Raw genomic sequence first — 1,111,475 nt, 5'->3', positions numbered from 1 at the left:
GCAGGCTGGCGCGGGAGGCGTGCTGGGGACGACCTTTCAATCACCGCTCCGTTTCCGCCTCGGGTTCGTACTGTGAACACACGCTCTTCGTTGGCGACGTTTGCCGAGCTAGGCGGCTGCGGTTCGGACAGGCGCATTGCGGTCCGGTTGGTGTCCCTGGCAGAGACCCAGTGGCGGCCTCTTGCACGAATCCTTGCCTCTGTAGAGGCATTTGGGCCTCCCGACTTCGCTGGTTAACGCACTCCTTCCGGGAGTGCAGAGCGCGCTCTCTAATGCCGGCCCAATTTTAGTAAAAGACCAGTGGGCCTGCGCGTTCTGTCCGAAATAGCTAAAGGACCATCTTCTGTACGTCAGCTTTCGTGACTTGATCTTTCAGCTGAGTATTTCGTCGCTGCCTCAGACGTACAAGCACAACCATCGGAGATGAGCTATCCGAGCCATTGTATACCATCCAAGTGTTTCATCTGCCTCATATTAGGAGTTTTCCAGATAATATTTGCCAGCTAGGGGTCCACACGTAAAAATCTGAGTTTGAGGTGGTGGGTGATTTAGCTGGCAGGCCTTTTAAAAAAGAGGAAAAATTAACCTTGGTCAGAGATTTTGTTTAAAGACAACAACAGACCTTTAGAAAGGGCATCCTACTTCCAAAACATCAAATCCGGTTTGGCATTTCTTTACCGTTCTTTCCCACTTTCACCAAATGCTACTGAGTCTTCTAGGTCAGGCTCAGGTACGGATAATAGCAGTTAATAAAACAGATGAAGCGTGATTTGCCCTCACAATACGTATCCAAAGTGCCCGTCGCTGCTCTGGTCTGCCTTCGTGTATGCTTTTGTATAATATACACAACATTTTTCTGACTAGTAATCCCATGTCTCTTCCTTCATTTTACCCAAGTCTGCCATCATTAGGCCCTCCCTCACCAAACCTGCCTGACCATTTGAATAAGGGTGTCTGTTTTGAATAACTCTCACACGATATTTAATATATAAAACACACACATGCAGACACCAAGCAGATCATTTTGTGTGTGTGTGAACCTCAAGGCTTGAAACCTCAGACATCTGGTGGCAATCCTGTCTGTTAGCCTGTATCTGACCAGACTGATGTCCTGGTTTGTCTTTTTATGTGTGTCAGTCCTTACGTTTATCTGTTTCCGACTGGCCTATACCATTTGGAGTAAGACAGCTTGTGTATAAATCATGTATACTGCCATTTACTAGCTGTCGTAGGCAATTCATTTTAATCCCTCTGAGCCTCAGTTTCTTTGTGGGCAAAACGATGATCATCAGAACATTACCTTATAGGGCCCTTGTGTGTGTGTGTTTTTTTTTTAAGATTGATTCATTTATTTGAAAGAGTGATAGAATCAGAGGGAGTGACAGAGAGAGAAAGAAATCTTCCATCTGCTGGTTCACTCCCCAAATAGCCACAGTGGCTGGAACTGCACCAAGCCAGAGCCAGGAACCCTGACCACCCCCTGAATCCCCGCACGTGGGTGGCAGGGGCCCAAGTATTTGGGCCACCCTCCACTGGCTTCCTAGGCACACTGGCAGGGAGCTGAATTGGAAGTAGAGAATCTCTAAGTTGGACTCAAACCGGTTCTTCCCTTTAAGAGGCCAGCATCTCAGGTAGTGGCTTAACCTACTGTGGCACAGTGCTAATCACATTAGGGGTATCATAGAAGTAAAATAAAATATTCTATATGAGTGTACTTAGAGTATTGCCTCCAGGAGTAGGGAAGTTCTCTTTTCTGCCAAGGGCCATCTGGATATTTATAAAATCATTTGCAGGCCATACAAAATTATCAACTGAAAAATTAGCCTGCTATAGATTTACTGAATTTCAAGTCTGGCCTGTGGCTGCCTTGGCTGGGGCAGATCAAAGGATTTTCAAGGGCAGGACATTCCCCACTGGTCTACAGCATAATAATAGTATTTACAACTAGTATTTCTTGCATGCTTACAAAGGTCCAGGAAAGGATAAAAATTAGCTATCTTTATGAAATATTTTATTAATCCCTGTTCCCCAAAATGTTTTACACAGCCAGTTTAGATTTATACAGAACACGTTTTATAGTGCTACTTACATATTTAAAACACACAGTGGCTCATTATTGCAGGATAAAGTCCAAATGTTTTGGCTGTCAGTGATCACCTTCATCTGTCTCTAACCTCTTCTTTCTGACCTGTCACTGTCCTCTTCTAGGGAGAAGCTCCCACTAAAGCTTTATGTCCTTAACAATTCCCACTCCTTGTCTCTGTGTATAATGATGCTAGTAACAGTAATGTAGACACCCTTGGACTTATAATGGGGCTACATCCCCATAAGTTGAAAGTATAATTGAGTCAGAAACGCACTTGATGCACCTAACTTTCAGAACATCACAGTTTGGCAATGCTGTGTGCTGTAGAGTTTGCTTGTCTCCCCTCATGCTTACCTGGCTGACTGGGAGCTGAGCTCAGCCTGGGCACAAACCAATAGCCTCAGAAAAGATCAAAATTCAAAGGGCAAGTTTCTGCTGAATGCATATATTGCTTTTGCAGTATCATAAAGTTGAAAAATCAGGAGCCAGTGTTGTGGTGCAGTGGGCTAAACCACCACCTATGTTGCCAAACATCTCATATTAAAGCAGTGGTTTTAGTCCCGGCTGTTCCGCTTCCAATCCAGCTCTCTGCCAATGCACTTGGGAAAGCAGCAGAGGATGGCCCAAGTATTTGGACCCCCGACACCATGTAGGAGACCCAGATGGAGTTTGGATGGAGTTCTAGGCTTCTGGCTTGGTCCCCACCCACCTGCAGCCATTGCAGCCATTTAGGAAGTGAACCAGTGAATGGAAGATCTTTCCCTCTTTGTCATTCTGCCTTTCAAATAAATAAATCTTTAAAAACTTAGAAAATTATGTTATAAGTTGAACCATGGTGAGTCAGGGATCTTCTGTAATAATAATTACAATAATATCTATTTATTTATGGGTCAGGTGTTGTATTAACTCTTTTCATTCTCAGAATAGTCCTGTAGGATAGAAATTATGAGGCACAAAAAAACTGAGTACAAGTTGCTAAAGGTCATCCATAAAGTGAAAGCAGAACAGAACCCACACCTTGTCTCTTCAGAAACCATACTCCAAATCGCTACACTGAAGTGCTTCTCCCCATCTGGAATGGATTTCCCTGTTTTTTTTCCCTGTTTCCTTACCATGGTCTTGAACCAGTCATAGCATTTTATGTTTGCCTCCAATTAGAGCATACATTCCTTCAGAGAATAGCCATCCTTAAACTATTTCTACTCCAAGTACAAAGTCAGTGCCATATTTTTAATGGGCACTTATTGTTCCTTGATTTTCTACTCTTGACCTGATAGGAATTTGATTTGTGGATCATTGAAAATAACTTGTTACTTGACAGTGGAGAAATGCTTTTCTTTAATGATAGGTTTATGCTAAATTACTTTTATGTCTGAAAGGAAGTAAGTTTAGCTAAAGGTAACTTGAGAGTTTGCTTTCTACAATAGAAAGTTGAGATAAGAGATTTTAGAGAGGGGAAAAAAATGGAGTCCTTCAGTCTGTTGGGAAACTCTAACATTAACCAGTAGTTTAGTTTAGTTCACAAACACACTGTGCACCTACACCATTGGATGCAAAGATGAGCAAGACACATTCCTGAACCTTGAGAAACAATCACGTGGTTCAGATTGTAAATTTCACATAAAAGTGCTGAATTTTAGGCAGAATCTAGGAAAAAGCTCTCCTTTAGTATAGAATGAAAATAGCTTTATATATATATATATTTGCAAAATGAAGAGTAGATGCTTGAATATGGTAGAACTGAGGTATTAAAAGATAAATGTCAATAAAGGGATGAGCAATGGAAACATTGTATAACTGATTTATTGAGTCATATGAGCTGTTGGAGGTGCCAGCATGAAATGTTACCTTTTTTTTTTTTTCAAACACATTCTGTGACATACTTTCCATGACCTTTAATGACATCCTGAGCAGATCTCATAGCTTCCCAGACCTTTTGAGGTATCGGAAGCCCAATCTAATTCCTATGGTTTGAAGGTCCCCTCCAAATCTCCTGTTGAAATTTAATTACCTTTAAGATAGAATGTGAGGTGTGACCTTGAAAAGGGGACTAGCTCACAAAGGTATTCACGCCATTGTCACAGAAGTGGGTTCCAGACGAAAAGGATGAGTTAGACCTGATTTTCTCTGTATGTCATATATTTTCTCACCTGCTCTTCTACAATGTCTTGAAGCAGCTCAGCGATTCTTAACAGAGACCAGCATCATGCTTTTGAACCACGAGACTCCAGAACCATGAGCTGAATAAGCTTCTGTTGTTTACCTAGGCTGTGGTATTCTATTATAGCAACACAAGATAGAATAAGGCAATAATTTATTCCAATGTCTGTTCAAACACTACCTTCTACCTCTAGATCTCTTTAGGGATAGGGAGATAGCATAAAAGAAGAGGAAAGCTTCCTTTGTTTTGTTATTGTACTATTATTCTCGCTCTACTGTTCCTGCCCTCTGTTTGGCAGATACCCAAACATTGACTCTCTTGTGAGGGATAAGGTGGTGAGTTCTTTGAGATAGGTCTCAGAGGCCTCAGCACATCTGATGGCTCCATAACCCTCCCAGTGAATTCAAGCCCCACTAACTTCAAAAGGATTTGTCCATGTCTCCCACTCAAAGCCCATGCATCTCCACCACACTTGATGGAGAAAGTAGTCACTGCATGGCCTCTCCCCCATCCCCAATGCTGCCACTTCCCTCCATTTCTCTTCCCTTCTCAAACGTGCAGAAATCAGTGGGTAACCCCCCGAAGAATGAATGATCTAAAGTTGTTATGCAAGTTTGAAAGGTCTCTTTGGTTTTTCAATCACTGCTTTCAAACCTGCTCTGTCAAATCTTTTTTTTCACCCTTAATGGTATCTAAGGCAGCCTCCAAAGCTCTCCAGATCCTTCCTTCCTACAAAGGTTCTCATCTCTTCCAAGTGCTTGCTTTGTTCTTGAGGTGGGTTGGGGAGGAAAGCCCCAGCACTCCCTGCTACATCTCTCTTAGAAACCTCTCTCTCCATAGTACTCATCTTAAATAGACTGGAGGGCATTTGGGAAGATGTGGGAAGATGGTAAGAAAGTCACTTCTAGAAGCAGGATCTGCCTCTCCTTGGATGGGTCTCTTTAAAAATATTGGCTTACTTTGTACCTCACATTTTCAACTTTGGGGCTTCTAAGACATGTGGGAAATATCTCACACACATGTATGGAGGGAATGTGGAGAAAGAGATGTCCAAGAATATGGAAGGATAAGAAAGGTTCAGGTTTAGAGTGATAATGACGCTTCTCTAGGGAAATAGGAGGTCTGCAGTGATATAGCAGAGAATGACATTTTCTTGTCCATTTTGTGGTGGTTTTTGTCAGCCTACATAGCCCAGAGTAGTTGGAGAGGGATGTTATTGAGTGCAAGTTACTTAGCAGAATTACTTCTGTCTTTGCTCTATTGGATCTCAACAAGTAAATGCTGAATGATATGCTTCATTATACCTAATGTAATCCTTTAATCCTTGTGTATACATGTACATTGTATGTTGATAGGTAACACCTCTGATTATCTTAAGAGGAAAATAAAAGTGAACCCATTTAGTAATAGATTATTTGACTTCTAAATAACTTCCTCATTTGCTTGTCTGCCTCATTAGGCATTTGATTGTTCATTAGTACCCCTACTGGAGAGTAGGTGTATAAAACAGAAGTAAACAGAATTAAAACCCTTTAAATTTTCACCAAAGCAGTTCTAATATGGCAGGAAATGAAAATGTCAAAGCTTGTAGGGGGAAAAAGACACTCAAGGGCTTTATTTGTGTTTCTTTCTCCCCTATTATTACAAGGAAGTGTCTACTGCAACATTTCCCAAGCTGTGAACCACAGAACACAAGTCCATAACATGGTTATAGAAACAGATACCCTTGGGTCTTGGACTGTGTGTGTGTGTGTGTGTGTGAAGGGGTGGGTAGGTAGGCGGGGGTGTTTAAAAGAAAGTTTAGACCAGCATTGTGGTGCAGCAGGTTAAACTGCTTCTTGGATGCGAGAATTCCATAGTGGAGTGCTAGTTGGAATCCTGACTATTTGACCTCAAATCCAGCTATCTGCTAATCCTGGAAAGCACCCAAAGATGCCCAAGTACATGGGCCCCTTCCACCCATGTGGGGGACCTGGAGGGTGTTCTGGGATCCTAGCTTTGGCTGGAGTCATTTGGGGAGTGAACTGATGGATAGATCTCTCTCTCTCTCTCTCTCTCCCTGTCCCCCTATCACTCTGCCTTTCAAATAAATAAATGGGGTGGGGGAGAGGGAGAGAGAGAGAGAGGAAGGTTAAACAAATTTTCTAACTGTAGCTTGTCTCAGAATCTTAAAATGCTGAATGTATTATGATCTCAGAGAGGAATATGTAGTTTTTTGCTACATGACACAGAGAAGAATAGAATTTAAAGTTGTAACTACTAAAATCTCAAAGAATGACAGTACCATGAAATAATTTGGAGACCATTATTCTATTAGTAATTTTTTCTGAATCAATACTGAATGGATGATAAAAAGGAGGAAAGTCTTGGTAGGAGAGAAGTTTGATATGCATTTAACAATTAGCCTCTTGCCAAGAAAGTGTGGACTGTACCCAGTTTGTACATTTGTTATAAATTCAGTTAAAGGAAATAAAGAAACTGGAGCTATATTTAGTCAACCAGTTATTGATATTTGAAGCATAATGAAGTCTGTTGAATGTCAAAGCTGATCTGTTAGGAAGGAAGGAAAAGGGCAGTTGTGATTTGTGTTTCAGGGTAGACAGCTTCACACTCAGAATAAACAGAAACAAAGTGCTTCCTGTTGGGGCTCATTCGTCAATACTGAATTCAACTTAGATACAAAAGGAAGTGAATGTTATATAAGGCTAATATCAACCAGATTTATTTCTAGTTGATGGGAAAGAGCCCAACAGTTAGGGTTTTTCCTATGATCTACTGTGAGCTAAACAACTGCAAGAAGCTCTTGGTTAATTTTTAGTGGTACTGTAAATCAAACTTAATTGTTATTCTGTGAAGGGATAATTCTTTTAGAGTTAGAATACATTTGCAGCACATTAGAGAAAATTACAAAGATTATTTATGTCAAAAAGGTGCTTCCTTTGGTATGTTTACCATTTAATTCTTGACTTTTATAATAACAATAACCATTATTTAGCATTTAAGAAATCATAGCATTTTTGATATATATTGATAAGAGCACTGTCCAGGATTTTCAGGCAACTAAAAATATCACCTTATAAATGGAAAGCTGGTTATCAGTTTTGGCAGAAGGATGAGGAAATGCTAAAATTCAGCAAGTGCTGCAGTTTGCTTTATTTATAGATGCTGTGCTGAGGAGGCCATATCCTGTCATCTGAAAAGGTATTCTGCTTACTACCAGCTGCAAGTTTTGATTTTGAATAAAGGTGTTCAGGAGTAATTTAAGAGAAATCATGAGCCCACAAGATCAGGATTTTAAAAAAAAATGAGGCTGGAGAAAAATAATAATTTAATCAAAATAGATGTAATGAAATGGTGCTTAGATTCTTTCAGCAATTGAGGTTTTATGCAATGCTACTTGTTACTACTTATACTAATAGGTGAAGTGTTAAAATATTACATTCTGGGAGCTGGCATTGTGGTACAGGAGTTAAACACCTGTAATGCTTGCATTCTATATAAGAGGACTGGTTCCAGTCCCAGCTGCTCATAGAGTTATACTACACTTAAATGAGACAAACAGAAAACAGCAGGCATGAGAGGAGTACCTTAAACATATCTCCTTTATTTTTTTTTTTTATTTGGCAGGTAGAGTTATAGACAGTGAGAGAGAGAGAGACAGAGAGAAAGGTCTTCCTTCCATTGGTTCACTCCCCAAATGGCTGCTACAGCTGGCTCTGCACTGATCCGGAGCCAGGGGCCAGGCGCCTCCTCCTGGTCTCCCATGTGGGTGCAAGGGCCCAAGCACTTGGGCCATCTTCCACAGCCCTCCAGGGCCACAGCAGAGAGCTGGACTGGAATAGGAGCAACCAGAACTAGAACTGGTGCCCATATGGGATGCCGGCACCGCAGGCAGAGGATTAACCAAGTGAGCCATGGCGCCGGCCCCAAACATATCTCCTTTATTATTTTTTTATTTTTTTTGAAGGCAGAGTGGACAGTGAGAGAGAGAGAGAGACAGAGAGAAAGGTCTTCCTTTGCCATTGGTTCATCCTCCAATGGCCGCTGCAGCCAGTGTTCTGCGGCTGGCGTGCTGCGCTGATCCCAAGCCCGGAGCCAGGTACTTCTCCTGGTCTCCCATGTGGGTGCAGGGCCAAAGCACTTGGACCATCTTCCACTGTACTCCCGGGCCACAGCAGAGAGCTGGACAGGAAGAGGAGTGACTGGGACAGAATCCAGTGCCCCGACCGGGACTAGAATCCGGTGTGCCGGCGCCACAGGCAGAGGATTAGCCTATTGAGCCGTGGCGCCGGCCATATCTCCTTTATTATTAAAAACCAAAATTATTTTCCTCAAATAATAAACCCTCTTCCCTTCTACCACCTTTCTTTTCATACAAATATTTTGATATCTTAGGCTTGGAAATCTTGATAAAAATATTTGAATTTTTATTAATTTATTTTTTAAGGAATACAAATTTCATATGTACAACCTTAGGAATATAGTTATTCTTCCCACCATACCCACCCTCCCACCCACACTCCTCCTCCCTTTCCCCTTCCCAGTCCCATTCTCCATTAAGATTCTTTTTCAATTAACTTTGTACACAGAGGACCAACTCTAAACTAAGTAAAGATTTCAACAATTTGCACACACACACATTGTTTGAAAACAAGATTTACAGTTAACTCACAGAGGTCCTGCATGGGGAGATAGTGCACAGTGACTCCTGTTGCTGATATAACAATTAACACTCTCATGTATTATGTCAGTGACCACCCAAGGCTCTTGACATGAGCTGCCTAGGCTTTGGAAGCCTTTTGAATCCACAGACTCCATCACTATTTAGACAAAGCCATAAGCAAAGTGGAAGTTCTCTCCTCCCTTTAGAGAAAAGTATATCCTCCTTTGATGGCCACTTCTTTACGCTGGAGTCTCACTCACAGAGATCCTTCATGTAGAACACTTTTTGCCACAGTGTCTTGACTTTGCATGCCTGAGATGCTTCACAAGCTTTTCAGCCAGACCAGGAAGACTTAAGGGCTGATTCTGAGGTCAGAGTGTTACTTAAAGCAATTGTCATTCTATGAGTCTGCTGTGTGGACTGCTTCCCATGTTGGAACATTTTCTCCTTTTAAATTCTATCTATTATTATTACCAGACCCTTGATCTTATTTATATGATCCCTTTAACCCTTAATTCTATCTATATATTCAGTTTAATACTTAATATGATCACTTTAACAATTAAGATGGTATTTTTACAACCCAGCTTAATGAGATTTGAGGTGCCATGAAAATTTTTAAACCGTGCTCTTTGAAGTAAGTCCATAGGAATGTATGCAGAACTATACAGCTTTACAGTTACAAACTTCCTCTTCCCTCTCTTATTCTCATTCTTATTATTTACTGATATCTGTCCTCAATTAACTTTATACAATATGATTAACTCTATGTTAGTAAAGAGCTAAACAAATAATATGAAGAAAAAAAAACCAAAAAAAAGATAAAGAGAAAGAAACTGTTCCTTGACAGTTAAGACACTGCAGCTCAAGTCATCCCTTCTCAAAGTGTCAATTTCACTTCTACAGATTTCATTTTAGGTGCTCTATTTGATCTCATAGATTAGGGAGAAGATATGGTATTTGACCCTTTGGGACTGACTTATTTCACTAAGTATGATGTTTTCCAGATTCACCTATTTTGTTGCAAATGATTGGATTTCTTTTTTTTTTTTACCACTGTGTAGTATTCCATAGTGTACATATCCCATGATTTCTTTATGCAGTCTTTGGTTGACGGGCATTTAGGTTGATTCCATGTCTTAACTATTGTGAACTGAGTTGCAATAAACATGGGGGTACAGATAACTCTTCTATTTACTGATTTAATTTCCCTTGGGTAAATTCCAGGAGTGGGATTGGCTGGGTCAATGGTAGGTCTATATTCAGATTTCTGAGGTATTTTCATATTGTCTTCCATAGTGGTTTTACCAGCATTTGTTGTTTGTTGTTTTCTGTATGAAAGCCATTCTAACTGGGGTGAGGTGAAACCTCATTGTGGTTTTGATTTGCATTTCCATGACAGCTAGTGATCCTGAACATTTTTTCATGTGTCTGTTGGCCATTTGGATTTCCTCTTTTGAATAAGGTTTGTTTAAGTCCTTGGCCCACCTCTTAACTGGGTTGTTTGTTTTGTTGTTCTGGAGTTTCTTGATCTTTTTTATATTCTGTTTATTAATCCTTTATCAGTTACATAGTTTGCAAATAATTTCTCCCATTCTGTCAGTTGCCTCTTCATCTTGCTGACTGTTTCTTTTGCAGTACAGAAATGAAATTTTTAAGATTTTATTTATTTATTTGAGAGGTAGAGCTATAGTCAGAGAGTGGGAGAGACAGAGAGAAAGGTCTTCCATTCACTGGTTCACTCCCTAAATGACTGCAGTGGCCAGAGCTGGGCTGATCTGAAGCCAGGAGCCAGGAACTTCCTCTTTATCTCCCACAGGGGATTTGGGGCCCAAGGATTTGGACCATCTACTGCTGCCTTCCCAGGCCATAGCAGATAGCTGGATTGGAAGTAGAGCATCCGGGACACAAATTGGCACCCATATGGGATGACTGTGTCACAGGCAGGGGCTTAACCCAGTACAGCACAGCGTCAGCCCCTTAACTTTATATTTCCTTCATTATCTTCATTCACTTCAACATTAATTCTTGATTAAAATATAAATATTTCGTCTCTAATAAATTCCCAGTTCAACTGGTCTCTTCAGGCCATTTTAATTCATTCCTCATATACTAATTCAGTAACCTTTAGCCACAATAGATACTAGCTAGTGACTTAGGTAAGTTGATTAACCTCTCAAAGCCTCAATTTTCTCCACCACAAATTGTGGATAATAATATTTATTTCACAGAGTTAATGTGAGGATTAAACAGTGCAATGCAGAGATAGGCGTTTAGCCAGCAGCCAAGATGCCTACATCCCATATCAGGGTACCTGAACTCAATCCTTGAGTGGTTCTTGACTCTAGCTTTCTGCTAGTGCTGACCTTGGGAGGCCAAGGTGATAGATTAAGTAATTGGGTTCCTGCCACCCACATGGGAGATCTGGATTGAGTTTCTGGTTTCTGGCTTTGGCCCCAGCCCAGGTCTGGCCAATATAGGCAACTAGCAGTGTAGTGAGCCAACAGATGGGAGGTCTCTGTGTCTGTATGTTTCTCTTCCTCTTTCCCTGTCTCTGCCTCTCAAATAAAAACTTTCTGAAAAATACAATGCACTGCAAATCTTTTTTAAAAATTTGTTTATTTATTTGTTTGAAAGGCAGAGCAACAGAGAGAGGGAGACACAGAAAAAGTGAGCTCTTCCATACACTGGTTCACTCCCCAAATGGCTTCAAAATCCTTTTCTGAACCAGGCTGAAGCTAAGAGCCAGGAACTCCATCCTGGTTTCCCACATGTGTGGCAGGGGTCCAAGTACTTGGGCCATCATCTGCTGCCTTCCCAGGTACATTAGTAGGAAGCTGGATCAAAAGAGTAATTAAGACTCAAACCCTGCTGTTCCATAATGTTGACTTTATAAAGGTTGGTATAAGAGTAATTACCTGATGGATGAGAGGTAACCTTTACAATTTCTTAATTCTCTAGGTGATGTCTACAACTTAAAATCATTTTGTTTTTTTTCAGTTGCCATATCTGATAGAATCATATCTTAGAGTCTCCAGGATACTCTAAGTATTGCCATATATGCTCTGGACCTTAGTTTTTGTTCACTTACTACCCTGTCTTCTACTTTCATAGTATATTCCAAATGAAAGTGATACTGGTTGAATTTGAAATCACCTAAATACCTTGGTAATATGTTGATGATGGGGGCTGATGCCGTGGTGCACTAGGTTAATCCTCCACCTGTGGTGCCAGCATCCCAAATGGGTGCTGGTTCTAGTCCTGGTTGCTCCTCTTCCAGTCCAACTCTCTGCTGTGGCCTGGGAAAACAGTGGAGGATGGCCTAGGTGCTTGGGGCCCTGCACCCATGTGGGAAACCAGGAAGAAGCACCCGGCTCCTGGCTTCAGATTGGCGCAGCTCCATCCGTTGCGGCCATTTGGGGAGTGAACCAAGGGAAGGAAGACCTTTCTCTCTGTCTCTCTCGCTGTCTGTAATTCTACCTGTCAAATAAATAAATAAAAATCTAAAAAAAAAGTTGATGATCAGTTTGCACCCCAGACCAATTAAATTTCAGTGTTGAGAACCACATTTGTGTTTATTTGTTTGGTTTTGATTTTGTTCTTATTTTCCCCCATTTTGTTTGGGATCTAATTGTAGAATTTTGTTTCAACTTTTTTTTTTTTTTTTTTGACAGGCAGAGTGGATAGAGAGAGAGACAGAGAGAAAGGTCTTCCTTCCATTGGTTTACCCCCAAAATGGTTTCTACGGCCGGCGCGCTGTGCCGATCCAAAGCCAGGAGCCAGGTGCTTCCTCCTGGTCTCCCATGCCGGTGCAGGGCCCAAGGACTTGGGCCATCTTCCCCTGCCTTCCTGGGCCACAGCAGAGAGCTGGACTGGAAGAGAAGCAACCGGGACAGAATCTGGAGCCCCAACCAGGAACCCGGGGCCAGCCTGTTTCAACTTTTGATTATCTTTTTAAATCTTGATTTTTGCCATGAGACATACTAGCTACTGAGTTGCTGCAAATTTCAGCATCATGGCAAAAATATCCTTAACCAAATTACTTGTTTAAAAAGGTAGCTAAAGAGACAGTGGCATACTCCTGACAAATTCTCCGTAACTTCACATTAATTCATTAATCAGAACTTTGGAGAATATCATTAATCAGATACTCTGATTACAAATCCACATAATTGCACTTCATGATACTTCTTACTTTGCAATATCATCCCTTCTAAAGCTTGTACAAAGGAAGAGAACCTGTCAAAGCATCGAACCAAGATATACCCTATAGCCCTATCTGAAAATGTGAAGTTTATCTGGATAATTTTTAGCAAACCTTTTCTGCTTCCTTCTGATTACAATTTTCTTTTCTCTATGCTTAAAGACTCAGTGCATCATCCTTGAGTTTTACTGTGAATCAGACCAAACTCACAATCCCAGAGTTTGGAGTATGCTTTTTTTTTTTTTTTTTTTGGTACTTTATTTTTCCAACCTTGGACTTTAAGGAACTCTTCATTCTCTCCAAATTCTCAAAGATTATCAGTAGCCACTCTATAATCATCATGAGCTTTTTGATAGATTGAGATGCTTATATCCTTTTGATATCTTGAGATATTGTTCATTCAGCCCTTAAGATAAAGTAGAGTGGGTGATTTTTTTTTAAATTTTATTCTCTTGGTCTCCCATGTGTTCTCAAAAGTATTTGTTTTTCTCTTCTTAAATGATGATAAATATTCCCAGAAAAGATGGAAATTTACTGAAGAAGTTAGCTGAATTGAAGAGAGTTGACTAATTCTTCTTTATTTCTTGTATTTGGTAGCATTATTATTGCCATTCACCCCAAGTAGCAACCTTATCCACTGTTCTTGCTCCCTTAACTCACAAATGAATCTCATTTTTCTTGCTTTAATAGTTATTACAAGCTTCAGAATCTTCCGAGCTTCTAGCCTCACAGACAATATTTCCATATATTCCTTGCTATTTCTCCAAGTTATTTCTCATTAATGTTGTTGTTATTGATAGCTTTCCCTTCATATTCCTTTTCAAAATTTTTCATGACTTATAAATATAAACTTGTTGGAGAATTCTTCATGCAGTCACATTAGCATTGTTATGCATCTCCCCTTTTCTTCGTCATCACTACAGATGAGAGGTTGGCAAACCTTTTTTGCAAATTGAGATACTCAACATTCTGGGCCTGCTGGACTATGTAGTCTCTGTTGCAACTACTGAACTTGCCACTGTATCACAAAAGCAGCCATATAAAACACATAAACATGGGCAGGCATTTGGCTTAGTGATTCAGATGCCTGAATCCCATTTCATTGTACTTTTGTTCAATTCCTGGCTCCAGCTCCTGATTCCAGCTGCCTGCTAATGCAGACCCTAGGAAGCAACAGTGATGGCTCAGGTAATTAGATCCCGCCATCCACATGGGAAATTTGGATTGAATTTTGGGCTCCTATCTCTGGCCTAACCCAGTTATTGCAAGCATTTCGGGAAAGGAAAAAAGTGGATGAGGATTCTCTCTCTCTCTTTCTATCCCCACTTCTCAGATAAATAAACCTTTTTCTAAAAAAAAAAAAGAAAATACATAAACAAAAGAGTGTATATATGAAATTATATTTATGGACACCTATTTTTGAATTTCATATAAATTTCACATTACAAAATGTTATTCTTCTTTTGATTAAAAAATATGTGTAAATGTAAAAACACTTGTTAGTCAATGGGCCTTATCAAAACAAGAGACTAGACCTGGTGTTGTGGCATAGTGGGTACAGCCACCACTTGCAATGTTGGTCCCATATGGGCACCAGTTGGAGACCTGGATGCTCCACTCCCATCCAGCTCCCTGCTAATGCACCTGGGAAAGCAACAGAGGATGGCCCAAGTTCCTGAGCCCATGCACCCACATGGGAGACCCAGAAGAAGCGCCTGGCTCCTGGCTTCAGATGGGTTCAACTCCAGCCATTGCAGCCATTTGAGGAGTAAACCAGAAGATGGAAGATCTCTCTCTCTCTGTAACTCTACCTTAGAAAGAAAGAAAGAAAGAAAGAAAGAAAGAAAGAAAGAGGAAGGAAGGAAGGAAGGAAGGAAGGAAGGAAGGAAGGAAGGAAGGCAGGCCTTTGAAAGTCTCTGGAGATTAAAAACACAAAACAAAACAGGAGACTGGATGGAATTCCTCTATGGGCTATAGTTTGCAAACCCTTCTGGAAATGGGTCAAAATGTACAATACACACCACAATCAACAAAGAAAATTATTTTTTACTTTCTTGGAAAAATTGGAATTGGATACTACTATTTGGCTTCAAAGAGTTACCTTACCCTTTCAGCTTCCAAAGGATGGGCATTTAGGACAAGTTCTCAAGAGGTGCCCTGGAAAGCTTTCAGAAACGTCTTCCCATGCTATTCTCAGAAGGGCCACTTTCTTTCTTAATTTTTTTAAAATAGTATTTGAATTTGTATTGTACTCTTTTAAAATATTTTTTATAAATAGTTACTCATTTAATTGAAAAGCAGAGTTACGAGGGGATAGAGTGTTGGGAGAGATCTGAAGCCAGGAGCATGGAATGCCAGGTCTCCCATGTGGGTGCAGCATCCAAGATTTGGGCCATCTTGTGCTCCTTTTCCGGGTACATTAGCAGGTAGCTGGATTGGAAGTGGAGCAGCTGGGACTTAAACCGTCACCCATATGGGATGCTGGCATTGCAGGCAGTGGCTTAAACCACTGTGCCACAATAGTAGCAGGAAGGGTCACTTTCTGGACAAGGTGGCCTCCCTAGGCTAGACTCATCTTCCATGATGTGTCTTTCTCCTATCCCAGGAGGAATTTCCAGTCTTCCCAGGCATCTGATAGTATTTTACGGTCCTTTCCTCCAACATTCCCAAGGATCTGGACAAAAGGTTCTTCATCATTTCTTCTGACAGGTTAGATTGAGGTCTAATGGGATTTCTGATGGCCTATTCTGATATCCTAGAGTTCTTGAGATAGGCAGGCAGATACTACCACGCAGCAGTGAATTAGTATATATTTGTAGAATTGCATCTGTATATTTAATGTGCATCATTAACCATCTTCTGTGAGCTGGAAAAAAGTGAGAGAAAATCAAAATTTTAGTTACATATTATAAAATGAGCACATTTCAAATAATGTATTTATTTTTTCAATAGAATTTTCCCACCTAATATTCTCTTGCTTTCTTTCTCATATTTTACTTTAGGACAGCATGTTATTATAGTCCACTGGTTTTCTTCCTCTATTGATTTCTATATCATTTCCCCTTTAAAAAAAAGTAATACATTTAGAGGAAAAGATGGAGACGAACATTCACCTAACAGTTCAGACCCTGGAAATTTAAAGCAAATAATCAAGAAATTTTATACATTAGATCCACTTGTATCCAATAAAAGTTGAAACTTTTTAAAGACTTATTTATTTATTTGAAAGGCAGATATATATATGTGTGTGTGTGTGTGTGTGTGCGTTTATATATATATATATAGAGAGAGAGATAGAGAGAGAGAGAGAGAGAGAGAGAGAGAGAGAGAGAGAATCTTCCATCTACTGGTCTAGTTCCCAAATGGCTGCAATGGCCAGGGCTAAGCCAGGCTGAAACCAGGAGCTAGGAGCTTCATCTAGGCCTCACATGTGGGTGCAGTAGCCCAAACACTTGGGCTAGCTTCTGCAGCTTCTCCAGGCACATTAGCAGGGAGCTGGATTGGAAGTGGGGCAGCAAGGACATGAACTGGTGCCCAGACAACATACTGGTGTCACAGCGATTTAACATTCCGTGCCACAACTCCATTCACAAAATTTAAACTTTTTACTGGTTTTATTTCCATTTTAAGTGTAATACTTCATGATATGGCAAATAACTTAGATACCAGTGATATTCTTGCTCTGCTACAATCTGTCTAGAAATCTTGTTCCTAAATAAATGTAATTTTTTCAAATGTTTCTTGATCTTGTTTCTAAAAATTAAATACATCAGGATAGTAGTCACTTACGGAATTGTGGATTCCGATGTAAGGCCAAGCCAGCCTGTGCCTGTCGAGTCTAGACCAGTAACACAATAAGTGTGTGTGTGGCTGAAGGGGCGGTAAGGTCTGCATTCCAGGGATTATTCAAGACGATCTGTGAGGTTGAGCAAAGAAATATAAGAACTTTCATTTGTGTTTCTTCTTGAAATTATATTTTTCATACTCAGATTTTTATCAGTATAATTAAATACAAAGGTACTTTGTAAAGTTCATGGAAAATGGAATTGAAAGTTCATTTTGGTGTCAAAAAATCAAAATAAATGTATATGAAGGATTTTCAAGATACTTATGAAAAATTTCTATTATGAGAAAACTATAAATAGATTTCAAAATCTTTACCATATATTTCCATTTTTTCAGCAATACTTTGGAGTATTGTCATATGTGTACAATTTATAAATCATCAGGATAATCTCATTTATTTTTTAAAAGATTCATTTATTTTGAAAGGCAGAGAGAGAGAGAGAGGAAAAGATCTTCCATCTGCTGTTTCACTCCCCCAATGCCCACAATAGCCAAGGTTGAGCCAGGTGCCAGGAACTCTGCATTAGTTCACTCTTTCTAATTTTAACTAAAATACCTGAGTAGAGCCTCTTTGGGAAATAAAAATATTATTTCAGCTTACAGTTGCGGGTTACAGAAATGGGTGGCTCTACACTTCAGTGTCTAATGGAGGCTGGTCACTGTGGGTATGGAGGCATGATCACATGGTAGGACAGGAAGGAGAGAGGGAGAAGGAGAGAGAGAGGGAAAGAATACCTAGTCTGAAATTGAATTCAAACAATCAACCCTCTTGTGAGGCATGTCCCCAGTGAGCCATACCCATTGGTCCCACCTCCTTGATGTCATTTTAAGATAAAGTCTCCACCCCAAATCAATCATTAATGTTAAGACATGGAGTTTTAAAATCTTGCATGAGTTTTGGGGAGAGAAGTCCTAGTCAACATACAACAAATTCCACTAGGGTCTCCCACATGGATAGCAGGAACCCAAGTACTTGGGCCATCATCTGGCAGGAAGTGGGACTGGAAGCATAGAGTAGCTGGGATTCAAACCAGCACTCCAATGTAGGATGTAGGTATCCCAAATAACAATTCAACCTTCTGTGGTACAACACCTATCCCATCTCAATCATATTTAACTCTTAGGGGTATGTAAGCAATTAAAAATATGTGAAAGCACTGATCTATAGTGAAGCAGTTCAACTTCTGCCTTTCCAGAGTGCTGGTGTCAGGTCCAAGACTGCCTAGGATTTCTCATTCTGTGGGTACCATCCTTCCCACAGGATGCTGCACTCCTGTGCAAAAGAGCCAGTTTCCTTAGAGGTTTGCATGCTAGGGTCAATTATAAAATAGAGATAATCCAAATCCATGTGTTATTTAGCATTGCCAGAGACTACATGGACTTTTGAGCCCAATTAGGACTTTTATACTTGCTTCACCATCATAGATATTAAAAGAAGAAGAAGGAGAGAGAGAGGGAGAGCGAGGGGAAAGGGATGAGGAAGGACAAAGAAGAAAAGTATTCTATATCCCTTAGCCCTAGTTCCTATAGGTATCATTGTACTTTCTTGTTTTATGAGCTTGAAATTGAGGATTGTAAATAGTTAACAATAACTCCATAATAAAACTAAATATCCCACTGTCTTGTATGAAAATTGTGGCTGTCACAGAAAATATAACCGATAGTGGTGGCAATGCTGATTATGACTATTGTTCCTCCAAAATAAAAGGAAAAAAGGGATTTAATCTCAAATGTCGACACTTTACTCATGCAGAGCCCCAGAACCTTCCTATCCTGTCCCCTGCTCCCCCAACCCCACTAAATGAAACAAAATAGATCTTAAGAAGGAACCCTGTCAATTAGAAAGACAGTTTGCTTGATTTTTACTTCTTCTGGGTGAATTCTCATTAATCTTTTAAAAATATTTTTTAGGCAATCATTGATTTAAAAATGATTTTGGGTGCTCTAGTATACTTCATTATACTAAAGATGAGTAAGTCTCTCTTTTCTTCCTGATAAAGGCTCTTGTGTGGACCCAGGATTGCCGTTCTTTTTTCACCAACTTTCAATTTGTAGAAGTATAGCAGTAGGAGATTAAGCAGTGTGTATTGACCTATAAAAAGGAACCTGGCATTTGGGGATGATTTTCACAAACTACTTAAATTGACATCATGTTCTTGTCATCTATCCCTTTTTCTGAAAATAGGGCAGTGGCAGAACTTTTTGGTAAAATTCAGGACTCTTAACCACTGAGGGAAAAGGGCAAATTGGTTTTGCTTTAAGCAGTGCTTTGACAAACCAGTGTCTTAAAAAGTAAATTTCAGGAAAATAATTTTTTTTGTCTGATGAAATATTTAATACTCTTTCTGATCTTGTTTTCTAACGTTTCTTTGGAAATTTAGCACTGAGGACTCTGAAACTATTTTTAAAATATTTTTGTCACAGAAAGGATATGGGTTTTTTAATATAAAAAGTAGACAAAGATCCTATAGACACGTGTGTTTGGAAAGCATTGATGTAAAGGAAACCTTCCGCCGGGCCGCGTTTGCTGGGGTGCCAGCAGCTCTCTGGCCCTGCCTGGACCAGGCCGCGCCTCCCAGAGCTCTCCCATTAACGCCAAAGTCTGGTCTGGTGTGGTTTTGGTTGGGCAGGGGTCTGTCGCGCTGCGGGGGGGCGTAGCAATCCGGAAGGTGTCTTCCCGCGTCCTGGGGTGGGGGGATCAGCAATCCCAGCCCTAAGTCCCACACAGGTGCTTCCGTTTAGAATCTGAAAGCTTGGGCCCGGCGGTGGGAATGGAACCCAGCACCTCTGCGAGTGGAGCTTCCTCCATGCACAGAGCTACAAGCTTAGGATGGAAGCGGAGAGTGGCTTGTATAGGTTCCTGGCTACTTTTCCCTTCCCCCTGCTGACTCAGCTCACTCACCCCCCCGCCCCCCATGCCACACACCTGGATCAAACATTTCCTTCCTCCCCCTTTGCTTCAGCCCTGCCGGCCCATTGGGGCCTTTGGGGGTGGGGCCGGCAGATGGGAGGCGTCTTAATAAAGTTTTAAAAGTAGTAAAAAAAAAAAAAAGCTTCCTGGTTTCCAACCGGTTCTACCTACAGATGCTCTCAACTTTGTTTTCCATACACAGCCCAGTGCCTTAGTCCACCTAATCTCCTTGATGGAAGGAATTATCAGTCACCCTCAGTAAGAAAGACAAAATTCCGTTTAGGTCTGTTCTCAGCACTGTGACACTTGTTTCTAGTCTCTGCAGAAACATCTGTAGTTTGAGAGGTAAAATCTAATGTTGCAATTTCAGTACTGGCTGTGGTGCTGTTTGAGAGTTAGTTGACACTAATCTTCCCTAAAATGGTTTCTTGAAGAAGAAGTCAAATCTCAGCATGAACAAATCACCTAAAAGTATTTTTCTTCCAAGAGTGGGCACTAGTATGACAATAAGAGAATATAAGTATGAAAATATGAGGTACTCTATAAGGATTTTGAGCACTAAAATAAAACACAGTATTGTAGGTATTTTTTAATTTTCAAAAAGCTTTTAATTTTATCAGACATATTTGAAAGGCAGAGAGAGAGAGATTGATTCTCCCATGTACTGTTCCACTCCCCACATGCCTCTCCAAGAGGTAGTGCTGGGCCAGGCCAAAGTTAAGAGCCAGGAATACAATACAGGTTTCTCATATGGGTGACAGTAATTAAGCTGTTTATGTATCACCTGCTGCCTCCAAGGGTGTGCGTGTATAGGAAGCTGGAATGGAGAGCTGAGCCAGGACCCTGATCCAGAAACTCATGATGCAAGTGTCCTGCAGACAAACTGCTGTGCCAAACACCCACCCTCAATATGGTGTGTATTTTGTGGGGCCTACAAATACGCTAGCTTTCTGACAAGTCCATAATTACACATAGGAATTTCATGATTTTTAGGTATAAATCTCATTTTGTCTTTAATTTACTTGAACTCTCTTCCTTTCTTTCTTCCTTTCTTTCTTCCTTTCTTTCTTCCTTTCTTTCTTCCTTCCTTTCTTCCTTCCTTCCTTCCTTCCTTCCTTCCTTCCTTCCTTCCTTCCTTCCTTCCTTCCTTCCTTCCTTCCTTCCTTCCTTCCTTCCTTCCTTCCTTTCTTTCTTTCTTTCTTTCTTTCTTTCTTTCTTTCTTTCTCTTTCTTTTTACAGGCAGAGTGGACGTGAGAGAGAGAGAGACAGAGAAAAAGGTCTTCCTTTTCCATTGGTTCACCCGCCAATGGCTGCTACGGCCGGCACGCTGTGGCCGGCGCACCACACTGATCCGAAGCCTGGAGCCAGGTGTTTCTCCTGGTCTCCCATGCGGGTGCAGGGCCCAAGGACTTGGGCCATCCTCCACTGCACTCCCGGGCCACAGCAGAGAGCTGGACTGGAAGAGGAGCAACCGGGACAGAATCCGGCGTCCTGACCAGGACTAGAACCTGGGGTGCCGGCACCTCAGGCGGAGGATTATCCTATTGAGCAGCGGAGGCGGCCTTGAAATTTCTTACTTGTGTTTTTGATAGCCCAGGGCATCTTATCAGATGGAAGTAAAATGCTGTTGGGCTGGCGTTGTGGCACAGCAAGTTAACCCAGCACCTGCAATGCCAGCATCCCATATGGGTGCTGGTTTGAGTCCTAGCTGCTCCACTTCAAATCCAGCTCTCTGCTAATGAGCCTGGGAAAGCAGTGGACGATGGCCCAAGTACTTGTGCCCCTGCATGCATGTGGGAGACAAGGAAGAATAAAATACTATCAAATGGCCATCTTCAGCAGTGTGGCAGTATTAAAGCTTAGGAGTGGAATAGAAATTCACAAATCAGTAAATAGGTTCCAGAGATTAGTCTTATTTTATTTAAAGATAACAATGTCTAATTCATAGGTTTGTTAGAAAGACAAAACAGAAACATATTTGTACAGGACCTCACCCAGCACATGGTCCATGAGTAAGTTCTCTATTAAAGGGAGCTATTAGCTGTGAGGCTGTGCTGAACCACCCACTTTTCCCCAACAGTGAGAGAAACATTGTGAGGAGTTAGTGTTACTATTTGTATTTTGAACAGAGTAGTTAATCTCCCTTCCAAATGTGTATACTTGCTTATTGGTAGGAATACTCAGTTCCAGAAGTGGAGCAAGCCATTCTTCAGAAGCTAAAAATCTTTTATTACTGTCATTCCCACAAAACCTCTGAGGAAAAGAAGTCATGCTGACCAAGGGTAATTGATTATGTCATAAAATCAGTCACAAAATTCAGCTTTCACTGCTTTTCAATCTATGTCTGCCTCTGTGCAGATTTAGCAAGGCCATTGCTTGCTCTGTCTTGACTTGTAGTGAAATTGTGAAGATGCCTAGCCTATTTATGTTATCAAACATAATGTCTTTATTCCAATCAAATTTTCATTCATAACATATGCCAATGCATTTACACTTGTAGTAAAATAATCAATCTACCAAACTTTTATTATAATCTGTCAAGGAAGATTTACCTCTGGATACGCCTGGGTCTCTGTATATTTGTTTTGTTAGTATCAAAGGATTTTTTCATATAACTCAAATAATTCAATATCTGAATAAGGTCATTATGCTCAAAAGAGAAACAGTTGAGGTGTCTTTATAATCTCTTTCATATGTGAAATGAGATGAACTTCTGTCCTACTAAGGATAAAGGTAAACTGAAAACAAGAGGAGTTTCAGGAAATAAGAAGCAATGTTTAGAAGACAGAATGAAGTCTCTGCTGTGATGCAAAGCTTTTTTTAAAAAGATTTATTTATTTATTTGAAAGTCAGAGTTACACACAGAGAGAAGAAGCAGAGAGAGAGAGAGAGAGAGAGAGAGAGAGAGAGAGTCTTCTATCCGCTGGTTCTCTCCAATTGGCCGCAACTGCCGGAGCTGTGCTGATCTGAAGCCAGGAGCCAGGAGCTTCTTCTGGGTCTCCCATATGGGTGCAGCGGCCCAAGGACTTTGGCCATCTTCTACTGCCTTCCCAGGCCATAGCAGAGAGCTGGTTTTGAAGTAGAGCAGCCAGGACTTGAACTGGCGCCCATATAGTATGCTGGCACTGCAGGCGGCTGCATTACTCCCTATGCTACAGCACCAGCCCCGCAAAGCTTTTTAGTTGACATTTAGGACTGAAGGTCAGTAGCATGAGTGGTTCTAGAGTCTTTGGAGATAGGTAGGATCAGTTAGAGATGTAGTCTTCATTGTGCCTTGGCACCAGTGATGGACTGTGCTGTGCTTCATTTTGTTGCTTTTGGACCAGATTAAAAGGACAGTGCAAAATAGATGCTCCTTGATTTAGCTTAATAACTCACATAATTTGCTAGCACTGGACAGCTGGCCATCTATTTGCTTCTGGGCCACTATCAAGTTAACGATTCGTATGAATTAGGTCAGGTGCAATGCCATCTTAGTTACCCCAATATTTTTTTTTCAAACTGAATTATCTGAAAAGTAAACTGCAGACCTTACTATGAATCTTATAGAGTATAAAAAAACCTAAATAATGCTGTTCCAGACGTTTATACACTGACCTAAATCATGCTGTTCCAGACGTTTATACACTGACCCATGTTAAGGAAAACATTTTGGGGAAGGTGCTTACTGTCTGTTAGGGTGCTGGCATCACATGGGTTGGGATTTTGGCTACCCTGTGCTTCTCATCCAGCTTCCTGCTAATGCATCTGGGAAGCAGCAGTTGATGGCTAAAGTACTTGGGTTATATCCATCCACATGGGAGATCCAGATGGAGTTCCTGGCTCCTGGCTTCAGCATGGCCCAGTCCTGGCTGCTTGAGGCGTTTGGGGAATGAACCAGTGGATAGAAGATTCTCTCTCTCTCTCTCTCTCTCTCTCTTTCTTACTCTGCTTTTCAAATAAATAAATCTTTTTTAAAAAGGTAAACTATTTTATAACATAACCCAGCTCATGCAATTTTATAGATACATGAGCAGTCTTCAAAAAAGTTATGGGAAATGTGTATTATGAAGAAGCTATACATGGATTTAAAAATCCTTTTCTCCAAAATAAATTAATCTTTTGATTTATTTATTTATTTATTTTTTGACAGGCAGAGTGGACAGTGAGAGAGAGAGACAGAGAGAAAGGTCTTCCTTTGCCATTGGTTCACCCTCCAATGGCCGCCGCAGCCGGGGACCGCGCTGATCCGATGGCAGGAGCCAGGTGCTTCTCCTGGTCTCCCATGGGGTGCAGGGCCCAAGCACTTGGGCCATCCTCCACTACACTCCCTGGCCACAGCAGAGAGCTGGCCTGGAAGAGGGACAACCGGGACAGAATCCGGTGCCCCGACCGGGACTAGAACACAGTGTGCCGGCGCCGCAAGGCGGAGGATTAGCCTAGTGAGCCGCGGCGCCGGCCTGATTTCATTTTTAAAGATTTCTTTTATTTATTTGAAAGAGTTACAGAGAGGAAAAGGGAGATCTGTATATCTAATCTATCCATCAAGAGAGATCTTCCATCTGGTAGTTCACTCCCCCACTGGCTGCAGTGGCCCAGGTGGGCCAGACTGAAGCCAGGAGCCAGGAGCTTCCTCCAGGTATCCCATATGGGTGCAGGGGCCCAAGCACTTGGGCCATTTTCCACTGCTTTCCCAAGCACATTAGCAGGGAACCAGGATTGAAAGTGGAGCAGCCAGGACTCAAACCGGTGTCCATATAGGAAGCTAGTACTGGGAACAGAAGCTTAACCCATTATACCACAATGCCATCCCCTAATATCATTCTTACATGAACCATTTGAAATAGCCTTGTATGAGACAAAATGGAAATATGCATAAGCATATGTAAGATGTTCCAAAGCTCCTGTACATCAGTAAGTCCTCTACTGGAGAGGGAAGGGCAAAATGGTGAGGAAAATGAGCAGTATTAATTGTGTTTCAAATACAAATGACATTAAAACTATTCAATGTTTTAGAAGTCCATGAAAAAGTGGAATAAAAGATGATGCACATTTTCCAATAGTTTTATAAAAATTATTTATTTGAAAGGCAGAATAATCATAAATCTTCCATTTGTTGGTTTACTTCCTAAATGCCCACGACATCTGTGTCTAGACCAAGCTGAACCGGTAGCCTGTAACTCAGTCCACATTTCTCACATGAGTGGCAGGGGTCCAACTACTTGAGCAATCACCTGCTCCCTTCTAGGGTACACAATAGCAAGAAGCTGGAATCAGGAGTAGAGCTGGGGCTAGAACTCAGGCACTACAATATAGGATTTGGGTTTCCCAATCAGCATATTAACAACTGTGCAAAATGCTTGCCCCATTATACACACACACACACACGCCTGTATACATTCACACACCTAATGTGAAACAAACATTTAAGGAAACAGTGCTTACTCTTACTATGGGCCAGACATTCTGATGTTTTCTAATTTCATTTTTCCAAATGCTGGAGATCCACTAATGGGTGTGTTGTCTGTGGTTTGAAAATCCCACTCTGGAGAGCCCCTAGAACTTGTTCCTCTTGCTGAGAAGCTACAGAGTCTGTCTCTGTGCACAGGTCCATCCCTTCTGTTTAGCTTGCTTTTGTGCAACTTTTGTCTGTCAGAAGCCAGTACAAAACAGATTTTTGTTACTTCCACCATGACAAACATGCTCAGAGAATTAGATCTGAAATCCATTTAACTGTCTTCAAATAATCTTTACATCAATACTTGACTACATTCTGATGAAGTAGTTGAACATAATGTGAGAGACAGAAAAGACTGGGGAGGAGGGATTCACAGTACAATTGCTGCTCAGTAGCCATGGGAGCCTGGTTCTAGGAGCCCCAACATGAGACATCAAAATCTAATTTCTTTATATGAAATGGCATAATATTTACATAAACCTATGTGATCCTTTTGCATACTTTAAATCATCTGTCTGTTATTCATAATACCTAATATAATATACAATATATGTGAGTAGTTGTTTTACTGTATGGTTGAGGGTATAATGAGCAAAAACAAAAGTCTGTTCTGAACATATTCACTACAGATGCAGTATTTTTTATATATTTGTTTTCATCTACTGAGAATGAGAGAAAGAAAGAGAGAGAATCTTTCATCTGCCTGCAAAAAGCCAGGGCTGGGCCAGGCTGAAGGCAGGAGCCAGGAAATCTATTTTGTTCTCTTTCATGGGTGGCAAGGACTCAACCACTTGAGCCATCACCTGCTACCTCACAGGATCACATTAGCAGGAGGCTGGATTGGAAGTAGAGTGGCTGGGCTCAAAGTAGGCTCTGCAATGTGGGAAGCTGGAGTCCCAGGCAGTGTCTTAATCTGATAAATCACAGCACCCATCTGACAGATGGCAATATTCCTGAACTGTGATTGGTTGAATCCACGACACAAAATTCCCTGATAATGGAGGGCTGACTGTACTTAAAAATGTAATATTATCTCTGCTCCTTTCAGAATAAGAAATTCAAGATTATGCTTAGGGCAAAAGGACAATGCCTCTTACTTATTGGTTGCTTGTTTGATGTCAGATTAACACAGCAGTAAAAGGTGCATAATTTCTATTTTGTTCTACTATAGGCAAGCTCTGCAGTCAAGGCTTATTTTTAAAAGTTTCTTGGTTGGATTTTAATCTTGCAATTGATTTGCAGTCCATGGTTAGAAATAAGTTTTTTTAATTACTATTTAGCTGTGTGTGCAGTTGGAAAGCAGAATTGAGGAAGAGCTTCTGTCTGCCACAGCAGAAATGTGGAGAGACAGATGTGGCATGCCTGATGAAGCTTGGACTGAGAAAACCTGGGTTTGCAGGTTCCGTTCATTGTAAATTACACTTCCTTGGTGGACGGGGTGTGGGGGAACTTTTAATGTCTCTGAGCCCCGTTTATTTTTTTTTTCATTGAGCCCCAGTTTAATATCAAACATATTGAGTACCTATTGAATGCCAGTCACATGCCCAGTATTGGAAGACAAAGATAACTAAAATATAGTCCATACCTCTGGAATGCAAATACTAATACTATAATGTACTGCTCTTGTAGTATTATTAGCAGAATTAAAAAAGAAGAAACAAGGAATATCCAGAATGCTGTTTCAGCCATGTTAGGGTTATTTCACCATGTTAGCATTATTAATTTTGGTATTATAAGCTATTTGATTGTGAAATATAACACAGCTTTAGAACAGTGTGAAAACACGTATGTTCAGCTAAGTGAATTACTAAAAAGTAAATGTGTATGTAACTCATTCAGATATAGACAATAGATAATTACCATAAATATTATTAAAGAAAAATCTGAGATGAGTTAAATTTATCTACACTAAATGTGGCTTGTAGTTAATTTGTTTCTACTGCTTTATAACATTCAATTGAATGAATATACAATATTTTCTAAAAATCTACTGTACTGTTTTGATTTCTTTCCACTATCGGGTTATTTCACAAAAGAATATCATGAAAAATTCTTGTGCATATCTTCTGGTATCTCTAAGTTTGCATTTTTGTAGAGTAGATACTTAGGAGAAAAATAATCAGGGAGTACGATATGGGTATCTTCATTCCTGCTAACCATTTGATACCAATTTACACTCTAATCAGCAGTGAAAAAGAGTTTCTTTTCTACCACTTTTTAAAACTGACAAATAAAAATCATAGTTATTTGTGGGGAGCAACTCGGACTAGACTAAGTTACTGGAATTAGGACTTATTCTATGCATCTGCTCTCCCACAATATGGCTCTGAGAAGGGAGAAACAGCTTCTACACAGCTGCCTCCAGTTCAACCAATAAACTGTAGGACCTACTCCTGATTGGAGGAGAGCAGCGTACTCGGCGTGTGGGTAGCAGAGTTGGGATTGGTGGAAGAGGACTATAAAGGAGGAGAGAGACAACACGCACCAGGAACACCGGCCGGTGGTGTGCCGCTCCCCCGCGGAAGTGGGGAAAGTGGCTAGGGGGAACCGCCCTTCCACGGAGGTGGAAGGGTCGGTAGCCAACCTGGGAAGAACCAGCAGCAAACCCGGGGAGGGCCGAGCAGACAAAAGAACAGCGCAGGGTCCTGTGTCGTTCCTCCACGAAGACAGGGAGCGACATAATGGTGCCGTGACTCGGATATGAAGCCTAGGCAGGGTTTAGTGTCGTTCCTCCACGAAGAGGGGGAGCGACATAATGGTGCCGTGACTCGGATATGAAGCCTAGGCAGGGTTTAGTGTCGTTCCTCCATGAAGAGGGGGAGCGACAGTTATTGTTTACATATATTTTGAAATATCTGTACACAGTATATACTGACTATATCAAGCTGACTAACACATGTACTGTCTCATAGATTATATACCTCATTTATCATTTTTTATTGTGAGAATATGAAAAATTTGCTTTCCAAACAGTTTTCAAGAAGCAATACATTTTTACTAATTATAATCACCATGTTGTACAATAGATCTCTTGAACTTTTCTAGCCTTTCACCAGCATTTCCCCAACGCATTCCCTCAACCCCTGGTAACCACCCCATACTTCTGAGTTCAACTTTTTTAGATTCAACATACAAGTGAGATCATATGGTATTTGCTTCCCTCCTCTGATTCACTCACAAAATAGCTGCGATGGCTAGGGCTGGTCCAGACTGATGCCAGGATCCAGGAACTTCCTCCTGGTGTCCTATATGGGTAGATGCTCAAGGACTTGGGCCATCTTCCACTGCCTTCCCAGGTCATTAGCAGGGAACTGAATTGGAAAGGGGGCAGTAAGGACAAGAAACCATGCCCATACAGGACACCAGCATTGCAGGGGGCGGCTTTACCTGCTACACCACAGTGCCGGTCCTTAGATGTTTTTATAAACTGTATCTAGTTGTCATTTTCTGAAAATCTTCACTTTGTTGTTGATTTACATAGCTTGTTTACATGTAATGCAATTACAGATTCATTAGTTAAAACAAGTTGTCAGTTGCCTCTCTGCACTGCATTGCCTTGCTTGTGATATTGGAACATTTCTTCCTCAAAGGCTGGAATGTTGCTGAGCTTCATCAGTAGAAGACACTGAGAATCGAAGAAGGAGGATGCAAGGTGCAAAGCATGGAGCATTCGCCCATGGACAGCTTTCCCTGGCACTTACAGGTAGACATCCTCGTGAGTTTTGTCCTTGGGGCATTCCAGCAAACTTCTTTGCCATACTGTGGACCAGGACCGCCACCTCTCCAGTAATGTCTGGATTTAAGCCCTAGGGAAAAAAGGGAGCTTGCAGATTTGTTCAAGTTTGAATGATTGATTTCGGTCCTAGAAGTAGAGGATACTCCTTTCATCTACTCCTCCTATGTTCCTTATAGTTTTCTTTACCTCTTAGTAAGTATTCCCCTATAATATATTTAATATTCTGTCTATTATACCATCCCTGTTCAAAATACTGAGTGGTCTGTTTCCCCTGATTGGATACAGGAGTTACTCTTCTATTTCACTGTTGCTTTGTATTTGTTTTTCTTATTACATGAATTTTTTTTTATTATCCCACTTCCCCATTTTATTAGTTTGGTAACTATATACACTCTCACACTGGTGATCCAATTTATTACAACATGCATCTTTGACTTCTACAACTTGATACTTTTGCCCTTTTCCTGAATAATACAAGGACTTAAGAACAATTTGATTTCATTTAATCTCCAGTTTTTCTTGTGATTCTTACCCTATTATGCATTTTAATTCTATATAATTTTGGATCATCACCAGACTTCATTCTTATCATTTTATAAACTCAATATTCATTTATATTCATCTAGACATTTTGCCTCACATTGCTCTTATTTCTTTCTGCACTATTGAGCTTCCGGGTTTTTTGAAACTTTGGCCTGAAAAATATCCTTTGTGTTTTCCATCAGCATTGTTCACTTAACTCTCATTTGTACTAAAGTGACTTGATTTTACCTACATTGTTGTATATATTTTTCTGGTGGAGAATTTTATATAATCAGCCTTTCATACTTCTGATGTATTATTTCATTGTCTTCTGACTGTCATTATTTCTGCTAAGAAACAAGCTGTCAATAAAATTGTATGTCTTTTGAAAATAATCTATATTTTGTTTTCTCTTTCAGTGATTTAATATTTTTCCTTTTTGTCTTTGGTTCTGTGCAGTTTACTATGTGTCAGGTATGAATTTTTTAATTGTCATTTTCCTTTGGGTTCATTGAACTTTGTAAAAATTTGACTTGATGCCTTTTATAAGGTCTGCAAAAATTCTCAGCTAATTTCTCTGTAGATATTGCTCTTGTTTTATTTCCTATCTTCATTTTTGCTAAGAATCCAGTTATATGTGCATTATATATCTTCTCACTGTGTTTCTTGTCTATATTTTCCATTTATGCATCTATGCCTCATTCTAAGGATTTTTTTTCTGATTAATTCTTCAGTTTACTATTTCTCTCCTAAGATTCATCTGCAACTAATTGAACTTCTCCAATGGATCTTTAATTTTCTTTTAAAGATTTTATTTTATTTATTTGAGAGATAGTTATAGACAGTGAGAGGGAGAGACAGAGAGAAAGGTCTTCTGTCCATTGGTACGCTCCCCAAATGGCCGCCACGGCCAGAGCTGCACCGATCCGAAGCCAGAAGCAAGAGCTCCTTCCAGTCTTCCACAGGGGTGCAGGGGCCCACGGACTTGGGCCATCTTCTACTGCTTTCCCAGGCCATAGCAGAGAGCTGGATTGGAAGAAGAGCAGCTGAGACTAGAACTGGCACCCATATGGGATGCTGACGCTGCAGGCGGAGGATTAACCTACTGCGCCACCGCACCGGCCCCTGGATCCTTAATTTTAATCATTAATTTTTTAAATTTTCTATTAGCATTTTTTAGTTCTCTGCCAAGTTTCAGTGTTATCTTGTATATATTAAGCACAACTATGACGCCTCTATTGGATAACTCTATTAACTTTTTCCTCTGTGGATATGTTGTCTGTTGTTTGTCTTGCTTTTATTTTTGTTGTCTTGCCTCTTTGTGGGTTTGGTTATTTTTGATTGTTTGCAGAATGTTTTACATGAAAAGTTGTAAAAATAGGAGGTTTAGAAAAATATTATCTTCCTGGGTAATTGAGTAAGTTTGCTTCTGTGGGCAGTTAAATACATTATCAAGATGGGATCGTTCTAGGCCAGTTTCGGAAGTGTGGGTCATTTAAACATGACCTTTAGTCCTAGAAAGGACAAATCTACTGCCAGTTTACTGGTAGTTTACTCCTAGGAAGTAGCCCTGTGAGGCTGAATCTGAAGTTCAGACCCTGGACTTAAATATATCTTCGTCTAATTCCATGAAGTTGTCAAAATGGTACTGATTGTCTTAGCATCTTTGCCAGAATTGGCAGGAACATTTATAGGTTAACCAGCACCAAATGTGAGATTTAGCACACTGGATTTCTGTCTTGTGAATATATAGTGTTCCAAAAATTGTTGCTCTTTTGCAAGATCTCTGATGCTTTAAAATAGACAGCTTTTGAAATATTTTATCTATCATTCCCATATCTTCTCACTGTGAAGATTGTATTGGATCACATTATTACAACTCTCTTTATTCTTCATTCCTTTCTACATCTATTTCATATAGGATTAATTTTCTTTTTATTGAAGAATTTTATTTTATGTTTAGCTTGGTTTAGATAAACTCTCCCAGTCCTTTTCTTTTATATGTGTTATTAGTTTGCCAGTGAAAGTGTTAGGGTGAGACAAGCATGGTGTCCAGTGTGTGCCATAAAAGGACACTCTCCCTCAGGCTAGTGCATCTCAGAGTGAGACTCCTTTTAAATTTTGTCCCCAAATGTCTTGCTTGCCTTGCCTAAGTTATGGCCCTGAATCTTATTTTCATTTTTCAAAGTTATTTTCACTGGATATAGAATTGTAATTTAGAAGCTTTGTTCTTTCTGTTCACTAAAGAGGTATCATTTTATTGTCATATGGTTTTTCTTGTTGCTGCTGAGAAGAGAACTGTCTATATAGTTGTCACTTTAGCAGTCTTTCTCTCTGGATAAGGTAAGATTTTTCTCTTTGTCATCCCTCTATTTATAGCTTCATTATGATATAGCTAGATGTGGATTTCTTTTCATTTATATCGTCTGTTATTGGTTGGGTGTGTTACATCTATAAAGCTCTGTTTTTCATTGATTTTGAAAATTATTGCTACAATCTGTATCCTGCATGTGTCTTGTCTTTATTTTGTATCCCCATGTTTAATTCTTGATGTTTTTCTGTTGTTTCAGTTCACAAATTCTATTTTTTGTTGTATCCAGTCTACTTTCTAATTCTTTCACTGAGTTCATAAGTTTTATTATATTTTTAAATTCTGTAATTTTCATTTTTTACCCTAAATCTTCCATATAACTTCTTATAGTTTCAGGCTTTCTGCTGAAATTTTCCAACATGGTTTGTATATCTTTGAAAATGGTAGGTAAACTTGTTTTTTTGGCTTTGTCTTATAATTCTAGTATGTGGAGTCTTTTTGGTTTCCTTTCTGCACCAATCTTTTATATTGACTTGTCTTTTTCTGTGGCTTATTATCCTTAATGGTGGGCTAGTTATTTGATTTCTAAGTTTGTTTATAGTAGGATTCTTCAAGACCAGGATAATGCTATCTTCCTTCAGAGTTTTTCTTTCTTTTCTGACAGGTGACTGACAGCATTAGCATTCAGTAATACCCTTCATCTTTTTTTAAGCCTCAAGACGCTGAGCAACACGTAGATAATCTAACATGAGGCTTTTTATTTCATGTGAGGGCTGTTTTATTTCCACTTCATTCCCACACAAAGAGGAAGCCCAAAATAAGAAGAGGGCAGTAACTGTATCTGCACCCCTGTTGGGCCCTGGGTTCTGATTTTTGTTCTCATAGATTTGTAAGGCTGTCAAAAGCACTGCCCAGGATTTAATCCACCTATTTCACATTGACAGTACTTACAGTGCAAAACCAGCATCAAATCCCAGGACTATAGTTCTGAATTCCTTCTACTCTGAGAAGTTGGTCCAGTAGTTCATCACTATCTGCTTACCTCTTTAATGCCTTTAAGACGACATTTTCAAAAATGTCCTGTGGCTCATATTAGCTAAGTCCAGTAATTACCTTTCCTGTAATTAGTGAAAGTGGGATCACACTGGTTAGTTTGTGTTCAAAGGATCTAAATAACACTTACTTTGTTTCAGTCACTAGTATAAGTGCGTTAGAAATACTAATTCTTTGAAGTGTGGTGACAGCCCTAAAAGACCGTTATTATTATCACTCAAATTGACAAATATTTTTTTTTTTTTTTTTTTTTTTTTTTTTTTTTTTGACAGGCAGAGTGGACAGTGAGAGAGAGAGACAGAGAGAGAAAGGTCTTCCTTTGCCGCTGGTTCACCCTCCAATGGCCGCCGCTGCAGCCGGCGCACCGCGCTGATCCTGGCAGGAGCCAGGAGCCAGGTGCTTTTCCTGGTCTCCCATGGGGTGCAGGGCCCAAGCACCTGGGCCATCCTCCACTGCACTCCCTGGCCATAGCAGAGAGCTGGCCTGGAAGAGGGGCAACCGGGACAGAATCCGGCGCCCCAACCGGGACTAGAACCCGGTGTGCCGGCGCCGCAAGGTGGAGGATTAGCCTATTGAGCCACGGCGCCGGCTCTCAAATTGACAAATAAAAAACAAAAAACAAAACTTTAAGGTCTCACAGCAAAGTATTTGCAACCCCAGGATACTAACCAAGGCAATCTGGATCCAGAGCCACCCTACTCTTAACCACTGTGCTTAGTTTCCTCTCCAGATATTCATTATCTTGTGATGTTTAACTGGGTGTCAGTTTGATTGGATTAAGCAACAACTAGAAACCAGGAAAAGCATTGTTTTGGATATGTCTTTGAGGCTGTTTCCAGAGGAGGTGAGCATATGAGTCAGAATGGATTGGGCGGGGAAGACTTGTCGCCAGTAGGGGTGGGTACCATCCAATCAGCTGGAAGCCCCAAGGGGAATAAATAAAGCAGGTGAATTGCTCTCTCCCTTCAACGGCTGGGGGATCCAAAGTCTCCTGCCTTGGAACTCTGGGCTTGCTGGCCATTAGACTGCAAGAATTCCACCAGTAACCCTTTCCCTGAGTACCTGGGCTTTCAGCCTGGAGTTAGCGTCATCAATTTCCTCATTTATGAGGCCTTCAGACGTAGCCTAAGCCACACTTACAGCACCTCAGTAGCCCCAACCTGCAGATTACCTGGCATGGAGCTTCTCAGCCACCATAATCACATGAGTCAATATCCTAATAAAATCCGATTCATGTATCTATACATATATGCGATTGGTTCTGTCTCTTTAGAGATCCCTAATACAATTGGCATAAATCTCTTTTTATAAAAAAGATTTTATTTCACTCAGTATGATGTTTTTTAGATTCCTCCATTTTGTTGCAAATGACCAGATTTCTTTTTTTTTTTTTTTTTTTTTTTTTTTTTTTTTTTTTTACTAAGAGGGATAATGTATTAAGTTGTTCATTAACAGTCAGGGCTATGCTGATCAAGTCACCGTTTCCCATAGTGTCCATTCCACTTCAACAGGTTTCCTTTTTGGTGTTCAGTCAGTTGTCACCGATCAGGGAGAACATATGGTATTTGTCCTTTGGGATTGGCTTATTTCACTCAGCATGATGTGTTCCAGATTCCTCCATTTTGTTGCAAATGACTGGATTTCATTGTTTCTTACTGCAGTATAGTATTCTAAAGAGTACATATCCCATAATTTCTTTATCCAGTCTACCGTTGATGGGCATTTAGGTTGGTTCCAGGTCTTAGCTATTGTGAATTGAGCTGCAATAAACATTAGGGTGCAGACCGCTTTTTTGTTTGCCAATTTAAATTCCTTTGGGTAAATTCCAAGGAGCGGGATGGCTGGGTCGAATGGTAGGGTTATCTTCAGGTTTCTGAGGAATCTCCAGACTGACTTCCATAGTGACTTGACCAGTTTGCATTCCCACCAACAGTGGGTTAGTGTCCCTTTTTCCCCACATCCTCGCCAGCATCTGTTGTTGGTAGATTTCTGCATGTGAGCCATTCTAACCGGGGTGAGGTGAAACCTCATTGTGGTTTTGATTTGCATTTCCCTGATTGCTAATGACCTTGAACATTTTTTCATGTGCCTGTTGGCCATTTGGATTTCCTCTTTTGAAAAATGTCTATTGAGGTCCTTGGCCCATCTCTTAAGCGGGTTGTTTGTTTTGTTGTTGTTGAGTTTCTTGATCTCTTTGTAGATTCTGGTTATTAACCCTTTGTCTGTTGCATAGTTTGCAAATATTTTTTCCCATTCTGTCGGTTGTCTCTTCACTCTCCTGACTGTTTCTTTTGCAGTACAGAAACTTCTCAATTTGATGCAATCCCAATAGTTAATTTTGGCTTTGACTGCCTGTGCCTCCCGGGTCTTTTCCAGAAATTCTTTGCCTGTGCCAATATCTTGAAGGGTCTCTCCAATGTTCTCTAATAACTTGATGGTGTCGGGTCGTAGATTTAGGTCTTTAATCCATGTTGAGTGGATTTTTGTGTAAGGTGTAAGGTAGGGGTCTTGCTTCATGATTCTGCACGTGGAAATCCAATTTTCCCAGCACCATTTATTGAATAGACTGTCCTTACTCCAGGAATTAGTTTTAGATCCTTGATCAAATATGAGTTGGCTGTAGATGTTTGGGTTGATTTCTGGTGTTTCAATTCTGTTCCATTGGTCTATCCATCTGTTTCTGTACCAGTACCATGCTGTTTTGATTACAACTGCCCTGTAGCATGTCCTGAAATCTGGTATTGTGATGCCTCAGGCTTTGTTTTTGTTGTACAAGATTGCTTTAGCCATTCGAGGTTTCTTGTGCCTCCATATAAATTTCAGCACCATTTTTTCCAGATCTGAGAAGAAGGTCTTCGGTATCTTGATTGGTATTGCATTGAATCTATAAATTGCTTTTGGGAGAATGGACATTTTGATGATATTGATTCTTCCAATCCATGAGCATGGAAGATTTTTCCATTTCTTGGTATCCTCTTCTATTTCTTTCTTTAAGGTTTTGTAATTTTCATAATAGAGATCTTTAAAATGTCCTTGGTTGAGTTTATTCCAAGGTATTTGATTGTTTTTGTAGCTATTGTGAATGGGATTGATCTTAGAAGTTCTTCCTCAGCCATGGCATTGTCTGTGTATACAAAGGCTATTGATTTTTGTGCATTGATTTTATACCCTGCTACTTTGCCAAACTCTTCTATGAGTTCCAATAGTCTCTTAGTAGAGTTCTTTGGGTCCCCTAAATAAAGAATCATGTCATCTGCAAAGAGGGATAGTTTGAGTTCTTCCTTCCCAATTTTTATCCCTTTAATTTCTTTTTCTTGCCTAATAGCTCTGGCTAGAACCTCCAGAACTATATTGAATAGCAGTGGTGAGAGTGGGCATCCCTGTTTGGTACCAGATCTCAGTGGAAATGCTTCCAACTTTTCCCCATTCAATAGGATGTTGGCTGTGGGTTTTTCATAGATTGCTTTGATTGTATTGAGGAATTTTCCTTCCAAACCCAGTTTGCTTAGAGTTTTCATCATGAACGGGTGTTGTATTTTATCAATGCTTTCTCGGTGTCTATTGAGATAATCATATGGTTTTTCTTCTGCAGTCTGTTAATGTTGTGTATCACATTGATTGTCTTGTGCACATTAAACCATCCCTACATACCAGGGATAAATCGCGCTTGGTCTGGGTGGATGATCTTTCTGATGTGTTGTTGCATTCTATTGGCAAGAATTTTATTGAGGATTTTTGCATCTATGTTCATCAGGGATATTGGTCTGTAATTCTCTTTCAGTGCTGCATCTTTTTCTGGCTTAGGAATTAAGGTGATGCTGGCTTCATAGAAAGAATTTGGGAGGATTCCCTCTTCTTCGATTGTTCTGAATAGTTTGAGAAGAATAGGAGTTAGTTCTTCTTTAAATGTCTGGTAGAATTCAGCAGTGAATCCATCTGGTCCTGGGCTTTTCTTTGTTGGGAGGGCCTTTATTACTGTTTCAATTTCTGTCTCAGTTATGGGTCTGTTTAGGTTTTCTATGTCTTCCTGGTTCAATTTAGGTGGGTTGCATGTGTCCAGGAATCTATCCATTTCTGATAGGTTTCCCTGTTTGCTGGCATACAAGTCCTTGTAGTAATTTCTGATGATTCTTTTTATTTCTGTGGTGTCTGTTGTTACGTTTCCTTTTTCATCTCTGATTTTATTGATTTGGTTCTTTTCTCTTCTTTTTTTAGTTAGTTGGGCCAATGGGGTGTCAATTTTGTTTATTTTTTCAAAAAACCAGCTCCTCATTTGGCTGATTTTTTGTAATGTTTTTCTTGATTCAATCCTGTTGATTTCTTCTCTGATTTTAATTATTTCTCTTCTCCTACTAGATTTGGGTCTGGTTTGCTGTAGGTTTTCTAGATAATTGAGGTGAATTGAAAGCTCATCTATTTGGTGCCTTTCCAATTTCTTGATGTAGGCACCTATTGATATAAACTTTCCTCTTAACACTGCTTTTGCTGTGTCCCATAAGTTTTGGTATGTTGTGCTGTTATCCTCATTTACTTCCAGAAAGTTTTTGATTTCTCTTTTAATTTCTTCTATGACCCATTGTTCATTCAGGAGCATGTTGTTCAATCTCCATGTGTTTGCGTATGCTCTAGGGATTCCTGAGTTGCTAATTTCCAACTTCATTCCTTTATGGTCTGAGAAGCTGCATGGTATGATTCTAATTCTTTTGAATTTGCTGAGACTTGCTTTATGGCCTAGTATGTGGTCAATCCTAGAGAAGGTTCCATGTACTGCTGAGAAGAATGTAAAATCTTTAGCTGTAGGATTGAAAGTTCTGTATATATCTGTTAGATCCATTTGGGCTATAGTGTCGTTTAAATCTACTGTATCCTTGTTGATCTTCTGTTCTATTGATCTGTCTATTTCTGAGAGTGGAGTATTGAAGTCCCCCAGTACTATTGTATTGGGGTATAAGTCTCCCTTTAAGTCCGTTAACAAATCTTTTAGATAAACTGGTGCCCTGTAGTTAGGTGCATATACATTGATAATTGTTATATCTTCTTGTTGTATTGATCCCTTAATCATTATATAGTGCCCGTCTTTGTGTCTCTTAACAGTTTTTGTGGTAAAGTTTATGTTGTCCGATATTAAGATGGCTACGCCCGCTCTTTTTTCATTTCTGTTGGCATGGTATATCTTTTTCCAGCCTTTCACTTTCAGTCTGTATGGATCTTTGTTGGAAAGATGTGTTTCTTGTAAGCAGCAAATACATGGGTTTTGTTCCTTAACCCAATCAGCCAATCGGTGTCTTTTAACTGGACAGTTCAGGCCATTAATGTTCAATGTAACTAATGAAAAGTGGTAACTTTGCCCTGCCATTTACCAAAGATAAGTTCTAATATATGCTTTGAATTCCCTGTGATCTTTTGCTGTGAGGTTTCCTTCCTTTATCTTCTTTCATATTGATGACCGTGTTTCTGTGTTTCTGTGTGTAACACATCTTTAAGCATCTGTTGCAGGGCTGGACGAGCATCTGTTGCAGGGCTGAACGAGTGGCAACAAATTCTTTCAATTTCTGTTTGCTATGAAAAGTCTTTATTTCACCTTCATTCACAAATGATAGCTTTGCAGGATATAATATTCTGGGCTGGCAGTTTTTCTCTCTTAGTACCTGGGCTATAACTCGCCATTCCCTCCTAGCTTGTAGAGTTTCTGATGAGAAGTCAGCTGTGAGTCTGATTGGAGATCCTCTGAGAGTAATCTGACGTTTCTCTCTTGCACATTTTAGGATCTTTTTTTATGTTTCACTGTGGAGAGTTTAATTACAACGTGTCGTGGTGAGGATCTCTTTTGGTCGTGTTTATTAGGGGTTCTGTGAGCTTCCTGTACTAGGATTTCTCTGTCCTTCTCCAAACCTGGGAAATTTTCTGCTAATATCTCACTAAAAAGGCCTTCTAATCCTTTCTCCCTCTCCATGCCTTCAGGAACTCCTAGAACCCGAATGTTGGGTTTTTTAATAGTATCCTGAAGATTCCTGACAATATGTTTTAGATTTCTAATTTCCTCTTCTTTTCTTTGGTCTGACTGTATATTTTCCTGTTCTCTGTCTTCTAAGTCCGATATTCTCTCTTCTGCTTCACCCATTCTGTTTGTAAGGCTCTCTATTGTGTTTTTCATTTGATCTATTGAATTCTTCACTTCAGTCACTATCACAGTTTCCTGTTGTACTAGTTGTTTCGTTTCATTTTGATTCCTCCTTAATATTTCATTTTCATGAGAGAGATTTTCTATCTTGTCCATTAAGGATTTATGTAGTTCAAGAATTTGTTTTTGAGAACTTCTTAATGTTCTTATCAATTTTTTGAGATCTGCTTCTTGCATTTCTTCTATGTCATCATCTTCATAATCTTGAATTGGGGTGTCTTTTTCATTTGAGGGCGTCATGGTGACTTCCTTGTTTTTATTATCTCGGTTTTTGCGTTTGTTATTTGGCATATTGGAGATATTTGGTTTCTTCACTGTGGTTCTTTTTCTTGTTATACTATGACTCTAGATTAAGTGGACTATCTGTTTTTGATGGAGCCTTAGGGCTTGAGATGGGTGTGGCCTGAGAGCTCTGTTTGGTGTGCCAAAGGTGACACTCCCAGGTTAGGCGTGGTAAATTCTCTCTCTCTCTCTCTCTCTCTCTCTCTTTGATTCAAAAGGGAAGTAATTCCGCACAGCTGAACGAAGTTGGAGGTAGTTAGCAGGCAAATGATATACCCACAGGAGCCAGAGATCGGAAGCTCTTTCCCAAGGACCACACAGGGAATCTGTTCGGCCCTCAGAGTGGGCTCAAATTCTCCTTCAGTCTCCCACTGGGTTGCCAAAGTTACGGAATTGTAGCGTCTCTGGAGAGTACTCACGTGAATTCCGTGAGTTCTCTCCCCCACCGTCTCTTTTTCACAGTCTCAGTTCAGTAGCACCACAAATTTACTAGGTCCTAATCTCCTGTTAATTTGCCCCGCCCAGAGTCAGGTTTTGCTGCTAGGCTCAGGGCCGGTGCAGACCTGAGGTCGCTCTGCTTATGACGTATGTCCAAGATGGTGCTTGCTCTTTGTCTTGCTCGCCCTTGAGAGGTGAGCGGAGAGAGAGAAACCCGTGTCCGTACCAGTCACCTTTTTTTTTTCTCTCTCTCTCTCTTCCAGTTAGCCTGGTGAACTTCCCCCCCCCCAAGGGTCGTTCCCTCTAGTCTCCTCTCTCCGCTTGCCTGCCGGTGTCTCGGGCTATTGAGATTCGGCTCACCTCGCGTTCCAGCGCTGGTGTGTTGAGTCTGCCGCTGGTGTCCCGAACTGTGGGCTCGCACGCTCTCCACGCAGGTCCGCTGTGAATCACGCGTTCTGGAAGAGTTTCTTCTACTGTTTCCTCCCCTACTCTTCCTTGAACCTGCAGTATCTCCACTTTTATTAAACTATCTCTCCCCGGACTATCAGTGTGCTTCCTTCCTATTCCGCCATCTTGCCTCCCCCAGATTTCTTTTTTTTTTTTTAATCACTGTATAGTATTCTAGTCTTCGGTTGACAGGCAATTAGGTTGATTCCATGTCTTAGCTATTGTAAATTGAGCCGCAGTAAACACAGAGGTGCAGAGAGTTCTTTTATTTGATGATTTAATTTCCCCTGGATAAATTCCGAGGACTGGGATGGCTGGGTCGTATGGTAGGCCGATATTCAGATTTCTGAGGTATCTCTAAACTGTCTTCCATAGTGGCTTTACCAGTTTGCATTCCCACGAACAGTGGATTAGGGTACCTTTCCCCCACATCCTTGCCAGCATCTGTTGTTTATTGATTTCTGTATGAAAGTCATTCTAATCGGGATGAGGTGAAACGTCATTGTGGTTTTGATTTGCATTTCCCTGATTGCTAGTGATCTTGAACATTTTTCCATGTGTCCGTTGGCCATTTGGATTTCCTCTTTTGAAAAATGTCTATTGAAGTCCTTGGTCCATTTCTTAACTGGGTTGTTTGTTTTGTTGTTGTGGAGTTTCTTGATCTCTTTGTAGATTCTGGTTATTAATCCTTTATCAGTTGCATAGTTTGCAAATAATTTCTCCCATTCTGTCGATTGCCTCTTCACTTTCCTGACTATTTCTTTTGCAGTACAAAAACTTCTCAATTTGATGTAATCCCAGTTGTTAATTTTGGCTTTGACTGACTGTACCTCCAGGGTCTTTTCCAAGAAGTGTTTGCCGGTGCCAATATCTTGCAGGGTTTCTCTGATGTTATTTAATAATTTTATGGTGTCGGGTCATATATTTAGATGTTTAATTCATGTTGAGTGGGTTTTTGTGGGGGTCTTGCTTCATGCTTCTGCACGTGGAAATCCAGTTTTCCAAGCACCATTTGTTGAAGAGACTGTCCTTGCTCCAGGAATTGGTTTTAGATCCTTGAACAAATATAAGTTGGTTGTAGATATTTGGATTGATTTCTGGTGTTTCTATTCTCTTTTTTTTTTTTATTTGACAGGTAGAGTTATAGAGAGTGAGCGAGAGAGACAGAAAGGTCTTCCTTCCGTTGGTTCACTCCCCAAATGGCCACAACAGCTGGCGCTGCGTGATCCAAGGCCAGGAGCCAGGTGCTTCTTCCTGGTCTTCCATGCAGGTGCAGGGGCCCAAGCACTTTAGCCATCCTCCACTGCCCTCCTGGGCCACAGCAGAGAGCTAGACTTGAAGAGGAACAACCGGGACTAAAACCCAGCACCCATATGGGGTGCCGGTGCTGCAGGCGGAGGATTAACCAAGTGAGCCATGGCACCGGCTCTGGTGTTTCTATTCTATTCCATTGGCCTATCCATCTGTTTTTGTACCAGTACCAGGCTGTTTGGATTATAACTGCCCTGTCATATGTCTTGAAATCTGGTATTATGATGCCTCTGGCTTTATTTTTGTTGTATAAGGTTGCTTTAGCTATTTGAGGTCTCCTGTGTTTCCATATGAATTTCAGCATCATTTTTTTCCAGATCTGAGAAGAATGTCTGTTGTATTTTAATTGGTATCGCATTGGATCTGTAAATTGCTTTTGGAAGAATGGACATTTTGATGATATTGATTCTTCCAATCCATGAACATGGAAAATATTTACTTTTTTTGTATATTCTTCTACTTCTTTCTTTAATGTTTTATAATTCTCATTGTAGAGATCTTTGACATATTTCGTTAATTTATTCGAAGGTGTTTGATTGTTTTTGTAGCTATTGTGAATGGGATTTATCTTAGATGTTTTTCTCAGCCATGGCACTGTCTGTGTATACAAAGGCTGTTGATTTTTGTGTATTGATTTTATATCCTGCTACTTTACCACACTCTTTCATGAGGTCTGATAGTCTCTTAGTGGAGTTCTTTTGATCCCCTATATAAAGAATTATGTCATCTGCAAAGAGTGATAGTTTGACTTCTTCTTTCCAAGTTTGTATCTCTTTAATTTCTTTTTGTTGCCTAATGGCTCTAGCTAAAACTTCCAGTACTATATTGAATAGCAATGGTAAGAGTGGGCACCCTGTCTGGTACCGGATCTCCGTGGGAATGCTTCCAACTTTTACCCATTCAATAGGATGCTGGCTGAGTTTGTCATAAATTGCCTTGATCGTATTGAGGAATGTTCTTTCTATACCCAATTTGCTTAGAGTTTTCATCATGAAAGGGTGTTGTGTTTATCAAATGCTTTCTCTGCATCTATTGAGATAATCGTATGGTTTTTGGTCAGCAGTTTGTTAATGTGGTGGATCGCATTGATTGATTTGTGAATATTGACCATCTATACATGAGTGAAATAATAAGTGAAAGAGACAAATATCATATGTTCACCCTGTTGGGACAACTAACTGAGCACCTAAAAGGAAACCTGTGGAAGTGAAATTGTCACTACGAGAGGCAGTGACTTGATCAGCCCTTGTCCTGACTATTGAGAAACACCTCATTATTTTATTCTCTTACTATTTTCTTTTTCTATTTAATACCATTGGTTGAACTCTTTACTTAACACAGAATTATTCTTAGGTGTTTAAATCCAGTTGAAAATTAATACCTGTTAAGAATAAGAGTGGGAATAAGAGAGGGTGGGGATGTACAGTTTGGTACACATTCCCATGGTCTTACCCCTAAGGGTAAAGCTAAAAACTTGCTATGGGACTCCAAACCCCATTAAGTTGGAAGGTACTAATGCCATCTTACTAGTTAAAATGATCATTTTAAGTGCATAACTGGTCATAAAGATAAGAAGTGTCAAAGGGATCACACAAATAAGACCAAGTGTCTGCTAATAACAATAGACAGAATTAAAAAGAAAAGTATGATCCAACATGGGAAGCAGACCACACAGCAGACTCATAGAATGACAAATCCCCTAAACAGCACTCTGGCCTTAGAACCAGCCTTTAAGGCATTTGGATCTCGTTAAACAGCCTGTGAGAAAATTTCAGGCATGGAAAGCCAAGATAAACTGTTGCAAAAAATGGCCTACATGAAAGATCTGTGTGAATGAGAGCCATGTGACAAAAGGGGCCATCAAAGAAGAAGGTACTTTTCTCTGAAGGGAGGAGAGAACTTCCACTTTGATTATGGCCTTGTCTAAATAATGACAGAGTTTGTGAACTCAGGAGGCTTCCATAGCCTTGATAGCCCATAACAGGAGCTTCAGGTGATCACTGATGTTATAAATAAGAGTGTCAGTTGTTAAAGCAACAACAGGAGTCATTGTGTACTTGCTCCCTATGCAGGACCTCTGTCCTTAATGAGTTGTACTATGAGAATTAACAGTAAAACTTTTCTTCAAGCAGTACATTATACTTGATGTGTCTGTGTGGGTGCAAACTTTCGAAATCTTTACTTAGTATAGAGTTGATCTTCTATATAAAGATAATTAAAAGTGAATCTTAATGAAGAATGGGATGGGAGAGAGAGTAGGAAGTGGGAAGGGAGTGGGGTTGGAGGGTGGGTATGGCGGGAAGAACCACTACATTCCAAAAGCTGTAGCTATGAAATTTATATTTATTAAATAAAAGCTTTCTAAAAAGATTTATTTATCTATTTGAAAGATAGAGTGTTAGAGAGGGAGAGACAATGAGAGAAAGAGAGCAATATTTTCCATCCCAAATGGTTGCAACAACTAGGTCTGGGGCAACCTGAAGCCAGGAGCTAGGAACTCCATCCTGGTCTTCTACACAGGTGGCAGGGCCCCAGGTATTTGAACCATCTGCTGCTGCTTTCCCCAACACACTACAGAAAATCTGGGTCAGAACTAGAGTAGCTGGGACTCAACTGACACTCTTATATGGGATGTCAGCATGCAAGCAGGAATTTAACCCACTGCATCAAAATGTTGGCCCTGGATAAGCCTTATTCCTCCAGAGCTACTTGAAAATGTAGTCTATTTCTCAAAAGAATATAAAGTCTTTTCAGTACAGATGCTCCTGACACAACCTCAGCCCTGAGTATTCCATCCCATACAGCAAGGCTACTATGTTTACTGGTACCAAAAGCAGTGTGGGAGATTTCAGTTAATAGAAAAGGGAACTATGAAGACAACCTTATCTAATTTGTAATTTTAATTGGACCCTATTTTAAGCATAGGAATATAGAAATTTAAGAAAGACTTTGAATGTCATAGCTAATAAACCCAGGAAAGTTCAATGCCTTTTTTGTTTGTCAGCACTACAACTTTGTTTTCTTTAGACTTATTTATTATGAGTAGGGGACTTTCAGTTTCAATAAAAGGTCACTTGAGTACAGTAGCATTTTTAGAAATCAAGATAGTTTATTGGGGAGAATTATTTGTATGAAAAATGGAGGAATTGGAACTAGTAGGAATGTAAGTTCATTGTTTACAGTGAGAAGCTAAATATAACCACATCTTGGCAGGACATACTTCCTATACATTGTCAGTTCATAGAACTAATTTCAATTGATAATGCTCTTTAATGTGTAGACACAGTAAGAATTTTCACTTGGGATCAGAATTTTCCTTTCTATTTCTTAAGTGTTGAGAAACAAAATTTAAGCCCTCCTTATAGTAGCTTATATTAGTTTTCTTATAATGAAAAATTTATTCTCAAACACCTAGTTAACTGTTGCTTATCACCTGTTTTTTGCACTTACTGTCCATAGATCACTGAAAACAGAGTAGGAGCAATTAATATTCATTGTTTTCTATAAGGTTCACCCAATACAGGTTTTGTACTACTATCTCTGCACTCTGTCATATTCTGACCACTGCCCTCTCTATGCTCTCTAGTGCTAAGCTTTTTAAACTGTTATAGTTTATCTAGATGTGTCACTGTCTCTACTACTAGGACATAAGATCCTTAAGACTAGAATTTATGTGGCAGATATTTGGCCTAACAGTTCTTGGGATGCATGCATCCCATATCAGAGCACCTGTGTTCAGATCTCAGCTCCATTTCTGATTCCAGCTCTATGAAATGCACAAACCCTGTGAGGAAGCAGGTAATAGCTCAAGTAATTGGAGACCTGCCACCCATGTTAGAGATCCAAATGGAGCTCCTGGCTCTGGCTTCAGCATGGCCCTGTCTGTTGTGCACATTTGGGAAGGGAATTAGTGGACAGAAGATTTCTGTCTGTCCTGTTTCTTTCTGTCTCTCTGCCTTTCAAATAAACAACTTTGTAAACCTTATTTTAAAAAAAGAGAATAGAGTATGTGTTTATTATCTCTACTCCACAGTAGTTGTACTAGTAAATGGCATGACTGAATTTTGAACAGATTTCTTTCCTCTCTTCTGTATTCATTAAGATACAAGAATGCAGCATGCCAAGAGATGCTGTTGTTATTTTGGTGCTCAGAGTAGAATCCTCTGTTGAATTTGAGTTTCGTAGCCTAAAAGAGGAAGAGTCTCAAATGGTACAAGCTATGTGCCAAGCACTCTGCATATATTCACAGAGAGTTTATGCTTTCAAGATAGATATTGCTATCATCATATTACAGAAAGATGCTTGAGGCCCAGGAAACCTAAGTATAGCCTCTTAGCTCACACAGCTTCTTGGTGGCAAACAAGGAATCCAGACCCATTAGGTCAGGTTTTTCAGTCTATACTCTTGAACATTAATGTTCTGAATGGAAAAAACACTTTTAAAATGTAAAGTGATGATGTGAATGGAAGGGGAGAGGGAGCAGGAGAGGGGAGGGTTGCAGGCGGGAGGGAAGTTATGGGGGGGGGGGGGAAGCCATTGTAATCCATAAGCTGTACTTTGGAAATTTATATTCATTAAATAAAACTTAAAAAAAAAGAAAAAAATAAAGCAATTAAAATGACAAATATCCATATATCAACCATTTCACATAAGAAATAAAACATTGACAGGTACTGGTCACATTCTCCTTCCTCCTCCCAAATGTAACCATTCTCCTTCATTTGGTGGATATAATTCCTGTGCATGATTATAGGTTTTTGGTGTGTGCAAGACAGCTTCAAAAAGTTCATGGAAAAAGTGGAATTGAAAGATAAATTTAGGGGCCAGAATTGTGGTGCAGTAGGTTAAGCTCCTATGTTTCTCTGTGAATTTCAGCATCATTAATTTACCTATATTTGAGAAGAATATTCTTGGTATTTTCATTAGTATCTCATTGAATCTGTAAATTTGCTTTCGATAGTGTGGATATTTTGATGATATTGATTCTTCTAATCCATGAACATGAAAGCTTTTTCCATATTTTTGTATCTTATTCTATTTATTTCTTTAATGTTTTGTAATTCTTATCATAGATATCTTTGACATCCTTGGTTAAATTTATTCCAACATATTTATTTTTTTGTGTAGCTATTGTGCATGGGACTGATCTTAAAAGTTTTTTTCAGCCATGGCATTGTCTGTTTATACAAAGGCTATTGATTTTTGTGTGATGATTGGATATTCTGCCACTTTACCAAACTCTTCTATGAGTTCCAATAGTCTTTTAGTGGAGTCTTCTGGATCTCCTATATCTAGAACTATATCATCTGTAAACAGGGATAGCCTGACTTCCTCCTTCCCAATTTGTATCCTTTTGATTTCTTTTTCTTGCCTAATGACTCTGGCTAAACCTTCCAGGACTATATTGAATAGCAATGGTGAGAGAGGGGAGGAGCCAAGTTGGCGGAATAGGGAGGGAGCTTACTGATAGTAAGAGAAGACAGATTAATAAAAGTGAAGATAGAAGCCGGCGCCGTGGCTCACTAGGCTAATCCTCCGCCTTGCGGTGCCGGCACACCGGGTTCTAGTTCTGGTCGGGGCGCCAGATTCTGTCCTGGTTGCCCCTCTTCCAGGCCAGCTCTCTGCTATGGCCTGGGAGGGAAGTGGAGGATGCCCCAAGTGCTTGGGCCCTGCTCCCCATGGGAGACCAGGAGAAGCACCTGGCTCCTGCCATCGGATCAGTGCGGTGCGCCGGCCGCAGCGCACTGGCTGCGGTGGCCATTGGAGGGTGAACCAACGGCAATGGAAGACCTTTCTTTCTGTCTCTCTCTCTCACTGTCCACTCTGCCTGTCAAAAAATAAAAAATAAAGTGAAGATAGTGTAGTCTCAGGGAAGAATTGGGGAAAAAACAGCAGAAGAAACTCTTCCATAATTAGAGGGACTTGGTGGACCTACATGGAGGGCACGGGCACCCACTGCTCGGGAACCCAGCTGCTGAGAGGCTCTGCACCTGTGCTGGAGGGAGAGGTGAGATGAAAAGCTGCAGTAGCCTGAGACACTGGTGGAAAAGCGGCAGAAAGAGCCTAGAGGGAACGAGGCTTGAGTCCCCAAGGGGGAAAGTACACCAACCTAACTAGAGGAGAGAAAAAAGTGAAAAGGGAAACTATGTATATGATTCTCTCTCTCCACACACCTTACAAAGGCAAGCTAGACAATAGAGCAGTCGCCATTTTTGACATATGTAACAGCTGCTCCAGCTTGGGGCTGCACCCGCCCTCAACCAAGCAGAAAAACCTGACTCTGGTGGGAAGTAATAACAGAAGACTAAGACCTAGTGAATGTGTGGAGCTTATGAACTGGGACTGTGAAAACAACAACAACAACAACAACAACTGAGGGTGTGTGGGAGAACTCACAGTATAGCTGAGACGTGAGTAGTCTCGGTGAGAGACAACACAAGCTTGGGCGGCCTTGGCTACCTGGTGAGAGACATTGCAGGGAATCTGAGCTTACACAGAGGACTGCACAAATCCTTTGTGTGATCCTTGGGACAAAGCAGACGAATATTATACCCACTGGGGATAGTGCTCAGGCACTGATCACCTTTGAGGTTAAGAGCTCTGCTGAGCGGAATTACTTCCCTTCTGAATAAAAAGAGAGAGAGAGAGAGAGAAAGATTTACCATGCCAAACCTGGGTGTGTCACCTTTGGCACACCCTTAACCCCAAAGAACTGAATAGAGCTCTCTGGCCATACTCACCACAAGCCTCTAGATATTCACCAAAAGCAGACAGTCCACTTAATCTAGAATCATAGTATAATGAGAAAAGCCACCACAGCAAGAGAAAAAAAAGAAACCAAAGAATATTTCCACAATGCCAAGCAACAAACGCAAAAATGTAAAGTGATTAAAATAACAAATATCCATATATCAACCATTTCACATAAGAAATAAAACATTGACAGGTACTGGTCACATTCTCTTTCCTCCTCCCAAATGTAACCATTCAACAACCATGCAAAAACCAAAAAAGCAAGAACAAGGAAGACATCATGATGCTCCCAAATGAACATGACACTCCAATACAAGATTATGAAGATAATGAATAGAAGAAATGCAAGATACAGGATCTAGAAGTTATCAAAAACAAATGTATAATCTACAGAAATTCAAACAGGACAGGACAGAAAATATCTCTCATGAAAACGAAATCTAAAGGAGGAATCAAAATTAAATGAGAAATTTAGTAGAACATGAAATTGAGATATTGAAGAGAAATCAAAATGAAATGAAAAACTCAACAGAACAGAAAAAAAAACACATTAGAGAGCCTTAAAAACAAAATCAGTGAGGCAGAGAGATAATAACAGACATAGAAGACAAGAGAACAGGAAAGTATACAGTCAAACCAAAGAAAAGAAGAAGAAATTAGAAATCTAAAAAATATTGTTGGGAATCTACAGGATACTATTAAAAAACCCAACATTCAGGTTCTAGGAGTTCCTGAAGGCATGGAGACAGAGAAAGTATTGGAAGGCCCTTTTAGTGAGGTACTAGCAGAAAACTTTCTGGGTTTGGAGAAGGACAGAGACATCCCAGTACAGGAAGCTCATAGATCCCCCAATAAACATGACCAAAGGAGATCCTCACCATGACACGCTGTAATCAAACTCACCACAGTGAAACATAAAGAAAAGATCCTAAAATGTGCAAGAGAGAAACGTCAGTTACCCTCAGAGGATCTCCAATTAGACTCACAGTATACTTTTCATCAGAAACGCTACAGGCTAGGAGGGAATGGCGAGATATAGCCCAGGTACTAAGATAGAAAAACTGCCATCCCAGAATATTATATCCTGCAAAGCTCTCATTTGTGAATGATGGTGAAATAAAGACCTTTCACAACAAACAGAAATTGAAAGAATTTGTTGGCACCCATCCAGCCCTGCAAAAGATGCTAAGAGATGTGTTACACACAGAAACACAGAAACACGGCCATCAAAATGAAAGAAGGTAAAGGAAGAAAATCTCTAGGTAAAAGATCACAGGAAATTCCAAGCATATATTAGAAATATCTTTGGAAAAATGGCAGGGCAAAGTCACTACTTATCAATAGTCACATTGAATGTAAATGGCCTCAACTCTCCAATTAAAAGACACAGGCTGGCTGAATGGATTAAAAAGCAAAACCCATGAATTTGCTGCTTACAAGAAACACATTCCTCCAACAAAGATGCATGCAGACTGAAAGTGAAAAGTTGGAAGAAGATATTCCATGCCAACAGAAACCAAAAAAAGCTGGTGTAGCCATCTTTATATCAAACAAAATAAACTTTAACACAATAACTGTTAGGAGAGACAAAGAGAGGCACTATATAATGATTAAGGGATCAATTCAACAGGAAAATGTAACTATTATCAATGTATATGTACCTAATTATAGGGCACAAGTTTATTTAAAAGATATGTTAAGGGACTTAAAGGGAGACTTAGACACCAATACAATAGTATTGGGGGACTTCAATACTCTGTTTAAGCAACAGACATATCAACAAGACAGAAGATCAACAAGGAAACAGCAAGTTTAATCGACACTATGGAACAAATGGATATAACAAATATCTACAGAACTTTTCATCTTACACTTGAAGAATTTACATTCTTCTCAGCAGTACATGGAACCTTCTATAGGATTGACCACATACTAGGCCATAAAGGAAGTCTCAGCAAATTCAAAAGAATCAAAATCATACGATGCAGCTTGTCAGACCATAAAGGAATGAAGCTGGAAATTAGCAACTCAGGAATCCCTAGAGCATATGCAAACACATGGAGACTGAACAACATGCTCCTGAATGAACAATGGGTCATAGAAGAAATCAAAAGAGAAATCAAAAACTTTCTGGAGGTAAATGAGGATAACAACACAACATATTAAAACATATGGGATACAGCAAAAGCAGTGTTAAGAGGAAAGTTTATATCAATAGGTGCCTACATGAAGAAATTGGAAAGGCACCAAACAAATGAGCTATCAATGCATCTCAAGGATCTAGAAAAACTGCAGCAAACCAGACCCAAAACTAGTAGGGAAGAGAAATAATTAAAATTAGAGAAGAAATCAACAGGATTGAATAAAAAAAGACAAAAGATAATAAAAATGAAGAGCTGGTTATTTGAAAAAATAAACAATATTGACACATCATTGGCCCAACTAACCAAGAAAGGGGAGGAAGGCCAAATCAATAAAATTAGAGATGAATAAAGAATTGCAATAACAGACACCACAGAAATAAAGAGTCATTAAAAATTACCAGAGTTGCATGCCAGCAAACAGGGAAATCTATCAGAAATGGATGATTCCTGGACACATGCAACCCACCTAAATTGAACCAGAAAGACATAGAAAACCTAAACAGACCCATAACTGAGACAGAAATTGAAACAGTAATAAAGGCCCTCCCAACAAAGAAAAGCCCAGGACCAGATGGATTCACTGCTGAATTCTACCAGACATTTAAAGAAGAACTAACTCCAATTCTTCTCAAACTATTCAGAACAATCGAAGAAGAGGGAATCCTCCCAAATTCTTTCTATGAAGCCAGCATCACCTTAATTCCTAAGCCAGAAAAAGATGCAGCATTGAAAGAGAATTACAGATCAATGTCCCTGATGAACATAGATGCAAAAATCCTCAATAAAATTCTTGCCAATAGAATGCAACAACACATCAGAATGATCATCCACCCAGACCAAGTGGGGTTTATCCCTGGTATGTAGGGATGGTTCAGCATTCACAAATCAATCAATGTGATGCACCACATTAACAAACTGCAGAAGAAAAACAATATGATTATATCAATAGATGCCGAGAAAGCATTCGATAAAATACAATACCATTTCATGATGAAAACTCTAAGCAAATTGGGTATAGAAAGAACATTCCTCAATACAATCAAAGCAATGTATAAAAAAACCACGGCCAGCATCCTATTGAATGGGGAAAAGTTGGAAGCATTTCCACTGAGATCTGGTACCAGACAGGGATGCCCACTCTCACCATTGCTATTCGATATAGTACTGGAAGTTTTAGCCAGAGCCATTAGGCAAGAAAAAAATTAAAGGGATACAAATTGGGAAGGAAGAAGTCAAACTATCCCTCTTTGCAGATGATATGATTCTTTATTTAGGGGATCCAAAGAACTCTAGTAAGAGACTATTGGAACTCATAGAAGAGTTTGGCAAAGTAGCAGGATATAAAATCAATGCACAAAAAGCAATAGCTTTTGTATACACAGGCAATGCCATGGCTGAGAAAGAACTTCTAAGATCAACCTCATTCACAATAGCTACAAAAACAATCAAATACTTTGGAATAATCCTAACCAAGGACGTTAAAGATCTCTATGATGAGAATTACAAAATCTTAAAGAAAGAAATAGAAGAGGATACCAAAAAATGGAAAAATCTTCCATGCTCATGGATTGGAAGAATCAATATCATCAAAATGTCCATTCTCCCAAAAGCAATTTACAGATTCAATGCAATACCAATCAAGGTACCGAAGACATTCTTCTCAGATCTGGAAAAAATGATGCTGAAATACATATGGAGGCACAGGAGACCTTGAATAGCTAAAGCAATATTGTACAACAAAAACAAAGCTGGAGGCATTACAAATTCCAGATATCAGGACATATGACAGGGCAGTTATAATTAAAGCAGCATAGTACTTGTACAGAAACAGGTGGGTAGACTAAGGGAACAGAATAGAAACACCAGAAATCAATCCAAATATCTACAGCCAACTTATATTTGATCAAGAATCTAAACCAATCCCTGGAGTAAGGACAGTCTCTTCAACAAATGGTGCTGGGAAAACTGGATTTCCACATGCAGAAGCATGAAGTAAGACCCCATCTTACACCTTACACAAAAATACACTTAACATGGATTAAAGATCTAAATATATGACCAACAATATAAACTTATTAGTGAACATTGGAGAAACCCTGCAAGATATAGGCACCGGCAAAGACTTCTAGGAAAAGACCCGGGAGGCACAGGAAGTCAAAGCCAAAATTAATAACTGGGATTACATCAAATCGAGAAGTTACTGAACTGCAAAAGAAACAGGAAAGTGAAGAGGCAAACAACAGATTGGGAAAAATATTTGCAAACTATGCAACTGATAAAGGGTTGATAACCAGAATCTACAAAGAAATCAAGAAACTCCACAACAACAAAACAAACAACCCACTTAAGAGATGGACCAAGGACCTCAATAGACATTTTTCAAAAGAGGAAATCCAAATGGCCAACGGACACATGGAAAAATGTTCAAGATCACTAGCAATCAGGGAAATGCAAATCAAAACCACAATGAGGTTTCACTTCACCCCAGTTAGAATGGCTTACATACAGAAATCAACTAATAACAGATGCTGGTGAGGATGTGAGGATAAAGGGACATTAATCCACTGTTGGTGGGAATGCAAACTGGTAAAGCCACTATGGATGTTAGTCTGGAGATTCCTCAGAAACCTGAATATAACCCTACCATACAACCCAGCCATCCCGCTCCTTGGAATTTACCCAAAGGAATTTAAATTGGCAAAAAAAATTTGTCTGCACCTCATTGTTTATTGCTGCTCAATTCACAATAGCTAAAACATGGAATCAACCTAAATGCCCATCAACAGAAGACTCAATAAAGAAATTATGGGATATGTACTCTATTGAACACTATACAGCAGTGAAAAAAAAAAGAAATCTGGTCATTTGCAACAAAATGGAAGAATCTGGAGCACATCATGCTGAGTGAAATAAGCCAGTCTCAAAGGGACAAATATCATGTTCTCCTGATTGGTGACAACTAACTGAGCACCAAAAAGGAAACCTGTAGAAGTGGAACTGACAGTATGAGAAACAATGTCTTGATCAGCCCCTGTCCTGACTGTTGAGGAATAACTCACTATTTTATTTCTTTTAGTATTTTTTTGTTCTACTTAATACCGTTGGTATTCTTAGTTGTTTAAATTTAACTGAAAAGTGATCCTTGTCAAATATAAGAGTGGGAATAAGAAAGGGCAGAGATGTAGAGTTAGGCATATTCTCACTCAGACTTACCTCCAATGGTAGAGCTAGAAATGTGCCAGGAGATTCCAATTCAATCCCATCAAGATGGCATTTACCAATGCCATTTGTATGTTAGAGTGATCAGTTTAAATTCATGATTGATCAAAAAGATAGTATTAAGTGTCAAAGGGATTACATAAATAAGACCAGTGTCTGTAAATAATAATTGATAGAATTAAAAAGGATAGAATGATCCTTCATGGGAAGCAGGATATGCAGCAGACTAATAGAATGGCAAATGCCCTAAACAGCACTCTGGCCTCAGAATCAGCCCTTAAGGCTTCAGATCTGGCTAAAAAGCCCATGAGAGTTTTTCAGGCATGGAAAGCCAAGTCATTGTGACAAAAAATGACCTAAATGAAAGATCTCTGTGAGTGAGATTCTAGCACAAAGAACGGGCCATCAAAGAAGGAGGTTCCTTTCTTTGAAGGGAGGAGAGAACTTCCACTTTGATTATGGCCTTGTCTAAACAAGATCGGTGTTGGTGAACTCAAGAGGCTTCCATAGCCTTGGCAGCTCATGACAAGAGCCTCAGGTGATTACTATGTCATAAATAAGAGTGTCAATTGTTAAATTAACAACGGGAGTCACAGTGCATCTGCTCCCCATGTAAGACCTCTGTACTTAATGTGCTGGACTATGTGAATTAAAGGTGAAACTACTACCCAAACAGTACTCTATACTTTGTGTATCTTTGTGGGTGCAGTCTGTTGAAATCTTTACTTAGTATATACTAAGTTGATCTTTGGTATGTAAAGATAATTGAAAATGAATCTTGACGAAGAATGGGATGGGAGAGGGAGTGGGAGATGGGATGGTTGCGGGTGGGAGGGAGGTTATGGGGGGAAAAGCCACTATAATTCAAAAGTTGTACTTTGGAAATTTATATTTATTAAGCAAAATTAAAAAAAAAGCAATGGTGAGAGTGTGCATCCTTGTCTGGTTCTGGATCTCAGTGGGAATGCTTCTAACTTTTCCCTGTTCAGTATGACACTGGCCATGGGTTTGCACAGTTGGTACAATATTCGTCCACACTACCACAAGAACCACACAAAGGATCGGCGTAGTCATCGGTGCAGGCATGGTCCTATAGCAATGATCCTCACGAGGGAATTCAAACCAGGTCTCCCAGATCGGTTGTGGGAACCCAAGTACTTGACTCAGCATTGCTGCCTCTAAGGGTCTACATTAGCAGGAAGCTGGAATCAGGAGCTGGATCTAGGAATTGAATCCAAGCACCTCATTGTGTGATGTGGGCATCGTAATTGACATCTTAACCATTAGGCCAAATACCTGCCTTGTGTCTGCATTTTTATTCCTTTTCTCATTCTTATTTTCCTTGTTTTCAATATTATTCTTTTCTTTTTTGTTTATTAATACTATGTGATTATCTTCTTAAACTTTTTTTGCTAAATTTTATTTATTTATTTATTTATTTGAGAGGTAGAGTTACACACAGTGAGAGGGAGAAACAGAGAGGAAGGTATTCCATCCGCTGGTTCACTCCCCAAATGGCTGCCACAGCCGGAGCTGCACCAATCCGAAGCCAAGAGCCAGGAGGCTCCTCCAGGTCTTCCACGCGAGTGCAGGGGCCCAAGCACCTGGGCAATCTTCCACTGCTTTCCCAGGCCATAGCAGAGAGCTGGATGGGAAGAAGAGCAGCCAGGACTAGACCTGGCGCTCATATGGGATGCTGGTGCCACACCTACTGCACCACAGTGCCAGCTCCTCTTCTTAAGCTTTTTTAAAAACAAGATCTAGAATAATTTTTTTTAATTTTCATTGATTTTATTATCACTGTCATTTTTTGTCTGTTTCATAGTTTTCTGTCTGTCAGAAAATAAGCAGTGTTTCCTGATTCAGGTTTTACCAGTGTTGTAGAATACTTCCTCCTTCCCCCGTCTTATGTCAGGTGCTTAGCTAATATGTTCACATGGCTCAAAAACCCAAAAGTATGAAATGGTTTGCAGTGGAAACCCCATCTTGTCTCCATGTGTTTAGCTGCCATCTGTGAGTGCTGTTCATAGTTCATAGTTTCATTCCAAAGTTTCTCAGTGTATGCACTAATAACATTTTTATTTTCACACATATTTATGATAGTTTGTATATAAGTTCTCATCCATACTTTTCTTTGCCACTTAGTGTATTTTACAGACTTGCCATCAGTGCATTTAAAAATTTTTAAAATATATCATTTGTGCTTTATTCAATTGTTCCCCCTTTGATAGCTTTTTGGGTTGTTTCTGAGCTTTCATTGATATAAATGATCCTTGTAACAGACATCACTAGGATATTTTCAACCTCATCAGTGTATTTTGCACTATTTCCCCACTAGCTGTGGCTTTGATGACCAGCCCAGCATGGCTAAGGTGCACTCTGTCCAGAGGCTGTCTTGGCCCTAGTCCCTTGTTGTTATTGAGGCATGAGATGGCCTAGGATATACTTAGCAACTGTGCATTCGAATCAAAATTTCTTGAAAGTGAGTCTTAGGGAATCACAGAGAATGAATCTTAGAAAAAAGTGAGATGAGATCAAGCAGAAATTGATCTACCACTCTTTCTGCCCTTCATCCCAAAGAATATCCTTAAACAGTAGTTCACAGGCTCCGTGGATCCAACAGATCAAGTCATGAATAGTGCTTGGTATCAGATGGCAGACTGCTCAGTAATGTACCTTGCATCAGTTCTCTTTATTTCTTGCTTCTTTCCCCCTCTTCCTTCATTCCTACCTAGCTGGACTTGCTTTCTGGGTTAAGTAGTAATATAAACTCACTTGCTTCAGGCTCTGCACTCTGCAAAACTCAGGTCAATGCAGCTGGAATTGAAGATAACCTTAAATACGGGCATCTCAGGATAAGCTTTTGAAGTAGTATTTCTCTCCAGTCTGATGCTGATAGAGACCCTGTTGCTCATAGTAATTGAGGGTAAAAATAACTCCTGCTTGCAGAAGCATCAAAATGATTAAGCATTTCATCTGAGGTTAGTTGGGACGAGGTGCAGGGGTAAACTGAGGCACTTATTTACATGTGCTGTGGCTATCACACCTCTCACACCTCAGAGGATTTGGGGATGATTGTAAGCATAAAGATTATGGAGGAGATTGGATTCTGTTAATGGCATTGGGAAACCTAAATAAGGTCCTGTGGAGTCCATTGGTACTGTGATGGTCTGAGGGGCATCAACCTGAGTTTTCAGCTGTTGTTTCTCCATTACAACGCTGCTTTTCTGTACACTGCTTTGTAAGGCTTTACAAACAACAGTTGTGTTTTTGGCAGCTGGTTCATTGTTAGGCTTTTCCAAAAGGGAACACTAGAGGGAGACTGAAAGCCTGGAGGAGGAGAAATAACCAATTCCTTCCTGTTTTGTGTTCTGTGTCTGTCAACACCAGCCCTTCGGAGATACCAGCTTCAGCATCCCTGCTCAGAGGCCCACACCCCTGCTCTGAGATTTGAATAAGTCCAACATCTTCCCTTTTACTGTCCAATCCTTGGGCTTGTAGCCTCTTTCTATGCTATTATTTATGTATTCTATAAACGTTTTTCTTTTTGTTTCTTTTACTATCTGCTTAACAATTTCTTCATAATACATTGTCTCTGTTACCCAACTAGATTGATATGGTTGTCTTTTCCAGAGGTGATAGATGGAAGGTGTTATCTGGCACATGTGGAGGTGGTTCTCACAGTTTCCTTGATTGTTTGTTAGAACTTGGATTTAATGGTGGCCCACATTTATTGAGATAGAGATGTGAATTGTCCCTGCATGATACAGAGGAAGAAATTTAAAGATTTCAGAATGGAGATGTTGAAGTGAATTTAATCATAAGTGACCTGTACATTAACCCTGCAGGCCCGTCCTCACTATATCATTTTGGATGCCTCAGAGAACATTTTCTTCACTAGGACATTAAGCAATACATTAGTGAGGGAAGCACCCATATCTTAGAAAAGCCCCAAGGCTGTTATCCACTGTAGGCCAGGCAGGATGGTGCAAGATGCTTCTACGCAATGGGTTCCCTGGTCTCAGTGGTGGAAGTTGGGATCTTGTCATGGCAGAACCAGGTGGCAAGAGAACAATAAGGATACATTTCCAGTAATGGGCACCAGAGGTTAGGAGATAATCAGAATGCTTGGCCAACAGCTTCAGAAATGAAATATGAAATAAACATCCTACCAGAAGGTTACCTCATCCCTATAACATGATAAAAAAAATCCAGGTCTCAGGGCCAGGACTGTGGTACAGTAGTTCAAGCCATGAGTGCTGGCTGCTTCACTTCTGAACCAAATCCCTGCTAATATGTCCAGGAAAGCAGTGGTGGATGGCTCCTTGGGCCCGTGCACCCATGAGGGAGACCTGGATGGAATTCAAGGCTCCTGGCTTCAGCCTGGCCCAGTCTCAGCTGTTGTGACCATTTGTGGAGTGAACCAGTTAATGGAACATCTCTCTTCTCTCTCTCTCCTTCTTTCTCTGTAACTCTTCCTTTCAAATAAAATAAATCTTCAAAAAACCTCCAAGTCTCATGAAAAGAAAGCTGATTTGAATAACCATAATGAAGGGTCCAAGTCTCTCATCTAATTAAAAAAAAAAACTAAAATAGATGATATACTCAAGTCCCTTAAAAAAGTATTTTTCAACTTGACCTTAAGAATATACTATAAACCTTTTTCAGAGATAATGTACTGTCATTTACCATCATAACTATGCACAAAGGGAAAGGAAATAGTCCTTGACTGATACAACTTTTTTTTTTTTTTTTTTTTTTTTTTTTTTTTTTTGACAGGCAGAGTGGACAGTGAGAGAGAGAGAGACAGAGAGAGAAAGGTCTTCCTTTTGCCGTTGGTTCACCCTCCAATGGCCGCCGCTGCAGCCGGCGCACCGTGCTGATCCTGGCAGGAGCCAGGAGCCAGGTGCTTTTCCTGGTCTCCCATGGGGTGCAGGGCCCAAGCACCTGGGCCATCCTCCACTGCACTCCCTGGCCATAGCAGAGAGCTGGCCTGGAAGAGGGGCAACCGGGACAGAATCCGGCGCCCCAACCGGGACTAGAACCCGGTGTGCCGGCGCCGCAAGGTGGAGGATTAGCCTATTGAGCCACGGCGCCGGCTTGACTGATACAACTTTTATAGTAGCATCTAAGAAAATACCCAACTCCTGTAGTTACAAGGCAGATTGTGCTGAAAGCCAGGTTCTGGATCTGATTTTAAGGATGGCAATGTTAAAAGGAGGCTTACTATGTATACTTGATGGATATCCTACAGAAAAGGTAAGACCTTAATAGAAAAAGGACGGGGACATGAGATCTGGAAATGAAGCACACAGGTAAAAGAGACTGAGAGTTTGTAGTGCATGAATTATTCTAGAATCCCTGGTTAGCAAAAGTAGACCCTTTCATGTGCTAAGGAAAGGGGCCTTCCTGCACCTGGACACTAGGCAATGATTTCAACTGTAGCAAGTGTCTCATAAGATGGAATTTATTATTAGCAACTTCTCTTCTCACTTCATTACTCCAGGCTGAAAACCAGGGTTACATATCAGCACAAAATGATTTAAAAAAATACTCTGCTGGGCCAGCACTGCATCTCACTAGGCTAATCCTCCACCTGTGGTGCCGGCACACCGGGTTCTAGTCCCAGTTGGAGCGCTGGATTCTGTCCCGGTTGTTCCTCTTCCAGTCCAGCTATCTGCTGTGGCCCGGGAGTGCAGTGGAAGATGGCCCAAGTGCTTGGGCCCTGCACCCACATGGGAGACCAGGAGAAGCACCTGGCTCCTGGCTTCAGATCAGCGAGGTTCGCTGGTCTCAGCGCACTGCCGGAGTGGCCACTAGGGGGTGAACCAACGGAAAAGGAAGACCTTTCTCTCTGTCTCTCTCTCTCACTGTCCCCCTGTCAAAAAATAAAAAAAAGTACTCTGCTTCTCCGGGGAGTTAAATTATGTGGATTGTATGTACAGGCATGAAGCAGAAGAACATGAAAGGAACTAGATCCTATGAGTTTTGGACTAGGGAAGGGCTGTGAAATACAAGGCTAGGTATGGGAGAATCTATGGCTATGGGAGCACTCATATATAACTGAAGTTCTGACAAAGAGACATGGAACATTCTTCATAGTCTTCAGGGGTGGATTTTGGTTATAGTAATATCTTACAACAGATAAAGCAATGATGCCAGAATCTTCTTTGCATGAGATTGGAAAAGGATTTGGAACTCCAAAGAATATGGGAGTGTTAAAATGAATTTACTATGTAACACTTGAGGATCCATCACCTACCAGTTCATGAGAAGTCCCCAAGGATTCTACCTTTTTAAAGATAAGAAATGAATCTGTGAAAGAGTATCCAGTGTTTTTAAGGAAGTTTGTTCTTGCTGTTCTATGTAGACTAGAGCTGATGGTGTAAGATGCTGCCATGGAGCTGTGATCTTTGGAATTCATGAGGATGGAGGAATTAAGAAATGGCAGAAGCCAGGTGGCAGCACCTAATCATCAGAGGGAAGTAGATCTTATTACAATAATGAATAAGGTCAGCATATGTCATAGTTTTCCCAGGACAGTTTTTTGCCTGTCATCTCGGCATAATCATTAAAAGTGCCAGCTTTCACTCTCAAAAGTGTCCTGTTTTGACAAGAAATCTTTGGTCATCCTCATAAAGGACAGAAAGAGTGGATGACAATAAGGTTGCCTTGATTCGTCGGGATCTTAGTGATCATTGTTAGATCATGCTGTTTCTATGGTCAGAATAGGACAGTGGACTAAGGTGTTACCTGATTTGTATAACAAGGACAATAACAATGCTTTTTCCTAATGCGATATTAAGAGTAGTGCAATGATGTCAGCCATTATACTTTTCACATTTAAGTTAGTTCCCATACCCAGAGCCAAATGATTAGAACAGAGGCTGAATGTCCTTGAGGAAGTACCCAGAAATGTTATCACAAGTGAGTATTTCTCCATTCCTTTCTCAAAGAAACTCACGATTTTTTTTCCAGATAACTGTACACTAGCACCAGAGAAAGAAAAGTATTGGCTTTTTGGGGGGCAAGGCTAAAAGAAACTTTATGTATACTTGTTGATAAGTAGAGTCATGGCCCACATCCATCTCATAGAGAAACCAGTCAATGGGTCCAGAGATCCATGTTGTGGTCATTTTCCTGGTTCTGACTATATAATTGGAATAAATATTCTTGGTACCAAAAATGCTTTTACATTTGACCATGGATTTGTAAATTAATAAAATGCAAACACATACCAAATGAAAATCCTTGAAACTGCTCCCCATCCTTAATCTATGCAGTAAATAAATTAATACCATCTAAGAGGAATGGTAGTCTCCACCATATAAAGTTTAATTTTCACTCCTGCAAACATACACATATCCTCCACATGTATGAATAATGGGGGGATGGTATTGGGATGCCATAAATATCAGTAGATGTTATCCCCATTTGCAGTCATCATCTCAAATATGGCAGTTTTACTGGAGCAGATCAGCACAACCACTAGTATTCAGTGTTCAGCTACTAATTTGGTAAATATTTTGGTAAACTGATTTGGTAATTTGCTCAATGTCAATCAGTAGAAAGGGTTAAAAATCATTTGCTTTTCTGAGGTAAAGGCCAACTTATTGTCTTGACCTAGAGCTATGTTAACTTTCTCTGTCATAACATTCCATGAAATATCACTGGCCCGCTAGATGGATGATATCTTGCTAATTGGATCTTGTTAAGTACCACAGATGATGCCGTACAACCAAAACATGAGAGTTAAGTGCAGGGAAATTCAGGGGCTTGCCACTTTATTTTCTAATAAATGGGCCAGGCTACACTGGGACATCTGTTTATAAGGTGAAGAATGTATTGCTGCACCTCACATCTGCCACAAGAAAAGAGGCACTGTGCATGGAGGCCTCTTTGGATTTCAGAGGAAGTACATTCAGTAATACACAATACTTCTTTGACTCAAGTATTAGTTGACTCAGAAGTTTTCCATTTCCTAAGAGACCTAGAGCAAGAGAGGGATCTAAAATGGGTACAGGCTAAGACAGCAGCTTCTCTATTACACAGACCATATATATGATCCTGTCATTGGCTGTTTTCATTAATGCCTTTCATATCTTTTGAAAGATTTACCTTTCGTATTTCACATTTTTGTTATTTTTAAATCGTGTTTGGATTTGAATTTCTGGTTTGTGCATTGTTGTCATACATAAATTCTTATGCAATTTATTTTTGCAAGCTTGCAAAACTCATTTAGTTGGTTAGCATCAAATATTGGAACCAGATATTATATATTTTTGTATTCCTATAAATATCCTTCAGATTTTTTTCCTGGGATTCAGTTAACTTTCTTGGAACAAGTTGATCTTTTAAAATTTGTTTTGCAAATCTAAAGTAGTATTTAACTATATTATTCTCAATCACTGAGGCAAGACCTTCTGAATTTGTTGCCCATCTCCCTGTGAATTCTTTTTTTCCCCTAGTCTGGTGGGAACAGATCTGCTGCTAACTCTTTTCATGTGCCAGGCACTATTCTCTAGTGTTTTATTTGATTTTACCCTGTTTTTGGACAATTTGTTCTCATTGATGTACTGAAAAGTACTCTGTTGAATACTTGAAGGGAGATCTGCAGATGTCCTGAGTTTACTCTCTGTGTAGCTCTCATCCCTGATAATTTAGTCGACAAATTCTCAGCTTCAACTCCTCAACTAAGGGAGTTCAGCAAGATTTGCCTTGGTTCCCTTCCTGGTGTTATACCCTACAAACTCTATTAGGGGTGGAATTTAGGGGCAGTCCTGGAGTTCATCTCATTTGTGTTCCATCTCTCAAAGGTTGACACAATTTATTGCTTAATGGCTTTGAAAATCATTGTTTCATGTTTTGTCTGTTGTTTTATCATTATTGCTTTGGGTGGAATAGTAAGCCTATTTCTTCTTAGTCCATCTTGGGTGGAAATGGAAGTATCAGAAATAAATTCTAAGAGTACATTAATATGGTTTATTTAAAATATATGGTTTGGTGCTTAAAGACTTTTGTATTCTCTAAAATGCTGGTATCTGCTACTCATCTTTGCCAACATCGTAAACTCTTCCTTTTCATAAGCAGAGTGATGATTAAAGACACACCTGGCTAGAAGACACAGTTCCCATTCTTCCTTGACTAAGTTGTAAGCATCCATGTGTTGACCTTGTGGGATTCTCTTTGGCATCTTTCCTCCACCCTGCTGCCTGGAATGCAAATTGCATGACTAGAGCTCTTATAAGCCATCTTATTTGCCATCTTAGCCCATAAAGAAAATTTATATTTCTTTGAATGACTGATAAGAAAACTAAGTGGTCTGGTTGCCGATGATTCTGATGAGATGCCGTTGTAGCTTAAGTCTAAGATTCTTTTTGCGTGAGAGATCAACTCTTTTTTTAATTCTTCTGTCACTTGGAAGTTTTCTTTATATTCTGAATTATTCTATTTTGCTTATCTAATATGCTAAATTGTCAGAAACCTAAACCAATACCTAGGGACAAAACTTGCCATGAAGAAAATTTGAGATGGGGAAATTTGCTTGTGGTGATTAAGGTCTCATCTTTTAATATTTTCCCCCCACTTTAATTACATTTCAGATGCACAGGGCCTTCATCTCCCCCCAACCAAATGATCAAAAATCGCTGTCAGGAAAGAACCCAAAACCCATTAATGAGGGTTATTTTCACATGAACAAGGATCCATTCTTTATCTAAAGAAATTAAATTCTAATAGTGATTTTCAATACATAGGAAGACATTACTGTTAGTATTATTATTATTACTAGGAATTTTTTTAGATCTCTCTTATTCTATTTGTTTAAAATATCCTTCACCGAAGTGGGAAAGATGGATTTAGCTAATTAAATAGATTTCTTTATGTATACTTAAATAGATAGGCAATATGCAAATACTATGCAAATATACAGTTCATCATCTGCTTCCATCTTGAATTCAGAACCAGAGAATAACATCTGGGAAAGATGTTATATTTGTATTTTTCTTTTAAGCTTGTCTCTAAAACTGTACTATATAATTTTAGTATATATGATGACCATCAAGTTTCCTGTTTTTAACTCTCTCTGTACAGATGGTCCCTGACTTACAATTTTTTAACTTTACAAGGGTGCAAAATTGTTATGAATCTGGTAGAATTTCAAATTTTAATGCTGATCTTTCCCAGGATAGTGACATGGAGTACAATAATCTCATGATGGAAGTGAAGCTCCCAGTCTAGCTTGTGATCAGAGGGAAAACAATCAATTCTCTACAATGGACTCTGTTGCTAAGTTATGATGTTCAGCAGGTGAGATATAGTAAATACATTTTTGGCTCAGGATATTTTCAACTTACAATGGGGTAGCTAGCTATAACTGGTATTCATAGTGAATGTCAAGGTGTATCTGTAGTCTGCGATACTGATTTGTCTTGGAAAGTTGATATGCTTCAGTGAATAGATCAGTTGATGACATGTACATGTCCTGTTGATCTATTTGCAGGTAACCAGTCACAGGTAGAGACATGACAAGTATGCCTTTCATTTGCAAGCTTCTAAATTCTTTTATGTATCCAATTTCTCAATGTCACCTCTACATTTCATTTTAAATATAGTTATCTCAGCTTCTGAGGGGAAAAAAGATTCATGGAGTGTGTATTATTTTGATCAGTTTTCTTCTTTTCTATTATTTGTAGCTCTAGCAGCAATTGCTTACTATATGCTAGAGAAAAAGTACAGGGATGATAAAATAATCCTTTTCCCCTCCTTAGGGGACTCATTTAAGACTATAATTTTGTAGAGTTGGCAGAAACTCCATGAGAATTTCTTAGCCCTGGGGACATGTGTAATTCTTGGACCTAGTAAACAATCTCATTCATAACTCATATGTATACAACTTAATAGGACTGCCAAGGAGTGCTTGCCTGGTTATGAATTTATGCACACAAATGACAGATGCACAACACAATTTCTTAAATTAGGAAAATGCACTGAGGATTTTGTATTCTTAGTTACTTGGCAAGTGGAGAAAAGCATCTGAAATGGGAATACCAAATAACGTAATAATGTAGATTGCAGAGTAGTCAATGAAATACTGCTAATCAATGTACGCTATCATTCATTCATCTATAAAACATACATTTGTCAAAGTTTTCAAGACCTTTGGACTTGCTCTTCTTTCTGCCTAGAATACTCTTCCTCCATTTTATTTACTACACATTGTCAGCTTGTAGCCTACCTAGTTAGAATGACCTTCCCTGATCATCCAATCTAAAGTAGCCTCCACCAGTTACTCTATCTCTCCACTACTTTATTTCCATTATAAGTTCATCATAATCTGTTATGATTTTGTTTATTTATATTTTTACTTATTTGAGATCTGCCTTTGCAAAAATCACTGAGCTTTATCTGATCATGGAATTTTTAAAAAAATCTTGTTTTTCTCTATAATCTAGAGTCTAGCACAGAGTCTAGTACCTGGGAGAGACTTAGACAACATAGGCAGGTTGTATTTCTGAAACACTGTCTGAGTTCCTACTATATGGTAGGCATCACCCAGCTAAGTACTTTTAATTTACTCAGAATCTGACTCAAAGTCAGATAGACTTATACATAGTAAACATCAATGATATAATAATAGTCAATACTAGCAATATATAATATATGAGATATGTACAGGATCCTTTAAGAGCACGTAGAGAAATCACCTATCTCAGGGTTCCTCAACTTCCACCCTGCTAATATTTTGGGCCAGGTAATTCTTTTTATTTATTTATTTATTTTTTGACAGGCAGAGTGGACAGTGAGAGAGAGAGACAGAGAGAAAGGTCTTCCTTTTGCCGTTGGTTCACCCTCCAATGGCCACCACGGCAGGCGTGCTGCGCTGATCCAAAGCCAGGGGCCAGGTGCTTCTCCCGGTTTCCCATGGGGTGCAGGGCCCAAGGACTTGGGCCATCCTCCACTACACTCCCTGGCCACAGCAGAGAGCTGGCCTGGAAGAGGGGCAACCGGGACAGAATCCGGCACCCCGACCGGGACTAGAACCCGGTGTGCTGCTGCCGCAAGGCGGAGGATTAGCCTAGTGAGCTGCGGCGCCAGCCCAAGGTAATTCTTTGTGACAGGAGATTGTCCTGGGCATTGTGAGGTGTACAGAAGAATCCATGGCTTCTGCAAACTAGATGGCATAGGACTCACTCTACCCATAGTTGTGACACTTATAAATGTTTCTAGACATTGCCAAATGTCCCCTGGGAACAATATTGCCCTGGGTTGATAACTGACTCAACTCAGTCTGCACAGTAAGGGCTTGGAGAAAATTTAAATTTATCATCCCAATTGTCAGCTTATAATAGAAAATTTTAAAGGTATAAAAGCAAAGAAAAATTCGTAATCGTACCTGATTACCTCTTGCCATTATTTTAGCATATTGACTTATTTCTTTTGACTTCCTTAGCTCTATATTTTTCCTTTTCCATAGATGAAATCACATTCTAGATACTCACTGTTGTGTAACAATGTTGGTCTAATATCAAACTCCTATAATTTGAAAAATATGTCTCTTTCCACCTTCCAAACACAAACAAATAAAAATAAAAAAGGAACAGGTGTTTCATGTGATACCACACAGTGAAATAGAAATTCAGAGGGCAAAGGACCAGTCCTGCTCTTTTGTACAATGTACCATCTTGGGAGCTGACTAGGCTCATATGAGGGCAGTACCACCAAGGATCTAATTAGGTTGCATTAAGCCTCACTTTTTAAAGGGTCCACCACCTCAATACCAATATGTCACACTAGAGATCAAGCTTCCACCACATGAAACTTTGGGGTTCAAATTATATCCAAAACAACACTTCCAAATAGCCTGCCAATTGTCCATAAATTGCTTTGCTGAATCATCTTTTCCTTTCCCACTAATTTGTTATCTATTTTATAATGCATTTATACACATACTGATAATTGTTCTTACACACTAGTAACAGTAATATAATGAGGTTTTATAGTTTATTTTTAAAAGATTTATTTATTTAAAAGGCAGATTTTTGGCAGAGGGGGATCCATCTTCCATCTGCTGGTTCACTCCCCAAATAGTGACAATGGCCAGGGCTGGTTCAGATAGAAGTTAAGAGCCAGGAGCATCATGCAGGTCTCCCACATGGGTTAAGGAGCCCAAGTGCTTGTCTCATCTTCTGCTGCTTTCCCAGGTGTGCTATCAGGGAGCTGGATCAGAAGAGGAGCAGCTGAGCCACAAACTGGCACCTATGTGGGATGCTGGCAAAACAGGCAGCAGCTTTACCTGCTACAGCACAACTCTATCCCCTCTAGTATATATCTTATACCTAGATTTTTTAAAAAACTTTTATTTACTGAATATAAATTTCCAAAGTACAGCTTATGGATTACAATGGCTCCCCCCATAACTTCCCTCCCACCTGCAACCCTCCCCTTTCCCACTCCCTCTCCCCTTCCATTGACATCAAGATTCATTTTCAATTCTCTTTATATACAGAAGATCAGTTTAGCATATATTAAGTAAAGATTTCAACAGTTTGCACCCACATAGAAACACAAAGTGAAAAATACTGTTTAAGTACTAGTTATAGCATTAAATCACAATGTACAGCACATTAAGGACAGAGATCCTACATGAGGAGTAAGTGCACAGTGACTCCTGTTGTTGACTTAACAAATTGACACTCTTGTTTATGGCGTCAGTGATCACCCTAGGCTCTTGTCATGAGTTGCCAAGGCTATGGAAGCCTTTTGAGTTCACCGACTCTGATCATATTTAGACAAGGTCGTAGTCAAAGTGGAAGTTCTCTCCTCCCTTCAGAGAAAGGTACCTCCTTCTTTGATGACCTGTTCTCTCCACTGGGATCTCACTCACAGAGATCTTTCATTTAGGTCATTTTTTTCCCCAGAGTGTCTTGGCTTTCCATGCCTGAAATACTCTCATGGGCTTTTCAGCCAGACCCACATGCCTTAAGGGCTAATTCTGAGGCCAGAGTGCTGTTTAGGACATCTGCCATCCTATGAGTCTGCTGTGTGTCTCACTTCCCATGATGGATCGTTCTCTCCCTTTTTGATTCTATCAGTTAGTATTAGCAGACACTAGACTTGTTTGTGTGATCCCTTTGACTCTTAGACCTATCAGTGTGATCAATTGTGAACTGAAATTGATCATTTGGACTAGTGAGATGGCATTGGTACATGCCACCTTGATGGGATTGAATTGGAATCCCCTGGTATGTTTCTAACTCTACCGTTCTAACTCTACCGTCAGCTTGAGCATGTCCCGAATTGTACATCTCTTCCCTCTCTTATTCCCACTCTTATATTTAACAGCGATCACTTTTCCGTTAAGTTTCAACACTTAAGAATAACTGTGTATTGATTACAGTATTCAACCAAAAGTATTAAGAAGAACAAACAAACAAAAAATACTAAGAGGGATAATGTATTAAGCTGTTCATCAAGAGTCAGGGCAAGGGCTGATCAAGTCACCGTTTCTCATAGTGTTCATTTCACTTTAACAGGTTTCCTTTTTGGTGCTCGGTTAGTTGTCACCGATCAGGGAGAACATATGATATTTGTCCCTTTGGGACTGGCTTATTTCACTCAGCATAATGTTTTCCAAGTTCCTAACAGGGATCACTTTTCAGTTAAAATTTAAACACCAAAGAATAATTGTGTGTTACTTACAGAGTTCAACCAATAGTACTAAAACAAAAAAAATACTAAAATAGATAAAGTATTACATTGTACATCAACAGTCAGGACAAGAGCTGATCAAGTCACCGTTTCTCATAGTGTCCATTTCACTTCAACAGGTTTCCCCTTTGGTGCTCAGTTAGTTGTCGCCAATCAGGGAGAACATATGATATCTGTCCCTTTGGGACTGGCTTAATTCACAAAGCATGATGTTTTCCAGATTCCTCCATCTTGTTGCAAATGACTGGGTTTCATTTTTTTTTGACTGCTGTATAGTATTCTATAGAGTACATGTCCCATAATTTCTTTATCCAGTCCACTGTTGATGGGCATTTGGGTTGGTTCCAGGTCTTAGCTATTGTGAATTGAGCTGCAATAAACATTAATGTGCAGACAGCTTGTTTGTTTGCCAATTTCAGTTCTTTGGGTAAATTCCAAGGAGTGGTATGGCTGGGTTGTATGGTGGGGTTATATTCAGGTTTCTGAGGAATCTCCAGACTGACTTCCACAGTGGCTTAACCAGTTTGTATTCCCACCAACAGTGGGTTAGTGTCCCCTTTTCCCCACATCCTCTCCAGCATCTGTTGTTGGTAGATTTCTGAATGTCAGCCATTCTAACTGGGGTGAGGTGGAACCTCATTGTGGTTTTGATTTGCATTTTCCTGATTGCTAGTGATCTTGAACATTTTTTCAAGTGTCTGTTGGCCATTTGGATTTCCTCTTTTGAAAAATGTCTATTGAGGTCCTTGGTCCATCTCTTAAGTGGGTTGTTTGTTTTGATGTTGTGGAGTTTCTTGATTTCTTTGTAGATTCTGGTTATCAACCCTTCACTGTTGCGTAGTTTCCAAATATTTTTTCCCATTCTGTCAGTTGCTTCTTCACTTTCCTGGCTGGTTCTTTTGCAGTACAGAAACTTCTCAATTTGTTGCAATCCCAAATGTTAATTTTGGCTTTGACTGCCTGTGCTTCTGGGGTGTTTTCCAAGAAGTCTTTGCCAGTACCTATATCTTGCAGAGTTTCTCCAATGCTCTCTAATAATTTGATGGTGTCAGGTCATCGATTTAAGTCTTTAATCCATGTTGAGTGAGTTTTTGTGTAAGCTGAAAGGTAGGGGTCTTGCTTCATGATTCTGCACGTGGAAATCCAGTTTTCCCAGCACCATTTGTTGAATAGACTGTCCTTACTCCAGGGATTGGTTTTGGATCCTTGATCAAATATAAGTTGGCTGTGGATGTTTGGATTGATTTCTGGTGTTTCTATTCTGTTCCATTGGTCTATCCATCTGTTTCTGTACCAGTATCATGCTGTTTTGATTACAACTGCCCTGTAGTATGTCCTGAAATCTGGAATTTGTAATGCCTCCAGCTTTGTTTTTGTTGTACAAGATTGCTTTAGCTATTCAAGGTCTCCACGTGTCTCCATATGAATCTCAGCATCATTTTTTCCAGATCTGAGAAGAATGTCTTTGGTTTTTGATTGGTATTGCATTGAATCTATAAATTGCTTTTGGGAGAATGGACATTTTGATGATGTTGATTCTTCCAATCCATGAGCATGGAAGATTTTTCCATTTTTTGGTATCCTCTTCTATTTCTTTCTTTAAGGTTTTGTAATTCTCATCATAGAGATCTTTAAAACGTCCTTGGTTAAGTTTATTCCAAGATATTTGATTGTTTTTGTAGCTATTGTGAATGAGGTTGATCTTAGAAGTTCTTCCTCAGCCATGGCATTGCCTGTGTATACAAAGGCTGTTGATTTTTGTGCATTGATTTTATATCCTGCTACTTTGACAAACTCTTCTATGAGTTCCAATAGTGTCTTAGTAGAGTTCTTTGGGTCCCCTAAATAAAGAATCATATCATCTGCAAAGAGGGATAGTTTGACTTCTTCCTTCCCAATTTGTATCCCTTTAATTTCTTTTTCTTGCCTAATAGCTCTGGCTAGAACTTCGAGAACTATATTGAATAGCAGTGGTGAGAGTGGACATCCCTGTTTGGTACCAGATCTCAGTGGAAATGCTTCCAACTTTTCCCCATTCAATAGGATGTTGGCTGTGGGTTTTTCATAGATTGCTTTGATTGTATTGAGGAATGTTCCTTCCATACCCAGTTTGCTTAGAGTTTTCATCATGAAATGGTGTTGTATTTTATCAAATGCTTTCTCGGCATTTATTGAGATAATCATGTGGTTTTTCTTCTGCAGTCTGTTAATGTGGTGCATCACATTGATGATTTGTGAATGTTGAACCATCCCTACATACCAGGGATAAATCCCAGTTGGTCTGGGTGGATGATCTTTCTGATGTGTTGTTACATTCTATTGGCCAGAATTTTATCGAGGAATTTTGCATCTATGTTCATCAGGGATATTGGTCTGTAATTTTCTTTCAATGCTGCATCTTTTTCTGGCTTAGGAAATAAGGTGATGCTGGCTTCATAGAAAGAATTTGGGAGGATTCCCTCTTTTCGATTGTTCTGAATAGCTTGAGAAAAATTGGAGTTAGTTCTCTTTTTTTTTTTTTTTTTGACAGGCAGAGTGGACAGTGAGAGAGAAAGATAGACAGAGAGAAAGGTCTCCTTTTGCCGTTTGTTCACCCTCCAATGGCCACCGTGGCCGGCGCGCTGCGGCCGGCGCATCGCACTGATCTGAAGCCAGGACCCAGGTGCTTCTCCTGGTCTTCCATGTGGGTTCAGAGCCCAAGGACTTGGGCCATCCTCCACTGCACTCCCGGGCCATAGCAGAGAGCTGGTCTGGAAGAGGGGCAACTTGGACAGAATCCGGCACCCCGACCGGGACTAGAACCCGGTGTGCCGGCGCTGCAGGCGGAGGATTAGCCTAGTGAGCCACGGCGCCGGCCTGAGTTAGTTCTTCAAATGTCTGGTAGAATTCAGCAGTTAATCCATCTGGTCCTGGGCTTTTCTTTGTTGGGAGGGCCTTTATTACTGTTTCAATTTCTGTCTCAGTTATGGATCGGTTTAGGTTTTCTATGTCTTTCTGGTTCAATTTAGGTAGGTTGCATGTGTCCAGGAATCTATCCATTTCTGATAGATTTCCCTGTTTGCTGGCATACAAGTCCTTGTAGTAATTTCTGATGATTCTTTTTATTTCTGTGGTGTCTGTTGTTACGTTTCCTTTTTCATCTCTGATTTTATTGATTTGGTTCTTTTCTCTTCTTTTTTTAGTTAGTTGGGCCAATGGGGTGTCAATTTTGTTTATTTTTTCAAAAAAGCAGCTCCTCGTTTGGCTGATTTTTTGTAATGTTTTTTTGGATTCAATCCTGTTGATTTCTTCTCTGATTTTAATTATTTCTCTTCTCCTACTAGATTTGGGTCTGGTTTGCCGCAGATTTTCTAGATCCTTGAGATGAACTGAAAGCTCATCTATTTGATGCCTTTCCAATTTCTTGATGCAGGCACCTATTGATATAAACTTTCCTCTTAACACTGCTTTTGCTGTATCTCATAAGTTTTGGTATGTTGTGCTGTTATCCTCATTTATTCCAGAAAATTTTTGATTTCTCTTTTAATTTCTACTATGATCCAGTGTTCATTCAGAAGCATGTTGTTCAATCTCCATGTGTTTGCATATGCTCTAGAGATTCCTGAGTTGTTAATTTCCAACTTCATTCCTTTATGGTCTGAGAAGCTGCATGGTATGGTTCTAATTCTTTTGATTTTGCTGAGACCTGTTTATGGCCTAGTATGTGGTCAATCCTAGAGTAGGTTCCATGAACTGCTGAGAAGAATGTAAATGCTTTATGTGTAGGATGAAAAGTTCTGTAGATATCTGTTAGATCCACTTGGGCTATAGTGTCATTTAAATCTATTGTCTCCTTGTTGATCTTCTGCCCTGTTGATCTATTTCTGAGAGTGGAGTATTGAAGTCCCCCAGTACTATTGTATTGGGGTATAAGTCTCCCTTTAAGTCCCTTAACATATCTTTTAAATAAACTGGTGCCCTGTAATTAGGTGCATATACATTGATAATTGTTATATATTCCTGTTGCATTGATCCCTTAATTATTATATAGTGCCCCTCTCTAACAGTTTTTGTGGTAAAGTTTATGTTGTCCGATATTAAGATGGCTACGCCCACTCTTTTTTCATTTCTGTTGGCATGGTATATCTTTTTCCAGCCTTTCACTTTCAGTCTGTATGCATCTTTGTGGAAAGATGTGTTTCTTGTAAGCAGCAAATACATGGGTTTTGTTCCTTAACCCAGTCAGCTAATCGGTGTCTTTTAACTAGACAGTTCAGGCCATTAATGTTCAATGTGACTATTGATAAGTAGTAACTTTGCCCTGCCATTTGCCAAAGATATTTTCTAATATATGCTTTGAATTCCCTGTGATCTTTTGCTGTGAGGTTTCCTTCTTTTACCTTCTTTCATTTTGATGGCTGTGTTTCTGTTTCTGTGTGTAACACATCTTTAAGCATCTTTTGCAGGGCTGGATGGGTGCTGACAAATTCTTTCAATTTCTGTTTGCTGTGAAAGGTCTTTATTTCACCTTCATTCACAAATGAGAGCTTTGCAAGATATAATATTCTGGGCTGGCAGTTTTTCTATCTTAGTACCTGGGCTATATCTCACCATTCCCTCTTAGCCTGTAGGGTTTCTGATGAGAAGTCTTCTGTGAGTCTGATTGGAGATCCTCTGAGAGTAACTGACGTTTCTCTCTTGCACATTTTAGGATCTTTTCTTTATGTTTCACTGCGGTGAGTTTGATTACAGCGTGTAATGGTGAGGATTTCTTTTGGTCATGTTTATTGGGGGATCTATGAGCTTCGTGTACTAGGATGTCTCTGTCCTTCTCCAAACCCGTGAAATTTTCTGCTAGTATCTCACTAAAAAGGCCTTCTAATCCTTTCTCCCTCTCCATGCCTTCAGGAATTCCTAGAACCAGAATGTTGGGTTTTTTAATAGTATCCTGTAGATTCCTGACAATATTTTTTAGATTTCTAATTTCTTCTTCTTTTCTTTGGTTTGACTGTATCCTTTCCTGTTCTCTGTCTTCTAAGTCCGATATTCTCTCTTCTGCTTCACCCATTCTGTTTTTAAGGCTCTCTAATGTGTTTGTCATTTGACCTATTGAATTCTTCAATTCATTATGATTTCTCATCACTATCACAGTTTCATGTTCTACTAGTTGTTTCATTTCATTTTGATTCCTCCTTAATATTTCATTTTCGTGAGAGAGATTTTTTATCTTGTCCATTAAGGATTTCTGTAGTTCAAGAATTTGTTTTTGAGAACTTCTTAATGTTCTTATCAATTTTTTGAGATCTGCTTCTTGCATTTCTTCTATCTCATCATCTTCATAATCTTGAATTGGGGTGTACTTTTCATTTGGGGGCGTCATAGTGTATTCCTTGTTCTTGTTACCTCGGTTTCTGCATTTTTTGTTTGGCATATTGGAGATATTCTTTGGTTTCTTCGCTGTGGTGTTTTTTCTCGTTATACTATGACTCTAGATTAAGTGGACTGTCTGCTTTTGATGGATCCTTAGATCCTGTGATGGGTGTGGCCAGAGAGCTATGTTTGGTTCTTCAGGGTTAAGGGTGTGCCAAAGGTGACTTACCCAGATTGTTCTCTCTCTCTGTCTCTCTCTCTCTCTCTCTTTTTTTTTTTTGACTCAGTTAGGAAGTAATTCCACACAGCTGAGTGGAATTGAGGGTAGTTGATGTATGAAATCTGGCCCCTGTGGGTATTCGTCTGCTTACCCCTGGGACCACAGAAAGAGTTTATGCAGCCTTCAGTGTGTTCTCAGATTTCACCCATCTCTCACTGGGTTGCCAAGGTTACCGAGTTGTGTACTAGGTGTGTTCTCTCGGCCCCCCTCAGATTTTCACAGTCTCAGTTCGTTAGCGCCACACTTTCACTAGGTCTTAACCTCCTGTTATTTCTCCCCACCAGAGTCAGGTTTTTCTGCTTGGCTAATGGTGGGCGCCTGTTTACATACGTAAAATGGCGCCTGCTCTTTGTCTTGCTCGGCTTTGTAAGGTGAGTGGAGAGAGAGGCTAATGTCCGTGCTGGTTCCCCTTATTTATTCGTGTTTTTCTCTCCTCCAGTAAGCCTGGTGAACTTTCCCCAGTGGGGCTTCAGGCCTCGTTCCCTGTAGGCTCTTTCTGCCTTTCCCTGCCAATGTCTCAGGTTACCGAGGTTTTTGTCTCACCTCCCCTTCCAGCGCTGGCGTGCAGACTCTGCGGCTTGGCTTCCACGCGGTGGGTGACCTTGCTCTTCCTGTAGGTCCTCCATGTCACATCCACTAGATCCGGAAGAGTTTCCTCTGCAATTTTTTCCTGAGCCTTTTCCTGAGGCTACAGTAACTCCACTTTTATTAAACTATCTTTTCCCGGACTATCGGTGTGTGCCCTCACTATTCCGCCATCTTGGCTCCACCCCTTATACCTAGATTTTTCAAAAAATCAACTTGGTCTGACGTAATTTGTATAAAGACACCCATTTATAAAGTATACATAAAAAGATTTTGATGAAGGTATATTAACAAAAGCAAGACAAACATTTCTTTTTTGTTGTTAATTAGGTTATTTTTTTTAAACTTTTATTTAATGCATATAAATTTCCAAAGTACGACTTATGGATTACAATGGCTTCCCCCACATACCGTCCCTCCCACCCACAACCCTCCCCTTTCCCACTCCCTCTCCCCTTCCATTCACATCAAGATTCATTTTCGATTATCTTAATATACAGAAGATCAGCTTAGTATACATTAAGTATGGATTTCAACAGTTTGCTCCCACACAGAAACATAAAGTGAAAAATAATAGATGATTTTTTTAAATGATGATGAAATCAGAGCAGACCTATTGTCATGTTTAATCCCAGTGAGAGTCAAGTTGGGAACTGATAATTTCTTTTTTCTTTTCTTTTCTTTTTTTTTTTTTTTTTTTTTTTACAGAGGATCAGTTTAGTATGCATTAAGTAAGGATTTCAACAGTTTGCACCCCCATAGAAACACAAAGTGAAATATATTGTTTGAGTACTCGTTATAGCATTAAATCTCAATGTACAGCACATTAAGGATAGAGATCCTACATGAGGAGTAAGTGCACAGTGACTCGTGTTGTTGACTTTACCAATTGACACTCCTGTCTATGGCATCAGTAATCTCCCTATGCTCCAGTCATGAGTTTCCAAGGCTATGGAAGCCCTCTGAGTTCTCCGACTCTTATCTTGTTTAGACAAGGTCATAGTCAAAGTGGAGGTTCTCTCCTCCCTTCAGAGAAAGGTACCTCCTTCTTTGATGACCTGTTCTTTCCACTGGGATCTCACTCGCAGAGATCTTTTGCCAGAGTGTCTTGGCTTTCCATGCATGAAATACTCTCATGAGCTTTTCAGCCAGCTCTGAATGCCTTTAGGGCTGATTCTGAGGCCAGAGTGCTATTTAGGACATCTGCCATTCTATGAGTCTGCTGAGTATCTCACTTCCCATGTTGGATCACTCTCCCCTTTATTTACTCCATCAGTTAGCGTTAGCAGGTACTAGACTTGTCTATGTGCTCCCTTTGACTCCCAGTCCCTTCACCATGACCAACTGTGAACTGAAACTGATCACCTGGACTAGTGAGATGGCATTGGTACATGCCACCTCGATGGGATTGAATTGGAATCCCCTGGTATGCTTCCAACTCCACCACTTGGGGCAAGTCAGCCTGAGCATGTCCAAATTATACATCTCTTCCCTCTCCCATTCCCACCACCATGTTCAACAGGGATCACATTTCAGTTAATTTTCAACACTTAAGAATAACTGTGAATCAATTACAGATCTAAACCAGTCATATTAAGTAGAACAGATAAAAAAACTACTAAGAGGGATAATGTATTTAGTTGTTCATTAACAGTCAGGGCTATGCTGATCAAGCCACCATTTCCCATAGTGTCCACCTCACTCCAACAGGTTTCCCTCTTGGTGTTCAGTCAGTCGTCACCGATCAGGGAGAACATATGGTATTTGTCCCTTTGGGACTGGCTTATTTCACTCAGCATGATGTGTTCCAGATTCCTCCATTTTGTTGCAAATGACTGGATTTCGTTGTTTCTTACTGTGGTATAGTATTCTAAAGAGTACATATCCCATAATTTCTTTATTCAGTCTACCGTTGATGGGCATTTAGGTTGGTTCCAGGTCTTAGCTATTGTGAATTGAGCTGCAATAAACATTAGGGTGCAGACCTCTTTTTTGTTTGCCAATTTAAATTCCTTTGGGTAAATTCCAAGGAGTGGGATGGCTGGGTCGAATGGTAGGGTTATCTTCAGGTTTCTGAGGAATCTCCAGACTGACTTCCATAGTGACTTGACCAGTTTGCATTCCCACCAACAGTGGGTTAGTGTCCCTTTTTCCCCACATCCTCGCCAGCATCTGTTGTTGGTAGATTTCTGCATGTGAGCCATTCTAACCGGGGTGAGGTGAAACCTCATTGTGGTTTTGATTTGCATTTCCCTGATTGCTAATGACCTTGAACATTTTTTCATGTGCCTGTTGGCCATTTGGATTTCCTCTTTTGAAAAATGTCTATTGAGGTCCTTGGCCCATCTCTTAAGTGGGTTGTTGGTTTTGTTTTTGTGGAGTTTCTTGATCTCTTTGTAGATTCTGGTTATTAACCCTTTGTCTGTTGCATAGTTTGCAAATATTTTTTCCCATTCTGTCGGTTGTCTCTTCACTCTCCTGACTGTTTCTTTTGCAGTACAGAAACTTCTCAATTTGATGCAATCCCAATAGTTGATTTTGGCTTTGACTGCCTGTGCCTCCCGGGTCTTTTCCAGAAATTCTTTGCCTGTGCCAATATCTTGAAGGGTTTCTCCAATGTTCTCTAGTAACTTGATGGTGTCAGGTCATAGATTTAGGTCTTTAATCCATGTTGAGTGGATTTTTGTGTAAGGTGTAAGGTAGGGGTCTTGCTTCATGATTCTGCACGTGGAAATCCAATTTTCCCAGCACCATTTATTGAATAGACTGTCCTTGCTCCAGGAATTAGTTTAGATCTAATTAGTTTATTTTTAAAGAATACAAATTTCATAAGTACAACTTGAGGAATATAGTTATTCTTCCCACCATACCCACTCTCCCACCCACACTCCCCTTCCTTCTCCTCTTCCCTCTCTCTTTCCCAGTTCCATTCTCTATTTTTTTTTGACAGGCAGAGTGGACAGTGAGAGTTAAAGACAGAGAGAAAGGTCTTCCTTCCATTGGTTCCTCCCCACAGTGGCCGCTACGGCCAGCGTGCTGCACTGATCTGAAGCCAGGAGCCAGGTGCTTCTCCTGGTCTCCCATGTGGGTGCAGGGCCCAAGCACTTGGGCCATCCTCCACTGCCTTCCCGGGCCACAGCAGAGAGCTGGACTGGAAGAGGAGCAACCAGGACAGAATCCAGTTCCCCAGCAGGGACTAGAACCCTGAATGCCAGTGCCGCAGGAAGAGGATTAACCAAGTGAACCACAGTGACAGCCCCATTCTCTATTAAGATTCATTTTCAATTAACTTTGTACACAGAAGACCAACTCTATTCTAAGTAAATATTTCAACAATTTGCACACACACACACAAGACAGTTTGAGAACAAGTTTTACAGTTAACTTTCATAATACAACTCACTGAGAGGTCCTGCATGAGGAGTTAGTGCACAATACTCCTGTTGTTAATTTAACAATTAACACTCTCATGTATTATGTCAGTGACTACCCTAGGCTCTTGACATGAGCTGCCTAGGCTATGGAAGCCTTTTGAATCAACAAACTCCATCAGTATTTAGACAAGACCATAAGCAAAGTAGAAGTTCTCTCCTCCCTTTAGAGAAAATTACATCCTTCTTTGATGTCTACTTTTTTCTGCTGGGGTCTCACTCACAGAGATCTTACATGTAGAAATTTTTTTTGCCACCGTGTCTTGGCTTTCCATGCCTGAAATGCTCTCACACGCTTTTCAACCAGACCAGGAAGCCTTAAGGGCTGATTTTGAGGTCAGTATGTTACTTAAAGCAATTGTCAAGACAAATATTTTTACCATCCTTAAAAACTCTTGTACCTCTCTCAGATGATCCCCAGCCTGCACCCCTAATTTTGGGCAGTTAATTGATCTGCTTTCTATCATTATAAATTGGATTTACCATTTATAGAATTTCCTATAGATGGAATAATACATTAGTTATATTTTGTGCCTATTTGCCCAAGAGATTCTTCTATGTTATTGTGATAACAGTAATTAATTCCTTTCAGTTGTTATGAAATACTGTATTATTTTAATGTACAGTACATTGTGTGAATACATGGTAAATATTTACCCATGTACTCATCAGTTGATGAGCATTTGTGCTTTTTCCAGTATGGAACAATTGTTAATGAATACCATGAGCTTCATGGACATCTTTTGTGAACATATAACTACATATTCATTTATCTTGGGAAAATATCTAATAGTGAAATCACTGAGTCAAATGGTTAAGTGTATGTTTAATTTTATAAGAAACTACAAAATGTTTTTCCAAATCATTTTATTACTTTCCATCTCTGCCACAAATATATGAGAATTCTAATAAAGAAGTCGGGACTGCAGAGAGATTAACTGACAGCTAGTAAGCAGGAGTGCCATCACTTGAAATCAGAGATTCTGAACTCATTCCAGAGCTGGTGTATACCCCTGTCTTTCTTAGTAACTGAGTCGTAGAAGTTAGAGCAGAATATAGTTTTGCATTCTGTCTCTGCCCTGGTTCACTTCATATCCCTCACCTTTAAAAGGAAATTGTTTATATTATATAAAAGGGAATTAATATTTATGTCACAGGGTTATTAGGAGAAAGCATGTGATAAATCATAGATGCTAATTTTTTTACTCTATTTAACTCTTTTTTTTTAAAAAAAGATTTTATGTATTTGAAAGGCAGAGTTACAGAGAGGCAAAGGCAGAAGAGAGAGAGAGACAGACAGACAGAGACAGAGAGATAGAGAGACAGAGAGAGAGAGAGAGGTCTTCCATCTGCTAGTTCACCCACCCGATGTTCACAACTCTTGGAGCTGGGCTGATCTGAAGCCAGAAGCTGGGAGCTTCCTCTGGGTCTCCCATGTGGGTGCAGGGGCCCAAGGACTTAGACCATCTTCCACTGCTTTCTCAGACCATGGCAGAGAGCTGGATTGGAAGTGGAGCAGCTGGGACATGAAATAGTACCCATTTGGGATTCCAGAACTGCATGCAGTGGCATTACCCACTACACCACAGTGCTGGCCTCTCTATTTAACTCTTAATGTTGTTTTTCTCTGGCAGATGAAGAAACCCAAATAGTTTTTATTTACATCTTTGCAATTCTTACTTCCACAGCTTTTTTTTCTGGCTTCACTTTTTGGCTTCATCTTCTTGCCCCCAGGAATGTTACTCAACACCAATTTAGCAGGAAGCACACACAGTAGAAAGTAGTACTATGAGAAGAGCATAATCAGTTTTGTTATGGCCATCAGAGTTGCAAGGAGGTGAGGTGTTTTGTGCAATAAAAGACATTTTCAAGGCATTTTTATTATTTTAGTAAATAATATGCTTCCCAAATCAAAACACCTGGGTTCAAGTCCTGGTTCCCCTGTCATTTCCAGCTTTCTGCAGATGTACCCTCTAGAGACCCAGCAGGTGATGACACAAATACTTGGTTCACTGACATCCTTGTAGAAGACGCAGATTAAGCTCCTGGTTCTTGGCTTCAGCTTGCCCTAGCCATGGCTGTTGCACTCATTTGAAAAGTAAAACAATATATGGAATGTATCTTACAGCTCTCTCTCTTTGTGTCTATAGTTTTCAAATGAAATGAGGATGTACATAAATAAAAATGTTGAAAATATACTTTACAAGAGTATTTTTGGTATTATTAGGTATAATTAGTGAAAGAGAGGCCAACCGTCCAGTGATTAAAACAATGGATTCAGGGCTAGCGCTGAGGCGTAGTGGGTAAAGCTGCTGCCTGCAGTGCTGGCATCCCATATGGGTGCCAGTTTGAGTCCCAGCTGCTCCTCTTCTGATCCAGCTCTCTGCTATGGCCTGTGAAAGCAGAAGATGGCCCAAGTCCTTGGGTCCCTGCACCCACGTGGGAGACCAGGAAGAAGCTCTTGGCTCCTGGCTTTGGATCGGCACAGCTCCAGCCATTGCGGCCAACTGGGGAGTGAACCAGCGAATGGAAAACCTCTCTCTCTCTCTCTCTCTCTCTGCCTCTCCTTCTCTCTCTCTGTAACTCTGCCTTTCAAATAAATAAATAAATAAATCTTTAAAAAGATAAAAAAAAAACCACAATGGATTCTAGAGGCAGAACATCTGTGTTCAGTCCTTATCTTGTTCCACTTGCCAGCTATGGAAAGTTGGACAAGCTGTTGAATCTTCCTCTATTTTAGTTTCCTCATCTGTAAATAATAACATTACTAGCTCTTAACCTTTTAGATGTTTTAAAAAAGATTTTATTTATTTATTTGAGATATATAGAGTTATAGACAGAGAAAGGAGAGACAGAAAGAAAGATCTTCCATCAGCTTGTTCACTCCTCAAGTAGCCACCAGGGCCAGAGTTGGGCTGATCAGAAGCCAGGAGCCAGTAGCTTCTTTTGGATCTCCCACACAGGTATAGGGGCCCAAGCACTTGGGCCATCTTCCATTTCTTTCCCAGGCCATTAGCAGAGAGCTGGATCAGAAGAGGAGCAGCCAGGACATGAACTGGGACACATAGGGGTTTCTGGTGCTGCTGGCAGAGGCTAAGCCTACTATGCCACAGCACTGGCCACCAACCTTTTGAATTTTTATGAGGATTGACTGTGATATATATAACTGCGCAGTAAGAGTTAACATTTGCAACTAATGTCTAACTTTTAAAAGTTATCCCCTTGCTTAACAGCACCATAACATTTCTAACTACAGAAGCAATATTCCTATCTTTGCTAATTAAGTATCCCCTGCTTGTTTTTCTCAAGCATATCTTAGTTTTGCCTGAGTTAATTCTACAATTTTGTACAGAATTTTATAACCACCAGGCTGTGAACCAACCAAGAAATTCTCCTACATTTTAGAAGATATATATGGGGCTTGATGTTGTTTACAGGAGTCTTTGTATTGTCAAATAAGGTATTGCCACTGGGGTTGAAAAGATTTAGGTCTGCAATGTAAAGAAAGAACGTAGGATGATTTCTTAAAGTTCCAAACAACGAATTTTAGATAGCTTGTCTTTTCCTTAAAACCTGTCCACTGGAGAAGGCATTTGGCCTAGAAGTTAAGATGTCCACATCTCACATCAGAATACTTGTGTTCAGTACCAAGCTCTGGCTTCTGTCTCAAGCATCGAAATAAAGGAGAACCTAGAATGTTGCTAAGGTAGCCGGGATGGCTCAAGAAATTGGACTCCTGCCACTGATTGAGTTTCTGGCTTTCAGCTTTGGCCTCACCCAGCCCCAGCCATTGCAGGCATTTGTGGAGTGAACCAGAGAATGGAATCTCTATCTCTGTTTCTTTCTCTTTGTGCCTGACCCTCAAATAAATAAATAAAATAAAATAAAACAGGAAAAACTAATCCACTGACCAGTATAGTAGCATTAGTTCATGCATACTCTACATTCCTACCTTCAAAAGGATTATAATGTTAATCTTCATTAAATAATTGTCTTTTCTTTTCCATCTCCCTCTTTGTACTTCAGTTTAAAACCTACATGTTTGTTGGTCTAAGTATGATCTGAGTTTTCTCAGTGGTTTGACTATGTCAGTACAGGATAAAAAGGCAAACATCTTTCAGTTCTCTGATAGCATGTCAAATTATTTTTAGAAAACAAATTGAAAATTGGTACAAGGAAAGAAAGAAGAGCGATGTTAGTCTTTTGAAGGCTCAAAAATTCTTGGTAACAGGAAAGCAGAAAGCTGATTTGACTGCATTAGCATCCACCTGAATGTTCTTGATAAATAATTCACAACTAATTTGCCTGTTTGAAAGATTAAAAATGTATTTGAAGGGCCATTTACACTCAGTCTGCTTGGTGTTGATCTAAGCAGTAAAGACAATAATGAAAAATCTCTCAAGAGATTACACTCTGTGGGAGGAATTTTGAAAGCCGGCATGAGGCCAGCTTTTGTCCAGTAACTATAAAAGGGTTTCCAAAATGATGGTGTGTTATGACTGTTCCCAGCTTCCTTCTTGATGTGTTTGGTAAAAAACTGTTCTCTGTACTTTCAACCAAAAGATGTGTACATCTGCCTCTCAAAGATTAAATGTCTGTTGACAAGAAACAGGCAATGGGGAAGCATATTTGATGTGAAAAGACATGTTTTCTTTTCATGGGGAACTAGGGGAATGGCATTAAATTTACATTCTCCTGCTTTGTGTTAAGCTATAGGGTAAGTTTTGCCCTTCAATGCAAATCACAGGAGACAGGGATGCTTTGATTAACAGAGGAGGGCAGAAGATTAAGGAAAATAACTAGTCTACTGGCCTAGTCATCTGCCTAGAGCCATAATAGGCATGAAACAATATTTGATCCAAAATCATGTAGCGACTCTGAACAAGCACTAAGTTCTATTTTCTGTTCTAGTTCACTTTCTATTCTAGTTCATTATATATTCTAGTTCACTATCTATTCCAGAAGATAACACTCATATTCCTCAAGGGAAATTTCAAACATTTTCAATTTCCAACTAAAATTCGTATGTTTTCTGTACCCAGAAAGACAAATAACACAGAAATTAATTAAGAAGACATTTCAATCACAATTCCTCTCATTTCAGGTATGCCTTTAAATTATTCAAATATATAAACACTTTAATTTGTGTTGAGTTGTTTCTTTTTCCTAATTTCTAATTATATATCACCTTGTTATTTTTCTATTTATTATTTATGGGGGAAAGATAAATATTGGTAAAAACTGTCATGAATGTTTTATTTATATTTTTAATAAGAATTGGGAAATAATTTTAATTACATTTAAATATTAATAAAGAAATTTAATTTTTCAGGAAAAACCTCATTAAAAGTGACTCTAATGTCCTCTCACTGGGGAAATAGAAGTGACAGAATAAATATCAGAAAGTGTCTACACATAAAAACAGAGCTGATTTTGGGCAGCAGTACTATTTATTTCCTTACATTTCAGAACTATGCAGGCAAGGAGACCATTGCTAAAATTTATTTATAAAATGCTTATTTAACTCAATGGGACAATAGAATATCAGGAAAGAAGACTGAATAGAATGTGATCATTCTGTGAAGGGTTTCTCATGTAATATATTTTCTGTTTAATTTCATTAAAAATATCAGTGTTTTGTTATGAAGTGAGTTTATATGTTTTAATTATCATCATTAAGCAATGAGTATAATGTGGTGGGCATTTGATGCAGTAGTTAAGATGTTGTTTGGGATGCCCATATCCTATGTGGAAGTACCTGGGTTCAAGTTCCAGCTGTGCTTACTATTCTAACTTTCTGCTAATGTGCACTGTGGGAGGCACCAGGTAATGGCAAGTAATTGGGTCCCTGCCACCCATGTTGGAGATCCAGATTAAATTCCAGGCTCCTGACTTGGGCCTAACTGAAACTGAGTGTTGCATGCATTTGGGGAGTGAACTAGAGGATGAGAGGCCTCTCTCTCTTTCTCCCTCTGTCTCTCATATACACTTTTCCCCAGCTCACATATAATTATGTAATTTTTACCTAGAATTTTAGAAACACAGTATTACTTTTTTCCCCACATCCTCTCCAGCATCTATTGTTGGTAGATTTCTGCATGTGAGCCATTCTAACCCGGGTGAGGTGAAACCTCATTGTGGTTTTGATTTGCATTTCCCTGATTGCTAGTGATCCTGAACATTTTTTCATGTGTCTGTTGGCCATTTGGATTGCGTCTTTTGAAAAATGTCTATTGAGGTCCTTGGCCCATCTCTTAAGTGGGTTGTTTGTTTTGATGTTGTGGAGTTTCTTGATTTCTTTGTAGATTCTGGTTATCAACCCTTCATCTGTTGTGTAGTTTCCAAATATTTTTTCCCAAACTGTCGGTTGCCTCTTTACTCTCCTGACTGTTTCTTTTGCATTACAGAAACTTCTCAATTTGATGCAATCCCAATAGTTAATTTGGCTTTGACTGCCTCTACCTCCAGGGTCTTTTCTAGGAAGTCTTTGCCTGTACCTATATCTTGCAGGGTTTCTCCAATGTTCTCTAATAACTTGATGGTGTCAGGTCATTGATTTAAGTCTTTAATCCATGTTGAGTGAATTTTTGTGTAAGCTGAAAGGTAGGGGTCTTGCTTCATGATTCTGCACATGAAAATCCAATTTTCCCAGCACCATTTATTGAATAGACTGTCCTTACTCCAGGGATTTGTTTTAGATTTTGATCAAATATAAGTTGGCTGTAGATGTTTGGATTGATTTCTGGTGTTTCTATTCTGTTTCATTGGTCTATCCATCTGTTTCTGCACCAGTATCATGCTGTTTTGATAACAACTGCCCTGTAGTGTGTCCTGAAATCTGGTATAGTGATGCCTCCAGCTTTGTTTTTGTTGTACAAGATTGCTTTAGCTATTCGAGGTCTCCATGTGTCTCCATATGAATTTCAGCATCATTTTTTCCAGATCTGAGAAGAATGTCTTTGGTATTTTGATTGGTATCACATTGAATCTGTAAATTGCTTTTGGGAGAATGGACATTTTGATGATATTGATTCTTCCAATCCATGAGCATGGAAGATTTTTCCATTTTTTGGTATCCTCTTCTATTTCTTTCTTTAAGGTTTTGTAATTCTCATCGTAGAAATCTTTAAAATGTCCTTGGTTAAGTTTATTGCGGGTATTTGATTGTTTTTGTAGCTATTGTGAATGGGATTGATCTTAGAAGTTCTTCCTCAGCCATGGCATTGCCTGTGTATACAAAGGCTGTTGATTTTTGTGCATTGATTTTATATCCTGCTACTTTGCCAAACTCTTCTATGAGTTCCAATAGTCTCTTAGTAGAGTTCTTTGGATCCCCTAAATAAAGAATCATATCATCTGCAAAGAGGGATAGTTTGACTTATTCCTTCCCAATTTGTATCACTTTAATTTCTTTTTCTTGCCTAATAGCTCTGGCTAGAATTTCCAGAACTATATTGAATAGCAGTGGTGAGAGTGGGCATCCCTGTCTGGTACCAGATCTCAGCGGAAATGCTTCCAACTTTTCCCCCATTCAATAGGATGTTGGCCGTGGGTTTTTCATAAATTACTTTGATTGTATTGAGGAATGTTCCTTCCATACCCAGTTTGCTTAGAGTTTTCATCATGAAAGGGTGTTGTATTTTATCAAATGCTTTCTCTGCATTTATTGAGATAATCATGTGATTTTTCTTCTGCAGTCTGTTAATGTGGTGTATCACATTGATTGTTTTGTGAACACTAACCCACTGTTGGTGGGAATGCAAACTGGTTAAGCCACTATGGAAGTCAGTCTGGAGATTCCTCAGAAACCTGAAGATAACCCTACCATACAACCCAGCCATACCACTCCTTGGAATTTACCCAAAGGAAATGAAATTGGCAAACAAAAAAGCTGTTTGCACCTTAATGTTTATTACAGCTCAATTCACAATAGCTAAGACGTGGAACCAACCAAAATGTCCATCAACAGTAGACTGGATAAAGAAATTATGGGATATGTACTCTATAGAATACTATATAGCAGTCAAAAACAATGAAACCCGGTCATTTGCAACAAGATGGAGGAATCTGGAAAACATTATGTTGAGTGAATTAAGCCAGTCCCAAAGGGACAAATGTGATTTGTTCTCCCTGATCAGCGACAACTAACTGAGCACCAAAGGGGAAACCCGTTGAAGTGAAATGGACACTATGAGAAACAGTGACTTGATCAGCTCTTGTCCTGACTGTTGATGTACAATTTAATACTTTATCCATTTTAGTATTTTTTGTTTTGTTTTGTTCTAGTACTATTGGTTGAACTCTGTAAGTAACACACAATTATTCTTAGGTGTTTATTTTAACTGAAAATAATCCCTGTTAAATATAAGAGTGGGAATAAGAGAGGGAGGAGATGTACAATTTGGGACATGCTCAATTGGACTTGCCCCAAATGGTGGAATTAGAAACATGCCAGGGTGGCATGTACCAATGCCATCTCACTAGTCCAAATGATCACAATTGATCACACTGATAGGTCTAAGAGTCAAAGGGATCACACAAACAAGACTAGTGTCTGCTAATACTAACTGATAGAATCAAAAAGGGAGAGAACGATCCATCATGGGAAGTGAGATACACAGCAGACTCATAGGATGGCAGATGTCCTAAATAGCACTCTGGCCTCAAAATCAGCCATTAAGGTATTCGGATATGGCTGAAGAGCCCATGAGAGTATTTTAGGCATGGAAAGCCAAGACACTCTGGAAAAAAAAAAAAAAAAAGAAGACCTAAATGAAAGATCTCTGTGAGTGAGATCCCAGTGGAAAGAACAGGTCATCAAAGAAGGAGGTACATTTCTCTGAAGGGAGGAGAGAACTTCCACTTTGACCATGACCCTCTCTGAATAAGATCAAAGTCGGCGAACTCAAAAGGCTTCCATAGCCTTGGCAACTCATGGCTAGAGCCCAGGGAGATTACTGACGCCATAATCAAGAGTGTCAAATTGTTAAGTCAACAACAGGAGTCACTGTGTACTTACTTCTCATGTGGGATCTGTCCTTAATATGTTGTCCAATGTGAAGTAATGCTATAACTAGTACTGAAACAGTATTTTACAATTTGTGTTTCTGTGTGGGTGCAAACTGATGAAATCTTTACTTAATATATACTAAATCGATCTTCTGTATATAAAGAAAATTGAAAATGAATCTTGATGTGAATGGAATGGGAGAGGGAGTGGGAGATGGGAGGGGTGCGAGTGGGAGGGAAATAATGGGGGGGCGAAGCCATTGTAATCCATAAGCTGTACTTTGGAAATTTATATTTACTAAATAAAAAAATTAAAATTAAAAAAAAGAACCACAGTGTTACCAAACATAAAAAGTCTATTTTGCTTAATTTATAGACAGCACTCATTTCATTTCCCAGTATGTTTTCCCGATTCTTTGCTCACTTTTGATTCATTACCACTTCCTTCTAATTCTCTTTGCCTTTCAAATAAATGTAAAAAAAGAAATAAAATGTTTTTGAAAAATTAAGTGTTACTATTATGAAAATACTATTTAAAAATTGAATACCTAAGATCTTACAAAATAAATTAAGTAATCACCTTTGAGAATGCAATATAGCTGACAATATATATTCTAGAAAATTTTTTTTTGTATTTGTGATTTGTTATTTTGGCTAGTATCGAGTATTTTTTCTTTTGCCCTTTTAATTATGTTCACTAAGTTTTTCCATTTTTATGATTTTAATATTGCTATAGCAAGTTGTTTATGTTTGTATTTATCAGTATATATATTCTCAGACCTTTTTATTCACTTTATTCATTTCTAGGTACTTTTGGGAATAGAATATAGATGAAATTGTTCTTATCAACTGTGAGAATACCTTTTAGAAAAATATCTTTTTTTTTTTTTTTGACAGCAGAGTGAACAGTGAGAGAGAGAGACAGAGAGAAAGGTCTTCCTTTGCCATTGGTTCACCCTCCAACGGCCACCGTGGCTGGTGCGCTCTGGCTGGTGCACCGCACTGATCCGAAGGCAGGAGCCAGGTGCTTCTCCTAGTCTCCCATGGGGTGCAGGGCCCAAGCTCTTGGGCCTTTCTGCACTGCACTCCCAGGCCACAGCAGAGAGCTGGCCTGGAAGAGGGGCAACTGGGACAGAATCTGGTGCCCCGACCGGGACTAGAACCTGGTGTGCTGGCACCACAAGGCGGAGGATTAGCCTATTGAGCCGCGGCGCTGGCTAGAAAAATATCTTGATACTTCACTTTTTTATGATAACTGGTATGTTTGTTATTTTGTCTCTCACATTATTTTGTTTTTAATCCACCATACTTTTTCTCTACTTATTTTTCTTATTTTGTTTTCCTGTGTTTTAACTAATCAAGACTTTTGTTCCTCCTCTCTCCTAAATTCATTCAATATAAATTATATGTTCAATTCTATATTTTTACTGTTGACTCTTAAAATATTAACACTCAAACATAAATTTACATTTTTAAACAAAGTTCATAATTTGTCTTCCTTTCCATTTTAAAAAGATAATAATTGGGGTCGGTGTTGTGGTGAACCGAATTAAGCCGCCACCTGGGACACTGGCATCCCATAAGGGCACCAGTTCGTGTCCCAGCTGTTCCACTTCTGATTCAGCTCCCTGCTAATGGCCTGGGAAAAGCAAAGGAAGATGGCCCAAGCACGTGGGCCCCTGTCATCCACAAAGGAAACCAGAACGAACCTCCTGGCTCCTGCCTTTGGTCTGGCCCAGTGCTGGCCATTGCGGCCTTATGGATGAAAGATCTCTCTCTCTCTCTGTTGATCTTTTCTCTCTGTAACTCTTTCAAAATAAATAAATCTTTAAAATAAAAAACAAGATATTCTTAAAACATTTTTAATTTTCTTCAAACTTTTCCCCAGCTCACATATAATTTTTGCCTAGAATTTTAGAAACACAATGTTACTAAACATAAAAAGACTATTTTGCTTTAATTTATAGACAGAACTCATTTCATTTCCCAGTATGTCTTCATGATTCTTTGCTCACTTTTGATTCATCACCGCTTCTTTCTAATCCTATATATGTATGTAATTATTTAGCTGAAAGATAGACTTTCAAAGTTATTTTAAGATTATTTTTAATTTTAGATGTGTATCTATGCCTAAAAATATCTCCACAAATTATAATTTTCCTGGCTGTAGAATTATAGTATAGCTATGTTTGCTTCAGAACTTTACAGATTTCAATCTACTTCTTTAAGCACAAATTGAGATTTCTCATTATCTTGTATTCTACAATCTTACCGCAACGTGTCTAGACATGAACATATCATGTATATGTGTATTGACCCCATCTGACACATAGTGGAAATTAATAGTTTGAGGACACCTGCATGTCTTTGGTTCTGAGAAATTCCAGGCATCAACTCTTTGTCTCTCTCTGTCTCTCTCTGTTATTAGTTACCACAGATAAGGGAAAACATATGGTATTTGTCTTTTTGGGGCTAGTTTATTTCACTAAGTATAATGGCTTCTAGTTATGTCCATTTTGTTGCAAATGACAGGATTTCATCTTTTTTACCATTGTGCAATATTCCATGGTGCTCCATAATTTCTTCATCCAGTCTTCAGTTGATGGATATCTTGGATGATTCTATATCTTAGCTACTGTGAATTGAACTTCAATAAACATGGGGGTACAGATAACTTTCATATGCTGATTTCTTTTCACTTGGGTAAAATTCCCAGTGGTGGGATCACTGGATCATATGGTAGGTCTATATTCAGATTTCTATTGTGTCTCCATACTGTCTTCTACAGTGGCTGCACCAGTTTAAATTCCCATCAATAGTGGATTAGGGTACCTTTTCCCTCACATCCTCACCAGCGTTTGTTGTTTGTTGATTTCTGTATGAAAGCCATTCTAACTGGGGTGAGGTGAAAACTCATTGTGGTTTTGATTTGCATTTCCCTGATGGCTGGTGATTCTGAGCATTTTTTTCCTGTATCTGTTGGCCATTTGAATTTCCTCTTTTATTTCCTCTTTTGAAAAATCAAACATCAACTTTTGTACTGTTATTTTGCATCTATTTTCTTTGTTCCTGATTTCGGTGCACCCATTAGAATTTGATTACATCATAATAGTCCCACAGCTTCAGCTAATTTTAGATATATATTAGTTTCTCTATGATTTTGCTTTGATTTTCTGATTTTTTAGAATGATATCTTGGTTTTGGAGCAAAGTATTTCCCTATTTTAAAAAAGATTTATTTATTTACTTTGAAAGTCAGAGTTATACAGAGAGAAGGACAGAGAGAGAGAGAGAGAGAGAGAGAGTCTTCCATCCGCTGATTCACTCCCCAGTTGGCTGCCATGGCTGGAAATGCACTGATCCGAAGCCTGGAGCTAGGAGGTTCCTCCAGGTCTTCCCTTGTGGGTGCAGGGGCCCAAGGGCTTAGGCCATCTTATACTACTTTCCCAGGCCACAGCAGAGAGCTGGATCAAAAGTGGAGCAGCCAGGTCTTGTACTGGCACCCATATGGGATGCCTGCACTGCTGGTGGCGGCTTTACCCATATGCCATGGCGCCGGTCCCTCCCTACTTGTTTTTGATTGTATCATACCCTTTTTAATTTATAAAATATATTTGTGCAGAATATGGGAGTTTCAACATTGACTCAGGTCACTATTTAATCTAGAAGCTACTAGAACTTATTAAAAATAGGATGGAGAAAGAAAAAGAAATAATTACAAGAAATAGAGTGTGCTACATTTCAGCAAACACTTACAATCCCAATCCATATTCTATCTGTTACCTTTGAGTTACATGAAAGTAATTTTATAGACTTTAGTTGTCTACTTGTCATTGATGAAACAGAGATCTTCCTTCTGATCCTCCTTGAGCAAGATATTCTACGTGACTCAACCCCCTGTTCCTGTGCAGTTCATTTTCCTACTTTGATATGTTCAGGAAAAAAATAGCATGATCTCATAGCATTGGCCTATGTATCCAATGTGGCTTTGGAGAAGAGAAAAACTAAGTAAGAGCTGGCTTTTTATGTGACAGAAAGTGTGAAGTGGGAAGAGTGCATACATGAGTTTTGGATGATATTTCCAGCCATGGACAGGAGAAAAAAATTTTGAATTATTGTTGTGCTTTTGAATCCTTCCAGGTAGACTGGTAATAGCAATCATTGTTACCATGACAACCTACAAATGATGTTAGAGTCCTCTAAATCATGAGGCACTTATATTGTCAATAACAAAGCTTGAAGGAAGTGACTTCTAGTTGTTTAGTTACTTTAAAAAATTTTAACTTTCGTCTAAGATTGTCCCATGGGCATTGTGCTCCTCCACAGTTTTTCATTCGTATTTGCCACCATTTACTGGGACAACTTTAAATAACAGATTAACTCCAGTATAGAAATACAACGTATTCAGACAGAACGAAGTTAGGTGACTCACCTAAATCCCAAGAGAGAGTCAGAATGAACCCCAGAATGAGGCTGGTAGCACTTAGACTTTTCCCATTCTCCCCTCCACCAAGATGTAGTTCTGAACCTAAGACTAATGTAGCATTCTTTATAATTATCCCAGAAGACAGCAAACTCAAATCCCTAAAATAGGACTCTTGGCCAAAGAAAATATGTGATTTGTTAATTGATCCTCTGTTCAGATAGTTTTTTCAAAAGATAACTAAATTAAACTAAAATCTCAGGTAGCATTGAGTGAGGTACATATTTACAATCCTAGTAACATATTCCAGGAAGATAATTCTTATTAGGATGCAGGAAGTTGTAGAATCAAATATAAAACCCATGGTTTATAGCATGCATATGGCCTAGTGGTTAAGATGCCAGTTAGGATGCCTCCTATGGTGCTGGAGTACATGGGTTTGATTCCTGGTTACAACTCTGATTCTAGCCTCCTGCCAATGCAGACCTTAGGAGGTAGTAGTGACAGATCAAGTGCTGGATCCCTGCCAGCCACAAAGGAGACTTGGATTGGGTTCCTGTTCCTCAGCTTTGGCCAGGCTCAGTCCTATCTGTTGTAGGCATTTGGGAGAGTAACCAGTGGATAGAAGAGAAATCTCTATTTCTCTCAAAGTTCATAAACACAAAAACCTAAGATCTTATTCCAGTTTGTTTGTTTAAGATTAATTAATTTATTTGAAAGGCAGAGTTACAGAGAGAGGTAGAGAAAAAGAGAGAGGTCTTCCATCTGCTGGTGCACTCCCCAAATAGCTGCAAAGGCCAGAGCTGCACTGATCTGAAGCTAGGAGCCAGGAGCTTCTTATGGGTCTCCCACATGGGGTGCAGGGACCCAAGGACTTGGGCCATCTTCTACTGCTTTTCCAGGCCATGGCAGAGAGCTGATCAGCAGTGGAGCATCCAGGACTTGAACCATTGCCCATATGGGATGCCAGCACTGCAGACAGTGTCTTTACCCACTACATCATGGGCTCCGACCCCTTTATTCCAGTTTAACATCTATCTAAATGAGCATTTAAAGTTCGGAGATTGAAATGACTTATCCGAGGTCTCACAGTTTGTGAACAGTACCAAGAATAGAAAACCTGTCCTTCCAACTCCTGGAGCAGTGCTCCTTCTATTGTATTATACTGAATATGATAATTTCTTCCCTTGGTGCAACCAACAGAGCTCCATAGATTGTAATGTAGGTGGGAGTGAGTAATTTGCCGTGGTAGTCATCCTCCTCTTATTATTGTCACATATGGAACAGAAAGTCTTTTCTTGTGCTAAAAGTAGCATAGTAAAAATGAACTTTCAGTGAACAACATTTGACACGTGTCTGGTTTCTTTGTGGCAAGTAATTTCACTATCTTAAAATTCAGACCATAAGGAAAAGAGAAAATCAAATACTGGAGTGACTTTGAATATTATTTCTGAAGAGGTGAAACCAAAATCCAGGAGCACAGCCAAAATTATTACCTTTAAATGACCTTGAGTATTAGAAGAGCCATCAAACCCATTTGGGATATGCTTCTCTGGCAACAGAATCTCAGGAGTGCAGCATTTGAAGTCTGTGGCCTGCCTCAGCTCCTAATGATGTTCTCCTACAGCTAATATTTCGCTTCTTGAAGACTACCCACAAGTAAAACACAGGCAGCCCAACAAAGCCATTCATCATTTTTGCTGCTTTTGCTTTTTCCATTGCTGGCTTGCAGTAAACATTTTAAAGAAACAGATTTAGCTTTTGCACTTCACTCTGATCACCTGATGAGTCATGGCACATTGAGAAAGGAAAGATGTCAAGAATGTTTAATCAGTGGTGATTTAAACAAGGGACATATTTAAGGGAATTAACAACATCAGCATGCTCATTGCTCAAGGGTGATTTTCCTTGCTGGTAGGACTAAATGAAAATCAGAACCCAAAGCAGTAGAAGTCTTTCAGGTCCAATTCATGCTGCCAAAGTGAAAAGGCTGCCAGGATGCAAGGCTGAGTCACTCCCTACACCAGTTACAGCTGTGTTTTTCATATTTATGATGAATTTCTTGATTCCAATGTTAAAGAAAAAAAAACCACTCATCTTCTGAGCGTTATTCTTATCTCCTACCCTCCACCCCTACCCTTTCTCTCATCCCCTCTTCATTCTTAGGAACTGATTGCCAAGCAGTTAAAGCATTTGGTGTCACATCAATTTGGCCTGTCCTAATTTAGCCTGATGTAAACGTCCTGAGGTAAAATATTCTGAAGGAGGACTGAATCAATGACTGGTGATTCTTCTTAGGGAAGTCATCAAAGACAAGTGGGCCAGAAAAAGTGCTTAAAACTATTAAGACAAAATGCATTTGGGAACAACTATAAAGTTAAAGTGTAGGTTTTAAAAAAATCAATGGTGAAAGCACAGGTTGTGCAAGAACTGATTTAACTACCCTTCATGGAAGAAAAGCTGTGGGATTTTATTGACTAAATGTTTGGTACAAGCCACAGGGATAGTGTTGCAAACTTAGGCTGCATTATTAGAAGCATAAAGTCCATGACTAGGATGCTAAAGATTTAATTCTTCTTTGTGGTAATCATATGATATCTGGATCACTGTATTTAATTCTGAGAGCCACATTTTTGGGTAATTAATATTTTCCTGCTGGTGTTCTTGGTTATTTCTATTCACATTTAATTATAATATGCACCTATATTTCAACACATCTACCAAGAACTAGTAGTACTAAATATGCATGATGTGGGGCTGGCACTGTGGCGTAGCAGATAAAGCCTCTTCCTGCAGTGCCAGCATCCTATATGGACGCCAGTTCTAGTCCCAGCTGCTCCACTTCCGATCCAGCTCTCTGCTATGGCCTGGGAAAGCAGTAGAAGATGGCCCAAGTCCTTGGGCCCCTGCACCTACATGGCAGCCCAGAAGAAGCTCCTAGCTCCTGGCTTCAGATCTGTGCAGCTCCAGCCACTGTGGCCAATTGGAGAGTGAACCAGTGGATGGAAGACCTCTCTTTCTCTCTCTCTCTCTATCTCTCTCTCTCTCCTCTCTCTCTCCCTGTCTCTTTGCGTCTCCTTTTCTCTCTGTGTAACTCTGACTTTCAAATAAATAAATAAATCTTAGAAAATAAATAAATAAATATGCATGAGGAAAATGTCAAACAGAATGTGAAGAGGAATGTAATGATAGAAAAGTGGGCCTATGAAAATCCAATTGCAAATCATAGATGGACCGTTTCTTCAAAAGTAAATGTCTCTTTCAAGAATATTAAGAAAAATTACAATGGAAATGAAGTTCATCTTTCATGTTTTGAGTAGTCCTTCAGATATGCCTTCAAATGTCATGGATGCAAAATAAACAATACTCATTCATCTGTTAGGATGGAAACCAATGGGATGATCAAAGGGATATATCATAGGTAAAGCTCTCTTTCAGTATGTGTAGGGAAATCTGTATGTGTGTGTCAATTTTTTGAAGTAACTTGTTATGTTCTAATATTTGTCAAAGCCATTACACTTGTTCTATAAATAGACACTGAACTTGGGGCAGGAATTTGGCCTTGCAGTTAAGATATTGGTTAAGATGACTTGCATTCCATACTATAGTACCTAAGTTTGCTTCCCAACTCTGGCTCCCAATTCCAGTTTCCTGCCATTTCAGACCCTGGGAGACAGCACTGAGGGTTCAAGTAGCTGGGTCCCTGGAGTCATACAGGATACTTGCATTGAGATCCTAGCTCCTGGCTTTAGGCTGTCCAGCCCCAGCTATTGTGGGCACTTGGGGGAGTGAGCCAGTTAATGGGAGTTCTTCTCTCTCTGTCTCTTTCTCTCTCCTCTTTTTCTCTCTCTGTCTCTTAAATTATTATTTTTAAAGATTTATTTTATTTATTTGAAAGATAGAGTTACAGAGAGAGGTAGAGACAGAGAGAGAAGTCTTCCATCTGCTGGTTGACTCCCCAAATGGCTATAATGGCCAGAGCTGCGCCAATCCAAAGCCAGGATCCAGGATCTTCTTCTGGGTCTCCCACCTGGGTGTAGAGGCCCAAGGACTTGGGCCATCTTCTACTGCTTTCCCAGGCCATAGGATTGGAAATGGAGCAGCCAGGACTAGAACCAGAACCCATAGGGGATGCTGGAGCTTCAGGCCAGGGCTTTAACCCACTGTGCCACAGCACCGGCCCCTCTTAAATTATTTTTTAAAAAGATACTTGATGCCTTATCTCTAGACCTAAATGGTTTGGCTTGCAGGGGTTAAACCACCATCTTTTAAGCAGAATTAGGAAGACAAAGAAGCTTGTTCCCCAATCCTTTAGTTCAACATATTGAAGATTTCCTTCCTAAAGCTAAGGTAGTGTGGGAGCCTGCACTATAACATAGTGGATTGGCTGGGCTACTGTCTGCCACATTGACATCTCATATGGGCCCCAGTTAGAGTCCTGGCTGCTCTACTTCCAATCCAGCTCTTTGCTAATGTGCCCAGGAAAATACTTAAAGTACTTCAGCCTGACCCAGCCTAGCTGTTGCGGGCATCTAGGGGAGTGAACTAGTGGATGGAAGATATTTCTCTCTGTGTCTCTCTCCCTAATTCTACTTTTAAAACAAATTAATAAATCTTTTAAAAGTAATAATTAAATGAGTTAATGTGTGTTAGTTGCCCAATCCATGGTACACACTCATAAATGTTTGCCAAATAAAAATAGAGAGTATCTATTTCTAGAAACAATGGTCTAAATATACACAGTTTATATCTTTCTATAGTTACAATAGAGCAGAGTTAACATGGCTAGGTCACAATTAAATTTAATTTATCGTGCCATTTCCATTAAAATTGAACTTAGAAAAGGAGAGATTGTTGCTCCCCGTCTTTGCGGAGGAACGACACAGGACCCTGCGTTGTTCTTTTGTCTGCTCGGCCCTCCCCGGGTTTGCTGCTGGTTCTTCCCGGGTTGGCTACCGTCCCTTCCACCTCCGTGGAAGGGCGGTTCCCCCTGCCACTTTCCCCACTTCCGCGGGGGAGCGGCACACCGCCGGCCGGCTCTCTCGGGGGCTGCACAGGTGTTCCTTCAGATAGATGTTCCTGGTGCATGGTGTCTCTCTCCTCCTTTATAGTCCTCTTCCACCAATCCCAACTCTGCTACCCACACGCCGAGTACGCTGCTCTCCTCCAATCAGGAGCAGGTCCTACAGTTTATTGGTTGAACTGGAGGCAGCTGTGCAGAAGCTGTTTCCTCCTCTCCCAGCGCCATATTGTGGGAGAGCAGATGCATAGAATAAGTCTTAATTCCAGTAACTTAGTCTAGTCCGAGTTGCTCCCCACAGAGATGATGTAGCTCATACCATGTTAATATTGAATGATACTCTGTGTAACTTAATTCAGGGTGGGGAAGTAAAATTTCTTTAAGCAGAAGAATGGGGTGGGGGATTCACTGAGATCAAAGAGGCAGAAGAGAATGTGACATATGGAGAATTTCTAATTGTGCAGAATGGGGGTGATGCAAAGGTAAGTGCCAAGCAAGGAGGCTGGACAGGAAGTGGGACAGACATCAAGTTTAATGGCCTTGCTGAGGAAAATGGTCTTCTATATTGAGGGTTATGAAGGCAATGCATGTGTAAAGCAGGTGAGTTATATAATTCAGAGTTTCAATTTAGGAACACCATGTTCACTTGAACATCATAGGAAGAAAATAAGAATAGAAACCCTTCCTGTAAATGTGGCAGAAGTTGACTGAGTTAGTAACAATAGTGACATATAGCAATGGGGAGAAGCAAGACAGAGAATTTGGTGGGACAGCCCATAGAAGTGGGAGACTAATCTGATTTTTGGACGAGGAGGAGACAGTGTTAAGGATAAAATCCCAGCATCTGTCTTGGACAGTGAGAGAGATGAAGTTGGCTCCAAGGAGTGGAGAATGAAGAGAAGGAGGGCGAATTTGGGATGGGGAGACAAAGATGATTTGTTTTGTTTTGGATGTGCTATATTTGAGGTGCTCCTGGGCTTTGTACATGGAGCTGTCTTGTAGACATTTGAAAATATGGACCTGGGGGCCAGCGTGCCCCAGCAGATTAAGCTGCTGCCTGTAGTTCCAGCATCCCATATGATTACCAGTTTGAATCCCACCTATTCCACTTTCAGTCCAGCTCCCTGGTAATGCACCTGGGAAAGCAGCAGAAGATAGCCCAAATGCTCGGGCCCCTGCATCCCAAGTGGAAGAGCTGGATAAGGCTCTTGGCTCCTGGCTTTGGCCTGACCCCAGCCCCTGCCATTGGGACCACTTTGGGGAATGAACCAGCAATTGGAAGATGTCTTTCTCTCTCTGTATCTCCCTCTCTATGTGATTCTGTATTTCAAATAAATAATAAACCTATTTTTTAAAAAAATAAAATATGCACGCTGAGATCAGAAAAGAGAATGGGCATATGGCAGTTCTCAATATACCTAGGTGTCAGTGAACAGAAAATGAACAGAATGAACAGAAAAGAAGGAAGGGGCACATCCCTAGGGAGCATCAATTCCTAAGGAGTTGTCAGAAAAGGAGCCCATGAAGGAATCTGAGCAGGGGCAGCTAGAGACAGAATTACAGAAACTGAGGACAACGTCCCAAGAAGAAGAACATGGGGAGCAAACACAGACACGTCTGAGAGAACAAAATAAGTGCTAAGAGGGAGAGACGGGGAAGGAGGGAGAGAGAGAGAGGAAGAGAGGGAATATCATTATGTTCTTAGAATAGCATCTACGAACTATATTGAACCTGTTAAAGACTAACTAAATAAGTAAATAAAAATAAAAACATAAGACCTAAAAGAGGTACATTGTATTTAGAGACAACTACAGTACAGCATTGGCCTAACCCTTGGGTTTCCTACTATTTATATGAGATTGTCAGAGAACTGAGTATAACAAATACATGGGAAGACTTAATAGTAGCACACAAATATGGAAATTATGCTGTAAACACATATACACTTAAGAATTACAGTGGTCTCAGTATAATTACAGAGAGACTTAAAAATACAATTTAAACAAGGTTTTATAAGAGGGGAGCAATGTGGCTTAGTAGAAACTCTTATGGGAGAAATGGAAAATCAAGTATGTTTTTATAAAGTTTTGTGGAATTGTTCTGAATTTGCTTCTCATATTTCATGTATTTGAGGTAAATTTTAAAACTGTGGCTATTTTATAGTAACAATGTGTCATATTTGTGACAATTTGAAATCATTGACATATATATGCAGAAGTTTTCTCTCTCTGGTTTCTGTCAATTTCATTTGTATCTTCTTTTCAGGCTTAAGGTCTTTATTATTTTTCATAGGAAGGTACTAAATTGAGGGTCTTAGTCCCACTACACCCTTCTGGGGGGTAAACTTTGTTATTGTCATTTTATGAGTGAAGAAGTTGAAGCTTAACAAGGCTAAGTAACTTTCCTAAGGTCATAATAAAGCTTAACTGTTTCTAACAGAGGTTACTGTGCTGCCTGATCCCTTTATCATTCTTTATATTTTGAAAAATTGTCACTAAAAATGAAGTTATGATTTCCACTCTTTCTTCCTAAAAGTTTGCTGATATTATTTCTTTATTCAAATATTGCCCTATATGTCTGTGTTGAAAATATTGCATGTAATATATCTCTGGAAAAAAATAATTCCCGAGTTCTTTGTTTGATGACATTGTAAGTAATTAGGATAATTATTATTGTTACCAGCACTATCATCATTGATACTATCACCCTAGAAAATTTACTCATGCACAAAGAAAACATAAAATAAAAAAGGATGACTTCACAAGGAAAAGTAGGGGCAGTCATTCAGTCTAACAGAAGAGATGCCTACATCCTATTTCAGAGCACCTGGGTTGAACTCCAAGCTCCACCTCTGGACTCCAGCTTCCTTCTAATGCAGAACCTGGGAGGAAGTATTGATGACTCAAGTAATTGGGTTTCTTATACTCATTTGGGAGATCTGAATTGAGTTCCTGGCGCCTGACTTCAAACCCCAGTCAGGGACCATTGTGGGCATTTGGAACCAAGAGAAGTGAGTTCTCTATCTTTGCCTATCTGTCTCTGTTTCTTTGTTTCTCCACTTCTCACATTAATAAAATAGAAAATGTACAGTCTACGTGCTGTAATATGTGTGCTTCATGAATGCATGCTTAGTCCTCAAATATCACTCCTACCCTCAGGTTTATTTACTGATGTTAAAAGTTCTATTAGCAGGAAGTGTAGGCTTTAATTTTGCAGGGGGTAAGACTTAAAAAGAACATATACATTTTAAAATGTGGGAGCTTTATGAGTAAAATTTAGAAACAAACCCCGAGGCATAAGGTACTGTTCTGGTTAGATCTGGATGAAAGAGAATAGAGACAAGAAGTCACTTCATGAATGAAGTGTTGGTAGTTACAGGATGCTACAAAAGAGAGTTGGGAATGAGACTGAGGTGACCACAATTTTAACTAAACACTTTTGCTTAAAGGCCTTCCTTAGAAGGGTTAATATGTCTATAATCTCTTCACCAAAACTGTCTAAATGGTGGAGATAGCGTTTCTCTTTAATTCTGAATTAATAGGTAACTGCTTTCTTTAGCAGCTTCTCTGTGGCATGTGCCTCTAGATTTGCAGTTCCTTGCTGGTTGACATGTGCTTCAGCATGTTTATCTTCATTTATAGTTTTAAATTATAAATGCTTGAAGCCAGGATCTAACTACCTTGCTTACCATAGCAGAAAATGACTGGTACATGTCTGCTAAGCAAATAACAAATATCTCCTGATGCAATGTAAAAACTGGAAGCATTTGTCTCTTGACTACCTCTCAAAGAGGTTTCAAAGGTTGGGAATGCAATGCACCATTTTAAGCTCTCTCAAATAAGGGTACTGTTTAAATAAACCCAAAGAGCAAAGAAACAAGCCTAAGAGCAAATAGGCTGTGGATGAGCTCAGATGATTGAGACAATTGGTCTGGGGATCTAAATTCCTTCTAAGTGGGAGATATTTTGTGGTTGTTGTTTTAATTTCTACAACTGACAACTTATGGATTTTGCTTATTTAGATTTTTTTCTATTGATAGAATATTTGATGCCCACACTTTGTATATTCCCTCATGAATAATGAAGGTTTTTATTTATCATTTGGCAATTCTTTTTTCTACTTATTACTTAAAAAATTTCATTTGAAATGTCCCTGAATGAAAATCACATGCATATTGTGAGAGGATTTTTAATTATCAATATCAAAACAGTGTTCTTATATTTTCAAAGTCTAAAGACACCTTGATAGAAAATTTATGGATTTGTGATAAAGTACTGGAGCTATATCCGTTTGTTTTGGTCAAATAAACTCAGTCACTGGGTTCATCAGCCATTAAGAAGGAAGAGATTTATCTGAGAGAGTAGTAAAGCCAGGTGCTCTTCTGTTACGGATTTTTTTAAATTATAAATTTGTCCAAGCAGAACTTTTTGCAATAATATCAAATAGAGCTTCCAAGGGAAATTTGCATGGAATAAAATGAAGACCATATAGTCACCCTGTTTCAAAGCTAACTGGCAATATTTCACTGCCATTTTCATTCCTCCACCATTTCACTTCATCTCCCATTTTTCCTCATTCATGTTTTCTCTACAACTCTGTCTGAATATCAGAATTGGAAGGTCAGTCCTTTTTCTTTTACTTTTATTTAATGAATATAAATTTCCAAAGTACGGCTTATGGATTACAATGGCTTCCCCCCCATAACATCCCTCCCACCCGCAACCCTCCCCTTTCCCACTCCCTCTCCCCTTCCACTCACATGAGGATTCATTTTCAATTCTCTTTATATACAGAAGATCAGTTTAGCATACATTAAGTAAAGATTTCAACAGTTTGCTCCCACACAGAAACATAAAGTGAAAAATAATAGATGATTTTTTAAATGATGATGAAATCAGATCAGACCTATTGTCATGTTTAATCCCAGTGAGAGTCAAGTTGGGAATTGATAATTTCTTTCTTTCTTTTTTTTTTTTTTTACAGAAGATCAGTTTAGTATGCATTAAGTAAAGATTTCAACAGTTTGCACCCCCATAGAAACACAAAGTGAAATATACTGTTTGAGTACTCAATATAGCATTAAATCTCAATGTACAGCACATTAAGGACAGAGATCCTACATGAGGAGTAAGTGCACAGTGACTCCTGTTGTTGACTTCACAAATTGACACTCCTGTTTATGGCATCAGTAATCTCCCTATGCTCCAGTCATGAGTTTCCAAGGCTATGGAAGCCTTTTGAGTTCTCCGACTCTTATCTTGTTTAGACAAGGTCATAGTCAAAGTGGAGGTTCTCTCTCCTCCCTTCAGAGAAAGGTACCTCCTTCTTTGAAGACGGAAGGTCAGTCCTTTGATGGAGAAAGGAATTAGCAGGCATCTTAAGGTCACTTAAGTGGGGGTGTGAGAAGAAGTCTTCAAAACTCCAAATATTTCAACTCAATCCAGTATTGTTTGGTACATTTTACAGGAGGACCTGTAACAGTTTTTAAATGGTTATGTCACTGTTAACATGGCCTGCTTCAAGCTAGCCAGATATGGAATGAAGTTGGGAAAAGTTTTACTTACACATTCAGATTAAATATAGCATCTTATTATTTTCTGTTATGAGCAATATTTTAAAATCACAAATCATGTTGTTAAATGTCATGAACCCAGATTATAATTTAGCCTGAAAAAAAAACACACCTAAGTTAAGAAAAGAAGCTGAGATCATACACTTTAGTATAATGCCAATGAACATCATGGAATTTAAAGGCTTCTACACTCAGCATAATCTTTGGCACAGAGTTGAGGATTGAATTGAAATGATAAATCTGAAGCCCAGACATGGGAATAACTGACATGCACAAATATAATTAGTTAAGACTGACACGTATTTTTTAAAATCAAGAATCAGAAAATATAAGAAGTGAGAAAAGATAAAATGGTCATTTTGACCATCTGAAGAATAACATTCATTTTGAAGAAAACATTCTATTTAAACAACTGCAAAATAGATTCATGAATTGAACAGCTGTGCATCACTTCTAAAAGATTCCATGGAGAATTTATTAGTATAAATCACATCTAAAAGCTTTGAGTTTAATTACACAAAATTATTAAAGAGGGGAAACTTGAGTTTTTTTTCTCTTCCTTTCAGTGATAGAGAAAAATAAATTCTTTACTGGAAACCTTCAGTGTCTTCCACATTGAGCTGGTCTTAGGCAGTGCTCCAGCACCAGCCTCTACATTTGAGGAATGGAAATACATGATGGTAAAATACAATAAGGTACGGGGGTGGCCAATAATCTCCATCTTCACTGCAGCCCACAGTTAACACAACATTACCCCATGATGCTGGAGCCTTGATCAGGTCAGAATTCATACTTCCCACAATGGATATAAAAGTTGGATGGAATCTACTCTCTGTTATCCTCCCCATAATGAACAGATAAAAATATTAAAACTATGATATTCTAACTACCTGCTCAGTTAGAAGTAAAGCCTGTGAATGAGTTGACACAATACTTGTAAAAGTTGTCAAGATGAGTCAGCTGTAGATTAGGATCCTCAGAGCTGTCCGGGGTGCTGACCACATTCAGCACCAGCTGTGGTCCTCTGTCCCTTCCAAGTGTTTCTCTTTTAAACACCTATCAAGAAGCCGGTGTTGTGGCACAGCAGGTTAAACTGCTGCTCAGGATGCTTGAGACTCACATGAAAGAGAAGAATGGAGTCCTGGATGCCTGCCTTAGCTGTAGGCCAGTCTTGGTCGTTAACAGCCATTTGGGGAGTGAACCACTAGGTGCAACATTTCTGTCTCTCTTGAATCATTCTGTGTTTCAAGTAAATACGTCTTTTTAAAAAAACAAACACTAATCAGGGGGTAGATGTTTGGCATATTGGTTAAGATGCCACTTGGGAAACCCATATTCTATATCAGAGTGCCTGGTTTGAGGCTCAGTTTTGGTCCTGATTCCAGCTTCCTGCTAATGTAACTCTGGGAGGCAGCAGTTGATGGCTCTAGAACTTGGTCCCTACCACGCATCCATGTGGAAAACTTGGGTTGAGTTATTCTCTTTTTGGTTGGACTGGTGTAGCCCTGCTATTACATACATGGAGGAGGTTATTAACCAGTGGGTAGGAGTTCTCTGTCTATCTCTTTCTCTGCCTTTTGATTAATAAAATGGATAAGTACAAATTCAAAACAAAATGCTAATAGTCATCTTGACCTTGACATTGTTTAAAAAATGCTGAATCTTATCTATCACTTCAGAACACTTCAATACCTTCCTACACAATCTGACCCTAAAAAATCTTTGTAGATTTTGCCTTAACTTTCCTCCAGTCTTGAACATCCAGGACAAGGAGCCTGAAACACTTTGGTTTAAGAGCAAGCATTTATGGAAAGATTTAAGATCATTCTTTATTTTCTAAGGATAAAGTAATTTATTGTATTTTAAAGATTTCTTAAATGGGACATCTGGGTTATAAAAACATCTGTAATTTGATACCCTCATGCCCCAGTAACTACCAGCATAATCAGTTATTAAAAGATGAGGCAAGACAACACAATCTTGGAAACATGATCAATAAAAGACAGTCAACATAGGCATGGTCAATACTTATCACATAATATTCTACTCTACAGCAAATACATACTGTTTAAAGGGAACACTAGTTGTATAATAACATAACATAGTCTGGTTATCAGGAGGTATTACTACAATGTTTTCTGTTTAAAGCAAAGTACAGGAGAAACCCAAGAAAATAAGAAAATTCCCTAAAATTCTTTGTCAAGAAAAAATACCCAACAATTGGATGCAATTTAGTATCCATCACAAACCTGACTGTAAGTCTTTCTCTGGAAGTAATAAATGCTAATAAATCTTCATATTCATATATAAAAATGGTGGTTTATAGTTGGACTTTTTTTTTTACTCTGGAGATTGATTTTTATTGAAAATAATTTAAATCCACATGGCGAATTTTCCAAAAGTTTTTTTTTAAATCCTGTAAATTTATTCTTAAATAATGCAACTTCTGACCTGCTTAGTATTCAAAACCGAAAACTGAAATTCTGCCTCCCTCTTTGCAGTCTATTGATTTGAGAACTACAGCTGCTGAAATTAAACTTTATTGTTAGCATAGAGCTTTCAGCTGAGGAAGCAATTTCAAATTGGTTTCTTTTCTAGCCCAGCTTAATATTAAATAAATATGTGCCTATAAGTGTCTCTAGCAGATTATTACCTAAAGTGGTACATGCAACTTTGCAGGTGCAGTTCTGAAGAATTAAAATCTACTTTGGTGATGAATCTTCCTACCCAGTGCATAAACATCAGTTTTGAAACTGAATGCACAGTTATTCCCAGAGTTACAAGAGTGTCTTTGAATTAGAACACTTTATGTTTAACAAACTTCTTAGTGCTCTAAGTTATGCTCATTCAGCAATGAAATGGCCACAGTCTGTCTTTGAGGAGAACCCTGTTTAAAGAGAAGACAGAAATAGGAATTTTAACATGGATGTAAATAATAATAGAGATTTGCACAGTGTATGATGGGAAAGGATTCTTACTTATGTGTGTAGGGGGGAGGATCACGATTCTAGGGAATGGAGAAGGCACCCCAGGGGAAATCAAATAGAGACTGATGAGATGGACGTCTTTGCTTTATTTTTTAAAACAGAAAGTTCAATTTCCTTGTTCAAGAAATAGCTCCTATTCTCTAAAAATAATAAAATAATGTTCTCCCTGCTGGCATAAACACTAACTGAAATAGCGGAAATAATAACCCATCATTTTATAGACATTCTGAAAGACAAGGGAGAAATGACGAATAGACAAAAAATATGAAGAGCCACACATTTTGAATAACAGATCAGTAAAGATGTTGCCTATTTGACTCAATAGTCAGTGAGATTTTGGAAACTGGAGGAAAGAATACCAATGCCTTTTCATGAATGCAATATCCTTTGGAAAACACTAAGCCTTTCAAAGTTATCCCTTGCAATGGGATGAGGAAAACATGCAGAAATTTTTGTTAGAAATCAATAAAACTCGTCTTAGTTTGATATTATATCAATGTAAACTTACACCTGAATTCTATCAGACATCCCTTCCTAATAGAAGAAAAATCATGTCTTCTACTTGAAGCAAACATAAATTTCTACCCAAAAAATACTATGTCAATTTACCTGCTGTTATACAATTTTGTAATAAAGAGGTGAGGCTGAGGATTTTGAGTGAAAATATTTATAAAAGCCACTTTTATCCATTGGCAATGAAGCACAAGGAAAGCCAGTAGGAATTATATCCTGCATTTATATAATACAAACATGACTGACAGTTTGTTGCTTTACCATGTGATTTGAAAAAAGGGAAAAGTAATCTGAATAATTGAGTTCAAAAGGCTTGGAATGGCTGAGGTTCTGTGGAACCAAGTATAACAGTCAGTAATACAGAATAAGAAAGAAAAACCATGATGCTATCTATCCACAGGCCACATGGATAAAGCTGTAAATGGTGACAAAATCCAGGTGTCGCTCCCCCTCTTCGTGGAGGAACGACACAGGACCCTGCGCTGTTCTTTCGTCTGCTCGGCCCTCCCCGGGTTTGCTGCTGGTTCTTCCCGGGTTGGCTACTATCCCTTCCACCTCCGTGGAAGGGCAGTTCCCCCTGGCCACATTCCCCACTTCCGCAGGGGAGCGGCACACCGCCGGCCGGTTCTCTCGGGGGCTGCACGGGTTCCCTTAGATGTTCCCCATAGATGTTCCTGGTGCATGCCGTCTCTCTCCTCCTTTATAGTCCTCCTCCGCCAATCCTAACTCGGCTGCCCACACGCCGAGTACGCTGCTCTCCTCCAATCAGGATCAAGTCCTACAGTTTATTAGTTGAACTGGAGGCAGCTGTGCGGAAGCTGTTTACTTCTCTCCCAGCGCCATATTGTGGGAGAGCAGATGCATACAATAAGTCTTAATTCCAATAACTCAGTCTAGTCCGGATTGCTCCCCACATCCAGGGGCAATTTTATCTTCTAAAAGGAAATTTGTGGGTCATGCCCTGCATATATATTCATATTTAGGTACAATGTTATCATCACTACTACCACTACCACAATGAACACTCTGTGCCAGATGTTACTCTAAATTACACATATTTATTATTTTTCTGCAGCAACCCCACAGATAGAATGTATTTTCATATTTCATTGCATCTAAGATACCACTAGGAGACATGCCATTACTTTATATACTACCAAGGAGATAAAAGCATTAACTATGATTTGTTTTCCATTGTAAGCACACTATCTAAAGTTCTTTTAAGAGAGAGAGTGAGGAAGGTAGGGAGGAAGGAGGGAGGGAAGAAGAAAGAGAGAGAGAGAGAGAGGGAGAAAAAGAAAGAGAGAGGAAGGAGTTTTCCAAACACCTACATTGGCCAAGACTGGACTGGGCCAAAGTGGGGAACTTGATACAGTTTTCTCATGTGAGTGGCAGGAACCCAGTCACTTCAGTTGTCACTCCTGCCTCCCAGGGTCTGCACTGCCAGGAAGATGGAGTCAGGAGCCAGAATCAGGAATCAAATTCAGGCACTCTGATGTGGGATGCGGGCATCTTAACCAGCATCTTAACTGGAGGCTAAATTACTTCCCGCCCCAAGCAACATTCAGATTTCAGAGTTAAAATGTGAAATAATGTGCACTTGGGACTCAATTAAATTCAGCAAAATTGCCCTTATTTTACAGAGGAGCAAGGGATAGCCCAGAGGGGTTTGGTACCTTACCCAATATTTAGACAAGGAGAGAACATAGAAGAGCCAGAATATGAATCATGTCCAACAAGCACCTGCAAATCAGGTGGCCTCTCCAGCACCACACTCTACCTTTATTTCCTGAAACAACCAATGCTCATCTCTGTCTTGGCTTCCTCACCTTTTGAAAAAAAGATCTTTAGTATTGAACTAGGTTATTTCTTTTTTTTTATTTAATGAATATAAATTTCCAAAGTACGATTTATGGATTACAATGGCTTCCCCCACATACCGTCCCTCCCACCCACTACCCTCCCCTTTCCCACTCCCTCTCCCCTTCCATTCACATCAAGATTCATTTTCGATTATCTTAATATACAGAATATCAGCTTAGTATACATTAAGTAAGGATTTCAACAGTTTGCTCCCACACAGAAACATAAAGTGAAAAATAATAGATGATTTTTTTAAATGATGATGAAATCAGATGAACTAGGTTATTTCTAAGATCCCTTTTAGTTTTAACATTCTCAGAATATGTATCTTCATAAACAGGCAGTGCTTTGGAATGTAATGAGAAAAAAATAACAATGCACAGCATAATTTTATGACCATGGAAATGACAATGGACTCTGAGAAATAAATCAGACTTGGGTGCAGCATAGCATAGTGAAAGCAGTAATGCCTTTTGAGTTGGAAAAAATCTAATTTTTAGTGTCAACAATGGTTCACTGTTAACTGTGATACTGAGTAAGATATTTAACCTCTTTGGAGTAAATTTTCTTTTTCTAAAAAAAGAATATACATACTTCAAAGGGCTGTTGTGTAGGTGAATCATAATAGTTAAAGGAAACCTATGACATGGAATAGTTTTTCCACAAAGACTAGCTGCCCATACTCCTCCCAAATTAGTAAAAAACAAAAATAGGTCCAAGTTCTGGCATTGAATATCTCTTCTTAGAGATGTCATTTGACAATGTCACTAGAAAGTTGAAAAAGATAGAGGAAATTTTGTAGTGTACTACTAAGAGATAGACATTTTACAATGTAGCAGAAAATGCCATGATAATCACTGTTTTCTGCTTTCAGTCCATGTACTTTGAATGGATTTATCAGACGACCTGACTATATAGAAGAGCATGAGACTCAGGCTTAGAAAGTCAATTATACTATCATGTCTGTCGAGATTCAATCTAGGAAGCATATGATCTTTTCCTCTGGACTGGAACTTTGAAACTTGAAGGTGCTGATATCCATCTTGCTAGTATAAGAAATAATGCAATGTGGGAGCAGAGTTGAGAGATGGAGCAAGACAGTGTCCTCATGACAGCATTTTAGTCCATACTAAAGCTATGAGTGACCCCTGTGAGACCAGTCCTTTATTTTGTTGTGCGTGAGTTACTTAGTTCCTTTCTCATTTAAGTCTAGATTAGGTTATCTGTTAAGTGAAATTTCCTAATATTCTAAGTAATTCCAGATAAGATAAGATAAGATAATTGTTTACTTGAAGGAATTTGACTATTGGGAAGAGAAATGACTGCTAATTCCATCACCTGATCCTGATTTTCTTCCTTTGAAAGAATCAAGACAACCACTGCCATTTTGCAAGCTGCTTTGCTCACAGGATTCAATGTCGGGAAGGCAGGCACAATAGAAAAGAGTCATAGAATCGCCTCCTCTTTCTCAACATGTGGACAACCCACACCTACACTTCTCCTAGAGACATCACTTGTTTGGTCTCTTAGACACTATAATTTAATAATCAAAAGTCACATTCTAGAGCTTGCTTTGAGGTTTTTTTTTTTCCTCTCAATCTTTTAGTAGAACTGGTAAATGGACTGGTGTCAGTTCCATTTTCTCTCTTCTTTGTAAATGTGCTGACATAAGTGACAAATGCAAATGAAACATAGGCTGCAGAAGAAGGAAAACAAGCCATGGGGCCGGAGCCAATTAATGTCAGATCAGGGAAAAAGTCCCACGATGGGGAGAATCAGTTGTACAGAACACAGTATGCATAGACTTGGAGTTAGTCCCTTAAAGTCAGTCCTTTTAAATCGTCACTACAGGAAAATACCTGAAGCAATTAACTTTATAAAGGAAAGGAGTTTATTTTGGCTCATGGTTCTTGGGGTTCAGTTAAGGAATGGGTGATTCTCATTGTTTTGCATCTCATGATAGTGTTCTTGCTGGCAGACTCCCAGGGCATTGCAAACTGCCACATGGCAAGAAACAGTGTGTATGTATGTATGTCTATGTGATTTCTTATAAAACCTACCTGGATTTAATCATGGGCATCCACTTGATTGAATCCAATACAATATGATCACTTCTCAAAGACGGTACTTCCAAATACCATAACTGGATTGTTCCCACCCTCTAGGTGCCATAAAGATTAGATTTTGGGTCTAAACCCCTGAGTTTGAGAGGGAAAAAATATCTTCAAACCATAGCACAGGACGTTCATTCAGTACTGCTGTAAATTCTATTTACATTTTGCATAAAATCCACGTTATTTAGCCTGGCATGTAAGGCTCTCTACCATGTGACACCAAAACAGTTTTCGAACTGCCTCCTCCCTGCTTTCATGTATTAACCAACTATTTTAGCTAGACCTAGCCACTCCCACATCTTGAGCACATTCAATGTTCTCCCATTGCTGTGGCTTTCATCTGGCCATTTCTTCTCCTAAAGAAGGTATTCATTTGCTTTCAATATTTCCAAGCCCCACAGGAAGCAAATCTTGTCCCTCTTGTCTTAATTCTTTCCCTGACCTCTTTAGCGAAAAGAAACTTTTTCCTTCTTCTTAATACTTAGAACATTCATCACTTCTTCCTAATTCTATCTAAAATTACATCCTGCATTGAACTACTGGCTGTCATTTCATGGATATGCATTTCATTTCCCAACTAGGTTATTTGTTCCTTGAGGTCAAGCATGATTTTACCCCATGTTTCATAATAAATGCAGTAGTACCTGGTACAGTGGTTTGTACAGAGTGTTCAAAAAATAATTTGTTTGTAGATTGAAGATTGAGGCTAAGTACATTGCTGCTATGGGCATGCTTTTGCTCACAATTTCTCTTGAGAACAGACTTAGTGACTGGATGTCAGATCTGAAAAAGGCAGAAATGTGGATGTTTCAGAGGAAAGACAAATGGCTAAAAATGAAATGAGAGGAGATGAAGGAAGAGACTAAGATAGAGATGAAATGAAGCACTTATGATAACAGACAGGAAGTCTGTATAGAAGCTGGAGTACCAAAACTTCCCTAAACTGCACCTACAGACACTTCCACATCAGAAAGATAGACATGGGGAAAATTCTTTAGTCCGATTTCCCTGTTATCTTAATGTGCTGAAACATCTCCTTGTAGCCAAGAGGTGAAAGAGTAGAATAATATCGCAAATGTAAAAGAGAAAGTGTAAGACCAATATTGGACACATTGAGCCTAAACTTTCAGGCATAAGAACTCGTAGAGTGATGGGAAGAGCTGAGCTAACATAGCTGTGTGACTGGTGGTAGTTTATTTAGCTTTTTTGGAGGTTCCCTTCCTTCAGCTGTAGAAAGACAGAAAAATTACTCTTACAGAGACTGTTGACAGTCCAGGCCATGTACATTCTTCCCTCCTTAAAAGCAGACTCTAGGAGGCAGAATATGCTCAACTAAAACAACATTTCCCATTCTTCCTTACAGAGGAAATTGATATCGCAGTTTAGTAGTCCTCAATCTGGGCTTTTTGGAAATACCATTAAAGGGAACCAACTCAGCCAAGTGGTATGCTTTTCTGTCTTGCAGCTTCTTTCTTCTTCTTCCTACCTCAAACATATCTTGAGGTATAGTGGTCTTTCCACAGACATGAAGTATCATGAGACTAGAAGCCATTCACTAAGTCTGATAAACACAGAGTTGAGGGCCGCTGATGTGGCATAGAAGGTAAAGCCGCTGCCTGCAGTGCCGGCACATCTCAAGTGGGTGCCAGTTTGAGGTCCGGCTGTTCCACTTCCAGTCCAGCTCTCTGCCATGACTTGGGAAAGCAGTGTAACATGGCCCAAGTCTTTGGGCCCCTGCACCTGCAAGGGAGACCCTGAAGAAGTTCCTGGCTCCTGGCTTCAGACTGGCCCAACTCTGGCCATTGGGGCCATTTGGAGAGTGAACCAGCAGATGGAATACTTCTATCTTTTTCTCTGCCTCTCCTCTCTCTGTGTAACTCTTTCATATAAATAAATAAATCTTAAACAACAACAATAACAAAAAGAACATGGAGCCAGCCAGAGACAGAATGGAAAAATACTAGGCTGTTCAAGGACCATTTCAAGTCCTTGGTCTCCGTCACTGACCAAAGAATTGATTCAATCTAATCAAGAAAGCACTTCAGTTGAAAGCCAGTTTCTTTTCTACTTGTAGGAGGCAAAGGCTGGGCTACCCATTCTGAAAGAAGCCTACATGTATATGTTTAAAATTTTCTCTTAGAACATCCAGGAGAGTATAATGATTATTTCTGCTGACCAACTCTTTAGAGGACATATTTTTATCTTCAGTTAGAGACTAAGTAAACATTTGATTTGATTTTTCCATTTTGCATTTCCTTTACAGCCTTGAAACAAAAATTACTTTCATTAAAGTATGAGTTGAAAGTCACAACAAAATGTGATGGTAGTGTTTGGAATTTTAGTCCACAAAAATAAATATGAAGGGACATTCAAAAGAAAATAAATTAATTTCCACATTTGAAAATCAAATGAAATTTCCAGTAAGCTAAAATGTATCTGGTGTAGGTTGAGCTTTTCTTTTTTTCCTTTCTTTGAGTTTTAAGCTTTTTATTCAGTGAGAGGAATACACAGGAGAGTGAGGGCTTTATTTAGGGGAGAAAGAAGTCTAAAAGCTAAATTGGGTCCATATCAGACAGAGAGCAGGCCAGGAGTGAGCCACGTGGAGTAAGCATGCAGGCAGGAAAGCAGAGAGTGGGCAGCTCCAAGGCCACGTGCCCACAGGGCAACAAAAGGGAGGGGTCTCCATGTTCCAGACCTTTTATTTACTCCCAAAGGGGAGTGGTTACATACATTGGCAGGTGGGTGTACAGGTGGCGTAAGGTAGGGACTGAGATCACACAGGGGCAAGATCTTCCAGCTCACAAATCTAATCGATTTTACCCTATCTACCTGCCTACATAATTCCTGCCTCAAAGAGATTCTAGGTCTTAATCTTAAGGGTTGCTGAGGGGTGTAGAATCATCATATCTTCTATAGCTGCTTCCTAGATTGAGCTTTTCTAATCCAAAAATCTGAAATTCAGATTGATCCAAATTCTGAAATTTGTTGATTGCCATCACTTCATAGCATTTAGGTTTTAGATATATTTTTTTCAGATTAGATATACTCAACTAGTAAAGTTAATGCAAATACTCTAAAATCTGAAATACTCAGAAATCTGAAATACTTGTAGTCCCAAATATTTTGGATAAGAGATACTCATCCTGTGATAATTTGATGAATATTTTAAGAGTAAATTGCAGTTGCTTATTAATGAAGGTAGAATAATTTGAGAAATATATTTATTACCACTATTATACAATAATATGGTACTATATATTGTATTGTTATATTATTACATATAGTATTATATTATGTTACATATTATTACAGTACAGTGAATATAACACAGTGCTCATTACAAAAAGCTAGAAAATATGGATGAGGAAAAAGAAAAAACTGGAATAATAATTTAAAATCACCAGAAGAGTAAGTACTGGCATCTGAGGGTGTGACCATTAAAAACATGAATGTTGTTAGCAAGATGATGACTTAGAGTTAGAACCTTCCTGTTATCCCACAGCTAAGGCTAAAGCTAGTTGAGGATGAAAGGCTAATTACTTTATACTTAAACCTCCAGTCTCAGAGTCCAGCTTGCTGCTTCAGCCTGCTGGGAAGCACCAGTGTGATATGAAACACTGAATCCACTCTCTTCCTGCCCACAGCACGCCTAAGATGAAGAGGGAAGGCAGGAGGATGCTTCCCATTATTGGGAATATAAAGTTTTGCTACTTCTTCCTCTCCCATTCAGAGAAGATTACTTTCTCTTCCCTAAGGACCAAAGAGGGTACTCCAAAAATCACCTCTAAATATTAAAGATGTAAATGTCAGATAGGTATCAGTATCTTATTTTCCAACTGGATGCTGGCTCAAGAGCAGACCCCTATATATATGTTCATCCTCTTAGCACTTCTGTATACCTATGGGAGAAAGTATGTTTCCTCATTTTGTATGTCCCTTGACAATTGTGGATGCATTTGATCTGGAGAGCTGTGCAACTAGGAGCCATTTTTGGAAGGATCAACAATGTGTGATTGTAGAATTCCTAGGAAAAATAGGGTTCCAGTTGCAATCCCATCCCCATATTCTAGATACCCTATAGAGCTGAAAAGACCCTGGTAATTCTCCTTACTCCTCATAAATCTGCAGAAGTATTAAGACAGAAGCACCCTGAAGCTTCCCAGATCGGCATTTTAAGGATCAGGTAATGAAGTACTCAAATTCTAGAAGGTATTGGTGGGTGACACCAACAGGAGACATTCCTGCTCTCTGGAGGAGCCTCTTAAACAACCTTGAATACTCAGGTTAAGCTAATAATTACCCCAGCTAAGCTACATCCATAGCCTGTCAGATATCTCATTAGCAGAGATCTCTAGAATCACATGCAACCAGACTCAGCCAGAGCTAAGATGAAGTTTTGCTAATATTAAGATGAGGAGGCTTTGCCCTCTCCTGCCTCTGTAAAACCAACATTGGAGGAGCCACTGCCTAAGAGAGCAAGGGAAAGGAGTTGTCTTACAACCTGTGTCTTAGACCATACTGCTGTATTCTTCGCCCCCATCAATCAGAAGAGGAGAGGTCCAGGTTTTAATCAGCATTAAGGACTACATCTTAAATAACCATAATAGGTCTCACTTTCTCTGTCTGTGCTCTCTCGCTTGCTCTCTCTCTCTTTCTCTCTGTCTGTGTGTGTGTGTGTATTCTGATAAACCGTAGGACTATGTTATTCATAACAACTCTTCTGTTGAATAAAACTAAGAATGTTAGATAAAATATTTATCAACAACCTCAAGATGATGTAAAAGCTGAAAAGAAATACATAATTCTAAGGTTAAAATGTCAGTACTCTGAATGCTAAGCCAAGGACAATGTTTCGTTCTGTCTAGAAAACATTTGCTTAAGCAGAAAAAACAAGCTTCAGTTATTGTCCAAATGGCACTGGGAAGCAGGTGTGGCATCCAGGACTTTTCTATCCTACTGTAATACTGGATTCCCAAAGAGTGACACATATAGTGTAAAGATAAATTAGAAAATGTTATCAGGGGACTAGTGCTGTAGCGTAGTGGGCTAAGCTTCCACCTGTGGTGCCAGCATCCCATATGGGTGCTCGTTCTAGTCCTGGCTGCTCCTCTTCTGCTCTAGCTCTCTGCTATGGCCTGGGAAAGCAGTAGAAAATGGCCCAAGTACTTGTGCCCCTGCAACCATGTGGGAGACCAGGAAGAAGCTACTGATTCCTGGCTTCAGATCGGCCCAGCTCTGGCCTCTGTGGCCATTTGCAGAGTGAACCAGCAGATGGAAGATCTTTCTCTTTGACTCTCCTTCTCTGTATCTGTAACTCTATCTCTCAAATAAGTAAATAAATCTTAAAAAAGAAAATATTAATCAGATTATTTGATATCTAGATTATATAAAGAGATAAAAGACAAAATTGAAAATAAAAACCATCCCTGCATACTGAGGTTAAAGCCCACTTGATCTGGGTGAATGATTTTTCTGATGTGTTGTTGGACTCAATTGGCTAGTATTTTGTTGAAGATTTTTTCATCTATGTTCAACATGGATGTTGGTCTGTAGTTCTCTTTGTTGTATTTTTTCAGATTTAGGAATTAAGGTTTTCTTGGCTTCAAAGAATGAGTTTTGGAGGATTAAGAAGAATTTTAGTTAGTTCTTTAAATGTCTGATAGAATTCAGCAGTGAAGCCATCAGTCCTGGGCTTTTTTTTGTTGGGAGGGTCTTTATTACTAATTTGAGTTCTGTCTTGGTTATTGGTCTATTTAGCTTTTCTATGCCTTCATGGTTCATGGTAGGTAGACCATATGTGCCCAGGAATCTATCTATTTCTCCTAGGTTTCCCCATCTGTTAGTATACAGTTATTTGTTATAATATCTGATGATTCTTTTCATTTAGTGGTGTCTGTTGTTACATTTCCTTTTGATTCTCTGATTTTGTTAATTTGGGTCTTATCCCTCCTTTTTTTGGTTATTCAAGCCAAGGTGTTTCAATTTTGTTTAATTTTTAATAAACCAGCTCTTCATTACACTGATCTTTTTTATTGTTTTTTTTTTTTTTTGCTTCAATTTTGTTTATTTCTTCTTTAAGTTTCATTATGTCTTTTTTCCTACTAGTTTTAGGTTTGGTTTGCTTTTGTTTTTCTAGATTGTGGAGATGTATTGATAGCTCATTTATTTCATGCCTTTACAATTTCTTTTTTTTTTTTTTTTTTTGGACAGGCAGAGTGGACAGTGAGAGAGAGACAGAGAGAGAAAGGTCTTCCTTTGCCGTTGGTTCACCCTCCAATGGCCGCCGCTGCAGCCGGCGCACCGCGCTGATCCGATGGCAGGAGCCAGGATCCAGGTGCTTTTCCTGGTCTCCCATGGGGTGCAGGGCCCAAGCACCTGGGCCATCCTCCACTGCACTCCCTGGCCATAGCAGAGAGCTGGCCTGGAAGAGGGGCAACCGGGACAGAATCCGGCGCCCCGACCGGGACTAGAACCCGGTGTGCCGGCGCCGCAAGGTGGAGGATTAGCCTAGTGAGCCACGGCGCCGGCCTACAATTTCTTGATGTAGGCTTCAATTGCTATAAACTTTCCTTTTAACATTGCTTTTGCTGTATCTCGTAAGTGTTGATATGCTTTATTGTTTTTTTCATTCATTTCCAGAAATTTTTTGATTTCACTTTTGATTTCTTCTATGACATACTTTTCATTCAGGAGCATGTTTTTCAGTCTCCATGTGTTTACATATGTTCTGGAGATTCTTGAGTTGTTGATTTCCAGGTTCATCTCATTGTGGTCCAAGAAGATGCATGGTATGATTTTGAGTTTTTGAATTTGTTGAGACTTGCTTTATGGCTTAGCATATGGTCTATCCTAGGGAAAGTTCCATGGTGAGAAGTACCTGTATTCTGAATTGAATCTGTAGGACTAAAAGTTCTGTAGACATCCGTTAGGTCCATTTGGTCTATCGTGTTGATTAACTTTCTTGTTTCCTTGCTGAATTTCTATCTGGTTGATCTGTCTGCTGCTGAAAGTGGAGTATTGATGTCCCCTATTACTATTTATTGGAGTCTATGTCTCCCTGTAGATCCATTGACGTCTCTTTTAAATAGCCAGGTGCCCTTAATTAGGTGCATATATGCTTATAATAGTCATATCTTCTTGTTGACTTGTCCACTAATCATTAGATAGTGCCCTTCTTTGTCTCTTTAAACAGTTTTTGTGTTAAAGTCTGATACTAGGGTGGCTACACCAACTCGTTTTTGTTTCTGTTAGCATGGAATATCTTTTTCCATCCTTTCACTTTCATTCTGTGTATTTTTGTTGATGTTGGTGAAATGTGTTTCTTGTAGGCAGCAATTAGATGAGTTTTGTTTTTTAATCTATTCCACCACTCTGTTTCTTTTAACTGGAGAGTTGAGGCCATTTACACTCAAGGTGACTATTGGTAAGTAATAAATTGGCCCTGCCATTTTTTCATAAATATTCCTATTGTTTTCTTTGGATTGCCTTCGTACTTTTACTTGGAGATTCTCTGCCTCCAGCTTCTTTTATTGTGATGATTATATTTCTGTGTTTCTGTATGCAGCACATCCCTAAGCAACTTTTATAAGGCTGGAGGAGTGCTGACCAATTCTTTCAATTTCTGATTGTTATGGAAGGTCTTTCTTTCTTTTTCTTTTTTGACAGGCAGAGTTAGACAGTGAGAGAGACAGAGAGAAAGATATTCCTTCTATTGATTCACCCCCCAAATGGCAGCTATGGCTGGCACGCTGTGCCAATCTGAAGCCAGGAACCAGGTGCTTCTCCTGGTCTCCCATGCGGGTGCCAGGCCCAAGCACTTGGGCCATCCTCTGCTGGGAAGGTCTTTATTTCACATTCATCATAAATGAGAGATTTTCAGAGTACAGTATTCTGAGTTGACAGTTTTTTTTTTTTCTCTTAAGACTTCGGGAATATATCTCACCATTCTCTCCTAGCCTGTGGGGTTTCTGATGCAAAGTCAGTTGTGGGTCTACTTGTAGTTTTTCTGAAAGTAATCTGATGTTTCTCTTGTGCACATTTTAGAATCTTTATGTTTTACTGTGGAGAGTTTGACTACAATGTGTCATGGTGAAGATTTTTTCTGGTCATGTCTGAGTTCTATGTGCTTCCTGTACTTGGATGTCCCTCTATTTCTCCAAATTAGGGAAATTTTCTGTATTATTTCTCTAAAAAGGCCTTCTAATCCATTCTCTCTTTCCTCACCTTCAGGAACTCCTAATGCTTGTATGTTATGTCATTTGATAGTTTCCCATAAATCTCTGGCATTGTTTTTTAGTTTTCTGTGGGGAGCAATTCAGACTAGACTGTTACTCGAATTAAGACTTATTTTATGCATCTGCTCTCCCACAATATGGCACTGGGAGAGGAGGAAACAGCTTCTACACAGCTGCCTCCAGTTCAACCAATAAACAGCAGGACCTGCTCCTGATTGGAGGAGAGCAGTGTACTCGGTGTGTGGGTAGCAGAGTTGGGATTGGTGGAAGAGGACTATAAAGGAGGAGAGAGACAACATGCACCAGGAACATCTAAGAGGAACACCTGTGCAGCCCCCAAGAGAGCCAGCCGGCGGTGTGCCGCTCCCCTGCGGAAGTGGGGAAAGTGGCAGGGGGAACCGCCCTTCCACGGAGGTGGAAGGGTCGGTAGCCAACCCGGGAAGAACCAGCAGCAAACCGGGGAAGGGCCGAGCAGATAAAAGAACAGTGCAGGGTTCAGTGTCGCTCCTCCACGAAGAGGGGGAGCAACATATTGGTGCCGTGACTCGGATATGAAGCCTAGGCAGGGTTTAGTGTCGTTCCTCCATGAAGAGGGGGAGCAACAGTTTTCTAATTTCTTCTTTTTTCCATCTGACTGTAAAATTTCCAGATATCTATCTTCTAATTAGGATATTCTTTCTTCTGCCTCACCAAGTCTATTATTAAGGTTTTCCATCTCAATATTGTTATTTTGAATTCTTAATTTCTAATATTTCATTTTGATTTCTCTTTAATATATGATTTCATGGGAAAAAATTGCATTCATGTCATCTATGGATTTCTTTAGTTCATGGACTTGCTTCTGGTTACTTCTAAGTAATCCTTCGATCAATCTTTTTGAATTACATTTCTGGCATTTCATCAATCTCTTCATCTTCACATTCCATTGTTGAGGTGTTGTGTTCTTTTGGGTGCATTATGTTGTCTTCCTTATCCTTGTTTCTTGAATTGCCGCATTTATTATTAGGCATCTGTATTGATACTTGTTGGTTCTTTTTCCCCCCTGTGTTGGCTTTTATCTTTGAACTATGCCTCTGTGGCTTGGTGGAGTCCTGAATGTTTTCTAAAAATGATTGGCACTAATCAACTATTATAAATGTTCAGTAATACCCATGTGGGGTAAATAAAAAGAAATCTGTATCTAAATGTACCAAAGTAAAATTGCAGAAAACCAATCAATGTAAACCTCAACATGGACAAATTGGCAAAGTGAAATTACCTTCATATAGAATCAGTTATAGTTACAGAGTTCTCAGGAATAAAAGCTGAATCTAAAAGATGGAAGAACAACTCGTGGAATATGCTGAGAGAAAATAATTGTCAGCAAATTTCTATACCCAGCAAAATAGTCTTTAAAGAGTTAAGGAAAGAGGCCTTCCTCTCTTGGAGCCCTCCGTCCTGGCCACTGCAACAGAAGGTTTCTGACTTAAAATAAATGTTGCTTTTCTCTCTCTCTCTCTCTCTCTCTCTCTCTCAAAAAAAAAAAAAAGTGAAGTAAAGGGGATGGCGCTATGGTGTATTAGGTTAACCCATAGCCTGTAGTGTCTGCATCTCATATGGTCACTCTTTCAAGTTTGGTTGCTCCCTTTTGGTGCCAGTTCCCTGCAAATGGACTAGGAAAGCAGCGGAAGATGGCCCAAGTGCTTGGACCCCTGCACCCTCATGAGAGATCCAGAAGTAGCTCCTGGCTCCTGGCTCCTAGCTTCGGTCTGGCCATTTAGGGAATGAAGCAACAGATGGAAGATTTCTCTCTCTCTCTCTCTCTCTCTCTCTCTCTCTCTCTCTCTTTCTCTCTAACTCTGCCTTTCAAATAAATAAATAAATCTAAAGGACAGAGGTATCCTGGAAAAATTCAATTATGTGTTGTTTATTGGGAATATAGCTAAAACATAAACATACAGAAAGGTTCAAAATAAAATGATTTTAAAATGACATGTCATTATATACTCCACATCTTATCTCTTCCCAAAGTGCTAGTGCAACAAGATAATATCACACAGAACAGATTCCAAGACAAAAAGATTAATAGAGATTGATATAATAATATAACAAAACACAGCTATTTCAAAATTTTCATGAAATATATAACACTGTTTCAAAACTCATGAATCAAAAATTGATACACATAAAGAAAAAAATGGGTAAATTCATGATCATGATCAGATCTTTCCAGTACTCTTCCTTCAGTTTTTCATTCAACAAATTGGCAAAAAAGAGTTTGGCATGGAAATAAATAATTTCAACAATACAATTGACACACTTGACTTAATGGATATACATAGAACACAGCATAAGCATCTGCTTAATATATGTTCTTTTAGAGACATGAAAAGTTCATGAAATTGGTTATTGTCCCATCAAATTTTAAAAGATTGAAATCATACAGTGATCTGTCTATATTGCAATTCAGCTAAAAATGAAAATCAGTGAGAGAATCAGAAAATCTCCATATGTTTGGAAATTTAGAAAATATGTTCAAAAAGAACTATATTGACAAAAGAATCAATCATAATGGAAATTAGAAAATATCTTAACTAAGTGACAATAGAAATACAATATAGCAAATATTGTGGAATATAGCCAAACAACAGAAAATTTTTACTCTTACATACAAATATTAGTATGATAGTAGCTAAGTACCAGTTCAAAAGTAGAATAAAATCGAGGCCAGTGGATTAAGCCAACACTTGCAGTGCCAGCATCCCATATGAGTACAGGTTTGAGTCTTGGTTGCTCCACCTGCAATTCAGCTCCCTGCTAATGCACCTCAGAAAAGAGTGGAAGATGACTCCACTACTTGGGCCCCTGTTACCAATGTGGGTGACATGAGTGGAATTCAGGCTCCTGGCTTTGGCCTGGCCCAGATTTGGCTGTTGGGGTCATTTGAGGAGGGGATCAGCAAATGAAGATCTGTCTCTCTCTTACTCTATAACTCTGCCTTCCAGATAAATAAATAAATCTTTTTTGAAAACAGTAAAATAAAACCAAAACCAAACCCAAAGAAAGCATAAAGTAGGACTATAAAAATAGAATGAAAATCAGAAATGTATGAGAATATAAATAAATATACAATAAAGAATAATAAAGTCAATTATTTTCTTCAAATAATAATTAAATCATAAAGCCATGTTGAAAGTGTTCATAAAATTAACATAGATGTTACCATTAATCAAGATCAGGAGTGCTTCAGACAGCTAAAAGATAATAAATTAGAATTAATTAGCAATTTTAAATGCAAAATTGATAAATTACAAGATAAAAATAGAACTCACCAAAACATATTAAAGAATACATAGAAATCCTTAATAAATATATGACTACCAAATAAATTGGATGTATACACAAAATCTTACACATACAGAAAGAACTCTTCAAGTACCCAAGAATAAACACAACTAAAAGATGTGCAATTTCTTTAAAGAGAAAATTTAAAAATTTGGTGAGGGATAATAAAGAATATCTAAATAAAATGATAACTATATCAAGCTAATAGACCAAAATAATTTGTTAAGAATTTCAATCTTCCCTTAATTGATTTATATACCTTAAATATAATTCTAATGAAAACCCCAACAGGTATTTATGTGTCTGAAAGTATTTCATAAAGTTCATGGGGGTCAAGCCACTGCTTGTGTAGTTGCTGGCATCCATGCCTTAGAATGCAAACTGCTCCCCTTCTGATCCAGCCTCCTGCTAATATGCCTGTGAAGGCAGCAGAAATGGTTCAATTATTTGGGTCCCTGCCACCAGTGTACAAGACCAGAATAATATTCATGGCTCCTGGTTTGGGTCTAGCCCAGATCCAGCTGTTGTGGCCATTTGGGGAGCAAACCAGTAGATGGGAGATATTCATTCCTTCCTCCTCCCCTCCCCCATCCCCTCCCTCATCTCCTCCTTTCCCTCCCCTTCACTCTCCTCCTCCTCCTCCTCACCTCCTCCACCTCTCTCTCTCTCTCTCTCTCTATCACACACTCTCTCTCTCTGTCTTTTACTCTGTACCTCTGGATCTGTTTTTCAGATCAATGAGCTTTTTAAAAAATTCATGGAATTAAAAGATAACTATTTTGGTGCAAAAAAATTAAAATCTATTTGAATCCATGTGTTTGTGGGAAAATTTATGAGCTGACATCAAATTGATATGAAAGTAGAAAGGGCTAAAACTGTCATGCAATCCTGAAGAAGAAAAACAAAGTATGACTTGCTCTGTCAGATAGCAAGACAGCATACAAGGATGAGAAAGACAGCTGGACCAGTGGAACAAAATAGGGTCCAAAAATTACTGCAAGTATATCCAGAGACACAAACTTGATTTATGGCAATTCATACTGCAAATAGGAGGGGACTTGTGGAACAGTCAATGAATGATGCTGCAACAACTGATTATCCATGGAGAACATAAAATTAAACTTCTATTTCAAATCATACACAAAATTAGACTTGTAATTGAAAAAATGATAGCACTTTAAAGAAATAGCATAGGTGATGTGCTTGTGTCTTTGGAAGAAGGAATGACTTATTTAACTATACACAAATAGTTAACAGTAATCAAAAGAAAAATAAATGCAACTATACTAAATTAAGGACTTCTATTACCAAGACACCACAAAATAAAAAGATGAGTGCAGGATAGGAAAATATAATTACAACACATGTAACAGAAAAATTTAAGTACATGTTAATAATCATACAAACAGTTCAAAAATGTTAATAAGATTTCTATGGTGTGCAATTTTACTAGCATAGGCTATAGAAGTATATTGGAGTAGATACAGAGGCAATAAAGTGAATAAGTAGAAATAACATATATATATATAGCATGTTAAGCAGTGATTGGTGTCTAGGAGAAACATAACAGAGGCATACTCTACTTGTTATCAGTAACTGTTCCTTTACCTTGTCATTCATTCCCTGGTGTGTGTTCTGAGAAAGTTGGACAACCCCTAAAACTTACATAGGTTTTCTCTTCCCTCCTCCATTCACTCCCTTGTGAACACACACACACACACACATTTTACTTTTCTACTTGTGGCTGTACAAAACTTTTACAACAAAGACAAAGCTTTTATTTTTAAAAGGCAAAGATGTCTTGAAGAGGCAACACTGTATTGAATCTGCATTTAATTTTGATTTCCTCATCTTCGGCTTCTTCCTGAGAATGTATGGAGAAAGATAAATAAGAACTGATTTCTGGTATTGCTGGCAGCATTGGAGGGTGATGAATGAGAGTCTGTAAAAAGTAAATGCTCATGCACTTATCTTACCATTTCTATATACTCAGCAATGTTTGTCTCGTCACTGAAAGTGTATGGTGTGCTCGCTGGGGCTGGGATTGAGTTAGATCTGAAGTAGCGCACACAAATTTACTCTGAGATTGTCTGAAATGAGAGCTTAAAAGGCACTGTGAGGGAGAAATAGGGATATTTGGAGGGTATCTTGGTCCATTTGGGCCGTTAGAGTAAAATACTATCATAGGCTGAATGGTTTATAAGCAATAGAAATTTGTTTCTCACGGTTTGGGAGGCTAGACACCCAAGGTGAAGATGCCAGCAGGTTTGGTGTCTGCTGATGGCCTGCTTCATAGACTGGCATCCTTTTGCTGTGTCCTCACGTGGGGCAAGGTTTAAGGAACATTTCTGGAGCCTCCTTTCCAAGGACACTAATCCCATTCATGAGAGCTCAGGACCCATGACCTAAGCACCCCCAGAGGCCCCACCTCCTAATAGTATTGCTGTGGGATGTTTACAGATGGTTTTGGAGAGAGGGTCAGAAGCATTCGTGTCTACAGAAAGCTTTTCTGCAGCCCAATCATATGTCACAGTAAGGAGCACCTCAGACTTGCCTTCAGCCATTAGCTCATGTCCAAGATCCTCCAGGAGGACTGATTTCAGAGAAAGCCATAATCTTGCTAAGGAAGTAGACATAATTTAGAGCGGGCTTAGCTGAGTCTGGTGATTGAGAAGTCTCTACCGTGAGACTGGAAATAACTTCTCCATTTTCAGCCCTTTGATTTAATCGTTTCAATGAAATACTATTTTTATAAATAAAACAGATTTTGGCATAGGCGATTCCCTCCAATTTCCTAGCTATCTAGAACATTAAACTTTGATATAAACGTTGGGGGAAGGCATATAAGATGAGCACAAATACCATGAAGTCTGAAAGGAGGGACCACATTATTGAGGCAAGAAAATGCTCAGTAGAGAAAATTTGGGTGTTTGAAGTTGAATTTGGCTTAGTAAGTATTTCTGGGTCCTGGCAAGGTTCTATTTTTTTTTAGCTTAATCTCTCTTTCCCTCCCACAATACAATGGTACTTCAAAAAAATTTCATGGAAAAATGGAATTAAAAGATATATTTAATTTGGTGTGAGAATTTTTGTAAGCTGTGCTTTATAAACGTTCTTTAAAAAGTTCATGGAAGGGTGGACATTGTATTGCAAATGTTTAAGCTGCTGCTTACAAATTCCACATCCCATGTTGGAGTTCCTGATTCAAGTCCTGGCTACTCTAGGCTTCCAAACCAGCTTCCTTTTTATTGTGTCTGGGAGACAGCAAATGATGCCACCCACGTGAAGCACCCAGATGGAATTCCTGGATCCTGGCTTTGGTCTGACCCAGTCCTGGCTATTGTGGACATTTGGGGAGTAAACCAGAGAATAGAAGCTCTCTGTCATTCTTTTTATGTCTCCTTTTTTTTTCTCCCCATCTACTACCTTTCACATAAAAATAAGTAAACCTTTTTTAAAAGTTCATGAGAAACATTATTATAAAAAAACTATATATAAATTTAAAAATTTTATGAGCTTTTTAAGTGTTCTCCAAGTAACTTCAGCTCATGACTTCAAAATGCAGGCAAATAGTGAGGTTGGCACTATGGAAAGTTGAAATATTTGGGAGCATACTGTGTTTCCTCCCTTTTCTCACAACTGCTCCGTCACTCTCCTTCATGTATGGCAGGAATGAGATTACTAAAGTAGATGCTGATACCAACTGGCTAAAAATCCTTGGCTTGGATAATTCCTCATTATAACCTCATTCTTTCCCTGAAACAAGAAAATGTGAGATGGTCAGTAATAATCCTGATTCCCAATTAGTTCTGAAAATCTGAAAGCTTTGAAAGTCTGTACCTTTCCCTCTTCCATTAATATAAATACTCCAAAGTTATTGAAAGCTCAGCACAGGATGTCTACATCTCCTCCTTGGTACCACTGTGCTGATTTGATTTATTTTCTTCTGTCTGTGAAATTATCATCCTGCTAGATAATCGAATTATTCTGTATTAACATCAGGCCTTCTCAAAACGAATTCACCAAAAGGGAGTGGACATTCAAACAGTAAAAAAAAAATTGCACATTTTTCCTTAGCAACTTTTCCGATAGAATGTTAAACTTATGATTGGGAGCACAGGCTCATCTTGATAGCTTTTATTAAATCTTCCTTTTCAATCTCTTCCCATCCCTTCATCTTAGGCATAAAAAATAAACTCAATTTTTGGAATGGATGAGCCAACATTATTACAATCTTTCTCTACATGATTGTTTCAAATCTTTGATCTCTGCAATCCTTTCATTTGGGATTTTTATATAAAACTGTCATTGACCTTGGAAGTGCCGGCCGTCCTTTTGAAATATGAGGCTGCTAATGATGACATACAGCATTGATAATAACAAATGGTAGTTCATATTTCAGCTGAGTTGGGTTTTTATGCTCTGCTTTTAGACTCAAAGTATTCAGTATGGATAGAATATATTAAAATGTAATCCGACTGATCTCTTTCTCTCCCTCTCTCTTTTTGTCTTTTCTTTTATTTACTTATATATTTTCTTGCTACAAAGTAGGATATCTGGAAAGGAAACCTACATTGCTTCTACCCATGAGTTAGGCCAATTCTATCAATGTGGTTGGAGACTCTTTTAAAGTGAAGATTTGATGTTCTTATTTAGAGAGATGAGACTTTTTACCCATGATGGGGACAGTCTTACCAGGACTTTCTTTGTGTCATAAACTGTAGTATAAACACACAAAAACCTGAACTCTCTTACAATTTAGGATGAAAATTAAAGGAAAAAAGTCCCTGGGAGTCACAAATTAAGTAATTAACAAAATAAAGGAAACTTGGCCTTATTAATCCTTATTTTGGCTCTAAAACAGAGTGATTCTTTCTGCATTTTTTATTTCTTTAATATAATGATCTTCAATTCCTTCCTTTTAAGATATCCTTCTGCTTTTAAGCTGGATAATATTCCTATGCACTGTGCCACATAAAGATGTACAAGACTTACATGGTAATCAAAATAATTTTTAGCAAAATAAAGAAAAAACATCACAAAGAAATGACTATTTCAGAAGAAATAGAATGATTCTCTACAATATTTTGAAATACTGATACTTGTTTAATCTTTATCTTTTTAAGCAGATCTTTATATTTGCCTTCGTCTTGGTTATTAAGAGATGTCCAGGATGAGGGAAAATGAGACAATGAGGTCAAAAAGTACTAAAGTCTCAGTTTGACAGGAAGAATAATCTTCTATTTTTAAAATTGTTTTCAAAGCATGGTAAATTTATTTAATAATAGTACATTATACATTTCAAAATTGTTAAGACAATATGTTTATTTTTCCTTTCTCTTAAATTTTACTTAAGTTATACAAGTTTTGTATATTTCATGTATCCAGATTTAGGAATATATTAATACTTCCCTCCATCCTGCCAATGCTCCAAACATTCTTCCTCTTCCCTCTTCTATTCTGACTCTAAATTTTTACAGAGATCTACTTTCAGTTTACTTAATGATTGTAAGGTTAACCCTACACTAAGTAAAAGAGTTCAGTAAGTAGTATGAAGGAAGAAAAAATACTGTACCTCAACAGTCGAGACTGTTCTACAGACACTTCTATAGATTATCTATTAGATACTTTGTTAGTTACCACAGATCAGGGAGAACATATGGTATTTGTTGCAAATACAGGATTTAATTTTTTTCCACTGTGTTTATTCCATAGTGTATATAGTCTATAATTTCTTTATCCAATCTTCAGTTGATGGACATTTTGGTTGATTCCATATCTTATCTATTATGAATTCATCTGCAATACACAATATGGGGGTACAGATCACTCTTTCATATGCTGATTTCATTTGGGTAAATTCCGAGGAATGGGATGGCTGGGTCATGTGGTAGGTCTATATTCAGATTTCTGATGTATCTCCATACTGTCTTCTACAGTGGCTGCCCAGTTTAAATTCCCATCAACAGTGGATTAAGGTACCTTTTTCCCCACATCCTTGCCAGCATTTGTTGTTTGTTGATTTCTGTATGAAATCAATTCTAACCAGGAATAGCTGAAACCTTATTGTGGTTTTGATTTGCATTTCCCTGATGGCTAGTGATCCTGAACATTTTTTCATGTGTCTGTTGGCCATTTGGATTTCCTCTTTTGAAAAATGCCTGTTTGGCCTTCAAAGAAGGAGGTACCTTTCTCTGAAGGGAGGAGAGAACCTCCACTTTGACTATGACCTTGTCTAAACAAGATAAGAGTCGGAGAACTCAAGGGGCTTCCATAGCCTTGGAAACTCATGACTGGTGCATAGGGAGATTACTGATGCCATAAACAGGAGTGTCAATTTGTGAAGTCAACAACAGGAGTCACTGTGCACTTACTCCTCATGTAGGATCTCTGTCCTTAATGTGCTGTATATTGAGGCTTAGTGCTATAACGAGTACTCAAACAATATATTTCACTTTGTGTTTCTATGGGGGTGCAAACTGTTGAAATCTACTTAATGTATACTAAATTGATCTTCTGTTAAAAAAAAAAAAAAGAAGAAATTATCAATTCCCAACTTGACTCTCGCTGGGATTAAACATGACAATAGGTCTGATCTGATTTCATCATCATTTAAAAAATCATCTATTATTTTTCACTTTATGTTTCTGTGTGGGAGCAAACTGTTGAAATCTTTACTTAATGTATGCTAAACTGATCTTCTGTATATAAAGATAATCGAAAATGAATCTTGATGTGAATGGAAGGGGAGAGGGAGTGGGAAAGGGGAGGGTTGTGGGTGGGAGGGATGTTATGGGGGGGAAGCCATTGTAATCCATAAGCAGTACTTTGGAAATTTATATTCATTAAATAAAAGTTAAAAAAAAAAGAATCTCCAAAAAAGAAAGAAAGAAAGAAAGAAAAATGCCTGTTTAAGTTCTTGGCTCATTTCTTTTCTTTCTTTTTTTTTTTTTTTTTTTGACAGGTAGAGTGGACAGTGAGAGAGACAGACAGAAAGGTCTTCCTTTGCCATTGGTTCACCCCCCAATGGCCACTGCAGCCGGTGCAGCGCACTGATCTGAAGCCAGGAGCCAGGTGCTTCTCCTGGTCCTCCATGTGGGTGCAGGGCCCAAGGACTTGGGCCATCCTCCACTGCACTCCTGGGCTTCAGCAGAGAGCTGGACTGGAAGAGGAGCAACCGGGACAAAATCCAGTGCCCTGACAGGGTCTAGAACCCTGTGTGCTGGCACCGCAGGTGGAGGATTAGCCTATTGAGCTGCAGCATCGGCCTTGGCTCATTTCTTAACTGGGTTGTTTGTTTGTTCCTGTTGAGTCTCTTGCACTCTTTATAGATTCTGGATGTTAACCCTTTGTCAGTTTCTCACTTTGCAAATATTTTCTCCAATTCTGTAGGTTGCCTCTTCACTTTGGTGAGTGTTTCTTTTGCAGTGCGGAAGCTTCTCAGCTTGATTTAATCCCATTTGTCAATTTGGTTTTGATTGCCTTGCCTCTGGGGCCTTTTCCAAGAAGTATTTTCCTATACCAATGTCTTGCAGGGTTTTCCCAATGTTCCCTAGTAGTTTGATGGTATTGAGTTGTAGATGTAGGTCTTTGATCCATTTTGAATGGATTTTTGTGTAAGGTGTAAGCCAGGGGTCTAGTCATGTCATACTTCTGCATGTGGAGATCCATTTTCCCCAGCACCATTTGTTGAAAAGACTGTCCTTGCTCTAGGGATTGAAATTAGCTCTTTTTGTCAAAAATAAGTTGGTTGTAGACACATTGATTTCTGGGGTTCCTACTCTATTCCATTGGTCTGCTCATCTGTTTTTGTGTCTGTACCAGACTATTTTGATTATAACAGCCCTGTAGCATGTCTTGAAATCTGGTATTGTGATGTCTCTTGCTTTGTTTTTGTTGTATAATATGCCTTCAGATTCAGAGTCTCTTGTGTTTCCCTATGAATTTTAACATTGTTTTTTCTAGACATGAGCAGAATGCCGTCGGTATTTTCATTGGGATTGTACTGAATATGTGAATCGCTTTCAGCAGTATGAGCATTTTGATGATATTGATCTCTATAATCCATGAACATGGAAGATTTTTCCATTTTTTATTTTCTTCTATTTCTTTCTTTAATGTTTTGTAATTTTCATTGTAGACACCTTTGACATCTTTGGTTAAATTTATTCCAAGTTATTTAATTGTTTTTGTGGCCATTGTGAATGGGATGGATCTTAAAAGTTCTTTCTCAGCCATCACATTGTCTGTATATACAAAGTCTATTGATTTTTGTGTGTTAATTTTATATTCTGCTACTTACCAAACTCTTCTATGACTTCTTTTTTTTTTTGTTTTTTGTTTTTTGACAGGCAGAGTGGACAGTGAGGGAGAGAGACAGAGAGAAAGGTCTTCCTTTGCCATTGGTTCACCCTCCAATGGCCACCGCGCTGATCCGATGGCAGGAGCCAGGAGCCAGGTGCTTTTCCTGGTCTCCCATGGGGTGCTAGGCCCAAGCACTTGGGCCATCCTCCACTGCACTCCCTGGCCACAGCAGAGAGCTGGCCTGGAAGAGGGGCAACCGGGACAGAATCCGGCGCCCCGACTGGGACTAGAACCCGGTGTGCCGGCGCCGCAAGGCGGAGGATTAGCCTAGTGAGCCGCGGCGCCGGCTTCTTCTATGACTTCTAATAGTCTCTTAGTAGAGTGTTTGGACCCTTTATATATAGAATCATGCCATTTGCAAATAGGGCTAGTTTGACTTCCTCCTTTCCAATTTGTATCCATTTGATTTCTTTTTCTTGCCTAATGGCTCAGGCTAAAACTTAAATAAGTTTCAAATACTCTCATCACAGTAAATTTTAATGTGACTTATCTATTCCACATTGTATTCATAAATCATAACATACTTTGTACCATATAAAAATAATTATAAATGATCAATTTATAATAATTTTTAAAATTTTAAGAGCCATTGATAATGCCCTGTAAAGAGATTTTTATGGCATGAATATAAAGAAATTACAAATATATAAATGTTCTTTCTGTAACTTTCTAAAAGAGAGCTTTGAAAATTGAAAGGGGAGTCACTAAGAAGAAGAGGACATGATGTTTAAACCCAAACCATTGTGTTGGAGAGGTGAGCACTCCCACAACTCCCTCTAAGGACAGACTTGCTGCCCCAGCATATGGGAATGCTGCAAGGGCCTGCCTTACCTATGGTCACAACCTCTGTAAGATGGCCCACATCCATTGTCTTGGTCCTTTTTGGCTCCATGCACTACCATTACTACGGTTCATTTAATTCCAGAGTTCCCTCTGGAGCCCACTAAGTCTGTGGTCCAGTTGCATCACAGCTCAACTTCACTTTATGTTCAAATCCCATATCCTTGCCACACATGTGGATCCTAAGGGGGCTCAATTAAACTAAACATTCTACACACTAGCTCAGTTTTAAAACTCAAAATGCAACAAAGATAAAATAGTGAAGTTGGTGATCCCGGCCTTGGAAATGAATGTATCTTGGTAAGATAAAGAAATGAAGTCATGAGGTATATATATGTGGGGCTTGGGGATGGGATGTTGTGGTCTTGGAAAACTTGATGGTTAATATTATGCATAAACTTCAGTGGGCCATGGAATATCTATAAATTTAGTAAAACACTCTCGGTGTTTCTCTGAGTATGTTTTTGGATAAAATTCACATTTAAATCTGCAGACTGAGTAAAGCAGATTGCACTCACTAGTGAGTAGGCCTCGTGGAGTCAATTGAAGACCTGACTAAGACAAAAAGATCAATCATCTTCCAAGTAAAAGAGAATTTCTGCCATCCGTCTTTAAACTAAGACATTGGTTTCTGCTGATTCAGATTTGAGTTGAAACATTGGTCCTTTCTGGTCCCAAACCTGCTGGCCTATGGATAAGAACTAGATCACTGGCTCTCCTGACTGTACTTTCCTACTCAGCTTGGAGAGCTACCTGAGACTTGAGACTTGCCATATTCCATAATAACATGCTCCAATTTTTTATAATGCCATGTGTCATGAGCATACACACAGAGGCAAGCCCTATTGGTTCTATTTCTCTGGAGAACCCCAACTAATACAGGTTGGAAGTGGAGGAAGATCTCAAAGAACCATGAAGAAGGTGAGATTACAGAGACTCCAAACTTGACAACCAGATGGATAAGAGACGTCAATGTGCATAGATGCTTAAGCATCTGAGGGTAGCAGTGGGAAGTAGAATGAAGGAGAAACATCCCTTTAAACCACTCATTTTGTCTTTGGATGATCCTTTCTTTGCTTACTAGCTATGTTTTCCATTGTAGTCATGAGAGATTCCTTCACTGACACCTCCTATGCAGCATCTCTGTGTTCACTCGCAAGTACCTCCTTTCTAGTAGCTTAAGTCTTCAGTAAGTTCTCCACATTCAGGAAAGGTCTCCCCATAGAAGTATGAGAGTGACTTGTCATTGGGGAAATCCACCTCTTGTTATGATTCTCTGTCTTTGTCTTCCTTAAAAATAAGTCACCTGCTTGCTATAGGATCAATGACTTACTAGCTCCAAAGGCTAACACTCATGTTTTCCTCAGAAGCATTTCTACTCAGGGAAACAAAATCCACATGGATTTGGCCTGAAATAGAAAAGTAATGTTTCTTATACTCAGGGGAAACAGAAATAAAAATGTGTTTTTCCTCCTCATGTCTTAGTATGCCTAGAACCTCAAGTTAGAATACCCAAATGTTAACAAGACAATGTCTTAGAAATGGCTCAAGTAATAGAAGTGCTTTCCAGAGTTCCTAAAGAATGTTCCATTAAGTCCTGCAGTTTGTACTGTAGATATATTAGGCTACATTACACTGTGTTCCTTTTAGAAGAAAATTGCTTCTGAAAGAAAGAAGAGGAAGTGAAGGAAACATTTAGAGGAAAATCCATTCATTTCAACAAACATATGAAACAGATGGAGAAAAACTCTGTAAAGAGAATTCTCATTGCAGAGATTTTATTTAGACTTTTTGTTGATAAGAATCCAAAATCCAAGCTCAATTATTCTTGCTGTGGACTGAAAATAAATGATCAATTCATGTCTTAATGGTCTCATTGTTTTTGTTGGGATGATGATGATGACAATGATGGCTAATTTTTTATGATAATTAATTTTTATATTTCAGACATTATTGAAACCTAGTATCAAACATGACATGGTCTTCCTTCCATGTGTTTATACAGTAAGAGTGGAGTGGAATTTCTTTTTCAGCACTTACCCTAGAACAGTAGATAAATGAACCATCTAATATTCTATTACATTAAGTCTACCTTAAAGTTCACTAACTCCTCTGGTTCCTAGAGTGGAAACCATTTATTTGGTTGTCATTGGGAGTGAAGGGTTATCTCTACAATACTTATTTACGAGGGCACTTGCTATAGAATAAAAATGTAATGATTGCTCACTAAAGTCTAGTTGTCAGTTTATTAAGTATAACTACATTCTACTAAGAGCCTGCTAGTGATTTTGATTCAATTCAACAAGTAATTGCTTTTACCTGTGGTGTAGAGATGCTGTGAGCCAAAGAATACATGAAAGACACAATCCTTTGTTGAGAAACTTACAGTCTATTTTAGAGGACAAGACATAAACGTATGACTGGGCAGTGAGTGATCCAAGACCAGGAATCATTAAACATCACAGTGCTCTAGGGGAGAGAGAAACCAGCAAGGTCTGGAAGCAGGAGGAGAGAGTACAGTGATGAAAATTAAGCAGCACCAAGGATGAGTGAACAGAGAAAAGGCAGCTGGATAAGACAGCAGATGAAATCACTCACAATGAACCATGTGCAATTAGAGCACCAAATTAGTCCTTCCTTCAAGGAGAAAAAAGATCCTTTTCTGGGAATTTTAACACTTCATGGCATGATCATTAAGAATAATTGACTCATCAATTACAGATAATCCAAAACGAGAAGAAATATGGGAGGTCTTAAACAAGTTCATGGGAAATGGAAGTCAGAATTTCTTGCAACAGAATAAATTCATCTTTAATTCCGTTTTCCTCTAGCTGCTTGAAGTACACTCATATTGCATGGTTTATCCCCCAAATTTAAGGGAATAATATAAAACCACATTGATCTTTTGTTTTTAAATAACCCACCAATATTTCAATGAGGGAAAATGTTCAAGTAAAAAAAATTTAAAGATGGATTTATTTATTTGAAAGGCAGTATTACAGACAGATGGGGAGGGAAAGAGGGAGGGAGGGAGGGAGGGAGAGAGTTAAAGAGAAAGGGAGAGAATGGCTCTCCAAATGGCCACAATACCTAGGACTGGGTCAGGCTGAAGCCAGGAGCCGGGAGATCCATCTAGGTTCTCCCACATGAGTTCAAGGGCCTAAACACTTGGACTGTTCTCTGCTGCTTTCCCAGGTATATTAGCAGAGAGTCGAATCAGAAGTGGAGCAGCTGGGACTCAAATAGTCGTTAATATGGGATACTGGCATCACAGACAATGGCTTAACCTGCTGTATCACAACACTGGTCCCTCAAATAAAATTTTTGAAAGCTGGTTTTGGTTTCTGCTATTGTTTAATAAATAGTTGAAGAGATCTAGGATACAGGCTGTTAGTTGTTCCCTGCTTTGGGTTTCTATAGCATTTGACACTTAAATATTTTTTCATATACATGGCATTGTAAAGTAGAATTTTTTACATTTGCTTTTCAATCTGACATCCATTTAACCAGGTTTCTAAAATGGATGATGCTCTCCATTCCTTCTGTAAAACATGCTGACTGATGCTCATGGCACTTATTGCTTAAGGTCTCCTCAGTATGCCATCATGCTACTCACCAGGTGAGCTGCTTACTTAGCAGGAGTTGGTCAGACTAGTTCCCAAACTACTTTAATGCAATTGTTTTATATATATATCACATATAATACATATATGATATATCTATAATACACATAGAATATATGGTTAAATAAATCACTTTTTTTTTTTTTAAATTTGAGAGACAGAGAGAGTAAGAGTGAAAGAGAGAGAGCTCCTATAAGCTTTTTCACACCCCAGATATTCACAGCGGAGAAGCCAGGAGTGAGTTATACAATCCAGGTCTCCCACTTAGAAGGAAGAAAACAACTTCTTGAACCATCACTGCTGCCTACTAGGGTGAGCATTGGCAGGAGGTTGAAATCCGGAGCCAGAGCAAGGCACTGAATCCAGGTATCCTAATATGAGATGTGGGCATCCTAACCAGCTTCTTAAGAGCTAGGTCAAATGCTTTGCTTCCACCCCCACCCTTGCACACACAATTACATATTTTAAATATTATATAAATTAATAATATATAAATGAAAAGAGCCTTTGATAAGAAAAAAATGAATGATTTTGAGACTTCTAATAAAGCCAAACCATTAAAAGTCCTTTTGAAATAGGTATAAACAATATAACTATTAAAAACTTAGCAGAGAAATTAGACAGGATTCTGCACTCAGGTTGAGGATAAGTGCCTCAGATTCTTGTGCCACTTTTTTTCTCTTTGTTTGCATGTATTCTTTTTTAGTTTATGATTTTTTTCTTTTTATAATTTTTATTAATATAAAGAGAACAGATTTGACGAATTTCAAATTGTATCCTGCAACACTTTAATAAATTTGATTTATACCGCAAATGATGGACTCATACTTTTGTGATTTCACCTCAAAGTATGGGAGAATTAAGACTCATTTATTTATTTGCATTAAATGAAAGAAATAATTATGGTATGTTTGTTTCATACTTTAAAATTCCCTGTTTTTTTTTTGTCTATTTTATTTCTATTAACTGAGTAACCAATGCCAATTACAAATAAGGAATCTAGTGTAATTATCTATACAAGCTTCTATGTTGCTGAGGCAACCACCTGAGGTTGTAAGGCAATGCTGGTCCTCCAAAAATCTGGGAAGATTAAATTTGGGTGTTTTTTAAAATTTTTTTAACTTTACATTTTTTATTTTTTTTAAATTTAATTTTTAAGGAATATAAATTTCATAAGTACAATTTATTCTGCCTACCATATCAGCCCTCCCACTCTTCCTACTCCTCCCTCTCCCCTTGCCAGTCCCATTCTCCAACAAGATTCATTTTCAATTAACTTTGAACACAGAAGATCATCTCTATACTAAGTAAAGATTTCAACAATTTGCACACACACACACACACACACAAACTGTTTGAGAACCGGTTTTACAGTTAACTATCAATACAACTCATTGAGGATAGAGGTCCTGCATGAGGAGTTAGTGCCTACTGACTCTTGTTGTTAACTTAAATTAACACTCTTGTGCATGATGTCAGTGACCACCCAAGGCTCTGGACATGAGCTGCCTAGGCTATGGAAACCTTTTGAATCCACAAATTCCATCAGTATTTGGACAAGGCCATAAGCAAAGTGGAAGTTCTCTCCTCCCTTTAGAGAAAAATACATCCTGCTTTGATGGCCACTTCTTTCTACTGGAGTCTCACTAATAGAGATTCTTCATGTAGAATATGTTTTAGCCACAGTGTCTTGGCTTTCCATGCCTGGAATGCTCTCATGGGTTTTTCAGCCAGACCAGGAAGCTTTAAGAACTGATTCTGAGGTCAGAGTGTTACTTAAAGCAATTGTCATTCTATGAGTCTGCTGTGTGGACTGCTTCCCATGTTAGACATTCTCTCCTTTTTAATTCTATCTATTATTATTACCAGGCACTCGATCCCATTTATATGATCTCTTTAATACTTAATCTTATCTATATGTTCACTTTAACACTTAGTATGATCACTTTAACAATTAATATGGCATTTTTACCACCAAGTTTAATGGGATTTGGAGTCCCATGACAAGATTTTAAACTGCACCCTTAGACATAAGTCCGTAGGATTGTATGCAAAACTATACAGCTTAACAGTTACAAAGGTCCTCCTCCATCTCTTATTCCCACTCTTCCCACTCTTAGTTTTTACTGAAATCAATCCTCAATTGACTTTATACACTATTATTAACTCTATGTTAAGTAAAGAGTTTAACAAATAGTATGAATAAAAGAAGACAAAAAAGAACCCTCTTCCTCGACAGTCAAGACAAGGACAGCTCAAGTCATCTCGAAATGTCAATTTCATTTCTACAGATTTCGTTTTAAGTGCTCTATTGGTTCTCACATATTAGGGAGAACATATGGTATTTGTCCCTTTGGGACTGGCTTATTTCACTAAGTATGATGTTTTCCAGATTCATCCATTTTGTTGCAAATGACCAGATTTCATTTTTTTTTACTGCTTTGTAGTATTCCATAGTGTGCATATCCCATAATTTCTTTATCCAGTTTTCAGTTATTGGGCATTTAGGTTGATTCCATCTTGTAGCTATTGTGAATTGAGCTATAATAAACAAAGAGGTGCAGATAGCTCTTTTGTTTTCTGATTTCATTTCCGTTGAGTAAATTCCCAAGAGTGGGATGGCTGGGTCATGTGGTCAGTCTATATTTAGATTTCTGAGGTATCTTCAAACTGTCTTCCAGTGGCTTTTCCAGTTTGCTTTCCCACCAGCAGTGGATTAGGGTACCTTTTTACCCACATCCTCAAGGCATTTGTTGTTTGTTGATTTCTGTTTGCTAACTGGGGTGAAGTGAAACCTCATTGTGGTTTTGATTTGCATTTCCCTGACAGGTAGTGCTCCTGAACATTTTTCATGTGTCTCTTGGCCATTTGGGCTTCCTCTTTTGAAAAATGTTTGTTTAATTCACTGGCACATGTCCTAACTGGGTTGTTTGTTTTATTGTAGTGGAATTTCTTGATATATTTAATTTCAGTTATTAATCTTTTATCAGTTGCATGGTTTGCAAATAATTTCTCCCATTCTGTCAGTTGCCTCTTCACTTTCCTGACTGTTTCTTTTACCATACAGAAACTTCTCAATTTGAAGTAATCCCACTTGTTAATTTTGGCTTTGACTGCCTGTGCCTCTGGGATCTTTTCCGAGAACTCTTTGCCTGAGTTTCCCCCATGTTCTCTGATAATTTGATGTTGTCAGGTAATAGATTTAGATCTTTAATCCATGTTGAGTGGATTTTTGTGTAAGGTGTAAGGTAGGGGCCTTGCTTCATACTTTTGCACGTGGAAATCCAGTTTTCCCAGCACCACTTGTTGAAGAGACTGCCCATGCTCTAGGGATTGGTTTTAGATCCTTGATCAAATATAAGTTGGCTGTAGATGTTTGGGTTGATTTCTGGTGTTTCTATTCTGTTCCATTGGTCTATCCATCTGTTTCTGTACCAGGACCATGTTGTTTTGATTACAGCTGCCCTGTAGTATGTCCTGAAATCTGGTATTATGATGCCTCCAACTCTGTTTTTGTTGTACAAGATGGCTTTAGCTATTAAAGATCTCTTCTGTCTCCATATGAATTTTGGCATCATTTTTTCCAGATCTGAGAAGAATGTCTTTGGTATTTTGATTGATATTGCATTGAATCTGTAAATTGCCTTTGGAAGAAAGGACATTTTGATGATATTGATTCTTCCAATCCATGAACATGAAAGATTTTTCCATTTTTTGTATCTTCTCAGATTTCTTTCTTCAATATTTTGCAAATAGATTGGTTTTATTTTTTAATCCATTTAGCCCATCTGTGTCTTTTAACTGGAGAGTTGAGGCAATTTACATTCGAGTTGACTGTTGGTAAATAACAACTTTGCCCTGCTGTTTTTCCAAAAATATTCTTATTTTTTACTTTGAATTTCCTTGAACTTTTACTGAGAGATTTTCTTCCTTTACCTTTTTTCATAGTGATAAAAATGTTTCTGTGTTTCTGTCTGCCACACGTACTTAAGCATTTTTTTAGGGCTAGATGAGTGGTGACCAATTCTCTCAAATTCTGTTTGTTATGAGAGGTCTTTATTTCACCTTTATTCATAAATGAGAGCTTTGCAGGGTATAATATTCTGAGCTGATAGTTTTTTTCTCCTAAGACTTGGACTGTATCTCACCATTCTCTGCTAGCCTGTAAGGGTTTCTGATGGGAAGTCTGCTGTGAGTCTATTTGGAGATCCTCTGAATGTAATATGGCATTTCTTTCGTGCACATTTTAGAGTCTTCTCTTTATGCCCTCCCCCCCTCCCACTCCGTGGTAAGTTTAATTACAACGTATCACGGTGAAGATCTTTTCTGGTCATGTCTATTAAGAGTTCTATGTGCTTCCTATACTTGGATTTCTTTTTCTTTCCCCAAATTAGGGAAGTTTTCTGTTATTATTTCACTAAAAAGGCCTTCTAATCCTTTCTCTCTTTCAATGCCTTCAGGAACTCCTAGAACCTGTATTTTGGGTCTTTTTATAGTATCTTAAAGATTCCCAACAGTGTTTTTTAGTTTTCTAATTTTCTCTTCTTGTCTTTGGTTTGACTGTATACTTTCCTTTGCTCTGTGTTCTAAGTCCAATATTCTTTCTTCTGCTTCTCCAATTCTGTTGTTAAGGCTCTCCACTGCAATTTTTATCTGTTCTCTTGAATTCTTCATTTCATTTTGATTTCTCTTTAATATCTCAATTTTGTGGGAGAAATTTTCTTTCATGTTATGTACAGATTGCAGTAGCTTGTGCATTTGCTTCTGATTACTTCTGTGTAATCTTATGGTCAAGTTTTTGAATTCCATTTCTTGCATTTATTTTGTCTCATCATCTTCACAATCTACTACTGAAGTGTTGTGTTCTTTTGGGGTGTCATGTTGTCTTCCTTATTCTTGTTTCTTGAATTGGTGTGTTTTTTATTTGGCATTTGTGGAGATACTCGTTGGTTTCTTTGTTTTTGTTTTTTTTTCTCTATGGTGGCTTTTATCTTTGTGCTATGACTCTGTCGATAAGTGGAATATCTGCTTTCTATGAATGTCTAGAGGCTTTTAGTGGGTGTCATCAGGGAGCTCTGCTCAGTTCTCCAGGGTTAAGGGTGTGCCTAAGGTGACACACCCAGGTTTGGTGTGGTAAATCTCTCTTTTTCTTTCTTTTTTTTTTTTTATCAGAAGAGACATTTATTCTGCTCAGCTGGGCTCCTCTCCTCAAAGGAGACCAGGGTAAGTGCTATCCCCAGTGGGTGTAATATTTGTCTGCTCTGTCCCAAGGACCACACAAAGGATCTGTGCAGTCCTCAGTGCAAGTTCAGATTCCCCAGCAATGTCTCTCACCAGGTAACCAGGAAACCCTGAGCATGTGGAGTCTCCTACTGTGATTCCTCAAAGTTCCTGCCACACCGTGAGTCCTCCCACACACCTTCAGTTTTTCAGTTTCCTGGTACAGAAATCTCACACAGTCACAAGCTAATAGCCCCCTGTTAGTTCTCCCCACCAGAGTCAGGAGTCTCTACTCGGCTGGTTGTAGGGCATGGACATGAGCTGGTGCAGCTGTTACGCATGTCCAAAATGGCGCCTACTATATTGGCTTTTTACAGGATGCCATTGTAAAGTAATTGGGGAGGGAGAAATACGTCTGTCCCGTCCTTTTGTTTTTTCATCTTCTAGTTTGGCAAGTACACTATCCCCACTATGGGGCTCTAAGCTGGGTACCTCCTAGGCCCTTCTTGCAGCTTTTTTTGCCAGTGGCCTGGGCTGCTGCTGTCTGGTCTCACCTCATTTTCCAATGCTTGGCTGCTGGAGTCCTGAGTTGTGGGTGGCCATGCCCTTGATGTAGGTCCACCGTGTGCCTCCAATATGTGTAGCGTTACCTCTGCCATTTTCTCCATAACTCTTCGTTGAAACTACACTTTCTCTACTTTTTTATACTATCTTCTCCTGGACTATAGTGGTAAGCTCTCTCCCAACTCTGCCATCTTGCTTTACATCTAGCTGTTTTATTTTAAATATTTATTTTATTTATTTGAAAGAGTTAGAGAGAGAGGCAGAGACAGATAGAGGTCCTTCATCCGCCAGCTCACCCCCAAGTTGGCCGCAACAGCCAGAGCTGCGACAGTTCAAAGCCAGGAGCCAGGAGCTTCTTCCGGTCTCCCACATGGGCTAAGGGGCCCAAGGACGTGAGTCATCTTTTACTGTTTTCTCAGGCCATAGCAGAGAGCTGGATCAGAAGAGGAGCAGCCAGGACTAGTACCAGCACCCACATGGGATGCCGGCGCTTCAGGCCAGGGCTTTAACCAGCTGTGCCACAGTGCGGGCCCACATCTAGGTGTTTTTTTTTTAAATGTAATTCTATTTGATGTCACTCAAAACTCACTCCATTGTCCTTATTTTGCACAGTTAGTCTCAAACCTTCATTTGAAGTCTGTGCCAACTCAAAGGCTGGAATTTTTGAGCTCCGGGAAGTGATGATTGTGTCATGCAGTGCTTAGGAATTGAGTGATTCATATTTTTGTTTTAAAGAGAAAGCCCTGCTGACAGTGATCCACCTCCTTGCATTTTGTCTTACATCATTTTATTATAATGTAAAATGAATGTTCACGTGCCTTATTTAAATGTGAAAGAAATATGCATTAACAACTCTCATATAATAAAAAGCAAATTCACAAATTAAAAACTAACAAAATTTCAAAATCACTAAAGTTCAAATTAATAGATGTTATTTAATGTAATACATGGCATTGTTTTACTGGAACTACATTGTTGATAACAGGGCTTAATACCAAGGATGCAGCTTCAAATCAGACTCTTCATATGAGTATAACCAGTTTTTATAGTTTGACTTCAACAATACTAATGTTAGATAAAATATATGTTCTCCTAAGTATGATTTTATTTCCTAACTTAGGTTAAACAGGCTTTGTATAAAATAGAAACTCTTTCAGTGAATAATTTTCTTAGAATAATTTTTGGGAAATGCCAACTCTATGAATTGTTAAAATTTAAAATCGTCAAATTAAAAAAATCAGTATATGGGTATTTAATCCAATCATCATGGTAATGAATACTTCAGAGTGTATTTATTTATTTATTTATTTTGACAGGCAGAGTGGACAGTGAGAGAGAGAGACAGAGAGAAAGGTTTTCCTTTGCCGTTGGTTCACCCTCCAATGACCGCCGCGGCCGGCACACTGCGGCCGGTGCACCACGCTGATCCGAAGCCAGAACCCAGGTGTTTCTCCTGGTCTCCCATGGGGTGCAGGGCCCAAGCACTTGGGCCATCCTCCACTGCCCTCCCAGGCCACAGCAGAGCGCTGGACTGGAAGAGGGGCAACCCGGAAAGAATCCGGCGCCCTGACCGGAACTAGAACCCTGTGTGCTGGTGCTGCAGGAGGAGGATTAGCCTACTGAGCTGCGGTGCCGGCCCAGAGTGTATTTATTGTTAATGGCTTATAGCTATTTAGCGTCTGAGCAATAAACCTACTCAAAAATACCATGATTCAAGATCCTACATTTAGGTAGGTTTCTTCATTGATTTTAATTAATTATTTATTTATATGAAAGGAATAGAGATATGAGGTAGACAGAGAAAGAGAGAAACAGACAGAGAAAGGAAGCTCTCATCTGCTGGTCCATTTCCTAAATGCCTGCAACAGGCTGGACTAGGCCGCATCAAAGACAGGAGCTGGGGATTGAATTGAGGTTTCCCATGTCGGTGGCAGGAATCCACTGCTTGATCCAGCACCTGTTACTTCCTAGAGTCTGCAATAGCAGGAAGCTGGAATCAGAAGCTGAACTGGGACTTGAACCCAGGCACTGTGATTTGGGAGCAGGTGCTCTGAGCAACATTTTAACCACTTGTCCAATCACCTACCCTGAACATTTACTCTTAAATCTTAAGTTTTTCTAATGCTGGACACCAAATTGCTAATTATTTTAATATGATACTGTACATTGAAACAAGTTTTGAAGTATTAGCCAAAGTGCTATTTTTTCAGAAGGCTAATTTTTTTTTAATCTACAAGATGGGCATCATGGCAGAGATGACCCACTGTCCACCAAAATCCTTACTCCCTTTTGTATAACATGGGCTTCTGAAAAGTGACATAGTGATTGCCTGATTGTGGAATGCATATCCTAGTTCCACTTTGTATCTAGGTGAGGCCGTGTGATAATGGAATGTGAGTGGGAGTCTGTGTGAAGCTTGTGGACCAGGACTTAAAGAGGAATTTTACCTTCCCCATTTTTTTTTCCTTCTGTTAGCTGGGTTCAGGTGACAATGATTTGAAACTGGAAGAAGTGTTAACAAACTTTTTCTTTTCTTAAAGATTTATTTATTTATTTGAAAGAGTTACACAGAGAGTAGAAGCAGAGATAGAGATAGAGATAGAGATAGAGATAGAGATAGAGATAGAGAGAGAGAGAGAGAGAGAGTCTTCTATCCACTGGTTTACTCTCCAGATGGCCTCAACGGCTGGAGTTGTGCCAATCTGAAGCCAGGAGCTAGGTGCTTCTTCCCGGTCTCCCATGCAGGTACAGGTACCCAAGCACATGGGCCATTTTCCACTGCTTTCCCAGGCCACAGCAGAGAGCTGGATGGGAAACGGAGCAGCCTGGTCTCTAACCAGCGCCCATATGGGATGCTGGCGCCGCAGGCGAAGGATTAACCTACTGTGCCATGGCGCTGGTCCCAGCAAACTTTTTCTTTAAGGGCCAAATAGTAAATGGCTTAAGTTTGCAGGTCATAATATCTCTATGGCAACTATTCAGGACTAACATTGTAATGCAAAAGCAGCCACAGACAAAACATGTATGAATAAGCACAGCTGTGTTCCAATAAGATTTTGTTTACAAAAAACTGGCAGAAGGCCAGATTTGGGTTATTTTGTCACCCATACAAGAGTCCTGGATAGAGTTCCTAGTTACTGGCTTTAGCCTGGCCTAACCCCAGATATTTCAGCCATTTGGAAAGTAAACCAGCAGATGGAAGATTGAGATATCTTTTCCTCTCTCCCTCTTCCTACCCTACTTCTTTCTCTCCCCTCCACTTTCTCTTTTTCTCTGTGACTCTGCCTTTGAAATGAATAAATAGGGGCTGGTGCTGTGGCACAGTGTGTTAACACCCTGGCCTGAAGCTCCGGCATCCCATATGGGCGCCGGTTTGAGTCCTGGCTTTTCCACTTCCCATCCAGCTCTCTGCTATGGCCTGAGAAAGCAGTAGAAGATGGCCCAAGTCCTTGGGCCCCTGCACACGTGTGGGAGACCCGGAAGAAGCTCCTGGCTCCTGCCTTCGGTTCGGCACAGTTCCGGCCATTGCGGCCAATTGTGGAGTGAACCAAAGAATAGAAGACCTTTCTCTCTCTCTCTCTCTCTCTCTCTCTGTAACTCTGACTTTCAAATAAATAAATAAATCTTTAAAAAAAGAAATGAATAAATAAGTAATTGTTGAAAATTTGGGAAATTGGACTGTGGTGCTACCAAAACAAACAAAAAAAAACCTAAAATATATGGTACTGGCTTAGCGAGCAGATAATGGGCACTGGGGAAACAAACACGTAATGTTAGATTAATAAAACTTTGATGACAAAACCTTTTGTGAAACCATCACCTGCAATAGCTTGAAAGGGATAGCTTGAGTCTGCAGCTGTTGATGTGGGGCTGAAGGAGAGAGGAGAATTGGAAAAAGCTAGAATCTTATTATGTGTTTGCAATGCTGGGCTGCTGCATTCAGGAAGATATTGCAAGAAAGTGATGAGCTCAGGCAAAGAGTATCTGATTAGAGAACAAGAAGTAAAAGGGACTGGAAAGAGTCCAGACATGTGGGGCTTTTCAGTGTGAATGCATCTGGATCCTAAACAACAGGAAATATTGAAACAAGACTTGAGTGACAAAGATCCAATAAGGTTCCTCGGTCAAATGAAATGACTCAGACTACAGCAAAGATACAATTGTGTATCCTGTTCTCTCACCCAAGCCTTTGGCTTTGGAGGATCTCATTAAACTGAGAAATAAATGCCAAAATAAAGGAAGCAAGAAACAAAGTGGACTTGAAGCTGGTATAAGAAAGTGGTTACACATGGAACTGACCAGAGCAAATAGATTGAGACCTGCTAAATTCCTGGGCATCCTATATTGCCAAAGGTAGTTTGTATTATTACTGAATCCCTGTAAAAAGACTGCACAACTCTGTTCATTGCCTTCAGACTTGCACTACCTCCTTGAGAGAGACATGTGCTTCCCTCATCCAGTGGAACGTGAGAAGAAGGAATGAATATCATCTTGTGCTATCGAATGCATTAGGAGCCGTTGTATGACTCTACTAATCCTAAGTAGGAGTTATTTCAGTCTGGGCTCCAGAATAAAGAAGTCACATAGAACAAGCTGCTTTCAGGCTATGTATTGTGGACAAATAATGTGAGCAAGAGACAAACCTTTATTGTTGTAAGCCACTGCGATTTGGATGCAAAACTTATCAATGGCTGAATAATACATAAAGAAATGATACTGCTGACCCAAAATCTGTGACCATTTAAGCTTTTAAAAAATGCCAGCCCCCAGTTGAATGAACAGAATGACTATGGAAATTAGACAACTCCCAATGATGGCATCCTCCCCAACATTTATTTCAGATGTGGCCAAGGAGGACAACAGACAGAAACTCTGAGAGAGCTAAAGATGAGCAAAGAAGAGCAGAACCAAGGCCCAATAAAGCAATTCACCCATTTCCAAGATATGGGTTTCTTTTTTGTTAAGATTTTATTTTAGAGACAAAGAGAGGGAGAGATAGAGAGAAACTAGTTCACTCTTCAAATGGCCATGATGGCTGGAGGTGGGCTTGTCCAAAGCCAGGAGCCAGGAATTTCTGGGTCTCCTACATGGGTGCAGGGGCCCAGGCATTTGGGTCATCTTCTACTGCTTTCCAAGGCTATAGCAGAGAGCTGTTTCAGAAGAGGAGCTGCTGGGACACAAACTGGCACCCATATGGAATGCCGGCATCACAGGCAGAGGCATAGGCTAATGAGCTATAGCACTAGCCCCCAAAATATTGGTTCTTTACAATGGCTCCCTACTAAGATTTACTGCTATGGTCCTGTGACTGCTGTACATTTCCCACTCTTTTTTTCTGAACAGCAATCAGGATTTATTATTGATGATGAAGGAGTGCAGAATAGTGGAAGCCATCATGAGAGGAGGGCTTGCCACTTGTCTAAGGGATCACAACTGGGGAGAGGCGCTTCTCAGACACCCTGTCTTCAAATTCACCTGCACTGAACGTGGTGATACCCACTTTTTTGAGATGTGGGTCTTCTGGAGGCCAGAGCACTTGAACTTGGCCCTGTATAGGGCCTCAACCACATGTTCCTTGCTCTGCAGCTTGGTGCAGATGGACATGATGACTGAAACAATGTGAACCCTGGCCACTGTGCCTTGGGGCTTTCCAAAAGCACCCCACATACCTGTCTGCAGCCTGTCAGCTCCATTACAGAACAAAATCTTGTTGATTCAGATGACATGGAAGGAGTGGAGCTGTATTTGAATATGAAATCCATCTTTGTCACAGCTTTTTACCATGTAATTGCACAAATACAGGCAGCCTTCAGGGCTTCAGAAGACAGCTGCTAATATTCATCTGACACCATGTGCTCACCCAGTGGAAACTCACCCACTTTTACCTTATTCTGGCCCAGATCAAAGATATGGATCTTGGCTTCAGGGACACCTCAGCAGAAGTGACTTACACTGGATAGGTCACTGAAAGAAGACAGCTCCCTCTCTTTCTTTATCCAAAATAGAGCTAATTTCATATACCTGGTCTTTGCTACACAATTCCATAGTTTAGTTTTCAGTTTATTGGTTTCCAGACCAAAATAAGACCTTATAAATATGGTGAAGAGGTGAAGATCATGCATTTTGAGCTAGTTGCAGAAAGAGGATTGTTCTGACCCTTAATTTCTTTAGGGAGGAATGTGCCATATGTGTGCAAAGAAGGGTGAACATAGAAACCTAGGCTGAGGGACAGACTATTAAGACAGCGGAACACAAAAAAATTTGTGCTACCCCTTCCTGGACATAGAGATGTTTCCTTGAAGAGATATTTCCCTGTCTCCCCTCTATATAAAGGTGTGGTAGTTCTCAACAAAGAGATTTTCATGAAATAGTTCTTGTATCAAGGTGACTAATTCTCACCAAAGGAATGTTTGTGAAAATCACATTTGTCATTTCTGGGTCAAAGCTTCTAAGAAATGGATGTGTCTTCTTTTTCTTCCTATTAACTGGAAGCAGATAAAAACTGTAAGCACTTAGAGGATGATGGGATCAAAGGATAGGAAGAGCTGCCTGCTGATCAAGAACCCTGCCTTGTATTGATTTATGAGTACTAAATAAACTTCCATTGTATTTAAGCCATTTTTATCATTAAGTCTATTTTTTTACGATAACAAGATTATACTTATTCTAAGCTTCTATATCATTGAAAGGATTACAAGAGATCAAGGACTAAGTACAGTTCAAGAATGTATTAATTGTTCAATAAATACACATTCATTCTATTTCTCGATGTAATAATTAAATTCCGTCTGCTTTTCTGCTACCTTACTCTGCATGCTTTTATTCCTAATAAATGAGTCAGAATATCTGTCCCAATCTGAGTTCTTTACAGAGATACTTCTGCTTACATAAGAATGCACTAAAACCTTATAAAAACTAGCTTTGGTTGTTTGTTTTTGACTTTGGAATTCATCCAGAACTTATCTCGGTGCATTCATGCCCATTCACAATTCTTTATTGTCATCTTACCTCACTTTGCAGTCTCCACTGGATGCTCCATGGATCTGCTCCTCATTTTTATTTTAAATTTTTGTCTTTCATGCTGCACATGCATTACATCTCTTAGACACAGTGCCAATATTAGCCCACCAGTACCGTGTGCCTCCATTCCAACCCTGTCAGACACTGCAGGTCTGCTCCCCATGTCCAGTTTAATTCCTTGGGGAAAGGAGATTTGTAGATTTCAAAGGATTTAAAACTGACTCTCTCCTAACTTCAGGTTTGAAAATGATATATTCAGGGACATTATGCCGCTTCGTGAATCATGCCTTTTCCAGAGAACGCAAATGCATACTTGACCCAGTGCCACTACTGCACAAATGAATAACCACTCTCTGTTGAGCTGTATATTGGAAAGCCTGTCAAGATTTCAAGAAACTAATGGAGTCTTTTATTCATTCCCTTATTCATTATTCTCAGCCTATCCACTTGAAAATATTAGACACTTGAGAGTAGAGACTTTGGCTTGCTTGTTCTTTGTGTCTAGAAAAAAGCCTAGCACATAAATATTTGTTAAACAAGTCACTGAAGAGCCGTGTATCCCCTATCTTCTCTATCATGAAATTCTGCTACCAGTACTGCTTAGACCTTCTTTAAGTCTCCATGTTCTTCCTCCTTCTCATTAACTAAATGTTATGCAAGTTTGTAAAACAAAGAGGCAGGAGAACTTCTCCTGAATAGAAGATGAAGTGGGTAGCCAAACTCTCCTTTTTTAATGCTTGGCTTCCAGGAAAGCAACCATATTCACTTTCATCACTCAAATCCAAGGCCTTCAAGAATTCAGTTGTGGTAGCGTTCCATAAGGCCCTCTATCAACTCCCAAAGGTACCCTGGGGCTTGCTTAGGATTACTAAAGTCTAGCATAAGTGTCATTCAAGATGACTAACTACTATTATTAATCCCTGTTAGAGATCAGTTTTGTGAAACTTTGGGCTTGAAAAGGTATGACTTTTAGAGAATCTAGAACTTGGGTGACAAAGAGTAGTAAATGAAAATGGTTTCACAGAAATGTCTCAATCCATTGAATGATATGGTTCAGCTGGTCCAACATCCCTTTTGTCTTCCTGTAAATCATAAATGGAATATTCCATGACTTTCTAGATGAGAAGATTTCTCTATGTATATAATATCCAGTCAACCCTTGATTCTTAGGAAATTTACCATGGTGTCACCTCCCAGTCAAATCTGAAAAGCATGGCTTAAATTAGAGTTTGGTGGTGGTTATAGCTGGGTCATCATATTTTTATCCAAGTAAGATGATCCAAAGATGTCAAAGAAAATGACTAAGATTTTCGTGTGGGAGTACCCAACAAAGTCAAGAACTTCAAGTTATCTGCAAATTGTTCTGGTTATGGGAGATTTCTGAAGTCTTATGATCATTTACCTCTCATTTCTCTAGACCAATTGTTCTCAATGTATATTCCCCAGAACAGCATCATTATTAATGGACTTGTTAGAAATTCACATTATTAGGTAATACCATAGACCCTGGTGGTAAGACTCAGTAATTTGTGTTTAATAAACCTTCTAGCTATTTCTGTTACAAGCTCAAGTTAGAGAACCACTGACCTAATGTGGTTCTCTGAGATCTTTACATGGGGAAAAGATTTTTATTGCCATTTCATAGTCATTGATAAATTTTGTTCAACTTATCTACAAACTCTACCTACTCAGACTCAGCCTAGTTCTTCATTAAACCTGACAAGCCCTTGAACATCACTGAAGGAAAGCATATTCTTTCAGAAGCAAATCCAAGTTTGGATAGTCTTCAATCTTTATGACTTGTCTGGAAGATCCCAGCCTAGACCAACTACTCTGTGTGGCAATATTATAAAGACATTCCCTTGTCATAAGGCTTTTAGATGAGCTCAAACTATACAAGTGAGCATTAGCTGAACAGAAGCCCATCAGTTTCTTAGACTTGTTCTTGTGTTACCCATTCTAATCAACAACTCAATTAATTATATTCTCTAGCTTCTGTTTGATTTTATATTGTCTTACGAGAATAATCTATTCTGCCTAGACAAATATTTCCTTCAGTTCTTGAAATTTCTCTTCAGACACTCACTATGCACCTGAATCACATTTTCAGACCCACAATGATACTGTGCGAATGATGAGCTTGGCCAACCCTTTAGATAGTATTCCCATCAGGGAAGGTGTTCAACAGATGAAAAGTTTATATAGTTTATCCTTTTTTAAAAAATCTAACTGTGTTGGACAACTCTGGAACAGTTCAACTTTGCTTGGACTCCATCTGTGAACATCATGCCAGGTAGTCCTCCAAGGTAGGCTTCCACGTGACCAGCATGGAAATATTGGACTTTCCTTTCATTTCTGGACCATTTTTCCTTACTGATTCTACTAAATCATGTGTGTTGGGTGGAGGGGGGGAGGTGAAGAGAGAGTCTTTGTCTCTCTCAAATAAATGAAATAAAAAATATTAGAACAAATTTCCATGTACCTATCATCAAGTTTAAATAGCAGTATAATCAAATAGATTACAATTCCTGTATAACCTCCCCTTTAACCTCTTCTCTCCATCCCCCAGAGGTAGTTACTGCAGGTAAATATCATCATGAACAGAAGTATAATCACTGCTCATCATCCAATATATTTTATTCCACTAAGACCAGTTTTAATTATCCTTGATGTTGCCTATACAATCTCAAGCTGGCAACCATCAATCTTGTTTTATGAACCTTTCAGAATAGAGTTAGTGTAATGGCTCTTAATCTTTGTTTTCCTGCTTTTCACCATCATTTCTACTAATGATTTGTTTAATCTTTAACTTTAATTCTACTATTTTCCATTAATACAATTAAATCTAAAGCTGATAACAGCAGACAGGGAGAAAGGGCTTTCTCTGTATCTGATATAATCCTGTCATATAATTTGAAGACATGCTTAAAACTTGCTATGCAAATATCTCTCCATCAATCTGGGTAGGTACTAAATAGGATCACTTCATGCTTTCTTTTCTGAAAGTTTGAGTCATGAGAGCTCTAATAACTTCAGATACCAGAGGTGATATTCCTTTGGTAGTCTGAGCCTCTCTTGAGAATATGAAATACTCCTCTATGTCACTATGTTTCTAGAAGTCTATTACTAGGTTATTCTCAAAACTGGATCTAGAAGATACCTATGTGAGCTTTCCTGAAGAGACTTAAATGATTGCATACATAATATTGTCTGTTCCTAAGCTACTAGGAATTTATGACATTTTTCCTCTATTAGGGACTGTTGATTCTATTGAAGTCTGAAATTACTCAAAGGACTTGATTAAATAGAATATCCAGGAGGGTGATAAGTGTCTTAAGACCTGTCTTTAAGAGTAGAGCTTCAAGGATATTCTGAATATATATTGTAGGAGAAAATACTCTCAATTTTCTTCTTCAAAAAAGAGAAACATCAATGTAATGACGCTTGGTAACTGCTACAATTGAAATAAACTAATTCTAAAAGTATTTTTTTCATTTATTAAAAAAATGGCTTTACTCTCAGATACCTATTGGATCCTATCTTCATCATCCAAAAGGCAAGAGGCAAATCATTTTTGGGAAATTATACAAAGAGAAAGTAGATAAGTATAGATTATACCACTGAGAAAGATTATGTCTGAACTTTTAACATTAAATATCCTGGAAGTTGTATAAATCTCTGTAGTCATAAGAATGGAATGTTAATCAAGTTAATTACACAACTACAATATTCATAATAAAATCATATCCTTTATTTGTCCAAAAGAGAAGCCTATGAAACAGAATAAAATGCTCCTAAAAATGGATTACATTAGCAAGAATGTGAAGCTCAAATATTGTAGTTGAATAATCATGATTTTTCCTTTCTGGGAAAACTATTATAATGTGGGAAAATAGTTAACTGTCATATACACATAATCAAAAATCAACAAATAATGTTAATGTTTTAACATTTTTGCTCCAGTTTTATACGTTTAATAAAGGAACTAAAATATCTCAAATAAAAGTAAAATTCTCTTTGTCTTTCTCCCCAGTCCAAGTCTCCTCTTTTTATTTCCAAAGGCAACTCATAGATCATGAATGTGATGTGTATCCCTTTTGTTTTTGCTCACTCCATTCATGTGCTCTTTTCATTTTGTTTTCAACATACATAACTGTTCTCATATGGGATGTAACATCTCTGATGCTTTTTGTTTGCTGCCATGTTATGGAGGTTACCCTATTGATTGGTATAGATCTATGTCACTCACTTTAATTGCTGTATAGTATTTTATTTCATAACATAATTTTCTTACTCACTGATAGAAAGTTAGTTGTTTCTAATAGGCTATTTTAAACACTGCAGGTTTACAAGATGGTGGAATAGTAAGGGAACTTACTGCTGTAGTCTAGCGGGGAGGATAGTTAGAAACAAGTGGAAGAGTACAATCTCAGGGAAGAGTTAGGGAAAAACTGCAGAGGAAACCACGCAAATTACAGGACACCTAGAGGGTATGGATGCACACAACTCAGGACCCCAGCAGCTGAGAGCCTCAGCACCAGCTGTGCAGAATGAAGTGAGACCAGACAGCAGCAGCCCAAGAACCATTGATAATGCTGCAGGAAGAGCTTGGCATGAGTCAAGCTTGGAGCCGTGTGGGGACAGTGTACCTGCCAACCTAGAGGGAAACGAGGGGACATGTTTCTCTCTTCCTGACCACCTGGCACTGGTGTCCTGTAACTAGCCAAGAGAGGGTGGGTGACATAAAAGAGTTGCACCAGCTCATGTCCACACACCAAGCAACCAGCCAAGAGGAGACATGAGAGTCTGGCTGGCAGAATTGACAGGGGGATGGGTGCTCATGACTATGGGAACTTTGTGTGCTGGGACTATGGAAACAATGTGGCTGCATGGGAAGGCACAAGGTGTGGCTGGGTCTCTGGGCAGTCCTTGTGGATGGCTCCACATGCTCCTTGATTCCCTGGTGAGGTCATTGCTGTGCGATCCATGCTCACACCTTGGACTGTGTGGATCCTTTATGTGGTCCTTATGACAGCATGGATGAATATTATACCCACTGGGGCTAGCACTCAGGCATTGGTCTCCTTAGAATAGAGGGAGTGACCATGAGAGTATGACAACAGAGCTGAACAAACCCCTCTCTGATTAAAAAGAGAGAGGGATTTAACACGACCAACTTGAGTGTCACCTTGGACACTCCTCACCTTTGAACACTGAATAGAGCTCCCTGACCACACCCCGTACATGCCTCTGGCTATTCGCTGAAAGAGCAGACACTAAGCTAAGCCACAAAGGCATAGTCTAAAGATAAAAGCCACCACAGGGGGAAAAAAACAACTAGTATCTCCACAGATGCCTAAAAATAAATGCAGTAATTAAAAAAACAAGAATAAGGAAGACAACATGACACTTCCAAGAGAACAAAACAACACTTCAGTGCTAGAATCTGAAAATGAAAAGACTGAAGAAATGCAAGAAATGGAATTCAAAAACTTGATTGTAGGATTACTTAGAAGTAATCAGAAGCAAATCTATCACTAAGGAAATCCATGCATAACATGAATGAAAATTTATCATATGAAAGTGAAATTTTAAAGAGCAGTCCAAATGAAGTATTGGAAAATAAGAATTCAATAGATCAAATAAAAATGTGGTAGAAAGCATTAACAACAGTCTCAGTGAGGCAGAAGAAAGATATCTGAGTTAGAAGACAAAACTCTGCAAATTTTACACTCAGACCAAAAAAAAAGTAGAAAAAATTAGAATATGAAAAAGTGAAGTTGGAGATTTATGATACGCTATAGAATGACCCAACATATGGGTCTTAGGAGTTCCTGAAGGTATGGAAAAGAGAATGGATTAGAAGGCTTTCTTAGTGAAATAATTACAGAAAACGACCCTCATTTGGAGAAAGAAAGGGACATTCAAGTCCTAATAGACATGATCAGAAAAGATCTTCACCATGACACATTGCAGTCAAAGTCTCCACAGTAAAACATAAAGAAAAGATTCTAAAATGTGCATTAGAGAAGTGCGAAGTTACTTTCACAGGATCTCCAATTAAACTCACAACTCACTTCTCTTCAGACACCCTATAGACTAGGAGAGAATGCTAAGATACATTCCAAGTCTTAAGAGAAAAAACTGTCAACCCAGAATACTGTACCCTGAAAGCTCTCATTTATGAATGAAGGTGAAATAAAGACCTACAAAACAAACAGAAATTGAAAGAATTTGTCACAAATCATCCAGCCTTACATAAAATGATCATACACACAGCACAGAAACATGGTCATCACTATGAAAGAAAGTGAGGGCATAAAATCTCCCAGTAAAAGTACAAAGGAAATCCAAAGTAAACAATAGGAATATTTATGCAAAGATAGGAGGGCAAAGTCATTACTTATCAATAGTCTCCTTGAATGTAAGTGGCCTCAATGCTCCAGTTAAAAGATACAGACTATGGTGGGTGCCACGGCTTACTAGGTTAATCCTCCGCCTGCGGTGCCAGCACCCTGGGTTCTAGTCCCAGTTGGGGCGCTGGATCTGTCCCGGTTGCTCTTCCAGTCCAGCTCTGGCCCGGGAAGGCAGTGGAGGATATGGGGGGCCCTGCACCCGCATGGAAGACAAGGAGGAAGCACCTGGCTCCCGGTTCCTGGCTTCGGATTGCCACGGTGCGCCAGTCGCAAAGTGCCAGCCGTAGTGGCCATTTGGGGGTGAACCAATGGAAGGAAGACCTTTCTCTCTGTCTCTCTCTCTGTCTCTCACTGTCTAACTCTGCCTGTCCAAAAAAAAAAAAAAAAAGATACAGACTGGATGAATGAATTATAAAACAGAGCCCATCTATTTGCTGCCTATGAGAAACACATCTCACCACCAAAGATAAACACAGACTGAAAGTCAAAGGATGGAAAAAGATAATCCATGCTAAAAGAAACCAAAAGAATGCTGGTATATGGTATAGTGCTCCTAATATCAGATGAAATAGACTAATAAACACAAAAACTTTTAAAAGAGACAAAGATGGGCACTATGCAGTGATTAAGGGATCAATTCAACAGGAAGATGTGACTATTATAAATGTATATACACCAAATTATAGGTCACCTGGATATTTAAGACATGTTAATTGATCTAAAGGGAGACATCAGCTCCAATACAATGGTAATGAGGGACTTCAACACCCCACTTTCAGTAGTGGACAGATCAACCAGACAGAAAATCAGCAGGGAAACAACAGAGTTAAACAATACTATAGACCAAATGGATCTAATGGATATCTACAGAAATTTTCAACCTATAGTTGCAGAATACATGTTCTTGTCACTAGTACATGGCACTTTCTCTAGGATAGACCACATATGTCTGGGCCATAAAGAAAGTCTCAACAAATTCAAAAAAATCAAAATCATACCATACATCTACTCGGATCATAGTAGAATGAAGCTGGAAATCAACAACTCAAGAATCTCTAGAACATATGCAAACACCTAGAGAGTGAACAACATGCTCCTGAATGAAAAGTGGGTCATAGAGGAAATCAAAAGAGAAATGAAAAAATTTCTGGAAATCAATGAAGATGACAATAAAACATATTAAAACTTATGTGATATAGCAAAAGTGGTGTTAAGAGGAAAGTTTATAGCACTTGGCACTTACATGAAGAAATTGGAAAGGCACCAAATAAATGAGCTATCAATGCATCTCAGGGACCTAGGAAAACACCAGCAAACCAAGCCCAAAAGTAGCAGGAAAAAATAAATAATTAAAATCACAGAAGAAATAAACAAAAATTCAAACAAAAAAAATAAAAGATCAGTGAAACAAAGAACTGGTTTTTAAAAAAAAAAAAAAAAAAAAACCAAAATTGACACACCATTGGCCAAACTAACCCCTCCTCAAAAGAGGGAGAGGACCCAAATCAATAAAATTAGGGATGAAAAAGAAAGTGTAGTAATAGACACCACAGAAACAAAAAGAATCATCAGAAATTACTATAAAGAACTGTATGCCAACAAATAGGGAAACCTAGAAGAAATGGATACATTCATGAATACATACAGCCTACTTAAATTGAGCCATGAAGACATAGAAAACCTAAACAAACCAATAACCAAGGTAGAAATCGCATCAGTAATAAAGGCCCTCCCAGGGACTGGCACTGTAGCACAGCGGGTTAACGCCCTGCCCTGAAGCACTGGCATCCCATATGGAAGCCAGTTTAAGACCTGGCTGCTCCACTTCTGATCCAGCTCTCTGCTGTGGCCTGGGAGAGCAGTGGAAGGGCCCCTGCACCTGTGTGGCAGACCTGGAGGAAGCTCCTGGTCCCTGGCTTCAGATTGGTGCAGCTCTGGCCATTGTGGCCAGTTGAGGAGTGAGCCAACAGATAGAGTACCTCTCTCTCTGCCTCTCCTGTCTCTGAGTAACTCTGACTTTCAAATAAATAAATAAATCTTATGAAAAAAGGCCCTCCCAGCAAATAAAATCTCAGAACCAGATGGCTTCACTGTGGAATTCTACCAGACATTTAAAGAAGAACTAACTGAAATTCTCTTCAAGCTATTCAAAACAATTGAAAGGCAGGAAATCCTCCCAAATTCTTTATATGAAGCCAGCATTACCTTAATTTCTAAACCTGGAAAAGACGCAACTGAGAAAGAGAACTACAGATCAGTTTCCCTAAGGAACATAGATGCAAAAATCCTCAACAAAATACCAGCCAATCAAATCCAACAACACATTAGAAAAATCATTCACCTAGACCAAGTGGGATTTATCCCAGGTATGCAGGGATGGTTCAACATTCACATGTCAGTATGATACATCACATTAACAAATTGAAGGAAAAAAAAAACCCTTATTATCTCAATAGATGCAGAGAAGGCATTTGATAAAATATAATACCCTTTCATGATGAAAGCTTTAAGAAAATTGGGTATAGAAGAAATATTCCTTAACACAATCAAGGCAAGTTATGACAAACCCATGGCCAGTGTCCAATTGAATGGCAACAATTTGAAGCATTCCCACTGATATCTGGAACCAAACCTGGATGCCCACTGTCACCATTGCTATTCAATATGGTTCTGGAAGTTTTAGCCAGAGTCATTAGGCAAGAAAAAGAAATCAAAGGGATATGAATTGGAAATGAGAAAGTCAAACAATCCCTATTTGCAGATGACATTATTCTATATATAGGGGATCCAAAACACTCCACTAAGAGAGTATTGGAACTCGTAGTAGATTTTGGTAAAGTGGCAGGATATAAAATTAAGACACAAAAATCAATGGCCTCTATATTTACAGACAATCTCACAGCTGAGAAAGAACTTCTAAGATCAATCCCATTCACAATAGCTACAAAAAAAATCAAATACTGTCGAAAAAATTTAACAAGGATGTCAAAGATCTCTATGAAGAGAATTATAAAACATTAAATAATAAAATAGGAGAAGACACAAAAATATGGAAAAATCTTTCATATCCATGGATTGGAAGAATCAATATCATCAAAATGTCCATACTACCAAAAGCAATTTACAGATTCAATGCAATACCAATAAAAATACCAAGGACATTTTCACAGACATTGAAAAAAATAATGCTGAAATTCATATGGAAACAGAGGAGACCCCATATAGCTAGTAATCTTATACAACAAAATCAAAGCCAGAGATATCACAATACTAGATATCAAGACATACTACAGGGTAGTTATAATCAAAACAGCTTGATAACTGGTACAAAAACAGGTGGGTAGGCCAATGGAACAGAATAGAAATGCCAGGATTCAACCAGGCATCTACAACCAACTTATCTTTAACAAAGGAACTAAAATCAATCCCTGGAGCAAGGACAGTCTCTTCAACAAATGGTTCTGGAAAAACTGGATCTCCATTTGTAGAAATATGAAGCAAGAACCCCACCTTACACCACAAATCCACACAAAAAGGATTAGAAACCCAAATGTTTGACTCAATACCATCAAATTATTAATGAACATTGGGGAAAACTTGCAAGACATTGGCATAGGTAAAGAGTTCTTGAGAAAGACCCCAGAGACAGAGGCAACCAAAGCCAAAATTGACATATGGCATTAAATCAAACTGAGAAGCTTCTGCACTGCAAACGAAACACTCAGCAAAGTGAAGAGGCAACAAACATAATGGGAGAAAATATTTGCAAACTATGCAACTGATAAAGGATTAATAACTGGAATATATAAAGAGCTCAAGAAACTCAACAATAAGAAAACAAACAACCCAGTTAAGAAATGGGCAAAGAACTTGGACAACAGAGGAAATCCAAATGGCCAACAGACACATGAAGATGTGCTCAGGATCACTAGCCAACAGGGAAATGCAAATCAATACCACAATGAGGTTTTAACTCATCCTAGTTAAAATGGCTTTCATACAGAAATCAACAAATACAAATGCTGGCAAGGACGTGGGGAAAAGGGTACCTAATCCACTGTTGGTGGGAATGTAAACTGTTATTTCCACTGTGGAAGACATTATGGAGACACATCATAAATCTCAAAATAGACCTACCATATGATCTAGCCATCCCACTCTTGGCAATTTATCCAAAGGAAAAGAAATAAGCATATGAAATAGTGTTCTATACCTCCATATTGTGAATTGCAGCTCAAATCACAGTAGATAAGATATGGAATCAACCCAAATGTCCATCAACTGAAGACTGGTTAAAGAAATTATGGTATTTGCACACTATGGAATTCTATGCAGCAGGAAAAAAAAAGGAAATCCTGTCATTTGCAACAAAAATGGATGATACTGGAAAACATCATACTTAGTGAAATAAGCCAGTCCCCACAGGACAAATGCCATATGTTCTCCCTGATCTGCAATAACTAATAGAGCACCTAAAAGGTAATCTATAGAAGTGAAATTAACACTTCAATATGTAATGACTTTGAGCAGCCCTTGTCTTGACTATTGAGGAACATTTTTCTTCTTCATATTATTTGTTGAATTCTTTACTTAGTATAGAGTTAATTGTATGTGTATCAAGTTTAAAAATAGATCTTATTAACAAATAAGAATGGGAATAGGAGAGAGGGGAGGAAGAGAGGAAGGAGATTGGGTGGGTGGGTGGGTGTGCTAGGAGAATCACTATGTCCCTAAGTTGTATTTATGAAATGCATGAAGTTTTTATTCCTTAAATAATGGTTTCTGGGAGGAAAAAAAATACTGCAGCAGTTGATATTTTTGAGATATCTTCCCTTGCACATGTGCTGGAATATCTTAATACAAAATTAGTCTGCTATAGATTTTCTGAATTTTAAGGCCTACTTGCAGATAACTTTGCTTGGCCAGGCCAAATAATTTTGTGGGCCATATACCCACAATGAGTCAGATCTTTATCACTCCTCCTGGAGCATGAGATGTTGTCAGCATGCCAAACACTTTTCTTTTTTTGGCCACACAGAACCCAAAGTATCCTTCCTTGGTTTGGAAAACTTTCACAAGCTCACATCTGCCACTCTAGACCTCAAATAGACTCTGATCTCTCCTTTCCTAGGCTTTACCAGACAGACTCACCCCAGTTAGATCACAAATGAAAAACCAATAACATAATTGGAAACAGGTACCCCTTGGAATCCACTCTTACTGGTAGTATGTGAACCCGATTTTCAGAAGCCTCAGAGATAAGAGGCTCTAGAAGCAACATTCTGTTGTTGGTGCTGGTGTTATTGACATGAACAGAAGTTTGTATTCAGAATCTCTAGTGGTTGTGGAGAGTCAGTGGTGCTGAGTAATGGGATTTGGGGTGTTTCTCTGGTCATATTATAGACTGTTTTAATAGTTAGTTGAATATTCTAAAAACTGTGAGCTCTGGAAACAGGATGCTTCCTCTTCCTCCTCTATAAAATGTGGGAAATAACTGTATCTTTCCTATAGTATTTTCTGAGAGTTAAATGAAAAAATAGGCATTTTTGGACTGTGCCTGGAATATAGTTACCAATCAATAAATGTTAGCTATTATAATCTACTATGTTCTTTTTCTATTTAAACTGTTGGCTTCTGTAGGTTGCAGTTATGGAATCTTTTCTGATCCATTCAAATACTTTTATTTTTCATAATTTGTTAGATGAGAAACAATATCTTACTATTTTATTGCATTTCCATTGATCCTAGTGAATCTGTCTCTTTTTTCATATGTTTATGGATAATTTGAATTTCATGTTCTGTGAATTGCTTGTTAGTATCTTTGCCTATTTTGTATTGGGTTCTCTTTTCCTCATTGGATTGTATGCTCTCTTTATATGTATTTGGATACTAAACTTTTTTGTGGCCGATGCTGCGGCTCACATGGCTAACCCTCTGCCTGCGGTGTTGGCACCCTGAGATCTAGTCCCGGTTGGGGCACCGGATTCTGTCCCAGTTGCTCTTCTTCCAGTCCAGCTCTCTGCTGTGGCCCGGGAAGGCAGTGGAGGATGACTCAAGTGCTTGGGCCCTGCACCCACATGGAAGACCAGGAGGAAGCACCTGGTTCCTGGCTCCTGGCTTCGGATCCGTGCAGTGCACCGGCTGTAGCAGCTACCTGGGGGTGAACCAATGGAAAGGAAGACCTTTCTCTCTCTCTCTCTCTCTCTCACTGTCTAACTCTGCCTGCCAAAAAATAAAAAAAAAACCTTTTTGTGCTTTATGTGCTACAAATATCTTCTCCCAGTCTGTCACCTGCATTTAACTTACAAGTTCTTTTATCATGCTGTAGTCTTAAATTTTGATGTGATCTAATTTATTAGGCTGTTTCTTTATCAGTTAGGCTTTTTGTGCCTCACTGAAATTCTTTCTTATCCTGAGGTCATAAATATATTATCCTATATTTCCCCTAAGAGATTTAAAGTATGCTCTTTCACATTTCAGTGTTTATTCTGTATTGGACTATGATTTTTAAAAATAAATTGTGAAAAGAGTTATAGCAACAGGATATCTCCATTATTTTGCAGATACTAGCTTACCAACAATGAGTACAGTAGCGCTGTCTGTAAGAAATTACAGAGCCATTTTACTAAGGCACTTGAAGCAAAGGGGCAGACTTAAGGAGAGACTGATAATACAAACTGATGAGTCTAGTTTTATAGGGTCTGACCAAAGTACTTCATAGATGCAATATCTTGCTTGCTTTGCTTAAATTTTTTTCAATCACAAACACATCCCACACATTTTGCATGTCTCTATGTAACTAAAGGTCTGCAATTCAGAAGATGTCATTTTTGTCATGCTAAGATTGGATTTCATTTTACCTAAGACAATTCTAGGCTGAAAGGGATAAAAATGGTTGAAGGAGCAACACAGAAAAAATCTATGAAAACTCAAAGCTGCCAGCAGCCTTGCACCAGCTCTGCTCCTGGGCAGTGTGATGATGTTCTCCAGCCAATGCATCAGTGCTCTCGGCTGAGACTTGAAATGGATTGTGTCATTTTAAATTAATCATTTCCTACTTCTTTCCATATCTGTTTTGGCCCAGAATAGAAGTCTGGCTTTGCAGATTCTTTCTACCCCTCAAATAAAAAGACTATTTTCATTTGCTCCCACATTTCTCCACCGGGAGTCCATATAAAATTGGATTTTGTGCATATAGCATATAAATATTCATTTGCTTAAAACTACATTAGTTTTGCTTGCTAGGGGTTTTGAAACTAGTGGATGTACTGTAGTGTCACTGAAAAAGCTTAGCTGAGGCACTTGGATCCCTCTACAGTTTTGTTGGTGCCAGTCTGCCCTGGGCTTGAAGTCCTACGAGTAGATAGTTGAGATTTATATTTATGTGTTAAAACTTGCGTTTTCAAACTCCATGGTCCATAACAAACAGCTGGAGAGCTTGTGAAAGTTCAGATTCTGAGACTCATTTTAAGAGATTCTGATTCTGTAAGTCTGGAATGAAATTCAAGCATGTGTATTTTTACATGAATCCCTTGAAAAAAATAGTTCATGAAGTTTCCTTTGAGAAAATGTAGGTTATGGTGTTTTGTCTCTAGGAAACTTCTTTTGCATTCTAAACATCTGAGACTAAGAAAAAAATTGTACATTAATATGGACCAATCATCAGTTTTTCTAGTCATCTAAAATCCCTGAAGGAGAGGAGTCTGGATAAAAAAGTATCTTTTGCAAAAATGAAAAGTAAAAGTGGAGATATATTTAGACCACAAAGCAAGCAATAGGTGAATTTTAGGTATGCAAATTATATTTTTAAAAACTTTTTGGTGTTTGCAAGAAAAAAATCTAGTGTATATAGCAAAATATAAAATTAGTGAACTTACAAAGACACATCAATAGAAAATATCCAAAATAAAATTCAAAGAAATTTTGTTTAAAAAGAGGATGGAGGAGAATACAACAAGTATGTGGGAGTAAGTTAGGCCTCACATGCGTGTACTTAGAGTCCTACAAAGAGCGCAGAGAGGGACTATGGCATAATAATAGTCTGAGAAATAACTGCTGGGCAATTTCTTTTTTTCTTTTTTATTTTTTTGGTTTTTTTTTTTTTTTTTTTTTTTTTTTTGACAGGCAGAGTGGACAGTGAGAGAGAGAGACAGAGAGAAAGGTTTTCCTTTTGCCGTTGGTTCACCCTCCAATGGCTGCCGTGGCCGGCGTGCTGCGGCCGGCGCATCACGCTGATCGGAAGCCAGGACCCAGGTGCTTCTCCTGGTCTCCCAGGCGGGTGCAGGGCCCAAGCACTTGAGCCATCCTCCACTGCATTCCCTGGCCATAGCAGAGAGCTGGCCTGGAAGAGAGGCAACTGGGACAGAATCTGGCGCCCCGACCAGGACTAGAACCCTGTGTGCTGGCTCTGCAGGACGAGGATTAGCCTATTGAGCCGCAGCGCCTGCCAGCTAGGCAATTTCTAAAGACAATAAAAAAGCCTAATAATTCATAGATTTGGAAATCCCAGTGAATCTGTAGCAATATAAGTACAAAGACAACTACATCATGCCATATCATAATCAAACTGATAAAGATTACAAAACTCAAAAATATTGAAATGTTCACATGTTCATTTGTCCTTTGTCTAAATTTGCACACTGGTTTTACAAGCAGTGGAAAGGAGGAATAAAATGTGGCAAGATGCAGAACCAAGCTTAGGCATTCTTCTCATGACTGATGATAGGTCTGGATCCATGATGTTTAAGTACAGGTTAGTGGAATTAGAGGCAAATGGTAGAGCAGTCTCAAAGCCAAGTTAACATCTGTCCACATGTCTTTTGGCATAGCCCAGCCTCAAGAACATTGTGAACGTGAGCTCACACTGAGTACACTTTGTTAACAATGGAATTTATACTCAGCAAGGGACTTCAATCACAGGGGCTTCTAGTAATGGGATGAGAGGCCACAGGGTTGGGGGGAAGCATTAGTTCCTCAAGGATGTTACCTGACACACACACTAATAATGTCACTTTATTGGACATGGAAGGCAAAGTATTTCAGAAGCACACACACATCAGGATTTGAATTCTAGCTCTATCACTGACTGGTCATGTTGACTACACTTTGGTTTCCTCATCAAGCAAATTAAGATAATGATATCTGCTATATAGATAGTAATATATTGAAAAATCCGTGAGAAGATTAGAGGATATGTATATATAAACATATAAATAGGTACAGAAAATTGATGAAAATATATATTATCCTGGCAAAGGGGTAGCTTGTAACATTAGTTCACTTTCAACTAGAGAATAGTAGTATTCAAATTCCTAGCCCCTGTTTTCTGTGGCTATACCATGATTGCAGAGCTTTAAGTACACTATGTCAGCATTAATAAACATCACCGTTTTTTTGGTTTTTCATTTTTTATTTACATATTTATTTTTTGACAGGCAGAGTTGGACAGTGAGAGAGAGAGAAACAGAGAGAAAGGTGTTCCTTCCATTGGTTCACCCCCCAAATGGCCGCTACAACTGGTGCTGCGCTGATCCGAAGCCAGGAGCCAGGTGCTTCCTCCTGGTCTCCTATTTTTTATTTCATATCAAACTTTCTTTGAAAAATGTATTTTATGTTTTGATAGAAACAATGGAGAACTGGGAAGAAAAGGAATATTTTCATTTATATATTTTAATTCAGTATGGCACATTTTAGAAACTTCTGTTTATTATGACAGGATTGTTTAATTTTTTGAAAACTTTTATTTAATAAATATAAATTTCAAAAGTACAACTTTTGGATTATAGCAATTTCCCCCCCAACCACCTTCACTCCTGCAAACCATCCCATCTCCTACTTACTCTCCCATCCCATTCTTCATTAAGATTTATTTTTAATCATCTCTATATACAGAAGATCAACTTAGTATATACTAACTAAAGATTTCAACAGATTGTACCCACACAGCTACACAAAGTATAAAGTAATGTTTGAATACTAATTTTACCATTAATTCGCATAATACAATACATTAAGGACAGAGATCCTACATGGGGAGTAAGTGCACAGTGACTCCTGTTGTTGACTTTACAAATTGACACTCTTGTTTATGACATCAGTAATCACCCGAGGCTCTTGTCATGAACTGCCATAGCTATGGAAGCCTTCTGAGTTTACAAACTCTGATCTTATTTAGACAAGGCCACAAAAAAGTGGAACTTCTCTCCTCCCTTCAGAGAAAGGTACCTCCTTCTTTGATGGCCCCTTCTTTGCACTGGGATCTCACTCACAGGGATCTTTCATTTAGGTCATTTTTTTTTTTTGTCACAGTGACTTGGCTTTCCATGCCTGAGAAAGTCTCATGGGCTTTTTAGCCAGATCTGAATGCCTTAAGGGCTGATTCTGAGGCCAGAATGCTGTTTAGGGCATCTGCTATTCTATGAGTCTGCTATATATCCCGTTTCCCATGTTGGATTGTTCTCTCCTTTTAATTCTATCAATTATTATTAGCATACACTGGTCTTATTCATGTGATCCCTTTGACACTTAATCCTATCTTTATGATCAACTATGAACTTAAACTGATCACTTTAACTAGTAAGATGGCATTGGTACATGCCAACTTAATGGGATTTGGAATCCTATGGCACATTTCCAGCTCTACCATTAGTTTGTGGGAATGTGTGCTGAACTGTACATCCCTCCCTCTCTTATTCCCACTATAATTTTTAACAGGGATGAATTTTCAATTAAATTTAAACACATAAGAATAATTCTTTGTTAATTAAAGAGTTCAACAAATGATATTAAGTAGAACAAGGAAATACTAAAAAGAATAAAATAGTAAGCTGTTCCTCGACAGGACAAGGGCTGATCAAGTCATTGCTTCTCATAGTGTCAGTTCCACTTCTACAGGTTTCCTTTTTGGTGCTCAGTTAGTTGTCACAGATCAAGGAGAATATAGTAATGTTTTCCCTTTGGTACTGGCTTATTTCACTCAGCATGATGTTTTCCAGATTTCTCCATTTTGTTGCAAATGACCAGATTTCATTTTTTTTTACCACTGTGTAGTATTCTATAGAGTACATATCCCATAATTTCCTTACCCAGTCTTCTGTTGATGGGCATTTAGGTTGACTCCATGTCTTAGCTATTGTGAATTGAGCTGCAATAAACATTAAGGTGCAGACAGCTTTTTTGTTTGCCAATTTAATTTCCTTTGGGTAAATACCGAGGCATGGGATGGCTGGGTCATGTGGTAAGGCTATATTCAGGTTTCTGAGAGATCTCCAAACTGTCTTCCATAGTGGCTTTACCAGTTTGCATTCCCACCAACAGTGGATTAGTGTGCCTTTTTCCCCACATCCTTGTCAGCATCTGTTTTTAGTTGATTTCTGTATGTAAGTTATTCTAACCGGGGTGAGGTATCATCATTATTTTCAAAAAGGGATTTATAGCTGGTTATTTGGTATTCATCCCTTTTCTGAGATAAAACTTTTCTCCAGTTAATTAAAAATTGTTAGTTCTATTATTATGCTCTTGCTTAAGAATGTTATGTAGAAGGATATTTTAATTTGGGACATATCCAACAAACCAAAATAAGTGCGTCTTTAAAAATTATTTCTAATGACTTTTTTTAAAAAACAAAAAGAACATAAAATGATAAAAACATATAACTTAGAATGGATTGACTTCTTGAGTTTTAACACATATAATAGAACTTGCTCATCACTCATTACCCTTTCAATCTGTTATATAATAAAGAGTTGCCTAAGACTTTTACTTATAAAATCAAATTTAAGTTCTAATAATATTCCTGATTCAGCAGAAATTCAGAAAGTGCTTGTGATAGTTGATCTTTATTCATTATAAATAATTTTAGGTTTTTGTTTCAGAGTTCTGGATATTTTAGCATATATTTTCTACTTCTTGCAAGAAAATTCAAATTTGATTGAATATCTCTTTAGTCTTATAAAGATGACTCAAAGGTAGCTCAAGGTCATAGGAACTATCCCTGTGACATTTTTTGTGTTAGATGCAATCACTCTCCTCTGGATGTTTTACTATATTTGGGAATTTATTTCCCTCAATGTCAATTTTCTTCTATATATTTCTTTTAACAAAGCTATCAAAAGATTAAAATCATTAGAGACAAAAAATAAATATCTAAGATGAGCTTTTATGCTTCTTGGACTTAGGAAAGTATTCAGTACCTAAGACCACTCAACAATTATTTTTTTAAACCTTGGCATAATTTTGATCAAGTACTATAACTCTGCTCTGTATTATTGCAGTTAGTTGTATTATTTATCTATAATATGTTCTCTGTAGCAAACAAGAAATTTGAAATGAGGGTTTTACCTAGTTGGATGACTTTTAAAGTTCTTAATATTGAAGGAATAATGATCACCTTTTTTTCTTTGTCATCTGCATGGAAGATTCAATTGTAATATATGATTCAGCAAACATATTATCTGTGATAATATTTAATAGTGATGTATTACCTTCCTCTTGGGGAAGGTTCTAGCCACTCCATAAAGTTAAGAGAAGTGATAAACAAATATCAAAGGTCACAACACTCACTTCTGAAACACTGTCACCCCAGGGTGAATTGCAACTGCTTAACAGTGCAGTGATATTTCATGCTGTTTTAGAGGAAGGAAGCAAGAAAGAAGATGCCAAGTAACATTTCCAGGTAACTGAATAAGAATTTCTTGTATTTTACTAATATCTCAGATATTTGGCTATGGCTCAGGTCTTTGTGCTTCATATCCAATTGAAACGGCAAGGATGGGGACTGGTGTTGTGCGTAATGGGTTATACCACTACCTGCCACACTGGCATCCTATATGGGTGCTGATTGGAGTCCTGGCAGCTCCACTTCCAAACCAGCTCCCTGCTAATGCACCTGGAAGGGCAGTAGAAAATGGCCCAAGTCTTTGGGCTCCCGCACCCACATTGGAGATTTAGGTGAAGCTCCTGGCTCCTGGCTTTGGCCTAGCCCAACTCTGGCCATGATGGCCATTTGGGAAGTGAACCAGCAGCTGGAAGATTTCTTTCTCTCTCTCTCTCTCTCTCTCTCTACTTAACTTCATCTCTCTCTGTAACTCTGCCTTTCACATAAGTAAAATAAATCTTTAAAAGATAAATGGCGTGGATTCCTGAGCTGGCAGAATATCAAACCTATAGATAAATAGGCTTTATCTAGTATGTAAAGCTGAAATCTATACTTTGAGCCCATATCCAGACGGACAAAGCAAGAGAGAATTTAATTCCCAAGATGGAGAGAAAAGATAATTTGCCGAGGAAACCAAATATCCTAGGTAAACATTTTCTTATTCTGTTAGGTTTGAGGAGAAAACAGTGCTCCAACATAAGCTGAAGTTACAGTGAAATACCCCAATATACTTGCTGTGGCAGGCAGAAATCCATAATGACTCCTACCTCGTGGTGTTTATTCTCTTGTATAACCTCCTCTCTTTGACTGCAGTCATGACTTGTGATATGCTTCTAACTGATAGAACACGGCAGAGATGATGGGGTGTCACTCCCATTTTACATTATGTTATATAAGACTCATGCTAACACACAGGAGCTGGCATTTCTTATGAGCTTGATGAAGTACATTTGGGAGAAGCCTATTCATCAAGGATGTGCAGGTGATATCTAGGAACGGTGGGCAGCTTATAGGACCTGCTCCCAGACTCCAGGCAGTAGCCAGTGAAAAGCTAGGGCTCTCTGTCGTACAGCAGGAAGGCAATGATTTCCGCCAACAATCTGAACAATCTTGGAAGCAGATGTTGGCCCAGTCAAACCCCTGCATAAGAAAAAAGCCCAGCCAACATCTTTGTTGCAACCTTGGAAGACTTTGAGGAGAGGAGTCAGTTAAATTGAACTTTTATAACATAGAAACTGGTGTATAATATATTTATGTCGTTTTTATACCTCTAGGTTCCTGGTAACTTGTCATGCCACTGTAGAAATCTAACATGCCCAAAAAACTGACCAAAATTATACGCAGACAATACTAAATGTTGCTCAAGAATGTGAAACAATTGAAATTTTCATATACTGCTAGAGAGAGTAGAAATAGCTTCTGCTACTTTGGAAAGCCATTTGGACAATTTGGCAGAGTCTTCCAAAATTTGTATCTATAGCTTTATATCTAGTGTCACAGCAACTTTACTCTTAGATATGTAACTAAAAAAAAAGATGCATACTTTTAGCGAAGACAGTCCAAGAATACCCTCTGTTGTGCTACTTGAGATAATCTTCAAGTGGAAACAACCTAAATATCCATTACCAGTAAAATGGAGAATAAGTTGTGATTTGTTCATAAATACAATGATTTTATACAGTGATGAGATAAATGAACCACAAGTGCACACAATATGGAGCTTATAAGCATAACATGGACAGAAAGAAGCCCATGAGAGTATTTCAGGCATGGAAAGCCAAGACACTCTGGCAAAAGATCTCTGTGAGTGAGATCCCAGTGGAAAGAACAGATCTTCAAAGAAGGAGGTACCTTTCTCTGAAGGGAGGAGAGAACCTCCACTTTGACTATGACCTTGTCTAAACAAGATAAGAGTCGGAGATATCAGAGGGCTTCCATAGCCTTGGAAACTCATGACTGGAGCATAGGGAGATTACTGATGCCATAGACAGGAGTGTCAATTGGTAAAGTCAACAACAGGAGTCACTGTGCACTTACTCCTCATGTAGGATCTCTGTCCTTAATGTGCTATGCATTGAGATTTAATGCTATAACGAGTACTCAAACAATATATTTCACTTTGTGTTTCTATGTGGGTGCAAACTGTTGAAATCTTTACTTAATGCATACTAAACTGATCTTCTGTAAAAAAAAAAAAAAAAAGAAATTATCAGTTCCCAACTTGACTCTCACTGGGATTAAACATGACAATAGGTCTGCTCTGATTTCATCATCATTTAAAAAAAATCATCTATTATTTTTTACTTTATGTTTCTGTGTGGGAGCAAACTGTTGAAATCATTACTTAATATATACTAAGCTGATCTTCTGTATATTAAGATAATCGAAAATGAATCTTGATGTGAATGGAAGGGGAGAGGGAGTGGGAAAGGGGAGGGTTGTGGGTGGGAGGGACGGTATGGGGGGGAAGCCATTGTAATCCATAAGTCGTACTTTGGAAATTCATATTCATTAAATAAAAGGTAAAAAAAAAACCATGGACAGAAAGAAACTGATGAATACAAAGGTCATAAATAAGCAGAGAGCGCTGGCTCAAGTCCCAGCTACTCCACTTCCAATGCAGTTCCTTGCTACTGCCTGGGAAAGCAGTAGAAGATGGCCCAAGTCTTTGGGCCCCTGAACCTGCTTGGGAGACGTGGAAGAAGCTCCTGGCTCCTAGCTTCAGATTGGTGCAGCTCTGGCTGTTGCAGCCAACGAGGGAGTGAACCAGTGGATGGAAGACCTTTCTCTCTGTCTCTGTCTCTGTCTCTCTCTCTCTCTCTCTATATATATATAGATAGATAGATAGATATAGATATATATCTGCCTCTCCTCTCTATATATAATTCTGACTTTCAAATAAATAAATAAATCTTTTAAAAATCAGCAATACAAATCTATCCTTTTGGAAGTCAGGATGATGGTTATTTTTCTTCCATTTTCCCCATTTAGCTGTTTGTTATCAGGAAACTCATGGTTCTCCTTTCCTTTTCTTTTTCCATCAAGTAATTACTTGATTGTTTTCAGTTAACATAAGCATTTCATGGCACAGAATACTAAATCAGAAATTAAAAATCCAGGGAAGGTAATAAAACCTTTACTGAGTCACAAAACCTTGACAAATCAAATACTCTTTAACACAATAATCATATTTTTGTTGGAGTCATATGTTACTTAGTGTTAATGTTTATTCCAAAATATCATTTATATACCAAAGCAAAAAACTGTGATCTTTAGTGAAGCAAGTTATTTTATACAAATTAATTGTTTAAATAAAGACAGAGTTACTGAGTTACAGAGAGAGAGGGAAAGAGAGAGAAAGAATGATCTTTCAAACACTGGTTCCTTCTCCAAATGGCCTCAATGGCCAGTGCTATGCCAGGCTGAAGCCAGGAGTCTAAAGCTTCTTCTAATTCTCCCACATGGGTTCAGGGGCCCAAGCACTTGGGCTATCATCTGCTGCTGTCCCAGGTGTATTAGCAGGGAGCTGGTTCAGAAATGGATTAGTCAGGTGTTGAACCTGAGTCCATATGGGATGCTTGCATCACAGGCGGTGGCTAAACCCACTGTGCCACAATGCCAGCCCCTAATTTTTGTAAGTTATGCCATTTCTCACTTTAAAATGAGTTCCCTTGTGCAAGCTGTTAAAGTTTACAGCAGTAGGACAATTTTGTGGATGTAAGAAGTGGCTCCCATCCTGGGGTTTGGCCAAGCCAGGTAGAACTCTTATGTGGGAAATGCTTTAAGTACCAATTTCCAAGCACAATCTAAAAATTTATTTTTTGCATTAATACTGGAACCCTCAAAATAAGACAGTCATTTCAGATAACACTAATTTCAGATAATCTATTCATCTTTTTATTTTGATCAAAAGGTCACATGATCTTACTCCAGTTTATTTTAAAAATCCACATAAAATATGGTTGCATTTTAAAAATAACAAATACATCACCAGCGGGGAGATCTGGGAAACCTGATGCTGTATTCCTCTTCCAACTGAATAGTCTTGCCTCCATCAGTGTCCTATGCTGTCTGGTCTTCGACTTCAGCATTTAGTTGATTTATTGTCCACTCCATTGATTCTCAGCCTTCATTAGCATTTGAAGATATCATAATTGCCATCAGTCCTTCAAAGTAACTGCTGAGGCTGACTCCTTTCACAATGATATGGCTTCTTGAATTAAGATAGTTTTTTCTGGCCGGCGCCGCAGCTCACTAGGCTAATCCTCCGCCTTCCGGCGCCGGCACACCAGGTTCTAGTCCCGGTCGGGGCGCTGGATTCTGTCCCGGTTGTCCCTCTTGCAAGCCAACTCTCTGCTGTGGCCAGGGAGTGCAGTGGAGGATGGCCCAAGTCGTTGGGCTCTGCACCCCATGGGAGACCAGGATAAGTACCTGGCTCCTGCCATCGGATCAGCGCGGTGTGCCATCCGCAGTGCGCCAGCCGTGGCAGCCATTGGAGGGTGAACCAATGGCAAAGGAAGACCTTTCTCTCTGTCTCTCTCTCTCACTGTCCACTCTGCCTGTCAAAAAAAAAAAAAGATAGTTTTTGCTGTGGCCAGCATTGTGGCACAGTGACACCCTACTGTGATGCCACCATCCCTTATCAGAGTCCTGGCTGCTGTGCTTCCCATCCAGCTCCCTGATAGTACCCTTGGGAAACAGCAGAAGATGGCCCAAGGACTTGGGACCCTGCCACTCAAATGGCGTACCTGTTTCCTGGTCCAGACTTAGCCATCACAGCTGTCTAGGGAGTAAAACATTGGATGGAAGATCTTGTTCTTTCCGTCCTCTAGGTCCTAAGTATGTGCTTTTTACATAAGTCTTTCATCTATTGGAACTGTATTTGTAAATAAAATATTAGGAAATTTAAATTAGTTTTTCAATGATTTATAGTTATTTATTATCCTTAATTATTTTGACACTCAATTTCCCCAGAATTAGCCAATGAAAATCTCTTTAAGCTGTCTGTCCTTTTGGTAAGACCCATACTTTTTTGAGCACTTCTTTGCTTTCCAGACTCAAATTTAATTCTCCCTGTCCCAATGCTGAACTCAGCCTTTTCTTTAAGGTATCTTGCTTCCTTTTAGTGGAAAATGGTATTGGTCACTAGAAGATGGTATATATGTATATGAATGTACTATGGTTTGAATGTTTATGTCCATTCAACATTCACATTGAAATTTTATCCCCAATGCAATACTATTAAAAGCAGACTTTTAGGAGGTGACTAGGTCATGAGGGCTCTTTCTGATGGATGGGCTCTTATGAAAGGGCTTGAAGGGGGCTGGCATTGTGGCATAGCGGGTAAGCCCTCTGCTTGCATCATCAGCATCCCATTTTGGTGCCTGTTTGAGTCCAATCTATCTGCCTCCTAATGGCCTGGGAAAAGTGGTGGAAAATGGCCCAAGTGCTTGGGCCCCTGCACCAACGTGGGAGACCTGGAAGAAGCTCTGGGAACCTAGCTTCAGTCTGGGCCAGCCCCAGCCATTGCAGCCATTTAGGCAGTGAACCAGCAGATGGGAGAGCTCTCTGTGTCTCTCCTTCGCCCTCTCTCTATGTAATTCTGCCTTTCAAATAAACAAATGAATAGATCTTCTTCAAAAGAAAAAAACTTGATGGAGTCTGTCCTTTCACTCTTCCACCATGTGATGGCACAGTGCTCATCTCTTCTTCCATGTAAGGACGCAGGGAGAAGGAGCCATCTTGGAGGTGGACAACAAACCCTTTCCAAATGTGCTAATGCTTTATTGTTGGATTTTCCAGCCTCCAGAGATGTCAGAACTAAATGGCTGTTTGCCACTATTATCCTAGTCTAAAGTATTTTTGTTAGAGCAGGCCGAATAGACTAAGACCCTGTCTATGTATATGAATGACACCTGAGGCGAGAGCGCAATTAAACAAAAAATAGGACATCTGCTCAGTATTATTGCGTCATTGGCTAACTAGGGTGTTTGAATCCTTAACCTTATCCCAGCCAGGTCCTCCCACCACAAGGAAATGCATTCATGGAGCACTTTTTAGTCTATGAGGAACTTTCACAGCATTATCCTTGTTGATAGAGCTAGAACATTATCGTTATCATCAATTTATAGATGAGGAAACTAAAACTTTTAGAAGTTCAGTGAGTATTTTAGGGTCCTACTGCTAATTAAAGACCTGAAATCTCAAGTCTGGTGTTGTTCATGTTGTTCCTCACTTGGCATTTGTGCCAGTGTATTGGTCCCTGAGCATGGCCAGACACGTCTCTCAGTTTAGATAATGCAGAGGGAAGTCAGGAGTTCCCTCCACATCTGTGTGAATACTCATTTGCAGTTCACCCCACACCCACACGTGCGATATGTGAGAATTGAGCTATCTGATCACTTTGTTTATTGAATAATACAGCTTCTCCTCCTTTATTACTGTTCAAAATAATGTGGTAAATAACACTTTGAAATCCATCAACTTGAAGACAACTCTAGAACTAATGAGAATATGGCATTAGTATATATGCACATTGTGCATCTTTAATAATCATATCACAAGGATTCCATGTCTAATCATTCATGAACATTAAATAAAGCCTGGCCAAAATGCAGGTTATGAAAACATTACATTTAGAACACAATCTGTGATCTGGAAGCAATGATTTTTAGAGTATAGTGTTATTATGGAAAATATATATACATATATATGTCTATCTTACCTAATATCATTCTCTATACTCAAGTCATGTTGAATAAAATCATTCCTATATCTATATTTAGCTGTGGTTTTATAACACTGACATACATATGAAAGATAGAATTTTATGTGACAGTTGTGAAAAACCATGGTTTCTAACATTTGCATCACATTTCACTTAGGAGAAGATCTTCCATGAGCACAGAAAATTGATTTGATTTATCTAAATTATGGGGCAACCACAAAACCCCTCAGAGCTCCTTTTACAGAGTGGCTTTGTTATAAGAGGAGTATGGCTCTCCTTTAAGGAAAAAACTGTATCTTTTATAATCTAAATAACTGTGTCCCATGCGTGTTTCCTGGTTTGTAACATTATGGTTATTCTTCCTTCCTCTAGTCTAGAGGCAATGTTTTGCCACTCCTTGATTCTGTACCTGCGACAAACAATGCTAATAAATTTTTCCTGATTTTCTCCTACCATTGATGATCCTTTCCATCATGGTTGGTTCATATGCAGTCTCTTAGATTATGGGGGGGATATAGTTCAACAGAAAAAGTATAGTATTAGGAGTCTGGACACTTAGGTAATGCCTCACCTTTACGTGGAAATGTCTGTGTAATTTGAGCTAGTTACTTTATTTCTCTAGGCTTCAGTTATACTCCATCATCATCAGTAGTAAGAGTATCATCATCATGATCATCGTGATAATATGGTCCTTCAAGTTCCTCAAGTGCTGAAATTCTGGCTTCTATTTCAGGTGAAAAGTCATGTTCTCATTTTTTTTTAATTAATTTTTTTTTTTTTGACAGGCAGAGTGGACAGAAAGAGAGAGAGAGAGAGAGAGAGAGAGAGAGAGAGAAAGGTCTTCCTTTGCCGTTGGTTCACCCTCCAATAGCTGCCGCGGCCAGCATGCTGCGGCCGGCGCACCACGCTGATCCGATGGCAGGAACCAAGTACTTCTCCTGGTCTCCCATGGGGTGCAGGGCCCAAGCACTTGGGCCATCCTCCACTGCACTCCCTGGCCACAGCAGAGAGCTGGCTTGGAAGAGGGACAACCGGGACAGAATCAGGCGCCCCGACCGGGACTAGAACCCGGTGTGCCGGCGCCGGAAGGCGGAGGATTAGCCTAGTGAGCCGTGGCACCGGCTCATGTTCTCATTTAATAGTAATAATTTAATAAGAAGAATTCCTCCGCTCTACCTGATTCTTGTATGTGCCTATATGCACACAATTATGGGCCTCAAATAAAGGCAGATATTATGATTTTCACTAAGAGGGCCAGGAAGTCCAAGTGGGAGCTCAGTTCATTTGCTCATCAAATATTTATTGAGATCTTCCCACAAGCCAGTTATATTTCTAAGCACTGCAGATCCAGCAGCGAACAGGACTATTGAAACACTCTGTTCTTGTGAGGCTTCCATTTTAGAGTGTGAGGTGGCATAAACAATAAACATGTAAAAATGAAAAAATACAATTTCAAACAATGATAAATGCTATAAAAAGTAAGACAGAACATTGGGATGGTGAGTGGCCAGGTATTTGGGGATGAACTATCAAGTTAGAATTCTCTGAGAAGGTGACAGCTAAAGTGAAACCTCTGGCCAGCCACACAAAGGTCCTATGACAGAAGTTTCACAAAAAGGTTCAGCAGAGGTAACAAAAGATTTGCTGAGATTGCTTTGTTTGCTGGAAGAAGAAAACCAAGGCAGTGTCACTGAAGTGTAGTGAGTGGTGGGAGAATTCTTGCAAATGAGGTCCGAGACGTAAGCTGGGCAGATGAAGAGTTCATCTCAATGGGACACTTTTTCCACAGGAGGCAGGAATAGCTCTTGCAGGTCAGGGTTTTGCTCCTTTGCAGACAGTCAAGTGCATCATTAATGTGGAATCAAGTGATAGCAACCATAAGATCAGCTAAGAAATCATTGAGGTAAGATTCTTTTCCCAGAAACTGTAAGTCTAGTTGGAGATCCATGTTTCAGCCCAAGACATGCACTGTGACTTTGCTCTGAAAAGACCAATTACGTTCAGCAAAGGAAAAGAGAGAGAGAGAGAGAGAGATGGCTGCTGCTACTGCTGATAGATGATGATGATGATGATGATGATAGGTGGACAAAGTTGGGAGACAGAGAGAAAAAGAGGGGGGAGGAGAGAGAGAACACTACATGATAGTTGATAAAAAATTAAATTGTTCAGCCCACTTGGAAGGCTGTGGAAAGCACTTTACCTCTCTTGACATCTGTTTTGACAATCATAAAATGAAGACTTAGACAAGGTAATCTTTTTAGTCTCTCGCCCACTCTAAAGTGGAACTGTATATAACCTAACAAATTTCTAAGATTTTTTTTTTTTGCTATTTAGGTTATCTCTGCCATATTAGACTTGAACAAAACTGAGTAACAGTTTTTCTTTTCTTAAAAAAAGACTTGTTTATTAGAAAGTCAGAGCTACAGAGAGAGAAGAGACAGAAAGAGAGATTGTCCATCTGTTGTTTCACTCCCAATATGGCCACAACAGTCAGGGCTGAGCCAGTCTGAAACCAGAAGCCTGGAGCTTCATCCAGGTCTCCTACATGGATTCAGAGGCCCAAACACTTGGACCATCTTCCACCGCTTTTCCCAGGCAATTATCAGGGAGCTAGATTGGAAGTGGAGCAGCTGGGACACAAACAGGCACCCATATGGCATGCCAGCGTCGCAGGTAATGGCTTTACCTGCTATACCACAACACCTGCCCTGAATAAGAGTTTTTCTAAAGTAAGACACAGTTTACACTATCCCCAGTCCTTTACCTAAGCAACTGACATTATTCAGATGACTCATTTCCATTAGCACATACACTCTCTTTAAATTTCATGGTGTGATCTTGACATTCATATTTTTGAACAGGTTAAATTAAATACTGGATCCTATAGAATTCCACTGGACACCAACACTCCTGATTATGCAAGGCTGAGGAAACTTTTTTCTGCCAAGGGCCACTGGGGTATGTATAACTTAATAATTTATTTATACTTGTAATATATTTCAATTATAAGTAGCTATATTTATATTTATAATTTGAAGGTCATACTAAATTATCAACTTGAAATTAACCTGCTATTGATTTATTGAATTTCAAGTCCCACCTGTGATTGCCTTAGGCAGACCAAATGATTTTTTTTATTTAATAAATGTGAATTTACAAAGTGCAACTTTTGTATTGTTGTGGCTTTCCCCCGAACCTCCCTCCCTCCCACGGCCCTCCCTTCTCCCACTCCCCCTCCCATCCCACCCTTCATCGAGTTTCATTTTCAATTACCTTCATATACAGAAGATCAACTTAGTATACACTAAGCAACGATTTCAACAGGCTGCACTCACACAACCGCACAAGGTATAGGGTATTGTTCGACTAGTATTGTTGTCTTTAAGCTTCATAGTAAAGCACGTTAAGGACAGAGATCTTACATGGGAAGCCTGTACCCAGTGACTCCCGTTGTTGATTTAACAACTGGCACTCTTATTTATGACGTCACCCGAGGCTCTTGCTGTGAGCTGTCTAGGCTATGGAAGCCCCTTGAGTTCACTGACTCTGAACTTGTTTAGTCAAGGCCATATCACAGTGGAGGTTCCTTCCTCCCTTCAGAGAAAGGCGCCTCCCTCCTTGATCGCCTGTTCCTTCTGCTGGGATCTTGTTCACCAGGATCTTTCATTTAGGTTGTTTTTGCCACCGTGTCATGGCTTTTCATGCCTGAGACTCTCATGGGCCTTTTAGACCAAATGATTTTTGTGGGTCTTATATAGCCTGCAGACTAGATGTTCCCCACCCTTGAATCAACTGGGAATCCACAAATCTCATTTATTACTAGTACATCAAGAATCATGCAGCCTCAACTATCCTCCCCCTCCTCTTCACTTTTGAAGTCCAAAGACAGCATTCACCAGTTTCCAGACATCCAGGAGCTCCCATTCTGTAAAATTCCCTGTATATCAACCATCTAACCCGTAGTCCTAGTACTTTGACAATTCTGAGTTCCTGAGGGTCAAGCCCACCTGAAAGTAAGCTCTCTGAAAATTCTTAATCTAGGTAGGATTTCAACTGTTTTCTACCGATTCCTAATCTACTTATATGACCTTGTCATCTGTCTTCATCATAGAGAATATTAAGGAAAATCAATAGATTCTTATTTTCTCTGTAAGTTAGGTCTAATAAGAATATTGTTTATGATTTTTATGAGCTTCAACTGTTTCTGGCCACTTACCTTTCTCATAATACAATTTAGTCCATGTTATTCTTCAGTGTGTCTTCAATATGTGTTTTTCCTTTCATAGTTTGTTTGCCTTGTAATGCCATTTTTGAGGCAAATGATATTGAAAAGATAATTCACAAAAGGAGAAATACAAATATGGAAAATATGGGAATACATGGATCACCTTACTGATAGTCAAAATAACACAAAATTAAGGCAATGAAAAGATATAGCTGCCTATCAAATTGGAGAAGTTCAAAAGCTTGTTTAGGTGAAGGTGAAGGGACGTAAATACTTTCCTATTCTGCTTGTGGGAAAATAAAACTTATATAACCTTGCTATGAGACAACATTTGAGTTACCTCTTTAATTTGACTCTTACCATTTAAATAATTTATCCCAAGAAAATAATCAGTGGAGTGCACATAGTTATGCCTAGAAAGATATTTGTCATAGGACTATTAATAATTCAAAACAATCTAAACCTTAAGCATCAGGGATTATAAATTAGGTAAAATGAATTACGATACATTCATTCTATAGAATATGACAAATTTGCTAAGTTTATTTACTTACTTATTTGTAAGACAGAGCAAGAGAGTGACAGAGACAGAGACAGACGGGCAGACAGATGTTTCCCATCTTCTGATTGACTCCCCAAATGCCTACAATAGCTGGAGTTAGGCCAAGCTGAATCCAGGATGCAAAAACACAATCCAGGTCTCCCACATGGACCCAAGTACTTGAGTCATCACCTACTACCTCCAAGTGTGCATGCACATTCACAGGAAACTGGAACTAAGAGCAGAGCCTGAACTGAAACCCAAGAATTCTAATATGGGATGTATCGCAGGTGGTATCTTAATCACTACACCAAAAGTTACTCCACCTATTAAGTTAGAAGGTAATTATAGACAAATATTTAATAATGGAAAGAAATACAGATTTCAAACTTAGGCTTATATTAATATCCAGTTTTTACATATATCTCTCACACACGCATATATATACATAAATAATTTAATCATGTACAATTGTGACCCATGCATACATTTGTGTAGGGACACACAGACACACAAGGGTATTTTGAAGGTCACACAAAATGTCCATTGTCTTTTAATTGTAATTCTTGAAAAAGTTCATGGAAAATTTGTATTATGTAAGATTGTGCACATATTTCAAAATCCCATTGTGCCAAAGTAAGCTTATCATTTAATTCCATTTCTTTTTCTACACTATCCTTTTGAAGTACCTTCATATCAGCCACGGCCTCTATTCTAGATGATTTTGTTAGTCTACCTAACAATCATTTTCCTTTTTCTTATTATATAGTCCTAACTTAGTTTTCTCTTCCTTTCCCACTTACTTGTGTAGTAAATTCTAAGTTAAACCAATCATAGTAAAACCCTATTCTTTCAGTTCTGGACAGTGTTCGTGGGCATGCATAAGGGTTGCATCTAGGAAAGAATCCCAACTCGTATAGAATCCTGATGAAAGGACGGACTGTCACTGTGTGTTTTACCTTATAAGAATTTTTTCCCTGAGTTTCCAATGTTCTTCACTCTTTTGTGTAAATCCACATTTCTGTCTAGATTTTTTCTCCTGAAGTTGTTTCTTTAGTATTTCTTTTACTGTGGGTCTGCTAGAGATGAATTCTAGCTTTTATGAATCTGAAAATTCTTTATCTCAAATTCACTATTAAAACTATTGCTGAATATAGAATACTGTGTTGAAATTCTACTTTAAAGACTTTTATACACTGTCATCTCACATACACTGTCTCCAACAAGTAATCTTCTATCATCCATATCCTTCTTCCACCATATATATTATGCCTTTTTCCTAGGGTTGCTTTTAAGATTTTCTTTTTAACATTTGTTTTTTGCAAATTAATAATGATGTCTGGGAGTGTTTATTTTCATTCCTTTGTGGTTGAGATTTACATATCTTCTTGGATCTGAAAGTTCATAATTTTCATGAAATTTGGAAAATTTTCTAGCATTATTTTTTTTTCAAATGTTTTTCTTGTTCCTCTATCTTTGTCTTCTCATTTGGAGACCCTAATGACACATATATTAGCCTTCTTGAAGTTGTCATGCTGTTTGCTGATGCTATGTTCATTTAAATTTTTCCTCTCTTTGAGTTTCATTTTAAATAATTCCTTTCGATTTATGTTCTAAAATTCATTAAACTTTTCTTCTACAATGTCTGATTTACAGTTAATCCCATCCAGTGTATTTCTCGTCTCAGAAAATGTAGTTTTCGTTGTTAGAAATTTAACTTGGGTCCTTCTTGAACTTTCCATATTCTACTTTTGGATGCATAGACTATAATTGTAATAACTCTTTTAATGGCATTGTTTCCTAATTTTAATACCTGCATCACTTCTGGGTCAGTTTATTAATTTTACCTTTCATCATAGATCATGTTTCCCTGCTTTTTCATGCCTGGCAATGAATGACTCAGTCCTGCATACTGTGAATTTTATCTTGTTGGGAGCTGCATATGTTGTTGTTGCACTTATAAATATTTCTCAAAACATGTCCTGGCATTCAACTAAGTTATTTGGACAGAATTTGGTCCTTTAGGTCTTATGTTTAAGATTTGTTACATGGCACCAGAACAAGTCTATGGCTAATTATTCCTCACTATGAAAGCAAACCCTCCTGAATACTTTACAAATGCCCTGTGAATTGTAAAGTTTTCCATTCTGGTTATTGGGAACAGGTCCTGTTCCCAATCCTGTGTTATTGGACATTGCTACCTCTATTATTTTTTTTTGTAAATGATTCTTTCCTCAGATTCATGTGGCTTTCTCACACATGTGTGCTGATCAGAACAATTAATGATAGAGGAGGACTGTCTGCAGACTTCCAGAGTTCAATATTTGTGCAAATGTCTCTTCTCTGTAGTCAGTCATATGAACTCCAGTCACCTTAATTTTCTCAGATCCTCACATCTGTCTCATCAACTCAGACTTGACCTAGATTCTCCTTCCCTGTACTGCAACCTGGAAATTATCCCAAGGAAGTAATCTGGGGAAAATCCTTAGGCTTCTCTCATTTTTAAAACTGCCTCTCATGGAATCCTGTCCTTAATTGCCTGATGTCCAATTTCTTTCTTTGTTGTTGTTGTTCTTTAATTTGACAGTTATAAGGAGAGAGGGAGAGACACAGACAGAGAAAGAGATCTTCCATTGGCTGGTTCACTCCCCAGATGGGTACAACTACCATGGCTGGGCCAGAGAGAAGCCAGGGGACAGGAACTTCATCCAGGTCTCCCATAGAGGTAGCAGAGCTCAACATTTGGGCCATATTCTGCTGCTTTTCCCAGGCCATTAGCAGGGAGCTGGATAAGAAGTGGAGCAGCTGGGACACAAACCGGTGTCTGTATGGGATGCTGGCTTTGCAGATAATGCTTTACCTGCTGTGCCACAACACTGGCCTCTGATGTTCAGTTTCTTAAAACATGTCCATCTGTCAGCTTGTTTCAGATGAGAGAATAGTCTTCTTTCTTTAACTTTCTAGTTTTTTCACTTTTTAAAAATGTTCTTTTAAATTTCAGCTCATTAGAGAAACTTCTCATCAGAGAAAGCCATATTGATCTTTTTAGGGGCCTCCCATTTGTCTTCATCATTTACAGTGAAATACTTCTATAGATGCTCATTCTAACATTGAATCTAACTGCAGTATAATACTCAGAAACTACCTTCCATTTAGATTTATCAATATTTTACCACACATTTACATACCTCTGAGTTTCCGTTTGCTTGACCACCTAACTTTGTGGTTAAGCAAGGCTGTATGACTAGCATAATGAGCAGGCTATGAGTATAAGTTACATGTGTTACTTTTGAGTGGAAGATTTTAAAGGAAGGTATGAGTGCTTCATTCAATCTCTTCCCTGTTACAGAGAAGATTGACATAATGAGTTGAGACAGCAACATCGACACATTGTGAGTATTTCATTAACCTGAACCCTGAAGTATAGCTCTCTATTAACATGTCCTTCAGTATGCAATACAACAAAGAATAAATACTTCTTGTGTAAAATTACTGAGAGCTTGAAGTTAATGTGTTCACTTAGTAAACCCTGTCTGATTAAGTTCTGAAATAATATACATCTTTTCTACAAAAATATTTTATTAGTAAGTTGTAGTAATAGAATTTCAAATAGTTTTCAACCACTTGGAAATGGCAATAATTTGTTAAAGCCACTCAAAAATAATTTTAGAGCAGAGAAACAATGTTATTACAAGGTATATCGAAAATAGTTACAATAAGACTACTCTTATAAAAATATATGAGATATTGCAAAATTTGTATGCAAAGAGTTGTTAATAGGTGATTGTATTCAAAAATAGAAAATACACAATAATAAAACAGCTTAGTCCAAGTATGATTTAATATTAGGAAATATACTAATATAAAGCATGCATACCGAAATGTTGAATAAGAAAAATAGTCTTCACAGAGGCTAAAACAAAATGTTGTGATCTATTTTAAAAAGCTGAAAAATTAGTAAGTGGGGACTAGAAGGTGCTTCTTTAAAATGATAATGAAAATTATCTCAAATCAACTACTAATATCATCTTTAATAGCTTTCTCATTTTAAAGTAATGAAAATATAGCAACTTCCTCCGTCAGCATAACTATTTACCTTTTTTTCTGCTAATTTCAGCCATTATAGGACAATAAACAGCAAGAAAGTAGGGGCAAGCATTTGGCCTAACGGTCAGGACACTGGTTGGGACACCACACTGGAGTACCTGGGTTTGAGTCCCAGCTCTGGACCATGATGTAAGCTTCCTGCCAATGCACATCCTGGGAGGTAGCAGATGATGACTAAGTAGTTGAGTCCCTAACCACCCACATGTGAGACCTGGATTAAGTTCCTGGCTCCTGGCTCCAGGTTTCAGCCTGACCTAGCTCCAGCTTCTGTGAGCATTTAAGGAATAAATCATTTTTGGATGGGATCTCTCACGCACACGCTTGCTCCTCTTAAATAAATAAATTTTTAAAGCAAACCATCATTACTTGGAAAATCTGTTGTCTAGAAATCTTAAATAGAATCAACTGAAAAGATTTTAGAAGCAATTAAAAAGTTCAGTAATGTGCCTATAAATAAATAAAGATGAGGTTTTTATATTCCAGACAGGAACACCTTAGAACAAACAAAGGCAAATTGTCAGATAGCTCAAAAATGTGCCTCTGGATAAAATTTTTGGGGACACTTGCAGAGACAGAAACAATAGCATGAGATGTTAATTTAATACTGCCCATCATATTCTGAAAACACACATAGAGGCACAGTTTGGGGAATTGTCAGACACCACAAGAGTTCTCCTGGCCATAGAGATATGGAGCTTACAAACTGTGTAATTGGAAAAGCACTAATCCCTTTCTCAACAAGCATGATCAAGATTATGATAAGAATTTAACCTTCATTACTATGCTACCACTCCAGTATTCACGATTTGAGGAACATTAGCCCTTTTTTTGATATTATTTGGGATTGTGGAAGATTCTATTTTGCCAAAAATGACCACAGAAATATGTATATTCCATATGTTCTTTTACAAGCCTGACACACCATATCAAGTGTACAGTCTATTTAGCCTCTCTTTGAACCAGAACCTCCATAATTCCAATAAAATACAGAAGTGATCCAAGTGGTTTTCAAGGATAGTTCATAAACAGGACACAGCTTCTACCTAACTCTTCTTGGGAAGCTTACATTGTGAAAACCAGCTGTGAGGAAGGCTAAATTAGCCTCCATGCAAAGACCACATATAGAAGTCAATATGGAGAGAACTAAGCACCGTTCCCTACCCAGTAAATGACCAGCATCAACTACCAAACATATGAATTAATGAGACTTCAGTTGATTCCAATCTTTAGCATTTGAGTTCAAGATATCAAGGAGGAGCAATAAGCTGTGTCCTACCCAATTTATTTTCTTTTTTTTTTCAGAAAGCTTTTATTTAATGAACACGAATTTCATGGGCACAGCTTTAGGAATATAGTGGTTCTTCCACTTAAACCCACACTTAAACCCACCCTCCCACCCCCACACCCATCCCACATCCTACTTCCTCTCCCAACTCATTCTTCATTAAGATTCATTTTTAATTATTTTTATATTCAGAAGATCAACTCTATACTAAGTAAAGATTTCAACAGTTTGCACCCACTCAGACACACCAAGTATAAAATACTGTTTGAAGAAAAGTTTCACATTTAATTCTCATACTAAAACTCACTAAAGACAGAGGTCCTACATGGGGAGTAAGTGCACAGTGACTCCTGTGGTTGATTTAACAATTGACACTCTTATTTATGTCAGTGATCTTGACATGAGCTCCAAAAGCTATAGAAGCCTTTTTAATCCACAAACTCCGTCATTAATTAGACAGAGCCATAAGCAAAGTGGAAGTTCTCTCCTTTCAGAGAACAGTACATCCTTCTTTGATGGGCCCTTTTTCCACTGGGATCTCACTAACAGAGATCCTTCATGTAGATCATTTTTGCCACAGTGGCTTGGCTTTCCATGCCTGAAATGCTCTGATGGGCTTTTAAGCCAGATCCGAATGATTTAAGGGCTGATTCTGAGGTCAGAGTGCTGTTTAGGGCATTTGTCATTCTATAAGTCTGCTGTGTGGTCTGCTTCCCATGTTGGATCATTCTCTCCTTTTTAATTCTATCTATTGTTATTACCAGACAGTTGGTCTTATTTATGTGATCTATTTGACACTTAATCCTATCTATATGATAAGTTACACACTTAATATGATCACTTTAATATGTAACATGGAATTAGTACCACCAAGCTTAATGAGATTTGGTGTCCAATGGCAAGTTTTTAGCTTTACCCTTAGAAGCAAATCCATGGGAATGTGTGCCAAACTGTACATTTCCTCCCTCTTTTATTCCCACTCTTATTTTTTACTGGGATCTATTTTCAGTTGGATTTAAACACCTAAGAATAATTCTGTGTTAGGTAAATGGTTCAAACAATGGTATTAAGTATAAAAAGAAAATAGTAAAAAAAAATAATAAACTGTTCCTTGACAGTCAAGACAAGGTCTGTTCAAGTATTTGCTTCTCATAATGTCAATTTCACTTCTAGGTTTCCTTTTAGGTGCTCTGTTAGTTGTCACAGATCATGGAGAACATGTGATATTTGTCCCTTTGGGACTGGCTTATTTCACTCAGAATGATGTTTTCCAGATTTCTCCATTTTGCTGCAAATGACCAGATTTCGTTTGTTTTACCACTGTGTAGTATTCCATAGCACATATCCCTAACTTTATCCAGTCTTACACTGACAGGCATTTAGGTTTATTGCATTTATTAGATATTGAGAATTGAGCTACAATAAACATGGAGGTGTAGATAGTGCTTTTATTTGCTGTTTTAATTTCCCTTGAATAAAGTATGAGGAGTGAGATGTCTGGGTTGTATGGTAGGACTATATTTAGATTTCTGAGGTATCTCCAAACTGTCTTCCATAGTGGCTTTACCAGTTTGCATTCGCATCAACAGTGGATTAGGGTACCTTTACCCCACATCCTGGCCAGCAATTGTTGTTTGTTGATTTCTGTCTGATATCCATTCTAACCAAGGTGAGGTGAAACTTCACTGTGGGTTTGATGTGCATTTCCCTGACGTTAGTGATACTGAACATTTTTTCATGTGTCTGTTGGCCATTTGGATTTCCTCTTTGAATGGGGAAAAGTTGGAAGCATTTCCACTGAGACAGACAGGGATGCCCACTCTCACCACTGCTATTCAATGTAGTTCTGGAAGTTCTAGCCAGAGCTATTAGGCAAGAAAAAGAAATTAAAGGGATACAAATTGGGAAGGAAGAACTCAAACTATCCCTCTTGGCAGATGATATGATTCTTTATTTAGGGGACCCAAAGAACTCTACTAAGAGACTATTGGAACTCATAGAAGAGTTTGGCAAAGTAGCAGGGTATAAAATCAGTGCACAAAAATCAACAGCCTGATCTTCTGTTAAAAAAAAAAAAGAAATTATATCAATTCCCAACTTGACTCTCACTGGGATTAAACATGACAATAGGTCTGATCTGATTTCATCATCATTTAAAAAATCATCTATTATTTTTCACTTTATGTTTCTGTGTGGGAGCAAACTGTTGAAATCTTTACTTAATGTATGCTAAACTGATCTTCTGTATATAAAGAGAATCGAAAATGAATCCTCATGTGAATGGAAGGGGAGAGGGAGTGGGAAAGGGGAGGGTTGTGGGTGGGAGGGACATTATGGGGGGGAAGCCATTGTAATCCATAAGCCATACTTTGGAAATTTATATTCATTAAATAAAAGTTAAAAAAAAGAAAAAAATCAACAGCCTTTGTATACACAGACAATGCCATGGCTGAGGAAGAACTTCTAAGATCAATCCCATTCACAATAGCTATAAAAACAATCAAATACCTTGGAATAAACTTAACCAAGGACGTTTTAAAGATCTCTACTATGAGAATTACAAAACCTTAAAGAAAGAAATAGAAGAGGATACCAAGAAATGGAAAAATCTTCCATGCTCATGGATTGGAAGAATCAATATCATCAAAATGTCCATTCTCCCAAAAGCAATTTATAGATTCAATGCAATACCAATCAAGATACCGAAGACCTTCTTCTCAGATCTGGAAAAAATGGTGCTGAAATTTATATGGAGACACAAGAGACCTCGAATAGCTAAAGCAATCTTGTACAACAAAAGCGAAGCTGGAGGCATCACAATACCAGATTTCAGGACATACTACAGGGCAGCTGTAATCAAAACAACATGGTCCTGGTACAGAAACAGATGGATAGACCAATGGAACAGAATTGAAACACCAGAAATCAATCCAAACATCTACAGCCAACTCATATTTGATCAAGGGTCCAAAACCAATCCCTGGAGTAAGGACAGTCTATTCAATAAATGGTGCTGGGAAAATTGGATTTCCACGTGCAGAATCATGAAGCAAGACCCCTACCTTTCACCTTACACAAAAATCCACTCAACATGGATTAAAGACTTAAATCTACAACCTGACACCATCAAATTATTAGAGAGCATTGGAAAAACCCTGCAAAATATAGGTACCGGCAATGACCTCTTTGAAAACACCCTAGAAGCACAGGCAGTCAAAGCCAAAATTAACATTTGGGATTGCATCAAATTGAGAAGTTTCTGTACTGCAAAAAAAACAGTCAGGAGAGTGAAGAGACAACCGACAGAATGGGAAAATATATTTGCAAACTATGCAACTGATAAAGGGTTGATAACCAGAATCTACAAAGAAATCAAGAAACTCCACAAGATCAAAACAAACAACCAACTTAAGAGATGGGCCAAGGACCTCAATAGACATTTTTCAAAAGACGAAATCCAAATGGCCAACAGACACATGAAAAAATGTTCAAGATCACTAGCAATCAGGAAAATGCAAATCAAAACCACAATGAGGTTCCACCTCACCCCAGTTAGAATGGCTCACATTCAGAAATCTACCAACAATAGATGCTGGAGAGGATGTGGGGAAAAAGGGACACTAACCCACTGTTGGTGGGAATGCAAACTGGTTAAGCCACTATGGAAGTCAGTCTGGAGATTCCTCAGAAACCTGAATATAACCCTACCATTCAACCCAGCCATCCCACTCCTTGGAATTTACCCATAGGAAATTAAATTGGCAAACAAAAAAGCAGTCTGCACATTAATGTTTATTGCAGCTCAATTCACAATGGCTAAGACCTGGAACCAACCCAAATGTCCATCAACAGTAGACTGGATAAAGAAATTATGGGACATGTACTCTATAGAATACTATACAGCAGTCAAAAACAACGAAACCCAGTCATTTGCAACAAGATGGAGGAATTTGGAAAACATCATGCTGAGTGAAATAAGCCAGTCCCAAAGGGACAGATATCATATGTTCTCCCTGATTGGCGACAATTAACTGAGCACCAAAGGGGAAACTTGTTGAAGTGAAATGGACACTATGAGAAACAGTGACTTGATCAGCTCTTGTCCTGACGGTTGATGTACAATGTAATACTTTATCCATTTTAGTATTTTTTTTTGTTCTAGTACCATTGGTTGAACTCTGTAATTAACACACAATTATTCTTAGATGTTTAAATTTTAACTGAAAAGTGATCCCTGTTAGGAATTTGGAAAACATTATGTTGAGTGAAAAAGCCAATCCCAAAGGGACAAATACCACTTGTTCTCCTTGATAGGTGACAACTAACTGAGCACCAAAAAGGAAACCTGTTAAAGTGAAATGAACACTATGAGAAACAGTGACTTGATCAGCCCTCACCCTGACTGTTGATGAGCAGCTTAATATGTTATCCCTCTTAGTATATTTTTGGTTGTTCTACTTAATACTTCTGGTTGAATACTGTAATCAATACACAATTCTTAAGTGCTGAAACTTAACTGAAAAGTGATCGCTGTTAAATATAAGAGTGGGAATAAGAGAGGAAGAGATTTGCAATTCGGGACATGCTCAAGCTGACTTACCTCAAACGGTAGAGTTAGAAACATACCAGGGGATTCGACTTCAATCCCATCGAGGTGGCATGTACCAATGCCATCTCACTAGTCCCAGTGATCAATTTCTGTTCACAATTTTTTTTGTTTTTTTTTCCATTTTAATGCTTTGTTTTTATTAATTGATTTAGCTGCTAAGTAATCATTTACAGAAGAGAAAACCGTAGCACAGAAGGAGTAGGCTCAGGTCACTCAGATAGTGCTAGAACTGATATCATAAACATGCGGTGTAGTCTACAATGTTTCTTCAGCTGCTACTCTAACTGCAAACATTGTTTTTCTTTTTTTTATCTTTTATTTAATGAATATAAATTTCCAAAGTACGACTTATGCATTACAATGGCTTCCCCCCCATACCGTCCCTCCCACCCACAACCCTCCCCTTTCCCACTCCCTCTCCCCTTCCATTCACATCAAGATTCATTTTCGATTATCTTCATATACAGAAGATCAGCTTAGTATACATTAAGTAAAGATTGGTTGTAGATGTTTGGATTGATTTCTGGTGTTTCTATTCTGTTCCATTAGTCTATCCACCTGTTTCTGTACAAGTACTATGCTGCTTTAATTATAACCGCCCTGTTATATGTCCTGAAATCTGGAATTGTAATGTCTCCAGCTTTGTTTTTGTTGTACAAGATTGCTTTAGCTATTCAAGTTCTCCTGTGTCTCCACATGAATTTCAGCATCATTTTTTCTAGACTTGAGAAGAATGTCTTTGGTATTTTCATTGGCATTGCATTGAATCTGTAAATTGTTTTTGGAAGAATGGCCATTTTGATGATATTAATTTTTCCAATCCATGAACATGGAAGATTTTTCCATTTTTTGTATCTTATTCTATTTCTTTTTTAAAAAAAGTTTTGTAAATCTCATCATAGAATCTTTGATATCTTTGGTTAAGTTTATTCCAAGATATTTGATACATTCTGTAGCTATTGAATGGGATCGATCTCAGAAGTTCTTTTTCAGCTGTGGCATTGTCTGTGCATTCTAAGGCTGTTTGTTTTTGTGTATTGACTTTATATCCTGCTACTTTACCAAACCCTTTTATGAGTTCCAAAAGTCTCTTAGTGGAGTTCTTTGGATCCCCAATATATAGAATCATGTCATCTGCAAATAGGGATAGATTGGCTTCCTCCTTCCCAATTTGTATCTCTTTGATTTCTTTTTCTTGCCTAATGGCTCTAGCTAATAATTTCAGTACTATATTGAATAGCACTGGTTAAGAGTGGGCATCCCTGGGGCCGGCACCATGGCTCACTTGGTTAATCCTCTGCCTGCGGCGCCAGCATCCCATAAGGGCGCCGGGTTCCAGTCCTGGTTGCTCCTCTTCCAATCCAGCTCTCTGCTGTGGCACAGGAAGGCAGTGGAGGATGGCCCAAGTGCTTGGGCCCCTGCACCCGCATGGGAAACCAGGAGGAAGCACCTGGCTCCTGGTTTCAGATCAGCATAGCTCTGGCCGTAGTGGCCACTTGGGGGGTGAACCAATGGAAGGAAGACCTTTCTCTATCCCTCTCTCTGTCTACCTGTCAAATAAAAAAAAAGAGTGGGCATTCCTGTCTGTTACTGGATCTCAATGGGAATGCTTCCAACTTTCCCCATTTAATATGATGGTGGCCATGGGTTTCTCATAAATTGCCTTGATTGTGTTGAGGAATGTTCCTTCTACACCCAATTTGCTTAAAGTTTTCATCATGAAAGGGTGTTGTATTTTAGCAAATGCTTTCTCTGCATCTATTGAGATAATCATATGGTTTTTCTTCTGCAGTTTGCTATTGCAATGTATCACATTGATTTATTTGCAATTGTTGAACCATCCATGCATACCGGGGATAAATCCCTCTTGGTCTGGGTGGATGATCTTTCTGATGTGCTGTTGGACTCAATTGGCTGGAATTTTGTTGAGAATTTTTGCGTTTATGTTCATCTGAGTAATTGGTCTGTAATTATCTTTCTCTGTTGCATTTCTTTCAGGTTTAGGAATTAAGGTGATGCAGGCTTCATAGAAAGAATTTGGAAGTATTCCCTGTCTTTTAATTGTTTTGAATAGTTTGAGAAGAATTGGAGTTAGTTCTTCTTTAAATGTCTGGTAGAATTGAGTAGTGAAGCTGTCTGGTCTTGAGCTTTTCTTTGTTGGGAGGGCCTTTATTACTGATTCAATTTCTGTCTTGGTTATGTGTCTGTTCATGTTTTCTATGCCTTTATGACTTAATTTAGGTAGGTTTTACGTGTCTAGGAATCTATCCATTTCTGCTAGATTTCCCAGTTTGTTAGCATTCACTCTTTGTATTAACTTCTGATGGCTCTTTTTATTTCTGTGGTGTCTGTCTTTACATTTCCTTATTCATCTCTTTTTTTTTATTGATTTGGGTCTTTTTTCTCCTTTTTTGGTTAGTTGGGCCAATGGTGTGTCATGTTTGTTTATTTTTTTTTTCAAAAAATCAGTTCTTCATTCTGCTGATCTTTTTTTATTGTTTTTTTGGATTCAATTTTGTTGATTTCTTCTCTAATTTTAATTATTTCTCTCTCCTACTAGTTTTTGGTTTGGTTTCCTGCCTGTAGTTTTTCTAGTTCCTTGAGATGCATTGATAGCTCACTTATTTGGTGCCTTTCCAATTTCTTGATGTAGGCACCTATTGCTATGAACTTTTTTCTTAACACTGCTTTTGCTGTATCCCATAAGTTTTGATATGTTGTGTTGCCATCTTCATTTGTGATTTCTCTTTTGGTTTCTTCTGTGACCCACTATTCATTCAGGAGCATGTTGTTCGATCTCCATGTGTTTGCATATGCTCTAGAGATTCCTGAGTTGCTGATATTAAGCTGCATTCCTGTGTGGTCTGAGAAGATGCATGGTATGATTTTGATTTTTTGAATTTGCTGAGACTTGCTTTATGGCCTAGTATGTGGTCAGTCATAGAAAAAGTCCCATGCACTGCTGAGAAGAATGTGTATTCTGCAACTGTAGGATGAAAAGTTCTGTAGATATCTATTAGGTCCATTTGGCCTATAGTGTCAATTAAATCTGCTGTTTCTCCTTGTTGATTTTCTGTCTGTTTGATCCCTCCGTTGCTGAAAGTAGAGTATTGAAGTCCCCCAATACTATCGTTATTTTTTTAAAAGATTTATTTATTTATTTGAAAGGCAGAGTTACAGAGAGGCAGAGGCAGAGAGAATGAGATAAAGAGAAAGAGAGATCAGATGAGATCGGGCGCGTTCAGGGTGGTATGGCGAATACTATACCGCAGTAAGAAACAACGAAATCCAGTCATTTGCAACAAAATGGAGGAATCTGGAACACATCATGCTGAGTGAAATAAGCCAGTCCCAAAGGGACAAATACCATATGTTCTCCCTGATTGGTGACAACTGACTGAACACCAAAAAGGAAACCTCCTGAAGTGAAATGGACACTATGGGAAACGGTGACTTGATCAGCATAGCCCTGACTGTTAATGAACAACTAAATACATTATCCCTCTTAGTAGTTTTTTTGTTTGTTCTACTTAATATGACTGGTTTAATTCTGTAATTAATACACAGTTATTCTTAAGTGTTAAAAATTAACTGAAATGTGATCCCTGTTAAACATAAGAGTGGGAATAAGAGAGGGAAGAGATGTATAATTTGGGACATGCTCAAGCTGACTTGCCCCAAATGGTAGAGTTAAAAACATACCAGGGGATTCCAATTCAATCCCATCAAGGAGGCATGTGCCAATGCCATCTCACTAGTCCAAGTGATCAATTTCAGTTCACAATTGATCATAATGAAAGAACTAAGAGTCAAAGGGAGCACATAAACAAGTCTAGTACCTGCTAACACTAACCGATAGAATAAATAAAGGGGAGAGTGATCCAACATGGGAAGTGAGATACTCAGCAGACTCATAGAATGGCAGATGTCCTAAATAGCACTCTGGCCTCAGAATCAGCCCTAAAGGCATTCGGATCTGGCTGAAAAGCCCATGAGAGTATTTCAGGCATGGAAAGCCAAGACACTCTGGCAAAAGATCTCTGCGAGTGAGATCCCAGTGGAAAGAACAGGTCTTCAAAGAAGGGAGGAGAGAACCTCCACTTTGACTATGACCTTGTCTAAACAAGATAAGAATCGGAGAACTCAGAGGGCTTCCATAGCCTTGGAAACTCATGACTGGAGCATAGGGAGATTACTGATGCCATAGACAGGAGTGTCAATTGGTAAAGTCAACAACAGGAGTCACTGTGCACTTACTCCTCATGTAGGATCTCTGTCCTTAATGTGCTGTGTATTGAGATCTAATGCTATAATGAGTACTCAAACAATATATTTCACTTTGTGTTTCTATGGGGGTGCAAACTGTTGAAATCTTTACTTAATGTATACTAAACTTATCCTCTGTAAAAAAAAAAAAAAAAGAAAAAAAAAGAAATTATCAACTCCCAACTTGACTCTCACTGGGATTAAACACGACAATAGGTCTGATCTGATTTCATCATCATTAAAAAAAAATCATCTATTATTTTTCACTTTATGTTTCTGTGTGAGAGCAAACTGTTGAAATCCTTACTTAATGTATACTAAGCTTATCTTCTGTATATTAAGATAATCGAAAATGAATCTTGATGTGAATGGAAGGGGAGAGGGAGTGGGAAAGGGGAGGGTTGTGGGTGGGAGGGACGGTATGTGGGGGAAGCCATTGTAATGCATAAATCGTACTTTGGAAATTTATATTCATTAAATAAAAGTTAAAAAAAAAAAACTGCTGTGGGAAACGCAGGACCAAAAGAGAGAAAAAAAAAAAAGAGAGAAAGAGAGAGAGAGAAAAAACTTCCATCCACTATTTCACTCCCTAGATGATCATAATGGCTAGATCTGTGCCACTCCAAAGCCAGGAGTCCGGAACTTCTTCTGGGTCTCCCACATGAGTGCAGGGGCCCAAGCACTTGTTCCATCTTCTACCACTTTCCCAGGCCATAACAAAGAGCTGGATCAGAAGTGGAGCAGCCAGGACTCAAACCAGCACCCACATGGGATGCCAGTAGTGCAGGCGGTGGCTTTACCCGCTACACCACAGTCCCCCCTCCCCGATACTATTCTATTGGAGTCTAAGTCTCCCTTTAAATCCCTTAATACCTCTTTTAAAAAGCCAGATGCCCTGTAATTTGGTGCACCTACCTTTATGATAGTTACATCTTCCTGTTGAATTGATCCCTTAATCATTATATAGTGCCCTTCTTTGTCTCTTTTAACAGTTTTTATGTTAAAGTATATTTTGTCTGGTGTTAAGATGGCTACACCAGCTCTTTTTTGGTTTCTGTTGGCATGGAATACCTTCGTCCATTCTTCTCTTTCAGTTTGCATGCATCACTGTTGGTGGAATGTGTTTCTTGCAGATAGCAAATAGATGGGTTTTGGTTTTTAGTCTATTCAGCTGGTCTGTGTCTTTAAACTGGGGAATTGAAGCCATATGTATTCAGGGTGACTAATGATAAGTAATGACTTTGCCCTGCTCTTTTTCCAAAAATATTCCTGTTTTTACTTAGAATTTCCTTAAACTTTTACTGAGAGATTTTCTTTCTTTACCTTCTTTCATAGTGATGACTATGTTTCTGTGTTTCTGTGTGCTCACATTCTTATGCTGATATGTAGGCTCTCTGCTGCTGGTGTCCAGAGCTATGGACACCCACACCTTCCACGTAGGACCACCATGTCCCTCTAATTTTGGTAGAGTTTTCTCTGCTGTTTTCTCCCTAACTTTCTGATCTACACTCTCTGCACTTTTTAAAAAAGATTTATTTATTTATTTGCAAGTCAGAGTTACACAGAAAGTCAGAGTTACACAGAGAGCTGGATTGGAAGTGGAGCAGCTGGGACTAAAACCGGCGCCCATATGGGATGCCTGTGCCACAGGCAGAGAATTAACCTGTGCCACGGCGCCGGCCCCCTATGTATACCTTTTCAGCTAGCAATTTCACTCTATATTTTTGAGTAGTCAATATATGCATCTATTTATAAAAATATATGGCCAACTTTGTCACACAGTTATTTGTAATAACCTGAAAATGTGAACATCTTAGAAGTACATCAGTAGTGGATTGATTTTATTTATAATAAATTATTGCAGTAATAGAAATGCTATAACATAGAGGTTAAGAGCACAGACTAGTTTTAAATTATCTGAATTCACATCTGAATCTCCTAATTCTTACTTTCAGAGTCCTAAGCAAGTTATTTTCCCTGAATCTCAAAATAAATGGGAATGCTTAACATTAAATGAGACAATCTAATATCACTCCTTATATAGGTTCTAGCACACAATGCCAATGCAAAGTAGCTATCATTACTTTTTAAAATAGAATATCATTTAAACAGTAGACCACAAAACAAAATGAGATATTTATGATGTGTTATGAATCGAAGAAAGAAACTACATTGTAAAATTTTATGTAAAATATAGTATAAATTATATAACAAGAGAAGCACAATTTTTTTTTTGACAGGCAGAGTTAGACAGTGAGAGAGAGAGACAGAGAAAAAGATCTTCCTTCTGTTGGTTCACCCCTGAAATGGCTGCTATGGCCTGCACGCTGCAGCCAGTGTGCGGCGCCGATCCAAAGCCAAGAGCCAGGCGCTTCCTCCTTATCTCCCATGCAGGTTCAGGGCCCAAGCACTTAGACCATCCTCCACTGCCTTCCTGGGCCACAGCAGAGAGCTGGACTGGAAGAGGAGCTACTGGGACAGAATCCGGTGCCCCAACCGGGACTAGAACCTGGGGTGCCGGCACTGCAGGCCAAGGATTAGCATAGTGAGCTGTGGCGCCAGCCCAAGAAGCACAATTCTTGTACAAAAAGACAGGAAGATGTATATCAAAAGGCTAACATTGTTATCTCTAGATTACTACTTTCTTTCTTGTAATTTTCCATATTCCTCTGAAAGGAACATTTACATTGTAATAAAAATAATTGCCACATATAAAAATGTAATCATGGCTGGTTATGTCCTGCTTTCCCCTTCATTGGCTATTTCAGAATAGTTTTATTGTTCCCAAGTTGTATCACTTCTGTTTTTAAACAAGTTCTTTCTTGTAGGCTTTGACTGAGTCCATAGCAGTATTTTTCTTTCGATACTTTCCTTGCCTTTTGGCAGACAAATCACCAGAAAAACTTGGCAAGAATGAATTTTCCTGGTGATAGCTAATTTAATGACAATATACCTTTTTTTTGACAGGCATTAGACAGTGAGAGAGAGAGAGAGACAGAGAGAAAGTTCCTCCTATCCGTTGGTTCACCCCTCAAATGGCTGCTGTGGCCAGCACGCTGAGGCCGGTGCGCTGCACTGATCCGAAGCCAGGAGCCAGGTGCTTCCTCCTGGTCTCCCATGTGGGTGCAGGGCCCAAGCACTTGGGCCATCTCCCACTGCCTTCCCAGGCCACAGCAGAGAGCTGGACTGTAAGAGGAGCAACCAGGACAGAATCTGGCGCTCTAAGCGGGACTAGAACCTGGGGTGTTGGCGCCACAGGCAGAAGATTAGCCAAGTGAGCCGTGGCGCCGGCTGACAATATAACATTTAAAGTGATGTTTTAATTGTTTTTCTTGGACCCTTGTTAGGATTAAGGGTACACACATGGTACACTTTGTTTCTTTGCCAATATTTAGAACAAACTTTTTTCCTTTGGTAGAAATTAAAAGTCAACATAACATTTACTGATATGTTTGAATATTAACTATTCTAAGTTTCCTAAGCACTAAATATTTAATAATATCAATAATGACAATATTAGTGATAAAATGGCAATATTTTAAAAGCTAAGCACATAATTGATCAACAAGTATTTGCCCAATAAAATTGAACTAAAAGAGGTATCAGATACTCTGTAAAAAATTCTTATATTGAATTTAATCTATTATTAAATTTTAGACATGTTGTGTATTTCCTTATTATTGTAAAGAAGGCATCCATCTAGTCGTTGCCTATAAGAGTTAGGGACAATATTTTACCTGTCATCAAGCTAGTATGTGACTCATTAGGAAAATTCATTTTATAAGGTTGCTGGAATAGGTTGGATTTAAGGAGGAAATATCATGAGCAAGGAGAGTATTATCTCTTGGTCTAATATGCTGATGGCCCATGTAAAGGCAGTTACAGTGTGACTAAAAAGAGATGGCTCTAAGATATTTTATAAGGAAAAAGATTATTGTGACATTAGAAGAGAGGCTTATGGAGAAAAATGAGTAAAACTTCTAGTTCTTAAAAATTCTTAATGCATACTAAACTGATCCTCTGTAAAAAAAAAAAAAAAAAGAAATTATCAACTCCCAACTTGACTTTCACTGGGATTAAACATGACAATAGGTCTGATCTGAATTCATCATCATTAAAAAAAATCATCTATTATTTTTCACTTTATGTTTCTGTGTGGGAGCAAACTGTTGAAATCCTTACTTAATGTATACTAAGCTGATCTTCTGTATATTAAGATAATCGAAAATGAATCTTGATGTGAATGGAAGGGGAGAGGGAGTGGGAAAGGGGAGGGTTGTGGGTGGGAGGGACGGTATGGGGGGGAAGCCATTGTAATCCACAAATCATACTTTGGAAATTTATATTCATTAAATAAAAGTTAAAAAAAATATGAGTCACATGAAAAAACTGTTGGATGGGAATTTAGAACTTAGGACCTAGTCTCAGCTTCATTAATTACAAAGTGTATGACCTCATGAAAACTAGAAATCCCTCTAAGATTCAATTTCCTCAGCTATAATTTTAAAACAAAGGCATGACATGAATACAATAAAGTTCCTAAGTGGTGGCAGGAGTAGAAGCATGTCTGTAGCTTTGTCTTGCTCCCTTAGATCCTACAGTTTCCAAAGTATTAAGCACAATTATCTGTGATTGAATCTATGCAAGATACTCTCCTATACTAGCAGCTGTTAAAATAACCAGTATTTTTGCCTATGTGTATTCCATTTCACTTCTTCATGATTCTTTTAAGCCAATTTCCTCCCCAACTTACAGGTCATCAAAGGCTTCCCATTGCCCACTCACTCATTTATTTAACAAATATGTATTGAGCACTTACCCATGTGTCAGAGTTCTTGCAGGGTGATTAGGAAGAAGGGGAACAAGATTGCCACAGTTCCTGGCCCAAAAAGAATTTAATGAAGTCACACAATTTAAGAAACAGAAACAATCAAGTATTATATGTGTTTGATAAAATATAGCATGTGAGGACTTAATCGGTACATATAACCTATTTTAGGATGATTGGAGAAAAATTACAGAGGAAATAAGCTCTAAAGTTTTTCTCTTTTTTTAAACCCTCCATATTCTTATGCAAACTATATATTCTTTTTGTTTGCTACTCTTCCTCATATTCATTACTCTTCAACCAAAATGCATTCAGTTCTGTGCTGAGTACACTCTATTTTGTTATGAAATTGTTATCTTCTTCCAAATCAGAAAGTTGCATATCCTGGAACCTCCAACCCCTTCATATTGATGAGCTATAGATATTTTCAAAAATATTTGAGGCATTGGATGCTTTTAATTCTGGTGTATCAACATACATTTCTAGGTTGATATATGTCCTTTAAACCATTTTTGACATCTGTTATTCAGTCACCACTGCACAACAGTCTACAGCCTATGAAGTAACAGGAAATTTGTTATTCTAAGACACATTCATTTCTCCAAGGAAATTCATTAATGGCCTTATTAGCAATTCTGGGGATATTTCATATCCATTAAGATAGAAAAGTATGTTTGAGCTTTGAAACATGTTCTTTTTATAGAAAACTTTTATTTAATACATATAAATTTCAAAAGTACAACTTCTGGATTATGGTGGTTTCTACCCCCATAACTCCCCTCCCACCTCCAAACCATCCCATCTCCTACTCACTCTCCCACCCCATTCTTCATTAAGATTCATTTTCAATTATCTTTATATACAGAATATCAACGTAGTACATACTAAGTAAAAATTTCAATAGTTTGCGGCCACACAGACACAAAAAGTATAAAGTACTGTTTTAAGACTAGTTTTACCATTAATTCTCATAGTACAACACATTAAGGACAAAGGTCCTACATGGGGAGTAAGTGCACAGTGACTCCTGTTGTTGATTTAACAATTGACACTCTTATTTATGATGTCAGTAATCACCCGAGGCTCTTGTCGTGAGCTGCCAAGGCTATGGAAGCTTCTTGAGTTCACAAACGCCTACCTTATTTAGACAAGGCCATAATCAAAGTGGAAGTTCTCTCCTCCTCCCTTCAGAGAAAGGTACCTCCTTCTTTTATGGCCCCTTCTTTCCACCAGGATCTCACTCACAGAAATCTTTCATTTAGGTCATTTTTTGACGCAGTGACTTGGCTTTCCATGCCTGAGAAACTCTCATGGGCTTTTTAGCCAGATCTGAATGCCTTAAGGGCTGATTCTGAGGCCAGAGTGCTGTTTAGGGTATTTGTCATTCTATGAGTCTGCTGTGTATCCTGCTTACCATGTTGGATCATTCATTGCTTTTTAATGCTATCAATTATTATTAGCAGACACTGGTCATATTCATGTAATCCCTTTGACACTTAATCCTATCTTTAAAATCAGTTATGAATTTAAACTTATCACTTTAACTAGAATTACAGCATTGGCACCTGCAAACTTAGTGGGATAAGGAGTCCCATGGCAAGTTTTAGCTTTACCCTTAGGGGTAAGTCCAAGGGAGCTTGCGCCAAACTCTACATCTCCTCCCTCTCTTATTCCCACTCTTATTTTTAACAGGGATCAATTTTCAGTTGGATTTAAGCACCTAAGAATAATTCTGTGTTAAGTAAAGAGTTCAAACAATGGTATTATGTATAAAAAATACTAAAAAGAATAAAAGAGTAAGGTGTTCCTCAACAGTCAGGACAAGGGCTGATCAAGTCATTTCTTTTCATAGTGTCAAGTTAACTACTAGAGGGCTCTTTTTAGGGGCTCTGTTAGCTGTCACAAATCAAGAACATATGATATTTGTCCCTTTGGGACTGGCTTATTTCACTCAGCATGATGTTTTCCAAATTCCCCATTTTGTTGCAAATGACCAGATTTCATTTTTCTTTTTACCGCTGTGTAGTATTTTGTAGAGTACATATCCCATAATTTCTTTATCCAGTCTTCTGTTGATGGGCATTTAGGTTGATTCCATGTCTTAGCTATTGTGAACTGAGCTGCAACAAATATTGAGGTATAGATAGCTCTATTTTTTGCCAATTTAATATCCATTGGGTAAATTCTGAGGAGTAGGATGGCTGGGTCGTGTGGTATGTCTATATTCAGATTTCTGAGGTATCTCCAAACTGTCCTCCATAGTAGCTTTACCAGTTTGCATTCCCACCAATAGTGGATTAGTGTGCCTTTTTACCCAAATCTTAGCCATAATCTGTTGTTAGTTGATTTCTCCATGTAAGCCATTCTAACCTGGGTGAGGTGAAACATCATTATGGTTTTGATTTGCATTTGCCTGATGGGTAGTGATCCTAAACATTTTTTCATGCATCTGTTGGCCGTTTTGATTTCCTCTTTTATAAAATGTCTGTGAAGTCCTTGGCCCATCTCTTAATAGGGTTGTTTGTTTCTTTTGTTGTGGAGTTTCTTCATCTCTTTGTAGATTCTGATTATTAATCCTTTATCAGTTGCATAATTTGCAAATATTTTCTCCCATTCAGTTGGTTGCCTCTTCACTTTCTTGACTGTTTCTTTTTCCAAAAAGAAGCTTCTCAATTTGAAGTAAACTATTTGTTAATTTTGGCTTTGGCTGCCTGTGCCTCTGGGGTCTTTTCCAAGAACTCTTTGCATGTGCCAATGTCTTGCAGGATTTCTCTGATGTTTGATGGTGTCAGGTCATAGATTTAGATCTTTAATCCATGTTGAGTGGATTTGTGTAAGGTGTAAGGTGTGGGTCTTGCTTCATACTTCTGCATGTGGAAATACAGTTTTCCCAGCACTATTATTTGAATAGACTGTCTTGCTCCATTAATTGGTTTTAGTTCCTTGATCAAATATAAGTTGTTTGTAGATGTTTGGATTGATTTCTGGTGTTTCTATTCTGTTCCATTAGTCTATCCATCTGTTTTTATACCAGTACCATGCCGTTTTGTTTATAAATGCCCTGTAGTATGTCTTGAAATCTGGTATTATGATGCCTCCAGCCCTGTTTTTGTTGTACAAGATTGATTTAGCTCTTCAAGGTCTCCTGTGCCTCCATATGAATTTTTGCATCACTTTTTCTAGACATAGAAGAATGTCTGGTATTTTGATTGGTATTGCATTGAATCTGCAAATTGCTTTTAGAAGAATGGAGACTTTGATGATATTGATTTTTCCAATGCATGAACACGGAAGATTTTTCCACTTTTTGATATCCTCTTCTATTTCCTTCTTTAAATTTTTGTAATTCTCATCGTAGAGATCTTTGATATCCTTGGTTAAGTTTATTCCAAGGTATTTTATACTTTTTTGTAGCTATTGGGAATGGGATTGGTCTTAGAAGTTCTTTCTCAGCCGTGGCATTGTCTGTATATAAGAGGCTATTGATTTTTATGTATTGATTTGATTTGATTTTTTAAAACATTTATTGATTTATTTGAAAGTCAGAGTTACACAGAGAGAGGAGAGGCAGAGAGAGAGATAGAGAGAGGTCTTCCATCGCTGGTTCACTCCCCAATTGGCTGCAACAGCCTGAGCTGCACAGATCCGAAGCCAGAAGCTAGGGGCCTCCTCTGGGTCTCCCACGTGGGTGCAGGGGCCCAAGGACTTAGACCCTTTTCTACTACTTTCCCAGGCCATAGCAGAGAGCTGGATTTGAAGAGGAGCAGCTGGGTCTCGAATTGGCACCCATATGGAATACCTGCGCTTCATGCCAGGGCGTTAACCCACTACACCACAGCGCCAGCCCCAATTGGTATTGATTTTATATCCTGCTACTTTGCCAAACTCTTCTATGAGTTCCAATAGTCTCTTAGTGGAGTTCTTTGGATCCCCTAAATAGTCATATTGTCTGCAAAGAGGGATTGTTTGACTTCTTCCCTCCCAATTTGTATCCTTTCATTTTTTTCTTGCCTAATGGCTCTGGCTAAAACTTCCAGTACTATATTGAATAGCAATGGTGAGAGTGGGCATCCCTGTCTGGTACCAGATCCCAGTGGAAATGATTCCAACTTTTCCTCATTCAATAGGATGCTGTCCGTGGGTTTCTCATAAATTGCCTTTATTATGTTGAGGAATGTTTCTTCTATACCAAATTTGCTTAGAGTTTTCATAATGAAAGTGTTGTATTTTATCAAATGTTTTCTCTGTGTCTATTGTGATAATCATATGGGTTTTTTTCTTCTGCAGTTTACTAATGTGGTGTATCACATTGATTGATTTGCAAATGTTGAACCATCCCTGCATACCAGGGATAAATCCCACTTGGTCTGGGTAGATGATCTTTCTGATGTGTTGTTGCATTCTATTGGCCAGAATTTTATTGAGGATTTTTGTGTCTGTGTTCATCAGGGAAATTGGTCTGTAATTCTCTTTCTCTGCTGCATCTTTTTCTGATTTAGGAATTAAGGTGATGCTGGCTTCATGAAAGGAATTTGGGAGGATTCCCCTGTCTTTCAATTGTTTTGAATAGTTTGAAAAGAATTGGAATTAGTTCTTCTTTAAATGTCTGGTAGAATTCAGCCGTGAATCCATCTGGTCTTGGGTTTTTCTTTGTTGGGAGGGCCTTTATTACTGATTCAATTTATGACTTGGTTATGGGTCTGTTTAGGTTTTCTATGTCTTCATGGTTCAATGTAGTTTGTTGTATCTGTCCAGGAATCTATCCATTTCTGCTAGATTTCCCAGTTTGTTGGCATACAACTCTTTTTGGTAATTTTTGATGACTCTTTTTATTTCTGTGGTGTCTGTTACTACATTTCCTTATTCATCTCTAATTTTATTGATTTGGCCTTCCTTTCCTTTTTTTGGTTAGTTGGCCCAATGATGTGTCAATATTGTTTATTTTTTCAAATAAACAGCTCTTTGTTTTGATGATCTTTTTTAATTTTTTTGTTCTATGGAATTCTTCATCTCATTTTGATTTCTTTCCAATATCTCAATTTTGTGTTCTATTGAATCCTTCATTTCTTTTTCATTCCTCCTTAAGATTTCAATTTCATGAGAGAGATTTTCTTTCATATTCTGCATGGATTTCAGTTGTTCATGTTTGCTTTTGATTACTTCTATGTAGTCTTATCATCAATTTTTTGAGTTCCATTTCTTGTATTTCTTCTATCTCATCATTTTCATAATCTTATATTGAAGTGTCGTGTTCTTTTGTGGGCTTCATGTTGCCCTCCTTATTCTTATTTCTTGGATTGTTGCATTTGTTGCTTGCATTTGTAGAGATACTCGGTTTCTTCTTCTGCCCCCCCACCCCCGCTGTGGCAGCTTTTATCATTGTACTATGACTCTGTAGATAAGTGGACTGTCTACTTTCAGTGAATCTCTAGAGGCTTGTGGAGGGTGTGGCCCGAGAGAGCTCTGTTTAGTTCTCCAGGGTTAGGGGCATGCCTAAGGTAACACACCCTTGTTTGGCGTTGTAAATCCTCTCCCTCTATTTTAATCATAAGGGAAGTAATTCTGCTCAGCTGAGCTCTTCTTCTCGCTGGAAACCAGTGCCTGAGTGCTAGCTCCAGTGGGTATGATATTTGTCTGCTCTATCTCAAGGAGCGCACAAAAGATCTGTGCAGTCTTCAGTATAAGTTCAGATTCCCCAACAATGTCTTTCACCGGGTAACCAGGACCACCTGAGCTTGTGGCGTCTCCCACCAAGACTGCTCAAAGTCTCAGCCACACTGTGAGTTCTCCTATACACCCTCATTTATTTATTTTTTTTATTTTCACAGTCCCAGTTCAGAAGCCTCACACAGTCACAAGCTCCTAGTTCCCTGTTATTTCTCCCCACACAGAGGCAGGATCTCCACTCAGCTGATTGCTGGGCGCAGACACAAGCTGGCGCAGCTGTTACATATGTCCAAAATGGCGAGTGCTTTATCAGCTTGTATGCCTTTGTAAGGTGATTGGAGAGAGAGAGAAACGTGTCCGTACCATCCTTTGTTTGTCTCCTTTAGTTCAGCTGGTGCACTTTCCCCCACGGGGCATCAAGTTTCATTCCCTCTAGGCTCTTCTTGCCACTTTTTCACCAGTGTCTCAAGCTACCGTGGTCTCATATCACCTCACTTTCCAGCAGTGGTGTGTAGGCTCTTGTCTATTGGAGTCCTGAGCTGTGGGTGCCCATGCCCTCCACATAGGTCCACCATGTCTCTCTAATTTCGGTAGAGTTTCCACTGCCATTTTTACCCTAACTCTTCCCTGAGACTACACTATCTCCACTTTTTTTAAACTATCTTCTCCTGGACTGGATCCGTAAGATCCCTCCCTACTCCACCATCTTGGAACCGCCTGAAACATATTCTAGTAATAGAATCTGAGTCCTTTGGTGTAATGTCAGGAAAGGGTGCATAAAATAGATTAAGTCCAACTGTGCCCATTATGAATTTGTGCTATGCACCATTAATGATGGGTGAGAAATTTAATCAACTGTTTTCAGCACTTCCTCAAGCCATCTCCTTCAGCCAGTCAGGTAACTGATATCAAGTATTTCCATCACTCTGTGGCAGACAAATGTTTGAAATTCTTCCAAAGGTACAATCCTTTCATAAGAATTTGAGGTACAAATAACATCTGAGGAAATTAATTAGGACAGTGATTGAACTCTTAGCTTGGATTCTGCTATGCCAGCTTCTTGCTGCATGAACTTTCTCAAGTCACCTGCCTATATACAGCTGCCTTCCCAATATGAACTAGAAATTGACAGCTGGAGAAAGGTATATGCCTAAGAGTGCCTATGAAATTTCTGAAATGCCTTGATTAGATTATGTAATTAAAGTTCATTACTACTGATATTAATCAGCCTCTTCTCTTGATACATTATTCATGTCAATTAATTAATATAGTAGTCAAGAGGTTTGTCTTTCATAATGAGCACAGTGCCTCTTTCAACGTTATTTGTTTTTTCTTATTTGCATTTATCCCCTTAATAATAATTAACCATGCATACTTTACTCATGGACAAAACAACACGTTATTCATCACCAGTCACTAAATGGATTCCTTTATTTTTAAGAAAAAAGCCACCCCCCAGAAAAAAAATCTACTCTTTTCCATGCAGTAATACCTTGGCTATTGATAATTATTCTTGACTTCTTTGCCCATAAAAAGCTGACAATCCAAAGCCAACAACATTTGGTTATCGTTTCCTTGTCTTATGCAACAGTTCATTCATCTGAAAACATTACGATAGGCATCAGTGATAGACTGAACATTCTCTTCAGTACAAGACTAGACATTGACATAGCCTGAGGCAGTTTCAAAACTTGACTTGGAATGTACATCAAACTGTAGCACCATTACTTTGTTGGCTAGAAGTTATAGAAATATTTAACCAACCTAAGGCAGGAATCATATGGAAGGTAAAAGCTACTTTTAATGCCGTTCTCCTCTCTTTTATTTTTAAGGTATCTTTGTATTATATTGTCCTCAGTTCCCATTTTCTTCCCAGATCTATCCCTGCTTGCCATTTTTGCTTCCATTACAAAGGTTCTTCTATTCCAACATTACCTAGTGAAGCTCATGTGGTTCAAACTTCTGTGCAGTGCATCAATTCTGCCTCAAAAAGACATAATTTTCCAGTCTTTGATTGAAATAAGTAATTCATGACCTCATTGTAAAAGACCTACTTGATTACAAGAAGTGTTTCCATTAAATCCAAATCTGCCATTAATTGCACTCCCAGAATTTTGTTCATTTGTTTATTATGGAGGAGGACAACTAGTAAGAACCTTCAGTGGTTTCTGAAAGAGGGTTTGAGTTGAGCTCCCCCAGGTGAACCAAAAAGAAAGAAAGGGGGAGGGGGAGGGAGGGAAGGGTAAGGAAAAAGCATAGAAAGCTTAGAGGCTAGTAGTTGGGGTTAAGTAGCTTACTCCTCTGCTGTGGTCCAAATATTTGTGTCCTCCAGAATTTGTATGTTGAAGGGAGTGGGGCCTTTGGGAAGCAATGAGATCTGGAAGACAGAGTCCCCATGGTGAGATTAGATCTCTTATGAAAGAGGCCCACAGGAGCTTGCTTGCCCCTTCTGATATGTGAGAATTTAGTGAGAAGAACCATCTCTGAACTAGGAAATGGGCCCTCATTAGATACCAGAGCTACTAACACCTTGATCTTGCACTTCCAACTTCCAGAACCATGAGAAATGATTTCTAAGGTCTATAAGCTACCCAGTCTATGAAATTTTGTTATAACTGCCTGAAATTATTAGATGCCCTGATTCTCCTTCTGTTTTGTCTTGGGGAATCTCATACTTTCCAACCACCTCCTTCTTCAGGGCCTTGGGCTACCAGGTATTAAATCTTTTTCTTTTTTTTTTAAAGATTTATTTACTTGAAAGAAAGAGATGACAGAGAGAGAAGGAAAGAGAGAGAGATCTTCCAATTACTGGTTCTCTACCCAAATGCCCACAACAGCCAAGACTGGGCCAGGATGAAATCAGGAGCCTGAAACTCAATCCAGAACTTTCATGTGGGTGGCAGAGATCAAAGATCATCACCTGCTCCCTTCCAGGGTGCTTATTGACAGAAAGCTGGAATTGGAAGCAGAGCTGGACTCAAAACTGGGCACTTCTATATGGAAGGCAGGCATCCCAGGTGGTATTCTAAACACTGAGCCACATACTCAAACCAGTTCCTATTTCTTTTTTAATTATTTAACTTATATTTTAAGGAATATAAATTTCATATGTACAACCTTAGGAATATATTTATTCTTCCCACCATATCTGCCCTCCCACCCCTCCTCCTCTGGCTCTCTTTCCCAGTTCCATTCTCCATTAAGATTCATTTTCAATTAACTTTGTACACAGAAGACCATCTCTATACTAAGTAAAGATTTCAACAATTTGGCCGGTGCCACAGCTCACTAGGCTAATCCTCCGCCTGCGGCACCAGCACCCCAGGTTCTAATCCCGGTTGGGGCACCGGATTCTGTCCCGGTTGCTCCTCTTCCAGTCCAGCTCTCTGCTGTGGCCCCGGAGTGCAGTGGAGGATGGCCCAGGTGTTTGGGCCCTGCACTCGCATGGGCGACCAGGAGGAAGCACCTAGCTCCTGGCTTCAGATCAGTGTAGCGTCACTTGGGGGGTGAACTGATGGAAAAAGGAAGACCTTTCTCTCTGTCTCTCTCTCTCTCACTGTCTAACTCTGCCTGTCCAAAAAAAAAAAAAAAAAAAAGATTTCAACAATTTGCACAAACACGAACACACACACACACACACACACACAGTTTGAGAACAAATATCACAGTTAACTCTCATAATACAACTCATTGAAGACAGAAGTCCTACCTGCGGAGTTAGTGAACAGTGACTCCTGTTAATTAACAACTAACACTTTTATGTATGACGTCAGTAACCACTCAAGGCTCTTCCTAGCTGCCTAGGCTATGGAAGCCTTCTGAATCCACAAAATCCATCAGTATTTAGATAAGGCCATAAGAAAAGTGGAAGTTCTCTCCTCTCTAGAGAAAAGTGCATCCTTCTTTGATGACCACTTCATTCCCTTGGGATCTCACTCATAGAGATCCTTCATGTAGAAAATGTTTTTACCACAGTGTCATGGCTTTCCATGCCTGAAATGCTCTCACAGGCTTTTCAGCCAGGCCAGGAAGCCTTAAGGGCTGATTCTGAGGTCAGAATGTTACTTAAAGCAATTGTCATTCTATGAGTCAGCAGTGTGGACTGCTTCCCATGTTAGAACATTCTCTCTTTTTTAATTCTATCTACTATATTTACTGAACACCTGGTTCTATTTATATCATCATTTTAACAATCCTATATATACGGGTTCAATTTAACATTTAATGTGATCACTTTAACACTTAACATGACATTTTTATCACCAAGAATAATGGGATTTGGGTTCTCATGACAGTTTTTAAACCGTATCCTTAGAAGTTAGTCCTTAGGAATGCATCCAGAACTATACAGCTTTACAGTTAAAAACTTCCTCCTCCCTCTATTATTCCCACTCTTCTTTCTTACTGAATTCATCCTCAATTGATTTTTATACATATGTGATTAACTCTATGTTAAATCAAGAGTTCAACAAATAGTATGAAGAGAAAAAACAAACAAAAAAAACCTGTTCCAAAATAGTCAAGACAAGTGCCACTAAAGTCATCCTTTCTTGAAGTTTCAATTTCACTTCTGCAGATTTCGTTTTAGGTGCTCTATTTGTTCTTGCAGATCAAGAAGAATATATGGTTTGTCCCTTTGGGACTGGCTTATTTCACTAAGTATGATGTTTTCCAGATTCATCCACTTTGTTACAAATGACCAGATTTCATTTTTTCACCACTGTGTAGTATTCTATACTGTACGTATCCCATAATTTCTTTATCCAGTCTTCACTTGACAGGCATTTAGGTTGGTTCCATGTCTTAGCTATTGTGAATTGAGCTACAATAAACATGAGGTTGTGGATAACTCTTTATTTGCTGATTTCATCTCCCTTGGGTAAATTCCCAGGGGGCGGATGGCTGGGTCATATGGTAGGTCTATATTCAAATTTCTGAAGTATCTCCATACTGTCATCCATAATGCCTTTACCAGTTTAGAATCCCACCAAAGGTGGATTAGGGTACCTTTTCCAACATTTTCACCAGCATTTGTTGTTTGTTGATTTCTGTATGAAAGCCATTCTATCTTGGGTGAGGTGAAACCTCAATGTGGGTTTGATGTGCATTTCCCTGACAGTTAGTGATCCTGAACATTTTTGATGTGTCTGTTGGCCATTTGGATTTCCTCTTTTGAAAAATGTCTAAGTCCTTTGCCCATTTATTAATTAACTGGGTTGTTTCTTTTGTTGCTGTGGAGTTTCTTGATTTCTTTGTAGATTCTGATTATTAATTCTTCATCAGTTGCAAAGTTTGCAAATAATTTCTCCCATTTTATTGGTTACCTCTTTACAGTCCTGTGTTTCTTTTGCAGCACAGAAACTTCTCAATTTGATGTAATCCCATTTGTTAATTTTGGCTTTGATTGCTTGTGCCTCTGGGGTCTTGTCCAAGAACTCTTTTCCTATGCCAATGTCTTGCAGGGTTTTCCCAATGTTCTCTAATAATTTGATGGTGTCATGTTGTAGATGTAGATCTTTAATCCATATTGAGTGGAATTTTTTGTAAAGTGTAAGGTAGGGGTCTTGCTTCATACTTCTGCATGTGGAGATCCAGTTTTCACGGCACCATTTGTTGAAGAGTATGTCCTTGCTCCAGGGATTGGTTTTAAGTCCTTGATCAAATATAAGTTGGTTGTAGATGTTTGGATTGATTTCTGGTGTTTCTATGCTGTTCCATTGGTGTACCCATCTGTTTCTGTACCAGTACCATGCTGTTTTGATTATAAATGCCCTGTAGTATGTCATGAAATCTGGTATTGTGATTCCTCTAGCTCTGTTTTTGTTGTACAAGATTGCTTTAGCTATTCAAGGTCTCCTGTGCCTCCAATGAATTTCAGCATCATTTTTTAGAGATGTGAGATGAATATCTTTGGTATTTTGATTGGTATTGCATTGAATCTGTAAATTGCTTTTAGAAGAATGGACATTTTGATGATATTGATTCTTCCAATCCATGAGCATGGAAGATTGTCCATTTTTTGGTATCTTTTATTTCTTCTTTTAATATTTTACAATTCTCATCATAGAGACCTTTGACATCTTGGTTAAATTTATTCCAAGGTAGTTGATTTTTTTTGTGGATCTTTCGTTTTGTTTTTCTTGGATTCAATTTTGTTGATCTCTAATTTTAATTATTTTTTTCCTACTAGTTTTGGTTTTCATTTGTTATTGTTTTTTTAGATCCTTGAGATGAATTGAGAGCTTATTTATTTGATACTTTTTCAATTTCTTGATGTAGGCACCAATTGCTATAAACTTTTCTTTTAACACTGCTTTGGCCGTATCCCATAGGTTTTGATATGTTGTATTGTCAATTCATTTGTTTTGAGAAATTTACTGATTTCTCTTTTGATTTCTTCTATGACCCACTGTTCATTCAGAAACAGGCTGTTCAGTCTTCATGTGTTTGCATATGTTCTAGAGTTTCCTGAGTTGTTGATTTCTAGCTTCATTCCATTGCAGTCCAAGAAGATGCATGGCATAATTTTGATATTTTTTGAATTTACTGAGACTTGCTTTATGGCTTAGCATGTCGTCATTTCTAGAGAAAGTTCCATGCACTGCTGAGAAAAATGTGTATTCTGCAACTGTAGGATGGAAAGTTCTGTAGGTTTATTTGGTCTATAGTGTCAATTAACTCTGCTGTCTCCTTGCTGATTTTTTTGTCTGGTTCATCTGTTCCTTGCTGAAAATGGGGTATTGAAGTCCCCTATTACTGTTGTATTGGAGCCTATGTCTCCATTTTGATCCCTTAACATTTCTTTAAATAACCAGATGCCCTGTAATTTGGTGCATATATGTTAATAATATTTACATATTCCTGTTGGACTGATCTCTTATTACCCAGTGACCATCTTTGTCTCTTTTTACAGTTTTTGTGTTAAATTCTATTTTGTCTGATATTAGGATGGCTACACCAGCTCTTTTTTGGTTTCTGTTGTCATGGAACATCTTTTGCTATCCTTTCACTTTCAGTCTGCATGCATTTTTGTAGGTGGGATGTGTTTCTTGTAGGCAGCAAATAGATTGGTTTGTTTTTAAATAAATTCAGCCAATCTATGTCTTTTAACTGGAGAGTTGAGGCCATTTACATTCAAGGTGACTATTGGTAAGTAATGAATTTGCTCTGCCATTTCCCCAATATATTTCTATTTTTAACTATTATTTTCCTTTGAACTTTTACTGAGAAATTTTCTTTCTTTACCTTCTTTCTTAGTGATGACTATGTTTCTGTGTTTCTGTGTGTATCACATCCTTAAGCATCTTCTGTACAGCCAGATGGGTGGTGACTAAGTCTTTAAATTTCTGCTTGTTATGTAGGTCTTTCTTTCACCTTCATTCATAGATGAGAGCTTTGCAGGGTATAGAATGCTGGTTGGCAGTTTTTTCTCTTAAAACTTGGAATATATGTTGTCATTCTCTCCTAGCCTGTAGGGTTGCTAATGAGAAGTCCACTGTGAGTCTAATTGGAGATCCTCTGAAAGTAATCTGGTGTTCTCTTGTGAACATTTTAGAATCTTAGTGGTGAGTTTGATTACAATGTGTCTTGGTGAATATCTTTTCTGATCATATCTCTTAGGAGTTCTGTGTGCTTCCTGTGTTTGGATATCCCTTTCTTTCCCCAAATTAGGGAATTTTTCTGTTATTATTTCACTAAAAAGGCCTTCTAATCCTTTCCATCTTTCCGTGCCTTCAGGAACTCCTAGAACTCGTATATTGGGTTGTTTGATAGTATCCTGTAGATTCCCAACAGTGTTTTTTGGTTTTCTAATTTCCTCTCCTTCTCTTTGATTTGAATGTTCTAACACTTGGCTGATTGCTTGGTGTGGACACAAGCTGGCACAGATGTTAGGTATGTTCAAAATGGTGCTTGCTCTATCAACTTGTTATGGGACACCATTGCAAAGTGATCAGGGAGGGAGAAACATGTCACTTTTTTTCCCTCTAGTTTGGTAGGTACACTATCCCTCACAGGGCTCCAAGCTGGGTTCCCTCTAAGCTCTTCCTGCAGCTTTATCACCAGTGGCGTGGGCTGCTGCAGTCTGGTCTCACCTCACTCTCCCATGCTGGTGTGGATGCTCTCAGCTGCTGGAGTCCTAAGTTGTGGGCGCCCACACCCTCCGTGTACGTCCACTGTGTCCCTCTAATTTGTGTCGAGTTTCCTCTGCCATTTTCTCCCTAACTCTTCCCTGAGACTGCACTCTCTCCACTTTTTTTAGGCTATCCTCTCCTAGACCAGAGCAGTAAGCTCCCTCCCTACTCTGCCATCTTGGAATGTCTTTTTTTTTCTTTATTTATTTTTTTAAGATTTACTGTTTCTTAAAGTCTGATCATCCTCTTGTTTTCTGAAATCACCACATCTTTTGTGATTTCCCTCTTTATTTTTGTCTCCTCTTTTGCTAACTCTTCGTTTGCTTGTATTTTATATGAAGCTTCTTCTCACACTCATTAATGACTCTTTTCTCCATCAACATGTGCTTCTCGAGTTTTCTAAATCATCCCTCAACATAAGTTCGTATATGTATAATTTCCAAATACCCATGTTTTCTCCACTAGCTTCTTGCTAGTCAAAATAATTGCCACAGTCAGCATTTTAGAAATAAAATCTTCCCCCATTATAACCTCTTCAACCTGTTTATCCATTTTTGGATTAATAAGATATCTGTGAGGATACTTTCAATGTAACAGAAAGGCCAGACTTGATTGGTTTGAACAGTAAGGAAAATATATAATGATATATAAGGTGTAAATAAGAATTCTAGAGATAGGAAGTCCTCTGGTTAGTTAGAGCGCAAATTACCTCAAATAAAACTCAGCTTCTTTCTATTTTTACTTTCAGCCTATTTGTTTATCCCCAAGCTATCATTCCTGGGATGGTTGTTGTGCCTCCAAGTATCACAGCCAGATACATAAAGTCCATTGGAAGAAGATGGGGGATATTTCTCATTTCATTTTCTTTTTTTAAGATTTATTTTATTTATTTAAAAGGCAGAGTTACAGAGAGAGCAATGGAGAGACAGAGAGAGATGTCTTCCATATGTTGTTTACCTCTCCAAATGACCACAAGGGTTGGGGCTGGACCAGGCTGAAGCCAGGAGCCAGGAACTTACTCTGGGTCTTCTACATGAGTTCAGGGACCCAAGCACTTGGGCTGACCTCTGCTACTTTCCTAGGTGCATTAGCAGGGAGTTTGTTTGGAAGTGGAGCAGATCAGACTCTAATCAGGGAGTTAAGCCCGGAGTCAAGAACTTGATCCGATCACTTGAGCCATCACTGCTGCCTATCAGGGTACACATAAGCAGGAATGCCTAAGCTGGGGGCCTGAGGAGGGAATTGAACCCAAGTACTCTCAGATATGGGACATGGACATCATAACAGGTATCTTGACTTCTAGGCCAAATGCCCCAAATCCTTTCTCTTATCTTAATTCCCAGAGCTTCTGCCTTAAATCAGATCTTAGGATATCTGGACTCTTGTGACAGCTTCCAACCAGTCCTCTCCATCTCCACATACTTCTTATTTCAGTTTATTTCTTACACTACCTTCATGTTCTTTCTTAGAGACAACTCAGATTTCCTGGAATAACTACAATGGTACTCTACTGATTTATAGAATAAAGAGTTGATTACTCCAATGAAAACTTTCAATGCTCTAACCTCAACCAACCTCTCTCCTACTCCCTGAACGTCAATCACACCAAGCCAAATAATTTTAGAGCCATCCATGTAACACTGATTAGTTTGGAGATTTTTTTATGATAAATTACAGGATGTTGTTAATATATCATTTTCCTCCTGATCCAAAGGATGTCAAATGTTTCCATATGATGAAATTTCAATGTGCTTTTCTAAATTGTACCTAATGAGTGGTGTATTCTATGTTGGTCTATCATTTATTTTCATGATGTGGCAAACAGTTTGGACCTATGATGACTAACTAAAGGTATGCACATTTTATTCTTGAATTGATCAAAAAAGAACAAAGGAAGCATAACTTTTTTGGTCTTAAAAAATGTAGATTTTAAGATGTCAGGACACTTTTAAGGAAGTAATAAAAAAAAGCAGCAACCATGAGATCATCAGGGTTTATGAAAATCCCTAACATTTGAGAAATATTATAAATATAACTACAAACCAGGAGGACTAACCATTCATTACTTAAGCAAACTTAAGATGCTTAAGTTGGACACACATCTCAACTGGAGCAACAGGAGATAACTAAAGAGAGATAGAGGAGCCAGTGTTGTGGTGTAGCAGGTAAGGTCTACACCTGAGATCCCAGCATCCCATATGGGCACCAGTTCAAGACCCAGCTGCTCCACTCCATTTCTAGCTCCCTGCTAATGCTCCTGAGAAAGCAGTGGAAGATGGCCAAGCAGTGGAAGCTTGGGCCCCTGCACCCAAGAGACCTAGAAGAAACCCTGGGCTACTGGTTTCAGCCTGGCCCAGTCCTGGTCGTTGCGGCCATTTAGGGAGTGAACAGGCAGATGGAATATCAATCTCTCTCTCTCTTTCTGTCTCTCTCTGTCTCCGCTCCTCTCTCTGTAACTCTACCCTTCAAATAAATACTTTAAAAAATCTTTAAAAAAAAAAAAAAGAAATAGAGCATGATACTGGAAATATATTTTTCCACGTTTGTGCTAAAACAACCATATATACTGATTTAGTTGTGCATTCATTTCTAGGAATACACTCCATCTTCATGTACTTACAGGCAAAACCAGATTCATTACGAAGCTAATAAGCTTGGAGGTAAGGATCCTTATGGGTATAAGTCCTTTGTAATAATGGCTATAGGGCCGGTGCCTCGGCTCAACAGGCTAATCCTCCACCTAGTGGCGCCAGCACCCTGGGTTCTAGTCCCGGCCGGGGCGCCGGATTCTGTCCCGGTTGCCCCTCCTCCAGGCCAGCTCTCTGCTGTGGCCAGGGAGTGCAGTGGAGGATGGCCCAAGTCCTTGGGCCCTGCACCCCATGGGAGACCAGGATAAGTACCTGGCTCCTGCCATCGGATCAGCGCGGTGTGCCAGCTGCAGCGCACCGGCCGCGGCATCCATTGGAGGGTGAACCAACGGTAAAGGAAGACCTTTCTCTCTCTCTCTCTCACTGTCCACTCTGCCTGTCAAAAAATAAAAAATAAAAAAGGCTTATTTTATTTATTTGAGAGTTACAAGAGTTACAGAGAGAAGTAGAGGCAGAGAGGTCTTCCATCCACTGACTGGTTCACTCTCCAGATGGCCACAATGGCCGGAGCTGTGCCGATCCAAAGCCAGGATCTAGGAGTTTCCTCCGGATCTCTCACATGAGTGTAGGGGCCCGAGGACCTGGGCCATCTTCTATTGCTGTCTCAGGCCACAGTGGAGAGCTGGATCAGAAGTGGAGCAGCCAGGACTAGAACTGGCACCTATATGGGATGCCAGCACTTCAGGCCAGGGCTTTAACCCACTTCGCCACAGCGCTGGCCCCATTGGGAGGTATTTTGAAACTGCTTATTCTTTGTCAAACTGCCTGTTAGTTTTAGCATTCACTTAATGGATTGAATTATATCTGTAATGGTTACCTAAAAGGTGATTTTAATGTCTTAATTCCTTCTTTGTCTATCAATCTTCCATTATGAGTATTTTTCTTCACATTTATTTATATATGTATTCATTTATGTAAGTGTGAATTCATGATTGTTACATAATTCAAATAATAATTACCTGCTATTCTATAATTTCTTTTGTTTTCTTTTTTTTTTTTTTTTTTTTTTTTTTTTTTTTTTTTTGACAGGTAGAGTTATAGACAGTGAGAGAGAGAAAGGTCTTCCTTCTGTTGGTTCATTCCCCTAATGGCCACTATGGCTGGTGCTGTGCCAATCTGAAGTCAGGAGCCTGGTGCTTCGTATCGGTCTCCCACGAGGGTACAGGGACCCAAGCACTTGGGCCATCCTCTGCTGCTCTCCCGGGCCACATTGAGAGCTGGACTTGGAAGAGGAGCGACTGGGACTAGTACCTGGCGCGCCAACCAGAACTAGAATCCAGGGTGCCGGTGCCACAGGCAGAGGATTAGCCAAGTGAGCCATGGTGGCGGCTATAATTTATTTTCATCTCAAATTGTCTCAGATTTGGCTAATGGGAGCTCCTTTAGGCCATTTTCTCTGAATTTTGGTACATTCCATCATTCCTTGATGTGATCTGGCTTTCTGAAGGCAATATATTGCATGTTACATTTACCTTTACTTTGCTAAAGGAAAAGCATTCATGTGTGATTTCCTTTAACAACATGAACAAAAGCAGTCATCTTGTAATCTGCCACTAAGCAACTTTTGTAATCAAAGGGTGTGACAACACAGCTATAGAAGAGGTGAGAGCAGAGATCTAAGAGTTTTAAGTTTGCAGAATGCTTGCCATGTGTGGCTCATTCCTTAATCTTGCTGGAGAAAAGCTGGTCCTATAGTTCCTGAGGTTATTGATTATTGTGATATTTTGTAAAACTTATGTGTTTTCTAGTTTACCTCCCAGGTGGAGCATTTAAACAAACATACCAACTTGGATTTTTTTTTGAAGGGAAGATCTGGAGGCAACAACTTGATTTGTCCATTTGCAAAGCTATTCAAGATTCACAACATAGATACAAAGAAGATGCAAAAAGGTTATTCAAAAGTTAATAAAGCTCAAAAATCATGTTTTTTTAATTTGGCGGTTATTTATGAATATTTCAATAGAACAAGTTGGAAGTTAAAGTTCCTGATTTGGATGTATATAAAAGATGCCTCTTTTTATCATAGTTATATCTTTTTATTAGAGAAATATAAAATTAATGAAATATGAAACATGAAAAAGATGAGTGATAAAATCTACAGAAATTGTTTTGACACTGAAAAGTAATTGATGTAGAAGAGATACATTTTGAACCAAATTAATAAAAAGTATTGTAGATATAGTTTGATAATCTAATAAGAGGAGTGAAGCTTGTGGTTATAGTGAAAAATATTACATTTCTTGCTGATTTGACACAAAGTGACTGACATCAAGGAAGATAAAATTAAACTCATGATATGCCACCATAATGAAAACATTAATGACAATAGGCTAATGATGTCATTAATTCAGAGAGAGCTGAAAGTTAGCCACTGACAGAAAAAGGCTTAAATGCCCTGAAATCTCACAGCTCATGCATAAAAGTCACTCGATAGATGTTCTCTAATTCTGGTATTAACATTTCTATAAACTTCCATGGCATTACTCACAAAGCATGGTGAAATTGTAATAATAAAAATCTAATTTTGTCAACCTAATTGTTGCCATATGAAGAGGCTACCCAGGAACATAATCTTCAAGGTGAGGGTATGGCCTGTTGTCTAAGATGTCGGTTAGACGTCCACATACCACATGGAACTACCTGAGCTCAAGTCCCAGCTCCACCTCATGATTCCAGCTTCTTGCTAATACAGACCCTGGGAAGCAGCTGACTGCTCAGTAGTTAGGGTCCTGCCACCCATGTGGGAGACCTGGGTCAAGTTCCTGTCTTCCAGCTTTGGTTCTGGCCTAGCCCCAGCCATTGTGGACATTTAAAGAGTGCACCAGCAGTTGGGAGCATTCTCAATCTCTGTCTCCCTCTCCTCCATCCACAGCCTCTCAAATTAAATATCTACACACACACACACACACACACACACAAACACACATACACACACATTATATATATATATATATCCTCCAAAATGTTGGGAAAAGTACCAAAGAATTTTGTTTTGTAGTTAATTCATTCAATATTATTACATTTCCCTGGAAGTGTCTATTATATCCCCTCTATCCTTCAATGACTGTGAGCTCCATGAAGCAGGACAGTGTCACATTGTCTCTACCTTCTAGTCTTATGTCTGTTACCCTAAGATTTAATAAATACTGGTGAAGGAATAAATTTGTGACTGAGTTCTAAAATTACACAACAAGATGAAATTTTAGGACTCACAGTCAATAATCAGAGATTGTTTGTGGCTTCTTTTTTATGTTGTTTCCTAGATTTCTGGGTCTGCCCTAAGCTCCTTTGGGTCTGTAATCCAACTCTGATGTCAGGTCTTCTGTAGGTGGAAAGGTGCTGTGCTTTCTAAAGCTGTTGCTCAGGTATCTTCTACAAACAAGAAATGTACAGAAGTGGAGAGTGGAGTGAAAGTGGAGCCCACAATATTTAGTTGAGTTGGTCTTTTCATTGTGTTGTGGACAGAGAGACAGGAGTTTCTAAAAAGAATCATTTTTTCATTTCCTGTTCTAAGCAGTAATCTATTGACTTCCTTTCTGTTACATACAATGAACCTCTTTTTCTGCTTACTTTTCCCTTTCTCTATGATCTATTTCATTTCCTCCCTAATGTGTGTAGCACATTCACTCTTCCTCTGTTTCGGCTCTCTTGCACTGCTTACTATATTGCACACAAACCTATAGAAGCTACTTGTCATTCTTGCTGCTGCTGATTTTCTTGTTTGTTCCCCTCCTAGGTTCATGTCAAAGCAGACTTGTACAAAGCCATACCTGTCTTTTCTTAAGTCTTTGATGCATATTGTGTCCTAGACTAGATGTGTCATCATGCTCAGATCCCGCCTTCCGTCACCTTTGCCATGCATTGCAAAATTTACTGGAGCCTCCCTCAGCCTTAACAATGTTTTCCAATGTTGTTTATTGAACTAAGGCAACCCTTTATCACTGAGTAGTTTCACTATTGCCTTGTGCTTGTCCTCAATGTTCATTCATTCATTCTCTTAATCAGTGAACAGTAACTTTACATGTATTAGTGACTATTAAATATTGGACGTACACAAATTCATAAGACTACTTTCTCACCACAATTCTTTCAGCAATTATATAAATTCATTTGTGTATTTATTCAGTTATTTGAGCCAAAGAAAGAGAGACACACAGACAGAGACAGAGAGTGCTCATCTATTGGTTCACTTCCCCAAATACCTACAATGGCTGGGACTGGACAAGGCCAAATCATGGAGCAGGGAAACTAGTTTGAATCTCTGATATGGGTGCCATCACCTGTTGTTTCCCAGGAAACCATTAGCAGGAAGCTGGAATTGGGAACCAGAGTCGGAACTTGAACCTAGTTACCCTGATATGGGAAGCAAATGTCCCAACCAGCATTGTAACCACCAATCTTAGTGTCTACCCGTAATAAGAGAGTTACGGAGAACAGAGTGTCTTCAGAGTCAGAACTCGTGGGTTTATCTTCTGATTCTGCCACCAGCTACCTGTGAAATGTTTACCTTGTCCAGTCATAGGTTCTGTCATATGTGAGATGGGAAAACTACTATCAACACTCCAGTGTTGCTCCTTGGATTAAATGATGCAATTGCCAAAGCATCATTAAATGGCAGATAAGGGAACAGAAGCTTAGGTCAAGCAAATATCCCAGGGTTTTCTCTGTTTTAATTAAAAATACACATTTATCCTTCAAGGAAATAAAAAGATTGGGGCTACTGAGCAGCACAAAAACAGAAGTGGTTCTAATGCTGACCTCGTACCAAGAGATGCCAGTACAACACAGAGCAGCTACACCTCCCTGCTCCTTCCTAAACATGCTCAGCATCAGGTCCCAGGCGCAGCACCGTGGCCAGTACAAGACAGTGACCCTGGCTGGAAGAACCGTTAAGGGGAAAATAGCCGCAAGAGCAACCTCAATCTTAGAGCAGCAGGAACGTTAACAGCACTCAAGCGGGCACAATTCTGAAGATAAAGTAGCATTCTTCAGTACCCTGACTCCATGCTGTGAACATGACCTTGACATCAGCACTTGGCTGCTGGAGGTGGAGCCAATGATCTAGTCCTTGATCCAGAAGGAAACAAAAGGTTCTGAGGTTGAGGCATAGAAGGGTAGTTTTCTTCCAGAATGATTCTTCTGGGCAAGTCAGGAGCTATTCAGTTCCTTGTGTTCTTATATTTCCTGTAACCACACACCACTGTCTTTGCCTCATTTTGTGGTTAGGGAGACACCTGTTGCCAAGTGTAGACCTGCAAACCTAATGCATTGAGTACTTTCCAAATGTCAGATGCCTTGCAAGATGTGTGTGTGTGTGTGTGTGTGTGTGTTCTATCTTCATAATTCCTTAAGGCAAGTGCTATTACTGCTGTTTTGCTGATTAGAAATCCAAGTTCAGAAAAATAAGTACCTTCTCCATGACCATACAACAGAAAACTTGAACTTGGATCTGGGTGTCTGACTCATACAGCCAGGCTGCTTCCTGCTCCTACTTTGTAGGTACTCAGAATTCTGAATGAGTCTGGGGCCTGCTTGCCTCTTCATGGTCCCCCTGAGATTCCAATCTGGGCACTTAACATTTTCATGGCTATTACTTACTCTGTCATCTCCTGAGGATGGCAGTGGCATGTGGATTGAACCCTGGGGACTCGTTGGAAGTGCTGTTCTGTGACCTGGCCCCCACTTGAGATAACACCTGCTTTCATTGTGTGTGTGCATGCCAATGTGTGGCTGACACACACAAACCTCTGACTTGCTGCCTGAACTGATATATTGCATGGGGTGGCTGGGATTTCTCTGTCACAGATAGAAACAGAAAAATATTTCTCTCCAAAGTTTTATCACCTCACTTCTTCCAAGAAATCCTCCTCAATAAATCCACTAGGTTGTTCATTGCAACATAATGGCTATGTATGATGCTTTATCTTAATTTGTATTTATTGTTGTATTCTGCTTTATTCTTTAAACGTATGCTACCTCCCTAAGTGGATTAAACAGTTATAAAGTAGAAGTCATTTTTTCATGTCATTGGTATCCACTCTGAATCCTGAAGGAGCTCATTAAGTGCTGCCACTTTTGAAACTATGTGTATGGTTGGGGAAGGCAGTGTGGGGAAGACAAAATGGTGAGAGGAGCTGAGGTTTCTGAATAAAAGGCAATAGTGCACAAAACCTGTGTTTCTTTAGGCCACAGCAACAGCTTAAACAGTGGGGAGACTAGGGAGGCAGCAGGATTAGAAGATTTCTTTTTTATTGAAACACACACAGGAGAGGGGGGAGAGGGAGAGGCAGAGAAGCAGAGAGAGAGAGAGAGAGAGAGAGAGGGAGGGAGAGAGAGACCTTCATCTACTGGTTCACTCCCCAAATGACTGCAAGGTCCAGGGCTGGGTCAGGTTGAAGCTGGGGCCAGTGACTTCATCTAGGCCTCCCACATGGATGGCAAGGTTCCAACTACTAGTCATTGCCACTAGTTCCCAGGGTCTGCATTAGCAGGAAACTGGATTCAGGAACTTTAGCCAGGTCTTGAAATCAGGCCCCCCAATATAGGATGGGGAATACCTTGTGTCTTAACCACTCAGCCAAATGGTTGCCCCAAGGGATTTTTTAAAAAGGAGTGTGTGTGTGTGTGTGTGTCTGTGTGTGTGTGTGAGATCTGGTTTCTCCAAAGAAATCATGGAGAGCCCTCTCATGAGAAAAATCCTCAGAAAGTGTGTTGCAACATAGACTCCAAGATTCTCACCTCCTGGGTGACATGGGGTCTTTGCCCTTGCTTCCCCAGAGAACTTGCTCCGGTGTCAGATTGTCATGATGATAATCTAACAGTCATGTTCCTTTCCCCCTCACTAATCCCCAGGGCATCCCAGGTAGCCACACTACATGGCAGTGCTTTCAGGATGAACAGTAGCATTCACCCCACCTCGCACTTGGGTTTTGTTCTGTTACAGGACTAGGAGCCACACTGCCACACTTGTGTCTATCAATGCGGGTGACCAGATGCATATTGGTCACTCCTCCTCCCCAGCTCTGGCACAAGTCTCTGGATGTGACCAAGGGCCAAATGTAAATCTGAGCAATGTAAGCCTTGTCAACCTCAGAATTGCCCCTCAACTCTCACAGTGACCCACCGTCCCTGGAGTAAGCTCGCACATCTCAACCTGCTTTCTTTGGTTGAATTGCCTCCCATAAGTCTTAATGGTTCTTCTTGCAAAACACTGTCCAGCTGGTTCCACATGGTTTTGCAATATCCTGATTTGGAAGCAGAGGCTTCCAAACCCTTGGGCCTGCTCAAAAGCCCTGCTGCAACTGGGCTTCCTTCAGTTCTGTTGCACAGTGGCTTCTAGTGAATGTTCGTGTGCACCCACTCCTGCTGCTTGCTTGGAAGTCGCTCCTCATTTTTTTTTTTTTTTTGACAGGCAGAGTGGACAGTGAGAGAGAGAGAGAGAGACAGAGAGACGCTCCTCATTTTCTTAACCCATGTCAGAGTCACACCTGGGTTTGGGATTTCTTTAGGTTATAGTCACAGGATTCCTGTTTAGAAAGCCATTTCATTTCTCGATTTTTAATTTAAAAATTATTTTAAATAAAAATTAAGTTATATAGGCAACTAAGTTTCCACACTAAATCCACTGGATCAATTTAACTACTTTAGCCCAAATACATGTGAGATTGGTTATTAGCAAAGGGTGTCTCATTTTTGCAAAACTTGATGAAAACCTGGAAATTTGGCAGTTAGAACCAAGCAGAACATTTTAACTCTTTAGGGTTTTTTTTTTTTTGGTGGGGGGAGGATTGAGTCTATATTGCCTGTTTCTAAACCCTGCATACCTCTCTCAGCTCAACTTATGGGGGATAGGGGTTGGTGGTATTCTCATTGAGGCCAAAATGAAAATTTGGAGGACACAATTATCTTTGATAATTTTTTAAAATCTCCACTTTAGGAACTCCATTGGGAGGAAAACTAGATTTCAAATACTTCTTCTATAATTTTTATGTCTCTCTCAACCAAAAAAAAGTATTTAGAATTGTGTTTCATTGATTACAGCTTATTTGTTTGTTTTTTAGTTGGGGCATTGAGAGAAATTTGCTTCAATTTTTGAAATACTAAAATTAGGTTGCTGGAATCTTGAATGCATAATCTCAGCTGCTATAATGTGGCTAATCTTGGTTAAGCTTGTAATGTGTTGCTTAGACAAAGACAACTTAATCTTCTTATTTTTTATCCCGAAGGAGAAGATTATGCATGTGTCATCAGAACAATCCTGACTAATCAAACCAGGGGTCTTCCAGCTTCCTGATTTTTTGAATTTCCCCTACACTCTCACTGACTCTAGCAGCTCTCTTAATTTGGATTTTGTCTCTTAATTTTAGACCTTGAAATAGTGTGTAGAAGTGAATTGTATTATTTTTGTTGTTTTTTTAATAATTCATTTGAAATTTTTTTATTGAACTAAATGAAATGGACCAAGAGAAAAATATCCAGGTGTGTATTTGTCTCAGTAGCTTAGAAGACATAAACCGGGGCTGGTACTGTGGTGCAGTGGGTTAACACCCTGGCCTGAAGCGCCAGCATCCCATATAAGCACCAGTTCAGGACCTGGTTGCTCCACTTCCGATTTGGGTATCTGCTATGGCCTCAGAAAGCAGCAAGAAGATGGCCCAAGTCCTTGGGCCCCTGCACCCACGTGGGAGACCCAGAGGAAGCTCCAGGCTCCTGGCTTCAGATTGGCACAGCTCCGGCTGTTGCAGACAATTGGGGAGTGAACCATTGGATGGAAGACCTCTCTCTCTCTCTCTCTCTCTCTCTCTCTCTGCTTCTCCTCTCTCTGTGTAATTCTGTCTTTCAAATAAATAAATCTTTTAAAAAAAGAAGACATAAACCCATTGAACAGTAGAGCAGGGCAGTTGTCCCATGGCCCTAAATGTTGGTGGCTTTGTAAGGCAGTAAAAAAAAAAAAAAAACCAGGAAAGTGAATATCAGAGGGTCACTCAGAGGGGCAGACAAAGTGAGATGCAGGCACACTGACAGCAGTTGATGAAACCCAAGAACTAGGACTTCTAGGTAGAGGATCATTTTTTAAGTAATTACTTTAAATAATTTATGCAAATTCAACTATGCCTGCTTGGGAAAGAAATGGAGCGATGCTAAAATAGTATTTGGCTGCCATCGCCCATAACGATCATCCTCTCTGGAGTGAGACAAGAGACATGAATCTGCTGTGACCCCAGTCTAACTCAGTTTTCTTGGAAGCATCTTGCCATATTCAAATATTCAGGGGCAAGTGTTTGATATAAGAGGGTATAAGACACCACTTGGGGCACCTGCATCCCATATCAAGGGTGCTTGATTTGAGAGCTGGATCCACTTCTGATTTATTTTCCTATTAATTCTGGAAGGCAGCAGGTGATGGTTCAAATAGTTGGGTCTCTGCCTACCCTATGAGAGATTCAGATTGGGTCCTGGGCTCCTGGATTTGGCCTGTCCCAGCCCCAGCTCTTACAGGCATTCAGGCATTTGGGGGGCATGAAACAATAGGTGGAAGATGTCTGTTTCGCTTTCAAGTAAAATAAATTATTTTAAATAAAATAAACTATTTTCATCATGGACAAAGAAATAAACATTTAATGTGGCCCTCTACAACTCAAATGAAGTATTTTATCTTATGTTCAAGTGAAGAAACAAATCTATTCCAATAAAAAAGCTGGCAGTGTGGAGTGTTATTGAGATGGTCAGTTGGTCTACAACAGCTGTGTTCCAGAGGAACTTTGAAGGATAATTTTGAACATTTCCATTTTGTTTGAAACAGATTTCATTATACCAACCCTGAAAAATTTTCTACCCATGTACCTTGTGACTTCTTATTCCATACTTGTTCCCTTCATCTCTAAGGGAAAGAAATCTAGGCTCTCTCGTCTGTTCTATACACACTTGCTATAAAATATAGAACTAAATTGGAAGGAGGTGGGTGAGGATACAGCTGAGTCTTGATCCTACCCTCAGACTCAAGGCCCTTGTTTACAATAAACATGCGCTATAAACTTCCTGGTCCTTCTCAATGTCATCTAGCTGAAACCTACTTCCAAATTCTCTAGTCTGAGACTCTATGGCCACCTTCACCCTGGCCTGCTATTTAACATGGTAATGTCGCCTGAAACTTTCCCAATGCCTCTTAGCTCTCTCTCCTTTTTTTTTTCTTTTTTTTCTCGTGACACTGTCACCTTTTCACTTTTTTCTTTGTTTCATTCTCATACATCCAACATTTTTATCATGGTTATTGTTAGGTTTACAGTTTGCTGTCTGTTTCCCCTCCTATAAGGTAAACTCCACAAAGCAGGGATCTTTATTAGTCTGTCCAGTGGTGTGTCTCCATCACTAGAACCATGCCTGGCCCAGAAAGGTGTTTTATACATATTTGCTGAATGAATATGTGAGACTTATGCATCTGAATTCCGTGGACAAAACTCATTTTTGAGTTAGTTCTGGGTTGAAACAGGTCAAATATCTGTGCTAAATTTTGTCTTTTTTTTTTTTTTTTTTTTTTTTTTTTGACAGGCAGAGTTATACAGTGAGAGAGACAGAGAGAAAGGTCTTCCTTCCGTTTGTTCACCCCCCAAATGGCCGCTGCGGCTGGCGCGCTGCACCAATCCGAAGCCAGGAGCCAGGTGCTTCTCCTGGTCTCCCATGGGGTGCAGGGCCCAAGCACTTGGGCCATCCTCCACTGCCTTCCCGGGCCACAGCAGAGAGCTGGCCTGGAAGAGGAGCAACCAGGACAGAACCAGCGCCTCAACCAGGACTAGAACCCGGAGTGCTGGCGCCGCGCGGAGGATTAGCCTAGTGAGCCGTGGCGCCGGCCTAAATTTTGTCTTTATCATCATTACAAACAGGCCATGTTGGGGCAGTCATTTGATAACCTAAGTTTCGACTTGAAATGCCTACAATCTTATGTCAGACAGCCTGGGTTTTAGTCCTGGTTCTGCTCCTGATTCCAGCTCCCTCACAATGTTTGGGAAGCAGCAAGTGATGGTTCAAGTAGCTGGTTCCCTGCTGCCCATTTGGCTCTTAGCTTTGGCCTAGCCCCACCCAAGCTGTTGTGGGCTTTAGGGAATAATCCAGCAGATGGGGAATCTTTCACTATTTCTCTTTCTCTCTCTCTCTGTCTCTCTTTCATACAAATAAATTTTTAAAAAATACAAAACAGACCAGGAGTTATTTGTAAGATTTCCACAAGTTGCTCATCAATTAATAGACTGCATGAAGAGAAGCACAAGGTCCAAAACAATTGACCATTTGACAATAGATCAAAACTCATTACTGCAAATAGATTTGAAGCAGAAAATTATATGATGGAAATGTCTAAATCTAGCGAGTGGCCCATTTATTTTAAATTGGTTCTTATTCACAAAATCCTATTACAGCAAAGTGATTTAAAGAAATTCTTCATTTTTTTACTAATGTGACTTAACCTGAGTATTAAGAAGATTTCAATTAAATAGTTTGATGAGGAATCTGCATTTTCTAAACCACAAGAGTCATTTAAAATAAATGATACTTTCTTTAACTCTGCTATTATCAAACTCTCAATAATGCCTGTCTTTTCCTAAAGTGTTTTTAGTAGTGAGGTAGACAAAGCTTGAATTTTTTGCCCCTTAATTAAATTTTTAAAAATTTATTTATTGAAAAGATGGAGACAGAGAGAGCAAGGGCATTTTCATATTGTCATATGCTGGTTCACTTCACAAATGTCAACAGTAACCAGGACTGGGCTAGACCAAAGCCAGGACACAGGATCTCAATCCATGGGTGTCAGGGACCTAATTACTTGAGCCATCACTACTGCCTCCCAGTATATGCATTTGTAGAAAGCTGGAATAGGGAGCTGGAGATGGGGGTTGGAACTTAGGCACTCCGATATGAAATGTGGCATCCTAACTGATGCCTTAACTGCAAAGCCAAATGTTCACCCCATGCCTCCATAACTTTTACATGTAGGTGCCCTCAAAGGACAAAAATATAAAAATTTAGAGTTATTTGAAACACCAACCCACATTTTCCTAAGTTTTTAATCTAAGTTTTAAACCCAAAGTTTTCCTACATTTTAAACCACTGCCTATTCAATTCAGTTATAACCACGGTGTATCTGATGGGCTTGAACACCAGCAAAAAAAAAAAAAGAAGCACCATTTCAGCACCATAGCACCATAGGTTGTATTTTCAATCTTTTTATTAAAAATATAGCTTGCCCAAAATCTCTTTTTCTCATGTTCAGCCATTGTAAGTCATTAAGTTTATTAGAGTCACAAAGATATGGAAAGTATGTTTTCTGTGACGAAAAACGGGCAGCCTACTTAACAGTTTCAGTACTCAGACCTAAGATTAGAACCCTGAGTCCATCCCTCCCCAGCTGAGCCTGACCTTAGGCACACTCTGTAAATCTCCTGAGACTGCCTCTCTTCAACCACACATGGAGCCTCTGACACCCACTTGTCAGTACCACTGTGCTTAAATTCCCAGTATTGTGTATAACATGAAGAGGCAGCAGATCCTATGTGTTATGATAAACATGCTTTAAGGCATATTGCACCATAAATCATAGCCATGATCATAATCATTAATTTTTCTGGCTTGATTATTTATTCAGAAGTTTCATAGAGATACAAAATCATGAATCTCTTTTAATTGTGTTTTCCATTGCTTCTGTTGGAAACATTATGTGGGTCAGTGTTATCCTAAAAAAAAAAACAGGTAAAATAATGACTGATTTGTAGGGCCTTTTCGCTTGACATCCTGGAAGTAATCTTCACATTTTAGGAGGCCCAAAATCACTATTGGTCTTTATTAAAGAAAGGAAAGTGTGTATCCTTCCAAACTGTTAAGAGTTGAATTATGCCCCTTAGAAAGCTTTGAAGTCCTGATTCCCAGCACCTGTGAATGTGATCTTATTTGGCAATAAGATCTTTGCAGTTGATCAAGTTCAGATGAGATTATCAGGATGGGCCCTAAACCAGTATGGCCATGACCTTATAAATGGGGAAATTTGGACACACACACACACACACAGAGTGGCATGTGTAGATGAAGGCCTAGATTGGGGTGATGATGCTTATGCTTGCCAAGGAATGCCGAAGGTTGCTGGAAAATAACTAGAAGCTGGGAGAGAAACACATGACAACTTCTCCCTCACAGCCTTCAGAAAGCAACAAGCCTACTAACACCTTGACCTCGGATTTCCAGCCTCCAGAACCATGAGGCTCTACATTTCTGTTATTTAAGCCACCAAGTTTGCACTTTGTTAGAGCAGACATAGCAAACTGGTACACTCACCCACCACCCAGTGGATACTTAGGGAGGAGGGAAGGCTTGTAGGAAGCACCTAGCATTGCTGCTCCATCTTTGCTCAAAGAGGGGGCTCTGAGCTTGGACTGTGCATTGCAGCTGGCAATATATAAATATACTAGTACCTTGTAGTTGGGCCCCAGAAGGATAAAAGTAAGTGGAAGATCAAGAAGCTTGTGGAAATGTTGTCATGAAGAAGATGGTGGCGCAGAGGTTTTACATTTTTTCCCCACCTCAACCCTTGCAGCAAAGTTGTGTTAACCTCAGGGATGGGATTTTCTTTTCTTTTTTTTTTTTTTCCACTTCTGAAAGGAAGCAAGCTTTAAGCGTTGGCCCTGCCCACCAGCTGTGTTATTTGAGATGTATAGGTGGCAGCTGAGCAATTGCTACAGAATTGGCCCATTCTGGCCAGCCTTAGCTGGCAAAGCACCAGGGTAGCTGGAAGGAGATTCCTCACTTCCCACTTCCCCACTCTAGAGTGTACCTCATTCAGATCCTTCTGTGGCTAATGGGGCCAGCAGGGCCATCAGCTGTTGTTGCTTATCCTTGAATCAGCAAAAGCAGCGCTGGAATAATACTCACTTGGGGTCTCTGGATCATATGGTTACCAGTAGCCATCATGTATTGATTGCCTAGTATATACTAAGCATTTTTAAAATATTAACTTATTTAGTTATTTGATAGGTAGGGAGAGAAATTGATTATACATTGGCTAGTTAACTCTCCCAAATGCCCACAATAACTAGGGTTGGGCCGGGCCAAAGTGAGAAGCCAGGAATTCCATTCAGATCCCCCATGTGGTTGGCAGGAACCCAAGCACTTGGGCCTTCCTCTGCTGCTTCTCAGGTGCACTAGCTGTGAAGAGGATCAGAAGTGAAGCAGCCAAGACACAAACCAGCACCCATATGAGATGTTGGCATTGCTGGCAGTGGCTTTACCTGCCATACCACAATGTAAGGGACTGGCATTTTTTGGCATGTGTTAAACTGCTGCTTGCAACTCTGGCATTCTGTATCGGAGGCAGCTTGGAGTTTCTCTGATCCAGCATCCCAACCCTGGCGATTGGGATCATTTGGGTAGTAACTAGCAGATGGAAGATCTCTCTTTTTCTCTCTCTTGGAAGATAACTCTCCCCCCCATCTCCTTTTCAAATAAATCTTAAAAATTAACAATTTTACTGTTTAAAAATAACCAAGATTACACAAACTATTATCTTGAACACTCTTCTTTTGTCCAGCTTTGATTTAGATGTGATGGCTGGAGATAAAACAGTCACCTTGAACCCAGGAAATAAAGACCAAAGGATTCAAAAAGACATCACGAGATGGGACAGTTTCAGAGATATTACCAGCAACTGACACCTCTGAACTTCTCATCTAGATTAGGAAAGCTAATTTCTATTTGTTAAAGCCAATATTTTTCAAGCTTTCTGTCACTTGTAAGTGAATACACTTCAAAATGATGTTTGTGTCCTTCTGGGAAGACAAACATAGCCAATTTATTTCACAATAATTATTTAATTGGGATTGTGACAAGTGCTATCAACAATTAAAAGACACTAGGACCATGTGTAACAGCTAAGTCAAATTCCCAAGTTCACGCTGTCTAGAAACAGACTTGGGTACTATCCAACTTCTCCCACTTACCAGTTGTAAAACTTTGAGGGCAAGTTATCACTGTAATCTGTGGAATAAGGACTATTGTATTATCTCTCATAGGAGTTATCACAAAGATTAAATGATAAAATGCTTGTAAAATGGTTTTCAAGTTCCTGGTACATAGAAAGCACTCAACAAGTCATCATTATTGTGTTATTATAGTATGTATCACATGTGTTACATATGTGTATTAGTCTATGATGGTGGTAGGTAGAATTGTAAAATGATCCCCAAAATTCCCACCTCTTCAGGTATAAGCCATACATATTCTTCTTTCCAGAGTGTCAGCAGAACTTGTGAATATAATAATATATCTCTCTGAAATTATATTACCTAATATGGCAGAAGGGAGTTTACCCATGGTGACTTTGGGTGAACCTTTTAAACACAGAGCATTTTCTCCAGATATTAATAGAGAAATTAGCCAGAGATGTACTTATGCTGGCTTTTAAGAAGAAATAGCACCCATATTAGACCAACCTCTGAGGGCCACATGGCAAGGGATTGAAAATAGCGGCAAGGAACTGAGAGTGGTCACTGCCCTATAGCTAGCAGGAAAACAGGGACCTTGCCACAGTCTACAGCAGCAAGGAAGTCCCTTTGCCAACAACATATGAGCATGGAAGACCCTGAATCTTAGAAGAGATTGCAGGCCTGGCTGACAATTTGATTTCTGCCTGGAGAGACCCTCAGCAGACAACTCATCAGAGTCTGACCTACAGAACAGATACATGTCTTGTTTTATGGGACTGTGCATGGTTACTTGTTACATAGCTACAGAAAACAAATACAATTATATATAGATATTATTACATGGAACGATATATAATTATTTATTGCATTATGATAAAGTCTCAAACGGACCCAAAATTACAGAGGATGAGAATAGTCTTGTGTATAAAGAGTATATCTCCCTCCCCCACTGTGGTCCTGAAGTGAGAAGAGTGGGTTCAGGGGTGACTGGAATTTTTATGGGCATTAGAGTGCTCATGTTTCTTCTATTTTGTTATCAGGTAACACCATGAAGGAGCTCTGCCCTCATCTGTGTAGTCAAAGATGGGTCCTGGGTACAATGGGAAATGAGAGAGAGGTCCAAGAGTATCAGTTTCATTTTTAGCAAATGATTCAGGAGTAACACTCATCTTTTCCTTCACATGCTACTTCTGGGAATTGAGTCCCATGACCATATCTAGTTCAAAGGAGTTAGGGGAATACAATTGTAGGGCGGGATGTAGCATATGTCCAGAAAAGGAGAGTAGATTTTTTGTTGCTTCCCCCATGAAGGTTGTGTAGTAATAGGAATCACTATGATATACGTCCAGATTACCCTTAAACTTTTCTCTCCCAGTAAGCACTTTATTTTGATTACTTCAGAGTGGGACAAATCTAATTACAGAGGAAACACCTCACAATTTTGTAATGCTGAGTCACTCATTCATGAGGCAATGTTGACCTCTGCCTAGAATGGAGGTAATATTAATGACTATGATGCCCAATGCTAATTGTTGCAATTCACAATCAGATGTGCTTCCTTAGTGCCTTTTTTTTTTTTTTTTTGACAGGCAGAGTGGACAGTGAGAGAGAGAGACAGAGAAAGGTCTTCCTTTACCGTTGGTTTACCCTCCAATGGCTGCCACGGCCGGCACACCAGGCTGATCCGAAGCCAGGAGCCAGGTGCTTCTCCTGGTCTCCCATGCAAGTGCAGGGCCCAAGGACTTGGGCCATCCTCCACTGCCTTCCCGGGCTACAGCAGAGAGCTGGACTGGAAGAGAGGCAACCGGGACAGAATCCGGTGCCCCAAGCAGGACTAGAACCTGGTGTGTCGGCGCCACAGGCGGAGGATTAGCCTATTGAGCCATGGTGCCGGCCTCCTTAGTTCTTTGCAAACAGGTACAAATATGTACCAGTTGAGAGATTTTATCCACTTACACATCTTCACCTGTGACATGATACTGGGTGGGTTGGGGATCATCAAAAGGCAGAATACAGAGCAGCCTCTCCACACAGCCTGCCATTGACCTACCCTCATATTTCTCTTTAGAGGATTATAGGAGAAGGCATTGTGCAGGATATGGGCCATCTTTTTTATTAGAAAAGATTTATTTATTTGAAAGAGTGGCACGCACACAGGGTGGGGGGGGGGCAGAGGGAGAGAGAGAGAGAGAGTCTTCCATCTACCAGTTCACTCCACAAATGGCTGCAACAGTCCAAATTGGTCCAAGCAGAAGCCAAGAGACTGGAACTCCATACAGGTCTTCCACGTGGGGAGCAGGAGCCCAAGCACTTGGGCCATCTGCTGGTTTCTCAGGCTCATTAGCAGGGAGCTAGAACAGTAGTGAAGCATCCAGCTCTCTGATATAGGATGCTGGTGTCTAAGCAGCAGCTTAGATCACTGTTCCACAACACTGGCCCCAGAATATGGGCCATTTTTGCTGGTATTTACTCAAGGATAGAAGAGGGATATGCACTGATGGACACTGCCTTTCCTGTGCACAAAGGCCATGAGGACAGCTTCATATTTTCTTAGAGGATTAGGTTGATCAAAATGTCCCTTTGCTCAGTCTCCCCAAAAGATTACAGGAGGACAAACATTTTACAGGAATACATATAACAGAGTGAATTTCATTTTGTTGAGTGAATAATTATTTAATAAGTATTTGCTTTTAAATTTTTATTTATTCATTTAAGAAGTAGAGAGATAGATGGACAGCCTCCATCCACTGTTTCATTCCCCAGATGTTCACCATGGCTGGGGTTTAGCAAGGCTGAAGCCAGGAGCCAGGAACTCAATCCAGATTACCCATAGAGTGGTTTACTTGAGCTATCACCTGCTACCTCCTATGGTTTGCATTAGCAGGAAACTGGAATCAGGACCTGGAGCTGGGAATCAAACCTAGTTACTCTGATGTGATAATGGCTATCCTAACTGGAGTCTTTAATTGCTAAGCCTAACCCACCCCTCAACAAATGTTTATTAATTCCTATGATAGTATATACATACAAAATCACTCATTTTAAGAGAAAGGCAATTTTTTTCATAAATTTTCAGAATTTCTACCACAGGTTCTTATTCATTATTGGTTTCCTTTCCTCTGACAGTAGAGCTCAGCTTCAGAATTTTCAAAATATTGTATATTTTGCTAACTCTGTATGTCATTCCGTACAGAAAACTTATTTCTAATTTTTTGTCAAAAATCTAATCTGATAATATAACCAGGCATTGGGGAAAATCAGACTTTCAGTAGGATTTCTAGTGAGTAGTAAAAGTCCTTGGATTCTGAAATTTTTGTGTGTGTATGTGTGTGTTTTTAAGGCAGAGTTACAGAGAAAGAGAGGGAGATACAGAGAGAGATCTTCCACCTGCTGGTTCACTTCCCAAATTTCCACAATGGCCAGAGCTGGGTGATTTGAAACCAGGAGCCAGGAGCTTCATCCAGGTGTCCCCCACATGGGTGCAGGGGCCCATGGACTTGGGCCATCTTCTGCTGATTTCCCAGGTACATTATCAGGGAGCTGCATGTGATATGGAGCAGCTGGGACTTTAACCAGCACCCATATGGGATGCCATCACTGCAGGTGACAGCTTAACCTACTATGCCACAGCACTAGATTCTGACATTTTTCAAAGGAACTCAAAGCATATTCCAGATTATAATTTTCTTCTCTTATTCTGTTCTATGCCTCATAGCAAGCAGCAATGTTTAGTTTTCTTTCCCTTCTATTTCTCAAGTAGCAGAATCTATCCATTTCAAGTTGACCCACACCAATTAATGGTCAATTCACCATATACTTCAATCCTGCAGAGGCAGAAAACTAGTCTTATAATCCTTTATAACATGAACCTTTGGAATGACTCAAACAATGACTAACCTGATAGCCAGAAAACTTAAGAGGGGTGGACTGCATATATTCCTATGGACTTACTTCTAAGGGTACAGCTAAAAACTTGCCATGGGACTGCAAATCCTATTAAGCTGGGTGATAATAATGCCATCTTCAGTGTTAAAGTTATCATTTTTTTTTATTTAACAGGCAGAGTTAGACAGTGAGAGAGAGAGAGAGACAGAGAGAAAGGTCTTCCCTCCGTTGGTTCACCCCCCAAATGGCCGCTTAGGCTGGTGCGCTTCGCTGCGCTGATCCAAAGCCAGGAGCCAGGTGCTTCCTCCTGGTCTCCGACGCAGGTGCAGTGGCCCAAGTGCTTGGGCCATCCTCCACTGCCTTCCCAGGCCACAGCAGAGAACTGGACTGGAAGAGGAACAACTGTGACCAGAACCTGGCGCCCATATGGGATGCCGGCACCATGAGACAAGGAGTAACCAAGTGAGCCACGGCGCCGGCCCCAGTGTTAAAGTTATCATATGAAGTGTTAAATTGATCATATAGATAGAATTAAGTGTTAAATGGATCATATAAATGAGATCAAGTGTCTGATGATAATAATAGATAGAATTAAAAAGGGAAGAATGTTCCAACATGGCAAGCAATCCACACAGCAAATTCATAGAATGACAATCACTCTAAATAGCACTCTGACCTCAGAAAAATCAACCCTTAAGGCATTCTTGTCTGGCTGAAAAGCCCATCAGAGCATTTTAGGCATGGAACGCCAAGATACCATGGCAAAAGAAAATGCGCTACATGAAGGATCTCTGTGAGTGAGACCCCAGTGAAAAAAAGGAGCCATCACAGAAGGATGTCCTTTTCTCTGAAAGGAGGAGAGAACTTCCACCTTGCTTATGTCCCTGTCTAAATATTGACAGAGTTTGTGGACTCAAAAGGCTTCCATAGTCTTGGCAGCTCATGTCAAGAGTCTCGGGTGATCACTGATGTCATACATAAGAATATTAATTGTTAAATTAACAACAGGAGTCACTGTGCACTTACTCCCCATGCAGGACCTCTGTTTTTAATGAGTTATACTATGAGAATAAACTGTAAAGCTTGTTCTCAAGCAGTTTTTTATATTTTGAGCGTGTGTGTGTGTGTGTGTGCAAATTGTTGAATTCTTTGCTTGATGTAGAGTTGGTCTTCTGTGTATAAAGTTAATTGAAAATGAATCTTTTTTTCAACTTTCATTTAATACATATAAATTTCCAAAGTACAACTTTTGGATTATAGTGGCTCTTCCCTCCATAACCTCTCTCCCACCCACAACCATCCCATCTCCTACTCCCTGTCCCATCCCATTCTTCATCAAGATTCATTTTCAATTATCTTTATATACAGAAGATCAATTTAGTATATACTAAGTAAAAATTTCAACAGTTTGTGGAGAATGGGACTTGGAATGGGAGAGGCAGGAGGAGGTGGGGTGAGAGTGGGGGTAAAGGGTGGGTAGGGTGGGAAGAATAACTATATTCCTAAAGTTGTACTTACAAAATTTGTACTCATTATATAAAAGATTTCTTTGGGGAAAAAAGAGGAGTGGAGCCTAAGGCAGGAAAAGGGAATAAGTAAGAAGTATGACTCTCTGATTCCTGTCTCCTTCCTAGTATATAAATTCCAAGGGTTAGAGACATATCTGTTATTAAGATAGTAGGTAAGGATTCAGGCTAAGAGCATTGCTGCCTGCAAAGTTAGGTACCTACCTAACCAGACACATACAAAGAGCAAACTTTCTAAAATACAAGTTACAGATACCTACCAGTACTTAGTTGCTCTTTCCCAACACAGTTTGGATTTCATCCAAACCACTGATGAGCTATGGAGATAAGCCTACTTGAGAATTAAACAAACTAGCAATGACTTGCATTTGTGTGGCCATCTGTAGTCTTCACAGCCTTTTCATATATTTTATCTGAAATGTTCACACAATAGTTCATAGGAATAATATTAATAGGAGTTCTTTTATTGAGCATTTACTGTATGTTGGTTGCCTCATGTACTCATTCACTGACTCTTCATAACAATCCTCAGAGTTTAATTCAGGTTGATTTTACAGGTGAGGCTTAGAGAGGTCGAAATGCACAAGTTTACACAGTGTTGAGTGAGAAAGCCAACACTAGGCACCTAGCTTGTCTGGTTCCAGAGTCCAGAAGTTAAGCCATTGTATTATATTGGTTAATTGGCTTTTAGAGAATTTAAATGACCAGGAACCAGTAGTGCTGGAGCTAAGAAATATTTGTTTCTTTCTTATTTCAGCATCCTGCTGTTGGCGGTACTCAAAGGTTTTGTACTCTGAATGACCTTCCTTGCCTGGGTCCAATGTGGCTATGGTTTTCTCTACTGTAGTCAATCAGGAATCAGTGTTTGTCCAAGATCAAGCTCAGTATTTGAAATCTTTAATTTTCTGCAAGTTGACATTTTATAGTTTCATAGTTCTCAAGCCTCCTGTGGATTTTAAAAGAGTGATTTCAGATATCCACTCCTCACAGCTCAAAGAACAATTCATTTCAATCTTGGGACATTGCCCAGAATTCAGGAAAGCTAGCATGATCCCTCCAGTGTGCGTTTTCATTGCATTTATTGTCTGAAGCTCTATCTACAAGCACCAACTCCTGTGTAAGAGGCAGGAAGAAGTTTGGTATTCCAGATGACACTCTGCATGGTATTCTGTGTTGGGAAAACAAACATCCCAGGTCTATGATGTGCTTCTCTATTTAACTTAATGTTTTGGAGGCCATGTAAGCAGTGGAAAATGTATTTAACATGATTGTCACCATGTAAAGCGCAGCAGTACAAACCCATCCCATTTAATCACAATAAAAGGATTCAGTAGATCTAAAATAATTATTTGCATCAGAGGGCAGCTTTAAAATATTAATCTTAGCCAGCGCTGTGGCTCACTAGGCTAATCCTCCGCCTTGCGGTACCGGCACACCGGGTTCTAGTCCCGGTCGGGGCGCCGGATTCTGTCCCGGTTGCCCCTCTTCCAGGCCAGCTCTCTGCTGTAGCCCGGGAGTGCAGTGGAGGATGGCCCAAGTGCTTGGGCCCTGCACCCCATGGGAGACCAGGAGAAGCACCTGGCTCCTGCCATCGGATCAGTGCGGTGCGCCGGCCGTGGTGGCCATTGGAGGGTGAACCAACGGCAAAGGAAGACCTTTCTCTCCGTCTCTCTCTCTCACTGTCCACTCTGCCTGTCAAAAATAAAAATAAAAAAAAAGATTAATCTTAGGGAAGGGTCTATAAGGTCTTTTGGTAACCTAAGTGTAAAGTGAAAACAAGAAATACAGGAGAAATATCTTTAGTAATTTAGCTTGAACTTAATAAAATTACAGAATTGTCTTGCAGACTTACTCTTAAAGGGGTGATTAAAGACTACTTTGAAAATAATATTATTGGGGCTACTGGGTTGAGAATTTATTTTTCCTAATTTCCAAAATTTTGTATTTTTAGTACTGGTGATTTTTTTAAAGAATCAATTGAAATATACAGTTGTCAACAGTTAATCTAGTAAGATGTTCACAATTAAATAAATAGTGGATATCTATGTTATTAAACATTAGTGTGGCCACTTTAAAAAAATAAGCATAAAACTCTTGAGTCAAAGTTAATAACAAGTGTAGAGATTATTCTAGTGAAAAGGAAGGCTTTTTATGGTGGCAAAGTGGGACACATTATTTGCAAGTATAATTTTCTTTAGCTATTTCAAAAAGTTATTAGCAAATGCTCTGTCCATCTCTAATATACTTGATATAGGAAGGAATGGAAAGAAGAAAGAAGTAATGCTTAGTGAGCCAAGTCTACATACTCAAGAATAATATTAGTGAATATAAAGATTTTTATGAAAGATAACCAAAAAATTCTGAATCTCTTGTCTTCCTCCATCATCATCTGCCACAATCTCCACATACTCATACAACAACCTGCATAAAGCAGGGCTGTCCTTCAACCTGGACTTCTCACTTTTGGACTATGCAACATATGAGGAACCTAAACTCTTCACCCATTTCATGATTCTCAAATCCTCTGTATTTTTTTTTAATTCTGTTGAAAACATGTTGGACTTACCTGATACAATGCTCCAGCTCATTGATTTAGAATCATTTTCTTACTCAGCCCAAAGGAATCAACATTTTGGATATGTACCATCCAATATTTCTGGCACTCAGTCTGTTGGTAGTATTGGAAACCACTGAAAAGAAAAACAAATAAGTCCTTTAGAGGAGATGGCATCAGCAGAAAACTTTCAGCTCCCTTACTTCAGTAACAATGGGTTGGGATTATGACTGGGAAGAGGCTGGGTAGGGTATTATAATATTTTTGACTCATGAAGTTTTCATGAAAGCAGCTCTTCACTGATCAAGTTTGGACAGGTTCAGGACCTGATTTTCTTGGTGTGGGGGTGTCACATGCTATTTGAACCTGCTAGGATTCGACTATACTACAGTCTATCTTGTTTCCATTTTCCCAGGACCCCAAATGACCATGGGCAGCATGGGAGGGACAGTTCCTGCTTATTTTAATACTATAAATCTACAGTTGCTTGTAAATTTTGTTTTCACAATAAGACTTGAAGGTAGGAAATATACTCTGTTCATTTTATAGATGATAAAAAACATCCCAAAACTTTCCAGAATCAAGCAAACTAGGAAGACACAAAACCAGGATTTAATCTAAGCCAGCTTGTTTTGGAGTCCAAGGCTTTCCCATTGACTCTTCCCTCTTCCTTCTGTGTCATGCTGAGAAGAGATTAAGCATCTCTTTTGCTGCAGCCTGGGCAAGGGTTTAACATTTAAGGCAGAGTTGGGGGAGATGCCAAGGTGAGAACACCAAGTGGGTAGAACAAAGGTGTTTGCCTAAGGACTCACCCCAATTCTGTCACTGATTGGTGTGTGCTACAGAGATCATGTGATTGCAGGTGACATTAGACTCCCAGGAGACCACATAATCATTTTTTTTTCACCGTAAGTCTACTGAATCACCACCTCCCTCTTAAGTGTATACTCCCAACACCTGTTGACTCCAGTTCTATCTCTTCTGCATACCAGTCTGATTGTAAGTGGGCACTGACCCCTTCCTGCATTGTCAGGTTTGAGAAGTCTTTCCTGTAACAGTGTACCCCAATCTACTGAGTTTTCATCCTTTGATAGTGTTAGACTTTCCAAGAGTGTTCTAGGACTGTGGTTCTCAGTTTGCTTTAACCCTGCTTCTTCTGCTGCAGCTTTGCTCCCTTCTCCCCAATGCAACAAGAAACCACCTGCGTGTGACAAGGCTATGTCTCCTCATGTAATTTGCAAAGGTAACCATGGGTCTCTTGCTGGCCTGCACTAGTAATTAAAAGAGACTGAACTCACCTGAGGTGTGCACAGATCATCTCCAGCCTGAGGCACCACATTTCTACAGTGGTGAGGACAATGCAAGGATTCTTCAAAACCAGTGAATTAATCTGCCACTCTCCTAGAAAACGTGTTTCTTCCCACCGTCTGGTCACCTACTGTCTACACCTTAACAGGCATTATCATATTTTCTGAAGGTCTTGGGGTTGGGGAGAAGAGAATGTGAGGTAAGAGTATTGCTATGATTCTATAAAGATACCCCATGTGATAAACTATAATTTTCAGTCAGCTCCTCTTTTCACATTGGGGTTCCCTTTGTATTTGTGAAGTAAAAAATTATCAGTTACAGAATCCTTTATTATGAGAATGTGAAATATATGTAAAACTGTGCACTATAGTATTACAAACTACCATGAAGTACTACAACTTCAGTAATTGTTTATTCATGGACAAAGTTTCATCTATATTCCATCCATATCTCCGAAGTTCTAGAGACAAATCCCAGCATTATGTCACCTTATCCATGAACATCTCATTATGTATGTTTTTAAGACAACTGTTCTTTCTTAAAAAAATAAAAACCACAAAAACTTATGGATTGGGCATTGTAGTATAGTGGGTTAAACCACTGCTTGTGACTCCTGCATTCCATACTGGAGCACCAGTTTGAGTCCTGGCTACTGTGCTTCCAGTCCAGCTGCTCATGTACTGGAGAAGACAGCAGATGATGGTGGACATACTTGCCCCTGCAACTCATTTGGGAGACCAAGATGGAGTTCCTGGTTCCTGGCCTGCCTGTGGCAGCCATTTAAGGATTAAATTCATGGAAGAAAGATTTCTTTCTTGCTTGCTCTCTCTCTTTCTCTCTCTATCACTCAACCTTCAAATAAATAAGCCTTTTGGGGAGGGTTGCGGGTGGGAGGGACGTTATGTGGGGGAAGCCATTGTAATCCATAAGCTGTACTTTGGAAATTTATATTCATTAAATAAAAGTTAAAAAAATTAAAAAAAATTAAAACCCCCGCAATCTTTATTATACCTAAAATTAATAATTTAATGTTATCAAATATTACCAAATTCTTAACCTTCAGATTTTTCCACTTATTTCATAGGCTAGCATTTGTTAATAATCAGGAGCCAAAATGCATACAGTACACACTGATATGTCTGTAAAATCTCTTGTTATATACGTATTTTTTCCTTCTTTGCTTTTCTTTCCACTTGTTGAGTAAAGCAAGTAACCTGCCCCATTGAACTTCACACATTCTAGATTTTTATGTTGCCTTCCTGTGATATCCTCCACCGCTTGTGTGTCCTATGAAGTTAGTAGTCCAATCTAGAGACTTTGATAAAACTCCTTTTCCATTCTTATAAGAATATATCATAGTGTTACAGACTTTCTTTTGCATCATATCAGGAGACATAGAACATGTGGTTGTTTCTTTTTGCTTATTATTAAATTTGATCACCGGGTTCTTGTATTGTCCACTTGATCCATTTTTTACAAACTAAATTTTTCAATCTAATAGTTTAAAAGTCACCGATGATTATTATCAGAATTTTTACTTCATTACAAATTGCAAAATGGTGATACTTAAATTAAATTATCCTTCATTTTGAGCTACAATTCAAAAAAAAACTTCTCCTCATCAACTGTTTTGTTACTGGTATAAGGTTCCTAGAGCCAAGTAAGACAAATGCTTGTCCCCTCCCTCTGTTACCCCCCCCTTTTTTTTTTCTCTGTTTCCAATAGTGGCTAAGGAGTATTTTTAAGTGTCATTATGAACTCATGAGTTTTTAAAACATATTTAATATGTTTCATCACACTGAATGTTAAACTGTAGATACAGAGAGACAAATATTAGGATACTTAATTAGTTCATGGGAAATTGAACTAAAGATAAAGCACATTTTCCATGGAATGTCTGAAGTACGCTAGTAAGACAATGGAAAGACAGAGTCTGTGTGCTAACCAAAGTTAAGAAATTCTATGAAAGGACAGTTGGCAGAAATTTGATCAAGCTACAGAAATTTGACCAAAAATATTCTGAAAACATTGAAGCAGAGCAGAAAAGCCTGTCTAAAGCTATCCTAGAATAAAGGGTACCCATTCAAGGACAGTGAAATCTGAGTGATGACAAACTGAAGCAAAGGCAGTACTACTGATGCTGCTTTGGGTAACTGCAGTAAGAGCATTTAAAATATGGAACTAAAGAGGTAGATCTGAGAGTCAGAGATGAAAGCCTGAATAAATGTAGTATCAGAGATGTGAGTTTAGCTTAGCAGTTAAGTTACCCATGACACATATTGGAGTACTTGACTCTGATTCCTGGCTCTGGCTCCTGACTCCAGGTTTCTGGTGATGCAGAATATGTGAGGTATCAGTTATGTCTCCAGCAATTGGGTTCCAGTCACCCATGTGGGAGATCTGAACTACATTCCTCGCTCCTAGCTTCTTTGCCCCATCCCATCCCCAGTTATTGTGGGCATTGAGGGAGTGAACGTGAGGATGGGAGTGTTTCTCTCTCTCTCTCTCTCTCTCTCTCTCTCTCTCTCTCCTTCAAGTACATGAGTAAAAACAAATCTGGAATCAAAGGAAGGAATATGAGCTAGCAAACTCACAGCATTGAGGGCAGCTTATGCATTAAAATGCAACAACCCAATTTAACTCAAAACAAATGTGCACCTATACATTGACACTCTACACATACCATGTGTGTTAAGATGTGCCCACGGCCGGCGTTGCAGCTCAATAGGCTAATCCTCCACCTGAGGCGCCAGTACCCCAGGTTCTACTCCCGGTTGGGGTGCCGGATTCTGTCCCGGTTGCTCCTCTTCCAGTCCAGCTCTCTGCTGTGGCCCAGGAGTGCAGTGGATGATGGCCCAAGTGCTTGGGCCCTGCACCCGCATGGGAGACTGGGGGAGGCACCTGGCTCCTGGCTTCGGATCGGCACAGCGCGCCGGCCATGGCGGCCATTGGAGGGTGAACCAATGGCAAAGGAAGACCTTTCTCTCTCTCTCTCTCTCACTGTCCACTCTGCCTGTCAAAAAAAAAAAAAAAAAAAGCGCTCGCTTTTGTTGCTATGCAGTCCTGTTGGGCATCTATGTTATTTGTTTTCCCTGATCTGTGGTAACTAATAGAGTACCAAAAATGTCATATATAGGAGTGAAGTTGACATTTTGAGATTTGATTATTGTTTACAGCCTTTGTCTCTACTGTTGAGGAACAGTGCTTTTTTTTTCTTACTATTTGTTGAACTCTTTAGTTACTGTAGGGTTAGTCTTATGAGTATGAAGTAAATTGAAAGTAGATCATAGTAAAAATTATGAGAGGGAATAGAAGAAGAATGCGGAAGGGTGGGAACATGGGCAGAAGGGAGGGTAGGGTGAGAAGTATCACTATGTCCTAAATCTGTATACATGAAATACATGAAATTTGTAAACCTTAAATATAATTTGAAAATAAATAAATCAATAAAAGGAATATTAAAAGAAGGGAGAGCAATACAGAGTAAAGAGATAAGGGCAAGTCCTTGGGCTCAAGAATATAATTTGGAGGAGGACTCTTTCAGTACTTTTTTTTTCTCTCAGGCAGCAACTCAAAGACACTAGGAAACTTCCTTGGAGAAATCCTAGGCTCTACACTATCTCTACAGAAAGGCAAACCACTCATATAAATACTTTTATACTCTATTAGGTTAATATAACCCTGTATATTCCTCAGCAGTGATTATAAAAAATTTACAATTAATTTTAAAGGACTGTATAACAAAATCACCAGAAATTATAAAGTGGAAAAGGATCTTAAATGTCATATGGTTGTAGTTCAGAATGAGAATATTAAGACTAAAGTCTCATTCCATGAAAGAAAAGTTGACATTTAGATGAACAAATTCAATAGAAGGTCAAGTTCTTTTGCCTTCTGGGCATAGAAAAAATAATAGCTTTATGATAGGGTTTTGGTTATAAAAAGTAATGATAAAAACAAACAACTCACAACCATTATAAATTTCTCTTACAAGAGACATTCTCATATTTGATGAAATGGAAGATTGCTTTACAGTAGCATTGGTAGTTAGAAGCCAACCTAAAAATATTAACATGGAGGGACTGGTGCTGTGGCATAGTGGGTAAAGCCTCTGCCTACAGTCCTGGCATCCCATATGGGTGCTGGTTCAAGTCCCAGCTGCTCCACTTCCCATCCAGCTCTCTGCTATGGCCTGAGAAAGCAGAAGAGGTTGGCCCAAGTCCTAGGGCCCCTGAACCCATGTGGGAGACCTGGGAGAAACTCCTGGCTCCTTGCTTCAGATCAGCCTAACTTTGGATGCTGTGACCATCTGGAGAGTGACCCAGCAGAAGGAAAACCTCTCTCTCTCTCTCTCTCCCTCTCCCCCCCCCCCTTCTGTCTCTTTCTTTCTGTCTGCCTCTTCTCTGTAACTGCCTTTCCAATAAAAAAAAATCTTTTAAAAAAATTAACACAGAGGGGCCGGCGCCATGGCTCACTTGGTTAATCCTCCGCCTGCAGCACCCGCATCCCATATGGGCACCAGATTCTAGTCCTGGTTGCTCCTCTTCCAGTCCAGCTCTCTGCTGTGGCCTGGGGAAGGAAGTGGAGGATGGCCCAAGTACTTGGGCCCCTGCACCCGCATGGGAGACCAGGAGAAAGCACCTGGCTCCTGGCTTCAGATCAGCATAGCTCCAGCTGTAGAGGCCATTTGGGGGCTGAACCAACATAAGGAAGACTTTTCTCTCTGTCTCTCTCTCTCACTGTCTAACTCTATCTGTCAAGTAAAAAAAATTAACACAGAGACCAGGATTTAAGATAAATATGGAAAAAAAGATAAATATGGAAGTATTTTTAAACTGAAATAAAAGCTCAAACATGTGGATTTGGGTAAGATTATATTTCCCTGATAATTTTTTCTTTTCATTAAGTATAATTATATTCATCCTTAAATGAAAGGGGGATATTTTTTAAAAGCTTATTATTTTTTGTCTTCTTTTTCCCCTCTTCCTTTTATCAGAAATACATTAAGACTTGTGAAACAAATAAAAGACTACCAGACATAGTATATTTCTACTTAAAATATTGTGAATATGTGTGACATGCAGTATGACAGAATGGTCTTAGCTTTAATTTCAGCCTGTCATTTCTACTTTTTAGCTAGGAAAGGAAGCACCTTTTCCAAAATTGCTTTCCAAAAAGTCAGATTTTATGCTTAAAAATATAAGTTTACTTTTGAAAGTACTTTCATTTTCCTAACAAAGTACATTCTCCCAAAGATTCTGGAGCATTTTAGGAAAAGTTCACATATGATATTGGTGCTTGCTCCTCATCAAGATATCTAATCTATTGTTCTTTAAGGAAAGTCTATAAAGAAATCAATAAAAAATACACAAATTTGAAAAATTAGCATTTAAGTATATCCCATGATATCCAAAAGAATGTATTTGGAACAACTATTTTGGTGAGTATCTCCTAGAGCAATATTACCTCTTCAGACGTGTGTGTGTGTGTGTGTGTGTGTATGTGTGCTCCTCCTCAGGTGACACCAAAATAACCATTGAATGATTAATTATTGGAGTATTATTTTGAGAAAACAAATTTAAGAGTTCATAGTTAATTTAAGAGTTCATAGTTAGTCTCAATTATAAAATTTAAGTTAAGACTCCTTTCTCCCCTACAATAGTTTTGTTTTGTTTTGTTTTGTTTTGTTTTGTTTTTGATAGGCAGAGTGGACAGTGAGAGAGAGAGACAGAGAGAAAGGTCTTCCTTTGCCGTTGGTTCACCTTCCAATGGCCGCTGCGGCCAGCGCACCGCACTGATCCGATGGCAGGAGCCAGGTACTTATCCTGGTCTCCCATGGGGTGCAGGGCCCAAGTACTTGGGCCATCCTCCACTGCACTCCCGGGCCACAGCAGAGAGCTGGCCTGGAAGAGGGGCAACTGGGACAGAATCTGGCGCCCCGACTGGGACTAGAACCCGGTGTGCAGGCATCGCAAGGCGGAGGATTAGCCTACTGAGCTGTGGTGCCGGCCCTCTCCTACAATAGTTTTAAAATATAATTATAATATCCTAGGCAGATACTTATGGGCGTGAATGGACCACATGCTGGGTCCTTGAATTGAGTGTCAGAAGACTAAGCCATAAATACTAAATGTTCTATCCATAAAGGAATCATAGTTAAATTTTGAATGCCTCATTGTCCTTATTTTAACAAAAATAATAATATGCCTTTAACAGATTAATGGGAGTGGTGTGTCTCAATGGATGGTAATTTTGAGCTTATTTTCAGGACTAAGTAATATGATTAATTTACATATTAAATATTTTATTTCATTGTTTATTTTATGTTTTGAAAGGTACATATACATGGAAGTTGGTGGGGTTTGTGGGGAGAATCTCAGCTGCCCAAATGTCTGGAGTGCTAGGCCTGGGTGAGATCAAATTCACAAGCCAGAAAATCAATTCAGTTCTTCCACTTGGGTGGCAGGAATCCAAATACTCGAGCCATCACTCACCACCTTCAAGGGCATACGTTACCAGGAAGCTAGAATGTGGACTGAAACCCAGACTCAACCAACACGGGCTATAGACGTCCCAGTGGTTTCTTAATTATTACACCAAACATCCACCATTATATACAAAATATTTTAAGTAAAGTAGGACATATTTATAGAAGGTATGATCACAAATTATGTGAATTCCACCAGCCAGGTCTGCAAACATGTCTTGTTGTTGTGGTCACAGTTCTTCAGAAGACCCGAGTTACTCTGTAACCACCACCCTGCTCCATACACTGTCCTAACCAAGGGAGCTTGCATTCATTATACATTGTTTACTCTTGGGAAAGCTTGTTACATTCTTGGTCAATGTAGAAAGGATGTGGAAAAATTGACTGACCAGATTTATATAAGAATTATTGGTTATTTCAAATTGCCCTTTAGTTTTGTGAAGTGAAACAAAATAGGTAGAAAGGAATAGAGTAGGGTAGTGTGTGTGTGTGTGTGTGTGTGTGTGTGTGTGTGTCCTTACCTGAAAGTTTACTTTAAACCAGAGATAAGGTTAACCATTCTAAAGAGAATAGCTCTGTGTTTTTCCATGGGTCAGTGATAGGGTCATTTTTGACCTCTTGTAGCACAGCTACAATAATAAAAAATTCAAGTTAGACTTGCTGTTCATTCCTAAGTAAAACTGACTTTCAGATTATTATCAGAACAAAAGCTCAGTAAACAAGTTTTTGAACCATGAAGCAAGTAACTCCAGGGTGATACTTCCTAGAGTCAGGTAATTCTGGCTTTCATTTTGAAAAAGGAAAATGTCCCTGTAGAAGCAAACCTGTGTCAACATCTCCATTCTGTTGCCTTCTTCCCGTGTGATTTCCTAGGCAGTTCCTAGATGGCTGTAGAACCTGGAAGACCCTTCTCCCAATGTTGTTTGGTAATGTAGGCACAGTCACTTCTAAACAGATACTGAGTGTCATCATTGCAGCAATGAATGTATGATTGGAGAGAAAAGTAGAAAAGAGAAGTTGAGGGAATATGTTTATGTTGCCCATCTTACAGGGTGGTCTATAGGCTTTGGTCCAGTTGTACATTTGAACCACATGCTTGTGGGTGTCTGTCCAGCAATGTCCAGCAATGAAGATTTACTTGATACACAAAGTATGGAAGTAAGTTCATCCCTTTAAGTCTGGATTCAGTGCACCATGGGAGCAGCTCTTCAGGTGATCCATAGCAGAGGTCCTTCTCAGCTGGTACAATGAAGAAGCAAAATCAGGACATGCAAACTTGAATGGGCAGCTACTTTACTGCAATGTCTGACTTAATTCCATAGGTTACTATATTTTGTCAGCACAGATACTTTTTTTAAAGCATTGGAAGACCAATGACTATGTTACATGATTGTTTTTCTAAGTGATTCCATAATAATCTAAAACTGATGCAATTTTTAAAAAAGAATCTATTTATTTGAAAGGCAGAATTATAGAAAGAGATAAAGATACAGAGACAGAGAGATCTTGCATCTGCTGGTTCACTCCACAAATGGCTGCAATGACCAGGGCTGAGCCAATTTAATGCCAGGAGCAAGAAGCTTCTTCTGGGTCACTCATGTAGGTGGCAGGAACCCAAATACTTGGGCAATCTTCTGCTGTTTTCCCAGGAGCATTAGCCGGGAGCTGGATTAGAAGTGGAGCAGCCAGGACACAATCTGGCATCCATATGGGAAGCTGGTATCACAGGTGGTAGCTTAAAAGCTATGCCACAACCCCAGCCTCACAACCCAACTTCTAGATACATAAATACAGCAGTGTTTTATTTCTAATACTGCTTGTGTTTACTAACACTGGATATCCCTAAGGTAGTCTTGCCTCCATGACTATGAGGTATAGTACTTAAGGGAAAAGACTGGAATTTATAGTTCTCTCATATCCATAAAACACAGATGCCAGGACTTGTCTATCTTGTAGACATATAGTTCCTTGATATATTAGTCAGGTTTGTGTCACAGCAGTGAAATTTCCAAAGGAGCTAACTTTATAAAGAGAAAAGATTTGCTGAGCTCACAGCTTTGGATGTTCAAGGTCATGGCAACTCCATTCGCTCAGTTCTGGCAAAAGTTCTCCAGGCTGTAAGTCACATCCTAATGGAGGTTCCTGTGTATGGGAGAGCTTGCATTTCCAAACAGGAAGTCAGACAGAGAGAGAGGCTGGGGTCTAACAGTCCCCACCAAGAATAGGCTCCAAAAGACCCAAGGACTTCCCAGTACTCTCCACCTCCTAAAGATTTCACCATCTGCCAGTAGTGTCAACCTGGGGACCAAGCCTTTGACCATGGACTATTTTTTTTCTTGGACAGGCAGAGCTAGACAGTGACAAAGAGAGACAGAAAGAAAGGTCTTCCTTACGTTGGTTCACCCCCCAAATGGCCACTACGGCCGGAGCTGTGCCAATCCGAAGCCAGGAGCCAGGCGCTTCCTCCTGGTCTCCCATGCAGGTGCAGTGCCCAAGGACTTGGGCCATCCTCCACTGCCTTCCTGGGCCACAGCAGAGAGCTGGACTGGAAGAGGAGCAACTGAGACAGAATCCAGCACCCAACTGCGACTAGAACCCAGGGTGCCGGTGCCACAGGTGGAGGATTAGCCTAGTGAGCCACTGTGCCGGCCGACCATGGACTTTTAAGAGACATTCAAAACAACATCCAAGCAATAACACTTGATGACAATTTACTTATTTAAAAATTTGAATGATATTTGTTGCTATAGTTATAGTACCATAAAATCATTGTCATAAAGGTAAATTGTACTAGAATTTGTAATTGTAAAAATCCAATAACTGCTCATGATGGAATATTTATTAAGTTCCATGAAATGAATTCTATTATCCCCATTTTACAGACAAGAAAACTGAGGTTTAACAAAGTTACATGAGTTTGCACAGATAGTAAGTGATGGAACTGGAAGTCCAATATAGTTATGTCTGGTTCCATGCTGTTAATCACTACCCTATTCTTTCTTTCCTGTTTACAGAATTAATGTGAGAATTCCACACATGTTTCTATTCCCTGACTTTAAGTCTTGCCAATTTAATATAAAAGGGTTGGGGAGGAAGTAAGTGTTGTGGCAAAGGATTTAGTATGGAGAAGCAAGATGACTATTGGTTGTCCTTGATCTCTCAAACTTATCTGCTCACCCATGGGGGCTATGGTGTTTTCTGTCTGTGCTACTTTCTGAACTTTCAAGGAAAATAAAACCTTCTCGTTAGAGATGTCAACATATACCAAGAAAGATCATGTTGCTGATTTTCAGCATGATACAAGTCCCAGTAAATACCAATAACTTTTATCAGATTATGAAGTCAGGTGGTCTACTGATATTCTTCTCAGAATCAAATCTAACCCCCACAGTTTCAAATATAGCTGCAGGGGAAAAAATAGAAATGCAATGCTGTGACTGTCAATATCTTGTCCTTTTGGGTGCAGACTTTGGCAATTGTATTTAAAGATCTGGTAGGCAATAGGAAGTTCAGAAAAGTTGTGAGTGGTGGGGTTAGTCTCTAAAGGTGCCCTTCAGTATTGGATGTTTTCTCTTGCCAGGCAAATAGTTCTTACTAGCTGCCTGTTTCAGACCTTCCTGTCCTTTCATTTTAAGTCTACCTTCTGAAGAACAGCTCTATGTCTGGGTCCCACCATCTCCCTAGCCTCTTGACAACTTTTATAGCTGGACTGGTTACAAGTTGGTTAAAATGCAACAAATCAATCTTGATTATGTCATGACTCATGCTAAAGAGTTAAAGTGTTATATACTCCAAGTATGTTTTAATGCAGACTTCATGGACACCATGGCTTGTCTCAAAGGCTCTTTCCAAAAAGGAGAAGTGTAATCTCTTCAACACAGTGAAGAATGGCACCATGTGATTGAACAGCTTGGAGAATTAAATTTAGGTGCAGAAAAAAATTATTGCTCAGAAAAGAGTGCTTGTTTGGTGCTTATTTCAAATGGTTGGGATCATTGAACAGATTAGGTGGAAGAAACCAGAGTAAGACTTAAATTTCATGACTCCAATATATACTTGGGTTGTTTTCCCCCTTTAAAGTATATGAGCTATTGTGAATATTTTGGAAAAAGTCTCCCCTGTTTTTTTTTGGTGTCTCAATAAATCCAGAGCTGTAATATAATCATGAACAAGAAATTCTTATTCTTGGTTTAGTAGCTATAGTTTAATAAATTATATTCTTACAAGCAATCATTAGTGCAGTAAATATTGCTAGTCATCCATTTTCACTAAAAGTAGTCCTCTGAACAAGTTGTTAGAACATGTTCAGAGATGCCTATCATGGGAAAATATAATAGGATAAACTGACTGTGGGGAAGGAAGGCAGAGACCTGTTACTCACATGTTGGCAGCATAAAGACAAAGTAAAGGGCTGCACTCCAGGCTGGCAAGACCATAAAATGGACTGGCACCTTGCCTTGGTTTGGGTGGGTATTTATTTCTCCTCAAATTCCTGAGTTTTCTACAGACTTTGATAATAAAACTGAAAAATCAAAGAAAGAAGTTTACAATTCTAAAGGAGATTTGAAGAGTTTCTCTATTTGTGCTGTCTTCCTTAAGGATTACTAGGTTCCCAGGAAAGAAAACAATAGTTAACCTAATTGTATAAAATACATATGGACCTATAGACTAGTGAATGTGAACATGCCATGTATAAAATGCTAACTTAATGAGCACTCTCTTGTTCTATTATGCAACAGCTTGGTGATCGCAAGGATATATTATGCAGAATATATTCTTACTAGACAGCCATCCTGATTTTCAGTGATAACCAAGATAATCAATTTGCCAACTGTAGGGCCATTTTGTTTACCTAGTGCTTCTGAGATAAGGCTTATGCTAACAAATGTTTTATCACCAACACACTCTCACTGTTCTCCTATGCCTCCACAGGCTACTTTGGATAGGACTGTGTAGGAGGATGATTAATTGGAAGTGACTTTAGCTACCCAAAGAAGGGAAGGGTCAATCTGAGGTAAAGGAGTTTAGAAGCAGCCATGAATATTCAAAGAAGAAAATATAACTATCTCTTTGGAATAGCGGTAGTAGAAGTGGATAAAGCAGAAGTGGCTATTCTGAAAATCAATCCATTCAGTGTTTGCAAAACTTGAATAATAGCAAATCATCCCAGGATTATGATGGGAGCAATCAGAAGAGGACACAGACAGAGAAGACTTATTTAGAAGACTAGACAAATTACATGATGATGTTTTCTGTTACCAGTCCTTGCTATTTTTTTTTTCTGTTTTATCCTTGCTTTATCTAGCAGAATAGGTTTCTAAACCTTGCTGTTGGCATCAGCCAGTGCCCACCTCATTGCCCCTTATTTGCATGAAACAAGTTGATTTTCTCCATAATGCGTGCAAGCCCTATATGGAACATTTGAAATTGCTTCCATTGCCCCTAATGTTAACCCAATACAAGTTATCTGTTAAAGGTTGATACAAAACATACAAACCTATCTAAATATTCCTGGTATTTTGTGTTATGTCCTTAACATTTTTTTAAAAATTCCCGGAAAGCTATTGATTCTAAAATGCAGCAGTTCATCTCTCAGAACTCATTATTCGGTCCTCACAATGTGCCGCACAATGAAATGACTGACTAACGACTTTGAATACAAGTAAATATAGAAGCTCTATGTAAATATACCCGTCGAATCAGGAGAGAGCATGGAAAAGCTCTGAAGAATGGTTTACGCTTTCTTTCATCTGAAGTGCTATTTTCTCTGTACATCAGATAACATATTGATTCTGGTGTACTTCAATTCTCAATTTTCCATAAACCATAAAACCTTAATGACTTCTCCAAAGCTCAAATGAGAAACAATCAATTAATTTTCCAAGTAGTTCAACTCTGTCAAAATTAAAGTACTATTTTAATGAATTTTTCAGATATTTAGGCTCTACATGGCAGCAGCTTACTGTTAAAAATGCTTCTTTTTCCACTGCAAGAAAAGTTTAAATATATACCAATTAAACTGAGAGTTCAAGCATTGTAACCTTTGTTACAGAAACAAAAATGCAAGTCTCTTTTCATGGCATTTTTCTAGGGCTTAACCTAATGCTGATTCCACAGCAGCTCCGAACAAAGCAGTTGAAGCAACATCCATAATATAATAGTGAGATGCATATACTACTACCCTTGTGACACCCTTTCTTCATGTTGTCATTTAAGGAATTAAAAAAAAGGTTGTCTTACTTCTCTTGCTTTTCTCTCTTACTTAAAAATCCACTGCCACTACCATCTCTTTAAGATTTTTAAATGCCACAGTAAAAATTCCCAGAGGGGAAAAGAGGGTAGGTCACTAACATGCCTTCATTTGCACAATAGTGGCTAATAGTCCATTAGTATTAGCGTGCTTTGACTTACCAGGTTAGTTAACTGTCACTTAGAATGCAGAGATTGCAATTGGCTCTGGGAAGTTGGGGGATGGTGGAGAAGTGGCGGGAAGGTCTGTATCTTGAAATGACAATGGGAAGAGAGCAAATAGTGATGAAAGAGAAAGTGTTGAGAAGGATTTGAGTTCAGATTGAAGGCAACCTCAAAGCTAAATTTATTTCAAGTCCCTTTGAATATGACTAAGGAGAAAAGAAATGGAGTATTAATTGGGGTTGTGAAATGAGCTAAAAATAGAACTAAATTATAGGCAGACAGGTCACTCTAGGCTGCCTGTCATTAGTGGAACATGGACTGAACTTTGCTGGAGCAGAAATTCAGAGAAGCTACTTGCTTGATGAAATCCACTCTGGGGCATGAGAGAATGCTTTCTGATTTGAGAAGATCCCTCCCTGGCACTTCATGCAGGGCCTGCTCAGGCTGTTTTGTTCTGTTTTTCTTTTTGATTTTCTGCTTTGTTTTTTTTTTTTTTCCTCTTGGGTCAGAATGTAAAGTTGACTTAATGACTTAATGAATTTAGGGAAGTTGGCTTGAAGCTTCTTCAGTTTGTTTATAATTTTCTATTTTCAAAAGATTGGCTCTGTTACAGATGCTTCAGGAGAAGGGGATGTTTTCTTTCACACACAACCATTAAACACCGTAATTTGCCATTTGGCCTTTGTTCTGTTAGATTTTGGCTGTAGATGACAATATTTCCTGGTGTTCATCTATGAGTCAGTTCAAAAAGTTCATGGAAAATACAATTTATAAATAAGTTTATTTTCATGCCTCCCAAATTTGATATCATGACTGAATTTTTCATAAATATTCCTTTTCTGTTAACTTTTTGAATACCCTTTTATGCATGGATTTCACATTTTTTGTCATCAAAATAAATATATTTTTATTCCATTTTCACAAACTTTGAAGTCCCTTTGCAGTCTACTATTTCTTTTCTCTTGCTCTTTTATTTAAAGATTAATTTATTTTATTTGAAAGGCAGAGTTATAGAGAGCCAGAAACAGAGAGAGAGAGAGAAGTCTTCCATCTGCTAGTTCACTCACAAAATGGCCACAACACCCAGAGCTGTGCCAATCTTAAGCCAGGAGCCAGGAGCTTTTTCCAGGTGTCCCACACAGGTAAACAGGCTCAATGACTTGGGACACCTTCTACTGCTTTCCCAGGCCATAGCAGAAAGCTGGATTAGAAATGGAGCTGCTGGGACTCGAATCAACACCCATATGAGATGTCGGCACTGCAGGCGGCGGCTTTACCTACTAAGCCACAGCGCTGGTCCTTAGTCTACTATTTCTTACAATTTTGAGTTCATTTTTTAGTCTACTTGTTAATTAATAGTCATCTCCACAGGACAGGTCTTTTTTAATTTTCCATAGCTTGGAATGTAAAGTGCAGTGCTAGGGGACCTTCTAGATCAAGCCCTAGGACTTCTTTGCTTTACAGGAAGTAGACTGATGCTTTAACTTGGAAGCTGGCCTGCCTCCTGGTCTCTTCTCTGGCTCTTATCATTCTGAACCCAACACAGTTATTTCTTCCCCCACCTTCATTTCCAGCCACATCTAAACCTCAGGCGACTGCGTGGGTGGGCAAATGGAAGAGGCTGATTATCATTCAGGACATAAATAAAAGTCAGGAGGCAACCCAGTCACCATGTGTAAGAAAGAAAATCACATCATAAATCTTGTAAGTTATTTTCCATATACATAACCAGTAGCAAATATCACTTGTAGTGCTTAAGTAATGTAAATACAAAGTAGGAGCAACTCTACCCATGGATCTTAATGAAACATCATATATAATAAGTATGGAATAAAAAGGCTCATTGAACAGACTTTTAAAAATCAGAGAGAATATAAACAAATGCACATACATGCATAATGCATAATACATGTGTGTCAGGTACTTTGCGTTCATTGCTGAGACCAAGTTTGCAGGCTGTAAAAATAAATAAGGTTACATGTGTCTTTGGGACATTTAAAAATATTTTGGTACATGAGACAAAAACTGATCTGAAGTTGGTGTTCCTGGGGATTTCAGTAGATTGGTTTGTCTTGGCCTCACAGATAGTATGGAGATGAATATTCCTTAGTGGTAAGTTAAAAGGAGAAAAGTTCTGTCTTCACAAAGTCCTTTGTTCTTACTCTTTGCTTAGACTGTCTGCAATTATGATATCATCTATTTGTTTCATTCCAGATGCTCACACACTGCTACTTTAGGCAAGTGAATGTTACTGTGTATTTCTTACGCAAGAGAATGGGATAGTTCTAGAAAACCACATCATTTTACAAATGGCTAGGTTGACAGAAACAAGAATGAAATTTCAACTTTTCTACTTCAAATTTTAGACTATTCACTGTAAAATTGCTCATAGATACAAAAATCCCAGAGTAGCTTGAAGAGATTCTCATCTTCATTTGTTTCCAGCATAGTTTTTTTTTTTTTTTTTAAGATTTATTTATTTATTTGAAAGTCAGAGTTACACAGAGAGAGAAGAGGCAGAGGGGAGAGGTCTTCCATCCAATGGTTCACTCCCCAGCTGGCTGCAAAGGTTGGAGCTGCACCGATCCAAAGCCAGGAGCCAGGAGCTTCTTCCAGTTCTCCCATGCAGGTGTAGGGGCCCAAGGACTTGGGCCATCTGCTACCGCTTTCCCAGGCCATAGCAGAGAGCTGGATCGGAAGTGGAGCAGCCAGGACTAGAACCAGTTCCAGCACTGTTTTTAAAAACAATATTTATTAAAAATTTTTTCCTGTTAAAATTTAGTAACAAGGAATTTAGAAAACTCGAATAGCTCCAGTGACTGGATCTTTGTCATCCACAGAGAACTGAATGAGTTCTTTGCTCCCAGCTTTGGCATCCCAGCATGGCCCTTGCAAGCGTTTGGGGAATGAACCAGCAAATGGGAGTTCTCTCTCTCACTCTCTCTCTCTCCACCCCATCTCCCTCCTTTCTTCTCTCCCTCTGAAATAAATTAATGACTCTTTTAATGACAGAGACCAAATAATAGGATAATAAAATTTAAAAGGAATATATATATATATACACACATAAACTCTATTTCACAAAGAAGCTCCATCAAATTGAAGATAATTTTATAAGTGATATCGGCCATTCAGTTCATCCCTTAAGAACTAATGCTCCCAGGAATTTAATCATGTCAATACAGTCTTTTTTACATTATCAACAGAAGGAAAATTGGTGCACTTTAAATTTTTTTTAAGTAGGAAACAAAAAGCAATCAAAAAGGAGCCAAATCAGGACTGTAAAGTGGATGCGTAATGATGTTGCATTGAAACTTTTGCAAAACTGTCCTTATTTCGTAAAGTGGAAGGAGCAGGAGCACTGTCATGAAGGACTCCATGGTGAAGCATTCCTAGGCCTTTTTCTCCTGAAGCCCCGATCAGCTTTCTCAAAGCACTCTCCTAATAAGTGGATGTTATTGTTCTTTGGTCTTCCAGAAAGCCAACAGGAAAAATGCCTTGAACATCCCCAAAAGTGGTTGCTATAACCTTTGCTCTTAATTGATCTGCTTTTGCTTCAACTGGACCTCTTCTACCCCTTGGTAGCCTTTGCTTTGATTCTGAGTCATCTTCAGGACCATACTATTAAAGCCACATTTCATCTCCTGTTACAGTTCTTTGAAGAAATGCTTCAAGATCTTGATCTCACTTGCTAAAAGTTTCCATTGAAAGTTCTGCCCCCTAAGGCCGGCACCATGGCTCAATAGGCTAATCCTCTGCCTAGCAGCGCCGGCACACCGGGTTCTAGTCCCGGTCGGGGCGCCGGATTCTGTCCCAGTTGCCCCTCTTCCAGGCCAGCTCTCTGCTATGGCCAGGGAGTGTAGTGGAGGATGGCCCAAATGCTTGGGCCCTGCACCCGCATGGAATACCACGGGAAGCACCTGGCTCCTGGCTTTGGATCAGCGTGATGCGCCGGCCGCGGCGGCCATTGGAGGCGGCCCGGGAGTGCAGTGGAGGATGGCCCAAATGCTTGGGCCCTGCACCCGCAAGGAATACCATGGGAAGCACCTGGCTCCTGGCTTTGGATCAGCGTGATGCGCCGGCCGCGGCGGCCATTGGAGGGTGAACCAACGGCAAAAGGAAGACCTTGCTCTCTGTCTCTCTCTCTTACTGTCCATTCTGCCTGTCAAAGATAAAAAAAATAAAATAAAATAAAAATAAAAAAGAAAGTTCTGTCCTCGTCCACACTGATTTGGGTTCAATAGTTTTGGAACCTGTTAAGCAGGAAGTTCACTCCACTTTATTTTTTTATTCAGAATCATAACGGCTCCAACTGAGATGTCTATGGTGCAGCTGTTGTTTCTGCTGATTGTTAGTTCTCTTCAATTAGGCCAAGAACAAGATTACTTTTTTCCTTGGAAATTGATGTGCATGGTCTTCCACCATGGGCTTCATCTTTAACATCATCTCGTCCTTTCTTAAAATCAGTTCTCCATCATAATTGCTGATTTCTTTGGAGCATTTTCCACGCAAACTTTTTGTAAAGCACCAATGATTTCACTATTCTTCCACCCAAGCTTCACCATCAATTTGATATTTGTTCTTCAATGTTATCAGAGTTCATGCTGCTTTGACAGGGTCCTTTTAAACAGACATCTTATCCTTCATAGTGTTTCAACTCACTTCCTGTTCATACATGTTATAACAAATCAGTATGAATTTATTTTGGTGTGAAAATGTATATTCCTACGTAATATTTTAGAACATGCATTTTCCAGTAACATTTTGAAGACCCCTGGTATGGCCATGCACTGCATAATTACATTCTGGTCAATGGCAAACTGATATATAATGGTAAGTCTCGGAAGATTATAATGAAGCTGGAAATGTTCTGTTGCCTAGTGATGCCATAGCCTCATAGTACTGAAACACAGCGCATTATCCACATGCACTATACACATTCGTAGTGGCTTCAGTGTAAACAAACTCGCATTGCCCGTTACATGAAAGCACAGCACACTTAACTGCAGTGCATAACACTTGACAAGACAGTAACTGAGTATATTATTGGTTTATATATTTATTATACTATACTTTTATTATTATTTTAGAGTAGATTCCTTCTACTTATAGAAATGCTTACAGTAAAAGAATATGTCATGTTACACAGGCAGCAGCCTCATATATCTTGTATTAACCAAGTCCCTTGACTGCATCGTTTTCTTTTGTGCTTGATTTAATCTCATGTTGTTTTGTTCATCATGGCACTAGAAGCAATATATAATTATATATACATATCGTATATTCTGTGTCTGTGTAAGTACAATCTATGATATTCACACAATGCCCAAATCAACTAACAATGCATTCCTCAAGACAGATCCCTGTTAAGCAGCTCATTTCTCTATTTTCTAAAGAAAATTTATAAAATATAAAAATGCACAAAAGAGAAGGCAATAACTCACAGATATTGTTAATATCCAGAGAGAAGATATTTGTATATATCTTCTCCCCTCAGAGGTTTGACTCATAGTATAAGTCCATAATGTTTTCCATTAATCTAGGAGGGCATCTCTATCAGCACTCATTATTATTTTATGTACTATGAGAAATAAGCAAGGGAAGGAAGGAAGAAGGAAGAACGGAAAGGACAGAAGTCAGGAAGAAGGAAAGAAAAAAGGAAGGAAGGAAAAAATTTTGCCTGTATTATGATACAATGTTTAACCACAAAGAATTGTTATTTTATAGTTGTTGAAAAAAATCCTTTAGACATAGGCTTTATTAAATATCTTCAGCTTACATGAGGAAAACATAGGTGAAATTAATTGGCTAGGAATTACTAAAACTTTCTCATATTCAAGCTTCAATTCTTGTGTTTAATTCTATGATTCAGACTTTTTGATGTTTGTGGTCTTCACACAATATATGCTGTTTCAGCTAGGGTATGGATAACACAGCATATGGATAACACAGCATTTCTTTCTTTTTTTTTTTATTTTTGGACAGGCAGAGTTAGACAGTGAGAGAGAGAGAGACAGAGAGAAAGAGAGAGAAAGGTCTTCCTTTCTTTGTTTCACCCCAAATGGTTGCCATGCCCAGCACACTGCGCCAATCCGAAGCCAGGAGCCAGGTGCTTCCTCCTGGTCTCCCATGTGGGTGCAGGGCCCCAGCACCTGGGCCATCCTCCATTGCCTTCCTGGGCCACAGCAGAGAGCTGGACTGGAAGAGGAGCAGCCGGGACAGAATCCGGCACCCCGACCAGGACTAGAACCCGGGGTGCCGGCGCCGCAGGTGGAGGATTAGCTTAGTGAGCCACAGCGCCAGCCACAGCATTTCTTACATTCTGTTATTGTCTTGCCTTCAACCTGTTGTCTTCTATTTCCAAGTCTTAATACACATTATATGCAATAAAACTACAAGAAGTATTTTGATTTTAGGTATGTAAGAATATTAAAAATATGCTTAGAACCTATGAAATATAGTATAGGTAGCCCTCTTTCTTGGTAGATACTCTATCATGAGAATTTACTACTGTCTTTTAAAATTGTGATGTTTAAAGGCTTAACACTGATCAATATAAATTATATAAAAAAAATCCCCTGCTATTGGACATTTAGAACCTTTCTAATTTTGTGCCATCACGAATAAAGCTATCATTAACATCTTTGAGTATAAATCTTTGGCCAAAGCTTTGATCATTTCCTTAGGAGAGAGATCCAAAAACAGTATAACTAGGTAAAATTATTTATAGTTTGTAGCTTATTTATATTGCCAGATTGCCTTTGAAACTGATTGTATCAATCTGTACACTAACAATTGGAAGATGTATGTATATAGTTTTCTAACCAATAATTTTCACTACTCACTGACAATACATAAAAGTTAAATCTTGCCTCTTGACCAGCCTACACTTTCCTTTCATTTCTGTCTTTATTTTTACTTACCATCTTCCAATATGATAAATAATTCCTTTTCCTGTTTGGCATTTACTCCTTAACTGATCCTTTCAATTTTCACCAAGGAATATTTTAGTCATTGCTTAGCCAGTCTATACTAGATGCAGCCAGCTACTTTCATTTTCTTTCTGAAGTCAGTTTCCTTAATCACTTCATTGCTCTAATTTTTTTAGATTCTCATGAGACTAAACCTGAATTCATTAATAGTAGGTTTTGGTCATGACAGTAGGAAACATCTATTCAATTTTCCTGATGAAATGCTTATTTATGTCTATCCTCTACTCAATTAATAAGTTTTGCTCATGTTAATAATAATAAAGTCATTTCTGTCTCTTCTGACCTAAAAGGTTTCTTTTAAAATATTGTCAAGAGGCCAGTGTTGTGGCATACAGGATAAAGCTGCTGCCTACTATGCCAGCATCCCTATGGATTCGAGTTCTAGCTGCTTCACTTCCAATCCAGCTTCCTGCTAGAATGCCTGGGAAAGCAGTGGAAGATGGCCAAGTGGGAGACCCAGAAGAAGCTCCTGGCTCCTGGCTTCAGCCTGGCCCAGCCCTGGGTGTTGAAGCTATTTGGTAGAGTAAATCAGCAGATGGAAGACCTCTCTCTCATTCTCTCTCTGTGTCTCTCTCTCTCTCTGTAACTGCCTTTCAAATAAATAAATCTTTTTTAAAAGAAATATGGTCAGACCTTCTCTCTAGAATAATTACAACCTTCCCTTGTACAAGATAATATAGATCTTAACAGAATCTTGAAAAGCCCAGCAATCCAAAGAGCACTCTGAGCACCATGCAAGAAGATTCATCAGAGTCCTAAAGAACCTGCTGAAGAATCTGAGAATCATGTTGAAGCTGAACCCATATGCAAAGACCACATGGCAGAACACCATTCATGTCCAGGCCAGGAATCACGAAGCCCAGGGGGAGGAAGCAGCCGAGGCACCAGCAGCCAAATCAGACTACAAGGAGGCTACAGGCAAGAAGCCTGAGGTGGTGAAGAAGGGAAAGGAGCCTAGAGCTGTGGGTGTCAAGAATCAGAAGCCAGTGGTGGGGAAAAAAGGCTGCCACTTCCAAGAGCCAGACGCTGACAAGAAGCCAGAGGAGACCTGCCCCGGAAGAAAAGAAACCTGCTGCATAAACTCTCAGATTTGTTTATTCCAGAAAGATCAAATCCTTTTGGACAACTTAATTTGAATATCAGAGGGACAAAAAAATAATATTGTCAGCCTTTGTTGAAGTAAGTGAGCCTTCCATCTTCAATACATTAATGGGCCAATTCTTCCTAATCACCAAGGATTTATTTAGGTAATGAAACTGATTTTAAACTATTTTTCATATGCGGCCTTTTACCAAACATCCATTGGGTATGTACTAACCATAGGTCCAATGCCGGATGACTGTGACAATGCCAAGTAGTGTAAGGCACATCTTTGACCCTATGATAGTAATAATATGGAACATTTATTTGATTCTCTTTATATCTAAGACTCAGGTCTAAATGCTTGCAAGCACTCCTTGAATTCACACCCCGCCTCCAACAACATGAGATTTGTCCTACTATTACAGATAAGGATACAAAGGCAGGATAAAGCCCATTGTCATTCCAGTGGAGAACCTAGGATTTGAATTTCAATCATGTGGTTCCAGAATTGTCTTGTTTAACACATATGTCACTACAGAATATAGAGTGTGATAGGATAGATCACATTACATATAAGCAACAATAAAATGCTGTCAACAAGGAGATATGGTAGTTCAGGAAGGTGAGCAAACAAGAAAAATCAAGATCCATGGAAGAAGTAGAATAAAGTTGATGGGTATAAATGCAAGACTTTGTGTATAAATGAAAGTGTTTGGTTCAATGTAGGGTGGAAAGATAATAAGCTTTAGGGCCCAACACCCTTGGATTCAAACTATGGTTCTAATGCATGTTGTAAGGTAACTTCTTTTAGTCTTAAGCATTCAATCTATTTTTGTTCTGATAAGCAAAGTTAGACAAATATGGGAGCAAAGCTATTTAGGAAATGGAGGTAATATATGATGGGGAGGACTCAAAGGGATATTGCTGGTGGTTCAAGGAAGGGAAGATGGGTGTGCTTATGTGAGGAGCAACTGTGGCAAAAGACACAGTGGGATAGGCATGAGAAAATCTGACTTAGAGGCAGCAGAAAGGTAATTTGGAATTTTACTTGAAGAGAAACAACCATGACAATATTGATAGTGGTGCACTTTGGAGTCAAGAGAGAATGAAGGAATGACCTTGGAGGAGTCTGTTGAGATTGTCCAGGTGAAAGCTAATCAGGGCCTGAGTCAGGGCAGTGCCCTGGAAGAGAAAGGAAGAGTTTCCAGGATTATTTCAAGGGTAGATTTGAAAGAATTTGGTAACCAACTGGGGATTTGGAACTGAGTCAAAATGATTCTCAGATTTTCACCCCAGGGGACTGAACTGATGATTTCATCTTTGAGAGAGGAATTGCAGTTAGTTTAGGTGTGAATCAGACTTGAAAACTAGGGTGTCAGCAGTAAAGATGACTTTGTGAAAAGTTCAAATACAAAAGGAAAGTGGAAGCAGAGAGTTTGAGTATCAGTAATTTTAAAGCTCAATTAGGAAGTAAAGCCCTTTTGGATTAGTCCTTTCTCAGTTTTAGCAAAACCAAAACTTAACTCTATATTGTAGTCTTCTTCTCACATTCATCAGAGACTTTTTACTCTCTTTTTGGATTAAGTGTCCTTTTCAGAACTTGATGAACTCTATGGATTTTGCTTTATCACCACAAATATGTGTGTGTTGGGGGATCATAAACACACTCACAAAATTTTGCCTACAATTTTAGGGAGTTCTTGTATATTTAGAAGCCCATGAATCCCAAGAGCTTACTCTGCATAATTTCTTTTCAAGATGATGTATTTTTTCAAATCTTTAATTAACTATACATCAGGTACTGTGCTAAATACCTTAACTATATTAGATTCTTTAATCCCCACCAAAACATAGTGATTTAGGTATTATATTTTATCTTTTTAATTTAAAAAAGGTGATTTTTTTGAAAGGCAGAGAGAGACAGAGAGACAGAGATCATCCATCCACTGGTTGACACCCTAAATGCCTGCAACAGCTGGGGCTAGGCCAGGCCAAAGCCAGAAGCCCAGAATTCAATCCAGGTGGGAACTCAATGACCTGAGTCACCACTTGCTGTTTCCAAGAGTGTACAAGAGTCAGGCCTTGAACCTAGGCACTCCAGTGTGGGACGTGGGTGTTCCAAGTATCATTTTAAATGCTTCACCGAACACCTGCCCCACATCACAGTTTAAATAGGGGGGACAGAGTCCTTCAGAGAAACAGACCAATAGGATGGATATACGTGGAAAGAGATTGCTTCTAAGGAACTGCTCCTGTGATTAAGGAGGCTGACAAGCTTCACGCTCTGCAGGCGAGACTGGAGAGCTGAAAATGCATTTCTGATCAGAGTCCAGAAGCTTGAGAGTAGGAAGCCAGTGGTGCAGTTCCAGTTTAGAGGCAACAGGCTAAAGGGCCAGGAAGAACTGATGTTTCAATTCATGTCTGGGTGCAGGAAGAAGTGTATGGCCCACTTCAAAGGCAGTCAGGCAGGAGGATTCTCACATTCTTGAAAGACAGTCAGTCTTTTTGTTCTACTCAGTTCTTCATAGGATGGGACTAGGCCCATTCGTATTGGAAAGGGCATTTCGCTTTACTCATTCTACTGCTTTAAATGATAATTTCTTCCAAAAGTTCTCTCACAGATACACCCAGGATAATGTTTGACCAAATGTGTGGGTGCCTGGTGGCCCATTCAAGCAGACACGTGAAATTAACCATTGCAGCCTCTCTGGCTCCAACTGCTGTGCCTTGTACTGTCATTTAAAACCACATGCTAGGGATGGACATTTGGTCTAGCACATAGTCTCACAGCTCATGTTGGAGTGCCTAGGTTTGATACCTGCCTCAGGCTCTTGACTCCACTTTTTTGTTGAGCAGGTCCTGAGAGGATGTTTTTAGGCCCTCAACTCATTGGGTCCCTGGCACCCGTGTGGGAGAGCTGCATTTTGTTCCTGACTCCTGGTGTTAGTCCTGGCCAAGTCCCAGTCATGGTAGGCATTTGGGGAATGAATTAGTGGAAGAAAACTCTTTCTCTCACTCTCTTTCTCCTCCCTCTTCTATCTCTCTGCCTCTAAAATAAATAAAAATATAGAAAACCACAATATTCTAATATTTTAGGTGAGTTCTCTGTTTCCTTTCACACATGTCCCACTTCAGTTATTCCTGTTAGAGCTTCTCCTTCCACATCACCCCTTTCCCCAGTTATGGTTTCCTAACTGAAAAATTTGAAGTAAAAACAACTTGAATTTATTCTGTTTGTTTTCTGCTCTCTTAGCTTTTTTTTCCCCAAAGAAGATAAACTATCCAAGGAAGCTGTTTCTTCTTTCATTTTAGTTGCTCAAAGAAGATTTTTGCAGGTAAAAGTCAGTTAACAGCATCTGAAGGAATCCATGGGTTCCCACTAGGAGTGCATATCAGGTGTTAAAAGAATTTTCAAATTCACTGTATGGCATAGAAAAGAAGCACTAGTTTTTGGTAGTGCTATTGAAACTTTCAGGTTCCTGCTTAGTATGCAGTGTGTATGTTCATAAAAAGTCAATGCACGATTAAAAAAATATATTGTGGATGTTTTTAGGCCCTGGATCAAATCCAAAATAACAGCTGGGATTTTACATCTCCTGTGGGACTCCAGGGACTCATGCAATTCAGTCCCAAGAAGACATAACATTCTGTTAGAGTGAAGGCCCTGAGAGCGGGAGATTGAGGCTTAGTTGTCAGAGTACAAAGAAAATGAAAGGAAAGCTGCTCTTGCTCTCAACCACACACATTTCCAATGCTTTAATGGACTGAGAATATCCATGCAAGCTTGAAAAAAAGATCAAACAATAAAATTAAAGCTTTTAGTTTCCAGGAAATTTTCCTTCCTACCAGGCAAGGGAGGCACTAACAGGAAGAGAACATGTCTTCTTTCTCCTTTATTTTGAAAATTGCGCATTGAAAAGGAGATCAAGTGAAGCCACATTGAGAGCTCTTCTCGAGCCTGTGTGGTCAACTATTCATACTAGTTAAGGTAAACAAAATTAAATTAAAAATCGAATTCTGTACACCCTGGCTATAAAGTCAGTGAAACTACACAAATAACTAAGAAGAATTTATGTTCAAATAAGAGCTCAAATTCTTAATCTAAGTGAGATGATGTCCACCAACAGTGGTTTCAGTTGGAGTTGCAATCTTTAAAGGACATTGATTTTCAAATTTAGTAATGGAGAAAAGGAATACATTTTATATTCTACTGGCTGGTAGACATCTTCCTCATTAAAGTCCATAAACATTTTCCTTGGAATAGACTCTTATATATAATACTTTGAATATGATGACTACATACAATGGAATTGAATATACCATATTCAATTTTTAATATTTATTTGAAAGACAGAGTTACAGGTAGGCAGAGGCAGAGAGAGAGAGAGAAAGAGAGAGAGAGAGAGAGAGGTCTTCCATCCACTGGTTCACTCCCCAAATGTCTGGGGCTTGGCTGATCTGAAGCCAGGAGCCAGGAGCCTTCTCCAGGTCTCCCACACAGGTGCAGGGGTCCAAGGACTTGCGCCATCTTCTACTGCTTTCCCAGGCCATAGTAGAAAGCTGGATGGGAAGTGGAGCAGCCAGGACTTGAACTGGTCCCATATAGGGTGCTGGCACTGCAGGTGGCGGCTTTACCTGCTACGCCACAGCACCGGCCCCTCAGACTCACTTTTTTAAAATATTATTTATTTGAAAGACAGTGTTACAGAAAGAGGAGAGATGAAGAGGGAGAGGGAGACGGTGAGAAGAGAGGAGGAGAGGGTAGGGAGAGAGAAAGAGGGAGAGAGAAAGGGAGGTTGATGTTTGTCATGTACTGGTTCCCTCCCCATATACTGGCAAGAGCCAAATCTGGGTCAGGCCAAAGCAGGAGCCAGGTACTCCATCCTGGTCTCCCACATGGGTGACAGGGGTCCAAGCACTTAGTTCATCTTCCATGGTCTTCCCAGGCACAATAGCAGGGAGTTGGATCAAAAGCATAGCAGTCGGGGACTCAAACAGGCATTCGGGTATGAGGCGCTGGCATTTTAAGTGGTGGCTTAATCTGCTGCACCACGACAGGTCTCCAGACTCAGTTCTAAATGATTTAGTTTTTTTTTTTTTTTTTGATTTGACAATATCAAGTGATCTCAATAGTGTCATGAAAAGTCTTCATTAAGGGCTGACTTCCTTGCAGTAACATGATAGTGCTGTCCAAGAGAGGTTAGTGCTTCCTGCCCCTGGCTCTGGGGGTGTGAAGGGGTGAGCCATATATTTCCTCAACACAGCTCAGGGCCTAGTTGATGACTTAGCTTTATATACAAAGATGATAAGAGGTATTGGATTTGCTGAACGCATGTTTACACACTAAGTAAGTTGAGATGAGGAAGATATGAATTCATCCTTAAGCATTTCTTTACCAGTCTGTTATGTAATCCAAAGAATAACAACACACAGGAGAACGTATTAATTTGATCTTTCACTACTAAGCTATGATTTTCTTCTCATATCCTCTGCTTTGGCACTGAGCCTAACACATGGTAGGAATTTTGTCTACCCAAGTTAAAATCCTATTAACAGGTGTGAGCTAGAACTCCATATCCACTGTGATGTCACTCATCTTGGCAGGACAACTGTGCCATAGATTGCAACTTAACTATAGGAGTAAGTTCAATCCATACCAGGCATTTGTTGCATAAGAAGTATTCTTGAATAACTAAACATCACATATAAAATGTTATCTAAGATGCTGGTTTTTTTTTAGTGAACAAAATATGGGTATTTATTATGTCACATTATTTCACAATTTCTGTGGACAATGCAATGAGTGTGAAAAAGGAAGGGAGAGAGAAAGAGACAGAGGCCGAGAGAGAGAAATACCAGGTACAACAATATTGGAAATGTGTACTAAGCAAAATTTTGAAAAAAAGTTGTGTAAGACCTGTACATTTTTTATTTTATTTTTTAATTTTATTTAATAAATATAAATTTCCAAAGTACAGTTTATGGATTACAATGGCTCCCCCCCATAACTTCCCTCCCACCCACAACCCTCCCATCTCTGGCTTCCTCTCCCATTCCATTCACATCAAGATTCATTTTCAATTATCTTTATATACAGAAGATCAATTTGGTATATATTAAGTAAAGATTTCAACCGTTTGCACCCACACAGAAACACAAAGTGTAAAGTACTGCTTGAGAACTAGTTATAGCATTAATTTACATTGTACAACACATTAAGGACAGAGTTCCTACATGAGGAGTAAGTGCACAGTGACTCTTGTTGTTGACATAACAAATTGACACTCTTGTTTATGGCGTCAGTGATCACCCTAGGCTCTTGTCATGAGTTGCCAAGACTATGGAAGCCTTTTGAGTTCACCGACTCTCTGATCTTATTTAGACAACGTCATAGTCAAAGTGGAAGTTCTCTTTCTCTCCACCCTTCAGAGAAAGGTACCTCCTTCTTTGATGGATCTAACTCGCAGAGATCTTTCATTTGGGTGGTTTTTTTTGTTTGTTTGTTTTTTTGTTTTTTTTTTGTGTGTTTTTTTGCCAGTGTCTTGGCTTTCCATGCCCAGAATACTCTCAAGGGCTTTTCAGCCAGATCCGAATGCCTTAAGGGCTAATTCTGAGGCTAGAGTGCTGTTAAGGACACTGAGATGCTGTTAACATGTTGAGATCATTTCTACGTTGTCAGAACCTAGGTCTTTGGCTGCATACAGATGCCAGCTCTCCTGGTTCGAGCTGCACTGGCTTCTCCTTTTGGGGAATCAATGACAAATGCCTTTCTCCATGTACAGTAGTTAGGATTAGACCTTGAAACAAGCTTAGAACAGGACAAAAGTATCAAAGAAGTCCTATTTATTTTAGGGTTGAGGGAGGCACATGGAGGGGTGACCGGCGCAACACTCACATCAATTTTATGGATTTTACTTCTTCAGGAAGTCTAGAAAGAAGGTTTGAGCGACTCAGATGGGATTGCCCTGATACCCCCTGGGATGGTTTGACTGCGCCATTCATGGGGCCCTTCAGTTTCTCCGCAACCTCGAAGTTTCTGGACCTGTGCCTCTCCTCGGCTTGGAGACAGCCACCGACTGTGACAGCTGCAAAGTTCTTAATGACAGACAGCTGCCCTGACAAGGGGCAGCAGCAGGAGCAAACATCTCTGCCTGATAAGGCGCTTATGCAGTGGCAGAGGAAGAAAGATTCTATCTTTCAGTTATTACATTTCTCTGGCAGTATTATTGTCTCTGGGAGAAGAGTGAGAGAAGCCTTGGCATGAACCGATGTCCTCACTTTGGGAGAGCCAACTGCAGTGTCTTCAGAGGCCAAGACAAACGACAGGACACAGAGAGTCCTAGCAGTGCAGTGGCTGGTTCCCCACAACCACAATCCAGTAGTTACAGCCTCAGGGGACCCAAACTCAGGGGCGAACACAGAAGCTGTGCAGCCAGCCCAGAGCTTGGAAGTGGGTGGATGCCATTCCCCTGCAGGGCAGGCAGTTGCCAAGTGTCATCCGCAAGGCTGCCAGCGGCCCTCCTGGCGGCACGGAAAGCGCCAGCAAGAGCCCCTACGACCGGGCAGAATCTTCCAGGCTCTACTGCAAAGCAGTCTCCCTCCTCCCCCCCCCCCCCACCGGTTTTCTATGATCCCACTACAAGGGGAAGAAACTAATCGTAAAACCTGATCATAAAATCCCTCTTATACTTGAAGACAGCGATTAAATATTCACTCAGCCAAGGTCTCCTTGCATCATTTAAAACAAAAGAGCTTCTCCGCTCGTGCCTTCCCCGCCCGACTAGCAAACGTGTCCCTGGGACCCGCCAGCGCTGACCATCGCCAAAGTTGCCATTGCCCTCCATCGAGGGCGAAGTTAGCGAATCAGTGGCTGCGACTCGCAACTTGGGGGAGGGGGCGACAGCCAGGGCGGGGGGCGCGCGGCGAGGAGGAGGGACTAGACGGAAGGACACTGCCCCCTACTCTGTCGAGGTCGTCGCCTAAGCCGGGGAGCCGCCAGCTGGGGCTTGGGGATAGAGTAGTGGCTGTAGAGGATCGCCGTGGGCTCCACACCGCTGCCAGGCGCCTGGCTTGGTACCTGGCCCGGCGGGCGCGCCTCGCAGGCCAGCGGCCCGGGGCGCGGAGGGTGTGAGCGCGCGCGCCCCTCCGTGCCCGCTCAGCCTCGCGCGCGTCTCCGGGGAGGCTCCCGCGAGCGGCGCCTGGGGAGCCGGCAGCCTCAGTCCTGCCGCCGGCGCGGCTTTGTGAGGCTGCAGCAGCAGCGGCGGCGGCGGCGGCGGCTCCGAGTCCCACCTGCTGGCGGAGGAGACGAGGAAGGGGGAGGGGGAAGCGGAGGTAGAGGAGGAGGAGGGGTAAAAGGCGGCGGCGCCAGCCTACTCCTGCCGCCGGCGCCCACCTCACGGGGGCTCCGCAGTGCCCCGCTCTCGGCCTGCACCGGCCCCCCGCCCCCCGGCCCGGCCTCCGCAGCTGCAGCCCCTCAGCCCTGCCCAGCGCGGCCCGGCCCGGCTCGGCCGCCACCGCCACCCGGAGCCTCGGCGAGTTTGAGTCGAGCGCGGGGCGCGCGGCGCCGCCTCGATGCGCCCGGGAACCGCCTCGGCGCCCCAGCCCCGCTGAACAGCCCCTGGCGCGAGGCGGGCGAGGAGGTGCGGCGAGCCCCGGAGAGAGGGAACGAGCGAGCGAGCGAGCCCGAGCGCCGGAGCCGACACCATGCCCGGCTGGAAGAAGAATATCCCCATCTGCCTGCAGGCGGAAGAGCAGGAGCGAGGTGAGTGGGGCGCCGCGTGGGGCGAGGCAGGGCCGGGGGTCCGCGCCGGGGCCGCCCCCGCTGCCTCCCGGTGTCCGACTCCCGCCCGACCTGGCCGGCGGCCGCGGGGGAGGGGCGCCGCGCCCTCGGGGCCCGCTCGGGAGTCCAGGTGGCGTCGCGCGAACTCGGAGAGGCTCTTCTGGGGGGAGGACCGAGGGGCCGAGGCGCGGTGCCATAGCGGGGAACTTTGCGCCAGGCGGGGACGGAGGGCGAACTCCGGCTTCTCCCGGGCCCGGCCGCACGTGGAGTCCGAACGGCCCTGCGTGCGGTGGGCGCCGGGGGTGCGGGTGTGGCGTGTGTGTTTGTGTGTTGGGGGCTGGGGGGAGACCCCGCGGTGCTTTAAGTGACTTTACAAACTTTCCTGCTCCTCCCGCGGCCGCCTTCGCGGTGTCCCCGCCCCTGGCTGGGCTGCCAGGGTGTTGCCAAGCCCAAAGTTGCTGGAGGTCCCCTAAAGGGTTTGGGGGTGCGAGAAAGGGGCGCTGCCGCGATTTTCTGGAGGAGAAAGCTGTCCCAGGGCCCAGGGTCTGGGGCATGGAGCGACTGCCTGGGCGATGAGTTATGCCCCAGCGCAGTCCCAGCTGTCGGGTTGATACCGCAGGACTGCGGGATTTTCTTAATTACTGTCTGTTTTCTTTGTGAAAGGCGGCTCTCCGTGCCAGGTGCCTTGCAGACCTTTTGTGTTTCAGCCTCACACGTGTGCTGGGCACGTTGCTCTTAACTGATTCGCGGAGAGGAAAGTTGAAGGCCGTTTGCACCTGCTAGGCTCGATTCTGCGGAGGTCATTGCATGGCGTTTGGGTTGCGCAGAGGTTGGCCAGGAGTTCATCTCCGTAACCTGGATATGCTGTGCAGAGTGCACCAGAATTTCCTATACAGGCCTCGTGGGGCTGGAGGGGTGTGCACACTGGCTCTGCCAGCACCCAGAGGGACTCTGACCGGTGAGGTTCACCAGGGTTTAATCTCCTGCTCCTTCGACCAAGGCCTGTGCTGTCTTCGAGGAAAAGGCTCTAGCGCTGGATGGGTTTCAGATTCAGGGTCTGCCTGGGTTGTGGCAAACCGTCTCTGCTTGGAGGTTAAGTGGTGCTGCATGGGTGGGAAAGCAGGAAGTCAGGCTGGAGTGTGGCGAAGGCAGAGTTGTCTGCTGAGCTTGATGAGCCGTATGCACGGTGGTTTGGTTATTGGGCATGCCAAAAGTTTCAGGCTTTTCAAATGCGCACTATGGAAAAACCAATGTGCAACTTTCAGTTTTTCTCTAGGTGGCACAACCTGTCTTTGGTTTATATCCTGTTAACGACTCAGGGAATTTATCCCTTTAAAGCCACTTCCTTATTAGATTTGTGCATTTGTTTCTCCAGCACGCTTTTTGGCCGGCGACCTCACATTTACCCACTCGGAAGGCATCCCTGCTTCAGAAATGCTTCTGCTTTCCCCTTTAGAAAGTCATATCTTAAAAGTTGCAAATACGGGTACTGGTCATTTATAACCAAGTAAAGCATTAAATTAAAGCGTTCTGCCAAACATGGAGTGTTCTATCAACTAAATGTCACAATGCACTTTGATTAAAAAATCACAGTGCTGTCATCAAATTTCATTGGAATGTTAAAGTGGGTAGATTTTGGAGTGTAACAAAATGCACTTGTATGTCTTTTGCAGATATGGTAACTTTGAAAGATGATCACCTAATTTGTTTGATGGAAATAGGACTGAAATTCCTCCAGAACATTAAACATTGGAATCCGAAACTGGGTATTTTGCAGTTGTTCACCCAATAGGGGAAGCAGGGAAGGCCTGTTACTTAGTATCTTTTTTCATTCTAAAGGCTCTTAGCTTGTTACTTATATAATGAGATACTTTTCTAAATAATGAGTGCATTTTGTTTGTGGCATTTTTGTGTCGAAATTTCTTTTAAAATCTGTGCAATAGCAGTGTTGGTGGTGGTGCTGCTGTGTGTGTGTGTGTATGTGTGTGTGTGAACTGAGATGCCTCCATGACTTAAAAGTGTGGATCAGAGGATACTGCTTAGATTTGGCTTATCCTTTTGGGAGAATTTTATTGCAAAAGGATGAACAGTGTTTCCTTTTTTGCATTTGGAAGTCATCTCACATCTAGTTTTTTGTTTTGTTTTGCTTTTGCTGTGGAACTTAAATTTAAGTGATTCATATAGTGTTGAATTAGGTTCTTTTAAAATATAAGCAGATTATATTGTAGGTTGGTCAGGAAAATAATGAACATGGAACAAATACATTTTTAATTTTGTCTAGGAATAACATTGAGCAAAAGGTCAATTTCTAGTATCTTACCATTAAATTCTAGGGTTGTTTGTGCTCAGTAACTGTTGCTTCCTCCACATACATCCCACTCCCAATTTACGTTTAAGCATTCTAAAGCCTATTATGGAGACTACTCTAGCATAACGTTTTTCATGTGTATGTTACTTAAATCTGTTTCTGAAATATAATGCAAATTAATACATTAAGGACCACAAATTTGAAAAAGTATTCTTTAATAAAATTATTAATCTCAAAGATTGATTGAGGGGAACAATCTTACTTGGTGTTGTCACATACAAAAAAATTTGGCTAATCTGTGTAACTTCATGTGATACCAACACAGCATTCAAAACTTGGGGTCATCTTGAAGGCTTTTGTCAAGATGATATTGAGAGAGCTATTGCTATTGTATACAATGGTGAGTAGAGAAACTATAACATGGTTTGTTGTAGCAGATGTAGTGAGTTACAGAATGACGTGAAGAATTACCCATGTAAGATGTCATACTGCTAAAATTCAGGGCACATTTCTCTGTCCTCCTGATTTTCTGCTGGAGCTGCTAAATCCAATTCATTTAGACACCATGTAATAACTTTTGGGTAAATGTTTTAGAAGAGGCTTGATTTCAAAGACTATTATGTTTCATGTTCCTTCCCATCAAATTAAATTCAGTAACTTATTGGTTTTATATCTGCTTATTAACTGTGTGTAATAAGAATATAGTTATTGAGGAAAATCTCAGTGTAAAAGAATAGATGCCTCTGTAATTAACAATGCTTTTCTTTTGGCTTGTAAGCTTTCCTTCTGATTTGTGTAACTTTGGCTAGTAAATGTTCATTTGTGCTTTAATGTGTGGCTGCAATGTGAAATCATACTGCTAAGGAAGACTATATATCCCTTCTGTTTCTGCAAGCGCACTTCCTGATGTTATTAGTTTCTGAGGAAAATATTAAATGGTATTTTTCTCATTTCATTCTGTTTTATATTTAAACTTAATATGAGTGTTGTCTAATTCAATAGATATGATAAATGCATTTCACATTACAACATATATATTCACCAGGGGAAGATTGTGCATGCTTATAGATCTCCACATCCCTACCTTTTTGTTCTCATAGGTTTTGAAGATCAACCAATGAACTTGAGAATTTCCCTTTGAACTTTGTTTGCAGAAATTGTCAGTTTTTGCTTATGTTTTGGCACATGAGGCTATATGGGTATCCTCAGATTTAAAGAACTAACTGGGGCCAGCACTGTGGCATGGTGGGTAAAGCTACCGCTCGCAGTGCCAACATACCATATGGGTACCGGTTCAAGTCCTGGCTGCTGAACTTTCAATCCAGCTCTCTGCTAGGGCCTGAAAAAGCAGTAGAGGATGGTCCAAGTTCTATGGCCCCTGTGCCCACATGGGAGACCCTGAAGAAGCTTCTGACTCCTGGTTTCAGGACGGCCCAGCTCCAGCTGTTGCAGCCATTTGGGAAGTGAACCAGTAGATGGAAGACCTCTCTCTCTTCCTCTGCCTCTGTGTCTCTGTAACTCTGCATTTCAAATAAATAAATTTTTTAAAAAATTGTTTCTATAAAATAGCTAGGAGAAAGCAGAGGGAGGTTAAAGTGTGTGCTTCTGTTACACCCTTGGTCTGTCAGTTTCCACATCACAAGACTGTACTCTACAGCCTGCTTAACAAAAAGTTCAACTTGGAATTTGAGTTTTGAGCAGTGTACATTGTGGGGGGGGCAGAAGAAATACAATGCAGCTAGGGTCTTCTCTGGATCAGGCACTGTGTTAGGCATTTCACAGGTATTATTTGGTATAATCCTTACAGCATACCTGAAAGGTGGTGTCTTTACCAGAAGAAGAAAGAGTCTGAACTAATAAATTTGCCTGAAGTAACAAAGCTAAGACATAGGGCAGCAGTTTCTAAGGAGATAACACAGAAAAAAAGCTGAGTTAACTTTTGAAATGAAGTTCATAGCATTTTACTAACATTATAGCATCTTATAAGTTTTTGGCAGGATTTTAATCAATTTAATCAACTGCTATAAAATTTTTGATTAGGAATCAGAAGAGTTTTTTTTTTTTAGTTACATATACTGGGAAAACATTTCTAAGGTCTATTTTGAGATTTTGACACACTGACTTGTGTAGTTCTGTTAACTCTCTTACAATAAGGATTGAAACTTCAACATATTTTAGTAGAATTACTTAACTAAGGCAACCCATTTAAGTGAATAACTTTCCACCAAACAGATTATTGCATAGTTTTTCTTCTTTCCATAGAGTATTTGCTATAAAGGCTAGAATTAACAAGAACTGGTTGTTTGCCTCACTGTGGTGAACTTGGAGGCTACTGTTTGTTAATAGCCACTGTGCATTTGCTCCATTGCTATCCTTTTATTTAATTAAAGTCATATATCTGAACCTTCAGTCTGGCTACCTGACAGATGGCCTACTAGCCAAAGAAAGGCACCTCAGATAATGCTTCCTTCTGCAGCAACCAGATTGGTTTCTTTTCTTTTTTAAATTTTTATTTATTGAGAGAGGTAGACAAAGAGAGTGGTAGAAAACTAGAGAGGTAGAAGTAGGCATGGGGGGGGGGGTTAGTTTCCTGACTATAAGTACAAAAAAAATCTATTGATACAAATTTCCTTATTCAAGAAGCCTACTGCTTTAGACAGGTCAGTGGCCATTGGTAGTGGTGTTGCCAGTTTTATTGGAATGTCAATGTTATCTAAATATATTTGACAATTAAAATGTACTGGTTTAATTTCTTACCCTCTTTCATTTCAACAGTCATTGAACTTTAAGCACCAAATCAAGTGATGAATAGAATGTGAAGATATGGTTTGTAGCCTAGATAGAGCCCATAGCTCCTGTGCAGTGATTGATAACCACATCTTTGAAGTTGGACTGCATTGGGTTTAAATTTGCTTCAGCACTTAGTAGCTCTGTGGCTTTTTAACCTTTCAACACCCCTGAGTCTTTTATTGAAGAGGAGGACAAACAACATCTGTCTCTTGTGAGGATTAAATGAAATGAATGAATGTGAAAAATTTGGGATAGAATCATGTGGTTAAGGGCTCAGTGATGGCAACTGTCATTATTTTTATGATATCTTGATCTGTAAACTTAATACCATGGGGTATCCTGATGATGAAATGATAACATTTTTATTCTTTTAAAAACCTCATGAATAGCTTTTAAAGTCCTGTGTTTTAGGAAAAGCTACACTGGAACACAGAACTTTATGAGGCCAAGGTCTTTGATACATGGTCTTTGATACATGCTAGTCTGACTCGCTCCTGAAGGGGAAGAGATTCCTGTGTGGGGAGAAAGGCAGCCCAGGCCATACTTCATACCCTTAGCAAATGTTCACTGAGCACGGGCAGCCAGCATGGTTGTTCAGGATGAGAAAATCTTGGTTCCTGCTTTCAAGGAGAGTATTAAGTACAGCTGTGAAGTCATGCCTGTACCAGCATCTCCAGTACCACCTCTCTCCTCCTGTACAGATGGGTGTCAGGGGAGCAGAGAGGAGGGCTTGAGTGTGCTGGGAGTGAGTGCAGAGAACAAAGTGCCCAAGGACAGCTGTCAGAGTACGTAACACAGAGAAAGTGTTAGACGACTTGGAGGGGAGAAGGTTAGGAGGTGGGGAGGAGCCGTGAGAAAAAGCTATTTCAGGCAGACAGCATGGTATGTTCCAAAGCATTTTGCAGTGAGGTACTCCAAGAACCACAACTGGTTTCTTAAGGAGCTGAAGTATAGAATATGAGCATGCATATGGAGGATAGAACACAAATATGTTTGAGATGGGAGAACTTGGTGGAAAAACATGAGACTGGGAGAGGGCCAGATCTGGAACTTCATGCTAGTGTAGAGTTCAAAGAGTATCCATCAGGCAATGAGGCACTAATTGAAGAACTTCCAACAGAGGACTGACAGGAGCAGCTTTCAGAAGGATGTTTAGTTTACTTTTTTTTTTTTTAAACTTTATGTATGTATTTGAAAGTCAAGTTACAGAGGGAAAAAGACAGATTTTTTTTTTTTTTCCCATTCACTGGATCACTCCCCAGGTGGCTAAAACCAGGAGCCAGGAGCTTCATCCATGTCTCCCACGTGAGTAGCAGGTGCCCAAACACAGGCCAGCTTCTGTTGCTTTCCCCAGGCCATTACTAGGGAGATGGATTGGAAGTGGAGCAGCCAGGACACAAATTGGTGCCTGTATGGGATGTCAGCATCCCAGATGGCTTTACCCAATAAACCATAGCCCCAGACCCCAGAAAGATTTATAAAAGGAGTAATTTGGAGGGGGCAAGAATCTGGTGAGCTGCTACTACCCTCTGTTTCAGGCTGTATAGAGATACTGAAGAGGAGGGCTGGTGACCAGGTAAAAGCAGGAATTATGGAAGGGGCAGGTCTTTGGTTCATGTACTGATTGGCATTAGAGTTGTATTTTAAGACACAGTATTATGATACAGAATTTAGTATCCTTTCCTCCAATTATTGTCTTTCTTGACCTCCCTACCAGCAAATCTACAAAAGGGAAAAAGGACACATAATCTAGGACACATAATCTAGTAGAATAATGTAAAAATAAAGGACTACCAGAGCAACTAGCTACCAGTCTGGGTCATGATGATAGCTTATTGTGCACTAGCTTTTTTCTTTTAATTATATAAAATTTTTATACTACTTAATGAAACCATAATTATCCTTTCCTCTTATCTCTTAAAACTAAGTTTGAATTTTATGTTATTTTTAAACTGAACGAGAAAAAATGGTAAAATGGTAATTATTTTTATAGAAATGTCTTCCTTAAGAGAATTAGACAGTTTTATTTTCCAAAACAACTGAATACTATGTGAATACAGTGTTTTGTTTTTTTTTTTTTAAGATTTATTTATTTGAAAGGCAGAGTTACTGAGAGGCAGAGCGAGAGCGAGAATATCTTCCATCTGCTGGGTCACTTCCCAAATGGCTGCAACACTGGAGCTGAGCCAGTCTGAAGCCAGGAGTCTGGAGCTTCTTCCAGGTCTCCCACTTGGGTGTAGGGGCCCAAGGATTCAGGCCATCTTCCACTGCTTTCCCAGGCACATTTGCAGGGAGGGAGCTGGATTGGAAGTGCAGCAGCTGGGACTCAACCTGGCACCCATATGTGATGTCGGTACTGCAGGTTGTGGCTTTTCTCACTACACCACAGTGCTGGCCCCTGTGAATGCAGTTTGTTTATTGATTTATTTTTGGATAGGCAGAGTTAGACAGTGGGAGAGACAGAGACAAAGGTCTTCCTTATGTTGGTTCACCCCCCCCACCCCATGGCTGCTACGGCCGGCGCTGCGCCGATCCGAAGCCAGGAGCCAGGTGCCTCCTCCTGGTCTCCCATGCGGTGCAGGCACCCAAGCACTTGGGCCATCCTCCACTGCCTTTCCGGGCCACAACAGAGAGCAGGACTGGAAGAGGAGCAGCTGGAACTAGAACCCTGCGCCCATATGGGATGCCAGCGCTGCAGGTGGAGGATTAGCCAAGTGAGCCGCAGCGCCGGCCCCCTGAACGCAGTTTTAATACATAAACTGGACTCAATAAGCCATTTTCCTGGCTCTGTGGCCTAGGCATAGACTTTGCCTGGTAACTTTGCCTTTCTCCTCTGTAGAATAAGGATGGCCCCTTGGTGAAATCTATGATTGTTACATTGTTATATTACAAAGGTGGGAAGTTGGTGAAAGACTGAAGGTTATATAGTTTATTTATCCATTACTGGGCCATCTCATTATTTGCATAACTTCTGTTACATAAAGTACAATTTTCCTTAAAAATCTTAATTTTTACTTTTCCAAATATATTCCGAGGTTTCCCCTGCAGACTTTACCTGTAACGTGTATAACAAAGTCATAAAGCAACTCCTTTGTAACAAAGTGACTCAAGTGATGCAACTAAGTTACAATGAGTACAGTTTTGCACAGCTACCCAAGGCAGGCTCATTCCTAGCTACAGCTGGGAATGTCTAATTCAAATGCTGAGTGGCTTCCTATTAATTTTCTAAACCACCCCCCCCCCTTTTCTTTTAAGAAAACTTATTTTCTCCAGTCCAGGCTTCTGACCTAAACCCAATATCCAAACGACCACTATTTCTCAAATTGAAATCATGTTTGGAGCTTTTGTAAGGAAGAAAAAAAATCTTGTCGGTCTCCCCTGCCAACTTTGTTTATTTTTTATTACACTGCTTAAATATGTACTAATGTAAAAGTAGATGCAAACTCTTGGTGCTTCTAGCTCTCTCACAACCACGTAGCCAAAACAGATTTTACAAATGAAACACCAACAACACTACCCTGATAATCAATAAAATTAAAATTAACTGCATTAATTTTACGTGACTTGATATTATTTGCCTGAAACTGAATTCTCTTTTATGTATGCATGTAAATACAATCTTTGCTGTTTTGGAAGGCAGTAGTGCTACTTTCTAGTTAGTTCTATTGGAAGGCAATAGTGCTACCTTCTTATGGCAAATTGGCTTTAACAGCCTAATGTCACTTTGGTCTTTCTTGGGCCTTCATCATTTATACTTGAAGTCTTCCATTCTCATTGGCCTGTTTAGCATTGTGATCCTAAATCCCAAACAGTTTTGGTATTGAAATTGGTGGCAGTATCAGGCTGCATACGGATCTACATTTGTGCTTCTTAGACTGTTAGTGGTGAAAGGCTGTTTTTCCCATCTGTCAAGGCTGATATGTGGTCCAATGGCACAGTGCACTATGTGAAACTCAGCCTGAGTTTGACCACACCTGTTCATGTCAGTGTCTATCCAATGAGATGAGACTACGAATTACAGACTTGGATATTATCAGATTGCTACAGGAATTTGTAAACATCTGCCCTCATTTTCAGTAGTTATCTAACCAGGGGGAGGTAATAAATGATTTCCTGACTGGCACAATCCATAGACCACACTTAGAATAGTGCTATTTAGAATCTGTATACATAGCTGGGATTGAGAAGAGCTCAGAAAGAAGTGTATGTGTGTAAACATTTACACACTTTTAAAAAACATATTTATTTGACAAGCAGTGTTAGACAGATCTTCCATCCGCTGGTTCATGCCTCAAGTGGTCGCAACTGCCAGGACTGGGCCAGTCCAAAATTAGGAGCCCAGAGCTTCTACTGGGTCTCCAACATGGGTGCAGGGGTCCAAGAACTTGGGTCATTCTATGTTGCTTTCCCATGTGCATTGGCAGAGAGTTGGATGGACATGGAGCAGCTGGGACCTGAACTGGCACCCACATGGGATGCCAGCACCACAGGAAGTGGTTTTACCCACTATGCCACAGTGCCAGCCCCATACATACCACTTTTTAAAAAGATTGATTTCTTTATTTGAAAGAGTAACAGAGAAGCAGAGAAAGATCTGGTTCACTCCCCATTGGCTGCAAGGATTGGGCCAGGCTAAACCCAGGAGCCAGGAACTCCATTCAGATCTCCCGCATGGGTGGCAGGGGCCCAAGCACTCTGGCCATCTTCCACTGCCTTCCGAGACACATTAGCAGGGATCTGGATTGGAAGTGGAGCAGCTGGGACTCCATCTGACACTCTGATATGGAATGCCAGGCTTGCAAGCAAGCAGTGGATTAGCTTGCTGCACCATAATACCAACTCTTGCACACTGCCTTTAAGATGCACAAAAGAGACAGCTTATTTTCTGTCATTGATTTTTACCTTGTCTTTAAGCTTCCATTCGTACTGAAAATGGGAAACATCTGATCTTCTCAGTTGAGAGCACCTTAGTTTCTGGTTTAAAAGCTCTTGGGTCATTTCTCTAATTTCTAAAGGGTGTTTCTTTCCTTGTTCCCAAGATGGTGTTCAAGTGAAGGAGCAAGCTTGGTTTCCTCATGGTACTGGATGAAGGTGTTTTGTTCCTTGTGTGATCCTCCTTGTGAGCACTGCTCTGTACATGGCTTGCTTGGTGACTGGGCATCATGCTTGTGACCCACTGAAATTAGAGTGTTCCCATTTGGTCTTTTCAGTGTCATCCTGGCAGCTGATTTGGACTTCCTGGTCCTGCCCATTGTGTCTGGTTGTGAGATCCGTAAGGTCAGTGGCCTTATGCTCAGGCTTCTTCTGAGTACCAGTCCTATCAACATTTCTGTATCCCTCCTGGGAGCCAGAGGATGCTTACCTGTTTTCCCTGAATTTGTGATAGTTTGTAGGTTCTTGGGTGGTGTGTCGAGCTCTCCCTGTCTTAGGTACCTTTTACAGATGTTGCCACCCTGTTGGTCCAATGCCACGTTGACTGCTAGATGTGTTAACCAAGAGACCTTCATGCTTATTGAGGAGAGTCGTTGGCTGCAGTGTTCTCTAATGCCCTCAAAGCATTGCTAGTGCAAAGCATTACAGGAGCTAGTGTTTCCTTTTGTACTTGCCAAGGAGTTTTGAATCCTTGCATGGTGTCAGACAGTTGGGGACAATCTTTTACTCCCATTCCACCTTTCTTTTTCCCTATTGTCTCAGACACCTGAAGTGTTTTAATTGACCCAGAAACTAAAAATTGGAAGGGACAGAGATTAGAAGTGTAAATGAATAATAAGAAGGAAGAGTCTTATTCCAGCGTAGGGTGAGTGCCTCCTCCTAAGGTCTGAATATCAGGGGAGAAGGAAAGAATAGCCATAGGACTCAGAGATGACATCACTTGAAGCTGGTAAGTAATTTGACCCATGCTCTCTGTTGGTCTAACTTGTATACAAACCTTTCTCAGTAAATATTTTACTAGAAATTCACCCTTTATATTCCATCAGCAAATGTGTAAACATGAGAACTGATGTATTTCTTCTCATAGTTGGTAATGTAATGTGCATTTGCTGTTAGATTTTGATATATTTTAAAGTCCTCTTTGAATTTTGAATAAAGATGTAAACAGTTCACTATTTATACTTGTGTGAATGGATGTTAGGATTAATAAATCTTTCCTTGTGAAGTGTTAATTTTTTATTTTCACAGCTGTTGAATAAAGCAGACAACATGAAAATCTTAGACACAGGTTGGCAGAATAAATTACTAGAATTTATGTTTTCTTTAAAGTACAGCTCATCATTTGAGAAAAAGATAATGAATGTAGTTTTTACCTGTTAGTACATTGAAGAAACAACAACATAGTACAAAATAATATAGGTAAACATTCAGGTAATGATGTGGTGGGTATTTATTTTCCTTGATATAGTCTAGTATTTATATTGCACAAATTCCATGGAAAAAAACATTGACAGGAATGTACTAATACCTTTATAAAATCACCCTTAGATAGTCGCAAGCATTTCTACATTGCCATTTTCAGAAGTGTCAAGATTGTTGACTAAAAGAGAATGGCACTTAAAATTAGGTTTTTCAGATGAATTCAAGGATTGCTTTTTAAATGTATAATTTTCCAGTATGTGCAGAGAACATTTCATTAAATGAAAACCTTGAGTAAGGCAATATAAATTTAGTTTCTTTGTTACTACTTGTCCCCCTCCCCTCATAATTTTAGTTATGAAAACTTGCCAGACTAGAACAGACACCTGTAGTGCTATGTCTGCAGAGAAAGCCACTTAACTGGCTTTGTTAGCTTGAATGCTGATAGCTAGGTGAGACTCTTACATCCAAAGGGTAGTCCTAGTTTTTTTAATCAATCATATAAAATTGTTGTGTATACTTTTGGCTGCATATTCAATGGCTGTGTTTGCTTAAACCCCTTCCCTCCCAGATCCCAATGATCATACAGGCTGCTGTAACAAAATACTGTAGACTGGGTGCTGTAAACAATAGAAACTCATTTTATTACAGTTCTGGAAGCCAGAAGGCCATTATCAAGATGCCAGCATGATTGGTTACTGGTAAAAGTTTCCCCCACTGGTTGGCAGATGGCTGCCTTCTCATTTACATGGTTACATGGTTCATCTGCATGCATGTGCACATGAACATGTGTACACACACAGCAAGAGTGAGAGCAAGATCGAGAAAGAAACTGAGCATGCTCTGTCTCTTATAGGCATGCTAATCCTATTGGATCAGGGACCCACCTTCATAGCTTCATTTAGTCTTAATTACTTCCATAGAGACCCCCAATCTCCAGATATAGTCACACTGGGGATTAGGGCTCACATATGAATTTTGGTGGGAACAGAAATATTAAGTCCATGACAGGAACAGAAAATCATTGAATGGTTTAAATGTGTTTTTTATTAATTTCATCTTTCAGATTCCAAAAACTACTTATTTTGAACAGAAGTTGGTGTTCTGGTTTTAAAACAATTTTTGACAGATTTCCCATTGAATATCTATATTCCCTCTATTTGAATCTGGGCAAGCTTGTGGCTGGCTTAGCCAATAGAGTATAATGGAACTGATGTGTGAATTCTGAGACTATGATACAAAAACCAATCTGGTTTTCCCTTTTTAGCTGGAACGCTGGTGTCTGAGCCACCAGGAAGCTAAGTTCTTCCAACTACCCTGAGGCCACTATCCTGTGAAGAAGTCAGTTCACATAGAATGAATTTGTATTGGTGTTCTGATGGGTAACCCTGGTCTTCTGGTCTTCCTTATATAGGCACCAGGCTTGTAATAAATGAGGTTTCAGATATTTTAGCCTCCAGTTATTGTCATCCTAGATTTTGGGTCTTCACAGATGATGTAGCAGACATCATGGACTAAAGACAAGCTATTCTCACTGTGTCTGAATTTATAACCTGTGGAATCCATGAACATGAAAAAATGGTCCTTAGAAATAGTTTAATTTATTTTACAGCAATAGAAACTGTAACATATCTATGGCCCCTGTATTATCTTTCTGTTACTATGATTAAATACATAAGATAAGCCATTAAGTAGATTGATTTTTGGCTCATGGTTTTGGAGGATTCACAGTTGAAGATTGGGCAGATTCCATTTGTTTGGTCCTCTGGGGAGCAATGCTGGCATGTGTGTGGAGGAAGGATGAGTATGGCAAACAGGAGGCAGAGGAGAGACATGGAGCATGTTCATCCATTTCTATGTTGTCTGTTCTTATGAAGCCAACTTGATTTGTTCTTGAGAGCTCCATCCCAAAAACCTAATCCAATCTAATCAATTCCCAAAGGGTCCACCTTCAAACACATAATTGCATTGTATCTCCACCCTTCATTCATTAGTATGAACCTTATTTCTTTAATCATCAACATAAGACTTTGGGGACAAATAGCAGAGACCTTTGGCATATGCCCAAAGTAATATTTAAACCATGGCAGCTCCTTATTCGATCCTTTTATATTTCTCTCTCAGTCCATGCTATTTGATTGGGTAGTTTATACACTAGAGAAATACCTATTTTAAACAGTTCTGGAGGATAGGAAGTCCAAGATCAAGACAACCACAGACTTGATGTCTAGTGAGGGCTGCTTTTTGCTTCGACAATGGCACCTTGTTGCTGTGTCCTCACATGGTCAAAGAGCAGAGGGGCAAAGTGCACTTGGGTGCCCATTCAATTTCTTTTAATGAGCATCAATCCATTCATGAAGGCAGAACTCTTGAAATTTAATAACTTACCCAAAGGTTCCACTTCTTAAGACTATCATGTTGGGTATTATGTTCCAACATCAGAATTTTGGAGGGACATACACATTCAAACCATAATAGCCCCCTTCTGGAGCACTCTCTGGGATTCATTGTCCATTATCAGCAAAACCCTTTATATCCTAAGCCTCTTCCATTAAGTCCACCCTCACTTCTTGCTCTAAGTGAAACTTGATTCTCACTAGGACCTGTGCTTCAAGTTCTTGGCTCCTCAGTTTGGTGTTGCCCAAATTCTTTTTCAATTGTTTTACCTGCTATTGTACCTAGGGGACTTAACTTCGATGACCACAGCCCAGACAAGGAATTCTCAAAGTGTGGGAAGTCTTGTAAATCATTGCAGAAGATCTGTGAAGTCAGAACTACTTCCATAATACCAAGACATTACTTACCTTTTGAACGTTCCTTACCTTCCTTCTGCCGTGAGTACACACTCTCGATTTGCAGAGGATGCGTAAGGTGTTCTGACGTCTTCATTCTGGCAGCAAAAGGAAGGTGGACTTGCTGCTAGTCTATCTGTCCTTATCTCTGTCTCTTCGCTCCGTATCCAGGAGCTCTGGCATAGAAACTCCCAAGTTGCTTCTGTCTCCTTTGTTCTTATTCTTCTCTTTGCCTGAATGACTTACTATCTTACCTTCTTCAGGTGTCTGCATAAACGTCACTTCCTTATTAGTGAGATCTTTAACTACCTTATTTGAAATTGCAACTTTTGTAACACTACTCTCATTCCCAGATTTATGTGTTTCTTTTTTAAAAGAATAATATTATTTACTTGAGAGAGAGTGAGGGAGCTTCCATCTGCTGTTTCACTCCCCCACATGCCCAGAATAGCTCTGGCTGGAATAGGCCAAAGTGAGGAGCTAGGAACTCCATCCAAGTCTCCAACATGTGTGGCAGGAACCCAAATACTTGGGTCGTCTGTTGCCTCCCATGTGCATTAGCAGGAAGCTGGATCTGAAGCATGGAGTAGATGAAACTGGAGCCAGGCACTCTAACGTGGGTGTAGATATTGCAGCAGGTGTCCCAACTGGCAGATTAACCCCTGCTATACCACAACACCCACCCTAAGCTTTGTTTTCATAGTACCATATGACATACTATTTATTTTACTCTTATGTTTGTATATTGCATATGCCTACTGTTTATTTTTAATGGAAGTTCAGGATTTTTATCTGTTTTGGTACTGCTATATTCCCAACACATGAAGAATTACTTGGCTTGTGATAGGTGCTCAGTAATTATCTCTTCAGTAAATTAAGGCTCTTGGGCAATGTCACTAAGAGTGAGATGATTTGCAGGTGAAGGAATGGTTCTAGTAATATTTAGGCTTTCTATTGCTTTCAAGGATTATGTTTGAGTAAACTCTTTGATTTTAGAGAGTGCAGAACCAGGAAAATGTTGGCACCGTATCATTCTTTGTCTCCCCTTTAGTCCTGGAGAAGAATTGGGAACATAAATGAACTTTACCCTAAAAAAGCAGATGGAGAATGGGCAGCAGGGACTTTCCCTTCCACCTCTGACTGTCTATAGACTGGTCATTCAAAGCTGCTTTTAATCTTTGTTTTTTAAAAAGTGTTTATTTACTGTATTTATTTGAAAGACAGAGATACAGAGCAAGAGAGCAAGAGCACTTGTGAGCACTTCCTTGTGCGGGTTCATTTTCCAAATGGCTGCAACAGCTGAGGCTAGGCCAGGCTGAGACTAGGAACTGGGAACTCAACCCAGGTCTTCCACATAGGTGGCATGGACCCAAGTATTGGAACCATCCTGCTGCCTCCCAGGGTGCACGTTAGCAAGAAGCTGGAATCAAGATACAGCCAGGACTTAAACCAGTTGCTCTAATGTGGGATGCAGGCATCCCAAGTGGTTCTTAACTACTAGGTCAAATGCCTGCTTTGAAAACTGCTTTTTCCCTCTCTCTCTCTCTGCCTTTCCTCTCTCTGTGTAACTCTTTGAAATAAAATAAATCTTTTTTTTTTTTATTTGACAGGTAGAGATATATATATATAGAGAGAGAGGTCTTCCTTCTGTTGGTTCACTCCCCAAATGGCCACTACAGCCAGCGCTGTGCTGATCCGAAGCCAGGAGCCAGGAGCTTCTTCCTGGTCTCCCATGCAGGTGCAGGGGCCCAAGCACTTGGGCCATCCTCCACTGCCCTCCCGGGCCACAGCAGAGAGATGGACTGGAAGAGGAGCAACCAGGACTAGAACCTGGCACCCATATGGGATGCCAGCATCGCAGGCAGAGGATTAACCAAGTGAGCCATGGCGCTGGCCCTCAAATAAATAAAATAAATCTATAAAAAAAAAAAATAGGGGCTGGCACTGTGGCGCAGAGGGTTAACGCCCTTGCCTGAAGTGCCAGCATCCCATATGGGCGCTGGGTCGAGGCCCGGCTGCTTCATTCCAATCCAGCTCTCTGCTAGGCCTGGGAAAGCAGTAGAAGATGGTCCAAGTCCTTGGGCCCCTGCACCCATGTGGGAGACCTGGAAGAAGCTCCTGGCTTTGGTTCGGCACAGCTGTGGCTGTTATGGCCAATTGGGAAGTGATCCATCAGATGGAAGACCTCTCTCTCTCTGCCTTTCTCTCTGCCTCTTTTCTTTCTGTGTAACTCTGACTTTCAAATAAATAAATCTTTTAAAAAAACTGCTTTTTTCATTGTCTAAAGCTACAAATACTTTCTGCTAAAATATAACTATGTTGATGGTACAGTTGATGACTTAAAACAGAAAAATGATAAAGGGTTTTTCACAGTGAAAACCTTCTTGAAATTTATTTTGAAATATGATTGCTATGTTAGCAACTGGGTCATAGTCTTATGTATGTCTTCATTGACTACTTTGGGGCAAGGCAGGATGTAGATGTTTAATATTTGTTAAGTAACATAATAAATGAGATAAAATGAGTTGGCATTAAAAAAAAGTAATGGCACTATAGAAGCAGATCTCTCTTTTCCTATAGGAAAAACTATAAAAGGCAAGGATAGAGTATAATACCACCTGGTACTACCAGGATATATCACTCAATTATATTTGCAATTCGTTTAGCTGAAAAACTTACTTTTGTTTTAATTTTGCATTGTGATTAAAAGTTTATGCCTTTAAAAAAGTTTTAAAAGTTTTTTAAAAAGTTTATGCTTTTTAAAATAAAACTGAACAGTTTATATATTTCTTTATTTACACCGTTTTTTTCTTTATTCTTGATTCCTAGGAAAGAGCTTAAGAGGCAGTATCTTTCTAACAGTTCCTTCCAGCCTCCAGTTTGGCTTTAACAGTGTGTAATGCCACAAAAGTGAAGATTAGTATGTTTTCTAAGCCAATTATTGTACTCTAATTGAATAAAATAAAGGCCTTTTAAGTGGATAATTTATTGTGCTATTTGTTTGAAGTATCAAACACAGGAAATATTTCCTCAATTTGCTTATTAGTGAAACCAAACAATAGCAAAGTTACATGGTAAACCTATCAGACAATGTTTATATACCTACTTTTAGGAGGGAATTTAGAATATCATACAGCATTGCCACTTTATCATAAAGTTGTGTTTCATACGTACACACACTTTACCCACCTCATGTTTTCTTCCTGTACAGTTGATTGAATGATGGATAATCTCAAATTTCAGCATGACCATGAATCATACTTAGAGCAACTGGCTTAATGCTCTTGTGTTTTCCTCTCCAAGCACATCTTTAACAAATCTTTTTTTTCTAGGGTCCTAGTACATGCAGACTCATTTGTGTGTGTACCAGTGCTTTTTTACCCTCCATTTCTTCTTGATGCCCCATCTTATTTCCTTCTAAATTCCCAAGGTATGTCCTCACCCCCTAGTCCCTAACATTAGACTATCAGAGTAACAATTCTACTCCACTGCTGTTTTTGTTTGTTTGTTTGTTTGTTTGTTTTTGGGGGTGGGGGGCAGGATTGACGTTTGGCACAAGTGTCAAGCAGTCAGGTGATACTCGCTGATTGATCTAAGTCCCTACTCCTCCAGCAAACTGTTTAACCCAAGGTAGACCCCTCAGGGATTCTTCATTATGTAACCAGTCAGTTAGATTTAGAATATATGCAGTGGATGGGTAATGAATATTCACTGATCAAAATTATACTTTGTTATAGGAAAGCAATCTAGAAAGCTTGATACTACTGTAGGATATGGATTTGGGCTTTTAGAATCAGAATTGTATTTAAATGCTAACTCCTTCACTCAGGGGATCTATGACCTTGGACATACTCTTAGATCTCTTGATTTATGCCTCTGTAAAAAGGCTTTAATACCACCTACTCTTCATGGCCCTAAGGAAGATTTTAAGATGACTGTATCTATAAAATACCTGTCAATGGTGAGCCCTCAGCAACGGTAGCTAAATATAGAGCAGTGGAATTTAGACAAGGCTGTACTAATTACAAAATGAAACATCAGATACAGGCTAGATGTTCATGTTATTGTTGGTGATGCTGCTACCTGAGGCTGGAGGGTGTTTGGAATAAGGGGGGAGGGCTCTTGTAAATTTCTCGTAAAAATAAATATCTGAAGCATGGTAAATACCTGTTACAAATATTTGAAAAAATAATTATGAACATAACCCAGAAATGCAGGCTAATTCATGTTGGTCTTACAGGCCCCGTCTGAGTATAGAATTCTGCATTTCTGGGTGGAAGGATTGATTTTAAAGCCATATGCCACCCTTTGTTTTGTTGCTGATACATGGTTCAGCCTGACATCAGGCTCTGGAATCACAATTTTTCAGTTTTCTTCCTGCCAGTGACTTCTTTGAAGATAGCTTTGTTCAATGTGAAGCTTGCAGTATGTCACACCAAGACATAACAATACCAACTAAATTATTATCTTTGAGTGTAGAGGACCTGCAAAGATGCAATGATTGGATCTTGTCCCAACACTGTATGTACTGGCCTACAGCTAGGAGCAAAACAAGGCAACAACAACAGGAAGTCCTGCAGCCTTGATCTGAGGTTGTGGCAAACCCAAGCTGGGATCTGAGGGGATTCGTTTTGACAGCTTGGACCCCCTCTGCCACTGGAACCTTGCATCATTTACAGCCATTAGGTGCTGCCTTGCTTCCAGATCCACTGCGGCTAAGTCTCCCTCTCTGACCTCACTGTGCTCACTGTGTAGCCCATTTCAGCTGTCTGTCAGTGTACAGGATATATGGAACCCCTGCCTGGGAGAACGGATGAAATTGATTTGTTATTGAGGTCAGCACTGATGGTCCCATCCACTTGGTACTTAGTTCCAATCAGAAGAATTAAGGAATTGCTGCCAGGGTACCAGCCTGTTTGAATGCCACAATTCTCTGAAATATGTCGGGAACATGCTGGGGTTTGGCTCAGCTCTCGATGGCTTGGATTGACGTTGCTGCCCTGCTCCTCTATTCCATTTTTGGGCTCTTCTTGCATCCCTGCCTTGTATTCCTGGCTCCTGGTGCATGATATTCTGGGAATTTGACATTTACATCTGGCCCATGCCACTATACAGCCCAAGTCCTACCATATCCTGGAATGGCTCTGCCTGGTCTGCTTCTCCTCTAGACATTGGTCTTTTCCTATGCTCTGAGTGAATACTTTATCCAGTGTATGTTCAGATCACAGAATACTGATTTTAGCTTATTACTGGGATCCAGCATTCCACTAGATCCTTCCTATCTGTCAGAACATCCCAGAAAAACTGATCTTAGCTTCCTTCATGTCTCTTGTGAAAACTGGAACCTCACCTTTCTCTGAAGGGAGGAGAGAAAGAGAACTTCCACTTTGACTATGACCTTGTCTAAATAAGATCAGAGTTGGCGAACTCAAAAGGTTTTCATAGTCTTGGCAACTCATGACAAGAGCCTAGGGTGATTACTGACGCCATAAACAAGAGTGTCAATTTGTTATGTCAACAACAGGAGTCACTGTGCACTTAACTCCTCATGTAGGAACTCTGTCCTTAATGTGTTGTACATTGTGAATTAATGCTATAACTAGTACTCAAGCAGTACTTTACACTTTGTGTTTCTATGTGGGTGCAAACTTTTAAAATATTTACTTAATATATGCTAAATTGATCTTCTGTATATAAAGAGAATTGAAAATGAATCTTGATGTGAATGGAATGGGAGCGGGAGCCAGAGATGGGAGGGTTGCGGGTGGGAGGGAAGTTATGGGGGGGAAGCCATTGTAATCCATAAGCTGTACTTTGGAAATTTATATTCATTAAATAAAAGTTTAAAAGAAAACTGGTACCTCATAGTGTTTATACAACAGTTCACTATGCCTTTGTTGTGTGGGTGAGTTGAGGAGAAGGGGCAAAACATCATGCAATGTTTGCCAAATTTATTTGATCACAGGCCTGCTTTGCAGTTGGAGTACCTTTTATAGAGCAATGAAACTCCTAACAGACTCAGAAATGCTGCCAAATGAAGTGACAGCAATATTTGGAGCTTGAAAAATATCTTAAGAGCAGGTGTTATCCTCTCAACAACAGAATATCAGCACTATAGAATGTTTGATTTTGAACTTTCTTGATGTTCTCTCTATGGTCTTGTAGTGTCACTTTAATTAAATCTTTCTTCTCGACTGTGATGTTTAGTTTACTGAGTTTGTCCTTCCCTGATAGCTCTTTTTCCTCTGAGAGCAAATTCAGCATTTTTTGAGAACCTACTACATGTTGTTTGCCATGCTACTTGCTGGAAATACAAATAACTGCCCTTGACATATGAATTATAGTGTAAAATGAGCTTTTTTTTTAAAAGGCGGCCCTACACTAAGCCAACTTTTTCTTCATTTCAGACCAAACATTTCTTTTTAAAAAACATTTATATATGTATTGGTTTATTTGAAAGAAAGGAGAGACACAGAGAAAGATCTTCCATCCACTGGTTACTCCCCAAATGGCTGGAGCCAGGCCAGGCCAAATCCAGGATCCTGGAACTTCATCTGGGTCTCCCCTAGGGCTGCCGGGGTCCATCTGCTGCTGCTTCCCCAGGTGCGTTCACAGGGAACTGGATTGGAAGTGGAGCATTGGCACTCCAGCCAGCACCCACCTGTGCTGCTTTACCTCCTGCACCTCGATATCGGCCCCCTCAAACTTCTTTAGCAGGAATTACTTTCCTTTCATTCCAAATAATAAAGTATCCCTTTAGGGTAGAGAAGAAATTTCTGAGAAGGTTACAAAAAATAGAAAATGGAGCAAGTTGCATGAAAATTTCATATTTCCATTTATGAATTCATACCATAAATAAGATTAAATGGCAGATAGGAAGCTAGGAAGAGCATCTGCAACATAAAGGAGATTTAATATCATTGATAAAATGAGCACATAGTAGTTCTAATGAATTGTTGAATGAATGAATGAAATTTGAAGCAATAAGAAAAGGGGAACCCCAGTGGTAAAAAGCAGAGATAAAAAGCTGTGGACATCTAGGGGCCAGTGTTGTGGCATAGCAGGTTAAACCTCCGCCTGGGGCCCTAGCATCCCATATGGGTACTGGTTTGTGTCCCAACTGCCCTACTTCTGATCCAGCTCCCTGCTAATGCACCTGGGAAGACAGACCAAGTGTTTGAGCTCCTGCCACTAACATGGGAGACCTGGATGAAGTTCCTGCCTCCTGACTTCTGCCTGGCTTAGCACCTGCCGTTGGACCATTTGGGGATTGAACCATTGGATATTAGATCGATCTCTCTTTCCCCCTCTCTCTGTAACTCTGCCATTCATATAAATAAATGAATGAATAAATCTTTAAAAAATCTCAGGTGGCAACTTAACCCGCTATGCTAAAACATTGGTCCCAATTTAAATAAGAAAAAGATGTGAACATTCAACTTAAGGCAAGTCACAATGAAAGAAATACAAAATAAAATAACCTTTAATGTACCATTCATTAATTTGGCAAATGCTTATTAAGTACCTATTATCACTATACTCTTAATTACTTGATAAATTATAATTTATCTGAAATAGGTATCGGTATACTCATTTTACCAAAGAAGTTAAAGACTTAAAGAAGCTAAAGTCTTTTTTTTTTATTTTTTATTTTTTTTTATTTTATTTTTATTTTTTTATTTTTTGACAGGCAGAGTGGACAGTGAGAGAGAGAGAGAGAGAGAGAGAAAGGTCTTCCTTTTGCCGTTGGTTCACCCTCCAATGGCCGCCGCAGCCGGCGCGCTGTGGCCGGCGCACCGCGCTGATCCGATGGCAGGAGCCAGGAGCCAGGTGCTTTTCCTGGTCTCCCATGGGGTGCAGGGCCCAAGCACCTGGGCCATCCTCCACTGCACTCCCTGGCCACAGCAGAGAGCTGGCCTGGAAGAGGGGCAACCAGGACAGAATCCGGCTCCCCAACCGGGACTAGAACCCGGTGTGCCTGCGCCGCTAGGCAGAGGATTAGCCTAGTGAGCTGCGGCGCCGGCCATGAAGCTAAAGTCTTATAATTCAGGTGCTAGAGGCAAGATTTGAAGTCATACGTGTCTGTTGCCACAGTCCCTGATCTTCCTTCTGATGATACAAAGAGTGTTTGATGTTATGTCAAATTGCTTATGAAATAAGATAAATAATGCAAAACTGTGTATACATATGAGTCCCTATATGTTCGTTAAAAAATGGTGGGTACATGGAGAAAAACTTGAAGACATGTTCTGAAGTGTGCCTGGAATGTGTTTAGCCTAGTGGTGAAGATACTGGTGTCTGATGTTGGAGCACCTGGGTTTGATTCCTGGCTCCAGCTCCTGACTCCAGCTTCTTGCTAATGCAGCCCCTGGGAGGCTGTGGTTACAGCTCAGTAGTTTGGTTCCCGCTCCCCATATGAGAAACCTAAGTTCTAAGCCCCCAACTTTGAGTTCCAAGCTTTCAGCTTTGGCCCCCAGCCCAGCCTAGAACACTAGGGTCATCTGGGGAGTGGACCAATGACTGGGAGCTCACTCTTTCTTTATCACTTTGTCACTCTCAAATATAAATTTTAAACTGTGAGTGGTACTTACCTGTGACTTTGAGAATTTGGTTGACTTGTATTTTGTTTGCTTATGCATGTATTCTGATTTTTCTAATGTAGGTGTGCAGTGATATAAACAATGCTTTAAAAATCTTATCAGTCTTAGCAAATTTCTGTATGTGTGAACAATATTTTGAAATTCATAGGAAAGAGTTATCAGGAACAACTTTTTCAAAACTGAAGAGGAAGCACACCCAAGGAATAGAACAATGTATGCTGTGGGTGTGAAGGAATACAGAATGAATGAGCACCTCAAAGACCACAAAGTATACCTAACTCACTCATATTTGGAGAGAGAATTCATATTAGTAATTAAAGAAGTACAAATAAAACATCATGAGATGACTATTTTTCACATATGTAATTAGCAAAGGTTTTTTAAAGACTGTCCCGTGGTTTTCAAAAGGTGTGCTACAGCAGCTACTCCAGAAAGACAATTTGATGATAGGTATCAGAAATCTGAAAATCACTTATGAGTCTCAACCCAGTAATTAAGCTCATGAAATTTGATCCCAAGTAAGTAAATAGAAAGCTTTATTCAGAAAATAATAGTCTTGTCATAACTGAAAAATTGAAAGCAACCTAAATGAGTAGCACTGTGTCCATGGAGCAATAAATGATAGAACAAATCACTTATTAATTATTCAACAGACTTTTATTGAGTACCTATACTGTGCAGGCATTGCTCTGGGTGCAGGTGGGTGCAGATAGTGAACAAAATAATTTACAGTAGCATGGGAAATGGTTAACTTTTCAAATGTTGGATGTAAAAAGAGGAATATTTGTGTATATAGTGACCTGAACTGTGTGGAAACTAAATGAAAAAATCCTAAAAGGAAGTACATAAAATATATATTGTGAACTTGCAGTTGGATTGTGGATGAATTTTAAAAAAATTTTGCTATGTCCCAAATTTTCTGTACTAAAAACTTATTGCTCTTTTAAGTTAAAAAGAAGAAACCATAAAACTTAATTGCCATTATTTATTATATGTTTGCAATATTCTTTAAATCAGAAAATAGGAGCTTATGTCTGAGCAATGATGAGAGTTTAATGGATCTAATTATAACTACCAGAATTTGTGATTTTATTGAGCTGCTAAAACATCTTTGGTTTTACTGGTATGTTGAAAGCCTTTAAGATGCTGCTTTCATTAAAGCATTTGTGCAGTAAGTGGTAATTGTATATTGAACAGATAAAAACTTACATCCTACAGATCAAGGAGTCCAACACAATGTCAGTTTGATTAGGTAAATGCAAATTTAACAACCTAGTAATTCTTTAGACTTCCTGTTTTACATGCCATAAAGAGTACAATAATATAATTAAAATTCTGTAAATGGTTATTTAGGATAATGGTATTTTTTTGTCTTTTGCTCTTTTAAAGTAAGATGAGGGAATTTAAATTTCCACACAAGCATTATTTCCTAGAGTGAAGGATCCCACTACTGTGATTCTAAGTAAACTTTAATTATATTCCTTACTTATGTGTAAATTTATTTTGTGTAATTGGGCTGTGTTTTGAAAGGTTTCAGATAGATTCCCTCAAGTTTAGGAATCGTTTTTATATGTTTTATTTGGAAAATTGGTTTGCATTTTAAATTATCTTAAAGATTTCAGTAACAGTTTGAAATGTTGAACATCATTCAAAAAATTCTGTTTAAACTGTATCTGAGGTGATTATGCTCTATGTAAATGTACTGTAAGATTTAAGAACCAAAGCTCACAGTTACGAAAAGCCCAGCTAGGGAATGGAAGCAATGCCAAGCATCGGTAGACCAGAGTCCCTGTCAATGAGGAGCCGTCACAGTTATGGGGGAGTGCATCCTGGAGATCCTGGGTTTTCCCCAGGTCCTGAGGCACACAGGGGAAAGCAAAGACCCCTCTGCCTCCAAAAGCTGCTGCTGTTTGCACCAGGTGGTGCACGTTTCTGCCCCCTGGAGAAGGGCCGCAGTGAGGAGCTGTTGGCCCTGACTTTGAGGCTGAGATCTATTGAAAAGTGCAGTCACATGAAGAGGATTTCTTTTGTTTCCAATTTTATCAGAAAATAAACTGGCAGCTGCCCTCCATCTCTTCTCTGAGATGCTTTCCTGTTAATAGTGCTAAGTAAAGGCAGACTCATACCTGAGGTGTGCTGCTTTTATTATTTATTTTAGAGATTTATTTATTTAAAAGGCAGAGTTACAGAGAGGCAGAGAGAGAGAGGTCTTCCATCCGATGGATCACTCCCCAGATGGCCACAGTGACTGGATCTGTGCCGATCTGAAGCCAGGAGGAAGGAGCTTCTTCCAGGTCACCCATGTGGGAGCAGGGGCCCAAGGACTTGAGCCATTTTCTGCTACCCCAGGCCATAGCAAAGAGAGCTGGATTGGAAGTGGAGCAGCTGGGACTTGAACTGGTGCCCACTACACCACAGCGCCGGCCCCAGCTTTTATTTATTTAATATTTATTTATTTGAAAGGCAGAGTTAGGGGGAGAGAGACACAAACACACACACACACACACACACACACACACACACACACACAGATCTTCTCTCTACTGATTCATATCCCAAATGACTACAATAGCCAGTGTTGGCCCAGGCTGAATCCAGGAGCCGGAAACTCCACCTGGGTCTCTCAGATGAGTGGCAGGGGACCAAGTACTTGGGTCATCTTCTGCTTTCTCATTCACATTAGCTGGGAGATGGAGTTGAAGCAGAGTAGCCAGGACATCAGTGCTTTGATATGGATGCTGGTATTGTAGGTGGAGGCTTAACATGCTTTGCTACAACACTGCCCTTAGGGTGTGCATGTGACATCATTCGTATCCCAGAACTAGCAAGTATTTGTTGTCTGTGTTGCAGGTTACTTCTCCTAAGGAGTCTACTTCAGGCCCAGCCAGTGCGACTTGCTCCTCTCATGGTAGCAGGCCTGATTGCTGTCATGTGTGTGGTTGATGTGTGGACAAAGCTGGTGCTGTCACAGCATTTGACTGGTATTGGCGATAATGGACAAAGCATTGAGGCAATGGGAGATATCCATGGCCAGCCCAGTCACCACACAGAGTGGCCTAGATTGCCTTAAGGCCACTGCAAGCATCTTTGGGCTCAGGCTTTTTCTTGTGACTTCAACAGTGAGCTGAAACTTGACACTGTTTCCTTAGAGTGCTGAGAATTCTGGTGCCTCTCCTGAGCTTCCTCGGGTGTTTAGTCTCAGCATATTGCCTCCCCAGGCTCAGACAGGATGCAGATAACTTGCTTACCCTTCAGGAAGCTGTAACCTTTAACAGACGGGGCATTGGGTTGGAATAACGACACACAGCACAGCAGAAGGGAATTGTTTTCAGGTAATAGAGCATTTCCTGTTGTTAGCTTATTTTGGTGCTAAGCAATATGGTGATCAGGATTTTCTTGCTTCCTGAAAACTCAATGAAAGTTGAGGTAGAATCCCCCCCTCCCTCTCCCACTCCCCTTTCTTCTCCTACACCCTCTCCCTTCTCCCACTCCCCTCTTCTTCTCTTCATACCCCTACCTCTAACTCTTTCCCCTGACGCAGTATCAATATTAGTTTACTTGTCAACTAATCATTTTTATTTTTCTATTTGAAAATCAGAGACAAAGATGGACACACATACACACACAGGCAAGGGAGATTGCTTCCATTTGCTGGTTTGCTTTCCAAATGCCTACAACAGTCAAGAATGGCCCAGGCTGAAGCCAGGAGCTGGAAACTCAATCCAGGTCTCCCATGTGAGTGGCAGAGACCCAAGAACTTAAGCTATCACCTGCTGCCTCCCAGGGTGTGCATTAGCAGGAAGCTGAAATCAGAAATGGAACTGGGACTGGAACTCAGTCACTCTGGTATGTGGGCATCCAAGTAGTGTCTTAACTGCTGTATTAAATGCCTTTCCCTGCCAATTAATTAATTTAAAAAAAATATTTATTTATTTGAAAGGCAGAGTTAGAGTTAGAGGCAGGCAGGGAGGGAGGGAGAATCTTGTATCTGCTGCTTCACTCCCCACATGGCTGCAATGGCCAGAGCTGGATATGGCTAAAGTCAGGAACCTGGAGCGCCAGCTGGGTGTCTCACGTAGGTGCAGGGGCCCAAGCACTTGGGCCATCTTTTGCTGCTTCTCCAGGCACATCAGTATTGAGCTGGATCCAAAATGGAGTCCCCAAGACAAGAACCTCCACCCATACAGGATGCTGGCATCCAGACGGCAGCTTAACCCACTATGCCACAATCCCTCACCCTTGCTAATTAATCTGAAGGAAAAAAAATAATTACCTGCTCTACTCAGTGTAAGGACATCTTGATTATTGTTTCTAAACAACGTGGTTTTGAATTGCATTTGCACAGGGCTGTGTTGCATGTTCTCTAGCAAAGGTAGGGTTGAGAGTACTGACTCTGGAGATGACCTGTTTCTGTTCAACTCTTGGCCCTGCCACTTATTACGTTTGTGATCATAGGAAGGTGTTTTGATGCCTCTGTGCCCTAGTTTGTGAATATTTAAAATGCAGACAACTATTATACCATCCTCACTGGGTTATTGTGAGGTTTAGATGTACTAATATGCATACAAGTCTTAGTGCATAAAGACCTCTATAAGCATTAAGGTGCTGGCCAACTCAGTCTCTCCTCTTGAATTAGTAAGTTGCAAAACATTGAAAAATATGTTCCAAGGGTATGGATTGTTTGTATAGTTCTTTGTTTTTCCTTGAAGAGGACCGTATGACACAACTCCAGATTAAAATCTGTTAAAATTCTGAAACAGAAACATTATGGTAGTCACCAGGGGAGAATTAGAAGTAGCTGGTATGTACTTGAGCACAGCCCAGTGAGATCTAGAGCAATTGTAAAATATAATACACCCTGGGAATCAATAGGAATTTTATAGTAATTAATAGTATGACAACAGTTATACTTAATTTTCAGAGGCTTTTTGTTTCAAAGATTTTCAAGGGAAATATATAGCCACTTAGCAAAATCTGTAAGAAAAAATTTAATCAGTTTTATTATCTATAGAAGGTGAAAATGAGCAAGAAAATGGTTGAATAGTTTCCCTAGGGAATAATAGCAAATCAATAAATGGCAAATTCAAGGAGCTTAACTTCTGCTTTGCTTCTTTAGTATCTACAAATCCTAGCTCTCAAGATAGGAGCAATTTGCATGTGAAATTTAGGTGAAAAATTCTTTGGATTAAATCCCTTAAGCAAATGTAGCACAGTCTCCTTCTGCAAAGATATTTAATAGAAGAAATGCCCATACCACCCACATCTCCCACCACATCCTCCCCACTCCCCCATCCATTCCCCCCCAAGGAATGGACTAATGGAAATAGCTCTTGGGAGAAACTGAAAGCACCATTAGCTTTTCTCTAAGCATTAGTGTGTTTTTCTAGTTCCTTTATAGTTGAATATTCAGAATTAATAGGCAAATCTCTTAAGATTAGAACTCATCACTCTATTATAAAAGGTTCTTTCAGGGTCAGCCTTACCCGTGGGTGGAGTGGGTCCAAAATAAGTTATTTCAATTCAGCAGCTGAGAAATGCCTTTGAATTTCTTCCAAATAGCTTCTTTATCTGTTCAGTGATTGAAATTCCATGCTAGAAATTCTCTTTTTTAAAAAAGAGAACTTCAGGTTTCAAATCGTTTGTATAAATGCAAATATCCTAGGTATAACTGAGTTAATAACATTCAGTAACATGCCAGTAATGGGCACTGATATCTTAGGTATAAATGCATAATAAACATATTCGGTAGCATCAGTAAATGCAGTAACTTATGTGTTCATGGATTTGTAAGCTTTTGTGGGTAATGGGGGTTTGCTTGGCTTTAAGTAGTACTGATAAGTACATGAATTGTGGTTGTTGGGAGAATAAGAAGGTGACTTTCCAAGTGTGAGAATGGGGATATAAAAGAGAAACTAGGTGGCTGGAACCAAATGTCACTTCATTCTTGATTTGGACTATACTTACACCTTTCTTTTATTTCTGCAGAGAGGCAAATAGATAGAATTCCCATCTCCTGGTTCACTCCCCTAACGCCTGCAATGGCTGGAACTGGGTGACACTGAAGCCAGGAGCTGGGAATTCAATCCAGGTCTCCCCTATGAGTAGTCCATCTAATTATTGAGCCACCACTGTTGCCTTACAGGGTGTGCATTAGCAGGAAGCTGGAGTCAAGGGCTGAACCCAGCAGTCAAACCCAGGCAACTCTAGGTGGGATGTGGGTGTCTTAAAGAATACCCTAACTATTAGACCAAATGCCTGCCCCTAAACTATCTTTCTTGATCTTTGAGTAAGTGGGGAAAAATATTTGACTTGATGCTTCAAGACTTTGAGTGGTATCTTTCGAAAGGAGTCTGTCTTCCTTTTGATATAGAGCTTAGACACTTCAGAACTGAACAATTATGGTTTTAGTGAAACAGAAGATTTTCAGGTTCTTCCCAAGTCCTCATAGCAGACATTAGGACTTTGTCCAGAGGTTTGCTATTCCCTCTATCAGCGGGTTCAGAATTCTCTGTAAATGAAAGTGAATACTTAATTCGTGGCTCTTAGAGGATGAAAACCGAAGGTAGAAGTGCAGGCTCTATCCATTTCAACTATGGCAACAGAACTGCGAGGGCTCCCCAGAGAACCTGGCTCTCAGCTGCTGTCACTCGCACCTGCAGAGCCAGCCTTGGCTTCTGTCACTGAGCAGAACACACCTGCCAGCCCTTATCTGCCTGCACTAGCCAGGCCATTTAAAGCCCGGACAGCAGGCAGATGGCACTACCCTGGGATCCTTTGTCATTCCAAATTGTGCTGTCATGTAGACAAGTCCATTTGTCCCATGGAAGGCTCTTCTCTGCCTCCTTCCTTGCAACTTGCAAGGAACTGTCCACACTGTTCCTTGGATACTGGCCTTTCTGTCTCATTGGCACTTACAGTCCAACCCTGTGCTTCACTGCTCCCCAGCTCCCATTGTACCCTCATGACTCATAGTTGTTATGCACTTGCCTGACCATCAGGATGGTCCCGTCAGCCTTTGCTGCTTACTGGGTGCTGTCCTCACCACTAAATTGTCCTCAGGCCTGGCCCCCTGACCACTTGCAACCTGCCCCTCTCAGAGAATTGTTTCTGATGACTAAAGTATTTAAGGCCCAACACCAGATAAAAGACTAAAAATTTGGGACACATAAGCTACAGGACATGGACAAATAAAGAAATAAAATGGTTAGAGAAATAAAGATATTTATATCCTGTGAGTTGAAATAGAATGAAATTACAGGGTTTTGGAATCTTCTTTGACCCTCTGCTAAAGAAAAAATATGAAGAGATTGTGGAAAATTCCATATGTTAGAAACATGAAGCTGTTTTTATTGCTTTATATAGAAAAAGTGTTTTTGTTTTATTACGGCTTCATGAGCAAAACCCAGTATTATAAGTATATGCCCACTAAATCAGTAGGCTATAGATGAGCAATCATGTGGTTAACATTACTGCAGGTTGCAGGTATTGTCTGTGTCCTCAAGGAGCTTCTAGTTGGTCTTCTGTATATAAAGTTAATTGAAAACGAATCTTAAAGAAGAATGGGTTGGGAGAGGGAGTAGGAGGTGGGATGGGAGTTGGGGTGGGAGGGCAGGTACGGAGGGAAGAACCACTATATTCCTAACGCTGTACTTAAGAAATTTGTATTCATTAAATCAAAGAGTTCTTAAAAAATAACATAACACATTATAGTCTAATGTAAATACAATGTTAAAAGATACAAAACAGGGCCGGTGCTGTGGCATAGCAGGTAAAGCTGCCGCCTGCAGTGCCGGCATCCCATTTGGGTGCCAGTTCGAGTCCTGGCTGCTCCACTTCCAATCCAGCTCTCTGCTATGGCCTGAGAAAGCAGTAGAAGATGGCCCAAGTCCTTGGGCCCCTGTACCCATGTGGGAGACCCAGAAGAAGCTCCTGGATCCTTGCTTCTGATCGGCACAGCTCCGGCCGTTGCGGTCAATTGGGGAGTAAACCAGCGGATGGAAGACCTCTCTCTGCTTCTCCTTCTCTGTGTGTAACTCTTTTATATCTTTTTTAAAAAATATGTATTTAAATGAAGCAGTTTGCTAACTGCAGCAGGTTTCCAGCGTTGGCCTTTCTTCCTTTAAAAAAAAAAAAAAAAAGACTGAAAAAGTTGTCAAATTTACTTACAATACCTAGGAATGGGTCCAGAATTAAATTTTGATAAGACATATCTATCAGCTGAACTCCTTTGGGGCAGTTACATAGGTGATCATTTTGCGGAGGGTCACACATTTCTTTCTTCTGGAGCTCAGCTAATAACCAGAGAGTATGTGAAAAAGGCCCACACATGCCATGAAATTCATGGATTGCAACCCAGCCTGTGTACTCTTGCCAGAAACACTGGCTTACAAGGGCAGAGCTGTGTGAGAGGCTGTCAGAGGGGAATGAGGAACGTTGTGGTAATAAGCACGTAACCTGAGAGTAGTTTGAAATGGTAGCTGGTTGACTGCACTCGGAGAACAAAAGAAGCTGATCAGCAAACACAAGCCTAAAATATGCCACAACCAGCACCCATTCACACAAATTAAAACAGCTATTCATACCAAAGATCCTTTGACTCAAATAGTAAAACTTCTTATAGTGAGCTGCTGGGAGAACAGATCTAGTGAAGAAGGCCTAGAATTATGCAGTATATTCTAGAAGGTTCTCTTGGAAAATCAGTACGATGTTTCAGTGCTTAAAGATTAAGGCTTCATTTATTGTCAAAGCAATCTCTCCTATAAACCTTTTTGGTTCCTTGGGTTCTGGTTAGGTGTCTTTAGAAAGCAATGGTTGTTATCATGGGACCCTTTGAAGTTCTCGCATTGATACAGAACCAGTGTTGCAGTGCTCTTGTTGGAAATGGAGGTTTTGACCTTTATTGACTTTTGACTGGCACTCACATTGGCTGTGGTTTAAACAGTTAGAGAGCCCAGCTGCGCAGAATTCATTTTCAAGGTTAGAGCTAAAATTTCTACTGACAGTATGACTAAATTGACTACTTTTCATCCTGCCTGAAATAAATTTGTTTTCTTTATGTATTTTTAATAGAGCAGTCACTATTTAGACGTGTGTGTGTGCACGCAAGCGTGCGCATGTGCCCATTTCTGATAGTATGTGGCATGTAAAAAGACTCAAGGCCTGTTTCCTTTTAGCTAAACATACTTCTTCAATGTCTGTAAACAGGTGTGGTGATTTCATTTGATTGGTGTATTTACCACTTTTGTGTTTTGGGGAACTTTCCAAAAAGTCAAAAATATAACCATTCCACCTGACCCCAACTCTTACTCTTGCTTTTCACTAAGGTTATTTAAAGATGTAAGTTTTCAGGACCTATGCTTTTTATTTTAAAATTGTTTGGGGAGCAGTTCTTAAATGTGTATATATGTGTGTATGCTTGCATTTCCTATTGCATGTTTATAGGGATCTGGGTTCAGTCCTATTTCTGGTGTATATTAAATCCTTGCCTGGTGCTTCAGGGTATATGTGTAGTACTGATCTGCAGTGAGTATGGAGTCATGCCACATTTAAGTATTAATTGACTGTATTTTAAAAAGTCAGTACTGAATCATCTGAGTTAAATGTGTATTCGTAGGAACTGAACTAATTCCGAAGGGAAAAATGCCCTTTTTATTTGTATTAAAGTTGGGCAGGTGTCTGAGTGATATAATTTCTGGGATATCCTCCTCCAAACTCTCTTCCACAGTTGTGTTTTGAGGTTGCATTTGGAATGTTTTGGCTGAGAAAACACATTGTACTCATAAATGTTTAGACTAATGTGTATGTGATCGCTGTTCGGAACAGGCTCTGTGGAACACTAACTCAAATGCTGGTTAGTAGACGTTTTATGATAAAGCTCTACTAGTATAACTTTCAAAACTATTGTGGGAGTTCTGAGATGATTTTATGTTAGTATGCATTGTGAAATGCTAAGGAATGGGTATGTTCTCTTAATAAAGTTCTTTATTCCGAGCTATGGATACCAATAGGAATTAAGTTTAAAAGAGTGAGTTTATTACAAAGATTCAGAACTAGCTCATGGAACTTGAAAGTAGCAAGGGAGCCAGGTCCATTACCATAAGATTGGCCTGGAAAACTTTCATATCATTGCCCATGTTCTTATTTCTGCTTCTGACAGTGTGTCTGCTCATTCTCTTTCCTTTCTCCATTGTCAGCCTTTTTACCGACTCTTTGGAAGTCCTTCTGCCCTGCATAGCAAAATTGGAAATGTTAAAAGTCATTAGTCCTTAATGAACTAGGTTCCATGTTGAGTAGTCAGACAATAGTCACAGACATAACATGGCCAGTATGGGTTGTACTGATGAGTTTGTGTTTGTCAGCAACTCTAAATCCTTAAGTTGATAACTAGCTTTTGATAATTTTATCATGTATTAGTCATCTTTTCATCTCTGTCATTAAAATATCTGAGAGAAGCAACTTACAAAGGCAGAAAGTTTATTTCGGCTCAGGGTTTTGGAGATTTAGTCCAAGGTTAGGCAACACTGTTGGTCTGGCCTCTGATGGGGGTGGTAGATGATGGACTGTCTGTGAGGAAGGATCACATGGTGAACCAGGAAGCAGAGGTCTCTTTTTGTAAAGCCATTGTGATTTGTTGTTGAGGCTCTACCCTATCAACCTAGTCCAATGCAATTGCTTCTCAAAGGTCCTACATTCAGACACCATATTTGCATCATGTTTACCTCTTAATCTATCAACCTATGACTTTGGGGTTCATATATCTACATGAGTTGGGGAGTCAAGTTATTGGTCAAACTACAATATATTTAGGATAGTACAAAGCTTAAAGAAAAAATTTAAAGTATTTTTATAAAAGATTTATTCATTTGAAAGGCAGGATAACAAAAAGACTGTGTGTGTGTGAGAGAGAGAGAGAGAGAGAGAGAGAAGGAGGGAGGTGGGGGGGAGGGAGGGAGGGAGGGAGAGAGGTAGGGGGGGAGGGAGGGAAAGATCTTCCATCTGCTGGTTCACTCTAAATGACTGCAATAGCCAAGAATGGGCTAGACCAAAGCCAGGAGCCCAGAACTTCATCCTGGTCTTTTATGTGGGTGACATAAGTACTTGGGCAATTTTCTGCTGCCTTCCAGGTGTATTAGCAAAGAGCTGGATCTGAAACAGAACAGCCAGAACTCCAACCAGCAATTATATAGGATGCAGGTGTTGGAAGTGGTGGCCTAACCCACCATGCCACAACCCCATCTCCTTAAAGAAGTTTTGAGACTACTAAATCCCCCTCTATTAAAAGGTTAAGAAAAGTATGTGTTAAGTTGTAATACTTAATGATTTAGCCCAATATTTAGCAATCTAGATCAAGTATGCTTCAGTCTAGATTAATATTCCACTGATAAAATCTTTTTAAAAAAGTTATTTTGGATATTTTAGTTTATTTATTTGAAAGAGTTAGAGGTAGAGACAGAACCATCCGCTGGTTCACTCCCCAGATGGCAAAAGGCTGGAGCTGAGCCAATCTGAAGTCAGGAGCCAGGAGCTTCCTCCAGGTCTCCCACATGGGTGCAGGGGCCCAAGAACTTGGGCCATTTTCTGCTGCTTTCCCAGGCTCTAGTAGAGAGCTGGATCAGAAGTGGAGTAGCTGGGACTCGAACTGGTACTCATGTGGGATGCCAAGGCTTTAACCTGCTGCGCCACAGCGCCAGCCTACAAAATAACTTTCATAATCTGAACATTTAGCTTGAGAATAAAAGATTGAATAACTTGCCTGTTTATAACCCAGGATAAATACAATTGTGGTTTTAATCTTTTAGGACATAGATTTCATCTTTTATATGTAAAGAAATAATAAGTGTCTAATGCAACTCTTTGGGCTGGAGATACAGGTATTTTCTTTATGCCTGCTTTTGTTCACTATGATGAACATCATAGCTCTTCTTTGTCAAAATGCTATAAAGTTCCATTTATTCAGAATCCAGGGGCTTAAGTAATCATATTCTTTTTCTATAGCAATCTACATAGAGAATAAGTGTTCAAAATAATGCCTCCAGGCACTGTGGGAATTGCTGTGGAATCTCCAAAGAAAGATTACATTATGTTGGTATAACATCCGTGTTATACTGTTTTATTCTTATTCATATTCAACATTGGTACATAATTGAAGTATGTGCTCACATTCCCCAAACCTTACTGGTTTACACGCTTGTCAAAGATTCTACAGGAATTTCATGCCTCCAGAAATAAATACAGTGTCAACGTAGGGTGTTTACACCTTCAGATTCATGTTTCTCTGACTTGGAAGATGTATAGGAGCAGGAGATGTGGGGAGACAATTTGGAAACCTTATCAGGAAGTCAAATCTTTGGGACTTAAAAGTAGAAGACGGGATTGGCAGGTTTAGTAACTGGGACCTTCCAAAGGAGGAGAGAATGTTAGACACCAAGAGTTTATGAAAGATTGAATTATGATGCCACAAGTGGGAGTGCTATGAAGGTACTGAAGGGTTGACATCTTTATTCTCTATTCTGATTTTGCTCATCTAGCAGTATATAAGGTAAGCAGAACAGAATACTAATGCAGTTTCACAGTAGATACTGTCATAGAAGTAAAAAGAAAAATAAAGTGTACAATTGGCTAAGTTTTTCTGTCGAGTACAGACTAACTCTTTATAAAACTTTGGAAACATCTCTTAGCTATCCTAAGCCTACACTTCCATTGGCAAAGTGATAATATTGAGTTAATGTCATTCATCTGTTAAGTGATTTTTTAATGAAAATTTTAATTGTAGAGAATTCATATTTATATTAACTCTTAAGTGTATATTGTAATTATTTCTGTCCATCTATTCATTCAGCAGATACTGTTTGAAACCCTGTCACATGGGTGAACTGGGCACTGGTCTAGTGTTAAGGACATAGCAGTGTCTTGTGTACTCTTAGAGCTTACATTCTATTGGAAAAAGAGGCACAACACACCCCAGTTTAAAAATATGTGTGTATGTATATATAATTTGTCAGTATAAGTGCGATGCAACAAATACAGACTAGAGTGTGATAGTGGAAGAGGAGCTGTTTTAGATGGGGTGGTTAGGGAAGTTAGCTTCCAATTTCTAAGTGGAATCCAATTTATTCACTCTTGTTTTTATGATATTTTTGATGTTCCCTTGGCAGCTTCACATCGTTGCTAACCTCTTCACTCTGTGGAATCGCTTTTTCTAGCAAATACACCATGAGCACTTATTTAAATGCCTAATCATTGGCAGAAATGCAGCTGTGTTCATCATTGTCAATTCTGATTTATATGATGTTCCCATCCAAACATACCTCAGGGTACATTTGCACATCTAATTACAGCATTAAAACTAATAATAGCCTGATAAAGTACTACTCAGACAAATGTCTAAGCAAACAGCTGGCTGTTTCATTGTGTCCTGAAGGACAGGCAGATTCAGACTTGTTCCCTAACTCGAGGGCTTGAATTCCAAGCTGCAAACTTTCCTGCATGAGGATCCTGCAGAGAGGAAGGGAGGCAGGAAATGTCCCAGTCAAAGGGATGTCCACAGATAAAAGGGCCTTCTGGACACCTGCAAGGGAGAGAGGGTGCTCTTTGTCACAGACTGTGATTACATTAAAAGTGGACCAAACACCACAGAATACTGGTGCAAGGTGTTATTAAGATGTCAATCTTTTTACAGAACTCAGAAACTTATGTCTAAAATTTGTGAGGAAACAAGGCTGAGGAATAACTTAATGATGTTTTTTACATATTTGAAGGTGTCATATTGTTATGTGGAAAACAATGACCAACTGTATTTGCTGGAGTGCTTCTCTTGTGCTTCTATTGAAAGAGAGGAAATTGAGTAAAATTGGTTCCATCTCACTGGCACAGCAAGGGTTCCTATTTTCCAAATCAAGACAGAAATAATATTTAGGAAATAGACCCCAGTCCTCTTCCCATGATAAGTTCATTGCAGTCAGCATCTGCCCTAGATAGTAGGGAATTCTTCCTCCAGGAGTGATGCTCTGGCAGGTTCCGTTGGTCAGATGGATTGAAGCTAATACTAAGCTCTGCTGGGTTCTTGAAACATTGACTACAAAAAGTACACCTATAGGAAAACTTCTGAGTTATAAGACTTGTCCCTTATTGGAGCATATTGTTGAGAGAAGCCTCACGATGTTTTCTGTAAGTCCTTTAGTTTAACAATTTAATTCTCACCAGCCTTGATAGAGTAGGCATAATACTCCTAAGGGGTAAATAGATTGAAATAAATTTCTAAGTTGCTGCTTCTAGTTCTATTATGTGCTACCACCTTCAGATCAGACTTAGCCAGTGGGATAGAGTACTTATAGCCCTTTCTCAATTTTCCTATACTCCCTGACCCTGTCCCATCTCCTACTTTCCTGTCCCAAGTCTCCTATCACTTATGTCTTTTGAAATATTCTGTCTTTTCTGAATGTTGCTATGTTTTATTATATCTATAAATAATGAACAGATAAGAAAAAAATTTCCTTATTCTTCTCAAGTGACTTTTCTACCTAGGGAAAACTGTTTAGATCTTAGTTGTCTGACACAGTAGCTGTGGGGAGCAACCCGGACTAGACTAAGTTACTGGAATTAAGACTTATTCTACGCTGCTCTCCCACAATATGGCGCTGAGAAGGGAGAAACAGCTTCTACACAGCTGCCTCCAGTTCAACCAATAAACTGTAGGACCTGCTCCTGATTGGAGGAGAGCAGCGTACTCGGCGTGTGGGTAGCAGAGTTGGGATTGGTGGAAGAGGACTATAAAGGAGGAGAGAGACAACATGCACCGGGGAACATCTATCTGAAGGAACACCTGTGCAGCCCCCGAGAGAGCCGGCCGGCGGTGTGCCGCTCCCCCGCGGAAGTGGGGAAAGTGGCAGGGGGAACCGCCCTTCCACGGAGGTGGAAGGGTCGGTAGCCAACCCGGGAAGAACCAGCAGCAAACCCGGGGAGGGCCGAGCAGATGAAAGAACAGCGCAGGGTCCTGTGTCGTTCCTCCACGAGGAGGGGGAGCGACATAATGGTGCCGTGACTCGGATATGAAGCCGAGGCAGGGTTTAGTGTCGTTCCTCCGCGAAGAGGGGGAGCGACAGTAGCTACTAGTCATATGTGTTGTTAAGAAATTGAAATGCAACTGGTGTGTGAGCAGACGTGATGTATTGAGAAAGTAATACTGGATTTCAAAGACTAATAAGGAAAGAATGTAAAATATTTAATCATTTTAAAATATTGATTGCTTATTGAAATGATAATATTTGATATGCTGGGTTAAATATATTATTAAAATTAATGTATCTATTTTATCTTTTTAATATAGCTCTTGGATTACTCAATACTGTCCATGTTGCTTGCATTTGTGGTTTTCATTGTGTTTCTATGTGGCAGTTCTAGTTACAGTCAGTGGTTCCCAATCAGAAGCAATCCCCCAACTCCTGTCTCCATTCCCCACTCCCCACATTTGGCAATGTCTAGGGACATTTCTGGTTGTCATGCCTGAGCGTGCTGCTGCATCTAGTAGGGAGTGGCCAGAGGGGCTGTTAAATGTCATACAGTCCATGGGATAGCACCTCCCCCATCAACAAGGAAATATCTGCTCCAAAATGTCAGTATTGCTGAGACTGAGAAGTCCTGGTATAGATTGTTCAGCAAGCAGAAGTAGGGCAAAAGATTGGAAAGTAAAACTGATTTCAGGTTAGCTTGATATGAAATATCAGAATGAATGTATCTTTAGCAGCATTAAGAAAGAGTAAGGAAGAGTAAAGAAATTGGAGACAGGGCAGAAGTAGAGAAGCAATAGTTTTTTTAGTTCAAATATTTATTGAGTGACTATAATTCCCTTTGGGACAAAATAAGAGAATACATGTATACATATGTATACAGACATTGAATTCTGATTGTGTGCAAAGCTTCTACAGGGGAAATGAAAATAAATAAAATATGATTCCTGACTTCAAAAAGCCTGCAAACTAGTTGAGGACAGCATGAGAAGTCAACTGTCTTGTAAGGCAGCATGTGATATCAGAATAGACATGTGGGAAAGACAACAACAATGAAAAATCCATGGATTTTAAAGGAAAATACAGTATCTTTGGTGAAGGAAATTAGGGATGTCTTCATGGAAAAGGTCTTATTTGAAGCATATCCTTAAAATTGAGTGTGCTCACAACCATGGAGACAGTAGAATGGTACATTAAATGGGGAAAAGAGACTGGCCAAAGGCAAGAAGGAAGAACAGTTAGGTTATGTCTGGGAATGTTTAATAGTCAAGTTGACTAGAGGTAGAATCCCAGGGGGAAGCAGTTTGAAATAAGACTAAAAAATGAAGCCAAATAAAACAAAGCAAGTAACAAATTGGTAAGGTGAAAAAATGGAGAGATAAGAGAGACAAAGTATGTTAGACTGGCCACAGATTGGAGGAAGAATTAAAAGATGATCTTGAGGTTTTCAGCTTCAGTGTTTGGGGACATGAATAGGGAGAAATAGATCAGGAGGATGGATTGGTTTGATGACAGATTCAGGGTGGCCTTGCTGAGTTTGAGATGATAATAATAAGTTATCCAGGTGGTAGAGAGGATGAGGAAGCCACTGGGAATCTGATCTGGTGGCTGAGAGCGATAAAGATGAGAGATTTTGCAGGGTGTGTGTTTAGCTTAGTGGTTAAGCTTCTGGTTAATAAACCTGCATCTCACATCACCTGTACCTGGGTTTGGTACTTGTCTCTGACTACTGACTCCAGCTTCCTGTTAATACAGATCCTGGGAGACAATGGTGATGGCTCCAGTAGTTGGATTTCAGCAAACCAAGTGGGAGAACTGGATTGCATTCCCAGCTCCTGGCATTGGCCTGGCCCAGACTCTGCCATTGTGGACATTTGGCAAATCAACTGCTGTATGGGTGCTGTATCTCTCCTTCTCAAATAAAAATTTTGGAGTCATCTCAAGTGTGATGATCACTGAACTGTTAAGAATATCTTGATGTGAATGGAAGGGGAGAGGGAGTAGGAAAGGGGAGGGTTGCGGGTGGGAGGGACGTTATGGGGGGGAAGCCATTGTAATCCATATTCTGTACTTTGGAAATTTATATTCATTAAATAAAAGTTTAAAAAACAAAGAATATATAATACTTGAGTAAAATGGTGTTCAGTAAGCAGGCCAGGGAACCTCCTTAGATGTGTCTGTCTTTGGGTAATAAAAGAAGAAAGCAAAGTTGGTGAAGGAATTAAAAGATGTGGTAGAAGACAGAAGAATGGGATTTTGTGTAATTTAGTGTCACAGAAGGTAAGAGAAGTTTCCACAGGAAATGATCTATTGTGTTAAATGGTACAAACAGTGGAGAGAATGCAGCTGGGAGAATGTTTGCTTGGTCCTTGAGCTTCACCATTGGAAGGCTGTTGTTGGCCTTTAGATTCCGTGTTGGAAGGCAGATGGCAGGGAATGAGGGAGTGGACACACTGCTTCCTGTGCAGACTGCTCCAGAGCCTGTATCAAAAGACCCCATACTAGTTTGGTGATGTTCTTTGTCCTGAGTCATTCATCCCTTCAGTAGATGGTCATGGAACATGAAAGCACTCATCCTGTTCTGCCCACCATGATGTGGTTAGGTGTGTACCACGAAAACTCAGGTGATAGTCTCTGTCATCTCTGCTCTGGGCTCAGAACACGGAACTAACAAAGCCATTGCTTGAAAAAATGGAGGACATTTTTGGTAATTGGCCTCCTAGCCTAGAACTTGCTGCTGTCCTGTTTTTTCTCCTTCAGGCCTCTGACAGTCTGAGCTGATAGCCTGAACCAGGGCTGGGGTTCTCTGCTCATCTTTATGCAGCATGGCTTAAGGAGAATGTTTCTGGAAGAACAAATAGAGTAGAAATGGTGGTGGTGGAGAGCTCAGTAAGTAAGCTATCTCCAGCATGAATCATTTTTTCATTGTTAGCAGCAAAGTAATTTAAATTTTTAATTTTAGGTGCTGTTTTCAGAAGGTTTAGTGAAGCCAGATACTTAACTGTTTCCTTTTAATATTTACTCTTGAGGGGATATGGGAACTAGCTGAGCAGAATTTGCAAATGAAAAAGAGAAAGTAGTACTGTTAGAGTACAGTTCCAAACTGAAAACTTTTTGCCATGGGAATTTAAAAGAATATGCAGAATGGCTATTTTTCATCTTTACTACACGTACCTCACGGCTCCAGTGTGGTACCACAAAGAGATGGTGCTTCTGCCTTTCGGCAGGATGGGGATGTAGGTGGGAACTTCAGAAAGTCTGTTGAAATTATGTCTTACAAAGAAATTATGCATGGATTTTGATGTTTTTACACCAAAATAAACATCTTTTAATTGTGTTTTCCATGAAGTTTGAAGTACCCTCATTTTTCCATTTTACCTTGGTATTTACATCCCTATGAATGTTATTGAGGATCTTTTATTTCCCTACAGCAATTATATTTTGAGGTGTTGGAAAGTTTATAGTGAAATTCTAGGTAAGACTTCCAGCTTCTCTATATAATTTTTATAGAAAACAACTAGATAAAAGCAATCAAGCCATTTACATTTAAATGCTGGAAAATACAGAAGTTCAAAAATACCCATACATAGCAACACTGTCAGATATTGCCAGTGGTATAAATAGTTCAGGGCCCAGTCAGCATGACTGACACACCTTAGTTACTGCTTGTTTTTGAGGAACTTTTATTATAAAAATAACTGGAAAAGTCAAAGCAATGCTGTGTAGTTGCCAGAATCTTAGTCTGGTAACCCAAATATATCAGTGTTACTTTTGGATCTGCCAAAGTCTCATTATTTGGCCTTGATTAAATTTTGTGTAAATCTATTTATACTTAAGCCCAAGATTCTATGTTTATAAAATGAGGATTCCAATGTATCTCATTATTAACTTCATTTTTATTACATCTTTAGTGCTAACATTGATGTGGCAATAAATAAAAGTACAGAAATTTAAGACAATTCACAACCAATATTCTCCACAAATGCTTATTAATTGAGAGAGGGGAGAAATGTTACATCCACTGATTTACTTCTCAAATATGTGCAACAGTTAGGGCTGGTTCAGGTTGAATCCACGAGCTGAGAACTCAATCTGGCTCTCTCACAAGGGTGGCAGAAATTCAAGTACTTGATCTGCTGCCTATAGTGGGAAGTGGAACCAAAATGAATGCTGGGACTCGAATCCAGGCTGTTCAGTGTGGGAATTGGGCATCCTGAGCAGCATCTTAACTGCCATACTGAATACTTGTCCCAACTAATTTAAAAATTGATTTGTAGAGTTCTGATACAGTGAAATATAAAAAGCACATTTATTAGTACTGTAATAAATACCACAGGGGTTATTCTGAATGTTTTTGCTGTCTGCTTTTGGGATATGTTACTTCCTAAATCATTGACATTGGGGCCGGTGTTGTAGCATAGTATTGTAGCATAGTAGCATAGTGGCAGGCTAAAAACTGCCACCTGCAATGCAAGCATGTCATGTAGGTGCCGGTTCATGTCCAAGCTGCTCCACTTCCAATCCAGCTCCCTGCTAATGGTCTTGGAAAAGCAGCAGAAGATGGACTGAGTAAGCTTGGCCCCTGCTACAAATATAGGAGACATAGAAGTTCCTGGCTTCAACTTGACCCAGTCCTGTCTGTCGTGGTCATCTGGGAAGTGATCCAGGAGATGGAAGCTCTCCCTCTCCCTCTTTTTCTCTTTCTCTCTGTAACTCTGACTTTCAAATAAATAAATCTTCAAAAAACCCCAAATCATTTACATTAATGTTAGGAAAAAAATTGAGGATGATTGTACAGTATTTCATTTTATTAGCAGAAGATAGTGAAAAGATGGAAACTATTACATAAAACTTCTTAAAATTATTCATAAGTGTCTTATCAGCCACATTAGCTGTATTCTGACTTGTAGTAGGTAAAAGGTGGGTGGGTGTTTCATTTTACAGCAGTCTTCTCACAGTTTCCACTTATATGAATGCTGAAAATTGCTAATATAATTACAAGTCTCTATTCAATGCTAAATATGCTCCTGGAGAAATGACTAACAATATACTTGAAAGAAGTTCTATTCAAATCCAGTTCTTTAATGTTAATGTTCAGTTTCAAGAAGGCGATTTTTGAAATCTCTGGGCTTGGTGGTTGGTGTGAGCATAGACCCCATGTCTCCCCAAATTCCTAGTGGAATGGATGAGGTTGGCACAAGCAAGAGAAACAAGTGGCGGATATGATTCCTGTAACAGCAAGTGAGGGGAGTCTTTGTGTGAAGTTTCTCAGTCAATTCAGATTGAAGGACACCAAGAGTGCTGTCCCCTCATAGATGTTAATGAATTTGGCAAATCACCAGATCACCCGAGAGATGCAGCTTTTGAAGGTGAGAGTGGAGTGAATGGTCACTGGTTCACATGGAGCCTATGCCCCTTGAGATAAACATCGACTCCACAGGTGTTTTCCCTATCTCCATCTTGCCCTCTTCTAGTTCCTTCTCTCTACCAGACTTCACTGATCTTTTCAAGAGTCAGATTTGGATGTCTGCTTCAATGTGTCCAGGGGTTTAGACTGCTTTACAGCCTCAAATGAGCCAGCCATAATGTACCCCATCTGTCCCCCCAGACTTGTGACACACCAAGCCTACTGTGCTGCAGCCGTGGTAACTGCATGCACTGGCCATGGGTGCTTGCCCAAGCCATGAACTGGTTATATAGCCTGAGTATTCTTGCCCCTCTTTCCTCATTAATTCCTGAGTGCCATTATTTAGTGATCATCTGAGAACAATGTTGTCATGACAGTGTGCTTCTAATTCTGTGATTGTTTTCATGATTTGTGTGTGTGTGTGTTTATCTTATTAGATTAAGAGCTTTTTGTGGGTAGGAGTGGTATCTGGTTTGCATACCACTGTAGCCTTAGCCTTTAGCACAACACTTGGTGCTAAACATGTATGTAACAGATGGCTGTATGGATGTGATGGATGGGTTGGTGGATGGCAGCACTTGGATCTCCACAGCTACACAGGGTACCCTCAATGTTCTTCCAACACAGACAGCAACCAGTCAGGTGCAATGATAGGGAAGCTCTGCAGGCTGTAGTTGGTGTGTCTGCCATGCTTGAAAGAGGTTTTGGAATATGAGGCATTTCCCAGGCAAGATGATACACAGTGGAGGTCAAAAGATGCTCATGCTGGTTCCTTTCCTGTCCCTGTAGGTGGAGAATGTTCTTCCTGAAAAAACATCATCTTCCCCAATATGCCCCATTCATTTCCTTTCAATTCAGACAAGGATGTGTTTTTTATTTATTTTTTTTTTATTTTTGAGAGGCAGAGTGAACAGTGAGAGAGAGAGAGACAGAGAGGAAGGTCCTCCTTTTGCCGTTGGTTCACCCTCCAATGGCCGCTGCGGCCAGCACACCGCGCTGATCCGAAGCCAGGAGCCAGGTGCTTCTCCTGGTCTCCCATGGGGTGCAGGGCCCAAGCACTTGGGCCATCCTCCATTGCACTTCCTGGCCACAGCAGAGAGCTGGCCTGGAAGAGGAGCAACCGGGACAGAATCTGGCGCCCTGACCGGGACTAGAACCCGGTGTGCCGGTGCCGCAAGGCGGAGGATTAGCCTGTTGAGCTGCGGCGCCGGCCGAAGGATGTGTTTCTAAGAAAGGTTTGGGTGGCAATCTTCAATACATTCTGCCAGAAAGCAGCTCATCTCATAAAAGGAAATTATTTTGTCAGAAAGTAGGGTTCTCGTCTGGATTCTATAAAGGGATGATATTCAAAAGAGAGCACAGTTTTCCTAAGTTTTCAGAGGAGTTGTTCCCCCCATAATAGATTGACCATAAGGTATGAGATGATCTTAGAAAATATGTTGTTTTGCTTTCAATAGACACTTGAGGGGGTGTTGCATATGTGAAACCACAGCCTGCTAAGCAGGCCATCAGGAGAAGGATGAAGAGAAAGGATTACACAGAATTGAGAAACTGAAAAGATTAAGCTGCCGTAGAAACACAGAGGGTCCTTGACTCATGATGGTTCGATTTATAATTTTCAACCTTCCAGTGTAAAAATGTGATTTGCATTCAGTAGAAACCATACTTCAATGTTTGACCATTTTAAAATTTATGAGAGGTAGAGGCATACTCATATACATACATATATGTATACAAAGAGAATGCTCCCGTCTACCTGCTCATTCCCCATATTCCAAATGCCCTCGGCATCCTGAGCTAGACTGGGGCCAGGGCATGTTACCAGGAGGGGAAACTACTGACACACTACAGTGTACTGTGTTGCTCAGCTATGACGTCTATAAATTAGGCATATTAAATGCATTAAAATTAGGTATTTATTTGAAAGGCAGGAAGGGTGAGAGAGTGAGTGGGAGAGAGTTGACTTCCCTAAATGCCTGCAATAACCAGGACTGGGGCAGTGTGAAGCTGTGAGCCCAGAACTCAATCTGGGTTTCCCACTTGGGTGTCAGGGACCCAACTACCTGAGCAATTACCTGCCTCCTAGCAAGAAGCTAGAATCAGTAGAACAGCTGGATACTCCCGCCCAGTCATGTCCCTCCTGTATACTTTTCAGTATGTTGTAAAATAGCAACTTAAAAAAGCAGTGTTTTTAAACCAAGAGCATAGTTGACAGAGAATATCCAAGGTTTCCAATAAGTAATAACCAAATAATTCAGTGAAAGTTAAATGGCATTAGAAGCACTGTTCAGGGAGGTAAGCAAGTGTTGAGTACACAGGCCAGAAGTAAACCTAATTGGGAAAATAGAGCAGAGAGATTCAGGCTGCTGAAGAAGCACTGTGACTGTCCTTTCACTCTTCCAGTTGAGGAAAAAACAAAGGAAAAAGAACAGCATGGGCTATTTAACAGTATTTTGAGAATTCAGATTAAAGTGCTGAGAAATCACTGTTATGCATAATAATTAACAATTGTTTCATAATTTAGGTTGTGATTTTAATAATTCATTTATTTATTTTCAGTAGAGTGTGCACAATTGCCTAGATCCGATGTTCCTTCATGGATCCACAATTGGGGTCAACCTGGTTGACTACCCTTCCCATTGGATCCCAAGATACCACCTGGTGGCAGGGGTAGAAATTGCAAGTTAAACCCTGGGAAGAAATAAGCCTGTGATGGTCCATCTTTGAAATTCAAGTCCATGAGGAGAGGTTAAAGGTGGTGAACATCCAGAAGCACTAAGACTGACTTAATGATGCACATTTGTTTATTTTATATCTTATTTTTATGGAAATAAAATGCAAAAGTGTAAGCTTTCCTAGAAAATAGCACAATTATAAATTCAAATGGATGTGGAATTTAAATTCTTCATTTTTTTACATTTTTAATACAGGATTTATGTTTTATGAATTGCATGTATTTCATGTAGGCTGCGAGTGTTTTAATTGCTTTCTTAATTTTAACCTATTTTCATTTTGAGAGGTAGACACACAGAGATACAGAAAGAGATCTTCATCTGATAGCTCGTTCCCCAGCTGTCCAGCCTGTCCATTGTTTTGCTGTTTCTTCCAGTCTCCGTCTCCATGGCTGTAGGTCTGTCCATCTTCCAGTGTTCTCCCCGTGTTCTCCCCAACATAGTCCCAGCCAGAGCTCCACTAAAGCAGTTTGTTCTTCATATACACACATGAATCTGCAGTCCTTTGGGTCATCATGGATGTAATCCTTTTTCTATTTTTCGTGCTTCATAAGAATTATTGAAAATAAGGAGAAGATGATGATTGTTGGGAGTAAAGCACTAACTTGCAAATATTTTTTAAAGTCTAAAGAGCCACAACTGTGGAAAGTCTCAAAAAGCTTTCTGCTTGCTTCAAAGACCTGGGATTTGAGAAACAGCTGTGAAACTGAATCCTGGCTGGCAGGTGTTGGTGTTGGTGGTGGGAGGCCAGGCAGGAGAGCTTGATAGAAGGGAGGAAGGAAGGGAAAAATGAAAGCAAAGCAAAGCAAAGAAAAAGGAGAGATGAGCTGAAGGGGAAACTGGCCCTGGGTCCCCAGGGTGACATGCTGGCCCCTGGTTTAGAGCTCACACTCTAGCCCCTCATCTGCCAGAGCCTCAGGCACTGGAATCCGCAGTCAGCTGGGTGAGGCTGGCAGGCAGGCAGGAGGGAGTAGGGGTGAGAGTGAAGGTTCCAGGATCCACTGCTTGATCTCCAGAATCGGCGTAATTCCAGTCAATCCCAGCAGAAAGTTTTTTTTTTTTTTTTTAATTTGGATAGAAATTGACAAACTGATTCTAACATTCGTGTGGAAATGCAAAGGACTTAATAATATAAGTAACTAACACTGATTCCAGCATTTATTATAGCTTCACCATAATCAAGGCATAGCAACATAAAGAAGTATATCAACAATATAGAAAAGTATATCAACAAGTGAGACGTATCAGTATGGAGAAGTATATCAACAACAACAAAAAAGAATCCAGAAATGAACCCACACATCTGTAGATAAATTCTTATTGCCAAAAGAACACAAAAGCAGTTTGGTAGAAAGGAGAAAATCTTAACATATGTTGCTGATAGCAAATATGTGCTTCACTCCATAGCTCACATCATTTTAAATAGCTGAAAGTGTGAAATCTAAATGTAAAACCGAAAACTGTAATACAGTGGGACATTGTCTGAGATTTTGGATAGGCAAACATTTCTTAGGCCACCAAAAGCATAATCCCAAAACACACAAATTGATAAACTGGACCTCCTCAACATTAAAAAAATTATGTGCATTAAAATGTGTTTTTTCAAAAGACATGGTTAATGAATGAAAAGACAAAGCACAGATTGGGAAGAGAAATTCATGAAGCAAAAATCTGTCTTACCTGCAGACCATGTGAAGAACTTCCAGTGCTCACTCGTAAGCTAACAACTCCATCTTGTAAAACAGGGAAAGGATTTGAACAGATACTTAAGATATGTCAACAGCAATTGAACCTATAAAAATATTGTTAACATAGTCATTTGGGAAATGAAGATTAAACCCAAGGTGAGATCACTGGATACACCTTTTAGAATTGTCAGAATTATGAAAAAATTACATCCCAAGTGTTAAGACAGGAATGGAGGAGCTGGAATTCTTATACACCCTTGATGGGAATGTTAAGCAGTATAATTACTTTGGAAAATATTTTGCAGTTTCTTAAAACTTCACCTAACAGATAAGCAAGCCCATCCATTTATGCAACAGAAGCAAAAGCATGTAAATATATAAAATCTTGCCCATGACTACTCACATCAGCTTTGTTTGTAATAGTCAAAGCTACAAACAACCCAAATGTGTAACAGATGAGTGGATTAAATAAATGTGTAAAAGAAGTAAATAACATTAAAAAAAGTAGAAACTGTATGATCTCAGTTGTGTAAAAGAAGAAATACAAGCCTATCTCTATGTACCTGGGGATAAGAAGGAAGGTTGGAAAATGGGATATTAGGAGAGGAAAGGATTAACAAAAGCTGTTTAGGAAAATTTTGGGAGTGATGAAGCACATATTTTACATAAAGATTCCAGTTTTATCTTGGCTGTGATCATTTCTTAGGTGTATGTGGTTTGTAAGATAAAATGTTATTTTTTGAAAGATTTACTTATTTGAAAGGGAGAAAAAGAGAGATGAGAGAGAGGGAGAGAGAGATTTATTCATCTTCCATTGGCTGGTTCACCTCCCAAATACCCTCCAGGGTTAGGCCAGGCCAAAACCAGGAGCCTGGAACTTCAACAGGGTCTCCATGTGGGTGACAGGAACCCGAGTACTTGGGTCACCATTGGTTGCCTCCCAAGTAGATTAACAGGAAGATGGATAAGAAGCACAGGGTAGCCAGGACTCAAACTAAATACTTTGATATGGGGTGAGGGAGTCCTGAGTGGTGGCTTAACCCACTTTACCACAATACTGGCCCCGAAGTTTATCATTTTAAATAGGTCAGTTTATTCTATATCAGTAATACCTTATAAAATTGAGAAGGGAAAAATGTTTAACCTTTGAATGTCATCTTACTCTTACTGGTTTAAATGTGCTTAAGTATCTGCCCTTAGATGAATACTTTCTGACAGTTTAAGTTAACAACTTAATGTTAGTGATATTTAAATGTTTTCAGACATTAAATGTTATATGCAGGCTTAAAATGATACAGACTTTTAAGGACCAAAATTTCATGAGAGATTCATGCAATAAAGCAAGAATGAAGATTTATTAAATTGAAACTTTCTCTGTACATTATAGAAAATAAATTATACATTATAGAATAATTATACATTACAGATTACAAAATAATAGTGTAGTAGTGCTGAAAATGTTTTCTATAAGTATTCATTTCTCAAGTATATCTTAAATGTCTACTTTTCACTTAATGTATAAAGTTCAAAAAACAAAATAAGAACTGACTCCTGTAGGAGTTAAACATCTTGATTGCAAAGATGAGATCTGTGTATTTAATCAAGTAAAAATTGTAAGAGCCTTTGAGATCCACAGTATGACATTTGTTTCCTAGAATATTCAACTTCTAGGTATTAATTCAGGGATTCATTTTCTTCTGCAGAAAATAATGACATTTTCTCTTATTTCAGGTCTTTACACTTCTCTCTCACACGTGTGTGTACACATACATGTATTTCAGCATGAACCACCTATGTATTTTAGTAATTACATGTAAGTATTATGGGAGAATCTCATTTTACTTTTATTCTCCTTTTGAACCTATTTACCTGAGACCTGATTTGAAAATTGTCAATGCTGTTTCCGGCCTAGTCACCCTCACTTGAAATGACAGTGGCGATGTGCAGCATCAGTAGCTTTTTTTTCCCAGACGTCACCTCTCTTACGTGTGAAGAGTTCGTTAGATACTCCATGTGAAGCTCAGATGCTGAAGGGGTTTTGTGGAGAAGCACGTACCTTTCCTACTGCTCTCACTTCTAGTGGCTTTAGCTTTGTCTGGTGTGTGTCTGTAACTTCCCTCCCTCTCTCCGTGCCTTCACTCCTGTTTTCATCTTTCACTGTAAGGCGGTGTAATCAGGGTGCTGTCTGTCTGTGGCTCCCAGCCAAGCTGGTTGTGAAGGAAGCGTCTGTATTTACTTCTCATCTTCACTCTGGCTTCCTGGGCTAACTGACAGCAATTGCTTGCATGCGCAGCTGCCAGCAGATTCCTGGACTGCCTGCCTGCCTTCCCTGAAGGTGTGGATGGTATGTGTCCAGCTGTGGGCAGGACTGTGGAGGAAGAAGTATGCCTGCTGTGCCTGAACCTCATTTTCGAAATCATGTCTACATCTTCAACTGGGTCCTTTTTTTTTTTCTCCTTTTCAGGCTCATAGATTTTGTGCTCTGTTCTCCTTATTAAAACTAGCTTTGAGAAAAAACCCTTATCAGCTCTGCTGAATGTGAATTTAACTCCCCCTTGAGGTATTTGCATTTTAAATTTTATCTCTGAGTGTGATGTGAAAAGCTTTTCTCTCCTTAGAGATGGATTTTAGGCTTTGGGAAATAGGTAGAGAGGAGGTCGTTTGGGGGAAGGGAATATGTCTGAAATCATCCTGGGGGTCAGGGATTTTTCTGTCAATTTTTAGTCACATATCCCTTTCTTCTGAATCTCAGTATATAAAATTCGTTTTAAAAAGTGGGGCTGAAGGGGGTGGCATTTAGCCTCATGGTTAAGTGCCCACATCCTCATCCATCCGTGTACCTAGGTTCAATGCCTGAATCTAGCTCTTGACAACAGCTTCCTGCTAGTGCAGATCCTGTGAGGCAGTGTGATGGCTCAAGTAGTTGGGTCCATTCATTCACCCTCCTGCTGTCCTGACTTAGGGCTCTAGGTGTGCCTTCTGTAGTTTCCTGGACCACAGTTTCAAAACTGAGTGTGTACTTCTGGTTTATGCCTGGTATCTCCAAGGGGGAGATATCCGAGAGCTTAACTTAGCTTGAATAACTAGAGAGCTGAGGTCGCAAGAGAGAAAGTTAAAAAAAAAATCCAGGAAAAACTAGGATCCTCCAAAGACAGATGAAATGCAGCTTTACCTTGGCTTATCCATTGCAGAACCTGAGAGAAATGCGGGGCTGCCGTAGAGATAGGTGAACAAAATTCATCTAAAATTGTGAATGAATTACTAATTGCAGAATGTGGGAATAGAGGTCCCATTGAAGTCGCAGAGGCCACAGACAGAAGGGAAGTTTGCATGCTTCGGAGGCTTTCCTCCATAGGGTCACAAGGAAGTCTGCAGGCAAGGGAGGCCTTAGGACATCTCTATTGGTGGCATAGCCCTTGAGGAGGGGAGAAAACTATCTTGGGCCCAAAATTCTGGGAGTCTTCCTCTGCTAGATAGGGACAGAATCCCTGAGAAAGCCCACCCCTGAGATAAGGGACCAGGGCTTTCCTAAGGCTGAGGCTGAACAGCTGAGGGGACGCAGAGCAAACCACACCCCAGCCAAGATGCAATCCTTGTTTTCTATACACTCAGTGTTTCAGCTGCCTATTGCAGTGTGACACACCCCCTCAGAATTCAGTAGTCCAACATGGAGCAATGTGTTCTGTCTCAGAGTTCTGCAGCCTAGACAGTCTGGGCAGTTCAGCTTCAGATGTTGTCTTCTGGTGTTGAAGACATGATGACCTCTTCTTGCTTATAACTGGCAACTCGGTAGTGATGACTGGGACAGCTGAGGCTGGTTTGGGGATGCTTCCTTTCCTGCCTTTGTCTTTGTCTTTCTTGGTGGCTCTTTTCAAGAGCAAAAGCAGATACTTCCTAGGATGACACCACCATGTTACTTCCAGCACATTCTGTTGGCCAAGGCAAATTATAGGCCAGCCCAGCTTCAAGGGAAAAAAAGTCTGTCTTGATGAGTAGAGCAACATGCATGTATCGGGAAGGAAAAAGTCATTGTCAGCCAACTTTGTAGATTATCTGCCATAGTTACTTTGTCTTGCTTTTTTCCTTGCCTCCATTTCCCCTCTCTCTATTATTGGTCTCTTCCTAAGTCTCCACTGGTTAAATGGACCCCATCTCTCAAAGCCAACCCTAACCCAACATCTTCATGAAAAGACTGATTATGTAATGTATCATGCAGTGTGGGACACTTGAGAGTGAAAGAAGCCACTAAAAGGACAACAGGCAAATAAGTTGGGATTATTTGGGCAAACTAGGACATGGAATACTTATGCATGTTTCTCTCTCTTTCCATTGATTAGTCTTTCTCTTCTACTGAGTTCGTTCATATTTCTGATGAGGCACATTTTGTTCTTCCTGGTATTTGGGGTGTAACAACCTACCTAAAGCTCTCTTCAATTGCAGATTCCTAGAAAGCATTTGTACTGTCTTACTTCTTTTCCAGAGCATTTGACACAGCACTTTGTACCTAGTAAGCACTCAATTGTGAAATGAAGAAGAGAGTAGAGGGGCAGATGTTTTGTTGCAACAGGTTAAGCTACATCCTAGGATGCTCGCATCCTACATCAGAGTGCCTGGGATGGAGTCCTGCTTCTATTGTATGGCCAGCTTCCTGCTAATGTATGCTGGAAGGCACAAGATTATAAGTCAAGTACTTGAGTCCCTTCTGTTTGTGTGGGAGACTCAGATGGAGTTTTGTGCTCCTGCCTTCAGGCTGGTCCAGCCCCAGTATTCTGGGCATTTGAAGAGTGAACCAGTGGATGCTTTCTCCTTCCCTCCCTCTCTCACATTTGAAATTAATTAATCTTTTTTTTTGTTTTAGTATATGTACTGCCAAAGTGAGCACAATTAATCTTTTTTTGAGAAAATAATCTAACTTATGTAGATCTTTTCATCTCAAAAATGGGGGAACTTATACCTGTGCTACATATTTTATAGGAATATTGAGGAGGCCAAAGGAGGTGATGTATGGAAAAGTACTTTGAAATATTGTTTGTCAAAGTGCCTCTAACAGATGCAAGGCAATACTATTGTTTCATTTTATTTTATTTTTTTTATTTTTTTGACAGGCAGAGTGGACAGTGAGAGAGAGAGACAGAGAGAAAGGTCTTCCTTTGCCATTGGTTCACCCTCCAATGGCCGCCGCGGCCGGCGCGCTGCGGCCAGCGCACCGCGCTGATCCGATAGCAGGAGCCAGGTACTTATCCTGGTCTCCCATGGGGTGCACGGCCCAAGTACTTGGGCCATCCTCCACTGCACTCCCTGGCCACAGCAGAGAGCTGGCCTGGGAGAGGGGCAACCAGGACAGAATCCGGTGCCCCGACCGGGACTAGAATGCGGTGTGCGGGTGCCACAAGGCAGAGGATTAGCCTAGTGAGCTGCGGCACTGGCCAGTTGTTTCAATTTATATCTAAAAAGTGCACCAGTTGAGTAGCAAGGAAACTGTTTCATCCATTATTAAGTTATTTTCTGTGGATGTTCAGATGTTAATTCCCTTTTTCTGAAATTCTTAACTTTGGTTAAGATAAGATAGAGGGGACAGTAGGTTAAGAGTAACCAGATGCAAATCTCTGCCCAGCTATTTCCACTTTTTGTTGAGCATGTGAGAAAGTCACTTAGCTTCTTTGTTACCATGTCTGTAAAATGAGATAATAACTTCTGTTATGAGGCTCAAATTAAATGCCTGTGAAAAATCTTTCTGAAATAAGTATAAAGGGCCATAGCATTAGTGTTTTCAGAGTGCTCCTTTGTTCTATGGCTTCCTGGCTAATATTTGCTTACCTACCTACCTGCCTACAATCTGCTATCTGTCTGTCTCTATGTGGATGTTTGTGAATTTGGAGTTATTTTTGATAATGGGAGCTTTGGAGTATCTCAATGCTTTAATCTCCCAAGTGTTTTAAATCCTTTTTATCTTCCTTAGAGAAAGGAATCATTTTAACCTAATTTCTCACTTTTTTCAAGACAAGTTGTAAAGTGTTTCCCCTTCTCTCTCAAAGGATAGTATAATGTACAACTTAAGCAAATATGACAAAGTGCTGTAGTACAAATGGCATGAAGGATCTGAGATCTACCTATAACCCAGAGCTACATGGTGCCAGATTTAAATAGAATGCTGTAATGTCCTTAACTTGTTTCCCCAGCCACCTGAGAGGGCCACAGAGACAGAAGACAACAGCAATGGTGCTGGTTTGGGTGGTGGAGGGAGACCAACATTGACCACAGTTGGGAAGGTCATTTCCACCTCTGGCTCTAATCTAATGCAATGTAACTGTTGCTTCTCTTTGGAAGGTAATATTCTTCTGGGGACCCCAGTAGCATTTTCCAAGTTCACACGAATTCACACACCCCTCCTCCTGTTGAAACGGAAAAGGGAGAGTGCTTCCTTGTCTCCCCGACCTGGCTGAAGCCGTAAGCTGGCCTGCTTGCATGCAGCAGCCAGCCTAGGACTGTTTGTTTTCCCCCTAATATGGCTTTTGGTATTTGATGCCCTGGTGAAGCCATGCAGTCTCCCTCCCTCCTCTCTTTCAATTTCAGATGCCCAATGTGGGATTGCTGTCAAGTCTTTTTAGAGTGTGTCTTGCATTATAGGAACTCACCAGGCCTGGGCTGTGGTGAACATGCCAGTCTGTCTGCTGTAGGCAGGATTGATTGTAGGGCACCTCTGAAGCTTTTTGTTTTATTCCACTCAGAGTCAAGAGAGCTCCTCTTGGGGACAGTGAAATATGCCCTGGCACATTTCTCCTGAGCACATGTTTATATTTCAGCATGAGAGAGCCCCTTAGCTTGCTGAGAATTTATATAGCACAGGTTGCAATTTCTCAAGTCCCTTGTAAAGTCATTATGGTTGATATGACCTCTGGGAGAAAGCACATCTTAAAGTGCTGCGGAATACCAGCCTACACATTTCTTGATCAGCGTAGCACCTCACTTAGATGTAATTACTGGTGTGTTTGTGTCTGTCCCTACCTTTTGTTCTCTCCAGCATGATAGGATGCATACCCTTCAAAAAGTGCCTGTGAAGGTGCTGTTTTACCTAGGTATTTCAAATTCATTTCGTTACTCATGACTCTAGTCAGTAGGAGAGATGAAATTGTTTATTTATTAAAATTATTTCTCACTTCACAATTTTAACTATCCAGGAAAGAAATCTTTCTAGACTATATTAAACTCTTTTCAGCTTCTTAAACCAAAGATATTATATGTCATTCGATATTTTTTAATGACAGAGTCATTAATTACTGACTACAGCTTTTCCTCAGTTGGTGTTAGCAGAATAATTATCTACTGAGTATTACGGGGTATCTTTTAGAAAAAATGATTCTCTGTGATCAAGTAAATTGGGTAAATATGAGGTAAAAAAATCAAGCAATTTTTTTAAGATTACTCTGAGTCTTTATCATGTGTTTTATTTTTATTTTTAAAATTTTTTAGAAGAATTTATTTATTTGACAGGCAGAGTTACAGACAGCGAGAGACAGAGAAAAAGGTCTTCCTTCTGTTGATTCACTCCCCAAGTGGCTGCAACAGCTGGCGCTACGCCGATCCGAAGCCAGGAGCCAGGTGTCTCTTCCTGGTCTCCCACGCGGGTACAGGGCCCAAGCACTTGGGGCATTCTCCACAGCCCTCCCGGGCCACAGCAGAGAGCTGGACTGGAAGAGGAGCAACCGGGTCTAGAACCTGGTGCCCATATGGGATGCCGGCACTGCAGGCGGAAGATTAACCAAGTGAGCCATGGCGCAGGCCCCATGTCATGTGTATTTTAAATCTCTGAGGGAAGTTTTAGAATGAAAGTCTTCTCAAATATAATGGACCAGAGAACCCCCCTTATATTACATTTGTTCTGGTTCCTAAGAAAATCTTGAGAACTTCTTTGGGGAGATGCTGCTTTGGTGTAGTAGCCTCCAGGGCTCTCTCTCACACCCACATGACCCCTCCAGGCTGTTGCTTGAATTTTGTCTCCTTTCAAAATGTCTTCTGTTTATTCTTGTTTGTTTGTTTACACTATGGTTGTTCTGGCTGCTTCTGTCTACTTGAAACCTTCCCCTTACCCCACACTGATTATGTTAAGGGCACTCACTTAATTGACGATTCATACCCGAATACTTCTAGAAGGGAAAGGAAATTTTGTCAATTATTCCATTGTGACTCTCCAGGTCAAACCAGGATTTTTGTGGATAACATGAAATCTAGCATAAACGAATGTAAACAGTAGAAGTGTTTTATTGACTCATGTAACTGAAAAGCTCAGCAGCTGAGGTGGCTTCTGGTGTGGCTTGATCAGGGATCTGGCTTCATTTACCTGGATCCATATGTAGGGTTCATTCCTTGGGCTAGTCTGTGTCATCATCCAAAATGATTGTGCCATTTTCAGGTTACATTTTGCCACCCAGCTTGCATAGTTTGTCATCAGAAAAGACAGCACTGGGGGCTGACACTGTGGTGTCACTGGTAGCGCTGCCATCTGTGACACTGGAATCACATGGGTGCCGGTTTGCCCCAGCTGCTCCTCTTCCAATTCATCTCCCTACTAATGGCCTGGGAAAGCAGTGGAGGATGGCCCAAGAGGTTGGGCCCCTGCCACTCATGTGGGAGACCTGGCTGAAGTTCCTGGCTCCTTGCTTCGTCCTGGCCCAGCACTGGCTGTTGGGGTCATCTGTGGAGTGAACTAGTGGATGGAAGGTCTACTCCCATGCATCCCCCATAATCCTGACCTTAAAAAAATACTTTTTTTTTTTTTTTAAGAGAACATCTTTTCCCCCAGAATTGTTTGGAGTAATCCTGAGCTTTGAGCTGATTGGAAAGACTTCTGAGCCAATCCCAACACCTGAATGATTCCAAGTGCTTGCTGGCTTGGAGGTGTTGCAACAGTTACTGTGGAAGGGAGGTAGAATTGTTATGATACTACCATAGTTGTCAGCAAATATCCCTGTGGTGGGGGGATTCAATCTCACTCAGAGAATGACTTTTACACATTGGAGGCTGAGTAGAATGGGTGTGCTTACCATATTGTCTAATAGATCTTATTTTTTCCTTGACTCTGTAGGAAATTTGGCGATCAGATATCCAAGTTTATTGGAATTCCCTGTAAAGTAATAACAGGTGCTGGAAAGGTCCTTCCATAATGAATGTGCATGAACTCTGGATTTGTCACATCTAGGCAATTCTGAGATTTTTTTTCTTGCTTTCCTAAGTTTTGGTTGTGTTGGAGGCAGTTGAAACCAGATAACTGAACAGTAGATAGATGAAATCTTTAAAAAAAATTTGGCCAAAGAATTACAGAAAAAATATTAAGAAGCATAGTACCTTATCAGATTGTTTTTGACCATTTTATTATGCAAGTAATATAAATTCATCATTAAAAATGGAAAAGATAGATAAGTAATTTAGAGGTAACAGAGTACATGTATAATCTTACAGCTCTGACTTTAAAGCTAGATGACTTTTTAATTGTTTTCTGAAGTAGTAATTGCCTGTTTTCATACAAGTATTTGTGTATGGAATTGGAACACCTACCATCTTTGAAAATCAGAAAAAGCAATATTTATGCTGCACCTGATATTTTCTTTCCCTAAAAATACTAAACAAAGTATGTGATTTAGCAATTTATACTATTATTTGATTAATACTTCAACTGCCTATTTTCCATCTTTGAAATACAGATCAGAAAATAGGTTTTATCACAAAGGTGAAAATGCTTCTTTTAGACATAAATTCTTTTCTGTTTACAAAGCTATTATATTTATTCAGCATATCTCCTAAGAAAATTGTTTTAAAAATGATTATCTCAAGACACAGATTCCTTCAGCATCCCACCAGAGCCCTACAATGAATTTGATAGAAATTGCTTTTTATGAGGGGATTATCTTTCAGCCCTAAATATATAGGTATCAGAAAGGAAGAACTTTCCATTTACCCTCTGAGGCTTTGATAATTGAGTTTATGAATTAAAATGACAATTGATGATTAGTGGGAGAAAAGATTTGCAAATGTTTTATGTGCATGGAACCATCCTATGAAAGAAAAGTGAATGGTAAAAAACCTGGTGAGATCTTGAAACTCAAATACGCTCTTCTCAGTAGAGAGGCAGAGTGATGTAGGCCACTAAGGGCAGAGTAAGTGACTCCTGGGAAAGGTGGTTTGTCATCAGAAAAATGATGGCTGTGACAAAGTCCATGTATGCATGGCATGGACATCAGTGTCCATTCCTGAGATGTAGAATCATCTCCTGACTGACAGGTTCTCAGAGAAGAAATTCATGACAGTGTTTTTGGGGGATCTATCTCTAGGAAGATAAGGAAAGTTGATAGAAAACTGCACCCTGCCTTGGCTGTTCTACAAGCGTCTTCAGTTTGAAATACAAAGTGACATATTTTGGGGTGGTATTTCCTGAACTCCTTTATAAGGACATGTTAGGAATTGTGTGTCTGTAACTTTGAGATTCTAGGGGTAATTCAAAAATGACTTGTGTGGCTGAGCCAGACTGGACTTTGTGATAAGAACCCACCCACAGTCCTATTTGGTTTCCTGTCTAGATTCTCTCCTTTCACCATAACATATCTGATGTTTTATCTTCATCTGCAAAATGAGAATAATGCCATTTAAGCATAAAGGATTCTTTCAAGAATTAAAAATCATAACATACAAGTCTCTTGACACAAGGTAGGGACTTTGTAAATATGCCATTACTCTAAATGGGAAGGTGCCAGGGGATGACTTAGAACCATAAAGTTGGAAGGCACCTTGGAGGTCTTCTGTTCCAACATGTTATCAGTGCAAAAATTTATTATGGATCATTCCTGATAGATGGGTTTGCATGATCTCAGTAAATAACCCAGGAGCCCTGCTGCCTCAGAAAGCAAAGCCTGTGCTTATTTGTGGTTTAATTCTAAATAGCAACATTTTGGCTTATAGTTTATTCTGCTTTCCTATGTATCATTTTGGCTCTTTGATATAGTAATCCTGCAGGTAAGAACTTTAGAACTCTTTGCCTTATATTGACCCCAAATCTACTGTCTTATAACTTGTACTTATAGGCCTGTAGAACTGCATAGGATAGTTTTAATTATGACAGGCTTTCAAACTATACCCATTCAACAACTATGTATTGTCTAGCTAATATATGCCAGGCACTATCTAGGCAATAGAGATACAGCATTGAGAGTAAAATGATCTTGTCCCTGCCTCTTTGGAACTCATAGTCTGACATTGTCCCTGGCTCTTTGGAACTCATAGTCTAACATGGAGGTCTGCAAATGACAGCTTTTACTTTAAATATAGCCCACTGACTGTCAATAAAGTTTTATTGGAATGCAGCTATGCTCATTTTTTTTTTTTTTTGACAGGCAGAGTGGACAGTGAGAGAGAGAGACAGAGAGAAAGGTCTTCCTTTACTGTTGGTTCACCCTCCAATGGCTGCTGCGGCCAGTGCGCTGCGCTGATCCGAAGGCAGGAGCCAGGTGCTTCTCCTGGTCTCCCATGGGGTGCAGGGTCCAAGAACTGGGGACATCCTCCACTGCACTCCCTGGCCACAGCAGAGAGCTGGCCTGGAAGAGGAGCAACCAGGACAGAATCTGGCGCCCCAACCGGGACTAGAACCTGGTGTGCTGGCACCGCAGGTGGGAGGATTAGCCTATTGAGCCATGGTGCCGGCCTATGCTCATTCTTTTGTGCCACAACAGCAAAGTTAAGTAATTGCAACACAGACTGTATGGCCTATGAAGCCTATTTACTGTCTGGCCTTTTCCAGAAAATTTTGCTGCTCCTTGGTCAGGTGAATAAATTAAATATTAAATTCTCAAATATATCTATAGATATGAAGGTCATTTCAATTTTCTGTAGTGCAGAAAACTATGAAAGAATTAGTGAGATTGGTGATTATAAATTTATTGTGAACTTATCTCTGGTTTTGTGACCTTTTTTTTATGCTACAGGAGAGCACATTTATTTGACTTCATGGATTGAGGAACAAATGGATAGGTTAGGCAGAAAGTGAGATGGGAGGATGAGTGATGAGACGATTTGTGGTGTCCATCAAAGGGAGTTCTTGTAATGACGGACTATGAGATCTAAGTTGGGTGAGGAGGCTAATGAATACAGGAAAGGACTTAGATGAGGAAAGTGAAATCAGTGGACTGAAGGTGCCTGTGTGACATACACAAACACAAAAATGCACCAGTGTACACCTACATATACACATACACACAGTGTACCATAGACTGTGGTGGTTTGTGAGCTAGCAAGCTGGACGATCAGTAGACTGGGCAGAGAGCAAGATGTTTGGATTTAAATCTTGATTATGTTGAATACAGTGCTCCAAGGTGATGGTGACTTGAAATCAGGATGTGAAGAAACAGAGATACCAGTTTTAGGTCACAGGATGATAGGACTCATGGTAAGACAGGAATGTTAATTGATAGAACAAAGAAAAAATGGGAGAGTTGATATGTCCCTAGAGGAACAGTGGTCTTGACTTGACCTTGGAAGTGCAGCCTCCTAATACTGGCCCTAGAGTAGACAAGGACTGAGAGCCTGGAGAGCTGCAGCAGACTTGAGTGCTCTTCTGATAACTGAGTTCTAGTTAAGGTGAGGAGGTGAACAGAAGGAAGTGAAGATGACTGTTCAGAGAAGAGGTGGAGGATAGGGGGAGTTCCAGAGGCCACAGTTGTGGAGCATGAGGGTAGGGTAAGTGGTGTTGGTGGAGCAGAGAGCATCTTTTAAGTAGTTGGTGAGATGATAGCAATTAGTAAGTACTGTTAGTGGTCTCCAGTGAACCATACCTGGCTGTATCATGTCCTTGTGTACTCTCCTTCCCTTAAATTTGGTATGAGTCTGTTGCTTGGCACTGCCATGTTTTATTTATTTATTTATTTTTGACAGGCAGAGTGGACAGTGAGAGACAGAGAGAAAGCTCTTCCTTTACTGTTGGTTCACCCTCCAATGGCTGCTATGGCCAGCGCGCTGTGGCCAGCACACCGTGCTGATCCAAAGCCAGGAGCCAGGTGCTTCTCCTGGTCTCCCATGGGGTTCAGGGCCCAAGGACTTGGGCCATCCTCCACTGCACTCCCTGGCCACAGCAGAGAGCTGGCCTGGAAGAGGGGCAACCAGGACAGAATCCGGCACCCCAACTGGGACTAGAACCCGGTGTACCAGTGCCGTAGGTGGAGGCTTAGCCTATTAAGCCATGGCGCTGGCCTGCCATGTTTTATTAAAGCAATCTAAGGCTAACCTTCCACTCTCTTGCAATGCCTTAGGTGAAGATGTCTGGTTATGCTCCTGGAGAGATTATATGGATGCTGTAGAAATTCTACCTAGAGAAGGAAAACCTCTAAGCTCTGAGTGGGAGGAGGGGATTATTTTTAAACTCTTAAGTTTTGAAGTGGTTTATTAGCAGCAATAGATAGCTGCAGAAAGAGTTTTAGTAGAAAGGCCTGCATCTAGGAAGTAGCCCAGGAGGCATAGGATATAAGACATCCTATTGGATTTAAACTTCATGTTTTGGCTGGTGCCACAGCTCACTAGGCTAATCTTCTGCCTGTGGTGCTGGCACCGCAGGTTCTAGTCCTGGTTGGGGCGCCAGATTCTGTCCCGGTTGCTCCTCTTCCAGGCTAGCTCTCTGCTGTGGCCTGGAAAGGCAGTGGAGGATGGCCCAAGTACTTGGGCCCTGCACCCACATGGGAGACCAGGAGGAAGCGCCTGGCTCCTGGCTTTGGATCAGCACAGCGTGCCGACTGTAGTGGCCATTTGGGAGGTGAACCAACGGAAGGAAGATCTTTTCTCTCTGTCTCTGTCTCTCTCTCACTGTCTAACTCTGTCCAAAAATAAAAAAATAAAAAAATCATGTTTTCCTAGAGAGTGAGCACTAGGACATGACATGATTCAACTGTGGCCTGAACCAAAGGTTTAGGAATTTTGGTTTGGGACCCTACATTGTTGGTTTCTGCACTCAGCTCTTAGGTCAGCTATGAGGCGGTGAACTCGCCACCCCTGGCCTGTTCTTCTGAAGTGGTTTCCTCTTGCTGAGCATCTTGATTTCCTTCAGTCCTTTTTCACTTCTGGTTTGGAAACTCCTTATCGTTCTTGTCACCTTCCCCAGGTGCATTCCAGGTTGTCAGTGGCCTCATTAAATATGCACCCAGAACTGAGCTCGTCACTTCCTAGTATGGTGGTAGCTAGGGCATAATACAAAAGGACTGATAGTTTTGTTGCTTTAGGCATTATTCTAAATGTAATTTCAGATTGCTTTAGCTTTTGTGGGGAGCCACACTGCTCTTGACTCATATTTAGCTTGAAGGCAACTAAAATGTCTATGTATATTATTCTCTCTTTAAAAAATGCAAGTTACTATCATGTCAAGTCATAACTTGTGCAGTCAATGTTTTGAACCCAGAATGGAGATCTGTGTTTTGGCTCATTTGTTGAATTTGTCGTTGCTATTTTGAATTGTGTTTTCTTTTTCTTTTATATTATCTGTCTCCTCTGAGCTTTGTATTATCCACAGGTTTGATAAATATGCATTCTTTTGCCTTTATCCGAATCCCTGATAAAAACTATGGAGAAGGAGGTTTCAGAGACAGTACTGTGGCATACTCGGGGAAACCCTGTCTGGGTTGACAGCAAGTCATTACAAAATGCACCCTTGATTTTGGACTGCTTATTAGTAATTTTCAATATTAATACACCTGTGGGCTCTTGCCACTTATTCAGAGAAGAATTCTGAATACTGGCTCAAATAGGCCAGACAACATGGTTAAGTTTTTAAGCTGTTTATTCAGTGAGAGGAATGTGCAGGAGAGTGAGGGCTTCATTTAGGGGAGAAAGGGGAGAAAGGGGAGTCTTGAAGCAGAGAGCAGGCCTGGAGCAAGCCCTGTGGGGCAAGCATGCAGGCAGGAGTGGGCATCCCAAAGGTGTGGGGCAACAAAGGAGTTCCTGGCCTTTTATCCACTTCCAAAGGGGAGTGGTTATGTAGCCTGATGGGCAGGTGGGCATACAGGTGGGGTCAGGTAGGGGCATGAGATCACACAGGGGGTATGGTCTTCCAGCTCATAAACCTAATCGATTTTATCCTATCTGCCTGCCTGCCTGCGTCACTCTAAGACTGTGATTCAGTGTCCTAGAAATATGTCATTGTGTTGGTTACATCCCACTCCTTAGTGAAAGCTGGGTGAGGAAATGTCATTTGAAAGTCAAAAGAAAAAAAACCCTGGATATCCTGAAAACTGGTGAAATGCTATTCCATATGATGGACTCTGATGTTTTCCTTAGCTAGAATATCTTCAATGTGACCTAAAGTGTAGTTTAAACTATTTTCAAAGAGGATAGCATTCATTTTCCCAAGTCTTGTATCTGTCCTTTTAATAGTAATTCTTATTACAGCCTTTATTGAGTCCTATAATCTGTCTGGGACAAGGGTAAGCCTGTTTTGATGTTCAGCAGTAAGGAAGGACTTTGCCACCATGATCAGTCTATGTATATCAGTCTTTGAATCCACAAACAGGAGTCAGTTTAGGGTCAACTATAACTGAGCATGGATCATAGATGATAATGGTTTGTTAATGTAGAATACCGTTCTGAGAATGATAATGGGCAAGAGTGTGCTCTTTGGAAACAAATTCCATTCCTAAATAATATAAGACAGAGCTGTCTTCAAGCTGTTTTGCCTTTTAACAGAACCAAATAACACAATACAGCTTTTAGATGAGTTCATGCATGCCCTCCTGTCAAAGTTAATTGAAAGATAAGCATCTTCCTACATATTGTTGGCAAAGCAGGTGAGACCAGTGGCTAATTAACATCAGAAAGAAACCTAAATAATCTGTGCTGTCAAAGTCTTTGGCAGTTACATATACAAAATCAAATAAATTAGATTATTTTTTGCTTGATTCTCAAGGAAAAAAAAACTTGTAGCTAGTTCAGTCTGGGAGTACAAATGATGCAGGGTTCTATTTGTTTTGTTTTGTTTTTTAATAAAACCATGATTAAAGTAGCCAGCTGGTCTTTTTTCTGCTCTTAAAATATTTCAGACCACAGCCTGGGCTCATAACCACTGTGCCCAGTTACTATTTTATCAGCTTTAATTTAAGTGTTTTGATTGTATATTACGTTGAATTCCTTTTTGAGAGTAAGCAGAATGTAAATAATGATGTATTAAGTGATCCTCTGTTAAAGTGAATTCCTAGTCTTATTGCTAGAAGTCCTTAAATCTTTGGTATGCTGCATGGTGAATGGACTTGAGATTTGCTTATCCAAATTCCACATTTGTTCCCCAACTGATTTGATTTTTCTCCAGATTTTTTGTTTCTATTTAATTTTCTGTATATAAAGCTGTACTTTGAGCATTAATAGGGCAGTACCCCTTTTCCTCTATTGCTTATCACACATATGAAGAGGTAGTGAAAAGTTGTCATTGTTTAGACTAGCAGTCACTTTTCAATGAACATGGTGGGATTTTATGATATTTTGTATTCTGTTATTTGTCGAAAAGCTTAAATACATGCATATTACCCTATGTCATAGAAGCCTTTATTGTGATTGATTCCTTCTGAAGCAGTATGCCATGCAGATGTTTTATTCATGACTTGTTATTTCTGCAAAAATTCTGAGTTCCTATTTCATTTTCCTCAGCTGAATATGCCATGATTTGTTTTTTTGTTAAATTTATCCTTAAATAGGCAATATTATTTCTGAGATGCTGATGCGCATTGCAGGCCTTGAACACAGCTGTTTGTAAAATTTAATGACTGTTGACTGTGATTAAACCCCCATGAGTTGGTAGTACAGACATCAAAGGCGTTGGCTGACAAAGAAAATTCTATCTTTGACTTACATGGCAAGACTGCTGTCATGCCATGACTGTAATCTCCCTGTGGTGGCATGGATATGGGTTGGAAAGCATTGGAAATAGATGACATATGAGTAGTGATGGTGGCAAGAATAGAGATGTGTAGTAAATTCATCTGTCTAATACATTTTTAAACATTTTACAGTTGTTAAAACAATTGCTTTTGGAAGTCTAGACAACCAGGTAATATTTGCGTATTTGTCCATTATTTTGTCTTTTATTTGCTTTTTTTTTTGTGAGGATGGGGGGATATCTCTATAATGCTTTCTGCTCAGATAAGAAATGCAATGGGTTATTATAAATAATGGAAGAGAAAATAGGTTGCATTTAATATTCACAGATATTTGGTATCATTTTTATGAATAAATGCTGAGTAAATTTCCCTTTCTCCCCCAATATGAGTTTTGCTGCATTGGATTTTGACACATATTGTATTGAACATTAGTAGAGCACCTTTCTAGACCGTATGTGTGTGAGAGAGACACAGAGAAACAGGAAAGAAATCATAATTATCTATTTAGAAACTTAAGGCATATTTGCCCTGTTCCTCTACCCCATCACCATTGTGCTTCCTATGAGGGTTTTGTTTTACATTCTAGATGTTCAGAAGGAACTGAAGATGAGCAAAGATTTGTTTAACTTGACCCTAGCTCTGAAATCACCAGAATTAGAGGGGATATTGTATGCACATTTTCAAAGATATTTCAAAAAATTTGTGGAAAATAGAATTACAAGATAAGTTTATTTTGGCTCAAGAAAATTTAAAAACATGCATTTGATGAATTTTCTAAATTTTATGGAAAATGCATATTATAAAATCCTATGCATGAATTTAAAATTTTTTGCACCAAAATAAACTCCTTATATCTATGAACTTTTTGAAGTCCTGTCATACTTTCTCCACAAACCAAGGCAATGGAGTGTCTTTAAGTTTCACATGATAAATGAAAAGGCAACACACAGACACAAACTCTTCTGTTGATTATCTTGGCTTTGGGTCAAATTATTTCTTCCATTCTCCTATTGGGTGTTTCTCCCTTCACTTCCTGGGTTTGCCCCAGCCAGCAGCCTCTTAGAGGCACCAGAACAGCCATCAGGCAGAGGCTGCCACTGTGGCTTTGTCCGATGTTGATGCCCAGGAGGTTCTCTGACTGGGTCAGGCAGACACGGGAAAGTGACTTTTGCCTTGCCTTTGGTCCTTGTATTTTTTTCTGGCTTGATTTTTGGATGCCTCCTTCTAGTCCTTTACCCATATATATTTATCCTTTCTGGGTCAGATCACTAGAAAAATGGATACTATTTTTTTCCCATTAAAGTGTGTGTTAAAAGTGATGCTGCTGCTTCATCTTCAGCTCTGAAAAGCTGAGGACCTAGCATGTGGATATCATGCATAGACATCAAGGAAGGGAGGTGTAAGGTTGCCATCCCTCAACAGGAGGAATTGGTGCTGAGATTCCACTTCTGTGTGTGGTCAGAGGGAGTCGTCTTCAATGTGGTGTGAGTCAGGTGAGCTCTCAATGTTGGTGTTGATGTCAGGTGAGCTCTCAATGTTGGTGTTGATGTCAGGTGAGCTCTCAAGTTTTCCCGACCGCATTTGAGTGAGATCTAGCATTTATGAACTGTGTGACCATGGGCAAGAAACAACATTCTTCTGTGTGGCAGATTCCTTAGCCAGGTTTAGTGATGGTACCACCTTCCAGGAAGCTGGTGAAGAGTCTTCATGTGTGTGTGAGGTCCCAAGACAGTGCCTGGCACACAGCAAACATTCTGTGACAGGTACTGTCACACAGCAGTGTGGTAGAGGGTGTTCTTCGACTGCTTGTGTTGGAATCCTGGCCCTGTTAGACCTGGGATCTTGCATGCGTGTGTGTGTGTGCGCATGCACATTTATAATTTTTTCATAAGTTCAATTTTATTTTTCATTTCAACTACAACTTTGTTTAGAAATGGTTAAATTATAAATTCATTCCTAGGCTTTAAAAAAATTATTATTTTTGTTTGACAGGCAGAAAGGGGGGTGGATCTTTCAACTACAGGTTCACTCTCCAAATGCCAGCAAAAGCTGGAGCTGGGCCAGGGCAAAGCCAGGAACTGGGTGCTCCATCTGAGTTGCCCACATGGCTGGCAAGACTGGACTACTTGGTCATCCTCTGCCTTCCCAGCATGCACGTTAGCAAGAAACTAGATGAGAAGCAGAGCTGGGCCACAAATGAAGGCGCTCTGATAGGGCTGCTGGCATCCCAAGTGGAGGCTTAGCTGCTGCACCAAATGTCTGTCCCTGGACCTGGGCCCTCAACTTCCTTTCTGCTTACTGTAAAATTTGCATGCAATTAGTATCTTGTTGTTTTTCTGAAGATTTGAAGAAATCATCCAAGCTGAGTTCTCAGCACAGTGTCTGGCTGGTAGCAAGCACTCCATGAACATCAGGTAGTACTATCATTGCAGTGAATCTGTGGCAGTTTCCTTACTGCCTATATTTCAGAGCTTTTCAAAAAAATTTTTAGAAAAGATTTTCATTTTCATGTTTTTGAAAGGAAGAGTTATAGAGAGAGGAAGATAGAGAAGTCTTCCATCCACTGGTTCACTCCCCAAATGGTTGCAAAGGATAGGGATGGGCCTGACTGAAGCCAGGAGCCAGGAACTTCATCTGGGTTTCCTAAGTGGGTGGCTGGGGCCCAAGCACTCAGCCATCTTCTGCTGCTTTCCCAGGTGCATTAGCAGGGAAGGACTGGAAGTGGAGCAGTGCCCTTATGAGATGCTGAAGTCACAGGTGGTGAGGGAACCTGCTGCGCCACAGTGGTGGCCCTTATAGCTTTTTTTAGTCATATTTTTTTGAGTTGTCAACATAATATCTATGATGTTTGGAAGATATTAGTAGAGTATTCCCTCCCTAGGCTCCCAATTTAGATAGATTTGCAAGAAGAAATAGAAAAATAGTTTGTAAAATATTTGTTTCCCAAGCAGAGGAGAAGTTATGTGAAGATTAGAATGATGCAACAAAAAGCCCAGAAATGCTAGGGTAGCTACTAAGAGCTGGCAGAGGCAAGAAAGGTCTCTCCCACAGGGCACCTGGAGAGATTGGTCCTAGCTTGGTTTTAGTCATCCAGCCTTCAAAATCAAGAAAATGAATTTCTGTTGTTTAAAGCCATAGTAATTTGTTACAGAAGTTTCAGGAAACTTAGGAATACCTTCTGTTTCTCTTTATCTCTCTCCCTCTCTCTTGCTACTTTTCTCTTAAAAATAGATGGGGAATGGGGGTGCTATCGTGGCACAGTGGGTTAAGCAGACACTTGAGATTAATCTAATTCTAATCTTCACTTTGGGATTCCCAGCATCCGGTATGGGCACTGGTTCTTGTCCTGGCTGCTCCACTTCCGCTCTGGGAATGCAATGGAGGATGGTCCTGCCACCCATGTGGGATACCTAGATGGAGTGCCAAGCTCCTTGCCTCTGCCTGGCCCAGCCCCAGCTGTTGTGGTCATTTGCAGAGTGGACCAGTGGATAGAAGATCTCTGTCTCCTTCTCTCTCTGTAACTCTGCCTTTCAAATAAATATATAAATCTTAAAAAATAGATGGGAGAACGAGGAAAAATGTTAGCAATGATTATTTTTGTGATGTTATTATAGAATTAGTATGGATTTTTGTGATGTCATTATAGAATTAGTATAAATTTACATAACCTAGAATAATTAGAATAATATAAATAAAATGTACCAAGCCAAGTACAGCATATTTATCTCTTCTTTAGCAGTAGTTAGATATATAGAATGTAAAACTGTTCAGAAAATTGGTGTCTTGGGGTTGGGACATAAAGGTTAGAAGAGGAAGAAAGAGGAACTGACATTGTGGGGTAGCAGGTAAAGCTACTGCCTGTGATGCTGGCATCTCATACGGGCTCTGGTTTGTGATTAGCTGCTCTGCTTCTGATCCCCTGCTAATGCACCTTGGAAGAGCAGCAGGAGATGGTCCAAGAGTGTGGTTCCCTGCAACCCCCATGGAAGACCCAGATGAAGCTCCTGACTCCTGGCTTCGGCCTGGCCCAGCACTGGCTGTTGTGGGCATTTGGGGAGTGAACCAGTAGATGGAAGCATTCTCTATCTCCCTCGCTCTCTCTTGCTCGCTCGCTCTCACTCTGCCTTTCAAACAAAAACTAAACCTTTAAAAAAAAAAAAGGAAGGAAGATAGTAAAATGATACATAAGTTACTGGAAAGGGTGTTTATAGCCAGAATTTTACTCTTCAAGTTTATTTAGGAGTTCAGCACTTAAGGGGAACAAAGGCGGGTGCTGCCCTTCCAGAACACCAATGCCTCTTGCTCACAGTGCGAAGTGTACAGAAGGACCCAACACCTGCTCTGACCCAGCCAGGAAGAGCAGAAAGCAGACAGGAAATCCAAGGTGCAGAGGAGAGGTGGGAGTGATGACTGACCCACATTCCCAAACATTCTTCTTTATGACAAAAAACCCACTGTTGCTCTGACTTTACCCTGGTGAGGACAAAAGACTTGTTTAGAGAAATCTCTGAAGTTAAATATTAAAAAGCAAAGGTGAAGAGAGAAGGGAAGAAGGAAGAAAACCACGGTAATGGTGTAGTTCTGCAAAATGTCTGTTCTTTTAAGAAATGGCTCCATGACTCTGTAAGAGTCTCTGAGACAAAATAGTCATGCTTTGTTCTGAATCATGAGCCCAATTAATTATTTGTAGCTGAAAATAATTATTTTTGTTTAAACAGTTAAGAGAACTTTAATCCATTTTGCTGTGAGAGTTGCCTTTTGGAAAAGGCCAGGACATCTCCTATTTAGCACCTTGGACGACAGAACGTTTGTGGGAAGTTGTAGAATAAATGTGAGAGAATGACCCAGCCTTCTGTGTTCCATCCGGTTCTGTTACTGATGTACAGCGTTTACCACTCATTCCATGAATATGATCTCTGCAATGTCTCATTTACATTCTCAAATATTTAGGTCAGTGAATTTCAACATGAATATTTGCTGATTTTAATGCGTTGCTTCAGGTTGTCTTCAATTTTTGACAGATTGTGCAATTCACAAAACATTGTGTTTTGAGTAGGGAAAGGAGTTGTGCTACCATTCTTTTTGAATAAGGAGAATTGGTTGCATCCATCATTGCCCTAATCATAGTGAAAGTATCACATTTGTTCCAATTGAATTTGAATGTAATGTTATTCATTTAATATGCAGTACTTCCAGAACTGGAAACCTCACATTTTTCTCTTGATTTATAACTTGGTACAGATTTTCTTTGGGACAGTCCTTCTCTTATGTGTAAAATTCTGTATGTTGTACTTGATTTAGCTTTGTTTTATGTCGTCTTCTATCCAGGTGGGATAGAATATCATGGCTGGTAGGGATAATGGGCAGGTGAGACCTGCTCGGTGTGATGTGCCTGATCGTCTGGTGAAACTTCAGCATGTGGAAAGGAGAAAGCAGGCTGGTTGGTTGGTGTGACGCATGGAAGGGAAGGGTTGTTTGAGGTGATCGCCCCCTGCAAGGCTGCTGCACATGCAGTGGGGTGTGGGTGGGATGGGAGACGGTGGGATCTGGGGAGCCTTCAGAGAACACCTGCATGCTCCCTCTTGGCCGCAGCTGCTCTTTGGCCGTGGTTCCCAGTTAGTATGCAGGGGTGCAGGTTCAGAGTTGCTGGGTCTTACTGTAAAATCCTGATTAGTGTTTGGGTAATTAATTGGAGAAGTTTACAAAGATCACAAAGAATTATACTGCGTGGGCCAATTTATGCACGTCTGGGCCTGTCATCCTGTGACCTGAGGACTACACAGATTGCAGGGACCAATCAGTGTTCTCCAACCTTAGGGTCTTGCACAAAAGGCTTACACCTCACATCATCGCCTCCTTCTCAGAGGCTGCGCATGTATCTTGATGCTTTCTCCTCTCACTTCTGGAGCCTGTGGAAGAGCATGAAGATTGCTCACAAGCTCTCGATTTATGGGGGGAAACACTGGTGGTGGAGACTTGATTCTTTAAAGGCAAAGAACTGAGCTGAGCAAATTCTGAAGAGACTTCGCAGTGACTCAGGTACTGAGTTGCCATCTGCTGATTCCCAGGTGCATTAGCAGGGCACTGGATTGGAAGTGCAGTGTCTGGATCTCAAACCCACATTCTGACATGGGATGTTGATGCCCTGTGCAGTGGCTTAACCAGTCTTGCTGCCATGCTGGCCCCTAAACATATCTTTTAATCTCATTTTTCATGGCCTTTCTAAGTCCCCTCTTATTTTTGCCTTCTCAAGCTTCTCCTTCATTCTTATTTCCTTTTCTGTTGCATAAAGTCTGTTTTATATTGCTTCTGTTACAAATTCAATTTCTTCTGCCATACTTTCACTTTCCCGTTCACTTCTCTTATTCTGCCTGTTTGTATTTAATAGAGAAAATATGTCCTTGAACCTTAGTGGGAGCAGCAAATATGTCTGCTCCATGTACCTATGATACATGTGGCACCTTGTGAAAGTACTCAAGGATTTTGTGTTAAACTGCTAGTGAAACCTCTTTTGTGCTACAGACTTTTCAGGGCTTTCATTCTTTAAAATTCTCGAGTACACACAGGACTCACTAGGCCATGGTTGAAATTTAAGGATTGCCACTTTCTCTGTCAGACGGCCTGGTCAAGGATTGCCAAGTGCATCTTCCTAGGCTCCAACAGGAAGCAGTCTGGCTAACTGTTTACACACTCTGGGATGTGACAAGTTAGGGCTGCTCTCACCTTCTGCTGTCAACCAAGCAGCCTCAGTCAGTTCCTTCTGGAAGGGAAGAAGGCTTTATCAGGGTAGCGGTGAAGTGTGGAGTGGTGGGAACTGCTTTCAGGAGAATTTCACTCAGCACAGAAAACCTGAAACAATGTAGAGATGGTTCCTGGTGAAGCCCTAATCTCATGGTGCTGATTCTTCCAGGGTGGATCAATCACTTTTGCTTTCTGCTTCCCCTATGGTTTCAGGGAGGGGAATCCAGGAATTTGGTTATTGGTGAAGATTTATTTATTTATTTGAAACACAGAATTAGAGAAAGAGGGAAACACACACACACACACACACACACACGCACATCTTCCATTTGCTGGTTCACTCCTTAAGTGGCCATAATGAGCAAAGCTGGGTAAAACTGGAGCCAGGAGCCTAAAACTCCATCTGGGTCTCCCATGTGGGTGGCAAGGACCCAAGCACTTAGGCCATCATCCACTAATTTCCCAGGAGCATCAGCAGGAAGTTGGATTGGAATTGGAGTAGCTGATGCTCACATTGGATGCTGACATGGCAGGTGGCGGGTTAACCTGCTGCACCACAATGCATCAAACGAACTATATGGATAGTAGTATAGAAGGGGTGATCTTGAGACTTGGAATTCAAGACCTATGTACCAAACCTTTTGTTTATTTATTTATTTTTTTAACCATGAAAGAGTTCCAGATAGGAGCCAGGACTTGAACCAGGAACTCCAATATGGGATGTGGCCATCTCAAGTTATGTGTTTAAGTGATGTTTCAGATGCCTGCTGTACATGGTTTTTATAGTATTTCTTTATAATCTTTTTTATTTCTGTAAGGTTTGTGTAGTAATGTTTCATCATTCAGACATGATTTTAATTATTTGAGTCTTTTCTTCCCCCCTCCCTTCCTGGGTCAATCTTACAAAAGTTTATAAATTTTGTTAATCTTATTGAAGGTAATTTTTTATTCTATTGAATTTTTAAAATTTATTTTTACCAATGTTTGTGTTAATCTTTATTTTCTTCCCATATTTCCCATAGGTTAGTGTCCTTTTCTTTTTCTAATGTCTTAAAGTGGAAGATCAGGTTATTGATGAGATATTTCTTCTTTTTGACATAGAGTGTTCTAGTTATAAGTTTTCCTGTAGGCACTGCTTTTGCTGTATTCTTTAAATTTTGCTATGTTGCATTTTCATTTTCATTCCTTTCAAAGTGTTTTCTAATTTCCCTTGTGATTTATCCTTTAATTCAATTGTTATTTGGAAATGTGTTTTTTAAAATTCCCAGCTATTTGGGAAATCTCCAAATTTCTTTATGTCACTGATTTCTAGTTTCATTCTATTGTGGTCAGAAAGCACACTGTGCATAATTCCAATTGTTTAGATATATTTTTAGGCTTTTTTGAGGCCTACCACATGGTGTAAGCTGGAGAATATTCCCTGTGCACTTTAGAATGTGTGTTGTTGGGTGGAGTGTTTGGTAGATGTGAGTTAGCAATCATTAATTTATACACAAATCTTATCTTACACATTTGCTCTTAGATTTGTCAAGCTAGTTAATTAAGCTATTTAATTGTTGCATTTGTCAAGCTATTTAATTGTTGGTATTTCATTGTTTGAGTCAGTTGCCTATTTGATTGTACTTTTTCTCTGAGTTGACATGTATCCAAAGAGATTAAAATCAAACTTATATTAAAAAGTAAAACTATTTTACTTAAGAGGCAGGGGGTCGGGGGAGAGAAAGAGTGAGGGGGAGAGAGAACCAGTATCCCACCCATTGGTTTACTTTCCAAATGCCTAAAACAACCGGGCCTGAACTGGGCCAGACCAGGAGCCAGGCCAATCCAGGCATGTGGGAAATCACTGAGCCCTCACCTGCTGCTTCCAAGTGTGGGCATTAACAGGAAGCTGGAATCGGGAGTGGAGCCAGGAACTCTGATTTTGGATGCAGGTGTCCCAAGCAGCGTCTTAACTGCTACCCTAACCACTACACTCACATCCAAAGGCGGCGGCTTCTTCTTCTTCTTCTTTTTTTTTTTTTTTAAAGAATCTTTAAATTATTGTTCTTGGGTGCAGTTATTAAGCTTCCATTGTGGGTTGTGAATATCAAGTATAGTCCACTTATTCATATTCTGTACTGAATTACATGGAAATCAATAGAATTACTGCTTCTCTAAGAGTTGTGCAGTACAAGGAAAATAAATTCATAGTTTTACAAGAGACTCACAGACTTTGGTGAATGTGAATCATGCTTTGAATTTCTGCAGTTTTCCCCAGATATCTCTATTAGCAGACTACTGCCCTTCATGCAGATGGAATTCAAGATTCAAGTGAATACAAAAATCTATGTGTTTTGAGGAAAAATACCCACATTATTCTTGGAAATTTGAAGATGGGTAGAGGTATGTTAGCACTACCATGAAATTTCTATTTAAGTCAGTTTTGCGTGGAGTTTTCAATGCATCCTGTTCTGTGAAAGCATTTTCTCTTTCACAAAATGCTGAAATTGAGGCCAGTAGGTCCCCGTATTAATCTGGAATCTAAATTGAGATGGTCTGTGGCTAAATACACTCTGGGAAATTTAAGAATTGTTCAGTTTGACAAATACCAGTGTTCTCATTGATGCAGATTCTAATGATTAAAATATACCTATAGTCATTAAGTTTATTTTGGGGTGGATTCAGTTATTTTGGGATTGCTTTAAGTCACCAGTAAATAAGTAACTGACTATTAGTTTTTACTTTTTTGAAAGAGAGGGAGAGAGGGAGGGAGAAGAAGGTATTCCACTGCTGGTTCACTCCCCAGGGTTGTGCTAGGCCAAAGTCAGGAGCCTGGAGCTTCTTCCAAGTCTTCCACATGTTCAGGGGCCCAAGCACTTGGGCCATCTTCTGCTGCTTTCTCAGGCACATTAGGGAGCTGGATTGGAAATGGAGCAACTGGATTTTGAAAAGGCCTCCATGGTTGGCACCGCGGCTCACTTGGCTAATCCTCTGCCTGCGGCACTGACACCTGGGTTCTAGTCCCGGTTGGGGCACTGGATTCTGTCCCGGTTGCTCCTCTTGCAGTCCAGCTCTCTGCTGTGGCCCAGGAGTGCAGTGGAGGATGGCCCAAGTGCTTGGGCGCCTGCAACGCATGGGAGACCAGGAGAAAGCACCTGGCTCCTGGCTTCGGGTCGGTGCAGTGTGCTAGCCGTAGTGGCCATTTGGGGGTGAACCAACGGAAGGAAGACCTTTCTCTTTCTCTCTGTCTCTCTCTCTGTCCTTCTCTCTGTGTCTCTCTCTAACTCTGCCTATCAAAAAAAAAAAAAAAAAAAAAAGAAAGAAAGAAAGAAAGAAAGAAAAAAGAAAGAAAAGGCATCCATATGGGATGCCAGCATTGCAGGTGTCAGCTTAACCTGTTATGATACAACACTAGCCCCTTAACTGACTCTTTCAATATTGTTTTTTTTTTTTTTTTTTTTTATTTGACAGGTAGAGTTATAGACAGTGAGAGAGAGACAGGAAGGTCTTCCCTCTGTTGGTTCATTCCCCAAATGGCTGCTATGGCCGGCGCTGTGCCGATCCGAAGCCAGGAGCCAGGTGCCTCTTCCTGGTCTCCCATGCAGGTGCAGGGGTCCAAACACCTGGGCCATCCTCCACTGACCTCCCGGGCCACAACTGAGAACTGGAGTGGAAGAGGAGCAACCGGGACTAGAACCTGGTGTCCATATGGGATGCCGGTGCCGCAGGCAGAGGATTAACCAAGTGAGCCACGGTGCCGGCCCTCAGTATTGTTATTAACAAATCATTTGTTTTTTCCAACATGAATTCATGCATATGTTGTCAATTATTGAAAAATTGGTTGTTCCCAAGCTATCTTAATTTTTTCTTCTCTGCAATAATGTTTATTTGGAGAAAGCAAGAGTAAGATATTTTGATTAATAATATCATATTTTACTCTAACCCTTGACATTATTGTGCATAGCTAACTGATTTACCCTCACTCCACCATATAGAAGAAATATTTCTCTTCTTGCATGCCTCCTGTGACATACAGTATTCTCTCAAATTTTCAAATGAAGTCACCTCTGCAGTCATTACTAATTGAGTTTTCTATTGTAGATCCTTTTCAGAATCCACATAATTTAAGTTAAAGTTGATTATTTTTAGGATAGTTTCTTTTAAGCAATCCTGCTTCCTAGGTTGTTATGTGTTGTCTTTAGTGATTAGATACAGTGGTTTTAAATTCCAACTTACCACATTACTATGTGGTGTTGGGCGAACTATGCATTTCTTTCTGTGCCGTAATGAGCTCTGTGTAGAGGGGATAATGCTGACTTCTGCAGGTGGAGGTGAGCAGTTTAATCAGCCCCGTGGTGACAAAGTGCCTCCTGAGTACCGGGTACATGGAATGCTCAAGCTTGTTAGCGTCCTTTTCCTTCCTTTCTCTCCTTTCAAGTGGCAGATAAGCTCTGTACTATTAGTAAGTTTATTTTAATTACCTCTGTATCTTTCAGTCCTAGCTGGAACCTAGTCAATATTCAATATATTTTTACAGGCCGGCGCTGCGACTCACTAGGCTAATCCTCCCCCTGCGGCGCTGGCACCTTGGGTTCTAGTCCTGGTTGGGGCACCAGATTCTGTCCTGGTTGCTCCTCTTCCAGTCCAGCTCTCTGCTGTGGCCCGGGAGTGCAGTGGAGGATGGCCCAAGTCCTTGGGTCCTGCACCCACATGGGAGACCAGGAGGAAGCACCTGGCTCCTGGCTTCGGATCAGCACAGTGTGCCAGCCGAAGTGGCCATTGTGGGGTGAACCAATGGAAAAGGAAGACCTTTCTCTGTCTCTCTCACTGTCTAACTCTGCCTGTCAAAAATAAAAATATTTTTACAAATTTTCTCAAAAAAATCCCACCTTTTCAGAATTTGAGGCAGTATTTCCTTCATTTTTTATGGGAGATTCCTTTAAATTTTTTAAAATTATTTTTTAAATAAATAAATGAGAGTAATGAGAGAGAAGGGGGTTGGGGAGGAAAGAGAGAGACAGAGAGAGAGAGATATCCCATCCACTGGTTCACGCTCTAAATACCTACAACAGCCAAGGCTGGGCCAAAGCTGGGAGATGAAGCTGGGAGCCAGGAAGTCACTCTGGGTCTCCCATATGGGTGGCAAGGGCCCAGCTACTTGAGCCATTACTTGCTGCCTCCCGGGATGGATGTGCATTAGCAGGAAGCTGGAATAAGGAGCACAGTGGGGACTCAAACCCACGCCCTCTGCTGTGGGAGGTGAGCATTCCGCGCTGCAGCTTAACCATGGGGCTAAACTCCAGCCCCTGGAGCCATGCCTTTTCATGAAGTCTACTTAATCCGTTGCTTGTCAGGAATAGACATAATATAGGAGTCTTAGAACTAGTATTCATGCTTTCATTTACCTTAATTCTGTGAAATCTTATCAAACAAGGTTTAGCCGCATGTTTGCAGTTTTATTGTTTTCCTTGGAATTTGTAATCTCTTTTAAACCATTTATAATTTTCTTCTCTGTCTCCCAGGTTGTAGCTGATTGTATTTATTTGTCCAGTTGTAACTTAAATTCCATTAAAGGTGTTGGTGTTTGCAGCCATATCATGTTGGAGCCAGGGATTCCCCTTCCTGATTCCTAGTAACAAGCTAACATCTACAGTTATTTTCTTCCTTGTATAGTACCACTGTTTTCTGTTGTTCTGAAGCAAATCTGAAGCAACTTTAGAGACATTGCATCTTAATCTGCCTGTGTGTCCAAGAGTGAGCTGAAGGTTTTCCTGTAATGCTGGTTAACAGCCTAGGTAGGTATCTGTCTGAGAAACTGAAGATAATTTTGCCATCAGACCATCTGTATAAAGAAACAAACAGATCTTGCTCTAAATAGGTCTTACTCTAAACTGACAAGGCAAACAAACCAGCCGCCCCTGTAAGTGCTTGGGAAAGATTTCTACAGCCATTGTTGTCTCTCAAGGACAGGCTGGTCTTCACTGAGACAGCTACTAAATTCGATACTTTTCAATGAGGCAAAACAAACAACATCAAAAAAACAAAAACAAACCTCTCATTACATTCATTCAGTAAAAACTTCCTGTGCCTGGCTGGGAATGGCTACTCAGTGAAAAGAGTTTCCAGTGAATCTGATTGTTTTTTTAAAAATAAACTTTGTTTGATCAGCATTATTTAATTTGAGAGGTTAGAGTCAGAACTTTCACCCACTGGTTCATTTCTCAAGTGCTGGCAATGTCAGGTTGAAGCTGGGAGCTCAATTCTGGACTCCCACGTTGGGGGCAAGAGTCCAGCTACTTGAGTGATCACCACTGCCTCCCAGCGTCTGCGACTGCAGGAGGCTGGAATGGAGAACACAGCCAGGACTTGAACCCAGGTACTCCAGTGTGGCGTGCCGGCACTCTAACCACTCTGCCAAACTCCCAACCTTGCATTTGCTTTTTTAAAAAATTTATTGTTTTTGTGTGGAATTGCACCAAGTTTACACACACACAGAAATTTATAAATATGAGAATGTTGATTGGAAATTGGTTATGACTCTCGGAAAAGGCTGCTTCAGCACTAGGATTCCGTGATTCACAATATAATCTGTCAACTCCTATCTCTTTTGTAAACTATTCTGTGGGACTAATAATACCTTTCTTAGGGAGCTGTTGTGGTGGTGGAATTTTGTGCTAGTCCATAGTAAATTCTAAGCAAGGTGTGGTTAAGATGATGTTTATTTGTAGACTTATTTATTTATTTGAAAGAGTTAGAGATCTTCCATTCACTAGTTTACTCCCCAAATGTCTGCAACATTTGGGCTGGTCCAGACCAAAACCAGGAAGAAGGAGTTTCATGTGGGTCCCCAGCATGGGTGGCAGGGTTCCAAGTACATGGGCCCTGCTGCTTTCCCCAGGCCGTTAGTGGGGAGCCCGATTAAAATTGGAGAGGCCAGGACATGAACTGGAGTTCATGCAGGATGCTGGTGTTTCAGGTGGTGGTTTTACCTGCTATACCACAATGCTTCCCAAGATGACATTTAATTTCTGTAATTATTTAAAGATGAAAGTTACCACCACTTTGCTCGCCTATCATTCTAGTTTCTGGAGTTAAGCATGTTAACAAATCTCAAAAAACTAAACACCTTTCTATATGAAGCAGCCAAATCAATCCTTGTTTATTGAGAGTTAATAAATACTTACTACTTATCTAGGTTATTCAAGAGACAGTTAAATGAAGAAAACATAGAATCCATCAGAATTTGAAATGAGACCCTAACATCTCCAGTTTGTAGATCACAACTGAAGTAGATATAATTAAAAAATGTAAGTCTGCAACTCAGGTAGTGTAATATTATGCTTATGGTGAGTGCCTAGTAAATATTTGCTTATTTATTGATCAAAGAAATAAGTGGCACTATTAGTTTACAAGAAAGAATTAACTAGCACCATTATTTTACACCATCAAGAAAGATTATAGTTTGGAGGCCATTCTTAATTACTTATTGATTCGAAGAATTTGTGACTAGAAGAGGCTGTTAAATTTATCTGTTTTCGACTTCTAGTTTTATAAATGAGAAAACACAAGGCCTGGGGGTTAGAGGTAGATCCTTAGTGACTGAGGCAGGTTGGAAAATCAAGTTAGATTTACTAAGGGCGTAAAAGAAGGGAAAATGTCCATTCCATGACCTTTTTAGATTTGAACACATGGAGTGGTATCGACTGGGCATTCCTGAAAGCAATCATGGTTGTGACACTGAAGAGAAAGGGGGTCTGAGAGGTGTTCTTTTCTTAAAAAAATACCTTAATATTACGTTTAAATATTTCTCCTGTAAAGCAAATTACTTATGCCCTTGAAGGAAAAAATTCAGAACTTAATAAAAATAGATGACTTAACACCTTTTGCTTTCTCTGATCTACCTTGGTATTGGTTGTTCGAAGGTAATCTGAAACTCACTTCATTATTTAAAAAAAATAATACTTTAACTAAAGGAAAACCTTGCTCATTAGTTTTCACTCAGTAAGGATAGAGGATGAGGAGGTACTACTTTTTGGTGATTACTCTGACTCTGTTAAAGATCACCTAACAAACAAGTTATTAAAATGGCCAGGCTCGGGGCTAGCGATGTGATATAGTGGGTAAAGCCTGCAGTGCTGGCATCCAATAGGGGTACTGGTTCATGTCCCAGCTGTCCCTGTCACCCACGTGGGAGACCCAGAGGAAGCTCTTGGCTACTGGCTTTGGCCTGGCCCAGCCATGGCTATTGTGGTTATCTTGGGGAGTGAATCAGCAGATGGAAGATATGTCTGTCTGTCTCTGTCTCCCTCTCTCTATCCCTCCCTCTCTCTCTGTGTAACTCTGACTTTCAGATAAATAAATAAATCTTTAAAAACTTGTTTAAAGAAAGAAAATGGCTGAGCGCCAGTAAATGTTCCTTTCAAGAAGATTGGGGGTGTGTGTCTGTGAGGAGTATTTGCAGTTTCACTGCAAAGAACACCTATTGTGTTAATGTGGCAGATTTTCTCAAAGGCAGAAGTGTATGTTCTGTCACATTTTAACCTTGGAGACACAACTCTACCTTGTAGTTTACCCGAGCATCCTACTCTGGTTGACACTTGTGCAGGGAAGAGAATGAATAGGTTGATAGGAAGACAAAACTCTCAAGGACAGGTTTGCTGTCAGCAGAGTAAAAGACTGAATGTCATTGTATTTTACCTCAAGGATTTTGCCCTCTATTCATATTACTCATTCATTCAACAAATACTGGTGAGTTAGCTACTACCTTTCATGCTCTCTTCTAGGTGTTAGAGTTACCACAGTAAACAAGCCAACAGTAACACTTGTCCTCACAGAACCTTCATACTTGTAGGAAGAGATAAATTCATATTTCCCCCCTCCCTTAAATGCTCCTTTGGTGTCCTACTCTTTAGGTTCTTATTTGTTATTCTTTCTTAAAATATTCCAGGAGTTCAACTTTATTCCAATTTATTTGACCTCTTCTGACCCCTGTTAAATTTTACTGTAATTCAGAGCTCGCAATATCATTGTTGAACCTTTTATTTGCCCAAGAGACCCTATATGGTAAAGCTTTTGTATAGTGCCTCTTTGTACTTACATGGTAATTCTGAGCTTCCTGGAATTTTCATTAGAAATACCAGATGTCTCCAGATCATTTTCCAATAAGATTTTTGCCAACACAAATGTATTACTTGCCTGGATTGTGGATGTATATTCAGAGGTAGTATAGCGATCAAGATTTGCATTTGAGTGAAGTAATCTCTAAGATTTATATCAGTTAGAGAAAGGACATTTCGGACTAGAAAACAGTGTATCTCAAGGGTGAAAGAGATGAGGAAGAGAAAAAGCAAGCAGCACTTCAAGAAATTTGACCCAAATTTTAGATGCTGAAAGTACTGAGTACTTATAATCAGAATGAAATAAGTTAACTGTTTTGTAGCATTGACCAGAGGCACATGAGTTACTCTGATGGAGCTGTTTTCTAATGTCCTTAGTGACGAATCTATAAATACCATGCCATCTTGATAAAGTAAATGAATATTTCGATTTACATTGCTTTTTTAAGGCTGGGTGAAATGTCTCAGAGGTAGTAGGTATTACTGAAATGCTATTTTATCTTTGAAAGCCTGAGTGGCAGTGCTCATGTTTCCACTTTAACATAATAGAGAAATTTAATATTTAATGATATTTCCCTAACTATTCCCACTAGAAGGGCGATTTAACCTCAAATTTACTCCCCAGGAAGTTGAAATTGGATCAAATACAATTACATTGTAAATCAAGATGCTTGGAGTTCTATGATAGAAGGAAATTATATAAATAGCTCATGGAGTAGTTAATTATAGTAGTGTATTGTTGATAACCCTTATTTACTTCCTTTATTTATTATGTTGGTCCATTTTACTTAGGTTTTGAAAACCTCTAATTGCCTTGCTGTGATATCATACCTTCCAAAGATAGCTGCCCAAATATACTCATACCACAAACTCTTCTGCTAATAGGACATTCTTCCTATTGATTATTGAGTTCTATGTCTCCTCTCTTTGAACCATGAGCTGACTATGTGACTGCCTTGGCTTATAGTTGGAAGTGCTACTATGTGACTTCAGAGGCTTAGTGATATAAAAATGTCATGTACCTCCATCTTATTCTTCTGGGATGCTTTCTCCCAGAATCCAGCCAGCATGCTATGAAGAAATGTGCAGGTATATTGGCTGATGGCCCAAAAACTAGCATAAACTCAAAGAATGAGTTTTTAGATGAATCTAGCCTTCTGGCATTAAGTTACCTTTCTCCCCACAACAGTTAACAAAATATGGAGCAGAGAGGAGCCTTTCCCAGATTTTAGATTCATGAGCAAAATCAAATGATTATTCTAGGGGCTGGCGCTGTGGCACAGTGGGTTAACACCCTGGCCTGAAGCGCCAGCTTCCCATATGGATGCCGATTTGAGACCTGGCTGCTCTGCTTCCGATCCAGCTCTCTGCTGTGGCCTGGGAAGGCAGTGGAGGATGGCCCAAATTCTTGGGCTCCTGCACCCACGTGGGAGACCTTAGAGGAAGTTTCTGGCTCCTGGCTCTGGATCAGCACAGCTCTGGCCATTGCAGCCAACTGGGGAGTGAACCATCGGATGGAAGATCCCCCCCACCACCACCTCTCCTCTCTCTGTGTAGCTCTGACTTGCAAATAAATGAATAAATCTTAAAAAAAAAAAAAAAAGATTATTGTAGTTTTAAGGCGCAACATTTGGCATAGTTTCTTGTAGTTAACCAGGATACATGGCTGGTATTTTCAGATATAAATAAGTCTTATTAGTAAAATTTCTTTAAGAGGGGATGTTTATTTGGCCCACTTTTAGGGAAGAGTACCTTTACCCTAACAGCTAGATCAAGTCCATCAGTTCTAGTCAACAGCATGTGTTTTTAGAGAAGTTGAGAGTGGAACTGTCTGCTCAGTTCTATGACCTCCTAGCTAATGGGCAAGTTACTTAGTTCCTGTGACTATTAAATGGGAATAACACAGATAAACTTAACTCCCAGAGTTGTTGAGGGGGTCAGGGGATTTAGCACATGTAAAGCTCTTAGAACAATACCTGGCACACAGAAAGCACTCAATAAAAGTTAGATATTGTTAGCATCATTGTAACTGAGATAAAGATGAAGACAGTCCATGGGTTTGTTGAGTGCAATTGAACCCACAATTGATTATGATTATGTTACAGTTTTCTACACATTTTTCCCAATGATACATTGTATCATAGAGAGGCCATTGCTGTTATTCCAGGGTTCTCCTCAGTAAGATGCTGTGATGAGACTCTTTAACCAAAGGGGATGTGGAGATCCTTGTGGTTTGGCTAGATCCACCTCCTTGTGCATTTCCTGATGCTGACATACCTGCATTTTGTCATAGGTGCATTATAACTGTCTTCCTCTTTGCTTGCATTCCTCAAATGCAGTATTTAAGTATAGACTAGAGGCTTGGTCTTTCTATTGGATTTCTAAGAATAACTTTGCTTCTCTTGAGTTTGTTCTGCAGATTGCTGGTTGTGGTCACACAGTGTTTTCTCTAACCTGAACATCCTTGTCTATATCTTCTATGTGTTGTAAAGATAGGAGAATTTTAAATCTTTCTGTGGAAAGAGGTACTTCCTGTCTGGAGTCTGATTTGAAAACAGATAGATCATTGTGCAGCACAGACCCCATGATGCTTCCTGGGCACCGCCATTCAGGTGACTCTCACAGCAGCAGTCATGGGGAACACTGTCTCAACATATCATTCACAGAACCCTGTAGGTCACATGGATGACACTGGCTGATGAGGTGTAGGCATTGAACTTAACTTGCTGCTCATGGAGCTTATTTTCAATTTTTTGTGTGAATTCTTTGAAAACAGACAACTCCTATCAAGTCCATATAAACCATAGGAAAACTATTTAAAGTATTATATTGGCTTTACTGTTAAGTTACAGTGAATGAAAAAGCTTTCTTACAATGAAATTATTAAAAGTAACCTACAGTTGATTTAGTTTTAAGAAACTTATTAGTAAGCTTTTAAAAAAGAATTGTATCTAGTTAAAAGTATGGAACTATGTCCATTGCCAGTAATATAACACCTGATGTCATTAAATGTTAATATTTTGGGTTCACAAAAATAATTTATTTTATATTGCATTTTGTATAAAACAAAGTGCTTCAATACACTTGATTAGTTAGGAAAGAAGGATGTTATTAACTTCCTATTTTATGGAGAAAGCTGGAAAGAGAATAAATTGGTTAGAATTTGCATCTGGCTATAAAGGATTCAACCATTTCTTTTTCTTTTGTAAGAAAATATCAAGCAAAAGGCAATGCAGTGTTGGAATGGCAGCTGCATGGTGCCAGAAAGGACCTGGGTTCATGTAAGTTTTATGCTCATGGTTACAAAATAACCACTGCAACTTCAAGCATCTCATTTACATTCCAGAAAGCAAGAAGAAGGGGAAAGTGCTAAGCATTCCTGAGAGCCAATCTTGTCCTGTTTGTTTTTTTTTTTAAATCAAGAAACAGTAGCTTTTCTAGTAGTTGTATTCATTATACTTCTGCTTCTATCTTGTAAATTGTATGACCCCTACTAACTTCAAAGGAATTGTGTTGGCTTTTGTTGCATAACAAATTACTATATCTGATCCCCTTAAACTTCAAGCGTTGATTATCTCAAGTTCCTGTGGGTCAGGAATCCAGTCACAGCCTCGCTGGGTGCCTTAGTCTCAAGGTCTTCACAAGGCTGCAATCGAAGCGTCAGTTGGGTCTATTTTCATCTGAACACCTGACTGAGGCAGAATACTTAAAAAAAAAAAAGATTTATTTTATATTTGAAAGAGTTACAGCTAGACAAGGAGAGACATGCACTTACCACATGGCTGCAGTAGACATGGCTGAGCCAGGCTGAAGCCAGGAGTTTCATCCTGGTCTCCCATGTGAGTAGCAGGAGGCCAAGAAGTTGAGCCAGCTTCTGCTGCTTTTTTCTGGCCATTATCAGGGATCTGTGTTAGAAGTGGAGTAGCTGGGGGCCGGCGCCGCGGCTCACTAGGCTAATCCTCCGCCTAGCGGCACCGGCACACCGGGTTCTAGTCCTGGTCGGGGTGCCGGATTCTGTCCCGGTTGCTCCTCTTCCAGGCCAGCTCTCTGCTGTGGCCAGGGAGTGCAGTGGAGGATGGCCCAAGTGCTTGGGCCCTGCACCCCGTGGGAGACCAGGAGAAACACCTGGCTCTTGCCATCGGATCAGCGCTGTGCGCCGGCCGCAGCGGCCATTGGAAGGTGAACCAACGGCAAAAAGGAAGACCTTTCTCTCGGTCTTTCTCTCTCACTGTCCACTCTGCCTGTCAAAAAAAAAAAAAAAAATTAAAAAAAAAAAGTGGAGTAGCTGGGATCTGAACTGGTACCCTTTTGGGATGCCTGCCTCACAGCAGCTTTAACCACTGTGCCATACCACCAGCCCTGGGAAAATCCATTTCTGTGCCCACTTGTGTGGTTGTTGGTAGGATTCAATTCCTAATGAGTTGTTGTTACTTCTTGGTTCAGTTCCTTGATGCCTGTTGACCAAGTTTCTCTCTTCTTGCTATGAGGACCTTTCTACTCTTTGTAGGACAGAACATAACCTCAGAAAGCAAAAGTATAAAAGAGCAGAACAAAATGGGAGCCACAATATCTTTAAAACCTATATTTGGAAGTGATATCAGATAGAATAGGGCAAAAGTACTGGATTTGTATTTCACTAGGTGCAGTGTATAACCAATGGAAGGAGATCACATGAGGACCTAAATATCAGGAAATGGGGGTCAGTGGGAGCCATCATGCAGGCTACCTGCCACAGGAATCCAGGAAGGTGCAGCATCTTAATTTGTGAGTTACCATCACACAAATTCAAGAAAAGGAGAATGGATATTGGGTGTATAGTTTGCTATTCCTAACTCGGAGAATGGATAAAATGTAAAGAGTTTGGAGACAGAATTGGACTTGAGTCATAGATCTGCCACCTGCTAAATGAATTTAGCTATTGACCTCAACAGAGTCACAAGGTCATTGCCAATTATGAATTAAATGGGATAGTACAACAATAACATGTGCTTTCTAAGTTCTCAAAGAATGGTGGCTCTTCTATTTTAGAGTGGAGCTGGAACTAGAATTGTTTTCCCAAAGGGAACAGGAGTGATTTTCTTCAATATAACACGTATAGCCCAGACATAATGAATTTTAAGATTAAGAGTATGGAAGCCTAACATCTAAACAGTTTACTTTTTTATTTGGAAATTACCATCTTTTTCGAGTGGCCATCTCACCATTTAGGCAAATGTTAAGGAATTGTACAGCAAAGCAGAGTCCTTCTGCAACTATTAAAAAATAGACACTGGTTTCCAAGATGGCTGAACAGGGAAAAGACATGCTGATTTTGACCAGGGGAAGATAACACTAGAAAAGCAGAGGAAGTACATTCCCAGGGGAGGGCTGGAGAGGAATTTGCTGTGGAAATTCTACAGAAAGAAGAGAGCTGTCATGCATCAGTGTGGACAGTACAAACACGCAGCAATGAGCGGGAATACCACCTGTGACTCTGCAGCTGGGGGCTGGATGAAATGCCATCTTCTGAGAGTGAGGGAGGGCAGACTGTGGCAGCCCATGTCTCTGGTGATGTTGCCTAAGGGAGAACCTTAAAGACTGCAGTGAGTTTGAGTCCGTCCTGGAGGCCTAGCTGGGGGCAGGGTACCCACCTGACTTCTTTTTCTCCATCCTCCAAAAACAGCAGGGAGAAAGCACCATCTTAATGGCAGCAGAGGCCGGGGCAGCACTTGTGCACGTGTGGCCCAGGGATCTTCCCGGAGGGAAAATCTACATTCCCCTCTGACTTTGAGTCTAGCTGGAGGATTATCAGGGGCTGGGCACCCACTTAGGACTGTGAGGTGTTTCCATCCCCCCATCCTTCCACAGGCCCTGGGGCTCAAACTGTCACGGTGGAGCACCCACAGGCGACTGGCTCTGGGAATGCCCTGCTGGCTCTGTGGGTGGGGCAGGTGCGTGGGTTTGTACCCTGTGATTGTGGGAGCCCTATGCTAGGACTGGGAATTTGGGGACTGCAGGATAGCACATCGAGTGTAGCTAGGTCTCTGAGCAATCACCGTGTCTGGCCTCAGAGGCTGAGAGACGCCTGATATCTTGGGGTGCAGAGAGTCCTGTACTCACACTGAGGCCTACCTGCATCCTTTGTGTGGTTCATGCCCCTGCCTGGCTGGGGTTGTAGCCACTGTGGGCTAACCCTGGGCATTGATCACCTTGGAAGAAAGGAGGTGAGACTGTGATCATGCCTGGAGACATGCACACCCTCTCTCCTTCTTAGAGGAGATCTACTGTGCCCAATGTGGGTGTCACCCTGGACTCTGACCACACCCACTGAGCACCGACTGGAGCTCTATGATTCCACCCAGTACACTCTGAATTTCTGCTGAAGGAGCAGACACTCAACTAAGCCCCAGAGGCGTAGTTCAAAGATAAAAGCCATCAGAGGAGAAAACCAACAAGTGTTTCCACAAATGCTTAAAAATAAATGCAGAAATACAAGAAATATGAATGAGGAAGACAATGACTTTCCCCCAAAAAGCACAACCACACTTCATTATTAGAATGTGGAGATGAAGAGATTGATGAAATGCCTGAAAATGAATTCAAAAGAATGATCAAAAGATTACTCACACACAGAGAAACAAATGCATGAGATAAAGAAATCTATACAAGATATGGAGGAAAAGTTTTGCCAAGAGATAGAGATATTGAAGATAAATCAAACTGAGATATTAGAAATGAAGAAAATACAGTGGAGAGCCTCAAAAACAGATCTGGTGAGGCAGAAGAAAGCATATCTGAGCTGGAAGAAAATCCTTGGGAATATCTCAGAGAAAAAAAGATTAGAAAAACTGAAAATAGTGTTCAAGATTTATGGGATACTATCAAATGACCAAACATACATGTTTGAAGAATTACTGAAGGTGTGAAAAGAGAGAATGGATTAAAAAGCCTATTCAGTGAAATAATATCAGAAAACTTCCCTAATTTGGAGAAAGAGACATCCAAGTACAATACACATGTAGAATGCTTAATAGACATTATCAGAAATATCTTCATCATGACATGTTATAGTCAAACTTTCAGCAATAAAACATAAAAATGTTTCTAAAATATGCATGAGAAAAATGCCAGTTACCTTCATAGGATCACCAATTAGACTAACAGCTAATTTGTCATCAGAAACCCTAAAGACCAGGAGAGAATGGAGGACATAGTCCAAGACCTAAAAGAAACTGTCAACACAGAATACTGTTCCTGAAAAGCTCTCATTTATGAATGAAGGTGAAATAAAGACCTTCCATGACAATCAGAAATTGAAAGAATTGGTCACCACTTGCCCAGCCTTATAAATGATTCTTAAGGATGTGCTACATACAGAAACAGAATGATAGTTATCATTATGAAAGAATGTGAAGGTGCAAAATCTATTAGTAAGATAATAAAGGAAATCCAAAGCAAATAATAGAAATATGTATGGGAAAGTGGTAGGACCAAGTTGTTGTTTATCAATAATAACCTTGAATGTAAATAGCCTAAATTTTTCAATTAAGACACAGGCTGGCTGAATGGATTAAAAAAACAAGACTCATCTATTGGCTGATGAAACACTTCCCTGGCAAAGATTTTCTTTTCTTATTTTTAAAGATTTATTTATTTTATTTGAAAGGCAGAGTTAGAGAGAGGCAGAGGCTGAGAGAAGTCTTCATCCACTGGTTCACTTCTCAAATGGCTGCAATGGCCAGATCTGAGCCGATCCGAATTCAGGAGCCAGGAGCTTCTATGGGTCTCCCAAGAGGGTGCAAGTGCCTAAGGAATTGGGCCATCTTCTACTGCTTTCCCAGGTCATAGCAGAGAGTAGGATGGGAAGTAGAGCAGCTGAGACTTGAACCTTCACCCATTTGAGATGCCGGCACTGCAGATGTCAGCTTTACCCACTACCCCACAGTGTTGGCCCCCAGCAAAGATTTTCACAGACTCAAAGTGAAAGGATGGTAAGAGATAGTCCATGATAATGGAAAGCAAAAACAAGCAGGTGTGACCATCCCAATATCAGACAAAATAGAATTTAACACAAAAACTGTTAAGAGACAAGGGCACTAAGTAATGATTAAAGGATCAATTCATCAGGAAGATGTGACTATGATGAACGTGTATGCACCCAATGCCAGGGCACCTGGCTATTTAAAATTAATGTGCCTAAAGGGAGACTTAGAGTTCAGTGTAGTAATAATGGAGGACTTTAACACCCCACTCTCATCACTGGACAAATCAACTAAACAGAAAATCAAAGAAACGACAAAACTAATTCAAAACACAGAACAAATGGACCTAATTAATATCTACAGAACATTTATCCCCCAGTTGAAGAACACACATTCTTTTCAAAAGACCATGGAGGGTTGGTGCCATGGCTCACTTGGCTAATCCTCTGCCTGCGACACCGGCACTCCAGGTGCTAGTCCCGGTTGGGGCGCTGGGTACTAGTCCTGATTGCTCCTCTTCCAGTCCAGCTTTCTGCTGTGGCCCAGGAGGGCAGCAGAGGATGGCCCAAGTGCTTGGGATCCTGCACCCGCATGGGAGACCAGGAGGAAGCACCTGGCTCCTGGCTTCAGATCGGTGCAGCACAGGCTGTGGCAGCCATTAGGGGAGTGAACCAATGGAAGGAATACCTTTCTCTCTCTCTCTCTCTCTCTCTCTCTCTCACTCACTCACTCACTCACTGTCTATAACTCTGTCTTTCTCACTAACTCAGCCTGGCCAAAAAAAAAAAAAAAAAAGGAACTTTCTCTAGGATAGACCATTTTCTAGGCATAAAACAAATCTCAGCAAATGCAAAAAAAAAAAAAAATTGAAATCATACCATGTATCTTTTCTGACCACAGCAGAATGAAACTGGGAATTAAGAATTAAGAAATGCTAAAATTTGTGCAAGCCCATGGAGATTGAACAGCATGCTCCTCAGTGAACAGTGGGTCTTAGAAGAAATCAAAAGAGAAATAAAAAAATTCCTGGAAATGAATGAAGATGACAACACAATATATCAAAACATAGGATACAGCAAAAGCAGTGTTAGGAGGGAAATTTATAGCAATTAATGCCTACATCAAGAAATCAAAAAGGCACCTAATAAATGATCTCTTACTGCATCTTAAGTCCTTGAAAAACAAATCAAACCCAACATTAGTAGGAGGAAAGAAGTAAGTAACACTGAGAAGAAATAAAACTGAAACAAGATACAAAAGATCACTGAAAGGAAGAGCTGATTTTTTAAAAAATAAACAAAATTAACACACTATTGGCCCAACTAACCGAGAAAAAAAAAAAAGAGGGAGAAGACCTAAATACCATGTTTTCTCTGAAATGTGGCAGTTAATATAGAAAACCAAGAGTGTATAGGAATGAAATGGTCATTCGGGGATATTATTGTTGTTCTTAGCCCTTTTTTATATTCCTGTGGTCTTCCTACTTCTTAATTGTTCAATATTATGAGTGGCAAATAAAGCCTGCGAATATAGAGCAGTTTAAATTATGTCTTTGCAAAAACTGATTGGAGGCGGGCTGAGGTAGTAGGAGAATGTGGGAAGTGTAGTTATCTTCTTGGAACTGGACCTATGACTGTACCTATGGAATACATTAGATCTGTTATCTTTATATCAATAAAAAGTTAAGAATGTAGATGCCAATCAAAGTGCTTGCTTTCTTTGTCTTTGAAAAACTATAGTTTTTGTTTCTTTTAAATGGAAGCTGAATCTTTTTTTTTTTTTAAACATATCTTTGGGTTAGATGAAAGTATGTTAAGAACCTGTTGCAAAGCTACATTTTTTTTCTTTTCTGTTATTCAATCTTAGATGGAAGTTAATTTTTTTAATAGATGAGAACTGATTCTTTTTGGGAAATTCCTTTATGTTGCCCAAAGGGGCTAGCATCCCCCTGAACATTTTTGGGAACAAGGGTTTTCTTTTATTTTTAACCTTTGGAATTGTAGTAAGGATCTCTGCAAATTTAATCTTTTATGGACCCCAAATATATGAAATGGATGTGAAGAAGCTCATTTTCTTACTAATAGTTTCCTTTGTAAGTTCGAATATGTAAAATTTGCAATAAAAATGGGAAACAAAAAAAATTCCTTTGTGTCACTTTGAGTGTATTGAATAATTTTCCTCTAGAATTTACTATATTACAGTAGAATCACTTGCTTAATAATGTCATTATATATTCATTAAGTTATTCAATGAATATATCTTGGGCACTTTCTACAAGGCACCAGTGAACTTACTATGGGCGAGACAGACATAAAATATAGTTTTGACATCATTGAATTTATAATGCAAAAGGAAAAGTAACTACATGAACTTACATCATTGTAACAGAAGGTAGTTCCTGATAAACATCACAAGAAAGAGTAGATGTTAAGGAGACTTATACAAAGGGTTTGCTTGCAGCTTATGATCACAGGGAACATCACGGTAGAGCGTGGCCAACTCCTGATCAGAGATTATGCACATTAAGCATTTAAAAGGAAGACTTGCTGACACTGTCACCTTGTCTGCTTAAGTGCTTGGTTGACATAAATAGGAGCTTTGTTCCTATAATTCAGTTGGAATAGAAGGCCTTTTAAGTCAAAATACTTAACCTCTCTGCCCTAGGAAAAGTAAGAAACTGCACATTTGCAGAAAGGCCTCAGCCCTGCTCTGTGTGGGTCCTTTATATTGCCTACTGGTAATTTGGCCAATGACCAAAATGGTGTCGTGGAGAACAAATCAGGAAGAACGTAGACGATGAAAGGCTCTGAGTGGAAGCAGTACCATGGATAAGCTGCATAGTCAAAACTTCATCCAGTGTGAATTTATAAGAGACACTTAGGCATGCTAGTGAAGAGCCTGGTTCTGGAGTTAGCATGCCTAGGGCTGTCAAACTGATCCGCTTTCTAATTATGTGAGTGCAGGCAAGTTAGTTTCTTCTTGTCTCAGTTTCCTTATAATAATAAGGAAATAATATTAATAAGGGAAATAATATTTCACAAGCTTATAAAAACTAAACGAAATAATATATATGAATTCTTACCTGGTACATGGTAAGCATTTGTTGGCTCTTACTCTTGTTGGAAGTGTGATGCCATTCACTGACATTCAGATAGAAGTACAGGTGTGGGCATTTGACCTAGCAATTAAGACACTACTGGGGACCTGTGCAGGTCATGTCCAAGTACCTGAGCTTGAGGCTTGGCTCAATTCCCTATTCTATCTGCCCCCTGAAGCATACCCTGGGAGACAGCAGATTGTGATTCAAGTACTTGGCTCTCTGCCACCCATTTAGGAGACCTGGTTTGAGTTCTTGGCTCCTAGTTGGACCAGCATGAGTCTGTTGCAGGCATTTAGGGGAGGGAGCTCTTAATGTCTGTCTGTCTGCCTGTCATATAAAAAAATAAATTCTCAAAGGCAGATCGATGAGCTATTTAGCATTTCATTTCATCTCACAGATAGCTGAGAACTGAACAGTTGCAGTGAATGGTACTAGATTGTGACTTTCGATTTCACAATCTGTAGTCTTATAAAAGAAGGGGTCCTATCGAGGCCTTATGGGTATTCCACTTAATATAGTCACCTTAGTGTTACAGTATCTGTTCCCTAGGGCTACAAACTAAGCAGCTCAGCATAACAGAAGTATGGGGCCAGCACCATGGTGTAACAGGTCAAGTCGCAGATGCAGTGCTGGCATCCCGTATGCAGGCCAGTTTGAGTCCTGGCTGTTTCATTTCTGATCCAGCTCCCTGCTAATGTGCCAGGGAAAGCAGCAGCAGATGGCCCAACTGCCTTTGCCCCTGTACCCATGTGGGAGACCTGGAAAAAGCTCCTGGCTCCTAGCTTCAGCCTGGCCCAGCCCTGACTGTTGCTGCCATTTCGGGAGTGAACCAGCAGATGGAAGATCAATTTCTTTTTCTGTCCCCCGCCACCGGCCTCTGTAATTACGACTTATAATAACTTAATAAATCTTTTAAAAAGTAACAGAAGTGTAGTCTTTTTAGTTGTAGGAGTTAGAATTCTGAAGTCAAGTAACAGCAGGACTATCCTCCCTTGCTTCTTCGTAGCTTCTGGTGTTGGCTGTCCATCCTTGGTATTCCTTGGCTTACAGCTGCATCACTCCATGCTCTGCCTCTTTGTTAACATGGTGTTTTCATTATAAGATTTATATATTTAATTGTTTGGAAGGCAGAATGAAAGGGAGAAAAGAGTTAGAGAGAGAGAGATAGCTTCCATCCACTGGTTCACACCAAAAAATGGACATAGCATCCAAGTATGTGCCGGACTGAAGCAAGGAGCCAGTAATTCCATCGTGTCTCCCACACAGGAGGCAGGGGCCCAGTACTTGCTTCATGTTTCCCTGCCTTCCCAGGCAGATTAATAGTAAGGTGTGTTAGAAGCAAAGCAGCTGGCAAACACTTAAGCCAGCACTTTAATATTGGATGCTGGCATTGCAAGTGGCAGCTTAACCTACTGTACCACAACACCAGCACTTTTATCTTTTAAGGACACCAGTCATATTGGGTCAATAATGAATGACTCGTCCTAATGACCTCATCCTGATCATATCTGCAAATGCTATTTCCAAATAAGGTCACAAGTACAAGTATGTACTTGGGAGGACACAGTTCAACTCATAACACAGTTCTCAAAACTGAGGTTTGGAACTGTAACTGGAGTTGGGAAATGTTTTAAAGTTTATGAAGACAGCAACTGTAGAACTCTAACAAACTTTGTAGTGTGGCTGTATGAGCTGTTGGCTTATAAATTAGGTTCCCAAATCACTTTCTCTCCTGGGTCCATTCCTTGAGTTTGTTTGCATTTTGCAAATATCTGTGAATTCATATCAAAGCAAGAGTAATTCCAGAATTATCTACTTGTTGATAGGTGGCTCTTTCCTGTTTCATTTTGTTTTCTTTTTCATTTAAAGAAAGGTTTTATGGCTTGGAAATATTATATGAATGCTTCAGTAGAGTCATGGGGATCAAAATATTTCAGATTTATTGCTATACAGGAAGAGTAATGTATTTTTCTGTTTAATTCCTTGGGAAGAGTCACACATGGCATCCCAGCAGGTTTAGTAAATCATATGTCCTGGGGGAGGAACCCAGATGGTATGAAGCTACTGACCTAGCACAGAGGGTTGAGGCTGCTGAAGGCATGAAGCTTGGCCTCCTTCTGTGGGCTTGAGCCGGGGCTGTGTCACGGTCTACCACTTTGCCATTTGTCTCTGTGGATCCTGAAAGCTGCAGATAAAATTTTCAAAGGCTTAGCTGCCTGTAATTTAAGAATGAACTTGGTTAGGAGTCAGATCAAGTAAAAGAAAATGAAAATGTCATTGCACAAGAGAAAAATGAAGAGCCTGGTGGAAATGGAATATTTTTAAAATAGAGCTTTTTGTTTTCCTTTAGATATTTTTGTTTACTTCTCATCTAGTTTTTGAAGCCAATGTTTCTCATTTTTTATCTGATCTAGGAACGTTTAATGTTTGGGGGAAAAAAGTAGAAAACAGCTAGCCTGAAACTGATGAAAGAAAGCAATGTTGCAGTGTGATGCTGGGGCACTATCACCTATGCCATAGCGTTTCCTTCTTGGAAAAATGTAAGTTTGGGGAAAACTGGAACTGTTGACAAAATAATCCAAGACAGGCTGATGGGGGAGAGAGAATTACATGGTTAAAAAGAGGAATCAAAGTCATGTTCTTTAGATTTGATGAGCATTTCAAATTACTTATAACATTTCTGTAGAAAAGATTTATTTATTTGAAAGTCAGAGTTAGAAGAGAGGCAGAGAGAGGTCTTCCATCCACTGGTTTACTCCCCAGATGGTCTCAATGGCCCAAGCTGTGTCAATCTGAAGCCAGGATTCAGGATCTTCTTCCAGGTCTCCCACTAGGGTGCAGGGGCCCAAGGACTTGTGCCATCTTCTGTTTTCCCAGACCACAGCAGAGCGCTGGATTGGAAGTGGAGCAGCTGGATCTCGAACCGGCGACCATATGGGATGCTGGCACTTCAGGCAAGGGTGTTAACCCACTGTGCCACAGTGCCAGCCCCTGGTGCAAATAATTTTAAGGGGCAAGCATTGTGGTGATGCCTGCATCCCATTTCAGAGTGCTGGAAAGTCCCAGTTACTACCATTTCTAATCCAGCCTCCTTCTAATGCATCCTTGGAAACAATGGATGATGGCTCATGTACTTGGGCTTCTGGCTTCTGCCTGGCCCAGCACTGCCTGTTGCAGGCATTTTGAGAATTAACCAGTAGATGGAAGATAGCTGTCTTTTTCTCTGCCTTGCCCTCTTTCTGTGTGCATGTTTCTGTCTCTCTCTTATCTGTGTGTTTCTGTCTCTGTCACTGCCTTTCAAATAGATGAAAAACATTAAATTTTAAAAATAAAAATTGATCCATTCACATTTTTATTCATAATAAATATTTTCCATGAAGTTTTTGAAGACTGTGGTAAGCATGGATTTCAAATTGCTTTTACACAAAAATAAACATATTTTTCCATGTTTTCTTTGAAGTATCCTCCTAGAGGTTTATTATTATTATTGTAATAAGAAGAATTATCTTCTTGCATTGTGAATATGGATTGCATCCTATCAAATAAATCATAAAATCCTGTAGGAATCAACAGTGGATTTTAGTTTTCTAATTTCTTCTTGTTTTTGGGTTGTCTGTATAATTTCCTGTGGTTCATCTTCTAAGTCAGATATTCTTTCTTCTGCTTCAGCAATTCTGTGGTTAAGGCTTTCCGCCACATTTTTTATTTGTTTTGTTGAATTCTTCATTTCCAAGATTTGATTCTGATCTCTTTAAGATCTTAATTCCTGGGAAATTGCTTCATGTCATGTAAGGATTCATTAGTTCGTGCATCTGCTTCTGATTGCGTCTAAGTAATCCTTGATCAATTTTTCAGTTCCATTTCTGGTATTTCTACAATCTCTCCATCTTCATGTTCTGCTATTGCAGTATTGTGACCTTTTGGGGGTGTCATGTTGTCTTAGTTACTCTTGTTTCTTAACTTATTACATGTTATAACAATGAGAAAATAGCCAGATACAAAAAAGTTTATATTGTATGATTCTCATTCATGTTAAGTTCAGTAAGTGAAACTAATCTGTGGTGTTAAAAGTCATGATTGTAGTGTACTTTGTGGGGAGGTAACAACTGGCAGAGGACTCAGTGGAGGTTTCCCAGCCTCTGGAGTGTTCTATTCCATATCTTGGGGCTGATTGCTTGAGTGTGTTCATTTTGTGAAAATGCATTGGGCTTTGTACTAAGTCATATAGTTTTTTCTTACCCTTATTTTACATTTTAAAAAGTAAAAATGATATATAATGGGTATTCAGGACTTTCTTTAAGAAATGTAAATTTTGTAAGCTTACTGATACATCTTTGTGAAAATTTGACCTGATGTTAGTCATGGCATATTTGGAAATGTTTATATGTTTGCCTCCCTCCCCGCCCCATGGTTGCACCAGTATTCCCTAGGAGCTGTCCATTGATGTTCCTTGTAATTAACAACTTGCTTCTGTTTCTGAAATTGTATTTTCAATCATGTATCAGTGTGTTCAAAGGTCTCTATAGGGGCCAGAATTAGTTCTAATTTGTACTCAGTTAAGAATGTAGTATTTGTCAAGTTTCTTATTACTTTGTCAGTCCATAAACTTGAATGTGTGTGTGTGTGTGTGTGTGTATTTGAGTGTATGGGTTTCATGAATCTAAAGATTAGGCAGATGTAGAAGTCTAGGAGAATATGGAATTGGTGTGGAGTTGGAAAAGAGTGAGGTTGAGTGGAAATAGCGGGATTAAAAAATACAGACTTTAGATGTTCTTTCAAAAGCAAGATGGTAGAATATTCGTTTGGCCAGATCGGTCATACTTGTATTGAATAAACATAGCTTTTCAGAGTGTATTGAAAGTGATGGTCGTGGTGATAGTATAAGGAATTTAATTTTGCTTTAATGACCACTAATTTAAAATACTTTGGTCCTATGCTAAATAGAGTATATAAGCTGTAAAATAGAATATAGTATGTCAGATTTTCTGCCCAATAACCATTTAACTCTATTGGAGAAACAAGGCATATTAGACACAAAATAAATGAAACTGTGTGCAGTGTTAGTGGTATAAATACACAGCAACAATAACATTTGATGCTTATTATGCATGCATTTGTGTGCCAGTCGGGTGAAAAGAACCAGTTTTCTAACAGGAAAATGACAAAAGTGTAGACTGTACCGCCTACCATTAAAGGTGTATAAATGGCCAACATACATATGAAAATCTTTGACATCACTAGCAAAGAATCAAAAATTAAAATTTCACCTGTCAAATTGTCCAAAATGAGAAAAAAATGCCAATGTTGATGAAATCTTAAACTGTGAATACCAATTGGAATTGACTTTCCAATGGGCTATTAAAGCATCTAATAAAATTTAAAATGTATATATTCTATGACCAGACTTAGATAATAGCATTTGGAGAGTTGAAGCCTTATGCCATTGTGGGTTTTTTTTTTTTATTGAAAAATGACTCCTCAGTTAAGAATACAAAATTACATGTGAAAGTAAATAGTTTGAGGGAGAAAAAATCGCAATGAATTTTAAAGAAATGGTAGATACTACAAAATTTGCAAAATCCATCTGTAAGTCACAACGTTGTGTTGGGTTGGCTCTAGGGCATGGTTCTTAATAGCTGTGCTCTGTCTGCCTTAGAATGCATTATTCATATCTGTCTGTTGACTACCACAGACTAAAACATATTTGCAACTTCTTGCCACCGCCTGGCCCAGACCTCCATGTTTCTCTTGGATCAACAGAACAGACTCCTAAGTAGCCTCTGTATTTTATCCTTGAATGAAAAGTATGTATTATGTCTATTAACATATCTACTAATGAACTTCCTGACATTCCTATGTAATATCTTATTTCTTCTTTCAGTTACTCTTTGATTGCCTTCTTGTGACAGTGATCTTGCACTGTTTTCTACAAAAAGGATAGGTAATTAAGTTCTGTAGAATGGTAGATGGAAATATGTTTACTGTCAACAGTTAAGATGCCTAAAACTTGAAAATTTGCACATATACATATTTGTGTTTGTAGTACTACTATGGGGTTGTTGCATTTCTTTTTTCTTTCTTTTTCTTTCTTTCTTTTTTTTTTTATTTTAAAGACTTACTTTTTTGAAGGTAGAGTTACTGCTGCTTTACTCTCTAAATGGCCAGGGCTGGGCCAGGCCAAAGCCAGGAGCCAGGAACTTCTCCCAGGTCTCCTACATGTGTGCAGGGTCCCAGAGACTTGAGCCATCTTCTGCTTCCCCAGACGTATTAGCATGGAGCTGGTTTGGAGGTGGAGCAGCTGGGCCTCAGGGATGCCAGCACTGCAGGCCATGGCTTAACTCGCTGCGCCACAATGCCAGCTTGGGTTTCTTGAATTTCTAATTGAATGTATTGCATTATTTATGCTCCTGACAGGAGAGAGCTTCAGTTTAGCTAGGCGTTGATAAGAGCTGGATCCTTGTGATTTTAGACACTTGATATTTGTAAGAATTTTCTACAGTGTCGCTCTTGGCTGTATATATTTCAATTTCTATTTCTCCTACACCACCCAAATATTTCTGGTGAAGTCTTGGTAAGAGACATTCTCATTGTCGTGGGACATCTGGCCCTTCAAGGTGAATTGGAATGATGGGCTGTAAGAATGTTCTAGATGTTTCTAGTTGGGAATAGCTATCCCTAGAAATGACCTCAAAACATATACATGTAACCCACTAAACCAAGACAACTTAGTTTTCCTTACCCGATTTCCAAAATGTCCATGACTGCTCCACTGTCACTTGGTAAAGTGAAGCTTGATGAAAAGGAAATTGGAGTGGATGGCAACAGGAGCCTTAACAGATGCAGTTAAAATATCTTATTTTAACAAATTTTACAGAAACATATGGCCATTAAGTACATCCTGAGGACCCTTATTATGTCTTGGAAGTGGCTCTTGAAAATGAGGGACACTGAAGATTAAGCTTTATAAGACAATATATATGCCTATGGCTACCCAGCTATTGCACTTCCAAGAACTTATCCTAAGGAATATGTGCAGTAAAAGTCAATAATAGCAACCCTTTGAGTGCTTACTGCAGGCCAGACATCCTTCTAAGGCTTCATTTTGTCTTTTTATAATGAGCACTTTGATTTTTGTAATAAAAATTATTTCCTATTTAAAAAGACACCAGAGAATAACATAAGAATTGAAATGAAAAGTATAATTTATACATTATCAAAATTATGTTTTTTTAAAATATTTATTTATTTGAAAGAGTTACACAGAGAGAGGAGAGGCAGAGAAAGAGAGGTCTTCCATCTGATGGTTCACTCCCCAAATGGCCACAGCGGCCGAAGCTGTGCCAATCTGAAGCCAGGAGCTTCTTCCGGGCCTCCCACATGGGTGCAGGGGCCCAAGGACTTGGGCCTGCTTTTCCAGGGCATAGCAGAGAGCTGGATCGGAAGTGGAGCAGCCGGGTCTTGAACCGGCGCCCATATGGGTTGCTGGCACTTCAGGCCAGGGTGTTAACCCACTGTGCCACAGCGCTGGCCCCCCAAATTATGGTTTTTTACCATCACTTTTATATGCATCTGTGCTCATTAATTATGTGCCAACTACTTATGGAATGCTAGACAATGTCTACCTGGATCAAATTCCTGCCTTTATGAAACTTATTTTTTTTTCTTTTAAAGATTTACTTATTTGAAAGGCAGAATTAGAGAAATCAAGAGACAGAGGGATCTTTCATTTGTTGATTCACTCCTCAAATAGCTGTAATGATTGGGATTGTGCCAGGCTGAAGCCGGGAGCCAGGAGCTTCTTTTGGGTCTCCTATGTGGGAGCAGGGGTTCTGCTACTTTCTCTGGTGCATTAGCAGGGAGCTGGATTGGAAATGGAGTAGCTGGTACTTGAACCAGTGCCCATATGAGATGCTGGCATTGCAGACAGTGACTTTTCCTGCTACACCACAATCCTGGCCCTGAATCTTACATTGTACTTGTGGGAAATTTTAGATAAATAAGTCAATGAATAACATATACTTGCTTAGGTGAATATCTAGTATGTTAGTTATTAGTACTAAAGAGAAAAGCCAATATGGCAAGTAATGAGGTAGGAAATGTGTGTTTTGGGTGAAGAGATTTAAATTCTATTTTTATTTTTACTTTATTTTGCTATTTCTAAAATTCATTTGAGATGGAGAGAGAGTGAGCGAGCAAGCGCTGGACTGTGGCTGAAGCTTAAAGCCAGGATCCAGAAACTTAGTCCAAGTCTCCCATGCGGGTGGCAGGAGCATAATCACTTGCGCCATCACTGCTGCCTCCCGTTATTTGCATTAGCAGGAAGTTGGAGTCAGGAACCTGAGCTTTGAAGCAAGCCTGGGTACTCTGATGTGGGATATGAGTGCCCTAACTTCTTGGCTAAACTCCACCCTGGGGTTGAGATTTCAGATGGGTCACTGCATAGGGATGGTGTGGCATTCATTGGAAGGAATTGGGGCGTTTTGTGGGTCATGATAGAGATTTGCCTTTTCCTTTGAGTGATATGGGAAGCATTTGGGCTATGTTAAGGAGTAATATGATCGAACTTAGGTTTCCTTGGCTCATGGCAGAATGGGAAGATGAGTTGATAGGTATTACAGTGAACTGCTGGGGGTGATGGGTATGTGGACTGAGAAGCAATGTGGAAGATGATGTAAAGGGAACAGATTCCTTGTTTGATTTTAATAGCTTGCAGACATCTAAAGCAGTCACAGCATTGTTCTTGAGAGTGAGCCTTGGTCAGATTCCAGGTTTTGTCAGTCTTATGGGAATGGTGACCTTGAGGGCCTACTTTTTTAAAGTGAGAGAGATCTTCCATTTGCTTATTCACTCCTCGCATGTCCACAACAGTCAGGGCTGGATCATGCAGAAGTCAGGAGCCTGGAACTCCATCTTGGTCTCTCATGTGAGTGTCAGGGACACAAGTACTTACACCACCATCTGCTGCCTTCCAGGAGTATTAGCTGGAAGCTGGATGGGAAGCAGAAGCAAAAACTCTATGCCAGACACTCCACTATGGGATATGGGTATCTCAGGTGGCAACTTGACCCACTGCATCACAACACCTGCCCCTTACAAGGAATTTGGTTCAGTCTTCTGGTGACTTTTCTTTAGAATTGAAAAGACAAAAATAAATGTCCTAAAGTTTGTGCAAAAAGACCTAATTGTTAGGAGATTCAAATCTTTTTTGCTGTGTCTTCTAGTCAGCTGTTCTTAAAACAGTAACTTTACAGATTTCAGGTAATAAGCATCAAGCAGAGTATTCTTTTTCTGTTAGTTTGTTTAGAATTTCTATATGGTAGCCATTGTGATGGTTTAGTATTACACACACACACACACACATGCATGCTTGGGATGCCTGCATCCCGTATTGAAATGCTTGGTTTTCAGTCCCAGCTCCACTCTTGAGTTCAGCCTCCTGTAGATGTGTACATTGGGAGGTAACAGGTGATGAGTCCCTGCCTCTCTCTCATGGGAGAGCCAAATTGAGTTCTGGGTTCCTGGCTTTGGTCTGGTCTAGCTCTGGCTGTTGTAGGCATTTGAGGAATGAATCAATGGGTAAAAGATCTCTATTTTCAAACAAATAAAAATAATACAATTAATGATACATATATATAGCATTACATATTGTATATCTCAGATCTGAAATTATATATAGATAGATCTCTGGTAGATACACCATACACACACACACCCCTCAGAGAAATGAACAGAAAAGGAAAAATAAAGAATTGTTTCAAACTCTGGAATTTGGAAAGAGTCTAAGAATTGAATATCCAGTGTACCAAAATGTCCTCTTCCATACTTTTAATTTCTGGATTATACTAGGGTAATAATAAAGAGAAGCCACTGATATCTGGTTCACTTTTACTTGAGGCATACCCTTGGAAAAGGCAATAACTACCTGCAGAATGATTCCAGTGTTATGTTACCCTTGCTCTCTTATTGAATGGCATCAGAATGAATTTCCATTTAAGGTAACACAATTATCTTTCCTGGAGTTCTTTAAAAATAGGACAAACAGTTGCAGATCTGTGATGTTTTGATTTAGGCCAATAGAGGTCAAATTACTTGACAGATCATAGGCCCTTTGATTTGGCAGGATGAATTCATTCAGAGTTCAAAAATCTTCTCAAAATACACTGTTTGGAGGCAGCAGGATCTGAACCAAGGGAATTACAGATGGCTTCATGAGACCAAGAGAAGGATTTTGAAGTGAAGTTTCCTTTCTCTGTAAGTTCTCATCTCGGAGAAGAACAAAATTTTTTTTAAAGGAATGAATAAACTACCCACAGCCCCTGAATAACCTATGGAGAGGTTTTATGTGTGTGTGTGATAAGGAAATGCTTTATATTTTTAAAAAATACTTTTCAACCATGTTCTATTAAAAACCAATTTTACATGACACACAGAAAATTAATAAAAGTTAAATGTTACCATGTTTTTCCAAAGAATATGAGAGAGTGATAGCTGTGTTACAGAAGGAAACTAAAGCAACTTTTGTGTGAAAATACATAGGTAGTATTGAAGTAGAAAGGAGACAGTGTGCCGGGGTCCTGCGGTCAGCTTTCATCTCAGCCTCTCATTTGTTATGTGATGTTTCAGAGCTAACTTTAATAAAACCATGGTGTCCCATTTTCTTTTATCTTCTTTCACCAAACCCTCTTTTGGAGGTCAGGAACTTCTTTGAGAATCTAAAGATGGCTAGGTAAGCTCTCCTCTCAAAAATGTGCCTATACACGCAACAGCTTTGCATAAAAGTAGAGTTGCATGTGGATCTCAGCTGTTAGAGTCAATTAGATTGTGTCAGTAAAAACACTGAAGCTATAGAATGTATTCCGTGAACAATGGATACAGCATCTCAGCGTGATTAACTAGACCAAGAAAAGGTTGGAGGACAGCCCAATGAAGGACTGTCACACATATTTGACAAACTGTTTATTCTCAGTTATCGTAGAGCTAGGTTGTCTGAATCTGTCACCACTGGACATGGGTGGATATATAAATGAAAATGTAAGAAAATTAAAGATTTTGTGCTACAATCACAGTAGACATTTCAAGTAGATCTGCAGCTCCATTGGCTAGTCAGTGGCTATTGACTTGGGCAGCACAAACATGAAGTTTTCATTATTGTAGAAATTTCTGTCGGACAGAGCTGCACTAAAGTTTGAAACTTTAGGAGGAGTGAATTATGGGAAGGAAGGTTTCAGCTCATTGTGAGCAAAAGTATTTCTATCAGCTCTAACAACCTGGGGCTTATTCTGTTGATCTGACTGCCTCAAAGAACAGTGAGCTTTCTGTCACTGAAAGGGCTCATGCAGAGATGGATGCCTCCCTGTTTGTAATGATGTAGAAGAGATTCCCACAAAGAACCTCAGGGTGTTTAAGTGGGAAGAGGACTCAGCAGCTCAACATTTCTCTTATAAAGGATGAAGACATTCATTCAGAGCCAAGTGATTTTGCCCAAGGATCTACCACTGTTTAGGGACAAAGGTGAGGTGCCATGAATCCTGATTGAGTATATTTTCCATTCCGCCTACTGACTAATGTTTTAACAACCAGGTCCTTGAGGTTCCCATTGAAAAACACATTTCCAATTCTGGCATTAGCCGACTTTTACATTAGTGTTTCCTACAATTCTTCAATAACTGCACTGCAGCCAAGCTGAATTGACTGTATTGGAAGACATTAATTTCACTCTTGCCTCTAAGTCTTTGCCATTGCTGTACTCTTTATCAAAGTGACACTTCCTTACAAACTTAATTCTACTTGTTTCCTAACTCCTGCTCAGCCCCAGAATACTCAAACCTACACTATTCCTTCTTTTTGTTAAAACACTTTAGCACAATGTACAAGCATATATTCACTATCTTTATTACATTTTGTCTTGCCACGCTGACTGGCTTCTTAAAGGTTGAATTACTATTTTTGGATATGTATTATTTTTCTGTCTACCTCATCAAAATACAAGTTCAATGAGGGCAGGGACCTTAGCTGTCTTCTGTTTCACCATATCCTTACTCTCTAGCGCATGCCTTAACACCATAATAGGTGCTTAATAAACACCAATTGAATGAATGAATGAAGTTTTGTCTTCCAAAGTATTTGGAACTATGTTAAGCTTTTCATGAGCTCTGAATAAATATTTTTCTAGGCAAACACTTGTTTCTCTAAAAATGAATACTAAAAATATGAGTATATAAAAATAGCTTAAGGGCCTGAACATATAAAGAGTGATGGAATTCATCACTCCCATATTTACCATAAGAAAAAATTAGACAAACTGAAAAATCAGTGAAGTTTCTTAAGCTTGTCAGCAATCACAGGGCAAATCACTACCCCCAAATCTGAGAAACAGGTAAATTCATGCAGTCACAGTTCTGATTTGCTTATCTGTGGCAAAAACAACTGGGACCCCAAACTAGAGAAATGCCTTTAGTAATTTTGGAGCATTGCTGGAGGTTGGGTGTTGCTTAGGTGAATAGTGAGAAAGTCCAGGCCCAGCATGTACATACCTGTGTGTGGGTGTGGGTGTGGGTGGTTATAGGGGGATCAGATGTCTCATGGTTTCAGGGATTTTACCTCCAGGAACCTACAATGTTTTCATAGTGAAAAGCCAAGAAAGATCATGGCTCTGGCAAAGAAGAGTGAAAAATAACCATTGTGTAATACTCACAGGATATTGTCTGTAATAAAACCCTATTCTTCATGGAAATAGGATGTAATAGAATTTTAACCCACCTTGGGAAGTGAGCATTTCTGACTCAAGCCCTCTCTAGATTTGCTTGGTCATGGGGAGGAAAGAGGCTAGGAAACATTTGTCAAGGTCAGAGTACAGTAACGCAGGACCACCAAAAGGCAGATTTACTCATAAGTTATGGAAAGCTTCTCTTCCCCAGTTCTTACTATCATCGCAACAGGGTTCCTATGTTATAACAGTGGAATACAGTTAATGGAACTGCAAGATGCAGGCACTTACAGGAGAGTGGTCTTAGGAAAGGCCAAGGACGATAGTGGAGACAAAAAAGGGACACCCTTTTGGGGAAGCTTCAGACAACTACATTTTCAGTAAAGATTAAATGCCCGATTCCTAGCCAGGTTAACATAAAATCTCATACTAACATCCTGGTTACCTTAGTTCCCATTATCCAATACATTATGTCTGGCTTTCAACACAAAATCACAAGGCATGCTAAAAGTCAAGGAAAAACACAGTCCAAAGATGTAACACATCAGAATCAGACTCAAGTATGACGGAGATTTGGAATTATCAGAAATAGAATTTAAAATAACTATGATTCATATGTTAAGTGCTCTAACAGAAAAATAGACAGCAGGCAAGAACAGATGGATATTTAAAGCAGAGAGATAAAATCTAAGAATCAAAAGGGAATGCTAGAAATAATAAACACAGTAACAGAAATGAAAAATGCCAGAAGACTGGTCATGGCTGAGGACAGCCACAGGGAGCTTCTAGGTAAGTGGGTATAAACTTCACAAACCCAAATGCAAAGATAAAGGGTAGTGTGAAAACGGAAAAGAGTAGAACACTCGATCTCTGGAAGAATTTCAAAAGACCAAAAATATACTTGGAATTAGAAGATCAGAAGGAGGAAACAGACAAAGAATGGAACAAAAGATGTATTTGAAGTAACAGTTCCTGATACCTTTCCAAAATTAATGACAGATAACTTAACCTTTAGTCCAGGAAGCTCAGGGAAAAGCAAGGAAGTTTTCCCAAAAATCTATAACGTGTGTATGTAATAGTCAAACTGCATGCTGAATAGAAAATTGATGTTGGCAGGGGGGTGTGTAGTTTTGTCTTTAGAGGGACAGAAACAAGAATTACTGTGGAGTTTTCATCAGAAACTATGTAGATTAAGTGAAATATTTAAACTGTTGAAAGCAAAAAATTTCCACACACTTTAAATCCTATATCCAAGTAAATGACCTTTCAAAAGTGAAGTCAAGTAAAATTGAGAAAATTCATTGCCAGTAGATTTGCTCTTCATAAAAGGAAAATTATATAATTCAGAAACTGATATCTACATGAAGGAAAGGGAGAATCAGAGGAGTAAATGAAGATAAAGTAAAATCTTTTGTTTTCCTCATTAATTGATCTAAAACTGAATTAATACTTATGACAATATATTAAGCGATAGCTCATAGATAAGTGAAATCAGTAAGAACAATATCAAATGGGAGGGTGGAATCAGCAGTACTCTGCTATGAAGTGCCAACACTGTGCATGAAGTGATGTGTTATTTGAAGCTGAACTTGGATTAATTTAAAATGCATATTGCAAACTCTAGTAGACCACTAAAATAATTAAAAGTATAACTGATATGCATAGAGGATAAAATATTATATAAAATGCTCAATTAAAGCAAAAGAATACAGAATAAGAGGGGAGAAAAAGAAATAATGAACACAAAGCAGTTACAAACATGATAGATATTACTCCAGCTATATAAATCATTTTAATTGTGATTGGTTTAAATACACAGCAATTAACCAATTAACACAGATTATTGGTTGATTTATAAAAAACAACTCTATTGTCTATATGGAAAGTGGGTTTCCTGTAAAGTCTCAGGTTAAGAGAAAAGGAATAGAGAAAGATATATGCTATGTTAACATCAATGAAAAGAAAGCTAGAATCACTACCTTAATTTAAAACAAAGTAGATTTCCATAGAAGGAAAGTTAGCAGGGATAAAGAGGGACATTTGAGAACGATACAGGAGACGTAGTAGTCCTAAGCATGTGTACACCTAAAAACAAAGCATCAGAATACACGAGAAAAGGCTGGTGACCTGCAAAGGGATATAAATAAATTCACTATATAGCTATAGGCTTTAACACCGCTTTTTTTTAGTAACTGGTCAAACTATCAGAAAATCAGTAAAGGTATGCTTGACCTAAATAGCCCTTTCTATCAGCTTGATCTAACTGACGTTTATATAACACTCTATCCAACAAAGTAGAATCCATGATCTTGAAGTTGTACAAAAAGTCACCAAGATAGACCATGTTTTTGGCCATTAAACACACCTTAAATTTACAAAAGCAGATATTTAAAAAAAGTATGTCAGGCTACCATGAAATTAAACTTGAGATCAACAACAGAAAGATATTTTGGAAATTCCAAAATAATTGGAGATGAAACACATTCTTTTAAATTACATGTAAGTTGAATGAGTCACAAGATAAATTTTAAAAGAAGCTCTCTTTCTCCATCTCTCTGTCACTCTGCCTTTCAAATAAATAAATCTTAAAAATGTGTCAATATTGGTCCAATGGTGAATGTACCTTTATGACATTAATAAAAGGAGAAACTCTCTGGGGCTATAGGAAGTCGCTGTACTGTCTTTGGGATTTTTCTGTGTATCTAAAACTTTTCTAGAAATACATTTTTTAAAAAATCAATGAAAGTATCTTACACATATGTTCATTTGGAGAACTCTTACCCAGGGCCATTTGTTCCAGTTTCAAGAATTTCTGCTGAATAAAACTGTTGTTATTTATGCTATTCCATTTATTTCTTGAGCACAGCAATTCTTTTATTTTCCCTCTTGGACATATGCAAAGACAAAAATATCATTTAGTTGTTAAAATCTCATATTTCTCAGTGCCATGTTATCCATTGTTGTTTTTTTTTTTTTTTTTTTTTTTTTTTTTTTTTTTGACAGGCAGAGTGGACAGTGAGAGAGAGAGACAGAGAGAGAAAGGTCTTCCTTTGCCGTTGGTTCACCCTCCAATGGCCGCCGCTGCAGCCGGCGCACCGCGCTGATCCTGGCAGGAGCCAGGAGCCAGGTGCTTTTCCTGGTCTCCCATGGGGTGCAGGGCCCAAGCACCTGGGCCATCCTCCACTGCACTCCCTGGCCATAGCAGAGAGCTGGCCTGGAAGAGGGGCAACCGGGACAGAATCCGGCGCCCCAACCGGGACTAGAACCCGGTGTGCCGGCGCCGCAAGGTGGAGGATTAGCCTATTGAGCCACGGCGCCGGCTGTCCATTGTTATTTTACAATTTGGTATCTAAAGACAAAATATGTAGAATCACAAATGAAAAATAAAGACTGTCTCATTTACTCCCCATTTTATCATCATGCTATGAAATGCCAGTGTGGAGAAGGCATCACTTTGAAAGCAGGTTACTTGTCAGAAACTGCAAAACCACATTTTGCAATGGTGTCATCCAAACTCTGGGGAGCTCCGCTATTCAGAAGTCTCCCTGGTTCATTCATGCATTAAGAGGACGAGCTTGCCACTTCCTCATCCTGACAGAAGAGCATGTTGCCATGACAGCTGTTAGGAGATGTGGAGATGCTGTTAAGGGCATTCGTAATGAAAAGAGAAAATAGCTGGCTTCTTAAATCCCATGATAACACATGGCATAACATGCACGGATTCTCAGACTGCACCTTGGAAATCTGTTAGCCTCAGTTTAGACACACACACACACATGAAGTCTTCAGGAAGTTCATGGAAATGTGCATTATGAAAAAAATGTACATGTATGTCAATATTTTTACAACGAAAATACACTTATTTTTCAATTCTATTTTCCGGTGAAGTTTTTAAAGTAATCTCTTACCTGCATGGCAGCTTCATTTTTCAGTGACTTAAAGCAGCATGCAGAAAAAGTTCATCCTCAAATAAAACCACTAGTAGAGTCTTCCTCTTCTGTCTGCAGTTCTTAATATTTTTTAGATGTGATTATTATAAACAAAGTGAAAGGTTTACCAAAAAGACTGTTTTGTGAAAAGGTGATGGTTCCTCAAAACAAAACAAAAAAATGAATCAGAGAACTTAAAAGGGCTCATCTCTTTTGTTCTCCAGAAAAAACATATTATTTTTATTTAAAGATGTTGAAAGAATATTTACTGATTATTAAAGGATATGATATTTTACATTTGCTTAAAAATAATATGGGAGTAGGGACATAGTTAGGCCCATAGGCAAAACAAGATTGGCAGTGAGTTGATGTAGAAAGTGAGTATTGCTCTGATCTGTGCCCTCTGGAAGTTCTTGTGTTGAACTCTGACCCTTGGTACCTCAGAATGTGACTGTACTTGGAGGGAGGGCCTTTGAGCAGCTGATTAAGTTAAAATGAGGTCATTAGGGTGGTCCCCCAAATTGAGTCTGACTGGTGTCCTTATAAGGAGAAGAAATGTGGGCAGACAAGGAACCACTGGGGTGCACATGTGCAGATGTGGGGCCCCTTGAAGACAGCAAGAAATTCCTCATTTCAAAGTCAAGAGGGAACTTAGAATGAACCGAACCTGCAAGTACCTTTGTGGTGTTTTATTGCAGCAGCCCTAGCAAACTGAAACACAGAACTGGCTGATCATCAAAGCACATGTTTTCTGTTCTCTGGGCACTTATAGTTTAAAAAGAAGTATAGATAAGTGATTAAGCAACCACAGTAAAGTGTGGTAAACGCTCCACAAGGAAGTTTAAGTTGTTTTGTGAGCCCAGTGATGGGTAACAAAACCAGATCTGCAGCGCGGTGCACCGGCTGCAGCACACCAGCCGTGGCGGCCATTGGAGGGTGAACCAACGGCAAAAGGAAGACCTTTCTCTGTGTCTGTCTCTCTCACTATCCACTCTGCCTGTCCAAAAAAAAAAAAAAAATCTGAGGAGATTGGGGGAGGCTTTGCTGAAGGTGGCTAAGTGGTAGCCTGGTGAGAAGGCAGTGGGAAGAGATTTTAAGTGCAAGGGACAGAATGGGTAAGACTTGAATATGGGATAATGGCATGTTTAGGAAATTAAAAATAATTCAGTAGAGGTGATGCCTAGGTTGAGTTTGAATGAGACAGTGGTAATATTCACATCACAGTGGTAAAATCTCTAATATACAAACACACACATATATATGTGTGTGTGTGTGTGCGTACATTTTGTTTAAGTTCAATCTGTAGTTTTTATTACCTAGAGTACTGCCTGGCACATTAGAAGGTGTTCAAAACCAACAAAAAATGGCTGAATAAATTACATGATTTGTTCTTTAAAAATATACCTTTGGAAGTACTGCAGCTAATGTTTGGAATGTGCAAGCAAGGATAACAGGAGGTAGTTGCAGTAGTCTGGATAAAAATATGACTGGATGTAGGATTTAAGGGAGAAGTATCACTCACAGGTTCCTCACACTTAAAGAAATATGGGGCATTTCCTGAGATAAGACCTATGAGAAGAAAAATAGATGTGGGTCTTAGGTTGGGGATGCTGAGTTTAGTTTTGATTACTCTTACCTTTAGGAAGCACAGTGACATCCAAATCAAGGTAGCCTAGGCCATGGTGAGTAGAGGATGGACTGGCTGGACTAGATTTGGAGTTAGGAATCTAACTTAGAGGTAAAACTCAAGCCACAGAAGTGGGTGTGGTTGTTCAAGAAGAAATTATAGATACAGACAATAAGTTCTAGGCACACTGACAGTGAAATGTAAACAGAAAATCAAAGTGCCCTTCTCAGAAGTTCTCAGAATTCTTGATTGTTATATTTGTCATCACAGTATAAAACTTTAAGAAGAATGTATGGTTCAAATCAATGAAGCCCTGATCTTGGTAGTTTGTACCTTCTTTTTTTTCACTGGTAAAATAGCTTTAATTGCAATACCTACATCTATTATAGGTTTATTTTGAGGTCTCAATGAAAGCCATGTGAAACCTGCTATATGTAATATGCATGGAATAATTGTTAAAAATTGAAACTTTAATTTTTAAGTTTAATTATAAACTTATTAAGTCTCTGGTTTGGCACATGAGTGCCTGTGTCTTCCAAAATCAACCACAGCGGTTTTCTTTAGATGTGGGTTGTTAGTGTGATGGAACACTCCTTAAACCATATTTTTAAATAATTATTAAAATACATGTGAGAAATTAATCTTAAATTATTAATATACCTACTAATTACTGACGACAAGTTGTAAACCAAAGGCTATATAACTTAAACTAACATTAATAAAATGCAAACTCCAGGGTGAAATTAAGTGTGCTATTGACTAATCCCATTGTTTCATCAGGATTTCCAGAATTTTCTCCCTTTTGTTTTCAGATGACCCTTTATGCTAGTACCTTGAATATCTAAAAGTCCTGGACCTCTACACATTTACTGGCTCATTAAAGTGTGTGTTCGCAGTTTTCATCTGATATCTCCTTTAGTCAACATCTTCATGGCACAGCTTCCTAGGGTGTCCAGTTTTCAACATTTCCTGCCTGTTTTCCATAAAGAGTCTGCTTTCACATTCCAGTATCCTCCTTTGGTCTAAATGGCACTGTTGGGCTGTTAAGAAGAGCATGTTGCAAAGACCTCATGCTTGAATTCCTTGTAAAGCACTCCCCTATGACTATCTTTTTCCTAATCAGAAAAGTCTTCTCCACTTGACCCACTTTTGCTGTGTTAATTCCAGTCCCCTTTGAAGTCTGGTGTGGAGGTTTCTTTGCATAAAATTGTTTACGATAATATATTAATCCTGTTAGTAGGTTTCTGTGCATTTCAAAAATTTGCCTATCCTGAAGATTTCCTTTTATTATTAAAGGAAATACGCTGTCATCTTTCTAAATTTTAAAGCTGTTTGTTAGCTTGGGCTATGTTTGCATCACCACAACCAACCACAGCCATGACAAAAATAGATATTTTAATATCCCAAAGGGAGGAAGAAAAGTTTAACTGCAAGTATAAAGATATTCGTGGAGGATGTTAAAAAGCTCAAGAAAGATGGAATTAAAAGATAAGTTTATTTTGGTGCAAAACCATTTTAAAATCTATCTATTTTTTTTTTTTTTTGCAGTATACATTTTTCATGAACTTCGTGAAGATATATATGTGTACACACATATACACACACACTGTAAGGGTAACCCCAAGGGTAGGCTCTCAGGCAGGACTGGCCTATTTACAGGTGACCTTTCTAATTCAAAACATCATTCTTCACAGTGCCAGGCTGTTTTCCAAAGTTTACATGGTAATCCTGCATAAAAATTCACCCTTTTGAAACACATTAGGGTAACTGAACATCATTCAGCCATTAAGTAATTAGTTTTTGAATACCAGGGCAGTAATGGTAGTTTCTTAGCATTCATTGGTGAGCAGAGTGTACATAGATAGGGCTTTGTGTTTAGTGGGGGACATAGATACTAAACAAATATCATGTTTTCATAAATACTTGAGTAACAGATAAACTTTAAAAACAGTGAGGTCAAGGATATTTCTGAGAAGAGGAAAGTAGTTAATTTTTAAAAACTCTACCAGAGCCTCTGAACTCTTGGTCTTTTACAACTTGGACTGTCTTCAGTTTCAAAAGATGTTATAGGTTCAGTAGGTTTTTGTATTTTTCCTTAAACTTAACTACTTCTCCTAACATTGTCTCTGAAGAAAGATGCACAGAAAATTCCAGTGATAATCTATGTGATTATTTTGGATGCTTCATATTTGTAAGTAGGGCTTTCTGTTTTAATTTACAAAGATTTTGTTAAAAATTTTTAAGCTAACATTTTAAATTTACATTATAGTCAAAGGCTGACTGCTCCATTACATGAAGAGTTCAACAGATCAAAAGAACGTAGTTCAGAAGGATTATAGGCAAGGGCCACAACCAGTAATCATTCATCTACAGTAAATGTTAAAGTAGTCACAGATCACTAAACTATAGTTGTATATCATTCTTAATTTGACAGATTTAAAACAAAGTTTGACAACACACTGTATTTTCAGGAAAACTGATACAGGCATTTCTTTTTAGTTTTTCTTTTTTCATTTAAAAAACAGCTCTCACATGTAAGGGAGGACATGCAATGTTTGTCTTTCTGCATCTGATTGAAATAAGATAGGTTTTTTTAATTTTCTCACAGAGTCACCCGTCCTTTTTGCTACCCAAATTTCCTGCGTCCTAAATTCCTCCTCCTCCTCCATTAGTCAGCTTAACTCTGAGAAGCATGAGGAACTCCGGAAAGCTCATGGAAAAATGGAATTCAAACATTAGTGTATTGTGGTGCAAAAAAACCCACTTTTATATTCATGTATAATTTTTTCATAATATGCACTTTTGGCAAGCTTCTTGAAAACCTATTATGTGTGGATTTCAAAATGTTTTGTGCCAAAATAAACTTTTCATTACATTTTTATATGAAATTTTGAAGTATCCTAGTAGATAAATTTAGGAAGGTGACGAGGATGGGGATTAATAAGAAGTGATGCAATGTTCCCGCTCTGTTTCTATAAACAAATGCCTATTTTGTAGCCTGTTAAAAATAACAGGTTCAAAAGCATTTTTAGGGGAATTGATAAGAAGTATTTCCCATATGAATTAGATTTTGAGCCATCCATACATTCATTCCTTTGTTGTGTTATAGCAGCACTAAGGCACTGGTTTTTGTTGTTTTGTTTTATACACTGTTGTCTTTTTTTTTTGAAATCTGTCTTCCTGGGTGTTGGTGACACCAAAAGGTACATCTGGTGTTCCTGCTGGTTCCCTGGTTGCTCCTCCTCTAGCTCTGTTCCTGACTCAGATGGAGTTCCTCAAAGCCCTCATTTCATCACATCTATTTGCTTTTTCAACATTGGCTCTACTGGCATTTTGGTCTGCATCATCTTTGTGTTGGTGCCTGTCCTATGCATTTGGTATGTTAGGTGGCATCCCTGGCCTCTCTCTGCCAGATGCTCCTAGTTGTGACAAGTAAAATCATCTGACATTGTCAGTAGCTTCTGAGAGGTCAGTGGACCCTGTTCTTCCAGTTAACAACCTACGCTTTGTGCTGTTTCCCTGAGCAACCCCATCCACATGCTTATGTTCAGTTCTGTCTTGCCTGTTGATCCTGCTCATTACATGGCCTCAAGTCAGACGTTGTTTCTGAGCTCCAAGGACGTGTGTTCTTGGATACTTTGAAAAGATTGCAAAGCCACAAATCTAAAGCTGACCTTCCTAGCGCAAGGCTGCTCGTGGTAAAGCACTGCCATTCACCCATCTCCCTTATGCCTGGTTTCTGGTCAGTTGCTATCTGTTGTTGATTTTGCATTTCAATTCCACTCCAGATCTCTTCCATCCCCTCCATAAGTTCAGCCCTCACCACCACAGATCACATGGTCATTATGTATTTCTGGACCACTGATGAGTCTCCAACCTGAACTTCAGGAACTTTTGCTTCCCACAAATCCATTCCCCACATCACTCAGGATCTTCTAAGACAGTACATTTGGACTAGTCATGAACTTATGCCTCCATCTGCTTTTAGGATAAGCACCTTGTGTGATCTGCCTACCTGCTTGCCTTCCATTTCTTGAACCATTTTCTCACCAATGGTTTTTTCTTTAATAGTACAATTACTCTTATATACAATTTTTTAAAAAGTATGCTAATAGAAAAGGGTGCTCTATGCATGACTAGAGTGTTTCCAACCAGTTCCTTCTCAACCTCACCCTAGCTGTTGTTTCCTATGAGCAGTGATAGGTAGATATGTTTCTCCTCTCATTTGCAATTTCCCTAATGCTACTATAATGAAGATGGTATCACCAGTTTCATTTCCTGGTATGTGCTTGTTTCTTATGTTGAGGAAATTAAACATGACAACATGAATATTTAGGCACATTCCTTTTTAAAAATGAGAAAAGTATATTGTTAAAAACATGAAATAGCATGAGAAATAAAGTGGAGATTGAATTATGCACACATTTGAGATTATTTTTTAAAATGATATTTCCTATTTATCAATTTTTGGTGATCAACTTTCTGCTTTTTTTCTTTTAGAATATATCAAGATGTTTGAAGTTTTCTGGCAACAAAGTGTACAATATCGTAAAGATTCAAAGGGAGATAATTTGTGGCTACTGAGCAAGAAATGTGTATGAGTCATAAATTAAACCTGACAAACCTGTCATAAAATATAAGTTTTAATAGAAGCATAATCTGTGCTTTCATGACTATGTCAGAATCAATAATACATCATCAGCTTTTTCTTACACTGGCTCACATAATGCAAAAATGTGAAAGTAAACACATTTTTAGTCCATGAGCAAAATTGTAAAATATGAAGTGTGACTTAGGGGAAAAATCTATAAATTAACGTAAATTTTTGAATTTGAAATATGGAAAGCTATTGTTTAAAAAGAAATAGGCCATCAACCAAATTAGAAAACAAATGGTGAGGTGGAGAAAGATGGTTAAATATGTATAATAGGCTAAGAGCTAACTTATTACCTAAGTACCTTACACAGCAATTTTCAGAAAGTTTACCAATAGAAAAATGAACAAAGAAAAAGTGTTAAGGATGACATTAAAATGGCAAAGAAATATTTAAAGATTGTTCAACTTACCTAGGAATCAATTACAACAACAAAGAAACTTGTATCCTTGGGAAATTATTAAAAAAAAAAACAGAACTGAAGCTGGGGATTTTGTGGGGTCATGGGCACCCATTCTTTGCAGGTGGGACTCTGCAAACCCCTTCAGAACAAGCATCAAAGCGTTAGACACAGTATTTCTCAGTCTAGGAATTTAACCCTAGAAAATCTTTAGTTGTGAGTATGATTTTGATATCAGGAAGTTATATTAGTTCTATTTATAATGTCCAAACATATGGAAACTATCACAAATATCCACCAATAGTTGATATAGCAGTTTATCCACATAGTGGTATATTATGCAATTCTAAAAATTATAATTTAAAATAATTATACATAGAGAAAATATATGTGATGAATTGTTTGGTCAAAACCCAGATCTTAGTTCCTAAGATTGTTTTCTTATGAAAGAACTCAGGCGAGAAATAGCTGATTGTATGACAGGTAGGGAAATACATGACTGGTGGGAGCACCTTGTCGTCCCAGAAAGTAGAGAAGTATTAAATAAAAACAAAAACCACAACCACGCCTATGACCATGGGGTATTTCATTCAAAGGGACGTACAAGCCAACTGGAGAGCTCTCAGTGGCCATGGCTGGGACAGTTTGAGCAACAGAATATATTAATATTGGATTATAATCCAAAATATAAAGTAAATATTCATGAGTATATATGAATATAAATAGATGAATGCAACAATAAATGAGAGACAACAGGCACATTTGTCATGCAGAAAGGGTCTAGATACTTTTATATAGATACTCTACTCTCAAACAGCTGGGGTGTAACTCTCCACTCCTTACATGTGGTCTACATAGTGGCTTCCTTCCAAAGCATGCAGAGTGGAAGATGGAGCCACTTAACAGTGGAGATACCTAGCAAACACAACTACAGCCATGTGATCAAGCTCACTGTCAACAGTGATCAGTCATATTGATGGTGTGTATCCTTGATAGGATGTGATGAAAATGGCACTTTGCCTGTGTGGTTTTCCTCCTTGAAACCCATAAGCCCAATGGAATCATGAGAAAAATGTTATACAAATCCCAATTGAGGGACATTTTACTAAATGCCTGGTTGGTAATCCTTGAAATGGTCCGGATCAATAAAAGCAAAAGGAGTCTAAGAAACTGTCATAGCCATGAGCAGCCTATAGAGATGTGGTAGCTAAATATATAATGTGTCAAAGTGGATGGAATATTGGGTCAGAAAAAGAATTTCAGGTTAAAACTAAGGAACTATAGTTAATAATTTAAGAATATCAATAATTTTTCATTATAGTTGCCTACAGTCTGAGATCAAGGAGCAGTCAGGTTGGTTCCTATTGAGGGCCACGAGGGAAAGATGTGTCCCAGGCCTTGCTTCGTGCTTATTGATGGTTGTCGTCCTCTTGTGTCTTTGCTTTGTGCCCCCTTGGTACATCTCGGTCTCTTGATTTCCTCTCCTTAGAGGGACAGAGTATTGGATTAGGGACTACCTTAATGACCTCATTTTAGTAAATGCTTCCTTAAAGACTCTCAAATATGGTTACAGTCTGAGCCACTAAGGGTTAAAACTTAAGCATATGAATTTTGAGAGTGACACAATTCAGCCCTTAACACCAGATTTCTCAGTGGCAGAGAAAGAGCTGACAAATAAGCAACAGAATGAGGCCAGAAAGAACTGCAGTTATAGAGTCAGAGATACCAGTCTATAGTATTTTAATATATACACATGCAATAAAAGATATTATTCTTGCCTGTGTAGTACTTTATTTTATTAGCAATTAATCCTTTCTTCTTAAAAATGCATGTCTGTGAGTTTACTTGCATAATATATACCATAATATACAATTTGTTTGTAAGGTTTAATTGGATAATAAATGGAAACATTTGGATAAAGTACTGCTATTTGAAAGAGGACACTTAAAATTTAGACCAGAACATAGGGACCTGGAGACAGAAAGGTCTTGTGGACATTACCTTGGTCCTTTAACCTGGTGGTTCTCAAAGAGTGCTCCATGGGCAGAGGCGGTAGCTGGGACTTCGTTCAGCAGCAGCAACTGCATGGCCTGAGAACTTGGAGAGACAAATTCTCAGGCTTCACCCCAGTTTTTGCAAAACGATAAAGCTTGGTGATCAAACTTGGCAAGCTGTTCTTAAAAACCTTGCAATGATTCTGCTGTCCCAAATCACAGAGTCCTTAACTGTTAAAATGTAAACAATAATAACTCCAGCCTCTGATGGTTTTATGTAGCAATGTGGATAATGCAAGCCAATTTAGCAGTTACTTGGCATAAATGGTTCCAATGAAGAGCAGATGTCACCACTTCTACCATTGAATATCTTCATGGACAATTTCTTTACTTCCTTTGGGGCTTTGTTTGAATAGCACTTTATCAACAGTACCTTTCTCAGCTGCCCTCTTTGAATTGAAACAATCTACCCCACCCTGTACAATAACACGTATCTCCAGATAAATTGTATAATTTTCTTATGTGCAAAATAAATCACTATCTGATTATTTTGGATTTTTTAAGATTAAAAAGCACTCTTTGTTGCTGGCTAAATGGTTTCTTTGGAGGTGTGACATAATTTCTATACTTTGGAAATATACGATAACATTTTCCCTGATTTGGGTTACAGCTGTGCTCTACCACCTTTGGAATTTAAGTGTCTATGTGTGGCATAGTCAAGCGGAGTATTTATAAAAGTCTCCACGCAACTCTAATCAGCCCCCGCTAGATTGTAACTTCCCAAGGTCAGGGCACCTTTGTATTCCCTGGTATAGAGCTAGTGCCAGAGTCAGTGCCTGACACACAGTAGGTTCTTAACAAATGTGTCTATAATGGGTGGTTGATACTATTTTGTGATGAAAGTGAGTTGCAATCTGTACAAGGACTTTAGGGGTTTGCATATTTAACTTGACTTGGAAGAAGTCTCCATAGTTGGTGCTTTTGGTACTGACTTATGGTCTCCACACCCCCAGATAACCAGTCCATTTGACCACCCCAGATATTCACCCTTCTCCAAGAGGTCTGGTCTTAAGAGACTGAATTTTGGGAGAAATTTCATTACTATCGGGCTGTGTAGCTTAAGAGTTTGAAACTCAATTCTCTGTATCAGTAAGTTAGAATGAGTTTGTTTCCCCAAATATTGCTGAAAGCTGCATCATTTTTTATTGGTGAGAGTGTCAGTTAAGAGCTACAAAGTTGTTCCTGGCAGAAGGAACAAAGTTTAGATGTTAGAAGGAAAGAATTAGAAGGGAGGAGATGAGACAGAGGGGATTTAGATGGACCAGGCAGATGAACAGATAGTGGTAAATGCAGTGGCAGAGGTGAGACAGGCAAAGTCTATACTAGGAAACCCCGGAAGACAAATGTGAACTTTGTTCAGGGCAATCAGCAGAGAATTCTCAAAGAGGTGTTGTGACAGCTGCAAGCAAGATGGATTTGGACAATATTTCTAAACAGTGTCGGAGGTCTGGAAGAACTCTTGTCACCTGCTGAGCTAGAGACGAGACTTTAAGTCAGAAGTTTTCTTATAGGAGTGGAGAAAAACCAGATCTTCATTATCTAGGTTGTAGATTGTGTGTGTGTGTTAGATTCTGTGTCTCATTTTGGTCTGCCAGTTAGTGGCTCATACAGGGTTACCAAATGTCATTCAGTTTTGCTTTTATCCTTGCCTCTCTGTTTCTTTTTCTAATCCTTCACAGTTCTGCCTTCTTAGTCTGCCATCCCCGGTGAAAATGGGAGTCTTCATATAAAATCCCAGATACCCGTGAGCATCAGAGCAGGGACAAAACCCTATGCCTGCTGTGGTGATAGCGTTTCTAAAATCCTGCCTTCTGTATTATTTTGCTGAGCAGAATTTAAATTTTCTCCAACTCTCAGGATAACCAGTGTGAGTATTTGTGATTCATGCTAAAACAAACAAACAACAAAACAACACATCACTTTCAGCTTTGGCCACCTTGTCTTAAAATAGGGATAGTGACAAAACCACCCCAGTCAGTGAGTCACCACCAGAATGAATGAGGTAATCCCCTTGGAGCACACCCTCTGGGCTTGGGGCAGTAGTCAGCCCTGAATGACTACACCTGCTAGTGTCACCATTCCCATCCCCATCCTCTGGCCCTCCCTAGATGGTTAGATGGCTCTAACATGAAAGGCCTTGTGGTCCTTTTCATCTGTGTAGTCTTGGCGTGATTGTAGTTTTCTTCTCACATGGAGTCTGTTTTGTTCACACGTCAGGATTCCCCAAATGGTAGATGCTCCACAACTGCTGAGAAATGAGTCACTGAAGATATGATTGTTTTGGATTTTTGTAAGATTAACAGGCATTCTCCACTTGCTGCTGGCTGAATGGTTTCTTTGGAGATATGACACAGTTTCTTATATTTTGGAAATGTACTCTACTGTAACATTTCTCTTTGTGATTTGGGTTACCGTTATGCTGTACCACCTTTGGAATTTAAATATCTGTGTGTGGCATAGTCAGAGTAAAAGTCCTCATGCAACTCCAATCATAAACTTGAATAACTTGCAAGTGTGCACAATAAAAAGGAGCTAAAAACAGCATGTTTACTCATCAGAATCATGTTCCTTTCAGTATTCTAGGGCCTGGATCATGCATGCAATTTATGAAATCATTCATCCAGCAGCAAATAGAGAATGTTTTTAATAAGATGTCAAATCATATTGTAGTCAGGAAAGATGTTGAATATATTGAGTCGTAAAAATCTGAACTCTGTTGAGATGAATGATTATGCTTGGTATTAAAAAGAAAAAATGTTTATCTGCTATTCATATTTTTGTTTTCAATCCTTATTTTACCATAGATAAGAGTATGATGATACACGTAGTTGTGGGAGAAATGAACAAATTCCAGTGGGTAGTGTTTATACTTTTGTTTTAAAAAGAGATTGTTGTTTAGTTACTGAGCCTCAGTTTTATTTTTTTAAAGCTTTTATTTACTGAATGCATTTTTCATATGTACAACTTTAGGAATTTAGTGGTTCTTCCCCCCCATACCCACCTCGACTCTCATCCCACCTCCTATCCCTCTCCCATCCCATTCTTCATTGTGGTTCATTTTTAGTTTATATAGAGGACCAGCTCTGTGCTAAGTAGAGATTTCAACAGTTTGCACCCAAACATACACACAACATATACAGTTTGAGAACAAGTTTTATAGTTAATTCTCATAGTACAGCTCGTTAAGGACAGAGGTCCTACATGGGCAGTAAGTGCACAATGACTTCTGTTCATTTAACAATTAACACTCTTATTTATGATCTCAGTGATCATCTGAGGCTCTTGCCATGAGCTGCCAAGGCTATGAAAACCTTTTGTGACCACAGACTCCATCAGTATTTGGACAAGGCCATAGTCAAAGTGAAAATTCTCTCCTCCTCTCAGAGAAAAGTATATCCTTATTTGATCCCCCTTCTTTCCACGGGGATCTCACAGAGATCCTTCATGTAGGATATTTTTTGCCACAGAGTCTTGGCTTTCCATACTTGAAATGCTCTCACAGGCCTTTCAACCAGACCAGGAAGCCTTAAGGATTGATTCTGAGGTCAGAGTGCTACTTAACAGTGAATGTCATTCTAGGAGTCTGCTGTGTGGACCTCTTCCCAGATTGGATATTCTCTCCTTTTTAATTCTATTATTATTACCAGGCACTTTATGTTATTTATATGATCTCTTTACACTTAATCCTATCTATGTGTTTACTTTAACACTTAATATGATCACTTTAATAATTAAATGACATTTTTACCATCATTTTTTTTTTCTTTTTTTTTTTAATTTATTTAATGAGCATAAATTTCCAAAGTACAGCTTCTGGACCACAATAGCCTCCTCCCTCCCCGTGTCTTCCCTCCCATCCACAACGCTCCCCTCTCCCACTCCCTCTCCCCTTCCCCTTCACATCAGAATTAATTTTCAATTATCTTTATATACAGAAGATCAATTTAGCGTATGTTAAGTAAAGATTACCACATTTTGCTCCCACACAGAAACATAAAGTGTAAAATACTATTTGAGTGCTAGTTATAGCATTAATTAAACACCTAAGAGTAATTGTGTATTAATTACAGAGCTCAACCAATAGTTTTAAGTAGAATATAAAATGCATCTTTTGCATTGTTGTGGCTTCCCCCCGACCTCCCTCCCTCCCGTGGCCCTCCCCTCACCCACTTCCTCTCCCCTCCCCCCCCTTCATCACGCTTCATTTTCGGTTACCTTCATATACCAAAGATCAATTTAGTATATACTAAGCAGGGATTTCAACAGGTTGCACTCACACAACCGAACCAGGTATAGGGTATTGTTCGACTAGTAGTGTTGTATTTGAGTTTCATAGATAAACATATTAAGGACAGAGATCCTGCGAGGGGAGCATGAACCCAGTGACTCCCGTTGTTGATTTAACAATTGGCACTCTTATTTATGACGTCAGCAATCACCCGAGACTCTTGCTATGAGCTGTCTAGGCTATGGAAGCCCCTTGAGTTCACCAACTCTGAATTTGTTTAGTCAAGGCCATATCACAGTGGAGGTTCCTTCCTCCCTTCAGAGAAAGGCACCTCTCTCCTTGATGGCCTGATCCTTCTGCTGGAGTGTTGTTCACCAGGATCCTTCATTTAGATTGTTTTTTGCCACCATGTCATGGCTTTCCATGCCTGAGAGACTCTCATGGACCTTTTAGTCAGATCCGAATGTCCCAAGGGTTGATTCTGAGACAGGAGTGATGTTTTGGGCATTTGCCATTCTATGAGTCTGCTGTGTGACCTGCTTCCCCCGCAGGATCATTCTCGACCCTTTTGATTCTCTCTTTCATTATTTGCTTACACTGGTCTTATTTGTGTAATCTCTTCGACACTTACCCTGTCTTTTGGATCAGTTGTGTATTTATATTTGTCTCTTTACCCAGTGTGCTGGCATTGGTACCTGCCTCCTTGCATTTTTACCATCAGTTTTAATGGGATTGGAGTTCCATGACAAACTGTACCCTTAGAAGTAAGTCCATAGGACTGTGTGCAGAACTATACAGCTTTACAGTTATAAACTACCTCCTCCCTCTTTTATTCCCCTCTTATTTTTTACTGGGATCTATTTTCAATTGACTTTATATGCATATGATTAACTCTATGTTAAGTAAAGAGTACAACATGTAGTATGAAGATTAAAGAAAGAAAAGGAAATAAAAACAAAACTGTTCCTTGACAGAAGAGGGTTATTCAAGTCATTGTGTCTAAAAGTGTCAATTTTACTTCTACAGCTTTCTTTTAAGGAGTGCTAATAATTCTCACAGATCAGGGAGAACATATGGTATTTGTCCCTTTGGGACTGGGTTATTTCACTAAGTATGATGTTTTCCAGATCCATTGTGTTGCAAATGACCAGATTTCCTTTTTTTTACTGCTGTGTAGTATTCCATAGTGTACATATCCCATAATTTCATTATTCAGCCTTTAGTTGATGGGCATTTAGGTCGATTCCATGTCTTAACTATTATGAATTGAGCTGCAATGAACGTGCAGGTGCAGATAGCTCTTTTGCTTACTGATTTCATTTCATTTGGGTAAATTCCCAGGAGTAGGATGACTGGGTCATATGGTAGGTCTATATACCTCAGTTTTAAGGCATTTGTAAATAATACGACATGTGATTTTTCATTTATAATTTGGAGTATTGAACCTCTTGACATTTATCCCAGAGGAACATAGTCATTACTTTACTAATATCTTTCTTGTTCAGTAGGACCTCTGACACACCAATGTCCAAGATCTATTTCAGCCCTCCTCTTGCTTAATCTCTCAGCACATTCCATCTGAAAGCTTCTTGAAACTGTCCCTCCCCTTGGCTTAGGCCAAGAGTTTTTCTTCACGCTGTCTACTCTGCTTAGCCATTCGTCCCTCAGTTCTTCAAGGCATAGTCAGACCCAGTGCCTCTTCCTTATCTTTTCCCTCCCTTGATCTTTACCCTCTTTCTCCCTCCCCTCCCCTTTCTTTTTCTCCATTCTTACTTTGTACTCTTCTTTCCCTCAACAGTTCCTTCTGTGCCCCGATCATTGGTTTCCTGCACTATGCTGTTAGTTCCAAAACTAGAACCTCCAGCTCAGATCTCTGAACACCAGACTGGCCTATCCCACTATTTATCTATAGAATAGTTCCTTTGCTTAATTTAAAACTTTTTCCACATCCATTGGAACTATAACTAGAGACCTAGGAGACATTCTGACAGTACCTTTTTACTTGTGTTTTCAAGCCTACTCAGTCACCTGTTTATTTTGTTCCCTAATGGCTATTGACTGTGTTAGCTTTACCACTAGTGCACCTAGCTAGACACTCTAGGCTAAGCCAGCAAAATATTTCAAATAAACTGAAACAGGGCCTGAAGTTGCTGAGATAGAGTAGAATAATCTGTACCTTTCCCCACATCCATTTGTTTTCCTCACTTAACCATTAACTGCATTTGAGCCTGGGTAACCTTTATTAAAACAGAAATTTGATTATGCACTGCCTGCCTTGAAAAAATATATATAAAATCAGGTGTGGGCATTTGGGACAGGAGTTAAGATGCTGCTTTGGACTCCCGCATCTCATCTGGGAGCATCCAAGTTCAAGTCCCAGCTCTGCTTCTGATTCCAGCTTCCTGCTACTGCCTGCACTGGAAAGCAGCAGGTGGATGGCTGAACTACTTCGATCAACTACCACCTATGTGGGAGAACTAGATTGAGTTCTGGGCCCTTGGCTTCAGCCTGACCCAGCTCTGCCTGTTGCAGCCATTTAGAAAGTAAGTGAATAGAAGATAATCTTATAAGTCAAAATCTTTGACAGGGTCACAAATTTCTGTGTGGTCTCATCTTCCAACCTCATGGAACAAGATGTTTCCTTCTTTGGTCTCCGTTAGAGTTGCATTGTCATTCTTGCAGTTCCTGGAAATGTGTGCCACTGCCTGCTAATACAGGAACCCTGGATCTTTGATTTCTCCTTTAAAATGTTCCCCTAACACTCATTCCATACTACACAGTTAAACTGCTTCTTATTCTTAAGAGCTCAGTTGAAATATCAACTTATCAAGTAAGTTTATACCATTAAATATTGTTAATATCAGTAAAATATCTTATAAGATATTATATGTGAGCATACTTCAGAAAGTTCATGGAGGGGTGGGTATTTGGCCCTGTGATTAAATCAGTTGCATCCCATATCAGAGTTTCTGGGTTCAATATCTAGCTCCAGCTCCAGTCTCCAGCTTTCTGCTAATGCAGACCCTAGAAGGCAGCAGTGATGGCTCAAGTAATTGTGTTCCTGCCACCTACATGGGAAACTTAGATTAAGTTCTCAGATCCCGGGTTTGGCTCACTCAGCCTGGCCATTGCAGGCATTTGGGGAGTAAATCAGTGGGTGGAGCCTATGTTCTCTCCCTCTCCTCACCCCCCCCCCCATCTTTCTCTGTATCTCTCTCTTCTTGATCCATTCCATTCTTTTTTTAATTTTTTTTTTATTTGACAGGTAGGTTCTAGACAGAGAGAAAGGTCTTCCTTCTGTTGGTTCACTCCCCAAATGGCCACCATGGCTAGAGCTGTGCCGATCCGAAGCCAGGAGCCAGGTGCTTCTTCCTGGTCTCCCATGCAGGTACAAGGGCCCAAGCACTTGGGCCATCCTCCACTGCTTTTCCAGGCCACACCAGAGAGCTGGACTGGAAGAGGAGCTACTGGGACTAGAACCCAGTACCCATATGGGATGCCGGCACCGCAGGCGTAGGATTAACCTAGTGAGTCACTGTGCCAGCCCCTCCATTCCATTCTTAAACAAGGAATAAAAATTGGCTTTGGAAAAGATGTTCACGGAAAATGAAGTTAAAAGATAAGTTTATGCATAATTTTTTCACTAAAGAGTCCTTGGAAATACATATTACAAAGAAATTCTACATAGATCTCAAAAAAAAAAAAAAATGGTACCATAGTAGCTTATCTTTTAATTCCATTTTCTACAATCACTTTTGAAATATCTTCATACAGTGGGCTCTTCATACCCTTGAGTTCCACATTATGTATTCAAACACCTATCAAAAATGTTCAGGAAAAAAGTTGTGTATTTACTGAACACATACAGACTTATTTTCCTGTCATTGTTCCCTAAACAACATAGAATAATGAAATATATAGGAATTTATGTCTAGGTGATGTGCAAATGCCACACCATTTTACAGAAGGACTTTAGCATCCCTGGACTCTGGTACCCTCAGGTTCTGGAACCAGTCCTCTGCCAATCCCAGGGGACAACTGTATACTATATTATCAGTATCATTGGAAATTCCTCATCGTTTTTATAGTAGTTTGTAGAATTTAATGCTGCTATCAGCATACCTTGTTTATAAGCTTATTTGATTGATTTTGCTGGACTATCAGCTCCTTGACAGCAGGGATCATGACTTGTGTGTGTGTGTGTGTGTGTGTGTGTGTGTGTGTTGTTCACCATTTTTCTCCTAAAGGCTAACATGGTGACTGTATAAAGTAGGTCTAAAAAAATGTTGGTTTGCTTCTCTTTATGGAAAACTCCAAAGAATTTTACTCTGGCAACCAGGTGCAACTAGGTTAATGTGCATGTTTTAACAGTTTCTTTTTATAATCAATAAATTATAGGGGTACCCATAATTATATCTCCATATCTGTACTTACAGACCCAAAACTCCTTATACAAACCAATTTAAGCAAAATTGAAGCAATAGCATCGTGATTAGCTTAAAGTACTTTAATTATATTACATGAAAGATAATGCTGAAGTGGAGGGAAGGGTCTTTTCATTAGTTTCCTCCCTCTGTGAGGTTCACTGTGTTTTACTTTATGCTTAGAGCTGCAACTATGTTATTTTTTTACATTGTATAATTTCCCTTGGTGTAGGTTTATTTTTTTTTTTAGAAAACTTTAATAAATATAAATTTTGAAAGTACAACTTTTGGATTGTAGCGGTTCCACACCCCTCCCCCCCATAACCACTCTCCCACCTGCAAACCATCCCATCTCCTGCTGCAACTATTTTATTTGAAAGGTATAGAGACAGCTCTTATCTGTTAGTTCACTACCCAAATGCCCAAACAGCAGGAACCGGGCTCAGCCAGCCCAGCCAAGGCTACCTTGAATAACTCAATCCAGGTTTTTCCATCTAGGTGGCAAGGACACAAGTATGAGCCATTGTTTGCTGCCTCCCAGGGTACTGACTGAAATTGAAATTGGCAGGAAGCTGGAATTGGGAGTGGAGCCAGGACTGGAAGCCAGGCACTCTGCTATGGGATATAGGCATCCCAAGTGGCATCATACCACTATGCCAAACATATGTTCTTGCAACATGTTTTAATACAACAGATCCCCTAACACAGGCTTAAAATGGGTGTGAAAGTGGACATAAAAGGAAATCCTGCAATTTCAACATTCTATGATAGGAAATTAGGAATGTGTACTGGTGGAAATTGAAGAAAGGATAGAACTCTGAGCCCTTTTCCTTTCTCTCCTTTGATTTGTCTACGCATCCTTTGAAAGCCAGCACAAAGCCCCCTTCTTCATCTCCCCAAAGTTATTCCTTCTTTTCCTGATGTTCCTAGTATATCTTACTTTTCTTGTTTCTGCAGCCTGTTGTATAGTAGTTCATTTAATCACATACCTGACTCTCAGCCAGTCCATGAGCTTCTTCAGGGCAGACACCGTCACTTACTCATCTTGGGTACTCTTTTATACAGCACTGTCCTTAAGACACATTATCTGACCAATAAAATCTGATGACTGAATAACGAATTTCCATGGCAAGGCTTCTGAAACATGGTCACGTCCCAGCTCATTTAGTTTAGTGAAGTGGAAAAGAATGAACAGCAGAAAGAGCAAATAAATGCCCAAGAAAACTCAGTGTTGGAGAAACCAACTAAAACCACTGAAGTATGTCCATGCTCTCCCAGAAGGGTAAATAATGGCAGTTTGAGGTATCAAAATATCTCTACTATATTAGAAAATTTTATTTTCTAAATCATTCCTTTTAATGGAAACCATACTTTAGTTGTGACCTTGGGAGTGAACACATCACCTAATTTTTAGTTTTAAGCTTTCTCTGCTACAGTGTGAGCACCTTGGGTATGATCTGACATGGTCTCTGAGCAGGTGAATCTTCTTTATAAAGGGGTCTAGTAAACAGCTAGTCCTCTATCCTCAGAGATGGCTCTGAGAATAACTAAATATGTGACAGAGGAGACTGGAAAAGGATAGTGCAGGTGCACCTCCTCCTTCTACACTGAAACACGAAGATGGTTCTTTAATTTCACCTGCAAATGTTTACCGATCCTGTCACTGTGTGTGTGATTTTGTGTTGTTATTGATTAGGTTAGTAAATTTAAGGAATCCTGCCTGTCTCAGGAGCCAGAATGTGCTGAACAGTGGCTAACATTTTCGTTGCAGTTCTCATTCACAATGACTTGTCAGTGGTGTTCCGGGAGCTACCACCAAATCAGAACATCAATCTTTTCTATGCCAGAAGTCACCCATCTGCCACCTGCTCAGAAGAGTACGAAAATCATTGTCACACCTAAAACCTAAGTATATGAAGCTGTGCATACCATATCAACTGTTTTCATCTCCTCCAAATTTCTCTTTACATATTCTATCCCTCCAGCATTCAGGAGTAATCAGCAGCAAACACAGTGATTAAAGGAAAACCATGGGGCTGGAAAATGAGCATCATCTCCTAAACAGTTTCAATTTATAATGTAGGGCCTGAGCATATCCTTATGGCTATATGATGGTAGGGGTCTGGAAGGGATGATTAATATGCAGACCACAGGAGCTCTCACTGAGTAGATCTTACAGGAAATGGAAGTAGAATCTATGGAAACAGGATGATTCATCACCATGTGTGGGCTGTAAGGGGACAGGTGAAAGTATTTACCACCTACGTGTTCGGCAGAAAGCTCCAGCCATTATGTTACTGAAAGCACTGAGATGCTCTTTCTGCCCTTCTTCAGGTAGAGCATGTGGGAACTTCCATTCAGTGTTGGTTCTTAAAGGGACAGTATTGGCAACCCCTGGAATGTGTTTGAAGTACATCTTTCCAAACCTGCAACAAGAGTCTTGGAGATAGGGCCCCAAAATCTGATTTACCCCACTCTTCCAGTGATTCTGAGACTGAAGTTTGAGATCAACTGTATTAAAGTATATAAGGAACAGTGCGTTCCTGGTGCCCCTTTTTGGAATTAATGGCAATGCATGTAGGCTAATTCTTGCTTAGAATTGATGTCCATCATTTACACAATATATTTGTAATGGAAAAGTGGCAGTATTTTGAACCACAACTACTATCTGAGAATTGATCATTTTTAAGTGAAGTCTGTAATCTCAGATTCTTGAGGTTTGCAAATCTGAACCTGGAATTATTATTATTATTATTATTATTTTTGGCAGGCAGAGTGGACAATGAGAGTGAGTGACAGAAAGGTCTTCCTTTACCGTTGGTTCACCCTCCAATGGCCGCCATGGCCGGCGCACTGTGGCGGTACACCACGCTGATCCGAAGCCAGGAGCCAGGTGCTTTTCCTGGTCTCCCATGGGGTGCAGGGCCCAGGTACTTGGGCCATCCTCCACCGCACTCCCGGGCCATAGCAGAGAGCTGGCCTGGAAGAAGGGCAACTGGGACAGAACCAGTGCCCCAACTGGGACTAGAACCCGGGGTGCCGGCACCACAGGTGGAGGATTAGCCTAATAGGAATGCCTATTCCTTATTTAAGATCTGTGTAATTTGACTTTTAAACTTTAGGTCAGGAAAGGGTATGAAAAGCTCAGTAGTGGCCCTTTCTGTGACTTCCTAGGTCCTTACCTTTTCCTTTCAGAGCCTGTGTGTCACTTTCCTTTCCTCTTCCACCCACCTCTTCCCGTCCGTCTGCTCATCAGGCCATCAGACTATCTCATACCTCTTAGTTCTCTGCCTTCTTGTTCTCCAAATTGAGCCCCTTCCTTTTCCTTCCAGTGAATTCATAGATTGGCACTCTGTTCAGCAAAGTGCCTGTCAAAAATGCAAAGTGCTCTAACTAAAATGAATCAGTATTCCACTTTATCAACTTGAATTTCAAACTACCTGTCACATTTACTTAAAAGGATACATAGCCTTTCTACACTGGAAGGATAGACTTGTTATAGTAGCCTCAGGGACAGACAGTCGGTCATGCTGTACCTCTGTAAAGGAGGAAACCAACTCATCTACAATTCACAGAATCAGAGCATATGAGAGCCAGAGTGAGGAGGGTCTGTGAGATGTGAGAGTCCCTTCAGCTAGCAGATAAGAAGCTGCAAGGGTAAATGAGCTGCCCCAGCTAAACTGAGAGCTGTTCCACAAGGCAACAGCCTCTCAAGGTCCTTTCAGTCAAGAGCATAGAGAACAGCATCAGATCCCCTCCCCACAGAAGTTTTACTTTGAAGAAACCAGGGCAATGTGAGAGTACTTCAGAAAGTTCAAGGGGAGGTGGGTGTTTGGTGTAGCAGTTAAGCCTCTGCTTGAAACACCTGCATAATAGAGGATCTGGGTTCAGGTGCTGGCTGCACTCCTCCTTCCTGCTAATGCACACCTTGTAAGGCAGCAGATGATGGCTGAGGAATTTGGGTCCCTGACTCTCATATGGGAGACCAGCATTGAATTCCTTGATCCTGGCTTCAGCCTGACCCAATCTTAACTGTTGCAGGCATTTGGGGAGGAAACCAGTGGATGGAAGATTCTTCCTCTGTTTCTCTGCCTTTCAAACAAATAAAATAAATATAAAATATTTTAAAAGTTCAGGGAAAATGTAATTAAAGATAAGTTTATCTGGGGCAAACAAAATGCAAATCTATGCATGGTTTTATAATATGCATTTTCCATAAACATTTTGAAAGCTCATCAGTGTATGGATTTCAGTTTTTTTTTTTTTTTTTTTTTTTTGCCACAAGATAAACGTGTCTTTCAATTCTATCTTCCCAGGTATTTTTGTATTTTTAATTTATTTCCATTTTATATTTGAAAGGCAAGGAGACAGAGAGATACAGACACAGAAGAGAACTTCCATTCACTGATTCACTCCCCAGATACTCCAAACGGCTGGAATTGTGTTATCCAAAACCAGCTACCCAGAATTCAATCTGGGTCTCCCACATAGGAGGTAGGAATACAACCACTTGAGCCATCACCTGCTGCTTCCCAGGGAGTGCATTAACAGAAAGCTGGATCAGAAGGCAGGATTTCCCCAGCCTCCCCATCTCTGGCCCTTTGTGCTGGGTACCCCCACCCCACCTGTGAAGGATCTTACTAACTGTAATCTGTTCTGTTTGTTCTCCAGGATAACACTTAAGTATCTTTCAGCTAATTCATTACCCAAAGAAATCTAAGATTGATTCATTTTCAATATGCCAATGAGGATAATGGATAGATTCTCACCATGTTAACAAAACAAAATTATCAACAAAGAAATCCCCCAGATTTTCACATTTGTGCCTATCTCTGTTTGGGCGGAGGTTGCTGTACCAGAATACCATACATAGATTGAGTGACTTAAACAACCAGCATTTATTTCTCATAGTTCTGGAGGCTAGGAAGTACAAGATCAAGGTATTGGTAGATCCAGTAGCATCCGTCTCCTAGTTTGCAGATGGTATCTTCTGGTCATATGCTTTCATGATGGAAAGCAGAGAGAGAAGAAGCAACATCTCTCCTGTCTCGTCTTGTAAAGGCACAATCCTATTGATGAGAGCTCCAGCCTCAAGACCTAACCACCTCCCCAAAGCCTCACCTTCTATTTCTGTTCCACTTGGGGTTACTCTTGTAACATGAATTTTAGGGGTACACAAACATCCAGCTTATTACACTACCTCTATTCGTATGTTCACCAAGCACCATCAAATTTCAGTGTCATGGCACATACTGCTTATCCTGATCCGCCCTTCTACCAACTACAGAAACTGCAAGAAATGCAACCTGTCAGCCATGATTAGTAACAGAAGCTTTGAAGTTTCTTAAACTCCCTTACTTTATTGTTCAGTTCAGGTGTCAGATCAATGATAGGTGCCCATTTGCTAACCATGGCAATTAGTATACAATGGAGAGGTTGAGGGTCAAAGAAAGTGGGAAGGGCAAACATAGCAATGTTAAACCTGGCAGTCATTGACATATTAGTATGAACTTGTGAGTGAAGAAAACCTCACATTAGTTAGCCAGATAGCAATAAAGAAAAAACATAGAAGAATGGGAAAAGAAACTGTTTTGGAATTCATCCCTGATCCCCAGTAGCTGCCACAGGAGCCAGAAGACCTTGCACAAGTTCCTCACATACTGCAGGACTGCTTATCTCCTTATCAGAGAGTACTGATCACAATAGCATCTACAAAGGTCACTGTGAAGATTTAGTGAATTCATGCTGTAGAACACCCCTAGCTGTGCCAGTAGGTGCTCACAATGAGTTAGTGGGTGTTACTCATTTTCAGGGTAGAAACTCTTACAGATTCTTCTAGATTATCTGCCAAGTGACTCTAGGACAGTAAACATAGTTGGTGTTCAGTAAGGGTTTGTTGTATGATTGGATAAATTCTTTGAATGTAAAAAACTGAGGAGGTTTGATAGCTGTATTGATGCTTTTGGGTATAGGCTCTTAATAATCTCCAAGGAATAGTGCTATAGTGCTAGATGTTTTCAGAAGGATGAATAATTCAGAAAGAACATGGTTATGCTGCTCGTTGCCACTTAATCTTTTAAATTATCAGTATGTGTGTGATTCAGTTTTGAATACATCAGGGTTGGTGTGAAATGAAAATCAAAAGATGGGAAGTGGTAATGGGAAAAAAGAAATGAACAGGAATTTTCTGGGATGGTACCTTGCTGACACCCTTATCAGTGGTTCATAGTAAAATCACATGGGGTTAAGGAGTGTATAGATTTGGAGTAGAGAAAGCTCTAGGGGACCAGTTCTTTTGTGGCAGGTGATTAGATGACTGCTGTGGCTCTCGAAATGGGAAGATAAAAATAACTACAGAGAATATTTAGACTCATTGTGAAAGAAGACATTTCTGAAATGGGAATGGTGACCTTAGAAAAGGGGTGAGTTACTGGAACTGTTAGAGACAAAATAACCCCACGTTATAGTTGTTTTTCATGGGATTCTGATGTGTCAAGGAGTCTGAAACTGTGTATCCTCCATGGGGTGTTTCAGCACTGACATAGTAAAGGTAGGGAAATGAATCCACAGATTTGGGATTACATGCTCAGGCACCAGGAGAATGTGACCCAGGGCAGCGCACTCACTTCGGGGGGGTAGGGGGGGTGGGGGTGGGTCCTAAACTATCAGTTGGCATAAAAATACCTACCTGTCCTTAGTAGATTTTTTTAAAATCCACATTAATTAGTGTACGGTCTTCTTGCAGCATTTTGTTATAGCAGACTTTGTTATACTGCTTTCTTCTCATTTCCTACACTTTAACTGTGCTATTCCTGGGAAGTTACGCTTTATTTTCATAAAATGTATAGTCTCAATTGCAACTTTTGTCGAATAAAAAATATTACATTTATATTCATCACATTTCTTTCCATAGATTAAAATACACCCTGTAGGAGTTTTATAAGATACTATTCTTCTATTGATTTTTGTTTTTTAAAATAGTTATCTGTTTGAGAGGCAGAGAAACAGGAAAAGAAAGTGAGTTCCAATCTGCTGATTCACTCCCCAAATGTTCACTTATATTGAACTGTAGTTTTAAAATATATATTTTGAAAAGAATATATATATACATATATATATATTTGAGAAACATAAGGAGAAAGAAACAGAGACAGAAAGCTCCCATCGACTGGTTCACTCCCCAAATGCCCACAATAGCCAGTGCTCTCTCAGCACAAAGCCAGGAGCTAAGAATTTGGGAAACAGGGATCTCCATGAAGCTGGAGTCAGACTGGAGCCAAGACTGAAACCCAGGCACTCTGATATGGGCTGTGGGCATTGTAACCATTTGGGGGGTGGGGGCAGGCAGAGTGAACAGAGAGAGACAGAGAGAAAGGTCTTCCTTTTCCGTTGGTTCACCCCCCCACCCCCCCATTGGCTGCTGTGGTGGCCGGCGCACCGCGCTGATCCGAAGCCAGGAGCCAGGTGGCTCTCCTGGTCTCCCATGCGGGTGCAGGGCCCAAGCACTTGGGCCATCCTCCACTGCACTCCCGGGCCACAGCAGAGAGCTGGACTGGAAGAGGAGCAACCAGGACAGAATCCGGCACCCCGACCAGGACTAGAACCCAGGGTGCCAGCGCCACAGGCAGAGGATTAGCCTATGGAGCTGTGGCGCTGGCCACCCTGATGGTTTTCTTGCATTATGAGACTGTTCAGTTAGCTTGGGTTAATTTTGTTAGGAAATCCTTAAATAATTGATTTTTAATTAAATGAGAATTTTCTTCTGAAAACCAGATTCTTCCATTTTAATACACAGTGTATCACTGGCTGCCTTTGCTGTTGCACTGGCACCTTTAGGAGAATGGCACCAAGAACTGTGTACTGTGCTGCTTGATGCAGTTTTGTTCTTCTGGGGAGAAGTGACTGTGACAGAGTTGGGAGGAACAGAGTTCAAGCAATAACACTTACTGAACACACTTTCCATGTGCCAGAATTATCACTTATTTTTTGCAGTACTGGGGATATGTAGTATATTATCTCCATTATCTTGATGGTAAAATTGACACTGTAAGATTTCTATTAAGATGAAACAGAGCACAGATGGAATAAGCATTGGGAGAAGTGAGATTTGGATTTAGGTTTTTCTGATTCTAATGTCTCCCTCTGGCATGGGCCTGATCTAACCAAGGTGGGCCCAGAGATGAGCAGTCCTTGCTTCAAACACACACACGCCGATTGCTGTCAGTGTCGTCCTCCCCTTTCCTAGAGTGTCTTTTAAGAAATGATGAGACGGACCTGTAAAGTATATACTTTTTTTTCCTACTAATGAGGTTTTACTGTTTTACCTTTTAGAAAATAATTATTCCAAACATACCATGATGTATTTTTTTAAAAGATTGATTTATTTGAAAGACGGAGTTAGGCACAGGCAAAGAGAGAGAGAAAGTCTTCCATCCACTGGTTCACTCCCCACATGGCCCCAATGGCTGGAGCTGGGCCAATCTGAAGCCAGGAGCTTCTTCTGGGTCTTCTATGTGGGTGCAGGGGCCCAAGGACTTGAGCTGTCTTCTGCTGCTTTCCCAGGCTATATCAGAGAGCTGGATTGGAAGTGCAGCAGCTGGGGCACGAACCAATGTCCATATTGGATGTTGGCACTGCAGGCGCCAGCTTTACCTGATACGCCACAGTACTGACCCCACCATCATGTATTTTTGAAAGGAATTGGGAAAATGAGAGAAATATCAATCTCTTGTGACCATCAGGAATCTTAAGATGGCAAATGCAGGTAGTATTATACACAACTTTGCTTTTCTGTGAAAGTGTCTAAAATATTATCACAGAATATTAACTGGTACTTTTAAAGTTTTTGAGTATGTATGTGAACTCAGTTATTTTCTTTGATACCTACACAGTTCTTAAGGCTGAATGACAAATATATTTTTTTTCCAGAGAAAAGCTTTAATGCTTTTAAATCAAAGAAGGTGTGGGCTTTTTGGTAGCTAGAATTGAAATCGTGCTAAATGCACAGTTTCTACAAGTCATGCCCCAGTTGGAATGATAAAGTGTTATGTCTCACTCTTAGCTCTGACCTTAGGGTCAGACTTGTAGTCAGTTATGGTATTTATCAGGATATGTGCTGGAATTTTCTATTTTTATGTTCTTATCTCTCCTACCAGTCTGAGTAATTCGAGGGTGAGAATTTACTCATTGTTAGATACTTTGAGCTAAAATATATGAAGTCTCTAGTAAATATTTGTTGATTATGTTATAATTGGATGGCTTTCTAAAAAATATTTGAGAGAGATCCCATCTGCTGGTTCACTCCCCAAATGCCCACAATGACTGGGCCTGGGCTGAATCCAGGAGCCAAAAAGTCAGTCCAGGTATCTCAAGTGAGTAGTGGGAGCCCAATTACTTGTGGCATTTCTGCTACCTCCCAGGGTGTGTGGGAAGCTACAGTCAGGACCTGGCGGTGTGTGTCGAACCCAGGTCCTCCAATATTGGATGCAGGCATTTTAACTGATGTTTTAACCACTGTGTTAAATGCCTGGCTCTGGTTAATGTACTCATTCACCTCATCTCCCAAAATGAAGTTATCTTAATTCAAGGAACTGCCCTCAGATTTGGAACCAGGAAAGCGTGGAAACATTTCAGTGTCTGTGTCTCTCTGTCTGTCTCTCCTGAGATTTAACTAGTAATCTGCCTCTGATACCTAGGCTATACAATTTTCCTAAGCAGTTGTTTATATCCTCCTGATATTGAAACTGCTTTCTTTTGGATACTGTTTCTTGAACAGAGGCCTTGGCTTCTGTCATTTTCCCAGGCTCGAGTGTGCTGGTATCAGATATGCAGAATTATTTATGCACCCTTTAAACATGTCTAAAGCAATGCTACTAACAGAAATATAATGCTAGCCCTCATTTCTTATTTAATGTTTTTTCTTAGCCACTTCAAAAAATAACAGGTGAAATTTATTTTAATTATATGTATTGAGCCTAACATAACCTCAAATTACTATTTTAATATGTAATTAATATAAAATCATTAGGAAAATATGTCACATTTGTCTTAAGTCTTTGGAATGCATTGTATATTGTAACACAACTCAGACCAGCCACATTTCAAGTACTCAATTGCTCCTTGTGTCTAATGGCTACTGTATCAGATGTGTGGTTGAAGCCCTTGATCCTGTGCGATTTCTCAATATCTCAAAGCATTTCTTTTTGTACATGTTTCTTAACCTTTGCTGTGACCAATAAGATTAATTTTTCACTTTGCTGAATTATTGTAGTATCATTTGCTATATAATCTTCTCCCTATCCCTTTGTCTGCTATCATATTTGAAAACCCTAATCTATGGTATTAGTATCTCTCTGTGTCTTATCACATCTCCACTTCGCCCATCACCACCATCTCTATTCTTTGATCCTTAATATCTCTTAAGCTTCATGGTTTGTTTCTCTGACTGCAAGTCCTAGCATTCTACTAATATCTATCCTTACATTCTTTCTCCAAGTAGTGGACAGACAGCACAGATTCCTACCTCATGAAGCCTACCTCCTAGTGGTGAAATAGATGAGAAATAAACCAATGCCATATGGAGTATGTCAGTTAATTATGAATGTCATGGAGTAGAATACAGCAGAGAAGGGATGGCCAACTGGTGAGGATGGAGATTTGAAATTATAACATGGCCAATGAGCTTCAAAAAAGGAAATGACATCTTTTGCAAAACCTTGGAGGAAGTCAGGCAGTGAGCCACATGGATACCTATGGGAACAGCAACTGCAAGGGCTTCACACCTATTGTGTTAATAGATTTGCTAGTAAGAGAAGCTATTGTTAATAGGAGAAGCTTATACATGAAGATCATACAGAGGGGAAAAACCAATCATTGATTTCTCCTTGAAACTAAGGATTAATGGGAAATGACAAAAACCACTGAGCTCATCCTCATTTAACTATGAGAAAATTGACAATCAGAATAGTTGTATGGCTTTCTCAAGATCACAACTATAGCCTATCAGGTTTGACCCTCGACCCAGGTTCCTTGACCTGCTGTTTTTAAAATTATTACTCATGTTGAATAAACATAATTGTTTGCTTACCATGGAAGTATAATTGTGAAAATAGTAATGATGCTGACCATCCCCTGAAGTTAGCATAAAGATCCACAGGTTAAGTGAATTGTCCCCAAAAAACACCCTCACTTGATCCTTATGTTTGGGGGTTTCTCAACAATCTGCATTTCTGATGCACTCACTACAAATTCAGGAGTTTCCACAACCACTTCAGGTTTAATGATTCACTACAATAACCCACAGAACTCAGGAAAGCATTATCTTTATAGTGGACATGTTTTATTAGAAGGATGCAAATCAGAACCTACAAAATGAAAACACATACAGAGTCAGAGCTGGAAGGATCTTAAACAGAACTTTCATGTGTTCTCCCTTTGAAATCAGGACACATTGCCCTCTGGGTATATTAATGTGTTCACCTGCCTACAAGGGAGCTCACCTTGGCTGCAGTATAGACAGTGTTTGTTGGGGTTTTTAATTACATAGCATGATGATTGAATCTTTGGCCACATAATTGAACTCAGTCTTTAGTCCTCCCTTCCCTAGAAGTTGGGCAGGTATCATCTGGCTCAAAGCCTCTCTGTTGGCATATTTGGTCTTTCAGACTTGGCCAGTTTCCATCCTGAGACTATCTGGGGTTCTGCGGGAGTCATTTCATTAGTACAAACTTGGTTGTGATCTGAGGCCCTACCATGAATAACAGACAATCCCATCACTTGGAAATTTCAAGGGTTTAGAAGTTCTAATCCAGGATCCTAGGACAAAGACCAGACACATTCCTTAAGCAACAGAGAAATTCAAAAACTGTCTGGCTTATGAACTCTGTTACAAGGTTGCTGGCCCAGAGATAGGAAAGTAGCAATTAATTGAGGCAAAGAAGTCCTGATTATGAAGAAAGTCTCCATAGTCAAAACTAAAGTTAATCTTTTCTTGAGGGGCAGCTATTAAGGGTTCAAAAGAACCCTAAGTGAAAACAGGTTTAACTCATCTTTTTCACCCAAGACTCTTCTGGAGGACATGGCTTTATAGACAGATTTAAATTGCTCAGGGTTGGGGTCACCATTGTGGCATAATAGGTAAAGCTGCCACCTGCGAAACCAGCATCCCATATCTGTGCCTATTAGAGTCCCTGCTGATCCACTTCTGATCCAGCTCCCTGCTAAAGGCCTGGGAAAGCGGCAAAGGATGGCCCAAGTGCTTGGGCCCCACACCCATGTGGGAGACCTGGAAGAAGCTCCTAGCTCCTGGCTTGGCTTGGTTAGCCCCTGCCATTGTGGCCATCTGGGGAGTGAACCAGTGGTTGGAAGACATCTCCCTCTCTTTCTCTTTCTCTCTTTTCTCTCCCCTTCTCTCCATGACTCTGACTTCAAATAAATAAATAAATCTTTAAAAAAAATTTGCTCAGGATAAAGTTGATGTCATCCACTCCTTGGCTTGAGGGCTTTGGCAATTCCCCTTTCATTACCTCATAGGTGAAGGGAGATCTTTGCTAATGAAGTTCTTTCTGGAGTCTCCTGGGCAGAGGGTAAATCTCATAATAGATATTTGTTCAGTTGCTTACTGTGTCTCCTCCATCATCTCCCATGATCCCTGTAGGATTTTTCAAGTTTAAACAAGTACTTACTTGTGTTTGATAGCTAGTTAAAATGCTAAATGAATAGACAGAATATGCTTTTAAAGAAAAGCATTGGACAGAGTTAAGAAATATTCCTTAGTTTAGAGAATTTAATAATCTCAAGTTATTTTCACTTCTAAAAATGTACTGCTGTATATATAGTTTAAATTGAATCACATGTTTATTCAGCCAACATACTTTTGAATATATAGGATTAGACAAATATGATCAGGAAGAATTTCATCTCCTTCCTCTGATCTGAAACCACATAATTACAATGCAGTGTGGCAAGTTGTTTCTTATGTGTTGTGGAAGCACAGAGGAAGAGAACCTAGACTGCCCTGAGGGAGTTGAGATACTGGAGTCAGGCAAGTTTCTTGGCAGGATTAATGCCTGAACTAAGTTTTAAAGGAAGAGTAGACATCTGCCTGAGAAAGACGAACCTGACAAGAGACGATTCCAGGCAGTGGGCAAAACATACGTCAAGCCTACAGGTGAGGTGTGCTGCGCTGTGCTAGACAAAAATAAAAGCAATTCTGTAGAATATGAAGTGAGATGTAAAGCTGGTCTGAAAAAATTGGAAGTGATGACATCCTATGCCATGTTATTAGACCCTGGAGGTCTTTCAAAAGAGGAAATCAAAATCTTTACTTAATGCATACTAAACTGATCCTCTGGGAAAAAAAAAAAGAAAGAAAAGAAACTATCAACTCCCAACTTGACTCTCACTGGGATTAAACATGACAATAGGTCTGATCTGATTTCATCATCATTAAAAAAAAATCATCCATTATTTTTCACTTTATGTTTCTGTGTGGGAGCAAACTGTTGAAATCCTTACTTAATGTATACTAAGCTGATCTTCTGTATATTAAGATAATCGAAAATGAATCTTGATGTGAATGGAAGGGGAGAGGGAGTGGGAAAGGGGAGGGTTGTGGGTGGGAGGGACGGTATGGGGGGGAAGCCATAGTAATCCATTATTCGTACTTTGGAAACTTATATTCATTAAATAAAAGTTAAAAAAAAAAAAAGAGGAAATCAAGGGCGAGAGTGTGCCATTCGAAGCAAGGTACTGTCATCCAAGAACATGAATTGGGAGAAGACATTTTTGTACTCTGGGAGAATGAGCAATGCTGCTGGGGGAGGTTGGTGGTTTTAGGGGTAAAAACAAAGTCCTCTATTAAAAAGTAGGAGGCAGAGGTTCTACCAGGAAGAGCAACCTGTTGTAGGTACAGAAGGTCTATGGAATATTGTGTGAATCTCAGATTTAGATCTGGGCTGTAGTTTGATATCATGCAGAACAGAAGTTGTGTGGTGACATGTTTAGGTTTCTGCTACTATTTAAATATTTCCAAGTTGAGAAGGGAAGCAGAGTTCACTTTGAAGTGAATAAACATTTTTGCACTATAAATGAGGAGTCTTCAAAGGGATTGTAGGAATTATGTATTATGAAAACTATTTTACGCCAAAATATACTTATCTTTTAATTCTACTCCAGAAGCTTTTCAAAAATTTACTTATTTGAAAGGCAGAGTTACAGAGAGGCAGAGAGAGAGAGACAGAGAGCAGTCATCCATCCTCTGGTTCACTCCCTAGATGGCTGTACCAGCAGTAGCTGTGAAGATCCACAGCCAGGAGCCAAGAGCTTCTTCCAGATCTCTCACATGGGTGCAGAGTCCCAAGCACTTGGGCCATCCTCCACTGCATTCCCAGGCCATAGCAGAGAACTGGATTGGAAATAGAGCAGCTGGGACTTGAACCAGTGCCCGTCTGGAATGCTGGCACTGCAGGTGGTGGCTTTACCCACTACGCCGCAGCACTGGCCACTCTCCATAAACTTTTTAAACTACTCTTGTATGTAGGTATATATTTGTGGACATGGTTATGTATTTATATATCCATTCATCCACTAGAATGTAAGTTCTCTGAGGGAACTGTTATTGGGTCCACAGAGCCTAGAAAAATTGACCAATGAATACTAGCCTTTCCACTAATTTTTGTTGGATGAGCTAAATATGAAAAAAACCAAGATATATGCTCTGATTAAACTGTGTAGAGGAAGAGGCTTAGTAATAGGTTTTGTGCATTTAGCATGATAAATTATCTCAAATCAACAAAATACTAATCTGATTTCACCCTAAATCTAGAGTTATGTTTGGGGAAAATGTCAGCAGTGGCTTCCATATAACACAAAATTTATTTTTAGTTTAATTATGCAGAAGTGAGCTCATCTTTTATTGTAGTTTTCTCTGGAGTATTAACCTGTTGATGATCCTGCACGCCTCTGGAGCTCCTCTGGGAAGAGATACGTACCTAGTCAAGCCTTTATATTGACATAACACTGGGAAAACTGGTGCTAACCTCAGCTTGTGCTCACTGTATTAAAGAGAGAGGTTAAATTTTGGTTTAGAAGTGTATGTTCAGCTAATAAGTGGCCAGGAGCAAAATTACATTAAATACTAAAGGAAGTCACAGATAGGAATCATTGTTCATAAACACAGAAGTTGTCAGCTATAGAAATGGCATCATCTTTTGCTAAGGTCACTGCCATTAAACCACACTGATGGTTTGCAAATCTTTCTTACCCACTGATTTTAGGTCCTTGAGCCAAATGCTCAAGGTATTGTTTCTTTAATATATACAGTCCATTTCCTTCTGCTCACTTCCTAAGACACTTGATTCAGCAGTGATTTCCAAAATGCTAAGTGCCTGGCAAATAGGGATTCTCAATAAATACTTGCTTTAAGGGCAGATGTTTGGCAAAGTGGATAAAATGCTGATGCTTAGGATACCTGTAGCCCATAATAGAGTGACTGTATTTGAGTCAAGGCTCCACTCCTGATTCCAGCTTCCTGGTAATGCACATGCTGGGAGGCAACAAATGATAGATCAACTACTTGCGCCCCTGCCTCCATTGTGGGAGACCTAGACTGAATTGTAAGCTCCTAGCTTTAGCCTGGATACAGCCCTGGCTATTGTGGGCATCTGGGAAATGAACCGGTGGATAGAAGGTATCTCTATCCCTGTCTTTCTGTCTTTCAAATAAATAAATTAATTAAATTAAAATTTAGTAAATAAATACTTGTTTTGAGTGCGTCCTGTTTTCAAAGTTAAAATATTGAAGTTGGTGGATAACCCTGATTTTTCCTTTCCTGGGCAGGAATTAATTCTTTGGAAATTTATATTTACTAAATAAAAAAAGTACAGTTTATGGATTACATTGCCCCCCCCCATAATTTCCCTCCCACTCGCACCCCTCCCATCTCCCATTCCCTCTCCCATTCCATTCACATCAAGATTCATTTTCAATTATCTTTATATACAGAAGATCAATTCAGTATATATTAAGTAAAGATTTCATCAGTTTGCACCCACACAGAAACACAAAGTGCAAAATACTGTTTCAGTACTAGTTATAGCATTACTTCACATTGGACAACACATTAAGGACAGAGATCCTACATGAGAAGTAAGTACACAGTGACTCCTGTTGTTGACTTAATAATTTGACACTCTTGTTTATGGCTTCAGTAATCTCCCTAGGCTCTAGTCATGAGCTTCCAAGGCTATGGAAGCCTTTAGAATGGTAAACTTTCCAATTTATCATCTTTTCCAAATGGCTAATGACATAAAAACACAATCAAGTATTAATAAATGGGTAGATTAAGATTAGTGGAGTGAAGCTTATTTATTTATTTATTTGCTCCTGTGCAGAGAAAAATCCACATGAGTTCATGAGTCTTTCCTTGGGTTGTAACTCAGAATTGAGACTCCTGATACATTTATTTCTTGGTTCCTGCTGCCTTCACCAGTGTTATATCACTTGAGCTTTCTAGGCAACTGTTGATAAGAATAAATCTTTGATGTTCTTAGCTCTTAAAATACGAAAGGAAATATTTAACTTCTTTTCCTAGACAAATTTGTTTCCGTGTTATTGAGAAAAATTTCACTTTTATTGTCTTACAATCTTCACGTTCAATGAGTGTTAATGTCTAGCCATTAAACCATACACTGCAGTGTTTTATTTCTGAGAAGCCTTCTGAATTTGGTATATATCCCCTAGGGCATATAACAAGTTAGCAAAGTATTAAAAAGAGATGTAAAAATTCCTTGATGATTTTGCACAGTAAAGAAGAAATATTTGAATACAGTGTCAGAAAAATCTTGGCACTTTGAGGCATACAGTTTTTTCTCTAGTATTTTATCTACTAGTCTTGATTTCTAATTTCTGGCATTGAATTAATCTCTGTTCATTCCTCTCGTGCCCCCTTTTTTAAAAGAGAATTTACTCAGTGGTCACTCTTGGTATTTTTTTAAATCCTGAAATAGTCTTCTCAAATTCAAAAGGGCAACTGTGCCTATTGTTTTTGCTTAGAGATTGAAATGTTGCTTGCCAGTTTTAATATCTGCAAAATACTTGATAGATGACTACTACCTATTTCTACCCTGTATTTCACTGTCTCCCTCAATAAGCATGCCCTAGTTTCCCTTTCTTCATCATTCCACTCACTGATTAATCACCTGCCAAAATGATATTGTTATCCTTTTTCTGACAATTCCGAGGACATCAGGGGCCTCCTGATCATGTAGTATTCATTCTTTCTCCTTGATGAAATCGTTGACATTGGTGGGCATCCCTTTGCAGTATTTTAGTCCTCACTGCCTCGGGTCATCCTGTGATATGGTTGTCATTTAGCTCCCTCATGGCATGTCTGTCTGTCTGTCTCTCTCTCTCTCTTCCTCTCATCTTAAAGCTGGCAGTTTTTAAGGTTCATTTCTTGTCCTCTTGCTTTTTCTTTTTATTCTGTGAAAAGACTTTAATTTTACTCCCTTGAATTTCAATGTCCATGTGCAGGCAATAAATCCAGAAAACAAGGCAGAACATAATGTAGAAGGAGCTGGGAGAGGAGTGCATTGTATCTCAGGAAACACTTTTTCCCTGTGATGGAGTTAAAATGTAGTATGAATTTTTGATAGGGTGAGGAGATCCCATCTAAGTCCACCTAAACTGCTTTAAATTAGGCTGGATTCTCGGAGCCAGGACAGATCTGGCATATCTTCCTTCCCTTTGTCTCATGCTAGCATTTAGTTTGCTCCCTGATAATCAGTGAGACTAAGAACTCTATCAGTTACCCATTTAGTCAGCCCAATGAGTCTGGATAAGACTTTTCTTCCTCTAGGATGAGAACAGGGGATCCTACAATGGGGACTCAGATTAAGGAAAAGAATCATCAAGCTTAAGGATCAGAGAAAAAGAGTAACTTGAACTATTGTTTATTGCAGGAAATAATATGTTGCTTTAAGTAACTTTATTTTTTATTTTTTTTTATTTTTTGACAGGCAGAGTTAGAGGGAGAGAGAGAGTTATAGACAGTGAGAGAGAGACAGAGAAAAAGCTCTTCCTTCCATTGGTTCACTCCCCTAATGGCCGCCACTGCCAGCGCTGCGCAGATCCAAAGCCAGGAGCCAGGTGCTTCCTCCTGGTCTCCCATGCGGGTGCAGGACCCAAGCACTTGGGTCATCCTCCACTGCCTTCCTGGGCCACAGCAGAGAGCTGGACTGGAAGAGGGGCTACCAGGACAGAACCGGCACCCCAACTGGGACTAGAACCCTGGATGCCAGCGCCGCAGGCGGAGGATTAACCAAGTGAGCCAGAGTCTCCAGGAAAGAGTGAAAAAGCCAAAGGAAAGGCTGCATTGAGGTAGAGAAGAGAACCTGGATGACATGAGCAAGAGATGGCAAGGGAAAATTCCATAAACTGTCCAAAGTAAAATTTGCATTGGGTATTTAAGAAACAGGATTGACGTATGGAAAAAGATTGTCAGTCACGGGTAGGATAATCTTCTAGGTCTTTTGGAATCTTAAGGATAATCTTACAGTCTTTTAGAATATAGAGAAGGACCCTGCGATGAGAACGGCAGGTGAGCACTTGATGGAGAGGAAGGCCTGGGGTCAAAGGTTGCCTCTGCCAGGATCCGGGAATGTCAATGTCACTATGGCGAGTTTCCCATTTTCAGTGTCCTCACAGCTGAGTCAGGCACTCAGATCTCAGGGAGGCCTCCTGAGAGACATGGTTTGCACTGTGATTAGAATGGGCAGTTCCCAAACAGGCGAATGTGGAGGTGAAAAGTCAGTCTAGCAGAGTGTACCCCGGGTCCAGAGTGTACGGGATTCACTGTTATTCAGAACTATTTTTCTTTTTCTTTTCTTTTTTTTTTTTGACAGGCAGAGTTAGAGGGAGAGACAGAGAGAAAGGTCTTCCTTCCTTTGGTTCACCCCCCAAATGGCCGCCACGGCTGGCGCGCTGCGCCAATCCAAAGCCAGGAACCAGGTGCTTCCTCCTGGTCTCCCATGTGCGTGCAGGGCCCAAGCACTTGGGCCATCCTCCACTGCCTTCCCGGGCCACAGCAGAGAGCTGGACTGGAAGAGGAGCAACCAGGACAGAATCCTGCGCCCCAACCAGGATTAGAACCCCGGGGTGCTGGCGCTGCAGGCGGAGGATTAGCCTAGTGAGCCATGGCACTGGCCCAGAAATATTTTTCCAAGTTCTACATGTGAGCCTTCAGTTTCTGTGTGAGCAATGAACAAGAAAAGAGATCTGTTGCTCTGTGGAGCTTATCTTCAAGAGGAAGGGAGCCTGAGAATGAATCCATAAATAAGGTAAGCTTGTATTATGATTTGTTTTGTGCAGAAAGCAAGTCAAATATAATTCACAGAAACTGGGGGTGGGAAGGACCCTTCTCTGTGGTGATGTTGGAGCTGAGACATATCAATGATGGCATGAAATCAGCCATGAAAAAGAGGAGACTTCTAAGAAGAAGGAAGAGCAAGCCAAAAGGTGCTGAGGATGGGTGTGTCAGAGCATGACCCGTAGCCTGTTTTATTTATTTGTTTTATTTATTTGAAAGAGAAAAAGGGTTTCCATCTTCGATTTCAGACCCCAGATACCTCTAGCAGCTGGGCCTGGGCCAAGGCCAAGCTGAAGCCAGGAGCTAGGAACTCAGTCCAAGTCTCACATATTCGTGGAGTAGACTCAAATCCTTAAATTTTCACCTGCCCCTCCTAAGGTATACATTAGCAGGAAGCTAGAATTGTGAGCAGAGCCAGACCTAGAACCTAGGCAATCTGATATATGATGCAAGTGTCCCAAACAGGAACTTAGCCACATATCAAACACCCAACTTAGTTTCCTGTGTTTGTTAAGAGCTGGAGCTAAACCGCTAATGTCGGTTGTTCCTACAAAGACTGAAAGAAGCACTTGGAGAGAATACTAGGCTTGAGAGAAAGAATGAGTTGTGTTCTGTTCTCAGTTCTGCCGAGAGCTATCTTCAGAATTTTGAACAAGTTGACCTTGACCTCTTTTGGCCACAGTTCTCCAATTTGACTTGAGAGTAATGGTACACAGCCGTGTGCTTGCCCTCGGGTAAACAAACCACCTGTCTCTGAGGATACACAGTGGTGTGTCAGTGGAGGTTAACCCAGTGGCACCATACTGATAGCCACCATGCAACTTCTTGGGCTATTAATTTCACTAAGAGTTTGGATAACATTATATGTAAATAATGTTGCGCACTAAAATGCAAAACTTCCTTTGCATTTTTAAGATTAAAGTCAAACACCAAGATATTTTGTACGTTTGACAAGACACTGCAGGCCCTATTTCCAGATTCATGAAACCCTCCCCACATGAATGTCAGTGGGAAAGTTTCAAAAGCATTAATCTAGACAATCTCTGTGGTTTTTCTCCAGCCATGACTCTGCTCCAGGATTCTTCTGAAGACTTTTCAGTCTTGGATTATTTAGTGTGAGCCTTGTAGCCTCTATGAATGAATGGATTGTCCAGTGTAGATTGTTTTATGTTGCTTTTAATTCAAGGGGACTCCAATTCAAAGAAAAATTTTAAAAGAAATGTAACTGTAAGTGTTCTAGAGGGCAGTAAACAGCAAGTTTAGCAAGTGGGAAAAGGACTTTATGAATTACTTGTGATAAATAGTTTTCTCTTGACAACAGTAATCATAGATGCCTTACTCTCCAACTGGATGGTCAAAGAGATGTGCCACTCTCCTGACCAGAATTTGCACTTTAAAACACAGAGATATTCTGAAAGCACATTTTCTTTTTCCTTATTTGCAGTTCAACCAATATCTTCCAGAGGCTCATACCCCAGTATACTTTTAACCATAGTACCAGAAAAGCTCACCCAAAGTGGCATAAACAAACAGATCTTTTTCCACGTGGGACTGGAGGCCTGAGGCTGGGCAGTGCCATTCTCTGCTTCTCTGGAGCCCCAGCTGTACTCTCTTCTGTGTGTCACCATTTTTCTCAAGTTAGGTTCCAACCTGGATAGGAGATAGTTGCCACCACCAGCAGCAGTTGTCCCTAACTGTGGTGAGAGAAAGGGTATTTTCTCCAATTAAAGGCTAAAAATCCTTTTCTGCAGTCTGATTATCTTAGATCAGGTAGTAACTCCTGAACCAGATGAAGAATGGGTAGGCTCTCTAATATAGTGTTGTATTGGGGGACAGGATTGGTACCCTAAGAAGGATGATGGGTTGTGTAGGAGAGGGAAATCTTAACTAAAAGCTGAACGAAATCATGGCCCCACCAGGAACGAGAGGGAGGAGGGATGCTAGATGGGCCACCCCTCCTCTGGGGTAAGTATAGGAACAGCTAGAGATGTTTTAACAAAGAATTATAATTTGCTCTTTGCTGGCTGCACTCAAGTTCTATGGAGTGGTATCTTTCTTGTGATGAGGAACAGATAGGGAGTGAGATTTTTAATTTAGAAAATATTTGCTGGATTTCTGTGTTTCCAGAACTTAAATGTGTGTGCTCATTGCATAACTAATAATAAGATAGTCACATAAATAATAATGATAGTGATTGGGATAGCCAGGAGCTCAAGAAGATGTTTTGATTTTACTCGTCTTTAGTCAATATTTGTTTGGCTTTAAACTCTGTAGGAGTGGTGACATTGTTCATTGCTTTGTTCACTGTTTGTTTCTTGACGTCTAACACATTACCTGACCCGTACCAAGACTGTCACAGATACTTATTGAAATAATGTTCCTTGGGGCCAAGGCCATTAATGATTTTTGAAAGGATAATGAAATAATGAAAGCAGGTACTTGTGTGGGTGCAAACTGTTGAAATCTTTACTTAATATATACTAAATTGATCTTCTGTATATAAAGATAATTGAAAATGAATCTTGATGTGAATGGGATGGGAGAGGGAGCAGGAGATGGGAGGGTTGCAGGTGGAAGTTATGGTGGGGGGAAGCCACTGCAATCCAAAAACTGTACTTTGGAAATTTATATTGATTAAATAAAAGTTAAAAAAATAAAAATAAATAAATAATGATACAACCATTAAAAAAAAGAAAGCAGGTACAACAGAAGCTCAGTGACTGGCTTGAATACTTGGATGGTTCTATAAGGTTACAAGTCTGAGGAGATAAATTAATTCCTTTGACTTGGCAGGTATACACAGGTAATAAAGGAGTATTGATGTTAGAAAATCTGTGAAACCTTGATATTGTTTAATGTGACACACTGAGGTGGTGTCTACACCCTGGAAATCTTTGGACTTCAAAAGAATATGTAGCACAGCACCTAACACAGAGCACATTCAATAAATAATTGATGAATGAATGGTGAACTTTTAATTACATTTGGGATATTATGATTAGATTAAATAGTTCATATCCCCCTGTGCCAGCAGGTATTTATTTTTTCTTTGCCTTTAGTGGTATGATTTGTGATGATATTAGTGCTTTGTTATTTTAATTGAGTGATATGTTTCTGATGGGAAACTGTAACCTAGGGAAATATACTTTGACTTAGTATTGCATGCCAAACAAAAGTGGGCTTGTTTGTAGCACAGAGGCATAGATTTCACACCTGGCAAACTTGCCTTTTTGGTGTAAAGACCTAACAACCAAAATTGCAAAATAACTTTGATGGAATACTTGAAAAGGAGTTGAAAGACTGTCTAAACAAACTCTTCTCTTGTAGATGGGAAAATATGAGACCAGATATGATGGTTCGGAGATGGGGTTTGAGTTTGTTCCCTAAGGGTTCCTTTGTTGGGAGCTTGGTCTGCAGTGTGGTGCTGTTAAGAGATTGGACATAGGAAGAGGCCCTTAGGCCAGTGAGGGTGTGCCCTTGGAAGGGATTAAGGTAGTTCTTGGGGGACACTGAGTTAGACAGTTATAAGAGCAATCCTGCCCCAATATGGCGCTCCGGCTTCATGTCATGGGGCGTGTGATCTCTGTCCCCTGCCTGTGCTCCTTCAATTGTGTCGCCATCTGCCAGGAGGTCCTCACCACAGCCAAGCTGTTGCTGGCACCATGTCCTTGAACTGCCAGCACCATGAGCTGAATAAACCTGTTTTCCTTACGCAGTTACCCAGCCTCGGGTATTTCAGTATAGTAAATAAAATGGATTTCACCCAGAGAAGCAGGGAAGTGGTTTGTTAATTCAGTGCTGGCAATTGTAGAGGCAAAACTTGAACTCAGATTTCTCAACTTAACAGCAGTATTTCAACCATGTAAGGAAATAAAAAATAATTGAAAGCACTGGGCTTATTTTAAAAGTTTGATTTTAGGCAATAGCTACCTTTCAGTGATGGATGCCTTACAAACCCTAAATAGACCTTTATTTCACTAATGGGCCATTTGGAATAAGAAAAAAAGTGACAATCTCCTTAGGTGGTGCAGAACATTACTACATGTGAAAACTGAGGTTATTGTCAGAGGAACTAGCAACATTTACTGTAGATGCTAAGATTTTTAAACAAAAACTCCTCAGTGACTCCTTTGAAGTACATTGTGGGGTAATGACTTTGCTCACATTGACAAAAGACACACTCCTTTGAGGATGCTGTATTAGTTGCCTATGTTGAAGAAAGTATCTTTTCTCCAAGTAGAATTTCTATTCCCATTATTCCTACATTAACATGCCTAAGTTTAGTTTATTTATTAATTTATCACAGTCTGTACTTTAATGCTATTTGTCTTTATTCAGAAACTTTATTAAATAAGTTTGACTATAATATAGATGATTTTAGGATATTCTCCAGGTTTGGAAACCTCTGAATTTCTGCATCCCTCCATAAGACTTTAGAAAAAAGGAAACTAAATTTATGTCCCTTCCCACTATTAGGCAATGCAAGAAGGCTCTTGTATTATACTTCGCATGGGCCATGAGCATGTATTTGAATTTCCTTTCGTCTTTCTGAACATACTTACTGTTCTCTTGGCCTAAATCTTGGGAGGTTTCAGTCATTTGCGTGTTGGTTGGCAATATGTGTTAATCCCATTTCATTGGTACATCTACATTCTTTTTTACTTGTGGACTTGGGTATGTATTTATAGACCTTTTTTTTTTCTAGATCTTTGTTTAGTTAAAATCCAACTTCTATATGTATATGGGATGTAATTTAAAAATTCTTTTGGCATTATTCTTTAATGCATCTATAAAGTCCTGTGGAATTATTTACTTATACTTTGTTCCTATGAATCTTATCTTCCCAAGTGCTCAAAATCTGTTAGAAGAGTGAGTCTCATCATCTCTTTAGAAATGACACACCACTAATAGCGGTTATTTCTGTGTTGGCAAAAACGTTTTTTGTTGTATTAATTTAGTTTTGTGAAACTTCAACATTCTATTAGCCAGTCCATCCCAAGTTCACTGTTTAAATTAGGTGTATTTCCATACCAAGAGTTCAGCATTTCTGCTGTTCTATGTTGATGCATCTGGGAGAGACAAAAGGGATGGGGGGGGGGGCAGCGCTGTGGCGTAGCGGGTTAACGCCCTGGCCTGAAGCACTGGCATTCCAAATGGGCACCGGTTCTAGTCCCGACTGCTCCACTCCTGATCCAGCTCTCTGCTATGACCTGGAAAATCAGTAGAAGATGGCCCAGGTCCTTGGACCCCTGCACCCATGTGGGAAACCCGGAAGAAGCTCCTGGCTTCAGATCGGTGCAGCTCCAGCCGTTGCAGTCACCTGGGGAGTGAACCAGCAGATGGAAGACCTCTCTGTCTCTGTCTCTACCACTCTCTGTAACTCTTTCAAGTAAATGAAAAATAAATCTTTAAAAAAAAAAAAGGGATTCGGGAGAGTGTTTTTTTCATCTGCTGGTGCTACGGTAGAGCAGTCATACAGACATGTCCAAATCATTTACCTGCAGCCTGGACTTGATCAGATTTGTTCATACTTCAGTTTCCAGAAGTTTTCCTTAGATTTTAGACAGAACTTGTTTAATGCATTGTTCATTCAGCAAAAATTTTTTATGTGCCCACTGCATGCCAGGCTGTCTGCCCCACTGTGTTGATTGTGACAGCTATGGGATAGACTTAATTAAAATTGTACTAGCATTGTTTCACTGCCTCCTGTGTTCCAAACCTTGTGTTAGATATACTAAAAATTGTCTCATTTGGTCCTTTCAAAAGCTTATGAACTGCAGATACAATGATTATTTTTGTAAGGTGGGAATTGAAACTTGGGGTAGGGAATTTTCATCGAGAGAACAGCAGAGCTGGGTTCCAACTAGGTCCTTTTGCATCTAGAGTCTGGGCTCTTAAATCATACTGACTCGGGAAGACAAGGGGGGTTGTGGGTTTATGGAGGAAGCTGTGGTGTTCCTTATCTGATGAATTCTACTTTTTTGCTGAAGTGGAAGCTGAGCTCCTGTGCTTCAGGTTGAGTGGGGCTCTCATGGGGATGGGGAGTGGTCGGGGGTTGGGAGCTGTGGAGGGCTCTCATTGGGCAGGCAGGTGAGGGATACCGGGACTGAGCGAGGATGCAACTCATCCCCAAGGACTAAGTTGATGCTGCAGACCATCACTTAGTGTGGTATCAGACTGCCAAATAATGACCAGTGTTGCAAGGCAATTTATTTAAAAAAGGAAGTCAGTCAACCTACCTACTATTTTTACCAATAGGAATTAGGTTCAACTGCTGGTGATAGATACTATTACATTTTTCTCTCGAAGTCATGGAGTAGCAGGGAGTCAAGGACTTCTGTAGTGTCTGTAGAGTTGTCATTGGACCACTGTTTCTATACTTTATTAATTTGTTGGGAGAATGAGAATGCGTGTGTGTGTGCACGTGCACGTGTGTCTGCTTGTGTGTGTGTGTGCGTGTGTGTGTGCTGGGATGAGCAACAACCAGGAACAAAGAAGCTGATCCAGCAGTCTCACATGGGTGACAGGAACTCAGTCACTTCATGTATTACTTGCTGTCTTCCTGGATGTACATTAGCAGGAAGCTGGAATCGGGAACAGAGCTGAAACTCAAACATAGCACTCCAGGATGGGATGAGGGCATCTCACGTGGTGGCTTCACTGCTAAGCCAAACACTTGCCCTTGTTTCCATCTTTTTAATCTAATCTTCTTAAGCCAAGGTTTCTGTTCCCAAGGTGATGGCTGCTGGAGTTGTGGCCATCATGCCAACGTTCAGGATAGCCAAAGGGAGAATAGGAGGTATGAGAAGGGCAGTCAGCTGAGATCCATTTAAAGAATTTTACCAGAAATCTGTCAGTGACTTCTGCTTAAGTATTTTTGGATACTCTGTAATACAAGGGAGTTTGGCTATTATGGCTTGATTTTTAACCTTGCCACCCTATAGTGTTATAAGATATAGGACCTTGCTTTTAAAGAAAAAAAAAGGAAACTGGATTTGGGGTTAATGACTGTGGTCTCTGCAATACTTTCCTACTCACAGATCTGTTGTTCACCCAGTACTTGGAAATCTTATATGAAAATTAAATGATGAATAGGTACATAGTGGCATTTTCTCACAAGCCACTGTTGTCTGCAGGAATATGATGCTTCTTCTCCCACCCTCACTATCCCCAGGGCAAGTCTTGTATGACAGAAATTGCAGTGAGTTTACTAGTGTGATCTACACACAGAAAAGCTGGGTATATTAAACAAGTGTTAACTGCTGATTGTTTTGTATATGTATTAATAGGCTTTCTTCGTTCTTTCCCAAAGAGAATTTTGCAATTGTTGATCTTCTTATGAACAGTTAGTTTCTAAATGAAATAAAGCCAGCTACATCCTTATAAAAAGATAAGGTAAAATAAACACTGAAACAAACCCAATTTGTTACAAATTAATAATTTTCAGACTTCTGTTCTTGGAAGCAGAGATCCCTTCTTTCTCATCTTTTTTTCTTGCAGATAGCAGGAAAGTGAGGGGAATTTAGAAGTAGCCTTGTAGCTGCTTTATACTGATGAATAGAAAGCTAGGATGGCTCTAGATCTTAAGGTCATGTGAAAAAGGGCCATTCAGAGTAGGGGAAAAATACCCTCAGATCCATCAGATGGATCTTTATCCATTTCAGCACTGACTAAAGGAGATTTTGGTTTCCCTAAAGAAATGATTGCAAGCAGATTTTGGATGGAACTATTTTTCCCTATTTGGGCGCTCAGTCCTGATTCTTTGCTGGTTGAATCTGGCTTGATCTGATACCCTGGCCCCAGTGTAGGGTGAGTGAGTCCCAGCAGTCAGGACATCAGTGGACCCTGCAGTGCTCTGGGTTCAAAAGCAGGAGTTTGCAGTATTGGAAGACATCAGTGCACAGGTCCAGGAGGTGGGAAGGTAGGTTCTCCCGAGAATTAAAGACCACAGCCTCAAGAGATTGCTCAGGAGTCTGACTGGAAGGCAGCCCAGTACTGAGGAGCTAGGATCTTATCCCCTCCTTGCACAGGGCTTGAGGTCATTGATATATGTTGGATCTATGGGAAAGAATTTTCTTGGCTAAAATTTCATCTGTCTCCTGGGAGGACATATCAGGTCAGAGCTATCATAGCATTTTCTTTGCTACTGTAAATGGTTCTCTGAGCTGAAAGGCTTCTGGAGTCATCTATTATTACCCTCTGGGTGGGAAGTGATGTCTCATGACTGGTAACAAAGGCTCACTTATCACCTGCCTTTATCGGTAACATCAGGGCAGCTCTTTCTGTGGTGCAACTTTAATTTCCTGTCTTCTGGATGGCTGTGTTCTGAGACTGGGTGGTGCTATCCCAAATGAAAGGGAATGAGTGACAGGAGGTGCCCTTGGCTTTTGTTACCATTGAGCCAGAAGGTAGTTAGAAGAGTCCTTTTATGCTTCCTCCAAATGAATGAGTCCTCTGTTGCATGTCCATTGTTTGGTGGTGGGTTAGATGTACTGGGGAGAGTATTAACTCAACATAAGTGAGAGGCTTAGCAGGGTAGCCGTGGTCATCTTGGATGACCATGATTGCTGAAAAGTGGCTTCAGAATTCCCTGAAGCTAAAGCTGAAGTCTAAAAAGTTGGAGAAGCTGAACAGAGATGCCTCGAGATTATAAATTTTGAGGAAAGTCTGGGCCTAAATAAGGCTCTTTATATTTCCTAGTAATTAAGCTATGTATGAATTATGTAACTTCTCCCTCCCCGAGAATCATGGAAATATTGATAAGAGTGACCAATGACTGGGAAGTGGTTCCTTTTCTTTTTTTTTCAGTGAACAATAGATACATATGTCTCACAGGAGTAGAGGCTTCAAGTCCAAGGTTAGATGTCAGCATGATCGTGTTCTGAGGGCCCTCTGCTGGGTCGTAGATCGCCTGCTTCTCTTTCTGTCCTCATATGATAGAAAGCTAGCTAGGTCTTACAAGGGCAGTTACCAGTTCATTATGAAGCATAGTGTAAGTAGTACATGCTTCGGGTGAGGTCTGTGATGGGGCACAGAGCTTCCATGCCCTCTCTGGCCGTGCCACCCTGCAGGAACACTCATGTGTTTGGTCTTCCAGATCTCTGGGAGGTAGTTCTTTGGCAGATGCTGAAAGGTCTCCTTCATCCTTGGGTTTCTTCTGTCACTTCCTGGATGGTACTTTTCATTCTGGACAACTTGTCTTAGAAACTGGGAGTGACATGGCAGTGCTGAGTGCTCTTTTTAACTTTTGGGACATGAATATGATGTGTTCATTGTCATCCTGATTGTGGATTTGTCTCTACCAACATTCGGCTGTCTGAGGGAGACAGAAGGAGGCAAATGTTTGAATGGCATCAAGGGATTGTTGTGTTTGGGTTGATGAATGCAAGGAGTGGTTCTACAGTGGGCTGGGTAAGCAGGAGAATAAATACCTGACTGGCATGCTTTGTGGGTTTAGTTGGAAGGAGAACCTCCCATAACGATGTTGGGTGTGGCCGGTGTTCTGGCGTAGCTCATGAAGCCACAGCCTGCAGTGCTGGCCTCCCATATGGGTGCTGGTTTGAGTCCCAGCTGCTCCACTAACAATCCAGCTCTCTGCTATGGCCTGGGAAGGCAGTGGAAGATGGGCCAAGTCCTTGGGCCCCTGCACCCACGTGGGAGACCCAGAAGAAGCTCCTGGTTTCAGATTGGTGCAGCTCCAGCCTTTGCGGCCAATTGGGGAGTGAACCATCAGATGGAAGACCTCTCTCCCTCTCCCTCTCCCTCTCCCTCTGCCTCTGCCTCTGCCTCTGCCTCTCCTTCTCTCTGTGTATAACTCTGACTTTCAAGTAAATAAATCTTTAAAAAAAAATGTTGGGTAACTGATTTTCATATTTGATGCAGATAAATCAGTTTGGCATTTTTGGAGAAGTTTAATTTTTCTTGGGTCATCTTAATTCTTGATAATCCTGTGTTTCATGGTTCAGACTGACTTACAATTGCAAAAAAACCCAATTGCATTAACAATCTATTTTTTTTAACTTTTATTTAATGAATATAAATTTCCAAAGTACGATTTATGGATTACAATGGCTTCCCCCCCATATCGTCTCTCCCACCCGCATCCCTCCCCTTTCCCACTCCCTCTCCCCTTCCATTCACATCAAGATTCATTTTCGATTCTCTTTATATACAGAAGATCAGTTTAGCATACATTAAGTAAAGATTTCAACAGTTTGCTCCCACACAAACATAAAGTGAAAAATAATAGATGATTTTTTAAATGATGATGAAATCAGATCAGACCTATTGACATGTTTAATCCCAGTGAGAGTCAAGTTGGGAATTGATAATTTCTTTTTTTTTTTTTTACAGAAGATCAGTTTAGTATACATTAAGTAAAGATTTCAACAGTTTGCACCCCCATAGAAACACAAAGCGAAATATACTGTTTGAGTACTCATTATAGCATTAAGTCTCAATGTACAGCACATTAAGGACAGAGATCCTACATGAGGAGTAAGTGCACAGTGACTCCTGTTGTTGACTTTACAAATTGACACTCCTGTTTATGGCATCAGTAATCTCCCTATGCACCAGTCATGAGTTTCCAAGGCTATGGAAGCCTTTTGAGTTCACCGACTCTTATCTTGTTTAGACAAGGTCATATTTAAAGTGGAGGTTCACAATCTATTTTTACATAAGCTTCCTTGATATGTTTACACAATATCACCTTCCTTAGATTTTTACTATTGACACTTGCTTGTCTTCTGGTATGTATAGTTAACCTACATTTCTTTTTTTTTTTTTTAAGATTTATTTATTTATTTGAATGTCAGAGTTACACAGAGAGGAGGAGAGACAGAGAGAAAGAGGTCTTCCATCCGCTGGTTCACTCCCCAATTGGCCACAATGGCTGGAGCTGAGCCTTTCCGAAGCCAAGAGCCAGGAGCTTCGTTCAGGTCTCCCACGTGGGTGCAGGGGCCCAAGGACTTGGCCTATCTTCCACTACTTTCCCAAGCCATAGCAGAGAGCTGGTTTGGAAGTAGAGCATCTGGGACTCAAACCAGTGCCCATATGGGATACCAGCACTGCAGGCGGTGGCTTCACCTGCTACATCACAGCACCGGACCCTTAACCTACTTCTTGTCTGAAACTATTTATTATATTCAGTGTACAAATAAGTATTCCCACCTAGAAATATTTTAGCTTTTCCAAGGTAAAATGTATTGCTGTTTTTGTATATAGGATTTATAAAATACCTGTAGCACTTTTTTTTTTTTTTTGACAGACAGAGTGGACAGTGAGAGAGAGAAAGGTCTTCCTTTTGCCGTTGGTTCACCCTCCAATGGCTGCCATGGCAGCCGTGCTGCACTGATCCGAAGCCAGGGGCCAGGTGCTTCTCCTGGTCTCCCATGCGGTGCAGGGCCCAAGGACTTGGGCCACAGCAGAGAGCTGGCCTGGAAGAGGGGCAACCAAGACAGAATCTAGTCCCTCACCGGGACTAGAACCGGGTGTGCCGGCGCCGCAAGGTGGAGGATTAGCCTATTGAGCCTCAGTGCCGGCCCTGTAGCACTTTCTTAGCATACCTACAGCTCTTTTATGTATGTGGATGTCTACTTCATCCTACATTAGTGAGTAAATATGAACATTATACATTTAATTAATGGATAATTAATGTGGCACATTTTTCTGGCTTACCTCACACTTCCTTATTCCTCTCATTGGAAGGGATCATTGAAGTGATTATCTGGAGGGGAGAAATCTAGCCCAAACTACGTGTTTGCTTCATTTCACTGATGTCATTAAGTTGATTCCCTTTATTTCATTAGGAAGCAGACAACAAGTCTATTATGTAATCGCACGTTATGCACAAATGATGTCATAACAAGTGCCAATACGTTCCTGGGTCAGCTGGGAAAGTTAAAAAAAAAAAAAAATGCAGAGAAAAGAATTTTCAGGTGTTTTTTTTTTTTGTTTGTTTTGTTTTTTTTAACCCAGCCCTGCTCAGTGCTACATTGGTGTGGTGTGTTTTGTTTTTTTTTTTTTTTTTTTTTTTTTTTTTTTTTTTTTTTTTACAGGCAGAGTGGACAGTGAGAGAGAGACAGAGAGAGAGAGAAAGGTCTTCCTTTTGCCGTTGGTCCACCCTCCAATGGCCGCCGCATCATGCTGATCCAAAGGCAGGAGCCAGGTGCTTCTCCTGGTCTCCCATGGAGTGCAGGGCCCAAGCACTTGGGCCATCCTCCACTGCACTCCCGGGCCATAGCAGGGAGCTGGCCTGGAAGAGGGGCAACCAGGACAGAATCCGGCACCCCAACCAGGACTAGAACCTGGTGTGCCGGCGCCGCAAGGTGGAGGATTAGCCTATTGAGCCACGGCGCCCACTTACATTGGTGTTCTGATTGTTAAAGAGTCATCCTGCTTTGGACAGGGCAAGGGAAGAGCAGTTCCTTGGGCTACAGGGTTCAGATTCCCTGGGGGTACAATATCCTTCATTCTCCTGTTCTCACTAAGCCAGAAACCAGTTCCTAACTGCTTCCAGGGAATACTCTCTCCTCCCCAACCCCCAGGAAGGACAGGCCCAGTACAGATGTCTCCCAGGTTCTTCACTGAAAATCTTCCACTGAAACTAACTGCTCAAATGGGCTTTAAAGGAGGTTTCTTCGTTGGGTTTTGGTGAACATGATCCACCTGCCTGTTACTTCCTGGAGGAACCAAACAGAACTGCTTTTCTGAAACTCATGTTGGATGTTCAAACTTCATTTCTTTTTCCTTTATGTGTACTTTAAAGTCTTTCTAACCCACTAAAGAAAATTTAAATGATAAAATTCTGTGACATTTATATTAGTTTATTCATGTATCTTTCATTTTCACTTAACATTTTTATAAAACATCTTTACCTTGCGGAATTAATGATATTCTAGGAGGTTTGGAGGAAGGTGCCAAATGACGATTGGTATTTAAATGTAGGTTTAACATTTCCATGTAGGTTTAACATTTTCTTATGTTGTATCTTGATGATAGCACTATGTCTTTGAGAGAGCTAACAAATAGGAGCCTTTACAAATATGACAAGGAAAGATCATTTTTTTTTTTTTGGTTGAGAAGAAAACTGATTCCAAGGATTTTCTGAATAATTGTTCAGAAACTTTTTTTAAAAGTTTTTTTATTTGAGAAGCAGAATTACAAACAATAGGAGAGACATAGATAGAGGTCTTCCACCTGCTGGCTCACTTTTCAAATGGCTGAAACAGAGCTGGGCTGATCCAAAGTCAGGACCCAGGGGTTTCTCCGTGTGTCCCACGTGGGTGGGTGCAGGGGCGCAAGCACTTGGGTCATCCTCCACTGCTTCCCCCGGCCAGTAGGAGAGAGCTGGATCAGAAGAGGAGCAGCCAGGACTCAAACCAGTCCTACAATGGGATGCTGGTGCCGCAGGCAGGGGCTTAACCTACTATGCCACAGCATTAGCCTCTCAGACATTTTAACGCTGTAACACTGAGATTGAGAAGAATTAAAGGAAAGTACAGGGGAAAGGAGAATACTTTGGAATATTATTTGCTGCTGGGGTCGTTAATTTTATGTGTCAATTTAACTGTGCCACAAGGTGACATCATAGTCTGGATTTTTTTGAGGAAAGCAAAGTGTGCTCCCTAAAATAAGTGACCTCATCCAATTAGTTGAGGTCTTGAAATAAATAGTAAAATAGAATTCCTCTTTCCTAACTGCCTTGTTTCCTGCCTTTAACTCCATGTAAAATATTGGGTCTTCTTGGGTCTCCATTGTACTGGCTGTTGGACAGGAACCACCCGCACTGCAGGCGGCGGCTTTACCCACTACACCACAGTGCCAGCTCCAGGAAATACTTTCTTTACCTTCTCTTTATAAATGTCACTAATTATATTATGGAAATATACATTTATCCTAATTTATTCTGGGTATGCATTGTGCATGGTTTTCTCATAAGAAAATAAGCAGAGATCTTGGTAGGACTCTTTCTTCTTGGTTCTGCTCATCAGCAGTTAATTCTTGGTTTAAGAAAAGTGCTTTCACAACATTTGGAAAACAACAGATTTTTTTTCCTATGTGGAATGGAATGTATTTGAAGCAAATGCATTAGAAGAGTTAAGAGGTTTGGGACTTTTCTTTCTTTTGTTGTTGATTGAGGTGGCAGCATGTGTGAATGCGTCCTAAATTAGGGCTATGCTGATACATATGTAGAAAATGTGGGGCTGGTGTTTTGACCTAGCAATTAAGATGCCTGCATTTTATGTTGGAGTGCTTGGCTTCAGTATCTAGTTACAGCTCCTGTCTCCAGCTTCCCTCTTTTTTTTTCGACAGGCAGAGTGGACAGTGAGAGAGAGAGACAGAGAGAAAGGTCTTCCTTTGCTGTTGGTTCACCCTCCAATGGCCGCCGCGGCCAGCGCGCTGTGGCCGGCGCACCGCGCTGATCTGAAGGCAGGAGCCAGGTACTTATTCTGGTCTCCCATGGGGTGCAGGGCCCAAGCACTTGGGCCGTCCTCCACTGCACTCCCGGGCCACAGCAGAGAGCTGGCCTGGAAGAGGGGCAACCGGGACAGAATCTGGTGCCCCGACCGGGACTAGAACCCGGTGTGCCGGCGCCGCAAGGTGGAGGATTAGCCTAGTGAGCCGCGGCGCCAGCATCCAGCTTCTCTCTAATGCAGACTCTGGAGCCAGCATTGGTGGCTCAGGAAGCCGGGTTCCTGCCACTCACATAGGAGACCTGGATTGAGTTCCCAGCTTCTGGCTGTGGGTCCAGTCCAGCCCTGGCTATTGTAAACATTTAGGGAATGAATCAGTGGATGGGAGCTCTCTCTATTTCTCTGCCTCTCAAATAAATAAATTTCTTAAAAAAAAAAAAAAAAAACACTTTAGGCTAAAATAAACATAGGGGCTAGTGTTGCAGCTCAGCAGATTAAGCTGCCACCTATGATGCCCTGGTTGGTGTCGTGGCTGCTCCACTTCTAATCCAGCTCCCTCCTAATGTGCCTGAGAAAGCAGCAGAAGATGATCCAAGTGCTTGGGCCTCTGTGACCCTTGTGGGAGACCTAGACAGAGCCCAGCCCTGGCTGTTGAGACGATCTCGGGAGTGACCCAGCAGATGGAACTGCACTCTCTCTCTCTGCCTTTCAAATAAATAAAAAAAATCTTTAGGGAAATAACCATAGATAAAACATATAAGGAAAAGTTTAAAATAGCCTTTAAATATATAGAATGCAATGTTAAGGTTATGATAGACTCAGAAAACTCTCTCCACTTTAAATTTAGTAATTCCTCAAAAATATGTTATAGATCACTAGGTAATAGACATATAAATTTGAGCATTTCTAAGAAAAAATATTTTCTAGCTTACCCAAACAAAAATTCCTCCTGCCTACCCTTCCTGAGGCTATCTTCCTAGTACTGTGTGATGTCTATTTTATACTGAACAAAGTTAATTTTTATGAAGCAACAGAAATACAAGCAATCTCTTTAGGAAGCCAGGCTTCCAAGTAGAGTAAATGCCTTTTGGTCCCAAGAAAAAGAGCAGAATGCAAGAAACTTCCTTGATCTTAATGTTTTTCTTTCCTGCCAGAAGCTTCCGTTGCTGGATTTTCTTGACTGCCTATCCTGACTGTGGCTCCTTTAACATTTTTATGAAAAGAAAAAGAATAAAAAAAAGACTACTGTTTTTCATCCCTTAAGAAACATGGGAGAAATTGAAGTAATGGTATGTGCATTTTGCTTTTTTGAAAAACATAATGCTCCTACTACTTCTCATTGGGAGATTTGTTGTTTTTTCAACATGAAAGGCACTTCCCTGCACACTGTCAGCTTCAGAAGGGGCTGCTGGAAGACTGAGTGCTGAGACTGTTGTCTGTACAGTTAGGACTTCCCAGGGGAGTTGAGCTCTGCATGCCTAAACCTGATTAGGTATAAAGGTGTGTGGGTGGAGGGGAGCATGAACACAGGCTCTGTCTCTCAGATTCTCCAAAGAGGAACATCTCAACCCTCCATCCTCCGCCCCTGTGCATTCCAGCCTGAGAGGGTGGGTATATAGATATCTCCTTGCTATGTGTAGGGCCACAACCTGAACTATCACATGAGACTCTTTGTTCTTTAATTCTGAATAAAAAAAATGTCACTTAGCGTTTTCCTTTTTAGCAAGCTTTCTTATAAAAATGATTTTGTATTTAGGGCAGCACTGGCCTTAGTATTCATGGGCTCCGCAGTGCACACCATTCTGTGTGTGTGCACCAGCACCTGCATGTGTGCTCATGTCCAAGGTGTCAGTGTTCTGCCCAAGCTTCAGCCACCTGCCCTTACTCCTCCCCACCCCTCCACACACAAAATTTTGCTCCACTTCCTCTCAGGCAGAATTCTGGCACAGTCAGTTTCTCTAAAAGGACTCTTCAGTCCTGAACCTTTCTTTTTACTTACTTCCGATTTTGATGGAATGTTAATAGGCACTTAGCAGTCTGCAGGGTGGGCCTATGTTTTATCCTTGGTCTCAGTTCCACTGTCTCACCCATTGTCTGGCCCCCACTCCTACCTAGCTCTTTAGATTTGGTTAGTGGGATGCAAGGAGTAATCCTGAAGGCAATCCTAAGAAGTCAAGCTGAGGGCTTTGAGAGTTCACTATTCAGCCTACCGTGTAGACCCACCCTTGTTCACCCCGCCCCCCTCCCCGCACACGCACAGTGAGAGCTTTGTCCTTAGCTGAAACCCCATGTGCAGAAGCTTCATGATGGCTTTGTGATCATCTCTGGAACCTGGCTGGTAGCAGCTCACCATAATTAATGAGAGCGCAGTATCTCTGTTCTGTGACACCGTTTGATTCCCACCCACACCAGATGTCTGCGGGGCACATAAGTGCAGTGCATACAGCCCACCCTCTTTCCACCTCACTCTCCTCTCTTGCATTGCACTGTTCTTTTCTAAAGTGGGCTGGCTCCCTGTCTAGACAACTCCCTCTCCCATCTCCAGATGGCTTTGTCTAGGAAGCCCGTAGACTCTCCCACTATCACTCCAGGGTGCATAGGCAGTTAAGCAGTCTCTTATGGAGTGACTCCAGTTAATGGGCGTTTGCCAAGCAAGAAGGCATGTGCCAAAAAGAAAATGGCACCATTTTCCTCACTTAGTGAATTCTCTGGTATGTTTATTCTTTCAGCGGCAAAAAGCCCTCACTCGGGACTTTTAGGATGGGCATCTCCAAAGCAAGAGTCCGAGCTTCTAAGATTCTTGTTGGACTTTATTTACCTGTAGTGGACCTGGATTCTAGGAAATAAATCCTTTCAAGGCGAAGTAAATTGGGAGACAGAAACCTGAGCCATGCTGTGGTAGGATTTGTGTTTCATAAACTCAGAAGGCTTGTTTCTTTTGGGTTTTACTCTGATTTTAATGCAACTTTCTGATTAGACTCACCTGCAGTGTGTTCCTGTCTTTCACCTGCCAAGATTCGTGCATATTCTCCTGAGTCCGGTTCTTTAAAACTTCATGTACTCTGTGGGCCTCAAACCTCTCACCATAGAAAAGCTGGACTAAGAAGGGCTCTCTTAATAGCTAGTTTTTCAGCATAGGCTGTTCTTACAAACTGTACCAGTTGGTCAGTTCTCTAGTATCGAATGCACTAGCACATCCTAACATTTTCTAATAATTTCCTTTGTCATGTAGTTAAAGTAGATGCAAGTATATACCTCTAATAGCACCTATTTCTTTGCTATATGTTTCCTTAGGTTCAAGAGAAGGAAGTAAAATGGAAACTAACATACCATATTACCGATGTGCTAATAAAAGTTCTGGCAATTGACAACTATATTACTATCTACATCACAGTTATGATTAGCAAAATGAAGCAGAAAAGATGATGATGATGCAGCAAGTAAAATCTGCAGTTACATTTCTCCATTATAATTTAAAAATCTATAAATTCTATATACTGCAGTTTGAAACAAAGAAATAATGTTTTCATGCTTGTTCTGCAGTAATGCATGCCTTTTCCTTGATTAACTTGTAGAATAATATTTGGGAAAAAGACATTTTAAAAATTCTTTGAAATAATTACAGATACATATTTCCATATAAAATAACAATTTAAGGTCTTTTCATTTGTAGCTTCCAGATCTATATGCTTATGAAATGGTTTTATAAATACCACAGCAAAATCTCTGTGTCACTCTTTGTTTACTTCATCACATTTTAGTTTTATCAGAGTTTTAACCTGAACCTCATTTTTCAAATATGTTGTAAAAATAAAAGTAAAAAGCCATAGGTATACAGTCTGAATAAATCAAACAGATAAATGCCTGATCAAGAGTATTTATAAACCTTACCTATATTGCTGACAACAAAAATGTGATGTGGCATTTTTTAAAAATCTGGAAGAATTTCTCTTATTATTGAGCCTTGTGTCATTGATTATTTGCTGACCATAGTATTTTGAGATAAGTATTTTAGATCCAATTAAAAGCTATTACCTTCTCAGAATTTGCTATTTCCTCCGTGAGAAAAGTGGTTAAAAGTCAGAGATATAGAAAAGACCTCTTTATTTCTCTTGGTGGTTTTTTTTGTAGTCTGAAGACCATTCCTCATTGGTTAAACAAGGATGACAATGCCGATCTCATAGGATTGTTGTAAGAATTTAATGAATTTACGTGAGTATATCATGACATACAGCCCAATAAATGTTGGCCATTATTATTGAGCCCAGGCTGGCAATGGTTTTTCAAAACTAGTATTTAAATACTTCTTTTATGACAGAAATGAAAAGGAATTATCTACTAACAGAGTAGTTTTCAATATCAAAGAGTATAAACAGTGTAATTTTTAAATGTCCTTTCATCTTAATTTATCTTATTATAACTTTAAGATTTGTGACTTGAATGACCTAATTGAACAGAAAAACATTTGTCTTTGGGTTGAAGACATTGAATTTCTGTCTTCAGTTCCCCGAAGCAGCTGTTCTCATTGTTGCATTATTGTTTTATGGAGACGTTAACACTAACTATGCCAAGGCTGTTGTTATTTTGATAATGACACTCCAACAATGATAAGCCATGCTGTCCTGAAGCCTAACTCTTCAGCTGTCTGGGGTCATGTCTTAAGGTTAATTTCACTGGGGAGATCTTTGAGGAGTCAGATACATTATTGGAATAGCCTTGAGGATTTGTTTTTGGAGTTTCTGGCTGAGGTGGAGATGCCTGTTTCTAAAATATTCAGGCTTATGTCATCACTGGTTATGTTTTCCAAACTATGTTCCATGGAGCATTGGTTTTGCAAGATGATCCAAGAAATGTGGGCATTGTAGTTAGATAAGTTTACTCCATACTCCAGGTCCATTGGGAGTTCCACTTTGCATGCTATCTAACTAAAAGCTTGGAAACGTTTTTGGAGAAATACATCCGTGGAAGAATATTACTCTGAGGTATGATATTTTGAAGTTTAAAACAAGCACCTTTTTCAGATATTAAAGAAACCCCAAATCTTAAGGCCCATTTTGGCCCTCCATGCTGCTGTGGCTGATTTACTTAGGAGATGACCACTTATCCCAGTGAGGGTTAAAGACAGTTTTCAGGTTCCATAAGGGAGTGCTCATTTTACATTTCCATTTTTGGCACCTAGAGTTCTTCCTTCAGGCATGAACACAAGGTATCTGCACTCTAAACTTTTGGCTTAAAAATTGAACTTGAAGTACATATATCCTGTAACAGCCACAGGTGAGGAGAGAAAATAATCATGTATTTTCTCCATTCTAAGGACAGTCCCTCACCTAAACACCCTCACTACTGGGTAAGAATTTAGAACAGCAGTAAATTGCTTCTTGGAATGCCCATATCTCATTATTGGCGTGCCTGGTTTGGGTCCTGGCTACTCTGCTTCCAATCTATCTTCCTGCTAACGAGAATCCTGGGAGGCAGCAGGTGATGGCCCAAATACTTGGCCCTGCCACCCATGTGGGAGATCTGGGGTGAGTTCTGGGCTCCTAGCCTCAGTCCAGCCCAACCTTGGCTTTTACAGGTATTTGAGGAGTGAGTCAGCAGATGGAACATCTCTTTCTCTTCGTCTTTAAAATAAACATGACAATTAAAAAACCTTTTAAATGCACCCTCACTGAATGACATTCACACTATTCTGTCAAATTTTATTGAAGATATAAGTAATACATAATATGATTAATAGTTTTTCAGACTTCTATTGCATATTTTTGTTGAAGACATGGTATTACTAAATATCCTTTGTTTAAATTCTCTTGATTAGTACTTCTTCATAAATTCTGCTTATAGTATAGTAGTAAATATGTTTGCATTTTTCTAAAAAGCCCGAGTATTTTATCTCATCAAATGAATCAAATGTAATTAAGTATCCTTTCATGTTTTCCTTTTTGTTTAGACTACCAGGAACATCAAAGTCAAAGTTAATACCATAATAATATCTACACATGCTTCTCTTAAACAGGCTTACATATTACTTTAATTCCTTTGGAAGCAGGTGGTACTTGAATTTTGTATTAAAAGTTAAATGCTTCTTATACAATGCCAAAAATTAATCTTCACACCATTTTAAAAAAAGGATTTATTTGTTTATGTGGAGTAGTGACAGATAAAGAGACCTCTATTGTCTGCTGGCGTACCCAAGTGGCCAAAACAACCTGGTCTGAGCCAGGCTGAAGCCAGGGGCCGTGAACTCTCTCTTGGCCTCCTGCATGGGTGGCTTCAGCTCAAGCCCTTGGGCCATTCTCCACTGCCTTCCCGGGAGCATTTGCAGGAAGCTGAATGGGCAGCAGGGTAGCTAGAACTTCAACTGGCACTCTGATATGGGATGCAGGCATCACAAGCAGTGACTTAGCCTGCTGTACCACAAGGCTGGCCAGTCATCTTCATACCATTTTAAATGTTTTCACGAAAGTCAAGTTGAATGTGTAATAGATTTAACATTGGGATTCATAGCTTCTTAGCCCATTATATAGCTAAATCGTTATATAGAGAAATTATGGTTAAAAATATTCAAAGCTTTTATAAAATTCAGTACACAAAACATTTTAGAATGTTACTTAAGCATGATAGCTTTCTAAAAGCTTTCATAATTAAAAGGTGAAATACACAGCAGACCCATAGAATGGCAGATGTCCTAAATAGCACTCTGGCCTCAGAATCAGCCCTTAAGGCATGCGGATCTGGCTGAAAAGCCCATGAGAGTATTTCAGGCATGGAAAGCCAAGACACTCTGGGGAAAAAAAAAAAAAAAAACTAAATGAAAGATCTCTGCGAGTGAGATCCCAGTGGAAAGAATGGGTCATCAAAGAAGGAGGTACCTTTCTCTGAAGGGAGGAGAGAACTTCCACTTTGACCATGGCCTTGTCTAAATATGATCAGAGTCAGTGAACTCAGGGGGCTTCCATAGCCTTGGCAGCTCATGACAAGAGCCTAGGGTGATTACTGAGGCCATAAACAAGAGTGTCAATTTGTTAAGTCAACAACAGGAGTCACTGTGCACTTACTCCTCATGTAGGATCTTTGTCCTTAGTGTGCTGTACATTGAGATTTAATGCTATAACTAGTACTCAAACAGTATTTTTCACTTTATGTTTCTGTGTGGGAGCAAACTGTTGAAATCTTTACTTAATGTATGCTAAACTGATCTTCTGTATATAAAGAGAATTGAAAATGAATCCTCATGTGAATGGAAGGGGAGAGGGAGTGGGAAAGGGGAGGGTTGCGGGTTGGAGGGACGTTATGGGGGGGAAGCCATTGTAATCCATAAGCTGTACTTTGGAAATTTATATTCATTAAATAAAAGTTTGAAAGCAAAAAAAAATCCACTGAAAAATGAAAATCCAATAATATTGTCAAAGTTAGCCTTGAATTTGCAGTAAACATTATCTTTATGTAGAAAAATATGATTTGTAGCTCATAATTGATATGGCCTATGCTTTGTGTAATAAAATTATTTCAAAATCCTTAAAAAAATAAAAGGTGAAATAGTAAAATTAAAAAATATAGACTGTGGCCATAATCTAAAAATGTACATAATTTTAAAAGTAGATCTTCATTACTTTTTCTAAAGTATGCTGAAGATACAAGTTTGTTCAGTGAAAAACAGATATATGAGAGTACTTTAAAATATCTATGGAAAAATGGGGTTTAAAGATTCATGTATTTTGGTACCAAAAAATGAAGTAATTTTTTCATGATACACATTGTGAACTTTTTGAGATGACTCCTTTTTGTTTTAGGCAGCCTATCTGAGATGCTGGGCCAGAAACTGGTGGATGGTGCTGGCAATCCAAGCTCAACCAGTTTTGAACAGTGCATTGAACTGTGTTTTGTCAAAGAGGGAGGACACGTTAAACACATCATGTATTATAACGTAACATCGATCAACCAGTTTTATGTGTATTCCTGTATGTTTTTGGCCACCCTCAGGATTCAGTTAATTTTAAGCATTAATAATAAAGAAAAAGCCTTAATAGTCTGTGGTCACATTTTATTATGTCTCATTTCATTTACGTATTTTTTCATTGATTCCAGGATAGCACCACGACTGCTCTAATAATTACCCCAAGTAAGACAGGGTTCTGATATAGGAGAAGCCATTTCTTCAAACCTCTATATCCTAAAAGTTATTTTTTTGTCTTGATTCCCTGAAACCATGATACAATTGTTTTAAAGTCTATGCCTAGAGAGTGGAAACTAAGGAAAAGGAATGATGACTGAATTCAAATCTTTTTTTTCCCAAAGGTTTATGTATTTATGTATTTATTTTAAAGGCAGAGTGATAGATATTGTCTCCACTGGTTCACTACCCAAATGGCCTCAACAGCCAAGACTGGGCCAGGCTGAAACCAGGAGTCTGGAACTCTGTCCTGGTCTGCCATGTTGGTGGCAGGGAACCAAGTACTTGGGCCATCATCTGCTGCTGCTATAACTAGTACTCAAACATTAGCAGGGAGCTGGATCAGAAGCAGAGCAACTGGGATAAGAATTGATACTCCGATGTGGGTTGCTGCAAAGGTTTAACCTGTTGTGTCACAACACTGGCCACAAATTCAAATCGTAAAAGGCAATCTTGTAGAGAAGGTTAAGGGCCTACTCTGTGTACACTCAAAAGTGGAATTTGAGCCAGTGGATGAAAGCCCTAAAACACAGATTTCAGCTAGAGTACCAAAAAACAAGCAAAAAGAACATAAGCGAAATGACATGTTCATATCTATTATTTATAGCTTTTGTCTCTACTCTTGAGAAAAAATGATTTTTCTACTTAGTATTTATTGAATTCTTTATTTAGTGGAGGATTACACTTGTGATTATAAATTAAATTAAAATATGTCATTGTGAAAATTTTTAAAAATATGAAAAGGAGCAAAAGGTGTAGTGGGAAGTATCATTGTGCACTTAAAACTGTACATATGAAATGCACGAAATTTGTTCCTTTTTTATTAATAAAACATAAAAAGAAAGTTTAAAAAGAATTATGTGTTAAAAATAGAATCAATTACCTTGTAGAATTGCCTGCTTCTGGATATATTTAAAAAGAGTTTCAAAGCCAATTTCTGGATGATAAAGCATCATTTTTTATGGTCTCTCAAAACTCCCCATTCTTCCCCATCATAGCACCTGATCCATCACTGTGTTCCAAGCTTTTGTCTGTTTCCAGGAAGGTCCTGGTGAGGGCAGTCATCATGTGGTACTTATTTTTATATCTCTGTCTCTTAGCACACTGCTTAGCACATTGCTTAGTAAATGTTTGTTGAATTGATAAATGCGTGAACAACTGCAATTGAAATAATTGTTTTTAAACCTTTTCATTGTTGTTTTCAAACTACAGAACCTGTCCTTCAAATAAAAGTCTGTCAAGGAGACCCGCTATATAAGAGATAAGCATGGAGCTGCTCTGATTAGGAAGAGTTTTCTCTCTCTCTCTTAAAGATTTATTTATTTATTTGAAAGGCAGAGTTACAGAGAAGCAGAGGCAGAGAGAGAGAGAGAGAGAGAGTCTTCCATCTGCTAGTTCACTTTCACTCCTCAAATGGCCACAGTGGCTGGAGCTGGGCCTATCCAAAGCCAGGAGCCAGGAGTTTCTTCGAGTCTCCTACATGGGTACAGTTGGGCCATCTTCTGCTTTCCCAGGCCATAGCAGAGAGCTGGATTGGAAGTGGAACAGTCGGGACATGAACTGGTGTCCACATGGGATATTGGCTCTGCAGGTGGAAGCTTAGCCAACTACACCGCAGCTAAGGCCCCGATTAGGTAGAGTTGTTAAGACCTAGAGATCTACCTACACACTTAGTCCTTGCAGCATCTAGAATCAGTGAGATTAGATGACTTTGGTTTACTTTTTGATTTCTAATTTTTGATTTGCATTCTATGTCAGGTTTTCTGTGTATCATTTTCATACTTAATGTTCCATTTTCTTAAATGCTTTCTGAGTTTAAGAGCCCGATGCCAAGTGGGAGGGACCTATGGTTGTCTTCAGTCTCAGACCCCATTTCCTGAGTCCTTAATCTGGAAAGGCTGTATGAGAGACCCATTCCTTACCCTGAGCATTTTTGCTGCAGGCTTTTGGCTTTAAGAGATTTTGGGTGTTAGTATCACGGCCTCAGTGTTCTTTCTGGTTCTTGACATTGTCTATGGATGAACTGGGACCTGTACAAGCCATGTTCACTACTTAAGGGTGAAATTACCCACCCCTCCCATCTCCAAAAAAGAAAGCAAGCAAAATGAGACCCAACACTGGCTATGGGAATAGGTGTCTTATTGGCCCTCAGCCCCGCTTTATCATCTGCCCTTAGGCAGAGAGAGAAAGAGGAGACTAATGCTAGCGATAGACTCTGGCAGCAGATTGGCCAGAAAGACAGAGGAGAAAATAGTGAATGGGAGAGGGAAAATATGGGTCCCTGGCATTAATGTGCCCTAAACCAGGGATATTCACAGTTCAAGTGCTTCCATGTCCTCCCTGTCTCATCCTCCAAACAATAGCACTTTTTAACCTTGAGAGTCCTTGAAAAAAAGCCATTGATTAAATGTACTGACCAGAGATAGAATATTGTGATTGATTTGCATGGATGAGATGAGAATTGGCAGTGGTGAGGACACTTTGAATACTCTCAATTTAAGGAATGTGTTTAATCCCATTTTCAGGAGATTTGAGATTACTATGGAAATAACTTTGAATTGTTTTATTGTGTTAAGTTAGTAAGTAGAGATGGTATTTTAGATACGTTAAAGAGAAATATTCATGGATAAAGAGGAAAGTAGAAGAGGGGCCAAAGTGAAGAGAAAGGAGACAGAAGATAATTTAAAAGATCATCTTGCGCCTTTTTTTCTGCACACCATGTATCTACCTCCATTCCAGCAGTTTTCATATAATTGCTTGGGTGAATGAACGAGTGAGTGACTTCAGTAGGCACTCAGTAAATGCTATTGGGCACAAACAGAAACGAAGGAAGGAAAAGTGTGCCAGGCATAACTTTGACTACTGGCAATAAGGTGGGGGAAAATAAGCCTCCTGTCAACCATGGGAACTGCTGATTGAACATCCTTGTTGCAGTGTCTTTAAGCAAAGTTTTGGGTTGAAGCTAGTTTTGCAAATGAAATGATTTTCAAAATCCTTATCAGTCTTGAACAGGTGAATAACCTATTTTCTGAACCATCCTAAATTTAGCATCCACCCCAAGCTGTCTGCCCTGCCTCCGTTGCCCTGTCTCAGCACATGACCTTCTCTCATAGGTCATGGAGAACACTGGAAGGGTATAATGACTGGTGTTAAAGAGGGAAGGGTGTAATAATTGATGTTAAAGAGAGCATTTGAGGTAGAGGTGAGGGCAGTGCCAGGAACTCATGTCACTCAGAGCTAATGATTCGTCATGTGCTAACAGGGCAAAATAGTCAAAGAAAATTAAAGATAACAAGGACAAAGGGAATAAGAAAAAAGGTAAAATAATGTAACTTGGGAGGAAAAAATTAAAATAACTCAAACAGTGTTAGTAAAAATCTAGAAGGAAGGAAAATAACAGAAACAGTAAGGACAGTCTTAAAAATGAAGTGCTGCTCAGTGTGAAGTCTAAGGAAGGCAGCACCGCCAGAGAGGAGCAGAGGCCTTTGCTCCTGGCAGCCCTGGTGGCATGGCAGGCTTCCCCTGGGTCCTCTTCAATTTCTGTTTTCAGTTCAGAAACTTGAGGTGGTCTACCTTCAGGCAGATGTCTTACAACCCCTCCTCGGTCTGCAGTGAAGACATTTCCAGGGCTGAAAATGATTGCAGCTCCTGTCATCCTGAGAGGATCCCTGCATATGCACAAACTTTCATGCCTTCACCCCCCAGCCTGGGACCCCAAGGCCTTTGCTAGAAACATCCTCAGCTCCCTGCATATGACAGGTGCACTCTCACCTCACTCCCTGACTGTACAGGCTCTGGGAGAGGGTTTCTGATATGGAACACTTGATCACATATGTTCCTCAGCCTGTTTAGTATAGTGTCCATCCCAGTACTGTTTGGAAAGGACTTTAACAAAGGTCACCATGACAGCTAACTGCTCAGGGCCTGATTACATGAATTCTTTTTGGTATTCTTCCTGTTACACGTACTCTCTATGGAAAGGATACTTCCTTCTTTCTTTCCTTCCCTGATTTCTGTGAATTTTACCTGGACCTTCACTGTCTTTGGGCTGGACTTGCTTCAGCTCTTCACCAGCCTCCAGTCTGCTCTGAATACCCAACATGTCAATCTTCAGTGGGGAGCCAAGTTGTGCTCTGTACTTCCTTGCTTATTTCACATTCTTATGAGTTTTGTGATTCCATCATTGTAGCTGTATTTTTCAGGCAAGAGTAGGACATGCAGAAGCACTAAACTTTGAAATTTTCTCTCCTATGTGATATAAGTTCAAAATAAAAGTAGTGCTGGAGACAGGTGTCCTGGTGCCACTGCCTAATATGTTGGCATCCCTTAGTGGAGCATCTGTTCAACTGCTGGCTGTTCTGCGTCCTGTACTGCTCCCTGCTAGTGCGCCTCAGGAAGCAGCAGAAGATGGTCCAAGTGCTTGAGTCCTTGCCACCTGTGTGAGGTTCAGGTGCAATCCCAGGCTTCTGGCTTCAGCCTGATCTAGCCCCCAGCTGTTGCCAGCATTTGAGGAGTAAACTAGCAGATGAAGATCTCCTCCTGTCCCTGATTTCCCTCTTGTTATCACTCTGCCTTTCAAATAAATAAAATAAAAACCTTATAAAATAAAAAAGGGCTGACATTATAGTACAGCAGGTTAAACCTCTGCCCATGATGCCAGCATTCCATATGGGCGCTGGTTCAAGACTGGGCTGCTCCACTTCCAATCCAGCTCCCTGCTGATGTACCTGGGAAAGCAGCAGAAGGTGGTCCAAGAGCTTGGGCCCCTGCACCCATGTAGAAGACCTAGAAGAACTCCTAGGCTCCTAGCTTCCACCTGGCCCAGCCCCAGCTGTTGTGGCCATTTGGAGAGTGAACTAGCAGATAGGATCTCTCTCCACTTCCTAGCCCCCAACTCTGCCTTTCAAATAAATAAATCTTTTTTAAAAAATAAATAAAAAATAGTAGTGGACAGCCATTAAAATAAGTGAGTTTAATAAAGTTCGTACAATTTCCATAATGGTAATGAATTTGGGAGAAGATGCTAAATCTCTTTTTTCAGAAAGTCTGTGGTTACCTTCTGCACCCTAGTTTTGCTGATGCTGTAGTTGTTGTCACTGTGAAAGGTAACCCAGCACTGTTGCTGTTATCATGCATCCCTGATCCTTGTGTATCCTGCTCTCAGGGTGGCATGGCCTCTTCTTGCTCCAGCCACCCTCCCAAAAAGTAACTCAAACCGGATGGAACTCATTATTACACAATTGGTATAGTAATCTCAGCCTTTTTTCATTCTTGCCCATGGAGTTCTCCATCTTCTATGCATTGGGCAGTTCCTCCATTTTCTGTTGCATGTGGTCTGTATTTATCACATGACCATCACATGTTTAGTGATACAGCATTGAGATCCTGGAATGAGTCTTGGCAGATGCTGGTGCCCCTTCATGTGACCACTCCTGGTCATCGCTTGGATCCTAGCTTATCCCCATGCACTCTGAGAAATCTCCCCTTATCCATCCCTAAGATAAGGTGAAATTCACTTGCTGAATATTACCCAATTCTCTTATGTCTTCTTTATAATTCACAGTATGCACTTGTCATGGCTTGTTCAATATCATAAAATCCCCAAAAGCAGAAACCATTTCTGTCTTGTTGAAACCTGTTGCTCCCCCTCTTCATGGAGGAACGACACTGAACCCTGCGCTGTTCTTTTGTCTGCTCAGCCCTTCCCGGGTTTGCTGCTGGTTCTTCCCAGGTTGGCTACCGACCCTTCCACCTCCGTGGAAGGGCGGTTCCCCCTGCCACTTTCCCCACTTCCACGGGGGAGTGGCACACCACCGGCCGGCTCTCTCAGGGGCTGCTCACGTGTTATTCGGATAGATGTTCCTGGTGCATGTTGTCTCTCTCCTCCTTTATAGTCCTCTTCCACCAATCCCAACTCTGCTACCCACACGCCGAGTACACTGCTCTCCTCCAATCAGGAGCAAGTCCTGCTGTTTATTGGTTGAACTGGAGGCAGCTGTGTAGAAGCTGTTTCCTCCTCTCCCAGCGCCATATTGTGGGAGAGCAGATGCATAGAATAAGTCTTAATTCGAGTTAACAGTCTAGTCCGAGTTGCTCCCCACAGATCCCCCTTTCTTTTTATTTTTTGGTGTTGATACGCGCCTGTCTTCGGTGCCCCGCGGCGCACACTCTGCTCTGCTTGCTGGAGTTGCCCACAGGTGCTTACAAGCCCTACCAATCAGGCAAACCGAATCCGGGTCCTCTCTTCGCCATGTTGTGAGGAGGTTTTTAGGCGCTGATGCATGCCTGTCTTCGGTGCCCTGCAGCGCATGCTCTGCTCTGCTAGAACTGCCTGCAGGTGCTTACAAGCCCTACCAATCAGGCAAACCAAATCCAAGCCCTCTCATTGCCGTCTTGTGGGGAGACTTATTGATATTGATTTGTGCCTGTCTTCGGTGACCTGCAGCCGCCCACAGGTGCTTATCATCTTACTAATCAGGCAGACCGAATCCAAGCCCTCTCATTGCCGTGTTGTGGGGAGGCCTTATTTTTCTCTATTTCTCTACCTCCGGGCATTCCTATTTCTCCTATTTTACTTCTATCTGCCAGCATTCCTATTTCTCTCATTTTACTTCTAAACTTCTATTTCTCTTATCCCCGCGGCTTCCCGGCACCCACCCCGAGGCTGCTTCTCGGCGCCTCGCCCTGCGGCGGCTTCCCAGCTTCACACGCTCCGCGGTCTCCGCGCCCTTTGCGCCCGCATGGCCTCCGCGCCAGCCCCGCATTTCCTACTCGCGCCCCGTGCGCTCTCCCCACTTGTGCCCCGCGCGCTCTCTCTGCGCGCGGCGGCTTCCGCAAGACACACAGCCTAGCTCACGTTTCCACCACCGGCTTTCAGTCTAAGTTCCCCGGGCTAACCTAGCGAAATGCAACCTATAGCTTACGTCTCCGCTCCCGGTTTGGCTTCCTGTCTTTTGCTCCCCGGGCTAATCTGACGGATTCCAACCTGGCTTATGTCTCCGCCTCTGGTTTTAGCTTTTCGCCTTTTGCTCCCCGGGCTGACTTGAAGAATTCCAACCTGGCTTACGTCTCCGCCTCAGCCTGCCCCCACAGCTTCTTCCTCCCTAACATTTTTCTCTACCCGGTATGTTTCCTAACTTTTCTTCCAACAATATTCCCCTCTCATTTCTCCTGGCTTCTCCCCACAGTCCATATCCGAGTCTAAGTTTCTTCTAGGTTTCACCTTCGCTTTCAACCTTAGAGATTTCTCCCAGCTTCCCCCCGTAGTCCGTATCTGAGTCTATGCCTAGGCTTTCGATAGCTTCTTCCGGCACCTTTTCCATCCGGCTTTTCCCCAGGCTCTTTGCTAGTCTCTCTCTCTGGTATTTTCCCACTTCTTCCCGCTTCTACCCTCCTAAGTTTCCTATCCGAGTCACGGCACCATTATGTCACTCCCCCTCTTCATGGAGGAACGACACTAAACCCTGCCTAGGCTTCATATCCGAGTCACGGCACCATTATGTTGCTCCCCCTCTTCGCGGAGGAACGACACAGGACCCTGCGCTGTTCTTCTGTCTGCTCGGCCCTCCCCGGGTTTGCTGCTGGTTCTTCCCGGGTTGGCTACCGACCCTTCCACCTCTGTGGAAGGGCCGTTCCCCCTGCCACTTTCCCCACTTCCACAGGGGAGCAGCACACCGCCGGCCGGCTCTCTCTGGGGCTGCTCAGGTGTTCCCTTTAGATGTTCCCTGTGCATGTTGTCTCTCTCCTCCTTTATAGTCCTCTTCCACCAATCCCAACTCTGCTACCCACACGCCGAGTACGCTGCTCTCCTCCAATCAGGAGCAAGTCCTGCTGTTTATTGGTTGAACTGGAGGCAGCTGTGTAGAAACTGTTTCCTCCTCTCCCAGCGCCATATTGTGGGAGAGCAGATGCATGGAATAAGTCTTAATCGAGTAACAGTCTAGTCTGAGTTGCTCCCCACAAAACCTATATTCCCCATGCCTAACATTCTTCCCATTACTATAAGTACATGTGAAGCTGAACAGATGAGATCTAAATAATAAATTGACAAAAATCCCATTTTACTTTTCCTGATCCAATTTGAACATCATCTCTTTATGAAGCCCCCCACCACTGACAAGAATGTACTTACTCATTCTGCTAGGGCTCTTTTAAAGTTCACTAGCAAAATGACAAGGTCGTGAAGGGTGAGGAAAGACTGAGGAACTGTCATAGAATGGAAGAGATTTAAGAGACAGATGACTATATGCAATGCAGGATCCTGGGATGAATCCTGGAACAGAAGAAATGGGAAAACTAGTGAAACAGATCAATTGTATGACTTCATTAATAGAATTAGCCCAAGGTCAAGTTCTTAGTTTTGATAATGGATAAGGTTATGTGAGATAATAATGTTAGAGGAAACTGGATAAAATATATATGGGAATGTTTTGTACATGTAAAACTTCTTGAAGTTTAAAAGTAATTCCAAATAAAAAGTTGAGAAAAAAGTCAATTTGGGTTTTCTCACATACAAGGAGTTTATCTTTAAATTTAGATTCCTAGCCCCTAGTAGTGTTAGCCTATTAGGTGCTCAGTAAACACCAAATTAATTTGTCCTTGTTTGCTCCCTGTTTAATTGTTTGTATTCTGTGTCTTCTCCTTTACCTTCCTGCTGTCCCTAGCAACAGCTTGGCTCCTTTAGGGAGGACTGGGTCCCAGAGTGCGTGTGCTCGGGAGGCCAGCATCCCGCCTTTTGGTGGCATTGATACTATATTGCGTACATCCTGTGCATTGGTAATTTGTTTTCATCAAGACAGAGTAAGGAAGCAGAGAAACACTAGAGAAAAGTGGACTGAATAGGAGGCCTGGTCTCTCCCTGTCTTGAATTTAAATGGTACTGTTTTACCTTTGAATTTGAAACTTTTATGAATATTTTCATGCCAAGATATTCCTGTTGGTCTCCCAGCAGAGCCTTATTTTTATTCCCCCCACCTTATTTTGTACACTGAGGAATCACTACCATTTAACTAATGCATCTCTTCTCAAATTTTGGACAGAAAGCGGCCTTCCAAAATATCTTTTTTTTTTTTTTTTTGACAGGCAGAGTGGACAGTGAGAGAGAGAGACAGAGAGAAAGGTCTTCCTTTGCCGTTGGTTCACCCTCCAATGGCCACCGTGGCCGGCGCGCTGCGGCCGGCGCACCACGCTGACCCGAAGGCAGGAGCCAGGAGCCAGGTGCTTTTCCTGGTCTCCGATGGGGTGCAGGGCCCAAGCACCTGGGCCATCCTCCACTGCACTCCCTGGCCACAGCAGAGAGCTGGCCTGGAAGAGGGGCAACCGGGACAGAATCCGGCGCCCCAACCGGGACTAGAACCCGGTGTGCCGGCGCCGCTAGGCAGAGGATTAGCCTAGTGAGCCGTGGCGGCGGCCCCCAAAATATCTTAAAAAGGTGATAGGACATTTTTGTCCTCAAACACTGTGGTAGAAAGCAATATTATGACTTTTATTAAGATTAACTTATAAAAGTGGGAAAAATAAGTTGACAACCTCAGAAGACCTTATGAAATCCCCTGAGGATTCTAAGCTTAGTCCATCACTTTAAAATGACTATATAACAAGATGGAATTAATAAGAGCTATAATAAGACCTTCTAATCAGCTGAAATTTTAATAAATTCTTTCTAAAGCCCTTTATTGAAACCTTTAAGAAATTTAGGGTCAGCATATAGTTATTTGCCTCTTGCTCATAGAAACCTTAACCTTGGATATGCAATTATTTTCTATTGAAAACACATAATACTGCATTTCAGTCATAACTGGACTGTCATGTGCCCTCATACGCCATGCACTGCTAACAACAGAGTTTAGATTGTTTTAGCAGAGTCCCTCTTGTCTGTTTCTCAGTTTCCTCCCCTAGGGCTTTCTGCTGTGCACAGCTACCTACCTATGTATTTCTGGGGCATCTGTCGTCTCTGTATCTAGGCACTCACACCTCAGAAGCACAAACATCTGCATATGGAAAGTTTGAAACTTTATAGAAAAAATTTGTACACTGCAAGAAGAACAAGGCAACTTGCACAGTCTCATTCTTTTCACATAAAATGCAGGTAATTGGATGGGCAGTTTCCAACAGAGTTCAAAGAAGAAAACAGAAAGCTCCAGTTTTCGTGTGTATTGCGACTTTGGGTGAATGTTATCTACTTTGTGAGGTATCACAAATACTTCGGCAGGCTCAACAGATCTGGAAACTCAGCAATATTTGTTAGATCTCAGTCTCTGTAATGGTGAAATCTTTGTCCATGAGTACACTGCACAGTGACCTATTTTTTAAACTCTTTAGCTTTACCATGAAAAAGCTGAATGGAAGTCAGCCTTACATTTTAATAAGCTTTCTATATATCAGGCGGTGGGATTGCCATATGCAAAAGACTAAAATGCCATAAAACCCCTGATTGCATTTATCTTTGAGGCGCAGTCTTTAGAATATAAATTACCAACATTTTGAACACATTCCTTACTTGTATTACTTTAATTCATAATTGAGTACACCATGGATCAGCGCTCAGATCAACTGGCTTTCTGTCAGTTGATGGAATACCTTCATGACTTCCATTTTTTTGCATGCAATTTGATACTACAATAAAAAAGAAAATATACTGAAATGCTCCAGTAAGCACTGCTACTCACGTCAAGATGGCGTCACTGTTCAACTGAAGTGTTGGCCAGTGGGCAGGGTGGTACCACCATGAAGTGCTTTGAAATATTTGTTCACTAACTGATGTGTGAAAGCTTGGGTTGAGGACGTCTCTAACAAGGTTGTACTGCAGTGCCCTCTAGCCTATGTAGCAGGAAGAAAAATGTTTTCCCTCTGTGGTGTTCATTTCTAGTGGTGTATTATTAGTTATATAAAGGGTATTTACTTTCCCTTAACTGCTCTAAATGCTTTTTGTTATAGCAGACATGAAAGTTGCTTTCTTAAAGAGTCAGTGCCTTGGGGCTGGCACTGTGGCACAGCAAAAATAAATCATAGCCTGCAGCACCAGCATCCCATATGGGCGCCAGTTTGAATCCCAGCTGCTCCTCTTCTGATCCATCTCCCTGCTAATGTGCCAGGGATAGCAGAGGAGGATGGCCCAAGTGCTTGAGCTCCTGCACCCACATGGGAGACCCAGAAGAGGTATCTCTCCTTCTTTATCTCTCTCTTTAACTCTTCCTTTCAAGTAAATAAATAAAATATTTAAGAAAAAAAAAAAGAGCGTCTTTGTGTAGAAGAAGTGTCCAGTATCTGAAAGTGTCAACAGCTACAGAAACACCCCCACTGGACTGTCCAGGAGTTGTTTTGCTTGATTGAGAAAAAGTAGGGATGAGCTCAGCTTCCCACCTCTCTTCCTCAGCCCCCGTTGAACGGCAGTAATGTATAAATTCTGTGCTTGAGTGTGATTACAGCAGGCTTCTTAGTGTTCTCTATTTATCATTGATCCTTCACTCTTGTCCGTTACCCACAGTCTCTTCCTTCATATCAGTTTGGGAAAGAAAATTATCTATAGATTTCAGTCTTACTGCCCATCTTAAGTTCAATGAATAGACTAAAAGAGAATACTTCTATTTTCTAGAATTTTTCTTGGATCACTGGCCATCTGTGGTTTTTTTTCTTCCCCATCTCTCCCTCAGAGAGAAACCTTGGGAAAATAAAACTTAACCCCAAGGATTTGAGTAAGCAAGGCCACCATATATTATTTTCAGAGACTTTTTGTAAAAGGGTCTTTATATTTCTTTAAGATCTCCAAATTGTAGAAGTATGTGAACAGCAGAATGTAATTTATTCTGCTCTGTCAGTAAGTAACTTTGATTTTTTTTTAAAAAAGCAACCTTTTTCTTGACAATAGAAAACATTTAGTGGAGAAAAGCACTTCTGAGGTATTAGAGAAATGTAGACTTTTTAACTTAAAAAAGGCACTGCAAACATTTACACTGTGCCATAAACTACAGTTATGAATAATTAACACAAAAGTAGGATTGCCAAAATAAATGATAACTGTGGATTGTAGTGCAGTGCTTTTTTTCTGGTTGATTTGCATAGGATAGTAATAAGCAAAGAATTTCAAGTCATTAAATGTGAATTAACAAGTAAGTATTTTAATGGCTATGTTGGTCTTATTTCAGAATTTTGCCAATTATTTAACTCTAAACCCTTCTTTTACATTTACTCAAGAAAAAAATATTGAACCATTTGTCTAAATAGTGAGTATCTGAAGGTAAGCAGATACAAAATCCATGGTTTGAAAATATAAAATTTAGCAATTTTTCACATATGTGAAGCTTTCCCCAGTGCTCAATCCTGAGTATTGAAATGAGCATTTCAGATGGAATATGTAATTTTACTGTTAAATAATTCAAAAGCAGTAACCATAGTATACATTTAGGGGTCTTTATATTTCATTTTGAAATGTATGCTTTTAAAACAACATTAATATTTCTGATCTATATACAAATATATTGAATGATTTCTAAATGAATGTTTAGAAGACTGTCACCAATTCCTCTACTAAGTTGTTGGTGTGGAAAATTCCAGTTTACTTTCAGTTTCTCCCTGCAACATGACACAGTGGCCTCACCTAGTGACTTCAAATGTGAGCTGATGAAGGGAACTGGTGGTTTGCCCAAGTTGACTCCTAGGCCTGGAGCAAAGGATGGAACATAGGATGAAGTGTGCCGAGTGACACTGGGGAGTCTGCTCAAGTGACTTGAGCTTTGGTGCTGATGCTGTTCACACATCCCTGCCCTGTCCTAGGGTCTGGGATCATCTGTGAAGCTGGCTGTTCCTTAGACGTCTGCGAATGGCACACTGTGAAAGAGCAAGAGTTTGATCCATATCTGTGATGTTGGTGACATTGCATTTAACTTACAATGTGTCAGCATGAGCAAATTGTATTAAATATGTCGACCTAAATCTGAAACAGGGACTTGTTGAGAGTGGAAGAGAGGGAGAGGTTAGGGTAGGGTGGTGGGAGAGGAGGGAGTCTAACATTGGTTAAAACCCTACTAAGTGCCAGGTACAAGATTGTATTATCTCCTTGAATCATTGCAACATTGTCATGAAGAACTAGTTTCACAGTTTTGTGCGGTAGAAAATGATGCCAATTGCTTTCCTAGTGTAGCCTTGCCTTGTGCATCACAAATTCTAAATTCCCTACCAGGTGTTTCTGACTTCAAAGCTCATGCCTTCTGCATGTGTGCACACATTCAAGAGCATTATCTCTGGAAGAAATACTTGTTTCTGTTGTCCTTGGACAAATTGCACCTCTGTAGGCATCCCCCAATATTATAAATACAGTCATGGACCTTCATGTAGACCTTTTGATAATGGTTGCGGTGAAAATTAGCAAGGAATAAGAGCAGGTCCTTGCCCTTTCTGTTACTTCTTGTCTCTTTCCCAACACCAGCTTTCCCTAAGATCAGCCATGCGACTTAAATTTGTGGTTTAGGTGTTCTCTGCAGAACAACAGTTTCCAAGGAGAGTGTATCTGACTCTGTTTTGTAGGTCTGTAACGAAGTACTTCAAGCTGGGTAATTTATAAAGACAAGTACTGGAAGAAGAAGAGCTAGGTGCTGGCATCTGCACAGTTTCTTGTAAAGGTCACAGTCATACTTTGTGCACAGCAGAGAAGTGTAAGAGCATGCCAGCCTTGCAAACAGAACACATGGGAAGAAAGGAAGCATGAGAGCCAGCTGAGGAAGCCAACCTGCTCTCACAGAAACTAACCCCCTGAATTAGTTATCTTAACACCTTTTTGACAGCAGATCCCCCATGATCTGAGAACCCCTTAATGATCCTATCACCTTCCAACACCAGTACATTGCAGATCAAGCCTCAGCATGATATTGGAAGAGACTTACCATGTCAAACCATGATAGAATCTCAGGTCAATCCAGGCTTTTTAAAACTAGAAGGGGGCAGCACTGTGACGTAGCAAGTAAAGTTGTTGCCTGAAGTGCTGGCATCCCAAATGGGCACTGATTTGAGACCTGGCTGCTCCACTTCTGATCCAGCTCTCCACTGTGGCCTGAGAAAGCAGTAGAAGATGGCCCAAGTCCTTGGGTCCCTGTGCCCACATGGGAGACTTGGAAGAAGCTCCTGGTTCCTGGCTTCAGATCAGCCCAGCTCCAACCATTGCAGCCGTTTGGGGAGTGAACCAGCAGGTAAATCTGCTGCCTGCAGTGCTGGCATCCCATATAGGTGCTGGTTCGAGTTCTGGCTGTTCCACTTCCAAACCAGCTCTCTGCTATCACCTGGGAAAGCAGTAGAAGATAGTCCAAGTCCTTGGGTCCCTGTGCCTGCATGGGAGACCTGGAAGAATCTCCTGTCTCCTGGTTTCAGATTAGCGCAGCTCTGGCCTTTGTGGCCAATTGGGGAGTAAACCAAGGGATGGAAGACCTCTCTCTCTTTCTCTATCTCTGCCTTTGCCTCTTTGTAACTCTGTCTTTCAAATAAATAAATAAATCTTTTTTTTTTTTGACAGGCAGAGTTAGACAGTGAGAGAGAGAGACAGAGAGAAAGGTCTTCCTTCCGTTGGTTCACCCCTCAAATGGTTGCAACGACCCGCGCGCTGCCCCGATCCAAAGCCAGGAGCCAGGTGCTTCCTCCTGGTCTCCCATGCAGGTGCAGGGCACAAGCACTTGGGCCATCCTCCACTGCCTTCCCTGGCCACAGCAGAGAGCTGGACAGGAAGAGGAGCAACCGGGACAGAATCCAGCGCCCCAACCGGGACTAGAACCCGGGGTGCCGGCGCCGCAGGCGAAGGATTAACCTAGTGAGCCGCAGCGCCAGCCATAAATAAATCTTTTATAAATCTCAGCTTCCTAAGATAGCCTTGTGCTAGATGCTTTTATTCTTTGCTGTAAAGGTGATATCTTAAATGTATGCCATCTTACCTTTGCAATAGAGAAAACTCATTGTCAAACCATATAGTCTGAATTTTAAATTCAGAGATTTTGTGTGATATAGTCAGAGGGTACCAGGAAGGATTATCATAATATTGAGTGTTCTTCTTTCCACTCGGTATGTCACACATACGGTTGAATGTAGCCATCAATTTCAGCAAGAATGGCAAATCTTAGGCTTCATTCTTTCACTTTTCCTTTTGTCTATTCCTTAAAAATAACTGAGCTTTCTATTTTCTTCTCCTTCATCATGTGAAATTGCAGATATTTACTGGTTTCACTTTCTGTTTTTGAGCTAACTCTCCCTCTAATGGACAGTTTTTGTTTTCAAACCAAAGCAGTGAATTTTAGTTTGAATAGGTCCCTCTGATATGATAAAGTTGTTATTGTACCCATATAATCAAGATTTCCTCTCATTTTAAACTTAAAAATATTCTGAAAGATACGAATGATGAATAAATTTCAATGCAACTGATGTAAATATCCTGGATCCGTGTCTCTCCACTCATCATGGGGAAGGGGGAATCAGGCAGATTGTGGTGCCTTCCCTTCCTGCATTCAGGATTTAAGAACCAAGATAAAAAATGTTTTATGTTTTAGTTTTGAACATGGAAACTTCTGGTTATCTATCCAAGTCCTTTCTCCCTTTACTCACAGAAACTTGTTTTTTCCAACTGGCCTTAGGCCCAGATAAAGGTTCTTAATTCTTAGCATCTCTTGTCAGTGAATTCCACTAAGTCCTTGAGTGGGCTTGCAGAAGGCTGGGTAAGGCCCGCTGACTCAGCTGAGAGAACTTTTTGACCTGCCTACCCTGCTTTCTCTCTGGAATGTAATATTTATAATCCACAAGTGGCTTGGGCCTTGAGGATGGAAGCTGTGTATGCAGAAAGGTAGGGTTTGGAGTTCCTGAAGACTGTGGAGCTGGTATAATGACATGTGTTTCTGTCTTAGTGCCAGCAGAGACAAGACAGCTTCAATAACAGAAGTTTATTTTCACGGTTCTGGGGAACAGAATGAAGTCTAAGATCAAGGCACCCACAGATTCTGTGTCTGTCGAGGGTCCTTTTCCTGGTGCCTCCATGACGATGTTCTCCTTGTGTCGTCGCCTAGAAGAAGGAGCAAGTGAGCTCTCTCTGGTCTCTTTTACCAGGAACTAACTGATCCCATTATCTCCCGAAGGCTACTCCTCCTAAAACTATCACATTAGGAGTTAGGATTTCAACATTTGAATTTTGGGAGGACATTTAACATTGTTTATAATGAATTCTTATATCTGTATCTCCTTTATCTGAGGTGGAGGATAAATTTTTTTCTGGTTTAAGCCACATATTTGGGGTATCTGTAATATGCAAACTCAATCGTATCTGATTCCCTTTTCTTTAGATTTCTCATGCCGATAATACAAAAAGAACTGTTCCTGTTACACCAGCTTCTTCGCTTCTGCCAACTCTGATTTCCTTCTTCTCTACTTATTACTAGCATTCAAAAGGAATGAAATGCTTAGCTCAAAATCACATGTACAGGCTGGTCCTGCTCATCAGTGAAGAATGTGTTCACAGCTGCTTTGCTGTTCCTTCCTTAGCTCTGTGAACACAGAGGTTTTCAAAGAGACCCAGGGACCTTTCACAGTGGTGCTCAGCACAGCAATTGGGTTGGGATTGTAGGACAGGACGGTTGTGTTGCATGCATGAGCAATCAAGGTCTAGTCTCCCCTGCAGCTAAAGAAGAGCTGAGAAGAATTAGAATCTCACATTCGGCAGGAATGTAGTTTCTTTGCAATGGTATTTATGGAGAGTATGTTCTGTCCTGCCAACAACTTGTCACCAAGTGTGTGTTTCATTGACTAGTGAATGAGACAGCTCCCCTTAAGATCCTTTTTAGACCTGGAGACCATCACCTGCTTTCCTGAAATTTTCTGTGAATTGTTAGTAACAAAGAAGATAGAGGTCAGATTCAGCCTTGGGTAAATTAAAAGAGTGATCATACTGGGGGATAGGGTTGGCGAAGCAGAGAAGCCATATGGACATGAATCGATAAAGTGGAAGTGTTTAACTTAGACACAAACCCAAAGACGGGTGTAGGGATACGGCACATCAGGCAAACAAGACAACCTCCTTGTTCTCTATGTCACATGCCCTTGCTGCAAGGAAAAGCTACTGATGCTGTCACATATATGCTCTGTCATATTGCTGTGTGTCCCCCAGCTGTTCTTGGGATCCTCAGTGTGGAGGCCTTATGTAAACTTTCCTGCTCAGCAGCCCAGCACCCACTAGTGCCATGTTACCCCACTAGGCATCAAAGCATTTGGCATGCATTAAGGTTACTTCACTGTGGGTTATAATTGTTGATAATAAACACATTACACTGGGCACAAGCTGGACTATGAAAGAGTGCTGTAAAAAGAAATTGGTGATGACAATGGATTGTAAGTTGATAATGAGTATCCCAACAAGGTAAAGTTTTTTCTAAAATGATAAATCTTTCATAAATGAACTGAAAGGAACAATTTCAGCTTTACCAGGCTTGGGATCTTTATGATAAGGGGAGTATATATGTGTTTTATATATACTTTGAGAGCAACGTCAAGGACTTGGAAGAGGTCCTGAAGAGAGCAAATGCAATTTTCAATAGGTTGGAAAAGTGAGCACTTAACAAAAGTTTAAAGAAGTTGGATGCGTTGAGCCTGGCATAGAAGTGTAACTGTTAAGGAGCTATTACAAATGAGGACACTGATCAGTGTTCTCTCTCTCCATTGAAGACATAAATAAAAGGAATTGTTTAAACTGGAAGAGAAAGGAGGGATTTAGATTTAATATTGGGAAGCATTTATTGAAAGAGAACATCACTAAAGAAAAATTGCCACAAGCTATAACCAGTTCCTGAGGAAGGCTTGGGGATTTTGTGTCTTGAGGAATTAGTGGCTCTGAACCCAGAACAGGTTTTGAATTTCAGTTCTTGCCTTAACTAATGAGTAAAATGATGTTTAAAATCTCTCCACCTTGTAGGTTTTCTAGGGGCTGTGGCACATGGTATTTGTAGAAGCAGAGGGAGTAAAGGTGATAAAAATTATTTTTCCCCTTAACTGAAGAGCTGTTGCTTGAGATTTTATAGGACATGGGTTAGGCAAGGTATTCTTATTGGTATTGATTATTTTTCCTTGCTTTGCAAGGATTTGGCTTTTATAGAAAATAATCGATCCTAGCATTTGTGGTAGGTGATGATTACTTGGTTTTACAAAGCCGTGACTGTCTTTGTGTGTGTGTGTGTGTGTGTGTGTGTGACAGAGAAAGAGTTTGGATTCACATTTATACCATGAATGAAGCAATGTAAGAAAAGAACTTCACAATCAAAGTCAAGAGAAGCTGAATATCATAATTCACAAAAAGAAATTGCTGGTCCAAACACTGTATGCCTGAGGCACAGCATTGATCTCCCCTGTTTTGCTGTAACTGAATCTGTTCATGTTATCAGGTTACTTGTCATTTTGTCAACTGTTGGTAGAAAATCTCTACATGGAGAACACTCCTTTCTGTTTGATCTCAATCTGCTGCCCATCATTGGCTCTTCCATTTGCGTTTCCTTGTTGACCTTTGAAGCATGTGTTCTGAATGGCTGCTGGCCTGCCTTGGTGTTTTGCTCTGGGTCTTAATTAATTGGACCAAATGTATTTTCTTTAAGATTCTATTTATTTATTTGAAAGGCGGAATCACAGAAGAGAGGCAGAGACAGAGATCTTCTATCCACTGGTTTACTCCCCAAAGGGCTGCAGTGGCCAGAGCTGGGCCGATTGGAAGTCAGGAGCCAGGAGCTTCATCCAGATCTCCCATGTGGATGCAGGTGCACAAGCACTTGGGCCATCTTCTGCTGCCCTCCTAGGTGCACCAGCAGGGAGCTGGATTGGAAGTCGAACAGCTGAGACTTGACCCTGTGCCCATATGGGATGCTGGCATCACAGGTGGCAACACCTGTTACACCACAGCCTGAGCCTCCAAGTGTATTTTTTTTCTTACCAACATCATATATAAGTATGTGCAGTTTTTCTTCCTCTTCTTCCTCTTCTTCCTCTTCCTCCTCTTCCTCTTCTTCCTCTTGTTCCTCCTCTTCCTCTTCCTTCTTCCTCCTTCTTCTTCCTTTTTCCTTCTTTTTTTATGATTTATTTATGTATTTTAATTGCAGAGTGAAAGAGGTCTCCCATCTGGTTCATTCCCTTGATGGCACAACCAGAGCTAAGCTAGGCTGAAGCTAGGAGCAACAGCTTCATCCCTCCCATACAGGTACAGGGGCCCAAGCACTTGGGCCATCATCCACTGCTCTCCCAGGCCCTTAGCAGGGAGCTGGATCAGAACAGTTGGGACTCAAACCCATATCCCATATGGGATGCTGGCATCACAGGCAGCAGCTTTACCTGCTGTGCCTTGCCAGCTCTGTGCAGTTCTTAAAGTACTGGTGGTCTTCTATGTTGCCAGAGGCTAATAAGGAAGAGACTGAAACTCTGAAAGTTCTTCTGCTTTGACTATCATCTCCATGATAGACTCCAAGTGTTTCACGCTTTGACCTCTACTTTCTTCCTATGGTGGGGGTGGGGGTGGGGGTGGGGGTGGGGATGGCGTGTAATTCCTAGCTCTCTGGGCAGAAGTGTAAAGCACTTTCAGTGAGTGGTTATAGCTCTTTTTTATAAAAGAGTGTTAACACATACTGAGTACCTGCTGGGTACTAGGTGCCATTCTAAGCACAAATTCATGCCATCTTCCCAATAGTGCTGTGAAGTTGTTGCTGTTTATAATTTTTCATATTTTATAAATAAGACTTGTGGGGAGCAACCCAGACTGGACTGAGTTACTGGAATTAAGACTTATTCTATGCATCTGCTCTCCCACAATATGGCCCTGGGAGAGGAGAAAACAGCTTCTACACAGCTGCCTCCAGTTCAGCCAATAAACTGTAGGACTTGCTCCTGATTGGAGGAGAGCAGCGTACTCGGCGTGTGGGTAGCAGAGTTGGGATTGGTGGAAGAGGACTATAAAGGAGGAGAGAGACAACATGCACCAGGAACATCTAAGGGGAACATCTATCTGAAGGAACACCTGTGCAGCCCCCGAGAGAGCCGGCCGGCGGTGTGCCGCTCCCCTGCGGAAGTGGGGAAAGTGGCCAGGGGGAACCGCCCTTCCACAGAGGTGGAAGGGACAGTAGCCAACCCGGGAAGAACCAGCAGCAAACCAGGGGAGGGCCGAGCAGACGAAAGAACAGCGCAGGGTCCTGTGTCGTTCCTCCACGAAGAGGGGGAGCGACATAATGGTGCCGTGACTCGGATATGAAGCCTAGGCAGGGTTTAGTGTCGTTCCTCCATGAAGAGGGGGAGCGACAAAGACTCAACAAATACAAGGGTACTTCAAAAAGTTTACAGAAAATCAAATTAAAAGATTCACTTTGCAAAAATTGTTTTGAATCTGTCCATTTTTCTTAATATTTATTAGGAACTTTTGTGGTGGTCTCATGTGAATAACACATTCAGGATCATGCAACAGACAAACAGCTGAGCCAGTATTTGGTCTCAGGTGAGCTAGCTCCAAAAGCTCCTTGTAACTACTATGCCACCCTGCCTCTTGGTTTGATCAGCTTCCTATCACCTTTGAAAAAGGGCTTTGGCAGAGTGTCCAGAAAATGGGATCACACATGCTAATTGTTCTTTTCGGTAGGAATGTTGTTGAAATTCTGGAACCAGAAAATGGCCAAGTTATCTTCTTAATCTTTGTTTCGTGATACTTAACTTGGAATACAGCTTTTATTGTGGCTGGTTAACTTGGAACTCTTGATTCTAAAAACATCTTCTGACTTATTCCTTAGCCTGTCAGAGCTGTTCTTTGCTGCAGTCTTTTAACCCTTTACTTCTTTCTTCCTCTCTCCCTGCTTACACTACCTCCTAGCTGAGGGATGTCCATTCACATGCAAACACATATCACTACTGACAGTTTAGAAGCCCTTCTTTGTTTGGAGTCACAAAATACCTATTAAACCATCTATTTTAAAATCAGCCTTCATTTATTTAATTAATTACTCCCCCCTTTTTAACCCAGAAGCCTTTTATTTAAGGTATACAAACTTGATGCATTTCATAAATAAAAATTTGGGAACTTAGTGATTCTTCCCAGCTGCACTCCCACCCTTGTTCCTCTTCCCTCTCCTATTCCAATTCTTATTTTTTATTAAGATCTATTTTCAATTAATTTTATACACATCAGATTAACCCTATACTAAGTGAAGAGTTTAACAAATAGTATGAAAAAAAATTCAATTCTATATCCAGTGGGGAACCCAGGCCCACTGCACAGGCTTTTTTGGCAAATTCCTCAATGGTAACAATCAAGTAGTCATTATGGGCTTGAGATTTAGTTCCCACTGAAGGATCTGTCACCCTTGCTGTCGTTTTCCTTCTGCTCCATATAGACCCATACCTGGGTCCCCATTGCCCAACTCCCGACTTGCAGATTACTCATACAAGGCGTGGTTAGATTCATCAGATTTTATTGAATGTTTGGGATAACAGGGGACAATTGGTACATTACTACAACACAAATAACCTTGAATTGTGTTCTTATGTCATTGTTTCTAAATATCTTTCAGAGAACTGTAATGTTATCCTTCTAGAAAGCTCACACTTGCCCCACTCCAGTCCTCCTTACACTTTAAATTCAGTTTCATATGCAAACTTGTGTGGCTGACAACTCTGTGTGGCTGACAACCCTGTGTTTGGCTTCATACTTGCCTTTGTCTGAGGATGCCTTATTACCTCACTAAACAAAACGGCCATTGTCTCTCAGTAGAGCAGAACTGTCCATGACTTTGCAGTTTCTGCCTCCTCTTTCCCATCTCTGTCTAAAAGTGGAATAGCTCAGAAGAGAAAATATTTATCCTTAATGATAAAAATTTTGACTTTCCCCTCGGAAGTGGCCAAAGTCAGTTTGAGGTTTAAATGCATTTAGTCTTTGGGCTAAACTAGTAACAGAAAGATGCATCCATGCTAGAATTAAGTAACATAATGGGAAACACAGAGTACTAGAATACATGTATAACTTCTTCTAGTAGCGCCCTTATATTAACTGCAGGAGGTAATGGCAGATCTGGGTTACTTTTACCTTGAGGGAGCAATCCTTACATAAGGTAATGATTCATAATCAAATCTCTTTTTTGTTAAAATGATGTTCAGCAGAGCATGGTAGTGAGTTTGGCATGGGAAGCTCAGGCAGGAATGAGAAGAGAGAAGGGATTTGGATGGAGTGAGGATGTGACGTTTAGCTGTGATAAGGGTATTTGTGACATAAGACTGTCCATGACACCAGATTCACAGTCTGGCAAGTGACTCCAGGTGGAGCACAGAGGGCAAAGCCAAGCACAACCAAGCCACATCAGAAGGGCCTGGTCCTTCATGGTGGAGTGGCCGTCCCTATCTGGAGGATGGCAGTAAGACCATGAGGAAGGGGGTTAAATAGGTTGCAAGAACTAACCCAGTGACTAGGGTTCTGGTCTTAGAGAGAGCTAGATTATTGGTGATAATATCCGTGAAGTTTATAGGAAAAAATTGTTTCAACAGAGTTATAGCAAAAATCATGTTCGGAAGGCCTCAGAGATGCCTTCTGTTTGCCCCTTGCAAGATCTAATTGACAGCACAATTTCATTCCCAGATCTGTTTCTGGAGGGCAGCCATTGTCGTCTGATCTTAGTCTTGCCATTGTCATGATTAGCTCAGGAGCCGTGGCACGGCCTGGGCCTTTGAGGACCTAGGAAGGCAAAGACAGGGACATGAGGCAAGGCCAGTGGTCAAAGAACAGCATTCAACACACAGCACAGAATGCAGAAGAACCTGGCTTTCCTTCTGGATGTAGTTAAGTAGAGGGGTCTTCCTTGCCATTGTTAAAATGCAAAAATTAAAATTTGGATCAAATTGCAAATTACATCTTGAACTCATGGGAGAACTTGCTTGAAGGACAATCTACTGACCCAAAATCTGAAGAGAGAACAGTGCCTGCAAAATGAGATAAGGCACCAACACTGGCTTGGTGGTAGGGTAGATACAAATAGCAATGATTGGTAAGTTGGTAGAAGGGAGTGTGAATGCCCTGGAGGGAAACAGATTGGGTGAATAATACACTCTGGAGTGTTTCTGCATGAACCACAACGGGTGCTCACAGAAAAGACTAGAAAAAGACTTTTAAAAGTGTCCTCTTTGGATAAAATAAGGCAAGAAATGGTGACATCCTAATCTAAAGGCTGGGCTTTGAAGACTAGAAAGCAAGGATGTGCATTTCCGAGGGAGGAGCAACTTGAGAGACAGCTCTGAGTTGGGAGTGAGGTGGCTCATAAGAGGAGTAGGTAGGAGGCCAGAGAGGCTCAAGGCAAATGAGCAAGGAGCTGAGTAATGGAAGTGAAGTCAGGGAAGTAATGGGGGCCAGGCTGTGTGAGGTCTCTGACTGCCTAAATGGGATTTAACTTTTAACTTAAGACAGTGGAGCCAATCTGGTCTTTAAAAAAAAAAGATTTATTTAATTTATTTGTAAGAGTTACAGAGAGAGGTCTTCCTTCCACTGGTTCACTTCCCAATAAAGTTTTTACATGAATATATCATTTGACCTCACAGTCTTAGTCCTGGGTAATTTGTCCCAGAGAAAAGGGAACTTATGTTTGCACAAAATCCTGTATGTTAGTATTCATAGAATCTTTATTTGTCATAGGCAAAAATTAGAAGCAACTCAAGTGTCTCTTAGTGCTCAGTGCATGAATGGGAAAACCAACTTTGGGATATCAATGCAATGAAATAGCACTTAATAAAAAAAAAGCTAATGAATACATATAACTTGGACAGATCTAAAGAACATTGAGCTAACTTAAGCTAATCCCATATGCTGGCATTTGGCCTGCAAATTAGTTCACCAGTTCACCCGCCTCTCTTATCCAGGTACCTGTGAGTCTCAGCTCGAGTTCTAGCTTTCTACCAGTGCAGACCTTGGGAGATAACAGATGATAACTCAAGCACTTGGGGCTGTTTCATCCTGTGGGAGACACAGATTGAGTTCCTGACTCCCAACTCTAGGCTAGCACAGCCCTAGCTGTTGCATGCATTGGGTAGTGAACCTAGACTGAATATCTCTCTGTCTACCCATTTATCTACCTTTCTCTCTCTTTCTCTCTCTCTATCTCTCTCCTCATTTTCAAGTAAGTAAATAAAAATGGAAAACTGAATCCCCAAATTTATGCTGTGTGTTTCTAGTTCAAAATGACAACATAATTGTGATAGAGAACAGATCAGTGGTTGACCAAGGTTGGGTTTAAGGGTAGGGTGTGATCATAAAGCAGTAACAGAGTGAGTGTCTTTGTGGTGATGGGTCAGTTCTGTATCTGGTTGCACAAATGTATACAACTGATAACATTTCATGAAATCACACAATTAAAATTATTTAGAAATAGTAAAATCCCAATAAAGCTTTTAATTTAATAGTTAATAGTATTATACCAAACAGTGTCAACTACTTTTTTGATACTATGCTATATATATGCTATATAACATATTTTCAATCGTGGGAGCTAGGTGAGAGATACACAGAATTCCCCTCCATTATTTTTGCAACTTTCTTATGAGTCTTAAAGCATTTCTTTTTACTTTTTGTTCAAAAGTATCTTTTCTATGTTTTTTTTTTTAAATTTTATTTAAGTTATACAAGTTTCATGTATTTCATATATCCAGACCTAGGAACATAGTGATACTTCCTACCCAACCCTGACTCCTGCCAAGGCTACAACCCTTCTTTCTTCTCTCTCTCCCATTCCCATTTTTAATTTTTACAAAGATCTGTTTTTCAGTTTACTTCATGATCATAAAGTCAACCCTACACTAAGTAAAAGAGTTCAACAAATTGTATGAAGAATAAAACACTGTTATTCAACAGAAAAGGGCTGTAAACATTCATTGAATCTCAAAATATCTTTCATTCCAATACTTTATATTTTAAGTACTCTATTAACTACCTGGAATCAGGGAAAGCATATGATATCTGTCTTTTTGGGACAGGCTTATTTCACTAAGTATAATGGTTTCTACTTGTGTCCATCTTATTGCAAAAAACAGGATTTCACTTTTTTTTTTTTTTTACAGCTGAGTAGTACTCAATAGTATGTGTATATGTGTGTGTGTGTGTGTGTATAATCTCATAATTTTTTATCCAGTCAACATTGATGGGCATCTGGGTTGATTACATATCTTAGCTGTTGTGAATTTTGCTACGATGTACATGGGAGTGCAGATCACGTTTGATATGCTAATTTTTTTTGGTTTGCATAAATTCCCAGGAATGGGAAGGCTAGATCATATGGTAGGTCTATATTCAGATTTCTGAGATATCTCCACACTGTATTCCCCAATGGCTATACTAGTTGACAGTCCCACCACCAGTGGATTAGCGTATATTTTCCACACATCCTCACCAGCATTTATTGCTTGTTGATTTCTATATGTGAGCCAAGGTAACTGGGGTGAGGTGAAACATCATTGTGGCTTTGATTTGCATTTATCTGGTGGCTAGTGATCTGAGCATTTTTTCATGTGTCATCCATTTGAATTCCTTCTTTTCAAAATAGCCTGTTCAAGTCCTTTGCTCATTTCTTAACTGGACAAAATTGTTTATTTTGTTGTTATTGAATTTCTTGAGCTCTTTGTAGATTCTGAATGTTAACCCTTTATCCATTGCATAGTTTGCGAATATTTTCTTCCATTCTGTTAGTTGTTTCTTTGAGTATTTCTTTTTCATTGCAGAAGCTCCTCAACTTGATGCAGTCTCATTTGTCAATTTCAGGTTTGATTGCCTGTGCTTCTGGGGTCTTTCCCAAGAAATCTTTGCCAATGCCAGTGTCTTGCAGAGGTGCCCCAATGTTCTCTAGTATATTTGATGGTATAAGGTTGTAGATTTAGGCCTTTGATCCATTTTGAGTGGATTTTTGTGTAAGGTATAAGGTAGGGGTCTAGTTTCATACTTCTACATGTGGAGATCTATTTTTCCCAGAAAAAATTGTTGAAGAAACTGTCCTTGTTTCAGGGATTGTTTTTAGTGCCTTTGTCAAAGATACATTGTTGTTGTACATGTGTGGAGTTTCTGGAGTTTCTGTTCTGTTCCATTGGCATACCTATCTGTTTTATTAGGCTGTTGTAATTTTTTTAAAAAAGATTTATTTATTTATTTGAAAGAGTTACACAGAGAGAGGAGAGGCAGAGAGAGAGAGAGAGATCTTCCATCCGATGGTTCACTCCCCAGATGGCTGCAATGGCTGGAACTGCGCCGATCCAAAGCCAGGAGCCAGGAGCTTCTTTCAGGTCTCCCATGTGGGTGCAGGGGCCCAAGGACTCGGGCCATCTTTTTTTTTTTTTTTTTTTAACTTATTTGAGAGAGTTAGGCAGTGAGAGAGAGAGAGAGAGAGAGAGAGAAAGGTCTTCCTTCTATTGGTTCACCCCCCAAATGGCCGCTATGGCCGCAACTATGCCAATCCGAAGCCAGGACCCAGGTACTTCCTCCTGGTCTTTGGGCCATCTTTTACTGCTATCCAGGCCATAGCAGAGAGCTGGATTGGAAGAGGAGCAGCCAGGACTAGAACCGGTGTCCATATGGGATGCCAGCACTTCAGGCCAATGCATTAACCTGCTGCGCCACAGCGCCAGCCCCAGCCCCATAGGCTGTTGTAATTATAACTGCCCTGTAGTATGTCTTGAAATCTGGTATTGTGATGCCTCTGGCTTTGCTTTTGTTGTATTGCTTTAGCTATTCAGGATCTCTTATGTTTCCATATGAATGTTAGCATCATTTTTTCTAGATCTGAGAAGAATGTCATTAGTATTTTGATTGGGATCACACTGAATCTGTAAACTGCTTTAGGTAGTATAGACATCTTGATGTTGATTCTTCCAATCCATGACCATGGAAGATTTTTCCATTTTTAATGTCTTCTTCTATTTCTTTCTTTAGTGTTTTGTAATTTTCATCCTAGAGATTTTGACATCCATGGTTACATTTATTCCAAGGTATTTGATTGTTTTTGAAGTTATTGTGAATAGGATTGATCTTAGAAGTTCTTTCTCAGGCATGACATTGTGTATAAAAAGGCTATTGAAATTTTCTGTGTTGATTTTTATTTCCTGCCACTTTACCAAACCCTTCCATGAGTTCCAATAGTCTCTCCATGGAGTCTTTTGGATCCCCTATATTTAGAATCTTGTCATTTGCAAATAGGGATTTTTATCCCTTTGCTTTCTTTTTCTTGCCTAATAGCTCTGGCTGAAAATTCCAGGATTAAATTAAATAGCAATGGTTAGAGTGGGCACCCATTTCTGGTTCCGAATCTCAGCGGGAATTCTTCCAACTTTCCCCATTCAATAGGATGCTGGCCGTGGATTTGTCATAAATTCTTTGATTGTGTTGAGGAATGTTTCTTCTCAGTTTGCTTAAAGTTTTCATCATGAAATGGTGTTGAATTTTATCAAATGCTTTCTCTGCATCTATTGAGATGATTTTTGTTCTTTAGTTTGTTAATGTATCACATTTATTTATTCATTTATTTGACAGGCAGAGTGGACAGTGAGAGAGAGAGACAGAGAGAAAGGTCTTCCTTTTGCCGTTGGTTCACCCTCCAATGGCTGCCGCGGCCAGCGTGCTGTGGCCGGTGCACCACGGTGATCCGAAGCCAGGAGCCATGTGCTTCTCCTGGTCTCCCATACAGGTGCAGGGCCCAAGGACCTGGGCCATCCTCCACTGCCATCCCGGGCCACAACAGAGAGCTGGCCTGGAAGAGGGGCAACTGGACAGAATCTGGCACCCCTACCTGGACTAGAACCTGGTGTGCCAGCACTGCAGGTGGAGGATTAGCCTATTGAGCCGCGGCACCGGCCTATGTATCACATTTATTGATTTGTGAATGTTGAACCATCCTGCCTACAAGGGATAAATCCTCACTTGATCTGCATGACTGATTTTTTCTAATGTCTTGTCACATTCAATTAGCTAGTATTGTTGAGGATTTTTGCATCTATGTTCATCAGTTTTTCTTCAAATGTCTGTAGAATTCAGCAGTGAAGTCGTCTGGTCCTGGGCTTTTCTTTTTTGGGACAGACCTCAGTACTGATTCAGTTTCCATCTTGGTTATTTGTCTGTTTAGTTTTTCTGTCTTCCTGGCTCAATTTTGGTAGATTTTGTTTCCAGGAATCTGTCCATTTCTTCTAGGTTTCCAGTCTGTTGGCTTACAGCTCTTGGTCGTAATTCCTGATGATGCTCTTTCTTTTTGTGCTATCTGTTGTTACATTTCCTTTTTTATCTCTGATTTTATTGATTTGGGTCCATGTGTGTTGCGCTTCCTCACCCTCCACAAAGGTCCATGACATTCCTCTTCCTCTTGTAGGATTTCTAGTGTGATTTTCTCTCCAATTCTCTCCTGAGAGTATACTTCCTAGACTTTTTCTTTCTTTCTTTCTTTTAACTATTTGTCCCTCACTTAGAGCAGTGTGTTGCTCCCTAATCCGTCATCTTGGACTCTCCCCAGAGTATTTCTAATTAAAAAGTATTTTAGAAAATAATTTCTTTGATGGTTATGTTGGGTCAACACTGAAAGGAAATGAGGGGAAGCAGGGATCCTATAGGAAGCTGCTGCAGTCATTCAGTATGAGATGATGGTGCCTGTGACTATGAGGTTGGTGGTGGAGTGTTCACCTGTCCTTTCTGGGCTTTGAAATGGAGCAAAATTCAGAGAGCTGGACCACTGCAGCTTTCCACCACCTCTGTCAGCCCCTCTACATCTGTCTTCTATCTGGTGCTGACACTGAAGCCCCTTCCGGCCACTGTGATTGCTTCATAGCAAGTGTGGGTGCTACTTCCCTTAGTGACATTGCAGATTTCCTCTTTGTTGCCAGGATTGTCTGGAGCCTTTGCAGGTCCTTTACCTCTGTCTGAGCTGTGTTTCTCTGCCCACCCAACAGGAAGGAGACTGCTATCTGCTCCATGTGGTTTGAACTGCAATGTCCCTCTTTTTCCCTCTGGAGGTGGAGCAGGTTTTGCTTCCCATTCTTGCTTTCTCAGAACACATAGCAGAACTGTTTCAGGAAGCTTCTATTTCCTTTCTCTTTTAAAAGTAAAGATTTATTTAGAGATTTTGTGTGTGTGTGTGTGTTTGTGTGAAAGGCAAACTAACAGAAAGAGGGAGAGAAAGAGAGAGAGCTTCCTTCTGTTGGTTCACTCCCTAAATGGCTACAACAGCCAGCGCTGAGCCAGGCTGTAGACAGGAACCTGGGACTCAATCCAGGTCATCTCCTACATGGGTGGCAGGAACTCAAGTACTTGAGCCAGTATCGATTGCCTTCCCAAATGCATTGGCAGGAAGCTGGTTTGGAAGTGGAAGCACAGGAAGCAGCACTCTACAATGGGATGCAGACATCCCAAGTGGTAGCTTAACCTGCTATGCCACAACACCTGCACCTTTAACTCCTTTTCCACATACATGGGGGAACAATTCACCTCAAGCACATTTTCCAATGGCATTCTCCTCTCAGCTCTTTCTCAAGGCACATATCCATCTGAGAGAAGGAAGTAAGATTCTCGGTGTCAAAATGTTTCCCTTCCCATGGATCCAATTTTATGGTGGCATTTATCTCTATCCTCTTTTAGGAGTGTGCCTAGCTTAATGGTCTGCAGGTGAAGTACCAGATTGAGGCTCAGGCTCCACAACTTCCATCCCCTAAGATGTCAGGGTGTTCTTCCATGTCTGGGACCCCACCCTGGTGTTGTCATTCTAATTTGAGCACACCAGCCTGCACCATTCCAGTGCACGCTTCTGGTGTGAGGTCAATCCCTCCTTCTTGCGTCCTCATTGAAGCCAGGCTCTCCAGTGTCCCATTTTCCCAGAAGCATATGTTGATGACTTTGTAGTCGCTCAAATGTGAACACTTTTCCAGGGCTGGGACATCTGCTTGGTCCTTGATAGACAAAATTTACATTAAGCGCTTGGATGGTTCTAGACCATTGAGTCACAACTGTAACCTATTTCTTCGTAAGATTATGGGAAGCCTTGTATGAATTTTGAATCATCATTGGCATTATCTGAGAAAAATGGTAGGGATTTTTGCTGGTAGTTTTCCTTTTTCACTCTATATGGGGAAATAGAAATGCTTTACCTTGCTTTGAGATCCTTTTATTTCATCAAAGCAAATTCCTTATCAAAGTATATATGGTTTCTAGGTACTTTATAATAAACCATTTCTTTTTAAAAATATAATTTTTAGAGCAGCATGAACATATAGAAGCACGGTTCCCCATCCCCCTTTACTACCCGTGAAGCCTTGTTTTCTGTGTTGCTTTTTAAGTGTGTGAGGAACATACCATAAAGTCATCAAGCATACACTGATAATTCTGCTAGATGAGCAATCCAAAGCCTTTGTTTCAATTCTGGCACAGAAGCAGTTCTTTCTAGACATAGCACACTGTTACCCTGCCACATTCTCTGCTCTCTTGCTAAAATTTCTCTTTAGTCAGGTAATTTTTTTTCAGATCTAAAGATGGTTGGCCCATTAACATATCTAATCAACTCATTGGTATTCCAGTTATAATCACCTGAATTATTTGCATTTATTAAAATTTTCTCAATGCTGTTTTTATTCTACTTTTATATTCTCTGGTATTTACTCTCGGAAGACAGTATTTAGGGTATTAAAATGATGTGTCTTCCTCTGTCACTTATATAAATGGAGGTTCTTCAGCAACATTCCATTCATGCCATTTTGTTATCTTTTCAATTCCATTTTTCATGAACGTTTTGAAGGCCTTGATAAACATGCAGATGACCTGTTGTATCCCTGGGTTTCACATCTGTGGACTCAACCAAACACAAAGGGAAAATACTCTGCCAAAAATTACATCTGTACTGGATTCAGCATGCAATGTTTGCTGGTGTGAATCTTTACCCATGTATTTTTTTTTCCCCACAGGCAGAGTGGACAGTGAGAGAGACAGAGAGAAAGGTCTTCCTTTTGCCGTTGGTTCACCCTCCAATGGCTGCCGCGGCCGGCGCGCTGCAGCCAGCGCACCGCACTGATCCGAAGGCAGGAGCCAGGTGCTTCTCCTGGTCTCCCATGGGGTGCAGGACCCAAGTACTTGGGCCATCCTGCACTGCACTCCCTGGACACAGCAGAGAGCTGGCCTGGAAGAGGGGCAACCGGGACAGAATCCGGCACCCCAACTGGGACTAGAACCCTGTGTGCCGGCGCCGCAAGGCGGAGGATTAGCCTAGTGAGCCGTGGCGCTGGCCTTCTTTACCCATATTAATACATCAGTGTTGGGGCCGGCGCTGTGGTGTAGCAGGTAAAGCTGCCTCCTGCAGTGCTGGCATCCCATATCGGCGCCAGTTCGAGTCCCAGCTGCTCCTCTTCCAATGCAGCTCTCTGCTGTGGCCTGGGATAGCAGTAAAAGATGGCCCAAAGACCAGGAGGAAGTGCCTGGGTCCTGGCTTCGGACTGGCATAGTTGCCAAGTGTCATCTAAGCTGATAGTCCAGATGTGGAACCTGTACATGTGATTCTTAACCCTCATTGCACATTCTTATAAACTAAATAGCCTTTTAAAAATGACACTCTGACCATTGTCAGAATCATGGTGGGGAGAAGGAGGAAGTAGAATTTGGTGTTAGCCGGCGCCATGGCTCAATAGGCTAATCCTCCACCTTGCGGCGCTGGCACACCGGGTTCTAGTCCCGGTCAGGGCGCCGGATTCTGTCCCGGTTGCCCCTCTTCCAGGCCAGCTCTCTGCTATGGCCAGGGAGTGCAGTGGAGGATGGCCCAGGTGCTTGGGCCCTGTACCCCATGGGAGACCAGGAAAGGCACCTGGCTCCTGGCTCCTGCCATCGGATCAGCGCGGTGCGCCGGCTGCAGCGGCGGCCATTGGAGGGTGAACCAACGGCAAAGGAAGACCTTTCTCTCTGTGTCTCTCTCTCTCACTGTCCACTCTGCCTGTCAAAAAAAAAAAAAAAAAAAAAAAAGAATTTGGTGTTGTGTTTGTTAAAAGCTCTTTGAATCCTGTATCATTCTGACGCACATGGAGGGCAGAAAACTGCTGACTTTGGTCTATCTTTATCTAAATTAAATTTAATTTTAATTAGTGCAACAAATTTCTCTCTTCTGGTAGAGAGGAGTGTCTGTGAATAAATATCACTTTGGCTCCAGAAAAGCACTAGAAAGTAGAAGTCACCTCTGTGTATCTTTTTGGTAAAGTGAAATTGAAAGTTTACCAAGTGTAAATTTATCATAATCATTTCTTAATGGTCAGTTCCTTAAGAAACTTTGTATCAGTCCATGAAACTTAATAATCCCAACATAGTATATTGAATTATAAAATTACTTTAAAGGAAAATACATATCTGATGTAAATATCCATGACTACTAGGGAAAAAGAAACTAGATGAAGATATCTATAGAGTTAATTATTCTATCATTAGAAATATAATGCTGCTAACACATTAATGAGCTCTTGGGGCACCAGGCAGTGTTCTAAGTACCTTAGAGCAGAACCTTTTTCAGTCTTCACAATGATTTATAAAGTGGGTACTGTTCTATCCCATTTTATCCACAAAGACACTGAGGAATTTTTCTTTAGTAAATATTAGAATTACTCATTATGATTTGAACTCTTAAGCCTTCTTTCTCAATGTCTATGCTTCAGCAGTCTGTATTATTTCCAAATACTGCTATCATTTAACCCACTAACTTTTATTGGACTATGTTTCACTCCTAAGGCAAAGCCTTAAGGCAAATTCTTCAAACAGTTGAATCTGTTATGCTGACATAGTTAACCAAGGCAGAAAAGCAAAGGATATGCTCAGATAGTTCATGCTTCATTATATTACTTGATTTACTTCTCCAACTTTTCAGGTTTGACATTCATTAAATAGCTTGGGAGATAGTGAGGTACAAAGGGAAGAGCCCTGGGAGACTTAATACTCTAGTTTAGCTCTCACTTAGGTGTGTGATCTTGCAAAAATCCCAAACCTGTTGAGACTTTGTGTACACTATGAAGCAAGGATAGCAGTAGTGATAATCACAGAGTTAAAAGTAGCAACAACATCTGCCATGACTTCTGGCAGTATTATTGTCACAATCAAGTGAGATATTTGTTGGAGAGTGCTCTTTGCTCTATGATGTTTTATATATACTAGTTTTTATTATTGCCCTTACCTTGTTCTGATTATTAACTTGTTAAGTTATTAACTTATTATTATTAAGTTATTTATTTTTGCTTATTACTACCACTAACTGAAAGTGATCTCACTGGTCTAAATGAGAGATGGGATGAACGGTCCTAGGACATAAGCCAACTTCAGGAATCTACCCTCGTGGGTGATCAGAGTTTAGATTTGGGAACATGGAAGTATTTTCAGCAGGGAAACCTGTTAGTTAGATTTGCTTTCAATAAGGAAAACTTTAAATGCGTGGAGAGAAGAGGTGGGAGGAGGTTGTCACTGGGCGAGGAGGATAGACAGAAGTTGAGAAATAGAAGTCTTCCAGGATATAGATCATTGTTAATTTGTCAATTCAAATGCAGAGCTTCTCATTTTTAGAACTAGTCATTTTATTCTATTTGTAATGAGCACTTTACCTTAAAAGCCTCTATTGTATCTTTTCTTCCCAAAGTGATTCTACGTCAATCTATATCAGTTATGAATTAACTCAGATTATTAATTTACCTTTTCTTTCATTATTTTCTATGAATATAAAGAGAATGGATTTTATGTGTTCTATAGGTGCAGTTCCAAGAAGACAACCACACTTCCCTCTCTACCTTCTCTTTCTTTAATCAGTTTTTGCAAAGACTTAATTTTAATGCACTCTGTAATCACAGTCTTATTTCACCACTAACCATAATATGCAACAAGTAAAATGCATGAAGATCACAGTTCCACAGGAGTATAAACAAGGGCTAAAATTGACAGTCATATTTGGGCTTGAAAAAAAATCCGTGTTAAAATATCAATATATATAAGCCAGTGCTGTAGCTTAGTAGGCTAAAGCTCTGCCTGGGGTGCCGGCATCCCATGTGGATTTTGATTCATGTCCTCACTGCTCCTCTTCCGGTCCAGCTCTCTGCAATGGCCTGGGAAAGCAGTAGACGATGGCCCAAGTCCTTGGGCCTCTGCACTCCTGTGTGAAACCCAGAGGAAGCTCCTGGCTCCTGGCTTCAGATCTGCTTAGCTCTGGCCATTGCAGCCATTTGGGGAGTGAACCAGTGGATGGAAGACCTCTCTCTGTCTGTAACTCTACTTCTCAAATAAATAACATCTTACAGAAAAGGAAATATCACTATTTTAAAAACATAAATGATTTCATCATCTTGTATTTATGCAAGCTGAATACTTGCACAGAGTATATAACAAAAAACTCTAAACCTTGGAAATAATCTTCTCAATTTATATACCTCCTTATATCTCAAACTTAGTTTTTCAGGTATTATGATATCTTAATTACGGGCAGGCATGTTCATAGTACCTGTTGCAAAACAGAAACCTGATTCTATTAACTTTTTTTCCTCTTTCTGATATCCATGTGTTTGATTCAGGAAGAGCTGCGATTGAATCTCAGTTTTGCCATTGTCATCTGTGTGACCTTGTACGAGTTCATTTACCTCTGAACTTTGGATAATACTGCCTCTGTTATGTCATGAGGTTATTATGAGGATTAAATATTGAGTGGATTATGGTAGCAAAGGTGTAGAAAGTCCTTTGTACATTTTAGCTACCACCTCCTCCCTTCTCCAATTTTTCCTTATAAGGAAGTAGGAGTTTTCCTAGTGAAGGGGAACTAGTAGTGGGAACTAAATTTTGCTCTGTGTTGAATCTCAAATTATCTTTCTAGTATTGACTTTGATGAAAAGATGCCTGTCAATCAGTTGAACTTTCCATAGACCAGACATGTAATCTATTTGAGGATTTTAAATCTAGAGTCGCATTCAATACCTATTTTTCTGAGTTCCACGCTGCCCTTGAATCTTCACGTAATCTGCCCATTCAGAGTGACAAGGCCAGTTCAGGCTGACTCACTCTTCTCATGTAAAGACTCACAGCCTTTCTTTTTTTTTTTTTTTTAACTTTTATTTAATGAATATAAATTTCCAAAGTACAGCTTATGGATTACAATGGCTTCCCCCCCATAATGTCCCTCCCACCCGCAACCCTCCCCTCTCCCACTCCCTCTCCCCTTCCATTCACATCAAGATTCATTTTCGATTCTCTTTATCTACAGAAGATCAGTTTAGCATACATTAAGTAAAGATTTCAACAGTTTGCTCCCACACAGAAACATAAAGTGAAAAATAATAGATGATTTTTTAAATGATGATGAAATCAGATCAGACCTATTGTCATGTTTAATCCCAGGACTCACAGCCTTTCAGCATTCTTCTTTGTTTTGGCTCCCAGGTGGCAGAGCATCCACAAGTGGGGATGGTGCAACCCAGAGTGTTGGAGAAGAGGCAGTGGGCATGCTCAGTACCTGCCCTCTGGTGTTTCTTGTCTTCTCTGAGACGTCTGATCTCCCTCGCGCTTTGGTCACAAGCTCCTGGCTTGGTGCATCTACCACCTACATGTCTGAGATCTGGCCTTAGCACAGGTCTGATTCTAATGATTGGTCATCACCTTGGCTTTTTCTTAGTGTTGGTTTGGCATCTGACATTCAGGCACTTCCTCCATCAGGTCCTGATTTAGTTCTTTTCTTTAAAAAAAAAATTTTTTTTTTAACTTATTTATTTGACAGGTAGAGTTACAATCAGTGACAGGGAGATACAGAGAGAAAGGTCTTTCATCTGCTGGTTCACTGCCCAGATGGCCACAACAGCTGGAGCTGTGCTGATCCAAAGCCAGGAGCCAGGTGCTTCCTCCCAGTCTCCCTTGTGGGTGCAGGGGCCCAAGCACTTGGACCATCTTCTACTGCTTTCCCGGGCCATAGCAGAGAGCTGGACTAGAAGAGGGGCAGCCAGGACTAGTACCAGAACCAATATAGGATGCTGCAGGCAGAGGATTAACCTGTGCCACAGAGCCCATCCCAACTTAGTTCTTTTCAAAGTCTTTGCTGCAGGTTCTTTGTCTCAGATCATCCTGAAAGGAAAAGAAAGGGTGTTGTATTGACTGACACCTCCTGGCTACCATGTAAGTCCTCTCCAGAGCCCCCAGATTATTGCAGCTCTGCTGCACTCTCTGGCATAGAGGGAGGTAGGGACAACTTGTATTCTCTCTCTGTAAATCTTTGCCCGGGCATTTTTACTGTGTTGGAGGATTTGTGAGTTCATGTGCGGCACCTTGAGCATTTGAGCTGAAAAAGGTCCTTGTGTGTTTTCAGAAAACTTTTTGGATTCTAAGTCTCTCTAAAGGCTGTATACACTCCTGGGGTTTTGATCTCAGAGGACAGAACTCACCAGGCTAATTGTAGAAATGTGTAGTCAGTTCTTCAGGAGCTGTGATACTCAAAGCATATCTTTAATGTTCATAGAAAAACCCAGCTCTTTTATGGGACTATCAAGGTTTTCATCTAAAAACAAGTTCACGATAAAAATCCAAGATAGGGCTGGTGCCTTGGCTCACTTGGCTAATCCTCCGTCTGCGGCACCGGCACCCTGGGTTCTAGTCCCAGTTGGGGCACCAGGTACTAGTCCCAGTTGCTCCTCTTCCAGTCCAGCTCTCTGCTGTGGCCCGGGAAGGCAGTGGAGGATGGCCCAAGTGCTTGGGTCCCTGCACCCGCATGGGAGACCAGAAGGAAGCACCTGTCTCCTGGCTTCGGATCAGCACAGCACAGGCTGTAGCGGCCATTAGGGGAGTGAACCAACGGAAGGAAGACCTTTCTCTCTGTCCTCTCTCTCTCACTGTCTAACTCTGCCTGTCAAAAAAGAAAAAATCCAAGATAGATAATAGCTTTTGTTTCTTACCTGGGCCTCACCTTCTCCTTTTAGCCACAGATGCCTCAGTTCAAAAATGGAGGACTTTAAAACAAGACTCTCCAGGAATGGCATTTTTTAGATGGTATTTCAAAATAAATTCTCTCTGCGCAACTAATATTCTGTTTTTGTTCTTTTGCATTTCTTTCTGTTTTGACTTTCTGTATAAGAAGTTGTACATTGGGATATTCATCGGGCAAGTGTTATATTCAAGACTAAGTTTTTACTATGTGACATTGAAATTTCTTTGTATAATCCATTCACCTTTTTCTCTTTTTGAACATTTTGCTTCTTATAACTTCTGCATTTCATTGTCATTATTTCCAGTTGGTGTCAATTCTGTCAAATAGTAATATTCTAAGCTGCATTACCTGTCCAAGGAAGTTTCTTTCCTTTATTCCTTGTTCATGGGTATTTGTATTCTTATTCTTCTTGGAGAAATGTATGGTTTATTCTAAGAAGATTCTTGAGAGTAATAATCTCATTTTCTGGTATTTCCTTTCTGTACAAATTATAGGTCCTCAATGATAAGCTTTATGTAATTATTAGAGGGTAAAGAGAGGCAGTTTCTTAAATAGCTCCCTATTCCCTTGTGGCTAGCAAACGTTCTAACACAGCAGTGGGAGGTGCAGATCTCAGGTCCCTGTTGACAAAAGCTCTTAAGTGGTCTCACTTAAATTATTAACAAAATATGCAGGTCAAGCATGTACCCTTTTGCCCTGCTTTTACATTCATCTGCTCTTAAAAAAATGCTTTTCTAATGTTACACAAAAAATCTGATCAATTTCTTGCCAGAATGTGTCAGAAAGCTAACGTTTAGTAACTTCAGCTTTTTTGGTTTTTTTGTTTGTTTTGCTCACACATACATGTGCAGTGGAGTGATCAGCTTCTCTGACTCAATGATGTTTGCTGAGTGTGGCCTGGGGACTCTGGTCGGTGCTCCGGGGGTGGGGAGAGTATCCAAGGTAAAACCAAATTTGGACATGGTAGATCTCGATTCTCAGCAGGGGAGAGGGCATGATTACCTCTGTTGACATCACACCCTCATCTCTCTCCCAAGGTGATCAGTGCCCTGGTTCAGCCCCAAGTGGGTGTCACACTCACCCATGTGCTGCTGCATGTACCACCCAAAGGATTTGTGCAGTCTTCATCTGAGCTCAGATCCCACTACAGTGACCCACTCCAGGCAATCAGAGCTCTGAGCCTCTGGTGCCACACAGAGTGCTTTCCCAGAGACCTGGCTACACACTGCACCCTATTGTGCAGAATTCCCACAGTCTCAGCACACAGGCTCCCACAGTTATGGGGTACAGAAGATCTGCTCTGCCCCTCTAGCTTGTTCTGTCCATGGATAGGCAGAGACATTTCCAAAGCCAGCTGCCTCTGGCTGCTCTACCTCAGCAGTTTGAGCCCCAGAGCCTGTGATATGCTGAGAGTCTGGGGGCACTCACAGACCTATATGGGTACACACCCCCTGTAAATCCTCGCAGCCAGACTCAAAGTGAGTGCGGAATGTGGATTTTTTCCTCCAGTAAAATCCCTAGATCACACATGTTCACCAGAGCCAGCGCAGCCGCTACTGGTATCAATATGATACCTGTCCCACTGGTTGCTAGGGCACGTGCACAAGAGCTGCCACGGCTCCTACTGGTGTCAGGAAGTTGCCCTCTCAGAGCCAGTTGCCGGGCACCATTGTGGAGGGATGGGGAGATAGAAACATGCCCTTCTAAAATTAGGTTTGGTGGGTACACTATCTCCTTTGGGCTCTGGGCCAGACTCAAAGACATTGTAGTCCACCAGTCTCTCCTGTAGCTGTATCACCAGTGGCATGGGCTACTGCAGTCTGCTCTCACCTCATTCACCAAAGCTGCCGCTTCCCTTGGCTCTTGGCTGCAGGGATTGTGTGTTGTGTGCCTGCTCCTTGCTGTGCACCTCCATGCTGAATGGCATCCCTCTTCCTTCTGTAGAATTTCTACTGCAGAGTTCTCTCCAGCTTTCCCATGGGAATGTACTTCCTCCACCTTTTTGCTACTGTTTTCTCCTAGCCTAATTCAGTGCATCCTTTCCCTATTCCACCATCTTGGAATCCCCTTGGATTTATTATTTGAAAGGCAGAGCCACAGAGAGAGAAGGAGAGACTGAGAGATTCTCTGTCCACTGGCCCACTCCCTAAATAAGCCAAGGGCTTCCTCAGCATCTCCCACGTGGGTGCAGGGGCCCAAGCACTTGGGCCATCCTCCACTGCTTTCCCAGGCCAACAGCAGGGAGCTGGATCGGAAGTAGAACAGCCAAGAACTGAACTGGTGCCCATACGGGATGCCAGTGTCACAGGTGGTGGCTTCACCTGCCGCTCCACAACACTGTCCCTAAATGTGTCTTATTTATGAACCTCACAGAGAATGGCCGAGTACAGCAAATATTTAAAGAATCCTCAGACCCTTTAACTGTGAAGTAGATTTACTAATCCTCCTGGGCCACGGGGCTGCTGGGAAACCAAAAGGAAAGCCCGAGGGAGGTGCCTTTGCAGCTGAACGATGCAGAATGTCTTCATCATGATCAGTATTGATCATGACGTTCAGACTGGCCTTATCTTGAAATAGAACGATGACAGTGGCAATGATGGTAGTAATGCTGGGTACCACCTCGCCACCTCGGCACTGAATACGTTCCCGATGCTGGCATCAGGGCTTCAGGTGTGTTTACTCATTCAGTTCTCCAAATAGCCTCGTTTTGTGGATAAGGAAGCTGAAGCACAGGGAGATTGGGCAGTTATCCAAGGTCACAGCTATTTGACGGGATAAAATAGGCTTTGGTCTAAGTCTGCTGGCTGTGCTTGCTTCTTTTTTCTTCTGTGCCACAGTTGTCAGATTTCAAGTGTGGAATAGGCACTAATTGCATCTAGTTTTTCTCTGATGAGTTTGGTGGCTTCCTGTCTTGTCTACCAGCTTTAAAAGAAAAGTTCCCTTTTTAACTGATTGCTAGCATTGTGTTCACTTGGATGCTCCCAAGGCAGTGATACAGAGTGCTCTTTTAAGTGATGGCAGAATGGAGGTGTTTTCATAGAGGGCGCAGGCAATAGGGCCCAAGAGTTTAACTCTCTGGTCATTGTTGTTTTTTTTTTTTTTTTCATTTTTATTTTTAAAAAAGGATTATTTATTTTTATTTATTTGAAAGAGAGACATCTTCCCTCTGGTGGTTCACTCCCCAAATGACCTGGGCTGAGTTCAATCAAAGCCAGAAGCCAAGGATTAAATCTGGATTCCCCACGTGGGTGGCTGGGCCCTCAGTACTCAACTCATAACCTGCTACTCTGTCAGCAAATGCATTAGCAGGGCTCAGGCGTCGGAAAAGAAACTGGGGCTTGAATGCAGTCACTCGGATGTGGAATGCCGGCATCCCAATTCGTGTCTGAACTACTGCTCCAAATGCCTGCCACTCTTGTGAATATTTAATGAAAAGGTTCAATACCAGCTCTTTCTGCATGCTCCCAGAGGAAGTGGTTGCCTATGTGTTGATAGAAGGCATAAGATGAAGAAGAAAGGAGTAGAGGGGGGGAAAAAGAGCAAGTACATGGTAAAGAGAAGAATATAAAAAGGAGAACAAAGTGAAATAATAGAACTGGAAATAGAAATTAGATACCACCTATGAGATGGATGAATGAATCAATGGATACAATTTAAGTCCTTGATGTGAACCATGCATTCTCTTAGACCTTTTAACATTAACTATCTCAGTCAATTGTGGCAGCTACTCCACTCTTTGTTGAAGAAATGCAGTGTGACCCTTTTGTTTTAGCTGAGTTCTTACTTGCCTTTTATTACTGACAGCTCATGGACACACATTGTGATTTGAGGTTTTTCTTCTTGCTGGTTCAAGGCTTCTTGGGTAGAAAACTTTGCTGGGCATTTTCAAGCCAGTCAGCCTTCCACAGCCTGTACTTGAATCCTTTCTTCCTTCTTTGTGATAATGACTGTGAGTTTCATTTCTGCAATCCTTGATTCTCTTAACAAGACCTTCAAAGGCTGTAAAGCCAATGGTGCATGTGATGGATGAGGCAGGAAAGGCAGTAAAAAGAAAAAAAATTCTCCAACCCTAACAAGTCTCAGGAAAAAAAAAGGTATGAATAATGGGTTAAATGGAGCTCTTAAGTTATGAAAGTCACAATTATATATGCATGTAATTTTTAGCACAGGGACTTATTAATTTGCATTCAGATCATTAGAGCCAATTAGCAGCTTCAGTTTCTCCAGCTATGCTTTTACAAACCTTTACATCCCTGGTGGATCCCAGATCATAGTTGGACAGACTGAGGCTCAAAAACAATTTTTCCCCAGAAACCTTTTATTTAAAGTATACAAATTACATGCATTTTATTAATGCAAAATCAAGAACATAGGGATTCTTCCCACCCTACCCTCCCAGTATTAATGTCCAGAGAAAAGGCAGTTCTATTGCACATCCTCTCCCCAACCCCCTCCCTAAATTATTTTCTCCTTTTCCTCTCTTCTGTAGTGCTGCTATCCCCTGGAACCTTTTTCTCTAAAGGAATGCTATTTACCGTGCATCAGATAGTCTATTTTGAACAATATCTTCAGGAATTAATAAATGAAAGGGAAAAAGTGAAAACTCCCTTTAGACATCTTTTTCCTACTTAACTGAGACACCTGTTATTTGCAAGAATGGAAAAGGACAGAAATAACAGAAATTCTGCTTGAAAACCTTTTGGACCCTAGTGAGAATTATAGATATTAGTTCCTCATTCACGCACTCATTTATTTGGAAATAGTATTTGTAGAAAACATATTTGTAGAAAACATACATTCAGTTAACCTGAAGAAACTTTAAAACCTTAAAAATATTAACAAAAGTGTACTTAATGCTAAAGGGTTTGCTGATGTAATCATACAGATGGGTAAATCAGCTCATCAATCTTTTGGGATTTACATGGATAATCTTTTTTTTTTACATGGCTAATCTTTGGCTAATATTTGTTTTTTTAAAGATTTATTTATCTATTTGAAAGTCAGAGTTACACAGAGAGGAGAGGCAGAGAGAGAGAGAGAGAGGTCTTCCATCCAGTGGTTCACTCACCAGATGGCCGCAACAGCCAGAGCTGCGCCGATCCGAAGCCAGGAGCTTCCTCCGGGTCTCCCACATGGGTGCAGGGGCCCAAGGAGTTGGCCCATCTATTACTGTTTTCCCAGGCCATAGCAGAGAGCTGGATAGCAACTGGAGCAGCCGGGACCAGAACCTGCGCCCGTATGGGATGCCAGCGCTTCAGGCCGGGGCGTTAACACAGCACCGGCCCCTGGCTGATATTTGGGGATGAATATTCTGTCTTGTCCCCAGGTAGGTATTTTCTTCCTGTGCTACTGCTCTATTCTTTTTTTTTTTAATTTATTTAATAAATATAAATTTTGAAAGTACAACTTTTTTTTAATTTATTTAATAAATATAAATTTTGAAAGTACAACTTTTGGATTATAGCGGCTTTTCCCCCCATAACCTCCCTCCCACCCTTAACCATCCCATCTCCCACTCCCTCTCCCATCACATTCTTCATTAAGATTCATTTTCAATTATCTTTATATACAAGATCAACTTAGTATATACTAAGTAAAGATTTCAACAGTTTGCACCCACGCAGATACACAAAGTATAAAGTACTGTCTGAGTACTAGTTTTACCATTAATTCGCATAGTACAACATATTAAGGACAGAGATGCTACATGGGAGCAGGTGCACAGTGACTCCCGTTGTTGATTTAACAATTGACAATCTTATTTATGATGTCAGTGATCACCCGAGGCTCTTGTCATGAGCTGCCAAGGCTATGGACGCCTCTTGAGTTCATAAATTCCAACCTTATTTAGACAAGGCCTTACACCTCACACAAAATCCACTCAACATGGATTAAAGATCTAAACCTATGACCCAACACCATCAAATTATTAGAGAACATTGGAGAAACCCTGTAGGATAGTGGCACAGGCAAAGATTTCTTGGAAAAGACCCCAGAGGCACAGGAAGTCAAAGCCAGAATTAACAATTGGGATTACATCAAATTGAGAATTTTCTGTACTGCAAAAGAAACAGTCAAAAAAGTGAGGAGACAACCGACAGAATGGGAAAAAATATTTGCAAATTATGCAACTGATAAAGGGTTAATAACCAGAATCTACAAAGAGATCAAGAAACTCCACAACAACAAAACAAACAACCCACTTAAGAGTTGGGCCAAGGACCTCAATAGACATTTTTCAAAAGAGGAAATCCAAATGGCCAACAGACACATGAAAAAATGTTCAAGATCACTAGCCATCAGGGAAATGCAAATCAAAACCATAATGAGGTTTCACCTTACCCCGGTTAGAATGGCTTAAATGCAGAAATCAGCAAACAGCACCAAACACTTTAAAAAATACTGAAGACCCGGATTCTGTCCCGGTTGCCCCTCTTCCAGGCCAGCTCTCTGCTGTGGCCAGGGAATGCAGTGGAGGATGGCCCAAGTGCTTGGGCCCTGCACCCCATGGGAGACCAGGAGAAGCACCTGGCTCCTGCCATCGGATCAGCGCGGTGCGCCGGCTGCAGCGCGCCGGCCACGGTGGCCATTGGAGGGTGAACCAACGGCAAAGGAAGACCTTTCTCTCTGTCTCTCTCTCTCTCACTGTCCACTCTGCCTGTCAAAAAATAAAAAAAAATACTGAAGACCAGTGTGAGTTAGTTATCCATATAAGATGAGCTATTCCAACATTATTTATATTCACAAAGTCCCCACTTTAGATTAGAATGTAGTATGATATTATCTGATACCTTCATATCCTTGACAATATTTTTACATGAATATCCTTAGTGGAAATGAAATAAAAATACATAGCCCATCAGCCATTTTGTGTTTAAGGAGCTCTAGTTTTTTAAAATAAACATTGAATTTTTAATAGTCTATTTACATAAGTGGTGAAAAGATAGTTTGGAGAATCCTCATATTCCTACACTTTAGTTTTCCCAGTGTTAACATCCTGAGTCTTGTGGCACGATTGTTACAACTAGTGAACCAATTAGATCTATTAGTACTAACTCACTCAGGGCTTGACTTGGATAATGTCTTAGTTTTTCTCCAATATCCTTTTTCTGCCCCAGATATCACCTGGAGTATGACATCAGATTTCTTCATCTACTTACAAAGCCTGTTCTGAGGGACAATGCTCCCCCTGAAGTGCAAACGGTTGTTCAGTGGAGCCGTCCATACTTGGTGGTTTACAATTTCATACGAGAGTCTCCAAACTTGAGATTCCGCTGAAAGTTGAATCTATTCCTGATGCTAAACGTGCTGATCCCTCCCATCTTTCAGTTTCCTTGCACCTCACGTGGCAATGCTGCCTGTGGCCAGGCTTATGAGTCTCCTGAGCCCACTCCCCGGTGTGGTCAGGGACAACCTGGAAACTGAACCTGTTGTTCTGACCATGTTCTTTGTGGTGCTAAGCAGGCTCTGCAGGGGGCCTGCCACCTGCTTTCACAGGACTCCTGAGCTTTTGAGGCCGTGCCCACTGGAAGATAAGTTAGAGCAGTAGCTTTGGAGTGTGCTAACAGTCAAACTAACTTGCAATATAGTCTGTTTTAAAACATCACATCTGAACTTCCCCCTATAATTCCTGGTTATCTTATCATCTCAGTATAATAACTGAAGTTGACTCACAAGATTCTTTAAAACAGTCCAGCCTAATGTCTGTTTTTAATTTTTTAATAGAAAACTTTGATTTTATAAATATAAATTTCAAAAGTACAACTTTTGGAATACAGCTGTTCTTCCCCCCATAACCACCCTCCCACCTGCAAACCATCCCATCTCCTACTTTCTCTCCCATCCCATTCTTCATTAAGATTCATTTTTAATCCTTTATATACAGAAGATCAACTCCATTGTAAGTAAAGACTTTGACAGTTTGCACCCACACAGATACACAAAGTATAAAGTACTGTTTGAAGATTGGTTTTACCATGAATTCTCATAGTATAACACATTAAGGACAGAGGTCCTACATGGGGAGCAGGTGCACAGTGACTCTTGTTGTTGATTTAACAATTAACACTCTTATTTATGGCGTCAGTAATCACCCGAGGCTCATGTCATGAGCTGCCAAGGCTATGGAAGCCTCTTGAGTTCAGAAACTCTGACCTCCTTTAGACAAGTGGAAGTTCTCTCCTCCCTTCAGAGAAAGCTACCTTCTTCTTTGATGGCCCCCATTTCCTCCGGGATCTCACTCACAGAGATCTTTCATTTAGGTCATTTCTGCCACAGTGTCTCAGCTTTCCTTGCCTGAGAAACTCGCATGGGCTTCTTAGCCAGATCTGAATGCCTTAAGTGCCAGCCTAATGTCTTAAAAAGTCATGCATTTGAAATATTTTGCTATATTGAGTTAAGGATATTTTTTCTCCATCAAGGTTTACATTACCTTGATCTTTATTTTTGAACATCACAACAAATAGCTTTGCCTTTTCACCATAGATCCCTTTAAATCTGCGATGGAGGCTCCTAATGAAATTCTTTTTTTGAGGGGCTGGCACTGTGGCGCAGTGGGTTAACACCCTGGCCTGAAGCACTGGCATCCCATATGGGTGCCAGTTCAAGACCTGGCTGCTCCACTTCCAACCCAGCTCTCTGCTCTGGCTTGGGAAAGCAGTAGAAGATGGCCCAAGTCCTTGAGTCCCTGCACCTGTGTGGGAGACCTGGAAGAAGCTTCAGATTGGCACAGCTCCGGCCACTGCAGCCATCTGGGGAGTGAGCCAGTGGATGGAAGACCTCCCTCCCTCCCTCCCTCCCTCCCTCCCTCTATCTGCAAAACTCTTTCAAATAAATAAATAAATCTTTTTTAAAAAAAGAAATTCCTTTTTGAATTCTGCAATAGGTTTACTGATTCTTGCTGTAACTGGCCCATTCTGTTGAGGTTTCCAGACCCATTCCAGTATCCTGGTCACTCTCTCTTTAGATACCAACATGGTTGATGCTCTCTTGTATGGCATAGTGGCTCTTTGGTTCATTCCAATTACACCCCCTTAGCTTGTGTTCTTACAAGAACCTTCATTTCTTCCTAGCCCAGATGGCTCATACCACAGTCTGTTTGCAACCTCACTGGGCTTACAAAGTATTCAGATTTAGAGCTCAGATCGCACAACTAGTGTCACAGCCTCTTTTAGAAGTGGCTCACCGAAGCTCTCACATAGGGGTCTTAGCAACCTGAGTTCCCAGTTCACAAGAGTGAATGTGCATCTAGCAAATTTAATGAATGTGGAAAGAGAAAGCAGAGAAAGCATAGTTGGACATCAAGGAAGAACTAACTAACACAAAAGTTAAAAACTGTTCTGAGTTTGTTAGAGCGAACTGTCGGTCCCTGTCACTTGTGCTTGGTGGATGCTCAATGGCACGTGGGGATTAGGAGCTTCATGGCAGACAAGAGGGAAGTCCCAGGGAAGCCTGACTGGGCGTGGAGGCTGATGGCCTGCGGAAGCTGCAGGTGGGCCAACTACAAGCAGGGCCTCCTGTGGGACTGGTTAGGAGAGGGTATCTGGCTCTCTTTGTTTGGCCCCTCAATGGAAATGGAGATATTCAGGAAACTGTCAGGTATTAACCAATTCCTGGATATTCCATTTTTGTAAAGCCATGGTTTGGTTTCTGGGTCATTGCTAGGTGGTCTTTCTGCCAGCCTACAAGCAAGCCAGCATCCTGGGCTGGTTACCATAGGTAAGGGCTGCATCTCCCAGGCTCAGTGCTCTGGATCGTAGCCAGATTTCTACTTTTACAGATGGCCTGGCCATTCTTCATTTGCTTTAAAAGTTGATTTTTATAAATGCACTGAGTTCCCCCCCCCCCTTTTTTTTTTTTTTTGGTTTAACACAGTTAAGGTTTTTTTTTTTTTTTTTAACTTTTATTTAATGAATATACGTTTCCAAAGTACGAATAATGGATTACTATGGCTTCCCCCCATACCGTCCCTCCCACCCACAACCCTCCCCTTTCCCACTCCCTCTCCCCTTCCATTCACATCAAGATTCATTTTCGATTATCTTAATATACAGAAGATCAGCTTATTATACATTAAGTAAGCATTTCAACAGTTTGCTCCCACACAGAAACATAAAGTGAAAAATAATAGATGATTTTTTTTTAATGATGATGAAATCAGATCAGACCTATTGTCATGTTTAATCCCAGTGAGAGTCAAGTTGGGAGTTGATAGTTTCGTTTCTTTTTTTTTTTTTTTTTTTTTTTTTACAGAGGATCAGTTTAGTATGTATTAAGTAAAGATTTCAACAGTTTGCACCCCCATAGAAACACAAAGTGAATTATATTGTTTGAGTACTCGTTATAGCATTAAGCCTCAGTGTACAGCACATTAAGGCCAGAGATCCTACATGAGGAGTAAGTGCACAGTGACTCCTGTTGTTGACTTTACCAATTGACACTCCTGTCTATGGCATCAGTAATCTCCCTATGCTCCAGTCATGAGTTTCCAAGGCTATGGAAGCCCTCTGAGTTCTCCGACTCTTATGTTGTTTAGACAAGGTCATAGTCAAAGTGGAGGTTCTCTCCTCCCTTCAGAGAAAGGTACCTCCTTCTTTGAAGACCTGTTCTTTCCACTGAGATCTCACTCACAGAGATCTTTTGCCAGAGTGTCTTGGCTTTCCATGCCTGAAATACTCTCATGGGCTTTTCAGCCAGATCTGAATGCCTTTAGGGTTGATTCTGAGGCCAGAGTGCTATTTAGGACATCTGCCATTCTATGAGTCTGCTGAGTATCTCACTTCCCATGTTGGATCACTCTCCCCTTTATTTATTCTATCGGTTAGTGTTAGCAGGTACTAGACTTGCTTATGTGCTCCCTTTGACTCTTAGTCCTTTCATTATGATCAATTGTGAACTGAAATTGATCACTTGGACTAGTGAGATGGCATTGGTACATGCCACCTTGATGGGATTAAATTGGAGTCCCCTGGTATGTTTCTAACTCTACCATTTGGGGCAAGTCAGCTTGAGCATGTCCCAAATTGTACATCTCTTCCCTCTCTTATTCCCACACTTATATTTAACAGCAATCACTTTTCAGTTAAGTTTCAATACTTAAGAATAACTGTGTATTAATTACAGAATTAAACCAGTCATATTAAGTAGAACAGACAAAAAAACTACTAAGAGGGATAATGTATTAAGTTGTTCATTAACAGTCAGGGCTATGCTGATCAAGTCACCGTTTCCCATAGTGTCCATTCCACTTCAACAGGTTTCCTTTTTGGTGTTCAGTCAGTTGTCACCAATCAGGGAGAACATATGGTATTTGTCCCTTTGGGACTGGCTTATTTCACTCAGCATGATGTGTTCCAGATTCCTCCATTTTGTTGCAAATGACTGGATTTCGTTGTTTCTTACTGCGGTATAGTATTCTAAAGAGTACATATCCCATAATTTCTTTATCCAGTCTACCGTTGATGGGCATTTAGGTTGGTTCCAGGTCTTAGCTATTGTGAATTGAGCTGCAATAAACATTACGCTGCAGACCGCTTTTTTGTTTGCCAATTTAAATTCCTTTGGGTAAATTCAAAGGAGTGGGATGGCTGGGTCGAACGGTAGGGTTATCTTCAGGTTTCTGAAGAATCTCCAGACTGACTTCCATAGTGGCTTGACCAGTTTGCATTCCCACCAACAGTGGGTTAGTGTCCCTTTTTCCCCACATCCTCGCCAGCATCTGTTGTTGGTAGATTTCTGCATGTGAGCCATTCTAACCGGGGTGAGGTGGAACCTCATTGTGGTTTTGATTTGCATTTCTCTGATTGCTAATGACCTTGAACATTTTTTCATGTGCCTGTTGGCCATTTGGATTTCCTCTTTTGAAAAATGTCTATTGAGGTCCTTGGCCCATCTCTTAATTGGGTTGTTGGTTTTGTTTTTGTGGAGTTTCTTGATCTCTTTGTAGATTCTGGTTATTAACCCTTTATCTGTTGCATAGTTTGCAAATATTTTTTCCCATTCTGACGGTTGTCTCTTCACTCTCCTGACTGTTTCTTTTGCAGTACAGAAACTTCTCAATTTGATGCAATCCCAATAGTTAATTTTGGCTTTGACTGCCTGTGCCTCCCGGGTCTTTTCCAGAAACTCTTTGCCTGTGCCAATATCTTGAAGGGTTTCTCCAATGTTCTCTAGTAACTTGATGGTGTCAGGTCGTAGATTTAGGTCTTTAATCCATGTTGAGTGGATTTTTGTGTAAGGTGTAAGGCAGGGGTCTTGCTTCATGATTCTGCACGTGGAAATCCAATTTTCCCAGCACCATTTATTGAATAGACTGTCCTTGCTCAAGGAATTAGTTTTAGATCCTTGATCAAATATAAGTTGGCTGTAGATGTTTGGGTTGATTTCTGGTATTTCAATTCTGTTCCATTGGTCTATCCATCTGTTTCTGTACCAGTACCATGCTGTTTTGATTACAACTGCCCTGTAGTATGTCCTGAAATCTGGTATTGTGATGCCTCTGGCTTTGTTTTTGTTGTACAAGATTGCTTTAGCTATTCGAGGTCTCTTGTGCCTCCATATAAATTTCAGCACCAATTTTTCCAGATCTGAGAAGAAGGTCTTCGGTATCTTGATTGGTATTGCATTGAATCTGTAAATTGCTTTTGGGAGAATGGACATTTTGATGATATTGATTCTTCCAATCCATGAGCATGGAAGATTTTTCCATTTCTTGGTATCCTCTTCTATTTCTTTCTTTAAGGTTTTGTAATTTTCATCGTAGAGATCTTTAACATCCTTGGTTAAGTTTATTCCAAGGTATTTGATTGTTTTTGTAGCTATTGTGAATGGGATTGATCTTAGAAGTTCTTCCTCAGCCATGGCATTGTCTGTGTATACAAAGGCTGTTGATTTTTGTGCATTGATTTTATACCCTGCTACTTTGCCAAACTCTTCTATGAGTTCCAATAGTCTCTTAGTAGAGTTCTTTGGGTCCCCTAAATAAAGAATCATGTCATCTGCAAAGAGGGATAGTTTGAGTTCTTCCTTCCCAATTTGTATCCCTTTAATTTCTTTTTCTTGCCTAATAGCTCTGGCTAGAACCTCCAGAACTATATTGAATAGCAGTGGTGAGAGTGGACATCCCTGTCTGGTCCCAGATCTCAGTGGAAATGCTTCCAACTTTTCCCCATTCAATAGGATGTTGGCTGTGGGTTTTTCATAGATTGCTTTGATTGTATTGAGGAATGTTCGTTCCAAACCCAGTTTGCTTAGAGTTTTCATCATGAACGGGTGTTGTATTTTATCTAATGCTTTCTCGGCATCTATTGAGATAATCATATGGTTTTTCTTCTGCAGTCTGTTAATGTGGTGTATCACATTGATTGTCTTGCGCACATTAAACCATCCCTGCATACCAGGGATAAATCCCACTTGGTCTGGGTGGATGATCTTTCTGATGTGTTGTTGCATTCTATTGGCGAGAATTTTATTGAGGATTTTTGCATCTATGTTCATCAGGGATATTGGTCTGTAATTCTCTTTCAGTGCTGCATCTTTTTCCGGCTTAGGAATTAAGGTGATGCTGGCTTCATAGAAAGAATTTGGGAGGATTCCCTCTTCTTCGATTGTTCTGAATAGTTTGAGAAGAATTGGAGTTAGTTCTTCTTTAAAAGTCTGGTAGAATTCAGCAGTGAATCCATCTGGTCCTGGGCTTTTCTTTGTTGGGAGGGCCTTTATTACTGTTTCAATTTCTGTCTCAGTTATGGGTCTGTTTAGGTTTTCGATGTCTTCCTGGTTCAATTTAGGTAGGTTGCATGTGTCCAGGAATCTATCCATTTCTGATAGGTTTCCCTGTTTGCTGGCATACAAGTCCTTGTAGTAATTTCTGATGATTCTTTTTATTTCTGTGGTGTCTGTTGTTACATTTCCTTTTTCATCTCTGATTTTATTGATTTGGGTCTTTTCTCTTCTTTTTTTAGTTAGTTGGGCCAATGGGGTGTCAATTTTGTTTATTTTTTCAAAAAACCAGCTCCTCGTTTGGCTGATATTTTGGAATATTTTTCTTGATTCAATCCTGTTGATTTCTTCTCTGATTTTAATTATTTCTCTTCTCCTACTAGATTTGGGTCTGGTTTGCTGTAGGTTTTCTAGATCCTTGAGGTGAATAGAAAGCTCATCTATTTGGTGCCTTTCCAATTTCTTGATGTAGGCACTTATTGATATAAACTTTCCTCTTAACACTGCTTTTGCTGCGTCCCATAAGTTTTGGTATGTTGTGCTGTTATCCTCATTTACTTCCAGAAAGTTTTTGATTTCTCTTTTGATTTCTTCTATGACCCATTGTTCATTCAGGAGCATGTTGTTCAATCTCCATGTGTTTGCGTATGCTCTAGGGATTCCTGAGTTGTTCATTTCCAACTTCATTCCTTTATGGTCTGAGAAGCTGCATGGTATGATTCTAATTCTTTTGAATTTGCTGAGACTTGCTTTATGGCCTAGTATGTGGTCAATCCTAGAGAAGGTTCCATGTACTGCTGAGAAGAATGTATAATCTTTAGCTGTAGGATTGAAAGTTCTGTATATATCTGTTAGATCCATTTGGGCTATAGTGTCGTTTAAATCTACTGTATCCTTGTTGATCTTCTGTCCTATTGATCTGTCTATTTCTGAGAGTGGAGTATTGAAGTCCCCCATTACTATTGTATTGGGGTCTAAGTCTCCCTTTAAGTCCGTTAACAAATCTTTTAGATAAACCGGTGCCCTGTAGTTAGGTGCATATACATTGATAATTGTTATATCTTCCTGTTGAATTGATCCCTTAATCATTATGTAGTGTCCCTCTTTGTCTCTCTTAACGGTTTTTGTGGTAAAGTTTATGGTGTCTGATATTAAGATGGCTACGCCTGCTCTTTTTTCATTTCTGTTGGCATGGTATATCTTTTTCCAGCCTTTCACTTTCAGTCTGTATGGATCTTTGTTGGAAAGATGTGTTTCTTGTAAGCAGCAAATAGATGGGTTTTGTTCCTAACCCAATCAGCCAAACGGTGTCTTTTAACTGGACAGTTCAGGCCATTCACGTTCAATGTGACTAATGATAAGTGGTAACTTTGCCCTGCCATTTGCCAAAGATAAGTTCTAATATATGCTTTGAATTCCCTGTGATCTTTTGCTGTGAGCTTTCCTTCCTTGGTTTCCTTCCTTTACCTTCTTTCATATTGATGACTGTGTTTCTTTGTTTCTGTGTGTAACACATCTTTAAGCATCTTTTGCAGGGCTGGACGAGTGGCAACAAATTCTTTCAATTTCTGTTTGCTATGAAAAGTCTTTATTTCACCTTCATTCACAAATGATAGCTTTGCAGGATATAATATTCTGGGCTGGCAGTTGTTCTCTCTTAGTACCTGGGCTATATCTCGCCATTCCCTCCTAGCTTGTAGAGTTTCTGATGAGAAGTCAGCTGTGAGTCTGATTGGAGATCCTCTGAGAGTAATCTGACGTTTCTCTCTTGCACATTTTAGGATCTTTTCTTTATGTTTCACTGTGGAGAGTTTAATTACAACGTGTCGTGGTGAGGATCTCTTTTGGTCGTGTTTATTAGGGGTTCTGTGAGCTTCCTGTACTAGGATTTCTCTGTCCTTCTCCAAACCTGGGAAATTTTCTGCTAATATCTCACTAAAAAGGCCTTCTAATCCTTTCTCCCTCTCCATGCCTTCAGGAACTCCTAGAACCCGAATGTTGGGTTTTTTAATAGTATCCTGAAGATTCCCGACAATATGTTTTAGATTTCTAATTTCCTCGTCTTTTCTTTGGTCTGACTGTATCCTTTCCTGTTCTCTGTCTTCTAAGTCCGATATTCTCTCTTCTGCTTCTCCCATTCTGCTTGTAAGGCTCTCTATTGTGTTTTTCATTTGATCTATTGAATTCTTCACTTCAGTCACTATCCCAGTTTCCTGTTGTACTAGTTGTTTCGTTTCATTTTGATTCCTCCTTAATATTTCATTTTCACGAGAGAGATTTTCTATCTTGTCCATTAAGGATTTCTGTAGTTCAAGAATTTGTTTTTGAGAACTTCTTAATGTTCTTATCAATTTTTTGAGATCTGCTTCTTGCATTTCTTCTATGTCATCATCCTCATAATCTTGAATTGGGGTGTCTTTTTCATTTGAGGGCTTCATGGTGACTTCCTTGTTTTTATTACCTTGGTTTTTGCGTTTGTTATTTGTCATATTGGAGATATTTGGTTTCTTCACTGTGGTGCTTTTTCTTGTTATACTATGACTCTAGATTAAGTGGACTATCTGTTTTTGATGGAGCCTTTGGGCTTGAGATGGGTGTGGCCTGAGAGCTCTGTTTGGTGTGCCAAAGGTGACACTCCCAGGTTAGGCGTGGTAAACCTCTCTCTCTCTCTCTCTCTCTCTCTCTCTCTCTCTCTTTTTTTGATTCAAAAGGGAAGTTATTCTGCACAGCTGAACGAAGTTGGAGGTAGTTAGCAGGCAAATGATATACCCACAGGAGCCAGAGATCGGAAGCTCTTTCCCAAGGACCACACAGGGAATCTGTTCGGCCCTCGGAGTGGGCTCAAATTCTCCTTCAGTCTCCCACTGGGTTGCCAAAGTTATGGAATTGTAGCGTCTCTGGAGAGTGCTCACGTGAATTCCGTGAGTTCTCTCCCCCACCGTCTCTTTTTTCACAGTCTCAGTTCAGTAGCACCACAAATTTACTAGGTCCTAATCTCCTGTTAATTCGCCCCACCCAGAGTCAGGTTTTACTGCTAGGCTCAGGGCCGGTGCAGACCTGAGGTCGCTCTGCTTATGACGTATGTCCAAGATGGCGCCTGCTCTTTGTCTTGCTCGCCCTTGAGAGGTGAGCGGAGAGAGAGAAACCCGTGTCCGTACCAGTCACCTTTTTTTTTTTTCCCTCTCTCTCTCTTCCAGTTAGCTTGGTGAAGTCCCCCCCCCCCCCCCCGGGGGTCGTTCCCTCTAGTCTCCTCTCTCCGCTTGCCTGCCGGTGTCTCGGGTTATTGAGGTTCGGCTCACCTCGCGTTCCAGCGCTGGTGTGTTGAGTCTGCCGCTGGTGTCCCGAACTGTGGGCTCCCACGCTCTCCACGCAGGTCTGCTCCCCTTCCAGCGCCGATATGTGGACTCGGAGCCCTGGACGTCCCAAGTCTCCCCGCTGTTGCACTCCCCTTCGAGCACTTGCGCGCAGACCCTGCAGCTTGCGCAGCTCAGTCCCGCGGCTCAGCTTCCACGGCTCAGTCCCGCGGCTTGGTCCTGCGGCTCGGCTTTCGCGCGCGGTGGGCGACCTTGTTCTCCCAGTAGGTCCTCCGATTCACGCCCACTGGATCCAGAAGAGTTTTGTCTGCAATATTTTCCTGGTTCTTTTTTCTGAGGCTACCGTAACTCCCCTTTTATTAAACTAAATTTTCCCGGACTATCGGTGCGCGCCCTCACTATTCCGCCATCTTGGCTCCGCCCTACTGCTCTATTCTAATTGCATGATATACTCTTTGAGTTAGAGACAGTATTGTCTATGTTCCTTGGTATTAGCCATTAAATCTTTTGAAGTTATTTAAAATTAGTCACAGTGGTCCATCATGTCAACCCTGATTGTCTTCATTCCCTGGTTATTTTTGTGAATGCTCTGTTCCCGTACCCACATATTGAGTTGAGTAGAGGCCTCCCAACCATGATGGTGACCCAAGGGAGCAGTGACTAATGAGCTTAAAGTCAAGATGTTTTGCCCCCACTGCATCCTCTGCTTTTCATGATGTATTTCTTTGAATCCACCATTCATTTCGTGGCTGTTTAATTAACCATGGCTATTTCTGAACTTCTCTAGATGTTTCACTTATCCTTACCTCCTTCTCTTAGTAGATGATATTACCGCCCACAATCCTAGAAAATGGGAGGTTTTAGGGTGGGCATTTAGCCTAGTGGTTAAGATGCTGGTTAGAATGCCTCTGTCCCATGCTGGAGTGCCTGGGTTTGAGTCCTGGCTCTACTCCCGATTCTAGCTCCCTTACTAATGTAGACCCTGCAAGACAATAGTAATAGCTTAAGTAGTTGGGTCCCTAATACTCATATGGCAAGTCTGGATTAAGTTCCTGGTGTCTGGCTTTCACCTGATCTGGCCCTGGCCATGGTGGGCATTTGAGGATTGAACGAGCAGATGGGAACTCTGATTCCTGTCCTCTCCTTCCCCTCCCTTCCCCATCCTTATCCCTCTCTGTCTCTCCCCTCGTCCCCTCCCCTTGTTTCTCTGTCCCTCTGCCTTGCATATAAATCAAAAGATTATAAAACGGAATATGTGTGAATCTCATTTGTCTACTTGCTCCCTCATGCCCCAGATTCTCTTAGTTGTTCCATCCTTCATTTGCCTAGCTGATCATTCTACTTCTACACTTTATGATCCAGCTCCAGCTATGTGGCCTTGTCCATACCTTTTTGAGTAAGTTATAAATGGGGACTGGCATTGCACAACAGGTTAAGCCACCATCTGCAGCATTGGTGTTCCATATGTGCACCGGTTCGAGTCCTGGCTGCTCCACTTCTGATCCAGCTCCCTGCTGGATATGCCTGGCAGAGTAGTGGAAGATGGCCCAAGTGCTTGGGCCCCTGCACCCACATGGGATACCCAGGTGCAGCTACAGGCTCCTGGCTTTGGCCTGACCCAGCCCTGGCCACTGAGGACTTAACCAGTGGATAGAAGATCTCTCTTCTCTCTTTCTTTCTCCCTCTCTCTCTCTCTGTAACTCTTTCAAATAAATTTTAAAAAATAAAAAAAAATCCTTATAAATGAAAACTAACAATACCTCCTTCTACAGGGTGGTTAGTTGTATAGATTAATGTAGTTCATGTGCAGCACTTATAAGTGTACTTCATGGAAAATGGAATTAAACGATAAGCTTAGTTCAGGCATTTGACCTAATGATTAAGACACCACTTGAGGTGCCTGCATCCCATGACAGAATGGGTTCATGGGAGGCAGCAGTGGCTGATGGCCAAGTAGTTGGGTTCTTGCCGCCCATGTGGCAGATCTGGATTGAGTTCTTGGCTCCTGGCTTCAGTCCTAACAATTCTGGGACGTTGAGTATTGAACAGTGGATGAAAAATCTTTCTCTGCCTCTTGACTAAAAATTAATAAATAAGAATAGAAGCTTGTTTTGGTGCAAAACTGTTAAAAACTGATGCATATTTTTCCCCTGTACTTTGCATTTTCATGAACTTTTTGAAGACTCCTCAGGTGTATGCATTTCAAATTTTTTTGTATCAAAATAAACTCATCTTTTACTTTCAAATTTTATGAGCTTTTCAAAGTCTCTGTTGGTGCCAGATACATAGTAAATGGTAATTACATATAAACTAATTCAATTATTCCTAGTCTCCTCTTTTACAGTGTTCATTTTTCTTTTTTGTGAATTGTTTCAGACATGCAAAAAAAAGGGGGAGGAGTAACGTAGAAAACACCTATGTGCTCACCGCCAATTTAGGAAAGAAAATAACAAAGATAGTAAAAGGTACTTGAGGACAATCTCCTGCAACATTTTTTCCTTCTTCCATCCTCTCCCCTCTTTTCCTTCCTCCCAAAGATACACTGACCTAAATCTGATGTTGATCATTTATGTATTTTATACAATTTCTATGCAGGTAAAAAAGAATAGATACTAAATAATATGCAATACATTGTGCTTTTTATCTCCCTACCTCTGGTTACCTACTCCTCAGTGTACCACTCAAATCAGTATCTGTATTGGTTGTGATTCTGTACAAAGTGAATCACCTATTCTTGACTCCTGCTTATCTGTATTCATACCTCCTGCAGGTTATTGCTCACATGCCTTCCTGGACATTCTCACTTCCAACACCCCACTTTTCTTCCTCTGTTCCTATTTTTCCACAGTACTTCTTACTCTAAGACATACCATACATTCTTTCTTATTTATTTTATTGTACATTACTTCACCTAAAAATGTAAGCTCCATATTTTATGCTATATCTCCATTGCTATATTTTATGCTGTGCCCCCATTGTCTTAAAAAAAATGCATGATACATAGTAGGTGCTCTGTAATGCTGGTTTAATGAGTGTTGAATATAGTGTAGAATAGAATCCTAGTTCCTCAATCAGACTTTCACATTATCTATTTTCTCCCCTGCAGCTCAGTCTAGCCTCCTTGGTCTCACTTCAACACCCTAATACAGTCCCTCCAACTTGTGCTATGTTGTATCCTTTGCCAGGCTGTGGTTCTAGTTGTTCCTCTGTCTGGAAAGCATCCTGTCTCCTACTCATTTCTGTTCTCAGAGCTCTTCTTTTCCTTCAAACTCCAGTCAGATCCTGTTCTTTGCAAGAAGCCTTCTTGGATTCTCCCAGATGAAATTAAACGACCTCCTGATTCTGGAAGTATATTTACATCTCTCACCTCTCTTAGAAGTTGTTTCAGTCTTCCTCCTTTCAGATTTATTTCTATGTGTGTGTCTGCAGGAACTCAGAGGGTAGGGCTTGAGGTTCCTTTCCACCCCATGCTATGGCATCAGCTTGGTCCTCCACCCATCTGTGCATTGGCTGCTCAGCTTATTTTTGTTTAATTGGTTGAATATGAATGTGAGCAAGGACTGTAGAAAGAACACTGATAACCCTTTGTAAAGAGTTCTGAATTTTTGCTTAGTAATTGTTAACTTAGAGACTCTTCCAGTTGGCAAAGCACTGAGGAAACTTTAAGACCCTCTAGTTAAAATTGTGATGCTTTGTTGTAATTCTCTGAATTTCTATAATGTTGGCCCCCAGTGCAGAGTAATCAATTTATTTTATTTTTTAAAAGATTTATTTACTTATTTATTTGAAAGGCAGAGTTACAGAGAGACAGAGGTAAAGAGAGAGGTAGTCCACCCACTGGTTCACTCCTCAGATGGCCGCAATGGCTGGAACTGTGCTGATCCGAAGCTCGGAGCCAGGAGCTTCTTCCAGGTCTCCCACATGGGTGCAGGGGCCCAAGGACCTGGGCCATCTTCCACTGCTTTTTGAGGCCTTACCAGAGAGCTGGATTGGAAATGGAGCAGCCAGGACTTGAACTAGTGGCCATATAGGCAGCTTTACCTGCTATGCCACAGTGCCAGCCCCATCAGTTCATTTTAATTCCATACCATTTCTCTGTTTTCATTCTGTTGTAACTTCTTTAATTCAACTGTGTGTGTGTGTGTGTGTGTGGTTTTCATTAAAATGGATTTATAAGCATTGCCTCACTCTAGTCTAATCCAGCTGACTTTCTGCCAGGTGTGTCTTACGGGTGGGTTAAGAGGAAAGAATGAATATGTGGGGTATGTGTGGAATGCCATTTTCTGCCTCACAGACTGAGGAGGATGTTTCCTATTATAAAAATGTGCAAATTAGAGAATCTCTAGAAATATAAATGTGTTCTGTGAGCAGTAATGCTAAGTAAAAGGTAGTATGTAAATTACTTGTGATTTTTGGCTGCAGCCACTTTTGTAGAGAAAAATCACTGATTATGGCTTTATTTAAGGGATAAAATTGAATCTTCAAATTATATGAAAACTTCTATCTCACCAAATCTAAAACATTTTTGACCCTATCAGAACTATTGCACACTTTTCTGACAAATACTTAATAACACTGCCTTTAATGGCTTGAAATAAATTTCACTAATAGTATATTAAACACATATAGATACTTAAAAATCAATGTAACACCCTGACTGAAATGCAAGGGAAAAATAAAATAGTCTACAATAAAAGTAAATTTATGTCCTATAAAACTATATATTAATATAGAAATAAAAATTATTTAATTCATATGTAAAATTATATATGCACATGTCCATATATCAGTATGAGTTTATATGGCTTAGGCAAGACTTCTCTGGGAGACAATGAGGTAATCATATGCTTGCACATAGGAGTGATGGAGAATCTTCATGGATGGGACAGCCACAACTGCTATTGTGTTGGCAACTCAAATTCCATAATTGACTCTAAATCCATTGTATGATTTTCCCAGAAATTGATGAAGTTCAAAATGAAGCAAGTTTTCTCATAACATGTGGTCACACACACATTTATGTATACATTGAAGTACATTCCTGGGGAATAGAGTATGAATTATAATCACACAAAATAAAAACTTTGGGTTTACATGTAAAAGAGGAGTTCCTGTGTAGGCTTAGACATCTCTAAAAAGATTGTTTTGGGACAGGTGTTTGGCCTAGCTGTTAGGTAGCTGGTTGAGATGCCTACATCCCATATTGGAATTCCTGGGTTCAAAAATGTCTGTCTCCTGACTGCTGCTTCCTGCTGTTGCATACCTTGGGAGGCAGAAGGTGATGGCTGAAGTACCCACATGGGAAACCTGGATTAAATTCCCAGCTCTTGACATTGGCTTGTCCCTGTCTCTCCTTCTTTCCCCCACTCTCTCCCTCCCTCCCTCCCCCCCACCCTTCTCCCTCCTGTCACATTTTTAAAAATTAAAAGTTTCTGGAATACCTGAAGATTAGGTGGCAATCATGCAGAACATGGAACAGCTTGTCCTTTGGTAGGATTTTCCCATTTGTTTCTACCTCTGTGGCTGAACGCTACCCACCAAATGCCCACAGTAGTGGTCCACAGTCATTGTGGGCCCACTTCCTCATAAGCACCCAGGGTGCTGTCTAGTTATTGATGCTACAGCTATAAATCTCTATCCTATTCCTACCACCTCCTTAAGGAATTTTAGAACCAAAAAGGTTCAGTTACCTGAAACTATGCACATAATGAATTGCCGTTCATGATACTCGTGAGTGACTTGACAGTTTTGCTATCTGTAGCTCCTATATCCATTAGATATATTGTCAGTAATATCTGGACCGGTGATAATTATGAATGAAGGTGGAATCAGGTGGCTTGGGGCTGGAATGTGTCCCTTACTAGGTTCAGGCAAATAATTTATGCTTGTTAATCTTTCTTAGCCTCTGTTCATTCAATAAACCATAGGCAGTAATAGAGCTAAGTCAGAGAATTCTTTTGAGGATTAAGTTAGAAAATCTGTGCTTGGATTATAGTTGGCATTTGCACTTAAAAAAAGATTGATTTATTTATTTGAAAGGCAAGGTGAGAGATAAAGAGAAAGAGAGACAGAGAGAGAGAGAGAGACACTCTTCCACCTGTGGGTTCACTTTCCAAATGGCCACAATGACTGGGACTGGTTCAGGCTGAAGCTAGGATCCTGGAACACCATCTGGGTCTCTCAGGAGCCAAAACATTTGGACAATTTTCTATTTCTTTCCCAGGTGTATTGGCAGGTAGTTGGACTGGAAGTGCAGCAGCCAGGACTCCAGTCAGCACCCACATGGGATGCCAGAGTCATAGACTTAACCCAATACACAACAGCAGTTCCAAAAGAAAGCACTTAAGGATAAGTGTTAAGAATAAAGGTAGCTATAATGATGATGATAATAATGATTAAAACAATCATGACAACAATAAATAATCATACTTGACATAAAACTCAAGTTCTTTAATTTTATTTCTTTAAGCTGCTAGGTCTCCTAGTGTTCTTTTTTTTTAACTTTTATTTGATGAATATAAATTTCCAAAGTACAGCTTATGGATTACAATGGCTTCCCCCCCATAACGTCCCTCCAACCCGCAACCCTCCCCTTATCCACTCCCTCTCCCCTTCCATTCACATCAAGATTCATTTTCGATTCTCTTTATATACAGAAGATCAGTTTAGCATACATTAAGTAAAGATTTCAACAGTTTGCTCCCACACAGAAACATAAAGTGAAAAATACTGTTTGAGTACTAGTTATAGCATTAAATCTCAATGTACAGCACACTAAGGACAAAGATCCTACATGAGGAGTAAGTGCACAGTGACTCCTGTTGTTGACTTAACAAATTGACACTCTTGTTTATGGCCTCAGTAATCACCCTAGGCTCTTGTCATGAGCTGCCAAGGCTATGGAAGCCCCCTGAGTTCCCTGACTCTGATCATTTTTAGACAAGGCCATTGTCAACGTGGAAGTTCTCTCCTCCCTTCAGAGAAAGGTACCTCCTTCTTTGATGACCCATTCTTTCCACCGGGATCTCACTCGCAGAGATCTTTCATTTAGGTTTGTTTTTTTTCCCCATAGTGTCTTGGCTTTCCATGCCTGAAATACTCTCATGGGCATTTCAGCCAGATCCGCATGCCTTAAGGGCTGATTCTGAGGCCAGAGTGCTGTTAGGACATTTGCCATTCTATGGGTCTGCTGTGTATCTCACTTCCCATGTTGAATCATTCTCTCCCTTTTTGATTCTATCAGCTAGTATTTGCAGACACTATTCTTGTTTATGTGATCCCTTTGGTTCTTAGTCCTATCATTATGATCAATTGTGAACAGAAATTGATCACTGGGACTAGTGAGATGGCATTGGTACATGCCACCTCGATGGGATTGAATTCGAATCCCCTGGTATGTTTCTAACTCTACTGTTTGAGGTAAGTCAGCTTGAGGTCTCCTAGTGTTCTTTCCAGGTTGACACTCCTGCAGATACTTTGTAGTTTTTTTCTTGAAGTACTCATACCTTTCACATTACCTAATACTGAAGTCTAAATTGCCTATCAGTTGAAATCTTGTCTTCACTGATACATTAGAGATTTGCATACATAACTTCAAGTGAAGTTATAGTAATACAGTCCTTTTTTTTTCCATTGGCAGAGAATAAATATCCAAATCTTATTACAATGCTATTTTTGAATAAGATACTTCCCTGCACTTTAGTAGTGGCTGTATTCCCAGAATTTAGCTGCTGTAATGATGTCTATAGTAGCACACACATTCTATATTAATCTCTCAGCAGTTTTCTGAGTTAAGTGCATTTTTATGCTTGGCAGGATTAGGGTAGTCTAGGAAAATTAGTTTTCTTTCCTTATTACATTTCCTGTTTAATTTGTAACCAGTTCAAGCAGCACAATATGATGGATGATTGATCCTAGTAAAACTGCAAAGTTAAGGGATAATTGCAGACTTTGGTGAAGCAATGAAGTCTTCCAGTACCTTTCAACAGCCTTTAAGACAACCTCATTATTAAAATGTACATACAAGCAAATTTCTGGATGTGCATGGAATTTAATTACTAAGTAGCAATGATGCCAGAGTTTACTTTTTGTAGTGGATCTGTAGTATTTGAAAAGCAGCTTGTGGGATCGTGAATGCTGGCAGAGGATTTTGCATGAAAATGGGATTTTGTAGTTGTACATCTACCTCTAGTCACTTCCTGTTCACTTAACGGGACACATCACCATAGGACGACCAATTAGTTGTTCAGTACAACCAAGGATCATTCCTGGAAGCCTAGTTTGGAATCACACACTTTGGTTTTGAAAATTAAATCATTTCTAATGATGACAGGACAGATGTGAACAAATTATTTTGTAAAGAAGCTGATGTTCTATTTTGTCAGAATGTGGTATTACCAACTTTAAATATGAGCCTGGTGAAGTTTATGAGATACTGAACAAAAGAAAGTGACTGAAGAATAATATGTCATTCTTTCATGTATACAATCAGTTGCATCATTTTACAAATGGTTATTGGAACCTATTCTGTACAAGGCATAATAGTAGAAGACGCAAATATAAAAGACCCTGTACCTTCCTTCATGCACCTTAATATCAATTATGATTGTTTGAATGTTTTAGCACATGGAAAAAAATGTAATATATCTTAGAATGTGAATACAATGCCCATACTCTGGAACATAAGCCATCAGAAGTTTAAATATCTTAAATTCTAGTCAGAGAACCATCACTATAATGCATGAACTGTATATTTGTGGAAGTGATGTGTAGTCATAAGATTCTTGTCAACAGATGTTGGACAACTTATATATAAATGTACTGGACTGGGGAACAATGGTTGAATGCTAAGCTGGTGCCTTAAGGAATATTTACTGTATTAAAAACATACTGGATATGTTTTTTTTCTGGAAAGGATTAGTATTTTTAAGAAGAATAGCTATCAGGTGTTGCCTTTGCAGTCAGATAGTGAAAACAAATATATCACACACACTCACAAGCTTTTATCTTGAAACAGCATATATCTGTAGGAGATCACATACCGATGAGGACAAATGTCCTTCAGGAATCTTAAGAGACTGTAGCAGAACCTGTTTTTGCTTACAAAAAGATTTCAGTGCATCTTTTGGCAGTGGTATTGAAATGTAGAGAAAAGTAATTGAATCTTTCAATGTAAAACTTGCTGCAATGATCTGCTCAGTGAGTATGATATAAATTATCATGCCATTATCAACACCATCTTCCATATATAAAACCAGAGGAAATACATGAGCATCATAAAAATCCTTTCATCAAAAGGGCTTATATTCATGATGGTGCTCTGAAAGCAAACATAAGGGTTTTTTCAAAAGAACTTTAACTACTTTGCAGAGGAATTACAGCACCAAGGACTTACGATAAGCTAGAAGAAAATACCAAGTACATATTAGTGTAGACTGTACTCAGATTTTAGTATTCAAGGTATAAGTAGGTATAAATAGTTACCAGTTTCTTCTCGAGGGCTACTTTATAGTCAAACTATCTATTGTTAGATGAAAAATAGGCTGAAATTCTCAGTTTTGCTTCCTATCTTTTTTGGGATATATACTAGATGTAGAGTATTAAGATTGCATGAAGTCGGCCGGCGCCGTGGCTCACTAGGCTAATCCTCCACCTTGCGGCGCCAGCACCCTGGGTTCTAGTCCTGGTCGGGGCGCCGGATTATATCCCGGTTTCCCCTCTTCCAGGCCAGCTCTCTGCTGTGGCCCGGGAGTGCAGTGGAGGATGGCCCAAGTGCTTGGGCCCTGCACCCCATGGGAGACCAGGGGAAGCACCTGGCTCCTGCCATTAGATCAGCGCGGTGCGCCGGCCGCGGCGGCCATTGGAGGGTGAACCAACGGCAAAAGGAAGACCTTTCTCACTGTCTCTCTCTCTCACTGTCCACTCTGCCTGTCAAAAAAAAAAAAAAAAAAAAGATTGCATGAAGTCTGAACGTGTCTCACTTCTGACATGACTCCTTGACATCTTAGGATTAAAATTTGGATTCCAAATCCATTTTGTCTGTGTAACTGTGGCAGATTTTACTTTCCAGAGATGGGCCCAACAATAGCCCTCATCTGACATGCTCTTACAGTGGAACTTAATCACTTCTTCATTAGGAGGTAGACTATACTTCCTCTTGTTGTAGGTCCTTTGACCAATAGCATATGCTGGGAAGAATTATCACCAAATGGCTTCTAAGAGGAGTCATAAAGAGTAGTGTGGGGCATTTAGCCTAGTGGTTAAGATGCTGCTTTTGGTGGCCAGCATTGTACCCCTGTGAGTTAAGCTACTCCTGTGACACTAAAAACCTACACGAGCACGAATTCGAGTTCCAGTTGCTCCACTTTCCATTCAGCTTCCTACTAATGTGCTTAGGAAAGCTGCAGAAGATGGTCCAAGTACTTGGACCTTTGCCACCCATGTGGGAGACCTGGATGGAGTTCCTGGCTCCTGGCTTTCGCTTGGCCCAGTCTCAGCCATTGCAGCCATTTTGGGAGTGAACCAGCAGATGGAAGAGCTGTCTCTCAGTGAGCCTCCCTTTCTGTGTCCTTCAAATAAATAAATCTTGAAAAAAATTGTTGTTGCTTGGGAAGCCTGCAGCGCATTCACGGTGCCTCAGTTCAAGTTCTGCCTCTGATGCTGATTACAGTTTCCTGCTAATGCACAGCCTGGTAGGCAGCAGATGGTGGGTCACTGTCGTTCATGTTGTATGTTTTCCTTGCTCCCAGTGTCAACCTGGCCCAGCCTCAGCTGTTGCAGGCATTTGGAGAGTGAACCAGTGAATGGGAGTGCTCGATCTCTGCCTCTAACTTGATTTTTAAAAAATACCAGTCTACCTTCTTCTTCATTCACTGGCATAGTAATCCAGGGCCTTGAGCTGCCACACAACAAGTCTGATTATATTGTGAGTAAGCCAAGATACACAGAGAAGCCACCTTTAGTTGTTTTAGTCAGTTGGCCCTGTCTTTGAATCTTGTCAACCCAGGCTTCAGAGATGATCAAGTAACAAGGGTTCACCAGGCCATCTCAACCGTCAGTCATACATCACCCTTCAGATCTTCCCTGCAGAGATCCCAGATGTTGAGACAGAAAGAAGACCTCTCCCCATGCCCTGTCTAATTCCCCAACCCACTGTATTTGTGAACATAATAAAATCACTTTTGTTTCAAGTCTTTGGGTAGTTGATTTTCCTAGTTAACTATCCTATAAAATAATTAACAAGGCACACTTGACAGTAAAATGACAAAGCATTATTGTCAACTGCATAATAATGTCTGAACAAAGTCTTCTCTGTAGAAGCAATATTTATTGAAAATTTTAGAGAAAACTTGCACATTTAGACATAATTACAGCAAGTACCATTTTTAAGCCATGGTTATTTTATATACGTGTTACTGAAACAGATTGATGCCTCTGCCTTCTTTACTAGTAATTTCAGCTCTCTTGTTTCCTGGTATGTATCAATCCAGATTTTTAGCTGGAAGAAATACAAACCAATTTTGGCTGATTAACTAAAAAATATTGTATAATAAGGATGTTAGGTAACTCACAGAATTGTGAGGAGCTCTGGAGTCCAAGCATGCAGGATCAGTTGAGTCTAAACTTAAAGAATCAGTCCTAGAATGATGCATCAGACTGGCCTGATGAGAAACTGCAACTGCTGATGTTATCGGATAATACTAGAGGAAATCCCTGTGCTTACTGCCTCTGATTGTTGGATGCCTTTCCTGCCACCCTTGCAGCACTGTGGAGTCATCCTAAAGCTTATCTTATCAAGTTGCTTGTTTCCAAATCAGATTTAGGAGCCTGTGACTAACTGGCAAAACCTAGTGCAAACACCTTGTATACTAGTTGCAAGGGAATTGGGAAGTTTGAGTTTTCGCATTTTGCATTGAGGAGGCCATATTTATGAGACTGAAGATTTCTCAGGCATGGAGAAGGTCTTTTAAAGCTCTTGGAAGCTTGAAACAATTATGATTCTGCGTGATATGAGATGCATTTTCTAAAGATAAACAATATGATCATAACTAAGGTCATATTATACTGATGGTGCCAAAAAGCAAAACTGAAGACAGCTGATGGAGAGCACCCAGATCTACCTCCAGGCTAAGATGTAAAACCTCTAACCAGTTTATATAGGTCAAGAAAAATGCTGTGTCCTAGTATAACATTGCTCAGTCTTATTTTAGATTTCTCTCAACCTCCTGGCATGATATGGAGATGGGCATGGATGTTATTAAAGAGATTAAATCAATCAGCTTAGCTCTAGAGTCTCTGACTTTGTTTGGGCGGAGTATCCACTGGCCATCAAGTCCTGTTTTATTGGCGTAGTGTTATCTTGAAGAAATGATGATGAGAATACCAACATTTATTGGGTGTGTGTGCATCAGGCACTCTTAAAATAATACCCACCAAGAATTTAAAAATCTTTACAACAACTTCATGGGTCAGTAATATTACTAGCCAATTTTAACATTGAGAGAACTGAGGCATAAGCTGAACATGCAAGTAATAGGCGGCTGAACTGGAATTTTGGCCTAGGCAGTTTGACACTAGATCTTCTTTCTTAAGCTCTGGTGGCAATTTTCTTAGGTTTCTTAATGTTTCCATTTTCCCTCCCTCCGAATGTATGCCAGGAATACATAGCTCTTATATGTTGACTAGAAGGAAAGTGTTCTAAAACACTTATTATAGATTTTCTTAAGATGTCATGTTTGAAAAAGGAGAAACATTCAAGAAAACTGCAGCAGTGACTAACCCCTTACTAGTCTGCTGTCCAGACCCTAGTGGCTCACTGCTTCACCAGAAGAATTCCAGGAGCAGCTTTCCACCCCCTCTACCTTGTTTAATCCTAACATCCATGCTGAGGGATTGGCCATTAAGGCCTCCATGTTACACATGCAGGCATGAGTATCTGTGTTATTTATTAATATGAAGGTCACACAGACCACACATGGGAAAATTCAGGCTTTGAGTGCACATCCCATGTTCTCAACTACTGTGTAAGTTGGGACGTTAAAATTCCTAGTGAAATACAACAGTTCAGCACATCCAGAAAGGCCATAGAGCAACAGTGGCAGGGAGAACAAACTGCTATGCAGTCTTTGGAAATGGAGTGGCTCTTTATGAAGCGTTAACATGCGAAGACTTTAAATTCTAGCACTGATGAATAGTTTACATCCTCTTGTCGTGCACCAGTCTTTTCAGCCAGATAGTCCTATCAGAACCCAGTCTCTCTCTCTCTCTCCTATCTCCATGCCCATGCCCAACAGTGGCTAACCTCATAGGAGAAATAATTTTTGCATTTAGACTACAGGTGCTTTGGTGAAAATAAGGGTGAATAGAAATAACACTTCAAAAATAGGAACTGAAGAATACATCTAACTTCAGCTTAGAAGAGTAACACTAGTGTTGTCTCTCATGGTGCCAAAAGTTGTCCTGTGGTGGAACAGCATTGCCCTCTGAGATACTAACAAAGACAAATGTGGGGGATGGGGTAATTTTGTCCACACTTGACTTGGCCAAACATTCCTTCAGCCTATTTTTTTTTACCCCGATCTACATCCTGAGATGAAATTAAATCCACGGGTTTGTATCCTATTTAATAATAGCTGTATAATTTTTGCCTCAAAAATACCTCCTTTAAGCTACTCCTGTAACCTGGCTAGTATCTGCATATTCATACTGATTCTCTCATAAAATGCTTCTTTCCATCATATGCTTATCAGACTCCACCTCCAGCTGCATAATCTCTTGATCATTTTAATGCAATGTTTCTCAAACCAGACAAATTCTGTATCCCAGAGGACATTCAGCTTTGCTTGGAGATACTTTTGGCTGTCGCAATTGGGAGGGTGTCATTGGCATCTAGTAAGCAGAAGTGAGGGTTGATGCTAAGTACTATGCAATGCACCAGACAGCCCCCAAAACAAAGAATTCTTTGGCTCATAATGTCAACGGTGTGCAGGCTAAGGGCCCTGCTTTGGCGGTCTCTGCTTTGGAGATCTCTGTGGATCCTTTACTGCTCCTGTGTTGCTCTTCAGGAACAGTGACAGAATATGGATTTGGTGCAGATGAAAAATAGAGCTCTTGTTTTTCCAAGCCCTGAGTGATCCTTGAAATATCTCCAAAATGCCTGGGCTTAATAAACACCTGCATTGCTTCCTTAAATCATTACTATTGGCTCAGATTCCCTCATCCTATGTGATGCTTTTATATCTGCAGCATTAGCTTGTTCTTGTCTTCAGTGACATACATATATCACCTTTCATCCCCTTCAAGCTTTCGCCATTTTCCTCTCCATTTAGACTCATCAGTTGGTACTTTCTCATCTGCAATCTGGCATACTCTATGGCTTCATTACTCAGATGGTTCATATATTTTTTAAAATGTTAACTAAGGTCAATTGCAGTGGGGAGCTCATTCATTCCTTTTCATTTGGAGAAATTATGCATTTATCCTTCCTTCTGCTTTGTAGATCTGAACCAGTTTTCTTCCCTTGATAAACACTTTCATAATCAACATGTCATCCACTCGGGAAGGGATGTTCACGAGTCTTAGCCACAAACTGAAATCACCACCTTAAATAATTCTCATAGGTCAGTAAAGTAGTATTTCCTCCAACAGAAACCACAGTTGCCCTTCTACCCAGCAGAAGTGCTTGCTTATGTGGTCAGGGATTGAGTCAATTTAAGAACCATTCTAAGTAGAGGTCAGTAGGCCTGGTTGTCAGGGACTATAGATGAATAAGAAATAGCTCTTGCTAAACAGCTTAAAATCTAGTGAGGGGTGGTGAGATGTGTGCATAAGTCAGTGCAGTGCACTGTAAAAGAAGTGGCTGAGGCTGGCGCCGCGGCTCACTAGGCTAATCCTCCGCCTAGCGGCGCCGGCACACCCGGTTCTAGTCCCGGTCGGGGCACTGGATTCTGTCCCGGTTGCCCCTCTTCCAGGCCAGCCCTCTGCTGTGCCCAGGGAGTGCAGTGGAGGATGGCCCAGGTGCTTGGGCCCTGCACCCCATGGGAGACCAGGAAAAGCACCTGGCTCCTGCCATCGGATCAGCGCAGTGCGCCAGCCGCAGCGGCCATTGGAGGGTGAACCAACGGCAAAGGAAGACCTTTCTCTCTGTCTCTCTCTCTCACTGTCCACTCCGCCTGTCAAAAAAAAAAAAAAAAGTGGCTGAGAGAGGCAGTCTTGATGGTGATTACTGAGCATGGAACTCGTGGCACCTGCCTGCCAGCCAAGCATGGCAGTTCAGACCTCCTGAGCCTGTATGCTGCCGTGGAGTCATGCTGACAAATCCTTAGACTCTTTGCATAAGGAGAAACTTGTAGAGGACAAACTGTCCATGTGGGCCCCATATCTCTGTTTCATCTTGAAGTTCCGCAGGGCTGTAAAGTGTATTACAACCATTCCTAGTGATTTATTTATGTCCAGAGTGTCAGTTAGACCCAGAACATCATGTCCCTTTCACATTAATTTGTTTGCTTCAAAAGATTTTTCTAATAATGGCTGCAGTAGGGATTCAAATACATTTTGTGTTTATTTTCTATGTCCTTTAGTTTCACTGCCCCAACTATTTTGTAGACTTTTCTGTTCTTGGGGGTGGCATGGGAGAAATTTGATAATGTTTTGGAGTCAAACTTGATAGCATTTTGGAGTCAAACAAAAGTGGATTTGAATCTTGGCTATAGTTTTGTGTCTTTGGATAGCTTTTCTAACTTCCTGGCAGGACGATGTCCTCATCTGTATAGACAGGGTAATAGCATCTACACTTCACAGGTTGGAGAGGCTTACCCGAGATGACATATAAAGTGCTTGCTGAAAGCTGCCCCCGCAAGTCCTTTGCCCGCCTCATTACCTCCCTCACTTGGATAATGTTTCTGAGAGGGGATGGTCTCCCTCCTGTGTGCAATGGTGTTTCTGTTGCCTCAATGTTGATTGGTACAAATGTTTCCCCTGTCACCCCCTGATCTTTCTGGGTCACAGCCTACAATGTTGCGCCTCTCTTTCCCACCCCCATTTTCGGGTGAGGCATATTCAGTGTAAAATTTTGATCAGTTTTACCATCTCCTTTGCTTAAGGTAAGTGGACTGTGTGTTGGATTTTTAAGCTGTTTTCCTTTAGTACTCCGTGTGTGGAGGTGAGTTACGTCCTAACTACTGTCATCACATCTGATGTGGTTTGAATGCCACCTCCAAAACACATTGAAATTTAACTGCTGCTGCTATGGTGTTGAGAGGTGGGAAGTTTCAGACAGGATTAGGTTGAGATGGCACCACTTCATGAATGGATCAGTGTGGTTATCATGGGAGTAGCAGCAAGAAGGCCTTACCAGTTGTGGCCCCTTGATCTTCCACTTCTACCATGTGCATAAGGTACAAATAATAAAATAATGCTATGTTCCCACAGACCAGTTTAAAAAGTAAACATAACAAGTACAAAAAGAAGTTTGTAGGGAGTTGAAGTTAGAAGATACATTTATTTTGACACACACACACAAATGGAAATCCATGCAGGTTTCTCGTAACGTGCATTTCCATGACCTGTTTCAGTGCCCTCATACAGATGAGAGTTCCTATGTGCCGCTTTCCTACCACCTGCCTACCTTAACTCTGCTCAGATCTCATCTTGAGATGATGTGTGTATGTGCATGTGTGTCTGTCTGCCTGTGTATATAATTAATTTATTTGAGAGGCAGGTACAGAGAGAGAGAGAACTCTCCTGTCTACTCCCCAAATGCCCACAATGGGCAGGGCAGGGCCAAGGCCAAAGCTGTGAGCCAGGAACTCTCCCACATGAGTGGCAGAACCTCAACTACTCTAGCCATCTTAGCTGCCACACAGGATGTGTGTTAGCAAGAAGCTGTAGTCAAGACTGAAGCTGGGCCTGGAACCCAGGTAGTCTGATGTGACACACATGCTTCCTACCTTCAATCTTAACCACTAGGCCAAAGACTTGACCCATAGTTTTTATTTCTTAATCTAAATTAAAAACAATGTGAGGGAAGGTTGGAAATATCTTTATGTTCTTAAAATTATATATATGAAATATGTGTAATCTGTTCCCTTCATGTAAATAAATTTTTAAAAAATGTTGAGGTAAAAATAATGTTAATTCAAATTTCAAACTTTTCTGGTGCTAAATCATGAGGGATTTCTATCTTAAAAGGTAAAAATTTGGTCACAGACTTTGTAAATGAACAATATGAAAATTGCCAATTTAAAAAGTCACATAGGAACAGAGCTTTCTCTTATTTCCTTTAGCTTTTTTTTTATGTGATCATAGATTATTTCAACTGTCTTTCTGAGGCAAGGTGCTGGCACAAAAGACACCAAGTTGAAGACATTTGTGAAAGTCATGGGCCCAGGGGGCAGTCCAGAAAGAAGACCTGGTAAAGGAAGGCTTTGGCTCCTTGTTCTTTTTTTGCTTTACACAGACCCCTGAGTAAAGGTTATCAGATCTGTTTAAATCTCATCATTTCCTTCTATGAGTTGATAAAAGAAATGTAGACTTTCCTATTGAAGGAAATGATTAAATTTAGGGAGAGGGGGAAAGTGGGTTGGGGAGAAAATAGGAAAATTACTATAGAAAGATCATCCAGGAAGAGAGGAAGATAGACATAAAGCTGTAATATTTTCTTTGAAAACGTGTGGTCTTGCAGATGGGCATTTGGTGTAGTGGTCAAGATGCTGCTTGGGGTGCCTGCATCCAGTATTGGAGTGTTTGGTTCGTGCCCTGACTCTACTTCCGATCCCAGCTTTCTACTGTCCTGTACCTGGGAGGCAGGAGGCGATGGTCCAAGAATTTGGGTCCTTGACACCCACATGGGAGAACTGGATTGTGTTCCTAGTTTTTGGATTCAGTCTGGCTCAGCCCTGGCCACTGTAGCTTTTAGGGATCTAAACCAGCAGATGGGAACTCTGTCTCTCTGCTTGTCTCTGTCTGTGTCTCTGCCTCACAAATAAATTAGTAAATTCATTTTAACAATTCAAATCTTGGGGAAGAAAATATTATTTGTTTCATTGTGAGGATTTCAAAAAGGAGATAGAGATAGAGATAGAGATGAGAGAAAATGAGTAGATGGGTGGATGGATAAAAGGCTGAATAGAATGAGCTGCTGACCTCTTAAAACTATATGTATTCAGGCAAGTGTTGGCTCAGTGGTTAAGTTACTGCTTGATTTTACCTGCATTCCATATCAGAGTGTCAGGTTTGAGTTCTAGTTTCTCTGCTTCATATCTAGCTTCCTGCCAGGGGGACATGGCTCGAGTAGTTGGGTCCTTGCCACCCATGTGGAACACCCAGATTGAATCACGGGTTTCTGGCTTTGGCCAGGCCCAGCCCTAGCTGTTGCAAGCATTTGAAGAGTGACTCAACAGAAGGGAAATCTCCCTCTGCATGTGTTGTTTGTCTCTGTGCCTCTGCCTTTCAAATAAAAATTAATAAATAGAAAATTTTAAAGCTGTATTGTCAAAAGTACCTTTTGCAACAAGAAATGACTGTATTTCCACCCACTGAAAACAGCAACAGCAGGTGTGGGCAGTAGTTAAGAGGTCGCTTGGGATGCCTGCACCCAGCATCACAGTGCCTGGGTTCCAGTACTGACTTTACTATGGATTCCAGCTCCTTGACAATGCACACTCTGGGAAATAGCAGGTGATGGCTCATGTGTTTGGGTCTGCCACTCAGGTGGAAGACTCAGATTGAGTTATAGGCTCCTGACATTGGCCTGGGCTGGCCATGGCTGCTGTGGGCTGTTGGGGAACGAACCACCAGATGGAAGCTCTGTCTGTCTCTCTTGGTCTTTACCTTTCAAATACATTTTTAAAATAAAGAAAAAAATTGTAAAAATCTGCAGCAAAGATCTGTTCCTCCAAATAGTCCCTCCTGTTGTTTTTCAACTTTAAGGTATTTCTCCCTTTTTATAAAGAAAAAAGTGCTTTTAAGTTTTATTTACTTTGCTATTTTATTTGTTTGAAAGGCAGATTCAGAGAGGGCTGGAGGGAGTGGCAAATACTTCCCATGTGCTAGTTCACTCCCCACATGCTAGCTATTGCCAGGGCGAGGCTGAAGCCAGGAGCCTGGAACTCAAATTGAGTTTCCCACATGGGTGGTCAGACCCAAGTACCTGAGTCATCAACTGTTGCCTGCCAGAGTGTGCAGAGCAAGGAAGCTGGAGTTGAGAGTGGACCCAGGATCTGAAGCCAGGCACCCAGGTATGGGATGTGGGCATCTCAAGCTGTATCTTAACTGCTTTGCCAAACAAACACCTGCCCTAGGAATAATGTTTTCTTTCTATAAATCAGAAATTTCATTAGAATAGATGTCAAGTTAGTTCAAAGATATAAACACTCAAGAATGTACATCCAACTCTGTTTCTGTTTTTAAAAATGAAGTTAAAATCCACATGAACTTTTTCATTCTGGATTTCAGAGCAATAACCTTCTTCCCATGCTGCTTTGAAATAAAATTTTGAAAGGCAGGTTTTCAAGTTGCTGCTGGGTTTTTCTTCTAGGTTCCTAATCCAGATGTTTAATTATTCTCTTACTCATTTAACATAGCAGATCATTACTTTTAATTTGAAAATTAACTGTAGGTCTGGGACATAAATAAATAATGCAGATACTTGGTCCCTGACTTTTTAAGGGAACATTTAAATTCTTCAGCTCTGTAGGTTCAATTGTATCTTAACACATTTCGTTAAAGAAATCTGCAAAGCAATAAGATGTTAACAATTCTAGCCAATAGCCCATGTATTCTGAGAATCATGCCATAAATTAGAAATTAAAACTATAGAAGTTTTGAAGCAGTAACAATTTTCCGGATTTGATCTGTGGGGTAGCAGGTCAAGGTCAGCACTTTCCATATTGCTGTAAACAGGCCATTTAAAATTGTTGTACATACTCAGATCATATTGGTACTTGATCTTTATTATCAAATTTAAAATTGAATTCAAAAATGCTTATTGGGTGCCAGGTTAACATAATAAGAATAAAGATTTACAAAACAGTTATCTGATATCTAGGATTTTTGGTTTTTTGGAGAGATGAGGTGTGCAGTCAAAAATCATAATAGAGTATAGATAAATGCTATGAAGCATGTATCAGAGGAGAAAAAAGGACAGAGGGAAGGGAACAGAAGGTAAGAGAGGAAGGATTAGGGAGGGAAAGAGGGGAAGGGAGGCATCCATACTGACTGGGACTGGGACTTGGAATTCTGTGAGCAGACAGGTTCAGAAGCAGCAGCAGGTAGGGCTGGAGTGGTTTAATTACATCTCATAAACTTACTAGTCTGCAATGGATGAGGAAAACAATCAGTTCTTTTTTTATTTTTATTATTATTTTTTTGACAGGCAGAGTGGACAGTGAGAGAGAGACAGAAAGAAAGGTCTTCCTTTGCCGTTGGTTCACCCTCCAATGGCCGCTGTGGCCAGCACACCGTGCTGATCCAATGGCAGGAGCCAGGTGCTTCTCCTGGTCACCCATGGGGTGCAGGGCCCAAGCACTTGGGCCATCCTCCACTGCACTCCCGGGCCACAGCAGAGAGCTGGCCTGGAAGAGGGGCAACCGGGACAGAATCTGGCGCCCTGACCGGGACTAGAACCCAGGGTGCCGGCGCCGCAAGGCGGAGGATTAGCCTAGTGAGCTGCGGTGCCGGCCTACAATCAGTTCTTTACACAGACTGTTTGAGGCACATTGCCCCTTCCAGTATTCTCACTTCTTCTGCTCTCCTTTCCTATTGCTCACCACCCTGGCCTCTTAGCCATTCCTTGAACACATTCAGCAGACGTTCAGCACAGTGTTTGCACTTGCTTGTCCTGGTTCTTTACTTAGAATGCACTTCCTCTGTGTAACTATGTTTTGCTCTCCCTCACTTCCCCTAGATCTTTGTTCAGCTGTCATCTTACCAGAAATGCTTTCCCTGATGAGTTAAACTCACATGTTTCACTGCTCTGTCTCCATACTTTATCTTTGCTTATAAATTATTAATCCCTGATATTTATTTATTGACTGACTCGCCGTACTAGAAATCAAACCCTCAGGAATAGGGACTTGTTTATCTTGTGCACTGCTATACTCTTAGCACCTAGTATAATGCATAATACACAGGTGTCTTTAATCAGTATCTACTTGGTCACTGCATACATGAATGAGAAAATGCAGGAACAATGCAGTGGGGCTCAAAGAAGGAGTGCACTTTAGGGAAGAGTAAGAATTTAATGCGGCTAGAAAAGAGGATAAGAGAAATCTCAGTCTATTCCAGTTTCATGTTTTGGTTTTATAAATCAACACATTCAGTAAAAGAGCCTTGCTGTAGTTTGACTATGCTTTGGCTCCCAAACTCATGTAGGACTTTAAACCCCAAATTCATAAGTTAATGGTAATAAAAGAGTAGAACTAATCTAAGTATGATGATTAGAGGTGGGGCGTCCTGAGAGGTCTTTAGATCACTGGGAGCATGACCTTGGAAGTAGTTCTTTTAAGAGGGTTGATTATAAAAGCCAAGTTTGGGGCCTAGCCTCTTGCTCTACTTTCTGGCTAGCCTCGTGGTCCTTTCTCTGCACATGTTTAGTTGGTACCACCTGCTGCCTTTGCTAGATTCCAAACCAGTGAGGCCGCTTAGTCCTGGACTTGAACTCCATAATCTATGAGTTGTATAATCCTTTCTCCATGTAAAGTTAGTTGACTTGGGTATTTCTTTTTTTTTTTTTTTTTTTTTTTTTTTTTTTTTTTGACAGGCAGAGTGGATAGTGAGAGAGAGAGACAGAGAGAAAGGTCTTCCTTTGCCGTTGGTTCACCCTCCAATGGCCGCCGCGGCCGGTGCGCTGCGGCCGGCGCACCGCGCTGATCCGATGGCAGGAGCCAGGAGCCAGGTGCTTTTCCTGGTCTCCCATGGGGTGCAGGGCAAGCACCTGGGCCATCCTCCACTGCACTCCCTGGCCACAGCAGAGGGCTGGCCTGGAAGAGGGGCAACCGGGACAGAATCCGGCGCCCCGACCGGGACTAGAACCGGGTGTGCCGGCGCCGCTAGGCGGAGGATTAGCCTAGTGAGCCGCGGCGCCGGCCCTTGGGTATTTCTTTATAGTTATATAAAGCTCACTAATACAAACATTGTTTTTTGGATTCTACTCAGATGCTCTATGAGCATCTAGAATCCTTTTCCTAACCAACTGCAGATGCACTTGTTTTGGCATTTCAGTCTTGGTGTCATATTTTGGCTTTTAATTTTCATCATCAAATGGTTTAATAGTTTGCTCTTAACTCTACTTAACTTGTGAACTGCAGCCTACTGGAAATTCTTAGGCATGTGCATGAGAAAAGGACTGTGCCTTAGCCATTGTAGACATGGAATCCAGGGTGCAATCTCTCTTCTTTTACAGGTGGGCCCTCAGGCAATGCACAGTTCCTAAAAAATTTAAGCACAGGGTCATCCCTCTGAGTGATGAAGGACAGGGAGGGTGGACAGCTTCGTAACTGGAGAGAAAGGTTAATTCTCCTAGGCAACTGAGGACATCCTGCAAGATGAGCTGGATGGGAAGTCTGTGCTCCGCCCTGTGCTCCCAGCCCTCTTGGTATCTGATGTTACTACGAGGAAAAGTCTCATTCATGAGTATCAAGGAAGCCAATTTCTCCTTTTGGTATATCCTAGTATATAGAACTTGCATAACAAATGTGCTCCAGGAAGCTGTTTAAATTAATTATCAAATTGACCCCCAAGGAGTATTTCATGAGAGAGAATGCTTTAGGTGTTTTAAGCTGGGATCTGGGAGTCCCAAATTCTTTTCTTCCTCACCATTAGGACTTTGTGACCAAAGGCAATGCGCTTAATGTTTCTCTAAAGTGCCTGTGAAACACTTTATTGATCTATATTTTATTCATACTTTCCACTTCAGAATCTTAGGGAAGCCTCAGTAGAGCCACTCTGAAGGTCACAGAGTGGAAGTTAGTAATGCCCTTTGAGACCCTGCCTAGAAAACTGCTGGAAAGAACATTATATGTTATATATAAAATAATCTCATATATATAAAATAACATCTCAAAGTAGATATTTCACAGCATTATTAACTATTTTTAATATTTCCAGTTAAACCCCACACACATCTGCTTAATTTTTAAAAACTGAAGGTTTCCCAAGTCCTAAATGGACAGTTCTTAAAACTAGACTGAGTGCTAATGGAGGAGAGAAATTGTGAAGTCATTTGTAAGAGATACGGTTACTATAGTGTACAGTTTCCTTAAAAGGTGTCAGCAAGAAGGACTTGCCTAATCCTTGTGTCTTACCCACTTAAACTTTTCTTATCTGGTAAAGAATTTTGACCAGTTAAGAGTTCAAGAAGAGTCTGTGTTCAAAAATGAACTAGATTAGGAATTTGTAGTTTCTCCTTGGTTTTAGTAGTTTCATGATTGTGAGGAGTACTGAAAAATACTCTGCACTAATATTTTACTGAGAAGACTCATGTAGACTCCAGTGGTGCCCCAAAATTGGGTTTTTCTTTGGGAGGGAAAAAAAAAAAACACCAGGTCTTTGTTCTCCACAAACCATGTGGGATTTCTGTGTTTATAGCCATGTACCAAAGAGCCTATCTTGATAAAACTGATCTACTTTTCTAAACAGAGGAGGGCATAGAGGCTGTAAAATCTTCTCTCCAAACAAGCCAGTATAGAAAGGTAGTAAGTTGCATTAGCTTATGTAAATCTCATTGAAAAACTGCAGAAATTGTCATCACATTATTCCTGGAAAGCATCTTGCTTTTTTTCTGCTACATGTCAGCAGCTGTCCGGCAGATGGCACTGTGTAGTAACTGGATGATAGCCTCCTTTTGTTAATGAGTGCATTTCTGGTATGCATGTTTATAATTGTTCCATTAACATTGCAGTGGAGGGTTGATACTTTTTTTAAAAATACAAAGTATTAAATATCATTTATTTATAAATCTGTATCTTATACTTGTATATTACTATATCATTATCCTCTGGATGCATAGTGAAATGGTTAGTGGTTCCTTAAGGAACTTTTTATTTTTCTGTTAATATTGGACTTCACTCAATAGCTTGTCCTAATAACATGGAGATATCATCAAATAATTCCCGCACTGATACTATGGGGGGTTCCTGCCCTTTGTGTTTACAGAGGCAGGGTCACAGGTTGAACTTTGTGTCGTTGCCCTCAAACCACTGCTCACAAACAGTTCCCTGTTGCCACTCCCTGGAATACTGTGATCAACAAGAAGTAAGGAAAGGAAAGTGGACTAGCACAGAGTCACTCAAAATGTGGTTGTGGAAGCATGAGTCAGCTGGCACTGTCAGAAAAGGAGACTTTCGCACATTAAAGATTGAGACGCACTGGCAAGTAAGAGCCCCTACCTCCTCCAACCCCCTCCCCATGTGAGCAAGTATTGATAACCTCAGTTGTATCAAGGTGTGCACTCAGTTCTTGGGTTGCAAACATAGTCAAGTTAGGGCACTAGCTGCCAGGGAGCTCCTATTGGTGAATGGACAGTGTGTTTAAAAATCTACAGTTCAGCAGTACAGGTGCTAAGAAAGGTAGGTGCTGAGTGCATTTGTATGTTTGGTGGCATTGCTGAGGTTCACAATTAACCTTTAAGACAATTCCAAGAGATAGGTATTACTGTCCTAGAAGAGGAAACTGTGCAGTCTTTCACACAGTCAGGAAATGATGAGTTAAAGCTGAAACCCAGTTGTCACTCTAAAGGCCAAGCCATTTCAGTAAGCTGCCTCCTGGAAGCCAGGATTTTCCCATAAGTTATCCAACTTTTATAACCCCTGATGATGACAACAAAGCAAAGAGTTGAATTCCAGGCCGAGGATCTGAGGACATCCCTTTAAAAAGTACATTTTACATAATTTGTAAGTTAACAGCCTATGAGTGAGTTTCCTAATGAAGGTAATGATCACTTTGGTCTTGCATGGGGATTACCTGTGCTTCCCTATTAAGATGCAAGTGTGCAACAGGAAATGTGTAGGCTACATGCAACAATTATGACTTTTTATTTATTTGATTTTAAAATTTTCTTTATTTTTCCCCACATTAATTTTCATTAATATTTATTTTATTTACCTGAAAGACAGTGTGGCAGACAGGGGAAAGACAGAGAGAGAGGTCTTTCATCTGCCAGTTCATTCTAAAATGCCTATAAAATCCGGGGCTGGACCAGATTGAGAACAGGAGCCCAAAACTTCATGTGGGTCTCCCACATAGGTGGCAGGGCTCAAGCACATGAACTATCATCGCCTGTCTCCCAGGTTGCCTTAGCAGGAAGCTGGAGTGAAGCAGAGGAACCAGGACATTACTTTGGTATAGGATGCTGGTGTCCCAAGCAGTAGTAGCTTAACCTGTTATACTATAACACCCACTCCTATGCCGTTTTGTATAGGGGATTTGAGGATTCGAGGTGGGAGGGGCATGTCCTAGAATCAATCCCCTGGGAATTGGCAGGGCCAACTGTATATTAATGCTGAGCTCAAGAAAAATAAGAATCTAACCATTCTCTCCCAAATACTACTGGAAGTCCTCCCACAGGATGCTGAGTAAAACTGAGTCCTTCGTGGCCCACAGAGCTATATTGTGAGGAATGGCCCAGGCTGACACAGATCTCTTTAAAAATTTTTCAGGGGTTCATAGAGTTATAATTATCCCCACTTACATGATCTAGTCGTGTGATCTAAGTCCATTGATGAGTTTACCATAGAGAGTGGCATTATGTCTCAGTTAGATAAGGAAGATTGCGTCTGCCTTTTGTTCCTGAACTTGTATGTAAGATTGTTGCTCAGCTGGAGACAATGTATTTTTATTTTTTATTATTTTTTGATAGGCAGAGTGGACAGTGAGAGAGACAGACAGAGAGAAAGGTCTTCCTTTGCCGTTGGTTCACCCTGCAATGGCTGCCACGGCCAGCCAGCGCACTGCGGCCGGCGCACCGCGCTGATCCGAAGGCAAGAGCCAGGTGCTTTTCCTGGTCTCCCATGGGGTGCAGGGCCCAAGCACTTGGGCCATCCTCCACTGCACTCCCTGGCCACAGCAGAGAGCTGGCCTGGAAGAGGGGCAACCGGGACAGAATCCAGTGCCCCGACTGGGACTAGAACCCGGTGTGCCAGTGCCGCAAGGCGGAGGATTAGCCTAGTGAGCAGCGGCGCCAGCCTGGAGACAATTATTTCATTTAGAGTCTTTTCCTCTTTTCATATAATCATTTATTAATTCATGTGTTGTATGTATCTGAAAGCAGAAAATAATATTATATCTTGAATTACAGTTTAGAAACAATCATTTGTGTTGGCAGAAAAAACCTTCTGGAGTGGGTGTTTGCTCTAGCAGTTAAGACGGCGGGGGGGGGGGAACTTGTGGCACAGGGGGTGCAGCTGCCTCCTGGGATGCCAGCATACAATGTGTGCAGTGGTTTGAGTCCTTGCTGCTCTGCTTCTGATCCAGCTTCCTGCTAATGTGCTTGGGAAAGCAGATGGAGATGGCCTAAGTACTTGTGCCCCTGGCACACATGTGGGAGGCATGAATGGATTTCCTGGCTCCTGGCCTTCGCCTGGCCCAATCCTGGCCTTCAAGGTCATTTGGAGAGTGAGCCAGCAGATGGAAGGTCTCAGGGTCTTTCTCTCTCTCTTTCTGTCTCTTAGTGTGTGTGCATGTCTCCCACTTTATAACTCTGTGTTTCAAATAAATAAATAAATCTTTAAAAAAAAAAGGTACTGCTTGGGACACCCACATCCCATATTATTGTGCCTGACTTTGAGTCCTGGCTCTACTCGAAATTCCAGCTTCCTACCAATGCACACCCTGGAAGCCAGCAGGTGAAGCCTGAAGTCCTTAGTTCCCAGCCACCCACATGGCAGGGTCTGATGGAGTTTCTGGCTCTTGGCTTTGGCCTGCCCAAGTCCAGCTGTTACAGGTATTTGGAGAGTACATCAGTGAATGGAAGTTCTTTGTCAGCCTGTCTCTTTCTCTAAATGTGTTTCAAATAAAAATAAGTAAATATTGAAAAGTAATTTCCTTAAAAAGTAAAACTTTCTTTTAGTGAGTGACCTATTGATCATAGGTAGTGCTAAAGGAACTAAATGGCCTATGGGTCTCTGATAGCTAATACTTGTATTCTTCAGAAAATGCAAGCAATATTTATACTAGTCTTTTCAGCTTCACTTTGATACCTTCAGGCAATGTGTTACATTTAGTTTTCTAGAGTCAAAAATCACTTTGCCTCTGGCTTATTTGTTCAACATCAGTGGTGAATATACATTGCAAATATGCCTATATTCCAAAATTGTTGGAAAAAACAGCTACACAAATTTAAAGACATTAGGTAATTTCTCAAAAAACTAGGTCAAATGGATAGTCATGTTAGTTATAATTGTCAGTGAGCATAGTTACCACATTCTTTGAAGGAGTAGCTCTGATACATCAACATGCCCCTATAATTACTACCACCACCATCAAAAAGGATGCCTAATTAATGATCAGATTACCAGATCTTTTTCCTAAGGGTGAAGTTTTCCTTCATCCCAATTAGTAGTTCCTCATATGTTCCTCCTAATACAGCAGACTCATTTTCCATTATTTTTGCCTCAACTCCATGCCTCTTGTAGCTGAGGATTTCATTTTTGGTGTGAAGAGGATGAAAATGAGATGACAGCAGCTGCACACAAAACCCGTAACTACCTGTGTCTGACGATTTTCTCAGGGCACTTTTGGGAAGGGTACTCCTGGCCATTTCATTTTAGCCTTGCCTTCCTCCATAAGAAAATGAAATATTTTCCAGTATTCCATCCACAGGAGAGCTTGAGTAGGCACAATCTGTGCACAGGGCCAACATGTCAGAAAAAACAAGTCAGTTTGAGTGATTTATATTTTTAAGAGTCATCCTGGGATACATCATAAAGTAGAAGTATAGTCATCTTAATTCCTTAAACATGCGTATTTCAGAATTAGGAAACTCATCACGGCGAGGCAAGTAAATTATCACAAAGAAGCAGTAGGCATGCCATATGCATAGTGAAGTATGCTGGGCCTGCTTTTAGAAAAGAGCACACAGGATCAGAATGAAAATCACCTCTTGTGTGTGTAGTTGTATGTAGTGACACATGGCATCCATTCCCTTATCAGGCTGAAAAACTTACACAGAGCACTGAAAATAAAAAAAAATAAAAAAAAAAAAATATGTAAACACCTACCACCCCACCACCAACAAACAGAAAACACAAGAGGGTTGTCCTGGCAAATATGATCACAGGAAAGGTGGAAAGTGTTTCCTCCATAAACCCCAAATTCGGCAGAGCAGAGATGCCGAGTGCCCCAGGAACGCGCTATGCTGTTTCACCCTCCCTCGTTTCACATCCGTGTTGACTCTACCTGCAGCGTCAACTCTGATACTCTGCTCTGCCCTGCTCTGCATGCTTGGTGGACTCACTCCTCTCTGTTAACACTCAGCTCAGGTGTCCTCTCGTCTTTGTGCTAGCTCATCACCCCTCTTCTCTTGCTCAGATAACCTCCTCCTCTTATTCTGGTCTCAAGATGTTGAATTTAAATGATGATATGCCTCTCCTCCCCGCCTCCTTCCTCAAATGAGCTCCTTGAAGTCAGCAACCCCTTTTTATTCATTATCTATCCTCAGTGCCTGGTTCATAGATAGAAAATTAATGGCACATATACTTCTGCTCTTCTGGTCTGCATCTGTGCAGGTCTTGCCAATCAATCATTGCACATTTTCTTTCTGCTACTAGCTGGAGGCCATGGTATTTCTCAACATCACAGCTGAGACAGCTACTTACTACAGATTCATTCTGTTTGACGCGGTACCTTCAACTTCATTGGTACCACTGCTCTCGCAAAACACCTGGCTTATACTAGGCAAATTTTTAAGGTGAAAAACAATTTCCATGTATGATTTTATTTTATTTATTTATTTGTTTGTTTATTTGACAGGCAGAGTTAGACAGTGAGAGAGAGACAGAGAGAAAGGTCTTCCTTTTCCATTGGTTCACTCCCCCAAGGGCCGCTGCAGCCGGTGCACCGCGCTGATCCGTGCTTCTCCTGGTCTCCCATGCGGGTGCAGGGCCCAAGGACTTGGGCCATCCTCCACTGCACTCCCGGGCCACAGCAGAGAGCTGGCCTGGAAGAGGGGCAACCGGGAACCGGGACAGAATCCGGTGCCCCGACCGGAACTAGAACCTGGGGTGGCGGCACCACAGTTGGAGGATTAGCCTAGTGAGCCACGGCACCGACTACATGTATGATTTCAAATAAAGATCCTATATTCCAAAATCCATGCTTTGGTTTGACTTTTATGTTTTCTGTTGAAGTTGAATCTAGATGTATGACAAAATTTTCTGGGATCTTGGTCACAAAAATTCAACTACATCTGCTTTTCTACTTTGTTTAGAAATGCTAAATCAAGACTAACTAGATTCCTTTATAAGAGTTTTTTATATGCCAAATGATATTAAGAGTTTGTGTGGGGTGGGCACTGTGGTGTAGAAGGTTAAATCTCTGCCTGCAGTGCTGACATCCTATATGGGTGCCAGTTCGAATTCTAGTTACTCCACTTCTGATCCAGCTCCCTGCTAATGCTCCTGGGAAAGCAGAGGAACATGGCCCAAGTCCTTGTGCCCCTACATGCATGTGAGAGACCTGGAAGAAGCTCCTGGCTTCAGCCTGTCTCAGCCCGAGCCATTGAGGCCATTTGTGGAATTGAATCAGTGGATGGAAGATCTCTCTCTCCTCTCTCTGTATCTCTGCCTTTCAAATCTTTTTTTTTTTAAAGTCTGTGAAGAGAATAAAAAATGTATATTTCACAAACTTATTAGAACAATGCTGGAATAGTATTATGAGACTAGTATTCCCCAGAACTCACTTTGGAAAACACTATTGTTACTGATTCTTGTAGTTCTGTTCATGTTTCTATTCATATTCATATACTTATTTTTTTAGGACTAACTTTTTTAAACATTTATTTATTTATTTTGAAGGCAGAGTTATATATATATATATAGAGAGAGAGAGAGAGAGATGTTCCATCTGCTGTTTCACTCCCCAAATGGCTGCAACTGCTGGAAGTGGGCCAGTATGAAGCCAAGGGCAAGGAGCTTTTTCTAGGTCTCCCAAGTGGGTGCAGCAGATATTTGGGCCATCCTCTGCTGACACATTAGCAGGGAGCTAGATTGGAAGTAGAGCAGCCGAGGCTTGAACCAGCATCTATATGGGATGCTGGTATTCAGGCAGTGGATTTACCTGCTGTGTCACATAACGAGCCCATATACTTCCATTTAGTTATTATAAGCATTGAGGATATTCAAAACCACATTCTTTTTATTGTCTTAGAAATAAAATCTATGTAGAAACTGTAACTCCCTCCAACTCCTTGATTTTTGAATACTTTGACCTTGAAAATATACTATCAATTATTTTGTATATTTTTAAAGCATGAAATAAAGGATTAAATGATGTGAATCAACAGGCTTGGACCCCATGAGGTTCACACTCTTTGAATGTACACCTGCCATTTTCTCTTCATTATTCTTAGTTTTCTCTGCTATGAAATGGAAATGTTGAATCCCTGAAGTGGGGATAGAGACATGGAAGAAATGAACAATGAAAAGATGTGGGTTTGCTCTGCTTGATCACAGACAGAACATTCTCAGGGCTAATTTTTTTTAAACCAACTTAGTACTTTCATTTTCAGAAGATAGAGATGTTCTTGAAAGTGATTGACAGCATCTCACCTCTTACATAATGGGGTTTGTCTGTGCAATAGCACCTGCTAACTTGGGCTTAAGGACTTAGTTACACAGTTTTAGGACATTGAACTACCAGGGCAGTTTATACTCTGGACAACCTCTCCTGTAGCCACCTCACCCACCCAAAATGTGCAGATGGAGAAGAATGATCTGAAAACATCACTGCAAGTTGTAGTGATGTTGACAGAGACAGCTACTGTAATTTAGGGGTAAATGGTGGATTTCCTCATGTTATCTGCCTTATTGGGTAGTGTGGATGGTGATGTGCCTGCCCTTGACCCCATTTCACAGATATCCTCTTGCACCAACACCATGACTTCCATTTAAATTTACAGTACCACTCATGGATGAGTCATGAAGCTTGGCTTGCACGTATTCCAGTGCACATTGCATTTCACATTTTGTGCAATAGGTTGGTACAGTTGAAAAATTGGGGATTATGGCTGTCTCCATAGCTCACTAGGCTAATTCTCCACCTGCGGTGCCGGTACTCTGGGTTCTAGTCCTGGTTGGAGTGCCAATTCTGTCCTGGTTGCTCTTCTTCCAGTCCAGCTCTCTGCTGTGGCCCGGGAGTGCAGTGGAGGATGGCCCAAGTGCTTGGGCCCTGCACCCACATGGGAGACCGACCAGGAGGAAGCACCTGGCTCCTGGCTTTGGGTCAGTGCGGTGTGCGGGCCGCAGTGCAGTGTGCCGGCCACAGCACACCAGCCGCAGCGGCCATTGCAGGGCAAACCAGCGGAAGGAAGACCTTTCTTTCTGTCTTTCTCTCACTGTCTAACTCTGCCTGTTAAAAAAAAAAGAAAGAAAGAAAAGAAAAAAGAAAAATTGGGGATTATGTATCAGGCAGGATTTTAATTCCAGGCTCACTAACCACCAACTGTGTAGCCATTGCTAAATCACTGAATTTCTCTTATTCTCTTTTCCTTGGTTATGGAATGGAAATAATGCTATCTAGGATTGTTTTGAGGATTCAACAAGATCATATAAGAATCTGGTATATAATAGTCATTTAGTATACGCTGGCTCTCACAAAGCTTTTTCTTACCCTGCTCCTAGAGTAACATATAAAATATTCATCTAAATTCTTCACTGAAAATCATCCCATGGCTCTAAGCACCTCAAGACCAACCCGCAACTCTTTATTGCATCATATTAGGCCCTTCGTGAGCTGGCTGGTTTCTGGCCGATTCCTATTATCATCTTCTTGGTGCTTTATAACCAGCTACCCTTTACTCCTCTTCTTTGCTCTAGAAATTCTGCCGTTGATTGAGCTGTCCCTTTTGCCTTTGCTCCCCAGGAAATCTTGCCTCACTTCAGTCTACTGCACCTCTCTCTTCCATGTTCTCAGTGTTGTTGCACTTTCTCATTGTAATGCAACATATTTATCTGTGTATCCCAACACAAGACTGCACATTAAGAGTGCAAACTATGCCTTATCTATATTTATATTCCCAGTGTATAATACCTGGCATCCAGCAAGTGCTCAATAAATCTGTGGCTCATGAGCTCTCCTTCACCTTATTTATTCCTCTCATGCCTGTCAACCCAAAAAGTGTGAAAAAGGTCTTCATTATTTATTAAGCCTAATAGAGCTAGGCATATTTTCATAATTTTGTGAACCAGAAAAATGCCTACTACTTAAATTATTTTTTAAGGTCAATTGTGTCTATTTTTAAAGAATTCAATGGTAGGATCTAATCATATTCATCAAGTTTCAAATTATGTCCTTACAGCATTTATTGAGCATTAGGTAATATCTAAATATTATTGCAGTCTCAACATAGTAATTGATCACATGAATTTGGAGGAGTTCTGTTGTTAGAATGTATGGCAGTAATTATTGGTATAATAATTATAGGAATGTATACAACTTGATTTTTTTATAAAGATTTATTTTATTTATTTGAAAGACAGAGTTACAGAGAGAGGTAGAGACAGAGAGGTCTTCCATTTGCTGGTTCACTCCCCAAATGTCTGTAACACCCGGAGCTGTGCCAGTCTGAAGCCAGGAGCCAGGAGCTTCTTCCAGGTCTTCCATGTGGGTGCAGGGGCCCAAGGACTTGGGCCATATTCTACTGCTTTCCCAGGCCATAGCAGAGAGCTGGATTGGAAGAGGAGCAGCCAGGACTAGAACTGGCATCCATATGGGATGCAAGCACTTCAGGCCAGGGCTTTAACCCACTGCACCACAGCGCCGGCCCCTACACTTAATTTTGAGTTTAACTTTGAACCATGATTTATAAATGCTTAAGTAAGAAAAAAGACATTCTGGGGCATGCATTTGGTGTACTGGTTAAGATACAGCTTGGGACAGCCATGTCCCATATTAGAGTGCCGGGGTCCCAGTCCCAGCTCTGCTTCCCCTTCACCTTTGTGCTAATGTGCACTCTGGGACCCTGGGGCCCTGCCAACCATGCGGGAGACGTGGATAGACTTCCTGGTGCCTGACTTCAGCCTGGCATAGTCCCGGCTATTGTAGGCATTTAGGGAGTGAACCCATGAATGGAATATCTTTTTGTGTCTGTTTCTCTACTGTTAAATAAAGTGAAAGCAAATACATAAAAATTATAAAAAATACAAGGACCATGACATTTCAGTACTTTGTGTCTTCATGGGTTTGATGTTAGATCTGCTGAGGAGCAGCTGGGATCTGTGGAAGTGGATGACATTTATGAGATGTTAAACTCCGGCGTAGCAGCAAGTTTTAATTATTACTCATGAGCAGAGTTGTGAAGATGGCTCGCTCAGACCGTTGAGCTTTGGGTTATGTAAGGAGGTGGGAAACGATACATTCTAGAAATGAAGTTCAAATAGTCTTGTGTGCTAGTTTTCCTCTAACTCCTTTAGAGTGTGACTTACAGTTTTTCTAGGGGTGAAGCCATATCACATGGTCAGTGGCTGCTGACAAGGTAAGTGACAGATGCGTGAGGGTAGGTGGGAGGAACACAACATGTGCCCCTTAAGAGAAAGATTTGGAGATATTTACAGAACTATTTCATGATCTTCAAAGTTCATGAGCCCCAGGCAACTAAGAGATTTAAAATCTCCTTTGTTCTGTTGTTCACACAAAGGTGCTTATTTGGGAATTCTCTTAGAAGAAAAAGCCACACACACCCCCTACCTGCCCCAGGCTTAGGCCCTGAGACAGGGGCTCCAAGCTAATAGCATCTTAGCTGTTACTTCTCACGTTTATTAAGGGGAAATTAAACACGGAGTGTAGCTGCCGACAGGGTTAAATGCATTCTGCTAGCCTGGCGTGTTTTACTTACCCTTGTGCTGGCAATAAATGTAGATTGGTCTGCTAGGATGTGAGTCTATTCTCCAAAGGCATAGATGCTGATAGCACTAATGATTTGCAATATTTAACAGTAAAACTGTTTTACTTGCAGTGACTCCAGGCTTTGAATTATAAATGGAATCATTTTATATCTTTTGGCATTAGGAGAAAAAACATGGGAATTAGCCCAGATTTCCTATTAATAATGTAGCAAGTAAATGTTTCAAAATCATTAGAGTTGATATCTCTATTTAATTGGCATTTGGAAAATACATTTTATTTATCACACTATACATTTATCAAATTTATGAAAGTTTATACTGATTTGAAAAAAATCCAGATTTATTTCAATGGATATAATGTTTTATTGTACACATGCTATGTTGTTTGTTTATATAATAATTTTGTTTGTTTATTTGGAGTGATTAAAAATCCTGCCAGAACTCAGGTGATGTTAAGAGATTGTTTTCTCCTGTTGCTCTAAATGATGTTTCATTTTTATTTGGCCTCAAATTTTACTTCTTGGGAGGGCTTCTAATTGAGCTCACTATATAAATTTTGGCCTCTTTTCTGATTGAAAGCAAATCATATGCAATTTTGGAAAGATACCAATTTACTTTTGAAAAAACTTTCCCTGGCATAGCTAATGTGAAGTATAATTTTCATGACTAAAATAAGTACAAAAAAGTGTCCAAAAATGGGAAGACCAATTTGTATTTTATAGACAACCTTTCCCACTGCCTTGGCCCAGTCCTCTTTGACCAAGGTTACTAGCTGAAAGGGAATATTTTATTTGCAGTTTTATTTCACTTATTTATAGATTATGTGTATAAAGCATGATAATATGGGAATGAAAGGGAATATTAGCTGTGCCAAAGTCTGAGTTCTCTTTTTTAATAAATCTTTTTTAAAGGATTTACTTATTTATTTGAAAGGTAGAGATACAGAGAGGCAGAGGCAGAGAGGGGCGTCTTCCATCTCCTGGTTTGCTCCCCAAATGGCCGCAACAGCCAGAGCTGGGTGTATCAGGAGCCAGGAACCTGGAGCTTCTTCTGGATCTCCCATGTGGGTGCAGGAGCCCAAGCACTTGAGCCATCTTCTGCTGCTTTTCCAGGCCATAGCAGAGAGCTGGATTGGAAGTGGAGCAGCTGGGACTCAAACCAGAGCCCATATGGGATGCCGGCACTGTAGATGGCAGCTTTATCCTGCCTCAACGTTGGCCCCCGAAGTCTGAATTCTAAGTGGTGTGAATTATCACTTTTGATAGTTTTACAATTATACCTCTTTAAAAACAGAGTCAACCTAAAAATTGCAAATAATTTGAGACTGAGGACTGCTCAATGTTTTTAATACTTTGCTATTTACAATGAAAAAGTCATAAAAAGAATAAAATGCAGAGAATGAAGGAACGAGAATCTAAAATCTTGGATAGCCCTGTGCTATCAGGGATTAAGTTAAGTGAGCTAGTTACTATGGCTCAAAACAGTGAATCACAGGATTTTGGAGCCTGAAAGGAACTTTAATGAGCTAGTTTTACATAGGGAGAAACTGATTCCAGAGAGGTGAGTTCAGCATGCCCCCGTCACTGGTGACTAGTGACAGTGACCACATATCACCTCTCTTCTGATTTCAATTGCATCACATTCACTTCACTTCTAGAAATCAATGAAGAGGCAGCACAGTGACTATCTGGCGATCTGTCAGCAGTATAAAATGCAATATAAATTTCAAACGTAATTATGATAAAGTTCTCTGTGTGGGCTGTGGGCTGCTGAGCTGCTGAATGGACAGCTGCTCCGGCCATGAAAACATTATCCTGCCTGCGGCTTCCTCTTTAACAGCACCGACTTGCCAGTGTTGCTGCTTTTGGTGTGCAGCCCCCTGTTTGCACTTCAAGCCATCCTGTGCACAAGATGATGGCCTTGTGAGCGATGTTATCCTGTCAGATGGGGCCACATTGTACAAAGAGCAGCAATTGCTAACTAAGGTTGTCCCTCCGTGGCCACTATTTCCAAATCCCCCTTGCTTTTCAGCTTATCTTTCCTTAAGAAAATTAGGAGTAATTCAAATACATGAAGAAGGGGAAGAAAACTAATATTTTTTCAGTGCCTGCTATTTGCCAAGTTTTCACCTCAAATCACTTGGAATGAGGTCAGTGTAAATAATAAACCAATTAAAGATCCCAGGTATCATGCTAGATAGATACCTCTCTACATTATTAACTGTTGAACGAGTCAAGGCTCCAAGATGTTAAATAAATCAGGGAGAGAAATTAATATAACAAAAATAAGAATCCCAAAACAGGAGAGATTAGCAGGAAAAAAGTCATATTCCTTTTCCTAATAATAAAAGGAGAGCTTATATTTTTCTATCTGTATCAATTTACCTCCTATCTATCTAGTTGTTAGATGATATCTATTTGAAGATAATAAGTACATTTATATGTTTGGTATCAGTAAATGGATATTTTAAAAACATGCTCAGAATTTCATTGTAACTCTATTCAGTTGCTCTTGAAGAAGTGTTTTTGATGTCCTAGGCATCTAAGATGCCTCTCTGTGTTCCCAGAAATGTCCAATGGTTTCACTGAAAATTCATTTCTGTTGTACCACTTTTCCAGCCAAGCCAATATTATATCAGGATCTGTGATTCCAAGAAAGAGTTTCAAATCGATTCTAATGAAGTGCTAAAACAAAAGCAAAGAATAAAATTGTAAACACTATAACCTGTGAGTATAGTAGGGTGATAGTTAGCTAAGTCTTGTAGTACAGTTGCATCATTCAACAGAGGACTGTTCTAACAATAAATCCTTTGTTCAAGATCTTAAACTCTCTCCCACCTTTGACCCTCAGATCTGTATTAGGAAAAACCCTCTGAAAGGACCAAAGTTTACACTGTTTGATGATTGTCCACAGTTTGTTAGCAAATTTCCCAGTGGGATACTGTATTCCATGGAAATAAAGAAGTGGATATATTGAAGATGGAGGAGCTATTTTGGTACTTGCAGATTGCAGGGCTAGCCCACCTACCTTTTAGTTGCTAAATAAATTTTTTTCTTTATTTTCATTTGCTACAGAGACATTGGCAAGATGAGAAGTAAATAAAAGAACTTCTAAGATCTAACAGTATTTGTATCATTAGGGAAATAAAAGCAGAGATTGAAGTAGTAAATAATAAAAAGGAAGTTTCAGAAATAAGTAACACAGTGGTTGTTCGGGGGTGGGGGGAAGGAGCTAGTGCAGGCTGGAGTGGCCTGTGGGGTCTTTGTGGAGGAGGTCAGGAAGGTGAGGTGAGTGTTCTAGGGCGTGATAGAAGTGGCCAGATGGGAGAAGAGAGCCGAGGGCTGCTGGGCAGGGAGGAGCAGGTCTGAGCAGTCCCAGCACTGAGGTAAGAACTGTAGCCTGTTCGCAGTGGAAGGCTGGTCCTGGGGAGATGAGGCAGGACTGGAAAGATGAGGCAGATGAGATGTTTCCTTGAGGGTTGTAAGTATGCTGGGGTTAGAGAAGGGACATAGAACAGTGCTTCAGGAAGATGGATCTGGCCACAGTGCGCAGTATGGATTGGAGTTGGGAGATTCTAGGTGGACAAAAGCCAAGAGAGTGTGAAGCCTGCAGAGCCAGCATCCCATATGGCTAATGTGCATGGGAAAGCAGTGAAGATGGCCGGAGCGCTTGGACCCCTGCATCCATGTGAGAGACCTAGAGGAAGTTCCTGGCTCCTGGCTTTGGACTGGCCTAGCTCCAGCCGTTGTGGCCATTTGGGGAAGGAACCAGCAGATGGATGATTCTCTCTGCCTCTGCCTCTGCCTCTCCTTTTCTGTAATTGTGCCCTTCAAGTGAAATAAATAAACCTTTTAGAGAGAGAGAGAGAGAGAGAGAGAGAGAGAGTGTGTGTGTGTGTGTGTGAGAGAGAGAGAGAGAGAGAGAGAGAGAGAGAGATCCAGAGACTTAAAGTGAGAATCCTAGTCCGGAAAACAGCTTGGCCAAGGACATCTCCTCCATTATAGGTGTGAGACAGAGGCCAAGGAAGCTGAGGTGAGTTCTTCAGCATAACACAGAGTTAGTGCAGATCCAGATCCGGGAGGAGCCAGAATGTGCACTGCAAGTGAGACTCAGTGTTCATTATTCTGTTGAAACAAATTCAAAATAGTGAACCTGGCAGAAGAAGTGCCCTTAAAATGAATTTGGAAAGTCCGGTAGGGCATTGTTTATACAAAGAGGCAATGGATTTAGTTTCATTTTTTTATTTAAAATTTGGTCAATTCACTTGAAATGTCTACTTGAGCCATCATCTGCTGCCTCCCAGGATGTGCGTTAGCAGGAAGCTGGATTGGAAGTGGAGGAAGCAGGACTTGAATGGGCACTCCAATATGGTGTGCAGGTGTTGCAAGTATATGCCTAATCTTCTCTACAATGCCTACTCCAAATACTGATAAAATACTAGGTTAGCAACATGTCTTTTGAAAGTCATATATGATGCAAATCATATCACTTATGACTTGTTCTGTTTCTAGCAAAATTAATTTAAAAATTGATGAGACAAATTATGGTAAATCCAAGTATCATATAAACTCATTTGCTACCTCTTCTATAAACATTTTACCTACACCAGTGATAATGCATCATAACAAAAACACTAAAACACACTTATATCCTGTTTCCACTCTTTAAATGCTGTGGGGGGGAAACTTCCTTTTGAAATGTGTTTTTAACATGCTAACATCGAGTCTTAAGGGTGTTTATGTGTCTGGTGTGTGTGTCAGACTCATTTTACAGCAGATTTTTTGGTATTTTAACTCATAAATTTCCTAAAACAATGACTTTTTAAACAGAAATTTCATTGCATGTGATCAAATTTTAGATGTTATCTAGTACCTACTTTTTTTTTTAAGATTTATTTATTTTATTTGAAAGAGTTACACAGAGAGAGAAGAGAGGCAGAGAGAGAGAGAGTCCTCCATCTGCTGGTTCACTCTCCAGATGGCTGCAACAGCCAGAGCTGCGCTGATCCAAAGCCAGGAGCCAGGAGCTTCTTCAGGGTCTCCCACGCAGGTGCAGGGGCCCAAGCACTTGGGCCATTTTTTACTGCTTTCCCAGGCCATAGCAGAGAGCTGGATCAGAAGTAGAGCAGCTGGGTCTCGAATTGGCACCCACATGGGATGCTGGCACTGCAGGCAGAGGCTTTACCCACTATGCCACAGTGCCAGCCCTAGTGCCTACTTTTTAAATGGAGATAAATTTGCCCATTCACATTAATGATGCAAATAAATATGTCTAATAGATAGCATTTGATTAATTAAAGTTAAATAACATTATTTAACTTGCCAAACAAAATTAAATCCTATCATTCAAATTGATTTAAGGTTTTCATCAAGCTCCTGACAAAGGAATATCTTCTTAGGAAGTTCCTTTTTGTGAAGCAAAAAGCAAGTTTCATATCCATGTTGATGAGAGCTACGGTGTCTGGTTAGAGGAAGCAAGATATAGTTTTGCTTGGGGAAGTAAGAAGATACAAGCTGATCTAGGGCTTCTGAGAGAATTTCTTCTCTATGGTAAGAAAATAGGAACCCCTGAAGGTTCTTAGGTGAGGGTAGAGAAAGAGGTGGAAGAGAGTGAAAGCTAAGAGACTTCTAGGAGGCTGTGGGAATCAGTAGTTCAGGTTGAGATGCCTGTAACAGAGTTTATAAATGATATCTTGATCCAGTTTTGATGCCTTAAGTCAATTGCACTGTTTCCTTTCTGGAGTTGCTGATTAAATTCAAAATTTGTTTCCTATCCTTTACCTTACTGTCACACTCTGGGCCACTGCCTGCCCTATTTATGCCAGGGGCAGATACCAGACAACCAGGGATAGCCCCTGGACTATCCACTAATAATTTTAATCTACTAAAATTCTTCAAAGGAGCCAATTCCATGCCTCCTTACCCTGCCTTGTTCATCTTTTCTGTGGAAACCACAATATGGGCTCTTGCATCCATTTTTTCCCTCTGTCTCATAACTGATGGTGGTCAGTGCCATGTGGTTCCCTTTAGGAATTATGAGTAGAATAAACCATTTTCTGTTAAGAGTAGCTTTATTGATGAGTTAATTTATAAAAAGTGTCTGTACATGTTTATTGCATACAGTTTAATGAATTTAACATAGGCGCCTGTACATCAGTACAACCAGATTAATAAATATACCTATTGCCCCCAAAGTAAACTCTCTTTTTGCTGCAACTCATCTCTTGATCTGTTGGTCCTACCACACCTAAATGATAATAAAAACCTGTTAAAATAATACTAGACTAGGTTGATGGTGGAGCCAGCAAGAAGGTGGTGAATGCAACTTAGGGTTTGGTGTTGTGGTACAGTAGGTTAAGCTGCTGCTTGGGATGCCAACATCCCATATCAGAATGCCAGTTTAAGTCCCAGCCCCTCTGCTTTTGATCCAACTTCCTGCTAATGCATCTGGAGAAACAGTAAATGATGGCTTAACTGACAGTAGATGATGGCTTAACTGCTTAGGACCCTGTCACCCACTTTGGAGATCTGGATAGAGCTCTGAGCTCCTGGCTTTGGTCTGGCACAGCCCTAATTGTTGTGGGCATTTGGGAGTTGAAGCAGTGATTGGAAGATCTCCCTGTCTCACTATGCCTTTCAAATAAATTAATAAAGGAATATTTTAATAAAACAGGTTGTTGAATGCAGAGATACTTGGGAGATAAAGTCAACAGAATTCACGATAGATTGATGCCCAGGATGAGAGGAAAGTGGAAGATGAAGATGGTTTCTCTATTTCTGACTAGTGTAACAGGGATTGAGAAGACCGAAAGACACTCGGGTTTGTGGGACATTGCTGCCTTCCGTTTCTGGCATGTTGTTAAGGAGTGACTTTGAGATATTAAACAGAAGCATCAAGGAGACAGTCGGATGCACAGTTTAGAATGGATGACTGTGTCTGAGTGAGAGAGGAGGACATATGAGTGGTAGACTTTAAAAACTCCTAGTAAATGAGAATTATGGATGGTAGTAATCACCCAAGATGGCAGGCTTCAAAGGCTGCTCACGAGGAGCGCTCAAGGTTAAGGCAAGATAGCAGTAGGCAGTAGAAATAGTGTGAAACAAAGTGTGTGCTGCAAGTTTGCACAGTGACGAATAGTACAACTTAACAACAGCAGAGCATTTGTGTGGGAGAGGAATAGGAATGGGAGCGAAGAGGTAGAGAACTGCGGTATCAAACTGTTGGGCTTTTGAAAGCCTAAGAGGTAGAAAGTTTACTAAGTGTCAGTAGTCCTTGGGTACCTCATTAAAAGAATTAAACAGAGTCTCTCTTGCTCAGGCTTTTCTTTTAGAATGGATGTTTTAGCAGGGTAGAAATTCTTCTTTGTCTGCTGATTGTACTTAGCTCATATAGAGGATATTAATGTTTGTCCCTCAAAGGAAGATTAACTGAACATTATTATGTTAATTTCATTTGCCAACTATAAAATATTTATTAAAAGTCTACCATATACCCAAATCAGTCCCTGACCTCTTAAATTTTAGTTTTATTGGGATGACAGAGTTTATGTGATTTTTTTAAAAGATTTATTTTATTTATTTGAAAGGCAGAGTTACAGAGAGAAGTAGAGACAGAGAGAGAGAGAGCGAGGTCTTCCATCCACTGGTTCACTCCCCAAATGGCCCAATGGCCAGAGCTGCACCAAGCCAAAGCCAGGAGCTTCTTCCGGGTCTCCCACACAGGTGCAGGGGCCCAAGGAGTTGGCCTATCTTCTACTGCTATCCTAGGCCATAGCAGAGAGCTGGATCAAGAAGAGGAGCAGCCGGGACTCGAACTGGCACCCACATGGGATGCCGGCACTGCAGGCGGCGGCTTTACCCACTGCGCCACAGCGTCGGCCCCAGATTTATATGATTTGAAAAAGAGAAGTGGAATCCCACAATGAATGCTGGAATGCATATACTATGAAATGTTTCCTATATTTACCCTTAAACATTTCTTTATTTGTTTTTAATTGTGGTGAAATACACATTTTTTAAATGAAACTATTTTGTGCAGTATTTAGGATATACTTAAATATTCCTTGTTACCTGAAACTCCAAGGTAAGTGAGTGCCCTCTCTTCTACATGACAAGTCTTTTAAACTTTAAAAGGATTTTTTTTAAGTCAGTTAGAAGAAAGCAGCTGAAGAAACAGGGCCCTTGGGTTTGTCCATGCATGTGTGACAGTAGCCTGGATGGTCAGGCACTAGAGGACCCTGGGCAGACGTAACTCTTACCTTTTCTGGCCTTTCAGGCATCCTTAGTGGCCAGTTAGAGGATGTCAAGATCCTTGTTCTGTCGAGTCTGACACATAGTAGGAGTTCAATAGGTTTTGGTCTAAAAAGCTTGCTCAGTGATGTGAAAAACCATAGAGCTGATACAATGCCCTGATGTAAAATGAATCCCCTTTACAAGGTGAATAGTAACATCACCAGCAAGGCAAATGTCAACCAATCAGCTAGGAAAAATTTTACATATGCCTCATTAATAGTGCAGCCCTTACTGTCGCTGTCTAATAGTCTTGTTCTTCCCCTGCTCTTGTCTAGGACAAATATTCTTTCTTTACAAATATCTCTTAACATTGTTTTATAGTCACTTCCCAGTAGATTACATAGAAAAATGTTGATTTTTCAGTTTAATTTGTGATTAAAAGCCCCAAGCTCAAACTTAAAGCTCACTATAGTTTCTTAATAGGAATAACCTCCATTGATTTACACTTGAAATAAAAGCTTTGGAGATTGAAAGCCCTCCAAGTTTGCTTTAGTGGCAATCAATATCAGGAGTCTGTGGTGGTGGTGGTGGTGGCAGTTTTTATTTTACATTTCCAAGCAGTAGAAATTTTCTATTATACATTGAGCAGGCCTCATTTTAAAATTCATGGCAGAGTGACAGCAGAGAACCCTTATCTGCAGGTTCACCCCTCAAATATCTGTAACAGCTAGGGTGGACCAGGATGAATCCAAGAGCCAAGAACTCAGTCTAGGTCTCCCACAAGGGTGGCAGAAACCAAACCTCTTGAGCCATTGCTGCTATCTCCCTGGGTCTGTAGTAGCTAGAAACTAGAATCAGGAACTGGAGCCAGGAACTGAACACTGATGTGCTTGGGGTAGCTGCAGTTTGAGGTATTTGTGAGCTTCAGTGGGAAAAAATTTGTATGCCTAAACTATGAAACAAAAATGCAAGACCAAGACCTCAAAGTATAAATATCTAAATTAAAATAATCTCCCATTTTGATCATGGAATAAATTGTTTTAAATTTGCAAGCTTTTGGATTAATTGAGGGTAATTCCAAAAGTTCATGAAAGATGGAATTAAAAGATTAATTTTGTGCAAAGGGATTTGAAATCCATGGGTAGCTTTGTCATATTTTGCACTTTTCATTGCATAATTACAATCAATATTTGTGGAAATGGACTCTATGTCCCTTCCCCATCTAACCAGGTGGAGTACCTTTTGCCCTAAGTAAGCTGTCACTTAACAGACTACTACATATGCTGCTTCAGGAATCCGTGATATTATGAATTTCTGTTTTCTTTTGAGGCCTTTGAAGCCCAAGCTTGTTCCTTTCGGGGGTTGTCTTAGCATTGTCTGTCATGCTGAAGCATGAAACTCGGAGCTGACTGAATTGAATTTTTCAAGTTTTTTTTTTTTTTTTTTTTTTTTTTGACAGGCAGAGTGGACAGTGAGAGAGAGAGACAGAGACAGAGAGAAAGGTCTTCCTTTGCCGTTGGTTCACCCTCCAATGGCTGCCGCGGCTGGCGCACCGCGCTGATCCGAAGCCAGGAGCCAGGTGCTTCTCCTGGTCTCCCATGGGGTGCAGGGCCCAAGTACTTGGGCCATTCTCCACTGCACTCCCGGGCCACAGCAGAGAGCTGGCCTGGAAGAGGGGCAACTGGGACAGAATCCGGTGCCCCGACCGGGACTAGAACCTGGTGTGCTGGCGCCTCAGGCAGAGGATTAGCCTAGTGAGCCAGCCTCAAGTGTTTCTTAACATGATTGTGGGTCCTCATGTCATACATATATGCATGCACTGAGATGCTAATGTCTGAATGCAAGTATAGATTTAGAATAAACTCATGGGTGAATAGTACATGCAATTAACTTGCAGGAGTAATTCCTTTCGAAAGGTCTCATCTCGTAGAATTTTGTTTATTACAATTTGACCTTATGAGCAGGTACATAGGTGTCCTCTGGGCCTGGCTACTGGCATTACTTTCCCAGAATGCACTCTAATAGGTTCATTAGGGACTCTGGGATCACAGATTGGGCAAGTTTGCCTGCTAAATTATTCCAAAGCTCATTATTTACTGGTAGATTCCTTCTGTTCAGTGAATGCAAGTTCTTCCATTTTTCTCTGTGTTTCCTTTTGTATTTTTACCTCCAGTATGAGTCTATTAGGAATTAAATCCAAATTAGAGTAATTTTCTTTGAAATAGTCACATTACAGCAATGCTCATTATTGTAGCAACAAGCACTTAGTGTCTTGATTTGGTTGCTGTTTGCTAAAAAATGTTCATGTCTGTGGTGGGATTCGTGGAGTCTTTGTCACTGAGATGGCTCATTGTTTCTGTCTCTACTCTGTCTTGCCCTTTAAAATGTCTTATTCTGTAGTAAGTGTAAAGTTGGCCTTTGTGTGTAGGAGGCTGCCCTTATCTATGACCCCAATATTTTACTTTGACAATTCTGTCATCTGTATGCCTCTCCTGTCACCCTTTATATACAGTGTGAGCCTCTCTTTTTTCCACCTCTTCCATTTTCTCACTTGCCCAGTCACCACTATTACCAAACGAGAAAGAATCCACTGACTCCCTCACCTGTTTTTATCCATCCAAGCGAGAGTACAATGTGCCCTGTATCAGGTGACTCTCTGGCCATGTACTTTTCTATCATTCTTTCCCAGTCACTGACCCCCAAACATTCCCTCATCCAATTCTTTGGCTTTACTATCTCCAAGGTCTGTCCCCAGGCATGAGTGCATGTGTCGTGCTTCTGCTCCTGGCAGGGTTCTTGTCTGATCAGAGTTGTGAAAGTCCCTGTTCCCTGTCTTGTTAGTGTCATCTTGTTGCACCAGACTCATCTCCCCATCCGTTAACTATTGTACCAGTTACCCACTAAGCCTTTACACTTTGAAATACTTGAAGTGTGTTTTGAATTCTTTAGGGTACATGCTCTAGAAAGCATAGACATATAAATGGTACCCAGTGATAGATTAATAAATGAAGAATATTTTAAATCTCACCTATAGCTATTCTGGAAAGGAAGAAATCATTACCTCCCACAGTTGCATTCTCCTGCTATAATTCTTTTTTTTCCCCTGTTCTCAAAGAGTCCAGGCTAAAATTGGATCTCCATTCCTGGTGCCTTTCCTTTGTCCTGTTACTAAGTCTTAAACATTTGACCTTTCTTCTTAAAAAAAAAATTTTATTTATTTATTTGAAAGGCAGAGTTAGGCAGAGTTACAGAGAGAGAAGGAGAGGCAGAGAGAGAGAGAGAGAGAGAGAGGTCTTCCATCTACTGGTTCACTCCCCAATTGGCCGCAACAGCCAGAGCTGTGCTAGTCCAAAGCCAGGAGCCAGGAACCTCTTTCAGGTCTCCCATGTGGGTGCAGGGACCCAAGGACTTGGGCAATCTTCCACTGCCTTCCCAGGCCACAGCAGAGAGCTGGATTGGAAGTGGAGCAGCTGAGACTTGAACCAGCACCCATTTGGGATGCTGGCACTGCAGATGGTGGTTTTACCTGCTATGCCACAGTGCTGCCCCTGATCTTTCTTCTTTACTCCTTCAGCTATGACTGTTGATCACATCTCTCCCCCTATCTGAACAATTGCAGTAGGCTTATAACTGCCTCCCCACTACCCTTCCTTAGCCTGCTCTCCATAATATCATCGAAGTGATGCTTTTCTGAAGCTCATACAGATGTGTGTCCTTTTCCTAGTGGAAACTTTTCAGTGGTCTTTTATTGCTTGCGAAATAAAATACAAACTGCTTAATATGCTTTTCTATTACCTTGCTCTTGCCCACTTCTCCAGCCTCAATTCACCTTCTCTGTACCCATACAGTACTGAGCTAATTACAGCTGGCCTCTGGACATTAGTGCCTGTTGCTGCAGGTGCAGGAATGCCCTTCTTTTCTGGAAGTATTTCAGGTGCACACCAGTGATTGGCTCAGACACTTTCTGTCTTCTGCAGTCTTGCTTAGCCCACCCAAGTAGAAGAAAGTAGAAGAAAGAAGGCAATCACTTCTTTTCTCTGAAGGCTTTAGATATCTGTAGTAAAGCAACTGCTCTCTAAATCAATCTCCCCTCTCCACCTCTTTCTCTCTTACTGTCTCTAATGTGAAGGTTTTGAATATTGGAACAGTGACATGTTTACCTTTCCATCCTGTGTTGGGCTTATTATAGGTACCCAGTAAAAATGTGTTAAATTAATTTAGAGAATAAAGACTTCTAACTTCTTCTCTGAAAGAGAAAAAGCCATGTACACTGAGCCAAAAAAAAAAAAAAAAAAAAAGTAGAAGTTGCACTGATGATTCATTTCAGGGTGTAAATGATTTCAGACTCAGTTGTTTGACAGCAATTAGCATTTGGATTAAAAGCATGCATTTCCACCTCTGTAACCTCCGTTTGAGAGAAGAGCTTTGAAGAGAAAATAAACATTGTGAATTCACCCTTTCTTTCTTTACAAGAGCAGTGTGCTTCTTTGATGGTCCATCTTCACAACCATGAGCACAAAACCTCCTCCTCTTCAAATGCACTAATCATCACTCATGCTTTTGGTGGGGCAACCTGCTGTGAGCCTGCAAATGAGGCCTATTAATGATATTACTCATTCCAAGTCTGTAAGTGTGAACACAAGGGAAGGAGGACCCCAGGCACTGCTGCTGGCCATTAATCCCTGTTATTAATGGAGGCATTTTTGTCAATGCCAGTCTCTCATCCTTCTAATGGAGGGGGTCTCATTATTTCATTGTTTACAAGTTAAAAGGTATGTGTATTTAAAAATGGAGATCATGAACAGAAAAGAAGAATATTGCGCTTGCTGTGTTTCTCTCCAGATTTAGTGAAATCGATTGAGAGAGGCTGGTTGTGGGGTCCTTCTAATGACATTTCACCTCCAAGAGCTATGGCCTTTCTCAAAAGATGTACAGAAGGGCATGCTAATGCTGCACCACTATGTCACTGCGTGAAAGCTTCCATGAACTAGTCGCAGGCTTATATCAAAGGCTGTGGATCAAGGCCCACAAGTATGGGAGCCAGAGAAGGCCTGGGGGATACAGGCATCTCCTGGGGGCAGATAAGGCCATGGAATCCCTGGGCCTGGGTCTTTCCCAGCACTCAGAAGCGTGGAGTTTGTGTGACATGGTTATCCATAAGGAATGATTACTTCCTGTATTTCAGCTGATTGTGTACTTGCAGCTCCAGGGACGCTGGCCAAACAACTGTGTCATATTTAATACATTACCCTCAGCAGTACTATTTTACGTAAAAGAGCTAGCATTTTTTAAAACTTTATTTTTTAGACCAGTCTTTGTTTATAGAAAAATCAAGGGGCCGGCGCTGTGGCGTACCAGGTAAAGCCGCAGTCTGCAATGCCAACATCCCATGTAGGCGCCAGTTCGAGTCCTGCTGCTCCACTTCCTATCCAGCTCTCTTCTATGGCCTGGGGAAACAACAGAAGATGGCTCAAGTGCTTGGGCCCCTGCACCCGCGTGGGAGACCCAGAAGAAGCTCCTGGCTTTGGATTAGCGCAGCTCCGGCCATTGCGGCCAATCGGGGAGTGAACCAGCAGATGGAAGACCTCTCTCTCTCTGCCTCTCTCGCTCTGACTGTCTCTCTCTCTCTGCCTCTCCTCCTCTGTGTAATTCTGACTTTCAAGTAGAATAAATAAATCTTTCAGAAAAAAAAAAAAAGAGGGGCTGGTGCTGTGGCACAGCGGGTTAACACAATGGACTGAAGCGCTGGTATCCCATATGGGCTCTGGTTCTAGTCCTGGCTTCTCCTCCTCCCATCCAGCTCTCTGCTATGGCCTGGAATAGCAGTGCAAGATGGCCGAAGTCCTTGGGCCCCTGCACCCACGTGTGAGACCTGGAAGAAGCACGTGGCTCCTGGCTTCGGATCGGTGCAGCTCTACTCGTTGCAGCCATCTGGGAAGTGAACTAGCGCATGGAAGACCTCTATATCTCTACCTCTCTCTGTAACTGTCTTTCAAATAAATAAAATAAATCTTAAAAAAAAAAAAGAAAAATCAAGTGAAAGGTACAGAAAGTTTCCATGTACCCATGCCCTTACACATGTGTAGCTTCCCCCATTATCATCATCTATGCCAGAGTGCTACATTTGATACAACTACTGAACCTGTATTAACATACCATTATCACCCGAAGCCCACCGTTTTCATCAGGACTCACTCTGGTGTTGTACATTCTACAGATTTTTGACAAATAAAGTAACATATCCAGCACTATGGTATCATACAAAGTAGTTTCACCTAAAAGTCTTGTGTTCCACCCACTCATGCTCTAAGCACTGATTGCCTTACCACCTCCCTAGTTTTTCCTTTTCCCAACTGTCATGCAGTTGGAATCACCCAATGTAAGTAGCCTTTTCAGACTGGCTGCTTTCAGTTAGTAATCTGCATGTAACTTTCTCCATGTCTATTTATGGTTCTATGCTTATTCATTTTTAAAAAAAATGTTTATTTTTATCTATTTTAAAGGCAGAGTGACAGAACTCTATTTGGGTCTCCCGCATGGGTGCAGGGTCCCAACTCTTGGGCCATCATCTGCTGCCTCCCAGGGTGCATTAGCAGGAAGCTGCATTAGAAGCTGTGGTGCCAGGACTTGAACAGGCACTGAGACACAGGTTGTCAGCATCTCAAGCAGACATGAAATGCAGATAACCCTGTCATACGGCAAGATTCTCCCCAGATTATTTGGTTATAGTTAGTGGTACTCCAGGGTCTGAATGTACCACAGTTTATTTATCTTTTCACCTATTGAATGGCATCGTAGTTGCTTCCAAGTTTTGGCAATTAGGAATAAAGATGATACAAACATCTATGTGGAGGTTTTTGTGTGGCCGTAAGTTTTGAATTACTTTGAGTAATATTAGGTCAAATGGTGAGTGTGTTCAGTTTTGCAAGAAATTTCCAAACTGTCCTCCAAGTAGCTGCACCACTCTGCATCCCCACCGGCAGCGACTGTTGTTGCCTCCCATCCTCACCAGCGTTCTGTGTTGTCAGCATTCCAGATTTTGACCATCACACTAGGAGTATAGTGGTGTCTTCTCATTGCAATCTGTTCCCCTAATGACATCTTGATGGAGAGCAGCGTTTTGTGTGCTTGTTTGTCTTCTGCATTATCTTCCTTGGTGATGTATCTGCTCAGGATTTTTGCCCATTTTAAAAATTATTTGGTTTTCTTATTGCTTAGTTTTCAGGATTCTGTACATATTTTGGATAATAGTCTCTTATCAGAAATATTTTTTGCAAATATTTTCTCCTAGTCTTTTCATTCTTTTAATAGTGTCTTCTAGGAAAGAACATTTTAATTTTAGTGAATTCTGGATTATCAATTCTTTGTGTCATGGATCATGTTTTTGGTGTTGTATGTGAAAAGTCACCAGAAAAAGGCGATTTTTTAAAATCTGTGTATACATTCCAGCTAATTGCATACTTCTAAGATGATATAAATTACCAATAAATGTTAAATACTTTAAAGTACATTTAAGCACAAGACATTAAGAATAATATGTTAGCTACTAATTGACTTATTAATCATGACTCAGCTAAAACTTGGTTTTTCTTTTTGATATTAAGGAAGATTTTTAATTTCATTTTCCTCTTGGGCTTGTAAGCCATTATAATACTTTATCTGGTATCTGCATTAATTCTCCTGCATATACTAAGCTGTTGGTCAGGAGTGAAAGGCCATTGCTGGATTGGTTCACATACGCTGGGCATTATAAGGGTTGAGTGCTGGTGCTGCCCATAATTAACTGAGTAGCCAGGGGGGATTTTAATTCTTAAAGTCTTAGGGTAATCACTTTAATAATAGTATCTTCTCATTGGTCTATATGGAGGATTGGTCTGTATGGATGATATATTTTTACATCATTTTTGATACCTGACACATAGTAAAACCTTGATTTTGGCTTATTGTATATTAAAGTTTTTCTTTTTTCTCTCGATATTTGAGCTTGCATTTCTTTAAAATGTAGGAGATAGGAAAATAATGTTGTGACTGTTTGGCTGCACATAGAAGTTCATGGTGATTTTATATTCCAATAATAATTTTAACAAGAACCAAAATAACAATTTATGGTGTAATGTTTGTGATAAGGGTTGAGTATTGGAGCAGGGAATGGGTGTAGCTCTGCACATTACAGGTGATCAAAGGCAGAAAGGCAGACCTCTCAAAGGTGAGGAGAGGAAGAGGCAATAGAAATAGAGGAGACTTGTGCCCAGTAGAAAGGAAGACAGGCACATTTCTTGAGAAAGGGAGACCACATGGATACCCTTTGGTCTTCTAAGTCCAGGACTAAGATGAGGAAAGCAGCAAAGCTTCTGAATGCTGTTGGGAGCCCCTGCTTCCAATAAGCCAGGGAAAGGTGGGGTCCTGTGGCTTCCATCTGGGACCCAAGGAGGAGTAACTGATAATATGAAGATGCTTCAGATATGCAGGAAAAGCAGATCCACCTTTGTGCCATAGTAAAGGGAATGCAGGAATTGGATATTCCAGAAGCACTTCCATAGAACACAGACCGTGCCTCAGAACCATAGCCAGCGATCCTTGTAAACCAGGCACCCTGTGCTGTACTCCAGACTGAATTGCCTTCCTTAGCACCAGGCCTTGCAACATCCACCACTTGGCTGCACCATGCAGAGATGGACCCCAGGTTTATGAAGGGAGTTGGGGGCCAGCGCTGTAACATAGTGGGTAAAGACCCACCTGCAGTGCCCGTATCCCATATGGGTGCCAATTCGAGTCCCAGCTGCTCCACTTCCGGTCTAGCTCTCTGCTATGGCCTGGGAAAGCAGTAGAAGATGGCCCAAGTCCTTGGGCCCCTGCACCTGCGTGGGAGACCCAGAAGAAGCTCCTGGCTTTGGATCAACCCAGCTCCAGCCAGTGCAGCCATCTAGGGAGCAAACCAGGGGATTTAAGACCTCTCTGTCTCTACCTCTCTCTGTGCCTCTGCCTCTCTTGTAACTCTGCATTTCAAATAAATAAATAAATCTTAAAAAAAAAGGAAGTTTGCTTCAGAATCAGAATCTACCCCTCAATTGGCAAGATCCTTTACTGTGTCTTTTTGGGGGAGCAGGAGAGAGAGAGAGCAAGAGAGAGAGACACAGGAGGAACACATCTCAAAGCAAAACCTGTTCTACAGGGATGCTGGGGATTGTGGTCATGCTGTTAGGATCCTGGATCAGTCTTTAACTTAGGTGGCATCAAGGATCTTCCACAGGGGCTTCTGTATATGTAGGTTCTGCGTTTGCAGAATCAAAAATATTCAGAAAATACAATGTATCTGTGCTGAATTTGTATGGGCTGTTTTTCCAACTTCAGTGTTTCCTACAGTATAACAACTGTCTACATAGCATTGACATTGTGTTAAGTGTTAGAAGTCATCTAGAGGTCGGCGCCATGGGTCATTAGGCTAATCCTCCACCTAGCGGCACCGGCACACCGGGTTCTAGTCCCAGTCGGGGCGCCGGATTCTTTCCCAGTTGCCCCTCTTCCAGGCCAGCTCTCTGCTATGGCCCGGGAGTGCAATGGAGGATGGCCCAAGTGCTTGGGCCCTGCACCCCATGGGAGACCAGGAGAAGCACCTGGCTCCTGCCTTCGGATCAGCACGGTGCGCCAGCCATGGCGGCCATTGGAGGGTGAACCAATGGCAAAAGGAAGACCTTTCTCTCTGTCTCTCTCTCTCACTATCCACTCTGCCTGTCAAAAAAAAAAAAAAAAAAAAAGTCATCTAGAAATGATTCACAGGATCTGCGATGAGGTGCATAGATTATGTGCAAACACAAGGCCTGTTTATGTAAGCATGCATGGGTTTCGGTGTCTGTGGGAGGTCCTGGGACCAGGCTCCCCTTGGATACTGAGGGAAGAGTATATTTTACAGTCAATAATGCACTTTCCATATCACAGTCTCACTTGATTGTCATAACATGCCTGCAAAGTTAACAAGTTGGATGTCATCACACCCTTTTTATGGGGTTGCCTAAGGCCGGATAGACAGTAAATGAAGATGCCCGGTGTAGAATATGTTTCTCTATTTCCAGTTTAGAAGTTTTCTCAGGCACCTCACCACAACCACCTCCTTCAACCTCCTCCATGAACAAGGATCAGTTTGTAGTAAATCACTTCCTCACTGAGTTGTACATTCTCAAAACAAAATTCATTTTTCCATGAACAGATAATGTGGCTTTTATTTTATTTTGAGGATTTATATATATGAAAAGCAGAATGAGAGGCCAGCACCACGGCTCACTAGGCTAATCCTCTGCCTGCGGCGCCGGCACCCCGGGTTCTAGTCCTGGTTGGGGCGCCAGATTCTGTCCTAGTTGCTCCTCTTCCAGTCCAGCTCTCTGCTGTGGCCCGGGAGTGCAGTGGAGGATGGCCCAAGTGCTTGGGCCCTGCACCTGCATGGGAGACCAGGAGGAAGCACCTGGCTCCTGGCTTTGGATCGGTGCAGCACGCTGGCCATAGTGGCTATTTGGGGAGTGAACCAACGGAAGGAAGACCTTTCTGTCTGTCTGTCTGTCTGTCTGTCTCTCTCTCTCTCTCTCTCTCCCTCCCTCCTCTCTCTCTTTAAAACAAAACAAACAAAAAAAGGAGAATGAGAGGGAGAAGGAGAGTGTTCGGGGGCTAGGTAAAAAGAAGAGAAAGAGATAGATCGATCTTCCATTTGTTGATTCAGTCCTCAAATGTCCACAATAGCCACAACACTGCATCAGGCCAAAGCAAAAGACAGGAACTCTATCCAAGACTACCATTTGGGTGGCAGGAACCCAAGTACTCGGGCTTTCATCTGTTACCTCCCAGGTGCATTAATAGGAAGCTATATCAGAATCAGAGGTGGAATTCGATCCCAGGTACTCCAATATAGCTTAACTCACTGCATCACAGTGGCCATCCAAATAATACTGGATTTAAATTGAAGAATCCAGTGATTCCAAGGGTGGAAGGGAGATGAATTAAGCATGATTTCAGAAGGAAGGCTATCAGTTAAAGGGGCTCCTTTCTAGAGTAGCCCAGGTCTCTATAGGAAGATCCTAGAGTACATTTTGTGTTTTCTTGATCTCAAGCCTGAAGTGACACAAAAGGCACTGTGTCTACAATTTTTGGTTCTTTCGAAGTCTGACATTAGAACCAATTACAACAAGATGGTATAAAAACGTTCTCTGAAAGTATTTCAAACCCCAGTAGATTATTTCAGAAGGGACCAGGCCACAGCTTGAAGATGAACTAAATGACCTCTTGATATTTTCTAAGCATGAAATTGATTGCCTGTGGTTGTAGAGACCCAAAGTGTACCGAAGCTAGTGTCAAAAGTAACTTATCTCCATTTATAACTTTTCTTGATCATTTGCAGTCTCTTAATTTTCTCCAAATATGAGTCTGGCTAGAACAAGGGATACTGTGGAATGACTGAGGAAAGTCTAACTTACAGCTGAAATCTGTAATAATAATAATAATGGTATAAAATGTGTACTTTATTCCAGGCAGTTTGCCAAGCACTTTGCATCTGTAACTCATTTCGTTTCCACTGTGGCTTGTGTGGTGGGCGCTATTGTTATCCTGGTTTTACATGTGAGCATATCAAGAGCTCACTTAGCAAGTGAGAGGCAAATCAGGGTTTATAACTTGCTCTTCCCAGACAGTGGCACAAACCTCCGTGGTGTGAAATCTAGAGAAGGCGTATATGGTTTAGACTCTGGCAGTACCATTTTCCAGCTGTGAGATCACAGCTTGGTGGATCTCGCTGAGTCTCAGCTTTTAAAACTTTAAGTGGAAGATGAGATAACTTGCTTTGGAGTGTTGCTTGTGAAGATACACATGAAGCATGTATTCACCAGCTGTTATTTTGAAATATGTCCAGGAAGCTGCTTGGGTCAGCCTGTGACATCTGGAAGGAGCTCAGTTACTCCTACCTTAAAACATGGTGACAGTCACTTCATTCATTCTGTTGTCATTCTAGAGAGAATTTGCTAAGGTAAGATATCTCAAGGTCTTTGAAAATATCAATAACATTAACATAATGCTAATGTGAATACATCACAAACTAATCAGCTTTCCTGGAAAAACATCACCAAGTGTCACCTTGTGGAGGTAAAACAGCAGCTGACTGTGCATGTTGGAACCTGTCTGTGTGGCCAGACTCCTGGCACTGAAATTCACAAGAGCTTCCTTGGAGAGAAAGTTTCAGGCATCTCCTGGGGCCTATGAAGAGGTTCCTGGGATGAGAGATGGAGGGCAGGTGGGAAGACTGGGTAGACCCACGCCCACTCTATCACCTTCCATGAGAACAAAACTGATGACTTCATTTTATATATTGATGATTTCATGTAAGACTTTGAAAAACTTATTGTTGTTTTAAAAATAAATTTGAAAATCTTGCTTTAGAAAATATGCTGAGTTTATTAATTTAGGATATGAATAAAGCACCTCAAATAGTTTGTAAAATGAATACTAGTAATCAGTAGTTAAATAAAAGGAAGATATTGGAGTGCCTGGGTTCGAATCTCAGCATGGCTCCATTCCTGATTCCAGCTTTCCTGCTAATGTGTACCCTGGGAGGCAACGGGTGGTGGCTCAAATATTTGAGTCTTTGCCACCCATATGGGAGACCTGGCTTGAATTTCTGGTTCCTGGCTTCAGGCTGGCTCAGCCCCAGCTATTGTACAAGTTTGGGGAGTGAACCAATGGATGAGAGGTCTCTTGTCTTTCTCTCTCTTTCAAATTAAATAAATGGAAGAGTAAATAAAGTAGGGGCCGGCACCATGGCTCACTTGGTTAATCCTCTACCTGCGACACTGGCATCCCATATAAGTCCCGGTTGCCCCTCTTCCAGTCCAACTCTCTGCTGTGACCTGGGAGGGCAGTGGAGGATGGCCCAAGTGCTTGAGCCCCTGCACCCGCATGGGAGACCAGGAAGAGGCACCTGGCTCCTGGCTTCAGATCAGCATAGCTCCGGCCGTAGCGGCCATTTTGGGGGTGAACCAACAAAAGGAAGACCTTTCTCTCTGTCTCTCTCTCACTGTCTAACTCTATCTGTCAAATAAATTTTAAAAAAAAGAGAGAGTAAATAAAGTAAAACTAGGTATCTAAAAGGAAGGAAGGAATTCAGATAGAATTGTTAGAGGAGAGGCTAACATTGAACTCTAGAGTCGGGTACCTGAGTTTGAATCCTGAGCTGCCATTTGGCAGCTGTGTGACCTTGAGGCAAATTATGTAAGCTCTTGCACTTCAGTTTCCTCACCTGGAAAATGAGGATGATAATTACAGTAGATTCCTAGTATGGCTGTAACGGATTATTATGACCAGTGGCTTTGAAAAATGAACACGATTTCATTAGCTTACAGTTCTGGAGATGAGAAGTCTGAGATGGGTTTTGTGGTATCCGCTGGCTCAGATCCCTCTGAGGTCTAGAAGGCAAGTCAGTTTCGAGGTGCTGGCCACATTCCTGGTCTCTTGGCCCCTTCTCCACCACTAGGCCAGCCTGCAGAATCCTCAAACCTCTGCTTCCTGGGTCACCTTTCCTCTGACTGTGACTGCTTTTGTCGTTGTGAACCTTTGTGATCGATCACACTGGCTTCTCTGGATCATCCATGATAGTCCTTTCTCAAAGTCCTTGAGCTAGGCACATCTGCAAAATCCCTTTTAGAGTATAAGGAAGCATATTCACAGGGTGTCATTATGGGAAATAGATATCTTTGGGGAAGGGGCAAGGATTACTTAGCCTATTCCAATAACCTCACAGGTCATTTTGGGGTCTAAATGAATACAATGTGCTTTAAGTGGCACATGACACACAAAAAGGGCCCAATACGTGCTTTTAGGATGAACATCCCTAATCCTAAAATGTGAAATTTGAAATGCTTCAAAATCCAAAAAATTTTGAGCATCATATTTGTGCTCAAAAATTCAGATTTCAGAGCATTTGATTTCGGATAAGGGATATTCAACCTGTAACAGGCAGAGTAGGAGAGCAACCAAACAGAACCTACGAGCTTACCATTTACTATCCCTAAAAATAACTGTGGAGGCATATTCGCTTCAAATTAGTATCCCCAGGAGAAAGGGCAGGCAATGCCCTTTGTATTAAATAATATGATCGTGTATATTATAAGCAGATTCTGATTTTAACCTCTCATGCTTGTGTGTAAAGTCACACAGAGAAAGAGTGATACTGCTGCTGTAAAAATCTCTGTTAAGTAAATTACATAGCAAAAATTATTATACCACAGAAAAACACTGACCACTTTGATGTTTGTCCTTATGCAAACATCTCTCCTATATTTACACTTGTATTGTCAACATTTTTTCAGTCAGTCTTCCTTATTTACATAAATATGTGCTGTGACTGTTATTTGTTTTGGCAATGAAGAGTAGTCCAATTGAAAAATCTCACAAAAGATTGTTTCATAACATTGCCGAAGAGGTGTGGACAAACTGTTCAAACCTAAGGATAGAATTGGGTTAGTTAAAAAATGAAAACAAAAAATAGACAAGAATGGTCAAAAGAGAATTATTCATGTATCAAAGAATTAAGAGTCCTCTGGGGAAAATTAATTAAGCTCCTGAAAGCTTTTACAAAGATGACCTCTTTTAGACTGGAGTGTGAAAGGCCAGTATTACGTGAAAAATGTAAAATTTTGCTATCATGATTTTATTTTAAAAAATATTGTGTCCCTTCTAAAAAATAGTCAATTCCTAATTCATTTTTTGTTCATTTTCCACCCCTCTTATTTCCAATCTAGCTTCTAATTTCTAATTTAGCTTCTGTTGTAAGTGGATTCACTTCAAGTAGCCTTTTTGAGGGGCATAATTATACTTGAGTAATGAGTCCTCGCGTGCTTCCTGTAGACAAAGCGTCATTGTTCACTCTAAGTGGGTGGCTTCTCATCATGGGGCACACTGAAGGAGACAGTGGACACCCGGTTGCCCAGAGCATGCATTCAGCCTGGTGGAGAGGCAGCTGGTGTTTGGACTTGATGACATGGAAGGCCTCTTGCCTTGTCCATGCCCTCTGCAGTCCTCTGAGCTATGTCCGATCCACAAGATCCAGTGAAAGCCTCAAGGCATTCAGCAGCTGCATTCAAGGAATGGCTAATCGCAGGAGGCAGCCCTGGCACAGGGGCCTTCCCCAGGCCTTGCCAGAGCAGCACAGGCCATTCACAATTCTTTGCTCTCTCTAGCTTTACCTTTTAGCTGCTCAAAAGCAGTCTTGCTGAGACTGGCTTTCAACTAGCAACATTTGTTTTTTTGCTCCCTGTCTTAGCATGTGTTGGAGAAAGGGATATAGAAGACTGGTTAGTATGTCTGGACTCTGGTTGAGAACTGAAGTGCCTTATTCTGAACCTCTTGGTATTCAAGGATTGTGACCACCCACCTTTTAAAAAAATCCTGGCAGACTCAGAGCCATGGTCACATTATATCATTCCTAATGCTATTAACATTTGAAAACTTGTCAGGCTTATCCACAGAATGAAACATTAGGTTCTGATGACAGCTGCAGCCTGTTTATATGTACTCTCCTGAAAAGGACAGAACTATTAGCAGAATTAGAACTGGTTACACTTGGGAGTCATTAGCTTCCCTGTTTCTGAATCTGAAGATGGCTCTGCGATTTTCTATATTACATAGTGTCCAGTTGATGAGAATTCTAGTCCAAACATGGCAGTGTTTGGTGTTGTGTTGTGTCTAGGTGTGGGCAGGAAGGGAGGATTGTGTTTTCTTGGAATCCTTTCAGAATTCTCTCCATGCATCCTGAACCTCAAGAGTGCTTAGCTGCCAGGATTCTGACGACTAGAAAGCAACATTTGTACATACAAAAGCGTTCCAAGTATTACAAGTGGTGTGTACTGAGTAAATACTTCACTTTCAGTATTGCTTCTATAAATGTCTCTAATTTTTTGATCAAAGTAAAAAATCTTAATTTGTCTGCTACAAGAAGAGGTGTAGTGTGCTGGGTGCAGTAGTGTGTACTAAATATTGCTAAAGTAGAACGATGAATCTCAATGTATAATTTCCTTATAAACAACACTTTAGCAGGAAAAGCTTTAAACAATCATTGATCATTTTTATCATGAAAATGTTAATGTGCAAAGCATTTTACTAGACGTTATTGGGAAATTAACCAAACAGAAATCTAGAGATATGCATCCTCAAGGAATTTAATCTCCCTCAACAAATACAAAGGCAGCAACTTGAGAACCATTAACAACATGCACCAAATAACACAATTCTAAAAACAATTCTTTATAACCCTCTCTTCATATACTAGAAAATCTTGATATTCAAGGTGCTTCCATGACTGAGGATATATAATCAAGTAATTACAGAATTTTTGAGCCTCCAAACGCATAGACTACCATATTGTTCATTCTCCTCATTTTACAGCTCAGAAAACAAGTCTGGAGAGGTGAAATAAGTTGCCCGAGGTCATGCCCTTAGGTAGTGTGCTCCGCTGCAACTAGTCACCAGGTCTATTTCAGGTAACAGACCTGTTTCTGCATCACTGGCTTTGACTTTATAGAAGGAATGACATAGCGACCTTTGCAACTTTTCACAGGGATGCTGAGAAAGTGTACGGTTTTATTCTTTATTAAACAGCGTTGGTGAAAATAAGAAAGTAGAATGATGTAGATTCCTTCTACAGCTAGTTTGCTTCTTCGCGTGTTGTGGTATGGCTTCTGGGCTTTTGTAAGCCATTTACAGTCAGTTATTTCTTCGTAGCCACTACATGTTTTCACTGCCTCCTGCTTTCTAAATACAGGTTATTAAAAAGAAAAGAAGGCACATTTATTGGGTTGTTATGCACACACACACACACACACACACGATAGGAGTAGAAATGTATTTTAACTTGTCTTTGGTTCAAGGAAATAAATCCCATCAACCATGTGTTCTTCCTGGAATGAATGTGAGTGGCCAAGGGTGTGACAATCCCAACCCCTCCTACATAAGGATTGGACTGCAGTAGGACCTTTACTTTCTGTTTCTTGGTGAGATGCACAGAAATACTCCCCTTATGCCAAATCTCATACTCAGTCCCATTCTTTCCCATCAAGCCACCTCCTCCCACAAGCTACTGAACAAGAGGGGAGTTGCTCGTGAACTCAGTTGTCTAAATGTCCCCAAAATCAGAAGAGAAAATGTTTGAGAGTGATTTCTAGTGGCTATTGGCTCTATTTCTCCAGGAGACTAGTTAGTACCACTTAAAACATCATTTTGGCCAACCCATGTCAAAAAGGGTAATTTTTTTTTTATCTTTGCAGAGTGGCATGTGTTTAAGCTAGAAAATTACAAACGAGATCTAAAGAAATGTTCTGTACTTTTTTATGGATGAAAGCAAAAAATCAGGGAAGAACTGTAATTATGCCTGTTACGGTGCCTTTGAATCGAGTACTGATATTATCTATTAAGACAGAATAGTTATGAAGATCTTTAATCGTCAGTAGCTTTCTATATATTCTTATTTTAGTTTCCTACATTTTTCCAAGTTGCAAAATTTTTAGTCCAATTTTCATAGTACCCATTATCTTCATGATACATTTTAAAATGTCAAATAAGAGTTCTTGCTACATTTGCCTTGTTTTACCCAGTTTAGAACTTTACTGTAAAATGCTAGAAAAGGATTAGGTTGAATTTCTTTTCCTTGACTAGACTTTATATTTTAGAGCAGCTTTAGGTTCATCAAATAATTGGTCAGAAAGTATAGAATTCCCAAACACCCCACCCCCACTCACATAGAGCCTCTACTGTTATCAACATCCCAGCCATAGTGGGAGATTTGTTATTGTTCATGGTGCTACACTGACACGTTACCCAAAGTCCATAGTTTATAGCAGGGTTCACTCTTTTTGTTCCTAAAGATTTATTTATTTATTTATGTATTTATTTGAAAGGGAGGCGAGGGGATGGGGAGATGTTACATCTGCTGATTCACTCTCCAAATGGCCTCATGGCCTCAATGGTTGTGGCTGGCTCAGACCAAAGCCAGGAACTAGAAACTCCATATGGGTCTCCCTCATGGGCAGGTGCCTAAGAACTTGGACTATCCTCAGCTGCTTTCCCAGGCACATTAACAGGGAGCTGATTCAGAAGCAGAGAAACTAGGACTCAAGCTGGTACTCATATAGGATGCTGGCGTAGCAGGCAGCAGGGTTCACTGTTAGTGTTGTGCCTTCTATGGGGCTTGACAAGTGTAGAAGGACAGGTGTCTACCATTGTAGAATTTCACAGAATAGTTTCTCTGCCCTAAAAATAATCCTCTGTTTTGCCAATTCATCATTCCCTTCCTCCAACTTCTTGAACCACTTATCCTTTTACTGTATCCTCAGTTTTGCCTTTTCCAAATAGAATGTAGTATGTAGCCTTTTAAGACTGGTTTATTTCACTTAGCAATAGTATTTAAGTTATTTCCATGGCCTTTGTGGCATGACATGTTGTTTCTTTTTAACACTGAATAATATTCCAATGTCCAGATGCATCACATTTTATCCATTCATCCATGGAAAGGCACATAGACAGCTCTCAAGTTTTAGCAATTTTTTATAAAACTGCTTTATATTGGCTTTTGTGTGGATTTATTTTCAACTCCTTGGAGCAGATATCAGGGAATGTGATTGAATTGGTAGGAATATGTTTAGTTTTGCAAGAAAAACTTCTCCCTAAGTGACTGTACCATTTTACATTCCCAGCAAAGAATGAGCTACGTTTGTTAGCATTTAATGTGTCAGCATTCTGGTCTTTGGTTGTTTTTCTTTTTTAAAATTTTTAAAGATGCATTTATTTAAAGGTGACAGGGAGGTGGTGATTGATTGATTCAGATTGATCTGCTTCACTTCCCAAATCCCTGCACTAGCTAGGGCTAGGCCAGTCTGAAGGCAGGAGCCAGGAATTCCACTTGGGTCTCACATGGGTGTTAGGGACTCAAGTACTTGAGCCATCATTCAGTCTCACCCAGGCACAGCAATAGGAAATTTGATTAAAAGCAGGGAGTAGCCAGGACTTGAACCAGGTGCTCCAATATGGATGCAGGTATCCCAAGCGGTAGCTTAATGCTGTGCAACAAGGTATGCTCTGGACTTTGTTTTAATAGGCATGTAGTGGTATCTTTTTACTGTTTTAATTTTGCATTTCTCTAATGGAATATAATTTGGAGCATTTTAAAATGCTTCTCATCTGTATATCTTCTTTCTGAGATGTCAAGGTTTTCTCCTCATTTCTTTTTTTTTTCTTTTTTAAATTATTTCATGTATTTGAAAGGCAGAGTTACCAGACAGAAGGAGAGACAGAAATGTGTCCCATACTCTGGTTTACTTCCCAAATTGCCACAACTGCCAGAGCTGGGCTGATCTAAAGCTGGGAGCCAGAAGCTTCTTTTGGGGTCTCGCACATGGGTGCAGGGGCCCAAGCACTTGGGCCACATTCCACTGCTTTCCCAGGTCATTAGCAGGGAGTGAACTGGAACTGGAGCCACTGGGACTTGAGCCAGTGCCCATGTAGGATGCCAGAGCCACAGGTAGATGCATAGCCTGACATGCCATAGCACCAGCCCCTCTGCTCCTTTCTTAATTGAGTTGTCTTTTATTTATTTATTTTTTTTAGGTTTAATGTTTTTTGTATGTTTTGGAAAAAATCTTGTATCAGGTTACCTTTAGCAAGTATTTTCTCCCAGTCTGTGGCTTATCTTTTCATGCTCTTTTCATTATCCTTTTGCAGGGCAAATTTTTAATTTTAGTGAAGTCTAACTTATCAATCATTTCTTTCATGGATCAAGACTTTGGTATGGTATCTGAAATTCATTGTGATGCCCTAGATCATCTAGATTTTCTCCTGTGCTATCATCTAGTTGCTTTATAGTTCTGCATTTTTCATTTAGGCATATGATTCATTTTGAGTTAATTTCTGTAATTTCTGTGTCTAGATTCATTTTTTACACGTGAATGTTCAATGGTTCCAATTGGAAAGAGTATCTTTGCTTCATCCCATTGCCTTTTTTTCTTAATTGGTCAAAAAGCAGTTAAGTATATTGTTTCAGTCTATTTCTGTGTATTCTGGGTTATTTTGTTTCATCTATGTATTAGTCTGTTCTTTCCTCAATTCCACACTACCTGAATTACTGCAGCTTTACAGTAAGTCTTAAATTTGGGTAATGTCAGTCCCCTGACTTAGTTACTCTTTCATATTGTGTTGGCTATTCTGGATCTTTTGCCTTTCCGTATTAACTTTAGTATCATTTTGTCACTATCAGCAGAATAACTAGCTAATATTTTTTTTTAAAAGATTTATTTTCTTATTTGAAAGTCAGAATTACACAGAGAGAGAGAGAGAGAGAGAGAGAGAGGTCTTCCATCCGCTGGTTCACTCCCCATTTGGCTGCAACGGCTGGAGCTGTGCCGATCTGAAGCCAGGAGCTTCCTCCGGGTCTCCCACGTGGGCGCAGGGGCCCAAGGACTTGGGCCATCTTCTGCTTTCCCAGGCCACAGCAGAGAGCTGGATCGGAAGTGGAGCAGCCGGGTCTCGAACCGGTGCCCATATGGGATGCCAGTGCTTCAGGCCAAGGCGTTAACCCGCTGCGCCACAGCACCGGCCCCACTAGCTAATATTTTAATTAGGATTGTGTTGGATCTGTAGATCAGATTGGGAAAGATGTCAAGATGTTAATCTTAACAATATTGAGTCTTCCTAAATATGAATCTGAGATCTCTTTCCATATATTTAGTTCTTTATTTCTTTTATCAGTGTTTCAAAGTTTTCTTTGTATAGATTATTTACATGTTATATTAGATTTATACCTAACTGTTTCATTTTGGTGGAGTTAATACAAAGAATATTAAATTTTTAATTTAAAATACAGCCTGTTCATTGCTAGTGTAAAAGAAAGCAATTCATTTATATATTAGCCTTGAATCCTTGTAACTGGTATAATCACTTATTAGTTACAGGGGCTTTTTCTATCAGTTCTTTTGATTTATCCATGTGGATCATCATGTCATCTGCAAATAAAGATTTTTTATTTAATCCTTCCCAATCTGTATACCTTTTATTTCTTTTTCATGTCTTATTTCATTAGCTCTGACTCCAGTATGATGTTGAAAACATTCATGAACAGGAATATCCTTACATTGTTCTTGATCTTAGCAAGAAAAGTTCTAAGTTTTCATTTTAAGTGGAATTTCAGTTATTTTTTAAAAAAAATTCTCTATCACATTAAGGAGATTTCCTTTTATTCCTTCTTTATTGAGAACTTTTGAGATGAATGGATGTTGGATTTTATTAAATGCTTTTTCCTCATTATTGATCTTTCCTGCTTTTTCCTTTGTGATATATTATAGTAACTGCTTTTTGAATGTTGTATTAGTCTGTATTTGGGATAAATCCCATTGGGTCATGGTACATAATTATTTTTACACATTACTGGATTCAGTTTTGTTTTTGATGTCCCCTGTTTAATTTCTAGTGTTAGCAATTTCTGCTATAAGGGTTATTAATTGTGTTGATTTTTTTCAGAGAACCAGTTTTTGGTTTTATTAACTTCATTAACTTTATCTATTGATTTCCTGTTTTTAATTTCATTGATTAATGCTCTAATTATTATTGTTTATTTACTTTTGCTTACTTCCTTTGCTTTTCTTATTTACCAGAATGGAAAATTAGATTACTTATTTTAGTCTTATTTCTTTTCATAATATGTCCATTCAGTGCTATAAATGCATGCATTTCTCTGCATGCTATGAATTTTCGTAGGTTCTATTTTTATTTAGTTCAAAATATCAAATTTCTCTTGAGAGTTCTGTTTTGAACCATATATTATTTAAAAGTGTATTGTTTAATCTCCAATATTTTGAGGCTTTCCAACTATCTCTGTTACTGATTTTTATTGTAATTCCATTATAATCTGAGAATAGACATCATATAATTTATATCCTTTTAAATTTATTAAGGTGTGTTTTATGGCCCAGAATGTGCTCAGTCTTGGTGTATGTTTCCTATGAGCTTTAGAAGAATGTGTCTTGCTGTTGTTAGATGAAGACTTATATAGATTCAGTTATATCCAGTGATGGGGTTGAATTCAGCTACTTCCATACTGATTGCCTGCCTGCCAGACCTGTGTGTTGCTGATAGAGGTGCTAGTGTCTCCAACTATGATAGAGGATAATCTCTTCCTCTCTATGGTCCCATGACTTTTGCATTAGGAACTTAAAGCTCTGTTGTTAGGCACATACTCATTAAAGATTGTAATTTATCCTTAGAGAATTGGCTGTCTTTATGTAACACCCCTTCTTTATCCCTGATAATTTCCTTGCTTTAAAGTCTGCACTGTCTGAAATTGATATGCCTAGTTTACCTTTATTTTAACTAGTGTTATCATGGTACATCTTCGTACCTTTGTTTTTGATCTGTATGAGTCTTTATGTTTGAAGTTGATTTTTGCAGACAACATATAGTTGGGGCTTGATTTTTTATTTATTCCAATGGTCTTCTTTTAATTGATATATTTAGGCCATTCATATTTTTAAAAGGTTAGTGACCCAGTTGGAGTAAAGTGTGTCATACTTAGGGAGATCTTTCCTCTGCTGGTTTACCCCTAAAATGGTGGCGACAGGGCTGGACCAGGCTGAAGCCAGGAACCAAGAACTTCTTCTGAGTCTGTTGCATAGGTGTCAGGGGTCCAAGCACTTGAGACATCATCCATTGCTTTACTAGGTACATTAGCAGGGAACTGGATCAGAAGTGTGTTAGTAAAATGGTACCATCTTATCTGTGGCACCATCTATGCCTTGGACGCCATTTTAGGCTCTGGCCCCTATCTCCACCTTGCACAGTAAGCTTCGGTCCTAAACCCCATGGCCCAACCACTGGTGTCAGCTCCACCCCCACCCTAATAGGATTCCTGCTCCTACTTCCCTGCCTGACCCCACCCCCAAAGGTATAACAGGACCTACTTCCCCTACACCATACACGTGCTCTTTTTCTTCTTTGCCCCTTCCCTCCGACCTGCTGGATTTCCCGTCTGGTGTTTGGTGTATTTTGTGGTGGCCTTACAAAGTGAAGCAGCTTTGTCTCAAGCTGGTAACCAAATGAGATGCTACTGCTTAATATTGCAGGCAGTGGCTTAATGTGCTACACCACACCAGCCCATTGGTTGTACATGTTCTAAGCAAAGGCTTAATTAAATGTGCCATAACACCTACCTCTCGATTTTTTTTATTTCAATGGGTTTTTTTGCTCTTTACTTTTCTGTGTTTCCATTAACATTTCCTCAAGCCCAGATATTCTTTCTCAGCTAGATCCAGTTGGTTAATGAGCCCTTCAAAGTCATTCTTTGTCATTGTATTTTTCACCTCTAACATATCTTTTAAAATCGTTCCTTAGAATTTCTGTTTCCCTGATTACATTATACATATTTTCTTGTGTGTTACCTACTTTTTGCATGAAAACCTTTGGCAAAGTCCCAAAGGACAAATACCATATGTTATCCCTGATCTGTGACAATTAACAGAGCACCTAAAAGGAAACCTGTAGAAGTTTCTGATCCAGCTTTCTGCTATGGCCTGGAGAAGCATTAGAAAATGGCCCAAGTCCTTGGGCTCCTGCACCCATGTGGGAAGACCTGGACCCTAGTTTCAGATCAGCGCAGCTCCTGTCATTGTGGCCATTTGCGGAGTGATGGAAGACAACTCTCTGTCTCTTCTTCTTTCTCTGTGTAACTCTTTCAAATAAATAAATAAATATTTTAAAAAATAAAGAAAATATATCCCAGTGAAAAATAAGAGTGAGAATAAGAGAGGGAGGAGCCACAGAGTTTGACACACATTCCCAGGGACATACACCTAAGGATAAAGCTAAAAACTTGCCATGGGACTCCAAATCTCATTAAGCTGGGTGGTACTAATGCCACCTTATGTGTTAAAGTGATCATATTAAGAGTGCAATTGGTCATAAAGATAAGATCCTCAAGGGATCACATAAATAAGACCCAAGTATCTGGTAATAACAATAGATAGAATTAAATAGGAGAGAATGTCTAACATGGGAAACAGTCCACACAGCAGGCTCATAGAATGGCAATCACTTTAAGTAACACTCTGACCTCAGAATTAGCCCTCAAGGCATGCAGGTCTGGCTGAAAAGCCCATGAGAGCATTTCAGAGATGGAAAGCCAAGACACTGTGGCAAAAAATATTCTACATGAAGGATCTCTGTGAGTGAGATTCCAGTGGAAAGAAGGGGCCATCAAAGAAGGATGTACTTTTCCCTGAAGGGAAGAGAGATCTTCTACCTTGCTTATGGCCCTGTCTAAATACTGACAGAGTTTGTGGACTCAAAAGGCTTCTTTGCCTTGGGAGCTTATGTCAAGAGCCTCGGGTGATCACTGACATCAAAAATAGTAGTGTTAATTGTTAAATCAAGAACAGGAGTCACTATGCACTTACTCTGATGTAGGACCTCTGTCCTTAATGAGTTGTACTGTGAGAATTAATGGTAAAACTTGTCTTCAAACTGTACTTTATACTTTGTGTGGGGGGTGCAAATTGTTGAAATCTTTACTTACAGTTGGTCTTCTGTATATATACTTAATTAAAAAACAAATCTTAATGAAGAATGGGATGGGAGAAGCAGTAGGAGGTGGGATGAGAGGGCAGGTATAGGGGAAGAACTGTATTCCTAAAGCTGTACCTATGAAATTTGTATTCATTAAATAAAAGATTTCTTAAAAAAAAAGAAACCTTTGGCATATTAATGTAATACTTATAATATTCTTGTCATATCTAAGTCTGGTTCTGATGCTTGCTTTGTCTCTCCAAAGTGTGTTTTTTAATTTTTTTGAGTGTCTTGTAATGTTTTGCTGGAAGCCAGACATGAAACAGTAGATGAAAGGAACTCTGGTAAATAGGCCTTTGGTGGTGGGTTGGTGAGGTGGGAGGGGAGCAGAAGCATTTGTAGTGATGATTAGGTAGTAATCTTCTGATAAGTGTATGTCTCTGAGCAGTGAACTTCAATATTGCTTCCCAGATTCTCACATTTTCACCTCCACTGAACAGGACAAGATATCTTCAGAGGGCTGGAGTTGGGTATTTCCTTTCCTTTGAGTGAGTTAGGCTCTGATAACATCACATGAGATAAGATCTTTTCTCTTGAGAGCAAGCCTTGTTAAGAACAGAATGCTTTGGCATGTTTCCACATGACTCATTTTCCCCTTTTCCTGTTAGAAGATTTTTCTCCGGTTTTCGCTATGAGACTCTCCTGAAGTTCCAGGAAGTGAACTAAAAGTGAGGGGCCCCCAGATAACAGGGTATCACTGGAATTTCTACGTCCCAGGCTTGTCCATACTGAGCCACCATCAGTTCAACAATTAAAGCCCAGGGTTCCCTACCCGTTCACTAGTTCCCATGTAAGTTATGCTTTGATTTGTGCTCAAGTGTTACGATTCTCTGATCTGCCTTATTTTTCCTCAGTTCTAAGGGCAGTAGTTTGCCCTGTGACCTCACTCCTCTGACCAATTCAAGAAGGGCTGTTCAGTTTTTAATTTTCTCAGCTTTTTGCTTCTTAGGATGAAGCAGAGACAGAGGGAGATCCTCCATCCGCTGGTTCATCCCCCCTTCCCAAATGGTCACAATGGCCAGGGCTGGGCCAAGCTGAAACCAGGAGCCAGAAACTTCTTTTGGGTCTCCTGCATGGGTGCAGGGGCCCAAAGGACTTGGGCCATCTTCCACTACTTTCCCAGGTGCATTAGCAGGGAGCTGGATTGGAAATGGAGCAGCCAGGACTCTAACCAGTGCCTAAATGGGGTGCCGGGGCTGCAGACAGCAGCTTCACCTGCTATCTCACAGAGCCAGCCTGAATCCCATGCTTTTACATACCCAACTGAGAACTGGAATTCTCAAGTCAAACTGTGACAGTGACTATTTAAAATTACCAGAAGAATTTGCCATTTTTCTTGTACTGACTTTAGAAAAGAGTTTATAGCACTGTATGTTATTTTATTTTTTTAGGATTTATTTATTTGAAAGTCTGAGTTACACAGAGAGAGAAAGAGAGGCAGAGAGAAAGGGAGAGAAACTCTTCCATCCGCTGGTTTACTCCCCGATTGGCTGCAATGGCCAAAGTTGCACCGATCTGAAGCCGGATTCAGGAGCTTCTTCCAGGTACTCCGCATGGGTGCAGGAGCCCAAGGACTTGGGCCATCTTCTGGTGCTTTCCCAGGCCATAGCAGAGAGCTGGATTGGAAGTTGAATAGCTGGGTCTCGAACCGGCACCCATATGGGATGTCAGCACTGTAGGCGGTGGCTTTAGCAGCTACGCCACAGTGCTGGCCCCCTGTATGTTATTTTAAAACTTTCTTCACTGGATGTTTTGCAGTACTCAACCCAATTCGTGGTACATAATAGTTACTCACTGAATATTTATTAACTTTTATCAAATGGCTTAATTCATATGTTTTCAACATGATTGCATTGTGAAACTAGAAACCTAAGAAAAATATGCTATAACTACTTACAAGAAACAGCACTTGAAAGGTGAATTAGCTAACATTTTAAAATATAGGTATTTTTTATTCTAAGTCAACATAACTACGAACTTATGCTACACATTATTCTTGTTAGTTTTCAAACTTTATAAAAACTCAACGGCTGACCTTATTAACTGGAAGAATTTAGTTTATAATCCTTGCTTTAAAAATTAAGAGCCAGGTTTTGACATATACATACCAATTTGGATATTAGCCATGAAAATGATTAATAGATACAGATCAGGTGACTGAGGTGGCTGAGCAAGGGGCTTCTCTGCCAGACCTTGAAACAGATGCAGACAAAAATTACACATTAGCATTTTATTCTTCCAAATGCACCAAACTAAGAAGATATTTAACTAAATTTCATAGTGTTTGTATTTCTAAAATTATTAAATGTTTAAATTGCAGAAAGACTTTTGGAACACATTTTATTAGAATATATAACAACAGTATAGAGCAGCGGTTCTCAAAGTTTTGTCCATGGACTCCTGAAGTCCGGATTATTTGCTGTTACCAATGGTGGGGAATACTTGTGGGGCTTCAGGACCAGAGCAGTACTGCCAGCTTTTCCAAGTGGTCATTGTATTGTTTATCACCACAGACTTACAATTAAAAAGCAGGGCCAGCTTTGTGGCACAGTGGGGTAAGCCACAGCTTGTGACACCAGCCTCCCTTATTGTAGTGGAAGTTCAAGTCCCAGCTGCTCTGCTTCTGATTCAGTTCCCTACTAATATTCCAGGGGAAGAAACATGATGGCTCAAGTGCTTGGGGCCCTGCCACACACTTGGGAAACCTAGATGAGGTTCTCGGCTTCTGGCTTTGGCCAGGTCTAGCCCAGGCCATTGTGACCATTCAGGGAGTACCTGAATGGTATCGTCTACCCTGAAGGAGGGTAGATGATATTTCTCTTTCTCTCCCTCTCTCTTTCACTCTGCCTTTCATATAAATAAATGAGTATTTTAAAAAGAAATAAAATATAAAAAAACCCTCAAAGCAGGTTTGTCTTCAGAATATCATTGAAGAAATAACTTTTCAATATTCTGTGCTAGCAAAATAGGAAGTACTCTTCAAGCACTGGTGGTGCATGCTAAAAAAAAAAAAAAACCCACTTGGCTGGAATGTCTGAGTTGTGAAATGAGTTAGCCACTTTCTCAATGGAGTAACATTTTAATTAAAAGAACGGGAAGGCAAACTATGGTTTTTCAGAATTGAGTATTTGACAGATGTTTTCTCAAAAACAACAACATAGACTTATTACTTCAAGAATAAACAGATCACATTTGCTTCTGGTGACAAAATGCAAGCTTTCAGGTGAAAATTGAACATTTGAAATACTTGTGTCCACTATTGCCTGCTTGACAGCTTCCTAATATTTAATGAGCTTTCTAATGAGATCAGTGGTAATGAATATGATGTCTTCCTATTGTATAATGAAATGTGAATCACATCAACATGTGGATGACCTGCATAACTCAGGGAAACTTTGCTTTCCAAATAATAACTGCATGATGCTACAAAGTCACATATAGAGATTCATTCAATGTGTAAGTAATATGGACCAATGGATTTTAAAGTAAAAGAAAACAAAATGGTCATTGACAAAGTTTCATACCCCACTTTGCAGCTAATTTTTTTTATTATTTATTTATTTAGAAGGCAGAGTTAGAGAGGCAAAGGCAGAGAAAGATAAAGAGTCTTCCATGCACTGGTTCACTCCCTAGATGGCCACAACAACCAGAGCTGCCCTGATCTGAAACCTGGAGCCAGGAGCTTCTTCCAGGTGTCCCACGCAGGTGCAGAGGCCCAAGCACTTGGGCCACCTTGTACTGCTTTCCCAGGCCATGGCAGAGAGCTGGATTGGAAGTGGAGCAGCTGGGACTCAAACTGGCTCTCTGCTGAACCAGCTCTCTGCTGAACAAATTTTGAGACCAGTTGCAGGGAAGGCCAGGAAGGTCATGATTCCAACAGAGTAATACAGCTGCAAACAGTCTTCTTCACTACCTGTTCCTCCATTCTCTGCTAATGGGAATCCCTGCATTGTAGCACGATGCATGTGACACTGCTGTGAAACCAGGTTGTCCTTTCTCAGTTACGGTGAAGTGGGGCCACAAGACAGTGGCTTCTGAGTCACAGGTGCAACTTGCAGGTTCTGTTCTTAAACGGAGATTTTACTCTTTTTCTTCCTCCTTTAAGCTAGAACATGGTCATGGTGATAGAGAATCAAGCTCATAAGGATCACATTTCCGAAGGAAGAAACCAAGTTCCCTGGGAGACCTCAGATAGCAAAACAGCCTCCTCTTTCTCAGTCCCGAGATACCATCTACCAGCTCAGACTTAGTCCAGAAAAAAAGGAAATCTCCCATCTTGTTTAAGGCCCTCTCACTAATTTGCTAAAGTACCAGAACCAGTCACCCAACTAGCAATGTTAGGATTGCATAATTTCCAAGCCTTGGAGGCGGGGCAAAGGTGAATGTCAGGCAAGGCTTCCTGGAAGAGGAAACCCCTTCCTGGAAGAGCTGTGGGGTGGATGATAATAATGATTTGGAAAAAAACTCCTTTCTAGGTGATTCTTATACTCCCCTCTTCCCTATTTCTTTATTTTTATTTCTTAAATTTAATTTAAGGCAAGCAAATGCCATGTATTTCATATATATAGATTTAGGGACAAAGTGATACTTCCCACTCTACCCTCCCTCCTGCCCTCATTCCCACCTTTCCTCCTCCTTCCTCTCTTATTCTCTCGCTTAATTTTTAAAATGATCTACTTTCAGGTTTTTTTTTTTTTTTTGAGATTTATTCATTTATTTGAGAGGCAAAGGCAGAGACATAGAGTCTTCCATCCGCTGGTTCACTCCCCAAATAGCCACAATGGCCAGTGCTGGGCCGATCCAAAGCCAGGAGCCAGGAGCTTCTTCCAAGTCTCCCACATGGGTGCAGGGGCCCAAGGGCTTGGGCCATTCTCTACTGCTTTCCCAGGCACATTAGCAGGGAGTGGGATTGGAAGTGGAGCAGCTGGGACTTGAACCTGTGTCTGGATGAGATACTGACACTGCAGGTGGGGACTGTAACTGCTATACCTCAGCACTGGACCCCAGTTTACTGTATACTCAAAAGATTATCCCTATACTGAGTAAAGAGTTCAACATACAGTAAGAAGAAAGAAAGAAAAAACAAAAACAAAAACAAAACGCTGTTCCTCAATAGTAGAGACAAGGGCTGTGAACAATCATCAAATCCCAAAATGTCAACTTCACTCCTCTACATTACATTTTTGGTACTCTATTAGTTGCCCTAGATCAGGGAAAACATGTGGTATTTGTCTTTTAGGGACTGACTTACTTCACTAAGTATAATGGTTTCCAGTTGCATCCATTTTGTTGCAAAAGAGAGAATTTCATCCTTTTTTAATGGCTGAGTAGTATCCCATAGTGTATCTGTACCATAACTTCTTTATCCAGTCATCAGTTGATGGAAATCTGGGTTGATTCCATATCTTAGCTATTGTGAATTGAGCTGCAATAGACATGTGTTGCAGATAGCTCTTTCATATGCTGATTTCATTTCCCTTGGGTAAATTCCCAGGGGGTGGGCTGGCTGGTCATATGATAAATCTGTTTTCAACTTTCTGTAGTATCTCTGTACTGTCTTCCACACAGGCTGCACCAGTTTACATTCCCATCACCAGTGGATTAGGATACCTTTTTCCCCACATCCTCGCCAGCATTTGTTGTTTGTTGATTTCTGTATGAGAGCCATTTGAACTGTGTGAGGTGCAATTTTATTGTTATACTCCCCTCTTACAGCTTCACCATTATGAGAATCAATGACATGAGGCCTTACAATGAATCTGACTTGTCTTTGTTACTAATATTCCAGTAGAAGATCAAATTACATGGTGATTTCTTCATTCTTTAGATGGATTTGTATGGAGCCCTGACTGTATACCTACAAATAAAGGATATAAGGGTCCAGTATAGGTCCTCTTACTGGGTTTCTTGATTTACTTTTCCTGTAAGCGCTCATTCTGTGCCCCTGGAATATAAGCTTCTTTATGACATGGTGATTGTCTTCTTACTGTTTTTTATGGTATCGCTGATACTCAAGGCAGCTGGACAGATAGTAAATACTTGGAACATTCTTAGTTGAATGAATAAGAGGAAATGCTGGATACTTAGCATAATCACAGTGACTTTTGCCTGACACTCATAGTTAAGCAGATGATTGCAGGACTGTAAAGTGCAGCTGTAATAGGGCTAAGGAAAGTGGAAAGAAGGCTCTTTTGTGAGTTAACAATAACAACAGCACATTTAAACGTTTCTTGCCCTGTGCTTGTTTCTGAGAGCTTCAAGTGCTTGTTTAATTCCCACAATTCTGTCAACTTGGGACTGTTCATTTGTAGATGCAGAAACTAGGTACAGCGAAGTGCCTTGCTCTGGGTTGCACAGCTGAGATGAAATTGATAGTCTGAAATATAATTCATAGATTATATAACTATATATGTAATGTGAGTATATAATATATAAAACATTTTAAAGCACAGTCTTCAAACCTATACTCTATCAGTATTCTTGTCTTTGCAAACAGTATCTTTTTTCCAGTTATTCAAACCCCAAACAAAAGAATAATCCTTGATTCCTTTGTAACAACAGAGCTCTATTTTTATTCTTGCCTAATTTTCAAAAACAACCTGCATGTTCATATTAAATATAACACAAATTGTATCACTTTCCTGTTTAAAACTCTGCAGTTAGTAGCTAAGAGGATTAAGTCCCCATGTGGGACACCACTTCCTCAAAGTACTGGTTCCATTCTTGGCTATCCTGCTTCCCATCCAGCTTTCTGCTAATACACCTGGGAAGGCAACGGATGATGGCCCAACTACTCAGGTCCCTGTCACCCATGTGGAGACCCAGATGGAGTTACCTACTTCTGACTTTAGATTGGCCCCTCACTGGCTGTTGTGGGCATTTGGGGAGTGAATCAGTGGAGACCTCCCATCCTCCCTCCCTTGCTGGCTCGCTCTCTCTCCCTCTCTCCCTCTCTTCCTTCTCCTCTCTCCCCTCTCTCCCCTCTCTCCCCTCTCTCTCCTCTCTCTCCTCTCTCTCCTCTCTCTCTTCTCTCTCTCTCCCACCTCAGTTTCCCTGTCACTCTGCCTTTCAAATAAATAACTAAATAAATCTTAAACAAAATATCCATATTGTCTTGTCTGCTTCTAATGACCATAGAAGAAAACTCTACAATTCTTATTAAGGCCGTAAATCCCAGGTTAAGGTGGCCTCTGTTTTCTCTTCAGCTGCTTCACAAATTCTGTCCCCAGAGGCTTTCTTTCCATCTCTGGCACCGCGCCAAGCTCTTTGCCCTTTCTGTTAACCCTGCATTGAATGCTCTGCCTCTAGATCTTTGCACAGATCCTTTAGTCTTTTTAGGTTGCGAAATTTTATCTCCTCTTGGTGAAGCCTTCCCATTCCACTGTAGCGCCCATGATCACCTTTCATCGTAGCAAGGTGTGCTTACCTGTGTGTTTTCTGTTTTCCTTCATCTGTGACCTCTGTGAGAGTAGGGGCCTCTGCCCGCATGTAAACTCTGTGTCCTTGGAATGTGAGCAGTGCCTGCAATATAGACACAGAAAGCATTTGTCAAATTGATGAATCAGATTTAGTACGAGATGAGCACCTATTATTCATGGTTCATGGAAATTACTATTTAAATTATACAAGGGCCTTAAAAGTTTCCTTCCGAAAAAGTGTGCCAAACACGCAAATCAGCCAGCAAGGATATGAAACAGGGATAGTTCTAAAGGCTGATCAGAGCTGGCATCGATTAAGCATCCAGCATGTGACAGGCACTAACTGTATTTTATAGAGTGTATAAATTAATCTTTAAAACCACAGACATTCCAAAAGCCTCATTTAAGCTAATGGTTTTAAGCTTCTCTCTAAACTTGTAACTAAAGCTACCATTGGGGAGAATGATGGCTTCGGTTTCTCCTTCCATCTCCATGTGCACACCCATTGCATCTTAAATACTGAGTGTTTAATATGTGTGTGAGGAACAATTGAGTGAATATATGAGTAAATAAACAAATGATTGAACCAGCTGAAAGTCCAATAATAAAAATAGAGAGAAAAGAATACTGGTTAACTGGAATAGGATAAACAGCTCCTAAAAATTGAAAATTTTCAAGTATTTTAAAATATTTTATATCAAACTGGAGAGGTGTATGTGTAATGATAGCTAAGACTGAGGGTCTATGAAATTCCTTTTAAGAGAAACACCACAACAAGAAGGTAGGAAAGATGAATTATATTTCAAAGCATTGAGAGAAAGGAAAAGAAGAGAAATTCAAGTTAGGTTAGCCTTGATAACTTGTAAAAGAAGTGAGACTATAGTTAAACATTTTTAAAGAGCCCACAGCCAAATTAGTCAAAGACCTGCTTTTTGAAATGTGATGTTTTCATAAAACTCAGCCAACTGACTGAGAAATAATCACAAATAGATACGTAAATGTATGCCATTTAAAAGTGGGGTTTGCTAGCACTCAGTGTAGCTTTAAAGCACAAGTTAGGGGAGGACGGGAGAGAAGGAGTAGAAGTGGGAGAGCCAGGGGAGACACACACACACACACACACACACACACACACACACACAGAATGAAAGAAGTGAAATGCCAAGAACTTGAAGCCGTTAGGTAATAGATTCTTTAGATTCATCAATATGAAGCTAAAATAGACCCTGTGAAGTCTCACAATTACCTTAAAAGGCCTCATAATCAGTGCTGTATTTTTCATCACTTGAAAGCATCTAGCTGCATAAAAACAATAACATATTGTAGCTAGAAGAGACTTTTGAGTCTAAATCTTTCCTCCTAAGACACATTACATCTTCAGGGGAAAAAATGAATTCTGATACCGTGAACATTTTTTAAACTCTTATAATATTCAGATGACACACTTAGCATTTCAAATTTGGAAATTATCTTGGACTTTTATTTTTTACTCTCCTGTGCTCATTCCACAGTTACTGAATGAATGTATTAATTCTGTATGGTAGAAAAAAATAGAAAAACAGTCTTTGAAAACTGAGCCAATAACCTGAGCCTTTTGAAGCTTAATGTGTTTACAATCTCAGAATGAGTGCCTAACATTTCATTTTGTACGAAGTCTAAACAACTACAATAACTTTACAAATGCAGACATACAACAGTTAAATTTCATTTCATGCCCAGTAAGCAAACATTATCAAGCTGTAAGCACTGTCCTCCACTGTCTTTTTAACTCAAAATCTTGTAGCCAGTGGAGAGTCGACCTGGAAATACTTCACAGATGGATGACTTGGCTTAGTTTATTCATCAACTTGCAGGCCAACAAACTGAGGCTATATGCATTGCTTTTAGGCAGGTGGCTCTATGCTGTGTTTAATAAACAGCACAAATAATTAGAAATTGGATAGAATCATATTAAAATCTCAATTAGAGATGATTTAGGGGAAAATATTCTAAAAATAAAGAGAAATGTCTGTCTACATTTTCAGTTGTTGCTATGCTTGGAGAGGGCGTGATGTAGATACCGACTCTTTGTAGACACTGGCCTGGGGTGCTAAAAGTACTGACAAAAAGGAGAAATGCTTACAAACTGAAAATTTTTCCACCTTCCTACACAACTCCCAAGTATTCTTATGAATACATAGTCCTTTGAGTGACAACTTATGTATAATTAATTGAGGCTAGAAGCTAGCATTGTTCTGTAGATGTAAGGTGCTTTCCACAGTTCTCATTTAATGTGAACATTGATAGTTTTACTCCGATGTCTACTGCTATTTTATTTATTTTTTAATTTTCTGAACCTTGAATGGAATGGCTTCTGCTAACCTGTTACATTCAGAATCATCCATTAGACATATGCATTCCAGGGGCCTTTGTTGTGGCATGGCAGGTTAAAGCTCCTGCTGCAATGCCTGCAATCCAAACTCACTGCTAATGTGCCCGGGAAAGCAGCAGCAGAAGGCCCAAGTCCTTGGATCCCTGCACCCATGTGGGAGACCTGGAACAAGATCCTGGCTCCTGGCTTTGGCTTTGGCCTGGCCCAGCCCCAGCCGTTGCAGCCATTTGGGGAGTGAACCAGTGGATGAAAGATCCTTCCTTCCTTCCTTCCTTCCTTCCTTCCTTCCTTCCTTCCTTCCTTCCTTCCTTCCTTCCTTCCTTCCCTCCCTCCCTCCCTCCCTCCCTCCCTCCCTCCCTCTCTCTGTAGCTCTGTCTTTCAATTAAACAAATCTTTAAAAAAGTACATATTGTAAGACTCTAAGTATATCTTCTGTTGGAGTCATGCTTGATATTGGGTTCACTTACATGTACTTTTATATATACTGTCAAACCTCTTTAAATATATGAAATATTTTTTTGTTTAAATTATGTGTATGAGCTACATGATCTATGAATTTCATTTAGTAGAGTGAAGGATGATGAATCATGGTCTCCAGTAAAGTGGTGTTAGGACAGAAAGGGTTAAGATATCATTATTGCCAGGGGCCAGAGTGCGTTTCCCTTCCCACTGTCCCCAGTATGTTAGGGTATCTCTGTTGAGGGCACTGGATAGTTCTTGGTGTCACGTGCAGGGATCTGTAGTAGATGATGTGGTCCACAGTGCTATTTAGAAAACAGTGTGGCTATGACTCAATCTAAATTTCTAAGATGATACTCTCTAATCAGAGGTCTGGGGAAGGTTGTCAATTAAATATTCAATCTCAATAGTTGGTCCATTTCTCTTTTCTTAATGGGAAATAGTGGTGTCTAATTCAGGTAAATTGAAAATGATATCACAAAAATTAAAAGGTTGGAAGAGAGAGAGGGAAGTAGAAAGGGAGAGAGAATAGCATGTGCTTAAAGTTTTATATATGAAAAACATGAAATCTGTTCTCATTATGTCATTTAATGAATAAAAAGAATATGAAAACCATGTAAATGCTGTATGAGCAATTGCCTACTTCAAGAAAGAAAATAATTAGTGATTTAAACATATAATCTATATTAGTGCATTAAATATATGTTTTAAATACATATATGTATGTATATATGTGCTAGAGCAGGTGTTTGGTACAGTGATTAAGGTGCTGCTTGGTATACCAATATCTCATATCCAGGTATCTCTATTTGAGTCCCAGTCTGCTTCTGATTCTAGCCTCCTGCTAATGTGCACCCTGAACAGCAGCAGATGATGGCTCAAGTCACTGGTCCCTGCGAACTCATATGACCCAGATTGAGCTCAAGGCTACTGGCTTCAGCCTGGTCCACCCCCCGTCTATTGTGGACATTTGGGGAATGGAACAGTAGAAACCTCCCTCAACCCCTTGACGCCTCTCTCCATGTTACTCTGTCTTTCAAAAATAAGTAAAATGAAAAATCAAAATTTAAATATATTTGGTAACATTTTCTGTTCATAGTTGATGTATATTTTGTTGAATAATTTAACCTGATTTGTCTTTCTTATGTGTATAAGTTTTTTAAAAATTTATTCAGGGTAAACAAATTTAATATATTTTATATATACAGATTTAGGAACATAGTGAATACTTCCCATCCTTCCTCTTCCTTCCTCTCTTATTCTCTCTCTCAATTTTTACAATGATTGACTAAATTTACTATTATAGTTTAGTAAACATTTAGCTCAACTGAAACCAATTTGTTGCAGTAGCTTGCTTTCTTAACATGAAAATATAAGGGTATTGGCATTTCTTTTAAAGCAATTAGTGTTTGGGCACTGGCTGGTCAGAATAGGGCCTCAGCCTGGTTTTTAAGCCCAGATGCCTGCAGGGGCCAGGTGGTACCTGAATGAGGGAGGGGTGGGGACCCTGGCCACGTGGAAAGCACAGTTTGTTCACAGGTGGCGGCCACCTCTCCATTCTAATCAATAGCTGCCATATAGCATTGGGCCCAGGTTGCTAGATTTTTTTTTAATATATTTCATGAAAAAAATCAAATGATTTATTTGTAAACTCTCCTGACTTTTAGATGTTGTTTCAGTTTAAAAAGTCAAGGAACAACAACAAAATTGCAAACACTGATAGGAGCCAAACAAATAGATTTGTGGGAGATGCTTGTTCTGTGACCTGCCATTTGCAGCCTCTGAGCTGTCTCAGCTTTGAGACCAGAGAGTGTGGTAACTGGCATACAGCGCCACTTATCTGTGTTTGCCCTATGGGTAAAAAGAGTGAGTCTGTCTGCAGAACAGGTACTACATTTAATTGAATGGAGTGGAACTGCACTTTTCTGATTTGTCAATTGCTGCAGGGTATTAGCTAACTGTTGCATACCCAGCAAGGCTTTTCGTGTTTTTGGGTTGGCCCTCCATTGCTAAACATGGAACATTTAGGATAGAAGATGGGGAAGTTCAGAGATGTGGACCAGGGATAACGATTGAAGGGATTCTGTGCACCGCACTCACTCTCAGGCAGAGCAGTGGCTGTCTTTCTGCTCTGTTTAGGATTGTTTAGCCATGTTTTCCCTTGTTCACATCCTCCACTGCTACATTATTTCATTCCAGTGACCCAAGAAGACTTTCTGTAAATACCAGTTTTCCTATTTCAGCTCCTCAAGTATCTAGGATTGTTTTAACAAGGTTGTTACACTTCCAATCATACCCCTCCAAATATACAAGCAGATTTCAAAAAGTTTCTGGGAAAAAATGTAATTAAAATATAAGTTTTTTGGTGAAAAAAATTAAATCCATGCGTAGTTTTTTCATAACATGTATTTTCCATGAACTCTTTGAAGACCTCCCTTAATATAGCTAAATACTACATTCCCCACATGTTTGTAATCAAATTACATCTTGTATAAAAATTGTATCAATTAATCAGATACTGAAATATTAACTACCTACATAAAATTATTCAAACCTAACCAAATACTGAAAAGGTGCTTAAGTACCATTTCTGGTGCATAATTTTACTTGTCTGGATTGGTTCTTGGGCAAAAATGACTGCTTGCTACTACTTGAGAAAATCAATCTGTCTAAATACTAAAATGAAAAATCACTTAACTCTAGCAGAATTTTTTTTTTTTTACTTATTTATTTATTTGAAAGAGTTACACAGAAAAGGAGAGGTAGAGCTAGAGGTAGAGAGAGAGAGAGAGGTCTTCCATCTGCTGGTTCACTCCCCAGTTGGCCTCAATGGCCAGAGCTGCACCAATCTGAGCTGGGAGCTTCTTTCAGGTCTCCCACATGGGTGCAGGGGTCCAAGGACTTGGGCCATCTTCTACTGCTTTCCCAGGCCATAGCAGAGAACTGGATCAGAAGTGGAACAACCAGGACTCAAACCGGTGGCCATATGGGATGCCGGCACTGCAGGGGGTGGCTTAACCCACCAGGCCACAGCCCTGGCCCCATAGCACATTTTAAGAGCCGTGCCAAACTGATCTCTCCATTGAAGAATAAAGCATCCTATCTTCCTTAGGTTGTTCCTTTCAGATCGAACTGGGAGCCAAAACAAATCATGCAGAGTCCATCTATCAGGAGTTATAATAATTCGGACGTGGTTTTGTAAAATCTGTTGCCTGTAATATCTCTGGGGGATATACTTATATTTGACAAGGTTAATCAGAGACACCAGAACAGAGGTTGGGGCCAACTAGAAACTAAGGTTAGCAGCTGTTTGTTTTCAAACTCCATTTTAAGAGTAGACTTATCTGGGAAGGAATTAATCTTGAATGTAAGAAGTTCTTTGGTAGGCAAGATAATCTTTGAATTTGCATGAAAAAGTACCTGATACTACCTGCCTAGGCCATGTTAGCATCAGGATTCCACAAAGCACAGGAAACATCTTTAATCTTCTTTTCGCATTTGTAGAGGTATGATGATACTTACCTTATTATAAGGACTGTTAGATAACACGAAAAAAATGTGTGTATTATTATTTAGTGAACTATTCAAGGTCTGCAATCAGGTTTTTCAAATTTCTGGTTCATTAATTTCCCATTTAAAAATTTTTTTAAATTTAAAGTAAACAAATTTCATGTATTCCTTGTATACAGATTTAGGAACTTAGTTTGTTTTAGGTGAGGGAGAATAATAAAGGAAGGATTTGGAACCTAAGAACAAGTGATTTTTTTGTTTAAGGATGTTCATAAAATGTTATGTACCTTTTTGTCAGCATCATTAAGGTAGTGTTTCTGTTCACAGACTCATGCCTAACACATTAAAAATTGGGAAATCTGTAGGAATGGGGAAAATTCATAGAACTATTAAAGGTAACTTTATGTATTTCAAAGCTGAGGTGTTCTTGGCAAATTAATATTTGCCTCGCTAAGTAAATTTCTTCCTAGATCATCATTAGCCATTATTGTCTCAAATTCGAGAACTGTCTAAATCTAGAAAAGAGACAAATTGTGACTCTAACAACAAAGTGTGAAGTTCAGTCAATTCCCTCTGAAATGGTCCTTGATGTTACATGGATATTGAATGACCTTTATACACTAAGGAATATGCAGCTGCAGAATATTATTAGTTTATTAGGTAATATGCTGACATGCTTAATTATTTTGTAAACAAATCAAATTTTTCTTGGTGCTAAAAATTTCCACTTAATTAAAGACATGAATGAGAAAGAAAGATGGAGGGGAAAAGATAATCCATGGTTAATGCTGATTAATTAATTAAAGATAATCCATGATTACTACTTCTTTAGTCTGATGTTTCTGATTGTTGTACCTGAAAAGTTTTTTTAGTTTGTTCATCCTTCATTTTTTAAAATAACAGACTGTGAACGTATTTCACAACTTCTCTCCTCTGTCAGCTTCACCAATAACTGTTTTATCTGATGTTTAGCCTATTTTTATACTTTTTAAAAAAAGCATAGTAACTCAGCCAGGTTTCTATTTGAGTTCAGTGCAAACGGAATTAGATTATTTGTATTTTTTTTTTCCTTGAAACTATGCAGTTTCCTTTATTTGCTGATTATGGTATGCAGTTACTAAGCCTATGAGAAGCTCCTCTGTGAAATGCATTTTAATATTTAGATCAAAGAAAGATTGGAATACATTAATGCCCAGTGGGTAAACGTGTCATTTGAAAGCAGCTGCCGAGCCTTCTCCCTGCTGCTCCAATTAACACATACAGCACACACTTGTCAGCAAGGGGGCTGTGCGTATGGATGAAACCACTTTGCCACTCATTAATACAGTGTGCAAGAGAGCACTCAGGGTTAATCAGCGAACCGCTTGCAAAACAATAGCTTTCTAGGAAGTTTCCTAACACGTGCTTTGAGATCAGGGCTGCCTGGATTAGCTGCGGGATTAGCAGGTAGGAAAAAGTAGGTTCAGTCTCTATCTTTGGTTCAGTCCAAGTACTCAGTGCCTTTCTCCGCCCCTCTCTTCTCCTCCACTCCCGCCCCTGATGATGGAGACGTTGGGTAGGGAAATTCTAGCGCTGGGACTCCACTTGCCCTCAGCCCGATCTCTGGAACTTTGTTTTGCTTTGAAGCTGTTTGAAGTCAAACTCTTTCCAGATTATTTTTTCTCTTAGTCTCTCTTTGTCGTTTCACTTTGTCTTGCCTCATTCCCTTTTTTGTTAAATTGCAGTTTTGAGAGTTTCTTGAGCTAAATGAGAAATCTCCTTAAGGTAAACCCATACCCCGGGGGGCTTTCCCCCCTCCGATGGCTGACATCTCTGCATTGATGGTGGCACAGAGGCAGATGCGAGAGTAGTGCGTCCTGGTCCCCAGCTTTGGCATTGGTCTTTCATGCTCCACCGGCTCCCGGAGCAGCTGCGCTATTGCTGCGCGCCGGTGCTCCCTGAGCTGGGCTGTGCCGGGAGAGATGGAGCGCTTCCTGGGTTTTGTCAAGCAGATAAGAAGATCTAGGAGAAGAAAGGGGAAAAAGTACCGACCAGAAGAGGATTACCACGAGGGCTATGAGGATGTCTATTATTACGCTTCAGAGCATTTTCGAAGTAAGCACTCCCTCCACTCTCCTGCTGGCGTGCAGGGGCCGACAATAACCCCTGTGTTGTGCTTTAGTCTTAAATGCAAAAGGTTTCCCAGATGGTGTTCTCTGTGAGCTGTCTGTAAGTACCAAAGTGCTACATTTTGCTGGATTTGTTGCAGGAGTAGCCACCAGATAGGATCCAGATAGTGTAATCAGCCAAGGTCTAGACACTGGGTTAATATTTTCTGTATCATCAATTGACTGTTATTATTTTAATGAGCCTTTCAAAAAAGTATCTTGCAAGCCAATATAAAAGGTATCTGGAATATGTCCAGTTGTGGATATTTTTCAACAACTTTTTTTCCCCTTTAGAATAGGGGAGCCTAACTCATTTGGAAGAACTAATTGTTCAAGTTGATGCTCCTGATTAATGCTCCTGATTCAGACTTCGGGATGGTTATCTGTGATTAATCTCAAGTGCTTTTTATATAAGTTCAAATGCTTTTCTTGTGTGTGTTTATAATTTTGTTAAAATAGTAAGAACTCTTATTTGCTGTCACCTAGAAGCAATAATGCCTGTAGAATAAAATAATATCTTCCTATCATTAGCTTATAAACAGTAGAGAACTAGAATTTTTCTTGTACCTGTGAGTGCTTTAAGTTCCTGGTGAGGTTTCAGTTGTTCCAATAGATTTAAAATGCTCAGGAATGCCTAAGGGCACAAAGAGAAAACAACTACATCCAGATACCTCTGAATTAATATGCCTGGTAAAAGGAAAGGTGGCAAAGATGTATGATTGATACTTTAAAAATTAAGAATGATTTTTTATGTTTTTGAATAAGAATCTTTATAAAATTGTATTTCAATCCTAATTCTTTCTGGCCTTTTAATGTCTAACTGTGACTGCATCCCATTTACCACATCTAACCATTGATTAATAAATGATTTAGATTCCAACTTCTGTGGTATTGAAAGCCAAGAGAATCAGTTCTAAATGCCAGAAATTCAGTTGCGATTGGTTAAGGCTAAGGGTTGAAAATTCATGTGGTGACAATAATACAATAATGCAATATTATAATTCTTTGATACTGGCTTGGGTAATATGGCTTTGTTGCTTTTAAAGGGTAATCTCTGAGTTTTAGAAATGTTCTCTTTTATAGTGCTTTGATATGAATAGTTTTTCTTAACGTAGTGATAGTCTTTGTTTCCTAAATTTATTATCCCTAATATATTTTAGAGTTCAGTTAAGATTTGTGTCACATTAAGAAACACTGTCAGTTTGCGTTCATGATGGTAATTCTGAAAACTTGGAAATGGAGAGAAGAAGCTTAGGAACTTTTAATTAGGTTGGTATTCATTGTATAGATTCCTAGCAATCAATATATACTGGGTCAAGTTCACCCCTTCCCATGTTTGTATGGTAATATATGTTTGTACAAATGTAATTAAACAGTGACTGTCAGATGCCTGCATTCTACTAGTTTTTGTAAGAATTTTAAAACAGCAGAAATACTGATTTGTCAAATGTGCCTCAAGGAAAAATATTTATAAAGGTATTCAAGAAATATTCTCTAACTCATTCAAAGAATGATATAACTAAGGTAATAATCTTTTTATGTCAAGTGCAATAACTCAAAGAGATTCATATCTTATCTGGTTTGTCAAAGTCATGCTAAGGATAAGATGTTCATTATCAGAAGTCATTGGCTTACATATGAAATTGACTTGTTTCCCTGTGAGTTATCAGAAGCTCTCGCTGTGTGATACTGTATATAACTTTTTGGAGTTAGATGCCTATTATGTTCTCAAACTGCTCTGTAACCAGCAGATTGTGTCACAGTGGACTCAGGCACTTGGTGTTTGGCATTTCACCAAATGTTAAATAGCCAGGGCTTTTAAAGAAAACTTTTCACCTAATGACCTTTCAGTGCATCTTTCTAGCCCTGTTTCAGAGCCTCCATGAATTGGGCAGAAAACACATCCACTTATATGTGCATATGTAGCCAAGTATTAAGAAATGAAACGGATCGGATCCTTAAACCAATCTCTCAAATGGGTAGTTTGGTTGAATTCAATTTCATGTATAGTATATCTGTTATAATTAGTCTTCGGCACAGTCTGAAAGTTTATGCCCTGTGTCTTTGCCTGGATGACTCAGAACTGTTTATATCAAGGCTCAAAGCTTGGTGGAATTTAATGATGGCATTCACAGCTTGGTTAATGGTACCATTGATAAACCAGAAGTCTCTTTCTCATTTTTCTCTCTATAGTGTTTTCTTTGTTTCTTGAAAGAAACTTAACTCTCTGACTTGCCATTTTTTTTTCTATTGGTTCAGATCAGTACAAGGACTTTATCTATATAATAGTGAAAGATGGAGCTAGAAAGAGCCCCTTAGCAAATGTCCCATCCCTTAGTAATCTCCAAGTGCATGCTGATGCTTAACTTTATCCTAAATTATGTCTCTTTTTACTGTGGGTTCTGATTTATATTTTTACCACCCTTGCCTTTCCCTTAAATACAGTATTCTCATTAAATGCAAAAGTCTCAATTAAAATGTTAGTAAGGTCAGATGCTATGCAAGATAACTTATTCTAAAAATGGATAATTTTCTGTAACCTCATCAAAATAAATTTTAGCAATGATGATAACAGATTGATTTTTAAAATCTCACTTGACTATTTATTGACTTGACATATGTAAATGTATTAGGATGGCTATGTTTGGTTTTTAAAAAAACTGCTTTCATCACTCATCTATCCTTTCATTTCTAGAATTAGAGTTTAAGTAAACTAGACAGGTGCCTTGGGCAAATAACTAAGTATTTCTTAGCTGTACCTTCATAAAATATGACAAAAGGGGGTTTATTTCTAATAATTTTTTGAGTTATGAAGCTTTATTATTCCAAACTTTAATTAATTTCTAAAGCAATTAAGATAAAGGTGTTGTCTGAGAGTTTTAAATGGGATTTAAACCACAACAAAATTCACCTGATTATCCTGAGGAAATTGTTTTTCCGGCAGGAATTGCAAGTAGAAGAATTTCTGTCCTTTTATAATCATAATCATTGAATATTAAGGAGATTTGGAAAATTTTGATAAACCTATAGGATTCTTGAATATGTTGGTAAATCCTAGACAGCAGCTTTTATTTAATGTATCTACCAGGAAATATCATTTCCTCTTCGAAATTCTCACATAGATAATTCATTTGGTATTTTTCCTTAGGACTAACATGCCTTGATGATAAAACTGTTATACACTGTTATAAACCTGAATGTAACAAAAACCTAGAAGAGGACCTGAAAATTCAATTTGATTTTGTTTTGTTTTTCTCCAAATGCTGTATTGCGGCCACATCTTTTTAAAGACTGTGGCAGAGGGTGGAAAATGTTCCCCCCAAAGTTATCCTTAGCAAGGTCAGAAGTGCCTGCCTCCCCACTACTTGAGAGCTTCCATTCTTATGAGAATAGCAAGGGAGTGGTGACTCCGCCCTTCTGGGCTCCCAGCTTGTTGTGAAAACAAATTAGGTATCCAGCCCTTGTGGTGCTTTTTTTTTTTTTTTTAATCCTGAGCAAGCCAGACAGAATAAAGAATTGTAAATTAGATCTTTTGTTGGGGTTACCCCCAGCTTATTGATTGAAATTTTCTTCCCCAAAATTGTACTTTAAGTGCTACCAGATCCTTTGGGTTTTGTTTCTCTTTCAGCTCTCCTCCATGGCACTCTGGCTGGAGGTCTTGGACTCTAATAAATCTTGCTTGTAAACCTTTAAGACAAAAGAAGGCTGTGGCAGGTAGCATTTTAATTAGCCCATCATATAAAAATGAGAGCACCAGACCATCTTGAAGTGTACATTTCTATTAACCATAGTAAGTGATATTCCAGATATAAAGCCAGTATTATCCATTTCATAATAAGCTTTCTTTTAGCCCTGTTCTCATCTGTGACAAAAACCTGACCTGCCATGTAGTTGAATTACTGGAAAAGGAGGGATTTGTTTATGTCTTACAAAGCAGGGTATGTAAGCCTCAATCATGTGTAGCCCTGCCACCTTTTTCACATGTATGGTGGTATTGAATTAGACACAAGCTTCCTCCTTGACCTGCTCTTCTCAGTTTGCATCCTGACTCCCCTACCTCCGCTGGAGGAAAGCTGCCCAGGGCAGCCATTGGTGACTTTTTCAGTTTTCCTCCTGTGGGTGGGGACAGGAATACCTTTTTAGGCCATTGTGAAAGGTCCTTTGTATTTACAAATTATTTCATTTGTTGTTTTGTAACTGCCTATTCAAATAAAAGTTGAGCAACAATTGTGATATGGGATGTATATATTTGTAAGCATTTTTACCTAAATTATTTTTATTAAGCAACATATCCATTTAAAGTCACTAGTTAGGCAATGGAAGCTTTAAAGTAACTTAGAAGTTCAAAGTACATTTTAAGAGGGATGCTGTACTTCCTTGTATTTCACTGAAAAGTGCTGGGCATTGTCCTTAGAGAAAGGCATTTCCATGGTGGGTATTTGTAGTGTGAGAATTTTCACGTTTTGGTGTCGGTGATACAATAAATTTCTTCTCACTGGTAACTTTACCTATATTTTTAAAAACGACAATCTGAATTAACTTTTTTTAAATGCATTTTCATCTACTCAAAAGGAGGGGTGGGAGGATAGAGAGAGAGATTGAGAGAATGAGAATGAGAATCTTACATCTGCCAGGATCAAGATGAAACAAGGAGCCCAGAACTCCATCCTGATCTCCCACATGGGTGGCAGGGGCCCAAGCACTTGGGCCATCACCTGCTGCCTCCCAGGATGCATAGCAGGAGCTGGATGAGAAGTGGAGGAGCCAGGGCTAGGAGTGGCACTCTGATACAGGATGCAGGCATCCCAAGTGATGACTTAACCTGCTGTGCCATAACAGGGTCCCTGAATTGGCTTTATTTTTTTATTCTAGAGTATAACAACACTTCATACCATAAAATAAAATAAGTGTTCCTTAATTACATGTTTTTTTTTTTTTTTTTTTTTTTTTTTGTAAATGCATATAACCATTTCCTTTATGCTTCAGGGAACTGACGTCTAATTAGTATTCTCTCTCTTGTTAAGTGTGCCAAATGGATAGAGTGAGAAGTGTGACATATACTTTGCAAAGATGTCTGATCCCTGCTGTTATATGTGCAAGAACTGAACACATCATAAAAAAGGGCTGTTGCCTCCATCAGCCATCAAGGGGATGAGAAAGGGAGATAGAGGGGAGGGGAGGGCAGGTGAAGGGAAGTGAAGCACATTTCAGAAGCCAGCCTCACTTCCCTGGAGCTCACAAGCAGAGAAGCCATTCTGTCCTATGGTTCCAGCAATGATCATCCAACTGACAGGTTTGGGATGTAAGATCCTGGATGATTCTGGCCTTATCTGTGCTTGATTTGACCCAAAAGATCTCAGAGGAATTAGAAAAAGCATCATTCAATAATATAGGGCAGATTTGCTTGTTTTATGATTATATTGCTTATTTTTCTTCTGTAAGAATTGCTTTCCATCTACAGTGCAATTTGTTTTATTGAAAATTGATTGGCGGGCTAGCGCCACGGCTCACTAGGCTAATGCTCCGCCTTGCGGCGCCGGCACACCGGGTTCTAGTCCCGGTCGGGGTGCCGGATTCTGTCCCGGTTGCCCCTCTTCCAGGCCAGCTCTCTGCTGTGGCCAGGGAGTGCAGAGGAGGATGGCCCAGGTGCTTGGGCCCTGCACCCCATGGGAGACCAGGAGAAGTACCTGGCTCCTGCCATCAGATCAGCGCAGTGCGCCGGCCTCAGCGTGCCGGCCATGGCGGCCATTGGAGGGTGAATCAATGGCAAAGGAAGACCTTTGTCTCTGTCTCTCTCTCTCTCACTGTCCACTCTGCCTGTCAAAAAAAAAAAAAAAAGAAAAGAAAATTGATTGGCTAGCATGTGGAATTTGTTGAGTATTTTGTATCACCAACTGTTTTATCTCAAGGAGTAGTTTTTTCTATAGCATAATTTAAAGGAATATTAAAGTTGAAAGGAACCTTAGAGTCTACTTTGTCCCACCTGAGTATTTCTTAGATTAAAAAAAAAAAAAAATAGGTGCCAGTGCCATGGCTCACTTGGTTAATCCTCTGCCTGTGGCACCAGCATCCCATATGGGCGCCGGGTTCTAGTCCAGGTTGCTTCTCTTCCAGTCCAGCTCTCTGCTGTGGCCCGGGAAGGCAGTGGAGGATGGCCCAAGTGCTTGGGCCCTGCACCCGCATGGGAGACCAGGAGGAAGCACCTGGCTCCTGGCTTCGGATCGGTGCTGCGTTGGCTGTAGCAGCCATTTGGGGAGTGAACCAATGGAAGGAAGACCTTTCTCTCTGTCTCTCTCACTGTCTATAATTCTACCTGTAAAAAAAAAAAAAAAAAAAAAAAAAAAGACAAGTTAGCTGCCTTATGTAGGCCAACTTCATCATTGCATAACTGAGACTTGCAGCCAGACTCCCTCATTGGATTTGCCTGTACCTCCTCCTCACTGTTCTCCTGAGTTAGTTCTCTGATGACCCTTCCAATGAAACATAAGGTCCATATGAACTAGAATTGGCAATTTCCCTGACAGGTAACTTTGGATTATTAAACAGTGTTTCATCTTACCTTAGACTAAACACTCAAAAACAAAGACTTCCTAATTTAATATTGCAGACTAATAGAGTGTCTTATTTATCTGTGATATTAATGACAATGATTATCAGTGACTCAAAAAGCTAACAGTACTTTCTGTTTCACTACTCATTGGCTCCATGGTTTGTAAATACAGGTACTTTTGTTAATGAATATCTTTTTGAGGACTCAAAATGGTATATAGTATAAGAGAATATTAGAATTGGGAAAAATTTTGGAGACCACTATTTGAGTTCTGCTATCTGCTATAGGAAGTCCTTCCTCAGTAACCCAACTACATGGATATCCAGCTTTTAAAAAATTCTTCCAGTGTGAACATGTTCATTCCCAAGCAAGACAAGGACCTGAAAATACTGAATAAACCTATGCCTCCTTTCAATAAGTTCTAAATTATATGTGAAGTTGCTGTGATAGTCTAACAAGTGTGTGTTCAAAACTATATATCTTACCCCAAATAAATGTAGAGTCAGTTGAATTTAATGTGCAGTAAGATTTCTTGTCCCTCTCTACTCACATGATTCTTGCACAGATGTAACATATGGCATGGGGAGGTGAGTAATTCCTTCAAGGCTATTTTTGTTTTAACTATACAAACCCAGAAAAGTTGTGTATCGGGCCCACATCCATGTGGTAAATTTTCTTTCTTGTTTGTTTCTTTTCTTTTTTATTTCTAATTGGTCACCATTTATTTAATGAAAAAACACGCCCCAGAGCTTTTTGTTTGCATGATTTCATGGGCATTCGTTTGTCTGTCCTGAATCCCCTTGCTCTCCACCCACAGAGAACCACAGTATTCATATTTAAAATATGCCAGTTAATAACTCCAGTTCTGTCACTACTGATTGATTGAATCTGTCATAATGAAAGTATCCCATTTCCTAGCCTGTGCTGATGGCTCTGGTAATGGACATATAGACCAAGCTGGTTCAATCTGAGTGATCCTCCGGGAGTTTGCAAATTCAATCCAGGGCCTCCTACCTCCTGGCACAACATTTTTGGAAAGGGCAAGAATAAAGTCAGTGTGCACAAGATGATATGGAGATGAAGATCAAAAGAATCCTCACAGTGTTACTGTCACTAGTTCTAGTACTAGAGATCTCCTGAACTGCCCATAAGAAAGTTCACACCTTAAGAAAGGACCAGAGCAAGGATTGAAACTCAGATAGGCGAGTTTCTAGTAGAGTTGTTAGTTTTTAAATTGGGAAAATATCATTATTTGGTTATTTTCATCTGATAGAAATAAGTGCCAGAAATGGAAACTACTTTCTTCACATGAAAGTCCCCACCCTGGAAAGATACGATTCTCTTAATGAGATTAAGGAGCTATGTGATCTTGTCACTTGGGTCACAAATCTCCTTCACTTTCTCATTTGTTAAATTGGGTAGCACATCCCAGTGAAGAGCACTAAAGAGGCCGGAGAGAAGAATCACTGACAGCTGTGTCTCCCAGGATGGCACATGGCCCAAAGTGCTGGAGGAAGGAGATAGCTTGTGAGAAGAAGGCATTTTGTTTAGCAGCATAACTGCTGTGCACATAACATTTGCTGCCCCTCCTTCCTATTCAGGGAGTTAAAATCTTGATTTAGAGCAGACCACAGAACTTCCCCATGCACCTGTCACCAGTTGATTCACCCTGATGCCAGGGGAGACACTCCTAGTAGTGGTATTTTACAACACATGACAGAATTGATTGCCTGCCTTTTTTTTTGGTTGTTGTTGAAATACTCAAATTCTACCCTGCTATCTCACTAACTATTATATAAGCTTAGAATCTAAAAGCTTTTCTGAAACGTTCAACCATGGAACCCAGTTATTTGAGTCTCTGGATTTAAACTAAATATCTATCAGCAACTAGGTCTAAAGATACATAGAAATCGAGTCGAATTTCAATTGATATACCAGATCTTTAAACAACTGTATCCTAAAACTTGTTTGAATTGACCCCAGAATATTATGAAATTGCAGCTAAATGAGTTATGCAATCAATGAATTTTCTCTTTTACATCTCTATTGTTGTCAAGAGTAGGAGGTTGAATTTATGGACATCATGCACCGTGTTTATTTACTTCAGCAAATACAGCCTGAGTATTACTACTACAAAACCCAGAGTGCTCCAACATTGAGTGCTGATACAGTGTCACAAGTTGAAAACTCCACAGTTGACTTTATGTGACAGGTCACAGTCACAGTGCAGGCACACTAAAAATATTGCATAAAATAACTTTCAGGCTATGCATAAAAAGGATTCTATAAAACATAAATGAATTCATGTTTAGACTACGGTCCCATCCCTAGATATGGTGTATATTCAAATACTAAAAATTATGAAAATTCAAATTCAAAACCACTGCTTATCCAAAACATTTTTACTAGGAGGTACTCAAATTGTATGTGATGTTTTATTAGTATAAGGCCTCATTTGACACGTAAGGTGCAGAAGACAGAGAAGGCCCATGCCCTGTTAAGCAGAAAGCTAGCAGGGAAGCAGAAAAGACAAGCTAGTGGTGAGTTCAGTGAGGATAAACATGTCAAGGTTTTGAGATAGGGTGTCAGAGGTGGTGAGAAGGGTGAGTGTTACAGCTGTGGTGATCCTTCTGCGAGAAAGGACTTGTTGAGCTGACCCTGACTGCGGAGTCAGAGCCAGTGTATGAAGATTGAATAGAACCTAGGGCATAGAACCCTCTGCAGTTAGAATATTTATTCTGAAACAGGTCTTCCCCTGACATCTTCTGAATTGGTCATTTTCTCAGTGTTCATTTATATAATGAGTTACTTAGAATCCAGAATGTGTTTCATCCACATGATATACTGAGAATGAGAAAAGTGTAGATTTAAAACCAGGTCTGATCATAAAGGCCTTTGTAATATTCCACTAATAGGTAAAATATGGATGTGGCAAAATGGGGCATAGTTAGTGGAGGAAGGCTTTATTCTGCTCGAAAAGACTGTTTGCGAGTCCCATAAAGGCATCTTACAAAGTGCGGATGATGTTTGAGGGAATGAGAAAGTGGTTTGCTCTGTGTTTAGATTAGTGTCAGTAAATGGTCATAGGTTTCTTTGTACATGGATTCAGAGCATCCACTGAGCACAATTCTTAAGCTAAAAGTGTACTTGCCACGTAATCAGAGCATACACATCAGAAAGTATATGAATCTTTTATAGTTTGTTTTCTTTTCTGTAGGACAGAAATATATCATGCTTTTTTGCTAGCATATGAAATTCACCATGTGATAGAGATTCTTAATGGCTTGTGCATGTTATAGGAAAGATTCTATGTCAAAGAAATTGCTTCCAGAGAGTAAGAAAGCCGTACAGGGTCTTTCTGGTTAAACTGATGTAATCGCCTTCCTCTGAGCCTTAGAGAGAATTAGACTGTTTACATTACTATAGAAAATTATGTTACCAGTAATAGATAACCAGGACATTTCATGTCACTTGTTGGAATATTGTTATTTTCTAGATCAGCTCTGTTTGTTAAATGTGATTCAGACAGTTAATCTTTTATGTTTAGAAATAAATCCAGTGTACAATAAAAAAAACTTTGTGTTCTGATGATTGTCTGAACCGCTTTTCGGGATGTGTGTAGCCAATAAAATTTTTAAATATACGCCTATTTTGGTGCAGTAGCCAACATGTTGTTAAAGCAGGTGCTTGGAATGACTACTGAGCTGGTCTTAGGTTTGTATGTTGCGCTTCTGCTGGCAGTGGTATGTGGGCCATGAATTTTCAGGTGCAGAAAAATAACATTTGATTTGTGAAGCCCATTTTTGAGATAAATCTTGGCACATGTCAAATGTACCCAGTATCAAATGTGAAGCCAACAGTGGCATCCTTGCTGATTCTATCAATTGGATGTAGGTTAACAAATAGCTGTGGTGGAGAGTTTTAGAAGTGACTACAGTTCTGACACCTGTACTTGTAAACTGTGCTCTGCATGTGAAAGAACTAAGTATTTTGAAGATGTGACTGTGAACTAATATTTTGAAAATAGTTTGTTTTCATGATCACTTTTAGGAAGCAGCTGTCAAAAGTTAGGACAATATGTGCAGGTGCTCAGCAGTTGATTGTATGCTTCCTCTTTATGGACTAACAGTGCCCTTTCGTTATCAATGAATTGGGGCATTCCCAGCACCTGAGATCTATTGTTTATGGCTCAGGTTTTATATGCCAGTATCAAGTTTTCATGATTTATAGGAACAAACACCTATTTTATTCTTTAAAATCTCAAAGCTTTTGTGAAATTGTGTTTTAAGACCACTGGGATTATGATTAGGCAAAAAGAAACCTTAAAATTTCTAAGAGCTGTTGCAGCCTTCCAATCAAGCCTTCTGATTTCACGTATGATTATTATCCGTAACAACATAGGAATTTGATCACTGGTTTTTTTAAAGATGTAAATGTGTTATCTTTTTAAAAAAAGATTTATTTATTTATTTGAGTCAGTGTTACACAGAGAGGAGAGGCGGAGGGAGAGAGGGATGGATGGAGGGATGTCGGTCTTCCATCTGATGGCTCACTCCCCAATTGGCCGCAACAGCCAGAGCTGTGCTGATCCAAAGCCAGGAGCCTCTTCTGGGTCTCCCACGTGGATGCATGGGCCCAAGGACTTGCTTTCCCAGGCCATAGCAGAGAGCTGGATCAGAAGTGGAGCAGCCGGGTCTCAAACCAGTGCCCAAATGGGATGTTGGCGCTTCAGGCCAGGGCATTAACCCACTGCGCCACAGCGCCAGCCCTGATCACTGATGATTTTTAAGGCTTATTCTATGGGAGAAAATATCTGATTTAGGATTATAGTCAGCTACAAATAGAACTGACATGAGTATCTGAATCTCTGCACTTGAGTCATTTTATTGTATCTTCCCCAAACCCTTTCTCTTGCTTCTCACAGCCCCATGCTGTGCAGTTTGCTCCCCCATGGGTTAGATCTGGAGCTCCTGTGTGTGAGTAGCATTGCCACCCACACCATCATTTCCTAATGCCCTGTATCCTTGTCTTTCCAGTGAGTCTGCTTTGTCTAGCACCTAGAACAGTGCCTGGTCCATCAGTAAGTGTTTTCTGCTTGATAAGCTGAGCAGGAGACTGGCTTACATAAGCCATCCTGAGAAAACTGTCTCATTATTTTATAGTCACATTTCCTAAATAATTTGGGACTTTAGAAAACAATATTCTGTGGCTGTAAGTACTTTTGTTTGCCCTGTTCTTAATTCTGATCCTGCTTTCTGTCCTTTTATTCCTCCATGTGGCATAGGAAAATACAACTCATACAACAGATATTGAGAGAATCTAAATTGAAAAAAAAAAAAGGAAGAGAGACATTTATGTCTTATAAGATTTAATAGATCTCCTTTCTTCTTTACAATACACACTTAATACGAATTTCCTGGTGCTTGGTCTCCTGAGATTCTGCCTGCCAAACCCTGTGCTGAGCACTTGGTGTGCATTATCTCATTTAATTAGCACAACACTGAGAGACAGAGATATCATTTTCCAGATAAAACCATGGCCCAAAGAGCTTAATTAATTTTCTCATTGTCACACAATTATCTGATCAGTTAGAAACTATTAGTGAATATTCGTTAGGCATTGCTATGAGGGTACTTCAAAAACTCATATAAAATGGAATTGAAATGCAAGTTTTTATTTCTACAAAAGTTCCCAGAAAATTCATATTATGAAAAACTATGTATGTTTTTCATGTTTTGCATGAAAATAAACATATCTTTTAATTGCATCTGCCATGAACATTTTGAAGTACCCACAAGGCTGTGTGCCTTCCTTCTCAGGGCCAGATGGTGAAGGCCGTCTTCATGGAGGCAACCTCAAGCGTCTGGACAGATAAACTCCTCAGTCAGCATGGCTCTAGTTTTACCTCTCTGGGGGTAGGAATAGGAGCATACCTCCCTTCTGCTAGGATGAACTGTTTTTATAAGAAGACAAATTTCCTTCTCAATCATGTTCACTCAGTTATTTTGAATTGAGTCATGCTTTGAATAGGACAATTTGCTTTACATCCAGTTGTTATCTTCCCTTGGAATCTGAAATTAGGAACCGGTGTGTATAAGTCACAACATACTTGGACTGGAAGAAAACTTTTTATCACCAAAGTGAGCAAACAGATCTAGTGCGGGGGAATTACTGACAAAGTAACATAGAATGGAGACTGGAAGGCTAGGATACTCTCCTCTGTCTCACCTGGACATCTGAATACAAACACATTTTGTGTGTGTGATACCTGAAACTCAAATTATTAATTAAGTTAAATAGTGCAAAACTAATACATCTATCTGAACAAAAATGTAGAAGTACATATAAATGAGAGTTTTCATAAGGGTTCCAATTAAATTCTAGAATTCATGAGAATTGAACATAGTATAGGAACTAGTTTTCTTTATTTATAGTCTCAATTACTAACTCACATATAAATCATATTCTTTCCCTCACACAAATGGAGCAAATACCTGCATATCAAATTAAATGAGGGGATTATTTCTCAATTAGAGTGAAATTAATTTATTGGAAAGTACAAGCTTTTCAGCAAATGTTATTCTGAGTTTTACAACAATGGTCAGGAAACTCTGAATGTTAAGTCATGGCATTTACATGATCAAGTTGGAACTTGGTGAGTGTTGTAATTATGTCAGACAGTTAGCTATTGTCATTTAGAAGGTTTTTGTCTTTTACTTTTGAATTTTTCCTTCTTAATGTTGGAAGTTTCCCAAATAATTAGAATTGCAATACTTCATGAGTGAGACAGGGATCTCTTAGTTGAGATATAGGAAGCTTCAGCAATGACCTGAAATGGCATGTTCCATTATTCATTATGTTTCATTATTCATTATTCAATGTTACAAGCAAAGTGCAAATTTTCAGCTCTGTAAATAAAAGTCCTTGTGACATATCATTTCTAATAATGCAGAATTAATTTTTCTCATTAATAAAGCATTAGGGAGCTATTAAATTCGTCATATTCTTTCTGTATTTTTATGTCCTTTTACTCATCAAAAATCCCATAAAATCTGGTTTTCCATCTCTTCCTCACCATCACACCTGAACATTAAACTCACCCGGCCCTTCAGTCCCTTTGCTGTCTTCACCTGTCAGTACCTGGCTGACTGCTGATACTTTCATTAGGCATCCAGTTCCCTGATAAATTACCAGGTTCCTCAAGTATTTGTCTTCCCTCAACATTTTAGCCTCAGGTGCCTGCCAGTGCTCCCCTAAACCACCTGTGTCTTCACTCTGGCTTTCAGGCTACTGGCTTTATAGAAGAAAAAAATCTCAAACAGAATTTTACACTTTGTGTTTCTGTGTGGGTGCAAACTTATATACTAAATTGATCTTATGTATATAAAGATAATTGAAAATGAATCTTGATGTGAATGGAATGGGAGAGGGAGCAGGAGATGGGAGGGGTGTGAGTGGGAGGCAAGTTATGGGGGGGAAAGCCATTGTAATCCATAAACTGTACTTTGGAAATTTATATTTACTTAATAAAAGTTAAAAAATAAATAAAGTAACTGTAAAAAAAAAAAAAAAACTGTGTAACCATGGTAGTTGGTCATACTAGAAATTCATGACTTCTAGCCTCAGCTGGAATCTCAATACTGGTTATCAGTCTCTTTATCTCCAGCCTTTCCCTTTCCAAACTGTCGTCCCCAAGTCACACCTCCTTCCTGAAGTCCCAGCCTGTTCTTTGGGCCCCTGTGCACACTTTTCAAGGCAGATATGGGCCACTTCTCAGCTATCTGGACTCCAGTTTCCCCACCTCCTACCAACTCTCAAGTATCTTCTACAAAAAATTTGAAATCCACAGCTTGAATGTTTTCTTACTAGAAACTCAAAATAGCTCAACTAGCATTTTAATTATTGAACAATGCCTCGTGGTACCCTGGGTTCCACACCTGCTGTCCTGATTTAGCAAAGATCACTGGTAACTTCTTGATTCAAAGTTTTGGGGTATTTACAACTTTTATAACTTTGGTGATCTTTCTGTAGCAATGGGTGGTTGATCATCATCTTGGTGTTTGAGTCGTGACCTGGCATCTGTGGCCCATCTTCCTTGTTCTCCTTCTCCTCTCTGATCATCATCTCGTGCCCTTCCTTGCCTTTAATTAATGAATTCCCTGGAGGTCAGTATTACCTCTTCTGTCTTTCCAGTCTGTAAACCCTTCCCAGGCAGTCTCTGCTGCAACTTCTTTTCTTAATAGTTTTGATGTCACACATGAGCTCTAGATGTATTATTTTCATTGCTCCATTACCCCACATTCCAACTTTTCTTAAACTGAACTCAGTATTTTATCTCCTACCCCTAATATATATTCACTCCACTTTCCTCCTGTCTTTCAGCTAATGGCATTGTCCTGTTAAACTCCATACCACGAGGAACCTCACATTCATTCCTCACTGCTTACAGGTCTCTAAGTTTTCCACTTACACTTTATCTACTTCAACTTTCCATTCCCTCTGCACCTGGGCTAGCCCACAGTTAGTGCTTAATAAATGTTTAATTTTATTTCACACAGAACTGTAGACAACTAGAATAGTAGATTCCAAGGGACACATCTGCCTTCAACTTTGATGTATATATTAATATTTAGGTCTACTGGAATGATACTTGGAAATTTATGATGCCTTGAGGCTAAAATTTTTCTGAGGTAAAGTATGCTAGTAGAGTCATAGTATTTCAATTCATGGTTTTGACCCTGTTCATTAAAAGTGAAGTGGGAACTTGAGTCTCAAGGACCTGTATGGCTGGAAATATTAGTGTGGAGTCTAGAATTCAATAATCATTGATTGCTCAGTCCAAAGCACTTTATTGTTGACATCTTTTCCCTAAAATGAAATCAATTATCCTTGCCTATGCATTTTTATTAACAGATCTGCTTTTTAGACTAGAATAATGAGTTGAAGTGCAGTGGCATACTGAAAATATGAAAAATAAAGTGTTTTTCAGTGACCTCAAAATATTGTTCTAATGAATCACAAAGTACATCAGAGGAATCTTGGTGGAGATGGCAGTAGAAGTAATGAGGACATTTCATTGATTCTAAATGGTAGCTTTAAACACTGTTTAGATTTTTTTTTTTTTTTTTGACAGGCAGAGTTAGACAGTGAGAGAAAGAGACAGAGAAAGGTCTTCCTTTTCCGTTGGTTCACCCCCCAAATGGCCGCTATAGCCGACGCGCTGCAGCCAGCATGTTGCGCCGATCCGAAGCCAGGAGTCAGGTGCTTCCTCCTGGTCTCCCATGCGGGTGCAGGGCCCAAGCACTTGGGCCATCTTCCACTGCACTCCCAGGCCACAGCAGAGAGCTGGACTGGAAGAGGAGCAACCGGGACAGAATCTGGCACCCCATCCGGGACTAGAACCTGGGGTGCCGGTGCCGCAGGCAGAGGATTAGCCAAGTGAGCCACGGCACTGGCCTAAACACTGTTTATATTTAACATCAAATAAAATTATCTCTTTTTCATAGGACAGAAACTTTCACTTACAAAAATTATTTTTTAAAGGTTTATTTTTTTTTGAGAGGCAGAGTCATAAATGGACAGAGGGAGACACAGAGAGAGGAGTCTTCCATCTGCTGGTTTACTCCCCAGATGGCTGTGATGGCTGGAACTGAGCCAGGAGCCAGGAGTTTTTCTGGGTCTCCCATGTGGGTGCAGGGGCCCAAACATTTGAAGCATCTTTCACTACTTTCCCAGGCAGGGGTCCAGCAGGGAGCTGGATTGGAAGTGGAACAGCCAGAACTCAAACCAGTGCCCATATTTGGGATGCTAGTGCTGCAGGTGGAAGTTTAACCTATGATGCCAGAGTACCGGCCCCAGAAGTTATTAATTTACCACAATGATTAGAGTTTTACATGTTCTTGTAATTTTGACTTAGTTTTTCTGGAAACAGTTACTGGAACTATCTTCTCAGAGAATAAATTAAGATGAAAGTATGAGAAGATATACATTTAGGGAGCAGTAATTCAGATTGTATGGTTTTGAAAGGAGTGATCAAAATAGCTGCTTTTAGAGCACACATTTCAAATTCAAGGACATGTTTAAATAGTTAATGGAGAAAATGTTCATGACAGTAGGCAGCAAATTAATTATGAGCCTTTCTTATCCATTACTCTGGTAAAGTTTATATATTATAGTTTTGGTAGTAAGTACTGCAATAACTGTAGTTTGTAGTTTCATATTATTTTATAATTTTGCAATGCTTTAACATACAGTTTCCTTTGTAGTCCTTCTAATAATCTTTTAAGTTGGTAAATCAGCTGTTATTTTGGTATTCCTCATTTCATAGACGAGAAAACAAAAGCACTGGAAAGTTAAATGCTTCTCCAGTGTCTTACCACTTACTCACTAGTAAGAATTGGCACTCCTCCTGATTTACTTGTTTCTGAATCTTAAGGGTTTTTCTCCTTTGCTAAGTGGATGGTCTTTGAAGTCTTTGAGCCAAGTTCTTCATCTATCATCCTGTGCCTAGAACACAGTATATACTCACTGTAAATGTGTAAAATAGTTTAGTCTAACCTGGAATGAAATTGCAAGTGTCATTCTTTCTCATAAAGATTCTTAGTACTCAAACACTATAATCAGCTTAATTGAATTATGTTGTGAACATGAATATTTTGAAACTGCATTTTTAAAGCCATTTAAATAAAGTCATTGAGAGTTGTCTTGGGAAATATAACAAAGAGGAAAAGGATTAATATTTTATTAATAATCCATTTGGAGTTAATTCCATTCTATTGTGTATTTCTCTGTGACAGATTACTTCCAAAATTTAGCAGCTGAAAACAACAAAGATTTCTTATGTAATAGTTTCTGTGGATCAGAAATCTTGGGGGCAATTTAGCTTGGTCCTCTGACTCACAATTTCTCAGAAGTCTGTGATCAAATGCAGGCTGAGGCTGCAGTCATCCTGAGGTTGGACTGGAGCAAGATTCTCTTCCAAGTGCACTCACATGGCTGCAGGCAGATCTCAGGTCCTTGCTGTTAGCTTGAGAAGTCAGGTGTGTGTGTGTGTGTGTGTGTGTGTGTGTGTGTTGCCGCGTTGCTCTCTCTATTGGGCAGCTCAACATGCCTGCTGCCCTCCCTCAGAGCAGGTGGGCAGAGAGAAAAAAGAAAGGGTATGTAAAACGACCAGCACAGTCTCTCTGTAACTTAATCTGGGAAGTAGCAGCCCATCATTCTTGCCTTCTATCCAAGAGAAGACAGTTCTCAGCCTACACCTCAAACAGAGGTGGTTGTACACACTGTGAATGCTGAGAGGCCAGAGTCATCTGTCCCATACCACATTCATATTAAATGTCATAGTTCTACAGTAAAGCAAAAGAAGTAATGAGAGGTTCCAACAGGCTGAGCTCCAGCTTCTCTAGACACTTGCAGGGAATAGATGCCCGTACAGAACCCTACCTCAGACTGGCATTAGCCAGACAAACAAAAATCACCACCACCAACAACAACAAAATCCCCACACCAACAGATGAACTCCAGTAATTTATGTATTTATCAAGAAAGGTTTCATTTTTTGATTGAGGTACCTTGATGTTGTGTCCAGCAGAATTCTGTCCTGTTCTCTTCCTGACACACAATTGCACCTCCTATCTGGTTTGGAATGGATCCTCCTGACCTTCCTTGTGCTACTTGAATGTCCCTGTGGCTGGGGGTGGGGGCTAGAGGAGGGGTGGAATGACGCCATCAGCCAGTTCTGGGTCACCTGCTCACCCTGAAACTTGGAGGAAAATGATAAGACCAGAAATGTAAAATCATGTGATCTGATAGGACAGGCATTGAGATGCAGCGGGTTAAGCCACCGCTTAACAGTACCTGCATCCCATATTGGAGTGCCAGTGTGAGTCTCAGTAGAGTACTGCTTCTCATCCTGCTTCATGCTAATGCACCTGGGAAGGCAGCAGAAGATGACCCATGAACTTGGGCCCTGCCTGCTCATGTGAGAGACTAGGAATGAGTTCCTGGCTCCTGGTTTTGACCTGGCCCAGACCTGACTTGCAGCCATTTTGGCAGTGAACCAGCAGATGGAGGATGTCTCTTTCTCTCTCTGTCTCTCTGCCTTTAACATTAAAAGATGAATAAATCTTTTTTAAACATCATACGAACTGAAAGTAGAAGAAAGGAAAACTGAGAGGCAGTATTACTACTCTATGGCATATTGGTTGAAGGCATGCAAATCACTAAGGCCCACTGCACCTGTCTGTCCCTTTTAGGCCTCTATCTGTTGTAATTCATACAGTTTGTAATGTTTCTTGTTTTCTTAGTCCACTCTAGTCACTATAGCAAATAGACTGTGTATTTTACAAACAACAGAAATTTATTTCTCACAGTTCTGAAGTTTGGAAAATCTAAGATCAAGGTGGCAGCAGATCTGGTGTCTGAAATAGGCCTGCTCCTCAGAGGCAGCACCTTCTCTTTGCATCCTCACACACTAGAAGCAGCAGTGCAGCTTGGATCTCTTTTATAAGGGCTGTAACCTCATGAGGGTCTGCCCTCATGATTTTACCACCACCAAAGGCCTCACTTATTAATACCATTACCTTGCAGGCTATGATTTGAACGCATTTTGGAGGGACATAAACATTCAGCCTCTAGTAGTGTGAACTAAAAATTTACAGCGTGACATATCATTTGGAGGCAGAATGAGAAGAAAGCTGGACTCTTCAACTAGAGTTCATGCTAGATTTTTTTTAAAGCAACAAGAAATACTTCTCCACTGGAAGTGAAATGTCTCCTAGACTTTTTTGTGTAACCTTTAATTGTTAGTAGAGCACATCCTTAGGATTAAATCCACTTCATCTATCTGGATAATAAATCTGAAAAATAAAGCCTTATTAATGTGTTGACTTACGGAAAACACAGGTGTGTGTGCATAGATAATAATTGGGCTCAGCTGGGGCCATTTAGGGGTCAACTGCAAGGTATCCAAGGTTACTCCTGCATAAAATCAAAGCTAATATGCTGCAGCCACAGCTTGAAAGCAGTTTATTTGCTGCTGTTCTGGTGCCCCCACCCCACCCCAGCCCCATTTTTGTATCTAATAGATGAGACCTGAATGGTTGGCTGTCAGGAAATGAAATCACTGGATTGCTTTGTGATTAAATAAATTGTATGTTAAGTTGCTGCTTGGAACTCTCACATCGCATATAAGAGTGCATAGTTCAAGACCCAGTGATTCCACTCTTCAGATCCAGCTTCCTGGTGATGCTCACCCTGGGAGGCAGCAGTTGATGGCTCAGATGTTTAGATCCCTGCTGTCCACATGTGAAATCCGAATGGAGTTCCTGGCTCCTACTTCATTCTTGTCCAGTCCTGGCTATTGTGGGCATTTGGGGAGTGAACCACAGGGTGGTAGATTCTCTCTCTCTCTCTCTCTCTCTCTCTCTCTTTCCCTTTGTTGATCTTTCAAATAGTGGAAAATAAATGAGCATAAAAAATTAGATTGCATGAATGTCAACAGCGCAACCAAAGACCTTGGTGTAGTTTTCCACCCTGTGGTTTTGTTGGCACAGCCCCTGCTCAGAGGCTCATCTCTACGTGATGATTGCTGGCTCCCCTTTTTGTGCTGTGAGGACCCCTAGCACTCAGTGTGTTCCAAGGCTCTCAGCCTGTTCCTGCTAGCTGTAGCAACTTGCTGGCAGTGTGTCTGGTGGAGAGACTATTCCAGCAACATTAAGCCTTGAGGGGTCAGCACTACCATTGTGAGGCACTGGGCACATGGGAAAAAAACTACACAGTTGAGGTCTGAAGATGTGTTAAGGATTGAATGATATCTGTGCCTGGAACAGGGAGAAGAAAGCAACAATTTCACTGGTTTCACATTGAGAATTTCCTGTCCATTTTCCTCCTGTTGTGTGCTGGTTGCCACATTTCACTTTGTACTATTCCTTGGAGTTTCACCACCAAAGTACATATAGCTTCCTGTCTCAGGTGTTCAACCCCTGAGTGCTCTGTCCTCTATCTGCGAGTACTGATTTCTTAATTTTGTATGACATATCCATCATCTCCATCCTCCAGAAACGATTTTGATTTTCTCCCTCTGATCTTAACCTCCAGTATTTTTTACATCCTCAACCTTTATCCCAATCATAAAGCTATAATCTCAATACCCACATATAGTGTCAAAACCAATTTACTTTCTTTTTTAAAAAAAAGATTTATTTTTCTACTTGAGAGTCAGAGTTACAAACAGAGAGATGGAGACACAGAGAGGGGAGAGGTCTTTCACCCACTGGTTCACTCCCCAAATGGCCGCAACAACCAGAACTGGGCTGATCTGAAGCCAGGAGCTTCCTCTGGGTCTCCCATATGGGTGCAGGGACCCAAGCACCTGGACCATATTCTACTGCTTTCCCAGGCCACCAGCAGGGAGCTGGATCAGAAGTAGAGCAGCCAGGACTTTAATCCTGGCTCCAACTCCTGACTCTGCTTGCCTGGTAATGCAGCACCTGGGAAGCAATCGTGACAGTTCATGTAATTGGAGTCCTGCCACCCATGTGGGAAACACAGTCTTGCTGTGCTCTGGGCAGGTCAGATCTCACTGGCAGCTTTCTGTTTGCTTCTGGGAGACATGAGCAAACCAGCACTGCCAGAGAAGAATGACTCTGTGTATGAAACACTCACACAGCCAGGCTGAAAGAACAGGAGTCAAGAAGAGACTTCACAGGAAAAGTATTAGAGGGGAGCTTGGAGCTACAATAATGCTACCATATGCAAACCAAGAATTTGTTTTGTGTAGATTTTAAAAACAAGGCTAAGACCAGTAAGCAGCTTTAGGGGAAGAGATCTTGTTCCTGAAAGTGATAACATCTTTTCTGTGACTACTATTCGTGATCCTAGAGAAGGAATACATGCATAAAGAACTAGGTTAGCAATTAGTTTATTTATTATTTGTAGCTCTAGGAAACTTGTGGAAGCTGTTGGTATAGTGTAGTCAACATGAGTATGGACAGATGAGTAAAATGAGCCTGACTTTGAATGTTAGGTCAGCTCCTTCCAATGGTGCGACTTCACCTTGGAGTCTCAGTTTCTACATCTTTAAAAGGAGAATAATAACAGTACATATCTCGGCGGGCGCTGCGGCTCACTAGGCTAATCCTCCACCTTGCGGCGCTGGCACACCGGGTTCTAGTCCTGGTTGGGGCGCCGGATTCTGTCCCGGTTGCCCCTCTTCCAGGCCAGCTCTCTGCTGTGGCCCGGGAGTGCAGTGGAGGATGGCCCAAGTGCTTGGGCCCTGCACCCCATGGGAGACCAGTAGAAGTACCTGGCTCCTGGCTTCAGATCAGCATGGTGCGCCGGCCGTGGTGGCCATTGGAGGGTGAACCAACGGCAAAAGGAAGACCTTTCTCTCTGTCTCTCTCTCTCACTGTCCACTCTGCCTGTCAAAAAAAAAAAAAAATAATAATAATAGTACATATCTCATAGGATAGTACGAGGCTATGAGATGCATTCAAAGTGGCTAGTACAATCACTTGCACATAACAGATGATTGACACTGTTGTTGGAAAAGGTTGTGAGGTCAGGAGAATGTTTTTGGCAGGAGAGAGCTCTTGTCAATTAGTGATGTCTGACATGAGAGTGAATGGAGGCCAAGTATTTGTCATCTTTGTGTTATAGTTCAATGACATCTTATATGTTTGGTTCTCTTATTTTTCATGTTATATATTTACTTACAGCTTTAAGAAGAAATTAGCGGGGCTTGCATTCTGGTGCAACAAGTCAAGTCACCACTTGCAAGGCAGGCATTCCACATAAGAGCACAGATTCAAATCTTGGCTGCTCTGCTTCTGATCCAACTCCCTGATATGTGCTTGAGAAAGCAGCAGCAAATGGCCAGGTACTTGTGCCCCTGCCATCCACGTGGGAGACTGGCATCAAGTTCTGTGCACTTGGCTTCCGCCTGGCCGACCTAGCTGTTGTAGCCATTTGAGGAGTGAACCACTGGATGGAAGATACCTATCTCTCTCTTTCTATTATTCTGCCTTTTAAATAAATAAATGAATCTTTAAAAAATTGCAAATTAAGGGAAATACTGGCTTATTAGAGTTCTTTTATTTCTATCCATATTTATATATCATAAGTTGATAGTGATATGGAAGGTAAATACCATTTTTGTTCTACTGTTCTGTTAACCTTGATAGTCTTGCAACATGAATGAATTGAAAGGAAGTGTACTTTGCAATGTATGGTGAATGACCCTACACTTACATGTCTCAGTTCTACCATGGATTAGGAATTTAGAAAGAATAGTTGAAAATCAAATTCAAAACAAACTATTTTTACCAAATCAAATATAGTTATCCAAATATATGTTTCTTAGACTTGATTGAACTTGAACTCAAAATAGTGTTTTTAACCACATTAGGATACGAATAATTACTTAGACTTGTCTCAGAGGACCATATCTTAAATGTCCATGATTACTTAAGAAAGCTGGAAAATTGATGTGTTGGTCATGAATTTTTTAAAAAAATTATTTATTTGTTTGAGACAGACAGACAGACAGACACACACACACACACACAGCGAGAGAGCGAGGCAGAAAGAGCCAGCTAGCTTCCATCCACTAGTGTGGATCTTCCATCCACAACGGCCAGTGCTGGGTCAGACCAAAGCCAAGAGCCAGGAGCTTCTTCCAGGTCTCCCACATGGCTGGCAGGTGCTTAATCACTTGGGCCAGCCTCTGCTGCTTTCCCAAGCCATTCGCAGGGAACTGGATCTGAAGTGGAGCAGCTGAGACACAAACAGGCACCCAAATAGGATGCCAGTATCACAGGTGGTAGCTCTACCTGCTGTGCCACAACACTGGCCCCTGCTGTGCATCTTTAACCTTGCTTATTGTATTTGTCAAGAATGTTGCCAAGGATATAAAGATGTCTTATTGAAAGATATTTCGTTTGCAACATTATCTCCCTGGGTGTTGGATAACTCCTGGACCTCCACACACAACCCTTTCACTTACAGGTTGCTGTCAAGAGGAAAATGCTGGTGCCTACTAAAGGTAGGCACCTTGGTACAGTAGATGTATTTTCCTCAGATACGAATGAGCAAGAAGACCAAATTACAGCACAGAAATGAACTACTTGATTCTTTCTATGACATGCTAATGATCAAGAAACAGCACATCTAGGTACTCATTTTCCCTTCAGTTGAGAAGCATGGTAATATACTATTAATTCACAGAAGCAGCATTGCCCCTTGGTTAAAAATCAGACTCAAGAGTGAGAACTAATTGGAATCCTGGCACCTCTACTTAATTGATTTTTAACCTTGTCAAAGTATATTAAATTTCCTAGGCATCTCTAGTTTTCCCCCTCTATGAACTGTGAATAACTGTTATACCTGTTGTCCCTTGTGGAGATTAAATTAGACCAATAGGAGCACCTTTATCACAGAGATTGCTCCATGCTAAGCAATAAAGAATAATTCTCATTATTAATACAAAATGGTTTATGAGTCAAGAGCCTAGGGTTCCGATCCTAGCTTAACACTAACAAGCTGCCTAATTTGGGGCTAAACATATTAGTCGACTGTATCTTTCTTTTCTTAACAGGAAAGCAAAATAAACTGATTCTATGATTTTGAATAGTACTTCCAAATTTAAAGTGCTGTCCTGGTTAGCAGAGCATTTACAAACTTAAACCAATACAAAAGAAAATTTTCCACCACTCCTAACTGGTGGTTAACAATTTTAGTCTTTACTAAAACATGACTTTATGCAAAGGAAGACCTTTTGCTTTTTTCCACCTCTATTTTCCCAGCAATTTCGTTGCCTGCAGATCCAGGAAATGTGTTAGGGAGAAAATTAACACCTGCTGCTGTGTGAACACTAACTGCTCTTAATTGTCCTCTTTAAGATAGCACTCCAGTAATTGGCTTGGGAATCCAGGCTCAATGCAAATTCGTAATATCCCTTTATCAAACACAAACCTACCCATTTGTAAGTAAGATTGTTTTTGAAGCCTGTTATTCATGTAGAAAAATGTGCAAACACCAAATGTACCTCAGATGAATCTTTAAGAAGTGAGCTCACCTGGGCAAACAGCATCTAAATAAAAAACTCAAATCCTACCTCATCATTCCCCTCAGCCCCAACAAGTCATTACCTCCCATTGAAGGTTAGCCACTATTCTGATCTGTGATTTGACTTCATAATTAGTTGTGGGTTTTTTTTCCTAAAGATTTATTTTATTTATTTGAAAGAGCCAGAGAGAGAGAGGGGAGGGTCTTTAATCTGCTGGTTCACTCCCCAAATGGCCATAATGGCTGGAGCTAAGGTGATCAGAAGCCATGAGCCAGAAGCTTCTTGCAGGTTTCCCACATGGGTCCAGGGGCCCAAGGACTTGGGTCATCCTCTGCTGCTTTTCCAGGCACATTAGCAGGGAGCTGAATCAGAAGTGGACAGCTAGGGTTCTAATGGGCACCCGTGTGGGATGCTGGTGCTGCAGGCTGGGGTTTTAACCTGCTGTGCCACAGCACTGGCCCCACTTTTGTGTGTTTTTGAAGTTTATATAAATGGTGCCATACAAGTCTAGCAACTATTTATGTCTTTGGAATATATACTTTCAAGTGTATATGTGTTTAATACTGTTGCCAGTTTTCTGTTTTTCTATTTTAAAAGCACTATTCTTCAAGTAGGCTTCTATTTTGAATTATGTTACACAAGTTTCTTCTCCTAATACCTGTATCCCCTATGTTGGGTGAGAATTCACTCCAGTTTGCTTTGGACAGACTATAAGTTTAACAACTTAGCACCATTGCTTTGCATAATTGTTATTAGTGCTCCTTTCAGTTTCAAATTGTCCTAGGTTAAGAGAGATGAAAATGTTCTAAAATTAGATTGTGGTGATGTTTGCAGAACCTTGTGTCCATATTGTCCATATTAGAAAAATATTAAATTGTTTACTATAAATGGATGAATTTTATGGTATGTGAATTATTTCTCAGTAAAGCTGTTTTGAAAAATTGTCCTGCTTTGGATGATAAACAGGTTTGTGGTCATCCTGCTCTGCCCCATTTCTTCCACTTGCAAATAGTTTTTATAAAAAAGATATAAGGAAAAAAAGAAAACAAATCTGGCTGCTTCCTTTGGTGGGGGGAAAAAAACAGGCTTCCTCTGGCAGGGTTTTTTGAAGCATTGGCTAGCAAGAGGTGTCATTCACAGCAAAAGAAAATTGATCATTAAGCTACTCTTTTTAGAGGAGTCCCCCTCTGCTGGCATTGAGTCTACTTTATAATTTATCAAACAATGGCAGTTTTTAAAATAAACATAAATTATGGCATGAGCTGGAATAGCTTAATTAAAACTCTGACGTCAATGTTACTATTGGTGGATTACCAAGCACTCTAGAACTCATTGGTGGGTAATACCCATGTTATGCTTTTGAAGTCCGCAGGTCAGGAATGAGATGGAGCACAGTGGAAGTCACTTGCCTGCTCCACATGTCTAGGGACTCAGCTTGCTGTTGGCTGGGACTGCAGCTCAACTGTCAACTAGAATAACTACACGTGGTGGCCCCCAGGGCCAGTCTGGCCTTCCTCACAGAGAACAGCTGGGTTCTAATAAGGAGCATTCCAACAAGGCAGGATGGAGGTGCATAGCATTTTTTATTCTCTGAAATATAGAATCATTTTTGCCATACTCTATTCATTAAATCACACAAGTCTGCACGGATTCAAGGGGAGAGAATGTAGACCCCCTCACTTCCGGGGGTGGGTGAGAGCAGAAGATTCAAAGTCACATTGTAAAAATATGTAGAATGGGATCCATGATGGGAGGCAGCTCTGGAAAATGTGCCTCCCTTTTTTTCTGAATCTTTTCTACATCACTGTTCCTGTCTTGCTCAATTTTCATGCCACTCTTAGTCATTTCTCTTGATTGTAGGGTCCTTTCTTGAATGGGAGCTTTGCAAGGTCAGATTGGAGAATTCAAAGGAGCTAGATTGTTCCAGTCCTTCATTGACCTGGGGTTGGACAGCTCTAGCCACTGTCATCAAATTGCCCTGTAAAACTTGACTGTGTAGGGCTTCTGTTCTCAGGCTCACTAGATGCCCCTTTGCTTCTCTTTGCCTTTTCCTTACACAAATAGATATTTTCTCTCTCTCTCTCTTTCTTTCTTTCTTTTTTTTCTTTTTTTTTTTTTTTGACAGACAGAGTTAGAGAGAGAGAAAGGTCTTCCTTCCGTTGGTTCACTCCCCAAATGGCTGCTACTGCTGGTGCTGCGCTGATCCAAAGGCAGGAGCCAGGTGCTTCCTCCTGGTCTCCCATGCAGGTGCAGGGCCCAAGCACTTGGGCCATCCTCCACTGCCTTCCCAGGCCACAGCAGAGAACTGGAGTAGAAGAGGAGCAACCGGGACAGAACCAGTGCCCCAACCAGAACTAGAACCCAGAGTGCTGGTGCCGCAGGCAGAGGATTAGCCAAGTGAGCCGTGGCACCGGCTGACAAATGGATGCTTTCTTTGGTGACATGTCCTCATCTGCTTGTAATTTGGAGTTTATTAGACACACCGTGTTTTAGGATGGTGTAAATGTCATCCATAAGGTTTTGACTTCCAAGTGGCTTTGAATGCCTTTATGTGGAGAGTTGGGAGGATCCAAAATGATGCTGCCACTGCTACTACCATCACACCTGGGTTTACCCAGAGTGATTTTTTAAAACTGAACCAGGATGCCCCTGTTGCTTAAATCCCTGTGGGGCCACCAGTATGGGACCGAAAGATTCTTACATTTAATGCTCAATACATCAGGATTTGAAGCCTCCCTGTCTGCTATCACTCCCCATTCCTTCCCTGCCTCACCCTGCACTCCTGCCCCACTCATGTGTTCTTTGAATATATGAGGACCTGGCCTGATTGATGGCTTCTTCCTATGCAAGTACTATTTTAAATGTTATGTTCTCAAACAGAGTTGGCCTCCCTGTCAATAGTTGCCTCTTGTGGGGAGCAGCCCGGACTGGACTGAGTTACTGGAATTAAGACTTATTCTATGCATCTGCTCTCCCACAATATGGCGCTGGGAGAGAAGTAAACAGCTTCTGCACAGCTGCCTCCAGTTCAGCCAATAAACTGTAGGACTTGCTCCTGATTGGAGGAGAGCAGCGTACTCGGCGTGTGGGCAGCCGAGTTGGGATTGGCAGAGGAGGACTATAAAGGAGGAGAGAGATGGCATGCACAGGGGGAACATCTAAGGGGAACATCTAGCTGAAGGAACACCTGTGCAGCCCCCGAGAAGAGCCGGCCGGCGGTGTGCCGCTCCCCTGCGGAAGTGGGGAAAGCGGCCAGGGGGAACCGCCCTTCCACGGAGGTGGAAGGGATAGTAGCCAACCCGGGAAGAACCAGCAGCAAACCCGGGGAGGGCCGAGCAGACAGAAGAACAGCGCAGGGTCCTGTGTCGTTCCTCCACGAAGAGGGGGAGCGACATAATGGTGCCGTGACTCGGATAGGAAACCTAGGACGGATAGGAAACCTAGGAGGGAAGAAACGGGAAGAAGCAGGAAAATATCGGAGAGAGAGACTAGCAAACAGCCTAGGGAAAAGCCGGACGATAAAGGTGCCGGAAGGAGCTATTGAAAGCCTAGGCATAGACTCGGATACGGACTACGGGGGGAAGCTGGGAGAAATCTCTAAGGTCGAAAGCGAAAGTGAAAGCTAGAACAAACAGACTCGGATGCGGACTGTGGGGAGAGGCCAGGAGAAATGAGGGAGGAGTATTGTTGGAGGAAAGCTTGGGGAAACATACCGGGTAGAGAAAAATGTTAGGGAAATTGAAGCTGCGGGGGGCAGGCCGAGGCGGAAACGAAAGCCACTTTGGGATTCTCAAGTTAGCCCGGGAATAGGGGGCGAAAAGTTGAAACCAGAAGCTGAAACGTAAGCCAGATTGGGATCCGTCTGATTAGCCCGGGGAGCAAAGGACGGGAAGCCAAACCGTGGGGCGGAGACGTAAGCTGGGTTGAATTCGCCAGGCTAGCCCGGGGAACTTGGATTGAATGCTAGTGGTGGAGACGCAAGCTACGCTGTGTGACTCGCGGAAGCCACCGCGTGCAGAGAGAGCACGGGGCGTGAATAGATAGGGAACGCGGGGCTGGCGCGAGGCAGTGGTTCAGACGCGAAAGGGCTAGTGAGAGACCGCGGAGTGTGCGCGCAAAGCCGAGCCGCGCAGATGAGAGAGGCGCGGGCTGAAGCGGCTCAGCCGGAAAGCCGCCGAGAAATAGCCTCGGGGCGGGCACCGGGAGGCCGCGGGGATAAGAGAAACAGAAGTTTAGAAGTAAAATGAGAGAAATAGAGAAATAGGAATGCTGGAAGATAGAAGTAAAAAGGGAGAAATAGGAATGCCCGGAGATAGAGAAATAGAGAAATAGAAAGGCCTCCCCTCAACATGGCAATGAGAAAGCTTGGATTCGGTCTGCCTGATTAAGTGAGGCGATGAGCACCTGTGGGCGGCTAGCAGCTTATGCGCCGCAGGTCACCGAAGACAGGCACGAATTAACATCAGTAAGGCCTCCCCACAACACAGCAATTAGGAGGCTTGGATTCGGTCTGCCTGATTAAGGCGGTAAGCACCAGCAAGCAGCTCGACCAGAGTATGAGCTGCAGGTCACCGAAGATAGGCACGAACCAACACTAATAAGTCTCCCCCACAATATGGCAATGAGAAGGCTTGGATTCGGTTTGCCTGATTGTTAGGGCTTGTAAGCCCCTGCAGGCAGAGCAGAGCATGCGCTGCGGGGCACCGAACACAGGCACGCATCAGCGCCTAAAAACCTCCTCACAACATGGCGAAGAGAGGACCCGGATTCGGTTTGCCTGATTGATAGGATGTGTAAGAACCTGTGGCAACTCTAGCAAGTAGAGCAGAGTGTGTGCTGTGGGACACCGAAGACAGGCGCGTATCAACGCCAAAAAATAAAAAGAAAGGGGGATCTGTGGGGAGCAGCCCGGACTGGACTGAGTTACTGGAATTAAGACTTATTCTATGCATCTGCTCTCCCACAATATGGCGCTGGGAGAGAAGTAAACAGCTTCTGCACAGCTGCCTCCAGTTCAGCCAATAAACTGTAGGACTTGCTCCTGATTGGAGGAGAGCAGCGTACTCGGCGTGTGGGCAGCCGAGTTGGGATTGGCAGAGGAGGACTATAAAGGAGGAGAGAGATGGCATGCACAGGGGGAACATCTAAGGGGAACATCTAGCTGAAGGAACACCTGTGCAGCCCCCGAGAAGAGCCGGCCGGCGGTGTGCCGCTCCCCTGCGGAAGTGGGGAAAGCGGCCAGGGGGAACCGCCCTTCCACGGAGGTGGAAGGGATAGTAGCCAACCCGGGAAGAACCAGCAGCAAACCCGGGGAGGGCCGAGCAGACAGAAGAACAGCGCAGGGTCCTGTGTCGTTCCTCCACGAAGAGGGGGAGCGACAGCCTCTTATACAATCTATACCACATTTCTCCCTTTTATTTAGCACTGAATGAAGTTATTGGTTTATTTATTGGTTTCCCCCAAGACAAACACTATAATGTGATTAGTCATGGTTTCCTTATTAAACAGTGTGTTCTCTGTGAGTGGCACATGTAGGTGTTTGATAAATGTTAGTGGATTAAATAAATTGAATGAATGAATGAATTAATGAAAGAAAAGTGAATGACTAATACAGATTCCCTGATTAGGTGATCTTCATCATCCTCATCTCTAAGCTCCTTTATCTTGTGGATCTCGGTTTATTATAAAGCATTTCTATCTCAAATTCTTTGATACAGTAGACCTGTGACATTCATGAGAAATATGCCCAGGGGATCTTGTGTCCACAAGTTCACAAATATTATAACATAGATTTTCTTCATAAAGTGCAGTAAAGTGTAACTGAAACATTTAAATGACCTCTTAATGTTTCTTTGAAATGGAGCTAAAATCATTTCTAAGACCATTAAAATAAATTCAGCCAGTAAAATAAATTGTACACTACATTACACAAGATTCTTATTTTCTAAAAGTTCTTGTTATTCCTCTCAATGCACTGTGGTTTGGCAGATAGTAAAGTCCAGCTTAATTTGAAAATCTGCCATATTGACCTGGAAGAGGAAAGACAGTCTTGGGCAGTTAACATCTGATTTCCACTGTTCTCCTTGAAATTGTATGTTAACAAAGGCATCTTATTCCAGGCTAGTATCCCATCTCCATTTTTTTTTTCTCATAGATTGTCTGGATTCTTCCTCCTTTTTTTTTTTTTTTTTGGACAGGCAGAGTTAGAAAAAGGTCTTCCTTTCTGTTGACTCACCCCCGAAATGGCTGCTATGGCACTGCGCCGAAGCCAGGAGCCAAGTGCTTCCTCCTGGTCTCCCATGGGGTGCAGGGCCCAAGCACTTGGGCCATCCTCCACTGCACTCCCGGGCCACAGCAGAGAGCTGGCCACCTGGCAGAGAGGAACAACCAGGACAGAATCGGCACCCGAACCGGGACTAGAACCCGGAGTGTTGGTGCCACAGGCAGAGGATTAGCCTAGTGAGCTGCGGTGCTGGCCCTGGGTTCTTCCTCTTTTCATGAATTCTTCTGTTTCATAGAAACAGAAATGTCCCCCAAGCTGTGTGGTCCTCTCCATCTCAAATTACAAAGAGCTCTTCCTGGGTTCTCAAGCTGACTCTGGGTGGAGGCCAGTGTGGCTAAGACTGTGCACTCCTGTCTGGATCACCTGTTGTGCCTGGACAATGTGTGTGTAACCTCCACAGCTTTTCCTGTCTGTTCTCTGAGTGCTGGTGGAACTGTTTACATATGGAAGCAAAGACTGGAGTGCCCTGCTCTCCGCACTGAACATTCAGCACTTCATCTCTCTCTAACTTAAGTCTTCTGCAAGATTTGCATCTTTACGCCAGCGCCGTGGCTCAGTAGGCTAATCCTCTGCCTTGTGGCGCTGGCACACTGGGTTCTAGTACCGGTAGGGGCGCTGGATTCTGTCCCGGTTGCCCCTCTTCCAGGCCAGCTCTCTGCTGTGGCCCGGGAGTGCAGTGGAGGATGGCCCAAGTGCTTGGGCCCTGCACCCCATGGGAGACCAGTAGAAGTACCTGGCTCCTGGCTTCAGATCAGCATGGTGCGCCGGCCATTGGAGGGTGAACCAACAAAAAAGGAAGACCTTTCTCCCTGTCTTTCTCTCTCACTGTCCACTCTGCCTGTCAAAAAAAAAAAAAAAAAAAGATTTGCATCTTTAATTGGGGTCTTTACTTGCTTTTCCTTTCCCACAGGGTCATACAGTCTGCACAAACATGCAGGAAAGTGATTCTACCCCACTGCTTGGAAGCAGGGCTCGGGGTTTCATACCAGCTTTGTGAATGTTTTCCTCTGAAATATAATCCCAGGTCTGTAGCACGGCTGGTATTCCTTTGTGTAGTAAGCACCCTATAGACATTGTTCTCCTTCAGTTTCCCCCACAGTCCTGTAGTGTACCTGATCCTGTTCCTACTTTACTGGCAAGAGAAACTGAGCCTTAGAGAGTCACATAAAAGCCAACCTCATCTTTATTCCAGGTCTGTCCATTTATCTCACTACGATCCGCTTTGTCACTATTGTGTGTGTGTGTGTGTGTAAAGTTCTCCATCTGGAGAGGCAGCATGGCTGTCACATTTAATATCAACCACAAATGCAAGATATATATGGTTTTAAATTTTATTATAACCACATTTTTTAAAGTCAAAAGAAACAGGTGAAATTAACTTTAATGATATACTCACATTTTATTATTCAACTATATCATAGATAATATAATTTTAACATGCAAGTGGTATAAAGTTATTCATAAGGGTATTTTGCTTTTTTGTGCAATTCTTCAAATTTGGTGTGTCTTTTACAAGTGCAGTGTATTTCAGTGTGCACTGGCCATGTTTTAAGTGCCATTATCTGTGAGTTCAACTGTGCAGATCCAACAGCGACAGGAAGAGAGGCAAGGAGAACAGAGTGCGGAAATACAAATGGGTGAGCAGCAGCAAGTTGTATCTCCTCTGATACTCACCGCCTCAGTCTTTTTCCTCAAAAGTAAATACAATTTCTTATGTGCATTTTAGGGTTATTCCATAACCAGGTCTAGAGGCATGCTATCATACACTCTTGTGTTTTAGATTTTTTTTTCACTTATCACTGTGTCTTAAGAGTGTTGGCAGTGTTAAGTGTGTGTGTTTGTGGGTGTGTGCATCCCTGCACATTTGTGTGCATAGGGATGTGTGTATATGTCTTCCATTCAACAAATATTTACTGACACCCCTCCATGTGTGCAACTCTGCACATTTGTGTGCATAGGGATGTGTGTGCATGTATTCCATTCAATTCAACAAATATTTACTGACACCCCTCCATGGGCTACACACTTTTCTTGGGACTTGGTTTTATCAGTGAACAAAACTGATAAACACCTCTGCCTTCATGGACTTGCTATTTCGAGGAGAGTGACGATATACATCTATCTGAGTGAATTAGAGAGCCTGTTAGAAGGTTGTATGTACTATGTGTAAGAAGAAGAGAAAAGAAACATTGCCTGTGGGAGAGGTTGACATGCTTGTGAGGCCCCATCGAGGAAGCCAGAGTGGGTCAGGGCCTTGAAGAAGGTGAGGGATTATCCAGGAGCAAATCTGGGGCGGGGCAGGGGGGCAGGTGCAAGGGGGCCTGGCAGACCTCCGTGAGTGAAGTGAAAGAGGGGAGTAGTGGATTGAGTGAGGTCAGAGGGAGGAAGGAGGGTTTTGGATTACATGTGGCTTGGTAGGCTGTGAGGACCACTGAGACTTTAACGGTCAGGATGAGGAGGGCTGCCATGTTCTCTCAGTAGCCACAAAGTGTTCTGTTGTTTGTCTAAACCATGTTTACCAGTCTCCTTTGGAAGGGATGCTTAGGTGGTTTGACTTGTTTTTGTTATGAACTATGGGACCATATGTAGCCTTGAATCTGCATGGTTTTGCATGGACGTGTGCACTCGTGTAGGATAAATTCACACCAATGAATAACTGGATGAAAGGATGTTTATTTTAAACTTTCCTACACACTGCCAAGTTGCCCTCTAAAGATACTGTACAAATTTATACTGCCATCTACCATGTAGGAGAGTGACTGGTTTCCTGTTACCACTATAGCAGTTAATTAACAATTTTATCTTTGCCAATCCAGGAACTAAAAGTGTTCTTTTATTGGCTTCACTTTTCAGCAGTCTCTCTGCACTCTAGATCATATAGTAATGTGAATTGTACCCCAGTCTTCTCAGGGCCCCCAGATGGCTTTGCACTTCACATCCATTCCAGCTCATAAAGATGTGTCGTTTACTTGTCCATGTCTTTGCATTCCACTCTTTATTAGAAGCTTCTCACCTGGGATTATATTTCAGAGGAAAACATTCACAGGCTTACCTCTTACTTTTCACATCTGCCCTCAATGGCTAGAACTTTGCTTAACACATAATAAGCAGTTATTATATTTTTTGTTATTAACAATTAAATGACTTACTTCTGTTCTAATTACTCTATATAATCTGTATTTGTGTTATCAATGTAGTAATTTAAATGACAGCACCCAGTGTCAGCAAAACACTTTAATTTATTGGATTATAGGTTCTTACCTGTTAGCAGAGAGCAATTATGTATTCTATGTGTCAGGTTCAGGGTAGAAATAGTTAATTGATTATCTTATTTCTAATGCCCCAAGTAAGCATTTCTTTAAATATACAAGAACTTCATTAAAACTAAATCGGAAACCTGTGTAGGTGACAGTAAATACAGTTAAGCTAGATTTCTGGAGCTTCTATTTTACCATCTTGAAACTGAGTGATAATTTTTGATCTGTAGCCCTGGGCATCTGGCTGTCCAGGTCATTAGGCCAATTGGCTGTACATCCGCTTAGTTTTGGGAATCTAAAACTGGTGTTTGAAAATGGACTTGGGCAGAGAAGTGTGTGCTGGGTTGGAAAGATGAGCAGCGTTCCCTGCGTAGTGTTTCCCAGTACACTTGCGTCACCAGGGATAATGACAGATGCTCCATTTTGGAAACGCTCAGTGCATCTCTATCCACATACATGAGCACAGGAGAGGTCGTGAGACGTCCTGCAGTAGAAAAACTCCATGCCAGGCTATCTAGATTGATTTCACTCTGAAAAACTATTTTTTTCCTAGTAACATACAATCAATATGTCACAAAATACCCGTGTTCCACAGAATAAACTTGGAGAAAGGCACAAGCAATTGTTTTTTTCACTGTTTTTTTTTTTTTTGTACCAATAGGGGCAAATTAATATAAATTTGAAAATAATTATTAAATATATACATTTTAGATTTCTACTGTGTATTCATCAAACGAAGGGTCATCATCTAGTTTGTAGCCATTTTAACATAAACTTAGGCCATAGATGAATGGAATGTTTTTCATTTAGCAATCTCTTCTTTCATAAAGTTTATTCTAGGACCCATTAGAAAAATTAAAACTAACCTGAGAGTTCAAGAACAGGTTTAAGCCAGAAATTTTATATATGAAGAAATTGATGACTTTAAAAAAATAAATCCAATTGTATACATTTTCAAATGCCTGATGTTGGCAGAGTAACACTTCTGAAATTTCTACCTGGATTGTCACAAATGCCCACTGATGACTGCTGTTGCTTGCATTTTAAGCTGTGGAGATTGATTTAACAGACACTGTGCCCCTTCTGCTTTTTGACAAGTTTGCCTTTTTTAATCCTCTCTAAAGCACTCACCTTGCTTCTTTGTCTCCTCATTTCTCCCTCTTTGCTCTCTGTGCTCCTTAAAAACATCCACTAGGCTGGCAGTTAAGGGGCTGAGCGCAGATGCATCCTTTAATTTAATTTCACATTCCATCATATGAAACATGACCAAGAGTGTGCTGCTTGTGGCCTTCAGAGTGCTGGGAAATCAATATGTTAATTTATCTCCATCTTTTCAAATCATCTTGGAGAGAGAGCAAGGACTTCCTGTGCCATGAGAGGCTCATGCAGGGGAGAGGGGCGACACTGTAAAAAACACAGCCCCAAGCACCTACATTCTGATGCTGCATCCCTTTGCTGATGAGTTCTGTCCTGTTTGTATATTGATTGTGTGGAACTTGGAGCACTTTTCTTTTCTCCGACTGAAAAATGTTGTGCGTGTTGTGCTTGGTCATTAGGATGCCAAGCCTACGAATCCCTGGTGAGTCTAAAGTATGCTACAGTCAGTGCATGGAGGCTATGAAGGGACAAATATATTTCCAGTTCCTCTTTGCTCTGCTGGAGTGAGATTTCTGTTTGTTAGCATGTAGATCAGATTGTTTACTTAAATTTAGCTTGTGGCAAAATGAAGCCTCCCAGGTTTTCTGCAACATTAGATACACCAAAGTTAGAAACACACCTCCTCATTTTCTCAGACCTGGGCAGCAAAAATGTTTTTACGTTAATGAAGGTGTAGCCTGCTTACAAAACTTCTTCTTTGTGGCTTAAACCCATGGATCATGTACATTGAATGCTTTATCACTCTTCTTTTGGTCGCTCTGCAATATTCTTTATTCCTGTTGTGATACTTTTATATTGTGTTAGTTTTATTCCTGTGTCATTTTTATTTTAAAGATTTATGTATTTATTTGAAAGGGAAAGTTATGGAGAGGCAGAGACAGAGAGAGAGGTCTTCCATCTCCTGGTTCACTCACCAGATGGCCACAATGGCTGGAGCTGGGCCGATCCAGAGCCAGGAGCCAGGAGCTGCTTCCATGTCTCCCACGTGGATACAGGGGCCCAAGGACTTGGGACATCTTTCACTGCTTTCTTAGGCCATAGCAGAGAGCTGGATCGGAAGTGGAGCAGCGGGGACTCGAACCAGTGCCCATATGGGATGCTGGCACTGTAGGCATCAGCTTTACCCACTACACAACAGTGCCACCCCATTCCTGTGTCTGTATACAAACTTTGGGGAGAAATACGAAGGCTGGCAACTTTAAAAACTTCAGTTCTCAGAGCATTTTCACAGGGAAACATTATCACAGTTGAACCTCCCTCCAGCTTTGGGAGGTGGACTGAATCAGTTAATGATCTTAACAATCTCCATTTCTATGGATGGAAAAATAGAAGCAGTGCAGTTGCTCCCTAGTCACACATTGTGAATGTGGTGACTCTGAATGCCACTCTTGAAGCATTTGGTTTTGTCCTTTCTCTGTGACATGATCATATCTCGCTGAATTTACTCTCCGGTACGCTGTTCCCTATAGCTTGAATGTGAATGCATAGTTTCTGCTGCCACCCTCTAACATACTCAGGTTTGCTGTGAATGCAAAGACGACCACAGAAGTCCTTGGATCACTATCATCATCTTTTCTGTCTTCTGATGTAAGCCATTTTGGTCTGAAGACTCAAGTGCCTGTGCACTAAAGCAGTAAGAGCTGCCTCCTGAGTATCTTCTTGTCTGTTTAAAAATTTCATTCATTTCATTTGAGAGGCAAAGAAACAAAGGGAGAGCTCCCATCTACCAGAAAACTCCCCAAATGTCCACGAAGGCTAGACCAGGCTGAAATTGGAAGTTGGGATCTCAATCCAGGTCTCCAGTGTTGGGGGCAGGGACTCAAGTACTTGAGCCATAACTGTTGTCTCTAAAGGTGTTGCATTAGCAGGCATCTGGAATTAAGAGTAGAACTGGGAATCCAACTTGGGTGCTCTGATATGGGGATGAGGGAGTTCAAATCAGCATGTTAACCCCTAGGCCAATTGCCTGCCCAAATGAGAAAAAGGATCTCAGTACCCCTGTTTGCTTTTGATATATATTTAACATTACAGCAAATGATCGCCTTCCTCCTGAAACAAAAACTAAAACATTGACTTTCTTTGTTTTTGCTAAGCCCTGACCAGAAGTAACTAACCTTAGCTTCTAAAGGCCCCCTGAGCTCAGGGTAAGTGTAGGCTTAGTAACTTTTTAAAAACATGTATCTATTTTCATCTACCTGAAATGCAGAGCAAAAGAGAGAACATTAGAGATAGAGCTTCCATCCACTGGTTCATTCCCCAAAGGCCAGCATAGCCAAGGCTGGATCAGGCTGAAGCCAAGAGCCCAGAACTACATCTGGGTCCTCCACATAGGTGTTCAGGGCCTAAGCACATGAGCCATCATCTGCTTCCTCCCAGGGTTGCATTAGCAGGGAACTGAATTGGAAGTGGAGTAACTGAGATTTGAACTGGGGCATCAGTATTGGGTATGAGCATCCCAGGCAGCCACCATTGTGCCACAGCACCAGCCCCTATCAGTAACTATTAAAATATCATTTGTTTCCCAGCTCTGCCTCCCATCACACATCCCATTGTGTGTCACCCACCACTAATAAAATCATAGGAATTCCTTCTCCTTATAGACATCCTTAACATACCATCGTTCAATTGGTTTTGGAAGTCCTTTGCCCACTTAGTCTAGGGAGTTCCCTTTTCCAAGCTGTTCGGTTTGGAGGAGGGTGTCTTTTCTTGTGCATGGATGAGTCTCTTCCCACCTCTGATGCTCTGAGGCGTGGTTACTACCTTGTGCTCCAGGCTCATTTGTGTCTCTACTAGATTTTTAAAGTCAGCCTAATAGGAAAAGCTCGACTTGGGCTATTTGTCACATGGGCCTTAGAGCACAGCTGCTCTGTGCTCTCAAAAACCTAAGGGGCTCTAAAAAAGCAGTGCTTTGTTGTCTCCAGTCCCCAGAGCCCTGGAACAAACGTGGAGGCAGGGGGTAATATGCACTCATGAACTCAAAATCAAGTGCCCGTCTAACCTGATGCCTTAATTGTTTTAGCCAAACCTTCGGGTGACAACAGGCTTTTCCCTTAGCACACTTTACTCCCTTGGTGGTTTCTCACCCTTCTGTTGAAGACACACCCCATTAACCTTTCAGACTGCCCAGCTGGGGCTGAAGCTTCCTGTTGACAGGATTTATGCTCTCGATCTTGGATCCCATCAGTAAAATTTCTTTTGTGTTGTTTTCATCAATTTTCTGAAGACTCCAGTTTATTTGGGGTTTTAGCTCCCTCCACTGTCCTAATGCCATGTCCTAGTGTCATACTTTAATGCTCTTTTTTATTTACTGATTTCTTTGTTTTATAATTTCTCATTTAATATCTAAACCCACTGAGGAGTCCCCTGCTTAATTTCTCCCTCTCTATTCAGAGACAAATGAGGGTGGAGGGGAGGGATTTTGCTCTGGACATCATAGATTTATATTCTGGCGGTGACACTATGATACATGACCTCAGGCAACTCATTCAATCTCACTAAACCTCAGTTCCCCAGACTATAGAATGGGCACGTACCTCACCTATCTCATGGGGCTGGAAGAGGCTCAAGTGAGATAACCATGTAAAACATCTATGGCCTATCTGTAGTACTAGTTCTCAATAAATTTCAGCTATAGAATAAACACTGTTTTTATTACTATATTTATTATAATTTTCCCCTTACCATCCAATCCTTCTTATACAGCTACGTGTAGGTACAGGCTCTATATTAATAAGGAGAACACTCTTCTTTTTTTTAACTTTTATTTAATGAATATAAATTTCCAAAGTACAGCTTATGGATTACAATGGCTTCCCCCCCATAACGTCCCTCCCACCCACAACCCTCCCCTCTCCCGCTCCCTTTCCCCTTGCATTCACCTCAAGATTCATTTTCTTTTTTTTTTTTTTTTTTTTTTTTTATCTTTTATTTAATGAATATAAATTTCCAAAGTACGACTCATGGGTTACAATGGCTTCCCCTCCCATACCGTCCCTCCCACCAACAACCCTCCCCTTTCCCACTCCCTCTCCCCTTCCATTCACATCAAGATTCATTTTCGATTATCTTAATATACAGAAGATCAGCTTAGTATACCTTAAGTAAGTATTTCAACAGTTTGCTCCCACACAGAAACATAAAGTGAAAAATAATAGATGATTTTTTTTAAATGATGATGAAATCAGATCAGACCTATTGTCATGTTTAATCCCAGTGAGAGTCAAGTTGGGAATTGAAAATTTCTTTCTTTCTTTTTTTTTTTTTTTTTTTTACAGAAGATCAGTTTAGTGTACATTAAGTAAAGATTTCAGTCGTTTGCACCCCCATAGAAACACAAAGTGAAATATACTGTTTGAGTACTCGTTATAGCATTAAGCCTCAGTGTACAGCACGTTAAGGACCGAGATCCTACATGAGGAGTAAGTGCACAGTGACTCCTGTTGTTGACTTTACCAATTGACACTCCTGTTTATGGCATCAGTAATCTCCCTATGCACCAGTTATGAGTTTCCAAGGCTATGGAAGCCCCTTGAGTTCTCCGACTCTTATCTTGTTTAGACACGGTCATAGTCAAAGTGGAGGTTCTCTCCTCCCTTCAGAGAAAGGCACCTCCCTCTTTGAAGACCTGTTCTTTCCACTGGGATCTCACTCACAGAGATCTTTTTGCCAGAGTGTCTTGGCTTTCCATGCCTGAAATACTCTCATGGGCTTTTCAGCCAGATCTGAGTGCCTTTAGGGCTGATTCTGAGGCCAGAGTGCTATTTAGGACATCCGCCATTCTATGAGTCTGCTGAGTATCTCACTTCCCATGTTGGATCACTCTCCCCTTTATTTATTCTATCGGTTGGTGTTAGCAGATACTAGACTTGTTTATGTGCTCCCTTTGACTCTTAGTCCTTTCATTATGATCAATTGTGAACTGAAATTGATCACTTGGACTAGTGAGATGGCATTGGCACATGCCACCTTGATGGGATTGAATTGGAATCCCCTGGTATGTTTCCAACTCTACCAATTGGGGCAAGTCAGCCCGAGCATGTCCCAAATTATACATCTCTTCCCTCTCTTATTCCCACTCTTATGTTTAACAGGGATCACATTTCAGTTAATTTTCAACACTTAAGAATAACTGTGTGATAATTACAGAATTAAACCAGTCATATTAAGTAGAACAGACAAAAAAAAATACTATGAGGGATAATGTATTAAGTTGTCCATTAGCAGTCAGAGCTATGCTGATCAAGTCACCATTTCTCATAGTGTCCATTTCACTTCAGGAGGTTTCCTTTTTGGTGTTGAGTCAGTTGTCACCGATCAGGGAGAACATATGGTATTTGTCCCTTTGGGACTGGCTTACTTCACTCAGCATGATGTGTTCCAGATTCCTCCATTTTGTTGCAAATGACTGGATTTCGTTGTTTCTTACTGCGGTATAGTACTCTAAAGAATACATATCCCATAATTTCTTTATCCAGTCTACCGTTGATGGGCATTTAGGTTGGTTCCAGGTCTTGGCTATTGTGAATTGTGCTGCAATAAACATTAGGGTGCAGACCGCTTTTTTGTTTATCAATTTAAACTCCTTTGGGTAAATTCCAAGGAGTGGGATGGCTGGGTCGAATGGTAGGGTTATATTCAGGTTTCTGAGGATCAAGATTCATTTTCAATTTTCTTTATATACAGAAGATCAGTTTAGCATATATTAAGTAAAGATTTCAGCAGTTTGCACCCACATAGAAACACAAAGTGAAAAATACTGTTTGAGTACTCGTTATAGCATTAAATCACAATGTACAGCACATTAAGGACAGAGATCCTACATGAGGAGTAAGTGCACAGTGACTCCTGTTGTTGACTTAACAAATTGACACTCTTGTTTATGGCATCAGTAATCCCCCTAGGCTCTTGTCATGAGCTGCCAAGGCTATGGAAGCCCCCTGAGTTCCCTGACTCTGATCATTTTTAGACAAGGCCATTGTCAACGTGGAAGTTCTCTCCTCCCTTCAGAGAAAGGTACCTTCTCCTTTGATGACCTGTTCTTTCCACTGGGATCTCACTCGTGGAGATTTTTTTTTTTTTTTTTTTGCCAGAGTGTCTTGGCTTTCCATGCCTGATATACTCTCATGGGCTTTTCAGCCAGATCCGCATGCCTTAAGGGCTGATTCTGAGGCCAGAGTGCTGTTTAGGACATCTGCCATTCTATGAGTCTGCTGTGTATCTCGCTTCCCATGTTGGATTGTTCTCTCCCTTTTTTATTCTATCGGTTAGTATTTGCAAGGAGAACACTCTTCTATAAGTCTTGGCACCTGGCATGATCCCCTGTGGACTCAGCCTCCCTATTAGATCTGGGACTCTAGGCTGCAAGTGGCCCAATGTCTAAGGACTTAGGCCCTGTCCCAAGGTAGTGAAATAAGTTTTCTTGTTTACTTACAGTTTAAGGAATTTATTTTTTCCAAGACAACAGTAAGAGACTCTCTGGCAATGATCTTTGTAACCCAGCAGCCTCTTAAAAAGCCAGGTCAATTGTATAACTAAGCAAAATTCAGTGTCCTAAGAACTGATAGGTTTTTGGGACTCCACTGCCACCAAAAATGTACCCCAAACTGATTTGCTGTAATACACCAGGGTACTTCAGAAAGTTTGTGGAACTAGAGACAAATTTAGGGGAGGGGGTTGTGGTGCAGTATGGTAATTCACTGGAAGTCAGTAGCCCATATCAGAGTGCCTGATTCAAGTCCTGGCTACTCTGCTTCTGATCCAGCTTCCTATGAATGTTCCTGGGCAGCAACAGGTGATGGCTCAAATACTTGAGTCCCTACCACCAACATAGGAGACCTGAATGGAGTTCCTGGCTCCTGGCTTTGGCCTGGAGCAGCTCTGGCTATTGCAGGCACTTAGATAGTGAACTAGCAGAAGGAAGATCTATGTCTCTCTCTCCCACTCTCTCTCTTTGTCACACTTTCAAATAGAGAAATAGATCAATTTATTTGCAAAAAAATCTGAAATTGAAATGTGTGCTTAGGTTTTTTTTTATAATTAGTTTCTGTGAACTTTTTGAAGGCCACTTGTATCATCCTTGGATCTGTAGCAATATACAACGTATAAGCCTTTATAACTCTATGGTTTGATTTTAGTGTCATTATTGGCTTGCATAGGAGTTGCTACATCTGTGTGTGTCATGTATTTAAGAGGTGTGTGTAAGAGCTGTCTGCTTATGGCCTCAGATATACATTATTAATGTAGTTGAAACTCAGTGGTGCATTGTCTTACTATATAACACTTAGTATCAGGATGGAAAAAGGTAATAATGAGAATAAGAGCGTTGTTAAAAACGAATTTCCTTTAAATAAGCATTTTACGAATTTAAATGGGAGAACATTGAGGTGGAGTCTTTGGCATGCCCATAAATAATAAACCACAACTTATAGGCCAGCTGCTGAATTTCTTATTTTGTGTTTGAATATTGATCTAAATGGGGGTTGTTGGTATCATGAAACAAGGTAGTGAGCCTTGTTCTATGTATAAATATAAAGGGGAAAAAGCCATAAGACGTAGTAGAAGTTAAAGCAGATCCCTGATCCGTCCAGCTCAGCCTTTTAAGCCTATGCATTCATAGCCTTTCATGGCCTATTCACTCCACCATCACCTGCTGCTTGTAGTCATTTTATAACCTTTTCTATTGCTCTGCCTCGACTTCCCCATGAGCTGACCCAGTAGGTCAGCCTTGGGCCTTCACCCTCATTCTATTTCACATTATATTATTTTGAGAGACAGAGAGTGAGTGATAGCCCCCATCTGCTAATTCGCTTCCTAAATACTTGTAATTACAGGAGCTGGTTCAGGGCCAAAGCAAGGAGCCAGGAATTCAGTCCGGGTCTCCTACATGGGTGTCATGAACCCGATTTACTGAGCCATCACTGCTGCCTCCCAGGGTCTGCATTGGCAATAAGCTGGAGTCAGGAGCTGGAGCTGGGAATTGAACCCAGGTACTCTTGTTATGGGACTTGGGCCTCTTAACTAGGCCACATTTCTGCTCCTTATCTTAAAAAGGATGTAAAATGTAAAGGTGGGCATTTTATCTAGCTGTTGTCAGTTGAGACATCCATGTTCCATAGCAGAGTGTCTGCTGTGTTCTTGTCCTGGCTCTCTTACCAATTCCAGCTTCTGCTAATGTAGACCCTGGGAGACACCCATGTGTCAGACCTGGATTGAGTTTCCTATTCCTGGCTTCAGCCTGGTCCAGCCCTGACTGTTGTAGGAATTCATAGGTGAACCATGGGGTGGGAGTGTGTGTGTGTGTGTCTCTCTCTCTCTCTTTTTCTTCTGTTTGTCCATCTCTCTCCCTCTACTTCTAAAAGAAACAAATAAATGTTCTTAAAGAGGTATGTTTTAAAAAGTGAAAAAGATAAAAAATGTCTTCCCTAGTCTATGCAAGACCTGAATTCCTCTTCTTGTCTTGTTCTTGACAGACGTAACCTTCACAAAATAATCTTAGGTGTGATGTAGCTGAAAAAATTGATGTTGCATCATTTTTTCATTAAACTTTGTAGTGCATTATATGTTTCACCCATGAATTCTTCCAGTTTAGGTATCCTTAATAGTAATGTAGCCTGAATTTTAAGTTTGGCAGACTTAAAGGACTTAGTTTCCTGTTTGTGTGTTTAGGAGCTTGTTTCTTTGTGCTGTTCATTATTTAACATTTTTGAGTGTACTCAGTATAATAATAAAGCTCAAATTTATTGAACACCTACTATTTGCTGAGCACTGTGTTAAGTTCTTTATAAGCTTTTTTCATTTCAATGACCCCATGAGTTGGGCATTATTATCACCACCATTACACAGGAGAGAGGCAGTGGAGACACAGGTGGTAAAATATTTTCCTCCGAGGCCATCGGCTAGTGAGTGCCATCCATATTTGAATAGCTGCAACTCTCATCCTTCAAAAAAGTCACCAGTTTTTAAATTGTAAATTCATATAATATTCTGTTATTCACCTCCCTTGTTACCAGTTCCCACTTACTAAACCTAAGAGAGTCAGTAAGATGGGATGGGGAAGAAAATATCTCTCTTTCCTAAAACTTTTCAGTTATTTTTGTGAGTTCAAGAGGTAGATATAGAGTTAGGAGTGGGTACAATCATGAGGAAATAAATATATATTGCAAAAACACCACTTAGTATTACAGTGAACTTGCTGAAAAGGGAGATTTGTCTTCTCCCTACATTCTGAGGGTTTATGGTGATAAGAGAAGTACTGAAGGGAGTGTGTTCTGTACATTGGGGATTTTCTGTTTTTTGTTACTAGGAGAGAACTTGCTAAGCATACAGTGCTTCTCAGACATTAGTGAACGTGATCACAGTGGGGAGGGCCACATCAGTCTGAAGTGTAAGGGGCCTGGCCTGCATTAACTCTGAACTAGTACATCGTGGAGGTCCTAGGAATCTGGCACACCGGGGAATTCTTAAGACAGTGGTCTGAGGAACACACCTTCAGGAAGACTAAAGTAAAAACATTTCCACTTGGAGAATTATTCATGCAGCTGAGTATATTTGATGGAGGAAGTGATCCTCCAAGTGAGGTCCCTCATCAGCATCAGCAGCACATGGGAACTGGCTGGAAATGCCAGTCTAGACCTGGTGGGTCAGAAATTCTGGCTGTGGAGCCCTTTAATAAGGGCTCTAGGTGATTTTCATGTGTCCTCATACCCAAGACCCACTGGATTTCTGGAAGCCCAGAGCTGTTGTTGAATCACATGCCAGCGATTTTCAAATTGGTTGCATGTTGGAATTATCTGAGGAGGTTTAAAAACTGGGTGATGTACCCAGAGATTCTGTTGGAGCTGATCTGGGATGTGGGCTCAGTACAGTAATTTTCAAAATGATCACCTGGCTACTTAAGTCTGCAGCAGAGTTTAAGAACCATTATGCTGAACGTCTAGTTGCCTGAGTTATTTTTCTTCTTGTTCTATTTGTGAAACTCTTTAATGCAAGCATCTTTGTTGCCAGCCACAAAGAATGAAATGGCACTGTATCCAGAATTGGGTAAGCATTGTAACATGTAAACAGCATCTAGCAACATGTTTGTTTTCCGTAGTATACTATATGCTGTAACCTGATCATATAAAAGTAAATAAGTTCCTTCTATCCACTGGGAAAACCATAGATAGGTTGACGTGAGAACACACAGTTCCTGACTTCACTCCCTTGGCCCGCTGGCCAGTCCACTGGGTCACACACACACACACACACACACACCATTATCTTCCTCAGTTCCCTTGGGTGCATCATCCCCTGTGTTGGCAATTCCGGTCTCTATTGCCATGGCAGCAATCGGCAAGGTTGCAAGGCCTAGCAAGCAAGATCTGTAGCCTCTCCAGCTGCATGCGGCTGTATAGGAGTGTGCATTTGGAGCCAAATACCTCAATAATTGACAATAATAAAAAAAAGTCACTTGGGGAGTGGGTTGCCAGTGAAACGCAAGTTATATAAAATGCTAATTTCAGTGAAGTTCATCAGAAAGCATCAGTAATTTGCAAGTGGCATTTCTAATGGGAGGTGTCCTCACCCAGTTTCTCAGTGCTGCTCCTCTAAGCACGAGCAAGCAGGATTAACCTGCCCCGCCTCCACCTTCAATAAAATCTATAGCAAATAGAGCATTTAATCAGTGTCACTGGCTGTAGAGTTCTATGACTCTAGCATTTCTCCAAGTGCTTCTTCAAGGACAGAGCAGTTATTATTCATTGCTGAAGCGAATTGATTCTACCTTTTATAAGCCTGCAGGATGTGCACATTTGATGGGAATTGAGCTGGTTCTTAACTTTCCCTTCTTCCTGTTGCGAGGGCTGGGGTTGTTTTAGCAAAGACACATCACAAATGAGACATAGGATCTCGAGCTTGTTCAACACGGGAGAAACTCCCAACTGTTATCTTGTTATAAAACATCACCTCACTATGACCCCAAGCACATGTGTTCTGTTTCTATGGGCAGGACTAGGGAGAAGCAGAACGGCATCCAGACAGGGCCTCCTCATCTCAGCTGACTCATGGACTCATGTATAGATTATTTGCTTGTCTTCTGCATCAATGATTATGTGATTTTTCTCTCATGTAAGTTGCACTTTTCCAGGCTGCTGTGAGAAATCATGCCAAGTAGCCTATGAATCCCACCAAGGGTCAGTTAGACTGATTAAAGCTATTTTTTTTTTAACGTGGAGATAACTACTTGCTAATAAGGCAAAGATGATATTGTATAGCATTCTTCAGCTTTTCCTGTTTAATTAGATATAATGGAAAACTCTAGTGCCTTTAATCCTATCCCAGACTCTTGCCATTGAAATAACTCTTTGAACATCTCTGCCTACTGTATATAAATAATAAAAATGGTTTTGCTTGGTTTTCAAGGTGCTTTTCTTAGATACTGCTCTGGAGAACATACCCCTTCTTTTCTCTTCATCCCCCTCCTGAACCCCCCACCTCAACAACTCCTCGCTCCTCTTCTGATTTGCAGTTTCTGGAGATGCCTAATTAATTGCTTCTATAAAAAAATCTGAAATTTAAAGATTCCTTTTTATGGCAAAAGTAATAGTTCATGCTGAATTTTCAAAGTCAGTCTAATTAAAGCATTTTGAGTTCTAAAGCTATACCCTGGCTTTCTGAGATTTGAAGCCGTTTATATTGGTAGCAGGATTAAGAAATGCATGCAGAAAGTCGTGGACCGCGCTTGACCTCTTCTCTGTTGATGGAAGTTCCGTAGACCCTTTTAGAGAAGGAGGCATGTGCATCCAGTTGCTTATCACAGCGTGCATTACCCCATTATTTATTTTGTCAAAGTGTCGCCTACTTTATGGATGAAGAAACTGAGGCATGGAGTGTTGTAACTTGTCCTTGGGTTAATGCTTTCTACCTTGGGATTTTGTTTGGAGTTGTTTTGCTCCTGAAAGGAGATAAGAGTTTTAACACTCATGTGTTAGTTTTGATTTTATACATGCACTTTTCCTATTGTCATTTGATTTAAAAATCAGCACTCCTTTTGATATGAGAAGACTGCTAGCTGTAATTAGTGTATTATATCTCTGACTAAATATAAATAAAAACTTTTTTGGTTCCTATTTATTAGATAAATTTCAATGGGTTTTAAGCACTGTTGGCATTAAAATAATTTTAGTCTAATTGGAGGATAATATTGGAAACATGTTGTTCTCCAGTTACCTAAGCACAAACTTGCTAAATTTACTTTCTGTGTTTAGTATTTTTATTATCATTATTATTATTTGCCAATTAGCAAAACAGTTAGATCACCTGATCTGTTCAGTTTTCAGACTTATCTTCACTTAGTTAATGCTATCGGGTTCACCTTGAAGTCACTTCAGCTTTTTTTTTTTTTTTTTCTTGAAAGATATTATTTCTTTGAAAGGTGGTGTGTAGGAGAGTGAGTGAGCAGGCGAGCTCTTTCATTGCTGGTTCACTCCCCAAATGGCCAAAACAGCCAGGTCTGGGCAGACTGAAACCAGGAGCCAGGAGCTTCATCCAGTTCTCCCATGTAGGTGAGCAGGTGCAATAGCAGAGAGCTAGATCAGGAGTGGAACAGCCAGGACTCCAACTGGCATCCATATGGGACAGTAGTGTTGCAGGCAGCAGCTTAACCTGCTACACCACAGTGCAGGCCCCATTTCAGTTTTGATATAAATGCCTTAAGACATTGACATATAGAGTTTTGACTCTTCTATAACTTAAAGACAATGAGAACCAATCTATTTTTAATGGTTAGAAAATTACACTGGAAAAAGGGAAATAAGAATAATTCCCTTATTCTCTTGTTCATCCTCTTACTCATCCATAGTGATTATTTGATTAATGATAGATGGATTCATCAGTAGGTATTATTCTAAACTTTACTTGCTGTGAGTGTCATTGCATGGGGTTGAATTAGGATGAGAAAGTTGGAACTCCATTTAATAAAAATCTCAAATAGCCCATTACAATTTAGTGAAATGATTAATCGTGGCCTTGACTGTTGATCTTTTAGGTAAAGCCTTTTCTGATATCATGAGAACTTCCTGTACTGTTACTGTATCTCCCTACATCTAAGCCTGCTCATGCATAACTGTGCCTGGTGTGTTTCATGCCTCACAGGGCAGCTGTGTGGAAGGAACAGGTGATGACCGCACAGACCTGATGCAAAGTGCTCAGAATATAAAGACGCACAAGTTCCTGTGTCTGTCCCTGTGGAGCTCACAGTCTGGCATGGGACACAGTCTTGTGAACTCAGAGTTAAAGTTCAATACAATAGATGCTCTAATGAAGGTCTGGGTGCCTTGTGCTTGTAAACACCAAAAGCGGAGTGACAATGATACCTGGAATGCCAGCCACCTTCTCAAATAGAGGCCATGTGCAGAAACCGGAGAGAGATTGATGAGCCTTCATACCAAGCCCAGGGCAGCCCAGAATCAAAGCTGGTCCCGGAAAGGACCATTGCCCCCACAAGTGGAAAAGGGGCATGAAAAATGTATGAAAGTACAGGTTGAACCCACCTAACCTGAAAGTCTGAAATCTGACATCCCCAAAAACCTGAACATTGAGTATCTGTTTGATGCCACCCTGACACCATGTGACCAGTCACAATAAAATTGCCCATGCACTAAAATTTTGTATAAAATTACCTTCAGGCTATGTGTATAAGTTATAGGTGAAACATAAATGAAATGTTGTGTTTAGACTTGAGTCAGATCCCCAAGATGCACACACACACACACATATGCACAAATATCCCAAAATTGGAAAATCCTTCTAGAATTTATTCATGAGTAAAAAAGTCATAGACATGTCTTCAGTAATGATAACACATTCATTTGCTATCAACTGCTGATGAATTTCTTGTTAGGAAATAAAGCTCATCCCTGAAAAAGTTGAGCTTAAATTATTTGGTTAATGTTGAATTTTGGTCAAAGGTCTTAGTGCAAATAATAAGTATAAAAAATAACTATAAAAACTACTTTGTCATTTATTACCTTTTTTTTGATTACCTTGAAGTTACCATTGGCAGATAGGAATATGATGATACTGTATCCAAACCAGATTAAAATGACTGGTAAGAGTGAGATGGCTGTAGCCTAGAGCCAGGATAGAGGAATGCTGCCTCCTTCCATCTTAAGTAGAAAACTAATGTTTATTTTCCTTATATCACTCAACTGTTGGCCTCTGAGTCCTTCCCATTCACTCTCCACTCTCTGCTAAGATTTTCTGCAGCCAGAAACACAACTGGGTCCTATTTTTCCAAATGAGTGTTTATATTCAGTTTTGATTTGGACAGCCAAATGGCCTCTCTGCATGGTCCACATCACTCTTGTCTTCCTTGTTCACAGCTGCACAGTCCTCTTGGCACATGAATAGTTTTGGGCAGGCAGAATGTCCCATAGCTGTTCATGGCAGACTGCGTTTGCCTTGTTAGGCGATGTAAGTGCTTGCTGCACCACTTTGTAATTTGTGTCACTTGAATCCAAGTGGGAAGACTTTGGAGAATTTTCAGAGAAAAATATAAAACAAACTCTTTGAAAATGTGAGAACATAATACATGCTTAGCAGATAGCATTGTCATTGGTGATTTGTATATAATTATTATTCGGTTTTAGGTGGTACTTAAGTTCTTTGTCCAGGATGAGAAGATTCATTTGTATACATCATCATTATCCTTCCTGACATGTGCTTTGGTGACATTAATCTGTGTTTTATTTCCTGCAGCAGTAATGATGGGGTTGTCTTCCGTGGTTTTATTATGTTGTCATGATTTTTTTTCCAGTGATCATCCTCACAGTACAAAAGAAAAATCTCTTGTGGGGATAAACTCCAAAATAGCTGACATTTAGCAGTCATGCTGGCAAGCATCTAGTTTTCTATCACTTCATTCTTTTTCCTTGTCATGTTGAGTCCTGGGGAATTATCATTGACTGCATTCAGATCAATAGTTTGTAATTTTATGACCGAAAGCATTTCTGAGTGGGGCTTCTTTCTAAAGGGATGGTTCGCACATGAGTAGGTTGATAGACCATCAGTTCAAGCATGAGAATGATTGGCTGATTGAGAGAAGTTTGGGAGAAAAGTGAATCAGAAGAGTAGTTGATTTAGAGTCACATTCAATGGCTTTTTGTAGTTTAAGGGGGTCAAATTCCAAATCCAATGGTGGAAACACAAAGGGAAACAAATGTTCCAGGTCAAAGCACTAAGAACAGTGATGATTAATTTAGCGGTAGTTTTAATGATCTGGTTTTAATGGTGCATTTTAAAAGGAGAAAGCATCTTGTATCACTTTTATTTGTGCTTGGCAGTAATAGAAGAAAGTGTGTGGGCATGGCTTCTGCGGACAGAAAAATCAAGAAAATGATGATTATCAGTGACTGTTCTTTATACTTCACCGCAGCAGGCCCTGGTAAGAGCCTCTTATACAAAACAGAGCCAGAGAATGATGAAAGGAAATCGACCAATATTGTTCATTAATTTGTTAGATGTTTTAATAAAGCCAATCTCCGAGACAAAATCAATCTGTGTAACTGCTGCATACTGTGTATGCTTGGATTAAGACATCTCACACATTACAAATGTGTGTTTTCTTGTCTGTTTCTTTCAAATAAATGTGAGTTTGTGGGGGCAGGGACCTTGCCTTGTTGCATTTGATTTCCCAGGATAAGCACAGTACCTAGCAGAATGTTGGGTGCTAGTGACGTTGGAGGATTGCATTGAACCACATATTGCATGTATTGGAGAATTTTAGCAGATGTTTCGCTATCAGTTTTAAGTTGTGTAGCACATATGGTGAACTTAGAAATAAGGATACAGGAAGGGTGTTCACCGTGGGTCACAGCAAAAGGAGGCTGGAGAAGGCAGATTGTAGACTTGCTTCAGAGCTCCTTGCCCTTCTCCTTTGACCAATCCTGCCCTCGCACCTCCTCTGAACAGGAGGAAAGGAAACTGTGGATGCAGTTGTGTAGCAGGAAGCTTCCTCCAGGCCAGGTAACTGCCCGCAGTGTGGAATCTGCTTGCTGACGTTTATGCCTTGACATGCTGCTTTAAATAAAGTGCACATTGAACAAGTATAAATCACCAGAACGTTGCTCCAGGTTCAGAACCTGTATCTCAAAATAGACTGTGATTATCATGGGAAAAATAAAAACAGGGAGACCCAGTTTTAATGTAACTTTAGTTTATTGTGTGCTAGGTACTGATAAATGCTATGCTAATAGTAAGTCTTTGCTTTTTCTTAGCTCTGTATGGTAGTTAATACAATTCTGCTCATTTTATACGTGAGGAAACCAGAGCCCAAGGTTACACATAACTAGCAGGCACAAGAACCAGGATTCAACACCAAGCAGGCCAGCCGTGCAATTTGTGTTCTTTGCTGCTCCATGGTTGTTGCCTCTCTTGTTTGGTTGTTTAATGAAACATGATTTGAGGAAGCTGAGATTTGAATGTCTAGGTCTAAGATTCCTTTAAAATCCAGCTTATAAATACCAAAGTCCTTGACATTGCTATCTTAAAGCTTCTATTTCCATTGAAGAATAATTAATGGACCCAGCTGTGTGTTAAATGCCCTAGAAAAGGTAAAGGTAGGTATGGCATACCTTTGCTGAAAAGCTTTCCATGGAGTAGGGAGGTGCACTGGGCCAAGGTACCTGTGTGTCCCTGGAGAGGCCCAGTCCCAGTGTGGTGGGAGATTGAAGAGAAGCAGAGATGGTGTTTGGGAAAAGAGATAAGGTTTTTAGAGTCTGGAACATTACAGGAGATTTCTGAAGGGTTGTTCAAACTTGGAGGGAAGGCAGTGGGGCTTTATTTGGGGTACAAGGAAAAGAAAAGCCAAGATTCAGGAAGGAGGTAAAGCAAAATGCCTACAGGAAGAGCCTGTACCTGGCTCTGGCTGTGGAATATGGCAGGTATGGGCTGTGATGGCAGACAAGGGTGCATGTACTTATTTGGAAGACAGAAGAGAGAATGCATGGAATTATTGAGGAGGGAAATGATTTGTTGCTAAGAAACATTTGGCTGTATTGATGGTTAGGATGGAGGAAAGACAGCCTGTAAGTACGGATCTGTCACGGTGGTGTCAGCTGAGAAGGGATGGACCAGATAAAACTGAAAGGGAAAAAAAAGGATGAAAGTAAATGACCAATTGCATTCATGAAATAAAAAGGCAAGAAGATAGAGACCATTTTTCCAAATCAGTGGAAGGGTTCAGACTAAAAACTCTGAAGCAAGTAAAGTGGTCTGCCATGTCATATTACACTGGGCAATAATTCGGGGGGCTCTGTAGAGCTCCAAGCTTTCACTGAATTATGCTATCTACCTGGTGTCCTGGCTGCAGGCACAATAACAGGTAACAGTGCTTCTCCAGGCTGCTTTTGGGGAGCACAAAAGGATGCTTGTGAACAGAATACGGCACTGATAGGGAAACAAGTTCCAGCTCAAACTGAGGTATACAGAATATTTATAGTGTGCAGTTTTCATTGTGTGAAATATTTTCATTGTGTATGCATTTTATCCCAAATTAATATCACACTATTCTGTTTTTCTGAAGTATTCTTATTTTTATATTTATAAATTATACTTTAATATGTATTTTTAAATATTACATTCAGTTTATTTTAAAAGTTTGTTTATTTGTTTGAAAGAGTTACAGAGGAGGAATTAGGGGATGGTGAGAGAGAGAGATTGATCTTCCATCAGCTGGTTTACTCGCCAAGTGGCTTCAATGGCCAGAGCTGAGCCAGGCCAACATCCAGGTCTCCCATGTAGGTTAAAGGGCCCAAGTACTTGTGCCATCTTCCCCTGCTTTTCCCAGGCCATTCGCAGGGAGCTGGATTGGAAGTGGAGCAGGTGGGGCATGAACTGGTACCCATATGGGATGCTGCTGTCACAGGGGGCAGCTTTACCTGCTATGTCACAACACCGCCCCCTAGATTTTCTGTTTTATTCCTGTAGCAAAATAAATGGGAAATTATTTTCTTACAAATTTGAGGAAAAATAACAGGATTATTAAAATGCATCCATAAGTCCTTTTCATTTTGGGGATTTGACAACAAAAGATGCATGTAATCCAACTAGGAACGCTCCTGGCACATGGTGGGACTCAGAGAGGCTTGCCAATTTGAGATAGAGGCAGTTACCCAAAGCATGGGTGGTTAACCGGTAGGCTGTGAAGCAGAGAGGCTGCAGTTCAAACCCCAGTTCTGCCATTTTTTGGCTCTCTGGCCTCAGACAACTGCTCAGTAGTGATAACCTCAGTGATGTCATACGGTGGTGATAAGACCTCTCGCTGCAGAAAGGACTAAATGAGTGACCGAAGCCCCTGACTCAGAGCTTATGAAACGCATCTCTGTAATCCCCACATTGCCACCCTGCCCACCACCATTACCATTACTGTGATGCTTATCACTGGTTTAATAATATCTGCAAGAAAAAAGGATAAGGTAAATCCAGGTGCTTATAAAAAAGAAGTTCTTTGAAGTGAAACCCTATAACATGATACAAGTTTCTAGGTGAATTCTAATAACCAAGTTATGCACAGCACTGAGCTAACCAGAATTTTCTAGACACTAGCCCAAGGCAAGGATTGAAGCACTAACACTTTATTTGGTATATAAAAATCTAGGTCAGTGAGGTGAGGAAAAAGAGAAGGGAGTCATAAAAAGCAGAGCATTATGATTTCCCTCTTGTGAGACATCTGAAACAGTCCAACTCATAGAAACAGAGACTGGTGTTGCAAGGGGCTGGGAGGAGGGCAAATGAGGACTTGGTGAGCTTTCTAAGAAAAAACAAGTTCTAGAGATCTATTTTACAGTCATGTAAATATACTTGACACTACTGGACTATACAGTTAAGTGTGCTTAAGATGGTAAATCTTACAGGTTTTGTATGTGTTCATGTATATGTGTTTAACAAAAAATTTTAAAAGATAGGAGGAGGGATGCAAGGGAGGAAGTGAAACAAAGAGGAGCAGTGGTTCCAGTGCTGGGTACCGCTTTGTAAGTCAATCAAGAGACACTGCCAATTGCTTGTCAGCTGCTTCCACTCGACCTGTGAAGCTTTTCTGGACAGACTAGAACTGTACCCATCAGAACAGTGCATAAGAAAGAGGCAAGGGCATTTTCTGCAAAGCCCCCTCCCATCTCTCATAGATCAGAGTTTTACCCCTTGGGGAGTTAATTCCTCTACATTTCCAGGTTGTGGACCTCTCAAACTCCTGTGTGAGATGTCAGTTATCACATTTATGAGTGGCAGGAGAAGCCAAAAACTCCAGCTGGAGGACTGATAGGTCCAGCTGCCCCACAGTAGCCACAAGGGAACAGTCAGCACTCTCAGTACAAGCAGTGTTTGCTGATGGTTAAACTTCTTTCCCAACTGGAAGGAAGTAGGGCCAGAGGAACATGGAGATGTGCATAAGATTTATGACTGAAACACGGCTATCCCTTTCTGCGCTAATGAACTTATCTCTACTGCAGTCCATCTTCTTCAGCAGTCTAAGGGACTTGCTCTGAGTCATTGTGCCTCATGTTAGAAATCACTAGGTTGTTGCTTGACCAGAGGCAAAACTTGATCTTAAGATTGTTCCCCACATTTTTTGCCCTCTGCATTTGGAAAAAAAAAGTGACTCCTAGCTACTTGTTTAGCATGTAACTCAATGGAAGAGAATAGTTTTAAGAGATTTCCTATTTCTAAAAAAAAAGTTAAATGTTTGGGTTTTTTAAAGATTTTATTTATTTGAGAGAGTTACAGTCAGTGAGAGGGATAGACAGAAAGATTCTCCATCTGCTGGTTCACTCCCCAAATGGCCACGATAGTCGGAGCTGCGCAGATTCGAAGCCAGGAGCCAGAAGCTTCCTCCAGGTCTCCCATGCGGTGTAGGAGCCCAAGCACCTGGGCCATTATCTACTGCTTTCCCAGGTCATAGCAGAGAGCTGGATCAGAAGAGGAACAGCCACGACTAGAGCTGGTGCCCATATGATATGCCAGCACTGTAGGTGGAGGATTAGCCTACTGCGCCACAGCGCCAGCCCCAGTGTTTGGTTTTTCATAACCTTTTCAATGATCTGCAAGCATCTCTATAACAGTGTGTTCTAGATTCCTGCTCCAGGCTTTTTCATGGAAGGTTCCTGATAATATCACAAATTCCCTTGTTTTCTTTTGGCTTATTTTCTTTTGAACTAGAATCATCCACATCTGTTTGGAAAGTCATATCAGTCAGTATTTCCTAGAAAAACAGTGACATATAAATGGCACTTTAGGAAATGTGAAAATTATACTTGTTTGTTTCTTCATAGTGTTAGTATAGTTTTTGTATGTAGAAAAGAGGTTTTGGTCTGCTCTAATTCATATGGCTTCTAACCAGATGAGAAGACGTGAGAATGGAGCAGGTAGACTCAGGAAGTGGGCTCCTCCAGGTACTGAAATGCAGAGCTGTCTTTAGGGTCATCTAGGTTTTCTCCCCTCCACACTTTGTCTTCCACTTCCCATTGCCCTACATGAAGCTGGAGGTCATTTTGGTTTCAGAAACCAGATAATACCACATTGGTCGTCTTCTGGAGTAATGATATTAGTCCAGAGTAATAAAGGCCAATGGTATAGAAAAAAGTATGCTCTTAGATCCCATGAGACCTGACTTTGAGCATCCAGTGCTGAGACAGCTCTCTTCCTTTCTAGGACTTCTGATGACCTATGGAAGTTGCACAGATATGGACTATTTTGTCTCTCTTGTTATTTAAACCAGGCTCTCAACCCAGTCTCGTTCTGTGTGGGCACTTGTGTGAGTAAACCTGTGTGGTTGTTTCATCTCATCTGTAATCTGCAGGAACCCTTCCTCCAGGATGTTAATACAGCCCTGGGAGGGAAGCAGGTACACAATGCTCATGAATTCCTTCAGAATATATAGGCTTTGTTTCTACTTCTTATATTATAGACTATAAATTGAATGCTTGCATATTTTCACTTTTATATTAACATTTGTTTTACAGACCTTTTTGAAATTCTTGGTGGCTAGATTATTATTGAGTGAACATCAGACATACATATCCATTGGACTCTTTTCTTCTGTCAAAAGGAAAAATAAAACTGTTCTGAAAAATCACAACAGATCATCATTATTTACCAGCAGGTTGGCACTTAAGCCTTAAGGGGCTATTAGGAGTCAGAGCAAGAAGAGATGCGTTTGTGATGGTTGGATCTGATTGGTTCCAATTGCTAAGCATTAGAAAGGGAAAGGAAAAATGAGCTGTGCTTATCCAAGGAAGTGCTATCCAGACAAGGCATTCAAGTGTAAGCTCAGTGCATTGTTGGGTCCAAGAGTAGTAGTTTTCTCACTAACTATAACAAAGAAAAAGATGTCTTTTCCAAATCAGATTCATGTATAAGCATTCTAGTAAATTAATCCAGCTTTCTCAGATACCATCAATTCAACAGCTTTCAATAAACCTTCATTGAATACTTACCTGGTATGGGCTAGGTGTTAAGGATTCACAGATAAATAAAACAGGATCTGCCCTCAGGGAACTCACAAGCTTGTTAATGATTCAGACAGCAATAAATAATAAATATGCATAATAAGTGCTCTGGGAACATAGTGGAGGTGGTGATTAATTCTGCTGGAGGGGGTAGAAAAGAGTTTTTGGAAGAAACTTTGATCTATGACTGAGAAGTAAGTGGATGTATTAGTTAAGGTAAATAATGCCAGCTGTTAGATAAACCCCCAAATCTCAGTGGAATAGCACAGCAGATTTATTTCTCATTCATGGCCCAGGTCAAGAGTCCAAAGCAGGCCAGCAGTGTCGGAAGGTTCTCCAGGGAGTGATCTGGGGAGTGATCCTTCCCACTGTAGTTTTACCTTATTCCAGATCTTTGAAATAAGAGGTTTGCAGATGATAATTTGTACAGACCACAAATGACTCCCATCACTTCTATTCACATTCTGTTTTCTGGGATTCAGACACGATGTCACACATAACTGAAATAGAGATTAGCATATGTATTTTAGCCAAAATCAAAGAGAAGCACATGGATATAAATAAGAATATATAAGGTTTTTTTTTAATCTCAAATAAAACGTATGATTGTCCTTGGAAAATGTTATTTGGGGATGATTCTATTCAGTCCTTGATCAGAATGTGCTTGGCTTATTTTACTACAAAACTAAGTGCCTTTTCCTGTTTCAAACTAAAATCATTGTAAATAAACATGTGAATCCAGTCTCTGTGAAAACAGCTGATTAATGGAACTCTCAGAACTATGTGGGTGTTGGTGAAAAATGCTTGACATCGTAACCAGTTCACTTCATTCATCCATTTAATTTTTTTATAACCATCCGCTGTGTTGTGTCTTAAATGGAAGCTTATAACCATAATAAATTGCTATGTCAGACTTTGTTATGGTTTATAGTATGGACAAATATTTCCCCTCCACAAGAAGCATTTTCATTAGTGATTTGCTGGAAAATTGAGAGCCTGCCAGTGAAGATGATAATCTAGTGTTCTCCCCCTCCGTGCTTATGGTGTTTGTCTCTTGGATTTGTGATGCATTTTCTTTATTGATGTTTACTTATTAGGGCTCTGTGCCTTGCTTTTATTTGAAATCATAGCAGGTCAATTTAGATTTTGCTTCCTACCATTGGATCATCATGTAGTCATTAAGTTTGTGACACATGTTGTTAGCATTTTCAGATTATATGTGAAACTTAAAAGCAAATTTGCCAAGTTTATAAGTGAAGTAAATTTTGTCTAAAATCTAAATCTATCTATTTTAGCTAAACAAACTGTGAAATGTTTCTCATTGGGGTTAATGAAAGCACCACCCTAAATCTGTATTCTCATTTAATTCAATATTAAATCATGGAGCCTTTGCCTAAGAACCATCCATGAATACCAAGGAAACCTACACCTGCCCTTGAAGTGCTCACTCTACTGGGGAAAGAAGGCTTGGTGGAAGAGGTGACTTTTGAGCCAGGTTAGAAGTGAAGTAGACTAAACTCAGCCCTTAGTAGTTGACCCTTGGGCTCCACCTTGTGCTTCTGGAAGAAACAATCTTGAGTATTTTACCTTGCGTTTCTGAAGGGTGTGGCTAGGTTGAGGGTTTGAGTGGGTACAGAGTGAAGAACACAGGAAAAGAGAATAGTTTCCAATTTATGCCAGCCCTTTGAGCATCTGTTGATAATCATGTCCCTCTTCGCTTCTCTCCTTGCCTCGCTATTCTATGTGTCTCAGTTTTGTTTTTAATCTTTGATTCCTCTGTTCTCTTTCTGTTCTTTTCCTCTTCATTACATTTAGAGTTGGTGGAGGTAAACTGTACAATGATGGAATGCAAAGTACTGTTGCAGCAGCCACTCCAGTGTCCTTACCTTACGGTCTAATAAGAATTCTAGAGAGCCCCAGAAGTCGCATCTGTAATTCCTTCTCAGTTTCTCATTTGGGCAGTATTTTTTATTTTAACTTAAAACATTTTTTTTTTAAAAATCAATGTTATCTTCCCCAAAGCAGACTGCTATAATAAACATATGAAGATGAAAGAGAATAAAGCCATAGCAACCTTAGAATATTTTAGTCTTTATTGGTTTAAATCAATCTTCCTATTACTGTAGGAGATAAATTACAGTTCATTGCCTATGCTGTTTTAATGATCACATGTAAAGAATTTATTTTAAATTCTCTTTGATATCTGTAGTTTTGTGACTTAACCCCTATTTCACAAGACTTGCTTATTCTACAAAATTCTGTTGCTGTTAGAATGTATCATTTAACACTGATTTTTAGGGTTATATTCTTTTTAGCATCTGTAGCTATTTTGGCGTGCTATTTTGACTTAGAAGACTTATTTAAAGTTGTTACTCCAAAGCAACTATATGTCCTTAGAATCGTACAGAGTGTGTCAAACCTAGGCTGACCCTGTTGCCTGAGTTGACTGGGAGAAGCCAGCTGAGATGATGTGGGGAAAGATGAACTGTTTCCTTCTCCCAATGTGTGAGGTTATACCTCAGCTCAGTTTCTTGCAGGACTCATGGCTTCTTTGCTTTGAGAGCTAGACCAGCATGTCTGGGGGCTTGCCATTCTCTAATAGTCCATCTAAACAGCTGGTGGCTAATCTAGAGGCTGTGTGGCATTAAGCACTGACGAAGAAGCTTCCTGTGCTTGACCTACGCTATGGAGGCACAGAGAAGTGTGGGATTTTCCCCCTGTAACTCAAATTCAAAGCACGGCAACAGCTTCACCCAGCCCTAGCCTACTTCTATGTGGGATGATGGATCTCAAGAACCCTTGGCTTATGTACTCTATCAGTCAGCTTTTTGTTACTGTACTAAGATACATGAAAGGACCTTCTGGGGAAAGAAAAGGTTTATGTCAGTTTCAAGTTTCGGGGTTCACAGTTCCAGACTGGGTGGCCCATCAGTGAGGTTTCTAGTGGAGACTGGCAATGTTGAGCACGGGTGGAAGGACAGTCACATGGTGAGCCAGGAAGCAGAGAAACAGATGGGAACCAGGCTCTGCTTGTATAATCACCCCTCCCATGAGAGCTAACATCTGAGGGCAAGTCTGCCATGTCCTAAAGACCTCCCCATAGGCCCACCTACCAGAGAACATAATTAAAACAACTCTTCACCTTTTTTTTTAAAGATTTATTTACTTATTTGAAAGTCAGAGTTACACAGAGAGGAGAGGCAGAGAGATAGAGAGGTCTTCCATGCGCTGGTTCACTCCCCAGATGGCCACAATGGCTGGAGCTGCACTGATCCGAAGCCAGAAGCCAGGAGCTTCTTTTGGGTCTCCCATGTGGGTGCAGGGGCCCAAAGACTTGGAACATTTTCTTCTGCTTTCCCAGACCAGAGAAGAGAGCTGGATGGGAAGTGGAGCAGCTGGGATGAGATGCTGGCACTGCAGGCAGTGGCTTTACCCACTATGCCACAGTGCTGGCCCCAACTCTCCACCCTTGATCCATCAACACTTAATGTAAAACCTTTGAGTTGAAACATCTGAATAGGTTTGGGGAGCCAAGTCCTGTTCAACACATAATATACACATTGCCCTAAAAGAGCCTGCTCTTCAATTCAAGCGGTAGGATGGAGTAGAGTTCTTAGGCTGGCAGATGAAACTCATCTGGTGTGACAGTACTGGGCAAGGGAAAGCAAACTAATATGATTTTCAATTACCTGTTAGCAGAGAAGAAAAAGGCATGAACCCATCCAGCAGCATTTACATTAGACACGTCTGTGTTGGAATCCTTTGTCTCCAGCTTGTTGTGGCTGACTTTGTGGAGGTAGTTAAGGCAGTGTGGGATGCCTCTACTGGTACTTCATTTTCAGCCTGAGGAATGAGATGGGTATGAGAAAAGTAATCGATGAAATAATCTGACTTTGTTTGTTAGGGTATCAGGAAAGTGTGAAAAATATTCCTCTCTCATAGACCCATGTGGACAACAGCAGTGCACCATGAAGGGGACCAGACTTTTCTATCCTGCTACTCTACCACCTGGGTCATTTTCTTACCCAGATATCTCACTGCCAGTATAGCGGTATTTCAGCCAACAGGAAGGGTGAAAGAGGAAGAGAGAGACACTGAGAAAATGCACACATCAACTCTGCTCACAACAAGTTCTGCGGGGCAGGCTGGGAAATGATGTCATCCCCACTTATTTCTAGGTGACAAAACTGCCAAGTTACCAGCACAGGAAGTCTGTCAACTAGAGTCTGGTTAATGAAAAGGATTATAGTTTTTTCAAAATCAGAATTTAAGAAGAGTCAATAAAACCCAGCAGAAAATGTATAAATTATGTACACAGACCTCATTTAGAGAACAGAAAAAGTCTCATGAGTTTGTCCATAGAAGAGCCATTGCCTAATACACAGCTGAGAAAAGGCAAGTTATCTAGGGTGAATGAAAATGTGAGGACCTTTGGGAGCTAAGTTGGTTTCTTTCATAAATTATACTGAGTTAACAGTGCAGAGAAACAGATGAATCAATAAATGGTGTCATCCATTTAACATCTACTGTATGCCTAGTATGTGCCAAGTATTGGGTTACAGATTATAAGAAAGTGAGGGAGACATAGATTTTATTCTTAAGTAGCTCTTATTGTATGGGGAAAGTATGTAATTAAAGCATTATAATTATTATTCCCAGATAAAATTAGACCTTTTATATTAAAAAAAAAGAGTAGGATAAGAAGACTGGATACCAATGGGCAAATAGCAGTCTCCAGTGTTGTTGGTATAATAATTACTCAATGGATGTTAAGTGTCAGTGAGGTGTTATCCCTGCTTAAGATTCAGTAGTTGTTTGTTTTCTGTCTATCTCATGTGTAGTGAAAAGCATGAGGTCTTCAATATAAGGTCTGTAAGAATGTTTACCTTGGGGATTATACACGTCTGCATAGTAGAAATATTTTGTAGAATTCAATTTTATCCTTGCTGTTTATTAAAATTTATTTTTATTGATCTGAAAGTTAGAGCTATAGTGAGAAAGAGAGACAGACTTAGACTAACAGATGTCTCCCTTGTTCTTGTTCACTCCCTGAATGCCCACAGTAGCCAGGGTTGGGCTAAGCAGAAACTAGGATCCCAAATTCCATCTGGGTCTCCCACAAGAGAGGCAAGGACATCACCTTCTGATTCCCAGAGTGTGCATTAATGGGAAACTGGATTGGAAACAGTGAGGGAACTCGGATACAGGCAGTCCAGTGTGGAATGCAGTTGCCTTAACTGTTAGGCTAAATACCTGCCCCATCTTTGTTATTTAGAAACAGTGTTTTAGGGACTGGCACTGTGGCATAGTGCCTGCAGTGCTGGCATCCCACATGGGTGCCAGTTCGAGTCCTACCTGCTCCACTTCCCATCCAGCTCTTTGCTATGGCCTGGGAAAGCAGTAGAAGATGCCCCAAGTCCTTGGGCCTGTGCACCCATGTGGGAGATCCAGAAGAAGCTCCTGGCTCTTGGCTTTGGATGGATGCAGCTCTAGCCATTGCAGCCAACTGGTGAGTGAACCAGCAGATGGAAGACCTCTCTCTCTCTGCCTCTCTTCTCTGTGTATTGACTTTCAAATAAATACATTTTTAAAAATACATAAAACAGTATTTTAAAAATTATAGGAGCAAACAAATTAGAGCATAGGGGATATAAAGACCTGGAACATCTGGATAGGAGAAAACCATATGGAAGTCCACACACCCAAGAAACAGACAACCATTTGCTGGTCTGGTCTATCACTCATCATTGTGAAACAAATCAGTTTTAATCTTCTGCACAACAAAGATAGAACTGGACCTTAAGTATCCCTGTATCCTTCAACCACATCTTAAGGCTTCCAGATACATTCAGTGTTCTCAGGACAGCATGTGGTTTGTTACTTATGGAGCTGTGGGATTCATGCCATTAACCCTGGGAGATGAAGGATGTGCTGCTGCCAGATAAGCTGGCAATCTAGGCAGGAACAAATACAACAGGATGGGGGGTACAGGGATTTCTATTACCCTTCTTTTATGTATGAATAAGTCAAGCTACAGAGAATTAAATATGGCTTCTAAGATTGTACAGCTATATTTGGTGATACCAGGATTGCCACCCAGGCAGTCTAGCTCTAGAATTTCCGTATAAGTAATTGATATTAACGACTTGGAACTGTGGAGAAGTTATAGAATAAGAATGCAGGATGAAAAAGGGAAATGCATAAATATATAAGCACACTACCAATAATTTGATATATATATATATATCTCTATACAAATTTTTTAAGGATTTATTTATTGGAGGAGTTATAGACAGAAATGTTCTGTTGGCTAGTTCATTCCCCAAATATCTGTAATGGCCTGGCCAAAACCAGGAGCTTCACCTGGGTCTCCCACATGGTTGGAAGGGGCCCAGACACTTGGGCCATCTTCTTCTACTTTCCCAGGCCATTAGCAGGAAGCTGGATCAGAAGTGGAGCAGCTGGGACACAAACGGGCACCCATATGGGATGTCAGTATCCAAGTGATGGCTTTAACCACCAAACCACAATTGTGACTCCTATATACATATTTAAATTTTATTTATATATACATTTTTATCGTGTGTGTGTGTGTGTGTGTGTGTGTGTGTGTTAAAGGAAAACCTTTGAGGCCAGCGCTGAGGTATGCCAGTAGTATAAGCCTCTGCCTGCAGCACTGATATCCCATATGGGGCCCAGTTCACGTCCTGGCTGCTCCACTTTTGATCCAGCTCTCTGCTTGAGGCCTGGGAAGGCAATGGAAGATGGCCCAAGTGTTTGGGCCCCTGGATCTCATGGGAGGCTAGAGGAAGTTCCTGGCTCTGAGTTTCAGATTGGGTCAGCTCCAACTATTGAGGCCATTTGGGGAGTGAACCAGTGGAAGGAAGACCTTTATTTCTGTCTTTCTGTCTGTCTGTCTGTCTGTCTCTCTCTGTAACTGCCTCTCAAACAAATAAATAAAATCTTTTCAAAAATAAAATAAAAATAAAGCAAAACCTTTGGGGTGAATATTGTCAAACAGCAGGTTAAGCCATCACTTGGATGTCTGCATCCCATATCAAGAATGCCTGGGATCTAATCTTGCTGCTTTCCCCAGTTTAACTTTCTCTTAATACATACTCTGGGAGGTAGCAGGTGATGGCTCAAATACTTGGAATCTTGCCATCACATGGGAGACCCAGGTGGATTTTCTGGCTCCTGGCTTCAGCCTGGCCCAGGCCCAACTATTGTAGACATTTGAGGTGTGAACTAGTATATGGAAGATCTCTTTCTTTGTCTCTTTGTCTCTCTAGCTCAGTCATTCTATTTTCAAATAAATAACTGCATTTTTAAAAAAGAGCAAAAGCTTCGTTTTTCAGAAATCAATCAATAATCTTACATATTCATTTAAGAAACAGAGACAGAGAAACAGAGTGAGAGAAACAGAGACAGCCCGCATCCAATGGTTCATCTCTATCTGCTCACAATGACTGGGACTGGAACAGGCCAAAGCTAGGTCTCTGACATGGATGACAGAGACGAGTCGTTTGGGGTCTATCACTTGCTATTTACCAGGGTGCAGCTTAGCAGTATGCTGGAGTTGGGAACAGAGTCAGGATTCAAACCCAGACACTCCAATATGGAAGTCGTATCCACTACTCCTAATGCCAACCTCTATCATTTTTGGACTTTTATTTAATGTGAATTATAGTTTATTTTATTCAAAGTATACATCTTTCACTGTCTTTGGAGTAAAAGAGAAGATCAAACATTTATTGAGCATTAATAAGCCAGGCGCTCTGCATTTTGAAGGAGTTCTCAGAACTCTGAAAAAAAGTAGTTATTAAACTCATTTTGCAGATTAAGAGACGGTGTCTCAGAAAGCTTACATCCTTTAGCTCTTCTTGTGTGTAAGCTTTTGCTCAAAGCTAGATGCAACTTTTCTTATGTTTGCTGTGTTTCCCATCCTCTATTGTTCTTAAATAAAATACCTTTTGAAACTGTTTTCTGTTGAGCCTTACCTGTCTGTTCAGTCATCTAATAAGAAAGCTTAGGAAGAAATGCTTCTTTAACCTCAGAGGTAATTTACATTTGAGGTCACTGTCAAGAGTGTGCAGTATAAGTATATAAATATACTTATACTAAAGTATATTTTAAGGGATTTGTTAATACATTAGGTTCTCAGGGTCACAGAAAATGCATGATAACTACTACAACACAATTCTCATCAACTGGGTTACTGTTTACAGCCCTTGTCTCTGTTCAGGCTGACCTATGGTCGTTTTACTTGTTGAATCCTATTAAGTGGAACATTGTGCTTTTGACAAAAATGTAAGTTAAAAATATGTTATCTAAAATATATTCTTTTCATGTACACAATTAGCTCTTAGATTGTTTCAGTAATAGTGTTGTGGTTATTATTTAAATTAGAAATCTTCATTTGATATCCCTTTTTTGTAACCTACTTTTCCATTTTCAAGTAGTATATGTAGTCAGACAATCTGGATATAACATTTATTTACTTGTTTTTTTTTCCCTCTTAGTCTTTCTAGAAATTATCTGAAAATTTATCATTCAGGATAATTTGTTCATTTTCCTTTCAGTTCACTTCTTCACAACTTCCAACAAATATATTCATATATTTTTGTTATTTGTTTTCCAAATCCAATACTGTTCTATTCATACTTTCTTTTCTATCACAATATGTAATTTAATTGTAGCTAGTCAGCTAACCTCCCATCCTCACTATTGCATAACGCAGGTGATGCATAACTGAGATGGATATGGCTTACTTTATTATAACACGGTTTTTCCAATAAGTGGATTCTAATAATGCATTGTTCTGCAAGCAGTGGCCTGTAGTGAGCAGACACTAAAGACTTGCAAGCTTTCCCAGCTGAAAAACAACTCTTTCCTGTAAACTGCCAATTAGCAATCCATTTGGATTAACAACTTCCTTTAAAATGTCAGTGCTTGCTGGAAAGGTTAATCTAATCAGCCATTCACACCTTTGTGCATGAGATATGATTACTTCAATGAGATAATCATATTCTTTTCCTCTCAGTACATAATCCTGCTCCGTCACAGTGGTATAGGCATATAAGTAATGTGAGCATTTTGAGGCATTCCATGGAAGTGTTTGGCTGAGCTAAGAGGTCCAGGGGTGGAGAAGGGTGGGTGCCTACTGGATGCCATCACAATAGCTTTCTTGCACTCTGTATAGCATGTGCAGTTTTCCCAGTTTTATAAAACAGTGGAATGCAAACTTCAATATATATAACACATAACATAATTTTTTAAAATATTTATTTGCTGCAAAAAAGTTCTGGAGACTGGTGCTGTGGTACAACTGGTTAAGCCACTTCCTGTGATGCCTGCATCCCATATAGGCAATGGTTTGAGTCCTGGCTAATCCACCTCTGATCCAACTCCCTGCTAATGTGACTGGGAAAGCAATGGAAGATGTCCCAAGAACTTGGATCCTTGCCACCCATGAATTCCAGACCCAGCTGGAATTCAAGGCTGCTGATTTCTGTCTGGCCCAGTCCCAGTTGTTGTGATTTGGGGAATGAACAAGTGGATGGAAGATCCCTCTCCCTCTCACTCTTCCTATCCTTCTCCTTTCCCCTTCCCCTCACTGTTACACTGCCTTTCAAATAAATAAATACATCTTTGAAAAATTCTGAAACCCATGCATAATTTTTTCATAATGTATGCTTAAAGAAAATTTCTGTATTTTCTTTGTATTTAAAGAGGGTGGAGAGTTGATTGATTCCATACACTGATTCATTCCCAAAATGTCTGCGATGGCCAAGGCTGAGCCAAGTCAAAGCCAGGATCCCAGAACTCAACTTGAGTCTTCTCTCATGTGGCTAGCAAGGACTCAGCTACTCGAAGCATCATCTGCTGCCTCCCAAGCTGTGCATTGGCAGGAAGCTGGATCAGAATGGGTTAGCCAGGACTTGAACCAGGCACTGTTATGGATTTCAGGGATTCCAAGTTGCCAGGTAAGCTGCTGCAGCAAATGTCTACCCCCATAATATACCTATTCTTGAGCTTTTTGAAACTCTGTCCTGTGCATGGACTTAAAAAATGTGCATGAAAATAAACCTATCTTTTAATTCCGTATTTCCACAAAGTTTTTGAAATGCTCTTGTATTTGTCCTATGCACAGGAATATGAACTGCTCAAAAAAACAAACATTATCCTGTTCATCCTTATTTCTAGAATTCCTGGTGTAATATCTGAGTCCCACAGGGAACAGAATAAATGTTTAATGAGTGACTACATTCATTCATCCACCTGTTTTTTTCTTATTATTTACTCTGACTCCTAATTTAACACTTACCCCATGTAACTTGCCTTTCTTCAGCTTTGATGCACCCATGAATCTTGGCCAAACTAGTGAGGTCCTTCTGTGTGTTACATAAATTGCTTGTGTATTTTCTGCAGACTTTGACAGATTACTCCTGAATGCTGATTCAATAAAACTGCAATCCTTTTTACTGACTAGTTTATATATGTTGTAGTCAGACTTCCTGCAGAGGTAATTTGGCAGCTTTGCCACCTGGGAGCAATAGAGGCTTTGATGTTGCTTGCTATCCATGGATGTCATGTGATGGGGAGATCCTTTCCATTACAGCTGTCAGGTGATGCATAAAATGTTTTGTCCTGACATTCAAGTGGTTTCTGTAATGCAGTGCTTCCTACACTTGCCTTTTATGGGATCAAAATGTCTGCTAAATCAGAAACCCAATTCATTAATTCTTTGTCATATAATACTATGCATTTAGAAAATGTCAGCAGTACTAATAGAGCTGTTTATAATACAACAGGGTACGTTTTCTTTGTGTGAAACTAAAGTATGATGGATAGGTTAAACAAAGGAAGAAGAAAAATAATGGTTGGATAGTATCAGATGGATGACATTGGATGGTTCTTCCATACACAGAGTGAGGCCCTGAGACTGAAACCTTAGTGGCTGGACTAAAAGTGCAAAGACAGGAGATACATGGAGTAGGCGAGGCCTCCCGGGATACCTAGAAATGAAGAGAGAACATGGAGTTCGAGGTCTGCAATGAGTTTGACAGTTCAGAGCAGACTACTTCACCATCAGGGACTCTGATCCAGACATAACTGGGTGCTCTGTAGGATCCAAACCCAGGACCACATATCAGGGAGCGGGAATTCAGCTGAAGAGTCTCAGAGTGAGAGGAATTACAAACTCATTAAAATATTGGTGCTGGAGAGACAGGCACTATGATTTTTTTGTTTGTTTTTAATTCATTCTGAGACACTAGTCTGCAAAAGGAGGTAGTCTGAGAAATGCAGTCAGAATGGAGTGGATGGAGAAGGAGTGATTGGGGGCGGGAAAGGCTATTCTAATAGAAATGGATTTGTTTTTCCTGGAATGCAGGACCCTCTTGACAAATGTCCTGGGGAGAGTAAAGAGGGAAAATGACCATAAATGAGATTAGCTCTCAGCAGTACTTCATTTATTCCAGGGTTGTGCGTTTATGTGCTTGTTTATTAACTGATCAGGCTGCTTACTTTGGAAACTTTCCTCTATTACCAGCTGGAAAAATTGGAGCTAGTTAGATCTCCAGGGCATGCTCTGGAATGAAGATAATATTTTAATTATGACACAGGAGCAGTGGAGAAACACTGAAGGGGCCTGAAAAGAAACCGTTGTTATCATAGGTTAAGGGCAGCTGTAGATGGAGAAGCTACTTCAATGAGAATTTGCCCTCTTCTGTTTGAACATGTCACGTTTAAAGGAGAGGTGTTTTTGTTTTGTTTTGTTTTGACAAGCAGAGTTAGTGAGAGAGAGAGAGAGAGAGAGAGAGAGAAAGGTCTTCCTTCTGTTGGTTCACCCCCCCCAAATGGCCACTACAGCAGGCGCACTGTGCCGAACGAAGCCAGGAGCCAGGTGCTTCCTTCTGGTCTCCCATACAGGTGCAGGGCACAAGCACTTGGGCCATCCTCCACTGCACTCCCGGGCCACAGCAGAGAGCTGGACTGGAAGAGGAGCAACCAGGACAGAACCGGCGCACTAACTGGTACTAGAACCCGGAGTCCAGTGCCGCAGGCAGAGGATTAGCCTAGTGAGCCACGACACCGGCCAAAGGAGAAGTCTTTTACAAAGATTTCACTCTTTCCATAGTTGTGGCTCTTGTGGTAATCCAACAGAAACTAGTGCTTTTGAATAGAAACTGATTGATTTACTGGTATGTTATGCCACTACCATTAATTTCTTTTGGTTTGATCATATAATGTTACCTTTCCTTCCCCTTCTCATTATCCTCTGAGGGTTAGGAGTGGGGGTGGGGCTACCACATACCCTGAAGACTCAAAGACAGGATCCTGATAAAGGTCATCAAATACTTGCTCACAAAATAGTGTATATCCATCACGACGGCCTTTACTTACTGCATGAAAATGTGGTACTCTTCCATGCTGGCTGATTGACATTGTCCAGGTCCCTGATTCCTGATTCACAGATCTAGTTGGATAAGTCGTACTTTGGTTTCTGACGGGTTTCTTCTGCATGATCCCTACTTTGAGATTCATAATGTCTCCTTGATCACTGTACAAGCTCAGACAATAGCAGGACTCTTTGTGTGTGTGTGTGAAATCTATATATTTATTTACTTATTTTTAAACTTTATTTAATAAATATAATTTCCAAAAGTACAACTTTTGGATTATAGCGGTTCCCCCCCCCCCCAACCACCCTTCCACCCGCAACCATCCCATCTTCCACTCCCTCTCCCATCCCATTCTTCATTAAGATTCATTTTTAATTATCTTTATGTACAGAAGATCAACTTAGTATATACTAAGTAAAGATTTCAACAATTTGCACCCACACAAAGTATAAAGTATTGTTTGAATACTAGTTTTACCATTAATTCACATAGTACAGCACATTAAGGACAGAGATTCTACATGGGGAGTAAGTGCACAGTGACTCCCATTATTGACTTAACAATTGATACTCTTATTTATGACGTCAGTAATCACCCAAGGCTCTTGTCATGAGCTGCCAAGGCTATGGAAGCCTCTTGAGTTCACAAACTCCGACCTTATTTAGACAAGGCCATAGTCAAAGTGGAAGTTCTCTCCTCCCTTCAGAGAAAGGTACCTCCTTCTTTGGTGGTCCGTTCTTTCCGCTGGGATCTCATGGAGATCTTTGATTTAGGTCATTATTTTGCCACAATGTCTTGGTTTTCCATGCGTGAGAAACTCTCATGGGCTTTTTAGCCAGATCCAAATGCCTTAAGGGCTGACTCTGAGGCCAGAGTGAATAGCAGGATTCTTGCTGTTACCCACATTTAGCCCTTCCACTTTTGGGAGGTTGCCACTAGTCCAGTGGTTCTCAACACTTTTTCTACCCCTTATTTGGAGATTAGAATGTGTCTTCTAGTAACCTGCAGCTATAGCCATTCCCCCCAGATTTTTTCAACAACTATTTAATGAGTATTTGCTTTATGCCATGTGTTACACCAAGCCTGGCGGTGAGTATTAGGTGAATAAATACAGTTCTTGTATTCTAGCTTCAGAATGATTCTCTTATTCATTTGTTTTTATGCCCAGGGTGTCTATGAGGCCTACTTATTTGCCTTGAGAAATATGTCTCTTGTTGGACTATTTATTGGCAAAGTCTGATCCAAAAAGGATACTAGCACTGTAGTATTTTGAAGAAGTTCTTTATCATCTGAACATTAACTATGTGAATAACAGCCATAATGCTCTTATTTCAATATAAATTTAATTCTTTCATTGCTAATTTTGTCTCACGTTTTACTAGCCCTTAACTGCATTGAATTAACTATTTTTAATTGCTAAAGTATAGGTCATAAATTTGACTGATATTTTCTTTATTTTTTATTGCCTGATCAGGTTTCATTTGCCCTTCTCTTCTCTCAGCCTGCAAATTCAACTTATCCTGGGAGGAAATAACATCCATTTCCTCCAATGTTACTGTTTTCAGTTTCCCATTCCATGTCTCACTTGAAACCACTTTACTATGAAGTCTTTCTGACATTTTCTGGATAAAATTTATAGAGCGTGATACCAAAGATTGGACACAGATCCTTCTTGTCCCAGTAGTACAAATCTGTTTATCACCTTACCTCTACTTAACCTTTATTCAGGATGATCTTGGAAATGCTGTGGTTGTTTTCACTTCATGTTCTAATTAGCATCCTGTGGTAGTATTCATACATTCTACTTCCAACATTGGAATGTCCTTCTGGGCAGTATGGCAGTTCCTTGATGATAATGAACATTCCAGTGTCGGTTTCTTGTTTGGACTCCTCTGTCTTTTCCCTTCTCCCTTTCTTCCCTTTCTCCCTCCTTCCCAACTTTCCCTCTCCCTCTCCTATTTTTTCCAAGGAAGATATTTTCTTAGTGATTCATTTGTAGCAAATATCCCAACTTTCTTGAAAGAAAAGATGAGAACACTTCTAGTAAAAATGCAAATAGAATAGGACAGTTAACGTCAGAAAGAAAGATCAGACCTCTCATAGCAGAAACTCTTCATGGAGTTTTCTGCAATAAACTTCTGAAAAACTGGCAGCCCTTATAAATCAAAGACAAGATAATACAGGAGTAAGGACAAACTCTAGATACTGTATAAAGCAGAGAAGAAAAAGTACAGTGGTGTGTAATTTTATACTTCAATATTGTGATCTGCTGACAAAATATTTTCTCTGGTTGAACAAAGAATTGGCAAATAGGATGGAAAACAATGAAAAGGGAAAAAATGTCAGGGAAAGAAAAGGATCAGGCAACGGCTGCTGTTTTCAAGATGGGAATCCGTGGTTTTCTCGGAACATGCAGCTGTGCTGATTTAGCTTTGTTGTATCCTGCCCTATCTAACACCATAGACACTAGCTAGGTACATGTAGCTCTAGAGTATTTGAAGTGTTGTTAGTCTAAATAGATGTGCTATTAATGTAACATATGTGCCAGATTCCAAGTCTTAGCAACCTTCCACAATATAAAGTATCTTAATAACTTTGATTGATTACACATTGAAATGGGATTTTTAATAGATTGGATTAAATGAAACATTGTTCAAATGAATTCTGAATTCCACTTATCTCTTTATATTTTAAAATGTGTCTAATGAATGTTTTAATTTGCATATATGGCTTCCATGGTGTTTCTGGTCTAGCCCCATATTTCATTGGCATGATTATCTTCTGTTTCAGATTTTCACTTCTCTTTGGTTACTTGTGTTCTCATTTTACTTTCTCTCATCTTCTCCCTGTGAGTTGGATAATTTTCTTAGATAGTTGTTTTATCTGTTTTGGAAATTTGCTTTTTAAAACAGGAGGTAGATATGATTAAAGAGAATTCAGAGTCTAATTGGAGAATTATTTTTATGGACAGGCCCTGGAGACAATCCTCTGAAATAAAGGAATTTTAAGTACCCTTTAAGTAAGAATTTCTAACAAATTTTCATTATTGGTAGGTACACCATACAAACAACACCAAGGAGAATAAAATGGTTCAGAATAATTCTCTTTTTATTGCTATTAGTTGCAGTAGATGTTGCATCATCTTTGAAAAACAGGACTACAAACACTTGTTAAAGAGAAGGCTGCTTTTCTACTCCTTCAGCCATGCTCCTTTCTCATAGATTCAAGAATCCTTTGTCAAATTGAACATTTTTCTTTTAATTGCATTTCTAATAAAACATGTGTCCATGTCATTTTCACATCTGGCTATTCTGAGAGAAAATGTGGACCCTTCACCAAGACTGAGAAACAGGCTTTGTTTCAGCTAACTTCTGGTTCCATCAAATCCTAGCCTAATTTTTCTTAAATGCAACATTTAGATAATCAGAATAATTACTCATGGGATTGTTGTGAAGAGTAAATGAGATAATTATCCTAGGCATTCAGCACAGTGTCTGGGACATTTGCCATTGGGTAGGTATTGGTTGCTTTTAGAACTTTGATTCTGAAAACACAGTTTTCATTTATTTCCCAAGTTTGGGCTTGCTTTTTCTAATAGAGGAATCAACAGAAGGCTATGTAATTTTTTGCAACATCTTTAATGAGTTAAAAGCACTCTTGGCATTCATACTCAAGTCTCAACCTTTCTGTGCACTGGGCTAGGAGCCAGAAGTTTTGCCAGCCACAGTTCCAATTCTGTGAGGATCTGGAGTGAATACAGTCCAGCAGCCCATTGTTAAAAGTCAAGAACCTCATGTCAAGGCTGACCCCAATGTTTGTATATTTCTGCCTTTCTAAGCCTCAGGCTCCTTATCTATAAAATGGAGCTGAATTGGGGACCACCTCATAGGAATTCTGTGAGGTTTAAATTACATCATCAAACTATGATCAACTTTTGAACCTGTCATATTTGTAATTTCTCCATAGATGTTAGTGATTATGGTCTACATTCTAATGTTCTTCTGTTGCCAGGAGTTACAACAGACAAGTTCTCAGATGACTAAAACAATCTCATCATTTTTGCTCAGTTTTTAATCATGGCCAAAGCAAAATGTAGTCTCTGTGTTTATGGTCACTGGGAAATGTACTGACTCACTAATAATGTCAGTCTGTGAACAGTCTGGGTGAGGAGGCAACATGAGACAGTGAGCTTCCATCTAGGCAACAGATTTATGCCTTCACGGTACTGCAACAGAAGATACATCAAGGGCATTTAGTACTCCCCTTTCTTCTTCACACTTAATATCGCTTCCCTGCCCCCACCCCCACAATACCCTATTTCCACTCCTTCTCCCACTAGCACACAGCATAAGCTTCCATCTTCTCTCCTCTGGTCTGTTCCTGTAACCTCCTAGCTAGTCCCTCTGCATTCCCTCTTGTTCCTTCTGATCCATAATCTTCATGTCACAGGAATCATCTTTCTCAAAACAGAATCGACCTTGTGTCTCTCTCCTGCTTAAAAATCCAAGGGTTACATGTTGCTTTTGGGGAAAAATGAAATCCTTTTCTTTTAAGATTTAGCTAGTTCTCTAAAAGGCAAAGTGGCAGGTAGAGAGAGAGAGAGAGCACAAGTGATTGCAGCTATCTGTTGGTTTAGTCCCTAATGGCAAATACCAAATCCAGGAGTCAAGAACCCCATCCTGGTCTCCCACGTGGTTGGCAGGGACCCAAGTACTTGGACCATCCTCTGTTGCTTTCCCAGGAGCATTAGCAGAAAGCTGAAAGCAGAGCAACTGTGACTCAACCTGGCGCTCCTGTGTGGGATGCCAGTATCCCAGGCTGCGGCTTAATCCACTGCACCACAACACCAGCCCACAAAACAAAATCTTCAACATAAATTACAGAACACTCATGTTCTGACCTCTGCCTGCTCCTCACCATCTTCTGCTCTGCTGCCTCTCAAGCCCCCTCCCTAGTTCCTTCCAAACCACGAACACTGAAGTCTTCATTTCAAGAGGTCCCGGCTCCTAGAAATGATTTTCCTTCCAAATGCTTCCCTTCTCTAGCATTTCTCTTCACATCGGGGCTTCCTTCTCTCTGCTGCTCACCCCCCATTGTGAAATGCTCTTCGCACTGTGTCCTGTCCTTTCCAGTGCATTATCACAACTGTATTTGGTAATCATCTGTTTGACGTTTAGCTTCTCAACTAGAACATAAACATCATGAGAGCACAAAGGTTGCTTTGTTCCTTGAGGCATCCTGATTGCCTGCCAGGGTCCCGGCACAGGTGATGGCTAAATGTTTTTGAAAAGAGTGGCCAAAGGTAAAATAATAGGTTCAATGCAGAATAAAGAGATGTGGCGGTGTCGTTGACTTTCACAAATAATCTCAAAGGGATAGAGGGTTGAAGAGAATGGAAGAAGAAGATAGAGATTGTTCCAGAAAAGCTGGCGAGATAAGGAGTAATGAGATGATTTCCGGAAGTAAGAGTATAAAAGAAACAGACTGAGAGTTCCCTGGGAATCATGAGAGGTGACATGGAGGACGATTTTCAGATCCCAAGAAGAAAATAGGCAGGCAATTCCAGTGAATTGCAATCTAAGCAAACACACATTCTGTGCAGCTTCGAGTAGTGACACAGTAAGTTTCTGGGACCGAAGGAAAGGAAACTGACCCTTATTTAGCCACACATTTCATTTACCCACCCAGATGCCCCTCTGAGCTTGGCCAACTCTGCAAACATTAGTCACTCTTGCTGCTTTGCAGCTTTCCTGAAAATCCCTGAAGAGTAGTTGTCAGTCTGCATAGCCTAGTGAGTGTTAGGAGGTTCATGTTTTAACACAATTCTAAAAGAAGATTTGCAGAGCAACTGCATGCCAAAGCAAGCATGCGTGTGTATTCATCTTAAAGCCTTCCTTTCTAGAAAATGCCATAATAGATCTTGTCTAATTCCTATGTATCTTTATGACACCAATTTTTTATCTACCTAGCAAAAACTCTTTTCTGGTTATCTCCCTCAGATTTCCACATACGATTTTTCCTAGCGACCTTTAGCAGCAGATAAGTATCACTTCCGATAATCAGCATATATGTTCACCTTCTCTCTTCTTTTCTGGTTGCTCAAGATCCTTCTCATTCAGCCGTATAATATTCTAAGGGTCATTTTTGCTTCCTACTAACAGGAGAGTGGAGGGGAGAGCCTGCAGTTTCCTTTTAATGCTGAGGCTGATTCCCTGTGAGATGGCTTCATGCTGTAAATGATAAGAAATGGGTTTATGAAAAGATTTGTCTTAGCAGTGGCAGCTCTTGTGTCTGGAAGTTCTGCCACCGATGACTGACGGCCCGCCTTATTTGGCCTGTCTTCTCAGATACCTTCTTGTTCTCTTCCCCTGACACCTTCCATTCCCCCTTCCTGCCACCTCTGTCCTCAGCTTTGCTCCTATCTTGTCATCTCTATCCCCCTTTTCTCTCCTGCTGCCACTTAAACTTTTTATCTTCCAAGTTTGATCAGGTTTTCCCCTTTGTCATAAAGGAGTCTTGGAATGACTCCAGGCAATCTGGAGTGAGTCAGAAATTTATGTCTGGACTGTGGGCTTGTTATCCTGCCAGGCTCCCTTGTCACCACTGCAGCTGAGCTATGGGGAGTGTTTATTGTTGACTCCACAGGCCTTTTAGTGACTTTGTTCCTCTAACTTTTCTTCACTCTGAATTATTCTTCTGAACCTTTTCTCCCCCTATGCCTCAGGAAATTCTTATTATCATTGATTTTAGCATGACACACATTGCTTTTACTTTCTGTTAAGAGTATCATTTTAAAAAGATTTATTCATTTGAAAGGTAGAGTTAGAGAGAGAGGGAGAGAGATCTTCTGACTGCTGGTTCACTCCCCAGGGCCAGATCCAGGTCAAGCTGAAGCCAAGAGCCTGGAACTCCATCCAGATCTCCCACATGAGTGACAGGGGCCCAGGCACTTGGGCCATCTTCAGCCGCTTTCCCAGGTACAGGAGCAGGAAGCTGGCTCGGAAGGGGAGCAGCCAAGATTTGAACTTGTGCTCATATGGGATGCTGGTGTTGCAGGTGGCAGCTTAACCTGCTGTGCCACAATGTCAACCTATCTGTATGAATATCTTAAAACCTGTTTATCCTACTTTCATAAAAAAGGAGGTTCATTATAATAAGACGTATATTGGCATTGGCACACAGTCCATGGGAACTGTGCTTGTTAAATAGTATTAAGAAAAAGGAGGCTCACTGGCCAGCACTGCTCTGAGGACAAATACTTGAAAATTTCTTTGTTCCAGTTTCCACATCTGTGAAATGGAAATCATAAAGTATCTACCTCATAAGACTCTGATTAGTATTAAATCAATTCAAACATATAAAATTTTATCAAAACGCCTGCCTACGGTTAATGATCGAGAAATTTAAGTTACATTAGTTACACTTATTATTACTATAATTGAAGCTGGCTTAATAGGCAGCCTTTAATGTGTTATCAGTCCTATACAGAGATGTCACTTAAGAAGTCTAATTTTTCTGGTGATTCTTCTTTCTGAGCGTGAATCCCCTAATGTTGCCTTTCTGCTGTGTTTCTTGTAACTCTCTTTCTGCCAATCACAAAACTTAGGTGTCTATTCCTATCCATCTGTGCAGAGTTCTGTATCTGAGATCATCTTCTCACATTCATCTGACTCTGCACCTTCTTTAAATCTCTTGCTTATTTCATCCCTTACAAATCAGTGCATCATAGATTTGTGTACCAAGAATTAACACCTCAACATCTTCACTCTGTTTCCCTCTTTAAGGTGCAGTTCGGGGAAGTGTCTGTAATTTTTATGCACTAATCGTTTTTAAAGCTGTTGTTACCATGGAAACCACATTTCTCATTCTGAAACATGACAGCGCTGATCACCCCTGACAGTCCACAGACCTGAATTTCAGACAATCAAAGGCAGAGCAATTTGGAGGTCTTCTCCTTTAGAATTTTCTGTTTCACAATTTTGAGGAAGCACTGTTCAGGCTCTCTTCCAATTTGTCAGAAGCAAAGGAAAACAGGTAGATGGAGAGCTGAATGCCAACTGCAGCCCAAGGTATCAGTGGCAAACACGTTTTTATTATTCTCTGGAAAATAAGGTTGTAAAAAAGTAATTGCTGACACAACCTTAATGATAGTGCTTTAAGTATGCTGCTGTAATTAAAATAGGAATTTTATTATGCTAGCCCTCTGAGAGCCTCACAGATACACCATTCAGATCTTAGGGTTTACAAAGCAAGCAGCTTTAATTCCTGCTGCTTTTGCTTGTGGGCCACAGGGTTCCTTTGTGCCTCTCCCAGTTGCAGCTAAGTACCAGCCACCGCTGTCCTGGCCAAAAGCAGTAAGCATCTGCGTTTAGAGTGATGACCTGCAGTGATGGTGCCGTGGCTTCCAGCATCCACACGTCGGAAATGTCAAAAAAAAAAAAAAAGAGTTATACTCTTTCTTCTTTGATTTCTTATGGAATAAAACTTTTATGTATTGTGCAATGAGGTTAAAAATCCTATAAGGCATGTTGGTTAAAATTTGAAGACGACTCTCTTATTCCAGTGGAGCGTCATATCTGCTTAATTCATATTTTACCTGATAGGTGGGTTAGAAATTGTATATACCTGTTAGCTATGAAGTCCCAATGATAGTGGCTGTAAAAAAAATTAGCTGATTATTTGTCTCCTGTGATGAGAATTTTAAAGATTGAGGTCTACATCTGGTGATTGCATAGGTCTCAATGGGTCCTACATGCTTTCCATTTTTCCTGCATGAATGTCTTTAACACATGATTGTTGCCTGAGGTCCCAAGAGAGCTGCCTGAGCTGCAGCCATCTCATCCAAGTTCCAGGCAGGAAAAAGGATAAGCAAAAGAGTTACAGCCCCACCAAATCAACTCTCTGTTTTAAGTAGCTTCTGCAGAAATCCCATCCAAAGATGCCCATTCACATCTGATCAGCCAGAACTTAGTCATATGTAAACTATAATGTATCAGCTGAGTAAATGGCCATCTCTCTCTCTCTCTCTCTCTCTCTCTCTCTCTCACACACACACACACACACACACACACAATCGTGTTGTGAGTTAAGGAAAAGGATAGAAGGGATATTGGTACAGTATTTAACAGTCTTTCCCATGCTGACAAGTTTATAAAGATGAGGATAAACAGTAGATTCCGGGGCTCGTGTTGTGGTGCAGCAAGACACTGGCATCCCATATAGGAGTGATGGTTTTAATCCTGGCAACTCTGCTTCTGATCCAGCTCCTTGCTGGTGTGCCTGGGAAAGCAGCAGAACATGGGCCAGATAAGAGACCCATGCGGGAGACCTGGATGGAGTTCTAGTTCCTGGCTTTGGTTTGGCCCAGCCGCAGCTGTTAGCAGGCATTTCCGGAAGTAAACCGGCAGATGGGAGAGCTTTCCCTCTCTCTCTCCCTCCCTCTCTATCTCTGTGTATGTGTCTCTCTGCCCTTTAAATAAATAAAATAAGGAAATCAGCAAATAAATTTAAATCCAATACTATCCATTAGTGATGACGATATTTTGTAATAGAAATCCAGACTGGTAGAACTGTATTTGATACTGGACATTTTGTGCTTCTTAAGTGTTGTTGTAAATTAAAAACCATTACTATGATGAAAATGTACTAAGAAGTGGATTAAACTAGAACTAATAGGTAAAATAATTTTATTCATACAATCTGCAATTATTGATTGACTATTATCTGGCAGCCTACTGTACAAGGCATTAAAAGCAGAGTTTTCTTCAAATTCATTTACCTAGAAGATAAGATAAAGTAAAAGCATAAAAGTAAAAGCAAATGTGTAATTATCTACTTATCTCCATATTGTGTGTAGTTTTCCTCAAGATTTGTGATGCAGTAAAGCAGTGGTTCAACTTGAAACTTACCATCATAGAACTTAAATTTGTGTCTTGGTTTTGTTGAGGAGCATGTAGCCATGAGCAAATGGCTCATTTCAATATTGTGTTCTGCAAATTGGAAGATAAAATAGTTGATCTTTCTAGGTGGTTTATTTTTGAAAGGAGTTCAATGACATAAGCAATGTTGGTAGAATGGCATAGTGACTGGCACATAGCAAGTGGTCACTCTAGGCTCACTATTATGTTTTTATATAGAGAAGCCCTATCTTTTAACTGGAAAACAACTTCATGTAATATACACAAATAATCATGTACATTCAAAAGAAATACTATATACGTAGGAAAAGATCAATATCTTTTTTTTAACTTTTATTTAATGAATATAAATTTCCAAAGTACAGCTTATGGATTACAGTGGCTTCCCCCCCATAATGTCCCTCCAACCCGCAACCCTCCCCGTATCCACTCCCTCTCCCCTTCCATTCACATCATGATTCATTTTCGATTCTCTTTATATACAGAAGATCAGTTTAGCATACATTAAGTAAAGATTTCAACAGTTTGCTCCCACACAGAAACATAAAGTGAAAAATACTGTTTGAGTACTAGTTATAGCATTAAATCTCAATATACAGCACACTAAGGACAAAGATCCTACATGAGGAGTAAGTGCACAGTGAGTCCTGTTGTTGACTTAACAAATTGACACTCTTGTTTATGGCCTCAGTAATCACCCTAGGCTCTTGTCATGAGCTGCCAAGGCTATGGAAGCCCCCTGAGTTCACCGACTCTGATCATATTTAGACAAGGCCATGGTCAAAGTGGAAGTTCTCTCCTCCCTTCAGAGAAAGGTACGTCCTTCTTTGATGACCCGTTCTTTCCACTGGGATCTCACTTGAGGAGATCTTTCATTTAGGTTGTTTTTTCCCCAGAGCGTCTTGGCTTTCCATGCCTGAAATACTCTCATGGGCTTTTAAGCTGGATCCACATGCCTTAAGGGCTGATTCTGAGGCCATAGTGCTGTTTAGGACATTTGCCATTCTATGGGTCTGCTGTGTATTTCACTTCCCATGTTGGATCGTTCTCTCCCTTTTTTATTCTATCAGCTAGTATTTGCAGACACTACTCTTGTTTATGTGATCCCTTTGGTTCTTAGTCCTATCATTATGATCAATTGTGAACAGAAATTGATCACTAGGACTAGTGAGATGGCATTGGTACATGCCACCTTGATGGGATTGAATTGGAATCCCCTGGTATGTTTCTAACTCTACTGTTTGAGGTAAGTCAGCTTGAGCATGTCCCGAATTGCACATCTCTTCCCTCTCTTATTCCCACTCTTATATTTAACAGTGATCACTTTTCAGTTAGGTTTCAGCACTTAAGAATAATTGTGTATTGATTACAGTATTCAACCGAAAGTATTAAGTATAACAAACAAAAAAAATACTAAGAGGGATAACATATTAAGTTGCTCATCAATAGTCAGGGTGAGGGCTGATCAAGTCACCGTTTCTCCTAGTGTTCATTTCACTTTAACAGGTTTCCTTTTTGGTGCTCAGTTAGTTGTCACCTATCAGGGAGAACAAGTGGTATTTGTCCCTTTGGGATTGGCTTATTTCACTCAGCATAATGTTTTCCAAATTCCTAACAGGGATCACTTTTCAGTTAATATTTAAACACCTAAGAATAATTGTGTGTTAATTACAGAGTTCAACCAATAGTACTAGAACAAAAAAATACTAAAATGGATAAAGTATTACATTGTACATCAACCGTCAGGACAAGAGCTGATCAAGTCACTGTTTCTCATAGTGTCCATTTCACTTCAACAGGTTTCCCCTTTGGTGCTGTTAGTTGTCGCCGATCAGGGAGAACATATGATATTTGTCCCTTTGGGACTGGCTTAATTCACTCAGCATGATGTTTTCCAAATTCCTCCATCTTGTTGCAAATGACCGGGTTTCGTTGTTTTTGACTGCTGTATAATATTCGATAGAGTACATGTCCCATAATTTCTTAATCCAGTCTACTGTTGATGGGCATTTGGGTTGGTTCCAGGTCTTAGCTATTGTGAATTGAGCTGCAATAAACATTAATGTGCAGACAGCTTGTTTGTTTGCCAATTTAATTTCCTTTGGGTAAATTCCAAGGAGTGGGATGGCTGGGTTGAATGATAGGGTTATATTCAGGTTTCTGAGGAATCTCCAGACTGACTTCCATAGTGGCTTAACCAATTTGCATTCCCACCAACAGTGGGTTAGTGTCCCTTTTTCCCCACATCCTCTCCAGCATCTATTGTTGGTAGATTTCTGAATGTGAGCCATTCTAACCGGGGTGAGGTGAAACCTCATTGTGGTTTTGATTTGCATTTCCCTGATTGCTAGGAAAAGATCAATATCTTATATTAACCCCCTAACTACATAAAGTTAAATATCAGAAGGCAGATGATAGCTTGTGCTTCTTTTCATCAAATTTAGATAATTTAACTAATGTTAGCAATTGATTGAGATGTCCATGTTTGTTTGAAGAAAGCTATCTTAACCCAGATAACCCACAAACTCTTTGATTTGACTGATATTTTGAACAGTCATAATGATTACTGAACTTTGAATTTTAGTGAGTACTAAGGAAGGGAGGAAGGGTGGGAGAGAAGGAAAGAATGGTAAAGTGAGTTATAAATCTTACCTTGATTTTGTGTATGTTAGGGTTTTGTGCGTTAATGTCATTAATGTTCTGTTGAGCTCTCAAAATGAAATGCTGTTGTTTTATTTCTGAAAGGGCCTTGGCTTGGCTTGCAACAGTGGTTTAGGGCAGGTTCTTGAGAGTGTAACATACAGGCTTTTTGCTGGCTGGAAGTTGTAGCAGAGGCTGCTGGTTCCCTTTGCCCATTTTTCCCTTCCTTTTAGTGAAAGGACCTCCAGGGTTTGTTGTTGTTGTTATTGTTTTTAACTTGGGTATATTCCCTGAGGCTAGCTAGCTACTTGTGAATCTAAGATCTGATAAATGTGACATAAACCAAAAAAATCACATGAGATGTCTGGAAAGTTTCCTCCATTCTGCTTCCTGATTATGAACATGATTACTGGGTATCAGGAAGTTGTCCCACAGCTGAAGGATGGGGCAGGGGCTGTGCAGAAATTGTGAGGCAACACAACAGAGGTACCAGGCCTGCAGCATAGCGATAAGCCTTTTGCACCATGCATTTATTGCCTCTACACCCTTTTGTAAGAGAGAAGAACTCCAACTCTGGTTAAACCACTGTGAATTTGGATTATCAGATACTCTTAGCCAACTTTTTCCTAAAAAATAAAAGTAAACGTAAGAAATTGATAGAGATGAGTTTTCTTTCTCCATTTCATTTTTGTAACGTGTCAACCCTTCAGGTGGATTTTTGTCTTTGAGTGTCTAGTCTCTTCTGTAAAATCATATCAATATTTATACATATTAATCTTTCTGAATTTGAAGATTTAACTTAGGTCAAGATTTAGCATCATCAATGACATTACTATTAAAAAAATACTTTCTTGCTGATATTCTTAGGCAAGCTACAATCCTTCTCTTTATATAGAAATGCCCTAACCCTGCCTGAAAAGAGCAGCAGTTCCTCAGAATTTACATGCATATTTCTATACTCAATTCATCTATTTCAGCTTTTGCAGTTTATTTTAATAGATCTTCATAGGTTTATCGGCTTTAAATTCCATGCATTTTTATTATTTTCCTACCTATTTCCAAGAGGGCATATGTTTCCTTGACATGGAGAATATGTAATGATTTTCAAACAACAGAAAGATTCTGTCCCCCTGTTTGTCCTTTTTGTATCATATTGGTGTATTTCACTAGCAGCATAGTAGACACCCCCCAGATCTCCAGAGGCCTTCATTTGCTTTCTCACTCCTGGGCCTGTGGAGGGATGGGGGCAGGTGTGGTTCAGCTCTGCTGCATGTCTCCCTCATTCTGTAACCACCAGCTACCTAGCTCTCCATCCCTCACTGGCAGACAGCAGATGAGCAAGAAGACTGAGCAAAATCACATCACATGATGCCTCTTAAAGTCTTACCTCACGACTGTCTTCCTGTCACTTATGACATTGGCCAAAAGCAATGACGCAGGGGCTATGTGCTTCAACTATTCCACTGAGAAGCCTTGCAAAATCCCATGGCGAAGGGTGCAGGCCTATGATCCTATTACAAGAAATGGAAAAGTTTACACGAGCCTCCATTCTCCCACACCATTATAAATGAATGTATGCTTTCTCTTGATACACACGTGCATACAATCATATAACACATGCATAAAACCATCTCATCCTCACTTTAAATCCAGATAGAGGGACCAGGATAGTGGTGCAACAGGCTAAGCCTCTGCCTGCAATGCTGGCATCTCATATTTGAATGCCGATTCAACTCCCAGCTGCTCCCCTTGCAATCCAGCTCCTTTCTAACGTGCCTAGGAAAGCAGTAGAAGCTGGCCCCAGTACTTAGACCTCTGCCTCCCATGTGGGAGATCCAGATGGAGTTCCTGGCTCCCAGCTTCCACCTGGCCCAGTCCCACATGTTGTAACCATTTGGGGAATGAGCCATAGGGTGGAACTATTTCTCTCTCTCTCTCTCTCTTTCTCTCTCTCCCCCTAACTACCTACCTACCTTTCAAATAAATAAATAATTTTAATAAATCCAGATGGAGTATATGGATTTTGAGAGGTTGGAACCATATATTAGAGAAGTCTTTGTTTATTGTCTTTAGAAAAAAAGTTTTTACATTTTCTACTAATACAATATAAATAGTTTGATGAGTTTACCAAATTATATAGTATGTGTGTTTAATTCCAACTGCCAGTCCTATCAGCTAATATCCAGAAGGGCACATTAGGTCTCTTGAGGAAATTAGCTTTTGCTACTGATAAACTGGTACCACTTCATTTTAAGATCCAGCTGATCTTACTTAATGGACAAAATGAAGGTAGTGGCCAACTTTACTGCTTCATATTCTTCCAGCTCAGTGATGCTTTGAGAACTGTACTAAAAATATCCTGCTCAACAGAGTGTAGTCTCTGTATTTGATTGCAGTGTACATTGGAGCCTCTGCAGACATAAATATTGTAGCTCCATGACCGGCTGCTTCATTAGTTGTTAGAGGTCAGATCAATTATAAATAGGTGCTTAAGCTTTTACAAATTTATTTTTCATGCCCCCACACCACAATTTGGAAAACAAAAACACTAATCATGATGATATGTTGTATACCGTAGCTTTCTCCTAGAGAAGCTGGGGAATGTACACTAATATAATTAATTGTCATTAGCCAGTTTCTGAGAATTTTTGCACCATTCCCTATGGGAGAGAACTTTGCCCGTTCATGGCATCTCCTTAGGTACCCATGCATTTTCAGCTTCTCTTGTAGTTGGTCAAGGCCAGTTACTGGGTCTAGACAATGACCTGTCCATAAGTAGTATTGTAATGCTGCCTGGCCGATGACACCCTTACAAGCCGGCCTGTTGCCACCTGTGAAGATGGTGGTACTACACAGTTGAAGTGGCCTAGGTCAGAGTTACCACCTGGAGTACAGCCACACTGCATTCTCACAAGCCTGCACCAGAATTGGCAAAACAAGCCATTAAACTTTTTTGGAGTTATGCCTTACATTCTTTGAAGGGTGTATCGAAGTCATTTCCATTTTACAGATAAGGAAAGTAATTGAAAAGCATAAAGCCAAGGTATTTCTACAACCCACAAAGTGATAATCTTACATACTCCACAGTGCTGTGGTTTAAATTTATTCTAACTGCTGGCTTGTGTCTGCAAGAGTTTGATCTTTATTCACTTGTAGAAATTGCTGGACCTTCTTTAGGAAACTCTAAAACGGTGTGAGATAATTAATTCATGGGTCACTTCATTTATTTTTCTAGTGGAAAATGTTGAGTGTTTCTCTGTGTATCTAGTGTCGCTGTGCTCTACAACATCCCCATCCCCGCCTCCACCACACATACTCATGTGTCTGTCTAGCAGCGGTCAGTGATTGAGCATGGGTAGGAGATAGGGATGGCATGCACTGGGAACAAGAGGATCTGGTCCTGAATTTGACGGTATCATTTATTCTTTGTCTGATCTTTGCAAATCACTGAACTGCTCTGAATCTGTCTTCTATTTAAAAGAAGGGGTTTAATTAGATAAGGTTTTTTCAAACTGTGGATCACAACAGACTAGTGAGTTATGAATCAGCAGGGTATCAGCATTTAAAATATAAAATTGAAATTATCAGTATTTTTTGTATAGTAAGGGTAACTGCTGTTGCATCAAAGTTGTGTGCATGCAAGTGTATAATATGAGAACTTATTCTTGGGTGTAGTGTAAAGTGCATTTTTTAGTGTAAGCACAGGCAAAAGTTTGCAAAACACTGGAATAGGTAGCCTCTTTTATCTTTTCGTGTTCTAATATTTTATGATTCTCTGAATTTTCACATGAAAATATGCTTGTCTTCAAAGAAGGAGGTACCTTTCTCTGAAGGGAGGAGAGAACCTCCACTTTGACTATGACCTTGTCTGAACAAGATAAGAGTCAGAGAACTCAAGGGGCTTCCATAGCCTTGGAAACTCATGACTGGTGCATAGGGAGATTACTGATGCCATAAACAGGAGTGTCAATTTGTAAAGTCAACAACAGGAGTCACTGTGCACTTACTCCTCATGTAGGATCTCTGTCCTTAATGTGCTATACATTGAGACTTAATGCTATAACGAGTACTCAAACAGTATATTTCACTTCGTGTTTCTATGGGGGTGCAAACTGTTGAAATCTTTACTTAATGTATACTAAACTGATCTATAAAAAAAAAAAAAAAGAAGAAATTATCAATTCCCAACTTGACTCTCACTGGGATTAAACATGACAATAGGTCTGATCTGATTTCATCATCATTTAAAAAATCATCTATTATTTTTCACTTTATGTTTCTGTGTGGGAGCAAACTGTTGAAATCTTTACTTAATGTATGCTAAACTGATCTTCTGTATATAAAGAGAATCGAAAATGAATCATGATGTGAATGGAAGGGGAGAGGGAGTGGGAAAGGAGGGTTGTGGGTTGGAGGGACGTTATGGGGGGGAAGCCATTGTAATCCATAAGCCGTACTTTGGAAATTTATATTCATTAAATAAAAGTTAAAAAAAATTTGTAAGAAAAAAAAACTTAAGAAAATAAATCAGATGTGGAAGAAAAAAAAAGAAAATATGCTTAACAATTTTCAAAGGTATTCATAATATTGAGACTGTCATTGTGGTGCAGTGGGTTAAGCTGCTGCCTGCAACACCAACTTCCCATATGAGCACTTGTTCAAGTCTCGGGTGCTCCACTTCTGATCCAGTTCCATGATAATGTGCCTTGAAAAAGCAGCTAACCATGGAATCCAGCCACTTACTTGGGAGGCCAGATGGAGAAAGTTCCAGGCTCCAGGCTTTGGCCTGGCCCTGCTTTGGCTGTTGTAGCCATTTTGGGAGTGAACCAGCAGATACACAATCTCTCTTTCTTTCTCTCCCTCTCTCTTTGTAACTATGCCTTTCAAATAAATGAAATCTTTTTAAAAAAAGATATTTATACACAATGAAAAAAATTCATTTTTGAAAAAGTAAAATATATATACAAACACATGTATGTTGTGTATGTATGCATTTATGCATATATATGTAAAATACGTATTTTTAAACAAAAATTTGTAAAGTTAAATCTGGATGATGTATTTTTTTTCAGTTTTTATTTATTCACTTGAAAGGCATAAAGACATACACAGACAGAAGTCTCCCATTCACTGGGTCACTCCCCAAATATTTGCAATGGTCATAGAAGGGCAGGCCAAAACCAGAGTCAGGAACTTAATCCAGGTCTCCAGGGTGTGTGACAGGGACCCATCTACCTGAGCCATCACCTGCTGCCTCCCAGGGTGCACATTAGCAGACAGCTGGAATCAGGAGTGGAGCTGGAAGTCAGACCCAGGCCACTTTGGCTATGACCCTGTCTGAATTAGATTGAAGTCAGTGAACTCAAAAGGCTTCCATAGCCTTGGTAACTCATGACTAGAGCCTAGGGAGATTACTGACACCATAAACAAGAGTGTCAAATTGTGAAGTCAACAACAGGAGACACTGTGTACTTACTCCTCCTGTGGGATCTGTCCTTAATGTGTTGTCCAATGTGAAGTAATGCTATAACTAGTACTGAAACAGTATTTTACACTTTGTGTTTCTGTGTGGGTGCAAACTGATGAAATCTTTACTTTATATATGGAAGATCGATTTAGTATATATTAAGAGAATTGAAAATGAATCTTGATGTGAATGGAATGGGAGAGGGAGCGGGAGATGGGAGGGTTGAGGGTGGGAGGGAAGTTATGGGGGGGAAAGCTGTTGTAATCCATAAACTGTACTTTGGAAATTTATATTTACTAAATAAAAGTTAAAAAAAAAAAGAATGCAGAAGGAAGTCTAGCAGTATGGAAATCAAAATTTTGGGAAAGATCTCAGGGACACAGCAATCAGAACCATTTCAAACCGTTCCTCCACACTAAATAGGAATGAAGTATCATCTAGAAATCCTAAGCTTGGTATAAGATATTGTTCTTTATTTAAAAAATATTGTATATCTATTCAAACAAAATTTGCTATCATTATGATAAGAGCATGAATAATTGAAAGTAAACATGTACAATTTCATCTGAGTTGTACGATGCACTATGTGAACATCGCCTAAAAGTGTGCTAGTAACAGGAAATTTTCTGAACTCCAGTGAATAATGGCTTAAAGAATGACACGCGGTTTCAGTTTTCATGTCAGGGAGGTCATGTGCTTGACATGACAGTGCTATGTATTGAAATTACAGGAAAAATCTAGAAATATTACTGAAATAAATATGCTGCTTTATGAACTATGCCAGTACTAAACATTTGATTCTATTATTTGTTAATCATGTGCCCAACAAAAACTGACTTGCTTAATGAAAATTATAAATTAAAATCCTAAAGTTTAACATGAGAAAGAAAAATGAATTGCAAATAGAAATCAATAAAAACCCATGAACTTTCTTTTACAAAAAAAAAAAATTATTTGAGAGACAAAGGTACAGAGAGAGAGAGGGAAGAGAAATCTTCCATCTGCTGGTTCACTCTGCAAATGGCTGCAATGGCTGGGGCTGTGCCAGGCTGAAGCTAGGTGTCCAGAGCTTCCTCCAAGTCTCCACGTGGGAGGCAGGAGTCCAAGCATCTGGGTCATCTTCTACCACTTTCCCAGACACACTAGCCAGGACTTGGATCAGAATTGGAGCTGCTAGGTCTCGAACTGCCACTCATTTAGGATGCTGGTGTCACAGGCCACAACTTAACCCACTATACCACAATGCAAGCCCCCTTTATTATCTTTATATTTTCTTTTCTAGTAGATAGGATTAGAGGGGCTGGCACTGTGACATAGCAGGTAAAGCTGCTGCCTGCAGCACCAGTATCCCATATGGGCGCTGGTTCAAGTCTCAGCTGCTCCACTTCTGATCCAGCTCTCTACTATGGCCTGGGAAAGCAGTAGAAGATGGCGCAAGTCCTTGGGCCACTACACCCAGGTGAGAGACCCAGAAGAAGCTCCTGGCTCCTGGCTTCAGATTGGCCCAGCTCCAGCTGTTGCAGTCATTTGGGGAGTGAACCAGAGTGAACTTCTCTCTGCTTCTCTGTAACTCTGCCTTTCAAAAAAATAAATAAATCTTTAAAAAGAAAAATATAATCACAAGGTTTTTATTTTCTTATTGTCATTGTTTTGGAGTTGATAGGTACACAATCAATGAATCCCAAATGTGATTAACAGTCAAAATAATTCTTTTCATGATTTTTTTCTGTTGTCCTCTCTCTCTCTCTGTAACTGACTTTCAAATAAGTAAATCTTTAAAGAAAAAAAAAAGGATTAGAGACTTTTTACCATAAACTGCATGCATGTTAACTACATATTTTGATAAAATTAGGTAACTCAACATTTACAATGCCTGAAAATTAGTTTGTTGTTATGTGCTATTGTCCTATATAAGGACATGCAAAGTAATTTAACCTTCTCAAATTCATAACTAGCTTATGATTTTGACTTTGTAACTTATTTTGTGAGATTGTGCGAGATATTTTATGTCCATAGACTTGTGTCCTTTGAGGAAATGAACAAACTGAGAATGACCTCAGAATTTCCTTCTACTCTTTATACTTTGTTTATCTACAAAGTTGTACCCTTCTGAGCCTTCTAATTATTTCCTCTGGGTGTTTTCAGAGCGTTAATCTTCACATAGATTCAAAATCTCTTTAATACCAAGGCCTCATGGCAAAGTGTTCAGTGTGGTTTACCTTGTGTGAAATTCAGTTACTCCAGTTTGATGATGTCTCATTTGTTCAGTTGTCCATTCTTCATATGCCTGTGGTCAAACAGTGAGCTGGAAAAAGCTGGGTTGTAAGACACTTTGAGTGTTCCCTTGAAACGGTCATGTAGGCTTGGATTAAAATGTGGTAATGTCTCAGTGCTTTGCAGTAAGTTCTTTTCTTTTTTTTTTTTAACTTTTATTTAGTAAATATAAATTTCCAAAGTACAGTTTATGGATTACAACAGCTTTCCCCCCCATAACTTCCCTCACACTCACACCCCTCCCATCTCCCGCTCCCTCTCCCATTCCATTCACATCAAGATTCATTTTCAATTCTCTTTATATACAGAAGATCGATTTAGTACATATTAAGTAAAGATTTCATCAGTTTGCACCCACACAGAAACACAAAGTGTAAAATACTGTTTCAGTACTAGTTATAGCATTACTTCACATTGGACAACACATTAAGGACAGATCCCACATGAGGAGTAAGTACACAGTGACTCCTGTTGTTGACTTAACAATTTGACACTCTTGCTTATGGCATCAATAATCTCCCTAGGCTCTAGTCATGAGTTGCCAAGGCAATGGAAGCCTTTTGAGTTCGCCAACTTCGAACTTATTCAGACAGGGTCATAGTCAAAGTGGAAGTCCTCTCCTCCCTTCAGAGAAAGGTACCTCCTTCTTTGATGGCCCCGTTCTTTCCACTGGGATCTCACTGGCAGAGATCTTTCATTTAGGGATTTTTTTTCCAGAGTATCTTGACTTTCCATGTCTAAAATGGGCTCTTCAGCCAGATCCAAATGCTAAGTTCTTTTCAGTCAAATCGTAGAGTCACAAAAGTGTTGGTTCTTAGAAGTCACTCATGGCTCATACAGCATCCTTCACTGGTTAACAACTGTCTCTGGGTAGTCAGGGAAGAGCTCACTTCTCCCCAGTAGAATCTGTTCCTTTTTGGGTGCATCTAACTGCTAGAAAGTTCTTTTTACATGGTGTAAAATCCCTTCATGTAATTTCCTCTTATTGTTACTACTGCCTTCTACATCAATGTAAACTTACACACATCCTTCTTGTCTATTACAGCCTTCAGACTGGGGATCAGTACCATGACTGCCCTTCTAGTCTTTTTGTCCCTCAGAGTGTCTTGTCTCCTTTTGTTTTACGCCTCTCTGTGGTAAGCATACATCCCATCCAGGATGGTTCCACTTTATGCCCAATTCTCAGGAAAGACATCTCCTTTCAGTCTCAACAGTTTCCTAATGAAACAGTAAGTTAAACAGTCACTCCATCTGTCTATAATAGTATCTACCATTTTTTTTCTACAGATTTTTATAACTTGAGAGTGCTCTATGAGAAAAGTAAAAATGTTTAAGAAATATTTATGAGTAACTACCCTTCCTATAGATTCATCAATAACATTAGAATTTCTACAGGAAGGAGATCTGCTTTTCTTTGTATCCTACTGTTTCCTAAAATCATTTGGAGGTAGAAATATCTATTTTCCAAACTCTACATCTTGGAATTCTTTCAGGAAAAGTTTAATTTTAGTTACACTTATTATTTTTTCTCTAAGTGTTAGAAAAATTACCCTGAATATTGGACATTCTGGCTCTTTGTCTACCTGTAAGATGACAGAGTTAGAATGGATTCATAGGCTCAACAAATCGGAACCCTCTTAAGAGATGCTCTCTCATCTTGTGTCTTCAGCACTGCCACTGATGGTGACTCAGTATCAGCAGGACGTTAGGAGTGGTTGGAATCCTCAAGCATTAGTGAATGGCATTATTGTGGCCTGAGAGGATGGCTAGCCATTGTGTGAATGGTAGTAGGAAGAGTCTTCAACTGGAAATGATTTCAGGAATTTGAGGAACCCCAAAGAGCAATCATCAAAGTATGCAAGAGGCAGACGGCACTGATTCCATCTGTGCTCCCACGGGCAAGAGCACATCACCCCAGGAAACAGGGTGTTCCGTTCACCAGTTGTCCCCGCCACTACTGATTTGATATCTTCTAAGAGCAGCTGCATTAACTGCAACACCAAAATGGGAAAGAGACCTCCTCTGGAACATGAAATAAGATTTAAAATCAATATCTTCTAAGATTCACTAATTTAATTTTGTCAATTGGACATGTTGGATTTAAGTGCAATATCATTTATAATTAAAGAAAAGACCAACATAATTACTGTTCAATATGCATCACCATTTTAAGGCACAGGCGGCTATAGAGTCAATTTTAAAATGATCTGCTGAAGATTACATTTTTAATTCTATTTCAACTGCACTAATATAAATCACTCTGGCAATACATTTCTTAGATTTGCATAATGACAGAGCATGACAGGATCAGTTATCATTTGTAACTACTGAGTTTTCTGGCATGGTGCTTGCCACTGCATCTGTGTGCGCATCGTGTCCAAAGCTGTGCTGCATACATTTTCTGAACCAAAGGAATAAACACCTTCCTGGGCTATGCAGTGATTTTTTTTCCCCCGTACGGTGAGCAAAAATTCTAGTCCATTGTAAATTACTAAAGAATATTTGAAGTTTAAAAGGACTATTGCACAAAGATGTCTCACAGAGAACGTTTTCTGCAAAATTGGCACATCTGCTTGTGCTTAGACAGTTGGCTTGTGCATACTGCCCTCTGTCTACAAGAGCCAGGAAAAATAATTTTCTGCCATAAGTTGCCTAGTAATAAGAACAGGCTGCTATAAATATGCATGTCCTTTCACTTGCTGGACTTGTCTTTCTAGGACAAAAGAGAATATTTCTAGTCTAAGAGTAAGTTATGTTTCTAAAGATCACTAATGATTAGAGTTTTCAGAACTGGGAGCTTTCCTGTCAGATGTAAATAGCAATTGCATTCTCAGCAATTTTATCAGTTTTTCTCCTGGGTGTGTGTTGCATGAAGGGTGAGGATGGGAGATCAGTAAAAAGCAGCTGAATTAAAACACTCGGGACAATCAGTGTTTCCTACCTTGGTAGGGGCCATGAAGTTGTTTGTCAAAAAAAGAAAAGAAGTTCAGTTTAAGCCTCTCATCTCCCTTTCCTTTCCGTCTCTTCCCCTCCTAAATGCCCTTTACCTGTGGCATTACTAACTCACCCCACTCCCATTGCCATAGAGTTGTGAAGAGATGGAGGAAGCAGGTTAAGCATCTAGATTGTAATTCAGCCTTTTTGGGGCCTAGATGTCTCATTCTTAACCCCTGTCTCCACCTTGAGGAACAACACTTTCTTAAGGGATAAGAAACCTTTCACGTCGGTTTTTAGTTCAGCTGATTAGCAGCATTCCCCAGCTAGCATTGTTCTTTAGTATTTATTTATTTGAAAGACAGAGTGACAGGGACAGAGAGGGAGAAACACAAAGAGAACCGTCCATCTGCTGGGTTACCCCCCAAATGTCTGCAATGGCCAGGTCAGGGCCAGGCTGAATCCAGGAGCCTAGAACTTGGCTGACAGGGGTCCAAGTACTTGGGCCATCCTCTGCTGCTTTCCCAAGTTCAATAGCGTGGAGCTGGAGCGGAAGTGGAGCAGCTAGGACTCCAGCAGCTGCTCTGATATATGACTCCAGAATTGCAAGCAGAGTGTTAACATGCTGCACCACAGCCTCAGCCTCTCCCAGGAACTTTCAACGTACAGATTCCAGGGCATTTCTCCCGGAGCCCTGACTGCCCAGGAATCTCCAACAAATAAGACAGGAAACCAGTAATCAAACATTGTAATTTCTTCTGATAAAAATTTGTCTTGTTTCCTCCAATTATTTAAAGTTAGCTTAAAAAATACAAATTAAATGTATTCATACAAGTGCAGGATATAAATAAAAATGCATCAGACATTTTTCATCCTTCTCAAATGACTTTGACTTTATTACATTTGATCATCCTAACAGAGGAAAGGGGGCGAGGGTATTATAATATTTGAAATAAGCAAACTGACCTTGTGAAGTGGTCATTTGCCACAAGAGCCTGTTAACCCAAGCATATCAACACCAGCAAATCCTCCTTAGCAGAAATGGGTATAAGTAAACCTGAAAAGCATCTTCAGTGAGATGATTTACACATCAGTGAGTGGAAGCTTCATGCTGGATGAATGATGTTCTTTTGGTCAAAGAGGTACCTAAAGAATGGCTGGCCTGTCGGATCGCTCCTCTGAGGGAAAACTCTCAAAAGTAATTCCAAATAGTCATAATTTCTCCCCTTCTAAAACTTCTACATCCAGTGTGTCATCATCAGAATTCCCCCTGCAGAATCCATGAGGAAAGAGAAAAGGAAGGCGTGAGCAGCCGTCCCTGTAACTTAGGTGGCTAATAACTCTGCCTGAACACCCAGCCAGTGTTTTAACATCTTCACAGTTTCTAGCACATCTCTGAGCTGGATTGGTCTTAGGCATAGGTGAAACTGACAACCATTAATTTACCCATTCCACATTTGCTAGCTGTCTTAATGCCACATTGTCTTTCTGACATGAAGGCAAAAGATGAACAGGTTCTCCTGTCTACAAGGTGTTTATTCTAGAGGGGAGATAGATAGATGGGCGGGCTCATAGACGTGAAGACAAAACAAACTACAACCAACAGGTTGCAAAGCTCAGATCTGATAGATAATCAGAGCTGGTCAGTCCAGTCAGTGAAGAGAGTTCTAGATGCACGGGTAGGATGAGCACTGTCTGAGCAGGAGTGAGATCATGACAAATTCTTAAAAGCACAAGTAATCCCAAATGTTAATTTTGGCTTTGACTGCCTGTGCTTCTGGGGTCTTTTCCAAGAAGTCTTTGCCAGTACCTATATCTTGCAGGGTTTCTCCAATGCTCTCTAATAATTTGATAGTGTTGGGTCGTAGATTTAAGTCTTTAATCCATGTTGAGTGAATTTTTGTGTAAAGTGAAAGGTAGGGGTCTTGCTTCATGATTCTGCACATGGAAATCCAATTTTCCCAGCACCATTTATTGAATAGACTGTCCTTACTCCAGGGATTGGTTTTGGATCCTTGATCAAATATAAGTTGGCTGTAGATGTTTGGATTGATTTCTGGTGTTTCAATTCTGTTCCATTGGTCTATCCTTCTGTTTCTGTACCAGTACCATGCTGTTTTGATAACAACTGCCCTGTAGTATGTCCTGAAATCTGGTATTGTGATGCCTCCGGCTTTGTTTTTATTGAATAGAATTGCTTTAGCTATTCGAGATCTCCTGTGTCTCCATATGAATTTCAGCATCATTTTTTCCAGATCTGAGAAGAAGGTCTTCGGTATCTTGATTGGTATTGCATTTAATGTATAAATTGCTTTTGGGAGAATGGACATTTTGATGATATTGATTCTTCCAATCCATGTGCATGGAAGATTTTTCCATTTTTTGGTATCCTCTTCTATTTCTTTCTTTAAGGTTTTGTAATTTTCATCGTAGAGATCTTTTTTTTTTTTTTTTTTTTTTTTTTTATTTTTAAAACTTTTATTTAATGTATATAATTTTCCAAAGTACGACTTATGGATTACAATGGCTTCCCCCCCATACCGTCCCTCCCACCCACAACCCTCCCCTTTCCCACTCCCTCTCCCCTTCCATTCACATCAAGATTCATTTTCGATTATCTTAATATACAGAAGATCAGCTTAGTATACATTAAGTATGGATTTCAACAGTTTGCTCCCACACAGAAACATAAAGTGAAAAATAATAGATGATTTTTTTTAAATGATGATGAAATCAGAGCAGACCTATTGTCATGTTTAATCCCAGTGAGAGTCAAGTTGGGAATTGATAATTTCTTTTTTTCTTTTCTTTTTTTTTTTTTACAGAAGATCAGTTTAGCATGCATTAAGTAAAGATTTCAACAGTTTGCACCCCCATAGAAACACAAAGTGAAATATATTGTTTGAGTACTCGTTATAGCATTAAATCTCAATGCACAGCACATTAAGGACAGAGATCCTACATGAGGAGTAAGTGCACAGTGACTCCTGTTGTTGACTTTACCAATTGACACTCCTGTCTATGGCATCAGTAATCTCCCTATGCTCCAGTCATGAGTTTCCAAGGCTATGGAAGCCCTCTGAGTTCTCCGACTCTTATCTTGTTTAGACAAGACAAGGTCATAGTCAAGGATCTTTAACATCCTTGGCGCAGGCCAAGTATTTCCTTTTTTTTTTTTTTAATAGATTTAGGAACATAATGATATTTCCCACCCTACTTTCCCTCCTGCTCACACTTGAACCCTTGTTTCTCCTCCCTCTCCCATTCCCACTCTTAATTTTTACAGAGATCTGTTTTCAGTTTACTTCATGATTGTAAAGTTAACCCTACACTAAATAAAAAAGTTCAACAAATAGTATGAAAAAAAAACCACTATTCCTCAACAGAAGAGACAAGAGCTGTAAACAATCACCTCAAAATGTCCATATTAGCTTAGTAATCCTATTAATTACCCTAGGTCAGGGAAAACATATGATATTTGTCTTTTGGGAACTGTCTTATTTCACTAAGTATAATGGTTTCCAGTTGCATCCATTTTAGTGCAAAAGACAAAACTGCATTTTTTTTTACAGCTGAATAGTAGTCCATAGTGTGTATATATATCATAATTTCTTCATCCAGTCCTCTGTTGATGGACACCTGGGTTGATTCCATATCTCAGCTGTTGTGAATTGAGCTGCAGTGAACATGGGAGTACAGATAACTGTTTCATATGCTGATTTATTTTGGTTTGGGTAAATTCCCAGGTGTGGTATGGCTAGATCATATGGTAGGTTTATATTCAGATTTCTGAGGTATGTCCATACTGTCTTCCACAGTGGCTGCACCAGTTTACTTTCCCACCAACAGTGGATTAGAATACCTTTTCCCCACACATCCTTGCCAGCATTTGTTGTCTGTTGTTTCTGTATGAGAGCATAGAACTTTTAAAATGTTTGCATTTACGATTTAGTAGTTTTTTCCTAATCATCCACTGCACACAGGTTCTGTGCTAGGTACTGGAATGCAGAGGTAAACAGGGCTTAGTTTATGTTGACAGAAGCCTTAGACCAGCGGGGCAAACAGATGTGGAAATCAATAAATTGTACAACATAGTAAGTTTTTCAATGACAAAAATGGGTCAAGGTAAACAGAGAAAGGAAGGAATGGTCAATAAACTTTCTTAGAAGAGACAACATTGGAATAGAACCGTGAAGGATGGGTAGAGGGGGTGATGACCAGTGGCACTGAGAACGAGGGATTCAAGAGAAAAATCTTGCCAACTTCTAGTCTCGATTGCTGAAGATTCTGTTTCTACTGCTCCTTGGGGGAACCCAAGAATCTGTGTTTTGACAAGTACCTGAGATCACTCTTAGACTATAGTCTAGCTCAGGGCAGTCATTTTCAAATTCTTGAGTGGAAATTGTTTTATTTATCACCATCCTTAGTACTCTGCACACCTCCTGGCTCCTGGTGAATGATGAGTAACTGTAAATTGAAGAATGAGATTACTGTTAGACACTTGAATCAGAAGAGGTAACTACTGATCTGGTTTTTAGTCTATTTTTTTTCTGCCTTGGCTATGATTGCGTGAATTGGCTGCCACACCATCTCACTTTGGGAACCCGACTGTCATGATGGCAAAAATTAGGGAAGGAAATTTTTGATGGAAGAGTACTAGGTTATTTTAGCAAAAGAGAAAGTAGGCTGTTGATCTATTTTCTATCTTGTTTGGCTCAAAAGATTTTTAGTAAATAAAGGCAAATAGTCCATGAAAGTACTCTGAATATTTTGTGTATTCAGTGTTCATTTATCATGCTTTAGACACCATTTGTTTATTCTAAAATCTGCTGATATAGAACTGGAAATACGGAGATGAAAAAGGTGTAACCCTTGTCCTCAATGAGTTCACCACCTAGAGATGAAGACAAAAAAGGAAAATCCATGACACTGCATGATGGTAGTGCTAGAACTTCACCATGAGTGTTGAACTTGGGCCAAGCCTTTCAGTTGTCATCACCTCATCTCATCCTAATGGCCTAATTGGACCCATATTTTGCAAATTGTGAAACTGGATTAGGAGGAAAGTGATTTACCATAGATCACCTAGTAGCAAGAGGTAAAACTACTTTGACCTCAGGTTTTTAAAATTCTAGATGTAGACACATTACGATTACTGACCATATTTTTTCATCACTATTCTCTCCTGTCACCTATGTTTGACTTCATTTTTTCATCAGGAAATCTAATTGATTTTTATACATACACACATATATAGATGCACTAACATCTTTAATTTCCCCAAAGTTCTAGTTCAAACTTAAAAGCACAGAAGGAGTAGAATACCTGTGTCTTGTCAAAATACTGTCTGACCACACAAACGGCCTTACATATTATATCATCCTAACTTATTTTCTGTGAAAATCACATTTTTTATGTTTTCTGAATTCTTATGAGATCTTGAAAACATTAATAGATTTATCCATAAATTTTAACCATTTCCTTTGACTAAAAGTATCACACTTTTGCATAGTTTAATTACCATAAAATATCTTAAAATTGGTAAGAACTAAGATTAAAATGTAAAAGTATCAATTTGGTCAGAAATCAAACTATTTGGAAACAGTATCTTTTATTGCATGTTAAGCAGGAGATGTATAGGATTGTATTAAAATGCAAGATTATCATTAATATGAATTGCAGTGCTTATTTAGCTAAATTCAGTTGATTTTTACTAACATGATAGTTTTTTGTGAATGCTTATTTTAAAAATTAATATGAGTCCTAAAGCCCATGAGAGTCTTCCTGGTCATACCACCTGAAGGATCCAGATTTGTTTCACCCTTTTTGATTCATGATTCAGATGTTCTGTAGGTTTGCAAATAACTGTTGGTATTCTCAGACTCAGTCTAGAAATGTTATTGGTCCAGCTTTCTCATTATGACTCATTGAGGCAGAGCCAGACAGGTCAATTTTGAGTTCCCAAGTGACATTATTGGTAGGTAGATTTGTACTTTATCCATTATCTGTGCATTCATACCCTTGGATTTATGGTCATTTAGCTTGTAAGACAAATAAATTTTCCAAGGTTTGAATTAGTGTGCACTCAATTATTCTACTGAGAAAAATTCAAAGTCGGATATAAATATGTGTTATACCAATCATATTTTATGCTTTTTAATATCTAAGAGCACAGTGAATTTTATTTTATTGATATATGTCAAGGCATAGGCAAAATTTAATTTTCTTGATGTCAAAACTTTTTGTTGATCTATGGTGAGATAAAATTTATCACACTCAGAACTTTCTTGATTTAATTATGCTCATAATTCTTACATGTCTAAGTTTTTGTTGTATAAAAATTTATACAATTATATTTCTCAAAGACAGATATTTTCCAGTGATAACTGAGATGCATCAATTTTGAATCCACTTATAGGAAGTTTGTTTTTCCTTTTTTATTTATATAAAGAGAACTGATTTTGTGTATTTCATATATACAATTTTAAGCCTATTGTGATACTTCTCACCATCCTTCCCACCCACCATCCTTTCCTCTTTCTTTCCTTTTTTAAAATTTTTGCCATAACATACTTCCAATTTACTTTATAGTTAGAAGCTTAATCCACTGCTAAATAAAGAATTCAACAAGTAGAAAATAGAAAGACCTCTGTTCTGTAATAGTATAGTGAGGGACTATAAGCAATAGTAGTCAAATCTCAAGATGTCAGTTTCACTCATATACAAATGAATACTTTAGTAAAACCCTTTATCAAAGCCCCATGGTCTCATTACTTTGCTATTAAATATATTTTAACCAAACATCTTGAAAACGTTTCCTTTAGTAGGAATCTGAGCAAGCAAGCTTTGAATGAGGCTACCCATATGATCTCTAAATCAATAGCAAAAGCTATTTTACTGCTCTAGCAAATTATATCACTGTATTTGAAGAATGAAGGAGAGGATATCTTCTGTATAGTCACAACATACTGCTTCGAGACAAATCTACCATATCTGAGCCAAACATACCCTATTATCTCATATTTCCAGAAATGCTATGCATTGTACTTCCATCATAAACTGTACTGAAGTGATCCAGAAAGACCTATGGAAGATTATATGTATATTCATTTCAGAAATATTCAGACTCATTCATATTTTGTATCCCTGCCCCTTCAGAGGCCTTAGTCTGAATTGCAATTTGTGGCTTTATTTTTTAAAAGAATTGCATGAATATTTTAAATGCAATTTGGTGTACTATGTTATTGACCTTGAATTATTTATGTTAAGATTCCCTTTAATCATAAAGGTCTTGTGAAGTGCATGGGGGAGGGGAATGGCTTGAATTTCATCCTTGTATTTGGGGTCATTAACTCAGGAGTTACAGCAACAGTAAATTCTCAAGGAAAGAGAATTCGTTTCTCCGCTTTTTCTTATAGATGTGAGAAAGTAAATATAAAGATTGAAGTTAACCAATTAGGGGTTCGGCACTATGATGTTCAAATATTTTAACAAATAAATATTATTATACTTGAAGATGAAGACAAATAAGAAGTTAAGGAGGGGGCTGCTGGTTTCCAATGAAAAAGAAAACCATAAAATACTTCTCAGTTGAAAACATTGTAGACAATGAAAATCCACTTACTTTTTTTAAGAGATGGCTTATTATTGTAAGAGTTCCCAGAGCTAGTTTATAATCTCTTGAAAGGCAGGGTGAACTTTGTTTATTAAATTTTATATTATCTCAAGGCATGATTTTACTCTCTTGTACTTTTAAAAATACCCTAGAGAATTGGCACGTAAATCCCCATTTATTAAGTATGGGCTACACATACTAATGTCCTCCTAAAGAGCACAGTACAATAAGGGGAAGAAAGAGCTAACTGCAACAGAGAAACCCAACAAACCCTACTTCTGCCAGGTGAGCATTAACAGTGATGTCAGGTTCATAGTCTGCATCCTTGATGGGTTGCCAAGAGAACGGCACAAAACTCTTCAGTCTGCCTCCCCATAATATATCATCTCAGTTGAATCAGACAGATCTCAGTGGAGGGACACCGTACAAAATACTTAACTAATGCTTCTCAAAGCTGTCAGGTTCACCAAAATCAAGGAAAATCTGGGTAACTATCACAGCCAACTATCTCAGCCTATGGAGAGGAGCTGAATAAATGCAATTAGTTACCTTGCATAGGATCCTGGAATAGGAAAAGGACAATAGGTAAAGCCCAAGGAGATGTGAATAAAATGTAGATTTCCGTTAATAAGGATGTTAGAATATTCACTCATTCATTGTGATAAAATAGCACACAACTGGATGTGGAATATATTGTGCAATCATCACTTTTTAAATAAATTTAGAACTGTAAATTTAAAAATGTATACAAAAACTCTAGAAAGTTGTTCATAGGAAATATCTGGATTACCACAATTACATGCCCAGAAAAGCATATTTGTATGAGGTTCGTTGGGTTTTCTCTCATTTTCAGAGAGAGAGATGTCTTGTTCTGGCTGTTCAGAATTAGTATTCTGTGTGATAGATGGTGATATTGTTATTTCTGAGTCATGCATTATCCAAGAGGTATAATCTTAGGACTCAACCCTACTTGTGGTGTTATCTCAGGTATTACCCTTCTGTTATGACATAAAGAAATGGAGTATGTGCACATTCTAAGGCAAGATTTTGTTTTTTATGGAAATGTAGTGTGTAATCAGCAAGTCTGGGTAACCAGAGCTATCATTTATTCATCCAACTTGCATTTATTAAGTATCTGTTCTTGGCGCCAACATTGTGGCACAGTGTGTTAAACCTCTACTTGTGATACTGCAACCCATATAAAACCACTAGTTCGAGTCCCAGCAATTCTTCCTCTATTCCAGCTCCTTTCTAATGCTCCAGGAAAGCAGCAGTTAATGGACCAAGTACTTGGGCCTCTGATACCCATGTAGGAGACCAGGATGGAGTTACTGGCTCCTGGCTTTAACCTGATTCAGCCCTGGACATTGTGGCTGTTTAGGAAGTGAAGCAGTAGATGGAAGATTCTCTCTCCCTCCTCCCTCCTCCCTCTCTCCCTCTCTCCCTCTCTCCCTCTCTCCCTCTCTCCCTCTCTCCCCCTCTCCCTCTCTCCCTCTCTCCCTCTCTCCTTCTCTCCCCCTCTCCCCCTCTCCCCCTCTCCCCCTCTCCCCCTCTCCCCCTCTGCCTTTCTCCCCCTCTCCCCCTCTCCCCCTTTCTTTGTGCGTGTGTGTGACTATGCCTTTCAAGTAAATAAATACATCTTTAAACATAAATAAATAAACATCCATCCCATACTATCTGTTGGCCTATATTCTGAGAACAAAAGGATGGGATGCTCCTGGCTAAAGAACTCACTCAATGATAATGACCAGTTATTCAAAGCTGTCAGGAAGGGCATTTATCACAGTAGCTGAGATGTCACTTGGGATGCCTGAATCCAATGTGGAGTGCTTAGCTTTGAGTCCCTGCTCTGCTTCTGATTCCAGGTTTTTGCTAATGCATACCATGGAAAGTAACAATAATGACTCAAGTATTTGGATTCCTGCCATCCACATGGGAGATCTGGATCAAGTTGCTGGCACATGGGTTTAACCTGGTTTAGCCTTGGCTGCTGCAGTCATTTGGGGAGTGAACTGGCGGATGGGCAATCTCTATCTGTCTCTGTCTCTCTGCCTTTCAGAAGAAAAAAAAATGCTATTCTGTGTGGAAGACAGACAAGGTAACTAGCATGGCTGCTCTAGGAGTGACTGGTACTAACAGTAGACTCACTGCTTCCCATTTCTTTCTTTTTTTTTTAATTTATTTATTTGAGAGGCACAGTTACAGAGAGAGAGGAGAGACAGAGAGAGATCTTCATCCTCTGGTTCGCTCCCCAAATGGCTGTAATGGCTGAGGCTGGGCCACGCCCAAACCAGAAGCCTGGAACTCAATCCAGCTCTCCTATATGGGTAGCAGAGGCACAAGCACTTGAGCCATCATCTGCTGCTTTCCCAAGCACATTAGCAGGGTACTGGATTGGAAGTGGAGAAGCCAGGACTCGAGCCAGCAACCATATAGGATGCCGGTGTTGCAGGTGGCCGTTTATAAACCTCCTACACACCGCTCCTGTTCCTCATTTCCTTTTAGCTCATTGTGTAATTCAACAAATATTCACTGAATAATTTGCTATATAAGAGGTTGTATTCTGATCACTTGATATAAACATGGACAACAGAGACTAATCCTCCTGAAGCTGTGAAGTTTCTAGGCTCTGGAAGTTACAAAGTGCCTCCTTACTTGAGTTACTATCTGCATCACTGTAGCTCCCATTAGAAAAACAAGTTTGTGTGTAAAGTCTTTGTCACATTCCTATCTCACCTCTGCATTTGAGGATAGCTGTTGTGTGGATAAACCCCATCCTCACACTGATCCCAGCAAATATTGTTTCCTAGGAACCCTTTCCCAGTTCACTGATTGTCAGATTAACTCAGATGCAGCCCCATTTGTCGCATATTTTAGATGACTCTGTAGTCAGAAGGGTGCAGCCCAAAAAGTCGGGAGGCGTAGAACTCAAAACCTGGTTATGCATCGACTGGCATGATCTTTGCACCACCTTTTGAACACTCTGGGCCTCAGTTTTCTCATCCATAAAATGACAACAATATTTCTTTACTTTATGTAAAGGTGAGAGATGATTTATTAAAATGACTAATACATTCTTCAAATTAGAGCTCACTAAAAACCAACAAATCTACTTTTATCCAATATTCTGTTAAACTCTTTTTTCCAGCACTTCTGCTGTAAAATTTTTGGACCTTGCTGCATACTAATATCTACTGCTTTTAGTTTGGTTGCATTTTCTTTTTTTTTTTTTCCTTAAATTTTTTTATTGGTTATCACAGGTTGTATAACATTTGGATATACGGGGCTAAAGAGAGATTTCCCTTTTCTAATGTGGGGCACCCAGAGTGGTATGAGGGGCTTGTGCCACATTTCTCAAGACTGCTCACATGCACATCCTGAGAGCTGCGGAGCCCACGGGAGGCGAGAGGCCGCCCCCCGAGCGTGTCTGTGTCTGTTTCAGGAGCCAGAGGTTAGTGCGTTAGAAACCGTAGTTTGGTTGCATTTTCACAGTCACTTATCAGATATCCTTAAAGCAAAGATGTTCTCTTGGACTGTCAGCCTTTGCAGAAAATAAAGGACATGAATGCAATGGCCCATCACCATATTATTTGTATGGCACATGTTATGCTGCACGTTCAGAGGGACCCATGATTACCTCCCTATAATAAAACTGTTAATGCAGTGAAATGTATGAATAGTCAGACTAGGTAAGACAAAGATTGAGAATTGTTGGATCAGAGCAGGTTTTGCCACCAGAAGGGTTAAAATAAGCTTGTTTCCAGTGCATTTGGTTTGAAAACTGTGGAGCAGGGCTTAACTTCAGTCAGTCCATTGTGCCATTACTTCCAAGATAATTTTGAATCTTGAGTGTATTAGCCAAAAGTACATGAGTGTTCCCTTCTTGTAAATGTACTTGAAAATCATTCAAGTCATGATTTAAAAAAAAAACACACATACTCATTGAGCATAAATTTTCATTCTCCTAGTTTTCTGACCAGATCTTGAAATGTTTTGATTTTTTTCATTCATTTAAAAAAGCTATTTGTCCTTGAATTTTATTACTAACTACTTGGGTATGCTCCAAGATTTGCTTCAAAATAATGTATTTTGAGTCTTTTCTGTGTCATCTACTCAAAGCCCTGGCAACTTTCTTCCTATTTTTCGTTTGGTTCTAATTCAGGAGGGTATGTTACCTTTTCTATAAAAATTCCTCTGGTTATAAAAGGCATGTTGCAGGGCAATATTTATCAGAGATAATTTATCAGATATTTTACAAATATGTTTGCTTTCTGTCACAGGATCTTGACAAAAATCTGTGTTTTCCCACAAAAAATATTTTGGCCAGTAGAGGGAGGCAACTACAACTAAATGTAGTTAGGGCAGCCATTCAAAGAAAATGAGTAAATACAGACTTAAATTTGGACATTTTAAAATGCATAAGCATATAATTTTAAGTACAGATATATATAATCTAAATATAACTATAATACCATTTTATGTATTTTCATTATGAACAGACTACAAATTTGTCTTTTCATGTGCATGAATATATCCAACTACATTTTTCTGTTCTTATGATGTACTGTTTTAGTTTACTTTGACATGAAGTGTTAAAAGTATATGACCACTATGTAAACATAAAGCATGCTTGTACTTCAGAGCTGTTTAAAAGCTAGTTTCTCTTATTATTGTACAGAAAGTAAAAATACTATTGGCCCTAAAATGTAACCATGTCAAATTGTTTTTGAACCTGATTGATCATTATCAAAGGAACTTATTTTTTTAATATTCGTTTTTTATTTATTTGAAAGGCAGAGTTAGAGAAAGAGAGGAGGGAGAGATCTTCCATCTGCTAGTTCACTCCCCAAATGGCTGCAATGTCAAGGGGTCTGAGCCAGGGTGAAACCAGGAGTGAGGAGTTTCTTCTGTGTTTCCTATGTGGTTGCAGGGTTGCAGGGGCTGAAGCACTTGGTCCATCTTCTGCTGCTTTCCCAGGCACATTAGCAGGGAGCTGCACTGGAAGTAGAGCAGCCAGGATTTGAAAGAGCACCCACAGGGGATGTTGGAGTTGCAGACAGCTTAACCTGTTATGCCACAACGCTGACCCCAGGAACTTCTCAAATGTTATAAATCTTAAGAAGAAAGGTATGTTATCCTCAGTTTTCTTTAGAAACCAGTTGTGGATCTTACACAGACCATGTGCAGTAACCAAAGGCAGCTCTGGGAAGCACTTGTTAATTCACCTCCTGAGTGAACAAGAGCAAGCAGCCTTTTCTCTCTGATGTTCTCCACCCTGCTTGTCCTCTATCATGGCAAAGCCCTCCTTAAGGTTGGTTGGGTTTACTGCACTGATGAGAGAGTATGTACAGCGGTTTCATTAGCAAATCTGATGATCAGGAATATCTAAGCATACATCCCTGATCCCTCGTGGAAAGTCTACTCAGGGCAGGCATTTGGTCTAGTGGGGAAGCTGCCAATTAGAACTCGTGACTCCCACATAGGAGTGCTTGAACTTGATCCCTGGCTCCTCTCCAGACTCAAGCTTCCTGTTTATTCAGATCCTGGGAAGCAGCAGTGATGGCTCAAGTAGTTGACTTCCTGTCACTCACGTGGGAGACTGGATTGAGTTCTTGGCTCAGAGCTTCAGTCCTCATCCTGCAACCTGCCCTGCACCCGGCCATTGCAGGTATTTGGGGAGTGAAATAATGGATGGGAGGTTCTCTCGCTTGTTCTTTCATTTCATTTCATTCTTTGAAAAAAACCATCCCCTCCATTGGATCATACAAAAGAAGCACTATTAAACACCAGATGCCTTGCCCTGTCTCCATTTGTGTCCTTCAGTGTGGTTGAACCTGTCTAGCCAGAGGCTGCTCTCCTACCTGTCATCCTGTTTTAATTGTGATTGCTTTTGTTTCTTTAGCTTTGTTAGGAAAAAGAAAGCTAGTATATTTATATAATGAGAGAATCACAAGGGGATTAATTGTATTTTTTATTCTACTTTTAAAGGTTCATTTATGTATTTGAAAAGCAGAGTAACAGAGAGGCAGAGAGGGGAGTAGAGAGGGAGGGAGGGAGAGAGAAAGACAGACAGACAGACATCTTCCTTCCACTGGGTCACACCCTAAAAGTCCATCACAGCCAGACCTGGACCAGGCCAAAGCCAGGAAGTAGGAAATCTATCTCCGTCTCTTACAGGACTGGTAGGAACCCAAGTACTTGGATCATCATCTTTTACTGTCTCCCAGGCATGTTAGCAAGATGCTGGTTTGGAAATGCAGAGTAGCCAGAACACAAACTAGATCTCTGATATGGGACTGTGAGTATCCAAGCAGCAGCTTAACCTGCTGCTCCACCATGACTGCCTCCTTTACTGTGTTTTTAAATGAGTCATTTGCTCATCACTTTGATATACTGGATTAATATTGATCTACTATTCATTGCAAGTTGAAATCTAATAGAACTTAAAAGTAAACTAATAAAACATGATTCTAGCATTCTAAACCTATAATTTAAAGTCATAGTGATGCTAAAAGGCAGTCTTCCCATTAGATACCTAAAATTTAAACCAATAAGATTTTAGAGATTTGCTTCTTCTTACTTGCTCTCTTTGAAAAATATTTTATTACTTTTAATTTGCTAAATCAGATTCTTTATGGAACTGTGTTTGATTCTACTGATAAGTATTGATGAGTTACTTCACTATTTTCTCTACCCTGTGGCTATATGCTATGCATGCTGTGTGTCCCAAGACACTTCTATTCTGATGGGACCGTGGAAATATAATGGGCAGAGTTCCCTTTAAATATTCAAAAGTATTAAAAGATTCTGAAAAGATGCCTCTTTATACTGTCAGTAGCATTATTAGGATAGGGATTGTTAGCAAACACCCATTTCTTCTATTTCTTTTTTAAAAAGTTCTTAATAGGAACAGTCATTGTGGGTTAAATTGCTGCCTGCTATGCATCCCATATTGGAACTCCAGTTCAAGTCCAGGCTGCTCTGCTTTGATCCCATTCTCTGCTAATGTATCTGGGAAAGCAGCAGAAAGTAGCTCAAGTTCTTGGGCTCCTGGACCCATGTGAGAGAGCCAGATGGAGCTCCAGGATGCTGGCTTTGGCCGCGCCCAGCTCTGACACTTCTGGCCTTTAGAGGAGTGAACCAGCAGATGGACGATCTCTCTCTGTGTATCTCACCTCTCTCTGAACTCTGCCTTTCAAATAAATAAGTATGTCTTTAAAAATAATAAATTCTTAATAATCTCCTTTAGGCAAAGTGAATTCCCAATTAACTTTCAGTATTACACATAATTAAGATAGTCCTCCCTTTCTTATTTAAAAAAATGTAGAAAACTATTTCAAATGTATTTTTTTTTTTTTTGACAGGCAGAGTGGACAGTGAGAGAGAGAGAGACAGAAAGGTCTTCCTTTTGCCGTTGGCTCACCCTCCAATGGCCGCAGCGGCCAGCACGCTGCAGCCGGCGCACCACGCTGATCCGATGGCAGGAGCCAGGCACTCATCCTGGTCTCCCATGGGGTGCAGGGCCCAAGCACCTGGGCCATCCTCCACTGCACTCCCTGGCCACAGCAGAGAGCTGGCCTGGAAGAGGGGCAACTGGGACAGAATCCGGCGCCCCGACCGGGACTAGAACCCGGTGTGCCAGCGCCGCAAGGCGGAGGATTAGCCCAGTGAGCCGCGGCGCCGGCCTCAAATGTATTTTTAATGTTAATAGTAATTCATTTTGTATTCTGTGTATAACATCTATACATAATATGTTAAATCCAACAAATGGAGGCTTGTTTTAGTGAAAATATGGGTTTTCTATACATATATTACAGGTCATTGAAAGGAATTTTATAAATGATTAGATTATGGGGACATTCAGCAGGTTTCAACTTGATAAACTAGGAATAAGCAAGGAGGTGGAGGGAGGGGGTAACCACTGTATTTCCCCACTTGCACAAAAACCTACCACTTTCTTTAAAAGATTTATTTTATTTGTTTGAAAAGCAGAGTTATAGAGAGGTCTTCCATCCGCTAGTTCACTCCCCAAATGGCCGCAAAAGCCAAGGCGGGGCCAGGCTGAAGTCAGGAACCAGGAGCTTCTTTCAGGTCCCACAGGTAGCGTGCAGGGGCCAAGCAGTTGGGCCGTCTTCTGCTGATCTCCTAGGCACATAGGCAGGGAGCTGGATCAGAAGCAGAGCAGCTGGGACTCCAACTGGTAGCCATATGGGATGCCAGCACTGCTGGTGGAATCTTAACCCACTACACCATACCACTAGCCCCCAACCTGTCGCTTTTTAAGAGAACTATTACTACAACTATTAAAGAGAGGGTAACAACATTCCCATCTCCAAATAGGACAGCAGAAGTTTGGCCCACCTTTTCGTTTCGATGGGTATCGGCTTAGGCAGTAAAATCACAGAATTAGCAGTGGTTCTTCAGGGAAGGAAGACTGAGGTCACTATCATTAATCAGGAGTTAGTGACTTAGTGTGTGCAAGGTGTTAGTCAAGTTGCTTATTTATGTAGTGTATTTTTAAAGGATTTATTTATTTATTTGAAAGAGTTACACAGAGAAAGAGGAGAGGCAGAGAGAAAGAGAGAGAGAGAGAGAGAAAGAAAGAGAAGTCGTCATCTGATGGTTTACTCCCCAATTGGCTGCAATGGCTGGAGCTACGCCGATCCAAAGCCAGGGGCCAGGAGCTTTTTCCGGTCTCCCACTGTGGATGCAGGGGCCCAAGCACTTGGGCCATCTTCCACTGCTTTCCCAGGCCATAGCAGAGAGCTGGATCGGAAGTGGAGCAGCCGGATCTCGAACCGGTGCCCATATGGGATGCCGGCACTTCAGGCCAGAGCGTTAACACAGCGACGGACCCTATGTGGTGTATTTTAACCTGACAGAACAAGACTGCACATCAGCAGTAATAATAAATAATTCCTTAGAGGGCAGGACCATGGCCAACTACAGGATGCTCTTATGGCAGCAGCTGTGAAGTAGAAACCATGGCTTCGGGGGTCTCACACTGCATGTCTCCTGAAACAGAGTGGAAAGTTACAGCATGAACACAACTTGGACAGCTTGATGCGTGGGGAACCAGCTTGCAAGTTGAAAGGTGATTCAGTTTGTTTTCATTTTCTCCTACTAAAAAATTAAAAATAAATCTGAAACACATGTTTTTATTAGTTTTACATCCTACACAGTAAATATTTCCGTTTAGAGTAATGACTTTCAGTTCAGTAGGAGAACTGTATGAAAGGATGCTGGTTTTTATGACTTCTGTTGTTATTCTGAATAGAAGGGCCCCATTCTCAATCTCAGGGATATAGGGAGAAAGAAAAAATGAAAAGTAAAAATGATTGCAATCCTGTTTCTCCATGTTCATCCTCCATTCATGCATGCATTCATTCAACTATTATTTTGTATTAGGGGATAATATTTAGCAAAGAAGAGAAAATGTGTATTAAGTCATAAAAAATCTCAACATCAGTAACCACTTTAAAGAGTATCAGGAGATAAATATTTTGGAGACATTCTTTTAAAAAGCAAAAAAAAAAAAAAGAAGAAGATCTCCATGGAGGCTGCCATCCAGATGTGACATCCAGACAAGAGGAAGACAAGCAATATAGGCATAATAAGAAAAATGAGCCAATAAAGGGCACTCCAGAATGCCATGGCAATCAATAACCGAAAGAACCATGGTCAGCATCCAGAGGCATAGGGCGGCAATTGGCCAAGTGGTTAAGCCGGGTTAGGACACCTTTCCCGTGCCAGAGTACCTGGATTTCATATTCAGCTTTGGCTCCCAATTCCTACTTACTGATAATAGGGACCCTGGGAGGCAGCAGTGATAGCCCAGGTGGCTGTGTCCCACGTGGGAGACATGCATTGAGTTCCAGGATCTCTAGCTTTGACTGGTGTAGACCCATGGCTCTTGTGGGCATTTGGGGAGTAAAGCAATGGGTTTCTCTTTCTCTTTATTTTTCTTTCTCTGTTTCTGTCTGTTTTTCTCTCTCCTTCCCCCTCAAATAAATAAATAGATTTAAAACAAAATCAGGGATAGGATGAAACTTGAAGGAAAAGGAGGAATTATTGAATAATGGGAGAGAAAGTGTTACAGCCAGAGTGATCAATAAGCCCTTTTATTTTTAAGCAGGAAAAAAAAAGACTGCAATGGGATGTTTATTTAGGATACATCCCTCCAGTACAATTACCCCATCAAGGAATAGGAACTGGATAAGTCCCTTGATACAAATTGTCAGGGAGTTCTCAAGAAAAGTGGAACTCAGTTGATCACCTGTGGTATGTAGTCATACAGGGGTACTTCAAACAGTACATAGGAAAATAGAATTAAAAGGTAAGCATTTTGTTGCAAAAATTTTTAAATTCTTTTAGTTTTTTTTTATAAGACAAATTCTCTACAGACTTCTTTAAGGTTCCAGGTAAAACTCCATACACTTAAAAAAATTTGCAGCAAAATTATCTCTTTTCATATTTTACTGATTTATTTGAAAGGTAGAGTGACAGAGAGAGGGTGAAACAGGAGAAACAGAGATCTTCCATCCACGGGTTCATTCCCCAAAAGGCCATAACAGCCAGGCTGGGCCAGGCTGGGCCAGGCTGAAGCCAAGAACTCCATTGTGTCTCCCACATGGCTCGTAGGGACCCGCTTGGACCATCTTTCACTGCTTTCCCAGCTATATTAGCAGAGAGCTGGAGTGAAAGTGGAGCAACTGGGCTCAAGCCAGCACATCAATGTGGGATGCCTGTATCACAGGCAGCATTTACCCCATCATTTAACAGTTACCAAGTGTCCACTGCTGTGACGTTAAGTACATCCACCATGTTGTACAATCATCACCACTACCCCCTTCCAGAACTTTTTATCACCCTAATTAGAAATTGCACTTTCCAGGAATAACTCCCCATTTCCCTCCCCCAACACATGTTTTGAAGTATGATAGATTTATATTTTAAAGTCTAATAGGCAGAGCATCACTCAACCTCTGGCTCTTCACTAAAGTTAATACCTTTAATTTTACATATGTGTCATGTTGTTTTAAGTGCTTCCCCTGAATTATCTCCTATCCCATGCAAGAGTAGCTGCACATTCCTCAGTCACCTACTCATGACATTTAGGGCATCATTCAATGCTCTTCTTTCTTCTCTCCTCACATCCATCAGTCTCCTATCCTGAGAATCCTCTGTCACTCATTTCTTGGAACTCCACTTCTTTTCTTAGCACTGTGGCCCTGACTTGTCCAGGTTTTCATCACTGACCACAGGGTTTATGGCTTCATCCTCCCCCCATAAATCTTTCTTCCTCTCCCTGTGCCTTCCCCCATCCATCTTCCACACTGGTGCTACCTGATTGTCTTTGTAATGTAAACGTTATCATGCTGCTTGGCTGGCTTATAACCCTTCTGCAGTTCCTGACTTTCAGGTTAAAATCTGGATTCTTTGACAAGACCTTAGAAATCCATTAGTCGTCTTTCACACACACACACACACACACACACACACACACACACATGCACACATTCTCACCCACACAAGCACATAGAGTGTGCCAGCAAACTTAGGCATTACTGAGTTGCATTCATACTCCAGACCCAGTCTTGGTCAATGTGCCACATAGAAACCTCACCTACACATCTTCCTTGCTTCCTTCCCTCATTGTTGCCACCACTGCCCAAACCCTCAGGTCTTCTAAGCTCTGTTGCAAGCACCGTGTCCACTCTGCCCTCAGAGTCACAGTACTGTGGAATAATTGTCCACTCTCAGAAGGTTTCGTGAAGGTCAGCCTCAGTCTGTCAGCAGCACGGTATATAAATGTATAAACACATACACTTGCCTATACTTCATTCTTCCTGTGACATTTCTGGAAAACAGATGGAAGTTAACAAGATTTGTCTGAAATAATTTTTCACAAGGTTACTGTGAATTATTTTCCCCCTTCCTTAAATTCTAACTACCACTTTCTATTGATCACAAAAGAGATCGTTACCCTTTCCTACTCCTCCTGTTGTTAACTAGAATGACTTATTAGCTTGTACAGGAAAGAAATGTCCTTTTCCTACCACCCACTCTGTAGCTTTTGAATAAGCTATTAATGTGCATTGTGTTATGTCACTTTTTTGCTTTGTTATAGTCAGTTTTAATTGAGGTTGTCTTTATTACACTGCTTCATGGCCACTTTGTTGTAACTCATTTCCTGGTAATTGGATATGTACCTTCTCTGAAATGTAATTTTCTTTGGGCTTGTAAAATTCACAGAGCAAGCCATACACATGAACTCGTTCATGGAACTTTTGCTGTCATTAAAAATAAAAATCAAAAATTATTACCCTGGAAGCAGAAACTGTAGGTATTTAAACCATGACTGAAAACTGTCAAGAGAACAAAAGAAATGAATTTAGCAGAAGAGATGCCAAATTAGGGGAGGAAAATGTAATTCTGGAGCATTATTAAATGAAAACATCATTGCATCACAGTGAAAGGAGATCTGATCTTTCCCTGACAGATGATCTGAGATTCATTCCCCTGACAAGTAAATTAAATGTGTCCAGTGGTTGCCTTTTAATGGGATATCATGAATATAATAAAGCCAGTATTTAAAATTTAGCCCAACTGAATGTATAGCCTCATGTAACAGATAGAAATGACACAAATAAATATGTGAAAAGCATCTCAAGGTAGAATTAAAATTTGTGTTGCATGATGACCAGCTCTGTGAGACTTGAATATCTTAAGACTTGGATTTTTGATTGACCTCATTATTATAATATGAGAATCCATAAAAAACAACTTTTTCAACTGCTCGGACAATTGGAGTCTAAAGGAGATAAATGACCATTAAGTAGATGGTTATTGCAAAAGTGACCGTGTAAATGCAATGTGAATGGGTTCTGTTAAAGGTTAGCATGATATAAGACATTTGTGCTAATGTGGAGCTAATTCAAGGAGGTTTAATTAATCAGCAGGTCTTTATTGAGTGCCTACTGTGTGTCTAACTCTTTGTTGAGTGTGTAAGAGCCATTGCCCTCAAGGAGACAAGGCTGTATTTATGAAACAACCTGAGGTTAATTGTGTGCTGAAGCCTGGGGCTCTGCACTGTGGATAATAAGCGGATCCGGAAGAGGAAGAGCAGTGAAAACAGGAGTTAGAAAAGCCTTACTGTGGACAAGCTAATAGCATGTGGCTGTTTATGCTTATTGACGTCTTGGGTATCTTTTCAGAAATGTTGTGTAACGTGATAACAGTGCTTACCTCTGCCAAAAGGGTCCAGGGGAAGGGAGATTATTTTGGTGTCTTGTACATTGTACATGATTCCTATTGACAAAATATGTGTTGTTGTGACAGTAAAGGGAATAGGTCAACAGGCTATGCAAAGGTAAAGCCTTGGAGTGAGCAATGGCCAAAACACAGCTATGAAAAGGGAGGGGAGCGGGTCCAGGCAGAGGAGACTGTGGAAACAACTTTGGAACTTAGGTGGTGGTGGTGGTTGTGGTTGAGAGGAGATGATGCCCAGGTAGAGGTGATAGCAGAAGAGATCTTGTGATGAAATGTGGAAAGTTGGAGGGTCTGCTGCTCTTACTTGTCCCTGTTTTCAAGTCAGGTGGTGTAGGTATGAATTCCAAACCTACCACCCACCATTTGCTGGGTCTCCCTAGACGTAACCTCTCTGGACTTCAGTTTCCTCCTCTGCCAAACAAGAGTTACTAATACCACCTTGTGGAGTTAGTCTGAGGACAAACATGCAGGGTAATGCCTGCCATGGGGTGGGGCGTTAGGCAGGCTGTGTGGGATTCAGACTAGACCAGAAAGAAGATATCTTAGAGGCAAGAAGTCTAAGCCAGCAGCCAAGCAATTCTTAATTCTGCCCATCATTTCTCAGAAATATTTCTCAAATCCATTCCCGCTGCGGGTTCTGACAACAGTGTCCTAGTTCTGGCCCCTGCTAGCTCTTGCTGGAAGCAGTAGCGAATCCTCCTATCCAAAGGATCTGCCCCTGCAGCTTATCCTTAACAGCCACCAGAGCAATCTGTCTTAAAGGCAATCCCTGTCAGAGTGGTTCCCATCACCTCTGACAAAGTGCACGCCCTTTAACCTGCCACACAAAGCCTCCAGAGCCCACCCCGTTCTTGCCTACTACCCTTCTCCCCAGTACTCTAAACTCCAGCAACATAAACTTCTTGTCCCATGGCACACCACACCATTGCTCAGATCCATGTCTTGATCACGCTCTTCCACTGGCCCAGCACATCTTTCCCCCTTCTCCCTTCTTTGCTTTTCTAACTCCTGTTTATCCTTTAAAACCCCAACAGGAGGAGGTGCTTCTCTGGGTTCCCTCACCCCACACCACTGCCTGGCTTAGGTATCTACCTCTGTTGCCACTGCAGTACTCTGGGCATGGCTCTAGTAGTTTGTGGATAGCCAAGAGCAGCTTTTTGCACCTGCTGTGTGACGGTAGCCCCTTACCTGCGTCCTCCCTGGAGGGGGACTAGCATATCTGATGCTCAGCTCCTCTGTCTCTCTGAAGCCAATGCTGCTTGATTCCTTCAGACCCTGTATCTGAAGGCACAGGCCTCCTACAGGGGGCTGTGATTATTCAACACTGCTAGTGACATTGGCAGCGGAAGTCTATATGACTCAGGACGTCCTAGTCAGCCATTTAGACTCTCACACTACAGTACTTCCTTCTACATTGGCTTTCTAAGGTACAAAAAAACACATTTTGCTTTGTATCTGCTTAATTCTGTTGTACATTCTCTCTATTGTTTCTGATTTTGATGAGGAAAAAAATGTTACTTATTGGACTACTTAAAGTCCACTAACCTACTGAATTTTTGCATTTAAATCTTGTCCACATGTCTGTCTGGGACACATGATTCATCTTCTTAAGAGTGTAGGCTGTCTTTTTTTTTGAGATTTTTTTTTATTTATTTGAAAGACAGAGGCCGGTGCCGTGGCTCAATAGGCTAATCCTCTGCCTGCAGCGCCGGCATACCGGGTTCTAATCCCGGTTGGGGCTCCGGATTCTGTCCCTGTTGCCCCTCTTCCAAGCCAGATCTCTCCTGTGGCCAGGGAGTGCAGTGGAGGATGGCCCAGGTGCTTGGGCCCTGCACCCCATGGGAGACCAGGATAAGTACCTGGCTCCTGCCATTGGATCAGTGCGATGCGCCAGCCGCAGCGGCCATTGGAGAGTGAACCAACGGCAAAAGGAAGACCTTTCTCTCTCTCTGTCTCTCTCTCTCACTGTCCACTCTGCCTGTCAAAAAAAAAAAAAAAAAGAGAAAAAAGAGTTACAGAGAGAGGTAGAGACAGAGAGAGAGGTCTTCCATCCGCTGATTCAGTCCCCAGATGGCTGCAATGGCCGGGGCCACGCCCATCCAAAGCCAGGAGCTTTCTCCAGATCTCCCACGTGGGTTCTGGAGCCCAAGGACTTGGGTCATCCTCCACTACTATCCCAGGCCATAGCAGAGAGCTGGATCGGAAGAGGAGCAGCTAGGACTAGAACCAGCACCCATATCAGATGCCGGCGCTTCAGGCCAGGGTGTTAACCCACTGAGCCACAGCGCCGGCCCCAAGACTGTCTCTTATGTTTGTGCATCTAGTACTCAGTGCTCCAGGGATAGTTAGTGGCTAGTCAGTGAGTGTTTGCTTGTTGAGATTGTGTGGCTGTCTAGTGTGAAGTAGGCCTGGACAGCAGGTGATGATAATGGTGAGAACTGGCATTTATTGAGCCTGCTGCAGGGCTCAGAACCACAGTTCAGCCTCCTAGCAACTTCCCAAAGTTGTTGCTGCTGTTTTCCCCCATTGATGAAAATCAGTTTACTCATGGTCACACAGCAGAACTCCAGCTGTTCTGGGGTTCCAAACTGGCAGTCTTACTCCAGAAGCTGTCTTTTAAGAAGTTAAAGAGAGAACTGGGTTTATTATGGAAATGTGTAGACTTGTACAGTGTTTCAACTTACTCTATCATGTGGTTCCATACCAAGTATATAAGTTTGATGGCATCAAACTAAGCCCCTGAAGAGGACAGGGTGGTAGGACCACCCATCAGTTAACAAAGGAAGGGACCAAGACTAATAGTGGCTTCACTGAACAAACGAGCAAAAATCCTGAAGTAATTGAGTTGCTCCCAGTACAAATTTGGATATATTTCTTTCTTTAATTCTAATGATGGCAGAGTTCTACAGGATTAATGTAAAAGAAAATAATTATACCTAGATTTCTAGCCTAACAGATTAGCAGGTTAGTGGCCAGACTGATATAAAGGAAAATAATTATAGAAAGCTATCATGGGAAGAATTCGTTAAGCTATGCTTTGCATATTACAATTTTGAAATAATGGTAGAACTTTAAAATGCTGATGTCTTACGTGCAATTGAAAACATGGCACAGGTACCAATACAACCTTTGCTACTCAATAAATATTTTGTTTAAAAAATCAAATATCCTCATATATAAGGGAACTTCAGAAAATGCATACAAATTAGATTAAAAGATTATATTTTGGAGACCGGCACTGTTTCACAGTGGGTTAAGCTGCAACCAGTGGTGCCAGTATCCCATATAGGAGCACCAGTTCCAGTCCCCACTGCTCTGCTTCTGATCTGGCTCCATGCCAATGTGCCTGAAAGGGCTGCAAAGGATGGCCTGAGTACCTGGACTCCAGCCACCCAGGAGGGGTCCAGATGGAGTTCCTGGTTCCTGGTTTTGATCTGGTGTAGCCTCAACCATTGCACCATTCAGGGAGTAAACCAACAGATGAAAGTTCTGTCTCTCCTTCTTTCTCTCTGTAACTCTGTCAAGTAAATTTCTTAAAAGAAAAAGATTGATGAAGAAAAACTCTGAAGTTCATGCAGAATTTTCATACTTTTTTTTTTGGCAGATCCTTTGTGTAAAAAATGATGTAAACAGGTAAATTTTTCTTTCTAAATTGCAACTAGTTGTGATCTTAATTCCTTTGCTCACTAGCAGTCATATTTTTGATGTGTTGATTCTTCCAATGCATATTCAAGACCAAGTGCATATTAATAGTACAGCAATTGAGAAGAAGAATTTGGAGACAGATCTTGTTAACCTGCTTATCTGATGGCACAAATCCCATTAAGCACTGTGTTTCATTCTTTTTCAAGCTCCTAACTACTTATTTCAGTGATGTGGAAAGCACAGCTTTTAATACTTTTCTCTGTGTTTCATCCTGGGCACTGAAGACATTTTATAGTTCTAGAATCTAGATAAATTTACATATATGATCCAGGTCAATAATGAAAGAATCATTAAACTTTTGTCCTTATTTTACTTCTCCTGACTGAGGGACTCTTTTTTGTTTTTAGAAAACTTCTATTTAATAAATATAAATTTTGAAAGTACAACTTTTGGATTATAGCTGTTCCCCCCCGCCCCATAACCACCCTCCACCCACAAACCATCCCATCTCCTACTTGACTAAGGGACTCTTGATTTACATTTACTGATTAGAGCTATTTGTCTGTCTACAATATGGACCTGAGAAATGTGGTTGGAATAGGGTCAGAACTTCTGTGGAGAGTGTAAACTATCTACCATACCTTTAAATCCATTGCTTTTCATCTTCCTTACACCTGTTGCCCTGGAATTTAGTGCAGAATTATGGCTTTCAGTAGACAGAGAAAGATGCCCGAGTTTCAACCCTGCCCAATTCAGTTCAGTGCAGGCAGTCAGCATTCCCAGGCCCTCACCACGCAGCCTAAAGTGAGGTCTTAAGTTTGTGATTGCCTGCAAGTTGAGCCCCAGTGAGTCCAGGACTGAGTTCGGACCAGGTGGGTTTCCCTGTGGCCACAAAGCCACTATCTTCTATTTGAATATACTTAAATTTCCATAAAAATGACTTGATTAAAGGTGCAATGGTTGTGTTTTCACAAGTAGCTCATGATGAATAAATTAAAACCGGTAGTGGTCCTCTCTAATGAACTTGAAAAGCGTTTTACATACTGATAACATATTTACCCTTTCGACATCTCTCTGAAGTGAGAAAGGTCATTGTCATTTTTATACTTCTCTTGATGCAAGGAAAGTAAGATACGGAAAAGGTGCAGTTTGCGATAGGTCAAAAAAGGAAAGTTGGTCTTTATCTTTTTCTCTTTTGATGCTAGTCTTTTTGTTCAGGATTGTTGAATTTAAAATTATTCCATTCCTTTCATTATTAAGATTGTTACTTATTCTTAGCAAATGAAGTACCTCTATATATTTATAAATATACTTCTGTAGACATGTATCTGAAATGCACCTGTAAACTAGGCACTAAAATGCAGCTTTGTAGCAGCTTGAGACTTTGTTGTTGTATAGAAATTGTTTTGTTGCTTTATATAATTTAGAACTGCCTCCAGGAAGTGTGGTTTATGAACCACTAACACAGAACATTCATTCAGTCATTTATTCTACAAATATTTTTCTGAGCACCTGCCAAATTCTCTAAGTGTATGCAACCTAATATTCCTCCCAGATCAAAATTCCATAACTATAATTGCTTTTTAAATGTCTTTTTCATACTGAGGATATTCTTTTTCTAATATGTACTCTTTTTGGCCTCCAGACTTTCAACCATCAGGAAGAAACAACTTGTAGAGGTTCTTCTCGTTTATTACTCTGTCGTAAATACTGTTCAGATTAGCGCTTTACTTTAGGCTCGCAACTTACTCATCAGAAAACATTGTTTTGAATGTCCAGGAACATGAAAGTTTTAGTTCTTCTGTAAATTTAGAGAACTCAATGGATTGATTTATATTTCCATGCACCTACTGGATCAGGACACCATTATTGAGACATGGAAGTCATCTAAAAAGTTACACAGATGTGAAGTGTGGGATGAATGGTCCTCAAAAGAAAAATGGATTTTAAGATAATAGTAACATTGTCATTAGCTTCTCCCAGATATATAGCTGTGTTGTAATTTGGTTTTATCTTTTCCTTTTGATTTTTTAAATTTGTTAAAAGATTTATTTATTTGAAAGGCAGAGTTACAGAGAAGCAGAGAGAGAGAGAGGGGGGAGAGAGAAACAGGCCTTCCATCTTCTGGTTCACTCCTCAAATGGCCGCAACATCCAGAGCTGGGCCAATCCAAAGCCAGGAGCCAGAAGCTGCTTCTGAGTTCTGCACATGGGTGCAGGGGCCCAAGGACTTGGGCCAACTTCTACTGCTTTCCCAGGCCATAGCAGAGAGCTGGATCGGAAGTGGAGCAGATGCCAGCACTGCAGGCAGCTACCCCACAACAGCGACCCCTTCCTTTTCATTTAGTTCTTTCAACTCCCATCAGATTTTTGCCCCTTGGCACATGCTGTTCTACCTGAGGATTTTCCTCCTCTTCCAGTGACAGACTCCCACCTCCTACTTATCCTTCAAGATCCAGCTCTCACACCTTTTGCTCTGTGAAACTTCTCCATGGTTTCCTGCCCATCTCCCTTAGCCATTTGCAGCGTTAATTTCACCCTTCTCTTTGCTTTCACTCATCCTGTTGACAGCACCAACGTGAAATGTATCCCACTGAAATCTTATCTGTCTAAAGTGAAATGTGAATTACATTGTATAAAAGCCATTCATTAAGTCATATTTCTATATCATTCTGTCACCCTCAGTGACTCCTTCTCCAAGAATCTTAAAGATGAAGTTCATAGTGTTCATTTTTGTACCCTTAGGAGCCTCTGGGTGCTTAAAACATTTGCTTTGGACTAGCAGCAGTCTGTAGTAGCTGTTTTGGAGAAGATAACCACCCACATGCTTAGCTAGATCTTTCAGATTTATGCCCAAGGATCAATCCCATTAGCAGAGGACATGGACTACAGCCAAGAGGAGGCACAGAGCCAGCCACTGATAGGGCAGTGGGATCTCCTCCTCACCTGTGGCCCCAAGCCCATGTGGAGTGTGCCAACCTTGAGCTAATCCGTCCAGTTCTATAACAGGTGCTCTCTACGCTGTGTAATGTTGCTGAGAGCAGAGGGGAAGTATTTGCCACCTGGTCAGAATTTATATAAACAGATGCCATAGAGGAAAAAGCTTATATTGCACACTGGGTCAGCAGTTGAAGAGTGCTTTGAGCAAAGTGTCTGCCCCCTAAGAGCAAGGCTCCTTTTCACATACGCTCCACTCCTACCCCCTTCTCTACCCTGCATCTTCTATTCTTGAAACCGACGTATTTTGCAGTGCTCATTTCTCTTACTGAAAATCTAACACATGCATTGGCAGCCTCATGATCTTTGTGACTTGGATAGCGACAGATGATTTGGAAGCAGGAATAAAAAGCTGTTATTCTTTAAAAAGAATTGCTGGGACTGGCATTGTGGCATAGTAGTTAAAGCTGCCACCTGCACTGCCAGCATCCCATATGGGCACCAGTTTGTGTCCTTGCTGCTCCACTTCCAATCCAGCTCCCTGCTAATGGCCTGGGAAAAGCTGCAGAGGATGAGCCAAGTGTTTGGGCTCCTGCCACCCACGTGGGAGACCTGGATGATACTCCTGGTTCCTTAGCTTCAGCTTTTCCCAGCCCTGGCCATTGTGGCCATCTGGGGAGGGAAGCAGTGATGAAAGAACACATGCTCGCGCTCTCTCTTTTTCTTTGTCACTCTCTGTCTCTTCTCCTCTTTCTGCAACTCTGACTTTCAAATAGATAAATCTTTTTTAAAAAGTGTTATATCTTTTTATGAAATTAAAACAGCAGCCACTACACCAACCATCATCAATAGAACATGAGTGCTTGGGAGAGGTGTCAGCCCTAAAACAGAATGTAGCTCTCTATTAACCATACCCATGCCTTTAGCCTCTGGGTAATCCCTAGCCACTGGAATGCTTATTGTGGTCACCTGGAATTGGTCACCATCATCTACCCCCTGGGATGTGGAAACATCTAAGTAATGATAACTTAGGTTTTTATACCCGGAAAACTAGAAAAGTAGCTTACTAGGTATCTTTGTGTTTGGGAAGAATGTTAAAACACAGCAAGAATATCAACAGTTAATATCACCACTGATATCAACAAGAGTTAATATGACTGTGTATCAATACTCTGCTAATATACCTTATATTAAATCTATATATTTTACTTTATACCTCATGTATATTAAAAAACCTTGTTATATCTAGTATAATTCTACAACAGGTATTTTTACTATCTTCATTTAAAGTTAAGGAAACTGTGCCCGGTGGTGTGGTGCAGGGGCTTAAGCTGCCATTTGCAACGACACAGCATACTGTATCCGAGTGCCTGTTTGAGTTCCAGCTACTCTGCCTGTCTTCCAGTTCCCTGCTAATGTGCCTGCAGTGGCAGTGGAAGATGGCCCAAGTACTTAGGTCCCTGACTTTCATGTGGGAGACCCAGATGAAGTTCCTGGCTTGTGGTTTTGGCCTGGCCCAGCCCTGGCTGTTGTGGCCATTTGAAGAGTGAACCAGTGAATAGAAGATATGTCTGTCTGTGCCTCAGCCTTATTCTCTGTCACTCTGCCTTTCAAGTCAGTAAATAAAAATAATAAAGTTAAGAAAATGGATGCTGTCAGATCATAATCATAACAACCTATAATACAAATTGAGCCTTCACTATATCCTGTGCTCAGCTGCCAAAAGCCTGTTGGTGTCAGTTCAAACCCTGTTTTTTTATGGCTGTGAAACTAAAGCTCCTTGAGGGGGAGGTAAAGGCTGTAGAGAAATGTTCTGCTCTATTTTTTGCAGTTATTTATGTAGTCCAAAAATAGTTCAAAATGAAAAGGTTTTTAAAAATGCAAAGTGACAGATCCCATAATGACTGCTCATGCTCTGGACAAGAGCCATGTGTGCTAGTGTATTAGTACAGGTCAGGGCCGCCCACAACACCAGTCATGTCTGAGACTACTTTCTAGGGGCCGCCATACCCCTCTTGGAAGTGATGAATCTATTTAGTGAGTACCGTGCTTTCTGCCAGTAGATGGCAGTATGTCGTGTGGAAGGCGTGCTTTCTTCCTACTGCTCCCAGTGGTAGCATCTGGGCTCGCAGTGGCCCTGACAGTGACAGAGAAGAGATAACAAACTTGACAAGAGTTTAGGGGGTGGTATTGGACATCAAACCCTTGTGATATTTTTATTCAAAAAATACAAAATTTTACTGCAACTAGATCAACCATTAAAATTACCACATGAAAGCATTTATTCTTTGTGATTATAGTACTTCATTTAGTGCAACTTTATAACTTTGTTTTTAAATTTTAATTCATTAAATGTTATTTACTTGAAAGGCAGAGAGACAGTTCTCCCATCTGGTGGTTTACTAGACAAATGCTTGCAACAGCTAAGGCTGACTCAAACCAAAGTCAGGAGCATAACATTCACTCCAGGTCTCCCACATGTGGGAGGGGCCCAAGAACTTGAACCATCATCTGCTGCCTCCCAGAATGAGCATAAGTAGGAAGTTGGATTAGAATCTGGTAGGGGATGGAAACATCTCAACATCTTAACCACTGTGCCAAACGCCCACCCTATAACATTTATTTTAAAATCATAATCTTCCCCTTGTGACAGTAGATGCAGTTGTAATCTAAGGAAGAATGAGTATTAATGGAATTTTCCTGTCTGTTAACAAACCCTTAACTTACGGAAATTTTGTATCAGTCGTGGTCTTTAGGGGATCTACGGTTCCCCTGGAATTGTCCTGTGCTGTGGGCATTTGGACTTGTGTGCATTTTACTGAGAACTCCCCTTACATTAAGTAGATTCTCGAGTGAGTCCAGGGCCTTATCACACATTCTGTTGGAGGGCACATTTTTCAAGAAGGCCTGGCATAGATGTGGGAGGAGGGCAGCTGATTCCAGTGCCTGCAAGGGCCAGGTGAATAACACAGGAAGTGAAGAAAGCTGTTGGGGACTGAAGAGCTGGAGAGTGCATGCCACAAATATTGGAGAAAGCAGCAGCTGCACAGTGCCACCTGGGACCTTGTGCAGGAGAACAGGCCCAACGTGGGAGCAGCTCTTGATTTTTTTAAGAGAAACTGTGAAGTGTAAACTGCTGAAATCTTTACTTAGTATAGAGTTGATCTTCTGTATATAAAATAATTAAAAGTGAATCTTAATAAAGAATGGTATGGGAGAGGGAGTAGGAGGAGGGACAGGAATGGAGGGCGGGAGGGCAGGTATGGGAGGAAGAATTGTTATAATCCAAAAGTTGTACTTATGAAAGTTATATTTATTAAATCAAAGCTTTCTGTAAATAATAAAAAAGAGAAGCTGTGAATCCATGATTCTAAAAGGACTACAGAAGTTTCTGAAATGTGAAACTAATTCATAACATTTTGAAACATAGTTCAGGCAAAATGAACAAACTTCCAGTGTTATGTTACCCCTTTTAAAGCATATTCATTTGATTTTTTTTTTTAATTTTTTGACAGGCAGAGTGGACAGTGAGAGAGAGAGACAGAGAGAAAGGTCTTCCTTTGCCGTTGGTTCACCCTCCAATGGCTGCCGCGGCTGGCGCGCTGCGGCTGGTGCACCGCGCTGATCCGATGGCAGGAGCCAGGAGCCAGGTGCTTTTCCTGGTCTCCTATGGGGTGCAGGGCCCAAGCACCTGGGCCATCCTCCACTGCACTCCTGGGCCACAGCAGAGAGCTGGCCTGGAAGAGGGGCAACCGGGACAGAATCCGGCGCCCCAACCGGGACTAGAACCCGGTGTGCCGGCGCCGCTAGGCGGAGGATTAGCCTAGTGAGCCACGGCACCGGCCTCATTTGATTTTTTTTTATTTGAAAGGCGCACACACACACATGCGCACACAGAGAGAGAAAGGTAGGGAAAGAGAGAGAGAAAGAGAGACTAATTGATTGATTTCCTGTCTGCTGGTTCACTCCCCAAATGTTGGAAACAGCTGGGCCTGGGCCAGGCTGAAGCCAGAAGCTGGTAACTCAATCCAAGTCTCCCACCTGAGTGGTAAGAAGCTCATCATTCAAGCCAACATCTGTCTCCCAGGGTGTGCATTAGCAAGAGATTGGAATAGGGAATAGAGCTGCGGCTCAATTCCAGAAACTCTGGTATGAGATGCAGGCATCCCAAGCAACATCATAACTGCTATGCCAAATGCTAACCCCACATGTGACCCTTGAGCCACCTATTGGATAACCTGAGTTAAGACATTATCATATTGCTGATAAGCTGAAGACCTGGCTCTCCTGGGGTGGGGAAACAGTCCATGTTAAGGAATTCTAGTTAGCACTGTCACTAATGACAATAGTTGTTATTCTAACAACAGTCATAATAATGGCTAACACACCAATGCTTCCTGTGTTCCACTCGCTATTATAAATACTTTATTATCCTTCAACTGTTTCAGCAACCATGGAAAGGTTAGGTGACTGATGGCTTTGCAGGCACTTATTTCACATTGACTGTGTTTTAAGTATTAGTCTCAGTGGAGACTTCTAGGTACAAGTCTTAGCTCATGGAATCTTTGTATCAATCCTATGAATAGCTAGAGAAACTGAGGCCCAAAGATATTTAATAATTTGTCATAGCTCCTATCCAAATTCCAATCCATGCAGTCTGGATCCAGAGCAAGCAATCTTGATGCTGTGCTATTCTGATGGCTTCCGGGCACTCAAGGTCCTGGCAACCCTTCACTTAACTCCTTATTGTGGCACTTACCAGTCTCAGACCAGCCCCCACATCACACACGCTGGCATCTTGTAGTCAGCCCTGGGCTTTCTATAAAACCCATCTCATTTTCATGCATCACCAGACATGCTTTATTCAATCTTAGGGTGTTTTTTTTTAATCTTCTCTGAAATGAGCAGATCGTAAATCCTTTGCTGGATGAGATTTCCAAATAATGGTGATAGATGGCCTTGTCTTTTGTCTCCTGACAAGTGTGGCCCTGACTGTCATCACAGCAGTCAAAGGGTTGTTGTATAGTGAGACAGCATGTAGGCGCAGCACCAACAAAGAAAGCAACAGCTTAATTCTCCAAATTCCTGTGTCATCTGAACTTCTCAAGGAGTAAGGTTTCCTAAAGGTTCACACAAAAGAAACTCCTGCAGTAAGTGAGGAATTAGAGTTGTAATGAGGGAGAATTGCCTTTAATCTGAAAACTGTGTCTGATGCGTGAGGATAAGACTAGGACGTGGGGGCATGCAGTGATTTGTGGAATGCACCTATTTTTCAGTCCTGTCTATTGGTGCCAATGCTGGAATCCAAACATTGCCGAGAGACTGATAATGGGAAATAGAGGGCAGGAGAGACAAGAAAGACAGGGTGTGAATTTACAAAAAAATTAAAATTGACAGACATATACAAATTGTGTATATTTATGAGGTCTGCACTGTGTGATGTTTTATTATGTGTATAAATTGTGTAATGATCCTTCAGTGTAAAGTGTTAATTCTTTCAAGCATTTAACTTGTCTATAGTGAAAACATTCATGAGCTATGAACTCTATCAAATGAGTCTCTAATTTTCCATCAGAAGATATATTTTTTAAAACAGATTTGGCTGTTTCATGACAGATTTGCACTTGCATCAGCTCACCAGTTCTCTCATGTTTCTGTGAGCAGCAGGTCTTAGTGATTTGTGCATTTCCATTAGCATATGCTCCTGCAAGGTATTTCATCCTTCTGTGACTCCCTTCTGATCAATTAAGCTCTTGTATTTCCCTTCCCAAACAAGTTCAGAGAGAGGATCTGTGGAAAGACTTTCTTCCTGGGGAAGAAGTAAAACATTAGATGTGAAGCCCCAAAAAAGATAACTATAGAATTTAAAAAGCTTATAATCTTGGACTCTCTTATTCACCCCTGGGACGCACTATCAAAAATGTGGTGGAGTGAGTAGTAAGGGCATGCTTTGAGGGATGCAGAATTCCAGGCTTGATAATACACTCAACCCTGGGGAATTTATTCAACAGGGAAGAGTAAATGGATGGATCTCACTACATGTTGAAAAGCATTGCATTTCCCTTTTATTAACATTTTACCTGAGATGCAGAGAGAGAACAACAAAGAGACAGAGAAAGATCTTTTATCTGCTGACTTACTCTCTAAATTCCTGCATCACGTGGGCCTGGGCCAGGCCAAAGATCCGAGCTGAGAACCCAATCCAGGCCTCCCAGTTCATTGGCAGGAACACAATTACTGGAGCCATCACTGTTGCTGCCTCCATGAGTCTGCATTGGTGAGAAGGTGGGATTGGGAATAGAATCAGGAATGGAATCCAGGCACACTGATGTGGGATGCAGACATACTAATTGGCATCTTAACTGCTAATCCAAATGCCCACCCCACAATTTCATTTTTAACTAAATGAAAAGCTGTTCTTTTCCTGGATTCATACAAGAAAGTTGGATGTATACTTTCTCTTTCGAGGACTATGCATGACTCACAGGACTTGCACTAACATTATGTTTCTGATAGTCTATACCCAAATCCTCAGCCAGGACCACAGATGTAAATGACTCATGGCATATTGCCTAGAGAAAGCCATTAGTTTTTTTTTAATGTTTTGTTTTGTTTTAACTTTTATTTAATAAATATAAATTTCCAAAGTACAGCTTTTGGATTACAGTGGCTTCCCCCCCCCCATAACTTCCCTCCCACCTGTAACCCTCCCATCTCCCACTCCCTCTCCCATTCATTCACATCAAGATTCATTTTCAATTCTCTTTATATACAGAAGATCAATTTAGTATGCATTAAGATTTCAACAGTTTTCACCCACACAGAAACACAAAGTGTAAAATACTGTTTGAGTACTAATTATAGCATTAATTTACATTGTACAACACATTAAGGACAGAGATCCTACATGGGGAGTAAGTGCACAGTGACTCCTGTTGTTGACTTAACAATTGACACTCTTGTTTATGGCATCGGTAATCCCCCTAGGCTCTTGTCATGAGTTGCCAAGGCTATGGGAGCCTTTTGAGTTCGCCAACTCTGATCTTATTTAGACAATATCATAGTCTACCGAATCGAAACTTTGCTGTGGGACGCTGGGCATCGCAGGCAGTGATTTAACCAGCTACGCTGCAGTGCCAACCCCAGACATTTAAGAGTCTGTGAATTTAGTAGTAAATATAGTAAAATTAGTATGTGGAGAAAAATTAAGTGAGGCAAAAATCCTAAAGTGAAAATTACCCTTAACCAATCCTAGTATTTCTGAAGTTGAACAAAGAGAACAGCTGGCCAAAATATAGGGGTCTGCAATATTCAAACACAGAATCATATATAGTGTAGTGTAGGTACTCATCTTACAAAGACAGCTGAGATGACATTAATTAAATGTAGGTAATTGGACTCCATTCTATTACAGTTTTGCTACACTGTGTTGATTTTTCTTCTTAACACCAATCTAAATTTTCTACTTCGTTCTACAAAAAAAAAAAAAAAAAATTAGTGCTTCTTATAAGAAACCTGCCTAAAACCACTCAAACTCCAGTCATACTGTTTTCACTATGAATACTCTCTGTGCACTTACTACAAGGAAACATTTCGTGATTCATTTATTTGACTCCTATCCCCACCAGAGCTTAAGCTCCCTAAGACAGGTGCTCATCTCTTGTTTCTCATTTATATGTCTAACAGTCTCTAGAACATGCTTCTCATAAGACAACCCATCACTGAGTGAATGGTTTTGTGAGGCTTATACTAAACTTTTTATGCTTTGGCATGTATTTAAAACTACCCTCTCTCTCAATAAGGTATTTTTCACATGGATTCTATTCTGTATCTGAAGTCTTCTGAGTGACATAATTCAGAGTTTATGACTGACTATTGCACTGAGAAACAGCTCGCCCTTAAGAAGATGGTCTGTAACAGATCAATGTTCAAAATTGATAATGCTTCTTAGAACTAGCGTGGATTAAACTGAAATTTTTTTAATAGCTTAGCTGTTTCTGAGAGCCTGGAAAAGAGGAAGGAAATGCTTGAGAGATTAGATTTGCCTGGAGATGTATAGACAGATGGACATGATTGGGAGATAATTTTACATTGTTTATAGATATATTTTTATATAATTTCTTATATTTCATCAATTTCATATAAATTTATATAACGATATTATATGCCTCTGAGGTTGACAGAGCAAGTGTAATAATTTAATATTAAGTGACTTCTCTGAAGCCATGTGAGTTAGAAAATGATGAAGTCTCATCTAAACTTAGGCCTTCCAAATCTTATTATTAAGTCATTCATTAATTCACTATATGCCTCCAGTGTTCCAATTACAAATTCAGTGCTACAGATTTGGAAACAAACAAGATCCATGTCTTCCTTAAGGAATACACAGCCCAGTAGAAGAGATTAACAGGTAAAAGTAAGAACTGTCCACTTGTAGCAACCTTGCTACCACTCTAGCAAGAGTGGTTGAGGAGGCAACAGCAAGGAGTTCAGTGTAGACTGGGGTGCTCTCGGTGCTCCATGTCATTCTGGGTGGCTGGCATTCTGCAAACAGGAGTGGTGAGAAAGGGCTGCAGGAGCCAGCTGGGAGCCACTTCGCAAAAACCCTTGAAGGAAGTACTGTGGCAATCAAAAGAGTTTAAGCTAGGAACAATCAGTCTCATTATTATTGTGATTAATTTGTGTTGATTTATGTGAGAGGCACAGGGAAAGAGGTAGACAAACAGCTTCCATCTGCTGGTTAACTACCAGTGCCTGGAATAACTGAGACTAGGCTGGGACTGAAACCACGAGTCAGAGACTTAATCCTTGTCTCCCAGTGGGTGACAGGAACCCAATTACTTGAGCAATTACTGCTTTATCCCGGGGTCTACCTTGGTAAGGGACTGGAGACAGGAGCCGAGCTTGGAATTTAACCCAGGTACTCCCATGTGAAACACTGGCATCTTACCTGCTGAGCTAAACACCAACCCCTCAACCTTTTCCTTTCCTTTCCTTTTCTTTCTTTCTTTTTTTTTTTAAAGCAAGTGTCAGAAAGATGGGCCAAAGAAGTATGAGGTAAGGATATAGAAAGTTGGTGTAAAGTTATTTTCTAAGATTAATGCAAAAGTTAGAATGTGGCATGATGTGCTTGTGAAATGGCTGCAGTTATTGAGATAGGGAAGAGTTGCTGGACAGCTGAATGCAGAGGGGAGAGGAAAAGCCCAAGATGAACTCAGGTGTCTGGAGTCTTTGATGTGTCATTTACCAGGAGAAGAAATGCAGGAGAAGATGAGAAGCAGAAAAATTGTTGCTAATTACTACTTGTTGAGTTCTTTATTTGGTGAGAGTTAAGCTGGTGGTTATAGAATAAACTGAAAGTATAACATCGTAAAAATTAAAAGAAAATAAGAAAGGAAGGATGAAGGAGGGTGGGAGTGTGGGCAGGAGAGAGAGAGCGAAGTATCATCGTGCTCTTAAAATTTGTATATATGAAATACATGAAGTTTGTTCACCTTGTATAAATTCTAAAGTGATCTGGGGTAGGCTCTGAATTTTCCAGTCCAAGAGCTGTTTCTGCTGCGTATTCTGAAGCTCAGTCCTCCCTAAAGCTTTCTAACTAGGTAAACTCCCACAGGATGGGTTCTTAGATCCGGTGTATACCAAGTGTACTCTTGGGCGAGGCAGACAGCAGGAAGAAGCCTCTGAGACAACCAGGAGGACTCAGAACAAGGAGGGGGTCTTGGACCTGACACTGAATCGTGGAGCCTCCTCAGCCTGCTCGCCTGAGTGGTCATGAAGCATCCCCACTCTTCAGGTGACCTCACACCTGGAAGCCCCAGTCTGTTCCAGAATGGATTAGTGAAATACATGAGGCGCCTACCCCACGTCTCGGTTAACATAGTGATTCCTAAAATGTCTTTATTCAGGCCTCCCAGGACAGGGGAAGGCCTATGAAAGAAGAGTCAGAGGTAGTGAGGAGCTTCTGCCACGTGAAAGGGCCGCCAGGGTGCTCCTCCCTGGGGTGAAGTCCTCCATGAGGGCTACTCTGGGCTTGCAAGTCTGAGAGTTGCAGCACTTTGGGGATGTAGCCCATAGTCTTTTACACCCACTGGATATTTACTGTATATGTTGATATGTAGAATCTTGTTCTCCCAGTACTTTCCTCTATCCTGTTACTCCATTCTTTAATTCAAGAATACATTTACTAAGAACATGCTGTTCTCACATCCTAGCCTCTGAGATTTCCAAAATGAAGAGACAGCCAGTCTACCGTAAAGGACTTTAAGGAGCTCTTTGCAAATTTTGCTAGTCATTGCTCCCAAGTGCGGTGGGCATATAGGAGAAGATATTCTCTCAACTCCAAAATGCAGATGAGAGGGGCCAGCAGGTTAAGCCACTGCTTGCAGCATGGGCATCCCATATCAGAGCACCAGTTTGAATCTGCTCTGGCTGCTCTGCTTCTGATCCGGCTTTCTCCTAATGTGGCTGAGAAAGCAGCAGAAGATGGCCCAAGTGCTTAGGCCCCTGTTACCCGTGTGGGAAACCCAGATGGAATTCTAAGCACCTGGCTTTAGCCTGGCCTAGCCCTGGCTGTTGCAATCATTTAGGGAATGATCCAGCAGATGAAAGATTGGAAGATCTCGCTCTCTCTCTCTCTCCCCTTTTCTCTGTCACTCTGCCTTTCAAATAAATATAAATAAACCTTTTTTTTCAAAATGGAGATAATAGTTCCACATGCCAAGAGGTATATGAAAATGTAGTCATCATCATTAATCATCAAGGAAATGTAAATCAAAACAACAAAGAGACATCACCTCATATCTGTTAGGATAGCTTTTATCAAAAAGATAAAAGGTAAATGTTTATGAAGGTATGAAGAAGAAATGAAATTTTGTACACTCTTGGTAGGAAGATAAATCATCATAGCCACTATGTAAAACAGAATGGAGGGTCCTCAAAAAATTAAATATGAAACTTCTATATGGTCCAGTAATCCCACATTTGGGAGTATAGCCAAAGGAACTGAAATAAATATTGCAAAAAGATGTCTGTGTCTCCATGTTCATTGCAGCATTATTCACAGCAGTAGCCAAGGTACGCAAACAACCTATGTGTACACTAACAGATGAATTGATAAAGAAAAATCTGGAGTACACACACACATACACACACGATGGAATATTATTCACCCTCAAAAAGAAAGAAATCTTACCATTTGGAACAATAAGGATGAATCTAGAAGACATTCTAAGTGAAGTAAGCTTGACACAGGAAGATAAATATTGCACATTTCTACTTAAATGTGGAGTTAAGGAATGTGGTTGCTAGGGTATAAGGGATGGAAGAAATGAGGCTCTGAGGTTCTGGGGCTCCAATATATGTCACGGTGACTGCAGGTAATAAAGCTGTGTTGTTTACTGGAAATTTGTGAAGAGAGTAGCTCCCAAGTGTCCTCCCCCGTGTCCTCCCTACAGTAACTAAGATCAGTGATGGATGTATTAATTGATTGAATTATAGTAATCATTTCACATGTGTATCAAACCACAGTGCACATCTTGGATATACACAATGTTACTTGTCAATTTTACCATAAAAAGATGAAGAAAGTGATATTTTGTCCTTTATAGGCTTCTTAACTGTAATTTTATTGATTGATTGATTTAAAAGGCAAAGTGATTGATTGATCAATCTTCTATCTTCTGGTTTACTCCCAAAATGCCTACAGCAGTCAAGTCTAGGCCAGGCTGAAGCCAGGAGCTGGGAACTCCATCCTGGTCTTCCAGATGGGTGCCAGGGGCCCAAGTACTTCCAGGTACATTAGCAGGAAGCTGGAACTGAAGCAGAGCTTCTGAGACTTGAACCAGCACTCTGATATGGGTCTCTGCACCTAACCTGCCATAATACTGGCTCCCTACATAGGCTTTTTGTGAGAATGAGGTAGTATATAGGCTTTGACAATGCCCAGAGTATAGGGATCTCCGTGTAAGTGCCAGCCATGTTGATGATGGAGATGACAGCGATGATAATGGAAAAGATGACAGCAGTCATCACAACGAATTGACTCAATGGGCTCTCTTTAATTCCTACTAGAACCCAGGTTCCCTAACCTTCCCACCTTTCCTTGACTTTGATTCATCCTTGGCTTTCACCTACTCTGCTGGTTTCTTGGCACTTTTCATCCTTTGCTTCTATTACTGGATACTCTGCTAAGCTTGGTTTATGGTTGACCCAGGATTTATCAGAAGCTATGTAAGGACTTTGAGGGGGCCCCTGGAAGTTGTTCCTCCTGTCTTAGATGGGAAGCGGGACAAGGTCTTCTCCTGACCCCAGCCTTATTTTGATTGCCTGGTTAGTGGACAGTCTGCTTGCCAGGGCCATGCTCTCCCGTTCATGATCCTTTGCTACCCTCTAGTAGCTACCAACACCACCATGCAGTGAGAACACAGGAGGGGACTTTGTGCTTGCTGGAGTTCAGATACTCACACAGCTGGATGTTAAGAAGATGTTTGATGGGGAGCAGCCCCAATTTAGAGTGTCCTTCAAAACTGACTTCTCTCTTTCCTCATTTCTGCATTCCTTCCATCTACACAGAGTGCCCCAACACACATACCCCCAGGCTGTGTTAAAGGATTATTTCCTTCTTTGAAAGAAAGTGAAAGAAATACTCTGGCTTCCTTTTTGCTTTTCAGAGTCAGTGATCAGTGATTGAAACTGTCTATAAAACATCCTCCAAGGAGTCCCTTTAATGTTACTAGTATGCAAGTAAAAGTGCAGTGCAATGGGCACTGGGTTTTTTTGTTTGTTTTGGATTTTTGTTTTGTTTTTAATTTTTTTAACTTTTATTTAACAAATATAAATTTCCAAAGTACAGCTTATGGATTACAATGGCTTCCCCCCCCCCCATAACTTCCCTCCCGCCCGCAACCCTCCTATCTCCTACTCCCTCTCCCATTCCATTCACATCAAGATTCATTTTCAATTCTCTTTATATACAGAAGATCAATTTAGTATATATTAAGTAAAGATTTCAACAGTTTTCACCCACACAGAACATAAAGCATAAAATACTGTTTGAGTACTAGTTATAGCATTAATTCACAATGTACAGCACATTAAGGACAGAGATCCTACGTGAGGAGTAAGTACACAGTGATTCCTGTTGTTGACTTAACAATTGACACTCTTGTTTATGGCCTCAGTAATCACCCTAGGCTCTTGTCATGAGTTGCCAAGGCTATGGAGGCCTTTTGAGTTCGCCAACTCTGATCATATTTAGACAAGGCCATAGTCAAAGTGGAAGTTCTCTCCTCCCTTCAGAGAAAGGTACCTCCTTCTTTGATGACCTGTTCTTTCCACTGGGATCTCACTCACAGAGATCTTTTGTTTCGGGGTTTGTTTGCTTGTTTGTTTGTTTGTTTTTGGCCAGAGTGTCTTGGCTTTCCAGGTCTAAAATACTCTCATGGGCTCTTCAGCCAGATCCGAATGCCTTAAGGGCTGATTCTGAGGCCAGAGTGCTATTTAGGACATCTGCCATTCTATGAGTTTGATGTGTATCCCACTTCCTGTGTTGGATCGTTCTCTCCCTTTTTGATTTTATCAGTTAGTATTAGCAGACACTAGTCTTGTTTATGTGATCCCTTTGACTCTTAGGCCTATCATTATGCTCAATTGTGAACTGAAATTGATCACTTGAACTGGTGAGATGGCATTGGTACATGCCACCTTGATGGGATTGAATTGGAATCCCCTGGCACATTTCTAACTCTACCATCTGGGGAAAGTCAGCTTGAGTATGTCCGAAATTGTACATCTCCTCCCTCTCTTATTCCCACTCTTATATTTAATAGAGATCACTTTTAGTTAAATTTAAACACCTAAGAATAATTGTGTGTTAATTAGAGTTCAACCAATAGTATTAAGTAAAACAAAAAAAAATACTAAAAGGGATAAAGAATTAAGTTGTACATCAATAATCAGGATAAGGACCAATCAAGTCACTCTTTCTCATAGTGCCCATTTCATTTCAACAGGTTTCCTTTTCAGTGCTTGGTTAGTTGTCATCAATCAGGGAGAACATATATTTGTTCCTCTGGGACTGGCTTATATCACTCAGCATGATTTTAAGAAAGAAAATCCCTTCTAGGTGGTGGTAATGAGCTTTGGAAGACAGGATATGGTTAATAGAAACCTTTGAGACTTGGTAAAATGTGGATTTTTCTATGAGAGAAGTACAGGAATAAGATCTTTCCCTTCCTTGTTTCCTGAGTCTGCTTTTTAGGGCACTGGATTTTTGGGGTGGAATTTTAGGGCCAGCATTGTGGCACCATGGATTAAGCCACTGGTTGTAGTGCTGGCATCCCATATGGAAGTGCTGGTTTGAGTCCTGGCTGCTGTGCTTCTGACCCAGCTCCCCAGTGCTCCTGGAAGAACAGTGGAAGATGGTTCAAGTACTTGGACCCCTGGTATCCGTGTGGGAAATCCCAATGAAGTGCCAGGCTCTTGGCTTCAGACTGGACCAGCCCCACCCATCGCAGCCTTTTGTAGAGCAATCAGGAAGGTGAAGATATTCATTCATCTCCCCCTCCCCTCCCCTCCCCTCCCCCCTCCTCCCTTCCCCCAATCATTCTGCCTTTCAAATAAGTAAATCTTTTTAAAAATAAAACAAATAAGGTTGTCTCTGGAGCATCCTGACTCTGATAGTTCTCTATACACTGACATACCCATATATGGACATCAGAATTTATACATACATGTGTATATACATATAGTATACACACATCACATATTTGAATAGTATTTTCATAAACTCCCAAACTGTTTAAAGAGCACCTTAAAATTCACAGTGTTTTCCTATTCATTATATCATTTGGTTCTCACATCAACCTATATGTTAGGTGAATTCAGCATTCTAATAGAATGACAAAACTATGTGAAATTTGAGATAGTTTCCTTATTTTTCAGTTCAAGACTGAAGTTTAGAAAGGATATGTCAAGACTCTTGATCACAACTTAAATGTACTCAGTGGGTTTAGCAAAAAGGAGGCCATATTGACTTATGTAATTAAGAAGTCTGGGGTATTATGGCTTCAGGGCTAGACGGATCTAGGTGTTCTAAAAGTATCTTCAGAAATATGTCACTCTCCATCTCTATTTTCTGTCTTGATGTGGTTCTAAGTCAGCTTCATCTCACATGGTGATAATGGCAACTGCAGTCTGATTACCAGTGAAATGATAGCACCTCCTTTCACCAGACCTGACAAAGGATTTGAGATTGCATCATGTCAGCACAGCATATCTGTCTGCCTATCTGGACCAATGTCTGTGGCTAAGGGGTTGGAATGCTTCACTGGGTAAAGCCTAATGCCCACGCTTGGAGGGACTCAGAGGGGAGAGTGCCAGCCCTGTTGATGCCATGTGGACTCAAAGTGAGTCCACAAAAGAAAAGGTGTCTTTGCTCTTTGCAGAGGACAGGAACTTTGATGCTCCGTAAGTGTGAGCAATTTATTCGGATAACATGACATTAGTGTGGTGTGATCCTGTCATTTGTTGGCTAGAATTCTGAGGTGGATGTATAGTATTCTAAGAATTCCCTTTACTGGATATTTTCCCAGCAAAATGACTATTTTTTTCACCTTTCTAGAGGTACCCATCATGGTAGCCAACATAATGAAGGTGTTCAGTAACTTCTACCTGAGATTAAAGGAACATATTAATATGTATCTGCATCAGAACTTTAACCTGAAACTTCTGACTCTAAGACATTTTTCAATTCTGTCATGTTGAACTTCAACCTTCCCGTGTTGAACTTCTCTTTTTCACACTATTACTATAATCAGTGTTATTTAATTAACTACTTAATGAAATTAACATATTCTATCATTGTCTACCTAATTGCCTGTGTTTTAGTGGCCTACAAAACACATTGCTTGAAGGAGTGTGGGAGTTTGTCCATTTAATTGTATCAGAAATGATTATATCAAGACTTTTCCTTCCTTTTATTTTTTAGATGTTTATGTGTCTACATTATACACTAAAAATCATCAGATTCAAATTTTATGTCAATGAGTAAAATTTCAGAATTGACAAGGTTTTGTTGTTTTAGTTTGTTTTCATTGGATGCTTTCTTAGTATGGAAACTTAACTTTCACTTTGGAGTGTAGGAGTTATCAACATAACAGCTACAGTATCAGTAAGGTTAGTTGGAGGTTGTTAGAGATGCTGAAGATGGAGTTGCAAAGTTATTTTAGCTGTGTGTTACTGGATATGCAAACTTTTAAAAATAGATGCATTGGTTACTTTAGAGATAATACTATATCCTTGACAGGCTATAAATACTCATGCTAGACAAGAATCTACTGTATCAGTCTTAGTATGTATAAAGTTACTTCAGAAAGTTCATGGAAAATGGAATTTAAAGTTACATTTATTTTGGTGCAGAAAATTTTGAAATCCATGCGTACTAGTAATTGCTGCTTCCTTCATTCACAGAACCCAATGAAAGAAAAATTCTTTTTTAGTTGGATCACATTTCACTTTACCGTTCTCTTTGTTGCTGTCACTGCTACCTCTGACCAGTGAACAACCAGCTGGACTGTGTGTTTGTTCATATTTGGAGAACAACGGGGTTCTTTTGAATTGTCTTGTCAGGAGCACCAGGAATAAATCTGAGCAGCTCAGGAAAGGAGGGCACAGGGCACACCCCCTTCCTTTTATTCACATCTACAAACAAGTCTCATTCAAGAAGCCTGAGTTGTTATTTGGAAGGATTTCTTAAAGTGGCAGAGCCTTGCTGCTGGTTTTTTTTTTTAAATTTGTTAACTTCATCTTTTGTAGAAGAGCTATAGAAATAGCATTGCAAACAGAAAAAACGCACTAGAATAAAACACCTATAAATATATTTATTTCACAAAATTTATTGAACATTGGCCATGTGCTCAGTGCTGTTCCAAGCAATGAACACAATCAACCAAAAATAAAAAGTCATTAAAAAATACCTGGTAATGGAATTGCAGACAAATTATATATGTATGTATGTATGTATGTATGTATGTAAATAATTTTGAAAGATGGTGTTTTATGTGGTGTTTAGTGACATAGAAAAAATTAAGCAAGAAAAGGTGTTGGATTGGGTGTGGAGGAGCATCTTGGGAGTAACTCACTTCATTCAACCCTCTGAGAAAGCTGGTTTCTTCCCTTGGTCTAATCTGGTGTCTGTTTATGCAGAACCTGGACCTCTGAATTCGTTATATCTCTTGCCTTCCCACCATCACATCTGGGGATATGGAAATGCATGTTCCTTTAAGGAGTTCTAGTCTATGTTCTTACAATTAATCTTTATTATTGGTTTTTTTTTTTTTTTTTTTTTTTTTTTTTTTTTTTTTTTTGACAGACAGAGTGGACAGTGAGAGAGACAGAGAGAAAGGTCTTCCTTTTCTGTTGGTTCACCCTGCAATGGCCGCCGGGGCCGGCGCACTGCGGCCGGCACACCGCACTGACCCGATGGCAGGAGCCAGGAGCCAGGTGCTTTTCCTGGTCTCCCATGGGGTGCAGGGCCCAAGCACCTGGGCCATCCTCCACTGCACTCCCTGGCCACAGCAGAGAGCTGGCCTGGAAGAGGGGCAACCGGGACAGAATCCGGCGCCCCAACCGGGACTAGAACCCGGTGTGCCGGCGCCGCAAGGCGGAGGATTAGCCTAGTGAGCCGCGGCGCCGGCCCTATTATTGTTGTTTTAATAACTATTGGCCCATTCCCTGTTGGATGCCCCAATTTTCTTTATTCTTCAAATAAAATATTTATCTTCCAGGTGTTCTGCAAATTGTTGGTTACAGATATCTGACATAACTCAGCCTGTGTTCTGTCCTAAATCATGAGACTATTTATTTGAAAGTGCACTTAAATTTAGCCCCAGAAAAAAAGAACAAAATTTGATTGACACTACAAAATTGGGTGAGTAATCCCCTCTCCCCCCAAAAAAAAACCCACTACACAGATACTTATAAAAATAAAACAAGTGTTGGCCACTGATTCTGGGATGCGTTAGGATGGGGTGTCCTTCAGTGGGGCTTACTGTCCCTGTGCCTAGAACAAAGCCATCAATTAATGTTCTTGGAGAAATACTCCTATGCCTTGTAGGTCCAGCCATGTATGTTGAGATTAGGATGCTGGCAGAGTGGGAAGGTGTTGCAGGCTTTAAAGGTGACTTGAAAAGGATTGACTGTTGAGGAGGAGGGTGGCTGTCAGTGAACTCATGCAGGAGAGAGAGGCATCCTGTTCAAGAGAAAATGGGGGCCGGCGCCGCGGCTCACTAGGCTAATCCTCCGCCTAGTGGCGCCGACACACCGGGTTCTAGTCCCGGTCGGAGCGCCGGATTCTGTCCCAGTTGCCCCTCTTCCAGGCCAGCTCTCTGCTGTGGCCAGGGAGTGCAGTGGAGGATGGCCCAAGTGCTTGGACCCTGCACCTCATGGGAGCCCAGGATAAGTACCTGGCTCCTGCCATTGGATCAGCGCAGTGTGCCGGCCATTGCAGGGTGAACCAACGGCAAAGGAAGACCTTTCTCTCTGTCTCTCTCTCTCTCACTGTCCACTCTGCCTGTCCAAAAAAAAAAAAGAAAAAGAAAATAGGGACTGTGGTTCAAGTCTGTCATGGAATGGTCATGAAAGAGAAGGTGGATTTGGAATAAGAGTAAATTTGGGCTGAAAATAGAGATTTGGGAGTCAAAGTGGTGAGGTCATTATGATGGACCCCTTGTGTAGATTAAGTGCTGAAGAAGGTGGCCAACATGCTTGGCCAGCACTTGGGAGGAATCCCACCATGAGAAGCTGGAAGAAGAGTCATGAGAGAGGGAGAAGTTGCAGGATTGGAGGGGGTGATTACTTCCTGCCATCATGAACATGAAACACTTCACAGGAAAGGGATCATTTTAGTTGTTCATCTCAACTCCCACCTCCTTGTGATTTCTCTTACCAAATGTGGATTAAAATCGTGTCAATCATATGAAGGCAATTCCAGATTGTACAATTGTACTTCCTATGAAATACACTGTGACTAATAAAATGTTCCACAATTCTCTTAGATTTAAAAAAGTATTATCTATTTGAGAATTATATAGACATGGATGCTCACACAGAGACACACACACAGAGAGAGAGAGAGAGAGAGAGAGAGAGAGCGCGCTCACCCACTGATTTACTCCCCAAAGGCTTGCAATGACCAGCTCTGGGCCCAGCCCAGGAGCTAGGAACACAATCCAGAGCTCCCACCTGGGTAGCAGGGACACAATTATTTGAGCCATCACTGCTGCCTCAGAGTATCTAAATAAGCAAGAAGCTGGAGTTAGGAGTGGAGCCAGGAATCAAATCGATGTGCTCTGATACTACACATGGGCATCTTAGCTGTTAAGCTAAACCTCTGCTCCTATTTTCTGTTTTTACATGATAGAAAACTAAACAAAGTCACTAAAAGAAGTCTAGAATGGTTTTTTCACCATTTTACAATTAAAGAACAAAGATGTTAACAAGCATGCCCAAGGTCACATAGCCATTTAGTGGTAAAAGCAGGATTCAGATCCGGCAATTTGGTTCTAAAGGCTGTGCTTTTGGCCGTTTACCATCTTCTCCTTATGTAATGCCTCGTTGAGCAGTTGGATTTAACCTGGGCTTTTAGGGGGATGATTTCCACCAGGTTTCCTCCTGCATTGCATTTCTCCATTTGGATTTACTCCCCACTTCAACATTTCTACCAGATGCTTTTAGCTGCAGATTTTCTAAGATGTTTACCTTCGTAGGAGCTTTCCTGGCTTCCTCTTGTTAAGTGGGGGCAATCTTCATCCCCTTGCACTGTGAAGGGCATTAGAGCCCTGACTAGACAAGCAAATATCACATGGATTGTGCATTATACTCACTCTTTGATATCGCAACCCACCAGAGGCTCAGAGCCACTAAGTGCTTTTTAATCACCCTGGATTTGCAAGAGTATGTTCTGATAACTCTACCTAAAGGGCATCATTACTTCCACAAAAATGTTTTTTCATAAAATATTTGTTTAAAAAAAGTGTGTAATAAATCCTGTCTTGGACAATTACTCCAAATCTTCACACTCTTAGATCTCTGTCAGCAACTGAGTCTCACTTTTTGCAATAGTCCTTGGCTACGGCTCGAGTTCTGTTCAATGTGCATCTCCCTTACCTGATCCTAATGTTTGTTCTCACAATGGCATATTCCATGAATTAGTAGCAGACATTGACCATAAAAATTATAAAATTAAACATGCTTGACGCTCATAGCTGCTTTCAGCATCTTTAAGAAGAAAAATAAAACAGTTGATTTTCCTAGTTTAAGGATGAGTCAGTAGGGATATCCGTAAGGGATTTGAGAGAGGGTTACATTTCTAGGTCTCTGTGAACATTGTGTTCTAGAATATCCCACAGATTCAGGAAATTCTCAACAGTTATTAACTGGAGTGAAAATTAGTATATTCAGCAGTAGCCAATTCACTATGTTCTATACTATTTGGATAATGACCTAAACGTGCAAACCATTGTGAAGAAATGCAAAGAAAAAGAAAGGTAGTAGCTTTTAAAAAAGCAAATAAATGTGATTTATCAAGTGTATTCTATAATAGAGTTATGAAATAAGTTGAAATGTGAAAAAAGTGCAAATTATTTCAGTACTGTAATCAAATTTATTCTAATAATATAAATTGGTGGGATCTTCATTTGTAGACCTAACTTCATTTTTAAAAATGAATTCCAAGGTGTTAGGTATATGACAGGAAACTTATGGTTAAATAATGATTATTTTTCATTAAAAATCAAAGAAATCTGTAAAAAGCAGGGCTTACTTAGGAGGTAGAGATATATAGAAGAATGAATACAGTGGAGAAGAATAAAAAAAAAATGAGAAAAAACAGAAAAGAATGGGGTGTGTGTGTCCACTCGCTGAAGTTCTGTTGAATGCTTTGGTTTGGAGAACAGTTGGAATCCTGGAGCCCTTCTGAAGTTTGGCTTTGCTTGGGTTTTTCATTTTTGTCTACATAGTCCCCCCCACCTTATCATCCAGTGATGAAATGCATACCCCAGTGTCAATGGAGGTGATAGACAAAGTATTTCAAAACAGGTATGACCAAGACACCGGCCAAACATGGTGGACAACCACCTGTTCAGAAGGTGCGGTTGTGGGGAGCCCTTGATACACAGTGACTGACACCAGAAGGCCCCTGTCTTAACTGCCTTCCAATTCAAGTCCCTCTGGTTGCTATGGTTCTGGACGCATTCTCTGTGCTTCAGACTTACGTGGGCACAAGCAGGGATACACAGAGGTTGAGGCATGGACTTGAGTGAGGCCTCATGTCATGAACTATAACTTCACTTAAGGCCCTTTGTTAATTGGCTGTTTTCTCATTAGCTGGATCATGTTTTCTGTTAGTGGAAAGGGAACAAACAATAAGAAAGCGAAGAGTAGAAAACATATTCAGGAGTGAGAAGCTTGGGTCTCTCCTGGTTTTTCCACTTGGTGAAAAAAGCTAAGAACCAGTTTCCTTATCTAGAACAAAAACTCTAAACAGTCACTCCAATGATACAATACATATGAAAGTGCTTTGTAATCCATTAATTCTACATAAGCATAGTATTGTTGAATCTTAAGTAAGCAAAATCTTTTAAAGAATCTCTCTTATTAGTGACCACTTTAAATGATTAATCTGCCCTGAATCCAGCAAGCCTCTGTTTTCATATATTAAGGCTTTCTTTAAAAAGGAGGTGAACTGCTAGAACTAACTCACTCTTCTCCAGATCCCACTGAAGCTGAATCAGAATACATTTTGTGCCATTTTACCTTCTTTATATTTCCACACCTTCCCCCCTCTTCCTTCCCCACCACCACTTGGTCACCTTCACAGAGTACATTGTAAGGTTTGAGCTATATAGACAGATAAGCCACTGTTATTGATGTGAGTTGATTAAAGGATCCAAAGACAAAACATGTGCTTCTATTAGTCTATGGCCAAGAAATGTAGGTCACTGTGCCCCAGAGACTCTTGTGCAGTTCCACCAGTTGCCTTGGCCACCTGGGACCTTTGTTCTACATATCCTTGAGTTTTCAGATACAAAACTTGCCCTGCTGGAAGGCGCTTGCTTGCCCTGGAGTTCAGGATCTGAGGCTCAGCATGTGTTAGACAAAGAAAACACAAAGGGTGTAGGGTAAGAAGACTGACCTGGAAATAGCCACCCAGAAGTCACTGAGGAGTAGAGACCAGAGATGGAAAGGAGTGGCATACATGGCAGATTCCTTCTTTTCCTGGCAAAGGGCTACTTCAGGAGGCTTATTTCTGGACCTGAGCCTAGCTGGGTAGTAATATATTTATGGATTGGCAACTACAATATCCAAGATTCCCCAGTTGGAGCCCTTGGGAACCTTTCAAGGTACTCCAAAATGGATTATTTCTCTTGCCAGAAAAATAGGACATTTTAGTAGCTCTGAAGATCTTTCTTGGGACCAGAGGACAGAGTTTATTATTATGTTTTAATTGGGCCTACTGGTAAAAGCAGGAAGTATTTGATCATTTTAGCCTTAAGGAAAAAGCAAATTGGATCTGAGTCTGCATAACAGCAGAGGGGCAAAAGATTCTCATATGATTTTGAGTTTTATTTGGACAGACATTAATAAAATGGGCTAGAGTGGTGATGTTTCTTGGGCGAGTTTCTACTGATGCTATTCAACAGCTGCATATTCTGAGTGCCTGAATTTTAGGGAAGATGTTAGATTTGGGGAAAGATAACTATAAATCTGTTTAGCTAATAACTAATTTCTTTAGTACTGAGATATTTCTATTTAGAACAAAAAGTATCAAATAGTTTAAAATATTTCTAGGGGCGGTCTAGTAGAGATCAACATTATATTGTTTGAAATTTTAAAAAGAGATTCATGCTAATAAAATTGGATTCTGCACCACCATCTATTTAATGCATTCCTTCCTATTGACTGGTGGATGCTGATTGCTTTAGCCAGACCATCCTTGCTAAGGGAGGTCTGTTCTTTTCAAAAACCTGTGCAACAGATTCCTAAGATATTCAGCTGTTTTCATAGGCAATTATTTTTCTATGAGACACAAAATAGAAAGCATATGCATTTCAATATCAGTGGATTGAAATTGTCTGAGTTCATAGTGAATTTATGAATGAAGAGTAGAAAGTTCTATCACTAAATTTGGAATATTGGAAGCTATTTTCAAAACCAGCTTGGAAGATTTTTTTTCTTTACAGCATGAAGGGTAGAGAATAAAACTGTATGAATAATTCATATAGTCCTAGAAATATTAATCAAATATTTTAGACACTGATTTGTCATTTCATTTCAACTAATTGACTAATTTTTTTAAAGTTCCTGGCCAACTGTGTGATGTTTTTTTTCCCTCAAGTGTTTGTGTTAACTCCTGCAGGAGATTTCTGGATTTTAATTAAAATTCCATACCAAGTGCTAGTTTGTGTTGACTATATAGTGAGTAGGCTGGTGCTGGCAGATGAAGAAGTGTGCTCCGCCTTCTTGTCACTTTGTGAATGGATTGTGAAGGGTTTGCTAATTTACTCTTCACTCCACTGGAGCAGATACTCACGAATATCTGCTGTGTCTCAAGACTATTTTATTTGCATAATGAGAAGAATGGTTTGGAGGAGGGTTGTTTGGGAAATAGAATAATAGGGTACATTAAAAATAGAAATACTTGGCCTTATTTGCTTTTATTCCTAGTATCTTTAGAAACAGTCTTGACTGTGTTGCTTTCTGGCCAATTTCTTTTTTGGAAAGGGTGATTAAAGGGGCTGGGGCTCCATCTGCCTTGCCTGCACCCTGCCCCTGAGCCTTGCCTGCACTCATATACCTCCACTGCCTAGACCCCTGTGCATTTGTAAAGTGCCAAATGGGACTTTCTTACGTTAGCATGGGGATGCTGCTCTTTTACAGGCACAACTATGACTCTCTCCTGAATCCCAAAGATGAGCTGCCTCCCTGCTTGCCCTTCTTTTTTGTTTGGTTAAAAGAATGTGGTAGATGATACTTAAATTTCTGCCTAAAGTAAGGTTGTAGCATTGCACTTGCATTTCCCCTTAAAGCATGGACTTGGTGCTGAGAAGGAAAAGCAAGGATGGTGATGGCTGAATTGGCTGGGATACATAGCCCTTTGCCTAAAACAGAATACATTGCACAGTGCTTATATTAGATTTATGGAATGGCTCCTCTCCCAGCGTTGTCCCTGCTTTATACAATTTGGTGCTTTGTTGCTATCGAAACAGCCTTACTTTCTAAGCCATTGTGTTTGTGCAAGGGGAGGAGGCTGTAGCGGGCAGGGGTGGAAGTAGTAGTGAATGACACAGCTTTGCCAGATGACATGTAGCGGACCTCTGCATCAGCCAAGAGGAATTAAGCTTTGTCACTCCCCACTGGGACTACCTTGCTCCTGGTATGTGCGCAAGGAATTCATATGCTGCTGCCGCCGCAGCCACCGAAGCAGAGCCCTGAGTATACTTTGCCACAGAGAGCAGTGAGCAAGAATGATAGCTGTCTCTTTTAAATGCCGTTGTCAAATTCTGAGGCGACTTACTAAAGGTACTGTGCTTTCCTTGTTATTCACTCAGCGAGTCTGTTGCATTATCCTAAAAACACAGTGTAATGATTTTACTTTCAAATATGACTGCTTTTATAATTTATTGTCAGGCAACAAAGAACTCAGTGAAATATGTATAGAGATCCATGCACAGGTAGACTCGGCTTTGCCTTCTGTCCTTACTTACCAGCTATGTTCATGCTGAAATCATGGAACAGGCTGGTGTGTGTGTGTGTGTGTGTGTGTGTGTGTTTTAAATGACTTCGTGTCTTGCTGAAAAGAAAATGTGTTTGGGTCCGGTACTGAAGTTATTATGGAAACCGTCATTTTGCATGCTGATTAGCTGGTCAAGAGGAGTCAAGTGTGTGTTACTGTCCTTTCTGTGATACGTGTACCAAATGCAGCTGGCAGCTTCAGGACTCATACAGATGGTGAATCCATGAAATAATTGTTTTTTTCTATTAATTTTGAACATCATATGAGCTTTATCCCAGGACAGTTTTGATTTTTTTGATGTGTTAGAATTGCATGATCAGAAATGTAGGTAATTCTGAATGCTTGGGTCCTATGTGTTATTTGGAGAAGTTTATTTGAAAGTAAAAATCATTGCTCTGTATCTTATCATCAAGGATTACTGGCTTGAGATAGTGGTCTCCCTTAGAATTCTAAAATATTAATTAAATCTCTGAAATATTTAAAATATGCTTTTCTTTGAAATCACTCTAGCTGTGCTATCTCATTTACTATGTGTGCATTCTGTTGCAAAGTTAGTGAATGGCTGCTTTACAAATCCTCTTATGTCCATACTCCCATAGATAGGCAAGTCCTCTTACCTTTTTCCCTTTAGATGGAGTCTTCTTTAGAGAAAATGTATCGTGAAGAAAAGCTTCACTCTGAGTAAAAGTGTATAACTGCAATGCCTTCCTTTTTTTTTTTTTTTTTAGCCTGTAATACAGAGTACTGTCAAGTAATTAATGGATGCAATTATGCCCTAGAAGCTCTGAACCTATAAATATGTTAATGGATGCTATTTCTATCAGTTTAGCTTGACATATCAGAGTTCTTTGATCACCAGCAGTGCAGCTAAAAATGCAATTAATATTTTATTTGGCAGAAGAATGAGCACAAAGCAAATAGTGAGAAATAGATCTTGAGTCAATAACAGGAAAGAGAATAAAAACTATAGACCAACTTACCGAATGCATTTGCAAGTTGTTAGGAGAGCAGAGTGGGTCCTTTAAAAGATGCTTTGGGGAAATGTAGGAAACACTATCTATTTTAAATTAAGCTATTTGTATGGGGCTGTAAATTCTGTTGCGACTGTATCCTATTCAGTTGGTACAAATGTGCAAATTCTGTTTATGAATCACTGTTCAGAGATTCTCCTGTATGTTTTGGTTTAGGCTAAGACTTTTAAAGACGGGTCTTATTCTAAAAAGTTCTTGTCTTAGCTGATTTTAATATTGACTTGGATTGATGTTATGAAGTTGATACTCTTACATTATGATAGGGGGACAATCAATATTTTCTCAAGTCTAACAGAATTTTTTTTTAAGTCATGCATACTAGGAAGAGAGTAAGCCCAAGTAATTTTTTTAGTTCTTGCAAATATTTTTGACCTTTTTTTTGCAAAAGTGCTGAATTCCTGAATTGAAAGGAAATATAAATGTTTACTTAGTTGCTAAAAATCTATATAATTGAGGAAAGTATTAATGTTTTCCTGTAGTTGCTGCTTCACATATTTTTCTAAAATATTTATTTCTGCTCTTTCTATTTGATGTTTAGCTTAAGATTGCCAACTTGTGATCAAAACAAAATCTGTATTTGGGATAAATTTGCTGTAAATGTGCTCCTCTTTGTGTTTGTCTAGATGTTCAAACCTTGCAAGAATGTACCTGAGTAATGCAAGGTCTTGCCTTGATATTTATCTACCATCCTGTCAAAGTTCAAGTGTCAACCTTGCCACCTGTTGCTCCAAAGTGGATTCACTGAGTTCTAGAAACCCAATCCTACCTGTGGTTTAATTTTCTTAGGCTATGATAAAACCAAGAAATATATGTAATTACTACCTTAAATGTTCCTTCTTTGGTATTTGGGGGTGAAGGTGGATATGCACTTGAATGAAGTTTTTCTTTCCTGTCCCATTCTTCCCACCCACACCTTCACCCTCAACACCCAATGATATGTATTTCTTATTTCTTAACCACTGAGTGCTGCATCTAATCCTCTTCTTGAGACTGCACACTGCCCTGCACAAGGAGCTACTTACAAACTGTCTGTTAAGGTGAATTAAATTTGTATGACATTTGGATTTCCTGAGAGCTCTTAGGAAATACTTCAAGAGTTTCATTAGACCATGTGTGACTAAACCTTACCCAGATTTTAAGGGTAAAAGGTTTGCTTCATGTCTCCAAAATTACTTTGCTATTTGTGTTTGATGTCACCCACAAGGAAAAGCAGTATAGCCAATTCAGTGTCTTTTTAATTCTCCTAAGGACAAAAGGATGTAACGAAAGAGAAATTATTTTCAACATACATCCATATTCTTAGCATTTTGCTTCTTTTTAACCTTCATTATATAGCCTCCATCTATTGTCCATATCACAAAGGCCTGGTCAGTACCTGTTATGTATCAGGAACTGACATTTTTGTGCTAGAATCCTGAGCTGGGATATTTTGTAGGTGTATCAAGTATTTTTAAATCAATATATTGTTGAATAATAAGTTTATCTCAAATAGAATTTCAAAATATCTATAAAACATTATTTCCTAGACAAGCCCTTAGATCATCCCCCCATTGACATGTGACCCACACATTTAAGAATTGAATCATTTTCTTATTACATCTTCATGCAACTGTTTCAGTCACTTTGCCTTATATGGCTCATCTCAGTGTAGAGTAAAAACAAGAGAGTGATCCTTACCCACAAAGCCTGTCCCTGCCATTATGACAGCAGCTTTCAGTCACTAAAATACCAAGCACTGTGAAAAGTATCCTTTAAGAGGTGGGCTTTTGGTCTAGTGATTAAGATACTTGTCTCCCACATCAGAGTGCCTGAGTCTGATGGTTGGCACCAGCTCCTGATTTCAGCTTCTTGCTAGTGCAGACCATGAAAGGTACCAGGTGATGGCTCAAGGAACTGCATTCCTGCCACTCGTGGGGGAGTCCTGGATTGAGTTTCTGTGAATCCAGCTTTAGCCCTTGGTGCTGTCCCAGACCCAACCATTGCAGTCAATGGGCAGTGAACCAGTAGAAGAAAGCTCTTTCTGTATGTGTCTGTCTCTCCTCTCTGATTCTCAAAAAAAAAAAAAAAAAAAAAAAAAAAGTTTCCTTTTATATCCGATACTGAAATGCAGAGAAGAGACGCTGCCTTCTGCAGCTAGTCTGGCTATCTTCCCTTCAGGATGAGATTGTATACTGATTAACTAGCCTTTGAGCCAAATCCAAAAATAACATTTTCTTAGCTTTCTTCCATATCTGACAAAGGGATTTTCTGGAGTGAGCAGAGCTGGGCTTCCTGGCGCCTACCTGCACAGCTGCTTGCCTCTGAGCCACGCTGTCTCAGCTAGAGGCTATAGTACCTCAGGAGAAGGATGTTCTCAGAGAAGGGGATATATTTTCCTGACTCCTCCAGGCTTTGTTTTTCTCCACTCATGATTAGGTTATTACTTTTCCTGGAGACAAGTTGGCTCATATGCAAAGAATCATTTTCCTTAGTGCTAAATGCTGTGACTTCCCTTCTATCTCAGGTGCTACTGTTGAATTCAGAGACCCAAATTGTCATGCTCACTTGCTGTGGCATTTCCTTAGCACAGGCTTTACTCTACCAAAGTCAACATCAGCCCCTTCATATTTGCTGACATTCCACAGGGAGCACACTCTGGTCCCTTTTTGGTTTTTGTCACTGTCCACTTTACCTCCCTGTCTTCTTCCTATTGGCTCAAAACGTTTGTCCAAAATCGCTGCTTTCACTTTAGTGTAATTTCAGAATTTTTCATTATAGCTTAGGTATCTGTCATTTTATTTCTAATTGCTTCTTCCAAACACACATATGGCCTAGAATGGAATTAACTATCCCTGCCTCTTTCCCATTAACTTTTTACAGGTAGCTCTGTTGACCATCCTCCCAAAGGGGCATTCAATGACACCTTTGTAGCTGACCTCCAGCTGCTCCCTGCTGTGCATTCCACTGTCTCCTTCCTGCACTTTCTCCTTCCTCTTTTCTCCTCCCAACCTCCATATCCTTTCTTCTGTTCTGCTATCTGGCATGTTTGTGTATTGCTTTATCCACTGGCATGGAGCCGGATTAAACGGCTGTGTTGTGATCACATCCACGTTTCAGTCTTTCCTCTCTACACTCGCTCAATCATGGAATCATCATGCTTGAAAAGGAAGGTCAGACATTAATCTAGGACTTGTCCCCAGAGAAGACTGAAACTCAGCCATCTTAGCCAGCCAGCAGTCTTATTCTTAATTCTCTCCAACAATAACGGTCTCATAGTTTCATAATCTTTCAAAGGATTATTCAATTGAATTCAGTCTCTTTAAACTCTGAGGTTCTTTGACACTCATCCCCTCATCCAGTTTTTAGAAAATATAGCTGAGAGGCAGATTGCAAAGAGAGAGGGAGAGAGAAAAACAGAGACAAATCTTCCCTCTAATGGTTCACTCCCCAACACCTGCAACAACCAGGGTTGGGCCAGGCTGAAGCCAGGAGCCAGGAGCTCCATCGAGGTCTCCCATGTGGGTGGCAGGAACCTGAATTATTGAGCCATCATCAGCTGTGTCCCTCCCAGGATAGACAAGGCAGGAACCTTGTTTGAAAGTAGAGGCAGGCAGGACTCTATACCAGGCATTCTGATAGGGGATGTGAATATCCCAAGTGGTGACTTAATTCACTGCACCACAACACCAGTCCCATCATCCAATGTTTAAAAATTATTCTATACAAAAATCCATTCTCTATACAAAACTTCCATCTAATGCAATAATGCATTTAGGTTTTTGTCTTAATAGAAAATGAAACATATTTCCTGTCTCTTTCATCTGCAGAATCTTTAACCTGAGGGACTTTCTGTGAGTCACTGAGTCCAGCACCATTGTCTGAACATGATTACTCCTTTCCTGATGGCCTCCCATTTTCTGCTCAGGTCCCTCTACACTTCCCCATCTGTCCGTGTCTACTGTCATGGCTCCTTCAGCATTGTCTGCTAATGGCTCCTCATCTACTCTGTTATGTGATTCAGAATTGATTTTCATTTGGATTGAGAATGCTCTCTGCTGGATCTCGTTTCTCCTCTCTCCCCATCCTCGTCCCTTCTGCTAGCCCTCACTGGCCTCCTCTTCAGGTCCTGCCATCTGGAACAGTTTGCTTGTGTCTCTCCACCTCATTAACTTTTCATCCTTTCCAATCTCACCTGAAAACTTATCCTTTTCCTGTTGCTCCTACCCCTTAGTGTCATACCATCAATGCTAGTATATTTAACTTATGGATCCCTTTACCCTTTAAACTTTAAAAAATAACACTTAAAAGTGTTCCACAGAACAAGGCTGATTTTTGTCAGCACTTAATCTCTGGCAAGGGCCTGGAGCATAGTTCTTTCACAGACAGAGAACCCACTTGAATAGTAGAATTCCGCAGTCAGATCCCAGCTGGGTCTTATTGGATTTGCACCAGTGTTACTGGTGCTGTTGGCTGTGGTGATCTTCTTGTGGTACTCCTAGCCCGGCGTTTTAAGGGGATTTATATTGAACAGTGGCTTAGGCTACTCTACCCCTGAGTGGTCTGAAGCATTTCTTTTATAAAACAAGTTGGCTTATCATAGTGGCCCATTTATTTCTCTCTCGTCTTTGTTGGGAACTGCATGCTAGAAATGCTTTGCTTCCTTTCAGGAGGCATTTATCCTTCAAATGGAATGTAACCACCTAAGAACTACATGTCCTTCTGCTATGATTGGGGCTGATGAGGAAGAAAAAGCTGGTTGTTCATTAGGAAGAAGAAGAAGGCCAACTGAGGACAGGCACTCTAATTTACAAGCTTGTCTACTTTGGGAAAGGTCTAGGAAGAATAAAAAGAACAAAGTCAACAGTTATTGAGCATTTGCAATGTGCCAAGCACCTTTCTAAATGCTGCACATGTACTATCTCATTTAATTCTCACAGTAACACTATTAGTACACATATTATCCTGACAGTACAGTTGAAAAAGCAAGGGTTCAGAAGAGTCCAAGGACAACCTCAAGATCGCAGTTTGGACAACGGATGGAGCTAAGACCCTTTGTTTCATTTTTGTAACCACTTGTTCTGTGTCAGACAAAGGAATGGGAACATAGGCTTGCCCAGAGAGAGTAATTAAGCATCCTAAGTCAGGAGACCCTCTGCAGTGTGTATGGCATGATGGAGAATGGAGTATCGTTGGAAGCAAGAACCTGTATATGCTCCTGTCTCAGGCACTCCCATTTTAACATGCATGGTAAAAGCAAAAACAAAACATCACAAAACAAGGAAAGGCTTCTCATTAGTACTTCAAAGTAGATTATTAAGTAGGTGAATACATGAGAAGAAGAGTACAATAAGTAACATTTGTGCTAAGGAAATTACTACCCCATTTACTTTGTTTAAAAAAATTTTTTACTGTTATTTCCATTTTTATTTAAAAGATAAAGAGATATCTTCCATCCTCTGATTCACTCACCAAATGCCTGCAACAGCCAGGGCTCAGCTGGGCTGAAGGTAGGAGTCTGGAATTCCATCTGGGTCTCTGATATGGGTGGTAGGGAACCAATTTCTTGAGTCAGCACCTGCTATCTCCCAGGATGTTCATTAGCAGGAAGATGGAGTCAGAAGAGCAGGGACTTGAATACAGGCACTTCAGTATATGATGCTGGCATCCCAAGCAGTGTCTTAACCACCACACCAAACACCTGCCCCCTACCCCATTTTCAAAAATGAAGTAGGATCAAAGGTAAAAGCTGATGTCACTAAAGATATGTTACCAGTGTTACAATGGAAACCAATAGAGGGCAATAAATTTATGGTTTATCCTATGTGCATTCTTATATTAAATGAATTTGTACAATATGTGATGCATTTTTGTCCTCTTTTTTCCTATTATTCTGTTTGTGCTTATCAGCACACACATGTCATGGGATAGTGTCATGATCTCTGTTGACCTCCATTACATAGTTTACCATATGTTTGCTTCTGAATTTTCACTCTGTTAAATAATACTGTGTTGTATCTTTAAAGAGTTGATTTTATGCTTTAACTGTTGCCATTGTGTTTTCACACTTTCCAGTACCCCGATACCTATTTCCTGAGAGAGGTGTGTGGGATATATTTCCCATACATTTTCTCTAAGAGTTTTTAAGCAACTAAGTTGGGAGAGAGAGAAATAGGAAAAGATGTGTTTGCGTTTTATTATATCCAGAAAGCAAAGTGAAAATGTGAAAAAGAGAGGTGAGAAATAGTCTTTGGTTTTTCTAAGTGGGCCATTGCTGACTTTCGAGGGAACAGTTTCAGAAAAGTAGCGTGTCCACAACCAGTTTAAGAGAGTTTGAGGCAATGCTAAAGGCCATGAGGAACATTGACAGTGAAGCTTGCCTACTGTGGGCAGTGGCTTGTGGTGGTGAAGGGTGGGGCTACAAGGATTAGATAAGGAAGACTATTATAAGAGTGGGAAGAGCCAAGGAAGAGGCAGGACATAGAAGCAAAACAGAGAAAGGATATGAGGGATGAGTCTCACAACAAAGCAAGGAAGGACCGGGAGGTGAAGACCAGATGCAGATGGCAGCCAGGTGAGGCAAGCAACAGGTGCACTCCTATCGCAGGGGCAGGAAGCATAGAAGAATTTCCAGATTAACATGAAGGAAACTAACCTAAATGGACTTTCTTAATAAATTAGAAGAAAACTAAAAACTCCTATTTTTATGAATTCCTAAACCAGAGTTCCTAGGTTTTCCTGTGCATTGGAATGACTTGAGACGCTTAGAAATATAATGATGCATATGTCCACCCCACACCCCAGATATTGGGCAAAGCGACAAATGGAAATAGAGCCAAGAGTGAGGGACATTGTGTCTGAGTGTCATCGCCGAGCCTCCAGTTAGGCAGGATGGGATGAGAGCTCTAAGCACTCCTCTGTACTTCTTTAAGTGTGTTAGCCAATACATTTCTCCAGCACCCAAGTTAATGAGAGCCGGGTTTCCTGTCACTTGCAATTGAAAGGCCTGATACTGGTTATCACATATTTACATGTTTTATATTTTGATAAGATATTTTAAAATCTGACTGCAAAATGCCAATTGATTCAACCATTTGTTGACTCCACTCGTAAACCGGTCACACATTGGTTTAAACAGTAGGACAGTCTCAGAAAATCTCATCCTGTACTCTGTGTAACAGGTTACATAGAGAGCATTGGGCACAAAGAGAATGCCCAGTACATTTCTGATGAGTAGATCGAGTGAATTTCGGATATCCTAGATTAGCCAGTCTCATACATTCATTTTGCACTTGGAATGTTTCAAATAACACCTTCGCTTTTCACTAAGTTGTTGATTTTTGAAAATATTCTTTCACGTTTGCATATCACTAGAAGAAGTAAGCTCTAGGAATGTTCATGAATATCTTTAGCATCCTCTAACACCTGCTGATTTCCCTTTTAACTAGAGGGGTGTTCCATCCCCTCCTCCTTTCCCTCCTCCTCTCCAAGCCTGCTCAGGGCAGTCTGGAGGAAGATACTGGCAGGAGGCCAAGGAACAGCACCAGGGAGATGAAGGCTGAAGGACAAACTATTGTTAAATTTTGCATGACAAAATTCCCAATTGAGCTCAATCTGGGAAACATCTAGGACCCCACAGAGTTTCTGATTGAATTGAGTCTTTCCTAGTCTAGAAGGCTAGGTGACCTCATGCAGATAAAAAATGAATTTCATTTTTACCTTTGTTTTATAAATGGTTTATTGATAAATTTGGTTTATAAAGTGTGAAAATTTAGTTATAATGTCAGTTTCCCAGAGTGATTAACTCCTAGTGATTTTTTTATATACATGCTATTTGTTTGTTTTAAAGGTATGCCTCCCAAATGTTAAAATCTGTAAAAGGAATGGTGGCTTAAGCCACACTGACCACAACCTTTTGCTTCAACTACATCCCAGACAACATCCTAGAATTCAAAAAGAGTAGGTTAGAAAGGAGAGGAAAGGGTCTCAGGAGACCAGAGATTCTCAGAAACTTCTAGAAGATGGAAAGTGACTAAATCAGAGCAGCATTGCAGTCCGCAGCAAATACAAGAAACGTGGAGGACGTAGTCACTCTTGCTGCCATTGGAGCCACAAATAAGCTGCAAACCTCTGTTTGGGGAGATCAGGCAAGGAAAGAAGGCAGAAAACAATGGTTTTTTTCTAAAGGTTAGAACAAATGGGAAAGTTAAATATTACTCCCCCCTTCATTATCCATGATAGTATTGTTTCCTGATGTAAAACTGGGGAATCAGCAACCTTCCTTGTGGCACAGTGGGTTAGGCCGCTGTTTCAGCGCATCAGTTCAAATCCTGGCTGCTCCTCTTCCAATCCAGCTCCCTGCTAATGCATCTGGCAAAGCAGTGGAGGATGGCCCAAGTGTTTGTGCTTCTGCCACCCTCACAGGAGACCTGGTTGGAGCTCCTGGCTCCTGGATTTGGCCTGGACCAGCCATGGCTGTTGTGGCCATTTGGGGAGTGAACCAGCAGATGGAAGATTCCTTTCTCTCCCTCTCTCTCTGTCACTCTGCTTTTCAAACAAAGAAAAAAATGCATTTTAAAAACTGGGAAAATCAATCTTTTAAGCCATGGATCTGTAGAAGTGATGACTCCTGAGCCCTTCCCATTTTGTCTGGAGGTGGTAAGGAATAGGCAAATGTACCACCTGCTTGCCTTGCTGCCCACTGCCAGCCTGCAGCCTTTGAGGGAAGCTTACCAGTTACCATGCTGCAGAAAAAGGTAGTTGAGAAAACTTGAGGCTAAAACCCACACCACCTACTTGCATTCAACAACCACTTCTTTTTAATAAATACAAATAAATATTCAGAAATCATCAATATTTGAGGACTAAAAAACCTGAAGAAAGTAGAGGTGATTTGGGAAAAAAGATACATTTTTTAAAAATTTTATTTTTTTATTTCAGAAGTAAAGTTAGAGAGGGAGAGACTGAGGGAAAGGTCTTCCATACTCTGGTTCTCTCCCAAAATGGCCACAATGGTTGGAGCTGGACTGATCCAAAGCCAGGAGCTTCTTCCAGGGCTCCCATGTGGGTGCAAGGGGCCAAGCACTTTGGTCCATCTTCTACTGCTTTCTCAGGCCGTAGCAGAGTGCGGGATCAGAAGAGGAGCAGCCCAGACATGAACCGGCGCCCATATGGGATGCCCGCGCTGTAGACAAAGGCTTAGCCTACTATGCCACAGCCCCGGCCCCAGCCCCATTGTTAAAAATTCTGATTAGTAACTTCAAAGTATTCAAGAAGATATTACATCTACAAAAACAAAATCAACTATAATATAAAGGAAATATGGCAAAACAGAAATATAGAGATCTTAGGTTATAAAAATGAGACTATTAAAATTAAATATTCACTAAAAAAGGAAAACTGACAAAGGCAGATATTTCGGGAGAAATTGGATGTACACAGAGGATCAATTGGATAGATGGAACATCAACCTAACATGCACTGAAAGAACGGAAGGAAAAGGAGCTAAGACATTATAATGGAATCCATGGATGTTAATTCCCCAAATTAAAACATGTTTGCAGATTGAAAGGGCCCTTTGAGCTCTAAGCAGGATAATTAAGGAAAGATGTAGATGAATTCTGTTGAAATTCCAGGACATCATGAACATAGAGAAGCTCCTTAGAGCCTCTCAAGAGAAATTTAAAAAAAAATAGGTTTCCTACAAAGGAATTACAATCAATTTGGTATCAGACATTTTATCAACACTAGATCCTAGAAAAAAAATGGTACAATTCTTTCAAAGTTCTGAGAAGAAATTCTCTTAAACCCAGAACTATCAATCAAGGATGAGCACAAAATAAAAGCCATTTTTTAAGGCATGTAATGATTCAGAAAATGTATGTCAACACATATTTTTAGAAAAAACTGGAGGATATACATAAGTAAATATGTGTATAAAGGAAATGCAGGAGAGAGGAAAACATGGGAGTTGAGAAGCGGTGGGTATAATTTAAGAGTACAGTCCATTAACAGTCCAGAATGTTAGTTACGCAGTAGACAGTGGGGCAGTCAGTTCAAATCAGAGCACATCATTAGTGTCACGGGGTTTGGAATATGACATCTTCCAAAATTCTTGCAATGAACTGATTCATAATTAATCATCATTATAGCAATATATTATAGCATAATTAACAAAATTAGTGATGAAGTAAAATAGAATTACGTTTTACGTCAACAGGAAATAGAAAGGCAGTTAGGAACCCTAAGGAGTACAGAAGCTGGATAAGAGAGGGAAAAATCCAAATGTGAAACAATATTAAAATTGTCACATTTTTAAATGATTCTTGGTGAATGAACTTGACCTTTATATTTGGAAAATTCTCCATTGAGCAGCACAGGTTTAGTAACATAGGCTTGTACCTCCTGCCTTTGAAATTCTATCACATTATTGATTATGCACGAATAATATTTATATAATCATGATTTTGTAATTGTTATTGGTCTTTTTTATTTTTATAATCTATACAGAGAAAGCACAAAAATCAATTACAATTAGCTAAAGAATGTAAACATTATGAACTGTTATGATAGGCAATTAGCTACATACTCAATAAACTTGGAAGTGTGTATAGGCTAGGTCAACGGAGGGAAGTATAGGATTGCCAGTCTCCTCAATTTGTGTAGATTCATAAAACAGTACAATGGGAAGTTGACTTATGAATTAAAAAAACTGCAATTAGGGTGACATCTGAAAAGTTGTCTCAGATATGAAGCAATTAGAACTTTACCACTCATGGGGTATAATTTAGTACCTCTACTTTTGTACAGTTGCTTAGTATTATTTACTGAGGCAGAACATATACATATCACGTGACCCAAAAGTTTCACTCCTAATTTTATACTCAGCAAAAATGCATAATACATGACTAAAAAGGCTTATATACAAATTGTGCTAGTAACACTATTCATATTAGCACAAGACTGGAAACAACCCAAATATCTCTTCACAGTAGAATGGATAAATTCATTACAGATTTAATGCTACTCTATATAGAATTCTTAAAAAGTGCTATTGCTACATGCAATAAAGTGAAAGACTCTTACAGGCATAACATCGAGTCAAAGAAGCTTACCACAGAAATATGTACAGTTTGATTTGTTAAAACAAAGGTGGGCATTGTGGTGCAGCAGGTTGAGCTGTCCCTTGGGACAGCTACATCCTGAATTGGAGTGCCTTGATTTGAGTCTCATCTCTCTTTCCAACCTGCACACTGTGGGAGGCATCAGATGCTGGATCAAGTATTGAGTTCCTGCTACCCATGTGGTGTACCTCAGTGGAGTTCTGTGTTCCTAGTTTTTTCCTTGCCCAACCCCAGTTGTGTAGGCAATTGGGGGAGTAAACCAGTAGATGGAAATTTTTTGTCTGTGTGTGTGTGAGTGTTTCATTCTGCCTTTCAAATAACAAAAAAATGTTTTAAAAGTTCAGGAGCATTTGGAATACATACATGTATGTGGCTGGAAGTCAGGAAAACAGCATCCTAGGAGTGACATGTTTCTTAATCTGAGTTGTGATCACCAGACATAGGCATGTTGTCATTGTAAAAACTCATCTTCTCACTTATTTTTCTGTGTACTTTTCTGCATAAGTCAATATTTTATCTTAAAATCTGTAAGTTTAAAAATGACCTTTGAGTGTTATTTAGATGTTATAAACCTAACTAATAGAAGAATGAATGGTAACTACTAGAATAGAAAGAGTGAGAAAAGGAGGGCTATTTTATGTGAAACAAAATTCTTTCATAGACACATTGACAACTATTGTTTAAAATTAATTGGTGAAAAAATATGTAACATTTACTTAGCATCTTTAGAAGTTTGGAAATTAGAACAGTAAAAAGAATATATTTTTTTGAGGAATAGGAATGGGGGGAGCAAGCATTGGAGAAGGAGACTTTGACTTTGTGTCTTCCACTCTCCTGTGCCACTAACATAAGGAAGACAAAGACAGGCACAGGTGTTTGGCCTGGCAGTTAAGATGTGACTTGGTGCTCCCACACCCAGGTTTAGGGTGCCAGAGTTAGAATACTGGGTGTATTTCTGATTCTGAATTCCTGCTAATATGGAAGGCAGCATATCCTGTCTGAGAGGCAGCTCAAATAGTTCAGTCCTCATCCACGACATGGGAGACCCAGGTTGGGCTCCTGGCTCCTAGCTTTGATGAACCAGTGGATGAGAGAGAAATCTCTGTGTGTGTGTCTCCTTCTGCCTCTCTGCCTTTCAAATGAAAAAAAAATGCAAAAATTTGGGGGAAGAAAGACAAAACACTTAAAAATAACATTAATATTACTACTAATAATAGCCACCATTATTCTTGCTTATGATTATTCAGATCCCAAAATGAATATTCAATGTCATTTATCACAGTTACATCCTCACAGCTTATGTTCATCACCACACTTATTAAGGTGAAATTCATTAGCCTAATTTTAACAATAAGGAAGCTAAACATCAAAATACCCAATTATAATACAAAAGATATAAAACATTATTTAAGAGGAAAAATTTTCAGCAATCTAGAAACTTTCTCATTATACCAAAGAGCACATTTGAGTTTGAGTTTCCTAGCTTTCTAGAGGGAGAAAAAGCTCTTCTTGTGTTTATAAATCTTACTGCCCATTAAAAAACTTGGAAAGATTACCAATACCTGGCAATAAATTGTAGAAGTAATGTACACTATGAATGTTCATGTAATGTATGTTAGATACTATAATTATGATATAGCAAAAGGGTAATAAAATTGTTGTAAAAACTTTTTCTCTTGTTGACACACTGTAAAAGGCAAGGGCATGATATTATATCATAATGTGGAGAAGTAACTTCTTCAGGAAATGCAGATAGTAGAGTCTGGGCATATTGATTTCTGGAACTCTGTCTCAGCATTTCTAAACCTTTATTCTTCAGAAAACTTATTCTGCTAGATGTTAATAGTTATTCTATCTAAAATGGGTTCAAATCAAGCCATCTTGGAAAATGAAATAAATTGCAATCTACCTTTTGTAGATTCAAAACTATCTTAGCATACCAAAGACCCTTAATCCAATAGGAAATAAAATTAGTTTTGTTCAAACTAATATTTTTAAAATAAGTACTTTTAACATTTTTTATTTTGTTATTAGAAAAGCAGAGAGTCATAGAAAGAGACAGAGAGAGCTTGCTCCTATGTGCTGATTCACTCCCCAAGAGCCTACAGCAGCCAAGGCTGACCAGGCTGAGACTGGGAGCTGTGAACTCAATCCAGGTCTCCCACCTGGCTGGCAGGAACCCATTACTTGAGCCATCACCTGATGTCTTCCAGGGTCTGTATTGACAGGACGCTAGAGTCTGGAGCTGGAGCCAGTCATTGAATGCAAAGACTCCACTATAGGATGTAGATACCTTAATCCTCATCTTAATTGCTAGGCAAAATACATACCCCTAGCTCCATATTTCCTCAATTTATTTAGTGATAGGATTTTTAAAAGTAATATTGACTCTGCAGAAACTATTTTTTTTAGTTTGCCCCAAAGCACGTAGTGAACCCAGGTGAGCAAGCTGTTTGTAGATCCTTATACAGTGGCTTTCCAGCCACACTTGACAATTGCTGGGAGGTAGAAAATTCGGAGTAGAGTGTTGATAATTGCTATCAGGGCCAGTACTGTCTGGTGTGTTCTATAAAATCAGACCTATATGCTTTAGAGTCTAGATATGTAGAAGACAAAGAAATTCTATTTCTTTCCTAGACAGAGTCCTCCCACTCTCTTCCCCACAGGAATAATCCATAGGGCATATCTGCAATTGGATTTGACTCCCTCTCCAGCCCACACACACACACCTCCAATGTGCAGAGCTGTCTATATTTTGAATCTGTCAAATCATTTAAAGTCAGTTCTATCGAACCATTGCATTCTGTGTCACGAAGCACAGACGAGATGATTTGAATTCATAATATTTTTAAAGCAGCTATTACTAATTTGCCACCCACATGATGAAAGAGACAAATGGCTGTCATATACCGTCTGGTTTTAAATACAGTTACTTCCTGAGGAGACTGGCAAATTAAGCTCTCTACAATGTTAAGCCAGCATTGTGGCACAATTGGCTAAGCCATGGCTTGTGACACTGGCATCCCATATCAGAGGACCGATTGGAATCCAAGCCATTCAGCTTCCCATCTAGCTTTCTGCTAATATACCTGGGAAGGCAACTGATGATGGCCCAGATGTTTAGACCGTGGCACACCTGTGAGAGACATAGGTGGAGTTCCAGGCTCCTGTCTTCAGCCTGGCCCAGACCTGGCTATTGCAGCCATTTGGGGAGTAAATCAGCAGATGGAAGATCTGTCTCTCTGTCTCTCTGTTGGTCTGTCTTTCAAATCTATCTATCTAGTTTTTAAAAAGCATTCAGTCAGCTGAATGAGTAAACTTTTGGATTGTGGTTCAGTTAGTGATTTGTTAGAGAATTTTCTGTTAATATAAAAATTTTATCATTAGTATAGCTATGATAAGGTCTTTATGGCAATCATTAATCACTATGCCTTGATAATAAATCAGTGGCATACAAGATGGTATTCATTTTTCAATTTGATAAAGCCTGTAGACAATTCCAATTGGTCTCAAACATTATCAAGTTGTTGTGATGAAGGTTAACAAGAAGTGGGATGCTGCCCCATTTAGAATTAGAATTTGATCTGTCAAGCTGGTATTCTCATCACTGACTCTGACAGTCATCTTACTGCACATCCTTGGAAAACGCGTTAATAGCCTGGGCTTCAGTCCAAGATCGTACAGCTTGACTCATAGATAGTTCCTGTTTATGGGATCAAAAGCAAAAAAAAAAAAAATCAATGAACACAAAAAGTCTAACGTTGTCTCCATGTGATAAGGATGAGTAGAACAGGAATCAGCAGAGGAAAGCTGGCTCCTTAATACAAGATACGAGAGTGAGTGGCTCAGGCTTACTATTTTGTTAAGTGGTTGTCTTAACAAACCCTAGGAACAGACAGGCTTGTATACCATAAGACATAGAAAAAGCATCATGAAATAATCCATCCAATTATCTAAGGAAACATAGGCTTCTGAGCTTTCACCTGGACAAGTTATGGGCCAGCGTTGTGGCTTAGTGGGTTAAGCACCACCAGGCTTGGCAGAGCACTGGTTCAAGCTTTGGCTGCTCCTCTTCCAAGACAGCTCCCTGCTGATGAATCTGGGAAGGAAGCAGATGATGGCCTAAGTATGAAGGCCCCTGTCATCCATGTGGGAGACCAAGAGGGAGTTCTAGGATCCTGGCTTCAGCCTGGCCCACACCCAGCTGTTGTGGTCATTTGGGGAGTGACCCAGCAGATGAAAGAGTGTGTGTGTGTGTGTGTGTGTGTGTGTGTATGGATGCATGTGTATGAGAGAGAGAGAGAGAGAGAGAGAGAGAGAGAAAAGAGACTCTGCCTTTCAAATAAATACATATTTTTTAAAAGTTATAACAACTCATAGGAACCATAAATCATCATCCAAGAATTATGGGCAGAATTTGTTAAATGTCCCCTACCCCCAACAAAGGAATATGATCCTCTGAAAAGATTTGAAGTTAAAGAGTTTCTGCATGGCGTACTCCATACTGTGTATTACGTTTTACAAAGTTCTGGAGGTCAGTGGTGTAGAAAAGGGGAAAGGAGTGAGACCCTCAAGAGGAAGGAGAGGGAGGATGCGGGTCTTCTGACTACAGCAGACAGTGAACTGAGAAGTAACAAGGGATGGTGAAGATTACTAGATATTGGTCAGCTATGGTGGGACGGAAAAACCTTTTCAGAAGAACATTTTGAATGGAGTAAATCTACAAATACGAGTCTTTCTCAATGTAGTTTCCTCATCTGAATACCACATTAAAAATGTTTCTTGTTGCTTCCAAGGATGGTAACAGTGTGCGTTGTTCTATATACATAGGGTGTAGACACCTTAGAATATTAGTGTTTAATTCCCTCACTGAATCCAAATAGGAATGGTGGCAGCATTTTTTGTGGAAAGGAAAAGATCTTTGCTGTATCTGAATTTTATTTGGCCAAATTTTCACTGTTCAAACTGGGACACATGTTAAAATTTTCGAATGGTGATATTAGAAGAAACTACTGTTTTAGTATGATTTTATTGCTTTATTTTAAATATCTTAATGACAGAGATGGAAAGGAAAATAGGTTGATAGTCATATAAATAGGATGCTGCTCATTGCGAAGACCAGAGATGGTACTTAAATATTACTTAATGTAAAACTGAGAAAATTTAGGAAAGTATTAGTTTGGGAAAAAGAATATGTACAGGTTATCTGATATTTCCCGTCACATCCGTGAACTTTTAGTCAGTGCTGGGCGTAGCATATGTTTATACAGTGTCTGATGTTCAGATGAAAGCCCTCTGAAGTTTTGAATAAGATTATGCCTGCAGGGTGGGTGTTTGCAGAGGCTAAGCTGCTGCTTTGGAAGCCTGCATCCCATGTTGGAGTATCTGAGTTCCAGTCCTGATTCCCCTCTCCACTCCAGCTTCCTGCTAATTTTATTTTCCTAAAATTATAACATCCATCCTAATTTCAGTATTTTATATGTTCGGGGTGTATCTAGCTTCTTACATTATAGAGAAATCAGATGATGTATGCATGCATGATATGTACCATGTATATTTGAATGTATATAGTACAAATGTGCATCACTTCCACGTGCATGTATGTATTTATAGGATTACAGTAACATACACATAAAACATGCACAGCCAAATTTATTGTATGTTCTACACATGCATTTTTTCTTTTCGTTTTTTTAAGATTTATTTTATTTATTTGAAAGACAAAGTTACAGAGGAATAGGAAGAGAGAAATAAAGATCTTCCATCTGCTGGTTCACTTCCCAAATGGTCAAAACATTTAGGACTGTACCAGGCTGAAGCCTGGAACTTGGAGCTTCTTCCAGGTCTCTCACATGGGTGCAAGGTCATCTTCTGCTGCTTTCTCAGGCTCATTAGCAGGCAGCTGGATCAGAAGAAGAGCAGCTGGGCTTTGAAGTGACACTCATATAGGATGCCAGCATCACAAGGAGTGGCCCAACCCACTATGCCACAACACCAGCCCCTTCTTTCTCATACCTAAATAGCCACTATTGTAATAGCATGGGCCTTATCCTATTAGGATCCCTAGCATCTAGCACAAAGCATATAATCAATAAATGTAGGTATCTAAACAGAATCAATAACTTAGCCTTCTGTTCACACATCACTCCAAAACTGGAGACATGTCAGTATGTGTTGCCATGTAAGACGGTGGGATGGAAATGGTTTATGTGACATTGCTGTAAAAATTTTATACAAATATTATGTAGTGCTTTGGTTCCATGAAATGCAAATATTTAAAACATATTACTATAATCACACAAGTATTTTTTAACAATAGATCCTGGATTAAAATAACTGATATTAGGTCATTATCTGAGAGAATATGTTTTGTTTTGTGTGTGTGTTTTTTTTTTTTTTTGGACAGGCAGAGTTAGATAGTGAGAGAGACAGAGAGAAAGGTCTTCCTTTTTCATTGGTTCACCCTCCAAATGACCACTGCAGCCGGCACACTGCACCAATCCAAAGCCAGGAGCCAGGTGCTTCCTCCTGGTCTCCCATGCGGGTGCAGGGCCCAAGCACTTGGGCCATCCTCCACTGCACTCCCGGGCCACAGCAGAGAGCTGGACTGGAAGAAGAGCAGCAGATCCGGCACCCCAACTGGGACTAGAACTCGGGGTGCCAGCGCCACAGGCAGAGGATTAGCCAAGTGAGCCGCAGCACCGGCCGAGAATATGTTCTTGATTTAAAATATTAATTTGAGGATAATCTATGGATTTAATCATTTTTCCTCCTTGCCTCAAAAACTGTCAAATGTTTAGCTATGACATAGGAACAATTTGATAAATATTCTAATTAGAATGCTACCATCCATTTGAAAACACCTCTTGATACAAAGCATGGTATAATATGATATTGAGTTTGCTATTTAATATTTATCTATTATTTTAGAGTATGAATGGTATTTTAATACCTGAAGTAAGATTTGAAGGCAGAGGAAGACAATTCTAATGAGGATGCAATATTGATTCCTTAGCTTCAAAGATAACCAACAGTTCACTAGAGAATAGTTGAGCCTAGGCTGTCGCATCTCATATGGTTTAGGCACCACCATGAGAATAAAACAATAGAGAGGAGTTTTTTCTCTAGAGAAGCATGCACATCGATTTATTTTTGTGGTTCTATTTATACAGCAAACAGAATCATTTCAATAGACAAACAACCCTTCGCTTATTTTGTGTGTAGAAACTGAGTGTTAACTCACCAAGAGTTAACAGTTATTGATCCTCTGATAGGTGTATATATGGTAAAAAGTTCTGTCATTCATGAAATAGGTCTTCTAAATGTCCACGTTGAAAAAAAAAAAAACATAGTAGACACACTGTCAGAATGAACAGGCATTTGAAGAAAAAAGAATCATTCCATCAGGAGTTCAGTGTGTATGTGAAGTTTACGCTAAATTAGAATCTAAGAGGTAAGTAGCCTATAAAATGGATATAGTACATTAATATTCATATCCTCAAGGATTGTATCATGCTGTATTGCATGCATGTGCAACTGTGTTTTAAAATACTCTGTTTTCAAGAAAATAAGACCAAGTTGTTTTCCAAAAGGGATGCACATCGATGGTGTCATTTATCCATTTACAAGTATTTATAGAGCACTTCCTAATATGTATAAATAAAGCTGGTGCTAAGAGTTTACACAGCAGCAAACCAAATGGGCATTGTTCTTGCAATATTGAACTTCACTTCTAATGGCTGAGTAACACAGTTGACAAATATTCAAATATATGCACACTCACCATATTATGCAAAAAGCTAAAAGAGGGTATGGAGTTCACAGTGAGCAGGAAAGGGCTATTGGAGATGGAGTAGTTGAGACTGACTCTGAAGAGATGATGTTTGAGCTAATATATGAATGCCGTGTGAATATCTTGGTGAAGAGTATTCCACAAGCCAAAAGGCAGGAATGAACTTGATCTTCATGAGGGATAGTATTCAATTGGAGTAATCAAGGCAAGGAGTTCAGGGGCTGCTTTTTAAGAGAATTTAAGGTTGACTCTTTGTCATTTCCATACGAAGTCACACCTCACAGATGCTCCCAAAGGTGTGGATTATGAGAAACCAAAACTACATTTTATTGAATATCCTATTTTACTTGTGGGGAGCAACCCGGACTAGACTAAGTTACTGGAATTAAGACTTATTCTATGCATCTGCTCTCCCACAATATGGCGCTGAGAAGGGAGAAACAGCTTCTACACAGCTGCCTCCAGTTCCACCAATAAACTGTAGGACCTGCTCCTGATTGGAGGAGAGCAGCGTACTCGGCGTGTGGGTAGCAGAGCACGGATTGGTGGAAGAGGACTATATAGGAGGAGAGAGACGGCATGGTGGTGTGGGTTGGTTGGAGAGTGCGTTGGAGAGTTCGCGGGGAAGTTCGTTACTTCGTTCTTTCTCATTTCTCTCTACTCATTCTTGCTTTGGGAGTTTGCTGTTTACTTATTCTTACTTTACTATAGAAAGGACTTGTAAAAAAGGGAACAACAAGCGTCCGGTCCGGTGCGGCTCCTCCGCGTGCGGAGGAGCAGCATTACTTACTAGGCATTTCTTTAAATTTATAAGAATCTTCTAGTTGCAAAGAAAGCCCTCATCCCAGACCTACAGATTTAGCATATGTAGCATTAAGTTCTCAAAGTTATTTGCTAATAGTAGAAATAAATTTGTGTAGTTTACTGATTTTTTGTCTTTACTTTTCTGAGCTTATAGATTAATATTTCAATCTTTTTTTAAAAAAGTTTATTTATTTATTTATTTATTTATTTGAAAGTCAAAGTTAGAAAGAGAGAAGTCTTCCATCTGCTGGTTCACTCCCCAACTGGCTGCAATGACTGGAGCTGCACCTATCCAAAGCCAGGAGTCGGGAGCTTCTTCCGGGTCTCCCACACACGTGCAGGGGCCCAAGGACTTGGGCCATTTTCTACTGCTTTCCCAGGCCATAGCAGAGAGCTGGATCAGAAGTGGAGCAACCAGGACTCAAACCGACACCCATATGAGATGCCGGCACTGCAGGCAGCAACTTTACTCGCTATGCCACAGTGCCAGCCCCAATATTTCAATCTTATAAATATTTTTTAAAAAGATTTATTTACTAATTTGTTTGAAAGGCAAAGTGACAGAGAGGGAGGAAGGAAGAAATCGAAGGAGGCAAAGAGAGAGACAGAGACAGAGAAATTGGCTTTCCACCCACTGGTTTACTCAGCAAATGCTTATAACAGCCATGATTAGACCAGTGGAAAGTCAGAAGTCCAGAACTCCTTACATGTCTCACACATGAGTGATAGGGACCAAAGTAATTGGGCTCTCATCTCTGTCTTTTCAGGCACATTAGCAGAAAGCTGAATCAGAAGTGCTGTAGCCAGGCTGGCACTGCGGCTCAATAGGCTAATCCTCTGCCTGCGGCACCGGCACCCCGGGTTCTAGTTCCAGTCGGGGTGCTGGATTCTGTCCTGGTTGCTCCTCTTCCTGTCCAGCTCTCTTCTGTGGCCTGGGAGTGCAGTGGAGGATGGCCAAGTGCTTGGGCCCTGCACCTGCATGGGAGACCAGGAGAAGCACCTGGCTCCTGCCTTCGGATCGGCGCGGTGCACCGGCCGCAGCACTCCGGCCGCAGCGGCCACTGGAGGGTGAACCAACGGAAAAGGAAGACCTATCTCTCTGTCTCTCTTTCTCACTGTCCACTCTATCTGTCAAAAAAAAAAAAAAAAAAAGTGCAGTAGCCAAGACTTGAATCAGGCACTGTAGTATGAGATGTAGATGTTTCAGGCTGCAGCCTAACCCATTGTGCCACAATGCCTACCCTAACATTTTCATCATATATATTATTTACTAAATATTGAAATAATTTTGGGGGTTGCCATTGTGGCATAGTAGGCTAAGCCTCCACTTGCCATGCAGGCATCCCGTATGGGCACCGGCTCATGTCCGAGTTGCTCCTCTTATGATCCAGCTCTCTGACTGTGGCCTGGGACAGCAGTGGAAGATGGCCCAAGTGCTTGGGTCCCTGAACCCACATTGGAGACCTGGAATAAGCTCCTGGCTTCAGCCCTGGCCCAGCCCGGGCCATTGCAGTCATTTAGGGAATGAACCAGTGGATAAAAGATCTTTCTCTCTGTCTCTCCCTCTGTCTGTAACTCTACCTCTCCAGTGAATAAATAAATCTTAAAAACATAATTCAGTACTATTAGTTTCACTAATGAGTACATATTAAACTTTTCCTTTAGGGGGTTTTCAAGAAAAAATTACCTTCCTTGGGTGAGAAAAATTAATCACTTATACAATTTTAAACATCTCATGTTTAAAAAAATTTAAGTTAAATTCATAGTACAAATTACTTTTTCAAACACTTAAGAGGAAACTTTAAAATCACCTGAAATAAAGTTACCTTGAATTCATTTTGGCCATAGTGCTTTGTGTACTGTCTTTCTCTTACCCATCTGGGAGATAGTTTTCATCCTCAAGGCAGTTTGGTACACACTCGATGTGGCAGGAAATCTTTTAAAATGCAATGAAAAGGCAAACTTTTGTAGAGCTTCTAGAATCTGCTTCTCCAGCAAAGGTCAGATGGCCCCTATTTTTAAAGCATACTGGACATATCTTTCTGATAAAAAAAAGATCATCCCCTCTCCAAAGAAATCATCTAACATAAAGGCCCTGTAAGAATCTGTCACATTTAAGAGGAGAAAAGCTTGGGTAGAGAATCAGTTTCAGACACAAGGGTACGCCACTTAGAGATACAAAGCCAGTGAGGACGCACCGTATTTTCTGTCTACAGACAGGACCCCACAAGAATACTGCCTTCCCTCCAATGTCAGAGGCAGCTCCCCTTCCCTTGAAGGCCCTCCTGAAGTCTTTGCCAATGTTTCTTAGGAGTCAGGGCATACACTAACAGCTTCTCATCATCTTCCTCTTGGTAGGACCCCAGCTGGTGCTGAGCTGCTGATTGGGAAGTTGTCATTTAGACAGTTGTCTTGTACCATTGAAAGGTAACAATTTAGTGGGCAAATCTAACCTTTAGTTAGTTTCCTTCAACTGGCAATGCTAGAGTTAATTAAAAGGAATTATCCCCATATTTTCATATTTAAATCAATATCAAACTAATTTCAATGTTTAGAAATAATGTATGCATTGATAATAAGTCCAATCAGAGTCATGACTGGTCCTATTGGGTCAATATAATAAGAGAAAATGGAGATTAGGAAGGTTCTCAGGTTATTAGAGAAGATTTCTAATGTGATGAAAACCATGTGAGATTAAATACTAACAGCTAAAGAGAAAGTTAATTTCTCTAAAGGGCTTGTAAATGTTGCATCATAAAACTAGTCTGCGAACATGGGGTTGGATTGCAAACTGAAATGCCCACTTAAGGCATGCATTAAAATTTATTTAGTAAATAAATAAATAAATGCTGTTTCCTATGACCTAGACTGTCTGACCCAGACACATTGATTACTTGTTAAACACCTAAGGATGGAACCTTTGGTTTTGCAAAGAAATGTTTCCTCCTGTTTGGTATGAGACATTGGGCCTCGCAGTCCAGCTTCATTTTTTCCCAGTCTTTCTTAGAGGCTAGAATACAATGGAATATGCCAGATCATAAGAAAAACAGCAGTGCAAGCAACAATCCACAGTAACTGACAGTGGATATGAGTGGCAGTGGGAAGAGGTAGTGTCACACTGCAAACAAGTGCCTGCAGCTACTCTGGCTGTTGCCAGGCTTAAGAATAAGTCAACTCTTGTCAAATATTTAGATTTTTGCATTTAAACCCAATAATATCTTTTTTTTAGTGGGAAATATCAACTCCTAAGTTTTTGGATTTTTTTTTTTTTTTTTTTTTGAAATATAGAGAAACAGAGAGCTCCCAATTGCTGGTTCACTCCTCAAATGTCAGCAGCAGCTGGGGCTGACCAAAACTGAAGCCAGGGACCAGGAACTCGGTTCAGGTCTCTCTTGTATGACATGGGGACCCACCTACTAGAATCATCACCTTCTGCCTCCCAGGGTGTGCATTAGTAGGAAGCTAGAATAGGGAGTGGAGCCAGGACTTGGACCAGGCACTCTGATATGGGATCAGACATCCCACACAGTGCCTCAACTCCTTGGCCAAATGCCCAGAAACCTCCCAACTTTTAAGTGTTATTTCTGCCAAGAGAAAAAAATAAAAGAAAAACTCTGCTGACTAATAAAATTAACTTACAGTTCAAATTTTATCTGTGGTTTCCAATTTCAAAGCTGTGTTGCATATTCTACCAGAGGAAAAAAGTTCATTCATTCATTCAACATTCATTATCACACCGTGATTGGTGCTGTGGGCCATTCAGAGATAAATAATACAAAATTGTTGCTTTCAAGTAACCCAGAATCTACTAGATGCCTCACCCTAGCCTGGAAAACAAATCTCTTCTCATGGTTCAAATGTTGCGTGTATGTGTACATACTTCAAATCAATACCTACAGGTTCAGTCTCTTACCTGACCTTCAGCATATTTAATTTCTTTAAAACATGATTGTATAAGTAATATTTATATATAATAAACAGAAATAAAAATTACATAAATAGAAAATATATAATACTCTCCTTGTATCAATATAAGTACACATTCAAAGCACAAAAGTGAGAAAAAAATTGCAAAAATGTGTGTATGGTAAATATCACATTGTATGTCCAAATCTATAGAATGTAAAACGCCAAGAGTGAACTCTGATTTAGAGTGTGGTCTTTGGTTGTGCTGATAATATGTAAGTTCATTGGTTGTAACATATATACTGCTCTGATGAATAATGAAAAGAAACAGAGGAAAAAAAGAGCTTCCATCTACTGATTCACCCCTCAAATGCCCACAACAGCCAAGGCTGTGCCAGGGTGAAGTTGGGAGCTGGGAGCCCAAACTGAGTCTAATGGCTAAAACCCAACTACATAAGCTGTCACCTGCTGCGTTTTAGAGTGTTCATTTGAAGGAAGTTGGAATCTGTAGCAGAACTAAGACTCTAACCCAGGTACTCCCAGCATAAGGTTTGGGCATCCCAAGCAGTGTCTTAACCACTATACCAAGTAATCACCCCTAAAATTGCCCTTTTAGAAAAGTTTTAAAAAGATTTACAGAATTATTTTATACAAATTTTTAAAGCACATGAAACAATACCATAAATGATTGATACCTGCATATGTGGAGCAAGCCTAGAAGCATTGCCAGAGGAGGGATAAGAACACCCACCTGCGGGTAGTAGGCAGCTAGGGAGAAGGGAGGGATATGAATGGAGAAAGTGAGCTACAGGGGCATCTGCATTTCAGCTCTCTAGAGATAGCTAGTGCGACTTTAACAAAAAGTAAACAATCATAAAACCTTGATGACTGGCACACAGGCATCCCATGTTTTCTTCATGTACCTACTTACATTATTTAAAATACATAACAAAAAGTAAAATAAGAATTTTATGTAAACCATCAGCATGACTAAATTAGATTTTTCTTTATTCCTAGGGGAATGCTTTTGCTCATTTTTTTAACCTTTTTTTTTTTAGTGGCTTTAGCTTCTGAAACTTAAATACTTAAAAGTTCCCTGTTATTTATTCCCAGTGGCTAGCCAAGTCTATTCCTTCTGAATCCTATCTTCAAAACATCCCATTCCATCCTGGTTGTCTCCTCATGGTTCAGACATCATCATGACCCACCTTAGCTATGCTGATCAGCTCCCAACATGTCTGAGGGCTTCCACAGTGCTCCTCTACTTCATCTGGTGTCTTGTATCACCTTCTTCCCATTGTTGTCCTGCTCCCATTACCCACAAAACAAATTCACCTTACCTCTTGCATTTAAGCGGCACCCTAATTTTGCTTTCACTCTCCCTTGTCTTTCATCCCTCTTTTCTTCTCAATCCTCCGGTGCCTCCCAGAACCTAAGTACGATCCAACTTTCAGCTTCCATGGTTTTTCATATGGTGTTTCTCCTTCACCAAATACCTTTCTTTCTTAGCTTTCCCCAAATTATGCAAGCCTGGGACTTGACCTGTGCTTACTTGTTTTCCTTATACCTTAGGTGCTGATTGTATTCAGTTTGCAACTTCATCATATCTTTTGTTTGCAAGTTCATCATGAGTAGAAGTTTTGTTGTTACTGTTTTGAGTTTTTGCTTTTCCTTTCCTTAAGATCACCTCTTCTTGTCCATTTTTTTTTCCTTCTTGTGGTTGTTTACAATACTGGGGGGAATTGCTAATACAGAGTTGGTAGAGTGCTCAATGGTTATATTTTCCAAATTAGTACATTTTTAGATTATACTTTCTTCTTTTTTCTTTAAAAGATTATTGGAGAATCAAAGTTATTTAGAGACAGGGAGAGGAAGGGACAGAGAGACATCTTCCATCCATCTGTTCACTACCAATATAGCTGCAATGGCCAGTGCTGGGCCAAGTCTGAAGCCATGAATCAAAAGATTTTTCTGAGTCTCTGACATGAATGGCAGGGGCCTAAACACTTGAACCACCCTCTGCTGCATTTCTTAGGCCATTAGCAGGGAGCTGGATTGGAAATGGAGCAGGTGGGACACAAATCGGTGCCCATATGGGATGCCAGCATCGCAGGCTGTGGCTTTACCCACTATGCCACAATGCCAATGCAGGAGTGATAGGCACAAGGCTCATCAGCTCTCCAGTGAGATGCTCTCAGCACTCCACCTGCAAAGCCTCTGTTTACTGACAACTGCTGGTTGATCTAGCATTGGTTCTACCCATTAGCAGCATAATATGGCTGCTCAGTGCTGACTGCTAACTTTCAGATACATTTCCCCCCTTTCCCACTATTTTAGAATAACCACAAAGCCAAAACACTGTCTCCTACATTTTCTTGTTTCCCTCTATAGCTCCCACTATAGGACTTTCTGTAGATAGTGAAACAATTTGCATGATTTGATTTTTCATTAAGAAGTGTCACCATGAGCTGGGCATTGTTGTGTGCTACAATGAGCCCCAGCTTGGGTTGCTCATGTCTCCTATTGTGCCTTGTTCAAGTCCTGGATACTCTGCTTCCTATCTAGTTTCCTGGTAATGAACACCCTGGGAGGTTAGCAGATGATGGCTCAAGTACTTGGGTCTCTGCCAACCAAATGGAAGACCTGTATGGAATTCCTGCCTCCTAGCTTCAGATTCTCCCAACCTTGGCTGTTGCAGGCATTTTTAAAATAATATCTTAAAAAGAAGAAAAATCACCTTTCCCAGGTGTTAGAATAGATTCCCATTAAATTGATTTTTAAAATTTTATTTATTTGAAAGGCAGAGGTATATAGAGATAGAAATAAAGGGGGTAAGGGAGACAGGAATACCATCTCCTGGTCACTCCCCAAATGCCATAATAGCTACCACTGCTCCAGGCAAAGCCAGGAAACCCAGGAACTCCATCCAGTCGCCCTTAGGGGTGGCAGCGCTCCACATACGTGATCCATTGCCTGTTGCCTTCCATAGTGTGCATTATCAGGAAGCTGGAAGAGAAATGAAGGCAGGACTTGAAACCTGACAGTCTAATATGGGATATGAGCACACCATGCCTGCCTTTCTTCCAATAAATTTCAATGTAAAGTTAAAATCCTGTTTGCTTTCTACTATTCATATTTTTCTCACAATAATTTCTATGTAACCCAACGTCTGCTGAGAAAATTCTTAAAATATGGTGTTAGTTACAGTAGGAAATGGATCTAGGCAGCCCGTATGTTCCCTTCCTGATTCTAGTATTTTTTAATAAAAAATGTGTTCAGGGTTATGGATGATATTATTTAATTTAGAAAGAATGAATAAAATCTCCCTTTGCCTTTCCTTCAAATTATGTCCACAGAGATTTCCATCAAGCAAAGGAATTTTTTCCCTCATTACCCAATATTGTACAATTCTATTTAACATGTTACTAGTGTGCCAGTGAATGGTTTTAGGCCTACAGACATAATCCAAATGTGCTTGTTTGTTGTTTTCCCCCAATTAGTCATGGTGTATTAAAGTGAATAAAATCTTTTAGCAGCTATTTTTGCTGAAGCACTTGCATCCACGTGAAAAGAAAAAAAAGTTAGTATTTTGATTTAGAAATAAAAAGAAATTGGAAAATGTTGGGGAGAAAGCTAAATGACATAAAGAGAAAAGCAGTCCCTGCCGCATATCATGATGGTTCTTTAAGCTAAAAATTTGGGAAATAATTTCAATTTTGCTGATGATTCTTCTCCAGCCTCAGGCTTTACTGAGCTTTTAGAAGATTTTAGGATATGAAATGAATCAAGTATCGATCCTGCTTTGGGATAATCCTTTCATCTATGCAATGTAAATTGAAGGATATTAATGGATACAATGCATGAGATTGTAGGTTTGTGTTCTTTTTTGTGTTTAATATTTCAAGACAGCCATAAAATCAAAAAGTGTGTGCATCCTGTTAGAAAATGAAGATTCTAGCATACCACTATTTTCACTGAGCAATTTTCAAGTGTGTTACATATTGTTCTAACCTTTGTAATCCTTACACTAGTGCTGCTGTGAGTTGGGTATTATAGTTGTGGTCATTTTAGAAATGAAGAAATTTGGGTGCATGGAAGTTAAGTAGTTTGACCAAGGTCATGCTGGTATTTGAACCTGGTCAGTGTGGTTTAAGAGCTTCTAAACTCTACTGTATAGTGCCTTTCTATATTGACAATAAGGATGTGTTGAATAAATGAGGGGTAGTAGTTTGAGGGATGAGTTTGATCCTCAAATGTATATAGCTTCCCATTTGAATTTGTTAAGGATTGTTATAGGACATGAAATAATTTATCTAAAATGTTACATACTCCAAATTATAAAGCACCAGGTAGCACCACTTATATGTACTCACTGCATAACATTTGCCAAATCATTTGAAGAAAAATCTCAAGACAGTGTGTTTGGTCTATAATGCCCTTTGTGTTTCAAGCATTGGTTCCTTCTGTTCTTCATTCTCGATCATTAAAAGCAGCCTTTCTCTAAACTCTGACTAGTTAATAATGGTAACCAGTAAGTGTGAGCTGTCTTTCAAAGAAGCATTACTTGTCATCGTGCCTGGTGATTGAAATAATGTATGTTTCCATTAGGTCCTTTCTATTGAGATAACTTGCATCTCAGTGACTACTCTACTGAAATTCAAATTCTATAACATAACATGTTTATAGCTTGATATTTCAGGGCTCATAATTTCCTCTGTGTCAAACTTGAGTTAAGATGCTCTATCTCTGATAAAATATGCTTGATTTACTTATCAAGTTCCTAAGACACAGCCCACAAGATGAAGAAATCTATCCTGGTTCTTCTTTCAGTTGTTCTGAAATAAAGTTGCTCTGTGGAGTTACACCAATGAGATATCCCACTGGCCAGATGATCCAAGTGCATATTTTTAAAAAATTGTTCTACCAATGGCTTAAACTGAGGGATGTTGACTTCTGAGAGCTGCACAGCAGAGTAGGAGGCCTTCACCTGGATCTGGGACTGCCCACCATGGTGTCCATGCAAAGAAGTGACCAGCTGCGACTGTGCTCGTTTCATTCAGCCATTATAGGGGAAGATGGGCACTGTAGTTAGGTGGAAGGATATGAGCTTTGAAACTTTAAGTACTCACTCTGTCGCTCACTGGAAGTATTCCCACAAAGAACTATAAAAGCTTTCTGTGGCTCAGTTTTCTTTCTATAAAATGGATATACTATCCCCCAACACACACCCCAGGAAACTCACTGTTTGTGACACAGAAGTTCCAGGCTTTTCTGTCACTACCTGACAACCCAGAGGAATCTGGTCTGCAAGGAAGCTTCAAAAAGTTCATGAACAAATGGAATTAAAAGACATGCAAATTTTCCATGAACTATCTGAAGCTCTCTTGTATTCCCACATATCCATTTGTGTTTTTTCTATTCAGTGTCTTTCATTATGTTGTTCCTTTTTCCTGGTGGGTGCCTTTTTCTCATTTCCATGTGTCTGAAACACCTCTTTTTCAAGGCAAAGTTTAAGTACTGTGTTTAATCTGGAACTTTCACCGAGTCTACCAAACAGGAGTAATTTCTCTGTTCTCTGTGTCCCAGACACTCGTGGGGGCTCTTGATGGCATTTAGCGTGTCTTTCCTTGGGTTGCAACTCATTTATATACTGCCTTTAGCTTTGCTACTGGGATGCAATCTCCTGGTGAGGAGAATGTCTGCTCCATCATCGTATCCCTATATGGTGCTTATCATGGTTCCTTGCACATTGGCAGTCAATAACTATGTGTTAATTGAATTGAATGAGAGAAGGAAACAGAACTCTGCAAATCTCTGAATCTTTCTCTGTTGAAAAAGAGGAGGCTTGAGCCACTTGGCTTGTTTGAGCCTGATTTATCCTGAGGAGATCAGGGATCAGAGCTGATGGCTTCCTCTAGTTCTCTGATTCCTGATATTCTGTTTTTCTCAAGAGTCAAGTTGCCTCCTGGTAGATGGATATACTCTGAGGACTTAACAGACTGAATACCTTTTTAAAAATGCTATCAAGGAGAAATGAATTAGACCAACTTCAAACATAAAATTGCAAGTGGAACTAGCTAAACAACCTGCATTTTATTTGACTTATAGTTAGGAAATATAGTGTTTCTCCTTTCTTAGTTATTGGATATGATTCTTTTGCTTTTTAAATTACACAAATGTTCATTTCCTTCTTTGCCTAACCCCCTGCAAGCTGATATAGTGAAAAAGTCAAAGAATGAATTTGTCATGAATATAATAAAATCAAAGTCACAAAATAAAGTTAATTTTATGGTGTTCAATTATCAGGGTCACTGACATATTTTACACATTGATTTTTGAAATTGTTTTTAGAAATATGAACATCACAAGATTATAGTGTTCAATTATCAATCACTGACATCTTAACATTGATTTTCTAGATTGTTTTAGAAATATTTATCTACTTTCAGTATTATGCAGTTAATGGGAAAGATGCAGAAATGTCTTTAAGTCTTCACTTAAAACTAGACTTTAAGCTGTGGATGCACATTCGACAGTCTGGTCCTGAAGAGGCTCACTTAGAACCTCAAAAATATTACCCGCACTGGTGAAAATCTCACCAGCTCTCTGATCAATGTCTTGCTCTTTCTGCATTCTGCCATTATTTGATTAAATTCTTGACTGTAATATATTACTCGATTTACCTGTTTTCTTGCTTCTCAGCAGCTCTTAACAAAGCCAAGATGTCTCAGAACATCTTCATGGCTGCTGTTATCACAGTGGAATGCTTTAGAGTGAAAAGAATGTTTTGGTGGAAATTTAATTCATCATGTAACCGCCATGGGGCTGAAAACTGAGAATGCCCAACCATTTTTATTTTGTTTGATCTTAGAGAGGGAAGAAGACATGTGCCCAACCATCATGTAGATCAAACTGGCATATTTAGCCGAGAGATGGGCAAAACACCAAGAGGTCAGGCAAAAGAAAATCCTAATACTTACTGCATGCTATGTCCTTTCAGAGGGCTAAAACATTTACCAGTGTATGTGTCTATGTGGCCGTGAACCAAGCAGACAGAAAGGACATTGGCCGTGACCTGGGGCAGAGTCCTGCACAACCAGACAGTATCCCTTATGTTGCTGGATTGTGGGCAGATCTGAGAGCTTGTAGGTAAAGTGGGCCAGCACCTGAGTAGCAAGATGTTGGTTTGGGGTGGAGGTTGTAGGGAAGTGTAGGTTAAGGACAACAATTTTACCAGCTGCTTTGAAAACATTTAAGTATTGTCCCCTTGATGCATCCCTCCTAGTACAAAGCAGCAGGAGACCAAACATAGCCAACCTGTGAGATGAGTATTATTAAACAGATTTTTTTTTTTGACAGGCAGAGTGGACAGTGAGAGAGAGACAGACAGAGAGAAAGGTCTTCCTTTGCCGTTGGTTCACCCTCCAATGGCCACCGCGGCCGCCGCGCTGCAGCCGGTGCATTGCGCTGATCTGAAGGCAGGAGCCAGGTGCTTCTCCTGGTCTCCCATGGGGTGCAGGGCCCAAGCACTTGGGCCATCTTCTACTGCACTCCCTGGCCACAGCAGAGAGCTGGCCTGGAAGAGGGGCAACCGGGACAGAATCCAGCACCCCGACCGGGACTAGAACCCGGTGTGCCGGCGCCGCAAGGCAGAGGATTAGCCTAGTGAGCCGCGGCGCCGGCCATTAAGCAGAATTTAAAATGAAGAAACTACATATTAAGAACATAGAGGCAAACAAGTAAAAAAGATGTAACTGAGTTTGACTTGAGCTCCCTAGTTCAAAAACTCACTGTGTTTCATCTGTGATAGTAACCAATTCATACTGTTAGATACAGAGAGGGAAGAAAGATGATTGTGATCCTGAATTACCAAGAAGGTATTTATCATCGTAGCTGCAAGAACATATGATGTCAGTTTAGCTTGTCTCACTCTAGTTAAGATCTTTTTATCCTTCTTTTCCTAGTTGGCCTTTTTTCTCTTTATTCCCTCCTCTATCACATCCTTTAGACAAAAGTTCTTCATCAAAGGTTCATACAAAGGTGGACATGTATGAGTCTCAGGAGTCCTAGAATTCATTGTATCTACCAGCCAAATTGCATTTTTGTGGGAAGATGAATCCTGATTTTCTCCTGATTCTCAAAGGTTTCTGTGTAACTCCATTACATTGGAAAGACCAAGAAATATCCCATGGATGGAAAATATAGGTATTATGAGGTCACATAATATAACATTCTGAAAACACAGTGTATCCACTCGAATATCAAAGAACTGAAAAAGTGAGTACTTACTCTTTACAGTTATGTAAATATTGTTATCAAATGACTGGCACCCCCTCCACACACAAATAGCAATAGAAACTTAAGGCATTTTAGAGAAGGTAAAGACTAGAGAACTTGGGCACCCAACTTCATTGCTGGCATGTTAACTGTGGTAAGCAGTTAAGGAACAGATGATATGGGCTGTTCCAGCACACAAGACAGTGGTCAGTTTGGACCAATGGATAGTTTAAGTTCAAGCTTGAGAACCTCTTGAGGTTCAACGATGGCTGCTGCTTAACTACTCTACTACTTTGGACAAGTTACTTAATCTTCATGTATCATTATTTTCTCATCTGGAAATTGAGGGTGCTAATAGTAACAACCTTTTATAATCAGGGGGAAGACTCAGTAATTGATGTAAGGTGGTAATGAAAAGATCTCCTTTATTAAACTCTTAGGGCAAAGCCAGAATGTAGGAAGATCAGAGGACTCCTCCTCCTTGTCAGCATTAATTTCCTGTTCCCTGGTTTCTATTTGCCATCACTCTTGTGCCAGGGCCAATTATTGTTCTCCTCTTGTTTTCATTTATGATTTTCTCTGTCTGACCAGTGGGAAGGAGACAGGTGCAAAAATGAAAATGAAAATGATTCTGAAGGCTTGCTTTGTTTTAATGTAGCAAATAAAAATACCCCAAGATTCCAGAACTACTCATTCAATTGCATAAAACCAAAAATAAACATAAGCAACATCTCTTTTATTTTCCACCTAGTAAGGCTCATATACTGAGTTCTCTAATACAGTTTATACGTGCAGCCATGTCCATGAAACTTACTGTCAATCAACATTGTTGAATGCCCAGTATACATAAAGCATTAAGGGGGATAGAGTAGTTTCACTTATAAAAAGTAGCTATATGTGATGAAAGACTAGCAAGGATGCCAAGAGTATTGTCCTCTAGTTCTATTTAACTGAAATCTTGTATACCTTTCTTTGTGTTTAGAGTTTTTTGAAAGATGCAAGGACATTGCTGCCCATTTTGAGAAAGCCATGGCAAAGTCAGTTAAGAAACACCAGTTTAGCTCTTCTGAACCTTATCTTCCAGCAACTTTAATCCTGAACAGCATCTCCTTTAATACTGATGGTTCCATCCAATATAAAGGAAAGTCATTTTTCTCTGCCTCCGAAGCCCTAGCTGCTTACATTGATGATTTTCACTTAAGCTGTGAACCTTCTGATATTAATGATACAAAGGTTAACCAGGATCAGAGCCCTCTTGAATTTCTTGCTAAGTCAAACAGTGGTAAGCTTTCATCATTCTGAGTTCAATGTTTAATTATGTATAGAAAGCTGTTGTCTTAAGAGGTATATGTCCTAAAAGATATGTTTTCTTAGAAAATAGTTGTCTAGTAGTTCATGAATCTCTTTATAAGGTTGTTATAAAATCTTATGTTTCTAAAATTTTTTCAGCAATGGATTCTTTTGAACAGAGAAATTACAGAATTAATTTTAAAATACAAGTTGCTGCAGTAATTTCAGAGAGGCAAACTCCAGATTTGGAGTCTAAAGCTCTGGTTTCTGGGTTTGAAAATGTTAAAAAAAAGTCATGTAAATTCTGCAAGCCAAAGATACCCCTTTGTAAAATAATAATGATGATCACTTCACATGGTCATTGTTGGAACTAGATGAATGTGAAAACATTCTGTAAATTGTTGCAGACGTAGGGTTCTTGGGTTCTTTGGAGCACAATTAAATAACAATGTGATAGAGATCTGGTGACTGACATGGTCTGGATCCGACTTTGCTAATGACAGGGTATAAGAAGAGTCTCTCTGGGCTTTGGTTTTCTTGTCAATAAGATGAGGATATTGAATTTATGAGTTCCATAATTTTAAAATTACATATTATGTAGGTGACAGAAAAATAAAATTGGGCCACACCAATATTTTAGTATTTCTCATTTTAAGAATATCATTTGTAAAAGCTGAAACAAGTTTATCATGAAACCAAAACTGGATGAATCAGAAATACTAACACCAACAATAAAAATGCCTACTCTTTTGTTAGACATAGTTTTAAGACCATATGTTAGTGTCCATAAGAGAATATTAGGAAACTACAAATGTACAGTGATATTTACTGATTGATGTCAGACTATAATAACAACTTAGCATATTACTGTATGCCATACTTGATATATGCGGAGTAAGAAGAGGTGTAACAGCTTCCTGTTTATTAAATGAAAAAAAAAACATAGAGCTAAATGAGGACTCACAAAGTAACATAGTTGTACACAAGAGAAAAATCATGCTTCTTTATGCTAACTCGTCTGGTTTGACTGTTGAACACTATTTGACAAGTGGGGAGGCATGATACAGGGACTGAGCATGAAAGTGTGGTTTAAGTGCCCATGATGTCTATGCAACTGAAGGACAGGCAGCATTGTAATACTGTCAGTATTACAATGACAAGGATTTTGTTGTTTTTTTTATTTTGTTGAGGTTTGATAGTAGAGTTTTTCATTTTGTATGTTTTTTATGTTTATTTAACAAATTCAATGTGCTTTGTAGATACAATTCCAAAACATAATATTATTCCCTTTCTTCCTCCCTCCCATATCTCCCTCCCACCTTCTTCCTTTTTTAAAAAGTTTTTGAGATAGCATATTTTAAAATTACATTACAGTTAAAAAGATTAATACTTCACCAAATAAGAAGTTTAATAAGTACAAAGCAAAAAGGCCCTAGGTGAGTGGGAATATAGATGATGGCTGTAAGCAATAATTGAATGAAAAAATGACCATTTCACCCATACACAGTAAAATAATCACAGATCATTAAAACTAGAGTTTTTGATTTTTGATTTTTCTTGAATCCACAAACAAGAGGCCAGATAAAAGCAGTTGCTTTTTCCCCATATCCTCTGGAGCTATTAACTCCACAATCAGTGGTATTCTTGACAATTACTCACAAAGGTAAATAGAGTTCCCAATTTTTTCATTATAAACATATTATGTTGCAAACTATGCAACAGATAAAGGGTTGATAACCAGAATCTATAAAGAAATCAAGAAACTCCACAACATCAAAACAACCCACTTAAGAGATGGGCCAAGGACCTCAATAGACATTTTTCAAAAGAGGAAATCCAAATGGCCAACAGACACATGAAAAAATGTTCAAGATCACTAGCAATCAGGGAAATGTAAATCAAAACCACAATGAGGTTTCACCTCACCCTGGTTAGAATGGCTCACATTCAGAAATCTACCAACAATAAATGCTGGAGAGGATGTGGGGAAAAAGGGACACTAACCCACTGTTGGTGGGAATACAAATTGGTTAAGCCACTATGGAAGTCAGTCTGGAGATTCCTCAGAAACCTGAATATAACCCTACCATTCAACCCAGCCATCCCACTCCTTGGAATTTACCCAAAGGAAATTAAATTGGCAAACAAACAAGCTGTCTGCACATTAATGTTTATTGCAGCTCAATTCACAATAGCTAAGACCTGGAACCAACCCAAATGCCCAACAACAGTAGACTGGATAAAGAAATTATGGGACATGTTCTCTATCGAATACTATACAGCAGTCAAAAACAATGAAACCTGGTCATTTGCAACAAGATGGAGGAATTTGGAAAACATCGTGCTGAGTGAATTAAGCCAGTCCCAAAGGGACAAATATCATATGTTCTCCCTGATTGGCGACAACTAACTGAGCACCAAAGAGGAAACCTGTTCAAGTGAAATGGACACTATGAGAAACAGTGACTTGATCAGCTCTTGTCCTGACTGTTGAAATACAATGTAATACTTTATCCATTTTAGTATTTTTTTTGTTCTAGTACTATTGGTTGAACTCTGTGATTAACACACAATTATTCTTAGATGTTTAAATTTTAACTGAAAAGTGACCCCTGTTAAATATAAGAGTGGGAATAAGAGAGGGAGGAGATGTACAATTTGGGACATGCTCAATCGGACTTTCCCCAAATGGTGGAGTTAGAAACGTGCCAGGGGATTCCAATACAATCCCATCAAGGTGGCATGTACCAATGCCATCTCCCCAAAGTGATCAATTTCAGTTCACAATTGATCACATTGATAGGTCTGAGAGTCAAAGGGATCACACAAACAGGACTAGTGTCTGCTAATATTAACTGATAGAATAAAAAAGGGAGAGAACGATCCATCATGGGAAGCAGGATACACAGCAGACTCACAGAATGGCAGATGTCCTAAATAGCACTCTGGCCTCAGAATCAGCCCTTAAGGCATTCAGATCTGGCTGAAGAGCCCATGAGAGTATTTTAGGTATGGAAAGCCAAGACACTCTGGGGAAAAAAAAAACAAAAACAAAAACGAGGACCTAAATGAAAGATCTCTGCAAGTGAGAAGATCCCAGTGGAAAGAACGGGGCCATCAAAGAAGGAGGTACCTTTCTCTGAAGAGAGGGGGGAACTTCCACTTTGACTAAGACCCTGACTGAATAAGATCGAAGTCGGCGAATTCAAAAGGCTTCCATAGCCTTGGCAACTCATGACTAGAGCCTAGGGAGATTATTGATGCCATAAGCAAGAGTGTCAAATTGTTAAGTCAACAACAGGAGTCACTGTGTACTTACTCCTCATGTGGGATCTGTCCTTAATGTGGTGTCCAATGTGAAGTAATGCTATAACTAGTACTGAAACAGTATTTTACACTTTGTGTTTCTGTGTGGGTGCAAACTGATGAAATCTTTACTTAATATATACTAAATAGATCTTCTGTATATAAAGATAATTGAAAATGAATCTTGATGTGAATGGAATGGGAGAGGGAGCAGGAGATGGGAGGGTTGCGAGTGGGAGGGAAGTTATGGGGGTGGGAAAGCCATTGTAATCCATAAACTGTACTTTGGAAATTTATATTTACTAAATAATAGTTAAAAAACATTAGAAAATACCATATTCTTTATTTCACATTGTAAATTATTTCAAAAGCCATTGTCCCCAAGTTCAGAGTACACAATATATGATACCATCAAGAGGAAAATAATTTTATTAATTGTGCCACATCATTTTAAATGTAGCATATTTAATCAGTCTTTAACATAAAAACATATAACTGTTGATCCTTTATTTTATTTTTTTTTGACAGGCAGAGTGGACAGTGAGAGAGAGAGAGAGAGAAAGGTCTTCCTTTGCTGTTGGTTCACCCTCCAATGGCCGCCGCGGCCGGTGCGCTGCAGCCTGCGCACCGCGCTGATCCGATGGCAGGAGCCAGGTGCTTCTCCTGGTCTCCCATGGGGTGCAGGGCCCAAGCACTTGGGCCATCCTCCACTGCACTCCCTGGCCACAGCAGAGAGCTGGCCTGGAAGAGCGGCAACTGGGACAGAATCCGGTGCCCCGACCGGGACTAGAACCCGGTGTGCCGGCGCCGCAAGGCAGAGGATTAGCCTAGTGCGCCACGGCGTCAGCCACGATTGATCCTTGAACACACTTGTCATTCATCTTTGTAGCCCAGGTTTCCTGTATCAAAACAACTTATATAATCTTCCTCATTTGCCTTTAAAAACTTTCCCTTGGGGCTGGTGTTGTGTTATAGTGGGTGAAGCCACCGCCTGAGGTGCAGCATCCCTTACGGGCACCGGTTCGAGTCCCAGCTGCTCTACTTCAGATTTAGCTCCCTGCTAATGGCCTGGGAAAAGCAATGGACAATGGCCCAAGTGCTCGGGTTTCTGAAAAAAAAAAATAATAATAAAATAAAATAAAAACATTATGTACTCATGACTAGAAAATGCTTAAGAAGTAAACAGAAACCAGTTATTTTTTAGAGATTTTTTTTATTCATTTATTTGAATAGTAGAGTTACAGACAGAGGGATAGAGAGATAGAGAAAGCCTTCCATTTGCTGGTTCACTCCCCAAATGGCTGCAATTGCCAGACTTGGGCTGATCTGGAGCCAGGAGCCAGGAGCCAGGAGCCAGGAGCCAGGAGCTTCTTCTAGGTCACCCATGCAGGTGCAGGGGCCAGAGCACTTGAGCCATCTTCTACTGCTTTTCCTTGGCCATCAGCAGGGACCAGGAGCAGAAGAGGAGCAGCTGGGACACAAACTGGTGCCCATATGGGATGCCAGCACTGTAGGCGGAGGCTTAGCCTACTACGCCACAGTACCAGCCCTACCAATCATAATTTTAACACCAGAGAGGGCTATTTTTAATATTTCTATATAAATTTCCCTTTGATATTTAAATATACATAATAAAGTTGAACTACCCGAGTTGTTCTGTAACCTTGTATATTCATAATGTTTAATGTCATTTTATGTCATTAGGGTAGTTCTGTGGCTTTTCTGTAAGTGGATGTGTAGGATTTCATTGGTGCTCTTGGACATTTTAGTTGTCAATACTATCTTTATTATTCAGAATGTTGCCATTATTACCATCATACTTGGTTGTCTAGATTGCTGCCCAGTAAACTCCTAGGAATGGAGTTCCTGGGTCAGAGTGCACACTTGAAAGATTTTGACTCACTGTCAAACTGTCTTCCAGAAAGGACATACCCTTTATGTGCATCCCCACCAATGGAGTAGAGGCTTCTTATTCACCCTTAATCTCACTGCACAACAATTTTATAAACCTTTTCACCTTTGCCAATCTGCTGGGTAAAAATTTTTACTACTTTTATTTATCAGCTGCCTTTCTTCTTTAGTTGATTGCCTAGAAATTGTCTTTCCTTATTTTTATTTCATTCCTTTCAATCATTGCTTCGTCTGGAGTTTTATTTTGTCCTTTGGTATTGTGAAAGTCTGCTAATATTTTTAAACAGTGCCAGTTGCCACTGTTATCATATCCTAAATTCCCCTATACACTTATGCTTACTTTTTTACTTTTTGTTCCATTGATCTATTTGCGCCATTTCAGTCCTAATGTCACCATACTTCAATTATACTATTTTAAAGATAAATACAGGCCGGCACTGCGGCTCACTAGGCTAATCCTCCATCTAGCGGTGCCAGCACACTGGGTTCTAGTCCCGGTCGGGGCATTGATTCTGTCCCAGTTGCCCCTCTTCCAGGCCAGCTCTCTGCTATGGCCCGGGAGTGCAGTGGAGGATGGCCCAAGTGCTTGGTCCCTGCACCCCATGGGCAACCAGGAGAAGCACCTGGCTCCTGCCTTCGGATCAGTGCAGTGCGTCAGCCGCAGCACACCAGCCACGGCGGCCATTGGAGGGTGAACCACTGTCCACTCTGCCTGTCAAAAAAATTAAAAAAAAAAAAAAAAAGATAAATTCAGTATTTTCTTTGGGATAGAGAGTGGAAGGTCTGGAAGGAGTCATGTCTATTTATTTTATTTCTTCAACTATATTTTATTTTAACAATTTCCAGATTTTTTTTGGATTTTTTTTTGATTACTTAGATTAGAATCCTAACTGCCCTCCTAGGTTTTTCCTGGACCACTTTGGACCTGTTCTTTACACTAAGACCACAGATCTTCCTAAAGTGTAAATCTGTCTCTGTCATTTGTGTGCTGAAGGTATGGCAATGGCTTGCTATTATCCTAGAGATAAGGCTCAGACTCCTTAATATGACCCCAAAGCCATTAGTGATCTGGCTCCTGGTTAACAGTCTAGCTTCATAGCTTCAGTTTTTCATCTCTGCTGTCATCACACGCACACACACACATGCGTGCACACATTTGCACCCTGCCACCCCACTGCAGTATGCTCCAGTCATCCTGAACTGCCTCTAACCCATGCAGTGCACCAAGCCCATGGTACCTGCTGCCTTTCTCATGCTGTTGCCAATGCCTGGAGCTCTGCCCTCCCCAGCCTCTTCTTCCAGTAAACTCTTCTATCTGGCCTCAGTTTAGATGATGTCACATTCCTAATGCCTCTCTCCTCCATGCCCAGTCTGCTCTATTTGCTCTTTTGTCTTCCTTTGATGTATCCACTGGGATGACATTTAACACTGTGTTCTAAAGATATGTCATGTGCTCGTCTTCCCCACTTGAGGGACAAGGTCATCTAAGTTCTGTGTCTTGTTTATCAGTGCAGCCGATCTCATATATTAGCACTGAGGGTGCCTTGTCAGTTTCATGGAAGAGTGAGGTAGTGAAGAAGTTGGTGCTGTGGCTACATTGTCTTTGCCTTAAACAACATAATCTTTTCTCCTCCTTGGGGATAGTACTTTCTGTTGGCAGAATGACTATTACAGCAATGATTACACTCTCTTACATTTTTAAAATTCTTTTTTCTAATTTCTGATTTACTTACTCAGAAAGACTGTTTATATGCATTTGCACTTCCTAACTGATCAGGATGAATTTGATCTGCACCATGGCAGGTGCTGATACCATTGAGAACTTGATAAAGCATGTCTTGAGCAAGGAAGAGAGGTAACCCACAAGATTAACTCCTAGGAATCTTGAGGATCCTTTCAGTCCATTACAAAAGCATCACCTGATGATTTCTTTGAATCAACATCTCAGAAATCCACACCTATCACTTCTTTAGTTGATGTGCTTCATATAGGCTCATGCTTTAAGATTCACCTCCCAGGTTCCACATGGTTTTCGCAAGAGCTCCCAGTGGCTGGCCTAGCTTACCATTGCTCCTGGTTGGTGGTAGCACCTGGGCAAATCTTTTCATTCACCACATTTGACTGCATTTGTCTATTTGAATTGTTTGAAGTGTCAGCAGTGTCTCCATTACAACTTTTAGTATAAAGTCTGGCATATTTAAGTGAATGGAACTACGCAGACAGATGATCCCACTTTGATGTGTCTAATAAAGCCATTCTTGCCTAAAATGGGAAAATGTAGCTATATCTACTATCTGTATTTAATACTCAGCCTGCTATAGCATATTGTAAACAATGCACAGAAATTTGGAGGATTCACTGGGTTGGAAGTTATTAACACTTTCATTGGATTATTTTCATTTTTTTAATTCAGTGAAATGTCCTTCTGTTGTTGTACAAGAAAATTTCCTCTTCTCCAGTGGAGTTTGCAAATCATTTCCAGGTAATACTTTTTCCCCTTTGGCTTAAAAGTCAAGTGATTTTCCTTTGCATGGAAAATGTGCTTTGCAGAACCAGGGAGAAGATTCTCTTGAAAGATTATAGCAAAACCCTGAATGGTTTTTGCTTGAAACGTTAATCCATTGAATAGTCCTCTTTTAGTTTTTCTGCTCATGTGTGGGGAAAATGATCTAGTAATGCTTTACAGCCTGTTTTGTGGATGAGAAGTTGTTCTTCTTTCACAATAATGAAAAATCATAACTATTGATTTGAAAGTGGACTGATCTGGAAACCAAAGTAGAGTTTCAAAGGATATACAAAAGAAGAACTTCTTAGCAGTCTCAAAATTGCCTTTGAGAGGTGAGGAGTAGTTTGTCCTAACTTGGTTATCTATGGAGCATTTTGTCATCTTATCTATTGGTAGTTTTGAGGTGGAAAGATAAGGAATACATTCAGATGTCACCTGTTAAATCTAAGGATGATATATTACTCTTCAATCAATATTTGTCCGATGTTGAACCAACAAATTGCATGTAATTTTTCCACCTAAATGACCTAGGAAATGTGCTTGGAGCTAGAGGTGTGGAGTTGTGCATGGCCTGTGTTCTGAATAATGGTATCCTGCCTTCAAGACCCTCCTAGTTTAACAGGATTTCAAATAAATATATCACCAGCAATTCTATAGTGTGGCAGGTGCTAAGATAGAAGTATACATGAGGTGCTCTGGGAGCAAGAGAACAGGCACCTTACACAGGTTGGAGACTCCAGAAGGGACTCTTCAACTGAATTTTGAAGGCCAAACCAAAGATGCCAGGCCTAAACAAAAAGGGAGGGAGAAGCATTCTAGAGAGGAGCAAGGTATGTAAGTAGGCACAACGGACACTCAGAAGGTTACTGGTGGTTCAGGATGGATGAAAGAATGATATCTAATTCTGTTTCCTTACCATTTATTTCAGCTTCTATTTTATTTCTGCTAGTACAGCTGATGGTCCTAAATTCATCCAGTTTCTCATATGTGTCATGAAAAAATAGTTTTTCTTCATTCTCATTTGTGGTAACCTTGAATATAAGAATGGCCACCACTATATAGGATATAGATGTTTTCTACAGCTTTTATCTCTGAAATTTTAGATTTTCATGCTATAAAATACAAAACCTAAGAAATTAAATAAGAATTTATGACAGTTCAGATGCATGTTTTGTGCTGGATCATTGATCAGTATTTTTGCTTTTTAACTCTTAGAATAATTATTTAATATCTTCACAGCCTACCTATGTGAAAGAGCCATTTCCCATTTGCTACCCAATCCATTAGTGGCCCACTTGAATTTGACCTCCACTCCTGCTACTGCTCTGTAATAGGTTCCTTGACACTGATGCCATACCCCCCAATCTACACAGCACACCATGCTGCCTCATGCTATGTTCTCTTGCAAATGCCATTCCCTCTTCCTGGAATATCTTCCCTGCAGCACACACACACCTTCTTCATACTGATAACTGCTGCTCACCCATCAGAGCACAGTGAAGCTCAGCCTATTCCAGGAGATCTCCCTGATCCACTTCTGCCTCTGTGCTCACCAACCCCATCTCATGGCAGTTGAGCACGCTAGTAACAGTAGTATACTCTATTACTACTGCTACTACTAATACTCTTCTAGTAGTAGTAGTAACACACACCGTTTACTAGGTATTTTTATAAAATGTATAATATACATGTCTATTGGCAGCTAATAGTAGTGCTTGGCACTTACCAAGCTTTTGTTATGAGCCATGCTTTATTCACATTATACCAGTTAATCTCTAGAACCAAGCTATAAGGTATTATCTGCATTTAAAAAAATTCAGACACAGACAGGTTATGCAGCTTGCTGAGGGTCCCTGAGCTATAAGTTTTCCCCTGGCTCGCTCATTCCTGTTCTGGACCAGACTCTACCATGACATTACATGTTACAAATAAAACTACAGGATATAAAGCTGAGACCCAAAATAGAAAATAAATCCTAAGACTCATCTAAAAATGTGATGATCTGACTTGAAGGAGAACCCAAATTGACAAACTCAATTCTGTATTTTATTCCTTGGTTTATCTTAAAATGAATTAATTAGCTGAAATATAGCAAAAAGTTGAGAAAAGCCCTTTTAATTGAGGGGGGACAAGCAAGGAGTCAGACTGATTATCTCTTGGTCTGTTAATTATTTTGGCTGTTATTGTAAGTATTTTAAAGCAATAAGAAAGAGCCACTACAGTTGCCAAAGGACTACACTTAAGAGTAGAAGACTGGATTCGAGTTCCAACACCATCACTTGTAACCCTGGGCAGGTTATTAAGTCATTCTTCTCTTTCATATATAAAATGATAAAAGTAATACCTCTCAAGCATGACACATTAAATATTCAATAAAACCACACATGTGAATGCTCCTAAAAGGTGTGACACATTGTCAGTGCCCCCAAATAATTTGTCATACCTAGCAGAATAAAATGTAAACTATGGCTTTTCATAGTGGTTTTGACATTCATTTTTTTAAGCTTCTTGCTCTCACTCTTTATAATATCTAGCTGTCTCACCCTGACCATAACAAAAATGACTGTTGTCTTTATAAGGACAATTGCATTCTCACTCTGAGGGGGACATTTTTTCTTAAGGATTGTCTGGATAAAACATGGGCATATGTCTAAATGGCCCTTAGGCTTTACATATATATGCAGAGTCCCGGTTGACAGTATGCAAAAGATTTTCCACTATTCACAGTGCATGGATTTTGTAGCACTTCTGGTAAAATTATGATTTATGCAGCCAACTCTTTTAGGAAGTTCAAGTAATTTATTATATCAGAATTTTGCTTGCCTAGTTATCTGTTCCAGTTATGCCCTGAAACTTCAAGTTTCATACTCAAATGAAGAGTATGAACTTCCATTTCTCTCTCTCCTGCATAATCATATAACAGACACTTAATGCCAGCAAATTGCGTAACTGGACTGAGCAAGGCTAGAAAGTATTATGGGATCAATAGAGGATTCCATATTCCTTATGGAAAAATTGGTTCCCAAATGACTTAGTTGTTAATGGACAAAATAAAAGATTAAGGTCTTTTAAATGCGCAGAAATATTTTCTTATTTTCTAGAAATAAAAAAAATAGAACGTGACAATAGGGATAGGTATTGTAATGCAGTGAGATAAGTTGAGCTTGGGATGCCTGCATACCATATTGGAGTGCCAGTTTGAACCCTGGCTACTCCACACTTCCAATCCAGCTTCTTGCTAATGTACCTGGGAGGCAGTGGATGACAGCCCAGGTATTGGGATTTCTGCCACTCCGTGGGAAAGCTAGATGGAGTTTTTGTTTCCTGGCTTTGGCCTGGTGTAGCCCTAGCTGTTGCAAGCATTTGGAGAGTTAATCAGTAGATGTAAGACACACTCCCTCCCCGTGCCCCCTCTTTTAAAGATTTCTTTATTTATTTGGAACTCAGAGTTGCAGAGAGAGAGAAAAGGAGAGACAGAGGTCTTCTTCCATCTACTGACTCATTTCCCAAATGATGCCCCAGTGACCTTTCATGTGCTTGTCTCACGTTACTCACATGCTAAAATTTATCAGATGTGCACTCCAGTATGTAGTGGACTTGCAGAAAAGAGTGCATATCTGCAGCTTTGCTGGGCCAGGCTGGAATGTCCCATGCACTTGCCTGTTAGCAGCACATGACTCACATATCTCCATTACTTCTGTCTTAGTTCAGGTTACCATAATGAAATGCCATGGCTCGGGCACTTTAAACAGTAGAAATTTATTTTCTTACAGTTCCTCGATGCTGGAAGGTCCAAGATCCACCACCACCACCACCACCCCCACCCCACCCCACCCCTGGTGAGGGCTCTCTTCCTGACCTGCAGAGGGCAGCCTTCTTACTATGTCCCCACAGTGTAGAGGAGAGAGATTGCACTCTGGTTTCTCTTTTGTAGGGATTTGGGGACACTAGTTCTAGATCAAAGCTCTGACTTTATGGCTTCATTTCAACGTAACCAGCCCCTTCAGGGCTCTATATCCAGTACAGTTACATTGGTCAAGGTCAGGCTCCCATGTGAATTTTTGAGGAAGGAATACTCAAAGCAGTTACAGATACTTGCTGTTGTCATGTTTGCTTGTTTTTGTTTTCATTTTCCCTCCAGTGGTTATAAAATATCTAGTTTTTTCCTGTTTCTAAAACTGGTGAAATATACATAACACAAAATGTACTGATTTAGCAATTTTATTTATTTGAGAGGCAGAGAGAGATACAGAGATACAGAGAGCTCTCATTCACTGCTTCAATCCCCACAAAGCCTGCAACAGACAGGACACAACCAAGACTGGATCCAGGAGCTAATAACTCAGGTCCTCCATATAGTGACAGAAACCCAATTGCTTGAGCAATCACCACTACCTCCCAAAGTCTGCAATAGCAGGAAGGTAGAGTCAGGGACCAGAGCTGGGAATTAAACTCAGGTACTTTGATATAGGATGCAGACATCTTAATTGGCATCTAAGCCACTAGGTTAATCATGTGCCCTAGTTTTTAACCATTGTAAGTGTGCAGTTCAGTGGCATTAAGCACATTCCCATTATTGTGCAACTATTAGCACAGTCCGTTACCATGCCATGTTTCTTCTTTGGAAGCTCAAACCCTTTATACATTTATCCCCTCTTCTGCCAGCCCCTGATATGCACCATTCTTTTCCTGTCTGTATGAATTTGATGACTTCTGATGCCTGGTATGAGTAGAATCATATAGTATTTGTCCTTTTGTGCCAGGTTTATTTCACTTGGTGTGTCTTCTGGGTTCATACATGGTGTAGCATTTGACAGGACTTCCCTATATTTTTAAAACTGGGTGATATTCAATTACAAGTGTTACATTTGTTTTTAAAAAGACATTTTGTTTATCACAAATACATTACTGGAAATTTGGTGGATTATTGGGTTGGGTTTTTAGCTTTTGGCTTTTGTGAATCAGCTGCCTAGGATCACTAGTGTAAAATTATGTTTGAATTCTTGCTTTAAATTACTTTGGGTACATATCATTGTGGATTTTAGTTTTCATTTCCCTGACTTCTAAAGCGCTTGAGTAGCTGAATTACTTTTATTAGTTATTATTGGCCATTAGCCATTGTGTTTGCTCTATTTAAAATACATTTTTGTATACTTTACCATTTGCTTATAATGCATGACTTTATTTTCTTTATTGATTTGTAGGAGTATTTATGTATTCTAGATGCTAATCCTTTGTTTCTTATCTGCATGATAATTTTTTCTCATGAGTTATGCCTCATATTTACAATGTATTTATAATTTCTTTATGGTTTTTTGTTGAAAGCCACAATTTTAATGTAATAGAATTTACCCTGTATTTTCTCTTTTACTTCCTTATTTTGTTTAAAAAGTCTCCTTCCTTGAAGTTATTAAGTTATTTAACTTTTTAAAATTCCAGCTAAAGCAAACATTAATATTTTAAGAAGCAAAAATCTAAAGTAAATGAGGATGTTAAAGTTACATTTGAAACTTTATTTAACAAAAATTATTGAGTTTTGCTATGTGCCAGACATTATCAGAGCCCACAGGGTCTTGTCCTCATGAGGCTTACATTCTTTGAAGGGAAGAGACAAATAAATGAATATTTGATATGACATTGGTTGTCCAAATGCTTTGAAGAAGGACTCAAAGAAATTCTTGACCATGGGACAAGAGTTCTCCCACAGAAATAAGGGACCAAGAGCAGGGATTCTAGTACCAACTCTACCAGTAGTTCTGTAAATTGGGCAAAACTCATCATTATTTCTCAGTTACATGTATGGATTGAATCAGATAAACTAGCTCCTTTCATCATGAAAAATTTTATAGGATTCTGAGGATCTAAACAGTTTTTCTATTTTAAATCTCTCTTTGAGATAAACTTTTGGAAGGAAGGACTGTGACACGTTTAAATTTTCCTAAAGGTAAAAGAACCTAGTTCACTTACCATCCTGATTCTTAATTCTATGTCCTGCGAAGAGTAATTTTTCATCATTTCCAGTAAAACCAACTTTAGATTCCAGCTGAAACATGGAAATGGAAAGCCGTTTGTAAAGGGATTTACCTATAATTAAGATGATTGTTCAGAGAAAGCTATAAAAGCAAGTCTTTCTGTGATTGGCTGCTGAAAGCAAAGCACTAAAATTGCTAAGTAATACTATAGATTTCAAAATTTATATGTATCTTTAAAGCTAGTCTCATAAAAGGAATGATTATTTAACAGTCTAAATTCCTGAAAATGGTTTTCATAGTGGGAAAAAAATATAACCCAGACTGCTATACTTCTTTATCTATGGATATTAAAATGTAAATTTCACCTTGGCGCTTGTGGAAAATCTTTTCCTAGAACGAATGCTAAATTAAGTGTGACAGGTGATTGTGATTAATCATTACTTACTGCTGGGAGAGGAAGAAAAGGAGTCTTAGCTGCCTAATGAAAGATAGCCCAGCATAAAAAGAAAATGTAGAGATGGGCCGTCTCTGACATAAAACATAAACCACTGCACATCTCTCTGAAAAGCTGAAAGCAAGCATATGAACTTCATGTCTCTCATCCATCTGAAGAATACCTTGGACTTTGACACTCTTGAGCTTGGAGACTTAGCATTTCTTTGAGATGATGCTCTTGGTTACCTGTCAAGTGTATAATTTGACTGCCACTGGCAACCATGGTTCTTAGTTTCCTAACTCAAATTCTAGTTTTGTAGCTTCCAGCTAAAGATTTTGGGCAGGGTATTTAACCTCAGGAAATCTCCCCTTCTGTAAAATGAGCATAGTCCATGTCTTTATGCTGCAGTCACCTTTGGATATTCAAAAATTGTAAGCATCCATTTCTTGCTTTCTTCATTCTAAGTCTGGCTGTTTTTGAATCTGATGAGAAGTTCATTTTTAAAGAACGATCTTAAAAATTGGAGACTTTCTTGTACCTGCTGTAAAGACTGATAGGTTCCTATTTATACTCTTTCTCGTTCTAGAGCCAGTCACCTATGCCTCCTGCACTTCAATTTTCTTATTTTTCAGTGGAATTGATCTCAATTCAGGAGGATTATATGTCTGTGTGGATATTCAATGCTATGCTTTATCAATACTTTAATAGAATTAAATTGCACAATAAAAGGCCGGCGCCGCGGCTCACTAGGCTAATCCTCCGCCTTGCGGCGCCGGCACACCAGGTTCTAGTCCCGGTTGGGGCGCCGGATTCTGTCCTGGTTGCCCCTCTTCCAGGCCAGCTCTCTTCTGTGGCCTGGGAGTGCAGTGGAGGATGGCCCAAGTGCTTGGGCCCTGCACCCCATGGGAGACCAGGAAAAGTACCTGGCTCCTGCCATTGGATCAGCGCGGTGCGCTGGCCGCAGCAGCCATTGGAGGGTGAACCAACGGCAAAGGAAGACCTTTCTCTCTATCTCTCTCTCTCTCACTGTCCACTCTGCCTGTCAAAAAAAAAAAAAAATTGAACAATAAAGCAAAATTTTAAACCTTGGATTCAAGTATTGGTTTATAGGAATCTTGAAATACCTCAAAATTATATGTTGTTTGTGTACATGTGTCTTTCTTATTCTAGAGAGTCCTTATCTTTAAAGGTATTCTTTTTTTTTTTTTTTTTTTTTTTTTTTTTTTTTTTTTTTGACAGGCAGAGTGGACAGTGAGAGAGAGAGACAGAGAGAGAAAGGTCTTCCTTTTGCCGTTGGTTCACCCTCCAATGGCCGCCGCTGCAGCCGGGCGCACCGCGCTGATCCGATGGCAGGAGCCAGGATCCAGGTGCTTTTCCTGGTCTCCCATGGGGTGCAGGGCCCAAGCACCTGGGCCATCCTCCACTGCACTCCCTGGCCATAGCAGAGAGCTGGCCTGGAAGAGGGGCAACCGGGACAGAATCCGGCGCCCCAACCGGGACTAGAACCCGGTGTGCCGGCGCCGCAAGGTGGAGGATTAGCCTATTGAGCCACGGCGCCGGCCCTTTAAAGGTATTCTTAAAGAAATTTATGATCCCAAAAAGGTTAGGAACCATCTCCAGAACATGCAGCCAAATGACTTCCTAAGAACTAAGACTGACTGTACTCTGACAGCATAAATGCAAATTGATAAGTAAAGCATTCATCAGAAATGGGTTTCATTCTCTTGGGAAGTATAGGAAATGGGAGGATTGCAGAAGTCATTGGTACCAGCCAGGGAGGGGAGGAAATCTTAGCTGATCATCTTCAAATTTTCTGTGTCTGAAAGCTTGATCATCCCTGATGTAAAGATAGAAAGGACTTGATGAGGCCTTCTGGGCTCCTATCACAATGGCATTGCCATCCCTTTGTATGTAGCTCCTTTATCTATTTTTATGGGACTGGCTTATTTCACTAAGTATAATGGTTTCCAGTTACACCCATCTTGTTGAGCAAGACAGGATTTCATTTTTTTAACAGCTGAGTAGTACTCCATAGTGTATATATACCATAATTTCTTTATCCAGTCAGTAGTTGATGGACATCTGGGATGGTTCCGGAACTTTGCTTTTGTGACTTGTGCTGCAGTGAACATGGGGGTACAGATGGCTCTTTCATATACTGATTTCTTTGGTTTTGGATAAATTCCCAGGAGTGGGATGGCTGGATAATATGGTGGGTCTATATTCAGATTTCTGAGGTATCTCCATACTGTCTTCCACAGTGGTTGTAGCACTTTACATTCCCACCAGCAGTGGGTCAGGGTACCTTTTTCCCCACATTCTCACCAGCATTTGTCATTCGATGATTTCTGTATGTGAGCCATTCTAACTGGAATGAGGTGAAACCTCATTGTGGTTTTGATTTGTATTTCCCTATTGGCTAGTGATCCTGAACTTTTTCCCAAGTGCTTGTAGGCCGTTTGAATTTCCTTTCCTTTCCTTTCTTTTCTTTTCTTTTCTTTTTTTTTTTTTTTTTTTTTTTTTTTTTTTTTTTTTGACAGGCAGAGTGGACAGTGAGAGAGAGAGAGAGAGAGAGAGAGAGAGAGAAAGGTCTTCCTTTTGCCGTTGGTTCACCCTCCAATGGCCGCCGCGGTCAGCACGCTGCGGCCAATGCATCGCGCTGATCCGAAGGCAGGAGCCAGGTGCTTTTCCTGGTCTCCCATGCGGGTTCAGGGCCCAAGCACTTGGGCCATCCTCCACAGCACTCCCGGGCCATAGCAGAGAGCTGGCCTGGAAGAGGGGCAACCGGGACAGAATCCAATGCCCCGACCGGGACTAGAAGCCGGTGTGCCGGCGCCGCAAGGCGGAGGATTAGCCTATTGAGCCATGGTGCCAGCCCTGAATTTCCTTTCTTGAAAAAATGCCTGTTCAAGTCTCTTGCCTATTTTGTCACAGGATGGCACACTGATAAAGGGTTAACATCCAGAATAAAGAGCTCAAGAAATTAAAATGCTTTCAACCAACTTCTCTGGGCCTTACATTTTTTTGAGAATCCAAGTGGGATACATTCTTTCACTCAAAAATTTTTTTGTGGGCTGACGCCACGCCTCAATAGGCTAATCCTCTGCCTGCGGCGCCGGCACACTGGGTTCTAGTCCCAGTCGGGGTGCCGGATTCTGTCCCAGTTGCCCCTCTTCCAGGCCAGCCCTCTGCTATGGCCAGGGAGTGCAGTGGAGGATGGCCCAAGTCCTTGAGCTCTGCACCCACATGGGAGACCAGGAGAAGCACCTGGCTCCTGCCTTCGGATCAGCGCGATGCTGATCCACTGTGGCCATTGGAGGGTGAACCAATGGCAAAAGGAAGACCTTTCTCTCTGTCTCTCACTGTCCACTCTGCCTGTCAAAAAAAAAATTTCTTTTTTCGTACAAATTAAGCTGTAAATTCTGCATATTTTCTGCCCCACAAGAGTTTATGCTCCTTGAAATATGAGACCAGAAAAGCAATATCTAGAGAGGATTGGGATTGGGATTTGAGAACAGAGATTCTGAGTTATTTATATACTCTTCTGTACCTAGGGTCATGTGTATTATTGTTGGCAAATTTAAAGAAATAAAAACCAAAATGGAGTGTGAGGATCCTGAGCCCTTGTCTGATTTGATGGAGAGGACCTGAGATGCAAGGACATCCAGGCAGGGAGAAAAAGCACTTTTTTTAGGTGAAAATTAAGCTGCATTTTATGAAACTAGAATCTTGGGATATTTTTCCAAATAAAATTTAAGTGTAAAAATATAAAAGATGAATGGGTTTGCAAGCTTTCGAATGAAGGCCTTATGTATATTTAAAGAATTCACTGCTCCTGGAGAAACTAAACATCCCTGGGTGAAAATTGGTCCAGTGTGGGTTTGAAACATGCTTTTAAGGATCTGCTGTCCATCTACATGTTCATTCCTTTTTATTTTTTAAAGTAATGTATTTGGTAGATATATAACATAGATTTGGTTTAATAATTTACTATGGCATCTTCCCAATGTTTTTACATTATGGCTCTTTTGAAAACTGACTTCTCTAAAAATCACAGTTGATTGTCCACTTGAATTAAAGCATTAAATCAAGTATTAGGAATCAGAATTATAATTTGAAGTTTTAGCTCTGTCAGTCATTGAAGACACAGCTCAGTGGGATCCAAGGTTATTGCTGATAGGGAACAGACATGAACTATAGGAGCCTTACTAGATTTGGCCTTAGGGATGTTTTGATGATGCCACTGTAATAACTGTGAAGTGCTGGTCATCTCACAGGTTACATGCCATGTGTGCTTTTCAGGCTTGTAAGCACTACATACTGTGAGAGATGAGGGCCTACTGCAGGCAGAATCACACATTTTAATGTGCTCTTTAACTGCCCCAAAATATCTTAATATGCTAAGCAAATATGTTCATAGGAAATAGAGCTTCCTCAATTAAACCAAAATACAATCATGCACACCAGAACTTATATTGAAAATAAATAATGTAGAGTGTTGAATTTTTGCCTGCTAATGGAAATATTTCCAGTAAAGAAGGAAAAGTGATTTGAATACTGCATTCTGTTATAGAGTATATTTAACATTTCCTTAATGATTATATTAAATAAATGATTGTTGAGTCCCTAGTACTTGGGAATCTCTAAGAATTTAAAGGTGAAAAATAGACTTAGTCCCTTCTTTTTTGCAGCTTATAGTTTAGAGGGGGAAAGATTAAAGACAAAAACAGATGAGTTGTTTCAAACTGCGTTGGTTTATGTAAGTTTCTTTACCTTAGCACTACAAGTGTGACATTTTGTACCAGATAATTGTTTGTTGTAGAGGACTCTCCTGTGCCCTGTAATATATATAATAATATTATATTATTAACATATTAATCACTATAGTAATATATTAAGAGATAAAATATAGTAATAATATAATGCTGAAATAATAAAATATATATCATATAAAATTTTATTTAAGGCATACAAATTTCATGTGTTTTGTCTTTGTAGATGTAGGAACACAGTGATACTTCTCACTTTACCCTCCCTCCTGCCTGTGCTCCCACCCTTCTTCCTTCCTCTCCTATACTCTTAATTTTTACAAAAATCTATTTTCAGTTTAATTTATACCCATAAAATTAACCCTACACTAAGTGTTCAATAAATGGTATGAAGAAAAAAACACTGGTCCTCAGAAGTCAAGTCAAGGACTATAAACAATCATTGAATCTCAAAATGTCAACTTCATTCCAAAACAGTATGTTTTAGGTGCTCTATTAGTTACCACAAATCAGGGAAAACATATGGTATCTGTGTTTTGGAGATTGGCATTATTTCACTAAGTATAATGGTTTCTAGTAGAATCCATTTTGTTGCATATGATAGGATTTTTGTTTTAACCACTGGGTCGTATTCCAGTGTGTATATACCATAATTTCTGTACTTCCACCCTCTGGGTGTCAAAAGCAACATCTTCACTGGTTGTGATGAATAAAACTGTATCCAGATGTTATCAAATATCTGTAAGAGGGAGAAACAAAATCAGACCTCTTTGAGAAGCACTGACTTGTATGAAGGAAAATTACAAGGTGTTTTAAGAATATGTAATTGGACAGCCAACCCTAATTTAGAGAGGCTTTCTGATAAGTGGCTTGCTGACATTTGTATTGAGCTGTGATGGAGGATTACCTAGACTAAGAGGACTGGGGCAGGAGAAGAGGGAGGGAAATGAGAATGGGATGGCATCTTCTATTTCTTTCTGAAGGCCAGTTCTCTGTACATGTTAGTTATGGAGATTTCCTCAGGAACAGGGCGGCAGTCAGATCTCATCAAAACTTCTTTCATTCACACCCCAGGCTGGGTACCTAGAAGCACTCAAGGAGTTTCTGCTGAAGGCATAATACATATAATCCAGTCCAATCTAACATACACAGTGCTAAGTATCAGGAGATAGAAACATGACCAAGCACCCCATCTGATCCTTACACATTGCATACCTGCATCAAATTATCACACTGTGCTCTACACATGTGGACAATTAGAATAATAAAGCATGTGACCATACCATGTTCTCTGGGCTCACAATTCAGTTAGAACACAGGAGAGTGAACAGTCTGTTGGGATGACGAGAAAAAGCCTTCGCTGAAGAGATGACATCTGAACAATAGTGAAGCGTAGGCAGGAGCTGGTGGACAATGGGGTTCCACAACCTCTCCAGAAGTGGTTGCTTCCTCCCCTGTTCTCATTTTGTGGTTTGTCAGAGTTTCTGTCATTACCCTTAAGGTGTTGGCCACAACTGGATCTGAACACCTGAATGTTAGAATTAGAGTACTTGCTTCTCTCTCCCCTCTCCCTCCCTGTCTCTCTCCTTTCTTCCTTCCCTCCTCTTTTCTCTGCCCATCCCTTCACTCCCTGCCCCACCCCAGCCAATTCTGTTTCTTTCCTCAAATTGTCGCCTTCTCTCCCGTCCTCTTCCCCAGGCAGGTAGGCTTTACCCCATAGAGTCCCCATGCCCTCTTAACTTCGTGTCTGCCACTAGATTTCCTTCCTAATGTCTCCAACAAAAGGCTCCAACTGGGAATCATACTATGTCTAAGAGAATCATTCCTGGGCCCCTGAACTAATCCTGGGCTCTGATTCTCCAGGACCTGGTCTAGCAACCTACTTTCCCAATCTGCAGGTGGAATCAGCACAGCTCACAGGGCATGGGGCCAGAATGAGGAATAGGTATAACCCAAGAAAATTCTGGAGGAGAAAAGGGAGAAATAGTCACTAATTAGATGGTAACATCACTTGTCCACTGCAGCAATCTACCTTACTCGTCTCCTCTCTAGCTACAGTGAGTCCTGCCACAGTCAAATTTGAGATTTGTCAGACAATATATGCTTGACACATTGAACATGTTCACCAAATATCATATTTTACATTAATGGGTAAATGAGCTAGTAAGTTGATATTGTCATTGTGTTTTATGTATAGCATTCTGATTAATGGAGTAAGAGGAGATGAGTTTGGAATCTGTTTTGTAGTCCAGGCTGGAGATTTAGTGGACTCAGTGGTTGTATTAAATTTCAGGATTGCATTCTTCTTCCTGGTACAGAAACATAACATCTTAAAGACAAATACCAGTTTCTGCCACAAAGAAATCACCTGTTGAAAAGCTGATAATAATGCAGTCTTCCCAAGGCAAAGATGAACTGTCTTGATTGATGAGGGAGAATACCTGCGTATTCTCCATCAAAGGCAACAGCACTGCCATCCTTACACTCTCCAAGTCAGATAATGGTCCAGCAGCCAGTGGCAGGTTAAGCAAGAAGCTGATTTGTCAGCACCTGTGGGGGAAAAAATGGGAAGGCGCAGTATGCAATGACTTTGGAGTTTAATGTCTGTGTGGATGAATTAGTTGGACTAGGCAAAGATGGTCAAAGAGTACCAGAGCATGAATCCCCTGTGTCAAGTCCCTAGGAGACCCAGCTCAGTACCTTCTCTTCTTGACACCTGAAGAGTCACCTCTATGGCAAAAAGCAGGCCTCCTTATGTTAGGGACTCATCTCCACAACCATGAAATGTGGAGTGTTGGCACTGACTGGGCTTCCTTCTGATTGAGACAGTGAGGGATTCTGACCTTCCCCAACTCACGGGGGAGCAGCATAGAATAGGAAACGCTGGAAGAGAGAGACCAAGAGAATCTGAGGACAAGGAAGACTTATTAGTACTAACTGTGAGCCAGTGTTTTCAGGATATAATTATCCAGATCCTCCTAGCTACTCTTGGTTTATTTTCAAAACATTGAGAAACTTCTGCACAGCTTTTTCTAGAGAATTGCTACTTATTCATCCACTTATATTCAGTATTCATATTGAGAACTACACACACGTACACACATACCCCTTAGTGATTGATAACATTAATTTGTTTTTTTAAAGATATATTTATTTATATGAAAGAGTTACACAGAGAGAGGAGAGGCAGAGAGAGAGAGAGAGAGAGAGAGAGAGAGAGGTCTTCCTTCTGTTGGTTCACTCCCCAGATGGCCACAATGGCCAGAGCTGCACTAATCTGAAGCCAGGAGTTTCTTCTAGGTCTCCTACATGGGTGCAGGGGCCCAAGGACTTAGGCCATTTTCTACTGCTTTCCCAGGCCATAGCAGAGAGCTGGATTGATTTGATTCTTTTAGCATTTCATTTTTAAGATAAAGATGCCATCAATGGGCTGTTGAAACTAATTCACTTGCTCTTGTCTCTGCCTGGAACGTTTTCCCCAGGGTTGGGGCTGGCTCCTTGTCCTCATCGAGATCTGAGAGGCAGTGCCTCCCTGACTGTGCCTCCCCCTCCTACTCAGGACTATTCAGTATCCAAAGTTCATATAGGAATGAAATAATGATACCATTGAATCCTATATGGAAGGCATTTGCAGATGTCTCTGTATACTCTTTATGCTATTTATATCATTGGCAAACATCTAAATAATCCCCAGCTCCTCAAATCTGTCATGTTATCTTAAAATTATTCCTTTTTGGAAGATCCATTTAAAGCTTAATTTGCAACATGTTTCTAGTGACATTTCCCACTAAATGCTAACAACTGAAAAAACTACTTATATTGGCTCAAACTTCAAGCTTAGTTCCATGAGTTTAAATTTCTTCATTTTATGCATATTGTAAGAAAGTAATAATTATATAAGAATCACTAATACCAACTTTTGTTTTCCACATATAGTATAAATGAATGTAGTTCAATCTGAATTTGTTAATATTCTATTGCTTTATTGAATCCCTTTGAAAATTAGCATAGTGAATTATAACATTATAAATTCTCAAAAAACAGTGTTGTGAGATCAGTTGGTCATCAGTTCATTGATAAAATGACATATTTGAAAAATTTGTCCATTTGCAAATAGATAACCCAGTTCAGAAAGTCAGTTCGGTTTGGGGAACACATAGTGGAAGATTATAGAATCTAACAGAAGATTTGTGCTGACCTGGTTAACAATAAAGCACCTTTATGATATATGTGACTTAGAGAATGTGACAGCACATCTGTTCATCTGAAAACCTGTCCCCCACGGACAGATTTATGAGTGCAGGGTCATGACATACATTAACATGTGTCCATCATGTGTCCATTTCTCCCTGAGATGTTTCTGCTTTGCACATTAAACAAAGAATGACATTACAAGCTCACCACTTATACCAAACCTGTTTCTGGAAAGAGAATTTAAATACATGATCTGAAAGTAAAATATAGCCTTGCTTTGGTTTTCATTTGCATTTGGCTTTTAAACATGGCAAAAACCAATAATGAGTTTTCACATAGAGCTATTTCTAAATGTTATATTGGAAATTAGCTGCAAATGCTACATCCTCAGGAACAAGTTAAATTGGAAATGTTGTCCATGTTAAATGAAATATACCCACAAGCATGCTTAACTATGAATGAGAATCCAAACAAATGTACTTTTCATATAATTTTTAAAGATTTCCCACATTGTATGAGAAATTTCACATGGGGAGAGTTGTAATAACCACACTTTTTCCTTGGAGATAAATTAGAAAGGGCAAGAAGTATGAAAATAAATGTATATGCTATTAACCACCAGCCTAGGACTTGCTGCAGAGAATAATTTCGATTCTTTGCTGTATGTCCTTAGCATAAATGATTATTTTGCATGTTTTATTCTCTAATATATTTAGAGATAATCAATAAATTACATTTATTATTCACAAGCAAGAAACATTTTGCACTCTATCCAGTGGTGAGTTTCTCATACATCCATTTTGCCTTAAAATGCAGCTTTACTTCTTTTTTGTCTATTGAGATTAATCCACAACTGTAGTGCTATCATATGTTTTGACTTGAAACTGTATGATCTTGTTACATTTTGAACTTTCATAAATGATATGTTTAATTATTTGAACCAAAGAAATGGCAGTGACTGCAATGCAAAGTAATCCAGCCTTTTGAGAAGGCAAATATGAATATGGAAAAAGAGGAACCAATTGAAAGATTTATTTTCTTAAAATATATTTTAACTATGAAAAATCAGAGAAATGTTTAGTTTCCATGATATTGGGGGAAGTCATTTTAAATAGGAAGTCATTTTAAATACCTGACTCCATAAGGGTAAAATTTGTATATCCATCTTCTAGCTTCATGCTTTGAAATTGTTAAAAAAGTATGCTTCCAGGTTCATAGCAGCTCAACTCACAGTAGCTAAGATATGGAGTCAACCCAGATGTCTATCAACTGATGACTGGATAAAGAAATTGTGGTGTATATACAAGATGGAATACTACTCAGCCATAAAAAGGATGAAATCCTGTCTTTTGCAACAAAATTGATGCAATTGGAGACCATTATACTCAGTGAAATAAGCCAGTCCCCAAAAGACAAATATCATATTTTCCCCTGATTTGTGGTACTAATATCCAGAGTACAAAAAAAGTATATGAGTGAAATTGACATTTTGATATTTGATTATTGTTTATAGCCCTTGTCTATACTCCTGAGGAATGGTGTTTTTTACCCTATTACTTGTTGAATTATTTATTAAGTGGAGGATTAAGCTTGTCATTATAAATAAATTGAAAGTATGTCAGTGCAAACATTAAAAATAGGAAAGAGCAAGGAGGGTGAGAGGAAGGGCACAGAGGGAAAGTACATTATGCTCTTAAAACTGTGTGTATGAAATGCATGAAAACTGTTCTTATATAATTTTTTTAATTGTCTAAAAAGATAAATGAAAATAGACATTACAAAGTAAATATTTGAGCAATGAATGAATAATGGGTGGATGAATGAGTGAATCGTGAAGGAAGGAGAGAAGGAGGGGGAGTGAAGGAAGGAGGGAGGAATTGGAAAAGGAAAGGAAAAGAAGGAAGGAATGCATTTAAAGAAACGCTTTGTCGTGCAATAATGATAATGGAGCTGAAGATCAGTTTCACTGAAGATATCCAAAATATAATAAATTTGGAGACAGCGCTGTGAACAGAGTGAAGCCACCACATGCAACACCAGCATCACATATCAGAGTGCAGGTTCAAGTCCCAGTGGCTCCATTCCTGATCAGGCTCCCTGCTAATTGCCTGAGAAAGCAGTTGAAGATGGTTCAAGTATTTTGGCCCCTGCCACCTATGTGGGAGACCTGGATGGAGTTCCAAGCTCCTGGCTCTGGCCTAGACCATTCCTAGCCATTGCAGTCATTTAAGGACTGAACCAGCAGATGGGAGAGCTCTTTCTCTATTTCTCTCTCTGTCACTCTTCATTTCAAAGAAATAAATCTTTTTCTTTTCTTTTTTTCTTTTTTTTTTTTTTTTGACAGGCAGAGTGGGCAGTGAGAGAGAGAGAGAGAGACAGAGAGAAAGGTCTTCTTTTACCCTTGGTTCACCCTCCAATGGCCGCTGCAGCCGGTGTGCTGTAGCCGGCGCACCGCGCTGATCCGAAGCCAAGAACCAGGTGCTTCCTCCTAGTCTCCCATGCGGGTGCAGGGCCCAAGGACTTGGACCATCCTCCACTGCACTCCCAGGCCACAGCAGAGAGCTGGACTGGAAGAGGAGCAACTGGGATAGAATCTGGCGCCCCGACCGGGACTAGAACCCAGTGTGCCGGCGCCACAGGCGGAGGATTAGCCTATTGAGCTGCGGCGCTAGCCAAAATAAATCTTTTAGAAAATTATAAAACTAGGGGCCAGCACTGTGGCATAGTGGGTAAAGCCATCACCTGCAGTGCTGGCATCCCATTTGGGTGCCCCTTTGAGTCCTGGCTGCTCCACTTCCAATCTAGCTCTCTCCTGTGGCCTGGGAAGGCAGTAGAAAATGGCCCAAGTCCTTGGGCCCCAGAGGAAGTCCAGAGTCCCAGAGGAAGCTCCTGGCTTCAGATCTGGACAGCTCTGGCCACCGCAGCTACCTGGGGAGTGAACCAGTGGGTGGAATACCTCCTTTTCTCTCTGCCTCTACCTCTCTGTAGCTCTGCCTTTCAAATAAATCAAATAAATCTCTAAAAAGTATGTATGTATATAAAACCAGACAATAATAAATTTAAAAAGAATTCAAATATTACTGTACGGCTAAGGCCAGCTATTATTTTTTAAAAAAGAGCCTAAGTATGATGTTAGATATTCATCTGAATACGTTGGTCAAATTGAAACCAAGCACATGAGAAATCAAAACAAAAATTTCATTTGTAATCCTGAAAATAAATGTTTTTTTTCTGTACTTGAAATGTACACTGCCTTTAGAAGCTGAGCCTACAGAAGGACTGAGGAAGTGAGCTCAGGTTCCAAGAAAGGAAGCCAAAGGTTTAGGGGAAGAAAGGCACGTGAGCACCCGTTAGGAAAGTTGGGGCTCCCAGGAGGAAAATCAGACCCTATATCTGAGGAGGATGCAAGCCAAGTTTAAAAAAAAAATCATAAGTTTCATGAACGTGAATGTTATCTGTGAAATGTCCAGATGTGTATATAGTGTCATCATACCTAAGAGATGCTGGTACAGGATGACCAATGCTAAACAAACTCAAACCCTGTTAGTTGCCATGAGCATGGGCAAATTACTTCACATATCTTCACTTTCATTTCATTATCTGAATACTGCAGATAACAATGGTATTTTCCTCATCAGGCTATTGTGAAGATTAAATGGATTAATATTTTTAACTGCTTAGGATACCCCTTTGATTAAAGATTCGTTAAATAAACCTCTTAGAGAAATTACTGAGAAAAGGAGAGGAATTTAGATGACATGTCTAAATTTTATGCCTTCTCCTGAAAATGTGTCTTGTAACTAGTGAAATAGAACACTGTGTTGGAAAGCCATTATTCTGACTCATTCGTTTATCAGATATTCACTGATCATCTACTGTCAGTTTTAGATACTGAGAATATAGTGATTAAAAAATAAATTATAGACATGGTTGTTGGTCTTGTGGAATTTATAATCTAGAGGAGGAGATAGTTAGATAAACAGCAATTCTGTATAGTAAATCTTGTTAAAAAAAAAAAAAAACATATGGAAGTGCCATGGGAGCTCAAAGCTAGCATATCACCATCTTTGCTGCATGGATGCTAGGTGGAAATGGGGAGAGATCATGAGAGATTTCCTGGAGGATGTGACAAGTAGCATAACAGGTAAAGCTACTGCCTGTGATGCCAGCAGTGCATATGGGTTTCAGTTCATATTGCAGCTGCTTCATTTCTGCTCCAAGTGCCTGCTAATGGCTTGGGAAAAGCAGCAGAAGATGGCCTGAATGCTTGGGCCCCAGGCACCCTTGTGGGATTCCCAGATGGAGATCCTGGCTTCAACTTGGCCTAACCCTTGCATTTGCAGCCACCTGGGGAAGTAAACCAGCAAATGGAAGACCTAGCTCTCTGTTTAACCCTCTGTCTGTGTAACACTGGCTTTCAAATAAATAAGTAAATCTTAAAAAAAAGTAAATATTAACAAGGGTGTAAAGAAATTGGAACATTTGTATATTGTTGGTAGGAATATCAAGTAGTGTAGCCGCCATGGATAACAATTGGGAGTTCCTCAGAAAGTTAAGCATAGTTACCTACGATCCAGCAATTCCATACCTACATATATACCCAAAAGAAGTGAAAATGAAGATCCATGCAGGTAGTTGTATGCAAATATTCTCAGTGCTGTTATCACTATAACCAAAAGGAGGACACAACCCAAATTTTCACAAACAGATTGAGTGGCTAAACAAATATAGTGTTTACATACAATGGAATATTATATGATCATAAAAAGAATGAAATTCTGATACATATTAAAACATACCATGAATGATTTATAGATGGACTATTATGCTAAATAAGCCAGACCTACAGAACACATACTGTATCATTCTGTACCTGATGGACACACTCTTAAAGACAGAAAGTAGAACAGAGGTTACCAAGGGCTAGGAAAACAGGAGAGTAGGAAGTCATTATTTAATGGGTACAGAGTTTCAATATGAGATGATAGAAAGTTCTAAAGATAATGGTGATGATGTTGCCATACACTGTTAATGTGCTTATGTCACTGAACTGCACACCTAAAATGCTTAAAATGATAATTATATGGATATTTTGCCAGAATACCAAAAAGTTTAAAAGAATATCTGTGCCCCTACATACATTTGCAAAATGCTTTCCCAAGATTAAACTTTCTCTAAATACAGCACTCCTTGGAAATCCAATTCATTGATTTTCTGCCTGTTGCCTTTGAGACCTGGGAGAGTCTAAACATGAGACAATTAAAGAAGGTTGCACTGGAAGAAATGTTCTCAGTGTGTACTCTAAGGCTCTAACTTGAAGACTTTTAAACAACTTACAACACTCAACCCTTAATTTGTGATGCAGAAGAAGCCCCTTACCTCACTCTTCCTACCTGACCATCCAAAAAGTCCTTGGGGCCATCGGGTGAGGGTCTAGAAGACAGCAAGAACAACAACCAAAGAAAGCTGGTCTGTAGCCTTGTGAAGATATTATTGTTGTATTCATGCTCTGGAAAGGTACTGAGAGCTGTTGTCTGGAATATGAAATCAATCCAGCCAGCTCCTTAGTTGTGTTTACTGTTCTTTCAACATCTCTAATTGTTAACATATGTCTGACATTGAAGTGCAAAGTCCAGAAGAGAGCAGGGCTTTCCCAGGTTTCCAAAGCAGCCTACTCAGGCATTTTAATCATAGGGAAATCAATCCATCACTGCACTCATGGATCAAAATTATATTGGCCTTTTTGGTGCAGGGATCTAAAGGCTCTGGGTGATGACAATACATCAATGTGTCTTCGTAACTAATATTAACATACTTTTGGGAGCAGACTTTTGGACGAGATCCTCAAAATATCTTTAGTCCCTGACTAGTAAGTCAGTCTAGAGGAGAATTTGATCCTACCTTTTTCTAAGACCATTGGGGTACTGTTACCTGCATTTACTCACATTTTGAGGATGTGTAGAGCATACAACACAGAATCTGTGGAGTCATGAACTGAGTTTAAATTTCTGTGCACAACTTTCTACCTAAACGACCTTGAGCAGGAATCCTAATGCCTCTGTACATTGTTCTCTAAGTATTGTAGATATGCTAGGAAGGATATTAGTTTATTAAATAGATGATATAATGGGTGCCAGGTGTACTGAAGCTCTAAATAATAGCTGTTCTTGTTAGAGTTTTGTAAGAGGCAGTAAATTGAAGCCCAAACAATCTTACTTGTATCCCTCCTTCAACAATCAAAACTGTAATAAACAGATATTTTAAAAACTTCATTCTTTCTCATGCTGTGTACTTAGAGAATTCTGTTTAGATATTCGGAATAAAATTAGATATATGGTTTCTAGTCAGTTGCTTCTCATAACCATATTTAGGAAGTCTTTTTTGTGTGTGTGTGTGTGTGTGTGTGTGTTTTTTTTTTTTTTTTGACAGGCAGAGTGGACAGTGAGAGAGAGAGACAGAGAGAAAGGTCTTCCTTTGCCGTTGGTTCACCCTCCAATGGCCGCCGTGGCCGGCGCGCTGCAGCCGGCGCGCTGCATCCGGCGCACCGCGCTGATCCAATGGCAGGAGCCAGGATCCAGGTGCTTTTCCTGGTCTCCCATGGGGTGCAGGGCCCAAGCACTTGGGCCATCCTCCACTGCACTCCCTGGCCACAGCAGAGAGCTGGCCTGGAAGAGGGGCAACCGGGAGAGAATCCGGCGCCCCAACCGGGACTAGAACCTGGTGTGCCGGTGCCACTAGGCGGAGGATTAGCCTAGTGAGCCGCGGCGCCGGCCTGGAAGTCTTTGTTTTTAATATCCATCAATTTTTTTCTCCCCTTTTTGCTTTTCTTGCACAAGGCAGTTAAGAATGGAAACACTTAAGACATTGGCCATTTGGTAGTCTGTTGGCTTCACCTCCAGTGTTCATTATGGCCTCGTTTCCTTTACTCCAGATTCATGCCAAATACTGGAAGCCTACCACTCCAATCTTTTTGAAATGGGCCTTGAGTACAAATATTGTGGGTTGTTATATTTGTCAAAGATGGCACCAGAAAGGAAGCAAAATTTCCCCAAGGTATATTGGTGATTCAAAAAGGCCAAGGAAAAACCACTCATAATAGCACTCTCTACTTATGTCCATTTTCCTCTGCTCCACAGTAGCCCACTAGGCCCTGTGATCTAGAACTTAGCTTTCAATGTGTTATCTTAAAATTGTGAATTGTGAGCATTATGTGCCCATCTAGAAGTGCCTTATGTAGGTGTTTTACACCCATTTTAAGAGAAAAATACCACTCTTACATGGTAGTGCTGCTTGCCCCATAGCTCATGAACAACTACTTTGTCCACCTTAGTTCATTTGAACTTAACATGTACATTTTGTTTTACTTTATTTTGTCTTGTATCTTGATGTCTTGATCTCTTAGATTTTTCTTTAATTTTTAATTACCCTCACAAGACTTCAAAAACTGCAACAACAAAACCTGTAGGAAGTATCTTTTGTATTTTCATCTGAGTATTTCAAATACCTTTGGTTTATATCTACCTGAATATCATTTTTAATATCAATAAAGCAACAGGAGTTTGAACTTCCCAGTTTGCAAAACCTGTATGTATCTCTGTATATCAGATGATATGTTATAGCCCTGAACATCTCCTTGTTTGCCTCTTAGTGTAGACAGTGTGCTGTTTATCTTTTTTTTAGCAGTCTCCTTCTAATAAGATTAGTTTCTAATTGTCTTACCAGTATGAAATTTAATCAGCGTTAATTCTTAGGAAACACAACTTGATACATGCATTAGCATGTGTTTCATTATGCATGTGTGTGCGTGCAATGTCTGAGTATTTACGTTTTTACATTTATTAGACTTGCTCAGAAAAGAAAGGTGCTTAAAAAAGGAGCGTATTTGGTAATATAAATGCAATTTATTTTTGGAAAATACAAAATTGTGACATGCTAATTGATCATGCTTTATTTTTTTTCTTTGGGTGGATTAAAACAGGCAAATTGCCATGTAGCCATATGATTCATTATTCACAACTTAATAAACTTCTATATACAACCAGTTCCTATTAAATACAGAAATTGAAAACCACTTAGTTTCTTAGCATTTTTACAAATGTTCTTTTTGTAAACACAAGCAGTTATGAATTTATATTAATATTTTTCCTTTTAAAATATTACATTATATATGAACTATTCTGAATTTTTCTGCCCCCCCACACTAGAAAATAGGTTTCAAGATTTTCCTATATTGGCACAGCATATGATTCATCACTGTTTATGCCTGCATGACATTTTTTATATCAGTATACCCTATTTTATTTAAACAAGCCTTCACTTATGAACATTTGAGTTGTGTTCAGTCTTTATTTATGAATATTTGACTTATTTCTAAAGTTCTGCTATTATGGAATTACTATAAGGAAAATGCCTTCATAAATATTATTAGATCCATGTAAGATAAATCACAGTAGTGGAGTTCCAGGTCAAAAGGTCTATGCATTTGTAACATTGATAAATATTGCCAAATCGCCCTCTTGAAAGACTTACTGTTCCGTATTCCCATCTGCCGTGTCTGAGACTGTTTCCTCACAGTCTCAGAAACATGTGGATTAATCAATTGTAGGCTTTTTAATCTCAGACATTAAAAAGTCATTTCTTTTGTCTTTACATTTCCTATGAATGAAGCAAAGTGTTTTCTTATAATTCATATCCATATTTCATTTTCTATAAATATCACAAGTCCATTTTCTTAAGAGTTTTGGTATGGTATGTTAAAATCAAGAATCTGTCTAGAATATCTCAGATTTGGGAAAATCTTAGCAACTGATCTCCAACTCAAACCTGTCTTTCTGTGGCCCAACTCTTGGCATATGCCCATGCTGGGTGGGATAGTGGGCTCTCCAGATTGTCCCTGAACTTCTTTCTTTGTAGAATTATTCTAATTAATGTTGAGGGAAATAAAGAGAGCATGTGATGAAGCATTCAGATTGCTAAATTAATTTATATGGTGATGTGAGTTCCCTGATATCATTAGTTTCGATTAAACATCATTCGTGTATAAAATAATTAAGGGCTAAAGTTTATTACATGGATAAGGCCACTAAGAAAGATGAATAGGACCACCACTGCAGTAATTTACAAGCATCTGTTTTCGCCTTTGTGGTGAGAATAGTCAGACCTGAGATGGGGTCTGAATAATTAAAGCTGAGCTTGCTCTCAGCCACACTATGGAGGTGAGTTTTTCAAACTGAAAGGGACCTTTAATACATATCTCACCACACACACACACACACACACGCACGCCTTCCCCCCAATTGCTTATCAAATTACTGCCTAACTCTTAAGGAAATGAGTTTGGTTCCTTTCTCCTATGATTTTCCTCTCAAGGACACACAGACCTTTCAGAACATGCATCTGAGACTCTAGCCGTTGGGATTTTTTTCTTGTAAATAGACTATTTATCTGGTTTCCGTTCTTGCCTAGGATGTGCATTGGCCCTGAACAAAGCAGTTTGTCTTTGTTCAGAGTTGGGCTACGGGAATTGTGGATTCTCAGCAGCTGGTCACTTTACCCCCAGAAACAGAGAAGCAGTGGGTGAGAGGGATGTGGATGGCGTCGGCACTTGGCTTGGCGTGTTTGGTTGGTTTTCAAGTTCTGGAGCTGAAAGGTTCTGCCCCTTATCTTCTGTGTCTTTGGTCCCAGCTGGCTTTCTATGGGACCTTCATCTCCTCCCCACAGTGCTTGCTTGCAGTTGGAATGAGGATGCTAAGCAAATTAAATCAGGTGCTCAAGGTCCATCTTGGGTACTAGGAAGGACACTTGGCTAAGTCCCACCTTCAGAAAGAACCTCAAATTTAGGCTTTTACCATGTTTGCTTATGTGTGTCACAGAGGTTCACAGAAAGGGTTGCAAGGAGTAGGTGTTCCTCTTATAATCTTACAGTGTGTGTTCTTGGAATAAATTGCAGTCTCTAGTACCCTAGGAATAAATTTATTTTATTTGAGAGGCAGGGGGTGGGAGGGCTGGGGCGGGGGGAGAGAGAGAGACACTCCTATCTATTAGCTCACTATTTTCAGTGGCTGGGACTGACCAGGCCAAAGCAGGGAACTAGGAACCAACCTAAGTCTATCCCATCATGGATGACAGGCAACCAATTCTTGAGCCATCATACACTGCTTCCCAGGATTCACATTAGCAGGAAACTGGAGGCAGGAGCCGAAGCCTGGTATCAAACCAACTTGAATATGGAATATGGGTATCTTAATTGGTGTCTTAACTGCTAGGTCAAAAGTGCTCCCCAGAATAAACAATTTTTATGTATCCTACAGTTACAAAGTACTCTTTTGGGGGTAAATATGTTCATTTTAATGTAAACATTTTACATATTCTGTAATTTTGGCAGCCTCATTTTAACATTTCTTTAAAAGAAAAAAAATTAATACCAGGAGTCCCAAAATTTAATGCAGTCCAAGCCTTTCAGTTTCCAGGAAAGTCACTGATACTCAAAAGAGATGTTATTATTTCCATCCCTTAACTAAAGCTGCCCACATAATGAGACGTAGCTGTGCAGATTTTTCAAGTGATATTTAGAGACATTTATAAAGAGTAGTCGGTAGTGTCAGTTGTACCTTTCCTTTTTAAGAGATGTGTCATTCAGTTGTCCCTAAAAAGTCTTCCTTATTCTAATGCATATCATTAATTAAAAAGTTACCATTTATTAGGAACACTGTGTTCATTTGATATGAAAAAAACTTACGATTTGAAGTCATATTTTTATATTCTGTACAAAGTGAGTATGAACTTTGGTACTGAACTTTAGTTTCTTTATATAGTCAATGTGTTCAATAAGTTAGTTATATGTTATATATAATATGCTGCAATGAGAACCTGGTAGGGCCTAATTCTGTCTTTCTCTCTGTTTAACTCACTGTCTCTGAGTTTCACAACATTGTGAAATAAGGAGATTTAACTGTAATTTCTAAGGCCCTTCCCAGTCCTAAACTCTCTGACCTGTAGCATGATTTCACTATGTTTAAATTGTTGTAAAAGATTTCACCTGTCACGTTTGGCATTATTATGTAGTATGTCTTTAATCACACGTGTATATTGGTCAAGAATGCATGTAATATATTCCAGTATCAGATACTTGATGAATATCTATTATGTACCAAAACATGTAGCCAGTATATGTAAGTCTCCTGCTTGCAATGAAGCTTATTTTCTAGTAGGAGGTAGGGCAGAGACAAATGCTGAACAAGTACATATAGACATTCCCAGATAGCTCTAGGTACTGAGGACAAAATGAAAGGAAGTTAACAGGAAGAATGATCAAGCAAAGGGGAACAGTTAGAAAAAGGTTGCTCAGAGCAGAGAGATGACTTAGCGAGATCACAGCAGTGGGAGGAGACTGCTGTGCAAAGATCTAGAGGGATACTGTTCCAGACAGAGGGAATAAAAAGGCTGAAGACTCTGAGAATGACCTTGCATGTTGATGGAGCAGGAAGAAAGCCAGTGTGGTGGAAAAGTAGTGGAGAGAGAAGGGAAAGATACAAGATGAGGTGAGAAAGAGGGGTAGGGGCCCATTGCACTGTGCAATCTGGATGAAGACGAGATGGGAAGCCTCTAGAGAACACTGAACTGGGGAGTTATGTGATTATTTTTCTTTTATGTTTCAATAGTCAACTTTGGCAGTCATGTGGACAGGAAGTGAGCAAATTTCTCACCAGTGCAGGTGACTGATCATGGTGGCATAGATGAGGATGGTATGGTACAGGTGGTAAGAAGGGAATGGATTTGGGACATATAGATGGTCCCCACCTAATTATGATGAGATTCTGTGATTTCAAGTCTTAGATGGTGTGAAAGGGATACACATTTAGTACAAACTGAACTTCAATTGTGACTTTTGATCTTTTCAGTCATAGTAAATGACAATATTTTCAACTTCCGTTGCTTTTACTGGTACATAACCCCATCATAGGTCGAGAAAAATCCAATTCTAAGAAAGAGGCAGGAAAACTTGCTTAGGATTCAGAGTAAAATGCAAGGGCAAGATGAGATCCAAGATAACTCTATGGCCTTTGGCCTGAGTTAATTGGTTGAGTGGGAAATGCTATGTATATGTGGGGGTTTTGACAAATCAGTAATTCTATTTTGGGTATATTAAGATTGAAATGCTTTTAGAGAGTCAAACAGAAACACCATATAGGCAATGGTGTTTCCTGAGCCTGGAGCTCAGGGGGGTAATTCATGACCATAAATATAAATATAAATATTATAAATATATATAAATATAAAGTCTTAAGGTATATCCCCATCAAATACGTAAAATAAAAAAGAAGTAGCAAAAGGCACTAATGGAGATTGAGAAGATATGGTCAATGAGGCAGGTGGGAATCCAGGAGCAGATACTGTGCAAAACCAACAAGAAGAGAGACTGAGTCCTGTGGTGCTGTCCAAATGTGAAGATTGAAGAGATCAGAGGATATTTTAAAATAACATTAATGATGATGCATTTTCAGACATGATTTCTAAACCTTCTAACCAAAAGTGAGTACTACTTACACTGCATTTAAAGTGTGTGCTATTTCTATAGTCTTAAACTCCAGAATGCAGACATACTTTATTTTATGCTTGCAAACAACAAACCTAAATCCAGTGAAAAGTAATTGCACTCTCACAGTGATCCAGGGAAAGAGAACAAATTGGTGTGTCCTGGGCAGCCTTCCAGCAGATTCTCATCCTAGCTGGTAGATGATTTATAGTACTCAAGAGGACTTGCCTTTTGCCATATTTCATTTTTTAAAATAAAATTTTATAGAAAGAAAGGAATCAGAAAGTTCTTTGTTTTCATACTTGGTGCCAAACTGGATAATGGCACCACTGTACCCTTTTGTCATCATTTAGCATATAAAACAAGGCAACTGGTGCCTACTCAGTATGGAAAAGTCGTAGAAGCTTTGTCATTCAATTGTTTCACATTTAATTTAATTACAATTCTGAACTGAATTATAACACATGGGAAGTTTTCTGTGTGTAGATAGGGCACATCCCAGAGTGGGGCTATATGAAAGCAACATCTTTGGAAATACTTCCTGGATAAATACAAACCAGATTTGTGCAGTTAGTGATAATTATGCATAAAGGATCAGGTGAGCAAATCTCCTTTATTCTAACTCAAACTTAACAAGGAGCATTAGTTCTAAGGCCACCAGGGCCCTATTAAAGTGGTAATTTAATAAATGATATCCTAGTACTGTGAAAGAATTGGCATTTGCCCACTTGATGTGTCTGGTTTAGGGGACTAAGTTACACCTCCGGGAAGATTTACCATTTTATATTTTAAAGATGTGTTTTATATTTAATAGGTTTCGTAAGTATTTTGGGAATTATTTATGCTTTCAATGAGTCATTTCTAGCCCACTTAGAATTCATCTCTAATTAATTCAAATTATTATGTGAGGACAGTGTATTTAATAAAAATATATGAAATATATGAAATATGTGAAAATGAAATGAAATTTCCAGGTTTTTAAAGATCTCCATTTGTATGATTTTCTCTACTAACAAATATGATCAATGCGCAGTTGTTAAATGTTCAGGGGGTCCATGAAATCATACCAAGCCCATGTGGTATGGAGAAGCCAGTATTTATTAAGCCTATGCTAAATAGCAAGGACTTTACATCCATCTTCCCAATTAAATCCCACAATGTTGAAAAGCATAATATCCCCATATGAGAGATGAAAAAATGCTGAGGCTTAGAGAATTTATATGACATGTCCAAAGTAAAATGGAGAAACCAAGTTTCAAACATTTTGTGAATACGAAGCTTGTGTACTTTCCACCATATTATGTTAAGTCTCTAAAGAAGACCCTCCTTTTTATGTTTGAACTATTTTCAGGTGACTACCTTTAGATAAAGCAAAAAACATTAGGCAATGCATGAGTATAATATATTGTACATATGTATTCTGTTGGTATAAACCTTAGGAAGAAAAGTTCTAGAGAAATAATTACCTTCTTTTACTTATCACCAGTTGGTTATCTCCAATGATGACAGGAAAACTAAATGTGATAAATGTATGCCATCTTTATGTTTATAAAATTTGCAATGGGCCTCCATGATTCATCATAAAAATGAGATTTAATGAATGTATATCTCACCCTTAAGTTTGATTGACACTATTTACAGAACAGCTAACACTCAAATGATTCTGAGAACCCATAGAACAAGAGTTCAGCCTTTATATTATAATTATTATGCAAAAAATATGCAGCACAAGAAGGAAGTTTTAGGGTCGAAAGACAAAAAAGATAAAGGAAATGGGAAAAGATGATTTAATTATGTGTATTGCTTGAGGCTTTCTGGTGTTTCTACACCAAATTTAACATTTTAATTTTCAGTTGAGTTTGTAGATATTTAAAAAAGGTGACAAAGCCTTCTACTTAGTTTCACAAGGATTTTTTTAATGTAATAGAAATTTAGCTAAAATCTTCATAAGTGGGAAAAGAAGTTTCCCCTGAAATCATTTCCTGGAGGGAAAGTAATGACAAAAGTACCATCTATGGTGCTCACATATTTCAGTGTTATGATATTTGTTTACATAAATACGATAGTTTTCTGATAATGCACAAATGCTTTTATTTATTTCCAGCAATCCATTCCTAATTGTCAAAGAAGCAAATGCCTGAGCTATTTGCTCATCACAATAGCCATTATATTATGTGTTGTTTACTCTTTATATCATAGTGAATATGAGATGTTTTGTTTGGCTCGTCTAAAACAACATAGGAGTCAGTAAAGAATGCAGTTATACATAGGAGAAATGTGCAGGCAGGCCGTGCTTAAAATCAGTCCCCAAATTGCTCAGTAGATCCACCCACATGTGCATAGTCCTTCTAAGCTACTTCTTCTGCAGTGAATGTTGGATAAATGGTATTCATGTCTACCTCTACATATCTGCTGATCTGTGCTTGAGTTTTCACTTTGGACCACTGAGACAAAGTAATTTCTCAGATTACACTTGTTTTCCAAGCTGTAGACCTGCATTACCTGTTTCTTGCTTTTGACTGTCTCTAGGCTAAATTCCAATTTGTCTGAAAATGCCTCTTGATATCATGTGGCAATCCTAAATGTAGAATTTCAAAGTTTATGAATTATATACATTAAAGTATAAATGAAGATAGATTTTCTGAGATTTTGAAATTCCTGGAATATTACAGAAGCTCTGTACCATGTGGTTCTTGCCATTGACTCTTAAGTTCCTGGTCTATCTACTGTAGGCTTCATAAGAAATGACTGAGAACATGATGGTGATCTCCAACTTGGGCCATTGTGTGTCACCCTGTGAGATAGGAGAAGAGGGGTGGCTTGTGGTTAAAGCTTCCTTTTGGATCTCCCATTGATATGTATTTATTAGCAGTACTTATTATAGATATATGTAGATAACTGTCTACAAATGTATTTGTGTATATATATATATATATATCAGTATGTATGCATCTGTGTGTATATTCCTATTTGATTTTTCTCATATGCATTGATATATAGTTGATCTAGAAATTTAAACAATGTTTACATTGAAAAATACTTGATGTCTGTCAATATTATATTTCATATGAAAAATATCTGTTTCAAAATATATTCTAGTTCAGAATTAAATTTTAGGAATTTCCTTCTGAGGCTTTGACTTTCTGATTTTAAAATGCCTTAAGGCAAATTACATGGCAGATGAGACTGAATCAGAGAAAGTTTCAGTTATCATAAATGAGCTTCCTCTAAGGTATTATTGCTAATAGAATGCAATATAGTTTTACATGATTACTTTCATGATTGAAGTGTCCCAAAGCAGACTCAACATTCAATAATGAAACTGACAAACAGTGATGGAAGGAAAGGTTTCTTTTATTCTAGATGTTTGTAAATGTCAGTAACTCGTTAATTGGAAAATTGGAAGAGTCCTATTGAGCATAATGCTACAAAATCAGTTCAAAATTAAACATTCACATTTTGTGGGCTTGAAATGCATTTTCCTTTATCCTAATTAACCATAAAAGCTGAATCTTTTTTTCAGCTGAGATTTATGGGGAAAAGTACTGAAATTGATGAGATAGATATAACCCAAGGAGAGTTAGACAAGCAAGTAATTTGCAGAAAATTGTATGTCTGAATAATTTGTCTCAGAAGCAAATGAAGATAATTCGATATTTTTGGGGTTGTTAAATCTAGGTACCTGAGTTTTAATTTTTATTTTGCCACTGACAAATCATGTCATAGAAGACCATTTAAAATCAATGAATTTCTCCCACTGAAAAATTACCCAATGGTGGTTCATAGCTTTAAAAAAAAAAAGTGTGTCAAGTGTCTGTGTCTTTATCATGATAGAAAGTGGAGATCTGGATTTGGGTAGCACAGAATTTGGTCTACAATGGTCAGAATCAAGTTTACTTTCCCCTCCACTAATGGTTGTTTGTTGAGTGCACTTTATTGAGGCACTGTGATAAAAATCAAAAGAATGGTCTTTGGTGTCAGGCAGACCCAGGGTAGAATCTTGTCTCTGATTCTTATTAGCTGTTCAATCTTAAGATGCATTTATGTTCCCTGGGGTTCAGTGTCTCATCAGTTAATAGATAGATAGATAGATAGATAGATAGATAGATAGATAGGAAGGATAGGATAGGATAGGATAGGATAGTATTATTTATCAGTATAAAATTAAATTCTTGCTTGAAAAAGTTTGTGTTACAAGGTCATATGCTGATTGCTATAAAAAGTACTTTGAAAAAGGATTTTCAAAGCTCATAGAAAATTGAATATTATGAAAGAAACTATGTGTGAGCTTTGAAATTTTTTTGCACCAAAATAAACATATCTTAATTCAATTTTTCCTTAAACTATTTGAAGTACCCTTGGATCTGTTGCTGTGGGATCCTTGTGGACTCTTGTCTGTCACTCAGCTTCTTCATCTACCACATAAAGGGCCCAGCATCTCTTGAACAGCAGTGGTTCAAGTCGTGGTGCATTTCTCGTGCAATTTCACCCAATCCTCAGAGCAATCCTACGAGGTTGGTAGTATTTGCATTTTATACTTGAGGAAACGGAAGCTCAGGGAGAATGAATAGCTTGTCCAAGGTCACATAACTAGCAATTTATAAATCAGTATGAACTGTGACAACAGCGTTACAATGAAATTTGAGTGAATTAAAAATGGTTTGAGTATTTTTCATATAAAATTCTGGCCTTGTCTGTATAATCATTGCCTCTCACTCTAAAACCAGAGAGTATCCAAAGTATGGATTTAAATAACAAAAGCACAGATTCCCTGGCTGCTGACAGCCAAGATAAATCCTGCTTTAATCATGCATTAAAAACACGTGTCATCTGTTTGATACGTGATCATCTGCTATTGCTTGACCTAGCAATGAATTAATAAAGCAAAATATGTAACAACTCCAATCATGTGTATGAAATATGTTACTCCCAAGGCATCCAACTGCAATCTTTGGTCTCCTGCCTCCAACCCCCTTACTAAACAAGAAGGTATTATCTCTAGAACCAGTGTATAGAGTCACTTATCCACAATTAGAAATTGGGCTTAAATTTGAGAATTTGCAAAAACCAAAAACTATAAACAAGTGAGGTCACATATAGGTCTTGAAATGATGCATGGCCAGGAAAGATGATAGTCTTGAGAAGAACCGTTAACAGGGTGTTGATAACATTGATTTCAAAAGCACTTCATGAAGTTCATAAGTCTAGCAAAGTAGTCTATGCTTGTGTGCCTAGTGACTCTGCTGCACAGACCACTGATCGCTGAATGCTCTCTGCTCTTGAACTTGGCTGGATGTACAGCAGGCCTTGGAGATTAAGGACAGACCAGGCAAATTCACTGATCTCCCTGCCAACCTCCCAAGTCTTACCACCATTTTCTTCATTGTGTTGTTGGATGTCTACTGGTCCAAGATTTATTCCCCCGGTCCTCCCATTTCCAGCCACATGAACACTCATGAGAGATATGAAATATTGTTAGCATAGGCTATGAACATGTTATCTAGAATACTAAAAGAGAGCAGAGACTGTCCCAGTATTTATGCATTTTAATATGATAAACCACTTGTAGGAACCAGTTCATAAATGCTCTATCAGTAGAGAATGGTTGACAAAGGGTGAGAGTCAGAGAGATAAATTTAGCCAGATTTCATCTCCTATAGTGCTTGGCGGTTCTTGACTACAAGACATTCTTTCAAGTGATTTGTTTATGTGCTGTAAAGAACCTTGAATCTTATCTCATAAATTAAACCAGGGATTCATGATAAGGAAGTGAGATATAAAACTTGCATGTGATGATTTTTTTCTCTATAGTGAAATTTCTGGAGATCTTCAAATGTAGCCTTAAAGTGCCTGTATCACACAGGATACCCAGTAGTGACAGCTATGTGTAGTTGTGCATTCCATAAATACACACAGACAGAATTCCAGAAAAGCATATTTGAATCAAATTTTAGTAAACAAACTATTATAGTTGTTAAAAACTAAAAATTATTAAAAAGTAAATAAAAAGAGATCCCTTAAAAATGAAGAGTAGTATAAAGATGTATGTTAAAGCCTCAGTTTTAAACTTTTTGCTTCAGGATAAATTTAGACAGAATATTTCATCACTGTAAGCCTCTGTATCTGTATTTCAAGTAGAGTAGTTGTAACTGTCCAATTACATGTTGCAAGTATTGATAATGCACATGAGGCACCAAGTGCAGTGCGAGGCGGGTGACACACCCACGCCATTCCAGGCTTTAATGCAAGGGTAGCACTGTTTCAGACTAACCAAGCACCTACTATTTAGGAGGAATGATTTTAAATTTTTCATTGAAACCAGAACTCCATTTATAAAATGATTCTGTCCATTTTGTAATTTTAAGTTTTATTGAGTATGAGAATAAATAAAATTACATACAAAAATGGCTTGTATTGTGCTGGTATATAGTGAATGATATAAAAATATCAGCAATAATTATTTATAGGATTATTAATGCTGACATCTGCAGTTTTTGGTTGACTTAAGTATGCTTAAACTACTTATTCAAGTAAGCACAAACTGAGAAGTAAAGGAAAGGACTGTAAGAATTTATGTGTATTATTACTTGAAGAGGAAGCCAATAATATGATTATGTAATGAAAGAAACATCTAGGAATAATATATGGCTACAATCAGAACCTCATTTTTCTTCTTATAACTTGCCTCGTTTACATACAACCAGGGGCTGTAACCTAGGGTTTGCTTTTCCTTCTGTTTACTTTTTACTCTGATATATATTTTCTGTCTAACCACAAAGACCTATCTCTTGTTTCATTGCTTTGAAAATTATGAAAATAGATGCCTGGAAAAATATTTGGGTGGTTTTTGTTTGTCTGTTTGTGCTTTGGAGCACTGTTTCTAAGGCCACTAAAAACTCAAGACATGAAAAAGAAGTTCAGGGTACCAAGGTAGATCTGGGTGCATATAGACCATAGATTATGGCCCTTGTATCTCCATCAGGTCAGTGACCACGGAGGAACAATGTGAGCTCCTAACTCCAAACTGACTCAAGGCATGGTGATGAATATAAAGTATGCGTTTCCCCTTTTTATAATCCATGATGTTAGAGACAGAGGCAGACTTCCCGTTTGGGAAGACTTGTAAACTGAACCTAAACTATGGTGGTGTTACTTTATTTTCCAGTTCCATTTAGAATTTACCAGCCGTAATAACTATCTGACCATGTGTTTGTATAATCTGCATGCAGTTTGTTTCAGTTTATGCTGGCTAACAGAAAAACAAATAAAGAAAAATCACAGCAAGAAACTAAACCAGGCTTTTTAAAGGTGCATTAAATTATAAAATGTCATGCCACTCATTGTCAGAGAAACCTGCCTTCTCAATCCTTACCCTAGGCAGGAAGCCTCCTCCCCACAGATTTACATGGAGCATTATTTTTTCTAGTGGTATCAGTGGTCGTTCACATACTTCACAAGATTTAAAGCTCCTAAAATGGAGTCATCCTGAAGGTTTTGTGCGTCCTCTTGTTTTTCATCAATCTTGGCCTTATTCTTTTTTTTCCCTTATCTTATGTATGAAGAAAGTGAAGCTACAAAATATTTAGTAGTTTCCCAAATTAATTTATAGATGCTTATTTATTTTTTTTAACTTTTATTTAGTAGATATCAATTTCCAAAGTACAGTTTATGGATTACAATGGATCCCCCCCCCCATAACTTCCCTCCCACCCTCAACCCTCCCATCTCCCGCTCTCTCTCCCATTCCATTCACATCAAGATTCATTTTCAGTTATCTTTATATACAGAAGATCAATTTAGTATATATTAAGTAAAGATTTCATCAGTTTGCCCCCACACAGAACACAAAGTGCAAAATACTGTTTGAGCACTAGTCATAGCATTAATTCACATTGAACCACACATTAAGGACAGAGATCCCACATGAGGAGTAAGTACACAGTGACTCCTGTTGTTGACTTAACAAATTGACACTCTTGTTTATGGCATCAATAATCTCCCTAGGCTCTAGTCATGAGTTGCCAAGGCCATGGACGCCCCCTGAGCTCACTGACTTTGATCTTATTTCGACAAGGCCATAGTAAAAGTGGAAGTTCTCTCCTCCCTTTAGAGAAAGGTACCTCCTCCTTTGATGGCCCATTCTTTCTACTGGGATCTCACTTGCAGAGATCTTTCATTTAGGTTTGTTTGTTTGTTTTGTTTTTTGTTTGTTTGTTTGTTTTGCCAGAGTGTCTTGGCTTTCCATGTCTAAAATACTCTCATGGGCTCTTCAGCCAGATCTGAATGCCTTAAGGGCTGATTCCAAGGCCAGCGTGCTGTTTAGGACATCTGCCATTCTATGAGTTTGCTGTGTATCTCGCTTCCCATGTTGGATCGTTCTTTCCCTTTTTTATTCTATCAGTTAGTATTAGCAGACATTAGTCTTGTTTAGCAACTATCACACTCAAAATTTCTAAATATAGAGGTCTGTGCAGTGATATCATGTAAAAGGACTCTTGGAAATCCTTGACTGAAAAGAAAGCTCTGTCTTTTAAAGTAGGTATTACATTAGAAATGCAAAATAAATAAACCTAGAGAAGGGGCAAAAAAATATGTGATTTAAGTACTAAATTTAAGATATAAAGTTTCAAGTCAGGATCTTCTATGGTAATGAACATGAGCTTTATGGAACAAAGTCCAGCCCTCCAGAAATTGTGCTTCTTTGGTGATGAGCAGGTCTCTGCTGTGACTCTGGCTCATGTGTCCTTGCTGGGAACAAGATTAGGAAGAAGCAGAAAAAATACCATTTCTGAGTCAGACACATTAGCAATAGCAATGCCAGAGGCAGAAAATATGCAATTTCATGCTCATTAATTTCAGAGCAGATTTACAAATTAACCTGGCTGGAGATAGTACAAGTCCAAAAGGCCTGCAGACGTCACCAAGCAGCACAGTTGCCACCACCACTTCCACAAGGTTGACCAGATGCTCTGGGGTCACAGCGGGCCTCTGTTCAATGTACAAATCAGATGTCAAGGTCTGATCTGGAGACATTCCTGATTCAAAGAGAACTGTGTAGCTGGAAGGAAGCGATTTTGCATCTGATGGAACAGCATGGAAGATGTGCCACGGAAAATGCTTTCTCGTGTCCCTGTCACAAGACAGGATATAACATCTCATATTTACCCTTTACTAGCTACAGGGTAGTGACTCAACACCATTTCTTCTTTCCACCCTAGGCGATGTATAAACTGACTAATAGATTATGATTGCAATGTATCAGTTGCCCCAGTTAGACTGACCTTAGATTTATCCAGTTACCCCCATGATTTAGCCATTTGGGATCTGTTGAATGTTTGAAAAAGGTGGAATTCATGGAAAAACCTCACATTACAACAGTTCCATTTCCTTTAAAAAAAAAAAGGTTTCTTTCTTTATTTGAAAGGCAGAGAGAGAAATGTCTTCCATCTGCTTGTTTACTTCCCAAATGCCCACAATAGCTGGGGCTTGGACATGCTTAAACCAGGAGCCTGTTACTCTGTCCGGGTCTCCCACATGAGTGACAGGGACTCAAGCACTTGAGCCTTCACCCGCTGCCTTCCAGGGTTTGTGTTAGCTGGAAGCTGGAAACAGAAGCAGACCTCCTTAACCGAGGGATTATAATATGGGAGGCATGCATCCCAAGTTGCAGCTTAACCACTATGCCAAATGTCTGCCTGTTGCATTTCATTTTGAAGAATTAATTCCATAATACTTCGATAATTGCAGTGTTTGAGACCTGAAGATACTACTGTGTTTGCTGATACTACTGGTATCTGTCACTGTCACAACCAGGAGAGCCTTTAGAACAGGGGTATCCTCACACTACCTGTGCAATTGCTGTAGGCCATATCAATTGGAACAGGGTTTCGCAACCATTAATGTGCATATGAATCACCTGAAGAATCTGTAACTGCACACTGTGATTTCCTAGTTCCACTGGGGGCCCAAGGATCTGCATTCACATTTTGAGAAGCAAAGAGTTAGATATCAGAAAAGATACTCTTATAAGATAGGCCTACAAGAACATTAACTGTATGGTTGGTATTCTTTTTAGCTGGAACAGGTAATCATTGAAATGCCGTGTGATTACGATTAATATAATTTTAGAAGACATCCTAGCATTGTGAAGAAACCACCAGAGATCTCTTTTAAAATGAAGCTGTGCTCTTTTTGGATGATGGATTTTTAATGTTCAAAAAGCAAAAGATCTAGTCCCTTTAAGAATATGAAGCACATCTGTGTCTGAATTATAAAACTATAAGGAAACCTGCAGCGTCAAGAATAAACATTAATGCCATGCAGATGCAAAACAACCAACAAAAGGGATGGAAGAAGGGGAAATTCTCCCTTAATAGGAAAAAGACTATAATGGAGCAGCATGCTGCCTCTGCTTCCTACCATCCAGCTCAGGTGCATTCCTGCTGCCTTTTGGTTGACACTTGGCTGAGTGGGCTGCCTTATCAGGTTAGGGAAGGAAATGAAATTAATTCATCTTCTATGATAGTTTGCAGGCAGCTATCTGGTTTATAGTCTTGGCATGCCAAATCAGTAGAGCTAAACCCTATGTTGGACCTCAAGCCTTTAACTTAAAATAGAACCAGAGTGCTCTTCTTCTGTTTGGCCCTAGAAAAATAAAGCTGTTGTAATCATGAATGAAGAATGGTTTTGAACTGATGAAGGGACATTTGATCATATCTTTCAGTTTGTATTTCTTTAAACATGTGGGGCATTGTGATTGTAGTTTTACATAATTTTAATAAAAAGAGAAAGACATAATTAAGTCCTGTTGTCAAAACCCTTTGGCAACTATCCTTCAAGAAATCTTGCTTAAATTTTAGAGTGTGCCATCCAACTACCAAGGCAATAAACTGAACTGTAGGGCTGGTGTCCACAAGAAGGAACCACAACAGGTTCATGTTGGACTGGGCTGAGAAGTTCACAGGGCCTGAGGAATAAGAAATCATGGCTCCCCACCAGACAAAACTTGCATGTCGGCTGAAAACCTAAAATGGCTTGTTTCTTGATTTTTTGGTTTCAGATTTCAGGATCAGTTCACTCTGCTAGATCTCCTTTTCTCTTGCTGTGCCCCACCCCCACCATTCCCTAAGCCCATGCACGTTGTCCTCCTCAGGTAATGAAGCATCACATTGTAGTCTGAAACCTATGAAGTAACAAGAATTCCACAATTGTCTTTCCACTTAAAGTGTTGGTATCCTTCATCCATGTTGATTCTTAGGCTGCACGCAGTAGGCGCGATAGGTGTAGTAGGCACTAGCAGTTGTAGAATTGGATTGAATTCCAGGGACAGATTATTCCCTTCACAATGGGTTTCCTTTTGTTTACTTATGGAAAACAAAGCCTTCTTCTGAGTTCCTAAAGATATGCATGAGCATTGTGGCTTGAGCTGCCTGTCTCCTGCTGCTAAGAAATGGTCATAATGTTTAACTGCATGAAATGTCTTTTTTTTCTAATCAAGAAGTTAAGGGATCTGCTGGCTTAGCAGGTGCCTCTATTGTGCATAATTGGTTGCTAGGAATTGTTTTGCATAGGCTGATTAGTCTCAGCCAAAGGAAATTTTTTTGTTTCTTCAGCATTGCCCCGAACACAGCAAGAGCTTCCAGAAACTGTAATCATATCCAGTTCCTTTGGTAAGCAGAGACCCTGGGAATGGCAGAGGTGGGAGATGGAGCGACAAGAAGCAGCCTGATTACACCTGGATGTTGTTTAATGCCAGGCAATCCCTGGAGGATAACAGAATAGGAAAGAACTTGAATCCCTTCCTCAATTAGGATTTTCCCATCTCCAACTTCAGCTTTGTTGGTGATACGTAGTGCAACCTTGCTCATAAGGTGCCTGCTGTTTGTTTTCCAAGTTGATAAACACCTGCTTCACTTAGAATATGTAATCAAAACAAATGATCTGTTTGGCACATGAAGAGACTGGCCAAATCGGGAGAATGAGACAGACAGATGGTCCCGCATTGTTCTTCTTTAAGTCTATGCTTGACTAAGTCCTTTCTATGCCTCTGTCACCACATCAGTTCTCACTGTTAATGGAAGGCATTTTCCCCAGCCTCATGGGACATCACTGTACAGGGACCCACATTCTTCCTTGTTATGATCAATAGGCAAGCCCCTAGCAGTGGGAGATCACCTTGTGACAGTGATTCGCCAGCTACTAAGGTTTCAGTAGAAAAGGCTGGCAGTTCTGACACCCTGAGATGCCCTTCATGACTATTTGCAGTACTTATTTCATTGAGCAGTAGCTCACCAGATGAATGCCAGCTTTGCCTCTATACTGACTTCCAGTAAAGATCCTTTGTAAAATCCTACACCATCAAAGTCAAGGCTGAGTCTGGTGTGAAGATCAAAATTCTTCTGTTTAAAGGAATTATTTTAAAGAATGTTTGATAAATCCTTCTATAGACTGAATGAAAAAGAAAGAAAATATGTTTTAATATCAGTGAATAAAAAGTCAGACTTTTAATTTACAGTGAGTCAGTGTGTTTAATAGCTTTTGGATGAGGACATGACTTTAACAGCATTAGACTATAAACCTTGGAAAAAGAAAAACAGAAATAAAAAGAGTAAAGTTTATATACTACAGGTTGGTTGTTTACAACAAATACTCTGGTTTGAGAAGTTACATACAATTCAGTCAACCATCAGCAAATATTTAATGAAGACTTAGTATGTGCCAGCTGCTGATATATATGTAGATATGCTTGTAGTCTACTTTCTGTTCCTCTTCTTATTTGATATATTTTTTATTCATTTATAAAACTGTATGGAACTTGAAAGTCTAGTTAATATCTCCCTGATGAAATAAAGTGTTAACATAGATCCTATATTTCAATCACCTTTAAGGCCCGTACTGGGGAACAATGAGTTGTATTGATATTTGTGTTAAATTTTTAGCTTCATAAAAGTGAACTGGAAAGGGGCTAGCATTTGGCATAGCTGTTTAAATGCCTACATTCCACATTGGAGTACCTGGAATCAACTCCTTGCTTTGACTTCCAGTTCCAGTTTCCTGCTAATTCAGGTTCTAGAGACAGTAGTGATTGCTCAAGTAAGTGGATTCTTGCCACTCACTTGAGAGACCTGGACTGAGTCCCTAGCTCCTGGCTCCAGTCTGACCCAGTCCTGGTCATTGCAGGCATTTGAGGAATTAAGTAGGGGATAGGGGTGTTCATTCGCTCTTTGTCTTTCAAATAAATAATTTTCCAATGAACTAAAAGTATAACTAAGTCCTATTGTACCATTTTAAGTGTTCTTCCATTACAAATATGTGGAGGAAGGAGAAAACGAGATTTGTAGACACACACAAAGATTTTCTGTGGTGACTCATTACATTCTCCATAGGGATTGACTGGCATGTATGGTGTGTATGGCTACTTATTTTTGTGATACAGAAACATGAGGACCAAATGACCTATGAAAGCTCATTGTCTGTCCAAGAAGTAATAAGATAAAGAGGAATGAGCTTTGATTGAAAAAGACCCAATTTAAATGTATATCCCTCTAAATATTTGCAACTGTGGGCTTTAGTCTCAACTGAATCAAAGAATCAAAATCAAAGAATAGTCTCAACTGTCCCTGATAGGCATGACATTCTTGGATATATCTACAAGTCTTCAGTAAGAGCCATATGAGAAGATCACAATAGAAACTTCCATAGCTCTTCACAACATTGTGCACTCTCTATATTCTTGTTGTTTAAGATGCTATTAGGGGGCCATCGATCACTGATTTATTCAATGTCTTGTCTTCATTTCTATTTTCAAAGTTTGAATCAACAGTTGCATTTTAGTAAATCACGTCAAGGGAGCTGATGTTCATTCCATTGGATGCTTTTTTATAAAAGTCCCACAGTGCCTCATATGTTTAAGCAAAGAGCAATTCTTGGAAACTAAGTTTCCTAAAAGGCAAGGGTTAAGTAGTATCATGCCACTTTGTTGCTATGATCTCCTTAACTCCTGTGATAAATATTGCCAAGCTTGTGCCTCCAGCTTCTGCCTCACCTCCATTATGAATTTTTGCTGATTGACTTTGGCAAGCTATTCTTAGATAATATTAAACTTCAGTCTGGTTATTTAACCAACAACTTTTGGCTTCCAGATAATTTGCCTATGATCATTAAGGACACTGTTGATGCTGGGACTGAGATTGGGGATGGGGAATAGGGTGATGTAGAGCTGGCCAGGTGGCCATCTATAATTCAGTTTCAACCTTTTAAGAATGTGCATGACTAGACTGGCTTGGCTTTAAATCAAGGAAATTGCTTTCAAATATAAATGAGAAAACCTTTTACCAGAGTTGACTACTTCTATAATGCAAGCTGGGTAAATTCCTAAAGAATTGGTTCCTTAAAAGAAAATTAAGTACAGATAACCTCAGAGTCTCCTGGGCAAATATCTCATTGCCCTTTAAGAAAATCCAACACTGGATTCAACTCAAAACTTTAATTGGCTGGACTCTTGACAAATCAAAAACTGAGGAAAGCATTTAGACTTCCAAGGTACTGTCCCTGAACCTGATTATTATGACCTTTATCACCTTGCTCAGTGCTCAGTACTCATAAATATACCAATTTTGGGATAATGAAACATAATTTTAAAGCAGTCTTGCAAATAATCTTAGTTGTTAACATAAAGTGAGTAGTTTTAATAGGAGATATATGAAGCATATTGCCTGATACTTAAATTAACTGTGATAAATGTTGTCAAGTCCTAAGGTGCAAATGAAGGGCAAAGGAGACTTTTGCAGAGTGTGCTTACATTTTGTTTCATAGTTATAGATTATATTCAAAATTGTATATGCAAAGAGAAGAGTCTAAGTCCTAAGGTACTGCCTCTAAAGCAACAAGGATGACATAATTGTATTAAAAACTGAAAGTTGATGGTTTTTCTTTATGGTTGGAAGTATATAAAGAATTGTGTGACAAATGGAACATAAGCATGGACAGTGTGATTTCTAATCTTTAATTTAATTGCAGTTTACAGCAGTGTTAATCTTCTCTCTTTGTCATTGTTCATTAAGACCTTCTAGGTTTTGAGAAGAAATTGCAAACCCTTTTAACTAGGTGTGCATAAGAAGAAAGAAGATCTTCAATATTGAAACACAGACCACTTAATTGGGAGAATTAATGTGTTCAGATGATAAAGCCTTGTTGCTGAATTAAATCCTTGTTATATTTAATACCTTGCCGGGCAATGTGGTTAATTTTAATACTTTAATGATTTCCTGTTAAGACAACAATGACCTTATATTGTGGCATGAAGTAACATTTGAGTCATCTAGCTTGACTGAATATATTGATAATCATTCTAAATTGTATTTACTCAGATCATATACATCTTATTCTTGATATTTTTAAGGTTGTTTCTCAGATATCTCTTGTACTTTATACAAACATCCCCATCTAAACTAGGAAGAATTTTTTTTTTTATATTTTAACCTTAATGATTCCCACCGTACGTTACTACTGTGTATTTCAAGTCAGATTAAATCCTTTTCTAGGTCAAAAAATACTTAGGATTTGATGGTCCACCATTTCTATGATCTTGACACCCAGTGTCATCAGTCATTCAGCTTCTTGCCTAATGCTCACAGCCACACTGAGCTGCCTACCTTCTGTCTTTTCAGTTGCTCTTTTTGTCCCTCTGCAAGTTATTTTCATCTCTTTCTAAGAGAGGACAAATCAGTTCATTTCAAGACACATCTTTTGCCAAGCCATCATTCCTTTGCTATTCTCAGCCTGGCTCTCTAGTCTTATTTATTTCTGAACATCCCTACACCTCTGCTTTACACTGGAGGGCAATTCACACATCCAGCAAGAAGCTACTAACTCTGTGTGTCTTTATTCTGCGATACTAATACTTCATCATCTGCTTATTGGAAATACTAATTTGTTTTCATTTCCTTTGTTCTTCTACCTGGTTGTTCTTAATACCCATTGAGCCATTTTATTCTGTCTTTGGTCTTTCTATAACATATATTCACTGATACTCATTTATCAATGAATATAGGAGACAAATAATTTATATTTTACATTTGCATACTTCCTAGCCATTTTATAAATGTCTTCACATGCTTACCAGCTTCTGATCCCAACAACCCAAAGAAGTAGGTGAGAATTTTATTCCTCTTCTATAGGAAATTGAAATAATATCCAAACATTTTCAAAGACTTGTCCCATACCTAACTCAAGGTTAGGATGAGGTCTACCAACTCTTTCTACTGTACCATATCACCTCTCGCTGGCAGAAGGATTGCAATCCATTAAAGATCTTCACGCACTAGAAACTGGATGGAAATTAACCAACCCTTCATTGTACCTTTGCAGATGAGAGTCCCTACACTAAATCCGCCAGCCAGACAAAGCCGCCTGATGGAGCATTGGCTGTGAGGAGACAGAGCATTCCAGGTTAGACCAGACTGTTGGATTTTTCAGCTGTTTTACTTTTGAATCCTGTTATTTGATGATCTGAAATAGTTCCAACTTGGTAATAAAAATCATGTTATTTCCTACAGTGTGGCCTGCATTCTACACCACTTGTTCAAACAATAATCACAAAAGCTAAACTTTAGAAAAACTTGCCAATGTATGTGAATTCATCTTGTAATCCAACGTTGTGGAATACTTTGTAAAATGACTTGAATTTATATCAACTGTCACTCATTTACTTCCTTTCACCTCTGTTTTCAGGGCGTGACTTTCACAGCAGCATCTATCTCTTTGCTTAGACAAACTTGTCAGAACAAAAGTGTTCAAAATTTCAGTAGCAGATCATGTATGCTGAATGAAAATTACTCCTTTCTTCTCATCTCTTTGAACTTGCATTTGCTTCCTATGAACTATTCTTGTAAATTTCCTGGACTTTTGTTTCCTTAGGAAGGTGTGATTTGGATTCTGGTAATACAATAAATAGTATCTATACTTTTTCAACAAGACATTTTGGAGAAATGTCTTAAAATGTCTGTACTCTAAAACTTCAATATTTACAAGCTTTGATCTTAAGAATGACACAAAAGCATGTAAGTTCTCAAATTAAAGGGGGAAGGAAATTCAAAACTTTATCTAAACTAGGTAACTCATGGAAAAACTCTTTGTAGAAGCAATTGTACATAAGAAAAGCATTAAAAACATTAATATATTTTTCAAAAATAATGTGCTTATAGATTTTAAACAAGCTATTTGTGTACAGCTAAAGCTTAACTATAGGATTTTAGAGTACAACAGTTTTAGCAATTCAGGAGAAATAAAGCAGTGTTCTGACATTAAGTTGAATGGTCTGGCAAATCTGTCAGTGAAAATGGGAATTTTCCATTTGAATAAAGAGCAGAATGAGTCCAACTTTAAAGCATTTCTTTTTGTGATTATTTATTTTTGTAAGAATGACATGGTTACTTTTATTCTGAAGGCTTAGATTCATTGTGAAAGTATACGACTTATAAACGATATATGTATCTTTGTTTTGGTGCCTTGAAGATGCTGCAGTCACTTGAATTCTGTAATTTGATGGCCTCACTTAGTGAGAAGATATGTTTTTTTTCCATCCTATACAAGGTCATTCTTAGTGTCGGTCACATTTAGAAAAACACCTGCAGTCAGCCATGGACTAGATTCTCTGCTTTCTCCTTGTCAGTATTAAGAAAATACCGAATGTTTGAAGTCAGGAATGTCAGTTATCCACCAATTCTCTCTTTGCTTCTCCACATTAGCTGGTACTCAGTTTCCTTTGTTGAAAAGAGACAAGAGACTTCCCTCTGCCTTACTACTTTCTGTGATTTTAGACAAACATACTGTTATTAATGTTTTCCTTTCATGGGCTTTGTAGTGTCACATCCTAAATCACAGCATGTGTTTGAGGTCTAGACTCTTTTTTGAAAGTCATTAAGTAGTATCTTTAAGTTATATCATAGGGACACAGAATCAGCTCATCATAATCCTTAGTTTGTGATACACAAGTGATTTGTTACAGTTTTTTTTTTTTTTTCCTCTGTGTGTTTCAGACTTAAGTCACTGGAATCATGAATGCTTTTGTAGGTTGCACAGGTGGTTTTCCTAGAATTTGAGCAGAAACAAACCATTTCTTCGTCTTTCATAAGGTAGAGGCCAAAGGAGTCAGAGGTCTTCCGAATCTTAGTTCTTTAGTATAGTCCAAGAAAACAGGCTGCACCAGCCGGAGGGTTAAAATGCCAATGTTTAAAAGCTGATTGTTACTGTTATATGACGGGAAAAATTAATGAGTTTCTGGGAAACTGCTTCCTGACCAGCAACTTGGGAGTGTTTTGATTCTTTCCTTTTTTGCTTCAATGTACTCTGAATGCTTGTTCTGACAACGAAGAAGGTAGTGCTCCCAGACCTTTGGGCAGGAAGTCACTTCCAGAGAGATCTGTCCCAGCACTGGGAAGTCTTGTCTGGACAGCTGCCATGTCTACCTTTGTTCCTGTGCAGTGCACAAGTGAGCAGCAAATGCACAAAGGAGAAGGTCAAGTAAAGGCGTGCTCTATGTTATTTGCTGGAACTTCCACAGAGAAATCCTGCAACTGGCTTCTGGTTGACTAAGTTGTACCACATTGAACTGTGAGAGCTGGATGCAATTTTACAGCTTTGGTCTCTTTCTCCTATGCTCGTGTCCCAATACTACCTTGCTAAAGATATTATTACTGGGCCTGCACCGCAGCTCACTAGGCTAATCCTCCGCCTTGTGGTGCCGGCACACCGGGTTCTAGTCCCAGTCGGGGCGCCGGATTCTGTCCCGGTTGCCCCTCTTCCAGGCCAGCTCTCTGCTATGGCCCAGGAGTGCAGTGGAGGATGGCCCAAGTGCTTGGGCCCTGCACCCCATGGAAGACCAGGATAAGTACCTGGCTCCTGCCATCGGATCAGCGCAGTGCGCCAGCCGCGGCGGCCATTGGAGGGTGAACCAACAACGGCAAAGGAAGACCTTTCTCTCTGTCTCTCTCTCTCACTGTCCACTCTGCCTGTCAAAAAAAAAAAAAAGTTATTATTACTGTGTTGGTAGCAAGGAAAGATATATCGACAGAAAAGCACACCACACAAAAGAAAGCTTAAAGAGAGCTCTATTTCTTTACCAGCCCCTGAGCTTTCTTTTAAATTTTTATTTATTTGAGAAACAGAGAGAAAAAGACATACAGAGGAGCTCCCAACCACAGATTCACTCCCCAAATGCCCACAACAGACAGGGATGGGTCAAGCTGAAGCTGGGAGCCCAGAGCTCAATCCAGGTTTCCCATGTGAATGACAGGGACCCAGCAACATTAGCAATCACCCCTGCTTTTCAGGATCTGCATTGCTGGGATCAGGAACAGAGCCGGAACTTGAACCAAGGTACTCTGATGTGAGATGTGTGTGTCCTAGCCAGAGTCTTAATCGCTGACCAAATTCCCACCTCCCAGCCCCTGATCTCAGTGCAGAAGAACCTTCTGAGACAGATGTGTCCCCTGAAGTATTAACCACCACCCCACAACAGGGACTAAGCCAATGCAAGAAGGCTGAAACTTCAAAGGAGCTAGATGACATTCATCTGCATTTATCCTATAGCTCTATTCCCAAGGCTCCAATAGTAGTGACTGCAATTGACCATTTGTGTGAATAATTTCTTTGATGAATGGGTGGGGCATAGTGGAGGAAAAGGGTAATGGCAAGCTTCTCAATTCAAGTCTTATAACACTTTAACTCATTCTTTGAAACTGATTCTATAAATATAGATCTGGTGCTTCCTGGACCAAATGTCCATAAACAAAGGTGAGATTCTGAACATGGACTCCAGTATTTTCATAGCATAATTAACTATAACTTTTAACAATTCTGTCCTATAGAAGTAAGCTAGAATGTTAGCAGAAACATAACTTGCTTTTCATTCATTTCTAAATCAAACACTACTGTCTGAACTCAAAATTAATGCAGCAATTATTTTATAATCACAAGTAAAATATGTGTCTTTCATTAAATGCCAGTTCTAACTTTAAATCCTTTCATCCCCCACTTCTTTTTTCTTCCCAAAAAAGGGAATGGATTAAACATCTCTTAGGAGCAAAATACATTTGGTTTGGATAAAGGGGAAATGCATTATTAATGTTATTTGGGAGCTTGTCATTTTAATCATGTCTCTTATGGCATAAAATGTAAAAATAAAAAGACTTTTAGACTTTCATATGCTCTTGTAAATTTTTTAATGATGGTGATAGTAAAAAAAAAATGACATGAGTGTCCCTATGATACTAAAGTTGATGTTTAGAGACTTTACATTCTGTTAACAATATTAAGGAGATCTGTGTTCAATCTCATTTTGACCCATTTTTAAAGATAAGATAAATTCCAAGGGAAAAGATCTTTTGAATTAACAGATTCTGCCACATATATATATATATATATCTATTTTTAAAAAATCTGTTGATCTGATTGTCCTTTATTGGGCAGATTACTAGTGAATGCAGTTTGTCCCCTTGAAATGATTGTCTGAAGTATTAGAGGAAATTTGTATAGACTCTGGCCTGATAGACTTTTGTGATAATTTGTGACTTTGCTCACTTACAGCTGAGGCATTAAATCATAGCAGTCTAATGTTTGTGTAGAGGAAATATGGAATACTGGAGTTGGTATATTATTTCTTTGACTTGTCTCCTCTTTCCACACAGGATGTTTTTCTTTGCTTATGTTAGTCTTGACCAAGAATTCTGGCCAGGTGAAAAATATAGGAAGATGTGAGGACCTCATGTCTATTACATTTCCAACTTTGGTGTACTCAGGAAAATTATATCAAGACTGTATTCAGGATAAGGCCATGCGAGTTTGAGTAGGATTTTTCTCCCTCCTAGAATGTCAATTTGGTCGTAATGGACTGAAGTTGATATAAAAAATATGAAGCTGAGAGTCTGAAAATGTCCAGTAGCCCTAAGAATGAACAGTCAAGCTATTCAGAGTACATTCAGGAAGGTTCAGCCTCTATTGAAAAATAAAAGTCTGAGAAATAATTGTGTACCCTTGACACCATGGAGAGGCTGGCAAGCTTGAGTGAAGGGGAAAGGGCAGGAATTTTAAAGGTTCTTCCTCCTGTATTCAGCATTTTCTTGTCTTCATGATGCACACAATTTGATGCTTCATTGGTCTAAATTTTCATTATGACAGCAGATAGATAGTGTGACTTTTACACTAGGACTTTATAGCAATACTACTATTCAGATGTATGATGGGCATTTACTCTGATTTTCTGACCTGTTCTGCTTCCCCTGTTAAGTTCCATCACTGAGCCTCTCTAACAATGAGTGAGTCTCAGAGAAGGGAAATCAAAGTCGGTTGAACCCACCAAGTATGAAATGTCATACAAAGAACAGATACAAATGCATTCCAAAGTCGTTAGGTCAGACTCTGCTATTACTGAAGACATAATCACTGGGGCTAGTATAAACAGACAAGCACCTTTACTATGGGCAGGTTGTCCCTTCATCTCCATCTGCCCCTCATTTGGCCAAGGTGACTACCATGGGGAGCTAAGGAGTAGGATGTACACTACCAAACCCCTCACTATCAGCATAAAGAAAATTCAAAGCCACGGTGTCTCCAGTTGTTACAATTACTGAACATTTGAGAAATTGTATCACTTTACAGATAAATTTCTCAAAACACCAAGTCAAGATTATTGATCGCACTGCAATTGTATCTGAGATCCTGCTCCTTCCTTTTTTGTTTTTCCCTAGTATTTACTACTATGTGAAATTAACAGATAGGTGTATTTCCTTTTTTATTTCTCCAGCTCTATATACAGTATAAGCTACATGAGGGTAGATACTGTAGGTTGTTTTGTTCATTGCCCTAATTCCATAGAATTGTGCATAGAATAGGGCTTAACAATCATTAGAGATCAGTCAAGTCTTGCAGAATGAGTGACTCAGCAGAAATCGCAGTTTCTCTGTGCAGTCTGTGACTTTATGACCAGTCACACTCCTGAAAAGTGTAGCATTTCCACACGTTTTCTGATTCCGATTATGCTGCATTGAGACTCTACCAAATATGACATTTCTCTGGAAAATGTCTGCTGCAGAACACTTCTGAATGGAATATAGGTCAGCTAGAAGCTGGAGATTTCTAAAGGGCAGAGGTATCCTCCTAGCCTCATTTGTTTCTGTTTGAGCACAAAGTGTCTATGCAGTCATATAACACCAGCAGAAAAACTTTAAGCACCATTTAGCAGCAAAACTGACAAGCTGAGAGTGTTCAGTTCAACTGTTAGCTGTAGAAGGGGGCTTTTAAAAATGTGTGAAAGTAGCAGGCATCTATAAATAGTGCAATGCAAAGTAGAACTTACTCATTATGGCAGGTGTGGTGCACATTAAGGATTTCCCCAGGAGAACTGATCCAGTTTGCTATGTGACTGGGGTACACACTGAGCTCTCCTCAAATAGCACTGGGTGAAACAAGCGGCTTGATTTGTGTTCAGTGCTGTAGCTTTCATTAGTGCTTCAGAGAAATGATGGTCTATTGTGTTTGAGCTGTTCTCAGGCCTAGTAAACACGGCTGAAATACAATAAGGGAATTCATAGGCAGGAGGTGATTTTTAAGCAGTAACACTTCCAGTGTGCCATTTAGGGGGAAATGATTTATGATGACTTAGGATAGTGTCCCAACATTTCCTGAGATCCCTGTATTGTAGGAATAAGGGCACTTGTTGAATGCCTTGCTCCAGGTCCACACAGAATACATTGCTCCAGATCTGATTAAGTGAATGTGACAACACCTATCACATCCTCCTAAGGGTCCATAAATGTTTTACACAAAGACTTGAGGATACATGCATATGAGCTGCAAGGAAACAGTCTTCCCTCTACTGCCTTTGCACTAGAGAAACATTAATTCACCTACTCTCCAGGTTAGGGAGACCCTCAATCCAGGGTTTCAAGATTAAGCTACTCTGGAGCATCAGGCTGCATGAAATTTGGATTGCTTGACTGGCATCGAAGGAGTGAGGAGGTACCTTATGTAATTTACTGTAGCATAGAGCTGTTGGGCCCATTAATGCTCCTCTTTTGTTCATCAGCCTCAAATGATCCAAACAGCTTCCTACAGTTTGGTCACTCACATGTCATCTTCGTCATTTTTTGTTATAGCATTACATATACACAAATTTTTCTGTGCTATAATGAATATGATTTTAAGCAAATATAATTGATTTATTTTTCTTAGCTTTATCCTAAACCTGTCATCTGTGAGTTGATATGCTAATTATATTTTTCTATTGTAGATATTAAATGTTCCCAACTCTGGATTTTTTAAATTTTCTTTAAGGAATACAACTTCATGCATTTAATATATTCAGATTTGGGAACATGATGATTCCCACCACCTCCCTCCCACCCATACTCCCACCTTTCTTCCTCTTCCCTCTTCCTTTCCCATTCTTATTTTTTAGAGATTAATTTTCAGTTAGTTTTTTTTTTTTTTTTTTTTTTTTTGACAGGCAGAGTGGACAGTGAGAGAGAGAGACAGAGAGAAAGGTCTTCCTTTGCCGTTGGTTCACCCTCCAATGGCCGCCGCGGCCGGTGCGCTGCGGCCGGCGCACCGCGCTGATCCGATGGCAGGAGCCAGGAGCCAGGTGCTTTTCCTGGTCTCCCATGGGGTGCAGGGCCCAAGCACCTGGGCCATCCTCCGCTGCACTCCCTGGCCACAGCAGAGAGCTGGCCTGGAAGAGGGGCAACCGGGACAGAATCCAGTGCCCCAACCGGGACTAGAACCCGGTGTGCCGGCGCCGCTAGGTGGAGGATTAGCCTAGTGAGCCGCGGCGCCGGCCTTTTCAGTTAGTTTTTATACTCATAAGATTAACCGTACACCAAGTAGAGAGTTCACTGATTAGTTTGAAGAAAAAAAAGAAGTAAAGAACAAAACAAGCAAACAAGAAAAACATTGTTCCCCAACAGTCAAGGCAAGGGCTGTTCAAAATCATCACATCTCAAAGAGTCAGTTTGACTCCTATAGATTACCTTTTGTGTATTCTATTAGTTACCACAGATCAGAGAGACCATATAGTATTTGTCCTTTTGTGACTGGCTTATTTCACTAAGTATAATGGTTTCCAGTTGCATCCATTTTGTTGCAAAGGACAAGATTTCATTTTTTACCACTATATAGTATTCCATGGTGTATATATACCATAATTTCTTTATCCAGTCTTCACTTGATGGACATCTGTGTTGTTTCTATATCTTAGTTATTGTGAATTGAGCTGAAATGAACATGGGGATACAGATCAGTCTTTCATTTGCTGATTTCATTTCCCTTGGGTAGATTCCCAGGAGTGGAATGGCTGGGTCGTATGGTATAGTAGGTCTATATTCAGATTTCTGAGGTATCTCCATACTGTGATTTTTATTTCACTGATGGCTAGCAATCTTGAGCATTTTTTTCATGTGCCTATTGGCCATTTGAATTTCCTGTTGTGAAAAATGTCTGTTCAGGTCCTTTGCCCATTTTTTAATTGGATTTTTTTTGTTGAGTTTCTTAAGCTCATTACAGATTCTGGAAGTTGATCTGATGTCAGTTATATTGTTTGCAAATAATTTCTCCCATTCTGTCGGTTGCCTCTTCACTTTGCTGTTTCTTTTGCAGTGCTGAAGCTTCACAGTTTGGTGTAATCCCAGTGTTTAACTTTGGTTCTCATTGCCTGTGCTTCTGGGGTCTTTTCCTAGAAGTCTTTGCCTATGTCAATGTCTGCCAGCATTTCCCCAATGTTCTCTAGTAATTTGATGATATCACATCTTAGATTTAGGTCTCTGATTCATTTTGAGTGGATTTTTGTGTAAGGTGTAAGGTAGGGGTCTTTTTTCATACTTCTGCTATGTGGAGATCCTGTTTTCCCAGCACCATTTGATGAAGAGGATGTCTTGGCTCCAAGGGTTGCTTTTTGTTCCTTTGTCAAAGTTAAGTTGGGAGACTGATATTTTGGTGTAGTGGGCTAAGCCTCCACCTGCAGTGTCTGCATCCAATATGGGTGCCAGTTCTAGTTCTGGCTGCTCCAAAGAGTCCAGCTCTCTGCTATGTCTTGGGAAAGCAGTAAAAGATGGCTCAACTGCTTGAACCCCTGCACCTGCATGAGAGACCCAGAAGAAGCTCCTGGCTCATGGCTTTGGATGGGCAAAGCTCTGGCCGTTGCAGCCATCTGGGGAGTGAACCAGTGAATGGAAGACTTCTCTCTCTCTGCCTCTGCCTCTCTGTAACTCTGCCTTTTAAATAAATAAATAAATAAATCTTTAAAAAAAGAAGAGAAAAATAATATTTAAAAAAATTGGTTGTAGATGTGTAGATTTATTTCTGGGGTTTCTATTCCGCTCCATTGTTCTACAGGATTGTTTTTGTGCCAGTACCAGGCTGTTTTGATTAAAACTGTCATGTGGCCAGCACCGTGGCTTGCTTGGCTAATCCTCTGCCTGCAGCACCAGCACCCCAGGTTCTAGTCCTGGTTGGGGTGCCGGGTACTAGTCCGGGTTGCTCCTCTTCCAGTCCAGCTCTCTGCTGTAGCCCAGGAGGGCAGCAGAGGATGGCCCAAGTGCTTGGGTCCCTGCACCCTCAAGGGTGACCAGGAGGAGTATGGCTCCTGGCTTCGGATCGGCCCAGCGCTGGCCATAGCAGCCATTAGGGGAATGAACCAATGGAAGGAAGACCTTTCTCTCTGTCTCTCTCTCACTGTCCATAACTCTCTCTGGCAAAAAATTAAAAAAAAAATAGCTGTCATGTAGTATATCTTGAAGTCTGGTATTGTGATGCCTCCAGCTTTGTTTTTGTTGTTTAAGATTTCCTTAGCTATTCAGGGTCTCTTATATTTTCATATGAAGTTAAGCATCATTTTTGTCTAGATCTGAGAAGAATGTTCGTATTTTTTATTGGTATTACATTGGATCTATACATTTCTTTTGGTAGTATGGACATTTTGAAGATCTTGATTTTTCCAGTATATGAACATAGCAGATTTTTCCACATTTATATGTCTTCTATTTCTTTCTTTGATGTTTTGTAATTTTCTTCATAGAAATCTTTGACATCTTTGGTTAAATTTATTCCTAGGTATTTAAATTTTTTTTGTTGCTATTGTAAAAGGGATTGAGCTTAGAAGTTCTTTCTCAGTTATGGCATTGTCTGTATATACAAAGGCTATTGGTTTTTATGTGTTGGTTTTAGAGTCTGTTACTTTACCATGATTTTAGAGTCTGCTACTTTACCAAACTCTTTTATGAGTTCTAGTAGTCTCCTTGGGTTTCCTATATATAGAATCATGTCATCAGCAAATAGGGATAGTTTGACTTCTTCCTTCCCTATTTGTATCCCTTTGATTTATTTTTCTTGCCTGATAGCTCTGGCTAAAACTTCCAGGACTATGTTAACTAACAATGGTGAGAGTGGGCATCCTCGTCTGATTCTGGATCTTAATGGGAATGCCTCCAATTTTTCCCCATTCAGTAGGATGCTGGCTATGGGTTCGTTATAAATTGCTTTGCTTATGTTGAGGAATGTCCCTTCTATACCCAATTTATTTAAGGTTTTCATCATAAAAGGGTGTTGAATTTTGTCATCTTCTTTCTCTGCATCTGTTGATATAATCATGTTTTTTGATCTTCTGCTTGTTGTGGTTAATCACGTTTATTGATTTTTGGATGTTGAACCAAAACAAAAACTTATGTCCCCTAAAATCATCTGGCACCCTTCAATGTTTATATATTTTGGGAAACACTGACTTGTAATAAGATTCTTCTCCAAAGAAATGATGTGGAGAACCCCATTACATGCACTTTATTGGTCCATCAGTAAGTAGTTATTGTTTATAGTGCAGAAACAGGTCACTGAAGTGGGCACAGAAGGCATTTGGGTCTTGTTTTTTAAAAAATGCGAAGAAATACTTACACGAGAAATAATTTGTTATTCCTAGAGTTTAGATAGTAAAAAGAATGACATGATAACAGGGGTAACTTAGTCCACAAATGGTCTGGCTGTAGTGCTGTGGCTAACCATAAAAATGCTAGTCACACTCATCATGGCCACGTTCCAAGTTTCAGATTAGCCAGTTCATAAATATTGTTTTATCTCTTCCTCACAACACCTCCAGTAAATAACTTTTGGTTTGCATCTTAATGATGAACAAACAGAAGTCCTGAAAGATAAAGTCTCTTTTTCAAGGGCACAGGTCTACAAAGTAGTGGAGTTTGGATAAATTCTAGGTAAATAGGAAGTTTGACCTGAGTCTGAAGGAATGAGTGAAGGGAGATGGTGGTGGTGAGAATTCTGACTGAGAATGAGATGTAGACTGACTTTCAGAGACCGATTGAGCCTCTGTGCAAAAAACATCCAGAAGATGTGAAGTAAGCAAAAGTATGTGGTGGCCTCTGTCCAAGACTCAGAATCCATCCCAGTCCATACTGGTTAGTACCCTCGATTAGAGGTGGGCTATCAGGTAACAGCTTAGGGTGATGGGCTCCTACCAGTATTTTTCTGAGCAACCAAGAGGTAGAGGTACTGAGGAACAAACCAGCAGTACATCAGGCTGGGTTCTCATTCATTCCCTACATTTACAATTTCAGAGCTTCCAATTCAAGAAAAATTTAACATTTGCCAACCAGGCACATTTAAATACTTGTTTTACACTGGTAACACCATAATTATATACTGTGTTTCCCTTTTGGAGCCATGGACTAATACAGAACTTTAAAATAATGATGAACAAATGAAATGAGTCACGGTTTCTGAGCAGAGCAGTGAAACCTGCAGAGAGGCTTCTGATATCAGGGATAGAAATCTCCCCTGATCAGAGTCGGTAATATCTGGTCGAAGAGAATTTGATGACCTATAGACATACATATATTTAAATTATTTTGCAATGAGATATTCCTATACCTTTCTCAAACCTGTGACTGAGCTAGGTCTTTTTTTTTTTAACGTTTAAAAAGATTTATTAGAATCAAAGACCTCCAGCCAGAGCTGCTTCCAAGAGAGGAAAAAAGCCCAAAGAACCTCATGGCACTGGGTTTTTAAGTATAATTTCTAAAAACAAACAAACAAACAAACAAACTTGACAATCAGATTAGCATTCAGTTACCATGCTGGGACAAAACCCATCAAAAGACCTGATTTATAATTCTCCATTCTGTCTCACCTGCTCATGATAAAACAAAACCCATACAGAAGGGTGGGATAGGTAATTTGTTTTCACGATAAGTTGTGGGCTCAGGAAGAGCTCTCTTGCTATTCTCATGGTAAATTTGGAAGGAGGATGGCCTGTTTGTTCTTGCTAAAGATAACATTTTAGGGGAGGGAGCAAATATTTTATATGGAAATTTCGTTGGGACCACTCTATCTATTAACCCATCTGACTCTTCACATTCTCCCCTTAACAAGAATGTACCCTAACATCTGTTAGGGGGATTGGACAATGATTGCTCTGGCTGCTTCATCCTGAGAAGGGGCATCTTTGGGAAGGAGAATCAAGGCAAGGTTCCAGCAGGAGGTGGCTTCTCAGCAGGAGGTGGCTTCTTCAGGGATATGCAGTGCCAGCTTTGAGCTAGATCTTAAACAGAGGTTATAAAGATTTTCCCTTCAAAATTTGGGTGGAAATGCTTTATAGCACCAGGAAAATCTCCATTCTCTACAGCAATAAGAGTGCACCCTGGCACTTTCATGCCTTCTGCTTGGGATATAAACCACTACACACAGATTCCCTGCCATTCACAGGCAGATACTTCACTGAGATGTTCTGTCTCCAATCTTTTAGTAGCTCCCTAAGTCCATTATAACGAAAACGGTCTCTCCTTTTTTGATTGACTATTCCTATAAATTGATCCTCATACAGTTAGTCAACAGGTAACAATACAGCACCTGCTATATGCCTGGTACTGTTCTAGATTTTGGAACATGTTGAAATAAACTAGGATAATCAGTAGAAAGTAGAAGGGCAGAAAGACACTGGCCCTGTGTTCAAAAGGATTGATAAGAATGGCTTCTTTGAGGCAATGGTTTTGAGTGAGCCTAAAATGAAAGGTGAGTTATATGATGATCTGGCGGAAGAGTATTCAGCAAGTGCAGAAACCGTGAACAAGCTTGGCTTGTTAAGGAATCTCAGAGGCCAGCATACCCAGGATGGGAGGAATAATGCTCACAGTGATGAGAAACAAAACTGGGGAAAGAGACATGGGGTATACAACCTGTAGAGGTTGTATACTTTGAATGTTATTTGTTTTAATTTTAAAATTTTAACTGATATTTTAAAAGCATGTATTTGTGCAGTACCATCTGATGTGTCAACATATGTATACATTGTACATGTATACACATATGGATCAAAGTAAATATGCATTTCCTAAAACATCATGTTTATGGTAAAAAAAAAACCTCAAAATTCTGTCTTATAGCTTTTTTCTGAAAGAAATATACAGTGTATTATCATTATCTGTAGTCGCCCTACTGTGAAGTAGAACATCAGGACATCTTTCTTCTAACTATGACTCAGTAGCTGTTAATCAGTCTCTCCACATAGCTACCTCCCCAGTCCCTCCCCAGCCTCTTGTAACCATCATTCCACTCTAACTCTTCCAAGGTCAGCATTTTCAGATTCTATAAAAGCAAAAGCAGAGCCTTTGAAGAGATTGGTGGAGGACACCCAATGAAGCTGATAGGCCCACAGTAGATAAGGCAGAGCAGCAGGACACAAAGGAAGGAGGCCGGTAGAATTCCTGCTGAGAAGACATGGGAGTCTTCTACTGATTTCTCTGTTTTCTTGATGAAATAAGTGTTAAGGTCATCCACAGAGAGAATGGAGAGGAAGGTGCTGCTAAAGGGTAGGGTAGGGAGGAAGACCTGGCCTTTCAGAGACTGGGAGAGCCCCCTATATCCCTAACTAAACAGAACCCTCTTCTCCCATATAAATCCTACTTTCTCAAATCAAAAAGGGATAAAATGAACTTACCCTTCAAATACGCATGCCCCCATGTTATCACCTTATATCACATTTCATTTGTACTGAAGCAATCCTACAGTTTCTCCTTTCCATTATCATTTATTTTGAAGAACACCCAGAATATTTTGTGTTTTTGCTTAGCTTATCCTGTTTCAAGTTGCTCTAAAATTACTTTCCTGGATATTCAACTTATCTCTGATTTAAGGTTACAGTCACTTAAACTCAAGAAAATATTTTTTATGAAAAATTCCCCCACAGAGTTTTGTCCAGTAGGGTTCAGAACTGTATCGCCCATATTGGTTGAATGATAGATTCCCCTTTTATCACCTGCCTTAGTATCCCATTGCTGTTATGTATGACCCTTATGTATGAGTGATAGAGTGGGAATCACTGTGTTCTTTCTCATCCCCATCCAATAAACACTTAACTCTCCCACACGCACACAGTTGCATGCACATACACACAGTTTCACCTCTGTGTTCCTCTTTCAGATAGGAATCTCCACATCTAACTCCTGATTCAATATTTTTAGAGAAAGGAAACATGCTATCTAACAAGGAAACTTTCCTTTTTATATCTACCTAAGTATTTCTTATGTCAATGAGTTGACCTTTCTCAACTTGATCCTTAGCCCACCAACTCTTCCTGTTGTTCTGAACTTTCCCGAGTAAGTCATTCAGATATGTGAATGCATCTGCCATCTCTTCTTCCTTTTGTTTTTAAAGATTTATTTATTATTTGAATGAGTTACACAGAGAGAGGAGAGGCAGAGAGAGAGTGAGAGGTCTTCCGTCTGCTGGTTCACTCCCCAGATGGCCACAATGGCCTGAGCTGCGCCAATCTGAAGCCAGGAGCCAGGAGCTTCTTCCGGGTCTCCCACGTGGATACAGGGGCCCAAGGACTTGAGCCATCTTCTACTGCTTTCCAAGGCCATAGCAGAGAGCTGGATTGGAAGAGGAGCTGCTGGGACTAGAACCAGCACCCATATGGGATGCCAGCACTTCAGGCCAGGGCATTAACGCGCTGCGCCACAGCACCGGCGCCATGTCATCTCTTCTGAGTTGTTTCAAACCAGGTAAAACATGTTTCTTCCTTCAGTCCTGCCTTAAATGCTATGTTTCCCATACCCTGGTCATCATGAGGAACATTTTCCTCAGTTGTGATCTAAAAATAATAGAAAAAGAGAAAACATTACCTCCTCTGATCAATTAATATAATTGTATTTTTAAAAGAAGTAATGATATTTGTTTATATTGAGCTTACTGTCAACTAGAATTTTCAGGCCATGTTCTAATGAGTTGCTGTTAAGAACTAGGTTTCCTTCCTGGAGTAGCAGCACTATGTATGATATTGGACAATTTTATATACTTTATTCAGTTTTCTGTGCATTTATTTCTGTCACATTCAACTAGTGAAATCTGAGGAGAATAAAATTGTTGGATATTTATCATGTACCAGAACTAATTCAGTCTTATTTATTGAAGCACATACATATTTACAGAGCAGGAAATTTAGGCTTACGGAGACATGCGCAAGGCTATCCAACAACAAAACTGGTGTTTCTCCTTAATTCAAACCCTCCCATCTTTCAGTTATGAACCTGGCTCCCACATGAGTTAGTCCATCTGTCCAACTTGATAGGAGTAGTCTGTATTCTTGATAATCACATGTTTACTACTCTCCTTATCAGTGGATTAGCCACACATTTGATAGAGTTAAGAGTTTTGAGCATAGTGGTACCAAGGACAGAGTCCTGCAGCCTGGCCTTACCTTGAGCACTGGCTGCAGATTTGGGTATCATTCTTGGTAAACCTCAAAGCAACCAGCTTTCAGCTCACAGTACTCTCTCCCATCCACAAGTTATTATGAGAGATCTTTCTAAATCCCACTGAAATACTAAAATATTGGACCTATTATATATTATATTTATCCATGGTGTTAGTTTGCATACCTTGCACTTCAGTGGCATAATGATCCTCTCTAAAGCTTTGCCAGTATATGTCTCAGAGGGCTGCGGTTTCCAGAGTCCTGCATTGTAGAAACAGAGATGCTGAATCATTCCAGCCTTCTGGCATATCTGTCATTTTTATCTTCATTTTATAGTCATATCTCTACATTCTTTCAATTCTCTAGGCAGTCATTTATCCGACTGTAGAAACTTGAATATATTTTATTCAGCTAAGGTATTCTTTTAATATCATTTTACATATCATTGGCATAGGTTTTTCATTTTAATCTTAAATTCTATCCTTTCTCTTTTAACATTGCTCTCTTTAGAAGCCACTGGAGATGCATCAGTATTTCAGACGCTAAGAGTAACTCTATACCAGCTTCTACAAATTAAATTTCTCCCGCATTTTATTTCTGCTCTGGATTAGAGAACCTGGGAGAGTTCTTCGGATGCTTTTGACTCCTCCTGTTGCCTAAAGTTGTTGCGTGATAAAGTAGCCCATATTCTAATAAGGTAAACCCAGGAGCTAAGAGGCCAGATTAAGCTGGTTGTAATTAGAGTGTAAGAACTTCTCTTCTGCTCCCCAGACATAAGGTATAGAAGGAAGAAAATGTTAGAAGCTTGCAAAAAATGAAATGGCAAATATTAAAAATTTTGAATTTATCAGGTGTTATCAAGGGGACAGGAAAATATATGAAGTATAAGAAACATTTATATATTGTTGGGAGGAGTGTAAATTTTTCAGAAGTTGCAGTAATCACACCAATAAAACATTTTGAAATGTGAATTTGATTCCAATGTCTCTGGGAATACATCATAAATAGCACACATACACATGTGCACAGATGTCCAACTATCCTTGTCTACTTTAAGATGTGATTATAGAGAACCGTCCCAATTTGATAAATAAATGCTTTGAAAAAAGCAGAGAAAACATGATATTTGTCTTATTAGAGTCTTACACTAAAATGTGTTTGCAAATCACCAAGGTGACTTTTTTAAATACCGTAATGACAAGAAGGAATATCACTGGATTGGAGCTGCCTGGCAGAACCGTATCTTAGAGGGCTTATGAGACACAGACTAGGAAGGAAAGGAGGCAGCTGATACTACCTACAACCCACTACCTTATAAATACTTATGACTATATCAAGTAGATCGTCAATAAGGGATAACAACAGAAATGTGAGGGTCACACCAGTCATAATATGTGAGAAACAGGGGCCGGCACCATGGCTCACTTGGTTAATCCTCCGCCTGTGGCGCCGGCATCCCATATGGGCGCCAGGTTCTAGTCCTGGTTGTGCCTCTTCCAGTGCAGCTCTCTGCTGTGGCCCGGGAAGGCAGTGGAGGATGACCCAAGTGCTTGGGCGCCTGCACCCGCATGGGACACCAGGAGGAAGCACTGGCTCCTGGCTTCGGATCAATGCAGCACCGGCTGTGGTAGCCATTTGGGGAGTGAACCAACGGAAGGAAGACCTTTTTCTCTGTCTCCCTTTCACTGTCTATAACTCTACCTGTCAAATGAAAAAAAGAAAATATGTGAGAAATAGATGATTTAGTCAGAAATGATCAGTGGTTTCAAAAATTTCAAGCCCCATGGAAAGAGATCAACAGGTTATCTTTGATCTTTGAGGCAGAACTAAAACTCAAATGGCAGAGGTCACCATCAGCATCAACCCTCAGCTGAGGGCATTTAGTTTGACCAGTGAATACTGGGAGACAGCACCTGTTTTTCTGCACCCTGTCTCAGCCTCAGTCCTACTGAGCAGCTTGCCTGCAACTTGATTTATGAATGTTATCTGTGTAACACTTGCATTTGGATGTCTGACTCATGCTATCAGGATAAGTTATAGGAACTCAGATTTGGAAGCAACTGGAAGTAGAATTTTCTAAGAAGTACAAAAAGGAAAGGTGCCTTACTGGTTAGCAACACAGTGTCCGAAATGAGTCTGCCTTCCTTGAACACTACCTCTGCTCTCACCTACTGTGTGGAATTAAGCTGGTTGTCTAACATTTGTGCTTCAGTTTTCCCATTGTGTGAAAGGAGAGTATAACGAAGATCGTATGAGTTAATGCACACAAGGCATCTGTATTAGTTACCTATTGCTATGTAAAAGCACTACTATAAATTTAGCAGCTCAACAATACATCTTCATTGTGTCCCCATTTCTGTGGGTCAGAAGTCTAGGCATGGTTTAGCTGAGTGTTCAAAGCTATCATCAATGTGTCATCTAGAGCTGGGTCTCATCTGAGGCTTCATTGGGGAAAGACCTGCTTCCAAGTTCCCTCAGGTTGTTTTCTGACTTGTTCAAGGCTTCACTCTCTTGCTGGCTGTCATCCAGAGGCTGCTGCTTCCTCAAAGTCTATGATGAAGGGACAGTCTCCAGAGAGATTGGCACTGCAGTTTATGAAGACACGTCTGGAGCATTTTCCATATTCCTCTCCAAGGTCCAAATCACAAGTCATGCCCATACTCAAAAGGAGGAGACAATGCAAGGGCATTGGGCACCAGGAGTTAGGGATCATGGAGAGGCTACCATAGTGTCTGTCCACCAAGCACATTAAATAAGGCCTAGGGGCCGGCATTGTGGCTTAGCAGGTAAAGCTGCCACCTGCAATGCTGGCAATCCATATTGCACCAGTGTGTATCCCAGCCACTCCACTTCTGATTCAGCTCCCTGTTAATGGCCTGTTAATGGAAAAGCAGCGGAAGATGGCCCAAGTGTGGGAAATCTGGAAGAAGCTTCTGGTTCCTGGCTTTGCCTGGCCCAGCCCTGGCCATGGTGGCCATCTGGGGAGTGAACCAACAGGTGGAAGACCATTCTCTCTGTTTCTCCTTTCTTGTAACTCTAAATTTCAAATAAATAAGTAATTCTTAAAGTAAGGCCTAGCACATATCCAGTGCTTTATCAGGATTATTGTTTCTTCACTAAAGCCACAGAGAAGACAGGTGGTTGTCTGAGAGGAGGAGTTTCTCTCACTGGGATTACTCAGATCTGTACTGGATGGTGGCTACCAGCACATAGTAAAGGAAGCCAATGGGAAGAGGTCTTGAACAAGATGACTTCCAAAATCATCTGCTGCTTTATTCAGCTGCCAGGCAAGAACGCACCTCCTTCCTCCTCCGTAGCCTCCTCCAGCATCTGAGTTAGCTGCAGCTTTTCTTCTTGCTTGCTGCCTTTTTTCACCTGTATCTGATTCCACCTGTCTGAAGATGGAAACCAGCGCTTCCTACATGACGTTCTCTGAGAATTGTAAGAGCTGCCCTGGTCCCTTATAGAATAGCCAAGCTTGAGGCTCACATGGGAAGGGAAGAAATACATTTTACCTCTAGCACAATTTGCAGGTTTGGCTCCTGATACAGAAAGTGTGCAGGATCCTGTTTATTGCTTCCGTGTCTCTCAAAATCCTAATCATGTTTGGGTACAATAGCTGCACTCACAAAGGCTTCTAACATCTTCTGGAAAAGGGAAAGATGACGAATTGGACTTCCAGGCTCTCTCTTGTGGGGAGCAATTCAGACTAGACTAAGTTACTGGAATTAAGACTTGTTCTATGCATCTGCTCTCCCACAATATGGCGCTGGGAGAGAAGAAAACAGCTTTTACACAGCTGCCTCCAGTTCAGCCAATAAACTGTAGGACTTGCTCCTGATTGGAGGAGAGCAGCGTACTCGGCGTGTGGGCAGCCGAGTTGGGATTGGCAGAGGAGGACTATAAAGGAGGAGAGAGACGGCATGCACCAGGAACATCTAAGGGGAACATCTAAGGGAACACCTGTGCAGCCCCCGAGAGAGCCGGCCGGTGGTGTGCCGCTCCCCTGCGGAAGTGGGGAATGTGGCCAGGGGGAACTGCCCTTCCACGGAGGTGGAAGGGATAGTAGCCAACCCGGGAAGAACCAGCAGCAAACCCGGGGAGGGCCGAGCAGACAGAAGAACAGCGCAGGGTCCTGTGTCGTTCCTCCACGAAGAGGGGGAGCGACATAATGGTGCCGTGACTCGGATATGAAGCCTAGGCAGGGCTTGGTGTCGTTCCTCCACGAAGAGGGGGAGCGACACTCTCTAGACCGTGCTGTTGAAATATGAGGGATTTTACCTATCTGATCCACATCTCTGTTTACTCAGACGATCGCCACTATTTGTATAGAAGGATTGGTAAAGCAAACTCTATGTTTTTGTAGCTCAGCCCTAGAAAAGGACTGATAAAGCAGTTCCATGGATGGCAGCACAGAATCCAGAAATACATTTCTCGTGCCTGAGAAATTGATTTAAAACATACAAAGCTCTGCATATTAATTTCAGAAGTACATATACCTTTTTCCTGCATTCAGCCTCTGAAAATTGTGATAAATATCTGATGTGACACACAAACACCCAAATGAACCTTGAGTAGTGCACATCTCTAGCTCCCGATCCCACTGGGCTGAGGGGAGTACGTGGAGTGACTGAGGAACTGTCCAGCCATGCTGATGCCTGAATATTAGAAATACAGTAACTACGAAGCATTCCTGTTATTTCTCTAAGTTAAGCAATTTCCCTGTAGGGTATTAAGGTGTTAATTGCTTCTGCACTTCTTTAGTTGACAGATAATGTCCTTTTTCACCTAGGTAAGAGAAGCAATTATTGCAATGCTCTTGTGGGCTTGGTGAGATAGTCTTTGGTGGATTTTAAAGGCATTGGAGGGCATTGCGCTTTTAAAGGGAAACTGTCCTCTCTTCTGCTCATGCTTGATAATAAGAGTGGATGTTGTATTCAGACCACTCCATGAATCTGCAAAAGGAAAATAAGCAATGTGAAAAATAAAGACAGTAGTAATATATTTTCAGGAAATAATGTAGCTGATTTCAGATATGAGAAAAATACATTTCTATGTGTCCAAACATCACTGAATTGAACTACGATTAAGCAAAGGAAAACAAAAGAGTAAACCTTTTTCTTTACATATTCAGCAAGGCATATTTTCCTAGAATTTCAGCACAGAGATGTTATTGTCTGGAACTGATGTGGCCTTACAAATAAGGGTTTGTGAGAATTAAATGTATCTTACTCTACTGGCCAACTTAGGTATTATACAGACATAAAATTATGTCATCAAAGAAAGATCTAGGACTTGAGCGAGTGCCTGAAGCTTATAAAATTTGAGGGAAGGGAACTTTTTAAAAATTAAAAAAAAAATGTCTTTCAAATTTGACCAAACCCCATATGGTGGTGTGAACACATTGCTAGAATCCCTCCCAAGACTTAGAAGTCTGTGCCAGTGAGGGTTTCTCATTATAAGTCTGTGGCTTTACCTGCACATTTTATTATAGACTTAGAGAATGCCAGAGCTGGAGATTTTAGGAATACACGTTTGTGTGTGTGTGTGTGTGTGTGTGTGTGTTTGTCTTTTTTGCTATCCAAACCTCTTTCCAAAATCTTATGTAGAGGAACAAAAGAGAAAACAGACAAGAGTAGCTGGAGATAGAACAAGAGACTTAGAGCCATGACTGCTTGGCCTCCTCCTTCCTTGGGTAACTGAGAACTTCAGTTGAAACTGGAGTTTGATGCAACATACAGCATTTCATTTACCTGTTACCCACTCACCCTCATGTAAATGCATACATTTGTTAATAACTGAGACTGGGGTGCATCTAACAGTTCTGAAACATGTAATCATTGTGATGTCATCATTTCTACCTGGACATACTCTTATTGGTTGTATTTCCTGGTGATATCCTTGGATAATTGCAACCCCTTTAAGTTTCAGGTATTTAACAATTAAGAACCATTGAGGAAATAATACGTGTTGTTTAAAATGTGTTGACACTGTCCCATAAGATTAAGGAAGCATAAGCATAAAAGTTCATCAAATGAGTCTCAGAAGTTTGGAAGAAAATCCAAGAGACTACGATAGCACACTCTCTAGTAAATGGTGAATACCAGTGTTCTTGATGGTTCAGAGGACAATATCATATAGAAAATATGGACATCAATGACATTGGTTCAAAAGGTGAAGGTAGAGAAATTGTAGCAATAACTGAATGAATTCATTTCACTTACATTTTTCTTTTTGTATATGTACTTTGAGTTCTTTAATAAGTATAAATTTTAAAAACCTTAGTAATAAGAAAAAATTATGTTGTAAGTACAGTATGTGTTAAGCAAGTTTGCCTTACAAGTAATCGAATCTAGAAGTCAGTGAAATGTAGTCATTTTTTTTTTTTTTTTTGACAGGCAGAGTGGACAGTGAGAGAGAGACAGAAAGGTCTTCCTTTTTGCCGTTGGTTCACCCTCCAGTGGCCGCTGCAGCCAGCGTGCTGTGGCTGGCGTGCTGTGGTTGGCGCACCGCGCTGATCCAATAGCAGGAGCCAGGTACTTATCCTGGTCTCCCATGAGGTACAGGGCCCAAGTACTTGTGCCATCCTCCACTGCACTCCCGGGCCACAGCAGAGAGCTGGCCTGGAAGAGGGGCAACCGGGACAGGATCCGGCGCCCTGACCAGGACTAGAACCCGGTGTGCCGGCACCGCAAGGTGGAGGATTAGCCTAGTGAGCCGCTGCGCTGGCCAGAAATGTACTCATTTTTAAAACCATGGAGTTCAGTTCTCTAACTTTATAGTTCAGAGATTAAGACACAATTAGGGTTTACTGACTTGCCCAAGGCAATATGGCTGAATTTTCCAGAGCATAATGGACATTTGCTAATATTTTTCAAGTGTCTTTCCCTATATAGCCTTTGTTTTGCTAATTATCATAATCAGATTTTTTTGTTATTTTAATTGCTTTAGATCAGCATTGCTCATTACAAATTCATTGGGGACAGAGACTAAGTTTATATTATTGCTAGGTGGCAAGATGCCTAGAATTTATCAAATGAGCTATAGATATTCAATGGAGAGAAAGAGGGATGGATGGATGGATGGATGGATGGAAGGAAGGGGAAAATGAACCAAAACATTTCAAACCCAGAGTGTTTCTGGATGACAGTTATATTTGGATGAGATGACGTTGTATATGATGCTTGAGGCATTAATACAAAGGATGGAACAAAAAGGAAAACAGTAGTGAGTAGATTATCTGATCATTTCCTTACTGCTCACCTAATAGGAAACCTTCTTTGGGACAAGAATATAGTTATTTCTCACATGGAGCACAAGAACTAGGCCAGGAGAAAAGCCAAAAATGCCTTTTTTGTTTAGGGTAAAGGGAGCTAAAGTAGGATGATGAGCTATCTTTGATGTGGGCAGCACAGCCTCTTCCAGTCTGAAAATCGCAGTGGGTCTCAGTAGTGCTGTAATAAACTCAAACTCACCACAGCAGGCTGCCTGACTTCCCCACAGACTCCACAGGGCTCCCTTGATGACTTGCCTCTTGGTTATTTGCAATGACTGCACTATTAGTTTTCCATCTGTTCATTCTTCTTCTTCTTTTTTTTTTTTTTTTTTTGAAATGGATCAAGTCTCATAAAACAAAGGAAAGTCAAATACATGTCCCTGGTGCACAGGCATCCATAACAAAATGAGAGAGGGTCTGACTTACCATTACCCTCATGACCTGTGGCTAGCAGTATTTTTCAGCCCTTTTCTCAATAGTATTTCTTTCACATCTTCTTGTGTCTACTCTTTAGCAATGACTTCAGGATGAGCCTGAGAATGTATAGCATTCAGTTGTATGAGAAGGCATTCCATTTCCTTAGAACAGATACAAAGTTGTGCTTAACAAGAGGACCCTGATGTCTAAGCTTCCCTCCCTAATTTCTAAGGTTTCTCCCTAATCTATAAAATGGGAGTGCTATCTTTTTCACAGACTTGTTCTGAAGGTTAAATTAGATAATGGACTTAAGAACATTTTGAAAAGTAAGATCAGCTTTGAAATTATGGATGGTCTTAAAAAGCATTCCGAGTGTCTTCATTATAATTTCTGTATCAGGTTGTGTAGCTCATGCTCAGTTCATGGGTGCTTCAGTATTGATGGAAGGAAGAGGCCAAGCAAATATAACTCTAAGTCCCACTATTCCCTGATCATTTAAGGAATCTGATATCTTATGGAAGTTTATTCTCCCTCTACGTCCCTTTCAGACTGAATGGGACCTCAGCAGTTGTCCTCTCAGTTGTCTCTGAAGAAACCGTAGCCCCAAAGACTTTAGCACCACCAGTCTTGAACACCAGCTATGCTAACCTGACTCACTGATCATGAGCTCTCCTTTGCTGTGGTACAGTTTTGCCTGGTATCTTCCTTCTATTCCAAAGTGTTCCTTTCTTCTCAGTTAACTGGGCAAGACGTGTCTCCAATGCATTTTATCAGCAAAATTCCCAGCAGAACATCTGATTGTTCTAATATTAGCACAGCAGCCTTGTTTTTTTTCATCTAAATAGTTATACAGCATTGGAAATTAATGAAAAAAAGGATGTCCAGAAAGACAAAAATAAAAGATTTCTCATCAACAGTAACTCACTAATTTGCTAAGCAACTTTTGGTGCCTCCATTTCTCCTACTCTTAAGAGGAAGTAATAGTAATACTATAATTAAATCTTCTACTTTCGTCCAAAGAAGAATATAAACCTCTAAACAAACATATAGAGCCTATAGAAAATTTTTCCAGGATCACAAGTTAACATCTTTTAGGCTTTCAGTCTCCCAGGCGATGCTAACCACACGTTGTTGACATTATTAGTATAGTCATTTGTCTCTTAGACTTTGGAACACAAACTGCAGAAACGCAGATATGATGATTGGTGTTTGAATTGCTAGCCCCTAGCACAGAGTATAGCAGTTGTAGATGCTCAAGAATGGTTTTGGACCAAGTAGCTATAAGGAGTTAACTTCTCTAAGGGAACATTGAAGATCAGAGTAATTTCAAAGTTAGCTATGCCAATTGCTTCCATTTAACTTGAAGAATTCAGTTTTCAATTATGTCAGCAACTTGAAAATGTGATTAAAACACAAGTAAAAATCACATATGGAGAGTTTCCCAAAAGGAAAATTGTCTGAGGTTCTTGAAGCAAGTGCAATTATTACATCTCCTGCCTAGTACATTTTTCTGGTCGTTATAGTCTTACACTTAGGGCACAGTGCTCAGGAAGAGAGACACTTTCATCTAGGTGAGCCACTTCCTGCTTTTGATATCTTCAATTTCATTGAAATTATCAGTTGAATATGTAGGAGAGGTAGCTGATAGACTTGTCATGCTAGCATGTCTTTCTTTGATTGTCATACTGTTCAAATATAATCATGTAGTTAGTTGGATGTTTCATAGGATATTTGGATGATTCCAGGGTGGTCTGAATTCTCCTGGAATTTTTCTGGGGCAAGATTCCCTGGCTTTCATCAGATTTGCAAAGTAGTCTGTGACTCAAACAGTTAAATACCCCAGCTCTCTGTTTTGTGTCAGATTCATTGAAATGGAGTAGAAGATTGGCGATCTGCATACCTGGAATTTTTTAACATTGAAATAATAATTATGATAACAAAACACCAGGATTAGCACAGATTGAACTCTTACTGTGTGGCAGGTACTATTGCAGATTCCTTATGAGAAGATTTTTATTATGCATTAAGAAGGTTTCATTAATCTTCAAAACACTCTACAGGATAGATACTGTTATTAACACTGTTCCAGAGGTAAGGAAAGACCCCCCCCCCCAAAAAAAAAAAAAACTAAATGACTTGCTAATCAGTTATGACATTTGGAAACTTAATATCAAAATTTGACCATTAAATAACTGATTTTAGAGAAGAAACTGAAGGCATCTAGTATTGCCATATTCTAAAAACAGTGGTCTTTTTTTCACTTAATGCTTTAGGAGACACATGATATCTAATTCATTTGTACTGACAAGAGTCTCCATATCTCTATGCTGTCTATTTTTAAAAATCTGATCTTTATATGATATACATTCAGGAGTCCCAGGTTTCTATATTTGCATAGCATATTTGTGTATCTTCTATTTTTTGAGGTACTTCAAGACACATACAGATATTAATCTAGCCCTCCTCATTGCTGCATGAGATAAATACTGCACATGATTTTGTTTCACATGAATATTTGTGTTGGTAATATTTATGTGGCTGTACATTCCTGCCACTAAATTATGTTCAGACTCCCAGAGGATGGGAAAAAGGTCGGTTCATCCCTCATGTCATTGCACAGCGGTAGAAAATGCCAAAGACCCTTCACTGCTAGTGTGTGGTCAGCACTGAGTATAAATACAACTGTTCATTACAGAAGCCCAGCTTTGATCCTCTAAGCTTTGCTGAACCAGGGGATACTAGGAGGAACTTGAAATGAGTATTGGAAAAAGCATCTGTTTATTTCCTGAGGGGGATAAACTTCCTAGTGCTGCCACTGAAAGCAATATACAGATAAACCTGTATTGTGAGCAATAATATTGTTTCCAAAAGTAGTGCACAGATACAGCTATAGTACTGTGGTATGAACCCTAATTCCCCCTACTAAGACGTGATTAAAAATAATCAACCCAGTAAGCTTGGGGAAATAACGCTGCTGCTGTTCAAATTCTGCCCCTTTACCTTTTTGCTTTTGTACCAGCCTGCAGTAATTCTGCTTTTCAAAAGCCATTACTCGTGCGTCAGTTGTAATTCCTGTATTGGAGTGGTTATATTTATTCATTCAGCAGTTACCAAGGAGCACTTGCTAATGTTCAGGCACCATTCTAGGCACTGGGGATGCAACAGGGAACAAAACGCTGTCTCTGACACTAAAATATGGCACTTACTGTATAGAATTTTCATCCATAGTATTTCTGTTTCACTGTTTATGATAGTTAAAAAACTATCTCATATAGTTGGTGGAACTTCACAAAATAATGAGCTTCATCACTGCCTTGGCTGCTGAATATGCCTTGGTGGTTACTTTTAAACGCATTTTCTCTTATGTGCTACAGCTCTGGGAAAGGCTCTTCTAGGTCTCATTGGGGATTGAAGAAAACTATCATATGACAGAGCTTCCCCTGGTATTTAAATGTCATTAAGTTTCTCTTATATGATGTAATATAAGGTGCCTTTCCTAACTCCAATCACTCACAACTACACAAATCTCCTCTTGTCTTTTAGATTCTTTTTCTCAGTGACAGATGTCAATACTCACCAATCAAACAAGTTGTAAACCTTGAGGTCCTCTTGACTCTCACTTTTTCTTGCTTCCCACATCCTAATTGCTCCCTAACTCAGGGAAATTTCTCCTCATTAATATATCTGACATCCATGCCATCCATGTAGCCACAAATACATTCCAGTCTCTCATTTGTTGCCTGTGTAGGGCAGAGTCAATGACCTGTCACCCAGACCATGCTAACTTTACTGGCTGGGCACCCATCTAGGCTAATTCTTGGGTTCCTTTCAAGTTAAAGGTAGGCATAGAATAACTTCACCTTGAGATGTGAGCATAAGTGGACCAGTGACGAATTTTAAGAGAGCTTTCTTGCCCCTCCCATCAGCTGCATGCAGAAAAATCCTAAGGCAGAAGTTTCCAAATTTACTCAATTCACAGAGCTCTTTGTGTCTCCATAAATTGTTTCTAACACTTTTAGGCCAAATTGAAATACCAGTAGTTCAATTTATTAAGTAGTTAGGCCTAAATAACTGCTTCATATTTTATCCCAACAACTCACTAACCATTTTTTAAAACTATAAATGAAAGAATATGTTTATTTTAATCTCAAGCAGCTGCAACTACCTAGTAAATGATATGTATGCACTTGTTGGACACTGCACAGCTTCTCAAACGTTCAAATCAAAGTAATCATCAACAATCTCATTTCCTGTTCCACATTGATTTTCATTTGTTACTTGCTTGCTTTCTTTTGGTAGTAACTACCAAAAACCCAGTTTTGGAAAGAAATGACACCAAAAACAGCAATGCTGTATGATCTAATATTTAACTGAACTACCCTATAATAGGTGGTAGTGGACCCAACAGATGTGAAGTATGGCTATGTTTCCCTTGAAATTTTAAAGTATCTCATGAAGGTCTTGTAAGTTCACCATAGAATATGAGGTATTTCTGTGCACAGTTTGAGAACCAGAATCTTAAGAAATACAGAGTCACAAAATAGAAAACAGCATGGTAGATCCTTGAATCCCTGTTTGGAGGGGAACTGACTGCTGAACAGCAACACCCTATTGAGACTTGTACATGAACAGAATTAATTCCTGTTGTATTTGAGCCATTACTAATTTTTGGGTTTGTTGACACAGCCTATCCTAATTTAACATATACATTATACAGTGTAAAGCTGCAGTGGCCTCTGATAATTCTCCTCGAGTCTGCTGTTCTTCTCCCTGATTCTTCATCAATCACTGCATCACACTAACAACAGACTCACCTCTGAAATTCAAGTCTGTCTTTCCAAAGGATCCTACATGATCTAATTTCTATTTGCTGGCCTCTTTCCTGTCTATCTGTCCTCATGCACCAGACCCTAATTCAGTATCTTTCAATCTTGACATAAATAACAACAACAATAAAAATTGCTCCTTTCCTCCTTCTGAAAAGATTCTGATTCAATAGAAATGAAACAGTTCCTTGAAAAACACAAATTTCAACAGCTTATAAAATATGAAATAGTGGGACATGCTCAAGCTGACTTGCCCCAAATGATAGAGTTAAAAACATACCAGGGGATTCCAATTCAATCCTATCAAGGTGGCATGTACCAATGCCATCTCACTATCCCAAGTGATCAATTTCAGTTCACAATTGATCATAATGAAAGGACTAAGAGTCAAAGGGAGCACATAAACAAGTCTAGTACCTGCTAACACTAACCGATGGAATAAATAAAGGGGAGAGTGATCCAACATGGGAAGTGAGATACTCAGCAGACTCATAGAATGGCAGATGTCCTAAATAGCACTCTGGCCTCAGAATCAGCCCTAAAGGCATTCGGATCTGGCTGAAAAGCCCATGAGAGTATTTCAGGCATGGAAAGCCAAGACACTCTGGCAAAAAGATCTCTGTGAGTGAGATCCCAGTGGAAAGAACAGGTCTTCAAAGAAGGACGTACCTTTCTCTGAAGGGAGGAGAGAACCTCCACTTTGACTATGACCTTGTCTAAACAAGATAAGAGTCGGAGAACTCAAGGGCTTCCATAGCCTTGGAAACTCATGACTGGTGCATAGGGAGATTACTGATGCCATAGACAGGAGTGTCAATTGGTAAAGTCAACAACAGGAGTCACTGTGCACTTACTCCTCATGTAGGATCTCTGTCCTTAATGTGCTGTACATTGAGATTTAATGCTATAACGAGTACTCAAACAATATATTTCACTTTGTGTTTCTATAGGGGTGCAAACTGTTGAAATCTTTACTTAATGTATACTAAACTGATCCTCTGTAAAAAAAAAAAAAAAAAAAAAAAAAAAGAAAGAAAGAAATTATCAACTCCCAACTTGACTCTCACTGGGATTAAACATGACAATAGGTCTGATCTGATTTCATCATCATTTAAAAAAAATCATCTATTATTTTTCACTTTATGTTTCTGTGTGGGAGCAAACTGTTGAAATCCTTACTTAAGGTATACTAAGCTGATCTTCTGTATATTAAGATAATCGAAAATGAATCTTGATGTGAATGGAAGGGGAGAGGGAGTGGGAAAGAGGAGGGTAGTGGGTGGGAGGGACGGTATGTGGGGGAAGCCATTGTAATCCATAAATCGTACTTTAGAAATTTATATTCATTAAATAAAAGTTAAAAAAAATAAAATAAAATATGAAATAGATAATATAATTCACTGTTTTATCAAACTGAAGAAGAAAAGCTCATGGCTCTATTAATTGAAAGGAAAAAACTTGATAAAATTCAAACCTGTTTGTCATAAAAAGCTCAGAAAAATAGCAAGAGAGGGGAACTTTCGTAGCTTGATAAAGAATATCTACAGCTAACATAATACTTAAGGATGAAATAGTGAATGAATTTTCCCTAATATCAGAATAAAGCAAGGATGTTCACTCTCACCACTCTTACTCTATATAGAGCTGGAACTCCAACCAGTGCTTTATGCAATAAACAGAAATAAAGGCATGTAGATTGAAAATGAAAAAATCTAACAGTTGCTGTTTACAGAAGACATTATTGTCTACATAGAAAACCCAAAACTAAGTGAATTCAACAAGGTCACAAGATACAAGAAAAATACATAGAAATCAAGTGTATGTGTTTAGTAGCAATAAACATATACATTAAAATTAATAATATAACCATTACAATTCTTGCAAAAATTTCATGCTTGGTGTGAAACTAAAAAAAAATTCACAAAAACTTGTTTGCTGAAAATTAAAAGAAGCTGATTAAAGAAATCAAAGAGCATCTATATAATTGGAAAGGTATACCATGTTCAGGGCTTGGAAAAGTCATAGTAAAGATATTAATTCTTTCTGAATTCATATACAAGTTTAACACAAATCTAGTCCCAGTAAATTTTTGTAACTGTTGACAAAATTATTCCAAAAGTTACACTGGAAGACAAAGGAATAATTTAAAAAAAGAAGAAAGTGGGAGGACTCAGTCTCCCCAATTTCAAGACATACTGTGACTTATTGTATAGATACAGTCATAAATTTTGTGTGGTATTGGTGGGGAGACTGACACATAGATCGGTAGAACCAAATAGAGAACCAAGTAGTAGACCCCATATAAATATGCCCAACTGGTTCTTAATAAGATATAAGTAATCCAAAAGTGAAAAGATACATATTCAAGTGCTGGAGTAATTGAACATCCATAGGCAAAAAAGCAAAAACAGAGTTGACCAAAGCCTCATCTTGTATGAAAGGTAACTCAAAGTGGACCACAGACCATAAAATTGAAAGACTGTAGACAATTTTTATAAACTGTAGGAAGGACATTGGAGAAAATTTTTAGGATCCAAGGCTTAGCAAAGAGTTCCTGTGCTTCACAGAAGTGTGATCAAAATTAAAAATATTTGCTCTATGGAAAAAAACAAGGAATCTAATTATAAAATGGAAAAAATGCATGATGGATATATAGATGGCAAGTAGTCAGTACACAAAAAGATGCTTTTACACTGTTGGTGGGAAAGTAAAGTGATATAGCTATAGCTACTCCAAAAAACCAAAAATACAAGAATAAATATGTGACTACCATATGACCTAAACATTATATTTTTGGACATTTATCCCATGGAAGAATACTTAGCATTCACAAAATGCCTGTACATGAATATTTATGGCAGCTTCTGTGATAGTAGCCAACAACTGGAAATAACCAAGAAGTTCTTCAGTCATTAAATGGTTAAAGAAACCGTGGTATATCTATACCATGGAAACTGCTCAGCAGTAAAATGAATAATCTATTGCTACAAGCAACTGCTTGGATAAATCACACACTGAGTAAAGACAGTCAACATCAGAAGCTTTATGCTGTATGATCTCATTTATTCTACATTCCCGAAATGACAAAGCTACAAAATAAGAAAATAGGTGGGCTGCCAGGAGTTGAGGAAGGAAAGAGGTGGGAGAAAATGGTGTATACCGGGAATCTGAGTGATCCTCATACTAATGGAAACCTGCTGTATCCCAGTTGTGATATTATATGATAGTTCTGTAAGATGTTATCCTTGAGGAGGGATCTCTATGTTATTTCTTACTTCCAATGTGTGAATCAATGATTATCTCAAAACTAAAAGTTTATGGTTTGGTGTTGTGGCACAGTGGGTTAAGCTGCTGCTTGTACTGCCAGCAACCCATATTAGAATGTGAATTCAAGTCCCAGCTACTCACTCCATTTTCTTTTCTTTTCTTTCTTTTTTTTTTTTTTTTTTTATTTGACAGGCAGAGTTAAACAGTGAGAGAGAGACAGAAAGGTCTTCCTTCCGTTGGTTCACCCCCAAAATGGCTGCCATGGCCAGCGCGCGGCACCGATCCAAAGCCAGGAGCCAGGTGCTTCCTCCTGGTCTCCCATGTGGGTGCAGGAGCCCAAGCACTTGGGCCATCCTCCACTGCCTTCCCGGTCCACAGCAGAGAGCTGGACTGGAAGAGGAGCAACTGGGACTAGAACCTGGCGCCCATATGGGATGCTGGCACCGCAGGCGGAGGATTAACCAAAAGTGAGCCATGGCGCTGGCCCCATTCACTCCATTTTCAACCTAGCTTTCCTGCTAGTGCAGCTGGGAAAGCAGCAGAAGATGGCCCAAATGCTTGGGCTCCTGCCACCCACCTGGGAGACCAGCATGGAGTTCTAGGCTTGTGGCTTTGGCTGTTGCAGCCATTTGGGGAATCAACCAATGATGGAAGAGTCAGTCTCTCTCTCTCTCTCTCTCTCTCTCTCAGTAAATAAATTGTACATTTTTTTTTAAAGAACTGAAAGTTTAATAAAAACAACAAAGTCCCATCAGTGGGTATCCTGATTCAATTGGTCTGGGATGGGCTTTGGCCTCAGAATTTTATAAGTTCCCTGAGTGATTATAACATGAAGCTAAAGTTGAAAAACTGCAACTTTAACTAAAGGACTTGAATTTCCCAGAACCCATGTATTTGACCACGTGTTATTCATTTCCCTGTTACACCTTCCCCTCCTCCAACACAGGCTGACTTCAGACCTTGGAGTAACTCTGCTGGCCCAGTCATAATGGGCCATCCCAGGATGCAGCACTAGGGTGTGTTTTTACTCTTGTCATAGCCGTTATTACTCTTTTTTTTTTTTTAAGGAATTATTTTTTATTTATTTGAAAGAGTTACAGAGAAAGGTAGAACCAGAGAGAGAGAGAGAGAGGTCTTCCATTCCGCTGGTTCACTCCCCAAAACGGCCAGAGCTGAGCTGATCCGAAGGCAGGAGCTTCTTCCAGGTCTCCCACATGGGTGTAGAGGCCCAAGAACTTGGGCCATCTTCTACTGTTTTCCCAGGCCATAGTAGAGAGCTGGATCTGAAAAGGAGAAACCAGGACTTGAACCAGTGCCCATATGGGATGCAGGCACTGCAGACTGGGGCTTTAACCCGCTGTACCACAGTGCTGGTCCACCCTTATTACTCTTGGTTGTAATCTTACGTAAGTCTCCTCCCTTTCAGTGTTGGCACAATGGTCTGCTTTATCATTCCTTTCCTGTTTCTTCAGATCCTGAATTTTAAAGATTGCCAAAAATTAGGATTAACTCCCTTTTGCTGATATGAGGCCTAATGATAATTTTAAAATAAGAAATGAGACAAGAATATCCAAACACCAAGGGCTTTAGGGAACAAAATAAGATTATTATGCTGTACCTTTGTTCTGAACAGTGTCACACACAAAAAATAATAATATCTGCTGTGGGTTTGGAATGCCCTTGTGCCTATGATACTTCTTTTCATTTCGTGTGGTTTGCTTTGCTTTGCTTTCTTTTGCATTGCATGTCCAAGCAGACTCTGACCAATTTGATGGGATAGGGGCTGAGAGGATTGGCAAACCCTGAGAGCTTTGCCAGTCTTCTCATCCTAGGCCCTTGTTTCTGGTTGTCTGATTCTTCCTATAATTTCTCCTGTAGGAGACATGCCTGGTGGTGTCACATCTAGTTATAACCCCATTACCTCGCTCAGGGAGGCTTCTTGGATAGCCTCGCTCTATTCTTTCATGGTAGAATGGAACAGCAAGCTTATCCACCCTGGGAGCACGATTTCTTTGCAAGGATATATGTTTCATTTTGCAATGATGTAATATATATCTTGTGCTAAAAAAATTCTTTGGGCACTTTTATTAATACTGTTGACTTTGTGAACTAATCTAGAGATAATTGGCCACTTTTGATGCTGGGTTATTCTGTCCACTGAAATAGTAAGTCCTAGATGGTGCGGATTTTTTGTAATTTGTTCACTGTTGTGTTGTCAGTTCCTAGAACACTGCCTGGCACATAGGAAGTGCTAAGCTATTACTGAATGAGAGATGGATACTTTTTCATTTTTTCTGCTCTTATATCCCTCAGAAGTGCTTTAACATGTTCTTTCTATAGATATTGTACATTTAAATTTCTTTTTTTTAGGAATTTTACCTGTGGGCTATTGTAAATAGGAACTTCTATGATAACTTCTAACTGGCTGTCTGTCTACATAAAGGATATGTTTTTTTGCATATTAATTGGGCAACCATCTGTATTCTCAAATTTCCTCATTTTTTTCTAAAGATTTTTCATGATTCTCTTGGTTTTGCAAATGATCATTGTTTCTTTTCTTAAAACCTGCTGGGCTTCAGTAATTTGAAAGATAGAATTAGAAACCCAAAGAAAAGCAGCCAACAAGTAAATCCCATGCTGTATGTGGAGATTCTTATTGATTATATTGAGTAAGTGGTAGTACAGATGTAAACCTGCAGTTTCCTTTCTATGATGATTATATATGGTGATTAAGGAAAGCATTAAATCCAGAACTACCTCATTCCTGCCAGTTGGGCATCACCTGTTCCCCATGCTGTTTACTAATTTGGAGAGACAATGATGTTGGATACAAGGTCCTCTTTACTGGGGGAGGTATTTACGCAGTTCAAATCGCAACAGAAAGAAATTCCCAGGACATATTGGCTTGCCCAAGTTCCAGGGTTTTACTGCAAAGTTTGCTCAGTAAGCTTTTGTGTATAAGTGAACTCATGCAAATGAATGCATCTGTCTTCATTTCGCTTTGCCACTATATCATTATGCAAACATTAAACACCAAAAAAGACATAAAATGATTGATTAGTTGTGTGAAGAATGCAGGGTAGCAGAAAGCAGTCTTCAGTAGCAGGTTCTTCCCTCTCCAGTCCATTTCTCCAGTTCAGAAACACCCATAACAGATTTAGTCAATTATACAGGACCCAGAGAAACTTATTGGTAGTTAACATACTTATGATTCGGCCCATTTTCTTGCAACACTATTCCATCTTTGCTCCTGGGCTTTGCCTAATTTATATTATTTCTTTTGTCTGCTCAGCTCATCCTGATTGGTAAGCATGTACAGCATATTGGACAGAAGATAAAATTGTGAAAAAAATGTTGAAGCTGGAACCTTGACCCTTGAGTTCACAGGGGTACCCAACCCATCTCCCCTGTGATTCTTCCGCATGGCACACCCTGTGGCATGGTGGTCTGTGACTTTGCCTTTGCAGCTGGGTTATGAGCATCTTGAAGATCATGGCCTTAACTTTTTACATCTTGAAGTTTCTTGCTTGGGCTTACAGTAGGCATTCAGTAAATTCTTGAATCAGTGAGTTCACAATTACTCAATTAAGTGCTGTGTGAATATTTCCTTCACATTGTTAAAACTAGCTCTTGGGAAAAGATATGACATTTTTAAATGAAAAGATAATTGAGTGTTACAAGTTTAAAAGTAGATCAGTGTATTTCTATTTTTTATAGTGATAAAATTAAACTGAAGGAATTGAGCTTTTCTAGATTTCTAGGATTCAGGCAGAAGCCTGGAAAGAACCCATGTTCCTTGTAGAAAAAACTGCATTGCTTACCTCCAGTAAGACTGCACCTTTGAATCGGTATTCCATTTGTTCTGGGACCCTGCCCTTGAAAACCTGAGTATCTATAATCAAATGTTTAAATGTACAAGGTTATGCCACGTATTTAAAGAATATACAAAGAATTTTTGGTAGATACATTACATCTCTGCAGTGTGAACCGTCACCATCTACTATGTCATCTTAGTTACTTGAATTACTTTATTATTTTAATAATTTTTTAGCTAGTCTTATGTGAACAAGAATTGACAGAGGTTGTTAAGTCTGTCTCTTCATGTCGTGGTTCAGCCTGTGTAATTTTCTAGAGGATGAGGAAGGGGTAGTTTTGTTCTATTTTAAGTAGGCACAGGTGAATGTACACAGTGATGGACTTCTGTTACAAATGCTTCTGGTAAATGATGTAAAAGTTTCTGTAGTTCTATTCACTTGACAAGAATTTTCATTCTTGATTTTCAATTCCTATTTCATCCTTCATGCAAAATGCAATAGATGAAGCTGACTTCATACACACTTCCTTGGCTTCTTTAAAGGACTATAACAACCCACATAGGCAATCTAGTGAGACTGCCATGAAAAAGCAGACTTCTAGCCAGGTATACTGGGATACTAAAAATCACAGGACCTGGCACTCCTTTTTCTAAATGAATGTACCAGTCTACAGTAATGATATATTTAACTAGTCTTCAGCATTTTTAAAAGCTTTATTGGAGCCAGCGTTCTGTTGCAGTGAGTTAAGACACTGCTTGCAATGCTGGCATTCCACACCAGAACACTAGTTCTAGTCCTAGCCACTCTGCTTATGATCCAGCTCCCTACTAATGTGCCTGGGAAGGCAGCAGAAAGTGGTCCAAGTGTTTGAGCCCTTGCAACTCATTTAGGAGACCAGGATGGAGTTCCTAACTCCTGGCTTTGGTCTGGCCCGGAGCTAGCTATTGTGACCATTTGGAGAATGAACTAATGGACAATAGATGGATGGTCTCTCTCTCTCTCTCTCTCTCTCTCTCTCTCTCTCTCTCTCCCCCCTTCTCTATCATCCACCTTTCAAAGAAATAAATACATCTTTCAACAAAATTTGAGATTTATTAATTTTATTTATTTGAAAAGGAGAGCAACAAAGAGAGAAGCAGAGAGAGAAAGAGAGAAATCTTCCATCTACTGATCACTTACCCAATGGTTACACCAGGAGCCAGAAACTTCATTCACATCTCTCACATGGGTGGCAGGGGCCCAAGCACTTGGACTGTCTTCCTCTGCTTTCCCAGTTGCATTAGCAAACAGCTGTTTTGGAAATGGAGCCATCAGGACTCGAACCAGCACTCTGATATGGAATGCCAACATCACAACACCAGCCCCAAGGATTTAGCAGTCTTCAGAGCCCTACCTGAATGGCATTCTGTTCATCACAGAGGAAGTGGGTGCCCTATTGCCCCTTGCCTCCTACTGGATCATAAAAGAGATTATTTCTCTCCCTAACACAATTTGGTTTTTTCATTGGCTAGTGGATTGATATATCAGTAGCAACAATTTTAAAAACCTTTATGGTAAGCCTTCATAGAGACTTTCAAAGTTATAATTAACTGTTATATGTAATTAAGGAAAGAGCAGAGGTATGCAAATAGTCATTTTTAAATTTGATTTTGAAAAAGCAAGTCTGTTCTTGCATTTTAATGTGAATGTCTTTGATGTGCTCTAAGTTCGTAACCCCTGGAATTTATAACATGATTCGGGAGGAGTTGGAAAACTGTCTAGTTTGATCATGCCTACCCAGAAAGTGTGGTTGTAGGGCAGGGGGGAATAACATCACAGAGAATTGTAAAACAGTGTTTATCATAATTAGCCTCTGGACAGGTAAATATTGACTCTACTCTTATTTCTGGAAGAAAGGATATTCTTAAAGTTTACTTACTTTCTGCTTTGCCCAGCACTGAGAGAGTAGAGTCTATGCTTGGCATATACACATTATCCCTACAAAGATCTGTGAGATTTTAAAATTTGATCAAGGGCAGGCATTTGTTGTAGCAGTGAAGATGCCCTTGGGATTCCCATGTCTTATATTAGTATGCCTGGGTTCAAGTCCTAGCTCTGCTGTGAATTTCAGCTTCCTGCTAATGCATGCCCTGGAAGGCAACAGGTGATGGTTCAAATAGTTGTGTCCCTGCCACCCACATGAGAGATCCAGATTGAGTTCTTGGCTCCTGGCTTGGGGCTGCTCTAGCTCTGGCTGTTCCAGGTATTTAGAGAGTTAACTGGCAAATGAAATATTTCTCTCTCTCTCTGTCTCTCTCTCTGTCTGCCTCTCAAATTTTTAAAAGCTACAATAATGTTAATGTCATTATTCAAATATAAAAAACTAATAAAATTAGATCTCCCATATGGGTGGCAGAAACTCAAGTACCTGAGCTATCATCTGCTGCCTCTCAAACATATTAGCAAGAATTCTGGATCGGAAATAGAGTAACTGGGACTTGAACCAGACACTCTGATATGGGATGCAAGCATCGCGAGCTGCAACTTAACCCACTGTACCACAACTACCCTGAGAATGAGGGATTCCTGGCAGTTAATCAGAACTTCTGAGGACCAGCTCTGCCTTGCTGTATGATGATACATTCTGCAAGAAACTCTGAGTTGTTACCTGAGCCACTGTACTCTGCGTCTGAAAGACAAAGTAGCACAAGTATATTTTTCTTGAACTGGTAGAAAGCTCTCTTCCGTCAGTTGACTTCCTAGTCTGCTGCGGTTGTACTGTATGCATTTGTATTCCTATTTAAAATTCCATTCTAACTGCTTGCAACTTCCTACTGCTCCCTTTGGAGTTACAACCAGAGAAAGTCATTTGAGAATGGCAGAAAACAAAGGATGAAATAATCTCTTGAATGTAGACAGTGCAGGCTACTTATTGTCAGCCAAGAGTGAAGTACCCCATGGGCACTCATTTGAATAACCTCTCATGGGATATCTGCTGAACTTTATCCACATGCACATCTTTCTAAGATCCTCTGCAGATTATAAATGGAAGGAGGCCAAAGGACTTTTCTCATAAAAAGAAAAGTAGAAAGGCTTTGGGGAGAAGTCGCTTAATCCTCCCCAGAACAACATCAGTGGTTTTGCTCTCATTTAATCAAGCAAATGCTTTTCTTTTAACAGAAGAGTTCAAGGGCTCCACCGTTGTTGAACTGATGAAGAAGGAAGGCACGACCCTGGGTCTGACGGTGTCGGGAGGAATTGATAAGGACGGCAAGCCAAGGGTGTCTAATCTGCGGCAAGGAGGAATCGCTGCCAGGTACCTGCCTCATGGGGGAATATGGGAGAAGGAACACAGCATGTAATTAATTCAAAAATTAAAGCTTTATCAGAAAAGGTCGCTAATAAATAAGTGACAGCTGCCATCTGCTAAGCTGTGCCTCCCTGCAGAGTGGCACAGAGGGCCTGGTCTCAGAAGTTGTTCCCGGGGTCTGCCGGCACGGCTTCCCTGGCCTGTGCTGGAGTCACCGGGGAGGTTCTTCTGTCGTCTCAGGAGCAGCCCTCACAAGGCTTCACAAGGTTCTAACGAGCCCCACGCCTTCCACTGAGCAGCAGGAAGGCTGCAGTGGGCAGAAGACACTTGCATGGTCTCAGTGTGAAAAGCATGACCCAGGGAACGTGTCAAGGGGAAGCTGCCAAAGAGGCATGTGGCTCGTCTAGACAGAGCGCAGGCCCCGTTCCAAGTCTGAGTACAGATTTTGCTTTTCCACATCCTCTCTCCTTTTCTGCGTGTGAGAGTTTCCTTCTCGCCAAGACGGTTTTCAAGAGAACAGAAGGTTTAGAGAGGGAGGTCTCACATCCTTCCCCTGAGCCACATGCTGCTCCAGTTACTGCCAAAGGCAGGATGCCCTGGCTGCTGTGCAGTGCAGGGCTTCCTTTACAGGCACACTGTCAACGGCTCTCAGCGGCAGGTGTCTGGTGCAGTGATCCAGATATCACTGTGACACCTGCATCCCAGATTGCAGTGCCCGGGTTTGAATCCTAGCTCTGTTCCGGATTCCAGCTTCCATGAATGCCCACCCTGGGAGGCAGCAGGTGATGGATCAAGTAGCTGAGTCCCTGCCATCTGCGTGGAAGACCTGGATTGAGTTCCCTGCTCCCAGCTCTGACCAGGCCCGTCCCCAGCTGTTGCAGGCATCTGGGGAGTGAACCAGCTGATTGAAGGTCTCTCTCTGTCTCTGTGTATGAGACTTTCAAATAGATACATAAACAAGTATCTGTCCCCTCTCAGCAAGAGGGGATAGAAGAAGCAGGTTTCACTAAAGTCAGGTTAGCATATCTTAAATCCTGGACACCAATGTTCTTGTGCACATACTTCCAAGTCAAATTTTCTTTCTTTATAAAGCATCTTTCCAAAATAATGTGTACTTTTAATGACAAGCCTCTTTGTACAGTTTGTAGACTGACTCCAGCTGAGTGTTCTATGATCTGAGATATTGTTTGTAACAAAGCCTAAAGTGAACTCAAGCAGCTTAATCCACTTTCCTTAGGCTATTAAAAGAGACATCTTTCCACACCCACAGCCTCCTTTATTTTATAGTAGTTATGGCCAGTCCATGATGCTAGGGCTTCATATGTCTTCAGAGCTCCTTTGTGTCTAGCCCTTGAAGCAAATATGAACAGGGAAAATATTGCTTTCAGTTGTATTAGTGCCACGATTAAAAGTAATACTGGGCCTTTAATATGGAGCATTAAAAATCATCAAATATTCATTGCTTAAGGCATTGCTATTTTGCAGATAAAGTTTCAAAATAATTAAAGATAAGGTCTCTGCCCTAAAGAGGCTTACAGTCTACTAGGGGTGAAAAAGTATAAAATAGCCTGGGGAAGTTTGGGAGCAGTAATGGGGTTCCATAATGGTAAAAAAGCAACAGCGCGCGTGTTACAACAGCCTTAGGTGGTTACGTTGCCATAGATTGCAGTCAAGCCAAGGTCAAAGCAACAGCATGGACTTCAAGCTGGAGGTGTAAGGATGGCTCTCTGAAGGGGGAATGCGTGGAGCTGGACCTGTGTAAAATAAATGCAGGAGGTAGGGGTGAACATTTGGCCTAGTGGCTGGGATGCCCACATCATGTGTCATGGTCCCTGGGTTTGATAGCCAGCTCTAGCTCCTGACTCCAGCTTCCTGCTAACACAGACTCTGGGAGGCAGCAGGTGATGCCTGAAAAGATTCTGCTGTTGCTACCCACGTGAGATCCCTGGTTTGAGTTCCCACATCCCTGGCTTCAGTTTGGCCCAGCCCTGAGCATTGCAAATATTTGCAGAGTGAACCAGTGGATGGGGCCTTTCTCTCTCTCTCTCCCACTCCCTCCTTTTCCCTCACCCCTCCCCCTCCTGCTCCCCTCCCTCTCCCCTTCCCCTTCTCTTTCTCTCTCTCTCACTCTCCATTTCTCTCTCTCTCTCCCTCCCTTTCCTCTCTCTCCTCTCTTTCTCTGCCTCTCAAATAAAGTTGTAAATGTATAAAGAATTTTAAGTATTTCAATTTTGGGAGAAGATTTTATTGAAAGCCCTTATCAGTGACACAAATTTTAATTCCTTTCATTGGTCTTGCTGTCTGCTTTTAGTTTGGAAGCAGAGTTTGGAGAAAAGCCCAAGAGCAGCCAAAGTTCTGTTATAGTGGTAAAGAGAAATGGGATGTTACCGAAAACCAATACTTGCATTGTAATTTCTTCTTCCCCAACACTCTATATCACTCCTGCTAAATAATAAATAACAAAAAATAGATAGTAAGCAATAAATAGCAAAATAAGCTGACTCTGCCCTTTGCCCTGGGCAAACTCCTAGTGAAGATAATGGAATCTATGAAATGTCTGAAATCCAGACAGCAAAAATGAGAGGGATTAAGAAGAAAAAGACCTGGAACTTCTCAGATCTTCCCCTACAGAACCAATCCTTTACAGACAGAGTAGTTTTTAAAAGTTTTCTTTATTTTGTTTACAAGTACTTTTGAAAAGAAAAGTAGCAACAGGGAAAAAAAATCCAAGATAGTGCAAGACCCAGAGTAAGACTCTAAAGTACAAGAGGAGGTCAAAAAGTTTATGAAAAAAGGAATTAAGGGATAAATTTATTTTGGTGCCAAAAAATTTGGGGGGCTCCATATAGTTTTTTTCTTTAACTTTTTGAAGACCCTCTCTGTGCATGGATTTCCAACCTTGTGTGCACAAAAACATTCCATTCTCCATGAACTCTTTGAAAGCCCGGCATGTAATACATGGCATGAGTAGGGGGACTCATTGACTATCTTCCACCCTCGTTGTCTTCCAGCTCTTAGGGGCTGGCCACTTCCTCGGAGGCAGGGCCCCTGCTCTGTCCACCTTCCAGACTTCTTCACAAAAGTAAGAGGAAAATAGTCAGACTGGCCAGTCGGGAGGACGGGTCCACTGAAGGGACATTGTCTGTTTTGCAGAAGTGACCAGCTGGATGTGGGTGACTACATCAAAGCAGTGAATGGGATCAACCTGGCCAAATTCCGCCATGATGAGATCATCAGCTTGCTGAAGAACGTCGGGGAGAGAGTGGTTCTTGAAGTCGAGTATGAACTTCCACCAGTCTGTAAGTAATCACAACGCAGGAGCAGAACACCTGTACCACGTTGTTTCCAGACACAAATGGCTTCTTAGACTTTTCCTTTGCCATCATTGTCTAATTACAGGAATGACAGAGTAGTTTCTTCATATTTAAAAATTATTTTTGATGTTTATTTTTTAAACTACTTGAAATGCAGAATGACAGATCTCACACACACACACACACACACAGAGAGAGAGAGAGAGAGAGAGAGAGATCCTCATATACCTGCTTGTTCCCTCCCCAAATGTCAGCAACAGCCAGGGCTGGGCCAGGCTGAAGCCAGGAACCCAAAACTCTACCTGAGTTTCACAGGTAGGTGGCAGGGACCCAGGCACTTGAACCATCATCTGCTGCCTCCCAGGCTCATTATCAGGAAGCTTGATCAGAAGCAGAGTAGCCAGGATGTGAACCCAGGCACTCCAACACGGGATCGAGGGGTCCCCAGGTGCCAGCTTAACCCTCTGTACTACAACACCACCCCTTAAAATTATTTAAGTTGAAGAATGTATTGCCTACTCAGGTAAATTTTTAAAAGCATGGTGGATATGTTTGGTTGGTGGCTAAGATGCCACTTGGGATACCTGTGTCGCATCATGGAATGCCTGGGTTCAAGTCCTGGCTCCACTCCTGTTTCCAGTTTTCTGCTAATGTAGACCCTGTGAGGCATCAGTGTTGGTTCAAGTAGTTGGGTTCCTGCTACCACATGGGAGACTGAATTGAGTTCCTGGTTTCTGATTTTTTACCTGGTCCAGGCCAAACTATTGCAGGTATTTGGGGATTGAATTGGCAGATGAGAGTTCACTCTTGTTCTCTTTTTCTTTCTCCCTCTGCTTCTTAAATAAATTCAATAGGTAGGTAGGTAGGTAGGTAGGTAGGTAGATAGATAGATAGATAGATAGATAGATAGGGAGGGAGGGAGGGAGGGAGGGAGGGAGGGAGGGAGGGAAACAGTGAATAAGACTCATTTTCTATTAAGCTGGCCTGTGCTCATCGTATTTCCCATTTAGGCTTTGGCACTTAACTATTTTAAGGAGCAGTCAACATATTGATAACTTCTGTGCATTAAGTAGAATATAAGTTTTATAATTGGCAATGAGGTTTAGGAAAGCATATTTTGCATGTTTTTTTGTATGGATGTTCACTTCTGAACCATGAAAATTGTTTCATAACACATTATTATCAAGTAATAGTAATAGTAGTAATAATAAGAGCTGACAACACATTTTGAGAGTTTATTAAGTGCTCAAGATTAAAAGGAACTTGACTTGCATTTCCATATTTAATCCTCACCACAAGGAAAGGCAACATAGCAGAGATTAATGTTAGCATTAATAGCCAGATTGAAATTCCGGCTTCAGCCGGCGCCGCAGCTCACTAGGCTAATCCTCCACCTTGCGGTGCCGGCACACCGGGTTCTGGTCCCGGTCGGGGCACCGGATTCTGTCCCGGTTGCCCCTCTTCCAGGCCAGCTCTCTGCTGTGGCCTGGGAGTGCAGTGGAGGATGGCCCAAGTCCTTGGGCCCTGCACCCCATGGGAGACCAGGATAAGCACCTGGCTTCTGCCATCAGATCAGTGTGGTGCGCCGGCCGCAGTGCGCCGGCCACGGCGGCCATTGCAGGGTGAACCAACGGCAAAGGAAGACCTTTCTCTCTGTCTCTCTCACTGTCCACTCTGCCTGTCAAAAAAAAAAAAAAAAAATATCCGGCTTCAACTTTTACTAACTACGTGCTGTTACATTCACTGGTACTTAAACTTTCTGTGTTTCAGTTCTCACATCTCAGAATGGTTCTAATATTAGTTCCTACTCATAGATTTGTTACGATTAACTGAGTTAATATTTATAAAACAACTTAGAACAATTTCAGGCAATAGGAGAGTTTGTGATAAGTAATAAATCAATTAACAAAGGGTAGGCATTATTATCTTCATTATTCTCATTTTGCAGAGGCTTAAGTATCTTTCCTAAATTAGTAGATGGCATAGTTATAATCTGACCCAGGTTGTCTGACTCTGAAGTGTATAAGCTTCTTTATTATGATGTATACTCTGGGTAATAGGCATGTTACTGGTGCCTTGCCTTTAATGTTATGTTGTCTGAGCACCAAGTCTTATGTTATTTGCTATTAACATGGTGCTACCCTGGAAAACCTCTTTGCTCTGCCATACTGGTGAGAACTCAAATTGGTTCTGAAGAGTTGATAATAATTCATTTGTTCAGCAGTGACTTACTGAGCATTTACTATGTTCCAGACACTACCATATAGTTGGAGCTTGGGTTGCAACAGAGGAATTCACATTCTAGCAGGAAAAGACAGATAATAAAAGTGTAATAAGTAATTTATATGTACAGGTCATGCATGCTATGAGAAGAACTTAAAGCAAGGAGAGGGTTTGGGAGTGCTGTGATCAAGGTTGGATTGCAACTTTGAATAGGGTTGTTAGAAAGAGTTCATTGAGAAGGTGACATTGGCCCATGACTTAAAGGGGGTGATGGAGTTGGCTATATGAGTAATTTTTTTAAAAAATTATTTATTTAGTTGAAATGCAGAGTTACAGAGAGGCAGAGTCAGAGAGAGAGAGACATCGACATCGACATCTTCTGGTTCACTCCTCAGATGGCTGCAATGGCCAGAGCATGGCTGATCCGAAACCAGGAGCCAGGAGCTTCTTCTTGGTCTCCCACATGGGTGCAGGGGCTCAAGGACTTGGGCCATCCTCCACTGCTTTCTCAGGTCATAGCAGAGAGCTGGATCAGAAGTGGACCAGCTGGGACTTGAACCAGCGCCCATATTTGATGCCAGTACTGCACTGGCCCGACTGTATTACTTTCTAAAGGAAGAGGGTTCCAAGACATAGGAACAGTCAGTGCTAAGAACAAAAGGTAGGAATATGCCAGGCATTGTTCGAGAAACATTAAGAAGGGCAGCATGGCTGAAGCAAAGTGAGCAAGAAAAGGTTCTGTCTGCTATGTTGAGAATGGATTGCAGGGGACAGGGTTACAAGCTCAGGGGTAAGTTGAGAAGCTGTTGCAGTATTCTTGTTAAAAGGTGGTGGAAGAATTGGATTCTGGATCTGTTTTGAAGGTAGACCAAGAGGATTTCTTGATGGATCTGGTGTAGGTGATTCAGGGATAGAGGAGTTAAGGACAGTCCCAGGGTTTTGAACCTGAGCGATGGGAAGAATGCAGGTGGTGTTAGCAAGGGTGGGTTAAAATGTGGGCAGAGCTGATTTGTGGAGGGGCAGTGAGAACTTCGTTGTTTAAATTGCTACCTTTGCTGCACAAGGGGACATGTAAAGGAAAGAGCTGGAGATAGAGTTTGGAGTTTGGAAGAAAGGGCTAGACTGCCAAGATAAATTTGAGCATCATGGAGCATAAATGGTGTTTGAAGCATAGGGACCATGTTAGAGCTTTCAGGGAATGTGGGCATTACCAATCACAAGTCCTATTCTTAACATAAAACCTAACATTGAAAATCTAGCAGTCATTTTATAACAAAATCAATTGAATTCCAAGTTCAAAAACCTTGCTGCAGTGTTTTTCATTTTCAGCAAGAGTAGGCAGTAAAATCGAGTAATAACTGCCTGGATTGTTAAATGTTAATGGTCACTAGTTAAATGTCAGCTTTGCCCATTTCTAACTTTGTAACCTCAGGCATGTTATTTAAGTTCTCTGAACCTTAGGTTTGTCGTCTGTAAAATGGCAATAGTAGTTGTAGGGTTTTTGTAAGGATTCAATGCTATAACTACCTAATCATTATTCAGACCATTATGACGTCCTTGGTAAGTAACTAATAATGTTAGCCATTACAGTAGTCCCCCCCTTGCCCACAGGGACCCATGAAGCTTGGCTCACAGTCAGCCCTACATATATTGTATTTCTTATACATTCAGACCTGTGATAAAGCTTAATTTATAAATTAGAAACAGTAAGATTAACAAAAGCTGATAATAAAATGGAATTATTATAATATACTATAATAAAAGAATTTTGCACCTCCTGTTTTCAGAATATGAATGTTTCATGATTTTTTTTCAGTATTTTAAGTGATTCAGATTTTGGGGTTTCTGGGGAGACTTGAAGGAGATATTTGGCTATAGGTAACTAAAACCATGGAAATCAAAACTGTGGATAAGGGGAGACTCCTGTATTATTGTTGCAAATATTACACTGAAAGCATTATGTTTCCTTGAACTTTTCATGAATCAGTTTGCTTTGAAGTCACTATCCCAAACCATTGCCAAGGAGTTGAAAGAAACCAGATGTCTGGAACTAATGCCCCTTGATTTTGTGTTTGTTTGTTGTGTTTGATCGACAGAAAAAGAGAGTTCCAATCTCCTGATCCACTCCCCCCAAATATCCATAACATCCCGGGCTGGGCTAGGCTGAAACCAAGAATCAAAAACTGAATCCAGGTCTCCCACACGGTTGGCAGGGACCCAACCACTTAAATCCACTTGCTGATTCCCAGTTGCATATTAGCAGGAAGCCAGCATCAAGAGTGGAGTCCATACTCAAATTCAGGTACTCTGATATGGGATTCAAGCATTCCAAGCAGCATGTTAACCACTAGGTCCAACATCCACCCCTAATTATGTGCTTTTATTTCAATGGAAATATGAATATAAATAAAATACAATTTTTCCTTAAAAAAAAAAAAAGAAGTGTTAGTATAGCTTCCAGGGTGAGGCCAACAATAGAGAATTGCCCATGGCTTCAGTGCCACCATTTTTGGAAAGACTTGAAGGAGGCAGTGCAGGTCGAGTAGGAAGAGGAACATTACGGGCAGGGAGTATAACAAGGGGGTAAGATGATAGCACACGCACAGGTGAAACAGCAGACAGGTTGGAGTTGCTGGATCAAAAAGGGAAAGGCAGAGAGGGCCTGGAGAGGGATAAGGCCAGGGAGGTGCACAGCAACCAAACAAGGAGGACCTGTATGTGGTATCATGGGACTTGGATGGCATCACTTGGGCAACATGGAACCTTAAAGGCTTTTAAAACTGGGGGCAGCAGCAGCAGATCTTAGCTTTGGATTTTCACTGTGAGAGACTAAACAGAGAATAGATCAGAGGCTACACCCCTGAAGGCTGCTGGAATTTTCCAATAGTGAGGTGATTTCCTATATCCACTGCACATTAGTAGAATTAAAAAGGACAGGATGGGTACCAGAAATGTTTAGAAGTTAATATGACCTCATGATTAAACCAAATTATTCTTCCTGAAATAACAAAGCTAATGAAAATGGGAAAATATTTTAAAAATGCAAAAATATCCATTTTTTTTCTGCTGGAAATGAGATAGAAGAGGTGTATTCTCCAAGGATGATGTCTGTCTCTTTCTATTACATTTGGAGAAATTAATAAGATTTTTGAGTTCACAGAGATTGAAAAGATTAATAAGCTCTCCGTTCACTTGGCTCAGACAGTGGGAACACAGGGACACCTCCTGCCCCATCTCCCTCCCGCAGTTGAGCCTCAGCAAGAACTGACTGCCAGAAGCTAAGCTGCCCAAGGCCAAGACTGTGGGCTCTCAAGGTCACAGCTTAGCCAACCCCAGAGTTCCAAAAGAACTGGAGAAAGAGTGTGTGTGTGTGTGTGTGTGGGTGTGATCTGATAGAGGAAAGATTGAAGTTTCTCCTTTAGCAAGCTATTTGTGATTTCTGAGGTTCAGTTTCTTTATGAAAATGAAAGGACTTCTCTATATGAACTTTAAAGTTCTTTTTGACTTTAACAAATGTTTTGAGACTTTATTAGATGAAATATTTGTGAACTGTTTCTTAGGTATTTATTTATTAAAAGTTGGTCTATTCCAAGTGATCAATTTCAGTTCACAATTGATCATAATGAAAGGACTAAGAGTCAAAGGGAGCACATAAACAAGTCTAGTACCTGCTAACACTAACCGATAGAATAAATAAAGGGGAGAGTGATCCAACATGGGAAGTGAGATACTCAGCAGACTCAGAATGGCAGATGTCCTAAATAGCACTCTGGCCTCAGAATCAGCCCTAAAGGCATTCGGATCTGGCTGAAAAGCCCATGAGAGTATTTCAGGCATGGAAAGCCAAGACACTCTGGCAAAAGATCTCTGTGAGTGAGATCCCAGTGGAAAGAACAGGTCTTCAAAGAAGGACGTACCTTTCTCTGAAGGGAGGAGAGAACCTCCACTTTGACTATGACCTTGTCTAAACAAGATAAGAGTCGGAGAACTCAGAGGGCTTCCATAGCCTTGGAAACTCATGACTGGAGCATAGGGAGATTACTGATGCCATAGACAGGAGTGTTAATTGGTAAAGTCAACAACAGGAGTCACTGTGCACTTACTCCTCATGTAGGATCTCTGTCCTTAATGTGCTGTACATTGAGATTTAATGCTATAACGAGTACTCAAACAATATATTTCACTTTGTGTTTCTATGGGGGTGCAAACTGTTGAAATCTTTACTTAATGCATACTAAACTGATCCTCTGTAAAAAAAATAAAAAAAATTAAAAAAAAAAAGAAATTATCAACTCCCAACTTGACTCTCACTGGGATTAAACATGACAATAGGTCTGCTCTGATTTCATCATCATTAAAAAAATCATCTATTATTTTTCACTTTATGTTTCTGTGTGGGAGCAAACTGTTGAAATCCTTACTTAATGTATACTAAGCTGATCTTCTGTATATTAAGATAATCGAAAATGAATCTTGATGTGAATGGAAGGGGAGAGGGAGTGGGAAAGGGGAGGGTTGTGGGTGGGAGGGACGGTATGGTGGGGAGCCATTGTAATCCATAAAAAATAAAAAAAAAAAGTTGGTCTAGAGATGTAACTTGTGCCACATAATCCCTAAAGAATCTTGAAATGTTATATAGTTTTCATCCATTTTCAGTTAACGCATAAAAGTCCCTCTGTAAGCCTTAAATATTTGGAAAGTGTATGATTCCTGGCAAGTTGCTCATTTTACATGTCTTTAAATACTTTTCCATTCAAACTTTGGGGCTACAGATTTGTCTCATTTAATAAAAAATGTCTGCCATATGATCTAATTGGCAAAGGCAGTCTGCATTGTTAAACTGTTAGTAAAATGGACTGTCATTCTATCGAAAAGTGCTTTTTTTTAACTCAAACATGTTCCAGCATGTCACTGAGCCAGCCTTCTTCCTTCTCAATTCTGAGATACATAGAGGATACAGGAGGATGACGACGATGATGATGATAATGGTGGTGGTGGTGGTGGGGATGTTGATGGAGGGGAAAGTCTGAAATTTCCTCCATGAGGCTTATTGTGCAATTGAGTCTAAAGGAGCAACAGTTTCTCTGAGAAAGCACTGGCACAGGAAGAAAGAGAACAAGACCATCCACAAGAAGCTGTTACCAGCCTTGACTTTCATCTCTTAACCTCCCAATGGCAAAAGCAAGTCACATGGGCAGGAGCAACATAATGAGGTGGCAAAGTACATAAGTCCTGTTTTCCTGTTGAGGTAGGAGGTCAGGAAGTAGAGAAGGAGCACACAATTTAGAAAAATCTGATCTACCACAATAAAAGAACTGCATAGGAGTGCACGCATATTCACATATAGAAACAAGCAAGAATACAACCAAAATACAGAAGAAAAGTGTCTTTGCACTGTGAAATGTGTTTCTTCCTAGCGCTTTGACTCTTCAGGTAAGCCCCTTAATTGGATCTTTTCATATCCATACATATGTGTGAAGCAGTGAGTAAAATTCATGTGGCAATGCAAGATGTCTGGTACTGAGGGTGAAAACCCCGTCACCAAGAGCCAATCATGGCAAATAAAAACTATAAAGATCTAATTTACTCATTAATTACATTAAAATATAGACAACATTCACATTTATCTTTGAAGGTATGGAAAGCAGTAGTGTGGGCGATCTAAAGCTGTAGATAATTCCAAAAATCTTTACATGGACTTTAGATTTGATTGTAAGATTTTGTGGTCAGCTAAAGCAAAATTAAAATTATAGTACTTTGCATTCCCAGAACAGATACCCAGCCAACAATGACAGGTGGTCCAGAATTAGCATTTGGTTGTATATAATTGAAAGTTGATTTAATGATTAAACAAAATAATTTTTGCAAACCACTTTAGAGAGTTCTGGGCACAGAGTAAATGCTCATTAGTTATTTCTTCCCGTATCATTTTCTTTCGTCACTTAATGGTAGAATAAAAGATCATGTTCTGAACCAATTTATTCCAGTGGCTTTCTGGGTCATGGAAATTAGAAAACATTTGGTTTTAACTCAGTTTTCTTTAATTTAATTAAAACTGTACATCAACTCTTTCGGCTGTTTATATGTACTGTTCCTAGTTGATTACAACGAAGTGAAATTCCCCTGATACCAAGAATATGACATTTAATTAAATCAGTGGTTTGTTCAGCTGTAGGGTTTTTTTGTTTGTTTGTTTTCCTGCAGGTCCAAGTTCTTGTGATACTTTATGTCCCAGCCAGATAGTGTGCCATTTTGTCAGTTTAAATGTGGAGTTTTCATAATCCTGTCTGCAGCACTCTTTTGAAGGTCCACAATTTCTGACAATCAAATATAATTGTAATTCATAATTAATTAAAATCACTTGCTATTTCTGTAAATGGCAAGAAACATAATTTAAAAGATGCCTTTAAGTCCTATCTATATAAAAATGTTCCTTGGCTTATCATAGAGTTACAATTCACTAAACTCATCATATATTTAAAATACTATAAACTGAAAATACCTAACCCACCTAATCTTTCTAACATAGGTTAGCCTTGCCTACCTTCATTGTGCTCAAAACAGTTAAGCCAATGACTGAGCAAAATAGTTTTCCACAAAGCCTATTTTATAATATATTGCTGAATATTTCAAGTAATATATTGAATACTATACAGAAAAATGAAAGAATGGTTGTGTGAGTATACTTTCACACCATTATAAAGTTGAAAAATCTTAAGCTGAACCATCTTAAGTCAGGGACTGTGTATTTCTTGTATAGCTTTATATAGTAAACCCACATCTAGTAACAGTATAAAATATGTTATTCACAATGAGCAGGACAGTAGATAGATAGCATTATATAAATTCCAATCAGGGATCTAAAGCTGTTTACTTCTGCATATCGTAAGCTTTTCTGTCTCTGTGAATAAAAATCTCACTGTGTGGCCAGCATTGTGCCTGATTGGGTTAATACAGTGTCCTATAAGGGCACTGTTTTGAGTCCCAGCTTCTCCACTTCCAATCTAGCTCCCTGGTAATGTGCCTGGAAATGCAGCAGACGATGGCCCAAGTACCTCCGCCCCTATCACCCATGGGAGAGACCTGGATGCTCTTCACTTCAGCACTGGCCATTTAGGGAAAGAACCAGCATAAAAAAGATCTCTCTTCTCTGTAATTCTGCCTTTCAAGTAAATAAATAAATATTTACAAAAAGCTCTCTGTGTTCATAAAAATATAATACTGATTTATGACAATATTGTCTTTTACTTCAGCAGTAGTATGCTATACAACCGGAATTATTCACCAGTTTCTCAGAAGCAGTCTTACAGAATATTTTAGTGACTTACCTTCATACAACTTGTACCCTCATAGATTTGTGCAGTATAATCAGAGATTACAACTTGGTGATACAGTTTAATTTTGTGAAATAAGAGCAGCATACAAGCAAACAATGTAAGCATGATTGTATAAAGATAACAAGGAGGCCTTTATTTTCCTAGTTAGTAATATTTTGTATATATTTTGAATTTCTTTTTCTCTCTAACTTTCATTTAGGTTGCCCTTGTCTAACAACTATTTTTATGTCAAAGCATCTATTTGCATCAGCCTGATCTAATGATAGCTATCTGAGAATGATACTTTCTCCTTACCAGTTGCAAATTTTAAAAATAAATACACAAATTATTTATAAAGTTTTACAAAAATCATATTGCCTTGGGGTTTCACAAAAGGTAATTATACTTATCAAAGACTTTGTCTCTTGTTGAATGGAGTTGAAACATTGCAAATATCACCCTCTATCTAGAAACTTCCTACACAGAAAAAAGGAACTATTAGGTAGCTTCCACTTGGACCCATAAGACTCATTTATATGCAGATGAACTACTCTGTACTACTTGTATGTCATTACAATGACATTTTCTAACATTTTCCGTAAACAGAAATTATTATTTTCTTACTACAAACAAAAAGTATTTGCAAGAGAAATTTGTAATATTTTATTGAAAATTTCAGAAATCTTATTGTTACTTGCAACTTACATTTCTCTCTCTTTCAGCTGTACAAGGATCAAGCGTTATTTTCCGAACGGTGGAGGTCACGTTACATAAGGAAGGCAATACATTTGGTTTTGTAATACGAGGTAAGTGGTAGTTGGGAAACATGAACCATCAGATATTTTTGGAGAATTTGTCAGTGAAATATTGGGAGTGACCTGGAAAGGTATCTTTAATTAATTGAATTTTCCATTATGTGGTCACTTTTAATATTTGTACCTACTCTTCTTAAGATAAATAAAACAAGGAATGAGAATCAAGTAGAACTCAAAAGATAAAACTTTTAGTGCATTACTGCAGAGCAGGAAGCCACTGTTGTAAACCTTATCAATTCACAGCCATATTACTGATTTATCACTTCACAGCATGTCTTTTGCCTTCCCTTTTGTGCGTCTCTGTGTCATTGAATCAGAAATGTTGATGGTATGACTTGATTTGATTTAATACAGGAGGATTAACCAACGTTGTTTAAATTAATTTCTCCTGAAATACATTTTGTTATTGTAGCTTCCTAAAAATGAATTGAAGATAATCTAATCCCTCAGGCACCTATGTGCATCAGCTTAACTCGTCTTACTATTGGATAGCACTGATAATAAAAATTTCAGGGGACTTTGAGTTGTCTATAAAACCATTAACTCTAAGCTATAGTTCTTGATTCTATGATTTTATTGTTAACAATTTTTCCCTGAAATTCTACCCCACATTAATAATTCTTAAATCCTGATAGTGAGGTTCAATAGGACACTATTGAAGCATCAGGATTTTTTTTTAACATTTCACATTTCTTAAATTTTTTGTTTTATCTATGACATCTGGTATTTCATTCATGTCAAAAATCCATCAAAATTATTAAAACAGTAATTATCATCAATGAGCATATTTATAAAATATATACAACAAAGAACAAAAGATGTGTTCAGTTATGCAGATGTGTCACAAGTGACTGAGCTTAAACTCATTGAGACGTTTTGACAGTAATTGCATTTTTCTGAGCAAGGCCTACTTTAAGGTGGAGCAACAGACCCCAAGATCTTTTCCCATAACAATTCCCCCATTTCTGTGTAAAATAACTAGCTGAAAAGGATTAAAAGTTACTGAATGGGTAATTTTAGGTTGAGACCTGCTATACACAAATCTGTTTTTACAATATAGGTGTAAAAATAAGGCTTTCTTGAATCACATCCATACAAGCCTAATTATTGAAAACCTGTAGCATAAAATCAGCTGGTGCAAATATTCATCACAATTTCTATATAGTTAATCAATAACAAACCAAATTGCTAGTAAAAGAGCTAAGCCAACAGTAATTTATCATTAAGAAATAATAAAAATTAACATCCACAGCTTCCTCAAGACTACTGATGATGTGATGTTAACAAAATGTTCATTCTACAATTTGCAAGAATTTCAAATATCTGTGTGCAGATCTAAGAGTTTTATTATATGAGCCTCAAATACTGTCATGGGAGACACTTGAATCAAAGAATGACTAATTGAATGTTACTTAATTTCTGTGAACATCAAACTTCTTAGCACTGTACTGATTTTAAAACCTTAGCATTAATGAAACAATTTTAGTTTATGAGTACCACATTTTATAGGCCTTAATAATCCTCTTAATATGTTAGTTGAACATAAAAGTTTATGGGACTTTGCATAATTTCTGAATGAGGGTCAAATAAAGGACTTCCATTATTAGATCTGTTTGAGGCCCATATGGAGGATTTTCCCAGCTGAAAAGGTGGTCTCCACTAGTCTCTTAAAAATCATGAATAAGTCAGAATGAGAAAGTACTGTGCATAAATGTTAGTGTGGCAGATAAAACATTTTGGTGAAGAGGGGAGATGAGCTAAACTTAGATCAATAGAGATTTCTAGAATTGTGAAAGAGGTGAAGATATTGCAGATGGAAAATGTATAAGTCTTAGAATTGGAGAATTCTTCTTAACCTGTTAGAACAGAACTTTGAACATTTTTTATCTTTTTTTTTATTTAATGAACATAAATTTTCAAAGTACAGCTTATGGATTACAATAGCTCCCCCCGCCCTGTAACTTCCCTCCCACCCACAACACTCCCCTCTCCCACTCCCTCTCCCCTTCCATTCACATCAAGATTCATTTTCAATTATCTTTATATACAGAAGATCAATTTAGCATATATTAAGTAAAGATTTCAACAGTTTGCACCCACACAGAAACACAAAGTGTAAAATACTGTTTGAGTACTAGTTAGAGCATTCAACACCTAAGAGTAATTGTGTATTAATTACAGAGTTCAACCAATAGTTTTAAGTAGAACATAAAAAATACTAAAAGGGTAAAGTATTAAGTTCTTTTTTTTTCCTTTTTCTTTTTTTTGTTTGTTATATAGTTTTTTTTATTTAATAAATGTGAATTTACAAAGTGCAACTTTTGTATTGTTGTGGCTTCCCCCGCCCCAACCTCCCTCCCTCCCGTGCGCCCCCCCACTCCCTCTCCCATCCCGCCCTTCATCGAGTTTCATTTTCAATTACCTTCATATACAGAATATCAACTTAGTATACACTAAGCAAGGATTTCAACAGGCTGCATTCACACAACCACACAAGGTATAGGGTATTGTTCGATTAGTAGTGTTGTTTTTGAGTTTCATAGTTAAACACATTAAGGACAGAGATCCTAAGTGGGGAGCATGTACCCAGTGACTCCTGTTGTTGATTTAATAATTGGCACTCTTGTTTATGATGTCAGCAATCACCCGAGACTCTTGCCATGAGCTGTCTAGGCTATGGAAGCCCCTTGAGTTCACCGACTCTGAACTTGTTTAATCAAGGCCGTATCACAGTGGAGGTTCCTTCCTCCCTTCAGAGAAAGGCGCCTCTCTCCTTGATGGCCTGTTCCTTCTGCTGGCGTCTTGTTCACCAGGATCTTTCATTTAGATTGTTTTTTGCCACCGTGTCATGGCTTTCCATGCCTGTGAGACTCTCATGGACCTTTTAGTCAGATCCGAATGTCCCAAGGATTGATTCTGAGGCAGGAGTGCTGCCATTCTATGAGTCTGCTGTGTGTCCTGTGATCCTGCGGGGGAAACAGAACTTTGAACATTAAAATGAGCTTTTAGATGGTGGTTGGAATTATTTCTGATGCTGTAAGTCATGACATCTAAAATCTTGACTCCTCAGACAATGGAACCCTGTACCCATAGAGTGAAAAATGATGTTCTGTCCTAAACATTGGAGTCTTAAATGTGAGTTAAGTGCTTGCTAACTACTCAAAGGAGATATATTTGGCTAACAGGAAAAGCACTCTGCCACTAAGTTCCTTTTCACTTGAAGAGAAGAAACTTTCTTTCATCGTTCACATCTGTAAAGCTGCGGGGAGGCCCACATCTTAGATGCTGCTGCTGGGCAGCTAGGATTGAGGCTGTCACCATACTATCAGGGGTCTCAACACTAGAATCTCAGAGGATCATGCACCAAACGTGTGTAGTATGTAATGACAAAACGCACATATCAAGAAATTTAAAAGTATATCATACTTTAACATGCATTCCCCGTTACATGTTTAAATTTGGACCTTCAGAATCAAAGTTATGGCAAGGTATCTCGCTGTCTGCATCCTTTCATAAATCAATACCACTTCAGAGGAAAGCAAATCTCTGTTTTATGAATCACCTTGAAAAGAGAAATCGCTTAATGGTACTTACGTAAATATTGATAAGCATTTAACTATACCTCACTGTCATGATTATCATTCTATAATTTTTTCTGAAGAACTGGTGATTTTTGAATGTTAGATGAAGAGGAATTTTTAAGAAGCCGTCAGACTTATTGAAAGAATCAAACACTGAGATGGAGCTTTTACCAGTCAACCAGATTGAATAAATCACTTGTAATAGGAGGAAACATAAAGGAAGCTTTTGCCTTCATCAGAAACTGAATGCCTTTTAATTTTTCTCTTAGGCTAGATTTTTTGAGTTGACCTTTATATGTGTGCCAAGTGTGGGAAATGTCAGTCTGTCCTGCCAGGCAAACATTAGGACAGTAATAATCAACCATAGCATTTGTATTTACTAGTCAGAAACTGGTGAACTAGAGACCACCCACATAGGCAAAACTTGAAATTTTTTGTATCACTTTTCTTCCTTATTTTCACTACCTGTGTTTCTTTTTTTCTTTTTTGACTTTAGTTTCTGCTTCCTTTATGTCATGTTGTAGACCTACTGATTCACCTGCAGTACAGCCCGAGTAGGTTGGCATCAGATGTACAAAGGAGTACTGGTTGTTGTTTTCAGTTGGGTCGGTAGTGTAATTCGTTAATCCTCCTGCCATAGCAGTTGTTAACCATTTTATCTATTACCCTGATGTCAGCCATACATGAACTAAGAGGTGGAGAAATGGCGACTCCAAGCACATGTTATATAGAAAACCAGTAAGACCTTGTGTCTGTTCTATGCTAGAAGGGAAATTTTTCATGTTTTCCTTCATACGTCAATAAATGCACTTGAGTTTCTTAGGTTGTGCTTTGTGAGTGAATTTTTTTTTTCATAGCAACATGGAAAGTCTTTTAAAGCTGTATTCCATTTCTTTGCTAGGGGGAGCACACGATGATAGAAATAAATCTCGCCCAGTTGTGATAACATGTGTTCGTCCTGGAGGGCCTGCTGACAGGTAAGCTTCATCTTTCTCTGTCACTACTCAGAATAGATTTAGTAAACCTGGGTACTTTGGCATAGAAATTGATGAGTTGTAAGTTTGTAATAAAATATGGCTATTAAGCAAATATGTTAGGATGTGAAAACTGAAAGAATTTGGGTTGTGGAAATCAGAAAAAAGGTAAGGTTACTTCCAGATTCCACACTTAGATACTATATCTTTGGCAAGTTGCTTAACTTCTGATCTCAGTTTCCTGTTGTAAATATAAGTAATAATACCTACATTCAAGCTTGCTCAGTTCTGTCGAAGATTGGAGATATATGGTTCCTGCAGGGGGCACTTGGGAAAGGCAGCTGGCATTTTCAAGGCCAACATGTGAAATGTATTCTGTCCAACTGATACTCTTCCAGCCTGGGAAGACACCTGGGGGTGGTCTGGTTCTTACTATTACCAGCATCCGTATTGTTAATAGTATTTCTTTTAAGTTTTATTATATTTTATGTATTTGAAAGACAGAGAAGCAGAGAGTCAGGCAAAGATCTTTCATCCTTTGGTTCACTCTCAAATGCCCTCAGCAGCCAGGGCTGGGCCAGGCTGAAGCCAGGAGCTAATCCACATCTCCCACAGGAGCAGCAGGGACCCAACCACTTGAACCATCACCTACAGTCCCGCAGAGAGTGCTTTATCGTGAAGCTGGAATACAAAGAAGGGTCATGACTCAAACCCAGGCACTCCGATATGTGAGAGCCCTAAAATGCTTCTTAACCAATTGCCAAACATCTGATCCTTACTTTTCCCTTTGGGGATGGGGATAACTGCTTCTGTCAACGTGGAAGTGACTTCTAGTAAAATGGGAAGAATTTTGTCAGTATTTAGAGTTTTCACTCCCTTGCTATTGTGAATATGTGAAGGACATGCATCTTCGGCTTTCCTATCAGAATTTTTGTTGGATTCCAAGAAAACTCAATTTAGGTGTCTCTGGAGCTACTTATCTCTGTATTCATTCTCCATAGCAAAAGTCAATTCCATAATGATGTGAGAACACAACTGCTTTTATGAGCTATTGTTGAAGGGTAGTGGGAAAATGCACTGATTATTTCTCTGTTTCCAATCAGGATAGACTTTAAAATCTTTTTAAGAAGTCAGAATAGGGACCGGCACCATGGCACAGTTGGTTAATTCTCTGCCTGCGGTGCTGGCATCTCATATGGGCGCTGGTTCTAGTCCCAGCTGCTCCTTTTCCAATCCAGCTCTCTGCAGTGAAGGATGGTCCGGGTGTTTGGGCCCCTGCACCTGCATGTGAGACCAGGAGGAAGCACCTGGCTCCTGGCTTTGGATCAGTCCAGCCCTGGCCATTTTGACCACTGGGGAATGATCCAATGGAAAGAGGAGGTTTCTCTCTGTCTCTCCCTCTCACTGTCCGTGACTCTGCCTCTCAATTAAATAAATAAAATATTTCTAAAAAGTCAGAATAATATTAATAATAATAATAAATTTGTTAAACACATACTATGTGTCAGAAACTGTGGTAAATGGTTGGCAGATGTTATCTGATTTTATCCTTATGCCAAATACTCCAAATATGATTTTCATCTACATTTAAGGATGGCAAAACTAAACCAGTATGTTTAAGTGACTTGCCCACTAGTAAGAAGAACTAATATAGGAATACGGATTTATTTTCCTTCAGACTTCTTATTGTGAGTTCACTTTTAAGACTGTGTTTCATATAAATAAGAAAATAAGGAAGCAATGGTTTCTCAGCTGGATAGGCAGACAGACATGGCAGAGGATAACACAAAGCCAAAACTTACAGGAAAATTATGCCTTTTCCCTTCTTATGCTTCTCTTGGTAATTATTCTTTCTAAAGGAAATAAAGCTTTTTCTATGGATTATTCACATTTAGGGTTGGGGTTTATAGCAATGTCAGAAACAGGCTACAAGTTTGTGAATGATGTATTATCAAATTAAATTAAAATAAAAATTAAGAGTCAGAATAATTAGAGAGTTACCCAAGTGAAAGATGTTTAACAAGTCATTTGTAGTCTTTCTAAATCCCTAATTTGTACTTCTACCATTTGATTTTCTCATCTTTTTGCTGAAGCTGAGGTGGGGGAAGGTGTAATCCAGAGACCACATTTGGTATCACTGATGTCCTGAGTTAACTTCTCCCAGTGCCTTGGGTCTCTGAGCTCACAGCAGGGAGGACAGCAGGTGCCTGCCTCTTCCAGGGAGTGTGAGACAGGATCAATTTAATGATTGCCAGATGGCTTTATAAATCAGTGGGGGAAATTAACAGGCTAGGGAAATTTCCCAGCAGCACTCCCTACTCTGCTTGTGTTCCACTAGCAGTAAATTGAATGAAATTAGCAGGCGTTTGTGCTCACTTGACTTTGGGGAAATTGATGAATGTTGTTTCCTGGGCTCAAATAAGTCAATTTTAGACATTCAGGTCAAAATCTAACAAAAGGAAAATATGCCTTTCCTAATTTTGTACTTCAAGAGTTAAAAGTTATTTTCTCATGACTGGTTTTCATTTTACAGCAATTTTTATTCGGGAATACTTCCTTCCACTCTTCAAATTGCACTTGATGCCTAAAAGGGATGCAAATAGGATGGATAGCAGGACATGTATGAATGAATGACTTTCACCAGGTGACTTTTAATGCTAAGTCCCACAGTGTCAGATTAATGAAGATTCTCCCTTTATTCTCCCTTCAGAGAGGGCACAATCAAACCTGGTGACAGGCTGCTCAGTGTGGATGGGATTCGGCTTCTGGGAACCACACATGCGGAAGCCATGAGTATTCTCAAACAATGTGGACAAGAAGCAACGCTGCTGATTGAATACGATGTCTCAGTAATGGGTATGTCTGAGTCTTGGGGGCAGATCCCTAAGCTTGAGGGCTTTTCACTGTCCATCACTGATAAACCACTTTGGATTCAGTATGTGTTGTTATGCCCTCCTGTAACAGACAGAATTTCATCAATACTATAGCATTTTACTCTGAGCTCTGGAAAAAGTGAGTGGTCCTTTTTAGTAAGGTAAAGTTCTCATGTGCATAGGATCCATAATAAAGTCTCATTTTTTCAGAGTACTTTACCTAGCAATCAACTCTTGTATATGCATTACCTTTTGGTAGAAAAGTATTTTTCCTCTTGAAAATCATAAAAATAACATGATTAACTTAGGGACTGATGCTCTTTCTTTTATTTCATGGGGACTGTCAGCTGGAGGAGATTCCTTTCCTTTTCGTAGCCTCACAGTATGAAGCCAGCTAATGAGAATTAATAGAAATGACCACTTAGGTTATCATCAGATTTAGGGACAAGGAAACAAAAGGGGACATGTAGTATCATTGGTTAAAATTAAAAGTTGAGTGCCACATTCTTTCAGTAACGATTCTAAGAGAAAGTATTTCTACATTCAACCTATAGTAAAACTGGTAATCTGTTTTTATGTGGCTTTTAAGTGTGGTATGTAGGGTAGACGAAGGCAGAAAAATTATGAGAGAATGAATTGGGACTTGAAATTGAAACTTAAATCTTGTAAGGACCCAGACTTGATTATGTTCCATGACTTTACAGGCCAGTTTTATGCTGGTGAAATACAGCACAGAAAAAGACTGATTCTATAATTGCAAGCTCCTTTGTTTCCCACTCTGTAGGATTCATATATAACAGTGTTGTTTGGGAGTATTCTTAATGTGTTTGCTGACCTGCAATGTCTTGGAGAGATAGGAGCTTTCCTAACAGACTTAGCATATGAGATTTAAGAGGTTCTTAGCAGGGGAAATGATGTGGTAATGCCCTTGATGTGGAAAGTTCACGAATGCATATATTCTCCCCTGCTCTCCTTGCTCCTCTCTCCTCTCTTTTCTTCTGACCTTCTCTCTCTTTCTTGTTCTTATACTCTCTCATTTCTGTCTCTCTTTTGTTTTTGTAGTTTTTGAATTAGGGTTTGAGTTGTATTATTTGGGTTCTGCTTTCAACTCCATTAATTTCTATCTATTTGTTTGGACCATGTGGTTTGATTTCCCTATGTCTTATTTTGCACATGGAGACTACCAGTGCCTATTTTAAAAGGCAGTGATAAAAAAAGTATATTTTATGTGATGAAGCAAATGGATTATTAACATTAAGAATTGAAACAGATGTTTGAGACATTTAGTACATTCAGTCCACAAACATTTATTGTGGCAGCTACAGGGACTACAGAGAAACAAAATAGACCTCTAATTCAAATGCTAAGGATTATTAAAATATCAAAGAACAATTAAATTTCAGATCTCTCTCTTGAGTATCACTTTCTGCTTTTGTGACTTATATAGTAAATTAGTACAAATTCCTGCTGACAAAGGTTGGAGGCATAAAATCAAGGATGATCTTTACCTTTTCAGTAATCTGCACCCAAAAATGTAAGTGATGAACATGTCATTTAGGCTATGTAAAATAATTCCTTTTCCTTTCCAGTGTGAAACACACATGAATTTGGAAATAATATGTAAAACTGAAACAGCCCAGTAATTTAAAAGTGAAGCTACATAATTATCCAGTGATATAAGATAAATTTCCAAAATACAAGGTTCTTTTTTTCTTTACATTAATGACTGTATTTCAGGGTTTTTGTTGTCAATCAAGTCACAATCACTGATCTCAGATACTATTTATTTATACATTTTCATTCTGTTTGGGATGAGGGAGAGGCAGAGGGAAGGAGGGAGAATGAGAGTCCTCCATCAAGGCACATTCTTTATGGCACTTTCTTGGGGACTCTTGAGGGTATTTACATTTTGCTTTGCCTTAGTTATCTGTGTATTTTTCAGTTATGCCAGTAGTTCACACAAACTCCACAGGGACACTAACTGCATCATCTTATTTTCTTATTTCCATAAATACCCCACATGGAGCCACTAATCATATGAATACATAGAAGGCACTTAATGGAAATTGTGGCTTAACAATGTGCTCACCCATAAATTAGTTGTCCTTACAGCCAATCATTGTTCACTAGGTATGTTGTAGAATACAGCAAAACATCCATGTTTATGTTGTATGTTTAAAATTAATTTACTTCATGATTTAACCTCACATTGCAAAATCACATCCTGAATCTTTAGATCATAACACCCCTTAATCCACCTATAGTGTCTTCCTGAATTCCTCTAAGTCTCTGACTCTCTAGGTATTACTTTCTCAGCTCACCTTCAAACCTTTCCATTTTTTTTATGTGGACAATGCCAGCATGCAAAACCAAGGATGCTGGAGAAAAAAAAATGTATTCTTTGCTGAGAAATGTTACAGACTTTATACAGCTTTTTGCATGGTCTTTACTTACATGCATTCAATGATGAGCAAACATAAAATGGTAATTTTCAAGTAATTGTTTTTATCAGGGATGGATTAGAGTATTATGTCTTTAAGAGAAATCATTGACTCTTTTGCGATCAAAAAGTACAGGTTTATTGCCTTACCACAATAGAGCTCAGCTATGCTTTGCATTTTGCTTTTTTACAATGTCAAGATCAAGTTATAAAATTTCCACCAGAGACTTTGCAGCCACTGGTCCTAAGAGTAAATCAGCATAAATCATTGTTCTTAATCTATTCCTTATAGATCTCAGTGAATTGGAAACTTGAGTTTTTCAAGGGCTGCCAAGTTTTGATAACATGGGGCAGGTGTTGTGGTACAGCAAGTTAAGCACTGCACAGGCCACCTACATCATGTATTGGAGTGCCTGGGATCAAGCCTTGCTTCCAGTTCTGATCCTGCTTCCTACTAATGTGCATCCTGGAGGCAGCAGGTGATGACTCAAGTACTTGGGTCCCTGCAACCTATGTGGGAGACTCAGATGAGTTCCTGGCTCCTGGTTTCAGACTGGCCAAGTCCTGGCTGTTGTGGACATTTGGGGAATAAACCAACAGATCAACAACTGGCAGATCTCTCTCTCTCTCTCTCCCTCCCCCCACCTTCTATGTGTGTATGTGTGTGTCTGTAGCTCTGCTTTTCAAATACATAAAGATAGACTTTTAAAACAGTATTTATAACATGACACTCATGCCTCCTTGTGGGCCATCAGCATAACCTCTTCATCTTCAGAGAAAATACCAAAGATGGAAGTCCAGAGAGTCTCCAGAAAATGAAGTCTGTGATTTTTAAATGTAACAGCCTTTTATTTGAAATGTTATTTTTCAAAGATAGAGATCTTTTTGTACATTTCTTATACAATCTCCTTTTTTGTCTAAAAAAGAATTTTTGCAGGATGCTTTTATTCCCACCTACCCCATCTGTTTTTACACATTCAAACTCAGTCATTTTTCAGGTTTGTAGAGATACATGAGTAAGGAAAGAGTTACCCTAAGGAAGAAAAAAGGGTACGCTTTTTTATTTTTTTACTTTTGTATTACTACATCAAAATAGGATATACTTTAAATTTATTTATTTATTTATTTATTTTAAAGGTTTTACTTATTTATTTGAGAGGTAGAGTTACAGACAGTGAGAAGGAGAGACAGAGACAGAGAGAAAGGTCTTCACTCCGTTGGTTCACTCCCCAAATGGCTGCAGTGCCCAGAGCTGTGCCAATCCAAAGCCAGGAGCCAGGTGCCTCCTCCTGGTATCCCATGCGGGTTCAGTAGGTTCAATAGGACTCAGTCTTTTCTATTTTAGGCCTAAGCACTTCTGCCATCTTCTGCTTCTTTCCCAGGCCACAGCAGAGAGCTGGATTGGAAGAGGAGCAGCCGGTAATAGAACCAGCATCCATATGGGATGCCAGCACCGCAGGTGGAGGATTAGCCTACTGTGCCATGGCACCGGCCCCTTAGTTATTTTTTTTTAAAGTCAGAGTTACACAAAGAGAGAAGGAGGGGTAGAGAGAGAGAGAGAGAGAGACAGAGACAGAGACAGAGACATGCCTTCTATCTGCTGGTTCACTCCCCAGATGACCGCAACAGCCAGAGCTGCGCCAATCTGAAGCCAGGAGCCAGGAGAGTCTTCCGTGTCTCCCACGGGGGTGCAGGGGCCCAAGCACTTGGGCCGTCTTCTACTGCTTTTCCAGGCCTTAGCAGAGAGGTGGATTGGAAATGGAGCAGCCAGGACTCAAACTGGTGCCCCTGTGAGATGTTGGCACTGCAGTCAGTGACTTTACCCACTATGCCACAGCATCAGCCCTTAAATTTATTTTTTAAACTTTAGTTGTTATAAAAGTATTTCATATATACCTATTTAAGTACATAGTCACTCCTTCCAAATTGCCCTCCCTTCCACCCACGTTCCAACCCTTCTTCATCCTACCTATCCTATTCCCATTCTTAATTTTTACCAAGATCTATTTTTCAATTAACTTTATACTTATAAGATTAACCCTTATTCCAAGGTATTTAACTTTTTTTAAAAAGTTCTCACCAGAAAATACTTTATTCTTTACAAATGACAAAATAATTGCAGTGTAGAAGGTAGCAACATTAATCAACTAATTAACATGCGTATTAGTGTTTGAACAATATTAATCATTCAGCACTCGTTAGGATAAAAGGAAGACAGCAACACTTCCATGATATCCTCCTCAACATTGAATAGCCTGAATCTAATTATAAGAAAACATGGGAAAAGCACACATAGACAAATACACTACAAGTAATTGTCTCCGTTCTTCAAGAGTAAGGGGTATGAAAGGCTCAAAAATGTTTCACAGGGGCCAACCTTAAAAGGCTCAAAAATGATTCCACAGGAGCCAACCTTGGGGTATAATTGGTTAAGCTTCCAGGTGTTACCCCAGCACACCACACTGGAGTGCTGCTTGAGTCCTGGCTGATCAGCCAGGTATTTAACTTTTTATAGCTATTGTGAATGGGATTGATCTTAAAAGGTCATTCTCAGCCATGGCATTGACTGTGTATACAAACACTATTTTTGTGTTGATTCTTTTTTTTTTTTTTTTTTTTTTTTGGACAGGCATAGTGAGAGAGAGAGAGACAGAGAGAAAGGTCTTCCTTTTCCGTTGGTTCACCCCCGAAGTGGCCGCTACGGTCCACGCGTTGCAGCAGGTGCGCTGTGCCAATCCGAAGCCAGGAGCCAGGTGCTTCCTCCTGGTCTCCCATGCGGGTGCAGGGCCCAAGGACCTGGGTGCCAGCACCACAGGCGGAGGATTAGCCTAGTGAGCCGCGGCACTGGCCATGTGTTGATTTTATATCTTGGCACTTTACCAAACTCTTCTGAGTTACAGTAGTCTCCCAGTGGAATTTTTTGGATCCCCTATATATAGGATCATGTCATCTGCACCTGACTTCCTCTTTTCCAATTTGTATCCTTTGATCTTTTTCTTGCCTTATGGCTCTGGCTAAAACTTCCAGGACTATATTCAATAGAAACGATGAGAGATAGCATCCTGGTCTGGTTCAATAGGACCCAGTCTTTTCTATTTTATCCATTTAGATGAGGGTGCAGTGATGTCTTCTGGTGGTTTCAGTGTGCATATCAAAGATGAATAAGAGTGTTGAACACATGTTCATTATTGGTCAAATGGATGTTATTTGCGATATATCTTCTCAAGTCTTTTGATCCATTTTTTTTCTCTTGGGCAACTCTATTGTTATTATTAGTTTATAACATTTACATATATATCCTTTTCTACTTATATGTCTTGTGAACTAACCATTAACACTGAATGCAAAATAAATGCCAAAATTGGTTCATATATGGTCTAGCATTCTAATGACTTGTGTTGGGTTACTTTTGGGAAATTTCCTCATGAACTAAATGCACTGAAAGATGCCCAGAAGAGGGTGTAAACTTTCCTGTCAATTATTCTTCAGTATTCAGGTAGATGGATTTTTTTTAAAAAAGATTTATTTATTTATTTATTTGAGAGGCAGAATTACAGGCAGAGAGAGGGAGAGACAAAAAGGTCTTCCATCCACTGATTCATTCCTCAAATAGCTGCAGTGGCCAGAGCTGGGCTGATCTGAAGCCAGCAACCAGGAGCTACTTCACGGTAGCAGGATACAGAGGCCCAAGAACTTGGGCCGTCTCCCACTGCCTTCCCAGGGCATTAGAACTGGATCAGAAGTGGAACAGTGCCCATATGAGATGATGGGGCTGCAGGTGGAAGCTTGACACCAATAGATATTGCCATTGTGCCACAGTGCCTTCCCCAATAGATATTGCCATTGGGTTTTAGGACAGTATTGGTTTTCTGTTGCTGTGTAGCAAAATATCACAAACTTTTTGGCTTAAAACAATGCCCATTTTTTCAGGCAAGCCTGGCTGGGTTCTGTGCTTTGGATCCTACAAGACTGATATTAGGGTGTCAGCAGCTAAGGTCTTATCTCACAGCTCTGGGAAAGAATCAACTTCCAAGCTAATGCAAGTTGTTGGCAAAATCCAGTTCCTTGGGGATATAGTTCTAAAGTTCCCATTTCCTGGCTGTCAGCCAAAGCCCACTCTCTCTTCTTGGCAGCCACTCACTTTTCCTTTTGCATGGCCACTCCATCTTCCAGCCAGCAATAGTGTGGTGAGTCCTTTTCTACCTTACTTTCCTGCCACCTTCTACCACAGCTGGAGGAAGTTCTTTCAAGGATTCGTTTTATTACATTGGATCAGCCAGGTAATCCCGTTTGTTGATGTCATTGTGACCTATGGCATGTAACCATGGAAGTGACATATCATCACATTAATAGGATCTTTATTACAGTATGGAATCTTTGGGTGGCAAATTCAGAAATTTTAACTGCCATAAGGACTATGCATGGAAATTAAGATACAAGAACAGATTAGAAAAAAAAATACCAGCTATTAGAGCTCTAAACAATTGCTTAGAAATCTAATTAGACCAGGCCGGGGCTGTGGCGCAGCAGTTAAAGCCCTGTCCTGAAGCACTGGCATCCCATATGGGTGCCAGTTCTAGTCCCAGCTGCTACTCTTCTGATACAGCTCTCTGCTATGGCCTTGGGATAGCAGTAGAAGATGGCCCAAGTGCTTGGGCTCCTGCACCCCCATGGGAGACATGGAAGAAGCTCCTGGATCCTGGCTTCAGATTGGCGCAACTCTGGCCATTGAGGCCATCTGGCGAGTGAACCAGATGGAAGACCTCTCTCTCTGTCTCTACCTCTCTCTGTAACTCTGTCTTTCAAATAAATAAAATAAATCTTTAAAAAAATAAAAGAAATGTAACTAGACCAGCTCTGGTACCAAACATAGTGCCTGGCATAAAATATATTCCCAATTATGTTGGTTGGGTGAATGAGAGTATCTTGAGATTTCTTTATCCCAGTATTTTATGTTGCATATTATATTTCTCTGAATGTATTTTGACAAGTAGACTAATAATGTCTCAAAATTATATAAATCATATATGCAGTTTATCTAGAATAGAGAGAGTCAGTGGTTTTCTGGTTTTTATGTGACCTCTGATAAAGTGATGGTGACCTTCTGAAGCACTCCACTGACAAGGAATTTGAAGTTTAAACCAAGTTCAGTGGAAAAGAACATTGATCTCTACCTAAGCACTCTTGATAATATAGATGATTACAACGTGTCTTGCTACCATCCATTCCCACCTAGAGATCCAAGTGATACTCTATCCACTAGACCAAAGAACAAATCCATTGGTGATTTCATTGCAGAGACTTTCTGGCTGGTAGGTTGAGAAACAATGTTATTCTCTTCACTGTAACTGGAAGCTTCGCTGCTGCCTTCTGCAATTACACAATGATTTTTTATATCAAAATAACAAATTGGAGTGAATAACCATGGGACTTGTATGTTTTGGTCTTCACAATGTTTTTGAAAATTTGGAATTGTCATCACATTGAAAAATAAGTGCTTTTCATTATAAATAAACCTAAATGTCTAGTTACTCTTAATAATTTAAATTCCTGTGCTTATTCCTGCACCCAGCTCCTGACTGGAGTTGAATCTCAGGCTGACTGTTTGATTTGTCCAAACCTTTTTCCTTACCGCAGGTCCACAGGATACTAAGACATTTTATGTCAGCCAGCCTAAACCTAATTTGAGCAGGTTCTCAAAAGGAAGGTTCCTGTTGGCATTTCCTGTCCCGGGTGTTCAATACTCTTCTCTAACTAGCTGCATCTTTTCCAAAAGAAGTATTCGAGGGCTCCTGAGAAGCATGTGAAGATTTCTGACAACATAGCTGATAGAACAGCTGAGATGCTCAGACTAATTCATTATTAGTAGCACAGCCCATTCTCTCAGTTCTTCTCTTCTGAACCACTGTTGGTACCCCATTCTGTTCCCTCCCCAGCCTGCTGCCTCATGCATGTCCTCTCTAACTCTTTTTTCCAACTTGGTGGCAGGTGCATGTCTTGAAGGCTCACCTCTAAGTTAGTTTTTAATTTTTGGGTCTCTGAAGTTAATTGGGTAGTCTGATTTTTATAATAATAAGTGTCCATGACTTTGAATTTCTGAGTCACACTAAAATAAGAATATAACATAATAAAAGGGTGGGCATTTAGTCTTGTAGTGGAGTTGCCCACATCCCACATCATAGTAACTGGGATTGATACCCAACACCAGCTCCTGACTCTAGCTTCCTGCAAATGCAGACCCCAGGAAGCAGTACTCGTGGCTCAAGTAGTTGGATTCCTGCCACCCTTGGGCGAAACCCAGATTGATTTTCCAGCACCTGGCTTTGGTTCCAACCCATCTCCAGCCATTGAAGGCATTGAGTGGGTGAACCAAGTGGGTATGAACTCACTCTCTGTCTCTTTCTCTCCCTGTCAAATAAATAATAATCTAAAATACAGTAGAATATAATTTAGGAGCTTATTGTTATATTAGGTACTAAAGTGATGAGTGGTGGTATCAGAATAGGAATAATGTTGACTAATGATTTAATATTTAAAATTCTCTAAGGGCCCAACTCATTAAATTTTAAATGGTGTCCATGGTGATAGAATCCAGAGAAAGTCCTTTAAATCTTCTGGACCAGGATTCCTCATTCGCAATGAGAACTGACTATATAATCTGAGGTTCTTGTAGCTCTACTCTCCTGTATCTTTGAATTTAGTAAATTCTTAGAAGAGAATTTTACAAAGATTGTACAAAGGTAAAGTAAAAATAGTTTAAAAAGCCATTGTAATCCATAAGCTGTACTTTGGAAATTTATATTCATTAAATAAAAGTTAAAAATAAATAAATAAAAAATCATACTTAAATAAAATTTAAATTTAAACCAATTTGAAGTGGTTTCAATGAAAACTACTGTCTAAAAAGGAAAGCTGGTCATTTCCATTTTGTGTCAAACCCAGCAGTTGTATTGACAATTATAAATCTCCCAGAGATTATTTTCCAGCATTCCTATTGCAACAAAATATCCACATGCTGCTTTGAAGTCATTATCTGCAAATATTTTGATCTGGGCATTCTGAGGCATTTACTAAGTTAATGGAAAGTTGATTAAAAATTCCCTCATTTTCCCAAATTATGTATGATGCTTCTAAAATTAAACGTGCCCATTGAGGGTGAAATTAGCCCTTTTATTTTAGCATATCTTAGAAAGATGAAAATTAACTGATTTTTACTGAGGTAGGGGGTAATCTCTCTGCATGATAAGTTTCTCTGAGGCCATTCATATGTCTGAGTTAGACTAGAATGACTTTTCCCTTAGCGGGGAGTAGTAGACAAGCACTTCTATGGATTGTAAGGTCAGATTGGGGCCATCTCCTGCAGGCTACTGCCAAAGAACTGACCAGGATGATTTTTCTCTGTGGGTATATAATTTTATATCTTGCATTATACAATTATCTTTAAATAATATTTCACTGGGTACAATTATTGTTCTTACTCCTTCCATTAGCCATTACAGTATATAACTATAGGCCATAGCTTCCAGAGAAACAGACTGTAAGATTCCCTGTCAGGTCAGGCATGAAACTCTACCATGTCTTTTCTCCATATTTTCAAATATTTTTGCCCACAACATTTACTGCAGTGCCCTGGTATGTAGTAAACTTATTATTTCTTAGGATTATTTCTGTTATATGAGTGGGTTTTAAAAGAATAGATTAACTCATGCTATCCAGGGAATTAACTCTATATTACTTGTCTCTGTGATTTGCACACTGAAAATGACCACCAGGTGCTCCAAGAGGTCACTCAGGAGGGTGCAGTTGCTCAGTATGATAATAACCACTGTAGTCCCCTACCTCCTGGATCTTATTACATTTGAACAGCCTTCAAGTACGATGAGAGAAATTGTTCTGCATCTGCCTCAAGGTTAATTTTAAGATGTATGAAGAGGTTGAGACCATACTTTTAATGTAAATTTCCTTGAGAACACATCAGTAGGCAACATTGTCTTTCTCTAGTACCCAGTTCTCATCACTTGAAGATGCTGTGTTGGTAGCAGTAAATGAACAGGCAAGCAGGCTTTTATCTGATCTCTGTGAGGAAATCACTCAAAGAGAAAATCCCACTCAAAGAGAAAATCCCACTCAGAGTCACTACAGCATCCAATGAAGTCCTCCACAAGGAACATTGAATGATTGACTATTACACAGAGCACCTTTCCCACAACATTGTTTTATTTTAAAACAAGTACAATATAGAAGAATCACTTCAAAATTCTTCTACCGACCTCTTTACCTCTCCTGTCTCTGAAAACACTCTCTCACAATGTTGACATCTCTTTTTGGATGTTTCCCTGTGAGCTGTGAAATAAAGCCCAAAGTATTTTGTCTGGCACTAAGGCTCTTACCAAGCTTCCTCTGATCTACCTCTCTTAAGTTTGTTTTGCTGTTGTGCTACAGCCACACTGGACACTGACTAGTGGTCCAGGTTTTACAATGTTTGTTTCTTCAGGCTGTCATACTACTTGGAGGCATTATAGTGTAGCAGTGAAAATTATCCTGGATTGATTCCCAACTCTGCATCTCAGTAGTTACGTGGCAGACTTTTCTAAGTCTCAGTCTCCCCATCCATACAATGGAGATTAGTCGTAATAGCAGCTGCCTTCTGAGGTTATATATATATTATATATTATATATGTAATACATAATATAAATAAATATATATATATATATATATAGTGATAGTTGCAGTTGTTAGTGCACTCAGAAACATACATGACATATTCCTGGGACACATAGAATCCAAAGTCTGCTTTTATTGTTTTTGTTGGTATATGAACCTTATCATTCTGCTTTTACAGCCTTCCAAATTTATTCCTATTTCCTAAAGCTAGACTTTGGTAAGCCCAGCTGGAAGTGATTCTTCTATCTTATTAACTCCCATGTGCCTTTGTTATAAACCTTTCGTATGCCTTACCCCATTCAGTGAAGTAGTGTAGGAATTTGTGTATGAGACTGTTTCTCTATCAGAATATAAGCTCTTTGAAGACAAGGGCTGTTTCATACCCATACTGTGTTCTTTAAAGCATCCTACACACAGAAGATATTCCTTTTTTGGTTGATTGGATAATGAACAAATAATTGAGTATTTAATATTGATCCTCTTTCTCCCAAATATAAAATAGTCAAACTATTTTATCATATATTGAAGGCACTTTTAATTTGTGATGCACTGTCCCAAACTCTGTCCTCTTTTATCTTCATAGTAACTTGTTGAGGAAACTGGACTCCTTCTTGCTTTTGGAGAAGGGCAGAAATGGCTGTGTTGACCAGAGGAGTCTGGCATTTACTGATTAATGGAAGAATCCACATGACTTCCGGAGTAATAGGTCAGCTCACACAAGGCCAGTGAATTCATTTGCAACTTAAGTGAATGAATCCTATTTCCTAAACAACACAGTGGGTTTTACAACATGCATGGTTGTCCTATAAGGGTATGTCAAATTGTTATGAAGAAATGGAAGTTAAAGATAAGCTTAGATTGATGGAAAAATTTTGAAATCCATGTGTATGAGCGATCTTTTTAAAAGTTCATACTATGGAAAACCTATGCATGGATTACCCTTATACATTTAATATCAATGGTTACGTTTCAAGAATATTACATATGAACTTTGAGGTTAGCCCTTGAGTATTGTAAGGAATTTGTGCTCCTTCTCAGTGAATGTGCGTGGACTACCCATAAACAAGATCTTTCCCCTAACTCTCTATTCTCTTTACAATGCTGTTTTGCACAGAACTCCTAAGGTCACAGACTATAAATATTCCCAGTAGCCTCTTCCTTATCATGCAGTCTTTCTTCTCAGGACTTCTTATCACCTATCAGTTTGAGACTAAATCAAAGATGTTGAGATTATTGTTGTTGTTTTTATGTACATTGTGATGTGGAAAAGAAAGAATTGTTTTTTAGAATAAGAAATCTGAAGTATGTTTTTTCCCTCAGTGACACAATTTGTAAATGTCAAAGTCAACCTGTAATATGCTGCTATAAGCAGATTACAATCACAGTAACTTCCATTTACCAAACTCCTATGGTGCTCAAGGTATTTGATAAACATTATCTTATTGTATACTTATGTTAAAAGGCAGGCCTAAGTATCCCCATTTGAGGGATCTGAGGAAATAAAGTAACTTGCCTATGTAGAAAATAGGAGAACCAAAATTCTAACTATTATACCTAATTCCAGAAACTTTACTCATAAGCAATTTAATCAGAGCCATTGTAATGCAGCAGTTGCATAATAATTCTTAAAGTTTCCAATGTTCAGAACTAACCTGCAGACTCCCCTGGGTCTGTGCCTCTCCTGTCTGCCCCCATTAGATGCTTCCCTCAGAGCAGTTAAACCAGAAGCCGGGGCCAGCCCATCCTTCCCCCTTCCCTGCTTGTGGGAACTGTGCATGGCCCTGACTCTTCTCTTTCCAGTCAGCTTGCTCATCTCTGTTTTGCTTCCCACACACTTTTCCTTGCCCTCACTCTCAGAAGCCATTCTTCTCCCAAAGAGCTGCCCTCCAGGGCGCTGTCGGTCCCCAGCCATCACCCCACTTCCTTTCCTATCAGCACTCACACATATCTTCACAGTCAGTGGAATCCTGTCAGTCTCCTTCAACGTCATCCACTACATGTATGCTTAGCTTTAAGCCCTGCATACCCTGTCCGCAGGATGCCCCCTCTCCGGTCTCCAGGTTCCAGTGGAGCCTTTCATTTCCAAAGCCATTTGTTCTGTACAGCCCCTCCCCTGTACCAAGCTCTCACCCTCAGAAACTTTCTAAGTTCTAGTTCCTGTGTCAACTCCTTCACATATACAAACATCCATTCTTTCCCCAACTATTTTTTTAAAAGGTTTTATTTATTTATTTCAGAGGTAGAGTTACAGACAGAGAGGGAGGGACAGAGAGAGGTCTTGCATCCATTGGTTCACTCCCCAAATGGCTGCAACAGCTAGAGCTGAACCTATCTGAAGCCTGAAGTCAGGAGCTTCTTCCGGGTCTCCCATGTGAGTGAAGGGACCCAAGGACTTGGCCATCGTCCACTGCTTTCCCAGGCCATAAGCAGAGAGCTGGATTGGAAGAGGGGCAGCCAGGTCACAAACCAGAGCCCGTGCTGCAGGCAGAGACTTAGCCTACTAGCCACAGAGCCAGCCACATTCGCCAACTATTTTAAAGTTTCTGCCTTAATGTTACATCTTCAGAGGAGGACCTTATCTTTTAAGTTAACTAATTTTCATTTCACTTGGGAGACAGAGACAGACAGATACAGATTGTCTATCCACTGATTGACTCCCCAAATGCTGGCGAAAGCCAGGCGTTAGCCTGGCCAAAGCCAGGAACCCAGAACTCAATTTGGTCTTCTACTTTGAGGGCAGGAACCCAAAGTACTTGAATCATCACTTCCTCTTTCCCAGGGTATGCATTAGCAGAAAGCTGGCCCCGAAGCACTGGAGCTGAGCTTCAAGCAAGGCATTCCACTGTGGTACACAAGTGTCCCAAACAATGTCTTAATTGCTGAACCCAACACTTACCCCTTACACCCTATGTTAATTAGGTCTCCCTAGTTTACTCGCCCAGACAATCCTTACTTTTCCTTTACAGTATTCACCACAGTTATAATAGCAATCTTTGTGTGAACTAATTTGCCTTTTTCCTATTCAAAACTGTAGGTACCAGAAGGGAAGGAACAGGGACAACACCATTTTTTTAACTACAGTATGCACCATATTTGCCTGATACACAAAACAAGTGCTTATAAATATTTGTTCAGCAAATGAAGTACAGACACCTGAAAAGCAATGTGTCCCCTGTGTTTCACAAATGAGTTCTTCCCAGAAGAACTCCAAGGTCATAGTAAAAAATGCAATACAGCTGCCAGTAGAGATGTGAACAAGTATTCACGCTTTGATGTCCTGACATGTTCTCTCTCGCTCCTTCATCCCCCTCCCCCTTCCCATCCTCTTCCATGCTCTCCCTTCCCTTCCCTCCCCTTTCTCTCCCTCCCCTTACAGGAGCATTCCCTCCAGTTATAGACTCACCTCAGGGGGACGGAAACCCAGAGTAAGAGTTGCAATGACTCATAGGTCCACACTCATTGATTTCTTGCCCAGATGGCCATTGGCAATTTTCAGTAATCCAGAATCACCGTAACTACAGGGACTGTTACTCTAAAGATTCAGAGTTTGAAGGGTCTGTACAAGACTCCCCCAAAGCATATGCAACGCACTATTTCTCTGCAGCTCTTTGAAGGGTGGGGAGCACCAGCATCGGGTGATGAAGCAGCCTGTGTCAGCATGTCCGACCCTCCTGTTTTAGAAAACTCTTATTTTAGCAAAGTAGCAATTGTGCATTTTTGCAGGAGAAGTCCTTATCCGTGTGGCCTTTGAAAGTTCCCGTTATGTCTTGTTGAAAGCTCAGTGCTCTGTCGCCATTTGAGGATACCTACCCTTCTTAATTGCAGCTGTGGCTGCTAATGAGGAATGCCAATCTGTTGTGTTCCTTCATATTCATCGTCCCACCTTGTCATAGTCCATCCTCCACAGAGCCTGAGTCTTGTAGGCACTGATAAAAAGGAGGCGCTGTTAGACACACACAGATGTGACTTCGGGTAGGTGTCACGTCTTTGAAGAGTTAGAGACTTTAGGTGGTCAGCTCACTGGACATTGTCAACTGACACGTTTAATCTGGGTCTCTCAAAAGGTTAAAAGAAACTACTGAGCCACAAACATTCTATAAGGGAGTAAGAAGGAGTGGTTGCCATTAATTCACAAGAATTGGTTTATGTCCTAATCTACCATTTCAGCAGCGTTCATGTAAATGCCCCTTGACATTGCTTGTACACTTGGTTTCATCACTGTTGGTTGCTGCTGCTTACAGCTCTTTTTTTTTTAAAGATTTATTTATTTATTTGAAAGTCAGAGCTACACAAAGAGAGAGAAGGAGAGGCAGAGAGAGAGACAGAGGGAGAGGGAGAGAGGGAGAGAGGTCTTCCATCCACTGGTTCACTCCCCAGCTGGCTGCAATGGCTGAAGCTGTGCCAATCCAGAGCCAGGAGCCAGGAGCCAGGAGATTCTTCTGGGTCTCTCATGCAATTGCAGGGCCCCAAGGACGTGGGCCGTCTTCCACTGCCTTCCCAGACCATAGCAGAGAGCTGGATAGGAAGTGGAGCAGCCAGGACACAAACCGGTGCCCATATGGGATGCTGGCACTGCAAACGGCAGCTTTACCTGCTGTGCCACAGCGCCGGCCCCAGCTTACAGCTCTTTTAAGTTTTTGTTTCCATCTACCCAGAGATATCTCACACTGTGGAGACCTACTGTGGGTGCCTCCAGGCCTCTTATTTCTGAGAGGTAATTTCTTCTAACTTATCTGTTGAGTTCTTCCATAGGATGTTCTCAGTGGTACTCTCACCTTGTGGAGGCTGCTCCCCTTGCATCTTGCTATCCTAACAAAATCAGACCAAAAGCTTGGTAGGCTTAGGAGTAGAATTCACATACTTAGGAGGAACATGGGAGGCCTGACATAGGGTTACTTTGGTCATTCATGCTGAAGATAACTTTGTCAAAAAGATTAAATATGCCACCTGTGAAAACATTTTAAATTAATTTAACTTTAATAATTTGTATGGTTTCTATTATCCATCTGTAGCTAGCTGCTATTGGAATACCTTACCCAAGTTAAGGATTCATTACTTGTAGATTATAAAACTCAGTCCATAGCAGTGTAGATAATCTAAAATAGCAGTAGGATAATATTGTAATTATTCAGAACACTTTGAGCTAAGTAAGTGGAACAACCCATGAAAATCTAGCTAATGATACATTAGACATGTATAGCTTCCCCCTTATGCCCTCTCTTTTTCTGTTATAACTTTTCCTTGGGGCATCATCATTGCATCTTACAGAGAAGCAAACACCAACAGAAAGTTTTAAGGACATATAACTAAGCTGCTTTTATATTTTTATATATTTTATATTTATAAATTTATACATTTTATATCATTTTTGCCTAAGAGGTTTTTTTCCTAGCTTTCTCTGGCCAAATAAGAAAGTGATTTTTCACATCAAGTAGGAAACTAATTAAACATCATAGATGGCATCAGTGTGCCCTGGGATTCATACAAGAAGAAGTATAGAAGGAAAGAATTAGCATTAACATGCAGCTAATGTCCACCAAGCAACTCTGCCTTAGCAGTCCTGTGACACATACATGAGTATCCTTATTTTACAGATGAAGTAACTGGATCTTGAACAGGTTAAATATTTCATGTCACAGAGATCATGTAATGTTCCCACATGGACCTCATAAATCTGTGCCCACAGAAGGTTGAGAAAAGTTACAGCAGACATATGAAACAATACGTGTTTTTAAGTGTAGGTAAATGTACAGGCAGTAATGGAGTATGTCTTTGTATATTCTGAGTTTAAGGTTTTGATTTTGAAGTGTAAGACTTAGTATTCTTTGAAAACAAAATCTTGCAGAAGAGTTTAAAAAGCAAAAGTAGGAATTTTTTTTTTGGAGATTCAGACTAGCAATTAAGATTCCCATGCCCCATATCAGAGTGCTTGGGTTCAATTCCCAGCTCTGGTTCCTGACTCTAGCTTCCTCTTATTGTACACCCTCGGAAGCAGCATGAGATGACTTAAGTAATTGGGTTCCTGCCACCCATGTGGGAGACCCAGATGGAGGTCTTGGCTCCCAGCTTTTGCTTGCCCTAATGATGGGCATTTGGGGAGTGAAACAACAGGTCAGGGCTCTGTATCCATCTGTCATTCTGTGTCTGTGTCTTTGACTCTCTATCAAATAAATACATTTTTAAAAGTAAATAAATGTGGGCCGGTGTCGTAGCTCACTTGGTTAATCCTCTACCTTGCGACACCGGCATCCCATATGGGCGCCGGGTTCTAGTCCCAGCTGCTCCTTCCAGTCCAGCTCTCTGCTGTGGTCCAGGAATGCAGTGGAGGATGGCCCAAGTGCTTGGGCCCCGCACCCGCATGGGAGACCAGGAGAAGCACCTGGCTGCTGGCTTCGGATCGACGCAGCGCCGGCCATAGCAGCCATTTGGGGAGTGAACCAACGGAAGGAAGACCTTTCTCTCTCTCTCTCTCTCTCTCTCTCTCTCTCTCTCTCTCTCTCTCACTGTCTGTAACTCTACCTGTCAAATAAATAAGTAAATAAATGTGAAACTATATTGTTTAACACATAATAGTTGTAGGTCTAAGTGCATTATTAAGCATATACTCCCCCCCCCCAACAGAATACATCCCAGAGCATCAAATATTTAATAGCAAGCATCCAAAAGAGTTCCAAGTAAGAAGGAAGAAAGTGAGACAATGAATTTATTATCTACTAATGTTTAATCATTCAGGCCTTGGTATTGATTCAAATTATGGTAAAGCTTCTCAGACTCAGGGAGTGAGGCATAATTTTCCTGAAATCCTCCTACCACTTTTGTCGTTACTCTCTTAATATCTTAAATGTATCCAGAGACATCTTCAGAGGTTCCAGGGCACTGCACTTGTAGCCCAGATACCCATAATGAACCAGGAGTGTTTGCCTCAGAAGGGAAGAGAGCAGTAAGAAGCCCAGAAAAAAGAATTACAAGTGCACTCCCTAAGAGGGGTCTATGTTTGCTTCTTAAAGTACTAAAGATATACTGAGTGATCCTATAGTGCTACCAGTAAAATACTAGGTCCATAATGAAGGCTTTACAATGGAGTAAGCTATTAGGTTTTGCCCTTTGGAAAAACCCTTGCCTTCCTTCATTCTACATGTGCAAAATGTACAGCTGTTGAAATTGTGCTCCATAGATCCTTAAGTTCCCCACAACTATCTGACTTTTCTTTTCACTTTGGGTATCAGTGTAGGAGAAGGTTCTGCTTTGGTCTTTGAAGTATTTTAGGAGTTAATCTCAATTTCTGTGGCTGGCAATATATCTTATATTGTATAAAATGCTATTTTCTGCTTCCAAATACCTACCCTATCTAAAACCTAGTTAGGAAATGTTGTCAGACAGGGCCCTACTTGTGTGTACCCTATTATTTATAAAAAAAAAAAAAAACACTGAATGCACACTCTTAGAAAGAGAATGTTTATGTTTACTCTAGACCTGAGGCAAGTCATGTCGAGGCCCAAATCAATCTCCCTGTACAGAGAGGTTTGGGAATTTATAAAGTTAGTTTAATTGGGGCAGAACTAGTGAAACAAAGCAACAAAAAAGATAGGTACACAGGAAGGGGGTGTCAAAAGTCCTTCAAGGGTGCACCATGACATAGCATGTCTTCACATGACATCATATGTTATGACGGCAGCTGATATGTCATCAGAGATGTGGCATTTAATGTGGTAATGAACGCTGAGGCAACTGCTCAATCTGAGCTGATACACATGGGCTCCAGTTATAGGACAGGCTGCAGCCAATCAGTCCAGTTTTATCAGGGACCCTGGAAAGACAGCTCAGCAGATATTTTTGGCAAAAGCAACTCTCATGGAGTTGCAAGTTACTATGCAACAGGTATGCAAAGAAGTACCATGGCCAACTATGGAAGTCAGTTGGAGAATCCTCAGAAACCTGAATATAACCCTACCATACTACCCAGCCATCCCACTCCTTGGAATTTACCCAAAGGAAATTAAATTGGCAAATAAAAGAGCTGTCTGCAGCTCAGTGTTTATTGCAGCTCAATTCACAATAGTTAAGACATTGGAATCAACCTAAATGCCCATCGGCAGAAGACTGGATAAAGAAATTATGTGATATGTACTCTATAGAATACTATACAGCAGTAAAAAGATTGAAATCCGGTCATTTGCAACAAAATGGAGGAATCTGGAAAAATGCTGAGTGAAATAAGCCAATCCCAAATGGACAAATATCATATGTTCTCCCTGATCGGTGACAACTAATTGAGCACCAAAAAGGAAACCTGTTGAAGTGAAACGGACGCTATGAGAAACAATGACTTGATCAGTCCTTGTCCTCACTGTCAAGGAACAACTTACTACTTTATTACTTTTAGTATTTTTTTGTTCTACTTAATACCATTGGTTGAACTCTTTAATTAACACACAATTATTCTTAGGTGTTTAAATTTAACTGAAAAGTGATCCCTGTTAAATATAAGAGTGGGAATAAGAGAGGGAGGAGATGTACAGTTTGGCACATGCTCAATCAGACTTCCTCCTAATGACAGAGTTAGAAATGTGCCAGGGGATTCCAATTCATTCCCATCAAGGTAGCATGTACAATGCCATCTCACTAGTCCAAGTGATCAATTTCTGTTCATAATTGATCATAACGATAGGATTAATTGTCACAGGGATCACATAAATAAGACTAGTGTCTGCTAATACTAACTGATAGAATTAAAAAGGAGAGAACAATCCAACATGGGAAATGGGATACACAGCAGACTCAGAGAATGGCAGATGTCCTAAACAACACTCTGGCCTCAGAATCAGCCCTTAAGACATTTGGATCTGGCTAAAAAGTCCACAAGAGTATTTCAGGAATGGAAATCCAAGACACTATGGCAAAAAAGAAGAAAAAAGACCTAAATGAAAGGTCTCTGTGAGTGAGATCCTAGCCTAAAGAACAGGCCATCAAAGAAGGAGGTACCTTTCTCTGAAGGGAGGAGAGAACTTCCACTTTGACTATGGCCTTGTCTAAATAAGATTGGAGTTGGCGAACTCAAGAGGCTTCCATAGCCTTAGCAACTCATGACAAGAGCCTCGGGTGATTACTGACGTCATAAATAAAAGTGTCAATTGTTAAATCAACAACAGGAGTCACTGTGCACTTACTCCCCATGTAGGATCTGTCCTTAATGTGTTGTACTATGTGAGTTAACGGTATAACTAGTACTCAAACAGCACTTTATACTTTGTGTTTCTATGTGGGTGCAAACTGTTGAAATCTTTACTTAGTATATACTAAATTGATCTTCTGTATATAAAGACAATTGAAAATGAATCTTGATATGAATGAGATGGGAAAGGGAGTGGGAGATGGGATGGTTGTGGGTGGGAGGGAGGTTATAGAGGGAAAAAGCCACTATAATCCAAAAGTTGTACTTTAGACATTTATATTTATTAAATAAAAGTTAAAAAAAGAAGTACCATGGCCATCGCATTAGGATGCCCCTGGAAGCTTGCTGTTAAGCCAGGAAACAGATGCCTAGCAAAGACCTGGCTCTCCAAACTAGGAAAGTGTAGTGTTCCAAACTTGCCTGTGACGATATCTGAGATTCCCTGGAGGTGGGGGGCATGCAAAAGCATGACAGTAACTGAGCATTGCCTTCATTTACTTGGATCTGTCTCCAATGCTAGGGGGCCTTAAGTACTTTTCTTACCAAACTTTATTGAACATCTGTAATATCAGATAATTTACTGTCAACCAAGTCTACAGTATAAAGTAGCAATTCCCACCCTTCACTTCATATTGGAACTACCTGCAGAGCATTTAAAATGCCCAAGCCCATCCTGGGGGGGGCGGGGTGGGTGTGAGCAAGAGAATAAAAAGGTGCATATATAAAAGCACTTATAACTATAGTGTACTATACAAATATAAAGAATACTAAATAGTAATTTTGAATATTCACCCACCATTCAGGTCCCTCTTAATATTTTGATTCCAGCACCCAGCTTACTTTATATCCAGCTTTATGTCTATAGTTGTAAAATTCATTTATTCTCTGATTAAGAAGTGAGTATTTATTGACGACTCACTGGGATCAAGATACTGACTTTGTGCAGTGGTCACATTGGTGCGAGTCAGGGGGCCCTCCTGGTGATTTTGCTCTCTGATCAGCAGCTCCTGGTCAGGATTCCTTGCCTTGCTCATTGACAGGGCACTGGTTTTAATACACAATTACCAGGTTGTTCCTTTTTTAATCATCTAGTTGTATCTTTCAGCCTGCGTATTTCCCAATGTTTGCTTTTTAATATTATGTTTATCTCCTATAAAAACCCAAGAAGAGCAAGAGAAATGTAATATTTTAAATATTTTGATGTTTATTTTTGGCAACTTCCACATAAATTAGCTTTTTTTTTTTTTTTTTTTTTTGACAGGCAGAGTGGACAGTGAGAGAGAGAGACAGAGAGAGAAAGGTCTTCCTTTTGCCGTTGGTTCACCCTCCAATGGCCGCCGCTGCAGCCGGCGCACCGCGCTGATCCTGGCAGGAGCCAGGAGCCAGGTGCTTTTCCTGGTCTCCCATGGGGTGCAGGGCCCAAGCACCTGGGCCATCCTCCACTGCACTCCCTGGCCATAGCAGAGAGCTGGCCTGGAAGAGGGGCAACCGGGACAGAATCCGGCGCCCCAACCGGGACTAGAACCCGGTGTGCCGGCGCCGCAAGGTGGAGGATTAGCCTATTGAGCCACGGCGCCGGCTTAAATTAGCTTTTAATTTATCTGAGTGGTCAGTATTCATTTGTCTTCTTTTAGATTTGGTTTTTAGAGAATGGGAGCCCTTTAAAAAAAGAAAAAAGAAAAAAACTGTAAACATAAGGTCTGTTCTAGTACAGGAAGCCAGTGAGAGTCTGCAGCTTGCTATCAAGCCGTTAACTCATCCTCACTCTCTCTTCCCAGTCTTAGAGGTTATGAATCCTGGCTAGTCAGAATTCTTTTTCAGACTGGCAGACACTTACTCCTACTTAAGCAATTTCTCTGCCTCAGCAGAGTCTGATGGAGATTCATTCCATTTGCAGTGTGGATCACTTACCCAGCCCAGAAAGACCTGACAGTTACTATTTTTAGAGGAGAAATCAGCCTTTCCAGAGAATGAGGATATGGAAGATGATGATTCTGCAGGAGCCATGTGTAACCCGCCACATCTTTTTAACAGGCAGGACAAAGGATTTTTCACTTAAGTGGCAAATATTTCTATTTTCTCATTTACATTAGTGACTTAGATGCCAGATTAGCTTGACTACTTAAATTTTTTAAAATTTTTTTGAAATAGAGAGTGGGAGAGAGAAAGACAAAAACAGAAATAGATAGAGATTTGTCATCTGCTGGTTCACTGCCCAAACACCTGTAACAGCTAGGGGTGGGCCAGGCCAAAGCCAGGAGCTAGGAACTCAATCCAAGTCTCCCAAATAGGTGGCAAGGACCCAACCACTTGAACATCCCAAAGTGCACATTAGCAGGAGCTGGAATCAGGAATGGAGCCAGGACTTGAACTCAAGCACTCCAATGTGGGATGCAGAAATCCCAGTGGCATCCTAACTGCTACACCAAATTTTAAAGCCAGTAAGGACATAGACATTGACTTTTCTGAAGGGTTTCTCCAGATAGCTTATGTTTGGCATTTTAAAAAGAATCTTCACATTAGTAGTGACAGTGGAAATGAAGATTTCTGGAACTTAAGCAGTAAGGTGTATGATGGGGAGCATCTATAAAGTATGCTCCATGCCACTATACCTGAGCTCAGAAAATTCTAAGAAATTTTGTGACCAGGTTTTTTGTTATCTTCTGTTTTAAAAGTTAAAAAGTGAACATGATTTAGCTTCATGAGGCGATATCATAGTGCTAGACATTTAAGTTGGAAGACTTTATTAGTATTTTACAAAGCATGTTCATCTATAAAAACTATACTAGACAATATGGGAATAAATAATCTATAACTGCTCCCAAAAAAATACAAGCATCTCACAAACATAATATTGAACAAAAGAAGCCAGATGAAGGAGGACAAACAATGTTGTTGAAAGTACACAATAGCTAAGAAAGATATGGACTCAACTCAGATGTCCATCAACAGATGATTGGACAAAGAAAATGTGGTATATACACATCATGGAATACTACCCAGCCATAAAAAATAATTAAATTCTGTCTCTTGCAACAAAATAGATGCAGCTGGAAACCATTATACCTAGTGAAAAAAGCCAGTCTCAAAAAGACAAATATATGTTTTCTTTGATACATGGCAGTTAATATTGAATACAAAAAATGTACAGGAATGAAACATATTTGTGATATGATTGTCAGTTTTAGCCCTTATTTATATTCCTGTGGAACTGTGGTCTTCCTACCTTTTTACTTGCTTAATATTATGGTTAGTAGTGAATTAAGCCTGTGAATTTAGAATTATGTCTTTGCAAAAACTGATGAAGAGAGAGGAGGGAGGAAGAGGGATTGTGCACTCAGAGGGATGGAAGTGTGGCTGTCTTTTTGGATCTGTACCTATGGAATGCATGGGTAAGCAAAGCTAATCTATGCTGTTATAAGTTAGGATAATGGTTTCTCTTGAGATGGGGAGTGTTCAGAAAGGAGTATGGGGTGGGATTCTTTGATGCTGGTGATGTTCTACTTCTAGATCTGGGTGTAGTTATCAAGCTATAAACAGGATTTGTGTATTTTTGTATGTTTTTGGTATACTATAATGTAATAAGCCAGGTACAGAAACAGCAGTAATATAAAACTGGGGGGGGGAGGGCATGATATAAAGTATTCCAAAGTTGAAAAAATTATCAGAATGAGCCTGTTGCAAAGGAGAGTCCATCACTAATCATGCATCACCCAGACTCAGGCTAGTATGGTTCTCTATTATTGAGTTGTACTTGCTTTGGACTTTCCTTGCAATACCATAAGTGTTATATCCTTTACCTCTTCAAGAAATTCAGAATTTAACTGCTGAATTTGGGCCTGGAAGATGCATTTTTATCTGAGTACTTCCCAAATACTATATTTCATTAGTCAAAAATAAATCAGCAATTTTTAAAGAAAACTTTAAAAAATTGTTAATGCACAGCCCCTTTGAAAAGAGTTGAAATTGTTAGTAACATAATTTGAATAGGGTGTCATTAATAAAAATGCTTTTATCTAATGGATAAGAAGAAAAGCCTCTGAAGAGAACTTTTTATCTGCAGGAATGTAAGGCAGACCAAGCTGATATTTCCATGCACAGTCTTCTTGCTACCCCCGGGGGGGTGGGGTGGGGGGGTTCTAATCAAGTCTTGTGTCTTGATTGAAATGCAGGGCTCCAAAGTGGGAAAACTGATTAACAAAATAAAAAATCCAGAGTGTTTTCCCCATGCAAATAGTCATCAGTGCATAGTATGCAATTATGTAGTCCATAAATCAACACAGCGTGCCAGGGCTGTACTCATGGTGTAAATATCTTAATGACTGAGATGTCTTTAACTATGAATAATTTATATCTACATGATCCATCTTCCTCAACCATGCTTCACTTCAGCAGGATAAACTAATCTGTCTAGGGATGAGTTCTTGATTATTTCTTTCTGATTTTCCCTCTGTTTATTTTGCTCATTTTGACACACTTCATTTTGCCTCCTGCACTTTCTTAAATAAGACTGCCCCATTCATCCACTCTCTCTTTTCCTTTTCCTTTGCATCTTGTTAGACATCTTGGACTAAAGCCCAGGCTTTTGGAATCCTACTTTTCATAAGGCCCTCTGTGAATGGAATTGGGTGGCAGCGAGGGAAATAGGCTTAATACCACAAGGCAGTATAAGCTTCTTGATGCTGTTGTGGGGAAACATTTATTATGGAAAGCAATTGCCAGAAAAGGCTAATGAACAATTAAACGTTAACATTTGTAGATCCCCTTCTGCGATGCAGAAAGTAACAGCCACATGGGTAATGCCGGAAAGCACTACTCGCTAAAATAGTTTTGTTGTTTTCCTAGGGCCCATTAAAATAAAGTCAGCTGAGAAACATTCAGATCAAATTCTATCTCATCTAATAAGCTCATCCCAACCATGCTGGCTCATCAGACACAGCCTCCCCAGTCCCCAGAGGTCTCTGTCACTGCCGTTCCCTTGACACTTAGCACAGTTATTTGGTCACAATAATTGCCTTTCCAGTGCTCTTTTGGACAAGGATTGTTGGTCATCCATTGACCTTTTGTCATCTTTTATATGATTAATTTCCCTGGAAATCATTATCCTATTGGACAACTCAATTTTTAGAAATACTTTTGGACCTTTCTACACTGCACATTTCATTAGGTAGGAGGTAGGGGTTACAAACATTATACACTCTGCAATTAAAAAGAAATAAGTAACTAGAAACTTCATGAGGTCCAGCAGAATATATTTTCATGGTATACGCAGGAATTCTGCCAGGAAGCACTACCACCACCACCTTCTCAGGACAGGAGCCCAAAGTTACTAGATGGGGCTGGTATCAAGTTTTTATTTTTGAATCTCCAGTAACCTCTGATGTTGCATGTATGACTCTTAGCCTACAGTCGTAGAAATCCGAGTTCTATGGAGCTATGAACTGGGTGGTCTAATGTGACAAGAATCTTCAGTTTATCTAGCTTCCTGAGAATATGTTACTGTTGCCACTGATTCATCTGAAGACCACAGCATGTGGATCAGGTCCTGGTCACTAATATAAAATGCCAGCATCCCAGGGGCTCATCACAGAGGACTTTCTTGAATTGTCTAATATCCAGCTTCCGTTAGAAACCTAAGTAAAAGGGAAAAAAACTGTTCAGAAAAGATCCCCAGAGACCTTCAATTTGTCTACCCTAGGATCTGTCTTTAGATAAAGTCAACCAACTCATTAACTTGTCTCATTTGAGAGATATCATCATTGATTTGCTAGGTAATCCTGTGACTGAACCTTGGTCAAGGAACAGTCTTTGAAAACTGTCTCTGAATTCTATTATAAAAATATGTTGCATACATTAACCATTATTCATTTACCTGCATCTCTATATAAAATTTCATGGAGAGATATCTTTTAGAACACTCTGCTAGAATAATCTTTATTTCCACTGTGGGAAGTAGTGAACTTTCTCTTTTCCAGAAGTGAGAACTACATCACTGATCATGTTTCATGTATTGTCCTGGTTGCCAAGAAACTGAGGATTTTTTTTATTATTTTACTTTTATCTTTATTTTTACTGAAAAAATTTCACATAACATGCAATTACCATATTAAAGTGTGCAATTCGATATTACTTAGTACACTCACAATGTCATGCAAGCATCACCTCTGTCTAGTTCCAAAACATTTTTCTCATCCCCAAAGGAAACCCAATGAGCAATCATTCCCTTCTCTCACTACCCCTGCCAACTACTAGTCTGCTCACTCTTTCTATGGATTTACTTATCATTGAAAGTCATTTTGCAGATAAGTCAAAAACCTCTATTTATTCTTCTGTGCAGAGAATTTATAGGCTGTTTCTTGTCTTCATAATTCTTCTCTTTATTACATACTTGTTACAGCAAACAGCCTCAAGACTTTAGTGGAAAGAAGATGAGTGGAGATACAGACAGATAGGATATGCTCCAGAGCCACTCACAATCCATGGTGCTGCTCTAGGCCATGACCTCTATGGGCTACCCAATGAACTCTTGTGCCCTCCATCTTCTAGTTGGGTTTGGCTAATAGGGACTTATGGCAGAAAATCAGAGAAAGGACAGTGATAGAGTATTTTTCTCCCGGCCTCCTTCCTGTGTATATATTGGGATTAGCTGCATCCCTTGACTGAAGGTCTCACCTCATGTCAGGTAGCCATACCACTTAGTCCTTTCTAAATCAGCACTCTTCTCACAATTCTACTCTTTGTCTCTTCAGGCTTATTAGGGTATGGCATTCTGTTATTTTGGGCCCTAAGGTTCTGTACCATCCCTTATGATTTTCCTATGATCTGCCCACAACTTTCTAAATAGTTCCTTTTTATTAAACTCTCCTGATTCTGATTGGGACCCTGATGTAGACAATCCTACTCTACCCATGATTCTTTTTACTTCTCAGTCAACATGGTTTGCTGAGTCCTCTGCAGAGATGCTAGTTTGGTGGATTCTCCCATGGCAATGCAATGAATTCTCCCAGGCTTCCAGCATGCCCACATATCCTCCTGTGTGCATTCCTTTGTTTTATTTGAAGAGTAGAGAGACAGCAAGCAGATCATATCCACTGGTTCACAAATGCCCTCAAAGGCCATGGCTGGGCCAGGTCAAAGCCAGGAACTGGGAACTCAATGCATGCCTTCCACAAGGGTAGCAGGGACTTAATTACTTGACCCATCACCTGCTGCCTCCCAGGATGTGCCTTAGCAGGAAGTTGCAATCAGGAATAAAGCTGGGACTCAAACCCAGTCACCCTATATGGGATTCAAGTGTCCCAAGTATCTTCTTTTATTTTTTAAAATGTGTTTGCTGGGAAAACAGAGACAAAGTGATATCTTCTATCTGCTGCTTCACTCCTGACATGTCTGCAACAACCAGGACTAGGCCAGAAAAAAGCTGAAAGCCAAGAACTCCATCCAGGTCTTCCACACAGCTGGCAGGAATCTAACCAAGTAGTTGGACTATCACTGCCTGCCTCCCAGGCACATTAGAAGGAACATGGACCAGAAGCTCAGAGTAGTTGAGACTCAAACCAGGTGCTCCAGTATGAGATGCAGATGTCCCAAGCAGCAGCCTGATCTGCTGTACTATAATGCCTCCCCCACAATAGCTTTTTAACTGCTAGACCAGATGCCTGCTCCTCTTTATGTTTTCAAGGTGGAGGACCTTTGTGTCAATCACTGAGTGACACCAGTCTCTTTTAGGAGCTCACATCCTGGAGGTGGCTTATTTACTTAACCATTTCCAGTGCTATAATGTCCACTTATAGAGGGTGAATGACCTAGGCGTCAAGTCCAGTCTGGAAGAAGATGAAGCTACTTTTCTCCCAAAAGGCTGTGCCATAGTTATTCAGCAGCTGGATAAACACAAGTAGTTCATATCTGATTTTATGAAACACTGGATGGAGTTCATTGTACAGATTCAGATTTAAGCAAAGAAACATATCCCTCCACATCACAAACATCATCTGTGTATGCATATGCACACTCTCACAAGAATAACCATTGAATGGTTTTAAGCACAGGGCTAACATGATTGCAGATATTCTGGCAACTATTTCAAGCCAAAGAATGTGACTTAAATTTCCACATCATCAGTATCATTAACATAGTACTTTTAATAACATAATGAGTGTTCATGCTCTAACACATTCCATCAACAAATATCGTTGAGTCTAGCTGTTGTGTAGACACTCTGGAGAATGAGTTTTGAGCAAAATATACACGATATTGTGCATACATTTTTAATCAAGGAGCAATTAACAGATGTTTAACAGTTAATTATTGAATTGCATTTATTGTAAGTTTTGTGAAATAAAAGCGCAGGGTCCCATTACAAGCACATTGTCTTGATTTGCAGGGTGGGAGCCATCAAAGATGTGACATTAGAGCAGTAATGAAGAACTGAGTGCCGGCGCTGCCGTAGCTCAATAGGCTAATCCTCCGCCTGCAGCGCCAGCACACCAGGTTCTAGTCCCGGTTGGGGTACCAGATTCTGTCCCGGTTGCTCCTCTTCCAGGCCAGCTCTCTGCTATGGCCCAGGAAGGCAGTGGAGGATGGCCCAAGTCCCTGGGTCCTGCACCCGCATGGGAGACCAGGAGAAGCACCTGGCTCCTGGCTTCAGATCAGCGCGGTGCACTGGCTGCGGCAGCCATTGGAGGGTGAACCAACGGAAAAGGAAGACCTTTCTCTCTGTCTGTCTCTCTCACTGTCCACTCTGTCAAAAAAAAAAAAAGAAAAAGAAGTGAGTGAAGGAGGATGGGTAGAGTTGGGGTATTCCAGGAGGAGACAACAGTATAGATGAGGGAACTGAAGCAGGAAGACACACAACACTTTTAAGAACTTGAAGAGGAGTAGATGACTGTTGTAGAGAGAGCACAGGCAGCATGGGAAAAAGTACAGCTGCTGAGATAACCAGGAATTAGGTCATGCAAATTCTTGTTAGCAGTCTTAAAAAACATTTACCCTGTTACCAGAACAGCTAGGCAAAAGTGTCATATAGGGAGAGCATGATGAGATACTCACTTTAAAAAATTTATTTATTTATTTGAAAATCAGTTACAGGGAAGGGGAGAGAGAGAGAGATCTTCCGTTCACTGGTTCACTCCACAAAGTTCTGCAACAGCTAGAACTGAGTCAGGCCAAGGCCAGGACCTTCATCCAGGTGTCCCATGTGGGTGGCATGAGCCCATGTACTTGAGCCATCTTCTGCTGCTATTCCCAAGCCATTAGTAGGGAGCTGGGTCAGAAGTGGAGCAGCTGTGACTTAAACTAGTGGAATGCCAGAATCTCAGGTGGTGGGTTTATCCACTGCCCCACAACAACAGCCCCAAGATACTCACTTTAAAAAAAAAAAAAACACTCTGGTTTGTGGAAGGAAGAGGCCTTGAGAGGATGTGGGGTATCAGATGATGATAACGTGGACTAAAATGGTGATTGTAGAGATGGATAGAGAGGATGAAGTTGGGAGCTATTCAGAAAGTGGGTTCAAGAGGAATTTGTGAGCGTGAGGAAGAACGTGGAGTGGGGGTGACTTCAGGGCATTTCTGATTGGGGTGATGACGTATCAAGTGAGCCTCATAGGGTAAGGAAACACAGAGAAGAAGCAATGGACTATGGTAAATCACTCTTTAGTTTTAGACATGTTTGAAATGCTCCTTTAAGACCACAAAGAACTATTCCAAGAAGCAACAGGATTCCAAGGGATGTTTGTGTGCTGGGCATGAGTCATCACAGTAGGTGAGCTATGGGCTACTGAGAAGGGAGAATAGAAGACTGAGCTCATGTTCAGTGAACTGTTGTCAGTAATTCCTAATTGTCTTCTCAGGAGTTAAGGGCTCCCCTTTTCTCACCATTTTTTTCTTCATAGGTTAAAGCTTCATTATAGTATCATCTTGCTAAAAGTTTGAAGTTGTACCCTGGCAGAACCTTGGTATGAAAGCTCCATCTTACGTGATATGCGTGTGAAGGCCTTGTGACCGACCCTCAGTCTTCAGGATGTTATTGTTGTCATCAAAATACTTAAAAATCAGAGCTTTTTCATCCCATCTTCATAAGCATCAGGGGTCAAGAATTACTTTTATATCTAGTATTTCACCTCTTTTTATTAGCAGTATGTCAGGACTTAGATTCTAGATATTGTGTATTCTTTTTTAGGATTTATTTATTTATTTTGAAAATAAGAGTGGCAGACACACACACACATACACACACACAGAGAGAGATCTTCCATCCACTGGTTCACTCCCTAGATGGCCACAATGGCCATCACTGGGCTAGGCTGAATCCAGCAGCCAAAAACTTCATCTGGGTCTGCAAAATGGGTGGCAGGGGTCAAAGTTTTTGGGCCAATCTTCCAACACTTTCCGAGGGACATTGGCAGGGAACTGGATTGGAAATGGAGCAGTTGGGACTTGAACCAGCACCCATTTAGGATGCTGACATCATAGGCAGCAGCTTAACCCACTGTACCACAAATCCAACCTCTATTGTGTTCTTATAAACTTGTCTAAGCTTCCTTAATTTTCTCAGGCTGGCCACTAGCCTCTTAATTACATGGCATCACTATTTCTCCACAGATTCCTGTGCTGTCAGGGTTAGAGAGCTTTAATTGAAATCTCATTTTATAAATGAAGAAAATGAGATGTAAGGGAGGTAAGGACTATCCCCCAATAAGGACCACCCTCCAGGCCTCCAGCCCTGAATAATACTGCCTCTTTTCCTCACTGTAAGTTTATATTTCTCTTGTCCAAGAATTTTAAAGCTTTCTACATTAAATTTTAAGAGGCTCATTAATTACACACTTGCCTCCCACCAATAAAATTATTATTACACTTATTGTTCTTTCAAGGACTTAATGGGAAAAGCACTACTGGAAGAGAGACTACTGTTCTCGTTCCAGTCACAGAGGTATACCAGAGCAGCCATGAGCACACACTGTCTCTCCCTCTAAATTAACTGTGGCAGGGGATCTGACACCATTTTCTTAGCTTCTTGATTTCCCTCATCCTATCATTTCTATCTACAATGAAAGATTTAATATTAATTCTTGACAATGGCTGGAATATTAAAAACATACAGCAATATAAGTTTTAATACTTTGACAACATGTAAGCCAGGAAAAAATAAGTAACTTAAGAGTTTATGTTTAAATGCCTTTTGAAAATCCTGATAACTTCTTTACAAATTCTACTATTTAATCATGACACAGATTGAGTCTCCAATATTCTAAATGCTTGGGACAGGAAGTAATTAGGATTTGGGAATATTTTCATATACATTATGATATACCTTGGGGATGGGACCCAAGTCTGAACATGGATTGCATTTATGTTATTCATATACCTTATGCACAAAGCCTGAAGGTAATGCTGTACAATAGTTTTAGTAAATTTGTGCATGATACAAAAATTTATGGAGTAGAATTTCCCACTGGTGACATCATGCCAGCACTGGAAAATCTGAGGTGTTAGGAACATTTTGGATTACAGATGCTCAACCTATATAATACTTTCACAAAAAGTTAAAACCTGTGTGATGTTTGACTGTAATTTTATAAAATTCACATGTGCAAATATCTAGTTACAATGACTCTTAGAATAACAGTTCAAGAAAGACATCTTGGAAAAAGCAATTCAAGTAAAAGGCCTGTCAGAATACAAATTTTTTTTTTTTTGACAGGCAGAGTGGACAGTGAGGGAGAGAGACAGAGAGAAAGGTCTTCCTTTGCCATTGGTTCACCCTCCAATGGCCACTGCGGCCTCAGTGGCCAGTGCGTTGCACTGATCCTAAGCCAGGAGCCAGGTGCTTCTCCTGGTCTCCCATGCGGGTGCAAGACCCAGGGACTTGGGCCATCCTCCACTGCACTTCCTGGCCACAGCAGAGAGCTGGCCTGGAAGAGGGGCAACTGGGGCAGAATCTGGCGCCCTGACCAGGACTAGAACCCGGTGTGCTGGCGCCACAAGGCGGAGGATTAGCCTAGTGAGCCATGGTGCCGGCCGCAGAATACAAATTTAGCTGTGGTAACATAAGACCCAAACTCACAATACTCGCTTAAAAGCCTTAGAAGTCTCAATCTCTAGATATGAGGCAATCAATCCCCAGAGATATGGTTTCAGGAACTTAGGCTCCATCTGTCATGTGGCCCTCTTCAGTTGTTTTGATGGTTGAAGATGGCCCATAAGATCTGGGTCTACACTGCAACAGCAGGAAGCATGAAATGGTGGGGCAGGTGTTGTGATCCAGTGAGTTAAGCTGCCACTTGAGACACCCACATCCCATGTAGGATTGCCTGAGATCAAGTCCCGCCTCTGTTACCAGTCCAGCTTCCTGCTAATGCACATGGGAAGTGAGAGTTGATGGCTCAAGTATTTGGGTTCTGGCCACCCCTGTGGGAGACCTGGATGTGGTTCCTGGCTCTTGGCTTCAGCCTGACCCAGCCCCAGTTGTGGGCATTTGGGGAGTTGGAAGACTTTCCACTTTCTCTTTCCCTGCTTTCTTCCCTCCCTCACTCTCCATCTCCCTCCATCTCTCTGCCCTTTGAATAAATATATAGAAGGGGGAAATTAGGTAGAAGAGGGAACAGCCATCTTTTTAAGGCACAACCAGAGATTTTCACATCTTGCTTCCCACTGGATGAACTTAATCATATGACTACACCTCACTGCAAGGGAAGCTGGGACACAGGTTTCTTGTTGTTGTTGTTGTTGTTTTTTAATGACAGGCAGAGTTAGAGAGAGAGAGACAGAAAGAAAGGTCTTCCTTCTGTTGGTTCACCTCCCAAATGGCCACTACAGCCGGCGCGCTGTGCCGATCCAAAGCCAGGAACCAGGTGCTTCCTCCTGGTATCCTATGCGGATGCAGGGCCCAAGCACTTGGGCCATCCTCCACTGCTTTCCAGGGCCACAGCAGGGAGCTGGACTGGAAGAGGAGCAACCAGGACAGAACCCCAGGGTGCCCATGCTGCAGGCGGAGGATTAGCCTAGTGAGCCGCGGCGCCAGCCCGGTTCACAGGATCTTAATTGGGAAGGTATTTGTTCATCTAAAACTTAGAAACCCTATGATTGAAGAAAGAGGGGATGATGGGATACAAGGGAACTAGCAGATTCTGAGATTCTGTCATTTGTAAGAGATTAAGTAATAAGTAACATGAAAGCTTAATTACTTTCACCTGTGAAGCAAAATAAATTTATCTTTAGACATGACAAAACAATGAGGAAGAACATAAGTGATTGTCACCTCCACAAACCTGTCTATTTAAATTCAGTAAAAATTCAGACAGTGAATTGAACAATCAGGTATTAGTCATTCTAAAGTTCCAGAAATACAATGTGAGAAATAGCACTGCTGGGCCAGGGCTCATATAGCGTTCGCCTCGGGTAGGAAAAGGCATTGCCAGGGATTGTGCTCAAGAAAGAAGACAGCTGACTGCTGGGAAAGAGGTAGACATCAGGTCATGAGTGCTAGACTCAGCACAGATCTTTGGCTGCTCAAACTGAGCAGTGGGCAGAATCGACCACCCTCGTGTTGGGAGGACAACTGCAATACAGGCTGCAGGGACTGCCCCGAATCTTTTACCAGGAGGTTCCAGTTGAGATGAGGTACAAACCACTGCTGCATTTAGCCTCAGGGGTCCCACACTATAAACACTGAAGGGAAAAGAGTAAGGTAAGACCCTGGGCAGGATCAGGACCGAGTATGATATTGGAGAGAGACAAAATGGGAAATGAAGGAAGGAGGAGAGAGAGAAGACAGGGCATAGTCGATGGCTGTGGTCTGATGACAGGAATCAGGGGAATTAATAAGCAAGGTGAGCAAGTCCATAGTGTCACAGTCACCACGGAGTTAGGGTCATGGGCAAATTAACTGTTCAATCTGAGGTATAAAGCTGCAACATCTCAAAATCAAAAAATGTTCTTGGTAGACAATGACCTCTGGTTCTTCTCTGGTATTATTAATGCAATTCTGTCATGGAATTGACAATAAGAAATACAGCCCCTAATCTTGTTTAGGACTAATATTTCAGTTTTACCAATCACTTAAGAAAGAGCACATAGAAGAATCTTTAACACTGGAATATATATGCTAGTGACGTGGATGTTATCATGTTTACCTTGTTTAAGAAATATTTTGTTTCACCTCAGAGTGGAGATGACTTTCTGCCACGGACTTTTCAGCTTCACGAGTCAGTGCATACTGCCTGAGCTACAGCAACAGGAATACAAATTTTCTAGCTCACTCAGTGCTGCCATGATGATAAACTTGTACTTGCAAAAAGACAGAATTGACTACTGAAGTCTCAAACACAAGAGTAGTGGAAAGTCCAAAAAATATTACACAGTGATATATAGTTTTGAAAATGGAGTTGACTTGAAAGCTGGAAGTCATAATGTTTCCATAATAATAATATTCTATGTGAATAGCAAAATGCTTTAATGGTGCATTGATTAGATTATAATTATCACTGTGGATAAGACACAATTTTATAGGTAAGCAATAAGGCTTAGAAAGTTTTAGTAACTTGTCTAAAGCGCTATGAATCAAATGTTGTGAAAATAAGAATTAAATACATGTGTTTTAACTCCCTGTCTAGAGCTCTTTCCAATGTGACACCTGCCTCTTCTGAACTTCAAGTGACATGAATTTTCTTATTTACTCCTGCATTCATTCAGCAGCTATCAGTTGCATACTTTGTGTTGCTAATCATTGTGCTAGGCATGAGACTGCTGTGACTGACAAGGCAGTCTTTGCCTTCATAGAAAACTTATAATCTGGCAAAGCACAGAGCCATGTAACCCAACCCAACCATTATGAAACGGTGATGCTACATCAGCAGAATTGTGCAGGCTGTGGGAGCACACGAGAGAGAAATTCCAGAGTAATTAATGTTTATCTTGAATTCCCAAGGATTAGTAGGAATTGAAAGAATTAAGAGTATTCCAAGCCCAAAATAAGGTATATATAAAGTCACTCCGAAGAGAGAGATGATCCTATGTCAGGTCCATAATAGAGAAAGACTCAAAGAAGGTACAAATTCAACATTTTGTAACCATTCCTCCTGTATGACTGACACATTACCTATTCATCCATGCATCTATCTTTCCATCTATGCATCCAGTTGTTCTCACATTCATCTGCCTACCCATCTACCTGTCCAGCATTCTTTCTTAGCCTCCATTCTTTATGTCTTTTTTAAAAAAGATTTGTTGGCAGTGGTGTGGCTCACTTGGCTAATCTTCCACCTGCGGCGCTGGCATCCCATATGGGCGCCGGGTTCTAGTCCCTGTTGCTCCTCTTCCAGTCTAGCTCTCTGCTGTGGCCCGGGAGGGCAGTGGAGGATGGCCCAAGTGCTTAGGCGCCTGCACCCACGTGGAAGACCAGGAGGAAGTATCTGGCTCCTGGCTTCAGATCAGTGAAGCGCTGGCCATAGCAGCCATTTGGGGGGTGAACCAATGGAAGGAAGACCTTTCTCTCTGTCTCTCACTGTCTAACTCTACCTGTCAAATAAGTAAGTAAAAAAAAAACATTGTTTATTTATTTCAAAGGCATAGTTAAAAAGAAGGGCAGAGGCAGAAGCAGAGGGAAGGAAGGGGGTGGGGGGAGAGATCTTCCATCCACTGGTTCACTCTCCAAATAGCTCCAACAACCAGGGCTGGACCAAGCTAAAGCCAGGAGCCAGGAGCTTCATCCCAGTCTCCCATGTGGATACAGAGCCCAGCTCCAGCTGTTTTCCCAGGCACATTAACAGGGAACTATGTCAGAAGTGTAGCAGCCGGGACTTGAACCAGTGCCCATATGGGATGCAGGCATTGCAGGCAACAGCTTAATCCACTGTGCCACAGTACCAGCCCCATTTTTTATTTCATCCATCCTTCCATCTATCTACCTTTTTTTCTTCCTTTTTCCTCTTTCTTCTGTCTGTCCTTTTATTCACACATCCATAAAATCAGGTGCTAAGATATTGAATGAACTAATTTCAAAAAACATTTATTGAGAGACGTATGAAATGTCAGATACCATGCCCATCCGTGTAGAGAGGATAAAGATATATAAGACGTCATCCAACTTACATGAAGCCTAAAATCTGAATAAAGAGATGAGTATGAGCACATCTTACTATTACAACACAAACTGGATGACAGGTGCCCTAAGAAATTACCACTGGCTATGGGCTACTGTATGGAGGGAACTAAAAGTTTCACTGATAAAATTAACAGGCCATCATCAGACTGAACATCCTCAATATTTTCCCTTAGTCTTCTTATTTGTTTCATCTTTTGTTTTCTGAAATCTGTTGTTCTTTCACAGATTCTGTGGCAACAGCATCCGGACCACTACTTGTTGAAGTTGCCAAAACTCCTGGTGCCAGCCTTGGGGTTGCCCTAACTACCTCAATGTGCTGTAACAAACAGGTCATTGTCATAGATAAAATCAAATCTGCAAGTATTGCAGACAGGTGAGTGACACAGAAAGTCCTTCCTTTTCAAAACTTCATTTGTATTTAAAAAATACACACACACACAAAATATATATTATACACACACACACACACACACACAAACACATAGACACATGGACAGTAAAAGGCAATTCTCTTGCCAATTTTTACAGATTTCAGGTAGGGAAACAAGTTACCATTGTGGACTTATCAACCTCTCCATGTAGCAATGTCACCTCATTTGGATGTTTGGTGTACCCTTTAAGTGAAGAAAAAAACAAATGTCAAGCAACAGAGCAAATTTCTTACTGTGTCCTAGGGTAACAGCCTGTTCTTGATGTAGGATAGCTCAACAGATCTTTATTAAGCTCCAGGCTGAGAAGTTATGAGTTTTCCTGAACCATAACAGTTAAATTCTGCTATCATAAAATTTTATTCCTTTTTTCCTTAATATATAAAGCTATATTTTTTAAATTATGCAATTTTTAAAGAAAGATCTTACACTGTCCAGTGGTTCATGGTCTTAAAAGGTCTCGTAAAACATTATTTATTCCAGTGTCACAATAAAAATGAAGTTTCTGTTCCCAAAAAAATCTCCACTTCAAGTGCATCAATGTAAAATTGTAATTTTAATGAAAGGGATAGTGGATGATTTAAACCACTTTTGTCTTGAGAAATATGCAATATATGCTTGAGATTTTAATATAGACTCAAACAACCAGTCTCCCATTTGTGGTTCCAACCTTCTTTTCCACATCCCTTTGCCTGCCTGGAAAACTCAGACTGTGGTGCCGGGGCTTGCAGCAACCCCAAGCAGTGGTCAGTCTACAGCTTCCCCATGGTCTAGCTCTGTGTGCAGACCTTTAACCATGACAGCCATTGATCCAGGGGTTTCAACAGTTCAATGGTGCAGGATGCTTTAATTTTCTTCCTCTGTTTTCTCCAGTTCCACAGGGGCTAACCAGTTTAAAGAGCTGTCCAGTTGACTGGTACATTGGGATGCTGACTGCTGTGTTTGCTTTTCTCAGTCCATCCAGTAGCCAGTCTCTTGGGTTTAGCAAGATATAGCAGCCAGACCCTCCCTCCACACTCCCAACTGCCCCCTTGATTCAGCATGCAGGCCTGGCTTTGTTGCTCATTTGGCCATTGCATAGATTCCATTGGTATCAAGCTCCTCTGTACTAATAAATATGTAACCCCAGAATAACGGAATACAACACAATAATAGCTGGTGCCCTGGGAACTTGAATTGAGAGGTTTCTGAGGAAGAATTAGTTGGATCTCCCCCTTCAAGTTATGCTCATTCATATATAAAAATAGACCCTCTTCCAGTTCTGTGAGTCACGTCTTGAGATTCTGAATATTTACCAATTCATAGAAAAGCCTAGAAGGAAAAAAAAAAACACACAGAGAGAAAAAAGTCAAAGAGTGAATTTTTCCTGTCCTTGACTCCCCTCTTGCCCAAGTCTCAACTTCCAGCATCACTGCCCCAAAATAATATTTTTTAAAAGAAGAACAAGATTATTCTTTTTTCTGTTTTCTACAAGGTTCTGCAGTCCTGTTCACACCCAAGGTATTCAAATTGGACAGATGTTTCCTATAACACTCAAATTTTTCCATTTTTTTTATTAAGTAAATGAAAACTGTGTGAAAATCTAACTCTGAAGGACATGAAAGTCATATTTCAAAGAGGAGAGCACTTGGTCGTGCTGAGTCTGTCTCCTTCTCGTAGGTGCGGCGCCCTGCACGTGGGCGATCACATCTTGTCCATCGACGGCACCAGCATGGAGTACTGCACGCTGGCAGAAGCCACCCAGTTCCTGGCAAACACCACCGACCAGGTCAAGCTTGAGATTCTCCCGCACCATCAAACGCGTCTGGCGCTGAAGGGCCCCGACCATGGTGAGAGGATCCAGCTGCATATATCTTCTCTTTCTCTTGTGCTTACAGTGGTTGCTTGCTCTAGAGATTCAGAAATCATGGAGACACTGGGTTTGATTCTGCATTTATTCTTTCTTTTCAGAACAATGGATTACTTTTGTTCATGCTTCTTCATCTTCCGAATGCCTTTTTCCAGTCCCACATAATTTACTTGAGTCCTCCAAATTAAGAAAAGAAGCACTGTTTGAAATAGAATTTTCAGGCTACTATTTTTTAAAGCCTTTGGTGCAAATTAAGTGTGGAGAAAAGGGAGCTAATTTGACTTCCTAGTATTCATATTGAACTTCCAGTGCACTTAAAGGTCAATGAAAACATTAGTAAAGCTTTCATTGACTTTGGAAAATAAATATTAATATCAGCTCCTTCAAATATTGCAAGGAAAGGGAAAATGCTGTATGTAGGGCTGACTTTCTGTGGTTTTGTTTGACTAGCTAGTTTTTTTCTTAGCACAGAGAATAACTTTTCTTTCCAACTTCTTAACAACGTTTCTGCATTTTTATTTCCTTGAGATTCACAGGTACATTTGCCGGATATTTACCAAACACCCACCCAGGAAACTTTACCCAAAACCTAGTGCATAAAAAGGGGCGTTGAGCCCCAAACCAAATGAAGTCAGGCTCTGGAGGCAGGACATATCTCTGTTCCAACTCCTCCTCCTGTCTTTTCCTTAAACCAAACACCCTCTTTTTTTTATCCCTTGAAACCAAAGGCCTTGCTGATGTTGAATGGCAGCTGAAATGAGCAGATGGCCTTTCAGTATGTTTGGAGAGGGGGCAATTATCTCTGGAGTGGCCATTTGCTTATGAGGAGGTCATTTGTATTATTATACATTTTCTATCTCCTAAAATGCATTGCACTTCTATGCAGTCTGAAAAAGAGAAAAAGAGAGAGACCAGATAATTTTCATACTGAATGAGTCAGCTGGATGCAGCCTGTTTAATTAAATGGAGCTTAGACAGCCCTGGAGCTAATGAAAATCTCTAGTACAACATTACACTTATCAGATTTTAATTTTACACATTGGAGCAGAGAAATGATGCAGCATATGCAGGTTATGAAAAACTAATCAGCATCATTTGAATAGAAAAGCTAACAATGGGTAGGTGAGTTCATGGGAATGCACACTGTACCTATCAAGAGGCCCCACAGACCTCTCCCACACACTGGGCTGAGAGACGAGATTTCTGAAAGTTTCTTCCAAATTAAGTCATCATTAGATTTGGGGAACAGTAGGTATAAGAATGCACACTGTGTCATGCTCTTTCAGCATTCAGTTTTGCTTGCTAAATTCTGCTATCCATGCATTGGAAATGTATAACAGATCCTTTTGAAAAGTTGCCATCTTCAGCAACTTCATTTATTCTTCTTTTATTTGCCATGTATACAAATTATGAATAGTTCAAATAGTTTCCAGCTCATCAAATATTAATTATTTTTACCTGCCAAAGCAATCGAAAAGATGTTTATATATGAAAATATATGGAACAAGAGCAATTCTTTTCACTGTGGAAAACCTGATATCGTTTATATTTGGAGTCTGATAGTTCAACTCACTCTTACTTCCACTTTTGATTCTATCATCTACTTATGTTGAAAGTTGTTAACCATCTTCCTTATCTAGCATTCAGATATCTCCCTATATTTTACATTAAAATCAGGCATTTCCAACAGAAAGTAAATATTGGCTCCTATACATAATGATATCACAGTGAAGAAGGAAAAAACAGATTTTTTTTTACCACATTTATAGCTATCAAACTACTGTATTTTATTAATGGAGATTCACACAGATAAACCTTTTTCCACAAGAAAATTCTAATAGTCTTTATTTTTTTTTTCATGATCTCAGATGCCTTAACAATGTTTCTCATTCCATCTGTGGATGAAGATACATTTTCCAAATGTTGCCAATAAAAGACTTATCACAGTATTTTCAGGACAATGTAGCAATGGAATTTTTAGAAAAAGAGATTAGTTTGCAGCCCTGAAGAGGCCAGCCAAAATGACTTTTCAGAAATTGGCCCCACAGTGAGGATCTTTGTGGGACGTAATTGTGATTGTGGAAGCCGAGACTATGGAAAAGAAAATCTGGCCAGAGTCACTAGGTCTGACAGGTTGGGTACCAGGAGGACCTTCCATTTGATGAGCTCTGGGGACCATGCCCAGAGCAGCTGTTGCCCACTTTCTGGAACATGCCTGGCAGGGCAAGAGGGTGCAGGTAGAAAGGAAAACAAAGAAAAGTACCTCATCTGCCTCTTAAAACTGCCACCAGGGAATGATGTGGAAAGTGTTCTACTTTAAACTCACTTACCTGTGATAAGGGACTTGGGAATACCCATAGAAACAGGCAGAGTAGTGTGGTGGCTGAGGGCAGGGGCTCTCCAATCCGACTTTCAACACCCTCATTCTGATCCAGTACTTGAAATGTTAAGCAAGTTACTCGGCTTTTCTATCCCCCGGATTCTTCATCTATACAAATGAGGGTTGTAATAATACCTGCCTGTTAGGAAGATTGTGAGCATTATCTGAGGCAACCCTCAGAAATGCACTCAGCATAGCACCTTGCATATAATAAGTACTCAGCAAAAGCCAGATCCTATTATTGGCATTATTAAGTGAGAGAATATTCTTTGCAAAATGAGGGTGCATACCAAAAATGTAACACCTTCTTATTAAACTCCTGAAATATTTGCCTTATGTATGAGTATCAAGTACACCACTCAATAAAGCAATAGATTTGGGGTGTACATTCAAAATAGGCAGTAACTGTCTTATCTGGCCTACATTATTTTTTAAACCCCTTTGGCATTCATTCTCCATGGCATAGTTTTGTATATTAGCTTATATCATTTTTATCTTTTAATTATTTCATAAGTACAAAGATTTGGTTCCCAGTAACAGTTCATAGTAAAAGTTATGAGCTACATTTAACCTGCTGACAATAATTGGCACAGTACTGGGCACACAAAAGGTGGTGAATAATGTCTTCTTTATTGACTTGTTAATTGGACTTGACACTTTTAACATCTGCCCAGTAATTTTCAAAGCACTGTAATAAAGAACTTGGTCAAAAGGTGGATATAGAATTCTGAAGCCCATTCACTGAACCCTGGCTTCATTTAAACATAGACAATACTCTATCAAGGGGAAAACTTCCTATGCTTCTAAATTAGCCAGACCCAGCAGTAACTGCCTCTTGCTAAAAAGTGTTCTTTTATACCCCAAAGTAGAATGAAGATGGTAAAAGAGAATTTATTAGGGACTTCCCTGCAACACTTTTTATCTCAATGAAAATGTTGCTTCAATATAGACAGTTCTGACTGATATTTCTCATCATTCATGCATTCATTTATTCATTCATCAATTATTATGTACCAGGTAGTGTTGTAGTTCTAGAATGTGTCCAAATGAGCAAAAGTTGATCCTTGTTTTTGTATAATTTAAATTCTTGTATAAAGAGACAAATATTAAAAATACATGACGTGGGCCGGCGCCGCGGCTCACTAGGCTAATCCTCCGCCTAGCGGCGCCGGCACACCGGGTTCTAGTCCCGGTCGGGGCGCCGGATCCTGTCCCGGTTGCCCCTCTTCCAGGCCAGCCCTCTGCCGTGGCCAGGGAGTACAGTGGAGGATGGCCCAGGTGCTTGGGCCCTGCACCCCATGGGAGACCAGGAAAAGCACCTGGCTCCTGGCTCCTGGCTCCTGCCATCGGATCAGCGCGGTGCGCCGGCTGCAGCGCGCCGGCCGCGGCGGCCATTGGAGGGTGAACCAACGGCAAAAAGGAAGACCTTTCTCTCTGTCTCTCTCTCTCACTGTCCACTCTGCCTGTCAAAAAAAAAAAAAAAAAAAACATGACGTGGCCAGCGCTGCAGCTCACTAGGCTAATCCTCCACCTGTGGCGCCGGCACACCATATTCTAGTCCCAGTCGGGGCAGCAGATTCTGTCCCGGTCGCTCCTCTTCCTGTCCAGCTCTCTGCTGTGGCCCGAGAGTGCAGTGGAGGATGGCCCAAGTGCTTGGGCCCTGCACCTGCATGGGAGACCAGGAGAAGCACCTGGCTCCTAGCTTCAAATCAGCGCGCTGCGCCGGCCGCAGTGCACCAGCTGCAGCAGCCATTGAGGGGTGAACCAACGGCAAAGGAAGACCTTTCTCTCTGTCTCTCTTTCACTGTCCATTCTGCCTGTCAAAAAAAAGAAAAAGAAAAGAAAGAAAGAAAAATACATGATGTAGATAAGGTCATTTCAGACAGGAATAAATGCTGTGAGGAATATAAAACAGCAACACTAACACATGAAAGAAAGCAGCTACTTCAGCCTGAGATTAGGAACCAGCTTCTTGGAGGAGGTAGTCCTGAGCTGAGAATGAATAATGAGAAGGAGCCACCCATATAAACAACCGCTAGAATAGCAAGTGCCAGGGCCCTGGGGCAGGAAGGAGTCTGGCTTGTTCTAAGAGCAAGCATGAGACCAGTGTGACTAAACACATGAATGATGGCGAGAGTGACAGAGATGAAGTCAGATGGGTGATAGGGGACACTTTCCACTTTCTTTATAATGGGAAGCCATTTCAACATAGTAACAGGATCTAACGTGTGTTCCAAAGATCATCCTCACTGTGCTGTGGATCCTGAAAGGCCAGCACACAGGAAGTCACTTGGGGAGCCAAGTCTGAAGATGTTGCAGTGATCTAGGTGAAGAAGGTGGTGGCTTTCAACCAGGGCACTGGAGCAGGGGAGGGATCCCAAACCCAACTGGTTTATAGTGGCACAATTACAGTTGCTAGAAAGTTAATCCACAGATCGCAGAGAACAAAACTTGTTGAGTGAGAGACCTACCCATGTCACTTAAAAAATACTGTATTGTTGGTAAGTAAGTGAAAAATTAGGCAGAATCAACATCATTACTCCTTTGATTTGATTCTGTGTATCAGCACCACGCTGAGTGCCTTGTGTGTCTGTTTCTCATAGTACTGTGGGGTAAATGCTTTCATGATCTCCAGTTGACATATGAGGAAACTAGTACTTAGAGAACCTGGGTAGCTGGCCATGGTCATAGAGAGAGGAACTCCACAGTGATCCATCTGTCCCTGCTTTATGCTTTTGTACCACGTACTGCCTCACCCCTGGCAAGAATATGAGGTGGCCAGGGAAGCTGATTTCATGGATAGTATAACTCAAGCTGTAATCTAAATGACAATCCTTTTAAAAACAGAGTATTCAGCCTCTCTGTATAAATAACTGGATAAACAATACACATGTAGGACATCTAACATTAGAATCTGAAAGTAGGAGATAAAACTTCAGAAGTTACTTGTAGCTTTTTATATTATTACATGAAAAGCTTCCTATAAGACATAGTAAAAGACATTATGTTGCTTATAGTTCAAAACACTGGGTAGAAAGTCAAATCTTGACATTGATATGAGAATGAAAATATGATAAACATTTTTAAATAAAGGGACATTCTTAAGGAAGTATAAGAATAGTAGTGTATTTTAAGAACAAAACATTTCTTTCAAATGTAAATATACTTTTTTCACAAATAAAAAGAAATCACAAAATAGAATAAGGCTTTTATCTTTGTATTAGGATTCAGATAGACTCTGATGTTGAAAGATGATTAGAGTGGTTTATTGTCAAAGAAAACCAAGTCCAAATGATGGATCATCTGTAATTAAAATGTCAGAGCAGTAAATTGTGTTTTGTGACTCAAATCATGAGCCATGTGATTCATTCTTCCTTTTTCTTTTTCTCTAAACAAGTGCTACTAACTGGTTAAGATTTGCAAATCTTTAATTACTAATCTTGTGCCATAGATCTTTATGGAACTGACTTTTAAGTTTAAAAAAAAAAGTTTTTAATCTCAGCTGCAAAGCACAAGGGGAGATTAGAAATTGATTCAGTAGTCATCTTAAAAGGAGAAAAAATGGGCATGGGGAAGACATGCGCTACTCTTGGGATGATGAAAAGTCCCCATCACTGATGTTAATCACCTGTTTTGCTGACCGCTAGAAAAAGGAAAAGCCGAGTAGATTTTTTTTGTCTTTGCAATCAGCTTTTGTTTTTGTTACGCTTTTATTTGTGCAATTCAGTTACTTTTTCCTCTTTTTTTTTTGGTTCTTTGTTTGTTTTTCTTATTTCTCATCATCACTTCATATGGGCAGTGAAAATTCAGAGGAGCGACAGGCAACTTACCTGGGATTCCTGGGCCAGCAACCACTGCAGCCTTCATACCAACCACCACTGTAGCACGCACCACCCTGATCATTGCAGACCATCAGCCCTGACATTCCCGAAAGCGCCTCCTCCAAACAGCCCTCGTAATGTTCCAGGCTTTCTTTCTACCCTTTCATTTAAATTTGAGTCTTTTCACTCCATCCTTTTCATTACATCTTTGGCTTCACGGATGTTCTGTGCTTTTTGGGTAGTAGCAATGTATCATTTTCGACATCTCCTAACTCTTTTCTTTTCATCGGAAAGCATTTATCATTAGTAAAAGTTGTAAATGTTCTTAATGACTTAGATGTTCAGAAAATAACAATTCAGATTGTTATATACAGTGCAATGTTCTCAGATCCTCTGTGTCTGTGGAATCACTTAATGAAGTTCATGTCATGAAATAGCTATGAAAATGAGATGATGTGTATCTGATGCATTGAATTTTTGTTTATGGAGAAACTTGTATTAATGTTGTTTGTTTTTGTCTAAAGCAAAATTTACAGTCTCTCTGTGCTCCTAAGTGCTTCCGAGGATCCTGCTGCTCCTAGCATTTGTGAGATCCTGTATTGCTGCGATGCTAAAGCTCTGGCTCAGGGCCTCCAGGCTTCTCTCTGTCTGGTGGGGTGCCCACCAGCCACTGCTAGCACCATGTGGTCTTTCTGAATTGTTACTGGTTGACGAGTGTGGCAAGCTCACACCCACCTAGGAATGCTCTGTGCCAAGTCTTTGCTCTCTTACAGCAGCTTTGGTGTCTTCATCCTTCTCTCCTACCTCCATGAGTGCGTACAGCCTGAGTTCCCTGAACATGGGAACTTTACCTCGAAGCCTCTACTCTACCAGCCCACGTGGAACCATGATGAGGAGGAGACTCAAAAAGAAAGACTTCAAAAGCTCATGTAAGTGGAATGTTAGTCAGTGTCGTTTGGCCTGGAGAAAACATGTGGGTGTCTGAAATCTTTAAAACCTATAGTTGTCTTTTTTTTTTTTTTTTTTTTGGACAGGCAAGGTTAGTGAGAGAGAGAGACAGAGAGAAAGGTCTTCCTTTTTCTGTTGGTTCACCCTCCAAGTGGCCACCACGGCTGGCGCGTTGCGGCCAGCACGCTGCGCAGATCTGAAGCCAGGGGCCAGGTGCTTCCTCCTGGTCTCCCATGCAGGTGCAGGGCCCAAGGACCTAGACCATCCTCCACTGCACTCCCAGGCCACAGCAGAGAGCTGGACTGGAAGAGGAGCAACCGGGACAGAATCTGATGCCCCAACCGGGACTAGAACCCGGGGTGCCGGTGCCATAGGCGAAGGATTAGCCTAGTGAGCTGCAGCACTGGCCAAAAACCTATAGTCTTTGAAACCTATAGGAAGAGTGTTTGTTGGTGCCTGATTGGTCAGGAGATGCCAAGTGCTTGACAGCTCCATGCCAAAGACCATTGATATGATACCCCTTATGTATAGCATATTGATTACATTGAATATAGCTTCATACTGAATTTGTTCATACGCATTTAAGAATTTTTTCTAGCTCTTTTTTAAAAAATAATTCCTTAAGAGAGAGAGAGAGCTCCCATTCACTGGTTCACTCCCCAGATGCCCTCAATGGCAGGAGCTGAGAACTCAATCTAAGTTTTTCCACATGGTTGGCGGGAACCCATTACTTGAACCATCACCACTGCATGGAACCATTAAACCCAGGAGCTCCAATATAGGATGCAGGCATCTTGACCTGCTCCTCTTGTTCTATTGATGTCAAAAAAAAACTGAAGATGTGATTTTTTTTCCTTTAAGACTCTGTTATACTCAGGGTAGCTTTAGACATGAGACCTTGGTTCTTAGTTTCCTGTTCACTCTAAATCAATTTTGTAGAAATGATGCCATCCATTTGATAGAGGTAAGAATTCATGCATTTGTTTAATGTTTTTGTAAGTTTTATACTATATTATATTTCATGCTCCTTCCCTTAAAAGGCAGTAGGTTTGAACATTCTTTTTCAAAGTATATTGTGTTCCCCATGCTTCTGAAACTTTCCCCCATAACCCTACCAATTGAGAATCACTGCTCTTAGATATATTTATGTTACCCACTGCAGCCTTAGGAAGATTAGAATGTTTGTCTTCACAGCATATATCCTAAAGCCTAAGAATTTCAACCATGAGTCTTGTAAATAGGATCTTCTGAGGGAGCCAAGCGCAACACAATCCAGGCAAGGGTGGGATTATATAGTTGGCTACTTGCTTTGGGATAGTCAGTTGTATGTATAAAGATTAAAAATGGTGATTGAGTGTTTCAACAAATAGGAAACAGAAATCACTTCCCTCCCCCAAATTTTCCTTTTATGCTAAAGAGGGGACCATAATGATCAGAATCTCTTATCATCCTTACATAATTTTTTGGGGAAAGGCACCATTTCTACCTTTCCACCTGTATTCCTTCTGATAGCCATGATTATGATTCCTGGCAAGAAAAAGATGAGATCTCTTCTTGTGCTTACCGTGGGAATAAATATAAGGAACACTCTTAGATTACTGAAATACAACCAAGCCCATATACTTCCAAGGCTGCTATTGATGAGAGAATGCTCTTGAGAGAAGGAGCAGTTGGACTTGTTTACTCTACAGCTTGGTTGCCAGAGATTCATCTTTTTGAAGGATAGCTCATAAAACCCCAGTGCCAGTGTCACCTTTGAACACTAGCCATCACCTACCTGAGAAGAGGCATCTTCAAGTGACAGGAACCTGAAAGCTCCCTTTTAAAGAAAGGATAAGGCCTCCAGTGTGGACTTGCCTATCCTTTCAAACATACAGAGATTTTTTTTTTACCCTTAGTAGTATATGATGTGATAGTATATTTGAAATTAGGGAAATGAGAGATACAGTTTACTCAAAATGAGAACAAGTTGCTTCTAGAGTCCCATATATCTCTGAGCTAAACACTAGAGTGAACTCTTTACTCTTGGAAGAATTCTCTTGGAATAAACCATTTAAAGGCCACATAGTGATCTGGTTATGAGCCTAGACTCTGGAACCAGACTGCCTAAGTTCTCATCTCAGGTCATTATTTTCTACCTATGGGACCTTGAGCAAGTTTCTTAAGCTAAAAATAGGGATACTTATATACTTGAGTAGTTGTGAAAGTTCAGCTTGTGTGTGTATTTCAAAAGTTCATGGGATGAGCCGGCGCCGCAGCTCACTAGGCTAATCCTCCGCCTAGCGGCGCCGGCACACCGGGTTCTAGTCCCGGTCGGGGCTCCGGATTCTGTCCCGGTTGGGGCTCCGGATTCTGTCCCGGTTGCCCCTCTTCCAGGCCAGCCCTCTGCTGTGGCCAGGGAGTGCAGTGGAGGATGGCCCAGGTGCTTGGGCCCTGCACCCCATGGGAGACCAGGAAAAGCACCTGGCTCCTGGCTCCTGCCATCGGATCAGCGCGGTGCGCCGGCCGCAGCGCGCCGGCCGAGGCGGCCATTGGAGGGTGAACCAACGGCAAAAAGGAAGACCTTTCTCTCTGTCTCTCTCTCTCTCACTGTCCACTCTGCCTGTCAAAAAATTAAAAAAAAAAAAAAAAGTTCATGGGATGAAAATGGAATTAAAAGATATGGTTATTATGGTACAAAAAATTTGAAATTTATGTATAGCTTTTTCATAATACATGTTTTCCATGAACTTTTTGAAGACATCTTATAATGCTAGAACACCACCACCTCGGTCTCCAGTGGACAGGGACCAAATCACTTGAGCCATTATCTGCTGCTCTCACAGGATGCATTAGCAGGAAACTTGATGAGAAAGAGCATGTGGAATGATCCAGCACTCTGATATGGAATGCAGGCATCCCAAGCAGAAGATTACCCATTGTGCCACAATGCCTGGTCTGTGTGTAGAATATTTTATATATAATGACTTGGTGTGTAGTGCTCCTCACTGACAGAAACAGGCTCACAGCCCTCAGCAGGGAAGAGCAATTAAAATTAACTCCTAATGTTTGTAGTTCTGCTTCCAAGGCTAACCATTTGTTTGTGTTAGGTAAGACTTGCTGTGTTGATTAAGGCCATTAGTGAATACAAATGAATGATAATATGTTTGGTCCTCTCAGGTTGATATATTTACACATCTTGAATTTTGTAGTAGGAAACAAAGCTGAAGCTACACTGTCATGGAAACCCATTACCAACTCATAAATAGTCTTGAATAAGCACATTATTCTCCCACATAGTAAGAGTATATACAGAAACCTGGTTTAAGAAATTTCTAGCTGTTCATATTTGCTGTGGACTCTAGCCACTAGAGCACCATTGACCATATGATAGCAGAATGTTTATAAGTGTCTAAAGGATCATATATTTTATATTTAATCAAACAATAAGTCCAAAATGCTATGAACTTTTGTTCTTAACTCATAGACACCTGAAAAAATAATGATAGTATTCCAAATTCAGAGGGGAAAATGTTGAGGTTTTCTTTTGTTTATTGCTTAAGATTGGTGCAGTTACATTAGATATAGAGGTCGTCCCAAATAACATAATAAAAGTATTATTGCCACTCTCAATATGCCATGGCTTATTTCCACCACTTTATTTATGTCTTTATTCTGTGCACCATTTGCTGCCTGCTTTCTGACGCTTAGGTTTCTATAGCAACCAAGCCATTTGTATGGATGGTGAATCATGGCAAAAGTCACAAACGTAATAAAAAATCTCTTTGTTGTATTGGTGATAAGTTGAGGCCAGAGCTTACAAAACAGAAAATAAACCACGTGTTTTCAGAACAAAGTAAAGACAAGGCCAGAAAAGAATGAAATCTTCTCACACAAATATTAAAAAATTCTGTATCATTGACCAAAAGGAAAAACTACAGAAAGTTTGTAAAAACATGTTGCAAGGATTAAAATAGGAAGGTACCATATTTGCCCCACAAAGAGAAGGAGGGGTATACCAAGCACTTGGCTTTGGGGAGCATCACAAAGCCTAGAGAGCGCTGCAGAGCCTTGTCATAGAGGGAACCCCTTCATCCCCGCTCCTGGAAACTTACTGGCCTTTCCCCCACTGCCTGGTGGCCCCTTTTTCTGACACAGAGGCCAAGCCTCCTTCCAGAATCCTGCCATCTGCCTGTCATGGCCGCATGGCTGAGCAGTGGATCTGGCTAATTCCCCTGTTTTCTGCTTCCTGCTGCTGTGCACACAGCTAGCTTGGAGACCTCACCTGTTTCCAGTAACACTGAATTTCAGTAAAGAATAGACATTAGAACAAGTTTCCAAAAATGGTCTCTGCTTCTTTTGTCATCCTAACTTACTAATAGCAAGGGTGACATTGAAAAGAGCTAGAAGGAAGAAAATGAAAAACCATACAACTTTTACAGTCCCTTCCACAGACCCCTGGAAAAAGAATGAAGATACAGGCAGTTAATGGTAAGATTTTATAAGTGAGCAGGCAGAAAGATGTCAAAGGGGACAGCGCCTCATTTGGAGAAAGGAGCTGTTGGCCACTTCTACTGCCCCCCCCCAAACTGTGTCACATGACACACAATGTGTTGAGTCCACACAGCAGGTCAACTCTGGTGTGAAGCGTGTTAGTGAGACAAGTCTCAAATTGCAAGATCAAATCATAAAAAGACTGTATTAATAAATCTTTGAGATCCTTTGTTCCTTATGCTTTTTAAATGCTTCTCACATCTGAGAATAAACCTGCCAGCCTTCTCAATTAAGTAAACATTTGGCAGACTTTTTAACTTTTAGAGCCAAATAGCTGTCTGCTCCCTCTTCCCTTCTTTACACTGGGAAAGACAAAAATGGACAAAAGTAGTCATTCACTGCAAACCTAAACAGCTGTGAGCAGAACCCTCCAAGCATGAACGTGAACAGGCAGAGCACATGCAAATCCCAAACACAACCTTGACAACACAGCTGTTAGCAAGATTCAAGCATAGATTGTCAGCAATGCAGTCACCGCAGACTTAACCTTGAGTAGAAGTTGTCACACCACAAGCCAGAGCCAACAGCATGCAGCCTGTTGTCACTTGACTGCCTTGCAGGAGTATCTGCTACTACAGAGAGAATTTGACATACGATTTTTAAATTACAGGTTATAATTAAAAAATCACCTTTATTTTCTGTTGCTGGTTGATAATAACAACAAAGCTGGGTAATCAAACTCATTACTTTGTTTTCTTTTTTTCTCTTCTTTAATTGCTCTGTTTTCTTTTTTCAAGCTCACCTTTTTTCACTTCAAGAAACGTCAGTTGGTTTCACTTTTAGCTCATTATCTTCAAATCTACGATTTATCTTTTTTACGTATGGTAATAGTTTTTAAGGCTTTAATGTAAGTAATCATTTCAGGTTCAAATGAAACATTACTGTTTCAAAGAACAGACTCCAATATGTCAGAGGACTTTCAGAGTTCATTGTAAAATCCTAGATTATTTAATATAATCCTGTATTTATGTTGTAACTGATAACTTTATATAATTAGAAATTCAATGTTTGCTACATAAATTTATTATAAATCCTAAATTAAGTTTCCTAATACTTTATATCACCTCAGCTTGCCTCCAGATGGAGCTTATAAGTTTGATAATAACCATGATGAATTAGCACTTCTTTTTTCAGAATCTTCTAGAAAATGAAATTCTTCAACTCTCTCTTCTGTTCCAAAAACTTTATGAAGTCTTTTGTGTAGGTTTTCGCTGTGTATAATCTAATTCCACCTGTTACTATCAAACTGACCTGGCTCTTCTTGGTTCTTTCTTAGCAGACATAGTAAACAGATGACTTAATGGTTCAAAAACAGTTTTTAACTCCAGTTAAGTAGTCCAGAAATCTACAGATATGACATCTCAAATGGGAAAAGTATTAAAGTGAACCTATTGAAAGATTCATGAAGGTGTAAAGTATTGCTGTGAAAATCCAAAAAGCTTTGCTCAGACAGTGAGTGGAAGTAACCTCCTGAAGAGATGAGGCACTGGCATACACTCGGGTCTGCTGGGAATAACAGCGGGGGAGGAATGCAACACTCCAGATCCTCCCTGATGGCAAGCAGCATCTTCTGGTGGTTTTCTGACACTGGTAGCCAAAAGTATGATATAAAAAGCAATCAAAGCGTACTCACCGTCAGCAAAACCACCCCTGAAAATGTTATCTGAATTAGTGGTGGTGGTCCATATGTGACACAGATCTTGCAATTGTAGGCTGCCACCTATGAAAAGCTTAGGACTAGAAGTTGCCTTCTTCCTAACCCCCTCTTCAGGCTACTCTAACTTTAATCCAGCTGAGACAGAAAGAAGATGCTTCTCAAGGAAAAGGGATTTTTTTTTACTTATTCCTTCCACACTAATGATCTACCTTTCCTTCCCCTACCCCATCAGTTACAATGATCTACCATCTAGGAAAATGACTTCTAGTTCATTATGGTAGCTATGAGGTATCTACATGAAGTGTTGATTCCAAAAAGGAACATGTAGATGATATCTAAAGCTTAATTAATTCCTTATTTAATGCACATGTATTGAATGTGCCACACACTGGCATATCTGGTGTTAAAAGAGCTGGTCCTAGCTTATCAAGATATCAGTGTCAAGTAGAGAAGTAGTCATGTAAAAAAACAATAAATGCTAAAACAGGAATATGTGTTAGAAATGTGAAAAGGCTAGAAAATTGAGTATCTAATTTCACCCTAATGTTGTTAAGAGGACATCAAAGACTCAGGGCAAGGACTAAAGGGGCAGAGGGTTCAGTATGTACAAGACACCAAGTTATACAAACAGGACTGGGGGCATGGCTTAGAGGAACAAGAGACTGACTAGGCACAAGATGAACTCATTAAGGGCTTTTGTGTTCTGCTGGAATCAAAAAGTTTTTTCTATACAAATAGGAAGTCCCTGAAAAATTCTAAAGGGGGATGACCTTTGCATATTAGAAAGACCACTCTGGGTCAGCGCCGTGGCTCAATAGGCTAATCCTCCACCTAGTGGCGTCGGCACACTGGGTTCTAGTCCCGGTCGGGGCACCGGATTCTTTCCTGGTTGCCCTTCTTCCAGGACAGCTCTCTGCTGTGGCCCGGGAAGGCAGTGGAGGATGGCCCAAATGCTTGGGCCCTGCACCCCATGGGAGACCAGGAGAAGCACCTGGCTCCTGCCTTCGGATCAGCGCGGTGTGCCGGCCACAGCGCACCAGCCGTGGCGGCCATTGGAGGGTGACCCAATGGCAAAAGGAAGTCCTTTCTGTCTCTCACTATCCACTCTGCCTGTCAAAAAAAAACAAAAAACAAAAAACAAACCACCACTCTGGCAGCAAGTTGGCTGTTGCATAAGACAAAATGCAGAAATACTGGTTAGAGGTCTATAAAGTAATCTCTATTAGCAATGACGACATTTCATTTTCTAGAAGATTCTGAAAAAAATATATATAATATAAAATCTGTAAGCATTCATCATGATAGGACTCAGAAATATTTTATGCTAGAATAATTGAGTAAAAAATAGTGGAAATATAATTAAGATACTGAAACCAAGAAGGGAAAAGAGAATATATACAAGGTGTGTCTCAGTGGTCATCCTTAAAAGCCTTAGCAACTGATTGAATGTGAAATCACGAGGAGTTGTAAGTCAGAGGCTACTTTGAGATTTCAAGCCTGGAGGACTTGTCACAAGATGGTTCCAAAATTCACAAATTTAGTAGAGGCAATGAGAAAGGGAAGATGATTAATTTCATTTGAAAATGCAGAGTTCAAGAAGTCAATCAAATGTGTTTGTGGATGAGATAACCTGTCAAGTGAGGAGCTGGAGAGAAACTAGAAAGATAGATTTGAAAAAATATGGGGGACAGAGGCTTCAAAAAGTTTGCAGAAGATGAAAAGAAGATAAGTTCATTTAAGACTTTTTGAAATCTGTGCATTCTTTTTTATTACACATCTTTCATGAACTTTCTGAACTTCCTGTCATTTGGTCAGAGGTCATATCATGGACGTTTTGGAAGAGGATTAGGGGAAGTGTGGAAGTAGAAAATGCTTGACAGGGTTGACTTTGTTTTGAATGCAGATGAAGGCAAAAGAACGGGAAGAAACTGAAAAACAAGAAGCTGGGGCAAAGCTTCATGGAAACCTGGAGAGCAGCTTCAGAAAGAAATGGGTGGTCCCAACGCCAGTTGCTGCAGGGAAGTTAGAGGGGATGGGGACATTGTAGCAATCTGTAGGTCATAGATGAAATGTTTCTGCAAGAGTAAAGGGAAGAGCCAAATTTCAGAACATTTAGTTATCCACACAACTCTGTAGACAGAGGTCAGAAAGCTAATGCAATGAGTAGAAAAGTTTGAAACAGCAGCAAGAGAGTTTTTGGAGACACAAAAATCACTGAGGAGATGGAAAGGGATAGTATCAAAAACACTAAAAGGAGGAGTTAGCCTTGAAAAAGAAGAAAGCATACATTCTGAAGTGGGTAAAAAGGAAAGGGAGTGAACAGGTGATGATGCAGAGTAACTGAAGTTGAGAATGATGTTTTTCAAAGAATGGTTATAAATCATTGGATCTTTACAATCTTGAAGTAAAGTGTTAAAGTTTGACGGGTTGAAATTCTTGAGACAGATTCTGTAAGGAATCAAAGAGGATGCCAAAATATTATGCAACAAAGGATTCCAAGGCCCAATAGTAACTTTTTCCAGCACATTACCAAAGGGTGTCAAGTATTAGAGTCTTCCAAATCTCATGAGGTTTAAAAATATCTGATTACTAGCAGATGTATCATTGAAATACTAGGATTCCAGGTACAGTGTACAGGGAAATGATGCCAGTAAAAGGCAGTGTAGTTCCCAACTGCATCCCCAGGAATTCCATCTAAAGCCAGGAGAGGCCAGTGTAATGTCCCATTTCCACCTCAACTACGGTAGCTCTGTTTTTATTTGGACAACAAAGACATGCCTCAAATGCTTCTACTTGAAGGAAAAAAATCTGTTACTATTATTTGAAGGGCTGGTGTTGTGGCTTGATGGTTTAAGCTGCTGCCTATGAAGCCAGCATCCCATAAGGGCGCTGATTCAAGTCCTGGCTACCCCACTTCTGATCCAGCTCCCTGCTAATGCACCTGGGAAAGCAGTGGAAGCTGGCTCAAGTCCTTGGGCCACTGCACCAACCTGGGAGACCCATTTGAAGCTCCTGGCTTCTGGCTTCAACCTGGCCCAGCCCTGGCCATTGAAGCCATTTGTAGAGAGAATCAATGGATGAAAGACTTCCTTCTCTCTGTAACACTGCCATTCACATAAATTATATATATGTAAGTACATATATATAATATTATTTGAAAACCACGAGAAGACAAGTTAGAGGAAATAAGACTGTCAATCATAAAGAGGAAGAAACTAGGTTGTAGGGACTGGGAAAGGTGGTTAAGAAGGGGTTTGTGATGAAAAAAGTTGATTAAGAGATTGAAATCTTGGAGATCTTTCCCATTTGAAGGAAGTTGTTGTCCAGCTTGGGGCTCTGCTGGCAGAGAGCTGGAACAGGGTAGAATTGTTATGATTGCCATTGAGATTCTAAGAGAACCAGAAAGCCAGCACATTAAAAGGTTGTTACCATGATGTGAGGGAAAGGAGATGCTACAGGTTAGCAGAGGTAACTAAGAGTCAAATCTTGAAATTATCAAGGAAATAGGAGGAATTCTTTAAGTACAAAATTAAGGATTCGAAGGTGAGACAAAGAAGAAATGAGTATAGAATATGGAATTTAAAATAGGTGCTGCTTGAGAGGACAGCACTACATGCAGGGAGCAGTAATATGATAAACCTTTCTCTCTCCTTACCCCAAGTAGAGGGAATGAAAAAAAAAATAGCTTTGAGGTATCTGATGTCATTAGGTTTCAGTTAAAGTAGAGAGGACAGAAGACACTTTTGGAAGCAAGTAACCTTATATGGAGGACCCTGCAGGCAGAGAGCTCATGTACAGAGAGCACAGACGACCAGGTCCAGTAGGCAGGGCTGAGAGAGAGAAATCCCACAGCCCAATCATAAAGGGATGGATATAAAACGTATTTCTGCCTAGAGGCTTACATAAGTTTCAGAGAAGAGAAATGAATGAATTAGGAGACCTAGTGGGAAAGCTCAAGAGCAGAAGAGAACAAATTTAGGGTAGAAGGAATGGGCAGAGGTTAGATGACTCTATCCTGCCAATGCAATGCTAGAGAATGGATGAGGATCAGCATAGCTGCACCACCCCCAGGCTAGATTTAGTAATTTCTTCAAAGCTGAAGTTCGGGTTGTTTGGAGAAAATCAATGGAGCTCAAGTGCAGATGGCTACATCACATAGCCCAACTGCCTTTTTTCTAGATAGGATTCAAACACACAAAGTGATGAAATGACTTATCTCAAGGCCTCCCAGCTGGTGCTTAGTGATAGAGCCATGGTTGGAACCCATGTAGCTTGACTCCAAGACCATTCTTTTCCTACATCCCCACAACAGTCCCTGGTTTGATGGATTAGGAGATGGAGGAGGCTGCATTGTTATTATGATTTAAGTGTGACAAATATTGGGAGATTCATATATTTTGTTGAGCTCAGGCTACACTTTTTGATAAAAAGCCAAAATTTAACCTCCTGCCATTGCCAGAGAGCTTTTGCTCAGAGATACAATCTGTTTTGGAAATGCTGGAGTTACTGGCGTTTGCTCTAAACTAATGTCATTCTTTTTCATGTTTGCTCCTCTAGTGTCTTTAGCCTCTAGCACAGTGGGACTGGCTGGGCAGGTTGTCCACACAGAAACCACAGAAGTTGTGCTGACAGCAGATCCTGTCACAGGATTTGGAATCCAACTGCAGGGCAGTGTGTTTGCCACAGAGACTCTCTCTTCTCCACCTCTGATTTCCTATATTGAAGCTGACAGCCCAGCAGAGAGGTGAGATACTTTCTTTCACAGTATTTTTTTTCTGCTCTGCATTTATGATGCTGGCTATCTTTGAACGGCTAATAAATTATGGAGCAGTGCTCAATGCAGGAAATGCAATACATAATGAACTCTCTGCCCATTAAAACAGAATTTTATGTTTTTGATCGGGTTTAAGACAATAATAAGCATGGACACTTTTATCTAGAAGACTTTGTCCAACTGGGGACTAGAGGCTATATTAATTAAAAAGGAGAAAATCCATGAAAAAAATGTAAAGTTTAAACTTTAATCTCTTTGCCATATAGAAATGATTCATCATTACTATAAATTTTTTCAGATCATATTATAACAATACCATTGTTATGAATTATTAATTACCTCTCTGGGATAGTTTAAGATTCCCTTCTTCACAATTGTAACCTGAAAATCAACAAGAGTGCAAGACCTTGACATTTACCTAGTTTGATGCCCACAATGTTGAATCAATAAAAACAAATGCTTATGCTATTTTTCAAGAATCAAACAAGATAGATTTGGAATGCTCAACTTGAAAATTATTTATTCTATCTACAACCTCTAACATGTGATTCTAAATTAGATGTGGGGTGCTACAGATTGGAGACAGAGTGATGGCCATTAATGGAATTCCAACTGAAGACAGCACCTTTGAGGAAGCCAATCAGCTCCTCCGAGACTCTTCAGTCACGAGCAAGGTCACTCTGGAAATCGAGTTTGATGTTGCAGGTATAACGATAATCTTAAGTCAGTGACAGAGTCAGGAGTGGGCTGCATGTGAATTACATTGGTTGCGTGGCAGAGGGGAAACTATGTTTTTATATACTGAACGTGTTTTTGTTTAAGAGGTTTGGATGTCATTTTGATTTGAGTGTTCATTAAAATGTTATTTTGTGTTATTCATTAAAATGTCACCACAAGAACAACTGAAAATAAATGTGACAAATTGAATAAGTAATAGCCACTGTAGAGGTGATTTTTTTAAAAAAAAATCACATAGCCTTTATTCTTTCTGACTTTCTTTTATATGCTAGAGAAACCATATTCTTCAGTCACAGAGATGGGAAAAGTCTCTCTGACACTTCTCATTGCAAAAAAAAAAAAAATGGAAGTTCTGTAGGGAGCAATGAAAATTCATTAGTTGGATTTATACAATCCCAATAGGTAAGTATTTGCCCTTTAATGTTCAAGAGAAATTGCACCAGACATTTGTTAAAAAAAAATAACAAGGAAGATGTTATTCAAGAATGTTGCAATAGGGGTCAAGACTATTACCTTAGGGAAGAGAGATGGAACTCAATTCCAAATATAACCAGGACAGGTAAGAATTTATATATAGCATTTAGAGAGGTCAGGGCATCATTAGATGAAAAACTACCAAGAGAAACTTGGTTAGATATCAAGGTTGGGAGAATTCTAGCTAAATTGGCTCAGAATGATTCTTGTCAAAACTCCCAGGCACAGGGCTTGGGCAAGGAAAAAGCCTAATTAATCAAGAAGTAGTCTTGGAGAAGCCTAACTGAAGTTTGGTCATGGAGTGAGTTCTAGTCAGTAGCAGGCAGGCATGTGGAGCTAAGAAAGTTGTCTTCTTGCAGTGAAATGTTACCTCACAGAATCAAGAACCTCTCCTAGTCAGTAAAAATAGGTTTTGGGACTCAGGAATCACATTATTCCAACAAATATTTGCTTAGTATTTACAAAGCTAGTCCACAAAGTTTGTGGAAAAGTGGAGTTAAAGGATAATCGTATTTCAGTGCAGTGATTGTGAATGCCATGCAGAGTATTTTCACAATATGCATTTCCATGAACCTTTGGAAGAACCTTCATACTATGTTACAGTTACTCCACAAGACTGACAAACAAACCATGCCTACCTGAAGCTTATTACAGCATAGAAAGTTAGAGGATAGAAGGTTACAGAATGACTGTGAGGTAAGGGGAGGGTAATAGGATAGTTCTTTACAGAGATGACATTTGAACAGAGATGGTAATATTGAAATGGAGCCATCCATATGAGGTTCTAGAAAGAGAACACTTTAGTATAAAAACCCTGAGCCAGAATAATAACCACAGTGGAGAAACAACAAAAAGAGCTCTTGCTGGAGCATGGTAGGGAACTGGGGGTTGGAATTGGAATTGGAGATGAGGTTAGAGAGATTCAAAGGGGCCTGTTAATTCAATGTCCTGTTAAGGCATTTAGATTATTATATTACGGGGTGATGGAACCATAGAGTGTTTTCCACAGGGGAGTGAATGATGATTGTTTTCAGAGAGTGCCTTGTGAAATGGGGCAAAATAGCAGAAGCAGAAAAAGCAGAAGATTGCTGCAGCTGGATGGAAAATAAAGGATGGTGGCTTGACAAAGTGGCAGTGCTAGAGGTGACAGAGAATGAGATTTAGGGTGTGGCTTGAGACAAGACTAATAGCACTTGCTTATGGATTAGATATGGAAGATATGGGCAAGGGAAAATCATGGCTGACTCCTGAGGTGTGGGGGGTGAGCAGATGGGTAGACAGCAATATCTTTAACTCACAAGAAGACTAGAAAAGCAGAAATGTAGGGATAGTAGAAGGATTTCTATTTTGGACATGAGCTAGAAAATTTACTTCCAGTATTAGAGAAAAGAGACAAGCAAATCCATTGCTTAATTCAAAAGACAATTATAGTGCACTGGTTACTAAGTGCTAGGCACTGTGCTTTGTTCAGATCACTAAAGAAGAAATAGAAAAGATCAGTATTCTCAAGGAGCTCAGAGCTGATTAGACAAGAAGAACTGCTGAAAGATGAGCATAGACTTGCTGAAGTAGTGTTGCTACTGGAATGCAGAAGGGGGTTCCCAGGAGAGTATAAGCAACACTTCCTGAAGCCTGGGATTGGGAGCTTAACTAGAAAACAAGACCAAGGAGTAATCAATACATCAATGATTATGAAAGTCATTGGAAAAAACGAAGACAACTTAGGAAAGAGTGGCAATAAGGAGGAGGCCAAGAAGGGGACTTGCCTGAAGAAAAGATGCTAGCTACAAAGGTAAAGAAGACTCAGTAGAAGTGGGAGGAGGGGGCAGCATTATGGCACAGAATGTTAAGCCCCTGCCTGTGACACCAGCATCCCATATCAGAGCACTGATTAGAATGGCTGTTCCAATTCCGATATCATTCCATCCTAATGTTCCTGGAAAAACAGCAAGAGATGGCCAAGTAATTGGGCCCCTGTCACCTATGTGGGAGATTCAGATGGAGTTCCTGTCTCCTGGCTTCTACCAGGCCCAGCCCTGCCCATTGCAGACATCTGGGGAGTGCAAGAAATCGATGAACGTCACCATGGTCTGCTGTTTTCAGAACTTCTACTGCATTTAGTTATATACACTTTGCTCTATTTTATATTACCTATCTTCAAATCTGTAGTTCTCAACCAGGGTCAATTTGGCCTCCAGGGGACATTTGCCAAGGTCAAGAAATTTAGTTGTAGAGTTAGGAGATGGAACAACAGAAATGGGGATTTAAAGTTCAGAGTGTGTTGCTTTGTTTTGTTGTTTGGTTTTGTTAATGTTGGAGAATCTTACCATGTTTGGGACTTGAAATGAAGAAGAGAAGATAACATTGCTGGGATCAGGCACCCAAAGGAACAATACGGGGAGGTTCTCTAGAACGTACACAACTAGTCTAGGACAGATTCTTATGGATTCAAGGAAAGGATGTGAGAATGTAAATGTATATTTAGCTGTGTGGTTCATAGGAGAGCTGTAAAGAAAGAGTGGAAAAGTCAGCACCTTGGGGAGGTAAAAGAATGATGGTTGAGAATAGCAAATGAGAGGAATGAGAAAACCAACTGAAGCATGTAAAGGAATTTTGAAGCTAAGGGGTGAACCACGCAGAGTCTGGTTTAGAGAATTCAACCTCTATGGTGAAGTAGGTTTATTTTTGTACTGATCAAGAGCAGAGAACATAGAGGGTTGAACCAGAGACTCCCAGTTAAAGTTCAACAGAAAAACTTGAGTTGAAGAAGTTCAAATTGTTGCTAGGAGAACAGACGGATAATTATAATAGCATAAAAGTTATCACAGTAATATTTATCAAGTACTTATGCTGTGGCCTGTGTGTGTACTACATCATTTAATCCATAAAACAATTATAGAAGAAGTGATTATTTAAAAAAAAAAAAGATTTATTTATTTATTTGAAAGGCAGAGTTACAGAGAGGCAGGAAGAGAGAGACGTCTTCCATCTACTGGTTGACTCCCCAAGTGGCCGCAACAGCTGGAGCTGTGTTGATCTGAAGCCAGGAACCAGGAGCTTCTTCCAGGTTTCCCACATGGGTGCAGGTGCCCAAGGACTTGGGCCATCTTCTGCTGATTTCCCAGGCCATAGCAGAGAGCTGGATCAGAAGTGGAGCAGTGGGAACTTGAACCAACATCCATATTGGGTGCCAGCACTGCAGGCAGCAGCTTTATAGGCTACACCACAGCACCGGCCTCAGAACTGACTATTTTCATGTCCTCAGAAAATGGAGGCACACATAGTGAATGGTAGGACTGGAATTTTAACCTAGGCAAGCTGACTCCCAAAGCCATACCCTAACTACCATTTAGCATTGCCTGTGTTTGGAAGACTCTCAGTTGGTGATTGATGGGAATCAATAAAGAATCATCTAGTAGACTGAGAGGAAGGGAGGGCTTAAGAAATTCTATAGGTTTTCAGGAAGAAAACTGGGTACAGTGAGAGAAAGGAGGTAAGAGAGCTAATGGCTAGGAGATTGAAGTCAAAGCATCATATTAAAGTTTGAAGTTTCAGAAAAGGTTAAGTAAAGCTCAGGGTAATGAGTTGCCTGAGTGGGAGAAAGGTAAAAGCCATTCAACCAGGGGAAATCTGGGAATTGAGAATGCAGAGAGAGAAGGACCATCCCCATAGTGAAATTTCTCAGAAGGATGGGATAAAATTATGTGAAAATATTTAAAAGTTACTTTCATTAGGAATTGGGATAACAGGGCTTAGAATGAAGAGGAAGTATGAAATACTGCATTTGACATGCTAAGCACAATGCCATCAGAGGATCTGAGCAGTAGCTCTGTCCTCTGCATCCTGGACAGCTCTTCTCTGATATGTTTGGTGGTTTGCTCCCTTCATTTAGGTCTTTGCTCAAATTGCATTTGCTCTGAGAAGACTTCCCTGACCCTCCATCATTTTGTACCCTCTTACCCCAGTTTATAGCTCTTCTCAGCCCTTCTTGAGCTCTGATTATTATGTTGTAGGTTTATTTGTTTACTTTCTTCTCCAATACAAAAGCCTGTGATGTCACAGACTTTGTACCTTTAGCTCACAAAAAGCCCCTTAGCACCCAAAAATAGTGCTTGGAATACAAGAGGCTGTCCTGTCTGACTTGGTGAAGAATGGAAGGAAGGAAGGAAGGAAGGAAGGAAGGAAGGAAGGAAGGGAGGGAGGGAGGGAGGGAGGAAGGGAGGATGAGAGGATGGGAGGATGGGAGGATGGGAGGATGGGAGGATGGGAGGGAGGATGGGAGGGAGGGAGGGAGGGAGGATGGGAGGATGGGAATTGGCTCTCCTGAAGGACTGGTATCAGAAACTTTAGTCTGCAGCAAGAACCAATATGGTTCCTGCTTTCTTCGGAGGCTTTTGGTCTCTCAGTGCTGTTGCTTTGTGCAAAAATTCTGTTTGTCTCTGTAGGCAAACTTTCTCTGACTTTTTATTGTATGTGGTCGCTGCTCCATCATTGCTAAAATGAAAGGAAGCAAGAATGTGATTGTCCCACATTAGATTTTGTAGCCTCCCAGTCATAAATCAAGTAGAAGGATCCTGTAAGAATCAGCCAAATGATAGTGACGGTGTAGTTTTCAGAGAAGGCTGTCCAGTGGTCCCAGAGTCTGCTTACTACAATGACAGAACATTGTTGGTGAAAGGATCCTTATAATCCAATACCTTAATTTATTTATGAATGGGGGAACTGAGGCTTAGGTGGGGAAACTCAAGGTCTTATAGACCCTGGGTCTGTTGACTTGCAGTCTGTCTTTTCCATATCCTTTCACACTACCTCTCCACACAGATGTTAAGAGTTACCGGCATGAAATAATTGTGGTAGGAGTTCTAAGCTACTGCCCTGCGACAGTAGCTTAGAACTGTTGCCAGGGATATGAGCCAGCACAATTTTTCTTTCTCCACAAGCAATGTCTGCATAGTTACTTGTGATATAAATTCATTTCTGTTTTATGTGTATCTTTGAAATTTGTTCATTGTTTAAGGCATACTTAATTTACATGCATATTTTACTATTCATTGATTGAGTATTTTAATTAAGCTTAAGCTCCTAAAAAATAGGAACAATATCTGTTAAACCCACTTTGATACTCAATGTACTTAATAAGGGACAGGAGAAAAAGAGCTCAAGATCATCTCCCCCTGCCCTTGTCTGTTGCAGAAAGCAACCCAGTGCAGAGGGATAGAAATGATCAACAGTAGAGCAAAAAAATATGTTCCCATCTGTTGTTACCTCCTTCCTTGCTCATGGCAGACATCACCAATTGGAATCTGCATTCTCCTGATCAATCTAGACATAGCATCAGAATCCTTGATAAAAACACCCTAGTTAGATTGATCTTGATCTAATGGAATCTATTGGAAATGTTAGATCAGCAAAACCTTGTTCAGCCAATCAGGAACTTGGGACATTAAAAGGGTATCTCTGGGCTGGCGCTGTGGCTCACTAGGCTAATCCTCCGCCTTGCGGCGCCAGCACACTGGGTTCTAGTCCCGGTTGCCCTTCTTCCAGGCCAGCTCTCTCCCGTGGCCCGGGAGTGCAGTGGAGGATGGCCCAAGTCCTTGGGCCCTGCACCCCACAGGAGACCAGGATAAGCACCTGGCTCCTGCCATCGGATCAGCGTGGTGCGCCGGCCACAGCGCGCTGGCCGTGGCGGCCATTGGAGGGTGAACCAACGGCAAAAGGAAGACCTTTCTCTCTGTCTCTCTCTCTCACTATCCACTCTGCCTGTCAAAAAAAAAAAGGGTATCTCTGGATGTGACCCATCCTTCTAAATTTACTCCTGTTGTGAGCCACTCCTTTCCAAAATTCTTCCTCTGAAATATTTTATACCTAGATATTAACTCCCAGGTCCTTGGGTTTCAGAGATATACTGTCTCTATTTTATAAATATTCCAAGTGATAGAAAGTGGTTAAAATCTTGACTGTGAGTACACTTTTGTCTAAGCCTGTTTCTTTAAATAGGTACTATGCTACAAATATCATAATAACTTCAATGGAAATCATTTTAAGTAAAGGTGCATATAATCCCATCATTCTTGTTTTATTTATTAATAAAGCTAAATTTTTATTTTCTTCTACCAAACTCCTCTTAGAGTTTTATAATGTTATAACATGTGCACAATTCACATTTTGTTTCATTTATTATAGGCATTTATATTCCTACCTACAACTAATGCCATGAATCCTTGAAGTTTCTACTTTAAACTCTGAGATTATTTTTAGAGAAAATACAGCTTTGTTTTGGAAAGAAGTCTCAGTGAAAATCCTATCAAATTATGTTTGCCATCATTACTGGAGCCCCCCTCCCCAAGCCTTTCTGAGTGAATGGGAGTTAAGCTTTGACATTCCTCACAAGGGAGTCTAAACTGATGGATTACCATGTAGTGGTTATCTTACTCTGCCAACAATAAATGCTTTGGGAAGAAAGGCAGATCTGTTGGAAGGAAGGAAACCTGTGTTTACCCAAATGTGTTTTTAATTATGGTATTAACAAAGATAAAGCAAAACCAGGGAAATACAAAATAATTGCAAGGGAGTCTAACAAAATAAACATCATTTGTTCTCAGATTCTATTGAATTACTCTTATTCTTTTTCCAAATATTGACTATTTTCCCCTTTAGTAGTGTTTCTTCATGAAACCCCAGAATAAATGGACCTTTGCTTTAAAAACCAAATAATTATACAAGGAAAAAATAACAAATATAAAATAAATCATTTTGGCATTTAAAGATTAAAATGAAGCCACAGCTTGATCAAAGAGATTCATTAGTTGTTATTTGTTCGTCATTATGAATATTTCAAATCTTATGTAGTCAGAAGTGATCCATTACTGTTTTCCTGGAAGTGATAATATCTTCTCCAGTATCATTAACAGTGTTAATCTTGGTCAAGTTTCCCTGCATTAAAAATTTATAAAAGCCGAATGTTACCATAGTAACTACCATAGATCAGTGTTTCCCAGCCCTGGTGATTCAAAGATCTCACTCATATAAAAGCATAGCTTCACGGGCAAGATGTTAAGTACATATTTAGATACAGATACTCACATACAAAGATATAACATGTTCCCTTTTCCTCTCACAGAGAACATTTTCTTAAAGCAGAAAACTCTAGAGCAGTTACATATACATAAAATGAGCTCCATGGACGGTGGTGCTACTTGTATATTTCTTTAAGTACCACTTGTGTGCTTTATCCCAAGGATCAAATTATTTATTCCTGTGTGCCCATGAACCCTTGGCAGTGACTTTCTGCTTTCCTCTAGTCCCTTTCCCCTACTGAAGCAATGTGTTCATCAGATATCTTTGAGTTACAAGCAAGAGAAATGCCCTCCAGCTAGCTTAGATACATTTATGGGAAGCCAACCTGTATTTCACTTCCAGGAGAGCTCGAATCAGAGGTCAAGCACTGTCAAGGCCAATCATAGACTTTCTTTCCAAGACTTCACACTGTCTCCCCCTGTACGCTTCGTTCTTTCTTCCCTCTCTCTGAAGCCTGGCTACTGGTGCATGTTGGCAAAATGTGGCCACTTCAAAAGGCCCTCCTTGCCAGTCTGTCTGCTTATTCCAAATTCTAAACAGTCATTTTAAGGGTGGAAAGAAGGTACCAATTGACCTTCTGTTGTTGGAATGGAGAATAAGAAGGGCTCAGGAAAAAGATGCAGAGAAGGCAGGATTGAGAGAAATGTTTGGGAGATAAGTATTTATGATACATGCAGCACCTGAATCAAGAAGAAAAGCATACCTAAATCCTTTATCTATATCATTTCTCTCTTTCTGCCCCAGTTTATGAAAATTTGCTGATCTTTGTGAAATCTATTGGAGGAAATAAATTATTTCATCTATCTTAAGTCCTGTTGGGAAATAATGAAAGTATAAATGCTTAATGATTAAACAAACAAATACTTAAAAAAGATACTTCAAAATATATATGAGTTCACTGCCTGGCACATCAGAGTGTTCATTGAAGAAAAATGAAACCAGTCAGTCTTTGGCACTCACCTGATCACAAGGAAGTTAAAAGTGAGAAGAGATATAGATGATGTGGGACAACATGTTAAGCTACTTCTTGTGACACCTTCATCCCATATCAGAGTGCCTGGGATCAAGTCTCACCCCAACTCCTTAACTACCTTCCTGTTAATGCACATAGGAGGCAGCAGATGATAATCCAAGTCATTGGGTTCCTGCCACCCATGAGGGAGATCTAGATGGTGTTCTGGCTCTTGGCTTCAACCTTGTCCAGCCATGCTGTTGTAGACATTTTGGGAATGAACAAATAAACAAAAATTGTCAAATATTCAAATCAATCTTTAAAAAAGAAGAAAGAGAGAGGGAGTGGAAAAGGCAGCCAGTTCCCTCATTCCTCTCCTCTGAGATGAATAAAAAACAGAGCCCCCGAGAGGGAACACCTGGCAGCACCACTGAGATTGAGAGGAGCAATCTGGGATTTCTTTTTTATATGTGGCTTTCTGGGAGCCTGGAGGGTCCAGAAGAATCATATTTTACAAGGCTCAGAAGTTGAATACTCTACTGCCAGCCTCCCCAGTTGGAAATTCAGATTCTGGTCTTGTAAAAGGTTTATTGCCTAAATATTTCACAGGAAAGGACAAGAGGACAAAAAGAACAATTTAAGACAGAACAGGAAAGGGAGCGCTCTCTTTCCATAAGCCCAATCCTAACTTTCACCTCTGCTGTGCAGAGGCCCAAAATGTACTAACTATGTGGTTAACAAATTGGACCTGTTGCCTGAGGGCCTAATAGTTCTGCCCACATCACAGATGCTGCAGTTAATTCTTTGGGTACTAGATGGGGAGGCAACTTTGAGTCAGGCTAATCAAGCTGTAAGAGTACTTTAGTGCAGCCATCCCACAATCCTCCCCTTATGTTAATACTTCCTTTGCTCTTTAGGCCTCTTCCCACTTCTCGCCAAAACTTTCAAGAAAGAATTATAGTCATTAGTAACCTAGTGTGAATAGATATTATCTTTGCAGAGGATGTTTCCATTTTAACTTTACCACTAATTATAGGTCTCCCAAGTGTTTAAAGGGATTTTAAGAGTATATATAAGAAAATGTGGCAGTTCTTTCCTTTTTCAGATTTTAATTAAGTTCTAATAAAATTAGGTAAGTTCTGTACAATGTTGAGGTTCAGTCAGTGTACACTGATTCCCCCTCTATTGCTACAATATTGACTTCCTTCTATACTGATTGGCCAATTTCTGATCCCACCTACACCCTATTTCACTGTCTCCTGTCCTTTCTGGGACCTTCAAGAGCTCCCAGGATCCACAAACTAAAGGGTCACCCTTGGTGCCATTGGGGTCTCCTGGACCCCTGGGTTGCTACTCTGTGGTCAGCATCCTATCAGAATGGTCATGGCCAGCACCATTCTGGTTGTGAAATATTTTGCATATCATCCCTGCTTCTATCTATTTCATGATCCTTTTTACTGTTTAAAAATAAAGGCATCCATCCTCTGTCCCCACCACCAGTCAACCACCATCAAACCAAGCTGAAATCTATTCTGTCAGTTACCTTCCAACAACAAATACAACAAAAATGCCAAGAATTGCTTAATAATAAACTCTGGGAAAATATGGTTGGAGAAAAAGTATAACCAGGTTTGAGGCTCTTAAACTTGTATGTCTAAGCATCTCCTAGAGAACATATTCGAAATGCAGATTTCTAGACTCCATCTTCAGAGATTCTGTCATAAATTGAGATAATTCTGGAATCTGTAATTTTAACTTACATTACAAACAAATTTAATGTATATTATACCTGCATCACATGTGAGATACAGCAAACTCAACTATTGCTGAGAATTTTACATAGTTTCCCATGGGAAAAACATACAAGAGGATTTCAAAAAGTTCATGAAAAATGGAATTAAAAGATAATTTTATGGTTGCAGAAAACATTTTGGAATCCATGTGTACATTTCTTATAACGCATATTTTTCATGAACTTTTTGAAGATCGCTTGTATGCATGGATTTCAAAATTCTTTGCACCAAAACATGCTAACCTTTTAATTAATTCCATTTTTCCACAAACTTTTTGAAGTCCCCTCATATATTCATCACCAAAGGCTTAGTTTGCCAGGATTATTCTCTTTACGAACATTCAGCTGCTTCCTACAGCTTTAACTGCAGATGGTCACGATGTAGCTCATCGCGGATGAGCTCGTTTCTGATGCTCCAGTTGTCTGGGTATTCTGTAAACACACTCTTTTTTTTCTTTTGCAATTACAGAGTCTGTCATCCCCAGCAGTGGAACATTTCATGTAAAGCTCCCTAAGAAGCACAACGTGGAACTTGGAATAACCATAAGTTGTAAGTAGAAGTTATCTATTTTACAATATGGAATTTGAAGGTGGGCATTTGGCCTGGCAGTCAAAATGCTGATTAGGACACTGGTGTCTCGTGTTGGGTTCAAATACTGACTCTGGCTCCTGACTTCAGCTTCTTAGTAATGTGCACCAAGAAGACAACAAGTGGTTGCTCAAGTAGTTAGGTTCCTGCCACCCACGTGGGAGGCCCAGACTGAGTTCCCATCTCCCAACTTTGGCCCTGGTACAGCCCCAACCATTGAAGGCATTTGGGGATTGAACCAGTGAATAGGAACTTTATGTATCTCTCAAAATATTTGTTTCTCTATCTGTGTCTCAAATAAATTAAAAATATAGAGAGAATTTTTAACAGACATTAGAAACTTGTGTTGTCAAATGGTTTACAGGTGTGGCAAATGTTTTAAGTGCTGTTTCCAAGTTTATATGCCATGACAGAACACTGGAACTAGTCACATCTCCACTAGCTATGTGAACTGGGAAAATTACTTAAACTTCCCATGATCTCATTCTTCACCTATATAAAATATATTCCTACTGTAATGTCTAGCAAGTAGTAAATATTCATGCTTTCACATCCTCCATGAATAATGAGATGAATAGATAAATACATATAGATTCTCTACTTTTTAGTGGATTGTTTCATAATTAACTAGCCAAAGTTTCATTTACTTACTTTTAAGACTATCTTCTCATCTGTCCACCATGTGTCTGTAATCCATTTCACAACACTAAAACAGTGGCTCTTACTTTAGTAAATTCCTGAATTGCTCCACAGTGCAGGGTATCTGGGTAACCAAACCAAACTGAAAAGCAGAGCATATGGATGTGTTTAATTCCTGTCTTGCACTAGGCTCTAGTTTTACAACTGCTTTGATAAAACAACTTGGAAAATATCAGCCCCAGTGGACCTTTATAAAACAGAAATTGAGGTGTTTTTATTACCCATAGACTAAGTTCATGCATTAATGCCTCAAGAAAATGAAGCCAATGATAAATACTAAAAGGCCATAGGAGACATGGAGGCAAATGACTGTGACCAAAAGGTGATCTCTTCAACAAAGGGTGATAAGGCTATGTAAAAGTGCCTCGCTGTACTGGCAGACAGCGTTTGTGACTGCCAAGCAAAAATAAAGAATTCTTGATTGAGCAGTATGAAATGGAGCATTCTGATTCTACTTTGATGATATAAATTGAATACTGAAAAATGAAATTTTATTTATAACCAATAAGCCACATGAATCTATTGCAGCACTAAAAAAGTAGTGCTATGAATCAGAAAAATGTTAAGAACAAGGATGTAATGTATTGATTTTGATAGCAACAATGGCAATAACACAAAAACTGCCATAAGAATGTCTTGAGTTTTAGCCAGCTGTGAGCTGTTCATGGATGAAAAAATGATGAATAAGCTTGTCACACCCGTTAGCTAGCCCTCTGGAGCAACAGCTCCATTTATACAACTCATCACCACCATATTGAGTTTGTGTCTCCTGGTACAGATACTTGTATTTTGCCAGTTCTGAGAAAACAGAATTTACTTTAAAAAAAAAAAAAAAGCCAAAATCTATTTCCATTGTAATGAGGTAGTCAACTTCTGAAGCCTAACACAATTCCTTGCACATACAAGGTGCTTATTGAATACCTGTGATGGTTGAATGAATATATAAGAAGTCTTGGGCTGGTGCCGCGGCTCACTAGGCTAATCCTCGGCCTGCAGCGCCAGCACCCCGGGTTCTAGTCCCGGTCTGGGCGCCGGATTCTGTCCCGGTTGCCCCTCTTCCAGGCCAGCTCTCTGCTGTGGCCTGAGAGTGCAGTGGAGGATGGCCCAAGTGCTTGGGCCCTGCACCCGCATGGGAGACCAGGAGAAGCACCTGACTCCTGGCTTCAGATCGGCGCAGCACGCTGGCCGCAACGCACCGGCCATGGTGGCCACTTGGAGGGTGAACCAACGGCAAAAGGAAGACCTCTCTCTGTCTCTCTCTCTCAATGTCTAACTCAGCCTGTGAAAAAAAAAAAAAAAAAAAAAAAAAAAAAAAAAAGTCGTCTTATCCACAATGTTCTACCAAGTACTGTTTACCCCAGGAAATGTGCCTTTGAGGGACATATTCAGTAGATAAGGGGATTTCAGAAGTTTCACAGAAAATGGAATTAAACAATAAGTTTATTTTGATGCAAAAACAATTGAAATCCAAGTATAGTTGTTTTATAAAATACATTTTCCACGAGCTTTTTTAAAGGCCCTCATACATGTTTGTCCCAAGGCTGTTCTGTGGACAAATGAAGCCTTGACTCAGAAAATGATGAAGATAAGGATTCAGGACCTGCCCTGCGTCCCCATCCTGTAGACCTCTCTGGCTCCAGTTTTCTCATCTAGAAAATGGCATCCAGTTTTCCTTCTTCATTGCATTATGGAGAAGATTGAATGAGCTGGTATTTGTGAAGTGCCTAGAACACACTGGAAATGCGACCAAATGTTCATGATTTTAGTGATGATCATTCTTTGCACATTGAGCTGTGTGCAATATTTCAAGCATAGCTGCAGACCACAAAATCCAGTGCCAACTGTATTTATACTTCTTAAATAGGAAATCCAGAGGCCCACTTTCAAACACAGGCTCTGTGAGTGAGGCCGAGGCACTGGGAGAGTTCACTGACTTTTTCTGCTCTTTGTGCAAAGTTCCCTTTCTGCCTTCTTCCCCTGGTGGACACTCTAAGGAACAGCCTGCATCTCTGGAAGCCTCCCATCAGTGCCTTTGCTGCTCACTCTTCAGACCTAATTGACTGGGAAATTAGTCTCTCTTTTTGGATGTGGTGAGCAGTTTTAGACTAATTTTCTCAAGCTCCTGATGAAACATTCACAGCACATTAGCATCGGACATTACTTTTATTGATGTTATTGCTACAATATGGAGTGATTTATGGCAGCAAATAAAGTGGAACGACCTAGCAGAAGGATACAGTGTGGAACTGGAAACCACTTCTTGACAGCCTTCCACTTCAACCAATCAGAAATGAGAGCTCCAGCCTTCCAGCACAACCACCTGCCTTCCCAATCATAGACCCCTATTTGTCTCTGCCATGTGCAATTGACAGTAAATTCCTCTGGATGTTGGTGTTTCCTTCTGAGATTCTATTTCAGGGATTTGTGTCTAGTTTATCCTAGGCATTGCACAATACAATACTGTGTGATTTCTTTCTTAGTCCTCAAAGCAGTCCTTTGACATCTATCCCAATTTAGAGAGAGGAAAGTACAGCTTGGCTGAGTCACCTGCACAAAGACCCAGAGCTAATAACAAGTGAAGCAGGAATCCAAACCCATTCTGTCTGACTTAACAGTGTCTTTGCTGTCACTGTGCCACACATCCCTTTGCTGTCTGATTGACAGGTCTCCCCAGATCCCGTATCAGAAAAGGAGAAGGCAACATTTTGTGAGTAGTTAATTTGTTGACTTTCCTTTAGAGTTGTGACAGAATCATTTGCAGGAACAAAGGCTTGCTTTATTCTTTTTAATAAAAATCATAAAGCAGCCTATGTCAGAAACACAACTAATCTGTCATCACCCACCCCCTAAGTCTTGGGCATATTTAGAAAGAAGGGTTTATGGAGCAATTTTTGCCAGCTTTCCAATAAAAACCATCCTGGATGCTTCCTTTCAAATCAAACAACTTGCTTTACTTGCTGTGTATTATGTATATAGTTGCAATTAAAGCAAAGTTGGGTAATTGTGTAGGTGTCTGTGTGTTTTAATGTAGTTTGGACACTTGATCAGACTCTGAACAAAGTACTTGATGAGCAGAGCAAGTGTCATGAATGGCTTGATGTTATAGGATGTTCTTGGAATATTTTGTTTATTCTCATTTAATTAGCTTCAGAATTCATCTGAGTTTACTTGTCTTCAAGTGTATAAAGTGGTATTTAATAAAAAAATAGACTGTCACTTTTATACCTTCTCTGACAACTATTTGAAAAAATTCATGTTCACTCTAAAAATTAGTTTTTACAGTAAAGGGTGACAGGTGATTCTAAAATGGCTAGGTCAGAAGATGATAGCTTGAACACATGATTTTGCTTTTTTAAAATTACAGTATAAGAATTTTCAAGTGGCAAAAACCAGTAAGAAGGAAAAGAAAAGAACAATAGACAACAACCACCAAAGCTGGTAATGAACCCAATTTACATCCTGTATACCCAAGAGATTTGGAGGTTGATGTGATCAGAGATAGAAGGAAGTGAGAGTGATGGTAAAGCTAAGGCAGGAAGATGGACAGTCTCTGAAGAAGGAATCAGTACCTGAGATGCCTTCCTCTATTCTGCAGAGCTAAGTGCCCTTCTACCCTGCCAGAGGGGCCACATTCTTTAATATAAACAGACAACCAAGAATAAAAAGGCACTTGAAAAAGAATTACACATGCAAAAGTATCACCAAAAACAGAGAGGAAAGGAAAGGCAGAGAAATAGTATATGCAGGAAGAAGAAAACTAAAAAGCAAGCCAAAAAACCCCGTCATTAACATTATTAGCAACATAGTGTACCCTTAGGGGTGAGTTGGGAGCAAACACTGTTAGAAAATAGCATCTAGCATGCAACATAGGACTCTTGAAAATTAAAAATACAGTAGCAGAAATGAAAAAATAAAAAATTAAAATTGCAGAATATTTCAAGATTGTAGAACAAAATACACAAGAAATTTAGACTAGATAAAAAACAATTTAGAGGATGAGTGCAAATGGTAGCACATCCAAATAATAGGCATTACAGAGAGAAAGAGGAGGGAAGAGCATCCAAGAAATAATATAATGAAATATCTTAGAATCAATGACAATTTCCAAATTAATGGGTCTGTAACCCATGAATGAGAACAGCCCTACACCAAGACAGGTGATTATAAGATCTAAGAATACTGGGTAGAGGGGTAATCCTACAGGATTCCAGTGGGTGAGTGTGAGGAGTGGATTTCAAACAGGTGTCATAATAAAACCAATAATAACCAGATAATCAGAATGATAGCAGGCTTTTCTGGGGCCGCTCAGGAAGCTAGAAAGCAATGCAGTCAATGGAAGAGTGGATTTCCTTCAGAATTCCACAGGGAACAGTTTTCTAGCCTAGAATTCTTTACCTAGAAAAGCTGTCAATCAGTTGTGAATCAAACATGCTATCCCAAAATAACACCCACAGGGGGAGCGAATGGCTCTTGAAAATTAACTGTTCAGCTATACAAGGTCTCAGAAAGTCCTCCTTCCATGCATCCTCCCTCAAAAATCAAGAATGAGCATCATCAAAAGTGAAAGAAAGCAAAGCCAGAAAGTGAGAAGTTGGATTCACATTGCAAATTGTCCACAGATGTGAAAGAGAAGAGATGAAAACTTCTGGGATCCGAGAGTCTATGGAAGGGAAGTTCCCAAGGTCTATGTAGCAAACCCTAGAAAGAAAACAGTCCAGATTATTCAGAAAGTTCTGCCAGAATTCCTGATGCCACTTAATATATTACAAGATTATTTACATATTTATAACAAATCTGTGGAGTTGAATTCATGATAATCACAAGAAAACTAAACAAAAACATTGAGATGACATAACTATGAAGATATGTTGTTCAACAGAAAAGGAAAGAAATCATAGAAGGCCACATGACTTGTCTCTGGATACTGCTGATCTAAACATGCTGAAGTAAATACCGGATATTAACCTTACACAAATCGTGGCAAACATTTATTGGAAGAAAAATATTTTAGAAGCAAGAGTTGCATGTTACTTAGCAATGTGGAAACAAACAAAGCCCAGAAAGCTGCTCCATCTAGAGAAGCAGAAAAATGAGGACTTATCTTGCAGAACTTTTTGTCTCTTTCAAATAAATATATACATGTATAATTTTGATGTAATTAAAAAGTAAAATCTAGTAAGTGGTTTCCCTGTGAGAATCAAGAATGTACAGCATGGGCAGCTTGAAAAATATCAGCCATTATAATGTTATACAAATGGATATGCCAGTGACATTACCTAGCAGGACTGCAGAAGAGCTATAGGCATACAAGACAATACCAAAACTTGAGACAAGTTAAGCTTGTCTTGTCTGAAGAAGCTTGTAATGACCCAAATAATGCAGTTCTTAGTAACAAGAGTGCTGACAATGAAAATATAAAGGAAGAGTTTGAGTTAAGTTTATTTCAGGCCTTTTCTTACCAAACCACAGTCTTGACCTATTTAGTGTCCCTCCCCACTGATTTGTTTGTAAGGACGTCCCTGTTGAAATCACTTCACAAAAGACAAAAATATTTCATGTCTAATGACCTCATAAGATTAAACTAGTCTTGCCTCTTTTTCTTACCCAACCTCTCTGGGGTTTCAAAACCAGGACCCACAACAGAGGTGCCTGGCTCATAGTTTGCAGTCAATAAATATGCATTAAATAAACGAAGGAGCCGATGGAGATTTCCAATCAAATTCAGAGCACTAAGTGGATGCAAATATTTTCTCAGAGGGTCACAAACTCAGAAGCCCTCCCAGGTGAGGGCAGTCAGTGAGATCTGTGCAGTGAAGACAATGGCAGGTGGGAGTCTAAAGGCTCCATCTAGAGTGGGGAGCGGGAAGGTGAGTCCAATATCGTTGGATAATAATAACAATAAAGATTTCAGTCCTGCATTCTGGGTGCACTGGTCCAGTACTTTCACATGTAATAAAGCATATAAACTTTACCACAAGCACTCAGGGTACATGCTGCTGTTATTCATCCTTTACCACTTTGCAGATGAGGAAACTAAGATACCTAAGGATCGTGTGCTCAGGCACACATAGTTTAACTAATAGAGCTAGGATTTTGAATCTAACTATTGTGACTGCCAAGTCCTGCCTCTTCATCACTATACTATATTGCCCCTCTATATTTTTTTCAAAAACAAAAAAAGAAACCATATGTCTATAGAAAATCTGTTTTAAATGTTAGCAATTAATTGTTTTGAAGATTTATTTTATTTATTTTAAAGGCAAAGTTGCAGAGAGAGATAGAGACAGAGAGAGATCTTCCATCTGCTGGTTCACTCCCCAAATTGCCATAATGACTGGGGCTGGACCAGGCTAGAGCCAGGAGCCAGTAGCTTCTTCTGGGTCTCAAGCTTGGGCCATCTTTTGCTGCCTTCCCAGGCACATTAGCAGAGGGCTGAATTGGAAGTGGAGCAGCCAGGACTTGAACTGGCACCGATATGGGATGCTGGCATTGCAGGCTGGGGCTTTAACCTGCTGCGCCACAGCACCATCCCCTGGCAATTAATATATTCAAACATCACAAGCCAAGCAAAGTATGCCTAGTTTGTGAGTTCTTCTCAGGTGGTAGAAATTTGAGACATGGTGATAGTGTACAGCAAGGCCATAGGCTACCTTGCCGCATATAACATGCATGGTAGTAACAGACAGGAGTTCATGTGAATTTGGACCTGCATCTGGGTTTAACTTCATCACCTCTATGGGCATCCCCTCAATGAACCTTTCAAGTCTTAGGTATGGACTTGATAAAGGAAAAAGAAGAATCTAGCAAATGTGAAAATGCCACAATAACTTTCAATAGACTTTCAATAAGAAATTCCAATCTTGCTGCAAATCAGTGTGTTTGTCTAAGAGATCCTCTGGTACAAAGATGAGATAAATGGGTTTGATGTATTCCATGGCCTTTGCTACTGTTTAGTTTTGTAGACTATTTCAGTGGAACGTGGATGTTTGAAAAAGCCAAATAAAATACTGAATACTATCTGATGCTTACTGGAGCTTGACAAAATGTTGTGTAAATTCATTGGCAGGTGCTAGAAAAGTTATACTTGCTGGTAACAACAAAGTTATTTTGTGTGCATGTGTCCTATGCATAGAATAATTTGCAGTTTTGAAATATGGCATGAGTGAAAATGTTTACGTTTCTCCAGAGGAATTATATCTTATCATTGAATGAGGGCTTACATTATAAATTAGTTATGGTGACTAGAATGTTTCCCATTCTTTGCTAAAAACTAGGAATACTGATTAAATGAAGCCTCGTTGACATTTACTATGGACTGATTTAGACAGTGGATAAGGTAGTGGTATCAGTGTTTGCATTCTCTTTAAATGTTGTTTTGAGATATTAAACCATCTGTTATTGTGCATAAACATTTTCCTAGGATTCAGATGGGATTATGGGATATGACATGGTTCTATGATTATTATGAGGTGATTGTACTGTCTATAATATAATTTACTTTAGGGGCCTTTTAATGATCTTTTAAAGGAAATCACTTCAGGCTTCTGGTTAGCAAATTATCTCCTCTTGGGGGCAATTTTTTTTTACAAATGTTAGTATCATTAATTCTAAGTATCAAACTCCTAAATTAAATATGTGAACTTTCTAAGTGATTTTTTTTGCACTTATATGTACTATAATTCATTTTAAGTAGGCTTATTTCTAGTTGGTTTTCATTCTCATAAAATGGACATTCTCCTGAAAAAAGGTAGAAAGTCCAAAACTTGCCACTGTGAAGAATATTTTTTTTTTTGACAGGCAGAGTGGACAGTGAGAGAGAGAGACAAAGAGAAAGGTCTTCCTTTTGCCGTTGGTTCACCCTCCAATGGCCGCCACGGCTGGCGCGCTGCGGCCGGCGCACCGCGCTGATCCGATGGCAGGAGCCAGGTGCTTCTCCTGGTCTCCCATGGGGTGCAGGGCCCAAGCACTTGGGCCATCCTTCACTGCACTCCCTGGCCACAGCAGAGAGCTGGCCTGGAAGAGGGGCAACCGGGACAGAATCCGGCACCCCGACCGGGACTAGAACCCGGTGTGCCGGCGCCACTAGGTGGAGGATTAGCCTAGTGAGCCGCGGCGCCGGCCTGTGAAGAATATTTTTACCTATCGATTCAGAAGAAATTACATGTACATTTTTAGAATATCAGTATATATTAACATTATAATTAAGCAGCAACAAGCTGCTGCAGTCAATAAAATAAGTCACATTCATAGCTTTCTAGGTATGAAATTGTGGGTAGATTTTAAAGATTTATGGTTCATCCTGCTAAAGATTTCCATCTAGAAAAAAGCAACTCCAAGTCTGTGATTTCCATCCACTTTCTCACCCAGTACACTTGAGTATTATGGCACATTCCCATCAACAGTGCTGGCTCCCTAAAAGGAGTGAAGGAAGCAGTGGGAGACAGGACAACATATCAGTATCACAAGGGGAGCCCCCAATTGGTTTTAATACTCTCCTAATGAGGCACCCACTCTTTGCATCCCCTCCTGAGAATCATTGATTAAAACCAGTTTAGCCCACATCCCATGTTGGAGTGCCGAGGTTTGAGTGCCAGTTCCAGTCCCAATTCCAGCTTCCTGCTAATGAGAGCTAAAGAGCAGCAAGTGATGGCTCAATTGGCTGAGTGCCTACCGCCCCTGTGGAAGATCCTGACTGAATTCTTGGCTTCCAACTTCAGCCTGACCCAGTCCCAGCTGTTGTGGGTATGTGGGAGTGAACCAACAGGATAGAAACACACACACACACACACATTCTCTCTCTCTCTTTACCTTTTAAATAAATGCAATTAATTAACTGATTTCTTAGAAAATAAATTAAACCTTGATAACTGCTTTTCAATTATTTTTCCCAATTTCAAATTTAAAATGATTTTGCTTCTAAATTTATAAATATTTTAACACATTATTATACATATAATGTGCATATATTCTAATTCATTATTATATAATAGAAACATACAGCAGTGGATCATGGATATAAACATGTGACTATTCTCTTATTACAGCACCATCTAGTAGAAAGCCAGGGGACCCCTTGGTCATTTCAGATATCAAGAAAGGGAGTGTGGCTCACAGGTAAGGAAAATGGATTTTCTGGTTTATTCCAAATCACCTCTTAATTTATGCAGAAATGATCTCTTCTACACCTAATGCAGACCTTGATAAAGGGCCACCTTCATATAAAGTAATATCTGTACCCACACAGTGCAGACAAACATCAACTGGAATTGATTTTCTGGGTCTTTTATCAATCCAGGATGTACTCTCCTTCACTGACCATCTTCCATCTTTGATTTGTCCAGCTAAAAAGCTAACAGTAGCCCAGTTATGAGAGGTATCCCAAATGAAGATACTAACTTGTAGAAGAAGTTTGCTGGATGCCAGAACATTATCCCTGGGCAAGCAAGATCCTTGAGCCTTATGTAATGTTTGCATCTCTTCTTTGGCCCATATATCACCAAAATCAAGGCATCTCAAATTTATTTCACATGTAAGAATGTTTTTCAAATGACTGAGTTATACAACTGTTCACTTTTTATTTTCCAATGATGACCTTTAGAAATTAGCACAATCATTTCATCAAAGAAATATTTTAGCACTCAAACTGTAGGTGGGGGCAGGTGCTGTGCCACAGCAGGTTAAGTCACTGTTGGGATGCCCACATCCCATACTGGAGTGCCTGGGATTGAGTCCTGCCTCTGCTTCTTATACAGCTTCCTACTAATGTGCACTCTGAGAGGCAGCAGTGATGGCTCAAGTGCTTTATTCCCTGCCGTGAGAGACCCAGATGGTGTTCCAGGCTCCCTGCTTTAGCCTGGCCCAGCTCTAGCTGTTGTGGGCATTTGGGGAGTAAACCAATGAATGGGAAATCAATCTCAACCTCAACCTCAACCTCAACCTCAACCTCAACCTCAACCTCAATCCCTCCCCTCCCCTCCCCTCCCCTCCTCTCCTCTCCCCTCCCCTCCCCTCCCCTCCCCTCGCCTCCTCTTCTCTTCTCTTCTCTTCTCTTCTCTCTCTCTCTCTCTCTCTCTCTCAAATAAGTAAACTTTAAAAATATAGCGAGAACATTGTATGAATTTAGGTATGTAAGTATAGGCTCAGCTACTGTGATAAAGAGACTTATAAATGTGTGAACAAGACAGCTCATCAGCCATTATCATTTGGGTGGGAGGTGGGGATAGGGTGCTGACACAGTCTTGAGTATGCATGTTCAGGGGATGACCCAAAAGAAGGAAAGGGAGGATGGATGCTGGGAAACAGCAGCCTCTATCACAGACATAAAGTGTAAGGGACAATTCTTACAAATAAGTGTGTCTGTACATAGGTGCACATGGGAACTCATACACATACTACATTCTTGTTATTTCCCCCACTTCATGATGGACGTTGAAGACTTTCAGGCTACCTGCAGTGGTCCGCAGCCAGTACAAGGTTCTGTGTGACCATTTTCCAAAGAGGGAGCATTAGATTCATCCACACCTTTTCTTCCTATTCAAGCTACAGTGAGTTTCTGGATGCAGGTAGAAATATCAGAGATGCCAAGTCTCAGGCCTTGACGAACCCCATCCCACCTTGGCCTCTCTTACTCCCATGGCCCTCTCCTAAGTGTCTGGCTGCCAAGGGTCCAAAGGGTACAACAACACAGATGAATACAAGAACACCAGGATCTCTGCAGACACCTAGCCCACTGCCTCCATTGATACAAGCTTGTATCAATGTCCTGGTTTAATTGAAGAAAGTGTAAGAAAAAAAATGGTTTCTGTACCCTGTTATTTAATGTCATGGCATCCTTCCCAAATAAGCCTGGGAATGCAGGAAGGGCATTGCCAATAAACTTCAATTATAAAACAGTTGAAGAACCTCTTCCCTAGAGATTACCATAAAACCACATAATGCTTAATGCCTCTTTAAACAGCCTGGTTAGGGGCTCATCACTGGTCACATGTTACTGTGTGTTCACTGACAGAACTGGAACCCTGGAACTTGGGGATAAGTTACTTGCAATAGATAACATCCGGCTGGACAACTGCTCCATGGAAGACGCCGTCCAGATCCTCCAGCAATGTGAAGACCTGGTGAAGCTGAAAATCCGCAAAGATGAAGATAATTCAGGTACTGATGGTATCCTTAGTTAAGACTGATTTTTCTAACTGCCCATCTGTCACAAAATGATAGTAGAGCTTGATGTTTTACATACAACAGCTGGCAAATGCCATTTCAGAAGTGTTTACATAGTTAATGAGGGTCTTTAAATTGTATGTTGAATGTAGCCTGAATTTTAAATGATATAATGAGGATATTTTTGTTATAGAGTCATTTTTATAATTGTATTAAAATATTTTTAAGATGAAACTAAACCATCATGCAGTTATATACACCAATACAATGGAGCTAGTCATTCTCTACTTTTGTTTATGTTACATATTGATAACCACATGAATTTTTTTACTTAACTTTACATTAAAAACACTTTGCCATTTTATACCCTTTACTATCTATTACTTTTTATCTACTGCCTTTAATTATTTACCCTTCTCTTCTGAAACAGTTATGTTGATTCTAATTTTTCATTGCCATAGATAGTACTATCAGATATCTTTATTCAATTTTTTTCTTTTAAATCAGGGGTTGAGAACTTTTTTCTGTCAAGGGCTATTTAGATATTTATAACATTCCTATGCCATACAAAACTACCAACTTAAAAAATTAGCCTACTATAGATTTATTGAATTTGGAATCTCACCTGCAGTTGCCTTGGCAGAGCCAACCAAATGATGTTTCCAATCCCTGCTTTATAATATCACCATAGAAAACATTCCTAGAAGTAGGATTGGTGGGCTATAATAAAAAAGATATTTTATGCACACATATGCATGTGTATCTTTATTCAACTTTTTTCTTCTTTTAAATTATCTCCTTAAAACTATTCTTAGAAGTAGGATTCCTGAGTCTTAATAAAAAAAAGAGATTTTTATGATTCTTGATGCATCTTGCACTGTGTTGTTTTCTAAAAGGGCTAAATCCATTCTTAGGGCCTCCAGTAATATTTGAACATGGTGGTGCAGTGCTACTCAAACTTAGGTAGGCCTCGGAATCACCTGCAGAGCTTGTTAAAATCCAGATGCTGAGAGTTACTCCTAGGTGAGCCTAAGACACGGTTCCTAGCGTACCTCCAAGTGCTGCTGCTGTAGTAGTATGAACAGCACATGTGGCTGGCACTGCAGCTCAATAGGCTAATCCTCCGCCTGTGGTGCCGGCACACCGGGTTCTAGTCTCGGTCGGGGCGCCGGATTCTGTCCCGGTTGCCCCTCTTCCAGGCCAGCTGTCTGCTGTGGCCAGGGAGTGCAGTGGAGGATGGCCCAAGTGCTTGGGCCCTGCACCCCATGGGAGACCAGGAGAAGCACCTGGCTCCTGGCTCCTGGCTTTGGATCAACGCGGTGCGCCGGCCGCAGCGGCCATTGGGGGATGAACCAACAGAAAAGGAAGACCTTTCTCTCTCTCTCTCTCTCACTGTCCATTCTGCCTGTCAAACACACACACACACACACACACACACACACACACACACAAAACAGCGCATGTTAGCCCCTGCAGAAGAAGCTCTTGGGGCTGATTTTGAGAAGAATCTGGGGCTCATTGGGAAAAAAAAATATTCATTAATTGAAAGAGTCAGTTAATGTGGAGAATTATAGAAACTGATACATTCTAAAACAAACATTCAATATAAAATTTTGCCCATCTTTGGATAAGTCAAGGTCTTTCCGATGAATATGGTCTTTTTGTTTGGTTTATGATTTCCAGTTTTGGTTTTGTTTTGTATTGTGTTTAATGCAGTGAGAAAGAACTTAGAGCAATCTGAATGCTTACTCTACCTAGATTTTAAAAAAAGATCTATTTATTTGTTTTAAAGGCAGAGTTACAAAGAAAGTGGGACAGATAGAGAGATCTTGCATCCACTGTTTCTCTCTTAAAATGGCCACAATGGCCAGAGCGGGGCCAATCTGAAGCTAGGAGCCAGGGGCTTAGACCATCCATCCTCCACAGCTTTCCCCGGTGCATTAGCAGGGAGCTAGATTGGAAGTAGAGCTGCCAGGACTGGAACCAGCACCCGTATGGGATGCTGGCACTGCAGGCAGTGGCTTTACCCATTACGCCACAGCGCCAGCCCCACTCTACCTAGATTTTTTTTCTCCAATGTTTTATAGTTTTTCTTCTTTGTAATTAACAGCCGATTTTTTTCCTAATGGCTCCTCATTGAATCTTTCCAAAGCATTTTATTTTGTTTCCATAGCACATAGCACAGCTTCACTCCTCTTTCATAGGTTATGTGAGCACAATTAAATTACATAGTTACAATAACAAATAGTATAAACTTGTATAAGTAGGTTTGGGAATAGGCGTAATTGGCTCCAAATTTTTGTGTTTACAACTAAAGAAATAGCAGGAGCAGAAGTGCACAAAGGAACTAAAAAGAGAGATTTTTATTACTCTGGCACCTTCCATAGTGTTGGTCTGTATATTTTATGCTGGAGAATGGAGAGCCACAATTAATCCATTAAATTGGTTGGTTGGTAGTTATAATTTTGTATATAATTTCATCTCAAGTCATAATGAATTACCGTATATGCTCTGGAACCGCCCATAATCAAATCATCTTAAACACAGAGTTCATGGTCATGTCATGCCATGTGCTTATAATCCCCATTCAAAATAAAAAAATCAGTAGTTGGAATTATCAGTACAGCTGGTAATGATGGTTATAGCCCAATATATTTTATAACTAACGTTTAAAAATATGCATAGGCTTGTACTCATTATTTCCCAAGCAACTGATTTTCTGTGCCAACATTTGCATTCCTCTCCTTACAAGTTTGCTTCAACTGCACTTTTTTAAGGGATTTATTTCAAGAGAGGGATAAAGCCTCTGGCTTCAGTCTGGGTTCTTTCCTAGAGAAGAGGTAAAGCCCTACGGAGAAACCTATTTTGCATGATTTGCCTAGCTAAGCAGATCTGAGCTACTTCCTTTGCAGAGTGGAAAAGCCAAGCAGAGATGAATATGTATGGTGGGCATGGTTGGGAGTGTATCCAATTTCAAAGCCTGGCTGTGCAGACACATTGGCAGGAGCTTTGGATACAACTGAGTACTTGGAGAGTTAGATCTTATTTTCAGTTGCTGATTTCCTCTAGCTCATTTTTCCCCTTGTACCTTTTCTGTACAACCCATGCCTAGTACTATGGTTGTTATTATGCATATTAAGTATTCCTTAACTTTAAGAGTTCTATTTTAGGCTAATCCTCCGCCTGCAGCGCTGGCACCTCGGGTTCTAGTCCCGGTCAGGGCACTGGATTCTGTCCCGGTTGCTCCTCTTCCAGTCCAGCTCTCTGCTGTGGCCCCGGAGTGCAGTGGAGGATGGCCCAAGTGCTTGGGCCCTGAACCCGCATGGGAGACCAGGAGAAGTACCTGGCTCCTGGCTTTGGATCAGCGCGGTGCACCAGCCGCAGCGGCCATTGAAGGTTGAACCAACGGAAAAGGAAGACCTTTCTCTCTGTCTCTGTCTCTCACTGTCCACTCTGCCTGTCAAAAAAAAGCAAAAGTTCTATTTTTAAAATCCTAAATCCTTGAAAAATGTACCTATACCTGTTAGCCATCACAAAACACAACGAACGCCAGAATAAGGAAAAGGGTTTATTGGGGAAAACCCAGCAGACTGGAGGGGAGGGACAAAGAAGGATAAGAGAAAGAAAATATAAGAGAGCCAGAGGAGAGGAGCTAGTGAGGAGAGAAGATAGAACAGAGAAGAGAGACGAGAGGAGGAGAGGAGCCAAGAGAGCCGAGAGAGGAGCCGAGAGAGAGAGAAGCCAAGAGGAACAGGCCCTTTTAAAACTTTGCCCGAGGGCAGGCAGGGAAGCAGGAGCAGCGAATTCCATTAGGTTAGGGGGTGGAGCTTGGCACAGGTAGTTTGGGCCATGTGGCTACCTGGCTTTCAGTAATGGCAGCCAGTACCAGGGCATAGAATGTAAGTCAGATGTAGATCGTGCCACAGATAAGACTGAGCCAGTTTCCTAACAATACCCAAAATAAGACTATGCATATCACTGTGAGAGACATATCTCCCAAAGCCAGATTTTCTCAAATTGTATACCAAAACATCTACTAATTCAGAATTGTTTTTATACAGAAGGCAATTTGAAAATTATCACCTGGTCATAAATATGAAAGAATTAGGGTATGTTCTTCTCCTATGAGATTATGAATATAATTTTAGTAACTAAATTCCTTTTTACTCAGAACAAAGAAAGATGGAACAGGTGGAGCTCTATTACTTAAAATATGAAACCTGATCAGAGGTTAGTTCAAGCCAGGCTGAGTAGAGATAAAGAGCACACCTCTTAAAAATCAGACCTCTTTTATTTAAAAGATTTATTTTGTTTATTTTAAATGCAGAGTTACAGAGAAAGAGAGGGAGAGACATAGAGATCTTCCATCTGCTAGTCCATCTCCCAAGTGAACACAACAGCTGGGGAGGAGCCAGGAGCTTCATCCAAGTCTCCTACTTGGGTGCCGGGGCCCAAGAATTTGGGCCATCTTCCACTGCTTTCCCGGGTACATTAGCAGGGAGCTGGATCAGAAGTGGAGTAGCAAGGACTCAAACCAGTGCCCATATGGGATGCCAGCACTGCGGGCAGCAGCTTAACCTGCTGGGCATGATGCCAGCCCCCAGATCTTGTTTTAAAGTCCAGATCTCCTACATTTGAGCTGTGTGAATTTGGATAAATTATCAAACTGGTCTGAGGTTCGGTTCCATATTCATTTACGTATGCATACTAATCTGTCAGGGAGCTGTTATAACTTATTGAAGGAGAGTCTTACTGGCACAGTCAATATTCAGTAAGTGGGAACTATTTTCATTACAATTACCTACTGAAATCCCTTCCCCTCCATTTGATCCTTAACCAAGATATAACCGAGTGGAAAGTAATCCTTGTTCATTAGGATGGACACTGATACCATGCTCACGCTGCAATTATGCTGGTGGCTGAACTGTCACATTGAATAATTGCTATTCTTTTTCTCAGCATGTTTGAATGGTGGCACTCCCGTACTCTTGAAATATCATTGCTACTACTCTAGGACTTTCTGTACTTCAGGATTTTCTGGGTCTTTTGCTAGCTGCCTGCTCCTCTCTATCCTTTGGCAATATTCTCTCATCAGCCACAGGAAGTTTATAACCACCACATTTGATATAACTTGGTTTCTTAAGATAGTACTGCAGTTGGGTTTAACACATGTTGCTTCAAAACATAAACATTTCTTCCAGTTTCTTTCATCTCATTGCTTGGCCATGTGCCTTACCCAAGGAGATGGTAGAACAAGTCCAAATGTGTGTGTCCTTTTAAAAGTTTTTGGTTCTCAGTTCCAATACTGGTTTTTATTTGGTATCTATGAAGTGCTAGTTACTGGGCTAGAGACTACCAGTTCTTAGATAAAAATGATACAGTCCCTACCATGGAGTCAGTTACCACCAAACAGAAGAAAGGGAAGAAAGTTGACCAATAACAACATGAGGGTATGCACAAAATATTAAGAGAATATGGAGTCTTCTATTTCAGCTTAAGGACCTCAAAGAAACGATTCTAACAGCCTGGGTCTTACAAGAGTTCAGGTGGCGGCCAGCACTGCGGCTCACTAAGCTAATCCTCCGCCTGCGGCGCTGGCATACCGGGTTCCAGTCCTGGTTGGAGCGCCAGTTCTGTCCCGGTTGCTCCTCTTCCAGTCCAGCTCTCTGCTGTGGCCCAAGAAGGCAGTGGAGGATGGCCCAGGTCCTTGGGCCCTGCACCTGCATGGGCACCTGGCTCCTGGCTTCGGATCGGCGCAGCACGCTGGCTGTGGCAGCTACTTGGGGGGTGAACCAACGGAAGGAAGACCTTTGTCTCTCTCTCTCACTGTCTAACTCTGCCTGTAAAAAAAAAAAAAAAAAAGTTCAGGTGGTACAGAGAGTTGGACAGAACACATCCTAGGGGGAGGTGGAGGCCATGTTTAAGGGCATGAGAGCAGGTGAGCTGGAAAAACACACTGGAGCCAAATTTTGGTGGGTCTTGCAAACCATGTTAAGAAATTTGATTTTTAAGCTAACAGCCAGTGAAGAGCCATTAAAGGACTTAAAGCAGGGGAGTGAGGCCATATTGTTTGGTTAGTGACCACTGGTTGCAGTCCTTTTATTAAACCATTAAATGAGACATTCAAGAGATTATCACTATGTCTAGGTCAAGCTGGGAGAATCAGTGGAATGAAATGACTAGGAATACTTGGCTGTCTTCTCAAAGGGAAAGCTGGAAAATGGACAGATTACCTTAGTTGAGCATCAGTTTCTTCACCTACAAATGTCCATTCATTACCCACTTTACCTGGCTGTTTTAAGGACAGAAAAGGATAGTGTATTTAAGCACTTAGTGATGGTGTTTGTATCTAGAAAGCCTAGGGAATGTTAACTATCAACAGACAGTATTAGGATATTTTAAAAATTAATTTGAGCTTCATTTTTTCAAAGGCCAAACTTTTTGTAATGCTTGAGGCTGTGGGCATTTTTTTCCCTCTAAATTCAGTTGCCATCCTGCCTTCAGGAACTGTTGCATTTGTTATCTTTCATTACCACAGGAACCTTCCTCAAGGGGAGCCAGATGGTTTTTGCATGAGTCCAAGGCTCTGGAACAATGGCCACTACCCAATCCCCAAGTCCACCAAGATGCAAATAACTCCACTGAAATAAAATCTATTGTTTTGGCTAGAATGTATCTGAGTTCAATGTAATAAAGACTGGAATATTTGAAAATCTGGCTGGGGCCTGAGAAAGAAGCCTAAAGCCAAGCAAGGGTGACTTTAAAAACATATTTATTTATTTATTTATTTGTTTGGTTGGTTGTTTATTTAAAAGTCAGAGTTACAGAGAAAAAGGGAGAGAGAGAGAGAGAGAGAGCTTCCATCTGCTGGTTTACTCCCCAGATGGCTGCAACAGCCAGCACTGGGTCAGGTTGAAGCCAGGAGCTGGGAGCTTCATCCAGGTATCCTATGTGGGTGGCAGGAGCCCAAGCATTTGGGCCATCTTCTGCTGCTTTTCCCAGGCCATTAACATGGAGAAGGATCCAAAGTGGGGCAGTCAGGACACCAACCAGTGCCCATATAGGATTCCAGTGTCAGAGTCGGCAGCTTTACCTGCTACAACAATGCTGGCCCCAGCAGGAGTGATTTTTGAGATTTGTGGAAAAGGACGGAGATCAATCCTATATTGTTTAAGTGTATACTTTGGATCACTGCCTTTAAGTCAATCAAATATATAGCTTTTAATGGTGGCTTGTGTGATTTAGAGCATCCCCTATTGTATAGAATGTTTTAGAGACCATAAATTCATTTATTTGCCTTGATAGCTCAAATCTTTGTACAGAATCATTTACAGACTGCACTTTTCCCATGCAAAGCAAATGATCTTAATACATTTCCAAGTAGAACTCTATGTAAATGTACCCTTATTTTCAGTTAAACCTGTCCTAATATTTGAACTTCCATATACACCTACCATATATATATATGAATATATAAATATATTCATCCCATTCATCTATATATATTCATACATAGTACATCTCATTACAAGTTCCCTCGAAGGATCCTAGATGCAACTATACTTTGAAAAGCATTGTCACCTAACTTTGGGATTTATAAGTTATCACATACAAAGAAATTTGAATTTGACTGTCAAACATTCAACAACTTCTTGAAACTTTCTTAGTATATTGTTTTGACATGGACAGGTAAAATGACCACATAACAACTAAGAAACTTGGCCGGCGCCGTGGCTCAATAGGCTAATCCTCCACCTTGCGGCGCCGGCACACCGGGTTCTAGTCCCGGTTGGGGCGCCGGATTCTGTCCCGGTTGCCCCTCTTCCAGGCCAGCTCTCTGCTATGGCCAGGGAGTGCAGTGGAGGATGGCCCAGGTGCTTGGGCCCTGCACCCCATGGGAGACCAGGAAAAAGCACCTGGCTCCTGGCTCCTGCCAGGATCAGCGCGGTGCGCCGGCTGCAGCGGCGGCCATTGGAGGGTGAACCAACGGCAAAGGAAGACCTTTCTCTCTCTGTCTCTCTCTCTCACTGTCCACTCTGCCTGTCAAAAAAAAAAAAAAAAAAAAAAAAAAAAAAAAAAAAAACAACAACTAAGAAACTGTGGGAGGTGTTCTAATAGTTTATGTTATCAAATATATCCAACTCCACAAAATTTAGCTGTATTCTAAAATCCATTTTGTCACTTTTAGTTGAAGTGAACTTTGATTGACCTGCAAATGTATGCCTTCCAAAGGCTTTCTCCCAATTCCAAGCCTCCTATCTGGCCATTGAAGCAGCTGCCATTATGGATTCAAGCCAGAGAGCGTTCATTTTGTTAAACAGGCAGCCCTCAAGAAGGCTGAAAATAACATTGCAGATAAGTAATGCAGCAATTTTACATCTGTTCGGTGGTCCCATTAATTTTCTTAACTAGAGCTGAGCAGAACAAACAAGTAGGCTGGCCCCCTTTCATGTCTTTCACTAATAGTTGTAAGCCTTCTGTTGTGATATAAAAGCTGCTTATAATATCATTAACATCTGTTTAGCCTCACTTTGAAACTTACTGGTGATTCTGCCTTTTTCTTCTTAGGAAAGTTTCTGTTCTGTATAAACACTGGAGTTGCTCATGTCTAAGCTTTCTAAACTGGAGCAGCCTTTGAGTAGAAAGTATCTTGGAACACTTCCACGCCTAGAATGGCCTGAGCACCCCTTTCTAAACAGCAGTTATTACCTCCTTCCAAGTAGCAGGACCTTCCAGATGCCAACTGGGCTGAAGCCAAGGAGGCAGATGGAATTGAAAGTTCAGCCTGAAGCTGACTCAGTGCTTTTTGCAATGGTGGAAGGAGAAAGTTCAAGGCTTGCTGGTTCCCACAGTAGAAGCCCAGGTCTCATTCTCACTCTTTGAATGAGGATTGGCTTTGCGTGCCTGTCTTGGAGAAAGAAACCAGACAGGTTGATGAGGCAGAAATGCTGACTCAAACAGCTCTTTTGGAGATCTCTTCCTGTTAACTTGTGACTGCATGCTAACGTTGATTTGTCCTTTTGTTCATTGTAAGCATTTACTGAATTCTGCTGGGTACCAGGCACAGTGCAAGAATGGTGGAGACAAGGAAATAAAAACATTTGTTTCCAAGATGTCCCTTTTCTAATGAAGGCGACAAGGAGAGAGATCATTAAAATGGAGTGAAAAGTATAGGCTAGTATATGCATTTGATAAGGGCAAAACTGGTCTTCAGAGAGCCAGGAATCCTAGATTTATTACAATGGTTTGTGGCCCTCCAAAGCTCAACCCTACATGAATGACTTATTCCTTTGTATTTAATTTCATTCATTGGGTAATTTTTAAGTTTAATATTTTCTCCTTGGTGAGGGGCAAATATGAAAATAAAGTTGAGAAACCCTAAATAATTTAGAGAAGCCAAAGTATCTCAAAGGAAGGGCCTCTAGCTCCAGCTTAGGAGCCAAGAAGCCTCCCTGCAAGACAATGTGTTGGAGCCAAGTTTGAAGTAAGAGGAGAAATTATGCAAAGAAAGACTTTGGTGCACAGGGATTAAGGTATACAAGGGGTAAAAGTGTTAAAAGGGAGAGAGTTTAGGAGATTGAGTTGGCATGGGGGAGAATGGTGTGACCCTCTGGAGAGATAGAGGTTCCAGCTCAACTCTTCCCAAGGGCTTATATTTTATTCTTAATGAAGAGCTTCAAGTCAGAGAGTAATTTTTGGATTTACATTTTCAGAATATTCTGGAAAGAAAGGAAAAGGAATTATAATGTTGGCAGCACTGATGAAAATAGATGTTTTAGGAGGAAGACAAAGACTAAATCCCAATCAGGAAACCATTTAGGGAAAACGATTCCTATCAAAAACTGGAGAGAGCCAGGTAGGGCTTCTCATGAACAAGTGGCAGTGGAATGTCCTGGGAACCGTGCCCTGTAGGCATATGGGCCATATGGTCTGGATAAGACCAGTACGGGCAACCACTAACATCATCGTCTGTGAAGGGAAGGAAGTAAGACTAATTAAAAATCTGTATATTCAAGGCATCCACATAGGGCTTTATGAGAGATTGCATATTTTCTTTTTTCAAAATTTATCATGAAACTTTATATATAAGTATATATAGAGATATAGATATACATAAATAGAGGAAAACAGTATTACGAATGACTATGCACTGCCCGGTGTCAATAATTATTGATTTATGAGCAATCTTGCTTTGTCCATATTCCCAGCTTAGTTTCTCTATCTCACCTACACACTGGAGTGTTTTGAAGAAATTCCAGACCTTGTGTCATTGCTTCTTGAAAATATTACTAAAGTGTCCCTAAAAAGTATATTTTTAAACAAAGAACTCACATTAAAAAGTGCTGGGAATAATTCTTAACATCAAATATTCACTCAGTGTTCATATTTCCCTGATTTTCTCATATATATATATATATATGTATGTATGAAATGTATGGATATATGAGAGATAACTGGATTGGTGGATGGGTAGGTATATAGAGAGGGAGGGAGGGAAGAAGGGAGAAAGAGAAGGAGAGAGAGAGGATGGATAGATAGACAGATAAGGAGGGAGATAGCTTTTTAAAAAACAATTGGTGGCTGGTGGCTCGGCTCAATAGGCTAATCCTCCACCTGCGTCGGCACCCACCCCGGGGTTCTAGTCCCAGTCGGGGCGTCGGATTCTGTCCCAGTTGCTCCTCTTCCAGGCCAGCTCTCTGCTGTGGCCAGGGAGTGCAGTGGAGGATGGCCCAAGTGCTTGGGCCCTGCACCCCATGGGAGACTAGGAGAAGCACCTGGCTCTTGCCTTTGGATCAGCGCACTGCGCCGGCTGCAGCACGCCGGCCACAGTGGCCATTGAGGGGTGAACCAATGGCAAAGGAAGACCTTTCTCTCTGTCTCTCTCTCTCACTGTCCACTCTGCCTGTCAAAAAAAAAAAAAAAAATTGGTTTGTTGAGTCGTGTTCCCAAAAGATCTTTTCATTGCTTTTGGCTGTAACATCTTTAAATCTCCCCTTTCTCCTTTTTTGTTTCTAGCAATTTATTTTTTGGAGAAATCAATTTCTATTTCTCTCATAATTTAAGCACAGTTTCACTTTGTCCTATTTCCAACCCCAGTAGTCACAGCAGTGTGCTCCTCTCGATGAAGGTGAATTGGCATTTCTATCACCATCTAAGCTCTTTGCCCTAAAAACTGCCTGCTGCTAGTTATAGTGAGACCTCAAGTGTTTCACCAAAAGTCCTCCACATAAGATGGCCTCAAACTGGCCAGCGCCATGGCTCAATAGGCTAATCCTCTGCCTGTGGTGCCAGCAGACCGGGTTCTAGTCCCGGTCAGGGCGCCGGATTCTGTCCCGGTTACCCCTCTTCCAGGCCAGCTCTCTGCTGTGGCCAGGGAGTGCAGTGGAGGATGGCCCAAGTGCTTGGGCCCTGTACCTGCATGAGAGACCAGGAGAAGCACCTGGCTCCTGGCTTCGGATCAGCACAGCGTGCCGGCTGCAGCAGCCATTGGAGGGTGAACCAACGGCAAAGGAAGACCTTTCTCTCTGTCTCTCTCTCTCACTGTCCACTCTGTCTGTCAAAAATAAAAATAAAAAAAAATTTTTAAAAAGATGGCCTCAAATTATCCTAACCTTGTCCACTCTATTTCTGCTGTTATTCTGCCATCTTTGTGACCCAGGTGCATAATTGTCTAAAAATAACAGTGTTCCCTCTGGGTTTCCTGAAGGTAAGCTGACTAGAACCAACTACCCTCCTCCTCTCAGCAAGGAGGACATTATAGGAACTCACCTGCCCCTGGACTAGTGCCATTCTCTTTTTTTTTTTTTTTTTTGACAGGCAGAGTGGACAGTGAGAGAGAGAGAGACAGAGAGAAAGGTCTTCCTTTTGCCGTTGGTTCACCCTCCAATGGCCGCCACAGCCGGTGCGCTGCGGGCGGCGCACCGTGCTGATCCGATGGCAGGAGCCAGGTGCTTCTGGTCTTGCAACCGGGACATAATCCGGCACCCCGACTGGGACTAGAACCCGGTGTGCTGGCACCGCAAGGCGGAGGATTAGCCTGTTGAGCCGCGGTGCTGGCCCCATTCTCATCAGGGCTAAAGTCTTAACTAGAACGTCCCACATGTTCCTGGGTCTCCAAGAGCTGGGCAACTACAATTTCCCCAAATTCCATCAAAAGCAGATACCAATCCAGAATGCTTAACACCCATTGGCGAGCTTGTGCTCCTGCTTGCCCCCTTTGGAGAGCATTAAAAGGTCAAGATCTTTCTGATGGGTTAAACACCTCCACTGAGGCCGGCGCCACGGCTCAATAGGCTAATCCTCCACCTAGCGGCACCAGCACACTGGGTTCTAGTCCTGGTCGGGGCGCCAGATTCTGTCCCGGTTGCCCCTCTTCCAGGCCAGCTCTCTGCTGTGGCCAGGGAGTGCAGTGGAGGATGGCCCAAGTGCTTGGGCCCTGCACCACATGGGAGACCAGGAGAAACACCTGGCTCCTGCCTTTGGCTCCGTGCGGTGCGCAGGCCGCAGTGCGCCAGCTGTGGCAGCCATTGGAGGGTGAACCAACGGCAAAGGAAGACCTTTCTCTCTGTCTCTCTCTCTCACTATCCACTCCATCTGTCAAAAAAAAAAAAAAAAAAAAACACAACTATACTGAATGCCCAGCAATAATCATTAATTAACTATAAGGATACTTCAAAATGTTCATGGAAGAATGGAATTAGGTTTGAGGAAGGCATTGGCATAGTGCCTTCCAAGACACTGCTTGGGACACCTGCATCCCACATTGGAGCACCTGGGTTTGAGTCCCCACTCCACTTCCAATTCTAGCTTCTTGCTAAAGCACACCCTAGAAGGCAACAAGTGATGCCTCAAGTACATGGGTCCCCTGGAGTTCCTGGCTCTTGGTTTTGGCCTGGCCCTCCCCAGCTCTTGCAGATATTTGAGGAGTGAACCAGCCAATGGAAGATGGATTTATTTTTATTTATGTATCTTGACTCATTCATTCATTCATTCTTTCATTTTAAATGCAAAGCAATTGGGGTGGGTGGGGAGAGAGGCAAAGAGATCTTCCATATGCTGTTTCGCTTCCTAAATGGCCATTACAGCTGGGTCTTGGCCAAGCCAAAGCCAGCTGCCAGGAATTCCACCTTAGTCTCCCACTTGGGTGCAGGGGTCCAAACCCTTGGACCATTCAGCTGCCTTCCCAGGCACATTAGCATTCTTTCTCTCTTTCTCTTTCTCTCTCTCCCTCTCTCTCTCCCTCTCTCTCTCTGGCTTCTAAACAAATGAAAAATCAATAAGTAAATTTTAAAGGAAAATATATTTTAAAAATGCATATTATGGAAAAACTGTGCATGGCTTTCAAAATTTTTGCACCCAATAAAATTTACCTTTTAATTCAATTTTCCATGAACCATATGTCAGGGGGTTTCTAAAAAATGACTCCCCCAGAATTTTATCCAAAATATAGTCGATTGTGCCAGCTACAAGGCAAGCATGTTCTATCCAGTTAGTTTGGGTCAAAACCAGCTCTGAAGGGTGACAAAATATATTACTGTCGGAAAACATAGCCTTTATACTTCTGCCCATTATGTGATTAACATGGATGCTTGTGATTGTCTGAGAAGCCCTTAGCACATCATCGCCAGCCTGTTGGCCACAACTCAGCAGCAATGCCAAGTTTGTGAACCAGCAGACAGAGCTGTGTCAGGCTTGATGTGGAGCATTCAGCTGCTAATGTGAAGAGTTTTATAACCTAAGGTGCTGATTTAAGCATTTCAGGGTGTGGCAGAGAACCTGTAACTCTCAATGTTTGGAACTTCTCCAGGGCTGAAAGTGATGGCTATATTCCTGAACTCCCTATCTGCAGCCAGAAGGGAGGTAAATGCTGGCAGGATGCAATTGCTTCCCATGATACTCCATAGACCTTTCATTGTGTAGTCACCTAATTCTTCACTGCACACATAGATAATCAAGCCTTTCCTCTTTACTTTAGGGTTTCATATCATTGATGAACAGTTGCTCATGGCAAAAATAGCGCCATGTTAATGCTTCATTGGGATACAGTGTAACTATAAAAGCTGACTATTTTGGTAGAATAGCTACTGGACCATTTTATTTGTATACTTAGGTTCAAGAATTAAGCAGCTCCTTAACCATTGACAGCTCCTGCACCCAAGGAATAAAATGGGAAATGTCCAAGAATTTTAAGCATGTCATAAGCAAATAAAGTCTCTGAATGATGAGATTTCATTCTCGCAACCCTGTCACAGCACCCAATATGTTGGTGGTGACCTATGATATCTTTCTTACAATGTTTTAGGCAGCCCTTTTACAAATATCTTCCCTTCATACTCATGTGAAATAGCCAAATTTAGTTAATAAAAGTGTAACAGCATGGTAATTGGTGTGGAAGCGTAGCTTGCAACTCAAGAGCGGAGGAAAGAGAATCATTCAAACCTCGGCTTTCAATAGGACTCATGATGTAAGACACAGTCAGTGAGATGGTACTTAGTAGGTGCCAGATTTCCTGTTTTTATCTCTATCCCCTCTAAGTCTCACTTAGCCATGTGGATGTTGTAATTTGCTCCATTCCTGAGCAAAATGAACTTTTCCATATTGAAAGTTAGTTAGGGGTGGGCATTTGGTCTACTGGGATAAAGTGCAGGTTAAGATACCCACATTCCCATATTAGAATACCTGGGTTTGATATCTGGCTCTAGTTCCTGACTCCAGCTTCCTGCTAATATGGACTTTGGGAGGCTGCAGGTGATGACTCAAGTAATTGAGTTCCTGCTATTCACATGGGAGACATGATTTGAGTTTCCAGGCCCTGACTTTGGCCCTGACCTACCCCAACTATCATGGACATTTGGAGAATGAACCAGCTGATAACAGTGTTCTCTCTCTTCCTCCCTCTCCCCCTCTTTTTCTCTCCCAGCACTCCCGTCAATCAATCAATCAATTAAAAAGATTGGCTTCCTTATAAAGCCTGAAAATAGAAATAGCATGTCCCAGTATCCTTTTTGTTAATGACTCTTTTCTCCTCTATTACCTACTTAGCCGTATTTTTATTCTAATGGTATTTTTCACTTATTTGTGCTTACAAAAATGTAATCAGGCATTGTGCAGAATATGGACACAGGCTACATAGCCAAAGTCGAGAATCACTTACATATTTAAAAACATAATCTTTAGGCAGTATTCCCCTTCCCTGGCACTGACAACTGCATCCCTGCATTAGAATGTAAAATCCTATTAAGAAATACTACTTCCCCAAATGATCTTTTCCTGAGACATAATGCTTTAATGTTTTGAATTTCCTACTTCTGTGTATAAATACATGTGTCTTCTTGTTTTGCTTTTTCTGAGGAAACCAATTATGACACCTTGGCATTTATTGCAGATGAGCAAGAAAGTTCCGGAGCAATTATTTACACCGTGGAACTTAAGCGCTATGGGGGGCCCCTTGGCATCACGATTTCAGGAACTGAAGAGCCATTTGATCCTATAATAATTTCAAGCCTCACTAAAGGGGGATTAGCTGAAAGGTAAGATATGAAGGAACCACCATAATTACCTGTGTCTAAGATGGGTTTCCTTTCTCACAGCCACAAAGAAAGCCTGCTCCCCTCTCCTGTTTGGTTATCTGTTGACTTTTTCAAATCTGCACGAAGCATTGATTTTAGAGCTTGAGAACTCAGCAGCAGAGATCTGACTTGACTTTGAGGGGCATCTTACTAACAGTAAAAGATGTCATGGGGCTTAGCATTGATATTGCTCTCCAGAAATGAATAAACTGACCACAGTTGACTGCAGGTGGATTTATATTGTGTCCATTTTGAGAAGAGAAGACTAAAGTTCAGGGAGGTTAAAAGGCTTGTCCAGTTCAATACTTCAAACATTGACTGAACCTCTGACAGGTGCTGTACTTAGCCGCTGTGTGTTCAGAAGAAAATGACAGAGGCTTCAGCTTCCAGGATTTTAGGGAGCCAAGAATAGTGACCTATCTTAATAATATCTTGCTTTCTTTGGTAACAGAACACACTGCACCTCTTTCTAAGATGTTGTTGAGCATATAATAAACCCTGCAACATTATCTGTTCTCCAGTAACCTAGCTCAACAAAGCACAAATGCATCATTTGTGCTGACATCTGAAGACAACAGCTTGTAAAATAGCGACATAGAATCTTGGAATTGTGGACTTGACTGTACATTAGAAGTCAACACATCCAACATTTCCATCTGCAAATGAGGGGTCTAGACAGCTCAGAAAAGATTACTCTGGGAATTTAATATTCTAATATTAGCAGAGATGCCTTTGAAAATGACATTCTTCAGGTGCCCTCCTGTCCTACATATCTTTGTTGGAGAGACAACAAAGAAAAGGTTAATATTGATCTGATTAGCAACCTACTTAGGTAGAGGTAAAGGGTCTATGGCTTACAAAAACAATCTCTATGAGACTCTTTATGAAGAATAAAGAGATCTTTAATTATTTTAAGAGAAGAAATTCTTTGAGAGTAGATGCAATGACATTCTGTTCAGCAGCCCCTCCTAACCTGCCTCTCCCTGTGTCACCTCTGTTGCCCCCATTGCTGCCCCAGCCCCCACAGCAAGCTGTGGTTGGGACACTGAGTCACAAGCAGCGCTGTGAGTTGGGGTGATTCTGTTGCTCACTGTGTTTAAAGTGAGCCATAGAGCAAGAGGGCTACAACATGGGTCATGCAGCAGTGGTGATCTGAGTTTTCTACCATCCCTGAGCCTCCCTGCTGTGAGTCTCCCTTCCCCTCCTAGCGCATCCCAATAGAGTCACGGGTGTTGAACTTTAGAAGTGTTGCTTCCAATGATCTCATGCAGAATTGGGCGAGGGTGAGAAGGGAGAAGATCAGAAGTATATTTGTGTGTGGATCCAAAAACTACTTTCTTTAGCCACATGTTAAGCAGTATGCCAAACCCTTATGTTTTCCTATTTAATCCTCAGGACAATCCTATGGGATGATTGTCCCCATTGTAGCGACAAGGAAACTGATATCTAGAGAGATTAAAATAAGATACTCAGGTCATGCAGCTGGTTGGTGGCAGACTTGGATCAAATGGCGCACTAAAGTCCCCGTCTATCTGAGCCTCACTTGTGGTGCAGTAGATACTGATTGTGCTGAACATTTTCAATCTGTGGAAAGAAAGAGTGTTCCTCATGATACACCAATGCACTTATTACTCTATTGTTCATTTCCTTGGGATTGGTGTGGGGTTTGCCAAATGACTCAGCTTTCTTGGAGTTTAAAAAGCATACAAGTCCAATTTCAAAACTAATTGAAGCATCATTTCTAATTTTACTGGAAATGACCAAGTAACTCATGGCAGATGCAGTTATAACATGGCCCAGGAGAAAGGTGGAAGAAGTGCCCCATGGAGGGCCTGGCCCGTCTCTGTAGCCCTGACTGCACAAAGCCTGTCAGGGGATGCAGGGGTTGTTTCCACCTTCCCTGGTACTGTTTGGTGTTTCAGAACCGGCGCAATCCACATAGGAGACCGAATCCTCGCCATCAACAGCAGCAGCTTGAAAGGGAAGCCCCTGAGCGAAGCCATCCATTTGTTGCAGATGGCAGGAGAGACTGTCACCTTGAAAATTAAGAAACAGACAGATGGTGAGTGGGTTCAGAGCCACAATGAAGAATTTCCAGTGCACTTCCAAGAACACATGTACTGGTTACTGTGTGTGTTTCTACAAAAATGACTGTCCTTCATGAATTTATTTGAGGATCTTTTTATTCAGATTTTGTCTGATACTTAGATTCTTTTCCTGTCTTTAAAGCCCAGTCAGCATCCAGTCCCAAGAAGTTCCCCATTCCCAGCCATTTGAGTGACCTGGGAGATACAGAGGAGGACTCCTCTGCCACACCGAAGCCAGGCAAGCTTTCTGACCTGTACCCCTCCACGGTGCCCAGTGTGGACAGTGCTGTGGATTCCTGGGATGGCTCCACTATCGATGCAAGCTACGGGAGTCAGGGTATGTCCTCACTTTCATGGATCAGAGGACCCGTCATTGCTGGAGCCCTTGTTCCCTGAAGATTCACCCTGTTCCCCAAAACACAGTATCTTTATTCAATTTGTGTCTGCTTCAGTGCCTCCATGTTGAACACGCTGAGTACTTCCACTTGGCTGGCAGCGCTCCTCCTTCCTGCAGATAGTCGTGGACATTTATCAAACACTGCATTAGATCTATGGATGGCCAAGTGGTCAATCCAGAGCTTGCCCTTAAGTTCAGATTCATATGAGGCAAGGCATACAGTAAAGTGTTTCACTAGAGTCAGGCTCCATTGTTCTGTTTTTTAGCAAAGGTTCCACAAAGATGGATTAGGGGATTCTCGAGATATGCATAGGAGATGAGCCTAAAAAAATTGTGACCCCGTTTATCCCTGCTCACTCCCAACTTTAGATAGAAACTTGTAGGGGTTTCCTTGAAAACTCAAATTTAGAGAGTTGTAAGTACAATGCATAAAAGTATATAGTGAATTTTTCTTCATACACATCATGTTTTCGGGTGAAGCCGTATAAGCTCCATTGAAGTACAACCTTACTCATTTGCTCATCAAGCATAAACACACCAAAGGGTCAGCCAGAATACAGTGTATAAACTAAAAGCATTTTTTCAAGAAATGTTTCATTCCCAATGAGTCAAAGCATCAAAAAGAGAAATGTGTCAAAATGTCTTGGTATTTCTTCTCATTTGAGCCTTTTCTTCTCAAATGTATGGTGTCAGTTCTAGTATCCCAGCCCCTCCTCTGCTCAGGGTTTAAATCAAAGGATGAAGTACGTGAGCAGTTTGGAGAACACCTGCTTGGAAGGAGGGTTGTTTTGTAGCTTAGTTACCTGTACTTAAAGGGGAGTCTGTGTCCAGTACGCTGTCATCCTGGATTTCTTCTTACAGCCTGCCTTTGCTGTCTCATTCCCTGATGGGCTGGAAAAAATAAAATGATATCTCAAAGTTGTCAAGTTGTTACTTATTAATGCTATTGAAGTTTGGTGAGAAAACCTTTTGAACATCTAAGATAGAATTGTTGGGCTTTCATTTATCTGACAGTTAATTTTGTCAGTCTTAATACCTTGTAACAAGTTAGCTGTGCCACCAAATAACAGATATTTTATCTTTTTAAAATTTTAATTTATTTGAAAGGCAGAGAGAAACAGAGAAAGACAGAGATATTCCATCCACTAATTCATTCCCCAAATGCTTATTAAGATTCTGGGCTGGGCCACCCATAAGCTAACAGCATAAAATCTACCCAAGTCTAATATGGGGGTCAGGGACCCAAGTACTTGAGCTATCACCTGCTTCTTCTCACGGTGTGCATTAGCAGGAAGCTGGATTGGAAGCAGGGGAACCAGGACTTGAATCAGGCACTCCAATATGGAATACAGGCATCCTAAGCAGTACCTTTACCTCTCCACCAAGCACCCACCCCAACAGACATTTTCATTCCCTAAGAAATGATGGGCCACAAGAGGACACTGAATAAAAATTAAGCAAAATTTCATCAAAGTGTACTCTGAGGTTTATGTATTAATGTGCTTTTAATTGATATGTTGACGTTTTTGTCATATAGAAATTTTTGTGAGGCTGGTATTGATATTATTGAATTGTCACCATAAGGTGACATAGAAGAACTTAGTTATTCCATGCCTTGCCTTTATGATACTATAGATTCAGGACTATGATTAGCACACCAAATATAGGTCTGGTCCCTCATTAATAAAAGAAAAAGAACCATTTATTATTTGTGAAGCATTTAAAATTTTGAATAGTAATATAAAAATATTCAAATTGACTGTTACAGATTAGAAACATTTATGAGGTTGAATGATCAAAGGGATAAGTAGATATAATATTGATTAAGATAGAATTAAAGTCATCTAAGGTAATGGAAAAATGGTGCCTTATATCTGCAGAACAACTTAGAGTTCACAAGGCACTTTCACAGAGCTGACCTCAGATGGTTCTCATAATGTGGAAGTTAAAGCCCACCGTCAGAGGGTTTCAGCGTTAGAAGACCCAGAAGTCAGCTAGTCTGGTGTCCAGTGCAGCCTTGGTGCCATGTCACAGCCACATGCTTCATGCCCTTGAACACCCATGGGGACGGGTGGCTCCTTACCTCCTGAAGCAACCCTCCCATCTCCTTGTAGCCCTGACAGCTCAAAAGAGTTCTCACTTATATTGAGCTGAGCTCTGTCTGCTCAGAGCTTTTGCCTGTCAGTCCTAGTTCTACCCTCAAGGTCACTCAGAAGGAGTCTGAAGCCTTTTCCACTTGACAGCCTTTCAGATACTCAGAGACAGCTATCAGATCTCTTTTTCATGTTTCCCTCTACAACAAAATAGCCCGATTTCCTTCAACTGTTCCTTACATAGCTGACTTTTGAATATCTTTTTCATCCTGCTGGACTCTCTTTTGAATATGTCCACGTTTAACTCTATACCTATTCAAGTGTGTGTCACTCAGAAAGGAAAGTCATACAATAGTCTAACAGCCTAGAGAAACTCTACCATCTGCTTTGTTCAGGATGGTAGCACTTACAATGTAATGCAGCCTTCTGTGACATAAGAATGGTAGTGGATCCATCACATCCATTGCTCATCTTGAGCTAACTGTTTACCAAGATCCTGAATTCTGGGATTTCCTTTCTCTTTACAGGTGATATTGGGGTAACCAAGGTCAGGCTTTTGGTATGGACTTTTAAAAACAAAGCGTAGAACCATATTTTTATTTATCCTGTATATAACTTATTTATTAAACCTAGCCCTGCAGCCTCTCAGCTAACTATCATGCCACAGAAAGACCTTGAACCTTTTCACTATTCCCTTCAATGCTGTAGTAGTGACCCCCACTCCCAATGGTAAGTTGTACCCCACTGATACACATCTTCCTCCTTGGGCTGGGAATTGATGTGTTTGCAGCAATATTGTTTATTTTTCTCTGATGGTTTTTCCAAAATGTCAACTAATTCATTCAAGAAATACTTCACAACTGGCACAACATAAAGCTGATATACAATGTGTACACACTGTTAGATAAAACCAACAGTCTCTGTTCTCACAGGAGAGGTCACCCAGCTGCAGGCTCAGGCAGTTAACAAGTAAACAAACAGGTGCCAGCAGGGCCAAGTATTGCTCAGTTGATGAAAAGGAAAATAGGATGGATTGATCAGAGTTGGTGAGGAAGGAGGAATGTGCTTATGCAGTCGCACAATGGGATGACCTCAATCCTTTACTTGTTGCTAGGATGCAAACTTTTCCTACTCTGCCTGGTGGTCAGTTTCTTCCACTGCTCATTCTCTTACTCCTCATACATTCTTCTGCCTTATCCATATCTTATGCTGCTTGTCCCTTTTTGTCTGATTAATTCTCCTGCTAACTTGAGAACCCCCTATGATTGCTTTGCTTGAATTTGCAAAAGTCAATGCAAGAGGAGACTAATTGGCAATTCCTAGACTCTGCCTTTTTCTTCAACAATGTAGTTCTTATGCTCGCTGTCATTCCTAACTCACATAGCGATGTTTCTGCTTTTCTTTCCCGTTTGATTTAATTGTTACCATTTGTATCCTATCAGGAAAAAAATCAATTTCATTCAGGTTTTCAAGTGTACTTGCATATACCTAATCTTTTGCTTAATTTTAACCTCATTTTATCACTTTCTATAATTGTATCCCCAATATTGTTCCTTAATGGCTATATTTGTGTTTGCATTCTTTTTCCCATGATGAGATTAGCAATGGTTTATTTAATTTAGCATCCCTCCACCAAAGAAAAAAAAATAAATCCTGCTGCCTGCATTCATTCACTAGTTCTACTCTGCCATCTTGCAAGCCCCATTATATAACTTAATTTGCAAAGCTATTCCTCACTGGCTCAGCCGTCGGTTGATCAGACTTAACTACCTGTCAGAAAAATGTCAGTCTTTATTTTGCAATACAGATAAATGTAATAATGCACCAATTCCAACCCTGACATCTGTCTTAATTCTGGGTTCAAGTTCTAAGAGACAGAGCAATGGATGTATGAGAGAGGGGAATGAAGGCCTGACCATGTGTTTGTTTCTGGTGGAAACAAGGTTCAGTTCCCAAGAGTGCTTTTCATGGGAACAGGGCTTTTCTAAATTGTTCCTTGATTTGGCAGCTGGGAGTTTTGATATCCCAGAGCCAAGCGCCTTCCAAGGCTGGAAGTAGATGAGGAGTATGTCCTCCATATGAAGCAAGTGGCAAGAGAACAATTGTGAAAGGAGAAGTTAAAAGGGAAAGCTGGCAGATCCCAGACCCCTGGCACTTTGTCAGCTCAGTCAGTTTTGAGGAAAGTGCATATGGAACTTAGGATCTGAAAACTAATTCTTCTAAAATTATGACTTGAATATCCAGGAAGGTTTGCCAAGTAGCTGTAGGTTTTTGAAATCACTATTCTAAACCTTTAGTACCCTCATCTGGGAAATGCAAGTAGTAATAGTACCTTACTTTTAAGTCTTTTTTTTTTAAAAAAAAAAGATGTATTTATTTATTGGGGCTAGCATTATGGCATAATGGGTTAGGCTTCAGCCTGTGATGCGGGCATCCCATATGGGTACCTGTTCAACTTTCAGATGTTCTACTTCTGATCCCTCTCCCTGCTTATGTGCCTAGGAAAGCAGCAGAAAATGGTGCAAGTCCTTGGACCCCTGCAGCCATGTGGGAGACCCAGATGAAGTTCCTGGCTCATAACTTTGGGCTTGCCCAGCCCAGGCTGTTAAGGCCATTTTGGTATTGAACCAGTGGATTGAAGATTCTCTCTCTCTTTCTCTCTCACTCTCACTCTCACTTTCTCTCTCTCTGTAACTCTGCCTTTCAAATAAATAAAATTTAGAGAGAGAGGGAGAGATCTTCCATCTTCTGGTTCACCCTCCAAATGATGCAATGACCAAGGCTGGACCAACCCAAAGTCAGGATTCTGGAACTCCATCCTGGTCTCCCATGTGGGTGGCAGGGACTCAAGCACATAGGCCATCTCCTGCTGCTTTCCCAGGTGCAGTGGCAGGGAACTGAAAGAGAAACAAAGCAACTGGGACTCCAACTGGAGATTACAAGAGATGCTGGTGTTGCAGGGGGCAGCTTAACCCCTTGCACAACATTGACCCTCAAAGTTGGCTTTGAAGAATAAGCAGGGCAATACAAATAAAGCACTAGCAAAGTCCAGGGTGCATGGTGGGTGCCCACTATTTCTTCACTATTGTGATTGTCGTTGCTGCTGTTTTACTCAAGCATTAAGTCATCCTCAAGCCCAACCTTAACACTTTGTGTATGTTTTAGGCCCTGGTTTTCAGGCCTCCGGATACAACTTCAACACTTATGACTGGAGGAATCCAAAACAGAGAGGCAGCTTGTCCCCAGTCCCTAAGCCTCGAAGCCAGACTTACCCGGATGTGGGACTCAGTAATGAAGATTGGGACCGCTCCACAACCAGTGGGTAAGGTTATATCCACTGCTGTCCTTTCCAAGATCACTTCAGGGTCATGTGGGCAAGAACAGAACCTCTCCATTTCCAGTGGCACTTTCCTAGCATTGGCCCCGTAATCATCCCTGCTGGCCACAGGCAGGATTCTAAATCTCGTGCCCTCCAGTGGCAGCCTGAGCACCACTGTACACCAAGGGTTTTCCCTGCTACAACAGTAGTAACGATTGAGACGTCTACTGTGAGAAACCATGTCTTCACCCTGTGAAACTAGCTCCCTCTTCTTTCTTTTCAAAGGTGATTTCACATGGCTTTTTGTTTAAATGTGATACACAGAGGGACAGACAGACAGAGCTCCCTTCTACTGGTTCACTGCCCAGATGCCCACAGCAGGAAAAGCTGGGCAGGGATCAAGCCAGGAGCTGGGATCTCAATCTAGGTCAACAGGAACCCAAGTACTTAAACCATCACCTGCTGCCTCCCAGGCATGCATTAGCAGGAAGCTGGAATGGGAAGCAGGAAACAGGTACAAAACCTAGGCACTGCAACGTGGGATGTGGGTGTTTTAACCAATGATTTGACCACTAATCCAAATGGCTGCCCCTAAATTACATTTTGAAGCAAAAGATACCTCACAGGTCCTCTTTTTAGAGAAGTATACTTCAGCATTTTGTCTCTTTTCAGAATATTTTAAGGAAGTTTATAAAAAGTAGAAACATTTATTTATAATGATTTGTAATTAGTCAGGAAAACATCTCTCTTTTTAAGAGTTTTATCTTTCTTATAGATGTAGCAGCTTAAATGCCGGCTGTGTGAATGCAGCCTATTCAGCAAGAGCCTTGGCTGATCTGCAATTCTGCGAGGAAGACCACGGACCATCCTCTCATCCTTCATGACATGTTGCCTTTTCTAATGCATCCTTAACAGCAGAGCTGGCTCTCCTGGGAGGCCACAGTGGGAAGAAAGCCAGATCTAAAATGAATGCCTTTCTGGTTTGTGTGTGTGATGAAGGAGAGAGAGTCTGGATACGAGAAGAAAAACATTATGTTTGACAAGCTCCTAACCTGGACTGTTTCTTGATGACAGTTTCGCAGGGACTTCTGACAGCGCAGAGGCTGAGCAAGAGGAGAACTTCTGGTCTCAAGCACTGGAGGATTTAGAAACCTGTGGACAGTCAGGAATTCTGAGAGAACTTGAGGTAGCCTTCGTCCTGCGACTTACTTTTATTGTTTCTACGTTCATGTTTTTTGGTCCTCTTAAGTTTGCATTTATCACACCAGTTCATTTAAAGGCTTTAACCCCTTTCCACAGGAGAAAGCTGACAGGCGTGTGTCTTTGAGAAACATGACTCTCTTGGTAGCTACCCTTTATGTTTATATTTTTTGCTTGTGAAGCTGCCTTCCCTGCCCCTCCTTGCCTTCTGGACAGCAATTTGATTTTATACAATGCAGTTGAAAATATTTCTTCCCCCCATTTCCACCCCTCCCCCCCAAGCTTACTGACTTGTGGCTTCTGCCATTGCTCCCTGCTAACCCTGACTGTACCTGTTTCCTACCAAATCGCTAAGGACAAGCTAAGTCTCCCAGCAGTGGTGCATCTCATCCTCTTAGTTGCTTTAGAAAGGTTTCTTTGGCATGTTTTCATTTGTACCTGGTATAGAAATTGATTGTTAAGAGGAACATAAGAGGAAATTTCATTTTCTTTTGCCCTTAAAGTTGATGACAATGTAGCTGGTAGAAGGGCCAGTGTATTTCATAAGCAGGCAAAATATGACACAGAACATTGCAAGCCAAATTCCACAATTCCCTTCATGTGAATTTAAGGAATAGCAAGACAGAATGTACTAGCTGAACTCCTGGTGAGTTCTTTAATCAAAGCAATGAATTTGCTGATGGTATTCACATTTTAGTCTAGGAAGTCCTGGACTATTTCCTTTTATGTTCTTTTGAATTTTCTGAGCTGTAAAAAAATAAAGTGGCAAAAGTCTCATTTTTATTTTGATGTCATATGAGGTCCCCAAGTCACCATAAGGAATGTGAATGGCATAACTGGGTGAAACTCTTGCGATTCTAAAATGATTATTCATCTTTATATTGTTTTTGCTTCTCAATTGCATGTGTGTATATTTTATGTGATTCTATTGTTTGTGAAACTGCAAAGAAAATTATAAAGAAAAATATGAGTTTGAATTTGTAAACATCATAGTATTACCTGGCATGAATTTCAACTTCAGAGCACAGTTAAAGGACCTGGACATGGATAATCCTATACAATTGTAATGAATTAAGATGTTAGCAATTGATTTCTTTTTATACAACTTCCCAGAAAAAGCAGAATGCTTAAGTGTTGGCTAGCTTATTTAAACTTTTACCACCTCCTGTGTGTAGAATAATGAGTTGAATGTGTCCCAGCTGAATCAGGAGCACAGTTCATGATTCATGAACATACCCATGCTTTTGAAAGCATGTTTGGCTCACATGCCTTTTACATCTTGCATTTTGATACTTGTCTTTTGAATAAAAGCAGCTACTCTTCTAGTGGCTTCTTTTATATTAGATTAAAACATAAGCTGGAACAAGTAGTGCCATCAGATTGTGCTTTCACCCAGAAGTTAAGTTATCTCACGGAAGTAACATCCATCAACACAGCAGCCTGCAGATTTGCTTGAACATAGTTCCAGACAGGAACACCCTTGAAATTATAAATGCGGAAAGAAAATAGGCTGAGCTTAGAAGCCAAAGGGAATTAAAATCTTCGTTCAAGAATAATGACTGGCAAATTCATAAATTGGGATATTTACACTTTTATCACAAAGAGCATTCACTTATTAGTTTAAATGAACTTCAATCCCTTGATTGGAAATAGTATTATGAAAAAAATTTATTGACGCTAGATTCTACGTTTAAGATATATTCAGTATTAAAAGTTAAAGCACATAGTAACACTAATAAATGTAGAAGATTAAGATGAAAATTGATTACAGTTCAAATTAAAATTAATTTACTAATCATTTTCCCTTATTGCTAGCAATAAGTTATATTCAGCTTTAGCAGTGAAAAATGCATGGTTTTAACAAAGGAGAAAAATTTGAATTAAGACTTTGGGCAAATTTTTAACCTCTCTCACCAGATATTTCTTCTATGAAATATGGAGATTATAATGAGCTATAGCTTGTATGGCACTTAACAAATTTTCAATAAAATATTCAGAAAAAATGAACTACTATTATTTTTTCCAGTTCTTAATTCATGAACACTGCTTTAACTATTTTTTGCTTAATACTTGTATAGTACAGAAAGGAGATTTAACTAAATGTCAGAGAACTCTAAGTTATCTTCAGAAGGACATTTAATTATGAATTGTGTCAAACGAAAACAGGCAATGCCTACATCCGAAGCTGAAGCAAATTCTAATTTAACTTTTTCTTTTAGTTTTTGAACTTGTGTTTTAATTTTCATATTCCTTCTTAGAATTCACTTGAAATTCCCTTTTAACAAAGCAATAAAACCAGGCCTTGAAAATAACACCTCGTTGCTTCCATGAAAACCCTTTCTAAAGCCATTCAGACTACTGCCTTGGCAGCTAAGACTCATCCATGCTGAACTGTGGTTTCCAGCTAGTATGATTAAGTGTTCTACTTGCAACATGTTTCCTGCTGGTCCCATGAAAGATGAATATAAAAAATAGAGATTAACAAAGTAAATAGTCTAAGGAGAAAAAAATAGTAGATGGACGGTGGCCACAGCAGGGAAACAATCACTGGGTGCTGTCATTTTCAGTAGATTAAACACAGAAATGATAGATGTGAGTAGGTGCTTTTTAAAAACTTAAATATATGTTCTATGACATGAACAAAGCTAGCCACAGAAAGGTTTCAATACACTTAACAAGAGTATTTATCTGAAATAAACCATAATACAGATAACCCCCATTTAGTTAAAGCTAAGGAAGCTTTGCCTACTAAAAAAGAAGTTTTCCGTTGTTCAGCCTAATACTTCGCAGAGGAGCAATGCAGCCAGGTAGTCCAGACAAAGGTTCTGGAATCAGATTTATGGGGTTGCAATCCTAGAAAATTGGGCAAGTTGCTTAATTTATTCAAGCATGGGTTTTCTCAATTGAAATGAATTGTTATAAAAATTATGACAGGTACCACATTGGGTTACTTAAGTATCCATTGGTATTTTACACACACTATGTCTATGGAACTTAGCATATGTTACTGTTGAATGATCAGGTTTTTTACAGCTATAATATTATTTTTCAAAATTTCCAGGAGACAACTGATCTAGTCAGGAGGCTAATAGGTTTACCGGTTCTGTTACTTTTTCAAGAGCCATTCCATACATGTACTTGTGTGCCACTACTCAGCTGCTCTTCAAAGACCTTGTGGGTTTGGAATTATGAAGTCTTTGAGAAATGACAAATGAAAATTCCACACACTTTTCAGTGTTCCCTTCTGGTCAATAGTTTTAGAAAATTCACTTTGCTTATTTAATACATGTATGAACCTGGATCAGAACTTATGTCTCAGTCTCCTCATCAATAAATTAGGAGGAATAACAGTGCATATCTCATATTGTTCTGAAGCTTAAGTGAGTGAATACATTCAAGGGATTCAACAAATTGAACTTCTGGTGCTTTTAGCATTGGTATTAATACGGATAACTAGATCAAGTTTTCATATATGCATATTATCACACTGCATATGGAACGTGATTTTTGTCTCATAGTTTTAGGCAGATCTACTGATGATGGTTTATCTTCATGTCACCACCTTATCTACCTGGCTCCAGGCATATTTTCAGAATTTTAGCATCCTCTAACCATGAGAAATGAACATCCCAACATGACATTGAGTTTACATCCTTTTTAGTTCCAGTTGTCAGAGTCAGTCATCTTTGGGATCTAGACTAACCATTGCTTCTGCTATGCAAGTAACAAATTTGGAACTGAGCAAGCTACCCAATTCACTGATAACCTCCACGTGTCACAGGTTTTGAGCAATGGGTTGAATCCAATAACATGATAAGTAATTGTTTTTAACCTCTCTGAGGATCTTGCTCAAAGACCATTGTTAAGAAATTGAAGTCAATATACCACTATACCAAGTGATATGGTGGCCTCGCTGATCTACAAGCCTCTGCGGCAGGCCACTTGGCAAGAGGAAATACAATATCCAGTGTTATGCAGCAAGCTCAGCGGCTTTGCATTTGTATTGATAATCCCATTGCAGTCAATGGTGGGCTCCAGTAGGAGCTAGAGACAGCATGCAAATAGAGGCAGCCTTAGAAGTCCTTAGTTCTCTCCTGCAAGACGTACTGAAGATAGTTGCAAGAATCCCATCTGTTAAAGCCCACTCAGTGAAAAGTTAATGCCTAAAATGTACTCTACAGTAAGCAAATGTTAGAGCTTTTCAATTTGCCTCAAAACCGCCAGGGGTGGTATTTGATTAAATAAACTCAATGGCTTAAGTACTTAAATTGGATTTGAGATGTGCATTAAAGATGTCACTTGCAAAGCATTTTCAGACGTTCATAGTTCAATTAGTACATCCATTCTCCAACCTTTGGTTGTGCCCTGAAGAGACTGTATTTTGACTGGGCAGAAAGAGAAATGTGCTTAATGTTGAGCAACCAGTCCCTTTCTTTAGTCTGTCTCTTAATTGCTTGTGAAAATTGTCAATGCCGCAGGCAACAATCATGTCGGGGAGCACGATGAGTTTGAACCATGAAGCCCCAACACCTCGCAGTCAGCTGGGGCGACAGGCCAGCTTCCAGGAACGCAGCAGCTCACGCCCACACTATAGCCAGACAACTCGGAGCAACACCCTGCCTTCAGATGTGGGCAGGAAGTCTGTGACTCTGAGAAAAATGAAGCAAGAAATAAAGGAGATCATGTCCCCGACTCCTGTGGAGCTGCACAAGGTCAGTACGCTTTCTTCTCTTTCTCTTAGGGTCAGATTTCCTAGGCACTCTGCGTAGCATGAAGGCCTGTTGCAAGCTTGGCAATGACATTCTCCTGGGAGCTGAGCTTCGAAGAAACCAGAGCTCAAAAGTGGATCTTTGGAGACTTTGTTCTCAGGAGGTTATCCCTAGAATGTTACTCTGGAAAGCAGGGAAAATTGGCGCTGAACCAATGTATTTATCAAAAAAAAATATTCGTGGCCAAAAATTATAAAAATTGGAGGCTCCAGGATCACTTAGAGCTTTGATGAATTGGGCTGTTATTCTGACATTGTTTGAAGGGGGAAGGGCTTTCTAATGTTCTACACTCATAGCTTTACTGAAAAGGGGGTTCAGGTTGAATGCTGGGTTCAAATTAATTACAGACTTGTAGTAGTAGATGACTGTCATTCAAGAGATGTAAGGTTCTCTTTGAGACATTGTTTAGATGTCTTGGGCCAGTACAGAGTAAGCCCTGGTTATGTTCTACCTCTCACCATGAAAGTTTCCTGACTTTACTTCATGGAAACAGACCCGGTACTGCACACAGAGTTGCATTTCAGAGTTGCTGGCAGGGTTGAGAGAAGGTTTATGGTAAGTGGTAGTGTTTACAGAATCCTGGGCCAGGAAGAACAGTGGTAGGGAGATATCTCTGGTTTTCTTTTCTAGACCTAACATTTTACTAGTTGGTTTTTTTGTTTTTTTTTTTTTAACATCTGTTTAATAGAGAGGCAGAGAAAGGCACAGAGGCAGACAGACAGAGCTCCCATCTACTGGTTTACTCTCTAAACGCCCACAATAGCCAGGGCTGGGCCAGACCCACATTTGGAAGCTTAGAACTCAATCCAGGTCTCCCAGATGGGTGTCAGGAACCAATTACTTGAGCCATCACCACTGCCTCCCAGGGTCTGCATTGGCAGGAAGCTTGAGTCAGGAATCAGAGCCAGACATCAAACCCAAATACTACGTGGGACACAGGCATCTGAGCAACTAAGCTGAATGCCTGCCTGCTAACATGTTATTTTTGTTTAATTCATAAGTATGTGTGCATTTTAACAATATCATCCCACTTTTCTTGAAAATCAAGACCCTACCTATTGTTAATAAGCTATTAACTAGAGCTTATTCATCTTAAAAGGCAAATAAATGTCAGATTGAGAGGAGGTAACAAGCCAACCACTACCTTTCCTCTGAAGACTTCAATTTGCTAATCACCCTGTAAAATCTAGGTATTCCTTTGGCAGCTGACAAAGAATAAAGTGAAGGAAATAGAATGGGAAGTTGGGTGCTGAGCTTTGTATTCCAGTCCTGCCATTCACCCATTCATTTAATTCCTGTCCTCTGCATTCATTCACTCAGATCCCCAGGGAGCACATAGTCTAGTGGGGAGACAGAGAAACAATAGGATGGCAGATAGCAGAGTCAACCCTGAGCAGCCTTGGACAGTAGATGCTGACCCACTCTGGAAGGGAAGTAATGGCTTCCTAGAAGTAGGGGTTGAGTCTGCAAAGGAGGGTAGAGGATGAGAGGGCATTCCAATCAAAGAAGAGTGTACAAAGAGTTCTCAAAGACCGTGGTGCACTGAAGGAATACAAATATTTCCACATGGTCAGAGCCTAGAGTTGGAGCCTTGTGCATTAGGAAGAATTACAGACTTGCAAAAAAGCAAAGGACAAGGACCCAGGTTTAGCTGCATCCCACAAACCAGCTTGTTTATCCAGTTACCCTAAATTGATGTGTCTGCTTGGTAAGCCACATATCCTAATCCACTAATTGACACACGCCATTAGGTTGTAAGAACTCCCATGGTGATTAAATTGTAAAAGCTGCATATTCAATGGTAATTCTTCTGTACCAAAATAGGGCAGGCTTTTCCTGTTCCCTCGGGTGTGTGTGAACACTGTCTTTTCCTTGTCTGTAAAGTTCTGCTAGCTGGACAGAAAAGAGAAGGCTTGATAACCCTCCGTCCTTCAGCCCCAAAGAGAATGGACACCAACATATATAGAGTGCTTACTCAGTGCTATGTACTGGTATTTTCTATTTTTAGCCCTCAAAATAGTTCTTCTGGACAGATAATTATTATCCTCATTTACAGGAAAATAGCAAGAATAAAATAGAGTTGTTTTTCCTTCTGGAATGAAGCCGTCTCTTCCAAAGAAGATATTGATAGCCCAGGAATACAAAAGACCTCCTCTCCCCATCCCTCCTGCACTGAAAGCATTTAGCAAAGATAATGACAGTTTATTGGATGTGCAGGTTGTTGTAGCTGAGGTTTTGAAAAGTGACTGCCAAAAAAAATAATCTTGTTCAAAAGAAGCAACAAGAATGTATCATCTACCTCCTGGCACACTGAATGGCAGTGGATGGGCTTGTTGGAATATTTGGGTTCTTGGGAGGAGAAAAAATAGTCATTAGGAAAACTACTTAGTTCAGACCAAAGACTTGTAAATTGTGTTTGTGTCTTGCATGCAGGTGTCTGTTGAACACTAAAAGATTGCCTGAGATCATAAGACACAGTGATGGAACTGAGTCATCTTCCCCCTGGGATGCCCCTAAGCTGTCATAAACCTTGGTGAAAATTAGGAGAAAGCACTCTTTGGGCAGGTGGTGTGAGGAGAGGGCTAGGGAATTAGCAAAACACCCCTTCCTCAAGGTGAAGATAACACAAGTCCAGCGCACAATTTGTCATTCAGAACAAGGGCGATTTTTCAGTCCCTGGACCTTCATCCCCAGGGGATATTCCTCAGTGGTTATTCTGGAGAATTTCCCAAGGGGCTGTGCAATCCAGTATGGAGAGACTGCCTGAGATAAAGAACCCACTGTTCCAAATCTGCTGGGTGTTCTTTTCCTGGTCCCATGGTCCTCGTAGCTGTTGGTTGAAACTGTATCCATGAAAACAAGTTGTGGACTTGTTCATGTCCAGACCCACACCTGTGAAATCTCATTAATTTTATTAGAAGGTGGGTCAAGATAATATGAATGAATAGGCAAGGACCTATCTCATTGCTGGAAAGGAAAAAATTAGAAAGCTAGAATCCCTCCATCTCCTAAGAGTGGCTGTTAGCAACCTCATACACGCAAAACAGAACACTGGCTGATCCTCACTTGTTTTGAGTCTCAGCCTGCCCTCCATCCTTTACTTCTCATTTTCTGTTCATTCTTTCCTGCCACTACTTCTCTTCCTTCCAACCTTCAGACAGTCCCAAGTTCAGGTAGAGTCCAGGTAGTTTCCATTCACTTCCCATCATCTCCGAAGACACACAGAGCAGCCTCACTTTCCTTTGGGGCTATGAATAGTGGGAGGAAGTAAAAGCTGGAGTGATTTGGCATCATAGTAGGGGTTGGGGACAATGAGAAAGTCCTGGGGAAGTGAAACTCATGTCCCCTTAGGCCACTATTTGTCCTACTCTCTCAGCTGAGACACATAGTTGGAAACATAGTACACCTCACGTGTACTTCCTCACTCATGTATAAAAGAACCCAACAATGTGTTAAGTGTACTGACATTTTTCTATTTTTTCTGATTTTTTAAAAATATTTATTTATTTGAAAGAGTTACAGAAAGAGGTAGAGATAGAGAGAGGTCTTCCATCTGTTGGTTCAGTCCCCAGATGGCCAGAACGGCCAGAGTTGTGCTGATCGAAGCCAGAAGCCAGGAGATTCTTCCAGGTCTCCCACACAGATGCAGGGGCCCAAGGATTAAGCCATCTTCTACTGCTATCCTGGGCCACAGCAGAGAGCTGGATTAGAAGAGCAGCAGCCAGGACTAGAACTGGTGCCCACATGGGATGCCGACGCTTCAGGCCAGGGCCTTATCTTTTTCTGCTTATTTTCAAATGCTAATTACATTAAGCTGATTTCAAGACTTAGTAATAGATTTCAACCAGCAGTTTGGAGACTGCAGCCTTGGATAGTAGTCTGGGGTATGAACCCCTCGTGACCTTTCCCATAGGATTTTTTTTTTTTTTTAAGATTTATTTATTTGAAAGAGTTACAGAGAGGTGGGGGGGGTGGAGGGAGGGAGGTCTCCCCAGATGACCATAATGTCCTGAGCTATGCCAGTTGAAGCCAGAAGCCAGGAGCTTCTTTCAGGTCTCCCACACGGATGCAGGGGCCTAAGGACTAGGACCATTCTCTACTGCTTTCTCAGGCCATAGCAGAGAACTGGATTGGAAGTGGAGCAGCCAGGACTCAAACTGGCACCCCATGGGATATTTTTGAAAATGCAAATTCCTAAGCCCTATTCTCACTCTCCTTGCTGTCATTTTTTTTTGAGAGGTATTAAATATTCTTTATGTGATAAACATAAACCACACAAAAATGTCTTTTAATAAGTAAAAGGCAGCAGTTTGGTTTTGGGAAATTCTACTTAGATTCACATAATTAACACCAGAAATATTAAGTAGACATTTGTACCTATCTTTAGCTCTTGCCTTTAGCAGATAAAGAACACAAACCAGAGCACAAGTGAGTTTTGCTTAGTTCTGAGACAGTGAAGAGATTTTCCCTGAATTTCAATGCAAATCCAATCTCCCAATAGGTTTTGAGATGGCCTTCAAAATTTGTGTGAAAAGTTCAACATTATTAGTTAAGTCCAATCATATCCTTAGGAAGGGAAAAAGAGTGAAAGCATTGACTGATCTGAAATTACTACAAAATTTCAGTAAGCCCAATCATATTTATTTAACCACACAAGGCAATCTTACCTAAATCAGGACTGCTGAACAAAAATATTCTGTCAGCCATTCATGATCTGAATTCTGATATGTGAGAATTAAATTGTGGTACACATAAAAATGTCACAAGACAGTCCTGTTTTGTCATAATCAGTGGCCAAATATTACTCACTAGTAGTTTTTTTTTTTTTTTTTGAGATAAGTTATCAAGTCTGCCCTTTCATTCTTAATGCCAGCAAAGATCATTTTGTTTCCAAGGATGTGTTTCTTGGGATTCTCCAAGTACTCCATCAGAGTATCCTTTCCTGAAGTGATGCCTTTGTTGTTGTTGGCGTCTGTGTAAGGGAACCCAAGAGCCTGACCTGTCTGCCACCCAAACAGGTCATGGATTTGGTCCAGTCTTGTGCTTGCCTCCTTTTTCCACAGTGTGACACTGGGTGCATTTCTGAAGAAAAATCTTCTTTCGTTTCTCAACATCACCCATTTTTAGTTTCTTCTTTTGTCACTCATACCACAAAGGTCCACGCTGGTAAGCTGGTCATCCCACTGTCTCCTTGTTGGCATTTTTTTGATGGGGTACAGCCAAGAATCTACATTTTAGCAACTTCAGGGGATTCTTTTGCAGACTAAAGATTGATAATCACTCCCTTGGGTGTTTGCTACCTGTGGGTGACTATTCTGGTCCAAGGAACTTAGGCAAAAGTCAAGTGACAAGGGAAAGAGGAAAGGAAGCTACCTGGTAAGCCCTGAAGCTGGAGTATTTTATCTTTAAAATAGATGGTTTTCTGCTACCGCTTATCATGGATTCTTTCTCTTTGCAGATAAGGAGCTAGTAATCTCAGCTACAGTTCCCTTTCTTTCCCATCTTTCCCTTCCAAAGCTTAAATATCCTTTGGTGTCCACATAATTTATTTTGGAGATAAATTCCATTGTCACTTGTTTGTGTACCTTAAGGCAAAACATATCTTTTGCAAAATGGAAAGTTGGCCATATTCAGAGCATTTGGACTTTAAAGAATTCATATTAACTTTTTCTTTTACCTTGTTATTCATATTTTTCAATAAAATTCTGCTGCTTAATTGTATGCAGCTCTTTATCTTTTCACAGAAAGGTTTTTTTAAATAACTGCCCAATGTCTGCTTTTCCTTCTGCTTGCCTGGAGCACAGCACTCTAGTGTTTCAGTCGCTCACAAGTTACCTCTTTATTTCTCGCAGACACTTTTGTGCCATCTGCTTCTCCCCAGCCAAGTTCACTTTGCACTTTCAATGTACTTGGGTTTTCTGAGAGGAGCGTTTTACTCTTCTTGATACATTAAAGCTGGTTTACTCCTTGGAAGGAGTAAAGCATATTTCATGCCAACCTCTTTTGCAATATTCTCCCCGAGTCATGAGCAGGCTCCAAGGAAATATGGCGTGGAAATGCGTATCTTATTCTTGCTCATACCTCTGTCTTCACTCCTTTGACATATTAAGGGTCGACATACAAGAGCAAATGAGTCCTAACTTGCTTAGGCCTTCTCCCAATAGCTAGCTGGTTTGGAACTGTCTAGGAGAAATCACTGGAAGCTAAAAGCAATATGTAGACTATGTGAACTCTTGGCTTTTGTCTGTCACCTTTTGCTAGATCAAGGTCCTCTCTCTTCAGGCAGGGAGTGACAAATGAGAAAGAAGACAGGCTCATTGGGGGCGGAGCTAGGATTGGGTCACCGTGTGGCACTCATCCGCTGGGTCACTTATATGAACCCGTTTTCTTATTTAGCCAGAAAGGGACAAGTCACCTCTGATGGGTAGAGGAGACATCACAAAGGAACATTTTCCCTGAGGTCACTAACACTCAGTGTTTTGCCTCAGCCCTACAATGTCAGAAACTCCAAAAGTGAGATCTCAGCACCAAGACTTAAGTGAGCGCCAGATGGCCACCCCAAAGCCACCAGAGATGGAATATGTAAGCCAGAATGAGAGCCATTGACAAGTAGATGTATGGCTAGTTAAGCCAACATGTTAATTTGATGAATATATTCTCTCCCTGTATCACCAGGGACAATGAACCATCAGAACGTTGTTGGGGAATTTTGAAGTACAGGTTGTATGTTATAAATAATAGCAACCTTCCCTGGCAATCCTAAAAATGTATCATTTATCCCTTATCTAGGAATCATTGAAAAACACAGTTTTTAAAGCAAAAAAAAAAAAATCAGTTCTTATGCAAATGATTGTCTTGTGTCAAAAATGCTTACATTATTGTGAAAGAATGATGGCAGGCTGCCAAGGCTTATTTAAAGAGGGATTTTAAAAAGCTCAATGTGAAAATGAACATTGGAATAGGATTTCTAACTTAGAATTAAAGCTGCTTATTGATGAGGGGGGGGGCAAAATCTTTGAGGTTATCTTTTCTAAGGGGCAGAACTCCATTTACATCATATCTCTTTTCTCTAAGTTGCCATCCCCTATTGCAGTCTGAGCTCTGAGCGACAGAAACTGTAAGTCAGACAGAGCTTCTGTCCCCATTCAGATGGCCCAAGGCAGGCTTGTTAGATCGCAGCCTGCTGTGCCTTGTCTCTCAGGTTTCATCAATATCTTTCTGCATGGATCCATCTCCACTTCACTTCACTTCTCAAGACTGACTGTGGCCTGGGGACTATCTGTCTCTCCCTGATGTCACTGTATGTCTCTCTTGTGGCCAAGTATGTTTATTCATAGGTTTCTTATCTCTAGGATGTTGGTTTACAAATGATATAGCTCTCTGAAGGTCACTGTCATTCCTAATGTCCAGGTACTTGGAGAATAGCCCTGTTGACCTCTTTCTCCACCATTGTTCAGTCACATCACTTCCTGGCAGGGTGAGGGTAAGCATTTAATAGATAACAATCTAGCCTATATCTTGTTGTTTTTTTTTTCCCCAAGATGGGATGCTATCTGTTTTCTGTTGCCGTAACAGATATACTTGACTGATTATAACAGAATACCTAAAGCTGGGTACTTTATAGAGCAAAAGGGATTGCGTGGGGGTGGTGGACATTTAGCCTAGCAGTTAAGATGTAGGTTAAGAGGCACACACTGCATATCAGAGTACCTGGATTTGAGTCCCAGTTCTGCTCCCAGTCCCAGTGTCCTGCTAATGCAGAGCCTGGGAAGCAGCAGGTGACAGCTCAGGTAGCTGGGTCCCTGCATTCCCTACATGGGAATCCTGGATTGAGTTCCCAGCTCTTGGCCTTAGTCTGGCCTTGCCCCAGCAGTTATGGGCATTTGCAGAGTGAGCCAGCGGATGGGAACTTTCTCTCTATGTGTCTATTAATGTTATTTTAAAAAAGGTTTATTTAGCTCACAGTTTTGGAGGCTAAAAGTCCCATAATAAGCAGACTCCCATTTCACCTCTAGTGAGGGTGCCCCTGGCTTTGTCACAACATGGCAGAGAAGCAGAAATGGAAACAGCTGCTTGCAGAAGGAACCAAATCCTTGGGGCAGCCTTACTTTACCTACCCTGCTCTTTGGAGAACTGACTCACTCAGAGAGACCAAGCATTAATCCCTTCAGAGGCCAGCACCTGCACTGACCCAGTCCCCTGCTACTAGGCTCTGCCTCTTAAAGCTTCCACCACCTCAACATCAGAACACTGGGGACCAATATCCAAGCACATGAACATTTGGAGAACAAACTCAAATCATATCCAAACCATAGCGGCTGTAGAACTCTGTCCTTGTCCAAAGCTCTTCATAATGTCAGGTGTCAGCAACCCATGGGATGGGCGGGGGGCTTAGTGCAATGGGAGTTTCGTCATTTGTAATGTTTCACCCTTCTTGAATAACAGTGAGCCTAGCCCCAATTCCCACATGACCAGAGGGTTGGTAGGGCTGCATGACTCCTACCCAGAGCTCCAGGTGGTCCCTGAATCAAGGAGGTCCACAAAGGCCTAGGAGGAGGGAAGGTCAGCAAGTTGCAGAGGGAACGAGTAAAGGTTCAGAGCTGGAGAAGAGAGCCAGCCTGGGAGAACTATCTGCTGTGGACATTGCTGAAGTCAACACCCTGACTATATGAACTCTTTGCTAGATGGAACATCTCTTTCTTCAGGCAAGCAATAATAAATGAGGGAGAACATAGGCTTGTTGCAAGGCAGACCTAGGTTTGCATTTCAGATTGGCACTCATCAACCATGTCACTCCTGTGAGCCCCAGTTTTCTTACTTAGCCCAGAAAGGATAGGGTCACCTGTGATCCTCAGAGGGAGACTTCACCAAAGAGCATTTGCCCTGGCAATGTCAGGGAAAGCAGAGGCCAAATGTGAGGGGCAGGACTGTACATGGGCAACGGGCATACCTGAACATGGGCACCTGAAACAGGGACTTGGCCACAGAGTCAGCCAACTTAGTGGTATCCAGGCAAGTGAGATGGGGCAGCAATGGAGCTGACAATGACCAGGTGACCAACAGCTGTTCATGGTGTAGTTTGATCTCCTAGAGAATTTGGAGAATGATCTAGCTCTTCCCTCTTTGTTCTTACGTGAAATGGCAAATGTGTGAAATGCTCTGGGGCCAATCAGGGAAAAGCACATAAACCCACCATGAATCTTAAAAACAGGGATGCTTCCTTTGTTGAGACTTGGTTCTCCAACAGCCAAGTCAGCCCTGACCTGCTCCTGCTTGGAGCCCAAATCCCAGCTCCTGATTCTGTCACTGGTGAGCCCTTGTTTTCATAGCTGGGAGAGCCCGAGCAGGCAGCATTTGAAGCAGCTGTACCTTTCTCTCCTTTGCCAATGAGACTGTCCAGATGGGAGGGCAGCATCCGCCTTTCTGACCCAGTTTGTGCCCAAACCCTTGAGTCTCTAGTGGCATAAACTGACGCTGCTTCCTTTTGGGCTGGGAAGAGTATCTTTGAGAGGACTGTTTTATTTTTTCCCTCCAGCCTCACAAGATGGTATCATTCTCAAAACTAACATGATTTGAATTGTCTGGCTTAAGGGGATCGAGTTACCCAGTGGTGACTGCAAAGGGTAAACCAAATGTCTGGTGATTTATAGGAAAACCAGCACCTTCTCTCAAAAGTAGCTGTCAATTTACTCCTTAAGGCCACCCGGGTATGGGATTGAGCAATAGCAAGGCTGCCAGGACTTGTGAACTGCTTTTGGAGCGGCTGTCACCTGCTGTGACTTGTCAAGATAATAGACACAATTGCCCTTGAAATCCAAGTTGGTTCTGCAGCTAAAGCTTTTCACAAGTGTCAACACTGAAAACACAAGCACAGGTTTCTGGTCTTTGCCTCCAGGACACTGGTCAAGACATGTGGATAGGCTTGCTCAGAAATAAAAAACAAGCTTGAACTTGAATTGTAGTGAATCCCTGCACCTCCAGTTAAAGTTTCTGTTCTCAAGAGAGAGAAGCAATCACAGCACATGCTGGCGAATAGTTAGAGTTGAACTGAGCTTTGCAGAAGTGTACCCTCGCTCAGGACATTGTGATCCAAGAGGCTCACTGGTATTCTTAGAACAGAAAAATCTTGCAATTGTGTGCATGGCCAGGTTCCCCAGAGATATCCTGCAGTTAACACAGAATAGAGACCCTGCAAGGAAAATCTTGCTTACCAAAAATTAAGGATGCAGAGCCCACCTACAGGATGATGAGCTGTAGCAGCACTGAGCAGTTAATGCAGATCGTGGAAAGTCATCAAAGGGCTCTGATGAGATAAAACTCAACAGAAAGGATAAATTATTCATCTTGAGTCTTTTGGGAAGTTGGAAATAAAGACTGTCTGATCAGCTAGGAGATTATATGTCCAGGAAATAAAAAATCTTGACTTGATGGAAGAAACAGAATAAATGAGGTCAGGTGTTCTGGAAATGGCTCCTGGAGCTTATGCATTCTTCCTAGACAAGGCAGCCCGTCAGCTTTTTCCAGACTCCATGTCCCCATTAATAGAAAGGGAATGATTCTGCCACACAGAATTGTTGGAAGAGCAAAAGCAATCATTTGTAAGGAAGTGCCTGGATAAGGGATTCATTTGTGTGTGGAGAATTAAATCTCTGAATCCTTAGAATTATTTTTGGATGGGAAATAAATCAAAAATAACTACTACCAATCTCCAGCAAACGAGGCTGTGAGGCACACAATTTATTATTGTTGCTTTCAGAACAGCCAGCTGTGCTCCCCAGGTTTGTGCATTATTGGTTTCTGGAATCTTTTATGAGATTTTAAAATGCTTTCATTTTTGTTGATTTGCTATTACTTAACTATTTCCAAGAGAACCATAGAGCTGACTGTTAAAATCTGTCATGTTCTAACCCAAGGAGGATTTTTCTAGAGAAGTGGATTACTCTCCACACCATTCAGTAGTTTCTATTTCTAAAGAGTTTGCTATCAAGGTGCTTCAAGTCTAAGGCTCAAGAAAGCCAAGACTCTTGGCCAGTAGCTGTTGATATTGATCTCTAATGTTTTTGTTAAAGTAAAACCATTAGCTGGTGTTGACAGTTTTAGGTGCTACTCTTCCTTTTGCTCCTCCTGGGTCTGGACCTATGAAGCAAATACACAAGAATACTCCAAGGAGTATTTATCAAGCAACCACATGCTAGGTAAAGAGATGGTTCACCATGGAAGATCTAGGCAGGCTTAGAAGCCTTGGTTTAGACCCGTTTTCTTTTGCTTGTTCTCCTTTGACCTTGGGCAGCTTTCTGTCCCTCTCTGAGGTTCCACTTCCCTGTTTGCATGATGTGGTGCACAAACCTGATAGTGAGAGTAACATCCTGTTTGCTTTTGAAACTACTCACTCGAGTCCCACCCACCTTTCAAGCAAGAAATCCAGTGTGTGTCTTATCTCCCTCATTGTCCAAAAATCAGGATTTCCTCAGCCCACATGTGGGGCAGGCCTGACTCCAGTCTCAGGGTGCTTTTACTTCTCATGGCCACACGGTGTCACCATTGGAACTTCATCCTGCCCAGCCACCCTTCACAGAAGGCCTTGCTATTTTCTAGTAGTGCCTTGGGTAAAGGGGTGAAGGGGTGGCTTGAACCTCAGAATTAAATCCCTCTTGGTTCACACTCATATCCTCTGCAATGGCTCATAAAAGCACAGCATGTCATGGTTGGTTTTTGACCACACAGTGTGCCAGAACTAACTCAACTAATTGGTACTATGTGGCAGGTACTACTTTAGAGTTTTGGGATATATCATTGAACAAAAAGACCTCTTATCCCCTCAAGGAGCTTAAGGTGATGGCACTTACCACATGCCTGAGCCCAGGTCACCAACAAAGACATCCCCTTCTCTCTTTTTTTTTTTTTTTTTTTGACAGGCAGAGTGGACAGTGAGAGAGAGACAGAGAGAAAGGTCTTCCTTTGCCGTTGGTTCACTCTCCAATGGCCGCCGCTGCAGCCAGCGCACCGCGCTGATCCGATGGCAGGAGCCAGGATCCAGGTGCTTTTCCTGGTCTCCCATGGGGTGCAGGGCCCAAGCACCTGGGCCATCCTCCACTGCACTCCCTGGCCATAGCAGAGAGCTGGCCTGGAAGAGGGGCAACCGGGACAGAATCCGGTGCCCCGACCGGGACTAGAACCCGGTGTGCCGGCGCCGCAAGGTGGAGGATTAGCCTATTGAGCCACGGCGCCGGCTTAACATCCCCTTCTCTCTTGATGAGTTTTGCTTTGGTAGGTTACCCGTTCCATCATGGCTTGGACCAAATCTCCTTCTCCTCATGCACCATCAGTGTACATGTCTGATAGGATGGCTGATTTTACTAACCCTAACCCTATACACACACACACATACACATTCACACAATATGATGGAATGAACCCAACCCGCACAGTGTCATTGCAGTAAACATCAGGGCTGAAATTCTCATTCAGCTGGTCAAGGGCAGGCCCGAGATCACATTTTAACAGGTTGAGATTTCTGCTTGGGAGAATGCTTAAAGGGCCAGGCAGCAAGGCACTTTCTTGGTCCCTGAAAGCAAATTGGTGACCTTTCCTTTCTACTGTGCTTATGAGAAAGAGGGGGAGGTAGAATGTTGGGATGCTGTTAGGATCCCGGATGCCTCTGATAGTAAGACAGTCTGAGTTCAGAAATTTTAAAATGTGGGGGACAAAAAAGAGACCCACATTTTAGAATTGATGAAATCAGGCATTCTGGGTGGCAGTTGAATGTAATGGTTATGAGCACTTGGTGTGGAATCCAACAGACTCAACCCCACTACTCCACTTCTGTGGCCATGAGTGGGTTACTGCACATGTATAAAATTGAATTTACTCACCTATAATATGACCAGAACTATGAATGCTGCTTGGTGAATAGTACTGACCTGGGCAGCATGAGTGTTTACTTCTCTGCCCAGAAAAATAAAACCCATAACCTGAGCACTTTTGTATTCCCTTAAGTAGTCCATTTCTCTCTGAAGTAGAAGAATGGGGATTAAACTGCCATAAAAGTTTCAGACCCTACATTTTGCCCTGTATAATGCTTAACTTTTTATGATTTTATGAGAATGTATCATGCATTCATTGTATAAGCACAAATGAATGCATACATATATTCATTTTTGTTATTTTTATGGCAAAAAAAAGTAAGCTAAATCATTGAAGTGTGCAGTCTGTGTGTGGGGCATTTGGTGAATCTTGATAAAGCCTGTGGCCCCTTTACAGCATTAAAGAAGCCGAGAATACCAGTGTCCAGCACCAGGGGGCTCAGTGACAGCTGCACATTTGAGTGTTTGCCTTCTGAAAGTGGGCTCTCCTTTCTCATTTACTGCTGTTTCTGGAACCCAGAGCTGTGCTTAGAATATAATAGAGACTCCGTAAACATTAGATGGCTATAGAAATGGCTTTTTCTTTAACTTCAGACTACTTCTTTCAGGTGGTCAGATGGAGGGGTGGGAATGAGCTGGCAGTAACTGGCTTTCAGTACACAGAAAGTCAATGAGGCCTGCAGCATAGAAACATGATGCCTGAAGTTCCTAGTTCAATCTCTAGGCAAGTCCTAGAGCAAGGTGTATGTTTTAGGAATGTTTTCATATCTTTTCAATGGAGTTTTGTTGAGGCAGGCATTGTGACACAACAGGTTAAGCTACAGCAGGCTATCCCTGGAACTAGTGCTTGGGTAGCTGGTATTCCATGTTGGAGTGCCTGGGATCAAGTACCACCTTCATTTCCCATCCAGCTTCCTGGTAATGTGACTAGAAAGCAGCAGGTGATAGCCCAAGTGCTCAGGTTCCTGTCACTCATATGGGAGACCTAGATGGATGGAATTCCTGGCTCTCCTTCTTCTGTCTGGGCCAGTCCCAGCTTGCTGTGGGCATTTGGCAGGGTGAACCAATGGATGGAAGCACTCTCTCCCCTTTCTCTCCCTCTCTCTTCTGCCTTTCAAATAAATAAAATAAATAATTAAAAACTTTTAGAAACCAGTGTTTTGTTGCTGGTACTGATGGAGTACCATAGCAAATAAAATTATGGACTTCATGGAACTTTCTCAAACGAAGAGTATACCCTGAGCAGTGGTGTTAGCACAGCACACTCCCTAGGGAGGGAGAGGAGGAAGGAAAGGCCTTTGGCTTATTCCCCATTATCTCAGCAGCCCTTGGGTGCTCCTCATACCAGGCAGGGGTTTACTCTAGGAAAACACTAGAAGCTAACCTCCCCTGGGGAAATCCCCTGTGTATACTTGACAGCAGAAGGAAAAAGGAGAGGGAAGGAGGGAGAAAGGGTGAGCCCTCAGTTTTCCTTCTCACTGGTCAGTTCTGGATGGGACTTTACAAATTCCAAGAATGTTCTTAGAGTGTTGGGGGGGGGGGGTTGCAGAGTTGGGGGAAGGGGTTGCCTACTGCTTATCTTACCAATCCTTTGTGTTACTCAAGTTAGTTTGAAAATACTGTGCATCAAGAAGTTTCAGAAGTGAACGTCTCCAGCCCAGCTAAATTTTCCTTTCCTATTTCCTCACTTTCCAGGTAACCTTGTATAAGGACTCTGATATGGAGGACTTTGGGTTCAGTGTAGCAGATGGCTTGCTGGAGAAAGGAGTATATGTTAAAAATATTCGCCCAGCTGGGCCAGGCGATCTTGGCGGCTTAAAGCCCTATGACAGGCTCTTACAGGTAAGATGTCAGGTGGAATTTTAATTCCTTGCAGCTAATGATAATTGGAATTTCTTCCAAATCTTCCTGAACATTTGGGGTCCTGTGCTCCTTTTCCCCCTCAAACATTGTCATCTAGACTTTGGAACTGGCAATGGTGAGCAGCCAAGTATGAATGTTCAGCTATGTAAATTCTATCTCAGTCCAAAAAGTTCTCTACATCCTTATCAGCTTTGGGCATTGAGTTCAAAGCCATATTTCCCACTTTAATGCTTATTGATTTCCAGAGGTGTGTTGACTGAACCAGATTCTTCATCAATTAGGTTTTTTCTTTTAGTTTAAGTCATTTGTATTTTATTTCTACATTTACATTAATTCTCTGAGGAAAAGAGCTGGTTTTTTTTTTCCTTTTAAATCACACAACTTATCTGGATTAATGCTGTAAGTACTTGGCAACCCTGATGTTATTACTTAAAATTTTGTTCATTTTTCTTTTTTATCCCAAAGGAACCTTTTATTTAATGAGTATAAATTTCATAAGTATGACTTTAGTAATATAATGATTCTTCCCATCATACCTACCTTCCCACCCCACCACCTTCTCCCTCCCCTAGTCCCACTCCTATTCTCCATTAAGGGGAAAAAAAAAAAAAAAAAAAAAAAAAAAAAACCTGTCCCTTGACAGTCATAACAAGGGCTGTTCAAGTCACTGCTTCTCAAAGTGTCAATTTCACTTCTACAGATTTCCTTTTAGGTGTTGTAGTAGTTATCACAGATCAGGGAGAGCATATCGTATTTGTCCCTTTAGGACTGACTTATTTCACTAAGTATGATGTTTTCCAGATTCAACCATTTTGTTGCAAATGACTGGATTTCATTTTTTTATACTGCTGTGTAGTATCCCATAGTGTACATATCCCATAATTTCTTTATACAGTCTTCAGTTGATGGGTATTTAGATTGATTCTATGTCTTAGCTACTGTGAATTGAGCTGCAATAAACATTGAGGTGCAGATAGCTCATTTGTTTACTGATTGCATTTCCCTAGGGGTAATTCCCAGGAATGGAATGCTTGAGTCATATGGTAGGACTATATTCAGATTTTTGAAGTATCTCCATACTGTCTTCCCCAGTGGCTTTACCAGTTTATATTCCCACCAAGAGTGGATTAGTGTACCTTTTCCCCCACATCCTTACCAGCATCTGTTTGTTGATTTATGTATGAAAGCCATTCTAACTGAGGTGAGGTGAAACCTCATTGTGGTTTTGATTTGCATTTCCCTGACAGCTAGTGATCCTGAATATTTTTTCATGTGTCTTTGGTCATTGGATTTCCTCTTTTAAAAAATGTCTGTTTAAGTCCTTTGCACATCTCTTAACTGGGTTGTTTTGTTCTTGTGGAGTTTCTTGATCTCTTTACAGATTCTAATTATTAATCCTTTATAAGTTGCGCAGTTTGCAAATAATCTCTTCCATTCCATCAGTTGTCTCTTCACTTTTCTGTTTCTTTTGCAGTACAGAAACTTCTCAATTTGAAGTAATCCCATTTGTTAATTTTGGCTTTCACTGCCTATGTTTTTGGGGTCTTTTCCAAGAACTCTTTGCTTGTGCCAATGCCTTGCAGGGTTTCCCCAATCTTCTCTAATAATTTGAGATTTAGATCTTTATCCATTTTGAGTGGATTTTTGTGTAAGGTGTAAGGTAGGAATCTTGCTCCATACTCCTGCAAGTAGAAATCCAGTTTTCCTGGCACCAGTTGTTGAAGAGACTATCCTTGCTCCAGGGATTGGATTTCGCTTCTTGGTCAAATGTCAGTTGGTTGTAGATGTTTGGATTGGTTTTTGGTGTTTCTGTTCTGTTCCATTGGTCTATCCATCTTTTTTGTGCCAGTACCAGGCTGTTTTGGTTATAACTGCCTTGTAGTATATCTTGAAATCTGGTATTGTGATGCCTCTGGCTTTGTTTTCATTGTATAAGATTGCTTTAGCTATTTGAGGTCTCTTGTGCCTCCATATGAATTTCAGCATCATTTTTTTTTCTAGATCTGAGAAGAATGTCTTTGGTATTTGATTGCTATCGCATTGAATCTGTATTGCTTTCAGAAGAATGGACATTTTGATGATATTGATTCTTCCAACCCATGAACATGGAAGATTTTTCCATTTTTTTGTATCTTCTATTATTTTCTTTAATATAATCTCATCATAGAGATCTTTGATATACTTGGTTAAGTTTATTCCAAGGTATCTGATATTTTTTGTACCTATTGTGAATGGGATTGATCTTAGAAGTTTTTCTCAGCCATGGAATTGCCTGTGTATACAAAAGCTGTTGAGTTTTGTGCACTGACTTTATATCCTGCTGCTTTACCAAACTCTTCTATGAGTTCCAGTAGTCTCCTAGTGGAGTGTTTTGGATCCCCCTACATATAGATTCATGTCATCTGCAAATAGGAAAAGTTTAACTTCCTCTTTCCCAATTTCTATCTCATTGATTTCTTTTTCTTGCCTAAGGGTTCTGGAAAAAACATCCAGGACTATACTGAATAGCAGTGGTGAGAGTGAACATCCCCGTCTGGTTCTGGTTCTCAGTGGGAATGCTTCCAGCTTTTTCCCATTCAACAGGACACTGGCCATGGGTTTGTCATAAATTGCCTTGATTGTGTTTATGAATGTTCCTTCTAAACCCAATTTGCTTAGTTTTATCATAAAAGGGTGTTGTATTTTATCAAATGCTTTCCCTGAATCAATTGATATCATATTTTTTCCAGCAGTTTGTTAATGTGATGTATCAAATTGATTGATTTGCAAATGTTGAACCATCCCTGCATACCAAGGATAAATACCACTTGGTCTGGGTGGATGATCTCTCTGATATGTTTTTGGATTTTATTGGCTAGATTTTGTTGAGGATGTTTGCACATATGTTCATTAGGGAAATTGGTCTGTGATTCTCGCTGTTACATCTTTTTCAGGTTTAGGAATTAATGTGATGCTGGCTTCATAGAAAGAAGTTGGGAGGATTCCCTCCCTTGCAGTTGTTTTGAAGAGCTTGAGAACTGGATTTAGTTTTTTGTCTGGTAGAATTCAGCAGGGAAGACATCTGGTCACGAGATTTTCTTTGGTGGGAGGGTCTTTATTACTGATTCAATTTCCATCTTATTAATGGGTCTGTTTAGGTTTATTGTATCTTCATGACTTAATATAAGTAGGTTGTATGTGTTTAGGAATCTATCCATTTCTTCTAGGTTTCCGAGTTTGTTGGCATGCAGCTCTTTTGGGTAATTTCTGATGATCCTTTAAATTTCCGTGATTCTGTTGTTACATTTCCTTTTTCATCTCTAATTTTATTGATTTGGGTCTTCTCTCTCCTTCTTTTGGTTAGTTGGGCCAATGGTGTGTCAATTTTATCTTTTTCAAAAAACCAGCTCATAATTTTGCTGATCTTTTGTATTTTTTTTGTTATGTATTGTTCATTTTCAATTTTGTTGATTTCTTCTCTAATTTTAATTCTTTCTTTTCTCCTACTAGTTTTGATTTGGATTGTTGCTGTTTTTCTAGATCCTTGAAATGCATAGCTGGCTCATTTATTTGATGCCTTTCCAATTTCTTTATGTAGGCATCTATTGTTATAAACCTTCCTCTTAACACTGCTTTTGCTGTATCCTTTAAGTTTTGATATGTTATGTTGTCATCTTCATGTTTCCAGAAATAATTTTATTTCTATGACACATTGTTCATTCAGGAGCATGTTGTTCAGTCTCCCTGTGTTTGCATATGTTTTAGAGATTCCTGGGTTGCTGATTTCCAACTTCATTCCGCTGTGGTCTGAGAAGATGCGTAGTTATGAACTTGATTTTTTTTTATTGTGCTGAGACTTGCTTTATGGCCTAGTATGTGGTCAATCCTAGAGAATGTTCCATGCACTTGTGAGAAGAATGTGTATTTTACACCTTTAAGATGAAAAGTTGTGTAGATATCTGTTATGTCTATTTGGTCTATAATGTTGATTAAATCTACTGTTTCCTCGCTGATTTTCTGTCTTGTTGATCTGTTTGTTGATGAAAAGTGAAGTATTGAAATCCCCCATTAAATCCTTTAATATTTGTTTCAAATGTCCAGGTGCCCTGTATTAGGTGTATATATGTTTTCATAGTTATATCTTACTGTCGAATTGATCACTTTTCCCCCCATAACCTCCCTCCCACCCACAACCATCCCATTTCCTGCTCCCTCTCTCATCGCATTCATATCAAGATTCACTTTCAATTATCTTTATATACAGAAGATCAATTTAGTATATACTAAGTAAAGATTTCAACAGTTTGCACCCACACAGAAACACAAAGTATAAAGTACTGTTTGAGTAGTAGTTATACCGTTAATTCACATAGTACAACAACACATTAAGGACAGAGATCCTACATGGGAAGTAAGTGCACAGTAACTCCTGTTTTTGATTTAACAATTGACACTTTTATTTATGGTGTCAGTAATCACCCGAGGCTCTTGTCATGAGTTGCTAAGGCTATGGAAGCCTCTTGAGTTCGCCAACTCCAATCTTATTTAGACAAGGCCATAGTCAAAATTGAAGTTCTCTCCTCCCTTCAGAGAAAGGTACCTCCTTCTTTGATGGCCCATTCTTTCCACTGGGATCTCACTCACAGAGATCTTTCATTTAGGTCATTTTTTTTTTGCCAGAGTGTCTTGGCTTTCCATGCCTGAAATACTCTCATGGGTAGAGTATTTACCCTGTTAAATATAAGTGTGGGAATAATTGAGGGAGGAGATGTACAGTTCCGCACATGCTCTATTGGACTTACCTCTAACGGTAGAGTTAGAAACGTGCCAGGGGATTCCAATTCAATCCCATCAAGGTGGCATGTACCAATGCCATCTCAATAGTCAAAGTGATCAGTTACAGTTCATAATTGATCATAATGATAGGATTAAGAGCCAAAGGGGAAAAAAAAGAGCCAAAGGGATCACATAAACAAGACTGGTGTCTGCTAATACTAACTGATATAATTAAAAAGGAGAGAACGATCCAACATGGGAAGCCAGATACACAGCAGGCTCATAGAATGACAGATGTCCTACACAGCACTCTGGCCTCGAAATCAGCCCTTAAGGCATTCAGATCTGGCTGAATTGATCCCTTAATCATTATATACTGTCCTTTTTTCTCTTAATAGTTTTTGTGTTAATGTCTGTTTTATCTGATATTAGGATAGCTCTTTTTTCATTTGTGTTGGCATGGAACATCTTTTTCCATCCTTTCACTTTCAGTTTGTGTGCATCTTTTTTGGTGAGATGTGTTTCTTGTAGGCAGCAAATAGATGGGTTTTGTCTTTTAATCCATTCAGCCAGTTCATAGTGATGACCATGTTTCTGTGTTTTTGTGTGCAACACATCTTTAGCATCTTTTGTAGGGCTGAACTGGTGGTAACAAATCTTTCAATTTTTGTTTGTTATTGATGGTCTTTATTTCACTTTCATTCATAAATGAGGACTTTGCAGGGTATACTATTCTAGGTTGAAAGTTTTTTTCTCTTAAGACTTGAACTATATCTCACTACTTTCTCCTAGCCTGAAGGGTTTCTGATGAGAAGTGTGCTGTGAGTCTCATTCTAAATCCTTTGAAGGTAATCTAGCTTTTTTCTCGTTTACATTTTAGAATCTTCTCTTTGTTTTACTGTGGGGACTATGATTACAATGGGTATGGTGAAGATCTTTTCTGGTCATGTCTATGAGGAGTTCTGTGTGCTTCCTGTACTTGACATCCCTTTCTTTCTACAAATTAGGGAAGTTTTCTGTTATTATTTAACTAAAAGGGCCCTCTAATCCTTTCTCTTTTTCCATGCCTTAGGAACTCCTAGAACTGTTATGTTGGTTCATTTTATAGTATCCTATAGATTTCCAACCATGTTTATTTGTTTTCTAATTTCCTTTTCTTGTCTTTGGTTTGAATGTATAATTTCCTGTGATTTGTTTTCTGATATTCTTTCTTTCATTTGCTTCACCAAATCTGTTGGTAAGGCTCTGCACTGCATTTTGATTTGTTCTATTGAATTCTTCATTTTGATTTCTCTTTAAGATCATCTCATTTTTGGGAGAAATTTTCTTTCATGTCCTGTATGAATTTCAGTAGTTCATGCATTTGCTTCTGATTACTTCTCTGATCAACTTTTTGAATTCCATTTCTTGCATTTCTTCAATCTCTTCATCTTCACAATCTAGTATTGAATTGTAGTGTTCTTTTGGGGGTGTCATTTTGTCTTCTTATTCTTTTTAATTGTATTGGTGTGTTTGTTGTTTGGCATTTGTGGAGATACTTGTTGGTTTCTTTTGTGTGTGTGTGTGCTGTGGTGACTTTTATTTGTACTATGATTCCATAGATAAGTGGACTGTCTGCTTCCAGTGAATATCTACAGACTTGTAGTAGGTGTGGCCAGAGAGCTCTGTTCAGGTCTCCAGGGTTAAGAGTGTGCCTAAGGTGACACCCAGGATTTGGAATGGTAAATCTTGTCTTTTTTAAAATCAGAAATGAAATTTATTCTGCTCATCTGAGCTCCTCTCCTCAAAGGAGACCAGCCCCAGTGGGTATAATATTCACCCTCTCTTTCCCAAGGACAACACAAAGGATCTGTGCAGTCCTCAGTGTAATCTCAGATTCCCCAACAATGTCTCTCACCAGGTAACCAGTAAGCCCTGAGCTTGTGGAGTCTTCCACTGTGACTGCCCAAAGTCACAGCCACACCTTGAGTCTTCCCACACACCCTCAATTTTTTTTTCACAGTCTCAGTACAGAAGCCTCACAGAATCACAAGCTCCTAGCCCCTGTTAGTTCTCCCCACCACAGCCAGGAGTCTCCACTCAGCTGGTTGTTGAGCATGGACATGAGCTGGCACAGCTGTTATATATGTCCAAAATGGTGCCCGCTCTATTGGCTTGTTACAGGATGCTGTTGTAAAGTAATCAGAGAGAGAGAAATATGTCCATCCCATCCTTTTTTTTTTCTCCTCTGGTTTGGCAGATACACTATCCCCAGTGGGGCTCCAAGCCGGGATCCCTCTAGGCTCTTCCTGCAGCTTTTTTGCCAGTTACTTGGGCTGCTGCAGTCTGGTCTCTCCTCATTTTCTTTCTTTCTTTTTTTTTTTTTTTAATTTTTGACAGGAAGAGTTAGAGAGAGAGAGAGAGAGAGAGAGAGAGAGAGAGAGAAAGGTCTTCCTTTGTTGGTTCACCCCCCCAAATGGCCGCTACGGCCTGCATGCTGCGGCTGGTGCACTGCACCGATCCAAAGCCAGGAGCCAGGCACTTCCTCCTGATCTCCCATGCGGGTGCAGGGCCCAAGCACTTGGGCCATCCTCCACTGCCTTCCTGGGCTACAGCAGAGAGCTGGACTGGAAAAGGAGCAACCAGGACAGAATCCAGCGCCCCAACCGGGACTAAAACCCAGGGTGCCGGCGCTGCAGGCAAACAATTAGCCAATCGAGCTGCAGCGCCAGCCCTCGACTGTTGGAGTCCCAAGTTGTGGGACTATCTATCCCTTTCTCCTAGGTTTCCCCATGTTTTGGCACACAGCTCTTTGCAGTAAATGCTAATGTTTTTTGTTTGTTTGTTTATGTGCTATCTGGTGTTACATTTCTTTTTCATCTCTGATTTTATTGATTTGGGTCTTCTCCATCTTTTTAACCTAGAAACCTTTTATTTAAGATGTACAATCCATGCAATTCATATACACAATATTAGGAACACTGATTTTTCTTTTTTTTTTTTATTTTAACTTTTTTTGACAGTGAGAGAGAGACAGAGAGAAAGGTCTTCCTTTGCTGTTGGTTCACCCTCCAATGGCCGCCACGGCTGGCGCGCTGTGGCCGGTGCACCGTGCTGATCCGATGGCAGGAGCCAGGTACTTATCCTGGTCTCCCATGGGGTGCAGGGCCCAAGCACTTGGGCCATCCTCCACTGCACTCCCTGGCCACAGCAGAGAGCTGGACTGGAAGAGGGGCAACCGGGACAGAATCAGGTGCCCTGACTGGGACTAGAACCCAGTGTGCTGGTGCCGCAAGGCGGAGGATTAGCCTAGTGAGCCGTGGCACCGGCCAAGGAACACTGATTTTTCAAATCAGGCCTCCCTCTTCCCTCTCCTATTCCCATTCTTATTTTTCACTAAGGTCTATTTTCAGTTAATTTTCTATACAAAAGTATAACCCTACACTAAGTAAAGAGTTCAACAACATGAAAAAAGCCTGTTTCTCAACAGTAAAGATGAGGGCTGTCAAAATCATTGGAAAGCAAAGTGTCAGTTTCACTTCTATAGATTGCCTTTCAGGTACTCTATTATTACTACAGATCAGGGAGAACATATGATGTTTGTCTTATGGGGATGGCTTCTTTCACTAAGTACAGTGTTTTCCTGTTGTATCCATTTTGTTGCAAATGACGTGATTTCATTTTTTTAACTTCTGTGTAGTATTCCATAGTGTACATATACCATAATTTCTATAACCAGTCTTCAGTGGGCAGAAATCTGGATTCCATGTTTTAGCTATTGTGAGTTGAGGTACAATAAATATGGGGGTACAGATCGCTCTTTCATATTCTGATTTCATTTCCTTTGGGTAAATTTCCAGTAGTGGGATTGCTAGATCATATGGACGGTCTATATTCTGATATCTGACATAACTCCATCTTGTCTTCCACAATGGCTGTACCAGTTTACATTCTCACCAACAGTGGATTAGGTTACCTTTCCCCCATATCCTCACCAGCATTTGTTGTTTGTTGATTTCTGTAGGAAAGCCATTTTACACAGAGTGGAATGAAACCTGAATGTGGTTTTGTGTTTTTTAATTAAAGATTTATTTTATTTGAAAGTCAGAGTTACAAAGAGGCAGAGACTTAGAGAAAGAGAGGGGGCCTTCTATCCACTGGTTCACTCCCCAGATGGGCACAACAGCTGGAACTGTACTGATCCAAAGCTTCTTCTGGGCTTCCCATACAGGTGCAGGGTCACAAGGATTTGGGCAACCTTCCACTGCTTTTCTAGGCCATAACAGAGAGCTGAATCAAAAGTGGAGGAGCTGGGACTTGAACTGGTGACACTATGGGATGCTGGTACAGCAGGCAGCAGCTTTACCTGCTGTGCCACAGCACCAGCCCCCCTCAATGTCATTTTGATTTGTATTTCTCTGCTGGACAGTGATGCTGAGCATTTTTTCATTTGGCTCTTGTTCATTTGGAATGCTTTTGAAAAATTCCTGTTCAAGACCTTTGCCCATTTTTAACTGGATTGTTTGGTTTTCTATTGAGTTGCTTGATCTTTTTATGTATTCTAGTTATTAATCCTTTATCAGTAGCATTGTTGCAAATAATTTCTCACATTCTGTCTGTTGCCTCTTCACTTTCCTGAGCATTTCCCTTGCAGTACAGAAGCTTCTCAATTTGATGTAATCTCATTTGTGAGTTTTGTCTTTGATTGCTTGTGCCTCTGGGGTCTTTTCTAAGAACTCTTTGCCTTTACCAATATTTTTCGGGGTTTCCCCAATGTTCTCTAATAATTTGATGGTATCAGGTCATAGATTTAGATCTTCAATCCATTTTGAATGGATTTTTGTCTAAGGTATAATGTAGGGGTCCTGCTTCATAGTTCTTCATGTGAAAATCCAGTTTTCCCAACACCATTTGAGGAGACTGTCCTTGCTCCAGGGATTGGTTTTAGCTCCTTGGTCAAATATAAATTGTTTGTAGATGCTTGGATTGATTTCTGGTGTTTCTATTCTGTTCCATTGCTCTAACTACCTGTTCTTATACCAGTACTGGCTGTTTTGATTATAACTGCCTTCTAGTATGTCTTGAAATCTGGTATTGTGATGCCACTGGCTTTGTTTTTGTAGTATAAAATTGCTTTAGCTATTCGAGTCTCCTGTGCCTCCATATGAATTCCAGCATCATTTTTTTTTTCTAGATCTGAGAAGAATGTCTCTGGTATTTGATTGGTATCACATTGAATCTGTAAATTGCTTTCAGAAAAATGGACATTTTCATGATATTGATTCTTCCAATCCATGAGCATGGAAGATTTTTCCATTTTTCTTTCTTTAATGTTTGTAATTCTCATCATAAGAGGTCTTTGATATCCTTGGTTAAATTTATTCCAAGGAATTTGATTTTTTGGTAGCTATTGTGAATGGAATTGATCTTAGAATTTCTTTTTCAGTCATGGGATTGTGTACACAAATGTGTGTTGATTTTATATTCTGCTACTTTACCAAACTTCTCTATGAGTTCCAACAGCCTCTTGTTAGAATCTTTTGTTTCCCGTATATATAGAATCATGTCATCTGCAAATAGGGGTAGTTTGACTTCCTCCTTCACAATTTATTTTCCTTTGATTTCTTTTCCTTGCCTAATGGCTCCGGCTAAAACTTCGTGGACTTTATTGAAATAGTAATCATAAGGGTGAGCATTGTTGTCTGGGTCTGGATCTTAGTGGGGATGCTTTCAACTTTTCCTCATTCAGTAAGATTGTGGCCATAGGTTTCTTATAAATTGTCTTGTCTTGAGGAACTATCCTTCTATATGCAGTTTGCTTAAGGTTTTCATCATGAAAGGATGTTGTAATTTATCAAATGATTACCTCAACAGATGCAGAGACAGCATGTTTTTTGTTCTTCAGTTCCTTAATGTGATGTATCTAACTTCAGTAAATCAATTTTGCAAATGCATATGAGGAATAAATCCCACTTGGTCCGGGTGAATGATCTGATTTATCTTCAGATTTGATTGGCAAGTGTTTTGCTGAGGATGTCTGCATCTGTATTCATCAGGGAAATTAGTCTATAGTTCTCTTTCTCTGGTGTAATTTTTTCTGGCTTAGGAATTAAGGTGATGCTGGCTTCCTAGATGGAGTTAGGAAGGATTCCCTTCCTTGCAATTGCTTTGAATAGCTTGAGAACTGTATTTAGTTCTTCGTCTGGTAGAATTCAGCAGTGAAGCCATCTAGTCCTGGGCTTTTCTTTGTTGAGATGGTCTTTATTACTAATTTAATCTCCATCTTGGTTATTGGTCTGTGTAGGTTTTCTGGTTCCTCATGGCTTAGTTTTGGTAGGTTTTATGTGTCCAGGAATCTATCCATGTCTCTTAGGTTTCCCCATGTCTTGGCATGCAGCTCTCTGTAGTAATTCCTGATGATTCTTTTTGTTTCTGTGGTTTCTGTTTTTACATTTCCTTTTTCATCTCTGATTCTATTGATATGGTCTACTCCCTCTTTTTTTGTAACCTAGAAACCTTTAGTTTAAGTATACAAGCCATGCATTTTACATATACAAATTTAGGAACATAGTGATTCTTCTCATCCAGGCTTCCCTCCCATCTGTAATCCCCCCTTTCTTCCTCCCTCTCCTATTCTAATTCTTATTTTTTACTAAGATCTGTTTTCAGGTAACTTTATATACATGAGAGTAACCCAACACTAAGTACAGAGTTCAACAAATATTAAAAAAAAAAAACAACTGTTTATCAAGACAAGGGCTATTCAAAGTCAATCATTGCATCACAAAGTGTCAATTTGATTTCTGTAGATTACCTTTCAGGTACTTTATTAGTTACCACAGATCAGGGGGGATATGATATTTGCCATTTGGGACTGGCTTCTTTCACTAAGTACAATGTTTTCCTCTTGCATCCATGTTGTTACAACAACATGATTTCATTTTTTAAACCTCTGTTCAGTATTCCATAGTGTACCTATACAATAATTTCTCTAGACAGTCTTTAGTGGATGGACATGTGGATTAATTCCATATCTTATCTGTTCATTGGGGTACAGATCACTCTTTCATATTCTGATTTCATTTCCTTTGGGTAAATTTCCAGAAGTGGGATAGCTGGATCATATGGAAGGTGTATATTCTGATATCTGACATAACTCCATCTTGTCATCCACAGTGGCTGTACCCATTTACATTCTCACCAACAGTGGATTAGGTTACCTTTTCCTCCACAACTTCCCAGAATATATTGATCGTTGATTTCTGTAGGAAAGTCGTTCTGCCTGAGATGAGGTGAAAACTCATTGTGGTGTTGATTTGCATTTTCCTGATGGCTACTGATGCCAAGCATTTTTTCATGTGTCTGCTATTCATCTGGATTTCTTCTATTGAAAAAAGTCTATTCAAGTTCTTTGTCTATTGACTCAATTGAATCAACCATGATTCAATCTCCATTTTGGTTATTGATCTGTTTTGGTTTTCTAGTTCTTCATGGCTCAATTTTGGTAGGTTGTATGGGTCCAGGAATCTATACATTTCTTCTAGGCTTCTCCATGCATTAACATATAGCTCTTTGTAATAATTCCTGATTATTCTTTTTGGTTCTGTGGTATCTTTTGCTACATTTCCCTTTTCATGTCTGATTTTATTGATTGGTGTCTTGTTCCTCTTTTTTTGTTGGGCAAATGGTGCATCCATTGGTTTTTTTTTTTTTTTCAATTTTATTTCTTCTCTATTTTTAATTATTTCTTTCCTCTTACTAATTTTGGGTTCCTTGTTGTTTTTCTAGGTCCTTGAGATGCATTGATAGTTCATTTATTATGTGGCTTTCCAATTTCTTAATGTAGACCCCCAATTGCTATAAATGTCCCTCTTAGCAATGCTTTTGCTGTGTACATAAGTTTTGTATTGTTATATTGTCATCTTTATTTGCTTGCAGAAATTTTTTAATTTCACTTTTGGTTTTTACTATGCTCCACCATTCATTCAGGTGAAATTTGTTCAGTATCCCTGTATTTGCATATGTCCTAGAGATTCTTGAAAATGGAATGAAACTAGAAATCAACAGCTCATCAGAGAAGCATGGAATGGTTTCAATTTTTTTGAATTTGCTGAGACTTGCTTTATGGCCTAGCATGTGGTCTATCCTAGAGAAAGTTCAATGCACTGGTCAGAGAATGTGTATTCTGCCACTCTGGGATAAAAAGTTCTGTAGATTTCTGTTAGTCTCTAAGGTTAATTAACCCTGTTGTTTTCTTGCTGATTTTCCGTGTTGTTGATCTGTGCATTGCTGAAAATGGAGTTTTGTCTCTTTTTAGATCCATTAATATTTCTTTTAAATAACCACATGCCATATAATTGGGTGCACTCCAGTTTATGATAGTCGTATTTTCTTGTTGAATTGATCGCTTACTCATTGCATTTTCTCTTTTAACAGTTTTGAGTTAAAGTCTCTTTTGTCTGATACTAGTTTGGCTATACCAGCTCTTTTTTGGATTCTGTTAGAATGGAATGTCTTTGCCCATCCTTTCACTTTCAAGTGGCAGTATCTGTTGGTGAATTAATTGTGCTTCTTGTAGGCAGAAAATAGATGTGTCTTGTTTTTTAGTCCATTTGGCCAGTCTGTATCCTTTAACTAGAGTGTTCAGGTCATTTACACTCAACATGACTATTGATAAGTAACAACTTAGCCTTGCCATTTTTCCATAAATATTTGTATTGTTCACTTTGGGTTTCCTTTGTACTTTTACTGGGAGATTCCTGCCTTCACATTTTTTCATAATGATGACCATGTTTCCATGTGTACCACATCCTTAAGCATCTTTTGTAAGACCGGATGAGTAGTGCCAAATTCTTTCAATTTCTTTTTGTTATGGAAAGTTTATTTCATTTTCATTCACAAATGAGAGCTTTGCTGGATATGGTATTCTGGGTTGAGAGTTTTCTCTTAGGACTTAGATTATGTTGCTATTCTCTTTAGCCTGTAGGGTTCTGATGAGAAGTCAGCTGTGAGTCTAATTGGAGATCTTCCAAATGTAATCTAGTGTTTCTCTCATGCATATTTTAGAATCTTTTACAGTGGAAAGTTTGTCTACAATGTGTCGTGGTGAAGATCTTTTCTGGTCATGTCTTTTAGGAGTTCTGTGTGTTTCTTGTACTTGGACATCCCTTTCTTTCTCTAAATTAGGGAAGTTTTCTGTAGTTATTTCACTAAAGAGGTCTTCTAATCCATTCTCTTTCCATGCTTTCAGGAACTCCTAAGTCTTGTATATTGGGTAATTTGATAATATCCCATAAATATCCAACACTTTATTTTTCTGGTATGATTGTAAAATTTCCAGAAATTTGTGTATCCTCAGATTTTCTTTGGCTTTATTCAGTCTATCGTTAATGCTTTCCATTGTATTTCTTATTTATCAAATTCTTCATTTCTAATATTTTCTTGGTTTCTCTTTAAAGTCTCAATTTCATGGGAAATATTTTCATTCAAGTAATATGAAATTAATTTGTGGATTTGCTTCTGATTACTTCTGAGTAATTCTATGATTAACTTATTGATTTCTGTTTCCACCATTTTATCAATCTATTCTTCACATTCTAGTATTCAAGTGTTGTGTTCCTTTGGGGGTGTCATGTTGTCTTCATTACTCTTGTTTCTTGAATTTCTGTGATTATTTTAAGGCATTTTTGTGGATACTTGTTGGTTTTTTTTCCTCCTCTGATGGTTTTTATCTTTCAGTGAATACCCAGAGATATGTGCTAGGTGTGGCCAGGGAGCTCTGTTCAGAGCTCCAGGGTGAGGGGAGTATCCACGGTGACACTGAAATTAGGTGTGGTAAATCTTTTTATCAGCTCTGTTGACATAGTTTCATCCTCACCTGCACTCCCTAAGGTGACCTAAGCCTGGGAGCTAGCCCCAGTGGGTACAATATTCATTCACATTGCCACAAGAATGACACAAAGGATCCATGCAGGCCTTAGTGTGAACATGGATCCCACAGCAATGAACCACCCCAGTGAATCAGGGAATCCCAAGTGTGTGGAGCAACTGCCCAGAGACCCAGCCACACGCTCCCATGCAGCCAGTGTTTCCATACAAGGCCCCCACAGTCACAGGGTGCTGAGAATCTACTCTGCCCTGCCATTCTATCCTGTCCACAGAGAGGTGGAGATGCTCCCAGAGCTAGCCTAAACCCCATAGCCTGTGACTTGCTGCAAGGCTGGGGAACCTCACAGGCCAAAATAGGCACCCAGCCCCCTATCAATCCCCCCTACCAGACCTGGGCATTTCCTTTCAGTTGGTTTCTGGGCACACAGACTCAAGCTGGGGCAGCTGTTATGTATGTCCAAAATTGTGCCTGCCCTGTCTCAGGTATTTGCAGGGCACTGTTCTCAGGGGTTGGGGAGAAAGAAACATGCCCCTTTTCCCCTCTAGGTTGGTAGGTACACTGTCACCCACAGAGCTCCAGTCTGGTCCCACTTCACTCTCCAAAGCTTGTGCTAAAGCTTTCAGCTGCTGCGGTCCTGTGTTGTGTGCATGTCCATACCTTTCATGTGGACCCACAGTGTTCCTCTAACTGCTCTGGTATTTCCACTGGAGTTTTCTTCCTAAGTGCAACCTCAGGGGTTGCACTCTTCCATTTTTTTTAAACTATCTTCCTTTAGACTAGAGCAGTAAGCTCCCTCTGTAGTCTGCCATCTTGGAATCTCTTCTAGAATCAGACTTTATTCTGAAGACATCAGTTTCTTAAGCAGAATAATTACCTAAAGAAAGACAATTCATTATTGTGGGCAGACGAGGGTAATGTGGGAAAGAGGATGATCATAGGCAAGGAGACAGGATAGGTAGATGTGTGCAAGGCACTCAGTCTCAGACATAATGAGTTTGAATGCCTTCTACGTATCATGGTAGAGCAGTCTGGGTAGTAGCTGGCACCTTGGATCTGTTGCATAGGAGAAATGTTAGAGGTATAAATAAAGATTTAGGATACTGAAGGCATGAGTTTGGATAAAGTTGCCTGTGGTGGGCTTATAGTAAGAAAAGGGGGACGAAAAAAAAAAAAAACCACTAAGGCTAGAATTCTAATATTAAAATTTAAAGGACAGGAAGAAAGTAAGGCAAGAAAGAACTGAAAGCAACTAATTAAAATGGTTACAGGGTCAAAACAAAGTGATGTCACAGAAACCAAGTGTTTTGAGAGCCCCCAGCTTCACTGAGATTCCAGCACCATCTGGCCAGCACCCCTGCTCTTGAAGGAAATGAAGGGGAGCTGGGCATGGCTGTTCACAGTGTGCCTTTCACAGATTTTTTTTAAACCAGGAAGATGGCTTAAAGTCAGTTCTCCAATCTCAACCAGCAGGTCCTTCACATAAGAAACTTGTAACTGGCAGACAACTTTGTGGCTGTTGTCTGACCATTGCTCTGTGCTGGCAGCCTGTTCTTGTGTTTTTCCTGGCTCCCAGGGAAAATGGGCCTTGGGGTAGCCCCTGGTTCTTCAGATGGAAAATGCTTATTCAGCACACTATAATAAAAAAAAAAAAAACAATTTCAAAGGGAATGGGATGTGGGTCACTTTAACTTCAAGCACAAATGTCTGCATGGAGCATCTGCTTGTTCCCTGCTGTGGAGGACCTTACCATTTAGTAGTAGCTAATAAGTGAGCCACTAGCTGCATTTTATTATTGTCAGAGCAGGGGTAGATTTCTCTGTACAGGCTGTGTGGTTAAGCACTTTCAAGGCTCCAAACAGCTTGTTACACATGAAGTGTTACTCTGGGCTTTGGGAATTAGGACTACAACAATAATACAACCTGATTCTTCTTGACTTTTCAGGTTAACCATGTCCGAACGAGAGATTTTGACTGCTGCCTTGTTGTGCCCCTCATAGCAGAATCTGGTAATAAGCTGGACCTGGTAATCAGTAGAAATCCACTGGCTTCCCAGAAGTCCATGGACCAACAGACTCTTCCAGGAGGAGACTGGTGTGAACAGAACACTGCTTTTTCCCAGCAGCTGAGCCATGGTGGTAATCTGGAGACACGAGAACCCACTAATACATTATAGCAGCACTTTTTATAAAGCAGGACAAAAGACGTTATCTACATGGTGCTAAAAATCCCTTTAAGATTTCTGTGACATTTGAAGCACAGATAATCATGTGGCATTAACTGCAAGCACAGGGGTTTTTTAAATCTCTCTCATGGCTCATGTTCACGTCCCTTTTCAGGTTGAAGAGGTTTCTTTTTTTGGTGACCACTATGGTATAGGGCAGGTAATTCCCTGCCACGCCCAATGGTAGAGAAAAATAGGTAGGCTGCCCCTCCCCATGATTAACATCAGAGGAAAATTTTTTACTACAAGTTCATTTCACTATCACTTTTTAAAAACAGAAATGTCTATTTGAAAAAATTCTCTATGATAATTTCCTTACTTCACTTTCAAATCAGTTTCTTACTATAAAGTCATATAATGTGAGAACTTGACCAACAATATGGCTTTTCACAAAGCTGGCTCTACTAGGGAAACTGGTATTTGGTAAACTGTTGGGCCTGCACAATGGGAGGGGTACAGGTATAAAATTAAGTTATCTTGAAATGTTTCAGCAATGATGCACGTAGAAGACCATAATAGGTGGTGGTAAATGTTTTGCCCAAATATAGGAATGATTTTAACTAAGATGTATGCTATTCCCTATGCAACAAATGATCAAACAGGATATGTCTTGTGACCTGTTTTTTTTTTAAGGACACATTTTTAATAGCTGAAAAGCTCTGATAATGAATTAAAGTATGTAGTAACACTAATTAGTTACCGTATTTTTAAAATTCAGGACTAAGAACTTAAGAGAGAATGAAAAGTCCATTAAAATGAAGTTCACATTAATGATAGGCAAATCAAACTCATAATGCTTGACATGTTTTGCAAACTGGTAATATTGAGGGGTGCACAGCACATATACTTAAAAATGACACTGGACTATCTTTTGTTCTGAGCCATGCCACTTACTGAAATTGTAAATACATTTTTCACAAAATGCATTGCCAATTATTATCATCCCTCAAAGCAATAAATTGTGACAGTTGCTTTAAATGTTTGGTGGCAACTGTTTTCATTTGTTCAGATATTTTGAATAGCTACACTAATAACTGTTATTTGGTAAATATAAAAAATAGATCTGTATATTGATGGTAGAATCTCCATACTAAAATGATTACTTTGCAAACATTTTCATTTTGGTAAGTAATTCAAACAATCACTTAGGCAAAGCATTCAAACACTGTCCTTCATTTAAGGAAAAAACTCACCTTTCTTTTTGTGCAAAGAAACAGATTATTTCAGTCACATTTCAGAACCACCAGGGCAAGAAAGTATAAAACAGAATCATGTTAAGAAAAAAATAAAAGATCATGAGTCACTTAAATATGTATTTTTATTTGTAACAAACAAGTATTAAGCTGTAAAGTATTTTTGTACAAATTTAATACTTTAATAGCATGGTATTTATCGTCTATGTATGGTTTTGGGGAATTCAAAATTGTTGCAAATATTTGTATGGAAAAAACCCTCTACTAAATGGAATAAACAGTGATTTTAAAAAGCAAAAAAATGTGATATTTGTTTTAGTTCTTTGAATACAACTATTTTTCAATGTTTGGACCTGGGTCCTACATGATGATAATGTTTGCATAATTTTCTAAAGGGGGGCAGCTTCACCACAGCTGGAAACACATACAAAAGCACATTTTTTTCCATAGGAAAGTGGGAAGAGCCTAAGTTTGAAGTCAGATCTGGGGGGGCAGTGGATAAAACAGCCACCCGTGGTACCAGCATCCCCTATGGGTGCTGGTTCAAGTCCTGGCTGCTCTACTTCTGATCCAGCTCCCTGCTAATGCACCTAGGAAAGCAACAGAAAATGGCCCAAGTGTTTGGGCCCCTGCACCCACATAGGAGACCTGGAAGAAGTTCCTGGCTCCTGGCTTTGGACCAGCACAGCCCCTACCATTGTGGCCTTTTGGGGAATGAACCAATAGATGGAAGACCTCTCTCTCTCTCTCTCTCTCTCTCTCTCTCTCTCTCTCTCTCTCTCTCTCCCTCCCTCCCTCCCCCCCCTCCCTCCCTCCCTCCCCCTCTCTCTGTTACTCTGCCTTTCAAATAAATCTTTCAGAGAAATCCAACCTAGGCTTGAACAATGGTATGAAATTCACTCACCCTACCTGTGATAGGGAAGGTCTTGTCTGCACCACAGGATGTGAGGAGCAGGGGTGACATCTATAGGCAAGGGCTAAAAACACCTGCCATGCAGGGATTGCTCCAAGACCAACAGTACACTTGCCTTAGGTGACCAAGTCAGAGCTGAAGGAGTACAACATCTGCCTTTGGAGAACACTACATGTATTCTGTGAAACACAGTTACACCAAGTGTTACAATATATACTTTTAGTAGGTTATCTTTAAGAGAGAAAGTGAACACATCTACATACCTATAACCCCAACATAGGCCTTGTGAGTTTACATTCATTTTTACACAATTGCATTCACTGTGTCCAGGGTTATATTCCAAAAAAAAAAAAAAAAAACAGTATTTTCTAGCATGCGGGAATCACATGGTTCCAACTGAAGGATCTATTATCAGAAAAAAGACAACTGTGCACATTCTAATTTTCATTTTTCACTTTAAAATTTTTGATTATTTTCATCTACTTGAAAGGCAGAACGACAGAGATGATATATCTATCTGATCTATCAACTCTATCAAGGTAGAGGGATCTTTCATCTGCTGGTTCCTCCCCAAATGCCTGCAACATCCAGGACTGGGCCAGGCCAAATACAGGAATCAGGAACTCTATCCAGGACTCCCAAGTGAGTAGTAGGGGCCCAAGCACTTGAACCATCATTCACTGCCTCCCAGGATGCATCAGCAAGAAAGTGGATCAGAAGCAGAGTAGCCGACATCAACTGGCACTTCAATATGGGATATGGGTTTCCCAAGAAGTGGCGTAAAGCATTCCTCCACAATACATACCCCATTTGTTCACATTTTTATTGCATTGTATAGTTAATATATTGTGGCATAATTTCTGCATTAAGAATCAAGCTGAAGCTGTAGCAAATAAAATGAAGCATGGTTAGAACTGATTATGTGAAAAAAGGCAAACGAGAAGCTGTATCTCTTATGAAAGGTTCAGCTGTAACCAAAACTAAAACAAATCAACAGGAGAGATAAAGGGGCTACAAGATGGTGGAATAGGGAGGGAGCTCACTGATAGTCCGGGAAAAGATAGTTTAATAAAAGTGGAGATAGTGAAGTCTCAGGGAAGAGTTAGGGCAAAAACTACAGAGGAAACTCTTCCGGAATTAGAGGGACATGGTGGATCTACGTGGAGGACACAGGTGCCCACAGCTTGGGAAACCAGCTACCGAGAGTCTTCTCCTCCTCACCAGCGCTGGAAAGAGAGGTGAGGTGAAACCGCAGTAACCTGAGACACTGGCAGAAAGTGGCAGGAAGAGCCTAGAGGGTACAAGGCTTGAAGCCCCGTGGGGGAAAGTACACCAGCCTAACTAGAGGAGAGAAAAAAAATAAAAGGGATGGAATGGACACGATTCTCTCTCTCCACACACCTTACAAAGGCATGCAGGACAATGGAGCAGGCGCCATTTTGGACATATGTTAACAGCTGCACTAGCTTGGGGCTGCACCTGTCCTCAGCCAAGCAGAAAAACCTGACTCTGGTTGGGAGTAATAACAGGAAACTAAGACCTAGTGAAAGTGTGGAGCTTATGAACTGGGACTGTGAAAAAAAAAAAAAAACTGAGGGTGTGTAGAACTCATGGTGTGGCTGAAACGTGAGTAGTCTAGATGGGGGACGCCACAAACTTGGGCGGCCTTGGTTACTTGGTGAGAGACATTGCAGGGGAAGCTGAACTTACACTGAGGACTGCACAGATTCTTTGTGTGGTCCTTGGGAGAGCAAATATTATACCCAATGTGGCTAGGGCTCAGGCACTGATTGCCATCAAGGAGAAGAGCTCAGCTAAGCAGAATTACTACCCTTCTGAATAAAAAAAAGAGAGAAAATATACTATGCCAAACCCAGGTGTGTCACCTTTGGCACACCCTTAACCCTGAAAAACTGAACAAAGGTCTCTGGCCACACCCACCACAAGCCTCTAAAGATTCACCAAAAGCAGACAGTCCACTTAATCTACAATCATAGTATAACGAGAAAAGCCACCACAGCAAAAAAAGAAGACAAACCAAAGAATATCTCCACAATGACAAACAACAAACACAAAAACCGAAGAAACAAGAACAAAGACAACATCACGATGCTCCCACATGAACATGACACTCCAAGGTTATGAATGTGATGAGATAGAAGAAATGCAAGATACGGATTTCAAAAAGTATTGATAACATTTAGAAGTTACCAAAAACAAATGCATGAACTACAGAAATCCATACAGCACAGGACAGAAAATCACTGTCCTAAAAATGAAATCTTAAGGAGCAATCAAAATGAAATGAGGAATTTAGTAGAACATGAAATTGAGATATTGAAGAGAAATCAAAATGAAATGAAGAATTCAATAGAACAAATGACAAACACATTTGAGAGCCTTAAAAACAATAAACAATCAGTGAGGCAGAAGAGAGAATATCGGACTTAGAAGACAGAGCACAGGAAAGTATACAGTCAAACCAAAGAAGAGGAAATTAGAAATCTAAAAAATATTGTTGGGAATCTACAGCCTATTATTAAAAAAAAAAAATTGGGGTTGTAGGAGTTCCTGAAGGCATGCAGAGAGAGAAAGGATTAGAAGGCCTTTTTAGTGAGATACTAGCAGAAAACTTTATGGGTTTGGAGAAGGACAGAGACATCCAAGTACAGGAAGCACAAAGAACCCCCAAGAAACATGACCAAAAGAGATCTTCACCATGACAGGCTGTAATCAAACTCACCACAGTGAAACAGAAAGAAAAGATTCTAAAACCTGCAAGAGAGAAACGTCAGATTACTCTCAGAGGATCTCCAATTAGACTCAAAGTACCCTTCTCATCAGAAACCCTACTGGCTAGGAGGGTATGGTGAGATATAGCCCAGGTACTAAGAGAAAAACTGCCAGCCCAGAATATTATACCCTGCAAAGCTCTCATTTGTGAATGAAGGTGAATAAAGACCTTTCATAGCAAACAGAAATTGAAAGAATTTGTCACCACTCATCGAGCCCTGCAAAAGATGCTTAAGAATGTGTTAAACACAGAAACATGGCCATCAATATGAAAGAAGGTAAAGGAAGAAAACCTCCCAGTAAAAGATCACAGGAAGTTCCAAGCATATATTAGAAATATCTTTTGAAAAATGGCAAGGCAAAGTCACTGCTTATCAATATAAATGGCCTCAACTCTCCAGTTAGAAGACACAGACTGGCTGAATGGATTAAAAAATACAACCCATCTATTTGCTGCTTACAAGAAACACATCTTTACAACAAAGATGCATGCAGACTGAAAGTGAAAGGTTGGAAAAAGGTATTCCATGGCAACAGATACCAAAAAAGTGCTGGTGTAGCCACCTTAATATCAGACAAAATAAACTATAACACAAAAACTGTTTAGAGAGACAAAGAGGATCACTATATAATGATTAAGGGATCAATTCAACAGGAAATTGTAACTATTATAAACATATATGCACCTAAATACAGGGCACCGGTTTATTTAAAAGATATGTTAAGGGACTTAAAGGGAGAATTAGACTCCAATGCAATAGCATGTGGGACTTCAATACTCCACTTTCAGCAACAGACAGATCAACCAGACAGAAGATCAACAGGAAACAGCAGATTTAATCAACACTATAGACCAAATGGATCTAACAGATATCTACAGAACTTTCATCCTACACTTAAAGAATACACATTATTCTCAGCAGTACATGCAACCTACTCTAGGATTAACCACATACTAGGCCATAAAGCAAGTCTCAGCCAATTCAAAAGAATCAAAATCATATGTATTTTCTCAGACCACCAATGAATGAAGCTGGAAATTAGCAACTCAGGAATCCCTAGAACATATGCAAACACATGGAAACTGAACAACATGCTACTGAATGAACAGTGGATCATAGAAGAAATCAAAAACTTTCTCGAAGTAAATGAGGATAACAACACATCAAAACTTATGGGATACAGCAAAAACAGTGTTAAGAAGAAAGTTTATAGCAACAGGTGCCTACATCAAGAAATTGGAAAGGCACCAAATAAATGAGCTAACAATACATCTCAAGAATCTAGAAAAGCTGCAGCAAACCAGACCCAAAACTAGTAAGAGAAGAGGAATAATTAAAATTAGAGAAGAAATCAATAGAATTGAATCCAAAAAAACATTACAAAGGATCAGCAAAATGAAGAGATGCATTTTTGACACCATTGACCCAACTAACAAAAAAAAGACCCAAATCAATAAAATCAGAGATGAAAAAGGGAATGTAACAACAGACACAACAGAAATAAAAAGAGTCATCAGAAATTAGTACAAAGAGTTGTATTCCAGCAAACAAGGAAACCTAGCAGATGTGGATAGATTCCTGGAAACATAAAACCTACCTAAATTGAATCACGAAGACATAGAAAACTTAAACAGACCCATAACCAGGTCAGAAATTGAATCAATAATAAAGGCCCTCTCAACAAAGAAAAGCCCAGGACCAGATGGATTCACTGCTGAATTCTACCAGACATTTAAAGCAGAACTAACTTCAATTCTTCTCAAACTATTCAGAACAATCGAAAAAGAGGGAATCCTCCCAAATTCTTTCTATGAAGCCAGCATCACTTTAATTCCTAAACCTGAAAAAGATGCAGCATTAAAAGAGAGTTACAGACCAATTTCCCTGATGAACATAGGTGCAAAAATACTCAATAAAATTCTGGCTATTAGAATGCAACAACACATCAGAAAGATCATCCACCTAGACCAAGTGGGATTTATCCCAGGTATTCAGGAATGGTTCAGCCTTCACAAATCAATCAAGGTGATACACCACATTAACAAACTGCAGTATGATTATCTCAATAAATGCAGAGAAAACATTTGATAAAATATAACACCCGTTCATGATGAAAACTCTAAGCAAACTGGGTTTGGAAGGAACATTCCTCAATACAATCAAAGCAATTTATGAAAAAACCACAGCCAGCATCCTATTGAATGGGGAAATGTTGGAAGCATTTCCACAGAGATCTGGTACCAGACAGGGATGCCCACTCTTCACCACTGCTATTCAACATAGTTCTGGAAGTTTTAGCCAGAGCCATTAGGCAAGAAAAAGAAATTAAAGGGATACAAATTGGGAAGGAAGAAGTCAAACTATCTCTCTCTGCAGATGATATATTTCTTTATTAAGGAGATCCAAAAAACTCTACTAAGAAACTATTGGAACTCATAGAAGAGTTTGGTAAAGTAGAAGAATATAAAATCAGTGCACAAAAATCAATAGCATTTGTATACACAGGCAATGCCAAGCTGAGAAAGAACTGCTAAAATCAATCCCATTTACAATAGCTACAAAACAATCAAATACCTTGGAACAAACTTAACCAAGGACGTTCAAGATCTCTACAATCAGAATTACAAAATCTTAAAGAAAGAAATAGAAGAGGATACCAAAAAATGGAAAAATCTTCCATGCTCATGGATTGGAAGAAGCAATATCATCAAAATGCTCATTCTCACAAAAGCAATTTATAGATTCAATGCAATACCAATCAAGATACCAAAGACATCCTTCTCAGGTCTGGAAAAAAAGATGCTGAAATTCATATGGAGGCACAGGAGACCTCAAATAGCTAAAGCAATCTTGTACAACAAAAACAAAGCCAGAGACATCACAATACCAGATTTCAGGGCATACTACAAAGCACTTATAATCAAAACAGCATGGTACTGGTACAGAAACAGATGGACAGACATATGGAATAGAATAGAAACACCAGAAATCAATCCAAACATCTACAGCCAACTTATATTTGATCAAGGATCTAAAACCAATTCCTGCAGCAAGGACAGTCTATTCAATAAATGGTGCTGGGAAAATTGGATTTCCACATGCAGAAGCATGAAGCAAGACCCCTGCCTTAAACCTCACACAAAAATCTGCTCAACATGGATTAAAGATCTAAATATATGATCCGACACCATCAAATTATCAGGGCACATCGGAGAAACCCTACAAGATATAGGCACAGGCAAAGACTTCTTGGAAAAGACTCCAGAGGCACAGGCAGTCAAAGCCAAAATTAACAATTGGGATTACATCAAATTGAGAAGTTTCTGTACTGCAAAAGAAACAGGAAAGTGAAGAGGCAACTAACAAAATGGGAAAAAAATATTTGCAATTTATGCAACAGATAAAGGATTAATAACCAGAATCCATAAAAAGATCAAGAAACTCCACAACAACAAAACAAACAACCCACTTAAGAGATGGGCCAAGGACCTAAGTAGACATTTTTCAAAAGAGGAAATCCAAATATCCAACAGATACATGAAAAAATGTTCAGGATAACTAGTTATCTGGGAAATGCAAATCAAAAACACAATGAGGTTTCACCTCACCCCAGTTAGAATGATTACATACAGAAATCAACTTGGCCAGCACCACAGCTCACTAGGCTAAATCTCCACCTGTGGCACCAGCACCCACATGGGAGACCAGGAGGAAGCACCCGGCTCCTGGCTTCGGATTGGCACAGCGCGCTGGCCGCAATGCGCCACCATAGTGGCCACTTGGGGGGTGAACCAACAGAAAAAGGAAGACCTTTCTCTCTAACTCTGCCTGTCAAAAATAAATAGGAATAAAATAAAAAATAAAAAAAGAAATCAACTAACAACAGATGCTGGCGAGGATGTGGGGGAAAAGTGACACTAACCCATTGTTGGTGGGAATGCAAACTGGTAAAAGCCACTATGGAAGTCAGTCTGGAGATTCCTCAAAAACCTGAATATAACCCTACCATTCAACCCAGACATCCCACTCCTTGGAATTTACCCAGAGGAAATTAAATTGGCAAATAAAAGAGCTGTCTGCACCTCAATGTTTATTGTGGCTCAATTCACAATAGTTAAGACATGGAATCAACCTAAATGCCCATCAACAGGAGACTGGATAAAGAAATTATGCAATATGTACTATATAGAATACTACACAGCAGTAAAAAAAAATAATGAAATCCAGTCATTTGCAGCAAAATGGAGGAATCTGGAAGATATCATGCTGGTGAAATAAGCCAGTCCCAAAGAGACAAAGGGATATGTTCTCCCTGATCAGTGACAACTAACTGAGCACCTAAAAGGAAACCTGTTGAAGTGAAATGGACACTGTGAGAAACAGTGACTTGATCAGCCCTTGTCCTGTCAAAGAACAATTTGCTATTTTATTCCTTTTAGTAGTTTTTTGTTCTACTTAATACTATTGGTTGAACTCTTTCATTAACACACAATTATTCTTAGGCATTTAAATTTAACTGAAAAGTGATCTCTGTTAAATATAAGTGGGTGAATAAGAGAGGGAGAAGTACAGTTCGGCACATGCTCACTCAGACTTACCCATAATGGTGAGTTAGAAACGTGCCAGGGGATTCCAATTCAACGCTATCTCACTAGTCAAAGTGATCAGTTTCAGTTCACAATTATCATAAATGATATGATTAAATGTCAAAGGGATCACAAAAACAAGACCAGTGTCTGCTAATACTAACTGATAGAATTAAAAAGGAGAGAACGATCCAACATGGGAAGCACGATACACAGCAGACTCATAGAATGGCAGATGTCCTAATTAGCACTCTGGCCTCAGAATCAGCCCTTAAGGCATTCAAATCTGGCTAAAAAGCCCATGAGAGTATTTCGGACATGGAAAGCCAAGACAGAGGAGAGGAGAGGAGAGGAGAGAGAGGAGAGGAGAGGAGAGGAGAGGAGAGGAGAGGAGAGGAGAGGAGAGGGGAGGGGAGGGGAGGGGAGGGGAGGGGAGGGGAGGGGAGGGGAGGGGAGGGGAGGGGGAGGGGAGGGGGAGGGGGAGGGGAGGGGAGGGGGAGGGGAGGGGAGGGGGAGGGGAGGGGAGGGGAGGGGAGGGGAGGGGAGGGGAGGGGGAGGGGAGGGGGGAGGGGGGAGGGGAGGGGAGGGGAGGGGGAGAGGAGAGGAGGGGAGGAGAGGAGAGGAGGGGAGGAGAGGAGAGGAGGGGAGGAGGAGAGGAGAGGAGGGGAGGACAGGAGGGGAGGAGAGGGGAGGAGAGGGGAGGGGAGGAGAGGGGAGGGGAGGGGAGGGGAGGGGGAGAGGAGAGGAGGGGAGGAGAGGAGAGGAGGGGAGGAGAGGAGGGGAGGACAGGAGGGGAGGAGAGGAGAGGAGGGGAGGAGAGGAGAGGAGGGGAGGACAGGAGGGGAGGAGAGGGGAGGAGAGGGGAGGGGAGGAGAGGAGGGGGGAGGAGAGGGGAGGAGAAAAGAAAAGGAAAGGAAAGAGAAAAGAAGGGGCAAGGGAAAGGGAAGGAAGACCTAAATGAAAGATCTCTGTGAGATCCCAGTAGAAAGAATGGGCCATCAAAGAAGGAGGTACCTTTCTCTGAAGGGAGGAGAGAACTTCAACTATGACTATGGCCTTGTCTAAATAAGATAGGAGTTGGTGAACTCAAGAGGCTTCCATAGCCTTGGCAGCTCATGACAAGAGCCTCGGGTGATTACTGATATCATAAATATAGAGTGTCAATTGTTAAATCAACAATAGGAGTCACTGTGTACTTACTCCCCATTTAGGATCTTTGTCCTTAATGTGTTGTACTATGTGGATTAATGGTAAAACTACTACTAAAACAGTACTTTATACTTTGTGTGTCTGTATGGGTACAAACTGTTTAAATCTTTACTTAGTAAATACTAAGTAGATCTTCTGTATATAAAGATAATTGAAAATGAATCTTAATGGAGAATGGGATGGGAGAGGGAGTGGGAGATGGGATGGTTGTGGGTGGGAGGGAGGTTATGGGGGGAAAAGCCACAATAATCCAAAAGTTGTACTTTGAAAATTTATATTTATTAAATAAAAGTTAAAAAAAGAACAAATCAACAGCAGAAAATGGCTGTTAAAAGCCTACAGGTAGCACTTTTCAAATACAGTGACTGGGAACAAGGATGAGTCCCTCTCTGCGATGGATAGCCCACAAGTTTTGAACACTTTATTGCTCTAGAAAGGGCTTGGGGCTACACCACAGAATGACTGGCAAAGGAAACAGGATAAATGGCAAGTAGGGTCCAAGGGCAAGTTCTGCTTTTATAATACTGGCTCAGAATCAGGACCTATAGATAGAGGGTCCAATGAGGCAGATTTCAGCTTAAAATAAGGAAGTAATTTCTAACACTAGTGTTTTGTGATAGTTCTGCCCATCAAAACCTTTTAACACTGGTGGCTGATACCATCTGGCAAAGCAGCAAACTGATTAGAGGACCCTTGTAATTTTAATATGCTACGATTGGGCAGTGTTTAAGTCCAAATCATAGGCCCACTGAAGTGTCATCTTTTAATTAAACCTGATAGAATGTGAGTAGGGTAAGTTATTTGTATTTTAACCACCAGTATATCCATACAATAAGGACTAGTGCTTTAGAATATTCAGTTACTGTTGATGGGCATTTGGGTTGGTTCCAGGTCTTAGCTATTGTGAATTGAGCTGCAATAAACATTAATGTGCAGACTGCATTTTTGTTTGCCAATTTAATTTCCTTTGGGTAAATTCCAAGGAGTGGAATGGCTGGGTTGAATGGTAGGATTATATTCAGGTTTCTGAGGAATCTCCAGACTGACTTCCATAGTGGCTTAACCAGTTTGCATTCCCACCAACAGTGGGTTAGTGTCCCTTTTTCCCCACATCCTCTCCAGCATCTATTGTTGGTAGATTTCTGAATGTGAGCCATTCTAACTGGGGTGAGGTGGAACCTCATTGTGGTTTTGATTTGCATTTCCCTGATTGCTAGTGATCTTGAACATTTTTTCATGTGCCTGTTGGCCATTTGGATTTCCTCTTTTGAAAAATGTCTATTGAGGTCCTTGGCCCATCTCTTAAGTGGGTTGTTTGTTTTGATCTTGTGGAGTTTCTTGATTTCTTTGTAGATTCTGGTTATCAACCCTTTATCAGTTGCATAGTTTGCAAATATATTTTCCCATTCTGTCTGTTGTCTCTTCACTTTCCTGACTGTTTCTTTTGCAGTATAGAAACTTCTCAATTTGATGCAATCCCAAATGTTAATTTTGGCTTTGACTGCCTGTGCTTCTGGGGTGTTTTCCAAGAAGTCATTGCCGGTACCTATATCTTGCAGGGTTTTTCCAATGCTCTCTAATAATTTGATGGTATCAGGTCGTAGATTCAAGTCTTTAATCCATGTTGAGTGGATTTTTGTGTAAGGTGAAAGGTAGGGGTCTTGCTTCATGCTTCTGCATGTGGAAATCCAATTTTCCCAGCACCATTTATTGAATAGACTGTCCCTGCTCCAGGGATTGGTTTTGGACCCTTGATCAAATATGAGTTGGCTGTAGATGTTTGGGTTGATTTCTGGTGTTTCAATTCTGTTCCATTGGTCTATCCATCTGTTTCTGTACCAGTACCATGCTGTTTTGATTACAACTGCCCTGTAGTATGTCCTGAAATCTGGTATTGTGATGCCTCCGGCTTTGTTTTTGTTGTACAAGATTGCTTTAGCTATTCGAGGTCTCCTGTGTCTCCATATAAATTTCAGCACCAATTTTTCCAGATCTGAGAAGAAGGTCTTCGGTATCTTGATTGGTATTGCATTGAATCTATAAATTGCTTTTGGGAGAATGGACATTTTGATGATATTGATTCTTCCAATCCATGAGCATGGAAGATTTTTCCATTTCTTGGTATACTCTTCTATTTCTTTCTTTAAGGTTTTGTAATTTTCATCGTAGAGATCTTGAACGTCCTTAGTTAAGTTTGCGTTTGTTATTTGGCATATTGGAGATATTTGGTTTCTTCACTGTGGTGCTTTTTCTTGTTATACTATGACTCTAGATTAAGTGGACTGTTTTTGATGGAGCCTTAGAGGCTTGAGATGGGTGTGGCCTGAGAGCTCTGTTTGGCGTGCCAAAGGTGACATTCCCAGGTTAGGCATGGTAGATCTTTCTTTTTTTGATTCAAAAGGGAAGTAATTCCGCACAGCTGAACGAAGTTGGAGGTAGTTAGCAGGCAAATGATATACCCACAGGAGCCAGAGATCGGAAGCTCTTTCCCAAGGACCACACAGGGAATCTGTTCTGCCCTCAGGGTGGGCTCAGATTCTCCTTCTGGAACCAACCCAAATGCCCATCAACAGTAGACTGGATAAAGAAATTATGGGACATATACTCTATAGAATACTACACAGCAGTCAAAAACAATGAAACCCAGTCATTTGCAACAAGATGGAGGAATCTGGAAAACATTATGCTGAGTGAATTAAGCCAGTCCCAAAGGGACAAATATCATATGTTCTCCCTGATCGGCGACAACTAACTGAGCACCAAAGGGGAAACTTGTTGAAGTGAAATGGACACTATGAGAAACAGTGACTTGATCAGCTCTTGTCCTGACGGTTGATGTACAATGTAATACTTTATCCATTTTAGTATTTTTTTTTTTTTTGTTCTAGTACCATTGGTTGAACTCTGTAATTAACACACAATTATTCTTAGGTGTTTAAATTTTAACTGAAAAGTGATCCCTGTTAGGAATTTGGAAAACATTATGTTGAGTGAAATAAGCCAATCCCAAAGGGACAAATACCACTTGTTCTTCTTGATAGGTGACAACTGAGCACCAAAAAGGAAACCTGTTAAAGTGAAATGAACACTATGAGAAACGGTGACTTGATCAGCCCTCACCCTTACTGTTGATGAGCAGCTTAATATGTTATCCCTCTTAGTATTTTTTTGTTTGTTCTACTTAATACTTTTGGTTGAATACTGTAATCAATACCCAATTCTTCTTAAGTGCTGAAACTTAACTGAAAAGTGATCACTGTTAAATATAAGAGTGGGAATAAGAGAGGGAAGAGATGTGCAATTCAGGACATGCTCAAGCTGACTTACCTCAAACAGTAGAGTTAGAAACATACCAGGGGATTTGAATTCAATCCCATCGAGGTGGCATGTACCAATGCCATCTCACTAGTCCCAGTGATCAATTTCTGTTCACAATTGATCGTAATGATAGGACTAAGAACCAAAGGGATCACATAAACAAGAATAGTGTCTGCAAATACTAGCTGATAGAATCAAAAAGGGAGAGAATGATCCAACATGGGAAGTGAGATACACAGCAGACCCATAGAGTGGCAAATATCCTAAACAGCACTCTGGCCTCATAATCAGCCCTTAAGGCATGCGGATCCAGCTGAAATGCCCATGAGAGTATTTCAGGCATGGAAAGCCAAGACACTCTGGGGGGAAAAAAAAACCCTAAATGAAAGATCTCCACGAGTGAGATCCCAGTGGAAAGAATGGGTCATCAAAGAAGGAGGTACCTTTCTCTGAAGGGAGGAGAGAACTTCCACTTTGACCATGGCCTTGTCTAAAAATGATCAGAGTCGGTGAACTCAGGGGGCTTCCATAGCCTTGGCAGCTCATGACAAGAGCCTAGGGTGATTACTGAGGCCATAAACAAGAGTGTCAATTTGTTAAGTCAACAATAGGAGTCACTGTGCACTTACTCCTCATGTAGGATCTTTGTCCTTAGTGTGCTGTACATTGAGATTTAATGTTATAACTAGTATCAAACAGTATTTTTCACTTTATGTTTCTGTGTGGGAGCAAACTGTTGAAATCTTTACTTAATGTATGCTAAACTGATCTTCTGTATATAAAGAGAATCGAAAATGAATCTTGATGTGAATGGAAGGGGAGAGGGAGTGGATAAGGGGAGGGTTGCAGGTTGGAGGGACGTTATGGGGGGAAGCCATTGTAATCAATATTCTGTACTTTGGAAATTTATATTCATTAAATAAAAGTTAAAAATGAATAAATAAAAAAAGAATATTCAGTTACATCATTCTAGTTTCATTGTGTTTTAAGTGAAAAAAAGGGGCTATTTTCAAGTTCATCTTGCTAATGTTGAACTCTACCTGAGCTCAATGCTCTAAAACACCACTATAATTAAAGCAATTTTATTTCTGTAAAGTCCTCTCCCTGCCCACCAGAACAGAAAACCTTCTTTCCTCAGACTCAGACAAGATTCTTGGGTGCTCCCACCCCCATTCAGCAATAACAAAATCAGATACAGACTGCCCCCAAGTTCCCATTCTTTGCTTCCTAAATGATTACATAAATGGCTGAAAAAATCTACAGAAAATATTAAGCATCATTTCCCAAGGCCCTGAACTGTGACCAACCTTCAACCTGAACCACATACAGCTCCTCCTCAGTAGCTTCTTATGAGAGTAATAATGATGAGTTAAAATTAATGAAATATAAAACAGAAAGACAATACAGAAGTCAAAGAAACAAAGTCCTTTAAAAAGATTAACAAGGCCGGAGCCGCAGCTCACTTGGCTAATCCTCCGCCTGCAGCGCTGGCACCCTGGGTTCTAGTCCCAGTCGGGGCACCGGATTCTTTCCCGGTTGCTCCTCTTCCAGTCCAGCTCTCTGCTGTGGCCCGGGAAGGCAGTGGAGAATGGCCCAAGTGCGTGGGCCCCTGTACCCGCATAGGAGACCAGGAGGAAGCACCTGGCTCCTGGCTTTGGATCGGTGCAGCACACCGGCTGCAGTGCACCAGCCGTAGCGGCCATTTGGGGGGTGAACCAACAGAAAAGGAAGACCTTTCTGACTCTCTCTCTCACTGTCTAACTCTGTCCAAAAAAAAAAAAAGGGGGGGGGATTAACAAAATACATAAACTTTTAGGTAAAGAATGAAAGGAATAAGGTTCAGATTATTAAATTAGGAATGAACACAGCAGCAGGGGGTGGAGGAAGGCTTTACTACAAGCATTACAGAAATAAAAAGAACTGTAGAGAAATACTGTGATCATCTGTAGGCCAACAAATTAAATAGCATATGAAATGACCAAATCCCTAGAGAAACACAAACTATCAAAACTGACTCAGAAAGAGAGTCTAGACAGACCTGTAACAAGTAAACAGATTTAATTAGTAATTTTAAAAGTTTTCATGAAAATTTCAGACCCACATGACTTCACCAGTGAATTCTACCAAGCGTTTAAAGAATTAGCAACAACTATTCAAAACCTTTATGAAAACAAAGGAAGAGGGGACACTTTTCAACTCATCCTATGTGCTAGGTATTACCCTCATACTTAAACCAGACAAAGACAACCTAAGAAAAGCAAACTACACACTGGTATCTTATGAATACCTATATAAAAATTCAACAGAAGACTAGTAAACAAAATCCAGGAGCACATAAAAAGGCTTATATATTATGACTAGGTGGGATTTACTCCAGGGTTGTAAGGTTGGTTTAATATCTAAAAATCAGCATAATATGTATAGTAAAGCACAAAATTACATGATCATTTCAATAAATATAGAAACGGCATCTGACAAAGTTCAATGTCCCATCATGATTAGAGTGTACAAGCTAGGAACAACAGGGGATTTCCTCATGTCCTTCAAAGAAAAACTCATGGATAACATCATAGTTACTGGTGAAAGGTTTAATGCTGTTCAGCAAATATCAGGAACAACATATGGATGCTCCCTCTTGCCACTATGTTCAACAGTGTAGCAGGGGTTCCAACAAGGTCATTAGAGCAAAAAGATGAAATTAAAGGCATACACATTGGAAAGGACTAATTAAAATCATCTCTGTTTGCAGATGATATGATTTCTTCTATAGAAAATCCTAAGGGAAGGAGAGAAGGGAAGGAGAGGAGGGGAGGGGAGGGGAGGGGAGGGGAGGAGAAGGGGAAGGGGAAGGGGAAAGGGAAGGGGAAAGGGAAGGGGAAAGGGAAGGGGAGGGGAAGGGAAGGAGGGAGGGGAAGGGAAAGAGGGAGGGGAGGGGAGGGGAGGGGAAGGGAAGGGAAGGGAAGGGAAGGGAAGGGAAGGAGGGAGGGGAGGGGAGGGGATGGGAGGGGAGGGGAAGGGAGGGGAGGAGAGGGGAGGGAAGGGAAGGAGGGGAGGGGAGGGGGGAAGGGAGGGGAGAGGAGGGGAGGAAATGTAGCCAGAAAACTGGATACCCACAAGCAAATGAATGAAGCAGGGCCCATCCCAAAATAATATATAAAAATTAACTCAAAATGAATCGAAGCTCTAAATTGTAGGAAATAAACTATGAAACTCCAAGAAGGAAAAAATTCATGATTTCTTCGATTTAACACCAAAAGACACAAGCAAAAACAGTAACAAAAATAGATCTACTGGACATCAGAATTCAAAACTTGTGCTTCAAAGGACACTATATTACTAGCTTGTTGATACCAACTTAAAATGGGTTTCTTTTGTCACAGTTTTGGCAGTTAAGTCCACAATCAGTTGGCCCCACTGGCTCAGTCCTCGGGGGAAGACAGCAGATGGCAGGCAAAGCACATGCAGAGGAAGGCTTACACAGCAAGCCAGGAAGCAGGGAGACAGCTGGCTCAGCGCAGGCTTTTAGAAAAACCCTCTCACCAGGAGAAGCACCTGGCTCCTGGCTTTGGATCAGTGCGATGCACCGGCCGCAGTGCACCGGCCACGGCGGCCATTGGAGGGTGAACCAACGGCAAAGGAAGACCTTTCTCTCTGTCTCTCTGTCTCACTGTCCACTCTGCCTGTCAAAAATTTAAAAAAAAAAAAAAAACCCTCTCATGCAAACTGCCTCCTGAGGGCAGACCCGCAGCCACCTAAGGAGCTTCGCTAGGCTCTCCTCCTAAAGGCAGTGCCTCCTCCCAAAACTCTGCCCTGGGGATCAAGCTTTCAGTACATGGGCCTCTGGAGGACAGATACCATCAAGAAAGCAAAAATAAAATGCGCAGAATGGGAAACAGATTTTGCAGATCACATTTCTGACAAAGGACATATCTGTAGGATATATAAAGAATGCCCACATTTTGATAATGAAATGAAAAATAATCCAATTTAAAAGTTGGGGAAAAGATCTACAAAAGCATATGTTTGAACAGGACATACAAATGACCAATAACTACATGAAAGATGTTCAACATCATCAGCCATAGCAAATAAAAGCAAATCAAAACCACAATTAAATATTATTTCACACCAACAAAAAGCAGGCATTTAGCCTAGCAGTTCAAAGGTCAGTTTCCCATATCAGAGTACCTGGGTTGGATTCCTGGTGTTGGATTCTGACTACAAATTCCTGCTAATGCCGACTCTGAGGCAGCAGTGATGGCTCAAGTAATTGGGTCCCTGTCACCCATGAGTGACCTGGATAGCATTTCCAGCTCCCAGTTTCAGCCCCGGCTCAGCCCTGACCCCTGCAGGTACTTGGGGGAATGACCAGCAGATGGGAGCTCTGTTAGTGTCTCTCTGCCTCTCAGATAGATAAACAACAAAAATAATAGTATTAATTTTTAAAGAGGTCAGTAATAATTACTGAGGAGAATACGGAGAAGCTAGAGCTGTCATACAATACCAGTGAGAACATAAAATGGTACAGCGGATTTGGAAAATCATCTGGCAGTTCCTCAAAAGGTTAAACATATGACACAGCAATTCCACTCCTAGTTATACACCCAAAATAAAGCATATGTCTACACAAAAACTTAAACATGGATGTTCAGAGCAGCATTCCGTAGTCATAATAGCCAAAAAGTAGAAACAACCCAAATGTCCATCCATTAATGAGCAGGTAAATTCTATGTGTGAGATTCATACAATGGAATACTATTAGGCAAAAAAGAAAAAAAAATAGAAGCACTGAAATATTACCGATATAATATGAATGAACTCTGGAAACATTATACTACTCAAATCAGTAACAAAGAACCATAAGTCGTGGATTCCATTTACAGGAATGTCCAGAACAGTTTAACCTATGCAAAAAAAATTAGCTTGTCTACAGTTGGTGGGCATCAGGGGGTTATGGTTAAAGGATGCAGGTTTCTTGGGGATATGAAAATATTCTAAAATTGATTATGATGAAGGTTGCACAGCTCTGAATATACTAAAAAGCCATTGGGTTAAACATTTTGAATAAATTATATGTGAATTATATCTCAATAAAGCTATTATAAAACACTAGGGTAACAGGTCCATTTTTTCTGTTTCTTTTTAAAATATGTATTTATTTATTCAAAAGGCAGAGTGAAAGAGAGAGACAGAGAGACAGACACACACACCAAGAGATTCCATCTCAGAGTTTACATCCCAAATGGCTGTTACAGCCAGGGCTGGGCCAGGCGGAAGCCAGGAGTCAAGAACTCCATCCAGGTCTTCCATGGAAGGGACAGGAACCTGAGGACATGGGCCATGACCTACTGCCTTACAGGCACCACAGCAGGAAGTTGGGTTGGACTTGAACTAGGCACTACTAGATGGCATGTGGGTATCCCAAATGGTGTCTTAACTCACTGCATCCCAATGCTCACTCCTCTAAATTTTTCTCATTTGTTGTGTTGTCATAATGGATTATCACATTCTAGGTAAATTAAAAGAAAATAAATTTGTGTCTCAGACTTCTGGAGGCTGGAAGTCCAGTGTCAGGGTGCTGACACTGACAAGGGCCTTCTTGCTGCTTCATCACATGGCAGAAAGGGGAAGGTTCAAGGTTTGTGAGTTGGCAAGAGGCGCCAAAGCTGCTTGTCTCTGTCAGGAACCGACTCCACAATAACCACCCTAATTGTGCAATAACAGCGTTAACCCTCTCTTGAGAGCAAAGCCCTCGTGACCTAATTTATCTCCTGTTAGGCCCCACCACCCAACAGGACTGTAATGGGGATTAAGTTTTCAACCTGTGAACTCTGGGAGACACATTCAAGCCATAACACCAATTAACAATAAATACAAATTTAAAAATCAAATCACTCCTAGAGAAATCTTCTCAAAGTGGGATATATTGAAAACAACTCAATTCAGAGTGCATTTTCAGAGATGAAGCCCCGGGAGTGCTGGGCCTGGGCAGCAGTGATGGACTTGAGTGGCAGCCTTGTAAAATGACTACTTTACATATGTACTGGAAGGTGCCCCAACACTGTCAACAGAGGCAATTACAGTTCATCTTTGTCCTTGCTTCCACTCACTGGCAAAGACAACCTACAGTGATCACTGAAGTTAAAAGGCATTAGTAACTCTAAAAAATCAATACTTTAAAAAATACAGTTATAACATCTCTTTTTTTTTTTTTTTTTTTTTTTTTTTTTTTTTTTTTTTGACAGGCAGAGTGGACAGTGAGAGAGAGAGACAGAGAGAAAGGTCTTCCTTTGCCGTTGGTTCACCCTCCAATGGCCGGTACGGCCGGCGCGCTGCGCTGATCCAAAGGCAGGAGCCAGGTGCTTCTCCTGGTCTCCCATGGGGTGCAGGGCCCAAGCACCTGGGCCATCCTCCACTGTACTCCCTGGCCACAGCAGAGAGCTGGCCTGGAAGAGGGGCAACCGGGACAGAATCCGGCGCCCTGACCGGGACTAGAACCCGGTGTGCCGGCGCCGCTAGGCGGAGGATTAGCCTAGTGACATCTCTTTCTCTAACTTGTGTCAGGTCTCATGATAACAGATGTTAAAATCATTAAGATTTTCTTTGATCAAATGCATTTAAAATATCTAATACAAATGCCTTAAGACAAAACTCCAGCATAGGCATCCTCTTTTATCTTGAAACTTTGAAATCATAATGTTCACTTTTGTCTTGAATGGAAAATTATTTTGAGCAATCTGAAGTAGAAATTATGTTTCTTGATTATCTCTGGGTTTGAAAAGTTGCCTGGGGTTTAAATTATTTAGTTTCAAATTCTGAAGTCTGGAAGACACTTGTGGAGATGATTGATCCACCTGTTGGGGACAAAATAAAAATAAAGTTAATTATCTAACCATGAAGTCAGTTTATCCTGTGTACTTCTGTTCCTGCTGACTGCTTCTAAAGAAGTAACACATTTTTCACAACCCCGGGAAGAGCTGAGGAACCGGAGCCAGCGACTGTCAGCCCCTTGTAGGACTACGTCTTCTGCTCACCATGGTATTCCCAGCATCCAACCATGGGCGTAGTATGCAGAATGAGCTATTAACTGAGTAAGTGCCTCCACAATCCCTAAAAGAACAAAAAGGGCCCACTACAAAATTCTGTTGTGTGTCCTCTGTCCAAAAATTAGGAATTTCAAGATGGTAACTATAGAGTAAGTGAGGCTTTAAGCACAGAGCCCTGTATGAATGCCCAGTTGTCTGCCCATGGAAATGCACTGCATACAGTAAGAGAAACCCTGCCATGCCACCATCCTACCTTTCATACTATTAGTGATTCCCAAGTACCAATCCATGGGCCAGTATGATCATGAAGTTTCTTCACCATTAGGAAATGGGAAAAATAAACTCAACTCATCTTTCAGTTTAAATTCTGTTCACTTTAGAGGATTATAATGGTTAATCTTATGTGTCCACTTGGCCAAAGCCACAGAACACAATTTAGTCAAATATTACTCTAGATGTTTCTGTGAAGATATGTTTTAGGTAAGACAAACATTTAAATCAGATGCTGAGTGAAGCAGATGACCCTCTGCAACACAGAACACAGTACCTGCAGAAGACCCTTTGTCCTCCTCAACTACTCCTGTGTCCTCAGCCCCAGCTCTGATCTGGCCCCTGTGCTCTAAGCCATTCTTGTAGTTCCTTCAGATGCCAACGCTTCATACCATACCCTGAGCCCTCTCTCAAGCAAACTCCTGGAGATCCTTCTAATGGCTCCCTAACCATTCAAGGACAGAGGATGTAAGTATTTCCATCCTAGAACCCAGCCTGGTATAGGCAGCTAACATCAGCACTTTCTCATCTGGGCTTCTACCAAAGCCTCTTGTGTTTACCACAGCCTTTGGAGCCTAAAGACTCAGCCTAGCAAGTCTGCTGCATGCACATACAGCCAGTTTCAAGCATCTGGTGGAAATGCATTTTGAAATAACTTATAATCCCATCTGCGTTTTAGACACAAAATGGTATTACTCGAATTGGATCATCCAATTCATTAAACCAGAAATCAAATGACTGGATTAGTTCTAAAAATCAAAATATGGCTCAGTAAATGTTTGTTTCTCATACAAAGATTCAAAAGGATCATTTATTGTCTCTGAAAACAATTTCAAAAGGAATCCTCAGAGCAATAGGGGCAGTGCAAGAATAATCATGATTTTGAACATGACCTGAAAAAACAATACTCTGGGGCTGGCACTGTGGCATAGCGGGTAAAGCCACTTCCTGCAGTGCCAGCATCCCATACGGGTGCCAGTTCAAGTCCTGGCTGCTTCACTTCTGATCCAGCTCTCTGCTGTGGTCTGGGAAAGCAGTGGGAAGATCACCCAAGTCCTTGGGTCACTGCATCTGTGTGGGAGACCTGGAGGAATCTCCTGGCTCTTGGCTTTGAATCAGCCCAGCTCTAGCCTTTGCGGCCATTTGAGGAGTGAACCAGCGGATGGAAGATCTCTCTGTCTCTCTCTCTCTGTGCCTCTGCCTTTCAAATAAATAAATAAATCTTAAAAAAAAAAAAAAAAAAAAAAAAAAACTCCGGGGGCCGGCACCATGGCTCACTTGGCTAATCCTCTGCCTGGGGTTCCAGCATCCCAAATAGGAGCCGGGTTCTAGTCCCAGTCGCTCCTCTTCCAGTCCAGCTCTCTGCTGTGGCCCGGGAGGGCAGTGGAGGATGGCCCAAGTGTTTGGGCCCCTACACCCGCATGGGAGACCAGGAAGAAGCACCTGGCACCTGGCTTCAGATCGGTGCAGTGCCTGCCGTGGCGGCCATTTGGGGAGTGAACCAATGGAAGGAAGACCTTTCTCTCTGTCTCTCTCTCTCTCACTGTCTGTAACTCTACCTGTCAAATTAAAAAAAAAAAAAAATACTCCGAAGGTCTGATTTTTTTAAAAGCTCCACTGCTTTATATTCATAACTCGTATTTTAATGACTATTTTTGAAATAGTGCCAGCTGTTCCAGCAGATCAACAATGATACAACACTGTCCTCAAGAGGTTTTATTTACAGAGTTAAACAAGATAGTTCCTGCTTGTGCAGTAGAGGCAAGGTATGCTGCCTTCCCACAGGAGTTCAGAGAAAGGGAAGACTTCCTGCACAAAACAAAAACTGAGCTGGACTTGAAATGGAAGAGACGCAATGGGAGGAGGGATACTAAAATAGACTGCATCAATCCCTTCTGACCAGAGGGGAAGAAAGGTCCTCTGTCCCACTCACACTCTTGATTTCTTGGGCCCCTGCACCTGTGTGGGAGACCCAGAAGAAGATCCTGACGTTGGATCAGTGCAGCTCTGGCCGTTGTGGCCAAATGGGGAGTGAACCAACGGATAGATGACCTCTCTCTCTCTCTCTCTCTTTCAAATAAATAATAAATCTTAAAAAAAAGAAAGAAAATGTGAATCATGTTAGTGAATGAAGACACTGGATTGACTAAAACAGAAAGAAGCAGCATGGGAGATGAAATGATGTTGGGAAAGCTGGAATCAAACTAAGACGTCTCAAATACCAAGCTGAACACACTAGAATTTATGTGTAGGCACAAGGGAGCAACTGAAGGTTTTTGAACACAGGAATATACTGAGTACCCAAGGAAGGGTGCTCTCATAACAACATGAATTATAAATCAGGAGAATGGGGACTAGAGAGAGGAAGGGAACCAGGTCATCAACTGTCTGCAATGATATAAGGACCTAAACTGGGCAGACTAGATGGAATGGAAGCAATCTGTGAGAGAGACATTGTGCAATAAAGCTAACAACTAACTGGAGGTGGAAAGTGAAAGCCGCGGCTCACTAGGCTAATCCTCCACCTGCGGTGCCAGCACACAGGGTTCTAGTCCTGGTTGGGGTGCCAGATTCTGTCCCGGTTGCCCCTCTTCCAGTCCAGCTCTCTGCTGTGGCCCGGGAGTGCAGAGGAGGATGGCCCAAGTGCTTGGGCCCTGCACCCGCATGGGAGACCAGGAAGAAGCACCTGGCTCCTGGCTTCAGATCGCCACAGCGGGCCGGCCGTAGCAGCCATTTGGGGGGTGAAGCAATAAAAGGAAGACCTTTCTCCCTGTCTCTGTCTAACTCTGCCTGTCAAAAAAAAAAAAAAAAAAAAAAAAAAAAAAGTGAAAGCAAGGTCAGTCTAAGATGACTCTGAGATGTTAGGTTGTGTAAATAGGAGAAAGGTGACTTAAATGGGGAAATCATAAGACAGAGTAAGATGTTGGTCCATGAGTCCAGAAAGTCAATACCTAGGGAAAAAGTCACAGATTGGGGAGTTGGTTAACTGACCCCTCTCCAGTGTAGGAGCACACAGAGAATCACCACATCACTTGCACTCTGTCTCCATCATGAGTGCAAGAGTGAGAACTGTCACTTACCTCTGAATTCCCAGAACCTGAAATGTAACAGACAGTTGACACTTAGTTGAAAAAAGGACCTGTGCTAATGGGATGGCTGAAACGATGAGAAGAGAGCCATATCTCCAAGAAAGAAAAGGAGTAAGCCTTTGGGAAATATCCTCAGAGAGAATGTAGGAGAAAAGGAGTGAGGAGTTGGAAGGGAGATGGCAGAGGGAGACAGGAAGTGTTAGAGAGGGTCACACTGAATCCCAGGGAAAGAAACGCTGACACCGCAGCAGCACTTAAAACTGTCACACATCAGGGGTTCATCAAGAAGAGCAAGACACGAAAAAAGGCCCTTGAATTTGGCAAGAAAAAGAATGGAATAAAAGGGGACCAGCACTATGGCATAGCTTGTAAAGCTGCCACCTGCAGCACCAGCATCTCATATAGGTGCCAGTTTGAGTCCTGAATGTTCCACTTCCATTCCAGCTCCCTCTAATGCACCTGGGAAAGCAGAGAAAGATGGCCCACCTTGCACCCATGTTGGAGACCCCGATGAAGCTCCTGGCTACTGCCTGGCCCAGCCCTGGCAGATGCAGCCATTTGGGGAGTGAACCAGTGGGTGGAAGTTATCTCTCTCTCTCTTTCTGCCTTTGCCTCTGCCTCTCTGTAATTTTGCCTTTCAAATAAATAAAAACAATACATATATAAAAAAAGAAAGAACAAAAGGTTTAAATGGAGCTGTGGGCATAAAGGTGAAATTATAGTCTGTAAAGCAGGGGGAAGGAGTACTGACAAGGAAGATATCCAGAAAGAAGGTGTAGGATGACAAAGAGGTTTTATGATTTATTTTATTTTATTTGAAAGACAAGGAGAGCTCCCATTTGCTGGTTCACTCCCCAAACGCCTGTGAGGGCTGGAGCCAGGAACTCAATCCAGGTCTCCCATGTGGGGTCTCCCCATTAATCGAGTCATCACCTATTACCTGTTGGGGTCTACATTAGCAGGAAGCTGGAGTCAGGAGCCAGATCTGGATACTGAACCCAGGCACTGTACTGTAAGACGTGAGCATCTTAACCTCTTAATCTCAAGACCAAGTTCCTATCCCAACAAAAAGATATCTTCTGGCACATCGCTTGCCAACAACCAGCTGAGGGTGCCTAGAGTGGCAGCCTCAGCCAGAGTGAGAAAGAATGCTGGGATCAACTGGGCAAAGGAGAGGAGAAATTTGACAGAAATGACAAACCAGCTGCTTTTAAGTCCTATGGCACAAGGCAACAGTAACAGTACATAGTCACTCATAGTCATGCTACAGTTAGCAATCTTTAAGGAAAACTTGAGCATGCCTACCATAAGAACTTTGCTTGGGCTTTCGTCACCATTTACACCACAGCTTCTTTTGGATCCCCGTGACTGTAATAAATGCTCATCTGTATCTGCTTCCTCAAATGAAGGTAATTCTCTTCTTCCATCAAAGGCAAACATCCTGTAGTCAGCCAAAGAGGCCCTGCTCCTGGTGATATCACTTGTCTCCCCATTGGCCCTGTGCAGAGGGAGGCGAGATGCTGCCGGCTGTGTCTTGCAACCTCCATGACCTCCAGAGCTCTTCCAATGGGGTGGAGAACCTGCTGGAGTCTCAGGGCTACTGGAGAGCTCATTTTGCAAGAAATGTTTCAAACGTGTTTTCCTGACAACGTTGTTTCTCCTGATGGCACCCTGGAGCTGTGACTCTTCTGCGATGACGTACACTCGGCAACGGCCCCTCGTCACCGCAGTGTAGACATGCTGCCAGTGCTGACGGCCCGCCTTCCCCACTACATACACAACCGTGTGCTCCTCAGACCCCTGCGAGGCAAGAACATGGTGTGAAGGCTTGGAACTGCGGAAGGGGTTCAGGACAGAAACAAGGCACACTCACATGGCACTCCCAATACCTTCTGCCAGGTAGAGTAGTCACACAAACCCCAAATCCCTATTACAGATTCCATTTTATTCATTTTGTAAGACCTCAAGTTTGTTAAGTATGATGCCATGTTCAGGCTGTATATGTCCCCACTGCCTTGGAGAAAAACAGTCACAAAAAAAGACTGCATACAGTGCTGAATCTTCCCTAAGAAAAGATTTCAAGAGGTGGGCATTTAGCCTAGTGATTAAGAGGCCGGTTAAGACACCCATGTCCCATACTGGACTACCTGGGTTTGATGCCCAGCTCTGACTCCTGACTCCAGCTTCCTGTGAATGCAGACACTGGGAGGAAGTGGTGATGGCTCAAAATTGGGTTCTGTCTCTCACTTGGGAGACTTGGATTGAGTTCCAGCTCCTAACTCTGGCCCCAAGCAGGGGCCATCACATCTGGAGAGTGAATCAGTGATGGTACCTTGTTTCCTTTTTCTCTCATGCATATATAGATACATAGAATTTTACATCATGATTTAATGCTATAACTAGTACTCAAACAGTATTTTTCACTTTGTGTTTCTGTGTGGGTGCAAATTGTTGAAAGCTTTACTTAATATATGCTAAATTGATCTTCTGTATATAAAGATCATTGAAAATGAATCTTGATGTGAATGGAAGGGGAGAGGGAGTGGGAGAGGGGAGGGTTGCAGGTGGGAGGGAAGTTATGGGGGGGGGAAAAGCCACTGTAATACATAAGCTATACTTTGGAAATTTATATTCATTAAATAAAAGTTAAAAAAAGAATTTTAAAAAGAAAATTCTGAAATGATTGTACAGGCTTACCTTGTAAATATGCTATCATACTGCTACTGATGATGGCAAAAAAGGATACTTTAAACATTCAATAGGAAGAATCCAAATATTTGAGCCATCACCTGCTTTCCTATGAAGTACATTAGCAGCTAGAATCTGAAAGCTGTACCAACTCACATCCATGCACCCAGCAATAAGCCAAGAGGAGACCCTGAGTCTGGCTGGGAGAAGTGACAGGGAGCTAGGTGCTCATGACTGTGAGAACCTTGTGTGCTGGGACTGTGAAAACACTGTGGCTGTGTGGGAGGGTGCAGGGCGTGGATGGGTTTTTGGCTGTTACTGTGTGCAGTTCCACATGCTCAAGGCTCCCTGATCCTGGGTGAGGGTCATTGCTGCGGGATCCGTGCTCACAGTGAAGATTGCATGGATCCTTTGTGTGGTTCTTGTGGCAACACGGGCGAATATTGTACCCACTGGGACTTGTACCCAGGCATTAGTCTACTTGAAGGAGGGGAGGTGAGTGTGAGACTACATGAACAGGGCTGAACAAACCTCCTCTTTGATTAAAAAAAAAAAAAAAAAAAAAGGAGTTTTATCACACCCAAAGTGGTTGTCACCTTGGACACTCCCCTCACCCTGGAACACTGAACAGAGCACCCTGACCACATCGAACACACGCTTCTGGGGACTCAGTGAAATAGCAGACACTCAACTAAGCCACAGGGGCATAGTCCAAATATAAGAGTCATCACAGGGAAAGAAAAAAAACAAAAAGTAGCTCCACAAATGCCTAATAATAAACACAGTAATTCAAGAAACAAGAATAAGGAAGACAACATGATGCCCACAAAAGAACACATTAACACTACATGCTAGAACATGAAGATAAAAACACTGAAAAAATACCAGGAACGGAATTTAAAAATTGATCATAGGATTAGTAGAAGTAATCAGAAGCAAATCCATAAACTAAATAAATCCATACATGACATGAATGAAAACTTTTCCCATAAAATTGAGATTTTAGAGATAAAACAAAGCAAAATATTGGAAATGAATAATTCAATAGACCAAACAAAAAATGTGGTGGAAAGCCTAAATAGGAGACTGGGTGAGGCAGAAGAAAGAATATCTGAGTTAGAAGATAAATCTCTGGAAATTTTACAGTAAGATCAAAAAAAAAAAAAGAAAAAGAAGAAATTACAAAACTAAAAAACACTGTGGAGATTTGTGGTCTACTACCAAACAACACAACATTCAGGCCTTATGAGTTCCTGAAGATGTAGAAAAGAGAGTGGTTTAGAAGACCTATTTAGTGAAATAATTACAGAAAACATCCCTAAAATTGAGAAAGAAAGGGACATCCAAGTACAGGAAGCACACAGAATGCCTAACAGACATGACCAAGAAAACTTTTCACCCTGACACAGTAGACAAAAACTCTACAGTAAAACATAAAGAAAATATTCACTAATGGGCACGAGAGAAATTCCAGATTACATTCAGAGGATCTCCAATTAGCATTACAGCTGAATTCTCATCATAAATACTATAGGCTAGGAAAGAATGACAAGATATATTCAAAGTCTTAAGGCAAAAAATAAATAAATAAATAAATAAATAAATAAATAAAACCAAACCTGTCAACCCAGAATACTGTATCCTGCAAAGCTCTTATTTATGAATGAAGGTGAAATAAAGACCTTCCATAACAAAGAGAAATTGAAAGAATTTGTCACTACTCAATCGGCATTATAAAAGATACTTAAGGAAGTGCTATGTACAGAAACACAAACATGGTCATCAATATGAAAGAAGATGAGGGCAGAAAATCTCCCAGTAGAAGTACAAAATAAACAATAAGAATATTAATGAAAAATGGGAAGGTCAAGTTGTTACTTATTAATAGTCACCTTGAATGTAAATGGCCTCAACTCTCCAGTTAAAATACACAGATTGGCTCAATGGGAAAAAAAATCTATTTGCTGCCTACAAGAAACACATCTTACCAATAAAGATACATGCAGACTGGAAGTAAAAGGTTGGAAAACGATATTTCATGCTAACAGAAACCAAAAAAGAGCTGGTGTAGCCATCCTAATATCAGACAAAATAGGCTTTAATATAAAAGCTTTTAAAAGAGACAAAGATGAGCACTAAGTAATGATTAAGGGATCAATTCAACAGGAATATATAACTATTTTTTTTTTTTTTTGACAGGCAGAGTTAGACAGTGAGAGAGACAGAGAGAAAGGTCTTCCTTCTGTTGGTTCACCCCCCAAATGGCCGCTACAGCCGGCGCGATGGCTGGAAGAGGAGCAACCGGGACAGAATCAGCAGCCCAACCAGGACTAAAACCCGGAATACCGGCGCCGCAGGCGGAGGATTAGCCTAGTGAGCCACGGCGCCAGCCAGGAATATGTAACTATTATAAACATAAATGTACATAATTACAGGGAACCTGTAACCAGAAATGTTAATGGATCTAAAAGGAGACATAGACTCCAATACAACAGTAATGGGAGACATCAATACCCTACATTCATCAGTGGACAGATCTACAACAGATATCAGCAAGGAAACAAGAGGTAATCAATACTGAAGACCAAAAGGACCTAAGGGATATTTACAAAACTTTTCATTCTCAGGCCAGCACTGTGGCTCAGGTTAACGCCCTGGCCTGAAGCACCGGCATCCCATATGGGCGCCAGTTCAAGACCCAGCTGCTCCTCTTCCAATCCAGCTCTCTGCTATGGCCTGGGAAAGCAGTAGAAGATGGCCCTGCACCCACATGGGAGACCTAGAAGAAGCTCCTGGCTCCTGGCTTTGGAATGGCCCAGCTCTGGCCGTTGCAGCCAACTTGGGAGTGAACCATCGGACGGAAGACCTCTCTATCTCTCTCTGCCTCTCCTCTCTGTGTAACTCTGACTTTCAAATAAACAAATAAATCTTTATTAAAAAAAAAAAAAAAACTTTTCATCCTACAGATACAGAATACACATTCTCACCAGTGCATAGACCTTTCTCTAGGATAGAATGCATGCTAGGCCATAAAGCAAATCTCAGCAAATTCAAAGAAAATTGAAGTATTACCACACATCTTCTCAGATCACAATAGAATGAAGCTGGAAACCAACAACTCAAGAATCTATAGAACATATGCAATCACATGGAGACTGAATAACATGTTCATGAATAAACAGTGGGACATAGAAGAAATAAAATTACTGGAAACAAATGAAAATGAAAATACAACATATCAAAACTTATAGTATTCAGCAAAAGCAGTGTTAAGTGGAAAGTTTATAGCAGTTGGTGCCTACATCAAGAAATTAGAAAGTCACCAAATAAATGAGCTATCAGTGCATCTCAAGAACTTAGAAAATGACAGCAAACCAAACCCAAAACTAGTAGGAGAAAAGAAATAATTAAAATTAGAGAATAAACAAAATTGAAACAACCACCAAAAAAAAATACAAAAGATCAGCAAAACAAAAAGCAGGTTTAAAAAAAAAAAAAAAAAAAACAACAGAAATTGATCATAGGATTAGTAGAAGTAATCAGAAGCAAATCCATGAACAAAATCCATACATGATATGAATGAAAACATCATAGTTAATGAAATAATCTAGTCCCAAAATGAGAAATACCATATATTTTCTCTGATCTGTGAAAACTAATAGAGAATTTAAAACGTTATCTCTACAGGAGCCAGCGCTGTGGTGAGTAGGTTAATCTTCTGTCTGCGTTGCCATCCCATATGGGCACCAGTTCAAGTCCTGGCTGCTCCATTTCCGATCCAGCTCTCTGCTGTGGCCTGGGAAAGCAGTAAAAGATGGCCTAAGTCCTTGGGCCACTGCCCCAACGTGGGAGACCCAGAGGAGGCTCCTGGTTCCTGGCTTTGGATCTGCTCAGCTCTGGCCATTGCGACCAACTGGGGAGTGAACCAGTGGACGGAAGACCTTTCTCTCTCTCTCCCTCTCTCTCTTTCTGTCTGTAACTCTACCTCTAAAATAAACAAAATCTTTAAAAAAAAAAAAAAAGGTTATCTATACGAGTGAAAGTGACACTTTGAAATGTGATAGCTTTGAATAGCCCTTGTCTCAACTGCTTAGGAATAGTTTTTTTTTTTTTTTCCATACTATTTGTTGAACTCTTAGTGTAGAGTTAATCTTATGTGTAAAAATTAGTTGAAAATAGATCTTAGTACAAAATAAGAATGGGAATAGGAGTGGGTGGAGGAAGAAGTGTGGGAGGGCAGGTAGAGTAGCAAGAATCACTGTTTCTAAAGTTGTGTTTATGAAATGCATGAAGTTTGTCTTCCTTAAATAAAAGTTTTCTGGGGAAAAAAATAGCAGTAACAAAAAGTGAAAACACTGCAAAGTGCTATGTAGTTTGGCAAGATATTTAAATCACTTTACAAAAATTCATTCTTACCTGAAAAGTGTGAATAGTTCTTGCCCATGCATGTTTTATGTGACAATATTTCATTAATTTTTTAAAATCCACAGTTACTTCCAAGCCAGCCATATTATTAATGGTTAAAAATCTCCTCTTCACCATAGTCACATCAGTTACATCCTGTCACCAAAACAAAACAAACTATGTTTTCAAATATGCACACAAGGAAGATATTCCATCTTGGGGTTGAACATGAAACATACGCACACACTTATTTTATAAGTAAAATAAAGTGTGTATTCCTACAAAGTTAAAAGTTCAAAAGGTGGAAGAGCCATGCTATATGCACATTCAAATGTTTTAATGTATACAAGGAGGAGAAGTTTTTAGTACTTGACATTTATCTTTCATTTGATTCCCTGAAGAATAGTCTGTGCTGTCCTATTGAGAAGTATAGGCATTTCATTTTTTCCTTGGAACACATACATTTGCATAGACTCTGCAAAGTTCATTTTTCCACACAGCTTTTCAATTAGCTAATAAAATTTAGGATAGTATCTACACAGTAAGAAGAAACACAAAGCATCACTTCTGTAGTTTTCATACTTAAGCCACAATCAAGGAAATGATGCTGTGTAAAATATAAGTGTCTCATCTGCACCTTGTTATTTGTTACTCAAACATTTCAAACTTATTAACGATGTTTGTAAATAAAGTGTACTAGAAAATAAAAGGGCAATTCCCAACTCATTTTAGGGAGCCAGCATTAATTTGATACCAAAACTAAATGAGACGATCCTAGAAATTCACAAACCAGTATAATCATGGATGTAAAAATCCTTGACAATAAGTTATGAATAAGAATGTCAACTCAAATAACAGAAATAAGCAAATGGGGTAAGCATTTGGCTAGCAGTCAAATGTCAGTTGGGAAACCTGCATCACTTATTAGAGTCCCAGCTCCACTCTCGATTCTGCTTTGCTAAAGCACAACCTGGGAGGTGGCAGGTGAGAGCTCAGTAGAAGAGTCCCTGCCATCTGAGAGATGCAGAGCTCCAGCTTCAGCCTGGCCCACCCCCAGCTGTTGTGAGCACTTGGGGGTGAACCAGTGGATAGGAGGCTTGTCTTTGTTTCTCTGCCCTTCAAGTAAACAATAAAACATTTTAAAAAAAGAAATCTAAAATAAATAAATACACTTGCAACTGGTAAAACAGTATTATTTTCTGTTGTCACTTACATTTGTTATGAAAAATATTTCTCCATTACAGAGCCGAATACCACTGTCAAAGTCATTCTTATTTTTAGCACCATCATGAGGAGTACCACAAAATTCTTCATCCTTGGGCTCCAAATCACTATTTTTTTGACTTTTAGAGGTATTTTCTGGGAGTAAGTCTGAGAGATATGCATTCCTGGTACAACAAATTTTATCACCAACTCCAAATATGAGTCTATTCTGATGGTCTCTGGATTAGAAAGTGATAATACATTATCAAAAGTTTAGAAAATTTTAATTTCATTTCATTTAAACATTATTCCCACTGAGACCCAATCCAATTACCAAAATAATTTCCACACTCCCTATACATCACTTTTATTCTCCAAAGGTCAACAAGAAATCAGGCTCCCTCAGTTATTTTCTGATTATTTACATTTTCTGTGCACCACCTCAAAAATAATGACATTTCCTAAGCACATTTTTTTTTTGGTCAAGCTAGAAAATGTTGTAATAAATGTTACTGTATATCATTCTGATGTTCTGTTACCAAAAAAAACCTTTACTTTTTCAAATATTTATTTATTCATTCATTCACTCATTCATTTATTTGAAAGGCAGAGTTATAGAGAGATCTTCCATCTACTGATTCACTCCCCAAATGTCCACAACGGCCAGTGGTGAGCCAGGCTAAAGCCAGGATCCAGGAACTCTATCCAGGTCTCTCATGTGGGTGACAGGGGCCCAAGTAACTGGACTGAACTTTGCTGCTTGCCTAGGCACATTAGCAGGGAGCTGGATTGGAAGCAGAATAGCCAGAAATTGAACCAGCACTGACCAGATGCCAGCATCTCAAGTGGCTACTTAATCCGCCATACCACAATGCCAGCTCACCAAAACTCTTATCAATTTTTCCTTTAAAATCCATCCTCTCCTGTCACTGCCCTATTTCAGGGCTTATAACACTTATTCTTATTTCTTTAATAATAATTACAACACCGTATCAGGCAAATAAATGGTAGTGATATACGAGTTTCTGTGGAAGATGTTTTTGGTATATTATTCATTCTTACTACAACTCTGTGAGGGCAATTCTGTATGAACATCTTTTTCAAATGTGGAAAGGTGAAATTACCTTCCCAAGATTCCACTGGGACCCTGAAAGGCCCTAACCCTGTACTTTTTAACTCTTTCTCAGCCTACCAAATACAGTTTCGTGTGTAACTTCCCTCAGCAGACAGGACCTCTTCCTGCATCTCGGAGATCCTCACAAGTAGTAAAGAGCAGGTGTTGGCAAATACAAGAGCAATAAATTAATTTTCCCTAAGTGTAAGACAGTGGCTTTTCTACACTCGCTTTTCTCTGATGGAATTCATGGAGCAACTCTCTGCAGACAACCTGTTGCTCAGGTTCTTGGAAGCATCACATACACATTATAATTTTAGACCCTCTCCTGAACTCCCCACACTCATCTTGGAGAAGCTCGAAGTTGCCAACCTGGGAACCAGCAGGAAAATTTCGTTTTCTTCTTATTACACTAATTAAAAGTCAATTCCTAAGATGTATATAAAATTTAATTGAAGAGCTCATTATACTTCACCAATGAGATTTTAAAAAAATGTGGCAAAGGGGAAACAACCAAAAGAACAAGAGAATCCAAGAAGAACTGGGCTCAAAAGGGTCAGTTTTTCAAGATGCTCACTTGGTCAGGTGGCCAGTGTAGTGCTTGCAGCAGCAATCGTTGACAAGGTCACAGTCTTGCCTGGAACAGATGGAAATACAAGGGTCATCTTAATGATATCTGTTGTGTGCTTATTTATAGTAGCAGTAATCATGGTATACTGGACTCCATAAAATATTTCCAGGACTGACTCCAAGAAAAAGTATTTTGTAACTTTTACATTGTTCCATTCAGATTCTTTGAGTTTCTAAACATAATAGTTGGCAGAAAGAACATTATTTAGAAGTGGCCCTTCGCCATGTCTAATAAAAAGGTACTGCAAGATAAGAGAATTAATCGTGATCAACCACAAGTCTTTATCTAAGCAGAATCTGCAGGAATATGTTCAGAAATTTTAAAACTAAAGTAAAAAAGTTAAAAATATTATAAATCTTTTACCTTCTAAATGCAATAAATTGTGATGTTTGTGCACTTTTAAAGTCACTTTCTTGCAATAAGGTTCTAACTGCAGAATATAAATCTGAAAATTCAAGAGGAAAACATCAACATAGAAAAATCACCAAATAATAATCACTTTCAATAGAAAAATTAATTCTCCCAAAGAAACATCTCACCAAATGGAATACAAGTTCATTCCTTCCATCAGTTACAGCAGTCAGATGAGGAATGGCCAGATGGGTTCAGATATCCCATCCTCAACGAAGAGGTCAACCTTGGCCCGGACAGCTCCTAATTTGTAACTCCACTGTATATTCACTGATGAATTATGAGTGCTGAATTTAGGAATGAGCAAGAGTGTGATATGCATAACACAACTGCTGATGTACAACTCCTGTTTCTAACCCTTGAGGTAATCGTAGTGGTAATGAGTTTGAATCTCAGCATCCAGTCTTTACGTTTTCTCACTTAACAGAATACTCCCAACACCCACAGGAGGCAGGGATCCAGAGGTGCTACTTAGCTGGTATCCTCAGCCTAAAATATTAAGATACTCTGTATTAGCTGGAAAATGGCCACTTCCTTATCACCACAAAGTCTCCCCTCTTACCCAAACCCTCACTTTCCCTCCCCTAGACTTCCCTGTGACCTGACTAAATGGCTGGCTATGGCACAGCAGGAGCACTCATTCCACCACTGCTCATGCCTTCTTGGCTGTGCATAGTTTTACCACGTATTACAAATCCTCACTATGAACATGAAAATGAAGGCTCACAGCACTAAAATGCCCTTTCTCTCTGTTGCGGAGCCCAGATGATGGACAACAATAACCATTTATAACTTCTTTCATATAAGAACACTGAGAAGCAGGATTCTGCTAACCTTTCTTGCAGCAATTAAACAAAGCAAACATTGCTCATAAGAGAGAGAAGATAGAAAAGTTGGGTAGGAATAGTCTAGGCTTTGAAGCATTTCCCTAAGAGCAGATGAATCCTGGCGGAATGAAAACTTCAGTCCTTGTGAAGCTCTCCTCTAGGAAGACCATTAGTTGTGCTCTAAGCTCTTCATTTTTCAGATTGAGAACTATCTTGAAAAAAACGGGTAAAATCTCAGCTCACTTCCAGGCAACACCTGGCCAGCCAAGAACAGGAATTTCCAAAGGTCTTCCAGCATGTCTTCTTTTATGTGCACTGGATCACACTGTTTTACACCTGGTTTTTTTCACTGTCTATAGCTTGCAAATCAACAAGCACATTGTATTTCACTAATTCTAAGATACATATTTTAGCATCTCTTAAATCACCGTGCATCTATGAATCCTATTTCAATTCTTCATATTTAGCAATAATGTGTATAATATACTCAATACCGTGCTTCATTTTTATTGAAAAGATATAATATGCCTAATAAATATCTGCTAAATCTTCTTAGAGACTGCTTTTTAATTAAGATAGAAAAATTGTATCAGCTAAGCTCTGCTATCATTCTGAAATGAGTATCTTTTTTGTTCTTTTTAAAGTATGTTCTCATTAATGTAAAGAATGGGTACCAGAATGATCAGTGGTCAAGTGGTAGATTAGGGAATGACATATTGCACCCACCGAGGGATAAACATTAAAAAAAAAAAAAAACCTGTAGGAAGTGCATTCTTGGGTAAAACTGGAAAGAAAACAGCAGTGGAAATCCTACAAGAGGAAGAGACCATGGCCCAGTGTGGGGGGTATGGATGCGCACAATTGCAGCAGCTGAGAGCCGGAGTGGGAGGCAGCTTGGAGACAGAGGTGATATAGGCTGAGGAAGAGCATGGCATGAGCCAGACTGGAGCCTTGCAGGATAGTGGTTGCTAGTGGTTGACCACGGAACCAATGGAAGTAGAAGGGGTATGTTTATCTCACCCCAACTTCCAGACAACAGCATCCACTACACAACTGGGAAACTGCGAGCACCATTTTGGGTTTGAGCAGGAGCTGTGGAAGCCTTTGTGCTCACGCACAACAACGGGTTAAAATAAGATGCCATGTTTCTGGCAGTACCGGTGGGGAGAGAGCAACGTTTGGTCAGAGGCTGTGATGTATGCATGTGATCACAAGATTCTTGCAGAGGGAAGAATCTGTAGTCCCCACTGACTTTGAGCCTGGCTTGGGAGGTAGCCAAGCAACTACAAAGGACAGTGAGGTACCCACAGCCTCCCAGGAACAAGACACCTAGGCAGAACTGTCTCAGGGAACATCTGCCTCTCTGTTGATGGACAGGCTGGTTGGGCAGAACACAATCTCTACACCCAGTGACTCTGGGAGCCTTGTGTGCTGAAAACCTGAAGACCCGATGGTTACACAGGAGAGTGCAGGGTATAGCTGGGATCCACTATATAAAGAGTCATGTATATCATATTGGGCAATCACAAGCTCCACACACCCAGACCTTCGTGGTTGCCATGGCAACCGTGCTCACAGTGAGGACTGCACAGACTGTTCGTGCAGTTCATATGGTGGCATAGATGAGTGTTGAGCACACTAGGGGCTAACACCTGAGCACTGAGATCTACCATGCCCAATGTGGGTATTGCCCTGAATACTTGTCCTACTCTGGAGCACTGATCACAGCTCCCTGGCCACACCTGCCACACACCTCTTAATATTCACTGAAACTGAAGATATTCCACTAAATCACAGAGGCATAATTCAAAGATAAAAGCTATCAAGGGAAAAAAACAAAAGTCAACTACACAGATGCCTAAAAACTAACACAGAAATTCAAGAAACAAGAATAAAGACGACACCATGAACCCAGAGAGAAACACCAAAATGTTTCAATGTTAGAATATGAAGATGAAGAGATTCAGGAAATGCCAGAATTGGAATTCAAAAAATGATAGGATTATTCAAAGGCATTCAGAAGCAAATCCATGAACTAAAGAAAACCATACATGACATGAATATTTTTCCATGAAATTGAGATTTTAAAGAGAAATCAAAATGAAATAATAGAAATGAAGACTTCAATGTATCAAAAAATATGGTAGAAACTCTCACGAGCAGACTTAGCAAGACAAAAGAAAGACTATCTGAACTAGAAGACAAATCTTCAGATATCTTGCAGTCACAACAAAAAATAAAGAGGAGAAAAATATAAAACTTAAAAACAGAGTTGGCCCTTTTGTTGCCCTTGTTGCCTCAGCCTTCAGGGAACACGGCCTTCGGGCCGCCCGCTCTCTGCTTCCTGCCAGCATGCCTGCTGCACGTGCCTCTTGGGCTGCTCTCTGCTTGGTATGGACCCCAACTTAGCCTCTAGACTTTTCTTTCTCCCCTGGATAAAGCCCTCACTCTCCTACTCATTTCTTTCAGTGAATAAAACCCTTAAAACTTAACAATGGTGTCTGGTCTATTTAAGCCAGTATTCACAATTCTCTGAATGCGTGGCAAGAGCCCACGAGCTTATTGGTATTGAAAAAATATTAATAAGCAAGATGGTGTCAAAATGGCAACCCAGATGGGACCCTTAATAATGGAGGGTCTTCCCAAAATTCATTAGCAAAGGAAAAAACCGGCAATATGGTAAGAACTGGCTTCCCACGGTTTCTAAACTTAATTATCTTCTTGTATTCCACACCTTCCCCCATCTGTGCTCTGTACTCACACTGCATGCCCTGCCTGGGCCTTGGCTGGCTATGCTTTCTCTGCCAGTCCATCTCCAGTAGCACCTGGCTTAGGCACCATGCTGGGTACATTCCTGGAGGAGGGGCAGGAGCCAAAACAGCTGAGAAGGGATTGGAAGCCACTGATCCCTCCTGCCACCAGTATGTGGGATGTGGACTAAACTGCCCAAGTGCCTGGGGGCTGGGCCACTCCCAGAACACCCACCAACCAGCTGAGCTGCAGCCACCAGGAATGTCCAACGGCTACCCAACGGCTCAAAACTCCATGGGAGAGGGGGGCCTTGCTCACGGGAGCAGCACTGTACTGCTGCTGCTGCTGCTCGGGGCTCTAGCCAGCCTGGCCCTGCCAGAAAAACCACAGCACTGCCATGGCTCTAACCAGCATGTTTGTTCAAAACAGGCAAACAGTGATTAACTTAGATGTTTTTTCTTTGAGTCTTAGTGCTGGTAGCTTTCGGAAAAAGCACAGATTGATTTCTTTCACTGTTTCTTGCTTTAAAAATGTGGTGTTAGTGCTAATGGATGAGGATTTTCACCAAGGGCTAGTTTCAAGTTTCCAAGTTGTTAGTAATGTGTTTTAAAAACACATTGTTGTAACGTGTTTTAAAAACAACTTATGTATTTTAGAACACCTTTTCATTTTATGGACTGGTTAAAGGGGTATTAAAAATTCTGTTTTGCCTCAGGGTCTTTGATTTTCAAATCAAGCATGCTTTCAATTGTTTAATTTTGAGCTGGGGAACTGGTTGGTTGCCTAGGAACATGTTAGCATCAGGGAGGTGGAGCATTAAACATCGCAAATGCTCCATTTTCTGTCACAGAGGGCAGGACTTCCATTCCAAAGATGGAAGACCCCTCTATGGGAACTTTCGCCCTTATCAGAGGATGGGCAACAGACTCCACCCCAAGACAGCAGCCCCCATGGCCTGACACTTGCCTGATTAATAGAGTAACTTTATTATTGTTATTTTTTTGATTGTACGTTGTTGTTTGGGTTTCCACGCGGGTATTTTTTTTGTTTCAGCTTAAGCTGGCAGCTTTCACACTGGTCTTTCTTGGCTTCACGCTGGTCTTTTTTTACTTTAATTATTTATTTTGCTTTACTAAGTGGTGTTAAAAAAAAATAATAAAAAGGAAAAAAAAATTTAAAACTCTTACCAGGCTTGAGACTCTAAGGTGTCAAAATTATAACTAATGCAATGTACCCATGTCACATGCTTAAGGATAATTAAGCTCCCAAAGAGCTGAGTCTGTTTTGATCTTCTCAGGTCCTAAAAAGAAACTGTAAAGCTGTATAGTTCTGCTTGCATTCCTATGGACTTACTTCTAAGGGTACAGGGTAAAAACTTTCCATGGAATCCCAAATCTTCTTGGGCTAGATAATAACATCTTAATTGTTAAAGTGATCATATAAGATTAAGTTTTAAAGTGATCATATACATGAGGCTAATTGTTAAAGTGATCATATCAAAAGGATTAAGTGTTTACTACTAATAATAAATAGAACTAAAGAGGAGTGAATGCTCCAACATGAGAAGCAGTCCATACAGCAAACTCATAAAATGGCAATTGCTGTAAGTAATGCTCAGTGACCTCAGAGTCAGCCCTAAAAGGATTCTGGTCTGGCTGAAATGCCCATGAGAGCATTTCAGGCATGAAAAGCAAAGATACTCATACAAAAAGAGTCCCTACATGGAAAACCTTCCTGCATGAGACCCCAGTGGAAAGAAGTGGTCATCAAAAAAGGATGCACTTTTCTCCGAAGGGGGGAGAGAACTTCCAATTTGCTGATGGCCTTGTCTAAATACTGACAGAGTTTGTGGCTTCAAAAGGCTTCCATAGTCTAGGCAGCTCATGTCAAGAGCCTCAGGTGACCACTGATGTCATACTTAAGAGTGTTAATTGTTAAATTAACAACAAAAGTCACTGTGCACTAACTTCCCATACAGGAACTCTGTCCTCAATGAGTTATAATATTAAAATTAATTGTAATATTTGATCCCAAAGATTTGCCTTGTTCTATCATGATATATTCTTATGTATCATAAGTTTTAGTGATGTCTAAATGTCAAACTCCACTGCCTGTGTTCTCAGGTGTTTCTTTATTCAGTGTCTTAAACATGAACTCCTGGATCCATGTGTCTCTCTGTGATATTTCTATCTCATATGTTTTAACTTAAGGTCAAATAGAGAGTACAAAATGGTTAAAGGCCTCAGGACTACTAATGAAAGTTGTTTCAATATATCTTATTGTGTGCTAAACTTCTGCCTAAGGGATAACTTCTTCTGCATCCCACTAAACCCAGAATCCAGGAAAGCTCAGGTTTCTAAATGATAGGTAGATTATCTAGGATACATCCTAACCCCAAGAGGAAACTATTCTATATAAAAAAGCAGCTAAGGATATTTCTGGGAATGGCAAGATTCTGTGGAATATAGATTCCAAGATCTGGATTCTAGGCTTTTGTATAAAGCTTTAAATGGCTTTGACAGACACACTGTGCAGGACAAGGTAGCTACAAAAGTTGTTCCAAAGAATTAAAGAGCTTTTAACAGAAGCTCCAACATTAGGAATCACTGACAGCAGGATTCTATGGAATATGGATTCCAGGACTCGGATTGTAAGCCTTTGTATGTGCTTTAAAAGGCCCTGACACAGATACACTGCGCTGGACAGGGGAGCCACAATAGGTGTTCCAAGGAATTAAAGAGCTTTTAACAAAAGCTCCAACATTAGGAATTGCTGAACAAGCCATTCACAGAAAGATCCTCTTTAGATCAGTTGCAGCTTAAATGGAAGGGACCTTACCAGGCACTACTGAGCACCACTACCTCAGTAAAATTAGGATTAAGCTTCTACCTATTAAGTCTCCACAAGTGAACTCAGAAGACATGCCTGATTCCTGTAAGCCAATGAGAGATCTTAAGTACCTCTTCAAAAGGCAAAACGATAAGCAAAGCTTTTGCTTTCATCATGTCAAGACTGCTGCACCTTAAGGCAGACATGCTGTGCCTGCTTCCCCCTATGATTCTCTCTGGAAACTGTTACTGACATTAAAACTCTTAATGGATTCTATTATAATTCTCTATGCCCAAGCTAAATGAGTTTATAATCTACATAATGGTAGCCTATCACCACCCACTATCTAGGAGATGTGATATATGTTCTTCCCATCTTGAAGGGCACACACCACTCACAAATGGTTTCGTTCCAGTTTTGTTTATGCTAATTAACAAACTTACATGTTTCAGAACTCAACAAGTTCTAGGAATAGCTGATCACGCAAGGGACACAGCCATTGACAGTGAATTAAAGTGCTCCAACTCATAAAGCAAATTTGTTAGATAAGATAGGTAGACACTTCCAGACCCACAACAGGCGGGGCCTGCACTATGTCCCTCGTAAGCAGGAAGCAGCTATAGATGATATGATGATTCTAGGCCCTTCATCAGTCCTTAGGATTAAGGGGTGGAATCTCTCTGAGGGGGAAATGATGTAGGCAGGCAGATACAATAAAACTGATAGATTTGTGAGCTAGAAGACCTTCCCCTCCATCAAGTCCCCCATGTGATCTCATGCGCCTACCGACCCCACCTGTATGCCCATCTGCCCATCAGGCTACGTAACCACTCCCCTTTGAAAGTGGATAAAAGGCGTGGAACACGGTAGGTACCTACATTTGGTTGCCCTTGTATTCAGGGCGCAAGGCCTTTGGGCCACCCACTCCATGCTTTCCTGCCTGCATGCTTGCTGCACATTGCTCCTGGCCTGCTCTCTGCTTGGTATGGACCCTAACTTAGCCTCTAGACTTTTCTTTCTCCCCTGAATAAAGCTCTCACTCTCCTACTCATTTCTCACACTGAATAAAATCCTTAAGACTTAAAAAAAAAAAACTCCTAATAGACATGACCTGAAAAGATCTTCACCACAACACATTGTACTCAAACTCTCCACAGTAAAACATAGAAGTCTAACATGTGCATGAGAGAAACACTAGATTACTTTCAGAGGATCTCCAATTAGACTCACAGCTGACTTCTCAACAGAAAACCTATAGGCTCAGAAAGAATGCCAAGATATATTCAAAGTCTTGGGAGCCAACACTGTGGTATAGTGGGTAAAGCTGCCGCCTGCAGTGCCAGCATGCCATATGGGTGCCTGTTTAAGTCCCTGCTGCTCCACTTCAGATCCAGCTCTCTGCTATGGCCTGGGAAAGCAGTAGAAGATGGCCCAAGTCCTTGGGCCCCTGCACCTGAGTGGGAGACCCGGAAGAACCTCCTGGCTCCTGGCTTCAGATTGGCACAGCCCTGGCTGTTGCAGCCAGTTGAGGAGTGAACCAGCAGAAGGAAGCCCTTTCTCTCTGTCTGCCTCTCCTCTCTCTGTGTAACTCTGAGTTTCAAATAAATAAATGAATTTAAAAAAAAAAAAAGTCTTAAAAGAAAAAAACTGTCAACTGAGAATACTGTACCCTGCAAAGCTCTCATTTATGAATGAAGGTGAAATAAAGACCTTCCATAACAAAGAGAATTTGTCACCACTCATCCAGCCTAACAAAAGATCCTTAAGGATGTGCTACACACAGAAACATGATAACTATGAAAGAAGGCAGAAAATCTCCCAGTAAAAGTACAAAGGAAATCCAAAGTAAAAAATAGGAATATTTATGGAAAAGTTCCAGGGCTAAGCCATTACTTATCAATAGTCACCTTGAATGTAAATGGCCTCAACTCTCCAATTAAAAATTACAGACAGCCTACATGGAATAAAAAACAAGACACATCTATTTGCTGCCTACAAGAAAAACATCTCCCCATAGACACATGCAGACTGAAAGTGAAAGGATTGAAAAATATATGCCATGCTAACAGAAAGCAAAAATGGCAGCATTTGCCATTTTAATATCAGACAAAATAGACTAACACAAAAACTGTTAAAAGAGGCAAAGAAGGGCACTATGTAATGATTAATGGATCAATTCAACAGGAAGATGTGACTATAATAAATGGATATGCACCCAATTACAGGGCACCTGGGTATTTAAAAGAAATGTTAATGGATTTGAAGGGAGACAAGACTCTAACAGTAACAGGGGACTTCATCACCCCAGTTTCATCAATGGACAGATCAACTAGCAGAAAGTCAATAAAGAAACAACAGAGCTAATTGACAATATGGACCAAATGCACCTAATTGATATCTATAGAACTTTTCACCCCACAGTTGCAGAATACACATTCTTCTCATCGGCATTTGGAACTTTCTCAAGGATAGACCATATGCTAGACCATAAAGCAAGTCTCAGCAAATTCAAAAAAATCAAAATCATATACATCCTTTCTGACCACAATGGAAGGAAGTTGGAAATGAACAACTCAGGAATCTCTAGAACATATGCAAACACATGGAGACTGAACAACATGCTTCTGAATGAACAGAGGGCCAAAGAAGAAATCAGAAGAGAAATCAAAACATATCTGTAAACAAATGAAGACAACAATACATCATATCAAAACTTACAGGATACAGAAAGGCAGTATTAAGAGGAAAGTTTATAGCAACAGGGGCTACATGAAGAAATAGGAAAGGTACCAAATAAATGAGCTATCAATGCATCTCAAGGACGAGGAAAAACAACAAAAATCCAAACCCCAAATTAGTAAGAGGAAAGAAATAATTAGAGAAAAAACAAAACTGAAACAAATACAAAAGATCAGTTCTGAAATTGTTTGAACAAAATAAACCAAATTGATACACCATTGGCTCAACTAAACAAAAAAAAAAAAAAAAAAAAAAAAAAAAGAGGGAGAAGATTCAAATCAATAAAATCAGAAATGAAAAAGGAAATGCAACAACAGATACCACAGAAATAAAAGAATCATCAGAAATTACCTCAGGCTGGTGCCGTGGCTCACTTGGTTAATCCTCCGCCTGCGGCACTGGCAACCCATATGGGCACCAGGTTCTAGTCCCAATTGCTCCTCTTCCAGTCCAGCTCTCTGCTATGGCCCAGGAAGGCAGTGGAGGATGGCCCAAGTCCTTGGGCCCTGCACTCACATGGAGGACCAGGAGGAAGCACCTGGCTCCTGGCTTCGGATCGGCACAGCATGCCGGCCGTAGCAGCCATTTGGGGAGTGAACCAACGGAAGGAAGACCTTTCTCTCTGTCTCTCTCACTGTCAAACTCTATCTGTCAAATAAATTTAAAAAAAAAAAAAGAAAGAAAGAAATTACCTCAAGGAGCTATATGGCAACAAATTGGGAAACCTAGAAGAAATGGATAGATTCCTGGACACATACAACCTACCAAAATTGAGTCATAAAGACAGAAAAAACTTAAACAGAGCAATACTTAAGAGGAAATTGAATCAGTAATAAAGACCCTCCCAGCAAAGAAAAGCCTAGGACCGGATGGCTTCACTGCTGAATTTACAACACATTTAAATTCTTCTCAAGCTAATCAAAATAACATACAAGGAGGAAATCCTCCAAAACTCCTTCTATGAAGCATCATCATAATTCCTAACCAGAAAAAGATACAACACAGAAAGGGAACTATAGACCAGTTTCCCTGATGAGCATAGATGCAACGATCCTCAACAAAACACTCATCAATCAAATCCATCGACAGATCAGGAAGATCATTCACATGGACCAAGTGGGGTTTATCCCTGGTATGCAGGGATGGTTCAACATTCACAATCAGTAAATGTAATACAGCACATTAACAAATTAGATAACAAAAACCATATGGTTATCTCAATAAATAAAGAGAAAGCACTGGATAAAATACAACATTCTTTGGTAATGAAAACCTTTACCAAATTAAGTAAAGAAGGAACATTCTTCAACATAATCAAGGCAATTTATGGCAAACCCATGGCCAGTACACTACTGAATGAGGAAAAGCTGGAAGCATTCTGCCTATGATCTGGAACCAGATAAGAATGCCCACTCTCACTACTGCTATTTCATATAGTCCTGAAAGTTTTCAAATGAGCCATTAGGCAAGAAAAATAAATCAGCAAGATACAAATTGGAAAGGATGAAATAAAACTATCTCTATTTGCAGATGACATGACTCTATATAGTGGATCTAAGAGACTCCACTGAGAGAATCTTGGAACTCATAAGAGTTTGGTAAAGTGGCAGAATATACAATCAACATGAAAAATCAATAGCCTTTGTAGGCAGACAATATCATGGCTGAGGAAGGATTTTTTTTTTTTTTTTTTTGACAGAGTTAGACAGTGAGAGAGAGAGAAAGAGACAGAGCAAAAGGTCTTCCTTCCATTGGTTCACTCCCCAAATGGCCGCTAAGACCAGTGTGCTGTGGCCAGCGCACTGCGCCAATCCAAAGCCAGAAGCCAAGTGCTTCCTCCTGGTCTCCCATGCGGGTGCAGGGCCCAAGCACTTGGGCCATCCTCCACTGCCTTCCCTGGCCACAAAAGAGACCTGGACTGGAAGAGGAGCAACCGGTTCAGAATCCGGCGCCCCAACCGGGACTAGAACCCCGGGTGCTGGCGCCACAGGCTGAGGACTAGCCAAGTGAGCCATGCTGCTGGCCAAGGAAGGATTTTTAAGTCAATCCCATTCACAACAGTTCCAAAAAGGATTAAATACCTTGGAAAGGACATCAAAGATCTCTAGGATGAAAATTACAAAACACTAAAGAAATAGAAGACAATACCAAAGGCCGGCGCTGCAGCTCAATAGGCTAATCCTCCGCCTTGCGATGCCGGCACACAGGGTTCTAGTCCCGGTGGGGGCGCCGGATTCTGTCCTGGTTGCCCCTCTTCCAGGCCAGCTCTCTGCTGTGGCCAGGGAGTGCAGTGGAGGATGGCCCAAGTGCTTGGGCCCTGCATCCCATGGGAGACCAGGAGAAGCACCTGGCTCCTGGCTTCGGATCAGCGCGATGCACCGGCCACGGCAGCCACTGGAGGGTGAACCAACGGCAAAGGAAGACCTTTCTCTCTGTCTCTCTCTCTCACTGTCCACCCTGCCTGTCAAAAATAAAAAAAATTAAATAAATTAATAAAAATAAAAAAAAGAAGACAACACCAAAAAAAGAAAAAATTTTCCATGTTCATGGAATAATCAACATCATCAATATTTCCATATTACCAAAAGCAATTTACAGATTCAATGCAATATCAATCAAAATACCAATGACATTCTTCCCAGATCTAGAAAAAATGATGCTAAAATTCACATGGAAACACAAGAGACCACAAACAGCTATGGTAATCTTATACAATAAGAACAAAGCTAGAGGCATCAACAGATGTATAGGCCAATGGAATGGAATAGAAACTCCAGAAATCAATCCATGAATCTATAATCAACTAATCCTTCAAAAAGGAGCCAAAATCAATTCCAGGAGCAAGGACAGTCTCTTCAACAAATGGTCCCGGGGAAACTGGATCTCCTCATGCAGAAGTATGAAACTAGACCCATAGCTTAACCCTTATACAAAAGTTCACTCAAAATGGGTCAAAGACCTATATCTAGGACCCAAAACCATCAAACTACTAGAGAACACTGGGGAAACTCTGCAAGACATTGGCATAGGCAAATACTTTTGTAAAAGACTCCAGAAGCACAGGCAATCAAAACCAAAATTGACAAATGGGATTACATTAAGCTGAGAAACTTCTGCACTATAAAAAAACACTCAGCAAAGCGAAGAGGCAACCGACAGAATGGGAGAAGGTATTTGCAAACTATACAACTGATAAAGGATTAACATGCAGAATCTAGAAAGAGGTCAAGAAATCTGACATCAACAAAACAAATAATCAAGTTAAGAAATAGGTGAAGGACTTGGACAGGCATTTTTCAAGAGAGGAAATTCAAATGGACAAGACACTTGAGAAAATGCTGAGGATCACTAGCCATCAGTGAAATGCAAATCAAAATCACAATGAGGTTTCTCACCTCATTGCAGTTAGAATGGCTCCTATACAGAAATCAACACATGACAAATGCTGGTGAGGATGTGAGGAAAGGTACCCTAGTCCACTACTGGTGGGAACATAAACTGGTGCATCCACTGTGGAAGACACTGTGGAGATACCTCAGAAATCTTTATATAGACCTTCCATATGATCCAGCCATCCCACACCTGGAATTCACCCAAACCAAAAGAAACCTGTATATGAAAAAGTTGTACCCCCATATTCATTGCAGCACAATTCACAAAAGCTAACTATAGAATCAACCCAGGGCCGGCACCGCGGCTCACTAGGCTAATCCTCTGCCTTGCAGCACCGGCACACCGGGTTCTAGTCCCGGTCGGGGCGCCGGATTCTGTCCCGGTTGCCTCTCTTCCGGGCCAGCTCTCTGCTGTGGCCAGGGAGTGCAGTGGAGGATGGCCCAGGTGCTTGGGCCCTGCACCCCATGGGAGACCAGGAGAAGCACCTGGCTCCTGCCTTTGGATCAGCGCAGCGCGCCGGCCGTACCGGCCATTGGAGGGTGAACCAACGGCAAAGGAAGACCTTTCTCTCTGTCTCTCTCTCTCACTATCCACTCTGCCTGTCAAAAAAAAAAAAAAAACTGTGGTAACTACAACAAATCCCCAGTAATAATCATCTAAATCTTTGCTAATTAAATTCTAAGTCATTACACTCATTTTAAAGGTTTGCTCCGTTTATAATACAAATAAAGATTAAAGGAGTTTACTCTATTTCAATAAATTCAGCAGTAATAGCTATTTTAATAATATCAATTGTTCATAAAAAATTAATATTTACATAATGGCTCACAGTTAACGAATGGCCTCAAACTTCACAAAGCAATGTCACCATGATTCCCATTTTACAACTGAGTTAAGTGGTGTGACATGGGTCATGTACATGAGAGATTTCCTATTCCATTCCCTTCTTCTCAACCCTGCCATGTTGCCATCATAACACCCATAACTGGAAGCAATACTTGTCCATTTTATAAAACAGAACTGTTAGGAACGCTGCTTGGCAACAGTTTGACAAGCCATAATTTTTGTTTCACAGACACACTCAAAACAAAAGTACTTGGTTTTCAAACTACTCAGGAATACTTCATTAAGACTCACTTTCTTCTGAATAAATCTAGATTATTGGGGTTTTCCATTTATTCACTCAACAGATACAGAATCCTTATTATGTATATGCATTTTTTAAAAGATTTATTTTATTTATTTGAAAGAGTTAGAGAGAGAGGTAGAGACAGAGAGAGGTCCTCCACCCACCAGTTCACTCCCCAGAAGGCCACAATGGCCAGAGCTGTGCCGAGAAGCCAGGAGCTTCTTCCGGGTCTCCCACGCAGGTGCAGGGGTCCAGGGGGTTGGGCCATCTTACACTGCTATCCCAGGCCATAGCAGAGAGCTGGACTGGAAGAGGAGCAGCCGGGACTAGAACTGGCACCCATATGGGATGTCGGCGCTTCAGGCTACGGCTTTAACCCACTGCACCACAGTGCCAGCTCTGTTATGCCTGCAGCTCCAGCATCCCATATGAGCACCGGTTAGAAACCTGCCTGCTTGTCTTCTGATCCAGCTCTCTGCTTACAGCCTGGGAGATCAGTGGAGGTTGGCTCAAGTGCCTGCACTTACGTGGGAGACCTGAAAGAAGCACCTGGCTCCTGGCTTCAGATCACCCCAGCTCTGGGCACTGCAGTCATTTGGGGAGTGAACTAGATGATGAAGACCTCTCTCTGTCTTTCCCTCTCTGTCTATAACGCCACCTCTCAAATAAACAATTAAAATCTTAAAAAAAAATTCTAGGGTGATCTACTTTTGACAAAAAGTTAGTTTATTTTAGTGCCTAATTTTCACTAGCAATATTTGTCTTTGCCATCAAATAAAGTCACAACTAATCACTTAATTACTATATCACAAACCTGAAACACACCTAAGCCTACACTCACAGAGGTTTATACTTACGAGAATGATGATTATTTTTAGATAACTGAGAACTGCCATCTTCTTCTGGGAGTTTGACAAAAATAAATGTCTTGTCTTGAATTGAGATGGGGACTGCTGGATTATCAGTAATATTTACTTCTGCATCAAAATTTGGAAATTGGCGCCTTGAGATCCTTTAATAAAGATAAAAATACATACACAAAGAACATTACAATCCAAAAATTTGTCTTCATAGATGATCAGAGCTAAAGTTCTTACAATAATTAACATGTTAATAGATAATAAATAGTAGGAAAAGGCTACCCAGGCATGCATTATAATTAGTGAGTTTTATAATAGAATTAAATACCATAAAAATTGTGGCATTATATTTAATAACCAGTCCCATACACCTAGGCAATTAAAAATGTCAGGGAAAAAAATGATCAGAGGATTTACAGAGTACCCCTCTGACAACCTGCCCTACTTATCTCCAAACCACAAAAGAACCATACAAGGCGTGTATCATCCTCCTTTCACAGATGAGAAAGAGGCTTAGTGAGTCCAGGGGGTTGCCAAAGGTCACAGAGGAGGAAAACAAGGAAGGCAGGAAGCAAACGGAACCCATTTGGCTCAATATCCCTTACTACTATTAATTTTAACTAGTTGGGGCCTTTGCCATACATTGACACCGTACTCTTTTCTTTAATATACATCATACATATGCCCCAATTTTCCAAAATGGAGTCAACTAAACACATCTACTTCTATTTATTTCTATTCCCTTTTCATCCTTCTTTTGTGCTTGTATTTTCCAAGACTAGCAAATCATATTGAAAACAGATAACAGAGCCTCTCCTTGGTTATTTGGAAGAAGACTAATGCCCCCAAACAGACCTAAGACATGCCTGGTTACCAGAGGTGGTGGTACCCTACTGTGTCACCTCCAATATTTCCCAAGCAAGAGTTAAAAGAAGAATTAGAACAGGGAATAAAACTGCCCTTGCTATAAATATCTTAGATTTAATTTTTGAGGTTAAGGTTTATCACATTAAGCTTTATCTTAGGATTCATTCAATTCCTGTTTTGCTTCTGACCGCAGATATTAGCATATTCTCTAGAAATCTTCCATGGTGGATCACAGGGAATCTGCACAGTCAGCAACTAAATATTACTCCTGTACTCCCACTATCCAGTCTTGGGTAGACAGGGGCATAAAAAAAAGTAGGTTTTGAATGTTCTAGTTTCTGCTGACATCCAATCAAGGGGATGTTCAAGCAATAAAAACATTTGTTTAAAAAGAGTTAAAAACAAAGGTAAATTTTGGCCCAATGAATGAAACAGTCTCTTAGTATTACAATGTCCCATTACATCCAGATTTTAATATTAGAATAAATGTCACAAAATAGAATTGCAGTTTGCCGATACATGGATTATGGAGAAGGCAAATGCCTGTATACATCAAGGATCACTCCAAAAGCTGACCCTCCAAAAGGACTAAGGAATGACGATTCTTTTGCATTTTAAGGGAAATAAACTTGCCAAGTATACCACCACCTAGAAGTGAAATACCACATTTAGCTTTTGTGCATTAGGCTTTTTCTCAGAAATATTAGGGGGAATTTCTTACCAAATTCTCCCTTGAACTCAAACTCATGTCTATATTCTGCTTATGAATGCTACTGCAGTTTCTAAATTTAATGCACCATTAATCCATGCCCTGTCCCTCAGTATTTGCTGGGGTGTAGGCCCAGGACCAACCCCCCAACTACCAAAATTCATGGATGTTCAAGTCTCTTATGTAAAATGACAGTCTTTGCCTATAATGCATGCACATCCTCCTTACACCTGAAATCATCTCTAGGTTACATAGAATTCCTAATACAATATATAAGCTTAGTGAATAGTTGTTATACTATATTGCTTAGGGAATGATGGCAAGAAAAAAATGTCTACAATGTTCAACACAGACATAATTTTTTTTTAAATATTTTCAACCTGAGGTTGATGCAGAACCTGTTGATACAAAAGGCTGATTGCATGAGCTTTTTAAGTTAGGAAAATGCATCCATTCTTAACTTTCAATAATACTATATGCTTAGCCAGGCATAAAAATATTAATTTTGTTCTTCTAGCCATGGGCAAAGGTATATACTTTAAGGACAGAATGTGTTTAATAAAAGATATAATAAAAATTCTAATTTAAAAGCTAATACAATATTTTCTTACTTTTATTTCTAATACAATAGAGAGGAATGTAAATTTTAGTTACAATTTACCTTGTAGCATTATCCACAATTAGCTGAGATTCTGCTCTGTGGTTTGTTTTTAGCTCAATAGCACAATGTCTTGACTTAAGAGTCTCAAAAAGATCTTTCAGCAAGTTACCAGGTTCAATACTGGGTAATTGTCTAATATCACCTGAAAGGAAAAAGATAGGAATGGGGGTGGAAGCGTGGGTACAGTGGAAGAATCACTATCACTATGTTGCTAAAGTTGTATTTATAAAGTGCATGAAGTTTGCATACCTTAAATAAAAGGTTTCCGGAGGGGGGTGGATAGCAATAGCACAATGAAGTAACAAAATCTGAACTGAACTGTTTTTATACCCTTCTCCACAGGCATACTATGCAGGGGGATATATTTTAGACAATATATTTTAAAAAAGGTCTTAGCTAACATTTGGCCACATATTCAATCTGGTTCAATACTTATTGAACATGGAAGAATTTATAGCATCAAATACATAAAATAAATTTTTCAAATATAAAACTAATTAAATGTATTTGGTAACAAATTCTGGTAATCTAATCACAATGCTTTGCTCCATTAAAATTTTTTTCTTCAGATATCATTTAGCAGTTGTTAATTTTCTACTTTGGACATACTCATCCCATATCAGAGTGCCTGGGTACAAGTTCTAGTTCTGCTTTCAACGTGTACTCTGAGAGGCAGCAGGAGATGGCTCCATGCCATGCACATGGGAAACTGAGACTGACGTCCTAGCTCCTGACTTCAGCATAGGCTGGCCCTGGCTGCTGCAGAAATTTGGGGAGTGAACCAGCAGATGAATGATCTTTGTCTCTCTTGTTCAAATAAAATGAAAACCAATTTTTTTTTAAATTTTGCTTGAAATAAACAAAAATGCAAACAGAGATAAGATAAATCCGTGGGGGTAAAAACGAGGAGAATGTTTAAGCCATTAATATAATCAACTGCTTATAAAATGTCCTCTCAAAGATGTAGAAAGTAATATATATGTATATATATAAATATAAAATTTCACTCAATTTTATTTTTTCTCTATTACATCTAATCATCTATAGACTACAACCCAATAGAACCTACCTGAATCTCAACAAAATTTGAAGGACTTCAGAGGCAGGTAACAACTAATTTGAGTTACTGGTTTAGAATCACAAAATTATTTCTAAGTGGTCCATAATTTAGACATTTTACTATTCCTAAATGATCTACATCCTGATTTACTCTGTCTCTGACAGTAACACTCTTTGAATAGCCTTTTGCTGATTAGCACTGACCTTTCCAAGATGATACTACCCACATCCTAGCATGCTGAAATCCTGTTGCAAACCAAGAACCATCCACAAGGATTAGGAAAGTGACTGTACTCAAGTTACTGTAGCCTCCACAAAGTCTCTTAGAAATGGTTTTCCACCTTTAGAAATGATACCGTGAAATGGAATAAACAATCTATTATCCGCAGTGCTGTGAACTAAACATCAGAATTACAACAATATTTTCACTTACCAAGGATTATAAGCTTAGCAAGTTTGGAGTGCTCACACAATAATTTCAAAACTGATTTGAAGATTCCTACAGATACCAAACTCCCTTCATCCACAACAAGAACTCTAACAGAAGAAAATTTCCAAGGCTCATTCTTGGACACAATCTTTTTGTCCCATAAATAGAAGCTATAATTGACCTATAAGCAAGGTATGACATTTATAAAGTCAGGTTAAAAAATTTCAACAACAAATTTTAATACAAAACTTGTAAATGGGGGATCAAGGGGAGGAGAGAGAAAAAAATAGGGGGAAAAAAGCTAAAGAAACAGAGAACAAAGATGAATACAGAGAAGAGACAGATTAAATAAACAGTTCAAAACACTGCTTTCCAATGGAAATGTGCTTAATTTAATAAGCTTCATGCACAACACTGTTCCACTACAAAAATCTCAACACTTCTCTTATTTTTTTTAAAGATTTATTTATTTGAAAGGCAGAGCCAGAGAGAAAAGGCTTCCATTTCCTGGTTCATTCCCCCAAATGACAGCAACAGCTAGGGCTGGTCCAGACCAAAGCCAGGAGACAGGAGCTTGATCGGAGACTCCCATGTGGGTACAAGTACTTGGGCCATCTTTCATTGCTTTCCTAGGGACATTAGCAGGGAGCTGGATGGGAAATGGAGCAACCAGGACTCAAACTGGCACCCAGATGGGAAGCCAGCACTGCAGACAGGGGCTTAACTGGCTATGCCACAGCACCAGTTCCTCTCAACATTCTTGACCAGAGAAAGCTCCCTATGCTTTACTGTTTCCAAACAAACATTCTCTTGGCCTTCTGACATATTCCAAACCCTTTTCCCAGCTATGTGGCTCCATTTAGGAAATAAAAGTTTCCTCAACCTAACTGGGAAAAATACTACTTTTCTTTCAAATGTTCTAAACTTCCTTGCCTCCTCAACATCTGAAAAATCACCACCAGAAGTGGTTGTGCCTGCATCTAATATCAGTGTGCTAGAGTTCAAGTCCTGAAAGCTCCCAATTCCAGCATACTGCTAATGTGCACCCTGAAGACAACAGGGGATGGCTCAAGTTGTTGGGTTGCTCTCACTCACATGGAAGACCCAGACTGAGTCCTAGTTCTCGCTTTGGCCTGGCCCAGCCTTACCTTTTGTAGGCATTTGGGGAGTGAACCAGCAAATGGGAGCTCTCTGTGTTTGTGTATATATCTTTCTTCCTCTGTCTCTGTCTCTCTCAAACAAAATTTTAAAACAAATAAAAATCACACCAAAATAACAACACAACTCTTCATTACGGAGATAATACAATTTGTTATTTTTTAAATTTAGATGAAGAAAAGAATTAGTTGTAAAACTTCAACTAGAGAATAGTAAACATTTGCATGTGCATCACTGCAGAAATGCTTCTATGTCATAGTGGGGACATATATATATATACAGATTTTTTAAATGGTTGGTATTACTTTATCTTACCTTTTTCTACTAAAACTAGTTGAAAAACCCAAATAAGTAAAGCTAATTAAGTAAAGCCATCATATTTCCCACCCAAATGTATCAATTCCCTTCAACAAAACCTCCCATTCTCTCAGTGGTCTTGTCTTAAATAGAACATTTGGAATTACCCGATCCTTTTGTTTATATAATACATTTAATCAGTTATCTTAGAAATGCCTGATTGAAAATTTCCAGTTTTTCTAGTGCTACCAGCTTAATAAAGGCCCCATCTATGAGCACCTCAATCACTCCAATAGCCTTTTAGTCAGGTTCTCCTACACATTAACTCAAGATGGGAATGCATACAGGCTCTTCAATCACATTTGAACTTCAGATGCACATTAAATTACTTAATATGGACTGCAATATCTGGTGCATAACTAAGCTAAAATAGTATTTATATTTGTATCTGCTACATCTTGCAACCCTAGTCCAAGTAAGAGAAGCAAGTAGCAAAAATCTCTCTCCAATGCTCTTCTTGAACTCTTAAATTCTCTCCTGAACCAAATTGGGCTTCAGAAATGTTCTTTGAACATTTATACCCCAGTATCCCAGCAGATACTAAGATATAACCAAATGGTCAGTATTGACATGTTAGAGGAAACTTAGTGATGGCCCCTCCATACCCCTCCCCTTGTGGTTTCCCCCTTCAGACTAACCAGACATGAAGGGACAGGGTAAAAAGGCATTAAACTGATCAGAAGACTCTCTCACCCATGAGCTACACTGAACTTCTCTAGGTTCCCATTCATTCATGGATAAATAAAGGTAACAAGCAAAATAAATTTTGAGATAGTCAGTGGCTCTACAGCTCTATGTAATCTTCCTTGAAATGGTTTTTACTTCATTCTTTTGTTTAGAAACCTAGAAGGCTCCCTACTAAACCAAAATCAAGTTTCCCTGTTAGGTGCCAAAAAATCCACAACAAATGATGAAAGTGCAGCAAGCACTGTGGCAAGAGCAACAAGCTGGGGGTCAGGATCTCAATTCAAATCCTAGTTGGAGGCCAGGGTTGTGACACAGTGGATTATGTTGCAGCTTGAGACTCCCATGTCAGAGCATCAGTTCAAGTTGAGACTGCTCTGCTTTTGAACCAGCTTCCTGCTAGTGTGCCTTGGAAAGCAGAGGAAGACAACCAAAGTACTTGGGCTCCTGCCACCCATGTGTGTGACCCAGATGGAGTTCCAGAATCATGGCTTCCACCTGGCCCAGCCCCAGCCATTATGGCCATTGGGCAGTGAACCAGTGGATGGTAGATTCTCTCTCTCTCTCTCTCTTTCCCCCTCTCAGTCATTCTACTTTTCAATTAAATAAATCTTTAAAAACTAAATCCTAGGTCTAGCCCTTAGGTCAGTTGTTTAAAGAGCTCAAATTTCAAATGTTTCTCCTGTAAAAGTGTCGATAATCCCACTTCACTTAATCAAAGATTTAATGACACAATATCAAAACACTAACTTTGAAGTTCAAAATCCCTGTATAAACCAAGTTAATTCTGCAATGCCAATCATCCCTAAACCCTCTCCACACAGCTATGATCATTTTATTCAATGCCTTTGGAGAGGCCTTTCCCCTAAATCAAATGTCCTTCTCCTAACCTGAGCCTCCACATTCTTTAGAGTCCAATTCAATTACTATCTTCCTAGAAATTTTCTGACAGTTCTCTATGTCCAAAATGGTAGGCCAGGGATAGATAGTTTAAATTTACAAATTTAAACTCCACAACTGTTAATTATAGCCAAGACTATTTTTTCAAGGATATTAACTGATCTGAAATTTTCACCATATAATTATAATTTGCCAGTCACTATTGTAGATGGAGGACATGAAGAACTACACCAGATGACCCAAGTCCTCACTCTCATGGAGTTTCATTCTAAAAAGAATAAAAAACATGGGGCTGGCTCTGTGGCATGGCAGTAAAGCTGCTGCCTCTGACACTAGCATCCCATGTGGACACAGGTTTGAGTCCCAGCTATTCTACTTCCAATTCAGCTCCCTACTAATGGCCTGAGAAAAGCAGCAGAGCATGGCCCAAGTGTAAGGAAAAGGCAAGCAAAACAGAGAGGAGACAGGATACAAACTCATAACCAAAATTAATTTATTCAAGGGAAAATAAATCCACAACAATGACCCAACTGCTGGCATGTACACAGAGTGAACATGTGGCAGACAGCACAGCCTTCCAGCAGGCTGGGTCTTTTATACCTTAGGGTGGCCTAAGGGTCTGGTGGGGAGGGCAGTGTGGGGAGCTGGGCTAGGTTGTATAGGGTTTTTGCAGGCTTTCAAACTTGGAAAACAATGCAGAGGATGGGGTGGGGAAGAGTACAGGCCATGGGACTAAACTTGTCTCTTGAAAGAATGCAGGAATAAAAGAATCCATAGGGGAATTTGATTTAGTTTCAGGCAAGGAACTAAAATGGCTGAGGCCTATGTCCTTATTCCACCACCAAGTGCTTGGGCCTCTGTAACTCAAATGGGAGACCTAGAAGAAGGTCCTGGCTCCTGGCTTCAGCCTGGCCATTGAGACCATCTGGAGATGAACCAGAGAATGGAAGATCTCTCTCTCTTTCAAGTAAATAAATCTTTAAAAAAGTTTTTAAAAAAACTTCTTCCTCCATCTCCAGTGCTATGCAAAATATGGTCTATGGACTACGGTACATGCGCCACCAGTTTCCACGGAAAATATCTACTGTGTGAGGATCTTGGCGAGGCCAAGGCAACTTCAGCTGGCTGACAAGGTCTCAGAAGAAGGACAGCTGCAGTCCTCTTGGTGGTTTTAGGTTTTTTGGGAACTACACTCTGCAAAAGAAAGCCAGAGCTTCCTGGCGGACCCGCTAATGATTGCTGTATTCCTAATTTTAGGGAAGAGCGCTTAGTTTCAAAATCCTCAAAATGTCCATTGCCTTGTAGAATTTTAATCAAGCAGAATGTTAGTGTAGGAGAAGGTGTTAATGCTTTACGCAAGGTTGAGCTATTTGTGGAAAAGAATTAATAGGCTCCTTGGTATATACTTCCCACTAAACAAAGATAAATGTTATTAAAGCTTTTATTCAATATATGCTACAAATACAACAATAGTTAGGATATCAAAACTGTAGAATAGATCTAAGTGAACCTTTAAAAAGTACAATAAAGAAATTAAAGTTACAGAAAGAACTGCAAAGAGGGGATACATTTTTAAAAGGGCCTGCTTTGAACTTGGGGCTTCTAGTAAAGATTGGATTAGGAAGGTACTATTCTAGCTTGGGTAGCCAATTTCTCCATAGCTCAACAGCACTCCAAGCCTTGGCTTGTGTGGGCAGCCCATTATCTCACACCTGTCTTTGATAGTAACCCATGCTCAGAACATGCCTTTGAAAATCATTGTCTCACACCTGTGACTGTAACCCATGCTCTGAATACGCCCTTGAAAATCAAAGAAATTGTAACTAGATGAAAGTGGACAAAAAACTTGTTATTGTGAGAAAAAAGAATCATTATGTGACTTATGATATAAAAATAAAGTCTGGTGCTCGAGAGCCAGAGCCATACCATCAGCCTTGCTGTGAGTGTGTCTCTCATCTCTTTGAGCGCCAACACCCCTCACTCCTTGGGGCCTCTGGACTGGCTGGAGCTGGTCTCTGGCAGGATCTAAACTAACTATATCATTAAACACACACTTTAGTACACTTGACATTCCTTTTGCAGTAAGATTTTCTCAGGGCTGGCACTGTGGTTCACTAGGTTAATCCTCTGCCTGCGGCGCCGGCATCCCATATGGACACTGGGTTCTAGTCCCAGTCGCTCCTCTTCCACTCCAGCTCTCTGCTGTGGCCTGGGAGGGCAGTGGAGGGTGGCCCAAGTGCTTGGGTGCCTGCACCCGCATGGGAGACCAGGAAGAAGCACCTGGCTCCTGGCTTCGGATCGGTGTAGTTTCAGCCGTAGCGGCCATTTAGGGGGTGAACCAACGGAAGGAAGATCTTTCTGTCTCTCTCTCTCTCTCTCTCTGACTCTGTCAAATAAAAAAAATAACAAAAATTAAAATTTTTTTTTTCAGTGAAGGAAGCAATGCACTGATTTGATTGCTGGCACTAATTCATTTCTCACTGCAAACCAAGAACAGATTACAGATGGGCAGTTTTGAATAGTGCTGGTCTAAATGATCAGCTACCACAGGCAATAGCCCAGGAGCTATTCAATGGATACCATCATCTTCCCTTTTCCTTGAGGAATACATTCCACGATCCCTAGTGGATGCTGAAGTCACAGATGGTGATTTCTCTGGCCCTCTATACTGGCACTGCATGACAGCCAATCTAACAACCCCGATGGCTATAAATGACCAACAGGTGGTAAGCATATACTGCATGAACATATAGGGAAAAGGGATAATTTCTTATCCTGGGCAGGATGGGACAGCACAAGATTTCATAATGCTACTCAGAACAGCAGGCAATTTAAAACTTATGAAATGCTTGTTTCTAGAATTTTCCATGTAAAATTTTCAGACCTCAGTTAACTGCAACAACTGAAACCTCAGAAAACAAAACTGGACAAGGAGGATACTGATTATGCAAGTAAGAGGTAAGTTTGTTTTCAAGAGAAGTGTTTTATCTACAGACAAAACGTCAAAGGTTTTTACCTGATACAGGGTATAAGCAGGAAGACCAGTTTTCTGTCTGAGTAAGCCAGTTGCTTTTCCTGTAGGTGCTGTGAGCAAAACTTCTATAGCCTTGTCTGCCTCTCGCTGACTTTCCTTAGTAAACGTAATCCACTCTTCTGGGACATCCTGATCTTGCTCAAAATCTTCACAAGCATTTTTTATTTCTCTTTCTTCCAACTGCTCTATATACTTAAAAAGACGGCTGACAATTGTGGTCTTCCCACAGCCACCTTTCCCACTTATGACTGTCACAGCTTTGGAGCAAATCATTTCCAAAGCAGCCACCTGATCCTGATCCAGACGCATGTCCCTTATGTCTGCATTAGTTTCATCTTCACCATTATTCCCAATACGGTCCTCACTGTCCTGTGTATCGAGCACATCCACAGAACTTTCTAGTCTTGTGTCATCAGGTTTGCTTTCGTTCACTGCATCTTCACTGCCTGAATCCTCAGACTTCGTGTTCTGAATAGACGCAAGCACCTTCTTGACATCAACACGTAAATGCCACGGGGGTCTCTCCATCAGGTCACACACTGAAGAGGCAATGCCCCTTTCGGCCTGGTAAAGGTCATAAAGAAAGACACAGCCCTTCTCATAGGTCACCACATGAATATCCTTCAAAAACTTCAGAGACTGCCAAACATCATGGAAAGACATGTGCTCTGACAATTCCAAAGTCAAGTCAGCTTCTTCAACACATGTGTGCCCATGTTCTCGACATATCTGCTTCAGCTTAGAATATATTATCAATGCATTCTTCTCCAAATCAGTCATCAACTGGAGAAGAGGCTTACATTGACAAAACGCCGTCCAACTTGCCTCACATTGCAGAAGTCTCAATTCTCTGTAGGTTACCTTTAAAAAAATTAAATTCAAGTTGATTTACAAAACTTATAAATGTTGATGGATATTAGAACAGTTAAAGCTACCTTATTTGATGACAATCTTAAGTTCCACAAGATAAGTATTCCAACTAAAGGAGGGGGGAGGCAACTATATACTTAACACATTTCTAAATTTTTAACTGATGGCACTGTGATGCCAAAGTGACATACAGAGAGAGGGAGACATACAGAAAAAAAGATGCTCCATTTACTCATACACTCCTCAAATATCCACAACTGCCAAGGATGGAACAAGCCGAAGCCAGGAGCAAAGAACTCCATTTTGGTCTCCAACATTGGTGGCAGGTGCCCAAGTACTTGGGCCATCTTCTACTGCTTTCCACTGCTTTCTCAGGTACATTAGCAGGGAGCTGGATTAGAAGTGAAGCAGTTGAGGACTAGAAACAAACTGAGGCCGGTGCCGCGGTTCACTAGGCTAATCCTCCGCCTTGCGGCGCCAGCACACCGGGTTCTAGTCCTGGTCGGGGCGCCAGATTCTGTCTCGGTTGCCCCTCTTCTAGGCCAGCTCTCTGCTGTGGCCAGGGAGTGCAGTGGAGGATGGCCCAAGTACCTGGGCCCTGCACCCCAAGGGAGACCAGGAGAAGTACCTGGCTCCTGCCATCGGATCAGCGCGGTGCGCCCGCCGCAGTGCGCCGGCCGCGGCGGCCATTGGAGGCTGCACCAACAGCAAAGGAACAAAGGAAGACCTTTCTCTCTGTCTCTCTCTCTCACTGTCCACTCTGCCTGTCAAAAAAAAAAAAAAAAAAAAAAAGAATCAAACTGGTGCTCTAATACAGGATGCCATCATCCCAAGTATCACATGACACTGCTGTCACAATTAGTGTTAATGGTCAAATAACAGGTGGGCATTTGGCCTAGCAGTTAAGACACTAGTTGGGAAGACCACATCCTGCACTGAAGTACCTGGATTTGAATACCAACTCCACTCCAGATTCTAGCTTCCTGCTAATGCAGACCCTGAGATGAGATAGGTGATGACTTCAGTGGTTGGGTCCCTACCACTCACATATGACATGTGGATTGGGTTCCTAGCTCACGGCATTAGCCTAGCCCAGCGCCAGCTGCTGTTGGCATTCAAGGGATGGGAGTCTTGCTCTGTTTGTCTCTGTCTGCCTCTCTCTCAAAAAAAATAAATAAATAAAAAGGGAGATAGCAGATAATGCTATAAGGCTTACCACAAAAAATAGAAATTCCATGCTTTATCCTTTTCTAGCTTTTCTAAAGGCACCATCTCCAACACTTCAGTTACATCTTTCATAATTCATCTCATATCAAAATATTATTTACGCTTCAATTTTTTTTTTTTTTTTTTGACAGGCAGAGTGGACGGTGAGAGAGAGACAGAGAGAAAGGTCTTCCTTTGCCGTTGGTTTACCCTCCAATGGCTGACGCGGCCAGTGCACTGCGGCCAGCGCACTGCGCTGATCCGATGGCAGGAGCCAGGCACTTATCCTGGTCTCCCATGGGGTGCAGGGCCCAAGGACTTGGGCCATCCTCCACTGCACTCCCTGGCCACAGCAGAGAGCTGGCCTGGAAGAGGAGCGACCAGGACAGAATCCGGCACCCCAACCGGGACTAGAACCCGGGGTGCCGGCGCCGCAAGGTGGAGGATTAGCCTAGTGAGCCGCGGCACCGGCCTACACTTCAATTTTTTTAATTTAAATCTTTAGTATCTTCTGAACTATGGAAAAGTCTCTCCCTATGGAAGATCTTTACTTATCACGTCCACACATTTCTCTTCCACCCATCTTTTAAAAAAAGATATAGTATATATTTTGCTATTCAATTGTGGCTAGACAGGTGCTTATTATGCTTATATAAACAGGATACATAGCCAAGTGACATAATGAACAATGTGACTTTTTTTGTGCAGAACTTGGTATGCACTACGAAGTTAATGTCTGCCTGTCTTCCTGGCTTGTTTAGCTTTTTAGTGTCCAAATGCTACAGAACAGACACAGAACTCCCCCAGCCATGATCCTCTCAGAGGTCATTTACCAGTTCCATTTTTACTTCATGGAGACATATTTCTGAGCCCTCTATACCATGTACGTCTGAATTGAATCCCCTCAAAATTTGTATGTTGAAATGCTAAACATCAGTACCTCGAATATGACAATATTTGTTAACTACAGTTTCTAAAGAGGTAATTAAGGTTAGATGAGATCATAACCTTACTAACAAGGTCCCTAGAGTGGGCCTTTATCCAGTACAACTAGCATCCTCATAAGAAGAGGTTAGGACATAGTGAAGTACAAAAGGAAGACCACCTGAAGACACAGAGAGAAGACAATCATTTACAGTCAAGGAGAGAAGCCTCAACAGAAGCCAGCCCTACCCACACATTGGTCTCAGATTTGTAGCCTGCAGAAACATGAGGCAATAAATTTCTGTTTTGGAAGGCATTTAGCATGTGGTATTTATTACAGCCACCCAGACAAATTAATATAATACCTGGAGAGTGGTTCACCTGCTAAATAGGGAGACCTGAAGCCCCCTTTTCTTATTTTAGGCCAGAACATTGCAACCAGGTTGAAACTCCCCCGTAGTCAGGCACCACTTAATGACAGGGATATATTCTGAAAAGTGTACTATTAAGATGAGCCCATCACTGTACAAACATTAGAATACACTTACACAGTTTTGCTGTCAACAAGCAGTATCATCACATGGGGCCACCACGGTATATGCAGTCCACTTCTGAATAAAATTCATTATACAGTGCATAACTAATTTTTCCCTCAGAATAGTGACTATATAGAAGACAAGACTTCCACACACTGACATGCGGATAAGGAGGAGCCTATTCCCTAGCAAAAACTCTTTGAGCCACAAGACAATCCCTACCTTATGCTCACCCAGTGTCCCTAAGTTTGGAACCTCTCAGTTGAATGTCATCAGAGTGAACCTCTATTTTCTTGCTAGCATGGGAAGCAGTATCACTTAATGATCACACTAGGAGGAGAATATGGGACTCCTCCATCTTCAGACACAAGTTCACAGGTTCTCACTCAAGTACTTGCATTCATGCCACCAACATAGAAGACCTGAATTGTATTCCCTGCTCCCACTTTCATCCCTGGCTCAGCCTGGCCATTGCAGGCATTTGGGGAATGAACCAGGAAACAGGACCTCTGTCTGCTTCTCAAATAAACAAAGACATGAAAAATACACAGAAATTTTAAAAACAGGAGACAGACAAGAAGGGAGAGAAAGAGGAAGGGAAGAAGGCTGGCTCTAGGATCTTTATTGACATGATCTCAAATTCAACTAACCAGAAAGAAAAATGTGAGGTCCACTCCTCACCTGGAAGATGCTGAGCTCAGCGAGCCCATGAGAGGGCCTGATCACATCCTGCTCTACACCAGTAGGGCCTCAAGATGCTTGCTGAAATGCATGGGTCTCACACAATGCATATTTTTAATAACAATTGATATAATGAATTCCTGAAATGTGGACAGGCTAACTTTTTTAGCTCTCTAAAGTTCTCTTAGTATCTTCTAGTTAGAAAGAACATTAGATTTTAAAATATTTTTAAAAGAAAATGAGGGAGTATTATTATCTGCCCCCTACAGCTCATTGCTCCACCTCCCTTCTCTATTAGGCATATTAATTTTCTACTGAATAAGTATTTATACTAATCTGATATTCTAGTATGATATCTTTCAAAGCACACTGAATTTATAGTCACTTTACAGAAGGAACAAATTAATTATTACAATAATTCTCAAACCGGGGAGGAGGGGTCAGCAAACATTCTTGAATGTCTAAGAATTAACTCAGAATTTCTTAAATGCATTCTCATTTGGAAAATCACCTTATAACAAAGTATTATCAAGATTTAAGTACCATATTTGATTTCAGCATTGGAATCTCAGAGTTGTATTTCTGTACTCTTAGACACATAATAAACAAAAAAGTAAATTCATTTATAAATGCTATTATTATACAAATAAAAATCAGATGATTCTATGACTATATCATATAAATAATGAAAGCTTTCAACAGTTCATACTGGAAAATAGAAAAGTGCATTGCAGAGAAGGGAGGGACTGGCCAAACATAACTTAATATCTATAATCTTGTTACAAATGAAGATTTCATTACAGAAAAATACTTGTCAAATTATATAATTAAATTAATAGTGATAATTTGTCATCCATTTTGTTGTTTCAGTTCTTACTTATAAATTTATTGACTTCATACTTGCATAAGAACTATAAGCACAGAAGTTTGTATTTAATTGTAACACACAAAGAAAAATAAAACACTGAAGTCTACATAATAATTTTTCCTCTAAAGGAAATGAAAAATTGTCTAATTTCAAAAGTTTGCTTTATGCAAGGTTACTAGATGTTGAGCATTTACTTACTTACTTTACTAAATCCAAGCTTCCACGGATGTGTACCTAAAATACCTTCTATCTTAGCCAACACTTCGTCAGAACGTGAGCTTATGAGCTGTTTAAAATGACGAGGCAGGAGAACTGGAAGGAATTCCATTATTTTTGGAAACTGCAAAGCTGTCGTTACATATATAAAGTGATCTACAAAATATTAGAAAAGAACAAATTAAAACATACAAATGAGCACACAGACTGAATGATTATAAGATTTTCCCACTTAGGACAACCATTTCAAGAAATCCAAAGAGAAACAAATCTATTAGAACCAGCAAAAAAGCTGATCATGGGAGGGAACCCAAGATGGCAGTTTAGGAAATGACATACTGCACTAGGCTATGGATAAACAGTTAAAAAAAAAGTAGGAAGTTCACTCCCCGGAGAATTGGAGAGAAAACTGCACTAGAAATCCTACAAGAGGAAGATGAATGCCGTGGACCTCTGTGGAGGGTGTGGACATGCAACACAAACACAAGCACAACTGCAGGAGCTGAGCGCCAGAGCAGGCAGCAGCTTGGAGATGGAGGCAAGATCGGACTTCCGCGACCCATGGTGATGCAGCGGGAGGGAGAGTGTGGAGCACTGGGGGCTAGCAGTTGCTAGTGGTTGCCAGCAGATGCAGTGGATACAGAGGAGGCATGCTTATCTCACCCTAACTTCCCCACAACCGGGCCTGCTGCCCAGCCAAGAATGGACAGGAGCCATTTTGGGTTTGGGTGGGAGCTGTGGAAGACTTTGTGCATGCACACAGAAACTGGTTGAAACAGGACACCATATTTTCGGCAGTATTGGTGGCAATGGCAGGAAGAGGGAAACATTCAGCCAGTAGCTCTTGCCTATGTGTGTGATCCAGCAGAGGGAAAAATCTGCAGTCCCGACTGACTTGGAGCTTGGCTGCAAGGTGGCTAGGGAACCACTTAGGATGAAGAGGCACCCACAGCCTCCCAGGATCAAGACATCTAGGAGCAGCTGTCTAGGGAACATCTGTCTCTCTGTTGATGGAGAGGAGGGTAGGGCAGAGAGAAATCTCTGACCCCAGTGATGTGGGAGCCTCATGTGCTAAGACCATGGGGACTCAGTGGTTACATGAGAAGATGCAGGATATAGCTAGATCTCTGTGCAATCACCAGGTGTGGCTCCAACACTCAGAGCTCTTTGGTTGCCTAGAGCAAGTCACTGCAGGGGGAACACTGCACAGATCATTTGTGTGGTTCATATGGTGGCACAGAACACAGGGGAGGCTAACACCCAGGCACTAAGATCCACCATGCCCAACCTGGGTGCTACCCTGGATACTCGCCCCACCTTGGAGGACTGACCAGAGTTCCCCAGTCACACCCACTATGTACCGCTTGGTATTCACTGAAAGAGAAGACATTCTACTAAGCCACAGAGGGATAGCTCAAAGACAAAAGTCATCATCGGTGAAAAACAAAAATCAACTCCACAAATGCCTAAAAACAAATGCAAAAACTCAAGAACTAGGAATAAGGAAAACACCATGAAGCCACTAAATGAACACATTTCAATACTATAATGCAAAGATAAAGAGACGGAAGAAATGCTGGAAGCAGAATTCAAAAAATTAATCATGGGTCTAGTGAAAAGCAATCAGAAGCAAATTCACAAATGAAAGAAAACCATACATGGCATGAATGAAAATTTTCCCATGAAATTGAGATTTAAAGAGAAATCAAAATAAAATATTAGAAATGAAAAATAAATCAAATAAAAAATGCATTAGAAAACCTTAACAGCAGACTTGGCGAGGCAGAAGAAAGAATATCTGAACTAGAAGACAAATATTTGGAAATCTTACAGCCAGGCCAGGAAAAAAAAAAAAAAAAAGAATAGAAAACTGACTTTACACGCAGTGTTGGAAATTTATAGGATACTATCAAATGACCCAAGATACAGGTCTCAGAGTTCCTGAAAGTGTGGGAAGAGAGAACAGACTAGAACAACTATTTAGTGAAACAATTACAGAAAACTTCCCCAATTTGGAAAAAGAAAGGGATATTCAAGTAGAGTTTTTGGAAATCTTACAGTCAGACCAAAAAAAAAAAAAAAAAAGAAGAAGAAGAACAAAATAGAAAAAAACAGTGTTGTAAATCTATGGGATACTACCAAATGGCCCAACATATGGGCCTTAGGAATTCCTGCAGGAACGAAAAGAATGAAGGGAATAGGAAGCCTATTTAGTGAAATAATTACAGAAAACATCCCCAATTTGCAGAAAGAAAGGGATGTTCAAGTAGAAGAAGCACATAGAACTCCTAACAGATATGACCAGAAAAGATCTTCACCATGATACATTGTAGTCAGTAAAATATAAAGAAAAGATTCTAATATGTGCATGAGAGAAATGCCAGATTACTTTCAGAGGACCTCCAATTAGTCTCACAGCTGACTTCTCATTAGAAACCCTACAGAGGTCAGGAGGGAATGGCAAGATATAGTCCAAGTCTTAAAAGAAAAAAACTGTCAACCCAGAATACTGTACCCTGCAAAGATCTCATTTATGAATGAAGGTGAAACAAAGATCTTCCATAACAAACAGAAATAATTTGTCAACACTCATCCAGCCCCGCAGAAAATGCTTAAGGATGTGCTACACACAGAAAGACAGCCATCGTTACAAAAGAATGAGAAGGCAGAAAATCCACCAGTAGAAATACAAAAGAAATCCAATGTAAACAACAGGTATATTTATGGAAAAATGGCAGGGCCAAGTCATCAATAATCAAGTCACCTTGAATGTAAATGGTATTAATTCTCCAGTTAAAAGATACAGACTGCCTGAATGCGTTAAAAAAGAAAACCCATCTATTTGCTGCCTACAATAAGCACATCTCACTAACAAAGATGCACACAAAACTGACAGTGAAAGAATAGAAAAAGATAGTCCATGCTAACAGAAACCAAAAAAGAGCTGATGTAGCCATCATAACATCAGACAAAATAGACTAACATAACAACTGTTAAAAGAGACAGAGAAGGGCACTATGTAATGATTAAGGGATCAACCCAACAGGAAGATGTGACCATAATAAATGTACACGCACCTATACAGGGTACCTGGATACTTAAAAAAAATGTTAATAGGCAGACTCCAACACAATACTAATGGAGGACCTCAATACCCTACATTCAGCAATGGACAGAGCAACCAGACAGAAAAATCAGCAAGGAAACAACAGAGTTAATCAATACCATAGAGCAAACAGACCTCATGGATATCTACAGAACCTTTCTCCCTAGAGTGGCAGAATACACATTCTTCTCATCAGTGCATGGAACACTCTCTAGGATGGACCATATGCTAGACCACAAAACAAGTCTCAGCAATTAAAAAAAAAATCAAAATCATTACAAAATGTGTGTCTTCTCAGACCACAATGGAATAAAGTTAGAAATCAACAATTTAGCTGGTGCTGCGGCTCACTAGGCTAATCCTCTGCCTGCGGCACTGGCACCCCGAGTTCTAGTCCCAGTTGGGGTGCCGGATTCTGTCCCAGTTGCTCCTCTTCTAGTCCAGCTCTCTGCTGTGGCCCGGGAAGGCAGTGGAGGAAGGCCCAAATGCTTGGGCCCTGCACCCACATGGGAGACCAGGAGGAAGCACCTGGCTCCTGGATTTGGATCAGTGCAGTGTGCCGGCCATAGCACCCATTTGGGGAGTGAACCAATGGAAGGAAGACCTTTCTTTCTGTCTCTCTTTCACTGTCTAACTCTGCCTGTCCAAAAAAAAAAAAAAAAGAAATCAACAACTCAATCTCTAGAACATATGTAAACATGTGCAGACTGAACAACATGCTACTGAATGAGAAATCAAAAAATCTCTGGAAACAAATGAAGATAACAATACATTTTATCAAGACTTTGTGGATAAAGCAAGAAAGCAAGAGCAGTGTTAAGAGGGACATTTATCACAATTGGTGCCTACATGATGAAATTGGAAAGGTACCAAATAAGGATTTCAAGGACCTAGAATATCAACGACAAACCAAACCCAAAACTAGTAGGAAGAAACAATTAAAATTAGAGAAGAAATAAATGAAACAAACAAAAAAAATACAAAAAAATAAGTGAAATGAAAAGTTGTATTTTTGAACAAATAAACAAAATTCATACACCATCAGTGCAACTAACCAAAAAGAAGGAAAACACCCTAATCAATAAAATCAGAGATGAAAAAGGGAATGTTACAACAGAAATAAACAGAATCAGAAATTATTACAAAGAGCTGTATGCCAACAAACTAGGAAACCTATATTACTAGAAAGATACACTCTACCAAAATTAGGTCATGAAAATATAGAAAGTCTAAGCAGACCAATAATCAAGACAGAGACTGAATCAGTAATAAAGACACCCCCAATAAAGAAAACCCCAGGACCAGATGGTTTCACTGCTGAATTCTATCAGACATTTAAAAAAGAACTAATTCCAATTCTTCCCAAGCTGCTCAAAACAATTGAAAAGGAAAGACTCTTCCCAAACTCCTTCTACTAAGCCTGCATCACCTTAATACCCAAACCTAGAAAAGATGAAACAGAGAAAGGGAATCATAGACCAATATCCCTGATGAACACAGATGCAAAAATCCTCCATAAAATATTAGCTAATTGAATCCAACAACACATCAGAAAGATCATCCACCCTCACCAAATGGAATTTATCCCTGGAATGCAGGGACGGTTCTGTTAGGAAGAGAGTTGCAGATAGGTGCCTCCTCACAAGGGGCACCAAAAATGTTAGAAAAAGAGGTGCAGAATAGAGAAGAGACAATGTAAGAATTTACAGCCAGAATAAATTTATTCAGAGAAAATAAGTTCATAGAGGTGGGTGACCAATGGCCAGTGTGCACACTGATGGAACACGTGGCAGATGGCCCCGATCCCAGGGGCCTTTTTATATTTTAGGAGGGCTCAAGATGGGTGTGGGAGTAGGTGGAGGTGAATTCCTGGAACTGGTCTTTCAGGTGGCTGTGTTGGGCCTTGGAAACCTGGGAAAGAATGTGCGGGTGGGGTATGAAGACAATAGGGTATGAGACTCAACTGAGATCCAAGGACAAGGAATAAATTCCATTGTTCATCTATCTTTGGGGCAATGAGCAAGAATGACTGAGGCTTATGTCTTTGTTCCATCAATGCTGACTCTGCGTACAGATAAGGAGAAGGGGTGCCAATTTCTCTCTGGCTACTCCCTGCTGATGTGGGAATGAGTATGTTAGCTCAGAGGGGGTGGTCTATAATAGGTTTTAGACCTCTATGGCCTTCTGGGCTTAAAAGATATTGGGGAACAGCAATAGTTTTTGAAGGGTCTTTTAGAGAGATGCGAATAGGGGTATAGTGGGTGGCGATTACCGTGTGGGAGGTATCCCACACTACAGGATTAACCAAGGGAAGGGAGGAAGGCTGGGTGGATAGGTGGAGAGAGGAAAGTCCATCATATGAAGTATAAAGGTTTATGTTTTATCCCTGGTGGAAATGGAGATAGATGCCCCCGAGCAGTGGAGAAGGTCCCTGCCTAAGAGGGGGGTGGGGCAGTTAGGAAGGACAAGAAAGAAATGCAGGAGAGTAACATCTCCAAAGGAGCCATGTAAAGGAGGGGTCTTATCAGGCATTTTGATTAGGCTGTTCATGCCAACAACAGGGACTGAGGAAGGAAGGAGTGGACTGCAATATTCATTTAAAACAGATAAACTAGCCCCAGTGTCCACCAAGAAAGAAACTCGCTTGCCAAACACTGTCCAAATCACCCTCGTGTCCCTGGACTCATCTGCAACACAGGCTACAGCACCTGGGCTTCCTTATTCTGTTAGATTTAACAGAGACGAGATGTCCAGTGCTGGAGGGGTTTGAGCAGAAGGCTGTTCCATAAAGAAGGGTCTCCCAACCTGGGGGCAGCCCATCTTCCAGTGACCCCACTGTCTGCACTTGGGATACAAGGCAGGGGGAGGCCTCAGGTTAGGGCAGCTCCTGGCCCAATGTCCAGTACTGTCACACTTAATACAGCTCCTAGGGGGGCTAGAGCCTTGAATTAAGGTGGGCTTTGAGTTGGAGCAGGCCTTGGACTAGTGCCCAGCATTGCCACAGCCCATGAGGGGTGGGACTTGGCTTGTGATTAGGGTTTTGGTGGATTACCAAGGCAAGCATCTGAGACTTTAGTTTTCTATCTATTTCCTTCTGAATCATTAATTCCTCATCTTCATTGTTAAAAACATGAAAAGCTGCATCTATGAGGTCTTTCTGGAGGGTTTGTGGACCATCTAGTAATTTTTGGAGTTTGTGATGGATATCTGGAGTTCACTGGGACATAAAATGGGAATCTAAAAATAGCTGTCCTTCTAGGGAATTGAGGCCAATTGCCCAGAAGTGTTAATATATTTTGTCATTGCCTCTGTAAGGTGGGAAATAAGCAGAGCAGGGTTTTCACTGGGTTCCTGAGAAACCTCTTGGATCTTCTCATAATTAACCTGTTTGTGGCTATTCTTATCTAGAGCCACCAGCAGGCATGAGATCATGTGGTCTTGGACCTAAAGTCCGGGGTCCCCAGGTTGGTAAACCCAATCTGGGTTAGGATTGGCTCTGGGGACGGCTCGAGCTGGGTGTCTGCCTGGGGCCTGGTGCTGCATCTCATCTGCATGCTGCTCAGCAGCACACCAGATATGTTCCAATTCCTATGGAGTTAGGGTAGAGGACAGAACTATACAGATCATTCCAAGTTAAGCTATAGGACTGAGTCAGGTAGAGTGATCCCTTACGATATTTGGAGGGATTCTCTGAGAATGAGCCTAGACATTGCTCAATCTGGCTAAGGTCTGATAGAGAGAAGGGCAGAGACCCTAACCAGATCTTCCACCCCAGCCACCTCTCTCCAGGAAAGGAAGGGTTTGGGTTGCAGGGTTTGATATTGCATGTGGGGAGGAGATAGGGTCGGGGAAGAGGCGAGGAGGGAGGGGGTAGGGTAGTGGGAGGAGACAGGGTGGGAGGGTTAGGGTGGTGGGAGGAGGCAGGGTGGGATCTGAGGGAGGATTAGGGTCAGAGAGGAGTCTGGAAGTTGAGGCTCCAGAACTCCTTGGAATGGGGGATAGGACAGGGGATCACTGGCAGGATCAGGGTTACAGAACTGATGAGATGAGGGAGGGAATGGGGAAGGGAATGGTGATGGGGCAGAAGGCATATAGTGGGTTTTTTCCTACTTGGGGAAAACTAGGTGAAGAGAATGTGGGGAAGAAGAGGGCAGAATGGTGGTAACTGACCCTGCTGCCACTGATGGGGTGGAAGAGGAGGAGGGGGGAGAAAGAGATAAGGGTGAGTGAGCAACTAGACTAGGCCTGTACCCGAGATACCGGTTTCTCAGGTGAAGGGAGGGAGGGTTGGGGAGGTAGAAAGTTTGAGAGAAGGATCCAAGCCTTCTTCCTCTATGAGAACTTGGAGTGAGGAAAACTGACCCTGACTGAGGAAGAAAGCTTGAACATAAGAGACCTCTGACCATTTGCCATTTCTCTGTGAAAAAATATTAAGGTCGCAGAGAATTTGGAGATCAAAAGTGCTGAATTCTTGTCATTTTGAGCCATTGTCTAATTCATATTGAGGCCAAATTTGTACAGAGCTTAATTAATTGCTTCCATTTTTTCTCTCTCTTTAGGCCTAGTTTGCGCAAGCTTTTTAAGAGGCAAGCCAGGGGCCAGTGCCGTGGCTCAGTTGGTTAATCCTCCACCTGTAGGGCTGACATCCCATATGGGCGCCAGTTCTAGTCCCGGCTGCTCCTCTTCCAGTCCAGCTCTCTGCTGTGGCCCGGGAGTGCAGTGGAGGATGGCCCAAGTCCTTGGGCCACTGCACCCATGTGGGAGACCAGGAGGAAGCATCTGGCTCCTGGCTTTAGATCAGCAGAGTTCCAGCCGTAGCACCCAATTGGGGGGGGGTGAACCAACGGAAGGAAGACCTTTCTGTCTCTCTCTCTCACTGTAACTCTGTCAATAAAAAAAAATAATAATTAAAAAAAATTAAAAAAAAAAAGAGGCAGCAAAGGGGAGTTTGGATGAAATGCAAGAAACTGGAACTCGTGGATTAGGCAAAATATGGCCTGAAGGGGGTCCTTTTCACATGGCATTCCCTGGGAATTCTCACTGAGAATGAAAGTTCTGAGTCCTCCTAAGAGGAGAGAGGTTGAACTGCCAAGCTTAGATTAATGTCCCGGTTCTAAACAAGGGAAACCAACCAAACACCCCAGGCGCTACAAAGGGGGGATGAACTGGCCTTATCAAATGTCCCAGGCCCTCAAAGGGGGGATGAATCCATCATGAGCATTGCTCTAGCACACCTGAGGTGACAGAGACCTCTCTTACCAATCCGATGAGTTGAGAACGAGATATGATGTTGTGTGCAGCAATGAGATCTAGCAAAGGGCCCTGGCCAAAAGTTGGATTCTTCACTCCCTTCCTCATGCAGTGCACCAAAAATGTTAGGAAAAGAGGCACAGAATAGAGAGGAGGCAGAATGCGAATTAACAGACACACTGAATTTAATCAGAGAAAGTAAATTCATAGAAGTGGGTGACCAACTGCTGTTGTGCACATTGATGGAACACATGCAGAAGGACCCAATCCTATGGGCTGGGCCTTTTTATATTTTAGGAAGGCTTCAGAGATTGGGGGGGGGGGGTAGGGGGCAGCAGGGGGAGGTGAATTCCTGGGACCAGTCTTTCAGGTGGCTGTGTTAGACCTTGGAAACCTGGGAAAGAATGCAGGAGTAGGGGGAATTCCAAGATGGTGGAGTAGGGAGGGAGCTTACTGCTGTAGTCTAGGAGAAGATAGTTTAAAAAAAGGAGAGAGACTGCAATCTCAGGGAAGAGTTAGGGAGAAAATGGCAGAGGGACATGGTGTACCTACGAGGAGGGCGTGGACACCCACAACTCAGGACTCCAGCAGCCAATACCCTAAGTACTGGTGTTGGAAAGTGAGGTGAGACCAGACCGCAGCCGCCCAAGCCACTGATGATAAAGCTGCAGGAATGGCCTAGAGGGAACCTGGCTTGGAGCCCCGTGAGGGATATTGTAAATGCCAAAGTAGAGGGGAAAAAAAAAGATGGAACGGACATGTTTCTTTTTCTCCAATCACTTTACAATGGCGTTCTGTAACAAGTCAATACAGCGTGCACTATTTTGGACATGTGTAACAATTGTGCCAGCTTATGTCCATGCCCAGCCACCAGCCACTCTGGTATGGAGAACTAATAGGAGCTAGGTGTTCGTGACAGTGAAAAAAAAACAGACTGCGTGGGAGTACTCACAATGTGGCTGAGACTTTGGGTACTCACTGTGGGAGACTCCACATGCTCAAAGCTTGCTGGTTACCTGGTGAGGGACACAACTGGGGAATCTGAGCTTACACTGAGGACTGCACAGATTCTTTGTGTGGTCCTTAGGGCAGAGCGGATGAATATTATACACACTGGGGCTAGCGCTCAGGCACTGGTCTACTTTGAGGAGAGCTCAGCTGAGCAGAATAAACTTCCCTTCTGATTAAAAAAATTTACCACGATAGATAAACTTGGGTGTTATCACCTTAGACACACCATTCACCCTGGAGAACTGAACAGAGCTCCTTGGCCACACCCACTACAAGTCTCAAGATATTCACTGAATGCAGACACACCACTTATCCACAGAGGCAGAGTACAAAGATAAAAGCCACCACAGAGAGAAAAAAAAAAAAAAGAAGAAGAAATAGACAAGTGTCTCAACATATAGAGAATACTAAATGTACCAACTCAAGAAACAGAATAAAGAAGACAACATGATGCCCCTCAAAGAATACAACCCTTCAATACTAGATTGTGAAGATGATGAGATTAAAGAAATGCAAGAAATGGAATTCAAAAAATTGATCATAAGACTACAGAGAAGTAATCAGAAGCAAATGCAAGGCTGGCACGGCTCACTAGGCCAATCCTCCGCCTGCGGCACCAGTACCCCGGGTTCTAGTCCCGGTTGAGGCGCCGGTTCTGTCCCAGTTGCTCTTCCTCCAGTCCAGCTCTCTGCTGTGGCCCTGGAAGGCAGTGGAGGGTGGCCCAAGTGCTTGGGCCCTGCACCTGCATGGGAGACCAGGAGAAGCACCTGGCTCCTGGCTTCAGATCGGCACAGCGCGTCAGCCATAGCAGCCATTGGGGGTGAACCAACGGCAAAGGAAGACCTTTCTCTCTGTCTCTAACTCTGCCTACAAAAAAAAAAAAAAAGGAGCAGCAAATGCATGAACTACTAAAATCTGTACAGGACATGAAAGAAAATTTCTCCCTTGAAATTGAGATCTTAAAGAGAAATCAAAATGAAATGAAGAATATAATAGAATAAAAAATGCAGTGGAAAGCTCTAACAGAACCGGTGAAGCAGAAGAATCTGCATCTTAGAAGACCAAGCACAGAAAATAATATAGTCAAACCAAAAACAAGAGGAAATTAGAAAACTAAAAAACACTGTTGGGAATCTAGAGGACACTATCAAAAGGCCCAACATACGGGTTCTAAGAGTTCCTGAAGGCAAGGAAAGAAACAAAGGATTAAAAGGCCTTTTTAGTGAAATAAGAACAGAAAACTTCCCTAATTTGGAGAAAGAAAGAAAGTACAGGAAGCACACAGAACTCCTATTTAGACATGAACACAGAAGATCTTCACCACAACACATTGTAATCAAACTGAAAAAGATGCATGGACTGAAAATGAAAGAATGCAAACAATATTCCATGGCAACAGAAACCAAAAAAGAGCCGGTGTAGTCATCCTAATATCAGAAAAAATACACTTTAACACAAAAACTGTTAAAAGAGACAAAGAAGGGCACTATTTAATGATTAAGGCATCAATTCAACAGGAAGATATAACTACTATAAATGTATATGCAGCTAATTACAGGGCACCTAGCTATTTAAAAGAAATATTGAGGGACCTAAAAGGAGACAAATTCCAAAACAATAGTAATGGGGGACTTCAATATCCCACTTTTAGCAATGAACAGATCAACCAGACAGAAAATCAGCAAGGAAACAGAAGAGTTAATTAACACTATAGACCAAATGGACCTAACAGATATCTACAGAACTTTCCATCGTACAGCTACAGAATACACATTCTTACCACAAGTGCATTGAGCTTTTTCTAGAACTGACCACATACAAATTGGGAAGGAGGAAGTCAAACTATCCCTATTTGCAGATGACATTATTTTATATATAGGAGATGCAAAAGACCACTAAGACCTATTGCAAATCATAGAAGAATTTGGTAAAGTAGCAGGATATAAAGTCAATATATAAAACAAAACAGCCTTTGTATACACAGACCATGCCAAGGCTGAGATTGAGCTTCTAAGGTAAATCCCATTCATAATGGCTACCAAAAAAAAAAAAAATCAAATATCTCAGAATAAATTTAACCAAGGAGGTCAAAGATCTCTACAATAATAATTACAAAATATTAAAGATAATTACAAAATATTAAAGAAGGAAATAGAAGATACCAAAAAAATGGAAAAATCTTCCATGTTCATGGATTGAAAGAATCAATATCATCAAAATGTCCATTCTTTTTTTAAAGCAACCTACAGATTTAATGCGATAACCAATCAAAATACCAAAGACATTCTGAGATATAGGAAAAAACAATGCTGAAATTCATATGGAGACACAGGAGACTTCAAATAGCTACAGCAATATTATACAACAAAAACAAACCCGGAGGCATCAAAATACCAGGCTTCAAGACATGCTACAAGGCAGTTATAATCAAAACAGCCTGTTACTGGTACAAAAACAGATGAATAGACCAATGGAACAGAATAGAAACACAAGAAATCAATCCAAATATCTACACCAAACTTATATTTGACCAAGGAGCTAAAACTAAACCCTGGAGCAAGTATAGTCTCTTCTACAATGGTGCTGGGAAAACTGGATTTCCACATGCAGAAGTATGAAGCAAGACCCCTACCTTACACCTTACACAAAAACCCACTCAACATGAATTGAAGATCTAAATCTATGACCAAACACAATCAAATTATTAGAAAACATGGGGGAAACCCTGTAAGACACTGACACAGGCAAAGAGATCTTAGAAAAGACCTCAGAGGAACAGGCAGTCAAAGCCAAAATTAACAAATAGGTTACATCAAATTGAGAATTTTTTGTACAGCAAAAGAAACACTCAGGAAAGTAAAGAGGCAACCAACAGAATGGGAGAAATTATTGCATACTATACAACTGATAAAGGATTAATAACCATAATATAGAGATCAAGAAACTCTACAACAACAAAACAAACAACCCAGTTAAGAGATGAACAAAGGACATAGACATTTTTCAAAAGAGGAAATCCAGATGGCCAACAGACACATGAAAATATGTTCAGGATCACTAGTTGTCAGAAAAAAGCAAATCACCTCACTGCAGTTAGAATGGCTTTCATACTGAAATCAACTAACAACAGATGCTGCAGAGGATGTGGGGAAAAAGGCACCCTAATCCACTGTTGGTGGGAATATAACTGGTAATGCCACTATGGAAGACAGTATGGAAATACCTCAAAAATCTGAATATAGACCTACCATATGACCCAGCAATCCCACTCCTGGGAATTTACCCAAGAGAAATGAAATCAGTAAATAAAAGAGTTATCTACACCTCCATGTTTATTGCAGCTCAATTTACACTAGCCAAGACATGGATTCAAACTAAATACTGTCAACCCTAGAATGGATGAAGAAATTATGGGATATGTACACTAAGGAATACTACACAGTGGTTAAAAAAATGAAATTCAGGCCGGCGCCACGGCTCACTTGGCTAATCCTCCACCTGAGGTGCCAGCACCCGGGGTTCTAGTCCTGGTTGGGGCGCCGGATTCTGTCCCGGTTGCTCCTCTTCCAGTCCAGCTCTCTGCTGTGGCCCGGGAAGTCAGTGGAGGATGGCCCAAATGCTTGGGCCCTGCACTTGCATGGGAGACCAGGAGGAAGTACCTGGCTCCTGGCTTCCGATCAGCATAATGCGCCGGCCATAGCAGCCACTTGTGGGGTGAACCAACAGAAAAAGGAAGACCTTTCTGTCTCTCTCCCTCTGTCTAACTCTGTCAAAAAAAATGAAATTCGATCATTTGCAACAAAATGGGTGAATCTGGAAAACATTATACTTAGTGAAATGAGTAAGTCCTAAAGGGACAAATACCATATGTTCTCTCTGATCTATGATAACTAATAGAACACCTAAAGAAAATCTGTAGAAGTGAAATTGACACTTTGAGAAGGGATGAGTTGAGCTGCCCTTGTCTTGACTGCTGAGGAAGTTTCATTTTTTTATGCTATTTGTTGAACACTTAAAATAGTTAATTTTGTGTATAAAGTCAATTTAGGATGAATATCAGTAAAAAATAAGAGTGGGAATAAGAGAGGGAGGAATTAGAAGGGTGGGAGTATGGGTGGGAGGGCTGGCATGGTTGGAAGAATCACCATATTCCTAAAGTTGTAATTATGAAGTATAGGAAGTTTGCAACTGTAAAGCTGTAAAGTTCTGCATACATTCCTACAGACTTACTTCTAAGGGTACAGTTTAAAAACTTGCCATGGGATCCCTAATTCCCTTAGGCTGGGTGGTAAAAATACTATTTTAAGTGTTAAAGTGATCATATGGATAGGAATGAATGTCTCATAATAATAATAAATAGAATTAAAAAGGAGTGAATGCTCCAACAAAGGAAGCAGTCCACACAGCAGACTCATAGAATGACAATCACTTTAAATAGCACTTTGACCTCAGGATCAGCCCTTAAGGCATTCTGGTCTGGCTGGAAAGCCCACAGGGGCATTTCATGCATGGAAAGCCAAGACACTGTGGCAAAAAATGTCCTACATTAAGGCCCTAGGTGGGTGAGACCCCAGTGGAAAGAAGTGGTCATCAAAGGAGATACTTTTCCCTGAAAGGAAGAGAGAACTTCCACTTTGCTTATGGCGCTATCTAAATCCTGATGGAGTTTTTGGATTCAAAAGGCTCCGCAGCCTAGGCAGCTCATGTCAAGAGCCTCGGGTGGTCACTGACATCATACATAAGAGTGTTAATTGTTAAATTAACAACAGGAGTCACTACACTAATTCCCCATGCAGGACCACTGTCCTCAGTGAGTTGTAAAATGACAGTTAATTGTAAAACAACCTTTCAGGTTTTTTTTTGGGGGGGGGGGGATATGCGAATTGTTGAAATCTTTACTTAGTATAAAGTTGTCTTCTGTGTACAAAGTTAATTGACAATGAATCTTAATGGAGAATGGGGCTGGGAAGGGGAGAAGGAGGAGGAGGAGTGGTGGGTGCGTGGGTGGGAGGGTGGGTACAGTGAGAAGAATAACTAATTGTAAAGTTATACTTACAAAATTTGTATTCCTTAAAAAATAAAAAAAATTAAACTAAATAATATTAAAAGAATGTGGGAATTAGGTATGAAGGCAAGAAATAAATTCCAACGTTTATCTTTTGGGCAATGTTCAAGAATGGCTGTATGTCTTTGTTCCACCAGGTTCAACATTTGCAAATCAATCAATGTGATACACCACATTAACAAACTGAAGAACAAAAATCATATGAATACCTCAATAGATGCAGAGAAAGCATTTGATAAAATACAACATCCTTTCATGATGAAAACCTTAAGGATAATGAGTATAGAAGGAACATTCTTGTACACAACCGAGGCAATATAAGACAAATCCACAGCAAGCATCCTATTGAATGGGCAAAAGCTGGCAGCATTGCCCCCAAGATCCAGAACCAGACAAGGATGCCTACTCTCACCACTGCTATTTAATACAGTCCTGGAAGTTTTATCTAGAGCCATTAGGCAAGAAAAAAACCAAAGGGGTACAAATTAGAAAAGAGGAACTCAAACTATCCTTACTGAAAATGACATGATCCTATCCGGCACCGCGGCTCAATAGGCTAATCCTCCACCTTGCGGCGCCAGCACACCAGGTTCTAGTCCCGGTCGGGACACCAGATTCTGTCCTGGTTGCCCCTCTTCCAGGCCAGCTCTCTGCTGTGGCCCGGGAAGGCAGTGGAGGATGGCCCAAGTGCTTGGGCCCTGCACCTCATGGGAGACCAGGATAAGTACCTGGCTCCCGCCATCGGATCAGCGCGGTGCGCCGGCCACAGCGGCCATTGGAGGGTGAACCAACGGCAAAGGAAGACCTTTTTCTCTGTCTCTCTCTCTCTCTCACTGTCCACTCTGCCTGTCAAAAAATAAAAAAAAAATTAAAAAAAAAAAAAGAACATGGGGAAAACTCTATAAGACGTTGGCATAGGCAAAGACTTCTTGGAAAAGACCCCAGAAACACAGGCAATCAAAGCCAAAATCAACAAATGGGATTACATCAACCTGAGCTTTTGTACTGCAAAAAAACCTCATCAAAACAAAGAGGCAACCAACAGAATGGGAGAAAATATTTGCAAACTGCACAACTGATAAATGGTTAATATTCAAAACAAACAAAGAGCTCAAAAAAATTCAACAACAAAACAAAAAAATCCAGTAAAGAAATGGGCTAACGATTTAAACAGGCATTTCCCAAGAAAGGATATTCAAATGGCCAATAAGCACTTGCGAAAATGCCAGGGTTCACTAGCCATCAGGGAAATGCAAATCAAAACCACAACAAGATTCCACATCACTCCAGTTAGAATGGCTAGCATACAGAATTCAACAAACAAGAAATGCTGGCAAGGAAGTAGGAGAAAAGGTACCCTAATACACTGCTGGTGGGAATGTAAACTGGTACAACCACTGTGGAAGACAGGATGAAGATATCTCAGAAACCTTAATACAGACCTGCCATATGATCCAGTCATCCCACTCCTGGGAATTTACCCAAACTAAAAGAGGTAAGTACATGAAAGAGATATACTCCCATGTTTATTGCAGCTCAATTCACAATAGCAAAGATATGCAATTAACCCAGATGTCCATTAACCAGTGACTGGATAAAGAAATTATGGTATATCTACACTACGTAGTACTACTCAGCTAACAACAACAACAAAAAAATCCTATCTTTTGCAACAAGATAGTCACAACTGGAAACCATTATACTTAGTGAAATAAACCAGCCTCACAAAGACAAACATCATATGTTTTCCATGATCCAATGCAATTAATACCTGAAACGTCATGTATTTGAGCAAAATAGTCATTTGCAGAATGGATGATTGTTTATAGCCCTTCTGTCTTCCACTGAGGAACAATCTTTTGTTTTGTTTTATTTTCTTTCTCTTCATACTATTTGCTGAACTCCTCTACTTAGAGTAATGCTAACTATAAGATCACTAAGTAAACTGATAAAAGCTCATCACAGGGCCAGTGCCATGGCTCACTTGGTTAATCCTCCGCCTGCGGCACCAGCATCCCATATGGGCACTGGTTCTAGTCCCGGTTGCTCCTCTTCCAGTCTAGCTCTCTACTGTGGCCCGGGAGGGCAGTGGAAGATGGCCCAAGTCCTTGGGCCCTGTACCCTCATGGGAAGAAGCACCTGGCTCCTGGCTTCAGATTGACACAGGCCATAGCGGCCACTTGGGGAGTGAACCAATGGAAGAACTTTGTCTCTCTCTGTGTCTATAACTCTGTCAATTAAAAAAAAAAAAAAAAAAGCCCATCATAAAAATTAAGAATGGAATCAAAGGGGTGGAGGGTTGGAAGGTGGGTGGGTGGGTGGGAGGGAGGGGAAGCCCTTCTTTGTTCCTAAATCTATATATATGAAATACATGAAGCTTGAATAACTTAAATTTAAAAAATTAGAGAATAAATAAAATTGAAACCAAAAAATATACTAAAGGTCAGTGAAATAAAAAGCTGGTTTTTGGGCCGGCACCGCGGCTCACTAGGCTAATCCTCCGCCTTGCGGCGCCAGCACACCGGGTTCTAGTCCTGGTCGGGGCGCCGGATTCTGTCCCAGTTGCCCCTCTTCCAGGCCAGCTCTCTGCTGTGGCCAGGGAGTGCAGTGGAGGATGGCCCAAGTGCTTGGGCCCTGCACCCCATGGGAGACCAGGAGAAGCACTTGGCTCCTGGCTTCAGATCAGCACAGCGCGCCAGCCATAGCAGCCATTTGGAGGGTAAACCAACGGCAAAGGAAGATCTTTCTCTCTCTCTAACTCTGCCTGTCCAAAAAAAAAAAATGAAAAAATAAACAAAATTGATATACCATTGGCCCAACTAACCTCCCCCTAAAAAAGGGGAGAGAAGACTCAAATCAATAAAATCAAAGAAAATATATAATATATACCAGATAAACAAAAAGAAATCATCAGAAACTACTACAAAGAGCTGTATGCCAACAAATTGGGAAACCTAGAAGAAATGGATAGATTCCTGGACACATACAACCTACCAAAACTGAGTCAGTCATGAAGACACAGAAAACCTAAACAGACCAATAATGAAGATGGAAACTGAATCAGAAATAAAGACCACTCCAATAAAGAAAAGCTCAGGACCATAGAGCATCATTGCTGAATTATACCAGACACTTAAAGAACAAATTCCAATTCTTCTCAAGGTATTCAAAACAACTGAAAAGGAGGGAATCCTTCCAAATTCCTTCTATGAAGCCTGAATCATTCTAATCTCTAAGCCAGAAAAAGATACAACAGAGATAGAGAACTATAGACCACTTTCTCTGATGAATATAGATACAAAAATTCTAACAAAATATTTGCTAACTGAATCCAATAATCAGAAATATCATCCTACTGGACCAAGTGGGAATTGTCCCTGGTATGCAGGGACAACATTTGCAAATCAATATGATCCATCATATTAACAAACTGATGAAAGCATTTGGTTAAATATATCATCCTTCCATGATAAAAACCTTAAGCAAATTGGGCATAAAGGGAGCATTCCTCAACATAATCAATGCAATTTATGACAACCAATGGCCATCATCCTACTAAATGTGCAAAAGCTGGAAGCATTCCATCTAAGAGTTGGAATCTGACAAGGATGCCCACTCATCATTGCTATTTAAGATAGTCCTAGAAGTTTTAGCCAAAGTCACTAAGCAAGAAAAAAAAAAATCAAAGGAAAGGAGGAACTCAAACAATCCCTCTTAGCAGATGACATGATTATATACATGGGATCCAAAAGACTCCACTGAGAACTCTACGAACTCAAAAAAGAGTTTGTTAAAGTGGCAGGATATTAAAATCAACAAAGAAAAGTCAATAACCTTTGTATAAACAGACAATGCCATGGCTGAGAAAAAACACTTTTAAGGTCAATCCCATTCACAATAGCTACAGAAAGAATTAAATACCTTGGAATAAATTTAGCAAGGACATCAAAGATCTCTATGATGAAAATTACAAAACATTAAAGAAAGAAGGAAAAGAAGACATTAAAGATGGAAAATCTTCCATGTTCATGGATTGGAAGAATCAGTATCATCAAAATGTCCACACTATGGAAAGCAATTTACAGATTTAATACAATACCCATCAAAATACCAATGACATTCTTCCCAGATCTAGAAAAATGTTAAACTTCATACAGAAACACAAGAGACCCGAAATAGCTAAAGCAATCTTATACAGCAAAAACAAAGCTTGACGCATCACAACACCTAAATTCAAGACATACTACAGGGCAGTTATAATCAAAGCAGCCTGGTACTAGCACAAAAACAGATAGGTAGACCAAAGGAAGGAATAGCAATTCCAGAAATCAATCCACACATCCACAACCAACTTATTTGTCACAAAGGAGCTAAATCAATCCCTGGAGCAAGGACAGTCTTCTCAATAAGTGTTGCAGGGATAAGAGGATCCACATGCAGAACTATGAAAGTAGACCCCTACCTTACACCAAAATTCACCTGATGGCCCAGGTGCTTGCATTCCTGCCAACCACATGGGAGACCTGGATTGAGTTCCAGGCTCCTAGCTTTGGCCTGGCCCTGTACCAGCTGTTGCACGTATTTGGGGAGTAAACTGACAGAAGAAAGATCCATGTCTGTCTCTTTGCCTTCAAAATCAACAAAAAATAGCAATTTTGTAAAAAAAATTCATACATGTACTGCCAGATATAATTAAGACATGAACTATTCTATACATTTAAATGACTAAATAACAAACCACACTGAAAATTTAAGAGAGTGGAAGGGAGGGAGAGGGGAGGAAGGGAATATCAGTATAATTTTAGAATTATATCCACGGGGCCGGTGCTGTGGCGCAACAGGTTAACACCCTGGCCTGAAGTGCCAGTATCCCATCTGGGCTCCGGTTCTAGTCCCGGCTGCTCCACTTCCGATCCAGCTCACTACTATGGCCTGGGATAGCACTAGAAGATGGCCCAGGTCCTTGGGCCCCTGCACCCGCATGGGATACCCAGAGAAAGCTCCTGGCTCCTGACTTTGGCTCGGTGCATCTCTGGCTGTTGCAGCTAGTTGGGGAGTGAACCATCAGATGAAGACCTCTCTCTCTCTCTCTCTCTCCCTGCCTCTCCTCTCTCTCTGTGTAATTCTGACTTTCAAATAAATAAATCTTTAAAAAAAATTATATCTGCAAACTATATTGAACCTGTTAAAACCTAATTAAAAATTATATATTAAAAAAAAAAAAGTTCAGAGGAAGAAAAGAGAAAAAAAGAAGTAAGTCCTATCACCGTTTTCTCATGATTTAGACCTTCCTTAGAGAGGAAGGTATTGAAAAAAGAAACCCATTTTGTATTTAAATCTTTCCAAAATAGACTATGAACATCCTTGCCTTTCTCTTCTGTGTTCTTTTTTAAGATTTATTCCTTTATTTGAACAGCAGAGCATCAGAGAGTGAGCTCTCCCACCCACTCGTTCACTCCCCTAAATGCCCACAACAGCCAGGAACTCCATCCAGGTCTCCCACATGATGGCAGTGTGCCCAGGTGCATTAGCAGGAAGTTGACTGGAAAGTGGGGCAGCCAGGACTCAAACTGGCACTTTGATAAGGGATCTTGGTGTTGGAAGTGGCAGCTTAATCCATGTGCCAAAACACCAGCCCCCTTCTCTGCCTTCCTAACCATAATATTTAACAGCTGAACTTCTTAATGACTCAAGGAAATACCTGTGAATATTAAAGTTAGAGAAACAGAATCACATTTCAGAGCTGGGAAGGAATCAAAGGACCTTACCCAATCTTTTTGTGTTACAGATAAGGAACCTAAAATTTCTGTGACATACTCCAAAAGTATCATATTTTCATCACACTGATTTTTTTAAAAATAAAATGCATGCCAAGATACAATAGCAGTAATAGTTTAAACATTCCAGCCACTAAGTATCTCAGTAATGTTCAAATGCAATGTCAAAGAACACACTTACCTGCATTTTCCACAGGAAGACTCATCTCACAACCTGGCAATGCCTCTTCTTGTTCATTCTGTACAGACTGTTTTTTATCTTTCCTTCCAGTTTCCCTTTGGAAAGTTCTTAGTTTTTCCCTAAGATTTTTGAAGTTTAGGTGTTCATAATTTGATTCTTCATTTACCCAGTTCAGAAACTTATCTATCTCATCCCTGGAGGCGTCACACTCTTTAAGAAAGAGGGAACAGATGTGTTTTTGATTTGGTGGTGACATGTCAGTCTGTAAAAAATAAGATGGGAATCCCTGAGCATGATAGTTCCTTGATTTAACAGGCTTCACCTGCACCTTCACTCGCCACCACGGGCCCGTAATCGGAAAGCGTCCAAACACTTTACATTTCTCTTGAGTGTTTTCATCAGGAATTACAACTAAAAAAATAAAAAAAGAAAAAAAGAAAGAAAGAAACAAGATAGTTTAAGAGATTTCAAAACATCTTCTTCAATGTTTTCTCAAACCCCTAATCACACTCACTTCTCTTAATCTCCCCCACAGCACCCTACGACAGTGTCTATTATACTTCATTCTGCCTGTGTTTATCTGTCGTCTTCTACCACACCATAAGCTCTCTGCAACAGGACAGCTTTTTCATTTGTCTTTAGAGTCCAAAAAGTAAGCCCAGTACACAGTAATTATCTGCTATTCCTCTACCAAAACCAGTTTTCTCTCAACCAATCTCTCTGCTACTCTGACCTCAACTAATACTTTCCTTCATGCAGGTTTTTAAAAATGCCTCGTATCTCCCAACATATGGCCTTTATACAATTTATTCCACCTGTCTTAAATGTTCTCCTCGTTTTCTACATTTTACTGTAGATCTCAGCTTAATTTTCCACTATTCAGGAGCTTCTCGTCACATACCTCTACACACTATTTACTCTTTCTTCTAAGCACCAAGTAACATTATAGCTACTTCTGATTATTTTTTAAAAATAGTTAGCACCGGCGCCGCGGCTCAATAGGCTAATCCTCCGCCTTGCGGCGCCGGCACACCGGGTTCTAGTCCCGGTTGCCCCTCTTCCAGGCCAGCTCTCTGCTGTGGCCAGGGAGTGCAGTGGAGGATGGCCCAAGTGCTTGGGCCCTGCACCCATGAGAGACCAGGAGAAGCACCTGGCTCCTAGCTTCGGATCAGTGCAGTGCGCCGGCCGCAGCGGCCATTGGAGGGTGAACCAACGGCAAAAGGAAGACCTTTCTCTCTCTCACTGTCCACTCTGCCTGTTAAAAAAAAAAATGTATCAACTATAAAAATAGTTAGCTCCCCTAAGTCACCCCACAAATACTTGAAAATACTCTGTATAAACCTACACAGTTCACCTACATGTAGCTAGTTGAATTAAAATTAAACAGAACTTAAAATTCAGCTCCTCAGTTGCACCAGCTTTATTTCAAGTTCTAAACAGCCACATATAGCTAATGGCTATTGCACTGGACAGAACAGAAATACAATATTACCATCATTACAAAAACATATCCTTGACAGCACCAGTCTGCATATTATTCATAAACATCACTCACAATGTATACATAACAAGTATAGTGTATGGCACAAGCAACTATACAAGGTCAACACGAACCACGAGGTTGTTAACACAAGGTTAACGAATCAACCAAGCATTGACATCGAAGAAAAGCGCTCAATTATGAATTTTTTTGATGGCCCCGTGTATGTAAAGGGCAAGTTTAGCACACAGCATGTGTAAAGTCATGGCTATCGTTAACATTTTATGCTAAGTAGAATGAAACGGCAAGGCCAGCCCCCAGGTAAGTCCGCTAACAGCGAGGAGGCGCCGGCTCAGGAACGGAAAGTCCTCCAAACCCATCTCTCTGGGGCAGGGTGCTTCCTCACCATGGAGGCGCCCAGGCAGGCTGCCAGCCTTCAGGCCCCCGCTGCAGAGCTCCTCGGCGTCCACAAACCCTGCGTCTTCATCTTCCTGCGCGTCCTCCTGTAGAAAGTCATCGTCTTCCTCCTCCAGGTCCTTGGACGGGAGCAGAGGTCCCTGCAGTTCCCGCAGGTGCTCATCAGATCTGGCCATACTCACCTGTGCGCTCTCAACCCAAACTCCGGAACACCCCATGGAGCATGCCCAGGACCAGCCAATCAGCCCCGCCACTGTAAGATCGACAGCTTCCGGGAAAGCCCAAGAGGCCGGCGCCGGGCGCGGAGAGGCGGGGAGACGCCGAAGCTCCGCCCCAAGTGTTTCCGGCAGGGCGGGGCCAGCGGTGGCGAGGGAAGCGGTAGGACAGAGCCGTGCGTGGGGGCGGTGAGTGGGACAGACGCTGGTCACTTACCAGCTCCTGGCGCTAAGAATCTGAAACTTGCGTCTGGCGAGCCACTGTGCGGCAGCTACAGAACCGCTGGCTCACGGGGTGCTCTATGAAGGTCATGTCTGCCGAATCTAAAGAACTCGTCCGCAGCTCCCGCAAAGCGAAAGCATGGCAGGTGCCCTTCGGGACCATCGGTCACCGCCGCAAACACAGAGCAGTGAATTTCCAGTCGGAAGGCTCCCATCCTGACTGCTCTGGGCCTCCGTTTTCTTAAGGAAAAAAGAGCCTCAGAAGAACTGCATTTATGTTGTCTAAGACACTCACTCAAGGTACAGATGTCTAGGTCCTATTTCAGACCCTGCCAAATCGGATCTAGGACTGGGACCCAGGCTATAGCCAGGAGATAGGGATTCAATCAGATCTCCGTCACTTGCTGCCTCACCAGATGCATTGCCAGGATCCCATGTGGAATGCAGGCATCCCAAGCGGTGGCTTTACCTGCTATGTCACACCTATCCAGGATTCTAACACAGGTGTCAGGTTGTCAGTTTTGATGCTCAGCCAGGGATGGAAATCACAGGGTTAGATGACATTCAAAGTCCTTGTGTTCCTTTCCTCTGTGAGGACACATTGGTCTCCGAGACACCTTTAAATTTTTTTTTTAATTTTATTTATTTCAAAGGCAGAGTGTACCATTCATAATAGCTACAGCGATTTAATATAATATCTTGGAATAAATTTAACCAGGGAAATCAAAGATATCTACAATGAAAATTATAAAACATTAGAGAAAGAAAAAAGACACACAAAAAAAAATGGAAGAATCTTCCATGTTCAAAGACTGGAAGAATTTATATCATCAAAATGCAATTTTGATGGATTCAATGGCAATTTATGGATTCAATGCAATACCAATCAAAATATCAATGACATTCTTCTCAGGTCTAGAAAAATTCAAATGGAAACACAAGAGACCCCCAAATAGGTAAAGCAAACTTAAACAGCAAAAACAAAGCCAGAGACCACAATACCAGACTTCAAGACATACTACAGGGCAGTTATAATCAAAACAGCCTGGTACTGGCACAAAAATAGACATGTAGACCAGTGGAACAGAATAGAAACTCCAGAAATTAATCCATGCATCTACAACCAATTGATGCTTGACAACGGAGCTAAAATCTACCCCTAGAGAAAGGACAGTCTCTTCAACAGTGGTGCTGGGAAAATTGGATGTCTGCATCCAGACGCATGAAACAAGACCCCTACCTTACACCTTATACAAAAGTCAACTGAAAATGGATCAAGGATCTAAACCTCCAACCTGGTACCATCAAATCACTATAGAAGAGCACTGGGGAACTCTGCAAGACACAGGCTTAGGGAAAGACTTCTTGGGAAGGACCCCAGAAGCACAATCAAAGCTAAAATAGACAAATGGGATTGCATCAAGCTGAGAAGCTTCTGCTCTGCAAAGGAAACAATCAGCAAAATGAAGAGGCAATTGACTTGTTGAATTCTTTATTTAGTGGAACATTAAGGTTGTGATTATAAAGTAAATTGAAAGTACATTATTATAAAAATTAAAAGAAAAGTAAGAAAGGAAGGGAGAGAGAGAGTGGGAAGTATTGTTACTTTCTTAAAACTTTGTATATGAGATACATAAAATCTGTAATTCACATACAGATTTAAAGTTAAGTAAATAACTTTATTTAAAACATACTTCTGAATTGGAGTGAGCATGTTGTTTATCGCTGTTTCTAGGATGATTAATGACTCATAAAATAAAAAATACAATAAAATATTTTCATTATTAAAAAATAAAAAATTTTAGTGGCCATATAAAAAGAAACAAGTGACATATTAATGACACATTTTATGTAATTCAACCTATCCAAAATATTATCACTTAAATATAGTAACTACTATGAAATTATTAATGAACTATTTTACATTCTTTTTTCATCATAAGTCTTTGAAATTTAGTGAGTACTTTGCCCTTACAGCAACCCTTAATCTGAGCTAGTCACATTCCAGTGAACAGTAGCCACAGTGCCTAGTGACAGCACAGTTGTAGACCCAATTTCCAATTTGACCAAAATGAAGGAACTTAGGAAACAACTGCATTATAACATAGTGAAACAGAAGCATCTGGAACAAAGTGAGAAAACCATTTGTGCAAGGAGCCAGATAGTAAATATTTTATGCTTTGCAAGACACATATGTTTTCCATTACCTACTCCTTCTCTTCCTCCTTCCTTCCTTTTCCTCTTCTTTTTTACAACACCTTAGAAAGACAAAAACTAATCTTAGTTCTACAAAAACAAGCCATAGTCTGTCTCTCTCTGATCTATAATATGGGACATTCTATGAAACAACTGACCTGGATTTCTCAAAAAGTAATGTTCTGGAGAATAAAAACCAGAAAGAACCAGAACCATTCCAGGATTGCCAGAGTCCAGTCACTGGAGTCAAGAGTATAAAGAATGGGGATGAGAAGAAGTGAGAAAGGAGTGAGCTAGAGCCAGAACATTGTTTGGTTCATCAGGCCATTGCAAGATCAGTGAGAAGCCACTGAAGGTTTTTTTTTTTTAAGGTTTTAAACAAAAGTTTAACCATTCAACCATGTTTGGCACAGGGGTAGGGCACCACTGGGGGTGCCGACATCCGATATTGGAGTGCCTCAGTTTAAGTGCTGGCTCTGCTTCCAGTTCCAGCTTCCTGATAATGTGCACTCTGGGAGACAGCAGATGGTAGCTCAAGTACTTGGGTCTTTGGGTTCATGGCTCCTGACTTCAACCTGGCCCAGCCCAAGATAGTGAGAGCATTTGGGATAGATATTTACGTGTGTGTGTGTGTGTGTGTGTGTGTACCTTTCAAATAAGATGAAAATAAATAACTACTAAATCCCAGGCTGGCGCTGTGGCTCACTTGGCTAATCCTCTGCCTGCAGTGCTAACAACCCATATAGGCGCCGGGTTCTAGTCCCGGCTGTTCCTCTTCCAGTCCAGCTCTCTGCTGTGGCCCCGGGAAGGCAGTGCAGGATGGCCCAAATGCTTGGGCGCCTGCACCCACGTGGGAGACCAGGAGGAAGCACCTGGCTCCTGGCTTCTGATCGGCGTAGCTACAGCCGTAGCAGCCATTTGGGGGGTGAACCAATGGAAGGAAGCCCTTTCTCTCTGTCTCTCTCTCTCTCTCTCATTATCTAACTTTACCTGTCAAATAAATAAAAATTTTTTTAAAAAAACTAAATTCCATTTAAATCTATCCCAGGCATTAATTATTAAATAAATCAGTGAGCCTGAATCATGATGCAAAATTGTTTACTAAAGCATTTCATTTATAATACTTTCTACTTAGAAGATTTTTTCCTGTGTTGTTACATAATGCATTTTCTGGCTATGTTTGAAATATAATTGTTTTAGGGTACCTGGATGGGAAATATGTAACACACTGATGAGATATCATTAGAAAAACCTAAACATGTTATTGGGGCAGTAAGGAAGGAATAATGTTAATAGTATACTTATGAGGTAAAGGATGCAATTAAGATGTAGTTATGAAAATGGTGGTTTCACAGTAATGTGAAAAACACTTATTAACTTATCATAATGAATGGGTAAACTAGCATTTCATATGTTTTGTCTATTAAAGTAGGGTCCAAAGGGGAATGGTAAAGTTAAGACAAAATTGAATCAATAAGGCATTACCATATAGAATAGCAATTGTATACAGAGCAGAAATGCTTAAAAAAAAACACATAGATTCCATTCAGTAAATAGATTTGCATATGTCTGGCATGCAGTAGTACTGCCTATTAATAGCTGGTTCTATTTCTATGCACTCAATAGGACTGTATGTCCCCATTGATTTGAAGTTCATCGTGGCCTTCTGACCTGCTTTGGCCAGTGAAATGAAAGCAACACATCACTTGAGAGAGAAGGCCCTTAGTTCCGAGTACTCAATCTACTCCAGACTATTCCGTATGTGCAATCATGAGACACTGAGTAATGGACAATTGCCCTGGAGGGTTATGTGAAACTGTAGTAACTTTTGAATAAATGAGAATAAATCTTTACTGTGTTAGTCCTCTCAGGTTGTGGAGTTGTTTCTTATATCATCAAAACTAGCCCCATCCTTCCTGAAACAATGCTAGTCATGTACTAAATGGCTGTGTTTGGTGACCACAATTAGAGACAAAAGGAACTAGTTAAGGGCCTTGCCATAAAGTTTCTTTTTTATTTATTTATTTATTTATTTATTGACAGGCAGAGTGGACAGTGAGAGAGAGAGACAGAGAGAAAGGTCTTCCTTTGCCATTGGTTCACCCTCCAATGGCCGCCGCGGCAGCACGCTGCGGCCAGTGCACCACGCTGATCCGATGGCATGAGCCAGGTACTTATCCTGGTCTCCCATGGGGTCAGGACCCAAGCGCTTGGGCCATCCTCCACTGCACTCCCTGGCCACAGCAGAGAGCTGGCCTGGAAGAGGGGCAACCGGGACAGAATCCAGTGCCCCGACCGGGACTAGAACCCGTTGTGCTGGCGCCGCAAGGTGGAGGATTAGCCTAGTGAGCCGCGGTGCCAGCTGCCATAAAGTTTCTATAATAAGTAATAACATGTGGATATTGGAAGTTAATGGAACAAGACTCAAAAAATGCACTGGTGGTGGGCCACTGCTCCAGAGGATCTTAGAATTCTGAAACACTATGATGGAATAATGAAGAGCCAAAATGGACATGCAGAGGCATAAAATCCCCACTTACAAAGAGTTGACATCCTTCTAGCTCCATAATTCTCTCTGGGAATTCAGACCCCTAGTCACTGGTGATATATGAAAAGGGAGGAAAAGATACAAGGCAAAAGGTTTTCTGGTCTGTTCAGTTTATTCACATTATTTTATCCAATGCATTGTCTTTATATTAAAAATGAGGTTAAGTATAATGTACAACTGACATGAGCATTTAAGATAAAAGATAAATCTTAAAAGTAATTCTGCTTTTGAGTAGACAGCCTAGGCAATACCTCTAGTGCCCATGGGAACCGTTGACCTTTCTTGGCCACATATGTATGACTCAGAGGAAATTTTTAACTAATTAATTAATACTGACATTAATTAAGGCTTTGCCTATAAATGTTTCATGCAAAGTAAAGGCCCAATCTTCTCCATTCATAATGCATTATTACATAAGTTTTCACTCAAGCTAAATACAGTAGAGTTGAATGCAGACTCTTACATATCATTTTTGGCATGAGTCTGTAGGTTGTGAGAGAGTGTGTTGATTAAAAATTAATGCCTCATTAAAAATATTTTCTAGGAACTCCTTTCCAAGCAAATAGGCCACAATCAAGGTGAAGCACTAAAGTGAAAATATAGACTGTGCTGTCACACAGAAAGAGTACTGGAATCAATCCCTAGGTGACCTGATGATTTTCATGCATAAGGCAATTGATGGAAATTTTTCATCTCTTCTTATATGGTAAGTCAAAAAAATAATAAAACATTGCAGTATTAGAAGAAGAAACAGATGATTATAATTCATTTTTTCAGTTAATCAAGTATCTCAGTTAAAGAAGTATCTCAGGACAGCCACTGTCCCATGTCATGGAGAATAGCAGTAAACAAAACAGCCCAAATCACTGTGCATCCTCGCAAGAGGAGAGATTCAAGGAACAGACAAATAGAAATATCAGGTGATGATGGGTATCAGGGTGAAAATAGAAGAGAGTAAGGGGATAGAGACTGATTAGAGTGAAGGCTTGATATTGCAGATAGACTGATCCATGGAAACAGAGACAGATATAACTTGAACTTGATGAGACAATATGTGACTACAGCTATGGAATGAATGATTGTATTGGGAGTATGCGAAAAGCTCTGTGCTATATAAAACATAAACAACAATAAGTAAAGAAGACTGATTTTGGGAAAAACAAATATACTTGAGCATTGCATAAGGTCAGTCTTTTTGTAGAAGAGAAACTGTATTTAAGGCCAGCGCCGCGGCTCACTAGGCTAATCCTCCGCCTTGCGGCGCCGGCACAACCGGTTCTAGTCCCGGTCGGGGCGCCGTGATTCTGTCCAGGTTGCCCCTCTTCCAGGCCAGCTCTCTGCTGTGGCCCGGGAGTGCAGTGGAGGATGGCCCAAGTGCTTGGGCCCTGCACCCCATGGGAGACCAGGAGAAGCACCTGGCTCCTGCCATCGGATCAGCGCGGTGCGCCGGCCGCGGTGCGCCAGCCACGGCGGCCATTGGAGGGTGAACCAATGGCAAAGGAAGACCTTTCTCTCTGTCTCTCTGTCAACTCTGCCTGTCAAAAAAAAAAAAAAAATCCTAAAAAAAAAAAAAAGGAAGTGATGAAGAACAAGTTTAGAATGATGAGAAGCAAAAGGGGAGGAATTACCAAAAGGGGAACACAGAAACAGTGCACTGAAGAGAAAGGAAGTAGATGCAGGGCAATTTCAAACAGAAGCAGTTGCAGGGAAATTTGAAAAGAATTTGGAAATTCTTCTTTAAAAAAAGCCTAATGTTATAGTAGGTCGTTTCTCTCAAGGACAGATTTCATTGAGGAATACAAAAATCTCTGAAATTCAGTTTTTGATGAAAGAAAACACAGAGCATTTGAAGAATGTAAAGAAAATGCTTTCACACTCAGAAAATAGAACACTTGTATATATTTTCTTCTTCCCTTAATTATAAACAGTAATAATAAGGACTATTACTGAGTTCTCACAATGTGCTTTCATAACTCATTAACAAGGGCCTTATAAAGCAGGTGCTATTAAAATGTCAATTTTACCTATTGAGGAAACTGCTCTTGAGAAGTTATATAACTTTCTTACTACTGGAAGTAGTTCAGGCAGGATTTGAACCTAGTAAGTCTGGCTCCAGTGTCCACGTAATCTGCTATTTGCTACATTTTCAGGCACAGCTCTGGGTTCTAAGCATCTGTGCATGTACCCAGGACACTCTTGGAATATGTAAGAAGGCATATATAGGGGTCGGCGCTGTGGCTCGCAGGTTAATCCTCTGCTTGCGGTGCCAGCATCCTGTATGGGCACCAGTTCTAGTCCCGGTTGCTTCTCTTCCAGCCCAGCTCTCTGCTGTGGCCTGGAAAAGCAGTGGAGGACGGCCCAAGTGCTTGGGCCCCTGCACCCGCATGGGAGACCAGAGGAAAGCACCTGGCTGCTGGCTTTGGATCAGCGCAGTTCCAGCCATTATGGCCACTTGGGGAGTGAACCAATGGAAGGAAGACCTTTATCTTTGTCTCTCTCTCTCTCACACTGTCTGTAACTCTGCCTGTCAAATAAATAAATAAAATCTTTTTTAAAAAAAGGCATGTATAAGGGAATGTCAAAAATCTGTAGGAAATGGAATTAAAAGCATGAATTTATTTTGTTAAAAAAGATTCATACTACGTGGCAATGTGTATTATGCAAAAACCCATACATTTCCAAAATATGTTGGCACCAAAATAAACTCTTAATTTAATTTTTATTTTCACTAACTTTGTATTGTGCTAAAAATAAACTGTCTTGAGAGACTGGTATTGTGCAGTGGGCTAAGTTGCCGCTTTTCACACTAGTATCCAATATCAGAGTGCCAGTTTGAGTCCTGGTTGCTCTGCTTCTGATCTCATTTCCTGCTAATGTACCTGGGAAAGTAGGGAACACGTGGGAGACCAGGATAGGGTACATGACTCCTGGTTTCAAACTGGCCCAGACTTAGGGAGTGAACCACTTCTCTTTCTCTCTCCCTTTCTCTCTCTCTTTCTCTCTCTCTCTCTCTCCCTCTCTCTCTCTCTTCCTCTCTTGTCTCTCCAACTCTGTTACTCTGACTTTCAAATAAATAAATAAATCCTTTCAAAAATCTTTTTGATTTCTTGCTTTTATTTTGTTTGAGATCTATAAAACAGACACACACTTCTGTGGGACCTCAGGGTAAATTTAAAACAATTATGAAGCTACCACATCATTGGGTCAGCAATAAAGGATAAGTAACTAACTGCAAGGAGGTTACTCGATTTTCTCCCTACTGCTGAATCAGTGTACTCAGCAGTCTGTGTGTAGGAGAAGTGAATGCTGTGTCTCTCTTTCTTGCCTGACTCTGTTTTATTGAGATTATTTTTGATTGACACATTTTCCATAATCTTTGATCATGCCTTAATATTTTCAGTAAAACAACTTCCTTACATCACTCTTCAGAAAAACTTAAGAGTAACATCTATTATCCCTTTGCTAAATGATATCAGTGTCAACTGGTATGAATAAACAGTTTTCAGGGCATTTCTGTAGTAGAGAGATTCACCTTAATAAGATATCAATATATTTAACTAATCCCTAACATATATATGTTCTTCCTCTTCCTCTGAAATAGCTCTATGAATTGTCTCCTCATTATTACATCACATCCAGCTCCATCCCCATGGTGTGTGAGATTCCACACAATTATTACTTATACAGTCTCTGTGTGGATAAAGAATTTAAGCCACTCCAAATCATCATATCAAAAAATGAAAAAAAAAAGACAAAACAGAGAAGAAAAGCAAACTAAACCAGCATGTCAGTGCCATTTTCAAACAACACTTAACTAAGAAACCTGCATTGCCCAGTGGGAGTGACTGGCTTGCTACTTCACATTCCCAAATACTGAGCCTGACCCCCAAGTCCCCAGGATGACTGCATGAGTCATGGAACTCCTTAGGGCATCTAGTCGACCCTGTCCATGGACCAGAATGCCAGGGAGCACCATAAAACGGAAAAACAGATACTGGGACTCATGCAGGATTCCAGTCCGAGTTTGAAACACAATACCCAGAAGACATTGCCAATCACAGCTGGTCCCAAGTGTCAAAAGAGGTCTTAGTGGCCGGTGCCGCAGCTCACTAGGCTAATCCTCCGCCTTGCGGTGCCAGCACACTGGGTTCTAGTCCCGGTCGAGGCACTGGATTCTGTCCCAGTTGCCCCTCTTCCAGGCCAGCTCTCTGCTGTGGCCCGGGAGTGCAGTGGAGGATGGCCCAAGTCCTTGGGCCCTGCACCCCATGGGAGACCAGGATAAGTACCTGGCTCATGGCATCGGATCAGTGTGGTGCACCGGCCGCGGCGCGCCGCGGCGCTCTGGCCGCGGCAGCCATTGGAGGGTGAACCAACGGCAAAAGGAAGACCTTTCTCTCTGTCTCTCTCTCTCACTGTCCACTCTGCCTGTCAAAAAAATTAAAAAAATAAAATAAAAATAAAAAAAGAGGTCTTAGAAGGCTTGAGGATGGCACTTCATAGAATGAGGTGCCTTAAGGCCTAGTGCTAAGGTTAGGAGTTCTGCTTGCTCAAGTCTAAGAGTCACACTGATACCATAACTATACCTTTCTCATCTAACTTACCATGACTTTCTCATAGCTGAACTCACACCTTCCACCTTGTTTCCTTTTGGGTCTATCATCCTCACAGTACAAACACATGATTAATATTTTACTGTCTAAAATTGTGCCATCTTCCCTTTTATTGATTTTACTGAATAATAACTCCTCTGTATTATTCCTCATTTAGATATGGTCTAGATCCATACCTTCTCATCTACTCAGGAACATAACAACTTCAGCAATTCTCCCCTCTCTCTGCTGACTTATTGCTATCAGCACAGCAGCGTGTCTTCAAGCACACCGTTTCTCTCTCCTAACCTTCCACACCAGCCACCTTCGCAAGTCCTTGTTCCCCTGCAGCAAAAACCACTCAAAGAGTTGCCTGCACTTACCTCCTGTTCCTCTTTTCCAGTGCTCACTTGGGCTTTACTTGGGTATGCTCTGCATAAAGGCATTTCATGGAGGGGCACAGGGAAAGGCTGTACTGTGGTCGGTTCTCTGCTTGCCAAACAGTATGCCTGACACCAGATGTGATCATTCTTAGGGAAGGAATATTTCCAAATTGGTCTATCCAGGGGTACCACCAATGCCAATGGTCAGACTAAAATGGACACCTCTTTATAATTCTAGATAATTCTAGAAAAATCCTGTATGTGTTTAGGAGAGACTCATTCTCCTGCTTGGTTTATTTATTTATATTTATTTATTTGAAAAGCACAGCAGCAGTAGCAGCTGGAGAGTGAGAGAGAAAGAAAGATTTCCCGTCTCCCATCCAGTGATGCACTTCTCAAATGCCCACTAGGCTGGGGCTGGGCCAGACCAAAACCAGGAGCCCAGAACTACATCCAGTTCTCCCATGTGGTTGGCAAAGACCCAAATTCTTGAGCCACCACTTTGCCTCCCAGGGCATTAGCAGGAAGCCATATTGGAAATGAAGAACCTGGGACTCAAACCAGATACTTTGATACAGGATGTGAGAGTCCAGCTGGCATCTTAACTGCTGTACCACACCCCACCCTCTCCTGGTTTTAAATTTACCCATCCCAGTCAGGCTTACCTCCCCATCAGCTCCATGAGACTCCTCTGATTCAAGGACTGCAATAACCTCCACATGTGTAAATCCAATGGTTAGTGTATTAGTTTTTATGTCTGCTATAACAAATTACCACTAACCTAATGGTTTTAAACAAGACAATTTTTATTGCATAGTTTTAGAGGTCATAAGTTGAAAATGGGTCATCATGACTATTTTCCTTCTCTATGCTTTCAGGGACAAACCACTCCTTACTACATTGCTCTCACATCTGCTTCCATGACCACACCTCATTGTTTGACCCTGACTCTGCGCCTCTTACAAGGACACTGCTGATTATACTGACCTCAGATGGAAAATCCAAGGTTGCCTCTCCATCTTAAGATCCTTAACATAATCACAGCTCCAAAGTTCCTTTTTTTTTTTTTGAGATTTATTTATTTATTTGAAAGACCAAGTTACACAGAGAAAGAAAGAGAGGCGGGGGGGGGGGGGAGGGAAGGAGAGAGAGAGAGAGAGAGAGAGAGAGGTCTTCCGTCTGCTGGTTCACTCCCCAATTGGTCGCAATGGTCGGAGCTGAGCCAATTCGAAGCCAGGAGCCAGGAGCTTCTTCTGGCTCTCCCACATGGGTACAGAGCCCCAAGCACTTGGGCCATCCTCCACTGCCTTCCCAGGCCATAGCAGAGAGCTGGATTAGAAGTGGAGCAGCCAGGACTAGAACCGGCATCCATATGGTATGCCAGTGCCACAGGCAGAGGATTGACCTACTGCACCATAGTGCTGGCCTTGATAAATTTTTAAAAATTAACATGGTCTACCCTTTAGAAAAACAAACCAGGGACCGGCGCTGTGGCATAGTAAGATAATCCTCCATATGGGCACCATTTCTAGTCCTGGCTGCTTCTCTTCCAATCCAGCTCTCTACTATGGCCTTGGAAAGAAGCAGAAGATAGCCCAAGCGCTTGGGCCCCTTCACCCATGTGGGAGACCCAGAAGAAGCTCCTGGTTCCTAGCTTTGGATCAGCCCAGCTCTGGCCATTGCAGCCATTTGAGGAGTGAACCAATGGATGGAAGACTTTTCTCTCTGTCTCTCTTCTCACTGTCTGTAACTCTACCTCTCAAATAAAAAAATAAAATATTAAAAAAAGAATGTTATACTACTATAGTTAAAAAAATAACCCGATTTGGGTAATCTCATCTATAGAAGTAAGAACTGCTACATAAGAATAATTATGGCACTACTTTTCATAGGCCAAAAAGCAAGTGAAAATGATCTGATTGTTTATCAACAGGAAATGGATGAATGTTTAATACCACACCATATTAAAGAACATTATGCAACCATTAGAAAGAATGAAGTAATAAGCACAAGGATGTCAATGCTGTAAAATTAACTGAAACTGACACATTGTAAATTTATGTATAAATGTGTATTATTACATTTTTAAAAAGCAAAAATCCAAACAATGGTTTCAAAACCATGGGAAAAAGTACATCCATATATACAGTTAGCAGTCAACATGTTACCAGAAGGTATGGGACCAGAGTCAGACCATAATTGACCTTTTCTTGAAATTTTTTGTATTGTTTTACTCATTAAAATCTGAACATATTTCAGTATTTGCAGTTAATTTTTAGTATATGCCAACAGCAAGACAGTAATGATTTTTTATGCATTTAAATGGTCTAGTAGTGGACTCTTTCTTCTTTTTGACATCTCAGCAGTAGCTGTGTGCAACCAAAGAAACCTACCTGATGCCAGAGGCATCATAATACCAGATTTCAAGGCATATTACAGGGCAGTTATCATCAAAATAGCCTGGTACTGGTATAAGAACACTTGGAACAGAATAGAAACTCCAAAATCCATCCATGAATCTACAATGAACTTATCTTTGACAACGGAGCTAAAATCAATACCTGGAACAAGGACAGTCTCCTCAAGAAATGGTGCTGGGAAAACTGGACCTCCACATACAGAAGTATGAAGCAAGACCCCTATCTTACAGCTTATACAAAAATCCACTCAAACTGGATCAAAGACCTAAATCTGCACCTGATATCATAAAATTATTAGAGAAAATTGAGAACACCCTGCAAGACGTGACATACGCAGAGTTCTTAGAAAAGAACCCAGAGGCACATGCCATCAGAACCAAAATTGAAAAATGGGGTTTCATCAAATTGCGAAGCTTCTGCATTGCAAAAGAAAAACTCAGCATAATGAAGAGGCAACCAAGAGAATGGGAGAAATTATTTGCTAACTAGAAAACTGATAAAGAATTAATAACAGAATATATAAAGAGATCAATAGACTCAACAATAACAAAACAAACAACCCAGTTATGAAACGGCTGAGGACTTAAACAGACATTTTTCAAAAGAGGAAATCCAAATGGTCCATAGACACATGAAAAAATGCTCAAGATCACAAGCCTTCAGGGAAATGCAAATCAAGACCACAATGAGATTTCACCTCACCCCAGCTAGAATAGCTTTCCTACAGAAATCAGCAAACAATAAATGCTGACAAGGATGTGAGGAAAAAGGTACCCTAATCCACTCTTAGTGGAATGTAAACTGGTACAGCCACTGTGGAAGACAGGATGGAGAGATCTCAGAAATTTGAATATAGACCTACCTTATGACCCAGCCAACCCACTCCTGGGAATTTACTCAAGGGGCATAAAATCAGCATATGAGTTATCTGCATTCCCATGTTTATTGCAGCTCAATTCACAATAGCTAAGACATGGAATCAACCTAGATGTCCGTCAACTGAAGACTGGATAAAGAAATTATGGGGTATGTACACAATGGAATACTACACAGTGGTATAAAAAATGAAATCCTGTCTTTTTGCAACAAAATGGATGAAACTGGAAAATATCGTACTTAGTGAAATAAGCCAGTCTCAAAGGGACAAATACCATATGTTCTCCCTGATCTGTGATAACTAATAGAGTACCTAAAAGTAATCTACAGAAGTGAAACTGATATTTTGAGATGCGATGACTTTGAACTGCACTTGTCTCAACTGTTGAGGAACACTTTTTTTTTCTATACTATTTTTTTTAACTCTTTACTCAATAGAGAGTTAATTGTATGTGTATAAGGTTAATTGATAATAGATCTTAGTAAGAAATAACAATTGGAAAGCAAGTCTAGTACCTGCTAACACTAACCGATAAAATAAATAAAGGGGAGAGTGATCCAACATGGGAAGTGAGATACTCAGCAGACTCATAGAATGGCAGATGTCCTAAATAGCACTCTGGCCTCAGAATAAGCCCTAAAGGCATTCGGATCTGGCTGAAAAGCCCATGAGAGTATTTCAGGCATGGAAAGCCAAGACACTCTGGCAAAAGATCTCTGTGAGTGAGATCTCAGTGGAAAGAACAGGTCTTCAAAGAAGGAGGTACCTTTCTCTGAAGGGAGGAGAGAACCTCCACTTTGACTATGACCTTGTCTAAACAAGATAAGAGTCGGAGAACTCAGAGGGCTTCCATAGCCTTGGAAACTCATGACTGGAGCATAGGGAGATTACTGATGCCATAGACAGGAGTGTCAATTGGTAAAGTCAACAACAGGAGTCACTGTGCACTTACTCCTCATGTAGGATCTCTGTCCTTAATGTGCTGTGCATTGAAATTTAATGCTATAACGAGTACTCAAACAATATATTTCACTTTGTGTTTCTATGGGGGTGCAAACTGTTGAAATCTTTACTTAATGCATACTAAACTGATCCTCTGTAAAAAAAAAAAAAAAAAAAAAAAGAAACTATCAACTCCCAACTTGACTCTCACTGGGATTAAACATGACAATAGGTCTGATCTGATTTCATCATCATTAAAAAAAAATCATCTATTATTTTTCACTTTATGTTTCTGTGTGGGAGCAAACTGTTGAAATCCTTACTTAATGTATACTAAGCTGATCTTCTGTATATTAAGATAATCGAAAATGAATCTTGATGTGAATGGAAGGGGAGAGGGAGTGGGAAAGGGGAGGGTTGTGGGTGGGAGGGACGGTATGGGGGGGAAGCCATTGTAATCCATTATTCGTACTTTGGAAACTTATATTCATGAAATAAAAAAAAAAAGAAATAACAATTGGAATTCTAGGGGGAGGAGGAAGAATGGTGAGAGTGTGGGTGGAGGGCAGGTACAGTAGGAAGAATCACTATGTTCCTAAAGTTGCATTAATGAAAGGCTTGAAGTTTTATACTTTAAATAAAAAGTTTCTGCAGGAGAGAAATAGGGCATTTATAACACACTCATGACTTCCCTCACTCTGAACTTGTTTAATGTTTTAAAATTTTTACCAATATAAAGAACAGATTTCAGGGCTGGCGCCATGGCTCACTTTGTTAATCCTCCACCTGTGGGACTGGCATCCCATTTGGGTGCCTGGTTCTATTCCCAGTTGCTCCTCTTCCAGTACAGCTCTCTGCTGTGGCCTGGGAGTGCAGTGGAGGATGGCCCAAGTGCTTGGGCCCTGCACCTACATGGGAGACCAGGAAGAAGCAACCAGCTCCTGGCTTCTGATCGGCGTAGCGCCAGTCGTGGCAGCCATTTAGGGGGTGAACCAACAGAAGGAAGACCTTTCTCTCTGTCTCTCTCTCTCTCACTGTCTATAACTCTACTTGTCAAATAAAATAAAATATAATAAGGAACAGACTTCATGAATTTCATAGATAAAATTCTGAGAAGATAACCCTATTTCCCTCCCTTCATTTCTCTCTCCCTCCAGCTCCCTCCTTTCTTTTATTTTTCTTTAATTTTTACCAAAACATAATTTCAATTTACTTTGTATCATAAGCCTAATGCATCACTAACCATAATATTCAACAAGCAAAAAGTAGAAAGACTATTATACCACAGGAGTATAGACATGGGCTAAAAACAATAATCAAATCATAAGATACCTGTTAAAATTTATGGGAATATGATTTAGGAAAGGACCAATTGTCCTCTGGCTACTACTATGCTTCTTAGGCAGAGTACCTCCCCTTTGGTTTCTAATGTTTTATTTTTAACACCAAGTTATAAATTTTCTTAATTGAAAAACCTTTTAAATATTTAAAATTTTTTAAATTTATTTGAGAGAGACAGAGCTCCCATCCACTGGTTCACTCCCCAAATGCCCACAATAGCTGTGTTGGTCAGGCCAAAATGAGAAGCCAGGAACTCAATATATGTCCCTCATATGGGTTGCAGGAACTCAAGTACTTGAGCTATTACCACTGCCTCCCAGGGTGCAGGAATCAGAAGCAAAGCTAGGGCTAGATCCATAGTACTTCATGATATAAGATGCAGGTATGCCAAGCAGCATCTTCACCAGTGTACTAATCACCTTACCCAAGTGTATGAGTTTCTTAGTGGTAAAGCCTTTTTTCCGTAGTGTAAATATGCATTTAAATGAATGCATGTCTCAATTGTCCATGTTTATTGCTTGAATTAAAATTGGATGTGAGGGCCGGCACCGCGGCTCACTAGGCTAATCCTCTGCCTTGCAGCGCCGGCACACCGGGTTCTAGTCCCGGTCGGGGCGCCGGATTCTGTCCTGGTTGCCCCTCTTCCAGGCCAGCTCTCTGCTGTGGCCAAGGAGTGCAGTGGAGGATGGCCCAAGTGCTTGGGCCCTGCACCCCATGGGAGACCAGGAGAAGCACCTGGCTCCTGCCTTCGGATCAGCGCTGTGCGCCGGCCACAGCACACCGGCCACGGCGGCCATTGGAGGGTGAACCAACGGCAAAGACCTTTCTATCTGTCTCTCTCTCTCACTGCCCACTCTGACTGTCAAAAAAAAAAAAAAAAAATTGGATGTGACCTTTCAATTATAGAAAGATGTATTTGGGGAATGAAATTATAGGAGTTGTCTAAAAAGAAAATGAAACTCAGGGAACAGGAAATGCGGTAGGAAAAATTATGTAGAAGATGGAAGTTTCTGGAACATGGTAATGGGACTGTTATGCAAGTTGAAAGACCCCATGATCAAGGAAGGAGAGCTGATACAAGTTAGAACTGTTAGTGTGTTCAGTCTATGATAGACCATTGAGATGTTGCATACCTTCTTTAAAGTTTTACCATCTGTTGTGTTGTGTGTATGCATTGTGGACCATACCTCATAGAGGATGTAATAGAGAACAGATCTGTCACCCTGATCACTACAGATTCTATGGCAGAGTTCTTACCCTCAGGGCAGACTTTGACATCGGCTGACCTTGAGTCAGCCCATCCCCTGTGAGATGAGCACTAACATTCAATTTTGCTAAGTTTACCATACACCTCCCCCTCTCAAATGCCTTCCAATATGTTTCTGTTAAGGAGCAATGCCATTTCCTGGGAGTAAGGCTTGTGTGTGATGACACTTGCTAGAACTGCAGGTAAAATATAGGATACTTGTGGGGAGCAACTCGGACTAGACTGTTACTGGAATTAAGACTTATTCTATGCATCTGCTCTCCCACAATATGGTGCTGAGAAGGGAGTAACAGCTTCTACACAGCTGCCTCCAGTTCAACCAATAAACTGTAGGACCTGCTCCTGATTGGAGGAGAGCAGAGTACTCGGCGTGTGGGTAGCAGAGTTGGGATTGGTGGAAGAGGACTATAAAGGAGGAGAGAGACAACATGCATCGGGAACATCTATCTGAAGGAACGCCTGTGCAGCCCCCGAGAGAGCCGGCCGTTGGTGTGCCGCTCCCCCGCGGAAGTGGGGAAAGTGGCAGGGGGAACCGCCCTTCCACGGAGGTGGAAGGGACGGTAGCCAACCCGGGGAGGGCCGAGCAGACAGAAGAACAGCGCAGGGTCCTGTGTCGTTCCTCCGCGAAGAGGGGGAGCGACATAATGGTGCCGTGACTCAGATAGGAAGCCTAGGCAGGGTTTAGTGTCGTTCCTCCATGAAGAGGGGGAGCGACAGATACTCAGATTATTTAAGGTAACAACAAATAATTTTTAATATAAGAATGTCCCAGAGTATCATGTATTTTTATTTCCTAACTCCGGCAACCCCACACTTTGTATCCCATGATGTTCCTGGCTTTGACTTGGCAACAATACTTCAACTATGCCCTCCAGAGCCAATGCTTTTGTATCTCTGCTGCCCTCTACCGGTCATAGCTGGCCAGTGGCATGCAGGAAAAGGCCTGGTAACCTGGGCTTAAAAGGTTAAGGAATAGGAATGAAGCATCCCAGTTCAGCAAATATTCATAGGGCATAATCTTACAATGTTCCAGGCACTAGAGTGCACTAGCTGACAATTCCATATCTTCAAGGAGTTCCCTCATTAGAAGAAGAAGAGTTTTATACAGAAAATATGCTGGACTAGAAGTGAGAAGTCTCAGAAAATCATGTTCTAATAAAATCTACACTGACAAGCTACATAACTTTTCTGTCACTTGGGTTTGGGAGCCTTCTGTGTTTTTTCCCCACAAATAGAGCATATAGAGCAGGGAGGAAAAAGCACTATTTGGAGCATGTAGAATAACTCATCTTGGAGAGATAAGAACATTTGGGAACCTCTTGGTTGTGCAAAGGCAAGACCCTTAGCCCAATAAGGAAGAGGAAAAATTAAATGCAGGTAAATAAAACTGTTGCAGAACAAATGGGAAAAGGGCATTCTGCTGGGAGGACTGCTTTGAATAATAGCTGGTTTGGGAAGGAGCTGGGGACAGAAGTTTGGAGTCTCAGGGAAGGAGGAAAAGAGGAGCCAGATGAAGAGCACTTTTTGCAACACAGTAGCTGGTGGGGAGGAGAAGGCTGGACAATGTTAAGTGGCTTGAAGGGAAAGTCTGTCATCTGGTTCTGAAGTTTCCTATTTTCAACTTCATTTTTTAAAGTTTTATTTATTTGGGGCCGGCGCCGTGGCTCACTAGGCTAATCCTCCGCCTTGCGGCGCCGGCACACCAGGTTCTAGTCCCGGTCGGGGCGCCAGATTCTGTCCCGGTTGCCCCTCTTCCAGGCAAACTCTCTGCTGTGGCCCGGGAAGGCAGTGGAGGATGGCCCAAGTGCTTGGGCCCTGCACCCCATGGGAGACCAGGAGAAGCACCTGGCTCCTGGCTTCGGATCAGCGCGATGTGCCGGCTGCAGCACGCCCGCCGTGGCGGCCATTGGAGGGTGAACCAACGGCAAAAGGAAGACCTTTCTCTCTGTCTCTCTCTCTCTCTCACTGTCCACTCTGCCTGTCAAAAAAAAAAAAAAAGATTTATTTATTTGAAAGGCAGAGTTATAGAGAGGCAGAGAGAGAGAGAGAGAGATCTTCCATCTGCTGGCTCACTCCCCCGTGGCTGCAACAGCCAGAGCAATGCTGATCTGAAGCCAGGAGCCAGGAGTTTCTTTCATGTCTCTCACACGGGTGCAGGGGCCCAAACACTTGGGCCATCTTCTACTGCTTTCCCAAGCCATAGCAGAGAGCTGGATTAGAAGTGGAGCAGCTGGGACTAGAACCAGCATCCATATGGGGTGCCAGTGCTGCAGGCGGTTGCTTTACCTGCTATGCCACAGTGACAGCCCCTCAACTTCATTTTTTTATTTAAAAAAAAAGGTTATTTATTTTCATCTACTGGAAAGGCCGAGCAAGAGCGAGAGAGAGAAACATCTTTCACCTACTGGTTTACTGGTTCACCCCTCAAAGGAGCACAACAACGGGGAGTGGGTCATGCTGAAGCCAGAAGCCTGGAACTCCATCTAGGGTCCTGACAGGACCCAAGCACTTGAGCCATCAACTATTGCCTCACAGGGTGCATTAGCAGGAAGCTGTATTAGAAGCAGAGGTTCCAGGATTTGAACTGGCTCTCCAATTTGGGATGCGAGCAACTCAAGCCAGGGCTTAACCCTCTGTGCCACAACTCCTATTGCATCTTTTCAGCCTTTTTCATAATGAAAATTACAGGCAGCAGTTCTGAGTTCATAGGGTCTTAGAAGCAGAAGGTTGGGGCCGGTGCTGTGAAAGCCACCACCTGAAGTGCCAGCATCCCATATGGGCACCGGTTTGAGGCCCAGTTGCTCCACTTCCAATCCGGCTCTCTACTATGGCCTGAGAAAACAGTGGAAGATGGCCCAAGTTCTTGGGCCCCTGCACCCATGTGGGAGACCCAGAGGAAACTCCTGGCTCCTGGCTTCAGATCAGTGCAGCTCAGGCTATTGTGGTCAGTTGGGGTGTGAACCAGCAGATGGAAGACCTGTCTCTCTCTCTCTCTCTCTCTCTCTCTCTGCCTCTCCTTTTCTCTCTGTGTAACTCGAACCTTCAAATAAACAAATAAGTATTTTAAAAAAGAAGTATAAGGTTGTGTCTGTGTGGCCAAATTAGAATAGTGTGGTCCTGTGAGTGCAGAAGCATTATGGAGTGGTAAGGAAACAATGGACAGGGGGCTGAGTAGAAGACAGGAGCACCAGCGTTGACAGGTGTCAATAGGTGATGGAAGCAGCATCCTCAGCTGGAAACAGCTGGGATAAACTATCTTTCCTGCAATTAAATGTTACAGGGAGTTGAGATAAGTTACCTGTTCTGAGGGACCACAGAAGGATGAAGAAGTTTGTAATTTTTCAAGGTCATATACAGTGAAGAGGAGTTGCTAATCTCTGCAATCCCAGACAGCTCCAACAGTCTAGGGTCCCAACATGTGTTGAACAGAAAGGGAAATGAAATAGTAAATGAGCCAAGATAAAAGGGAGAGTTCATGACAGATGTATGACACTTATCCCTCCAACTGAGTTCCCTAGCTTGTTGAACAGTAATGCCCCCAGCCAGATCACTCAAGTCAGAAACTCACAGGCATCCTCATCTCTTGCCCTTTCTCTGCACCTGCTTGCTCTGCCTACTTCTAACCTCCTCTGAATCATCCCATCTGTTATCTTCTCCTGAAAGATATTGCTATCCATCCCACCCCCCTTTCTGTACTGCTCTTGTCTGTTCTCTGCAATGAAGCCAGAGTAATTCTAAAAATGAATCCCATCAATACTCTCTCATTACCCACACCATAAACAAAATCAAAAGGTTCTTTCTGAGATGGGCATTTGGTGTAGCAAATAAGATACTGATTGGTATGTACACATCCCAATTCAGAATGCGTGGGTTCAAGGCCCAGCTCTACACCCCATTCTAAATTCCTGCTAATGCATCCTGGGAGACAGCAATGCTGGCTCCAGGACATGATCCTTGCCACCCACATGGGAGACATGAATTGAAGCTCCTAGCTTTGGCCCAACCCAGCACCAGCTGTTGTAGGCATTGGAGAGTGAATGAGTGGATGGGAGCTCTCTGGCTGTCTCTGCCTCTTTCTGTACCTAAATTCATTAGTTGATTAATTAATTTTAAATTAATTTAAAAAAATACTTTTGCTGAGCTGGCTTGAGTTCAACTTCTGAGTTTATCTTTTCTCCTGCCACTTCCCTTTCCACATCACCCTGAACTTGAGCCATAAGGTCAACTTTCTCTTGCCTACAGGACTTTGGTTATAAACTCCTCTGGATAGTCTTCCTCAAGCCCCTGAAGGAAATTCTTCCCATTCTGTGCATACATCTCTAATAAAAATGACAATGATGAAAATTACAGTGCCCATGACAAATACAGCATTTTTCTGCACTCTTCATATACAATAAAACATACATGTTCCTGTACTGTAGTTTGCCTACCTAAATATTTAAAACACTTCATTTAAATTTTTTCATAATTATCTGGTTATTTTATTAGTATGTGGATTCCAAGATGACAGAAACTTTCTATCTTGTTCTGATTTGAGGTCTCAAAACCTAGTACAGATATATATCATTGAAACTGAACCTTAAAAAATGGATGACATTCGCTGGCGCCGCGGCTCACTAGGCTAATCCTCCGCCTTGCGGCGCCGGCACACCGGGTTCTAGTCCTGGTCAGGGCACCGGATTCTGTCCCGGTTGCCCCTCTTCCAGGCCAGCTCTCTGCTGTAGCCTGGGAGTGCAGTGGAGGATGGCCCAAGTATTTGAGCCCTGCACCCCATGGGAGACCAGGATAAGTACCTGGCTCCTGCCATCGGATCAGCGCAGTGCGCCAGCCGCAGCGTGCTGGGCATGGCAGCCATTGGAGGGTGAACCAACAGCAAAAAGGAAGACCTTTCTCTCTGTCTCTCTCACTATCCACTCTGCCTGTCCAAAAAAAAAAAAAAAAAAAAAAAAAAAAAAAAAAAAAACACGACATTAATATGTAAAAAAAAAAAAAGTAAAGTATTATAAATGGAGTCAGAATTAAAGAGTAAGATATGTGTTGAGAATGGAGACTAATTTCCAGAAATGAAACATAGCATG

General features: G+C 40.3%; 2 protein-coding genes and 2 pseudogenes across 28 annotated transcripts; 1 reads left to right on the top strand and 3 right to left on the bottom strand.

Moving 5' to 3' along the window:
* Positions 1–145,147: 145,147 nt before the first annotated feature.
* Positions 145,148–145,850, bottom strand: LOC127490920 (large ribosomal subunit protein uL16-like; annotated as a pseudogene).
* A 120,772-nt stretch (positions 145,851–266,622) lies between these two features.
* Positions 266,623–1,004,047, top strand: GRIP1 (glutamate receptor interacting protein 1). 14 transcript variants are annotated; one of them, XM_051846410.3, is made up of 25 exons: positions 266,623–266,824; positions 801,935–802,015; positions 840,071–840,206; positions 843,354–843,499; positions 853,776–853,859; positions 858,351–858,426; positions 861,134–861,279; positions 897,903–898,050; positions 899,765–899,934; positions 906,134–906,289; positions 906,929–907,084; positions 917,851–918,037; positions 918,627–918,772; positions 929,570–929,650; positions 939,433–939,502; positions 941,397–941,542; positions 956,934–957,078; positions 959,040–959,179; positions 959,347–959,541; positions 964,860–965,016; positions 966,088–966,199; positions 966,313–966,357; positions 970,692–970,925; positions 985,541–985,687; positions 1,002,274–1,004,047. In XM_051846410.3, exons 1-25 carry the CDS (start codon positions 266,767–266,769, stop codon positions 1,002,502–1,002,504), a joined length of 3,393 nt encoding a protein of 1,130 aa, XP_051702370.3. In that variant the 5' UTR covers positions 266,623–266,766; the 3' UTR covers positions 1,002,505–1,004,047. The 14 variants fall into 14 exon arrangements, with proteins under 14 accessions (XP_051702370.3, XP_051702375.3, XP_051702369.3 ...); XM_051846409.3 differs by lacking the exon at positions 266,623–266,824 and adding an exon at positions 570,416–570,997; XM_008256758.5 differs by lacking the exon at positions 266,623–266,824 and adding an exon at positions 715,272–715,524.
* On the bottom strand, positions 975,791–976,103 carry LOC138844249 (cytochrome c pseudogene; annotated as a pseudogene).
* Positions 1,004,048–1,022,472: 18,425 nt separating the features above from the next.
* Positions 1,022,473–1,089,712, bottom strand: HELB (DNA helicase B). 14 transcript variants are annotated; one of them, XM_089308632.1, is made up of 14 exons: positions 1,089,387–1,089,632; positions 1,087,501–1,087,911; positions 1,086,005–1,086,170; positions 1,067,097–1,067,266; positions 1,061,792–1,062,670; positions 1,055,680–1,055,857; positions 1,054,188–1,054,329; positions 1,051,948–1,052,102; positions 1,037,375–1,037,456; positions 1,036,958–1,037,017; positions 1,035,277–1,035,505; positions 1,034,076–1,034,219; positions 1,028,277–1,028,771; positions 1,022,473–1,023,420 (listed from the first exon to the last, which is right to left on the bottom strand). In XM_089308632.1, exons 4-14 carry the CDS (start codon positions 1,067,220–1,067,222, stop codon positions 1,023,316–1,023,318), a joined length of 2,595 nt encoding a protein of 864 aa, XP_089164758.1. In that variant the 5' UTR covers positions 1,067,223–1,067,266; positions 1,086,005–1,086,170; positions 1,087,501–1,087,911; positions 1,089,387–1,089,632; the 3' UTR covers positions 1,022,473–1,023,315. The 14 variants fall into 14 exon arrangements, 10 of the variants coding, with proteins under 10 accessions (XP_089164758.1, XP_089164759.1, XP_089164757.1 ...); XM_089308633.1 differs by having other exon boundaries at positions 1,022,751–1,023,420; positions 1,087,501–1,087,762; positions 1,089,387–1,089,613; XR_016216868.1 differs by lacking the exon at positions 1,086,005–1,086,170 and adding an exon at positions 1,046,920–1,047,216 and having other exon boundaries at positions 1,023,203–1,023,420; positions 1,089,387–1,089,710.
* Positions 1,089,713–1,111,475: the final 21,763 nt, after the last annotated feature.

The sequence above is a fragment of the Oryctolagus cuniculus genome, chromosome 11 (assembly GCF_051225735.1).
Source record: "Oryctolagus cuniculus isolate XC-2025 breed Fujian yellow rabbit chromosome 11, ASM5122573v1, whole genome shotgun sequence".
Taxonomy (NCBI): Eukaryota; Metazoa; Chordata; class Mammalia; order Lagomorpha; family Leporidae; genus Oryctolagus; species Oryctolagus cuniculus.
This window is presented reverse-complemented; position numbering and strand designations above follow the sequence as displayed.

What these genes read in the sequence shown, in the direction of transcription:
- GRIP1 (XM_051846409.3), top strand. Translation starts at nt 570,865, where the DNA reads ATGGAGCGCTTCCTGGGTTTTGTCAAGCAGATAAGAAGATCTAGGAGA. An exon ending in AAAGGGAGTGTGGCTCACAG is followed by an intron (nt 939,503 to 941,396) that starts GTAAGGAAAATG and finishes GTTCACTGACAG; the next exon opens with AACTGGAACCCTGGAACTTG. An exon ending in GACCGCTCCACAACCAGTGG is followed by an intron (nt 965,017 to 966,087) that starts GTAAGGTTATAT and finishes TCTTGATGACAG; the next exon opens with TTTCGCAGGGACTTCTGACA.
- HELB (XM_002711317.6), bottom strand. Translation starts at nt 1,089,615, where the DNA reads ATGGGGTGTTCCGGAGTTTGGGTTGAGAGCGCACAGGTGAGTATGGCC. An exon ending in TAAAAATAATCATCATTCTC is followed by an intron (nt 1,037,457 to 1,051,947) that starts GTAAGTATAAAC and finishes TTGAATTTTCAG; the next exon opens with ATTTATATTCTGCAGTTAGA. An exon ending in TACACTGGCCACCTGACCAA is followed by an intron (nt 1,035,506 to 1,036,957) that starts GTGAGCATCTTG and finishes TTTCTAATCCAG; the next exon opens with AGACCATCAGAATAGACTCA.